The sequence below is a fragment of the Lichenostomus cassidix genome, chromosome 5, assembly GCF_008360975.1.
Source record: "Lichenostomus cassidix isolate B80296 chromosome 5, HeHo_3.0, whole genome shotgun sequence".
Taxonomy (NCBI): Eukaryota; Metazoa; Chordata; class Aves; order Passeriformes; family Meliphagidae; genus Lichenostomus; species Lichenostomus cassidix.
Genome location: NC_139486.1, coordinates 16,772,383 through 17,925,815, shown reverse-complemented (window position 1 = coordinate 17,925,815; position 1,153,433 = coordinate 16,772,383). Strand labels below are relative to the sequence as shown.

General features: G+C 39.1%; 9 protein-coding genes, 3 long non-coding RNA genes and 1 other non-coding gene across 32 annotated transcripts; 5 read left to right on the top strand and 8 right to left on the bottom strand.

Moving 5' to 3' along the window:
- Nucleotides 1-306,990: 306,990 nt before the first annotated feature.
- On the bottom strand, nt 306,991-327,785 carry LOC146436074 (uncharacterized). Its single transcript, XR_014852879.1, has 3 exons — nt 327,657-327,785; nt 312,837-312,947; nt 306,991-307,075 (listed from the first exon to the last, which is right to left on the bottom strand). It is a non-coding gene; the product is annotated as an uncharacterized LOC146436074 (long non-coding RNA).
- Nucleotides 327,786-334,684: 6,899 nt separating this feature from the next.
- On the bottom strand, nt 334,685-366,477 carry GALC (galactosylceramidase). 2 transcript variants are annotated; one of them, XM_085061604.1, is made up of 17 exons: nt 366,217-366,477; nt 365,239-365,307; nt 363,278-363,341; nt 361,872-361,985; nt 360,337-360,476; nt 358,209-358,247; nt 354,866-354,993; nt 349,550-349,705; nt 347,357-347,481; nt 346,052-346,179; nt 345,509-345,598; nt 344,133-344,222; nt 343,645-343,792; nt 343,020-343,200; nt 340,558-340,721; nt 339,043-339,119; nt 334,685-337,304 (listed from the first exon to the last, which is right to left on the bottom strand). In XM_085061604.1, exons 1-17 carry the CDS (start codon nt 366,382-366,384, stop codon nt 337,161-337,163), a joined length of 2,025 nt encoding a protein of 674 aa, XP_084917730.1. In that variant the 5' UTR covers nt 366,385-366,477; the 3' UTR covers nt 334,685-337,160. The 2 variants fall into 2 exon arrangements, with proteins under 2 accessions (XP_084917730.1, XP_084917729.1); XM_085061603.1 differs by lacking the exon at nt 354,866-354,993 and adding an exon at nt 351,949-352,079.
- Nucleotides 366,478-369,649: 3,172 nt separating this feature from the next.
- Nucleotides 369,650-377,445, top strand: GPR65 (G protein-coupled receptor 65). The gene is made up of 3 exons (XM_085061602.1): nt 369,650-370,075; nt 371,768-371,863; nt 374,729-377,445. Exon 3 carries the CDS (start codon nt 374,849-374,851, stop codon nt 375,884-375,886), a length of 1,038 nt encoding a protein of 345 aa, XP_084917728.1. The 5' UTR covers nt 369,650-370,075; nt 371,768-371,863; nt 374,729-374,848; the 3' UTR covers nt 375,887-377,445.
- A 618-nt stretch (nt 377,446-378,063) lies between these two features.
- LOC146436071 (uncharacterized) lies at nt 378,064-387,276 on the top strand. Its single transcript, XR_014852501.1, has 3 exons — nt 378,064-378,189; nt 382,056-382,164; nt 383,628-387,276. It is a non-coding gene; the product is annotated as an uncharacterized LOC146436071 (long non-coding RNA).
- Nucleotides 387,277-432,616: 45,340 nt separating this feature from the next.
- KCNK10 (potassium two pore domain channel subfamily K member 10) lies at nt 432,617-495,559 on the bottom strand. 3 transcript variants are annotated; one of them, XM_085061599.1, is made up of 8 exons: nt 495,341-495,559; nt 494,424-494,481; nt 469,656-469,984; nt 459,680-459,797; nt 456,865-457,025; nt 444,217-444,403; nt 441,410-441,552; nt 432,617-439,517 (listed from the first exon to the last, which is right to left on the bottom strand). In XM_085061599.1, exons 2-8 carry the CDS (start codon nt 494,473-494,475, stop codon nt 438,906-438,908), a joined length of 1,602 nt encoding a protein of 533 aa, XP_084917725.1. In that variant the 5' UTR covers nt 494,476-494,481; nt 495,341-495,559; the 3' UTR covers nt 432,617-438,905. The 3 variants fall into 3 exon arrangements, with proteins under 3 accessions (XP_084917725.1, XP_084917726.1, XP_084917727.1); XM_085061600.1 differs by lacking the exons at nt 494,424-494,481; nt 495,341-495,559 and adding an exon at nt 473,838-474,152; XM_085061601.1 differs by lacking the exons at nt 494,424-494,481; nt 495,341-495,559 and adding an exon at nt 472,160-472,432.
- A 16,381-nt stretch (nt 495,560-511,940) lies between these two features.
- SPATA7 (spermatogenesis associated 7) lies at nt 511,941-551,960 on the top strand. Its single transcript, XM_085061598.1, has 12 exons — nt 511,941-512,090; nt 522,499-522,579; nt 523,228-523,320; nt 524,235-524,282; nt 534,127-534,260; nt 543,093-543,556; nt 544,655-544,721; nt 545,181-545,251; nt 546,156-546,209; nt 547,471-547,548; nt 548,898-548,955; nt 549,325-551,960. Exons 1-12 carry the CDS (start codon nt 512,051-512,053, stop codon nt 550,072-550,074), a joined length of 1,938 nt encoding a protein of 645 aa, XP_084917724.1. The 5' UTR covers nt 511,941-512,050; the 3' UTR covers nt 550,075-551,960.
- Nucleotides 551,961-559,532: 7,572 nt separating this feature from the next.
- PTPN21 (protein tyrosine phosphatase non-receptor type 21) lies at nt 559,533-604,245 on the bottom strand. 4 transcript variants are annotated; one of them, XM_085061593.1, is made up of 20 exons: nt 603,799-604,245; nt 599,936-600,306; nt 589,574-589,743; nt 586,856-586,953; nt 584,493-584,560; nt 583,989-584,059; nt 582,599-582,686; nt 582,296-582,384; nt 579,776-579,863; nt 578,994-579,073; nt 577,740-577,841; nt 577,114-577,174; nt 576,433-576,517; nt 574,055-575,520; nt 572,010-572,147; nt 569,463-569,684; nt 568,165-568,293; nt 567,610-567,844; nt 566,905-567,065; nt 559,533-566,086 (listed from the first exon to the last, which is right to left on the bottom strand). In XM_085061593.1, exons 2-20 carry the CDS (start codon nt 600,113-600,115, stop codon nt 565,958-565,960), a joined length of 3,660 nt encoding a protein of 1,219 aa, XP_084917719.1. In that variant the 5' UTR covers nt 600,116-600,306; nt 603,799-604,245; the 3' UTR covers nt 559,533-565,957. The 4 variants fall into 4 exon arrangements, with proteins under 4 accessions (XP_084917719.1, XP_084917720.1, XP_084917721.1 ...); XM_085061594.1 differs by lacking the exon at nt 603,799-604,245 and adding an exon at nt 601,148-601,344; XM_085061595.1 differs by lacking the exon at nt 603,799-604,245 and adding an exon at nt 601,157-601,344.
- Nucleotides 604,246-609,066: 4,821 nt separating this feature from the next.
- Nucleotides 609,067-1,112,323, top strand: ZC3H14 (zinc finger CCCH-type containing 14). 3 transcript variants are annotated; one of them, XM_085061591.1, is made up of 17 exons: nt 609,067-609,220; nt 609,962-610,004; nt 613,225-613,339; nt 616,214-616,254; nt 616,592-616,799; nt 617,143-617,563; nt 619,012-619,172; nt 620,260-620,360; nt 622,539-622,694; nt 624,169-624,243; nt 624,667-624,823; nt 626,095-626,318; nt 628,365-628,485; nt 629,424-629,560; nt 630,586-630,680; nt 631,497-631,603; nt 1,112,310-1,112,323. In XM_085061591.1, exons 1-17 carry the CDS (start codon nt 609,185-609,187, stop codon nt 1,112,314-1,112,316), a joined length of 2,205 nt encoding a protein of 734 aa, XP_084917717.1. In that variant the 5' UTR covers nt 609,067-609,184; the 3' UTR covers nt 1,112,317-1,112,323. The 3 variants fall into 3 exon arrangements, with proteins under 3 accessions (XP_084917717.1, XP_084917716.1, XP_084917718.1); XM_085061590.1 differs by lacking the exon at nt 1,112,310-1,112,323 and adding an exon at nt 632,207-632,486; XM_085061592.1 differs by lacking the exon at nt 1,112,310-1,112,323 and adding an exon at nt 632,207-632,486 and having other exon boundaries at nt 609,068-609,220; nt 616,604-616,799.
- EML5 (EMAP like 5) lies at nt 638,045-741,744 on the bottom strand. Of its 2 annotated transcripts, XM_085061588.1 has the most exons (42): nt 741,335-741,744; nt 721,150-721,309; nt 717,552-717,650; nt 716,920-716,988; nt 714,574-714,759; nt 707,146-707,281; nt 704,155-704,356; nt 702,922-703,059; nt 701,920-702,176; nt 699,750-699,962; nt 698,672-698,839; nt 697,321-697,427; nt 696,770-696,888; nt 691,020-691,206; nt 689,170-689,275; nt 687,832-687,925; nt 685,862-685,962; nt 683,753-683,955; nt 682,538-682,649; nt 681,340-681,467; nt 679,713-679,854; nt 677,797-677,949; nt 676,844-676,975; nt 675,473-675,561; nt 674,591-674,767; nt 673,543-673,744; nt 671,300-671,426; nt 659,813-659,891; nt 658,743-658,872; nt 657,945-658,043; nt 656,033-656,053; nt 652,750-652,923; nt 651,615-651,823; nt 650,408-650,565; nt 647,999-648,113; nt 647,335-647,523; nt 646,473-646,645; nt 645,039-645,201; nt 644,365-644,468; nt 642,620-642,773; nt 641,661-641,761; nt 638,045-641,338 (listed from the first exon to the last, which is right to left on the bottom strand). In XM_085061588.1, the coding sequence occupies exons 1-42, from the start codon at nt 741,529-741,531 to the stop codon at nt 641,302-641,304; spliced, it is 5,910 nt and encodes a 1,969-aa protein (XP_084917714.1). In that variant the 5' UTR covers nt 741,532-741,744; the 3' UTR covers nt 638,045-641,301. The 2 variants fall into 2 exon arrangements, with proteins under 2 accessions (XP_084917714.1, XP_084917715.1); XM_085061589.1 differs by lacking the exon at nt 656,033-656,053.
- TTC8 (tetratricopeptide repeat domain 8) lies at nt 756,111-792,183 on the top strand. Of its 3 annotated transcripts, XM_085061585.1 has the most exons (14): nt 756,112-756,361; nt 764,701-764,730; nt 767,656-767,776; nt 768,339-768,402; nt 768,556-768,715; nt 769,466-769,555; nt 773,272-773,316; nt 779,705-779,790; nt 781,817-781,904; nt 784,514-784,624; nt 787,189-787,328; nt 788,558-788,732; nt 790,002-790,124; nt 791,854-792,175. In XM_085061585.1, exons 1-14 carry the CDS (start codon nt 756,254-756,256, stop codon nt 791,965-791,967), a joined length of 1,455 nt encoding a protein of 484 aa, XP_084917711.1. In that variant the 5' UTR covers nt 756,112-756,253; the 3' UTR covers nt 791,968-792,175. The 3 variants fall into 3 exon arrangements, with proteins under 3 accessions (XP_084917712.1, XP_084917711.1, XP_084917713.1); XM_085061586.1 differs by lacking the exon at nt 790,002-790,124 and having other exon boundaries at nt 756,111-756,361; nt 791,854-792,183; XM_085061587.1 differs by lacking the exons at nt 779,705-779,790; nt 781,817-781,904 and having other exon boundaries at nt 791,854-792,178.
- LOC146436065 (uncharacterized) lies at nt 807,144-809,804 on the bottom strand. Its single transcript, XR_014852878.1, has 3 exons — nt 809,644-809,804; nt 808,845-809,067; nt 807,144-807,760 (listed from the first exon to the last, which is right to left on the bottom strand). It is a non-coding gene; the product is annotated as an uncharacterized LOC146436065 (long non-coding RNA).
- TRNAT-UGU (transfer RNA threonine (anticodon UGU)) lies at nt 864,152-864,224 on the bottom strand. Its single transcript has one exon. It is a non-coding gene; the product is annotated as a tRNA-Thr (tRNA).
- FOXN3 (forkhead box N3) lies at nt 896,655-1,106,107 on the bottom strand. 9 transcript variants are annotated; one of them, XM_085061576.1, is made up of 10 exons: nt 1,105,978-1,106,107; nt 1,068,338-1,068,462; nt 1,063,294-1,063,339; nt 1,030,397-1,030,953; nt 1,001,686-1,001,822; nt 970,554-970,618; nt 925,156-925,221; nt 914,025-914,133; nt 906,479-906,502; nt 896,655-903,867 (listed from the first exon to the last, which is right to left on the bottom strand). In XM_085061576.1, the coding sequence occupies exons 4-10, from the start codon at nt 1,030,937-1,030,939 to the stop codon at nt 903,318-903,320; spliced, it is 1,494 nt and encodes a 497-aa protein (XP_084917702.1). In that variant the 5' UTR covers nt 1,030,940-1,030,953; nt 1,063,294-1,063,339; nt 1,068,338-1,068,462; nt 1,105,978-1,106,107; the 3' UTR covers nt 896,655-903,317. The 9 variants fall into 9 exon arrangements, with proteins under 9 accessions (XP_084917702.1, XP_084917701.1, XP_084917705.1 ...); XM_085061575.1 differs by lacking the exon at nt 1,063,294-1,063,339; XM_085061579.1 differs by lacking the exon at nt 1,063,294-1,063,339 and having other exon boundaries at nt 925,159-925,221.
- Nucleotides 1,112,324-1,153,433: the final 41,110 nt, after the last annotated feature.

The window sequence follows — 1,153,433 nt, the reverse complement described above, 5'->3', positions numbered from 1 at the left end:
CATCCAGACAGAGCAGAGAGTTTAGGAGAAAAGTCAGAATGAAGAAAAATCCCCTAATGGAAAAATCACCTGTCAGAAAAACTCTGCCAAGGAATGTTCATAGTGTGAGGCTTGATGATGTTGTTGTCGACAAGTTATAAGTATGAACAACATCTATGAGCCAGATAGGAAAACTAGCAACGATACAGACTCAGCACTTGGACAAAGAAATGTAAACACACTTAAATCCATGAAGAAAAAAAGCTGTTTAAAAGTGAAAAGACTACTATCCCTTTGAGACATGGAGACAAGCTTTCCCTTAGCAGCACAAGCAAGCTTTCAGGCAGAGCCAGCTGGCATGACAAAGACTCACTTCATCACCGTGTAAGCTGCTGCATGGAAAAGCCTGCCCTGACAGGAGAAGAATAAGGTTCAGACTTTATGTGCAAAGTCTACCAGATTGCAGCCTTCTTTAGCTAAATCTGGACCCTATCATGAAGCAAATGGGAACCCTACCAGAGACTTAGGGCTAGGATTCTACCCTCATCACTAACAGGGAAATATAGCTATAAGTATTATTGTTACGTTATTTATATCATGCTGTACAAGCAGAGAAAGATTACAAATATTTTACAATTTTCCACTGACTGTGTGTTTGAGGAAGACAGTGAATGAAGGTGCTACTAATACATTTACAATGTATGGTTTCTCATTTGACATAGTCCAGTCCTTTAAACTGTAGTACTGACTACAATCATAAAAGAGATTTCTGTATTTAAAGGAGCAAGGCACTTGTGCTTTGTGAAAGGGCAATGAGCACAAGAAGCATCTGTGTAAAATCTGTATCTACAAAGAGTAACAAGATTTGGAAAAGATGTGGTATGATAGCTGCTCATGTTTGAAAAAAGCATTTCTGCTTGAAAAAAGCATTTCTGAGCAAATGACTTTCTGCGTATTTCATGCAGATTATGATAATTACCTTCTCCCTCCATCACTTTCTTTCACATTCCAAAAGCAGATCTTCACAGGAAAAGTGCCACAGAAAAATATCCTTCATTTCTGCCAGGAATCTGTAGGAGAATCCAATTTCTTCTGGGCTAGAGGTTGGGATTTCCTTGCAATGAGAGCGTTTAGCTCTCTAGGGGATTCACTGAGTTTGAGATTTTTATTTTTTTTAAAAAAATCTCTTTCACTTACACTATCCCAGGACTTTTACAGAGCTTTTTAATGTAGTGGTTACTGCTTTCTTGATTCACAAAAATAATCACCTTAACTAAAGCAAGTGCCTCATTTAAAGAGATTACAGTCTCCATACATCCATCTTATTTCCCACTTAAAATCCTAACAATCTCCAAAAACTTAAGCAAGTGAATCCCTTCTCAGCTTGCCATCCAGCATTCACAGACTCAGAAGCAACCCAATTCTTTTGCACATTGTGTGTTTCCTATTCTTATTACTTAATTTATTAACTAGGCTCACCTAGGAGTTATCGGTGAAAGTCTTTCCCTTGTACCAGTGTGTGAACAAGGTAGGTGACCATAACTATTTTTGTGAAGCAACCTCAAGTACAGCTGTACATGAGAAACCAGTGCATGTAGAAATCGGCTTGTTCTCAGTAGGACAAGGATATCCCTTCCATTATTGAGATTTGAGAGTCCCCTGCACAATTCTGCAGGGCTTGGGCTCGAAACAGGAGAGGGAGCAAGAAGGAACAGCAGTAAAGGGGACAAAAAGGTTCATCCTGGCTGGGGCCAAAACTGCCCCACACTATGATGGAGACTAGGAGTTCAGGATTAATACTAGTTGGGTATTAACACCAGAAGGGGATTTGCATGAGAAGAAAAAACCTCCATGTGCTCCTTCAGTTTGAGTTCATATGCCCTGTGCACAACTAGAGTACCAGAAAGGGATTTACCTTGAGCTGAGGATCTGATCATTAGGATCACAGAAATGAATAGCATATTCAAACACATAAAAAAAAGTTCATTAGCTTCTTGCTGCATTGATTTGTTTCTCTTCTTTCCCAAAAAGAGCTCACATGTTTTCATTTAAATAAGTGGGACCACTGTTGAAAACCAGAAGGGATAATATGCAACATTAAAATAAAAATCCTAGTCTTCTGATGTACGTGAAAGACTAACATAAAAAAGACATGACCAATAGGTCAACAAAGACCAGAAAGAGGGGAATAAAAAGGCTGAATTTAAGCAACAAATTTTGATAACCAACATCAGATGTCTGATACAGATGTGGCTAATTATTTAATGACAAGTTAATGGGCTTAACAATATATATTGTAAATCTATATATTATTGAAGAGGCAAACTGCCACAGATTTAATCTCAGATTAACAGAGGGCAAAGCATTTACATGCTGCTGACTCTGTTTATAATTTCACAGGAAAAAAAGAACAAAAATCAAAACAAAACAAGGAAAAAAAGAAAATATCCCTGATGTGGAGTTTTCAAACAGTGGTAAAGTTAGTAGAAACATACTTTCCCCACAATAAAAAGTACAAATAGAGCTCATATTTTTTGACTCTTTATTTTACCCCTGGCTTCCAATTCGTATACTGCATTTTGCTTTCATCTGATTTTTTAACTTGAAAATCCCACCTGGGCAGCCTGAGAAAGAATTGTTAAACACATTAAATTTTACAACCATTTAAATAGCATGAATATAATTGTCTCAGTTTATTTTGCTAAAATTGTGTTTAAAGAAGATCTTTACTCACTGTACTATGAGGTCTCTCCATTATATCTGCTGTTGTTAATAACACTGTTGAGACTAGATGAAAAACTGAACACTAACCAAAATTGTCAAGAAATAAGAAGGAACAATTGAATCACTACAGCTTTCTATACTTAAGTACTGATATCCTCTAAAGTGTACATATTTAAAATAGTTAGTCAAATTCTTAAATGTTTCAGCTATTCAAAGTGCTGACCAAGCCTTATTTTGTAAATGCACAAAATATTCCTAGATGAAGAAAATTTTTGTCTGTTTAAAGAAGACTATAAATGCCACCTTTTCTTTAGAGTCATTCACTAAATAGACTGGCAAAAGTATATGAACATATATCCAAGTGAATCCCACAACATGTAATTAACTGCAAATGAGTATTCACAGTCAATTCAGGGGGAAGTAGTATCTTTGGAAGCTGCAGGACATGGGGTTATCAGTGACTTGATTGCTACACCTACAAAAAAGTCTGGGTAATTGTGGTTTCAGAGTGTCCACTGAAATAATATACCCATTCCCGAATGCTGTTTAAGAAATTATTTTCAATAGTAACTACAGCTTGAAAAAACCCACACCCAAAAATTTGAGTAGAAGAGATGAAAAGCAAAAGAAACTATGGTCGCAGAATGAGCTGCTGGACAACCAATCAAGTACAGTTTTGGGAATGTTGGACATAATTTAGTTACATCATCATGATGGGAATTGTATTCAACTGTTTGAATGTTACAGCTGCTTGAAAAGTCCCAATCAATTAATAAATTAGGTTTCATAAAATGTCAATGAGCTGGTAACGAAGAATATTTGTATTCCAGTACATGTTTTGGGGTGGGCTTTTTTTAGGCTTTTATATGGTGACCAAAGCTATAATGAGTGCTTGAAGAAAAAAATGAGGACTTTGATTTTTTGGGGGAGAGAATTTAGCAGATGATAAATAAGCCCATACAATTCAAAGCATTTAAAATCTTTTCCTATCATCTTTGAATCAGCTGGAGAATAATGTTCATTTGGCTCAACACATGGACCTTAGATTTAAAAATAACCATATTCCTTCCTGAGTGAGGCAGTGAGCAGGATAAAAGCCAGATGTACTGGTTGTCTGAGATACTTAACATTCTTTTTTTTCTTGACACATTCACACCAAGCAATGGAAGTGTGTGGTTCATGTTGTGAAAGCTGTGGTTAGAGCCTGGTTCTGGCCAGGAGGTTGAGAGAATTTCTGTTTCCAATATCCCCCATGCAGCAGAGCAACATGCTTTCTCACATACCTGGCAAGTACAAGGAATGAGATGATTTTCTCTTTTATGTAGTTCTCTTAGCAACTACTTGTCACAGAACCACTTGTACAAGGAGAATGCCATGGACAAACGAAGTAACTGGGTTTGAGGGTCACTAGACTTTGCTTATTCATCAAATTAGGGGATTTTCATAGAGATAAGTCACTTTTGATTAAATTCTCAAAATTTTTCTGATTACTTGCCAATTCACCTCTGTTGAGACTGCTTTCTGGCAGCTGGTCTACCAGATTTTCACCCTTTCAGAAGCCACAGCTCCTTGAGAGCTCAGCAGTAATTTATTCACTTACAGAGGGAATCCAAAATCTTCAGTTTTGCAGCTAGATGAATCTGAAACAGAAAGTAAAAATAAAACAAAATGTTGCCGATAAAGAAAATAATTTTTAAAGTTCCACTTTAATCGCAATCCCATGCCTACAAATTTATTATCTGCCAAGTTTATTAATTTAGCACATTAGTTTTTTTACTTTTTCTTTTACTGATTTTTTCCACGAAAGAGGGAAGAAAATATGACATTTTATCGCACAGTTTTAATACTTCGCATAAAAGTGAGATTTTTAAGTGCAAGTCTCCCAGTTAGAATTATTATCTAGTTTTTAGAGGGACCTTTAATGCAGGGACACAATTCCTATCACAGTCATCTGGGGTTTAAAGTCTTTTCAAGAGCTCTGGAAGCCAGAGATTCAGATGTTTATATCCAATTAGGAAGGCCATAGGTGTAAAGAGCAACAGTCTTTGTGTGCTTTCATCACTGGCTCAGTGTACATAATCAAGTTATCCCCATTTCAGTCAGAGGGGTGTCACAGTGAAGAAATTCAATCAAAATTTTAGGTCTGAAAACACAAAGCAGTATGATCAGTTGAGATCCTGTTTCTCTGTTCTACTGGATGTACTTGGAAGCAGATATTTGTGCCCTTTTCCCAGCTCAGAGCATTTACATATTTTGCCAAATGTATGTTTTCTTTGAAAATGCATTTGGCAATCCTCAGCACAGAGAACAGATTTCAGATTCTCCCTCTCCTTGGTGTGTGTCCTAAACACAAACCAAGAACATTTTATTCTCTATTCCTGATGTCCAGTTGTCAATGTTGGGGGAAGAGGTGAGGCTGTATGCTGGAGTTCAAAAGAAAAATTCTTGGTGGTCTTATGCCCAAGAACAATAATTAATCCATTTGTTGTTGTTTTACAACGCTATTGTGGAAGCTGAAGAAATGTAACTTTCAGTCTTCTAAATCTTGATGGGAAAACTGAACTCTGCCACTCCAGAGCCTGTGCAAATTTCTGGAATCACTCCTCAGAAAGATGAATCAGTATTAACATCATTTTAAAGCAAAATTTGCTAGCAAGTTTTCCGCTTCTCCTTCCAGACTTTTGTTCATAAATTCAGAAATTTTTTCATATGGTACTTATAATATCACTTTGCTAAATAGGCAAATGCTTGTCTATTCTGTTTTGAAGCACAAGTATACCACCTGTCTCTGCACTGCCACAGTTAATGTGCTTCTGTATATGAAACTAAAGGAAATGAAAATGGGTCTCTCTTTTACTTCCTGATTAAAAACTAGTGGACATATAGAAAACTTAGGATCCTCCAGTAATAGACAGCAAGTATACGTAAGGCTCTGACTCTTAAATGCCATTTCAGCCCTATTATATACAACTGCCCAGTTTTTGGTTGAACTTAGCTTTGGATGCTTGTTGTATTAGTTTGAAAACAAACCAGTGGGAGATCACAAGTCAGGATTAAAATTTAATAGGAAAAATTTTTTTAAAATGCAATAATACAACAAAAAATAACTGACAGAATTAGATACAACCTGACACCTTGTTAGGGTGGTGGTAGCAGTCCAAGTGAAGTAGCTCAATTGAAGCAGTGATCTTGTGGAAGGTCTGGTCTTCTCCTGAAGGTCCAGTGGTAGCTCTTGTCCTCTGGGAACCCAGTAGACAGGGCTGACTTGGGCAGTTCCAAGGCCAGGTTATATCCAGGTGGGAATGCTTGGCTCCTCCCTCCTGGGTGGAGCATCTCACAACAGGATGAGATAATTCCATGAGTCATGGGCTGGTTCTTGATGGCCCATTGTCTGTTATCAGGGGTGAGTCATAGCAGGAGATAACAACCAGTGCCCACCTGCTTTAACAGCTTGTGGAGGTGGTAATAGAATAAATACATTTATATTGAAACCTAGGACACTTGTGAAAATTGAATCTTATCTTATTATGTTCAGATATTGTCCTGTTGTGTTCAAGTACTGTCTAATTCAGTACTTCATGAGTTGTCATTGGAATATACATGTTCTACTGGAAGGCAAGTAAATATTTTTATTATGATGTTTATTTTTATTAACACTAGCATTATTGCTATTGTTACTCTTATTATTTATTTTTACCATGTTCTTTCTTGCTTTGAAATCACAGCAAATGCAAATTTATTTTGCAGCTGCTTAGAGCTGATTTATTTGTAAATCTCTAACAGGTTTATCCTAAAGAAGTGGTTTTCTTTCCAATGTTAGACAGAGATATGCAAATTAATGAAAGATAAGTCAGCAGAATGTTTGGAGGTAGTGACAGTTTCAAAATTATTGAAAATATCAATATTATCAAATATTATCAAGATCAAAATATTATCAAGATCAAATATTTTTCATCCAATACTATATTTGATTTTACAGTCAAAAATTACCACAGATATCTTGTATAAATCACTTTATTGCAAATTTTCATATACACTCTCTCTTTTCAAAGATAGATGTATTATACTTCAAATTGACAAAACACACAGATTCTATGAGAAGGTAATAAAGCACACAGAAATAAATGCAGTGACAAATATACTGCATAACACCAAAACCTTTGCTTTACTGAATAATCTAAACCTATAAATTACACTAGAAATCTGAATTACAATTTTGCAAAATGCTAAAATGCGTTGTAATATATCAGACAAAAATAATTTTCCGTTGGGATTTTATGCCAATTGTCTCCATGAGTGAAATCTTCAATCCTCTCTGAATTCAAGGGAGAAGTTCCTCACAGGGCTTTGATACTTCCTAACAGCAGAGGATCTGAGTCCCAGGGCTGTGAGAGCCTTTTAGACCATCTATCCATCACCTCCATGCCATTCACGTTGTTCTTCGGAAAGGAAATGAAAGAGCCTTTGCACTTCTTTCTTCTTTGAGAAGAAATATTTAAGTCAACAGGGCTGAGAAAAGAAATTTAGGTATACAGCAGCAATCCTACTACTGATGAAAATAAGCTATTGTAGATGATGAGAAATCATACAACAGATGTAATTTTATGAAGTACTATATAGTAGCTACCATTGCAAGCAAACAAATAAGCCTATAAAGGGATTCTGTGGCACCAAGAAGAATATTTTTTCATTAAGTTTTCCAGTTTTGGGTTAGCAGTCTGTGTCTTCCTGTGCAGTTTCAAGAAGAATTCACATATCTGATTCTTTTCCTAGGTCTCCAAACATAAAATTTCTTCTTCCTTCCCAAGAGAAACACTAAATCTAGTTGAAATGCTTTGATCTGCTCTTAAAAACAGAGAGCAGGGGCTAATATCACTATATCCAAAACTGATATTGTTTTATGCAGAGATCATGAGTGAATTAAACCTTCTCTTTAATTTTAAGACTTTCTATTCACTATGCAGAGCCAAAAGGTGTTAAATTGTATAGATTTCAGCAAAGACAGTAAGGAAAGTACTCTGGATGTTGTAAACATATAAGGAGGAGCTTAAAATTTATTTTGCCTCCTCCTTTGCAGGTATTTTGGCTAACCTTCACTCATTCAATTTAACCTCATACTATCCCATCTGCATTGCTCTTGCAGTCACTTTGGAATACTCATCTTACTTTGTTTCAGTTGCCACCTGTGTAGTAGCTCTCGACTTAGCATTGTTTGAAAAGTGCACTGAAACCTACACAGTGGCCAAATCTATTTCTTGCTGGTTTGGTCCCAGTTGGTTCTGTGGTAGCCAAAAGTTTCAATTCTACAGTAAGAAAATAATTCTGAATTGCATCAGATTTTTAACTGTTCCAGGTTTGCCTCCCTCTTCTGAGAATAAAATACATGCAGATACATATTTTGTAAGTCTTAAACATAAACCCTCACAGACATTTGTATCAAATTGCCCAAGCAAAAACTGCTGTGATCCTCTTTTTTGAATAATTTCCATTAAAAAAATTTATCACAAACTTTACCAGATTGGTCTTTTAATGTCCTCATTAAAAATATAATCAAGAAGGAAGACAGATTTAAGAAAAGAAATTCTTATTAAGATCTCCAGCTATAGGAACTTTAAGCACACTTTTATATGGTGCGGTGTTTACTAGACATAGAGAAGGATAATTTTTTTTTTCCTTAAGGCTCTGCATTCTGCATTTATTTTTAAGTGCTGTGTCTGCTGCTTTTAAGATAGGGTAGCTGTCTATGGGTCTGTGATTTCCTCCTGTGGAGCTTTACAAGCTGTTGACATTCTCCTGTAGTGAATTGTGGTTGGTTATTCGACACCGCTTTGGTAAACCTTAAGATAAAAAAAGCCCTCATAGTGCTCGTGTGGTTTTGAATAGAAGTTGTTTTGGACATGCAATTACTTCAAATAACTGTTGTCTGCTACTAGGAAGCATTCCTTATCTCTTTCAGCATGGCTGGATAAATTGCACTAGAGTACTCCAGGGCTGTTTTGGTCCTCATGAAGAGACACACTCTTACTGTTACACCAACTCCTCATCTGCCTCCCAACCCCTTTATTAAATCTGGGTTAGCATTGATAGGCTCTTACTAGAGCTGTCATTTGACATTTCCCAAAGTATTTTCTGGGGAGATCTTCAAATGATTCACCTTAGTAACACAGAAGAATTTCTCACCCTGAATTCCCACAGCAAGTATCCTTGCTCACTCAAGAGCAGACACTTGATCTTGGATCTGCAGCAGCAGCTGCTCTATAATTAATCCTAGGTTCAGCTGATTCCTAATTAATAATTAATGTTGTGTTCAGCAGTTTACTTAAAGCAAGGATTCAATTATTTAGTTTCGTACAAGGAATGCAATATCTCTTATGAGTGTTTAATCCATTAATAAATATAAAATAATGTATTTTCAAGAAACTGTGTTATTTATTTTAGGAGTCAGGAACAATCAAAACCATCATTTTTAAAAGAACATTTTTCTACAATATCAATTCTTTTCAGATCCCTTTTAAAAATGAATGATCAGTTTGTTATCAGTTAAACTTACAAAACAGTTACCATTCATTAAAAGCTCATATAAAAATTGCACTTATTTCTTCAAGGAACTCTGCCTATACTGTTACTGAATTATTTGGTTTTGCTGTCCTTATTTCTCCCCTTAATTCGTACTGGTGACAGTTTACAGTGGGTTTCAATATGCTTTTTGCTGTCAAATGGATTGATAGTCTTCATAATCAAGTCTCTCCACCAAAGCCCAATGCAGCAGTGCGGTTAACCCAGATGAGCTTGGAGGCTGAACCAGCTGATGAAGTCCCATGGGTCTGAAGAAACCTTCAGGTCAGGGTGACAAAAAAGTGCTCCCCCCAAGACATCTTGAGACTAGCTTCATAAATATGGACCAGGGAACGAAAGTATTGGGTTTTGAATCTCTCCTCCTCTTCATCCTTTTAGAGTTAATAGCCAGAATGTTCCTCTACGTGCGGTTTATTATTGGTTTTTGAAGTTCTGTAGCCTCCCCCCCTGCACCCCAATTCCCTGGCTCCTCTGTCCATTCTGTATCCCCTGCGTCCCGGTTGGTTATCCTCTCCAAATCCCTCCCCTCCGTCTATCCCTTTTAACCCCGTGTTCGCTTCTGCTCTGGGCTCTGCGCTTTGGGAACCCTGCCCCGTTCTGCTCCCCTGTGACCCTTCCCCGACTCCACACATCCCGTGCCTCCCTGCTGCACCTAATAAACCTTGGATTCCTAAAGCTCAGCGTCTGCATCTTCTAATTGCCTCGTCTCCTGTTCTCCTCCCTCAGAGAATCAGCCCATGCCCGCCTCCCGCGGCTTCCCAGCTCCGTTCCGCCAGTTCAGCGTGGGAGATCTCAGCAGGGACCCCGTTTCCGTGAGGTTTTCGGGGTCCTGCTGTCTCCCCGGAGCGAGATAACCTCAACCCAGGTGGACAAGAGGAAGAGTCTCTAGTAAAGGTGGCCACTAGAGCATTGGAGTGTTTGATTAATATGTGAGAGGTTTTTCATTCCTAATTCAGAGGTTCCAGATTCATTGATTTTTTTTCTGAGAGAAAGTAAGATAACAGTGTTTTCAACAGTGGATAGAAAACGAAATGAAAGCAATACACCTAATCACTGTTGGAATACCTGTTCCTAAAGAAAGGCAAAATCCCTGTATTTCAAGGTCATATTATTTTGATCTGTTAGAGTACTCCATTATCCATCACCCAAGGACTTCCCTGTATATATTTGTCTAAACATCTGCTTGAATAAATGAATCTGTGAATCTCATCCTGCCTTTAAACAGATGAGAGGGAAGGAGATCTGATCTACTTTATGTAAATTAAATGCGACCTCTGGGCTCTCGGTAAGGTGCCAAAGCAGACTTCAGCTGAGCAAATATTGGAGACTTGATCTACACCTACATTTTTTGAGGCTGTTGCATGTTAATAACGTATTTATTTGTGACATTCAATTCACTCAGCTTTCTGAAATCAATAAAATAATCCTTGTTGGAGAGGTCTGGATAGGGAATATCATTCTTTCTGGCTCATAAAGGGATATGTTGTTATTAGCCACTCCTGCCAAGCAGGGTTTGTGGATTCTGTGGCTTTCTTCATTTGGTCAGTGATACAACCAGTTCCATAGAGAATCTTTTAGTTTTTCATTTACAGAAATAGGAGCATTCCCTAAAGAACTTCTACAGAGAACTTTTATAGGGAAAGGCTGATGTATCCCCCAAAATTGCCATCACTAATGGTCTTAAGAGATGTATACCACATGAACTTGCTTTATTTAAAGTAGAGCACATGGACATAGCAGTGAAAAATAGATACATTTTAAGGAACATGACTAGATATTTATGACTTTATGCTATTTTATGTTTATACATTTAAAAGCTTTTAAAAACATATATCAAAACATTTTTCAAATAAAGATTCCCTAATGTGCCAGAAAAAAAAGATGTCATTTTCAACCTGTACATTTTCTAAATTTTGTTCTAAATCATTCTGAGCTTGTTGTCTGAAAGCATTACTAGCCATGGATGCCATGTGATACCTAATTATAGCATGGACGTGGGCTGAGAAGTGTCCTGGCATGATGCAGACAGAACGGCTTTCTCACTATCCTTTATGAAGTATTTGCTTCATCTCTCACTCTGGTTACATTATACCATCTGCTTTCAGTTCTTTCCAGTCTTGCTTGATAGAGGATAAGGGTATAGCCACTTTTGGAAGAAGGAAAATTTCAACCTTCAAATCTTTCCTGTTTAAAAAAAAACCAAAAACGCACACTAAAACCATGGACCAGTCAGGGCAAATAATCTCCTAATACATAACAGTCAGCTTGTGCATGAGTATGTCTATGCACATTGACAACAGTACTTTCCAATGTTCTTTTTCGTATCCACAAACACTTCCCAAAACATTTGGAAAGTCTCCATTTAGACCATATAATTTTTTCTCATTCCTCTATATCTATAGTGGACATTATATATATAAGTTTTAATCAGATATATATTACACATTTTTTATATTAAGTGTACACTATATAAGCATCCATGCTTTGACTTCACAGTTATTATATCAATATGGTTAAGTGGCTTTAAGTGTAATCATTCAGAGCCCTGAAAAAATCTGGTCTTGATATTGCATCTTGCAGAGAAGACTTGCAAGGACTTACTGTAAATTCAGTACGCTAGGGTTTTTCTCTTAACTTTAGTAAAATTATTGCATTTATCCCACCTAATATGAATCATATAATTCACATTGTGGTAATCTGCTGGTGCTTAGAATAAAAACTGAATACATATATAGGCACTTCCCAACAGTAGATAGATTGGGGAAAAAAACCAAAACAAACCAACCAACCAACAACAAACAAGCAATAACACAAAAAAAAACCAAAAAACCCCTGAAATAATCTAGGCCAATGTGCTGTAGAGTGTAATAGAGTAATATTTTTTTTATTCTGTACTATATTTGGGTTACTTGATCTGTTCTCTCCCTCTAGGTTTCTGAGACTAGTCTCAAGACTTTTTAGGTAAAACTTTGAATTCTGATCATGAAGTATAATATGTCTGCAGTCTTCAAATATCCTTCTGATCCAGGACAGAAAAGGGGATAAGGATCATTCTGTAAATCTGAAATGAAGGAGCATCAATCCATCAGCCTCTGTCAGTTCTGTGATGCCAGTTAAAGCTGGAAGTTCAGAAGCAGTCTAGTTTCGGAGACATACCAATCTGATGTGACAAAATGAGGATGAAAATGTCAAAGTTTGGTGAAATCAAATTTTGCTAATAAAGTAGTATTACCAAATAATAAGATAACCACCATATGCAACCAAGCACTTTGCTTGAACCTGAGAGTGCTTTGTCTCCCACAATTCTTTAGGCATTTGAGTCCAAAGGTCATGTTGTACTCACAAATTGCAATTGAATTATCTCAGACTTACCATAGGGTAGAAGTTGAATGTAGCTATCAGGGAAGCACTTTGCCACACTTTAGCTATTCCATCAGGACTGCCTTAGCTCACTTAGCTAGGGAATGTAATGTAATTCAAGATAGCTTAACCTAGTAATATTATTCCCAATAGAAGCCGAATGTATTTAATTGTCATTAATATGGGAAATTTAGAATATATTTTGGGCTTTACAAATATAGAAGGTATGGGTTGCCTTAAACTCAGGTTTGTCTTTTATCCAGGTAAATATGACTGCATTTGTACATTATAAAACATATTAATATTTGTGCCTCAGACTACTTAAAGAGCATTGTTTCCAAGATAATACCAGTGCTTAATGCTGAATTCTGTGAGATATTTTAGCCTTTTCTAGGGAAGTAAAAGGTCACAGAAATTTACTGCATTATATAAATGCAATGTCCTCTCCATACGCAGCTTCTCAGCAGTGAAATAAAGTATAATGCTAGATGAATTTTCTCTATTGTAATCTTACTTTCCTTACTCTGGAAATCATTGCCAATGGCAAGGGAAGCTATTAAGGTGCTTAGACAATATCAGGGATTTATAAAAAAGCATAGCAGATCCTTATTTTGCTTACAGAATCATAGAATAGTTAGGGCTGGAGGGGGAGTTACTGACATAAACACATAATGTTTAATGTTGATTTTTCCTGTTGACACTTGAATATCAACATCCTTGCAAATTTTTGCCATTTACATAAAATGTATGTGTCTCTCTTTTTAAAACAGCTTCCATCTGTTTTTAAAGCAGTTAAATTGCAGAGACATTATCTATGTGCCATTGAAACACACTATCTGGAAAATGTCTGTAAAATGCATTTCCCTCAGAAATACAGTTAGGACAATTTTTCTGGGAGTTTACTAATAACATTTTTCATTATGAAGTATGAAATTAAATATCTTTTATGTAGAAGATCTACTTTAAGGGGAAAACTAAAATTTATAAATTTAATTTGTTCTGGTTTATTAAGTCTCAACATGCCAGTTCTGTATGTCCTGTTGCAGAACACAGTCCACCTAAAATTCTTATATTGTTTTCATATGGGTTTGGATTTGGTTAAAGCACACAGATAACCATCTCAGTTGGTACAGATGCAACTGCTTTGCTTTGTTAGAAATTTAATTGCTCCCTGCTAATTCTCAAACTCTGGAGAGTTTCCCACTATTCCCGTGCTTGTAATTTAGATAAATTAATTCACATTTAGATACAGCCAACATTTATACTGGGTGCAGAGACCTACATATAAATTTCCAAAATCCCCTTTTCCTGCTGTAAGTTTTGCACATATTCAAAGGAGTTTAAACTGCGGAGGAATACACTGGGGACCCTGCTGACCTGTGTCAGAGCACTCAAGCATGATTAAAATCTCCTTTGAAAGCCCACCCAGGTCCTGAGCTCAGGAATGAGGGTTGTGCAGAGAGGAAATCCTTCTACTTCCTCTAAATTGCTTGTAAAAAAAATATTAAATTCCTTGATTTATAAAAGCAGATTTTTTTTTTTTTATATATATAGTGCATTTCCTTCCTACTTTTCTCTTTCCCATTCTCAGTCTGATTTATTTTTAAGTAAAACAGAAACAACCTTTTCTGAGTGCTTGGTAGTTAATTTCAGTGCAAGCATATGTTCCACTATGCTCAGTTTTAATCCCTTTTACCAAGGGACAACACCACTGGGCTCTGGCATCTGTAGCAGCCTCCCCACCTTCATGTTTATCACTGTGCCACGAGCAGCACATGGCGATGCTCAGTAATTCTGCCCTCTCCCATAAGCTGGGTGTCATCCTGCTGCTGATTTATTTGGAGCCACTGCCTGTACAGGACAACAGCACTCCTGTTGCTCCCTCAGAAGTCTTCAAGGTCGATGTGAGTCGAGGACAGACGGGCCATTTTGAAACGGTGTGGCATAACAAATGGAAGTGTCCCATTTCAGCAAGTCGGCATGAAGTTTATTCCTGTCGTTGGTGTCACCAAATCAAATTTACTCGCAAAAGTCAAAGCTGTCAAAGCCTCCCTCGTTTCCTTGCTCATAATTCAGGAACTACAGAGCCATCTACTGGTGCTTTTTATACATTTAGGTACAATCCTAAGGCATTTGGGAGCATAAATGTGTCCTGAATCTATAAGGATGTTCATTCAAATTAAACCGGTGAATTTTGCCTTTGTGATTGCAACTTTAGGGTGAAAAATTAGAAATTAGGAGAAGTGGGCAATCATGCTTCATCTGCGAAAATTCATAACAATAATAGGTAAACTGATAAAATAAGGCTGAGTTAGAGAAAATCATAACAGGGAAATACTAAAGCTTCAGTCAGGCTTAAAGAGATAACTTCAAAACCCACTCTGTGTGTGTGTGTGTGTGTGTGTTTGACTACTAATGACAGATATTGGTTAAATAGCTGCTATCTTTAAATGTAGTAAATAAAGACTCCTTGACAACCAATTCTGCTATTTCAGGTAATCCTTACTGAAACAAAAATAATAAGACTTGAGGGTCTTCAGTGGAAGATAAGCTCTTTTTTAAGCTCTTTTTTAGGCTTTGACAAGAAAAGGAAGGTGGTCTACACACAGATTAAGTTTCCACCAATAACCAGCTTCACACCCTTAAATAAGCATCAGTGCAATTTCACTGTTGCTTTTCTGTCTCTATTGCAGAGCTGTGCTCTGGTAGGTCTGATTGAAACCTCACAGTCAGATGGCAGGACCTGTTCAGTGAAAGATCTACCTACAGTTGTGTTAACATTAGGGTGACTAGTTTTGACCACTGTGAGGGACTTCTCTTTCAAGGCACCAGTGAGGCAGCTTGCTCCAAGCCACTCTCTGGAGAGCCTCTGGCACATCCCTCCTGTTAAGGGTGCCAGCATAGGGGATGCAGCTGAGGAAACTGGAGGTATTTCCAAAGCCAATCCTTGTATGTCCTTTGAATAAATCTACATGTAAAACACTTTGAGGATGACTTCTCACTTGAGACCGAGTGGCAGAGACAGGTTCACAGCAACAACACACTTTCTAAAGCAGAGTGTTCAAATATACAAACAGCTTTCCCCTGGGACCTCTCTCAGACCCATGTACTGCCAAAATCCTACGGTACTGTAAAATATAAATATATATTTGGTGAGTTCAGAACTCAAATCATGTATGGACTGTATGATAACCAATCAGCATTCCCTGATCTCTGTCATGAGGGTGCATGGGGGTGTTTGAGGGGTCAGAGTCACAATCCTGAATGATTGCAGGACATGAGAATCAAACTGGTCTGACCTTGCTTTTTTCTGCAAGTGGAGAATATCCTTGGCATTTGCTGTGGCTCGAACTATGCCTGCATACTGCCCTCAAAAGAATGAGCAGGGATGAGGAACAATCAAACTGCCTCTGGGGGCTTGGTGGCTGTTAAGCAGTTTTGCGGATCAGGGATCAGTGTTTAGGCACATGATACGTGGGGTTTTTTTGTTTTCTTATTATGGACAGAGAGAATTGCTGGAACAGAAGTAGGCCAGACATTGGTTGGAAATGACAAGGAAAAAAATGAAATATAGAGTGGAGAGTGTAAGTAATTTGGCACAGATTCAGAGAAAAATTGCTGTGAAAGGTCTGGGAAAGAAATTAAAAAGTAGCTACCAATTGTAAGACTGGAAAGGACAAAATAAGAGCACTTACATAGTTAAAAATGAGGAAATAGAAGGAAAAGTACATAGGGTTGTGGAGGTCTATGCCTCCAAGTTGCAAGCCAGAGGGCCGACCATGGGGGCAGAGACAGCCTGTGCTGTCATGGTGACAGGAAGATCAGCCCATGAGCCCCTCTGGCAATGTATGCGCCAGCTGAGAAGATCATTGGCCCAGACACCTCCCCCGCCCCTTTTCCATATATGAGTTACTTCTAGACTGTTCCTCTTTGTTCCCCTCTGAAGTTGTACAGCATTGGTTGGTTTGACTTATGTATCCTCCCCTCCTTTGTAATCATTGGTTGATACCCCTGTCCCTCTTCCCTATGGAAAGCCATAGGCTTTCCCGGTTGGCCTGTGTGCCAAACCACGCCCTCTCTCCCTCCCCTTAAAACCCCATGCCACTGGGTGCTCAGAGCCTTTTGAGACCAACTGCTGCCGACAGCTTGCAGCCTCCGGAGCTCCAGACCCCGCTCCTGTCCTCGCCTCTCCGCCCCGTCTCTCCTTCCCTGGACCTTCCCCGATGCACCTTACAATAAACCTCTGGAGAACTGCAGACTGCCTGCTGTGCATCCTTTTGCTGCCGTGCCTCCTCGCCTCCCCACCTGCGGCTCTTCTACAACATAGGGTAAGACAAGAACTGACAGAGGAAACAGAAGGGGCCTAACTGAACTCAACATACGGAGATCTCTAGTCAAGCATGTGTTCTCTAGTCATTTCCCTCATTCTTATGCTCTTTCATAATGATAAACTCTAGTCCCTACTAGAACAGAGATATTTGTTTCATTTTTCAGTAGACCGAAAAAGGCCTCTCCTACCTTCAGGATCTAGACAAATATTCTCAGAAGCAAATCATGGCACATTAACTCTGTGGGAAATAATTGTTTTGTCTTTTCTTTCTACAAGTGCTTTTTGCAGCAAAGCTTACATGCCAATGCAAGTAATCAATCTATATTTGGCCAAATATTTAAGCAGTTGTTTAATATTAGACACAGACTTAAGAAGTTTCATGGTAAGGAATTTCATCTCAACTGAGTGTTTGATTTAAAGCTGTACCTATGCATTTTATTTGAATGGGACCTTTAAGTGTGTTTGTGACTGTCTGTAACTTAGTGCCTGTATCTCTGAATCCAGAATCCATCCCATTATATAACCAGAGACTGGATCAAGAATCAGTCACATCAGAAACTGGACTAATTCTGGAAGATACAGTTTACATCATGCAGCTTCCACTCAGATCAGAGAGGGCTGGACAAACGCCTTCTCAGAGACCATCTGTGTTCAGCTAATGCCCTTTCAACAGCATTGTGCTGCCAGAACTTGCAAGCAAGGGTTCAGGAGGAGGTGGGATTGCGCTGGGGAGTCACCAGTCCCTTTTTCATGCCTCCTTTCACCCACTCTGCATTCTGTAATGTCAGAAGACACATCTACAGATATGCCAGGCTCTTCCCCACGCAGTCTCCATCAACACCTTACCTGCTGACTGCTCTTTCCCAGGGGAAATATGTAGATGAAGCTGTCTCTTATTTGGACACAATGGATTTAAAGTGTTCAGCACTGATTTCACCTTTTGTACAGATTCCAAAATATATATAACATTACGATTTAAAAATTTGAAAATTGACTTGATCTTTTCAATCTTTTATACGTGACTCTTTAAAATCTAATTTTCAGAATTTCATTGGACAAATTGATCTGAAAACTACAAGGACCATGCTTCCTGAAACTGCTGAAGAACTGCTACTAAGCACCACTAGAGCCAAGAGGCTCTTTCAGGGGGGTTTATCTTCACACTTTTGAACACTTTTAAATGTTCTGAGAATGAGTGGTGAAGTGTTATTGGATTTGCTAAATATACCCATATGCTGATATCTGCAGCGCAGTTAAAACACATTCATGTACTTTATTGCTGTTGACAGAGTATAATATATAATCAAAATGGAAAAAAAAGTCAGAAGAGGAATAAAACTCCGTCTTAAAGACTTCTTATAATGAAGCATTTAGGTCTTTGTAGATGTGTTTAACAGGAGCTATTTATTTGCTCTTATAATGAAATTCAAATCTACAAAATAATTTCATTGGGTGAGATTTCAGTAGTCTCTTAATACAATAATAAATAATTTTTATTTAATTGTGCTACAGAAGCACTGAAAAGCATGAGCAGAGAAAAGCTTTTTGCACACTATGAATGCACATTGAGAAACAATTCTTCCACTACAGAGTAAACTGACAAGATAGAGAGACTGCCTGTGCCACAGACTGAATACATTTGTATATAGCATTTTATAAAAAACTTTCTGATACAAGTGCTTAAAAAACTGATAAATCAGTTTCAATCCAACACTTTACTGGACTGACGTTTATTGGCAGTACACATGGTCAATGTAATCATTAGTAGCACATATGAAAACAGTTAATCCTTGACATTTTTATACTAAGTCAGCTGAAGGTGAACAATCCTACACACCTCCAGTTAAGGTCTAAGGTGCCCAGTCACCAAGATGGAGGTGGCCAGGATTTAGAGCATTTTGATGAGGAAAGCTGTGGCCCAAGTATGGATGTTTTTATTTCTCCATTTTCCTTACTCATTTTGTTCTGCTCAACGCTTTCTGCAAAGTAAAGGCGGTGATCTCATCTGCTTTTGACATAGTTGTTCTGTTTGGGGATGGACAGAATTTGTTCTGTTTTCACCAAATATCTTCCCTGCTTGTTCTGCAGAGTTATTCTATCAGACACCTCTCTCAATACTTCCTTTGTTCTTACCTTGTAGATTTTGCTACTAGCACAAAATATCATGTTGGAGCAAATGTACCTCAAATTTCCATTGGCCTGTCTGCAGTTATATACCACTTCCATATTTAGTTGTGTTTAAAAATGTTTATTGCTGGTTCTGCTATTGGTAAGGTTACCATGTTAAAAAGGTCTACATACTGTCACATATTTTAATGTCCTTAAATCTGCATTTAAGTCAAGCAAATATTAGCCATATCTTTCTTAGCCAGCTAACAGACACTTCATCTGTTCCTAGGAACTTGTTTATTAGTACAGTTGACCAAACTCCCTTAAATAAACTGCATGTTGTCAATGACTTAGACAGAAGATATGTAAACAAAAATGTGACCAACAGCATGGAGAAAATCAGATTTGGGTTCTAGTGATTCCTAGAATGAGCACAGTTCACACCCAGCAAAGCCTGTTTATCAACATGCTTTTGCTAAATGCCTAAGGCCAGAGGTAGGCACAGGCAGGTGCAGAAGGTACCACGTGCAGCAGCTTTTCCTTTCAGCTGCAGAACTGGGAATTAATCTGCAGTTGCCTTCTGTGTGTTTTCTCTCACATGGGAGAACCAGGAGGTTTGAAATTGTAGCTTTGTCTGGTAGCTACCCACCAAATTTGTAAACACTCAGGCAAAGTTTCAATCAATTAGAACAACTCCAACTAACAATTACTCCAACAGTTTCTCTCCTAAATCTTTTCTGCTTCTGCCATCAACATGCTAAAGGGAAATTACTGCCTATTTTACTGTCTTTGTTTGTTTCTTTTTAATAAAAGATAATAATTTTAAGTGTTTTTCATTTTCCTTTTAATCAATCACAAAGCATTTTTATTTATATTCCACTGTTTCTTTTGACTAGTGAAAATGTATTTGTGCAGAGGGAGTCTATGCAATTTTTCTGAAGTTGGGAGAAGATTTAAAAAATCAAAGATATATTTTTCATTCTGCAATTCTGTAAATTTCTATAAAGTTAAGGGATAGGATGCTTTTTTTTCCATATATATTAAGCATTTTTCGTTTTATATGTGTAAACTCTTGAGAAGATACTCATCATGTTCAGGAGACAGATTAAGGCCATGATCAGATTTAAAATCATCATGTATTTCATGATGCTCCAGGGATTCCTAGAGCAGAAGCTGATGGGGCTAGTCTTCACTCCCATCATGATAAAATGAATATTCATGATCATGAAAAATTTTGTACTGACAACAGGGTTAAATTCTCTTAATATTCACAACAGTTGGGCAAGAGGTTCAGCTGTTAAAGTTTTCTCTTATATGCTCATGTCTTTTTAACACCATGACTAGCTAATATGGAAAAGGAATATTTGAAATAGACAAAAAGAAAAATCCTCAGTTGGTATAATTTGGCACAGTTATGCCACTTTCTTGGTATATAAGCCAGCTTTCACACTCCTGGATCAATTTTTAGCACCTAACTTGAACATGAAAAGGAGAAGTTGGTAGGAAAGATCACTAAGCAGCCTAACACAGGAGAGAAAATAGGGTCCTGCAGGAACTTTTGAGTTTGCATATGTGACACTTTCTCTTTTTACTATAATTCTTAGAAGCAAGCCTAAACTTAGTGAAGCACAGATGTAAAGACAGATTGCAAGTACAACTGAATTTAACTCTTCTCAAGATGAGTTGTTCCAATGACTCATGAGATATATATGTGTCTATATATATATAGAGATATGAAAAAATATATATATATTTATAGCAAATAAACAGTAAAAAAGCCTAGTTCACCTCTATTAAAAACAACAGTAAATTGTTTAACGTTATTGGCAACTCCGTTTCAGTCTTTAAAAAAACAAAACTTGTTGCTTGGGATTTGGGATTGGAATTGGTTGGATATGTATTCACCCTGCCTGGATGCCACATCTTGGAAACAGCATAATTTCTGCTGATTGAGTACATCCTACTGAAACAAAAAATTATATCAAGTTTCAAAGATTTGTATTATGAACAAGACTGACAAAGCTGAATGTGTGTTCACTGAATGCAAGGGAACACCAAAGCTATCCATGCAAGGATTATAAAGTTATAACAGAGATTAAATCAAATCCAATCCAACCCTAAAATTTAAAGATGAATAAACAGACATTAAAGAGATTGTTCTCTCAAAAACGAAGGAATTAGAGAACAAAATTATATTTTATAGATTTTAGAAATGCCATTTCTCAAAGACTAATAAACCTGAAATATTTAAGATGAGGAACTATCACAACTGTGAGCTCTAGCAATGATAAAATGGAAGCTGGAACAAAAACTATTAGACAAAGAGGAGTCAAAGGGAAAAGCTAGAGATATTGTTTCAAGGTGCAGGAAAATCACCACAAGCAGGGACAGGCGGTAAAACAGAAGGCTAGGTCTTATCTGCGTTTACTTTTATTCAGGCTCCTGAAGCAAGATAACAGGCTCTTTTGTATTTATTCATTTGTTCAAACAGTTGGATTTGCTGATTTTTGTGTTGTTGTGGTTATTGCATTTAATTGAGAGTTTACTCCCATCAAGCCCCAGCACAATTACTGGAGGTGGCATCTGTGCTAAACAGGAGCGACACGAAACAATTGTCAGCTTCTTTCCTCTGCCCTCTCCCTTGTTTGTTAATTCTGGCATCCTTGACAAACAACACCACAATCTGTAGATAAGTTTTAATAGAAACCAGCAAAAAGCTTAACAGTATGCTTCTCTCTAACCATGCAAGCTCTTTTATGTCTTTAATAATTCTTTGTGATTTATTTGTAGCCTTAATTATTCATACCATAAATACTTAATTATTGATGAGATTATTTAAATGAATTGTAGAGTTCCACATTTCAAAGCAATCACTTAGTTTGGGGCATTCCTTCATATTCCATCATATTTAATCTTATACTTAAGTCTTATCCATTGGGCTCCAAAAACACTACTATATGTGGTTCTTTTCAAACAGGCATGTAAAAAGTGGCAACTAGAGAAAGCCATAGAATATATCACTGGTCTGGGCTTTTGGATGAATTGGCTTGCACTTGTGGGATTTGTACTCATTTCCATGAACAAAGTGTCAGTTGTCAGAATACTGTCAAATAATATATAATAAAATGTACAGAATAACAGAATAGCAACTCTATTCATTAAAATATTCATGAGCAATTTTTTTATTATCTGAAAAGCTCTGATAAGGAATGAAAAGCAACAATTAGGATGAAAATCATAAGGGAATCCAGTTAATGAACAGCTAAAATAACCATTAATATTTTTTAAAAATACATTTCCATGTCTATTTGCTAGGATAAAATATAGCATTCACTGGTTTCATTGTAGAACTTATATTTACACTATTAGTGTATTCTTGTTCGAAATTTATTTGCAGGATTTTTTTTACTTTAAATAGCAAGTTTCATATAACTATGGGAGAAGGCTTTAACTTGTGCTTCTATGAATATTTATACTGAAATTCTGAACCAGTTTCTCCAAGTTTACTTCAAAACAATATAGGACAGAAAAGGATATCTTCAGTCAAGTCCTGTTCTTTTCACTTACTACAGTATGTTCTGCAATTCTTTTTATGTATGTATATAAATATATATGTATGTGTATATATATATACCAGCTCTCGTTTTAAAAGTGGTTAGGTTTTTCATCTCTTCTGATTATGAAATCCCATTTGGACAAGAGTCTTCAGTTAGATCTTTAGTATATTCGCCTTTCTCTATCTTTGCGCTCCAGACAGTGCAAGTTTTTCTGATACAAAGGGATTAATCCCATTTAAGTTATCTATAATGCCATATCTATCCATAGCTCAACTGGCTGCAGAGGGTCCCATTATACCCAAGAAGATCTGGTTAATATAGTCAGAGGAGTTTAAGGAATTAATCCTTTGTCCAATGTAGGTATATACTGCAGGATGAATCAAACATTAAATGTGATTACTCAAATGTGCACTCCCTCATTTCAGCAGATAAACACCACCATCTTTGTCTAACGTCCTTCTAAGCAAAGTACCTTCTCAGTTTAATTGCTTCCCTTTGCAGAGCCAAAGTAAATTAAGCTGAATTCTAAATACTCTTAATTGATCTCTACCTACACTCTATCACCCTCACACTTTTTTTATTCCTAGAAACCTGATCATTTGAAAATTGAACAACAGTGTGCTAGGAAATATTTCTGCTGTGCAGGCAGGCAGCAGCAACACAAGGTTGGCAGCAAAAGCTTTTTTTGCATTTTTCCAGCATTATTTGGATATTCACAAATTCAAGCTCTGTAGTATATTGAAATACTCAATTTGGCTGACACCTGCACAAGTGCTACTTTAAATTGCCATTTCTTCTGGGGTAGGAACATCAAATATATTGTAATGAAAATCTTCCATCCACTCTCAGTTAACAAGCCTGTAGGGATAATTTTCAGGACAGAAAAAGGTAAAAATATCAATTTATAGGAATAACTGAGCCATGAGGGCAATAATACAGTAAGTTAGGTATTCTAGAAGTAGTAAGTTCCTATCCAGAATTTTCCAGCCAGCATAAAGGAGTAAGAGCTGATGGTTTGTAAGTATACAGATTCAGATTATGATATGGCAACATAGAAGTCTGTGAGAGTTTTCTTGAGGATCAGCAGCAGCTCTCTATTTTCCACAATATTCTGATATTAACCTGAAGCTTAGTGTGGAATTTTGATTCACAGAAGACTTGCTTGTGAAAGAACCAACTAAAATTTTGTGTCGCTTTGTGGTTACCCCCATTCCTCAGGGCACAGAAACCCTTACATTTCTCCAAGGCTTCTGCAGCACAAAGGTTTTAGAATTTCTTTGAATCCCATCAGTCTTCTAAAATGTCCATATTCATTTTTGCAAATATCAAGTTTACATCCAAACTGATCTAAATAAAACTAGCTTGGTCTTTACTATTTACTTTAATATTTATTGTATTTGTATTTTTGCCTGTAATACCAAGAGACCCACCTTTACTTTTCAGTAAGCTTATATTCTTTTTTCCTTTTATATAATATCCCAACTAGCAGAGGTTACTCCAAAGCCTAAAGCAAATATTGGTGGCTAATGGGAACACTGTTCTTGGAAGTTATCCTTTAAGTTCATCAAGCTAAATACTGATATTACTTATTTAAGAGACATTTTGAAAACATTGGCTGACACTGAAAAGTGTTCTATTAAGTAAAGAATGCATTCAAATTTTAGAAACTAATGATTGTTTAATGCATGTTTTTAACATCAGTGGGAAATACTCATTCACTTGCAGATTAATAGTGGGGTGCATTTAATATTTTATACTTCATGTTATTAGAGGCTAAGAACACAGGGACTTGCTTTAGGCGGGTTTGTTTAACCAGTGACAAATCTGCTGTAATAAAATATGGATGTCCTCTGGAATTTTTAGAAAGAGATGGTTTTTCCTAGATGTACACTAGATAATTACACGGGAAGATGGAAAGTCAAGTGGCTTCCTAAAAGATGCACTTTTGACTTCATATATTTAAAGCTCTCATTTCCATGTTCCCTGACTTCTGCTATCCTGAGGAAGTCAATTTTATCTGGATTTCTGTTTGTCACTGCCAAATCAGAAATTTTTTGGCCAAGTTTTCATTATGTTCTGGCCAATAACAAATGTTGAAGACTTATCTAACATTGATATGTCCATATTTTTAATGCTGTGTAATAGTCCAACATAAATGCAAATTAGTTAACAATTTTTAGAGACAATTGTCACTTCAGAAAACTCAAATGTAGAAAAGTGCATAAGGGTATAATTCACTGAAAGGTTTGGTCATTTCCCTCTTCCCTTTAAAGGCTTGCTTTAAATTAAATATGCCATGCTTTAAAGATACCTCTGAAACTAATGCTATTAAATTCTTCAAGGATTCAGTCTTGACTAATTGAAAAAGTCTTTTTTAACAATAACTAATTGAAAATATCTCTTTTTTCATTTGTGGGGTTTCAAAATATGACATCAGAGATGAAAAATAATATTTTTATCCTAATCACAGCCCATGTTTTGTCCCACATGAAATTCAAATTCTTCCTGGGTTTCAATAATACAGTATGAAAAGGCTTGATTTTATTGATATTAAAAATTATTTTCTTTCGATAATGGATTCATTTTACAAAGTATTTCTCAATAACACATTTAAATGGTCTAAAAGTACCCTTAGACTCAAAACAGCAATAATCACTTTTTGCTGCTACTGAAATGTGAAGGTTTGGTTTTGATTTGGGTTCGCACCAATTTTTTTTGTAAATGATGGAATTTCCTGAGATAGGAATTGTATTTCTCAGTGACAGCAAGCAAGGATATAGAATTTTCTCTCCACTGTGCTCATCGTTTGGCTTGCAAGTCAGCACTAATATATTACGTAGTCAAGCTGAAATTCACAGCATCCACTACTTTCATTCTTTTTAACTACATTGTAGATAAAGACATTGTAGATAAATATCCCTTACATTGCATATCTACAGTTGCCATTATTAATGCCTGGTATATTAAAACCCATTCTGTAAACAATGTAAATTGAACATCAATATTATATTTAAATGCTGTCCTTACTGAAACTGATAGGTGCATCAAAGGATGGAATGGCACTCAGGTGCTAACTAAAGTATATTTTGGTGGTTATTAGTAGAATCGGTCACTTGAATGTACTTGATGATCTGGGTCTAAATTCATACATGTTCTGGTTTTGAAGAACTCATTCCCCAGCGATGTGGCTACATGAAAAACATGCTGGAAAATGCTGGAACATGCTGGAACATACAGGATAACTGCTGTGCTGCAGATGGCCACAGAACACTCTGGAACAAACCACAACCGCTTCCATGTACACATACAGGGCTTAATACCACCTTCTTTTCTTGGACTGAAATCAAACTTTTTGCACCATTCTTCCCCATCTAATTTCTTAGATTAGCAGAAAGTTATTGTGTGACCTTGTGCCTTGGTGTACAGCCCAGCTGTCAAGTCTGAGATAAGTTTAGCGTCAGAGCAGGCGATACACAACACCAAGAAGCCAAGAGCTTGTTCCATGCACAAGCCTGGGTGCATCCTGGGTGCCAGAGGTGTCCTGCCAGCTGCAGAGAGGCTGTGGTGACACTCTGCACCGGTGTCACCACACTGCTACAGGCTCAGCCCTGCAGAGGGACCTGGAACTGCATCCCAACACTGAAAATCCACAGCACAGATGAATTGTAACAAATGTCCTTTGCATTCAGAAGTAAACTACAGCTAAGGTCTTCTGGCTGATTTTGAAGGAACTGGAAGCCAAACAAGACTAGATTTACTCTGCTAATGTGATTGCCATTTAATGATCTTTTGAAAGCTAAGGAATCATTCTTATCTAGAGTTTACTTTTAATTTTATCTGCATTACAGTGATCTAGTAAAGTCATGTGAGATCAGCTGAAGAAACTTACTGCATAAATGTATTTTAAAGTGTATATATTTCCAGATCATATGCAACTTTTTTTTGGCAACTCACACCAGACAAGGTTTATTTGCAAGAGACCATTCTCAGTAGTTTCCTTTCATTCAAAGTTGTACTATAGTAACTGTTCTTCTACTTCTTTTTCACCATATTCTCTGACAGCATCTCTAATTTGCAACACTATTCCCTTCTGTTTAAAAAAAAAGAAAAAAACCCCCAAACCCTATGCTGACTCCAGTTTTACTAATGCATATAAAATAAAATGACTTTTTGTTAAAGCATGAGAAGTGGTTTTTTCCTTCCTCTTTTCTATTCTCCAAGTAGCTCGTCCAAAAAATATTATTTTTAGACAGACAGATTTTTAGATGAGTGCACTTTGCATTCATTAAACACACAAAATAATGGAGGGATTTGCTACAAGCTGAGAGAATATTAAAAGCTTTTAGCATATCCTTGTAAGAAGCTTCAAACCCATTGGGTATACTGTGATGATCACTGTTCATTCAGCAGTCACTGTCTTTAGCTCATGAATAAAGTAATGCTCTGGAATATTCTCAAGAGCCTCATTGCATTTCTGGCCATGAAGTCTACAGTACTTATCCCGATGCCTCCCATCTCTCATCTTTTAAGTATCTTAATAAATGTCTCAGAAAATCAGGATGAACTGCACCACTTTCCAAAGAAAGAAACAGAAAAAGGGACAAACTATAATAGATTAACATGATAATCATGCATTTCTTGGTATGTTAAATGTGTTTGCATTAACAGACCCAGGTGTTAGAGACTTTAGGTATGAAAATCAAGTGTGCTTGGCTTGAGGTATCAGAGACTAGGAATGAAATAGAGTGGATTGTCATTCATTCGACATTTAATTGATTGCCACAGTGAAATATTTGGCTCAGACCCTATCATAAATGTTTACAAGAAAAGCTTCCAGAGTACCCTGGGCATAATTTTCATATAACTGACTTGAGACCAAATCCAATACCATTTTTAAGTGCTTAAAAGTTAACTTTCATCAGAAGTAAATTTCTTCAATCCTGTGATGACATCCACAGCCTAGAGTTACATTATACAAAACAAGGCTAATTTGCTGTAAAACACATAATGTACTTGCCCTCGCTTTTATCTTTACTACTGAAATCAGACAGGTACCTACAAAGGGCAATTTAGTCCCTTTAGGATCTGAGTCACACTGCAAAAGCAGATATTCCTCTTCACTCACTACAGACAATACTTTGATGAATAGGGAATGTCAGGTAAATTACCTATAAAGCATGTGGAAAGGTATATATATGCTTGAAGGATTTCATGTCTACTGGCTAGTATTCTGACTTGGGACTTATCTATAAACTTCGAAACAAAGCAGAAAACATAACAGTAGAAGTTAAATTAAAACCTGCCATCCTTAAGGATGAAAAATCTACTCTGAGCATGAGGAAAAATATTTTATCATAATATCATAGCATTTAGCAACGGCTGATAGAAACAGTGTAAGTTTTTCTGGATGAGACATCAAGAAGATACTGAGATCTTGTCCCATGGAAGCAGGTGGATTGGCAGAAGAATGGTGACATTTAACAATGAAAACTATTTTTAAACTAGTTTTTGTCTTTTTCTCTAGAGAAATTGTAAAATCATATTGATTTTTTAAAATAGAAGTAGGAAAAAAAATCAGCCTGCATGTCAATGTTTTAATGAAAACCTAAATTTTTCCTCAAAAGGTAAAAAAGAAAATCACATTCTACTAGCTTCACCCACCAGTCTTTCATTTGCGAGCAGACTTGGCAGAGACATTAATCCATCATTAATGGTATGTTCAGAGGTCACAGTATTAAAAAGAGCACCAAGAAAATAGAATGAAAACAGTAAATGCCTAGTTTTACTGTACCAAAATTTGAAGTCTCACAGCATCCTACTTCGAAAAGATTGGTTTCAGACTTCTACCAGTCAATATTTTCTAATGAATTGAGGATCATTTCAAACTGTATTTAAGGTGACAATGATTTAAAATGTGCTGAAAAGTACTACAGCATTTACCAAAGTGAATGCAAATTTTTCATGCAATCCAATGTTGTTTTCAGGACAAGCTGAACTTTATTATTACTAGTTGGCAGGATGATCTATTCCCTTCAATGAAAATATTTCATGTGTGTAAGCATTTTATTAATATATGCACTATTACACCACTATAATATTTAATTTTTAAAAATATCTTCTGTTTTTGTAGTTTTTCCCCAGTCTGGTTAAGAATGGCAGATAGACTAAAATGTATTTAGTAGCCCCCTGTTTTTTCATTCTCATTTTATTGAGCATCTTCAGAATATTAAGAGGTCCTGCACATTTACACAGAATAAGAAGGATCAATGTGATTGTCATCCTATGCAGTAGCAAAAGACTTCCATCAAAATGATGAACTCAAACAAATACTTCACCCTGAGATCAACTTATATTAACAAGGGACTTTTAGATTAAATTCTCTGCCCCAGTTATCTTAATAGCCAGTTCATATTTATAGTCATTGCAGCAAAAATTGTTCAATTTATACTTCTGCAAATTCATGAACATTTACACTTCAGGAAGTTTTTAGAAAATCAGATCACACTAATAAGTAAGGCACGGTTCCTTGGTTTAGCCAGTTATGGCCTAGTTTCTACATAAAATGATCATAATGACCCAATTCTCTTTAAAAGAGAAAATCACAATAATTTCTTCCTTCATGTAGGTTTTTCTCTAAGGATTACTGTGTTTGTCTTTCATATAAAACAAATGTTTCTTGTAACCAAATAATATGATGACAATTACAAAAATATATCTTCTGTTTATAATTTCATATAACAAGAGCTAAACAGACTCTATGCTGTAAAGATTATAAAACATTCATATAGACACCACTATATGTAAATATCTTCACCTTGCTGATGAGTGTTTTATAATTAAAAGCCCCTGTAATATATTTTGTCATTATTTTTGGCACATTATGAAAAGCCCTACAGTCACCATAAAATTATCTATTGTAGTGAGAAGTTTGCTTTCAAAGCTCATTATAAGATTTTGTTTTAAAAATTTATGTTAGTTACTATATTTCAGTTTTATTTTATAGACACTATCTACTTAAAAACATAAATCAGACTTTAATCTGTATTTGTCTAGAACTTAGTAACATTATAAACAGCTCTGAAGAGAACAGAGATTGAATGAGTTTGGAGGAGGATCAGTTTACTTCAGCTAGCATAAATCCATGACATATCATCAGTTGGCTCTTTTTGTCAAGTTGAATGTGTTTACTCTACAGCCTTAATAGCACTTTATGCTATTGTTTACAGCCTGATGTTGCTCCACTTTTAGGCCATAAGACACCATTTTCAGACATTTCTATTCATCAAGCCCACAAGAGGATATATGGCAAAACCAACAGCAGCAAAGATGCCAGCTGTAAGACACTAGGAGAATATTTTCACATATAGAGAAACAGCCGAAGAAACAGGCATACTTATCTTTACTCAGTTCATCTTTCAGGAATATTTTCAGTGAGAAAGAAAATATCCATTGAATCTTCAGATGTGAGGCATACACACCACCAATTGATATTATTGAAAAAGGCACTCTGTTTCTTTTTGACACGGTTTAAAGCCATGCACCTTTTCTTGGCCATTACTACTGAAATCACTGCAGTTTAAAACGCTTTTGCTCTGTTTACATATTATTTGTGTAGCTGAGCACACCTAAGTAACCTCTCAGCAGGCAATCAGAGCCTTTGCAGGTGGAAGCAGCATGAGGAAATGGCCAGTGGGAGGGAGGTACAGCTTGTTACATGTGTGACTACTCCAGAAATCACACCTTCACAGATGGCAGGCAGGCAAAGGAAGCAATTTTGTGACCTCTGAGGTAGAGAAAACAATTTCAGTCCTGTAAATGAATAAAGTAATATTTTAAAAAAATGTTCAAAGGTTTGGCTAAGCTATTTGACTGACAGATAAATTAATCCAAGTGTTTTGGTCCTCAGAACACTGAAGAGGTACACCCACATATGAGAAAGTCATAAAGATACAGTGCTAAGATAATAAAAAGTGTTTCTAATAACTTCTGGCATATCTTTTCCTTGAACAGTGTTTGCTTGTGCCTTTACATTACTAGTGCATCAATTCATAGCATTTTGAATGCTGTGTTACTACTCTCCATCTCATAAAGACGAGAGTAGAATTGAAGAAAGTTTAAGTAGAACAGCATTGAAAGTCAAAAAAATGTTCTTTATAAAAAAGTAAGGACTGCCTTCCTAAAATTAAATAACTGAAAGGGAAATTGGATGGTCTTCAAAATCATGAATGATGGAAGATAATTGATGGTGATCAACTGTTTGTACTCTCTTGCAAATTTGGAGCAATGGAGAATTGGATGAAGCTAATGGAAGGCAATTCCCAATAGAAATAATTCTCCATATAATAGGTCATTGAGCTATCTAGCTCCTCTCCAAAATATGTGTTGAAATCTAAAGGTTTATTTTGGTAACACATGGCAAGCATGTCTTCTTTGTTAAAGGGTTTTGAGCACAATGGTTATGCTAGAGCTCAGAGAGCCCCAGAACTGGAAACAGCTGGAGTCTGGAAAATGTTAAATGGATGGATCATCTGTGAGTGCTGGCTTTTGTACTCTTCTCCAGCCATCCATTTTTGTCCTTTATCAAGGTAAAGAGACTGGATTGTTTTTTATGGTGGTTTGGGGTAAGTTTGTTTTTCTGTTTGTTTGTTTTGTCTGATCCAGGTATGTTGCGGTTTAGAGGATGTTACAGCAGACTTTACCCTAGAGCTTCTCTACCCAGCCCGGTTCAGCGCCTCAGTGCTCCAAACCCTCTGTCCCAGGGCTGGACACTGCGCTCTCACCGGCCGGGGAGCCATAAGGCTAGCTCTGGTTCGTCTGCTTCTACAACCGGCGGTGATAAAGGAGGCGAGGAGGGTCTATGCATTGTGTCCATGGAAGATGTTTATTCGCATGGTGCAGCAGAGGCCAACGACCTCCCCGAGGCAGAGATGCCTCGAGGGCGAAGGCCTCACATGCACAGCCACATGTGGAGCATAGACACACGTGGAGCATAGACAGCAAGATGGCGGAGGGTAAGGGGTTTTATAGGGAAACAGAGAGGGGCAGGGACAGCACACAGGCCCAGTGACCTCTGGGTACAGGGGAGGTACAGGGGCGGAGTTAGGAGTACAGGAACCAATAGGGGAAACCCGAGGGAGTGGCCAGGGCCACGTGGGGTTAGGGTACAGGAACCAATAGGGAAAACTGGGGGCGTGGCTAGGACTATGTGGAGTAGGGCAGGCAGGACAATAGGTGACAAGTACAGTCGTTAAGAAAGGGGTGTGGGGAACTTGCAGCTATTATCACAATACAGATATATGGCTATTCTTACAGTTTTTATGTTTCCTTTTTTTTTTTTTTTAAAAAGGAAGAGGGTGAAAGCTATTATCATTTGGACCTTTCTATGTTCCTGTAACAGGTATGCAATGAAGAACTAGTCTAACTCCCAGTTACCTATGACTCATTTTAGAGAGCTCTCAAAAAAGTTTTCAAAGGAAATATAAAATACTGCATCTTCAAATAAGTCTCTCAAAAAACATTCTGGTCATTTTACAGGACACAGACTTTCTCTGTCTTTATTAAAGAGGAATACAGCTGGCTTGAACAACCTTCTGATTTTTGGTTTGAGAGTATGATTCACAATTTAGAGTATCAGTGAGGTAGAGGATTTCTATCCACTGCTTTAAAATTAATTTTCCAAAATTGATCACTCCAGGGATACCTAAGAATAGAAGTTTATTTTCTTAATGAAATAAACCTAAGGGTTTTTTTTTTACAAGACTGTGGCTCAGGACACAGAAAGATCAGTGTTCCTGTGTAATATAGACAGACTAGAAGAAGCTTTTTGGAGAAAGTACAAACTTGAGAGCTAAGAAAGATTTTATAACGAGATACATCAGATGATAGAAAACAGTAGTTTGCAGATATAGTTCAAATTGTGAGAGATGAAATTTCTGTGTGGGATATCTGTCCTTCACAGTTACTCTGGCAATTATTACAGTCTCTGACATGATGAAATTAAGACAGAAGGGAAAGGCAATGGGCCTGTCTCAAATTCAGTAGTCCATGTGTCTCATTTCAAGTATGAAATTATTTAAAGTATTTCAAACATTTTTAAATTTAAGATTCCAATAACAACTGGAATAAATGTTCAGTAAGATCTCAGTTCCTATTGAATAATTATGGCTAGTTCAGAATGTATTGCAAGTTTGATTCTATGAATTTTTTATCTGGAAGATTTTGTACTTTTAACATGCTTTCTAAAAATTCAGAAAAGCTTTCTAGCATGCACACTATCAAAGCAAATGAATTTTAATAGTGACCATTTAATACCAAGAAACGTGATTTAATAAATAATTCAAGATTTCCTTGTTAGATGAAATCTAGATGGAATCTTACAAATGAGGTTTCGATTTCATAAAAGTTACAGGAATATTTCTGATTTTAATAGGCTCCATGGATTATAAGAGATACATTTCTTAAGTATTATCAGCCTAATCCTGAAAGTCTGAAGTAAGGCTGGCTGCACTGATTTCTCTGGGATTGTTCAAACTTCTTTATAGATTCGACCCCAAATTTCTGCATTGTTTCTGATAAAAAACTCCCATGCTTATGAAATTCAGTGCATGTCACAGAAGCACAGAGTTAGCCATAGGACAGGCCTTGCTAATCAGTGCTCCTTTTCTCACTTTTATGCTTTTTAGATCAGAGTTATTGCAATTACTCTGACATACACTCTTTAAGAAAAGTGAGCACTTATGATTCTGCGGCTCCCTGTCTTTACAATTTTTGTTTCATCAGTGTGCTGCAGCAGACAAAAAGAGCACTCTGTTAAATTGTGGGGATAAACTCAAACCAGTATGCTGACAGCTGGTGGGACAGCCTCACTAGACAAGAGAGGCAGTGATGATTAGAGTGGGGTCTGAAATCTCTGAATCCCCTATAAAAGATGATCTGCATGACCTGCATATGAAATGTAGCTTTTCTGTTTCACTGGAATTTCTTCACCCCCTGTACTTGGAGAAAGAAGGAACTGATTATTTGAGGTAATATTGAAAATTACTGTCTGGTTTTATATGTCTACCTTATTTCACCCTATTTATTCCTGATGTTTCATATCTTTTACTCTTCACCTCGGTAACAGCATTCCAAAGCTTGTTTGAATATTTTTTAAAAAAATATTTTTTGAATAATGAAATCAACTCCTCTAATTCTTCATCTCCCAAGACTCCAGATTATCTTAATATAGATTTTCTTCTCTCCCAAATGGCATGGAAGTTGAAGTAAAAGCCTGACAGAAGAAATGACTTAACCTTTCTTTTTAATCTCCCTGTAAGTAGAAAAAAATGTCCTTATCTCTGACTCTGAAAACACTTTCTTCTGTTTTTCTTTGGAGATGAAGATGTACCAAAAAGCAGTCAACATTACTCATGAAATATGAAAAAAATACTAAACGATTTTTATGAAGGTCAAAAGAATTAACAAAAATACTATGTCTTTTTTTAGATTTTGTCTTAGATGCTACTAGCTATTCTGAAGTAGCAAAGTAAGCCATGCAAGAAACATATCCTCTGGATTTCACACAGAGAGAGATGACTGAGGAACATAATGTCATTTAATGTGCTAAAGCATTTCTGCCTGTAAAGTACTCTTCATTTTATTATTCTGAAACTGATAAAATCCTGAAAGGAAACATGTTTTTTTTATAATATGTGAATATCACTAATTTCAAATAATTATTTGACAAAACACTCACCTGATAAAACTCCATCTACAAATAGCTACACTAGTGTGCATTGTCTTTCATTTTATCTGCTCTATGCCCATGTTAAGTTTTCTTCCCCCGCTGAGCAATTTTTTTTCACTTTTTTCTTTTTAGACACCATCATCTAGTTCTAGTGCGAGAGTTTAGATCAATCAACCAGAACTATCATATTTTGCAAGAAGAAGCTGATTGCCTTGAGGATGGCAGGTGATATTTTTCAGTCTAATTGGAGCACAGCAGTGCAAGAAAGCTGAATCTGTCTGTGGATCTGCTGAAGTCCTCTCTGTGTTAGGACAGGAAGATAAGGCTTAAGCCAGACATTGACCTAGTAAACAGCTGTGCATATTTATGACATTACAGTCAGCCACTAATTTGTTGTATTTCCTGTCTTCCAAAGGTTATCCCCCACAGAGCTTGTTGCAAGCAAATTTACATGAGCACCTTCAATTAAAATAAGCTGTGGTAGATTTCTCATTTGAATTGATGCTTTAAAAGAACTTGCTGAGCTGACATCCAACCGGAAAGAAGCAAGGAAGTTCTGGAGGAATTGTCAGCATTTCAACAGGGATGCAGAAGATGTAATCTCTATCTGCTGGCTTTAACTAGAAGCTTACTCCCAACAGCGCCAGGGCTTTGTGCATGGCTTGTGCAGAAGACAGCTGAAAAACTAGTGTGGTAGTTAAAGCACTCCTTTAGAAGTGACAGTAGTAAGTCAAAATTTTTCAGCCTGAGCAGGGAACTGAACTTGATTTTTCCCTCTCTAATAGTCTTTTGGGACTCGTAGCAGGGAAGCTGGATCTGAGCACTTTTATTCAGTAAAGAAAATGCATACACTAGACTTGTGATTCTACACAGCACCTTGGGCTCAAAACACCCAAAGACGAGGTATCCCAGCAGCTAAATTCTAGGAACTTAATATCTTTATTGTATCTGGTTTTTTAATCCTTAAATTTTTATTCCTCTGAAGTTTCTGGATATTCCCAGAGAGGAATGAAATGGAGAAAGAAAGATAACAGAAGAGAAAGGGCACAATCTTGCAAACATATGTTATGTCTGTAAAACATATGCTATGTGGTAAACTCATAACTTCATCTAAAGAAGCTGCATCCTACTGGCTACAGACAGCATTTCCCAGCGTTAATGACTACTCAGAACCACCCCAAACCACTACAGGCATTTATGCCTATGCCATAAAGGTGGAGGTTTTCTAAATATTAAACTACTAGAATTCCATTACCATCTCAATGATGAAGATTCATTCACTGCTTTTCTGCAAGGACTTCAGGCACCGAACCAAGATACTTCTCAGGGTAAAGTAGAATTTTTCAATGGACTCATGCTCATGGATAAAGCTTAACACATTTTTCCTTACATAACAGACATAAAATGACATAAAGTGCATTACTCTAAGAAGTTTCATCTCTGCATACCATGACATTTCTTAGATTTCTCAAAAGGAAAAATTCTTTTCAGTGGAGGATGTGAAAAGTGTATCTGTCCTATCATTGTAATTTAAATTGGATATGTGTCATACCAAATTATGAAAAAGTGGCATTGGAAGTAAATCACCTTTTGTTTTTTTTTTTTTTTCTTGACAAGTTAAGAACTAGCACAGAGGCCTTCAACTCTTTGTGTTAACCTCCAAGCTACCTTACTTCTGCTCTGGTTATACATTCAAGAGGAACACTTGTTCAAAAGGAATAAAAATACCTTTGTACTTTTACATACATACCTGTAATGGCAGTCATAGCCTACAACATCTCCTATTGCTGTTGTTAAAGCACAATATCTTTGACAGGGTATATAATATTTTATACCTGGTCTACATAAATACCTGAGATGTCCAAACATAAAATTTAAATCTGGTAAAAGAATTCTTCACTTAGAGGAAAAAAAAGAGCTCAGTCATGGCAAATCTAATGTCTGCTATGTAACCTAGGACCACAAACAGAAACAGGTTTAGGCTTCTAAACTGGGGCTTTAGTTAACTACACCTAGAGTCCTGACCCTCAGCTGTCACCTTTTGGTTGTGACCTTCAAGGCTCCCAGCAGCTTCAGATTTCATTTCTGTTTGCCCATATCAATTCACTGTCAATAAATCACCTGAGAAAGAAAAGGTGAACATTTTATTCTTATGCTGTTCCTGTCTCAGATAATTTTATGGTACATTGGTTATTTCCACCCTGCAGACACCTAGTGTCAGTTTTGGTTGAAGTGCAAGAAGCCTAAAAATTTCAAGGTGTACTTTTCTTCCTTCATACAGGTTTTTAAAAACAATGACAAATGCATAGCAAAACTCTCTTTGGCTCGTACAAGTTCACTAATAAACCAGACGTGCTATGAATTAGTCCTTAGGGCCTAATGTGCAAATATTGATGGTACTGATAATCACTGGGCCCTACTCTTTCTAATTGTTTTTACCTTCATTATCTTCTATTATCTCCCATAAGAAATCCATTTTCTGCTATGATATTTGATGCACTCAACGCAGCACATATCAAGGGTTTAATGGTCTGCCTTTTGAACAATTGAATTTAATCTCCTTTATGATTCTTAGGAAGGACTGGAAGATAATAAGAACATGACAATAGAACAGTCAATGATCATTTTCAGACACTGAAACCTAATACAGAGGCTAACTGGTCCCTTGAAATATGTCCACCTACCTATGATATACAAGATATCGCATCATAAATATTCTCCTAGTGCTTTCCTAGCTGTAGGATTAAGAAAAGCTTTGCCTTAATTATGTTACAATGAAAAAACAATTGAGATTACCAACAGCAGAACTCTGTTCAAACTCTGTTGAGTCCTGCTGCAAGGAGATGGTATTCAAATATGTAGGTTAATTCCCAAATGATAGCTTTGTAAAAAGAAGAGAGTAAATTATCATCTGCAAAGTAAACCTTATTATTGCATGAACATACTCCCTCCTTTCAAATATTTTTCTCTTTTATTCTTTTTCTATTTTTTTCTCAGCTGCTCAAATTATGGCCTAATTCACTCATGTATTTGCCTCTACAGGCCTTTTGTCCTGTGCACTGTCTTTACAGAGATAAAGTGATTATGCACAAGTAATTGAAACTAATTGACAGGTCTTGCTCTTGCCTTACAGTGTAAGTCTGCTGCCACCTATAGATAAATCACAATTTTTGCAAGCAGATGTATCATTTGAAAAAGATTGCGAGGGGAGCAGTACTGCTACTGGAGGGACCTTCTGTGGCAGAAAAGATTAGTGGCTGACTGCACTACTGGGAATAATACTGTAAAAAGTGTTATCAGCTCTTGAGTTGATAAATGAATCTGCCTACCATGTCAGTGGTAGCTACCACTAGGTAATAGCAGTGATAATGTGCAATAGGCAAAGAGCAAATAAAAACAGAGGAAAAAAAGAAATAAGGTCATGTTTTAGGGATGTGATTTTTGTTTTCACTCTCAGAAACAGCAAGTTCACATTAAAGGTTATCCAACATACATACATTATTAACTTAGAACAGCAAAAGAGGACAGAATAGGGAATGTGATAGCAAGGACTATGTTCCAAATTCTTGTTCATCTTCCTTTAGCCAGCACTTTTACTTACATCATCCCAAGACTTAAAGTGCATCACAGGACTTTGAAAAATAAGGATTCTTGGGTTTTATTTGTTATATGTTGTAGTTATTTTCTGATTTAAAAGCTTCTGACAGGACAAATTTGACAACTTTTTAGAACATAACCACAATACTCAGAGTTTTCAATACTTATAAGATATTCAAATCTTACTTTCAATCCAGTAAAGAATTCCATTAGTAAGAAAAAAAAAAAAAAAGCAAAAAATTGCTTCAAACTCCTCTGTTTCAAGCAACCAGGAGACAACTTCTGGTAACCTACGTAAAAGCGTTTTTTATGGTTATTTTGTGATTGATAAAACATCACTGAAACTGGCAAGTAAAATACTTGCCTTTAGTCTGGGGTTAGATAAAAAACCAACACTGAGACTTTTGGGGGTTTTTGGTTTATTTCCTTTTAATCAAGAGTTCCTAAAGTTCTTTTTAATAATTATTATTATTTGGAAGAAAAAAATAGCAGAGTAACAACCATAATACAAAATATTAATCCCTTGCCAATCTGAATAGACATGGATTCAGTAAGGGAACCTGTAACAAATTTGGTAACTAGATGTTATGTTAGAACATACTGGGTACTGGAAAAACAGAAAAGCAAAGGAAGGCCAACACCTTCTGGAGAAGAATTCATATAGTACTTTCATGACATAATACCTGACAAATTTCAATATATAATAGCTAGAATTATTTTTAAAATATGTTTTCCAGTCCTGGATTGCTATTTTTTTTAATTGTATGTGTAGATTACTTGGAAACAGATATTATTGCATTAGGGAAAAGCCTTTCTTTTTAAAATGCGAATTCTTTTTAAACGTCCACTGAGCAACGTCCTACAGTCTGTTCAGTCCAGTTAAGTGTCCAGTTAAGTACAATCACAATTACAAACTTGAATAAATTTTGGCTGTTACAAAAAAAATTATCAGATTAATAATAGTATGAGCTCTTCCTATGAATTTTGTCACCTCTTGTGTACTGGAATAAGCTGCAATGGTAGCATGAAAATCTTAAAGAGCATGATGAAGATCTAAGTCAGAACACAGTAGCTGTAGGGTACTGTATTTCATTCCAGATCTGCTGTTCCTAGTTCTTTTTGACATCCTATAATATTGAGAACTGAGAAAAATAGAGCAATAACCCAAATGCAAATCATTTTAGGGCTGAAGAAGATTCATCCCCTTTAATTCATTTTTATTGCATGCAAATGACTCAACTTTAGCACACTGGCTTCTCTTTTTTGTGACAACCAATCTTCTTTTTTCGAGTCAGTTATTTCCCTTGAATAATAAATATGGACTAGGGGTTAATAGCTGTATTGGAACAGAGCACCTGAGACAATTGGTTCCCATGACAACCAAAGTAATTTATTAATACTTTTTACTTATTTTCCCTTCTATTCCAAATGAATGTATTAGAGATTAGAGAACCTTAAAATATCTTACAGAAAATTCTTGCAGCCACGCCTTTCAGATAGGACATCATGGACTTTACATATGATCAATTATTTCTATTACCTGAAAATTAATTTTAAAAATGGCCAAACATGTGCTAGAGACTGTTTAGGGATCTCACTTTGACACCATTCACACTTTGAATTCAAAAGTTACTGATAAAGCAGATAGGCCTTGTCAGTCTTCATATATTTTGGAAAACTATTTTAATTGTAAGTGAGAAGATAGTGTCCTGGATATTTTTGCTGCAGAGATGCACTGAGTAAGCAAACAGAAAGTACATCGGAGGAAAAGCAGCATCTCATAATTGGACCAAAATCCTGGGAGGCACAATACTTGGCTGCTGGTTGAACTTTGGGCTATTCCTGACTGACACTGACTTCCTATGGTCTTTGACAATTGATCTAATTTCTGTACTGTGATAATTATTATACATTGTCATTCTCCTAGTCACAGGCATCTTGAAATTTTACTTCACTGAGTTGCACAACCTGTTCCAGGACATGGGACCCCAGTAAAGTGATTAGTGTTTCTAGAAAAAGTACTTGACAATGTTTTATGTGAAACCATTCCTTTTATTACTGTTTTCTGCTTGTAAATTTTTTGTTCTCTTTCATTCAAAATAAATAAGCCCAGTATCCTGGGAGTTTCAGCAAATATCACCACCTCTCAGCGGTACACCTTCTAACCACAAATGTTACTCCTGTCCTGGTGCATGCACTCTGTATAATCACATAAATGGAATTGTCTTGAGTTTAAGTAAAGGGATTTCAGTGTAAATAAATTCATCAGAAAGGCCTGAATGGCACTTTCTCTTGTCTTGTCTTCTCCTGCAAGGAATCCCTGCCAGAATGTAAGACCCTCCATCCTATTTTATTTTAGAATGAAAATTATCCATCTCTAGTGATATCATCCTGTATCCTATAATAAAAAGGAATGAGCGTCGATGAGGACAACTTGTACTCTACCTACCTATCTTACTTTTCCCTCACTGGAAAGCAGGAAAGGTGAACAGCTCTAGCCTACTCTTATTCTCCTCATTGATCTGTCTCACATGCACACATAGCAGCATTCATGCACACATAGTAGTGTTCATGTTGGAAAACAAAGTGGTTACTGATCTGCTTCAATTTCTCTGAATTTAGTGTTCAACGCTGAAAGCAGCTTGACTGTATTCATCTGTCTCTGGCCCCTTCATCTACTGCTAGAAGAAGAGAGAATGAGAGAGAGCCCATTGATTTCTTTCATTACCTTCCTGCTCTTCCTCCTATTTCCCAGCCAGTGCTAGAAACTCACTGCACAGAGAGCTGAATTGCACTGAAGAAGGAGCATTCGAAACAGACCCTGCTGCAGTGCAGTCAGCATATGCAAACTGCATATGCAAAGCATCTCAAAGGACAGAGTGCCCCAGACGTTTCTCAGAGGTGCATCAAATCCACTCAGGATAGCATTAGAGTCTGTTTGAATTTGGTAAGTTTCTGCATCCTCTGGCTTTGCTCTCTCTCAGCAGCAGGTGAGGGGCAGGCTGTATCTCCTGCCTTAATCTCAGTGTTTGCCTCATTCCCCTGTCACAGGAACTTGAGTTTAGAAGATCTTTCTAGACACTGATAATACACCACTGTGAAAAGAAACTTGTCCCTTCTGAGAGAAGCGTGTGTAGGTGTCAGTGTGGCAATAGCTCAGCAGGGTTCTTCATTGCAGAGGAATTGCCTGTAAGCAGAACAGGAGGAGCATTGGAAAAGCAGGAAAGTACCTCTTTTGGAAACTATACCTGACAGTGGTCACCTTGCTACCTACATTATAGCCTATGTCACAGGAGGATTATAAATGCAATATTAGAGAGGTGTGACTGCAGTGGCTTATTCTGTTTGAAAGAAAAGCAGAAGCAGCACTTGTCCCCAGGTCTGGATAGACGAGTAGCACACAGCATAGTCATCCTGCACTGATGAGTGCTGTGGGCTTGCCAAAGCCACAACTTTCTACTACGACAAAAAAACAAACAGCAATAACAGAGAAAACTCCCAACTGCAGTTTTTGTAATGCACTGTGCATTTGGCAGAATTTAGTGAAAAAAAAAAAACCAAACAAATCTGCATATCTCTAGCCTCGAGAGCATCCTTCCCTGCAGCACATAACATTCTTCCCCACTTCCACATCTGACTCATGCTCATAAATTCTCCAATGCTGTCACTGGTCGTAACTCAAAGATTTTTTTTTCCTTCCATTTAAAAAATGTCTGAATGAAACTGTAAAGATGCCGTTGCTGACACACTGATGGTATTAATTGCAGTGAAAAGATATGCCAGTACTTTCTGTATGATAAATTGGTACAATTGATTCTCCTATTTTCCATCTTCTGCATCCTTGTATTTATACCACCTCTTCTCACTGGCAGCTCATTCTGGCCCTGTCCTGAGATGAAGGCTCCCCTGGCTATCTCACTCACTTTGGTACGTTTCCATAAATGCAGAAGTCTGTTTATGCTGAGCTTCTTATGGGACTGGAACCATTATTTTTGCTACAAACATTGGTATTGGCATGCTCCATTTTCAGCTTCTTTTTTTCTGCTTGAACCCTCTGAATAGCAGAACACACAGCTAATGGACACGAACTGCACATGTTGTTTGACTCTGGCCTGCTTTTGTTCAGACATCAATAGCAAATCAGTCTAACATCGCTTATCTTAAATACCCATCAACACCAGTTGAAAGCTGGCCGTGGACTGTTAGCTCTAATTTTCTAGCTAATGTCTAACTCAAATATAACTCCACAGGAATAGTTCTGATGCAAACTGCCTTGAGCCACCTTTATAATGTAAATTACTTAGTGGAGTAAGTGAAGGATAGCTCACAGCTGAGTGGCAATTATAATCTAACTCTTTGAAAGGAAGGCTTAGGAAAGACTTTCCTACACCCTCCTTTCAAAGAGCCTCCATTCAAAGAGTTTTTAAACCAAAAGAGTGGTATATTTTCAATTCTACAGATTGCTTTACAATGTGTGAACACACATTGCAGGGTGTTCATTCACTCAGGCTCACTATGATATTGTGTCTGCATATAGACAGCGACTTAGAGGGCTGGTTTTCAGACCTTTAAGTTGTCTGAATTTTTGTGTCCCTTTTGTCTGTTACTACTTTTAAACAGTTCAATTAAAATTTAGACTAAAAATAAGAAATCTAAAAATAATCTGCCACATAGAAGAAAAATAAAACGCTATAGAAAACAACAAGAAGTATTTGGAAATTCTTCAGAGCTAAAACTAAGCAAAGTTCAAAATTCTGCAAGAGAAAGTTTTGCCACACCATAGGTTTACCAGTCCTATGAGCTCTTTCTTGCAGAGCTGTCTTCTGCAGAGCAGGATGAGTTTCAGCCTGCACAGTGGTTGGCCAAGATATGAAGTCTGAGGAAAAGGGACAGCAGAGAATGGTGTTGATAACTCAGAAGGCCACAGTCTTTTGCAGCTATTACTGATTTTCTATCACACAATTTGGTCTATTGAATGAGTGTCTTTTCAAAGATACATAAAGACCACATTTAGATGTCTAATTTTATTCCCATTTTTATTCTGTATTGTCCTAGATAAATTCCATATTTCTGCATTTTTTTCCCCTTCATTTCCATGCCTTTAAATATAGCTTCTCTTAACCCTTCCCTGGTATGTTTTCAGCTGGAGACAATATTAGCCATCAATATCTCCAAGACATCTGGTTTAAGTCAAAGTCCTGAGCAAAACAATATTAATGTATTTTTTTCCCTTTGGAAAAACAAAAATTTTTTTAAGGCAAAATAATCAGTTTTAGAATTTTTTTTTTTTTTTTACTGTTCATCTCTTCTGTTAGATGACTGGAAAGATTTTAGCTATTTATTCAGGACTCAGGTAAAATTTACACTGCAGAACTAGACTGGATTCAGTCATTTGGAGAGACTGTCATTGCAAGAAAGCCATTACTGGAGTATCCCTTGGAGTATTTTATGCACCTGTGATGTTCATCAGTGTTACCCACTCAGATTCCAGTCAAGCTATTTTTTTCACTCACTGCTGGAATGATCACAGAACAGTGCAGGTACCAATCAAGCAGAACAATCTTTATATAGTTTGGGAAATAAAATTTGAAAAATTTGTACATCTATATCAATGAATGTGATTGTACTTCCACTTAGTTCAGAGAGAAGCATTTAATCAAAGAGAGTTCTTCATGACAAAAAGTTGTTCAGGGAAACCAGCAAGGAATCTTGTATGGTATCTATCATCTGTTGGGCAATCTCAAAGTCATTATTCTCATACTGTTTTATATGCAGAACAGAAAAAACCCCAAACTTACCTAAAATATTGTCTCTGGTAGAAAATGTGGTCTTAAGAGAGTAACAGTTTGCTATGGATAAGATAAACCAGCATGCTTATTTTCCCATTTTAAACCAAGTCATTTATGTAGAAATAGGAAAAAAAGGAAGTTTTGTTATTTCAGAATAAATTCGTTCTCCTGTCTCCATTGGCTCATAAAATGGGGACTGGGGAGTAGTATTTTTTTCAAATTATTACTATTCTCTGAAACAATAATCCATTAACCATTCAGCTCACCATAAATGGATTGCCAAACTGACGTTTTCATGAATTATAGCAATCTTTCAAGTAGCAAGAAGCAAAGTTGCAGCAATTTTCCATGTCTTTAATTTTACTGTCAAAAGGTATATAAGGGTTATGTCCTGGAACTGATGGATTTCCAGCAGAAAAATTAAATTTCATGTATTAATAGGTAAAAAGAGGGGCTTTGCTGGTATAATTTTAATCTAATTATTAAGTCAGGGAAAGCTTTTGTGAATCTGAATTTAACATTAGAATATACTGCACAATGATATTAATGGTCTACATGCTGTCTAGATTGTAGTATTGATAGAATTGTATTTCTTTCAGAAAGCAGATTTAGGTTCTTACAATAAGAAAGAATGGGGGAGATGAGGAGAAGAGTTATTTTTAAGCATAGCAACACTTTATTTTCTCTGCCAGGGGACAATTTATTTCAGCTTTTTCATCTTTCTTTGCTGCTATTGTTACAATGAATGAGTGAACTTAATTAGCATTGCAAGGAAAGGGCTATGTTCCCAAAGCTCTCTAAATGGGAAAAATATTTAAAGAACATGGAACAGAAAAAGAATACAAAATTTTTGGAAAGAACAAAAGAGTTGCATAAGCTTTAGTCTCCTTACTGAAAACTCAGTTGCATATAATAGCTCCAAAGTACAATCTCAGAAATATCTTTGAGATTTTCCTAAAAAATGACAGTTGACAATCTTCTGCATACATGACACTCATTTAAAATGTCTAGATAAATGAATAATCACGCCATTCTTAATTTTAAAAAAATTAACTTTATACATGATGACACAACTGGATGTATACTGCATCTCTTTATCCTATTCATTAAAGCTCATGTCTCAGAGGGAATACACTATGGATTCCTGATTATGAATTAAAAATAGACTCAAGCTAAAGCAGCTTGCGAAGAAACCAGGAAATGCAAGGTCTTTCCTTAGAGCTACCTGAATATGACTGTGCAACAGGTTCTGAGGAACCTTCGGAGTTCTCTCCACTTATTTTAGAGTTACACCAGGCAATTTAGGTTGTAGATCCCCATCTATAGAAGAGAGGTAACATTTTTTCTCTGAAACATGCCTGTTCTTTTGGTTTATTGTTTTAAACACTGTAGTACAGGAAGAAATGTTGTGTCAGTTGAGGAACCACATAACTCAGCTGGAGCCTCACAGAATCTACTCCTACCAGTGAAAAGGATCCCTCTGTACCACACTGCACTGCATGGAACAGTGGAGCCTCAATCCACCTAACTCCACAAAATGAAGTATGAAGATGGATTTTGGAGCATCAGGATTGAAAATGTTTGTAAGTAAAATAAGAACACAACAAATCTATGAAGCCCTCATCCCCATTCTTGTAAATGTGGAAGATTTAGCTGATATATACGCATATATATGTATAGATAGATATATTTGACAATTTTCTACCTGATACTCTGCGTAGGAATAATGAAATATTTATCTGAAGCAGCAACTATAACAAAAATCCCTCCATGAATTGGCTTGGAAGGCTTCCAGACTCATGCACCAGATATTTTGTTGCAGTTTTGATTTGTATTCTCTTTAACTCATGTCAATGTCATATCTCGGAGAGAAATGTTCACAGTTACCTTTAAATAAGTGACTTTCTTTTCAAATACTTGTGGCACACAGTAGGGAGCTAATTTTAAGCACCTGATCATGGCTCTTCCTTAGACAGATGATTTGATGGTTTCTAAGACTCTTCTGTAATACAAACAGTAAATTATAACTGTAAAATTCTACTTATGATCAGAAAAAGACATATGCTAGAAGCAAAGTAATATGTATAAAAACATAAGTCAATTTTTGGGGTGGAAGAAAAATGCCACAAATGGACACAGGCACAACTTCTGGTCATGTCCATACTAAGAGAAGCTGACCATGACTAAATGATGTGATATCAGTGTAATCATCCTGATGGCTGCAATGAGGAAAGTCATTACCTGCAAAGTGAAGTGGAGGAAACCTAATAAAATCTAACTTCCTTGTACATTCTGTAATCTTCCCTAAATAGTATTATAATGCCATGTCCAATTTGCATCTCTTCTCTCACATATTTAAACAGAACAGGTAGTGACACACTGTTCTCTTTTCAAATGAAACAGCTCAATGACCTGTCTTAATTTGCATTCAAAAGAAAATGTCCAGTTCTTTATGAAAAGTTATTCTTAGCCATCGACATATTTTCCTCTTTGGAAAAGGAACTCGACCAGCCTCTTTCTGTATGGTCTCTGTTTATATCTCTTCTAACATTCCTGTAATTTTCATTCTGTTGTAAGGCAGGTAACATGACAACATTAGGTATTCAGTATTCAACTCAACAATGTTGCCATTGCCTTCAACCCTCATTATTGTTCAGATACCATTTTAAATTCACCCAACCATCCTGTCATGTCTTCTACAAACCCACCCTCATCCCTCAGGCTAATTAGCTGCTGCCCTTCTGCCCTGGCCCCCAGGAAGCTCCACCTTCCAACAGGCCCCAAACAACTTAGCACACCAAAGGCAGTCGCTTTCATCGATGTTTAACTGCTGTTTTGTCTCCTTCACATGAACCTTGCTGCACTGGGCTGTCCCTCCTTAATTTCCAGTGAAGGCATTTCTAATATTTTAACAACCTCTTCTGCTCAGGCAGTGAATATGTTGCTCTGTTAGACATCTAGTAAATCCAATACAGTATCTCCCATCTGAACTTTTAGAGGATTTCTACTTCTAAAAGTCAGCCATCAAATATTTCTAGTGCTGTTCAGCAGGTTTTTTTGTTGTTGTTGTTGTTGTTTTTTTTCCAGGGAAATTCCTCTACTGTGGTAAGTTTCAAATAGAGTTATCAGCAACATCACATGCTGGTCTGAGAGATTAAATAGCTCCAGGTGAAAAACTAATTAAAAAATGTTTAGGTTGTTACCATTTGCTCCTATGATGAAGCTCTGAAGTATTAATTTCCTCACTGTCTTGTAATTTGATTTCTCATAATATCTAATGTCACTCCCATTAGTAGCTGCACAAAGAAATGACAGGTGGTCAGCAGAGCTTGTGCAGGGATGCTTTAATGGTAATGCATTACTCCCTGAAAGCTGTGAGATTAACACATCTGCTTCGGACACAGGAATGTCTGGCCTCTAATGGATAGTCTGTTTACTTTACCACTGCTTTATAAATTCTGTAAAAAGTAGCCTTTTACAACATAAATAAATATTCACTTTTTAAAACCCAATAGAAAGGCTAATTGCCACTCCTCCCCCATCAGCATTTAGGGCTAAATTTGCCTCAGCTGTTGTATGTGGGAAGCACAGAGACAGTTTGTTTCCTTTGCAGTGGTTTTGGGCTGCGGGGAGCATGGCACTGGGAGGGTTCCCATGGATGGTGGTGATTTCCCTGGCACCTGGGCATGTGCAAAGGCTGTCACAGCAGAGGCACAAACCTAGATGTCCCACTGTATGCAGTGGTGATGGCATACCTGTGTCAGGGCTCTCCGAGTGATGGGCTGTGTGGGAAAGGACTGTCTCCTGTACCAGTCTGTATAATATCAGCTGTACTTCAGAGTAAATATGATATTAAATCCAGATGTTACATATCATTATGGAAAGCTGTCAATGGCAAAAGCAACTTCATCAGTGTAAAAGGAAATGCTGGCTCAAGATAATGTCCATTCTACAATTTGTGATTTGCAAGACTTGCTCATTAGCCTTAGGTGAACCAAGAGGAATGCTCATACTTTGGAATATTTAATGTGTTCAACAACTGATAATGATTTTTAAGTCAAGGTGCATTTTAAACTCATCTTCAAAACTGAAAGACATCCCCATCTGTGTCATTTGCACGTCTATCACACCAAAAAAAGTCAGATTCTCAGCATGTCCAACAACAGTTCAGTAAAGACAGTATTAGAGCACTGAGGGTCGTACTCAAGGGAGTGAATGTCACATTTTAAGGACGAAATTTCCTATGTTGAACCCATGATAATTGTATGCTAGTCATTAATGAAATGAGTTTTAAGCTATCACAGCTCAAAAGCATTGAAAATGAGTAGTTAAAAATAATGTATTGGCAAACTAAGTTTAGTATTCCATTTCATACAAAGAATTAACTCAGGCTATCAAAAAGCAGCTTTTTAATACAATACAGTGAACAATGGCTTATTCTACATATTAGGTAGGCAAAAAAAGTCTCTGATTACTGTCACTCAGGACTGTACCTTGTTCATAATAACTTCATTCCCGTTCAAGTATGTCACATTTAATTAAAGTATGTTAAAATTTGAAGAGTATGGGGAAGGTTTCTGAAGCCAGCCTCAAAGACTCTTGCTCCATTTTCAAAGAAAATTTAATAATAACAAATCAGCCTTATGGCTAGGAACAAAATTTTGACCAAATATAAAAAATAGCGCAGCAAAAAGTGCAGAGATGAAGTCTGTTGAAGACTTAGCTCATGTTTATGTAAAAATATGCATGTATGCTTCTGTGTGTCAGGGTATGTGCTTCATTGATAGAGACAGCAATAGAGACACAATCACATTTTCCACAGAGACCTCAGTGTTCTTGTATTTATAAACTATTCAAAATGTGTGAGAAAATGGAATGAGGAGGGGGGAAGGGTCAGCAAGGCAATAACTTAAAAATTAAAAGAGAGACTGCAGCACTTTGTATCAATTTTTAGCAGGCAGGAGCATGTCAGATAGTATTTATAACATCTCCTGGAAACATTCGTATAATTCTTTTCATCACATCATCTCCCAGGTATCATTTCCTCCAATAAATAAAAGAATTTGCTGTTTAAAGATAAAAGTCAGATTATTTACTTGTTCAAAGATCCATTTGTGGACACTTCCATGGTTCTTCTCTGCGTGTTTATTCTTCCCTTTTGTTACATTCAGCTGTAATTTCCTTGCTGAAGTTCTTTGTTTATTTTAGGGTATTTATGGACTCTTACAATTGCTTCTGACCCAGACAATTTCCCCATTCATCCAGGAAACAACAAATGGATTTACATTTCTCTTTATTTTTTCAGTAAAGATGACATAGGGTATCTCATTGTATTCAATCTGCAGTTTTCTAAAATCTATATTTGCCTTGCAGTCTAAAAACAAGGGAATCAGGAGGGAAGTTGAAAGCATCTTTCATCTTTGGCCTCTGTTCAAGAAGGACAGACACTCTTGTCCTGTGCTTATGGCATGAGAGGGATGGAGCACTTAAGCCAGGAGTAGTCCTGGAAAAAATTTAAATGTGCCTTAACTTGACGTGGTCACATTAAGGAACATTTAAGCCATAAAGCACATTTTACTGGCAACATTTTTGAGCCCTCTTCAAGGATAGCATTTAATATATCTGCTAGAGACAGGGGTAGTGAGTAGCCAAGCTGGGTAAATTGGTGTTATATATTTTCAGTGATGATGCAGAAATCAAAAATGGAAACCATAACCAATGTTAGAGATAAATAGTAAAATTCATCATGAATTCACAGAAGATTATAATTGTATAAGAACTGGGTCTTTTTCTTAAGTAGTCTTTTGCATTGCTCTGGAATTTCATAATTATTTTTATTCTTACTCTTATGATGTCTGACCCATTAAAAAAAAATTCTCTCCCACCCCATCAAAGACATGTACAGAGATTATATTTGTGACATAGTAATGTCATCATTGTGATATAGTAGTGCCATGATATCTAGCTATTACAAGATGAAAAATATGCCATAGTACTTGTGAGGTATGTGATGACTACAGAACACACATTATCTTGGGAGGCATTTTGTATTTTATAAAATTGGATCAGGTCACTGAGAGAGCTATGATGAATAAAATCATGTCTCAGAAAATATTGTTCACTAGTGGATACAGTTCATAATTTTTTCTTACAGCATTTTTGAAAAATGAAATTGCCCATAACTGGAAAAGCTAGCTCTTGATCAGCTCTCTGCATCTAGTAATACCATTCTCTCAAGAGATATCCATCATGTATCCATCAATTCTAAACTTCCCTTCTTAATCAGCTCTAATCATTATGAATTTTGTGGTGCTTTCCTTTAAAATTTGGTGTTAACACAGTACCTTTGCCAAAATCCACATTATTTAATTAATGTCTGTGTAGAATTTATTTCTTTCTTTCTGTTTGGGTAAATTAGTCTTAAATTTTTATTCCTGAAGTAATTCATAATAAATGTCCTCAAACTATTTCTGCCTTCTTCCCAAGTCATGACTTCTCAGCACACATTTTGATTTGGTCTGATAAGTTCTCCATCTACTTCAGCAGAAGACATGAAGAGTAAGTCAATTCTAATGAAATTTTTAGACCCTGGAATCCTCTCTACTTATATATTTATCTTGATTACATCACTTTCATAAAAGACAAATTAATTAGTTTATTAAAATGTCTAGGGTTATCCTGGCTACTGTGGTATGGAAATGATTAAATTGTTTTTATATATATATGTATGTTTAGAGGGCAGGGGTTGTGGGTGTGTGTGGGTGTGTGGGGGTGTGTGTGTGTGTGACAATAATTCAATGTTTCAATCTAGATTGGACCTATACACTTAAGAGATAACCTTCATACACAGAGAGTTGACAATTTAGGTATACAACATGACTGCAAAACCTTTCATTGTTGTTATAATTGTGTTCTTGCTATTACTCCCTTTTTACAGGTCTTCAGATAATGCAGTGTCACTCCTGTAAAAATATTTCCAGAGAGCATTTGTTGGGATATGAAAAAGACATTGCCTAAAATAATGATCTAAATACAGTAAAATCCATAGTGTGGAGCAACCTATGTGAGCCACTAATGGTGTCTAACAGAAATAGTGGGATCAATCATTCCAGCCTAACTCTGGATGGCTAAAATGAGATCCCACATTAAGTGACCTGTCAAACATCACAGGGGAAGACTAGAAAAAAAATGAAGACAAATGCTTGAGTCCTATCTGAATGCTTTAGCTGAAATTTCTTCACATGACCCTTAAAATATGTGAAATTATTTATATTTATTTAAATTAATGACACAGAACATATATATTCACTGATGAAGATAAAATGAGTGAAACAAGTCACCACAGATTTTTTTCAATTTGCCTTTTAATTTGAAAAACTTGTCAAAAGAAACCCCATTTTAACCATTTTAATACCTGCAATCCTTGCAGAAAACTAGTAATTACCTGTTTTCTTATAGATGTATAACCCTGAATACAATGTGTTCTCAGGTTCCTTCACAGAGGAGGGAGGATGTCTCCCCTTTTCTATAAATGCTTTATTTCTTTAAAGCACACATACATAAACACATGCTTACATAAACTCACTTCCAGTTTTCCCATTTCTGAGTCACCCTTCTGTTTTATATGCTAACCCATGCAGAGCTGCCCTTGGCAATGTCCATTTTTTTAGTGATGTGTCTGTAGCATGGGAATCCTGTATTATATGTTACTTGTTATACATATCTGCTAACTGCGTTCTGCCAGCCCAGAGGGAACTCATCAGCTACAATCCATCTGCTTATTCACAGCTCCCTCATTGATTATTCATGAAGGAGCTGCCTTAGAAAGCAGATATTGGTCATATTAGTGATGATAACCTGCATGCATCAAAAACCTAAGTGTTAGCATCTCTGCTGTTGCCACGTGTGACCTTGAGAGCCACTGGGCTCCGTGGCAAAGCCTTGGAGCCAATATGCACTAAGGAGTTGCTCTGCTGTGTTGCATCAGTGATTTTGCCCATTAGCACGGGATTCTGCACATATGGATGATGTTCCACCTGCTTTCATCTCACAAGGGAAGAAATTATATTCATATTGTCTGGAAAAAAACCCAACAGAATAAAGCCAAACAAAAAAACTCAACCAACTAAAGAAAAACCCAAACAAATAAAAACACCATCCCAAAACTTCCATAAAACTCAGATCTATGTAAAGATTGAAAAGAGAAAAAACCCCAACCAAAACTGGGAAACCCACACACAACTAACCCACTAAACAAATAAACACCTCTAAACACCAGCTGTGGAGATTTGCTGAAAGGTACAATTCTGGTGAAATAAAGTGATCTTTTGCCTTAGGTATTTGCCTAGACCCTCACCCCTTGTCCTTCAGATATCTCAAACCCATGTGCTGTTTAGTGCAACATACTCCTTCTGCTTGCCTTGAGGCCTTTCTACTGCTTTTCCACACCAAGATCATATCATAGCACCATGCAATTATAGAATCACAGAAAGTTAAGGGGTTGGAAGAGATCACCTAGTTCAAAACCCTCTGTAATGGACAGAAACACTTTCCACTGGACCAGATTGCTCAAACCTCCTCTAGCATGGTCTCTAACACTTCCATGGATTGGGCATCCACAGCTTCTCTGTGAAAAGTTTTCCTGTGTCTCACCATAATGCTAAATCTCTTTCAAATTATCAATATACAAAGAAATTGTTTTTATACTCAGATGTTCTAAGAAAAATGTGCCTCATTATTAAAAAAAAAAAAAAAAGAAAAAGAAATTTTTGCTTATATTTCAGTTGGTAATATTTTTCTTTCTTTTTTTGGGGGTAAGAAGAAGTCCATCAATCTGTTCTTTAATGTACTGCCTAGGAATTCATTTTGTTAAAAGATAAAAAGATGAATGTTAGCCAAGACAGACAAGAAAGCTGGATTTTCTTAGCAGAGATAATTCTTTCATGTGTCATCATTGATTACTGGCATTTTCATAACAGCTTCAGTATAGTGGCATTTCACTGGTTAACTTTGTGTCCCTCTTATAGTCACAGACTAAATTTTTTCCTCCATGTTTTGTCAGTTAAGCTTCTAGGCTGAATGATAATGATGCCTCACCACTTGGGTGTGAATTCCTCTAAGAAGGAGGGGCAAATGTTTCATTTACAATCCAGAAAATGTCTGAAAGGTATTTACCAGTCCTGTCATATTTTGGTTTAGGTCAGCCTAAATTCTGAAATAGCACTCATTGTGCACCAAGAGTGTTCATTAAAATATGGTATTTACAGTGCTTGAAATATAAATAGCAAAGTCTCATCATAAATCCAAAATTAAATGACAGCTATTACACTAAACTTAATATGCATACTAAAAAGCACAAGTAGACTTGGAAAAGTGATCAGCCTGCTTGAATCTACAGGCAATACTGCCTGAGCAATGGTGATTTTAACAAAAAAGGCATCTATGACCGAGATTAGCTCACGGTGAAAGTGGACTCCACTAAGCTTAATTAATCCACACTAGTGTGTTCTCCTTGACTAAGGCTCAGCAGATGTGCAGTGACTCATGTCATATCTTCCACAGGGTGATGTCCATGTCATCACCCAAGGGAGAGAGCAGTGGTGAAGCTAAACTGGTTCACAGGTGAAAGAAAGATTGTGAAATGAAGCAAAAGTAGATAAAAATGTTTATTAAAAGAGGGGTTTAGAACACGGGTGTTCTGGTTAGACTGTGGAGGGTATAACAGATTTCACTTCAGCCAAATCATGTCAGGCCTTAAAAATGGGTACAAAAAGCCTAAACACAGGTTGCAAGAAAAACGTGAGGGCATATGAGATGAAAAATAATTTGACTTGATGGTCTTCTTTACTTTGTTTGTTTGCATCCCTAAGACCTCTACAAGCTGTTGGATAGAATACTGCCAGATCTGGTAGAGTGAGGGAAGAAAGGCAGAAATATGGCTTTTGCCACACCACATGGGAGATCATTGGGAGATGCCTGATGTGTTGCCAGAGATAACAATTTTTACTATATGATTCTGGACAAATGGTAATTATAAATCATGGTAGAGATCCTAAAGACAAGCTGAACAGCTTCTTTCTCTGAAAAATGAAGTTTCTTCTCTTGGTGTCTGGCCACTTCTCCTTATAGTCATTTATGTAGTGTCTGCTATGCATTATAAGAACACAGTAAAGTATTTTCCACTTATTCCCATTTTACAAAACCTTTCATTTTCTTATCATCTGTCTACTTTTTGGTAATATTAAGTTAACAGTAAACAAAAGTCTACAGACAAGAACCAGTATCTATATTTTAAGAAGACAGACAGGAGCTTCTTGTCTCATAAAATTTTCTGTCTTCTTATTGATTTTCTGAGTCTGTCTGAAAAGAGTTTTAAATTCATTAGAAATTTAATCTTTTTAGTAAGTGATCATTCAATTAAGTGCACTAATCACTGTTGATGACACTAATTTAAAGTAGAATCACTTTTTTTAAAGTTTAGGTAGCATGCAAAAATGTTATTAATAAATTGCAAAGATAATTCTCCATATATTTGGCAAATAGATTGGGAAACTATATGAGGATTTTAATGTTAATTGTAATAAACATTTTTATTCTAGCACTGCTGAAAAATGCCAGTGTAGTGCTGTGGTTTTATCTACAAGAAATAGGAATTGGAACTGTACATGTTTTCTGATATTGCCCTCCAAATACAGTTCAGTATTGCTCTGGAGAAACATCATTAGAAAGACATCTTTTTCATGCCTCTCTCCGTCCTGTAATTCTGTCTTTTGAGACTACCCTAGGTTCTGAACCATGAGAAGGCTGGAGAATGTTCTTGTGCTTCTGCTGGAGTCCTCAACCATCAACTAAGAGGTTTCACTTTATCAATAAGCACAAATTTGAGTGCAGAACAGTGAAAGTCTTTATGTCTCATTCTCACATTGTGAAACTTTAGAGTTTCAGCCTTCCTTTATGAGATAATTTATATCTTTATTGTCTTGTTTCCAGACATTTAAACTAGACTTCTTTCTTAAGATAATGTTAGAGAATGTTTATTCCAGTTCCTACGTTAACAGCAATTACAGCTTGTCAGTTCTGTGGGCTGTTTCCTCTGTGGTTCTGGTACCCAGATGTTCCTCTTAGCTGTGTCCCATCCAACTGCTTAAAGAGAAGAAACAGGGATGCTCCCAATCCCCCATTTGCCCTGATTTTCCATGAAAAGAAATTCAAATGTCTGGAAAGGAGGGATCTGATGGTGCAGGAACATGGGATGGTGCAGGGAGTGCAGCTACCCCAGAGCATAGCTGCAGTCTTTGAGGTGGCACTGCAGAGATAACAACTGACAGATGTGGGCTCTTTGAGGAAACACCACCAAGGATTCATTTACAAGTTGGTGACCTTTGTGCTTGAAAGGGAGGTGTTTCTAATTAGGTATGACTGATTTCTGCAGTGAACTAACACATTTTCTCAAAGCCAGATTCATATCCTTGTCGTTACGCATTTTTTAGTAAATGAGATACATGTAAAGACATTGCAGTGTTTTTCTTTTTTCTTCTGAATTAGCTTCCTAATATATTTTCTCTGCCTGCTCATACTGATTTCTGTTATCACAAATAGAAATAGAGCTTCTTCTAACAATGAATATTTAAATGTAATGAATTTTTTATATCTTATAAGATTGGAGCTCAACTTGTCATAAACATGTGTAGATTATGATTAAATTTACTGACTAAATACAATTTCTGTTGAATGACATTAAAAAAGGGTGAATCCAAATCCTCCTACAGAAAAGCAGGGTAATAAATGAATCCAAAGACAAGCTGCAACATCTGGTTTGGTCATTTGGAGGTTTCTATTCACTGTTTCATAGGGGAGGTTTTGGCACAGTTTAAACTACACCATTCGGGGCCCTGACCCTGCTACTTTTACTCAGGTGTGTCATTCCATTTATGGCATTAGCCTGAATGGGTACTGCAGAATTTAGATATTGGACCTGATCCAGAGGGGGATCCCTGTTGCCTGGAAAGGACTTTAGAACAAGCCTTTGGAGAGATGAAATGGTTTATCATGCACAGCTGCTCCAAGAGCCAAGCAGCTGCCCTGAAGGCTGTTCTGAGCTCACCTGCTCGGTACCACAGCACCAGAGTCATGCAAAGGGATGGAGAGAGGGGCTGTAGTCAGCATAGTGAAGAACTTTCACCACAGCATAATTAACACAGTACCACAGTGTCAAGGAGCATTTTCTTTTAATTCACACAATCTTGGGATCAGGTTAATAAACTCAGAAATGGAGGAATCCTGTTAAAACAACATCAGCCCTATTATAAAAATGTTGTAGATATCTGAGATTCACAGTACAATCCTACAGAAAGCACCAATTGTTAGACCTGGCCAGAGCAGAATCTCTATCATCTCTCATGGATATGTACATCTTTTGGACTTTGAGCTCCCTGTAACCTTCCTGTGTGACTCCCAGTGGATATGTGAGTCCAGGCAGCCTATTATGGCAATGGGAGCTTGTTTGCAAGCTTCCATCTGCCACTGTCTGTTCTTGATGAATCATGTGTCGAGTGAATGCTATCACATTCCAGATCTGCTTTATGTTTGCTTCTCTGCTAAGAACACCAAAAAATACCTCACCCAGACATATAGCTGCAAAACCATAAACTAAATAAAGTAAAAGAAAAGGATTTAGGATGGTGTGTTCTGATTTTGTTGGTTTGGGTTTGTTTTTTTTTTTAATATGAAATCCACAGATTTATAAATCTAACCTTTGCATATAGGAGAGATGAAGTTTTAGCTCACTGAAAACAAGAGAACAGATATCTAAGTTACTTATTCTATTTATATACAGCAACAAAAATGTGTGTGCCCATTCAAATCTGAAAGAGGTCCTTTCAGATGGCTTGGCTCAGTTAATAACAGAAGGGCATAGCTCAGACAGGAATCCAGAAGTTCATGTCCATGAACTTTGATGTCCTCATGAAATACAAAAATGCCAACTCTTTGAGACAGTGATTATGTTTGAGGAAATCACAGTCCAGGTGTTGTGGTTTAACCTGGTAGGCAGATAAACACCACACAGCTGTTCATTTGCACCCCACCAGAGTGATACAGGAGAGAGCTGGAAAAAAGGCAGAATTCATGGGTTGAGTTAAAGACAATACTACAGAAAAGGAAGGGAAAATAATAATGATAAAAGAATCTACAAAACAAATGATACACAATGCAACTGCTCACCATCCACTGACCAGTACCCAGCCCCTCAGTTTTATTGCAGCATGATGCTATATTTTATGAAATATGCCTTAAATTAGCTGGGGTCAACTATCCTGGCTGTGCCCTCTCCCAGTCTCTTGTGTCCTGAAAACTTCCTCACTGGCAGGGCAGCATGAGAAGCTGAAAAGCACTTGACTTAGAATAAGCACTGCACAGCAACAACTAAACTAGCAGCATGTTATCAACATTGTTGTCATCCTAAAATTAAAATACAGCCCTGTACTAGCTACTAGGAAGACATTAACTCAATCCCAAATGATGCCAAGGTGCAAAAAGAGGCAAAAATCAAGGTGTTGATGTGAATTACTGCTCATTATAGCAGTAATCCATTATCAAAATTTAACTCCCAAAAGGTCGAAAATTCTCCTTCTGTATCCATGCAGATGCAGAGATTGTGAAAAACTTGTCTGAGCAGAACTTTGTTTTACTGCTTCTGCTTCCTTGGAGTCTTTTTCATTGGACAAAAGAATTAATGTTTTGAATCAAATTAATTTCAGTGTGTTTATGTACATGTTTTTCACAGACAAATGACACTTCATAGCAAGAGAATTAAGAGGCTACTTAAGACATTGTTAAACATAGTCAATTTAAAAAACATTTTCACCTATTCCATTGAATTTTACCCCCTCACTTTTTAGATTCAGAAGATGCAATGCACTCAGAAATTCTGTATCCTTGGGCCACACAAAATAAAGTCTTAAGGTTTATAAAATTGAGTTAGGTAATTTTCAGTCAGGATTTAAATTAATATTATAAATTATCAGATTTTTAATTAATTATCAGATTTTTTTAAAGATATGGATACTGCTTTAAAATTCTAGATGTGCTTGTTTTTCTTTTATTTTGAATGCTTAGTCATCTGGTGTATAATATGCATATGTATTAAGATTCATATCTTGTAAATACAATGTCAAAACAGGAAAAGCTAGGATGCTCACATGATCACAGTACACAGATTACTGTGATTTCAAAAGGCTTAATTTTGTTGAGACTCCTGCCATAACAATGACATTTGACAACTTTTATAAAACTCTAAACCCAATTATGTCTTGATCATTATCACATCAGTTCCAAAATATTTCTATTTCTAAACATTCATTTCAGATGTTCTAATATTTTTATTGTCTTGATTTTTTTTGTTTGTTCTGTGTTTCACTGAAGTTAAATAAGGACAAAGAAAAAGTTAATGAATAGCAGGAATCAGTGTTACCAAATCATTCAATTTCCTTTCTTTACAATCAAAAAAGCCTGAATTACCAAAGAGTAGAAGTAAATTGGCAACTTTGTATTATTTTTTCCCTTTTTATTGCTAATTGAGATACAGCAGGAAGCCTTTCCTCACCCAGGTTTTGCCCTTGTGCCCTACATTTGGGTAAATAAGTGGTCAGTCTTGGGCCTAATTTGCAGACTTAATGAAAGTATATTTTTCCTTTCTGCTTCATAAACAAATAATGCATTTTTTTCTATATATTTCAATATAATCTGTGCTTGAAGTTTATACAGTTGTAACTTTTTCAATTAATTTTCTTCAGAGTTGAAAAATTCTCTTTCAATAATACATTGAACAATCTATTTATTCCAGTACTCTGTTGCCAAACAACCAGAGGCGCAACAAATCTTTATTGAATCTGCTGCTTATGTGAATCAATGTGATGAGCATCTTTATACTTGGGGCTTTTTTAATGTACAGAATAAAAGTGTTTGATTGTGAATGGTCAGTTAATTACACAGAATAGTTTATGAATAAATGATGAAACAAAACCACTCCTAGAAAAATTACTAGTTCATTTGCCAATCTATAATATTACGTAAAGCTCTTTTACCATAATATCTGAAGATGCATGAATTTTGTATGAGTTCTGAACCTGTGGCTGTGGCTGTTTGAATCTGTTACTGCCACGGCCACAGGTTCAGAACTCATAGTACTGAAATCCTTCTATTAGCCTAATGTATTCTTCTTTTTCTTTAAGACTTCCTACAGCCATGAAATAAGTTTGTTCAGAGGTGCAATAGTGCATATTCACCTGCAGATTTGTCATTCCCTCAAAGAAACCAGATAATGAAAGAGATGAAAGGCAGGAAATATTCCTGTAAATTTTTGCCTTTAATTGCACAATGAACAGTTGCTGGATGTTATGCTTCTGGATTATAGCTGTCTCTTCTGACTCAGAGAATATAATTTAGTCCTTTATTTTGCTAGTCATGAGTTCCATTATTTTTAATCTTTCATTAGGTTGTCTCTTAAATCTCATTAGGGTAATTCATTAGTTGTATATTCAGCTGAAGAGCAGGAAGAATCTAGTGACTACCTTGCAAAGGTGAGGAAATATGGAGTTTGGCCCAGGTCATTGTCCAGATAAAGGACCCATATTTAATTTCTGATTTTATGGCCCTTGCTAACTGTACCATATAAATTGATTATTAGTTCTAACCATATGTGAGTATATCATATGAAATAGGTTTAAGTTCTGAAATCATACTGTGTTCTGACTGCATTTACTCAGTCACTGTGTATCAGGATTGCTTCACACATTCTCATCCCAGGTCAGATGCACTTACTACCTGGAATTTAGTACTTACTCAGGTACAGGATAAAGAACCACATCAAGTGTGCATACCAATGGAAACAAAGTCGTCCACAATGAAGCTCAGAAGTAATGAAAGAGCCTATTTTCAACTTGATTTAACACAAACAGTTAAATAGATCAGTCAGGTCTTTGAGGTTTTCCTTCCATAGCAATATCTTCTCTTTCTTTCACTGTTCGGATGAATCATTTGTCTGCACATTTCAGCTGTGGAGTCACAGACTTTTGATCCATGGGTTAAAATAATTTCTCATTCGGTTCTTACTACATATCTTAACCAGATTTTCTTAATTAACTATCACTTCATTTTGTTGTTTCTATGTCCCACCCCCAAACAACACCAGCAAATTCCAGCATTCACCCAGTTTTCAAGGGAAGGTTCATTTATCATCATGATTTATAACCTAAAATAGCAACATTGTGCAGCTGCATTCTGATGGCTCCCTATGAAGAAATGGTTTCCTAATGACAGAACCGACACTAACTGAAGGAAAGGGACTTTTACCCAATACATTGATTCCAGTATCATCTGGGAAAAAGAGGGTGTGATCTAGTGCAAAGTGTGGTGTGCCACCAGAGAGCAGAGCTCAATTCATTTGCTTTGATGGTTCTAACTGATATCGAGTCACAGGAGTAAAATCCCAGTTTACTCTGACTGATGAAGGAGTTATAGTATCTTGATTTCCTCTGTACAACACTGAATTTCCATGAAAAGGAAAGTTACCTTCAAAACATTGGAGGAAGGAGCAGAAAAAGTCTTGATAGCTACATCTGGGAATGTAACCTCAGCATGGCGCTGCTCCTGGTTAACACTGAGTTTGCTCTTCCACTTTCCCTTTGTACAACTCCATACCAGCTCACCTTAGCTGACACATGATTTGCTTTATAAATGTCATTATTAGAGGTGTTCTTTGTGCTCCAGTGGGAAAAGCTCAACACTATTAATATTTCTATCCGGAAGAATGGATGAGCATGGCTATCTTTTTTCCTTTCATTTCAGCATACCTGAGTGTTCTGTGAAAGACTGCTTCAAAATGATCCAAACTGAAAACTGTGGGACAAGAACAAATATGAGAAGATAATAAAGCCTTTTCCCCAAAATCAAACCATCCTGGACACCAATATTTTATGAAACTTACATAAATAAAGGAAGACTCACTCTCAGATTGATGGTACAGCTTTAAAAGTAGTGCATCCTATTTTTTTCAAATGTTTTTAAAACTCCATTTTTCTATTAGTGAAATCTATATTTATTGTATATTTGTAAATCAATGATCCCATCAAAGAAAACAGTTTTTTAAGTGCTGGGCATTTTTCTGAAACTGATAATACTGATGACAACATCATCAGAAGCATTATTTTAACTACAGGACACTATTAAATTTCCTCACCTCTTAGAAGGAAATTTGTCTGCAACACAAGCATTCATGTAGAAACATATCTGTAAAACATGTTCACATGAATGGATTTCAAAAAGCAGCAATACTTTACTTTGGTAGGAGAGTGACAATTTACTGGTGTAGGTCTTACAGTGAAAGGAGAAAGACCTTTGAAGTATCTCTTGGACACATACACTTTCCTGCATTCTGTCCTTCATTCACCAATGTTTTTCTTGTTGTTCAAAGGTCACATAATCAATTGGTCATCATCATAACCTCAGAAATGTTACCCAAAGGCAGAGAGCCTGAAATCCATCATAGTCACAGTAGTTCTGCCTAATCTTCTTCAGGTACTAGAAGCAGTCTGGCTGGGGAAAACTGGAGATTCTGTTGAGTTAATTTGACCTGTTGAGTCTACACAGACCAGCTTAGAACCACACAATGACAGAGTACTTCTCCACAACCATACGAAGTTGTCACTGCAGTCACCAAGGATGTGGTACATGTGTCTTATTTGTATTATTTGTGTATTATTTGACCTCTGGAAGGTCTTGGATTAGTCCCAGGGATGTCAATAGAGAATTTATGGTCTACAACCTCCTAATTTTTTTTTTTTTTTTTTTTTACATCATACATAACTCTGGAAGTACATTTTCTCTGACATCTAATGGATATTGTCATTTAATCCAATATGATTACCACACATTTTCTGAGCGTCAAGATTTTTCTCTCTATAATTTGAATTGCAGCATTCAGAATCTCTTCTAGCCTACAGGGTGAGAAAGCACTCTCAGAAATTATATCTGGAATGCAACTTCTAGCATTTAGACATCTATGCTGTCAAGTATTGTAGTTTTATAGATACTTTAAATTGTTATCAACCACTTACTCATTCGTTTCATTGTATAGTTTATGCTCTACTCATCTCACTTGCATAACTGCCATGGTGTTAGTGCCAATAGAAGTTAGTTAGATACTGAGGCACAGCTGTGAAACTCTAAGGGTTTCAGCTTAAAGCCACTATCTGTGCCCATAAAGGTGCTAAATAAAATCAATGCAGTGTGCTAAGAGCTTCCAGTGTAATAAAAACAGGGGAAAAGCTCTTAATCCTCCTTTTGCAGACATCCTTGCTGATTCTGTGGTTCAGAGAAGAAAAATACTTCGTATGCACAGAAAGGCAAAGATCCAGGAAACACAACTCCCCTCACTTTCTGAAACCCAAGTTCCCCACGGGGAGCAGGGGAACCCTGCAATTCCCAGGCTCCGTGGGAGGATGTCCTACCATTCCAGTAGCCAGTCTTCATGAAGAGTGATAGCACGATTGTGGTTTGCTTTTTGCTTTCTCTATTTTTAATTCTTTCCCTTCCTTTTTCCCAGATGTTTTGAATCAGCTCTTTCCTTCCCAACTTCAAACACTAAAAGAGGAAATGTTGTCAGGTGTCTTTAATTATACTCAGCCTATCTTTAACAGCCTCTATCAATGTCATCTGAAACACGGATGTTTTCCAAAGAAAATTTTAAAAGCTTGCAAAGATGTCAAAGATATTTATTTAAGAGCTCCCTAGAAAACACTAGTTTACATATGGTTTCACTCACATTAATTACCATTACTATTTCAAAGATACAATTCTGCACTTGTGAACTCATAGCCATTGTGTGGAAAATAGTATCATGAAAATTATTACAGTGATAAGAACTCCCATTTTTTATTTTTCATAGAATTTAAAAATGAGACTATATTAAACCATTTCAGATTTAACAATATCTTAATCTACCTACTGACAAGAATCTATTTTTATTTATATAGTATTGAAATTATTTTCGCAAATAATTACAGGTTTTAGCACATATGCAATCCTTGTTATCTTCCAGGCAACTAACATGCATTAATCAATATCAGCTCTCAGATCTCTTGTGAAGTAATGGATATTTTGATTTTTTCTTAAACATATTAATGGGGATTATTAGCATTGCTTTCAACAATTTGTACTTACCAGGGTAAATTTCCTACATTCAAAACCACACGAGTGAGCATCCCTATCACTAATAAGACCAGCAGAAGCAAACATTTCCTTGGTTCAGTGTGGACATGAACTCAGAGTCAGTGTGCCTAATACTCTGCTCCCCTCCCCTGACACAGTCCAGTTTACACAACACTCCCAATCCAGGACTGTATCGACCATCAAACTGCAGCTTTGCTGCTGCCAGAGCATTCCAGGCCATGGGGACCTGGATATACTTCCTCACTCAAAATATCAAGTCAAAGCCACTAACTAACTCAAGAGGTTAAAAAAAATATTAACCCACAATGGATGAAACCTCAGGGACAAATTCCACATTGCTTTCAACAGACACAGATTTAATGAAATTTTAACTTTCTTTCTAGCTCCCCCCAAACTCTAGCTTTTTTACACTGACATTCCATCATGCATTATAATATTATTCCATCCACTGCAGAACCTTGCTGTAGTTTAGAGCCTCTCTAGAGGCTCTAGATTAAAGGTCTGTCTAAATCATTACTGAACAGTGATGGAAAGGTTTTCAGGGTTTTTTTCCTCATCTTCTTTTTTGAATATCCCATTTTAGCATTGCTATAATGAGGCAATTCAAAGCTAATACACAATTCTGAGACTGATGATTTATCTTAACCCACATAACAAGAGGAGAAGGGAAAGGGAATGCGCTGTGATTAGAGTGACAGCTTTCATGGACTAGGAGTAGAATTTGAAAAAGAAGAAGCTGTTTTATCTGTAAACTTAATTCAGCTTTGTGGAGCAGAAGCTGGTCTGAAACTCAGAGAAAAAGTTTCTCAGACCTTGACCTACATAAAGAGTAAGGAATAAGGGCACGCTCAACAAATGACATGCAATAGGCATATTGTATTACCAAAAGAGGTACTATCAGCTAGGAAAAGAGCCTGATTAAAAAAATAGCAATATTATCAGTATGTTTGGAAACTACTCAGGAGTCAGGTCAGCTAGAAAAGACAGCAGGGCACATTTAATGAACTGTGTAAAACTCAGCTCAGGTTGTGCCTTCTGAGCCTACAAGTATTCATCTAACAGTAGCACAGCTCCTGCCTTACCAATAGTTTTCATTAAATGAACGCAACAAAATAGTGTGCTCCTTCCTTAACAATTCAAAAATTAATTTTTATGTACAATATTTATCTGTGGAACTTCTGAAAATTGGAAACAGTCTATATGGGCCTCCCCTTTTTCATAATATTTCAAAGAAACAATTTTTTGCATAGTTAAGAATCATTGTGTCCATGATTAAAGTCAAGTTATTTGAATTGAATCATTTTTCATATCCCAAAATCTAACCTGATTTTTTTTTTTTTTAATTCACAGTCCACCGTGACTAACATTTTTAAGGCAACAAAAGGTCTAGTTCCGCGGCTTTCTATGGGCAAAATCCTGTATCTGTACAGACCCTGATAAGTTCCTAAATGGTCAAAGATTAGGATCATACTAAAATTCAGGTTGGAAGGAATCTCAGGAGGTCCCTAGTCCAATTTCTTGCATCTACCAGGGTCAGCTATAAGATCAGACAAGGCTGTTCAGGACTTTATCCAGTCCAGTCTTAAAAACTTTCAAGAACGGAGGGTACACAAACTCCCTGGACAAGCTGTACTACTAGTTGGCTCTACCCATAGTGAAAATAATTTTAACTTATACACAGTGTGACAGTTTTTTGTTCACCTTATGCCTGTTTTCTTTTGTCCTCTGGATGCTGGGTCATGAGCCCTTCACCTTTTATGAGTTCTGCCCTGTTAACATATTGGTCTCTAATTCTCCAATCACACCCTCAGGCAATGATGATTGGCAATGACCACCCCAGACCTGCTCTCTCCTTCCACTGTTGTTTTCATATTTTCAGGCAATGAATATGTCCTTGAATCCCTATTCAGAGAGCTTTGTTTTGGGTGAAGGTGCTGGGAACAGAGGTTTTTAGTGTTTTGTAAGAAGCATAGAACTACACCAAGTTCTAGATATGTGAAGAGTGAAAAAACAGAATTATTAAGGCGTCAAGGTCAAGTGCTCCAGCTCATGTCCATTTTTGAAGCTCTCTGCTCAACACAATCCAGTTTATCACATTTGCCTTTTTTCAGGAGGGCATAAACTTCACACAATGAGTGTGAATAGAGAGGTCTAATCACTTCTCTTTGTCTACTGCTATGATCCTGTTAACTTTCCAGGATCTTTCTTTGCTGTCTGTGCACACTGGTGGCTACCAGCTACCCCACTGGGAGCCAGGACATCATTCATGAGCCAGGAATCAAGGACATTTTCAGGAAAGCTCTTTCCCAGCCCATATGGCTGCAAGGTTTTCCTCAATTGCACAACTGACTTTGTGCACAAGACTTGTGCATGTCCTTGATGCCTGCTGACCCTTTTATGCAATCCACCTATGTCTGTCTGGATGGTAGCCCCATCCTTGGATATATTGACTGTGCCACATTTGGTGCTGTTTGAAAACTTTCTGAACAAACACTCTATTACTTCCCCCACGTCACTGATTAAGATGTTGAATGGACACATCCCAGGACAACCCTCAGATTCTGGTACCCCACTTTTTCACATGGAACCAGGTTCAATATAAGTATTAAATCTCTAATGCAAATCATTTACTTTTTTACTCAGAGTTTTGTCTACTCAGCCAAACCATAGCATCTCAACGTAAATATGAGAATACTGGGGAAGCCTCACAGCATCAAAAGTCTTGCAGAAGTCAAGGTAAATTGCTTTCTACCCATCCAACAACTGAGTCATTTTATCATAGAAGATGAAGACATTGGTTAGACATTGTTTATCCTTGATAGATACTTTCTGACAGTTCCCAAAGACTTCTTCTTCATGTACCCAAAATTGTGTTCCGAAAGGACTCAGTAAATTTTGCAAGGACTGGAGTGATTTCTGAATTATTAAATCTGGTGGGTAAAAGATTACACTTTTAAATATCAAAACAATGCTTTTTGCCTTATGTCTTTATCACACAATGTCATTCATGTTTAGAAAAAGTGCCTTTTTCTAAGTAGTTCACAAGGTTATTTGATAGACGTTTTATATATACTTGATAATTTTTGCTGGGTTCTTCTTTCCCTTATTATTTTTCTCCTTCTCTATAGCATTTATTAGTAAAGAGGAAAATATTTCATTGAAGTTATAGTAAAAATAATCCAGATCTGCAGATATTCATATTTAATTATGGCTACATGTAATTAAGTGTGGCAATCTGGTGATAAAACCTTTAAGAAATGACTCATAAAGAGATAAAAATGGAGCATGTGTTTAATCAGTTTGGAGCCTTCCACAGAAGCTGGCATAGCTCAGGTGCTAATGAGACATCTGCTGCTCAGGACACCAGAGAAAGCAGCAATTCACTAGTGAAAAAACAAACTAGTATGTTATACAAGACAGAAATACTGGCCCAGAATTCTAGCCTAAATCTTAGACTTTGACTAGATTTCAGACTAGCAATATTGAACAAACAAAGCACTTTCTCTTACAACTGTGATTTGCTCTAGAAACAGCTATCCCAACACTAATTTTGCCAAATACCACAAAACCTAGATGTCTTCACAGCACTCTGACATTGTTCTAAGGTTGACCAGTTCCCCAGAATAAAACAGAAAATCCCGAGTGAGAAATTTGGAATATTTTCTTGTCTGCCTTTGTGATAATGGGCCATATTGTTGGGGAACATTCAAGTAAGTTCAGAGAAGCCTTGTTTTAGCCCTCAACCTGTAACTGCTATATAAAAGGCAAAAGGAGGAAAAACGCCCAAAAAAAGAACAAAACAAAACAAAAACAAACAAAAAAACCCCAAACAAACAAAAAAACCCCACAAACAAACAATAAAAACACCCCCTCACAAAAGATTTTATTTCTGTGTCTGAAGTTGATGCAATACACTTGCCTGAATTACACCTTCAAAAGTCATAGGATTGAATGATCTCAAGTGAAGTTTCCATGTACTTTAAAGGCAAAGTTTAGTTTAAATTCTTCAATAAAAGTACAACACAAAGGTCTATTCAAAATAAAGGTTGTGTCCCTTGCTACAAGATTTCCAGTGGACACTGACTGTGGTTCATATGCTTCTTTCCAAATTTTACAGAACAGTAAAATCTTACTAGGACACTACACCTAAGAGCTGTCCTTATCTTCTGCCTTTCTGTGGTCTGATGGAAAGCCTACAAGAAAAGGCTAAGGAGCACACAAGTTTTTAGGAGTAACTGCAGAAAGGGAAAAAAGGAATCCTCAGGCTTATGTAGAACTATCTGCCCTTCTGGTAGGACCATAACGTGTGGTAAAAGTCTTTTTGGTTCACTCTTCCCACACTGAAGGGGAACTGCAACACTGTTTTTATCTTGGCTCAGAACATGCTCTGCACTTTTAAATGCAAGTAACTTAAGGCTATGGAAGGAAACTAAACCTCCACAAATTGAGCAAGAAGTTCTAAACGTAGGATCACCTAGGGATGATCACTTCAGGGATGGCAGGCTTAGGTAACACTGAACATTTCTGAATCCCCTCTTGTGTATTGTGTATTAGGTATTGCTTTGTTTTCATGTGGAGACTAGTTTTTCTTTGTAGCCTCACGTTGAACATTTATTTTATTTTTTGTTAATGGGTTGCAAAAATACCTGTTGTTTAGCAATGTATTTTAATATGATTAAGTTCTCCTTCCAGAATTCTGGTTCACAACTCGTAAAGTACTTAATCAACAAGTGTTTCGACTACTTTACGTTGGAACTGTAGGATGGAGATTTGATTTATAATTTAAATTGGCCCCTGAATTGGCATCCTTTCTCTGAACTGTGAAAGACAATCATCTTTCTTAATGATCATTGCACAAAGGAATGGTAACATGTCATCCTTTCACATCTCCCTTGTGAATTTGTTAGATTTATTCACGTATTCCTTTAACAATACTAATGTGTCACATATTTATACACAACTTTTGGTTTACATTTTGATAAAGCCTTTTCTTCCATATTTTCCGTAATTATTCCTATAAAAATAATAGTGAATTTCTATCTTTTATTTGTCAGGCAGAGAGCTTGATTGTTTACCACCTCTGCAATCAAGTTTCAGTTTGCTAAAGGAAATCTATTTTGACATTTATGTAAAGAAACTGTTAATATCAAACTTCTCATGGTATTTGTATTGAAGATGATTAGTGTGTTTTTAAAAGCCAATAATGTTTTACAACAATCTAGGACACATTTAGGAAGAAATATTTAGTGTATATAAAGCTGGTTTTTATTCTCAGTTCTAGCTGAATGAATTCACAATACCCACACTGTTGCTCATACTCTGACCATGAGCTTTTCAGAATAGGTAACTTCAGTGCTGATGGAAGATACCAGAATGGAAGAGAATGATAACTGCGACATGTCTAGTACCAAAAAGTTACAAGTTTCTATCATTGGCTTCTCCTTCCATCAATATGCCCTTATAGTATCTGATGTCAATTCAGTCCTGAGAAGTAGCATGGCCTACTACCTAAAGCAGAGTCTGATGATAGTGTTACTGAACAAATTATATTTCTGTACAAAATCTATGCAGAAAGTGGGGGATTTGGGCATGTTTGAAAACTCTTAAGTGCAATACTGTATGATCCCTCTATTTTTGGTTAATGCTTAGTCTTGTACCATACAGTGCTAAGTACAAATACCAGATATTAATGCATATCCTATATATACATATATCTCCCTATATCTGTGACTAATGGATCTTGTGCTTCCTTATTTACTTATATTAGTGATTAATACTGTCCCAATCTCACTGAAAAAAGGGGGAATGATTAACAAATATGCATGTGCTCAGGAAGTGGGATGAATATGTATTAGTTTCAGGAATATAATCTGATCTGTTACGATACTGGGCATGCATGAGGAGAATTCCCCATGCATCTAGCGTTGTTAATAAAGTAATGTCAGCTTTCTAATCTAGTAAATTGGCAGGAGAGTTTATTTCCTGGTTTTTAGTGGCAATGGACACTGAGTAGACTTCCCTATTCCCACTGTTGAGGGGATGAGGATAAATAATCAGTCAAGACTATAATCAAAGCAGCAGCCTTCAGACCAGACTGTCATTTAGAAATCTGGGCACTTAATGCACATGTATCAGAAAACTTTTTAATCTTTCCCACTATTGAGAAACCTACCCTTACGTATTCCTCGTCCTTACCACAGTACTATGTGGGTGCAGACACTCACCTATGTCTCTGCATTTTGTAATGCTGATTTATCCCAAAAACCTGTAAGTTGAGGGTCAATGTAATGCAATTATGGTGAAAAGTAAGGGGAGTAATAAGATAATAACAATAAAAAAATAACATATGTCATACCCCTCTGAGATTCCTTTTATTGCCTTGGATGGAATATTTGAAAAGCAATGTTATTTTCTCAGAATGTTAGACTTCATCACTGTAAAACATATCCTAAATTATGACAATTTTTTTCTCCCTGATTTATCAAATATATCAAAACAAAACATAACAATGTCCTCTATTTTAGAGGACAGCTGAACTCAATGCTTAAAGAATTAAAGTTTCGATATTTTGTAAGTTTATAAGAGGCCAAAGATAAGGGCCACTAAGATGATTAAGGCACTGGACCATCGCTTGTATCAGGAGTGACAGAGAGAGCAGGAACTGTTCAGCCTGGAGATGAGAAGGGCTCAGGGGGATCAAATCTAAATGTGCACAAACCTGAAGGGAAGGTAAAAAAGATGGGAGTCAGATGCTTTCCAGTTTCCAGTGACAGGACAAGGGGACAAACCGAATCACAGAAAGCTCTGTGTGAACACAAGGAGCACTGGCAAAGGTTTTCCAGAGACACTGCAGAGTATCCCTCTCAGCAGATACTCAAAAACAGCCTGGACATGGCCTGTTCCATGACTCTGCAATTCTGTTAAGTGTGGTAGGTTTTGCTCTTCCCCCACTGGGTTTCTGTAAGGTGGGGGAGAGGAGTAATCTATTTATGAATAAACACAAGCAGATGATTTACAATACCCCTTTTGTAGAGAAAGGATAATGTGAAAGTTACAAGGGCACTTCTGAATTAAAGAACTAGTGCTAGGAGGTACTGAGCACCAGCTGGGGCTAGTTCTTGTCTCATTTCTGCTCTCTTTTTACAAGCATAAATCTGGAAAATTCATGGCATTTTGGATTGACCTAACCATTGGAACTAAGATTGGAATCAGTACAACTGGTATCAGCCATTTTTCCCTTCCTATTTTCGTTTATATCCCCGAAAGGGTATATTTTGATTAAATAAGATTTGGGCTTGATAGACTTTCATCAAAACTCTCATGTACTATTTAAATACATTTCTATATTTATTAGATCATAATGCACCTCTAAGCTGTTATCCCAGTTTGAGGAAAATAAAAATTCAGTTCAATATCAGTTGATTTAGAATGAATACAGATGTATTTCAGCCCATATTAACATTTTATAAACATGCAAACCCAATTTGGTATCATCTATCAATCACTTTACAAGACATTTTAAAAGCCAGTGAGCCTGCTTTTGAATTAAATAAACAATATCTTAGGTGAGTAGTAACAACAATTTTACCGCAAAAGAGACACCTAGGATAACTTTAGCCTTAATAATGCAATTGGGGATTTCTTTTGTAATTTTAAAATAGAGAAGATTAGAAGATTTTTTTTCACCAAGTGCTCTTCTGAAGGAGGAGAATGCTTGATAAATGCAGTGATTGGGTAGGCAGAGGTAGCAGATATGTTGCTACCTCTAGGAGCAACATATCCATGGTGACATCCCTGTTGATTGCCTCTGGCTGCCAGACATTAAATAGGAAGGCAACCTTCTCCTTTGAAGGAATGGATTTCCTGAAAGTGATTTCTTGGCATTGCTGTATGAATGTCAGCACAGTGGAAGATTTTGAATTTATTTTGATTCTTAAAGCTCTGCATCCATTTCAGGTAATTTCAGGTGTGAAGAATATCATCAGACTCTCTGTCCAAAATAAGTCTCTTCTGAGAGAAAGAAAGACAAGGGAAGAAAAACATGGGCCTGTCCTGTTACTTCCTTTTACTGCTTGCTAAGCTACTCTGATGGATGAAAGGCTAGGAGAAAAAAAAAAAAAAGCACTAGGAAGAATGCCTTTTTTCTTTTGAAAGTGTCGGAATACCAACTGCTCCCCAGTGTCTCAATTCATCTGTATCTGTGCAGGTATGTGTGTATGAGTTTGTATCATCTTATATTGCAAGTTATGCTCAGTGAATAAATAAATCCAAGAACAAGATGCAAAGAGACCAGTTGTGGTGAAAGAAGAAAAAGTAAAAAAAAAAAAAAAAACAAAACAAAAAGCCAACAAACCAAAAACAACAAAATAACCCACATAAAACTAACCAAACTGCCCCAAATACTTCATGTTTCCTGTTTTCACAGATAATAATATATTCCTCTTCACCACAGGCACTCTTGAAATTGAAGTAGTAAACTGTAATTTTACTGATTAGAGAAGGTAATAGAATAAAGGACGAAATTATATTTAATATTAACAAATGAGAAAATTATTTTATCTTCTGTATTAAATAAGGTATGCACAGCTGTCATCACGCTGTAAAAAGCTTTATCTAGGGAAGGTCAGGAAATAGTCTTTTTATGAGGAAAAGAACAAGTGCTAGAAACCAAAAATCTTTTCACAGGTTTCTATAAGTTTTGACAAATCTTTCATCATGAAGGTGACACAAATCCAGAATAGAATTATTGTCCATCAAAAGAGATAAAAGGCTCCTCTCACCCAGTACTCTGCCTGTCAAGGGACATTGAGGACAGAAGTGTGGGAAAAACAGGTCAGTCTTCCTACTCAAGGGTTACCAAAATATTGACTTTTTCTCCAGCCAAGTGAACACTCTGCCCATGAACATGGTCTTTAAGAGGTCCCAGCTTCAGCTCAATTCAGAATAGGAAACTTGGGGGGAAAAGAAACATTCTAGTGCGATAAGAAAATCCTGAGTGCATTTTATGGATCTTATTAACGTTAGGTACCCTCCCAAACAAAAACTGAAACAGCAGGTAGAGGGAACAGACAAAGTATTGCAGTCCCTGAAAATTCTGCAACTGATCACCCACGTTCTACTTTTGACTACAGTTCCTAGTTTCTACATCTTCTTTTCCTCAAAAGAACATTGAAATACTTTCAGCAAACATTTTCTTGAATTATTTTGATTTTTGGTAGTCCTCTAACCAAGTTATGGTTCCTTTATGATATGAAGCCCTTTTTTTTTTCCTTGATAAAGGAGTTTGAAAAGTGGCAATAGGAAAAAATAATTCCTTTTATAACTGGGAGGATTGCTCTCATTTTTAAAGCTCTTTTGGTTGAATAGAAAGGATATTAAGATTTTTTAAAAACCTAATTGCTCTATTTCAGTCTGTTCTGTTCAAAATTAAAAAATTTAAAGCAACAGGTCATTCAGTGTGACAGACAAAAAGCTGATCCACCTGCTACAATTCAGAAGAGAAAGTCTGAAATTCGTTAGTCTAAAGCTGCAGAGAAAGACATAAGAGAAGGTAATTATTTCTTACTCAGCCTTGGGCATTAAAAGCTAATTTTCATAGACCAAACAACAAGACTTCCCAGAACTTCCTCAAAAGCAAAGTTTTGACAAAATGCTTATTATTATTGCTTGTCTTTCAAGATAAATAAAAACAGCAGGATAAATGAAAGGAGGTTCATGGCTTCTTTAGGATCATGCACTGCAAAAGATTGCTTTTGTGGTGAAGAGATCAGTACAGAACTCAACAGAGAGAGGAGACCATATCCTGAGGAAATGTGGCCCTTCTCCAAGGAAATTTGCTAAAGAGTTGGAAACAGACCTCTGATGTCATTACTTATACCTCCAGTTCCTAAAAAAAACCCCACAAACAAACAAACAACCCCTATTCTCTTTCACAGCTTTACCTCATTGACTGCTAGACTTTACAAGCCAGTTTTCACTTTTACCTGTCAAATTCAATGCACTGCGTTTATTATCACTTTTGCCAGTCTAGACAATTGCTCTCCATTTCTGCTATTTGTGTCTGTTAACCTTCTCCAAATGTAGATCAGCCTCTGCTCTGCTTTCTCATCAGCATTCTTAGTAAAAAGCGTTTTTACATAACAAACTGAAATGCACAAAAACACTTACATCTGTCTTATTTACTATACATTTTTCCAGCACACGTAAAGTCACTGGTAGCCTTACAAAAACCTCTCATTTAAAATAATGCTTTCCACTTGTTTTCTTATGGGCCTGTATCAATTTGATTGAACACTGGAGTTTTGTAGTTATTTGCTTCATTTTATCTTCAATCAGTTCTTTAACCTGTAAAATCTAAAGGAATAAGTGGGAATGATTTTTTACCTTTATTTTTGTCATGAAGTTAAGATGTCAGCCTGCTGACAGCTTGACACTAGACCTGGAGCAGAAATGCCATCATTTGCTACTGACTAATAAGACAACTTCACAAGCTGCTGGAGTTGAACTGCCTGAGGCTGTTAGAGGTCTGATAAGCCTTTTTGAGATGTTTATTCTTCTGCCAGCTTTCTGCTATGCTTTTGCTCCTAAAATGGGAGAGATTTTTTAAGGTTTGGACTACTCCTTGAAAATTCTTTGTTCCATGTTTGACACCACAAATGAGTATCAATACAACCAAACTGTTCACAAATTCCTGTTAGTGAGGCATTTCCAAAAGTAGTTATTTCTAGTGCAAAACAAGAATATGTTTCCATTATCTACTAAGGGCTGAATATTTCCAGCTGACAGATGTAAGCTCTTCAAATAACTTTTACAGTAGCCTGGAAAAATTATTTCAGGTTTGTAAAACTACAGTCTGTGTGAAGATAGCTGACTCTAGCCTCCAAAAAAAGCCCAAATTTATTGACTTCTTGGTGTCTTGAAATCCACTGGAAACGTGAAGTCCCCTCACTGCAATCTTGCCTCCCACAAACTATGACAAAGCAGATACTTGAAATGTCTTTCAGCACATATATCTCTTTGTGAAATGTACAGAGAAGATGAGGATCTTTTAACAAGCATTTTGAGCTACTACTTTTTTCTAGTCACACAGGTGGAAAGGGAACATTTCAGGAATAAAGAATTTTCCTTCTTTTCCTTCAGGAGTACACAGCAGCTAATTCTACATCAGCTACAACAAATTTCTTTTGGTCACTGATGAACATTCTGGTTTGCTTTCTCTCCTCTTCTGTCAAGAACCACCATATTCCAATGAAATGTTTTCGATGTAAAAATGTATACAACACACTTCCAGATAGTACAGAAGGCTCATGAGTCAACTAGGCTCCTGGTTAGGATATGACTGCCTACATCTGCCTCTTCCACAAGTCTAACATTCTTCAAATCACTACTTTCTCTGAGCACCTGACATATGTGGCCATTGCAGTCCTGTCAAATCACAAGATTACAAAATTATGGATGGGAAATTGTAAAACTGGAAGAAGTCATCTGCAGCTGACAGTCAACGGATTATTTTGTAAGATGACATACATTTGCAAATGAATTTCGTGAGTTCTCACTCTGCAACAGATCACAGCTGCACATAGGCAGCATCAGAATCCCTGAACATTTGCTATGTGTAAACAATTGGTTATTTGAAACTTAAGCCCAATTGTTTCTTCCCTTCAAAAGCCACTCTTCAGGGGTTACAGTGAGGTGGAAGAGGTGATGGGAGGAAAAGAAGAGCAGCTTTAGTAGAATCTGTAAAAGAAAAGTGGGAAGCATGGGAGAACATGAAGACAGACAGAGGCAGGCACAGATTCCCAGGGAGAAGGTAAGTTCATGAGCTCCTTGCTGGCACAGGCCAATACATACCCTCATGGTGTGTTTACATCACATGAAGACAAACGTCAAAGAAACCACCTCTGCCTTACCCTTGGCTGCTGCAGGTCTGGCTTCTTTTCCCTGCCATGCTCTCCTATACCTACCAAACAGTGTGAAAGAAATACATGATTACTTTATCTCAATTCTTCTTGAATATAAAATTACAGAATCACAGGATATGTTGAGTTGAGAGAGACATGAGGATCATTTAGTCCAACTCCTTGTCCTGCACATCACCATCCCCAAGAGTCACACCATGTGCCTGAGAGCATTGTCTAAATACTTCTTGAACTCTGTCAGGCTGGTGCTGTGACCACTGCCCTGGGGAGCTGTTCCAGTGCCCAACCATCCTGTGGGTGAAGAACCTTTCCTGATACCAACCTAAACCTCTCCTGACACCACCTCAGGCCATTGCCTTGTGTTCTGTCACTGAGCACCTGAGAGATCAGTGTCAGCTTCTCCTCTTCTGCTCACAAGGAAGTTGTAACTGCAGTGAGGTCTCCCCTCAGTCTCCTCCAGGCCAGACAGACCAAATTGTGTAGGAAATATCTGTTAATAGTGCATTATTGTTTAGATATACTAGGAGCCAAAATATATAAATACAAAACCCACTTATCTTCCTAGGCATCGCACTAATGATTGCCATATCTCAAGGTAAAAGGAAAAAAGCTCACGAAGCTATTCTTAGCTCTGTGGACTGTGAGACACAAGCTAGGACTTTTGTATTTCTCCACCAAACCTGCCTGGTGTTCTCAGAAAATCTCCTGTATGAGTTATTTTCAAATGTCTTAAAAAGTGATGTTGATATCCACTGATCAAAGCAGACTGAAGTATGAAGAGACTGAGTTACACAAAAGCAAAAGCATTCATTAAACTAACAATCATCCTGTCCTAATATGGCCTTAGGCAAATACTTTAACATCTGTATACTTCCCATTAGTACAACTCAGGGTATATGGGTCCTTTTAGCTTCTGTTCTGTTTATCTGGCTGGCAAACCACTGACAGCAGTCATTACATCTTAAACTAAATGCCTAAGATAACAGGTTAGTGGTCTTTGTTTTAAATTAGTCTTACTGCTTCCACACTGATTGTATGAATAAATCATATTTAAAAAATAAAAATCATGTTATAAATAAATTTCATTCTTCTTCTAGAGATTAAGCTAATTTAAAATTGTTCTTCCACACTGATGCTTTGCAGCTATCCTCCTGCTCTGCAGGGTTTGGAGAGAGCTCAGCTAATTAGGGCTGATTTACCTACAGTCTCCATGACAAGCAGAATAAAGCTCCAGATAAAAAACTTTCAGGTTCAAACCAGACCTTAGAACTGCTCATTTTGTCTTTGTTTCTACCCGGGAAATGGGGTGTTAAGAGATGTTGCCCTGCTTGGTAAGGCAGCCAAAGATAATTTTTAGGCTAATGAGGCAATATAACACAGATAGGGTTAACATTTAGTATGCGGATTCATTCATTCTTATTAATATTCCAGACTGGTAAGAGCCCAAAATAAATGGCTACTTATACAGTATTTATGTTTAAATATGTAATGAATTCATAAATATCAGTTCTGTTACTACAGTACATTTGAGATTCCTGTCAGGATCTTTGACTTCAGCTTATTTTCATAGAAATATTTCATGCGCTTTTTTCTCATATTTTTCTGCTGTAAGGCATGAGTTTGTTGTTAATAATACAGTATTCAATAATGTAAACTATTTCAAAACCGCTGATGTCTTTTCTTGAAGTATCTGTGATTAAGAACAGTTTCAAAGCTTTCTACTTAGTTTTTTAAATGTGGTGCAGTAAATTCCAAAGCAAACATTAAAAAGTCTTGAGCAGCTGCTTTACTCCCAAAGAATAACTTTTTTAAAGAAACTGCTGAGACATTACAAAATTTAAAAGAAATTTTAAAAATCTTATGAAGTCCTTGGATGTTGTGACCTGTGCAGAAAAGAGAATATCTTGGTATTTTGGACCATTGAAAAAGCAAGTCAATACATCTAGGTGAGAGTTCTGCCTTTGATGCATCATGTTTATAAACATGAAGACTGTTTATGTGGCAAGCTGCAGATGGAGACAGAGGGATCAAAGCTCTTCAAAAACTGATCATTATTTCTAGGTATTTTTCCCTTTCTTGTTCTGTTTTATTAACTTGTTTGTTATTAGTATTTCCTTTTTTAGTTTGTTGGGTTCTTATTCTGGGGCACAAGTTCTTTGCTACTAATGCAAATTTGTTTGGGTATGTCATTTAAAAGTTTGTTTCTTTTAGAAGTTTTTACTTTCTCAAGGCATGTTTGAGTCTAAGGCTGAGGATGAGTATAGCTGAGTTAAAAAGAGAATGGAAGTACTCAAGAACAGCTGTAGACTTCATACCTGTATTGTAACTACAAAAGCAATGTCTCAGAGACAGAAAAAACTGACAATAATCAGGTGAAAGAACATGATTCTTAAAAAGATGAGAAAAAGAGGCAATAAAAATTGAAGAGCAGAAGAGGAAAGTGAGTCAAAGACAGGAGATTCCAAGAGAAGTGACAAAGGAAAGAAATAGCCATTAACATCTCATTGGAAAGGAGGAAGAGAGCTACAACTTAACATTTGCTCTGGCTTTTTTTTCCAAACAAGTTAGTAAATGTTTTTCATTCTAAAACACGTGGTAGTCTCCTTCTCTTTTTTTTTTTCCCCTCCAGTATAAAGGGACATTTCATGAACAGGCTGAAAAATATGAAAAATTAGTATTGAGGGTTACATGTATTTATCATGTTGTTAATCTGGGGATTGCATTCCAGTAATCCACACTGCCCAGGCACTGCCAATGCTGCTTGATTCTGAGGAGAGGCAGCAGGAGCAGCTGAGAGCTGGCCAGCAGCCTCTTGTGCTTCCCTGACCTTCCCCTTAGGTGGACACCTCCAGAGGCTATACAGGTATCATGGCAATGGGCCATTCAGACACTGGGAAAATTTTAGGCAAAGTTTAGTTATCAGAGCATAAGTAGAGAAGACAGTAACATAGTAAGAACATTCATCTCTGTGGGAACTGGTAAGTTGGATTTATGAGGAGAACAGAAATGTGTTACAGGAAGATCTGATCACATTCTATTGAACAATTATTTAAAGTATTTAATAACACACTAATTCTTTCTGAAAAAAAATGCAATAGAAAATTCAAAGTACCAAAAGACTTGGAAAATTTGGAAAATTTTCTATGATTAATTGAATGTAACTATTACACTTAAATAGACTCTATCTGAAATTATATATGTTTTGAGCTCCCTTGCCTCCAGCCCCTTTTGTGCTGTCACAAAACATAAAATTAAATTCATCCTTGGATAGAGATTTGCCACCTGACTGGCAGGAATGTCACACAGTTTCTAGGTATGGGCATGACCAAACCTCCCTTTCATCAACCACTAGTAGAAAAGATCTCCATTGGTGCCTTTTCCACTGAGGAAAAAAGATGGATGAGGCAGGTAGGAATTGTCAGTGCACTCCAACTTTGGTCAATGTTAGGAAAAGAACAGTAAGGAAAATGGTGACAAACAAGGTTCAGGAAGCAATGAAAAGACTGCATTACTTTCCTATGTGAATAGCAGACTCTTATCTCTTCAATAATCTTTCCTTAGTACAAGTCAATCAAGTGAATGTTGCAAAATATATAGGCAAAAATCCCCCCTGCCTCATTATGTCAGAGCTTCAGATCTTTGTGAAAGTCCAGCTGGTGGCAGTTCTGATTCAGAACAGTAGATATATGAGTGTAAAATTTTACATGCAAACCATTTTTATTATGCTCATTAGCTATACACATGCCTTACAGTGAAAGAGTATGGAAGTGCACTCGGATAAAAACAGGGAGTTTCTATGGAAATTATACTGGAGATCTGTAGATTCACTACTTTAATTCACAGAAATGTTGGTTGTAATCACCTCTGTAGATTCTAACCACCATAACTAAACAGTGAGGTGGGCTGATCTGGTTAGGCAATAAGAATTGCCCATGCAAAACAGCAATGCAACTTTTAATTTATTACTTTCTATACTCTCTCATTTATTTTCTTAAGGAGCAGTGCCAAACTTTTTGACTTCCTCAGGCAGAAGTGTTTCCAGTAACTAATAATTTTCATCACCAGTCCCTCAGTTCTTGAAATTTTGCTTGCCAGGTGGAATAAAACATGGGCACAGCACACAGTCACAGGATAAATCTGTTAATTATATGAGGACATAAACTATAGCCACCTGTTTATCCATACCTACAACATCTAAGTAAACTAGAAAAATATTTCTGCAAATGAACACATTTTGATTGCCATTGTTAACTGCAGATATTGTATCACTTTGAATTTAAGTTAACCTCTGCCAATTGTGTAAACCATCTACATAAAATACCATTAATATGGACTTGAAAAGCGAGGCTGAGATAAAGAGTCAGCATATGTTGTTGTGAACAGGGATAATGGAATTCAATTAATCTTCTAATGGAAGAAAATCATAATTTCTAAAATTGCAGTATCCTGTCATGGTACTGATGGTTGTCTAGACCTATGGGAATCTTGCTATCCTTTTGTAATCCTCTTGAGACAATTCATTCAGCAGCAGGTTTTTAACACTTCTTCTAAGAAAGATGGCATAATATAAGGTAAGAAAGAGCTGGAAAAAGCTGGAATCACCACCTATGCACAATGCCCTTGGCTTGTCACTGCATATATCCATTATTAGAATGAATATTCCATTACCAAAATTTAGTGCTATTCAAGTACTCAAACCAGAAACATTTAAATTGTTGGTTTTTGTTGTTTTTAGGTACTGGTTCTTCTCTTTGTTAATATCACCAAGCAAAAAAGTGTCCTCCCACCAGCCATTTGACAATGTGTTACTATATTGCTTTCTATGAAATTATGTATTTGCATCCAAATTCTGTTAAGTTTCTCTTTAACAAAACACTGTTTTACCCAAAAGTGTTTTTTTGCGAATAAAATTGTGTGTTTTGCATTACACAGAGAAGACTAGAAAATGCATGTCATGATTGGTACTTGTAGGATTGCTAGTGCCCTGATACAGAGTATGTGTTTTGCAAACAGGAGGCATAAAACATTGGCCATGTACATCTTTAGTTTGTGCTTCTACTAACTTTTTTGCATGTCATTATCATGCACAGGATGCTCTGGCAAACTGCATGTCCAATATTATTTGTATTCCCAGAGAAATTGCTTGAGCAGGCTCACAAACAGTGAGAAACACTAAGAACAAATATCTTTATCCAGTATTCTGGTCCCAAATGGAGCTCAGAGATCTTGAAGTGGCAGGTTTTTACTGTTTGAGTCAAGAATCCCGTGGCAGAGGAAGGTTAAGCATCAGGAGTATTAAACTAATTGCTCACACTATGCACTTGTAAACAAAACACAGCAATCAATATTTCTACTTAAAATACTTTTGGCTTCTACTGACAAGTTTTTCAGCTTCTTTCTGCAATTATGTACAGTGACCTCAAATAAATTTAATGTATGTTAAAGGCACATATGAAGCAAGTATATGTGTCCAAATGTGAAATGTTGTTCATGCTGTTAAACCTTACCACTCTAGAGCAAGGATATTTCTTTCACAAAATTTGAGATGGGTTGATCGGAGCTAATGTATCCCTAAATCTTTGTCTTTCACAGCAGATGTACTTTTCCAAAGAATGATTTAAAGAGATGACCTATGGACTTCCTGCTTTACACTAGGAACAAAAGTAATCCTAATAGCTGAGCAGGGACCCTGGATCCAGGAATCTCTAATAAATTTCTTAAAATGTCTTCTGATTAAGTCTAAAGAACCTTTGCTAAGATAATTGCCATAACTTCCTGGCAGCCAACTCACATAGGCCAGAGTGGGGCATTTGGCAACCCTTAATTTGCATGACAAAGGATCTATTATCCATGACTGCATGTTGACAATATTACCTGTTAATGTGCTCACATCTCCAAAACAAGTATCAGCAAAACAAATATCAGCATCTGCATTGGGCCACTCTGGAATTGTCTATAGACAAATAGTCAGCTCTTGCAGGACATAGTTTGCAAGAAGCTTAATCCGATGTCAGGGAAATACAGATCTGGTTTGGAAGTCAAGCAGAGATAAGTAACTGAAATATGTGAAAGTGGCATTCATGGCCTTTGCCTTTTACTGACTCTCCTTAACCCATTTGTACTTAAACATAATCAAGAAGTTCCCAGGATTCAATTAATATGAATGACATCACAGCCTCCCATCAGACTACAGGCTGGATTAGAGCTTGAATATATAACATTTTTTTAAGCACGCTGTCATTTGCTGAGAACTCTAAACTTTTCAATGTCACCTGTTCAAGCACAATGATGCCCAAGTTGTTCACTGAAAGGAGACTATACATTGAAATAAAATCTAAATCACCGTCTGTGTGCAACTGGACCGAAAAATGTAAATACACTCATCTCTCACACACTGAACAAGAAGCAAAACTTCGACTCTCATTGAAACCTTCATTGACCTTTCCTTTCTTAATATTTTAATAGACAGTCTCATGAATAGTATCGCTTATCTTTCTCAAACATGCCACTTCTGCTCTCTACCAGCTTGACCTTCGCTACCTTCAAACCACATCACCCAAAATGTGTCAAGCTAACTTCCAATGAGAATGAACTTTGACTGAATGGAAATCTATTTTAATGTTTTTTGCATCTGATGCCAATAAAAGCATTCAATATCTCAAGAACCTGGGACGCTGACCTCTAGAATCTAAATGCACACAGCATCATTACACAAACAGAAGAAACTCATGTGAGACATACAGTTGAGGACCTATAACCAATAGTATTGCCCTAGGAAACCTGATTTTACAGGCAGGGAGCTTTTCATGTCTTTTCACAGTGATTTCACCATCATCTACTTCAGCAAGAGGAAAGAATTACAAGAATTACAGCTTATGAGAACATTCATTGGACTTATTCTTTAAAATGGATGCCTAAGGTATGGCAAAAATCTTTTATTCCACTTATGAATACTAATAACCAAATCCCTAGCTGAGTGGTATTAACCCAGCTCAGCTAACATTAAGAAACAAATGTTAGACTACAACAGCAAGGGATGAAATCCCTTTAAAGCCCATGAGGATAAAATTTCTTCATTATAAAGATGCCATTTATGCCTCTGTACTTTGTGGATCAATGGCACTAGGATATATAAAAGAATAGTTTCAGTTTTCTGGTTCTGTGCATTATAGATCCAGGAGTGATGGAAAGAAAAGTTAAAGTTTAACCAGCAAAAGGCTGTAGAAAAATTTATACAACATACAATCATGTTCTACAGTCTCCTTAAAACTGCTGTAATGCACATAACCATAACTACAGCCTATCAATTAGAGAAAATCTGCTGTATTACAGAATGGTGTACTGACCTTGGCCCACAGGTCTATGTCTGGTTTTCCCATGAAAGCACAGTTAATTTACCAAAACCTGGATTTTGGTGGAGGATTTGTATTTCACCTAAATCAACCATCAATCTGTGCATTACTGCAGGATAACAAAGCATTTTAAATGAAGGTCGTTTCATACTAGGCTGATTATCATCACAGTCCAGTTCCCAAAATAAAAGTGACTGAAAAGCTCTTGGCATTTATTTTTAAATATAACTCTTAGGATATTAGCAATATATAAGCCATGAAGTACAGACACTTAATTCTATCAGATGTGGTTGATGGGCTTCTCCTCTGGGTTGCATGGAAAACCTGACAGAGCTAGATTCTATACTCGAGGCTCATTGCAGAACCCTCTTCCACCATAAAAAAATACACATAAACCGTTGACACATAAAACAATAAAAAGATAACTTGTTTATCACTGCCTCTACCACGTGCATAGATGTGACGCCAGGGCATTCAACCACAGCAACATTAGACAATCATTTAGTTCAACCTAAGCTACTGGGAATAATGAACTCAGCTGGCAACCCACACCTGACATGGAAGAATACATTTAAAATATGATGTTACATGTTCTGATTATTTTATTGGTTGGAAGGGGAAGACAGATATTTGTATTTCTTTTGATTTTGAAAAAAGGTTTTTCATTTAAACAACGTATTCGTTATAGTGGTAGGGACTTGTTATTACTTAAGTTGTGCATCACTTTCTCTTTATAGGCACCAGTACTTAGCTGTTTGTAATTTTTCCAGCCTGTGAGAACTTGAGCTGCAGTTTTCATGCTGAGTACTTAAGATTGAAATTATAATGTTTTGTTTTCTGGGTTTTGTTTTTTAACAGTGTATATCTCTTTAGAGAGAGTCTTTTGAAGGCAAAACCCCCCAGAAAATAGTTTTTCTATGGCACAAAGACATAGTTAAGGGGTTGAGTCTGAAAAAATTGAATACTCCTGTGTTTTGTTGCTAGATCTTTGAATTTGACTTGTGGCTGCCATATATGTCAGGGATGTGCTGATCCTATAAAAAATAAAGAATAATTTTGGATAGCACGTCTAAAGGTCATGAACTTCAATCCCTCCTAGAAAGGAGGGCCAGCTTAGAGCAGCCAGTCCACTGCAAGCAGCCTTTTCCAGTTGAGTTGGAGTTACCTTTCGATAAGCATCAGAAAATGTGAAGGGGAAAAATAGCAAGAAAGAATTGAAATGTGAAGTTTCAAAATCTGTAATTGTTGCTCCCCTGCTCTGGAGAGCTACATGGGACAGTTACCTTGGACAAAGAAAGGGTAAAAACATAGAGGGGCTCTGGATCATTTATGACGAGGTGAGAAATGACAAGCTTAACTTGCACAAAAAAGGGGAATTTAGTAACATTAAAGATTCAAACACTGGAAAAAAAGCTGTCTGGAGAGTGTTATACAATAACCATTGGAAAGGAGGACAGGCTGTTAAAATCATATAATCATAGAATGATTTAGGAAAAGACCTCTAATACCTCCAAGTCAGATCATTAACCTAACACTGCCACATGCACCACTAAACTATGTCCCCAGTTTCCCCATCTATAGCTCTTTCAAATACCTCCAGGGATCATAACTGAAGAACTTCCCTGGTCATCCTGTTCCAATGCTTTGCAACACTTTCTGCAAAGAAACTTTTTTTGTTAGGAAAAATGTAAACAAACATCTATCAGCAATTGTGGTGAATGGACTGCAGTGTCCTTTCAAGATCTTTGGTAACCCTATTCTCCTTATGAAATCACAATTAAGATTGCTCTGTACTATTTACAATTTGGTAGTTCTGAGGAACTTATTTTAGGTATTCTTTCAAAGTTTCTTCTGTCCTCATGGACATTACGAGGGCCTCTCTGAAACTATATGAATTACAACCTGGTAAAGTTACAGACTGCAAAAATTCAGGAACGCTGAAGACCTAATGGAGCTCAAATCACATTTATAATATTAGTTTCAGGTTTTAAGTGAGGAAAATCACTTAATTGGGAATAGATTGTAAGAGTATAGATGACAGTTGGAGGAGAAAAACTGCAATTATTAGTGTCACTTGAAAGACTCTTTAAAGATGTAGACCTCTGGAATGAGTCTGAAAGAGACAATGAAAATCATAAAATTTATCACCAAGACCAATACCAAGGTGAAAAAGGTGAGTACATCTGGAGAATGTAGAAACATATCTGCTCATTCCAAGAGCCAGGAGTTTTGCTAGACACACACCACACAAATTAAAAAAGCAAGAGATCTTTCCAAGCACTGAAATAAGGGAACCTGTTAGTTGCGTATTACAAGTTTCCTATTGAAAAATGCAGCTCCTGTTTGCTACATAGATGTGGATGACTGCAGTACTTTTAATAGCTTAGGGAAGGCATATTGATTTTTATGCTTTCTACTTTGAGTTCCTCAGCTGCTCTGCACACCATTTACCTGTTCAGGATGAATTGTTGAGTACCTCTGAGGAACTGCCTGCCTATTCTCATGCTTTCTTTCTCCTTCTCTCTCACATTCTTGCTCTCTCCCACGTTTTTTCCCCTTCACTTTCTGAAGAAATTCTGTAAGCAGGGTTGCACATATCCGTATGTGACTAAAATCCTTCTCACATCAGAAATAACTGTAGTAATAAAAAACCTGAAGTTCCAGTTGGTTGCTATCATAAGAGGAAAGCTTTGCCTCGGGGTTGCTCTTTTCAAGGTCTGATTTTTTCTTTTTTTCTTTCTTTTACCAAGAATTTGCACAGCTGGAAAGACTAGAGTCATGCTGTGACAAGTAACTCAGTGCCTTCACAATACATGGGTGGATTGTCCAGAGAATCAGCAATTCAGGGCTGGGCGACTTAGGACACAATAGCTCACAAAAGAGCATGCAGAAGTGAAACGACACCTTAACAGACAGGTACAAAGGGCTAGAGGCCATCTGTGCTCCCCTTCTGTGCAGATAGGTGATCTCAATGGAGTGGTGTTCTATCACCATTTTGGCTCTTGAGACTAATTCCACCAATCCAGAAATCCCAGAGAATGGATACAGCACCAAGACCTAAAAAGAATAACAGATTTGTAGACAGACACAGGGATGGAAGAGAACATATACTATAGCTTTTGAAAGGAACTGTTCTTCTGATCACCTTAATGATCACTTTAGTTCATCACTCCAATTAAATTCCTTCTTTCTTAACCTTAGGAACTAAAGCCGATCAACATCCTAGGCCTTAATCAGAAGTTACCCACCTAACTGTCAGTACTTCTGTGTTCACTTTAAGCATTTCTGGAAGACTGACTTTCAGCTGACATTACTGTTTTCTACTTTAAAGTCTACACCAAATGATATGGAGCAAACCACTGTCTTAAGCTCTTCATTTTTACCATGAATAGAATATATTACTGAGTCAATGGTCATGCCTCTTGAAAATACTTCAATATAGCTTTGGGGGTGGGGATTTGGGGCAGGTTTGCCTGGGTTTGATGAGTGGTTTATTTCTTTTTTGGGTCGTGCACTGTCTCTTTAGATACAGTTTTGCTAGATAGCTGGTGTAGTGATGTACTCTGTCTGGCTGCCATGTGAGGTTATGCTCAGCAATAGAGATATGGAGTTACCTTGTCCAAAATAGTCATTGCTCAGACACTGTCTGGGCATTGGTCTTGCTTGTGGGCATGATAAACGATTGCCTTTTCATCACCTTTTTCCTCTCTTTCTTTCATTAATTAAACTGTCTTTATCTCGACCTGCAAGTTATTTCTCACTTTTGGTCTGATTTTCTTCCCCACCCCACTGGAGAAGGGAGTGAAGAAGCAGCTGGGTGGCTGCCAAGTTTCTGACCAGGGTAAACATACCACAAGTGATATTCAAGGAATGTCACTGGTTATGACAAGACATTGATTACTTCTGTATCAGAGAGGTCAGTAAGCTTTATCTTACCTGTGTCTCTCTTGTCCCTTATACATTGGTTGGCAACAGTAGGCAACTCTTAGCCTATGGACTCCTTGGAGGAAAAACAGTCTTCTTGCTTCTGTAGAACTGTATATAATGATTTTTGAAGTTACAACTGGATAATTCAATAGTAAAAATAACTGGTTTTTAGCAAACTTTGCTCAAGCTCCTTTCCCCAACAGAGTTTTCATGAGTTAGAAATCCGTGGGTGTTCCTGCCCAGCACTGGACATCTTCATGAGGCTCTCACAGGGACCTGTTCCTGCTAAAGTACAAGTTCCAATTTTCAAATATTTCACCTCTAGAAATTAATTGATCCTGATGTGCTTAAAGTTTTCAGATTACTGTGCAGGACAATGTGTTCCATTTTGATGTGTAAATTACTCTTCCCAGTAAAACCATATAAAACTATCTGTGATATAATCAAAAACACTGCTATGAAAGCTTTTCCCTGAATTTAGCATAGAATGTGAGAATGAGAATCTGAAACCCATAGTGAATAGAGTTCAAACAGTGACAAAATGATGGTAAATAAATGGGAACAGCTGCCACTATTTAAAACTCTTAGAGCACATTTATGGCGAACAAGATTGGTTTTTAAAACTGTCAGTTTTAGCAGGGTAGAAAGTAATGTTTGTTCTAGTTCATTTCAGAGTTTTTCATAACTAATAAATGTCTTGGCCATAAAAATTACTATTGAAACTGAACAGCTAACAGCCTGACTATCGAACAATAAGGCTACTTAAAAAGTTATTTATCAACATAAATGATTTTGCATAACCGAGACATTTTTATGCAGAAAATGATGAAGTAATATGCCACTGATTTTTATAGTGTAATACCCTGTAACTAATGGGGTTTTTGAAAAATCATTTCACATTTCTAACAATTTTAGGAGGGAGATAATGATTTTACATGACAAATGGTTATGCAAAATAGAATGATTTTGTGCGGTTAATGGCTTCATACAACTAATGAGTGAATACCACTCCTACAATTTTAGTGCACATTACTTTCATAGTGATCATTCATCCCAAAGATATTTTATGCCTTTTGTAAAATTTATTGTGTGCTAGTCCTTTGAAGGATGTATTTCCATATGCTTCCCTTGGTTTTCTGCATACTAATGAATTTCCAATATGATTATCACATATTAAAGAGTATACCATGAAAGGCATTATAAAACCACTTTCTTTTTGTGTTTATTTGATATTGATAGTCCTCTTAATTCACCTTACTGGGTTTTTGAAAATTAATTTAAGGTTCTGATTTAGCCCTCTGCTTGTAATCCCTTAGGTAAGTAATTTTCTGTTCATTTGAATTTTTCTAAGTTAGTTTTTATTTAGAATAAAAATTTTAAAATATCCTTGTCTAGTTTCAAAGAATACAAATAGAATACTTCATTCATCCAAGTATGTGCCAAGGTGCAAACATTTGTCTGTAGCTTACCTGATTGGCTTCATATTCCTTCAGTATTTGGAAACCAGTTATGCTCCAAAATCTCATAACTACATTGAGAAGTAATTTTGCAAGATATTTTCCAGTTAAACGCATGAGCAGCAAGTGCAAAGAGATGTTACTTTAACATCATTGATAAAACCCCAAAGAAAATGTGTGATTTTACCCACAAGTACTTTGTCAGCTCCTTCGTTTAAGCAGCTAGCAAGAAGGAGATACCATACCCTTATACTGTGGCCAGAAAGGAGCTGAAAGAAACTAGTTCCTCCGTGACAGCAGTCAGCAAACTTACTCTGAGACCTCACAATCCACTGAAATATTGAACTTTTGTCACCCTTTTGTTGCCTGGGCAGACAAGACAAAGGAGTCAGGCTTATACAGCCTCACCACCAGGCCAGGTTTTGATTAAATCTTCTGCTGAGTGAATCTGGAGCCTTTTCTCCATGACACTGAGTTTCTCACTGTCTTGCCATACCTTCTTGTCTTTGTCTTCAGTTTCTCCTGTACTTTCAAAAAGATTTGATTGAACTGACCAGTATTGTATCTCCTGCAGCTTTCCCGTCAAAACATGCCAAATGAAGACAACGGCTTAAATAACTTTGATGAGCATAAGTTTGCCATATTTCAGACTGAATGAAAAAGTCATGTTTTGTACCTGTGACACTTTAGCAGTAAAATTTGGAAAAAGTCACTGTGAAAGAAGCTGTTTTTCATCTTTTTAACTGCCTTCTAAAACTGTTTTTACACTCACCTTCTTTCTTCAGGAAAATGGAGTCCTGTTAAAGTTAGTTGAATTTAAAAACAAGAGCCTCTTCTAGCCCTCTAAAATGAATCTTTTGTTTTTTCCCCTCTGAAAAGGATAGCCATTGCCAACATTAAAACACTTTGAAATGGTAACAGGGAAATGGGAGTATTCCTTGTAAAAATTTTGACAACTGCAGAGGATAGATAAGTGATATATTTAAAATAAAGGCCTTTAAAGATTTTCTTTGTTACCTCAACTCTTTAGCCATTTTTGACTGTTTCAGACCTTTGCTTTAATTGAGGCATTTTACACTGGTTGCCATGATGTCCTCAAAATCTGGCACTAGCTAATATAGATCAACCTTTGTTTCTGATGCATAGTCTCCACCTACCCTCGCAATATCTGCAGTACTTTCATATTCTTTTCTTACAATGTAAAGATATGTTCTGATCAAGGCCTGGGAAATATTTATACAGCCAGATTTGTGCAATTTGAAACCACTTTCACTGAGCTATGAGCTGCTGTGACTAGTCAGCTTCTGACATCACCCTAACCTGAGCTAAGCAAGCATAGGCATTTCCCACCACACTGCAGCACCAGCATGGAAATACCTTTCCTCATAAAGCTCTAGACAACAGCATAGACATAACTCACAAAAGTAGACATTGTTTTCCACCAAGCCCATTGACTAATTTAATTGGACAACTTTTATTTAATATTGAAAACACCAAAAATCAAATTTAAAAAAATTATCAGAAGTTGTTTATTCAGTTTCTACATATCTCCGTGCTCCTCCCAAGCTAATCTGACCTTGAATCATCTCTGCTCAGCTGTAAGTATTCACCCAGGTTTGTCTTAACCCCTGATAGCTATGGAAGGAGAAGGATGAACTAAGGAGGAGGCTAAAAATGTATAACAGGAGAACAACAGCTTCCACATTTGAACTGTGTAGTGCTTCATCTCCCTTTTCAAAAGAAAATCTGAACACTTAATGAGAGCCAAACATCAGAACTTGTATTTTTTGTTGTTAAAGGAAAGCAAACCAAACCAAACAGCATTTGAGTTTTACTCATTACTCATACTTGCAGTACAAAATTAGGATTGTAGGAACTGTATTTTACCAGTAGTTCCAAGTCTATCCTTCAATGTGCACAAGTGAAAATATTTTTTTTCTGATTTGTAATAAGTATTTTGCTATTTTAGTTTTCTCACTAAAAATCACACAAGAAACAAGTAACTCAGTCTACTGCTCTCCATGCCTTTAACATTTGCCTACCCAGAAGTCAGCCACTGCTAGTACACTCATTAGATCTAGTTACCAGCATGATGCAAGCCTGAGTATTCCCTCAAATGAAAATTATGAGATAAGCATAAAAAGAAGTTTCCAGTTTTAGTTAGGTGTTGGTTTACATAGGTATGAATATTTTAATACCCCTAATAAAGTATGCTCCATTCAACAATGCAGGTAGCTGGAAACTATTCATTGCAAAATAACAATTCATTGTGGAATTTTCTTCTCTGCCAAAAGCTTTTCCCTCTGAAGGCCTCATTGGGTATGATTCCACATGAGATGCCTATGTAAGACTGATATGTGCAGCCCGGAGGAGATGCACAATACACTGCAGGATCAAAGGAGGAGGCTTTACCTAAGAGAATCCTTCCTTTCACTTACTCATATTGCATCCCTTTGCACATCTATGCACCTTTATTTATGCACCCTGAACCAAAATAAACTGGCAGATGTGCATATATAAATCTTTAGTGGTCTACTCTCCTGAAAGCTCTCAACAGAATATTTTAATAATTATATGTTATTTATGACTCTATCTAGTACCAGTGGAAACTGAAGGAAAAATACTGATGCATTTGATCAGATTTGTCAGTCTTTTTTTAATGTAAATTAGCTTTAGCAACTCAAGTATGCTTTTTAAACAATTTACATATATTATAACAGTGGAAGCCTCATTTTCCTTGAATTAATGATGAACTTATTATCACAGAATCATAGAATCATAGAATGGTTTGGGGTGGAAGGAACCTTAATGATCATCTACTTTGAACCCCTCTGCCATGGGAGGGCTGCCACCCACTAAATTCAGGTTACTCAGGGCCCCATCCATCCTGGCCTGGAACTTCCAGGGATGGGGCATCCACAACATCTCTGGGAAACCTGTTCCAGTGCCTCATCACCCTCACAGTAAAGAATATCTTCCTAATGTCTAACCTAAATCTCTCCTCTTTTAGTTTAAAACTGTTCCCCTTTGTCCTACCACTATCCAGTCATGATAAAAGTCACTGTCCCTCTTTTTACAAGCCCCCTTTAAGTACTGGAATACTGCAAAGAGCTTTCCCTGGAGTCTTCTCCATGCTGAACAACCCCAGCTCTCTTAGCCTGTCTTCATAGGAGAAGTGCTTAAGCCCTCTGATAATCTTGTTGTTCTCCCTGGACTCACTCCACCAGGTCCACATCCTTCTCATGTCAGGGACTCCATGTCTGGAAGCAGTACTCCACCTGGGGTCTCACCAGAGACAGTGGTGGACAGTGACCTCCCTCACCCTGCTGGCCACACCACTTTTCATACCATCCAGGATTCAATTGCCTTTATGAGCTGCAAGTGCACCTTGTCAGCTTTTCATCCACCAGAACCCCAAAATACTTCTCCACAGGACTGCTCTCAATTATTTCTTCTCCCAGTCTGTATCCTTGATTGGGATTGCCCTGACCCAAGTGAGGCACTTCACACTTGGACTTCTGGAACTTCTGGGTTCTCATAGGCCCACAATTAGATTTGGGAAGGTACAGGCACTAGTCCAGAGCTGAGAAGGAGCTCATGTTATGCCTTACAGAGTGAGCTGACTTTTTTGCAGTTTTTGTCTCGTAGCTTTTGGCAAGCAGGTCATGGTCTCAGAAATTAGTTATTTGCCTGTGCTCATTCATTGGACCTTACAAATTTTATCTTTTATTTTGATTAAGCAAATACCTCAGACTCAAGAAACATTAAACTGTTGTTTAATCCTAATGTGTCTTGTTGGTGGTGTGTTCTGCTGGTTAAAAGCCAACTTCATGTGAGCTGGTCAACAGAACAGACAGAACAAATTTCTTGGACTTATCAAAATAAAAGACAGATGTCGCTTTATTACATGAAATCATGGAATTACCATAATACTTTTCCGTGATGATAAATCATGAAGTTTTAGATCTCCCTATAAATATTAATTGTCATTTAATTTCAGCTGATATGACTATAATGAATCAAGGTTCGACATATGTGGATATCTGGCTGCATAAAAGAAAATAGTAAGTGAGATGAAGTAACATCAGAAATGTGTTTAAATTCTCCCTCCTTTGATTTTACTATAACTGTCAGTATAACACTGTCTTGAATACTAAAAAAGCCTTTTGAGGGGGCCACAAGTGATTACCTCCAAAAGGGAATTCGTGGGAGAAAGGAAATTGTGAAATCAGAAATATTCTTCACCCAAAAGGTACCTCAGGCATGTCTCAAATCAAATAAAGAAGTCATTCAACTATATCTTTCCCTCTGCACCATCTTCATGATCTCAACCTGATCTGCATGCAACAAGCCTAGACTTAATTCCATAAGTGGTAGGGCATCCCCTAGGCCTCCCCAGGTATGTATGGCTGGAGCAGAGAGGCAGAACACAAAGCAGAGACTAAAAATACATATGTCTTGATCCTACACCAAATTTATATCACCTGTAACAGACATTATTGAAAATTTCCTTTTTAAAGAACTATGCCAGAAAACAACTTCTTCCTTCTCTTACAAAGTAAAGTAGAAGGATTTTTTGGTGAAATTATAAATGCTCTACAAAGTCATGCTCTCTTCAGCAGGATCATGCATTGACATATCTGTGTAGACATTGCCCTTCTTATCTATTTGCTCAGTCTGTTAAATACATCAGTTTGGTCTAATACGTAGCTTTCAGCCCAAATTGTCATTCACAACATAACATAAAGTTAGTCCACCATGACTCTTTAATTTGCAGCTTTACTTACACATCTTTATTTTTGTACTATGTACTGTGCTAGAAGTTTTCACTTCTTGATTAGAAATATTTATGCACTATAATTTTCAATCGTAACTTTTCATGCCACGTATTAAATGCTGTTGATGCCTCATCTTGTACAAAGTGTTGTAAAGATCAAATAAATCTGTGGTTTACAACAAGATTAATGTCATAAAGGATGAAACTTTAAATTTCTGTCTTGGAATCTGAAGCACAAAGAACTTGCATATTATACACATATTTATAACACACAGATTTATAGATTGCAGTTTACTCGGCCTACAAAATTTTGGTCGTCTTAACATTACAGCAGAGTGAAATCAATATTCTTATTAGAAAAATATGCCATTGACATCAATTTCCAGTCATTAATTCTTTTGAGATACTCTAAATTTATTATTGACAGAGTGGATCTGTTTAGACCCACAACCCAATTCCTGCAAAGGCAGATCTACAGAACCCATTAAGAAAACATTAAAGGACAAATCAAGCACAGTTAGCCATAGAAGTGAAAAGGCATGGCAGAGCATTCTCTTTGACTGTACTGGGTGAGTTAATTCCTGGAAAGCAACTTAAAAACAAAGAGCTGCAGGGCACAGAAGAAAGTGAACCTCTAAGTGCTGCCATCACAGGACCAGTTGACCTTGAGTGAGCTGCATGTCAAAGACCAATTTTGAAAACGTCTTGAGTGCTTTTAATGGCTTTAATTATTTTGGCATATGCTGTTTCTCAAATAGGACTTTATTGTGACTAACAATACATTTTGTCAAATTTTAAAATCCTACCAAAGCTGCAGCAGGACGAAAAATTGCAAAAGTCTTTCTTTTTTTTTTTTTATTTTTCTCTTAGACTCCAATGTCACAGACAGAAGTTTGACACAGAAGAGCGAATACATCTGGCAAATTCAACGCTGGACTGCTGAAATTGCTACAAGTATCTCATTCCTCAGTGCTAGCCATAGATATGCATGAATGCATGGCTGTTTTCTTGGTCTGTTTCTGAGAAATCACCTTCCACAGTGCCTTGCCCACTCTTCTGTGTTCATTCTGAGCCAGCCAAAGACCCTAAATACCGTCATAAACTGGAAAAGGGAAAAGCCACTGGTCTGCTGAAAGAGGAGCATGAAAGGTAGGCTTTGCTATCACCAAAACCCTTTTCTATTAATCCCATCTTTCTAAAGCAACCAGTGATTAACTATCTTCCAGACTGCCACCAAAGACTCTCTGTATTTTCCAGAAGCACAATTATATGCAAATGTTGTCGCAGCTGCTGGAAATAAAGACATGCAGCAAGCTCCTTTGTAAGTTTTATTTTTGTTCTTCCTGGCAGTTTTCATTAGCCTACAAGTCATTAGGCTACAGTCAGAATATAAGGAAAAACAATAATTAAAATGGAAAATGTTATGCAAAATTAATTGTCAAATATATCTTGGAACAAACCTTGTATAAAGGTTTTTTTTATGAACAACTGTAAACATAATTTTATTCTTGCTGTCACAAATACATCTTACCCTATAAATCAGGCTGAATTAATTGAATTTCAACATAAAGCTCTTTACTTCACTCATTCTTTTATTATCTATAAGCATACTGCCTTCTGCATGTCTCTCATTCTACAGAGTTTTTTGTGTTGCTGACACTTTTTGTACATCCTTGACTTTTAATACCGTGATTTTATTTTCACAGAATCATAGAATACCAGGTTGAAAGGGACCTCAAGGATCATCTAATCCAACATTTTTTGGTCTTGACAGGACAGCCCAGCACCCTGTCTTTCTGGACTTTAAAAGTGTCCAACACTCGGGAATTGGCCAGTGGGAAGATTATTCCAGTGGCTGATTGCTCTCATTGTGAAAATGTTTTCTCTTGTGTCCAAATGGAATCTCCCCAGGAGTAACTTGTACCCCTTACCCCTCACCTTTTCCATGTGACTCCTTGTGAAAAGGGAGTCTCCATCTTGTTTGTAGCCATCCTTTAAATGCAGGACCATGGTGATAATGTCTTATCTAAGACTTCTCAAGGCTGAGCAAACCAACTTCTCTCAGCCTGTCCTCACATGGCCAGTTTCCCAGCCCTCAGATCATCTCGTGGCCTTTCTCTGGACTCTTTCCAGCCTGTGCACAGCTGTTGTGTATGGTGGGGACCAAAACTGAACACACTATTCCAGCAGTGGCCTCACAAGTGTGGAGTAGAGTGTGATAACGACATCTCTGATGACCATCATCTACTGGTGATGCTGCTGTTGATGCTGCCCAGAGTTCTCTTGGTTCTCTTTGCTGCTTCAGCATGGTGCTCACTCATACTGAGCTGCTTGTCCACCAGAATCTCCTGAATAAGTAATCCCTTATTATGCGTTCCCAGACACACGACCTTACACTTGTAATTGTTAAACTCCTTAAGGTTCTTGTTAGCCCACTCTTCCAACTTATCCAGGTGCTCCCACAGGGTGGCTCTCACTTCTGAAGTGTTTGCTTGCCCACCCAATTTGGTACCATTGACAAACTTTGTCAGCAGACACTTGATCACACCAACAAAATTGCATATTAAGAGATTGAGCAGTATTGGGCCTAATATCAATAGCTGAATGACCCAACACCTGACAGGCTGCTAGTTTGAAAGGGAGCTATTTTCCCCTCCACCCTGGGTGCTGCCGCCCTGCTCCACCCTGGTCTCAGCCACTTTCCCCACCCATCACACAGACTTCTTTTTGTTAATCTTCTCCAAACAGATTAATGTTTACTTGCAAATCTTGCCTACTAAAAAAAACATATGTCAAGAGGTTTTTTTAATCTGTATTCTTATTATTTACCCAACAGTCTTATAATTTCATCTCAGCTGTACTACCTGAAAAAATGACAGTCAGTTTTCCCTGATTGTTATAGTCCCTTATGGCTTTTCCTTGTGTGTCTGTAGGCAGAGCCCACTTCATTTGTCCATATAATTTCATTAACTATGATCCCCCCTGCAAGCTTGGGGTTTATTTTTATTGTCCTCAAGATACCCCACCTCACAGGGCTGGAGGTAGTGCTTTTGGTCCCCTGCCAGACGATCAAATGTTCCATCTCCATTATCTTTGTAAATATTGAATACAGACTGCAAAAATGTGATAATATTTCTTAGAAATGTAATAATCCTGCAGCAGTTTCCTCTAGCACGTCAGAATTAGCTGTTCTCCATTTTTATGCATGAATGTGTTACAAATCTCTCGAATCTATCTCTATTCACATATGAGTACAGATGGTTTGAGAAGTGAGCATACATCTCCCCAGTTGGGAAATTGTTTTGTTTAGAGAGATGTAACTCCTGCTCTAAACGCTACAAACATAAAGGGACTCTGAGCATCAGTGCAAGAAGGGAAAGCAAACTAATGAGGCACTACACAGGAGCGCTTTATTCCCTCACAGCTTTTTGTTTCCTGGGTACAAAATCAACTGCATGCAAAGGTAGGTTACTGTTTGCCCCGTTATTCACACTTGGGGACTGCACGGTGTCAATCCCACAGCAAAGAATGCACACCAGTCCCAAATGGCCCTGGAGGCTCCTGCTGTGGGCAGGCAGAGGCCCTGGCCAAACCAAGGGATGGCTGCTTGCAAAAAGCCGGCTTGCTCTGCTACTTGAGAGAGTGGTTTAAGTCCACTTAAAGCACTCGTTGCTAGCTGGAACTTAAAATAGCTCTGCTGGTTTAACATACACCTTCAGAGCACAGTGACACACCTAAGATATAACTGCATTGTAAACTACTGCAGAATACATCATATTAACTCCATGTCTGCTAGAAACAGAACAGAGTTTTTCTATTTTCTATGTAACAGTAGGAGAGGGCACATACTAAGATATATTGCTCTTGATCCTGTTTGAGATGTACCTTTTCTCCCCTATTTTCTTCTCTCCCTTTCCAAACACACTTTCTAAACTATTCGATTCCATGCAGAATTAATTTATCAAGTGCAATCAGACGCTTTATCATGTTCATTACACATGGGTGACCTTCAACTCAGTGATTACCTTCCACTTCTTTCAACCTTGAAAACTATCTCAATCAAGACTGTGTGATCATCAGATAGGCTAAAGGCAAGAGGCACGTTCTTTGCTAAAAGGTCATCCTCCTTCATTTTCAATCCTTTTGGTAAGTTGGTTGTAGAGGTCATAAATAATGTTGGAATAGCAAGGCTAATTTTATGAAGCACATTTGTAATTATGCTCTTTCCTGCTTCTGGGCTGCAACTTTTCTAAGTTTGTTACTTCACCTTGGACATGCTTCGATTTGATAAGGCATCACCTTTGGACATAGATTAAGATTTGACAAGCAATGAAGAGAACTCAGTAATATTTTTCTGACCAGTCTGACAAAAAATCAGTAAATCTTTATTTCTTTTTGGTGTTTAACTGTGATTATTCTGGCATTTACGATTCTAACTCCCAAAAATACCTTGAAAACTGCATAGCAAATGGGGAGAAAATACAGTGAGCAGAGAGCTAGGAAGTGAACCAGTAAGAGTCAAGTAAGAACTTGTCTTTTAAACAGCAGTAAGCAATTCATTGTGCATTTTGGCAAGCGTTCACAGATGGGAGGGAAGAAAGATTTCATTTTTTCAGAAAGCTGTCACCTTTAGGAAATAAGCATGTTCTGATATTACAAATATATTGGAAAAAGTATAGGAAGCTATTTGATTTTATGTCTACAGAGAAGTAAAACAGAAGTAAAAGCATACCTTTACAGAAAAGAGAAGAAAGGTACATTCAGCAGTCAGGTAACATCTTGCTGCATAGAATGGAAAATGGCTGCAGTGTCATTGTCAACTGGAGAATTTAATTTTGCCTGTCCACTATCACACTCTACACAGTACTAAAAACCACTAGAAGATATAATAACATTTATGAATGTAAAAAAGAATTGATAGGTGTGTAATGGTTGTTAGCAAAACAACACATGAAAATAGCTATTCCACAAATAGTATTTTGCCTCCTGCAGTTTTTTAGGTTTCAGTTTTGACACTGAAAATTCTCCATTGCAACTGAAGCCAATGAAGGAGGCTAGTTCAAAGCATCACCCTTTTAGCCAGTGGATGGCATTAAAATCCACATCTGACACCTTTCACTAAAGCAGCTAATGCAGTGGTTTGAAATAGTTCCCTGATTGACTATGTCTGAAAGTTCAAAGCCCATTATCAAAAATGACAGAGCAGCATATGAAATGAGATATATAGAAATTGTTGCAAGTATGACAGATATGAAAAACACTGAGTAGTATTTGAAATTTTCAAATACTACTAATGAAATGTACCTGAGATCTGACAAGCTGTCATTTTTCCAAGTCAAATACTTTCTGGAAAGATTTGGAGTCACATATGGATTACATATTCTGTATTTATATTTAGATTGGTTTATAAATGTGAAAAATTTAAATATATAGTTAGAATATTCCCTTGCAATAATGTAGTTCTTCTAGATCAAAGGCTGCACATATAAGTGAAAAGTAAGTTATAAAGATAATGGTAATATATTTCACCAGAGCTGACAGCTACTTTACATAATGGAGGCCTTACAAATGTATGCTTAATAATGTAGAAGTAAAATATTTTTTCATGGTGATAGCAACTAAAGTGCTACCTGTGAGCTCCTCCCAGGATAAGCATGATTAATATGACTATGCTACTACCACCTCACTTCCTTTTTCACTTTTTCTGCCAAATTTTCTTTCTTACTGTTCTTTAACAGGCATTATTATAAAATTAGACTACCACATCGCTCTATACTGCATAAGGGAACAGAGAGTTGAATACTGTATGGGATATAACTGGTCTGGAAAAGTGTCATGAATAAGTGTTTTTCATTTGAAAACATTGTTTGAGTTTTTGTCAGTTCTTTGAAGTTCAAATTTAATCAATCATCTTTTGGAGTACAGTCTCCAAATAAAGTGCTTGTCAAGACTTTACCTGACACTTTCAAAAAAGAAAGCTCTAATTTTAATTTTTAATAAAACCTGTACACTTCTCCCAAAAAAATATTATTCTGTATAGGAGTGATTTTCTTTTTATTAATTAATGCCAACATTTCATTATAATTCAGCATAAGAATGTTTTTCAAAACTTATTTTGATTAACTGAGAATGTGCACGATTCCTATCTCAACACGTAACTTTTGAAGAAAAATTTTTCTCAGGTTAAGCTCTATGTCTGCTCTGAGTATTTCCTATGGGAGCCAGGCTTCCAGTAGGTCCCTTTCAGTGACTGTCTCTAAGATTTTACATCTTATCTGCCAAAGCAGAAAAGAGCCAGGAAAGATAAAAGAGAGAAAGAAGGAATAATTCACACAGTCAAAATAAGATTCAAATGGTATATCTATTTTGGTTAGGGTATAGTTAACTTTCTTCACAGTGGCTGGTATGGGCTGTGTTTTGGATTTGGCTGAACAGAATGTTGGTAAGACAGAGATGTATTTGTTATTGCTGAGCAGGGCTTGCACAGAGGCAAAGCTTTTTTTGCTTTTCCTATTGACACATTGGCAAGGAAGTTGGGGGTGCATGGGAGGTTGGGAGGAGACACAGCTGGGACAGGTGACCCAAACTGACCAAGAGATATCCCAGACCATGTGACATCATACTCAGAACATAAAATGGGTGGAAGAAGGATGAAGAAGGGACAGGTTTGGAGTGATGAAGTTTGTCTTCCCAAGTCATTGTTACATGTGATGGGGCCCTACTCTCCTGAAGATTGCTGAATATCTGCCTGTGTCCATGGGAAATAGTGAATGAATTCCTTGCTTTTCTTGCATGTGCAGCTTTCACTTTCGCTATTAAAATATCTTTATCTCAACCCATGAGTTTTCCAGCTTCTTCCAGTCCTCTCCCCAGTCCTGCTGGGGGAGTGAGTGACCAGCTGCATGATGCTTGGCTACTGGCTGGGGTTAAGCCACAACAAATGGGTAAAATTTTATTAAATTGTTGCCCATGGAGCTAGTCCATCTAATAATGCCCAACATCACATGTATAAGCAGATTAGGAGTTTTAAAATATATGGAATATAGCATTTGTGTGTCTTTTATTAGAGGACTCTAAATTACAGGTTTACCGAATATTTCCCCTTAGAATAGCATATCACTCATGAAGGCATTGACAGGAATATCTCAAACTTGAATTTAATTAATTCCCTTAAGTAATGAGAACAAACTGCTTTCTTCAATTGTTTGGAATGAAAGTGTATTTTTCATTGCAAAGTATGAACATACCTCCCAAGATAAATGTCAGGATGATATCAGGAAAAAAAGGCAAATTAAATATTTTTGAAGTCAGCAAGTGGACAGTTGGCTTATCATCTTACAGATATCAGATATATTTCTGTTCACCTCTTTTGCCACACTATTAATATGGGGAAGTTACGGAGAGTAAGATATTGTCAGAACGAAGGGCAATGTGAAGCAGCAAAAAGTGCTAAAAGAGTAACAAGATGTCAGCTAGAAAAAATGAATATAGAGAAGGCTTTGTTTTAGCTGGCTACATGTCTAAAATTGCAGTTGCATTGGCAGATACTTTGTTGGCTAGGAAGACAATAATTTAACAGTTTGCTGAAACTGGTGAACAAGCAACCTTCAAGTTCTCTGTGAAAGCACTCAGATTAGATGTGGCTTCTCACAGCCTGTCAGATTGACCTGGGAATTCAGATCTAGAAAGCACTGCAAAATAAAATGAACACAGATGAAAAGCTAATTACCTTCCAAGAAGTAAACTCTATGCATATCATGTCTGCTCTTGATATTTTTTGACGCAATTCTGCTCCAGGAATATTAATTCATGAATTTTAAATCCTAGTCTTGATTTTGCTCATTGTCTGATCCAAGCCTACCTTGAGAAATAGACCCACTGCAAGTTATATTATCATAAAATTGTTTGGTTTGGAAGGGACTTTAAAGATCACCTAATTTGAACCCTTCTGCCATGAGCAGGAACACTTCCCACCAAACGAAGCTGCACAAGGTCCCATCCAACCTGATCTTTAAACACTACCAGAGATGGGGCATCCACAATTTCTCTGTACAAAATATAGCAAAATACAGTTAAATACTTAGTATTTTAGTATAAAAGTTTTAGCACATGTAGAAACTTAGTCCTAAGTGTTAACTTTTGGATTAATAAAAGATTTTAAGCAACTTTCTGTGAAATGCTGCTGAAAATATCTCTGAAGGAAATCAACAAGAGCTGACTAGCACATGTGGGCTATTTGAACATTGTATCTGGGCAACAAATGTGGTAAAACTCAGCCTTTATGGGTTGGTACACTTCTCCATGAAATTCTGACTCTTTTTTCTTCTCAAAGAATCTCAGAAAAACCCAGGTTTGAAGAGACCTCTAAAGATCACTTTCACGGGAGTCTAGATGAGATCATCTTACCCTTTCTAATTGCATTTTAAAAACCTCTGCTGATGGGGCCTCTACCACATATCTGGGGAGGTTGTTCTAGTGAATGGTTTTTCTCACTATAAAAATATCATTTATATCAAGATGAAACCTCTCCCAGTACAACTGGTACCTACTGCCACCCATGTGGCTCCTTGTGAAGAAAGAGCCTTCATCCTCTTTTAAGGACCCTTTAAGCACTGGAACCCTGTCATGAGGCCCTGAGCCTTTTCTTTTACTGGCATGGTGCTTCCCTGCTGTCTCAGATCTGCAATATGAGTAAATAACTCTTAGATTTCTTAACATATATACATTGACTACATGTAATATACAGCTAAAATGTTGTGTACATATAGTTATTAAAACAACAGAAAAAATGTAGAAAGAAAATTCCTTTCAGTAAGGTTCCCTTTAAAAAAGTACTAAGAGCGTATTTATTTGCATACTGACATAAATACGACAGAGAGAGGATTTTAAATAACCTCATAATACCTCTATGCCAAAAAAGTCCATTTTGAACTGCTACTCAGCTTCCAATATTGGGGGCCATGCATAATTTGGGTGAAATGCATAGGCGATGTTACACAGCAATTTGGGTTATCATAGCTATCCCTTACAGCAGGAGGATAAGTGCATCTCAAGTTCTTTCCAGGATAGTTGCTGCTGTTGCCAGAAATGCAGACTATTTTGTATGAAGCTGCTGCACTTTCAGCAGATATATTTATTCAGAGTCAGTTAGTGTCCAAAACCTAGGTGAATTGCTCTGGGCTGGGGGAGGCAACAATTCCCAGGCTCCATTTTCAGCTCTGAGATTGTTTCATCTGGCTTGGTTGAGGCAAATGACTTGAAAATCTCAGTTTGAATTTCCCATCTGTGCAAATGCAGATGATAAAACTAGCCTATCTCACAGAATGACAGGAGACATAATTAGCTAACATTTGCACAGTCATCTGAAGACTCTTTCTGTCTAAGTGTTGTGCTTGCCAGCATGTCCGAAGAGATTTTTAAATAATATTGTTCAATATAAAGGAACAGAAACATAGAAGTTTTAAAAGTCCTGAAAGTTTGTAAGAAATGGGTCAGACATTCTCAAAAGCAAAGATGGGGAAAATGTTTTACAGGTAAGGTTGCATTACATAAATGTGAGAATCAATCAGAGAAATCTCACTGAAGCAGTGCACTAAGAGAGATGGATGGGCTTCTAACACATGGGGAGAAAGAGGTTTATTGGAAAATTGGAAAATGTTTACTGGAAATGCCAATCTAACAAGCAAAAACTTGGTAGAACAACAGTTCTTCACAGTCCTAATTGTAAACAAAATTAACTGAAAGCATTTCAGTAATACAGTAAAAAGGACCCTTAATTCATTACTTATCTAAACAAAGTTTGGCTAAAAAATACTTTTTGTATCAGGCCACAGCTTAACTTCACAGAAAATGCTTTATAACACTTGAATAACAAGGCAAAGCATTGTTTTAAATGGGATCCAGCTCTGAATTCCAGCAGGGAGGACCAAGTGGCAAGTTAGTGAAAGGAATTTTACCTTCAGATGAGATGAGCTGCTGGATATCTCAAGATCTGCAGCTCAAATTACCACCTTGTGTGACAGCAAACAAAAATATATTAGCGTCAATTTTGAGGGATCAGTTTAGTACTGGCAATTACAAAACCCCAGTGCAGAATACCTATTTCCCAGCCAACCATTACATAAATTCATGCATAGAAAGTCTTAAGGCTTAAGTAAAGGTTCAGTGGCATGCTAACCAGATTAGCTTTGTGAAAAATGATGACTTTCATTCCTAATGCAGGAAATTTATCAGTTCTACACACAAAGAACATTTTACTGATATAGAATCTCATATCTGAATAGACATCTGGGAAAATAAATCAAAAATAACCCCAAACTTTTTGGCTTAAGTGAGTTGCCCAGCTTCACATGGGTAGTAAAAAAGCTTGCATCATTACCTTTTTTTCATGGTCCAATTACAAATATTTTAGTGCTTCTGCATCTCAGCACTGCAACAAAGCCAATGTGAAACTCTATCCCTTAGCTCTCCATGAGATAGCTATTCACAAGCTAGGGCATACTTATTTTCATACAGTTTCTTCCTTCCCCAGATCAGTGAAGCAGTAAATAGAGAGGGGAAAAAGAGGTTCTCTCCAAACAGCATCAGATCACTGGTGCAGGAAATAGCAAGCAACTCCCTGCAGGAGCATATGCATTCTTAGCAAATTCTACCAGCAAATGATAACCAGCCAGTTAATTATATTTAATTGCTCTCTGCATCAAAACAATAAATAATGAGAGAGATCAGTGCTGCTTGTTGGAGATTATAACTTGACATAAATGTGAGAAACACAAGCAAATGAATAAATATTAACTGAGTTCTTCAAAACTGAGTTTAAAAATAAATAAATAAAGGCTGGGTGTAAATTAAATCAATATTGGCCAACATGTATCTACAGAGCCAGAAATTTCAGTTTAAAAATATGCCAGTTTTTCTCAGAAAATTGCTATCAATGAATCTGTGTGATGAACACACTGCGTGTAGAACTTTAGGACATGAATATTTAAAGGAAGGAATAAATTTTAGAAGCTGGGTGGAAGCAAGAGAAATGGAGAAGAGAGAATAACTTAAGCAAAGGAAGGAAGTATGTCACTGATGGCAGGTGTTAGGTTCCCAGAAGAAGATACAGAAGTCCCAACAGGGATTTACTTTAAAATATATTAGTCCAAGTGTTAGTAAATAGACTTCAGGGGCAACCCTGAGTAATGAAAGAGTTGGCTCAGGTCATGCACTATAGCTGGTCTATTCCAGTTTAACAATCCATAGCAGGCATGATTGAACCCCACAAAACATGGATTGTTTAATTTATTGCAGCATTCTCCTTGGCTTCTTTAAATAAAATTTAGAAGTTAATTTATTTTTAGTGCTTTTGTTTCAGATTCCATAATGATAATGCATTTCCATTCTGGTTGCTCTTGCAGCTGACAATCAATTCTGCAGCTGCAGAGAATCTTGTGTTTCAAATCAGAGAATTACTCCATTTGCAAACTCTGTATTGTATTACGTATTTCTTATTGTCTTCTATGTAAATGTGTGGATATATATATACACTTTAAAATGCAGGTTATTGTTCATTATTTAGTACAAAATTGCATCTTTGAATGGGTGTCCCTTCAAGTTAAGTCAAAGTCAAGAGAAAAACCAGATAAAATCTCAGAAAACACAACCAGTTATGGTGCTGATATTAATGAGTAGAAACTGATAGAAGTGTCTGTGAAAAGCACTTTTAAAGATTTTATATATTCAAGACTGTTTTGGGGAGAAAGAAGAAGAAAAGGTTTTTACTGGATTACTTAAATTTCCCCAATGCTGAAGGAAAACTTCAGCCAAAATTCTATGACAGAAGATTAGGCAGGAAAATGTGACTTTTGTAAGAGAATATCTGTCAGAAGAATTCATTAGAAAGCTAAAACAATATGCATTTTCAACAAGATTGGAAAAGAACAGTTTGTGGATAAAAATCCCATCCTGGTTGTGTGGTAAAGTGAATAGCACCAAAAAAAAAAAAAAGAGGTAGGGAGGGAAGGCAAAATATGCAACAAAAAATGCACATTGGGAAAAAGAGGTCAATAATCAATCAACTAGATTTTTCAATGCACCTGCAGTTGGCAGAGAAACCTGAAGGAATTAGAGGGCTCATGGATAGCATGATTAAGAATAAAAATCTTCTAAAAAGTAACATGAAAAATGAAGAACAAAAGGTAGCCATGCAACCTCATTAGAGGATGGAGAGTGTAGCTGCTAATGTGATGTCAGGTTTTTTTCACAGCTGTTGTGTATTTGTAAAGATGTTTGAGGTTGTCCTGCCCTCACAGGTTTGGGTGAAAAGTTCACAGTATAAAAGCAACCAACTTTATATATCCAGCAGATCCAAGTAACTTGAACCAATGAGCTTTTAAGAGATGACAGAGGAGATGTCCAAGTCACAGATATGAAATCTGGCACATCTGCTGTTTATTTTTTTTCCACTGTTCCACAAGCAACACAGAGATTTACAGAGGTGTCACAACTCTGTCACATTACATGTAACAGGTTAAAAAGAGTTCTTTGGTTTAAAAGAGTTCTTTGTTCATAATATGGAAGTACTTTTATTTTCTTCACTAATATATAAGGTGATATAGTGATCTTAGTAACATACCAGAGAAATACAGGATAAAATTCAGGAGATAGCAGCTGAAGCCAGACAATTTCTCCTTTTAAACAGAGCTTGTATTTTAACAGCAAAAATTACCACTGTAATAGACTACTAAGTGCAGGTATGGATTCTCCATCTTCTTTGTTGCAATCAAGATCAGACACTCTTTAGAAAAGATGCTTCAGTCAGAGACAAGTCACCGCTGATCTCTGTGAAAAGGTAACAGCACAGAGAATACAAGCTCTCGAATCTAATGAGGATTTTTGGCCCTAAAATACAGGAAACAGGAAAGCTCTGGAAGTGAAATTTTACTTCAAAATTTAAAGCAAATTTGAAACTGATTCAAAATGGTTTCAAATCACAGATTGATAGAGTTACATGTTATTAGTTCAGAAAAGAATAATTTAAAAGCATCAAAACAGTATCAGAGTTAATGTTCTAATTTTAGTGAAGCATTAAAATCTCACAGCGTGCCATCCCCACAGCGAGGGCACTTGCAATCATGCAAATTCATGCAATGTGCACAAAAGAGGAGGAACAATGATCCCTGCTTATGGCTCAGGCCTCTCGGTGAAGCTCTGGGCTTCCAGCTGCTGCATCTCAAACAGGCACACGCTGGGGAGCCAGAAAAATCACAGCCACGCTCTCACTTATGTGAAGGGAGCATGCCTGCCTCTGTGCACCTGCAGCTCCCTACTAACCCTGACTACAGAAATAGTGTGGGACTAGCACTGGCACTGATTTTGCATGGCTTTGCATCAATTGTGCTGTGAGTGTCCATGAAATAGCAGGGTTAGAGGTGTTGCTGCAACACTCCAAGGGACAGCTTATCATCAAGCCCAGAGTCCAACTTCTGTTTTGCAGTGGTTGCAGTTGTTTCTATCCAGATCTTTTCATGGGGAATGATCTTTAAATGATACCCAAGGGCACTAATTGGGGCTGGAAAAATGTAAGATCTTAACCAGACTCAGCAAGAGACAAGATACCACATTTTCCTTTTTGCATTTGAATCACCTTTACAATCCATATGTAGAAGATGTCTTTTTCTCCTTCCCTGCACTCTACTGCATAAGATGAGGATGACTGTGTGAATTGCCTTGTAATCTGATCTACCAGAGGGAGGGTCCAAAAGAAAGAGAAAAAGCAATTTCGAAAGAAGTGGGGCAAGAAAGATACCCTAAAATTGGAAAAATTTTTGAGGAGACCCAATCAGATTTGAAAATATACTGATGCAACAGTTCATTACTTTAAAATTTTTCTTATACTTCCTTTTAAATGGATTTACTTCACAGCATGATATTACTACTAAGGAAAATATTATAGATCTGTACGCAGATCTATAATATGTGTTAAATTTACTATTGCTCCTTAATTCTATTCTATTTTTATTGGTATCTACATAGGAATGGCCTGCTTGCTTTCCAAACTTTAACTAGAATTTAAAATGTTTATTTACCTGAGTTCCTACATTTCTATTAAAGTCCTGTATTTGAAGCCTGTAATAAAATCTTGGTTTATATCTGCAAGTAAACAGCATTGGTACTTTCTACACTGAACACTTTAGCTCTCCCTATTTTAGAGATGCCACTGAGCAAAGCAAAACATTCAGCATGCAACACAACTTCATCTCTAATGACAAGTATATGCAGCGTTATTCACAAGCGAATAATCCATAGCTATATTTTAAATACACTCCTCACTACTCTTTAAAGCGCTAAAAGAACACAGAAATGTATAAAACAAAGCAAGAGGTTTTTGTGAATATTGTTAATATTCCTCCAAACTTTCTTAAGGTTTGCAGAGGTAATACTTTTTTTAGACCTTCACATCTCTAAAAGTGTGTTAAAGCACCATCATTTTGCTGCCTCTGCTGCAGGTCACTTTATTTTCTGTGAAGCTAAGGATTGGAAGGATGCTTCTGTACAGCAAAACTAGCGAGCTTCTGCTGAAGTTTTTTCACAGTACTCTTTTATCCATAGAATCTGCACCAGGGACCAAAATGGAACAGTAATGAGAGGTCCCTTTGGGCACCAGTCCTGGGACACCAGACAGTGAAGAAAGAAGGGGAGGCAAAGGACAAGGTATTTTTACTGGTGCCAGACATATGTCAGACAGAATTTGGCTCTGTCAGCTCTAACACCAGACCAAGGAGTGTGGGCAAGAAAGGAGCAGAGACACCTGAGACAGATGGGCACAAACCCTCCCAGTCCTGTGAGAAATCCAGGCATGCTTACTGGGAGCTGTACTGCAGCTAAGAAGTCTGGCCAAGGACTGGATAATCAGAGCTTGCTGACTTGCAGACAATAGTGGCTAAATTCAGCTACAAACTGCACACAGTGCAGGCTGAGCTGGGCTTCACTCTCCTTTGTGCATCTGGAATAGGATACCTGCACTGTGCATGTCTTTGCATCCCATTTTTTATCTCCAGCACTGAAGAAACTGGCAACTTAACTCTTTGGGTGTACTCAATATCCCCTTAGGTTACAGAAGCCAAGGTACCCATAAGTGACCCATTTTTCACACCTTTTCATTAATGTCAGATGAACTGCATACTGAAAATAATCTGGTTCCTTAGCCCACAACTGCAACAGCCAGGGTATTACAGCACTATGGTCTCTGCATTTTGTCACACTCAGTAACCACATCTCAGTGCTCCCACGTATCTGACTTTTACCATAGCTGTAGAAATGGCCTCCATTAAAGGAATTTTTATACAAAAAGTTTCAGGTTCAGTAAAATTTTTGAGCAAAACAGGAAAACCCTAAAACACTTATGCTGAAAAGTCAAACTATTTCAACATGTTACTTGTTCGTTTCAACACAAAGGCACTGTCACAAGAATCTTGGCAGCTTGCTCTACTCACATTTTGCTCTAGTTCTTCTCCACAGAACCTTCTCCTTCAAAACAGCACAGTAATTTGCCCTTCAGCAAACACTCTTCCCCAAAGATGTAGGTTCACAACAGATCAGAATACACATCTTTAATCAGGAGATCTGGTTTCTAGAGCATACTTGGGATTCAGGAGACAGCCAGAGCTATTCAGTGCAGAATACATATTTATTTCTTGTTGAAACAAAACCAGTTCTTTTCTCCATCGACACATCCTAATTTCTATAGGTTATGTTTGCTGGTTTCATAAAACTTACAGAGTCATTAGCCTCATACTCAACACCACTTTTATACTTGCAGTTGCTCAGTAACAATAGCAGTTAATCAATAAAACTGCGTAACAGTGCTCAGTTTGGTATGCATTATATGCACCTGGTGTTCAAAACTAATTTTCCAAGTCAAGGCAATGAATGGATTTCTTAGCATAGTGATATTTATAAAACCAGGTTAGCAAAAGCTGTGCTGTAAAAGTGTTCAGTGGTGCAAATTTTGATAAATAGAAGACTTAAATCAAGTCCCAGCACAGTGTATAAAAGGACAAGCCCAAATTAATGGGGCAAGTTCTCTCAATAAATGAGGTGTGATTCCATGGCTGATGGGCAGATGCTCAAATATTCCACCTGCTGCTTTGCCAAAAAATTGAAATACTGATGTAGTATGGCCTAATATAAATGTCAGTAATGCACAGCAAAGCCAAGATCCTGATAAGAAAACAGTTGTCCAAATCCCAGGGTTTCTGTAATTAAACATTCAAAAATCAGAGAAAAAACATTCTTCTCTGAATAGTTAGTTTTAAATAAAAGTTTATGTAGGTAGAAAAAGGCTCTTCAAACCACAGGCCCATGTTCTTGGCTTGTCTCCTTTTTACTACAAGCCTTAGAGCTCATTTTGTTCCCTTGTTTGTACATATCTAACCACACATAAAACTGAAAGCAAAGACTGAGAACTGCTACTCAATAAATAAATAGTCTGTGAAATCACAAAGTCAGATTGCTTTAGATGGTTCCAGCCTTTGGTCACTATGCCTGAGAAGCAGATTTCCAGAAATCATGGAAAAGTTCATGGTAATACTTTCAATTAAAAAAATCCAATAAACAACGTGGAACGCTTCAACATTTGAAACAAGGAGAAATTGAGAAAAAAAGCAAAAACAGTCCAGCAGGAATTGTATTTCACCTACTGTCGAAGGTCATAAACATGTGGAAATGTCTATTACAATCTGGAAGGTTGGCAGCTTCGGGTTTATTTTCAAAGTTAAATGGGTATTTTATTCCTGAGATGAAAGGTGCCCAAATCTGAGATATAAGAAAACATTGGAAACCTATATGGAAATGTGGATGATGTGGTGAGTGACAGTTGTGAGACAGCTGCTCATTATCAGAAAGATAAAAGTAATTCAAAGCAGCAGAATAATTGATCAAACCCATCAAATGACATAGGCATCAACTTCTTAATGTCCACTTGCTTTGAAAATTTGAAAATCAGTGAACAAATCTGAACACCTTTCCTTTATTTCTAGGTCTTAGAAAAAAAACACAGACTGGAACTCCTAGTGGTTTCCAAAGCATCTAAATGTCCTAGTGGTTTCCAAAGCATCTAAATGTGCATCTAAAAAGTTCTAAAATATTATATAATTGCATCTCACATGTCTTCAGGATAGATTTGTTCATACAGCTTCTAGCTGAAGGGCAGCTCACATATGCTTGGTTGAGACAGCTGCACAACACTGAAACACATGAAGTTAATTACAATGATGAACTAAGCAACACAATTTGCCTTTTGACAAATCTATTCTTCCCCTCTCTGCTGCACTGCCCTATTTAAGTTCACAGGAAATTTGCAAACTGTGGGACTGCAGTACCTGAATGCCACCAAAGCCAGTGGCAGACTGTAAGCAAATTACCACAACCTGCATCTCTGGAGAGAGAGCCTTTGGAAATAACCCTGCTGAACCTCTCCAGTGAGATGCAATCTCAACTTTCATCCTCAGCTCTCTGCTGTTTTCATCCTTTTTTGCCTGTAGGTCTTTTATTTCTTCTTTATTTTCTCTTATATTGTGGACAATGCTCTGGTTTTCAAAGCACTTTACATGCTTAAATAAAAGCAATGCAAAAGGGAGTAAATCCTTAACATACATGTTGTCTTAAGATTTGCAGGAATCAGACATCAATAATCCTAGTGATTATGGGAACTGGAGCAGAACATTAGAAACATCAAAAGGAATTCAGCTTATTTGAGGTTATCTCTTACCATTTTAGCCATTACTGTCTACAGCCTCTGGTTCTCCCTCAGCTTTTTAGCTTTTGGTGTGTTCAGCCTCTTCATTTTTAGTGTTATTCTAGATCCCAGTCTTTCAAAAAGACATGAATAGTTTTATTTTTTACTTCAATTAGAATAATTTTCACTCTTTGTGGTCAGAATGGTCATCATTAACTCAGCATAGTACTGGTTTTCTATAGGCAATTATTTTTTTTCCCTCCTGTGCTCCCTAGCAACTTATTGCAGGCTAACTTTAAAGGTGTTGCAAGCAAAAAGTAGACTGTAAATTAGGAGTTTGCCAAGTCTCAGGCAACCATCATAGCAGGCAAGTAACTGAACAAAGAGCTCTAGCTGTTGTCTCTGACAGTGTCTCTCATCTCCTCCCTATCTCTGCCTGTTCATTTTAGTCTTGCTTTCAGCAGGAAGCAACCCAGCTCTGTAAAGCTTCAATGTCTAGTGACACATTCAGGCAATGGCAGTTTCTGAATGTAGCAAGGAGGAGTTTCTAAAGGGCTATGGCTGCAATGTGCTCCCATGATCATTTATTTTTCCTGTTGCTTTTACATTAGAAGAGCATATTCATCAAATTCCTAACTCCAGGTGCCTTCAATGCTGCCAGAGACAGAAACTTGACTCCATGGTAATCCAACGTTTCATCTTTACCTGTGTTAACATCTATTCACACATAAGCCAGGTTTAGCACAGCATTTTTTCAGGTTTAATGCACCATCCAAAGTATACATACCAACTTCCTTTCATTCCACACAGGAAGCAGTTTAGGGTTAGCTGTCCTATTAATCTTCCTACAGCTGTATTATTTTTTGATGCTCTAACTTCTGAGAAAATCAGACAGTCATTACAGAGATATGGATACACACACAAGACACATACACACTTACATGTGTGTTCCTGGGAATAAACATTTTGCACTAGTTGTGAAACAGAACATGGATATAAAAAGATGTCAGTTTTGGGATAAAAAGAATGGGACTGAAACTCAGGTATTCACTATGGAATTGTAATTCCACCATAAAGCTGCAGAATCAGAGATTTGATTAGATACTGCTGGGCCCCTATGGTAGAATTTGGCCAATCTAAAGAACAAGGCTCCTGTCTTCTGTCTCAAAACCCTGTAGATTCTTTATACTATTTAAAGGAGGTCATTAGCGTCTACATCTAAATATTAGGAGAGTAGTTTCTTACACATCATAAAGCTAATAGCTATCTCAAGATTCCTTTTCTGTGGAATTTTGAGAGAAAATAGAGATTCCACACTGATTTTCACTAGAATGCAAAGCCATGCTAGGTTATATAACCTCAACTTACCAGCTCAGGAGTAGATGAAAAGCTACAATACTTCAATATTGTAGTTACGAGCCTAAAATATTTTCTATCTGGAAATATAATTGCATTCAAAATGAAGATGCAACTGCTGCAGATCAATAAAACACAATCCTTCCCCAAAATATGGCTCAAATTCACACTAGATCTGTTGCAAGTCTCTGTCCAACAGCACAAACTCTACAGATGTGCTCAAGTGCAGAAAAAGAAAGAAAAACACAGAACATTTTTTTATCTCATCAACATAGAATTTAAATTCTGTTAGAGTGCTTTTCTAAGACAAACTAGATTATATAATGACACCCTTAATTATATTTTAATGTTTAAGATGGATTGAAAAGATCTAAATTCCTTTCTTCCCTTGTAGGTTGAGAATCTCAACTGCTGTAAACTAGCATCAGAGTTAGCAAAGTTGTGCCAGCCTTTACAGCTGAAAATCAAATTTTTAATTTTCAGGATTCCAAGTGACAGTGCTTTTTGGCTTTGCTTCAAAAGCATAATGGAAGCCTCAGCAACTGGTGAAGTCAGTCACCGTGTTATGTGTGGAAGTCACAACTCAAGTGTTATTTGTGCAACAGGGAATATGAAAGATGAGGTCAAAGGCTTACCAGCACACTTGTCAACATAGAAAGCTCAATTGTTTGAAGGAAAGGGCAGCTATTGAACTCCATTGCACCATGCTTTTCACCTAACCAGCAAGCTCTGTGAGGAAAAGGAGCTTAAAACTGCACTTGCCAGCAGGAATAGCAACAGCAGTATGAGGCTTTCCTATATAAACCATATAAAGCTGTGAGAAAAAATCAGAAGTCAAAACATGTTGAAAATATTTTGTGGGTTTTCTCTGTGCTTAAGGATATAGGTTTCTGTTTACACTACATTTGACCTTATGAATGTTTTCAGTTGCCTGAGAGCAAAAATAGCCATGTTTACTTGAACAGACAAGCCATGAACAGGATTACATTGAAATGAGAAATTCACTCACTAGTTGGCCCCTTGGCAGTAGCAACTCTGGTCTAACTTGCTGCTAGCAGCAAAACCTAAACAAGGTAAAGATATTACTGCTGTACTTCGCAGAAGTACATTTTAAAAGTTGCTAAAGTTGTCACACATACCTTGTGCAGATGTGAACTCCAAAGTGTGAATAAATCTTTTCTAGATTTTATAGGTGCTAGTGAGAATAAAAGATTTGCATAAAAACAAAACAAGCAAACAACTATTAAAATAACCCATATCCAATCCTTTCCACTTTCAGAGACTAAGTACTACTGTGGTTGCCTGACTCAGATAAGAGTCAGTAAGCCAAGCTAAGAAGAATGAGGAGTGACTAGCCAAGTTTCTTTATCAAATTGCATGAAGCAGCAGGAAGATAAAACTATACGCTTGTCAACGCTTACAGTTTTATCTTTAATCTTGAGATATATTAGTGGAGCAGAACAAGACAGATTCACTAACTAGGCTGCTTTCAGGAAACCCTGGCACTGGACCACTGGCACTGTGGGACACAGCATGATTGGAAGCCAGGTCTCTCCTTGTCTGTCTGCTCTTCTGGTTCACTGTCCCACAACTGATAGGCTAGAAGAAGGCTTTGCCAAGTTTCTCCATATACTTTTAAAATTAAATGTTAGCAGAAAATAGGCAAATCACTTAAAGAAATCTTGAATTGTATATTCCACTGTGTATTTTATCTTTTTTTTACCAAGCTTCTAGAAAAAAACCTCTGTGTACAAGGAAAACCATTGTTTGTCTCCACAGTCCCCAGCTCACCCAAGTTTCTATGCATTGAACCCTACAGTACTTCTCTTTTTCCCCATTCTTGCTTTTATTCTTCCAGAACTTCTTGTCTTCACTAAGTCCTTCAATTTTCAGTCATCTGCAGATGTATAGACCAGATCTATAGAGCAACCTGATCTGAAGTGTGGACACTGTCTACCAGCGCAACTGCCCAGATTTATTTCATCAAGTATTTAATTCTCATTTTTTCCAAACAAAATACTTTTGATAAACAGGTCTGCCTATTGTGATAATAGCTGCAAGTTCCCCACACCCCTTTCTTAACGACTGTACTTGTCACCTATTGTCCTGCCTTCCCTACTCCACATAGCCCTAGCCACGCCCCCAGTTTTCCCTATTGGTTCCTGTACCCTAACCCCACGTGGCCCTGGCCACTCCCTCGGGTTTCCCCTATTGGTTCCTGTACTCCTAACTCCGCCCCTGTACCTCCCCTGTACCCAGAGGTCACTGGGGCTGTGTGCTGTCCCTGCCCCTCTCTGTTTCCCTATAAAACCCCTTACCCTCTGCCATCTTGCTGTCTATGCTCCACGTGTGTTTATGCTCCACATGTGCTGAGCATGTGAGGCCTTCGCCCTCGAGGCATCTCTGCCTCGGGGAGGTCGTTGGCCTCTGCTGCACCATGCGAATAAACATCTTCCATGGACACAACGCATAGACCCTCCTCGCCTCCTTTATCACCGCCGGTTGTGGAAGCAGACGAACCAGAGCTAGCCTTATGGCTCCCTGGCCGGTGAGAGTGCAGTGTCCAGCCCTGGGACAGAGGGTTTGGAGCTCTGAGGCGCTGAACCGGGCTGGGTAGAGACGCTCTAGGGTAAGATCTGCTATAACATCCTCTAAACTGCAACATCCGCCAATTACTCATTTCTTACCCCATCCTGTAATTTTAGAAAGAACTGGTTAGAAAAGTGCAAAAGAACAGGAAAACTAAATTAAGCAAGCATATTTTCCTGCAAAATACAGAAAATTTCAATATTTTCTGTAGTACCAGTTTAGCTGAATACTTTAGAAATAATTTTAAGGAACAAAAATTTAACATAGAGTATTCAGTAACATGTTAAAAATGTAATTCATATGTATTTTAAGATCTCAGAAAGAGCTCTTGACCTTCTCCCTTAAAAAAAATGTACCAGAACTAACATTTGTACTCTTATTTAAGCTAGTCTAACATTTATCTTCTAATTTATTATTTTTTTAATATTTAAGGTTAACAATAGGGAATAATTTTCCATTTATTACCTATTAATACATTGGTTATTAGCAAAAGGAAGGGGAAGATTTCCCACTTTATACAGGCATACCTCTAACCTTGGATACAGGTATATCTGAATCCAACCCTGTTAAGAGCAAATTATTTAAACTTTGCTTTTGTCAGTGTAGTAAAAGTTGTGTGCAAGTGCTATAAAGCAATCAGAGTCCTAAAGTTGGCAGTCAGCAAGAAGAAAATGGTCTCAGGAATGGCATAAAATGCAGTGAGTACTCAGTACAAACATTGCAATTGTAAAGACAGCTGTTAATAATTTTATACTGAAGATATATTTAACTCTCTATATCAGTGTATATGTAAGTAGATATATAGGCAGGTATGTCCTGCATGGATTTACTAGGATCTGTAGTAAGGAAAAGACTTCCCTTAAATGTCTTTTTACTCCTTTTTCTCAGCCTTTCCATGTCCCTGAAATAGTGCTGGAAGCCATATTCTCCACATCAGTGGCTCTTTTCCAATTCTTTCCTTTGTGGGACAGAGTCAACAGCCAAAGAATGGCTTCCAGGCTGCTGCATGTATGGAAAATGATTGTCCCTGCTTGTGGTCTTGCGTGTGTCATATGACCTTTGACTGGGACACACCCATGATAAATGCATCAGGATAAGGCAAACTTTCCCCATTACATGACCCCACTAGGAGACAAGGAGGTGCCTTGGACTCCTAAACTCCAAGCCTGAGACTTGCAGGAGTTCTGTATCTGTATTGAAAGCATGAGACAGACCCTCAGAGCAATGCCACAAGAACAGGCTCTGGCATTCCACTGCTAAATCCATTTTGGCAAAAATTCATTCTAATTGGTGCTACAGACTTTTGAAATGGATTCTCACCAAAGATAATTATAATGAAATTTTTTCCAAAGACAGCCAGTTTCCCTGCTGGGGATTTTTAACTCATGTCTGTACTTAGGACCCACAAAAACAAGATGCCTTGATAACCAATTTTGAAGTAGTATATGTGGGGGGGGGAAATGGAAATTTGGAAAGAGTAATCCAGCATTTTACAAAGGTTCAATTTTGCTAAACTAATATATAAGCCCATTCTAGACATATAAATTTCTAGGGTATATTTTATATACAATATATATGGATCAGCTCTCCATGTAATTCAAAGGGCTATGAATTTACCTGCTGAGTGTGTAATTCTGGATGCTGAAAGGGTTAAAACTGGGGTATTTCTCAACTCCTAACTTGTTTCAAGTAAGTTTCTGTCTTAAAAAACACACCTTTCTTTATGAAGCAGGAAAAATTATAAATTACCCACATGGAGATTAAGATTTTCACTTTGCATTTGATAAATAGCCTGCCTTTGATAAATGGCTCATAATAAAGGGCCAAAGGATTTTGGCAGCAAACACTGTGGCCAGAAAAGCACAAGCCATGAGGTCAACTAGTCACTGTCTTTACAGCATGATTAACAAACCATTGTCAAAGTAGCTATAGGTCCATTTGGTCAGTACTTTAACTTGCAAGGTTTAATCCTGCTTGTACAGCACAATATTTTGTGACATTATTATTGTAAAAATAATAAGCTATGTCTTTATTGTATTTGTTGAGTGTGTCTTTAAGTATCACCAGAATGGAATTCAAGCTCTGGAACCTTTTGGCTGATCAGTAATTTTAATAATCAGAAGCTAACTTATTTGGTTAAAAAGTCTGTATATCTAATCTCTGCTTTAAAAAACCCAGATATGGAGCTGAATATTTAGGCAGCACTTCAACGTGAGTACCAAGGAGAAAAGTTAATATTCTCTCCTGATTTCAGTGCTAATGAGCATATGCAAAAACTATCTCAGGCTCGTGTTTTATATAATCACCAAAAAAAAATAAATAAAAGGCTCTCAGATTCCCATCCTTCTTTCTAATATCCTAATTCCTAGTTTTTTGTGATTTCCCGTCTACATCCTGACAACATCTAGCTTATTCACACTCACATCTAATTTGTAGACCACAGAATCAAATGTGAGCTAAAGACACTACATGACAATGGCACACAGAGACATTTGAGCCTTTCCCCTTTTCCCTAGCATCTTTTTGTCTAATGGTCAAACTTCCATACAGAAGACAGCTACCTACACAAAAAAAAAAAAAAAACAAAAAAAACCCAAGGCACAATCAGGATCAGAGCCTGGGCTCAGTTTCATCCAACAACTTTTGGAATATCCCATACGATCTGTGTTCAGAAAATATTTAAGAAGTCAAACAGAACAGCAACATTTTGCAGCTCTCATTCAGAAAGATGTTACATTCAACCCTCTGTAGCTCAGTATTCAGAGCATAAGGACACTGCACACCCTTCTGCTTGTTTACCTTTGTCCATAATGGACAGATCTTTTCATCAGCTCATCTTCCAGAAGCCTAACACATACTGCTTTATATATCTGGCTCACATTGTTGGTTTTAATGGCATCAGTGTAAAAAGCAAATGCAGGTCTTAGCTAACAACTCTGGAGCTGCCTACAGGGTAACCATTTTTTATTTTCTGTGAACTGTTGGCACCCTTTGCACTGAATGATTTCTTCAGAAAAAAACTTTCTTATTTGGCATCTGCATTTTGCTATCAGCAATAAGAGGGAGTCACTAAGGTCATGAAAGCACTTAAGAAATTAATCTATCAGGTCTTGTCAACTCTAGCTTTCAAAGGGCTACACAACCGAGCACTGGTTGGAGAACTCTTCACAAAGGTCTGTGATGTATTTCCCAGCACCATTTCTTACAGAAGGTCAACAAGCTGGTTTTATAAGAATTTTCCTGCCTAGCATAATTCTTAGGTGACAAAGAAGGAGATCATTATGTAAGAAATGAAATTCACATATAAATATTGCTTAAATAAGTATGAATACTAAGCTTCTGATGATTGATAGGAACTTGTGATGAGTCTATAACCTCCCAATCACAACTCAGGTTTTTGATCTGCTACTGGAAAAAATAAAGATGTGACAAAATTTAAAGCAGAAAGAAAGAAATAAACTTCTTTGGAAGTTCAAAACTGGAAAAGGCAGATCAAGCATATAATCAGCATAGAAAAAGGACAGAGCAACTCATGCATTCAGTTCCTCATTCTGCTCTTGGCTGCATCTATAATTTCAACTCTCTTGACTAGAGTTTACCCTCCAGCCTTCAGTTTTCTTGTTTATAACAGCTGAGAGATCTACAAAGAAATTATACTCAGCTGGTAATGGACAGAATCTGTCAGCTCTCAGAACTACCATGAGCCTGGCTCCGGCTGGGCTTGAAGGAGCAATATTCCTCACAGCTATGTAAGGAAGGACTCCAGATTCTCTCATCTGCCTGATGCAAGCCACATGGCCTTTCCCCAAAGGTGAGGCAATGCCCAGAAGTGAAGTCATCTTCCCCTGGCATAACACAGCTGAATCATGGTAAACACTACACTTCTGACCTGATACCTGGCTTTAACTCTGCTCTTAATGGGCACTTTACCTGCCTAGATACTAAAGCAACACGTCTACTTTCTGTTAATAATTGGTTTCTTATAATAGTAATATAAAATAATATCAATCAAATGAACCACTCCTCTTTAGAAAAGACTGGAAATCAACAAGAATATGTCTGTATCAAAATCCATTACCTGCTTCATCTAGCAGCAATAAACCAGTAAACTGGTAATTCTCTAGAAAACTGTGATTCAGCTAGCCCTTGCTTTAGGCTTCTATAAAGCTAATGTAAAATTAATAATATAGAGTTGAAAAAACTTTCTACAAGGCCAATTGAAATCACAGTAAAGTTTACAAACAATAAAAATGAAGCAAGAGTTCAGATTTTAAATTAAATACCACAAGATTCACTGAGCTCCAGCAGGTTACAATCTCATCTATTGTGATAGCTCTGAAGATCTCTCACCCTAACAGACTGACTAGCTGTATAATCTGAGATAAATCTTTGGACTTCACATTATAATTCTCACACCATGATTATACTCCTGAGAAGAGCTCATAAAAATATTTTCTCTTATTAACCCCTTGGCTCCCAAATTTAATTACATAAAAACTAACATTTGCAAATCACCACCATACATCAAAGCCAAGAATCTCAACTCTGTCACTATTCTGTCCCTCTGGTGGTGTAACTACACACTGTTTCCGACTCCAGAGCAAGTATGAAACATACACAAGACCAGAAGGAGTGAAAGTATTGATACTGTGGTAAATGGTAAAAGGCATTTTTAAAATTAGTAATTATCTATTTTAGTATTTTAAAAAATATACTCTTGGCATGGATTAACATCCTCAGTAATTTTGTGGTTTATATATTTTCTGCAATGACATGTTATTCCCCTAATAAGCTGATATTCTCTTCATTTCACCATTTCTCCTACCTGATTTAGTTAGAATGTGTCTTTCTTGCATGCTCAGAAAATCTATTTCAGAGGGTGCTAAATGACCACAGGTGGAGCAGAAAAACTCATTTTGGGGTCCATTTTTCTGCATTCTTTTCAGACTTCAGCACTTTTTCTTACACAGGTGCAAGGATTCAATTAATCTTGCCTCCAGTGATAAGGGGCATCCTGATTCCTCAGAAGCCAGTGGGATAGTTTCATATTGGAAAGTTTCCTTTTAGGAGCAGCCCACAGGCTAGACCCTGCCAAAGTGTGTCTAATTCTGTTACAGCTGCAAGTACCAAATGTGCACAGTGGGCAGAATCTCCCCAAGCTTCCCCCAGAAATAACCATATTTCTTGCCATAAAAAATAGTCCTTTTATAACATTTCAAAGAGCTGTGATGAGATACCATTTACCAGGCACAGTGGTAATTTTTGCTAATTTAGAACTTTCCTGTGTCTATATTTTGCCATGCTTGTATCATACCCTAAATGAAGAGGGTAATAGAGCTTCTGGAGGTAAATATTTAGTGTTCTAATAGTTTTTGGGTGGTGAACTTATGGAGGGTGGGAGATGGACTGGATGTCATCCCAACCTCTGAAGCCAGGTCTACATTGCAGGGCTGAAAGGAAGTCCAGGTTGGCTTTTGTCCATATTTTTGGTATCAGCTCAGTTGCTGCTGTCCTGTTGTTATGGTATGTGATGAATGTAGCTCAACAAGTTATATAAACCAGTTAAATCACTCAGTATTTTACTCATTTCCCCCCTTTTTATTCCTAGAAATCATAGGCTATTAATTACTTTTCCAAGCAAGAGTTTAATTCTAAGTGAACACCGTATGTGGAATTGAACAGTATCTACAAATTCAGAAAACAGTTTGTTGAATAACAAATATTTCACTGTAGGTTGAAAAGGAATATAAAGGCAATATCATGCTGTGATGATAAAAAAATTATGTTGCCAGGCATTTTGAGAGAGTCAGATGAGAACAGAAGCTATTGAAAGGGACATGTCTTGCTAGAGGTATTTCAAAGTGAAAGGAAGCAAGCCTCTAAGGGCAAAGAAAGCTCACTGTGTAAGATGACTATTTCACACTTAATCAAAGGTTGACAGTGAGGAGGGTGCATCCAGCAACTTTATCCATTTACAAGTGTTGGAATGAAAGCAAAAATAGAAGAGGAATTCTCTGTCATTGAAGGATATCGCCCTCTGCACCAAGTGCTGCAAAACGTGCACCTGAAGGATAAGTTTTAATTTACTGGAGAAATAAAGAATCTGTGTCAGAGATGAACAAACAAATTTCCTACCTGTTATGATGACACTTGACTTCTACAAATGCCCAGCTGTCCCTGCTCAGGTCATCATCTCTTGAATCACTGACTGCTGCAAACAGTATCTCTTTGCATCTTATTCTGCCTTCAGGAATTTCTAGAGTTTGTGACATCAGGACTGTTTTCTCAAATAACATCATCTTCTGTTAATAAATCCTCAGGTAAAGGTTTATAAGAAGACTTTAGGCTTGGGGTTTTTTCTTGTTGCTAGAAATATGCCCTTACTAATAAATTTTACCCATTCCCCTTCAGGCAGAGATTAGAGCTGGGAAGTGTTAGATTATCTACTTCAAATTTTCAGAAATCTAAAGCTGAAAAATTGAGGCAATCAGAAAAGATAGTCTAATATATATGTTCTAGCACAAAATTCCTGAGAAAACTTTTCTAACCATTTAATTAGATTATTCACCAGTGACAACTCATTTAGGAGCCAACACTAATATTTCAACAAATGTTAACTCATATTTCCAGTGAGTGACTAACCTATTTTGGAGATGGAAGTAAGGACAGGATTCAGCATTATATATAACTGGCTGCTTCATTATGCAAAATATAGTTGAACTGAAATAATTTACCCTGAATGTCTTTTCTCTGGAAGTTAAGCACCCTTTCCTTATTTTGCAGTATGTTCAATGCAATCACTGAAATAGTATAGTTCTAATATTTCCCCTGAAACACTAAATCTAATTTCCAACTGTGTTTTATACAGCTGAGCAGTGACACATAGTTCAAGAGAGGAGCTCATCACAGTGGCTTCTCAGCTTCACCAGTCATCTCAGCTAACTTCACAAATCACAACACAGCACATCTCCCATTAGCACCATGTTTCCTGATGTATAATGTAACTCATGCTGTGCTCTTCTCCTCTTTTCCCTGAAAACATTAAAATATCACATGGGTTATCTGTCATGGATTAGCTTGTCACAGATACTGCCAGTCAGGTGAATTAGCCATGTTTGCTACAATATCTGTGTTATGATCTCATTACAAGAGATGCCTCTGCCCAAATCAAGGCACAAATGAGATCATATCCAGGCTCTAGTGTATTTTAGAAACCTTGGTTTTCTAATCTGAAGCCAGATGAAACAGTTGTGGTAACAGACCTTGCTTTTGTTTAGCTAGAAAATCTCTCCAATGGACTTTCATGTCAATATAGTTCAGTTTTTCCTCTCTCTTTTTTTTTTTTTTAACAAGTGGAAGTCATATTTATGTCAAAAAGAATTTAATCCTTTATTCATCTCTGCTCTATGCTCTTAGTCCAGCTATAATCTGTGCTTTATCTTAAGAAATGATTGTTAAACCAGTCAGGATGCTGACTCATGATCTAACAAGAGAGATCATGAGTCAGCATGTTCTAGAGCACTGAAGTGAAACTCAGCATAATTGGTTTTCATCAATCTTTTGTAATAAACTATGTATCTGTGTGATGTATTTATAACAATAGGAGAAGGTACTAAAACATTTCTGAAGGACAATTTTTTTAATGTATTCGCTACACAAGAAAAAATGTTACTACCAGTACTCATGTAAAGAAATTATATATTCCTGTCTCTTTGGGTTATTTTAAAATAACACTTGTAATCCTCAAATTATGCTGGTGATAAACACCACATGGCTCCATAGAATGACATTCAAGATTGTGATATTTACCCCTGAAATTTCTTCTCCATAGGAGTGTTCCTGGGCCATCTGTGGAGACCAGGCTTTCCTACCTCTGGTGCTTGAAGCACCCTCCCTCGCACCAGGACCTGGGCAGTGAACTGGTCTCAGATTATCATCTATTCCCTCTGCCCTCTCAGTGGAAAAGCTTCCAAATGGAGCCAGAAGGCTGGCAGAGATCCTGATACATTCCTTAGAATGGCAGCCAGCCTCATCCCAAGCTTAAGTGGCCAAGAGGTATGCAGGAATTAGGGTAAGGCTCCCTTAGTGTTTGAGTGTTCTTGGAAAAATATTAAACAATTTCTTTATGATGTTGTGACTTAAGATATACTGAATGTCTTTCTACCCTGTCTCTTCACCCTTTCTCCATGGTAATTAAGGCAGTCCAGTTGAACATTCAAAGAGACAAAGAAAGCAGAACACTTGTCAGCACCAGTGGTAGACCCACAAAGCTGCAAAAATCATTGGCAGTTTGTCACTAAACTTTATTTCCAGAACATAAATCAAGTTATATGGTTATATTTATTGAAAATTTTGAAAGTGCAAAAGTCTGTCGTTGCTCCAGGACTTATCTGCTGACTGGGAAGTTCCTGCCTAGGGCAAAGATATATACACACAGAAAAAAACCCAGGGTTGATAATAAAAACACTGACCCATCCTTAGCTATTGCACTGTGCATCACATTGCTATCATCATCTCAGTGCTTTTCACTGATATTTGACAACATACACTCAGCGACAGCTGTTTTATTATTGTCCTTAATGGCCATAAAGCAGAAAATATTGCATAATGCAGAGGAAACATCCTGACAGTTCTGGCTCTGTGTGAGTATGTCAATTTAATAGCACCGTTTGGCTTCTGAGGGATTTCTTGACTAACAGGTGCATCATTATACACATCAGCAATTCACTAAGTAGAACAATAATACAGTGCACATTATGATGCTATAACTGACACCAAAAATGAACTCTCTAAAGAAGCACAATAGATTGTCACTGTGCTTGTAAAAGTGCTGTTTGAACCGACACAGGCTTTGGGGTTAGAAATTGTTTAGTGTGTTACTGCAAAGATCTGTGGGCTGGTTTGCCCTGATGAATTGGATAAAAGAAAGAGAAGAAAGAACTGATGCTCCTCATTAAGAAGAACCACCAAATGACGCATGCCTGACACTTGTCCAAGTAGGTCTCTGTCAATTTAATTTATACTCTCATATGTTTCATCAGGAAATATCAGGGGGCATCAATTTCAGATAAAACAAAGCTTGTTTAACATGTTCATGCCTTTCCAATTCAATTACTCTTTTTTCCAGGTAACAAGCTAGTCATACTTCCAGTAGGGAAAGGTAATCAGATAGATATGTCTGAATAGGACTATTGCCTCCTCCACAAGGAACTCAGTCTCTCTGCCTAAACAAAAACAAAAAAATTCCCTAAACTCTGTAAAATTAAAGCTATATTTTGGAAAGATTCTAATATTTCACATAAACAGTGTTTGTCTACAGCTCCTCTCAAGAATTAATCTCTTTCATAAAAACAGAAACAATTTGCATTTATTTTTTTTGGATACAAATCTAGATGTATCAGACAGTTGGGAAAAAGCTGTCCATTCAAATTCATCCAACTACTAGACTAAAATTAAAGTGCAAACAACATCATATAAAATGAATCAGCATGTATAAGGTGATTCTCCAATTCAAAATAATGTTATAGGCAGCCTTTGTGGTTTTGGGAAGTTCATCACCTTCCTTTTAGTTTCTTTTTGTGTTTTTAATTTATTAAACCTTCTTCAGAAGGATCTGTCTTGATAAAAAATCCACACAAAGCCTCCAGCTCAATTAAATTAACTCAGGAGTTTGGTTTAGATTTGAATTAACCTTCAATCATCACTGACATTTCTGTTCTGAATATTCAAAGCATTGTCCAGATCTTCCATATCCCTTATTCAAACTTCCTTTCAGATGATTGCTCAGCCTAGAATGTCCTTGAGTAGCACCTCGTTGTTCAATAACCCAGTAATTGTCTATGTGTTCATTTCACAGAAGGTAAAGTCACAAAAAACACTCATATGTTCAGAGTACTCCACATGAACTCTTGTTATGACCACACTCACATTGATTAAAAAAAAAACCAAAAACTATCAAATTCTACTGAAACTTTGATAAAAGTGATAAAGCAAGAGATAGTTTATAGTCTATTATGAAAAAAAAAATCTTAGAATCTGTTGGATGTACTTAGAAATGGGTATGGTAAAGCAGTAGCAATAACAGAATTCTCAGCGGTTACCTGACACCTATTTTCTCATAATTCTTGTTTCTAAGAAAACAGCACTCCTTTGTACTAGACCCCACAGCAACACACAACTGAGGCAGGTTTGTTCCAAAAGTTTTAGAATCTAAATATGAGACAAGAATCAACAGATGAATACAGGCAGGCAACCAGGAATAAATGGACACAAGAAGATGAGCATCTGTGGCTGCTTCTGTACATATGTAGATTATTGAATTCGAGGAACATCCTGAAATTCTCAAGATCCTCATATGAAATTTTCTTTACACAAGCTCCAGCTGTCCTTGCAGACAGTCTGTGTACCCATTAGTTACTTGACATTTTCTTGATGTAAGGAACCAAAAAAGCAGTATTGTGTCAAAACTATCAACATTATCAAACATTATCAAACCTTTCTGGCAGCTGAAATGAAGAAGCTGCTAACTAGGTCTGCCTAAGAATGTAAAGTATGTGCAGCAATGATGAACAGGTCAAAAAGCCTTCCAGTCACCTGAGTGTGCATTCAAGCACCAAGAGTGGTGGTGCAGCCTTGATGGAAAACTGCCAAATAAAAAGTGTAGTTTGATACATAGCCAAGAAAATGCTGATCACTCTTTCAGAAGTTGTCAACCTCTACAAAAGACTTGCCACTTTCTTCAAGGACACAAGGAGCTATCCATCACAATGGAAAAAAGGATTTAAATTGTGGGGGATTTAACAGAAAAGGGGAGCTCTCGTTAAGCTACAATAAAGAATATAGCACTAATGATAAATTTGAAATACCTGTGCCTGTTTCCCTTTTATCTGGTAGCATACTTTGATCCTTCAATGAAAGAGTGAGTAGAAAAATTAAGGTATAAAAAGCCCCTGGTTTTAAGGCTTAAGTAAGTAGGCAAGACTAACACATTTGTTCAATATTCATGCCCCTAGGAGACCATTACCTTGAAATCATTACCTTTATTTATTCTCTGTTTTCATGGATCCTGTAAACTTTTAATGAAATAATACGTAAAAGTGGGTTCCATTCAGCTACAAATGCTCATTAATTGTTTGCTAATGCAACACATTTTTTTTTTCTATTTGCTCTCCTGGCATTATTATAATGAAGAGCAATTGCTTTATAAAGAAATGTGTGCAAATACTGTAAATCATGGCTTCTTTACCATTCTACTAACTTGCCCTCGGGTGGACTTTTTTTTTTGTTAATTAACTTTCTATTGTTTGTCATTCCAATTAAATAGAGTAGAGCAATTACTTAAGGTGTTACATGAAGAGTTGTAAAAGCTAAAAAACAATATACCCACCCCCCCAAAAATCCCAAAGGAAAAAAACTTGATAAAGGAAAAAACCCTTTAAATTTAAAAACAAAGCAAAACAAAACAAAATTTTAAATGCCTTGAAAGTTTAGTGAAAGCTCCACAAAAGTTAGTAGGAATAAAAAAGGAAAAGCAACTGATGCATCAGCAGTGTAGCAGTAAAATAAAAAACTAATCTGTGTTGTGTTTAGATCAGTCAGAAGGAAGCGAATCGAGTTTTGTATTGTTCATAGTGAAAGTACCTAGGATTTGCTCACCTGAACACAAGTCTAATTCCAGTACTAATAGAGACTGGCAAAAAAAACCTGGCATGCTGTGGAAATTTCATGACCTCATTCTGTCAGTGAAATCTAGACTGACCTCTCCACAGTCACCCACAGAACTCCTAATTTTTCTGCTGTTCCACTTGTGCTCATTCCATCTCATGCTGACATTAGAATTTTACATGCAAGTTCTATGGTATGGTAGCTTGCCTTCAATAAATCCTAGAACAGGGAAATACCTAAATACAAATTACTTAAGGAGACATAATGTATATTTAAAGAACCACATGCATCTTTTTGTGGTCACGCCAGGTAACTCCATTATTCTGTAGCTTAAAGTGCTTATCTAATTGCTTATCTAAACAAATCAAGATCTCTTGACATAATATGATGGAAAAATACAGTTCATTAATTCATGATTCAAAGGAGCACAGCTTTATCATTCTAATAAGCAAACACTGCATTTATTTCTAACTTTGCTTGCCACTTTTGACCTCCAGAGATGCACATGGCTGAATGAGCTCTATTTTCTTAGCAGCTAACCCATTCATAAAAGAGACAATATTTTTATAGCACTTTGGATGGTGCATTTGTGAAGAAATCCCATCACAGATTAGTTAGGGATTACAATGCAGACAAGTAAAACAAATATTCATGGCCATCAGATTCATTACACAGTTGCCACGCTGTGTCAGACATGCACACAACAAAGGTACTGAAAAGCTCTCTGGAATCAATTCAAAGGATTTTTATGTTGCTTGCTTGCTTCAAAAAAGCAACTCAGATATTTTGGGGTGGGACAAAATGTACAATATCTTAAATTTACAATCTCTTAAAAACTAATTCTGAGTGCAGAGTGCGAGCAAAATGGAAAAATCAGAGCATGTAGTAAGAAAACTCAATACTATTGATTTAATTTTGAAAAATTGTATATAAGTCTGACCACAAAAAGCCTGCATCCTTGCACACAAATTTACTTTGAAATTCTGACCATAATAACAATAACCATGTTTTATTGAAATTCATGGGGTTTTTAGTCATTAAAGGAAAATGACACAAATCCAAGCCATACAGTTTTGTTAAAAGGGATTTATTAAATAGTCGTTACTTTTGCAGTCACTTTTCTATCAGGAATTATGATAAATTCTTGAAGAATATATGGAGTTCAGTGATGTGATTTTTTGGGAAATCATTTACTTTAAGCCCATTAAGCATTCTCTGAAAAACACAAAAACTTTCAGAGAAACTATCAATAGCAACATTACACAAGAGGATGAGTCACTTGAAGAAATATCAGGTTTTAAGCAATGGCATATTTCTGTACAAAAGTAAAATGTACATCAAATCATTGAATACAATAAGAGTAAAATTCAGGGAAGTGGAAAGAAACAGATTTTGAAACTAATAGAGATGAGTTTCTAATTAATTCCATATCAAGTGACAGGGGAAAAAAAAAAAAGTCAAGGGAGGGTTCAGCATTGCACAAAGCAGGGAAGTCCCCTGGGTGACAACACATCTTTGTGCATAGGCCTGGCTATCTTAATATGAATATTATCATACTGGATTAAATTTGAACTAAAAAAAAAGAGCAATTTTTCAAAATGGATTTTCTTGACAAAGACTTTTGAGTTTTCTTTGGTTTTGTGCATTTTGTACATCATCCATGCACTGTTATGGATTCACAAAAAAAAAAATCTGCTTTCTGTGCTAGATCCCAACCATCTATATTATATCACTCTTTTGTCCTCCAGAAATAGCTGAAATATCTTGTTTGCTAATCCAGATGGAAGGCACATTGAATGTCTATAAAAGCAACCACGCCTCTGGGAACTCCAGGACAACCTCTCACTCACAGAACAAAAGAAGAACCAATCACACTAAAACACTTAATAAAAAAAATCCCAGACAAAAAAAGGTGAACTTAATATCTATACCCTAATCAGAGCAGACAGTGATGTCACAGCTCCCCAGGTTTTGTGAGCATATTCAAAGGAAGGAGCAGCTCATCACCAGCACTTTACCAAAGAGCCAGGATAGCACAGTACAGCAGCTGTGAACACTCTCTCTTCAATCAGGAACTGATTCAAACTTCCAGTGAGATCACATGATTCTCCTAAACTTCCAGCATCTGCTTGATTGAAAAGCTTCCCTTGGTATCCAAGGTAACAGTGACAATGTGCTTGAAGAGGACCTTGCCTATCCACTCATCTCCAGAGCCCTCACCCCACACACCCAAGCTGAGTGAGAGATCCTTCTCCCCTCAGGCCAACACAAACTCTTCTGGCTTGGAACATGGTGGGATTTAATACCACCATTAATAGCATTTCCAGGCTAATAACTGAAGCAGTTCATCTTGGACAGTTCACCTCCTCTTTGTTTTTCACAGCTCCCAGGTGGAGGCAGTAATTCCACTCAGTGAGGAGGTGTTCTTGGTGGCACAGTCAGCTGGTGAAGCTCCCACCTCCAGGGCCAGCATAGCCCAGGACAGTGGCCATGCAGCCCTGCATGGAGTTCTGCTGGAAACAGACACCAGGGAAGCAGCCTCTTGGGATGGCCTCTGCCAAAGACAACAAGCCATGCAACCACATCTTCTGGCACTCCTTCCCCCAGTACTCTTAATGAAGATTTACAATCTCTTCTTTGGAACTACAGGACCAAAGCCAAACACTTCCATAGAGGTGAAGTATTTTCTGACTCAGCACTGTTGAGTTCTGTCAGACAAGAATTTAGGCACCTAAAGCTATTTTTTCACTGATGCTTTTAAGTGTTTTGCCATAAGATTTTAGTTAGAAATTTGGTATAATTTTCTGTAGACAGCACTACAGAAAAAAAAATTCTTTACAGAAGTTTATTAAGCCTTTTGTATTCATTGCAGCACCTGCATTTGAACTGTTAATGTAGCTCATTGTGCACACTACCTGAGAGAAGAGTGTTGCTATTCCTCATATTATATTTACAGTGATATGTATCAGTTTTACTGCTTGTGAAAGTGATTAATCTGACACCTCCTGGGGCCTTGGCACAGCAAGGGTAAGAAAGAGATGGTGGTAGTGCAGCCTTCCAAAAATGTGCCATTAAACCTTTTCAGGTTGACCCACAGGACCAGAATTTCAAGGAAAAAATATTTGTATCTCTTTGGCTATTCACAGCCTGATTTTGCCGAGGAGGTCACCACCAAACATACAACATACATTTGGCTTGACGAGGGCTTTTTGCCTCTGCTTGATTCTGAGGATTTTTATATGTACAAAGCCAAATGCTGATACTTCTAATTCCTGAGCTCCAAAAAATGTTTAGCTGAGGAACAAGGTTATACAGGTTATTAATGTCTCTGAAGTAAAGAGAAAAAAATGGGCTACCTTAATTAAATTAAATGTAGCAAACCCAAGCAAGCCACAATATCTTTAATGACAATAAATGTTTGGATTTACAATGGTTTAATAACCTGCAAAAAAACTATCCTATTTTAATAATAACAAGAATAAGAATATGTGACACCCTTCGTTTCTTAAAAATTTTACTTTGATGGAAGATTTACTTGGTAAAAACCCAGAGGACCTTAGGTCCTGTTGTTCATTGGGAGTTCTACTTTTTAGTAAGTGCTATTTCTTTTACACTAATGCAGTTGAAATGTTACATTCACTCTAAAAATCACTTTTTGAAATGTATTATTAAAAATGAAAGGGAGAGGCAAAGTATAATTTTCCCTTCCATAATATGTCTGAAGATCCCAGAAATAATACCTGCAAGAGAGCTTACACAGGAAGAGGAATTAGTTATTGTTCAGTCAGGCACAGATGATAAGGCTGAAAACATCTATAAAGAGCAGCATCAGATAAAGGTGGGTGTACATTTCAGAACTGACAGCATGAAGGAACAGCTGAGGTCCAATTATAATAAAAGAGGAGTAGAAAAAGGGACACAAAGTTTGGAAAACTCAAAGGAAAGAAAAGGGATAAATGTGGGACACAGGCTGGAACTAAGACTGAAATGCCAGCAGCATTAAAAATCCTCATATTGTGGGCAAGTGTGGGTTATTAACACACAAGAAGTACTTTCAGCAATTCAGCCATGCTAAGTCCTTCCAAAATAAACATCCTTGTAATATTTACTAGTAATGGATACTAGTCATTTGCTGTTAACAAGAGGTAAACCCCAATTTACTCTGTTCCAAGGAGAAGTGAATCTTTCCAACATGGAACTGTGCGAGCAAAGAACTTACACAAGGAATGCAAGTCAAGACTGTGGTAGAAATTTTTGGGGTTGTGATATCATGTGAACAGGGAAAACAGACCATTCAATCAATAACTGCTAGCACTAAAATCTGCACATTGAGTTAATCTCATACCTCCAGCTTCCTCTAATATTTCAGAAAGAACAAAAAGGGACTTATACTTCTTTTAATGCGTATTTTATCTCTGTATTGTTGATGATGTGTGTAGTTTTTCATTTTCTACCAATATGTGAGTGAATGCCAGAGGACATAATGCTTACTGGTATGCCCAGTGACTTTAAAATCTTGGAAACAAAGTTGAGATTTTTTTCACTCAGGTATGACTTTAAAATAACATCACACAGCATCTGGCAGAAATATTTCACTCATGTGACAATATTAAATACTGAAAAATAACATATAGCCTGCTCCCTTGGGTCCTCTGGGGTTTTCTACAAAGAAATAGCTTCCAGGGAACCAAAATACTTTCTGTGATGACTCCCTGGTTTCTTCCTGACGTTTAGAATACCTATGGCTTGGGGCAGGGTGATAATAAAAATCTGAAGTTTATAGGAAGGTCTTGGGCTTTTTGAAATAGATCCATAAATCCATTCTAGCAGGACATTTTTTGTGCTTCCTACTGTAGCAAAGGACTTAAGTCAACAGTGCAGAGCCTTCCAGGCCTTCAGCAATCTTAGACCACCGTTTTTTTTAAAGAGGGGTTGTAATTCAAGAGGAACCAATATGAGTATTTTATTAGGAATTAAAAGAAATTAAGTATCTCAACCAACATATCTGGAAGTTATAGGAGATTAATAGACCACTCCTTAACTAAACTGGTTTTCTTAAAATAGTTTTTTCTTATACTGAAGCCATTTCTTTCATCTGAATTCTGTACTAAAGTATGAAATAAAAGCATGTGAGAGCAAATTAGAAGTGCCAAAAAGAGTGAAAGAAATGCTAAGAATAAATACACAAAGAGTAGAAAAAAATTCTCCATATTTGAAATCTATGCATAAATACTGGGTTACAGAAGAGCCCAGTCTTTTATTTTATTTTCTCCATTTTAAATTGTTACTTGCAAGTTATATTTTTCACAGTGTGAAATGCATCCATAAAGTCTTTACAAGACTCCCATTAAACAAGCACCAAATCTTCAGCTATATGTCTCCAAGAAAACTAAAACATATCTAAGTTCTTAAAATAGTAGTGAAAGGTAAAGAATTTTTACCACTTCTTTTATTCTTCTTACAAGGTAAGAATCTACAAAACTTTGCAAAACTGCCCATAAGGTTCCTCAATAACTGATCACTGCCTATCTTGAGTAAATGCTAGACACTCAACAGACCAGTAATAGTATTATTTATTGCAATACATTTTATCTAACAGAACAAGAAAGTTAATAACAAAAGTGAAAACAAAGGGTATATTAACCAATGTATTATTATCCAGGAACTTATTGGTATTTAAAACAGAATCATAGGATAACTCAGCTTGGAAGAAACTGCTGAAATCTCAAATCCAGCTTCATGTTTATAGCATCTCCAAGGATAGAGAGAATAAAGTGCCTCTGGGCAACTTCTTTCACAACGTGGCACTTTCCTTATATTGAAAAATATTTTCTTTATATCCAGACAGAATCTCCCTTGTTTCAATGTATGCACTGAAATCTTGTCCTCCCAAGGTGTGCTTTCCCTCATCACCTACCAAGCTGTGCAGCTCGCTGTCTACCCAGATTCCCAGCTCCTTTTGAGCTGTTTCTCAGCCAGTCAGTCCCTAGCCTGCATTGCTGCAAGTGATTGTTTCTTCCCAGATACAGGACTTTATCTTCGACCTTGATGAATTTCACAAGGTCCTGACAGCCCATTCTTCCAGCCTGTCTGGCTCTGTATGAATGGCAGGCCTGACCTCTAGAATACAGAATACAATCACTGGTAGCAATTACAGAAGGAGTATACTCAGGATTTATTATGCAAGTGCTATCCAAAACATGTGAAAGTACTTCAATTAGGAAAAAAAAGAATGGCACATGTTGCTGTTGATCCATTTATTTTGTGGAATGCTCCTTCAAGGCTCACAAAAGGACAAAACATTGATTCATTTGTCTCTGACTTCATTAGAAAAGGATTTGAAAAACCTTTGCCCCCTGCATTTCTTTTTTTGTTTTTTGAAGAGTCTACTAATGTTCTGGAAGCATGCACTGTATGTTCAGCAACTCCTCGGGGAATTGTAGCAATCCCTTTCTGACAACAATGTCAAAGACAATCCTTCATATATTGTAAGAGAGACAGCATACTTTCCTCCAAAACAGATGTGTCTTACATGACATGGTTTTCTTGTCCAATAGCAATATTTTCCAACAAAAAAAAATCACAAGTTAAGGAGACAGGCATAAGAGTAAAATTATTCATCCCCTTGAACATTTTTTGCATTGAAACAATGAAATTACTTTTTGCAAACTTACCAGAACTTTCAAAAATTCCTGTAATAAGCTATTCCACATAATCTGCAATGGACAACCCTATAACAGCAACCTGGCATGGCCAGTTTGATGTTGCTAGTTATGTAGCAATAAAAAGACTTTTTTTTTAAGGTAGGGAAAGATTTCATTTTTAAACTAGGTGGGGCTATTTTTTTTTATTCTTAAAAGAAGTGAGATAAAACAGGGATTTTCCAAAAAGTATGAAAAACCCACAGATGGTGTTCATTTCACTCTGTTTGCTGACATCTCAGATGGACGAGACTCATAAGAAAAGAAAAACCCCTCAAAACTCACCATTAATAGAAAAGAGAAATCTAAAGTTGGGGAAGGGGGGGGAGAGGGGGAGTGCACCTGTTCTGGTTGTGTGACAAATGGAGAAGATTGCTTTGAGTAATACTAGAGTCTAGAAAACTGTAGCCCAAACGAAGGACAAACTTGCATCCCAAGGCTCTTTGAAAGATACGCAGTTAGTTCAGTTCTTCATTGATGCATAATTGCAGAACACAAAATTGCATAATTTTTACAATCACAGTAGTACTTGCATCAGCCAGTGGCTGACAAAGGATGATCAATAGTCAAAACACAGGGGTGGGTGCACCCATGTCAATAGATACTAAATCTTTCCAGAGCAGAACAGGGTCAGAAGCTCAAGTAATTAGTCATTCTGCCTACCACAAGCTCTATTAAGCCCATATTTAATGCCTGGAGGCAGTGAAACATAAACAGGGGTTATACAAGAATCATGGATCACAGCACAATTCTCTTGGGGAAAAAGGAAAGTCAATCTCACTTACATTGCTCTGATAAGTGATAACTATATTTCTTAACCTACTTAACAGTAGGTTTAGATAAATATATTATTCCTCTCTTTCCCTTAAAGGATCTTAAATTATCAGAAAGTCGCACAAAAAAGCAATCTCCAATAACACATCTTACTTCTTAAACACATTTCTTTCTGTTAAAAATGTAAAATTATGCTGCCTAGGTTTACACTTTTTTTTTGTACGTCCAAGAGAATAATCTTTGCAAATTAGAAATAGAATCAGGCAAGGATTTTTTTATTAATGCTACAGACCACTGTAGAATGTCAAGGATTTGTAATACAGTTTCTTTTAAAAGGTGCAAGTAGTCACAATATGGTTCAATGAGATTCTATGACTTTCATTATCCTAACTCATTGCTCACTCTTATGTTAAATTGCCTTGGATTTAACAAACCTACTGATTTTTGAGAAATTCCTTTTTTCCTTTCCACTTCAGAGCTGTTTAATTAAATCTTTAAAAGTTATCCTCAAAGAGCAAGAAAACTTGGATGTCATTTGTCCTTTGACTCCAGAAAAGGTAGATGTTTCCTTACGTCTCCAGGGAGTAAGAAAGGTGCAGATTCAGCGACACTGGCTGCCTTGACATACAGCTGTGCAAGGGATACACCCACATTCCTAACTCACAAAAGTTGCTACAAGAAAAAAGTTCCTATATGTTGGGTATAGAAAGACATTTCAGAGATCTGACCATCAGGTCAGGTGCTAGACAATGCACTGCAAACTATAAAATGGAAAAGGATTTCTGATCTTTGTTTAAAGTGATCACAAAATATGGGAGATACAAGAGCATAAATTAGAAATGGTCTGGCAGAATGGTTACCTCTTAAGTTTCCCTGAGACTTGTGCTACATCTAACAGATCTGTATCCATTTTCCTTATAACATCTTACCAAAATAGAGCTGTTTAAAGCAGTGCACACATCCTTTCATCTTCATAGTTCCCAATTACCCACAAAAAATACAGGGAGCAGGGAGGGGGAACCTGAGTCTAACCTTTGCTATGTGGTGAACAGACTTAAGATATTTCTATATACCACAAGTTTTTGGGAACTTTGAAAGGTCTATCACCTGTGAATAGGGTAAATAGGGCTCCAGTCTACACCTGCTGAGGAGCAACTCCATAGCAGGGTACCCAACTCAAAAGGAAAATCCTTTATTTCCTGACATGAAAGCCACTGTTATTGCAAATGATACTACACTGTATGTTCATTTTCATAGCCAGTTGTTGGACCACAGTATCATTTAGATTGGAACAGACCTTCACAACTATCAGTCCAACCTTTGGCTAATCACCACCCCATCAAGTAAACTATAAAACTAAGCACCAAATTCAATTGTTTCTTGAGTTACCACACATTCAAAAAGGTGCCCACATACAGATGGTAGAGCAGAGTTGGGTAACTGCAATGACATTCACAAGTCAGCAGCTGAAATTATTCCATTATTATGAATAATCATAACTCTTCTCTTACACTAAATGTTAATAGGGTATGGATTGTTGTCTTCCTCTTCTTTTTTTATTTTTTAATATTAAACTGACAAAAAGTTTAGTAAGAAAACCAGCTCTAGAGAGCTATAATTTGCTGAGAAGTCATCTTAGGTTTTTCTCCCCACAGAGCAAAAATAGATATAATTTAGTAATTTACTTTTTCATGAGAGTGTTATACTTTTGAGACTTTTTTTTTTTTATTTTACTTTGCTGGAAGAAGAGGCAAGAGAATGTGAAAAAATTTCTTCATAAAATTTCAGAATAATAGTCAGTGATATTGCAAAACTAATTTATTTCCCTAACTTTTTCATCCCATGAATTAAAGAGGCAGAACATAAGAGAAGTGATATGATATACTATTCTATTGAGAAAATAAAGACAATTCAACAAGAATGATTAGTCAAGATTGAATACTAAACCAATCCAGCCAAACTATTCAAATCAGAAATTCTATTTTCATTTTATGTCCTGACTTCTGACAATAAAGATTTGATAGTCCCATTATACAAGTGCATGTTTAAACAAGTTTTCTTCTTTTTCTCACAGTTAGTTCAGCATTTGCTCTCAGTATTTGATCATGAGAAACATAATGCCAGTCCTTTGACAGCATAATCATTCCTCTGCTGCTGGATCGTGGTGTCAGAACACAGCTTTTGTATTCTAACATTGAGTTTTCTATTAGAGTTATCTGGACTACATATATTGAAATCTTAAAGACAGCCTTTATGAATCATCCTTAGGATTTTATAAATAGAAAAAAAAATGTTTTACTTAAAGGGTGGGATGAGATTCAAGAAGTAACATGAAAAAACTGTAGACCATTCTCTAGGAAAAGCTGTAGACCATGAAGACATCCAATTCCTAAAATTAGAGCATGAAGAAAACCCATATAAATTCCTGTACAAAACTAAATCTTCTAATGCCAGCCTGAATAATACAATACGTCTAGAGGCAGCACTGGTTTATTACATAATGTCTTTCTTGACACTGAGCAGCTAAGCCATCTGTAGACCTTGGTCTTTCAGGGTGGTTTATTATTAAACAGAGCAGGTTTCTGCAGAAAGCCAAGCTCTATGGGATATTTTGCCAAATCATGTGATAGACTAAATGCTGGTGTCAGGCAGATGTGAGCAGTAGGCAGACAAAGCAACCCTTCAGCCAGAATCTTCATATCATATGAAACCAGCTTCACAGAAAACTTGGCATGAAAAGTTCACATGAAAACTTTGCCTCAAACAATTCAGGACATGCTTTGGAGACAATCATTTCATACTTCCATGTAAAAGCATGTATTTCCTTACAGGCAGATTTAAGAACAAGAGCTCCAAACGGTGTCAAGACTAAATTATAAAGTCAGGGTTGGATTGGAAGGATCATCTAGCTCCAATCTCCTGCTCATGGGCAGAGACACTAGAAAAGGGTGCTCAAAGCCTCCTCTAACCTGATCTTGAACACTTCCAGAGACAGGGCATCCACAACTTCTCTAATCAACCTGTTCCAGCACCTCGTCACCCTCACGATAAAGAATTTCTTCCATATATATATATATATATAATTAGCACGACTTACTAATTCATTACACAGACTTATTTTTACTGACATACTACTTAAAATAATTTGTGTTAAGTGTTCCATTGGCCCTTTCTACACTATAATATGCAGCATATCTGATCTCAGGCAAAAGCTTTGTGTCAACATTTATGAGTACTTGTATAAGCCATATCTCTCTATAAACCCATTAACATCAAGGCATCACAAGCTGTGAATGACTTCCGGGGGAAAGAAAGAGATCTGACTTACAAGGTGGAGAGCAATTTGCTGAAAGCACACTCAAAAGTGACATTGAGTCATAAGGATTTGTCAAAGGCCAAGGTGAAAGGGTCAAGAGAAATTACCTTTCTGGAATTCAGAAATAAGGCTTGAGCCTGAATGAAACCCACTTACGTTAATGGTATGATTTGTTCCAGTTTACCTCTCACAATAAAAACACTTCTTGTTTAAATTTATCCTGACAACCAAAAACATGCTTATCAGAGATTAACAGAATAGAGAGAGCCCTTCTGAAACAGGGTGTGTATTTCCTGTCTGGCACGTGCCTAACATCACCTACTTCTAAGTTTCATAAAAAAACCTTTAACATTCTTTGTGGCAAGGAACACTTCAGGGTAACCAATACAGAAATATGCAATCCCCGCAGCTGTGGATACCCTTAAGAGCAGGATGCTAGGCATTCTACTTCTAAAAGATTTCAAAAAATTGTAGGATGCACCCTCCCACAGGTGCACAGACCTGCATTTTAACAGCCATATAAAAGAAGCACCTTCGTTTCACCACTGTCAACCAGATGAGCCCTCCTGCGGCAGCCCATTATTGCATGTGATTGAAGTGTGCTCAAAATGTCTAGAGCCATAAGGCTGTTATACTGAGTCTAACCTTAGGTGCCTCTTTCCAGACATCCTGTAGGAAGCAAGACCCAAAGTCAAGGTTTTGATCCCATTAGGCACCCACTGGTCAAAGCTAAATCCTTTGGTTTTTATAGCACGTTTTATTTTCTACTCTTTTTCAGAATTCTCACACTGTCTTAGCACAAGCCCAAAGAATTGAAATTTTTCTCTTTGCCTTAGATTAATTTCATCACTTCTAAAGGTCTCCAAGTTTTGCTTCTTACAATAGAATATAATAGTAATTATATCAATAGTCTTGAGAATGCAGTCTCTACCACTTATCGAACACCTACGTTCTTGGAGAAAGAAACATCTAAATTCATTTTACATGAAGTCATAAATTCAAGTCTCAGAAGAGTTTCCTATGGGTTTCAGAAGTGCATATAAAACATCAAGCTACCACAATACAAGACTGGAAAACTTTACAGCTCTCCAAGTCCATTAAATATATATACATATACTGTGGTCTCCTGATTGAGTAGAGTACTGATGTAAAAGGCTGAAGACCCCACACAATCTTCAGTGCTCACACAAGGAAGAATTCAATAAGAACTAGTAAGCCCAAATTAGTAGTATAAGTATAGGAATTATTTTTCTAATGTAAGAAGCTACAGCACACTTTATACGTTCATGTTATCACTGTTTAAGAATTGTGACTTCCACGATGCGGAAATACACATTCACCATCACAGAGTGCCCTGAAACTCATATGAAAGACTTCCATTCACTAAGTGCTCCACAATGCAATCAGGAGACACCCATCTCTGTCATGATAGAGCTGAAATTTAAAAATATAAGTGTAAATTATGACAAACACAAAGGTACTGCTGACAGTTTATGGAAAGTAATTTTCAAAAGCTCCCAAGGAGTTAAACAACTCCAGACGCTGAAGAAAGAGCCCATGCTTGAGTGACTTAGCATCACACAGAGCACTCAACAGTTTTGAGAGGTAAAACCAAACCTCCAAAAACTCTTTCCTGGTGCTTTAACATCAAGAATGTCCCTCCTCTCCATTAATGTTCCAGGTTGTCATTTCTTACACTTGGGTTGCTCCACATTTTGAGCAAAGTATGCCTCAAAACACTTTTTTGCTAGATTAATTGTCAACACATTGTGTCCTACAAATACTGTAGATGTAAGGCTATGAAAAAAGAGGAAAAAGCTAATAACATAGCAAATACATAATGATGAACATTCCCTTCCCCCTCCCTCCCACAGAAGCATTCTTTCATTTCATGAAATGAAACTGACCTGATGCACTTATCCATGGGTTCATCAGTTCCTATGCAATTTTAAGACACACTTCATTATTCATTTGAGTCACTTGGCTGCCCTCTTGAAAACTGACTGTAGCATTTGAATATTAATTCAATTTCCAAGAGTTCTACTCATGTTTTCTTCTCCCTTGTGTCTGCTTGGCCAGATCATTAATTAATGAATTACTACAGATAACAGGTTTATATCTAAGTACTCAGTGGTGCAGACACCTGAATCTATTCACAAGGAAGGTTTACATTTTGCCTTTTTGCCTAGTGACTTTCAGTAGGAAAGCCACTGAGTAGGCATAAAATAGATCAGGGTTGATTTTATTGCTTTTAATTTATTTCAATTCAGACTGAAGAAGAGTGAGACATCTGTTTAAACAACAGGCATATGGAACAAAGGTGTAGTTACAAGGCTCAATAGACTTTTTACAGTTACATCCATAATTTGACAAGTAGTAAATAAAGCTTTAAGCAAGGCAGAAGATACTTTATCTGAAGGAACACTCTAAATTTCTACCACTGGAATACCATCAAATTTAACTCTCCTGGTGCTCACACAAGGAGCAGAATCAAACCCTTAATCTCACAAGTAGGCCAGTCAACCGAAAGCCTTATTTGTGTCTTATCACATTTCATTTTACAAACTCCCTGAATAGTAGCTTCTCTCAAAATATCGGTTATTCAGAACTTCAAAGGAAGTGAAATACTGGAAGTTTCAGATTATTGATATTATTTCTTTGTCCATGACAGGAGCAGGAAAGCTGAAAAAGAAGCTGGAATATTCAATGCCAATTAAAATAAACCAAAAACAACGAAAACCCAAAATATAAGAACTGGGGCATGTTTGCAGCTCCATTTGAACAATTCCAAGGCAGTAAAGTCTTATATCACTTAGAGGTTACAGAAGAAACTGATTAGATATTCAAATTGCAGACTGGATACTGAAAAATAGAGCAATTAATACTTCATTTTCTCTTTACTAAATGCAGTCATGGCCTGCCAATCTTAATTTCAAGCCCAAATGATTTTAGAACCATAACAAGAGGGCCTGTAATGTGTTTGATTTGTTTATATTTTAACAGTCAAATGGGGTTTTTATTACTATTTTCAACAGATTACTTAAAATTATTTTGCTGATATATTGACATGGGTGAAGAAATATTTAGAATAACAAGATGTCCAAGCAAAGAAAAGTCAATTCCATTCCTTCGTACTTTATGCAAACAAATTGCCATAGGTAAAACTTCTGGGAATTTTCTCTGTGACAGTGGAACCAATGGATTAGTAACACATGATATTTAAAATAGTCAACACATAGTGAGCAGTAACTCAGAAATTGTGGAAAATCTCTTTGGTATTTCACTGTTTAAACCAGATTTCACCCAGATACTGGGTGCAACCAGTGCTGCATAGTGATTTACAGGTCCTAAAGTAGTTCTGAATCCTCTGGGCTCTCTGATCAGAAGGCAGAGAGCAGTAACACACTCTCCTATATTCAGAGGTTCCAGTTCAGTTCAAGGTTTCAAGAAACAAGGATGTACTGGCTATGTTCTCCTGTCTGTGAGCACAGCCTGTGCACTGACAGATAGGATGGGTGAGGAGAGACAGAGAGCAAGAGTACAAGGCCACCCTTCAATGGTTACCAAGGTAATAATGGTAAATCAGGAGACTTGCAGCAAAAATATAGCTTGATCCTAAGAAACATGCAAAAATGGGTGTGCCAAGGCACAATGTCATCCAAATTTTTCAGAGGACAGGAAAGTACTGTAAAATCTATACCAAAATCTGGTTTTTCTGTCCCCTTCCTTTACTATTTTGACTCATTACAACCACAAGTTTCACAAGATGCACCAGTACACAGACTGTTGGGTTTTTTTAATAATCCAAATACTGCCTTATCATTCATGCAGAGTATATTCTAATTAAAAAATAAATTGTACAAAAAGAGTTTTGTTAAGCTTTCATCTCTTGAGCATGACAATATGGTTGCTCTCTATGAAAAATTTATAAGAAATTTTCCATCTTTTTTTTTTTGCAAAACAGTTTTCATAATTTTCTCTGTACAATAGCCTTTTTTTAACAACTGAAATAAAACAGACACACAAAGATAGCTCTACTGCTTGGCAGACTTTTTTTCCTCAAACACAAATATAAGTACATGTGGGACTTACTATAGTAATACAAGGAACACTTAATTTTACCACTGCTTTCATTATATCTTCCTGGGCACAAGGGTATAAGAAGGAAATGGATGTGGGTCCAGAAGATGAATAATTTTATTAATCAAATTTTCATTTCACCTTTACCCATGTAAAACTTTCAATAACATGAGAAGTTCTGCTTAACCATGCTGCCTAAAAGCCAAGAACCAGTTTCGATATTTTGTCTTGGATGAACAACATTACCTATACACTATATAATCCAAGTCACAGAATCACAGAATTGTTAGGGTTGGAAGGAACCTCTGGAGATCATCTATCCCAACCTACCAGCCAAGGTAGGGTCACCTGGAGCAGGCAACATAGGAGCTCATGCAGGTGGGATTTGAATATCTCCAGACAGAAACACTTCCCTGGGTAGCCTGGCCCACTGCTCTGCCACGTACAATTTACAGAAGTTCTTCTTCACGTTGAGGTGAAACTTCCTGTGTTTTAGTTCATGGCCATTGCTCTTTGTCCTGCCACTGGGCACCACTGAGAAGTCTGCCACCATCCTTTTGACACCCATGTTTGAGATACTTATGTGCATTAATGAGATCCCCTCTCAGTCTTCTCTCCAAACTAAGCAGGCCCAGCTCCCACAGTCTCTCCTCATAAGAGAGATGCTCCAGACCCCTCATCATCTTTGTGGCCCCTGCTGGACCCTCTCCAGTAGCTCCTTGTCTTGTACTGGGGAGCTCAGAAGTGGACATGGCACTCCAGATGGGGCCTCACCAGGGCTGAGTAGATGGGCAGGATCACCACCCTTGACCTGCTGACCACACTGCTCCTAGTGCACCCCCAGGATATCATTGGCCCTCCTGGCCGCAAGGGCACTGCCAGCTCACGGTCAGCTCGTCATCCACCAGACTCCCAGGTTCTTCCTGGCAGAGCTGCTTTCTAGTAGGACTGCCCCCAGATAGTGTTGGTGCTTGGGGTTATTCCTCCTCAGGTGCAGAACCCTGCACTTGCCCTCACTGAACCTCACTAGATTTCTTTTCTCCCCAAATCTCCAGCCTGTCAGGGTCCCACTGAATTGGCAGCACAGCCTTCAGGTGGATCAGCCACTCCCTGTTTGTGTATCAGCAGCAAACTTTCTGAGGGTGTACTCTATGCCTTCCTCCAGGTTTTTGATAAACCAGTTGAATAAGACTGGATGCAGTACAGATCCCTGGGAAATGCCATAGACAACAGGCCACCAAATGAATTCTACTCCTCTGATCATGACCCTCTGAGCTCTGACATTCAGTTCTTGATCCACCTCACTGTCCATTCATCTAGACCACATTTCCTGACCTGACCTACGAGGATGCACTGGGAGAGTGTCAAAAGTCAAGGAAGGCAACATCCACTGCTCTCATCAACTTTTACTGCCATGTTATCACTGAAGGTTATGAGAAGTCAATTTATATAATAGCCAAATTCTGTTGCGCAGTTCACAGACATATATGAGACATATCCCCTGATCCACAGTTTGCAATCTAACTAACTAAAGACAATATGAATAAAGATAAATTCCTCAAAAGCATATGAAGGGAGAGACATTTCAACTACAGATGCAGGAGTTTGCTATATGAATGACTTAAAGCTGCTGATTTCTGCCCCTCTGCAAAATGGCTATGTGCAGCATAACATTCTATATGCTGCTATTTTCTGTTACTTTTTCCTTCTTTTTTCTTTTTTAAAAAGATCTCAGTGTAAAGTTGCTTGCTGATAATGAGAAAGATTTGTGCTTCCATGCCAGCAGTCTTCAACAAAATTGTCGGCTAAGTGTGAGCTTTTAACAAATTTCAGTAAGGATTCTTATAATCGATGATATCTTGACTAATGTGACTGCAAAAAGCTCTATTTAATGCAAAAAAAAACAAAAAAAAAAAAAACCAAAAAAACCAGCTGAGTCAATTTGACATTTCATTTCTATTCAGTGTTACCACTCTTTTAAAAACATCCATATCCAGATACTTCCTGATCATCACATTTTCAGAAATCATAATGATTAGCTACAAAACTGAAAAAAAAAAAAGGAAAACAGTGCAACTGCAGGAAGGACTCTGTGTCCTAGATGTCCTAGAAATTGTTTTTAATGAGCAATCATGACACAAAAGTTCTCCTAGAAATATGATAAATATGTCACTAACAGGAAAAAAAAAAACCCTTTTTATTTCTTTTCTTTTATTTTTTTCCACAAAAGATGAAAGTGTTCTGACACTCTTAAGAATGCCTTCCATTAGAGAGACAAGACATGTTAAGGACAATTTGCCAGGGCATGAAGACCCAAAACCCACTTTGGGTGCTAAAACCCATCATTTACAAAACCTCACTTTTGAAAATCTATTGTTTCTTTCCCTCCTAAATTCCCAGTATTATCAGTGCTTCATTGGCTGAGTAGTACCTAAGATTTAGTAGTTCCTCATGCTTATGGGCTGCACCACCTAGACACTTCTAGATTTCTGACACAATTTGACTATGGAGTGTCCAGATTCTCAGCGTGGCGTAGAAAAAAGAGCTTTATTATTTTGATTCCAACCTATATAGACTTTTCAGAGGTCACCCAGATTGGTCAGTCAGAAACCTCTCCTTAGGCTTGATTGGCCAGGCCTGAACTGTCTAAATCTCGAGACACTGTTTTAATAACATCCAAACTTTATCTTTGTTTATAAAACACAGAAGAAAGTTCTCATGGAAAGACCTGTGCTAGCCACAATAGAGTATGGTGAAAACCACACATAATCCCACACAAAGCACCTGAGAAAGGAATGCCTCCTTTCACATCCTGAAATCTAATGATTTGAGCATTCGCCTGGCACATAGGAGGCCAACATATTAATTTCTTTTTCTTCTTGATCTGTGACAGAAGCCTGAACTTAGGTCTGTGTCTGTGCACTGAAGAAAAGCTCTCTCATGGTCTGCCTCTGAAGTTGCTCTGTTTTGTAAGAAATGCATAGCTACTCAGGGAGCAATAGAGAAAGCAAAAGGAGAATTCTGTAGACGGTTTGTTAGGATATTCTAACAAGCCTCTCTCCAGAGAGACTCAAGCCTGAATCCCTGTTCTGATGAATATTTCAGGATCTTCTCTCTCTTATTGAGTCTTGTCTACTTGGTATAAAATCCTTAAATATTATTTTAATTGGGATGAGTATCCAAGTATCTCAACTGCCCTTATCACCAACTGCAGCAGTATTATCTCTTCAGGCCACTAAGTAGCTGACTCTTTACCCAAAGCAGAATATTCCCTACAAGAAGGCTGAATGAGCCTGATCCTAAAGCCCTCATGGCCCCAAAGCTACAATAGTTTAAGAAAATAGATGCTTAATCCCTCTGTCACATCTAGCTAAAAATGTTTAAAATTGTGGTATCCTAATACATAAGTGGATGTTTAAGATAGAGATAAGAAAGGTATTTTCTCCTTTTTTTTTCTCCCAGGAAAGGAGTAGCCACTTCAAGAAAAAAGAAAATGTTAATAGGGGGAAATGGCACTTATTGAGGGACAGCATCCCTGTGGTTGAGAACGCTAACAGTATCCTGGGCTACATTAGGAGGAGTATTGCCATCAGGCTGGGGGGGGATCCTTCCCATTTGCTGGTGAGACCTTGCCTGGAGTACTCTATCCAATTCTGGAGTTCCCAGCACAAGAGAGAGATGGAGCTATGGGGATTTGGACTTGATGATCCCACTTAACTTGAGATTTTCTTTGATCCTAAGACGCCAGAAAGGATCCAGCAAAAGGTGACAAAGATGACAAGGGGACTGGAGCATATCTCCGGCAAGGAAAGACTGAGAGAGCTGGGACAGCACCGTCTGGTAAAAAAAAAAGGGATTAGTGGGCAGATCTCAGCAATGTGTACAAATACCCAAATGGAGAATGCAAAGAGAATGGAGCCAGACTCTTTTCAGTGGTGGCCAGGAGGCCAGAGGACCACAGGCAACGAGCATAACCTGAAAAATAGAAGGTCCCATCTGAACATCAGGTAAGACTTTTTTACTGTGAGAGTGACTAAGCATTGGCACAGGTTGCCAAGGGAGATTGTGAAGTCTTCCTCCTTGGAGATGCTCAAAAAATATCTGGATGTAGGCCTGGGCAATCAGCTCTAGGTGGCCCCACTTGAGCAGGAGGACTGGACCAGATGACCCCCAGAGGTCCTTTCCAGTCTCAATTATTCATATGATTAGATACTATATACTCATCATATATAACAATGTGCCAGGGTGCACTGGACTTCTTATCACTACAATGGCCTAAATCCCACAGCACATGCCATTTCAGGGATTTCTAGTACACTGAAGTGCCTTGGGCAGCATCTCATTCTAAGATGTGGGGATGTGTGAATTGTTCATGTGAATTTTTAAGTGCAGTTTTCTACCTGAACAAGAAATCTGCCGGGGGTTCAAAGCCCTTGTGTGTTTTTTATATTTTATTTATGAGTTTTCACTGTACTTACAGATCTGGGAACCAAATTTACAATTGACATAGAAACATCTATTATTTTAGCCCTGCCACTTTGCTAGCTGAGAAGTAACTACTGTCACGAGGGAGCGCAAGGTCTTGTGAGTATCTAGCTCAGTGTCAATGATCACCTCTGACAACCTGACCAACAGGTTGAAAGAAAAATACCCTCTAAAATGCATCCAAAAGATATGAATTCCTATCCTCTTGGAAGCTTATTTCTCCCAAATTCAGAAAGAGCAACAAATCACTATGTCTGCCATTAACGCTAAAAGAAAAATAAGTTTCCATAAATGTAGGTTCATCTGCTGGGCACCTTTAAATGCAGACATGTCTGTCTGTACTGACTCTAATTAAAACATCTAAGAGAGCACTTCTATTTCCCTCAGCAAATCAAATATTCACCAAGCTGGTCTCACACTGTGAGCTGCAGAAGATGGTTCAAGTCCTTCGCTTTGCAGGTCTCTGCAGAGAGACCAGCTTCAAGCGTACTCTCGGTTCTTAAAAAGCAATAAATAATTAACATGATGGGTGAAGTATATCCACCTGGAAGAATAATTTTTAAAAATGAAAGATTTGGGAGAACAAAAATATACTAGGATTGCTGAAGGGTGCTTGTCAGGGGAGATTCAAAGCCAAATCCAAGCTGACTCCGAAGATTCAAATAATAAGTGTTTACCTACAAGAAGTAACACACTTATTCCATCTATTACTGAGGTAATGGCCAGGTTGAAAGTGAGTGCACTCTGCTTAAAAATACTCAAAGTCATTATTCCACTATCAGCTCTTTTCTGTGTGTATGTACTTCTGTAGAGACCACATGCAGATTGTCTAATCCTTCCTTTGGCTATTAGTGTCCAAGTCACAAAAGGAATTGTAAGGCTATATTTAACCTTTCTCCTGCCTACGAGAGGCCTCAGGTCCAAGAACCAACCCTGGTGCATTCTTTTTGCCTTGTGGGACAATCTTGAGTGTGCAGTTTTCTCAGAGCTGGTCAGCTCTGAGAGCAGAGCTAAAGTACAAGGCCAACAGAGTGGTGGCTCACTTAGCAGAGTGAAAGCATTCCAGTCAGGTCCATACAGGACTCAGTACAGTCATCAGGTCCACAGCATGCAAATTCCTATTCCAGCGGGCCTAAATCACAGCAAGGAAGAGAAGTACTAAAACAGAGGAACTAAAGCAGACTCTCCCAGGGAGAAACAGTGAAACAGAAGCAGAATTATGTGCAATAAAATTTTATAACCTCAGACCTGCATATTTTAAAATCAAATTAAAAAGAAAATTCCTAAAACTTATTTTATGTTAAGCAGAGAATGTTTCTACCAAGACAAGTATTGCAGATACAACTGTAAGGTTGTTTACTAACAGTACTCTGCCTGGAAAGATAATATTCCTCTGGAAAGAGGTGAAGTGAGGAGCACAGGGTAATCCAGCTAACTTAAGTGTAATGCTGGTGAGATTCAATCCTGCCCAATGAGGGTCTGTTTTTGAGAGGCTCTTAAGATCATCTGGATAGCTGCAGCCACACTTGGGCAAAATAATTTTGCTGTCCATTCCATGCTGCAAGGCTGTCAGCACGGAATAACATTTTCCTGTCTTGGTAGAAACTTCAAGTAATGCTTAATTCAAGGATGCAGATATGCTCTATTTGGTCCTCATATTTCAGTGTTGGAGAGAATACTATCCAGGTCATAGGAGTGTAAAGAGGAGCAGTCAAAGACTGGGAATATAAGAACCATGTCAAAGCCACTTTTGTGGGTACATAAAATTGTTACTGCTCAGGCAGCAAGAAGACCCAGGCAGAAGCCACAGCTGTGTTGAAAAGTCCATGTGAAACTAGATGAGGAGTACTGTTTGGGATACTAACAATCTGTAAAAATGGCCTTTCCCCCCACCCTCCTTTTTTTACCTTTGTTTTTCTTTAGCAAAAAAGAAGTCACCTGCCAGGTAGAGGTTTCCTGGTCTTCATATTTCCATTTGTAATTTAGTGCTCATTATTACATATTGACTGCTTAACGATAAGGAGGAAATTTTAACCCTGTTATATAGTTCATTTTGCCCTGTTGTGAATCATAAACACAAAGGCTTTAGAGGTAGTTTTGTCCTGGAGCAAATACCAATAAAGAAATTAATAAAAATTTATCCATCTCTAATTTATTACTTGTCATCAAAAGACCAAATAGGAGAAATTTATTAGGGCAAATACTACAGGTAGAATAAATTAATGCTACAATCATTTGCCTTGTCTAAAGAATTGAGTCATGGAAGCTGTGCCTTAATTTGTAAAAGCAACTGCAATAAATGATTTAAAATTTAATGCACTTGATCCACAGGAAAAAATTAATTTATCCTTAATATAAAAAACATCCAAAGATTTCATTGTAATTCTAGGCAAGGTAATGAATGAATACTCCTGAAAGAGAAGTAATTATGAATCATGAGCTGAAAGGTTTAAATGAGAACTGTAATAGACTTCAAAAAAAGAAAGAAATTGACTAAGACATTGTTTCATTAGAGTAATGCAGCTAAGATATATGCATTAGAAATTGATACATTTATCTGAAAGAGGATATTTTATTGTGGAAAAAAATAATGACCTTTAAAATGTTTTCATAAAAGTGATATCAAGGATTAATTCCTATCTGTTGCTTACTGCCACCATGAAACTACAAGTTTATTGCTCACAGACAGAGGTTAGCACGTTACTGTCCCAGACATTGGACAAGTGTTTCATACTGACAACACTTTATACAGAGTTCAGCACCTTAGACCATGTATCAAGATCAAATTCAGCAAAGCACTGGAACACACATTAATTTTGAATGTGCACACCAATATCTCCCAGTTCAGCAGAGCACAGGACTAATTCCACTATGTCCCATTCTGTTTCTTTGTCTGACTCCAGCCTAAGTCCATTTTGTCCTCTATGTCCTCACAGAGTGGTTAAGTTCCAAAAGAAATTCTTCCTTTCAGTTTCAAAGATATACACTTTAAAAAGGGTATTTAAGGCTTAAGCCATTTGAACTAAAGCATACAAAACCATTTGGAAATTAAGTATACTCACTTTTCTTTCTAGTCCTGCCATAACTACATAACTCGGAATAGCAATATAGTGAATGTATATGATAAGTATCATGATTACAATTAGTGGGACATAGAGACATATAGCTCTAATCTTATGAAATTTTTCATATTTAATGCTTCTTTAAGAAATCTCTGAAATGGCACTGCAGATTTCCATCTAATCCGCAGAAAAATACTTTTTATCCTGTTATGAAATATGTATTTTATACATATTAAGCTACCATCACAAAGTTATTTCACTTTCTTATATTAGAATACATTCACAGAGCTAAGGCACTATTCTACTGAACTCTTCCAGGAAACCTTATGCTGTAGTGCTGCAGCAGTATGCAGTTAAGGTCACCACATTGAGGCTGTTTCAGTTAAAAGAGGAAAGGCTTCCAGACCCATATGTATTTGGTTCTAATTTATTTTTTCATACCCAGGGAGAAATCCAACTCCAACTGCTCCATTGATTTCATCTGTGCCACGCACGACATGCTAGGATTGTGAAAAGAAAATTACTACCACATTTAAAGCCTTAGCCACTCAAAATATTGGTCAAATTTCTCAGCTACTTCAGTACTTCATATATTTTGCTTTTAGAGTCATATGTCACTCTCTACTATATCAGAAATATGTTTTCTTCTAGACAGGACAGCTAATTCTGGAATATGAGGTCCTTTACAGCTGAACTGTGCAAAAACCATCACGTATCCAGCCACTAACCTGTATTGAAGTCAACAACCTGTCTTTCTGAAATTCTCTCCCCAGTTTGCAGTTTCACTGTCTTCAAAGGCTGTTTCTTCAGAGAGAAGCAAACTCACTCAGCAATGGATATTTTCCCTGGAGAATGGAACCATTCTTCCTAATCATTCAACAAACCAAATAAGAACTTGTCTAAAGATTTTCCCAGTGAGAAGGGGGAGATTATGTACCTGCATGCAGATATATACATTCTAGCATGAAAGTAGAGGTAGGTTAGAAAGAATCATGCAATTTGGTGCACACAAAAGTGATACCAAAAAGTTACATGAGCATATTTGTCACTTCTTCAGGAAAAAACATACCAACAATTACAACAAACCTTAAGGGTATACGTAAGAACACTTTTAGGCTGTAATAAGAGATGATTAGAGATTGTTTCTATAATTGGTGTAGTAATTGAAGTTTCATACATAAGCAAAATACATTATTTCTTAATGTGAAGGAATGGCTTATAGTTTGGGGATCCTTTTACCACATGCACTCCCAATTTTTTTTTTACAGCATAGCTGCTATTTACTTCTCTCCTCCTTGATGTCTCACTTGTACTCTTATCCATCCACCAATAGAGCTGACATATCATGACAGTTCGTGCTGCTGTTCCTTATGAACTGTTGGTTAAATGTCACTGGGTCCTCAGTGATTTATAGATACTTTAAATTATTGAAGCATTCTTTTACTTGCTGCTTATTAAGTCTATTTCCTCATATTCCCAGACCTTCATTCCCATTTATCTCACTTAGCTGACTCCCATACTCTTTCTCTTCTCCCTTTGTGTTGAAGACTGAAACAAAGTGGATGCTGAGAATGTTATCTATCTTCATGCAATCTATTATTTAGATTCTTCATTTTAAAGAGAGTGGATGACTCAGGGGAATTTTAATTGGATAAAACTTTCCCTGCTTTGTTGCTGGGTCATGTCCATTACAGGTCACCAATGACTGAAAACTGGCCTCTGCATAACAAGTCAGTGATTTCAGGTGCTCACAAAGATGATGGAGAAATAATTCAGAACAGATCAAAAGTGTTCTGCTCTGTCAGACCTCTCACTGAAAGCCTGAACTGAATTTCTGATCACACCAAGATCAGCTGAATAAAAACTAGCCTCACAGATAGAGATAATTGTATTTTCATGACAGAAGGGCCTTGCTATATGGAAAAGGAAATTAAACTTTGCAAAATTGGATGAGGGACACTCAGGCAGCATGTAAGTGATTAATGCAGTATCATCTGTTTCGGTTTTTTTAAATATTAAAATATTATTTACAACAGCTGGAGGTCTGAAATCTTTGACCTGTTTTGTACTAATTTTTAGTAATAGCGTAAAAAGGTCTCATTGCAACACAATGCAACACTGTGAAAACTATCAGTTAATACCAAAGTCCTTTGTACACGTTGAAGAGGTCTATAGAGAGAACATCAGATAAAGCTGGGCAGGTAATTACAGGTAGACAGATGCTGTGAGGCAGAATCACGGAAGGAGAGCACTCTGCATAAGAACACATATTAACCCTGGGGAGAGGAAGAATCCAGAAAGCCTGTTCTCAAATCTCCTTTTACTTACTTGTCTATTTGCATCATAATCTTTACTAAATTCAGCTTTGCTTCAAATTTTCAGATAGATATTGTCCCTGAAAATCACTGTAACACTGAAAGTCAAATATATTTGTTCTATAACCCCTTTTTTACATTGTCCTTGTTTCCCATACACACAGCAATAGCACATTCTTACTGTACACTGTTGTTTGAAAGCAGAGTAGAAGCAGCCTTAACATCATTTTTTTTTAAAGTGGACAAATCAGTGTCAAATCAGCAAACAAATTGTCTTAATCACACACACAAAAAAAAAACAAAACAAACAAACAAAAAACAAAACTAAAAAAACCAAGACAACAACAACAAAAGCTGAGATGACTACATGAATATTCTGAGATGGAATAAGTTTCATGAGTATCAATCAAGATATCATTCAAGAGGTATTTGGATAGAAAGATCAATGCAGGAGGTTGAAAGTGCATTCTATAACAGATGAATAGAGTAAGAAATAGATATCATGTCCTCAGTATACAATGACTTCTGTAACAGAAAAGTAAAACAGTATTGGTGAGCAGATGCAGCCAAATTGCAAATGCTAAAAATTACTGTACAATCATTGTACTCACCAGTTGATCCTTCTTAACATAGAGAGTGGAGGAAATTTTTTTTTTAAACTGATGTTTAATCCTTACAGGAGAAATACAGTCTTTCACATGGGTTGCTTTTAACAAAATGTTGCATTGCTTCTGCTAATAAAAAATTCAGATTTCAATTAAATAACTTTTTTCCTATAAAGTGCTTCAATATGAATGTTTTCTCAAAGGATGTTACAAAGATAATTACCTTTATGGCCATTCAAAAAGTAGGGGAACAAGGCATGAGAAGATGAAGCTCCATGGCCATTGTCAGCCGTTGGTCATTGAATAAATAAAGCTTCCTAGACCTACGCTCTCTTAAACAGCACTTCTTTAGAAGAATTTAAAGTTTCATTCCCATCAAATTTACAAACAAGATGGTGATTTTTAAACATGTGTCTTGCAAGATAAAACAACCCTCAGAACAGGAATGTAAATGTCAACAAAAGATAGCCTGGAGCAATGAATCCATCACCCATGTGTAATGACTTATTGGGAAGACAGCGCTAGCACTTTTTTAGATGCAGCTAGAAGACATTTATCCTCCAGAAAATCAGTTTTCAGTACTGGTTCTGCTTCACAGGATGTTATGGTAACACCAGAGGATGCCTGCCCAGTTTGAGGAAGCAATTAGCAATGGAAGCTTTCAATTACCTCAATCTTTGTAAAATTAGAACATTTTACAAGGTTTAAAGAAAATAAAAGTAGAAAGGATTTGGGTGAGATCCGAAGCAATGGCAGAGTGAAAATGTGAAACCAAGGCTGTGACTGGTTCTGTTCGTCACACTTCCCTTGACAGTCTTTGTATAGTAATCCTGGCCAGAGCTCTAATTTAGATAATTACATTTTTTTAGCTAAATTTCTCCCTCCAGTTTCAGTTGGCTGGGACTTTTCTTTCTTTCTAATATGAACCACATGCAGAGTTAAACTGAGCAGTGTTAAGCAGCTGCTGCGTTTCATTCCAGGCAGGTTGCCACTGATGGATCTGGTTGTATGACATTGAGGGCCACTGAACTTAGAATAAGATGTGAGCACATGGAGTGAATATCTAACCCCAATGAATTAATAACAGAACTTACTCACAGTTAAGCTAGTATTTCATAGCTTTATGATCACTATATGCTTTGAGCAAGTCCTTGAACTTCTGTTTCCCTTTCGTATGCAATGTATATATTCCCTCTGGTACAAAAGCTTCTGCTTATGTTGTGGTACTATTCTAATACAGATGGAGTCCTGATCTCAAATAAAGATCAAGGCACAAGCAGATTGTGCCTATTGCACAATTGCCAAGCCCAGAGAAATTCCTAAATTCAAATGTGGTTGCACACTATGATCCACTGAACATTTTGCCAGGGAATAATTCTTTAGAGTTCTCAGTCCTGCTCTGGACCATCAAAAAGGCAGAAAAACGCATAGTCAGTTGCTACTAGCAGCTGCCTAAGGTTAGCTGGCAAGACCCCATCAAAATCAAAATGATATAAAGAAAAAATTTATGCAAGAGTTTTGCACAATCAGAAGAAATCAAAGGGAAATCCATCTGTTTGGATGCACCTGCCAAATGGAGAATGCCCACTTTCTGAAGAATCTGTGCTCTTTGACCTGAGAGCTGGATGATATAACCAAATGGACAGCAGGTAGCTGAACACACTGCTGTGCAAAAAAAACTACAAAAACAAAAGACCAGCCTCCATAGCCATAAGACTATGGAAGATGGGAAGTAGCACAAGGAGAAAACAGGCATATTTAGACCCTTATTTAGTGCTTGTGGTAGAAGAGTGCTATTTCAAGGACTTTAATCACCAATGAAAGAAGCTTGTATTCACAGAGGGACTTGGCTAGCTTGAGTGTTTGCCACTTTTTGAAAAGTTCTGCATTTTTTTCCAGGGTGAAAAGGGTTCATGGATGTGAAGCAAAGCCCTCTGGGCTGACACTAAATCCCCTAGGGTTGTAAAACAATTAATTCACAAATTATAAGGAGTTCTAAAATCTCTAAGCCTTGGGCATACGAGGAACAGGTTCACTGCCAGATCAGTTTCACTCTCCAGGTTCAGTTGAAAAAAGAGGAAAAGAAATGTGTTAATCTAGTAGAAAAAGATTGGAGGGGAATGAAGCAGCACTGGTTTATTTGGCTTGAAGTCCAGTACATTGCTAAAGTTGGGAGGTTCTCCCTTCAGACTTTACATTGCCGCTACTCCTGTAGTTGACTGCCTATAAAGCAAACTTTCTAAATTAGTATGTATTACTAATTTTAATGCTTTATTTCTCTTTAATTTTCCCCTTTAATTTTCCCCTTTAATCCTTATCTGTAAACCATGAACCCAGCCTAAATTGTTTCAACTTCTTCTAAAGGACAATGTAAGTTTCTTTCAACCTCACTCTATGAATTTATTTGGAAGTAGTGCATATTGCAAGTTTGTATTTGATCTTAATGCCTGCTTACGTCATTGCATGTCTGTCTGGTATTATTCTCCCTCTGTGTAAACTTAGTATGTTATTTCTAAAGCAATTTTATTTTTAAAAACCCCAATAAACAACACTTCATAAAATATGGAAAGCTATTCTAATGATCAATAAAGTACTTATGTGGTTATCCAAAGGTGAACTGAAGCAAGACTGCATCACCAGAGAGGAAGATGAGCTCCAATGTCATTACCTTCACAAGAATAAGTTTGTCAAATTTTTCAGAACATACTGTTTTATCCATACTAAATACATGTAGTGAACAGTCTCTGGTATAGAAAACCTCATTCAGCATTTTCTCTAAGGGTATTATTTGCAGAAAAACAAGAAACAAAACTTTCTTGCTTCCAAGTGTTTAAATGAGCTCAGAATTACCCTATCTATGCCCAGTCTTCAGTCTTCCTCAAAGTCAACTATATACCTCTGTGAGACACTAATTAAAATGCCAAAAATTATTAATAATGACATTCAGATATAATACAACATGAAAAATCTTAGACAGTGCTTAGGAGTCCACTTCATCTCTCGATCAGAGAGGGCTCTGTTTTTTAAAGAGAAATTGCATGTGGAACTTTCCAAAAACACGGTTACCTGGAGTGGGAGAGACTGTTTATGCACAGCATCCCTTCATACAGAGGCTTTCCCACCCTGGGGGACCATGGGGAGGTGAAGGGTCTCAGGAGTGGTTACTGGAGGGCATGGCCAGATTTGTACAGTCCCTTATGAATCCTTTGAGATAACTCCAAAATATTTTCACTTGTTCGCCTGGAACCTGCTCACATTTTTTTTTAGAGCAGTATGGATTGGTTTTCAGCTGTGCCAAATATGAAGATCACTTTGTTGAATGTAAAGACTCCTTATCAACTCCTAGAGCCAGGACACAATATGTGGGTCTGAATTTACAACATTCAAAATGTCCTGTTGATTTTACCTGTGTTTTCCTTCCATTCATTGGAGGGAAAAGGGACCAGGTTACATCTCCAAATAGTTCTTAGATGAGATTTTAAGCTCTGTGCTTTTAGCTCAGTTCCACCTAAAATTGTCAGCAACTAAGTCTTGAAAATATGCAAGTGCATTGAGAAAACTGCAGCACTATAAATTAATCTTTGATTATGTGGTTTGTGTACCAGGAATTTGTGCTTTTATTTAATTTGAAGGCAGTCTTCCAAATGTCCTAGCTTTCTCTCCCAAAATTTATGGAAGTTTTGAAAATCAGTTTGGCAACATTTTTCTAAGCTTTAAGGAAGAAAAGTAATTATTTTCATACCTCTCTGAATGATTAACAGAAGCCCAGAAGCATGAGGCTACTGTAACACACTGCCAAAAACCATGATTATCAAGTAATGAATAAATATCTCACTTCTCACTGTGCTGTGCACTGGATTTTTTGGCCTATTTCTTGCCATAAAAAATATTGCAAAAAGCAAAGATTGATGTCCCTTTTCCTTGTCCCCCTGGTATCAGAATGAATCATCACCTTTTTAAAATTTTGCACTCATCCAAGATAAGAATCTCATGCAATCACAGAACTTTCTCTCATGAAACTTTTGGTGTGACTAGTGATCTCCCAGGCATATGCAAAGATCATGCCCATAAAGCACTGGCAGCTCCCAAAATCCACATTGCACTGCAGTCTGTTTAAAGAGATGCCCACACATTATACCCCACAGTAAATGTTGCCATCATTTTCACTGAGAACAGATTTCACAACATTTTGCTGGAATAGTGCTTGTGGTAATCAGCTCACAAGGTCTGCTAAAATAGAATGACTCCAGCACAATAAATCTAAAATCTTCAAAGTAGTAAATTTTATTAACCTCAGATTTTGTCAGTCCACAATAACTATGTTAAGCCCTGAGAATAAAATTTTGTTACAAAAAGTAAACTAGAATTAGTACTGTGCTAGCTTGTGCCCTCTAGATGGAAACACAGAAGAGACCTGCCAAGCACAAATTAATGCTGTTCTTTTTCACATCACTAGATATTAGGAGTGTAAGATCCACATGGGTAATGTCCATGGGTAATGAACTGCCTGAAGGCAAAAGAAAAATGCTGAAGTGAAAATGATAAGACTGAGTGAAGGCTTTAGGACAATTATGCTTTGGCTGTACTTTTACAAACTTAACTGGAAAAACATTGTAGACTGAGACTGCATTGGTGTTTTTATTGGTGAACTGTGCATCAAGGAACCTGCATAAACCCCAAAATTTTCAACAGTTCTTGCTACAAGGAGAACTAGAGAAAAAGAAAGCCGGGGAGCAATGCAGCTACCAAAGGTCAGTAGCTTCATGAGACCCATAGCAGATGTAGTTAACTTGGTACAGAGTCAAGGCAATATCCATCTTCACATGGAAACTCAGGCTGAGAGCAAAGCAAATTTTATTGACGGCTTGTTACCTGTTGCTGCTCTTCCTGCTTCCTTTAAAGTCAACCTTTAGAAGTGTGTAAAGAGCAGTCTGTCCTTATTTTTTTATTAAAATGCTTTATGCAAGGCATATGTGTGCATTTAGGAAGAAAAAAACACTTTTGCATTCATTGCCAACATTGAACAACTTCACATTTTAAGAAGAAAAGAAAAATCCAAAACCAACCCAGCCCTCAGGGAGATTTATCCATTATTTAGCAGATAATTATTTTGGAGAGATAGTTGACTGTAAATGTAGTGAATGTGAATATCAAAAAGGGGGAACTAGCATCACCATTTGCAATAATATATAATGACACCTGTAGTGTTACCAGATTTTCCCAAGCAGTTTGTAGAATGCTTTTAACTTCAGAGGTATCATTCACTGCTATTCATACCCTTAAGTTCATTGGGCAGAGATGTCTATTGGTCTTTTTAATATAATACAGTGTTTCAAGAGTTCCCATTGTTATTTTATGATTTTTTTTCTTAGGTTCCATTAATTTCAATTATAATAAACCTTTTCTTTTTTTTTTTCAAAAATGAGCAGTAGTTCAGAAATATTTAAGACTACAGTGTTCATCTTAGCTCCATGAGGAGTCTATACAATGAATCTTCAGAAGACTCTATGTGAAAGGATATTTGGAGTATAAAATTTGCACCTAATGATTCACATAGGCTTATGAAATAGCAGAAAAAAGAAACAGTTTCTGACACCATAGTTTGGACTTGTGCTGAAAAAAACGGATGCAAAACAACAACTCTTTTCAGAAAATCAAACTGGTTGAATTTAGCAAAGTCATTCAGAAGGCCAGGTGCTTAGGACAAAAGAGTAGTTTCTCTGCCTTCATGGAGATATTGAGAATGTCTCAACTGTGTCATCTGATGATTATTTAATATTGTTGGAAAATTACCAACATGTTCTGAGGAGTTCTGGCACGGGGAATGTTGTTGTTACTAACCATATTCCATACCACTGCTGCTAATCATAGTATCTTTTCCTTTTTGGTAGACCATCAAGGCATAATTCATTAATATTCAAGACAGTCAGGTTTCAAGAACATACTACACTTACTCCTAGATCTACTGATTTATCTTTGGTCACTTTAATAGCAGCCTGTATAGATTCTTGCAATCTCAATGTGTTAAATTCTGCTTGAAGACTGTTAATGGACAGGTATTAAAACATTAATAAAGCCTTTGATCCAATTCCATAAAGTCAAAAGGCTTCCTCGAATTGCTTTATAATTTAGAAAAGGAACTTCATTAATCAGAAACATATCAATGTAAGATGAATCAAAGAGAATGTTATGGTGCAAGCAATAATTTTCCATGACAGAAATTTACTCCCTTCTGGATATCTCACCTAAATAAAATGTTACCACTGTACTTGACAGTACAAAAGGAAATAATGCAGGAAAACTTGGTGACAACCAGGCAGACAGAAATTCACAGATCTGTTCCCAAATGTTGAGGAATCTTACACTGCATTCAGAAAGATTCATGTAGTCAATATTCAGTATAAATACAAACTTGAAGCACACAATGAAGTTAAACAAGCTCATGCACCACTGTTTAGTATTCACAAAGGCTAACTTTTTATTCTATCAAAAAGCTTATGTTTTGAAAACCAAAGGCAATTATAAAAAGCTGGTTAAGAATTTTGAATGAGCAATAAATATTCATTCCATTCTTCTCACCTACTGAAATACTGCATCCTATTTATCAGTTTTAGAAACATTATTCTAATGTGCAAAAAGAGATAAAGGAAACTTCAAATCAGAATATTATTTAAACATTTTACTTAGAAGAAAAAACACAGCTTTTAAAATGAGATACATTTCAACAACTGAAATAAAATTTCATCTTTAAATCAGTTAAATAATTAAATTTATGTAAAAATAAATACTACTGGGATTTCATAAACAGCTGTAAAAAAAGATGGCTATCTGGTTGTTATAAACCCTAATGAAGGTGGGATATAAAACTTAATGAAATTCAGGATTTGAGACAGATCAAATATTGTACTTCAAAACAAGACAATGTGTAGTATCTAAACACTCAGAGCTATGCTGGCAACAGCTTACTACAGTTGTGTCTGCACTGCACTCTTGTCAGGGTAAATTCACTGTGCCAATCTTTCCATGAGATTTTGCCCCTAGGCATACACAGACCTTGAAAATCACAATATCAAAACATCTAATTATGTGGGAGGCAACATGGACCTTTGAGAATACAAATACTTTCAATGTCCAAAGTCAACCTAAAAACCTGGTCAAGTCCAATAATTCTCATTTTTCTTACAATATGAATTCTTTCACAAGACATTTATATATGGGATTGACATTTATATATGCAAACAGTGCTTAGTCAAGGGAAGGGATCTCCTTTTACGTCTTCTCAACCAAGAATGTGCTAAAAGTCTCTGTGGAAGAGAAATATGAGTCTCATGATTTTAGAGCTCTGGCTGCTGAATTGACTTACCCAAAATTACTGCAAGGCATGCAATTTCTTAGTCAAATGGCAAATTATTGCTGTGCATATCTTAAATAGCTCTCCTCTGGACCAACTTTTTGTCAGAAGTAACCTGCTGGAAATGAAAGTCTTCAGTATCCTGAGAATTTGCAGAAGCCATGTATAAGAAACCATGAGAACATTGCATAAGAATTTAGAGTATGGCTGAGGTAGCCAAAATTCTGCAAATATCTCTGGAGTTCTCAGTCCAACACAAATTTCATACTTCAATGCTGCCAATGGCATCTACATTCAAACTGCCTCACCTTAAACACCAATTCAGTGCTGCATTCCAGTGGGACACTACATACGTGAGCCAGAAAGCAAGACTCACCCCAGGTATCAAACTGATCATGGATATTTTGATGCAAACCAAGTTGGACAAGGTAATCAATTGTCTTCCAGTAAAGTACTGGAAAGCATTTTCAAAGCAGAAAGATACTTTTCAAAAAAAAAGGATAGCAGAATGACTTGCCCATACTAATTGGATAAACTCAAATATCTTTTTTTTTTTTTTTTTTTGACAAAAAGGAATCTAATCCCTTTTTACCTTGTGTTTACAGGTTGGTAAACTAATTCAAAATTCTTCACACATAAGCAAGTGAACGACCTGATGTTGAACCCTCAGTTGTGAGTTACTGAAGTCTGATGCATACCATCCTTAACTAGAGCCAGTTAAGGAAAAAACCTTAATTACATTAGTATTTAAAATATGCAGTATCTGTAGACATACTTTAAGAACATCTGCATTTTATCTTCTCCTAAAATGTAGAATTTGAGACCATATCTGAACATCTGACATGGCCTTTTTCAGATTAAAAACTAGTAATATATGAAGGAGCTTACAGGAGTTTTGATGGCTGAAGCTGGCAGAAAGAGTAGGCAGCCTAGACATTTCCGACACAGCTATTCTGAATGAGCCAGTCATTCACCATTAATTCAGCAGCAACCTGAACTATACACCTGTACATCTCATGCTGACATGTCAATCAGCAAAACGATTTGTGGAAATCTTGTATTCACAAAGTGAGCTATGAATCATACATCTTATTTTTTTTAAATCTCAAGAGATAAAAGCTGCTTTATAAACTCATGAGACCATTTGAGAAATTTCATTTAAATAAATATAAGGTCCAAATCAACATTATGTGCAATTATCCTTTTACAATATTTCCATTTATCTCTTTCTTTCACTTCCTTCCCAAGATGAGGGGATGAGATGTTGTGCCTTACCTACCTTATTCTATTAACAATTTATTCCGTATGACATGTTCCAAAATTATACAACTCTAATATCATACCAGGAGGATATAATTTCCTCATCAATTAGGTTGAAAGGTAGATCTTTCTGTCTGCCATTCCGGCAAATCAAATTTGTAATAGCTTCAGCTATGAATTTGGGGCCTGAGGTTAGTGTTGCTTTTTTCATTTTATTCTGGTTTTTGGAGAAGTCATATTGCCTATTGTGCAAATGTAAAAAACCTACTCTTTTTCTGACTACAAGACCGTTTCTTATATTTCACATTTATAATTTCTATTTTACTTGTTTTTAAACTCTTGCCCATAACTACTGAGCCATTATGTTAAACTGCTTATGCATCTTGCACATGATATTTGGTGTCTCAAAGACTGATTTTCTTCAAGAATAATTGCTTGTCTTCACACCTGAATCTGGCATATTTTTCAATCCCCTGTATCACCTATTCATAGCCTAGGCAGCACATGGACATTAAAATCTGTTATTTGTTAAAGAGCTTTGGAAAATATTTAGTCTTAATGTATGATTTTGACAGTGTAAAATTTTAAAATTCCCAATTTTCGTATGTGTAGTTCAGTCTGCAGAAAATAATTGATTATAGAAACTCACTGAGTATGACAGAATCGAAGAATCATAGAAGGGGTTGTGTTGGAAGGGACATTAATGATCATCTAGTTCTAATCCCCCTGCTGTGGACAGGGACACTTTCCACTAGACCAGGTTGCTCAAATTGTCATCCAGCCTGGCCTTGAACACTCCCACTTATGGGATGTCCACCACTTTACTGGACAACTTGTTCCAGTGCTTCACCACCATCTGAGAAATTAATTTCATCCTAATAACTAATCCAAACCTGCCCTCTTTCTGATTAAAACCATTCCCCTTGTATATCACTATCTGCCCTTCTAAAAAGTTCTTCTTCTCACATAGTTTGATAAGCCCCCTCAAGGCACTGGAAGGCCTCAGTGAGGTCTCCCCAAAGCTTTATTTTCTCCAGACTGAGAAAAGTGCTCTCTCCTAGTGCTGCCTCATCCTATCTTTGTTGGAGAAGTGTTCTAGGCCTCTGATCTTCTTCATGGCCTCCTCTGGACTCACCCCAGCAGGTCCAAATCTTTCTTGTGCCAAGGACCCCAGAGCTGGAGGCAGCACTGCAGGTGAGGTCCCAGGAGGACAGAGTTGAGGGGCAGAATGACCTCCCTTGACCTGCTGGCCATGCTGCTTTGGATGCAGCCCAGGATGTGCTCTGCACATTGCCAAGTCATGCCCAGATTGTCATCTGTGTGAACCCCCGCGACCTTCTACACCATTTAAGGTATATTTTCCTCAAACATCTCTCAAACATGCAAAGCGAGTTAAAATTAGCAGCTAAGCTCTTTCATGTTTATACAGCACCATGTCAGACTGTAAGCAAGCAGAAAAGACGAAACTGAGATACACAGATGGGGATTAAAAAAGCCCACAGTGCTCTCTGAATCATCTGTTGCTTGACAACATACAGGTGCATATATAGAAAAGTATAACACTGTGGTAAATATCAGCCTACATAACCAGTTTGTTTGAGAGTGATTTTTCAGAAAATGCTCAGAATGTTCTAATGCTGAGAAAATATTACAGGCTTTTTCTTTTCTTAAACGTGCTTAAAATAGTTTGGTTTTTTTTCCTGTTCTAACAATTACTACATCTACGCAGCAACTACTTCAGCTAAGGGACAAAAACCTTAGTGATGGCTAAAACATTAATTTATTTCATAATGCAATTCAACAGTAACCAAACTGAATACAGGAACAAAAGCAGGCCCTTGTCCTGTAATGATAATTCTTAAATATAGGAATATGTGAACAGTCCTAAGTCAGTAGAGTTACTCACTTTAAGGAAATTGAGACTCTATCAGACATTTAAAATTTAGAGGCCTCTATAATTTTTTTCTACGATTTAGTAATACTATTGATGTGTCTTATTCAGACATTAAATTTTGCTGAAAAATAATTCCATTTCTATTTCTTAAAGCAAAACCTCATAAAAGCAGGAAGGATCAGATGATACTACAGACATTGCAGTGGACGTCCTGATCTGGTAAAACTGCTTACTCAGAAATGCCATACAGTGAAAAAATGTCATGCAAAAAAAGCACAAACTGATGAAGTCATCTTCTCCTTTAGCCCATTACAGATATATGTTTTGGTTTCTTTTCTGAATTAAACACCTAACTAGAACAAAATGTTAGTTTCTATGCATGAAGGATAAGAGACATAGATAACAGATACCATGTCCCTATAAATAAACTAGTCCAAGAGGCAATTAGTTAATTTATCTTCACTAGTGTATACTCTAGTGGCTCTGTGATTTAGCTTGCTCTGTATGGCTCACAGAAGCTTGTTTTTCTGCCACCTCATAGGAAAGTAATATTGACATCTGAGTTCTTATCTGATTTTTTCCTGACTAGGTACATTGCAGCTTAATGCCAGTTGTTTCACTTTGAACAAGGAAGATGGGGCTTGAAAAGGAGAAAGACTTTTTACACTATGTTACTCTTTCAGCTTTAAAAATAGACCCAGGCTGTAGCAGATATCTATTCCTATGTACCCTGAGATCATTTGTTTATGGGACATTCTTGCAGTCAGGACTTTCTCAGACCAGAAAAAGGTCATTTTCAGCAAAGAATCAGAAACCCATTCAAGATTCATTACAGAAAATTACCTCTTAGCTGCACAGGTTCATATAATCTAGATTTTGTTCTTCTGTGATGGGAGAATCAGGAAGTGAATAGAATTATTTGGTAGCTGTGCTCTTTTGCCTGGTTGCTCAGCAAAAGCCTCAAAATGTTAAATTTCTGATCTCATGGAGTGAAGAATTACCTCAGCCAGAAGTACAAGTTGAGCACCAGAAGTACTTTCTCTTCTCCAGTTTGTCTCTGGAATAATGATTAATATTCATATTATAAGCAAGAAATCCCGCAGCCATCCTGTCCCCTACAAATTGCACTAGTCTTGATAACATGAGAAATCACATTTCTATTTGACCTAATTCTTGACATCTCTGTCTAGGAGTTCCTGAAACTTTTAAGTCCCATCCCAATTTTTGTTCACCCTGCAGCTTTCTAGCAAGGTGCAGGGCCCAACACAAAGCTGTGAACTAAAGCCACTAAAGGAGCTGTGGTGACTGATTGGTTTTCCTGAGAACTGGTTTAGGATTAGCAGTTGTAACATATCTGGGTACCAAAGCCCAAGGCTGCAAACAATTTTTATGCTAAGTAAGAATAAACAGTGAAGCAGACAGGATGCTCCAGGTGCTTTTCTCACCACTTTCTGGATTTCTCTTCTATCAAGAAGCTTATCATCACAAAGATGATTGAAATGCTGTGCAGCATACTGCTGTGCTGTAGGGCAAGACTGATTTATTATGTAAGAAATCATAAAATTTTTCATATTTTCTGAGTGTTATCTCATTTTGATAATCAATGATGATAAGTTTTTAATTTCTCTGCCCAGCAAAAGTTCAAGTTCATTACTTGGGAAAACACACGCATAAGGTTGCAGTTTAGCAAAGCTGATGAGAATATTTTTGTTTTGTTTACTTTTTCTCTTTTTATGTTAGCATTGAAATGCCACCATATACTGCAAAGCAACCAGAATGGTGAAACGGCTTTGTACTGCACGGCATAAGTCACACAATTGTACCTTCAAACTAAAAACAGCCAGCAGGTGATACAGGATGCACTTGGCTGAGAGACATAACAATTACATGACTACATTGGGTGAAGTGTCAGAATCAGTGTATAGAACTGATTTCAGGCAAATTACCAGCAAAATCTTTGATAGTAATATCAACTATTTAGAAAGTTTAGTAGGGAAACCATGGTTTTTGCACACTCAGTGAAATCTGCAAATGCTGGAATTTTCTTATTGTTCCTGTATAAAACACATTAGCATTTACATAACTTGAAAGCACCTTGAAATTTCGGGATGTGCAACTAAGTAGTAAACAGGAGAGAAGGGAAGGGAAGGGAAGGGAAGGGAAGGGAAGGGAAGGGAAGGGAAGGGAAGGGAAGGGAAGGGAAGGGAAGGGAAGGGAAGGGAAGGGAGGGAAGGGAAGGAGGAAGGGAAGGGAAGGAGAAGGGAAGGGAAGGGAAGGAAGGGAAGGGAAGGGAAGGAGGAAGGAAGGGAAGGGAAGGGAAGGAAGGAAGGAAGGGAAGGAAGGAAGGAAGGAAGGGAAGGGAAGGAAGGAAGGAAGGGAAGGAAGGAGGAAGGGAAGGGAAGGGAAGGGAAGGGAAGGGAAGGGAAGGGAAGGGAAGGGAAGGGAAGGGAAGGGAAGGGAAGGGAAGGCAAGGCAAGGCAAGGCAAGGCAAGGCAAGGCAAGGCAAAGCAAGGGAAGGCAAGGGAAGGGAAAGCAAGGGAAGGCAAGGGAAGGGAAAGCAAGGGAAGGGAAGGCAAGGGAGGGGAAGGCTTGGGCAGGGAAGGGAAGGCTTGGGCAGGGAAGGCTGGGGGAGGCTGGGGAAGGCTGGGGAAGGCTGGGGAAGGCTTGGGAAGGCTTGGGAAGGGAAGGCTTGGGAAGGGAAGGCTTGGGAAGGGAAGGCTTGGCAAGGGAAGGCTTGGGAAGGCAAGGGAAGGCTTGGGAAGGCAAGGGAAACTTGAAAAAAGTAGTTTTCTATGGTGGACTTTTAAGAGAACAAATCAGAGAGCCAAAGATATTAACAGCTAAAGGTGAGTTGCTTTGGTAAAATGATACCAAGAAGTTCTATTCCTTGTGTGGCTACTGATGCTCTTTTGGATCTTCTATATTTTTAGTGCATCTGTTACTGATTCATTTATATTTTATGTACTTGATTATCTGGACACAGATTATTGCATCTAAGACAACATTATCACACTTACTTTTTACTTTTTTTTTTTAAAGCCTTTCTTCGAATTCCTTACTTCAGTCTTATATCTAGGGACCAAGAAACCTGATGTGCCCTCAGTAATTTAGCGTGAAAACTGCTGAACTCTGCTTCTGGATCCATAAAAGTGAAGTGTATTGGTCTACAGTCTAATTTAAAAGGATTTTATGGAATACAGAGATGTTTTTAAGGCAATAATAATTAATAAGACCGAGATGATCAGTTGCTTTTGCCATCATGGTAGCTACCTTACAGTTTCAATAATGAATGGTGAAGGAATGGTATTTCTATTGCTACAACACCTAATAAAATTCCCTGAAGAATTAATCTTATAAAACAGTAATTCCCTGTTATTCAACTCAGAAAATCAGATTATCAGTATAAAGGCATCGCTATATTCCATGATAGGATTTCTAAAACCACAAATTACTTCAAAACACAGACTTCTTGAAGAAAGCCACACACTTAAAAGTTAGCATCATTATAGGAGACTGAACTAGGAATTAACTACAGCAGCTCCACTGCTCCTTATGTCCAGAATTGTGCCTAAGATGATGATGCATCTGTTTTCCAATAAAATCTTGGCTTCACACTAGAGCTTTGTTGAGAAAAATAAATCCATTTTTTGGAGGAAGTTGGTATTTCACAATCTGATTTTGTCCCCATTAGTTCAGACCTACTGTCAGCATAACTGTCAGGGAACCTATAAAGGGAAGTGTTAAAAAAACCTGGGGACTATATGAAGCCATCCCAGGAAAACTGTGAAATCATGCCTTTCAAATAACCAGAAAAATTTTCTGCAGCAAAGCAGTTTTGCTGAGCAAAAACAAACTCAGAAGCAGCAAAGAATTTTAAAAAATTTCTTCAGAGAGAACCAGAAAAACAAGTCAATGGTGAACAAAACAGACGAAAATAAACCCATGAGACTAATAAACAAGAATAAAGAAATCATTGAAATGTCAGTGCTAAACAAATCTGAAATATCAAAAGGCATTTTTAAAATGATTAAGAACAAAAAAGTCTTTTTTGGCTATGTGTCAGTTAGCTCCTTGGAGTAAATAGTAACAGTTTCAATAATTAAGGAGCAACCATAGTGTGTTCATTAGCTAGGGTTTTTTTGGTTCTCGGAACAAAATAGAAGTCTGTATCCAGCTCATGTGCTGTCAGGGACAGGACAAACAGATTAGTCTCTGTAACTACTTGGTAGGAAGCATTTTAAACATATTTCACTGAAAGAATGAAAAACACAAGAGTGTTGGATAATTTCTCATCAATTTATATAATGGTTGTAGCTAGGAGCTTTGCATACCACTAATATTTCTTTTAAGTTATCCTGGGAAATGGGGACAGCTCCAGAGAATTGCAGGAGTGTCATTCTTAAAAGGTGTAAGCGTATTAGGAAGCAATTAATATCAGTTAGTGTTGTCTCTTAGAAATAAATCCAATCAAACATTGATGGCTTGTTTTAAGGACTACTGAATAAAGAATTACTGATTCATGGTTTAGAATCACAGAATCATAGAATAGTTTAGGTTGGATGGGACATTAAAGATCATGTTGTTCCAACCCCCCTGTCATGTGCAGGGACACTTTCACTAAACCGGGTCACACAGAGCTCCATCCAACCTGGCCTTAAACAACTCCAGGAATGGGGAGCTCACAACCTCTGGCAAACCCATTGCACTGCCTCACCACCCTCACAGTAATGAACTTCACCCTAATATCTAATCTAAACCTACTGTCTTTCAGTTTGAAGCCATTCCCCTTATTCTGTCACTACATGTCCTTGTGAAAAGTCTCTCTACATCTTTCTTTTAAGCTTGCTTTAGATACTGGAAGGGATTTGATTGCTCATACCCTCTCTGGTACTAGCAGATTTCTACAAGCCATTTGATTTAATGTCACATGAATCTTGATTTTAAAAACCTACATGGAATTAACAGAATATCTATTAAAATGGTATGAATACCAACTCCCTGACAGATTTGAGAAGCTTTTAATGGGAAGATATTGGTGAAAAAAAATATATTTCAAGCTTAACCTCAGAGGCTATATCTGTACTAGGGGAATGCCTGTGTTTCTACTGAACTGTGCATATCACCAAGTGCACTCAAGTTTGTCCACCCTGATTCCTTAGTACCTTTTTCTTTGCAGAAGCACACTCCAGCACATCACCTATCTCCCCCCAGTGACTTTGTCTTGTGCAAGCATCAGTTAGACATGGTCTCATGGGCTTTTCTGACAGAAAGTAATAATTAAATAAGGAAGGAATATGTGAAAGCAAAAAAAATTACAAGTGGGAACAAGAGTACTTATTAACAGAAATATTAAAAACCTGATAGAAAGATTTAAAACCTGGGTCTAAAATGACCCAGACATATTTAAGATAGATCTACTGATTTTTATGTAAGTCAGTACATTCTCATTGTCCTTTTATTGATTTATTATCAGATACATATTTCTAAATATTAAAATTGTTTTTAAGGGTTTTTGTTGCAATAGCTGAAGATAAAAGCATGGTAAAAGATGAATTTTTCCAACCTGTGTTTTATACATGTTGAAACAAGCACTCAGCTTGTACTTATCAGTATCTACAGCCCAAAGGGTCAAACCTTGTAATGGCTATGATTTATCATAATAAAAACAGTAGGCATCCAAAACAGGTATACAAAAGATTGAGAGAGTTTATACTGATAAGAGAAACTGATCCTGACTTAACTTCCTTTTCTTCTTTTCTTTATTCACAGCCAGCACCCCAAACTTTATAACTCAAGATGACTGAAATGACAAGGTAGATTGTATAGGCAGAAAAATTATTTTTCTTTATTTTCTGAAGTAAATCATAAGGAAAAGAGAAGCACAGATTACTACATTTCCTGCCTAATATCATCCTGCAGGTACAAAAGCCATCATTATTGTGATGCTCATAAATTGTACTTCCTAGCCCAGAAGGTCCTTCCCTTATGAAGGATCACTTGACGAAGGAAGCCAAACCCTAATAGCCAGAAAGGCCACTCCACAATAATAATTTTGCCCATCAAACACAAGGCTCTGGCAGCTGCACTGAGGATCACCTGCAGCCTGATTGATTTCAGCTAGCATTCTCTTCTTTTAATTTTCTGGCATTTTGGCTGCCTTAACCCTATAGATTAGTGGGTTTTTTTGTTCCCCAATTCACTCTGCTGGTGAGATACCAACACAGATCAAAAGATATTTGTGAAACTTATCAGAAGTTTGGCAGCTTGCACTCACTCTGTCCTTACATTAAAATTGTTTATTTTGATTTGATAAAAGTTCACAGAACCTAGGATGGAAAGTGTTGCAAAAAACCACTTTATGTTTTCCTTGTAATAATATTTTTGCACAGTAATAATATATTACTGCATTAATATAATGGTTAGCATTTCCACAGTGACTGACTGATGACAAATTGAATATCCCTCTAAATTTGATATGCCATAAAGGAAATTCCCAATCCATTGTGAAAGTATGTCTTGTTGAGTATCAACATATATTCTGTCTGTGCTCCTACTGATCATCAGCATTTCTGTTTTAACACCTACTGTCAAAGAAAGCCTAATAACCTCTATGTTTACACACAGAAAGTGATTGATACCTGTTAGAAAAGGGTAAGTCACAGATAGCTGTGGTCAGCTTTTGAAACTATTCTGGAATGGATATAGATATGGATATGGATATGGATATGGATATGGATATGGATATGGATATGGATATGGATGTTTACACACAGGCATTTTGCCAGTAATTAAATGAGGCAAAAGTACTTTTAGAACCTTTTTTGTTCCTCCAACATATACAGATGGAATTTGTGTTCCTCGCTTCCATGCTTCAACATGGAAAGAAAGCATAATTTAAAAAACTGAAAAGCTGGACCAATGTCCCGAAAGCAAGAAATTAACCAGTAATAGGCACAGAGGCAACACCCTAGGCACTATGTGATTATTTTTCAGAATAATTGTCAATTCTAAAGATCTGTAGTACAAGAATTTCTCAAAGTAGAGTTGACATTCTTGTCCTAAGCAGACCTTAATAGCTTTTTCTTCCTCAAATCTGCCCAATCACTTTTAGATGTATGTCACATTATAGCACCCACAGCCACTGCTGGCAAATAATTACCTCTCTATGCAGCAGAAATTGCATACTGGCTTATTCTTTTTTTGTCGCTTTTTTGTCTTTTTTTTTTTTTTTAACCTTACCAGCCGCTAGTTTCAATGGATAATAATGGGGGTTTGTATTGAAAGAGACAGAGAACAATCATTCCCAATTGCTCCAGATTTTATAAGCCTTCAAATCCCCTCAATACTTTCTTTCTTAGCCTGAGGCACACTAGTTTATTCAATTAATCCTCAAACAGAAATCATTTAACCTCTCTGATCATTCTTATTTCCTTTCTCCATAACTTTCTTATTTCTTTTTTCCTTCAAATAGGGAAATGAGTATTACAAACGTTTCTGAAAACACCAGAAGACTGAAGAGTGATACATTTTTTTTCTTTATTCTTTTCCCAAAAAGTCCTAAAGTTTGAGCTAACATTTTTAGACTAAAATTATTTACAATGTAAAATCTTCTATTTTATTCCTAACATTTTTCATCAGTTAAACAATCCCCTGAATGTAACCCTCTAAGAAAAAAGAAATATAAACTCCAAAAGTCTTCTCAAGGTAAAGAAAACCTATATTTAGCATCATACCTCTGAAAATAGTCTGCAGTGAAGTCACAGGCCCTGTAAAGCCAAAGGCAAGACTTAAAATGATTTGTTTGATGGCAGTCCTCCACTTACAGCTTCAGTGAACCACCACTTGAATGCAAATGCAATATTCCTCTGTGTGTGTTACTTTCCATTTGCAATTCCAGGTGCAAGGGACTTTTTTAAACCTTTCACAGGCAAGCATCCATTTGTTTTCCTACATGTACACTGACAAGCTGGATTGGGCCTCACAGTAAGTTTGCAATGTTCCAGGCGTTACTCTGACATCAATAACAAATTATTGCTAGAGAGGAGCTTCAACCCTGGTGTTTTAAATCAGGATCCAAACTCTGCTCAGCCCTTGGGACCCACGAGGGCTGATCAAGGATCACAGCCCTAGGAAGTAAGTCACAGACCTTGCACCCAGCTCAACACCTTCATCACTGGGAGGATCACCTCTCCGTCAAACCCCAGCAGCACTTCGTCACAGCCCAAGGATCAGTCAACTGGATCCTTTCACATCTAATGCCTTTCCAATACCATTTTCAAAGTAGGTATTTATATAAAGTAGCACAATCTCGATGTTTGTATTAACACCAGTCTGGACAAGCGTTAGTTGTTTTTACTTCAGTGCAATTTATGATTACTGGCACTATAAAAATGCTATAAATCTCTCTGTAAACTTGCTTATCATTTATCTCAATTCACTGCGAGGTTTTGCAGATAAAATCTTGAGACATTAAGAGTGAACACGGGCATGTGAGAAAAATATGGTCCTATAAAAAAACTGCTTACAATTTCAGGCACACAGTTTGGTTGAAATTTTGTTTTTATAGCAAACGTCCTTAAATTAATGAGAATTTATTTAGCCTTCAAGTACATCTGTAGTTTGGGTTTTGGGGTTTTTTTAATACAATGTATTATTTTTATTTGTCTCAGGGTTAATCTCAGGAATGTTACACACAATTATTTGGCTCCTTCTAGTCAAAATTTTATCACCATACTAGCATTAGTCTCACAGTTAATTAACATTGGTTTTCCAAGAGAAAAAGCTTCTATTAATCCCTCCTATTTACTACTGACAGTGCCAATATTTCAGAGCCATTGTCAGGCCTAAATCAGAGGAAATATCAGGCTTAAAGGAGTATTTACAATCTCTTTATCCTTCTACTTTTCTATGAACATGATTAACAATAGCGCAAAATGCAGCGGTGATTTTGTAAGCACAACATGGTGCCCATTGGACACCAAACTGAAATCAGCCTGTAACTCTGGCCCTGAAATGGGACCAGTGCTCAATATCATATTGGCTCAGACTGACTTAAATTGAAGTGGAATGCAGCAAAAACCAGTGACACATATATTTCCAGTTAACCAAAGGAATCGGTCTTTCCTGCCCTCCATTACACATTTATTTTCTAACATTTCTGATTTTTAATTGCATTTGCTGTAGAAAACTGTGTCCCATGAACAGACTGTAGTTACTCTTTATATAAGGTTTAGGCTTCATTTTAAAAGGGAAATTTATATTTCAAAGCTTTCTTGCCATAATTCCCTTCTTTATTTTTCAAAGGGGAATGTACTTACAAAGCTTCTGTTATAATTTTAATAAATTTATTTCCCATGTGTAAAAAACATTTCATTGGGAATTGGAATAATTTACGAGCTAATTACAGACAGCACAGATAGTGTATTTTTCAGTCCAGTAATTTTCAGATGCTCAACAAAAGTGAAAAATAAGAGTTTCAATAAAACCCAGCAAGGCAAGAAACTGCAAATAACATGGGTGAAAAAGGCTCGAAATGTCAGTATGTTTTGTTATGAGTTATCCAATTCAGCTCTTCTGCAGTAAGTGAATTATAATGGGAATCAAGAAGATGCCAAGTCTTTGAGAAGCTTGTTGAAAACGTGAGTTATCTTTTAAACTTGTTCCACCTTTTCTAAGAAAGAGTAGCCACTGGGGAAAGTGCTCTGCAGAGTCACCTAAGCATCTCTCTAAATCCTGCATATGCCTATACACACTCATATTTATAAATATGGTAGTCAATACTTTCCAAAGCAAAGTTCGTGTATTAATACCTAACCAGTACTCTGTGTTCCTCTGGGATTAATTCATGCAGAGGAGAAGCAGTCTATGCCTGTTCACGCTGTTTGAACAGCTACAGCAGCAGCAGAGAGCTGGCCCATGTCCCACTCCCCAGGACTCATGTGCTCTGTAGTAGAGCAACTGCAAAACACTTGATCCAATTCTCCTCTGGGCCTTTGAAAAAATTACTTTTTTGGTCATTTTCCACTTCAAAGTGCCCAAAATAATGAAACAGTACTTCAAAACTGACAGAGGAATGTTTTAGTAAGGTGGTGTTTTTTTCAACAATAATTTGACATTAAGGGTGCTTGTTTCATGCCCCAGAGCAAGGCACGTAATGCACACATTTATTCAGCTTATTAGCCCTTCTTTGCAAAGTTAATTAGGTTGTACTTGTTTAAAGCTAGCTCAGATATAGCTTTTCAGTCATGAGATACGCTACGTTCACAGAAATTAAAACAAGAGGAGAAGATACTTCCCTTCCTGTCCTGTAGCACATCTTTTGCACTGCAGAGCAGTCTGGTTGCTCCTACAGGCCAGAAGATAAAGCCTGGAGCTATGACCTTCTAGTCCTGTACAACACTCTTTCAGAGAATGGTTGTTGCCAAAAGTGGCCTTGGGGAAAGGTTTCTGTAGCATACATCTGTATCTTGGGCTTCCTTTCACTGGGACTCCTCTTCCGCATTTGTAGAAACAAGGTTATGGTCATCATTTGCACATTCTCCCAAGTGCAGTCTCTGTGGACCATCACAGAAAGAAACAAGCCAAAAACCCCCAAGCCTCTTCTCAGAACACTTCCAGACAAAAAAGGGATATGAAAGAAAAAGTAAATCCAAAATAAAACCAAGGGAATTACTGCATAAAGGATATTGGATGACCAGGAAAGTGGACCAGCCAATCAGCCTGCACAGCATGTGTGGATGTGAAAAGAGCAGCATTGCCAAGAAAAAGAGAAAATAGGAAAGCCTGCAATATGAATGTATGAGTATGGCCTTCCTCCTCTGTCCAGCCATCTTCTGATGTAATAAGGCTGAAAATTCATGGTGATAAGATCTCTAGCCCTTCAAGAAATGTAACTGAACTAGATCAGTGGAACTCAGGAAGGTCAGAGATCCTTCTCAGAGTACTGTAGGAGGTTCTTTAGCGTGTAGAAACTCAACCCAGAAGACTAAAGTGATTATTGTCTTTGCCGCTCCCTGAAGGTACATCTCTGTCATTTTCCCCATTGCCCATAAATATCCTTTTTCTCCCTTTGAAATATTTATTATTTGAGACTTAGTTTATTTACTTACCTGCTGCAACCAATCTTTTAGTTTTCAGCATTGTCATTGTCTACTCAGAGAATTAACTACAAGGAATATTCCCAGAGTTGATATAGATGGAAGTGGAATCCTTTATCTGTGAGAGGAGAGGAGGATCCCAGGTAACCCTCTAGTAGCAAAAGCCCTGGAAAACTAGAATTTTAAACCTATAGTTAGGGAATGTGGAAACTCATCTGTTTTAATGTGCTTAGAGATGTACAAATGAGATGGCATACTTGAAATCCAGATACTATTAGAATATTAAATAAATCTCAATTAAACTGGCATGATTTGGAAGTAAATGCACTAAAATTAATATCACTATACCAGAGAAACTGAAAACTGAAGCATGCTTTCAATAATTACTGCCAAAAATTGCCTTCTCTGCATCTCATTTTGCACAGATTAGCCAAGCAGTGAAATACAGGAATCAAATATATCCATTAACCGGCCTTCAGAAATTAGCATAATTGATCAAGTGAGACATTACCAACCCTAAGCAATTTTTAAGCTCTACTAAGCTTATATGGTTTCCACTTGGTCATGATTCTAATGCAACCCTCTTGAGCCAGACAGGTAAAGGATGGCATCCCCAGATGAAGCCAAAATCAAGTATTATTCCATATGAGAAGAAAAAAATCATCACCTAAGTCAACACAAAGAAAGAAAAAGTGAAGATCTAAACAGTCAGGTGGTGGCAACTATCTCATGAAGTGCTCAAAGCATGGTAAGACAGTAGTCACTTCCATTCATTCATTTAGGAGACTCTTTATGTCACTCACTGTGGAAACTGTATTTAAAATCTCCCTAAAAAGAGCATTGATTACATAACAGCAAAGATTTATGATGCTTGATATGACAAATAAAGAAAAAAAATCAGTTTAACTAAATAATACAAAGCTAAAAAGATTCTAACTCATGATACCCAAGAGGTATCAGGGTGCATAACACTGTAATCATTTAGTTTTTAATATACTCAGTAGAACTATTCTGTGGCATGTCACTGCATATCAGTAGGCAGAGAGAAAAGCAAGCAAGGTAAAGTGGTGACATGCCAAGGTTTTCTGCAAATAGCACTCTGGTTTTTTTGTCAAAATTAAATGGTACTTGTTTGACATTAATTAAAACTCAGGGCCATTAAACTCAAAGGCCTAACAATGTCACCACACTTAATCTTTTTAGAAAATACACTTCTAGTGGCTCTTAAGTTCAACAGTTTAGGAGAAGGATGGAAGAAAAAAGGTCAACAGGGGGATTTTTCAAGATGTCTCTAACTTGTTGCCTTATCAATAAAAGTAGCCATTCAGCTTTCTAAATGGAATGCATGAAAAGCCATGGGCATGAAAATGCAATTACTCTCCTGTAAATCAGTAGCACATTAGTATGCTGGAAGGGAGAATGAAAGCATAGCTTGGGCTTGGAGAGCCATGAGATTGATAGCCACCAGGAAAATGGTTTCTTTAATTAATTTTCTTCTGAAAATTATCCAGACCATTAAAACTTCTTTAATACTTGCATGGAATGAGAGTTGGCTCAAACTTATGAAAAGCTGATGAAACGCACAAGACAACAGAGCAAGAAATTCTGAAGGAAAACTAATTAAAACAGTTTTTTAATAACTTTCTTACTAACAAATAACCATTTTCTTCATTTTTTTTTTGTTCCCTTGAGAATTTAGAAGCATAATTACAAGCAAATACTCATTATTTCCCTTTTTTGATGGAGCATTTTAGTGTCTTCTATCACTGTTCAATAAATGAGCAAGGCATCAGAAATATTTAAGTATTCATGCCCTAACCTAGAAAAGTGAGGATTTTGGGGCTGTCACCAGTATTTATTATAGGGTACATGGAGAACTTAGGCACTCCAGAAAATGTAGGCAGAATATCTGTTCACTGAATCCCAGTCAGGGGTCAGTAGGATCCAGGAGCCAACAACTCAGAGTATGCCCAGCAGCACAGCATTAGGCATCTAGGAAAATTTTGTATGAATGAGGGAAATTTATCTCTCCCCTGTATCAACTGAGTGGGAGGTTCCAAAAGGCAGATTTTAAACTTAGCGTGAACAGGTTCTTAGTCCAGGCTTAGAGTAACTATAATATTTTTTTTCTTAACCACAAAATAGAAATAATTTCAAAAATACCATTTACTAGGTTCAAGTTATATTTTAAGATCACTCACATATACCTTATTTTCACTTCAAAATTGTCAGTATGTCTAGTTTTAATCCTGAAGGGGAAAAGAAAATGACAGACCTCAAGGGAAGCAGCCAAAAAACACTAAAAAAATTGATAACTTGATCTTGTAAATTAATATGAAAATGATGATCCAGCTCCTTCTCTAGTCTGTTCCCTATAAGGTGATTTCTGTTTCTGAAATATATCTTTCATATGACTCATACAGGAAACTGTGCAGACTAGGGTCTGGGCTATACTTTCTGTAACATGATGAGATATTTTCTTAAGGCCTATGGGTACTATTAGATAGCAGAGAAATACAACCATATAAATAGAGACCAGTAGTTCCAGGGATCTCTGGTTTTGGTAACATATATGGCCTGGAAACATCAACTGTAAAATAAATTGACCAAAAAAAAAAAAAAAAAAAGCATATACTTTCCAGGGTTGGAGGCAGCATCCAAGATCTACAGCAAGGCATTAGTGCTGCTGCATTTGGGCAGGGGCAGCCACCATGCTCTTAAAGGAAATTAGAACTACCACCTCCATATGTAAGAGGCAGAGTGATGCCATGCTGTGATGACCTCTTTTCAAAAAATACCACTACAAAGGATTCTCCTGTTTGCTTGTTTCAAACACTGCAGTTTGCCTAGTTCATAGTCAACACAAGAAGGAAATCTCTTTCTCTCACAAAATCAAGTTAGACATTTACCTTGCCTTGTGCACTGTGCCACCAGACATGCCTGGTTTGAACAGGAGAGTGCAGAGAAGAAGGGGGAAAATGCAAAAGGAGAAGAGCTTTGTGGCTGGGTAAAATACAGCAACATCTGTATTTTGTTCTCCACTGCAGTAGGAGACTTCAGGTCTGATAAAAGGTACATAAGTATAGTTTGAGAAAGCATAAAGCAAGCTGCCTGGATTGGCTTGGCACTCCTGAGTGTCCCTGGTATGCTACAGTACAAAGATAAAGATTTGGGGAAGTGGGCCAGATCCCTGTCAGATATAAATCAGAACCTGCCTGTTATGACCTGATGAAAAGTTTCAGGGTAAGTGGCAAATTAGGTGAAGGGACCAGGAAGGTCAGATTTAAAATATAAAATTCCTTAAAAAAATTAAAATTATTAATTCTATTTACATCCACAAAAGGATTTTCAGTTAAAGTCAAATTTTATTTCTCTAACAAATATGTAGCATAACAATGAAGTGATGTGCTGTGTATTTTCTAAGAATAAACATGTAAACACTTGATGTACTAATGGGAGAGGAAACATGCTCTTAGTGCTTCAGATAAAGAACCAGGCATCCAAACAGTAGCTTTCTGAAAAATTTATTTGTGGCAGTAGAAAAAGCACTAAAATCGTAATTTTCAAGAAGTAGTTATTCTTAGTGTGTCAGTCTGTGGGCAGAGCTGAAAGTGTTCAAAACAAAGAGGGGTTCCATGCACAATAGCATAGCAAAAAATTGTCTGCCAGACAGCCTGCTCTTGAGTGGCAGTGAACATTGTGTCAGGTTAGGAGAAACAGGAATTCACTGGCTTAACAATCTAAACCAAGATTTTACAAAATTCCTCACATTTAATAGGAGCTCAAAAGATAAAGCAACCCAGCTCTTGTACTAGACACTCACAAGCATTTTTAACATTAAAGCAGACATCATGATATGTAGGCACTATTAGCAAAACAGAGAGGTATATCTAGTTCTCTCAATTTTAAGCCCTTTTTTTCAGTTGTTTACAGCTTCTCAAAATTGCTTGGCCTCAGTATTTCCCATGATTTCTCTTTACTTTGGGCTATTTTGCTTTAATTTGAGAATTTAAGTTAACATGCTTCAGGTGCTAAAGAATTTTGTTAGGAAAAGAGTCTTGCTTTTGAGAATTCCTTCTGGAATGTAATTAGGCAGTCCTAGGGTGTACAAGCATTAGCTTTTTGGTTCAAATCCATAGTTATCTTTTTGAAATTAACCCCCTATAGTTAGTGCCTTTATTTACATAATGAAGTGGGCTTGACATTAAAATGCCATACACTTGTTTGAGATGAAAGTAAACCCAAAAACCAGTTTCCTGCAGCATACCTAATGCACTCCAACTGCTAAAGGTGTTTCACCACACTGCACCCAAACAGGAATAACCAAACACAAAACCACTGAAACACATCATGGAGACACCAGGTCTGCAGCATTCTCTCTTTGATTCTCCCTATGCTCTTCACCATTCCATGTCCTGACAGAAGCCTACTTCAGCGCAGACTTTCCATGGGGTCACAGGCTATTTTTTCTTTTAAACCAGAAGGTGAAATCTGAATACCTTAAAATGGTCCCCAACTCATTTAAACTCTGTAGGGACAAATTCAATGTATGTTCTTTTCTACTCACATAGGATTTGTACAAGCTTTACTCAAATAAAGCTCAGATTATTCACTTAAGAAAAAGGCCTACCAAGTGTATTGAGTGCAGAGTGTTCTTTCTCCATAAGAGATACATTTTCTTTTCTGTCCTGGAGGATGAAAATGCTGAACTACAAAAATAATATAGTACCTCCTATTCAGGTTATTAAAAAAAAAAAAGAAATATTTTTTAACAAATTTTCCATACATTTTCTTTCTTCTCAGATAACTATTTCTAAAATAAAAAAAAAAAAAAAAGAAGAAGAAGAAATAATAATACCAGATTAATCCAATAGCATTAATCTTTTTGGTTGTCTGTATGCACATGAGCAGACAAAGTTCTAAAAGGGACAAAAAATTGGAAGTGTATATTTGGACAGTACTTTCAAATGCTGTTCCAGTCATATGCCTTCTCCAAAACTGCAACCCTCTAATAACCTGGATCAACTGGAGTCCCAGTCAGATTCATTGCTGAGAAGTCATATTGCAGGCAACACAGCAGCAAGAGTAAAGCAGATATAAATGTGGAAAATGGGAAGCAACATCCTCATTTCTATGCCACGAAGTTGAGATCCAGCTGAAAGAATTTGCCATATTGCACTAGAGTCCTGCATATAAATGTGTATTTGATGACACACCCACAGAGCCTGACAGAAAGTCCATGAGGCACATTTATTCTTTCACAGTTAGTTCCTCTGTCCAAGAGTATGTCTTTGTACCCCAATCACCTCTCTAATGGCTGTCTGAATGGATTTTTTTTGGTTACACTCCCTCTCAAAAAGGATCAAGATCAGTTTTAGCCTTTGCAGCCAAAGTTAAATCTGGTTAATATGCACAGTTTACAGATGAGATCCTGCATTCAAGTACCATCTTGAGATGACATCAGAAGAAAGATTAGTGTGTACCCAGGTGTGCAGTTGTTTATTTGTAGTCTATCTGCCCCACAGCATCATCCCTTATTGCACGAGTCTGTACTACAAATGGTTCAACATAATCCACTGCAAGAGCAAAAAGGATGTGTAGGTGTTCCAAGTTCACTGCGGATGGCAGCAGATAAATTATAGGCAGACTATTAAGAGCAATATGGACATGAAAAGATGGATGAGGGAGCACACTAACCTTGAACCTGCTCTCTGACCAGGCAATTTAAGTTAAACAGAGTGAATCTGTTAGACACTGAAGGTTCAAGTGCAAGTGATGATGCACAGCTCCAGGTACTCACCAACACAGGTTCAACAACCCATGCAGCTACCAGTGCCTGAATTAATAAATGAACAGATGAAATCAAGCAAGACAGAGACAACCTTAGTGAGCAGAAGAAAGCCTTTGGGAGGGCATTTGCAGCTCGATCTCCTTTGGTTAAAACCATGTCTATAATTGGTCACTTTAAATCCCTGCTAACCCTCTCCTGCTTCAAAGTCTGGTAGTAATAGCTTTCATCACTTCAGTCCTGTACTCGTAGAAAAAGACAGGTTGGTCACCTTTTGTTTATGACTTCACCCCCTTCTGGTTGGAAAACCACAATATATCACAAGCTATGTTAAACTATCCATATCTACAAAGCAGGGTATGTGGAAATCCCAAAAATAATAGGGATCTGAAACCCGTCCCTACCACCACAGAACGCGATAAGACCTGTAGGCCATTTCTTCACTCTAAACCAGCAAAAATATGATAACAAACATGCAGTAAGTGACAGCTACACTTAACATACTAAATATTATCAGATAATATTTAGTGCCTGATAAATGAAACCAAATTCTATTCAAGATATCACCAATGCAGAAATGTAAATTATCCTAACCTAGAGCTGTCTAAATCTAAATTATGCTACTGAATCCATCTTTCAAGCAGCTGCGATACCAAGTGGACTATGATGTATTGATCTCTTTAACATCATCCCTAGAATTTAATTACAAAAATGGTTTCTGTATTATCCCTGGAAGACATCAGATATTTAAAATAAAGTTTACAACATGGATAAAACTTCATTTTGGTGCACCTCACTCCAGACTTTCAATTTAAAGTATGGTTGATATTCTAGTGATCATTTCTTTTGCCTTTCCTGCTAATAAGCTTTCTGCAAGAGTGGGTATCGTGAGCACAGAACTAATACAGAGTGCATGACAGATCTCATTTGCACAACAGATCTGCAGTGCAAACAAAAGCCAAAAATCCCTCTCTATTCATTCTGTAAAGGAAGAAGGATTCACTAGGTGAATAAATACTGGAGAGGTTTAGCATTAACAAACACTGGATTTATTTATCCATGTATTTTCTCATTCTACTGGCAAACACTTGCAGAATTCCTGATCTCATTGTAGTGATACTGTTTAAAAAGGGACCAGTACAAATCTCTTCATCTGCATACCACCAAGAATGTAAGCCTAGTTTCCAGGAGACAGTAAGGACTATTTTGAGAAACATTTTCATGTGCCTGAAAGAAAAAAAAAAAACTAATAGGGAGAAGGAAAAATATTCTACACAGAGATGAATCGAACAGATATTTCATTAGACACGAAAAAAGATATTACTTTTATTTGAATATATCTGACTGAAGTTCCATTATCCAAAAGTAGCCAGCATAAAGGAAAATGCATAGATCTTTTGGAGGCAATATTTACATGCTAATATTTAAGTGAAGCAAATAAAAATAATTTTTAAAAAATTGGGGATCATGGAATCATAGAAAGGCTTGGGTGGAAGATCATCAGTTGTAATTCCCCTGCCATGGGCAGAGACACCACCCACCAGATGAGGTTGCTCAAAGCCCCCTCCCACCCGGTCTTGAATGCTTTAATCCATATGGGGCATCCCCAACCCCTCTGGGGAACCTGTACTGGTGCCTCACTACCCTCACACTGAAAAATTTCCTCCTGGTACCTAAATGTCTCCTCTTTTAGTTTAAAACCATATACCCTTATTCTATCACTATATGCCCACATGAAAAGTTGCTGCCCCTCTTTTCTATAAACCCTGTTATGTATTAGAAGGCAGCTCTAAAGTCTGGAGCCTTCAACCTTCTCTTCTCCAGGCTAAACAACCTCAGTTCTCTCAGCCTGAGCTCTTTCAAGGGCACATCTTCATGGCCCTCCTCTGGACCTCTTCCAAGATATACATGTTTTCCTGTTCTCAGGATCTCAGAGCTGGAGGTAGAATTTACATCAGCAGAGTAAGGGGCAGGATCACCCCCCTCAACCCACCAGCCATGCTTCTTTAGAAGCAGCCCAGCACAGAGCTGGCCTTCTGGGCTGTGAACATGAATTGCCAGGTCATCTCCAGCTATTCATTCACCAGAACACCCAAGTCCTTCTCATCAGGGCTGCTCTCAATGAGTTTTTCTCCCAGTCTGTGCTCATGCCTGGGATTGCCTTGACTCAGGTGTGGCACCCTGCATTTGGACTTGTTGAGCCTCATTAGGTTCTTGTGGGATGCAGAAAACAAGAATCTTGTGCCTCTTGCAAGCAGGAAGAAACTGCTCATGAAAACAGTGTAGTAAGTAGCTTTGTTCATACCACAAAGGAAACAAAGATCTTGAAGTATCTTCACAGATAAGGCTAAATGTAAACATTCTCTAGTCTAACCTCCACTCAAACACTGACCGGAGTTAATTTCTCTTTGAATTAAAATATTACTTTTAAAAAAGAATTTTTAAAAATTATAGAAATATATTGCTTTAGTAGGTATCTAAATTACCTACCTTCTATATTATTTCCCAAATGAATTTGTACAAGTTCTAGCTCTGATACTTCTGTTTTACACCTTTATAATTTGATATTGATTTTCTCTTTATTAATTCTGTCACAGTTTCATCTTCTTCTTGGTGACAGCCATAAACCAGAGTAAATGAATGGGTGAGAGAAGAAGCCACTGATTAAACACAATCAAAAAATTGTATACCTTTCAAGACACTGAATGCTACAGAAGCACAGTAAGTAAGGGTTGTCTAAAGTGATGTAAGATAGAGCTTGTGGGTAATTTACCTTCCTTCCCTCCTCTAAACTAAGTACCATGATATCTAAACTCAGCAGCAGTCAGTAATGTGCAGTAGAAATTAATGTCATATATGAGACTATGATTTCACATTTTTCATCCTGGCCCCAAAAAAACCACTATGTCTCTCTGTGACTACAAGTAAGTTTAAGGTTTGAGCTCTAGTAATACAGAAGTCATAGTCTGCTTCTGATTTATCACCCCGGCAGGAGAGAGATCATATACAAGCTACATGGATATTTAAACAGTAGCAAGCAGTCAGAGGTCTGGTAGAAATAAGACTAAAACTCCCTTTTGGAGGAATTAACAAATAAGATGGGACAGCAGGGGATGGGGAGGGGTAGGGCTAGAGAGATGGAGAAAGAAATATGGAAGAAAACCACTTTCCATGTGAAATATTTCTAGGAGCAAAAGCAGAAACTGCTGAATCCAGTTTTCAGTGAATCCAGCATGCAGAAATAAAATTGCACAAGACCTACACAAACCATTTTGCTATGATGTCCTTAAAGCTTCTGAGCTTGGCCATATCTGGTTTGAGGTATGATTACGATTTTTATTTCCACTTTTACTCACCTGTTTCCATAAACTTTGTACAAACTTTCTTGCCACCTAGTTCCAATATCCAGGACAGTCTTGTGTCAAGAATACTTTCGAATATTGGTATACAGCAAATGCCATTTCCTTAAGGTTTTGTAACATTTTCCAGGATCTAGCAACCAAGCATTATTCCTTCTGATTTTGACAGGTCAATATGATATGCTGTGCTTGGTTTAACAGACTATGTTGAAGAAATCTTATCTAAAGAGGAGTCTTCAGTGGTTAATACTTGACAGGAAGAGTTCCTAACAGGCAGCATAGTAATTTCAAATGTTATTCCAGATGTTTTAATATCATCATAATGCACTAGCAGTAACATGCTAGGGAGAAAAAAATAAAAATGCTCAAAATTGTTTGTAGAAAGTATGAAGGATAAAAATCATAGCAGCAATGATACTGATACACAGAACTGTTCTCTTACCAATAGATCTTGCCTTTCAACTTGGAGCATGAATAGGGTCAGCACAATTACTATAAACTCTCAGATTTCTGGGAGCTTATAGTAGATCATAAAGCCAGATGGAGAAGATAAATACTTAATCTCCCTTTGAGATAAAGGCAGATATCATTATTCTTAGTAAAAATCTCAGCAAAAACAGTAGTATAATTAAACATGGTCAATAGAAAAAGAAATCACATCTACACATTTTTCTACACGACATGCAAAAGCTACCGTAATGCAATTTTGTAGTTCAAATAAAATGTGATAGATGAGGAGAAAGGTGAATTTTACAGCTCAGTATGAGATGTGCTAAACAATATATGAAGGAATGATGTTGTAACACTAATGAGAGATTTAAATGGGTTATGTACAATGTCTAGAGAACTGCTGAGAGCTCGCTCAGAATCTGCAATAGTGCATGAAAAGATGAAAAAGTATCAAGTGGCTGGAAAAAAGGGCTTAATTGTCAAACTGCCAGAGAGAGTAGTTCTGCCAGGTTGTAATAAGGAAGTTATTGGGACCTGCTGATTTAAGGATTTCTAGTTTAGTAGCTGTTACTTAATCTCCTTGATTACTGCAGGAAAGCAAAGCATATTACATCATCAAGTTCCTTCCCCCTTTTCACCAAATATTTATTCAATGTATTTCAATGTTCAATATTTATTGAACATCTCTGTCACTCCTGCATTCACATGATCAATTCCACTATTGCCATCCCAAAACATACTGATAAAATTGTCAGGATTTATCTTGTTCTTCATATATTTAATCCTCTTATTTTTCTTATTTCTGCTGACTATTAATGTCACCTTCTGTCCTTCCCTTATCAGTCCTTTGCAATTTCCAGTTTTTGATTTACATTATTAAAGTCCTCTTTCATCTATTTTTTACATACACTTATTATTCACAATAGCATTTGCATCCCCGCAGAGTCACTTTCTAATCAGTGTGACTCACACTCTGCTGTGGATTTTTGGACACCTTATAAACATTTACCAACTGCCATTGCTATTTTCAGTCATAACTCTTTTCTGTTTTGCTCCCACTGTTTCTTCCAGGGCATGAAGACATAGGCCTTTAACATCCAGTCCAAAGCAGATGACATCCATTTGCACCAAAATTAGCAAGTTCTAAGACCATGATCAATTCTATGATACATCAAAAGGAAAGTCTCAAACTTTGCCTAAAACTGCATTAAGAAACAGCTACTTTTATTCTGTTACATCCAGATGCAAAAATGATTTGGGCAAATCATCATCTGCAATTTCATAAATTCAAAGATTTCAGGGTTGGCAGAATGGTCCATCTGCACAAATTCAGATGGAAGTCAATCACCTTAATTCAAGTTAACTCAACACAATTAATTCAACACAACTACATTGTGACACACAGAAGAGAAAAGCACTACAAAGAAAGTAAGCAAGCAACCAAGCTTTTATTTCTGTCCACATTTTTGTTGCCCCTAGACAGTCTCAAGTCCAGTGAAGAAGCAGTACTTTAATTTTAAATCCAATCAGACCTGGCCATTTACAGAAACCAAAATTTTAGGAACCTGACAGGGTGGTAGCTTTACTAAGTTGCTATCTAAAACTACACACAGGTACACTGCAGCACTGTCCTCTGGGCCAGTGTTTAGCACTGCCTTCCTCTTGCAGAATTATTGTTCTAATAGATCCCAGTTATGAGCAAGTTCTGAGACATGACTGCCTCTGACAGCTACTATAGGTATAATTTAGCCACATCTTTTTTTCCTTACTCATACGCTTCCCCCAGTAAATTTGATCCTTGCTACCCTAAATCAGATTTTATTACTGTAATCAGTGTCTTTTGCCTACCTACCTCACATAGCATACCTTCATGTCACATTTAGAAAGCAAAGGAAAATCCTGGCCACCTAAAAGTCTTAAAATGTAACAAACTAAACAAAATAAATATGACAAAGTCAGGAAAATACAAATATGATCTTTTTTCCCATGTTGATTTTCTGAACATTGCAACAGCAGGACATATATCTGTATCATAGAGGGCAGAAGAGAAGCCAGACAACAAAACCTATTCTAGGATGATAAACGCATTTAATCAGAAGGCACTATGAAACTTGGGTTCGCAGGCAAACATAATAAATTTTTCTTCATCTAGGTACATAAAAAAGTTGTCAAGAAAGAGTAACATTTCACTTTCTTGCTATTACCTTTTAGTAAAATTATTTAAATGTGTGGGTTTGACAGTAGAGTTGATAGGTTGATTTGGTTCGATTTTTTATTTTAGCAGAGATGCTGTCTAAAATTAGTTTAACATGTAAAAGATTTCACTGCCCAATTTAAAAGAAGTTTCTACACTGAATCATACCAATCAAGAACTTCAGCTTCTGTTTCTAACAACTAAGTTTCCTACTGATCTACAATACTCTCATCAATCAGAGGACTGAAATATTTGGTTTTACTTTTTGAGTAACCATAGAAAAAAGAACTTAAAAAGCAGTAAAGAATGAAAGAATTCAAAACTTCTACCTAGTTGTTCAGTACAGTGCACTAGAGAAAGATCAGCTTTACTGAATGTCCAGATCTCTGTGCTCTGAGCCACTCTTAGACACACTATCTTGTAGACTTCCATGTTTTGTATAACTTCTTGAGCTAACTCAGTTACTGGTAGCAGTCTAATTATAGAAGCATGGAGTTCACAGTTCACCATCCATTAAATTACCCTTCTTCCTACCACTGAATTAGCTCATTTAAATGTAGCTTGGATAACCTCGGGATCAGGATGAACTGAAACATCTCTTTAGTTGGTGAAGAAGCAGAGTAAATTAACCAGAGAAGCCTGGGATTTCAGTGATTTAGGAGGGTCGCATGGCTTTCTAAGTGAACAGTGCATACTGTTCCTACAATGACCTCTGCTTCTCAAAAGTTTCTAAAAATGTATAGAAAAAACCACACCAAAATGATCAATACCTGTGACTTACTCCACAGTGCCAGATGCAAAAGTATGAAACTGTAGAACTGCACCACAAATTGGTTTTAGAAAAGTATCACACAAAGGGCTGGATTGTGTCTCTCCTCTACCACACTTAAGCTTTAGAAAGTATGGATACTTATATATAATGATACTTCATTTATTACAGGCAGGGTAACAGCTGATGTTAGAAAATCTCACCTTCTTAAAAATCCAGTCAGGAGTGAGATTCCAGAGATGGCTGATGCTGCATGTGTTGCCTGGACAGGCTGGCAGTGGCTCAGGGCAGGAGTACCAGAGCAGGGGCTCATCCATGGCAGCTGCCATGCCCAGGACTGTGCTCAAACACACACCACAGACCCCCCTCACTTAGCCCACAGCCCTTTAGTTGTACATCTGACAAATCTACCCTGCCCATTTCTTCAGATGGCATGGACTACAAATACAGGATATGCTGGCCTCCTACAAGAGAACAATGAGGTTAGCCAGGGTGAATCTGCACATTAGTTTCAAAAAAATGCTCTAAAAGATGGTATCATTCCTTATAAACATTTACTCTTTCTGTTTAGGACATGTTCCAAACCTTGAAGAATTTTAGCACTTGAAGCTATGGGTGCACTGCTTCTCAAGCCAATATCCACTTACAAATTCCAATTTATCTCATTTAAAAACAAAATGTTCCTCTTTCCCATCACATTCAGCCAAAGTTTATGTCTGTCCTTTTTTGTCCAAATATCTAGATTATCTAGAGTTTTTAAGAAATGTTAACATTATTTTCACTGTCACACTAAGTTCTGAAATAACTTCTTCAGAAAGTAAATATTAATAAAATGTTCCTGGGCCTACATCTTCCATCAACATAAATTAAAGAAGTCAATTAAAATAAATATGGAATACTGAAATAAGTCACAGAATTCATAATGAATAGTATGACATTAATGCAATAAAACTCCTAGTATATCCAGCACAGCATTGGGACTGCACTTTCAACTAAACTTCATGCTTTAGGTCACCTGTAGACATAAAGAGCCCATCCATACATGGCTGCCCTTGCACAGATAAAGCAGGTGCAGCCTAGGAGTGTTGGGAGATTGCTCTTCTCATATCTATAGTTTTGGTTGGATGCTGTCCAAACTGGTGATGACACACTAATATACTAGCAAACTGTCACTCCAATGTGTAACTGAGAAGGAAGTCACTGCTTTGTTCCAGAATTCTGTGTTGTTTGCCTTACTCACATGGTCAAGGCTGTAAAGTTTTCACATGTCCTGTTTATGGAATACCTTCTCTCCTCTAGGTAATGTGTACCCCACGACAGCTAGAGAAGGGGGGGAAAACTACCTTCCTCTTCAACAGAGTAACTGCTAGAGTTATCTAGAAATATTTCACTCCATTATTATTCCTACCATTAAAAGGACTTAAAGATTTTAACGTTAAGTTTAATTTCAGAGGTGCTACAGGTCTTAAATTTAAGGTAAGGAGCACAAAGCTTAAAAGCCAAAGTCAGACTACATGATTCACTAGTCTCTTTCACATTTTAAAAGGCATGCATATTCATATCTTCACTCAGTGTTTGGGAACTGCTTTTATCTTTAGAAACTGTAATGCTTCACACAAAGAAGCTACATCTCTGTATTTAATTTTAATCAGCATAGGAAGTACAGCCATATCGGAACACACCACAGAAATGGTAAACATATGCTCTTTAGTAGTACCCAAGGTAGCTACCCCTGTGACCTACTCAGTGTCCTGGAAAAGACTAACATTACAGTTTCCATCTCCCAGTTGGAGTTGTTTGCTGTTATTTGTTTCATTCCCGTTCCAGACCCTCTAGCTGTGTTTGCTCCTTTTTTGATTACATCCCTTCTCAGAAAGGTCTTCTAGTGTGCTCACCTCTTAGAGCAGTGCCAGCTGATTTCCCCAGACCTTCAATCTCCAACAACTGAGAGAGACTACTCATAGGAAGCTCATCCTACCAACCTCTCTAGGCTCCTATGCTAGAATCCTGTTTCAAGGAAAAAAACATTATTTATTGGTATACCAGTAGGCCCATTATCAACCTTCTCTAAGTAGCTTTTCTGCAGGCTGCTCTGGTAGGAAGCATCTATTAAATCCACACCAAGACAACCTCTCCACCACCAATTTATCTACACCTCATATCTACTGCATCTGGCAGGAATAACAAGACACAGTTGGCCTTACAGCTCAAATAAGGGCAGATTAAGTTCCCCCACTATCCAGGGCTCTGGATGTTTCCTTTACATGGCTTTTTTGTTCTGCTTCTCATACTTAACCATTGCACTGCTTTTTGAAAATGTGTAAGATTCCCTGATGCTCTGTTTGGAAGCTTGAGTAAGAGATTTATCACAGGCCCACACATGCTGAAAGCATTCTTCTGCTTTTGAACCCATACTGCCTTAAATGTTGTTGCTTTTGTTTCAGGCTGGAAGAAGAGCTCTTTTTACAGCTGCACCAGTTTGTATAATAGACATTAACTCTTTCCACAGACTTTGCCTTTCCTTGAATAAACACTAAGTTTATCTCAACTTCACAAAAATCTTGGTGAGAGCTTTAAATGGCTGAATCAAATATACATTAGCATATACATTTTAAACACTAAAATAAACTAAGATGAAAGTGTCTAACAAAAGGTGAACAAGGGGAGTTTTTAGAGCAACATGAGAACAGTGTGAGATCAACCCTTGTACCTGTGAAAACGAGAAAATGCAAAAAGGAATCAATCTAGCACTCTTTGTCCAAACAGTATCTTCAGTAATGCACTGAATTGTGCTAAAATCTTGGAAAGACATATATTGTGAGTTAACTGAACTTCAAGCAAGAGTCACAAAGGTATCTTTTAAGATGTAATAGACAAATCAACAATAAATGCTGCATATTTATTAATCATTCCACAATACATTCTGGGTGTTCAAGATACCTTCTAGTAGTTAGCAGGTACAGTCACATCCCAGCACATAACACTTGCACAGTCACACAGCAGGAGCAGGAAAGTATCAGGATTCACTGCAGAGTGCACAGTCTCCAGTGAACAAACTCAAACTCACATCTAACTCATCTGACATCAGGCAACTGCCTTTCTGCCCCTGCTCCCTCTCTCCATGAATAAATGGGAGTAACAGCAAAATAAATGCTGCTAATGGCCCTTTATTTTATTCTAGAAACCACAGAATTGACATTCCCCTTTATCCCCATCTCATCTTTTTGCAGCTGCACTGCAGGAAATCCAAGCCCTGACAGAAGAAATACGTGTATGTATTACTGCTACTTTTATGTTCAATTAAATTTTGATTATATAAAACTTTAGGTTGTAATCAGTTTAGAGGGATATAAATTAAAAATATGAGATGTCACTCTTTTTTCTGAAGTGCTCAGAGTTGTGGATACATAACAAAATGTTGAAGCATAATTGAAAGAGTCTTTAAAGTCAATATAATGAAAAATAATTGCTTATTTCAAGGAAAAGTTGGATATTACAGGAGAGTGAAATAACAGTTAAAATATTCTCCTGCCCAGGAATAAGGTCTGATCTGTGAAAAGCAAAGGAAAAACATATCTCTAAGCAAAATTCTTTCTTTCACCTGTTTATAGAGTTAGGATTAAATGATTTTGAGTGGTTAGCCAAACACAAAGGCATTACCATACACAACTGCAGCAGAAATATGGCAAAAGAAATGTAAAAATTCCTAAAAGGAAATACCAAACCTCCATCAACATTCCCAGGACCTGACTCAAAGCAATAGTTTTAAATGTAATCTGTGCTATATATACATATATCATGTGTGTATGTATATATACAGCTATTAAACCTAGAAATGGATGAACATAACTTTGGACACTGAATGTCTAGTCGGAAGATCAGGTTCTATTTGTACATAGCCCATATTTTGAAAGCTATTACTAGTCCTCTCTGCTATCCTGGATAATGTTTTCTGCCACCAATTGTTGTCACTTTTCAACCCTGAACAGAATAGGATATGATATGGTCTCAGATCTGGCAAATAACCATTGAGGTTAAGCTCTGGCTTCCAAATGGTAACCCTGGCATGGATAGGTGATGTCAGAACCCAAATTATGACAGCTATCCAAGAAATACCATGTTTAAATACAACATTCTACATAAAATGGCAAAAGATAAAAAAATAGAAGCGTAACAATTCAAAGGCCACTCTACTGTAAATGAGATCTAGTTTCACTAAAAGAGATTTCTCACCTCTTAATTTATATATAGCAAATTGGATGCATCAAGTTAGACATTTAGAAAGCAACATCATACTATCATAGGTAACTGATATCTGATTAAATTTATATCTTCTTAGATTACACTAAAACATTTTTATAGATACCAAAAATATCTGCACTTTTAGGGGTCTCTAATTTTGAACTAATTACTTAACATCTAGCTTTGCTCTGTTCCTACTGTGAATATACACTTAGTGGTTCTCATAGCAACAAATTTGTATTTAATAATGTAGCAGAATGACTTATTAGACCAAAATTGAAAAGCTATATTTGATACATGCAGTAGCACATAATAATAATAGTTGCTGATTAAATTAGTCAGCTTGGTACAGAAAAGACTTGAATCACAGAACCTCAGACACCAGAGAAAGAAAAAGACATTTCATCCAGTACATCTACCTACTGATGCATAATTTTATTCAGGATGTATTTTGAAATTTTTGTCTAGCCCCATTTTAAATGTCTCAAATAATCACACTTTGATTGCTTTATTACAAAACTTAGCAAAACTTTTCAAGAGGAAATTTTTTAATTTTTTTCAAGTGATGATTAACTGAACTAACCTAAGAAATTCTTTGAGTTTCATTTACAATCTTAAGGTATCAGCAGATAGTAACAACCTCATCATATCAATCCCAGGTTTTGTCCCATTTTTCATGTATAAAAAATAGTAGTTAAGATAAAACAAATATATCAATGACAAATGATCTTTTTTTCTCCAAATTACTGGCAAGCATGTTGAAATTGTCATCAGGTGAATATCTGTTATAAAAATAAGCTCTAGTCCTTTAGTTAGACTGTCCACAAAAAGAGCACAATGAAAAGACCTTAACTTGTGATGAAAAAAAAGAAAAAGAACTTACAATAAACACCCCTCTTTGAGTAATATTATTTTAAAGGAAATCAAAAATAACATTAAATGAGGGAGCTGTGAGGAAAAGGGGGAGATCAGAACCATTCTCCCAGGCAACAGACAAAAACTGACTAGACAAAAACTGACTAGTCCAAAACTGTCATTGGAACAGACATATATTTTAAACCTGAAAAGTCACTTTGCCAAATGGTGTTCTCTTAGTCAGATTCTCTTGTGTACAGTCCAAGAGATATCTTTTGATAAAGATCTAAACCCCTTGAAATTACCAAGATTCTAACTCATTAAAATATGCAAGCTTCGTAACTCTCACTTAACACCTTAAGTGGCAAAATTCTTAGGAATACAAGCTTTCGATGGAAGGTTTTGGATTCTGCCAGCAGGTTTCCTTCCCCTTTCAGTCTTTATCTCCCATTAAATCCCAAAAATGTCCATGTTCCCTGAACAACCTGGCTTAGGAACTTCATTAAAATACTGTCTTGGCACACAGTCATGAAAGCAAAATGAAAGCACTGCACCTGAGTATCTTCACGCGCAGAGATTCAGGCTCAGCTCTTCCCACTCTTACAAAATACATCTCCATACACAGTGACAGAGGCTCGTGGGACAAAGGGTGCTTCAGCTCTCTCAGTGAAGGCACAGTGCTTTACAAGGAGTGCATGATTTGGTGGACTAGAAAAACAGCTTAGCAGAAGCCATAATTCCCTTCACAGGGGTCCAGACACTCAAGAGACAGAAGTCTTTGGCCTTCATCATTACACCAAAACCTATTCCAGTGATAACACCAATCACTGCTTAACAGAAATTGCATAAAGCTGTCCTGGGAGAAAGGGTTGGAGTCAACCACTCTTCTCTGTGCAGTGACTTTCCATAAAAGTCTGTAATAGATTCACAGCCCTTAGACCTTTTAAATGGCCCTGCTTTAACATGAAAAGCCCATTTGCACCCTGTACAGAAACATCTGATTATGACACTTTTCTGGAGATAAGAAATTATTTTTAACCTTTCAGATGAAGTTTTGAAACTGAATACCTGAATGACTGCTGTAATTGCTATGCTATTGGATAAAAAAAATAATAGAAGCAATATAGGTGCTTGTGACCGTAAGTTACAGATCTTGAGAGTATGTTGAATATACTTCAGATATAAAGAGAGAAAGGCAAAGCAGAATGGAAGTAGAAAACTGCAGCAGTTTTCTGAAAAGTGAACTATTGCAAGATGGGGGTGTATGTGTGTGATTGAGGGTCGTAGGAAAATTAGATTTTATAGTAATTACTGTGATTTTTTTTTAAGGAATGTCAATAAATTTTAATTATATTTCTTGCCAATCAATTTTATTCTTGTGCTTAATTTCTGGAGTAAAAGAATCTATCCCCAAAACAAACAAGAAAAGACTGAAACCTGCCAATATAAAGATTTAGATATAAAGATTACTGCAAGAAATACATGCATTGTCCTCATTCAATGTCAAAGGAAATAGTACAGGCACAGCAGGCCATCCTACTTCCAAAATCCAGAGAGAGGTGACTCTAATTGTGGTCCTACCCAGGAAAGAAATTCTTGGTCTCCTTTTGAGCTTAAATCCCCATCTCGGATGAAGGCCACGTAGTCTCATCAGAGAGCTAAGCTTGTACTTCACATTCCAAAATACACATCATAGGTGGCTCACCCAAAATTGTAAACTTCAATTAATCTCATCTGAAAGGCCTGACTCAGCCCATAAACTGTCAGTTTAGACATTAAGCTCAAGCCTGTGGATGCCACACTGAGAAACAGCTGAAACTAAAGCACCAAACATCACAGATAGGATTTCTCTGTGCCTTCATTCCAAGGTCTTTACTACAGCTAATGCTAAAATCTCACCCTAGGTAATGGCCAAATGACAAGGAGGTACTCTCTAACTGTACCACAGTAATTGGTAATTACATTCTCATTTACAGGAACCCTGCCCTCAGATATACTAATTAAAACATTTGTGGAGAGGAGTTAATAACAATACAGGGACTCAAGACCAGGTTTGGTGCAGATAGATAAAAGGCAGGGCAGAAAGAAAACAAAAATTGCACAACTCAGGTTCAGTTTGCAAAGATGAAAATTATTTTAAAAAATCACTCTCTCTACAGAAAAAACTTTTTGCTTGTAATTGAGAAAATCTAAACTGAAAGGCAACAAATCTGAAACAAAATCAGTATAACCTTATAGTGTGATTTATAATGAGACACTTTTCAAAGGCACTTTAAAAGCCAGGCTGTTCTCTCTGATGGATGGTTTGCACCATGAAAATGTCTGGCTAAGAAATGGCAGATTTACGGCGTAGGCAGCAATTGCTCATTAGGTGAAAGCAAAACTTAATCCAAAATTACTTTCTCAGACATTTATATAGCCCATCTGAAACAAGTTTTTGGGGCTTCCTATTAAGGGTATTCTTCTCCAAAGAACAGAAACAGCAATCTTACATTAAGATGTTTCTCTTACATGAATGCTTCTCTTAGTAGCTTTCTAAAGTTTCTTGAACACAAATGTTATTATTGTAATAAAAATATTAACAACAGTGTACTGCACTTTATTATTTATTTATTATACAAATAAAAGGAGAAAAAAATCCAGGTATTTAAGTTGGCAAATTATTGCAAAAAACTTGACAAAATTTTAGTAAATACTTCAGAGGGTTAAGATTCTGTTATATTTTTCTTTAGATGTTCTTTTTCTTCAAAGGATAAAAATATCCAAAATATCTGTTACAATTAACAGGTGGCTCTTTATAGCAAAAACACTAAAGCAGAAGTAGCAACAGCTGTGAAGGAGGATATCAAAATCAAGAATATTAAGATGAAGCATAATTTGTTTTTATAAAGAGATGTTTATTTTGTGATAATGGATGCAATTAATACCAGCATATGCTAGAGTGTTCATGGAATCAGTAATTAATGTAGCATTAATTTCAATGGGTTTTTAAATACATTTGCAATGCTACACATATTCAGATCTGCCATCAAACACAAACCAATTTGGTTAATAAATCAGCAGCCTCGAATGTATTTTTCTATAACGTGAATGTTACAGGTATGTTAGTTCAGGCTTAATTTTAAGAAGCAAGTACTTTGTGCTCCTAATTGAATAGTTCAGGCACTTAAAATATTGATCACAGGGAGTGAGTGGTAATTACTTCAGTTAAGAACAGCTGTGAACAGACATCATTAATGTTCATCTACCATAATTTATGCTTGTAGCAATATGGCTCTTTTCAGCAAAATTTAAATTAAAGAAAGCTAGCTTTAAATCTGAAAGTGAAGAAAGTGAAGATCGTTGCATGAAAAATTATACCATACTGAGCTATAAATGGCATATCCCCACTGCAATTTTGGAGTCTTTAAAGTTTAACTCTAGAGCTCTCAGGTGGTAGAGTGAGGATAATTAAACCTATAGCCATCTAACAACAATTAAGACTTTTTCCTTCTGTTATGCACCTATGAAATGGTCTCAGTGGTCTTTCCAAACAGTGGATTTAATGAAACATACTGTGAGGTACAGTAGGTTACTAAGGATTTGTTCCCATCATATGGATGAGAAAACTCAGGCATACATGCAGTGCAGGGTGGTCTGAAATATAATAAATTGATAAGTGGCTACAAGTGGCTACAAAGCAGTATAATGTATTTAATGCCTTGACATTTATTAGGTGTGCAAAACATATGTAATCCACACCAGCTTTATATTCTGTGAAAGTCAAAATCAGATCCTGCTACAAAGGTATTTCTCTGGAGAGATATTTGCACTCTATCTGGACTAATGTCAGTGAATTATATGGTGCATTGGCTCTTTTTCACTTTTGAAAAAAAGACTCCTGTCAGACTTCACCACTTCTCTGGCTTGTCATGTATCTTTAACTGCAAATTAAATGATCAAAAGCACTCCTTACTGCAAAACACTCAAGCTGCAGACTATGCTTATGGCCTTAAAATCAGCAGATTTTAAGAATTCACAAGAATCTGTGAATCTGTTTTATAAGGTAAGTCTGTCTGTGTGTGTTGAGGATCTCTTCCCTAGAGCCAGTTTCCCCCCTGCCTCCCCAAAGTCACAAATCTCCCTCTTCCCCCACCTGTTCACACAGGGTTGCCTGCTAAGAGCAGTGATAAGACTCCTGCCTGCAAACTGAAACTAAAAATAGCTGAAACATGCCCTGAAGAATCAGAAGAAATGCCCACTCTTGAATCCACCCCCAAAATTATTGAAGAGGGCAGACTGCTTGGACTGCCAGCAAGACACCTGTGTGTTTGAGAAGTGTTTGTCAGACAGGGAAGGTAAATCCACGAGCCCAGTGGAGTCCATGCTCTCCAGAAGCAGTTAGAGCCAGTGGTTTCATTCTCTTTGATCACTGGATTCACAGTGCTTGTGAAATCAGCATAGGTTTTTCATCAAATCCAGATTAATAGTTAATTGATCCAAAGTGATTTTTCACAGGAATTACTTCCATTTTGCCCAAGCAGGTATTAATTCAAAAGCAGAACCTGCAATGAAACCCATGTCTTCTCATTGTCAGGCTTATAACCAGGTTCACAGATCATACTTTTTTTCTTCTCTGAGCAGGTCTGTGCTCTGCAGATTTTAATTGGATTCAGAAACTCTCTCAAAAAAAAGAAATTGCCCATTCTCACTTGGCACCTTGACAAGGGTCACCCCTAGGACATACAGTGCATAAGAAAAAACAACTGGTGAAATCTTCTCTACCAGCAGACATCCTGAGCTCACATTTCCCCTATAGCAAAACCAGGCTAGTATTTAAGCAGAGAATGTTCAATGCCTTCTACAGCCAGGGACCATGATATGTCCTTAACCTGGCACTACAGGTGTGATCCAACTCTTCAGAGCTGCCTACACACACAGGCATCAACTCATGAAATTTTGACCACTGTGAAAATTAGATGGAGAAGGAAAAAAGAATCTTGAATTGCTCTGTGGCCAGTCTGATAAGGTTGAGGTAGTTCATGAATCCCAAATTATTTCATTTTAAGAAGAAGAATCTCTTGCCTAAGACTGCAGCTGGGGAACCATTTTCTGATGTAGAGTTGTAATAATTCACACTAAAGGCTTTCTTACTCCCAGGGAGGCAACACACACAGAGAATGATGCGTTTTTCCCCAGCAAGACATTTTTATCATGGAAAATATCTTTTCTTAAGTTTCTTAAAGATGATGAGGTATTCTGATTCAACAGCTTCAATGACTCAGGAATTTAAACTGGGGGAAGTTAATAAATTCTTTTCCAGTCTGACACAAACTACATTTTCCCCCTTGTTTGGGGTTTTTTTTTGGTAGTGTTTTTTTGGTTTTTTTTTTCTTTTGCAAGAATTGAACAATAGCTATACAACTACAAAGCCATTACCAGAAGCTTACAGTTCAGAAATATTTCAGGCAGGCAGCAGACATTGTATGAATAGTATCCTGAAAGCTATTTTTTGTCTTCATAGAAATTTGGCATATTTTAACTTTTAGACGCATGGACAGGATTGCATGTGTTTAAGATCCTGAGGCAAGAAATGCAACTTGACCTCTAAATTCAGCAATAAACCAGACTGGGTTTTGTTAGCATACAGGCAAAGTAAGTTGTTCGTTGCAGCCAACTAAGGAAAGAATCACATTAAAAATGTGAAAGAATGATTTGCAGACTGTATTCTATTCTTCAGTTCTTTCTGGTTTTGAGTGTATACTTTTTCAACATCATATAATATGCAATGTTTGAATGAGAGCTACATTAGCTGGGGACTTATCTGTATAAATATTTAACATTTCCATGTTCTCTTGGAAACCAAATGCCAATGAAATCATAAAGTTGCTGGAATGGCTCAAATTATATCATTAGATAAGAGAAAATGTCCATTCTTTTATGTTCATGGAGAAAATACAATTATTACATATTGTCATTACTATGGTTTCATTTTGAGACAAAGTTCACTTGAACAAATATAAATGCTTTAACAAAAACTTCTGAAAGATTTGTCCTCACTTTATTTGCAGGAAGCAACTAGACATTTCAAGGATTCTGCTGGAGGCCTTGTGAGAGTGGTTTGAATTGCCTGAGTTAGGCCAGCCCTGCATAAAGGAACAATCAACAAGATTTAGCCTTTCCTTCAGATCTTTGTTTAGGAACATGAGAGGAAGGGCCTGAGCTCCTGAGAGGGGCACATGTGAAAGCACTGTGTTGCTGCCTCTGTGCCATCAAACTTTGTTGATGATTGTGGCAAGTGGCAGGAGACAAGGACAAGGACACCCACAGCTAGGGGGTACCTAGACAAATGGACATTGTCTTTCCAATGCAAAATGTGTGTCTGAGCACAGGTGGGGAAAAAAGGGAGGGATGAAGAATTCCCCCCAGAATATTATCTGAAAATACCGTTGCTTAAGAAGAGCTCTACTTAGCCACAACCAAAATATCAGTATGTTATCAACATTACTCCCATAGAGGATCCAAAACACAGCTCTGTACCAGCTACTAAGGAGAAAATGAACTGTATCCCAGCTGAAGGTAGGGCAGACATACATTTGGGAGCTGTCAAACCCTGAAGTGCAAACAGACATCTATCCTCGTGCAATAAAAAAGGCCTTGTGGCTGAGAGTCAACTTAGAACTGTAGCCTTGCCATTTCATGAATAACATCCAATAGGAGAAATCACCATTGAAAACTGTAAGACATGGACAAATGGATAGATAAATAGGAGTGGTCAGCCCAGAGAGGTCCCCAGTTACCAGTGCAGGGAGAAAGGCAGCTGTTGGCTTGAGTCAGGGACAGTTTTTTTCAGAAAGAATCCAGTGGAAGTTTTCTCTTCTCTGTTCTAAAGATAATAAACATATACAGAAAGTGTGTGGAGGTAATTATTCACAAGGGGTTTCTTCCACAATTTAAGCATAAAGATAAGCTATGACAGAGGGTTGGCTTTTGGTGCCTGTATCTCAGCATCTGCCACTTTCTTGTCCCAAAAATGAGTACTTAAGAACCCAACCACCACAGGCTATTCAAATTCTACACACTGATATGGTTCCTACATGGCTCTCAATTTTATACATACTGAGAATTTCATTCAATATCTCTTCTAGCATGTGAGGTGAACCATGAATTGTACTTCCCTATGAACAAAGCTTCCTTCATCTATATCTAGCTGTCAGTCATCCTTCTTTAAATGAAAGCCACCTTTTTGGTGGATAAAAGTGACTGCAGATAGAACTGCACACATTAAGAATTTAGTCTAGAAGGCCTAGACCCCAATCCATGCAGATGTAATTGAAAGATTAGGGTCATAAAACATGACCACAGTACCTTCCAGAGACTCTTTGTATGAAGATGATTCAATGGCTTCTTTTGTAATTATAGTTCCCTTGACTCTAAACAGTCTCTTGCTGAAAGCTGTAAGTAGTTGAAGGCCTTTATCAAATATTAAAAAAAAGAGCTATTACCTACTACTGTAACCCATTTATTGCAAATAGACCTTACAAAATTAGAGCTAGCTTTTTGCTAATAATTTTATTTAAAAAGTAATTTCTAATCAAAAATATGAGAACAATAGAGGTTGGTTTTTTTGTTTTATTGTGATGGCATTTCAATTTAACACATTTGAATCCATCAAAATGTTTATCATTTTTGGTCTTAAAATTCTTGATTCTTTTATGTTCTGATAATATTTAAAAACAATTGGGCTATCATTTATCTCCAAATAACCCAAGAAGCAGAGAGATTAGGGCCTACATAAGCCTGAGAATCCTGCACCATTTAGATATTTACACCACACTGTGTCACAGAAAATTTGTAGATTTGTAGTATCTATTATAGTCCTACCAGAAAAGGCAGCATTAAACCTTTCCCTAAGCATGAATCCTTTTTGCCTTCTCTCATTAAATCCTAAATTTTCTGATGAAAAATAATGTTTGTTACGGATTTGTCTTTAGCGTCACCTATTTACCAGTTTTAACAGGATGCAATTTTGCTGACAAATAAGTGTTTTGATTTATATATTTGCTTTCACACAGATGCTAACTTCCAGGTGGAGCACATGCTTTATTCATATTTTCAGTCTTAACAATGCTTTCAAATGTGAGGACATTTACTGGTCAGTCAGCTCACCCACAACATGATAAAAAACACATGATAAAAACTCCAATGTGATAAAAACCTCACAATAAAGGCACCTCAGCAGCTGCAGCACCTGTTCAGTTACTGACAAGAGTCAAACTGGGCTTTTCAGTACTCACTCTTTCAAAAGAAAATGTTCTTTTTCAGCAATACTAATACCTAAGGCTTTTTCTCAGTAAACAGTTGGTATTTTGCCATGGATTCCTCTCCACATTACAATGCCACACACAATCACTTGCAGCAGTTCTTCTCCATGGAAAAGAAGATGTGACACTTTTATTCTAAGCAGGTGACCAAGCACTGGCATAGGTCACTTAGAGATGTTGTTGAGTCTGCCTCCTTGGTGATGTTTAAAAGCCACCTAGGCATTCTTCCTGGCAAGAGAGTCTTGGTGGCCCTGCTTGAGCAGGAGCAGTTTGTACCAGATGACATCCAGAGGTCCCTCCCAACCTCAATCACTCTGTAATTAACCATCATTTCCATTAGTCTTTTGTAGATTGTTTTTAACAGATGGAAGAACAGTTCTCTTTCATGTGGGCTGCACAGCAGTCAGAAAGTTATGCATTATGAATGTGGCTCAAGGAAAGCCTCCAAAATCAGCCAAAGCTGAAGATTTCCACAGCTGAAGCAAGAGCACTGAATTGAGCCACAAAGATGTTTAGGCAAATTAGGCAAAATAATTATTTTACAGCCAAACCTCTTAAAGCCTACATTGGATTTACCTCCCCAGGAGTTTATTTAGAGAGTTAATCTAGAGGCAACAGAAAAACTTTATTTGATTTCAGGAATTTTTGCAGAAGCTTTCTGGTTGACTCCGCCACGGAGCCTTCAGAAAAGGTGGGCAAGACAAAACTGCAAACATGAGTTAGGCAACTCAAAGAGCTTCTGAAAAATCTAGTTAACTATGTAGGTGATGCGTATTGTCAACATCCACCTGTTGGGTGTGGTGGGGGTAAAAGGAGAGAGGAGAGGTAAAGGCAAAGGGTGTTTCTCATACATCTTCCTCTTTAAAAGTGGCTAATCCTCCTCTGTTTCACAGGGAATATTTTCTTTTGCTTTGTTTTGTTTTGTTTGTTATCTCTGAAACATCCACACTAACCCTCTTCTCTTCACAGATCATTATTGTGCACAGTTAATTGCTTGCTTTGACTTTCTGACTTGACAGTTGCTTATTAGACATTTCAAAGTTTGCCATGAGCTGCTGCCACTGCTGCTGTGTTGTTTTTTCTCACTTTAAACCTCCATGTTTCCCAGTTTGGTAGCTATTGCTGTGCATTATTTAAGCTGAACTATTAACAGGCAATAATATTCATAAACACTTGACTTTTCCTTCCTCCCTTGTCTTCCAGGCTTCACAACCAAAGCAAGGAGCAAGGAAGTAAAACAACTCAGGTGAAGCAAGAATTAATTTGATAGACTTTCTGATGTTCAAAAGAGCATCTTTACCTTCGCCTTCCTTCTACATATATTGTCTGAATTCTGCTGCCCGAGGATCCATTTCTTGGCCTGAAAGCAGTGTCAAACAAAAATCATGATGAGCAACAACACTTTTTTTTTGTTAAATAGCACAAAAGGAAAGTAAAGGAAAACGGTGTTTCAAAGGTACAGTCTCTTGACAAATCTAGAGAAGTAACAGAGACCCTGAGTGAAAGTTTCTGGTTCAAACAGGTTATTTTAACAAAAAGCATCAGAACCATCAACATGTTTTGCTCATTTTTCTTGAATTTTGTCAAATAGCTGAAATGGAGAAAACAAAATTTAAGACAACAAAATGTTGGCCTAGAATGTTGAGTATTTTCTATGTCTCAGTTTGATCTATACTTTTAACATTTCTTTCAACTCAATAATCAAGACCACCCACAAGGAAATCTATACAAGAAAAAAAGTGCTGAAATCCAAATGACAGCTCTCACTGGGGGATGAAGATAATACTTCACTCAACATAAAATAATACTTTTTGTGTCTTCTAAATTATTCAATAAAGAATGTTGTTAACTTGCCCTTGGCTGTTAACAAAAGTGCCAGCAAACAAAACTTTATCGTGATTAAACACGAAATAACTTTGGAAAAAAAACACGTTGTGTAATGAGCTGATTATATAAAAGATGAAGAGTAATTAGTTGCTCAGCTTACTTGTCAGGTTTTTTCCTATATCAGCTGTCCAAGAGGAATCTCTGAAATAAGCACAATGTATTTAAGATAGTGCATTTTCCCCGTGAATTTAAACTTAAATTTTGTTAAAATATTTCTTCTCTTTATAGGTTGAACAGTGTAGCAGAGAAAAAACTCTGCGTTTGTTGCATCTATATGTAAATAGAAATGTTTGGTTTTAATTTAATATATAAACTCAAGGATAAATAGTCTTTTTGGAGATTTGAACAAAAGACATTATTTTATACTAGTGCCACCTTTAAAAAAATCACACAAGTGGTCTTCATGCAATATCCATGTTTCTGATTCAGAAGTTTCTTGCTGTCTTGAGTAATGCCTAGTGCTTTTAGAACTTTCTCATTCATCTAACTCCAGCTGTTCACACAATCTATACAGAATTACAGTATCTGTTTAAGCGGTCTGGGCTGACATTTTTCTCCTTTGTCAGTCTGTTTCAACCATGTTTCCTAAACAGTTCAGAGACCCTGAGTAGATTTTATCATTCACTGCTGCTTATTATTCTTAAAGAAGAAAGCAAACAACAGATCCAGATCCAAAATCACCATGAGTTTGTGATTCTGCTGGCAGCAAAACACCTAGCTCTGACAGAAACCAAAGAGATCACTGATGTCAAAAGGAACTGCCACTGGTGTGCTTCCACCATCATATTTAATGATGCAGTTCTGAATCCACAACTGATTTCACTGAGCTAAGCAGCAACATCATCAGTTTTGGAAAAATTCCATGGATTTCCTTTCTGGGTGCATCTTTTGGCATACAAATACTTTTTTAATTCTGTTCTTCGCACGGAGAAAAAAAAAAAAAACCACAACCCTACTTGATAGGTTTTTGCCTGGCTAAAGTGAGATACCATATTAAGACAATCTCCATGGTAATGCTGCACAAGATTTATTTCTCCAAAGATTTTATTTTTGTAAGATGAAAAGCTTAGCTAGTTACTGATTAGTGCACAGCAAAACAGTTCTCTAACAGTTTAGTTTCTGTGGAAGATCATAATTTTTATTTTACTTATTTTTTGTCTTCAAAAAAAAGCAAAGCTGTTTTTGTCAGAGTTCATTATCCTTGAAGTAAGTAAACTCTAGTCTTTTAAGAATTCTTATACCTCACAAAATGTTGTTTATTTACTGGTACAAAGTAGAGAAATTATCCAATGCAAGCAAATGACTGGCTGTTTTATTTAAGAGTTACAAGAGATAAAGTATTGTCAAGGTATCTGACAGCTGTATTAATAATTCATGCTTCTTTTTCCTTTGAAAACACAGAGACAATTTCTGCAACACTATGAAGCATTCTTTTGTTTCTTACCATGATGCTAGATAAGTTAAATTCAAACACTCTGGGGTGCCGTGTAGCAAATTGCAGTTGTTCAAAATCAAAAGCATTTTGACCCTTTTTTTCACAACAAGCCTAATGAGGGAGAGAATTTCTATTACTATGAAGAAATAAAATATATTCTACTTTTACTAACAACAGCAACTCAAAGACACCAGCTGTGAAGGCACATACAAGAGCTGGTGGTGTTTTTTACCTATTTTTCCACTCAACCTAGTGTGACACTGACCTGGAAAGTCTCTTTCAGTCCTGTATTTCTATAAGAAGAAATCTCAGCATCACCAGGATGTGAGTGGCTTGCATAGTTTACTCAGATTCAGCAAATAATCTATTTCTGTAAGCATTTAATATACTCTACCATTGCCTGTGTCAGACAGCACGCTGTAGGGTAAATGAAATACAATTTCCACACAGGTGACAAAAAACTAATTATCAGAGCCATGCTTTACAACTCTTCTAACAGGCTTTTTCAGTATTCAGTCAAACTTCCTCTCCTTGTGAAAATAGTCAACAAGTATGCAGAGTGCCCCATCAATACAGTAATAAAATAGCAATGTTCAACAAAATTCCAACCACATTATCAACAAAATTCAAAAGGTTATACTATCCAACCAAATAATTCTACTGAAATATACCCTGGAAAAACATATTTTGCCACTGAAACAGTAAGCTTCCATTCTGTGAAATAACTCTAAACAGATTTTAGAATTACTTAAGACAAGACACTGTTTGAGAGAAATCGCTGTCTATTTTTAGTAAATGTAGATGATCCACTCTGTCATATAATTTTTCACTCCATCTCACAAAAAAATTATATTCAGATTATATTCTTAGTGTAAGGCTGAAATCCTTGCCTTCAGACTTGGTTTTATTCCTCTGGAGAAAAGTGCCATTTTCACAGATTTTCTTTGCTTCAGGAAAAATCATACCAACTCAAAATGGAGCAAAATCATTAAGTAACTGCACATATTAAAAGGGCTCTGTGCAGTATTTAGGTAACTATCAAAAATTTTTCCTTCAGTGTTGTGTTATGGAAAAAGTTGTTCTTCATAGGAACTGTGAACCTGGAGAAAAATCTGACTGATTCTTGGTTTCTTTACATATTTATTTTACTAATCTTTTGAATCATGTTAAGCTTGTTAATATTTTTCTATTTCTTTTTCCCTCAGGTTATGAGGTATGAAGACAAAAACTTAAGAGATAATTCGGGAATGTTTGGGGCTTTTTTTTGTTTTGTATTGCTCGGGGGGTGTCGGGAGTTGTTTGGGTTTTTTGTATGTCTTTTGGGGGGTTTTGGAATTTTTTGTAGGAACAGAAGGGTTAAGTAGTTTTCTTGGTTAACAATGCTTATACCAATGATCTCTTGCTAAGTTTATTTTAACAGGCAGAACAAGGATTAGGTTTCCACCAGTTTGAATTTAACTTTCCTTTTTAACTCATTATTTCATTTTCGAGAGAAAGGTTTTATATCTCTACATAAAAAGCAATGTTACACTTTGGATTCTTACTCTTTCCAGACCACCGGCATACTATTGCAAAGACTTAATAGGATTCTTATGCAAAAGAAAAAACTTCCTGGGCAGTGTAAAAGTGGTGCACTGCAGATATCCACAAAAGCACACAATTATTTTCAGAAAGTTACTGTTATTTTTCCAGGCAATAATTTTCAGGAATGTTTTTAACTGAAAGAGGGGAAATACTATAATTCAGCAAGATTACTATACTTCACCTGTGTTATGCCCGAAGCTCATTTGGTGAGTTTTTAAAAGAGCTGAGGTACTTTGGTTCACTTTGGCAGTGTACAGGAGAAGTCAAAATTCTCAGGAGGTTAAAAAAAAAAAATTTGCTTCCAAACTTTAGAACATTAAGGTAGAATAAGTTACTTGGCAAATTTGAAAACAACATCCAAAGTCAGGCCTTCACAAAGTATTGACTTAGCAAACTCTAACCCATCCAACTTTAAGTTATCCAGATTTCAAGAAGACAACTTTAAGAGAGGAAAGTAACAGGGAGAGAGAGAGAGAGAAAGGAAAAGGAAAGAGAAAAATAAATAGTCACCATCTTGGATCCAGCAAGACCTGAGGTCCAAGGCAGTGGGGCACACCCATATGCACATCCGTGCCATTGTTTTTATCTCATTTTAGACTTTCTTCATAGTGGTTGCTTCATCACAAAAATAAGTTACTTGTTCTTTTCCTCCAGAGTTCATATGTATTCATTTTTCTATCTCTTGTTGAGTTTATTGCATCACTGAAAGACCAAAATTTTTATTCCAAACTGTTTTTTGCTAAGTTCACTCCTTTTGTGGTGGGCTGACCCCAGTGAGTATCCAAGCACCCACCCAGCCACTCACTTAGTCCCCTCCTTACTGTGGGGTAGGGAACCACATATGAAGAGCAAAAGTGAGAAAAGTCTGTGGACCCAGTTAAAGGCAGTTTAATAAGTGAAGGAAAGAGAAAAAAAACCCACAAGTCCTCCAAAAGCAATCACTCAGCACATCCTACAAACAGCCTGATGCCCAGCTAGTCTCTGAGCAAAGACTACTTGGTTAAAACCACATCATCAGTTTTTATTGCTGAGCATGACATTATATGGTCTGGAATAGCCCTTTGGCCAGCTGGGGTTACCTGGGGTCATCTGGCCCAGCTGTGCTCCCTCACAACACCTTACCCACTGCTATTCTGTTTGTGGGGCACAGAGAGAGAAACAGAGAAGATGTTGATGCTGTGTAAGCTCTGCTCTGCAGCAGGCAAAACATTGTGTTAGTATCAATACAGCTTTAGTCATAAATCTAAAACACAGCCACATATGGTCTCCTACAATGAGAATTAACTCTGTCCAAGGTGGACCCGAATACCCCTTTGTGGTGGGGAAGAACAGACAGGTGGACATTCCCATGTTAATTCAGTTTTAGAACTTTAAACTACTAATGTCAAAAAGTTAAGAGCAAGCACTAATTCTGTCTGGGTTATTTTTACTTACAGGGGCTATCGATATAAAGTTGTGAATCTGGGATAGTTATTGTTTTTACTTGCCCATGACAAAGGAAGGAAAAGATTATTTATAACTCCCGGTTTGAGAATGACAACTTGGACAATAACTAATATAGTTGCACTATGCAATACTTGCCATTTTATTTCACTTACCAAAATAGAAAATAATCATATTTTATTGAATTTCCTTTCTCAAAGCAGAGTTTCTATCTACATGTATCTTTGCCTGCTTTATTTACCCTGTTTTTAAATGACTTCACCATGGAACTTCCATCAATGTCTTTCAGAAAAGGAAATGTTTTAGAGAAACGTGGGTAACAAAAAAATTCTATTAGGGTTAATTTAAGTTTGAAAGGTAATTCCATGATTCTTTGACTAATTTTATAGTTTTGAATTTCTTTTCTCTGATTACTCATAGTCATCCAGCTCCACATGTCACTGACAGCTTTTCTATCTAATTATATTTGTTCTACTTAAATAAAATAGAAGATGGGCTGGTTTCTCACTAAGTCAGAGAAATGATCAAGAGGCTTAGACAAATGCTGTATTACCGCTTTCTAAAGACTAATCGACCTTCCACTTTGACAGGGTTTCCAGCGTTACTCTGTACTATTTACCCATATGTAAAATTTATTTTCATTGCTGATTTCTTCTTTTTTTATCAAGAGGAGGAGATTAAAAGAATGTTATGCATTTTAACTTGGCTGCAGATATACAGTGTTTAAAGCCAGGCTTCTCCAGCATGAAACCTGTGGTACTTTAAGTCATTCTTGCACAGTCTAAGCTCCTTTGCATAAAATGCTCTGGGGAATAACAATCTCCAACCTTATTTGCTCTGTATCACAAACTGCCAGCTGCCACTCGTGGATGCTACACTTGGCTCCTGCTATAAAGGTTTACTTTGTGGAGATGCTTCTTCAAATGAGCCGTGGCGTATTACATTCTTGAGGAGCAAAGGAACTCTGCCTGGTTCTTTCTGTGATACAACACTTGAAGTCACAGAAGAAACAGCCGAGGAGCTGTTAATGGATCCAAAGCTGTATTTATAACTTGGAAAACAACTGTCACTTTATGGTTTTGGATGTCACCCAGGAACTGTAAGCTGAACATTAAAAGCTCTGAAGAGCAAAGTGTTGTCACAGGTCTTGGCAAGATGGGCTCCAACAATGGCAAAAACAAATTGTGATCAATTGATACAACCCAAACTGTGAAAGACAAAGCTGTTCAACTGGAAATTAAATGCTCATATGCTATTCCAATTAAAATAGGAACTTTTTATTCAGTACTTTTAGGAAGAAAATTGTGTCCTACTGAAAAATAAACATAAGCTTTAAACTTTCATTTCCTGAACTGGATATTTTCTTTAGTTCTAAATTTAACTTATAATAGTTGGTACTAAGAAAAATGTTTTACAGTTGCCCTCCTGCTAGGAAACACAAATGTAAATGCAAAACCAATATTTTAGCAATTACCTGGGTGAACAAGTATATATTAGGAAAATTAATTATTTCAGCAACATCATCCATAACCAAGAATAAGGGTGATAAAGCAAAACCAAGGTATTCTTAGGAAATTCAGTTTTAACAAAAACACTCACAAATCATTTCACAAACTTTCTATTATGTTTTCTGTTGAAATTAAGTCCCATATATGTGATATTTTTATCCTTCCAATATTTGAGAAGTTTCATAGTACTGAAACTATAAAGAACTATACTGCTCAATTTTTTTAGTTACTTGCTATTTTATGGATCAAGAATAGTCCTGGAAAGGGAAAGTACAGATCTAAATTGAGTCTTCAAGATAAGCTTTCACTGGAACTGTGGGAATATACACCTACACCTGAAAGTATATATTCAGGCTTTGATCAGTGAATCTGGTTATTAAAAGGTGACATCTTTGATTTTCTACCTCTTAACATTAAAAGTTCCTCAGAGTAAATATTCCAAGTAATTTATCAACACTAACAATGTGGGAGTGTGTACATATTTGGTTCTGATTTGCAAAAGTACCTAGGACTCTTAGGGAGTCTATTCCCATGCAGACACCCATGCGAGGAGGTTGCCTCTTATTCTGCAGTCAATTAAGTGAGACAGGCTCTCTGAGTCATCCTGATATTAAGGATCATTTTCCTGCTGTCATAGACCATTTATGACATGATAAAACTTCATGTTACAGCAATCTTTCAGATTTACTTTGAGTAAGGTTACAGTGGTCTTTTTAAAGAGGCACACACTGTGCTGGTGAAGTAACCGCTTACAGTTTTCTCCTCCCAGAGGAGAAAAAAAGGCAGGGTGTTTTTCTCAACTGAATGAATCATGTGAATTTTTGAATCCTGTCTGGGGCTAGAGAAGAGTTGTTGTCTTGATTACATAAAAGCAGGTGAAAGTTTGCCTTACAGTACTTAGTTTGATTGTACAATCCTATTTGTTAGCAGATTCATTTCAGGAAGTTTTTTACTGTCTAGGACCATGATAAATGCTTTAAGTAGCATTATGCCAGAGGCTTATGCTAAACCATACATTTATATGAAAAATAGCAGCGTTAAAAACAATGACTCGGTGATTAAGTCATTTCCCAGGACTGAAAAACCCTAAAATCTAGTCCCAGCTCACCTGATGATATTTTTTCCCCTATTGTCTTTGATTGCAATTACTAATCTATTAGCTACGATAATTTCTAATAAGCGTATTGCAAAAGATAAATTTTTAAAATGCTACATCTCTAAATATTGCACTGGGTGAAGCCTATTTCTCTGGATGGCCATCACAATAACACAGAAATTGATACAATTCAACAGATGGTGTACTCCTCCAATCTTCCTACAAAGTTGGATAAAACTGAGAGAAAACAATGTCTGTGGCTTTGAAGGCTGAGGAAGGTATTTGCTGGAGGAATTATTTTGGAATGTGCAAGATTAATTTTTCTCTTAGAAATTAGTTTAGTTTTGTCTTCATCGGTGAAGCTTAGAACAGTACAAGCATTAAATAAAAACTCAAGTACCACACCCATATTCCCAACTTGTCAAGGCCTAAACATGGGATAACAAAGTTTTTTATGCAGATCTAAACAGAAGAAGGAAAAATTACACTTCTAGGCAACTGTCATGAACACAAGAGGATTTTACTAAGGATAAAGGAATTCTTCTTTCTGCAAGTGGGTGGTTGTTTGAACCAGATCAAGACTTCTCTTTTTGTTAGATTATAAAGTGCTTGTTGAAAGATTTGTTTTGTTTTGTCTTTTAGGGCTGCTGGAAACATGCATAGTCACTACTAACACGCAGTGCTGCATGGAACAAACATGCTTTTCTACCACAATATTCTGTTATTGATTGACTTTTAGTTTCTATATAATCATTTGTATCTTTCCTGCAATAAGTATTTAAAGAAAAGAGAAAGGTCTGTCCAAATCATTTCCAGAAAACTGGGTACAATATGCAAAATTTGCATTGTAATTACTTATGGAAAAAAATGGAGTTCATTTGGTTACTGTAACTCATTTGGCAGATGTAATTGAAATGACCTCATGTGGCAGGTTAAAATAGCACAGTTGATGCAAGAGAAAACCAACACTTGTCATAAAATTAAATATTCTGTGAATTGTAGTGGACAAGAAAGCACAGAGAAAACATCTTACTTATCTGTTGCAAATAAGCAAGAAACAAGGATACAAATCTTTTCTGACTCAGGAGCTAAGAAAGAGGAATTAAATAATGATAATTCTGAAATTATCTGGTCAAAATAGGTCAATTCTGAATACGCTGAAAATATTTTTAGAATAAATTAATCCATAATGCAACTTTTCTAGAATTACACCAGCAATTATTATGAATCCACTTTTTACAAAATTCTGTCAAGAATGTTGTGTAGGAGTCCTAATACTACAAGAATTCTTGAAACAAAATACAGATTCTCTTTCTTGAAAAATTGGCAATGGTCTAGCACTGTAAGCCATCACTTATGCCATTAATGCATATCTTTTAGCATAGATTTAGCATATCTATTAAAATCACCAACTCCAGTTATGTGAGAGGTATTTCATGGAGTCATAGAATCATAGAATGCTTTGGGTGAAAAGGAACCTCTAAAGGTCACCTAGTGCAACGCCCCCGCAATGATGAGATACATCTTCAACTAGAAATGTTGCTCAGAGCCCTGAATATTTCCAGGGATGGGTTATCTACCACCTCTCTGGGAAACCTGAGTCAGTATTTCATCACCTTTATTGCAAAATATTTTTTATATTCTTTATATCTAGTTTGAATCTAACCCCTTTTAATTTAAAACCATTGCTCCCTTGTCCTATTGCAATGGGCTGTAGTGAAAAGCCTGTCCCCATCTTTCTTAAAAACTCCTCTAAAATACTGAACAGCAGTAAGATCCACCTGGAACCTTCTCTTGTCCAGATTGAACAAACCCAGCTCTCTCAGCCTGTCTTCATAGGAGAAATGCTTCAGCCCTCAAATCATCTTCATGGCCCTTATCTGGTCCCGCTCTGACAGGTCCACACCTTTGTTGCACTGAGAGGACCCCAGAGCTGATGCAGCACTGCAGGTGGAGTCTCACCAGAGCAGAGTGGAGGGGCAGAATCCCCTGCCTCAACAAGGTGGTCACTCTTCTTTTAATGCAGCCCAGGATACTGTTGTGCAAGCACACATTGTCATTTCACGTCCAGTTTTTAATCCACCACTATCTCCAAGTCCTTCTCCACAGGTCTTTTCTGAGTTTACTCATCTCTCAGCATGAATTGACACCTGATCCAGGTACAGAATCTTGCACTTGGCATTGTTGAACCTCATGGGACCAATTCTTGTCCAGGTCCCTTTGGATGACATCTTGTTCCTCAGACATGTCCACCACACCCCTCAGCTTGGTTCTGTCTGCAAGTTTTCTCATGGTGCATTCAATCTCACTGTCTGTGTCACTGAAGTAGATAAGAAACAGCACTAGTCCTAGTACAGGCCCCTGAGGGAGACCACGTGTCACAGATCTCCCTCTGAATATTGAGCTGTTGACCAATAGAGTTTGGATGCAACCATGCAAGTCCTCATCCACCAAACAGTCCGTCCATCAAATACATATCTCCCCAATTTAAAGAGAGGGATGTTATGAAGGACCATGTAAAAGGTCTCACAGAAGTCTAGACATCCAGAGATCCTCCCTTCTCCACTAATCCAGTAGTCACTGGTCATTTTTATGGTCTTTAGGGAATAAATACTGTGTATCTCTCATACAGCTCTAAATGAAGCCACTTGGAAAACAGACAACAGAAATCCAACAAGACCTTTGCTACCACATTAAAGCAGCATTTGTTATTGTTAGCTCTGTGGAACAGTCAAAATAGTCTGGGAATGATTCTCTTCCAGTTCTTTTGAAAATATAATTCTACATACCATTGTTATTAATAAAATATATCCCATGGCACTTAAATGTGCTGGGGAAAATAAATCAAGTAAAAAGTTACCCAATATTCTGCCTAGGTGATGTCCACTGTTGCCCTGTTCATAACTAAAAAGCAATTCAGTCTGGCTGGTGAACTTACTGAATAGAGAGCAGCACTCCTAGGTAAAGTGTTCTGAGATCCTGACAAAGAGTTCAAGTCCTTGGGAAAAGCAATGTGAAGTCACTCCAGTAAACCTCCAGTGGCACTTAGGCCAAGTTCTGTGGGCACAATCTTCAAAACAGCAATAGAGCAGCCAAAATGTTCCTTCTCACTCTTTCTTTTGTGAGCAAAATGCTAGTTATCACTAATGAGAGCCAAAACATGTTTCACATTGTACCAGAAGCCAAATAACTGCTGATAACAAAAGTACCAGAGATTGCATATCTCCTTGATCTTTGCCAATGTTTCTCTGAGCAGACAGCAGTCCAAACCCTCCTTAGTGGAAGTCTGTGCCTGAAATACTCAATATTGAGGTATGTGGTTGTTCTCCATAGGCCCATCTGTTAGGCTGGTATCATCACACCCACTTAGGAAAGGCCATGCCAGTAGCACTTGGGTTTAAAGTTCCAGCCAAGGAAAAGTTTTATGGGGACATGTTTCAGAGGATATCTTTTGCCAAAATGTCTTTGCATTGGGAAAGGAAAGAATCTCATTACTTGTAAAAGGGAGAAATTATAAGCTGAGACACAATGGATTGCAAAAGACAAGCTTTAGAAATGCCATTTTTGGCTTTCTAGGAAAAGATGTTTTGTGATGCTAGTGAGACAGTGCAGCATGACCTTTGGAGTGATCACTTGAAACTGTGGTTAGACTCTTAACACATCCTAGAGATTTATAAAATGGCTTGCTGGAATTTTATATGATGTGTTCAGGAAGAATATGTTAGCTTGAAAATCAATGAGACACCAATAGTAAGAAATCTTAGGTATCAATTTGAAACAAAACCCATTTATGTGCAACCTCTCTATTACAAGCTGTTAATAACGTGCCAAAAAAACATACACATGAAGTCAGTAATCCATAAGAAAGAGACTAAGGAGAGGAAGGAAAGAAGGCTTTGTGGGCAGACAGGGATTTTTTATCTTTCCTCAGAAATTATTTGTTCAGAAGCTGCCTGCTCCCCAGCAGCCTTTCATGACACTCACAGCAGGTGTTTCATCTTAACAATTGTGCTAGCCTTTTTATTTTCTTCCCTTTCTGTACTCACTTTCTGCTTTGTCATCAGTTCAATGTCATTCATTACCAAGAATATTCTCTCAACCGGCACATTAGTGCCTGTGAAAGAAAAGCCAATGCAAATTTGGAGAACACTCACAGAGTGTGAAAACTAAAAAGGGATTTCTTTTATTAGGTGAAAATCTCCCCATCCCTCCTGTAAAAATGTCTTCTACTCTCCTGCAAGTCGTTCTCATAACTTCATTTTTACCCTTTATTAGAGGATTTAAACTTTTACATGTCATTTATAGCGTTTCCCCTAGCAATTAAAAACATTAAGATTTTTCTCACCTTCCCACTGTGGAATGCAAAAAAAAAGTACCATCCTTCAGAAACATCCTTGCACAGACTGTAGTAATAAATAGTTCATAGTCCTGGAGATTCTTGCTCTCTATAGATTTTGGGGTTTATTCCTAACATTGGCATTAACCCTAAAACACAGTAATGCTCTTTAAGTGTCCAGGTACTGAAAAGAGATAATTTCCTGGCTGTAACTCCCTTATTACCCTGACATTTATAACAGAATCCTGGCAGGGTTTTTACTCTTGCTGATGCATTGAAGCAAAGCCATGCTACTACATGGATCTCCAGTTGCTGTAGTACAGCATGAGACAAAGCCTCAGTCTGTGTGTCAGGATCATACTGGCTAAACAGCTGAAGGTGACTCAAGGCAAGGCAAAAAGAATTTGCATTGTTAAAAAATTTGGTATCCATACCCCTCTACTGTCTTCTCTGTTAGGCTAGATAATTCACTGACTGGAACTTGACAGCACTTAACTGTGAACTTTGTATGCCAGCAAATGTGTGAAAAAACTGTCCTTTTGATAGACTACTAAGAAAGGAATAAAGGTATCCTTCCTTTTTTCTTCATGATGATCCAGGTCAAAAGGATTCTATGCTGAACTTGAATTAAGCCATTTGCCTTGAATCTCCTCAAGTATCTCTGCAATGAACAGCGAAATAAGTAGCAAATTCCAGTTGCATGCATAAATAAGGTCACTTACCTGACACAGGTAATTGACTAAATGGGCAGATATTAACTGATATTTGTGAAGAATGCAGCAGAAAAGCAGAAACTCAGGTTTTGTGAGAAAATATTGAAAAAATCAGTTGTTTCCTATCATTTCTTTCTAGAACATTTACTTACTAAAGGAACAGCTAGCCAGCAGGACAACAGTATATTTTGAACATAAAAGGCAGAAATCTAAGTAAAACTGTTCAACAAAGATGCTACTAAAGAAGGCATCATCTTGGCAAGAAAAATACATCCGTTTGATTCCTAATGAAGACAGGAACTTGTTTTCATTTATCTAAAACAAGAGTGGGGAAGAAAGTTTATGGCATGGGTGCTGTCAGGAGTTTTCTGTTCTGCTCAGGCTCATATCTGTATTTTTTTACTTGCAGAATTTACAGTAATTACAGATGAACAATGCAAACATTTATAGCTGTGACTTCTTGTCATTCTTGGGGTATTGCTGTGCAAGGCCAGGAGTTGGATGGTCTTTGTGGTTACCTTCCAGCTCATGATAGTCTATGATAGATGTTCTGACTGGTAGATGAGTTTGTTAGAATTAGTTTGGTTTGGGATGAAGCTGTTAGTGTTCCAAGTCACATAAAGAAACATTATTTTTTAAATATCTATTGCTAACTACAGAAGGAAAACTCTGTTTTCTGATCTTAAGACAGATTATATAGCTAAACCAAGTAATATGAATTTAATGACTTATGTTCTATTTCAAATAGGCTGTTCAGAAGAACAATACTTTCTGATAACTCTTTCCTCATTTGTAAAATAAGGATAACAACAACCAACCTCTTTTATAAACCTGAACACTTGTAGTTAAAAAGTTATATTAATCTTAATTATTTATTGTCTCTTTGGTTATTTTTTTCTGATGGTTAATGGTTATTTCCCCCTTTGGTTAATTCTGTTGACAATGTCTTTTGTGCCTAAATTAAAGCTTGCTGGAACTATATGGATGCTTTAGAGGTCTTACTATGTAATTTGTTTGACAAAGCAAATCTGCTCTACACTCTTTTGAAAGTCTTTCAAATCCACTCTATTTTGGCCAGGAATGGCCATGCTGGAGAACACTTGGTTACAAGGCACACAGCCTTTTCCACTTAGCAGTCTTTCTCTAGCCTGGGATCTTGACAAAACAGTTGACAGATCATTTGTTTTCTTTCCTAACTCTGGCAAGGCTCTGTATGAATATAACATTTTAACAAAATATCACAACACAACTTTCATGTTTTCTCCTCAGTTCATTTCAACTCCCTCTACTAGTCATCCCCAGCATCATATTAAATCTGGAGGACTGCCATTCTTGGACTGTGCATGTTGCCAGCCATCTGAACCACAAACATCAAATAAACACACAAAAGAGCTGCTTTTCTCCAATGTTGGATGAGACAAATTTGTGCCCTGACATAAAAGCACTGAGAAGTCTCACACACAATACAGATCAGTGAGGACCATCTGGTTGGTTTCATTTACAGCCAGACACAAAAATGAGGAAAGTTGTCATATTACAAGAAAAGATTTTCCTGTTTTGGAATATCTGCAACATGCTGGATTGTGTAGTGTGTCAATGGTTTATTTAGTATCTAGCTGTAAGAAAACAAAGAGAACACACTGGGTTATAAAGCTAGTAACAGGATCCGAATCTAAACAGACTAAACTCCTCAGTGGAAAGGGTTCTGCAGCAGCATCTACAGAAATCACAAAGATCATCCAAAGGCTGCAGTACCTTTCCTGTGAAGACATGATGAGAGTGTTGAGCTTGCTCAGTCTGGAGAAAAGAAGGCTCCAGGGAGACCTTAGAGCACCTTCCAGTACCTAAAGGGAGTCTATAAGTAAGATGATGATAATTTTTTAGCAGGGCCTGTTGCAGCAGGACAAGGGTTGTGGTTTTATACTAAAAGAGTGTAGATTCAAACCAGATATAGGGAAGAAAATTTTTACAATGAGGATGGTAATACACTGGCACAGGTTGCCCAGAGAGATGGCAGATGCTTCATCCCTGGGAACACACAAGGACAAGTTGGACTTGTGTCAGAGCACTGAGCAACCTGTTTTAGCTGAACTTGCCCCTGCTTAATTCCAGGGGCAAGTAGTAGATGTCCTTTGGCGGTTCCTTCCAAGCCAAGCCACTCTAAGATTCTAAACACAAACTTATGAAGCCCACAAAATGTGGCACATAGATCTAGAATGGCATCCTCTCTCCTTTAAGTTGCCAATAGCAATTTGTCTTCATTTATTTTTGGCAAGTATTCTGAAGAATATGGACATGAATATTATTATTTATGAGTGCCTTCAGACTCAAGTCTTAGTCTTTTTAGAGCCAGTAGGACCATGTAATTTTTTTTCACTCCTCTGTCATATATACACTGCAATAAAGTTGCTGAATCTGGGGCACAACACAAACCTATTATTTTTCATAAGATCAGGGTCCATGCTGTTGCTCTCACTCACCTGATAGACATTTTTGGGTGCTCTTGTAAGAGCAACTGCAGAATCAAGCCTTGATTTGATTTTTTAAAAATATGATATAATGCACAAGTGAGAATTTATTTCAGTAATCTTATCCATTTAGTGTAATCTTACTGGATTAGATTCATCCCTAGTGTAGCTATACTGACATTAGCATTCTAGCTCTGTTGGAATGACACCAGAAATGAATTGAGCATATTAACTGCAACAAGGCTACACAGAACATAAATCAGCGCAGAATATATCTGTTACTTAATATTGTATTTTGTTTATAGTAACACTATATGAAAATTTAAAGCTTCCAGTCAGCAGTTGGCATTTTAAAATGTCTAAATTGTACTGATATTTTCTCTATATCTCAAAAATATGAAATATTGTGGTTTAGAATCTGATGACACACAGTGCATTTCACTGACTACCTCATATTAGAGGCAACATGGTTATAACTTTTCCCACATGAAAATATTATTAAAGCAGCACAAGTAATTGTGCTTCATTTTGTACATGTATATTCAATGACTAAACACATGCACATGAACATATGTGATAATGTCTCTATTTACAGCATTATTTGTGTGCTCACTGAACATACTGAGATTTTTAAAGTCTAGTGAAATTTTTCCCCACAAAACTTCTCTTCATCAGCAGATCTGCTCTTTTTAATGGATGTGCATCACTTATTACCTTCTCTTGTCCTCTCCACATGCATCTGGTATCAATTTACTTGTATGTCATGAGAAGTTCCCTGAGAAGGGACACCAGTCTTCACATAGCTCTGCACAGAATGATCACCAGAAGACCTCCATATGTGCTGTCAAGTCACAAATAAATTGAACCAATGGTACAGCTTTGCCACTTGAAGTAATATAGGTCATGTATTCAGAGCCACCCGAAGAAGTTTATAATTGTCATCTTGCTCCTAATATGAATATTAGGTAGTTGTTAGTGTTCTAGGGAATTCACTTTCAATTTTTTATTTTCAAATGAAGCAAAAAAAAATACTTTTAAAAAAACTGAGAAAGGCATCCTGCTACAGTAGTAGATATTTTTGTTTGTTTATTCTGTCTTTCCTCCTTTAAATCACAGAACTTACTTCAGCAGGTTGTTTTCTGCATAGGTCCTTTGAATTGGGTGGAATTTGCAGCAGCTTTTCTCTGCAATTTTTTTCTTCAGAAATTAAGTCAAAACAAAGGATATATATGCAGTCTACACATACAGAAACTCTTTTCAGTTTATTTAATTTAATCTTATCCCTAGTCTTCCGTTACATATACATATATATTCAACATATATGGGTACAGGATTAAGAATAGAATTAACTTTGAAAAAGCCAACATTTTTTAAGATTTTTTCCCTAAAATTAAAGGCTTGTTTTTAAAAAATGCTGGTTTAACACCAGTGAGAGTTCTAGTGTGTTTCAAAGTACGGAACTTTGAACTTTTGCTTTGAATTTCCATGACAACTTTAACAACACAGACTTAAGCATCATTTTCAAAAAGTTATCATTGCTCATTTTTATTGGTAATAATAACTTAGCATGAGGTCTCCTAAAGGCTGCAACAATAGGCAGTTATATCCATATTACATAGATTTTATTCAAAACAATTTTATGCCATATATTTACTAACTGCATGAATATAACACCTAGGAAACAGACTCAGTTGTGTGAGATGCTATAAAAACACAAGGGAAAACACTTTCACCATAGTTTCATTAGTGTTATGCATCCTATTAAATGGATTACTTATCTATTAGTCATTGCAATAAAAATCAGTGCAATGGGCTGATTTTGAGAAACAACCTCATATTTTGTCATTGACTATGCATTCAAGTGACTCTATTTACATATTTTAACTCAGAATACAGTACTTGGATGATTCATTTAAATACATACACATGTAGGACATGCTGCAAGGAAGCAGAAAGAGCTTCATATATTATGTTGTTGAGACCTTGGAGGATAATTGATAGGACACTGAAATCTTTATTATCGAACATAATCATTGACCCTAATGGATTGACTCTTAATTCAAGTTTCTTGAATATTACCACTTCTCTAGGTGGTTATTCTTATCTGAAATGACAGATAAGAATAAAAACTTAGAGCAGTTAGATCTTCTGCAGCTGTAATTAAAAAACTAGACAAATGTCCATCCATATATATATATATGCCCACTGTCCCTGCAGATGCTTTCCCCCTGAAATCATGCCCACATTTTAGTAAGGCAACCCACTGGCACAAATGACCACAAACACAAACTTCAACATGACCCTCAAATTTCTTTCTTTCAAACAGGAATAACTAGACTCACCACTTAATCATAAAATACAAGACGTTTGTTGCACATATACAGGTAATGTCCAGATGAAATGAAGTGGAAGGAGTTTCAAAATTCCACTGGCAATTAAAAAACAAACGAACAAAAAAACCCCAAAACAACTATGAATATTTCATTACTGTCTAGAGACAAAATTTAATCAACAGAGCAGGTTACAATCATGTTTGCAAGAAAAGCTATGCTTTCTGTAAAACAAAGTTCATATGAAAAATGTCACTCAAGCACAAAATGCAGTAGCAGGCCAGCTGAGGCGAATTGCAGAGATCAGTGACAAGGACAGGGTGCACTGATCACATCTGGGAGCCAATGTCAGTCCCACTGAAGTGACTGATAAACTTTCCCAATTTGGTGCCACAGAACAGGTCCCTTCACAATCCAATCGTGATTGCGGCTTTGACAGTGGTTTCAGTTTTCTCCTTAAACTTTCCTTTGAAAGTTTCTGCTGAAGTTTTGGTTGTTTTATAGAGATGCTTCCAACTTTCAATTTCAAATTTTTACCCATATCTGAGTTACTGGTGTCTTTTGGGGATGCTGTTTCTTATTTCACAGTATTGCAGTAATGTAGCAATGTGGGGTTTTGGGATTCCATGTGCTTCCATTGTTTCCCTGCTCTGTATGCTATTGGCTCGTTTTGAAATATGCACTCTGCTGTACCTGAAAACCTATTGGGGTGTTCCCCCTGTCAATTTTCCCTTCTTTCTCCTGGGACTGGCTCTAAGGGAGACAGTCCCTCCCCTTCCTTTCCCCTTAAAAGCTAGTGTCTGAATCAGAGAGAGGGCTTCCATCTCTGAGCTGCTAGAACCTGCTACCTGCCCTGTCTCCCTTCCCCCTTCTCCTCCCCTGCAACCCTCTCCCCCTACTCCAAATAAACCTCCCTAGCAGAACAGAGATGGATTCCAGTTCTTTTCTTTGTCCCATTATTATTTCCTGCTGAATTTCTGTGGTTGAGAGACTCACACCAGCCCGCGGGACCCCGGGGGCCGCCTGCTCCAGATCCGGTGGGGACACGCTGACCAGGGACCTCCATTTTGGGCAGCAGCCAGCTCCTGCTGCCCTCCCGGACCCTGCCACATCAGTAACATAACTGTAAAGATTAGAGTTTTGTACTAGTTTACATACATAGCAGGAAGAAAAGAGACACCCTTTATATTCCCCATCATCTTTCTGCACTAAGCACTCTTCACCAACAACAGGAGTATGCCTGGGGTAAATTGTGCTTGACGAACCAGAAATAAAACCACAGTATTTTCCAAACTGTAACTAAAGCTTTCTCAGTCTCTGAAAAACTGGAAAATAATGGATCAAATGTTAGCTTTGCCAACTCCATGTTTTGTCAGGTAGAGGACATGGATCTCTCCAAAACACTCTAGAAGAGGCCTTTTCCACCAGAGGAAGTTTGGGTCAGAGACTTTTGGTTCTTGAAAGCTGTTGATGTTTTCTCACCTACAGTGAGCTGTCTCTGGCACCTCATCTTTCAGAGGATCAAGTCCTGTCATCTCTGTTTAACAATTACAGGAGAGTTCATTGTAACAAAGATCAAATAGGCCTCTGGTTTTGAGAAAAATTATCATCCCCACCACCATCATCCAACAGAGTAACTCTGACAAGCTATGCTGACGGCATGAAGAACATGTCTAAGAAAATGTTTTTCCTGCCTGAACTGGAATTCTCAAATCTTTCCACAGATTCTTTCAGTGTTTTAACACAGACATAGCTTCATGGGCACCTCTCTTCCCAAGCACAATTGCTCAATTCTTGTCCTTTCGCCAGCTGTTCACTGAACTATATCAAAGAAAGAACAGCAGTGCCTTATGAGGAAAAGATTTTTGGGAATGTGTCTGTTATCACACCACACTTGTAGCTTTTTACAATGAGAAAAGAATAAAACATTAGCACTGAACTTCAACACATAGGGGAGAGAGAGTGAACAGCAGGTTAATATAATTTTACATCTGATAGTTGTGTGTTTAGTCAGTCCTGTCAGGAACAAAAATTAATCTAATGAGAGAGTAAGTGCCTGGGTGCAAGAGTGGATTTCTGTGTCTGAAATTGGTCTGAAGCATGTCCCCAGGCACCCCAGTCTTTATCAGAATTCCATATATAAGACTGTATAAGATGACAGTATAAAACACACACTTCATATGCCCAAGTAAGCATATTCTCTCTTTTTAAGTTTTTGACCTGTGCTTTCCTTATGCTAAGTCCCCAGCCTGTATCTAGCTGTGCTTCTACTGAAGTGGACTGGAATTGATGTACCTTTCAGCAAATGTTTTACATCATTGAACTGAGTCTTATTAAGATGTCCAGAAGAGCTCTTAAACCCTTCACTGAGCTAAAAGAATGGCATGGTATGCACTAAAGTTAGTCAAGTATTCTCCTGAAAAGTGACTTCTCTTTGCAGAACTGCAAGGCTAGTTTACACACTGGGAAAAATAGTTCCCTTCTCTGAGTGGCATGTCAAGATTCCCGTGGCTCCCCCTCTTAGAAACTGTGCTTGTTTAGAACTGAAAATTGTCTTGTCTGTTTCTATTACTTCTGCCAAGACTAAAAACAAAGGTCCCTCTTAAACACTCCTGCAAGGTGTGCAGCACTTTCAGAAAAAGTGTTGGAATTGTTACAAAAAAACTTTTGTGCTCTGAACATGTTTGAGGTCCCTCAAACTTCCTATTATTTTTTTTATATCAGTGCAAATAAAAACAAAGATTTCCTCTCTGCCAATGATGCTGACAGAAATTTTGCCATTAGCTTTACTAGAAAGGGTATTAGGCCACAGAAAAGAGATAGCAGAGTATCACATGAGGTTGTGAGTTCTGTTAGGGAGTAATTTATGATTTTGAGAAGTAGTTTGCAACAGTCTTTAGATAGGTCTAAATAAAATATCAGCATGGAATGCCTCTTTCAATTTTGATATCCTTTCATGCTGCTTACTGGTAACAAAACACTAGCACACAGTTACCAGCAAAACATAAGCCAGCAATGTTCTCAGATATGAGAGTGGAGATAAGCCCTCATGAATTACGATCTTAACAATGTCTCAAAGTCAAACAGAACTCTTATTCAGGCAGACATCTCTGCCTGTGAGTACAAAACAGTAGTGATAAAGGATCATTTTTCTATCAGCATGGTATTGCCTCCTTGTTACCTACACCTTCAATGCCAACTGGATGTTGTACTGCAGTGAAACCTGAGGAGTTTTAATAAATTCCCCAACAGAAGGATCAATTTCTAAAGACACTGAAAACTTCCCAGCCAAGAGTCTTGCCATCCAGGGCCTCCTCTGGGCACCTCTTTGCTGCAGTCCACCCTCTTCTTTCTAGACTTTAATATTTACTTGCTAAGGATGAAATGCACTCTTAATTCAGACTACAATTATACTAAAGATCTTGGATTCAAATATGGTAGGCATTACTGGAGTTAGAAAAGATTTGCTGGCATTTTTTCACAGGCTCGGTAAACTTAAAAATACATTAATGCTTTAAAAATTCTTCTTCCTGCAGTTCTGACACTCTGATGGAAAAACTAATATAATCTGGATGTAGTACTCAAATCAACACCTTTTCACAAACAAGCCTGCAGATTATTAACTGCAGGCAGTTTTTAGACATTTCAAACCATATAGAGCAGTAATGACAATACAATAGAGCCTCACACCAACAGCATTTCAAATTTCATGTAGCATCAGTTATGAAACCAAGCAACCACATCACAGACAATGAAAGCTGCTTGATAAAAATGGTTACAGTTATTTTGAACAGCGCTTCATTTGAAAGGAATGTTCAGCATAATTATTCTCACCCAACCCCTGAAATATGTTATGGCCATTCTGCACCTGGGTAAACAGAAGTACATATAGCTAACATGACAAAATCACACACTAAGTACACAGGGAGCTGAACAGAGAAGCAAATGGTCCTTGTCCTCAGATCCATTCTCTTACCCAGCTAAATCACCTTCCAAAGCACTTAATAAAATTTTTCAGTCAAGAGCTACATTAAAGCCAGAGAGTTAATACATATAAAAGTAATAGTTCTAAGAGTTCCAGAGATAGTAAATGAATAGCCTATTCTGAAGAGGATTTCAGTTTCTTTTTCAATATGTAGTGATCATATTCTCTAAACAAGTGGAAGTGGAAGAATTCTACAAGAAAGTATTAACCTCCCAAATGTATACACTGAGAATCTGAATCATTCCACCCTGGAAAGGGAGTTTTGATGGACCCCCAAGCTTCTATTACAAAGGGGTTTATATGGATAGTTTTCTACTACTTGTCTCTTATCTCTCTTTTGCTGTTTTACACAAGGCAACATGCATAAACAGAGCTCAGCCCTCCTTTTTCACCTCATCCCTTAATTTTCCCAAATTGTATTGTGTATATCACTTCCTCGGGAAGGATAGAGAAGCTGATTGGGTCAGAAACTGTATTTATGATCTTCTTGAAGAAGCAGCACTCTGTATAAGAATAACAAATCAAAAGGCAAGTTTTGTCAATTTTTCTGAAAATGGGAAATTTGTGAGCCTTTTCATGTGATCTTAATAGACCATACCTTGCTTTCTGTTCAAAGAATGCACTTTGACTTTTCCCAACAAGCTGGGCATTCAGCTGCATTTTCCCTGTTCATAGAAAGTTATGTTCTCCAAAGCTACACGGCATGAGATGGCAATATTCCTTACATTACTTAATGTTGCTGTATATTTAAAAGAAGTTTTGTGCCATGCACTGAGAGAAACCAGACAACCATGTGCTGCATCCCACAATGACATTTTGCATACCAGTTAATTAATGAATTTGTTGCTGTAAAGGCTTTGCCATACTCAAATGGCAGTGAGCAGTGGGTTGCTGGCACTGTGTCACCAAGACACCTAATTACTGCACCCTAGTCAGACCTAACAAAACCCCTACAGCCCTTACCTATGCAATACCAGCATGATATACTGTGAGTTTGAAATATTTTCATAGCACAGTTCTTCTACCAAAAGCATTTTCTTTTTTTCTATCATTTTGGGGTTTTTGGTCTTGTTGTTGTTGTTGTTTGTTTGGGGGTTTTTTGTTTTGTTTTGTGGTTTGGTTCTTCTGCTGAACATTTTCATTTCTTTGAGCTTTTTTGATTTTGTTTAAAAATGTCAGAACAATAAAGACATCCTGATAGATATTCTGATTCTGATACATGCATCAGAAAGAGATGAAGGGTCCCCTAATGTCCATTGATACATGTTAGATTTTAGCACTGGTTTCTTGGGGAGCTAGATTAAACAAGTCCTTGGAAGTCCTTCTCATCTCTTTGCCTTCTACAGTAATACGAACCAAGGGCTCAGCTGATGAGTAGATTTAATGTAGGACTAAATTAAAAGTATCTGATGTTTATCCAGACTAAATCCAAGGTATTTATTATATAGAAGATATGGGGGGTTGGTGGGGGGAAGGAAAAATAAAGGACAAGTTTTCATGTGAATGATGTGAACTTGCATGTGTACATAGGTTAAGAACAGGCAAACATGTACCTGGTAATTTGCTGCAGAATTATATGGTATTTTCAAAGGATGATTTGTGCCCATTCACTGCTCAGTTGTTATTTGATTATGAATGAACTACAGAAATCAAATCCAAGCTCATATGTGGTCTTCCTTTAGTTCAATCACTTTAACATTTTTCACAGTGTGGAACTGATCTATTTCTATTGCATTTTTCTCAGTAAGAAATCCTCTAAGCCAATGTTTCCCAGTCTCCTTGCACTGTAGTTACCATTCCTGGCTTTATTCTTTTCCAGGTGCTGACCCAGCTACCTCTGGAGTTGGAAACACACATTACTGGTACTACTCCTGTCGTTATTAGCCCTATTAACAAGTGGCAGTTTCAGCACAGTGCCTTTCCAGAAATAACACAGCTACACACTAATTTACACTATGTCAACATAATCGCTCACTGAAAGCTACCTAAGGGATTTCCAGTACAACATTTCACTTTGATTTAGAGGTACATATCTTGGACCCAACCGGCTATCTCCTAGTCATTCCTCAGACAAGACATAGAACAACTTTGAAAATTCTTCCTTTATCAGCCTGTGAGTCTGAATCAGCCAGCCTTCCCTTATAAGGTCTCTCGCAGATGGGCGCTGCAGCATCCTCTGCTGATGCTGCTGTCTGTGGCAGCTTTTTAGAGCTCCCCATCTGAGTACTGCGGCATTTTCCCAGCATGTGCAAGTATTACACAGTTCTGCACAACTAGAAATATGCTTCAAAGCAGAGGGCTGTGTTCAGTGGGATCCAGAGTCCAAGAAAAATGATAGCAACAAAATCATATACCAGTTTCAACACAACTCGGACAGGGCTCCTGTGTATTGCCAAGGGGTTCTGAAAAAACAGTTTTCCAAAAACTAAATAAATGAAAGTATCCCTGCATCTAGAAGCATACTGAAAGGCTAAGAGAACTGTGACAGACAACATTACTCCTTGGTTAGTACATAATTTGAGATTTATGTTTGACAACACATGGAAAACATACTAAGTGCACAGAGACCTTGACTATTGCTCAGTAAGAGTGTTGGGTAGCTACAACATTCACGTTAAAAGAAGGATGGTAGAATGGCCTTCATGAGAAGAGAGATGTGAGTCTCCACTTTTCACTAGCATAGGTATTTGAGCAGGATGTAGAAGACAAGCTCAATCCTTACAACTGAAATTTGAAAAGTCTGTCAAAACCCATTGTATACACTTAGTTTCAAAGAAATTTGGTGGATCCTTTGGCAGCTGCTAATGAGATCTCTACAGTCCAGAGAAGAAGAATATATTAGACACAAATGGTTTTGCTTATTCCACAACAAAACACAAACCCCATGTGTCCCTTAGATTTTTTAATCTTCCAGTAGCTTCCCTTGAGATGAAATCCTAATGCTTCTAATCAGCCTTTTAAAGGCATTTCTGCTTCAGCCCAAGGAAAGTGAATCCACTTTAATCAACACTATTAGTCACTAACTACACTTATTGAAGGCTTGGTAAACACTTTGTCTCATCAAATTTCCGTTACCAAGTTATTTGGGTCTCAGTATGGGGTGTTTTTAAATGATCAAACAAAGCCAACAAGGGCAGTGTGGAAAGACTTCCCATATTTAGGGATTCAAATAGGTTGCAAAGCACTTTAATTATATTTATGATTCATGGAATATTTCTGTTTCCACAGCTCCTATTCTCCTAAATTAAAGGAAGTGCTTTTGTATCCTAATAATGGTCATAAGGTTTTCAAAGCAAATAAGTAATTGGTAGCTGACTGTTCCTTTAGCCAGACTGTCACTTAGCTTGGCTTCCAACATCTGCTACAATCTTTGCTCCTGCTTCTCTCTCTCACTGCACCTCCAGCATGAACTCAATTTTAAAATTAATTCCATTTAAATCAGCCATTAAGAAGTCACTGACACTTTCACTTCTATAGCAGATGCATCATGCATAGATGACTTTGGAAAACTTAGCAATTTAGGAGGTGTATTGTGCTCAAACATATGTAAGCCCAGATTCCTGCCAGTAGATTTATTTCCAGCTGTAAACACATGAAAATTCCCAGAGACTATGAAGTAGATTCTAAATGGATGTTGCTGAAATCCTTGTCTTTGGAAGAGTTGCTTTCCACCTGGATGTCCCTCAGCACAGATGGTTCTTCTTCCATTCTCCTTTTTGGAGCAGTAAAAAAACTATGCAGTATTCCTTGCAGGACATGAAGTTATTTTGCAGCCAGATTTTGCAGGATGCACATACATATTCATTAAAACAAAGATGCAATAACTGTTGCTAAAATATGTGACACTTCTAGAACACTAATGCATTTAAAGGTATTTTCTTTTCCTTAACAGTATTATATAGTTTTTTATGGGATAAGAAATTGGCACAAATTAGTACAATTTTTAATGAAAATATTTTACAACCCAATAGGTTTAAATTTTATTTTCAGTGTATTACAAACAGTGCCACCTTATATTCAAAAAACACTATAAACAAGCAGAGAAACTTCTGTGTTGGCATACAAGGAGAAATCAACCAATATCTTTTGATTTCCTCTTCTGTTAAACCCTGAATTGTTTAAATTGCCGTCTGAGACCACCTGAGAGGTATACAAGAAAGTGCAGTATACAGCAACGCTAATTTATAGACCCATTTATGAATTCATTAGAGTTAATTTTATCTTCCTGACAAATATTGATTACCTGCATCCACCAGGCTCTCTACCTTGTCTTCATATCTATTTGGGATGCAGCTTACAAGCAACAAGTATATTCCTCTGGTTTATTCCCAGCTGAGGCTTCAAAACAATAAAAGTATGAGTGAGTTTACCAACGCTGACTGAAGACTTTTACAACAGGCAGCACCTCTAATATTCTCTTTTTCTTTTACCACAAAATAATTGCCAAACTTTCTGCTGATACAGACACAAGATATTTGCACTCATTTAGATTCCAAGTGATGCATGCCCAGAAATATATGTGTGTATCATACATACAGAGCAAGAATCGGTAAAGATCAGAAACATCTTGTGTGACTACTACAAAGGAAGTGTTGCAGGTGACTGCTGCACCTATGACATTCAGTATGCAGGGACACTGAGCCACCTTGGGCCAGCAGTCAAAAAAGCCCCAAAAGTCATGAACAGAAGACGTTCATATGGCTCACATCCTAACTACCCCATCATTTTTATGGTGTTTGTGAGTATTGTTCATTTAATAAAATGTATAAGCAGGGTTGGGAGGAATTAAACCTATTCCAGTGAATGAGCAAGCCTCAGTACATAGGTTTTTGTGTTTTCTCTGCTCTAGTGATAATCCTGTGCCTGAGTCCCTTGTCAGAGTGAAACAATTTCCAGAGAATGGGTAGTACTTTGACATATTTCTTCTCAGCCTAATTTGCCATCTGCAGTATTCGCTAAAGAGTTAGATTTGTATTCACTGCCCTCTACAGAGAATTTTGACCCTGCACTTCTCACACCCTAGCCTGCTCTGCTTCTAAAAATTTGCTCCTTGTCAGTGTGTGCTGTGCCCACTTCATATGTCAGTCTCATAAAGGGCAAAGAAGAACTTGATCACTCTCTTTTAAAAGATGAAGCTTATCAGCCACATGCTGTTTTTGTAACCGATGCAAACAGAATTCAAAGAGACATCTAAAAAGAGATCCCCTTTAACACTTATTTCATTTAAGCACCTAAGTTTTTCCCAAATCTTACAGCTTTATATTGCTGAATTTCTAGTCCAGTTGATCTCACGCCAAACAACACATTTTTGAGCCCCAAGGCAGTGTCAGCCACGGAATGGATTTCACTGTTGTTCACAGAGGCACACATGAAACTGGTCATCACAAGACTTTGGAACACATCACCACAAATGCTACTTTCATTTGCAAGCACCCACTTACTTAAATAGGCCTGACATTTTAGGCAGTAAAGAGATGCTATATTATAAAATTAGGGATGAGATTTGTCAGAGAAAAATATTGATATTTATTGTTAGCAGAAAAACACCTGTCTTGTGTCTGGGAGAATAGTATATTCAATGCTAAAGCAGAATTTTTGTCAAGTTCAGAACACAGCCGATACTCTCTTCCTTGACAAACCTTATCTCGAGCATATGTTTGCTTCTAGTATGGCCTATAGCATATGGTTTATTTTTCCTTGACATCTCCAGTGCTAAACACTGACATAAGAAATATCAGAGCAATGTTACTGTGAACCTTTCAGTACACGTATGCGAGATACATAGCGGCCTTATGAGAAAATTAATGTTTGGTAGAATGTGGATGTTTATGGATATCATATCTTTTATTCAAATAAAAATAGGAAAATGGGAAATTCTGAATTGTCTTAGGTTACGTGGGAGCTGTAACCAAAAGTATGTATTCTATTGCCATCTTCATAAGCTCTTAGAAACAGGTGGGACAGTGCTCTTTATCTTCAGCACGACTCAGCCCTGATAACACCATCTGGGGGCTATCTCTGCTGATGAGCCATCAAAGTCTCCTGGAGTGACTCATAAGATTACATTATCCCATTGTGAGATGCCCTGCCCAGAGGGGAGGGGCTGAACATTCCCACCTGCATATAAACTGAGACTAGAACGCTGGAGCATGACCTTCCTTTTGCTGGGTTCTCAGAGAAGAGCTCAAGGGACACCACTGGACCTCCAAGAGACCGACCAGACCCTTCTGCAGGATCATCATTTCAACAAGACTGCAACCACCATTTAACTGGGCTGCTATCACCACCCTGACTTACAGAGTGGCAGGTTGTATTCTGACTTTGTCAGTTAAAACCATTGTTTCTGTATTATTGCCTTGTTGTAAACACTAGCAAAGAGCTGTTATTCCTTTTCCCATATCTCTTGCCTGAAAGCCCCTTGATTTCAAAGTTGTAATAATTCACAGGGAAGGGGGGTCATATTTGCTATTCTAAGGGAGGTTACTGCCTTCTTTGGCAGACACCTGTCTTTTAAACCAGGACATGAGTATAACCTAGAAAGAGTGCATTTCTAATTCCTGTTGCTCCTATGACTTAATACTTCAAAGGATGTAGGCAGACAGATAAACAACTCAGACAACTGCCTGGCTGAATTCCACAGCACTTTGGAAACACAGGGGAAGTTGCATGTTTGTCTCTTTACCCCCAATTACCATAAACAATATGCTAATCACTTCCAGGTAGACCACCACAGTCAATTGAATCTGGTGGAGCTCACAGATCCCACTGTTCAGATCATGTTGAGAAGTGTTAGGCTTTATCTCTGATCTTTCCAGTTCAAACATTTTAAAAGGGACATTGTTTTGCAGATACATGAGTCAACAACTTATGAAATGCAGAATAATTTAAAACACCCCAAGACAGCAATGGAATTGGAATGCTACGACGCCTTACTGGATGTGACCTTTTTGCAACTAAAGTGAAACAGATTTTCATGGAAATAAAAAAAATATATAACTATTGAGATGCATTAAAGAACACTGCCATATGAATCCAAAACTGATCATAACTAGAAGTATCATTTTAAAGTGTGGTCTAGCATCTGAGCTCTCACTTGAAACAGGCAGAAAGCCATCTGGCACCAGACATTAGGCACCACCATTCTCTTTCAGCTTCAGCCAGGCATAAAGAATTCAGAATCAGAACTATCTTTTGTCACAGCCACAGTCCAGCTGTGTGTAACCACTAGACTTTCTCATTTTCCATATATCTAATGAGAAATCTCACAGGCTAGGAAGTGAGTTGCAAGCATGTAAAATGTTTCCTCTCTGGGTTTGGTATTTTGGTGGAAAAATAGAAATGCTGTTGGCTAACCAACACCACACCTATTTTGCCATAATCTATCAATACTTACAATGGAAGAATTGCAGGGATCAGAAGGAAGGTGCACGTGTGTTCTTTTCCTTCAGTATGTTATTTACTGTATTTAATAATGATATTAATCTCTCTTTTAATGCCTGATGCCCCGTAGGCAATGTCACAGAAACACAAGAGAAAATCTAAGTTTATTTTATTAGGTTTTTGTTTTTTAAACCAGGCTGCCTCAACTTTAGCTACTGACGGTGTTTTTAGAAACATAGTTCACAGAAGGTACCAGGTGTTCAACATGTTTGACACAATCAACTGGACTCTTAAGTAGCCAACACTTAGGTTTACCAATATATTTCACTTCCCTCCTTCTGAAAGTGGTCATAATGAAGCCTGAATTTCTGGGTGCAGATTAAGGTCACAGCACACCAGAGTTCAGCGCCTTCTTAAAGCAAATTTTTTACTAAGCCCCACAAAGATTTAAGATGTTTAATGGATGGAGACCTAAATTTTCATGTAGTAAAAAGAAAAGGAGAAAGAGAATTACAGTATAGTCACTGCAAAGGCTGTGTACAATGATTATTTGGGTTTGATTTTTGTTTTTCATTCTTTTAGAACAACCTTTTCAGCATTTTTTGTCAAGTCAATTGAAACAGAACTTATAGTTTTTAACGATGCTGAAATAAATAAAAACAACCACAGAAAACACAATTCTTTGTGACATCTGTTTAAATCCACCATTCTATTTAATGTCTGCTAAAATCATAGAGATGTTTTATATGATACTTTTTTACTTTCTTTTTTGATCATATCACATTTTTAAATGAAATGTTGTTTTAACTTCAAAATGAGATGTTAAGGAATTTTGTGGTTGAAAAATGCTCCCCCCCCTCAAAAAATAGCTTGCATCTCCAAAGTATATTACCCCTTCAAGTATAAGAAGATGAATTCAATGTTTTCAGCAATTTCCTTCTTTTCCCACCCAAGTATTAATCAAAGGTAACTGAAATGTGCAAATAAATTTTTGACTAAATTGAAATTTGCCAGTTTTCTCTGAAATGTAGTCCAAATCTGGTTACATAATTATTTAGAAAAGGCACAACCTTTTGTAAGCATGTAAATTGATTATTTTGACATATTAAGTCACTATTTCTTGTGGAATTGTATTAGTCTGGGTAAGAAAAGTGTTTTGCTTATACATAATTTCTCTACTTATCAGATTTGACAACTGCATACACATCTGCTTCAGGTATGGTTTGATACCACAAAGAAAACCTAATGCCAATTGTGAAAGTTTTTCCACAGTGTTTCACATGCATATGAAACAAAAAAGCAGGAATTCTGCTACCAAAACTGCTGATTTATAACTGGGAGCAGCTAAACAGTGAAGTTTGGCAAATTTAGATTAGAAATTAACAATAATTAATTACTGAAAGAATGCAACTTTGATGAAGACTGGTTGTCTTCGGGAAAAAAAAAAACCTGACTAGAAATCAAGTCATGGCAGAGTACTTAAAGTAGAATGTATTTGAATATATCATTTAGCCTGAGTTGTCAGTACTTGAAGTACAGGATTCCTTTTCCTTACCCCAGTAAATTTAACATTCCTGTCTTTTATTACCTCCCTTTCTATCCCCTTGCCCCCTCCACAGTTCTCCAGCTGCTTGGATTAGTGTGTTTGACATGTCCTACACGGCTTATGTCACCCATAGCTTTAATATGAAATTCCATCCCCTCAAAAAGAGGCATTATTAATGAATGCATATCAACTCAAGATGAATTTTTGAATTAGAAGATTTTCAATATAGGAGAAAGGAATGATTGATAAAAAATGAAGCCTACTGCAAGTTAATACAATGTATATCAGGTTCAGACCTGAAGCAGCTATAAAGGTGTCAGCATGACCTTCACTGAAACAAAGCATATGCATTCTCATTGCTCACATTTCTTTGACTTTGGTATTGCTCTATAACCCATTAGCAGGTCCTTTTTAAATTAATTAATTAAAACTATTTTTCCTGGAACTCATATATTACTTCTAAATATACATAAAACAAGAGAAATAGTAATATGTTTCAATGCCATCAAATACAGAGGTTTTTTTGGATGTGTAATTCAGATTGGTCAGTTTAAAGAGGCTTCACACATGTGGAATGTTTAAAAAGTAGTTTGTTAAATTCTTCAGTTATAATTCTTTTTAAAATCCTATTATGTTTGGTTACACAAGACTGCATTTAATATACTTAAAGATGCAGTACTCCTTAGCTGTGACATATTTATGGGCTATGCATTGAGAAGTTTATAAAATAAGCAGTATATCCTCAGTGTCAAACAGCTCTCAATGAGGACAATTACTCATTCTGTCTGTTTGTAATTAGGTATGAGATAATTTATTATTATGAAGATAAGTGACCAATTTTTTTTAGCATACTGTATTTTCTTACAGAAATGTTCCTATAATATAGCCAGAGCTCATAAATTACTCACTTTATATTTCAGGCAGATTTCTTGTGGAATTGATAGGCACATGGATTCAATCTCAATAGTGTGGGTCACAAAAAGTGAACAGGCTGCACACTATCTAGAGATTCTCCATATCTTGATGAAAATGAATCCAGGCTTGACATTGAATGGTCTGGGACTGGCAAGTGATGGAACTGATACCATCTGTACCCCTTAGAAAAATGGTGAGGACAGAACCTCAAAAGGTTCCTCTTAGATAAGGATTCAAAGGTTGGATGCTTATCTGTTTTATAGCCAGTTTTATCTGCAAACTGAGCTGGAAACCTTTCATGATCAGACTCTCTTCTAAGATTTCTATTGAAATTTCACTCAGTACACATGTCCTAAAAAATGGCCTCGGTCATGGCATTATAAGCCTTTGGTGACAACAAAAATATACACAATAAAAGGTTTTATTCTAACCATAAGAAAATGAAAGAAACATGCAGTTTAAGTAGCAGTTTAGTTTATTTCATACAGATTTTTTCACTTAACTTTTTATACACACTTGTGGAGTTTATATCTGTATAACACTTGACTATTGCAATGCTAGGGGCAGAATGTACCCACACATGGACCCTGGAAAATAAAGCTGAGTGAGAGGATGTTTGTCCTCTTTTACCTTTTTCTCAGCCCATAGAAAAATTCCATCAAGGGTGTTCTCAGCTCTGTTCCACATATTTGCAGAAAAAGAAAGAGGCAAGCTGAAATACCATTTCAGATCCTGCCTCCCTGCAAAGATCTGCAGATGGTCCCAGCCTGATATCCTTGTGCAACAGTAGTCAAAACCACACAAATAAGGAGCAAATAAGAACAAAGTGGATCCTAAAAAACTCCAGAGAAAAACTCACCACACAGCTAAAATATTGTATAAATTTCTTAATGTTTTCCAGAGGTGCTTGTTTTACATTTAGATTAAATCCCTGAAAATTTGACCATTATTAAGCTATTTGTCTTCCATGCATATGCAAAATATCTGAAATTATAAAAGTTTAAACAGATATTTCTGCTGCTCAAAAAAAAAAAAAAAAGAGAATGTCAATATTAAAGTCACTGATCTAGGGGAAAAGAGTCACATTTGACATTAAAATAAATCTCAGAAATTCTACCTAACATGTAAGCCATTTTTGCTGTAAAATTACCAGTTTCAAAAAAGAGGGGGTAGAAATGAATGTGCTTCTTCAACCATGACAATAGTATTGCCACTTCATTCTCATAATGTTATGGGACCCCAGGCAGCTCCCAACCTCATCCTGGAATGATGGCATATTTCATGATTATGTCCAACTCTGGCAGATAAGAGCATTTATATGCTAATAACAGCAATATGTGTAGCTCTAGAATTTCACCATAAGCAGTGAAGCTTTTAATCACAATAAGCCTTATGGGCCCAATTTGTCTACTTTTTTAAAAAAAGATTATAATACCTTCATAGGTGTTCCAAAATGTATTTCCTTTACATCAACTTTTAGGGTCCTTTAAAATAAGAAATGAGTGGGAAATGGTACCTCAGAGGACTGGATTATTAATAAGGGGTGGATTATGAGTAACTTCTTCAAATCACAAGAGAAAATGGAAGCTATGGTAATGATGGCTGGGTGGTGTTTGGATAAATGGAGAACCAGAAGCTATGCCAGGAACCCACTGAAACATCTTTTCAGAGGAAACTATAATCTACAGCCACAACTGGAATTCTCACTGGCCATAAAGGAACAGAACTCTCCTCAGCACTCACCATGCTGCCTATAAAAGTTGTTTCGTCTGCTTCTACCAGTAACAATTAGGAGTATGCCTTTTTTATAGCTGACAGCCTTGTGTATCCAGGTGGTTTCACTGTTTCAATTATATGTTCAGTTAGGTCCCATCTGGCACAGAAACTCACTTGCAATTTTGCCATCATGTTGCTCAGAGCTGCCTGCAAGAGCACAACAACGATTTAAGCTTCCTACCATCAGGACTGCTGGACAGTGGCTTGCACTGGGGGAAAAAAATGAGAGAAAGGAAATTGGAACTGAGTTCACATCATCTTTTGTAGATAAACCACTTAATTTCAGTGAACTTATGTGACATCTCACCTCTCTCCACTAACTGCCTAAGGATGCTGTGTCCAGCACCCCAGGATAGCTAACAGTTTGAATTGCTCCTTGTATTCTTTAACTCATGTGCTGCAGGAGTGCTTCAGGTCACTGTTAGTCAGGTGATAACATCTGTGATCTGAGACAGGGGATTTTTCACACAGCCATATGGAGGGCAAAAATATTTCAGAAATGAAAAATGTTGGAGGATGCTTTGAAGCCAGAATGACTCTGAAATTATTTCAAAACTTTCAGCAGACCAGAATTCAATTTTGCAATGTTTTTTTCTAATTTAATAATGTATACATGACATCAAGTTTGTCACTAGAATTTGTATCAGCATCAAATATACCCTTTCTGACATAATCTGCTCCCACTCTGACCACTTCAAAGCAATTATTTTATTTCAGATGTCAAAACTCTGCCAATATTAAGTGTTAAATTCTTTCCAGTACATCAGAGATTAATTACTGAAGTACATGCTTCATTCTCAGAACTGGATAAATGTCAGACACACAAATGCTCATTAGAGAGATAGGTCACAGATGCCCTTGAAATCTTGTTGAATAGTCCCCCTTGTGAAGAAATAAAAAATTTCTAGAAATTTTATAAAATTATAATATTTAAACCTATCCAGGTTATTTCCGTTAAGGTATTTAAACCAAGCCAGTAATCAGATCTGACAATATAGCTGGCTCTGCTTTGAGCAGCAGGTTGGACTACCAAGCCTCCTGAGGTACCTCACCACCTGAATCATTCTGTGATCCTATTATGATCATCACTTGTCTTCTAGACAAATATTGCTTGTAGTCCATCAGACACCATCTTTCATAGAACCCATTAAACAAAATAATCCTACTGAAAGCTTGTTAATATTTAAGTTACTTTCAATATGGAAAAAATGAAGCCATTTTGAAAGGCAAACACTGGAAAGAGAAAATATTGATTTTTGTTCTGAAACATTTATTCACAAATGGGCTTTAAGAATTGTTCACACCATCTTCTGAGTAAGTTTCAACCGTATCTTTTATATGTGGCAGAAATATAAAAAGTAGCAGTTCAGTACTGTTCATGCAAATGTCAGAGCTGCACAAAGAATAAAATAAAGAAACCAGAACCCAATGATTTCTTTCTTTTTAACACACAGATCAAATGAAGCCTAACTTGTAATTATGTTCCCAGAGAGTAGCACAGATAGCAAAAATTGACATCTATCATTTGGATTATATAGTTGCTAATTCAAATCTCTTCTAGAAAGGATAATCATAGGCAGTGGAGAAAGCTAATACCTTGAACATAATATTCTGAGGCAAAACCTGATCTTCTCAGAGACCTAATTTACTTTCATCTCCCTGACTATGCACAAAAACAACTAGGTCCAGGGAGCTAGGCCATCCCTACAATTTTCCTCCTTGAATTTTCCTCCTGTTCTAATTAGACAATAAGGGCTTCCCCAAAACAAGTGATTCCACACCTGGCTCTGAGCAGGACCAGCTGGACAGGTGAGCTGTTGTTGCCCTTTAAACAGTTGTAACAGTGACTGACACAAGTGGAAACTCCACCTGTCAAAGAGCCTTTAGGGTTAGATCTTATGGCTATAAATGACAGCTGTCTTTAAGACCACCTACTTCAACACAGGATTCAATCTACCACCTCACCAATAAAGAAATGTAAAGAAAATTTGTTCCTTCCCATTTCTTAGAGAGAAAATTTAACCTTCTCCATTAAAAGGTCTTCAGATTCTGACATTGCATAACATAAATTGTAATCAAGCTAATATTGTATTAGAACAATTTTTTTAATTACATCCATATATTAAAAAAAAAGCAGCATTAAAAACTGACTCAAACTGCTAAAAGCAACTATCCCCTCAATGTGTGGCTCAGCCTGAAGGTTGGGTGACACATCAAGGCGCAGCTCCCAGTGACACTTCAGTTCCCCACAGGGAAGGCAGTGTCTGAGGTCTGGGCACATCTGGAGCCACGACACAGCTGCCTTGTTAGTAGGGCTTGCACCACAAGAAGAGCACAAAAAAACCCCAGAGATTAGCCTAAAATATCAATCCACAATCCTCTAACTGCAGCTTCTAAAGCTTTCAGCTACCCTAGTGATTGCAGCGCTGAAAGAATCTGGAGAGAACAAAAAGCTAAGATTTATTATTTACTTTCCAGCTGCACAACAGCAGGAATAGCAGTGAGAACTACACACTGCAGATGTTCAACAAGTCATTAATGCAGTTCTGGAAGATGCTCAGGTATTACAGTGATATAAGGACTGCAGACTTTGACATAATCTGTCATAACAAGATACATGACAAGATACCTTCAACAATTTTTCAATCCTTAAATTAGCTTTAAGAGCTTGTATAATATGAGTGAGAACTTGAACTTTTCTGGATGCAATTAAAGCAACACATGTGGTGGGCCACCCCACAGAGTCTTACATATGCAACAACTATGCAGTATACATAGCTGAACTCTGGTTATGCTTATTAAATAACTTGGTAGCAGTCAATGAGAATTTAACTTATAATCTTTTTCCATTTAATTGCATAATTAGGACATTTAATCTGAACCATTATATTACATAAGCCAAGTCACTGAAATAAAATCCATCATTATTTTAAAGACATAAAATTGTTAAAAATACCAAAAAGCTCAAAGAAACACATATTTGGGTTGATTTTATCCTTTTTACCTTTGACAGAAGGCATTTTATTGGCAGTACTAGAAATAAAACTGTGCTTGCCATAGTCCAAAGCAGGCCGTGTTTCATTTGTAATTTTTTATTTATTTTATCCAGTGTGAGCATTCATTGCAAATTCCTGATGTGATTTAAATTATCAAGTGTCTGAATTTCAGTGTAACTAAATGGTTTAAATGGCCCAAACATGGTTGCACTGTAAGAAAATCATAGTCATTTGAATTGTTAAGGCTGGAAGAGACCTCTAAGATCATCGAATCCAACTGTTAACTCAGCACCACTGAGTTCACCACTAAACCATGTTCCCAAGTGCCACACACACATTATTTTTGAACACTTCCAGGGATCTTGGTTCCACCACTTCCCTGGACAGCCTGTTCCAATACTTGAAAACCATTTAACTGAAGGAATTTTTCCTAATATCCAAGCTAAATCTTACCTGGTGCAACTTGAATCTGTTTCCTCTTGTCACCTGTTACCTGGGTGAAGACTGGCTAGAGCTTCCTTTCAGGTAGTTGTATAGAATGATAAGGTCCCCCATGAGCTTTCTTTTGTCCAGACTAAACACCCCCAGCTGTCCCAGCTGCTCTTCACAAGACCTGTGCTCCAGAGCCTGCACAGCTTTGCTGTCCTACTCAGGACACAGCCCAGCACCTCAATGTCTGTCTTGAGATGAGGGGCCCAAAACTGAGCACAGGATTTGAGGTGTGGCCTCACCAGTGCTGAGTACAGGCAGTTTCCCCTGTCCAGCTGAGGAGAGGAATGATCGAGTGGCTTTGGTGGCTACCTGGCATCTAGCCAGCATCAACCCACCACAATGTGGAGTAAATATATATTTCTTCTACTCTTCTTCAAAACCATTGATAGTTCTTTATTCATTTCCAAGTAAAATAAAATCAATTAATAAATATCTGGCTGTGCAAAAGCATAAAAGCTTTAGTCTGGAAGGAGTAAATTTTCCCACTGCTGATCAAGTGAATTTGAAATGTTAGAGTAGAAACAGTCATGCAACATTGTCTGTACTGGTCACTTCTGTTCCCATAATGAGAATTCTAATGATAACACAGCAAATCCCAAATTATTTCTGCTTGTACAGATTTGTAATATTGCAAATGGAACCAGGCAGAGCACACAGCCAGGTCTCAGCTGCAGGAATGTCTCAGATTAGCTCATTGGAATCACAGATATGCAAGACATGACACTGCCTTTGCTCAAAGCAATGTTTAGGGAAAGGTTTGAATCTTTGCTACTTTTCAGTTTTGGTTTTTTTTTTTTTTTAAGATAATTCAGTTCTTTTAGAATCTTACCTGGGTTGATATTCAGAGCCAGAGAGCAGAGTTTTTCAAGATAAAACTTTCTTTGATGATAACATTTCAAGCCCAAACATTGTGCCACTGGCAGAGAGAAAATATCCCAAAGCCACTTATTTATTTTATATTTTAAGAGATTGCAGCCCTTAAGAACTATGGTGCTTATCCTCTCAGAAGCAGACACTTGAATGAAAATAGGATGGAATTAAACAAAATTCAGGGAAGAAGACCCAGACTCTCCTTTGGTGTAAAACTGCTGCCAGGGGCCTAAGCTGATATATAGCAGCTGGCAGTTTGGCTTGTGTATTTTTAGAATTTAAAAAAAAAAAAAATCAATGCTTTGAGACTCTGCTTCCATTCTCTTGTGACACAGTGGTATTTGAGAATCTTTCTTTTCAAATACCTTGTAATTGCCTTTGGTAACTATTAATATGCAAAAGAGAAATGAGAAATAAATCAGCAAACTTACTTGTTCAAGCAAAACTCAACAGCCCAAATACTCTAAATGACTAAGCATGTTCTTGTGGTTTTATGTCCCTGAGGCTGCAGGTGGGAAGACCACTGCAATTACACACAAAAAATAAGGGTCACTGTGACTTAGGATGAATCAACACCTTCCTCTTATAAAACTTGTAGAAGTAGCTGGTGGCCATAATTCCCATAGCAATCTTTCATTTTATGCCAGAATCATTCAAAGCCACTGTTAACACACTACAAATCCTATATTTATGTTCTAAGTTATGTTTGTATTATCCAGCCTTTCTTATTTATTCTCTCCCCACACCTAAAGCTCTTGTCCAAATTCTCCTCGAGTAATACTTTTTCTTGTCTTGTTAAAGACAGTCTCCTCCTTATAGGCACTTGGAACAGTACCGCAAAGAGTGTTACTTCAGCTTTGTAATTTGGTTATTTCTCTTCTGATTCCCCCTTATTTCATCTCTTCACTGACATGGCTTCTCACAGCCCATTTCTTCTTTAATTTCTAGCTCTTGTGAGATATCAGCCCCTGATCCTGGACCCCTTTCCTGGTATGTCATACTTATACATACTTATACATTTGTCCTTTGTTTCCCCTCTTCCACATTGGTCCTTGCAGGTGAAGCAGAAATTACCCACCTTGGCAGAAAACTGTTCTTCAAACCCTCCCTTCACCACCAGGGAGGCAATGCATTTTCCAGCCAACCAGTTTTATTCAGTACAGAATATCACTCACACCAATTCAAATAAATCAATTCAGCATCAGACTGCAGCTTATTTTCCTCCTTCAATTATCATGGACTACACAGAAACAGAGTTTTATTTCACACATTAGGCCAGATGGGCTTCCAGTGTCAGACAAGTCTTACAGTGTAGCACCCTGAGTGAGCCTTTCCCTACTGCTTACATTAGGGCAAGCATGTCTGACCACAGCCCTCCTTCAATTAGCTCCTAGAGTCAAGCCATGGGGTCACTCGTGTCCCTCAGTATTTATGTTCACCTGGCTTCTGCCACAAAGGGTCCTTTTGGAGCATCAGTCTGTGGGCAAAGGAGTCTGTGGAGATACCAATAGCAGCTCCTGACTGAAGACTGTCAAACAGGTCATGATGGCCTCTACTACTGTTCTAGGAACAATTCTTCTCTTTTCCTTTGCATCCTACATGTCTAAGCTAAGCTGTGCAGGCCCTTGCTTCTCATGGGAATAACAGCATGCATTTACTGCATTTCAGTCTGTTAAAATACATAATGACTTCACCTACAAGCTAAAAAGGAAAAAATGCTCCTAATAGAGAATCCCTACTTATTAAAGCAAAAGAATGAAGAGTGACTGTTAGCCAGTCATCCTTGAACTGAGCATTCATGTAAAATTTGCATACATATTTGAACATGTACAAAAGTGGCATCACTCTGCTTCTTCTAACTGATACTGTGCCTTCAATATTACAGGAGGATCAGTATGCTTGTTGAAATGTTGGAGGTAAAACATGCCCCCATCTGAGGGAAAAGGAACATGAGAAATACAGTAATCTAGCACTAAATTCATCCCTGAAATTAACATTTATATTTGCTTTGATTTTGGATCACCAAAGAAAGCAGTTATTTAAAATTTTTCTGTTTATTATCTTAATTTGGTTTTTGGATTTCATTCTTATAAAATGTTAAGGACAAGCTTCTTATCTTCATTTTTTTGTGAATAAATAATTTCTTTTTTCCTATATTCCTGCAAGGTAGTTTCCCTTTAATGGAATATTGAAAAAAAAAGTAATTAAATAAGGACTTTTTTACTCTTCTGGGATGTAAACAATAAATTTAAAATCACATTACCTTAAATATGTTGATGTCTATACGACACAGAGAAATAAGAGAAGGAAAAAAGAGAGAAATTAACTTCAAAACAGACAAGTGATGCCAGTATTCTACTATATTTTGTGCTTTTGCTCTCCAAGGCAGATTAGTACAAATTGAATTTTGCACTAGCTTTGCATAGCTGTGACTCCTCCATTTGATTCTAGGCAATATGATTAATTTGAATTATTCAGGTGCTGCATGAATAGCACCAAACCAGTTGATTGCATTCTTGATTGAGTTACATTTTATTTGTGTGGTTACATGTAGCCAGTGTTATTATTCTCATATTGAGGCTAAATAAATGTGCACTTTCGATAAGAAATGATGTCTGCGATCTTTCATTTGTATCATGTTATTAAAGATTTTGCTTAGGATACAATGAAATCTGGCTAAAGGGGGAAAAATAAAAATAATTTGCTGAGCACCAGTGCTTCAATTAATTAACTTCTGTTTCTGCAAACAGCCGTAAGTGAAAGAATCAAACTACTATGTTTTGTAGATGAATGATCAGCAAATGCTCAAACTCATCTGTCATGGTCTAGTTTTGTAGCCTGACAAGAAAAATGAAGCTAGCATTTTCTGAATTCATAAAATAGTTTGGGTTGTGGTTTACATAATATCCACATTTAATTAGAGTGGAACCAGTGGAGACATTGAATCCATATTCAGTCTGGCAGTAGGGTAAAGGGCTTATCATCTGTCCTTCACAGACATAAAAGGTTAACACAAAGTGTATACATGTTTTCGTGTCATGTAGCCCTTGGATCAATCACATTCTCAGCTTAATGCAGTGGGTGAACATTTCTGTGGCCAGAATTTTTCATTAACGACATGTTATTTTTCTAGGGATTTAAACACTCACTCTGTTCACTCAGTTATTCTGCCAGGATATACTTTGCCAAAAGAGACTCTAAAAATAAAACATTTCACTGCACTGTGTCAGTAGAATGAAAACTCATTCTTTCTCTTGGTCTTGTTTTTCTTTTAGAAGAAGAAAAATTATTCCATGGTGTCAGATAACTATGTCACTGGGGAGAAGGCCTTTTTGTAGCAGGCTGTATTTCTTTCTTGTCTACACTGCTCATAGCACTGTGCCAATATCATAACTACATTTCTGTGAAGCAGCTTTGCTTATCCCAGATGCATAGATACCTTACAGAGACCTGTTTCTCATAAGCAGTGCTATTTACAGATCCAGAGCACCTGAAAATGAAGGGATAAATATTTGATATCTCAGTGCAAGCCTGAAAATCTCTCAAATCATAGTTACAGGCATATAGGAACAATAATTTACATAGGTTTTGTGGCTACAACTGTGTTTCTCTAGTTATACCTCCAATACTTCCTCTTTATTTTAATTATATACTCATTTATATATTATATATATTATCAAAATATGCATGTGTCGCACATACATGTACAAATACATACATGTATATGTAAATAAAAAGCACTATCACCCAAGCCAAAGTGCTTTTAAGTAAAATCCGCAGATTTTCAGGCAATGGGGCTTCAAACCATTGGAAACTTTGCAATATTTTTTTCTAAACAATCAAATATTAGACTGATGCTTTATAGACTTGTGTTTAGGTATGTTTTTTTAACTTACCTCTCAGCAGTGCTAAACATAATCATGCACTTTATGCCAGACAAGGGGATCTTCTACATCTTTCCAGTTTTATCAGACTCTGAAAAGTACCCTTTTCCAGCTCAGACAGAAAAGTCATCCTAGTTACATGTGGCATTAAAATCTTTTAACCCCAATATGAGTTACATATGTCACAACACACATAGTGTTGTAGAAATCCTGCAGCACTGTCACAGAAGGACTCACTGACTTCTGACAGGAATACAGAAAGTCTGCTTGAATCTGTTTTTCTTTCTTCCATTCAAACTTGATATTTGAATTTGATGATCAAATATTTAGTCTAAATATGGGGCAGGCAGCTAAACCAAAACCTCACAAACACCATTAAAAAGGAAGTCATGCAGGGCTCTTCTCCAAGGACTACAGAGCCTCTTCTGTGCTTCCACAGATGAAGATCAGCCAGCTCAGCCACAGCTGGCCCAGCTTCCCCAGACAACAGCAACTCCTTTCTGCTTCCTTTTTTATCAGTGACCATTATCAAAGACATAGAGAAGCTTTAAGTTCAGCAGTAACTATCCACAAGCCAGTTCTTAGCTTTTAGCACTGAAATACGTTGGCCAAAAGATTGGTACCTCTACAGACAGATTTAACTTTTAAATCAATATTGAACCACCTTCTGAGAATGCTGAAAATTTATGATCTAATGGAGAGACTATGCTTTAAATAGTAGGATTCAGAGGTTGTTAGATAATAGAAATCCTAAAAATCGTATTTCAAAAAATCCCCCGAAAAACAGAGAAGTTGGTTTCTTTCTGATCTCTCAATCTGTCACACTCACTTGGCAATATAGCAATGGGGCAATATGGCAATGGGGGTGGGGGGAAGGAATCAAAAGGCTTTAAAATGAAAGGTAACAAAGCAGCAACTGCCTTCAGTAAACTCAAGCAGCCCTTGAGACTATCTCCTACACCATCATAACATCATATGTTAACTGCTTTCTTGTCTACACAAGCTGGAATCTTATTAATTCTGAACGGTGGGTGAAATTCCCAAGCCAATACTGTGATGTAGTACCAAGGGTTACAAAATCCACAATCAAATTAAGGGAGCTGGGAGCCTTGTTGAGGTCCTCACTATTTTGCTCTGTTTAAACTCCCATAATTCCCTTTGTGACTATAGGTTTACTAGTTTTAACAGGAAAGGCCAATTACTTCTGCAATTATTCCATGTTTGTAAGAAAACAGCAATCTGCACTAGTTCTAGTTTGGTAAAGGAGGGAAATAACTGACAATTTATGCCCATCAGTTGCAACAGTTGCAACAGCATGACTCTGCTAGAATTTTTCAATTCTAAACATGGAGTCATTTACAGTTCTCAGAAGGCTTGTTGAGGAGGGATTTAGTGTGGAGATTTTGTCAGATCAGAGATTTAAAAAATCACTTGATTTCCATACCAGATGTGCCTGTCATTAAGCTAACAGATGTTGTTCTTTGGGCTGCAGCCCATTCATCCCCCACTGCCCCACCACAGGGCAAGAGTGTCCAGAGCAGCAGGAGAAATGTTGAAAGTGAGCATTCTCCATTTGTCCTGTGGGTCCTTGCTCCTCTCACCTATGCTCAGATCCAGAAGGTCCTGTCACTGGGGAGGAATAGGGATATGTCTGAGCTGCCTCTTTGGCTCTGGTCCTATCAAACCTCCTGCCACAGATAGCTTTGACTTTCAAATCCTTCGCCAGAGAAAGGGGAACACAGTCAAAATAAGAAAGGTGGTCATAGAAAGAAGTCCTCTAGTACACACCTTACAGCTCTGCCCCAAGGCAGAACCAACCATATCTGATTATTTCAATCATTCAGCCATCTCTTTTATATATCTATATACTGTATTATATGTGTAATCTGTAGATATCTATTTAATCACTTTCCTTCTAACATTCAGACCGCACTAAGAAAACTGGAGTTTGATAGCCTTCTGAAATACTACCTTCTGAGCACTTCTTTTTCAGCTGGGATGATCAAGGCTTTTCAGTAACATTAGAATATTCTATATCAACTGCATGGCATTTATCTCATCACTGTCCAGCATCAAGACAGTAGAGTTTTGAGGTCTTATTTTGTTTCTGTATTTTGCTCTGTTCAGGCAAGCCAGGCTCATAAGCTTAACTTCCATTCTTTTCTCTTTTCAAAGTGTAGTATCATCATCATATTTGGAACAATGACTAGCTGAAATGAATCCAGTACCCTGCGTCTTTAATGGGTATCTGTTGACAACATTTGTTCTCCTGAGGTTGCAGTCACCTCTGCTTCTCACCAGTTTTAAATAAACTGAGCCATTTCTCATGTATTGAGATGATGGTTTCTCTTAAAGTAATTGTATCTTATCATAATACTGAATAAAACAGTAAATCTGACCAACTGTCTGGTTGCCTTACACTTAATCAGCCTCTGGGTAAGATTAAACCTTCATGGCAGCATAAAATTCTTACCCTGTCCCTACGTATTTCTGTTTTGTGTGTGCTCTACAGCTGGAGTCAACAGATAACATCATTTATAAATGTCAGCTCGAGTATAATCTATCTGACCCAGTTCAAATCTTTTTGGTCACAGAACAGTTTATCCAGAGATATCTTTAAGTTTTTAAGCATTATATTCCAGGAGGAGACCTCTTTGTTCTTCACATGCAGGGAGGAAGGCATGAAATACAAGAAAATTATAATATACTTCTCAAGGGAAACAATTTCCTTTCTTCTGAAATCAATCATAGTGGCATTCATGTGAAGAAATAGTGTGAAACTTCTTTTTCTTTTCTGTATATTCAGTTTGTGCATCTTGAAGGAGCATTTAGAAACTAGCAAATTATTTTTCAAATGATGGGAATACCAAAGCACAAGAGATAGATAATTTAGCTACTTAGTACTTAGTTACCCAAATCTGGCAAAATCTATGTAGACTTTCTAGCAGCTTGTAACCCTGAGCCATAAAAAGGAAGAAAAAAACAGTTTCAACAATTTACTTCTAATATTTGACACTTTTTGTTCATTGTTAGAACCAGCTTAAGCAAAACTCACTAAAGTCCTTACAGTCTGATTCACTTTTTCTATATGTTTGATCTGCTTACTTTTACTTCAAGCTTTTCATGTTTTGCCAAACTTGCAAATGAAGAAGTACCCTGAACAAATAAGAATAACAGCCTCTATCCCCAAGAGGTTATCAATATCACAAAATAAACCCTATTTTCTTGAGATGATTGGCCAAGTGTAAGATATTCTAGGTTAGCTTGAATAAAATCTCTGTCATCTGTTATAATAAAGTCTCTTCCTTTTGTTTCTGAATTCCCAGATATTCCTACCCAGGGATGTGCTCCATAGAAACTATTAATTTCTAGATTTATATTTGCATAGAAGTGAACAAAAATTTGACCTTAGAAATAAAAATGAATCACTGATTCTCTATGCATTGTCTTAAACATCTTACATACGTTGTACCACATTGGGCAGCGTATAAATAAATCTCCTTTGCTACCATTATTGGAGAAGAGCAAAAACTTGACTTTTCTAGCCCACAAAATGAGGGATGTCATGTAGTTTGTGGAGGAACCTGATTAGTACAGAGTAGGCTGAGAATCTACAAGAAGTGAATGACAACGTGTCTAATATTTCTGAGCAACTTGAAGCACCTGTGGGTTTTGGATGTGGATTTTTTTTCCTACTTATCCCTTTGTTCTAATAAATGCACACTCGAGGAGGAAATTCATGGAGTTGTCAGTCAAATCCCTTAAGGTTTTGGGAAGATTAACTGAACCATTAGGGAGATTAATCTTTAAACACTAATACTGCCTTTTCAACCTCAAATGTCAACGGCAGACAGATGGGTTGAAATTTTTGTTGCAAAGGATACCTAAGTAGCAGTGTCTCAGTTTCCTTATAGTCCCTCTAATCATGATTCATAGAAAGATGTATTGAGAGACACTACATAAGAAATCCATATGTCCCAGAAAGGAAATCAGCTCTTAACAAATTAATTAAGACAACTGCTTCTGAACAACACTTCAACACAAAGCTGCTGATGGGTTTTAGGAATAATCTAGTGCTTTTCACAGAACTTTTTTCTTTCACATTAGGAGCTTGAAGGGCATTCTCTCCACTACAGTTATGGCACTGAATAATAATAAATTCCTGATTTTTAGAAATAAAAAAAAAAATTGGGGGAAAAAAGTAGACAAATATATACTATGTCCTTGCAGACTATGTGGGAATATAAAGACACTTCTCTGTTCCAAGTTCAATATAACATGTACTCACACTATATAATCTGAAATTATATATATAAAAATTATGAATATAGACCTGGAGAATGTGGATAACATATTTCAGTATTAGTTAAAAAAAGTTTAGTAACAACTTTCAAGGGATTATCTTACTTTGAAAATACACAGAAAAATTAGAACAGATGGGCTGTAAAACAATTCATTTCCATCATATCTATAGCCTTCACTTTGTACTTGCTGTAAACTGAGTTTATTCACCCATGTGATGCAAATAAACAGGATGCCTGGATGCTTCCTGTTCCTTCCTTTCTTCCCTCCCTGCAGGACACAGATAACTCTTATTTCATACACAGAAATTATTAAGTAATCAGAGTAGTTGTCAGTGTTAAATTTTCCAAGTTAGACTTAGTCTGATGCTCAGACTTAATATCACATTATATACCAAGATACACAAAAGGAACATCTCATTGGCAACCTGAAACTAATGCAAATTTAGAAGAAATAGCATATAAAGGTGTCCTGTAGGAGCCATTTGCTTTCTTAGTGTCAGAACACAGCAGGACCACCTATATGTGTTGGCACTGGCACCCAATCCTCCCTTTAGCAAGTGTAAATTCACTGGCACATTACCAGTCCCACAAAGATGTGTTGCCAATCTCACTGGTTAGGGGACATGGCTAACACAGCCACATGGCTGCTGGCCAAGGTCCTCTACCTCAGCATAAACATGCAAGAAACCAACACATAAGGTCTTTTCTTTTCCCACATCCTGAGTGGAATGAGGTCATTTACATGCAGCTTCTCAAAAAAAAAAAAAAAAGGCTTGAAAACATGTAAGAGGAGATCACAACCCAGAGAAAGAAGCCGAATAGTTTTCTCAGAGCTAGAAAACCAGACTCAGAACTAGAATGAGAAAGGGAAGTCAGATGTCAATTGTCAACCCTCTTTCTCCTTGACTATAAACCCCAAACTGGCGATATGTAGAGATTTCCATATAAAAAAGGGAATTAATAGGAGCCCTGTACCTGCCTGCATGACTGTTCAAATACCTTTTTGCAACTCTACACAATGTTACGGAGTTTTCTAATATTTTTCTTTCTGAATAATCATCCATTTACCCTAAGAAATCTTTTTATTTACCTCTTATGGACATCATATCATTTTCATCTTTATTTCTATTTTGAATTTACCATATGTTTAGTGTTTTTCCTACATTGTTATCTCCCAATTTCTGAGATACTACAGGTATCTTAAATTTCAAAAATTCTCTTTGCTCTTTTTCGACTTGCTCTGACAAAGTTATATCAACATTAACTTTCTGAACTGCATCACATTTATAGTGCAATCTAGGGAGTAAATCTGGTACTGGCAACTCCCAGACTGTAATTATTCTAATGTTAGTTCTTTGAGTGATTTCAGACAAATTAAATACCTGCCTCAGTTTCTGCAACAACCAAAGGGAGAGAAAATGCACATATAATTTAGCACAGCAATAGAAAGCATTTCAAAACATGCTTGTGTTACATGCTATATGCAGACGCACAGAAAGGGATATAACACAGTATTTAAATGTTTTTCTTGTCTACTTCCTTATGAAAGTCACTTAATGCTTCTTGTATTTCTCAATTAGTTGAAAACTCAAGTAACCAATTCATAGTACAGAATATTTTACTGTGACTCACTACAGAGAGATGTAAGAAGGCGTCATCTTCCCTCTACCTCAAAAAGTGAAGCATAGACAATCAAGGTCACCAGGGAAACTCCCTTCCCAGATTTCAATTCATTCTAGCCTAGCTTTTAGTGGAATACTTTAAAAATTAAGATGCATTTTTGAAAAACTGTCTTTCAATGTCATAAAAGAACTTACATTCATGAAGAATATAAGATTTTAAAAAGTAATGAAAAAAGAACTCTAAGAACTTGGAATTCTCAGAAAAAATTACACTATATAATAAGTTTTGTACAAAAAAGATGTCAGATTATTGATTCAAATTCTTCTGTAAAATTCTAGATTTTACATTAACAATAATATCTCAAATGACTGAAAACCAGACAGGAATAATTTTTAAAGATGTAACTTAAAAATATTCCATTCAACATTAGTATTTGTTTTCCTTATTTTTGTTTAAAAACTAGCTGAATGGCGAAATTGGAACCAAGCAACTGGAAAATAAAATAAAAACAATGTATATGTTTCAGCTGAATACTAGGCCCTTCTTTCTATCCATTTCAGTGATGCCTATATAACTTCCATCTGTGAAGCCAAATAAAATTTTTAAACCTTTGGAGAAAAAATAGAATGAAAAAAATCACAATATATATTTCCTTTTTTATTCTGTTGTGGGTCTGGTGCTTAAATCCACTACATGATTTTATCAGTTTCCAAGACACTAGGTCATAGCTTCCCATTGGGAATAATTGTTCCCCAGTCTGACCTAACAAATCTGTGGTTTGGGCTCCTTTATTATTTTTCATTCTTTTTTTCATTTTAAACATATCAGTTGCTATTGGTTTAAGTCCAGCTAGTTTAATCCTCATAGAATTAGTTTCAGGCCAAATACTTGAGGTCTGCATCTTCAAAAGAAGCTACTACTGAATTGAATTTTTTACAAATGAAAATCAAGAAGACATCACAGAGCTGGTTGAGACGGCTATATATTAGGATATAAAATGGCCCTCCCTGTGGCTGTTTCCATGCTTTTAAAAGTTAAATATGGCCCACTCATAGTCAAACACTGATCTTGAAAGGCCTTTGCAGCTAGACAAGGACCAGTGATGCCTGCAACCACATGAAACAAAATTTTTATAGAAACGATAGAAGAGCTCATCATCAGAACTTTCAGTCGGAAATTACACAGTTTTATACACTTTATTTCCAAAAGACTGGTACAAAAGAGCCAACTTAAATACAAAGGGAAGCTCCAGGAAATGGAAAAGATATTGCAACTATTCTCAGTTTCAGAGTAGTACCAGTATTCCCACTTCCATCTTCTGAATGTAGCAACTGCCTGCAAAAAGCTTTTGTACAACTTACAAAATACTTTTGCAAGTTCTGAGAAGCCCATCCATCATTTCAAAGCCCCAATACAACCTGAACCTAAAGTACCAATCTCTCAGAAAGAATAACTGGAAATATAACTCACAAATGTATAAAGGAAATGAGAAAGATATAACCAATTATGACTTCCTTGTGTTACAACAATGCATTCTGTGGCAGAAAGAATAATTCCTTACACACAGCCATGCCTGTAAACCAGCAGAGTTTAACAGATTGCATTCTGGAGTACATTTCAATTTTTTTTTTTTCCCCATTTTTCGTGGTTAAAGAGGATAATGCCAGGAATAAATATGTATATTATGAGGAATAAGTGTTCTGACTTCAACCTAAAAAACCATTGAGGTAAAATATGATGTCCACACCTGAATTTTCTCCTTCAAAAGCTTTTTCTGGTTAACATAGTAGTCATGAATGCTTTGACCTGCAATATGATTATAAGAAAAATACCAGAGTAAAACTACTAATTTACATTCACCAGAAAGATAAGTAGGTGCATGTATGAGAGACAGAAAATATAATACTGTGGAACTATTAGCTGAACATTCTTTACTCCAGTTCTCCCATTTGACAAGTGGCAGTAATTTACAGCCGGGAAGGAAGACAGCAAACGTGCTTCAACAGACATCATGGAAAATTTCTGTCAGAATTAAAGGATGCTCTAAAAATGTCACCTCCAGGGAGCATATTATGTACCCACTGATTTTCTTTTTCCTTTGATTTGAGCTGTTCTGAAGACTAATGAGGGTTCGAATATGCAGACCTGAGTCATGCTTCTGTCTTTACTCAAGCAATTAAGTTGTCTGTCAGCGTCAGTTACACAGTTCTACAAACAGTTAATATTCAGCACAGAAGCAGAGATGCTGGATGAAAAAAAAATACCAAAAAAACCCAAAACCCAAGAGCATCTTGACTCTCCTGTAGCTATTAGAAAAGCAGTGGAAGCACAGACAGATTTCAAGGGAGCTTCCTTATGCACAGGCAAAAACACAAAACCATTAATGTGCAGCAGCCACAGTAGGAGCAAAGACAGCTGCTCAAAATACACTTTCAGCATCAAGGCAGCAGCGGCACTGTGGGAAAAAAATAGGATTGGTATGCACCTGTATCTAGTACTTCTCTGTCCTTTATAAATATATCCATCCTGGTATTGCCCTGCCTCTGAGGAATGGATGTTCTGGTTTTCCCTGAAGCAGGATTAGCCAGATAGCACAGATAGAGTCTGTGGGTGTGTGTCTGTCTGTGATATGAGAAGGAAGTTGAGTGTCCAAAAGTTTTTGGTTTACAGCTATATCAGTTGGTCTGCAAAAGTACATTACTCTTTCCACATGCTTAAGCTTAAACCTCAGAGGGTCAGGATAGCCTACGGGCAGACCTTTACAATGGCTTGCTATTAGAGGAACAACAGTTTTGTCCTTATCTGTGCTTTGAGTCACCTGCTGAAATTTAAGCAACTTTGTATGAAATTTTTCAGTGCTTCTATATAATTGTCAATCTATTTTATTTTTACACAGAATGTAGGGCACCTGCCTTTGGTGAGTTATTGCTAAGGCAGGAGAACTCTGTAAAGTAGATATGTCCGTGATCTTTTGCAAGGACTATTTCATCTACTGGCAAGTATTGCCATTAAGACATATGGAAGATACAAGGAATATGTTTTTTCTTTCATAACTCCCACATCATTTCCATAAAAAAAAAAAGAACTGATGAATGTGTTCTTAGAGTCAATGAATTTATCTTCCCAGAACTAAATCAGTATATTTTTAAAGAAAAGTTCACCCTGTGTTTTTTCACCTAGCATCTGTACTCTGCTGCACATATAAAGAAATTAAATGGAGTCAGCAATCTCTGCTGCCATCTTCTGCTGTTACTTTTTATGCAACCAGAGAACAACGGACAGAAATATTAAAATCCCATGCTTTCTGAAAGTCAGTATTACAAATGAAAGGCTATAAATCAATAATCAAAGCTCTGTCCACAATCACAGAAATTTGGGAAGAAAATGTCTATGAATCTCACTCAATCACCTTTATAGCACAGAATTATTCATTATGATATGTGCTCCCATCTAACTGAGGCTCTGATACCTCTCATAACAAGTTTTATATTCTCCACAAAAGCTTCTTTTCCCCAGCATTTCCTTAGAGCCAGAGACTGATACCTTTTGTCACAGAGTAGAAATTCCCTCTGTAAGTAACTCATATTAATTTAATGGGACACTAATCCAATCAATCCAGTTTCTGAAACACTATAGATGTTGGGGCACAGTCATTGTAACAATAGAGTGTTTCCCCTTCCACTAGAAATTTCCTCAGAGATATTTATTATTTGTTCATCCTCTCAGTGTTTGGTGACAGGTCAAACACCATCAGAATGATCTCTTCTGAGATATGTAGCTTGTTTGTCTCCCACCGTCCTAAATTCCAATCTTCTGAGTATGGGCTAACTAAACTTTACTTTTACCCTTTACTTGTATTTGTATTTATGCCCTCCCTCATTGTCACTGTTTTCTGTGGTCTTTTGATATTCATGATCATCAGCTTCTGGGTATACTCATCCAGACCATTTCTGCTGACTTATAACCATGACCGATTTATCTTCATTACATTAAATCCAATTTGTTTCCTGTTTCCCTCAAATCTCAGTCATCTATTGCACTGCATCTTCTGCAGTGAAATCATCATTGCATATACAACTGATTTGTGTCAACTGGTCAAATTTTCTAATAGCCTTACCAAGAAATGGAAGGGAAAAAATGTCTGCCTAAATCCAGTGTCAGAGCTATCCAGACAGATAGCTGTATCTTCCAAATGGTTTTATTAAAGATTCCAAAGCTTTGCGACTTTTGAGTGCAGCTGATTCATCATCACACACCCTCTTAAGCAGGAAAGGAAAAAAACTCAAATATTTTTACAACATTCCCCCTTATTCAATGGAATAAATACATGGAACATAGATGTAGCAAGAATAACTGAATAATCAAGGATGAGTAAGACATTTTACTTTGATTTCTTTTCTCAGTGTTACTCTGTATATATAAGTGCTACCCCTAGAGTTTTAGTCTTCTTCTTGTTCTTCCTCTATATATACTTCTACATGTTTCCCATCAGGGGATTAAAATTTTAATATTTCACTTATCATTTTTATCCTTCATCAATACCCAGAACTGACTGACCTTGATTTCTTTTTTTTCAGATGCAGACAGGAAATAAGTATTAAACTAAGTCCTCAGTCCAGAAAGAAGTTAATATACAAATTGCAGGCTGTGTCCTAGAAGAAAAATCTTGATTGTTGGCACATACAGTGCAGAGATTCCATGACAGATTTTAAGGACTTTCTAAACATACCCACTCTCCTCAACTTTTGCACTTATGACAAGCTTTCTAGGAATAATGTCCATTACAAATCTTTTCCCTCTCTTTATTGTATCCTTTCTTGCTACCATGCTGGGTTTCAAAAGAATAATTTCTCATTATCTTTGTCAGCTGGTTGTTTTATTCCCTCTCTCTTAATTTTTTTATCTTCCATGCATTGTCTGTTTCTCAGAATTCACATTTAAATTATCTCTACCACATGTGCTACAGAACATTTGTGACCACATCTTTAGAGATAAAAATGATAAAATTCTATATCATCAAGCATAAAGTATCCCCAAAGGATTTGCATAAAGTAACACAAGTTAATGAAAAGTCACATATCACTTTTTTATCAGCATTATAAGCCAATATTCTGCCCTTCTTCTCCTTAATGCCTCAGACTCCCTGTTAAGCAATTTCACCCTTTCACTGGACATTTCAGAAATGTGGTCCATGATGGTTCCTGTGACCTGAGTAATCAAAACAGTTTTAAGGTCAGACCTCCTTTATTTTTGTCCCCTCACAATTACTGCAGCAAGAACCTACCCTTTGTACAATTCTTGATACCTGAAAATGCCTTCCGCTTCTTACTATCTTATATGCAACATCATTCCGCTGCATTGTAGTATTCTCATTTAAAATATGTTTGGAAAATATATATTAGTTTTACTTGCTTAATCTCTATTCTTTTTCGCTTTAAATCTGAATCTATTAAAATGTTCCTAACTACAAGCCTTATCTGCGTAAGGAGACATTATTCAGTGGGAACACTCTGCCTCATTTGTTGGGCATAGATTAAGAGACAGGCAGAAGTAATAAGAAATGGAAGAATGCTTTCTTTTGTGGGAAGGAAGAAAAAAAGGTCTTTGTCATGATTACATTTAATTTTGTTGGAATTTCTGTAAAAATTGGTACTTATTCTTTCAAACACATTCCCAGACCACAAGGCAACATACAGTCCTGTGTCCAGTGTAGCATACAGTGTAATGAGAAAGCAGGTAAGTAAAAGAGAAATGAAACAACACATGCACAGCGTCTTAGCATTTGTTTGACACCACAATTTGTTTCTTTTCTATAAGAGAAATAAATGTAGGAGTTGGAGTACAAGTGTGTGTGACCTTCAGTAACGAGGGAGCTCTTGAATGTGGTACACCATGGTCACTTGTGTTAGCACATCTGGTGGTCATGTCACCACATAACTGCACACTCAGTCCTTACTAGCAAGCTAGTCCTTACATTTGCAGGCTTGTGGAAACTAGACTTTTGGTCCTGAAATATCTTTGGTGCTGATTATCTTGTCATCCACCATGGCTTTCCTTTTTACAAAACTTAAATTCTTGAACCTCTGCAGAAATGGGCACATAAGAGCAATGATGACAAAGCATTTTAAAAATCAGAAGAATGGTCACTCTTTTCTCCTTCTGTTTCTTCTAAACTCTCAAAAATTTTAGTAGTGTCACAATAATCTGTTTTTTCACTCTTTCTATTTGACTATGTATAAGTTAAATTTTCAAAAGTGACACCTAGTTTCATTCATCTCAGTTTGAATTCTAAATTTTCAGCTGTCTACTGCTCGGTTATGGAAGAGTTGCACTTTTACAGCCACTATTAACTGTGTATTTCTGGTCATTTAGCCCTAGAAAAACTGATTTCAGGACATCTAAAAATGAGTAATTAAAAATCACCCCCAAACATCACATTAATGAAATAGAAAATATTTCAACAGTCTGTAATAATTCCCATTAATTTAGAGGACTAGCCTATTTCCAATTGTGCAAAGAATGTGCAAAAGCATAATCCAAGCAGAGCAAACATGAATAAGCTGGACAAAATGCATTTCTGAGCCACTAGTTTTACTAGTTCACTTATTTCTTTCTGCCTTATACAACAAAGGACCAATGGCTGTTTGTTAATGGCAGAATTCAAACACATTCCTTTAACTATCTTTAACCTTAGACTTCCTGCAAATACCAGGCTGTCAAACAACACTGTTTGAGTCAGCTGCTTACATTTGACTGAATGCTGCAATATCTCTGCATAGAGGCAGGCCTAAGTGCTGCTTTTCTTTTCTTCCTTATCACTGACACAATGTGTTGCTGAATTGTGCATCAGCAGCCACAGTAGTTGCATCCCCAGAACTGTGAAAAGAGGCACAGGACTTTTCCCTTTAATTACTCTGAAGTAGAAAACATCCCAGTTTCCCCTGGTGATATTATTCCTTTGTGATGAAGTCTAGATTGGATTTATGCTTTTGCTCCAAATGGCAGATTAGGAAAGGCATGAATATTAATTTGCAGTATGTTTTGTAGACTATGTTTACAGTAATTCTGTGATTACTCTCTGGTAATTGTATACTAATAATGCTAGTTGTTTATATACAACTTCAAAAATAAATATGAGGCAATTTCATTAGCAATGGACTCTCAAGAGAGATTTCATAATGAGGACAAATTTTCTGTATTTAATATGGAGAGGGTGCAAATATATTCAGATAAAGACAGGTGTAACATCACTAAGACAGACAGATGTATTAAAAAACTCACAGGCATTTTGGCTGGATTCATGTTGACTACCTTTTAGGCATTTAACAGAGGCACATAAATTAGACATCTGGTCTTGTTCCACAGTCAGCAGAGATCACTATAAGACAATTTAGGCTATGGGAAATAGGCAATAAAATCAGAGAGCAGAGCTGAAATTAAATATTCAGGGTGTAGGTCAAGGCTTTGTTTTATCATAGTGATCAATGCATTTAAACACCAGAAAGAATCCAAAGGATTCTCAGGGTTAGTGTGAATGCCAACCTTCAGCAGGAAATTATGACAGTGGTAATTCTGAACACATCACAGGTTTCTGCACCACTGTGCTAGCAGGGAATATCTGACTCAAGTGGCATGTAAAATCACAGCTTGTAAACTGAGATTCAGGAGTGAACCCAAACAAAAGGTGGGGATGCTATTACATGACCAAGTTCATCTTGGAGTGATATCCACACTCCTTCACCTACTTCCTTTTGACCTTTTCTTGGACATACAGCAAACTGCTTGCTCTCTGCACCAATCTGATCGCTACTGAGTAGTTGCTATGTGGTGAACAATTAAATAGCTGTCAGGGGTGGCAATACATGATGATGGATTAGGCAATCCTTACTGTTTGCAATTTTGGTCAGTGAAATTTGGAAAGAACTTCAGCGTCTTTGGCTGAAAGTCCCTCTATTAATGCCAGTGATTAATTATTAACAAATGTGCTGTTATTATTTTAATAAGCCTCTCAATATGCTTATTGAGCTGTGAAAAATCTCACAACTCTCTTAAAAAGTTTTCTTCAAAATACAGTCACCCATTCTGTCTCCAGAATGAGCCTGTATCCATCCCTGAGGGGACCTGCTGTGGCCTGATGTTGAGCCCCACAGTGTGTCTGTTTTACAAGAGTAGCATGAGAGGTCACAGCACAGCAGATACAGTCCTCGTGCTCCTTTTCAAGTGCAGTCTGGATCCAAACAAATCATCCATACAGACCTCACCTAATGTGTTAAAAAAATCTCTGAGATGCTCATCGCTGCCAGGAAGGAAGGTCCCATTTTCACTGCCAAAGGGATCTGGGAACAGCCCTCGCAGCCAAAGAACTCCACCCATCACACACTAAGCAACAGATTTACCTTCCCTGAATGGCTCCATCCACCTCCTGGTACACAGCAGCTCTCACACACACCAGCAGGAGCCAAAATCACACACTACCTATAGCACCTTGTGAGAACGAGCAAGGCCTGGCACTAAGCTCACCTCTAGCCAAGACATTTTTCCCTGAAAGAGGAACTGACTGTCTGCCAGCCATGGGGCATCCCCAGCTCAGCCTCCTGCCCATTGCAGAGGCCATTCCTGAGTCCCCAGCCATGCTCTGCTGAGGGGTCTGGGGACTCTGTTGCCCACTGTTCCTAGAGCTGCAGCAGGGCTCACAGATGATATTCACTTACCAGGGAGGGACAAGCTCATGGGGAAGTTACAATGATGGACTGAGTGAACTAGTGCCAGAAGAGCTGTTATTGGGCTGCCTAGAGGAAGGTGTTTGACTTTCTGCCTCTGCATTTCACCAGAAGATACATGTTTAAATAAAAATCCACAAGCAAATATTATCCTAGAAATATTTTGGGCCATCCTGACCCCCAAAAGTCTGCTGAAGTCTCCATGAGGCATTTTGGGAAGGCCATCAGGTCCCCTGAGTGCATGGACTCAGCCCTGTTGTGAACAGTGCTGACTTTGACTCAGCACCAAGTGCCTCTTCCTCACTTAATTCTGCAGATCGTGGTGAGTGACAGAGGCTGACAGAGGACCCACATCCATACCTACCACAATCCCAATGTCTTCTCCAAACATTTAGCACATACTGCTGCCTTCCTTAGAGGGGGAATTACAGGCATTTGATTGTGCATTTTGCCCAGTTGATCAATGAGGACACAGAAAAAAAAACAATAATTCCATTCTCAACTTTTCCACCTATTTATGTGGCCTATCTCTGATACATAGCCATAATCTTCATCAAATTTTGCTTTCATAAACCCTTTTACATCTCCAAATGTCTTTACAGACCTTAACTGAGTTCTTTGAGGCTTTTCCATGCAGCTCTTGAAGGAGATACTGCTGAAAATACCTGAATTCTCTACTAAATATATATATATGTGTATGGCTCTTCTACTATTATTCTGGTATATGTCCACCTGAGCTTTCATGCTGGATGCTGTGACTGTATGACACTGTGAGGTTATCCAGACAGTGAAAGGTACATTGGGGGGGGTTATCTGACTTATAACCTCTGCAGCAAGCTGTATTAGAAGTTTGACCTCTTTTTCCTTCCCTATCCCCTGGCTGGAAAACTGACTTCAAACTCAAACAGGTGGTAAAAATGAAGAATCAGATGTAGTTCAACATTCATACATAAATCAGCCACATAGAACTTAACCAGTTTCTTGGCAAAACACTTGTGCAGTCACAGAAACCACATACACAACCACTGTATATTAAAAATGTATTAAAGCTCAAGGGTCAAGATTGAAAGGAGAAAAGAGTATGTACACTTCCATGCAAGGTCTTCTGCTCAGAGAAGCACTAACTTCATACAGAAATCCCTGAGCAGATGTGCCCATGCCACTGTTGTTGTTTTGAATCATATTTACTTTCAGATCACACCTTTCTTAAGATAATTAATCTTATGATATAACAAGACAACAGCTAATGTAATAATTTGTCCTGGGCAATTTTATTTTATAAGCAGCATTAAGGGGAAAATGTTTGAACTTGGAGTTTGGACAGAGAAAAGTGTGAATGAGGTTGCATGCACTGTACTGTGTCAACAGCATGCTATCTAAACAAATACCTTTCCTGTATCAAAAAATGCAAGGAATCATCTCAACCTATGAAACAGCTGTGTTGTAAAAACAAATTAATCCTCTTAAACAGTTCCAAATTTCTCAAATGAGAGAGTAAAGTGTAGATCCTCATCCCTGATAATGGCACAGAAAAAGATAGGATCTCCTCTCTAGCAGATGTCCAGGTGGTCATGATTATTAAAATGGAAAAGAATAATAATAATGAACCAGACTCTTATGGACATCAGAGGATCCACCAAGAGCATACAACCTATGTCTGTTCTTTCTTCCACAAGTGTGCTCTACGTTCTCTGTATTTTAATATACTCTGTGGCAATTCTCAGCACAACTGAAGCAAGTAGGCATGGACAACAAGTCAGAAAATTATCTGTAATTGCATATATTTTCTATTATTTTTGACTACTTTACACTAGCAAGCAAATAGACCAATATTGAAAATGTGTTTCTTACATGGAACTATATCTGCACTTGGGCTCTAAATCTGAATTTAGATCAGATTAAATAGTACCACTGAACACTGAAGTTTCACTATGACATATACTTCACTTAGCTGGCAGTTTTGAGTAATGAACATTTTTTAACAACATCTTAATTTGTTCACTGGCATTATTTCTAGTTCGTAGTGCTGAGGAGCTGTAGACACTGCCCAGTAAAGGAAGTAGAAGTCAAAGCATGTTGCTTATGCAGCTTACCATTGCACCAATTCTAAATTCCAAGATTTGCAGCTGAAATCTTGCTTGTTCTGAGTCACTCCTCTCAGCATCTCTTTTCCTCAAATATTTGCATTCTAACATTCCCAAAAGAAAACACAAGACATTGCAGGATAGAATAATTTAAAAGTGATGCTTTTTTTCCCATTGTTCACCGAGTCCCAGTCAAGCTCCTCACGGGAAAAATAATAAGAAGACACAAACAAGAAGGCATTTTAAAAAACATAATGAGAAGAAACTGGTCAAATGTCTTCACTGAAGAGATACTGAATCCTGATAGGTTGTTTGCCTGAGGTGAGAGAACTCTAAAAAGATATGAGAAAATATCCAAATCAATGGAAAACTATGAGAAGAGGAATCAACACCTGTAATCTTTGTCTCAAGATTAATGAACAGGAGGACAATGAATTGTATTGGCAAATGTCAAAGGAAATATCCATCCTGCACACGTCTTTAAAAACAGATTTGTGTCAGAATTTAAATATGATTTACTAAGGAGATCAGACCTTTGTAAAGATAATAAAAATATCCACAGACATAAAAATAAATATTTATAAATATTCTTGGGGAAAGATTTGCAGATTAGGTCAGTATCACAACATTCAGGAACTTTAAACTCATTAAATTAATTATATTTGGTAAAGAAGCAGATAGTGTTTAGAAATGGAAATAAAATAGAAAAAAGCAAATGCTTTAACAGTAAGGGTCCTAAGCAGTGCCACAATTCTAGTGGGGTATAATGGATTCTCCATTGACAGAACCTTCAAAGAATGATTTGGTTTAGAGGGAGTTGTTGTAATTTGTTATTGTTCTTTTTGTTTTCCTCCTGAAATATTCTAGTCCATGACAGACCCTGGTGAAGCAAGAACTACTCATAGAAATCCTCTGTTTTCCACAAGAGGTCAGACTAAAGGGTCAAAGTATCCACATCTCTCTATTAAAAGATTCTATGAGCATGTAAGGCTTGACCTGAAAAAATGACTTTTCTATTTTGATGAGTGTATCACTCATGGAGAAATATACATGTAAAAAATTGACTGACTGAAGCCTGTATGCAGCAAAACACCTGAGTCTTGACACTTCACTTTCCTTTGACCTCTGATAAAACTATGGATGAATCATGTAACCTCTCAATAGTCTTACTTTGCACAACTATAAAATAGAAACAATATGTTCCCACTGCATAGTTTGTTGAGATGCTTAATTAGTAAATATTTGTAAAGGGAATCGAAATCCTTGAATTAAAGAAGAGATATGCAAATGATTATTGAATACAGGTGTTGACGGCTCTGTAGTAGCAGAGAACATTATCTTCCCTTGTGTGTTATAACACCTTAGAAATAAATGTCAGCTGTCATTTTAAAAGTACTAAGAACAAGCATAATAGGCTGCTCCCAGGCAATTTGTCCTTCTTGGCCCCAGCTGACAGGGATGAATTTTCTATATCTTCATGAATCACCTTAATGTAGTCACTTAGGAGATGTGTAATAAGATTTGTACATTTGTAAGTTTGTGGGGCTACAAGATTTGCAATTCAGTTTTGAAATGTCAGCTGTTTCTTTTCACATTTATTCCAAAGGCTCTGGCAACCATTTTTATAATACATCACATGGATCTCTCTGTGTGATTTCTCTTTCCCTAATAAGGAATTTGTTTGTTCAAGATTCAGGCAAAAGACATCTGAGGCACAGTAATGCACTGTGTTGCATCAGAAAAACACCTGGACATGGATTTTGGAAAACAAAGACCTCTGCTCTACGTGAAGCTGTGGCTTGGCTTGAGACATGGCAAGTGCCATGTCTGTATCCCTTTGAGGGCTTCTCCAGTATCCCTGGAGCTGGAAACCACAGCCAGCTAATATCCTTGGAGAACAAGGGTCTGTGTAACCCTGGCCCCTCTAGTCCAATGAAGAAGTGTCTCACCATCTTCTTTCAAGTCCTCTACAGCCATTAACCACCTGGTAATGGCAACTAGTACTAAGTAAACACTAGTATTAGTTACATTTCCAAAATTGTTTACAGACCTAAAAATCTTGCTTCTATTAATTTTACATTCAGTGACTGTAGCTGAACCATTAGGGCATAATCAGCACCATAGGTGTTTTTATGCTAGAAGTTGAATTAATTAATTTAGCTCTATTTGCTCTTCCCCTTTTTGTCCTTATTTTGACAGTAAAATCCCTTATTTTGTCCTTATTGGAAGGGACGTGTGCACAAAGTGGATAGAAAAAGTCAAGACTGTATACCTCAACTACAAGGTTTTCATCTTCTTCCTAACCAATGAGAGACAGAGGAATTATGTCAGAAGTACAGACCCAGAAAACAGGCAAGAATGATCATAAAATGATCACCTCCTTCAGTAACACAAAATGAATTGCATACGATATACCTATTTTAACTTAATGAGTGAAACTTGCCAAAGGAACCAGCGAAAAGCCAAAATTCTATCATGCTCTATTGCCTTAGTTTCTGTATCCTGAATGCTAATTTTATAAGTGAAGCTTGTCCTTTTAAAAAAGAAATCACTAGATATCCAGCTGTATTGGGTTTGCATGACCTGGGTTTTGGTAGCAGGGGTGGGCTACAAGCTTCTGTGAGAAGGTGCTGGAAGCTTCCTCCATGTCCAGCAGAGCCATACCTGGAAGCTCTAAAGATGGACATGCCATTGGCCAAGGCTGGGCCAGTTAGAAATGGTGGTTAAGCCTCAGATTTAAGAAGAAAGGAAAACAAAAAGGGGTTGTGCAGTTGTGATTTCAGTCAGAGAAGAGCGGGGTGAGAACATGTGAGAGGAACAACTCTGAAGACATCAAGGTCAGTGCAGAAAAAGGGGCAGGAGCTGCTCCAGGCACCAGAGCTGAGGGTCCCCTGCAGCCCATGGTGAAGCAGCTGTGCCTCTGCAGCCCACAGAGATCCATGGGGATGCAGAGATCCTCCTGCAGCCCATGGAGGATCCCCACACCAGAGCAGGTGGATGTCTGAGGAGACCGTGAGCCCATGGAAGACTCATGGAGAGAGGAGTCCTGCTCCCAGGTTGGAGCAGCCTGTCCTTGAAGGACTGCACCCCGTGGCAGAGTGACCCACAGTGCAGCAGTCTGAGGGGTACTGGTGCCCATGGGCTGGATCAATGTTCAGCAGATCGAATGGAGCTGTTGCTCTTGAGATGGAGCCACATCAGAGAAGCTCATGGAGAACTGTCTCCCATGGGAGGACCCCATAGTGCAGCAGGGGAACAACTTGTCTCTCTTTCAGAGCAGCAGGAGAAGCTACAGGTGATGAGCTGAGCGTAATACCATTCCCTGTCTCCCTGCACTGCTGGGGGAGGAGGTAGAGTTGGGAAGCAGGGAGGGGTGGGGGGAAGGTGTTCTTAAGGGCTTATTTTATTTCTCATTATCCTGCTCTGATGTTGTTAGTAATAAATTCACTTCATATCTCTTAGAGCCTGTTTTGCCTGGAATGGTATTTGATGCATGATCTCTCTTGGTCCTTATCTTAACTCATGAACCTTTAATTAAATTTTCTCTCCTCTGTCCAGTTTGCAGAGGGGAGTGAGTGAGCAGCTTTGGTGGGTACCTGGGATTGGGCCAGCATCACCACACTACACCAGCTCAGTAGGTGTTTCTGCTGCATGCTGGTGTTTGCCCTAGGATTCAAAGCTATGCACAAATTCCAAGGTCCCTGCCAATATTTCCTGTGGTTCTAAAACAAACTCTGCTCCTGCTCCCACTGATGTAAGGGGCAGGGAATAGCATTAATGCTAAGCATAAATTCATTCTAGCCTGAGAGATATTGAAAAGATTTTGTTTAAAAAAGGGGCAGGGGATTATAAACATTAGCTCTAGGAATCATTTCACCAAGGGGTTCAAACATTCTGAAATTTTACCAGGAATAGATGAGAAACAACTGTTTTCATTCCCTGTTGAGATCCTCTGGGTAATGGAAAAAGAAACAGCTTCCCTGTGCAGCCTCAGAGCCTGATGGTGGGAACATCTCCACAAATTGATGCTATCAACAAGCTGTGCTATATATTTCTTGGGGACTTCTTCCACCCTGTTCTTTTTGTTTTGCTAGACTGATTTATTATTTGACATAACCTTTTTAAAAATGCCAGCAGCATATACTGTGCCTCAGAGTTTGTCTGTAAGGCACATCTTCCCAGCTTCAAACCAGATTTGGGATGTGAACAACTTTTGTGGTGCCTCTGTGGCTGTTTCTTCAGGATAGAGATAAATAGATAGTGGAAACCCACTTTCCCTGCTTACTTCAGATGCAGGAACTTCTTCCAGGAGAATGTTAAGTACCTCAATGGAATAAATGTGTAACAGAACCTAGGACTGTCTGTTCAGTAAAAACCAGTGAAAAACAATTAAAATCACTCAGACTTTCTCCAATTTTCTTTAGAAATAATTTATATCTTAAAAAAAACCTCCAGCTACTTAAGGGGGTTACTTACTGTTGAGGGAAAGAAATTCTTTTTGTTCACTACTTCAGGTCTAGAAAATCTTTTTCATTGGAACAAAACCCCCAGCTGACTTCTGCTTCACATTTGCTCATCACTAGAATCTCACCTATGTACCAGAGTGCATCACACAGCTTCTCTACTTCATGGCTGTCTTGAATTATGGTACTGCAGAAAGGTCCCAGCACAGCAGTAAAGATCCCCAACAAGGAACATATGAAGAAAAGAGTCTCCCAAGTGGCTCTCCCTCCAAGAAAACCCATTGAAAGCAACCCTTTCCACCTGCAGCCTTGACATGGGGCCATTTTTCCATCAAGTGGTGCCAGAGCCCTGACACACTAGTGAAACATATTCCACTCCGTGGGACAGAAGAGCACAGTGGGCCTAGAATAAATGCAGCAGTGACATGAAGGAATTCCTACCCGTGGCCGAGGATAAGATACATCTGATTTCTCTCTCCTGTAACATAACAGTCAAAAGTGCAGTCAAATAAAACAAAAAAAATGCCAAAATTCTTTCCACTCCCTCATAGACATTGCTACATGCAAAACACATGGCAGGAACACATGCAGCTCACCACTGAATATTTGTGCTGTGTATTCCAGTCTGTCTGAGCTGAAGTTCCAGCTCCTTCTTGATATCTGCCTGGGAGAAGCTGAGCTCTCAATACTCCCAGTGATTTCTGTGGAAGGTGATCAAAATTTCAATGAATTCACTATATCCATTTCCAAGCTTCTTGTAGATTGGTACCATAGGAAAGCAGTTCAATTGAATTCATAGAAGATTTATCTTACTCTTTCCAAGGCTGTGATGATATGGAGCAGACAGAGCAACAATAACACTGTGTGACAGCAAATCAGCCACTATACCCACAGAATCTATCCAATTTTGGTAAGATTAATTTTTCACTTTTTTTAGCTTTCCCAGTTCATCATCTCTGGGAATCTTACCTGAAGTTCCATATTTAAATGGTTAAATTCCTTTTATTATCTGAGCACATTAATTTAAAGCTGAGCTTATATGCATCTCTTCTGTGCTGCAATGTCCAGTAAAGACACATGACAAGAGCTGATTGTAATTAACAGTCAAAATAAAAATGTTCTCCTTCCTTTTCACTCCATGTCTTTGTCAGCTAAATTCTAATTAGCAGAGGACAGATAACACTAGAGAAACTCCCCAAATATGCAGACGCAGCTTCCATAAATTATCTTCAGTACTCATAATATTATTAATAATGAAGATATTCCCCACTGTTACCATGGGACTCCATGTCTGATAAGGCTAAACTGAATTACTGCATGTACCAGATATTCACACTGAGTAAACAGAAGAAGAGATGGCAAAGATTTCAGTCCAAACAATGACAGGAACTCAAACTTGTAAAAACTGGAATAATAAAGTCATACTTGCTCTGGGAATATAGCAATCTGACAACAACAAAGACAGTGAAGTCCTGTAGCATGGATGGGAGGTGAAAATAGAAGAATTTAAAAGTACAGGATGTTTTCCTCCAGACACTTGCAGTCATTATAAGTAACATATTTTTCTTGCTTTTTGTCATACAGAAACATTTTTCTTGAAAAAGAATTCTAGTTTGGAGTTAGAAAAATACATAATGTAGTATGTGGGGCCAGTCCAATGTTTGGATGTCTTTTTAATGTATGGCAATGTTTAATGTGACTTTAAAAGCTCAGACCATCCTTGTAGTACTTCAGAAAGTTATACTTGCAGACTTAAAAATGAGCAAAAGACCTTCATACTGTGTTCAATAATGTGTGGAGAACAGAACCTTTTGCTACCCATTGCATCACACTGACAGAACTAGCTGAAGCTGCTTAATTCAATCAAGGCATCCCAGGAGAACACAACACCTGAAAATTATGTTTGGCACTAGGTAGCACCCTTCCATTTAAATCCCATCTATTCACAACAGTAGAGGAAAGTTCAACTGCTCTCTGAATTAGCATACATCTTGTATCCTGCTGTTCTGGAAAATCCATAGCTAGCACTTGAAGACATTAGATTTTAAGTTATTATATACACACATCATTAACTTTAAAAAGTAGAGTAAATTGAGTATTTTCCTTATATCTGCAAGTCTCTGACATATATTTGAACCAGGCATGAATTTTGTCCTTGTTTTAAAGTATCTATATCTCCATAAACATGGATATAATTCTCTGATCATTAAATTGGGTTCCTAAATATTTGAAAGGCTGACAATAAAAATAGATGTAGCTATCTCAATTAAAAGCCACTGGATAATTGATTATTTTATTATACCCCTTTGCTTAGGAATTTTTGGAACAATTAATTATAGTGTCTCACTAAATCGGGCTCATCAACTCACTAATATTCAATGGAAATCTGTGGTATTTACTAAATGAATAGTTTGAATTACATTCTTTTAAGTAAATTGCCAAGTTTATACAGAGTGACAGTAAGCTATCTTGTGCATGCTGCTGCACAGATTGGCTTTTTTATTAGCACTGCAAGTGCAAGTGATTTGGGTTTTGAATGGTTTTTGCATCCTGTAAATAGCAGGCTAACATTTTGCTTTTAACTTTACCTTTTGTATAACTGTATAATCAGCGGGGTACATGAAAAATTCAACACAAAAACTAAGCTCATACTAAAGATAACATCACTTTAAGATAAGCCAAGATTTGAACCTCAGTCTGATTCCTTTCCAAGTACTTGGTTCTATGAAAGAGCTCCTGTGGTTTTGGTTACAGCCAAGTCAAACCCAACCCAGACAGGAACAGTTTCCAGGCTCTGACCCAGATGTATCTGATTGTGTCTTGCAGAAAAACCTGAAACCTGATCTGGCAGAAACCTGAACTCTGAACTCTGAGTCTGTGGTTAAAACTTAAGCAGTGAAACTGCTTGAACTACCCCAGTTAACTGACACCACCAGCTTCCCAGCCATTTTTATGTTTTGGCCTTCTGCCACGTTCTTCCCCAGTTCAGCCCACCACAGAGCAGCTAAGACAAGCATTTCTGCCAAATCAGCCGAGTGAGCCATTCCAAGGGCAAGAATGAACAGCCAGGGGGAGACACCAACTGCTTCTTCCACTGGCACTGAAAATTTTATTGTGAAGTTTGCCATTTAACTTAGTTCTAGTTCCTATCCAGATCCTCATGAAGACTTCAAGATCTACAGGAATGGCTACAAACAGTATTTTGCCATCACAGAAGACTCACTGATTCTGAAAACAACAACTCACAGTTGGAAGATTATCAGATAGCTGGTAGCCAGAGTCAGTGCAAAAGTGCAAGATGTAAAACATCCTTCTGTCACCAGCAAAGGAACACAAAACATATGAGAAACTTACTGCAATATTTATTTCCCATTCTTTTCCAGATTAATTAAATGAAGGTAGCAATGTTGTTTTGTGTTTGTAGCCTGTAAAAGAACTGACTATATCATATTAGTGTTCACTCAGGTTTGTATCCTCAAACACTGGTAAAACTGAAATGAACTGTAAAGGAAAATGCTGGTAATCCATCCTAATTGATTGACCAATACATCAACCCTTGAAATCTAACAACAACCCAAAAGATTGGTGTAGCTTAGGGCAAATAATTGAAATAATGTTTTATGCCATATTTCCATGATGGAAACCTCCATACAAAGCACAAAGATCAATACTCAGAATGACAGATGAATGGATTTGACAGCTTCAGAAGTCAGCTGGCTGACTTCTAGTTCATGAGATATGAGAAATGTGTCAACCATTGCACAATTGCACCATTAGTTTTGGAAACTCATTTAATATGTGTTTGTGAAAAAGAACAAAAGGATTTGTGACCTGCCTGTTTAATACCTTTCTACACATGGGAAGACTGCTCAGCTGTTTTCTAACTCATCAAACTTTCTTCACAACTGGGAAGGCAAAACTGAAGTCTAAATTTTTGAAAGTTTTTATTCTACACACTGGGTTACTTTGTGAAACAGAAGTTTTATTGAAACAAATATTTGTTTCAATAAACAGAGTAAAGGCAAGGATCAGCTATGGCAGAGGGCCTAGATCTGACTTCCAGGTTACTTTCAAGATGGCAAGCTGAGGAGAGGGTAGTCCAGCATTCTCAGGTTGCCATAGGAAACACATGAAAGTGGAAAGGAAGAGTCATTTAATGTGGCTTTCTCAATGATCATCCTGGAGGAGAATGGAGTCAAAACAAAGAAGCTAGCTTTGCTCAAATTCTTGTAAGGTTGTAAGGGTTTAAGCAAAATGCCAATGAAGACTTCTACTGTTATCCTTTATTTATTGTGGTAAAACATAAAGATGTCTAGATACACACAGCTAAAAAAAAAGAAAATTCTGCACTGAAGTGAGAACAGGACAATGGCATGAGATGACATGAAGTGAGGGGAAATGGACCAAAGCTTGCCAAATTGACCCTCATTGAAATCGCAAGATTTCACTTCCTTTCGTAAACTGAAATTCTTCAGTTCGGAAATGAATTTCAGAAATGAAATTCTGAAATATGACAACAAGTGTAACAAACGCTTGGGAAAGAAGATATGATAAAATAAAATGTGAGTGGAAAAAAAAAGAAGAAGAATATTTGGAAGTGGAGCAAATAAATACAATGGATTGGGATGAAATGAGGTGCAGTGAAAAGGACCAAATGTTGCCAAAATTATGGGGACTGAATTCTTGAAATCAGAAAAGAAAGTGAAAAGGAGAGACAGGAGAAGATATTGAGGAAGGAAAGCCTCAAAGGGTTTTATGGTCACTTTGATAGAAAAGGTGTAAGCAGCTTGATAAATGCCCTTTTTTCCTGGCTAGATATAACTTTCAAGATACTCAGTGTTTTGGTTTAGTCTAAATACTTCAGGTAGAATAGAGAAGCATACCTTCATTCCTTAGTGTGCAAACACATAAGAGGCTTATAGGGCAGCCTCTCAAATTGGATATATATCCTATATGTCCTGTGCTTCAGTTGGAATGTAATGGTGCATTGAGATTCTATAGCCCATATTATGAAATCCTTCTTTGTCCTTCTATACAGCATTTAACTCTTCAGTGAAGCATATGCCAGAATCTCATCTTTCAGAAACTTAGCAGAAAGCATTACACAAGCAATAAACTAAGAGTGAACAAGGAAGTTTTGGTAAGTGAATGTTCATAGTTCTTGGTCATCTTTCAAAATGAAGACCATTTACCTTCTTTCAGACACAAGGAGATGAACTAACTCAGCTGCTGCTGCCCAAGGTTACATGGATGTCACCACCAAAATGTTCCAGCTTTTTGTATTACACACCTCATCTACTCTCACGCTGGAGGTTACCATTTCCGTTTCTCCTCTCCTAGTGTCTGCCCATGTAGCTGTGTGCCTCCTTGAGCTCTTATAGGGTCCCACAATGGAAAAGCAAAGGGAAATCAAAGTACATCACCCAGATGCAAAGATTGCAAATGAAGACTTAAACTATCAGAAAAGAGTAGTTTGTAATCTGAGGGCAAGTCTAAGGGAGCAGGGGAGCAGGCAACCCAGGAATAAGAACTGAAGTTAATTTGGCTTTTTGGGAGGTTTTGGTTTTATGTTTGCTTTCCCTTTTTCTGTGATCTTGATGCAGCAAATACCTACTCTACAGAGAAAACACAATAAACATGATCAGCTGTAGTGCCGAGATATGCTGCACTTTTTCTTGCATCTGGTCATCCAGATTCAACAGAAGATAGCAAACAGGCAGCAGATTAATGATCAAAGCATCCTATAGCAAAACAGAAGAGCAAGTTCAAATTGCCTGCAGCTGAGGTGAATTTGAACTTCCTCCACATTTTCTAATCAAAAAGCACCTCCACCATGAGTATTTCCTCTCACAGATATACTCTAAATTTACTTGACTGGTTTGTTTTATGATACAGTACTTCCATGGTGCATGAAGTGTCATCTAGACAACCCTAACCAGCTGGGATTGTCAGGGACCTGTGAACCTAAAGCAGCTTTAAAAGGAAGTGCCTAGATATACACTCAGTCGCAATGGGGTTACCTGTGATTCTGCACAACGAGACTTTGGATGCCATATAAATTCTTCCAGGGGAAACATCCATATGTAAGATTTCTTAAAATAGATGTATGCTTCATTTTGCTTTTACTAGATGCATCATTCAGAGCCTAAATTCAATGTAATATAAAATCTCCTGTAGTTAATAATAGCAGCGTTTTTGATTGTTTCTTTATGTTAAGAAAATACTCTTTAGTGTACCAAACATTGTCTAAACGAAGGCTTGCAAAGTAGATAAGGTTAGAATAGCACTTGCCAGTGTCAGTCTAAGTCCACAGGATTGTCTGTAACTCAAATCTTTGTGAATGTCTGTACTTGCTTCCAATCTTTGATTGCTTCAGCCCTCAGATAACAGCTGGATGTAACCTATTGTTAACACTGTTAAGAACAAAACCTTCCCACATAAATTCAGAAATACTGCACACAACTACTGCGTCATACTTTGGGATGTCAGTGAACCCACAGTCTTATAAAAATGCCATATCTCTTCCTACAAACTTCTAAGGCATCAGAAAGTTAAAACACAGAACAAGTGGATTATAATGGAGCTCAAACTGACTTGTTACCAACCCCCATCACATTCTTCTAATCACTTTAAACCAAACTGGGTTTTCTATTTTTAAGATAGATATATTTGAATCACGAAGTTATGTAAGGTTAATCTTTAGCAAAGTCTGAGCAGTGAATCAGCCATGACACCTTGATAATTCTTCCTTCACTGTGTTGACCGGGACATGTTCCTTTTTACTTTTTTACCAAATTGTAGTGTCTCTGCATGGATAGAATTTCATGTCCGTGCCTTCAGATGGAAAGAACGTGGTCTTTGGTCCGTGGAGGAAACCTTTTCTGTCATGTAGAACCAAAATCCTTTTCTAGTACTTAAGGTGTGGAGCAAGTCTCGTGGCTTATCTTCAACATGTTATTTCTACAGAACCTACTGTGGTTTTTTAGGATGGAGAGGTACATCCACACTCTTATGCTACACAAGAGGGACAGACAGTCCACGCTGTCCTCCCAATGTGGAGCATCTCTATGTCTAAATATCTTGCTGTAAAACAACATAAATAATTTCTCAGTGTTCAGTACAAAAGCAATAAAAGAAGCACAACCTGTAGCACCATGAAAGAAGAGACAGTATTTCACAAAGTTAATCTCTTGAAATTCCTCCTTCTCCAAAATATTTTCAAGAATTCTTCAGATCAAGAGCATAATGTTAACACTAGGAAAACATGAAGAAAAATATGGATGAGAGCACATAGCATGAGGGTAGAGGCTACTATGCAATACACTGCACTCCCATAGAAACAGTGAGCCTGTCCACTCAAACCTGCAGTGCCTCTGAAACAGAAACAATACATGAACCACACACATGCCAGAAAAAGTGGGAAATGTTGACAGGCAATATTTTCAGAATCAATATTTTACATTTTTGTCACCGCTGTCATCAACTAACAGAGGTCTGAAATGCTGTTAAAACCTCTTTTCTGAGGTCTGTGAACATCTGTGGATAGTAGCTGTAAAGCACATTGTGGTTTACTAATATTATCACTAGCCATAATCCAGGTGTTATTATTTTTATTTACAGAGATACAAATACGTATTTTTCCATCCACCACTCAATCCACCATTGTGAAAGAAAAGAGGTAAATACTAATTCTTTTTAAATGCAGTCCTGACTTGTTTCTAAATAAAAATTCATCTAGAATTTATGGGTTTGTCAAGGCAAACATGTGAACACATTTTTAAGGAGAGTAAGCATTTGGAAAAGAAAAAATATTAAATAATGTGCATTGTAGTCTCTATTACTAGAAAAGTGTAAGTGTGCCACTGTTTAATTTTTGCTAATTGAATGAAAAGGTTATCTACTCTAGAAATTTCTAATATTTAACACCTCTGTCTTGTACTATACCATACCTCAGCTCAGAGGATTCCAAAAGAATTTTCTGCTTTTCTCCTATCTTATCCATTTGCAAATAAAGAGAATGGTGGAGCATGGAAATGGACAAAATTCCCTTTTATGTGAGTTTAAAATTTAACAGCAGTGAATTTTGAACAGTATGTGTACAGAAACACATATAATTCTCCTGTTCATTAGCAGTAGGGATATGTGCAAACCAGACACTGGTTCTTCCTATAAATTTCTGACATTTGATGCTTAGCTATGGAAAAATAGCCATTTCAGTTTCTTTGCTGATGTAAAATGGTTACTCTGTATCTGCCAGCTATTAACTATCCCTCAGTCTTTCCTATCTGGTTAATAGATTCCTTTTCTGACTTTGCTTTTGTAACTTCCTGTGAAAATGTCCCTGTTGCCCTTATAAAAGCAACACATATAAGCCTATTTTTATCTTACAGGCTTTTGAGATCTGGAGCAAGCTATTAGCTGGAATCAGAATTGGATCCAGCTGGTACCTCCACCCCTAGAAACTAAAAGTAGACATGCTTAAATGTCTGGTGTGAAGCTTTGCAGTGGGTCTGATTTAACAGTAGTGGAAAATTTACTTAAGCATTTTCTCTGTGCGGGAACTGATCTGTTGTATCACTTCAGTTTATTTAGATATCATTGTTCTGGCAACCTCCTTGTTTCTTTCACTGCAAATCTGACTTATTTTTCTCTCCACATACATTTCTGACCTTTTTCTTCCTTAACTCATTTTTCCCTCAAGACAGGCTCTTCTTCAGGCTTACTTTCTGTCATAACAAAGGTCCCAGCTGCTTCTTCCAGTTTCTAACAGAGAAGCTGTGAGTTTCATTAAATTGCTTTGATGGTTTTTATGAAAAAAAGATTGGACCACTGTAGATTGGACCACTGCTTCAGACCTAGACAAATGCTATCCTATAAACCAGATTACAAAGGCAAGTAAACTCTCAGCTTTCCTAGCTGCAACATAGTCTCCAGAAATGGTAAGTAAAGCAAGAGGCATTTAATACCTCTAATTAGTTTATCTGCTTCCAAATTAAAGGCTCTGTCTCAAAAATAATGTTAGATCTTAATTAGACCATCAGTACTCATGCATAAGTAGTCTCTACAGAGTAAATTTAAGTAGAGTTACTTGGACTTGTAGCTACCTTTCCAATATAATGTCTCCTGTATGATGGACAAAAGACCCAACAGAGGCCTTGATGAATAATGTCCTCAAATGAAATCTCAATTTCCCAGCTGTTGAAAGATAATGATAATATTGCTCCTTATTATCCTTTGATAATCTTGTCTAGTGAGAGAGCTTGATCTTTGTGAAAGAGCTCTGTGCAGTCTTACCAAACTAGCAGCACAGGAACTTATTGAAGCCCAGAAATTGCTACTGTCTACAAATAAAAGTGCTAGCAATGGACATAGAGACCCTAGGTAGAATAAAGGGACATGAACAGAAGAGAATGAATAGTTTTGATTATTATAATGAGAAAAACACATCTTTTCTTTGATGAGGTCTGAGTTGAATTTCTAGATGATTTTTGGTTTTTGTCGCATTAATTAATTTTCTATTTCTAATTATTATTACCAAGACAGTAAAGAAGTATTCAGTTCCCTGCTGCTAAAAAGTGAAAGGAGAAATAAATGAGAGATTATTTATGCAAAAAATAAAAAAAAAGACAGAGCAAATAAGAATCACAAGTTCAGCCTCTTCTGAGAGAAAATAATCCACAAGTTTTCTGAAAGAAGGAATTGCACACCTTCATATAGAGTGCAATAAATTTCCTTCTAAAAATGAAGTAATTTTTGAGCTCTTGAGTGTAAGAATTTGTACTTACCTTATGATTAAAGTGACAGCACTGATATTAAATTTTGATGTTCTCAATACTGTAATGTTAAAATAAATCAAACTGTTAGAAGCTGTGAGACTCCTTCATTCTCTCTCTGAGAAGGGCTAGACTTCTTTAATTTGAATGGATGTTAGCTTATGATTAAAAAGCAGGTTCTTGATAGGAAATTGTATGAATTTGTGTCTCTGTAGCAATCAGAGGGAGCTGCATACATAGTTCATAAAACATTCTGTACATTGCTCTGTCTGTCAAAGCCAACTAGCATTCTGGGGCTTTATTAATACAATAGGTCATGGGGATGACAAGCTTGCAGCTAGAAATAATGATCTAATGATTGTTTTTAAAATTCATGCTCCCTTGCTTCAAGGTATAGTGTGAGGGTTTTTCTTATTAATGTACAGAGCTTTCAAATACAAAGGGAAAGGAAGAATTTCAAAACAGAAGATAATACATTTAGTTACTGGGAGTAATTACTGTTAGAATAGAACTGCTTCTTTTACATCTGAGATATTAAATTGTGAAAATGGAAAGGTTCAAGATCATATTCTGGTAGGCCTACTGCCCAAGAATGCATAAGTTGAAAAATTATGCTCATGATATGAAATATATTTGATGATACCCAAGGACCAAGACTAATATTGTTACAGAAGAGTTTGGAACATCAAACAAGGATTTGCTTCCAAAGGAGAGAGCAGATGTATTTGCTGTTCCAAACCCATTTTGGTAGATATGCTGAATGCTAGCAGAATTATGAAATTGCTTCCTCAACATAAAACTAGCTATAAATGAATCTCCCCTTCAGCTGCACACTTTGCAAGTACTGACTAATAGGTGTCTTTTGCTTTAAAATTCACCTTTTTAAAACAGGAAAAATCATAGAGAAAGAAATATAATTGCATGAGAGTCTGGCAATCAACAATTTTGACCCTGAGTCACATTTTCTCCTGCTGGCAAATGAAGGTGGAGCATAGCTGAGAGCAAGGATAAGCTATATGGAGAAAAAAAGCAAAAGCAGAGAGGTACTGAAAGAAGATATGTGGGTGGTGGAAGGACTGTGTAGGAGCCAGTTAAGAAGACCAACTTTGTAATGATACCAAGATAAAGAGCCTGTGCCAAACAGATTTGGAAGGTACAAGAGCATGCTTGATACTCTTTGAATTGCTTTTTGTGAGAATGACCTTGACATTTCTCAGACTGAATTGGCTACTACAGTCCTATCCAAGATCTTTGTATGTCTCCTCAAAATCCATCCTTCCTGAGAGCTGTCCCCATGTCCAGAGCCCTAAATTCTGCAGGGGTTCCCAACCCAGAGATTGCCTGCCTGTTTTAACTTGTCTCCAGAACAGTCATAGACTAAATTATTTGAGAAAATGTTTCAGCAGAAGTGAAGGCAAATATTCTCAATTTAGGGAAGCAGAAGCCCTATTTTCCAAATCCCAAATATTGCTCAGTCCCAAGATTCTGCTAAGTCAAAAAGTTGAAACTAAGCCCCTTTTAGGTTCTAAATGTAGGCAAAGAAAGTGGTGGTTTATTTTACAAACATCTGGAGCCACAAACAAGGAAAAAATTATTATTCACAGGTAGTCATTGTTTCTGATTAAAACTGGCAGAGTGGTGAGAGTGATTAATCTAATTCTCTTAGAATTGTACTGGGAAATTAAGATGTTAATGGAGAAGAATCAGAAAAAAATTGCTTGTACATTCCTTAGGAAATAAGGTACCATTGACTCATAGCTCATGTGCCAGGTCAGCCTCCTTCAATCTTTCCTATTCCACTAGATGCTTAATTATTCATTGGAATAGAGGAAAGGGAAATAAAAGTTCTCCAATTCAAAGATTAAGGTGACTAATGGAAAGAACATATCTCATTTTGTCTCTTTTTGGGAAAAAAATTGAGGTAGCATAGATTTTAATAGATATTTTCCATCTTTCAGTAACTTTTCTTTATGAGACAAGGATTCTCTCCTAAGCCTTTCTAAACAGGATCTGCACATACTCCTGTGTGATTTGTCAGTCCTGTTCAAAGGCACTTCGTTTTCCCTGTGCAGTGAATTGTTTTGGAATATTTCTGACGTGGAACTGAATATTCTGCCAGTTGATGGCAACCCAGGCTTATGTGATGAAATTACCCAGACCTAGGACTACATGAATGCAAGGATTTAACCACTATAAAGTGGAGAATCAAACACCCTCTGACATTCAGGAGTTAAACCTGTTTTCTCCCTGTGATCCACAAGCATTTTGTCCTGTGTGGCTGGATTAAAGAGAGTTACCCTGCACAGACACTCATGTCTCTCCAGGATCACTCAGTCCCTGTATTCCTTCCTCCACAAGGGTATAATGGTTCTAGTTATTTGCAGGTGGTTTCAGAGCAGAGGTTCTGCAGACTGTATTGTATTTGGGGAGCTAAATGAACAGCAGCAATGGTGGATCTTGCAGCTACCACTGTGATTAATTTATGAAGTTCAGAAATGGGTTCTTATTGCTTTATTTCTGAAGCACCACACCACTTCTGCCAGGTACCATTATCATCTTCATCCTGCAGAAGCAAATCTCGAGTCAAAAGAGGCTTCGAACTTTGCACCTGCTCACTCTGAGGAACTGGGAGATGTTAGGAACTCAAATCAGCTCTTCAGTCTTTCTGTCTTCTGCTTTAAGACGTTGTTCCTTACCAATAGAAATGGGAGAGTAGGTAGGGAGCATCCCTATGCACATGAACACATTACCTGTTTTTTCATCACCAAACCAACTGCCTGACATTTCATATGAGAGGTTCCATGATTTAGAGTGGGAAGGGGAAACTGTTGAAGAGAATATTCTCCAACAGCCTAGTGTACATATATCTCTCAAAGCAACATTTCATCAGCACTGGAATGTAGTGGTGAAACTGGATTTTTCCAATAATACTATGTAAATTTTTATTTAAAAAACTTTCTTTCTTCCTATGTGCTCATATTCTAGGTATGATTTATAGAGTACCCAAACATTTCATCAAACACTGAATAGGAAAGCAGCAGCTTTTTCTACAAACTGATTTGTTAGCAAAGGATAAATCAATGTGGCAGGCAGAAATACAGTGGAGATTATAACACAAATGGTAAATGTGGAAGTCCTCCCAGATGGGAAGGGCTGGTTATTGTCGGGGGGAAATCAGTGATGAATGGTTTGTAAAGAGAAAGTTTCCTTTGTAGTGATGTTACATAGCCTTTAAATGGAGTAGGAGGCTGTCATGGTTTAAGCCCAGACAGCAACTGAGCCCCACAAAGCCACTCACTCACCCCCTGGTGGGATGGGGAAGACCATGAGAACATTTTGGGATGAGATAAAGACAGTTTAATCAGGAAAGGAAAAGCCATATAAATAAGCAAAGCAAAATGAGGAATTCATTCACTGCTTCTAATGGTCAGGCATCATCCCCAGGAAAGCAGAGCTTCCTCCCACATAATGGTTGTTTGAAAAGACAAACACCCCAACTCCAAGCATCCCCACTGCCTCCTTCTTCCCCCAGCTTTATGCACCAAGCAGAATGCCAAATGGTCTGGAACATCCCTTTGGTCAGTTGGGGCAGCTGGCCTGGCTGTGTCCCCTCCCAACTCCTTGTGCACCCCCAGCCTCCTTGCTGGTGGGGTGAGGTGAGGAGCAGAAAAGACCTTGAGCCTGTGTGAGCACTGCTCAGCAGTAACTAGAAAGTCCCTGTGTTATCAACTCTGCTTCCAGCACAAATCCATAGCCCTATACTGGCTGTCTGAAGAAAATGAACTCTATTCCAGAGGAAACCAGCACAAAGGGTAGGGGAAGAAAGAAGGGAAAAAGTTCTTTTTTTCTAAGACATATGGAATGCAAGGTGGTGCTTTTTGAACCGCTTTGCTGCTAAGATTTTATTCAGGGAAGCATTTTGTCATGAATCTAGAGTCAGGGAAAGGAATAGTCTGGAGAATTTCCTAACATTTTTATGAATTGCTAATATGCATGAAATATGAAGTCCAGGCAAAAAAAAATATTTGTTAGCACAAGCTGGAATATTCACATAGTCAGACAGCTACTACCAGACAATTACATTAAGGAAGTCAAAAGTATAAACTATATCCCCTTAAGAAAATATTGTCTGCTTAAGGCAGGCATAAGCTAGGTATTTCACATTTCCAAATAATTACAAGTCTAACAAAATTACAATTCTAACTGTTCCTTAGTAATGAATTAAAGACCTCAGAATTCAGAATGGGTTTTGCCTTGCCCAGACCTCTGAAATACTGCAGATGGATCAGCTGGTGATGGAGGAGCATGACACCATCAAATCTGAGCCATGCACTAAAGCCACACACTCTGGTGGAACTCTCATATTCTGCCCAGGCTACCTTGTGCTGCTCAATCTGTAGTTGTCACAAGTTAGCTACCCTGCACTAGTTTTATGTACATGGAATACTCTAAGGAAGTAAAGCAATGTCCCCAGTACTGTCAACACAATTAAAACCATATTGCCAACACCTTCACTGCAGGGACAGTCACACAAATTATTTTTATTATCTAATTTAAATGCCCGAAATAGCACCCTAACCTTCCTTCAGGCTGCATATAGCACAGTCAGGGTTCTCCAGAATGATATTCATCTAAAATTCAGCTCATAATGTAGAGAATTCAAATGCCTAATTTGGGCATTTCCTTTAAAAGTGTAATCCACCTGTGAATAATAACTACTCACAGATTCTTGACTGCAAACTCTGTGCAGGCACAATGCACACAGTGAGGAGCATGAATTAGAAGGCAAATCTAATGAATAATTTTGCTTTACCACAGCAAACACAATTAACATGGGTTTATTCTGGGAACATAACAGTGGCTACACTCATCCAGATCAAAATTTCGTTTAAGTCTATATGCCACAAGCATCAGAGAGTGGTGAGACACTTTGAGAGCACCCACATAACAAGATAGTAAGCAGACAGTGATATTCCTCCTACCATCCATGTATTCTCCAGGGCCTACAGTGTATTATATTTTTACTTATTTACAGAACAGACTATTTCCTTTCACCAGCAGCACGGCCTTCTTTAATTTGTTTTAATGGTATCTCAGGAAGTGCTGTAAAGCTGAGTGCAGCTCATTGCTCAGCAAAAGGGGGTCTTAGGCAGGGCTCTATATAATGTACAGGGACTTTACCTAGTCCAAAGAAAAAAAATTTCTGCAAAATGCTTAACAACCCCAGAAAGTCTCCTTTTTTGAGTAAGATTTTGACTTAGGCATATGAGGGGGCACTTGTAGACAGTTCAAATTGGCCTTTTCCTATCAAAATCACATGTTTTGCATGGAGACTACATACCAGACTCTAATGGCAATCCCATTGTTTGAGTGTATGCTCATTCATGAGAACTGCCTAGGATGACCCAGTTCATTATATCATGGTTATCAAACATGCATCCACAGAGAGATTTCAACATCTAAAATGTCAGGCTGCATTTGCCTGAAAACTGAACTTAAAATGCTCTCTGTACTTAAGCTTCAAGTCAACCGGTTCCCAAATTGCACTTCTAAATAAAGATTCTGCAACATGTAAAAGCACTGCTTATTCTCATAAACAGAACTATGTTTATGGGAATGAGGGCCTCAGCAGGTTCAAGTAGGCACAACCTTCACTGAAGTGAAACACTACAAACTGATTTACAACAGTTAAAGAACTTATTTTTTCTTGGACTTAATTGTAAAAATATATTTCCTCTAAATGAAATTTCGGTCAGTACTTTTGAGAAAAGTTGTAAGATTATGGTCTAATAAAAAATCTATTTTAGCACAATCACAGCAAATCATCACTGTAGTCTTTAGTTTTTATCAGTATCTTTTGAAACACACCCTATCCATCTCAAAATGAATCATTCTTTTCATTGTTTTTTATAAAGCAACAAAGTTATTCAAACACATAAAATATTAATCCTAAACAAGGGAATAATAGAAGAAAAATCAAAATCTTAAATTTTTTACCCTAGGCCTTCTTACCATAAAGGCTCAACAATTCACTTCTGTTGCACTTCTGTTGCCTTAAATCAAGTTCTACTCAGCTGTTGGGAGGAATATTTCCAATATTTAGAGAACAAGTGAATAAGGATTCCTCAGTTTTCACCTTCACTGAAATATTGAGATAGAGCCACACAGCTTATTCTGGCCTCAGTTTGATTAGTTAAAATAGGTACTTTACATGATTTCATAAAGCTTCATCAGTCACAGACTATAGCAAATAGAGCTAACATGGACAAGAAGGTGCTGGTTGTCACAAAGGTGTTTCCCTGCTCAGAGAAAATGGTTGTGTTTCACTCTGATTCTTGGAGAAAACATGCACAAAAATGTAGTTTGGTTTTAGACTGTGAAACAAGGATGAAAACACACATGTATTTAATTGTCTTGATTTACTAGGAAAAAAATAATATTTTCTTGCGTTCTCATGATAAAATCATAGAAGAGTAGTCAAGGTGCAAATGTATTATTGTCAGTCTCTGTTCAAACTGATTAACAGAGTATCACTTACTGTCTCTGTAATGCTGTTGCTGCTCTTACAGAGAGTGGAATGCTTTTTCACTAAGTTTTGTTTTTCAATAAGTTTTTTCCAGATTCTTCATCAGTGACCTCAGAAGCAAAAAGGCTCTGGGGGAGCCAGAAAAAATCCATTCCTTTTACAAAAACACCTTAAAAAAATACATTCTCCCTCCCCCCACCAACCACCATTTGCACAGCAATAGATGGGAAAAAATATTAAACATTAGGTTACTGATACCTACTAGGTAAGAATTAACCAATTTGTGGTAGAAAATGGGCACCAAGAACTGGGGAAAAGAGATGTATTTTAAAGTTAGGTTGCAAATGAGAATGTTTGTGAGAAGGAATGATGATCAAATGCAGCAATAAAGACAGAACCAAGGCAGTAAGTAGAGGCTGGCAGTTGAATATATTTAAAGCAAAAATAGAACCCTTGAATCTTTCTCAACATGAGCATAAAAGAAGGAGTGGAAGGTGGGAGAATTCATTGCAGCAAATGTCCAATATAAATTTTATAATAAAAGTAAAGCATCTGGATTTTACAGTGCAAACATCAAACTGCAAAGGTCTGACTGGGTCAGTCCTGGATCTGAGCACCAGCCTGCTCTTTTATGAACCCTTGTCCATTTGATAATTATAAAGTCAGAAAATACTACTTAACAATGCATGATCACAAGTGGGGAATAACTGAAAAAAAATAGCCCTAGATAAGCCATCTCAGGTTTTACACAAATAGCCCAATGAATATTGGGGCATGTTTCCAAAAGTTGCAGTTCATTATTGGTGGACATTGGGGCCAAATGAAAAACTCACTATTTCCCTCAATTTGTAACTCTACCTGCAGGTTACCTTTTGATGTGTCCAAAACATCTTGCTACTTCGGGGCTTTTGTTGGTTTGGTGCATCTTTGCTTTTGGATCACTTTCCATGTGTGTTTGATTATTGAAAAGACAGTGCAAGCCTTCAGATGAGAGACTTAAGTCACACTGTACACTTCTATTTTCTTAGCGAATACATACTATTTTAAAGCTAATTTCCAAGTCCAAGTTTCAAATATGAATTTGAATTTGATGTTCTCCAAGTATTTGTGGGGAAAAAAAGGCCATTTTAAGAAATGCTTCCCACTAAAATTAGAGTATTCATGGATTACAAATTCCTGTGTGGTATGAACAGAGTATCAGCATATTTAATAAATTGGTCTTCTTGGATTTCTCCAAGGCTGGATAGCATTTCCTTCAGCCTGGATTAAGGGTAGCTGCAGAATGGCATCTCCTGAAAGATGGGTCATTTTGAATACAGAACTCTTTTACAGGTGGACCTGGGTAAACAATGCTGAGGCACACAGCAGGATGTGATAGTTAAGGAAAAGGTTAATATGCCTGCTGAAGTGGACAGTTTGTTGTCAGGGAATCCTGATCCTAACATTTCCAAAGTGTTAAATGCACATTATGATTCCCCATGAAGAAAAAACAAGCAGTTTAATATCTTTTGCTCTTCTGAGTTATTGTAACAGATTTCTGAATGTTATATTATTGAATTATTAATAACTATTCAACATTTACTTCAGCAGAAATATGCAGGATAAAAACATGACCATGTCTGCCACTAGAAATTTCCAGTTTGAGAAGTAGTTGATTATTGTAGAGTTAATCATGGGAGGAAAAAAAAGGTGTATCAAGAAAATTTCCTTATATGTTTTTTTTTTTCACCTCCATTGACAGGCAGTGCAGGATCATCAGGTGCTCAGGAAAGCAAAAAACACCTCAGAAAAACACAAGTTTAAAAAAAAGATGTAATTTTCACTGTAGCAGTCAGCCTGCAGCTATTACAAATGAGTAATTTATAAGTGTGTAATTTACAGAATGTGTATGGAAGCGCATTTAATGCTGATACAAAGACAGCTTGGATGTGTAATGAGGTTTTTATAGCATATTGTTCTAGGTTTAATGTAGGCATGTAGGTACAGCTTCCTCAGCAATCACTAAGGCTTGGTTGAGGGTGCTTTCTTTCTTTTAAGCCTGAAAAATGTACTTTTAAATAGGGCTCTAGAGAAAATTTACATAATTATTTCAAATCTGTCAATATCTATTCTTTGGACACCATCACTCTGTAGTGTATGGAGGCTGCATTAGTTATGTTAGGTTTTTTTAAAACTGTCACAATGCTACCAAGATGAGGAAACTAATCCCGTGCTTAATGCATGGCTGGATCCTTCTGGAAAATAATGAGAGGCATCCTAGGGAGAAAGGACTACTTACTATAAAATAAATTCTCTGTATATTTCTTCTCCTATATATTTTTTTAAATTTTTTTTTAAAGCACATTTGCATGAAAACAGGATGTCTGACTAAGGATGCCCTTTGGATTCCTCCCTCCCCCTTGGTATTTTAACATCCTCTTGTGGTGACTAGGGTCCAAATGCTGTCAGCACCTACAAACTTAACCTTTCAAACACACCCACTGATTTCCTTGAAGCAACCTACTGAATGCAGTGCAGCACATGCAGGAGTTTGCAAGAGCAGGGCCCAGATAATTATTTCCAGATGAATGTATGCTGTAAAGAGAGTGGTAGAACTAACACAGCTAGAGGAAAAAAAATTCAAGGAACAGAATTCAGCCCAAAGTTATGCCCCTCAACAATTTCTTTGCCTGGAAGAGCTCAAGCATGGGACAATTTTCACCAGTAAATCTCAGGAGAAACTAATGTTACACAATCTCAAAGGGAGCCTGAGAGAGACAAGAGCAGTGGTCTCAAAGGGCTGCAGACCCTGAAGGGGTTGCTTCCTTAGGATGCTGCTGACTAAGATGCCAAAGCAGAGATGATTTGTGTCTCTGGCATGCGCTGTGACTCCAGTGTTTGTTGAAGAGTTCATTTTCAGCTGAATCCACAGGCTAAATTTTGGTACAGTGTTCTTGGCCTTAAAGACTGCTGTAGTTACTGGATCAAAATCATCAGCTTTTCTAGTACTTTTTTGCCTAAAGAAAATACTGGAGAATAACAAAAATATTGATGAGACACATTAAAGATGTTAAGTATATTTTTATTCAGAAGTGACTTCCTCTGTAGGAAATCATGTCTGTTTTCATTTTGCTCTAAACAACGAGAGTTGTCGGGCTGTTTTCACCTCTGTCTAAGCAAAAATTCTAGAAATCAGCTTCATGGTCCCATGTGCTGGTGCATTTTATCTTTGTAGTTGAAGGTCCCAATATATTGTCAGAAGACATTCCCATCTGGAGTGTTCATGACCAGTAAGGAAACATATCCCAGGTCACCAAGCCCAACAGAAATTTAGGGGAAAAGCAGAAGAAGAATCAAGCCTACGTTGCTGGCAGAAAAAAATGAAAGTTGAGGAGGAGACTGCTGTGTGCCTCTTAGGGATAGTTCTCATTTGGAATTTCATCACCAGAAAAAGTAGCCATTTTTGGCCCTAGAACAAATACATCTGAAAGCCAGATTTTGCTCCAGGTCAGGTACAGACTTGGAGCAAATAACATGAAACTTAGCAGTTTCATTGCATTGCAGTGCAGGCAAAGCTCTGGTGTACCTTGTGATTCCCAGTCTACCATTCTGTGTTAACAGAATTCAAAAGCTTAAACTAAAATTCATCCTAAAGCGCTGAGTTTCATCCATTTCTGGGTTTAATTGGGATTTTTATATACAGTTTCCTGGTAGAGTCATAAGTCAGGCCATCATTTTCCAACTAAACTTTACCCAAAGGTCCCAGAATCTCAGTGAATCTTTAAACAGACCCCAACCTGTTGCTCAGATTTCCCATGCAATCTGGAACAAGGTGAATTTCCATTCTGTGGCTTGGGGTTTTGCTGAGGATCCTTCTCAAAGTGCTTCCTTCATGCACATGCCTTCCTTATTCTGTTATAGCTTGCACCAGTCTAAACAAATGGTAAATACTGAGATTATTGTATGAAAAGTTAGACATCATCATCATCTCCCTCCATGTTGTGTGTTCAGAAGTGACAGGTGATGTGCAGCTGGGTTTCTCTCACAGTTGCTGCCCATTGCACACACCACTTGCCAGAGGAACCCAGAAAATAGAGAGAAGCAAACGTATGAAAGAGAATAAATGTTGATACTAAAACTAAGTAAACATGACATGTAATTTATCAAAAGCATAAGAACAAGCGATGCCAACATGTCTTTTTCCTATAAAATGATACATTTTACTGGAGGGATATTTCAGATTTTTCACTTAGTGCCAAGGTAAGTTTAATACCTTTCTAATCTACAACATATGGGTCATATGATATTACACATTATTTGCATCACCAATAAAACAGCCTATTAATCAAACATGCCACCATAAACTCCAACAGTATAAACTGGAAAATGTGCTTAATATTTTAAGTGGAATTATGTGCTTGACATGCTCTCTTTTGGGATAATAAACATCTGCTAATTTTAACACTGGTCAAGCATACCAACAATTTTCCTAAATCTCTATTTATTTGAAGTCTTCACTGGAAATAAAAAACAGTCTGTGAATACATTTATCATCAAATTATCTGATGTTGTTTCATTTATTTTTTTTCATCAGCATAACTGTGCAAGTTTAGAATAGAGTCATTTTGAAATAACTAATATGTATTATTTGTGTAATTATGATATTGCATCCAAGCTCTGTCAGTCTGTAGCAAAGTCTACTAGAAATGAAAATCAAATTTATATGCAAACAGATAATTTTCTTTATAAAATCTCATATACTGTAATGAAACATTTGTGTGAGGCAGGAAATTATATGCATGGTTCAGAATTCTCAATTCAGCCTTTGGCTTGTAGCAGTTTCAGATTTTGAAAACAGGCATAAAACATTGATACAAAATTTACCAGTATTTTAACATAAAACACATTAAGGTAAGACTGTGGAAATGCTTTTTCTCTCAGAGAAAGACCTGAGATCTGAATTCTGTTATTATTACTGTGCTAAAGAAAATACTTAAATCATTATTTTTCCATACATTTACATTAATCTCTCCGGCAAACACGAGTGCTCAGATAAATATGGGACTTGTTTGTCTACATCCAGAAAATAAACCCTATCCCTTTGTCTAGCAGACTTCATGTCCAGCACTCCAACAGGGACTGAATCAAAAACCTCTGAAGCGTAGGGTTGGCTTTGAGTACAGTTTTTAAGTCTCCCTAAAAGAATGAGAAATTGAGGCTATGAGTAGGGATTCTCTAAGCAGGAATAGTTTGCCAAATTAAAGCTATAGTTGTCTTCATCAGAGGTATTAGTTGTCAGTCATGAAAGTATATCCAAACAAACTTGGTTACAGAGCATTGAAGAAGGGCTGTGTGTATGAGAATAAGTTTGAGAGCAGCCATTAGCACTGAGGACTCTATTCAGTATTTTCATTTGCACAACTCACAGTCTCTCTCTCTCTTTTAGTGTCCTGCAAAACAAATAGAAAAATACCTTTCTGCTTCGGGTTATGTGAGACTAAAACATTCACAAGACACTATCAGGACCTACAATGAAAGGCACTATAAAATCAGAGAGTGTTACTGCTTTTTATTAGAAAGCACATTCCATTAAAATTCCCCAACACTTTCCATTAAAATTGATATTTTGGGGGAAAAAAACCCAAACAACTCTATATGCATTAAGGAAGGTCAATCTACTTTCAGCTAAAGTGAGAACTGACCTTACAATTTATTCAGCACTCACATGGATTTTTAAATTTTAGAAAAAGTTCAGTAACTTGCTTTTTATTTAAAAGGAGTCAGATGTAACCAAAATGAGGGCTTCTTCTACAAATGCTTACATGTGTACTCAGGTTTAGGAGGGTTTCCAGTGAAACAAGTTGCTTGTATAAATCTAAGCAAGTGCATTCCTGTTTGTAGACTTTGAGTCCAAGAAAACATTTTTTACCATTTCTCTGAGCCGTTTCTCCAAACCTGCTCATCGTAACAAACTCCTGCTGGCTTTTTCCTGCTGAAAAATACTTCTAAGCTCCATAGATATTTTAATTTCATGAGAATTCATAAAAAAGTAGTATTTTCAAAATATCAGAACAGGTATGCTAAGCCAGCCAAGAGAGGATGTAAGACTGAAAAGGGGTGAAATTTACACTAGGTGTCTGCCCAATGGAAATTTTCATTAGGTGTCATGCTATCCAGTTGTTGTGAAATAATAAAATACATCCAAAGAGTGCTATATTTTTTACCTCTGGGTCCTGATGACATGCACAAGCTGTTAGAGTAACATTGTCACTAGCAACACCTGATAAAAAATGGTTGTATTTAATACAGTTGGGTGCAGTTCACTCTCTCTATATTGTAAATAGAACCCAGAATATCACATGAGAGCAGCTAAATTATATAACTGCTCATGCAAACCTCTACAATACCCTTAATGGCCCCTCATAAATCTGGACTGTTTTGCTGTTTCTTCCCCTTCTCAAGCATCCAGACTTGGGTGTATTTCTTTTCAAATATTTTGTTTAGTTGTACAGATCTTTTTCTCCACTGCTGTCAGTCAAGGCAGCGATGGGGTGAAGGTTCAGTATCAGTCACTGTGAACATCAGTAAAGCAAAACCTGCAGAAAGTACTTTCCATCAGCAAGAGGGAGTTGAGCTGCCTACTTGACAAATGCTTCTTAGACCTAAACAGGGAAAGAAAGAACAAGCTCATTGTTCCAGAGAAGCTGTCTGTGGTAGACTGGATTTAAAAAGAAAATGTGGGAGGTCAGCACTCTCAAATGAAAATAATTAAAGTTTTGCTATTGTTTCTAAATAACAATAAAACACATAATAAAATCCCCACTCTGTAGGAAAAAGTTAAAATCTCCCCACATGAGTTGATGGCACTTCTGATAAAATTAACTGGGGTTTTTTTCCTTTTAGAAAATGGCAGTCCATCAAAACACTCCAGAAATATATCAATTTCCATGAACTTTGACCAAAACACATAGAAGAGTATAATCAAGGCAAGGTAAGGGCTGCTAACAACTCAATTTTTAAATTGCATAAGTAAATTATGTCATCTCTGTTTATTTCAAAGCAATGCTTTTCTTAGACTTTTTACTCTTCTCACCACTCAGGTACCCCACATCCAGCAGAGGACATTCATTAAGACCTTGCTTCACCTGACACTTGAATGGCTGTGTTGTGGTAAGGACCAGACAGAGACCTCCTGCAAGAGCTGAGAGAAAGGCAAGGTTTAATTCCCCCAAGCTGTACAGTTCATTCTGCCAGATGTTTGCAATAGGACCTGTTCTGTTCTTCCTGAAGGACCTCATGCATTCTGGCTCCCACAGATGCCAGTGACACTGGAGTTTTGCTGGAAGGACCTGGGGTTAACTGTAGTTGCTTCAGTGGTAGATGGGTTGGCTGGTGGTACACACCTGGGCTGGAGAATTGTGTCCTGGTGCTCCCAAAAACTGCCTCCAGGACTCTGAATGTGGCCTTTTGTTCTATGTATCTGAAGGAGGCAATATTCCAAATGTAACATCTGTTTAATCATTCTATCTCTATTCATATGGATCATCTATGGTCTATTCCAGGCAGTGTTGCCTGTGGAAAAAATCATTAGGAATGAAATCTTACCCCTTTTTTCTCAGTTTTCTGGTTCATCCTTTTGTCCATTTATCTGTTGCTTTGATCCTGATATTATCCAACTTTACTTAGGCATGTTTTTTAATAATGTCTCCAGGTGCTGCTCCTCTCTTGACAGAGATACAGTCAGTGAAATATCTTAAATTCAGAAATTATATCAGTAATGGATGAAAAATATCTGTAGACAGCTCTCTAACTACTGCACTATCGCCTACTGCTTTCTTCACCTCTTCCCAGAATTTTCAAGTTCAAGAAAGATACTATATTTCCTCTTCTCTATCTGTCATGTTTTCAGAGGTATTGAGAATTTGTCCTACAGTATCAACAATCACAACAACCCCTCCTGGCAACTGTATTGGCACCTTGTCAGAGTTTCCAAGCACATGAGTATCTGTATTTCACTATAGTTTTGTAGAACTCTAGAAAATAGACCTAGAAGATCATGAGAACCTGTAATCTACCCTCATGTCAAGATCAACCATATTGAAATCTTCCATCTCCTTTTCTTTGACTTCCTTAAATTTCAGTTGCACAGATTTCATGTCACCTGAAATAAAACAATGCCAGTTCACTTTCTGTATATTTCCCTTTTCTCTCCTTTGCTTTTAAAAAAAATCCACAGCTTTTTGCCTTGAGGGCAGGGATACAATACCAGTTTTTCTACTCTCTGTCAGCTGAAGAGTTGCAATGGCTCTCAAGAAACTGCTTTTTTTGAAGACCAAAGAAAAGTAATGCCTTGGAAAGGCTTCTGTTTACCTGAAAAACTTTGCTTATCCATAGAAATTCTCCTTTTTATTACTACCCAGAAAAAAGAAGCCTTAATTTAAGGTATGCTGTTTTGAGAAATGTGTCAGTAATTTGATTGTGATCAAAATCTACTCATAAAATCTCTTGATCTCAAAACCCTGATCAACATACGATCAACACTTCTGCATCCTATCATGACACAATGAGACTGTCTCTCATCTCTCTCTGTACAAAAAATATTTAACTGTACTGCTTCCTTGTTCATTTTGGACTCTATTCAAAAACTGCTCTTTGGTAGTTCTGGTTTTGGGCAAGGAAAGAGGGGAACTTTAGTAATGTTCTCCATGCACTCTTTTCAATCTGTGACATTACTAGTCTTTGCTTCCTGCCTCTTACCCTCTATTCTGTTGAGATAAACTCTCCCAAAAATGTTCTAGCTGCACCTTCCGGTGTCTAGATTCCCTTTTATTCTCAGCATCACTCTGTGAAACATTACTCCTTTGTTTTCAGCCATTATCATTTGTCTTCATCTCTTATATTTAATTTGTTAAATATGTTTATTCTGTAAAGAGGGATGGCTCTCCGCTACATAGAAGATAAATCTGCCATTTCTCCTACAGATGTGTTACATTTCGCCGCCCTCATCATCCCTCTATTCGGTAACAGTAGTTGTCTGGGGCCTTAAAGAGAAGCTCCCCCATAGAGAAGAAAACAGTTACATGAAGTCTAAAGATACTTAAACATTGTCATAAACTCAGTCTGTTTATGTACAGCTTTTAAATGAGGGAGTCAGTGTATAAAGCTGCTTGTGAATCTCAGACTACTGTCTGGCACCAAGGGAGCATTTCTTTCTCAGTGCTTGGCCTCTCAGGGGTTTGTCTGTTTGCATGTTTATCTGCTTGCTAATATGCCTTCTTCCCCTTCCTGAAACTGCTCAGCCCCAAACCTTGCTTCAAGTGTCTTCATAGCTAATGGTGGGAAAGAGGTAACAATGGCAGACTTAGCAGAAACAAAACTGAGACTGCAAGGGAGTTAATTACCAAAAAACAACCCAAGCAAACAAAACTAAGTAACAGCATTTCAATCGCTGGACAATACAAGTTTGGTGAGCTGCTGACTGCAGCTCTGCTCTGTGCCAAAATACTTACAATTCTCTCCTTGTTTGTTAGCTCTGTCTTTGGCTTTCCTGTGCCAGTTCAGATCCATTAAGACCATATATTTTAACAATGATGATTTTACAGTCAAATATACAATGCATGAATTCATGGTGGTCAAACCCAAATGCACTCTCAAAATGCTAACACTTGGGGAAATAGTCCAGAGGGGGGTTTTGTCATAATATTTATTATAGCAATACCACAGATTCTGTTAGCAAAACCACTGCTGTGTCAGCAAGTTCTGGAAAAAATAATAAAAGGAACTATAAATAAAATACATAAATTTAATTAAAGATTAAGTCTTTGAGAGAAACCCCTTCTTAAAAGGGACTAGAAGTTTTGTGATTTTATCTTTGTGATATATCTTGTTTTTCTCTCCAATTTATATTTTTTTTAAATCTTGCTGTTTCTTTAGAAACAGTAGTTATTCAAAAGATGAAGGCTTAAAAAATCACTGGATATGAAGCTATTCATCTAATAAGTAACCTAATGCCTGCTACAGTAATTGTACAAAACCACACCACAGAGGCAATCAGGTCAAAAAATTGAATCTCCTATATTTTTGGTTGTTACTTTAAAACAGATTTTCTTTATATTTTTAAGGCAAGACAACCTGTTATTCTTGACATACACAAAGTATAAAATTTAACAAACCAACCAGAAACATTTGAATACATATTATTGCTTTAATATTACTGCTTATACTTTTGAGATGTTCCCTACATTCCAGGTCTGCCTTGCTTCAGCATTTATGTTTTGAGATAATTCCATTCTTTCCTGCAAGTTACTACAGAGACAAGTTACTGTACATGATCAAAGCTGTTGTTCTTACAGATTTCTTCAAATAACATTGTACACCTTGCAGATCTATGACATAAAACTTTCAGGACACTGTCATCCAATTTGAAATGCTTGTTTTTCAGAAGACAGCCTGCACTGCAGGCAGTGGACATACAGAATATCTGGTGTCTCAGAACAGAATCTTCCAGGAATCCAAGGTGGCTACAGATTGGGTTTCTCATCTAAGGCAGGTGACATGCACTGTCCTTCAGAGATGCCTCTCTGTGCACTGAGGCTGTAGAGAGCACAGATGGATTCAGGGAGAGCCAAGGCAGTCCTAATTTTCAGCTAAAAAATAAAGGAAAAAAGAAGAAGAGAGAGTGGTTTATATTCTGATCCCAGTGTTTGGAGAGCAGTCAGGAGCAGGCTAAGAGAGAGGTGTGTATGCACATTTGTGACACCAACCCACTAAAGAATGATGACATTGCTGTGGGGAATCTGAATCTGAGATTACCAGCTCCCAAATAGTAGGCATTCCATATTCATGTTCTGATGTCCATGGAGAAGTTAATGAACTACTCTGGATCCTAAAAGCATCTAAAAATACCCCAGAGGTTTCAGATGGGTATTAACTCATTAAGACTAGTTGGTAGAGAAGTGCTAGCAGATCATAGAGAAGTGAACCAGATCATTTCATTGCTCACCTTAAGGGACATGAGTAGGGAATGCAAAAAGCCTGTGAAGTTATTGTCTCCTATTTCTCTTCAATTGTGTGAAGAGCTAGGCCCAGAAGGAACACTGTGAATCTGAAATTGCAGCTTTTGATTTCAGGGGTGAAGCCTAGTTCCCTCTTCCATGCCTTTGATTTAAACAGGCCAGCAGGAGCTAGTCATGGAACACAAGAGCTTGATAGGTGACAACAGCTTGAGAAGAATTTGGCGTGAGTCACTTTGCAGTGTAACTGGGGCAAGGCTAAAGCTTAGGCATAGGGGTGTGAGCATGACACGTGTGAAAAATCTCACAGGTGTGAAAGAAGGCCATCAACTTTAGGAGCCTTTGAAAACCTGACACATACAGGCAACAAATGTGTTACAGAAATGCCAGATCTCTGACGGGCATCTGGTTGCCTAGAACAGTCTAAAATGTCTGGGAGATGAATCCCAGCTATGAATCTTGGGAGTGTGAATCCAAATCTTATCATTCTAAATAAAAGACCAATTAGCTCCTGAAAGGCCTATCTTGTTAAGTTTTGTGGGTTTATATAACAGAAATAAATAGAATACTTTAACATGGGAGGGCTTATAGCTTTATTAATAGGATAATAAAACAATAAAATGAGTAATGTGTTAATATGTTAGTTTGAAGTATGCACAGACAAGGTAATAAAATTGTTTAAGTAGCCAATGTCCTTAAAAGATATTAGTGCAATCAGATTTTTGAGATCATAGATTTTGAGGCAGAAGGTCAAGATTTTATGCTAATGCATTATGTTAATTTAAAAGTTAAATTTACCAACTGACAGATAAAATAAGGTGTCTTCAGTATATTATGGACTGCATAATCTTGTATTGCTAAGAAAAAGTATTGGCCTCAAAAAGTTGCCTTTAGGAGCCAACTGCAAGTTTGTAGGACAAGGAAGGAACTGAACACAGTTTTCCCAAAATAAATTTTCTGATACCTGCCATTTCCCTAGATCATGTCAAATCAAAGTGATTTTAAATATTATGAGAAACTGAAAAGTTAATATAATTCCTTAATTTTCTCAACAGAATGGGAAATTGCATCTTCTTTCTCTCCCCTGTTGAAGTACACAGAACTTGCTCTAATGATGTAATAACGTCCCTTGGAAAATTTAAAGAGGTATGCAGGTATTTAATAGATGTGTTGTTCATTGTTTTCCACTTAGCAGTCAACTGATCCTGTTCTCATTTGGCAAGAGAACATATCTTGCAGGATATGTGTTGATGCTAGTCACTGCACTATGGCCAGGAGCAGCTGTGTCCGAGCTTGCCTGAAATTAGTCAGATCGGGAGCTGGCAGCAGTTTGCCAGTAACAGTGTGGAGTTCAGCACTAGCAAACAGTCCAGCCATTTGCCCTGTGGGAATGTTTACTATGTAAGATTTAGGCTGTCACAGTTTTTGGTGTTGAAGCTAGTTAGCTGAAAATGAGGCACTGCAGCTGTACTGTACTGGCATTATTAGACATCTGTCCTGCTAAGAGGAAGTCCCTCTCATCCCTTAACAAGTACAGAAATTGCATTAGTTCTGTGGAGAACTTCCACTTGGGGAAAAAAGATCCTGTAAAGTCTTACTCTGGTAATTGAAGAAGAGATGAGAAAAATATCCCATGTCAAAGGCTGCAGCAGGGGATGTAGGTTGTCTCTCTTCTAATACATCCCCTTTCGTGGTGCTCTCATAGACTAAACTCCCACCTACACAGACCTGGCAATCACTGTCACTGCCCCATGCCTGCTGTGCATGACTTGGTTCCCCACTCCCCCACAGACCTCTCCAGCACCTGCCACTATCTCCAGTCAGCTCCACCTCTCAGCAGAGAGCATTAAGGATCAGGCAAATACAGCCTGATCCTTCAGGCTCTTGCCCAGAGGAAGTAGCATTTGTTTTACAACTATCAAATCACATATCTTTGGTATCACTCTGATGTATAAACACATCATCCTTCCTGAGATATGTAGAGCACTGACCCCTTTCATGCTTTCCCCTCCAATGTCTTGACCTTCCACTGTGTTTGCTGTGCTATTCAATCCATAAATATTGTCTTTGTTTCTCTCCCCAGAGCAACAACACATCTTTGTCTCTGGCTAGGCTTTGCACAGGACCAGCATGTATCACCATGCTTTTTTCTGAGCCTGGGCTGGCAAGCACAGCATGAGAGTACCCCTCACATGTGTTAGGGGGAAGCACCAGCAGGTGCTGGAGCAGACTGACAAAATGCAGAAAAGCAACTGAGCATGCACAGCAGCCAAAGCTGAGGTGCTACAGGGACTGTTAATATCATTAACACTCTGGTAAGGTGCTCTAAAGTCAAGCTGCAGCTGAAGGAGATTTTTGAAAAACATAATTTTGGCTTACAGACCTGAATTGCTAATTATATTAGATGCCTGCACCTGAGCTTTAGAAGAAAAAACTACCTCCAAAATCTTAGATTTCTTAGTGCCCACCACTCTGGGTTTTGATGTTTGTATTCTGCCTAACAGGAATAGAAATATTAACCATAGATTATGAAAAAAAATACTACTATATAGGCCCTAATAAGATCATGTATTCTCCTATGCACAGAGGGATTTTGAGTAGGAGTATTTGCATCATTACTGACAGATGATTTGTCCAACTAAGACCTCTAAAGATGTGAGCACTATGACTTCAGACAATCCCTCTACTGTTTTGGTTTGGGGTTTTTTTAACCTGATGGCTAACCTGGATTAGTCTTATTGAAGTTTGGTACTTCTCCCATGTATAGTGAAGTGTATAGCATTTTGGATCTGATTTGCTTTCATTTTTTTATCAGCAAAACCAAAACACCAGATGAGCTTTTTAAAAGTAGCAAATGCTTTTACATTCCCCATTTATCAGATCTTTGGGAAAAAAAAAGAAAACACCTTTGGCAGCATATAGGAGGTTTTAAATTCTCTCCAAAAAAACCACTGCACCTTTTGTATTAACAAAACAGAAATGCTAGATGCCACAACTGATTTACCTTCTTGTTTCTAGTCAAGTGAGCTGCTGAAAAAGTGCAGATGTGGGTGGTTAGGGTTAGGGGAAGAAGTAAAGAGTTGGTTGAAATAAGCACAGTATTTTTGAACTACAAACTCACACAGTGGACTGAACCCCACAATTTTCTATTGTGTAGAAAGACAAGTTGAGGAAACTCAGCTAACATCTGTTAAAGTTAGGAAATATCTCTCTACTGCCATTAAATGGTATCAGGGATGCATCATGTTATTATACTTGGGATGGATTCCACTCAATACAATTAAATATTTACCTTTCTTTTCACCCTCGTCATGACCAGAGCTCTCTGCCATGCTGAAATGGCAAGGTTATAAACACACAATAATAGAACATCGTGAGACACCTGTATCTATCAAAGAAATAGCACAGAAATCAATAGCACAGAGGAGGAGGATCCTGGGAATTCTCTGAGTGGATGCGGAAGATAGATACTTGCAGGTATGCCAACATCCTTGTGTCTGTTCTGTGACAGATTGTTTCAGCACAGCTAAAGTGTTCACTTTATTGCTTTTTCTCCTATAACTATAATATAAACAACTCTCTGGAGGCCTTGTACTTGTTTCACTTAAATATTTGGCTTTTTGTCTATTGGAAAATACATTTCCCACCTATTTTATTATCCTCCTGAAGTCACTTGGTTTTCATAACTGAGTAATGTGTCTGTTCTGCAGGAGATATAAACTCTTTCCTATCCAAGTCATTAACACTAACCAAATATACTGATTGCCCAGGTAGGGAAAAGTATAGCACAATGCATTTGAGAAAGCAAACCAAACATTTGTGACTTATGTCATTCCTAAAACAAAAATGCAGTTAAGACTGAAGCAATGAGAAACTGCCACTGAACTTTAGTACAGTCAGAGCACAATAGTCCTGTGAGCAATTAGGCAGAATTGAGTTCTCGCTACTACTAAAATGTGTAATAATAAAAATATCCTCTGTTTTATTACTCTAAAATTGAAAAAGCCACACAAATTTTCTACAGAGGTGATGTTGTAAAACTGTTAAATTGGATCAACTCAATTAAAAAATAATAAAAGGTTCTGCTCAATCTGGAATTTTAAGATTTACCTTTTCTTTTTTACATTAACCGAAAAAATCAAAGAAACACCATTTTGTCCCAAAGTATTTAACTTCTTCATTTAAAAGAAATATGAAAAAAAAGAGTCAGGGACTGTTTCAGAATTGCTTTTTGTTTAGGTGAGGACAGTAAATTCATTCCCTCAAGAGCAGCTTCACCAAAGCTAATTGGCAATTTCCAAAAGTGAAATTCATTCTCACTTAGCTATATTCCAGAGGTATAAGAATCACAGACCCAACCCTGAACTCTGCCAGTCACCACAAAAGAACCACTCAAAGGCAGCGTAGGCAAACAAAGCAGGTTAAGCATGACTAACTGAAAATGAGAGAAGAGATGGATGCCAGCCTGGTGAACAAGGACAAGAATTAGGTTAGCTGTTAAATCCAAAAAGCAGCCACCATTTAGGGTTTTCACTTCTACACTTTTCTGTTGCAAATCCTATTTATTTAAAATACTTGTGTAACCCCTCACCCCACTTCATGCAAGCAGTTTTGCAAAAGGATCCTTACTACTGAACTACAGTAACAATAGGAAAAGCTAAGCAAAATACTTTTTTTAAATGTCAGTCACTAGAGAGTAGTAAATATGCTTGTACCAAAAGGATTGCCATTAATTTTAATGATGTCTTCTCATGTGGAACATTTACAGGTTTCAGTCCAATGGCTAAAGTGTCGCATGTAACACTGTCGGTAATAACAATAAATTTCTTCTTTAATGTTGTTGTATTATAAAGTAATTATTGGTGCATTTGATGTGGAAGCAATAGCTCTGGAGTTTACTTGCTTACATTACCCAAAATATGTTCGAGTCTTGCTGGCTCCCTGGACACGTGTAGCTATCCACATCAGCTGCTGGACCTGATGGGATGCATCCAGGGTTTTGGACACATTTGATTCCTCTGCTCGAATGATTCATTGACAATCAGGTGAACTGGGAATAAGGCTGGATGTTTTACCACTGGGTCATTCAGTCATATTCCGTGTAATCTGTAATTCTTCTTTTCTGTGAACCAATATAATTATAGACCCATTGCTCAAGGGAGAGGAATGATGAAAGAAGTTTTGTGTTATTCAGTGAAGAGTTCAAGAACTAAGAGAATATTGTATTGATGCTTTGAAATACTGCAAACCACTAAAACCAAAATATTATCTGTCTGCCCTTGTCTTCTGACTCTTCAAACAAAATAGCACATAACTGGTAACCAAACAGAACGACACAGATCTCCTTTTTTAGGGAGACCAAAATGTCTTTGAGGCTTTACTTCATCAAAAAGATACTGTGTTGTCATCCAAGCTTGATTACAGCCTTCCATGTTAAAACCAGAGCTGAATCCTATTCCCAGACATGGTCTGAGAAGTTATGGATCTTTTGATAGGCAGAGAGGCATGAATTTGAATGCATCTGTTTCTGGTAAATAAAATTTCTTCTACACACTTTGTCTTTGTTTCTGTTTGATAAAAGGAGCATCTTGTGAGAAGTTAGAGGCCCTAGAAGAACATTTAACAGTGCTCAGACAGGTCAGGAAGCAGGTAGCTACTGGGCTTGGGAAGCAAGGGGGACCATGCTTGGAAGTCCAAGGTGACAGAGGCCTATTATCTCTTTTCTTCTTCTTCCTATTAGGAACAGAGCGAACTGATGACATTAGCCACAATAGCATTACAATCAAAAATTTACAGGGAGATGCTGGATACTAGAGATGGAAATAATATATTCCTGTATGTGTACTAACTTTGTTTTTTAATACTATTTGACCTGCAATGTCTGCTCACTAGCATGAAGGATTAAATAGGAAGTTGTTCTATTTCACCACAGTCTGTTTAAATGTTTGAACAAGCTTAATTCACCTCTTTGCTTGGTTGCACTTTCACAGCCTTTTCTGCTTGTCATCTCTATGAAAGGTCCCTCTCAGATTGGCCAATGTGAATGCAATCAAATCATATGGGGCAAAATCAAAAACAAAAAGCTGAAAAAATAAAGGACCTTTCCATCATGCAATTGTGATTTAAATTTGTATGTATCCAAATATTTCCTTTGGTAAAGCTTTTCACAGTCCCCTGTGCAAGGCAGCAATCAGCTGTTAAAAGCAGATAAATGAAAGAATGGAAAATTATAACACATTCCACCTGCATATTGGCTTTAACACAAACATCAATCATTTTCCAAGGTAATTAGTATTGTGCTGGCCTGCAGGGACCAGGCAAATGAAAAGGGTAAGATTTAATGCTCTATGCAACATGCATAATAAACACAGGCACATCCACACATATGCACACATCCCTAGCAAAGGGGTTTTCACAGATAAAGAGCTTGCTGTAAAAGCTCCATGTGAATGTGATAAATCTCTTAAGACAAATTTAAGAGCTAAAGAGCCATATATTGATCACATTTATACAGAGGCAAAACCAGAAAAATACCACCGATGTCCACACCATTTCTCAAAGTTCACAGAAGTAAATGAAATATGAATCTGGCTTAAGGTCCTTGCCAAGTTCTCATGCAACAATACTTTCCTGATTAAGCAAGGCTATGAAGTACAAGAAGCTATTGTCCAAGCAGTTGGCAGCAGATTGATTAATAATAGCACTAGTAAACATCTGAGACATGCTAAAAGTTATTGAATTCATTAAACTAAATTCTGTTGCAACTTGAAATCACTAAGAGTTTAGCCACTGATCACTGTTTAGGCCAGCCTGTCATTATTTTCCATACAAAAAAGGCAATAAAGCAGTAGCTCCAAAAAACACTGAAAACTAAAATTGGACAGAACCCTAGGAAACACACAAGTTGTGAAATCATTTCATTTTAGAAGCTGAGGATGGATAATAACTCTAATAGCAATCAAAGTAAAAAGGCTTATGCTACAATTCATCAGATACCTTTAATCCAAACATGCCATTAGCTAATATAGTAATACACTCATAACTGATGGGTTTTGTCTTTAAAGTATTTTTGTTTGTTTTCAGCACACACATGCACACTAAACCGCAATGAACAAGACATTGATCTCACAGTCACATTAGGAGGTTCTAGTGTCCTTTTTGAGTATATGCACAAAGAGGAAAATAGAACAACTTTCACTATTGTAATTAATATTAAAAATCTGGAAAAGGATGTGCAAGCTATCATGTAAATGATGTAGCATGCAAATGATTAAGAGGATGTTGGATAAATATTTTAAGAGTCCCTACAGTTTTAATCCCTTCTCTCCCTCCTTTTTTTTTCCTTTTGTTGTCATTCTAATTGAAGTCACAAATGGCTCCTAACCCCAAAACCTCAAAGCAACTTGGTGACTCGATGCAGGAAACCTAATGCACTTGTGATTATTTTTGCCACAGCATTTTCAGTCAGCTTGTGCCCTATGCAACTCTGAAGATGTGAGATTAACCTTGCAATTGAGAAATTTGCCTACAACCAGCATTGGCAGCACTTGCAGAGCAAAACACAGGTCATGTTTAATATAATAAGCTCTGGAGAAAACACCAAAAAAGAGGAGGGATTTCTTGCCTTCCTGAAATGCTGATATGAGGAAGATTGTCCCTTCAGCTATTGCTCTGGGATGATACAGACTAAACTGGGGAGTCTCTCCTCTGCTATGCTGTAAATGCCCTTTTCAGGTATAATGGAAGGAAAGCAGATTGCCCAGACCAGAAGGCAGAGCTGGCATTGTGGTCTGAATAAATCCCTTGTGGGGATACCTGACCTAGCTCTCAGCAGCCCAGCTCAGGTGTGGGAAGCACTATGCTCCCATTCTGTGGCCTGACAGACTGTCTAGACTAACAGGCAGGCTAACAAAACTGGGGGGAAAGCTTTTTAAAGTGATCAAACCACATTTGACAATGAAAGGAATTTCTCAGGGTTAGCTCCAAATCTGTGCATCTCTGTAACTGGAAGTAAGAAGTGGAGATAACCCAGATTGGAGGAGGTGGCAGAAGATCACCCTGTTCACTTGCAGCATGTGTGATGGCAATTCTGAACGTGGTTCTTCATGACCAGTGCTATAAGCCCATAATCCACACGTGTTATTATTCAGCATCCAGTACAGGAATCAGCAAGTGGAGCAGAGGAAAAACAGACTGGGACTGGAATGTGCATGAGGGAGAAGACCCTGGGAAAGACTGGGTGAGGACAATAAGAAATAGACACTAGATATTTAACCTGGATCTCAGGATCTTAGGTGATTGATGATTTCAAGACAAGAAGCTCATGAAAAAGGAGGAAACTGCACAAGGAGTTTGAAGCCTGTGACTGAGAAACGCCATTGGGGAAGGTGCAACAGTAGGCCACAGGAGGAGAGATAACAACTAGATGAGGAGGCAGGGAAAAAGATCAGAGGGAATGGCTAAGAAAGAGCCTGGTTATAGAAACAGAGCAGGGAAAATGTGAGTTATGATCCCACATGTTGCTGTTCTTCCAGTATTTCCTCACATGGGAGCCAACAACTTTGTAATTTATGCATCCTCTTAACCCCCTTGGAGGTCTAGTGAAAAATAAATTCTGCAGAAATGAGGTCAGCTTTGCACTCCTTCCAGGGCTTAGGCTGTTTCCAGTTTATTCTTTGTCCCATGCTGTGGATGACACCAAAGAAAGGACACCTATCCAACAGTGGAGAATGGTGTCCATCCTTTGCTGCTGGGCTTGGTTATTTTGCAAAGAAACTGATGATGAATTCAGTGATTCTAAGGGACATCAAACAGATAAATATATCTATTCAGAAGCAGTAGTAGTATTTCTCACTTAAAATTCAGACACTGGTAATAAAGAGACTGTGTGTGGAGGATTTTTGTTTGTATTCTTTTTTTTTTGCTTTTATGTTTCTGTTCTTGAAGAAATCTTTGGAAAATAGCATTTTATTCAGATCTGTCATGCAGCTGACAGCCTGCTGCTGCTATCAGGAGATACATCTTATTTCAGCTGAGCTGATTTGACAGACACTTGTAAAGTTTCTCTGCTTTATGTCTCAGCTCCAGGAGACGTGCTTACAGAAACAGAGCATTCTATCTATTCCACTTGTGACTAACAGGTTATTATTATTTGCTTCTTATCCCAAACAATCAATAGTTGGCAGTCTGTCCTGAGACACTCTGCTTACAGTTCTTTCTCCTATTTGTTAGATAAGCTTTTCCCTGTTATTAACTTCATTTTCCTGAACATAAAGCTGGCTGGTGAGGCTCTTCGGGACATTGTTGTCAAAATGATTTTACAATAGAAAACATTATTTCTGCAAAACCTGTTGCTGGGAAAATGGATTGAGTGCCCAGCACTTGCTTCAAGGGCCAGGGTAAATCATAGAATATGTCACTCCAGAAATGTGTATTTGCATCCTAGCTCCAGGGTCAGACTCACTATGTGGTGCCCTATGGTAGGAGAAGGCAAGGAGGCAACGAGATGAAAACAGGGACAAAGGGATCTGCAGATTATATTTCTGTGAGACTCTGCTGCAACCTTGTAAACATGCTTAAGATGTAATGTAATTGAAGTGAGATTTCAGCACCTTTTAATATATGTTTTTGGGATGAACAAAAGGAATCTGTGGTTTGACTTCAAGTCATATTTAAATAGGGGCAATTAGGGCCAGTAAGCCCTAATACATCCAAGTTGTGATAGCTCAAAATGCAAGCCTGATTTTAAGTGAAATCTGGGCTTTGTTTTGTTTACATATCCTTTGTGAAGCAAAAAACTTCTGGTTAAATTTTTAACCTGTTTTATGGTTAAACTGGATCCTGAACCTTTTTCTGCAGGGCAAATATGGCTTTGCACATGTGACTTGAATCTAAAACCTATTATGATCCTGATGGTCTCATCCTCCAGAACCCTGTAAGAAAAAGTCCTCTCTTATGTGCTGCAGGACTCCAAATGGGGTCAAGGCAGGGAAAACCCTAAAACCCTTCACTGCAGACTCACCTGTGCCGAGTTCCCTCTGACTGCAGTGAAAGTCACAACATGAAAGAGAATTACTGACAATCTCCTGGACTTCAGAGCTATTTGGTAATCAAGTCCCTCATTTCCAGCAGTTAACAGAGCCAAAAGAGCCTCAGGATACATGCACAGAGACAAGCAGACAAAAGCCCATCTACGCAGCCAGCCAAGCCCCATGGGAATGGCATGTTCTTTTGTCCACAGGAGATAATCAAAGGAGATCATCCTGGTTATTTCCAGCCTCCTTATTTCATCTGAGAGCTTTTTGTAGCAGGGAGGCATTTTGTACATGTTGCATAGACACAGAGTGTATTCAAGTCCCTCTTCCTTATGTCACACCAATCCTTTCCTCCTCTAAATTTTGTCCCTAAAGGAGGTTCTGTCAAGGCACAAAACACTATTTCAAGGAAGTTTGAACAACTGCTTCTCTTTTCTTTTCCTGGGCTGTTGCTCTATTTGACTCACAGGCACATTTTAAATAAATGATCAAAAATTTTGCAGTTATGTTTCCAAAGCATTAAAGAAAGCAGTAAGTGGCTTTGGGACTTCTGGTCATCTGCTTTTGGTAAGATATGGAAAGCTTGATGAAGGTGTCCTTGAGGGAATTTTCTAAGGCTACGACACCAGAGTATTCTCTTGACACACACTGAGGAAGGAAAAAGAGAACAGAAACAACACTGGATCTGCAAGGCAGAACTGCAGATCAAAACATCTCCCTCAGCATTACAGTGTCTGCTTCTTGATTGTTCTCTTGGCTTGCCCTGTTGTTTCCAAGCAGAGAATCACATACAGCTTCTAGTTGTAGGAAATGCATGGCACAAGCAACACAGCCATCATTTCACTGGCCAGATTTACTGAGGAGGTCAGCTGGCAGAGCAGCTGTCCCTACACATGTAGACATGCAGACACAGACCCACAGACAGACAGACAGACAGACAGACACACACACACACACACACGTACACACTCCTGTGTTCCCAATGTGTTCCACTACCACAGGAGGTAGTGACCACATGCACTATTGCACCCAGTCTAGGCTGAATGTAGCCGTGAACCTGACTGGCACAAGAAATCAAATTAACACCAAGGAAAAAGGTACCTGAAGCCACAATATACAGATGGCAAATTCTGCTGAACCTACAGTTTCCCAAAACTTAGAGTTTGCAGCAGTAGAAAGAATGAGAAAGGCTTTGTTACAGTGTTGTCATACACCTTTGCTTCACAGCTACTCTGTCTGCCACAAACAGAAACCTTTTATTTGCTTTTTGAACCTGAACTCAGCATTTCTGTTGGTATTACTATTGTCTTTCATGCAGAAGGGCATTTTTCTACAGGACTGTATCTACCCCATTTGTTTCTCAAAAATAAATTCTATGCAGGAATAAGGTCTCTGTGGGGTGAGGTGTGTAAGAGATCTTGTCAAACTTGTGACAGAAGCTGGAGGAGCTGGCAGGGAATGCTGCAAGAGATGTTATCTGGTCTCCTTGCTAAGGCTGTTGAAATCAAGGCTGGTCTGGCAGAGTCCTTCTGTGCCCTGCCATGGATTTGCCACTCCAGCCTATGAGAGGGAATGAGGCACACTGGCCAACAGGCCATCACTCACCATGATCTCACTTGCTGCCCCTGAAAAAACAGGCCTTGAGTTTCTCAAATTCCACCCACATATTAATGTTACTTTGACCAAAAACTCAGTGTATCTCTCCGTCACTGTGATCCACTTCATCTGCGAAAAGGGAATAACAGTAAGACTTCACATTACGGGATTATTTATAAATCATAGAATCATAGAATTATTTGGGTTGGAAGAGCTCTTAAGGACTATCTAGTTCCAATCCTCCTGGCACTGGACCAGGTTGCTGAAACCTCTAGCAAACCTGGCCTTGATCACTGGCAGAGACGGGACAATCACAACTTCTTTGAGCAACCTCTTCCAGTGCCTCACCACCCTCACAGACAGAATTTCTTCCTAATAACTAAACGCACCCTCTTAAAGTTTGAAGCCATTGCCCCATGTGCTGTCACTACATGCACCTGTAAAAAGTCTCTCTCCATCTTTCTTGTAAGCTCCCTACAGGTACTGGAAGGTCATAATTTGGTTTTCCAGAAGCCTTTTCTTCTCCTGGCTGAACAATTCCAATTGTCTCAAACTTTCCTCATGGGAGAGCTGCTCCAGCACTCTAATCAACTTGGTGTCCCTCCACAGGACTCACTCCAACAGGTCCATGTTCTTCTCTGCGGGGACCCCAGAGCTGGACACAGCACTGCAGGTGGGATCTCACCAGAGCAGAGCAGAGGGGCAGAATCCCCTCCCTGGCCCTGCTGCTCACACTGCTTTGATGCAGCCCAGGACATGTTTGGCTCTCTGGGCTGTGAGGGCACACTGCTGGGCCATGTCCAGTCTCTCATCCACCAGCACACTCAAGTCCTTCTCAGCACAGCTGCTCTGATCTGTTCATTCCCCAGCCTGCATCAGGGACTGTCCTTGGTCAGGCAGGACTTTCCCTCAGTGAAACTGTGTTGACTGTCTTGAATCATTTCTCTGTCCTCCATGTGCCGGAGCACAGCTTCTAGGAGGATTTGTTCCATGATCTTTCCAGGCACAGAGGAGAGGCTCACAGGTTGTAGCTTCCCAGGAAATTAATTCAATAATAAATTGTCCTTTAGAAACAAATTAATGATCACCTATGAAAAGTATGGTTAATTTGAAAAGGAGCTGCTGCTAAAAAAAACAACAAAAAAAAGTTATTCCATTGCTAGAGTTGGTAGAGCAGCATTTGAATGAACTTCAGAATTATGCAGAAAATTACACATAATGCTATAAGAAAATTAAGACTGAAATACAATCAAAAAACATATTGTACTGTTTATATACACAAAGCTGCCATCTGGCGTGTCCTTTTTCTGACTGCAAAATTTTAAATCAGTAGTTTTATATGAGAATCCTCTATAGCTTGTCAAAAGCCAAAACAAGGAGATTTTTACACGCAGAAAAGAAAAACATTCATCATGGTACTACAGAGTGCAACAATACTTGGAGTTTGTGAAGAAGATGACCCTAAAGGAAAGCTCACAAACAGCTTCACAAGTAAATCAATCTTACTTCCTCTTGTAATAATAATCCATCAGTACATCCCATACCTGAGACTCAACCCATTATCAACAGAATACTTCAGAAGACCAACCTTGAAAGCAGAGTAATAAGTGAAAAATGAGCAAAAGGTGTTTTAACTGAAGAAAACTTTCTGCCAACACGGTCTACCAAGATGGAGCTCTTTAAAATTGTAGTGTTCCTTCTTGCATGAGTCACAAAAATCTTATTCCACAGAGCCATCATTTTCCTGTAATTTAAAAGCAAGAGAAAATCAGCACTTAATCAGATCAGAATGTGTTAGTCAGACGACATGCACATTAAGACAACAATACATTATAAATCCATTTAGTAGAGCACCCTTCAGGATGATTTGCTCACTTTCAGAGAATACTGTCTTGACAAGAACCTTTAGAATAGCACTTACAGCTCTATTACATGACATGGATTTTCAACTAGAGTCAGCAGAAATATCATTTAAAAGTACTTCAAACCACTTCATTATTGACATGATGCCCTGGCTACAATATTCCCTCAGATAGCCATTGTCATTAGTGGAACTACTCTGACATTCTTTGATATAACTCTCAAGAGCAGTTATCCTCTGATTCCGTAACTTATAGAGCAACACACCTCTTCTATGAGAGACAGCAAGGAAGAAGTATTCCTTCCAGCTTCAATAATTTCGTCGCTATGGTTAGCCATAGAGATGTGCCTTGCTTGGAAAGTTTCTGCAAAGTGAGAAAGTTGATTTATCTCCACAGACTGTGGGTGGGTGGGACACCCACTGAATTTATTAACACAGATTCTTCGCACAGCTACAACACCCTAATTCCTTGTGTCTCACGCACTGAAAGGTTCCACATCAGTGTCTAAAGAGCAAACATTTTTAACTAGATTTAGAAAACCTGTCTTCTTCTCACTTTCATTCGTGTAAAACACACTGCTCCTGAAGGCAAAGGGCTTTTTGTCTATGACAAAATAGGCATTACAATTGAATTAGGTCCTTAATTTGGAAGTCAGCTAATCAAAACATATATCAGGTGTCTAGGAATATCTGAACAGGGGGAAACAACAAAACGACATTATAAAATTATACCCCATATTGTCATGACCATACAAGTCAAATTCACTGGAGAAAAAAAGCAGTGAAGGGGGTAGAAGGCCTTTACACATTTAATGCAGCCATCAAAACTGTACCTGGCATTTGAACACATGCACAGATGCTTCCTGTACTAAATAGGGGAAAATTTAGGAGTTCTTATTTCTCTGAATTCCTAGCAGGCAATCTCTTCTACATTTGACAATCTGTTGCCTTTTTGCAAATGGAAACTCTACACCAAGTATCTCCAGGAGTTTTTAAACATACTTACTGTCACATAATGGTAGCAGTGAACTTCCTCAGTGCCTTCCTAGTTACTGCACTTATTTGTCAGCCTGGTCCTCAAAGCACAAGATTATCCTGCCAGGAAATAAAGAAGAAAGGAATGAAACAGTTGGTAGGAAAACTGCATGTTCACCATACTTCAGAAGAAAAAAGCAGAGGGAAAGAGTTCCTTCTCCTTCCCAACCAACACATATAATAAATAATAGAATAAATAAAAGTGTTTTGATAGAGCTCAGTATGTGTAGCTGTGTTCAATAGAGTGAACCACTGCAGATCACAGCTAAAGTGGCTGGCATGTGAAGATCCTAAATATCAGAGAGAAACCAGCAGTCAGCCATAAAATATTAGTAAGAATTCATAGCCTGAACTACATCTTAACCAGAAAGGCTTTGTATGAACTACAAAGGGATAGGGGATATGTGGGATTTTTTGATAAAAGTTTATCCCTCTTCCCAAAGCAAACTTTCAATCATTACCTAAATCTGATTTGGATAACATGAAGGTATAAACACAGACACCTTCAGATCTGTGCCAACAGTAGGTCAACAGTCCTAGGAAAACTATTATTACATCCAGCGAGACACGAGCATTAGCTCTTAAAGGAAACAGCTTGTGAAGACTGACCTAAGCACAAAATTAACAACAAATTCACTAATTTGCTGATAGAAATCTGTTCTAGAAAGAAGGTTTACCTTTTAGTAAGATCTTCAACATTTTTTGACCCACCATGCTTCGTCCATTTAAATATGCATATTCATCAGCTCTGGAGCTAAGTGTTTGTAGCACCTTTAGCTCTGAGAGTTCAGTAAATTGAGACTGTGCTTGACTGGCAGCAAAGTGGGGTCACAGTGAGTCCACACATATGAGTACAAAGGTAAGCCATGCTAACCCAAGAAGAATTCTCTTATTGGCTATAGCAATCATGACCCATCAAACCATGTTGTTAACAGAACTTCTTCAACTGTGATGCTGAAATGCATTCAGTATCAGCATCTCCATCACTTGTTTGCTTTAAATTAAGATTGCTTGTAGTTTAAATGTAGGTATCAGCCTTAAAATAGAAATTACTGACTAAAATTTGACAGCCTGCTATATACCAGATTAGATGATCCTGGCCTTAAAACATCATTAATTTTAAATAAAAGTGAAGTTTAATCAAACTCTGTCGTCTCTCTTATGGTGCTACATTAAGATTCATTATTGGGTTCTGTTATGCAAAATACTTCAACGCAATCTTACAGAATAACTCCATAAGAGAATATGTCTATGGACAGGAGTAGAAATGCCCTTCATTTCTTAAATTGTATTCACTTTATTAAATATCTCTCTCTCCCCCAACTTAAGCCTCAGTATTCATAAATCAGTACCACTGGTATTGCACTATATACATGAAAGTGTAAATGAAAAATAATCTGCTACATGAAATTTCCCAGATGCTTGCAGCTTACTGGGAAATGTATACTGTTTGTTCCTACCTGATAATATCATAGGCAGAGAAAGGGCACTTCCTCTAAAATCATGCAGATCTCTCACACTGTCCATGAATTTACTAAATGACACAAATTTCCCAAAATCTCTTAACTGTGAAGTCAAACAATGGCATATTTCTTAAATTAACATAAGAATCACATAATCACAGAATATGCTGAGTTAGAAGGGACCCACAAGGTTCATCAAGTCCTACTCCTGGCCCTGCACAGGATACCCCAAGAGTCACACCATGTGCCTGAGAGCACTGTCCAAATGCTTCTTGAATTCTGTCAGGTTTGGTGCTGTGACCACTTCCCTGGGGAGCTGTTCCAGTGCCCAACCACCCTCTGGGTGAAGAACCTTTTCCTAATTGCCAACTTCAACCTCCCCTGACATAATTTCAGGCCATTCCCATGGCTCCTGTCTCTGGTCACCAGAGAGAACAGATCAGTGTCTGTCCATCCTCTTTCCCTCATGAGGGTTGAATTCTGTGTTAGAGCAGAATAATAAGGCCAAAAAACTTTCAAGAACAGTTTGTAGAAGATAGTGGAAATACCTCTTAGCTTATTGCCCTTTTCCCTACCCATCTTTCTCTGTGCATCTCATTCAGTTATTTGCACTTTCTGTCCCATCACCAGTTTTCCATGTCACCTGTAACTCAGCTTTTCCCTCTGCTCTGTCTCATGGTAGATGACCTAGGCTGAAGCAGGAAACCAATAAATTCTGTGGTGCTGTCAGACTTTCAAACCCACAGTACTTAGGTGAATTTTAATTGGTTAACCACAGAATGGACAAAAATCCATTAATGTGTGCATAGGCCTTCTGGATACAATGCTTCATCTAATCAGAGTTTTAGCAACCCCAATGACAGCTATGATGATAGCCACTGTGTAGTGAAAGAACATTAACAGCATTTTACATTTATATTTTTACTGCACCGGAGAATTTTTTAATTTAATTTCAATTCTCATTATATGAGGTCTGATTGAAAGTAACAAACCTAAAAGGAAAGTGATCTCATTTAATTGTAGTGCTTGATTACCTTTCATTTTTAAAGGTTGCTTTCACTTTATTTTATATAACTGGTTGGGGTTTTTTTTTAATGACAAATAGTAAGGTGGTTGCATTTAAAATCCTGCTCGGCAACTTGATATGTCTCACTACCAGAAAGTGCAAACACTGAATGAATTATGGGCTTCATTTATCTTTCTCTTTTTATCAGCCATGTGTTACATTAAGAAACTCACTTATTCGGAGTGCTGTTGGCTCGACTTCTTTAGGAGCTGGCATATGTTACATTGCAGTGACTGATCATTGTGTACTGCTGCAGCACTATGACAGGGGGATGAATAGCAAATGAATAAATGTCTCTGGGAAAGGAAAGCCAGAATAGCAACCAGTTTAAGACTAAATACAACAGTGTTTATCACTGAAGACTCATGAAATACAGTCCAAGAGCATAATGACAAGCAGCTTGGTCATTAGAGATCACACAGTATTGTCACTTAAAAAAAAAATACATAAACCTCAACATCCACAAAAAGCAGCTAAAATTACCTTCATTCATTTTGAAGACAATTTAAGACATAGACGTTAAGTAAATCAAGTAAGGTGATGTAGCAAGTCAATGGCAGAGCCAAGAACACAATACCAAGTTCCTTACTTTACACCTAGTTCTCTTATCACTGCGACACTGGCATAAGAATAAGAGGCTGCAACCTGATAGGAATTAAAACATCGCATAAGTTCTGCTTGCAAGCAGGGTTTGGAGTGTGCATTTCAGTGCAAGAGGTGGTTCACATCAACCCCTGCTCCTGCTCCACAGCTATTGCAAAGTCATGACCACTTCTTTCCTCTCCTTTAATTCTTCAACCTGATAATTATCTCTTTAGGGATTATTAAATATGTTTGTACGATACATTTTAAAAGGTGGAAAACTCATGGCTTTTTCTCTGGGACATTGTAGAGTCAAACAACAAAGATGTTTTCGCCATGTAACTTTGACTACTGTTACAAAATCTATCAATATCACTCCATGATCCTATCTCAAAAGGCAGAAGATTCATATGAAAAGAATTAGTACTAGTAATACATTAGTGGAAAGGGAGAAGAAGCAGCAGCAAATGGATTGAAAACCTACATCACTCACTTTTTGTGAGAAGTGAGATGAAAAAATATGAGCAATTATGGATAACCGAACAGATGGGTTATTATCTTTATTGAAATATGACATTTCCTCAGGTGAATGGCTATACTGGTTGATCAAGATTGGCACTTTGCCCTCAGCAGTAGCCATTCCTGAGTGCTCAATTTATTAACAAAAGAAAAGAAGATATAATACACACAGCCACTGAGAATTATCACTGGCATGTGATGATAGTTCATCTCCCTGAGTCAAGGGAGGAACACACTCTTGAAATTTTTCCAGTGCATTTTGGTTTGAAAATATGATCCTCTAAACTAATTTTAAGTCCAAGATCAGATTAAAGTCATCAACAGAGTTGATATAAACAGGAGATTTTAATGTAAGGAAAGTATCAAAATCTAAGCAGGGCACATGCAGAGAAAATCATGGAAGGTCTTAGTTATCAACTAGTAGTCTTGAAGGAAGAAAAGCACCATTTATCTACAGCATGATTTTCCCAGAAGAATCTTCCAAAATAATTTTATTTCCAATCAGCTTCAGTTCTCCTTCTTGACAGCATAGATGAGAGACAGGCAAAGACAACTTGTTGGACAAGTTAACCACAAGCCAGCAGTGTGCCCTTGTGGCCAAGAAGCCAGTGGTGTCCAGGGATGCATTAGGAAAAGTGTGGCTGGTCAAGGGGGGTGATTCTGCCTCTCTGCTCTGCACTGGTGAGGCCACATCTGGAGAGCTTTGTCCCATTCTAGGCTCCTCAGTTCAAGACAAGGAGCTACAGGAGAGGGTCCAGCAGAGGGGCACAAAGGAGAAAAAGGGACTGGAGTGTCTCCCTTATGAGGAGTGGCTGAGAGAGTTGGGCCTGTTTAGATGGAGAAGACTGGGAGGGGATCCGAGAAATGTTTACAAATACCTTACAGAGAGATGTCAAGCAGATGGGGTCAGAGTATTTCAGTGATGCCCAGTGATGGAACAAGGAGCTATGAGCACAAACAGGGACACAGGAAGTCCTACCTAAACATGAGGAAAAATGTCTGTGCTGTGTGGGTGACTGAGCACTGGGACAGGTAGCCCAGAGAGGCTGTGCAGTTTCCTTGTTTTGAGACATTCAGATCCTGTCTGGGCACAATCCTGTGCAACCTGCTTCAGCATGGGGACTGGGGAGAATGATCTCCAGAGGTCACTTCCAGCTCTGACCGTTCTGAGATTATGTGAAGGTCAGGCTGTAGGAAATGAAGGCCAGAAAAAGAAATTATTTTAATTTTTTAAAAAAGAATGCCAGAATGGGGAAACTCTTCTTAAAGTTTATCTCACACCCAGAAACAGACTGTTCCAGATGGACGTTTTTGCCCTTAGATTTTTCAAGAGTCTGGATGTGGATTGAAATTCTGTGCTGTGGTTTGTTGTTGTAGAAAATAAAAAGAAAGCAGGCGGGTAGGCTGGGGGCGCGCGGCAGAAGGACGCACAGCAGGCAGTCTGCGGTTCTCCAGTGGTTTATTATGCGGTGCAGTAGGGAAGGTCCCGGGAAGGAGAGACGGGGAGGAGAAGCAGGGACGGGCGTGGGGTCTGGAGCTCCGGAGGCTGCAAGCTGTCAGCAGCAGTTGGTGTCGGGCAGCAAGGTGTCCCGGTGAGCAGGACAAAATGGCCGTTGAGCACACAGTGGAATAGGGTCTTAAGGGGAAGGAGAGAGGGAGTGGTTTGGCACGCAGGCCAACCGGGAAAGCCATAGGGAAGAGGGACAGGGGTAACAACCAATCATTACAAGGGAGGGGAGGATACATAATCCAAACCAACCAATGGGGTACAACTTAGGAGGGGAACAAAGAAGAACAGTCTGGAAACTAAGCCATATATGGGAAAGGGGCAGGGGAGGCGTCTGGGCCAATGATCTTCTTAGCTGGTGCATACATTGCCACAGGGGCTCATGAGCTGATCTCACTGTCACCATGACTGAGACAGCACAGGCTGTCCCTGCCCCCACGGCCGGCCCTCTAGCTGGCAACTCGGAGGTAAAACCTCCACAGTTTGTTGACTTTTAACCAAGGAGTAATTTCAATAATTTCTTATTTCTCCACATTGCAAAAACCTTCAGTTTTTTTTTCAGAAATCTTTAAAGCAATTTTATCTCCTTTATGATGTCTACACTGTATCAGCATCCCAGGGACAAACCTATTCCATCCCACTGACTTATTAAGGGTGGAGAGGAGGGTAGGTCATGTTTCATCAAGACATCTTGTGTAGTGTAGCTTTTTTCTTATTTGTGTACACAGTAAGAGTCAGGATTTGGAGCTGTTAAATTGGATTTTAAATGCTGTGACAGATATTACATTTTAAATGGGATTAACCTCTCTCTTCAACCTCCAAAGTCTGAACAAATTATTAAATATATCCTACTACGATACCAACAAACAGAATCCACCAGGTGAAAACTTCAGTGCTGTAGCCTTAGGCAATGCAGAGCTAGACAGGGAGCAGAGAAGAAAAATAGCATGCATAATTGTGAAATGAATTAATAGACTCAACCAGGAACAAAATTGCCTTTCTACCCTAAGACGCAATGACACATGGCAAGCTCTGATTCACCAGGTGTAGAATGGGAAAACCAGAAGACTGATATTTCCTCAAGAGATGAAGCCCCAGGGAAGGAGTCAGCTTCTCCCATAAACTTGTGTCAGAAACACAGACAGTCTGCTGGAAAATTAATCTTTCCTGTGCATCTAATTTTTCTTTCTTGCAGCAGCAGAAGTAAACTCTTTGGAGGCAGCTAATATTTAAGATTGGTCAAAAACCAGTATTTCCTCTATGTCAAACTGTCAGTGTTTTAAAATGAGGTTTCCTTGTACACCAAGAGAATATGTGGGGTTTTAATTTTTTCAGGAAGGGAGGGGGTTTGCATTTTACGTTTTCTTGTTGTTACTTTTTTGATGCAAAACAGTGTACTTCCTCAGAACATCCAACTGTTAGTAGGACAGGTCAGCTCCATGGATTTGTGAGAACTTCAGGGTTTAGGTCAGTGTTCTATAGATCAAACTAAGGGCCACATTGTCAAGAATTGTCATTCACTGTTGTATTGTGATCTGACCCAAACTCCACGTCAGATATTTTCTTGAGAAAAGTTGGTCAAAACACATATGTTTTATGAACCTCAACTTTCAGTAAGTTTATTAAAAAAAAAAAAAAAGATATTTTGATGAAATCTTCTTGCTCAGTCTTTTCATGAACCGAAATTCTTCATTTTTAATAGCTACAAGATAAATCACTGCCCTCACCAGTATCCATGTTTCTGCCAAGCCACTTCCAGGCAAATCAGAACAAAGCAGGGCAAAGGCTATCACTGCCTTTAAAATCTGTATCCATGTCTTTATTCCTTCCTGCTGCTGCTGCTAGAGACAAATGATCTCAAGAGCTGTATTTCTTCAAAGCAGGATGAAATTATCTTCTTAAAAACAACAAAACAGAATAACTTCTAAGGGAAATAAATTCCACACATAACCTCTGTGTCACTTCCTTTAGCATCTTCTGATTTCTTCCTTTGAGCTTCCCAAGCTTTGCCCTCCCTTGCCTACTCCTGCCCAAAAATATTGATGTGCTTTTCACACCCTTATGTACTTAGCCTCACAGGAAGGCTATGTTTATCTCTGTTTTGAAAATGGCTAGCAGGCTTGCATGAAAAAAACCACAAACAAACAAAACAAACAAACAAAAAAACCACCAACATAAAGCCAGAATTTCTGAAATATCCAAGCAACACAACATTTCTCATAGCTAGGTTGGTTAGCAACCTCCCTCCTCAGCAAACCCATATCCACAGGCACAAACACACAAATTCTGCATGGCTTCTCCACTGGTTGTCTCTGAGACCTAAAAGGTTCTGAGCCCACAGACCTGACTGTCACCTTTACATTCCTTCAGGCAGGAAGCAGAAAAGGAGGGAGTACCTTCCATGTCTCTGCAGGGATGCAAAGAGCTGGGAAAAACACAGTGATCCTGGATTTAACAGACTGCAGGAATGGCAGAACCCCTCTAAGCACATCTGTCACACCTGTCTGCCTGCCACTGCCAGGCCACTGAGACCCATCACTTTCAATCTATCCACAATGTATTTCAGATCTGTAAACAAGTTATTCTGCAGCAGCTTTGGCTCTCAGCTTAAGGAACAGGTAGGCTAATCAGGTGAGAGGCATCCACATACTATAACAGAAGAACTAGGAATCTGTGCTTGCAAACCACTCTTCCAGCCAAGAATGTGTTTCATATTTTTTTCTACTGCTCAGAAAATAAAATAACTTGTTACTAGTCAGATGATAGAGTTACTCCATTACCTCAAAGTGGTAGGAATTAAGCCAGGCATGCTTGAGACAAATCTATGAGAAAGTAACATAGCTTTTATAGAAATAAGACAATATCAAACATTGACTGCCCAACAAAGGTAGAGAAAAATGAAAACAATTATTTCACACTGTTTCAGGCACCTTTCATCAGAAATTCATGTGATAAGGTTCACATTCCTGTCAGCAGGCTACCACACGATAGGTGTTACATAGTGTATATTCAAATCAATGTCTGTGAAAAAAATCCTTCACTTCCAAATTAATTTAATTGCAAAACTGAATGTGTTTCATATTCAGGCTTCAGAGAAGTGTCTTCTGTGAGGAGTGTAGCATTAGCTGCTAAAGTGCTAGGCTTTGAAAACATCTGAGGTTGATATAAATAGGGATGAAAGAAAATTTTCTGATGAAAGAAAAAGGCTATCAAATTGAAAGAAAAAAATTGTTATCATAGTGTAATCACCAACTGTCCAATGTTAAGATTCAGTTCCAGTATGGGAATAAAAATTACCAGTGAAGAGTCCTAAGATATTCATATGTTGCCATCTGTTTTTACACAATTTAACAAATCTTTAAAGCAGCAGTCCCCTAGAAAAAAAAATTGCAAGTGGGAAAAGACCTTCACCTTAAGGTGTAAAATAAATTGTTTATTGTGGATTGCTTCTTCAGATGAAATTTCCATTCTGAGTAGCTGATTTCATTCTTTCTCACTTTGCCAGATTCTTTTCTTCTCTTCCTGCAAAAAATAAAAAAATTTTCTTCCTTTCACACAAGAAAATATATACAGTCAAGATTGTTTACTACCTGATGTACCAATTTGAAAATAAAACAAAGGAATGTATTTTTAAAACAATAAATTTCCTGTATGTTTACCTCTTGCATAAACAAACAGAACTGGAGTTTGCAAGAAATATTAAAGTTAATTTAAATTGCAAATCTGACCTTATTAAAATGGCTTTGCAGAGAGCTATAAACAAACTGTATGTGAGCTGGTAATGTAGCCAAAATAACACATTCTCAACTAGCATTATAATTAAAGAAAAAAAAAATATTGTTTTCACAGTTCTGAGAATCTCAGAAGGAGAGGAGTTAGTAAAATGTATAAGGAAATCTTAATTTTGGGGGGAGGAAAGCGTTCCAGTTGGATTTCTCCTTTAAGAATTCTTGCAACATTTACTCTTTCAAACTCAAAACAAATTCTGATGAACAGCTTGAAAATGAAATGTTATTAAGCACTTACTAATTTAATGTGTTTTGGATACTTTTCTCCTATAACTACTACATTGCTCCTTAATGTTTGAAGCACAACCATTAAGATTTACTGCATCTTCTGTGAAAATAAAAATGGAGCAATTAAGACTGTGCTTGTATCTGAAATGGATGTGGAGAGCTAATAAATTTCAGAATTAAAAGCCAACAGATAGGCTGGGCTGCTTTCTTGGTTTATGGAAAATCTATACTGAAAGTCTATTTAAACCAGTGTAATGTTAGCAAGCAAATTGTTTTCTCTTACTTACCAAAATATTACAGGTTGCAGAAGACCACGAAAATTAGAAGAAGCAGAGGTGAAACTCAACAAGATATCTCTACCACCCCAAAAGTCTTACATGATTGTGGCTCTTTGGTACAGCTTGCATGGCTCTAGGTAAGTGTAAAGGAGTACTAGCTCTCTGTGTGCAGGTGTTTTCTGATCACAAAGGTGTCCTTACTCATGTTTGTGTCAGAAGGATTTGTTTGTGCATTTCACTGAAGTTGGTCTGAAGTAAATTCATTAAATGTAATTAAGTTAGTTACTTATCTGTATTGCCAAGAGTACATTCTCATTTGGACTCAGTGCATCCAAACAGAAATTATTTAAGGACCATTTTACTGAGAGAAAAGGAGTAAACTGAATACTAAAACGGACAGTGATCCTCTAAGGCTACTTTAGGCAGGGATGCAAAGCAGAGGTTCTCTTTCTTTCAGTATCTATGTGGGAATTATTAGGATTTTGTAAGCCTGGGTTTGTCTGGAAGTTGCTTTCCAGTTTAAGTGGAGCATAAGGGGAGGGAAGAGGAGTGCTCATAGGCAAGGTGCTGTTTCTCATGGCTTCACAACCACTAAACCTCCTAAAGCTCTACAACAAGCAGAAATACACATTTCTTCAATATCTAGAGCTGTGCCTGAAAAGCACCACTTAGCCTCTGATGAAAACTTTTCAGTCCTTCTTACTGTGGAAAAGCATCACAGTTATTCTTTGCAGGGCTTTCTTTCACATCAGGGTGGTGCCCAGGGTGAGTATGTATGGCTACTCCTGCCTGTCTCTGGGCTGTGAGGCATTTTCTGGATCTTCAGGGAAGAGTTACATGAGACTTCCCCCTTTCACTGCCTCTGCTTAGTATTAAAATATCAGGCTCCCACCCATTTGCAGCAGTTCAGTGCTTTCTGCATCAACACGGACTAATTCCAAATGCAATATAGGAAAAGATGAATCAGAAAAAAATAACCAAATTCTCGTAAATCTTGAAAAGAGCTAGCAAAAGTGGTGCAGATTCTGGACTACACTTGTGGCAGGTCTGGTTGTTTGCAAAGGAATTCCCAAAATTAATTTCTTTATGTGCTGCAGGACTCTGAATGACAGTATCCAAAGTTGTTTGTGTGAATCACTTTTTGTACCAGGTTGTTCTTTTGCTAAACACATCCTGGCTTTAGTCATCAGCTCTATATACTACCAAACCAAAAAATTATCTGTTTCCCTCCAAAAAAAAAGAGGCAGGATAGAGCAGGGAAGAAGTGGTGTTAGAAGCTATAGGGTTGCAAAGATATTACTTGATGTAAGTAAGGTATTATTTTCCCCATGATTCTTCTGGGTTTAAGCTTCAAATCCCCCATAAGCTATAGGCAAATCCTGGAAACCTGGGTTTGTAAGATTCCATGGATATGATGAATGTCCATCTGCTTTCTCTAGTCCCTGTGTGCAGAACTCGGATCTACTCCAGCTGAGCCTGGAGAGGAGAGGCTCCAGTTGAATCATGAGCTACAGAGCACTGGCCTGTAGTCAATCCCAGCCTGCAGTTCCACTGGACTGTTTCTCAGGACCCTTCATCAATGCTCTCTTCTATCTCACTAGTAGCTGTGCTGTGACAAGTTGGCATAAAGTTTATGAACAATTGGGCTGCATCAAGCTTTGGATTACTTCCAGCATAAAACCAACAGGAATCACAATTTGGTGAGATGCATAATCCATATAACAGTACAGCAAGATCAAAGCTTCTGAATGCTAACAGTGAGGTCAAAAATTGGAGTGTGACACCACCGTGTGACAGAGCTGAGACTCCTGCCTGGTTCTTTATACTTCAAAGTCTTCCTGGGTATTCCTCTCCATCTTAAAAAGAGTCTTCAATTCCTGATGAATTCTGAACAAATACAGCCTCCTTTTTAGATCAAGAATAAAGCAAAAAGGATTATAATTTAGAACAGACACCCCTCTTTCCCCAGTCCTTTGAGAAAGGAGAGAGCAGCAGACATACACCAGTGCCAGACATGCAAGAATGTGATCCATATGGGGATAGATCCAGGGACTGGAGTGGAGAGGAAATGTAATGTGAGCCAAATCCTCTGCCAAGTGCTACCTACATCTGTATCATTCTTGTGAGGGAAATGCAGCCTAAGAGAGTATTTTCCATAGAGCAGATGGAACGATTGTTATGGAAGATACTGTTTTAGGGGATGACATTACAAAAAGAAGCCATCACACATCTTTAGTTCCCTTTCCTTCATAGCTTTTGTTGCTAAAGGTTACCAGATGAATGTAAAGTAGCCCATGCAGGACCACTGAATACACAACCAAAATTAATTCCACCTTTTTGAGTGGAAAAATAAACTCTTCAAAACTGGGACTTTGGGTATGGCAGATGTGACTACACAAATCAACAGGTACTCTGTCACACCACGAAGGTTCTCAGAGACTTGAACTGCTATCAGTATTATCCAGACAGCTCTAATTATAAGTCTTGTTAGCAGTACGAAGTAGACCACCGTATCAGTACAAATATCTGAATTCTAGTTCAGTTTCCCAATAAAGTTGATCTCATTCTAAAGTGGGGATTTTCACACGGGAAAAAGGGAAGATAGATGTCCCCGGGCTGGTAACTTCCATTGATTGTTTCCATTTGTCAGTGTGAAAATCAGTCAAACAGCAACAAAAGATTTCCTTTTCATGGTTTTCCTGCAGCTGAAAAATTACTCCTCTTTCCAAGCAGGATGTCCAACAGATTAAAAAACAGTATAAAGTTTCCCTCAGTCACAGATAACATTTATATTGCTAACTATCAGAGCCCAACTGCTCTCTGACCCATTGCAGGCCACTGAATGGGAGTACACACGTCATGATTAGGGTCGTGCCAGTCAGGCCTCATGATGGGTATCAGTGAGGTCATGAGGAGAGAAAGAGAAAGGTGCTGAAGTCAGGCTCTTGGAGGTGAGAGAATCCTGAATGGTGATTTCATTTGCAGGCTCACATTTGGCTCTCTCCTGTATCAGTCTCATGACTGATTCCCAGATCCAAGTCCTTCCTCTGCTCTGCTGTTGGGCTCCCTGCTCAACCTACCCCAGATTTCTGCCCCACCTGCACTTAGATCACAGAGCTGCCCCACATCAGCCTGTCTGAGAGTCACAGAGAGCTCCTAGATGGAACCACACTGCAGAGCTGTGACTGGAGCACTTTTTATGAGAATAGCGAGGAGGTGAGTAATTGGTCACTTGAAAGAAATACAAGCCAATGGAGAATGCTCAGAGAGATTCAGAATTGCAGTTTAAAGCCATAATTACTTGTGCCCTGGGCATGGAAAATGAATTATTGCCTTCCTCTTGCAGCAGTCTTTTATACATATTAGAAGATCAAACAGCCACACATTAATTTTTTTTCCTCACAACCCATGTTTCTCTAGGCTTTTGATTATTCTCATTGCTTTTCTATTACATTCACATATTTCTTTGCAAACATAGAATTTACACTAATAATAGGCAAAAGATGGGATGGCCAAACACTGCAAACTGAAGAAAGAGAACAGCTCTCAAAAAAGACTGTATTTGCTACTTGTAGTACAAATTTTAAGGGTGGAAACTCTTTCTACTGTGAATAGGTATAACAATAGATAACAAAACTCTCTGGACTCTTTTCTTGAACTATTCAATAAAATTATTCATCTGAAGGAGAGAACCACGTGAGAACTCTCTAAATAAGAAAAAGAACTATCAGATATTATACTTAGAGCCATAGAGAAATTAGAATAGAATAGAATAGAATAGAATAGAATAGAATAGAATATTCCGTTTGGAAGCTCCCTACAATAATCATCTAGTCCAACTCTCTAAACAGTTCAGGGCTGATGAAAAGTTAAATTATTAAGGGCATTGTCCAAATGCCTCTTAAATACTGTCAGGCTTAAGGCTCCAAACTCCTGAATTATGGCACCAATGGTACCCACACTTTAGACAGATGATATAAGATCTGTCTGCAAGAAGAAACAACCCCCTAAAGCACTTGATGTCTTCACAGCCCTGTGTGTGGGCTCACCACACTGGAAATGAGTCCATTGCCTGAACCCAAAGTGGCACATGCCTGGCATACAGATGTCCCTGAAGATACATTTAAATCCTGTCTTTAACTTATAAAAGCTGTTACCATCTCCACTATTCTGAACCTTTTCCCACAAGGCACTGACTGGCTCTGAGGCAAGATAAGTGAAACCAGCTGTGTGGTTTGCCCTGCATAGTAACACTGCTTCTGAGACAAAAAACACTGCAAGTGCTATCAAAACAAACATCTCTGAGCACCTCTCATGCCGTGTGTTGTCTGTCCCAGTAGCTTCTTTGTATTTTCAGGGATCTGGAGGAGTCAGGGAAGCACTGTGTTTCCTCCCCAGTGCTTCCCTCCTCTCCTTAGATGTAATAATAATAGTAATTCACTATGAGCATGTACAAGCACATAGGTTAAAAAACCTCTGAACGTTAATCTCTGCAGAGAAGTAAATTATTTGGATTGTATTATAAACTGAACTATATTCTTTACTCTTATTAAGTTACAAATCTTCTACATGCTCCTTTCCTACTCTCCAACCTCCTTCATGCTCCCCCTACACCAGACTGACACCAGAAGTGAAGGGGAAGAACAAAATCAAATTTCTAAAATGAACTCAGAAAGTTCATTGCCTTGCTGCAAAGCACGTTTTGCAGAGAGCACTGAAAGCAATTTGAAGCACAGGCAAGAAAAAAAAAACAAACCACTCCTAAATCATGGCAATGAAATGCAAATATTCATCACTGGGAGATTATATACATGACATGCCAAAAATGAGCTGAAAAATTACACTCAGAAGCAGCCTCACAATAACTCTGACCTTTTCTCTATTACTGCATTAGATAATTATGGGACCAGGAAAACCATCAAGAAACACACAAAGGAGGCAATGCAATGCTCACAGCACTATGCTTCTTACTTCATTGGGTTGTCTGAATTCAGTCAGTTATTATTCAGCAAACAGAAGATACCATTTAAAGGCTAAGGGATAATATTCTGCCAGTCTATAGACCACAACAAGTGAAAATATCAGCAGAAAGAAAATGTATCTTTACCATGAAACTGATCACCAGTTCTTAATAGAACTGGAAATATATTGAAGACACAGAACACATATCCTGTATAGCAGTTAGCATATCATGCAGATTGTTATGGAAGCACATTGTCATTTGCATTGGAACTCTCAGAAAATCGAAGGGATCACTTGCAAAAAGCAACAACATTTCAATCCTTACATCTCAATAGCTGAATTAAGTACGAATCCCCCAAGGGAATCCTTTGACATCAAAGAAAGGATGCACACCTGTAAAAGGGAGAGAGGCACAGACCAGTAAGGAGATTTACTTTTGTCTGAGGCCCCCAGGTAGCAGGACAAGAAGTTCTGACACCTTGCGACTAGCAAAGCAAAACGTGACAGTTTGAGGATGCTTTGGGCTAAGAAGGGGGCTGGGAGGCTGATGGTGATTGACTTAGACAAGTACTAAATATAAGGCAAACAGTTAGTGTTTGATTAATAAAGCAATAGCTCAGGCCCTGAAACAAAACCAAGCTGTCACATGCTCATTTTGTGGAGAAAAACTGACTCAATAATAGCTTCAGAGGCTAGAGAGTTCAGTGAGGAGTGAGATACTTGGACAGACTGACCCAGAGGGCTGTCTGGCAATGAACCCACAGAGCCAGCTCAGATGTGATGGTCAGCAGGAGGGTGAACAGGACATGATATTTCTCTTCACCAGAAGTATGTGAAAAAGGCCTGAGAGCTGTTTTAATAGAAGGAGTGCTAACAGGTGTGGATTTGACATTTCTGAGTATAAAGCCAGGAAGAGAAGCTTTCTTTGGGAGAGCCAGTGGGAATTTCAGGCAGTGAGAGCTAAACGTTTCACAAGCCCATCGGGCAAATATTTGAAAGAAAAATGACACAATAAATGTGGCATTTTATAGCTCCAGCTAATGAGCAGGCTTCAGTACCTACAGCTCTAACATAATTGAAAATCAGAGCATTACTTAACCTATTTCTCATCAATGTAGGTGTTTCATCCTCAAGTTTAATCTCCTTCCCTGACTTTTTCCATTTGTGATCTGCCAAGAGTATTTCTCCCTTTGCAAGGCTGCTGAATTCTGTCTTCTGTAAAGAGCAGGACTCCTAAATGGAATAATTCTCTCTGGGATTTACTTCTGTTCTTTGTTTTGATGGGTAAACACCAAGTCCCACTGACTTTTCCCCCTCTCTTCTGTGGTGATATTAAATACATCTACTGCTTTTACAAGACCTATCAAAGATAAAAAAAAAAATATTTTCACACAGGTCTTGCAATAGTCCTATTTAGAATAAAAATAGATCAATAGGTAGGATAGACAAGCTAAAGAAGACAAAAATGCAGTCTGATGAAATATAGTTGCTACAGCTTGACAAGGACTGAGCTGCTGTTCATCCCAAATCTCTTCCTCAAATCCACATGAGCTCGACCTATGCATTTAATTAATCCTACAAATAGCTCCTGATTCGAATTTGACCAAGTTTTTCAAATCTCTCAAGATTTCCCTATCACTCTGATACTACAGAGCAGAACAGCAAGAAACTGCTGCTCAGTTCCTGTAAAAGGGAGGTCAAAAACACTTTTGAGACAAAGTATCCTGATGTCAAAATCCTGAAAATGAAGACTTCTTCATTAGAGGACCAGACCTTACCTCTTCAATGATGACTGTTAGAGCCCTGCTCATCCCTTCATTAGCCCTTTTCTTGAAGGAAATCTCCAGCCAAACCAGAAAACCTAATCTTAATGTTCCCAGCATTGACAAGGAGGGAAAAGAAATTTAGGAAAAACACTACTTCTTTTTTTTTTCTTGATAAAAACCTTTTGTTTCTGCCCTCAGATAAAAATGTGGAAAAGAGGAGAAAACTGATTCTGCAGGTCACCCTTACAGTCCTGACTAAATAATAGACTCAAAGGTTCTATAGCAAAAAGATAAGTATAGAGAAGGTGGAGATTATTTTCCTCCCTCTGTGCTGAGTCACCTGCCCTGCCATGGAGAGCAAGTGAGATTGTTCCACTCTGAAGTGGGTGGGTTGTTTCTGTTGTTTGGAATGAAGCATCACAAACAATTTAGTGCATATCAAAGTTGTAATCCCAGTACAAAAGAGGCCCTGCTCACCACACCAATTGCTGGCACACAGCCACACCACAGACAGAATGGTGAAGAAGAAGATTGTGTACCCATGATCAAGACTCAGAGCAGGTAAACAAAGCACAGTGAGCATTATTACAGGTTACAGGGCAAAGCCTGACACTGCCTAATCAAGTCCTACAAATAATGAGAATTTATCTAATACCAAATCTGACAGAAAGTGTATGAGGTAGTCCCATGCATCCTAACATCTCTGTGTACCTTTGGCTGGTACATAGGCCAGTGAGAGAAATCTCCCACTCAGTGGCCTACAGCATCCTGGGTTTCCCTCAGAGGCTTCCTGTCCAATTTCTGGCCAGCTTTGAGCACAGGGACCCCAAAGGATAGTGCTCTGGGCATATTCTGAGATAGTCAAATGCACCTGTTTCACCCTCAGATGACTCAAGCAGCTGTCACAGGAGAAATTGTGGTTGTGCTGCACTATACAAGGAAAGCTGTTCTATTACTGTCTAAGGAAAAATGGCACTCCTGTAAATATACATTGTCATTTTGGGAGGGTGTCTTTGGTGATTAGTGTCCAAAGCACCCAGCCATTGCACTGAGCAAAGCACACTCCAGAAAGCATACTACCCCAAAGAACCTGTTCCTACAAAAGCCAAGATTAGGAGCAGGAAATACAGTCACATCTGCAGAAGTGAAGCAAAAGGAATTTACTTAAATGTTGTGCAGAAAGTCTGTGGCCAAGACCAGCTGCTTTGAGAGCTGGCAATCTAACAGCTAAGACACAAGATGCTACTTCCTTTGCAAGCCCAGTCCTGACAAACCTTTAGCTTGATTTTGAGCTTTTCATTTCACTTCACTTTCACTGCTAAAGGTAGTACTGATTCTCCCAGGAGGAGGAAAATATTTCTTCGCCTCTCTGAGGTGACATGGCAATTAAGATGGGTATAACTTTTTAGGAAGCTACAGAAATGGAAGGCACTTAGAAGTTCAAAGCAATATTATTATATAGCTCAGAAAATGACACAATATGCTGACAGAAATTATGCAGCATACTGCTTAATAAACTTACAGCCAGCATAGTAAAAATTCTGTCAGTAATAAACTCCTTTCCCAGTTGACTGCAGACTTGTGTTGCCAAAAATTATCACCTCTTTGCAGGTCCTATAGCACTCCACCTTCATATTCAGTAAAATGGTACCCCAATGACATTGGCAGTCATATTATTTATTATCTACAGTAATGAAAAATACAAATAATTGACCTTGGAATTCTTGGGCTTGCTTCTAAATTGACCCATTAAAAAAGTAATAATATTTTATGCACACTTAGGTGAATGTGATTCCATCTAAGTGAGTATGTCATCAAGATGTGGACCTACCTCTATTTAATGTCTTGGAGGTTACCTGTATTCCCCTTTACATTTCTCTTCCTCACTGTCCAGATGTAACTTACACTATGTCTTATTGCAGAATCACTTGGGCAATTTGTTCCTGTGTCCCTGCCTGGCCTACAAAGTAACCAACACACATCCAAAAGTCTTAAAAACAATACTAAACAACAATAAAGCATTAGCTGATATTTGTTCTGCTTAGCATGATGTCAGCTTTTCCTTTTATTTTAAAACATAGTTATGATTGATGCATTTGTGTTCATGGGTGATTTTGGAGAAAAAGCATGCCACCCCACATGCCAATGGCCACTAATACCCATGGGACCATTTTGAAAGGCCTCTGCTTTACATCCTGTTAGTCATAAATGATCTGGGCATTGATTATCTGATCAAAACCATCATCCTGTCCACTCAACTGTCAGCACTTTCTAAATGAAGAACAACACAATCAAAGAGTAATTTGTAAATAACAGAGCGAAAGCTGTTCACGTAAACAGATCGATGGACAAATGCATAAAGAGAATGGGGCCTCCTGACAGATTACTCATAAAAACAAGTTATTAGAATTCATTAAAGAAGCATTACCAGTTTACCAGCTTTAACTATCACACCGCAGCAGATGATGGATTTCAGAAGACATGGATCAGTAGGCTGAGCACAATGTATTTGAAGTATTTGAATGCCCATGAACTGCTGGTTTGAACCCAGGCATAAGGCATAACATTTTGTCCCTTTGTGGATGATAGGCCACATACTGGGTATTTACTGAATGCAGATAAGACTTAGAATGCAGTCTGCCCTGCTGGGATAATAACAATCACATGCTAGCTTTTCATTAAAGGAAAAGAACTAGTCAGTAGTGTCCTTGACCAGTCTTCTCAAGTCCAGCCTGCTCTGTGTGACTCACATCTTTCTGCTCATTGCAAAGCTTTGGAGAGTGGCTTTTTATTTTACACATACCACACTTTTGTGTTTCTGTGTGGTTCAAGTCCCTTGCCTTGTCACACTGATCTGAAAGCTTAGTGTAGACCATGGAAGCTACAGGTTCTGAGTTTCCATTACGAACATCACTAATGGAGACAGCATTAGTTTGTTATTGCCATCCAAATCAAAAGTCAAATTCAGATGAATTCTAAAATATATTCTACAGTCAAAACAAGGGACACACAAATTATGGGGCAAGGTGGAGTGGGAGGGGGAGAGGGGAGCCTCTAGGACCCTCTGCCATCATGGTTGGATTCTCTAGTCTCTACAAATAACTTTAATTCAAAGGCTGTTGATGCTGTGTGATTTTCAGAGAGACTACAGCCAGGTATGACAACAGGGTGCTCATCGCATTCACTGATGAGACACCCAGATTAAAGAGAAAGCTACTGTCTGCACCATTTCATTCAAACCCAATGGGGCCTGCAGTACTGACCTTACCTGTAATTAGCCAAAGCTGAGTGTCAGAGTATGGCTGGTCAAAATGTGTAAGTGGGGACTGTAATTCATCCCAGGGTACCAACTGTACAGCCAGAAAGATGCCATCACCAATGCTAGAGCCATAAAACTTTACCTGAGTCCTACCAAAAGATTTAAGCGTCATCCTGATGAGATTCTTCTTTTTGCCATAGCTATGAGAGAGCACTCATGACTTGGAACTGATTCAGAGAAAAATTATTGTGTGAAATGCACAAATTCTAAGACCAGCCTGGTTCCTTCTTGCACTAAAATTTGCTTATGAATCCTTAAAAAAAAGCACACAAAAAAAAAATAAAAATAAAAAGGAGAGATGAGAAAGTCACTTGGCAACAGATATAATGAAGAGGGAAGTGTTTTTCCAACACAGTAATGTCTCAAGAACAATACAAATTCATTGTAGTGTGGGAAACATTTAAAGTCTTTTGACATATGTACAGTGCTGTTACCCTGTGATATGTCTTCTAAGAATGTGATGACCAAATGCCACAAGGGCTTCTCAGAAATGTGGCACAGACCTAATAAATACATAAATAATCCAACATTTCTTTGACATTTATTGACTTCCCAGGGGCTCATGGAATATGAAAGACTGGAATTTTAAGCAGTGTTCCCTTGTGTAGTTGAAAGGCAAAAGATGCAAGGACTTTGTTTACCTGTAGTCTGAAATGCAAAGAGAATATGAGAAGCTGAAAGTGGAGGATAAGAAGTAGCTACTGAGCTTGTTCTGAAGCCAGAGATAATATGGGTTTAGATCTCTGACACAGAGAGCAGAGAGCCCATAGGTTAAATCTCATCTGTAAGAGTAAGCTAGGGTGTTCAATATTCATATTCCATAAAAGAAACAAGAATTTAAGGTTGAGCACAGCCCAAGATGCCTTCCCATGTCAGAGTACCTGAGATTTCTCCCTTGTCCAGTCTATTAAGATATGGATACTGCTAGAATCATATTTTGCCATTATTCAGGTATTTAGTCTTTCTACGAGATGCTTCCAAGTGTGGTTTATGAAGACATTCAGTTTGGAAAAGAAGGAATGTACTGAGGAGGATTTTATGAAGCAAAACTAGCTTTATTGGTGATAACTGATCCAATATTGTGCTGTTTGCTTAAAATGTATTGTTGCTGTAAGCAACACACTGAATTGCAAAACTATAACAGCAAATAGTTTATATGTCTGTGTGTACACATCAGCAACAAAGCAGAATGCAAAGACAATGGAATAGCTCAAACCCTAATTCAGCTATCATGCTTGCAGAGCTTGATTTACTGTTTTTAATAGGGTGTCTTCTCTGTGCTGGAGCTGTCTTAAGCGTCATTAAAGTACTAAAATTTGTTGCCAGCTAAGAACATACATATGTTTTTACAAGAGCTCATCTCAAATATCATAACTCATCTGACAACAATTGTAAACCAGCATAAGATGGGGCTGAGTCCTGAGTAAAGCCTCATGTATGCCCCCCAAAACAGCAATCAGCCTCAACATTATGGAAAAACAGGGTGCCAGTTTAATTTCCAGGACCAGAGCTCAGAGAACAAGGGTCCAGATCTAGACCCACCAACTCGACTGCCAGGCTGTGTGCTGCTCTGATGTGAGCTCCTCTTTCCTCTATCTCAAAAATCCTGCTCTGCACTGGAATGGTAATACATCCTTTTCAAATCAGCATTACACTGCCCATGTTATCATGAGATATGCACAGGAAGTCAAGCTTGAAGTCACTAGTTTTGGTGCTTTTTGTTGAACCTAAGACTAGCAGATGAGCCAGATGCACCCAGTGGATTCAAGAAAAAATCACACTGAAAAAGTTTCCTCTTTTTAAGTTCTTATGCTCCTCAAGCATAAGAAAATCCAGGAAAATTATTAGACCTTTTATGTCACTTTTTCAAATTATTCTGTTAATATAATGAATCTAGTGTGGCTTCTCAATCTGAATTGCCCTAGAATTAAAATCCTGATCTGTATGCAAACAACAGAAGCTCAGACAAAGAGGTCACTGAAGCTACAGATTCACTGCAAATGACAACACCATAACCATGATGAAAAATATCACTGCCTTGATATCCTTTCCTGTGCCATTCCAAGCACTGGCACAGGTGACAGGTACCCTGTATCATGCCCAAGAGGATAAATTAGGATGGCTTTGAAAGTTGCCCATTGGTGGGTCTTTCTTTGCTCTAGCAGAAAAAGTTTTGAAAACATCACAAGGAATGCATTTTTATCCCTTTGTTACCCCATCAGGTACTTGTTAAATACCATCATTAATTTGTGAGAAGCTCATTCTGGTTTCCTCAGTCTTCTCATTTTTCCAGAGACCTGACTGCCTTGAAAGAAGCTAGGAAGAAATCAAAACCATGTGTAATTGTTATCACCAAGTGGAATTTTTCCTTAGAATTTTACAAGATTAATTTTTTCCTATATCAAAGACACCTTTTGTCAGAGGATAGAAATTCCATTTTTTCATGACAGTTTTAAAAATGTGAACAAATGAAATATGAAAAAACCTTTATCACTATTTTCATCAAAATTAAGTTACATATTTAGTTATAATTTTTACACAACAGACAATGCCTCTTGGATCACACAAGCAGTTCTCTTCCTGAGGAAGCCCCAGTGTCCAGCACTCAGCTTAAACCTTTTTGGCTTACTTTTCGTGTTCATTACAATTGATCTTTCATGTCTCAATTTTTGCATTGCCATCACCTAACCACAGCCCAGGTTTTAGTATTCCAGTCCTTCAGTGCAAATTCCATTATATAATGCTGACTTTTTATAATGCAAGCTGTTATTTCCAGGGGGAGAAGGGAATTTTAAAAGGCAAGAGCTGTAATTCTTGTATTTGTTCTCTGACTTATAATCATATTTTTCATTTATGACAGCATTTTTATCAATAGATTTCAAGACTGTAAAATTGGAATAATGTCACTGGCACACCATTTTACAGACAGGGAATCTCAGGTACAAGAAACTCACATTAGTGGCTCTACAAAATTTTGTCTTTAGGACTGGTGTCAAGACTGGGGAATTCTTCAGTCATTCACAAACATCCCAATTTAACGAGGTGGTTTTCTATTCCGTTTAGAACTGTACCAACAGGCTGACAATACTTCTGTGTTTGGCGTATCACTCCACAGGAGTACCAGCAGTACCAAAACTACTCACAGCTGAAGATGAAGTCATTCTGTCCCCTTGGTCTTGGTCTACCTCCTCAGTCAGCTGAGTGACCTTGCTGTCTCTTCACCAAGTGAGTTGTAAGGACAGACTGCACAAAGAAAGGCAAACCAGAAATCACAGAACTGATCCGCAGAAGGACTCCTGCTGAAGGTCACCCCTGTCTTCAGTCCCTCTGGGAGTTAGCTCCAGTCCCTCACTTAAACATCCCCAGCTAGCAAAGGGCTGCTCCTCAGCTAGCTGTTCCCAGGATCCCTGCCTCTCTCCCTTGGCCCAGGAGCTGGCAGGAGCACTGCTCCTGCTGTGGTGTTTTTCACTTCACAGCCCTCAGCAGCCTGTGCTCTGCTGAGCACTGCATGCAGCTCTCTGAGACACCACATTAGAGCTCTGCTCTCCTACCAGCACTCCTCCTCCTCCACTTCCCTGCTCTGTATCGCAGCACAGGGCAGCCCAAGCACCCACCAGCACTGCAGCACCACTGCCAAACAGCTGCTTTGTCATTCCTGGGGAAACCAGCAGCTGGCAGGAGCAGATTACACCAGCCTCTCGCCCAGGCTCTTCCCTCTCTCTCAGGAGCTAAAGGCTGTCTAAAAAAAATTCAGTCACTAAATAATGCGGAACTGCAGAATTACTCAAAACACTGCTAATATGCTGCCAAGCTGCATGCCTGCACTGGTTAAACAAAGCACAGTCATCCTGGTGTTATCCTCCTGGCTGACACAGGACCATGTCACTCACCTGCTCCAAAGACACTTGCAAATAACCACTGTCCTCTACAGGCCACATGATATCTTGGGATCACTCTTCCAGTTTCCTGTATATCCTTTGCGTATCCAAGCATGTTTTTGGTAAGCAATTTGCCTTCAAAGCACTGTGGGTGAAAGGGAAAACCTGTCAAAGTTCAGTAACCACATTTCTTACTCACTTTTGCACAAGAGACTCAAATTATAGCAAGGAAAGGCAAAATGAAAACCTGAGATGTTCCTGAAGATCACTTTCTGTCAGAGGAAACAAGGAAAAAAGCCATTACCCAGAAGCACAGAGCACCAAAATGCCTGTAAAAATAACCAGCACTCAGAGGAATTTCATAAAGAAAACAGACCAAAAAATACAGAGACAGTATTAAGGTTATAAACCAATAAGGAAAATTTCTGTAGTTTTTCAAAAAAGACATTACCTCTCATTAGACAGAGGGGCATGACACTCCCACAGAAAACATTATCTTCTTCTCCCACAGGAACTCACATGAAATACTGATCTTAAGAACCACATAAGACAAATAAGCACCAAGTTCCTTGCTTTGTGCATTCTCCCCACTAGACAAATGATATATCCACCCTTTAAAGAAGCAAACCTCAAGGATGCCTTACATAAAAGCAGGACTAAAAAACAGCCCCTACTTCAGTTTCACACATCCTCTAGGTATTGCAATAACCTCTGTCAAAATCAGAAACATTTCTCACTTTGCTTTCCAGAAGACAAGGCATAGTGATACGTTTCATGTCAGGATCTTGTATCTTGGTTTTAATTTAAGCAAAGCCCTTCTGCTTCCCAGTCCCTACATACATATATCCAGGTAGGCCCTTTCTGGGACAATGCAAAGGGTACAGAAACAAAACAAGGGAACCCATTACTAAGGGTTTCCTTGAATAAGGTGTTACCAGAGAGGCTGAGCTGAGATAGCCCATACTGATGTGCAGAGTTGAGCTGCCTGACCATGGCAGTCTGTGAGGGACAGGGAAGGACATCACCTCAGGAAGCCTGGGGCTTAATCCAGAGTGGAAGCAAATAGCTGGCTATTAACCTACAGCACAAAAAGCTTTTGAAAACCTGGCACAAGGGAGTGAATTGCTTTCCCGGTAATCACTGCTCATTTACCTCTCCCATATTTCTGATTATGCTGTTCTGAGACAGTTGATAATAGCCAAACCCATCCTCCCTTTCTGCTTTCACATTGTTGACCTCTTTCTTTTCATAAGTTTCTTGATAACCCCAAAGTCAGCCAGTTCCTGACATGCTCTTTTTGTCTCCCCTTCACATGTTTACAAGGCTGCTGCTTTTCCTTGTCTCCAGACCCCTCTGAGCAAAGAACTGCCTTGCTCAAATGTAAACTGGATGACAATTCCTCTGTCAGTGCAAATATGCTGCTTCTTTATCTCAGTATCTCCATCCCTTGCAGCTGCCCAAGCAATCAATTTCATATTTTAAAACTGAAGCAGAAAACACAATCCCCACACCTCAGAAAACCTCAAAGGGCTGGGAAATAACCCTCTTGCAGCTGTACACTGTAAAAAGCTCCTGCCCAGCATTCTCATTCACTGGAGTGTGGGGTTTCAGCCTGTGATCCCACCTGTGCAAAGCTCTCCCAGACAGTCTCAGGGCACACAGCTGCACAGGGAGACCTCATAGTGGGGCTGTGGCATGTCAAAAGCATTTAGGATATGGGCTGCAGCAGTGAAGAGCAAACTCACTGTACTCTAAAAATAATCACTGCAGATCCTTTCTTAGCTCAAACACATGAGTTAAAAATTACCAAGACTCACACAAAAGCTGTGCCACTGGCAGCAATTGGAAATTGGCTTTTTCTTCATTTAATGGCTTTGATCAAGACAAACCACTGTAGGTAACAAGTGCTTTATAAAGCATTTGGGGTTTTATAGGTTAATCTGCTTTAAGGAGATGCAAAATTATTAAAGGAGGAATTAATATTTCTTGTAAGGGAAGCCTTGAGTTTTGTGCACAGAAGGCCGCCCATAGTCTCAACCTTATCTTTCTTCTCAAGTAAAGCTGCCTTCATTCCTTGTTTTTCGTGGCTCAGAGAAGCTGGTCCCAACGCCAGCAGGACAGCTCTTTTCTTAGCCGTGCTTCCACTGCCATCTAGTGCCCCCAGCACAGACAGCAAGGGCCTCTCTTGCTTTACGAACTTGTCACAAAAGATAAAAAGTCCTAAGGTTCATGTCAAACCTCAATTTTTCATTCGGAAACCAATCTTTGTGATACCACTATAGATTTTTATTTTTTTTCTGAGAACAGATCAGACTTGCTGTAATGAGGTGGGGTTGTTTTGCAGCCTGAAGTATGAGCTACCCCTCCTGACTGTCTGGGCTGAGTGGTGATTTCAAATACCGTGTCAGTCACACTCAGTGAACTGGAATAGCATTGCTGTTTATCTGGTTTCGGTCAGGACTGAGAGACTTTTCACAGGGAATTAGGTCTCCAGAGGAAAAGAAGTAGCTATAGTCACGCAATAACGTGAGCAGTATTCATTAGCTTCAGGAAAACAACACTGAGGAAAGGTGACTGCAGATAGAAAAGTGGACTTGGCCTTGTTTTGCTCTTGTACCATTCTGCTCTTTTGCTAGGTACGAATTACATAATTTTTTTTCAGTGAAAAAAATGAGAGAGCCTGGAGATGAGCACTTCTGAGAGCATATTATGGACTCAGACTTTTACAGATGCATTAACACTCCTCCTACCTTGTTAAGTCATGCTAAATACACAGGGACTAATCCAACTCTAAGAAAACACTATGTAAGCTTTACATTATTCCACTGTGTAAGCTTTACAACATTCCACTATGTGTTTCTATACCAAACAAAGCCATTTCCAACCTATCCTACTTATCTCCATTTTACTGGTTCTACTAGAAAGGCAACTCTATGAAGTACAGCATGTTGCTTTACCTTTTCCAGATTTCCTTGCAGGTAGTGGGCAGCTGTTGATGATGGGCTTATGTTTCAGCTCACTGACTCCACCACTTTTGCATGTTTTTTCTCAGCTGTAATACTGTTGGACTGGGAAGCCACCGGATTCCAATGTACACAGAATCAATGGAGTCTTTTCCAAAACTTTGTGAAGAGACCCCCATTCATAGTGTGACTATCATTGGAGGTAGAGCATTATCACTGTTCTATGCAGACACGAATAAAAAAAGGTGACAGATGTCTCTAAGTATTCACCATTTCACAAGTGCAAACAGGAAAGGAGAATGAAATCAAGGTATGTACAGAATGTATTTCCATAAGAGGAGGTGTCGCTGTTGAGCTGCTAGCAGAGAGAAGAATCCAGTTCTCAGTGGCAAGAAGGAAAGACCTTTATTGTTTTGATTTCATCATATATATAGAGTTTTCAAAGGTCACCCAGACTGGTCAGTCAGAAGCCTCCCCCTAGGCCTGATTGGCCAGGCCTGCACCGTCCAAGTCTTGGGACACTGTTTTTAATAACATCCAAACTTTATCTTTATTTATAAAACACAAAAGGAATTCTCATGTGAAAGACCTGTGCTAGCCACAAGGAGGCTGCAATTTTTGTTGTGAAGATCTACTAGAACCAATATTTAGAAAAAAAAATTGTATCTTCCTCATTTTGGTATTTGAAATTATTCTTCTACATGGCGTAACAGCATAAGAGAAACTCCCATTGGCTTGGGAGGTGGGTGTTACCAGTTGATATATCTGTATGATATATTCATCTATATATTCATCTAATCAAAGTATTTTGTCTCTCAAGGTAGAATCACAGGTGTTTCATGAAGGACTCAATCCATCCCACAAGTAAATACTAGAGCTCAATAAATACAAGATACATTCTGAAGTATCAATCTTGCTTTTATCATGAATTGGGAAGAGAAGTTGAATCATCTTCCTGCACCCTTTACACAGATCATAAACAAAAACAATGATGCTGTTTGTTTCAAAATCCATAGCAGAATAGCCACCTACAAAAAAGAAGAGGAAGGTCTCCACTCTTTTGTCTCAGCACTAAACCAAAGCAGGCACTAAAAATGTTCAATCTATCTAGTGAGGAGGTGGGCTGAATGATCAACAGGGTATTCTCAGCCTCCTCCTCCTGGTACAGGCATGCTCTGCTGCACTGAGCATATTTCCTATAATGCTGGCACAACAATTTATTTAGGATAAAGTGTCAGCTAAGCAGCAAGAAGAAAAGTGGAGTTGAACCATTAAACAGGAATCTTAGACTGAACAGGAAATAGGCAGCTTATGCCAGAGACATTGTGCATCCCAGTGAAGCTTTATAGATCTCTGCACCATTTCTGTGCACCTCTGTTCAGCACAAAACCTGCCTGAACTCTTGCCAGTGAACTCTACCATTTATTGCTCTCACTACAAGAGCAATCACATCAGAAGGGAATATGGACATCCTTAACAGGATTTGCTGTTAGCCATTGCCAGCTGCTCTTTCAAATGACTCTGTTAACACTATGTAATCAAGTTAAGAGGCTACAGAGTCACTCCTGCATGACCTCAGATTGGCCAATGGACATGAAGCTTCCCAAAACCTTGAAAATGGGGTGGCAGTAACAGAGAAATACTTGGGTTTTTTATACAGCTCTGCTGCTATGCTGGCAGGAAAGGAATCTTCTGCAACTGGCAGCAGGACTGATTCACACAGCACAGAAATGCCTTTCAGCTGCATAACCTGTTCGCATGTTTTCTAACCTTTTCTGATTCCAGTGTTCTTGGGAAATAGTATTGTCTATCATTAGCTAAACAATATTCACTTTTTAGCAACAATGAAGCCTGCACTCTCTATAGGCATTTTAACTAAATCATTGCTCATAGAAAGCAGTAAGAAAGATGTATTTTTCAGCAGAAACTGAACAAAGGAAGCCAAGCTAAACCCAGACTTTTCTTTGCATTTTCCTGTACTATCTGGGAACATGCATGCAGTTTTGGGGGTTTTTGTTTGTGATGATGTTCTGGTTTTTTTAACAGTCATTTTGGTGTTACCTCCTCTGTCTTAGACCATGAAGAATCCAGACCATAGCTGCAAAACATTAGACTAACAATACGCAGTTTCCTCTTACATACCCTCAAGTTAATTCTGTATTGAGCTACCCTCTACTACAGTACTGCATTTGAAATGCATCTGTGAGCACAGTAAAACCCAAAATTACTGTTTTCCTGCCCTAAGTGAAGTTTAAACTCAGGTACACTTGATACCAACAAAAAAGGCATTTAAAAAAAATTAAAGTCAACACTCCAACAAATACTTTTAGCATACCTTCATTTCTGCTTTCCAGAGATATGTCTAGGTTTAGCCTAGAGTATACAAAAGTAAGATTCAGATTTAATGCACTTATTGCAAAGTTACTGGGAGCCCCTGACAAAACTGGTGTTGGGTTCTGTGTCTGTTTCTAACCTTATCCAAACATAATTCCTTGAGGGGAAAAACAGAGTTTCACAGTTGTTTGTCTTAGCCACTATGAAAACCGCAGAGAAGTATCTTGGCACACAGCAAAAGCTTGGCAACACTGCCGCAGCACACATTTTCCTCTGCTCAATTACTAGTGGGTATTTTGGGCTTTTTTTAGATTGCAAGTTCTAGAAACACAACCCTTACTGTTACAGTGACACTTGAGGATAAATGGACGGAGCACAGCAAGAGGAACTTGCCCATGCTGACTTTCCCATGCACACTCCTCTCAGAATTCTAAAAAAGCCACCTGATGATCCCACTACCAGCCTAGGACATCTTCAAAATAATATTTTTTTTTTACAACCTGCCTGTCTGCCACTCTCAGCATGTGCTAGACTTGTACAGATGTAGCATTTTAAAGGATTTAAAAACAAACAAAATCAAACAAACAAAACCCCCAAAACACAAACAAAAAAATCCCACACAAAACAAACAAAAAAAACCTCCAAAAGAAACAAACAAATAAAAACCCAACCCAAAAAAGAAACCAAAACATCAAAGTGAGGATAATAAAGTCTCCAAAAAGTTTCCCTCTTTGGCTATACTGCTGAAATCATCAAAGACAGCTATAATTATCATGGTTAATCCCATAATACCCATACCTCTCCAGAAAATGGACTCTGGACAGAAACTTCAGGCAAACCAATGAAAATTTATTGAATGAAAACAATCTGCTGCTACAATGCAACATCACTGATTCTGTAAGGCAAAACCAAATCACTCCCACTCCAAATCAAATCTTAAAGTAGAAATTTATTTTTGCTACAGTGATACAAGGAGGCAGCTGCAAAAGAAACCATCATCAATAGCCTAAATTAAGGGTCTCCTCTACTTTTAAAACAAAGGAGTCCTGGTGTTTTGCAGGCATTTGAAAATCCCAAGAAATGCTTGTGTCTAACCTCAAAGGTGGGGTGGCAGAGAAGGGACAGGATTGATTTTGATGCAGTGTTTGTGTGGATGGTAGCACATACCTGGTTACAGGAAGGCAATAATTCCAGGGTAAGTCTGGAATTATATATCAACTGGCATGATGGCCTGGAAAACATAACTAGCTCTATGGAATTTCTGCCTTCCTTGTAAAGTTGAACACTAAAGCTTAGCTTAAAAAAATAATAAAAATAGTGTGTTTGAAGCTACTTTCAAAAGGATATTCAAAATAAAGAAGCCTTTAAACCTTAGGAGTACATCCTTAAAACACTGTCTATTTCCACACCTAGAAAATCAGTTTCAGCTAAATCTCACAAGACCTTAGTAATCAGAAGTTTCACATCACTCATCCTCAAATACAATTTAACTCCCTTCACTAAATAAAGAATAAAAACAAAAACAAAAACCAGAATGAAGCAAAAATAAAACAATCGTTTTATCAAGAGCACAAGTCCTAATGCATATGGATTTTGAGATATTTTTAATAAGTACTAGTTGGCTATACTCTTCCAATCCAATATAGTTAATGCCAAATATAGTTATCAGAAATCACAATGGAAAAATTGTCAGCTTTCTTACTGGAGAAAACCAAGACACATTTCCAGAAGCATTCTGCACAAACAAAGGGTTTTTAGGTATTTTATTTGTCCATTTGGAATGATTAGCATTTATAATCAACAACATAAATCCACCCCTCAGCGAAAAACCTGACAGCTTGTTATTGCCAAACATATTACAATCCACTGAAGGGTGAAGAATTACAGACATATGAAGATGAATAACATTATGTCACCATTAAATCACTTACTCTATTCATAACACTTTAATCCTCAAACATTGTAAATTAAAATTAGGAAAAAAAAACAAAAATCAACATTTCCAGTGATAAAGCACATTGTGTTTAGTACACAATATAACAGTACAGTTCATTACACTAGTGCATTAGAAGGTAAAAAAATGGACAGCTCCTTTGGAATAACTGCATCATTGCTGATCTCTCTCTTACACAAACACTGCTTGCAGCCACAGAAGCTACCAGGAAGTCTCCAAGAAGTATCCAACTACAAAAATCCATCACAGCTAAAATAAATTCATTCTGAGATTCTTATATTACTTGAATATGAGGACCTAAAATTAGATTCCCCCACATGTGGAGTGACCAGTGACATTCCTTAGGAAATCAAGCAAGTGAGGAATACATCTGCACCCATACTTGAAAATGACATGGAAAAATGCCTTTCATTTTTCACCCACTTAAGTAAACAGTTACTTAACATTTGGAAGCCTTCTACTAGAGCTTTAAAGTTTAGTGGTTGAAACCATTTTTCAAGGTTGCTGGCATGCACAAAATTTGCAAGTATGAATAAGAAATATCAATATAATAACTAAAAGACAAAAATTTTGTACTCACTAGAGATGGAATTTTAAAAACTCTTCTCCAAAAATGAAAATGGAAGATAAACTTTTTATAAATTTTCCAGGAATGATTTGTATTATATTTACTTTATATTAGATGAGAACTTCAAAGACTGAAGTTAACAATTATTGGAATCATCCTTAAAATAAAGGGAATCAGAAGAATAATCTCTATAAATCAAAGTATACCGCAAATCTTTTTCTCAAGATGTTGCCTGCTACAAATGGCCTCATGCAGCTACTAGAGCCCTATCAAGTCTGTGGAATCTTGTCAATTAAATACGATGTGAATGTGAAAAGTAGATGGACACAGGAGGCAAGTTTTATTATGTCAATAAACATCAACTTCATTCAAACTGACCAACAACAAACAAGAAAAATTATGGAGCAAATTGAACTGCAAATATGTGTGAGGAAAAACCCATTCAGTACCTCACTACATTTTCAATTAATTGCTTTTTTATAACACAGTAACTTAGGAAAAAATATAAAATGAAGCAACACCAAAACAGAATCCCTCCTTTCCCAATGATCTGAAGTATCCTCTGAACTTTATGATGGCTAGGAAAAGTTTAAAAACAAACACATTTGTGTCATTACCACTGCTTGGCACGCTAAATAATTCCATCTGTGTCCACCTACTGTCACTTACCTTATGATCAGACTGCAAACTCTTAAAGGCAAAAACATTTTTTTCTAATTTCTTTCATACCAGGAATTGATAGTATCCGTATCTCCTCTGTGCCACAGTAATATAATAAACTAAGTATCATTGTTATGCTTTACTTATTTTCTATCCAAAGCTCTAAGTGGTTGCCCAAGTTTCTAGGAACAAAACGCTAATTTCCACATGTGACCTAACATGAAAATATCCATGATGCAACGATTTTACGCTTTGCACCATGCAAAAAAACCCACAAGATTTTCATCCACAAACTGTGAGTTAGGGTATCTTTTCATCCACTTCAATCCTTCTATTGGACAGAGGAGGTAGATTAGAAGTAAGCCACATCCTGCACTGCCTGATCAGTCATAAGGCACATTTGCATTCCACTGAAAATAGGATATATTTTAGGGCTGCCAAGGAAAGGTGGAGGAAGCAATCAAATGCACTTGGAGTACTGTAATGTCTAGTCACAGACTGTAGCAAAAAAACAGACAAAACATCTTTTTTTTACTATAGGAAATCTAGGTACATTATCCAAATGAAATTTGAGAATGACAGATCTACAAAAGCATGGGGCCCACTGGCTCATAAGGCTTACTGGCACTTAATTCTTTCCTTCACAGTGAAAGCAATGGACATAACAGCAGAAGTGTTAAAAAATGCAGCTTAAGATGCATCTGTCTTCTGTTAACTTCTAAAGTTATCTTAGAAGTGAGCTGGTAAGTTAAGATGTTGTTATTAAAAGACATTTAAATCCAAGAATTTGTTTTCGTCATTATCTTGAACTAAAATTTACCCCCAAAAACTGAAGGGCAAAAATCCCACAGCAACAGGGGGATAAAGCTACAGTCATGTTGATATCTACTCAAGTAAACCTTTAACAAATAAAACGGACCGAATCCAGACTCCTTGCCAACAGATCAATCAGTTTAGCAGTCAGCTCTGCTCCAAGCTTGACTTGGCTCTTATTTAAAGGAACACAAGAACCAGGTTCTCCAGATGCCAAAGCCACCTCAGCAAGCTTCAATGTGAAAGTTGTCAAACTGTGCAAACTCAAACGAGCGAGTTCCGAGAGCAGCCCAGCCGTTGCTTGGTTTAGAAACGGTGACATTCTCCCAGAGAGGATAACCATTTAACAGTCCTGAGGCAGAATTGCCCTGTCAAAAAAAGGAAAATGTTAGCTTTGTAAAATCCAGTGTCTGCAGACACTGAGCCTGCTCACAGGGGAGACAAGACAAAGCAGAAAGATGTCAAGTCAACTTTCAACTACATTTCACACATTTTTCATGCAGAGGTGCATCTAAATATTGCATACAATCCTCTGGTGTCTATCAGCTCTGTGAAACAGATCTAATGCCTTTACAGTGAATACATAAAAGGCTCCTCTTCCCCAACTCACACGTTTGCTAACTCAGTGTAGAACCTGAAAGGTGAACTGGTTTTCCTCTTCCACTTGTATCATGCTCTTTCGAACAGCCCAACTTTCCTAAGGTGACACCTGGCACTGATTCTGCAGAATTAGGCAGAAGTCAAAAGTAAAGAAAGATGTAATTTAGTCAGTAAGCCAAATGAAAGAGGAGACAGCAGAACTTTCAAGTATCACTCAGGCCACTTCAAGATGTTGAAATTAAAAGCAGTTTCAGGAAAAATTACAATTTATCTTGTCTGTGTTCCACTAAACAGTATTTAGGAAAAAACACTTCAGTTTACTTGTATTTCTTAATCCGAAAGACAATTATAGACACAGGTAAAAGAAAGAATGTCTTTCAAGGAGGAGTCAGTGTGAGAATTATTTAAAGACAGCTCTGCACTTCAGTCATTACATCAAAGGCATATTGGATACAAAATACTTTCAACAGGACAGACTGAAGTTTAAAGCATTGTAATTTTAAAATTACCATCCTTGTTTTGAGTTTTAAGTGATTTATGTTCATCTTCAGTAACCCTATGGCAAGAGCTGTCATAAATGTAGGTGCACCAAAGCCTAAACTGAACTAAACTATATCCATTCCAGCGAATGCCTTAGGTACAAGTGTCCCTTTGTCTCCAAATGTGATAGTGCAAGAGACAAAAAACAGCTTATAATAGTCAGTGAAATTTTAGCATGAGGGACTCTGCATAATTTTAAAAGAGTTACCTTCAGCAGCAGATCTCCCCAGCTAGGATTTAAGCTTCCTCGCATTTGAGGCCAGTTGCAGTTGCAAAGGTTAAGTTAGACAAAGGGATTAGGCATTCAGAACAGGAACTTACAGCCTTTTAGGTACTTGCACCAATGTCTCACCCATCAAAGCACACAGGGATAGTTAATGTTTGGGGCTATTTTCCTGACCAAGTCACTGTGGTCAAAAAGGGTGAAGTGGGAGGGAAGGAAAAAAATGCAGACAGGCATCTCATTAACTGCAGCCCATTTATACAGCAACACAATGCCCGTGCTCTTTCCGTACAGTAGAGAAGGAATTCAGATTATCTGAGGTTCCCATCCTTTACTAGCTCCACATACAAGGCCTTATTAGCCTCCAAACGTAACTGGAAGGAGACAGATTTGTAACACAGGCTACTTTAGTAGTTTACTGACTGTCTTAAGAACAGGAAGCCAGGCCATCATCTTTCCATCAGATTAAACAAGAAGCTTGCTGCTATGACCCTCTCACCTTTCAAATCATCTTTCCAGGTATTTTCTGTACCTTCTGCAATTCCTCAAGATCTCTTTAAAAACACAGGCAGCAGAGTTTGTTATGGTATTTTAATACTGATTTAAAATACAGATATTATTTATGTTTTAGATAGGGTAAACTAATGCAAGTATACCATCAATATTATAGCACAGTTTTGTCTAAACCATTTAGGACTGAAAGTTTCATAATTGTTTTTCCAGCTTTTCACCTGTGTCCTTACCTGAATGTTTAGAGTTAGTGTGTGCCATGCATTATCCCGGACGCCAGCAAGTCCTTTCATTAATAGTTCTTGTCCAGCTGCAAAACATGCTTAAATTAGCACAGTGCTACTTCAGCCCTTTGCTGAAACTGATCAATACCAAGCCAGCAAAAGGAAAATAATGTCTATTTTTCAGAAGTGTTCAGGACTGACATTTTGCCAATTATAGTTGCAGCATGGAAGGCTTAATATGCAAACTCAGACTGTGCATTAGGAGTGCCTTTCTGTTTTGCCCAGACTGTTTTCCCACTGAAATCTCCAAGGCTCTTGGCAATTTGGCATGAGGATTCACTCTATGGAGAGTACGGGTTCACAAAGTGTGACAGTGACTATCGCTCTGCTCATTCTATAGATCTTCTTGTTTATGTATTGTTTGAAGCTATTTTAAACCACAGGGTCTGAGCTGCCTACAACACTATCATGTTGCTTAGGTCTACTCAAAATTTAAGCTAAGCAAAAATGAGGTGTGAATGACACCTGGAGGGAAGACCTGAAAAAAGTTAAGTGCTACAAGTCTCCAGTTATTCAGTAGACAGTTTTAGCTGCAAGATAATTTAACATTCAGGCTCCCTTCCAGAAAAATATAAAGATGACTGAAAATAGCTGTACAGAAAAAATTATCATATTGTGCAACACGAGTCTCAGCCTGAAATAATGTGGTGGTTAATTAAAATCCACTCATTTCATCTTGGAAAAATTATTTCTGACAGCCTGATAAACTGATCACATAATTTTGCTAGGTTTTATTGCAAATAAAAAATTGAGTCGATCCTAAACACAAGTATGTATTTCCATACAGCTGAAACGTAAGTTTTTATGAAGTTAGACATTGCAAAGGTTCCCTAGGGAGCACTGGATGTTCAGAGAAGCTATGTAAAATCTTCTTTATGCTCCCTGTCCATGGTAAAAGTGGAAAGGAACACAGACACACACAAAAAAAAATCTATCTTATCAAATATACTGTAGATCTAGAAGCTATATTTGATTCATCAGAAACTATTGAAAAATATACCTATGAAGTGATGGGAAATGCATTTAAACAACTAAACATGCCACTATTTCAAAGCAAATTGAAAACAACTTTTAGCTATTGATGAAGTTTTTCACACACTCTTTCATGTGCCTGTCAAGTGCTCTAGAGATGAACAGCATCACAAGTAGAACATGTGCTCACTCCACTGAGGTAGACTAACAGGAGAAGGAAACAGGAGTCCACTTATCATCATCCCTTAAGCCAAATAAAAGTACAGGGACTTGAACTGCTCTCTAAGAAAAGTCACTTCATTTCAATCAGGATTTTTTTTTATGTGTAGTGTAAGAATACAGATCAGATCTTTTTGTAATTAATATTGTATCACGGGATTTATTTTATGAAAAGCAAAACAGTTTATATTTGCTAGTATAACCCATTTTTATCAAAGTTATGAAAACAACATGTCCATATGCCAGCACCCACTTTTGCAAAGAGCTGCTTACCTAGGTCACCAGTGACTCGGTAGGTACCATCTGCAAAAACCCAGAAGAAAACTCCTTTGGTACGTCGAACATAGATTCCACCATTGTCAACTCTTCCTGCAATAAACACACCCCCATCACGTGGCTTTTCTATGTAGATGTCACAAGTGACTGTCATGTTTACCCTGGAAGAGAAGTTTAATGTTTTAACAAGGAAGCAATCCATTTTTTTGAGCAGGAAGTAGGCAGAAATTATTTGATTTTCCTGAGATGATACTTCAGCTCAACATTAAAGCACTGTGTTATGCTTGCAATGAGAGCTGTAAAGGATAATAAAGCAAAGTAATACTGAAACCAGCAAGCAGCACCTAGAAAATTCACACAAATTCCTCCTCCCCAAAGTTGTACTACAAGGCTACTAACCATAAAAATTAAAAGCATTCTTTACCTCTATTAATGGATATTCAAACTAAAAATCTACATCCTATGTCTGAAATTACTTGTAATATGCATACAGCCAACAAGATCACATACTTAAAAAGTTGCTAATGATCTATAATTATTTACAGAATGTGAAAAGACTCTCTGAAACACCAGCTCAGCTGATAAGTGAATCCAAAAATAGCTATTTTAGCAACTTTTCTTCTCACCTCTAACATAACAACAAGAATGACCTGGGTTTTCATTCTAATGTAATGCTATTAGAAGTACCAAATTCTTGAATATATATTCATTACACAAACAAGATTATTTCTTGCCTCCTCATGTATTAAACAAGAGACATCCCCCTCGTTTTCCTTAAGCCATTATAAAGAGATGCAAAGCATTACAGAATTAACTAGATAGCAATAATTTTAGAATATAGCTAGGTTCAATAAAACCATCAGAGAAAAACACTAACAAATTCAGGATAAGAGAACAAAAAGCTTTCACATGCACAAGTTTAAAATTCAAACTAAAACCAACTAAACAATCCTGAAATTGAATCATGATAAATTGACATTGATGACTGAAGTAAAGTATCACCTCACAGAGAAATTTAATGCAAAATTGGCTCAGAATTTAAATAGCAGGCACTCATTGTTGAAAATATCTGCCAGGAACAAAGTCAGTCTTAAACTGAGGACGAAGCAAATAAACTTGAGGGCCTGAAATTGAGGACTAGCATTATGAAAAGTAACAGATCAGTAAAACTTGAATAAACTGAATATTCAGGAAGCACGCTTGGTTCTGAAAACAAGATGAAGACTCAGAAAGAAATGGAATCAAAATAAAATAATAGGAAGTTGTTAGGAATCTCAGTACAGTAATTTAAGAATATATCCTGTGTAGCTGTTATAGGAATCACCGAATATAATTTACTCAATGAGGGAAAGTGGATTACAGGGGGAATATGAGATTTTTCTTAACAGAGGGCTGCAAAAGAAAATATCAGATAACTGAAGAACAACCTCCAAGCACCAGAAAGTGATATTCTTCCAGGCTTTGGATCAAAGTGATTCAATCACTTCTCCAGGCCTGAAATTAGGTGTGAAGCATGTTCTGAAAAAGTATTTGCAAGATCAATTACCTAATCAAAGTGAAAAAACCTGACTGAATGACTACTTTAAAGAACATATCAAAAGGATTTAGGCTAGACTTCTAAGCAGAAGAGAAAGTTTTAAGCATGAAATTTATTAGTACTATTAAAAGCACAATCAGTTAACAAGCTCTTTCTCAAATCCTTATTATTTAAAAATAAAACATTTTTCTAAAGTATGCAGCTTGATTCTGCATTACCATCATTGCAGCTCCTAGCAATTTTATAGCTCCTAGAAAGCATTGCAACTGTAACCATACTTTTATCAAAGAAGTAACTCTCAGTTACTTTCACCCAGAAATAAAACTGGTTTAAGCAGCAGTAGAATCAAATCAACTCAATTCTAGGAACTGCTCAGAAGATGGCAGTCTGTAACAAATACAACTGAATTATCAATTAAACACTCTGGGAGTTATGAGATTGATCATATTGCTAACAAATAAGCCAGTCAACTCAAAATTATGTAATTTTAAATTAATTGGGGTTTTGTTTCAGTCCAATTTGAGAAATATTGGAACTCAGGGCATGTGTTCATTTTTCTAGTATGCCAACTCAGATCCATCATTCTAAAAAATTAGCTTGAACAAATATGCCCAGCAGGACATAAGGCAAAAAAATAATTCTAGGACAGTGCAGCAGTGGGCTAAGTAAGCAAGAAATGTGGTGGACTCCCCATCCTTTAAGAGTCATTTAGGCAGACACAGCTGGTCTTTGGCTCTAAGCAGGGCTCAATGACTTTTACAAGTCCCTGAATCATCATTCCTACAAATCTAGAGAATCTGAAGGCAAAAGCAAAAGCCCTCTGTCTGAGAGAAATGAGGCTTGAGACAGATTCACTGATCATAACTCACACTGGTGAGGAGGACATTTCCCCAAATGTCACTAGAAAATAGTATTTACATACCACTTAAAATTTCCTATGACACTGATGGTCTGGTCTGCATCAGAAACCCAAGTGATGGGCCGCTGAACCACCACCTGGCGGAGTGTGAATACATGATCTCCTGGGTCAGAAGCATTTACAAAGTATTCAAATACACCTGTCTGATCTGCAAAATTTGGGGCTTCACTGAAAGGTGGATTACCTGTTCAGAAAATAAAATACACATCAACTCTAAAACATTATTTTTCTTCCATGTACTCATTTTCAGAAATTTCCCCTAAAAACTTTCTCCACAATTTTGACAAAGCAGTCCCCAAAATGGAAGTTTTTAAGCAGACACCAGTTCTGCAATACATTCACAAAGTAAACTACATTCCTCCCTGCCTTCCAAAAACTAGTTCACTATAGTTATGAGCTATACCAATTGAATCAAGAATTGGTGCTAGTGAGCACCGTTAAGACATAAAATTAAATACACTTCATTGCAAATGTAAGGTGTAGAGTCATACAGGTATAAATAAACAAAACCAAAACAGATCTTCAGGCTACCTCATGTAGAGGATTCAAATAATGTAACTTACTGTCTTTCTTCATTACAATTATATCTGTGTGAATTAAGTTTTTGACTAAGAGAATTTTGACTTACGTATATTGAAATCATCTTTGTAATTTGAAGGAAAGGGCTGAGAAGGAGGAGGTGGCTCTGAGAAAACACATTTCCGTCCTGTCTTTAGTGTGGTTAAAGTGTAGACTTCATCCACATTTAGATCTAAAGAAAATCTTCCCTTCCATACCTGGAATTGAAGAAAGCTCAAGCTGCAAAAATTAAACAACAAAATGACAAAATACCCAAGTTCATGAAGCAAAGAAGATCCTCTGAAGCCCTGATTTAAGGCAAAAATCCTGTCTTCTTGCCTTAGCACTTAAATAAGGCTATTTTGAAAACTCCTTTTCCCCAAATTCTTCATCACCTCCAGGTAAGCTTGTATATGGCTAAGTGAAATTGTAGTCAAACAGCCTTAATAAAACATGCCCTAAACATGCAACTTAAGCATGAAAGTTAAGGAGTTTCAGCAAAGGGGAAAGGTGCACCTGGAATTGCAGAGAGACTGCAATTAAAACTGACCAACTTACCTTTACAGGACGGAGTTTCTGGAAAAGACTGGAGTTTCCATATTCAAAACCAAGTCTAGAATGCCACACTTGAAGGGTTTCCACCATATACTGCAATGGAACACACCATACAATTTAAAACACAACAGCAAAATAAACAAACTTCAATATCCAACTTGAGGAATATCACCCTCTAAAGGTGTCTAATTTTTGTTATTTTGAAGCTGTTGATCACATTAGAGGCAACAACTCTATTCAGCTAGTCATTGCATATGTCTTACACTTTTACAGATTATACATCAATTATACATCAATTATCCTAACATACACTAATGGTGCTTATAAAGACAGACAGCACTGCAAACACAGACACAAACTTTAATTTCTCTGTCACCAGCAGTGATACCCCTTGGATACAAGCTCTCTTCCTAGAAGTACCTAGACTGAAATAACATCCTACTAATTTCACTTTTATGAGAACTTTAGTTTAGTTGGTAGTGCTTTGATATTAAGTTTTGAGCAAAATATTTCACTTGGAGATCTCCAGACTTCTGCAATATTATCAACTACATTAGTTAGAGATTTTAATCATACCTAACCTCTACAATTTTTTCAGTTACCACACCAACAACAAAGCAAGTGACCTAGAGCTATCAGATGGATAAACCATTCCTCAAAAGGGAACTGTGTATCCAAACTGATACTCCACTACTTTTCCTAAGTGAACCATTTTATTGAAAAAAAATATTGTCCAAATTATCTCCTCCTAAAGGAAATTAATGCTGCCAAAAATCAAAAATCAAATTCCAAATAAGTAAGCACCGTCAACTTCTGAGAAGCAATCATCCAAATTAACTAACGACTCCTTCCAGTTTCTACTGTGAAAGTACTGTTCACAATTCAGAGGGAACTTTACTTTAGCAAGATTAAAAAAGAGAATAAACAAACCAGTAACTGGGAGATTCTCAGAATATCTCTTCACAAGATGCAAGAACAAAACCTACAGTTTAAAATCAGCTACAGCTATTTCCCTGGACATGAACTGACAACTAGAAAGGCCTCAGCCACATTGGCCAGACAAACTATGTCAGCACATCAGAGCACCCAGCCTTGGAATAAATTCCAAAGAAAAGTTCAGTTGCATTTCAATTCTGGGAAATTTCTTCTTCAATATAGAGATGATTAGACTGGGAGGCAGCAATTCCACAATTTCAGTTATGACATTGTATCTCATGGTGAAACAGAACTAGAATGCTTAAAACTTTGCCAGGTGTGTAACAGCTTTCAATATCGGAGACTTAGTTTCTTGCTAACCTGTGATCCTGCCTTGCATGTATTTGATTATGAATGGCAACTCATTTTACAAGACTGACCAAATGTATTCAAAATCTACTTACAAATGACCCTGTGAGGTAGAAAGTTGCTCTCTGAGGTGCGACGTTGAAATTTGGCAATGGAGGCCTGATACATTTAGAGTGATTATGAGTCTGAAGAAAAAAAATAAATGTAACAGAAAAAACACACATTACTGGAATGCAACACATGGCAACATTCATGTAAAACATACAGCACAGAATTGAAATTTAGAAAGCAATAATGCATTTCACTGTTATCTTAAAACTCTCAATTACACCAGTTTAATAATTTCATTTTGAATACATATTTTAAGAAAGCACATGATATAACTTCCTCCTGTGTCATCCAGTTAAAGCTAACGTGTGATAAAAAGATAAACATGGCATATATATTGGCCTCTAGGAAGTCTCAACTAGGTATTCAAAGTTCAGATAGAAAAAATGACCTCTAGTGAACTCACTAACAAAGCCACAAGTATCAAAGAACATTCACAGATACCAAACTACATAAATCAAGGACAAGTTCTTCATAACAACACATTTCCTTTAACTCTTCTAGTCCACTGGAATTGCTGATGCACATACCATAGTTTCAATGATGATGGTAAGGTTCCCTAGGCCATCTGTTAGAGCTACAAAACTGCCACCTCCTTTTAAGTGTCCATCCACTTGCAAGTATGACCAGCCTGGCTGAGTAAATTGTGTGGTGTGTGCTGAGACAAAAATCAGAATACAATAATCAAAACTTAATTTGTAGGCTTAATTAAATTTCTCCCTCATACATGCTTACAAAACAAAAACTTGATTTGGGGAAGAAAGTAATAGAACTTCTAAAACATATTTTACCTATACAGGAGGAAAGATTAAAGAATTATACTACAGCAAAATTAAAAATATCAACTCTCTGGTTGATAAAAACAGTTAAAATGATAGCAATTATTTAGACATGGAGTACAAACTATATGAGGTAATCATGTACATGCAATTTGAATATTCATCACAGTTTATATTTTCCCAAATCTCTTTTTTTTTATTTTAATGAAGTAAACATTTGAGCCAAAGAAAGCACACATGGGAAATTCCATGAGGAGTAACTAAATAAGTAGGGTTTTCAGCAAGTAAATGAAACTATCAAAAAAAACATAACCACCCAGGTCATGAAAAGCCTGAGCAACATGGACACAAGAACAACTGTTCAGCTGTTCTGAACTCTCCATGAGACATTATGGCCATTTTTCATTTAATTCTTTTACATATATAGGTATCTAGCAGAAGAACAAAAATTAAAGCATTTGTCTTGTTCCTCCTTCACGGCACTGCATAGTTCTACTGAACTGCAGCAAAGACAGTAAAACATTGCTGAAGGAGTACAGACTAGCCAGTGAATCCATGTGACCACAGACACTAAGTGAACATGCTTCCCTTTCCCCAGTCTCAAGGAAATGCTGATTTACATAAGCCAAGAATCTCAAGCAGGACAAGAATATAGAGGTTCTTTGTTGCATTTTCTCAAATTGAGAAGTACCAAAAGGAATTGATACTACTCAAGGATTAAATATAGGAAAGGGAAACAGAAAAGCACACTAACCTTTATAGGCACTTCACATCAAAATATTTTTATAGTAACAGCAATGAAGGAAGTAGCTTATTCATTTCTGCCACAGTTAAAGGTCAAGTTTTAAGATTTCCCTTGCTACTAAATCTTCCTGCTTTTTATTAAAATGAGCTTTTTTAATCTTCTTTCTTAAAAGTATTTGCAAAACTTTGCACAAATCTACCTTAATTTGGTAAAAAAAAAAATAATACACATAATACCACTAAATAAAGGCCTCAGAAAATACAGTGATGCCTGGCATCAGATCACCAAACTTTCAACTGCAAAATTTTTACCTGTAATCCAGATAGGAGAGTCAACTTTATAGTGGCCACTCCATGGCTCTTGCGCTGTCATTAATCCACATCGACCAAAGGGCAACTCTTCGTAATAACTAGCCACCAGGTTCCATGCAATTGTTCTGGAAGAAAAATATGTGTTTGCCCCATTCACATGGATAGTATCAGATTAACTTAATACAAGAATATACTCCCCCTTTTTCTCTGTTAGAAAATGAAAATAATTTGGCGGGTGGGGGTGCAGGGAATCTATTTCCAGCTAATGGGGAACAAAAACACATGAAAGGAAAATAAACCAAATTAGTTTCCAGTGGTGAGAAATTCTTCCAAAACTGGTGATAAATTCTCTAGCTATAGGACCATGAAAAGTTATACATTAAAGGAAATATGTATTGAGGGTTAAAGACTCCAATTGTTTCGGTTTTTTTCCTGGTCTGAATGGGAAAAAATGTTGTTAGCAAAGTTTGGGTGTTGTTTGGTTGGGGTTTTTTTGATTGCTTGGTTATTGCTGTGCATGGTGGTAGATGTTTTGGGTGGACTTTCTTGGGGGAGAAGTTAAGTATCATGAAAAAAAGATCTTATCATTAACCATGTAAGTAACAAACACAAAACCATTTTAACCAGCCATCCTCCAGGAGTTCTTGGTCTTTTAAAGACATTGTCAGGATACCAACAAGGATGATCACTTCATGGATTTTGATTTTGTTTTGCATGTGAAAATGTTTTGCAAGAACTTTAAACTTAAGACCTCTGGGCCATAAGTGTGGAAATACAGCTTAACAGAGCAGTTAAGTAGAAGGCAAAAGCTGTCAATCTGTTTTGCTGTTGCATACAGGTGAGTACAAAGGCCTCATTCTAAAGTCACTGATGTAGACTTATCACACTATACATACATACAGAAGAGATCCTGGAATTCTATAAAAACATGCTCATAAAATAAACAGCTCTTGAATTGTAAACTCAGCTTGCTCACATTAAACTTGTGCTGCTGATTTCAAACTAAGAAAGAAAAGTGGCAAACGCAACTTCAAAGGCAGTAAGTTTAGCAGAAAGATAAGCTGCCTTTCATCAGAAAGATTCGCTTTTCAGTATAAAATCCAAGATAACTTCACTGTTGGATATCTGGACTTGGAACTATTCTACAGTATTTTATAAATACAACACATATGCTTGGCTGTTAGGCTACAAAAGAAATAGGGCATATATAATTCGAAAGGGGTTATAAAAATAGAAAAATAATGGGAAAAGAAAGGCCCCAAATTAAGATATTAAAGCATTAGCTAAGAGGCAAGAAGAATGATCAGGAATTCATGCAGGAAATATTTATCTGTTAGAAAATTTCAGCTTGCAGAGAAAACAAAAGATTTGTAGAAACCAGGTGATTCAAGAAACTTCCCTTTACAAGTAGCAAAGTGTTTTTTCCTGCACTCCACTTCCAGCAATAGACAAGAAAATTTCTCTCTAATTTTCAATAATGAAGTTATATAAAATCTAAAAGCTTTAAACAATTTTGCTTACATCTTGATGCCTACATTTTCTTTAATCAAACTTTTTTTTCAGCCTTGCAGTTGCTGCACTAGAAACATCAACCTATATTTTCTATTCTCTTCTAAAATTGAATTATGTAATTTCCCATTAAAGAGAACATCTGTCTTACAGTTTTCAGTTTGGAAAGAAACTATGCAGAAAACAGTTAATGTATCAAAAGACTACAACATGCTTAAAAATGGATTCTGAGGAAGAAGTTGTATGGAAAAACTAGATAATTACATCCATAATTATTTGTTTAACTGAAGACAACCTGATAAATACCTTAAGAAAAATACAGATAAATTAGTTTGTTATTCCTTTTATTGTTATTTCCTTCAATGTTTATCATTGTTAGCTCTTCTTAAGAACATTCTCTTTTTATTAATTATCATGAGTCTTAAAGGCATCTGAAATTAACTGCATAAACCATTGGGTGCTGTGGAACAAGAATATATTGAAACTTGTGGGACTTCTACCCCAAAAGGAGGTAAGAAGAGTAGACTTCATATCTTGCTATATTTGAATTCAGACTACAGAGGGGTGAGTTTCAGTTTACTGTTTTCTCACCCCAGCAGATGGATGCGTTATACAGTACTTTAAATAATTCAGTAATTCTTACACACCGAGTTGTGCAAGCGAGCAACAGTGCGCAACACTTACGAGGTCATGTTTCCATTCACGTAGTTTTGGTTCAGGATCCGAGCCCAGCAGCCTGCACCAACATCATCATTGAAAGTACTGTAATCTTCTGAAGCCCACAGTTTCTTCCCAGTTAACAGGGCATCTTTCACCGTTTTTGTCCCAGGATAGTGAGCCCTACACAATATTTAAAAAGAAAGAACTCTTAGTACAAAGAAAAAAAAAATCAAAGTTTGGAAGTAGATACAGCAGCAATGATTCACCTCCTTCAAACTGAAAATGACAAATAAAATTTCTTTTAAATACTTCAAGTGGAATAGAAGAAAACTAAACAAGAAGAAACTGTTACATTCTGGACCTTATTATATTTACATCAGTAGATTATTTCTTCTGCTACATGACAGCATATAGATAAAGATACCATGCAATTTCCAGTTTGGTAAAGCAAACCTCTGTCCTGAAATTGAGCTTGAAGATGTTCATTACCATAATGTGCTGAATAAAGAAAATACATGCTAACTCATACTATCTTAAACAAAACCATAACTAATGTAAAACCAACAGTTAGATACAGTACTAGGCATAATACTAAGAACTTAACTGTATGAATGTCTTAAAAGTAAACATGAACTTGACTAATTTTGCACATCTTTTTTAATACTCAGGTTTCAAAAAAGAATGCTTGTTGGACTAGAGAAGTTGCAGAGGTATAAAACTGATAATAGCTGAAACATATAATAGCTGATTTTATTTCCAAGATCTTCCTTAATAGGAGGAGAGATCCTTTCTCCCAAAGGAGATTTTGATTATATTCCATCACAACACTGAGCCACTGTGCAAGGCTTGTCTGACTGAAATAAAACCTTTCCAATCCCTTGCAGAAAACAGGGTTGAGATTTTTCTCACTCAGCACATTCATTGAACACACTAGATATGTACAATAAAATGAAACTATCAGCACTGCAAAGGAAAACATAAATGTTTCTTTTACTATTAGCCTGCAACTTGACAAATGGATGCATTTGTGTCAGGGATACAAGGAACACCTGTTTTTCTAGGCTGACGGTTAGGGTTTTTTTCATTATTTTCCCTCTACTGGACAATGAGCCATTTCCCGGTGTTGTAGTCCTTCATACATAGCTTCACTAATGGCAATGTAACAGCTAGCAGAGATTTTAGCTACATTCTTCTCTGCTGTACAGATCACTGCGTATTTCCCCTTTGGCTTGGAAACATTAAGTACTGCGTTAGTACCAAGCAAAAGGCTTTTGTAATGGCATAAAGTGCACAGCTTGCAAAAACATAGTAGAGAAAGAATAATTTGTCTTTCTACACCCCATATCCTGAAAAGGTGTTTCTTAAGTGTCAACATCCCCGCCAAATAAAAGCTGAAATACGCAAGAGAGTATTTAACCTCCCTGTTAAGACTGAATCAGAGTAGGGGCATAAAACTTACATTTGCAGAGTTAAGCAACCACAGCTTACTTAGACAGTGTGAAAATAGTTGAGCTTTATACAGACACGATCCAAGACTTCACCTATGAAAAACTGCCAGGATACTGTTCATGTTTGGAATGGGGGGAGGGCTTGATAGCAGGGGTAGATGACACTGACTGCCTATCTGTATTTGGAGAAAAAGCCTTCATTTCTACACCTCCTACAGGTCAGATATATAAAGATGAATAAAAAAGACTCAAGTTGAAGCAAGGAACTGCCATATTTGAAGCATGTGATTGGGTCAGTCATGTTTATGGCACCTAGTAAGTAAAGTTTAGAGCCACTGCAAAAAGAGAAGTAAATGAACATGTGGTAAACACATTTCCATTCAGCCATCAAGTCAGTAATCAGTCTCAAATTTAGTCTACCAGCAAAATATTATTATGACAAAACTCAAAACCAGTAAAACATGTCAGCTGGTCACATGTTTTCCAAACACAACTTTCTCATCCAAACAAAATGGGAACTAAGAATCAAGACACTGTAATTCAAAGAAGAATCACAGCCCAAATTCATTTCCAGAGTACAAATATTTCAGTAACAAAGCAGTGTAAGTCAGTAACAGAAGACTGCGTAAAAAGTTGTAAAGCAAAAGCAGTTTTTGCATACCAATTAGAGTAACCAAAACAACCCTCAGAATAAATAGTGTTGTCCAAAAAACCTTCAATCCATCAATAGTGCAGCTGCACCCGATAGGAATCTTCAATAAGAAAGAAGACTCCAGATTCAATTAAAGGTTGAGGCTATTACTGGGACAAGAGCCATGTGATTTGATGTGGGTTAGTATGGAACTTCATAGTATCAATCCTTTCCTTGCAGGTAAGAGTGCAGAGAGGTAAAGTTTTGGCTGTGTTAGTCATACATAAGATGAAGACAAAGTACAAACAAACCACCAAGAAAGAAAAACAGAAGGAACCCCCTACCCAATCACATCGACCACTCCGTGGAGCTCAGAGTCAGTCAGCATGACAAAGGAAATGGGCTCCCACAGTCTATCGCTGGCTATGATCCTCACCTGCTCCAGACCATGCTTATCCAATGTGTACCTCAACAGCTTGGAAAAAAAGGAGAGCAAAGAACAGAGAGAAGGGACAAATAAAATAAAATATTTTTCAAATTGTCAAAACTTTACATTGGGAAAGGTAGCATCTTCTTCAGCACTATTTGAACATAGTTGAAAAAAACTACTACGCTTTAATTCATGCTTTTGCAACTTGGACAACTCTTACACCAAACAAAATGTACCACATTGTCAAGCACAAAGTGACTTCAAAGGACACCTTCTTCCTCTACCATACCAAATCTCAAAATACATGATAAAATTAAAAACATTTTGCTATTCTTACAGATGCAAAAGTACAGATAAAGACAACATATATCACATTTCATGCAAGATACCCTATTTGCAGATGAGCTACTTAGATGTTACAGTGCTGATGGTTAAACTACTAGGACCACACACAGGGCAAGGACAATTGAATTACAATTTATAAACCTTGCAAAAGTACAGTAAACATTTCATTAAGAACAGGAGCTCATTCCCCCAACACTCCCTGCTAATCACCTAGTTCAGTTTAACTGTGAAGCAACCACAAATGAGGTGAGTTCTTCCTAAACACAAACAACAAAAGAAACAAGAAAAACACCAGATGTACACACCTTACTGCCCAACTGTTTTATTTCAGTCTTTAAAATTGCAACTACTGTGCAGTTCCCTAGAGATTTTAAGGCCTTGAAAGTCAATGAAACAATTCTAAAATGTCACATAACATCAAGTCTAACAATGCAGTTTCTTGAAGTCCAGAGGTCCCCTAAACAGTGTTTGCTGTACTTTTGATTACAAATGGCATTTTAGGAAGGGATAAAGCTCAATGGGGAGCAATGGTATCAAGGTAAAAATTACTTGATGCCAAAAAGGAAAGAAAACAGAAAATTAAATGAAACACAAAGAAAGGGAAACGGCAGTTATTTTTTGTGTATGGATGCCAAAGCAATCATTGCAACTATCTTGATAATTTCAAAATAAAAAAAAAAAATAAATTTAATCCCAGGTTTCCATTCCACACCTAAAGAACTAAAAAAAAAATCACAGAGAGGGTTATAACTGAAAAGAGATTACAGAAGAACATACAAAAAAGGATTTCTGAGAAAAGAATGTAAGACTATTTAGGAAAACAGACTGACTAGCAGATTTTGCAAACAACTAGACATGCTTATCTAAGAGACATAAAGATACAGTGTACTTTCAGCAGCTTTCTGAACCTGAGCATTTGAAGGACAGATGCCTAAATACTATTATCTTTCACTAGGTCAGCAAGAACTCTGTTTGGTAATTAGTACCCTAAAGTCAGCAATGGCTGAGAAACATTGTGTCCTCCTTTTGCACTAACCTTAATTTCTTGATAGATAACAAAACCACTGCACAGGAAAACTCAACGCTTCATTTTTTGAGATCAGTAGTGGTGGGGGAGTTGGGAAAAAATCTGTATGACACTCAATAAAAACTTCTGACAAAAAGAAATTTTATTTTAAAGAACAACTAAAATATGTGGTTCTAAAGGCACAAACAAAAACCAGTACTCCTATCCTTGATTCTGTCAAGCTTTGAAAGAAACAAGAGCTGTACACAGTCAGAGCATTCATTCTTCAAGTTGTATTGTCACGGAAATCATTATAACAATATTTCCTGATGCACTGTAACTTGCTGAGCTGCAAGTGTTGCCTAACCTAGGAAAGTTTTTTAAAGTTTTTTTTACCAAATGAGTTACTCAATGCTGACACTATAACTGGTATTTCTCAGGCAGCCACTTCCAGGTGTTTGGTATTTACAAGCTCAACCCATATAAAAGCAGTTTCTTTATAAAATCCCTGCTTAACTAACTTGCTATAACCCTTGAACCAGGCATTATTTAAACAATGATGAGCGTATCATACTTCCTCACTTACTGATGATAAATGGAACATGAGTGACCACAAGAATGTTCTTATCGAAGTAAGGTTAACAACAGAGATAAGTTAACAGATGTAACACAAGTAAGCAATTTATATCTATATAGGTAATTTCCACTGGGAACATGTAATTTTCTTTAAAAATCTTTATAATTTTGAGAAACCAGAGATTACAAAGAAAGCAAGAGCTGCAGAGTAAGTACCAAGCCAGTTGCCAGAAGCAAGGTATTAAGAAAGTGTATTACAGAACAAGAGTGAAGGCAAACAATTGAGCTGACATTTACTGAAACTGCAACAGAAGGCATTCCCAGCTGCCAAAACTGAGATAGGCTGTATTAGTTTACAAACTTTGGGTGTTTGTTTTTACTTCTATGTTACTGTCAGTGCATGCATTTCTAATATTATGTTATGAGACATAAGCAAGAAAAAGAAACTTCTAGCTCTAGGATATGACCAGCAAAATCTCAGCTGCAGCCATAGAAAGCCCCAGGGTGATAAGTTCCACTGTGAAAGTTCAAGCTCACCTGAAATTAAAACCAGTTGAAGACCAAGAGTTCAGCCCTAAGGTTTTTGTGACTTGGAAGATGCACATGCAGATTAGTTAAGAGTTTCCTGTCATTTGCTAGTGCTAAGAAGCCTAAAACATAGCTCCTAAATGGACACTTGAAAGAAATGATGGAAGAGTGGTAAAGTCAGCTCGCACATGTACTAAACTGAAAGAAGAGAGGAAGACAAGAAAGAATAATCCATCACCACTGCACACAATGATGAAAAAATGGAACATCTAGGAAGTATGAAGTAAGAATCTATGACTCTTGAAAATAGAGATGACTTACTTACAGAAAAGATGCAACAGCAAAGTTTAAAATGCCTCCCTTCTCCCACACTTACCCGACTACCTCAATAGCATCGTTAAGATAGGGATCAACTATCATCTCTTTTGAGACATTCCAATCTCCATCCGCAGCGATGATGCCAACGTTCCACAGACCCAGTCTGTCCAAATAATGTCGAAGCACCTTAGCAACAGATAACACCACTTAAAGTACAGCCTTCATCAATGAGGCAACATGAAAACTTAGGATTGAAAACAATTTAAGAATTGTAGAAGGAGTCAGCGGAAGCCTTTGTTTTCAGACCAGGATGAATAAGAAAAGTTCTCACTTCTCAAATGAGAGCTACAGTGGCAACTAAGACAAAGTTAATGGTAAGTATTTCTAAAACTGAAGGATTACCCATGACATTCAGAAAGTCATTACACAAAAATGGGCTTCTTATCAGTTGGATAACTTTTGACACCACATGTGCACACATATACTCCACTTGGACACTCTCAACATAGTGACTCCATTGCATGCATGCAAACCACTACACAGAAGTAATGGTTTTTCGTAAGGTCAGTCATGTTAAGCTGATCTAAAAATGACAACTGGCTGAAATGTGGAAGTGGACATACCCTCCCCAAGTGATCAGAAGCAAAAGTTAACCTGATCCCAAAAAAAGTATAGTGAAAAAACAGGGATTGAAGTCTTGAAATAGGAAAGACCTTCTATCCATGCAGCTGTCTACAAGAACAGAAACCTTTCCTAAATACCTGTCCTGTTCAAGCAAAGAGCACCTAAACATTCTTTTAGCTGCACATTTTACTGAACAAAACAAAAAAATCCTTGCCGTTTCAACTGTTTAGTAGTTTACCAACTACTCTGCTCTTGTTTCTGTAACTCTTTCAGGAAAAGTAATGAATAAAACTGTAATTGCATATTTACAACAAAAATGGGGGCAACAAACTTTGAATTCAAATATGCCAGCAGAAAATAATTCCTGTTCTCTCTTCCCAGCTTCTCCTTACTATTTCACTGTTAAAGATGATAAACCTCTCACATTTGTCTGGGGAACTTCTTAGATAAAATATACCAATGCAAAATATACTCAGCCTTGATGGTTAAGAATGAACCACACTTATAGAGGGCCAGTATTATCTGAAGACTCAAATCAGAAATAATAATTTTTAAAAAATTAAAGAACATATTTTCAGCAGCTTGCATGTACAGCTGCATCTGAAAATAGCCACATCAGTCCACAGTCTAAAATGCTTTTTTCAATCTCAGAAGTAAAGGAATGATGCGCTATGTGCTGTGTGTATGCATGCACCCACAAGAAAGACTTTGCAACTTGATTCAAAGATCAGGAGGTATGAATCCTTAATAATTTCTTGTAATGGTCCTCCAGCAATGTGAAGAAGAACAGGGAGCATTTCTGTTTTTCATGTAGTCAAATAAGAACAGAAATCAAAGTCTTAAGTGTTGATGACAATCACAGCCTAGATCTCAAGGACATAAAATTTACTGAGAGGAAGAAAAGTAGCAATGAAGTTCTCTTCAGCTATTTGAAACCTTTGAAATTTGCCAGAAGAAAAATTCATAATGCTAGAAAGTCCTTGCAATTTAAAGCTTTCTAGCTACCCATACATTTGGAAAACTTGCCAAATTACAGAGACAGTTCAGAAGAACAAGATGAATGGTTGCAGAACTTCCATGCTGAGAGATAAGTACCAAGAATACAGAACTGCATGCACCAAAAATGCACTCCATGATAATACACAGAATAGTTCCCCCATATCCAGTCTTCATATAACTGAAGGAACAGGGTCTTCCTGAACAAGAATTTATAAGCATTAAAATCCTCATTTCTATTTTCTTTTTTTTTCCTACCTACTAAGAAACATAACTAGTGTCTTAGTGGATGAAGTAACTAAAACAACATCTTACAAGTAAAAATTAAGCAAGATAACTAAGAGTTGATTTGTGACATATTTCACAGGAATTACAGAAAATGTTTGGTGTGCAGCAGCACATTTCATTGAACTGACTTCTTTGGAAATGGCAGACTGCAAATAGAACTATTATGCTGACTAGAGAATAGGTGCCAAGTGACACTGCAAGAGAATGAATGGTAAAATAGGTGCTTAATAAAAAAACTCTTATCAGTTAACATACAGTAGAAGGAAGGCGGAAACTAGTCAGTAAACATTTAGGGGATTTTAAGGTCACATTTTAAACTGAATATTCAGCTCTAGAAGCCAAATGTTCAGTCCTAACCCAACAGCATTCAAAAAGCTATAAAGTAGAATGTTGCATCTAGACTCGACAGTTTGCTCTCCATATTCTTTCTCCCCACATGAGGAAGCCAAGACAAAGAGATGAGAAAGCCTCCAGGTGAAATGATATAGACTTGGGACTTTTCAGGCTGGAGAAGGTCTTGGGGTGACCTAACTGCTGCTTTCAAGTACCTGAAGGGAGCCTACATAAAAAGATGGAGAGAGACATTTTACAAAAGCATGTAGTGATAGGACAAGGGGGAATGGATGGAATGTCCCATCCCTGGAAGTGTTCAAGGCCAGGCTGGATGAGGTTTTGAGCAACCTGGTCTGGGGGAAGGTGTCCCTGCCCATGGCAGCGGGATTGGAACTGGATGATCTTTAAGGTCCCTTCCAACTCAAGCTATTCCATGATTCTCTAAGTCTTACTTGCTATTAAGAAGAGGTAATACCATTGTGTCTTAGCCTCAAAGCAATAACAAGGAAAAGAAACAAAGCAGGGCCTTGTACTTGTGATTTCACTTCAAGGCAATATAACAAACAGAAGAGAGTTTTCAAAGCAGGGCAGGGGGGGCTGCAGAGGTATTCAGCAGTGAGAAATATTAGAGCTATCTCAAGGTTGGTTATGTGAAATACTGTGTTCCTTCGATTTTTTTAAGCAAAAAGTACTGAATTTTGCAAAGCTAAAAACACAGAGCCTTTACTGTGGTTTTATAGCAATATTTAAGAGCACTATAATCATGCAACTTAACTACAGAATTTTAAGCAATTCTAGATCTTGGACTTCTAGCCATATCCAAACTGGTATCCAATATCTTTATACCAACTGGTATAAAGATGATACATATTTGTGTGATAGTGGCAACTGAAATTTCCATTAAAATTTAGAAGTCCTAACATTTAGCATACTTAAAGCTCATGCTTAAAGTTCAAAATAACAGCTTCACACACAAAATAAACTGTCTAGATATCTGACTATGTTAGCATGCCATGCATGCAACTACAAGGAACAGAGTTCAGTAAGTGAACCAGTTGCAGGATTTAAGGTCCCTTTCCTAGGAAAAGTCAGAAAAGCTAATTGTTTGCATACGGTGAGACAAGCATTTCACTTCATAGGAATAAGAAAAGAATACATACCTTAATGTATTTGCTACTAAATGCCCTTTCATTCCATATCTATAAAGGAAAAGTAAAATCCATTTAGAAAAATCAGGATACGTTAATGCAGAACTAAAGATTTTATTTATATATGTGTAAGATTATAAAACCATTAATCAACTCCATGGTTTCCGTGTGCTAGAGGAAAGTGCTGGTTGGTTTTGATAGCAGCATTTCTGGGGAAAATTCTGTATGGAAGTTCATAATAGCCACTTGTTTATTTTTCTCTAAGGTCCCCTGATTGCCTCCTTGCTGACAAGAATGCTAGAGCTGCCTCAGCTCTACAATGGCAGCAGTGTTACATTACCAATGGGTCTACAGTTTGCTAGGAATCATTGAGAAATACACTGCGGCTTCAAGGTGTGGCCTAATGAAAGGGCCCCTGTTGCAATATATGAACATAGGAGAGCAAGAATAACTCACATATTGAACAAATCAATGAAGCTTACATTTCCAATTTACACAGGACTACATACAAGCTTGAACACAAAAGAGATTCAACATATTTTAATAAACAGACACAAAATGAGCTAATTTCTAAATTTTCCATCTTATCGGAAGAGTGTTTAAGCTAAACACAGCTCAAAATTCAAAAGCCGGAACACCGGTATGCCTTCTTACCAAAGCTCCTGGCCTATAAAACACATAGGCAGAAACTTTGATTCTTTTTTTTCCCCTAACCTCAACATGAACAGTGACTCACATTCATCAGTAAAGGTTTAGATTACCCAACGATGTACAAGCACACACCTTCCTGCAGATGGGGTAGGTTCAATTGATTTTGGTATTTCTACATCTTTCTATAAATGCTAACAGATGACTTTGGAAATGAGCTAATTAAAACATTACTGACTGAAAGGCTCCTCTCACCATAAATCAAACAGTGATACAGAACATATACTTACAGCAAAAAGTGCGGTAAAGGCTAACCATGTACAATTATAATAGCATTAAAATTGTTTTGACAGTTTCTGACACTACACAGACCTCTCACTGACTTCCTGTATTTTAGATTATACCCACAAAGAAATCAGACAATATGCAATATCACCACATTGCCTAGAGAAGCAGAAATTCCCTTTTCTTAGAAGAGAATTCAGAAGTTTAATGACTGTGAAGTAACAACAGAAGTCAACATTACTCAAATACATGAAGTGCAGAACTTACCTTCTACTCTGAGAGCACAGGGCAGAGAAAAATGTAATAGCAATTGTTCTCCCTGTCCCCAAAACTGAATTGCTGAAGTATCACTATGTTACCCACACTGCAGGACTGACCCAACTGAAATAAGTCAGCAACATCAAAGGGGGATGCATTCCAAAGGAGATATTTGTGAGATACACCTTTCCACATTACAGCAGAAAGGTCAGGCTTCTTCTGAGGGATGGGAACCACAGTTTTAGAAGCTTTGTTCTAGACTTCTGAAGTGATTTGCAGCTTTTCTGCAGTTAAGCTGTCTCATATCAAAACACTTAAAAGTCCAAAGTAAGTTTCCAGTCAGTGTAGGACTGATTTTAGAGGAATTCTAGACACACTTCCTTAGTCCCATAATGAAGTGGCGTTTTTTAGACTGTCTGCTTCTGTCTCTCATCTCCAAATTATGACATTTTTTCTCAGACATTAATTCACTACTTCCATATATTGCACTGTAGCACAATACAGTAGTTGTAATGTACTGTAAAAGGTTCACCTTTATCTACTATGAATACTGATAGTAAAAATTGAAAAGTTGTAGAGGATTGCTCCTCTGCAAAATAACAACCATATTTTATGCCAAGTCATGTTAGCTGACTTTCACAAACTGTGTTAACTGATGCTTTTTGTTATCTGGTAACTGCTGAAATGCAAGCAGAACAAGCAAGGCAGGAAAGGAAAATATTTCAGAACTCTCAAATTCTTTGGTAACTTTGTTCTAGAAATAGGAAGGTAGGAACTATTTAACACGGGTTCTGCTTTAACAGCTGTCATTCCAGGAAGACTGTAAACTAACACAACTACTGCCTTTCCCCTGGCAACAGTACAAGCCAGAACTGTAATTACCAAAAAAAAAAAAATTCCCTTTCCATCTCCTCCTCCTGTCATCAACAAGAGATTTTGCTTTACTGACCCCAATATAGTCAATGTCCAAATCATGATACTGTTTTGCTCCTAATATCCAAGAAACAATATAGTAAGCAGTGACATCTGGATAGTCATAGGGCCAGTTTTCACCCCTCCCTATCCATCCTGGAAATGCCCAAGGCAATCCTGAAAACAGAAGAGAGAAACAAATAAATGAGGTAAGTAGTTGGTCTACATTACTCAATAAGCTTCAAGAGCAAGCTGTAATTTGCTCTACTTAAACTGAAGGAGCAGATATGCATTTCAGACTCGCTTGGTTCCAGTGAAGACAATGAAACATAACCTACCTAACTGCAGAATATGCTATAATACAAATTATGATCAAGCATATTAATAGCTGCTTTTTTTTTAATAAGCTAGGAAGGATTCATTACTAGAGAACTGACTACATACAATCTGTCAATCTTATGGCATTAGCTCTAACAGATTTAAAAATCTGAAGATTTTAGAATAAAAATTTACAAAGTTAAAGGCAAAGGATCAATACAGAACATGAAAAATTGTTAATCTCCTGAATATGAATTTCAAAAGAAGTGATGATCTGATGATAAAAGAGGAAGGAAGATTTGGATCATGAGAAAGAATTTCCAAGTCTCAGCTGTTCACTGGATCTTGTAGTAAATAATAAAAACAAATTAATCTAACTAGATGCTGCTAAGTTTCCAGATGACTTGTATAAGATACCAAAGGCTAATTTAACAGTAAGCCCTCCCTCCTTTGTTGAGTGCTTGATCTGATGGAAGAGGGATATTATTAATAATCGCAATTAGTCACAAATAGTAGGTTCTGTCCCAAACAGAACCTGACTGGGAAATCCTGCACCAAGCCTTGCTTTGTGGCTGGCTGTGGTAAAGTTCCTGGAAGACAGGGGAATTATAGATCTTTTAACTGAAAGATTTCTTACCTTTTTCATGTAAAATACATTTTGTATTTCCAACATACAAAAATGCCATCTAGGGTTCCACATTTGTATTGTCTCAGCACACACACAACTCACAATCAAAACAGGAAGACACGAAACTGCTCTTACAACTCAAATACATATGTAGGACAAATCAGAAGACCAGAACCTTGATAGTGAAGAAGGGGTGGGTGATTGGTTTGTAATAAGAACATAAAATCAAATGTAGTGTGTACAAGATTTACATGTTTATACTTCCAGTAACTTTACTTTATGCCTCCCAATTTTTTTCTCAGTTATTCTGAAATTCATCTCTCATGATAAATCACTCATGGTCATTGCTGCAATACACTCTAAGCATTACAGTTACTTAATACAAGCAAATTATTAGAGATTTTTTATCCTGTGCTTCTTGTTACAGTAGCACAACATCAGGATGTTGTGCTACTGTAACAAGATAAAACCTGGTAAATGAAGTATCAAGACAAGCTTAACAAATTCTACTTTGTCTACTGCAATACCAAAACATCTGCCCATTACAATGTTAATTAAGGGTCAGACAGGTAACTTAGACAGGGGAATAAAAGGGCGCTTAAATCTAAAAGCTTAAAGCAATTTACCAATCAGTTTAATTTTGGGGTTCCTCTTTTTAGCTTCTTTCATCAGCCACCATTCATAGCCCCGGAAGTAGTTCTCATCATTTTCATAGTGCATATGGGAGGGTTCAGTGCCATCTAGGAAGGAAAGAGACAGGAAAGTCACAATTATCTTCTGTGTCATAAGCTGTTACACATCATAAACTTTGCTGTATTGCTCATTGCCACAGTATGCAAACACATATCTCCAACATGGTTCACAAGCTCTTTGGTATGTACTTCAAAGCAAAAGGAATAGTGGGAAGTAAATGCAAGACTTGCCACCCATCGTTCTAGCATACTAACACAAATTTAGTATTTTTAAGAGTCTTTGCCTGATTTTTAACATCACATGTGGTGACCTATTAGGTATTTTCTATCCCTATCTATGATAACACCAAATCTGTATTCACTATTGTCTCATATCTTAACAACCACTAGGAAAGTTACAGCATTAAGATTAGGAGGGGAAAAAAAGTAATCACACAAGCAAGATATCTCTAAACCAAAAAACAAACAAAAGAAGGTTATAGTTTGTTTCTTCTGTACAAGGCAAGTCCAGGGAGAGAAAAGAAAGGAACTACTGTGAAGTTTTTCAATTATAGGAAAGAAGTTGGGTTTTTTTTTTATTTTTACAGTAAAATATCTAGTTTGTAACTTTCACAGTATTCTGTGACTGCGGGAAACTTTTTGGAATTGAATGCTATGTACTGAATTTCCTCAGGCAAAGGTAAACAAACCAGAAATGTGCAGAAGAATCAGTGTTGCATGGGAAGTCATTACACAAAAGTCAAGCAATAACTTGTGTACATGACAGCAACCATTATGCAACTTATGTTAAATTATACGCAGAGACCTCTTCTAATGAGACTTTGTCTTAAATGAAGCCTGCTTCTCAGCCTTTGGTCACAACCAGTTACTAGTTTCTCCTGTATGTAAATGTAGTAGGCAGGCTAGGCAAATTACATCGACATTTTCATTTGCAATTCTTCCCAGGCAGAAAAAAAATACTGCCTACTGCCAGCCAATGCCACTCCAGTGAAATGTAGCAGCTAATTAAACCAAAGAAATGTAACTGCTTCTGATCAAATGTCTTTGCATTTCATGCTTTTAAGACACAAACTACCTAGTATTGCAAAACTGGTCTTTGAGAAAGGCTCTGCAACTCAGAAACCTGCTACAAGGGGGGGAAAAAAGAACTCATTTGCTCATATGATAGTGAGAACTGCTTAAAGAATGCTGATGTAAATCTCCCTTCTACAAGTTAGCAGCCATTATGGTTTATTGCAACTCAGTTCAGCTATCTCCATGCCTCAGCTCCATGTGGAGCACATGTTACTTATAGTATCACTGAAACGAGAAGTTAAATGCTGCTCATGCAAAATCCATACCTGTTGACTGTGCATCACCTCCAATCTCTACCTTGAGAATATGTAAAGAAGCACCAAAATTTGGCTAGAGAAAAGAGACAGAAAAACAGACAGAATCCATCTATTAACATGGACAATGAAATAAGTGTACAATTTTGAGCATGCTAAAAATGCAGCAGTTTTACTTTTTCAAATACCCATTATAGATGTAAGATTATATAAATTTCTGCTTTTCAAAAGGAAATCAAGGAGGATCAATGGTACACTGATCTTTAAACAGCTTCATTGACTCTTGCACCATTAACGACACTTCTGCACAACTGTGCAGATTTTAAATAGGTTATGCTAAAGATAATACTAATGCACTATTAAAGCAGAACACAGGATACATGAGGAGCACAGCAGTATTTTGATGTTATAAAAAGTCAAATTTGTTTTCTTTTAAAATCAAATTATTGAAGTCAGTATTTCTGTAAATAATTTATTGTTTGTTGTAAAGGGTTACACTGTTTATGAAAGAGCATACATCCAGGTCAGAAATCATCTGGTAACTATAAGCATATAGGCAAGAGAGTAAAAACTCCACCACATTAGAAAACAATCGGTTAGTCCACTATCCCACCCTCCTGGCATCTGACTGGTGGAGCCAAATATAAAATGCAAGCTCAGAGAGATGATTCTACTCCTGGTATGTTCTTCCAGCCATTAGTGGCTTAATAGTTGCTCAAGCCAGAAGTTACAATTAATCTCTATTTTAATAACCACTAATAAGCTGGCCTCCTCCATGGAATTACCCAAGCATACTTTTGGTATCTAAAAAAAATGTTTTAAGACATAAGAATGCAATTTGATTTTAAAAAAATGCTGCATAGATGACATGTCTTTTGGCTTACAAGTTTTTGTTTGCCTTTAACAGCAAAGCAAACATTTCCAATTTACCATTTCTCATTTTGACTTTTTTTAGTTTAAACTTCTAACACATTTGTTCTCCCATTCCAATCATGAAAGTCAACTGACACTAAAAAACAAGGAATATGAGGCAAACTGTCATATTTCCTAGATATGACAGTCTAAGAGGTTTTGGTAAAAGGGCACATCAAAAATTCTTTGAAAATCATGATCCCTCAGCTAGATTTTCTTTCATCAAATGCCTATTCAGAGCACTTGTATTAGTAACACACAGCTTTAGTCTCAGAAAAAGCATCAGGTTTGGTTCCCCAGCCACACATTATGCCCTACTCTAATGTTGAAAATTAATTCTTTAAACTGCATGGTAAATTATTCCCCTCCAGCCATCTGGATTGCATTACTTGAAAGTAACATGACATCCTCTTCCAGCAGAGTAATTTACAGTGCCAAAAGCAAAACAAGTTATTAATGTCCAGTGCAATAATCTTACCATATATTAGGTTGGGTAACTCCATGGGTTACAGTTGCTAACTAACACAGCTTACACACCAATGACATTCCTCCACCTTCTAGAGTCATTGCAGCTGTACTTGCCACTAATTTGGAATAGATGTGTTGTTAAAATCCTGCAGTCCACACAGTCATTTTTATGTTTTGCTAATCTATCTGTACTCCAAAAAATCAAAACTATCTCTAAGACCCACTAAGTTCAATCAGTATGAACAGCTAACCATTTTAACCACAGAAATTACTTCTTATTTAGCCCACATGGATAATCAAATATATGGTTAAATACAGTTTTGAAAACATATTTTCAAAACTTACTGTGAAAGCATAAAAAGGAATTTTCATAACAATATGAAGAAATGGTCTCCTGAACAAAATCTTGGTTGTCAAAAACAACAGCTAAAATTTAAGATTCTAATAACAATCAACATTAATGTAGACACTTTACAAGCTGGGATTTTGTCTAATTTCAAGTAGCATTGAATATACTATAGGAGTTCCAACGTTACACAATAAGAAACTCTGTATGAAATTAAACATTATTGTAGCAGTGAAGCCAATTTTACCTTGAACAGGTAATCTAAAATCTGGGAGCGATAAGGTTCTGGGTAGTTCACCAAGAGTCTAGATGTGGCCTAAAATGGAAAGAAAACATAAAAATATGAAAACACAACTTTCAAACGCTTAAATACATCCCAGCTTTTCAGTCTGGGGCTTGCACATAGCTAATAAAAATACAGAAATAGTTACAGCACCAGAAACTCAGCTAAGCCCCTAAACTCGTTTCTAAACCTTCAGCTGTGCATTTATGGTTTCACGGGTTGCAACTGCCTTGTACTCCAGCTACCTGCAATTTACTGCAAACAGAGTCCAGAGAACAGAGAAACAAAGAGATCACACGGCTTTATGACAAGCAAAACGCAGCTCCCTCCCAGCAACACTTCTGCTCTACTCAACTCTCCCTGCTTTGGCTCGCATTATGCCAGAGGCAAGGGGAGCTCACGGGGCACACAGGCAGGAGGACAAGGAAAGCATCTCAGCAGGTCAGAGAGCGGGTAAAATCTCCGGCAATCTCACGGCTCTGCTGCCTGGACCACACGATGCGCGGCTGTGGCTTGTCCAGCATAAAACGAGAATGCTCGTCCAGCACCAAACGCAGGGACTATTCAGACCCTCTACATAAAAACCCACCCTGGCTGAGCTCTCCTCCCCCGGCACCCAGGACATGGCTGGCCCTGGGCACCCCGAAAAGCCCCCGTGCAGGTGACCGGAGGGCTGGGCACAGCGGAGCCCGGCTCCATCTCCCCCTGCAGCCGGACCACTGCCCGCAGCGCTCCCCTCAGCGCCCGCAGCCTGCCCCGCCGAGCCCCGCTCACCCAGTGTGTGTGTGTGTCCCCACAGCCCCCCGGGCTCCTCCCGGCGACACCCCCGGCCCAGGCCCCGCCGAAGCCACCACACGCTCCCACTGACGGGGTGCCCAGCCCAGGTGTCCCTCGCCGCGCCGAGGAGGGCATCAGCACCGCAGCCCCGTAGGCGCCGCTCACCCCGCCGCCGCTGACAGCCCCGATCCCGTCGAACTCCCTGCCCAGCCCGTCGGCATCGTCCAGCACGTAGGTGGTCGCGACGAGCGGAGCGGCACCGACCCTGGGGGGCCCCGGGCCGCAGCTGCAGCCCAGCAGGATCGCGCCCCAGAGCAGAGCCGCGCAGCCCATCCCCGTCACGGTCCCGATCCAGCTCCGCTCCCGCCGCGTCCGGCTGCCGCCCCGTCCCTGCAGCGACTCCGCACTGCCCGGCAACGCGCCGCACGTGACCGCGCCGCCGCCGGCCCCGGGGCGGGGCAGCAGCGCCCGGCGCCGCCATCTTACTCAAGGGAAAGGAGGGGGCAGGAAGGTTTCTCAGCCTGTAAGGGCAGCCCCGCCCCGGATGAAGTCAGCGGCTGCCATGTTGAGAAAGGGCAAGGCGAGTTCCGGCTGGTGAGGCGCGTGCCGACATGCTGGAGTCGGGCACTGAGCTACGAGTGAAGCTATTGCGGAGCCATGCTGGGTGTGGGCAAGCCGCATGGCTGTGAGGCGCGGCGGGGTTGGTGCGGGAGCGCGCCGGGACTGGCGTTCGGTGCAGCGTGAGCGGCCGCGCGTAGCGGAGAAGTCAAGCCGACCCTCTTTTTCGGGGCCTGAGACTCTCCTTTTCGGGGCCTCTGGCGAGGCACGGTGCTTTGTCCCGGGCGAGGAATGGCGTTTCCTCGTGAGTCTGTCATTCCCAGGCCCTGGCCAGCGCCTCGCAGCCAGTTTCCTGGTTTTGCCCCGCTCTCTTCCCTTGAGGAGTCGGCACAAAGCGGCCCTGTGAAGGAGCACGTTCCTGCGCGCCGTGAGAAAGAGCTTTGATCGCCGCAGGGCCAGAGGCAGAGGCAGGGAGCGGCCCTGCCCCGCGCCAGCCCTGCCCCGCAGAGCTGCCGGCAGCCCCGCGCCCTGCCCGGGGAATCCCGCTTGGCCCGGCTAGATCCGCAGCTGCGTCAGCAGCCCCCAGAGAGGGATGCTGAAAGCGGGGTTTAAATTGTGATGGGCTGAACGAGCCTGTTTACGCCTTCAGGGGTGCGCTGTAGGGCAGCCGCATCAAAATGTGAGCAGCCGAGGTGGTGCTGTGCTGCTCGCCAGAAATTACCGTGAGGATTGCCGGGGTGTTCCCTCGGACTCCAGCTCATGCAAGCATTTGGTTCGAAGGAAAAGTAACCAGGAGACCGACAAGCAGCTTGATTATCCTATAAAAATTCATAATGGGGAACTGTCCTGTCTGTTGACTTCAGTATTTAATAGAGAAGATGTTTCCTGTGCCTAAAGGAGGAACGAGGCAGCAGGAGATGCAGCAGCTGATGTCCTGCGTTTTGTAAGAGCTCTGAAAAAGCCCAGGTTTTGCACGTTTCTATCCACAAAGAATGCTGTTATTCGAGCCTCTGCTACTCTTGTCATTGAGGGATCTAATGGCTCGGTGATGACATTACCTGACTGACGTTTCCTGTTTATTTCTTTTTAAATAGCAATACCAAGCACTCACAAAACATTTTGCACTTTACAGCAATATCAAGCATTAACTAATGAACCTGCTCACACCCAAATGAGCTAAATGATACCATTATTACATGGAGAAGGACAGAGTGACTTCCTCAGGGCTAAAGTGAGTCAGTGCCAGAGGTAGCACTATGCCTGTGGTGCTATTTCACATTCATTCCAGCAGACTACAGCTTTGCACACCTGGAAAGTTTGAAAAACGATCATGATTTATTAATTGGTTAATTTTGATAGTTTCATTGATTAATACATCAATTTATTCCATGGAAAGGGTTTCAGCTGTGAAATTCCATCTCTTACTCACTCATAAGATCCTAAAACTGTCAGTTTTTAATACTCATATTTGCATCCTTTGATGCAAATATGTGTGAGAAAAACATTCTCACAGTCTGTTTCAGTGGTAGGAAAAGGATATTTTAGTGTGACTCTGTAAACTTTTGTTCTGCAATAAGAGTCTTGACCTGGTGTTGAACTTTTTTTCTTTACGTCTTTGTTCGTGGATCCTTTGTATGCCCAAATTTAGCCAATAAACTTACTGAGGACTTACTCATTGCTTCTTTTCTTGATAAGATCGTTTTCTACTGTAAATGCTTTTCTATTTCAGTTCTTTCTTTTTTTTTTTAATTGATAGTACATTAATTGCAGCAAACACTAAGAACACTTGTTCGGAGATGACTGATCTGGGATACTGTGTATGTCCAGATCTCAAAAAAAAAAAAGGAAAATAGTGTTGCTTATATGAGAAATTAAATTGTTGCATATGGACACAGTTAAGAATTTATTTTTACGTATAGCATTTCTCTGAGAATGCTTAAAAAGCATTGTTTCCTCTCTTGCTTCCATTAATGTTTCGATTCTCCCATCAATTATCACTGCAAAAAACTGTAGAAATATTTCAACTATGTTTCTCTGTTCCAATAATGATAACTGTTTTTTCTTCAGCAAATTATAGGAATACTCAACAAAACAGCAGAACCAGCGCACTGGACACTGTTCTTAGTAGGTATTCTTGTTAGGAAAAGGCATATGGAAAGTGATGAAACAGGTCTTTGTCTAATGAATTTTCTCTCAATAAAAATGAGGGTGTGACTGAAACTTATTTTAGAGATTTATCTAATCAAGCAGTCTTCCTTTCACCAAACTGGAAGGGGCTATTATAGCAGTTTGAGAATGGCCACAGGTATTTGATAATTTAGGCTTCATGTAACAATCAGGTAAGTAAAAAACTGTGGATGAAAAAGTCAGGCTCTGCCTGAAAAAAAAAAAAAGGAACCAAATCTCTGCATCCAGTGGTTAAATATTTTAGAAGTGCTTGGCATTCTCAAGGAAGCCAATAGGCCCCTGTTTTAGAACTATTCAATTTGTTCTCTTTCATTTCTCCTTAGCATCTGAATCATCAGATTCAGTTTTTGTATTACTCAACAGATGGGCATTTCAAGTGAAATTGTACCCACTTTCTTAAAGCAGAATTTCATTGTTCCAAACAATATTTAAGAAAAAAATACACGCAATAGATTATTCTGATCACAGAGGTGAAAGAACTCTGCTCATGTAACAACTTTCCACCTGTCTAATTGAATATAATTATCTGTGAAAAGAATCACTCCTATGAAAACTGCATCCAACCTCAGACTGAGTTCATGTAAAAATATGTAAGTATGTAACCTCTTACAGTGCATAAAATGCTGTTATCCTTTGTTAACTAGAACTATTCACAAACGTCTCATAAATTCTGAAAATACTTAATTCTTTTTCCACAAACTCCTAAAGTCATTGTGATCAATTTTTGAGCTCTTCTTAGGTGGATTCTTATTTGATTCCATGATAAATTTGTACAGAAAAGCAAGTGAGGTTCTTCAGTCAAAACAAAGGGATGCTATATTTTGAACATATTCAAGTAAACACAAATAAAAAACGGTGTTTTATTTCTGTGGATTGGTTTCTCTGCAGAATGTAATGTGTCCTAGATAAGGGGTGTAAAATATACTGCACTCATATAATTGGGCAATTTTTTCAATTAAACTTTTACAAACTCTCTAAAAGTAGTCCTAGATCTACCAAGGTTGGTACCATCCTTTGTTCCTACTTCTTTGTAATTATGTTGTCTTTTTTCTTATTGATTATCTTAGAGTAACAAAAAATTGGGGAGAAAAAAAGAAAAAAAAAAAAAAAAGGAAGCAAAACCAAGAGATGTGTGAACTGCTGCCTGTTTATCTAAGAGCAGCTTCCTGTCTCTGTATCTGCTCAAGCATAAGCTGACACTTTCCTCAGCAGCAGACCCAGTTTATGCTGCCGATGGCATAACAGGGAAATCTCTGCCCAGGGACATGTGGCTGCCAAGGTGAGTGCTCGGGATGCAGGGAGTCAGGTACACAACTACATTCTGGGACAGCTTTCAACCTGGATCTCCCTTAATGGGATGCTGACATCATACAACAGGAAGAAGGGACACAAAAAGGGGCTGGAAAAGGTTGCTTTGGGAGAACGATAACTTCAATCCCAGCACAACCAAAACACGAGGCTAAGGCAAATGACATCAAAAGATTAGATTAGGAAATACGTGTCTAGGATTAGGAAAGGAAGCTTGATTTGTTTTTTGTTGTAAGGGCATTGCCATCCTCACAATACTGTTGATTACGAAAGGGGGGGAAGAATGGAGGACTGTATATGGGGGTGAGTTTTCAACATTCTGAGCTGTCCTATCACTGCAAAAAGTGTCTCAGGTATCACAGGGGGTTCCAGTAACTCTTCTGTTATCATTCTTCAGTATTGTAAGACACTAACAAGATACCCAGTGCTATTTATATGAATATACACAATCCTTAAAACTTTGAAGAAAAATAAGCTTTGGTAAAAGTAGCTTCTTAAAATGGCAAGTATCATATATATGAAAATATTTTGTATGTCTTTCTGTATGCTTAGAGGAAAACATGATGCACATAATGCTATAGTAAAATAATAGTTGCCTGCATGGCCTACATCCTTAAATACATGGTGGGGTTTTTTTCCTATTTGCTTCCATACACAGAATGTTTATGCTCAGTGAAACAGTCCGTAAAGTATATCTCAAAGTTAAAAAGGCTGAGTTCTTTTAGACCTGTTTGACTCCCTATAGAATCTCATGGAGACCTATGGGTGACATTTAATGTTGCATGTGGAAAAATGCTGTTAATTTTAGCCAAAAACATCTGTGTTACTAAAAGGCGTATTTCAGCTCTCCTAAACTGCTAAGTTTATCAGAATTGAGTTTTGAGATCTGCTCATTAGGTGAAAAGAATCAGCTATGGAACATCCTTTGTACTCGAGGAAATCAATTTGGCAATAGAAGTTATTTTGAGAACACAAAGCAATCTACTTCGTTTAAATTGTTGTAAGAGAAAAAAGAAAACCATCTCTTTCCATCTTATGATTGATATACAGTATCACCAGTACAGCAGCTACTACACCAGCTCACACAGCTTTGTTCCTTTCTTCCCTTACAAACTTGTTACAGATAAAAATTTGGAATGTCCTTTTGTATTTGTGCTTATGAAAGTTTATACTTTGTGACTTTCAAAATGTAGTAAGTGGAAAGACCACATGAAGCTGAAGAAGATGCTTTAGAAATGCATTGATACAGTATATAATGACTACTTTTCTCTAGAAACTCTCACAAGATTCCTTTACAGGCTTGTTTGCATACATTACTTGAAGCATAACATTTGCTATTCTGTTGCTTTAAATTTTATGTCTTACTGACTCTTCAGAATTCGTGTACACTGTGTTTTCTGTAGCAAAATCACAAAGGCAGGAGCTATGATAATAAGTGAATAATGTGTCTAAAAGAAAAAATTACCATTAAGAACTTTTTTTTTAAACATCTGATACTGAAGTCTATAAAATAAGTCACAAGTTTATGGAAATAGTCACAGTAAGTTTGGACCATGAAAGTCAGACCATTAGACTATATTATTAAACTAAAATTCCTTGATAGTTAAAAAAAAAAAAACAACCAACCAATCATTGGAGAAAATCATCAAATATTGTTTTTTAGGATACCTGTAAGCCAATACCATCCTCCTAGGAAAAACTAGCAGGTGCACTCAGCAGCTGAGAGAAAACCTGGGAATGCTTCAGATCATGCATTCAGGTAAGAAAAATCATCTTGCATTACAAAGTCCTAATTACCAGAAAAACAGCTAAGCAAGAATATGATATGGACTACTTCCTCTGAAATAAGGCCCCAAGCAATTTGTGTGAAATGGGTTGTAATCAGGGCAAAGCAATTCTTTCTGCTCTTATATTTCTGTGCAAGAAACTGCAGCATGCATTGTGGTAAGTTTCATTTACTGACTCTTTGACACACTTAAGTATAGGTCATCAATACATGCCAGAATGACACACTTCTCGTTATTACCATCACTGAAATCATGTCCTCATATAAGTACCATCAGTGTGTCATCAAATTTTGGACATGGATTACCTGGGGAATGTTACACAGCCTCCAGGGCTGTGTTCATAGGAGCTAACGAACATACTGGTTAAGAAGGGAAAAATGCAATGGGGTACTGTGACCTGTGAACATGAAGGACAGAGAAAACTTTTCTGAGGCAACAAATTTCATGTGGTCTCAACTCACCTCTTTGAATTTCGTCTTTAGTATCCCAGCCTGCCATTAGCCAATTACACCTTCAGATATTAGTTCCTTAAGGCAGATGACAGAAGAGCAAAGTAAAGTCTTGCCCCAAAGAACATGTGGTTTATTCAGACAAATGCAATATGAGAACAAGTGTTTTACCTTATGATCAGTGAAATCAACAGAGCAAGGCTCTTAGAAACAGTGAGCTAAAATGAGAAAGCTGAAGAAAAACAGGTGGTATAAGGAAATTGGCTTCTTGATCTGTGAGTAGATATGAAATAAGCTGTTGTTAGTAACACAAGACAAGTTGGGAGCTTGTAAGGATGGTGAGTCTGTACTACAAGAAGTTAACAAAAGAGAAAGAGTTTATGGGGGAGGGAGAAGGAATTCCAGTTCCTCAGTCATGAGACTCGTAAACATTCTCATAGACTTGCTGCATTACACACATGCTTCTGAAAGGGCATGTTTCCCTCTTAGACATGAAGAGACCTGTCATAGGAAAAGAGATGCTAAAATGTGATTAGGAGAAGAGGTAGGTGTTTTATCTTTGGTTCATCTGGTCTGTCTGCATACATTCGATTTCTTTTTGGTGAGAAGTGGTTCAAAAAACTCTGGGATCCAATTTCTAGAGCTAGATTTTTATTTTGTGATACTTACCTAAAATGCCCTATTTATCGTGTGGTTTTATGAAACCAAGCTGAAATGCAGACATCTTATATTTGTCTTAAATATAGACACTGCAATTTTTTAAACTAGTCATCATGCAGGTAAAGTTCCTCAACGGACCAAACTGGCAAGTCCTTGTCAAGAATATTCCTTGGCTTTCAAGCTGGTGAATGAGTTTAGTTCTAGCTGATAAATTAGGAAACTTGATCAAATAAAGCAGTGGCAAGTAAAATTGAATATATGCTTTCCTGGCTGGTTTTTATGAAAGGGTTTTTTTATGGACAAGAGATCTATATAATAACCTCTCAGCACAGGCAATAAACGTGTTTGGGGTTTTCTGATAAACCCACAAATGCATCATACCCATAAAAGGCTGAATTTTCTTACCACATGGGAAAGTTTCTGCACACAAGTTGTATTCCGTTGGAGTTCTCTCCCATGTGGGGACAGCTGTAGACATCCTGTCTTGTAACCTACTTATTCTTCAGCCTTTTCACCTTCTCTGCTGCAGTCCAGGCTCAAAGCACAGATGAGTTATCACATACATACATATGTGTATATATATATATCATATATATGGCAGTCTCTGTAGCAGTTAGTATATTTGGCAATATAAATGGACTGCAACCAATATTTTCCATTCTCATATTTCCTGAACGTAACAATTGGGTCTTCAAAGAAGGGAACTGCTGGGTGTCAGAGCTGTGATACAGTCAGTGAGTACCAGCTGTCTCACAACTACGGTTGCACACCCTTTCTTATTGAAAGGTCAGCTCTTCTACATGCTTCAAAGGCTCACACACACACCTCCTCCAGTCTCACTGCTTTAGTCAGGGCTGAAGCTGTTGATAACCACAGTCATGGAAGTGACTCAGAAAAGTTTAATTGCTAATGGCTCTATAAGCTCATGAATCACAGCTGCAATTTTTAGAGGGAAGAAGTGTAAATGAAGAATTGTACTCAGAGTCTCCACCTCATACATTCAAAGGGACACCCAACAGATTCTCATGTGCATGCAGGAACTCAATAGCCTGCCAGGTTTCACATGAGGGTTTCGGGTACATGCAGCATGCCTTGCTTGAACAGCACAGTTGATGGCAAGTTCTTTTCTTGTGGGAACTTGTGGGATACAAAAAGGAGGAGAGAGGAAGCAGGGATGTGTGAGAATGCAAACAAGACAAAAGAGTGATTTGCAATGGGGAAACCAGACACACATTATCCTCTTCTGAGTAGATCCCAACATCCTGCCATACCTGAATCCCTGTATTTCTGTCCTTGTCTCTCCATTGCCTTAGAGGGGAGGAGGTTATTTGGGATAAGAAATCTTCCATATTCATATTCCCAAAACCATGCTGATCAGAATAATAGAAAGGGTATATAAAATATAGAAATAATTTATTTGTGGTCCACTTTCTGATCTCCTTTTACTCTCCCACAAGAGAGACCCAGGATTGCAGGACATCATCCCACCCCCAGAAGTGTCTTAACTACTCATCCTGCTTCTGCTGTAGAAGCTTGCATCTAGCTGACCTTGACTATCATAGATTTTGGGTTCCTCTTCCTATGCATTCCTAACTCCAGGAGTGTTTATATCCTCTGATCTCCTACAAACACAGTTTCTTTCTTCTAAAAAAAAAAAAAAGACACACCAAGAATCCCATAAAAACAAACAGAAATGTTATACCTGACATTTTTCCTTTTTGGTAACAGAAGGCTGGAAACTTTTCAACCAAGTCCTGAAGAACTGACAGATGACAACCCATCAGACTACACAGGGGTTTTTATTGCACCCAGGCTGGAATTATCTCAAGGATACTACTGGAGTGGACAATGAACAACAACACTGCTGAGTGCCATGATGATCACACCCTGGATAAATATTTGTTTCCATTTGTATACAGCATTGTGATGATGATCAGTATTCCCATCAACTGCATATCCCTCTATGCATCTTGCATTCAGGTGAGGAAAAGGAATGAGTTAGCAGTCTACATCTTTAGCCTGTCCCTGGCTGACCTTTTGTACTCTTTGATTCTGCCTCTGTGGATTGATTATGCCTGGCATGGAGACGACTGGAGGCTCTCTGCCTCACTTTGTCAGATTTTTGCCTTCCTTACATATATGAATTTCTACACCAGCACTGCCTTCCTTACTTGCATCTCAGTTGACAGGTACCTGGCATTAGTTCACCCCTTGAAGCTCCAGTACTTGCGCACAAGAAGATTTTCATTGATTGTCAGCATATTTGTTTGGCTTCTGGAAAGCATCTTTAATTCAGTCATTTTGATGTACAAAGAAGTATTCAATGATCCTTGCAATTTTACTAATCATACATTATGCTATGATAATTACCCCCTGGAAAGGTGGCAGGCGAACATAAATTTATTCCGGATATGCTCAGGGTACTTGGTCCCTTTGATAATCATCATGTTTTGCTACCATAAAATCTACCAAGTAGTGAGGTATAACCAAGCCACAGTAGATGAAGAAAAGAAAAAAGTGAGGAAGCTTATTCTGAACATCACAGTTAGTTTCATTGTTTGCTTCACTCCTTATCATGTTGTATTGCTTATTCGCAGCATCAAAGAACCTTCCAACTCTGATCCACATATTTTGTCCATGTATAAGGTTTACAGAATCACACAGGCCTTAGCAAGTTTGAATTGCATTGCAGATCCCATTCTGTACTGCTTTGTGAGTGAAACTGCACGAACAGAGATAGTGAATTTGCTCAGGTGTTGCTTGTGCCTGCGAAAGCATCAGGAAGAGCAAGTGAAAGAGCATGTTGTGTACAGTTCTGCTACAAAAAGCAGTGCAATAATCACCTACAGAACTTCCTGTGAAACACAGACTGTCAAAAATTCCTGAATGAGCACATGCAAAGGAAAATCGGATAACATAAAAGGAAAAGAAGGAAAAATTCTTCTCCAGTCTGTACCTAGGAAATGCCCCAAAAGTCACACACTGATCTAAGCAAAACCAGTAGCTGGAGCCAGTAAGAACTTACTATAGGGTCAATGAAATCTATGGAGCATCAATCCATATCTTTAAATCAGGTATGGTATATAAATCAATGGACAGTCAGGAAGGATGGCTGTGACCTGCTGACGGAATTACTGTGGATTCCCCATGGAACTGTCTCCTATTGCAGCTTGCTAGCTAGCCTGCTGCAATGTACTCAGCTGGAGGAAGGCTGAAGTCCTCTTTGTCCTGATTGTCAGAGGATCAGACAGAGGGAGTGTGGTAAATTTCTCTGTCATTTCATGGTGTAATTTATGCTGCTATGATGGTTCCTGTGTTTCATTAAAGACTCAAGTTCTTCAGCATACACCTGAGATCAGCCACTTCTTAAAATGGTTTACCTCCTTTGTACCTGCTCTTAAGCTTTTGTTTTCTTTAAAAAATGTATGTTCTAATGTATAATTGTATGTCATGCTGTTTCATTATGGTACCAGTATAGGGTTTCAGATATTTGAAGATTCATTACTTCAAGTGCCTATAAAGAATCAAATTCTAGCCACCAGTGTTTTAACTTGGATGAAACTTTGCCTGATACATGCAGGGAAGAAGAGAAGGATAGAGATGAGGTTTCATGTCTCCACAACATAAAGGGCCAGCCTTTAGTATTGCTTCTCATGACCGAAATCTTGAGCGTGGTTCCATTTTCACACAAGATTTGCATCCATTTACTTAACTGCACATGGAGCCTCAGCTAGGGGTTCCAGGGCTCTCAGTCTGCCAGTTTCAAAAAAATTAATAGCAATACTGACAAACTGTCAAAGAGCATGAATGTACCAATAAACAGTAAGAATGGAAGCAAAAGGACTCACATTTTGAAAGAGTTGACGTTAGCACAAATCAAAAATGCAGCTGTTAATTTTTTAACAGGGATAAGAAATCATGTGCATAACTTGAAGCAAGAAGGGTCAGAGTTGATATAAGGAGATTCTGAACTATGAAGAACTGACAAGCAGTGGAGCAGGTTGCACCAAGATGTTCTGTGTGCTCTGTCCTCAGCAGTTTTCAATACACAAATCAACAAAGCTTGAGCAATGTTTGCCATTGTAGCCGACCTTCCCCTTAGCAGAAGGTTGGACTTGAGATTTCCTGAGGTGCCTTCAAACCACAATTGTCCTGTGATCCTGTGGGTAGTCACTGTTCTGGCTGTTGCCTTCCTCTCTAGAAAATTACATTCCCTTCTCTTTTTTGTTCCCATTTGCTGCTTTTTTATTTGATGTGGGTTTGTGTTTCTGGTTAGGTTTGGGGGTTTTTTTCTGTAGTTCCTTCTTATATATTATGGAGGAAAAATTATGCAAGTAGCGGTGCAAGTTACTTCACCATGGATTTTTTTCCTGTGCTGACCTATGCATTTTGCAACAGAATGTGAAATTTCTGCAGTATTGGAATAAAAGCAGAACCAAACTTCACTGTAACTTCATGGAAAAAATAACTCAGTGATTCATTTTTAAATCTTTCACACGCCATAAAAGTTGGAAAGTTAATTCTATTCGGGCTTTTAATTTGAAGAATTTAAGAATTAATTTAAATAATAATGAAAACTAAAGCTAACAAACAAAACTGAGTCAAATTTATCCTCTGTGTCAGGGAGTAGTGAGAGCTGGCAGCTCCGCAAGGGGCAGTGAGCCAGGAGCTGAGGGTGACAGCCAGGCAGACTGGGCAGCATCATCACCAACATGGCATAGTCCCACAACACCACAGTGAGGCACAAGAGCAGGGCTGGCCAACTGTTCTGTGATCACCAGACAAATCTGTAGTGGCAAGGCCAGTCAGAGGTCAAGCTGGGAAGCCAAGTGAAGAAGGCAAGGCAGGGATCAGCAAGGTACAAGGCTGGACATGGCAGCACCATGTCAGCATTGGCCTCTGCACAAGCACTCAATTCCCAGGGTAGTAGAAGAGACTACAGACTCTGTTGGTAAAGGTAGGGCCCTGACCCTCTGCAAAAAACTTAATTTCCACGAAATTTGTCCCTGAAATTTTATATTCTTTAATAATCCACCAATGCTCATGAAGGTCATAGCTTGGTATATGTGGATGTTTTTCATAGCATCATTTTCTCTGGTACCTCCCTGCATTGCTGCAGATTCACTTCAAGATAAAGGGAAGCAATGACAATAGCTGACCCATAGGCTGGTACTCATTAAAAAGTTCAGGTAAGTCCACAGTCCTTATCCCTTTATGATAATAAAACATAGGTACCAAATTCCTTAGATTGTTCAGAAATGCTCTGGCTATGTCTTCAAATCACAACCCTCTGGAGAAATGAGGAGGCTTCTAGATGGAAAGACTACAGTGAACTGTACTTCAGTCATTTGTGTATTTCCCTCATTATTCTTATCCAGATAAAATTTACAGTTCTTTTCATTCTTTCTCCAAATTACTTTGTACCAGCTGGACCAAATCTACTATATAAAATTGAACATCTATATTCTTTTTAAAATTGCAGTGTTATAGGGGAGGTACTTTTCGGTATGCACTAAGGCATAGGACATTAAAAGTGTCATCCAGGTTCCAATCCATGCTGTGTATTATTGTTGTTGAATATTCCACTTAGACTTCCTGATGGTTCTGCAGGCAAAAGACAAATGCAAATCCACAGGAACTCTCTACGGAGCAATGACATTCCTTGCACAAAAGAGTTTATGAAATTCACATGTCTATTTAATGGCAAGAAGGCATGCATTCACATTCCATTTTCCTCACAGACAATGCCTACAAACAGTGTATGCTCTCAGTAATCACCATATTTCATATCTCACTTCAAATCAATATAATAAGAATATGGATAATTGAAAGGGCTGTGATGGTAATTTAATTAATATCCACAGGGGATGAAGTGTCAGTGTCAAACAATATTGCTGTCAGCTTCATAGCAGCAGGGGTGAATTTGTCTATCAATAATTCTCTTAAAACAGAATCTGTCTGCTAAAAGTCCAGCAAATATATAGCTCAGCTTCATAAATTGAGGGATTTTCAGTGAACTGTGGTGACCTAGCTGGTGGAATTTCAGACGTCATTTAATCTGGCTTTTTTCAGAATCTTAGAATCATTAAGGCTGGAAAAGAGCCTTAAGATCATCTAGTCAAACTATCAGCCACAACCTGCATCCCCACAGATCATTATTCTATTCTGATGAAGCTACACATCAGCTTCACTTTGTAAATGTCAGTGCAGCCAGTCCTGACTCACAAGGTTGTAGACTAAGAGAGAGACCTGCTTAGCCTATGGCTCTTTTTTCTTTCTTCTTTTTTCTTTTTTCTTTTTTCTTTTTTCTTTTTTCTTTTTTCTTTTTTCTTTTTTCTTTTTTCTTTTTTCTTTTTTTTTAAATGTCTAACACACCTAATTTCAGAACCACCAAAAAAATGAAAGGAAGTATGAATTTGAGTTATAAAGATAATATATTCCACTTCCTGTTTCCATTCCCAGAGAATGACGCTACTGAAATTATTCTGGTAAGTCTAGTGACAAGTCTTCAGAAATGTCACTTTTCATTAAATGCCAGTAGAGAAGGGAGCAGTGGGCCATAGTTTAGTCATGTGCCACTTTCCACACTAGCTACCAGTTTCATCAGTGTCATCATCAAGTCTAGTTCTCTATTTTCCAAGGTGGCAAAGAACCAAACTATTCATTTGGTCCCACCACCACACAGCAGAGAGAGCATGGGTAGGAATGTAGGAGTGCTTGGGACCAGCAGGACCACAGCAGCAGAAAATCAGCTTGCCCAGAACAAGGCTGCAGGGAAGGAAAGCAAAGCACAGCTCTGAGCTCAGCAGGAGCCTGGGGCAGCTGCTGCACCCACAGGCCACTGCTGCCAATTGCCAGGGCTCTCCTTCTGCCTCAGACAGCAGCTCCTGGTGGTCCCTGAGCCCTGTGAGATGGCAGCTTGCCCCTGCCCAAGGCCAACAACTGCTCTGCACCCGCAGGGTCCCCAGTGGGGCTCCTCCAAGGCAGCATCTGATAAGAGATGCTCTAGCACTGATAAGGGGAAAGACAGCCAAACACATTGTGCATGTGTTTTTCATAAAGATTTCTCTTTTATTGCTGCACCACAATGGCTGTGTTACTAAGAAATTGCTAGCCTAAGCTGACACTGGGAAGTTCTGGCTGTTCAGCTATGAATTAAAAGTTACTAAGCTAATACACCTAGATCCTTTAACATCCTATAGAGACATAAATTATGTTCTGGACTGGGACTTCAGAAAAGAGAAATGCAAAACAAAACAATATTTTTTTAAAAAAAAAGAAAAAAACCCCAAAAATCACAGCAAAAAACAAACAGAAAACATTAAGGAAAAGACTGCATCAAATGATACATAAAAAGCCTGATCCAGGTGAATTACAAAGATGCTGCACAAGGGTCAGATTCTCATCTCTGCCAACCCAGAGGCACTGTCAGCAGTGTGTCACCTACAGCCTGTATCCAGCCTCTGTAACGCAGAGTGTGTGCCTATGGCATCTCTCACTGAGTATCAGAGCACACATATCATAGCACTAATTTGGTATGGGAATGCTAAAACAGTGGGAGGTGCAAGAAAAAAGTGGGAAAATAGGTCAATCCCTTTTTTTTTCTGTTTTCAAAATTAACTTTTAATATTTTGGTGATGGGAGCACACACTCACAGCTTCTTTAAATGGAGTGTGAGAGAAATGGAAAAAATAGATGATGTCTCAAGAGCAAGGGTAGCTGTTACTTTAAATTAGTATTTTGAGAAATGTTATTGCTATAGCAACTGCTAAAAGTTCAATACAGGGATAAAATATTCTTTTCTTTATTATATTTTCCTGGTAAAGTCAAGGTCTGGATGAAAAATGGAGCTGATGACAGTTTGGGTACAAGCACACCTAGATACTGCACTAGTGCCCATATCCTTTATGGAGTTGCCAGTGGCTGAGAGGCTGGCCACGACCCAGTAATGTGTGCTTGCAGCCCAGAAAGCCAATCCTATTCTGTATCCAAAGCAGTGTGGGCAGCAGGGCCAGGGAGGGGATTCTGCCCTTGTGAGACCCCACCTGCAGTGCCATATCCAGCTCTGGGGTCCTCAGCACAGGAGGGGCATGGACCTGTTGGAGTGAGTCCAGAGGAGGTCTCCAAGATTATTAGAGACATGGAGCAGCTCTCCTGTGAGGAAAGGCTGAGAGATTTGGGTTTGTTCAGCCTGATGAAGGGGTGGCTTCAGGCTGACCTAATTGTGGCCTTCCAGTACCTGAAAGGAGCCTATGAGAAAGATATAGAGGGACTTTTTACAAGGGCATGTAGACAAAGGACGAGGGGGAAAGGTTTCAAACTGAGAGAAATTAGGTTTAGATTGGATATTGGGAAGAAATTCTTTACTGCAAGGGTGGTGAAGCACTGGAACAGGTTGCCCAAGGAAGTGGTGGATGCCCCATTCTTGGAGGTTAAAGGCCAAGCTGGATGGGGGTTGGAGCAGCCTGGTCTGGTGGAAGGTGTCCCTGCCTATGGCAGGGGTGTTTGGACCAGGTGATCTTTGAAGTCCCTTCCAACCCAAGCCACCCTAAGATTCTGTGATGATTCTTCAGATCATGTAGATGTGGAAAGTAAGCCTTTGAAATGACTTAACTGAAGTTCATTTAACATAGACAATGACTTGCACAAGCTTCTCACAAGAGATGGTCCTTATATCCCTTAATTTGTGCTATATTCCACACCAGCTGCAGCTTTATTTTGATTTCTTGTAGAATCTTGGCCTTACCTCTCATTTCTTCCTGTTTAAAAATCTTCCTTCCTTTTAACAACAGGGATACAAAGTAATGGCTGATTTTATGACCCCACATGAAGAACTACACCCAGGAACAATCTTGTTTCAAATTTCTAGCATTTTAGCACAGAGGTTTTTGCCTCTCAATCCTAGTCATATCTCACGCATATATTGAACTATTAGAATTGTCGCCTCAGTTTTCTTCATCTGATAGCTGGTACCTTCCCAGATGGCCCAACAGGTACTAAATCCAGAAAGCTACAATCTAAAGGAGAGATCCATACACTGTGTTCTCTTTCGCAGACTTAATTATACGTGTGAGGAAACACTATGAGGAAAATGTTGTTGATCCTGCAAATCAGGATATTTCTTAGGCTCACATCCTTCAATGAAATGAACTGGTGAGACTGAGGTGAGTATCCTAATTTGAGGCACCACATCTCCTGTGTCTAAGCAAGTGATCTGGTTTATGACAATTCATTTTCTTAGTTATCATTTCACCACAGGAGACCCAAGGACTCTTAAACAAAAAGGAAGGTAAAAATCATTAATTCTTAGAGTGCAAAAGGAACTCCTAACTCTGCCAAATATCTGTGAAGCAGTTCCTGAGATTCCTTGTCTTCTCAGAATGAGACCATAAACACATGGCTTCATTAACTTCTTTGGTTATCCTCATGAAGTGCAACCCAATAAATAATCCACAGTAAACCAAAGTTTCTGCTCCTCAGAATTTATTGCAGCAGGGAAAAAAATTAAAAAAAAAAAAAAAGAAATCAGCAGAAAAGGTCAAACTATTGAGGACAGCTGATGTATTCATGGTAACTCCATGCAAACAGAGGTGAGCTCTCCTTCCTGCCATGCAGAGAACAAGCACATGTCACTGTCTGGCAGCTCAGAGAATGTGAACCTAATACAGGTTCTGTGGAGCACAGCCAACCTAGGAAAAAGCTTCACACTGAGATATTGTACAGGGAAACAATGCTGCAGTCATTACAGACTTGGTATCAGAAATGTGTGAAACACAGGATGTGATTTCTTGGGCACCTGTTTTGATGTGATCTGTGTGACCCTTCCCCACCTGATAGCTGTTGGTTCACAATGCAGTTTCTCAACCCCATTGTGTATCACTGGGACCTCATAACATAACACAAGGAGTAAGATACTGCAGTGTATTGTGAAGTGTGCTGTGTATTGCCTGTGATGCCACATGTAACTTTGCATTGAATTTTGTAGCTTTGAAAATTCCCCATGCTCTATTTGAGTAGCACATTTCATCATGAAGTCTAGTGTTCACACTTAGAGGATTATTTACTTCTGTGGTAAGTAGGAAATAAATGTAGGCAGTAGCATTTCACCATTTAAAATTAGCCCTGTTTGGAGAAGAAAAAAATAAATCCTGAAGTTTTTTTTTATCCCTAGTACACTGCTGGTAGATTCAAAATTTGATTTTAGATAAACCTGACATATGAGGTTTCAGAAAGGTCTAGACATATTCATCAGCAGTAAAAACCATAATTCCATCTCTACCAAGGAAAGTCAAGAAAAATAACTTTATCTAAGGAAAAAACCCACTCATTCTTCCTGTCTCACAGTTTTTTATACTCATGATTTCTTCATAATGCTTTCATGTGGTTGTCTGAAAGTCACAGCTCCTGTATCTGGAGGTTCATGGGTATTTTCCCTTTCTCTTGTGGTTTATGTTCATAACTGCACAGTCTTTACAATGATAATTTTAAAACACTGAATGTAGGACAGGAAAAAAAGAATCTAAAATACAGTACATTCAACAGTAATTGTTTTTTTTAAAAAAATCTTAGCAGTGATTTGCTATGCATTTTTTAAACCTTAATAGTCAGTTTATTTTTTTCACTGTAGCAGGAAGCAACTTACAAATGGTGTGTCATGATAGAAACAGTAGAAAAGTGGAAACTTCAAGCATTATTTGGTAGCTGCAAAGAGGTGTGCAGATTCCAAATGCCTGTTCAATCACTCAGATCAAGCAAAAGGAACCTGCAAAATGGATTTAGCTGGAAGGCTTTTCAAAAACTTGCTAATATGGTACAAAAAGGTTTATCTTTTCTTTGTTGTGCATTCACTTCAATTCATTGCAGACACACTACAGGTAAAACCACTTCTGGCAGCTTCTTGGGGGTTTAGCCAATTATGCAGTTTGTTTATTTTTAGCAATTCATTAGAAGAAACCAGGATGAAGAACTCAGAAACTTTTTGAAGCACTACCTGTGCAGGAGGCATGACACTCAATGCAGATATTAAATCTGGGTCTCCGCTTAAGATAACTCTAAATACATTCTGAAGTCATTAAAGTAAGTACCTTAATGATTGCAGTGAGAGTTGGTAGGAATACCTGTGCTTGGATACATATTATTTTATGTAAGATCCCTGTGTTCCTGTCACTTCAGCAAATACATTTTCCATTAAATTCGTGAGGTTTTTTCTTGCAAAATATTATTTAGCACTATCACTCAAACTTAAATGCAGTGGAGTATTATTATCTCACCTGTATTTGCAAAAGGCTTGTGTAAAATGAGCGAGCTGAGGGACTATCCTCACTAGGTGGCGATTTTGGTCTGTTTAGCCAGGCTTTATGGAAAAGCATAAAACCCCCTAGTTTATATCTGTTTCTCAAACAGAAGCAAAGAAAGTTTGGGAACAGAGCTGGCCACTGCCCCCTGAGTTCCCGTGAGGCTGGGGTGAGCCACAATGGTCCTTTCAGCCTCTGCCTTGAGCTGCAGCAAACTGTCAGGCTGTCAATCAGCAGACCCAGGAGCAAAAAGCAAAAGGTCCAACAGTGAGCCACAAGAGCTTTCTGCAGTAGTACACCATCAACTCTCATTTTGCTGGTTCATTCATGTGTAGTTTAAACCTTACATTTAACAAAGCAAAAAGTTCAATGTTATGTTGCACAAGTCCATCCAATATGAAGCTTTAGGTTTCTTTTCTTCCTTTTCCTTCTGCCTCTGTTTCATTAGGTCATTGTTTTCATTCCCTTCTTTTTTTCTTTTTCCAGAGTTCATTCCTCTATACTGCTCCACCTTGGTCCATTATATGTCCTGAAGAATATTCATTAAAAAAATCTCTGCTCAATTCCTCACATCTTCATTACTAACATAAGCAATCCTGAGCTATGGCACAGTACCTGGAACTGTCATGTTGTTGGGGAAGGGAGAAAAAAGCTCACTAGGCATCAGTACTTTGGCTGGGTCAGAAAGGACATATTTACCACAATGTCAACCATAAACAGGATTCAGGAGAATTTTCTCAGAGCTTAAAAGAACTCCAGGGCCAACACCATGAGTTTCATATCAATGTCATGGCAAAATAAACTGATGTCATGCAAACCAGGTTCCTTGTTACCGCAATCTTCTGTGTTTTCCCCCCTTTTTAGTTTTTCATTTTATTTGGGCTATTTTTTTCCTTTCTATGTGGGCTATTTTTGTCCCTGTTAGTTACTTCTCTGAAGAGCTCTTTAGTATGCAAGTGAAGTAACTTAGAAAGAACAGTTTTAAAATTAAAAGTTGTTTACTAGAATAAACGTTATGTCTTTACCTTACCTTAGAATACTGTGACCATGATCTAAATTCATGTTGAATTTCAAGAAATTACTACAGCCAAATAAATCAGCTTGTTCATAAAAGAGAAGAAGAAGTAGAATCCTGATGAGCTCTACTATGATATTAATAATCATATGGGAATAAACATAGAATAACTGTAGGGTGCTATGTTGGGCAGGAATAACAACTACTTACTTAAACAAGACACTTTTTCCTCTTTCAGTGAAAGGCAGGGAAAAAAGAAAAGAATTGCCAGAGAATAAGATTGGTTTGTATTTGTTGAAATTTAAAAAAATAAAAAATTTCTTTGTTTTGCATCATCTACTGGGTGCAATTTTTTGGGCTGAGAGTCTTCCACTGGTCTTATAGACTCAGAAAAGACTGAGATGCAGTTCACAAATTCTTTTTAGGAATTCCATCACTCCAGGGAGAGTTAAGATAAAAGATATTCAATAAAATCTAGGGTACCAAATGGAACCATGTCGTAGAAATTTAGCCATGAATTGTGCTGTGGGGATACCAGTGTAAGTTAATTACACATGAGCTAAATTCTCTAGTAAAAAAACCCATTAATTCATTGAACACCTAGATAATGTTTTTCTAACATATAAGTACGAAGTCTACAGCTCCACTCTTAAAAATAAAAGTATATATTCACATGACTCCATCATCTACTGCAGTGTGTTCCCTGCTGTCTTTTCATTAGCCTAATTTCAAAAGTCTCATGTGAAGCAATTTCTATCATTAAGTTGCCTAATCTGTAATCAGCTTTCATTGTTAAGAAATGTTCTCCATATTCTCAGATATGAGTAGCAATGAGAAAAGTATGAAATATCTTTATTTGCTTTGAAATGTTATTATAGATATGTAAGCATTGCAATGAGGTGCTCAAGTAACTGTATGATTATACACATTTAAAAAGTCTCCAAGCTTTTGACCATGGAGCTTGATACAAGATACACAAAAAGCCTTTCCAGCTCCCTCAGGAGGCAGCACTTTTTTGCTTCTTTATCCTCTAAGTACAGCTTGCCAAGGAAGAAGAGGTGCAAGGACAGACAGGCTGTGGTGGCATGGACAAGTGGACAGCACTGCACACATAGCTGAAAACTTTCCCGGGGTGAATAGTGAGGACACTCACAGGAAGCTGTGGAAAGGCTTGGTGACTGCCACTTCTGAGGGTGCTTCATCTGTTGACACATCAGTGACACTGGCCACTAACCTCCTCTGCTTCCATGCTGTGTCTCCAGATATCAGATCAGAGCAGCACTTGTCTGAGCCATGACAATTTGTGCTGTGATGACAGAAGAGAATGTAGGTAGCGAAGATAAAAGATGTGTTGGCTCTACCTCTAGATCTACTGCCCGTACTGAATACTCAGGTTACAGTTTTTGTAAGGGTCTGAGAGCATCACCAGAAACACAGAATTCTCCAGAAATGGTTTGTATTCATATAGTCTGTTATCTAAGTTCTTCTCTAAAGCTTTCTTCAATTGAAGTTATCAAAGTCTTCTGAGGATAAAAAAAAATTGCATAGTGGGTTGACACTGGATGCCAGGTACTCACCAAATCCTCTTAATCACTCCCCTCTGCAGCTGGATAGGGGAGAGAAAATATAACAAAGGGTTCATGAGTTGAGATAAGGACTGGTAGAGATCACTCACCAAATACCTCAGGCATCCACCTGCTCCAGTGAGGGCTTCTCCACAGGCTGCAGCTGAATCTCTTCATCCCCATGGATCTCCATGGGCTGCAGGGCACAGCTGCCTCACCATAGTTTTCACCAGGGGCTGCAGGGGAATCTCAGCTCTGGTGCCTGGAGCACCTCCTCCCCCTCCTTCTTCATTGACCTGTGTGTCTGCAGGGCTGGTCTTCTCACATGTTCTCACCCTGCACTTCTCTGGCCACAATTACAAATGCACAGTAACATTTGGTTTTCTTCTTTTTAAGTCTGTCATCACAGAGGCTTTACCACCATTTCTAACTGGCCCAGCTTTGATCAGTGGCATGTCCATCTTTGTTGCTGCTCTGACAGACATGGAGGAAGCTTCCAGCAGCTTCTCACAGAAGCCAACCCTGTGGCCCCTCTGCTGCCAAAGCTTGGCCATGCAAACCCAATAGCACTTGGAACTCAAGTATTTCCCTTTGGCAGTACAACAAACAAGAGAAGGAGGAGACAATCATCCAGTTATAATTTCTAGTTCAGAACCCCACACATTTGTGTGTCCTCAGGCTGTTTTAATGCATCTCCTCCTTGTAGGGTTTTGTGCCTTCCATGGTGTTCCATTGCTTTAAAAATGCACACATGGTTTCATTTTATTGTCTTGTCATTCCTATTCACAGACTAAACCCATTTTCCCATTATCAGACAAAAGAGGGAAATCAAGAATTAAAACAATGAAATGAAGGCTTTTTGACTTCTTCTATTTATACCTCTCTTTCAAGAACCTTAAAAAATGTCTTTCATTCTTTGCTGTTGCAACCTAGGAGTAGTTATTATGTGCAGAGCTGAATGCAGGGAGGTTGCCTGCTTTCACCTCAATCAGTATTGACTCTGTTGTGGTCTGTAGTTGCCAACAATGCTTATCAGCAACAAAAGCTGAACTAATCAATAATGTGTCAGAAGGACCAGTGGAATGTTCAGATGCTGGGAGTATAAATCCTTGTCAAGAAAACATAATTTCAGCTTCATGCTCTGTAACTTCAGGAATCGTTGAAATGTTGGAAACGGGCTTAGTTTTCAATCTCAGAATATATTTCAGTAATGTTCTCAGTAGCTCCCACAAACACTATTATTATTATTGTTATTATTGTTAATTTTTATAATAATAATTTCCCACTAACACAATCTCATTTCAAGAATAAGTGGTTGAGTAATTTACCAAAAAAAACCACATCCCAATATTTTTCACTCTATGCCATTCAAGACAGAACAAGAAAATATGTGCTCAAAAGTTTTATCAATAGGGAAGGTATCTGAAACATTTGGTTCTGTGGGAGCATGAGCATAGGAAACAGATACTAAAGGCACATAGAGCCCTGATACTGGGCAAAGTGTCTGCTAGGCCAGAGTCACTGTGCCCACACTTATGTCATGTTAAACACATGTCACCAGCACTGTCTCTATTTCCTAAAGAATATAAAAGCAGTGATTTTAATGACCATTATTTTCCAAATACACATTTTTTTCTGAATTCACTGCTAGCAAACTACTACTACCAGTAGCATTTGCCTTACCCATGATTGCACCAGACAGCAAAAAAAAGGCTAAGGCTGAGCTGGTCAGCTACCACACCTGGATATAAACCTCTCATGGCAAAGATAAGAATAAGATCAGAGTCTGAATACAGAGCAGTTCAGAGTCTGAATACAGTGCAGCAGGTAGTCCAATTATATACGTGTTATATATGTCATGCACAGATCAAGTATTATAAAAAACTGATGCCAAGCAGACAATACAGAGCTCTAAAAATAACTTCTTTGTACTGAGATAATTGTATTTCTTCCTTGCTGTCAGCCATTTGTGGTAAAATATTACATTTCTGATGAGGTGCTAAACCACAAAGATTCTTATAAAGAGGATATTAAAGAAGTCATCATCTCAGCACAGACTGGGAGAAGCCCATTGTCTCCAACATGGTTTTCATTTTTCTATCTATGGTACTTGAGAATTCACATAAAAGTTGCAGCTATTAGAAATTATGTGTTCATGCTGACCTTTAACTACAGCCTGCACCAATTCAATAAATTAATTCAGCTAAGTGTAAAAATAAAATTTTGTTTCCCTTGGGTATGACAACAGCACTTGCCTTGCAGGGATTCATCTATCTGTAATAACTTTTCAAAGCTGTGTAGAAATATACTTTCTTTAAAAAAACCCAAAACACAGAAAACTCTTATTCTGAAAATACCTTAATTCCTTTGGTGATAGCTGTATGTTGTGGAAAAAAAACAAAAACCAACCAGGGTGCCCCATCAGGTAATAAATTATTGGATGAGAGGAAATCAATATTTTATTAGAAGCACAAGGCTTACAATGATGACCCTTGCAGACTTGTGTCTTTCTGTTTACAGGTAAATCATTCAATTTCCTAAAATAGACAGCTGATTTCTTCAGATCATGGAAATGGGGGTTGTAATACAGGCATAAAGGAAGAAGGTATAGAATGGGAAATATCTCTATAAAAATCCTCCTAAAGGAGAAGGCAGAAGGTACAAAATGAGACTCTACAACCAATGTGCATCTTCCTTCTGCTTTCAGAGCTTCTCTTGAACATTACACTACTGTTGGCAGTGTGCAAAGTTATTAAATATAACCTGGTTTACAATGCTGTTTTTCATTATGATGCTGAGTGCTTCAGAGCATCCAAGACTCCAGCTGAAGTCCAGTCACCAGGATTCTCAGAGGTCCTCCAAATCCTGTTAAGTCATTAACTGTATCTTATCCAGAAGCTTTGAAGAGCAGGATCTAAGACAGCATGTCTTGGCTCATGGGAATGGAGGCTGCTGAGCTCCAGGCAGACACTTGAGCCCTGGCAGAAGCAGCCTCTTGCTGAGGAAAGCACAACATGTGAGCTGTTTCTGTGGACTTTGGGGAGAGAGCTGTCCAGCATGCCCTGCTCCATGCCAAACACGCTTCTTAGACATCATACTGTACCCAACACAGGCTTCTGTGAACATTCTTTGTGCACAGGTATCTTTGTGACTTATGTCAAATATATTTCTCTCTTTCCTCAAGCTGTCTCTTTACTGATAGATAAGTTGGTGAAGTGTCCTAGGTTACAATACAGATGTATTCAGTATTCTATTACCACCAGCTGTGGGCCATTAGCTGTTATCTCCTGCTGTGACTCACCCCTGATAACAGACAATGGGCCATCAAGAACCCACCACATGACTCATGGAATTATCTCATCCTATTGTGAGATGCTCCACGCAGGAGGGAGGAGCCAAGCATTCCCACCTGGATATAACCTGGCCTTGGAACTGCCTGAGCTAGCCCTGTCTACTGGGTTCCCAGAGGACAAGAGCTACCACTGGACCTTCAGGTGGAGACCAGACCTTCCACAGGATCACTGCTTCAACTGAACTACTTCACTTGGACTGCTACCACCACCCCAACAGGGTGTCAGGTTGTATCTGACTGTGTCAGTGTTTTTCCTTGTATCATTGCACTTATTTTTAATTTTCCTATTAAATTTTAATCCTGACTTGTGATCTCCCACTGGTCTGTTTTCAAATTAATACATGAAGAAATAACCTCACAGGACTCTAGAGGCTATCAAAATTACCATTCTCATATTTGTACTGCCAATGCCCACTATTGATTAAAATATACTTGAATTCTAATAGTTCCCACCTGCAGATCAAAGAAAAGCAAAAACTTATTTCTCAGTGGAAAGACTCAATTAAGTTGGCTTACTGGGTGCTTACACCATTAGCCAGAACTGGATTTAGCCTGAAACCACCTGCAGAGGGTACATTGGAAGTATTCCCTTCTTGAACTCACTGTAACTTGTGAATTGAACAGAAGTTACAGAAATCAATTATGATAGCTGTGGTAAGGTATATTATTTATTTCTCTTTCACATCATCTTGTCTCACCTTGTTACTGTTTCTTTCATGGAGCAACTTTCTTTCCAAAATCAATATCAGTGTACAAAAGGCATAAGATAGCTCTCAGCAAACTGTGAGGAGAGATTCCTGGGGAGTTTGGGGAGCTCTGGAATATGCTCTATTTCATCAACTGAGGAGCATATGTAATGTAAGTAATGACAAGTTCAAACTTTAAATGGAAAGTGGTATTTAATCAATGTGATTCACTTTTCCAAAACAGTGTCATTGCTAAATGTTTCATTTGGTTAGGCTGCTTTTTTTGAGTATCGCAAGTATTAATATATTGTTTGAAAACACTATATTGCAAATGAAACTGCAATCTCTAACATTACCAAGAACTTCCTTCTTCAGTCAAATTCTGGCATTGCTGTACTTACCCCATTTCAGGAGATGATATGGTACAGTGCATTCTGCTGTCAGTGTGCTTGTCCCCTCACTGTCACTGACTAGTAACTCTGGGCATCTGGGAAGCCCTGTGAGTCAATCCAGAATACACTCAGACACCATCAGCAGTCATACCTGAACGCCTTATGTGGTTTCTCACTCTGGCATTCTATTCTGAAAGCAAAGTAGTGCCTTTGGCTATCCCTGTGCAGCTGCTGTGCCAGTGCTGGGGCTGGGGTGAGCAGCACTGTGAGCATGCCTGCCTCCTCAGCAGAATTATTTTGGCATCTGCTGGTGGTTGCTACAAGCACACGTTGCAGGCTGTTCTTGCTGTCAAGAAACTATCCCCAGTGCTCTGTCCCAGTGTAAACCAGTGTGTGAGACATGGACCACACCCAGATCCATCTGCTCAGATGCATCTCTTCCCATCTGCCACCATGCTCTATGCTTTCCATAGGACATTGCCTCAGAAATAGGAATCATCCTCTCTAGGCTCTCAATATCCTACTGTAACAGATGGCCTTAACATATATTCCATAATAACCATTCTGGATATAGCTGCCCTTTGTTATATTAATGAGTTAAAAAGAAAAGAGACAGCTAGCTGGCAAAACTAAATTACTGACCTTGCAGGTAAAAAAGGCTGAAGTCTAGTTCTGCATGAGCAACGCCAGAGAAGGCACACCTGTGAAATGATGCATTTCCTCTTGGTTTGGCTGGAAATCGATACATGAGGTATAATCCAAATCTTTGTTAGTACCACTAACTACGGCAGAGAAATTCCTAGAAAGAGCAAGTCTTATAAGCAACACTAAGGCTAAATAAATGTAGTGTTCAACACACACAACATTTTGGCAATACATAATTTATTAGTAATTAATTTATTGGAAATACATAATATTAATTTATTAGGAAATATAAATTCATTAGTTGTGAAGCACAGATGTGGCCACAATCAGAGAGAAGCATCTCTCTGCTGCTTATTTTGTATAATAAAATCTCATCTGCATGCCAGCTTTTAAAAGATGTGAATTTCTTTCTGCTGCACAGTCTAAATTTCACAAAAGATTATCCAGGGACTAGAAAACTATATTGCATGTCACAAAAATTCAAGATACTTGATTACCCAAGAGGAAAGCTGAGGAGTAATTTCACTTTCTTACATTTAGACACTGAAAAGGTATGTGTGACAGGAGGCAGCTTATCTGCCTGGCTACCCAGAAAGGATCACAGGTCCAAGTGGCTTGGAAGGTGCAGTTTGGCTTATGGAAAAGTCCATTTCCTGATGACAGTGGCATTTAAACATCAGTAAGTTCCCAAGGCAGCAGCACCATCACTTGGAGTCTCTAAAATGAGGCAAGATGGTTTCAAAAAACCTATAATCAATTGTTTCCAGTAAATATTCTGCATATGAGATGCAGGCTAAATCAGCAGGATAGACTGTGATGGCCCATGAGTGAGTGAATCCTTGCCCTTTATCCTCTGCAAGCAGATAATTTCTATAGGGGCTGAAGGAGCTGCAGCTGCCCCTCCTCCTGCACAGCTAGCACAGAGATGCAGCATGAAGGGGAGAACAGGCTGTGCCTTGAAGTTTCATTCCTGCTGCTCCCTCAATATTGCAGCTACAACCACTAGTGCTGAAATCAGTAACTCAATACCAAGGACAGGGACAAAAATAAAACAGAACATGAGACTCAGTGTGTGCAGTGCATGATTTGTAACTATTTATGATGGGGCATAGCAGGAGAAATATTATTTTAAGAGCTGTGGGGTCTTTTTTTGGAACACATTATGGGCTAATGTAAAGGATTGCTGAGGCATTTCAGAGTCAAAGAGCACAGAGGGATCTCCAGGACTCACTGAAAATCTCTGAGGTTTCTGTTTTTCCAGCAACAGTGGCAGGGATTGGTTCCCCTTGGGCTGTCAGGTTTTCTCTTAGAGTCACCGTTTCCACTGGATGTGAGGAGTGGGGGATGCAGGGTGTGGTGGTATCCAGATAGGTAACCAGAATATAATAAATTATTTCCAGTTCCATTGCGGATGAACATTTCTTTAGCTACTTTGTAAATCTCTTCATTGGTGATGGGATTTTTCTCATCAACACCCCAAAACTTCCAAAGGAAACAGTTACTATACATGTGCAATTGGTGGTGTATATGACATTTTAGTGGTGAAAGTGACAAAGCCAGGCTGTATTTTACGTTAGCAGATGATTTTTGAGCACAGTTGCTCATCTAACTTCAGAGAGTGTAGGCCATTACCAAATGAATAGCTTCCTTGACTTATATATGCTGATGGCATCTCCATAAAAGTCTACTTTCCCAGGCCCTTGCTTCCATGCAAATACAAAGTCAACTTGCTCTTAATATTAAAAACCAGGGATAAAAAGTACTTTTGTGCTATGGCTGTGGTAACACCTAAAATCAATTAGTTTATAAGTTAAAGAATTCATTCTCATAATTTAACAGATTTTATCTAAACCTTTTATTTTGGTTTTGGTAATTTTTCATTTGCGTTCAATTCCACAGTGGCTAATTAAGTATCATAAGCAAATCCAGAAATTAGACAAACTCTGCAGAATTAACTGATATAGCAATCATAATGTATATTATTTATAATGCAGCTTTCTAGTTATGAATACCCCTTAGACTGTGTAATTCCAGGCTGTGAAAAAGTGTTTGCCCAGCATTTATTCAAGATTTGTACTAATGGCTCTAAGCATGGTATCATCATTAATAACAATAATAATTAGATTCATGAATCATTAAAGGAGTTATTTCTGTAGCATTTCACGCTGTTCTTTCACCTGTGAAAATCAATTTTTCTCTTACATTGCTGAAGGAAGGGCTCTGAATCCCCCTGTGATTTGCTACTGATGGCCATTAGTGGTGTTTGCAGATAAAGAAAACTCAGTACACAGCCTTGGGCTGAGTCATCAGAGGAAGTCTGCCCTGTGGTAGGAACTAGCTAGTAAGGGACCTCCTTTGCTGTGAGATTGCTCTTGGTGGCACTGGCACAGAGAAACACCTACGTTTTGTAAAGATACTTTGACATCATATAGGAAAAAGAGGTATACTGGCAAGAAAACATCTCTCCTTACATTCATAGCACTTTGTCCTCTTAATTCATCTATAAGGACAAAGAAAGAAGCAGCTGATTACTATGACTGATACACTAAAGGGGATAAAAGCTGTCTTTGCCTCTATTTCCATGCCATGCCGTTGCCATTCTGTAAGGGGATTGCATTTTTGCCAGAGAAAATTGATCTTTGTTTTGTTTCTGGGGAATAGCTTTCAAAGTTTCTGGAAATGGCACTATCATGGTGGATTCATTCATTGAATAACCATGAGACACCTAATATTTCAATAAAAAAAAATCCTCCCTCAACCTGAATTTCTCCATTCTCCTTGAAAAATGCGATGAAATACCTTTTGAGAGAAATTATGTACTTTCATACAGATATGCACACATTCTTCCAACATTTGGTTCAAGATCACCATCAGTTAAACTATGTTGGACATCAAAGAAATATAAGAGCCAAGTTTCAGACTTTCTGTAGTGAGATGTTAATCCAGGTTCTGTTTATTCATGATCTGAATTTGTCTTGAGTAGGTCAAGGTTTAGTACCCCTTTTTTGTAGGATTAATTTGCAGATATCCTACTAAAGGAAAAGTGGGTTAATGATAGGACAGAGTTGGCTTAGAATTTTGATTTGGAGGCCAGAAAATTATTAGCACCGAAGTGTGTATTTTAAGGGAGCTTAGGATAAAAGCACCCTGACAGCACATGTGAAATTCACCTGTGGTTTGAAGACATCTCTCATAGCAAGAAACATTACAAGATGCTGTTACAAGTTTAGAAAGGAATTTCAGTCTAACAAAAAAATCATTGTTATTTCTGTGCATCCACACAGACAGACATGAGCCAAGTTCTGTGGAGGTTTTACCTCCGAGTTGCCAGCTAGAGGGCCGGCCGTGGGGGCAGGGACAGCCTGTGCTGTCTCACTCATGGTGATAGTGAGATCAGCCCATGAGCCCCTGCGGCAATGTATGCGCCAGCTAAGAGGATCATTGGCCCAGACGCCTCCCCCGCCCCTTTCCCATATATAGCTTGGTTTCCAGATTGTTCCTCTCTGTTCTCCCCCTTGAGTTGTATCCCATTGGTTGGTTTGGATTATGTATCCTCCCCTCCCCTGTAATCATTGGTTGATATCCCTGTCCCTCTTCCCTATGGCTTTCCCGGTTGGCCTGCATGCCAAACCACTCCCTCTCTCCTCCCCCTTAAAACCCTATGCCATGAGGTGCTCAACGGCCATCTTATCCTCGGAGCCAGCTTGCTGCCCAGGGCCATCTTGCGGCCCGACACCAACTGCCGCCGACAGCTTGCAGCCTCCAGAGCTCCAGACCCCGCGCCCGTCCCAGCTTCTCCTCCCCGTCTCTCCTTCCCCGGACCTTCCCTGCTGCGCCTAATAATAAACCACTGGAGAACCGCAGACTGCTTGCTGTGCGTCCCTCCGCTGCCGCGCCTCCCAGCTTTACCGTCTGTGTTTCCTACTACAACAAAGTTCAGCCCTTTTTTGCCCTGTAGACTTCAACATGAACAAATCAAAATCCATTATGGAAAACAATCAAACTATCACCACCCAGTAGATCACATGCACTGTAGCCAGACATGTGAGGCTCTTGGGGATGGTGCTGTGCAGGGCCAGGAGTTGGACTTGATGATCCTTGTGGGTCCTTCTAACTCAGTGTATTCTGTGGTTCTGTGGTTCTGTGACACACTGAGATTTCAGAACTGGAAAGACTCAGAACCAGAGTCAATTGGGGTCCCTCGTTCATTATCCACATTCAGAAATTTGATCCATGACTCAGATAGCTGGACTCACCTGCTGCTCTCAGTGGTGGCACAGAACAGAGATCACCCCACTCCCTCCCTGGGCTGAATTCTGCTGTAACCTCTGCAGCTGCACAGCTGTCCCCCTGGATTCTCAAAAAAGCAATGAATGGGTGACATGGATATGGGTCTGTTGCAAAGTTTGTATAACATCTGTAAACAAAATCAAAGCTGTCTATTCTGAAAAGGAAATAATTGCCAGATTGAATTGGGAAACAGATTGTTACAATTAATTCACTTGGATGACACTTCAATCTCTATAAGCATGTCACAAAGACTCTTCATTCAGGAACACAGATGTGATTGTGTCTTTCAATTCTTTATCTGTTCTATCATAATTGAGCATGAATAATGTGCACTAAAAGCCAAATGTCACCCAAACTAATGCCATTAAGAACGAGTAAACATCTATCTGTGTAGCTGAACTGTTGCTGAACCTGCAGACCTACGTGATTCTTGTCACTAAACATACCATCAGCATTGTATAATGACATGCAAATGAGTAAGAATTGATCTGAATGAAAATGAAATTGTCTGAGAAATAGTAGGCAAAAAAAAAATTGCACTACATATCAAAATATAGACCTAGAAAGCTCTTCTATTTCTGGTGGGGGCTCTCTGCCAGATCATTATGCAATTCACTTCAGGTACATGTGCCTCTCTCCTTACTCCTTTCTTGTTCTGCACCTGTACCTTAACAAAATAGATTACTTAACTTATGTTTTGATAATTATTAGATAATAATGCCTTTTAGATGAACAAGACTAGCTTAATACAATAGACTTGATCAAAACAAATCTTTACATTTTTATGTCAACAGAAGAAAATAGTAGAAGCTAGCAAAACTCTCTGTTCTGCTGTCCTCCTTGCCTGGAGTATGTATTTAAAGACATCAAAATGCCCCACAGAATGAATTCATCATTTCCACCTTGAAGAAGGAGAAACTTAATACACACTATTCACTTCATGTAAAGTTCATATAGTCAGTCATACCTTTCAATCATTTTGTTCAAGCATCATATGTTTTTTAATGGCCAACTCTGAGCCCTGTTCACAGCCCCAGGGCTCACACTGCCTCTTAATCCACAGTAAATCTTGCACATGTGCCCTTTTGTATTCACACACAAATGTATATTTATTCTTCATTTTCTTTCTCTGTCATGTGTGCATACAGATAATACTTAGGATTGGTCAGAAAACTACTGTTTCAACATGAGAAATATTTTGAATTTTTGATTAAATATTGAAATGTAAAGTTACAGTAAAGTGACTATATAACCTAGATAACAAAAATAGCTATGAAAAATCCTTCCAAACTCCCTTAAGCCTTTACTACTTATCCTCCTTATCAATAGGTGTTGGTTATTAATTTTAAAGTAGTCAAAGTACACATCCAAGACAACCTCTTTACACTAATAGCTCGGAAGACACTGTTAGTATGCTTATATCCCTTTGCTGAAAATCAAATTATTTCAGCTTCATACAGACAGCATTCAAGTAAATTACTGGAGGTGCCCTTTGCCACTTAGTGCATTGCCAATTACCAAATGCCATTACTTTGGAATACAATAAAATGTTTTGGTACCACAAGGTTAAAGAGAAAACCTATTTGGAATGAATGAAAGGGCATAAAATGTCACACACAGGAACAGAAAGACAGATTGAATAGTTACAGCAGGAGTCAGAGGTCCAAAACATTGATGAGCTGGTTTCCCCAGCCAGATTGCTGGCTGTGGATGAAATGGGATATTCACCTGAGATTCAGGAGGTTCTGCACAGTAAAAAATATTGAAGTAGATGCTAAATGCTTTGTGCAGGCTCCTGTGAAGAACACAAAAGGGTTTTACTTTTATTGCGTTTCAAATATGTAATAGAAAAAACTTTGAGTTGAAAGAACTGTGCTGTGTCAGGTTAACCTTTCTGTATTTCAATAATACCCTTTAAATGTGTGAATATTGTTAGGTTTGTTGATTTTTGTGGAACAACTATGACAGGTTTACAAATTTATGGATTTACATTCTGTAATGTCAATATTGTAGTCTGTGTCTAAGAATTACCTTTAAGGAGAAGTTTGCCTTGTGTCATTTCGTATTTCCCTTTCAAAAAAGGCATTTTGCAATCTAAACTGAAATAATTTCAGATTAAAAATAGTTTAAAAGTCTGCAGTCCAGTTTCCAAGACTGTCAGCTTGAAGAATAAATACAAGTTTGGAGCATACAGCAATTGAATCTACTACAAAACAGCCACCATCTTCAAAAAATGAGATTACATATATAGGAAATACTAGTGGCTACGTAGGTATACACATTGCCCATCAGATCCAAGAAACTACTGACATCAGAAGAGGCTTTCTGGATATGTTCTCCATGATCTGTCCACACTTGTGAGTGACCACTAGCAAAATTAAAGCAGCAAGCATGTAGGCAGAAATTACCATCAAAATTATTAAAAGTACATCTTCCAGGATATTTTGTTTCTCTCCACCCACAAAACGGGCTCTGTAGGACAGCTGTAGATTTTTTCTTTTGTTATTGTTGTCATTTTTCCTGTATTAGTGCTTATTCCCCAGCACTGCCTCCATTTGTCATTCCATTTTCCTCCACCCAGTGATTTATGCCTCTCCTTCTGGCTAACAGTGTATCATTTCAATTATTTCCCTTCCTAAGTCCAGTTCCTACAGTCACTTCAGAAATGGCTGTTTTCTTTATTGCCCTGGGCAGTTTTTTTTAACACAGCATTCCCTGTACCATGGCATCTCAGAAAGGTTTGTGTCTGCTATCTAAAATTGTCTTAGCAGTATACTTCATTATTCTCTTTTCTGTTTGTTTTCTCCCTTTCAAACCCTTGAAACTTCTTTAAAGACTACTTGCAAAATCCATTTTCTGTGATACATAAAGATGTGAAAACCTTTCCAGATTGGTTAAAAAAATACTGGGACAGTAGAAATGTAAAACCAGAAGAGAACATGAGCTTCAAAAACTTGACTGCACAGTGGTAGACACAGCCAAATCCATGGAGCGTCTATTCTCCCTCACTCCCAGACACCATAAAATATTTATCCAAACCTCCTTAATAATCTTAAAGCTTTAATAAAATACACACAAGCACAAATAAAAAAGAAAAAAAATTGAGAGAGCAGGTGAACTCAAAGACTTTGTTAATGCTCCAGGTTCTTTCCCAGCAGGGAATCTGTATGAAAAAAGAGGTCCAAGGCTGCAATCCCATTCTACAGAGCCACGGAGGAAACCATGAAGACATGAGGCATGGGCTGGCCAGTCACTGCCATTATGACCTGGAGAAAACTTCCTACCAAGCTCCAATCACAAGAAGGATTTTTTAAATTGGATTTTTTTCAGGTTCATGTTCTGCTTCTAATTGTGTGTGTTAAATTTACTAATTAGAAAACTTCATCAGCTTATGTGATGCATCATATAAAGTCTCATTACCCTGCAGTATCCCTCTAATTGAAAATGTATGTTATTAATATACAGTTAAAAAAGAGTCTCCTTTCAAAAAAAACTTTAATCCCTTGGTATATATGTGGAAAACATGTGAGCCAGGCTAATTCAGTCGACTGAGGGTGTATGTCCAAGCTATGCTGCAGTGCTCCTTCCCTGCAGGGCAAACAGAGCTACCCTCATCCAGAACTAGTCCAGTTTGCTGGGGTGGTGAAGGCAAGCTGACTTTGAAATCCCTTCACTGCCCATCCCTCAGTTTCTCTCTGAGTGACAGCTTCTCCACCAATTAACACAACTGGTCATGGGAGAACATATCAGCACAGAGAAGTAGATCAGAATACAAAATCATGGCAACTGAGGGATCTGCACAGGAGGTATTCAGAGAAGAACAACATGAGGCCAGTGCAGCCTTTTTCTCCAGTTTAACATGTAATGATCTTTTCAAGTAAATCCTGCTTACTAATACCTCACTTAACCAGCAGATAAGGGCTTATTTTTCAAATCTTGCATTCATAGCAGTGGCCATCATAGCTGAAGAGGAAGGAAGGCAAAGGTATTCAATGACATGAGTGACTAAAGGAGTGGAAAAATAATAATATAGGAAAGACCTGGGATGGGTCTCATTTTCAAGCACACTAAGAAGTCTGCCATATGTGCCTTCTGAGAGCTGACTGACAGCTCTCTCAGTGGCCAGCCTGTCAATCTATGAAGAAACTGAAATAAAATTACTCCCTTGTTTAAAACTGTCAAATTTATAGGTTAAAAGGGTTAAAACAGGAGTCAAAAGTTTCAAAAGCCCAATAATTTGTGCTCCTAATTCCTTTATCTCTTTTTGATAATCTGCCCCAAAAGACATCTAGCATTTCTAGAAGTGTGTACGTCTCTAAGTTTGATCAAGATTTTAGAGGTGTAGGGCAGATAATAATCTGAAAATGCAACTGAAGAAAAACAAAATTAAAAATGAAATTATTAATGACATTCCTGCCTTACTAGAAGGAAGAAGAGAGAAACCCAGTGCAACCTAAACTGTGCTCCTGAGTTGCCAATCATACTGCTATGATTTCCAGACTCTCCTCCTTCCAGAGTGATGCACATTGGGAATACTCTCCTGAAATCAGGCAAAGAGCAGCAAAGTCAATGCTAGAATAATGGCATGGACCATCAGACCTGTCTTTCAAAGGCCTGTCCTGGAAAGACAGCGACCCTGAATGGCAGCATGTAAGGTGAGAAAGAACAAAACCTTCAACAATGGTAGTGGAACAAAGTAAACCACAGAGAAAGCACATTTCTCTCTCTGTAAAATTACCAATTTTCTAAACTTGCTCAAATGTGAAAAGGATCTTTTGAAGCTTGAATTGCAAAAAATAAATAAAAAAAAAATAGAAGATAGCAGAAGGTTTTGCTTTTACCAAAGCCAGTTATTTACTCCAACTTGATTTTAGCTTGTTTTAAAGTGTCCTCTACAAAATTATCATAAAGGACTGGGAAAGCACCTGCAAGTGAAGCAGAGCTTTGAACCAAAAATCAAAACCAGAAGATATAACAGTTTCGTTATACATACAGCAATCATTAAGGGGAAAAGAGATTTTGATCACAGGAAGACAGCTGATTTTGGTTTTACTCAGAATTAACTTTTTCAAAGAATAAGCACCTTTCCTGTTTGGTAGATCAAAAAGACCTATATAATCTATAAGGCACCTTCTCTCTAACTATTCTGAACCTAAAATACACTGGAGCCAGAGCATATTCAAGAAAAAAAGAGCTCCATATAAATCACTGAATCTTTTCTTTCCATACTCCCTTGATCTTGCTGGTCATTGTATACAACAATTTTCTTTAGCTTTTGCATAGTTTTTAAACAATTTCAGAATAATATCATTGCCTCTGTTTTTAATGAGGTAAGAGAGATCACTGTGCATGGGAATCATCACTTTAAGTAACCAGGAAAACAAATGCACCTAGCTAGTCCTCAATTAATCCATAGGAATATAGTCTGTAATTGTTGCACAGAAATTCTAATAATTTCCCTTGTTTCTTTCTATCCTTTATGAAGAGGGCAGCTGAACAGTCTGACAAGCCCTGAGCATCTTAACTGATGCCCTTGGAAACTGAAGGATCTCATGGCTGTGGTGTGGACAGCTGGAACCATGAGGCCAAATTTTTATACTATATCACATAAACCTACAGTGGTTTTAGTGCCACATCACCTCATCTCCCTGTGCATTTATTTATACATCAATTATGAGAACAAAATGGGAATCAAATATCTTACAAGGATGTATTGAAACTTAATTCATCAGTATCTATAAAACCACTTGACACATGCAGATGACAGTTTATACATTAAATGTGTAAATAGTTACTATTTTTGTAAGCACTGTCAAGGACTGATTTCTCACTGCCTCTTCTATTATATTTGTATTTCAGTGGTTTTGCTGATGGTCCTCAGCAGTTGCAGACTCAGCCTGGTTGACAGATTCCCACAAGTCCAGGAGAGACACTCAAACCCTGGACATTTTTCATTTTTCTGTGGTCCTTGATGCATCATATTGCTGCCATGGAGTTAGATCTTTAATATTATTGTAGTATAGACTCAGCCTGTCCTGAGGTCATTATCTCTTTCCTCATTCTTTCACACCTTCTCATGAAACGCCACAACTGTCAAAATAATACAACTGACAGTAATCCATAAGGTATCCCAAAAATTAGTTGGACCTGATTTCTAGTTATGGCCAAGCTGCATTTGAACCAGTGAACTGGATGACAAAGACTTGTTTTCTGGGCATTACTAGTCTTTTGAGTCATCTGCCTCCTGGTTTATCATGGAAAATAATTATTCATTGTCACTATAATTTTTCTGATCCACAATCAAGGAAAAACAATTCTGGCAGATGGTCTGGGACTGTCTAGGTACAGATAAACACCACACACAAGATTGTGAAACTCCCTGTGCTGTAACCTTTATTATTATGAAAGGATTATTCAAAACCGTGTAATACTTCAATAAATAAGACAATGGGACTTGCCTACATGTTACCTGCTGCCAAAAGAATATATTAAAGATTCTGAGGAGCTCAAACATTCTGAAATAACTGAGAAATACTATGCCTTTCTAGACCAGTATTCTTCAGAATAAAAAGGCTAAGGAATCATTTCTTAACACAGTGAAAGCTCATCATGGGGGAAAAAAAGTGTTTGAACAGAGAGTATCTAGCATTTTTAGTGTTTAAAATTTTGTTTTGTACATGGGCTACCACTTTTTAGGCATCTTATTTGCCTTTCTAGAGGGTAACCAGAAGAAATCTAATTAAGTTTAACTACAGTCTTCTTTACTTTACATCTGAGGCAGAAAGCCATCAAGAAAAATTGCTGAAGACCAGGAATCCATCAAAAGAAAAAATTTATTCATGGGTTGTTGAAATTCCAGTCTATTTTTTCATTTCTCTGCAAAGTGACTTTGTCAGAATTTTTTCTTATAATTCCTTGGTTTGGTTTGTGATTTATTTTTTTGCATAAAAATCTTGATTTTATAAGTGTCCAGGACTCCAGCTGGGCTCCAACAGAGGTGCAGCACTCATCCTTCTTAGAAAACAAGTCCGTATTTGAGAAAATTGTGTGTCATTGCTTTTGTCATTTCTGAATAACCTAACCTTTGTGGTTAGCCCTTTTAGCCCTTAGGGCTTTGTGGTTAAGCCCTGACACCCTGAAGGCTGTGCCCATGTTTTATTGGAAAGGTAATTTACTCTGGATTAGGGAGAAAAGGTCTCCTGTTTCTCTTGTGCCTCTTCCATCCCCACATTAGTGTTGGCTGTGCAGAGTGAGCAGCTGTGGGGTTTGGGGACTGAGCTGGTGACTCACAGCTGCTCCAGACTCAGCCCATGCCCACAGACAGGAACATGCCTGATTTCCCATAAGCAAAGAAGCCTTGGCACATTCAGTGTTTTACCTTTCTCCCTGCGCTGAAAATCTGTACCATTATCTGTTATCCTTATAATTTTTCTGTGGAAAAATTATAAAGCAGGCAGGGGAAACAGAAGGGAAATCAGATAGCCTTTTAACACACTCCAGTGGAAACTCTCAGGCTAGTGTTTCAGCTCTGAACTGAACAATGAAATTAAATGGTAATAACAAAATAGGAGCCTTAAATGCAGCAAAACACAAAGCAAATTATGTTTATGTGACCATTTCTTTCCTCCACAATGCTACCACTGGCGCCTGACTGGGATGTGGATAATATGATCAGATATTACAGTGATAAACATGAGGGGAAATCTGTAAGAGATGGGAAAAAAATTGACTGCAGTGGTCAAACATACTGTGCAGACAGCTCCTGCTTAGTCAATAGAAGGTTTTATGGATGATGAGAGAAGAGTAAGATCTCTGTCCACCTTCTAGGAGACATCCTCATGACAGCACTCATGGCATCATTCAGTGCTGTTAGGACCAAGATGAAAGGACACACTTTTTATTACAGCACAGGTAAGGTCAGTGGAAGAAAGCAGACATCTGTGTTGTTTGCCATGTTTACCTGTCTGTGTCCTGCCTGGACTGCAGGTAGCCAGCAAAACTAGTGTTAGTTCTCAGCTCTGTTGACATCTGTATCACCTCCCAAGAAAGCCATCTTAAAATTTTCCAGATAAAAATGGTCACACAGTTGTCCTTGCTCACTTCCTCAGGGCTGCATACTTGCAGCTGTTACTGAAACCAAGCCTTCACCAGTCAAGGATTTCTATTCGGATGAATTTTAGCCTGAATCTAATTATGTATTACTTTCTAATTTTTCATCTGAAAGATATTGCAATTTGTAAAATCGAGATCTTGAGGGACTTACAACTCTTTTTAAAGCCACACACTTTGACTTGCAAGAAATATAAAACTATTGAAATAATTTGAGCTACACTGATTTAATATATCTGCTTAGGCCTAATAATAAATTTTACCTTCACTTTCATCCATGCCTAAGGACTGGTTTTCAATAAATGTGAAATTGATATTGCCTTGATGAAGCATTATGAGATGGAAATTTCATCCAAAAGCTATTTTCAAGATGATAATAGTAATGCTGTGGTTACTAATAACACCATGAAAACAATCCCTATAATCTATAGAGGAATCTGCAAATCTAATTAGCTAACAAATTAAATTATTTAGCAAAGGCATCTGATAGGTTTTTCAACTTAAAACCATCTTTTCCTCTTTGATAGGATGACAACTTTAAACATTATTCCTCTTTTACTCTGAAGTGACATCTTCAAAAGGTACCTAGCTTGTATCATGTACCATTAAAGTCTTGATCTCTAGCCTGTTAAAATTAATATGCCTTACTACTGAATTCAATGAGATTTATCTCTATTAGTCAGTAATGATTGTTACTAGCTTATTTTTACCAGTTCATTTAGAATTCTAAAGCATAAAGTGTCATGTTGCTAAAAATATCATTAAATGCAAAAGAAATTTGATCTCCCTACTGCTACCACCAAAGCCTTCCCTGTGAGCCAGCAGTCCTCACACACAATTCATAGAGATACTCATCTCTGTTTATCACATTCATTGCCTTTAATCAGACAGAGGTGGAGAGAAGGAGAGATGAGCTGATGCCTGTGATGTTCTTTAGGCCTTCTGAAAAGTCCCTGCTTCCAGCACTTCAATAGCTGAGCTCTGTGTCCCAGACCTCATCAAAATCTCCTATTACAGCCCATTAGATATTCTGCCATGGACATGAAATACCATCTGGAATTGCACAGCTGTAGGTGAGGATGCTGTTTTTCAGTTGCCTTCAGCTGAGCCCAGAGGTGCTGAATTCACTGGGAAATTTACCATCGAGTGGGCAGCTTTGCCCCAATGTTTTCATAAAATTCCTTGCAGAGGTAGGGCCTATTGCAGCTTAACAAGAGAAATTTACATGCAACCAATTTGTAATCATATGGCAAACTATCTTCTAGTCTGGCAGATACTTCCTCCCTTAACAAGGTTTTCCCCTGAGTTTAAATAGAAGCAAATTGGATATTTCATTACTTTTTTTTTTTTTTTTTTTTTTTTGATGACTGCTATTTTTAGGCAAAGAAAACTGAATTTTAGTCTCTGGTGCTCAGACAATTGAATCATCTGACAATTTCAGGAATAAAATCTATGAACTAATGCAATGCTGCAGATTATTCAGCTGAGTTTTTATGTATTTGCAGGTGCCAGGACTACCAAATGAAAGGTGCAGGTTTCATTATTTTTAAGAGAAGAATTTTTGATCTTTTTCATTCTTTTTTAAGAGAAAAATAATTCTTTTAAAAATTGTTCTTCTCTTTGAAACATTACTATAAGAGGTCCTATTGTCTGTTTGCTACCAGGAGTGTGCCTGTGAGAAACACCCATTTCCATCCTCCTTGAATTCTGTCTTGCTGGCTCATTGCACTGTTGGAAGACAAACATATTCAGAACTTGAATGAAGATAAGAAGGGAGCAGAAAAAACACTGAGAAGTGACAGGAATTTTCATAGAAAAATAATTAATTGCATGTATCTACCAAAATATATTTCTGCTCTTGCTTACATTACTCAGTTTCCTGTCATCTGAGCTTTAAATTAAAAACATTTCAGCATTGCCTGATGTATTTTACCATAAACAAGCACTTGGTCACCATGACAACCATGTTACTTACTGCAATAATTTTAACTTTTAGAGATGGGCAGGAAAAGCTTCATTTGCATTCTACAATTTATTTAATCCTTTTGCTATTCAGTTTTGTAACAAGTAAATCACATTTTTGGGGCCAGTTCCATTTTGATCCATGTCTGCTGCAACAACCCTGGTTCTACCAGAAATTATATTTCATCCTTTGTTTTCAAAGTGCTAAACCAAATATATCACAAAGCAGGAGACATACAGGAGATACATTGAGCTACTATAAACTGCTTTTGTTAGTCTACATGAGTAGCCTGGATGCCCCAGGTTTAAGCTGTGGCTGTGATTCAGACTTGGCTCTCACAGTGAGCAGCATCAGGCTGGGCTCCTGTTTGATGGAACTCCAAGAAACACCTACAGGCTACAGGAAATGGTGAGTCAGGTGTCAGCAGCTTCCCCCTAAAACACCCCAAAACAAATGCCTTACTGTGGTGCGAGAGCAATGGATTAAAAACTGAGTTAAACCTTGAGCTAGGTCATTTCAGATGTCACAGCTGTTACAGCCTGTGCAGCCTGAGGTGATAAACTGTGGTGCTGTAAGCTCTTGTACAGCACCTGGGTCAGTAAAAAGTCACTTCCAGTGATGTCTCCAAAGCCTTTTGGCTGATCTGGGGTGTTGTGGGCACATGGTACACTTGGATGTCTTGGCATGACATGATTAGGTATTAGCCTGTGTGTCATCACCACATGGCTCAGGATATCAAACCTGAGGTTTATGAAGCCCTGGTGGTGGTGGGTATGAGGTGATACTGAGGTGTGAGCACCTTGGTTTTGACCAAAGCTTTTTCCACCTTATACCTCTCGCATTTTTCACACAAATGTGGGTGCACCCATGGACATGCCTGTCCATTGCATCAGCAGGAAAAACAACCTCAGTGCCTGGAGCAAGTTCCCACTCTGATGAGTGTGTTATTCCTCAGATTCCCCCTTGCAGTCACAAACAGCTGTCTCTTTGCTCACAGCCTGCCTGCTGTTAGGCCATGTGGTTCTTCATCATAAAAGATGAAAATGGGTCCAGAATGAAACTCAGTTGCAGGTTTTGAGAGAGCACATTTCACAGCATCACCTGCCAGTACAGACATGAAAGAACCATCAAGCTTGATTTCTGTCATGACCTTCATAGACTCCCAATGTGAGGGTGGCAAGAAATAATATTCATATATCTGAGAGATAAAGAGGTGCTGATTTCAACAGTCTTTGACACTGAGAGTCTAGGAGGATCTGGGCCCCATCCTTTACACATTTCTGCTCATATAGCCTGCACATTGCAGCTGTGTGTACTGTAATGATTTTCTTGTGATCACTGAGCAGAACATTTCCCCATTCTACTGTAGTTAGGATGAGAGAAAGGAAGAGAAAATATCATGTTTAAGTGCTTGCAACAAATAATCCAACTGTTTTAATTTGCTGGTTTACATATACCTACTATTCCCAAAGACTTTTTGATGGCAAGCCCTCCTTTGGGCAGGCTGTGGTCTTGATCTTTAGTAGCATTTGTTTTGTGTTAAAAGATCAGTGTTAGCTCAAGTATTCTCTAAGGAAATATTTCATAAATTGCTGTTTTTCTTGCAGTTGGTGGCAAGATACACTATACATCTCATGTTTTGTATGTAAGACATAACATAACTCCCATAATGAATCTCACCTATTCAGCTGCTTATTTATTGCATTACACAGAAGTTGCATCCTGAGAATTATTTAGTAAGGAAATTCACAAATCTAATAACTAACAGATCCAAGGCTTTGCAATCTGTCAGTCAACAATTCAGGAAAAGTGGAAATCTTCAAATTATTGTCCACTGAAAGTCCATCGCATATAGGAAATTTTTAGTGTCACAGAGCTTGTTTAGAGCAGTAGCCATTTTTATTCCTTATACAGATCCTTCTGTACCCATTTACTAAGCACCCCTGCAAGCCATTCTCCAAATGTCTTCAAGGAAAGTGTTTCTTCAGTATCAATTTTTTGCTCTAAGACTGTGCAAAAATAGTCTGGAGGTAACAGTGGGAGGGGTAGATGAGAGTCAAAACTGAGAAAAATAGCACATAAAAATATGTAAGTGCCTAATTTTGTAAATAGGAATTATTCTAAGTCATTCTTGTTCCATTGGTCTCTTCCATTGAGAAAAGGTTTTTTTTACAGGATCACCTAACCACGTTATGCTTTTTTTTTTGCTTTCTCTGGTGAGAACATGTATGAAAAATTTAATATGTCTGTCACAGAATATTTGTGTTTAATGTAGTGTTGAAACATATTGCATGATTGATTCATAAAGTCAACACATTCCTGTGGACTGTCTTTTGTGTTTTTGTTACCTGAATTTGGTACATCTTGTCTAACCACAAATGTTGTGTGACAATTCCATTGAGAACAGCAGGGGAACTCCTGCTTGCTGCACCAAACTCAACTTGAAATAAAAATAACTTCAAAATAAATGTAAATAAACATAGTCTTAAAATAAATATAGCTTTCATTTCACTACTCTCTGACTTCAGGCATGTTTGCTTCATGATTTCAAGATATTGGAGTTTTGGTTTTGGTCTTTTTCTCCACAGAATACCTGTCTATATCCACTTGTGCAGTAGAAGGCAGTAAAGGGATTTTCTGCATGCTTACTGTTCTTTAATTAGCTTTAATTTTCTTTAAATTAATTTTTATCAGAATAGTGCTCTGCCTCATGGACCATGCCATTAGGATTGTTCATCTGAACCATTCTGTCCACAGTTCAGTCTCTGAACATCAAGAGAGCACCAAATCTGCTAAGCATTATACAAAATGAGAGAAAAACAAATGCATCTTAAACTCCCATTGAGGAAAAAATTATATCATGGAAGCCAGAACTAAGGTTTGGTGAAGTGAGCAGGAGAAAAGGTGTTTTTTCAATATATCCATTTGTAGAACAAAAAGACTCTAGGTTTCCCTTGAATCAGTTCTCCAGTTCTCCTTTTGCCCAGCACCCAGGAGGTTCTCAAGTGACTGCCTTCAATTTGGAAGAAGAAGGCATAATGGGCTGTTTCCACGGCCATCTTCCATAAAAATAAATCCTCACAGTAATCATCCTATTAATCAAGATTTTGTTATCTCAGGAGTCATGCAGAGCTGTCATCATTCTAGACACCAGACGGGTTACTGATTGCAGAGGATGTGAGTGGGCAGGATGGGGACAAAACAGCTAGAATAAAACAGAATGAACTTTGCAAGCCAGCCATATTTGGTAACTGCACATTTGTGGGTTTAGTATTTTTTAGGAACACAGTTCTATACTTCTACTGAATGTTGGCAGTTTGGTATGTTGAGTCTCATAACAGCCTTAGTCATGACCCAACTGCTTTAGTCATGCACCAAGTTCAGATTCATGACTTCTGTTGCTCATTTTGTTTCCCTTTGGCAGCAATGTAAAGAAGATATACAGCTGCAAAGATATCCTTCTCTTCTCCATGGTTTCCTTTGTCAGGAACGCCCAAAACCTGCTGGGATTAGTCAGGTGTTGTGTGCATATTGTGTGTGTTCTTCAAATCATTGTGAACTTTACATTTGACAGGGAATTGGGTGGTACAAGGTTGGCTATGAATTAGAGGTCCTGTTTTGTTATGTCACAGAATCCTCATTTGCTAAAATCCCTTTTAACCAGCATCAAAATCCCTTTTGACTCATAACCACAAGTAGTCTCCTCTGAACAAGTCAAATAATTGTCCATTTTCTGCCACACATTTTTGCACCTTAGGACGCCATCAACATGATTCCAATTCTCTCTGAGAGTACGAGCAAAAAACAGTCTGGATGGCCAATGGAATTTGGACAAGCATTCCACTAAATCAAAGGTGCCACCACTTTATGATGTTGGAAAGCAGAAACAGATTAACTATGATCACATTTTCCCTGATGTAAAAAAGTTCTACAATAATTCATGTGGACAATTTCAGGACAAAGTTTACTTTTATGTCAGTGTTTTAGAGAAGGGAAAGGAAGAAAAAAAAAACCTAAGATAAAAGCTTTGATCTTATATTATTTGTTCAAAATAAGTGAATAAGTGTCTCAGTATAAGGCTGGATAGTAAAAAAACAGTTTATTCAAACAAAAAAACAAGTGATTCATGGGAACAATTCATGAAGGGTGTTTGATTTTCTTAAATAGGCATTAATCATAAGTACTACACAGCCTGCAGAGCAGAATAAAATAGTAAAATGGTCACATAGTAAATTAAGAAGTAGCCTGATTTAATAGCAAAGTATCAAAGCAATATATAATTGACAGTGAAGTCTGTGGACAATATATACAGTCAGTTGGTTCTGAGGAAAGATAGTCTTCCAAACTCAGGACAATCAGCAAATGTCAACAAACTCTGGACTTCATGTCTGGCAGGGCTTCCACCATTTTCAGACTGAACCCAGCTGTGGAAAGTGTGCTCTAAACAGTCAAGTGTATTTTTTGGAATTTGGTTGTCACTCCTATCAACTGTTTTGGATTAATGCTTTCACAAGTGGGGCAATAGTGCCAGACATGCAAAATGCTGCAAAGGGCTCGCTATTAGAAGTGCAAGGTCCAGTGCAATAGGCAGCACTGAATGAGTAGCTGGTACAACACTTGTGCACAGCTTGCAAACCCAAGTCCAGGCACAAGGCAGCACTTCCCAAGGCAGTGTAGATACACCTGCCAGCATCATCTAGACTTCAAAGAGTACCCAACCCAAATTATTTTCATTCTATGTAGATTTTATTCTAAAGTGCCATTACAGTTTTTTAAAGCTGCAATTTTATGATTCAGCTAGATTGACTGTTATAATAGCAAATGTTTTAAATTAGTACAGTGTGTGCACTAAAGAAGTGGGAACGGTCATGTGAAGTAACTTACCAGCACATTATGGGATTTTTCCTACATTCATGCCAATTCAAACAGATGTATCAGTCCTGTGTTACCCATTAACATTTTAACTGACAGAAGATATCACTTGCTGACATACAGAAAATATACAATTAAACAGCTGGCTAGTAAAAAAACCAGCTCACTGAAGAACATATTGAAAGTAAATTGCTAATAAATACTTCCAATAAATTTGGAAGCATATGGTAATATATTAACTCATTTACATGAGGGATCCAGAGGGACCTATGATTTGCCATAATGAGGTACCTTTGGGGGCTTTTTGTTTGTTTTAATCTACCTGGTACACTACTGCAATCAAATGGCATTAGGGAGAATTTCAGAATACAAATTCCTGACCAAATGAATGTCATTTAAATAATGAAATTAACCACACATTTATTAAAGTTCTGTCCCAGCACTGCAAGCTGGCAAGACAAAACCATATTCCTTTGCACATGGTTTCTGCTGGGAGACTTTGAATATGATTATTATGGATTGAAGGGAGGCTTGGGAGTTGATGCCATAATGAAATCCCCCAGTTCATTATGAGCAGAGAAGTGAAGATCATTCATCAAATTTTTTATGCTGAGGAGTAACTTTATGAAATAGCTATTCCATTTGCAGTGTTTTCCATTAGAAAGTCAGTATTTCCCCTTAAATATTTCCCTACACTCATAGGAGCTGCTGTCACATACTGTAGGGCAGAGTAGCATATGATATAGGTAAGCACACTTTTGTATTCTGGATAGCTGGAATAAGTTTATATACAAGTGTATGTATAAGTGTATATACATACATATGTATATAAATACACTTATGTATAAGTGTATTTAACTCTGCAAAATATATGTGTATACTTACATTTAAAGTTTGTAAAGATGTGAAAATCCCCTCTGTTCAGCAATGTACTGATTCTTAAGTACTGTTGAAAGATGCTTTCTACTACACAAGTTCTCAAACATAAGCCAGACCCTTCTTATTGAAAAAGCAAATACACCCTCTCAATATAAACTAGTTTTGGTACTGAAGAAGAAAGTCCTCAATAGACAACCAAAATTAAATGTTATTCCCTGCTATAAATGCAAAATACCCATTAAAATAATGTCTGAGTACTGCTGTAATGCACAGCCAGCCAGAGCAGAACAGCATTATGTACCTGAGGTAGTCACTGACAGCTGAAACACTGATCATTTCTCAGTGATCTTTCACCCCAAAACTGTAAGAGTGGCTTTGGAGCACTTCTCATTGCCCTGCTTTATGTGTCATGGAAACACCTGCAATTTATATTCAAACTTTACTGATATATTTTTCCTGTGTACAGTCTATGGTTAAGAATCTGTCCATGTCAGCTGGTATTTCTAAATCTTAGTGACACTTTCTAACAAGCAATGTATTGGATTTCATAAGCTATTTAAATATGAAACTTCACTGAAATCTTCTTGATCTTTTATCTTTTTCTGCTAGCTATAGATACTTAAGAATATTCTCCTGTCTTTCCTTCTTTTCTTTCTGCTTTTCACAGAATTAAATCCTTCAAACAAGAACAGCATGACTTGTGCAACAATGATTATTATTCACAAGAAATATCACACACTCTGTATTCGTTTTTGATGTGTAAATGGGGAGCTTTTGAGGTTTGAACATCACTGTAGAAAACCAGAAACCTAAGCATCTCTAAACTTGCTGTCACTGCACCTAAATCCTCTGCAGCTTGGCCCTTGTAGAAGTATTTGTGTGCATTCAAACCAGTAGCAAACATATGAAACCTGGCTTGCCTGGTGCTCTCCAGGCAGAGCTCTGAAGGGTGAGGTAGAGAATAGCCATGCTTTGCACGTCTGCCACATCAATACTGTGGCCTGCTGAAATAGCCATCTTTGGACAGGGTTGGAACAAGTGAGAAAAGCTGAAATGTAAGAGAAAATGTCAAAAGCCTTCACTGAAAAACTAAACACAGAGAAGATTGTATGAAAAATGGCAATGATCAAAAATTAAATTCAAATATGCCTAACCTCAGAGGACATTTTCAATCACTGCTGTGCTACAAAATACACTTTGAAAGTCAGCTTCTCTGCTTCCAATACAGATAAAAAAGGCTGTTCAAGAAGCCTCTTTTAAAATATGACCAACTGAATTCTATGCCAGAAAACCCATACTTTGGAGAAATTCACCTGGAATTTACTTTTTAATTTCATGGGATTTAAAAATATTTACCATAAGACAGTAGCATTCCTTATAGATCTTTAGGGGGATTTTTTAGGCTCTTTCAATGTTGACTTAGAATGCATCTGAAATAGTTTCTAAAGGATAAAACTTATCAGGGTTTGTTAAAGAGCCTCTGATTACTCAGATGTGTTCAGACAAGTTTGCCTGCTACACATTTGGAACTTGATGAGAGGAAGCCAGCAATGGATGGAGGGGAAGAAAGAAGATAAGCAACCTGCTCCTTTACCCGGTGGAGGGGCTGTGCTGGACAGCCCATTCTTCCCTGCAGGTACGTGCAAAATTCCTTAGAGAATGAAGCAACAGAGCCTGTTCTCAGAAATAAAGCCATTTGTGTCCCAGGCAAGTCAATACTAGCAGGGATTTCATTACACTGTGTAGTTTTTCAAGTCGGCTCCTTTTCTCTTCCTGTGTAGACAGAAATACTAAGTTCTTGCAGTGCCCTTCTGAATCAGCCTTGTGTCAGCACACTGGTGGTCCAGAACTGAAATGGAATGAATCTTTTCTCCATTCTGAAACCATATCCTCTGTTCTGCTGGAGGGGAGGTACAACCTATTTTTTGTCTGGGTTTTGGACAATTTAAGATCACATCATGAGAAGAGGAGAATATATAAAGAAAAATGGGGTAAGAACTATACTTCTATTTTGGGAGGAGAAAAAAAGCTACTGTACAAGCAACAAAGAACAAACTTTTTGAAGAAGGGAGAAAGAATAAGCATCTGTCTTCTAGAAACTTTCCTTTCAAAGATAAGAAAAACAGGCTTCCTGGAGAAAAGAAAAAAAGATAGCCATAAAACCTGCACACACTTCAGAGGCAGTTTTCAAGAACTTCTATGTAACATCTACCACTTAAGACAAAGTCTCCTTTACCATATCACCTCAAAATATAAATCTGATATGGTGCTTTTGATACAGCTAAAAAGCCATGCATGACACAGAGCATCAGCAAGGTCATCCCAGAAGTGTCTGCACAGCACAGTTCCTGTTGCTTCAGTCAAACAAGCACAACCTGTATTTGAGCTCTGTCATCATTCCAAAACTGGCTGGGCCTGTTTTCCCTAAGCTCATAAATTTATGAAAATGTCAGCCACAATAACAAATCTGTGGCTTTGCAGGTATGCCAGCAGCATGTGCTCATAACAGGACTTCCCCAATGAATCCTTGGAATGCAGTTCAGCCGGATTGAGCTAAGGGTAGCATATTCCCACAGTCACTCATGTTGAAGTAGGTTTCCCAAAGTAATTGTAATTTAAAATTTATATAACTACTGCTTAAATACAATGGATCCACTTCCTGGGAATTAATTACCAGCTTAGACAAATGGACAAATTGTTATTTCCACAAAATAATTCATTCCCCCCCAAAATCTCCCTTTCCTGGTCATTATTAAAAGCAGAATACATCAGCAGAATTCATCAAATATTGCCATTAATCACCACTCAGGAAAGCCTGGGGGAGCCAGAGTTTTTATTTAGGTTTTGACTGTGGTATTTCAAATACTTGTTTCATAAGAATTTAGTCAAAACTTCTGTTAGTTTTGCAGTAACAGTCTTTTAATTCAACCAGTTGATGAAATTAAGGGGGAAATGATACCAAGGCCTGATTTTGGATGTTCCTATATACACATTAATAAAAAAACCCATAAATACGTTTTAATGTAATTTATTATAGACATATGAAATATTAGCTCTGCATATATATCTAATGCTGTAGTATTACAAGACAGCTGAACATGACTCAATTCTTCCTCTCCCTACACTTGGACTAAAATATGTTAGTCACATATTTTACTGTGAATTTAGAGCTTTTTCTTGTGCTTTGGTTTCAGTAGGCTGGCAGTGTGCATGCATTATGAAATAGTATTTGATGGTCCATAATTGCTGTGACTGAAGCTGGATGAATTCCACCTGCACTGCTACCCTGTTAATTCTCAAAAAAAAAAAAAAAAAAAAAAGGTAGATCTTAGTTAAATTTTTAGTTTAATTGCTAAATCTCTATTTGGTAATTTTTAGGTGACAGGCAAAAAGAAGATATCCGTACACTGAAAGGACTCAATTTCAAAACATAAAGAATAGCAGCCAAATTGTCCTGAGTTCAAGTAATTACAGAAGACTTCAAGTCTATTATTTAAAAAAACAGTTATGGAAGGCTTCTGTTGGTCTGTTTGATTTTCCTGCATCATGACATAGATTTACGATTCCCACAACCTATGAAATGTATGCTTCCCAGCATAGACCCAGCTCATTATAGATCACATATCTTCTTGCCTAAAAGGACTATGCCTGTACTATGAAGAGATGCAGAAAAACAATATTATCAGAAAAAAAGCTCTAGGATCTGCCCTTATTGTCCATTTGCTCTGTGCTTTTGGCAGAAACGAGGAGCCCAGGTCACAGGCTGGTGCTTTGTGCAGCACTAACCTAGCAGAGTCCTGCTGCTAATAGAAATAATAAGTTGGAAAAGTCACAGAGTGTGTAGCACTGGCAGACTGCTTAAAGTCTCTTTTTTTGGGCTGCTTTATAAACTAAGACTTAATAAGATGCTTAAGCTCTATCACCTTCTTTTGACCCAAGGCAAAGGGGAATGTTCTCAAGCCAGAGGAAGCACCAGAAGTAAATGTTTGACCTACACGTTAGAGAGGATCCTAGAATGAGCTCTGACTCACTTAGGTAAGCACAGACACAGAAGTAAGCCTGAAGGTTAAAACTAGCTTGCTTATCAGCACTTGGCCAGTTTAGTTACACCCTCTCATACCTGAAATGATTAAATTCTCCATTAGTGGTTGGGTAACAATGATGGGCTCAGCTCAGGCACAGCATCCCTGGCCCTGGACTCACAGTCAGTCTTGCTGAGCCTCCTGCCCCTGCTGCTTCTCAGCTCTGCAAGCCCAACAGCCTGGGTGAGGTTCAGCACTAGAGCCCCAGACAAATAGTAGTACTGCCCAATATTGCAAAAGTTATAAGGGTTCCAGCAGGAAGATGCTTTTTCATGTGTTAAGTGTGTGCAGGATTCTACCTCCAGCATTTCTTTAGTACAATATTGGTGCTACAGTATTTCAATTCACTGGTTTAAATATTAACATTTTTCTTAAATTTGACATAAAATCAGTTCTGTGGGATTCTTGAGAGGAAAAAAGACATTGATTATTTTCCTTTTGTGTCCCCAGCTCATGTCTGGGATCAGCAGAGTATTTCAACTTTGACAAAGAAAAGATGCTTGTAATTGGGTTAATAACTGCCTTGGGATTAGGGGGGAAAAAAGAAGTCAAGGTCTTTAAATAAGCTGTTTAGCGGCCATGAGACAAAGAAATCTTTGAACGTCACAGCTATGAACATGAATCTGAAACTGTAGGCCCATAAATTCCTTTGGGCAGGTTATCTGAAGAAAATCAGTGACGTTTCAATTTCAAGCATGAAAGTTTTTTTCTTAAGTGGTTTAAACTAAAAAAAATAGAAATAATACTTTCTTCCTTGTAATGATCGTATTCAAGCAGAATTCATCGGCCTTTGATGGAATTTTTAAGAATGATTGTTTCAGTACACATATTTCCTTCTTAATGGTTCCATCTTCCAATAAAGCAACTGTTTATTACATTTCCATAATTCTCTTGGGAGGAGTATGGAAGGTTCTTTTTTCTTTTGAAATACAGCTGTACCTTCTTCTAGTAACTAGTAGCTACACTGGAGTCATGTGAGTTTCCTCAAATTGTGGCATTACTTTCCTGGGGGAAGTCTCAGATAGGTCTATCCAAAATAATTATTGTTTACAATGAGTTTCTATACTTAAAAAAAAAATTAACTTATTATTGTCTTATTTTTTATTTTCTTATTGTTATCTTATTTACTGTTCATGCAAAAACTCACTTGCATTTAAAAGGTGGACATAAATAGTGTTTAGAAATGACAGGATTAACTGATTTACTCAAAGGCATTAACATTCTTAATTGTGTTTTGAAACAAAAGAAAAGATGATAGGACTTTTCTCTCCCAAATCAAAACATTCTTCATGTTTTGAAAAGTCCCTTTATTATATATTGGCAGCTTTTGCATTTCAGCCATCAGTGCTGTCTGGGCTCCAGTTGTAATATTATCTCCCTTTTCAAAAGAGGTACTCATGCCTTTCCTCCATCACCTCCACAGAAGATGAAAGCACTATTTACCATTTCAAATAAAGCCTGTTGTCTCTATTCACAGCACTGCACCTTGACTCCTTCAGAGCTTCTAACCTCCTGTGCACAGGCCATGGCAGAACACAATTATGAACTCACCATCCACTCTGGAAAAACACTCACCCAGAAACACCCCCACCCTACAGCACAACTCCTTTGTACAGTAATATCTTCTCAGATGTCACCTTTTCCACGTGGCCATCAGGTACTTAGACAGCACAGGCAAGAAAGCAATTTATATCACCAGGACCTGAGCAGACACCTATCCAAGTATCCCCTGCAGCATGGAACACGAGCTGGATGTCTAAACTCTTATTTGGCAAATGTTTCTAATCACTGATATCTCAAACTGAAAATTAATTTCCCATCTCACTTCCCCACATTTCAGCCATCTTATGCTCCTATACTGTCCTTTTCCTTGTAGTATCTTGCTATTCATAACACCCCAATGGAAGTCAGAAACTGTCAGCCCATAAATTCCTTTGGGCAGGTTATCTGAAGAAAATCAGTGATATGTATGCAACTTCAAGCATGATTTTTTTTTCTTAAGTGACTTAAACTAAAAACAAATACAAATAATATTTCCTTCCTTGTAATGATCATATTAAAGCAGAATTCACCTGCCCATGATTGATTTTTTGAGAATTATGAATTTTTAAGACTTATGAATTTTTTAGCCATTAAAAAGTAAAGTTGTGTCAAGGCAAGGAATCGGATACAGGTTTACCCTGTGCCATGGTTAATGCACAGCTCTGAGGATTGTCATTGGGCCACTGCAGGCTTTTTAGGCTGGAGTCTGTAGAGCAGACATGTCCTTTAGAGTCGGGTCAAGACATAACATAAAGAATGAAACCATAACTTTCAGATACTTATGACAGTCTATTGTGATGGAGGCTGAGATTTCAAGCATATTTTATGTTTTTTGCATTATCTGGCTTCAGATGGGATCATTCCAAAGAGAGACAACTTCCCAGAGGGAAGGCAATTTCCACAGAGCAGCATATTTATCTCCTCTCATCATTTATTTCACTTCCCAAGGAACCAGATGCATCTATCCCTGATAAAATTCTGGCTGAGGAAAGCAAAACATTAAAATTGAACCCATACATGATTTAAATAAAGTATGAGAGAATTTACCTTCATAACAACCTTGTGCAAGACACGTGGGTTTGGACCTGCCTGAGCATGTCCACACGCCTGACTAGAGGTGCGTGGCAGCAGGGATGTGTGTCCTGCTGCTCTCTCCTGGCATCCCAGGTAAGAGCAGGGACAGGGACACTGCAGACACATGCACTCCCACACAGCTTTGCAAGCCAAGCACACTGCAGATTTCCAGGGCTGGAGTTGTTCTCCTTGGCACTAGCTGGTGTATATACTGGAGTCTTCTGTATCTGTAACAGAGCCCTCACCCTTATTTTTTAAGTCTGCTCCTATTTGTCTGTGCTAGGTATTATGAAGCTGCAACAGCTCTCCTGGAATTCCTTTCTGCCATGTATTTTTAACACTAAAAGGTTCGCTATCACTGTGTTATCTTCCAAAGTTCCAGCTCCTGCTGCTTGCAGCATCAGAGTAAAAATGTTTCTTTGTTAAAGGAATTAATTTATTTTAAATTTCTTTCCATTGTTTTTTTACACTACCACCTTGGGCCATCTGGATGATAAGTAGAAATACAAATGATTGCTTCAATTATTAACACTTGTGACCTTTGCTAAAACGCAGCAAGGAGGAGAAAAGCATAGTGAGGCTGCCTTGCTAATAGTAATAATCAGCCAGGATGTCTCAGTGGGGAAGGAAACACATGGAGCTATATTATCTGGGAGTTCAAACAGGGAGGCAGAGGAGAAGCAGAAAGCAGGAGAGGGATTTGATTCATGTTCTATTTCTACCTCTGTATCCCATGGTACTGTCATATAAAATGCTACAGAGAATTTAGTGAGACATGAAGCCAAGAGAGACACTTGATCTGGCCCAGCATGACCATATTCTTAGTTGGTTTGGAGAGCGAAAGCACATTTCTAAAATGCTCTAAATGCCATGATTCCCAAATAGACAACTAGCTTCGCAGGTAGTGTTCTGTAGTGTTTCTTCTCCCTGGATTAAACCTCTGAGGACTACACACCATTACAAACCACTTGGGTCTTGCCAAGCTTATTTCAAGTGTTTGGATATATGACAATGCTCAGGCAAGGGACTGAATAGGTGAGCAGTCTTCTGCCCCTGGGCCTGATGGCCTTGGTTTGTGCAATGTGCAGAGTCCCCTGTTTTCTTCTGTTTGCAATCCCTATGCTGAGTGGCAGGAGGGGGAAAAAGTGCAGAGGAGAGAACAGCAGTTCTCCCCCCCATATCCCACTATATTCACTGCACTTTGGGGTGAATGCAGTAGCTCTGTCTTAATCTCAGTCAGGGAACAGCCTGAAAAACACCAGAGAGTGAAGATTATCAAAATAGGAACCCGATATGGCAGGATGCTCAGGCGGAGAAGCTGCTCCCCTCTCCAGAGAACCTAGTAATTTACCATCTGGTTGTTCTCCAGTTCTCAGTCAGTTTCAGCCACATGGTTTCCCCAGGGAATACGACAGCAATTAATGGTGATTTTCTCAAGTAGAGACATTTCTGTAGTGTTGTCACTCATGGATGAAGTTCTGGGTGGAGCAGCAGTGGCTTGGGTGATTTCCATGCACTTATCCTGAATGGTAGGGTAAAGACACAGCTTTGCTTCCCACTGCACAGAGCCATGGTAGCTCAAAAACAGAACAACGTGAGACCACTGGGATTTTCAACCTATCTCCCAAAATTTCTGGTACAGAATTTTGGTGCAAGACTAGCAGTGTACTAGGTAAAATACAGTGAAGAGTTTAAATAGCGTTTATTTACTAAATTGTGAATAAAAGTCTCTGTTTTCTTGTTGGGATGGATTGGTTTTGTTGCTACCAGTAACATCACTGTTATAAATAGCTGTGCTGAAAACTGTCCAGGGGACTTTTACCACCCACAGTCAGAGCCATCTCACATCCTCAGTTCCTTCCACTGGCTTGTTTAATTCCCTAGCACACAGCTCTTCCTAACACAGAGGATGGGGAGATTCTCCTCAAGACCATTCTCCTCTTCCTCTCTAAACTGAAGGAGGAGCACCTTGACTAGGCTGGAGTAAATCAGATGGACCATCCAGGCTGATCCAGGCACAGCAGCTTTGGGAAGAGCAAATGCAACAGCACACCCACAGCTAGCATGGATGCTCTGTGCTGCTGCAGTGGGTCTGAGATGCTTGGTAGTAGTTAAATCTCCTCAGCTGAACATTGAGGGTTGGATTTCCCAGTTGAGAATTTTTAATAATTCAATCTTCATCATTCTTAGCAGACAAAGCATGTGACTTTAAGCGCTAATCCTGCTCCCCCAGTATGTTATCTTCTTTGACGGGACAGCTTAAAGTGCACTAGGCCCTTTGAGTCTGGGGCAAGCAATTCATAGATGCTCATCATTCACAAGTCAGTCTGCTCTCTGAAGGACTCCACTAAATGCCTGAGAAAGGCTCTCACTTCTTTCCTACACTGGAATAGAAACCCTTGGCAATACTGCCTTGTGACACTAAGGCTCTCCCTCTCCCTGAATTAAACAGGTCAGCAGCACAATGGGTTTTTACCCACGAGGATGCCCACAAGCATGTCCTGGCAGTGCTCCCTCACCCCAGCAGGATCTCTGTCCAGACACCCTTGTGTGATCAGTGACCTTCCCCAGGATCAGCTGGCAGCTCTCCCCAGCTGCACTTTATGCAGCACCAAGCACTGCAATTAGCTGTGATGTAATTAGGAGCAAGGAGCAGAACATACTATGCAGAGGTGGCTTGGGAGCCTGAGGCAAAAGCCTTTTGTTCATCAGCTGGTGAGCTGAGAAGAAATTCTTAAACAAATGGTGCTGGGATCTAGAAAAAATTCAGAGTATAAGAAAAGGAATATTATCTTTTATCTTGTTTCATCTGAGAAAAAAAAACCAACAAAACAATAAAGGGAGGTAATGAGAAATTCCCAAGAGCTTCTTTAGAAGAAAGTTGATCATAAACAACATGAAATAATGTCAAAAACTTGTGTATAAAAAGCCACATAATCTGACCTGTGTTGGCTAGAGATTTTCCTCTGATAACTGAATAGTTGAAAAGCTATGTTAAAATGATAGCTCTATATAAAATATACTAAATCCCCTAAAATAGAAGATCCAAGGAACAATTACTTTGCTGTGCTTCTGGTGTGTTTGGGCAATGGCTAATGTTCTCCCCACACTGTTAGAAGAGACATTTTTCAAGTGACTGGAAGAGCATCTGTTATCCTCTCCCTCCTCATTGTGGGAGTCATGAGGACACAGCATGGAAAGGGCAGGTGGGGACAGCCTGTCGTGGGGAGCAGCTGCCACCCCAAGGTGGGCCAGAGGAGGAACACCCAGTAGCCACCCAGGACTGCTCTCACCAAGGGTTGGCAATAAAGCCCAGAACCATCCAAGCACATGGAAGGGCATATTCATGTAAAAATTTTCATCTCACCTCGGGGAGAAGATTCTGCTATCCTACCATCTGCTTGTTCTATATTTACTGTACAGTGAAGACTGAAATGCATTAGAATATGTAAGTAAAAGACCAAGCCATATGGGTTCCAGAGTCCTCTGCATTATCTGCAGGCTCATCAGGAATCATTCAGCTGTCTAGGTGGACACAGGGTCAGTGACACTTCCACAGAGATAATTCCTTCTCTTTCTCCTGTGGATCCCCTGAGCTTAGAAGGAAGCCCAGCATTTATTTCATCAGTATTGGGCAGTTTCACACTTCAGAATCACAGCTCATCACCACTGATGAGTGAAGGGGGTACCAGACAGCCTAAGCAATTGAGGGCAGAACAGGTTTGTCGCGTCCTTGTTTGCCTAAAAGCAACTGTTTACCACAAAGCATCTGGAATGCACAATAGCATTGCCACAAAGGACAGCAGGTCCCAGGTGCTGTGCCAGGTCCATATTCAATTGGAGACCTCATCCCCTCTCCTGGCTTCTTACTGACTTCAGACCTGACTTTCTGGATGTTTTGGTCTCTGTGGCTGAAAGTCAGCACCTGCTGGGTGATGTGCACAGTGACAGAACAACCCTCTGGATGAAACAACACAAGCCCTTTTTGAAGTTAATCTTCAGTAAAAATGTATGAAGTCCTGGGAGGGGGAGGGAGACAGGAGCCTCCTGGGTCTGGTTGAAAGAGGCAGATGTGAATACCTCTAAATGACATATTTGAATTTGATTCCTTTCATTAAGCAAAGGTCTTTGTTGCCTTTACCCCTGCTTAGGAGATAACAGAAAGGAGGCATTGTTGTCAAGCCATTATGCACAGGCAGGAATCCACATTAATCACTCCATCCTGGCTGCTGACCATCTCAGACATAAAGGGCACACCCCACTTTGAACTAGCATGATGGTTAGAAGCCACTTGTAAATTAGTGCAGATAACCTCAGAAGACTATGGCTGGCTAACACAAATGTGGTGACTCAAAAAATGAAAAAATGAAAGGAAAATGTAATCAATAATTCAGAAGTTTTCCTGAATGAGATATGATTCAATGTGCTCCAAACCCTCAGATCTCATCTATTCTCTTTCTGCTTACAGCTCACTGAAGCAAGTTAAACATTTTTTTTCTCCCTTTGATGCATATATAAACAGATAAACCCATTGAAGTGGCATGGCATGATAACATGCATTTATGATACTGGACATGCACAGCCCTATTTATCTAGCACCATTAGCAAGGGTCCTCTGAGAGATGTTGCCATATTGTAATGAAGTCCCCATTGTATCCAAGACCAGTCCCTGTCCCTGACAAGTGTCACACTGCCTCTGCTGTGCTCAGTCGTCAGCTAAACATGAAAAAGCAGCGCATAAAGAGGTCTTTGAAAATGCTGCTTCAATGTCTCTGCAATTTATGGCTGCAAATCAGAATATTTCCTCATGGGATTCAAGGGTGAATGGTGTCTGCATTCCTCTTTGCTCACAGAGGTCCACAAATGTTTACATTAAATTTAAATGACTTATATAAGTAGTAAAATTCCAGATTTACTCCCCTGCTTCCTCCACATTATTTCATAAAGGATTGAAATGTCCTTTGATAATACTATGTCCAAGCCACTTCCTCAATTTGAAACTGAACTAAACATTTACTATATAGAAATCTATGGAACATAAATCAGAACTCTTTGAAAAGCTTTCTGTTGCATGATTAATAGACTACTGAATTCAGAAATAAAAGTTTTCAAAACGAGATCTTTTTGCACTGGGCAAAAAGGCAATTATTTTTTCATTCCAAATCCTTGCAGTTACAATATTTATAATAAACCTTTAAAAGCTACAAGATGAGCATTAAATGTTCTGCCCTCTTCATTTTAGGGAATGATTTTTTTGCCCTAGAGAGGGCTAAATTGATGCAAAAGATACTCAGTCTCTAAAGGAGCTGGTAAACATTAGGCTGATAGTGTGGTTGTACTCTGACAAGTTGCTATATAAAACTGGTAATTGAATTTATCCATTTTGTGGTGTGTATTCCAAGCCATACCAAAGCAGTGCCAAAACTAAATATCTTCTGCTTCTTATCCCTGTTAGTCCAGCACAATTAATACAACCAAGGGAAAAGGAGCTGCACTAAGGCTTTTCTGTATTTTACTTGGACCTCAGTAAGATAATGGAGTGGCTCAGCCATCACAGGAAGTTCAGCTGGAAGAGATAACAGCCTATTAAGGCTGATAGACCTCTAATAAGCAGATCTCCACCAAGATATTGAAATAAAGAAATAACTATGATGTTCCAGATCAAAGACTTCAAGACTGCAGTCTGCCAGAACCATTATAAAAACTAACATCTTATACAAAGGTGCCAGAGGATGAACTGGGGCATTATTAGGGCCATTTAAAACCAACAGACCAACCAACAAACAGTCATATAGCAAAAGAATAGCTAATCACAGGCTATAGAAGAATAGATGCACTGAAGAAAAAGCACAGATTGCCACTCTATTTAGAAATAACTATTAACAATTTGAAGGAAATACAATGAAGTATAAACAAGTGAGGTCCAGCAACAGATTCTCCATTTCAAAGCAAAATGTACTGCATATTTTTAAGTTGTTAATGCAGATTACAGAAGTGCAAACCTAATCCAGTTCCTACCAAAATCTCTGATGGGATTTGATTTGGAAAAGAAAGATACTTTCCCTGGAACTTCAATGCAATTTTTTTCTTCCTTTGTAGAATGAAAAATAAGAAATGTTATTGGGTTAAGTCCACCTGAGCTTATAACTAACTACAACAAAAGGAGAAAAAGGAAAGGAGATTGCTGCTCAGAGTAAAGCTGTTTCCATGAGGGTATATGCTCATAAGGACTTCTCTGGGAAGGCTGAAGATGGATGTGGATAAGTCTAGTACATAGGAGTGGCTTCCAGGAGAGCTTTAAGTGTCAAGCTTAGAGCAAAATGTACTCTAACACAGAACACTCTAAACTGTGTATAGAGGGACAGCACAGGAGACAAACATGAGGGGTTCCACTAGCTGCATGATTGTTCCATAAGCAGCAGAAGAGGCACTGGGTGCACTGAACAGCTCATTCCCTACCTCCTGACAGGCCAGACTGGGTCAGGAGGGCACTCCTCATACCCTCCTATTATTCTTTCTTCTGCCAGAAGTTCATATTCTTTTCCCTTTGCCACAACAAGTGACCATATGAAAACCAAGAGACCCCTCATCTTTTAAGTGTCAGCTTCACCAGATGGCACAGTTGAAAGGACTGGTAACATCTGCATTGGTAACATCTGATGCTCACAAGACTTTGGGAAAGAAAGAAGAGGTAGTGAAAAAATATTGCACTTGGCAGGACAAAAGAGAAAAGGGAAAAAAAAAGAGACTTTTGGAAAAAAAGACACTGGATGCTGGTGCAGTAGGACTCTCTGGAGGAGTGTCCTATTTCAGGATCTCCCTCACTAACTAGTCTCTTGCTTCTCATTAACTGGTGGAAGTGGGGACAGAATGTTAAGAAATGTGAGGGCTCAGTGCACTGACCATGCCGAAGGCAGTTCAACAGGCAGTTCCAAAACTGAGCCATTATTTCCACCATTGATCAAAGAATAACTCAAAATCCACGAGCAACTTGTGAAATATTTAAGGTGAAAAAACCCCAAAATATGGTGTCTTGTAGATGCAAAGCCAAAATGAAAATTCTGCCTGAAGAAAGAGGAGTGCAAACAGTGCTGTTTCTAAGTCTGCTTTTCACAGACACATGTAGGTGCTCCCTTTAATGTCCTTTTAGAAACCTGGAACCCCTGACTTTCTGGAATACTTCAACTGGAAAATTGCCCTTTTCTTTTTTTTTTGAGATTTTGATTAACTACAAAACATGATAGGTTTGTGAAGTTTTTCTCATTCCATGCACTATCTACTGCAAATTTAATATATTGTACAAGGATTTAAATTTAACTGCACACATGAAATATTTTCTGAGACATCCATGGTCTTATCTATGTATCCTTGACTTTTCCCCATAGCCTGAAAACAAAGCAGCAGTATGCAATACAGCCAGGGCACAGAAATGCCAGATATTCATAATACATTTCCAAAATTTCACTTTCTTACCAGGGAAATATTTCCATTATGCTACTGTTTTTCTTAAACTCTCTATGCTGTATTTCCTTTCTACAGATGGATTAGTATCTTCACGCACTGATACTCCTCTTTTCCCATTGCTCCAACACAAGTCAAGCTATGCAGGGCTTTTTATCTGATGATCTTTTCAGAAATTGGAAAAGGACTTCAGGATAAATCCAGCATCCTTTGGATAAATCCAGTATTCCTTTGGCATCTAATAGGCTGGTGCAATAATATGAAAAGTTTTTAATGCCTTACCTAAAACTAGCTTGTGTGTAGAATGAAGGAAAGAGTAAGTCTCAAGTGCCATTCCTCAAACATTTTGCTTGGAATATAATGAACACACTGGTATCTTTCCACAATGTGGTATTTCTTAAAATCTCTGACACAGAAAATACAAGAGGTCTTTTGGTTTAGGAAATTAAATGCCATTATAGAAAACTGCATTCTTCCTTCTGTCTCTCCTTGGAAATGCTGAACAATATAACCAATATTTTCTAAAGTGATCAGAATCCCTTTCACCCTAATTTCCTGGGCACTTACCCCTTGGGCTGTTATATCCCAAGGTGCTACATGGTACTAGAGTAAAATCTCAGGTTCCAAACTCCTCAGACTGAGCCCGTTGGGTTAATGCAAAGATGCATTTTGTCCTTCATTCTGGTCTCTGTTCAAGTGGAGGAATACCACTGCCTTGCCTCCCTGCAGCATCCCAAAAGGGTAGTCAGTGCTTGTGAATCATTCCAGATGCACTAGTGATTAACACTACCAAGAAGCACATGAGAAAAGATCAATCTACAGAGTGTGGGTGGAACAGCTTTCAGTAAATAAGGCCAGGGTTTATACAGTGAACATGAAGGAACAGATGAAATACTTGATAACTGATCAGAACACAAGACATGAGACAGAAAATTCATAAGCATGGGATGATGTAAATCAGAGATTGCCCCATAAAGCAGACATAAAATGAATTAAGGTGCACGGACAATCTTAATTCTGGTACCTACCAGTTTTGTGAGACCCTGACTACAATTTAGCGAGTCATGTAAAAAAAAAAATAGTACATGGAATACTCTCAAAGCTTAATCCAGCGGTTTATTTCTAGGAAAAGCTGTACCTGAACCATGGTATAGCCAAGAAAGCATGGCTGGTCAGCTACTAGAGCAAATAATAACACGTCAGAGTTAAAACCCTTGCTCAGACACAGGTTTTTGTGTAACCTGAGTTGTCTAATTAATTTCCTATGCTAAAAAGTAGGAATAATGATATTTCCTAAGTATTTGTGACTATTATTAATTTTTTTTTCCTAGCACATGAGATCTGGCAAGGAAGTGTTCCACTGGAAAAAAGTAAGCAAATATTAATCATCACATCACTAACAACACTACAATTTTTTCTGCACTTCACATTCTCCTGTCTTCTTAGTGCTTCATGGAAATTCTGTGACTTTAAAAATACAACAGAATACATTAAATATGAAGCTGAAACAAATACCTCAAGAAAGAAGAAAACATCCTCTGTTTAGAATTTAAATTAATAATCAGGTAGAATTTACTATGCTACCAGAATAATTTAAATGATCAAGAGTTCATACATGCCCTAAGCTAAGCATTGGCTGCTCAACCGAACATTGGTTCATTACATTAAACTCCTAATGGGAAAAGTTTATGTTTCCAAACCATGAGCTTGTTTTTTGTAGTGATTGCATTCAATGCACACTGGTGAGAGCAGGCTTCAGAGCTGCTCAGACATTTAGTGTACAACAGGAGAGAAGCAGCCTGCTCCTACTTGAACTATATATGCCTCCTGCTGGCTAAACCATCTGACTTTTCTCATTTGGGTTGACAAACCAGATTCAGTTGAATAATATGTTAATTATTCATCTGAAAGAAAAAAAGAGACAAAAAAGAGTGAAAAGTGGTTTTTTCCTTTGAAGGTCAATTTTTTTTTTCATTTGAAGTAATAGATGGCTCCTTTAACTTTCTGGGAAAAGTTTGTTTTAAATGGAAATGTGACGTTTTCATTCAGATTGAAAAGACAGTTAATTCCAGTTGAATTTAACTGGGGGTTTTTACTGCTTTTGTATTTCACTGGGAAGATATTACTTCATTTTGGTTTGACCCTCAAATGGCCTTTTTTTTTTTTTTTTTTTTGTCTTCTAGAATTTATCTCTGAGCTGAAAATCAGTAATTCTGAGCTCCAGTTTGACCAAGATTTTCTCTCTTTTCCAGTCTGTCCTTAGCCCAGGTTTGCTATATTGCTATTTTGCTAGCCTGGTGCAATTTTGCACCTAGTGTTTAATCAAATGCTATTTCAAGTCTGATCCAAACAGAGTATCCCCCAATCCAATCCATTCCTATTTTACTTTCTTAAATTTTAAAAAACCTAAATTTTATCATTAGCAGAATTTGCCTCTCTGGAAAACTACTCCTAGTACCAGTCAACATATAACAGTATTTTTGTTACAATGAAAAAAAGTACCTCAGTTTTCTTGGCTTTTACATCTTGACCTTACACATGAAAAAACATACATCAGCAACTATTTTACAGAGACCTCAGATTAAATTTACTGTAGGTGGGCCTCTTGCTGTGGGTGTGAGTGAGGAACAGACAAGCAGGACTCAGAAACCCAGGCAGGGATGTGTGAATAATGATGGGCAAAAGAAATTGCCAAGCACAGCCTGAATCTCTTCTCCTGTTGCATTGAATTGGCTTGTTAGGGAACTGCCAAATAAGAGCTAACGAGCTCGGATTGCTTCACACAGGATTGCGAGTGGGCAGGGCTAATTTATTAGTACTCAGCCTGAGGGAGGGAGGTCCATCCCACAGAGAGGAAGCCACCTGTTTTCATAGATCAGTGCAGGCTTAGCACTAGGCAGGAAACTTAAGCAATCCAAAGCAGAAATGCAATTATTCATTTAAGGCTCTTGTTAAGCTGTGAAATATAAAGTAACTTCCTGCTAAAAAGGAAATCATAGCTACAGGATGAGATAATAAAAATTTTATTTTCCTGCTTAAGAAAAGCCCAGATTTCAGGGAGATTCCTCCTCTTTTCCTTCTCATGAGAAATGAAGTCATACACCTTTCTTCAAACAGCAAGACTAGCTGTTTCTAAACAACATTATAAATGCTGTTATAAATCATTCTCAGCAGGCAGCTGTGCTGAAGGAATCCAAGAGGAAAAACGTGACAATTGCAGCCTACAAAGGGGTATTTGTTGCTATTTTGTATTTAGTTGGTTTATTTTTTTCCTAGCTTGACACAATATGTTTAGTTTGTCAAACTGAGCAACATCAGAATGAGAAATGGAAATAAAAGAATATAATTGGCTTCACAGCACAGCATGGATTCCCTGCAAGATGGACCTGCTCTAGGAGAGAGTCTGGGCTAAACACTCGCGTAGGCTTCTGTCTTTCAGATGCCCCTGGTTGAAGGATTAAACACTTTGGTGTAAATCTGACGGCACAACTTGTATCTTTCGGCACCTAAGGCACACCTGAAATCTTGTTGTTACTCAGATGGTGCCTATTTCCCTTGTTACAAAACATGCATCATCCTTTGTTTGTACTTAATCCCTCAAACGCCTGCTGCTCTCTTCACTGTGGAGGAGTTATCGATTAGCCTGGCTCCAGCCTCTCCACACACTTCAACTGATGTGACAGTGATTGCCAAAGCTCTTGTTTTTCCTGCTGCAACACCTTACCAGGTCTGTAATATGACATCATAAAAATGATCTCATGAGGTTCCTGTCTGTATTTAACAACTCTGCAAAACAGCCTCAGTTTATGTGCTGTTTTGTTTCTTTTTCAATCATTGCATTCACAGCTTGTGCTCTGGAACACACTGGGTATTTCTTTCCCACAAATCCTTGTGGGAAGAAGAGATTTGTAGGCACAAACTGTGTCCTTTCTGGAATTTTCTGTGTTTCTTTTTCTGCCCACATATTCATGCAAGGGGGAAGTAATGAACCTGCAACTGTTAGATCTGTGCATAGTGCAGGCAAGGGATTAACAGGAAAATTACTTTCTCCTCACTGGATTAGCTCTGAAAGGTTAACAAGAGCAAAATGCAGTGTGCACATCTTAATTTTCATTGATGCCACCTGCAAAAGCTTGAAATGCATAGAAATCCAGATATGTTCAATGAGATAGTGGCGTAGGGAAAAGCTTTTGGTCTATGGTGGCTGGTTTTTGGGATTGGGGGAAGGGGGATTTTGTTGTTATGTTTTGGTGTGGTGGGTTTTTGACTTTTTTTCCCCCCAGAAATTTGCAATAGTCGTATTTTTCCCCACTTTGGGCTGCACATGAAAGTCAATTGTTCACCTCAAGAAACATTAAGATTTCTGCTGACAGGTAGAACTGTGTTGCTCAGTTTACACTCTTCTCTTTTTAAAGTGATTCTCATGGTTGTAAGTGAGAGAGAAGGACCACCGTTTTGGACCCCCACCAATCAATGTGTTTGGCACATTGCGGTTCAACGTAATGGAGTGGATATTTTAAACAACATCTTCACATGCACAACCAAGATTCACAGTGACCACAAGCTCTGGAATGTAATACAATCTTAATTTACTGCTTCATTCTTCCCAGTCAGATAATTGTACTTAGAAGGAAATAGTGGCACAGGTCCTTTTAGCTAATTGCTTCCAGAAACCTATGGTGTCCATCCATCCTGTTTAAATTGGGTTCAGTAATGACATTTACATTGTTCTGCCTCAGAAATGGCACTGTCAAAAGAGTTCCATCAAGAAAAACATCAGCACCTTGTGCCAGAATGAAAGGAAGGGATGACCCAGAGGAAGTCTCCTAGAGTGGGTGAAGTCTCCAGGGTCCCCCATGGAAATGATCTAAAGCTTTGCTGGAAAACAGTGACAACTGCCAGGCCAAAAAATGGACTGTGAAGTCTCTATGGGATACTCCTTCCTGAGCTATTCACTTTTAGTATGTTGATTATTATACACTGATTTATTGTTTTTTAAAGCAACTTCAGTTGGTTTTCTACAGTGTAACATTTTGTTTCAAAAATGGTTGGTGTTATGCAGAACAGCAGATTGTACCAAGAAAATAATTTTTCAGCAAGAATCTTAGTGCAACCCTCAGCATCCAGATTTTGCATCCAGATTTTGGAGAAAAAAAGTATTTCACAATTTGTCACACATCCACTCTTTGCTTTTTGCTGGTTTGTTGGGTTTTTTCTTTGTCTTGCTCAATCACCTCTAGGAACAATGACTTGGGTCAGTTTACTAAATAGGTCAACTTGTTGGCAGACTCCAGAAATATAAGTACCATCTGTATATCGCAGGCAATAGGTCACAAAGAGCAATCAGCTGTAGCTTGATAAAGTCTGGCCCTGGAAATCAAGTGAACAAGCAGAATGTGCATAAACTACAAAATGCAAATAACTGTTTCTCTATTAAAAATAGAAGTGTTGCAGAGTAGCTAAAGTAGGTCCAATTAAGAGACTCATGCTCATAAAGAAAGATAATTCTGGAGATGGAGGTGGGCTTTGGAAAAATAGGTCTTCACTTGCACAGTTAATACACATCAAGTATCAAGAATCAGTATGGGCTGTGTAGCATAAACAGCATATAAAAAGTAGCACAAAAACACAGTAGATTATTTTGCTCCATTCAGAGAAAGCTTTTTTCTTTTTTTTTCCTCAAAGCCAAGCAATGGCTCAGCCATGAGGGATCTCTATACACACTCTGCAGAACAATGAACCATGCTTACTGGAATTTTTTATCACCCCCATTTGCTGACAAAAGGAACCATAGGTCAAGAGTTTGCACCCTCAGTGAGTGCACTGGTCTGTGGTGCAGTTTCCCAAGCTAAAGGAAAAAGAAGACAGTGAGGGAATCTGAGGCTTCATGTAGAAAGTACTCAACATGAAAACACCAAAAAAGCTGCAAAAAGACAAAAGAATTCACAATAAAAGACAACCCCAACCTTGTCTGTTCTTCCCAAGGTCAAAGAGCTTCGCCTCCTCTCTCCATTAGTAACTTCATCCAGTCATCCTGTCAAATAATTTCTATGGAAAGAAACTAGGAAAGAGAGACAGAGCCGCCTCAAAGCTCTGTTTCTTGCTTCCCTATTGACTGGTCACTAAATGTAGAAATGGCTCAGTGTGAGTAGAGGTATGGCTGGAAATTTTTGTCTCTCTTTTGAAACCAGCCCAGCATAATAGTTTCCCAAATTAAACACCCAGGAAATGTGGAAATCTGGATCATCAACCACAGAGAAAAGGTAGAAGGAGCAAAAACAAGCACAAAGGTCCAGCAAAAGTCAGATTACTAGCAATGCAGAGTCTTCTAAGGGATATGAAAAAGGGAAGATTAATTAAAGCTCATCTGCCCTTGCTGGATGATAGGAGAACAGAAAGAGAAAAAAGAAACAACAGGAAAAGCGTTTTCATCCGGATGGTCTTTGTTGCAATTTTTTTCAATCTTTTAAAACATTACATCATATAATAAAGACAATAGCAGCAAAACTTATCAAGATGGTACAAGCACATTCTGCTCTGCACCCTGGTAATGACATTTTTGAAATGGTCATTTTTCTGAGAATGCCTTTCTAAAGCACCATTAAATCTTAGAGAGAGAGTGAAAGAGGGAGAGAGTCAAGAAAGTAGGCAGAACATCCTTGCAAGTGGTTTTACTGATTGTTTATAAAATAATTTGAAGTTGATCAGGCAAAAACAGCAGAAAAGAATCCCAAAAAAAGTTTCCCCAAATTTTAATATAGTTCTTTTTCAAACACAAAGCTAAAAATTATTAACAGTGGTTTCTCAGTAACTAATAGTGGTTTCTCAGTACTGTCCAAGGTCCAGATCAAATTCTATTAGAACTTGGAAAAAAAATCACTTTAAAAGTACATTGATGCACTTCTCTGAATAAATTTAAATTGTTGGGAAGATATGATCTAGACACAAACTCTGCCTTTTTCTAATTAAACTATAATATGACTCCAGGATCTGAGAAACTGCTAAATGGTAGGCTGAAAGCTGGCATGTTTTGCTTACATCTCACAATAGGCACCACAAGTTTTCCTCTTCATGCATCCAGCTCTCACAATAAAAAGGACTTTGGGGATAGAGTATATTTGGGAGACAAAAGTATTCTCTCTCACATGCTAAATATCACCTCCCTTTGCTTTGCTCTCAAGATCCGTGAGGGAAAGCAGTTCCTCTTTGCCTCGAAAGGCCAAATGCTATAGAAATGTCCACTTTCCCCCAAAAGCAGCAGCACTGGTATTTCCTGGTGACAAGATTTAGCTCAGATGTGACTTGTAATCAGAGATGAGGGAGCAGGGAGGCACCACCAGTAAGAACCAGTTACATGTGCCATGTGAGGGGTGCTTGCATGGGGCTGTTCTTCAGCTGGTTCCTGAGAACTCACCAGGGTGGTGGATGAGACCTGCCCTTTGAGTGACCTTCCCATCCCAGCACGATCCAGCTCAGCTCACAGACTATGCACTGCCTACATCAGGACAAGCCCAAATTAAGTTTTGCAACTGGTTCCTCAGTGATTTCATCAGCACAACAGAGACTAACAATGTTATCTAATGCAGTCGCAGTGGCAGGAGGAAAAAATACAGTCCAGTTCAGCAATGGTATTAAGGAGATGGGGACCTTGAGAAAATTTCAGCAACCCAAAGGAATTTTCAGATCTACATTTTTTTTGTTGACACATTTCAGCCAACCAGTTTCATACATTAATCTACAGGCCTTTATGTGAGTTCCACAGATTTGTGTTGATTTGCCTTGTGTTTTCATTGATATTTAAATGCCTAGGGAATTGCTTCTGAAGCTGAGCTTATTTTTATTTAGTATTGATATAATGCCATTCTAGTAAGTATAAATTGCACAGTAGAGATAAGTTAAAACAGCAGGCCTTTGCTATAAAAAGCTTAAAAATAACAAGCTAGCTTCACTTTACTGCACAGACTTACAGGGGCTGATTTTGGCATTAGATTAGACAAAACATAGCTCAGAACAAGTAAATGTACAGGGAGGGCTGAAGCAGTACCCAGTCACCTTTCAAATCTGTTTAGTAGGAGACTTCTTGCTCTTGGTAAGTACACAACATAACATGATGCTTTGTCTTTGCCTGTAATTTATTTCTCCTGGACAAAGGGAAAAGTGAGAGTAGCAGACATCATGCAACCTGACAACACAAATAAACCCCTGAGAAAACCAAAGCTGGCAAACAAATGGCCCACGAACAGCATAAATACAAATACTTCAGAAAAATGCAGGGTTTTTAAGGGCATGGTTTTTAACAACCTGAACTTGGATATAATTTCATTTATTATGGGTTAGAGATTTTTGCAGGAAGTCTCTGGCATAGTCCATTAATGGCTTGGAGGAAGCAAGCTGATACTAGAGACATCATAAAGCCAGGCAGCAGAAGCTTGGATGACTTATAATTTCATGGCAACAATCAAAATCAGGTTTCATGAATATAAATCACTGGAGGGGTTTTATTATATTTACTATTATTTCTAAGATTTATTAGAAATAATGTTCCCTATTAAGTGGTAATGAAATTTGCTGACTGCCACATGGATGAAGTTACAAATCTTTTGAAAACCAGTATCTGCACAAGTTCAGAGATGGTTATAATGGTTAATGGTTCAGGAGGACCCCCAAACTGGCATAACAGAATTCTCCTGCACAAGACAGGGGAAAGTGGGACTGTAGGGCTGAAAGCTGTAGGAATACAGCAGCTGAGTCGTCCTCTATGTGTGAGGGCTGCAGCTACAGAAAATCCGTGTTTCCTTTGTCCTTTCAGGTCTCAATTCCCATGTCAAGTCGCAGGGCAGGATCCGAGAGTTAAAGTCAGTAACCCACCCTTTTGTTTGACTTCTTATTTTCAGGCTGCTGAGAAAGGGCTTAATTTAGAGAAAGAAGTTTTGGATATGGTTCAGACTACTTTTGCTAAAATATTCTATAATGGTGGAACAGCCTCACTAGAAATAACATGACAAGTTTTTTATAGGTATAACCAAATGCCAGAGGATGAGAAATTTAGCCATAAAAACACTTGATGTTTGAGCTGAGATTCTCTCTCAAGCTGTTGCAGACAATTAAAACCAAGGGATGCCCTTTAAAAGGGGAAAAGCAATTTCATTCATTAGAATGTCATTTTAGGTGTCAAGATGTTTCTGTCTGGCCCCTATGAAATACACCAGTTGCACTTCCCATATTATAGTAAAAATTATGTCTATTGAGGTATTTAACAGGCAATCATCTAGAAGAAAATATTTACTCCTGTATCAGCCTGGCATCTTTCTCAGAAAGTTTCAAAGACATAGAAATGTTGAGCATCACCTTTTATCCCTGACCTACTATATCCCAAACCAGGGGATGCTGGAAAAACAGCTGATAAAATGTCAGCCAGGGGCATGGCATGGCCACCCAGAAACTAGAATGAGACACATGCACCATCACCTAGAATCTGGACAGTTCTGAGACTGAGAACTCAGAAAATTAAGATTAAAACTCTGCCAAGATGTCATGGTCCTTCTCTTGAATCAGAGCAAACAGTTCTGAATTTGCCCAACAAATATTGCCTCCTCAATCACTTGTCCATGTTGACCTGTTTTCCATGATTTGCCAATTCACTGCTCACATAGACAAGTCCTACAAGACAGACTTCACTCTTCCTGAACCTAATCAGCAGAAGTGCCCTGGCCATGACTAAGCCTTATATTTTACATACAGAAAATGCATCTCCCATATCCTTACAGATGTCTGTGTGACTATGCAGAACTGTTCTATTGCAAGCAAGCATTTCTTGTGAGAAGAACTCATTTGAGGAACAGAAAACACTGCATGCATGATGCTGATCTTGGCATTTGGTAACCAAGGAGAATTATTTGCACAAACTGAATGTATTGCATGCTTTCAGACTCAGATGAGATGCTTTTGGGTGCCAGATCCTTCATAGATGCTAAGTGCAGGATGATGTAACAAGGCATTACTTTAATTATCAGACACAAATCATGTCTGAGCACTTCTGAATCCTTTCTGGAATTCAAATCCAAATCAAAATTGTAGCTGTGACTTCTAACCTCCTACCAGTAAAACATATCTGAACAGCCTTAGTACATCCAAATATGCTTCATCCTCCTGGCACTACAGAATTAGTGATGCTCGTGGATGAGACTTCAGAAGATTTGTTCATATGTGGCACTCAAAGCCTGCCCAAAACCAGCAGTAACAGGCAGGCTAAAGAACTCCAATGCTTGAGGAGACTTGCACCTTGCTGGTGTCTGCCTGTGGCTTGAGGAGGATGGGATCTGAGGATGGTCACAAGCTGCCATCTGCATGGTTGTGAAGTCAAGCACAGGGCTGCCTGGCACAAAAGTCCCCAGAAGCCACAGTAGTTCTTGAGTCAAAGGCAACCTTCCCCAGGGACTGGGCTTACTGCCCTGCCTCTGGTAAGGTACAGCCAGAGTGCAGCCCTGCACCTTAAGAGATGAAGTAAGCAGAATTCAATTTCTGTGGGACATCTTATGGAGTTAGAGCAATCCCAAATGACCGGAAATTTTTCAAACATTGCTTTTTCACCCTTGATTTTTAGACAGAAAATGAAATTAGAAAGATGATAAGACATTTCAAGAGAAGTAAACCAGCTGACAGAACAAACTAAAAACTTCTTTCCTCCTCTGCACTAGTGAAATTTGGCTCACTCCTGCAAATCCAGCAGAGATATGCAAATATGTATACTCACAATTTGCATTCCCATTGCCATGCGTGCATTCACAGCCATGGCAGTCATGTATTCTGGTGGCCAGTTGGATTTTGAGTTGGCTCGTTGTGCATAAAATCTCAGAAACTATCACAGAATGACACATGCACTTTAGTGTATGTAGACATCAGCATGCATTCCAACAGTCTGTGTCTGCATGACCTGTGAGTGTCTGTATGTCTGACTAGCTTGCAAGAGTCTCTGCAATCAACATCCATGCTTACCTTACCTATAAGCCTGCAGTTTGAATTGCAGGAATATTTAGGATTTTGTGAAAGCACAGGCAAAGCACTGCTGGTACAATCATGTGAATCTCATTTCCAGCATGCAAAATCTTCTGTCTGCAATGGCCCACCCAGTAGCCCACAGGCTGATGCTACAAAAAATTTAGTATGTTTTGCAATTCCCATTAATTATTTTGCATCCTTTTCTTTGAATATTTACTGTGAAGTCTAGACACAATTCTGTTTTTTACATCTGTATGCCCAGACAGCACAATTTTTTTTTTTTTAAAATGCCCCGCAGTTTAGTTACACTTCACTTTAGTCTAGAAATGCAGAGAGCTCGTTTCGTTTTTATCAATAAAAGGGATAGCTAATGTCAAACAAAGACAGTATCTGAAAGGAAACAAACCAAATAATTCAAAATACTTGTTTAAAAAGTTACAAAATATGACAGCATTAATGGCACTTTAACCTATAAGCACTTAAAAGATTACCACCATATTTTTCTTAATTTTTTTCCTAAATTTATTTTTTCTTCTTTTTTTTTCTTCTGAGATTATGACAGCAGCTTATGTCTAAAACAAACCCAGCAAAAGGGGGCAGAGAGCCCTGAGATTCTATGGTAGCCCTGGCCCTCATCTGAATCACATATATGCTCTTATGTCTATTTTTAAAAATTCAGATTCAGCTAGAGAACAGCAGTTTGCTGACATGCAAAAGCTATAGCTTCCCTTCTGTCCTTACAGTCTTACAGCCTTAAAAGAAAAGGGCTTTTATCAGTGGTGGAAAGTGTGACTGAGAAATTCTTTAGAAAAAAGAGTTGGCCCACTGTTTTATACATCTAGCCAAATTATCATTAAATTGATGTTTCTCTGCTTTTAAACAACATAGCATGAGATGTTGTGTTTTATTCATATGCACTTTCTTGCTGTGACTTTACATTGAATTTTCCTACATGAGAAAAAAATTACATTTCTTTTCTTTTTTCTTTTTTTTTCACTGCTTAAGATAAATACCCACAGTTTTTTTCTTTTTTTTTTTTCTTTTTTTTTTTTTAATGAAAGGAGCAATCCAACCCTTACTTATGTCTGTGTTGATTTTTCAAACCAGCACCCAGCTGCTGGCTGTGTCCATGGACATTCTTTTGGAATTTAGAAAGGTAATGCATCTGACTCAAAAATAGGGGAAAAGAAATCTAGCTTGGATCACGTGCCAAAATGTAAACTAAGCATAACTGAAAGTTTCTAGTTCACTCCAATAATTTCTCCTCTTTTTAATCACCAGGGGAAGGCTTTATGGATGCATACTCCATTACAAAGATACACTCTTTTTCATCCTTTTCATAGGCTCTTCTTGCATAGCTGCCCTTTGTCTAACATCACACCATGGTAGGAGCACTCTGGTGATACTGCCATGGCTCAATCCCTTCCTTTGTGTCTTGCCCTGGTAATCTTATACAGGCTGAAATTTCCATGTGCGTAGCTTTCTGTTGCCGTCCTGCAGTGCTGTGTTCCTGATTTGTTTTGGCAGAGCAAGCTTGAGTCTTTATGGCACAGTGAAATATTCTTCGATGCTATGTAATTCAGACTGAATAAGGAGTCTGTATAAGGCACGTGTCTCAATATATACGTATATAAAACACCAACATTGTTAATTCAAGTCAAGCATCTTTTACATTTAACTTCTGTCTTAAAGTTGCATTTTGTTTTTATCCTCCCTTTCTTTGGCTTCATTGGGAATCACTCCGTTTTCCAGGTCTGAGTGCTGCTGAATGCAGTTGGTCAGGACGGCAGTGCTAGAAGAGTTCTTGGAATTACACATCTTCTCTGTCTCCTCTTCCTTTTTTTCTTCATCCAAGGAATAGTTTCTGAAGGTCTCATAAATTTTATGCATATCCTCAGGCATGGTCTTTTTGAGGTCTTTGTTTTTCCTTTTGGTCATCTTGGCAGATGATCCAAACTTGTTAATGATGTTATCCTCTGATGCCCCCTGCCCATGCTTGTTGAGCTTATCTGGTCCTTTAAGGCGCAGGTTGTTGGGCCTGTTGTTGATGCTGTCCTGAGAGGAGGCCTTGAAGCGTCCTGTTTCCAAGGTGGCAAAGACAGAGCGCTTCTCTGGAGAGAGCATGTCTAAGGAGTGCGCTCGCTGCTCCAGGCCCAGGCGCCTGCGCTCCATGCTCCGGATGGTGGCTGCCCGTTGAAGTTTGTCGTGGATCTCCACGCTGAGCCGTCTCCGTGTCTCTCTGAACTCAGCTGTCACATTTGCTTTCCACTCTGCTGCATGGGCTTTTATTTCTCCAACCTTTACAACATGAAGAAAGAGAAATTCATTAAAAAAAAAAAAGCCAAATATTTCCTGTAGAACAGCAGCACAAGCATTTTTTTCTCTGGCATGAAACTGGGAAGTGATCCCATCTCCACTACATCCATTTGGACCCAAACTTCAGTAGCAAAATGGTTACACTGGGCAAACTCTAAACATACCAACTGATGGTTAATGTGACATAGAACTCATCTGCCTGTGCCACTTTGCCACCCCACACATTTTATAGCCGTATTACATCATGGGACATATTCATGCTAATCCACCCTTGGTTAAGAACAAAATTCCTGACTTAGAATTTCAGCAGTAGATGGTCAAGAGTGGGCAAAGTTAATCACATACAGTTAAACCAATATGCTTCAAAGCAGCACAACAACCAGTGCGTTTTCCTGTACTGCTCATGGATGCAGCTGTTTAGACCCACTGAAGGTTGTGTTCAGGGCCACAGAGTCACAGAGCAGCTAATGTTGAAAACACTCATCAGATAATTTCAAGTGGCCCTCTGACTTCTCCAGTCTAGGATTCACTCTCAGGGACAATTGTAGCTGTTTTCATGGAGGTTCCCATTGCACAGCTGTCCAAATACCACACTCTCAAGCCTTCTGCAGGAGTTTTCCACACACATTCTGTGTGGGCACTATGAGCATATCCTTGAATGTCCTACTGTCTCTCTCTGTTTTACTCCTTTGCACTGGAGACTGCAATAATGGCTCAGAATAAAGCACCAAATGACAGTGTATTGAATAAATATTCCTTCCAAAATGAGAAAAAATTGTGATAAATTACCAAGCAATATTTCAGTTAAAACAAGCCTTTTTCAAAGTTCAGCTAAAGTAGAACAGATTCAGGAGTACAGTGTCTGCAGGAGCCCACCATGGTCAATGGTTTGCTTGTGCTGCTGCAGCCAGAAGTTTTTGCATCCAATAACCCACAAGGAGTCATCTTTGCTTCCACAGGCCAGATGTGCAGGACACATCTGTGTCCATTTAGCACTGTGGCAGAAGGCATCTACCATCCATGTGGGTGATCAGATTCCCAGCCGTAGGTGCCTGATGATGATCAACATAACAGCCAAACTCTCTGCAGTCCCCTTGATTAATGGAGCTACATGGGGGATGCACCAGGCCCTGGGTGGTGCAGATGCCTTCAAAAATTAGAAACAGCACTACTCCCCTGCCAAACTTTGCCTTTTTGGTTAACCCTGCCAGGTAAGCTTTGCTAGTAATGCAGGAGGAGACTGCCTTAAAATTTGAAATTATATTGCTAACATCCTCTACCACAGGCTTCAGCTCTAGAGTCATGACAATTGCCCTCCTATTTTCTCCACTTATTTCAGTGAAGCATAAGCAGTACCCTCTTTGAATCATGGAGGACCTGTTTTGAGTGAATTCAATCATGCTCTCCTTGATGCTGACTGCTCAGTTTCTTCAATTTTTAAAAACACAGTACATAGTTAGGAGCCTGAATTTAAACTTTTATTCAGAACCATATTCCCTGGCATAGGAAAAGACAGGAAAATCTCTTACTTTTAAAGGAAAGAACACTGAAATTTTTAGCACAATTTCATAGCTAGTTTCAGAGTAACGACTGGCCTCTCATTCCATAATTGCAACCCTACTGATGTGTTCTGTGTATTTTTGAGTACTGATAAGGGTGTAACAACCTTGGTTGCTTGAGTTGTTTTCTTCCCTTCCTTTGTGAAGGAGCTAAAGTTCAGAGCTAACTGTATACCAAAGGCAGACAGTGAAGTAAACCCCAGGGAATACTGAGCATTGGTCATGCAGAGGAGCATCCTTATTTAGACAAGCAGAAATCAGGCACGTAAAGCTCTCTTGTAAAACGACAAACCACTGAGAAATTACTAATCATACCTCTTCTTGTGTCTTCTTGGATATGACTCTTAACCAGTCTCCAATCATACTCAGAACAGCAGCAAAGTACGCAAGGCCAACAAGGATCCAGAACCACACTAAGGGTTTATACCACTCCATGTATTTGATGTCAACATTTCCTCCTGAAATAAGCATATACTGATGCTTACAAATCATGAGATTTTATTACAAAATTCTTGCAAAATATCTGCAATTCTGAGAAATGCCTAGAAGTATTTTTTAACTCTGGTCAACACCACTGTAGTTCTAATAACAAGACAAGAAGCCTGTCAGATGGGAGAAACACAGTCTATTTTAATTTAAAAGTCTTCAAAGTTACCTATTGTTTAGCTTCTATGTGTCCTGCCAGAGTTCCTAGTAAACACTTTCCTTTGTATTGCTTGTATGCTGAAGCAAGTCTGAAATTCTGTTTTGATAATACTTGTGACAGCACAAACACATATCCAAGAGAAAGGTTTAGTACAGCTAGTCTTCCTTATTCTGAACTGCCTGCAGCTTCATAGTTGAGAAAATTTACAGATGGATTGCCTTTGGTTGAAGAGTTTCCAGAACTTTTTGGTTTAGCTGCAGGATTGAGAGACCTTTGTGCAGAAGAAAGAAACATGGCTTTGTCTTCCAAATCAGTGTATCTGACAGGAAGCCAACCATGCATTAGCCCTGAAAATATGGCCACACGGTCTGCTTGGGTATCATTCAGAGGGATGTGTTAGACAAGAGCTAGACACCTATACCTTTGTATGACTGCAGAGAGATTTTAGGGTTTCCGCCTGTTAAAATCACCAGACAACACAGTTCATCATTTTCCCCTTTGCTTTTTGCAATCTGAGACATTTCTATGACTTTAATTTTATCAAGACTCAATGTGAGTGTAGTTACCGTGTTTGAACACCCCCATGGGAAGGTCAGACATTTGAGAGTTGGCAGCGACCCAAATATTGGTTTTGATGTTAATCTCTCCCCACAGAATGCATGAATCACACTCTTTTTTCCCAGTCTTTAAGAGCCTGAAACAATGGGAGGTAGGGACTGCTGTTGCTATGGTACAAGAAGCCTCTTCTGATCATATGTGTCCCTGAGGAAGCTCACTAGGAAACAGATTGTCTAGATCTATCTTGCAGAGTAATCAGGTGACTGAGAAAGTATGAGACCACTTTTTTCAGCCTATCAGATACTCTGTTTTTTCAGGCTCCATCCAATTTTATTTCCAACAGTAGTATAAAAACCTTCCAGTTTCCCAAGAGCCAGGATTTTTTCTAGGTGGAATATGCCAGCATAGCTCCATTGGTGCTGTTTTAACCATTAAGACATAGTATTTTTGATTTGATGTTGAAGAAAGAGATACTGAGAGATTAAAGTGACAGAAAATAAAAGGGGCAGAAAATCTCTCTCAAAACCAGCAATAAACCCCAAATCTCCTGGTGATCACCTGCCTTAAACTCTTATCATGAAATTGCCTCTGAAGTTTTCTCATTCAGGATCTTCCATTTGATTTTTGAAAAATTCTGCTCATTAGTAGCCACCCAGCTGTGGATTATATTCTCCTAATCATGTGCATATAGAACAACTTAATATTCAGAGCTTTTTTACTATTGTATTATTAAACAATACAGTATTTAAGAAAAATATTGTAAATTATTCTTATTTCACGCTGTGATACCACAAAGAATATCAGTGAGTTTCTCTACACATATAAGTGGTTAAAATGGACAGGGCTCACATAAGCACTACAAGTAACTGAATGCTCGTAAAACATTTTTTCTTCATATCTGGCCCTTTCTTTGTTCAGTGGCTTTTTTTTCCTCAGCAATTCATGCCTTCTATGCCACTATGTCATAAAAAAGGGAGGATTAGAGTCTTCTCTACAAAAAGACTTGTCTTCAAGTCTTCAGCAAAGAAAATTTTACATATCCCTGTAGTTATATTTGATGTTTTTAACTTGTTCAGTTTCTAGAGTCTAAGAAGCATGAGTGTTTTTAACACAGGCAACTTAATGCCTTTAATTAGGACCACTAACAGGAATGGGGAGTAGAGGTCATGCACTGATGGGAAAAAATCCACTTATTTTAACCACCTTTTTGTCAGCAAAGCAGTTGTATGAAAAAAATGTATCTCTCATCTCTCCAGCCAACTATCTCAATTCCCTCTTTGGAAATTGTATATGGGTCAATATTTTTAGCTCCTTCTAATACTGTTTTAATCTTGGAGAGCATCCTCCAAGCACTGAGATACATACCCCGCTATTCCTTCTCTCCTACATGAGTATTCCTTAACAGGGCAACTTCAATGGCAAAATTTCTGTCAAGGTTAGGAAACAAAATGCAGGTTTTGAAATGCTGCAGCTCCTGTAGTAGCTGCCCACTACTGCATCCGACGAGAGAATTTTGCAGGCCTACAGCTCAGTCCTCCTTCGTAAAAGCTTCCTTCATTCATCGTTTGGGCTACTTGCTTCTGCAGTCAGCCTCAGACTGAGCTCTAATGGACCAATACAAATATTTAATTCAATGGGAAAGTAATTTGACTTTTGCATAATTCATTGCACAATAAAGGATTATCAGGACTTTCCAGGCTCCTGTTATCTACACTGGTGAAGGCCAGCAATCTACAAATGGCAAGGTACCTGGATCTTAAATCAACCTAGTGTCTTACTGCACAGCAATCCCAACAGAAACACCTGGCATCATTTCACTGGAATATAATACATTGTGAAGAGCCTCCTATTTATAGCAGAAAACAAATTCTAAGAGCCAGGGCCCTTATGCACAGCACCTTGGCTCAAAGCTGCTCACCTGCCACAAAGTCACCGAAGCCAATAGTGGTCAGAGTAATAACTACAAAGTAGATGGACTCCAAGGCTGTCCATCCCTCAATGTATTTGAAGATAAATGCAGGAATGGTCACGAAGACAATGCAGCCTGCCAAGATGAAGACGATGGTGGAGATCACCCGGATCTTTGTTTGACTCACTTGCTTGTTCTAGAAAAAGGAAATAACAAAAAAAAAAAAAAAAAGTTTGAGTGCATTTATGGAGCTGCATACTTAGTGAATGGCACACTGGTCATGCTGGTGTCACCTGGTACGTCCCTCTGCTTTTTGTGAGCTTGATAGGTGGAATACAACCCTCCCTCCGTGTTGTGGAGGGACCTGCCCAGGTCTACTACCTGCCCAGGTAATAGTAAACATCCATGTCTGGCCCCAGATTATCATGATTCCTATTTTCCATGCACTAGGCAGTGACTAATCTACCAAAAACACCACCTGGAAAAACATTCCTGAGCTTCAGAAAGGCATCAACATGCTCCAGTTCAGGTATATGTGTAAGAAAAAGTGCACATTCACACCTCCACACATGTATGTGTACACCCACATTGCCTCATCAGCATCAAGCATTCAATAAACAGGACCAAGATTAAATGAAAATAAACCCCTTTTCCCCCCACTGAAAAGCTGAGATTTTACGTAGAAATAATTCATGCTTTTGATTTTCTACACTCAGGATTTCCAGCTTTCATTCACAAATATGAAGGTTAAATCTCCTTTTCAAAAATAGAAAGCTATATTATTGGTTTGCTCCAGAAATAAAGGATTTATGTCAAATACCAAACAGCCTAAGATAAAATTACCTATGTAAATCCACACTGAAAAGCTCTTGAACAAAGAGTATGTGTTACTGGCTGCTATAAACTGAATACAAATATAGACAGTCTAACTGTAATATTTTACACTCCTAAATCATATAAACTCTCAATATATTTAATATATACTTAGGTTTTGTTTCTATTAATATTGATGCAAGCCTGGATTAACACAATTGACTCTGGCAGACTTATTTCAGATTTTCTCTGCTGTAAATAAACTCAGCATCCAATGAAGTTTCATGAGAAACCTGTAAATTACTAGAAATCTTACTGGGGATTAATCACAGTGGGAGTGTAAATTCTCTATTCATCCTGGAAAAGCAATGTGGAGGTCACTGTAAGTCACGTTTCCAAATTAGTTTTCCAAATCAAGCATCTCCATTTACCCAAATGAGATCTCATTTCAGATTAAGGCATTGCCTAGACAGGAAATAAGATCTCAGAAGTTATCTCTGTAATATACAGAAGGGATATTGCCTGAACTGGTTAGTATCTAACCAGCTTGTGAGCAATGCCGTGCTTCTCCCAAAACATTAGCATTTCTTTTAGAGGTGCAGTGTCAGACCCTCGTTCAGTACTCCTCTGATCTGGGATGCATTCAGAACCAGGTAGTCGCAAAACCGTCATGTTTCATAGGTACCTTTAGTTCTGAAACAGTTTAAGATGATCCCTACACTTAATTTTCTTTTTTTTAACAGAATAATCAAATATTAGACATGGAAAAAACTTCCAAGTACCAAGGGGAAAAACAACACAAAAATATATAACCCGAATTAACTTCTTATTTCCTCCTTTCCAAAGAGCCATTTTGAGTATTTTGCTTAAATACTAAAGGATGATCCACCTTCTTTAGACTTATGAACACACATTCACAACGGCAGAATTTCAGACTTATTGTAGGAGTGGTGAAGGGAAAAGAACTGATCACATGGATGTTACATAGTGTTCTAGGCTGGCACCCTTGCCTTTTGTCACTGGGAATGAGGATTTAACCAAATTGATGTTTGTTTTCTAGTTTGACCAAGGCAACTTGCTTGCTTCTACTAAATGCTTCAGTTTCCTGATTTGTAAAAATCAAATGTCAGAAACCTCGCTACAGTGAAAGTTAGGAGACAAATGTCTCTTGGGAACCCTTGGACAAAAAGTAATTTGAAGCTGCCAAGCATCAAAGTTATGCATAGCAATCCTTCCTCCAGTCCCCACATAGTGACGTTAAAATGCATTTCAGTGTGTGTTAGGATTGTCCTGTCTCATGAGAGAAACAGGAACAAAAAGAATGGCCTGCAAATCAGTACCAAATGTTCAGGACACCCCCTTGCTCATGAGCGATAAACTCAGCCAAAGGTAGTTGGTTTTTTTAAGCAAAAATGGTACCAACGTTAATGAGAGGATCTGTAAAAGGCCTGACTCATGGTTATTGTGCACCTTTGTCACTCACACAAAAGCAGAGCAGCTGAGGGTACAAATGAAGGCAGAAAGCAATGGTGAATCAGGCACAGCATTTTTAGAGCTGCTGAAAAAAGCACAAAAGCAGGACTCAGAAAAAGATTTACTTAATGAACAGTAACACATGAAATGCAGGATAGAAGTGAAAAGGGGAGGGTCTTTCTACAATTAGACATGCATTCAGAGGAAATTCACAGTACACTCTAACTGCAACAGATGAAAAAATGCTAAGGCATAAATGTAGTTACTAATGGAATACGCACATTGTAATAATGACACGCTACAAAAATGTAATCCACTGCGGTGTTACACCAAGTCAAAAAGAAAGCAAGAAAGCAAGAAAGCAAGAAAGCAAGATCACTCTGTTACTATATTACACTAAAGGTTGAGAAGTCTGAATGAGTTCAAATTTCTCTTTTAAACAGTATTTTCAGTCTGGAGCCAAACATTTGACAAATAGCTGAGCAACTTCTGCCAGGCTAAGACATCCTCTGAACCCATTCTCCACAGTGATGTTTTCCTTTTATTTTTTTTCTTTTTAAGTTTGTTTACCAACAAGTTCTCTCCACATTGATGAAGCAGATAATTTGTAAGACAGTCTTCAAATATAAATAAATCAGTGCCTGCTAATGAGAGCAATTTAAATCCACCCAGAACTAATCTGGAAAACACGAAGAAGAAGAAATTTAGGAATCTAGTAACTGAGTGTTTTGTGTGATAGAAACACCCACCGGGGTCATTTCCATTTTCCAATGATCGTGCTGATCTTATTCTTAAGGTGGCTAAGTGCTAAACCGGCAACATCACTGATTTCATCTTGCTTACATTAATTTGAACAACCTACTGTCAAGAGGGGTAAGGACAGATGTACTGTACAAGAGGGGTAAGGACAGACAGACTCATGAAAACACTCTTGTCAGTGGAATTTAGTTCTTACCCACCTTTTCAATCGATAACTGCAGCTTCATTTTTACCTCATTTTCTATTATATATATAGGCGTTTTAGCAGTTTTGATCTTAACACAATATTTTCAGGAGTTAAAATAAACCTTAGTTTCTTTACTTTCTTTTTCTCTCTCTGGCCCAATAGATCAAAGCCAATGCAGTGGATTATTTTATGTCTCCTGCTTTCTTCAGGTGAATTAACTGAGGTACAATTTTTCTGACCTAATGGTTGACAATAAAAGCACCAAACAGTGTTTTTAAGTTTGCAAATTGGGACCACAGGGATGATATACATTCCTGTGAAAAGGGGGCAGGAGACATTTAAGGATGGGATCAAAAGATGCTACAGTTATTTATCAGACTAGATGAAATGCTAAATACATGGAACATATATTTCCATGAACAGCATATTTCATATAAGCTCATTCTAAGATTCTGTAGTGTCACCTCTCATTTCATAGAAACTCCCCCAGCATACACTACTACTACACCAAAAATAGCACTGGAACACTTGCTGCTTCACAGTGAGCTCAGATGGTTTCTCCATCTTCCAAGTTCTTCCTTTTCTGAATTCCTGACAAATATCCCCAAGGCTCCGGGCAAGCTAGTTACCTTTTTGGCTAGATAACCAATGGTGTATTTTTCAGAGACAGTATAATGTGCCTGCATGGAAAATGCTGTCCTCATCTCTCCGAAAGCCTCTGTATTTTGGAGCAGAAACAACATATTTCAAAGAAAACACATTTCTTTAATATTTCTTTTGTTCCCTTCACCTACTCTTAACTTTATGCCCTTCCCCATGCTGCAAACTATTCTCACAACAGATTGTCTCTGCCCATACACTAATTAAACAGCTTGTCTTCTAAATCACTTTCTCCAGATCAAAATATTTTAACACTAGGAAAGACAGTCTTTGTACTCAAGCCATAAACCAGAATATCACACGTATCAGCTCACAAACATTAGATCTGTCCTTATTCAAAATACGTTTGCAAAGCTAGTGTAGATGGTGCAGATAGTCACAGGTTCACACTGTTTGTCTTTCAGCTCAGCCAAATGCAAGCCAGTCCTGGTCCAGAGCCTGGCACCTACACCAGTAAGGTGTGATGCCCTTCCCAACAGGCTGCTTGGAAAGATTAGCACAGCACTGGCTCACAGAGCTCCTTGGTCATCAGCAATTTGCTCACGCAAACCTCTTTGCTGCCTGTAACAGTCACTGTGGATTTTGTCATAACATGTCCTAGTTCCTTCACATTCAAACTGAGACGGAAACGAAATGTATTTTAAATATCACTGACTTGGAGATAACACCGAAGAGCAATATAACAATCTTTTGTTCTGCTCTGTTCTCTGGCACTGCTTGCTCCTGTCACCTCCAAGGGACCTACCTCAGGGCACTGCCAAGCCACTGAGATGACACGATGGCACCCCTGGGAAAGTGTGTTTAAGAAAGGACAGAAATGCTGGACAGGCAGAAGATAAAAGAACAGAGGAGAGAGCAAGGGAATAACAAGGTCAGGAGAGTGGGAGCTGCTCCCACTGGATACTGGAGGGTCTGCAGCCCATGGAGGACCAGCGAAAGGCCAGAGGAAAAGGGTTAAGAACAGCAGAGAGAAAACACTGTGTTCTGTCCCCAGCCCCTGTGGCACCCGCTGCTGGACTGGAGGGACTGAGTGTGACCCACAGGAACAACATGGGTAGAGGAGAGGTGTCTGGAGTGAAATGAGCCTGGGAGTGAAGCTGAGCTTGAAAAATGGGGAAGAAAAGCATTTTTAATGTGTGGGGGGGTTTTGTTTCCAAACATTCAACTCAGTAATTAAACTTTTATGCTAATTGTCAATAAATTAATTTCAATTCCACAAGTCAAGCCTGGTTTGCCTGTGAGAGTACATGGTAAGTGATTTTGCTGTCTTTATTTTGACCCATGATGTTTCTCACAATTGTTTTTCCCAAGTTCTCCCCATCACTGTAGGCGAGTGAGCAAAAGGCTGTGTAGGTGCTTGGTGCCAGCCAGGGCCTACTCACCACATCAGTGAAGAAGATAACACCCCTTGAAAACACAGAAGAAGAATTATGATGTATCTTAAAATATAGATGATATTTCAGATACCTCCATGGGTTATGAAAAGGGGTTTGAGCCATCCTACTACATATGGGCTTCCAATACACTCTAACCTCTTAGTGCCACAGTGTTATTTTATTTCTCATGTTTTATAAAGAATGCTGCTATGGCTGCACAAGAAGGTGTGGAATCCATCCTCTGTTTCTTAGCTGTAGTTAGTACCAGAGGGGAGATATATTAAAAGCTAAATACATGGAACATATTTATTACTCTCATTTATTACTGAGCTTGGGAGAGACAATCCTGAACTCATACAAGACACAAGTCAGAGTAAAGAAGGATTTCTCTTGTTTGTTTGTTTTACATCATTGTTTTTCCTCATAAAGCCACATTTCTGTGGTGTTTGTCTAGACCCAGATGGAATATGCAACAAGCTTCTCACAGAGCAGAAGCTTTCTCTAATGTCATTTTTGTAAATCTCTAGGCATGGATCTTGCTGCAGTCATAATGTGAGTACTGTGTCATGAAAATACAGAAACACTGCCTCAGACATTATCTAAGCTTGCTATACCCCTTTCCAATCTTTCTTTCTCTAGAAAGCACACATAGGGCTTTCTGACATGCACCAGCTAATTTCTGCATGTTGCTTATTATGGTACTGAAGAAACAAAAATTACAATTATAATCCCAAACCTCTGTTATGGCCAAGCTGTATTCAGCCCAAGGGAAAAAAAAAACAAAACAAATTGAATAAGAGGAATCCATGTATACGTATGCTTTTCTCAAACATTGGAGCAGATAAAGGATTGCAGAGGTTGATGGCATAGACTTAAGCAATTTTACAGAGACTGAATTTGTAATGTGTTGCTCCTCCCTTCCCTCTTTCAACTCCCTTCTGAGTTACACCTATATTCCCCCACCCAGGGACTGCAAGAATGGGTTAATAATGATTGTTCCACATAGCTTCCCTGTACCTGCATGGATTTTTCTTGCCATTCCTGGTATAACATACTCACCATCAAAGACCAGAGGATAAGAACAAAATTAGCAAAATGTCTGCTACACTGAAGTTGCTTTCCTTGAAGTGGAATAGCTGTAAGCATCCCTAACTAAATTAAATACCCAGTTAGAGGGCCTAAAATGTCAAAAGCTGGGATCCATAGATGTTTTAATTAATTTTTTAGTACTAGCTTACTATCTTAGGTCTGTGCAGAAAAAGATACTTTTCTGCAGCTCAAATATAATGGAGGGATAAGTGATCCAAAGAATAAACCAAACATATTCATGACAGTGGTTTAACTTAAAAGAGAATTCAGAGAAAAATTTGGCTCTGATTGATGAGTTACTGCATGTAATGAAGTCACAAGCCTCAGCATCAGTTGTTTTTTTCACTCACAGTACTATGATTCACCCGTATCTTCTATTGGCACTGGAGCATGAGAACTACCAAAGCAGGTGATCAAAAGCTAAAATAAAACTTCCTGCTATATTTCCACCACCATGATTCAAACACCAATTAGAAACCTGAAAAAACCTTGTGGCTTGTAGTATGTCAAGGAGAAAAGCATTTCAGAGACTGGCATTGTAAAATTACCAGTCCTGCCTTTCATATTCCAGCTTCATAAGAGTCTACAGTCACACTTCTGCCATTGCTAGACATACTCCAGTGAAGTGTCCAGATGGCCCTGTGTCTGGATTGCTTTGCATCCAGGAAAAGCAATTAGAACTACGCTTGTAAAGGAGGGCATTGAGGGAGTCCAGGCAGGAAGGAGCAAAGGAAAACATTTATGGACTACAGAGATTAACAGTTGTCTTTGTAACAGATATGTTGCTGATGAACTAAAGGAGAATGCAAACAGAGTTTTCCAAGGTGGAGCATACATTTTGATAATAAAGTCCAGGATTTCAGAAGTGCACATGCATTTTGAGTTAAAGAGTTGTCAGACAATATTTTTTGAAAGGATCAAAACATCTTTCCTCACCATGCCCTGTTGTTTCTGCATAATGAAACAGAACTTGTTCACAAGCCTCTCCAGTGTGGTGGGAGATGCACTGTTTGAATCTCTGTATGCTTTATAAGTCATTGTGCCAAGGTCTGTTTTCCTGAGGAGAGCACATCAACCTTAAACTGCTGGAGAGAAATGATCCCAAAGAGTGTAACATCTCGGCACTGAGTGTGTTTTTAAAGACAGTTACTCTTGGTCTACATAAAGTTTGATGGGGAAGACAAGCTGAAGAGAGGCACAGCATTTGCTGACTCTGGTGCATCCATGCCCAGCATGCCAGCTGCTGTATACTGTGCTCACAAGCTGCTCTTTTTGCCATGCTCTTCGTATAGAGACTACAAAGTTGCTGCAATTTGAGGATTCTTACAGTACCTACATTCTTTAATTTCTCTTTTATAATAATTTACAAAATCCACATCTTCAGATTTAAAATAGAGTAACCGAAAGTGAAATTAAAATGCTCACCATATAAGTGAGGCTCTATGGATGTATTGATAGCAAGCACTAGAGTGTATCCAGATTTTTTATTATTCTTACACTGTAAAGATAATTTTTAACCAAATATTATTTATTAGGATTATGAAGAAAAATACTCTGGATGCAAATCTCTTCTGTTAGCATTTGGTTATGTGTGTATCCATAAACATAGTATTAGCTAACCGCAAAATTCAGAACTGGGAGTGGGTTTTGTTTTAAATGACCCCTAAACTTCAGGACACTCGGATTTGAAATGTACATTCAGGTGCATATCTACTTAAAATAAACACCACACAAGTATCTACATACATAATCCTTTGTTGACCTACAAACACCCCTTTTTTAACCTTGTGCATTGAAGAGTGACTCTCAGAAGCACCTTTAAGGTATGACATGCAAAAGAACATATAATGAGCTGAGATTGTTTACATACATTTGTTCTGGGTTTGTCAATCGTTTTCTAATCACTGATTTTTTATATTTCTTAGCCATTTTGTTTTGGTGGAAATGACTCAGCAAATTGTTAGGCTAAGGTCCGAACACTGAACTTTCAGCTCATAAATCTTGTGTAATTTTGGAATAATACCATGAATGTGCAACAGTAGGTTGAATTTCACACCCTGCCCTGACAGATCAGTCCAGAGACAGGATGCCAGCAGATGGCAGATGGATCACTGCATTGGACAGTTACTCTGTGGAAGTTGCTAACAGAACATAAAAGTACTTTTAAAAATTGTACCTTTGTTATACCAAACTCATCTACTTCTGGTGAGAATTTAAACACTTGTTCAAGGCTTGAATAAAGACTATCCTAATTAGCCTATATTTAACTCATGATGATGACAGCTGCTGTGCTCTGTAACAGTGTACTCTGCCTATGGAGTGCTTTCTATCTTTAGATTCTTGCAGACTCTGTGTGTACAGAGCAAGCCAAAAGAATGGGGCTTTGTTATACTGTTTATTATGGAAACATTCACAGGTTGTTCATAAGATCCCTCGTGTATGTAAGATAAAAATACTTCTATGGTTTTATGTCACCTTGAAATGTGTATTTCATTTCTGTTGTGTCTGGAAAGTCTCACTGGGTGAAAAGCTATTTATAAGAATTATCAACTTTTAAATTAAATTTTTAGTGTGTATATGTTTTTCCCAGGTGGTCTGGGAGGACTGATTGATCACCAGACCCAGAAAGTGGATGCTTATGACCAATATATATAGTGAATCTGGTGGCCCTGTACATATCCATTTTCTGAGGAATCACACTTGCATGCATGTAAAAACAGACTAGGAGCCAGGTTTTGCCCTAAATTACTGAAAATGGAACATACAGGAATAACCAGGATCTGAGAAGATAGGGCTTTTGTGGGGGAAGCTTTCATTTACGTCTCTGACCTGATTGATGCCTATTTACTTGTACTAAGCATAATTATTCCAGTAGGACAGATGGCATAAACTGTCAATGCATGGTGTTTGGCATAGTATCATCCTGCCAGTGCCTCCATTTCCTAAAATGGTACATGAAAATTCTCGTTTTTACAAAGCATTATTTTGCAATGAAATACCTCCAGCCCTCCCTAATCACAAATGAGTAGTTGTTTTCCTGGTTAGTTACACAATGAAATAATGGCAACATTTTGGCAACTTTTTGGATTACAAAATGAGAGGTGGCATGTGTCCATCTCCTGAAATATTCTGTCAATACTGTTGGGACAGTGTGTACTTGATAAGAGCAGATCTCTTTCTCACTTTATGTAGTTCGAAGTGTTCTTAAAATTCCCACAGAATGCGTGGGCTGATTACTGCAATAGCTAAATGTGGGATTCCTGGGCTCTAATTTGTGGTGTTAATTAAGGCAGGTTTGGTGGAGCTCTGCATAGGTCATGTCAGAGGCAGCAGAAGTGCACTAGCACAGCTGCTCTGGGAGGAATCCTCCTTTCATCTTTCCAGCTATGCCAAGGGATGCCAGAGGCAAGCTGCCCCCAGTGTGGCATGGGCTTCATGCTCACAGATACAGTGCTGGATGGAGCAAGAGACCTGTTAAGGAAATGCTTTGGGTGAAAGGACTGCGGTGCCAACAGAAAATCCTTCCTCTCCTTCGCACCTGCCAGCATGTGCATGCTGCCTCTTACCTAGCTTCAAAAATGATCCCAACCACAATGCAAGATCAAGTTGCCTTCAAGTCCTTTCCACCTGTTCAGACAATGCCAAAGTTGCAAGGATTTTGGATTTTGGCTGCCTTGATACCAGCCATGCAACACTGCTAAGAGTGAAGGGGATAAACAGAGGCAACTGGATACATGCAGAAGCAGAGTGCTGAGGTATATGAACATGGAAATTTGTGTCTCACGCACAGCTAAGTTTCTTCCTGTCCTTTCCACAAGAAACTGGACTGTCCCAAATTGCCCTTGAAGACAAGTAATACAAGTAGCTAGCTTGTACTATCACTAGAGCATTGATGCACACTCAGTGACTTCTCAGCTACCTCCAGATTTGTCAGGCACACCACCCAACATCTTACTATGTTTTTCAGTGTCTTTTTAGCCTGTGTTTGTTCCTTTTAGATTCTTACTAACTATTCTCCTAATTTTTATGTCCTCTCTTTAAAGGTGGTAACAGGTTGTTTTACACCCACAAACATGCTGAATTTCAGTTCATTAAGGAGACAGTTACAAAATAAGAAACAAGAGTACACATTGAATTGAATTTTGTTCAGTGCTCAGGATTACATCAAGAACAGTTACGTTACTCATGGCTTCATCTGATTAGGTCCAAACATTCATGAAGCCTAACAGTGTAAACATTAGGTGATAATAAATTACAAAATTACTAAAATTATAATGATTATTATATTCAACAAATGTCAAATGTTATGTAAATAATCACTTAAAGTGAAACCACTGGTATTAAGGCTAGTTACAAAGATGCATGTAAATTGTAAATTATACCAGAAATATTTCAAATAACTGAAACTCATTACTAAAAATAATGAAGGAAAACATGTATAGCCCTGTCCACCAAATCACAATAGAATAGATGAAATTGAATGTAATAGATTTATGGCAATTAAAAAAAAAATCAAAGGAATTAACATACATCTTGGCTAAACAAGAAGATGAAAATCTCTAAATTCCTTTGGAAGCTGACAAAATACCAAGGAGGAAAACAACTCAGCAACAGCTTCAGATGGCTATATGCAACAAGCAGCTGCAACAACTCAAGAAAATGAAGGAATACTTTGAGCACCAAAAGAACTCACATTATATGCAAAAGGGCTATATGCTATATTAAACATTAGTATCAACATTTATTTGAGATACTTCTGAGATACTTAAAATACTTCAAGGAGAGTATGTATTATGCTTTAACAGGGAGGCTGGACTAGATGATCTCAAGAAGTCCCTTCCAGCCGCAGCTATTCTGTGATTCTCTGATTATTTTAGTCATAAACTATCATATCGACAGTTTAATGGCCTTGTCTGTGTCACTCAGAAATTGAATACTCACATGACAATTAAATCAAAGATTTTTTGATTCTCAATTCATATCATGACTTCAAGATTGTAATTTTTCTTGGGTAGAAGCAGGCTGGAAAGCTGAGAGACTTCACTGAAGTGAAGCAGATATAATAAAAAGGAAGGCAAAAAAGAAACTAGGGATCTTAGTTGTGTTTTTGCAGGTGTCTCTAACCTGAGACACTTTTCAATAACACTATTTTCATTAAATGAAAATATAAGCCCTTTTGAAGTGCTCTCCAGACAGGCATGTACATGCTTACTCACCCATAATCACTAGTCACCTTTTTCCATATTTATTCTGAGATACTACTTATGTCTGGTCTGGGACACTTCAAAGTCATTTAATCAAAATGGAAAGTGCTCATACTTCAGTCTAATAATTAATTACTTCCTTTCAAAAACAGTTACAACTAATTTGCTCTCTTCTGTGGGAATGTTTGAAATAGACATTTATTAAACTAACCAGCTTGGGCAGCTTCTCATCCACTCTATCCCTGGAAAGACTTACCTTCAGTTATGCCACCTCCAAGGGAAGCATCACACAGGTCACCTCTAGAAGCTCTGCCTCAAAGAGAGAATCCCTGAAGTGAACCATTAGCAAGTTAGCAAAACAATGTTTGCCAGGTCTGTGGCACTGCTTGTGAAAGAACTGCTTAAAGCAATTCAAACTCAGAAACAGGGGGTACTGGCAACATACAGGGAAATCACATATGAGAAAGTCTACACAAAAATTTAGGGTAGGATGTGTGCATGGTAGGCAGGGCAGGTAATGATCATGATTTCAGTTGGTGGCATTACAGCAGCTTTTGTAGTAGAGCTGCAGATCTACTCCAACACATCTGTCCCCTTGCAGTGAACGCATATCACTCAATCATCTCTCTTCTCAGGTTCACATTCACAACAGCAACCCTGCTTTCCAAGTCTTACAGGCTTTATCAGTAACACAGTCAGGACCTACTCTGCATCCTTGTTCCTACAGGGAGCCATTACATTCTCTCTGTTTTCAGTGAGTTGATGTACATGTCTGAAACAACATGAGGTGTTTTGAAGACTGTTTTAGAACCATTCCTTGTAGGGAAAATATCTTAGGAGATACATTTCCCACCAATATCCTCAGCAAGGAAATTCAGAGTCAGATCTATAGCCCCTGCATCATCATCTAGAGAAGTCAGTTTCTCTCCACTGACTACAGAGACCCTTACAGACGTTAACTACCATCTCAACTAAACATCTCAACTAAACATGTAAATCTTTCATGGTGTCCAACATCTGAAAACTACTGCAGGTAACAGCAACAAAACTAAGAGCAGGCTATACAACACAAACAAAAAACTGTCAGTGAACTTACTCTGAAAACTGTTTCCACCTTTGCAATACCCTTCCCAAAGATGGTTCCAAGTTGGTCTCCAATCCCAGCCAGCAAGAAGCCAAACAGTGGAATCCCAAATAGGGCATACCAGATGCAGAAAACCTTGCCACCAACAGTGCTTGGGGCCATCTTCCCATACCCTGAGGAGAAAAACAATAGTCAGACTCTCAGAATTTATACATGGCTTTTTAGAAAACAAACTAATAGGTTTTTAAAAAGCTGCTTTTCCTACAAACATACTTGCATTCCACCTATAATTTCTATTTATAGACTTTCCATGTCATGATATCATTTCCCAGGCAAGCGACCTTCTGTTATTCCATTTTTCTTTCAGCCTCAGTTACCCAAATTTTCTATAGATTCAGCCTATCTAAAATTGCTGTTTGCTTAATTAATCTAGCTGATATTATGGCACAAAAATCTCTCCATTCTGGCCTGGTACTTACACGCTGCTGCTCCTCTTGGCCTTTGCCAATGGTTTCCTGACAGGAGTGTGATTCACCTGACAAGGCTCATTTTCAGTGGGTAGTTCAGACTTTCCTCAGCCCCTGATCATACTGACTAGTTACACTGCAGCCTCCAAACTGTACCCACACTATGCAAATCTGCCCTTGAACTCTTTACTCAGTAAAGCATTATGACTCCAGTAGCCATGGTATTTCTGTTAAAATGTTAAAGAGAAAAGACCCAAGAATTGTGACAGCAATATTTGCACCCTGTTATTTAAGATCAGGTATCTTAATTGAAATGTCATAGAGATTTTGATTTTAACTATACATAATTACTCAAATATTAAAAATTATCACACAATCACAAATCACTGATGCAATGAAGTATCCACAGAGGAGGAAATCTAGGAAAGTGTCAGGTCCTATTCCTCTTAGATTGGCAACACTGCCACTGGATATATCTCTCTGTCATGGGATGGTGAAAGATCAATGCTGACACACAATAATGCGTGTCTATAACCTACTGTCCTTTTCACAGCTGCATCTACGATCCCAGATTTCTCCTGAAAGTCCAAAAAAGTTCAGGCTCCCCATGGGACACTGGACTGAGCTTGACCAGGTAATCTGCTGAGTTTCTGCCTAAAAGGAGCCCTAAAACATCTCTGGTGGACAAACTAAAAGCATCTTTGTGCCCTGACACAATACATAGATTTTATGCAGCCTATAAAAATCTCATTCATGGAGAATTTAAAACAAATATGGGCAAAAATCCAAGGTCTTTTCAATAAGTTATTCAAATAGCAGATGCCAATGAATATGCCTACATAAACTATGCCTACATAGTGGCATTTATTTTAATGAGAAATTTAAAAGCTTGTCACTTGGGTCTATCAAGTAAACAAATATTAAGGGAAGGTTTTCTTACATATGAATCAGAAATGTTTTCTTTCTTGCCACTCGCTGGTTTTATGCTACCATTAAAAAACCATAGTAATGCAGCTTAATATAGAGGAACACATTGTACACTATATACAATCACTCTTTCTCCCTCACTCAGACAACAAAGAAAAGGCAGGGCCAAAGGCACAGACTCCACTGTTAGAGACGATCACGGCAGCAAGTCCTTTAACTGCCACAGGATTCTTTTGTTGTTGTTGTATTACCTACATAAAAAGCCTGCAGAATTCAGTCAGATTCTCACACTTTATTGAAGGGTTATGTGATTGTCAAGTTATTTGTCGGTACAGTAACCAGTGTGTGCATCACAGCTGTAATGTGGAGAAGCTCTCTATACAACATTTAAAGCAGCACAATACTCAAAGACAATGCAAATAAAAATCAACAATTTACCAGTGATTTCCAAATAATTAGATCTCCTGATTTGACTACTATGACAGCACTGAAATCAAGCTTATAAAACTATCGCATAATTGTCAGAAAATTAATTTTATCAACAATGTTATTGGCTTCTTTATTTCTTTCCTTCAGACCATCTTCTGAAATCCCAGCTTGTTGAACATTCTTCAAGAGAAGAACTGGCTCAGAGAGGAGATCAAAAACCTTAGCATATCTAAGGCCAGCATTCAGGGATCAAGAGACTAAATACATTGGACATAATGCATGGGGAGAGAGATGATAAAGGCCTGCCTGAATGATATTATTAAAATTAGTGGTTCAAGAAAAGTGAATGGAGCAGTTCAGTATATCCTTCATTTAATACAGAGAAATGTGTCAATAATTCAAGGCCATGAATTCAAGAACAGAAACACAAAGTGGGTTTTTTTACACAGTGTATCATTAGTGGAATTCCTTCCAATTGTTAGTATGAACGTAAGAATTTTAAAAAGGGTGTACTAGTTACAACAACACATTTCCAGTTACAAGGAGTAGGGTATGAGAAGAATTGCTTCTATCAAACTTCAGAACATAAGCCAAAATTAATTGATGTACTTAGGAATAAAGTTACACTTCTGGGCAAATTCATCTATAATATTAAAAGCCACATTCCTGACAACCATAAAATAGTTATTTCATTGGGTATGGCTTCTTGATCTTTTTAGTGAAAATTGAAACCATCTGCATCTACATCAAGAACAGGGCTATGAAGACTGCATCAGTATAACCTGTTTCAGCTCAGCATTGCTATTCTACCCTAATTGTGTAAACAGCTTCTGACACTTACCCAGAGACTCAGTGCCCTTGACACATGCTGAAGCCATGTCTTCTGCTAACAGAGAAATACACTGCAGCTACTTTATTTCCTCGTGGTCTACCTTCCTCAAATTTATTTCATTATCCATATCTCAGTGTGACTATGTATTTTAAAAAATAAACAGTAAACATACCTATAGTTGTGATGACTGTTCCAGCAAAGAAAAAGGCACCTCCAAGGTCCCAGTGACTGCTCCTGTTAAAGGAATTTCCAATGGGACTGACTCCTGCATTATCAGAATCAATGGCATGCTGCAAAGACAGAGACAATCAATCAGTCTTATGCATGCCTTACTGTATCCAATGCAAGCTGGTATAGGCTTCAAAGCAAAATTTCTGGGACCATGGAAACAACTCAGATTTAAGCATTTTATTATGTGCTCATAGTATAGTAACATCTTCTGTACACATAAGTTGAATAAACAACTGAACTGAGCTGAACTGAATATCCATTAAGGTGGAAGAAAGATACAACACATAAACAAATGACAAAAGATACAAAGAAATTGAGAAGTAGAGGACCAACACAACAAATTAATCCATAAATACCGTTCTTGTAGCAAATACTGCCAAAGGAAAAATTCATCAATGGGAACAGTTCATGTTAGAAGCAGCTAGAAAGGTAGTAAATACAAATAATGTTTGTGAAGTTAACTGAAGCTGGTCAGCAAAGGATTTCAGTTCCCGGACAATTAGTAATTGATTAAGTAATTTATATTTCATGCTAACTAAAGAAAAAAATATGGTATATACATACCTCAATTTAGATGAAAAAATAAGATAGCTATGGAAACATCATGAGAAAACTTTGTGATCAGCTTGAACTTCCCAATTGCCACACCGCACATGATCTCATGTCCAGTGAGATCAAATACAAATACAGCATGATACAGAGTCCCTGACAGTGCTTGAATGAACTATATCCTGGATAGAAGCTGAGGTGGCTATACTGCTTCCTTGTCACTGTCCTTTTTCTCACATAGTACTGAATCAAACCAGGCAGACCTACCAGCCTCCTGAATGTTCATTGGGAATTTCTAAAAATGCACCACACTGTATCATGGGGACATACACATTTACTTTGCATTGCAGCCTCACAGTCCAAAGGAACATAGGGCTAAATATATCAGCCTACAAAGCACAGAAATAAATCTCTCATCAGCATCTGGCATATTCACCTGAATTGCTCTAAGTTCACTTTTGAGATGCCCTTCAGCACATATTTTCAAGTTGCTTTTAGATGTCACACAAACTATTCTTCATCATAGAGAATTCAGACCTCACCGCAGAACAGCAGATGAAATTACTGCCTTCCTCCTTCCCAAATGTTCCCAGATGAGTTTAATTTCCATAAAACCACTACAAAGGTACCAAGCTTCTCTCTTTCTACCTCTTAACATTTCCAGCTCTTTGCTTTTCTCCCATTCTGCTCCAACCTCACTTCATGTTGCTGTTATCAGCTACTCAAATTACTGCCAGATCTTTTCCTCTCTCACTCTAGTATTTGCTCCTCCTCCTAAATATTGCTACCAATCTTTAGCCTTGGTAGTTTCAGTGAACTTATTGCTGAGCTCAACAAATGAAGCAAAGTGCTGCCTCTTTTCATCCTTTTTTTCTTTGACTTTGTTCAGCACGGAATTCCCACCTATCAATACAGGTTTGTTTTGACTTTTCTTACTCCATTTCTTTAACTGATTCTCTTTTCCCTCTGACTTATGACCTATGAATTGTCACTGTAGTTTTCTATTTCACCTTTTCCTATACAGTCCATGTGCAAAGCAAGGTTAGCCTTTCTATTTTACCATTGCCCCATTTCTTAACTGTTCATGTTCATGAGTTCTCTCTTGATCTTCTATGTAACCTCACATTCTCTTGTGGATTTAGCACTGACTTTTAAATACATCCATTTAACACCGCTTCTCTTCCTAGCCTTCATGATACACTTTTTTCCACACCAATTTCTTTCCACCAATGGCTCATTTACCACATTTTTTCTTTTCTTCCACTTCCATTTTGCACTTTTTCTCACCCATTTTTTGCCTATATTTCCAACTGACTTCATGGTCATAAATGTTCCTCTATTGCTTTTTTAGCTTGGGCTAGTTTCAGTTAATCTGCTTCCCAGCTTTTAATTATTCATCACATTGCCTCACAAAAAGGGAAAGGAGTGGGAGGAGAGGCCCATGGGCAAGAACAGAGACAGCTCTATCTAAAGAGATCAGTATGGGACAGCCTTTTTTTAAAAGTAAAGCTGCTACATGCCAGGCTAAGCTGATTGTGGAACTATAACATGAGCAAGCTCCAGGCTGGACTGGTTGCATTCCATGTGGGCACAAAGCCAGGGCTCCTCAGCACATCTCCTTACCTCAAGAAATAGGGATATAGGGAAAGGAAGCCCTTTGAAAGGGTTTCTGTACCAGTGGCTGGCATATTGCAGGTGGTGTGAAAGCAGAGATCATTTGCTGGTTTATGCAGAACAGCATAAATCAGCATAGCAGACATGTTGCCCGTTTAAATAGGCCATGACACATTGTCAGCTACCCTGGCACATTACTTCTGCCAAGGAATGCTGTCTGCCCTCCCCTTGAGTGTGTGAATGTCAGCAAGCTAATTACACTTAAATCACACTTGTGTTTACACAGTTTAGCAAGTCTTTTAGGGCCAAGCACTAACCCCTGATGTGGAGCGTCCTGTTGCCTTAGAGCATTTTGAGATTCTCAGGCTCCCTTCTCTTCCACAGCAAATTTAACTTTTTCTTTAAAGCGTCACTGACATCATTCATTTATAAATATCCAACTATTCCAATGCTGTCTTTTAATACTTAGTATTGTGCATACAGTGATGGAGGACAAAAAGAGAGCAGCAGGACAAAAGCTGCCAGCAGCCTGCAGCTAACAGCACTTAAATAACCAATTTCAGCTCATGCATGAGAAAAGGATGCCTTACTACTACTAGCACAAGTCCACCTACGCAAAAATATCCTGCTAGATGAAAACTTACACAAAACTCAAACAAGGACACTATCACTGGCAAGACTCTCCCAGTTCACACAGACCACAAAATTTTACAAGTTTCCCATCTGAAACTTCAGATAGGCTTTGAAGCAATGACCTGAAGAGCCACAATCCTCAGATTATCTCTGTAGGGAAAAATCTAATTGCCAGAGTGCTAAACACGCTGTTAAAAAACCTTACATATTTGACATTTAAAACTAGTAGTTTCAGTTACAGGTATAGTTGAAGTATCATTGAAAATAACAGGTCATTAAAGTATCCAAAGCTGTTCCACAGTTACTCCTTTCCTGATCCCTTTTTCCTTCTTAAGAGGAGCTATAAGCACAGTATACAAGTACACAATATTTTTCCAGTATACTTTATTAACAGAAAGAGCAATCTTCTTTAACGAACAACTACCAACCTTGGGAAATTTTTGTTTTGAAATACCATCCATTCAGGGAAGACAACAACTTGAAATACCTCAAAGGGCTGAAATTGTCTTTCTTGATGTCCAAGTAATGTATGTATGCTAAAGCCAACAGGCAGGTGGGAGTGAAGGGAATGACAAAACTACTAAAGTAAAGACAAGTACTCAATATTATTTGTTTTTCCTCTGTTCCTCTATTTCACTTGATGATATTCAGGCAGCAAAACTTAAATACTATGAGGGATGACCCCACTCTGGGCTGCCAAGTTGTTAATACACGGGACTCAAAGTCCTGAGAAAGATAAACCAACTTGTCTCACCAGGTGCCAAGGGTTCTCCCCCATGTCCTATGTTACAATACAGATGTATTCAGTATTCTATTACCACCAGCTTTTGGCCATTAGCTGTTATCTCCTGCTATGACTCACCCCTGATAAGAGACAATGGGCCATCAAGGACCCACCACATGACTCATGGAGTTACCTCATCCTGTTGTGAGATGCTCCACCCAGCAGGGAGGAGCCAAGCATTCCCACCTGGATATAACCTGGCCTTGGAACTACCTGAGCTAGCCCTGTCTACTGGGTTTCTAGAGGACAAGAGCTACCACTGGACCTTCAAGTGGAGACCAGACCTTCCACAGGATCACTGCTTCAGCTGAACTACTTCAGCTGGACTGCTAACAGGGTGTCAGGTTGTATCTGATTTTGTCAGTGCTTTTCCTTGTATTATTGCGCTTATTTTTATTTTTTTCTATTAAATTTTAATCCTGACTTGTGATCTCCCACTGGTTTGTTTTCAAACTAATGCACCCCACGAGAACTCAACAGTATCTCTTCTCTGTGGATAAATAGAATGATACTCTGTCCTTATGCCAAACAGAAACTACTTGCATTTCACCATCCCTACGCCAGGAACACAGTGCAAGTGTTGGGCTCCAGCTTGCTCCAGCTCTGTCCTGCCTAGCCACAGGCTCTCTCAAGCCGGGGCCTGAGCTATGAGCTGAAGTCGCAGCCGAACCTCAACTTGTCAGCTGGACAACCCTGATAGTCTGGGCTAGGTGATGCCCCTGGCTGCCCACAGCCAGCCATCCTCCCTAGCTGGCAGCGGTGAAGGCCACAGCCACCAATCCCTGTCCCCTGGGGTGCAGGTGCTCCTCCCTGTGCCTGGATATTCACACACCTGATCCTCCTTGGGCTGTGAGGGAGTATATGCGAGTGTTCACTAGTGTATGAGGTACAGTCTTACATACTTATTTAGATCACTAAATAAGATGATTATATCAAGAAAAAAATCTAGAGTTATGCCCATAAGCAACAAGATAGCTGGGAGCCAGTGCAGCTGATGTGGAGAGGAATAAAACAGACTGGTTTTGGTTTCTCTGTGAAGAAAGGTTTTTATCTGGTTCATTTGTTCATGTTTCTGTAATTTCTCTAGTAAGACCCCAAGCATGAAGAAGACAAATATTTTTCAAGGGTAAGTGTAATATCCCTCTGGAGTGCTGAGACAGTCAAAGATGTACCTACCCTAAGTGTAATCAAGGATAGGAATTTGGTAAGAAAAGAAAGTTCTTGTCATTTTTTATTTCTATTAATTCCCCTCCACAGATCATGCTAATCCAATAATTATCTCCCTCTACAATTCTTTTTCCAAGCAGATTCCTGTCTAGCATACAAAAGTTGTTTCAATTGCCTTTTATGCTCTGATGTTTCGATATTAGGATTGTTAGGGTGCTTCCCATTAGCAAGCAGTTTTTAATAAATAATTCTTTAACAACTTTTTTTCTATACTCCCTATCTCTCTACTTATTTTCACCACCCTTTATACAGTCTTTAGGGATCCTCATTATAAATTCCCATTTATTCACTTTTCCACAACAGCATTTTATAAGGACCAAGGCCAGCAATTGTTTTTTCAGATTAAATCAAAGGTTACAAGCTTTCAAAGTCCATTCCTTAAATATTTCTGCCTGTCCTATAAAGGACTTTAGATGACAATCAGCCAGAGAGTGATCTACCTACACTTAGAGTGATTTGATTGTCATGCATGCACCGTGTCTGAGGGCAGATCTACAGCATTCAACAAGGGATATGCACAGAGATCTAAGTCCAAAAGGCTTAGCTTCCTGCAAGTATGCCAGCTAAGTTCTGGAAGCAGCATAGCTACAGGACAGCTGGAGACTTGTGCAACATCGGAGGCTCAGTCTGTCTCCTACACAACTAGAGTAGCTCTGGACTGAAGTTACAACTAGGGTGCATGCACCAACTAGGACAGGACCATCTGAATCCTTTTTTCATACCCTTAATGAAGGAATAGGATAAAATAAAAATGAGGAAGAAGGGAAGTTGGGACAAGACAACCTCCCGAGGCACAGGCAGAACGTCCAATAATCAGATACTTACTACTGTTTTTTCTTCACAGTCTCTTCTTGTTTTCAGCAACATGTAAGTCTTCTCCATGGTCAAATCAAAGTACTGGTTTTTTTCCTACTCTATCTAGAGTTTTCTTCTACCACATGAAAATTATTTTCATTTTATATGGAAACAGCCTGGAAAGAGAAGCTGGCTTATGACAGTGGTGAACCAAGCAAGCAGCAGAAAAAAGGAAACATCTCTACAGGGTGTTCCCTTTCTGGCTTACCTTCAGGGCAAAACTGGTTCAGAACACTAATCCAAAGTGCCTATCCAAAATATGAATTCTTACTAACATAATTAGACCATAAAGCCTGACTACCTTATTTCCAGCTCTGCTTCCTTTTCAGCTTGCAGTCTCACTCTCATGAGTTGCTGTAGTCATTAGTGGACATTGATAATATGACTTAGTTCCCAGGTGGGTGGTTTTTTTTTTATATATATATACTATAATTACTTACGCCCCTAAATTAAACCCTGATGGACAAGGAAAAAGAAAGAAGCCCGACAATAATGTAAGTAACTTCTTAAGGAGCAAGCTACTCTATCTTACATCATTTTGCAGGGTTCATTATGAAAGCAGGACTCATTATGGAAGTTTTTACTCATACACAGTGCGCAGGACATATAGAAAGAGAGTATGAATGCCCTTATCAGGTTCATAGGAATTACTCTGCCAAAACACAAGGATGGTCTTCCTTGCATCTCCTAATGATAGATAAAATCTGATCTTTCTCAGAGGTGTAACCTCCCCATTATATACTCTCTGTGGGCATTATTACAAAGGCAGGATGACTTGGTTTGGATCCGAGCTACTAATAAGCTTATTATATTACATATAAAAACAAAATAAAAAATATTTGTAGTATGTTAGCAGATGTAGCTAGCAATGTTATTTTTCTTTTCAGCTATACGTCCAGTCACCTGCATCCTGCTATCTTCTGCTATCTGATCTAACAGGTACAATGCAGCTAAATGTACTTGAAGCACCTGAAGTTTCATTGTCTTTTAACATGTTCAAGGTTTCATTTTTATCTAACTCTGAAAACTCAAAAACATTGAGATAGAACACACATGTTTTTCATTTTCTTAATCAGTATTCACTATTTTGCCAAGCTGTAGCTCACCTATGGCCTTAAATAGTGTACTGGCTTCACTGCAACAAGCATCTTCAGATGCAGAAATGGGCTTTAAAAATCTGCATTTAAGAACTTCCCCTGCAGGTGGCTTTAGAAAATCTGGACTGCACTGTGAAACGTTTGGCATTTTTATGAAAAAATTACCGGTCATTGTGTTAGTATTAGACAGACCTGAACTAAAATCTAAGAGACAAATACAAATTTAAAATACTTAGAATCTTCCAAAGAATTTGCTCTGTTTTCATCGCTGTATTACTTCTGCAAGTATGAAGGAACTTCCAAGGCTGAATTCGGCAATTCGTATTTGTGCTACCTGTCTTAATATTTGCAATTGGTTTTTGGAGACAAATATGGAAAGGATATGTCATCCCCACTAAATTTTAACATCTTCCTCATGCAGTGCTGTACATCTTCCTTACAGGTTTTCCAAAGCAGAATTCTTTGAATATTGTTCCAGACCCAACCCCACAAGTAAAATAATACAGGTTAGTTCTTAGGTCTTCCTTTTTGTATTTTTCCATATTCTCCAAAGCACAAAGGTGAATCAACACTGTCATTCTGGAGAGTATGATCTGTGTTCATCTAAGGGCTTTCAGGTAGTCAAATAACATTAATTATGAATAGTTCCCTTAATGGTAGACTGCACACAGCTCAGCAGCCAGGACCCATGGAGAGGCCACATCAGTCTGAACTTACAGCTGTAAAGACAGACACAGCATTTGGTGCAATGCAGAAATGCATTATGCCGGTCAAGGGGATGTCACTTCTGAGATTGTAGACCTGAAGTCCTGGAAACACAATGTTAACTCTCTGATATTACCTTCAAGCAAGCCCACTGTTCTTCTGTGCAAGTCAGTTACAATCAGCATGCCCAACTACATTCCTGGAGCCAGTTTCACCCCTCAGACATACACAAGAATCCAAAGAAACTTGTTCTCTGTTGACAAATCTGTTTCAATATTTCACATCACTTGGCCTTGACATTTGCGTCCTAAACTGCTAAACCCATTTTAATTTACTTTTGCACAATGACTTCCAGTTACCTATGCAATGGCTGAGGACATACTCAAATCTCAGAAGATAAGGTTTGTCCAAAATACCTGTTTTCTAATGACACCGTATGTCTGGTTTTTATTTTAGTGCCACCACTTCTGCGGTGAAAGAATGAAAAATATTCTGTAAAATAAAGAATCAGTGTTGGTACACAGCTTAGGCTAGAAAATAAAGTCTGTTTAGAAATCTTACTACTGCAGTTGGCATGCACGACTTCACAATCTGCTGAGGTGCTTTGCTTGTTGTACCTTGTATGAGTTCTGCTTTCTGCTTGGAAAGAATGCATTTTGCATACCTTTTACTAGTGACAATCCCACCAAAGGAATAAAAACTTCTTGCTTTTAGTGTTTTCAGAACATCCTTCAATCATTTTTTCTAAGGAGTAGAGGAAAATAGAGATCTCTGCAACACTGCCTAGAGAAACACATCTGAACCAATATCCCTGATCCCTGCCAACTTAACATGTTCACCTGTCTTCTGCAGACAGATCAGGGATGTGATCCAAGCCATCCCTGATCCAAAATCTGTGTAGTCACACCAGTGCAATACTACTTCGTGCTAAAGTAGACTTGGCTTCTTAGCTATAGCACCAGGCTGCCCAAAAGTACAGGTACAGCTACAAAGTTTTGGACTCAGAACTGACCTGTCTTCTGTGAACACAGAGCACAAGCACGGAGAGACCACATTTATTTGCAAAATTCAGGTTGAAGAGTAGGAGAAGGCCTTTTCTATCACATCAGTGAGATATTGGAACAACTTGTTAAAAGAAATAAGCCAATAAATTTGATTCACTTTTGGAAAGGCTTTTTGACATAGCTGAGTAGTTGGACACAAGAATCCAGGGGATAGCTCAGTGTTCTTTCAAATAACCTGAAATCATAGCACAGCTCTGGTGCAACACCCCAGAGGGAAACACTGTGCTTTTGGGAGGCTGATACAAATTCAGATCCAAAATATGAGGCTGAAGTTTGACTTTTGAATACATTACTTAGATATGTCACATTTCCTATATAAACTTTGTTTTCTCCAGGCTAGCTGATAGGCTTCCACATGGGATCCCAGAAGATACTCTACTGAAGACTTGTAAGATCTATAATACTTTCCTTGTCTAGAGTTTTAATCAATGAGAGACAAATCTATTCTTGACAGAGCTTTCTTGCATGTTATTACATTTTCCATTTATCCTTGCACAGTTGATAATCATTTCCTTTAAAATTGATTCTAAAACTGCATACTAGATCAGACTAAAAATTCCAAAGTTTCAAAATGACAATTATTTTCTATTTTTAATTGTGTACTTCATCCTCCTTCATTTATTTAATAATTACAACAACCTGTAAGTTAATATACCAGTAAGTCCAGAATTCTCAGCTGAATATTTTAAAAATCCCACCTACCATGTCCTGTGTGCCCTCCTGGTTGCTGGTTTTAATTTTGAGGAAAGAATTAAGTATTTAAAACCTCTTGAAAATTTGTAGAGATGAGGGCGAATGTCTTGCAAAGCTGTCACCCCTCACAAAATTTTTTTTCCAGATATTAAGTTCTGCTTTTCTTTGCACACGTCTCTCATTATTCTAGCGAATACAAGCACTAATCGCTTCATTCTCATGACCAGTGACAGGATGCAAGGAAATGGCCTGAAGCTGAGTCAGGAGACGTCTAGGTTAAATATCAAGAGAAAGTTTTTCACCCAGAGGGTGGTTGGACACTGGAACACTTCTCTGGCTCTCCAGAGAAGTGGTCACAGCATCAAGCCTAACCGAGTCCAAGAAGCATATGGATAATGCTCTCAGGCACATGGTGTGACTCTTAGGGTGTCCTGCATAGGGTCAGGAGTTGAACTTGATGATCCTTATGGGTCCCTTCCAACTCAAGCTTATTCTATGATTCTATATTTACAGTATTTTGGAGACATAGTTTCTGCTACTTAGACCTTAAAATGACTGGGAAAGAGCCTGCTCTTCACACTGCCCATTCCAAAGCCTTTGTGAACAATTTTGTTCCCCACCAACTCAGATGATCAATGAACCATAAAGCTGTTTCTCCAAACTTCCAAGAAGTACTGCCTTCTTCACATGGCTTACCCGAATCAGTGTCTCCAGCTCCAGCTCAGTTACACAAATGTGGTCCCGAAGAAAGTCAGCTTTCTCTGATGCAATTGTGTCCTTCTGCCTGCTTTCGAAGGGCTGCTCCAGGGAACGGAAGATGAGTCCCCCTGTTACCAGGTAAACTACCACCACGAAAAAGATGGCCACCACTGCTCTCCAATTCATTACTTTCTGCAGGCCTTGAGAAGGGGCTTCCATGGCAGCAATAACAGTGGCTTGGGAGGAAACAGAGAGTCGTGGAGATGGGTAATGCCCGTTAGTTTTGGGCTCAGGCTCACAAGCTGGCACTGGTGAGGGAGCAGCCACTGAAACAAAGTAAAAAACCTTATTCAAAATCAAATCCCTTAGTGTATGACCTTGATTTTCATATAAAATTTTCCTAAATAACATTTTCAAGACCTTCACATAAACCATGTTCTTCACATAGATGCAATTCTTCTCTTGTGGAAGGTTCCATGTCTGCTTTGTCCATCCATGTACAATGGACACCTCAAGGGTTTGCTTTGCCCATTACCTATAAAAATTCACCCACTCTAGAACTGGACAGGTCAGTTACATGTGCAAAAATTTCAGAAATATGCAGAAAACCATTTATGCAAAATGAACATGGAAATTTTGACAAGTCAGGATATAAATTACACATGGTGGCATTTGGTGAAGGACCCTGGCAATGACTTATGTCCTTAAACCATAATACTTATAGTATTAATAGTGCTAAGAAATTGAACTGCTAATGATCCCTGATCACTATCTGACCTGGTAACAGAAAATGCTTTGCAAACCAGAGTGCTGTTTGGCACGCTTACATAAATTGGCCCATACTATTTACTTGGATTCACAAAACCATTGCTCGTGAAAACATTCTTAAGGCCTGGAAGCTTCACAAATTTTAGCATAAATCATGTGTCAGCCAGAGTACACTCGATGTCTGAGGTTAAAGTTACATGCCAAGTGCAACTATGGACCTCTCACCTTGGGACTGAGACACTGTGTAGCCCAGATGACCTTAGCAATAAATCAGAGCTAAAAAGTCCTGACCTCCTGTTGGACTTAACAGCCCAACCACTGTGTCGAGCTACCAACACATCTACATCAAAGTCAGGTGACCTTCAAATAATTCAGGTATCTCATCATCACACTTCCCCACTTCCTGTTTCTAGTGTTACCAATAGCAGGATGAGGCTAGGTTCCACAGCATCCACTGGTATAATAGTACCACATGTAGGTTTTGAAGATGCTGGATTCATTTTAAACCAAACTCCTGTGTAATCTTACCCTGGTGCAGCTGTCACTGGCCTGTAATTTCTTTGAAACCAGATTAATTTATTGCATATCAAACCTAAATTAGATTACAGTTAAAATACAGCAACTTTAGGTGCATTCTCTGAACTTATTTACAATGTGTCTTTGCTGTTTCACTTAGAAATGAAAGCAAAAAGATTTACAACATCCCATCAGAGGGGCATCTCAACGCAATTCTCTACAATTTAAACATACAACATGATTATACCTTGAGTCTGAAGTAGGCTACAACTCTTTCCCAATATAAATGATTTTATGATACTGAATAATTTTAGAACTCAGGTCTTTACTACAGTCACGTTTTCCTACAAGTGATAAATCGCTGGAGCATTGCATGGAGGGTAGAGCTTCCAGCTGACTTGATAATCAATCAACTACCGAAAACCATAGTTACTTTACACTTACAGTTAATATTTCATTTCAGATATGATTTAGAGGTTCAAGATACGAAATAGATTAGAAAGGATCCAGGATCAGAAGACAAGCCTTTGTGCTTGATTCCTTTTTTGCGTATCTCAGTTTTGAAACACCCTGTGGCACAGCTGCTCAATTTGACCATCAAAAGATCATTATGTTTCCCAATACTTTTTAGCCAGGATGGAGTGACATGAAATTTAAAAGAATATTTTCTCTTACCTCCAGATATATTTCATGTGAATATTAAGAACTTTAAGTGGCAATAAGAAGAGTGACAGTATTAGAAAGAAATCACATTTTTTGTCAGATATGAGTATATTTATTCTTTAAGTCTCCTGAAAGTATGATCATTATAAATACAGTGAATTTTGACAGGAAACACCAGAAAAGTATTCAGAAGAAACATAAAATATGCAGGTTGTATGAAGCAGTTAGAACCTCCCTTTCTCTATCGGCAAGCATCGTAAACCTGAGTCACAATATCACCTTACTGAACTAAATTCGAGTACTCACAGAAGTGGCTCTGCTGATGTAACTCAGTGTAACATAACTTCCACGGATTCCATGGAATTCAATCAATTTGCATTAGTTAGAGCCCATAAATACTGTGTATATTGTGAGCCAACACAAAATCTGCAAGCCTGAGAGCTGATTTTGCACACTTGTGATTACTCAGTATCACGATGCAAGGCTCACATGGTAAGGGAGCAGAATTCATGTCAAAGAATGCTACAGTTTTTTGAAAGAGGTATCCACCTTACCATAACTGGCATAGTCCAGTGTAGACTGGGTGAGCCTCTCAGTGTAAAGCAATGCCTGCCATGGCTATCCCACAAATGGTAAGTCAAGAAGATGGAACCTAAGAGCTGGTATCATTAAAACAGCGTTTGTTAGTTTTCTTTTCCGCTGTGCTACTATAAATGTTGTTTCTTGGTTTTTTTAAATTCAAATAATGTTTCTGATGAAGTGTTAGTAACAGCCTTACAGTAAAATCATGGTCTGTTTGATTCTGTCAGCTAAGGAAAATGTGTTGTACTGATTTAAGAACAAGATGGGAAGTTCACGGTAGAGAATGCAAAACATTCTTATAAATATTTTGTCACTTAAACAGCTTAGTGGATTACTGAGCTTAGCTTGCTTATGTCTAAAAAGAAAAGAAGAACTGTCTTAGTCTTTAATTTTCTGCTATTAGTAAAAGCTACCCTGAGTGAATGAAGAGTGAATCTACCCTGTTGATCCTAAAGTATTTTGTATTATATAAATAAATTTACAGGAAGACTGTACTAAAGCAGCTAGGTAAGCAACTTGTGTATAACAGAAATGGTCTTCTTACAAAGCTGATGCACAAGGCACAACTGCAGTCCATTACCACAGAGATTTTAAGCAGGGGCTAGGTATTGGAAGAACAGTGTAGATACTCCACATAGGAGCTATGCCACTCTTTACAACAAGACAGTGGGATTAGTGACTTAAGGACGTGGTAAGAAGTCAGAAATCCTGATTTCTAATCAGAACACTGTCTCTCTGAACCTGCAGTCTAACATAAGTGCTGCCATTTGCCTTTAAACCATGGTTCCATCAACTGCAAAAATAAAAAATAGTGCTTGCTTTTCTAGCACTAGTGCCCTGGAAGAGTCCATGTCTGAACATAAGAGCTACATAAACTTTCAGAAATTTAACAAGTAGTTTTACTAAAATCAAACTATGGACTACATTGGCAATTCAAGAGTGTGCAGGGGTATACAATTTAAAAAAATAAAGGACTACATAAATTCTTGCATTTGTAGAGATGGTTTAGACCATAGTTTAGGACAAACACAGAGGAAAAGAGAAGACGACATATTTTCAATAACTGCAGAACAATCCCTACTTCCTTTGTTCATGTTTTTTCAAAACAAGCTGCTGTCAGAAAAGGCTTTTCCCCAAGCAGAGTATATATGTTTGTTAAATCATATCGAAGAAGACTTAACCTGCCTCAGTGAAAGCAATGACAGATATCCATTCACATGCACGCACTATTAGCTGACAGCTAATCTCAGAGGTACAGGAACCCTCAAAGGAACACCCCAGTGTTTCAAAACAGGCCTTATCCCAGTACAAGGAGTCCAGAGAGCAAAGAAAGCTAAGTTTCTAATTGTTTGGATAACCTTCAAAATTAAGAAACTGAAGATATTAATGTTACAAGTGAAACTGCAATGTCAGGATCTGTACAGTGTTCACATCTGAGATCACCACACTACCTGCGCTTGTACTGCTGAACAGCACAGCCAGGGCCCCTACTGATGTGTGAGGACCTTAAATACCCCAGATTTATGCTAATTTTGATGAGATTTAGGAAGCAAAACTCTCTCTCAGTGTAAAGATGACTGGGCAAAGCTTAACTTCTTATAGTTCTAGGCCATTCCCTCCTCCAGGGAGCAGAGGGCCCAGTGTGCTTACCAGGCCCAGGGTGTGCTGCCTCCTGGGTCACAGGTGTCACCAGGACACTTCCCAACCCAGCACGGCCCTCGCACCACTGCCCATTCCTGATCTGACTCCTGAGGGGCTGAGGAAATGGCAGCACATAGTCTGAGGGCAGTCAAAAAGGACTTCAGGGCCTTCAGATGTTTGGTAAGGGAATCTGGGCTGTGGGTTACATTCACCTCTATAGTTACAGTTGAAGGCGGCAACATGGGAAGAAGTGGACAGACCGAGTCTATGGCTCCACAGCTGGTGTCACCATCAAAATTTTGGGGATTTGACGATTGAATGGTTCTACACAGCACCAGAGTCTTTGCTCAGGAACTAGTGAGGCTTACTGGCAGAACTCTGAACTAGATGTGAGGGGGTAGAGGGACAATATCAGGCTTGTCCCTGGCAAGATGTGAGAAGATATGACAACAGACAGATAGAGGGACAGGGTGCTAGCGCGGGTTCTTTGCAGTGATTCTGAACTGTGCTAGCCACCCTGGACCTCACCTGCAGTCTTAGGGAGAAGAGCCAGGGAGTCCTAACAGAAGCCACAGAAAAACACCAGGGAAATATCTGAAAGGAATAATGGGATGTCCTCCTAAGAAGCCAGCTTGGCAATCCCCAGGAGCAAGATATTGGACAAGGAAGGCAAGAGACCGGTATAGCTGAGACTGAGCAGGGGACTGCTGGTCAAACTAAAGGTAAAAAGACAATGAACAGATGGTGGAGACAAAGACAGGTAACCTGGGAAGAGTATAGAGATGAAGGGATGGGGTAAGGAAGGCCAAGGCAAAGCTGGAACTGAACCTCAGAAGGGACACAAATAATAACAAGAAGGGCTTCTACTGGACTGTTAAATGGATGAAAATTGGTTGGGTCACACCCAGAGGGTAGTGGTCAACAGCTCAGAGTCCCGACTGATATCAGTGACAAGTATTGTCCCTCAGGGGTTCACACTGGGACTTGTGTTATTTAATATCTTCATTAATGACACAGACAAAAGATTGAGTGCAACCTCAGCAGATTTGCAGATGACATCAAAGAGAGTGGTGTGGCTGACACACATGAAGGATGTGATGCCATCCAGAGGGACTTGGACAAGCTCAAGGAGTGAGTGCATGGGAATCTCATAAAGTTTAAGAAGACCAAGAGCAAGGTGCTGCACCCAGGTCAGGGCAACCCTTGGTATCAACACAGGCTGGAGGATGAACAGATCAGAGCAGCCCTGATGAGAAAGACTTGGGGTGCTCATGGATGAGAGACTGGACACTCACAGCCCAGAAAACCAAACGTCCTGGGCTGCATCCAAAGCAGTGTGGGCACCAGGGCCAGGGAGGGGATTCTGCCCATCTGCTCTGCTCTGGTGAGATCCCACCCGCAGTGCTGCATCCAGCTCTGGAGTCCTCAGCACAGGAAGGACATGCACTTGTTGGAGCAAGTGCAGAGAAGGGCCACCAAGATGATTAGAGTGATGGAGCACTGCTCCTATTAGGAAAGACTGAGACAATTGGGTTTGCTCAGTCTGGAAGAGAGAAGGCTTTGGGGTGACCTAATTTGGGCCTCTCAGTACCTGAAGGGGAGCTTACAAGAAGGATGGAGAGGGATATTTACAAGGACATGCAGTGACAGGACAAGGGGAATGGCTTTAAACTGAAAGAGGGTAGGTTTAGATTAGATCTTAGGAAGAAAATTTTCCTGTGAGGATGGTGAGGCACTGAAACAGATTACCCAAAGAAGAGGTGGATGTCCCATCCCTGGAAATTTTCAAGGCCAGTTTGGATGGGGCTTTGAGCAATCTTGTCTAGTGGAAGGTGTCCCTGTCCAGAACAGAAGGGTTGGAACTAGATGATCTTTAAGGTCCCTTCCAGCCCAAACTGGTCTATGATTCTGTGATGATTAACCCAACTGAAGCAGTTGGCAGCTGGACTAGTTATGGGTTCCTTACAACTGAAATATTCTACTCTAAAGCAAAACTAAGAAGTAAAACACTGAACCTGTTGAAATAATGCACCAGAAGATATTGCTTCAGGCTAAACATTGCCCTTTACTACTGCAGGTACAGTCTTCTTTTGGAGACCAATATGTACAAGAACAGGTTAGCTCATTTTTGCCAAAAATATTTCATTATGGTTGGCCCTGCCTTACAGCAGCCAGGTGAGTTACAAAACCTGTTATGAATTTGGAAAATAGTTCCAATTTAAAATGAAAATCTCCAGAGAGGTTCAAAGAACTGACGCTTCAAGACAGTTTCAAGTAAGAACCAAAATGCAATGCTCAACTGACTTTTGACCATGAAAATATCAAAATGTGGCTTTGCCACAGTGACCTGTATCTTCACAACTATCTTACCCAGTATGCCATGAATATAGGAGATACAAAGAAACCTGGTTTTGGAGGAGGGTTTCTTAAGTGGTTTAAAACAAATGCAATTCTGTAAAATAAACATACCCTTCGCTGTGTTACTGCTGTCACAATTTCTATCTGTGAAAAAAATATGTCAGGTTTAATAGTGTATTATTCAGTACTTCATTTTCTTCCACATTTCTGTGTTACACCGGCACACAACAATGTATGTACATTTTAATGAGAGAATAATAGACACATCTAATAAAAATGCTGCTTTCACAGGATTCAGCATACGATTACATAGAGGCCATATGCATTTACACATTCATAAACTCAGCAATGGGCTTTGAGACATTACTTGATCAAAAGTGAAACTGGGCATTTCATCTCCCATTTTAGTGGCTCCATCCAAGGAAGCAAACAAAATACTTTCAGCTCAAGTAAAAAGGTTTGTTGATGTGCGTCTAAAGGTAAGTACCACTATTTTTTCCCAAATCCTCATAATGTAACAGGAGGTTTCTTTAAAATTAGGAAATTATTCATTCTTCAAAAATGTTCATAGTCAAGCATCCAAAATTTCCCACAAGTCTTTCTTACGTTTATATTACACTAGAAGTTTAGTTAGAATTATAAAGTAATTTCATCATGTAGTCCAATTTCACTGAGAAAATTCAAGAGCAAATAGTCCTCCCTACAGCTTTTACAAGGTTCTACATTGGGGTTACTGACACTTCTACATCACTCCTGCAGCACTACCTAATAAGCCAACATTCCTTCCTGAACTAATTTAGAAATATGATATTTTGTCAAGTGTATGAAGTTGCAGGACAGAGCCCTCAAGCACCAAGGCTCGGAAATGTCCGTGAGGTGTTAAGAAGTTCACTAGAGCTTCCCTGAAATGACAACCAAGAGTAGGCAGATCCACCTTCTTTAGAATAGATCATAAAGGACTGGGGCATGAAGGGACTTTACTAGCTGTAATTGTTTTAATTTATTTCAGTTTAACTGGACAGGCTTTTTTCCTCCCCCCAGTCCCTCTTCTGAAATAGCCACACACTGAAGTTAACATTAAAAGGCTTACTGACTGAACAGTATGGAAAGAAGGAAAATGAGCCCACCAGCAGATAACATACAATCTTTCACTCCAAGGCTCTGGCTCATCTCAAAACAGAAGTTTCTGGGGCATGTGAGTATCTAGCATTTGCTTCCAATCTCAAATCCTTCCCACAGTCTCCCCAAGTTCTTTCAGATAATGGCTGCTTGAGTTAGGATAGCAGGACTATGCCTGGAAGTCATAGCAAGTATAAGAGATATGTTAGAGGAACAGTGGAGGTAATCAGTGTATTAAGGTATCATCTATATGAACTTCTCATGAATATGTCACAAACAGAAAATGCATGCAGATCTATGAATGAAGGGAATTGGATGGTCTAGCAGGAAGCAGGTAGAAGCAATGAAATGTTGAAATTTCTGTCCACGTGTAACCAAATAATCATTAAACCATCAAAATTTTGCTTTTTGAGGGTATGGCAAATAATCTCCACTACCTGATTTGCTTGCTATTCAACGCCCCCTCACCCTCCATTTTTCATCTCTTTTTGTTGTGGTTTTTAACAGGTTTTGTAGAGAGCATCCCTTTAACCAGCACAATGAATGTTGAATTTTTATAACTGGACATTCAAAAATCTGATGCTGGTTTAGAAAGTCTGGCTTTTAGAACAAAATCCCAGTAGACAATGACCGTATTTGCCTTTGTGTTTGTGCAGCATCTTTGCATGATGTGGGCTAATTAACAGGTGACATTACAGCTGTGATCAAGAAATAGGAGAAAAATCCTGCCTGCAGGCTATGATTACAGTGTGGGGCAGAACATTAGTATCCCTGTGGCGATTGTTCTGGATTGAGGAATAATAAGAATTGCTGTCTAGGGACCACAGAATTCATACAGTCATAGATCAAGAAAACTGCTATCAGTGCTGACATGTTTTACACCAGTTTGGCCCTGGTCCCTTTGCCCATCCCCAAGGCACACAAATTGTGCAGTGAAAGTCATCACAAGCCTGCCATCACAAGGGGAATTTCACACTACTCATTGTACAGCATTTTGCTGTGAACTGCCACTGAAGTGAGAAGCACTACTATCACATTATCTGTTCATGAAAGCAAAGCCTGACGTATTGTTTGTGAGGAAAACACAGAGTGCCTCTAAGCACAGAGCTTTTCACTACAGCAGCACCCCATGGGTTAAATCTAACAGTTTTCCCTGAAGTGGATTCTCTAATGCAGCATTAGTGCTGCTGACTTCAGCAACATCTCAGCTGTCTGCTGGAAATGCAGTCATCAGCTGCAAGGCATTCCATGGAGTATGAGAGACAGGTAAAGGCAGAAAGGGCAATATACATTAAACAAAAGAGATTGGATGCACTGTTAGAACAAAAGTAGCACTGATTTCTCCCAATTGCCCTTTTTGCTGAGTGGGATGGCAAGGAAAGAGGAGTATGTTAGGTTAAAAACTGCATAAGGAAAAAAGGCACTATTTGCTTCCTATTATAGGGTAATGTTAGTGAAACAGAGTAAAAGTTCATAATACTGAGTTGTCTCTGTTGCTGGGGAGAGAAATGTCAGCAACATGCACCAGAGGGAATTATATCTGACCATTGTTTTCCATCTCTGGCAGCAGCTTTGGAAGTATGTCATACCAAAAGGGTTCTGCAATTTCTATACCATTTGCCATATACTCCCATCCAGTGCTCAAAATAATGATTCTCATTAGGCTTCCACAAAAATCTACATAATTCTGCTGCATTAGTTATAATTGAAACATACTAATTAATAGCTCTTGGAATACCCCAACTACTTAATAGATCTGGAACACAGTTATGAGAAAACAAAAAGGCACTGTTTTATTATGTGTCTTTCATTCTTTTTTATTAGAAAACTATAGTTTAGGCAAAAATTAAAAAAAATCTTGAACAGCCTAAATTGAAACATGGTAGAAATTAAGAAATTAGTATGATCTGAGTTCAGGTGTCTCTTTAGAAAGAGCTTCCCAAAGATGAGAGTCATCACACAGTGTTGAATGCTGGTAGCACTGTAGATCAGCAGAACTAAGGAGAACCTACACCTCTTCTCTCTTCCCAAAGAGCTTCTTTAGTGGCAGACAATAACTTAGCTGTGCAGTAAGTAATTAGAATGAATTTTACCTTCCACTGAAGGACAGCATCACTCCTATCTAAAAGCAGTTTTCTCCAAAGAATAAATCTTGTGAGAATCTTCTCCAGTTTCTACTGTCCATACTTCCAGAGTATTGCTGCTCCCATTTACCTGTGCAGCAACTTCCTGAAAGAAACAAGTACCTGGCTATCTGATCTACATGACAGTGTATTTTGTTTGGGGGCCAAGGTGATAGTAGCAGGGTGGCTACAGTGGTGGTCTCTGTGGAAGGCCTGGAGCTGCCCCATTCTGGACACAGCCAGCTCTTGCTGATGTGACAGGGCACAGCTGAGCCCAACAGCACTTCTGTGAACACGTATTTTAGAAAGGGAAAATACCACAAAGACTTTCAAGAATGAGGAAAAAAATGTGAGAAACAGTCCTAAAAACACCAAGGTCAGTGAAGGAGAAAGAGATGCTTCAGGAGCCGTAGAAGTTATTCTCCTGCAGCCTGTGAGTTTTGGCAGAGATCATGATGGAGTTGGTATTTCCCTGGAGCTCAGGGAGAGGATCACACCAGAGCAGATATTCTCACTGCAGCATGTGGAGGACCCCAGTCCAGGGCAGGTTGATATTTCCCAAAGTATTGCTAGCTGTGGAGACACCATGCTGGAGGAGGTTTATCCTAAAGGACTGCAGCCTATGGTATGGACTCATGCAGGAGCAAGGAAAAAGTATAAAGAGAAAGGTGCAGTCTAGAGGAGCTAGTCCCACCAAAAACCCCCATTCCCCATCCTCCCTGCACCATGCGAGGTGGGGAGTAAGAAGAAGAGTCAGGAATCAAGCAACAAAGCTGGGCTAGGAAAAAGTAAAACAGGAGAAGATATTTTAACCTTCATCTTTATTGCTTAACATCCAAATCTATTTTAACTCCCTATATATCAAATAAATTTCCCCCAAATCAAGCCTTGTTCGCCTGTGATGTCAATCTCCCACTGATCTTCCTGGCTTTATCTCAACCTACAAACTTTTCCAGTCTTATTTTCTCCCCCTCTCCTGTTGAAAGGGAGGAGTGAGAGTGGTTGGGTAGCTTATCTGGTAGCCAGCTAAGGCCAACAGGGACAATACATAGGAGGATACAACTCAGACTCCATTGTTCAGCACTGCTCTTCCTCCAAGTCTCACCAGCTACTTGTATATGGATTTGGTGAAAAAGTCATCAATCCATGCCCTAAGAATATCAATGTATAGATCAGGACTTAAACTACAATGATGAACAGGAGCTAGCTACAGAGGCAGCAAACATCATTTCAACAATAATGCATTTTTGTCACTCTCTACTGGAGCTGGGTCAATTAGGAACAAAAACATTCATTTGTCTTGTTCAGTGGATTTGATTTTTTTCACTTTTTATCACCTTTCATTCTAATTTTCCCTCCTCAAACATAAGCATTTTATTTCACTCACTTTCTACACACATTTAAGAAAAATGGATGCAAGCAGCATACGTTTTCACATAAAGCTAAATGTCAATTTGATTAAATATTTCATGCAGGCAGGAAGTGCATGCATATGTAACCAATGAAGTAGCAATACAGTGGATGTCTCTGACTATTCTAAAAAAGTATAAGTAAATCTCAACCTTCTTGTAGATGCTAAATGGCTTGAAATTGGGTGCTGGGTAAACCTGACAGGTTGGATTACTTATTAATCCAGTTGTAATCAGTTTAACAAGTGTGTAAAAGATTAAAAAGTCTATGCAATTATCGTTCCCCTGAGCTATGCCATGCCCCTTTGCTTTGTGAGGCTGTTGAAAAATTCTGCTAATCTATAATTTAAAAATTCAGAACCTAGTGTCTCTAAAGAGATGTAAAAATGTATGTATCAGCAAATTTAATTTTACTCAAGAAAGTATAGTGAGAGGGTCTGAATACCATTTTCATACCTATTTTATTTCTAAAAGACAGTGCCATTTTTAATTGTAAATGTTTTAAAGTACAGAAGAATGGCATTTTAAGCATCTCACAAGAGTTTTCAAAGCAGAGAAAAACTGACAATGGCGGCCTGTGAAAATAAAAAATCTGAAGGGCTAAAGTCTAAGTGCCCCTTAACCATATAAACCCCAGAAAATCTCACTAGGCCAATAAATTCATTCCTAAATCAGTTTTTGTATATGTCCTTTTTAATAGTCAATGCAGTCATCTTTTCAACATCCCACATCAATTTCCATTGCAGCTTTCCAAAGTGTTCGCTTAATTTAAATGAAAATTCTGTGTAGATTATATGTGAAAAGGTGAAGTGTTATCTCACAAATGAAAATAAGATACTGAGTAACTAAAGAGAGTGATGAATTCTTTCCCAGATCTCTTAAGAACAGCACATGAAATAACTGATTAATCTGTGCCAAGGAAGTCAGGGACTATACATTAGGAAAAAGTCTAGCTAAAAGGAGAGCTAACCATGGGAAAAGCCATCAATATATTGAAATGTCCTTTATTGAAAGTACCTAAGAACAGGGCATAAAATCATCTGCCAGAAATTATTTGTCAGTGTTATCCATGTCATGCATACCCCTGTGAATCCAAGAAGAAAAGCTATTAGTGAAGGGCAACAGAGAAAAACAGCCTAATGTTGATATATTCAACATCCAGAATCCGTAGAAAAAACTGATGAAATGTTAAGGGTATATTAAAAAAAAACCAAAAACCCCAAACTTCCATCTTGACATTCTAGTCTCAACTCCCAACATGAAAATGCTCTTGAAATCCTTTTCCTCCTCTTCAGTGTAAGACAGTCGATCACACCCCAACACTCCTTTTTGCATCAGTGGTGCCAAGTCTCAAAGCATTTCACAAATAATAGATAAACCCCTGTAACACTGAGGAAAAACAACTGTATGTGTTCACAGTTTGTCTCACGTAAACACTGCCATACAGATCCTGGCAAATTAATTAAATTCAAAAGTAATTTCAAAAGCTGATTTAACAAGCTCTTTGTCATACATGCATCAAGCAGGTATAATGATTTGTCATCAATGTATTAGAAAATTTTCAAGTTCTTTTAGGGGACATGCTTTTTTCCACTAAACATTACAAACTGCCAGTCCATCTGTTAGAGGATTAATAGACAGCCATAAATCAGACTCCTTTCTTTTGTTGGTTTTAAAGGAAAAATATGATAACCACGTGTAAGCTGCTCCTGATGGTTACTGACAAGAACTTCCAGATTCGGATGCAGCCCCTCCACTGTCAGAACTGCAGTCTGAGCGTGCCCATAAACTTAAAATGGACTGCCCAAGAGTTACTCTCTTGCAAACACAGCCTTAGAGCTCCTGCTACTGAGGCTATGCAAATGTCAGGGAAACAACAGGAAGCCCAAGGCTGGCTTGAGCAGGTATCTGCCAGAACTTACACACTGACATTTAAAAAAAAAAATCTCTGCAAAAGTCACAGTCATGGGATGCTGGGATACTTCCCCCTCCCTCCTCCCTCTCCCAGGCACTGCGCTGTTCTAATGCATACGTGACAGCTCACTGGTCAAAAGAATGGATGTGCTAAGGCAGGACATGAACTCCAGGAATAGCTGAAAGCATCAGGGGTTTTTTTCTAGTTTGGCTTCAGGACAGCAGTCCTAAGGGGGATTCCTAGCTAACACTTACTAGCATTAGCAGGAAGATGCAATGCTACTGACACCATTTGTAGCACTACTTACAGAGCTGCCAAGTCCAGACGAATACTTGATAGAGGTTTGTCTTGTGCTGGAGTGAGATTATACACTCACTGCTGGAGGGCGGTTTGAATTTTGTTTCCCTTGCTTTGCCTTCTCTCTCTCCTGACCTCTCTTCCACCCTGCCCTCCTCCAAATCCATCCATCTGCTCTTGTCCCTCACTTCTCTCCAACCGTGCTGGCAGCGTGGGAGGTAGCACAACCGTGACTCCCTGTTCAGTTCCTCTTCTCGGCACTACCCTTCCCATTGCCTCCGACACCTGAGCCCACGTTCATGTGTGACAGGGCTCATCAATGAACTCCAGGTATTGGGAAAATGAAAAATAGAGTAGAAGAGCATTACAGTGAGGAGCAGGAAGTATTGAGAGGAGATAAAAAGTGATTGACAGGGGCAAGTCCCAAACAGGGAACCCTCCTGCTTCAAGACTGGTGACTGTGTTTGTTCCAACATGCTCATTGGCAGCAGTGCTATCATCAGCTTTATGAGCTATTTATAGCGAAACTGAATACAGAGAAACCCATGAAAAATTCTCACCTTTCTCCTCCTGAAATAAGACTACAACCAATAGATCATGCTAAAACCTGTTTCCCTAGAAAAATATTGGTAATTCTTTTCCTACTAAAATTGAGAGTTCTAGTTCAGGCAGGTCTCTGCTCTGTCAAGAGCCAAATAGGAAGCAAGTGCTTTTGGCTCAAGTGCTAGAGGTGTAGAGATGACTTATGAAAAAGACTTCCTGTCAGCAGAAATGAACATACCATTGGTTTTCCTCATTAGGTAACATATAGAAAAGCTGGTTTTTTGTCAGTATGGTACAAGCACCAAGCAATACACAGCTGCCTCTGGTTCTCTGCATATTTCACCCTTCAAGGAACAACAGACAGGTTGAACACTGATACTGCTACTTACCCATAATCTTCTTTTTACACACTAAACCAAATTTTTTCATTGCATCATCATATGCTTTGGATGAAACAAGTTGTTTAGTTTTCCTCAACAGGAAGTGTCCCATGATTCCAGCAACATTTAGGAAGAGTCTGAATCTCCCACCACAGCTTTTCTGTATGTTCCCCGTCAAAGTACACACAGGATGATGTAGGGTGAGGGTTTTTGCTGGGATCTTCCAAATGTCCTATTTCATGCATTCAGAAAAGAAATTCAGCCAATGGTATCATGGCCACACCAACTAGTCAAGGAAGCCTAACTCTTGCAATTTAGCATAAGAAGGCCTGTGTACAAAGGGAAGAACATTCTTACTGAAAGAAACCTAGTGGTAAAACAATCAAGTGGAAGAGACAACAAAACAAAGATTCATGCTGGCCTTCCTAGAAGGGAGCTATCTAATCTACACTTGAAATGTGATTTGTGCTGGCTGTCTGCCAGGAATACAGCCTGGAGTGAAGGAATTTCTAGATCACCTCAGTCATGAGAAGGGGACTTTACAGCACCACTGACTATAGTATAAACTGAACATCAAGCCAGTGATGCCTTCCCCAATATGACTACTGATTAGGAGCTATAGAAAAATACTTGGAATTCAAGCAAATCTCATTTATGACCTACCATATCAATTAAGTGATAATTTCTCAAATTTTTGGCACAACAGCAAAAAAAGCGTATTTTTCATCATGTGGCAATGGTCAGGAATCTTGTAACAAGCACATTGCTTGGGCAGTTTTTTTAGTTCACAGAAGGTATACTATTTGCATAACCTGAGGATCCAATCTATTTTGTGGTCTTGAGTCCTTATACATATTAATACTCTTAGTTAAAGTGAATGAAAGCTTTCCAGTACTTTACAAACCTATTCTGGACCAGGATGAAGAATACATATAAGATAGGCAGGACGAAATTAATCTGTGAAGAAAAGATCTTTCACAAGGAAGAGAAAGTTACTGTTTGAAATGCACTTTGTTCAGCACAGCCATGTTTATATTCTCTTATTCTAAATTCTTTATAATATGCACATTTTTCTTTTACACTTTCAGTATGTAAGTAAGCAGGAACAACCCTTGCCTCATTTCTTTCCTTCACTGTAACTTGGAATACATCCCGTTAATCTGTCAATACAGATGTAGTCAAATTGGTCTGTGCAGCCTAGAGAGTAATTCTGCTGACCCTAAACCAGACGTTTAGTTACAATTCTCCAGGCTCCACAAACTATATTTGACTGGATCTCCCCTAGCCAGAGCAGGTCCTCAGAAACTTAGAATACTTTAGAATTTCAGACACTTACTTATATTTAGCTGTTTTATTCTCCAACTAAGTCACACCCAAATGGTACAATTCAGCTGCCCATCCATATTATAAACTACCAAGTGAGAGGTTAGAGAATATCCTAATTGGCCTTAAACTGTTGCTCCAGAAGGGCAGAGGTCTCCCTTAAACCCATTATCATATATCCTAGGCCTATACAAATATCTCAGCTACCTTAAAGCCCTTAAATGTCAGCAGATGCCTATTTTTAGAAAACTGAATCAGCAAAAAAAAGTCTGGTAGCAATGAGAAATTCAGGTGACAAAGTTCCATGTCAGTATATCATTGTAACCCAAAAAACAGACTGTTTCTTATGAAGACAAATCAGGCTGCAGCATCATGAAGAGGTGACTCAGGTGCTGTTTCTGCAGTTGTCATGACTGCTACTACTCAAGACCTCTCTGCCCAACGGTTTCTTGTGCAATCCAAACTTAGCAGTCTTAACATTCAACTAATTAGTGATAGATCTGAGTAAACCTAGAAGAACGTCTTTGAGATGTGCGAGCTGCTTCCAGCATTTCAGCTGGGAGCTTCTGCAGTACCATTTCTTTCATAATTCTTTCCTCAATGAGGTTTCTCACTCCCAGTAGCTAGTGACAGTCTTTTGTTTCTCCCAGATGAAAAGCTGAAATTTGAGAGGTTAAAAGCCCTGGGCAAGCTGTCAGTATGTATTTTCTATTTTCAAATCATGCTGATATTATTATATTACAGTATCAAGTAAGAAATAATCCAAACAGCCTTCAACAACACATCCCTGAATCTTCAAAAACTCAGTGGCACAAGTTTAAGGTGCCAAAATCCAAAATGCTTATCCAGTAAAGTCAGTGGCATGTTGTTTTTTCTTCCCAGGGAAGAAAAGATGAGTCAGTCCTGCTGAGATATGAACATATGGCTCAAGCAAAGCTAGGTACTCAAAGCCTGTGATGCTTAAAGCACAATGATGATCCTGTAGGACAGTGATACCAAAATACCTTGTATTGCTTTCTAAGAAGATTTTTAGGGTATTGTCTTTTGTTATCCCTACTAGTTAAACAGCCTATTCTCTTCAGCAAAAAAGGGCCACGCAGTCATGCATAATATATGGATTACCAGAAAAAGAATTGAAGCAATTTAAAGATCTATTAAATGCATCCATTTGGGGACAGAATAGAAGAACAAATTGAACAAACATTAAGCATGTTTCTCCAGTGAAAGACTAGCCAAATAAACAGATCATTGTCTATGAAAGATCCTTAATTAGTGAGATAAAAATATTTTGTAATATGTCCATGAGATTATTTATACTGTGTTTTAGTTTTGCTCACAGAGGAAGACCTTGATACATGCCTGAGGAACCAATAGAGAACACAAAGATATTTCAAAGCTTTTTAAAATATGAGCTACAATACATGGATACTTCTAAAAGGCAGAAAGAACATCTTGAGCTTGAAAACAGTGAATACTAGTTGAAGGCAGCCAAGCTCATCTTTATGTCCACATATTTCTTTTCTTTTCAGGGCATTTTAAGTCGTACCACAGGTACATTCTATTCATTCTGTGTTTTCTGCACTTCCAGCAGCAGATCTGACTCTGTCACACTTAGGACCTGCTCTTTTGTAATCCATATTTCCTGAAGCAATTTCTTTTTTCTCTCCTTGCTAGGTATTTCTTTCTTTTCAAATGTCTTCTAATACAAACTCACACAAAATGCTAAGCAGAAGTATGTCTGGTTTTAAAAAAAGAAAATGAACCACACCCAGACTTTGCAACTGATCACAACTCCTATTCAGGACTCCAGATCCTAAGTGCAACGTGTTTCAAGCCCTTTTATATATTATATCTCACACCTCTCGTCACAATTCCAGTTTGCAGCAGGATGTTTCCTGCCCATTTTAAAAACAGAAAAAAAAAAATTAAGCCAGGCTTGTATATTCTCTTCCACCTTTTTACTCCTTCATACAGGTTTTGATAACAGACTCTATCACGCTACTAGCTTTCATTTCAATTTCCAACACCGTGATATGCTCACGCTGAAATTTCTACCCTAACCTCGAAATTGCATGAATGTTCTCCTATGCTCATATTTTAGGACAACTGGATAACACATAACACATGCACTTGAGACACTTAGCCAATAGTAAGGTTTTTAATAGCATAAGAATTGTATTAGCAATTAAAGAAAAAGATGAAATCTGAATTCTTGGTTTCAGCATTCCCAAACCAAGGAAACAGTCCCTAAATTCTGTGACTCATTAGCATGGTAAGAGGTCCACAGTTCAATTTTTAAAGTATAATTTTATTTAAATAATCTGAGTTTGTATTTGATTGTGAGAAAAGCAACGTAGAAAATATGTTTTGGAGAATAACAGTGGTCCATGGACTAAAACGGATTGGTATTACCACCCTGAAGTACAAGGGTGTAGGGTATGTGCTGTTCTCACCTGTTGTTTTATCTAACTGGGGTAACCAGTGAGAACTGCAGGTCACATCATTTATGAAAGTCAGCAGGCTCATCGTAGAGCACGTTTCCCATTATATTATAGACAAACAACAGAAGTATAACCAATGTCTCAGAAACTGTGATATAAGAAGGTTATGTCAGGTTAACAGGTTTGTCAACCTGTTTGACAAAGGCCAGGTCTCAGGATGTTTTTAATTCTTTACAGAAAAGAAAGACCACAGATACTCCCATGAAAAAATTGTTTTAAATGGTATTATTTAGCCTTTTGCTGAATGTCAATTCTTTTACATAAAACTTCTATATAAAAAACAGACAACTGTTCAGCATTCATATTCTCTGTTTCAGCCTTTGCTATTACACTGAGATTAATGTAAAACAAAGGTTAGGCACCTGCATCACATTGTGTTCTGTGATACTCTGTCTGTTGAATAGTAGTGTGTTGCTTACCCCGTTTTTATACCGACCTCCTCATTTTTCCCTCCTCATTTCACTCCAAGTGCTTACCCTATTTAGAGCACGAAATCTTGGCCCTCTGTTTTCCCAGTGATTCCAGGCACTCCCTTGATTTTACCTCAGCCTGCGGCAGCAACACAATTGTTTTAAAATGAAGAATTGCATGTTGCTCACACTGAAGTGAGTGGTAAAAGTCCTAGCTCTGGATTAAATCAAGAAGGTAAGCATTAAACTGTATTGCCATCTATATGCACTCTTCTGTCTGAAGCTGATGCAGTCCACACAAATCCACATAAATGCATGTAAATAGCTACATAAACCCACATAAATGCCAAAAGCTGAACCAAAACCTGCCTAATTACAACCGGTATCATGTATCTTTATCCCAAAAGCAAACTCCATCACTTCAGGTAGCATCAGTTTTTTCATAAGTTGCCCAAGGGACTTTTCTGTACAAAAGCCATTAACAGATTACTCATGTACATACATGGCAAAAAAGAGCATTGGTATTCCTCACCGAAATAATAATCCTGTCCTAACCTCTCCCACTGCTGACAATTCTATTTCTCTTCCTATCTTAGACTTACAGCTTCCTATTGCCTTTGATTTTTTCATTCCCTTTTTCTCACTGTACAGATGACATCTTAATGATACCCTACCATTCATCTTTCTTACCTTGACTAGAGTTCAGTTTTTCTTCACTATGATAAGAAAGCTCCTGTTGAGTCTTTTGCTCTGCCCCGTTCTTACTACTAATTTTACTTTTCTGGAGCCTTAGTTTTTACCATTTCCAGGACATCCTAAAGACAAGAATGACAAATCTCTCTGCTGTCTTTCTTCCTCTCCTCCTAATTCAATTTTATCTTCCTATCTCTTACCACACTGGTGTCCATAGTACTCACCTGTCTTACCTGAAGGCTCCACATAGCCTTTAGTAAAGTTCGGATTTTTTCATTCTCTTCTATTTGTTTTCTAAACTCTTCAAATTTTCCACCTTACTGTACTTGTCACTATTGTGTCTACACCATGCACGTCCAGGCGTGTCCTCCTGTTTGTCCAGTTTATATCCTCCTTCAAAAATCTCTTTTAAATAAGCTCCCTGCAGTCTTCTACAACCCACACTTACTTGGCAGAGCAGAGTCCCAGTCCATCAGGTGGGTGGGTAAGTAGCCAATATGACTTTGTGACACAATTAGGACAGGGCAGGTAGCCTCTGACCATGGGTCATTTGTGGGAATCAGAGCTACTTTTTCACACATTACCGCTTCCAAGAACAGTCTTCATCTACTGAGCTACTAACAACTGACTTACCAGTGCAGAAAGATATTGTCTAGCTCACAGATGCATTCTACTTCTTTTCATGTATCTTCTTGAAACAGAGGACAGAAATGAACACCTTTTTTTCCACTCATCTATGCCTTTCTAATCAAGTCCATCTTCTGCACTGGTCTCTTTGAACAAAAGAACAGAAAAAGCACGTACTGCAGCAATTTGCAACACTTCACCAGTAGTTAATTTGTACTGAGTAGCTGATGTTGAACATTTTTCAGTCATCAAGGGATGATCCAATCCTGATACCTGCATGAAGGCATTTGAGACTCAGCTCGTTGTCCCACACATAGGTGTCCAGTGCTGCTTGAGGAGTCTTAGATGAAGTGAGAAATCCCATGGCAGGTGACAAAGGACCTATGGAAGACTTGAGCCTCTCTGAAGCAGCAGCTGGAGAATACCAAAGGTGTTTAGATAATTCTAATGGGAAACTCAATGGAATGTTCACTGGCTGTAAAGAAGCATAAGTGATACTAGTTTCCTCTAGTTGTAAAGCGCAGAGACAACCTTATTTCTTAATTGATGTGATCTGTGTATGACGACAGGCTGTTTTGCTCCCTCCTAATTGTTTTAGCATTTAATTGCAATGCATATGCTCTTCTTCCAATAGCAGATCTTAGATTGCTCTAAACAAGTTAATTATATTTCACAACACCCTTGTGCATTAGGGAAGTATTAATATTCCTGTTTTGCCGTCTAGGAAGAAGGGAGGAAAATAAAGGGTAAATGACTTCCTGAAGGTTAAACAGTAAGTCAGTAGCAAAATTTGAAGAGGAACTCCAGACTCTCAGATACAGTTTGAATTCCCCACAGACCATTAACTCTCGCACTAAATGTAAGGACAGTAAGAAATACATGATTTTAGTGTTTCACACTGCAAACAATGCATTTGTGAAAGGATGCAAGAACCTGAATGAAAACTTCAGAGTTCCAAAACATCAGTGTAGAGGTAAACATTGACCTGGGTATCCAAAAGGCTTTGACAATCCATATCACTGCAATGACAGGAGAAACAGCAGGCACAAAGGAACAAACAAGACTGAATTCCATTTGCTTCCTACTAAGAGCATCACTTAGTGAGATGAGACATAGAATGAGACAGACATTTTTCCCTTGAAAAAGACATCTCACCCTCACCCTGAAAGACAGTCACACTTGGGGATAATTTCTAAGCATATTTGCAACTGTCTCATCTATCTTTTTTTTCCATGAAGAAACATCAATTTTAAGAAGATGATTTTTAGGAGAAAGAGTTGACATTGGTTTAACATCCAGATGTCTCAAACAGGATGAGGGACACACTCTGTTTTAGGTACTATATAAAAATATATGTGCAAAGATACTATAGGCAAATTCAAGCACAGACAACAGGTGGGTGTAAGAAACAGCAGGAGGACTGTAAGAAAGGAGAAATATGAACAACAATTATGAGAATTGTCTTCATATGCTGCTATAATAATCATATATTATTGAAAGTATAGATGAGAGGTTGTATGAGGTATGAAACTAAAAATCTGGTCTTTCACTGATTTCAGTTATTACTGCTTCACCTGAATTGCATTAAATGTGAGAAGCAAAAATCAGAGATAGGCAGATCAAATGTTTTTTTTAGTACATACCATACTTATTCCACCAGTAAGACAAATAGCAAACTTGTTTTTTAAAATGTAAGGCCACATACTGTGATATCCTGTATCCTTACTCAACATGTCCAGTGCTCCCTAAAACATTCTGGAAGTATCTGCTTGGGGCTTTTTTACTCATTTCTTACCATATTCACTCACTGTACATAAACTGGATGGTTTTTAATCAATATATAGGAAATTCTAGGGCATATTTCACATTGTATTGTTAGGGCCAAATCCCAATTACTTTTGTGATGGAGTTTGATCTGTTTGGTAATGGGTTTATATTATTTGATTGCCTGGGATAGTATGGGAACTTCATCATAAGAATATGGACTCTATACACTTCCAGATTTATGAAATATTTGGTTTATCTAGAAAACACACTCAGCATTTACATGTAACACAAAGTTACACTTTATGCCCAAGACACATGAAGATAATACACAACATGATAAAATCACAGTTCAGTCTCCAAGCCCTGCTTGTACCAGTTTAATGGCTAAGAAATCAGTCTCCCATTAACTGTCTGTCAGACCATCCTTTATGTCAATTCTATTTGTTTAAACCTCTTCTCTCCATAAGGTCTTTCTATGGTGTATTGATCTTTGCTAATGTGAACAGAGAATACCCGCTTTATGCCAGATGAAAGGTAGCAGCAGCCTCTGTTTATCTATGTAAATATTTATAGTTTAGTCATCATTATGGAATTCATCATTCATTTCCATGACTATCATTCTGACCTGGGTTCAAACCAGCAACATCATCAATTCCAAGCCAGCCATATCTCCACACAAAGGGTCCTGGCCTTTTGAAATGTGGATAGTTTCTAGAAAATATTGCCTGGAATAATCAGATCTAAACGGTCTTGGAGATACCACAGTTCTCGCTTATGTCCTTGGGCTTGCCAGGAGCATCAGTTGATCTATTCCAAGTACCATTAGCACAAGTTATCACAATTCCTACTACACAAAACTATGGAAATTGCATGTTCTCTGGCTGACAACCAGAACAACACACAATTATAAAATGCACCCTGAAATGAGGCTGGTATTAGAGTGTGAATACTAACTGGACATGAGCTGTGCTGCTAATATTTGAGTCTTTGCATCCCTCCACCAACAACTTTCTACATGTTGATCTTCATATCTAAGAAAAACTACTTCAGCTCTTAACCCCAGAGGTAACACATAGGATGCAAAACATAACATCATTCTTCATATCTACATTCAGAAAACAGACTGCATATGGGACTGTAAATCAAATTCATTTTACAGATTTTAGTTATTTCATATAGATCATTGCTAACATTTATATCTACAATATTTTTTTTTTGTTTCAAAAATAATAGAACTCTGATCTACCTTGTCTTCAATACACACAGTTCTTCAGTGGGACTATGTGAGTACAATGTCACTTCACTGTTCCTCTGTTAGTTAAAGGATTGGGCCTTAGACAGCTTTTCCTTGCCAAATTGCCCTTTTTTCCATTCCACTGAATTTTATCTATTTTCTGAGTCTCTTGGAGAATCAGAAAATAACATTTTTTGCTTTCTTCCTGGCTATACATCAGCATCCTTTCTGCCTGCCTAACAAAGTCAGCACACTAAGGGGAAATAACTGGTAGGATTCTGCAGTTTTTAGCAGGCATTTAGCTTGGCAGAGAGGAAACCTGCTGGGTTGGAGGTCTTTTAACTGCTACAGTACTCTACGGTTTTGTCACATCAGTAAATTGTGGCCAACCACCTGTTGGATCCATATGCTTTAAAGCGATTGCCAAGCAAAGGAGATGCACACAGAATGTCATCCATACATCCTCCTGTGTGCCTTGTCAGAGGAAAGAAGGAAAGAGCTTTTTGCAATAAAAGACGTTTTGCAATACATAAAATGGATTAAAATTAAGCTGCAGCAAAGACACATTCAGAAAAGCACCTGGGCAGAGCAAGTTTTCACCACAAAGATTTTTGACCCTAGGATGAGGAATATACTGTTATTTAAATAATCAAATCTCTGTTAGCGCTACTATCCATGTGTTCATCAGGAAGATGAGGGTGGAGGAGGCTGATATGTCGATTTCAGCCATCGCCTAATTAAAGATGTAAAGCTTAAACTAAAGGCTTAAACTAAAGCTGAATTGTGTATACAGCAGATTGTTCTGCTGTATTCCTTCTATACCATGAGAAACTATTTCTAGTGTTTCATTTTGTAAATGTGAGGGCATGGACGATGACAGGTAAATTGACCACTAAAACCAAACCCGCAGAATAAAAAGGAATAATCAAAGCCCATGCTATCACTTCATACTTCCTGCAAGCACTGCTGTACAGCAAGTGGCTGCCAGCAGTTCTGCTGCAAACCTGAGCAACAGCTTCGAGTTGTTCTGCTCCTGTAGCAATGCACAGAACTATGACACACTAGTATACAAATTACCAATAGGGTTTTTTCAGTCACTTCTGTAGGATGCAGATGAACCTCCTCCCCATGTCAGGCAAGGAGAGTATTTGATTATGCCTCATTTTTAAATACCACTTGGATCACTTTATTGAAAACCACTGCACTGGCGTAAATCTCCTTCCACCATCACACAAACACATTCCCCAAGACTGACTCCAAACATACCTATATAGTTAATCAAACTATCCACTTGGGCTGATCAGTTGTTAACAGGACAGAGTAAAGAGTGTAAAGGTCCCTTTGGGCTCCATTATTTAATGTGTCTTTTTATGCCATCCACACTAATGGTCTGTCCACACTAAAGGTTATATTGCAGCAGCATTTTGCTCCTGCCAACAAACGTGCCATCGAGGAGCCCTGAACAAGCAGTCACATCTGTGTCCACTCCTGTACCACCCATTTAGCAGAGACAATGATCACTAGAAACAACAAAGGAGCCACTGATAAAACAAACAATGCTGCGAGCCAGAGACCACTGCCATCCCAGCTAAGTTTGACATGAAAATACTCAAGAAAAAGGGAAGGAGGGGAGGGAAGAGAGATATCAAATATAGAACTGTAAAACTTACACCTAGAAGAGGTTTTACCCACGCAGCCACCCAACCCCATATCTGGGTAGCATTTTCTAATGCACTGCTAGGATTGAGGAAGAAAGACTGAGCAGTGCACATGGGAAGCAGACAAACATCCAATGCCTCCTCCCATCTGGAGTCACATAGTCTCCTACAAGTCAATAGACACAAGGAATAATAATTGTTATTACCATAGTAATGATAGTAATAGAGAATCACCAACCTTGAGGATCCCAGTTCACCTGTTTTCTTGGAGTCTCAATTGGAAATTTCATCGCTTCCTTTTTGCAAAGGGAGTAAAAAGAATTAAATAAATTCCCAACCTTCCTGTCTCGATGCTGCAAACAAATTAATTTCAAATTATAGGGAGCCTGCGCTGTTTGACAGAGGGAAACTGGTGGTTGCCAAGGAAAGAAATACACAAATAAATCGAAGAAGGTGGGGAGGGGCGGGCAGGGGAGTGGAGTGGAGGGGTTTGCAGGCACCCCAGCACAGAGAGGGGTATAAGAGATGGACGGAGAACCAGAGAGAATCTGGGGGAGCAGGCACGGAGCAGACTGAGATAGGCAGTGGGTCCAGGGTGCTGCTGGCTCCTGGGGAGGCTCCCGCAGCTGTTTCGCCCCGTCCACCTGCAGATGTCAGGGTGGCGAGGTCCCCGCTGCAGCGCGGCCCCTCTGCTGCACCCACCCGAGGGGCACCGGGCTGGCGACAACGCGGGCTCGCAAGCTTCGGGGAGTCGGCCAGCCCCCCGCGGCCCCAGAGACACCTCCCACACGTGCACACGCTCCCTAGCCTCAGCCACCCCCCAAAAATGAGCCCACCTCAGTTCAGCCCCGGGCACTAGAGGGGTAGCAAAAGTCTGCCATGAGGCATGAGCCGCAGCAGCATGGCTGGGGCGAGGCAGGGGCGAGGCTGGGGACCACCCCGGCTCAATGCAGCAGCAGCCTGGCTCGCCCAGGAGAGCCGGAGCAGGAAGAAGAGAAGGAGGAGGAGGAGGGAACCACCCTATAGCTTTGGAGGGAATTTACGGAGCCCCTCTCTGCACTGGCTTAAAAAGGGGGTGGGGAGAGCCTGCGAGTCCCTTTGTAAGAGGCAGCGGCGGGGTGCCTAGGGAGGGGGCAGGCTCCGGCTGGTACTCACTGGGTATCCTTCCCGAGAGGGGGATGCAGGCTTGTTTGGCGGAGTTTGCAGCCGGAGACACGCTCGACTAAGCTACGAGCAGCGGTAGAGGCGGCGGCAGCACATGGCAGGAGTACGGCAGCATCCAGAGGCTCTGCAGCGCAGGGGGAGGGGAAGGGCAGGGGATTGCCCGAGCCCCCGCAGGCTCTGGGGACCAGGACCCCGAAAGCCAGGGGACCCCTGCTCCCCCTTCTGTCCCCGATCCGCACTGTGGCAGGGACAGACACTTCGCGTCAAGGCAATGCCTGGCACGGCAGGGCTGTGAGATGTGGCTAAACTGCGGGGAGGGGGCAGGAGGCTGGAGAGCCCTCGAAGCCCCCCTAAGCTCTCAGGGGCCTTCGGGGAAAAGGAGTACACTTTTGCAATTACCAGGCACTTGCTGCTTTCCAAGTCTGTGTTCTTCCTCCTCTTCCTCGTTCTCCAGGCTTTATCTCAAACCCACAACAGGCTAGTAACACCAGAAACGTCTCCAGTTCCAGTTACAATACATGCCCCAGCTCCCCTCCCTCAGCCAGGAAAACAAAACCCCAGCCCCTCTGGGGGCCTGAAGGAAAACTGTGTGAGGTTAACCCTGTCCTGCCTGCTCTCTTCCACAGTGGAAATCAACTCTTTGTGTGAAGGGGATCATCCACGCGGAATGGTTTACTAGAAACATCCACAAATTCTCATATGTCATGGTCAGAGACCCATACCAGAATCAGTCAAGAGGTCCATAGACGTGAATTTTCAGGAAACATGCTTGTGATCTACACCTGGTGCCTGTAATAATTTGTGCCCTGCTTTTTGCCCCATACTTCTTTTTTCTCAACTGCCCTTTTTCTGTCTTGCTTTCCTATCTGTTGCTCAAATGTTAACTAACCTTGTAAGACCAAAAGCAGAAATCTGCTGTGGTGAAGAAAAAAAAAACAAAGACAAAGCAATCAAAAATGTGTGGCTCTTCTCAGGAAACTCTCACGGTGGAGGTTGGCAGAGTCTTTCCACATCCACATTCTGAAACTAAATCCATGATTTTTCCCAGTCTTTGTTCAACCCTAAACAGGAAGAGGAAATCAGTACTGGGGAATTCACACTTTCATTTAGTGGTGGTGTGCAAGGTCCTGTAAAGCAGCATGTAGTTTGAAGAAACTAGATGGAAGTAATGCAGCAGGTTTTCTTGGGGGAGGTGCTGGGAGTCTCTCCTTTGCCTAATCCAAGTACCCCTGTGGCTCTTGTTTTGTGCTGTACAGGAGGAGGCGGGAGAGGCTGCTCTAAGGAAGGACATGGTGAGAATGATAATGAGCCTGCTCAGTCAGTCTTGAATTTGAGATGATTGCAATGATGACATCAGGAGCACAAAGTATTTCCTTTGCAAGCAAACCATGATGCATTCTGAACACGCTTCGGGATTTCTATTGCCATTACTTCAGCAAACTGAGTGGGAACAAAAGTGAGGGTAGGCTTTGCTAATTGTGCTGTGTAATTGCTTGAATCATGGTTACAGTAATCTAAAAGGCTTCAAAGAAGCCTCTTCAACCCCCAACAAGATCAGCCATCAAATATGTATCAATAAAAAACTATTGATGTATTTAAACACACACACATAAAATATGAGTGTGTGTAAACAACTTTTCTTTAGTATTCAAGTTTCCAGCTTACTGGCACCTTCCTTGCACGTTACTAGAGAAAACCTAACATATAGACAAATATTACTCAATTGTGTCACCCTAACCCAAGCACTATCTTGGTCTCTCTGCCATAACTATCAGCAGTTAACTGATGAAGGGTGTATTCTGCCACAAACTCCCATCCACTGAGAACTCACCTAAGATAATCAAAATTATTCAGTCCATTGGAAATCCAAGAGCATTAAATTCTTGCAAAGATATGCAGGAAGTCTATAGTCTAGAGATGTATTCTTCAGGTAGTTCATTACCAGAAACACTTCCTGACTGTTACTGTCTAAAGAAGAGGAATTTTCATGAGAATGACTTTTTGGAGACATCTCATATATGTTTGACTAACTGTAACACTAAATAGATAATAATAACACAATGTCATATTCATGTTTCTTGTGCCCCCTTAATGTTCCCATATTCCCAAAAAGTGTCTGTAATCTCTACATACTTGCTCTAGCTACATGACTGAAAAACCTTGTGGCAAATCAATTGTAATCTGTCAGGTACACAAATTCATGACATCATGTAATTGTTTTGCAATTTTTTTTACCATGTTATGATCATGGAAAACTTGCTCAATTATTTCAATGCCTCAAACCTGCAGTTTTATTGAGTGGGCCAATTTATTCCCAAAGTAACTCATTTAAAATCAATGGGGTTACTCCAGAGATAGATTTGGCACAATGAGTGCATCTTTCACTGACAGCACAGCTGCTGCATAAAAATGTAACTATTATCCTATGCAAATAAAAGGCCTTTCACCCCTCAGTGATGTCATATTCTTATGACAGGGAGAACTGGTGCCTTAAGCTATAGCTTTTCAAGCTGTTACTCTGTCAACTTTTATAAGCTAAGTAGATTCAGTAATGTTTAATTAAATGAAAGATCACCAAGAAAAAAATCCTAAATGTAGCATGTTCAATCTATTTTAGTAACTGGATAAGAATTTTCAGGATTTGACTGGTCTTCCTAAATTCTTCCTTCTCATTTATGGCTTACTGTTCAGACTCAAAGTCCTCAGAGCTGGAGTTAGCTGAGAATCAGTGCCTTACAGGACAGGGCATATGACAGTCACAACACAATAGAAAAGAGGCTTTCTATTGCAAGCCATCTAATAAAAAACCAAATAAAATGCTAAGTGCCCTTGTACTGTTCACTAGTAATATGGCATGAGTGATTTAAAAGTGAATTTGGTGTAATTCAAAGGAAGCCATAGAAAAACAGATTAATAAATACCTCTTACACCTACTTAAATCCAGTGAGCAGGAGTGGAAAAATTACTTGAGTCTTGATAGTAGATAGAAGAAATCATCTGTAACTTGTATGTTCCATTTCTTAGATGCTCTGAAGAAATGAGACATGATTAGATGGAAGTCTATACAGTCTCTGTGCATTTACTCAACAATATACTCATTTGTGTATATAACTATTCAGATTATGGTTAACTCTATAGTTGTTTGAAATCTTCTATTTCTAATTGTGAAGATTATTCTTCATCCATTTTATTGCCACAGGAGTGCTGTTATTTATACTGAGACTAAGACAGCAACCCAAGTGAATTGCATCCTGTTCTTTATATTCTATTGACCCATTCTCCTGTAGTAGTAATTTGGACATGATCCAGTGAAGAATCCATTTATAATTTCTTTGTTGTCTAGGAAGCTTTCTGTTGAGGAGAATATTTAAAGCCTTTTCTTTACTATAACCTGAAGACTTTTTTTCCAAACCTTTTCAGAAGGCTTAGTGTTGTTCGGAATCAGAGAGTTAACTAAGAATCTGTGCAAGGAAAAGCAACCTGTTATTTTTATTCTCTTCCATTGCACGGAGTTTGTTATCACTTTTTAAGTTATAGCATGCAGTGCCATGTTTTCATTATTTCATGGATTAATCCACAGAACAGAAAATTTACTGATTGGCAGAAATGGTTTCAGTGAAAACAGTGAATCTACCTGAGGCAACTACACACCAGTAATAACTTTTGCTGGGATAGTACCACAGCCTTTCTGCAGTTCCTTTGGCCAATGACACTAAACATAATACACTATGATCCTGCCTCTCACATCCTAACACATCAATTATCTAAGTGCCAGAAGAGGAACAAGGGTGCCTGATTCACTGTTTGTAATCATATTTATCATCCTTGCTTCTTTGCTGATACCCATTCCTCATTAGCCAGACTCCAACTTTCAGATATCTGTTATATCAGTCCCTTTGTATGACTAGCAGGAACAAGTGTAGTAGTTACCCCACTTTTTTGTTCTATCTGCAAAAATACATGCACACCATTAGTGTATCAGTATATTGTAGATTTTTTTTTTGCCATGTAAGAAAATATTAACTAAAGTTGCAGAGCACTGAGTCTGTCTGAACCCACTTACATCTGTTTCACATTAGTTTAATTTGACTTCAGTTCAATTACTCCTGAATCATACTCGTGAGAGAATTACAATCTGGCTCTCAGTTTTTCCATGATGTCCCTGAAGAATCCTCATAAGATCAAAGGCTGATATCCGCCAAAATAGCAAGCCTGATTAATAAAAACGAGCCACCAAATTCATTTTATAGCAGTACTATTCTCTTCCCTCCTGTCATTTTTCTAAGATTTCTTACTTGATAGATACATGAAACTCTACCTTAGCCAGTTGATAACTTTCCTCCATATTAAACAGGAAATTTGGGAGTTAGCTTTCAGAGATACCTACGTTTCTTTGCCATTCACACCAGCAGCAGAGCCACGCAAGGAAGGGCGGAGGCAGGAGCCAGCCCAGCCTGCTGACAGCTTTCAGGACCCTGGACAGGGACACCCTCTGCCACCCCAGGCGTCTGTTGTCCAGCGGGGCTGGAAATCAGGGCTGTGAGCCCCGCTGGGGCATGAGCGTCCTGATCCCGTGTGAGAGTCCGGCCTGCCAAGGCAATGCAGTGCCAGTGCAGTGGCAATGCAGGCTTTGTAAAAGAACGCAGCTGCAGGCATGGAGGAAAAGTAGCACACAAAATATCCAGAAAGGGAAAATGAGAGGCAGTAGATGAAGAGTGATTAATATCAGGAGCATAGTGACAGAAGCATGGGCAACCATGTTAGTGACGAGGTCAAAGAGAATAGCAAAACTCCAACGCTTGAAATACAAATGAAAGATTGAAGAATAGATGGCTTTGACATGAGAAGGGTAAGGATAAATGGGTGGGACAGACTCCTTAGCCTGAAGACAAAAGAGGGACAAATGAGTGGAAGGGTTTAATGCACTACAGAATTACATTAAACCACACCTGCATGAGTCATTTAAGGAATAGCATAAAATTGCACTGCTTGAGTAGAAAGGAAAGGAAAATAGAGCCAAAACCCCCATAGTTTTATGTATGTGCGTGTTGTTCTAATGTTCCTTTGTTTAAAGCCTCCAGATATAAGAAATAAACTTACAAAGCTTTGCACTTAGGAGACACAGGGATCTTGGGCAAGAGTTCGGATTATTTCCTGTAGTGCTGCCTAGCCTACATATTTTCTTGTTACTCAGCAGGACCAGTAGAACTAATACAGCTACATGGAAGAATGCTTATCCTGTGCTCTGACCTTACCTCCCACAGACATGACAGCAGCCTCATCAGCCAGTGAGGCAGGGTCAGGGGCCATACACAACAAAGACGTTAATACTGGTCTCAGAAGCATTGTCTTACCACCCATTTTGACTGAAAACTTCCACATTTCTTAGAATCGGGTATTCTACTAACAGCAGCTGTTCCTTTCAGTGTTTTGCAATGCAGTTTATCATATCAGCAGCCTATTAAATGTGGGGATTAATGCAGCTATAGAACAGTTAAAGTAGGGAGGAACAGTCTGCACAAACACCATTCACTGTGACCAGTCCTCCTATAGCTTTCAGTCATGCCTGTTTCTTTTCTACTCTTCTACTTTTCTACTGAACAGCAAGGGAAAAAAGAAGCTGTACTGAGCATTTGAAGCACTGACTACAACTCTTGCATTAATCATCATCACTTTTCCAGTACTCAGAAGAGCTTTACTACTTTCTAAATTTGGTAACATATTTCTCACATGGCTCGAGTAGTAAGAAGCCGTTCCCAAAATGTGAAAGCAATGGAATTGAGATTGAAGCTGTGGAATAAAGAACAATATGAGACTTTCTATTGAATTTCACTCCCTGTACTGCCCCACATTTTCCCTCAACCTTGCAGCACAGGACAGACATTTTATCAGCCAGATGTAGAACTTGTGCAATCACTAGTTTAGCCACTGTTTGGAAGGTTAACACTTCCTTAATTGCCTGTGACTCCGTATCCTCACACCATTGGCACCTTCAGTGCAGGAACTCTCAGGGGAAAATTACTTTGAAACAGGATGATATTTGAAGCAAAATCAAATCAATAAATTATTATTCTGTTGTAAGAAGAGTGAGGGCTGTGTTCTGAGTGTAAGTTAGAAATCATTAATGTTAATTGCAGGAACAGTGTGTCAGGCAGTGTAACAATCATGAAAACAGCTCATGACTGAATGTCTTAATGTACTTGCAAGGAAAAAGCTATTGCTGCATTTCTGATGATGTGTAGTAGCTGCATCCCAATTTGAGTTTTTACACAAACTGTACATACACATGCATCTTGAGTAAAAAAAAAAACCAAAACCAAAACCAAAAAAAAAAAAAAAAACCCACACAAAAAAACCCAAAACCCAAAACCAACCAACCAAAAAAACCCCAACACAAAGCCATGAGGGGTATCTAGTGGATTTGGTAAAAAGAGAGCACTGAAAAGATTAGACTCATCCTAATGTAAAACATCACCTTCTAGGACAATTACCATTCTTCATTTCATTAACTGTTTCATAGTATTTTGTGGGGCAAGATGTGGTGGAATTACAACAGTTTAGATGCAACATGGCAAGAGAATGGAGTGTTATTCACACATGGCATATTCTCAGCAAAGTGAGAACCTTACTGTGAATCAACCCATAGGCAGTGACTTCTCACAGTCAGCAGATCTGCTACAGCCTACAGACGAACAGGTGACATGCATTTCATTCACCTACCCTTTAAAAGAAATATGTCACTGTATATAATTATAATAAGGTTCTGGAGCATTGGTACTCTGGTAATATAAAGGCAAAAAACAGTTTATGTGAGTTGGGAATTACACTAAGATAACATATCTTCATGTTGAAGAATGGAAAAATGTAAGGTACATTAACTTCCTAACCTAACAGTTGCAGGTTTTCTGTAGCCAGCCTCCTTTATAAATTTACATATTCAATGAACACTTCCTTGAAGTCTCTTATGGAGTAATTCAGGAATGCATCCCTATCACTCTAAAACATCTGAAGTTACATCTGTATGTAACGCATAGAAAAGCCTTGAGATCTCCTGTTAAAAGAAACAAATAAACCACTATGCATTTTTACATATTTACATTGTATTTATCTCTAAATATCCCATTTAGCAATTCTAATCTGCCTTCTTACTGTACAAAATAATGTGATACAGGTAATAACTAGATCCCAGAAACTTAACGTTATTGAACAGTCAGATCAAAATTGCTTGTATTATAAAAGGCATGTGCAACTTAGATAAGCAGGCTGAAAGCACTACAGATATTTTTTTCTTCTTCTTTTTTCATTGTCTCAGATAAATAGTTTCACAAGTTTCCAAAGGTATTTAGGCAAGCAACTCTGAGTCAATGACAGTTAGGTGACTACATATCTGGCAGATGTCTCAAGTACACACCACCAAATCTATCAGTGCTGTAAATATGCTAATGGAATTAAAGGAAAGAATTTAGCACAGAACTCCATTGGCCAGCATTTTGAGTAATGAAAGATGATGGAATGAATTAATGGTAGATTATTACACCACCATCATAATTGTCTGCCTGCACAAAGTTGCAATAGTGGACTCCATTATCAATGAGTTCAAAAGTAGTGCACATGTGTACAGTTATGGCACAAGTTTTCTGAATACCGAGTTGGAAGTCAGAGCAGATGTGGTTATAAAACTGCATAAATTGGACTCAACGAACATTAGATGCTGCTAAATATATAAAGAGGCATGGAAATTTGCTATTACAGGTCCTTGCTAGATAGATCAATAATTTGCCTTTGCCAATGCCTGTACATATTTCAAGGACAAAAATAAAATAGCTAATTCTATTTTCTTTAGCGTCTTCCAGCTGAGTATCTGAAAACATTACACTAGCTAAACTGCATCATGAAAACCCTCCAGAATAAACATTATTATAGCCATTTACAGATGAGGTAATTGCTATATAGAATGATCTAGCCCCTCATCTAATTTCATGAAAATTCTGAATACAGTGAAAAGGGAAAATGAGATTTTTCAAAACCCAACCACTTAATCAGAAAAAAAGGGTAATTTTATGACCTAAGAACCCAGACTTGTATACTGAAAAATATTGTCATTAAAGAAATAATGTAATAATCAAGACATACACATAACTGTAATTATCATTTTGCTTGATAATAGTATACCTATTATTCCAGAAGTTTTATTCAATACCAAATCTTTGCATAAAACCACCCTCTCCCTCAATTACCACAAACCTCTATAAATTATACATGCCGGCAATTTCATATTACTTTCTAGCATTATAGCATAATCTTTTAATTATAATAAATACCTCATTCTTTATTTTGCAACAGTCCAAAAAGAATAAATCACAAAGGCTGTTTAATTTTTCATTTTCATTCTGTGCAATCACAGAAATCTATACTTGTCAATTTATACTCATACATTAACATCCTTTTTCTGACTCCCGTGGCAATGCTCTTTTTCTTTTTGATCTTCATTCCACTGTCTGGAGAAGCAGTGGTCAAAACTGAGTTAAACACAGGTATGTTTGTTAAAGGCCCATTTGAACTGTATCTAATTAGAAAGCAAAGTATTTTTGCATTATGCTCAGTACTTTTAAACATCATAATGCTTTTCATTTCTCTCATAACTGGGTGAAGACATTCACTCAAGGCAAACTACTGAAATGCTGGGAACCTAGTGGTTCCCCACTCCTTGTAGGAAATTCTTGGAAACTGAAAGCAGTAATCACTTCAACTGTGACAAGCTCTAAAACAAATGAGGTGATATTTAGTATTTGTCTTTTCAACATATTTTTTTCTTCTTCAGAGTTATGGCATGCTCATGGCACATAGAACCTGGTTCTGCTTCACTCTGATTCAAGATGGATATTTAAACAAGTGGGTTTTTTCTTTATTTATGCAATGAATAAAAAAAACAACAGGTCTTGAGATACAATGACTAGGTTCTTTGGGCATGAATATTCTCTAAGATTGGAGCTGTTTGTCATGAAGTTTTCCAAAATTAGTATTATTTCAATTTTGGCTTTAGGGATGATGTCATTAAAAGAAACACACATAGTGGTAGGAGGAAATCCAGCTGTTGAAACCATTGGATACATAAGAGTCTGACAGCTGATACCATCTTTAGAGCTGGAGAGGCTGCCATGGGAACTGACAAGAGTAAACCAATATAGCCATGCATTTTATTATATGAGAAATCAGTTTTCAAATCAGTAACAGTGCAGCAGTCACAACACAGCAAACATGAGCTAGTTACCAGTAATATATTCCTCAAAATCTTCTGGGATTCAAAAGAAATAGCCACTAAAATCTTCAAATGAATATTACCACTAGCATCCCACCCCCACCCCAAGAAAGGCAGTCTTACTCTACTTTCAGTAAATTAAACATTTTTTAATAGACTCTAAAATCTTTCAAGGAGCCTGGGATTCACTTCCATTTTATTTTGATCATGAGTGCTTTTTTTCACATGTCATCTTCCTTCTCAGACATTTTATTCCACCTCAAAAATTGCTAATGTCACTAAGACCAAGAACAACTAGGGCTACTTAAAACTTAATCTGTTAAGCAACTTGTGTCTTAAATTGTTATCTCCTAAACCCCTATACTTATGAGATGTGATTAGAACACGCTGTTAAGTATCAAATTACTACACCTCCAGTAAAGCAAATGGAAATTCTTTGCCCATAACTTCCAGTGAGGTGGAAAGAACCTCCTAATATTTTCTAATTCGTGGTATTAAAGTATAGTCCACTGGGTACTTATTGAAGAGTGTGTTGCCTTATGGTTGTCAGGTGTCTTAGCCCTTCACAGATGAAGGTTCTTATCTGTCAGACATGGCAAGATTATGAAGCTTTATAACACAATGAAGGTTCTCCAGAAATCCTTCCATAGTTCTGAGCAAACTGAAAACAGAAAACTTGGGAGAGGAATGTGGCTTCCCCTAACCAAGCAACCAAGCCCAAGGTGATACTAAATAGCTGGACAACTGTGAATGTGGTATAGTTTAGAAAGGAGGAAAATTACCCAGGTAGGGACTGGCCTGTTGGTTTGACCGTAGCACTCTCCAAGCATCTGTTTTAAAGAAAGCAAAAACAAAGGACTTGCAGAAGTAAGTGAAATAAAACCTAATAAAACCTGAGGTGTTTTGAGATGCACTTGGCTAAAAGGGAGACAAAGGAGGTTTTCCTCATAGGTAAATGACAAGGACTGAAGAGTAGTTATTGGTGATGATTCTGGAAGACCAATATTGAAAAACTTTCGACACTTTCACAGCACATTCTGTAAAATAGCTAAACGTGCAAACATATGGGGTGCAGAAATGACAGAAATTGAAAGGTATTGCCAATACATATTATAATTTGAAGAGTATTTATTACTATTGCAGATTTGTGTGGTACAGTAGAACACAATTGGTACTAGCAGCACCATGTGCAAAAGCATGCCTTGGAAGAAAAAGAAGAATTGTTGTTTAATATTAAAAATCACAGGCCCTACTGTCTTCTGTGAAATTACCTTAGGGATAAGTATTAGTCTACATTTAGGTCTCATCCATATAATGTAATCTGCAGTTCTGATATTTATTACTCAAAGGATAGATGTCATTTCTGCTCCTATTGATGATAAGCACAGTGCGAAAGACTCATCTCAAAAATGCAGACAAATGCACTAACTAAACGCCTTCATTTTTACTACCAAATATGAATTAAAGTGATTCAGACTGCAACCTACCAAGGCACCCAAATTGTTGTGCACAAGGTCACAAGTGTTACTGACAAAGCCATAAATAGACCCTGAGCAGCCTGGCCCTTGGGCCTATGAAACATCCATCAAACTGAAGCTCCTTTCTTTTCTGATACATGTAGCATGTTAATGGTGGAGAGTGTTTAAGGGCTTATATCAAATTTTAAACCAGTAGATTTCAGGTTCTGTCTAAATCAGAATATTGGATATTTCTGAAGTCTTATGATGTCAGTAAAAACATGCAAGTTTAGTGTGTAGTAGGTATTTTCCTTGGAACATAACTTTTAGATGAAAGGAAGTCCTAAAGAATATAACTGAAAGTACTTATAGCAACTCTTCCTAAGATTTTTTTTTCCTAACTATTAATGAAACGATTCCACAGAAAAATTACTCTTGAAGGATTTTATTGCAATAGTTAAACTCCACACACTCTATTTTGATTCTGGCCATTTTCTTGCCTATTGCTTTCTTTCAGACATTCCTAGAAGTGGTTAATGTAACAAAAATTGCTATTACTTATGAAACTTGGCATGCCAGCTATTTTCTCAATCTGTTTTCTTCATCTTCCATTTTGTATAAAAACACAGGCTTTTATAAAGTTAATGTATAGACATTATGGTACCCTTTTAAAGATAAATAATAGCCCCAAACTCTTCCCATTGGAAATTTAAGCCCATTTCTAGTAAAACTGTATTTTACATTCATGCAGATATTGAAAATGTATCAAAGTGCTTTGAAAAATCATAGGATATCTATGTCTTCTTTTGTAGGCAATTCTAAAGATACCCTTGAGAATTTTTCTTCTTGATCCTGAAAAAGCTGAAAGAACTCTCTTTAGTGCATAGGATCCCATTTGTTTAAGCATGTGCATGGACTAATACACTGCCAGGCAAGCCTGAGCATGCTGTAGTAGCTATGGAGGAAGTGGATGTGCCACACAAAATGCCACACTGACATTCATCTTCTGCCTGCCTGACATGGGCTGGGTAGACATAGATGATCCATCCAGCCTAAGCAGCAATGACTTCACTGAATTTACTGGAGTTGTATCATTTATTTATGTCTAATCTCAGTCATAAGTTTCTGATCTTCACCAAAATATTTTTTTAAAATCATCCTGTTTCTCATTAATTACTGTAAGTAAGCATTTCCATATAACACAGTGGGTAAATCAGTTAGAAAATGAGGAATTTCTTATGGTCTAGACAACAGAGTTATGACATTTACATGCATTTCTTTCCCTTTAAAATTCCAACATATTTCATTAGTTATTCCAGTCTACATTCTTTAATATCTAATAGTTCAATTAAAGTAATGAGAAAAGAGCAGCCTTCAGCAATCAACCCTACTACAGTTTTTCACCTACAAGCCTTACGTCTACCAACATTCATGGGAACAGTGGATAAACAGAGGATGACATGATGTAAGGAGAAATATAAGCAGACCTTGAGTCACCCCAGCTACAAGATCTTACATTACAGCTGATAATAACGTCTCATACAATTTGTACAGGTTTCTTCCTTGACACAGCTAAAAATAGTCTTGTATCACAGGATAAAAGCATTATAAAACTCAGTATAGATCTAAAGAGAAAGAATAGTTTTATAGTGTACATCTGCACAGCAGCTTCCTGAAGGGGTTTTTGTAGTAGTTATTCTATATACACTGCAGGGGAGACTTTTTCTTCTAGGCAGATAAACAGTATGGAAGTTTAACACTGTGTTCATAGAAACTTTATATCATTATGTATTCCTATAGCTGCCCTCATCTTCCTTATAATTTTCCCTCTTATTTTAGGTTAGCTCCTTTATTGCATTCTAAATCAAAGGGTATAAAAACTACATGTAGTTTTTAAGATATGGATCCTCTCCTCTGATTTTTTCTGCATCATCTTTCCCACTGGAGCCCTAGCTTCACAAAATCTATGACTACTGCTGCCATACAGACAATAACAAAACAACTAAATGCATTGCCATGAAGAAAGCGAAGGAGTCTGCAGCCCTGCCAGAACACATAACTCTCCATCATTTTGAAAGTTGCAACGATATTTCAAGACTGTACATGATTTAATTTACTTGAAGAACCATATGACCAAAGAACATGCAGCAAACACAAGGCAGAAAAAAACCTACCATCCCTCCTGGAAGAGTAATGCTTAAAAAAAAAAAATACAACAAGCGAACAACGTCTTTCAGTAGCTATTAAGTCTTTTATTTTTTCCCCCTCACACCAGCTCTGTGAGAACTACTTCAGTTGTTCAACACAAGAATTTCCTCAGTAGGTAGCAAAAGAAAACCTGCTGAGCCAGCCTGTTTAAATGCATTTAGGACGTACTGTGTCCTCTAATCTTTCAGGTAAATGTTTTTATTTCCAGATAGTTTTACGGGAACAGACTGCAAGGTTGCTGGTTTGAACATGCGAGGTGAGAATTGCTGCAACTCAGTGACAACCCTCTGCAAGCTGCAACGAGGGATTTGGAACACTGACACACAGAACCACAGGCAGGTAATGACCTGCAATGAGATAGGGCACTTGTGCCAAATAAATACTCAGGTAAATCCAGGACACTTATTTCCATGATCAAGTACACATTGTGATGAATTTAGGACTTTTCTAGAATACTGTGTGAATAGGGTGTGCAGATCTGGTTGTTGGGCTGTTTTCTGCCTGCATACATCAGCTCACTTGACTGCTGTAAGGGAAAGCAAACATGAAAGAAAATCAATGGCTTGAAAGAAGCAAAGACTCTCCAAAGAACGGTAGATTTGAATTTTCCAAGGTATATGCAAACTATTTTTCCAAGAAAGCCAAATCCTACAAAAGCAAAGTTCTGATGTTATGAACAGATCTCCGTCCCAAGTGAGCAGGTAACTGTTTGAGGTCTTGAAAAAGACCTCAGAGTCTTTTTCAGAGGAATGGAAACTTGTCCTGTCTGGGCTAAGCATGCAAAAGAAAGTGGACATCTTATTGAGTATTTCCTTTTTTTTGGAAATTTTTTTCTCTGTGTTGGCTTGTTGCTGAATACTATGAACTGTACATTTTCACAGCAGTTAGGTGTCCGCCCTGTATGACTCACAGGGCAGAGATAGTAGACAAAAAAGGCAATTGTTCCCTAAGTCCATGCCAGGGTGGGGACAGATGTCCACCTACACTTGCAAATGTGATTATCATATCCCTACTGCTTTCCTTCCCTCCCAGTGAAGGTGTGTTTTAAGAACATGTTCTGTTGTAATGCATTCCAAGGAAAAGAGGAAAATGCCTGCTGAAAAGGACAGAAGGCAACACTGCTGTATTTCCTCTTTTCAAACTGGGAAAGGACAAATCTTACAGGTTTTGACAGGGTATTGCTTCTTCAACCATAGTAGGATCCCTGTAGTGATCTATGTAACTTATTTCTGTACTTGTTTGAGTGGGTAAAGTTCAGGACTGATTCAATTTTTGTTTGGGCTTTTTAAAAAAATATAGTTATGGGCCTTAATGTGCACACCATTATATGTCTGGTATATTACATAATTACACTCAAAATATATATACTCTCACAGAACAAAGGAAACCAAAGCCCTAAGGTCCATAAGTGAGATAAATTAGAAATACATAAAGCTTTGGTATATGTTTCCATTGGAGGTCAAAAATTTCAGAGATGGATATCTCTATGATGCTGCAAGTGATGACTGAGAGGAAACTACTGGAAATCTCTACATTCCTTCAGTGTTGCCTAGAAACCAGGAAAATAGTTGTGATATATTTCTAAAAATGCTTACTTATATTTGTGTGTTTTAATTATCTACATGGTGGAAAGAAGTATAGGAGCAATTAGGAAGAGACTATGAGAAATCTGTCATATGGGTTGGACAGAACAGACTAACACTGCATGTTGAGTACTACGAACTGAGAATTTGGGAAGCTGATATTCAGAATTCAGATAAGGAAACAAAAAAAAGTCTTTAAGAAGTATAGAGAGGTTATTATGAGCAGCTTTTTTTTTTTAAGGAAAAACCAAGCAGAGATGAGTGTTGTCTGTGACATGATATCTGCAGCAGAGAGTATTACGGCCAACCATGTAGAGGTGAGAATCTTGTTCACTTGTTTTCATTCTCTCCAGTATCTTCAAGTATCTGAAATTGAAACTGTTTAAAGACTATCTCTAATTCTAAAATCCACAGATTTAATTATCTGAATTATATCAAAGTATAAACCAGAGACCCTGAAACACAAGAACTATGGTAACTAGTTTCCTGAAGCCCTTTCCTGAATTCTGTAATTTCACACACAATCAAATACCTGCTTCAGAGAAAAAACAACAAAACCAACAAAAACAAAACACACACACCAAAAAAACCAAATAAACAAACAAACAAAGCAAAACAAAACAAAAACCAAAAAACAATCCCAAAACCAACCAACCAAACAAACAAAAGAAAAAAAAAAACCACACCCAAACTGTTGGATTGTGGTTTCCTGGCTTTGTAGGTTTTTCCTGGCAGATACTTTCCAAGACATTGACCTCAGAGCTAAGAGATACAAGAGAAAATGACAAAATGCTATAAAATTACTTTACTTTGACAAAAAGGTAAGGTGTTTGTGATTTTATGGTTGACAGCAGTTGAAATGCCATGGCAACTGATGCTTTTATATAAAAAGCAGTCAGAAAGACAGAGGACCACCAGAGGATAAAGGACTGATGAGTTTCCATGGCATATATTCCCTCCCCTGACCTCTCCCAGACAACTTTGACACGAGCTACATTTAAGGATGATTTTACAGAAAACAGAATTAAACTGCCAAAATGATCACTATAACATGAAGCACAAAAACTAAGGCCACATCCAAGGGGTACTTTATATAGCTAATGGATATATCTAAAATTAAAAGGAACATCACAACATTCAGTAGTCAGAACACTACTGAAAAGCTTTTGGAAATGTTTGGTAGAATCTACACAAAGTACTGGGGCAGATAAACTACAGGTTCCATCCAGCTTGTATATTTGTGTGACCAAGTGGGAGCTTTGCCTGAGGCAGAAATAAGGAAGAAAAGTTGTTTTCAAATAACATCCCCTTGATTTTGCTATGATTTTGAGCTACATTCAAATTATTTTTCCTCGTGGTTAAGGAAGTGTAGCAAATCACAGAAAACACTGTATTTAGCCTGTAATTAATACTCATTTCTAGATAGTGAAGGGCAATGTCCCTCCATCTGGGACAACATCTACCCTTCAGTGACCTGTCTGGCTATGGAAGGAACTGCAGTACCCCTGGCCAGTCAGTGATAAAAAAGCTTCACCCAAAAAGTACAGAAGCCCTCAGAGATTTCATGTTAAGGAAGACAGCAACCTGCCAGACAAAATGTAAATACAACCCCACTGCTTCTTCAGGAAGTTCAAATCCAGCACATCGGCATGCATACATTAATCAGTGATGGGATCAAAGGCTACTTTTCAAAAGCTTATTTTGTGGTTCATTTCTAAGGTGCTGTACATTTTCAAAGATATTGAGAATTAATTTATTCAGTGTAACGCACTGGGAACGCTCTAGGTTCTCGCTTTGTCACTCGTTCCCTGAAATATGAGCAGTTTGCCGCAAATTTCTCCGGGCATTAATTATTCTTCAACTTCCTGTCAAGTTTCAAGGAAAACGCTTAGATAATGAGGGACCAAGCCTTCCCGGGGCTGCACTGCACCGCTGCAAGCGGCGTTGCGGGGCCGAGGCCCTGCAGTGCCTCCCCTCCGCCAGCGCGGGCAGGGCTGAGGGGGCTGAGGGGGCTGCTGGGAGGGGGTACGACCCGCGGCGAGGCCTCCGCGCTCCCGCCGCCATGGCAACGCCGCGGCGAGCGAGGCTGCCCCGGCCCGCGCCCCGCCCCGCCCCGCCCGCAGCGCGGGACGAACCGCCGCAGCCGCCCAGCCGAGCCCCGGCCGGCACCGCCCCTTCGGGCCCGGCCGGGGGCATGCGGCTGAGGATGCAGAGCGGCGGCAGGCGGAGTCGAGGTGCGGGGCGCTCGGTGGCGGCTCCGGGAGAGCGGGGAGCGCTGGCCGCGGCGGGGCGGGGGCTGCGTGCCGGGGGGACGCGCTGCCGCCCGGCCTCTCCCGTCCGTGGGGGTACGGGGCGCGGCCCGTCTCGCCCGGGACTGGGGGCAGGCGGAGCCGCCGCCGTTCCCGCTGGCGTGCGGGGGCGGGCACAGAGCCGGCACGGAGCCTGCGGGGCAGGGGCTGCTGCGGCTGCTGCGGCGGGCGCTCGGGAGTCGCCCCTCGCTGCTGTGGCACGCGGCCGCCCCGAGCCGTGCCGGCCCGTCCGGTGGGACCGCCGTGCGACGAGCCGAGCGCCGCGGCTGGGGCAGGGGACACGCACGGCCGTGACGGGCCGGAATCCTCCCAGGGTCGGGGCCTGCAATTGTCCGCCCTAGTGCCGGCATCGCACGGTGCTTCCTTGTTGTACCGACATGGAGTGCTGCTGTGGGCAGCGGTTCGGGGCGCCGGCATCGGCCCTGCCTTTGCGAGGCCCAAGTTTCTGTGACAACTTTTGTTCTTAGTCAGCTTTCGTCTTCTCCAAAGCTGTTATTCGTGGGTTTTTAAGAGTACAACATCCCATGGCGTTTGCCTGTAGATCCAAGTGTTTTGGTTTGGTGGGATTTTAAAGCAAGTATAGTTGAAAAAAGACTCAAAAGTGTTAAAGGTCTTACAAAGGGATTCCTTACCCATATTTAACCATCCGTGGGCTGCCCTGGTGCCCTGTTCCTATGAATAGTCCTAGGGACATTTGTCATTTCTGGTAACAGGCACAAACGGGCAAAAATGCTTGTGCGAGCCAACTCTGGCTCTTGGAAAGTATTTCTTTCAACTCTGAAATTTCTTTCAACTCTGCATATTCTTCAACTCTGAAATATTTCTAGATATGAAGTGGATTACATGCCTAATGTAAAACCATAGTAGGAATTATTAAGTGCTGCACTGTAATTTCAGATCATACAGAGCTGAATAAGGTTTGAGGTATCTGAAATAATGTTTCACTGTTCTGTTGCATCTAAGTGTCAGTTCCAGTCTTTGGAGACAGTGACAGATGCCACTTCAGAAGATGTGTGACATCAAACTACAGTTTGAATATAAACTCTAATACAACATGGGAATATGAAATTCAGAGCAAAAATTAGTATATAGTGCACCCAATTTTTATGCTCTCTTATGTACTGTGAAGACAGTTCTATGCCAAATACATCCTTTTCTGACTGTTCTTATGTTTGTCAAAGTATCTTTATGGACAATCAGAAAGTATCCTGATTGTCTGTTGACTATAAAATGGGAATATATAGGATGCAGGATCTAAATTTCATTCAGGTTTCAGCAAGCTTTACTTGAATGGCTTCTGTTTAACAAAAAAAAAAACCAGTTCAGAAGTAGGGAAAAATTACTTTGTGTCTGTTAAATTGGGGAGCCATTGCTTGTCGGCATAGGAGGTTACAATGGAATCAGAAGTGTGTGACTGAAAAGCCCAGTGTGTGGGTTTTCAGGCATGCAGGAAGGATCCTTACAGACAGCAAGGATTGGCACAGGCAGAGAGACTAATACACTGAGCTGAGCTAGATGTCTGTGTGCCTGGGTAAACTTGGCAGAACAGTCACTGGATTGCTTGCAGTTCATGAAGGAGGGAGAACACATAATATTTACAGTTTCTCAAAATACAGTTGTATCCACACGTTGGGTATCTAAAAAATACAGGAGAGCTAGGATACCCTACTCCATGTCCTGATGTATGCTGTGCAAAGTTTCTTGTTCAGTCTTAGTCTAATCATTGTAAAGAAAGAACCAAATTTTTATACTTGTTTTGTCTAGTGAGAATACTGGGCAAACAGAATTTTTTTAATATGTTGGAGTATATAGGATTTGCATGTAGGTCTTTTCAAAGTTCAAATAAGGCTAACATTTTTTTACCCCCCTAGAAATACTGAAGAATTAATCTGTTGTGTTTTTCCCTAATTCCAGGTATAAACCTCAAAGTTATTTACTGTAGTAATTTCAGGAGTCAGTTAATATACTCATAGATTTACAGTATGACCTCAAATAATCTGGATACTGTAATTTTAAACCAGCTTTGTTGTTCAAATCCAGTCTTCTGCATTGGGCTGTTTAATTCCCACAGCCAATGGGAACATGTACCTGAACAGCAATATCTAAGAGCATCATTCACTTACTGTTAATCAATGACACACATTTGTGCCACTTTTATCTTACAGCAATGGGGAAGTCATCATTACTGCTGCATGGAGGCTGCTGTTAGGTTTAGGCAGTTTGTACAGGCTTCCAAAATTTTAAAACAAAATTAAAATGTTTCATATGTTTACAGACAACACCATCTTATTTAGATTTTTCCTGCATTGGAGGAAATCTGACTAGAGCTGGAAGGGTGTTAACACAGAGACTGGTGAATTACTTTTTTTTTTTTTATTCCTTCATTTGCCACTTGAACAAGCAACTTATTAAACTTATTAGTTTGGTAGCACCAGTTCAGTTTTCAGAAGCTGAAGTTTTCTTTGACCTACAAGAAAGATGAAAAATAGTCTAGTTATATCTTCAAAGAAGGAAGGGTATGTGTTTAGAAGTTTTATTTCAAACATAATCATTTTAACTGAAACTGAGAAATGTTAATCACTGTTCTTAACCTTTTATCAAATTAAAACCCTCACTCAGTAAATCTCTTAAAACCTATCCTTAATTTAACCATTAGTCAAATAGTCTATTTAGTGAGTTTTAGTCACTTCACGTACTTAAAATCCTGTCTCCATTCAGCAAATAACTTAAATTTGAATAATTACTTAAATGCCTAATTGGTCCCATTTTATTGAAGATTTCTTGCGTGCTTCAAGTGAAATACCTGTTAAAGTAAACAGTCTTCAAACTATTAACCCTAGTAGCTTCTTTGCTCCAGATTACATCCTGCAGCTTTCTCTGAAGCACAGTGGATCACAGTTTTTCTGCTCTCCATTCTAGGTGAGGCTGGCTGTGCATTAGAGGTTTGATAATGTATTTCCAGGTAGAAATAGGAGAGGGGGAAAGTTAATAACACACATTTTTTGAGCACTTCCAGGGCTGGTGACTCCACAGCTTCCTCAGGCAGTCAGTTCCAGTGCTCTGCAACTCTTCCCATGAAAAAAAAATTCCAAATATGTAATCTAAACCTCCCCTGGCATAACTTGAGGCTATTTCCTCCCATCCTGTCACTTGTTACCTGGAAGAGACTGACACCCACCTCACCATAGCCTCCTTTTAGGTACTTGTAGCAAAGGGGTATGAATAGAGTAATAGCTTGCATCCAAAACTTACATTACTGGTCATGTGAAGCCTATAGCTAGAAAAATTTTAACAAATATTTTTCAAGAATTATTTCATCAAATATGACTCAGTTAGCATGTATGAAGGCTACTGTAATATTTCATTAGATTTCTTAATTTTTTCAGAGGCAGGTTTGACTGTTGATACTGAAATACAATTTTGGTTGCATGGTTTTAATTTATACAGAATACTATAAGATTATTAATTCTAACAGACTGAGAGAGCAAACTCTTAGGCATTGAGAGTATGTGTAAAGAAGAGCTTTTGTGTAATCCAGCATAGGAAGTGTATAAATAGCAGCCATCTAATTAATGGCTTAGAAGGTTATGTATAGTGCATGGGGGGGGGTGTATAATTTTCCTCATATTTTGCCTCTGATGCAAATGATCCCATGCAAAATTCATATGGAACATTTGGGGCTTTATTTCAAAATTGGGGTAGTGGGATTTCTTGGGGCTCTATTAATTGAGTTTTGTTCAGAAAATTTAGATAATAGTGACTGTTCTTTCTGCTCATGGATTCTGCTATTTATTAACAAATCTGAAATGTGATTCTGTTAAAACTGGCTTCACATGTAAGACTTTATACTCACAGCATTCATAGAAGTTTTGTTATCAGTGAAACCAGAAATGGGTCCAAGAGGCTTCTGTTTCACTTGTATGAACAGGAAAGAAAATACAGGTGTGATTATGACATGCTTGTTTTGCCTCACTGTAACTTTCAAATAAAATTGAATACTATCTGCATTCTGCATTCAGTAAGTAGCTAAATCTAAAGCCAGTGAAGGTCTCTTGTGATTGCATAGGTGCTGCAGAAAAGTAGTGGTGACTTGCCGTGTTTTCACCTGCGTTCTTCACCTAAAGAAGGAGTCTGTGGGTGGATCACGGGGCACTGCTCTCTGCTGGCCTTTTCCTCTAGCCAGTTCTGCATCTTCACCCACCTGCAAGTAAGAACTAGCAGCATTAGTAGTACCCACTGGCTGGGTAGGAGAATACTCAACAAATTAATACACATTTTTTAGAGAGACTCATTCTGTTCTTGTTCATTCCCAGATATGTAAGTAGAGGGTAAGAACTAGGCAGCGAAGGATAAGCAACCAGAGAAGCTTAAACTAGATGAGCAATTGTAGTTCCTATAGCACATGGTCAGCCACAGCTGAGCAAGTAGGGGGTGTTTGAGGGGAGGAATGACCACAGGTAAGGAAAAGGCAGCAAACTGGCAACATTGAAAGGAGTTTAGGGGAGATGGTACAAAGATGTAAGCAACATGAGTAGGAGAGCAAGCCTCAGTAGTAGTACAACTAATAGAATATGCTTTTTTTCAAGTATATCATGCTAATATGAAGCAAAATAGTTAAAAATAGAAAAATTAGTTTCCTATTTAAATAAATTAAGTTTAAATCCAGTGTGGGTTTTCGTAACCAGGTTAATCTTTTAATGTACTCTGAGATACCAGTCTTTACTTTGTATATTTCTGTGCTGTATTCATATAGACAACGATTTCTGTAGCATAAAGAATTAATGGATACTCTGATTTTAAAATTCCCTTAGTACCAAAAGGAAAGGAACAGGTATTTCAGGTAATTCCTTTAAGTATGACTTTATCAGACAGATATGATGCTTAAAGGAGTTTCTATCACTGCTTAAAGTTATTTGGCATTTCACAGATATCATTTAAACCACTTTTGTTCTTTCCTCAGCATGTGTACAGCATTAGTGCTATATTGTACTGTTAGTCTACTGTATAGAGTTAGAAGAGTGAATTCATAGCAGGAAGCCCACTGAAAAGCTCATAAAAACTGGTTGGTAGAATAAGGATGGTAGTGATAGACATCCTTGACTTGTCGGAAATTCACAGCACAAACCTTCTGCATGTTGTTGCCTGAATTATCCATTTGGACAAAGGTGTCTCTTCAACTATTTCTGGTTTAGAGCATTGAGATATTAGGGAAGAAAAAAAGGAAGAAAAAGAGTTGGCAGTGAAAGAAGCAAGAATACCAAACCTTTATAAATCACTGTAGTGGCTAGAGCGTTTGTAAAGCATTTGTCAGCTTGGGTCCTTACCAGGCTCAGAGGGATCAAATGCCCAATTACATGCAAATTATGCAATTCTAGTCTGTTAGTGACAGAGGTGCTTTCTGCATTGCCAGTTGAGAGGAGATCACTGTAAAGCTAGGAATGCAAGAGTCCTGCAGCCACAAAAAAACCAAACCAGTACACAAAAGGGTGAATATCGTGACAGAGGGATAAGCATATTCCTCTGGAACAGCTGGGGAGACCCAAGGTTTAAATCCACTGAGGGTTGTTTGAACCCAGGCTAAGGTCTGGGAGCTGCACTTTGGAAATTACAATGTTCAGATGTTTCTACACAGTTAAATGAAGATTTTATGGCTTGTAGTGCTAGTTTTAGATGCTTATATCCAATATTCCACCCAAGGTCTCTCTATTTTTTATGGATTATCTTTTAAGTAGGAAGTCTTGGTGGGTAAGAGTAGTGTGATAGATTTTTTTTTTTAATTTTTTTTTTCTGCTCAGTATTTTTTATTTGTTATGACTGAATACATGCTTGCAATAAAAATAGTAAGTCTAATACTTGTGTTTAAAATCTTATCTGGGAGAACATGGTAGTGAAAGACTGGGCTTCTTTCCAGTACATATTCACATTCCAAATCTGAAATGGCTTAGTAGAAAAATCATTTCCATAAATTCTGCATATCCATTAGCAACCAGGAAACAAAGTAAATCACCAATTTCTGTAACTTTTAATACTGTAAAATCAGAAATTAAGATAGGGTGCATTTTAAATTAAAATAAAAATGTAATTTAAATGAAATATCTTTAAATTCTCTTTGGAATAATGTAGTTACTACTTACATTAGATACCAGCTGGAAAAAACTTTACAGAAAGCTTTTTTTTTTTGTCTTCATTAGTTCTTTGCATCACAGAAGGAACTACAAGATCAAATAAATTTTTAGAAGTATTTCATTTGTTTGCTCTCTGTACTTTAAGAGAACACTCAGCATGAGAATCCTGATTTTATATTCAGTGTGGACAGTCCACTTACATCTAACAGGAAATTTATGTTTAGATCAGATAGTTATATGTATCATATATCAAAGATACTTTTGTAGTTATCCTCCCTTTGATTTATATTTGATTAACTGTAAATTACTGAAAATCCCTCCCTCTCCTTTAAAATTCTTTTCACATATCTAAGCCTTCAATTTGTTACTACTGTTGTGCAAATAACTTTGAAAACACAGCCTGAATCCAAAGAAATACCCATTCAAGTCAAAAGACAACTTGAAATTGTAGTTGTAAAACATTTGACCATTAACACTTTCTACCTTCAGTAAGGTGGAAATAGCCTGCAAATATCAAATCCTCCAGTTTCTTCTCTGACCTTAGCAACATGTTTCTTCATTATAAATGCTTGACATTTTAAAAAGCAGCTTGAGACTGAATATATTGGGAGGGTAAGTTGACCTCAGTGTAGAAGAGGTACATTTGAAGAAACATGTATGTGAAACAACCTGTAATTCCTTAGTATTTTTTGCCTCCTCTGTTTCAGTAGTGCTAAGCATTATTTTAGCCAAATTAGTTATTTTGACAAATGTTCTGCATGTTGTATGGAAACTGGTGGTTCACAGAGAAAGCCTCAATTGCCCTCATTGATAAACAGGTTACAGAAAGATCTGAGTTACATTTTTTAGCCAGAGATTGAGAGTGTAGGAGCAAGCACCATAGGATACAGCAAGAGGAGCAGAGAAGCCTGCATCACAAGATCTGCTTTTATCTCTTCAACATAAGACTTCTGTTTAATTGAAGCAGTAAGAAAATAGAGTTTGCCAGGATAGAGTGCACTTAGAATCCTTCCAGATATTTAAAAGAAAAAAAATCTGTTCAGTATAAACTTTTATCCAGCAAGGAAATATTCTAAACAGGAAGAAAATATTATTTGTTAATGACGTGAAAGTTCTCAACACATTTAGGTGCTAGTGGGGCTGCAGCCCTGGCATTTGAAGGGTATCCTAAAATCTGAGTGACACGTAAGTTTGTGTTAATCCTGCATTTAGCAGGAGCAAGGGTTGCAAATCCATCTGGTTGGATTGGGGACTTGAAAATTTTTCTTGGTGGCACAGAAGTTAGAACATGCAGGAGGAACTGGGATTTGGAAATATAGTGCAGGGAACATAAGTGCCTGAACAAAGGCCATGACATCTTGACGAATGGTGTTATGTTTGCAGTGCCTTTGGGACTTCTGCAAAATGGGGATTTCTGTGCGGATTGGGAGAGATTTCTGTGCTGTCTACATGCACATAGTCGAAATAGAGGGCACAGAAATATTTTTAAGTTCTCCCTCCTGACACTTTCTGACAGGTGTTCTTGCCTATGAAATATTGATGCCCACGTTTTTTCCCTCCCCTCTCTTTCCCCGCAAGCCTGATGCAAATTAATTGTGAAGGACAAAACCGGCAGACAGTTTTTCCGGTAGAATTTCCACTGTGCCATCTGCTGGTGATGCAAAGCAAATGAACATTTCAAAGTCCGGTCTTCCTGCAGTGCTGAACAGTTGTGTCAACCTGTAAAAGCAACAGGTTCAGGGTTTCCCTGATCGTGTTTAACTCGGGACAGTCATTTAGCTTACTTGAAGACACTCAGTTGTAGTTAGAACAATGTCTCTGTTTTTTTTAAGGTGATCATGCCTACCTTTTAGGATTCTGTCACATAAAGATGAGTTAGAGGTAGTACTGTAAGCATTTACTGAACAATACTACAGGTGCCTCCATCTGGAATTATAACCTAGCTCTGAAGCACAGCAAAAAGTGGAATATTTAGGTTATTTGAGCAACTGTGAATGAAACTCTTCTGATTCTCAGGTGTCTGCTATAAGCTAGATTGCAGGTATATGCATGGGAGGGTTTACCATTAGGAGAAAATTCTGTTAACTGAAGTTTATAATCTAACTTTGAAGTCTTCCCAAAGACTTGAATTCTTCCGACGTGAATATTGTAACTTCAGGAAGTCATGGGTTTCAGGGGGGATGCAGCTAGACTGTGAATACTGTTCATATGTAATAGCATATGGTAGAGGACTATAATACTTTAACAGGAAAGAAGGCCTTTATTGGCAAAGGTTTGCAGTCATTGTGGAAACATTCTGAATCTAATAAATTCTTGCTGTATGTTTGGAATTTTAGTATTGTAAAAATAATTTATAGTTGTTTGTCCCTGTGTATGTTTAAATCACTAATAGCGATAAGGAAAAATTGTACCATTAGGGGAATGAGCCATTTGAAGTTGATACAGTTGAACAGGAAAGTTGTCCTTTGGCTTTAAAGTTAACAGTAGAAAGTTAAAACAATTGGAGGATTGTGTTGAAAAAAATCTGCAATGGCATTTTCTTTTTTTTTTTCCTAATCCCTTTTCAACTGCTACTCTGGTAACTGTACAGCAAAAAGAGTGGGAGCACTGTTACTGCAAACACCACATCTAATACTGGAAATCTACAGAAGCCTGTACTGTATAAAGGCTGGCTTTTCAAAGTATGAAAGTAATTCAAGATTGTCCTGGTATTTTTTGTGCTTTGTCAGAAAGGAGATTGAATCTATCGATCGAGATTCAGTGCTATTTCATCACAGGGCAACGATTTTCATTTTCTTTTTTTCTTAAGATCCTTTTTATGGCTTCCAATACTAGTCCTAGTCATTCAAAAATTAGTAAAGTGTGGCTTTAAATAGTGTTAAAACATTGTTAAATTAATGATTTGTTTTGCTGCAATCTCTACTAATTAATATTTAAGACACTGTGTTAACCATCTTGTGCAATATGCTGTTGAACTTAAAAACAGAGCTATATACTATAGTAGTTATATGTGTAATTGCAATAGTACTTTGACAGTCATTATATAACAGTGGGAACTGAAAAAGAAGCCCTGGACAGCCAGGTGCTGGGCATGCAGGAGGTAAGGTATGAGAGGTGGGATTAAGAGCTTTTACCATGTGTGGTGTGGCTGTCATTATGGCTTCTGGCACCCCCCAGTCAGTTTGTAATGGTGTCTGCCTTTGTCACCCCAGCTAGGGTCACTGGGAAGAGATTCCCACTCCTACTGGGTAGGTCCAGTGTGCTTCTTCATGTGATGAAAGGTGGAAAGCTGGAGGTCAACAGGAACAGTAGAGTAGTGGAGTTACCCACTTCACTTGTATGGTGGTTGCAGACTTTTGAACTGAGAGCTGAGAATTACGCTGGGAATGAGAAGACCATGTGGACCTTGATAGTTAGTAGGAATAAATTTGTAGAACTTGTCTGTACAGTTTTAGAATTAACATTAAGTATGTGTGGTTGGTATATTTACTCTGTTTAAAAAATCTTTTTTGTTTTGGTTAACATTTTACATATCTTGGATGCCTTAAAGCAATGCTCTGTATAGACTAGTATTTGTATTCCTAGTATATCTCCTGTTCAGATAGAACGGGAATTCTAGAAGTGCTGCAGATTCTTAATTAGCTCATGTGCCAATTTTTAAATCTTAGGTTACATGACAGCCAGCGATTGAGAGCCTGACAGTACATCATTATTTTCAATAATGATCATCATCAAGGAGACACAGAATTTTTAATTCACATTCTTTCATTTTTCAGAACAACTGGTTGTTTAACTTTTGTCAGCATCTCCAGTTGTCTGTGGAGTTCCCAGTCTATCAAAGTGCCATCAACAGAACTTTAAAATAAATTGGAGGTTAGCATAGAAACAAAATCTGGGCCATATCTGTGTGCAGTGTAATGACCAGTATAAAGTTCAGAAGTGTTCTGATGGTCTGTTTTGCTTTTTAACTCCCTGAACCGGAGTGGACTCCCTGAACAGAGAGGACTATCATGGTATCGTGGTGTTTAGATTAAGTTATTTAACCACACTTGTAGTTCAGTGATTATAAAATGATCGAATAAGATTTTGAAAAAGATCCGCTAGAACCATTCATTAATTCTTTGGAGAAAGACTTTTATCTTGTCTGTAAAAATACATGTGGGGATATTTTTTCTAACTTTTGGTTTTTGTTTGATGTTCTATTAAAGCAAAGGCACACTCAGCTCTTGCCATTCCCAGATGTGGTCCAGCAAGTCCATTTCGAGGGCAGTTAAGTACTAAGAGTAACGGTAAGTAATGTGTACTTTCATCAGAAGGTCCACCTGGTTCCTTTTATGTGAATTCATTGATTTTATGATTAAAGTGTTTTTATTAAAACCTTTGCATTGAGCTTATTTGGAGATGTTTAATAGTACTTACACTTAGTATGCATCACTAAAAATACTTTCAAGGAGTAAGTTTTGCCTTCACTGTACTGCTGGCTACAAATCGGAAGCAAGATAAACAAACACATAAAGATGTCCCATCTGTATTAACTGTAAGATACATATATATGTTTACCCCCTCAAAAAACTCTTGAGGTTAGACATATTCCTTTACAGGGCTAGTGTATGTTTCTGTGGCATACTGACGCCTCAGATACTTTTTTTTTTCAAAATAATATAGAGTGAAGAAACAGCAAGTTTCCGTGTTAACATTTTCATAGTCCAATTTCAGCCACTTTTGTAGGTATTTATTAATAGCTCACTGGGGAAAACAAAACGAGATGGGATGATTTCCTGTGATAGTAACTGGAAAAAGCATGGTACCTGTGAGCAAAGAAGTTAAGCAAACACTGTTTTAAAGTTTGTGACTTTGAATTGCAATTAGTAACTGTTTAAAATTTTAGTATTCTTTTACTTGCCTTTCTAATGTTCATATGTATTTTAATCTTACAGCTTTCTGTGTTGACTCCTCTCGAAATCTAACTAGCCAATACCTGATCAGAGATCACATGGTGTTTCATTATGACAGAATCCTTTCAGCCAAAGGTAAAAATGTGCATATATGAATGAACTGTCTCCCCCTAGAATTACCTCAATCTCTCAGAATAGGCTCATACCAAGAGAGAATTAACTGGATTGTAGGAAGTTTACTATTCTTCCTGTGTCTTACCCAAACTGGTGTCAGCAAGGTGATGTGGCAGCTACTTAATAACACTTTTATATAATTGAGATGGGAAGTTTTGTATGAAAACATTTTCCTTAAATCTTACCAAAGATCCTACCTTAATTTTAGAGCACTTTGTGCTGTGTTGGGTTCATTCTGCTTTTGATGAAATAATGAATTTTGAAATAATATTATCAACTGAAAGTCATAGTGATAGTCATAACAGCAAACATACAGAAGTTATTTTAGGAATGAAGGCAGAACATTTCTAGTTAAACTCAGACCATTATGTCTCTTTTATTTTTTATTTTTATTGCAAAAATGTCTTAACTTTTTGTTCATCTAGCAATGAACAGTGAAAGTAGTAGACAGTTCTATGGACTTTGAAAATTGCCCTGTATGTTTGCAAATGGGAAAATCATGTTACTGCTGGAGTCCATACTCACAAACACAATACTCAAAATGTTATCTTTCATGTGACATACTCGGTATCCTTAGGTATGCAGGTAAATGCCATCAGCACAAAATGTACAGAAACCTTTTGAAAGAGGTTTTCATTTAAGTGATGATTCTTCATTCAAGTATGTATTTTACCCAAACAGCTTTATCTCACAAATCCTGTGACTGTATTAATAACAATCTAGTTCTTTAACTACACGGTAACTAGCATGTTTTAAAATAGAAAAGAATTAAATTAGTCTTGGTTCTGTGTTGGTTTATTGCTACATTTTTCTAGCTATCACATATACTAAGTAAATACTGAATCATTCACATTTGTTGTTTTTCTTATTTTCAGCAGCTGTAGACTGTTCAATGCCCAAAAGTAGGATGAACAGCATCAAATGTAAGTATTTGTTATTATTTGATTCTGCAACAGCTTCTGTAAAACTAACTTAGCAAAACAAAAGAGCCGGCATAGAAGAGTGTCAATAGAATATAACCCTTAATAGAGCTTTCATGTATCTGTTTGTTTATTCAGCTTTCACATCCTTCTTCAGCTACCTGTAAGAATCTGCAGCAAATGGAATGCTGGAGAGATGAATCTGGGCTGTCAGTGATGAGTTACGCTTAGCAGGACAATTCATTTGCTTAGGATCCTTTTCACCCATGCTGATGGGTGAATTTTCTCCTATTGTATGATAGGATGTAAGCTTGAACTCTCAAGAAGAGAGCTTAGTAGTGCCATGTGAAGAGGAATTTCGGGAGTGTGGGCACCTGGGGACTGGGGCTGAAGCTCCTTGTTCCATTTTACAGAAAACAGAGCCAAATACAAGCACACAGCTCCACAGCCTGGGTTAAAGTGCAGTTACTTTTACTGCGGATTGTCTCATTTCTTAACGGTGCTAAAAGATATGAGTACTGTAGCCCCGCTTCCAAATAATTGATTTATGAAATACTAAATGAATGTGTAAGTCAAAGGGGATAAATAGCAGCTGTTTGTTAAAATAACAAAGTTGTATTTCTGTTATCTGTCTGTCTTCAGTGCAGTTAGAAAAAGTTTTGTTGTCCAGTTCTGTGTTCAGTTACAACTACTGAGGTACTGAAGAAAATTGTTATTCTTTTAGGATGGAAAGTTAAATCTTCTAAGGACAGAATACTTTGTGGTTAGTACCAAATTCAGTCAAAACACAGTCATACTACCTGGTAAAATTACCAGAATAACCAGGAAATCAGTCATCCTTTTGTCAGAAAGACTTAATTTCCCTAGCATTTATTTCACTTTTGCCTAAAGACTTGAGACTGAATTAAGCAATAAGTTGCCTCAGGATCAAAGATACTTTATATAGGCTTGCCTTCTCCTGCCTTCAAAAGGTGCAGCACAAACAGTGACTCTATTTCAGGGATATCTAAAGCTTTCAATTGCAGTAGGAGTTTCAGATCACCTGTCTTGCAGAGTGATCTGAGAAAAGTCTTTCTTTAATTCTCCACCCTTACCAAGCTTTGCTTTGAAATAAACAGGAAAATACAGGGTTGGTGTTTGAAGAATATTTACTCCTGTGTGTTTCAGTAATGAAAACCTCATGTAGGTTTTCTTTCTGCATCTGCTAGAATCTTTCTAATTAGCAATTATTCTTCCATAGCTTTTAATGTCTTGGGTGTTTCTCAACACCAACAAGTGCCTTGTTTATTTTAGAGTGCAGTTTGTACAGATGAAATGCTTCTGAGCTGACAGCTTATGTGCTTCACACCAGAATGAGTCTCCCTGAATATTGAGTTCATTTTGGGAGACAGTGACAGTGCCTTAACCTTGATAGATAATTGTCATGACACTGCCAGGTGTGCTCTGAGTGAGGAAATTTTCATTTCAGATAGTAAGGCTTTGTACAATACGTTTTTCTTTCAGTTCATCTTACTCAGATCAGTGTCTGACTATGTAACTCTCCTGCTCACAGATAAAACATCAATCTCCTGTGCAGGGTGTGATGGAAACATTTCACCTTTGTTGCTCCTTTTTACTCATCTATTTGGTAAAATTGGTATCCTAAATTATCACTAAATTGATCTTTCACCTATTTTCAAACTGAGCTGGAAAACGCTGATGCTACTGTGTTTTGTCTTACTAGAACACACATACAATCAGCATATCCCTGGAAGGTGTTTCCTTTTCACAAAGGAAAAAGACCTGAAGGGTAAGGGGGGAAAAATAAAGCGTTTTATTAAAAAAAAAATCCTTGATTTACCTGCTGTTATTCTAGCTTAAGACTTGGGAGTGCTAATTTTTATTTAGTTGGAATTCATTATATTCCCAAAATAAAGCTGCTTTGTAAGGTGAAGGGGAACTTCATAGCTTAGGGATTGGGATCCTACTCAGTAGCACAGGATTCATTTGGAAGAAATGTTAGACTTACTTCTTGGCCTTGCAGAACTAAGTGTTCATCATGGTTAAATCTTTTTATCCTTAGATTTAGCTCAGTTCTAACATACAGTTTGTTTCCTTGATGTTCTGCACTGAGCCAAATTGTACGATTATCAAGTCAAAATGAATTTGCTCTTTCTAAAAATATGTTTAATGAAGCAATAAATAATATTGTATTTTTTCCCTAAAAGAGGCTTCTCAATTATGACAATATTATGTCCCTGCCCTAGTTTTCAGGTTTATTTTGTGAGATGCTTCATGTTGTCTAATAAGAGTGCTGAGTAAAAGATAAAAAGCAAACTTCTGTAAACAATACCTGTTTATCAGAATATTCTTCAATGTAGTGTTTTTACTTTGCGATGGGGAGACCTTTTGAGGTAATTTAGTCTTCCTTGAGCTTCCTGTTCAAGATAGGACTTCTGCCAACACAAGATCAGTCAGACAAGTCTTGGAAATGTCCAGAGTTGGAGATTCTGCACCCTCAATAACCTGTTCCATTGTCACAGTGTGAGTGGGTCTAAAACATTTTTTTCCAGAAGTTCAATTCAAACAGTGTCAGGAATAGAACTCAACTTACTTGAAAGCATTTATCTTGGTAATTCCAGTTTTAAAATGTAAAATTTAAGTGGTAGATTACAAGGGCTATAGATGCCATAACTTAAATTGTTGTTTAATGCTGCTCAATGGCAAAAGCACCTCAACTCCAAGAGATGGGATAATCATAAGTATCTGGTATAAATGCACAGACAAAAATCCTGGACCTTTCTTAATAAAAGCCTTCGAGGATTTCTCTCACTGCTCAGTGTGTGCATGTAATTGATATTTGTTTTCTGGCCTGCTTCCCTTTATATGCATTTCCATCTGACTGAGATCCCTTTACACACAGATAAGAAACTGCCACACAGTCTGAAATTTTTGCAGTTTTCAAAGAGGTAATTCCATGGCAAACAGCTGCTTTCAAATTCATCATTATTGGTCTCACTGTCTTCAAGGTATTTAGAGTGAAGGCTACCCAGGCATACCTTGTTCAGTTTCTGCACTATCCTTATAAATTCTAAATATTTTAGAATTAAATAAAAAATTATTTCAATTTTATTTCATACTTGAAATTAGAGTGGTTGCATTTTTCCTGCAGTTCTATGCATTGTGCATCAAGAGATACAGATTTCTATACTGTAATAATCATGCAACCAAGTGTTACATGGTCAGGTGTTAAGCTCAGTGCAAGGTACCATTTGTAGAGTCTCTGATAATCCACTGAAGAATCATTTTTCTTCCTCTGTCTTTTGTGAAACAGGTTATGTGGAGATGACAGCCAATAGCTCAGGCAGTAAGAATGCTGAAAATGTGCTGAGGAAGAGAAGGAATGGCCAAGGGGTTTTAGAATATTTTCAAAACAATTTCTTTTTTTTTTTTCTCAAGATGAGACATATGATTTATCCAGGCACAGTTTAAACTTCAATGTAGTTGAATATCAGCAGTATCTCTATGGTGTCACTGAAGGATGAGGGGTTTGCACTTTTATTCTCCCAGTAGTTCTGTGCCTCCTTCAACAGAAGCATATTATTACTTTTTGTATTCTTTGTCTTACTAGTTATTGCATTACAAATAAGGTTTCTGTTCCCCTCTGTTTCGAAACAGATTTGGACAGAGGTGTAAATTTAGTTTAAAATTATAAGATTTATTAACAGCATAGTGTTAAAGAACAGAATTCCTACAGATAATGTTAACAAAAAATCCCCAGAAACTGTGCTTCATGTACTGCTAAAATAGCAGGTGAGTATTTCCCTTTGGGGTTGTTGCCATGAATCAGTCATTAGTGTTTAAGAATTAAACATGATACTGTAGTTGGTATTCTCCCTGGCCAGCTGAATGTGTTCTGTCCTTAAAGTAGATTTAGTTTCCACTGTTCTTTTCCTGGTATCTTAGCTGGCAGCAAAGCAGGCAAGGTGCCATGCCCCTGGGCTAGCAGTGAGCATGTTCCTGTGTATTAGATCAGACTTACTGACTTAAAATAGTTGTTAAAATGTGAAACTTCTTGAAATGTGAAACTTGTATGTTCAGAATTAGTCCAAGCATGTTGATTGATACCAGTGGCCATTAGAAGTCTGTGGTTGTGAAACTTGTGCCAGAAAACTTGACAAAAGCTATGCCAAGTAAGACAGCTGCTGCTACACATGCCTTGTTTCTAACAGTACTAACTTTTCAACCCGTATGTTTAGAGGTTTTTCCACAAGGCATATTGATATTACAGCTTGAACCCAGTGATTAGTGTGCTTGGGAATGCAGGTGTCTTTGATACTGGGGTGGGGAGGAAGAAGGAGAACAAGTATGCTGAGAAGTTACCAACCACAGATCTATTTTAGCCTGATGGAGCTTGAATATTTGGAGGGAGGGCAGTGAGAGATGGGGAGAGGCAACAGTTCAGGCTGATAGTAATGTCGGTCTTGTACTCTTTAAATGGGTTACGTTCAAGCAAAAATACCAAGAAATTCATATTGTTATGTAATTCTGTATTTAAATCCTAATTTTTCATGTTAACACATATATCTGTCTATGCTTTATGCTATGAAAAGGCAGATCTGTGGAAAGCTGTCTTACATGTTTTGTTGTTGCTGCTGTTTTACAGAAAGCTTTCACAATTTTTTTATGTTAAATTTTTTTAAATTTTTTTTAATGTTAAATCTTGTCCTTATGGATGCATTTCTGAAAATGAAGGTTATAACCGACTAATATGAGCTCTTTAAATTCAAATACCCAGATAATTCTAATGCCTGTGTTTTCAGAGCTCAAGTATGTCTTTGGAAGGATGTTCTAATATATTTATGAAGTCTGAATTTTTGGTGAGCTGGAAAACCCATAGGAAAAAACATTTTTATGAATCTGTACTTTTAACTGTAGTGATTTTACTTTATTCCAGAAATTATTTATTGTAAAGGTTCTTCTGTGGAAAAGTTGTTGGGTTTTTTTATAAGAGGTAATTAATTTTAGATACACACATCAAAAATACATTTTTTACTTGTAGTTGTGAAAAGACTTTAGATCATCTAGTCTAACATCATGAGCTGAGAAGACCAAAAGTTCCATCCAGGTGGGCTGATATGGAACTTAACAGCTATATTGAATGTGGTAAATAAAGCACATGAACAAGAAAAGCTTTCAGTCTTGACTTGTAAAGATCAAGAAATAGAGAAAACATAATTTCCTTTTCTAGATGTTTCAGCAGTTATTCATCAATATTATTGAAAATATGTCCCTGATTTTTAATCTAATTTACCCAGCTTGACCATCTGTCTGCTGGTGGGGAGGACTGTTGTTTTTATGCAATTGTCCACCATTACTGAGGATTACAGAGCAGCCATAGCACACCAGAGCAGAAGAATAAAATTATGCATCCCACTTATTTTCAGTATGAAGTCAGTACAGTATGTCTAAATTGTCCTTGGGGGCTGCCCCAGTGGTACCTTGAAACAAAAATCACTGTCCAAGGTCAACTATAAGCCCAATGGACCTCTCTCTAGTGCAATTGAATGGAAGTTTACCTGGGCAGGTTTAGACATTTCCTTCAGGGTTGGTGCAGCATTCCACAGGTTCTGGGCAGTAACTGTTGGCAGGCTGCTGTGTTCTTCATGTGGCTCACAGAAGTATATAGGAGATGTCTGCTGGATGAGGACCCCGTATGAGCATCAGAGATGGAGGGATTTGGGATAATCCAGTGCTTCTAGCCTCTTCTGAAATGCCTTTAAAAGATTCATGTGTCACTGTTAGGCTTTATTTCCAAGCCTTAGCAGTGACCAAATTTTGCCATTAGTGGCTTTGCCAAGTAATATCACATTTCTGAAGTACATACCCTCATACAGACATTACTTTCTATTTGATGCAAGCAAGGGTTTAGTATCAAGCTCATAATAAATACTTTTGCACCCTTTTTTATGGTGATTCCTCCCTTATTTGATGAAAAAGTGCTACTGATAACATGTGAAGAAGGACTGCAAAATCATCTCTTAGAGCTAGGAAAATTAAAATTACTGTGTTAAGGAATTTAAATTTAGACTTAAAAGAAAGCTGAACTTCAAAGCCAATGGCTGTGTTTGCAATCAGTTTGCATCTGATGAGATCCCACCCCAGGTGCTTAAACCATGGTGTACTGGGGATTTGTGCAGAGCTAGGAAACTGCTAGTAAAAATTCTTAGAGAAGGAAGAGCTTTCTTGCAGTAGTAGTATCACTGACTGATACGCTGGACAGTAGTTATGGTCACTGCAGGCACTTCAAGCTCAGCTGAGATGATGTTTATATGATTTATCTGAAAAGAATTCAAAAGGGAAATAATTGGAAATGTGTTATTGCAAAAAAAGCTTATATGAAAACACAGTAGTGCTGACTGTTGGATAATTCCTTTGAGATACATTGTTCTGCAACCTGAACTCAATTTAAATCTAACTTAATATTTCATTAAGAGAAATTAAATATCTTATTGTTTACATCAAAAATGAAATAACTTGAAGATTAACTGCCAATTGTTCCATGATGTGACATCTGATAAATTTAGCAATCGGAAATTCAGAGCAAAGGACAATCACTGGCATTCCAGATCATACTGTCCTTCTAAGTGCAGAGCTTTCAAGCTGACTAGGAGTGTGATATGTATGATTAGTTTGTTTCTTCCAGATTTTTGACATTTTTTTTGTAACTCTAAGCATGTCTTGAAATGCTGCTGCAATCTAGACTTCAGGAAAAAAACAATTAAGCCTATAGAGGGAGTATTTTAAAAGGGAAATAAAGCTATGTGATACTGCTTCGAAGTGTGGTATATTTTGCAGAGTATTTGCCTAGGTAGAAGTGTTCCTTCTATGACAGATTGATCAGTGTTTTATAGGTATCACTTTATGAGGAGTGCTACAGTTTAACATCTGAAATTCATGGTCTTTCTTGTGCTTCCTTTCACTGACAACAAAATTAAAAGAATGGGATTCAGGGGGAGAATGCAATAAATTACGGAATCTAGTTGCACAGGCTGAACTTACATGATCTACAGAATCACTAATTTGTTTATATTCTAGTACTTTTACTATACTGTAAATTTGTGTGGTTTTGAGCACAGTAGTTAATAAAATATAATTAATCTCAAAGTCTCTAATAAGGCTTTTAAAGGGACTTATTATTTGGATTTACAGACTGTATTATTTTATTCCTAAACATTTCGTTTTCTCCATTTAAACAGATGAAAAGCAACCCAGTGTTTTTCTTTTTTTTTTCCCATTTATTTGTCACAAGAAACTTACTATGATGTACTTTCCCCATATTTAACTCTACATATGTGACATATTCCTGGACCAATGTTTAAATAAAAGCTACTTGCAGTGAAACTATTAAATGTCTGTTAACAAATGCAGTTTATGTTTAGTTCCCATTAGCCTATGACAGTGTGCCAAGGGCACTCTTGTCAATTTATTTTGTGAACCTCTCTGAAAAGTAAAGAAGCTATGTCTGTAATGGATTTAAAGCAGAAGATACTTCTAACAATGAGCAATGTTTTCAATTAACAGCTAAACCTCCCCTTTATAATTGAATGTCTCTTGAATGCTGGTCTCACTCTTTCTGTGTTTAATATATTCACACTGCAACACAAGTGGTTATGCATGACAGCCTTAAGTATCTTCAGCTCCTCTCAGTTGTAATACTGTAATTAGTACCTCAAAGATCCAGGCAAGTTTTCTTTCTGGCTGAAGTCAAACAGGAAGACTGGATTCTCCAGTCCTTGCTTGGGTAAAAGACACGTGAAGTAAGGAGAGTTAGGGCAGCATGCCTGTTTTTGCATTTGTCTGTGTTACTTGCTGAGTGCCTCAAGGCTATCCTAACTTACCTCCAGCTGTCTGTTTACATCTACATTAACTCTTTTCAAGAAGGATTTCTCCATCTCTTGCTTTGCTGGTTTCACAATTCCTAGCTTTTACCACAGATCTAGCCTGGAAATTCCTAATTTGGCAATAAAATGTGTATACTACTGGGGTTTCCTTTGCGTGTTTGTGCTGCATTTCAGTACACATGAGTGACTTTATGGCTTTTGGAACATACTTAATGGATTAGCTGAACTAAGCTCACTGTATGACAGGTGCGAGGCAAAGACTTTACACTTCCTATGCAGGTGATGGTAGTCCCAGTGGGTCATTCTGACATCCCAGGATAGCTGGAATACTTACTGTTCTTCCACTCTTTATTCTTGGGCGTAAGCCATGCTTTGGGTGAAAAGAGTCACAGTGCACAGTCCTGGAGGAGGTGTTTTTAATGGCTTTGAATGCCGGTAGTAAAGGCGTTTGTGTATGTCAAATTTCAGAGTTTATCCTGTAAAAACAGAATAAGGATCACATGGGAATTCTGTTTTGTGATAATATTCACACCTCTTTGCCCTTTACCCAGACACTGCTGTTAAGCTGTGGTGTGCAGGTGGAATATGCAGTAAAGTAATAATGCTTGTTTTAGGCAAATCCACTTTTCACCTAAGCACTTGAGTGTAAGGAATTTGCCATTTCAGACACCTAGTCACCCATACCATACTCCTGCGTGATTTGCATTTTTGCTTTGCAGGGCTCTCATTCACCCATTGTTTCTCTAGATATTTGTTGAATACACATCAGCCATCACCATTTTACCTGAGCAGTAGGCAGGCTGTGGCTTTTTACAGCCTCCATGCATGTGCACACACAGACACACTGTATTGGCGCATGATAAGTAATTATCAATCACATAAAACTTCTAACCTTAGCTAATTTTTGAGTGCTTGTCTGTAACTTTTAAGACAAACACAATTAGAAATAATTTATAAGAGATACAATAATTCAGTATAGAAAGAAAAACATTCAGTTAATGTTGCAGTATATTTTATCATTCTGGTATAAGGTATATTTTTAATTCAGGGTTGTTTAAGTAGCATTTGCTATCTTCAGCTAATATTTTCCCAGTAATATAAGCATTTTCATGTTGGAAGTACTCTAATAGCATATGGTGGATAAATCAGCAGCCATAAAAGAAATTACTTTATGTTTTACGTATCAATTATAAGAACTGAAAAAAAAGAGAAAAAGGGATCTTCCTGAGCAATAAGAGCAAAGATTTTGCATCTGAAAGATTAATATCTATCTTTAAAGGGGACTAAAATGGTTAATATAATGAATACACATACATAAGTATTTCCTGGAGATTAACAGGTATGTACACAGATAAATGCATTTTAAAGGTTGATTAAATGTCCTCTGATTGCTGTAGGTCTCAGCTGTGTAGAAGAATGTACCACACCAATCCCTGAAGTTTTTTACATTTCCATGCATTAAATATAGTAGTGCATGTGCAGATTGGGGTCTACCAGAGTATGATATAAATATATTATGAAACCGGAGAAGAAACCAGAAATCCTCAAAGGCCTTTCTGTGTGTCTCTATCAAACAAATGGTTCATACACTTGGATCTGTGTTAAGTTAATGAGCAAACAGGTTTCATTTGGTATACAGACTTCAAAAGTGTGCTTGCTTATTTTTTCCCTATTTGGAAATTAAATTAATAATGCTTTCATCAGGATTTGGATTCCATTTGGATTTTTCAACTTTGTGGACTTCCAGTACTGAGTCCAGTCCTGTGCCCCTCACTTCAAGGATGACATTGAGGTGTTGGAGTGTATAAATCTTGCAACTGCTGTGTGTTGGAAGTGGAATGTATTTCAATAGTCTGACTTGATTGAGCAATTGCAAACCTCTACAATGTTATTAAATCACTTAAAGAAAAAAGAGTATTTCTTGGATTTGGTATGGATCTGTCCAACTTTGTCTCTTCCATAAGTTGCTGACCAGCAAAGAAGAGAGAAGCTGAAAAAGAAGATAGCTGGGTGTGAAGAGAAAACGAGTACTTGTGAAACTGTCTCCCGATCCTGTCCAAGAGACGGCAGAATACTGCTGCCATCCTCTTTTAGAAAGGTATGTATTTTAGTTTTGTTTAGCAGATACTATCGTGTACTTGCCTGCCATAGTAACAGCTGATCACTGCTGTGCAGCAGTAAGGATTGGCATCATTCAAGCAGTGGAAAGTAGACAAGGGTCTTCCTGGCATGTGCCCAACACCGAATGCGTGTCTTGACCTACTGAGAAAGATGTCAGGTATCTGGATTGAAGAGTGCTTGCAGTGAATACAAGCTCTAATTACCCTTTAATTCTCTTGCTTTCACCTCAGCTGAAATCCCTGTCCTCTTTGTCACCCCAGAGCTTTGTACCATTTCCTAAGGTAGAGCTCTGTTACCTCTACCCTTCCAAGCAGAAGAATCAGGAATTTTCCATTTTTTTCTTAATGCAAAGTCCTATTTGATAATACATTTCATATCTAACAGTATACTACATCCTTCAGTTGCACCTCTTGAAAGCAAAAGTAGTGCTTAAACCGAAACATACCATTCTGTATGTATATGTTCTGTTTATATGCATAGGCTCACTCAGTTTGTTCAGCATTTCATCAAGAGAGGTGGTGTGTCTTTCCTACTAATAAATAAATACGTAAATAGCCTAATAAATTACATTCTTTTTCATCACTGTAAGTGAGCAATTGCAGCTTAAAACAAAAATTATTTAACTCTGTTGATTTTAACAGCATATGCTTCATACATTGTTTAAGTATCTGTAAAGCTAGAGGACATTTTCAAGTAGTACAGAAAACACCTTCAGTTTCTTTCTGTGTGACTGATTTTTGCAGCAGGCAGCCTGAGTGTGACCTTACTGCAGTACAGGGAAATAATGCTTTGAAATTCAATACATGGCTCTTAGTTATGGATGAAAGCACAGGCGTGAATAAGAAAAGGGAGGAAATGTGATATTTAAAATCTAAAATTTATTTTTTACTAATACTATTTTTGTCCTTCCATGTTATTTTTTGCAAACTTACGGCAGTCAAAGTTACTTAAATTGTTTCATTGCAAAACTAAGTAATGTGTCTCTAATTACTGGATAAACTCCCAGCTTTGAAATAAAAGGATGCACTGTAACAGACTATGTCTTTTTTCCTTTATTTTTCAAAATAAGATTTTTTAAAATACCTGTCCCAATTCTTCTAATTACTTTCAGGTGCCTTCCCACCAACATTTGTATTGAAAGTGTAGTTTGTGTCATGCCAACAGCAGCTGCAGCTTTTCTTATGTTTGCCAGCCTCAGGGTATAATTCAACAAGCTAACTGAATCTGAATTTCAAGTTAGCAACTGAAAAGCACCTTTTAGAAAGTGACATTGAGAGATTCACCAAATTAACGTTTGACCACATAGAAAAAGTAATTTTTGGATGTAATACTTCTTTTGCCTCTACATTGAGGGTTTTGGGGGGCTTTAACTTTACAAATGCAAAGAGTAATCGTCACTAAAATACTGTTTTGCACTTTGCTAATCAAATTGTTGCTTCCTGGACTTAGAAATTATATTTCACTTTTGTATAGAGAAGAGCACCAGTGAGTCAGTAAGAAGTGAAAAATCTGTAAGTGAGCCTTCTGTTAGAAGGGTAGGCAGTGGAAGTAATCGGGCTGTCATATTTTCGTGCTAAATATGAAGCCCTATTTAAACTTTATTTCATTTGCTGAAGTGTGCGTGAATTTCCTATGCTTGTTCATACACCAAGTCCAGATTCCTCTGTTTCAATGACTAGATGTCATTTAATGCATTGTGAGGATGAATTAGTCACGCTGATTATATTTTTGTAGCCATCAGGATATATTGATAAGAGACAGCTGAAAAGCAAATTCCCAATGCCTGTTAAAGCTCATGATGTAGAGGATTTTTCCATCCAGTAATCATATTATTGCTTTTGTCAATAGGAAAAAGATGAATATATATCCTCTGCTTGTGGAACTGTGCAAAGGTTGTTTTGTTTAATTCGGATACTCCTAGGTTGGGATGAGATTCAACACAAATTTGAAGCAGTCAGCCTTGGAATATTTTTGGTTTCCAAGAAGTTAATAGCAAGAGTAGAAAGTGGTCCTGTGCTTAATAAACACTTTACAGAATAACAGAAGGATGTAAGAAAAAGAAACAAGCAGAATTCTCCTGGGTTTGCCACTATTACGTTTAAATATAAGAGCACAAAAGGCACCTGGTGTGACTCTCAGGGTGTCCTGTGCAGGCCAGAAGTTGAACTCGATGATCCTGATGGGTCCCTTCCAACTCAGCATATTCTGTGATTCTACGTAAATTAGAAATTACTTTCATGAGGCATAGTTTCTTGCCTAACAAAATGTGGCTCTTGTAAAACGTATATCAGTTTAAGAATAAAATGCATACATATATAGGTATGTAAAGTTATAATAACCCTTACAATTATGACAAAGTGGCTGACTAGTTAGTAGGTTAAATATGAGCTAATTAGCTTTGGTGTATGCACCTGACTTCCTATTTGCAAATGGTCTTTTTCATTAGTATTTGCTTTTTATGCATTCTTGTAAGTCTGGCACCTTTATTTCATAATTTTCATTTTTCACATACCTTCATTTATTATTATCTAGTGCTGCAGTAGAGCACAGGAAACTTTTCACTTGAGACTCTGCTTTGTGCATGGTAAAACCAAAAAGAAGTAAGAGTAATTTTTCTGTATTATATAGTATAGTACACATTTCTTAAAATCTGTGTGATTGTTAGTGTGTTTTGTTATACATTCAGCTAATTATGAAACTGAATATTTATAATGTGTATTGAACCTGACTGGCCTGCTCTTTTTTTTGTGCAGAAATTTAAATAGACAGTCAATCCAGAACACTGAATCTTGTATTTTATAGGTAGTTAAAAATATGAAGTTAGTATAGTGTGAAGATTTGCTGTGATATGTAACAAACAGAGGAAGTTATTTCTGTAGTGGTTCCTTAGACTTCATTGCTGACTTTTTGAAATAGTCAGAGGTTTTCATAAAAAAAGTGTTTTGATCAGAGATAAAAACATTGCATCCAGGGCAGTGAGTTAAGACGTGATAGATGTTTACAGTCCATCATGAATTTTTGGACTTCTACCAGGTCACCTAAGTGAGAAACTATGGAGAAGGCTCATTCTCAAATGGCACAGTAGAGCAGCCTTTGGATCTGTGGGACTGCTAGAAACCAAATTACTTCAAGGACAGTTGTTATCTCTCACAGTGGAGCAGAGGGACAGGAAAGCATGGGGACAGCTGTACTTCACTTCTGCTCCTCTCTTTCCATGTGGTGTAATAATGATGGTTGGCACCACATGTGAAAGTTACTCAAAGTAGGATAATAAATTACAGACACAGATGCTGAGAGGGCTGCTATCCTTGTGTTGGTGTGTCTTGAATATGTAATTTTTAAGTGAGTATTTAGAGACCTAATTAGATAAGTGGAAACTACTGTACATGCATTCTAAAATCCTTAGATTTTTTAATTTTTATTTTTGTGCACAAAGTTGATTTGAGTTTTGAAACATTCATCTGAGTTATTCAGCAGTTCAAATTGGATGAAACTCAGTATGACTTATCTCTGAAGCAAGAAAACCTGAATTGAGCTGACTATGAGTAAGAGCTCTGATTTGAACAACACTTGGTATTTCATATCTCGTGTTCAACTAATCCTATTAATAGGCATTTCTGGCTGCTAATGAATTTTTAAAATAAATTAATCCATGCCAAAAGTCAGTTGAAGGAAGGCTACTTCAGAGGTTAAATTTTCTCTTTTAACTGTTTGAAGTATGCCATTGCCTTGACATTTCAAGATCCCTTTCAGCTTGTTTTTTGAGATTAATTTTTTTTTCTGAAGAATGAAAGTTATGGCCATCTGCTTGTGCATATGAAATATAGATTGGGAAACACCATTAACTGTTTCTAGTCTCTCTTGTTAATTTTGTATGCAACACACATGTGGCTGTGTGAAATGCCTGCTCAAATGCTTTCTATTTAAAGATTTATTATACTCTTACAGTCTGAACATGTATTGTGCTGGAATTAGTTCTGTCATAATGGGAGATGTCAGTGACTAAACAAAGCAAAAGAACCTTCTGAGCATCAGAGAAAGTTGTTTTCATTAGAAATGTTCAGATTTCTTTTCAGGCTTCATAATGACAATCACCTCTTCTGCTGGTTGTTTGAATTAATGCACATTTAGTAATACCCCTTATTAATAACATCACAGTATTTCATGCAAGTAGGAACCTACCACGTTATAGAATTGATACCCACACACAAATATGTACAAAATGAAAGAGTGCAACAGAACATAGTTTTGAAAAATATGCAGTGATGCCAGTATGCAAACTGAATACATTCATAGAAGGTCTAATTTGTTCATACATTTGTATGAATTTTCTCTAAAGGCAGCTTCTCACTTCCTGAGGAGACCTTTGCTCTGTCCAGGCAGCAGAGAGCAGGCACTCACCTGACTTAGAGCAATATTTAAGTGGCTTATAAATGGAGCCATCTCAAGTTAGAAGAATCATACACTCATTTATTGCAAAATTGCAGCTTCTGTATCCTGACAGTGCAGTTCATAAAGCGTCTCTTGGATTTCATTTTATGATGGTAGATGAGCTATTCTATTGGAAGACCTTTTCATACAAGAACAAGTTAATTTCAAGATTAAATGAATTTTACTGTAACTTCAGTGACCCCAGTGAGAGCTGCCTTGGACCTTTTATATGACAAAGGATTTAGCAACCTTTCTTTTCAAAGTTTGGTTTTTATAAAGCAACTGATGCTACAGTAGCTTTTGAGCTGGGAAACTAAACTTCTTGCATAAAAGTAACATACAGAGAAGCCTGGATTCTTTCTCTCTGTTACTACTTTTGCCTGTCAGATGATAGCAGTATGCTTTGATATGTTTTTTCTGAATTTTCTCTTCCACAGAGTCCATGAAAATTCAGAGTTGCTCTTTGTACAAGCTTGCTGCAAAGCACTATTCTGTTTACCTCAGTTTTGTGACTAATGAAATTGAAGCATAAATACATACTTAATGAAACTTTTTGAAGGGGTTGCTGGAATGTATCATTGAGTAAATTTGTATCTTTCAAATCAGATTATATGTGATCGAATCAACAGAATAGGAACATACATTGGTAAGCAAGATACGAGTCAAGATTTTTTTACTCCAAATTACATTAGTTATAGTTCTTGATAGATCTAATATCTGAAGCTCAAATACTACCATGGAATTTTTAAAAAAATTATCTGAACAATAAAACTAAGTATATTTTAATGTGTGCTATCATATATTTGTAGGTATGTTTTTGTCCTTTTTTTTGTCTCCTACTTAAACATCTGATGTTTTTATAGATAACAAATTAGAGAAGTAAATGAACATACTTGCTTGCAGTTTACTTGCAAAACAGGTGTACAGATAATTTTCTGAAAATTCAGAGACAAATTGCAGACAAACAGCATTCTCTAACACTCCTTAAAATCTTTTTGAAGTGACCAACATACTTCTTTGTTCCTGATAATGTTTTTTAGTGTATTTGGAGGCTGAACTTCCTCCCTGATTGAGTAGTGAAGTTTTACACCAGGGTAAGGCCTTTGAAAGACATTCTTTTCTCATTACTTGAATGAGTATATCTCATGGCTGACACAGATAACTGCTTAGGGTTGCAGTTTTTTCTAGGCACTAGAGAGCTACTTGGTCTGTTCTACTTAGGAAATACTTGAGAAGGAGAAGAAAAGAACTGCACTAAAAGCTTCCTCATAAATAAGGAGTGCTTAAGTTTAGGATATTGCCACATCAACCTTGTGCCTTTGTCTTTTTTTAGGCTCAACGCAGCAGCTTCTGAGGAATAGAAGTCCTGTCATGTCACTTTCATGAGCTGTAGATAAATAATTGGCTAATATAACTTCATATCTTTTCCTAATAATTATTTTGCATAAAGTAGGGAACCAGTTATCATATGCTCACAAATGCTTCTACAATCTGATTCATATTGCAGCTCAATGGACTGATTTAGTCACTGACAGTAAAGCATTTAGAAGAATTAAGCTGCTTATTATATACACTGAAAGGTATGGAATTAGCTTTTCAAAACATCTATATAGGTGGATTCTGAAACTTTCCAGTCTTATCTGTTTTCTATAGTAGTGAGCTACCACTGCAACTACTTTATATGCAAACAATCACACTGGTAAGCCTCATTATACTGCTTGCTAACACAGGCATTTGTTTGGCATTGTGTCTGCATGTTATCAGTTCAGCATTTAATTATGCTGCAGTAGTAAAATTAAGTTGACTCACATGAGACACCATCAAGAAGAGCTTATTTTGCCTCAGCTAACTAAAAAAATACCTCTTTGCATTAGGCACCAGTAACTCTGGATATTTTGGGGTGCTGGAATAGTGTAGATAAGTCTTACTGATATGAGAGAAAATTGTTGTGAAGGAAATATATGGTATGACAGCAGTGTGATCTGTGACTTAATTTTCATTATAAAATACCTGCATTTTTAATGTTCCTCTAAATAGCATTTACTACGTGCTGCAAGATGTATATTCATCATAATTGAGCTTTCATTTAAAATACTGTATTTGAAAGGAAATGAAATAGTGTATATTCTAAGCAACGACAGTAGCAGTGAGGAAATGCAGCATTTACATAGTAAGAGTCTATTGCTTAGAATTTTTTAAAACACCTTTTCTTAGGGTTGATTGGTAGAATAGAAAATCTGTATATTTACAAACTACTACCAATTACATAGGTTAATATACCATGCTATATATTACTGGTTTACTAGTAATACATAACTGTCTTATACTATCTATTAGTAGGTTACAATGTCATGAATTTTCAATAAATGTATGGAGATTTGCAATTTTGGTCATTTCAGTTGGTTTTTTTCTCCATACTTTGCCCGGTAGGAGATTACAGAAGTGTCAGGACAAATACTGATTATCTTTGAGAATCCCCAGACATATTTCTTTTATAGTTGTTCTTGTGACTTTTGTTGGCATACAGTCATTGCCACTTCCTGGTGGGGAAAATCACACATCCAGCGTTCAATCGACATCTTAATCAGCTGATTATTTTCAAAAAGTGAGGTGTCCTTGAGGATTTTCTCCAGATTGTTGTGCTCAGGCAGTGAAGCACCATTGGAAATCTGCTGGATCTGTGTTTCAGTATTAGTCTCTCAAAGCAGTTTCCACAGAGATTCATTGTGAGGTCAGGAAGGGCTGCTTGGTGAATCTGTGAATCTTCTCAACTGGCAGTTTTGGTTGTATGTCATAAATAAATGCATTTCACAGCATATGTATTAAGTCATACCATACTAGATCCACTCTTTCTCAGGCTTCCCATAGGGCAGATGTTCCTTTAGTAATGTAATGCTTCTACTTAATAGTTTATACTTGTTTGATAGAAGCATAATAGAGATGAATGAAACACATAAGGAAAATCACCTTCCTTTTCTTCCTTTTGTCACTGCAGAGCTTATGGCCTGTACTGGTGTCTCCTTATCTTCATGTTCTTTGTTCAGGTGGTGGAGATACATGAACAAGTTAATTTCTGTGTTAGCCTACCTGAACTAAACTTCCAGGTTTTTTAAAAACCTCAGATGGCCTTAGAAATTGAATTTTCTTCTTAGGAAACACCTCTACTTGTGCACCTTCTCTTAAATCTTACAGCACTTTGTTGCTGATGATGTGGACCTATATGTTAGGAAAGTATGATAATAATTTTTGAAAGTTAGCTGTTGGTTTTGAATTGGTTTTTCTCAGTTGTTTGTTATATTTTAGCTGTTATTTTGCCTTGCTGATTGCATGGTACAGCAGTGAGGTTTCCTGGAATACCACTGTCCTCTGCTTGTCTCCCTCACTGTTGCACTATAAGCACTGTCTCTGGGAGTTGTGGTGCTAGGTGGTTTGAGTACACAGTGAGTGTCATCTCTTCTCCATCATACAGTTGTGTGCTACAGAACTTGAATTTCTTAAGTAGTTACATGTGTGGATGAAATAAGTTTGTTTATACAAAATCTTGTTTGCTGATAGGCTTCTGGTTTAATCTTCCAGTTCTGCAGTATGCCTGCCCCCTTGGAGATTGTAAAATGTCATACATAATTTTCACAGACTGACAGTATTTGATGGGTGGCTGTATCCGAGGCAAGAAAAGAACATACAACAGCTGTTTTTGTAAGGTGCTTTTTAACTTTTCAGATACATTGTAAAGCACATTTACTAGTGTGCATACCCTGTCCAGCTATTTATGCTTTTAAATTGCAGATTTTTCAAAACTGTCTCAATTACAGAAATAAAACTTCTACTTAATTTGTTCTAATTTGACAAAATAAACAAAAAATCAAACCAACCAAAAACCCCACCTTAAGATTGTCACTTAGATTTAGTTGTGTTTCTGTCTTACTTGTCTTTGCCTCAGTGTGGTAACACAATTCAGGAATAGTGTTGGATTTTTAAGCATGCAATAATTATGGATAACGTCTACCTTAGCTTGCCCAGGTGGTATAAACAGAGCATATCCAAATAAAATAATTTGCCTCAGCGCAATGATTCCTTGACTTCTAAAAGTTTATTGATTATACTCTTGGTTTGATGTAGCCATCAATATTACGTAACAGAGCACAAATGTTTTGCTACTGAAGCAAACCATTTCCTTATTACTCTCCTGTTTCCTGTGACTACGTTTTAAAATCTCTTAGCACCGTGGCTGTTGTGAAACCAGTTTGATTTTACAAAAATGGAAAGTTTTTGCATAGAAACTATCTGCAATTAGGTAACAATAGTAGCTGGGGGTACCATCATGAGCAAAGCTGCTAATTTGCAAAGCAATCAAATGTTTGTTGGGGTTTTTTTTTAGACTTTCGTGGAAGCAGAAGCCAATCTCTGCCCCTGTGCTGGGCAGGCACAGTACCTATCAGCAGCACCGGCACCTTGTGGCGAGCGTGGCTTGGGTCGCTCCAGTCAAATCAAACATGCCAGAAAGTGTTCTCCGACTTCATTCAGGGCATCTTACCCAAAAGCAAATCTCTGTGCATCAGGGCCACCAAATAAACGCAGTCACTCCGTCGATAGTTTTATGAGCGCTACTTGTTCCCTGAGGTGTCAAGGAATGAGCCCCAGAGCGAGCAGTGGGGATCTTCTGGAGAGGCACTCTGAATACTTTACTAAGAGCCGAAAACCTTTTACTCCACGCACCTTAAAATCAGATGCTAAATCATTCCTGTCAGAGTACAGGTATTACACTCCTGCTGCTCGAAGGAAGAGGAAAAATCGCCGCAAGCAGCAGCGTATGGAAGCTCAAACACAGACTGATATGATGAGGTACAGAGATTGAAACTTTATTTTGAAACTCTGTAATTTAGATGTTATCATAACAGTATCTTCATAAAAGCAACATGTTTTGCTCTCATTACGTTTGTATAAAGCCAGAATAATTATTGTGCAGTTATTCTAGGTATGCCTTAGCAAAAGCTAGAACAGAATGTGATTTTCCTTTTTCCACTGGTTTATTTTACTGGTTTATTAAACCAATTGTTTCTGGAACAATTGTTTAATCTATACAGGTTGGATATGAAGTACCACTAAATTCAAACTGTGGGATCTCACATCTGCTGGTGATAATCATTCCCTCTCTCTTCCCTATGCTCTCTCTGGTATATAGTTATGCTTTCTGTCTTGTAAAGAATTAACCAGTATAAGCATGTAAGTAGTCCCCCACTGTTGCCCCTGCAGTCGCATACTTTCCAGTTTGTTAATGAATACGTCATGCAAACATCCTTTTTTAACTCTTGAATACTTTTCATTAGTTTTTTTATCACTGGAATTTAAATACCTTCAGGTATACCCCATATAAAATATTTCAAACAAAATTGGTGTCCTTCTCTTCCATTGAACTTCTTAGCAAATTGAACAGTTCTGATTTAGTTTTGTTTTTACTGATACTACCTCATGAGAGAAATCTTTTTGGTTTTGTGTCCTCTATGCCTGCAAGTCTAATTCCAGTTTTGCTATAGAACAAATTAGAAATTTCCTAAGACTGGAATTATGATAGTTTTGGCTCCATATTGCAACTGTTGATTTTCTGGCTGTGGGTCATCAATTTTCCTGGTGCATTTTTAATTTTAGGATCACCTCCATTCTTAATTCTGAACAATTATTTTGCATAACTTAGCTATCCCCTGTTAATATGCGGCTAAGTAATGAATTAGGACCACCTTTGGATGACTACTGTCATTCTTCAAAACGAACTATAACATGGTTTTTTTAAGTGAACCTAAGTCTGGCAGAAATTTTCTGAACTGTTCGGTACTATGTTCTGTTCAGACCGATGGGAAATTTCCACAGTGGCACAGGTGTTTTCATCCTGCATATTTTGAAAGTAGTCTACTTGGAAATCTAATCCCTCTCTAAATTTTACAGCTTTCCATCAGCAGACAACATGTGCGTGAGAAGAGTTGTAGCTGAACGGCAGAAGATCAAATCAAAGGTAATAATGCATATGTCAGTCCACCTGGGTGCTCTTCCCACACCCATCACCATCATTCTGGAGTATACACTTCATCACTGCCTCAGCAGTGAGCAGCTGGTTTAGGCTTTCTTTTCTCTATTGCCATGACACGAATTAGTTCCATAGAGGAGAGAGAGTTTCAGAACATTGAGTGGAAACAATAAGAAAAAATACTGAGGCACATGAAGATATCTCTTTAAATTTTTCTTTGTTTGATTCTATAAATGCACTATAAAATATCATCCAAGGTCATTGATAATTGGCACATGACTTTTCAGCAGAAAAAGGTGTCCCTTTTGTCTGTTTACCCAGAGTTTCTCAGAAAAGACATAAAATCTCTAGGGCTGCTTAATCACAGAGAGTTATTAGATTCATTTTATTGGTAAAATTTGCTGTGTATTTGCACTGATAATAACTATTTTTATCTCTGTGTTGTAGGGTGACAGTAAAAGATGTACTCCAGATGAGCCTGAGAGAGAAACAGATGCTTGTCAATACTCCATGCTAAGGTGCCTGATTTACAGCAGGAGGGAATACTTGAAATATTCCTTCTTTCTATACAACTGGTCTTTAGGCCTTAAGTCTTCACTACCATTTCTCTTTTATAAGTCTCTTCTCACATGACTTTTGCTAGGTTGGTTTTTTTACATCAGTGGACTTTTGCCAACTTCAAAATTTGTTATTTTCTTTGATAAGTTCCACTGAGAAGCTAATTAAGAAAGAGAGCTCTGAAATACATGAGTACATTTGTCAGAAATGAGAGCATTGAGACATTAATACAGTTGTTAGTTCTGTACATCTGAGTTCCCAGACTACATAGTACTCTAACTGAACACTGCATTGGTATTCCAATTGGTACTTCCCCTTAATGTCTCTAGGCATCCAGCCTCTTGAATCTATCATATGTGAGAATTGTAGACTAGGAGCATTTCCCACATCTTTTTCTGAAAACGTAATATGGAGATTGGTACAATACAAGAGCAGTGTTGGAAATCAGGCCAGAACCCAAGAGCTCCGAGCTGATTCTCTTCATTGCTGACCTAAGTGTCATGCATGACTCACTGATTTGCTCTCTGGCCTGTTCATACAAAGGCATTTTTATCTGAGGAAAAACATGTTCTCTGAGTTTAAAAAGCATTCTTATTGATAGCAAAGATTGAATAGAATCTGAAGTAGCACTGAGCACTGCATCTAGTGAGGCCTTGTAATACTCTTGAGCCATAGTTTTTCAGGTTTCAGTGCAAGCAGGGTATTTTGCTACTGGAGCAGGGTTTAGGGGTGTTCTGGTGGGTTTTTTTGCAAAAGTCAATGGAATTATGGCGCATTATGGCTTCAGAAGAAAATTACATGCAAGGTAGTGTAAAAGGGATTTAGAACGTTGTTTGTTTTCTTACCCTCTGATTTTCTGATTAGAGAGACATCACCGTATCCTCAGAAGTCTTCACCAAGGAGGTGTGTCAAGGATGAGTAAGTATGCTTAAACCATTTTTCTGTTCATTTACAACATCAAACTAGAAAGCTTTCTACAAAACTGATGAATTTGGAATATACAATGCTTAAAAAATGTTATGTGGGTCTAAAAATAAGAATTCATTATAGCTTCAGAAGACTGTACAGTGCCTGTAAGTTTCCATTTCTTGTTAGGTCTGTAATCTCTGAAGCAAATATTGGCAGAAGAAACACCAAATTGAAGGGCATTCTTACCACATTTCCACACTAAAATTTGATGAGAATTAGAAGAATTTTGAGTGATGTTCAGAAACACTACTAATGCTTCATCAAGTGGCCTTGGGAAAGTAATTTAATTCTTTGTGCTTTAGGACAGGCTTGTCTTTGCCTAACTTTAAGCATATAATAGAGGTCTAAAATAGCAGCTATAGACAGTTTTTTTGACTATAGAGGGAGCCAAAATTATAATCTTTAGGCACGATGACAAATTTTATGTAATGAAAGTCATGCAAGATGTATTCCATGTTTTATTTTCTGTTTATGAAGACTGGAGAATGACTCAATAGAGTTTGATTGGATGATCTGAGAGATTTAGAAAGATGCTATGAAAGAGAAACAGCACTGAAATATTTTCTTTCGGGGTTTTCTTCTTCTGGGGAGTGTCCAATTTAGAGTAATTGGCATCAACAAGTCTTTTAGAGGTATTAAAATAGAGATAAGAGGTGAAAGTCACATCTCACACTAACAAGATTTTGTACATCAAGATGTGTTGAAACGGGTAGATGCTGCCAAATAAGCAGTTAAATTCTTCTCAGCTTCCACTTAGGACTAGCAATTTTCAGCTGCAGTCAGATTCTCTAGAAGCTCCTTTGGAAGCTTTTACCCACAGCATCAAACTGCAATTGCACACTTTCTTCTCAATTAGCTCCCCTTTTTTCTTGAGTGCAAAACAGGTTCTGAATGCTTTCCAAAATTCACTGATTCCCTCACTTGGGATCTCTGTGCTGATTCAGAGCACAACAGAAAGTTAGCATAAAGACATAGCACTGTGGCCACCTTTCCAACAGTCTTGCATTTTGCAGTTCTTTATTATTATCCACATTGAATGAAAGGCTTAGTTTGTCCTGATGGAGTTATCCTTTATGAAAAACAGCTGCTGATACAAGAACTATAAAATGTTCTTAATGGCCTTTCCCATGAAGGTGATGAGACCTACTTCAATGTGTCATATGTGTTTCTCTGGTAAATCATTTAACATTGGTTTCTATTCTCCCTGCAGAGAAGAGGAGCTTTTATATTTAACTTTCATTGAAGATGTAACAAATGAAATTCTTAACCTTGGCTTATTTTCTAACAGGTAGGTTACAGTTGTTTTCAGTTTTGTAATGCTATGTCAGAAACGCATGGATTCCACAAGAAAGGGAAGTAGGGATTAGTAATAATTTCTTTATACACACATGTACACAGCTAGCCCTTGCTTTTGTTTTGATTCCTCTTCTTTTTTGTTTTATGTAAGAAAGGGAACTAGGAAATACCTGTGGTCATTGACTTTGATCTGCTTCTATGTACCATGAGATAAAAGCTTCTGTTAGAAACTGACCTGGACGCCCAGGTGGAATAATGCTAAGCAGAAATCATTTTACTCTGCAACATCTGTTTTGCTAAATAAACCAAGTTACTAATCTTTCACACAACAGGTCCCTTGCCTTCCTTCTGTCTTTCTTCCTGCTCCAGTATGAATTCAGTCTTCAACATGGGTTGCCAGGGTTACATTTTCTTTCAGATAAAGGTTCACCAGCTGCTAAATCAGATTCTTTTTTCAATACCATATTGATTCTTTTTAATAAAGACCTCTCAATTTGTGCAAAAAAACCCGTGCAATATTTCTGTATATATACAGAATATATATACAGAATCTTAACCAATTTTTTTAATTCCACATTCAAGGCAGTCTAGTTTCATGATATTCTGATCTTGCTCTGGGTTGATAATGTTCCCAGCTGTTTTTCCTATTCTATGCACTCTTATTTTTTTATTCTTATGTCAGGGCTTCCAATGAGAATACTAAGTACACCAAGTAAAAAAATTAATCTTTAAGAAATTTTGAGAGCAGTCTGCTTCTGGCTCATTTTAACAGTAATGTTGTCTTCCAATAGAACCCTTCTTGTACTTTTTTAAAAATAATTTTTCATGCAAACTAGGTAAATTCACTCAACTTTCTGGAATTTTGTTCCAGTGACTGTGTACTTCAGTTATCATAGAATACTTTCTCTGCAGAATTTTTTTTCTCTTTCTGCCTAAGCAATGGAAGAGAGCTCTCAGGAGTGAGGACTTTTCCCTGGATTTTTTTTACCGAAGCTGGATTTTATTCCTTCTCTTTATTTATTCTTGTGTATAGCAGTCACTGCAGTACATCCAAGAGATTTCAGATACTTGAGCATGCCAGTAGAATCACCACTGGACTGTTGATTTCTCCCAGCACATAGGCCCAACAGACCAAACACACACATAAGTTGTGCCTGCTGAGCACGTGGTCAGTGGGTTCCTGACTACAGGTAGCCCTCTTTGTCACAGAGTGTAATTGAAACAGTCTTAGAGGTGCCATTTAGCTAAGAAATTAAAATAAAAAGCTGCGGTCATTAAGTTATGTACATCTGGTAGAAGTTAGTTTTCCTCCTGTGAAATAATTTGGTTTTTTATTTGTAGTGTTCTGGATCAACTGTTTGAGTGCCATATAGAAGAAAATAAGAACCGCTTGGATGAGGTATGTGCTGTGCTTACAATAGTCTCTCTCTCTCTCTGTGCACATTATTTAGGTGAAGTTTCCAAAGAGCAGGGCAAATAACACTGTTGTATTTGAGGGTAAAGGTAACCAGAATGCTCAGTGGGGAGCCTCTCTCTCCATAAATGAGATTTGCTGACTCATGGATCGTGGCAGATCAGGAGTCACAGGTACAGTGACAAAAAAGGGACAACAGTCAGTTCTGTTTGGTGACACTTAGTGTTTAATTCAGTCACTTGATTGCAAGCAGCTGCCCTTTCCTTTTGTCAGAGTGAAGCCCTGAGTCTGAGCACCTGAGCTCAGGTGCCATGGGCTGGAGAAGTGTCACCCCTTTCTTCTGTCACCCCTTAGGTCAAAATGCGCCAGATGTTGGATGTGCTGAAATTAGAGCTCGGCTGCGGCGTGGACAGCGAGACAGAGCTAACCCACGCAGACCAGGAAGCCTTGGACTTGTCGGATGTGCAGGAGTTTGATACAGAAGAGCTTGAGTTTACCAGTAAAGGTCACAGGCTGAGGAAGGCTACAAAAAGTGAAGAAGAATTTGAGACCATGGACTCATCATTAAAGGAACCAAACAAACATGAATTACCGTCATGCAGGGAAAGGTTAATGGAGACACAGAGCAGGGAGGACTTTGCAGAAGATAGCACAGAAATGGTGGATGCTGCGACAGAGTCTGATTTCTGTGGCGTGGAATTTGAAGAACACTCAGACACTTCACCCACATGTCAGGCAGCTTTAAACTTGGTTGCTTCTGACAGTGATTTGGAGGTCATTAAAGAACTTGATGAACCTGAGGAAAGCCTTTCCACATGTGGGGCAGCTTTGCGCTTGGTTGCTTCTGACAGTGAGTTGGAAGTCAATAGGGAACTTGATGAACCTGAGGAAAGCTTTTCCACACATGAGAGAGCTTTAAACTTGGTTGACTGTGAGAGTGATTTGGAAGTCAGTCAGGAACTTGAACCTGAAGAAAGCCTTTCCACATGTGAGGGAGCTTTAAACTTGGCTGCTTGTGAGAGTGATTTGGAAGACAATAAGGAGATGGATAAAGTTGGGAAAAGCTTTGCAAAGACCCTTCACATTTCACATAACTATGCATAATGGTAACCAAAACTTAGCTGTTAAACAGGGATAGAGCTCCTTCTGTGAACTGCCATTTGTCATCTAGTAGTAAATTGTTTGGTTTATTTTCAGTTATTTCTGTTTAAATACTGCTAAGATCTCTCTAGCAGGATGCCATTAATTGGCCATTAATCCCTATGTAAGTTAGACCTTAAAGGACAAAGGGTCAGTTATCAGAAGAAATTTTATATTTTGCCTGTGATTGTATAACTCAAAAGAAGCTTGAGAATATTAAAATCAGATTTATATTTTTAAAGGCTGTAATAATAAGTTGTGAAATATTTATTGCTTTAAATAAATTAATTGATAGTGCATTTGTGGTCCTGCTATAAAGATCTGAGATTTTGAAGTCTTCAAGAGTTCAACAACTTAACATCAATTTAGCATCAAACACCGATGCTAAATTGATGTCCAGTTGATGTCCATCCCCTTCCAGAATGGACAAACAGTTCCACCATATAGTATACTATGTTGCCACTCACAGAAGCCCACAAATGAAAAATCAAATTGTTTCACAAGAAGAAAACCCAACTTTTAACAGATCTATGTAGATTAACGACTGTAGTTTTCTATTTTCAGTTCTTAACTGAATGAGACGACCAAGTTCAGTGTCTTGCACTGATGACAACCATGGCATAGCATTCTGCATCAAGCTTTGGTTTTGGAAAAGGATTGAGTTGCTTACTGTTTGATGACTAGATCTATCTAGTAGAAGACACATCAGGCACCTTGTACAGATGGAGAAGAAATGGTGTATTTTCTGGTTAAAGTTTAAATTGAAGTTAGCAGATGCATTGAACAAAATCAACTGAAATTTCATTGTTTAATCAGAGTCCAGCTATTGCCTGACATTCCCATTACTGCAGAATGAGCTCAACAGATTCTGAGGAAATGGCTGGCAAGTTTCATTGTCTTGCTGTAAGTGAGGAACTGGGAGAAGTCCAGAACTGGATGAAGTCTGTCCCCTAATATCTCCTAGGGTCAGTTTTAACCTTCTTCCTCCAAGGACAAGCCCAAGTTGTACCAGTTCATACATAACTATCACCACCTGCCTCCCCTGCACCTCATGAGTATCAACCAAAGACAGTGACTCTGTGGGTCAGAGAGTCACTTCAAGTCAGCTTCAAGTAGCTTCTATAGACACAGACCACTGCTTCACCTGTGAAGCATAAACTTCTGGACAAAAAAATGAAATGTCAAAAAACAATTAGAGGAAGCCTGTCAGAAAAACAACGTGTTTTTCTGGCTCAGTGAAAAGGAGGTGAGATAATGTGAGAACTTCTGCATCCCCCCATCAGAGCCTGTCTTGTTGAAAAGATGTAGCCACAAGGCTGAGTCAGTGCAGTGCAGGGAAGGTTTGTCATCAGTCACAAGTGATCACAGCCCTTCTTCATCTACAAGGAAACTCCCTCTCTGTTAGTCCAGAGAGCTGAAGGGAAGGGGATGCCTTAGGAAACTTGTTTCTATTTTATGAACAATTCTGACACAGAGGGACGGGTTAGAAAACCAAAGAGTGTGGTTAGATGTATCCAGGTATAAAACCTATGAAGTATAAGGACTTCACCCAGTCTTGCGGCCCTCCATTCCAAGTTCTCCGTTCTTCATCAATAATGAGAACTTAGGGGATTTTTTCCTACCTATCTCTACTGGTGAATTATACATCATAAAAGAAAAGGTCACTCAGCAAACTTTGGCTTCTTGTCATGAACATGAGTCTGATTAAAGATTAATAAGAATTTCACATTCAAATTCTGTAAATGAAGAAATGCTGTAAGAAAACACTCACAGAAAGGCACAAGTAATGACATACTCATTTCCTATGCTATGAATAACAGAAAATAAATAAAAACAGTTCCTTGACTCTATTTGCTGTTCATGAGCTGTCTCAGCATCAATGACATTTCTTTCTGGGTAGATGCAGCCTAAAAGAAGAAATAAATTCATTAAAACAGACCTTGCACAAAGAAAGTACCTGTCTGCCTAAACCATAAGAGTTAACTTTTTGGATCCACAGTGAAATGTCTGGTAAAGAACCAGAGAATCACACACCCCAGTATCCAGCAGCTGGAGCAGTCAGTCCAGTCCACATAACTGGTTTCTCTCATTGAATAATCACTCCTATCAAATAGTGGGGAGAAAACAGTCTAGATAAATGTTATTTATATAAAATCAGTTTATCTGCAGATCCAAAAGCAAATTTAGGCTGGGCTTAAGACTTTCTATCTTCTATTCACATTCACATTTACATTAAAATGTAAATTGTTTAAAGACCTTGATATGCATGCCTGACCCTCATCACCGATAAGATTAATCAACACTGCAAGCCTTGGGGTTTTTTTCTGGGGCTTTTAGTTTAGGCTTTGGATTTTTTGTCACCTTTTACTTTGTGTTATACTCCAGTCTTGGCACAAGCAGTAGCAGAACAAGGCAGTCATACACCATTACAAATCTGAATCTTTCTGATACAACAAACTTAGGAGCAGAAGACAGTTGTGATCTGCAATGCAAAGACTTTTTTCTGCCTAGATTCATGTGGGCAGTGAGTACATGCATCATAGCATCAGTGTTGTATTTAAATGGACAAAAGCTTGCTAGAGTTGCTTTACTCTGTAACAAAACAGCCTCTTACCTTTAAAGCTGCAGTTTTCTCATCACCGCTCTTTTTTTTCAAAGGTAGTATTCTGTTTATTTACGAAGCAGTGGGGCTTTAGGTAATTTGAAGTAAAGATTCATGGGATGAAAGAAAAAGGTGATTACACATCTTAGAGCTGACCAGAAAACCACAACCTTCAAGCAACCCCCAACCTGTCACTTTATCCTTGATCCACCCAGTGTCTGAAGCTCCTACACAGTTTTCATATAGATTTTGCTGCAGAATGACTTCAGATCCTGTTTCTCTCAATTTCTGTACACTTGTATATCATTTATTGCTATGCAACAGTAGTTGTAAGAATGATGCAGCTAACCTGACAGCATTTCATAATTCACGTACAAATGGCTCTGTCAGACAGTGGGGAAAAAAGGGCTACTTTCTTCCTCAACAATGATTTGTGCTTTAGTTATGAGTAAGAGAACTAGAACATCAGCATAATGATAAAATAAAAATGAAACCTGTGAGTTTCATTTGTAGCCCCTAATGCAGGCTGTTCCACTGTGGTGACAGCACAGTTTCTAACCAACAAGACATACCAATAATGCCCTTTAGTGCATAGCTACTGTCCCTGTGTGTGAGCACCTGGGAGAGGCAGCAGCCCCAGGCCACAGCCTGGGGTAAGGAGAAATAGTAATGGAAAATGAAAGTTAAAGAGAATATAGGAAGTAAGGACTGGGAAAAGGGAAATTGCTACTTACTCCATCTTTTAAGAAGTGAGGCCTATTACTGGGTAGAACACAGGTGCAGAGATTTAAGTGGCACTTGTTAACATTGGCCTTCAAACATACTTTAGGGTTCCCTCAATTTTTTAACCTCTGTATCATAGCGTTTATATTTGAGTATTTGAGACCTAAAAAACTGTGCAAAAGTCCAGCATCACACTTTAGTTTTTGACCACCCAAGACAGGAGCATACATTGATAAGCAAGTGCAGGGCACTGCAGCTGTGTCGTGTCTCCAAAGCCATCAGCCTTTTATGTCTGGCACTTCCAGGCACTTAACCTGCTGTTCACAGGAGCTGACACCTGGTATGTACACAGATTACAAGGAACAGAATAGCAACCCATGATTTTAACAAAAATAATTTCTCACTCTCCAAAACAAGCAAACCACATACGAGCAGTCCAACCATCCTGTTTCCTTTAGTGAGATCTGCTTCATTCAGAAACAACCACCTTCAGTTTCTATTCCAAGTAGTAAAGCAAGTGGTACACAAACAGGTGAGCAGTAAATTAATCTGCCCCAGCCATTGCCCCAGCATGGGTCACAGCCAGTCAAGGGATCCAGTTTCAAAACCTGTAGCAGGTTGTGGGCCAGCGGAAGCTGAGCATGTCACAGGGATAAAGCATCACTGGGAAGGGAAAAAAAGAATCAGCAGTTACCACTGGCATGACAAATCATCAGCTGAGCTGTAGAGCACCTGTAGCTCATCTGCATTTCAGTCACATTAAAGAAAGCCTAGGAGGACTCCAGGGTGTCAGGCAGTTATGAGTAGCAACAAGACTTTTTCATTCAACTGAAGGGTACCAAAATTAAGGATGAAGTATCTGTGTGACTCTGTTCTCTATAGAAAGTCTCCAGAGCATCTGGGCTCCTAATGGTACCTTTTAGTTCACCCACAAAGCTAATTCTAGCAGACAGCAAAGGGCAGGAGGTGTGCCTGACAGTGACAACACACAAAACTTCAATCACATTCATCTTTGAAACCATGACACTGGCCTGCAAAAAGTGTGGGCTCCTAACCCAACACCACATTTTGGGCTGGAGGAATGCCAGAGATCCCCACAGGGCACCAACCCACGCTGCTGCTGCTGTGCCCTTGCTGCTCTTGTAGATCACAGGCTTCAGCACACACAGGTTCCCCTGCAATCCTTCCTGTCCTACCACATTGGGGAATGAAATCTGAGCTTGAGAAGGGCAAGGAAAGGCTACATAAATGGAGTAGGAAGGCCTCTGAAACTTGAGAGAGAGAAACTCGAACACAGCCTCAGCCTGGCAGGCCACAGAGCTGTGCTGTCCCATTCTCGTAGAGGAAAGGCAGCGTGATCTGTAGCACGAGGTGCAGAGTGTTCTGCAGTTATCCCAAGAATTCAGCAAGCCCGTAGGACTCCCCTTACAGTATCTGTGTGAGGGCTGCAGCATACCTTACATCTCACAGCAGCCAGAGCCTGGTTCCAGATGAGTAACACAAGTATGAGATGACTCCAGCTCCTCCCAGTATCCATTTCTCTCACTCATAAGCATGCTCACATGCCAAAGAAGTGAAACATGTCAAAGGCCATCAGGTCTCCCATCAGCCTGAGAATTCCTTGCAGAACCTCAGAGGTGTAGCCTCTCCAATCAGAAATGCAGCTCAGAGGCATTTGGCACCCTGCCTTTTCCCAATGTTTGACACAAGTGAGACCAGAGATGACACAGATAGCACAGGTTTGAGAGCTGGCTATGAGGCTTCCCAAAAGCTGGGCACTTGTCTCAGATAACAGCAGATTGTAAGAGAAAGACAGAAGAGCTCCTGAAGCTCTCATCTTGGTTTTCCTCTCCCCTGACACAAGCTTGCATGATGGCTCCTCCCCTCCCACCCTGAATGTTTCTAGCCTTACATAGGGAGTTCCAGCCTAAATAGCCCTCTGTAAAGGCCCTTGCTATTGCTTTCCATAGGATGTGTTTTCTCTATGGCTCTTCCTCAGCACTTGAACATCTTTGAGTCTTTGTTCTGTTCCCTTTATGGTGCTACCAGATCTCCCCCAAGGATTCTTGGGCACATCTCCCCAGCCAGCTCTTTGTTCATCCCTTTCCCCGAGGCAGCAGCTGGCAGGTGAGAGCTCAGCCCTGCCATCAAACACCCATGGTGCAGTCTAAACCATGCTGCAGTCTAACCATAGCCAAAGTTACCTTCCCAGGTATCAGGAAATTCAACCTGCAGTATTTGTGCAGCATTTCCAGAATGTACAGGACCCTCAGTTCTGCTTATTTGTCATTACTTAAACACCAGCACTGTGCAGAGGAGTAAGGCTGACCTTTTGTCCTGAAAACAGGCTCAGTGGAGCAGTTTACTTCCAGCTTGGTGGCACAAATGCACTGAAAGTGCTAAACTCACCATGGCAGCCCTCCTAACATCATGGCACTAAGGACAAATTTCCTCTGACTACAGGGGGTGCATACACTCAGCAATGCTCCTTCTTTTGCGTAGATTAGGGTTTTTTACAGTGCCACAAAGTTACTGCATCTAATACCTGTCATTTGGATTTCTATGGCTGTTCTGGTTGAGATGGCTACAGAACAACTCCTTCTGCCCTTTAAACCCTAAGAGGAACTTGGGAAGAAGGCAAATCCTTCATCAATCATCTATATTTCTTTCTTGTTTTGGTGAAAAATTGCACTTTACTCCTATTTCCTAATTACATTTTGATCCTGACTACTAAGGTAATGCAATATTTCCCCTCTCCTTATGAAGCAGAAAACAGGTGTCCTCATTCGACAGAAACCCATGATTTCCATCAAGAGTCACAGACCATCTACAGAAGGTAGTAGGGATCATTTTCAGGTAAGGCTGAAAGACCAACCTGTAGGACAGAGAAAGCAAAAATCATCTATGGGCACTCTGGAAAGAACAAGTCCTTGGGCCCAGTGTCCCAGGGGGATATCAAGCGGGATCAGCAGGCCAGCTGAGCCAGACTGTGTTGCATGTGATTTTCTCCTTAATCCTTCTGGAGCTGCTGTCAGGAACTGAATTGAATCCAAACTCTTCATAGGCGTGATTCTTCTCTATAGAAAAATTCTTTCTCCAAGCCAGAAACCATCCCTGAAGAAAATATAATCAGTTCTGCTGATTATCAGAGCTGGCCTACCTCTGCAAGAGACCTTGCAAGAGAGCTTGCAGGACCACAAGACTAGGAAAATAAAAACAATCACATATTTTTATTGCATCAGTGAAAGCATTATTTAAACAGGAAAACTGAGGCAGAATGATTTCTAAGATTATAGTTTCAACTTAAATTGTTTCTCCTAATTTAGGGAAAAAGTAAACATTTGGCAGCCAATGGAATTGAAAGTGTTGGAGGTCTACAGTTCCTGGTCTTCAGGAGATGACTCAAATTTTTCAAATACAGGGTGAGCACTTGCTGTTTCTGGAGGTTAAGAGACAGTCACTTCAAAATGAATGAAACTATTTCTTTACTGCTATGATGCAGGAAATTCCATAAACCCTGATAAATCTGCTAAAATAGTTATCTTCCACATTATCAAACTAAAAACAATCTTCTAATTTCCTCAAGTCTTTTGCTTGACACTCATATATATAGAAAGACATTCTCAGCATCAATCACTTATGAATAGCACAACATGCAGACAGAAGAAATCAGATCCACACGTGCACACACGAAGTATGCAGTTCCTTCAAATCAGTGATTATCTGTATTAGCCAAGCTTGACAAAGTCTTTCTTCATAGGGATGTAACACCTTTGAAAATTCTTCATTTGCCTCTGGGGATGATAATTTTGGGACTATTCGTGGAAGGATTTCATGTCCTTCTAAATTTACGTAAGGCACATGATTGTCATTTTAGAAATGGCTAATAATAACAACCTAAAACTCATCTGCAAGCTCTCCAAGTCTTTTCTGGTTATTTTGTTTATTATAGTCAATATTTTAAATCCATAGAATAAGCAAGGCAGCAAAAAATTCGCTGTATTGGAAATGGCAGATGTTTGGTTTAAGCTTAGGTGTCCATCTGAAAGACTGCCATGCAAATCAGTTTGGGAAGTGTGATTGATCAGAAAAAGGACAGCGTTCCTGCAAACGCTACACCTTACAGCTCTCCCATCTATATGTGTCATTATGCAAGTGGAGAAGCCAAAAACATGTATGTGCCCTGAAATCTGTGCTTTAGAAAAGCTCCCAAAGAATGCCAGGAAGTCAAATATTACAACACGTCTTCAACCCTGCGCACCTCTGAAAGACAAAGAAGTTTTGTGACAAAATTGTCCCAGGCTCATCTGTATCCTCCTTACGCTTGGCTTTAATTAATTATGCTAATTTAAATTGCAATAACATCAGAACTAGCCTTTCAGTATCAGAACCACCATTTTCTAAGCCTTATGTCCCACTGGAGCCACAGAACTGCCCTCCCTCAAACGCAAGGAGCAGAAATTTCAACTTGCAAAAGCCAGACTGAGACAAGGAGGTGCACAGTGGCAGAGAATAACCTCCTTACTTAGAGTTCATGAGCATTCAGCTATCCCCCAGCCCTCACTCAATTCCAGCTCTCCTGCAATACCATTCTCCTGTCAGCTCCTGTGTAAGTGACATTCCCATCACACAAATTGTCTGATCCTTCACAAGCAGTCCTCAGTCTGCAGGAGGCAAACTGGCAATGCTTCTGTGGCACTGGGCAGCTTGTCCTCATACAGAGTCCAGCACCCAGGGGGTGCTCTTAAAAATATTGGAGAGGAAGAACACACATTTATATGCTGTCATTTATCCCACAGGGAAAAGGAGTGGGTATAAGAAAATCACTCATCAGATCCTAAACAGAGCAACTGTGTACACGTAAAACTTCCAGCTAGGTACCAAGCATTGCTGAGTTTCATATAACCTTCATCTATCCATAACCATTCCAGATTTTAACAGCCCTAACAGCTGAGGAAGGCCTATTTTAGGGGCTAGTCAAGCTAGAAATTTCTCTCATCAGCTCCCATAAGTTTCTCATGTACCAAGTCCTGGAGCTCTTGCCCCAGAAAGCTTCTGGCCAGATGTGCCAAATCCAAACATCAAGTTGCTTCCCTGTCAGCCAGCTCTGGCCACCAGAAGCTTCTAACAGGGATTTTACAGTGGCTGGAAAATAGCTACAGTTCAAAACCACTTGGATTTAGAGGAAACTTAGGTTTTTTGAAAACACCTTTGCCTGAGGTCTAAAACCAGTATAAATTATAAGTCTGATCAAAATTGCTGAATGCTTTACCATGTGCCTTGGGTCCCTAGAAGTCCCATTTTTTTCTTCTGATTTTGAATCCATGTCTAATGACAGAGATTTGCTTACGCTGAACATCACACAGGACATTCCCCAGGACTTGGGAACTGATCAGACAAGTACAGATGTATCTATGGTATGTAACTGTCTTTCCTTAAGCTGATTAATGCCTTCAAACTGAGTGCACCTTGAAGGCAAAACTTTAGTTAAAAGCCTGATTGTTTCAGATGAAGTCAGGTGAGGTGGACAATGCTCTAGACATTTAGCAAAGACAAGGGAAATGCAATTGTCCAGTGTGAAACTCTAATGTCCAGTGTGCAATTCTTGTATTCACCTTACAAAGCCTCATGCTGTCCAGGTGTGTAGAGCAAGCTATCTCCCTTTTTAACTCAATGCCAATTCTAAAATGAAAATAACTTCAGTGATAGTTGTTGGCAGCAGCTCCAATGATAGTACATATACAATCAACTGTTTCCTCTCTCACAGGCTTTTGGGAAGTGTACTCCTACTTTCAAAAGTTTTTAATCCCTCCCACACTTAAATGTTAGAGGGAAGCTGGAAGTTGAGTACCAAAACCAGCTTCAGAAAATGCAAAACATTGCAAAAAACTATGACAGGGCAGCAGGCATAAGATTTTCCTGCCACAAAGATGACACCTAGTAGTATTTGACAGACAAGTTTTAAATCTAGTTCTGGCAGCACATTAGAAGAAGGACTGCACTTTTGTGTACTGAAGGCAAAGTCCCAGCCTAGGACAACACATGAACAGTAAGTTCTCAGATTTTTCCTTTAATAATGGAACAATAAAAACTCATAATTGCTTCAAATATTTATTTCCATGGCAAAAATAGACTATAATATATTCATTTCACATATATTACATTCAGTAATACAAGCTTTTCTGTCTATGAAACACAATTTATACATTGTTTTACAAACCAATTTCAGTTTTACAAGAATTAAAGCTGGTTTGATTATACATTTTTACAGTATTGGTGGCAAGACAGCAAAAATAGACATGTTATCATCCACTAGCTTAGCACTAGAAAATAATACTTCATGTTTGCTACTGTTTACACAAAGTCCCATTTAAATCCTTGCATACTGGCTCAGGTGAAAATTGAAGAAAATGGAGCCAGATCCTGTGTTCCTCTGACACTAAGGACTCAATCCTACAAAACTGCTGATAGGATTTCAAACGCCCATTTGCTTTAAGTGAATGATGAAATTTCAGCAGTGTGCAGGAGTGTACATACTTACTGATTTGCCAGGGAAAGCCTCTTAAATTTCCATCCAAGTCCCCCAGAAAAGCCACAAAGAGGACAGATAAATTGGGTACTTCAAAGCAATTTAAGCCAAGTATCTTTGTAAAGAGCATACACACCTTGTGTGGTAGAATTATCCAGGATTAGCAAGGTGACAGACTGGAGGGTTTTACAGGGGTTTTCCCCATCAAATTTCCTACCATTCTAGAAATTTATGGCATTTGCAAGTCTTTAAAGTATATTAAAAGACCCCTAATTTTACCTAAATATTTCCAAATGGAAAAACAGCATTTAAATTCCCTTTATAAAAGTTAGGCACCTTTTGAAACTGTGCTCATAAAGTCAATAATTTGGTAGTTCGATTGCTGCATACCTGAACCAAAAGAATATTAAGATATCTACAGATTTGCTCTTTGACTTGCCCCAGGCTGGATCTGTTGTAAACTCTGTTCATTAGATTCTTTGCATTTGAATTCTCTCTTCGTTCCCTAAGTAGAGCTGAAGGATAAACTTCAATGAAACAAACACACTAGAGGTTATTCTTCACCACTGAATGCAGCATCATGTGGAAAATAGCAGAGTAGAACTAAAGGCTATTTAGCAACAGTTTTTTGAAATGCTCATTGAAGTTAACAAATCTCTTTTTTCAGCCCAGTTAGACCTTAAAATAACATGTGATGCCAACAGAGTGCACCAAGTTAGCTGGTCCCCAGCAAGATCTTACTAAAAATTTCTTTTCTCTAACTTTTATTTTTACAGACAGGTTTGCAACAGCAGTTAAAAGTTTATTTTCCCTTACCTTAGCACAGTATTACACTGTTTTAATGTCACTGTATTGCAAATGCTGCACTGCAACAGAACTTCTAAGGACATGGTAAATTCCACATTTCAAGAGTCTCGTTGTTAGCCCAGCTTTCACTTGGTGCAACTCACACCAACCGTAAACATCTGGCTTCATTCAAAACATAGTTAGACTTTTGAATCATCTCACCTGCATCCACTAGAAATTATCACCTCAAAATTGCAAGTATGTCTACTCCTCCTGCATTTTGTATCTGTAAAACCAGAGACCGTGGTTTGAAAAATCTGACCTTTAGTAAGTAAACAGAAATTGAGCTGACAGATTGCATTCAATGCATTTGGAAAGGAAGATATGTAAAAATAACAGAGCCTCTGAAAAAATATTTGGAGTTTAAAAAATCACATTTTAAAAAGCCAGTAAAAATAACACCTCTAACTACATATTCACTTACCCTACCATGCCATGAAAAACATACCTTCTGATTCAAACCCTTCTAGCAGCTCTACTGTGGATACTGAACATGCCAAATTCTCCTCCAAATGCCTTCTGCCACTCCTCAAATCCTCACTCTCTATGTCCAAAATTTTGTACTTGCACAAGAGAATTTCTTTTGAACTCTCAGCTGCTTTTCCTTTGAATGCTGTACCTTCCTGTATGCACATTCCTGCTGCATTCTTTTGGTTAATTCTTGTAATCTGTATTTAAATTTAAAGCAGATGTGAGTATTCGTGCTTCAAGGGCTCAAGCTTTCATCAGCAGTAAGCCCATTTTAATTCCTACAGTATCATGAAGAACTGCAGGAATTTTGCATCTTGCAGGACTGGACTCTGGTTTTGCATGACTTTGCAGTATTGAAAAAAAAACTCCAACCCTAAACTCTAAAGCACTGAGTTCTTAGCAACTGAAGCATTGATTCTTTTAAATTGATAATGTGAACTATTGAAATATAGTAAAGGGTTCATTATTTTTAAGACCAGGGATTTAGTAATGCTATTGATACTAAAACTGAGGTCTCATTACACAGCTATGATAAACAACCCTGCAGTTCCCAAGTTTGGTCCAGAAGCCATTGAAATCTGTGAGCCACTCAACTCCAACGGCTGCTGCAACACAAAATATGCAGCAGCAGTAGCCTTGGGTACTCTTACTTATCAAATTTAAAGGAGCCATTTTGGAGAAAATGGCTCACAGTGTTGCCCACTTCAAACAGAGATACACAGGATTACAAGAGGAGCCAAAAGTAAATTTCTCGAAATGTCAAGAATCTTCCATTTTAGTAAAAATTTATTTTACTTTTATTTGTTATTACTGTATTTTACTTTTATTTCTAAATGTTGATGGTAACTTAGAGCAGCTTTTCATCCATAGAAATACGGGAACACTGCCTTGGTCACCTGCTTTGAATTAAATGTATTTCTACGTATAAACCATAGCACCCTGCACTTGTAGTGTTCATTGTTCACTTGTGTGAAAGGTATTGCAATGAGAGAAATACTAAGGCATAAAACTTTTCCTGCTCCTCCCAGGGGACAGCAGAAAAGGAGAGCACTGCTGTGCAGGCTGCAGAGCAAAACTCCCCCATGCACCTCAGAGCTTCTCCCTCACCCAACAGGGCCAGGAGGGATCTGCAGCCTAAAGCTAACCCAGCTAAGTCAGTGGCTTAGTCATCTTTTAATAGACTGGGCTCTGACTCAGCTTCTTGGAGAAGAGGTTTTAGCCCCAGACTACAAAGATTCACTGGCCAAAAAAAAATCTCTCATCAGAGCAACCAAGAAAGAAATCAAATATGCAGAAGTCCTTACTACAGTTTGCAGGTTCTTCTCCTGACTCTTCACAGAATTTGATCCTATAAAGCATCTCCTACCTAGTCAACAAAAGACCACCAAATCTGTCTCTTGACAGTATATAGCACCTTTATTTGTCCCTGAGAGCTCTGACATCCCTAGAGATCAGCATCATCTTTGCCGTTTGCTGCAAGAATTCTTCACACAATTTTTCTTACTAAACAAACTCTGTTCAAATCTTGCATAATTATCTGATTTCATCCCCATAAAACTAAAGCACATTTGGCAAAATGGACAGGCTTTTAGTGAAATTTTAAGTTTTTGACAAATAAATCCACCTCTGACTCACACTGTGACTGGATTTGGACAGTGGATATTCTTATAACATCCCACACTTCATGAAGCACCCAGCACAACTACATGTAAAAATGCATCCCTTTTCAAGGCTCAGAACAAAAGTGCTAAAAACTGAATTGTCTTTTATAAGTTAACTGAAAATCTAAACAATGGTTTAAAAAGTATTTTTTTACAGAAGGTTGTGAAGTTTAATTTCATTTGGTATCTTTAGAAGAGAAACTGCTCATTTTCAATGCTCACTCAGAGCCATACGCTCACATATAAAAGCAATCCTACAATCTTCAGTAGAAAAACTCACATAAAGTCAAGTCTATTAAGGTCAAGTCTATTAATGCAAAAACAGACTGCTGATGGACAGAACTGGAAGCTGAAGGGGAGGAGGTAGCAGTGTTACACTAAAACAAAATCAAGACTGACTACCAGATTTGAGCACAACCACCTCTAAAAGTGAATACAACTTCTTTTACCAAAACAGAAAAGCCAAAAGACACACGTTTTCTCACACACCTCAGATAATCCCATGAGTACTGGATTAAATTGCTTTTAATGCCTCGCAGCTGATGTTCTGTCCCAGAAACTGTTGAACAGCTAAAAACTGTTGCTTGAAGTTCTGGTTGTCCATCATGTCATTAAAACTGCATCTATCAGGTTATGAAGATCACAGTGCAAAGTTTAGAAATAGAAAAGGTACAAGCTACATTTCAGAGCTTGCCCTCCCATTCAAAAAGATTTCTGCAGATAGAAGTGAACTGTGGCAAAAATTAACAAGGTTTTTAAAACAAAGCATGATACAAATAGTTAAGTATGTTTGTTTCTTTCAGTACTTCTGTCAACACAGGTATGTCAGATTTTTTTTTTTTTTTGCAAGATTCATATATAAAGAATCAGTCTTCAGTAACTGGTTTCCTCTGGACTTCCAGTTTTATACTTGGCAATTAATAATTCCTAGGCATTTTATATAAGAACATTTCTTTTCCCCTAGTCTGAAATATTCAATCTAGCTTGTACTGAGAGTACAACAAATCAGACTGCTTCCAAGTAGACCTGAAAGCACCAGATCAATACCATGTACCTTAAAGTAATATATTTTGTATAAAATGACATATTAGCACAATGTCATTTGGACCATGTGTTTAACTTTGTGGAAGCAGCTTATTACAGAGGAAATTGAGGTAACCTATTTCTAATTCTTAATTAATGTTTTGGGACGCAATTATTGTTTTGAAGGGGTTTCCATAATTTCCAAATCCTTGCTAGAGCTCAGAAAAATAACAATTTCAGCACTAATAAATCTGACTTTTAGTTTCTTTTCATTTCACTAAGCAGGTATCAAGGGAAATGGACATTTAACCATGCCTGTAGGCTGGTCTATTAAATGGGGTTTTTGAAATTAAACCAGGTATCTAAAAACTATAGCTCAAATTGGAATAAGGATTTTCAACCCAGCACCTCAGAGCACTTGGAAAGGCAGCTAAAACCACACTGTCCACATCTGAAAACCACAGGGGATTATTTAGGGATATCATCATTTGACCAGCCCAATGGGACAAAATGGAAACTATCAGGGCTGCACCTGCCTACTTCAGGTCCATGCCACAGCCATTGACTCAGCCACCTACACAGCTACGAAATTACTCACACCTCCAGTGTTTCCTCTAAGAGCTCTTCTTCTGCAAGTGTTCCCAAATATTCTTCATTGCAGTGCTGCAGAGCATTAGCAAAATCTGCTCTAGCACTAACAAAATAATCTGGAGAATTTTACAGAAACTTTCAGTGCTTTAACGGCTTTCTTGGCTGGGAACATTAACCTATTTTTATGGTCATCTTTGCACTGCGTAAACCAGCAATCATAGCTGCCACACCTCCTCCATTACACTTCATACAATCATTTCCACTTCACCCCTCTGCACCTTCCTACTCCCATTTTGGTTCTCTCACTTCATCAACTTGAAAAGCTCTTCCTAAAATAACAGGTTAGTAATGGTATATTACCAAATGAAACAATGCATGATTATAGTCTCTATATTTAACTACATAAATAACAGAGCAAAAAAAAAGTGCTTAAAACATTTGCATCCACTTTGATTTCAGCCAGTAAAATCAAACTGTCCTCTAAATATATGAATAATACTGAATATGTACTTTCTCTCATCCATTTGTTTCCAATAACCTTGTAGATACTTAAAATATTTTTCCCCTGCCTATTGCAGGTAAACTCCTCTCAAATGAAAGGGTGCCTCCTCTCAAATGAAAGTTATTAACAGTTATCATTATCTTTCACTTGTCTGTTCTATTACATGGCATTACAACTAACTACCAGCAGCTTCCCCAGGACCTTCTGCATGATTTTTGAAAAGTTGGTTCAAACGTTGTCTGTCTTCTCCTCTGAAAATACTGTTTTGTTTAAAAAGTTTTCTGTTGTGGTGGTTCAGTTTTTACGTAATTTAAAAATCCTGAATATAAAAAGAACTGTCTTTAAAGCAACAGCTTAAAATATCTGAGAGCTGCTAATTTTGCTAAGTAAACCAGAGGAAACCAAAAGTTCATTTTAAAAAATATAGATGTATTGTTGTAAATATAAAATTGAAAGCAGAATGAAACTGCGTAAGACCTTGACATTCCCAAGGGGTAGGTTTCTCACCCCATGTGCACCTACAGATTTTAGCTTTTGCACAGCCAACAATTATGTTTCAAAACATAATCTTAGTAATATTGTGCTATACACCTCCATTCCATAAGATAATTATTTTGCTCAGAGTAACACCACTCTAAAGAACATGTGCAAGTACTACAGACCAGTACAAGCAAAATCATTCCTTAATGTAACTGTGGCTGAACATGGGAAGAATTTAGTCCAGTGAAGATCCTGCTTTGCAGGGACTGTTACACTGACTCGCATTTAACAGTCACATGGCAGCCCTAAAAGGTAACTGTGATTCATCATATGAAGAAAACAGTGAGAGCAGGTCTGTCTGGACAACTCTGATTTTCTTTCTGTAAACTCTTGCAGTGTCCCTTAGGAAGTGGCAGGGGTTAGATAAGTCTAGAACTTTTGAGAAACTGAATGAGAACTCCATAGACAAAAGTGTACTGAGAAAGGGTCTGCACCATCATCATTCTCTGCTGCCTCAACATATCCAGCACTCGTGGGATGTCCAGCATCTGGAAGAAGAGAACAAACCATTACAAGTGACTGGTGAGCAAGGAAACTGGCTTGCACTTTCCCAGCAGGAGGTTCAGAGCAACACCTTAGTGATCTAAGGGCAGAATCAGCTGCTCTGATTTCAGACAATTCATTGTCCATGCCTGCAGTATGGACTGCACTACACCACTGCTCATCTGGGAAATATGCATAATGGTAAAGTTATCTATCTCATGGGGTATTGGTCTTCACAAATCTAATGGCTGAAAAAGTCTGTCAGTGGTAGAAGAGGGATGCACAATAAAACTGTAAGTTTGTTGAGTTTCAGCTGACATACTATATTGTTAATGAACATTTTACATGTGTTCACTTCTGAATATAAGTTGATAGGACTGTTTTTATTCTATTAAGCCACCACTTTGTCCTCTACTGAGACCAATACTGCAAATACACTGCACTCAGGAACAAAATAATAAGTACAGAGACTGGCTACAAAGAACATTCTTGAACATTATCCATTCTAATTAAGGCAAGGAGTGGTAAAGTCAGGATGAAATCCTGAAATATGCTCAGTGGCCTAGGGCATACCTTTCTCTACTCCATGATTCAACATTGTACAGAGTCAAGAATCCAAATGAGCATTCCAGTGCCTGGTGTGCATGTGGGCAGCTCTAGAAGATGATTAACTTCTGTTGAATTCCCAAGAGCTATTTCAAGCATAGTTGTAAGGCCTCTTCCAAAGGCTGCTCACATGAACAGCCATAACATATTTTAGGCAGGTTATTTGCTCTTCTACTACCTAATACATTTTAAAGCACAAAAGAGAAAAAGAGCTCACCTCATTGTGCTCCAAGCAGGCAATCATGATCTCTGACAGTATGACCACTCCTGTCCGTCCCACACCTGCACTGCAGTGCACCAGCACAGGAGGATTAGAGTTTTTAGGGTCTGCTGTGCTGTTCGTGTGGCGCCGCACTGACTGGATCTCTTCCAAGTATGCTATTAATTTCAAAAATATAAGAATATTTAATTTAGGAGATGAAGCCACATAAGCTATGCTATTATGCTGTACGACCACCAGAAAAATGGTAATTTAACAATCAACACCCCACAGAAAAATGATACATTTTATAAATCACAAGTCATACGCCAATGATAGCAATACAGATCTATAAAGACCATCTAACTTGTGTAAGGATTTCCTTCCCTTGTTCCCCTATTTCTACTTAAGGCAGCTTGTGGCCATCTTGCAACTGCTGCAACATACTCAAATGTGTAGTATGTGAAGCAATTATGTTTTGTTCTATATGGACTTCTGATAAATTATTTGCTTTAGACAGAAGGAGTCACTTTAATAAACTGTCAGGTATATTCCTGCTAAAAATATAATTCAGTATCTCTTGCTGGAGTGAAGAAACCTTTTACAATAGCATGCTCGGCATACTTATCAAAAGCCACTTGATATATAGACATTTCAGAAGGTATTAAATAGCTACCACAAACCACACCACACGCCAAAACAAAACTATTGAATTCAACTTACATAAAAATCCCTTTAAATCTTCTGGACAGCCATGCTCTGGCCAGTCAGTGTACTGCAAATGCCAAACCGTTCTCTCCTGTCCTGTGAGAAGATGTTTAATCTTCAAACCTGTAGTTGCATAGCAGCCTGAGTCGGTACGGAATCGTGTGGTAATCTTAAATCTTCCATATGTCACAGTGTTGTGTCTTGAACCAAGACGTGGCCAGTATCTGAAGCTTTTTTCTCTCCCACTTTCCTTAAAAGTAAAGATTTCTTGTTAAGCACGTGTTAAAGAACATTCATACAACTAATGCTCCTGTATTAACACCTGTATGTCTCCTCTGTTAAGCGTTACCTAGAGTGTTATGGCCTCTTAATGAGAAAACCAACTTTCCAGCAGAAGGAGTTTGAAAATGCATTTTTCTACGGAAGAAATCAAGACAGAACAGCAAGGAGTCACAAGAAATTTATCTTTGATCAGACTGTTTCTTGGAGCGAAGATCCCCCTCCTCTAACATATTATGAAAAAAGTAATTGTGGGATTTCTGGGAGAAACCTGTCTCAGTTTATACTCACCTCCTCTGCCGTCACCATAGCTATGATCGCAATCCCTTGTTCCCAGATCATCTGCCAGAAATCCTGGCATGTATTCTGCAAAGGACCCTGCGTGGCAATGTAATCCCACTCTATACCACCAACAGAGATCTGTAAAGAGAGAGACATTAGATTAGTAATTACTGAAAACCCTTTCCCCAATTCTAAAGTCAGCCATTTGCAGATGGACAAAATAAAAAAAAAGATAGCAACATTGCAGAAGTAGGAGCCCTTTGTGAGTTATATCTGAGTTATATCCCCATTTTTTAGCTGCATCTTGTCATATTAGATGCAGAAGAGACACAATTGTATAGCCTCATAGCTAAATAAATGCATTTTATATGATAAGCATAATGTAAACTGGGAAAACAAAATTGTATTTCTCTTTTGTGAATTTAAGGTATTATAGCAAATTCAGGTTTGAAGAAGCTTTCATACTTTGGTGCTGTAAATATGATTGCAGTACTAGTTGTTATTTCCTGAAAAAGTATTATCTTGTTTGAGAAGGGTCAGATGATTCACTCAACATTTATCAGTGAAGCAGAGAAACTATGGCACCATGTTGGTGTACAAACAGATTTATTAAAAAAACACAACTACAAGTGCTGCTTTGACAATCTCAACTATTTTCAGAGAAAGCATGAAGCCAACTGTAGTTGCTTACGTTGCACTTAAGGCAGGTAAATGCATCGATAAATGAATGAACTGCCTTGAAGCTTCTTGAGATAACCCTGCAAGTTCATCACTTTTAAACAGAGCTTAAAGAGTTAAGTATGGGGAAAGGGGGCAATGGAAAGTTTTGAAAAAGCCGATTTCCCCCTGGCTCCGGTAGTTCCTCTAACCATCAAAAAAAGCTTAAGCTGAGAGCTAGCTTACTGTGCATTGTGGATACAGTCTGAGAGTACAGAAAAAGAAGAAACAATGATTGTCACTGCAGCTCAAAAATATCATAGTCATTGCAGAGGATCCCAGTTTGTTTTAAACCTATTTGCCTTCTTAGCTCTGGGAAGAATGGGCAGCAATCCCCAGAGAGACAACACAGAAAGGAGACAGTGGATCAAATCAACACAGAAGTGAAATGCAGTAATTAATCCCTCATTATTCTAAGTAAGTAGGAAAACAGGTTCCCGCTTTCCCCAAAGAAGCCTCTGGAGAAGAAGGGAAAGAGAGAGAGACATGGAGGGATTGCCACTCATCTTACCGTACCAAGACTGATAGCCAAATGCATTTCTAGTTACCACGCAAACTGGGAAATATTTCTCCAAGAGTATTTCTCTCACCTTGATATGAGATGCATTGATGTAACCCGTGTTATTTTCTTTGGTTGGGACCAGCTCTACTCTGGTATCATCATAAGGAAGGACGTCCTGGAAGCGGTTTCTCTCAGCATTTTCAGGCAGCCGAGCTATGGAGCACTCGCCATCCATCAGCCTTTTCTTCTGAACGCGCTCGTATTCAGTGAACACCATCCCCTGCTCCAACCGCTGCTCCAGGACTTTGCACTGAAAGACACAACACACATAACCATACAGAGCCACATTCCAAGGTGAGTCTATTTTAACAGAGAGTTCATGAAGTATAAAATGTATGTATTTTCTTCTCCTACATACTTCTTCAATGCTTTTCCAGGTATTAATGTTTTTGCAAACATACCAGAATAAATTAGAAGCAACCCTAACCAGCAGGAATTTTGTTCAAGTGAAAACTAAGCGGCCTGTTATACTTCATTAGGTCATAAAAACCTATGTGAATACTGCTGGTAAAGGAAAAATTACTTCATAGTTTCTGTAAAGAACGCCCAGCTGCAGAAAAAAAATTGGCCAACCAGATTTCTATGCCATACTGCATACTGCCTCAAATACCTTTGATCCACCTGCTCAATACAGCATGCTGGATGACATAATTTGAAAGGTCTCCTTTAACCTTATAATAACTTTTTAAAAACCCAACAAAATAATAATAAAAAACCTGCAAAATTAATTCTTTGGATGGAGAAAAACTAAACTTCACTTACAGCAGGAAAGCTGCCTTAGAATCTCTTGCTGCAGTTGAGGTATAAACTCAGAATTTTTTAGTAGTATAATTCAGTGTTTTTTATTTAATAAACTACTCCCTTCTCCCCTTTATTCTTTTGAAACCAAGTTGTTTCTAAATCATAAGACACTTCTGGAATTTCTGCATCTCTTTGCCAACAATAATTAGAGGAATAATATGTAAGATTTCAGCCAGATAATTTCATCTATGTCACATGCCCCCCAATTCTCACAGCAACTGCTCTGTGGTATCAAGTCATAGAAGTGTCTTATATCAAGTAAGTATGCCAAATGTTGCAGAGGAAGGTGTAAATTTCCATCATATGCAATTTGCACACCCATACATCAACTGTACAAACTCCTTTATTATCTTCAGGCTGAATTCACATATTTAAACCGATAATAACATGAAGCTGAACAATGAAAGGCACTGAATCAACACTAAATTAATCTTCTAAAATATCTGCTCTCTGAGCTTCCTTTTATGTCACATGCCTAGTTTGCATTGCCTCTTCTCAACTGTTTCAGGAACTACTCCCATTTCATGGTATTTATTCTACCTTTAGGTCACTGCCTGAAGAGAAAGTGTAGCGACATGACTTTTTCATAACTTGATTTTATGGCTTCTTCTTTACCACAATACTTTGGGCACAGCTAGCTGAATAATAACAGATCTGAATCCAGTAAAGGGCAAACCAGAAAGAGATGATGGCTCTAAGAGGAAATAACCAACACAGCTACTAAACCTGTATCTCAGTAACACAATGTTAATTTTTGTCCCTTAGCATCTTAAGCAATGTATATGAAGTTCAACCCAATTTTTACTGAGGGACTTGCAATTAATTTTCTTGGCTTGCTCCTTTAAACTGCAGCTGCTGAGAGCAGGACTATTCCTTCAGGTTCTAATCCCTGCCCAGTGACCAGCAACAAACTTGATTTCAATAGGCTCTGCAGCTGAGGATGCCCAACCGGGCTCAGAACTGGATTCCACAGGGACAACTGGGGGCAGAATGGGCAATAATCACTGTAGAATTTGGCATATCTAGTTGCTCCCTGGTCAGATGTGTGATCGCAGCACTGTTATTCCTAGCCTGTCACAGCCTGAATACTGACTGTATTTCACTTTCCTGCACTTCTTTAATGATATGTAAGACGGGCTGAAGCAGATTTACTGATGTTTTTCATCCCGACACAAGCAGATGGAGTCTTATATTTCTCAGAGAATGATCCTGAAATTCTAGAACCTGCCGTCCTGTCATCTTTTCGTGACTTTAGAATTTCAGCAGATCAAACAAGATCCATCTATATTTTATGGGCTCCACCTAAAGAAAACAGATAAACACAATCTGCCCAAGTTCTACTCTAGGGATGCAAATTAACTGCAAAACTTAGTCTAAACACCATATGAATTACTTACAATTAAAACTAAAATGAGTCTCACACAAAGAATTGTAAGTGTCACACCTTTTCACTCTGGAAAACCCAAAATTAAGAAAGAAAACAGGAAGAGTGGCATAAAAATATATCAGTAGATACTAGTTAATTTGCTTTCTGTATGTTCAAATGGTAAACTGTAGTTGAATCGTTGTCATCTTAAAGAGAAATCTGAGTTACACCAAATACTTCTAGCAATGACTTGTCAATCAGAAATCTGTTTCTTCATTTTGTTTCTATTCTCAGCATTTGAGTTGCCTTAATATGAAGCACTTTAAAATCAATAAAATGTACTATTCATAATCATGCAATTTGGAAAAATTTCTAGTGTAAATCAAGCATTAAAAAACTTCAACATACTCGTTCATCATTTGTTGCTCTTGTTGATTCTTCCTTCCCCTCATCTGGCAGAGGCATTCTAGTCAATGCCAGTCCGTTTAGGGCAGCTAGCTTCAGAGGTCCCATTTTTTTTGCATCATTTTTATTCTTTTTCATACCCTGCAAAAGAAAAGCTAAAACTTGTAAATATTCTTAAATATCTGATGAAGTTATAAAGCAGAAACTGGATGAGTTCAGCTAAGCAAAGGATACTTCTCTGACCCCTGCTGTGAACAGCTCTGACCTTTTTTTCTTTGATAAGCACTGCAGTGAAACATTAGGGTGGTGGGACTACATTCCTCCAAAGACACAACACAAGTCTGTCTTCATTCCAGACAGGTTAATGAAACTGCATGAGAATGACAAATATTGTTCTCTACAAAGCTCATGACTGAGGGTGTGAAGTGGTAACTCTGGATAATTAACATTCTTGAACAGAACTGGGATCGATTCCCAACCCCAAAAATACATTAAAATTATTCTTTACTGGACAATTCAGTTTGCAGGCACTTTTCTTCCCTACAATCAGGCAATGACCATATACCTTTAAGATATTTGGATACAGTTAAATGTTTTACTAAGTTTGCAACAAACTGCACACATAAAACATAAACACAGAACTGCAGACAGATTTGAGTCCTGGACCAGGCCATGGATCTAAATTATGGAATTACAATTCATTATTTGAGAAAAATATCAAAGGGGGATTTCTATCAAAGAATCAATTCAAATTATTCTTTTTAAAAGGGTAAGAGAAAACCTCATCATTCCTGCAGTTGTTTAGTTGTTAACAAAAATACACAGAAAATATGAGCACATATGCTGCTTAAATGATACTCAACGCTTTCAAAAGTTAAATGGTGGTAAGAAATAGGAAGACAAAGCTAAGAGGATGTGACCCCATTTATTTTCTATATCCACATTAAAAAAACAGGAGGAAGAAGATGTAGAAAAACACACAACTATAAAATGAATTTAAGCTGATGGAGGTTCATTTCACTGTGCTCAGCCCCAGGTACAGCACATCTGACAGACAAAAACTTGTGAGAGCAATAACTATTTCAATGCATAGCTTTTGCGTGGTTAGTTTTTGCAGCATCAGCTGTAAGTTACCACAGCAGTACAAGTTATAAAATAGTTCCCCTTCAGTTCAATTTCTGCAGAAAACTATGTGATACTAACTCAGGTATCAATCAATTTTAAAAGGCAAAATAATAGTAAAAAATGGTCTTCCTCTATTAGTACCTGAAATCTGCCACAAACTATGTAAAAATGAACAAAAGTTTAAAGCAAAGTGGGCAGTAAGGAGTGCCAGTGAAATTGTACACATAGACCTCAATGTTTCTATTAGGTGGGAATTACAGGAAAGGTGAAACTTGCGGCTTTTCACTGTTCATGGTGTCCTAAGATTGGAGTAGGAGAAAGAGACACAGCAAGCAAGAAATACCTTTAGTGGGATAAAAAACAGCTTGAAGAGAAGGCAAAGGGGAAAGGATACGAAAAAGGGAAGGAGGCATGGAGTAAAGAAGAGAATGCAAGGAAAGAATTTATTCCTTAAGATGTCAGGTCCCCTCTTAGGTCGGAAGAAGCAGGCAAACAATATTTTTAAAAAGTAAACATTCCACTACATATGATTTCTCAGTGAGAGGAAGATTAGAAACTTGAATGGAAAGAATTGCTTCTGCTCCAGGTAAGGAGAAGTAGGGCAGAATAGGGATCTAGACCTGACTTTAAATTAGCTCATTCTCAGGTTCCTAGCCAGGTTAGGTTATCAGATGGATGGAGACTAACAGCTGGATTTGTGTGGGAGGACTATACAAACAGAACCCAGACATGGCAGAGGAGGGGATACAAGATAGCTAAGCAAAGTTAACCAGTAAAACATAGAAAAACAAAGGTCAAGCTTAAGGTAGATTTTAATTATATGTTTTAAAAGCATCTCAGGTTGATTAAAAGAACCTCAAACAGAAACCCCAACCAACTCCTGCTACGGACAACCCAAAACAAGACAAATAGTATCCACTTACACCTAGAGGGGGAAGGCCTTCCACAATATTCTTCTTCCCAGACAAAAGATCGGACACAGGTCTCTTCTTTACTGAATCTTTCCTTACTCTGTATCTCCCTGATGTTGTAAGATCAGATTCCGACATAGATGGAGTAAGCAGTCCTTCCCCTCTTCTCTGTACCTGGCTTTCAACTAGTAAATGAACAGGACTCATATCTTTCATTCTCTTTTCTGCCTCTGTAATATGTAATTTAGGCTCAAGAATATGCAAAGGGCCAGCAGATGAAGTAACAGAGCTATAAGGGTAGTTTAGTACTGAATCATGAGAATAACCTCCCATAACAGATGAAAGTTGGGTTTGATCTTCAGGGAGAGGAGAAAGACTTGTACTGGCCTTGTTTTCTTCTTCAAATTCTTCTTCTTCCTCACTACTGTGAATCAGCATAGTGGCATCTGAAAGGGTTTTCTTGTGATCACAGTTCACACATTCTTCTTGCTCACCTTCTTTTTGCTTTGTTCTCTCCATCAGAATGTTGGGCTGTGACCCTTCTGAGATAATTCTTGGAAGAGCCACATCTGCTGCAGAAGCTGACATGGTCCTCTCTTTAATTCTTATTCCTTCAAAGCTGGGAGTCAAGCCTGCTATTTCAATACTGTTCCTTTTCTGCAGCTGAGCGTGGCGTGCTGATGTCAGAGGTTCACTGACCTCCTGAAGAGAATGTGCCACAGGCAGGCTGTCTTCCTGAAATGTCTGGACAGAATGGTGCACTCGCCTTGTGATAAGATCTGGATTGCTGCTGCTGATGTAGATGTGTCGTGACAGGTCTGGAGTACTGTTAGCAGGTCTTGGGTATGGGTATGGGGGAGGTGGTCGATAGACTTGAGTCTTCATTATATTTGGTGCTGGATAATCCTGAGCCTGCAGCTGCACATTTGTCAACTCAGGCACACTGACTGCCCCAACAACCGGGCGCTTTTCAGCAGGATAGGGATAGGGGGATTGGCTATGAAAGCTGTAGTTCAGGTTAAATGGATAATGGTTAGACTGTGGGGCAGCAAAGTGAGCATGTTCTCGGATTTCAGGCTGACTGTAAACTAAGGCATCAGGCCTGCTGTAAGCATAGGAGTTGCTGATGTTAAGATTTCTCATTGAATGACTCTGCCTATCTGTGTGCACCATTCCCCTGTTGAGCTGTCTCATCACAGTCTCATAGTCTGGCGTGGGACGATAAGAAGGTGGTATTAGTGCACTGTGTCTGTGTGATGGGACATAATCAGTTCTGAGGACATCACTTCCAGTAATGCTTGGGTTAGAGGACATGGGGGATGGCTGCAAGTAATGCTGTGGATTGTTCAAGGAGTTTGTGCTGTGTGCACTATAGACACTCCCATTGCGGATCCGACCACTGTAGTCATGAGGGGTTCTATCCAAGCTAGTCTGAGAGTGACAGTAGTATCCATTCTGATTGCTCACAAAGAGGTTATCTGAAAGTAAAGTTTAAGAACAATCTTTATGTCCAGGACATCAAACAAAGCTATCCTTTATTAAGATGTACCTAAGGCAATGTTTGAGATTTTCAAAACCTCAATTATTCTTAGCCATGTATTGAAATGGGAAGGAAAAAAACCCAAACCAAAATCCCAGCTTTTCTGTTGTTCTTTATACCCAAGGTATATATACCAGAATAACCTATTATATTTTTTGCAATGATGCAAATCCCTATGACAAAACATTTTTTAAGAATTACTTTCTTCTGTTTAGGATAGGTTTGCTAAGTTTCAGTCCAAGATAAACAAAGTCCATACCAACCACTTAAACCACACCACTTCAAAAAATGAATGTGACACTAGGATTTGCACTAATGTAAGAAGATCAGTTTGAGCAGCAAAGAAAGAAAAAAAAAAAACATAACAAAAAAACCAAACCAAAAGAAAAATCAGGTAACAAGCAGCAGGACAAGAGGGAATGGCCTCAAGTTGCACCAGGGGAGGTTTAGATTGGATATTAGGAAATTTCTTCCTGGAAAGGGTGGTCAAGCACTGGAACAGGCTTGTCCAGGGAAGTGGTGGGGTCACCATCCCTGGAGGTATTTAACACACATTTACATGTGGCACTTGGGGACATGGTTTAGTGACGGATCTGACAGTGCTGTGATGATGGTTGGACTTGGTGATCTTAAAGGTCTTTTCCAACAGAAGCAATTGTGATATTCCATGTATTTCACACTAGCCTATGTGTCTATAGTAGCAGCAAGCACTTCAATGACTGTTCTGCTACAAACCTACCCCATGTTCACCTATTAATGTATTCAGCTCTAGCTAAAGTAGCTACAAATACAAATTATAGCTTCTACCTTCTGAAGTTGTATAGTGTGGCCATGGATTTAATAAAATTACCTTGAGAAGATGCATATGGTTCAGTATAATGACCATTGTAATGCAGCTGAGGTGGTGGAGGCATCATATAAGGCTGAGGCTTGGGCTAAGAAAGCAAACATCTTACTGTTACTTAAAAACTGATTATTCATTTTAAAAATAATTCTTGAAGATTATTTTATACATAATGTATACCATTATATATTATATTATACATACTGTATATAATATTATATACAATATCATAATATGCATTATATATTATATTAATTATATTATATTAGATATACTATTAAAAATAAACACATAAAAAGCGTTAGTCTAAAACCATTTCTCCATATCTGCAATTTAAGTTTCTCCTTTAAAGTCATACAAAAATAAATTAAAAAGCAGGAAAAAAAACTTGAAATCACACACCACCAACCCAAGACTGTATCTTGCCATCTGACATCTAGGAGAGTCCCCTAGAGCCAGAGTGTTCAAACTGAAAATAGAAGTGTTTAAAATATTTTTCATTGCAATTATTTTAATTCCACTATATAGATATTACATAGCAGCTCTTCCTACAAGTCAGAAACAGTTCCTCACATCCTAAACTCATTTTTTTCACTGCTCATTTTATTTCACTGAAGGGAACTAGTGTTTGATTCAAAGACAACTAAAATCCATAAAAATGCAAACAAAGCTATCTGCTCTCCTTACCATGGACATCCTGGATGAAGACCGTCTTCTAACAGGATTCACTGTAACAGGCTGGGTTTGTCTACAGAAGAAATTTTATGGTAAGAAATGATTCCCACAAATAGCAAGCTATTTCAAACATCAGAAAGCAATGCCAAGTTCAATTAAAAATCATGTACATTTTTTGGAGCCAGGCCTGTGTTAGTCTTCCACAACAGTATCAAAAACGAAGAGCTCTGTGCATTAGCCACCATCACAAAGCAAAAATCAAAAATCCAAGATCAAAATACCTCAGTTATTTCTTTGAACACCATATTAAAATCTCCTGTTCTATAAGCTGCCTGTTCTAAAAGTTAGACATAAAATTGTTTAGGACTGTAACATTACAGATGTTACAGGAACTGGAAAGCATGACTATACTGCATTACTGTTTTTATGTTCTAACATTCACGCCAATGATAATGAATTTTCATGATTTGGTGGATTTGCTCAAGGACATAAGGTTCAAAGGTCTCAAGCTCCTTTTCCCCCCACCCTACACTTCACCTGTGCTCTGCATCTTGCAGCAAGACAGAGGTCAAAAGACAGCAGCACGATACAAATGCAGGAACTGCTATTCTTCAGCAAGAAATTGTTTTTAAGCTCACCCTTTGGGAAGTGAAGGACGAGAAAGGATTGGAAAGCGTGGAAGGGAAAGAATGAGGGAAGATTTCTGAGAGCCCTCCTCAGGTGGAGAGTCCAAGGAGTCTCTAAAGACAAGGTATGTACAGATTTAGAAAAAACTCCTGAAGTTAATACAGGCATGCATAAGATGGTTTTCAGCGGCAGGATCAGAGGACAGGAAATCTTAAGAGCAGAGATAATCAGAAAAGGTTTTTTGAGGACTTAATCTCATGTAAAACCATGTTGCGGTGAAACAATTACAGCAAGTAATCCTAGAGAATGACATTCAATATAGAACTATAGAACTGACATTATTCAGACAGAAATGCTCAAGTCCCAAAAATGCACTACTTCTACCTATGGTAGTCACTCTCAAAAGACAGACAGGTTTACAAGCTTTGAGGTATGAGGTTTGCTCTATTTCAAATTAATCTTACTTCTCAAATAAATCAGAATTAAACACACTAACGAGTCACCTGTGGCACAAAATACTTAATTACCTTTCCACTGGCTTCAGCAGATTTCAAAACAACCCCCCACACCTATCTTCCCATGTACAAAGAGGAATGAAACATATGGGAATCATGCTTTTTCAATGGCAGTCTTTTCATTGTGTCTAATTCTCTATGGCTGAAAAAACTTAACTGAAGGAAAGCTGTATTAGTGAAGTAACTCAAATTCCAGCCATTGATTTACAAGTTGGAGGTCAGCCCATTTAAATCTAATTTGATGAATTGTATTAAATTTACTTTGCCCTGGTGCTACTTGAGCTACACAGATTCCATGGATATCTAAAGAACCACATACCTCTCAGCTGTCAATCCAGCACATTTCAGGAGTGCTTCACATACACTGCCCGCCCTTTTAAAGCCTCTAGTGTCCTTTCAGAGCAGTTCACCCAAACACAGGCCAAACCCTGGTGATTCCAGTAGCTCACAAGCACTAGCAATATCAGACCCCAAAGCAACTGAAGTCTCTCACAGCACTGTGATCCAGAAACAAAGGCCAAACAGTATTCCTTATGGTAAGATTTCAGTGTATAATATTGCCCTCCATAATAAATCAGGATGTCTTTCAAAAACTGGTGGTATTTTCTCAAAAAAGATTAAAAAATTGAACCCAAGCCATTAATTACTACCATCTAAAAAGGGCAGTAAAGACATTACAGAGGAAGTAGATTTTACTTCCCAATGGAAGCTGCAAGGGCACCATGAGTTCTACCAATGTATTCTACTTACAGGCTGCATTTATTTAGTCTGTAAAATTTGTGTCTAGCCACACACATCCTCCACACATATTTTGCTGTTTCCATATCTTCCTGCCAAAAAAAACAAAACCCAACATTTGCATTAAGTCAAATATTCATACCTTTCACTTGCTTTTAGACAAGCCACTGAAACTTTTAAGACTAAATTACCATTGATCAATCTCATTTTAATGCAACTTCATTATTATCACCAGGTTTTCCCTAAAACTCTTACTTTGCAGGACAAAACATGCTCTCTAGCCTAACAATTTGCTTAGATGTATGAAATTTGAAAGTAGAAGTCTTTTACTCAAGACACTCTTTGTCAGCTGTAATACTAACACAGTTTATAGTTAAGATTGCTGTAAGATTGTAAACAGCTGCCTTTTGTCAAAAGCAACTGGTAGATGCTGCATAAAATTAATTCTGCAAGGAATGTTGTGGCCCATTCCAGGAAAGCTCTAAGGCTATATTTATCTTTAACTGCCACTGATTTAAAAGTCAAAAAAGTATGCTAGAAATTTTACTGGAATGGATGAAAAATTTTATGACCACATAACCAAACATTTCAATGTACTCCACACAGAAGTTCCAATTTTTAATGCCTTCCCATAGAAAGCTGGCAAAAGACAGTGTTATTAAAATTGACTCACTCATACAGTTCGAAGCTGCTAAATATACAGAAAGTAGGTTTTAACCTTTGAGTTAAATTATCAGTTTTAATTTGTGTTTTGAATTGCTGATGACTTAGTGAAAAAATAAAAATGTACTCACAGTTTGGAACTGAATTGTCTCTTCTTTGTTTGCCAACTCTAATGCGAAGAAGGATTTATTGTGGGACATGTTGGCAATATCATGCCACCTGCAGACAAAAGGGACAAGATATGACTTGACAAGCTCTGATTTTCAAACCATAGAAAATATGCCTGAAAACCAGAATCACCACCAATAACATGGATAAAGAACTGAAGAAATCCTCATGAGAGGAAGAGGAGGGGCAGACACTGATCTCTTCCCTCCCATGACCAGTGACAGAACTTGAGGAAATGGCCTGAAGCTGAGTCAGGAGAGGTTTAGGTTGGATATTAGGAAAAGGTTCTTCACCCAGAGGGTGGTTGGGCACTGGAACAGACTCCCCAGGGAAGTGGTTACAGCACCAGCCTGACATTGTTCAAGAAGTGTTTGGACAATGCTCTCAGGCACATGGAGTGACTCTTGGGGTGTCCTGTGCAGGGCCAGGAATTGGACTTGTTGATCCTGATGGGTTCCCTCTCAAGTCAGTATATACTATGAGTCTATGATTCTGTGAAAAATCATTTTATGAATCTGTGCAAAAGTTCATTAATCTATTTGAACAAGTTGCAGACCATCACTTCCCTACCACTAACAGCTGCTGAAAGGAAAACATGTATGTGACTAACTCTTGTGAAGATGCACAACATCTAGAGTAGTTAAGATTATTACTTGTCTTCCCTTTGAAATTCTTTCAAGTGTTCTTAAAAAAAAATAAAAATCAAATTTAGACAAATTTAGTCATCAGTAAATTACATCACAACTGCTTGAAAGCAAACCATATATTCCAGGAAAAAAAATTAAATCTACACTAAACAAAGCCTTTAAGGCATTATTACACATATTTTCTAGAACTCTTGCACACTGACAGATGAAAAAATTTAGATTGCAGAAAATATAATATGATATATTTATTCATCTTCTTTTCAAAAACAAATTTGCCTTGAACTAATCGATTAGTATTATGTTAGTGTAAATAAAGCCTGTATCATATTTATTAAAAGAGTATCCTGCAGTGCACAAACACATGGAAAAAGCATGACCTGCATACAGGGCTCTCTCTAAAGATATTTCTATGACTCCCATTTTCATTACATAGAGGTGTCTCTTTAGCATTTTCCATAGCTATTCCCCCATGTATATGATGTACAGAAACATTAATGTCTCATTCTGATGTAGAAGAAAAATCCCTCAAATTTAAGGCCTTGGTTCATAAGCCTTTGTGAATCCAACTATGAAATTACCAGAAACAATCTCAAGCATAACCCAGTCTTAGTAAATTACACTAATGGGTCATTTGCCACCTTAATACCATGATAAAACTATCCATGATGGAATTGCCCACAGCCACACAACAAACAAGCAAAAGAACAGAAAACTGGATCCTGAAATTGGAATATGAATACTTTCTGATGCTTCCCAATGTGCAACATTTTTCCTATCTTTACAGACATTGCATCCATAACTGTGAGAATTTATGTGAAATGCATGGACAAAGCTTTTTCCTCTCCCTGTGTGTTCGTTAAGTACAGCTGTTGTTTAATGCTGTAGGAAAGCAGCGCAGGGCACTTTGATGATTCCAGATAATTAGAAAGAGCTCAATATCAGCTCTCCTATCACAGCAGAGACAGAAATATTTTTGAAGGACATTTAACAGTAGTGAATTTATAAATTCTGTTTAAAAAACCTACTAACAGAAAGAAGCACAGTTGCTACTTTCTCTAATCCCAGAAATTCAGGAGTAGTGAAGTTCCAGTAACTGCTGCACCATAGGATTTCAAGATTTCTGTTCATATTCAGTCAAAAATTCAATTCTAGAAGATTAAAGTGCACTAAGAATAAACATTTTCTTGCTTTAGCAATAACAACAAATTGCCGAGACTCATTTTATAAAAAATCTCGGAATGTTTTTTAAAGATTTATTCCGAATTCAGCCCAAAGAAGCCCAAGCAACCCCTCATAAGTCAGTGGGAATCAAGTAATTTCATATTAAGACTGAATTTTAAGTTTTAGGTAAGTCAGAGCTCTGTCTACAATTTATCAGAACACGCAATAATAAAATAAAACAACATATGAAGCCAAAATAATAAAACAAATGTTATCATGAGACTCACCACATATATTTATAACATCTGAAAGGAACTCCTGGACAATTTTACAAGTGAATATTTCTATATTAATTGATGCGACCATCTCAGGATTTAAGATGCCTTATGTGCAGAAAATTGCTCCTTTTTGATTCAGTAAATGTTTTTCAATGCAACCATATATTAAATATCCATGTCTTAGAATTGATCTGTCTTAAAGAGATTCATTTTGCAGTTAATGCATTGAGAAATTCCCACTGACTTCAGTATTCACTGTAGCACGGCGACGGCAAGACTGGGTTCAGGTTTACCAAATGCATAAATGCACATCATATTAAAGAGTCATTCATGCTTGTCAGCAACACACATAAAATGTAAAGTCCACAAAGATATTTTATGAAAGAGCAATACTAACCTGAATACAACAGGAGGACGACCGTTTTTGTGTTTCACAAAGATACCATCAAGACATGCTCCAATGAATATGTCACTTCCTTGGCTGTCCTGTAAGAAGTTGCAAAAAATTATGCAAGTACAGAAAAAAGTCTTAGAAAGCAAGTTACATAAGTAACAACTGCTTTTATAATTCTGAAGGAGAAAATTCTGGGTGGTATGGGTTTTGGGTTTTATTTATTTTTGGCAGGAAGTAACCACTCCAGGGAGAGTTTCACACAGGGAGAAAAGGGCAATTGAGACAAAGATCAAAACCCCATTTTACCTTTGCAGGATAGGTCTCTTCACCATAGCCCTCCATTCTTTCTACTTCTTGCATATATAACATTTCCGCATCAGGAGGAGTAAGGCCTCTGCAAATAAAAACAACAGCTAGTACTGCCAATAAGAAAAAAACCATCTTTGTTTTACTCTGAACAATGGTGTCAAAGCTTGAAAAGCATTGACACCCAAGACATTCAGGCAACCATCAAATCATGCTGTCTCTATCTGTACCAATAACTGATATATTTGGCTCAGCCTTTACACTTTGATTCCAATAACTTCCTTCTCTCTGGCATCTTTGAGGGTAAATGGCAACAAAGACCAGTTAAAATTATCATCTCTGCTAATGGCAGACAATTATCACATTCTTGCTCAAATCCATCATTGTCTCCATACCTCCAGGCTTTATCAGAGGTGCACAAGTTCAAGACATGAATCTCCCCTATATTTCTATGGGGGAAATATGAAGTCTGGCATTTTTTACATTTCAGAAAAGACAGTTTCATTTTCTAAATGCTCACAGTTTTAACTGTAATACCTTGAAAACATGAGGACAAAATCTGTAGGTAAAGGTAGCATTCTTTACAATTAGACAAACTGACAAAGAGTTTTCCTACAGACTTGCAATAATATCACATGGCTTAAAAGCTTGTGTTTATCTACCCACCAACATACCTCAGTTATATCATAAAAGACATCATTTCTATCTGAAAAATCCTGTCATGCTCATTTTTACTCAATACTTTTTCACTAATAAATCTCTCAATTTCTTCACTTTTTCCTAACATTATGAAGATTAAGCTTTCTTTGCTGAACTTTAACCATGCAATCTTGTTACAAGTGCATTTCAACAATAAGTGGAACTGAAATTTTCAAACTGTTGTTTTAAAACAATACAGAGGAATATATTCAGTATTACTCATATAGTCACAAACATTTTTCACCGATGAACTGATAAAGAGAACTTAACTCTCCTTTGTCCTGGACAACTGCACCTCAGCTCCCTTCTACCTAAGATAATAAGCAGTCTGGCACAGTTACTGTCCCTGAATTTGTACTGCTGTCAATACTTCACAATGTTATTTTTCAAGAAACATCCTTATTGGAGTCAGAACTTTACATGAACAATAGTCAGAACCATTATACAGGTGAAGTCACACTATTTAATTGTGTCCTGTATTCTTTTCAAGCATAATCCTCTCATTTATTTTACTAAATATTCTGTTCTCTTTTCATTTAGCAAACACTCTCGTAACTTTAATACAGATGTACTAGAGAAAAACTCATTTAAATGGAGGTGAAATAAACTGTATTTCAAGATTCACAACTTTCTAAGCTACAGAAGCTACTGAAGACTGAAATTAAGCATTTAATAGTTTTAGATGTGTTACCTGTACTTCTGATGTAGCAAGGCAACTTTCTGTGTTGCTTCTTCCAATATTTTTTCTTCTTGTAGCCAACCCTTAAGGTAAAATAGCATTGTGGAATAAAATACAGAAAAATCTACAAAATTAAATGGTTGTAGTTTCTTTACACATGCGAATCAACCCTTAACTCTAGTCTTGGAAGATGCTGTAATATGCACAAATAAACCCAAAAAGCACAAACACTCTTTTGAAGTGGTTTTACTCACTTTCCCATCTGTACCTCAACCTTCTTTTCAGTGTAATATACAATAAAATTGAAAAGATCTTGCAACATCTTTGTTTCTGTCTAATATAAGGTATCATATCTCACTCCAATCTCAAAGAAAAACCTTTACTAAATTTGACAGCCTAGGAGCAGTAAGCTAGATGGATCATGGAGTCTTTCTAAAAATTATTTACCAGTTTTAAGAAGGATTTAAATTTGTCAATTTAATAATTTAAATGTACCAATTTAAAGTAAGTACTTACCACTGGAAACAAAGCAAATCTTTGTAGAAACTCCTGAGATTCATACTGATCGTAGTCTCCAAAATCCGCTAAAAAATAAAAAAAATCTCGGATTCAAACAATTTTAAAAAAATTATTCAATACCCAATTAATTGCAGCAGGATCTCCACGTAGCAAACCTCCATCCTATTGAACTACAGTCTGAAAGCAAAACAGCAGAACAAACTAATCAATAATGTTCATAAAGAGGAAAAGTTAAAAAAAAAAAAACATCTTTTTACCTTGTTCAGAAAAATGTATAACACTCCTTTTGGACAGAGAAGAAGAAATGATCAAGCAATCAGAATTCAAGTTCCTTAGTTCTTTGGTGTTTTAATAGCTTGATTTTTTAATCACAGACCAGTTGAGGCTGAAAGAGGTTGGAAGAGACCCCCAGAGATCTCGCTCTAAGCAGGGTCAGCTACGGCAGACTGTCCCAGAGCTTTCTCCAGGCAAGTTTTGAATATTCTGGCTCTATCTCCTTAACTCCCTCCTGTCAGATACTTCAGTATGGCTCCAACAGACCACTCTAACTTGGACCTTTACTCAAACACTGCACAGAGCAGCTTGAGCATCCTTGGGCTCACAAGACTTCTATAGCTCCCTGCACTCAGAGATGCAGAAATTGAGAGCTAGAAGCCTTTCCACACTCAGGGGCATGCTGAGAAGGTATGTAACAGGTCAGATTTTACATTGTGCCAAAGGGCATCTCAAGGAATCTGACTCTTCTTCTCTTTCCAGGAAAAGACTAGCCAACATTTCAAAGAAAACAGTCTAAATTGGTAAAGTTATGTACCAGCCTCAGCAGAGAAACTGTGCAACAGCAGTCTGCAGGGAATGGCTGCTCCCAAAAATTTACATTACCACAGACTCTCATACATATCAGTATCATTTTAGGGGCACTTAGGAACCAATTTTGTGTTAAACATTAACAGTTAATATGGAAGTTATTGATATGAAAGGGACATACAACACACAACACTAACACAGCTCTTGAGATAAAGCAATGCTTAGAATTAGCCTATTGTACTTATTTTAAATACAGATCATTCTTGAAACCAGTTGACTTGAAACAGCAAACACTGCTTCTGTTCATTCACCAACTAAAGTTAACTAACCTACCTGGTATAAGATGCTTCAGCCATTGGAGCACATTAATTTAGAACCTGTGGTTTTCCTGAGTTGTTTTTTCACCATGTTATCAACACATACAGTTCATCTCTTATACAGGAATAAAAAAGGAAAGTGAAAGCTAAAAGGATAAATATTTTCCATCTGGAAAGAAGATTATATTGAAAGATTTCTATAAACAACTCGTTGAGCAGAGAGACATCTACACTAGCCAAAGACATGGAAATAACAGAGCAAGATTTTGTCAGCTGAAGACCATTAAAACCTGGCTTGGAACAAACAGATTCACAGTTATATAAACAAGGCACTAAGACAATTTATCCTAGTCCACTGGTAACCACATTTTCAAAAAACATAATTATCATTTTTATTGTGATACAACCAATGCATATAACAAACAAAATACAAAAAAATATTTGGTTGTATATACTGCCGATGAATTTAAGTAAGTCCTGATCAATTTTGGCTGTTTTACAACTGCTGTTAGATGTACTGAAGTGGCATTCACTGTGAATGATACACAAACAGCAATATACAAACACACTAAACACAGCTGTTGTCATTATAAACTTTTGGGAGATTTAATATCAGACAAGCATGTTAGCAAGGAACACCAGACATGATCAGTGCAGACAGACTCAGCACTGCTATACACTCTATCTCATCTGGCCCTAGTTAGGAAAAGTAAAGCTGCCTTTTTCATATAGGTATCACAGAAATGTGTTTTCAGAAGTGATTTCAACACAAAAATTTTTAACAGTCATGCATACTAACTTGAAATAATCTTATATGATAGGAAATTTGGGATAAAAAGTGGAAATACAAGTGCAACTGTACATTAAAAGTTCCTTATTTATGAAGATATGTCAGAATAAAGAGTCTTCTTTAACAGAAACAGAGGAAAGTTCTGTTGATGTAGGCAGACAAATAAAGCCTTTGCCCCCAAAGGAACTCCAATGTCTAATTCAAACGCAACTCCTGAAACCACATGTTAGATATCCAGGTACAGAACTTGCACAGAAGCAAATTCGGGGCCACTGATCCCAGTGTTCCTCTCCTCAGCCCATATGACAGAGTTCACAGGAGCAAGCCCCTTTCCTAACTTACTGAATGGGGTCTTTTGCGTGACAAATAGAAAACAGGCAATAGAAAATATATCATCAAAGTTTTTAATGCAACCATTAGCTAGCTAGCTGGCACAATTTCTTACTTACCCTGAACTGCCAAACCGGCCAGATGTATTGCTTGTTCCAGTGTGCAAGGAATGTTGCCCTCTAAGATATCTTTCTTTAATTGCAAGTAATACTGATACCTACATGGGGGAAAAAAAGAAAAAGCTACCATGGGCTTCTTAATTTAAAGAGAGAGCAGAAGAATATGTCTGCATTTCCTATTCCCCTCTGCATTCCCCAGTTTGTGTAGAGGGTAGTCTTCCTCGTCATTCAGACCCACTATTTCAAGGTCTTTTTAAACTCCTGCCTCCCTTAACTTTAACAGATCATTCTAGAATCAGAGATCTCAAAACAGAGATTCTCCATATTTTCTGTCTACTACCAAACCCTCTATTTTTTTTCCTCTTTTTTCCTTAAAATTTTTATTACTGTCTTTTTACAATGTTCAGTAAACAGCTGCTGTATGGCTACATTCTCTTCCAACAGACCTAAGAATGTACATTCTACCAATCCCAATAGTAACTTTCCTTTCTGCTTACTACTTCTGGATTTTGTTCTCACTTTTAAGGCTTTTTTTTTTCTTTTAATCTATGTTTTTCCTGCATCATCTCTTGTACATGCAACCACTATTAGTCGTACTGCTTGTCCACAGTCTGAGCCACTATTTGCCTGGATTCTTCTGCCCTTTGCAGCCACCCACAGAACTTTCTATCTGGAGCCCAAAACACCTCAAAATTGCTATTATAGCTACAGACTTGGCCAAGGAGGACATTTGTCTTCTATAAGTCTAGTTTTAAAAAGTTCTTGACTTCCTCATATTGTATGTTAACTCTTGTGAAGTAAGGCTTTAGTACTGAGAATGTGGAAGTATGTGCTTTAATTCATTTGGTGATTACAAAGGTCAGGTAAACTCCACATGAATGTTATTCATGTTAATGGACAGCTCTCTTCCATCACTACTTACTGCCCTCTTAAATACAGTGATAATTTATAAATACTGTCTAGACTCTTTGGGATCCTACCACAAAAACCCAGCATATCATGTGACAGTACATAACATCGCTACACAACACACACAAGAACAGCTGGGACTAAACCCAGGCCTTGAAAAAACAGGAAAGAAAAAGCCACCACGTATCAAGGCATTTGGGGAAACAAGTCTTCCCAGTCAAGGTGTAGAATGTAAGCTCTTTCCATAGAGCTGTTATTAAAAGTAAACATATAAGTGAATAATTTTAACACTACCTCGAGAGAGCACATCTCTTTTTATCTATGACATTTCCATTTCCTGGTGTACAGTAAACACGTAATTTGCTGAAACATGTTCAATCTCATTTATATCAAAAAGGCATGAAAAAATCCACAGATTTCTGAAACTAACCCAGACCCTTACTATCATTTATCAAAGCAAGTACCATCCTCTACGACACAAGTATAAGGCTGGCACACAAATTCCTGCTTTCTACCTGGCAGCACACTGCAAAATTGTTGTTAAAGCTCCAGCATAAACATCACATTCTTTACATAAATGCCAGAGAAGACTATTCAAGTTTTTTTAGGCAATTTAGCTATTCAATGCAACACCGTGATATTTATCTTACTCTAATATATCCTAGTACAGAATCTACACAGAATCTGAACCAGATTTTTAAGCCAGTAAAATTGCTAAGAAATAGCACAAAACTTTAGAGTTTTCAGGAAAAAAAAATCTTTCAGGAATTACACATAAAACAAAAGCTAAAGCTTCCAGGCACTGAGCAATACATAACAGCACAAGCATCTGCACCAAGAGGTCTGTACCTGGTGACACTGAAAAGCTTTCACAATTAGCAGGAAAGGTGTCTGGCAGGGTATTTTAGGAACAGAGTATGTAAAGACAGTTTCATGTAACCACAGAATAAATTAAACTGAAAAGGACCTCTGAGTGATCCTCTGCTTCAACTCCCCATTTAAAGCAGGGCCAACTGAAAGCTATCAGCTTAAATGGCTTTATTAATCCAAGTGCATATTTTTGAAATAGCAAGTACGTCTGTATCCAGCTACAGGTTTTTTACTTATTTGCCTACTAAAAATAATCACTAAATCAGAACAACTATACACTTTAAGCTGTTAGAAGCCAATTCATTGAGCCATAAGAATAACTGGCCAGTATATATGCTCAATTTTATTTTTCCCCCTGCAGGCAGCACCAATTACATGATGTTCCCCAGTTTCACAGTAGAAATGTACATACAATACCAGAACTAACATCCATATTTACAGCTCAGTGATACACAAAAAAATCACAAGCTGAAGTCTAGCCCATGGCTTGCCTATGTATTGTACTGAAAGTACAGAAAGTACTGAAAGCAAAACAAAGGAAAGCACAGCTCTTTAAAACCTGCATGTGTTTTCTGCAGGATGGATGTCCATGAAAGCAACATGTTTTTCTTCAAAACAGAAAAAAATTAATTAAAAAGTCAAACATGAAGGGACTAAAACAATAAAAAGTCCGACCACGCAGGTATGCCTGTTACTTAAAACAGGTTTGAGCAGATTCCTAAGATCACAAAAAAGGTAGTTGCTTGCTTAGTTTATCACATATTTTAAATATTCCAAAGATAAATTAGCATACACTTTGAACATAAATTCTGCCTAAAATAATTTTCATTTCTATAAAGGTAGGGGAGTGGAAATCAGACAACTTTTAAATAAACCATACATTTCAGAATGCTGACAGCAAATTTATAAACACACAGAGGTTTATAGTAAGAAGTTTACCTGGTAATCTCCTGCTGAAGCTGAGAAACAGTAGGCACATAGAACACTACTCCAAAATACACAGTTGGCTCCAAGGCATATTTGTCCAGCTGCTTTTTCAGAGGCTTGTCCAAATCTACCCATCTGCGTTGATTCTGCTTATTATAATACCAGAGACTGAAATATGTAATCTGAAAAAGAGATATTTCAATGGTGAAAAAAAGTTAATGTTGTGATATTAGATAAAAGGTATTGCATGAAAGTCTTGCTACTTAGAAACAAATGTTTTAAAACACTGACTAAGGCTATGGGTTATTGAAAACTTCAGAGAACTGCAGAGACATTAACCATAAAAAGCAGACATTACATCCAGATAACCAACTCATGTTTGTAAGCTCGCCTACCTAAAACTGTACCAAACCTACTTTTTACTTGCAAACAGTTCATAAGTCATAACTCTGTTGCGGCAATCACAGATGCTAGTAGCAGGCATTCATGTGTGACAGGAAATCTAAGGGAAGTGAGGAAGGCAAATGGAAAATGACATGGGACAGCAGAAGAGTAAAGCATGGCTTCTCTGGAGACCTGGTAGGCAGGCTCACATGGGATGCTGAAGGACAAAAGTGCACAGCCAAAGCCAAACTCATGAAAGCATATGCATGGCTCAGCCCACAAGCAGGAAAATGACCAGATAGAGCAGAGCAGGAGGATACCTCCCCTGAGTGGGCAACTCCCGACCAAAGCATGCACTGGACAGCATCTTGAGCAACACAATCTAGCTTTCGTTAGATCCTCTCCCAGAAGGAGTCTGGATCAGACTATTTTTCTCTTGCTCCACAGTACAGTTCTAAATCCATACTGCAGAGTCACCCACTTAAATTTAAATAATTTCTCCACTATGTTTAAACTGGCTGAAATCTGCTCCCACAGGACTTATTTCACTCAGTTCTGGACTAGCAAACAGATGTGGACTGAAAATATTCATGTCATTATCATAGCAAAACTAGGTATCATAATTCAGTGTTTTAACTGAGGGAGGGAGATAAGTGAATGTTAAAAATTACCAATTAGGTCTGTAGGTATTTACATGAAAATTCTCCAAGTCCTTGCTACACTTTATTGTATGTAGAAATTGTAGAAATACCAACACCTTTAATTCAATATTTTTCCCTACATATTTTTGGGTGTTTTTAACTTACACTAAATAAAGCTTTTAAAGATGAAGTTTTATAAAACAGAGAAATATTTATCATAATGATTTCTCTACATCAATAATTTCTGTGAATTAGACATGGAAAAACTGTCTCCCTAGCAAAAAACCCAATTTACTGTTCTAATCTCAAAAGCTCTAGCATTTTGATACTTTGGAGCACAGATTTGAAATTCACTGGGGAGCAACAGCTCATAGCAGAAAAAGCCCACTTCAGTATATTCCTGCAAAAACTTGCCTATATACGCATCTGAAAATTCATATTCATACATCTTCTTAGTTTACAGTCTGAAAAGGATGAAGAGTCCACCCTCATGGGATTCCAGATTTTCCTCCCAGCTGACAGGCTGGCTATGTGTGCAACAACCACAGCAGGGGCACATATGCCCCATCCCAAACTGTATGGACAGCAACTGAATCAGCACTCTGTATCAGCACAGATCATTGAGTAATTTAAGGCAAAAAAAGTCAAGGTGTAGCATTAAATTAATAAAACCATCTATTCCATAAAAACATTTTCTCTGGGATATTAGCAAAACTAGGAAATTAGAGCCAATTCTAAGGCATAATGTTCCTTTGACATTGCATACTGGCAAAATGTACTTTGCTGCTCTCTAAATTAGCATAAACACAGTTCTAAGTCATTGCTGGCAGGTTTTGATGTTTGGGGGCTTTTTTTCCCCAAGATTTTTTAAAAACCATCTAAGTTAAAATTACTGTTACCATGTAATTGTAAAATAAGTATTCACAAGATAAAAAATAACTATCTTCAGACACAGTTTGCCTATTTAACTTTAAGATGCTTCTGTAAACTCTGAAAAAAACTCTGGCCCACTCTGATAAAAAGACAGCCTATAATACAGAAAATCAATTTAATTAGAACTGTTCATCAAAGAAAAAAGCAGTTTTTTTCTGTATAGAGGAAGATATCTAGAGAAAGTGCAGAATGAGAAAGTTTAAAAATCACGATCGAAAACCAGGCTATTCCCAAATCAGAAACAGTTTCCTGTAAAGCAAATTCTACAGACTAAATTTTCCACAGGTGGACACTGTGGGCTCATCACTTCTAAATTCTGAAAGCCAAGAGTCAAATTTAGGAAGTTACAAATACTTTGAGTTTCAAGAGGACAAAAGAAATATGGCTCTGAATATAAGTAATACACACAACACTGATTTCTAAATTTCTCAGCCCAGGCACATAAAGTTTGCTGATACCTTAAACGACATTTTATTTCTATTCTTCAATGCTCCAACCATTTACATGACCTCCACCACCCCAAAAGGATATTGTGAAGACAGTATCTTGAGATACCATAAGATGTTACAGAAAAAAACCCAAACAGTAGCACCACAGAAAATCCATTAGGAAAGAAATGTGTTTACTGCAACATCACACGCTGAAAAGGATAAAATGTACTGAATGACTGACTACTCCTTAATCCTTCCTGCAGACCAAGTAAGGAAAGGAATGCATGTAAAAAGGTGTATTTCTTTTTCATCACAAGACTGTTAACACCATGCAGTCACAAGAGCCAAAGTCAGACTACGATGCTGACGTTCTGTAACTTCGGCATGTTATCAACGCATGTTTAATGCAGGACAGTAAGTAAAGTAGATGACCAAAAACATAAAAACAACAGTTAAAGCTGAACTATATGCCATGAGCTATTTGATCCCACTTGCTAAGGAAAGCTCAAAAAAGAAAGCCTTCTGCTCTGGCCCAACCCACTTGTCTGACAGGACAACAACATCAGCCTGGGGCTGAGCACCATCTAAAATGTGGAACCACAACATTCTGGGCAAGAGCAGCAGCCATGGCAGAGACTGAAAGCAAAGGGAACAGCTACAGCTGAAAGACGTCTATAAAGGGTACCACACAAACATGTTTGCAAAACAACTAAAAATACACCCCAAAAAAGTATAGCAATTGTTTGAATAACTCACTTGCAGCTTTGGTATACTTAAATCTCATAGAAGTGCAGATGTATAAAACAAAGGTGAGGAAAAAAACAGCACAAACTTCTCTAAACGTCGCCACTGTTTCAAACTCTCTGATGTAAGACACTCCTGGTTCTACACCCTGAATCTAAACTGAATGTATAGACTATTTTTAAGGCATGGTGATCACTTAAGCAGATCTATTTCTTTGAAACACTGACTGCCTTTTCTTGCCTACACACAGAATCCAGCAGTTACTGGCACAACAGGCTAAGAAAAATGTTTCCATGCTTTAAAAATATCCTCTGGAATCCAGCATATCTTTAAACAAACCATGCAAAATACTATAGACCAAAGCTGGTCTTCTGACTTCTATGCAAACCTTTCACTTCACTTCAAGGGCAGAATTTGATCCTGTGAGTTTTCAGAGGAGCTTATGCACCCTGGAATATTCACACTGATTAAAATAGAACCCACTTTTATTCATTGCTAAAACATTTTATTATTAGCAGCTCAGGACAACATCCAGTGCTAAAAAGAATGGCATGACATAATTCTTAAAATATGTTAAGCTGTTAAGATTAACACTACTTCGAGGTTCGTTTATTTTAGTGACTTATTCGTGACCCAACCCCTCTGTAGAAAATCAAATAGAACTAAAAAGAAGATATAATTTCTGAACAGTTACTTTCTATCTATTTGCTTTCTGACATTAGAGACAGTAAATATTTTTGCATAAAATTTCAAGAGCTATCAAGAACACAAAAGTACTAAAAGCCCCACACAGTATTTACAGCTCACAAGTTGGCAGGAGTGGAGTGACTTCATCATTGAAGTCAACTAAGCTAAGCAGAGGAGTTCCATCAGAAAACTAAAACTACACAAAACTACATTACTGCAAGTGACTATATCAGATCTTTTGGCATGATGTACAGTAAAAGTCAGAGAAGTGGGGCTGATCAGCCTTAAGAAGAGAATAAGTAAAATCTTACTGTGGACTGCAATTGCCTAAGAATCAGGGTATGGAGAAGACAAAGCCAGAGTCTTCTTGTAAGTAATTCACTGCAAGTATGAGAAGCACTGGGGACAAGCTGCAACGTGGGAAATTCCAATTAGATCAGGAAAAAAATTTCACAACAAGACTAGCCAAACACTGGAACAAATAGCCCAAAGAGGTGTCAAATCTCTATCCTTGGAGGCACCTGGGTTGTAAACTCACCCAGGCAACCTCTGAGCCACCTGATCCTCCTGAGCACAGGGTAGGACCATGCAACTCTTGGAGGTCCCCTGAGGCACAGCAGTGCTCAAAATTCACTTCAACCTTACGTATTTAATAATATATTCTCCCATTAATTTCCATATCCTATCTTATAAATCTTACTAAATATGTCATAGGTTACAAATAGACTGGAAAAGAGAATTGTTTTCTAATGGTTAATACAGTGCAGCTAATACAGTACAGGGCTAATTAATGTGTCTGGCTACCTGCCTCAAGGGTACCCGAGGAATCACCATCCTAAGATGTGAGGCAAGAAATTAAAAAAGAGAAAACAATAGCAGGGTTTACAGAAGAATGCAATCAAGATATATTTTGAGGCTTTTCCTCTTTTGGAAACACTGGTACATATAAATAAAACAAACCATAAGACTTTCCTGATCAGAATGCGGAAAACACCTCCTCATTATGGAAGGATAAGCACTGCAGTCGAACTCATAAAATCCCAGTTAGCCCAAGGGCTCCACCATGTCTAGCTTTATTATATGCTTGGATACAGAACAGCTCCTGCTATCAGGATACCACAGTTTAAATAAACCGCAAGCAGGAGAACTGGGTCAATAATCTTGTACTAAGCACAACTGCCAGATACCAAATGAAAGCTTTACCCTACATCCAAATGTTAAGAGCTACAGGAGAAAACAGGCCTTGAAAATTCTCCAGAAACTCCATTCTTACCACAGCAGACAACCAACTCCACAAAACTTCCCAGTCTCTAGCAGAGAAAGGATGCAGAGCAGCCTGGACTGGCCAGTGTACAATATCCAAGACTTCCTTGAAGTGGTGGAGTAAACAACTTCTGTGAGTCTCATCATGTACCACCATGTAAGCCACCAAGTGGAAAGTTGCACTTCTCCACATACTACCATAACCAATTCTTGGAGAAATAGGAGGACAACCCTCCCTTTCCTCCCATATTGAAGGGACTTTATTCCCCCCATAGTGAAAAGTACTTTAGGGTACTTTTGCCTATACTGTTTTTGTTGTTCTAGCACTGACAAGCTCCTCAACTGCAGCTGCAGAAGGGATATTTAGCAGAGTACCTATATAAATAAAGAGACAAGTCATTCTTAAATCTTAGTTCTTTCATGATGGAAACCTTTTTTCCAGCACTCACACATACAGTTATTTTCTTCTAATTACTCTACTATGGATTTCACAAATGCTATTTAAACAAAGTAAGTGCCAACTATAGCTTAAAGCAAAACAGAAGGGATAAGAAATAAATAAACAAATCAATACCTTGCAAAGTAATCTGATGTATTCTAATTTATTCAAATGAAACACTGTACAAATCACAATACACCGTGTTTTACACCCTTCAAATATCTTGAATAAACAATCTTCTAGCAGGCAAGGAAGACTCATCAGGACATTTGGCAAAGGTAAGCCAACTAATTTAGAAGCCAAAGAGCCATACCTTCATAGTGCACAGAAAACATGATATCCAAGACACATTTTAACCTCTTGCAGAAATAGGTCAGTTATCAACATGACCCAGAAATGTAGAAATATACTTCTTTTGAAAAAAAAACATGTTACGCTTTCCCACCACTGTTCAAGGCTCTGAGAAGGATGAACTCACGTAACTGCTTTTGCCTCCCACTTTACATATCACTCACATTAGAAGTAGTATCATGTTTCCATTCATCAGAGGTTTAAATTCTGATTGCTTAACTAAAAGACAAATTTCAAAGCATTCTAAAAATACTAAACAATAAACTAATGCCTTTGCTTCAGAAGAAGAGAAAACTGCTTCTGCAAAAATTGGTATAAAACTGTACAGCAATTCACAGACATGATGGTAAAAAATGCAATTAAGTGGTATATTAAAATTATGACTTAACTTTATAAAAATGCTAAAGAAATCAGGGGCAAGGCTTCCTAATTGCCACTATTGTTTTCAGGGAAAAACCTTAATTTTGTGCTCCTCAGTCTAATAAGACTGAGTGCAAATAAATCTTTTACCTGAATATGTATCTTTTTTCCTTCAGAGAAAGGAAGAAAGACAATAATTGCACTGAGGCAGTCACTGATTTTTGCCTGACTGCTCTATCCTTTAATTTATCATGGTTCCTGAATCACAGTTATCACACGCTCATAATTAATATATGTTTTAGATGGATTCAAGTTTGCTCTTCAATAACATAGCATCTTTAAAACTAATCAGATTACACACTGAGGGTCTGCATTTTTATACATTCCTCTATGTCAATTCCTTCTTTCCTAATTTTAAGGAAAATTTGGTTCAGAGAGGCAACCACAGCAGTTCAACTACGAGCACTGCTTCTCCTCTTATTTCTGCAAGCATCAGCTAAAATGTTGTCAGACTCTGATACAAGGCATATGCAAAACACATTTAAGAAACTACTACAATGAATTAAAGGTATTTTTAGATGTTTTGTCCAAGAAAGATCTGATGTTTTAGAATTCAGAGCAAAGTTTCACAGCATGGTTCAAGCATTTCCGAAGCACTGTTTCAGAACTTTGAAGTTATTCAGGATCCAGATAACCTTGGTTCCTTTTCCTATTCATGTCCAAAACAAACACAGGAACTTGCATATGCACAACACATACTCTCCACAGAAGTTCCCTACCATTGGTTCTCATACTTTTATGAGAAATATGCTCATACTCTACTCTACTCTACCACGTATCTGCAGTTAAGTCAGACTCTGCTTGTACACAGCAGCAGAATTTGCTCCTTCTCTCTGGTTCAGAAGTGTTATTAGAAAACAAAAAAATATAAATCAACAAGAGAAAGACACCAGTTATAACATCTCCTTCCAATCCTGTTACAATTTTTTTAATCTCTATATTTTCAAAGATTTAATTTGCATACTCATGCCCCAGATGCAAGATTAGCAGTGTTGCACATACCTTTTTAAGGTAGTTAACAAGCAAAGTTCTCAGCAGTTTTTCAAAACTTGTGATTCCAGAATGGTTTTCTACAACAGCTTTTTGCATAAAACAAGTTTGGTTATAGTTCTTTTACAGGATAAAAGACAGGCTGTGCTACAAATGGTAAGTAACTTATGTTCATTGCTCCCTTTGGCTTCTTTCCCCAGTTCCTCAGTTTAAGGGAGCTGGATTACATACTCATTCCTGATGAGTCACATTCTAGGAATACCAGAAGGTACTCGGTTTAATGAATTCATTTCATTTTTCTGTAAAGTTTACCATTCAGTAAAAAAAAAAACACCTGTCAACATATGAACTCTTCCTAAACCTTAACTACGTCTCCATACTAGTATACAACTCGGAAACTGAGAAGTACTAATTGGAAAATCCAAAGAAAATCAGTGTTTAGTAACGCAATGCATAATTTGAAGATTATTCATTTACATAAAGATCTGTTAAAACAAATATCTTAAAAGATGGCACACCACTAAAAACAGTTCAGTTCACTGTCCAAATTCAGTAATTTCAGACTACACCAGAGAGAAAGAGGTATTTACAAATGTTACCACCGAATGTGCAAAAAATTGTAGAGATCCCCCTAATGCCTCATGCAATAAACTGTTTTGAAAATGCTAGAGAACTGCTTGTCCTAACTGCCTAGGCCATATACAGTAATCTGAACCTGACACCTAGGATTTGAGAATGTTCCTGAGTCTCAGTATTCAAATAAACAGTCATACTTTCATGTTTAACACTTGGGGTTCACATGCATGCTTTAAGGCTGCTCAGTGCACTAAACATATGCAACATCTTTCAAAAATACTTTGTAGTTTACAGTATCAAAGAACTAAATCTGGTTTTGCAGATTTAAGAAAAGTGCTGAACACATTTTTCTTTCTGTAAACTTTCTACCAAGCAAGAAGTCAGGAATGATCCAGTATCTGCTTGGCAAATCTGACTATTTAAAGGCAGAACAACATTTTTTGAATGCAAGCTTTGGAAAGTAATTTATATCCCTATTTTCCATTCCCTTTTATTGCAACACATTTTCCTGCCAAAATAATCCATGCAAGAATGCATGACTGAAGGAATCTGCTCAGAGTTCAATAGTGTACTGTCAACTCCCTTAGTCTGATATATGGCTCTTAATTGAGGGGATTGCATCTCTAAGTCTCTCTTTTTTTTTTTGTTTTTAAAAAGATTTTTAGGAGTGGCTCCAAAGAAAGAGATAATGAAGAAAAGCTGAAAAAACCTTCATCTCCAGCTCTCTGTGACTAGTTCAATAAAAGCTAGCAGTCATCATTCAGGAAGACAAAGCCTCTACATTTTGCAAACAGTAACAATTCTATACTTTTTGTGACTTAAAAGTTACATCTGAAAGTGAATATATAAAATTGACAAACTCCATCCACACAACAATCATTGAATTCTAAATATACAATATCTGATGTGTTCTACGTAAACATTAAGGCTACAAGAATAGCTAGATTCTCCCTTTCCTAGAAGGAGAAAGATAAAAAAAAAAATAAGGCATACCCTTGCAAAGTACTACATTTTCCAAAATAACTGTACACTGCAAAAAAATTTGGAGACTCTACAGGAATGCATATTGCAATTGAAAACAACCACAATAAACAAACCTTTATAGATTAATGGCTCCACATAATTTCATTTATTTATTATTCTCCAAACAGAACAAATAAAAAGTATTTCTGAAACCAACTGCTATATATAGCATTTCCCACTGTGGAATCCTACAGTAATGCGTGCAGGGTAAAGTAATAAATGTTTGCAGGATTGAGTTCTAAATACATTTGCTCAGTGTTTCAGCAAAGTTACAAACAGTTGCCATTGCTTGACAATAAAAAGATAACATTTTAAAAGACCATTGTTATAAATGCAAATATTTATTATTAGTCAATTATTTTCACAATTACTCATATTTTGGTTACCCAAGTCCGGGGTTTTCTTCCTGTATTTGAGTCCCATAATCAAAAGGTCATTCTATGGCAGACCAGAGAACAGAACAAAATCAAATTTTTCAGAACAATGCTAGCAACAATAAACATGTATCACTAGTTTTCTCTCTCCTGCCTCCCAAAAGTGCACATGCTGTCACAGGTCAATGGCCACAAAATGAACTAAACTAAACCTTTTGAGACTCTGCTATGAAATGCCAGTTCACCCAGGACTGAGAGCTCTCAAATACCACATCCAAACCACCTGTGCTCAACAACTTTATAAAATAATTATATTGGTTCATATGTTGGTAATCTGTGTAGATTTCTACTAACATTTCACATGTTAGCATTCCAGAAGGAATTCACTCAACACAGAAGATGTAGGAATAATCACTAGATGTGTGGAAGAGTAAATATCAGTTCCAAAAGAATCCTTCAAAATATCAAATAAGGAATTTTTGGGGAAAAATCAGGTTGGACAGATATTTACATACTCAACTAGCACAAACCAAGTTTCGTTATGAGACCAGCACTCAATCTATATGAGCTCCAAGACAGTGTCTGCAAATATATTTGTGGTATTTAAACAAGCAAGACAAACAGTTGATCACTAGTACACTTGCCACATTTTGTGCTTTAGATTCTTTTCACAGCCTTAATCCATTAAAAAAAAAAAATACATGCACACAAATAACACTCTGTCTTATCCCTAGCTAAAAGCTGACTCAAGTCTTGCAGTAATTTTCAACCGTGTTGCTTAGACAGAAATTATTTTCTTGCTTTGTGGGTTTTTTTAAGCAGAATTTTCAGCATTGTCACTTTTAAAAAACAGTTGCTTTGTTTATCATTCTAAGCTTTTATTCACCAACACTTCTCACATTTCCTCCCTTTGGACATTTCCTAAGCTCTGTAACATAAGTTTGCAACTGTTTTGGAGCAATCCAAGTCCCCATAAAGACCAGAAGGTGAAGAAACAATGGGAACACAGGATAGCTGCTCCAGTAAATCAGCTGATTTCCCTACATGGCAAGGGTTTACCACATAGGGCATCTAGCACCAGAAACTAAAGTTATGCCTTCACTTGACAACTCACTTACCTCCCGCAATTCAAGCCTCTGAGCCACTGCTTCCAGACTTTCCTGGCCCGTGCTTTCCACCGACAGAGTGAACTCCACAAATTCATTGTTGAGCAGTTGGATCCGAGCCACCAAGCAGCTCTTGCTAGATACTGTGTAACGTCGAGTTCGTTTCAATTTTAACCCAAAAGGTAGAGGCATCTTTTTCCCCCAGAGATGGTCAGTGATAAAGAGCTACTACCACTGAGCTCTTGAGAGGGGAAGAGAACTTATCTCCTCTCAAAAGGTAAGGAGCTGTAAAGTCTTCAGAGATCAACCAGCAGCAGCAGTATCCATTAAAGCCAAGCAAGTTTTCCACCAAGAGACAAGGAGAAGAGACATCCACTGGAGTCCTAGTAAGGAACAAAAGAGAAAGAGAAGAAATACAAGAATTAGAAATACAAGAATTAGAAACACTTAGACTGAAAGGGGAATGGTAACATGGGAAAAACAACATGTATATTTTTTCTAAATCTAAATAATCAGTCTACCTTTCCAAAATGCAGAGTTGTTATGTATTCAAATAATAAGTACCAGAGTTTCTGGTTTTTCCACAGATGACATTGGTTTTTGGCAAGTTCATCTCTTTTTTTCAAACTTGCAAGTGAATAACGAGTCCTAATCAGGTGTGACTGCAATGTCTTAAAATAAGTATTTATAAACTGAATCAGTATTTAAACAAAATATGTCTATGAAATCTGAGTTGCCCAAGGTATTTGTAATACTGAACAATGACATTTTCTTTAAGAGCAAAATCCAGCAATCGGGCTTGTTTTTCAGAGCATCGTGCAGCCTCAGCCACTATCTGCTGTTGGATTAAACACAAAACAAAGCCCTATAAATGATTAAGGAGAAAAAGAGAAAGGCAAGGGAGGCATTAAAACTCACACCTTAGCCATTTCCTACCAGACAATTAAAGTGCAATTCCTCTAATCTTCCACGGATTACAGCAAGCTGAACCATTATTCCTGATGCTAAACTGCTGGATGATGCTTCAGGTTACGCTTTGGGTCGTCAAGAGAGTATGTGAATTCTAAGAACCATTTATTTTCTAATTTTCCCTTGAAAAACATACTCTTACCCAGACGACAGGTAGCCACCCATTTCCCCACCTTTTGCAAACACCTTCACGCCTCCCCTTCTGTCAATTCCATCCCAAGTCTTGCCCTTCTCCTTTTCCAAGTGTTTTCTTACCGCACGCACCCTAGTCTGTGAAATTTGCCATAACGCCACGGAAAGGTTTGGGCTGGAAGGCGCCTTAAAGATCACGGAGTTCCTCGCCGCTGGGCTGGGCAGGGATGCCATTCCCTAGGTCAGGCTGCTCTGCCCTGGGCTAGCTGGCTGTGCGGGGCGGCGGCGGGAGCGACCCCAGTGCCGCGGCCGGGCTGGGCTGGGCTGGGCTGGGCTGGGCTGGGCAGCGCCGCCCGGGAGAACTCAACTCCGCGCTGCTTCCTGCCCGGGGAGGGAGCGCTGCCCTGCTTCTCCAGTGGCACTGCGGCTCCGACCGAACGGGGAAAGAAAACAGACGCCTACTTTTCTGGTTTTAATTTTTTTTTTCCATGCTGGCATGTATTAGTAGCACATATTAAAAGGCATAATTTGATTTCTGAGGACTCTCAAGATGACCAGGCAGGAGTAACAGTGAGGATACACGTTTCTTTGGAATGGAGGGACCGGAAGAAGTAGTTTTCCTAGCACACCTGTTTTTAAACTCAAAGGTATAGCTGTAAACAGATACCACATTGTCCTTGGAGATTTATATACCCACCTAGAAACTTATCCAACATAACCACAACTCTTTAGGTTGAAAACCCCATATCAGGCTCCCTACTCCCTAACAGCAGCACCACAAAGAAGAAAGGAAGGTGGAAAGACATTAAAGCCTAAAAATGGGGGGAAAGAGGAGACAGCATGGCATTTTACCCCAATGATATCTTTGCAACCCTACTCCAAAGAATGACCGGAAGCAAGTTTCATAATGCTTCATATGAAAGCTTTATATTCAATAATAATTTCATTTTCGTAACCTTCACCTCCCACTCCCCCCTCAATTATTATTTCTGATACTCTTGAAGCAGTTCTACCATTCTACATAATCCCCATCCTCAACAGATACCATCTAAAATTCTAGCTGAATGAGAAAACAATCCTCACCCAAACACCAATTAATTTAATTTTGGGTGCAGCTGTAGAATAAATAACAACAGATAACAACAGGTTGCCTTGAAAAATTTAGGGATACACAGGGAATCCTCACTTTATTACTTGCTCTGCACTTTGATCCTCCAAATCCAGCCCTGCTTGAACAGCATGCAGGGAATGCTCTACAGACAGAAGCTTTTAGTCCCCTGTCCACTGCCAGCAGAATCTTGCACTGGGTTTATTCCTGGCAGAGTAACTTTTGGCTGGCTGACCTCAGCTCACGTCCTCAAGGCCCATTTTCCAATACATTCTTCACACAGTTAGGTGTTTTCTTTGGTGCTAGAGCAATGAGAGAAACAAATTTACTCCTTTCTGAAAGCTAGTCGGAAATGCAGAAGTTTTAATCTCAGGTTTGATGGAGTAACACTAAATATGAATGACTTTCAATCTTTTATGCCCCTATCAAAGCCCTTAGAAAAACATTCTAAGAGCATGAAAAAAAAAATCACTAACCAGAGGTTACCCTGACAGGTGAAATTTCCAAACCATCTAATGAGGCAGCCTCAGACTTCCAGTTTTTTCACTATGCAAACAGGTAACAATACAAATGTAGGAAGGAAGTTTAGAGCGGAATTTTCAGAATGTGCCAGCCAGGAGCATTCTCCAGGTTATGATCCATTGTTTGCATTTAACGCTCCACTGAGCATTTACCCTAAATTATTTTAGTACATCTGGCATAATCTTCATTACTCCTGAAACCCATTTTTAATAAGAAAAACTTAAGTAATTAACTTCCAGACCACATCACAACAGACCAACTAAAAAAAAATTCCTAACATATAATAAATATTGTAGAATTAAGGCAAGTTTGCTGAATAACACTGAGGTATCATTCAATATCTTCTGCTGCTAGCCATGTGTAGTTCTTGCAAACACAGCTGTGCTGGTTTTATTCAGCAGCTGAGCATTCTGCAGTCCTAGGTGCTCTCAAATTTGCCTGCTCATTACTTTAAATTTGGACCTACCTGCATTGTTTTAATCTACTTTAGCAAAAACTCACAGCTATGTACTGCCAAGAGTTACAAATCCAACTGATGACCTTTACAATAACAAGCCTTTATTTACCAAGCCTGGAATTTTCATGCAACAGCTAAAAATGTCTTTAGTGGCCAAACTTGGTACATTTATATTTCAACAGAAACCTGTAGTTTCAAAAATGCTATACTGGAATTTCAGCAGCATGGCTGTGACTAATAGGTGATTACTGAGCACTGTGGTATCTTTCCCCTTTACCTTTACCTCCCACTCCCCCCTCAATTATTAGCATTTTACTTTAAAAATATTTTTAAATAGCCTGCATGAATGACAGTAATCAAAATAAAACTGCAATATGTGAGGTGGAAAAGGGTTCCTATTACTTCACATTATTGAAATACATGTATTTATTCCAGAAATATTTGGTCAGCCAAAAAAAGAATCAAAATACTCCACCCTCTCCTTGTTTTACCAGTTAATCTTTGACACGACTCTTGGACTGAGAAAGCAGCACTAAGTGCATATCTCAAACTTCCCCTCCCTCCAGAAGCACAGTCCCTCAGCCTTTACTTTCCAAAAAGTAAATGGTTGAAACTCTCCAGCCTTACGGTACACAGCAGAGATCACCTGCTATGTTGTACTGTGCCCGCTGTTTTCTTTCCCCTTACCTTGCACCGCGATCCAAAGACACCGGGGCTCCTTTCACATACGTGTAGCCGAAAAAACCCCCCAGCGCTCCAAGCCTTGTTCTCCCGGAGCCATCTCATCTGTATTCCTCGGGAACTGACTTACTGTGTTCCTCTTGTCCCAAACAGCTGCTATCTCGGCTAACCCACCTTCTTCTCAGATCACTCATAGTGAAAACATTCCTCACTTCCTGTCTCAAAAAACTTGCTCTGGATATCATTCCACTCGGTAAAGAGCTGGGGGGGTGGAAGAAAATACTACAACAAAATAAACCTGTGCCGGCCAGCTCTTCAGGCGGCCTCTTTCATGTGACGCTGTGCCGCATGGGCGCAAAGTGCGTTCTCAGGAATATTTTCAAATCGGCCGTCCCTGGGTGCCTCTGTGTGTGTGCATTTAATTTCTTTTCGTGGAGGCGTTCCCCTCGCTCTATCCATGCGGAAGGATACGCTGAAAGAATTAAAGCGAAGGCCCGTATGCTTGTAGCCCATTACCTCAGAGAGTTGGAATGCCTGGCAGGGAGAATGTCAGCAATGAACAGCTGCTTCTCTGGCTACAGGGGCACTACAGAAATAGGGGTTACAACAAATAGCAGGCAATCCTTGCTTTTTTTAATCATATGATCGTTTATTTTAAGCCTTTCCAATTAAGGAAAATATCTTACCAAAATTGTGTTGGTCTTATTTTCATGCAGCTTGGAAATATTTTCAAGGTTAAATCCCTATGTGCCTTACCAAATGACCTATGGACATACATTTATGTCCTTGCAAAGTTTCAGCTGTTGGTGAGATACATAGCAAAAAAATGCAGACTAAAGGCTGATCTTTCAGCCCTTGTCTGGACTTAAAAACTCCCAGAAGTGTTAGAAGAAATTATACCCCTAATAACAACTGTCTTAGCAAGCTTTAAATGCATATAAATTCAGGAATATTTAGTGTTTTACTAATGCAAAGGCCACACGAGGGGCTGTGCTCCAGTCTCACAAGTATATGAAGACCTCTGTGTGTTTGTGTGAAATCAACAGCTGTTGCATGTGACTTGGAATATTATGGCTCTCCGCATTGAGTGAACCAGGCAAAAGTACATACAAACTTGGAACCAGTCAGGGATGAGGAAAAAGGTAAAGTGAGTATGTGAACGCTGACTAATAACTGTAAAACCTCGAAAGTGTTTTGGTAATGTACAGTGCACAAACATGCTACTGTCTGAGCAGGTCTAACCTGCAGGTCAGCTATGCAAATAGCAAGTTGCTCACAAGGACACTAATCTCAGCTGAAATATGTAAGTAATTTTATACTATAATCAATTCTTTTGAGTTATTTCTCATAGAGACAATCGTCTTTCCCGAGATCAGAGGAGTGTCTCTTTTTTTTCTGCTCCATATATCAGCCATCATTATGATGAGCAGTCCATAAGCAATATATAAAACATTACTGTGAGGGAATCTTACGTTGAATGAAATCAACTAATCTTGAACTAATTTAAATGGATACCCTTTTCTAAAGGTCTCTGCTAGAGGACAGAACTGCAGTTACTTGCTTGAGAAAACTGACTGATACAATGTATGAAAAATCCAATCCATCAAAATTCAGGGTTACAGAGGCACCCCCTCCTATTTCTAAACAATTCATACTGGAAACAAAGTCTGAATTCTCGTATCTGTCACATTTCCTGTTCTAATTCTTCATCACACCCTTTTCCTGCCTGATTCCCTGCCTAGAACTTACATTTATTAGACTTCCCTTGCTTTCCATAGTTGGTTCTTTCTGCATTTTCCTTCTTTTCATTTACATTAGAGACAACACCTCATCTTAAATGAGACAGCTTAGGACATTGTCAATATGCTCTTTTACAGCCTACATCTTCTTTTGAAGCTCATCACATTTTTATCCACAAATATTTTTTTTCTTCTTCTTTTTTCCTCTTATAACCCCAGTTTGTATCCTAACTTTGTGTTTTTCTGCACTTTCTCCATGTTGCCCCACCTTATTTTTTTAATCTCACCAGCTCTAGAGTCTAGAATCTAGACTTTAGAGCAAAGAATCTCACCTACTTTGCTCCAACTATCAACTCTAATAAAAGGGACAAAGAGGCAAAGGCGTCCATGAACATGGGATGGACTCCAATAAAGACACATCAGTAAGATGTAGAGAGATTACCTCAGGGCACAATATTGAGCTTTTGCTTCCCCCTTCAAGCCCTGGTCAATACTCATGATATTCATGGTTCTTGATCTCATCTTTGCCATGCTCTTTACTCTGTTGTTGAAATTTATGTGAGGAAATTAATAATATCCCACAGCTGAATTTTGCACCCCTTAGTCTATAGGTACAAAGGAAAGTTTCTGCCCCTTGGGTTGAATATGGTCTGCCCATAGTGGATCAGGGATAAAGCTATTTCTTTTCTTATTGAATCCTCCCTTCTGAGACAGGTTTTTGTAGGGTTGTTTTTTTCTTTTCATCTTGGTCCAAATGTGTGACTGCAGTTGAGTGTATTAGCCAATAGATTAAAGGTTGATGCAAATATTTATCTTCTTTCAATTCTGGAGAAACTGTTCAGCATCAGGTCTTTGTATTAACTAAAAGAGAAAATTGGAAGCAAGCCAAACAGGAGTCAGAATCAGCCACCCTCCAGGCAGAAAAGTGGTATGTAAGTACATACTCCTTAGCCTAGTAGAGAGTTACCCATTTGTGATAAAAAACACAAGCAGGATAATCTGGAAACTGCTAGTTAAAGGGGCTTTCCTGCAGTGCTGAAACAATGAAGAAGTCATGTGGAAAAATATCTTAATTTGCACCATGAAAAATAGTGACTTCATGAACTGAAAAGTCAAAATACCTCTAATTCTAAATCTGAAAGCTGTTCTCTAAAGAAATTCACTTTATTCATCACATTTTGGCCCTGAAGCCTTCCTGTTTTTTCATCATTCTATTTCTAACTTGTGACAAAGCAAGAAATGGTTGGGTCTTTATGCATCATTATATACTTTTGATGGTAGTAGAGAAGAATGCTAGAAAAATGACCATACCGTATGTCTATTACATGCTTGAAGTCTGCAATTTCATGTGTGCAAGATTCATTTTTACTTACAAGGCACTGTGAAGTGTTGAACATGTTCTACTAAGTAACTAATTATAGAATTTTCCCATTAGAAGAAAACAGGCAGTTTTCCTACACAGAATGTAGTGCTGAACTTGAAGCAATGAGCTCTTGTTGTTATTCGCAAAGGAAACCTTTTTCAAACACAGGATCTCTTTCTAAAGTAAATCCCTTACTTATTAAATAAACTGAATTCCTGTTTCTGTACTGCAATAATTATTTCTGTTGTTCCAATAATAAAGTAGTGCAATGTATTTGAAATCGCAAGAAAGCAAAATGTGTCTCTTAAAGGTTCAAATGGAATGGCGTAATTAAACTAATTTGTTATTGGTTCCCTCTCACTGTAATACCAATATATTATAAGTGGAGTCAGGCAAACAGCTCAGATCATTAGCAATAATTAGTCTAAGCTATCTCTGTATGATGTTTGATTTATATTAGGAACAGTGATGCAGAAAGGGATTAATACAGCTGTTAACTACAATGCCTGGAGTTTATTTTAACCAGTGGTATTACTTGTAAAAGACCTTTTATCTGCAGGCTGGGCTTTCTAGAATGTTACTACTCCCTAAATCAGCTGATGTGAATCTGGGGCATTGGTGCAAAAGATAAATGGTTTGCCTCAAACATTACTTCTATTCTTTTCTTATTCTATTCTTTTGCTTATTACCATTACTTCTATTCTTTTGCTTATTATTATGCTTACCTTGTAAGTTTTTCTCCACATAGTTATTCCTCCCTCTGCAACTGATCCCTTGTAGCAGTAAGAGCAGTAAGTGCTTGTACTGGGTGTGTGTGGCCGGTTTTGGTAGTGGAGGTGCTACAGGGGTGACTTCTGTGAGAAGCTGCTGGAAGCTTCCTCCACATCTGGTAAAGGAAATACCACGCCGTTCCAGGATGGACCCTCGGCTGGCCAAGACCAAGCCCATCAGCGACACTGCTAGCGCCTCTGGGATGACAATAAGGCTAGAAAAGTTGTTGCACAGAAGCAAATTTCGGCCAGAGAGAGGAAGGAAAATATGTGAGAGGAGCAGCTCTGCTGACACCAAGGTCAGTGCAGGAGGGGCAGGAGGTGCCCCAGGCATGTGAGCTGAGATTCCCCTGCAGCCCCTGGTGAAAACCACGGTGAGACAGCTGTGCCCTGCAGCCCATGGAGGTCAGTGAGGGAGCAGAGATCCACCTGCAGCCCATGAAGACCCACACGAGCACATGGATCCCTGGAGGCTGTGAACCTGTGGGAAGTCTGCTGGAACGGGCTCCTGGCAGAATGTGTGACCCTGTGAAGAAACAAACCCACGCTGGAGCAGATTTGCTGTGGGGACTTGTGACCATGTGGGGAACCCACACCGGAGCAGCCTGCTCCTCAAGGGCTGACTGCACCCCATGGAAGGGACCCATGGCAGGGCCTTTGTGAGGAATTGCATGCAGCCTCTGGAAAGGACTCACATCGGAGAGGTGAGTGTACAGGCTTTGTGGCAGAGTGTTTCTGCTGGGAGCAGGAGAGAAGGAAGCAGTGTCAGAGACGGGAGATGATGAACTGAGTGTAACCTCCCATTCCTGAACCCCTGTGTTGGGGGAGACAGGTAGGGAATCAGGAGTAAAGTTAAACCCAGGAAGACATGGAAGGTGTGCAGGGAAGGTGTTTTAAGATTTGGGTTTATTTCTCATTGTCCTACTCTGATTTGATTGTTAATTAATTAAACTAGTTTTCACCCAAGTCTTTTGTCCATGACAGTAGTCAGTGAGTGATCTCTCCTGTCCTCGTCCTCAACACATGAGCCTTTTGTTATATTTGCTTTCTCCTGCCTCGCTGAGAAAGGGAGGTGATAAAGTGATTGCGGTGGGCACCAGGAAACTTCCATAGCTATAGTGTGGCATTAGAAGTTACTTGAATACTCTGTGTACAGCCATAGCATAATTTATTTGATTTTTAAGAGATAACTAAATCTTCAAATCGTGTCGTTTTTGCGAAAGCGCATTGCTATTAACATCACCGTGTGGTTGTGACGGCATTCCCGGTTCCCCCGGTTCCCCAGCGGGGCAATCCGAGCAGGCCGCACCGGTAACCCCACAGACGCTCGGTTTCCCTCGCCCCGGGCTCCCGCCGCGCTGCGGGCGGGCTGGGCCGTGCGGCCGCCGCCCGGCAGGGGGCGGTGCCGGCGGAGGCCGCGCGCGGTGCCCGTGAGGCGCTCGGTACCCGCGCGGGCGGCGGTGGGAGCCGGGCCCGGGGCCGCGGGGAGCGGGGCGGGCCGGGGGCGGCTCGGCGCGGTCATGGAGATCGGCACCGAGATCAGCCGCAAGATCCGGGTGAGACACACGCAGCCGGCTCGCTCCCTCCTTTCGCGGCAGGAGGCCGAGCTCTCTTGTGGGGGCAGGCCCGGCCGGTGGCTGAGGCACCGGGCTCCGGCCGGCCCATCCGTCAGAGCTGCCGGCGGCGGGGTCCTTCGACCTGGGAACTCCCCGGGGAGGGGCGGGAGCAGGGGAGTCGTGTTTGTGGGAAGCGGAGTCGGGGCACCCGTGTCCCCCGGCGGAGAGCTGCCAGGTGTCGTGTCTGCCCCGGGGCTGTGGCTGTCGCCCTGCAAAGCCCGCCCGGCCCCGGGGGTCGTGCAGCTCGGCCGGGTGTGAGCCCCCGGTACTGGCAGGGCCTGCCAGCTCCCTCGGCCGTTTGGAAGTCCTGGCAGGTTTCTGTTTCCTTGCTGAGACGGGAATGACCTTTTATCAAGCCATCCTAGATTCGGGTTTCTTTGCACCTTATGAGTCCGGGTGGTCTCTGCTTAAGAAAGAACAGCTAGGAGTTGGAGGTTGTCTGGTAGCGCTGGGAACCGTCCATGGGAAATACGGTAGAGAGGGCGAGATGCCGTTACCCTGCTGTCAGTCCCTCGCTCTTAGAACGTTCCGATCCTGAGCAGTAGGGACTAGGAAAAGTTAACATGTTAAAGCAATATGTTCAAACAGTTAAAGAGAAAAACTTCGCTAAGCCTCCTGCGTCTTTGCAGTTAGAAATACTTTGTTAATCCGTCCCTTAAATAATATTTCGTTATTTTTTAGGGTGCTATAAAAGGAAAGTTACAGGAGCTGGGGGCTTATGTTGGTAAGTTTTGCCATGTGCTTAGCAATCTTCTCTAGGTCATTTTTGTTACAAAGGAAAAAAACCAGCTTAGCGAATGGAACTTACTTGTGTTACTGCATACAGAAGCCTTAAGTATGAGAATTACCTTACTAGTAAGAAAGAAAGAGATATACTTAACAAAATATTATAGTCTAAGCATAAGAGGAAGCAGTATATGAACATCAGTATAATAAGAACTAAAAGAAAATGACTAAGAAGTCAGTCTAATAGTCTTCGCTTTTAGAAATGGTGGCAAGGGATTTGTAAGAAAAACAAACCATGCTGTGAATGTCTAAGGGAATTTCTTTGAACCATTAGGAGACACTATATAAAGCAAGAGCCTTGCAAATAACAGTAGCAGTTAGCTGTGACCAGTTTGAAATGGAATCAGTCTTTCTTAGGCATATTTTAACAGCCTCTTGAATTCCGGGTGAGGCATTTATTGAAATTAGGAGAGAGGACAAAGATGAGTGACTGTCTTAGGAAATTAAAAGGCCATGTCAGGAACATTATGTGGGACAAACCTTTAAAATATAAGAGTGTGACTGTTAAGGGGAAGACTAAGCTACGCTGAGCCAATGTTGACGGAAGACGTATCTGAATCTCAGAGGCAGGGGGAGATTTTTATTTGGTTTGTGACAGGAGAGGTGAGCAGTGTGAACGTCTGTGGTCTTGTGGGAGTGTTCGTTTTTTCTGAATCCCGGATTAAATGAGTATTGCATTTCAGAGGAGCTGTTTTCTGCAGCAGTAAAAGTTGGCAATTTAACGCAGCATTCTGTTGGAAACAAAGTACCTCGGTCCTGCAACTGCGTTGTTGTTGTCTGTGATGCTTCTTGGATTTCAGATGAAGAAAAGGAATTTAGAGCATAATTTAGAAATCCTGTGAGTTGCAGGGCCAAGTTCAAAGTTTGTAGTTTGAGCCTGAATTCATCTTAACTATTTCAAGGGAGGCATTGAATTTATGGAAAAATGTATTGACTCCATAGAAGGGAGCTGACCTATGAGCTGACATTCTGAGCTCAGCTGGTGCCAAGAAACTGTAGTCAGAATTTTTTTATTGTGAACTCCCCTTTTTCACCATCTCAAAGCTTGACTTTTTAAGTAACTCATTTTTTGGTATTTGATTGGTTGGGGTTTTTTACCATCATTCCAGGTCTCAGTTTCTCAGTCCTTGATTCTTTGATTTTATCTGTATTTTGAAAAAAAAACCAAAACTTTCTTGTATCTAACACTAAAATGCTGGTAGAATACTAGCCATCTTTGATTGCAGCTATGATGATACTTTCTTTGTATTCCTTCTGTTTCTTGTATTCAGAGAGCAGGTTTCCTGTATTCCTGGGATCAGCATACAATGTCTGCAGTTTCTTCTCTGTCAGCTTCTGAACTTCTCTATCTTTCTATTCTTTATTGCCAAATCTGTCTTGCCTTGGCCTTTTTTGTCTTTTTAAACTGCTGTTTCCAAATTTCTGTTGTCTTTCATGGTTTTTTTCTTTAGACTAGCGTATTTTGAACAACTTTTTAAGTAATGTTTTTCAAAAAAATCTCCCTTTCTTCTTTCAGGTAACTAGTAAAAGTTGGTTCTTCCTTGTTCTAGCCTCTGCACAAGAACCATGCTTTTGTTTCTTTCTGTAACTGCTACTTGTCTTTTGAAAAGTCTTCTACAACAAGATATGTTGTAAATTACTTGTTCTGTGGAGCTTACAAAGGAAATATTCATATATTTGAAGCAAAATAAAGGCAGTTAATTATTTATCAGCTGGGAAATTTTTCAAAAGACTGTAGTTCACATGCAATTTAAGTTGGCATAAGCCAACAGTTACTGAGAAGGTTTCTTTCCTTCTGTCGTACTGTTGCTGGTAATTGTGCTAACTTATGTTTTTATCTATACTTAAAATAGTTTCTTCACTTTATCATATGTTGAATCACCTGAACAGCTTATCAGGTTTAAAAGTAGCTTGGCCAATAAATAAAATTGATTCTAAGTCCCTAGGTCTGAGCATCAATCCATCTTTTGCAACTTGTAGTTTACATTGATTAAAAAACCAAAACACAAAACAGCAACAACAAAAACCCAAACAAACAAAAAGTCACCAAAAAGAAGGTAGGGTTTAAGCTAGGAATGGGTAATGTAGGGACAATTGAGTAGCAGTAGTGCAGGTGCAATGTGTGAATGTTATTTCTGTAGTCTAGGGTAGAGATAAATTATTTACGGTGTACATAGACATAGAAGAAAGGCAATTCCTTTCATTTGTATTTTGATTTTTTTTTTTCATTTTGTAGGTCTTTTTAGTGTTGTGTACTGTCTTAGCTTGATTAAGTAAGCACATCTGTCTTAGTGCCTTGGTTCAAAGTCATAATTTGAAGTGTATTTTTCAACTGTTTTCACTCACTATTGTTATGTTCAGGTCATGCCATGGAGTGGCATTGGAGAGCATGAGATGTTTGATTAAATTGAAGTCTGTGCTCAAGAATTGTTGCCTTTGAGCAGCAGTTGTGCCAGTCAGTCCTTTAGCAGAGGCCAGAGCTAGGCCAAAGTGAAAAGCCAAACACCAAATACCCCAAGCCTTTAATGTATTAATGTTGGGTTCTAAGCACCTTCCTATGCATCCTGGTGAGTGGGTGTACCTTGTATGCAAGGGAATGGATTTCTCACTGTGTGGGAAATTGCATATATTAGGGAATAGAAATTTGCTCTCGAGGTTGCTGGGGTTTGTTTTATTTTTGCAGGTAGAAAATCTGGAAGTTAGTACAGTTTTGATTTGTTTAATGCACGTACCAGAAATGGATATTTATTTGTTTTTGTAACAAAAGGAAATTTGACAAGGATAAGGTGCTGTATTTGGCAATATTTGAAGGGATGAATATTGTAGATGTTTGTTAGTATTGAATAAAAAGGATATAGGCAGCAGAGTAGGTTTCTTTTACCTTGTCCCTATTTCTGTTCTGTTTACTCACTTTTTAAATACGTTGATCTTCAGCTTATGCTCTTGTGAAGTTGATTATCTTTTATTCCTCACTTGTAGATCAGACTTGTATTAAACCTCAGAAGAAATTGAAGTCTTGTTAATTTGCTACCTGATCCTCTGCCTGCAGGGTCTTTATAGTAAAACAGAAAAAAAAATGTGATTACTTGTTTAAAGATGTTTGCTATGTCTTCCATGATTTATTATACTTTAAAACAACATACTTCTCTTTCTATTAGATGAAGAGCTCCCTGATTATATTATGGTTATGGTGGCCAATAAGAAGAGTCAAGAACAGATGACAGAAGACCTTTCTCTTTTCCTTGGAAACAATACTGTCAGGTTTACTGTCTGGTATGTTTGCAAGCTACTTGTCACACTTCTATCATATCACTTATATCTATGCTTTCTATAAGTGAAACCTGACAATTCAAAAAATTATTTGTCTATCCGTTATGTAACTTGCATTAATGAAAACTGTAACTTTGCAGGTCTTACAAGTAAATTAGTTTTAGTCTGTCACCAGTTAGGCTTTTGAAATGGTGGTTAAATGGCAAAGGACTGGACGACTTACATTGTTTGTTTATAAGCCAGTCAGATTTGTGAATGAAGTGCTCAGGTAAGCATGGGCTGTATGTTGACTTAAAATAATTCCTGTGAAACCCACTTGGAGCATGAGAGCATATTTCACTATAGTTGGATGTAAAAAACCAATTTGTTTGCTTTTATGCTAATCGTTCTTCAGATTGCTGTTGTGCTTGGGAATTACTATATCAGGGCAGATGAGCAGTGGATCTAATTCTGTGTACTGTCTTTGACAAGGCTTAGCACCAAATGCTTAGGTATTCCCACCTCTCAGGCTATTTATTTATTACCACCACCCAACTCTAAAAACCAAAAGTAGAACTTCAGAATTACTGTGAGCAGGACAAGGTAACAACAGTTCAACTCTACTCTCAACACCTGACAATTTATTCAGGTGTGACAAACTTAGCCATTATATGTCTCATTCATTTTCTAATACTGAATTTGTTTTATGGTAGCAACCTACAGTTAAATCTGTGTTTCAAATATTTGACTCTAGAGGTTTTTGTTGCTTTCAGAGTTGTGCATTTTTTCAAGTTAATCTTAGTTCTGAATCTCCTACCTAATAGAGCTTTAAGGAATATTATTTTGTTTTGTATAGATGAGAGAAATACTACAATTTTTCTTCTTTTTCAGTTTGTCTTCTTTGACATTTTTTTACTGACAGGTTACATTCACTTCCCAATATTTCTTGTATGTAATTAGTTCTTAGGAGCTTTTCAATTATTTAATACCAGAGAGAAACATTTTAGAAGTTGGCTATGTTATGAAATCATAAACATTGACAAGAAAAGAAAAATAGTTCCAGCTATTAAAATTCACTGTATTAACTATTTAAACTGATGGATATCCAGGTGATAGTTCTACTTGTGTGGATATAGTTTGAGTTTACTTGCACAGGTTTCATTTTTCTTCCTGGCATTTGTTGAAAATATAATAAAGGACAATTAAGCATGGACATGTTTCTTGAAAACTACTCAGACATTTCTTCCTTTTGTGGCCTGCTTAGGGGTAACTTCGTGGTTTCACCATATCAGGAAATTCTGCAGTTGTCATTCTTATGGTAGTTTTAAGAATCAGACAAATCAGTGAGGTTTACAAGTGGATGAGGGTGTAGCTCCTAGGGTTTTGACTGAATCCTGATATACAATGAGAAATAACAAAATAATGTGTAGAAGAAAACACTTTTATGGCTCTGTAAATGAAACTCAAACTTCATTGCAAAAATAATGAATATGTAGAGAAAGCAAATTTCAGCAGAGAAATCAAGATTATTTTATATCTGTGTATTTAAAATGGTGTATTGACTATATGCAGATACTGCACTGCCAGCGGGTTTTGACACCTGCTTAAATTTTAAACATAGTTAATGTTTTAATCCTAAGTCAGTATCAATATTATGTATATATATATAAATACAAACTCAGTGTCAGAGTACTTTATCAGGTACCAAAGTAGGTATTGGATAAAAGAAGACAAGATGAAACGTATGCAGTAAGCTGTAAGGGGACTGGTGGAAAAGTGTTAACATAGCATGGTAGTTGGGAGTTTTATATACTTTTATTTCTTCTAGAGACAACCCAGAATATTCATGTTCTTAAACATTGGTTAAATACAGTACTCAGTAAGATCTGCCTTCCTTGGTTTGTCTCTGTAGCTGGTAATTTTGGGCCTTCTGGCAAAAGTTTCACAGCAATTGGGGCAGAGCTGGCAATCCTGCTGGTTGGCCCACACTTCTTACTCTGGACCAGGAGTCAGATCAGTTATCCTGAGGTCAGTGTGAAAGCTGATCTGCGTCACCAGAGCTCAGCTGACAAGTGTTCTAGTGAAAGCTCACAAGGAGGACGAATGTAAGCCTTCATTATACTCACATGCAATCTTTTCAATATGTTCTTGTTCCTTAGTTCCTTTCCATACGCAGCCTAAATTACAGACTTGCCCATGATCAGGTTTGAATTCCAAGTAAGATATACTTTGAAGTGTTGAGGATTTTTTCTTTCTTCTCATTGTAATGTGTGTTTATTTTTAAGCAGCCTCATTATATTAAAGCCCTGTAATTTTCTGCGTTACTTCAACTAAGTGCCTTTTTCACAGGCAAAGGGCAAATTTGGTACTTCACTGAAATGTTTTTGCTCACCAGCATGTCTTAGAGAATATTGTTGGTATATACAAAGCATGCTGGAAGAATCCTGAGAATCCTAAGTGCTATGAGTTACATACTCTTTGAGTTTGTGCTTAAAATTATGTTTAACTATGCTGTAATTAAAGGTTCATATACAAAGTAAAACATTAGGCTGTGCTTTAAGCTTCTAACTTAGGTTTTTTGAATCTCTCCTTTTGATTGACTCCATTGATTGTAGTGAAAGGTGGGAAGTACTGGCTTTGAATATGTAAACCATCTGAATCCCAAAGGTAGATGATGTGATGAAGACTCTACCCTGTGTAAGACATACTGGAGGCAAGATACTCTAAGCTTCCCTTTTGAGATTAAACATACTTCGGTTGATAGAAGGTGAAGTCTTAGATAAATGAGGTGCTTGTCATGGGAAAAAGGCAGTTGGTTTCTGAAAGATGATTACTCTGAATGTAAGTTAAAATTATTTTTTCTCATTTGTTTTCTTCCCTGTCTGCTGTCTATTTGAGGCTCCATGGTGTTTTGGATAAACTGCGATCTGTGACTACTGGTAAGTAAGAAAATTAATTCTAAATGAAGGGAGGCTTCTTTTTTTTGTGTATAGTGTTAAATGTCTAATGAGTTTTAAAAAATCATAGCTGTTTTGGTAATTTTTTATTTATATGGTCTTTTGGATCCAGACTGTTAAGAAAATTCCTGTATATTTTGAGATAAAGAATTTATTTTTGAGTCCAGAGTTTATTTCTCTGCATTTCTTGATGATGTTTTCAGCTGAAACAGCTTTCAGCTTGTATTTTCAGGTCTGTGCAACATCTTGTTTGCAGTTTCATAGCTACGTTAATTGCAAAATTGGTCTTGCTGTGCTTTAATGTAAAAGTGAGAGGTACCTGTCTCCACAGAACCAACCAGTGTAAAATCTTCAGAACCTAGTATCTTTGAGAGCAGCCTGCCTTCCAGCAAAAGCTCTTCATGTGTGAGTGATGAGAGGAGGCGTGAGGATGTCTTGCCACCTCTTGCAGTGTCAAGCACTCGGACTGAGAGAAATGACTCCAGAGTTTCAACCAGCTCACAGGAGCAGAGGAACACTGCCTCAAGGTAAGGCTGCTGGCTACTTCCTAACACACCTTCAGACATCAGAAGTTGTGTGAGTGTAGTAGCCATTCTAAAGAGTACAGACACTTGGAAAGATACAAGTAGTTTTGAAGAGTAAAGCGTTGTTGCAATTCGTTGTATAAAAAAACATTAAATCATAACTCAGTTTTTTAAGCAACACATGGGCTTAGATTAATTAACCAAACTGAAAATACCAATCAGTGTGTTAAATTTGTATAACTAATAATACCTTAATGATTCTTCCCGCCTGGCTTTGATTGTAGACAGTTCTCATTTTCCAGGACTTGACTTGCAGATAATAGTTGGCAATTTCTTCTTTTATCAGGCAGTCTTGTGAAGATGGTTCTGCATCTCACTTAACATCTACTGTCAAGCCTTTGAGGGAGTTGTCACCTTCTGAAGCTGTAATTGACATTAAACCTGAACCAGATGATCTAATTGATGAAGACCTAAACTTCGTGCAGGAGAATCCTTTGTCACGGAAGAAACCTGTTGTGACTGTAACTTATGGTTCTTCTCGTCCCTCGGCTGAGATCTACCGGCCGCCAGCTGTCAGGAGTGCAGATGGCCATGCACATGTGCCCAGATTGTCACAGCAGGGCAGCTTGCAGGGGAGCCGGCAGTTAGACACACAAGGCAGCAGGTCTCTGGAAACAGGCCAGCTGTGCAATCCAGAAGCATTTGGCAGCTTAGCAGAAGGTCACAGACCCACCTCCAAACTCGGTGCTGATAAAGTGGGCAGTGAGGTTGGTACAACCTAAGCTACTGCAAAAGTTTATTATTCTTAGCAACCTTAATTACTATGTACGCTGGCAGTAAAATCATGACCTCAGAGAAATCAAAAGACTTCTGTCACTGGTACTAGTAGGTTTGAGATTTCTTTGGGTCCACTGATTAAAACAGATTTAATAACTTGACATCATCATCTGGTAGCTTGCTGCATCTCAGAGTTAATCACCATGTACATCTTCCTGTCATATTGAGTTGGACCAATAGTTAGCACATTATTAAGGTGCTTGTGATGAATCAGAAATTATAATTCTGATTTAAGATCACTGAAACTGCATGATCTTTGCTAAGTGCTACGTATACCCCCAGTTTTACACAATTCTGTAAATCAGGATTTTTGGCATGCTGTTTATTAGCCCAGATACATTGATTTTTAGGATTATTATATTATTTTTATATTTAGAATCATGTCAGTTAAGCATTTGTTGGGACAGAGACAAACTAAAGGATGATTGCTGCTCTCTGTACTTTGGAGGCTAGGCTAAGCCAGGCAGAGTGGTAGTCCTAGCTGATCCATATGAATGAAGAACCTTTTTTGAGAGGAATGAAGATAATTACGGCTGCTAATTTTGTAAGGAAGCAGGTATTTTACATACCTTGTATTACAAGTGCATCTGTGTTCATTGCTGCTCATGAAGTTCTATGTCTTTGCCACTACTTACTTCATTCTATATAAAGGATAATTAATTTTATTTGGAAATCTAGAATGCTCTACAAAGATACGTGCTGGTGTCTTTGCTCTTGAGAATGGAGAAGTGCAGATGGGAATGTAGTGATTTATTTAGGGTTGTACATAAGTCATTGATGAATGACATGAACATCTCACTTTGAAATGTTTGACAAAGGTCTTATGTTACTTCTATTACTTTATCATGAATGACGTCCAGAAGAGATACCAGGACCTTGCACTGACTAAACTACACTGTCCTGACTCTGTTGAACGATTAGCTTCCTTTGGAATATGTCAGCTTGATAGAAATGAATCCTTACACGTCTCTGAAATGAGAATTGATACAAAGGAGAAAGTCATTGATACTGATTCCACTTTTCTCTCTGATTTTCAACAGATTCTTTTTGAAGTATGCTATAAATTTCTTTGAAAACCCTGGTTTTCTATAGGTGTTGGATAAAATTTGTCTGTACTGGGGAGTTTTTTTCTTTTTTTTTTTCTAAATGTCATTTACAGTTAGGTTTTCAATGAGATGTTTCAGAGCAAATGTGCCTGATTTTCATATTACCCAGTGCAGTCACTTTTATGTACACACTGTGCAGTCCTACACTGGTGCGACTGGAATGAGAGTTCTCCATCTCCTGGCTCTAGGTGGAATTGCAGTGCTTTCTTTGCTGCCTTACTGATACATGGTTTATGCTAAATGAGCTGTTTTGCCTGCTCTGTTTGTTGTAGGAGGAAAGCTCCAGGAAGAGACGGCTGCCTGTTGTAAGCTCGGTAGTCAAAGTGAAAAAGTTCTGTAATGATGGAGAAGATGAAGAGGAAGAGGAAGACTATGGATTGCGAACAGGAAGCATCTCCAGCAGTGTGTCTGTACCTGCAAAGCCAGAGAGAAGGTACTGAAGATCTCAGATTCTGGGTTTTCAAGAATTAATTTATTGATCAAAAACTCTGGAAGTGGGGGAAATCAGTTTGCACTTTTGAAAATTGACAGACAAAATTTAGTAAGCCATTCTAAAATTTTTTGTACTATCTCACAACTCTGTGGATGAGATGCGTATTTATGCCACCCTTTGGCCTTTGATTTTGTAACCTGTTTTCATTATTGTATATAAGATGCAATAGAATGTGAATTTTTACATTATTTGAGTAAAGTTTACTGGCAAAAAACTTTAATGTTGGCATGTTTCAGGCCAGGTATGTATTGTGGTAAAATAATTTTTTGGGAATTGGAACTGCTTTGATTTATTTTCAGGAGTAGTTTTCAAACCAGTTATCACTTGTTCTTTAGGGTGATTTTAACTTTCCAAACAGTCTTCAGAAGTTTTTATCTTTTTTCTGCTCCCTAATTCTGTCTAAATGTCGGGTTTTAGTCAAAATACATCAGTTTTTTGTATCTAATTTTCAGCAGTAGAGAAAGAACATTTAAACTAGAGAAGAGATGATTCTACTGACGTACAGTGCTAGCTTGTATAGGATTTATTTTAAGCTAATACACTATTGACTTTATCCACAGCATATTTATCTGATTTATTTATTGCCAATGCTAAAGACAAAAGCAGAAAGCCTTTTTTACAAATAACATGTTTTTGATACAGTCAGTCTAATTATGCAGCTGGATTGTATTTCTCAGGACAGCTGCATAATTATTGGTGCCAGCACAGACATAGCAACAGATGAGTGGTGGGCAGAGGTGGGAAGGAATTAATGGCAGAGAGGGCCTTTTAGAGGTAGCATGGTTTTACAGCAACTTGAGCTGAGAGGTGAAATCACACCACAGGACTTCCATTTTTAGACCATTTTGTGGATCCCCATCCACTCAGAGAATTGATTAACTGAAAACTGATTAGGATAAAATAATTGTAGATGAAGATTTCTATTAGTATTATGCCTGAATTAACCTTTTGAAATACCTGTATTTAACATGGCTACAGTTGCTGTGCAATTTTTGTACAATTAATTTACTTTTTTTATTTCCTTTAGACCTTCATTGCCACCTTCAAAACAGGCCAATAAGAATTTAATACTGAAAGCAATCTCTGAAGCACAGGAATCAGTTACAAAAACAACCAATTATTCCACTGGTAATTAGTGTTGGTTTTGCTTTTTGTTGTATTATTTTTATATTTCCAAGCTCTGTTGTATAAATCCAAGGCAAAAATAGCACTTAGAGGTAAGACAGAATGCTAAATAGCAAGTCAGTGATACACATGAGGAATTTACCATGTCCTGTTTCATCACATTGATTTTCAGTGATGAATTATGAAAGCACAAACAAGAGAGGAAAGAGGAATTTAAAATATATTAATCAAGACAGTAAGTCTGTGAAGTGTGTAGATACAACATGGAAGTGTCAGGTTATTCAGAAGTCAGCAGTTGCCAAGGGGAAATGATTCAGAATAAGACAGGTGGCTTGAACTATTTATTTGATCTCTTTTCCCTTTCTTCATTCTCCTCCTTCCTTCTGAGAAGAGAGGAGAAAAAAGCCCAACAGTAAAAAATGAACATGCCCTGGATATAGGTAATAGAAGTGCAGAATAATGAGGAACATAGTGATTGATGTATATCAGTGTATGTTGATAAGTATCAGGGTATGTATGATGATGTATGTTGTCCTTTAACAGTGACGCTGCAGTGTCAGTTCAGTGATTTTAGTTGCAGCTGACCAGCAGTTGTGCATTTGTCTGTGTGTAGGCATTCAGTTCCCCTGGCTAAGAGAGACTTCTGCTGAAGAAGGGCAAATCCAGCTGTTGTCTCGTGTGCTTTTGTTTCATTGCCTGTTGATAAATCTACATGTTGTCAGCAGGAAACATTACACCTTGCTAGGAAAGGAGCATTCTCTAAACTACCTAAACCATGACTCTTAGACCATCTTAAGTAGGACTGAAAACTATCCACAATCTCATCTGCTCTCGTTAAATTCTGCAAACTAACTGTAAGAAACAGCACTTTGGGGTGATGCAGGAAGCTCTTTCCTGTGCACAAAGCAGTATGGCAGGAAATGAGATGTAGCTAGGACGTTTTAAATTAATTAAAACTATTGATCTTTTTAATAGTGATGATCTTGTAGTCTGAGTTACCAACATGAGAATATTTCAGTGGAGAGAGCAGAAAGCACCACTTTGTTTTTTAATACAGAGGTGAATTGTGAATTCTATCTGAAGTATCATGCAGGTTCTTCCACTTAAGAAGTAATATTTAACATATTTTTATAAGTATTTTGAATGGAATATGGAAGTAAGCTAATTTAAAACACATAGGGGGGAAAAACCCACTGAGTTCATAAATAATGAATACATTGCTGAGTGGTGCCTTTTAGTTGTTTGTATCAGAAGTTGAATGCTGTTCTGATACTCAGCCAAGGGAAGAATTTACTTTTTCACAACCAGATCTGATAGTCCTAGCAGAAGCTGAATAATGAAATCAACCTGTTGTCCTGAAACCCCCAGGTTCCATGCTACAACTATCTGAACACAGGCGTAGAACTACATGAAAGGAGGTTGTAATTAGGTCAGGGTCGATCTCTTCCCAAATAACAAGTGATAGGACAAGGGTAAATGGCCTCAAGTTGTGCTGATGGAGGTTCAGAATGGATGTTAGAGGAAAGTTCTTCATAGAGAGGGTGGTCAGGCATTGGAGCAGGCTGTCCAGGGAAGTGATGGAGTCACCATCCCTGAAAGTATTTGAAAGAGGTGTAGATGTGGCAGTTAGGGACATGGCTTAGTGGTGGACTTGGCAGTGGTGGTCTAGGTATGCAGTTGGACTTGGTGATCTTAAGGGTCTTTCCCAACCTAAGTGATTCTGTGATTCTGCTGCCATTACATTTTGTATTCTATTTGCAAGCTCTTTAGCAAAGGGTAGCTGGCATCATATGAAGAGAAACAGTGATTATCCATGATTATTTTATGAAAGATGGAATTGAAAGTGATTTCAAAACAATTTGGAAGTACCACATTAATTATATGTAGAAGTGGATGAACGGATACTTTGCTATTGTCACTATTCTTTTTCACGCTGTTTTGTCTTACAAGTAGATGTTCTGAGGTACCACTCAGGGTGCTCTGTGCACGTGGACAAATGTGCTTGCACACTAAGAATTTCACAGGTAGCTAAAGATGCTTTTTGTGGAGACAGATGCTTGGGATTTTGTTTTGTGGGTGCAGGAATTTATTGGAGTTATTTTAGCACAATATATGTAAAAATGGTATTATTGTGTGATTGGGTAATATGTCAATGATTTGCCATTGTTTCTCTATTTAAAGTTCCACAGAAACAGACTGTTCCAGTGGCACCAAGAGCTCGAATTAGCCCAGAAGAATCACAGTTAGAAGTAATTCATGTGCAAAACAGACTGCCTGTTCTGAGTTCTCACCTTCAAGTAGAAGAGCCAAAGGAGCAGACAGTTGAAGAAATGCAAGGTCACCTGATAATATTCTTTAAGAATTTATACTAGGGGATGTCATTTTACAGGCTGAGCAGAAAAAAGGAACGCTTTTAATTTTTAGATCTGCATCAAAAGTTGCATGCAGAACTGCCCTGAAGACCAAGCAGCTTTCTAAAGCATGGCTGTCAGATACATGTATACATGCACACACACAGACAACCTCAGAGGAATTGATCAGTAAGCAAAGAATGTAACAGCACTGTGATATGGCACTGAAGAATAGTTTTGCATAAGCACTTACGTTTGGATAACTTCTCCTTTCCCCATCTTTTGCATATTTTCCATAGTATCTTGTAGGAGTAATTCTGTCACAAAGCTTAAGTGAGAGTGGAGATACTCTACAGTATTAAGAATAATTTTCCAGCATGTGAAGTATTAAAATGCTCTTTCCAACACATGGTTTCCACACAAATGGTGCCAGTGGTTCGTTTTTCAGTTTAAATATAGGAATACTGTATTTGCTCTTACAGGACAGCTGATACCAGGCTAACTGTATCAGCTTTGGTTTTTACTTCTGTTTTGAAACTCCTAAAGGGCATAACATTTAAAGGCAGTCAGTGTGTCTTTTCACCATGGTTTTGTTATAAAGGATCGGAGGTTGTCTTTGTTAGTCACAAGGAATTATAGAACTAAGACGGGGTAAAACTATCTCTGTAACAAGTACTTAGTTTATACTTGATATGTGTTTAGATATTTAGATAATGAGTAAAATTTGGGTTGAGTAAGATTTTTGTTACATCATCCCATGGTCATTTTTAAGGAATGGTAAACATTGTTTTAAAGAGATTTTTGCAGTTGCTTATTTCTCATATAGATGTATTTGGAATCTTTCTGCCGCCATAAAGTAGTTGAAATTGTATTTGTAAAATATGTAAGGAAAAGCTTTATCAGCCTTTGAAGTAATGCCCAGAAAAATAATTATGCTAAATATTTTCACTCTTCTGCCATTTGAAATGGAAATGACAGCTTGCTTAGAAAATCTACAGAAAGCAAAAATAAATTTGTCAAACCATAACTCAAATGTAGAACAGTGCTGCTCTGATTTGTTTCAGCTATTTTAAGAAGACCAAAAAATAGTCCCTTGTTAGTTGCTTTCCTCTGAGTTCGTTCTCTGAATGGCCAACTCCTCTATGAGTGAGGAGGAAGAACTTGGTCTTCATCAGTTGCTGTGCCCAGAGACCTCTTTTGTACTGAGCAGTGATTACAGGAATGAGTAGTGTCTTACAGTACTTAGATTTTGCCATGTTGCTGTTCCTGAAACATGAGAAATAATGTAATAATGAGAAATGGCTTCATAATAATGAGAATGGCTTTTTTTTGTTAAAAGTGTGAATGTTTTTGTTGGTTTTTTTTAATTGAGAGAATCAGAGAGTGTGCCTCAGTTTTCTAATTTAAAGTTTCATGTTGACATGCAGTAAAATATGCTTCGTATTTTTGGGTTTTTCTAGGAATTGAACAAAAGGAGCTCTCTTCTCGGCTTCAGATTGATCCTTTGGTTGAAGATACCTTGCAAGTGACTCAGGGTTAAGTCTTGTGATCTTTTATTTTCAAATCAAATATTACTGGCCAGTGAATGTTAAGATACTCCTTTTCAATTAATTACACTGATTTCTACATCTCTAAAGAATGAATGCATTACCTTAGTAACTGTTCAAAGGATGAGAGATTTGGGGGGCAGTTGACCCCCTTCAGTGCTGTTGCAGCATAGGCATTCCACTAATAAAATTTCCTTAACTGGTCTAATATGGCTTATGGCTTCTGTTGATCCACCTCTGTGGAATTAACAGAGAAGTAAAAATGTTTTCTGGAAGCTACTAGGAAGAAATTAAAACAATGTGAAATTAGCTTATCAACCCTGTAAATTGATATTAAAAATATTCTATGAGTTAAGAGTTCAACAACCACCTTATTTTACTCTTTTCTATGTAATTTTTCTGCCAATGCAGATTTCTGTGACCCAGAATCTATGGTCCACACAGATACTCGGTCATTTATCCTGAAGAAGCCCAAGTTACCAGAGGAAATGACGCCACAGAATCAGCAACTGGGAAAGAAGGGCACAGAGACAGTGCGAGTTCACCCAGGACGTCTAATACAAGCACGGTAAAAAGCTACTTCATTTAGGACTGTTATTAGCCAAATTGCTTTTTTTTTGTGGTTTAGATGGAGTCATTTGCTCATACTTGAGCTTTGTGAGTCCAGTCAGGAAGTGTGAAATCATGGAAAATGGACTGGTGTTGAATAGCAGAGGGAAAAAAAGCAGGGGCAAAATGCCCTACCAGAAATTCTTCTAAATGGGAAATAATTCCAGGGTCAACTGTAGCTTGAGCATGTCCTTGATTTGCAAGAAAAAAGAAGGTACTGAAAAGTACTGCTCTTTTGTTCTGATTTCTGAAATCTTAGGCAAGTTATCATTTTACTTAAATTGCATTTAGTTTTATACCTGTTTCACCCTGAGATTACATTTCTTAAGAAATGTCTTTTAACACACTATTAAGTGTGGTGAATCCTGGACAATGACTTAAGGCTCCTTACTGTAGAGTTTGACCAAGAGAAGCTTAGAGTTCATGTCAGCTTCAAACAAAGTTCCAGGTAACAACTAGTCTTACAAGTTCTAGCTCGTGATGTTTTGATATTTTTAATGTGCTGATTTTCTCTCTTCTTAAAAGCATTCTACAGTGTAGTTGCTTTTAGCCTCATTTCACAGAGAAGCTAAGTTTATCCCATTCCTGTTTGTCAAAGATAAGAACTCCACAGTTCTCCAAATACTTAGAATCACCTGTCATTCAGGAAATCCCTGAGGTGAAATGAATGAAATGGTGAAAAGCTGGAGAAAATGTATGTGTCCCCTGTTTTAGTACTCCCTTTTACCCACACTGACTACTGTCAGACACAGGACACCAGGCTAGACTGACCTTTTAGTCAGGCTGAGTGTCAAAGTTCTTAGTATCAGTATTTCACTCATGGTGGTTCTAAAAACTTTTACACCATTGTTTCATAATATGCTTTTCAGTAATTTTGAGGAGACACGTTTTGTATGTTAAAAGGTTTGTAATTCCAAGAATGGTATTTGCCCTCTTTTTTTGTCTCAAAACTGTAAATTCCACAGGATTGACTGTTTTTAAATGACCTTTTGGATCTGTCTTTTGAGCAAAACGTAACAAACTGGATTGTACCTGGGAGCTGTAGTTCTTACTAGTCCTTCAGGGAGACTAGAAAGCAAACTGTTAACTGGAGTGCATCATCAGTAGTTACTAAAAGAAGGTTTGACTCCCTATTGATAAGCTTGTGTACTTTCACTTACTAGCGCAGCTTACATTCACTCAAACCTCGAGTCAGAAAATCTAAATTAACTACATTTCTTTCTTTGATAGAGACCAGCTTGCACAGCCAGAGAAACCTGCTAGTCCCAAGTTCATTGTGACTCTGGATGGCGTGCCCAGTCCACCAGGATACCTTTCTGATCAGGAAGAGGAAGATATGTGTATAATGGAAGGATTAAAGCCAGTTACCCAGCACATGTGTGCTGGCAGAGGATTAAAAGGTCTTCGAGCACAGCAGATGCACATTGTAACCAGGCAGCTGGAGGACTGTGACGGTAATTATACTTACCAACAGGATCTAACCTTGGTGTGCTGCTTTGATCATGGCTACAACTCGTGGATATATTGCTCTTAAGAAACCAAAGCAATGGTGTTTATTCTTCAAATTAGAACATTCTTTAAGCAAACGAAATGTGGGAGTTCAGTGGGACCATCTCTTAAGCCTTTATCTTGGCATACTAGAGCAAGATGGCACGTGGTACTTCTCCACACATCTCAGTATTGGTAAAATTTGGCTTTTTTTTTTTTTTTTTTGCAAATGTAGTTGGTCTTCACTGCCAGAAATCTGCGCTTCTAGTTGACCTATTATGATTTGTCCCTCTGCCAATGGACAGGAGATGTTACAGTTAAACATATTGACATGCTTTGAACTTTTAAAAATATGTCAGATGGTATTAATGTTTCTGTCTAGGTTTGTGACATCAAAAGGAGCCTTTTAAGTGTAATGTGTTTGTACAGTCCAGTGGCTAGAACCTAAATGTAAAACTTAACAGTGCATGATTTTACATGGAGGTTTCTATATTGTCTTTCTATATTTCTTTTGAATAACGTGGGAAATTGCTTGCTGAGCCACATGTTTGAATTGTTTAGAATGCTGACATGGTGATGAAAAACACAGAGGCTACTGTTCTGTTATAGGGCTGTTGAATACTTGCCTGAGGGCTGTGCTTGGATTCATGTTTTTTACTTAGCTTTCTTAGAAAAATGAAGATCGTAATTTTCCATAATAGCAATGTATCCAAATTTCTGAACCAAATAAATACTATTTGATGCAGTACTGAGAACCCTTAAATTTCATGGATCCAGCTTTAAATGTGTAATGCAATTATGAGAAAACCACAGCAAAAGATCTTTCAGGTCCATGTCCTTTCAGTCCCCCTGGCTGCAGAAGTACTGCACATATTGGGCAGGCTTAAAGAAGAAAGGAATGTTGTGTATCCATGTGCCTCTTTTTACTAGCACAGAGAAATGGTGATTAGAGTACTTCCTTGCAAATCCATGCTTTTACAGGTGTAGTTTCATACTCCTGTCAAAAGAAAGCTCTTTGGTACAGGAGAGTGTTGCCAATATAGTACTAGATCTGTTAAGGATTCCTGTGAAGCAGCAGGAATGTGACTGAAGTTCACACACAGTCAAATCCGTGTGGAAGTGATCTGTACGAGCCAGTGTGGTCCTATAACAGGAGAGCATTATTTGGCTTTGGTGTGCTGTGAGAAGAAAGCATAAATGAGGCTGAGGATGAAATGAAGCTGGAGCAATTTGTGTCATTAGTAAGAGCAGAGAGGGAAGTCTAGCAGTCCTGGAAAACTTGGAAAAACCAAAGGTTTAGGTGGATCTGGGAATGTAAGACAAATGGTCTGAATTTGGGGAATGAGGTTTTACAAGTAATGTTAAAATAGGAGAAAGTCAAAGTCCCATGTTCCTGTAAGAGTAATGAAGGTGTGGAATGTCTCAGCTTAGGATTTCTTACAGTGCTTTTTGGCCTGGAATCTGGGTTCAGGTAACTGAAGTGTCTGAACAAATTAAATGAAAGTGGTTTTTTTTTCAGTATATGCCCCCATACTAATAAATCTGATTAGCGTAAAAACTGATTCTTAAGTTTCATCTCTTGAAATAATTTTCTAGAGCAAAACATATCTTGGAGAAAGGAAGCATGACTGTAATTAACTCATGGCTCAGCAGAACAGTCATACCTCAGGCTCAGTTGGAGTCGTTGTCTTGTCTGTTCAAGTCTTTGAATCAATTTGGATTTGCAAAGAAAATTGGTGTATTTTGCTTGTAAACAGGGCAAATTTGATCTTTTATCACCAAAAGGCAGCTGTCAGTCTATAATATTATGACTTTTCAGTTTATGGTTTTGGAAATTTTCTTCAGAAAATATGATTGTACGTAAACTTTTACTGTCATGACTTTTTTGATCAAGAGAGAATATAAGTGTAGTGAATTCTGATTATGTTAGATTGCTTACACCAAATTGCATATAGTATCATAAAGGTCCCAGCTTGGGGTTGTTTTTTTTTATTTCTTTCTTATCATCCTAGTGGAAATGGAAGACCTAAGTATGCTACAAAAACAGGAGAAGGTGCTTGAGCGCTGCAAGTACTGGCCTGCCTGTAAAAATGGAGATGAATGTGTGTACCATCACCCCACACTACCTTGCAAGTGAGTAGTACAGAGCTCATTCACTTGACATGCTATTTTGATTTTTTTTCCAGTGGTACAAATTTCTGCTCTGTGTCAGTAAATATTCCAAGACAGTGCAAGCCTGTCAGGGTGGGATCAGAGCTAGATTACTGCTCTGTAATTCCTTCTGTTTTCCACCCTTCTCCCAAATATCAGAATACAGGGATGGCAGCTGCGCCCTTGTAGAAGAAAGCTTTAGTTTAGTATACAGGTTGGTGTTTCTGAGTTGCTTAAAGATGCAGCAATTAGTGTCTTAAAAGAACAGGCCCTCTTCTGCCAGCTGTCACAGTGCTTTTGAACCTTTGGGTATCATTACACAGTAATGTCATGGTTGTGGGTTTTACATTTGAAAGAGAAGGCAAACTCTTGAACGTGCCCGTGCCTTTGACTTCTCTTCCGTAAGCAGCAACAGTCTAGAAAATCAATGTCTGTTTTGAGGTAACTGTTGCCAGATCAAGCAGCTTCATTCACTCAGACATTTTAATTATCTTTTAAAATCTGGTGTAATTAAATTCAAAATAAAACTTTCTCTTCCAAGAATGAGCTATGTAACTTAGGGAGTTCTGTGCCCCTCTCTGGGAAGGTGTGATTTCATAGTGCCTTTGCCACACTGTGCCACACACTAAGAGTGATATCTCCTGGCTTGCACCAAGGAGCTTGGGACCAAACTGCCCTAAGAGTGAGGTGGTTCAGTTGTTCACTGCATGGAAGGAGTGTCTGCAGGAAGGGAAGCAGTGCAGGTGTTTGGGTGCACAGTTCACACTCTACACCGTGTGCCCTGCTTGGGAAGGAACCAACACATGCGCAAACCCTGCTGCACCTCTGGCTTTTCTGTGATATTCTGCCTTTCATGTGCAACAGTTGTTTAGGGATTTTGCTCCAAGTATGAGCTTTTGATTCAATTTCTTTTCCCTCAGAGCTTTTCCTAACTGCAAATTTGCTGATAAATGCCTGTTCATCCATCCAAACTGTAAATATGATGCGAAGTGCACTAAGCCAGACTGTCCTTACACTCACGCCAGTCGACGAACCCCACATCCGTGTCCTAAACCAGGTGAGCACATCTTGTTTTAGATGAAAGTGCTGAAGGGACAGCAGTATTTTTGGAAACAGAAACTGACAGTGGTGAAAAAAATTTTTTTTTTGCCTGAATTGACCAAATTTTATTTCAGCTCTTAATGCTAGATGAAGACTTACTATCCAGTGTTGCTGCAAAACTTGTTATCAGAAAAATCCCCCAACACTCCTATGCAAGAGTCCATATGAAGTCTGTGCAAGGCCAAAGTGGTGACTTGCACAACTTGTCCATTTCTCTGAAGGGATTAGCCAGCACTGCAGTTTTACTCAGATTTGTTGCTTAAATTGGACACATGTTATACCAAGGGCTCATTACACAAGCTGAAAACAGAGGCTTCTCCCTTTGGACATTTTTTCTTTAATGCGTAAAGTGTAGGAGTTAAGTTGGTGTAATGATGACTTTCAGGATGAGGTTAGTTGCTGAAGGCAATAGCTGTGTTTGGATATGGGTTGGTGTTGCTGAGCCTCTTGAACCATGCCAAGGTGCAGGGCCTTTACTGCATGATCTTTTAGAATTAATGTAGCCCCTAGTCACAGTTCAATGCAGTGTTACTACTTTGCCAGAAACCAAGTACAATGTGCTTGTCTCCTGTATCATTTCCAGCAGCTCCTCTGTATTCCTGGAAAGTGCAGTGCCTGAACTTTTCAGTCCAGTCAATTGAAACTTTAACAGGCTTGCTGCTGTCTAAATTTAACATGTGAGATTCTCTGCCTACCAGAATCTCTGTGTAATTTGTTGGAAGTTTTGCCTTGACCATGGTACTTCCTGTCCTGAAATGGTGAAGAGCCAAGTTAAACAATTACCTCATAGCCTTGTTCACTAGGATGAGATCCACTAACTGCATTAGGATATGCTGTCTATATTTCTTGCTGAACTTTGGTGTATTATGAAATGGAATTTCTTGCAGAGGATTGATGTATTTAAGGTTGTGTGGAGCTGTCTTAAAAGGCAATTTATTGTGATCCAGACTCACTTCCTCTTCTTTTCATTTCTGCTATTAGCACCCCTGCCCACACTGTCCATATCGTCCAGTAGTCCGCTGTGCAAGTTTTTTCCAGCTTGTAAGAAAATGGAGTGTCCATTTTACCACCCAAAAGTAAGATATATCTCCTATCTTCTTTCCTTTCTAGAAAGAGACTTGAAATATGCTACTTTGGGACAGGAAACGTTACTAGGATTTCACACTTTTTGCTTTTACTTTTCACACTTTAGCTTAGAAGCAAAATTTCCAAAAGCAGTGACTTTTTAAGTAATCTTTCTATCTGATGCTGCTGGGGAGCTTCAAACAGGCCATAGCTCTTTTCAAAATATGCCCAGCCAGGATGCTGGGGACAAAGGAGGAGCCTGTTTGGAAGGAATACATCTTAAGACTCCTTGCTCTTCAGATGTGCTGCACTATACAAAAACTTCAAAGATTGCCCTGTTACCCCGAAGTGTATTAATGTAATTTATATACTACAGGAGTCTATTACTTATGTACTTCTATAGAATTGGGTCCCTGCATCTTATGCCGGGAAGTTTTGTGCTTTTTTAAGCCCTAGCTGTGCCAAAACACCCATGCTGAGATATTATTAGCTGGATACTCTGGCTTTTCTCCCTCCTCACATAATGCTGTGTCATGCTCCTAACTTGTGTGCCCAAGTCAATTCAAACTGAACTCTGTAAACCCTTGAAAGCAAAGGCATTTCTACCTGTCAGTGCAGTGGCAGTTTTGGAGCATCAAATTCATAGCTGATACTTTTTAAAAAGGATTTTCTTGTCACTGGGCTGAGCTGGTTGCACTGGTGGAGGGGGGTGTTGGTTCAGTTGCAGGTTGGGTATCACAAAGCAATACAAGCTTGCAGTGCAGCTCAGCGTGTTTGATCAGGCAGCCAGCACTGAGCAGCCCCTTCTGAAATACTTTTGGTTTTAGCATTGTAGGTTTAATACACAGTGTACAAGACCAGACTGCACTTTCTACCATCCCACTGTTGCTGTACCTCCACGCCACGCCTTGAAATGGACTCGAGCTCAAACCAGGTGAGAAGCTCTACTCTAAACCTAATGAAGAAAAATAGAAAGTATGTTGTGACATTACTAATGTAGTTTTACTTACAGAAGTAATATGTGTGTGAGGAGCAACGAAGACTGTGTGAAGAAACCCCTTAAGGGCAGCTTTCTTCCATAAAGAGCTCAGCGCTGTTTGATTGTAGTTGTACAAACATTAACTAATGTGATGCAACCCTGATAAACAAGTGTCTTGCAGGTCAGTGGAATCCTGACCTGTACAGGTTGTGTTTTCTGAGTTGTATTTGAGTAAAGCTGAAAATCATTTAACCATTGTTTTATCTTGTGTCTAAGCTCTCTTTTCCTCAATAGGTTCAGCTGTTTCTTTGAGTGTTTCTGGCAGAGCAGCTCCTTCCTGTCATCTACCCATGATTTCATAAACCAGTAGCAAACTTCCCAAAGCTGCAGCTATGGGCCTGTCTTAAGGCTCACACAATTGAATGATCTTTTCACTCCAACTAATCCCATCTGCAAAGATTTTAACTATTGCAGGGGTAGGGCACAGAGCAGTTCTCAAATCATCTTTACAGAGGGTAGAATTGTTCCTTAGGGAATTGTTTTTTTCTTCCTCCTCAGTGAATGAATAGGATACAACCTGGAACTGAGCTTTGCCTCCTCTGGACAGTAGAGGACAGGAAGATTGACCACCAGGGCACAGGATGCTAGGAAAGACTCATGCATTTTGGACTTTGAATATACATTGTTTTCATAAAACGAGGTTGATTGCATACTTGAAATGTCTCTAATTTTCCAAGTTTGTAAGTTTGGGCAATTTTGCATTTTTTTTACACTGTAAGAAAAAAACATCTGTGTAAGAAAAATTTTACTTTAAATTCCATTAAAAACCTTCAAAGCACGTTTTGTGTTCTGTTTGGGTAATGTTCCTTGTTTAAGATTTGGTGTGTTAAAGAAGAAGCAGAAGCACCTAGAAGCTTATTCCTGTGTTTGGATCGTACTGGAAGTACTTTTTGTCCAGCAAGTGTTAGGAACTGTGCACAGCCAGGGACTGAACTCTCCACCCCAGCACAGACACAAAGCACATGCATTGTGTTTTGGCTGTTTTTCCAGTGCAGTGGTTGTCACAGTCCTTCTGCTCTCTAAAATGGGGGAAAAAACCACTTCAGAAGCCAGAACAATTAAAGAATTACTGATTCTCTGCTCCACCTAAAAAGCCCACGAACTGCCACTTCACTTGAAAATACACTCAGATGTCTCCATTTATTCCAAGAGGAAACAAAGTACCCCTGAACTTCATTCTAAGGAGTTCTTTTTTCTACTGGACAGACTGTGGTTTTCTCCTTGAAGAAGGTTCCTGTGACTTATATGGCAAAAAAAAACAATCCGCACACATGCCCATAAATATGTTTAAGTGATATTAAAATGATGAAAAGTGTTGAACAGTAACATAAATGCACTTTTTTATTAAATCTTTTTATATTTTGGGGAACTACATTTTCACAAAAATATACAAAAAAATTTCTTTTTACAAATATTTACATTCAATATCAGAAAACAATGATAGCTACATATTTTAAACTTAAATTTGACAAATATAGTCTTGAATTCTGAAACTTAACACTCCAGGAAAAGTATTTTTAAATTTTTTTTTAAATAAAGTACTCAAAGTTCATATTCAAATTTAAAAAAATCTTAATTAATGCAAAAATCTGACATTTAATTTATATATATATATATACTTTAAATAAACATACAACATTGTTACAGGAATTAGATGTTCATGGTGGAAACCAAAATGGAGTACACTTAAACCCATGATCCTTATTACAGAAATACATGACCATACCTTTGGACTAGTTTAAAATACTTTTTTTTTCTTTTTTTCTTTTTTTTTATTTCTTTTTAAAGCAAGAGGGATTATCTGACACACTCCATAATGAAACAACATATCTGAACAGACAACTGGATTTTAAGCTTAAAGAACTACAGTAAAGTATTTTTGTAAGGTGACCTGACAGGGGAGTGGAGAGGAGAGGATGTGCCCTAGTGTTGCACAGAGCACTGCTGGAATGGGTTTCCAGATGAAGGACTGCAAAGAACATTATTTTTCTACAGAATTTCCCAATGCCTTCATTAGCTGCCCCTTGCAGAAATAGCTGCCACCATTGAAGCTGTTTCTGTGTGGGGTGAGGAGACAATAATTTGTAAGGGCAGCAGAAGACCAGGACCATGTCCATTGCTGCATTTCCACTGCTGTGCTGGGCTGTCACCAACTGCACAGTGTTGACAGTGACAAAAGGAACTGCTGCTTGCTTTCTGCTAAAAAATAGTGAACAAACCAAGCCACAAAGCTAAAGTGCAGTTTTTTCAAAGGGAATGTTTGTTTTAAAGGGCGTTTACTTAGTCTGTTACATTTTAAAGTTATTGTTTTGGGCCTGAATATGAAATTTTACATTAAAAATGCCTTAACGTGCTTCACAAATCAGTAATGCAGCTTTTCCATCACCCATAACTGAAATAAAAAGGAGAAATTGAGCTAATTACCAGATACTGCTTAAAAAAAAAAAACCAAAACCAAGTTATTTTGCACCTGAAACCACAATACCAGGGTACATAGTAGCAAGAAAAGGAAAAAAACAGACCAGAAATGTGTAAAGTACTACCCAACAGCACCAACGTTTCACAAAAGTACAGGAAACCATTTTTATTTCATGCAATGTGTGTCTGTGTTCATGCCTGGAGTCTCTTTAGAAAGGACATTTACTGGATTCCAAAAGAATACAGTGTAGGACATGTCCTGGGTGCAACTGGTGGATTGAAAAATCATGGTGTATGGCAATACGACTTCCAGCTCCATTGCATGGAAAGATCCCCTCCCTTCTCCCCAGTTGCAAGAATTTGCAACTAAGTTAATAGAAAATTAATTTTCAGCAACAGAATGCTTGGGATTGGCTTTGCATTACAAGTGACCACAGTAACATCAAAGTTGTGGTTAAAGCTGGCCAACTTCTCAGCTACTACAGTGGAAAAATAAACTTACTTGGTGGCTGGGAGAGAAGAGCTGGGGTAAGGGCTTCTGTGGGAAGGAGGATTAGTGGTAGTAGCCAAACCTACTGAAGCAATAATGGAGGATATTACGTGAACATTTGTTTTCCTCAAAGGTTTGCAACCCTGCAGAGGACTGAAACTAAAATACCCTTCTACTAAAGCCCTTTTTCAGAGCCCACCAATGCAATGCTTGTTGCAATAATTTACCTTTTTGTCCTTACGGCTTTGTCCCCTGCCTCAGCCCCCCTGAGAGCACCTGGAGGGAGCACCAGTTTTATGAGCTCTGTGCAGCAGCACACACAATGGGACAGTGGCATTTGTCCCTCCTAAGTATTAATCTTACAAGACTGGTAAAGCACAACTGGCCTTAATCCTCTGGTTTAAAACACCTGCTATGTGGGGGCCACTTAGTAGTTAAGTGGATAAAACCTGCTTTCCTTTACAAACAGTGTGAATCACACATATCTTCACATCACTGGAACAAACATGACAATACTTTGGGGGATATTAAAAAACAAAAAACATTTGAGGTTGGTGGGTTTTGGTTTGGGGTTGCTTTCTGTTTTTCAATAAGCTCTCACATGACATCTGTGCCCAAACTAAGTAAGATATGTGCTGCTAAGAGAAAAATCACTTTGTAGGGTCTTGAAGTTGTCACCCAAACAACAACAGAAACTAAGGAAACACCTATTTTGGCTTATGGAAGAGAAATCCAAACACACCAAGCAATACGAACATCCTGCCTCTCGTGTCCCAAACTCAACTGCCCTCTAGCAGGTGGAGAAGGATCAGTCCAGCTATTCATGCACAAATTTTGTGTTTCTTACAGTTGCTACAAGTAGAAGTCCAGTTGTCTAACTAGCACCTCTAATGAGTTTGGATTGTTTTTTACATGAAGTTTACCTTAATGATTTCCTTGTTTTGTAATGGTTACTATGGGACAAAATCAAGAACTTTACGCTGACTTATTTCTACTCAGATGTATTCGTAGAGTCTACATAACATTAACCTGACTTCCTATATATTTGAAGGCCCATGGCATGGAATCACTGAAGGAAAATTCAGCTCAAGTAGGATCTGAACTGCCCTCTGCAGATTCCTCTTTCTGTGACATCTCGAGTTAAACATAATAGAGACCACAGCTTTCATGTCTGTCATCTTAAATGTTGTGAATGCCCAGGAACAGAACCAAGAACTGCTGAATAGGAAAGAAATAAGAAAGGCAGTAATTGCTACAGCTTGGTTCTGAAGAGTTTTCTGAAGTATATTTGTTTGGTTTAATACTTTTTTGTTTAAAGAACATTATCAGAAGAGGCCTATTAAAACAATCCATGTTTGGCTTAGGTGGAAAGATGAGTAGCATTTTAAAATGCATCCTTAAACTCTTTTGCCTGAGCCTTCAGTACTAGAGAGCACTTTTGTCTTTGTAGCACTTCCTTTGTTGCAGGATGCTGTTTGCTGCTGTACCTCAGCTCTGAACAGGTGTCCCACAAGTATGGGAGTGAATAGAGCAGTGAATGGAAGTGGCTACATCTTCCCAAAAACAGAACAACCAAAGTTGTGAGCAGCAGAGTGCTCAAGGAAAGGCTGCAGGCAAGTCCTTACACTTCCCAAGCAGCCATGGAATACTTCCCACCTGAAAGATGTTTGCCACTTACCACTACTCATGTCAGTCCTTTTGTCTTGCCTTTGCCTATTTTTGAGTGCTCCCTACTCTGCTTTCCTTTCTTCTGCCTTTTCTCCATATTGTTTACTGATTTCCTGTTACTGTTTCCTCCACCCTATGTTCCATAATTCCAAAAGGCAGAGGAACTTGTAAGAATTACGGAAATTAGAGGAATTGCCTATTGTCATCATACTCAGACCTTATACCTTTTATTGTTTGGTTTTAAACAGAGGGATGGGGAAGACAACACATGTTCCATGCTTTTCTTCCTCTTCCTTTCCAAAGAAGTAAGTGAATGGGTTGGATTGTTGGTCTCACAATGAACAAACAGCTCAAGGTATCAAGGTTATGACTGGTTTGCTGTTAGTAAACTGAGAAAACGATGGTGAGTGTTTACATGTTCTAGCATCAAATAGACTAAGAAAACCACCCGGTACTTCTTAGATGCAAATAATTTTGGCAAAGAAACCTATTGTGGCTTTTATGCATATTATACACCTAAAACTCTTCTATTTTTATTTCTAAAATGAGCTATGCAGAGTTCAAGTCTGAAGACAAAGTTAAGTGAAGAGCAGAAGCCAAGGCCAACAAAATAATTGGGCTTGGTAACCACCCAACAGTGAGTGCTATAAAGAATGACAGTAGGCTTTGGCAAGCACATGGATCTATCCACATGAGCAGAAATCAAATGCTGCTAAAAATTTTAGAAAAACAGAGCAGATCACAAGGAACCATTAAAAAAAATTAAGAACAAAAAAGCACACAAATGCAATGCAACTAGGGATGTTTACAGCACTGATGTGGCAATCTATTTTGTGACTTGCAGTCTTACTTCCCTTTCTGTAGTCTACAGGATGCTCCACATTGTCCAAAACACTGACAAGAAAACAAAATGTTCTGGACAATGTTCTTCCACCTTGCCCGGCACATCCAGCCTGGGCTCTGGGTGTGATCCCGAGGCAGGAGAGCTGCTGCAGGGCTGGTGCTCAAGGGCTCTGGGTCTCTTGGCAAACTGGCAATTTTAGCAGTGGGGCTGAGGTGGTTTAGGTAGCAGCTGAGAGAAGTGGATAATGATTTTAAACTAAGTCACTCCTGAATGCTATCCAAGTTCTGCTCTTGGTACTGAAGTCCTTTATTTGGGTAGTTTCTAGACTGAGGAATGTCTCGCCTGCAGTGTCCCTGCTTTCTGATGGCACAATTCCAGGTCAGCATTAACCTGACTGGTGGGAAGTTCAGTTATGCAGAAATTAATCTTGCTAACACTGAAACCCTGATACAGAGCAAAGTCAGAAGTTGCTCTGAATGTATGCTTTCCATAGGCTGTCAAGTGATAAAATAGCCTTTTTCTGAAATACTATCCTTTAGTTTCACAGCATTTCTTGCTTTCCCTAGCAAAATCAGAAAGTCATACATGCTACCTTCTTGAGAATAAAAAAAAAAAATTTTTAAAAAAAACATTTCAAGCCTAAATGATTCAAGGTATTTGGCTAATTTGCTCTCTCTGACCTAATTCTCAACTGTGTTCCTCAGTTCTGCACTATGGCAACTTTCAGTTCTAAATGTGTTTATTTTTACTACTTCCTTGCTCCTAGGAGCTGGATTTTCCTTATTCTCTTTTTTCTAAGCACGCTTAATAGCTTTCAAGGGCACATTTATTTTTTTAAGTGACATGTCATTTTAATTTAACTGAATCAGTTCTCTACTCAGCAATATTTCTAGTTTTAAGAGAAATTAACTAAAGATCCCAAAGATGTGTTTTCTGCTAACCAAAAAGACAAGCTACAGTACAAAACCATCCACTATGAGTGACTGAGTTATAAAAAAACTTTTGCCTTCCCTTCCCTGGTGCTGTATAACCACAGAAGAAGCTTTCTCCAGCTTCAGGCAGAACCCTCCTGCACACAGTTCTCTGATGCTTCCAGATGAAAGGCTGCCACCAGTCCCTCCACATTCCAGCTTCTCCCCTGACCTATCCTGTGGGGTTCTGTCATCCTCTGACTTCTCTGTGGAGCATCCAGCCTCGAGCTCTCGCTGCCGATCAGACCAGGCAGCCTGTTCCCATGTACACATGCTTCAAGCACGGCTGGCAACAATTAGCAAGTTACTACAGTAGCATTCAATGTAAACAGCGAATGAGGCACAGTAGCAAGCACCATCACAGACAAAAGGACCAAAACCACCACAAAGCTGCCAACTTGGACCGTGCTGACAGCCAGCTCTTCAGTTCAGCAGAGAATCACAGCTAAATCCACATTAATTTGGAGCATTAATGCTCCAAACTGCAGCTGAGGCGCTGCTCCCTCCTCTCCTCAACATTTGTGATCATTCCCAACTGGCTGCCCCCATTTTACCTGGCAAACCACACAGCAGTTTCACCAGGGAAAACACTAGCTACCAATACAGGCTACAAGAGGAGGAAAAATGCTGGCAGTTCAGTTTTTCAAGAGCTCCTCAGCTTCCAGCTCCCATCCCAGCCCTTTACAGCAGCAGTGAGGTTTGGAAGAGAGTGAAGAAGCAGGAAGACCTGGAGGCTCAGTCTCTCCCACTGCAGCTTTCAGCCTTGCCCCTCCCAGGGCAGTCCTTCTGCAATCCACACAGCCTTTTTTGCTCATCCTTCAGCTCTGGTGTGGCCTTTGGGATTCCTCAGGGGAAAAGCACCAATGGACAAATTATCAGTGGAGAGGCACAGTATTAATGAAGGGGGTAGGGGGAGGGAGGAGGACTAGTGACAGGGATTTGAGGAACAAACCCTCTTGATTCACATACCTCCTTCACTGGGTGAAGACCTACAGAAGAGCTCACTGAGCCTAGGATTTTGAGGGGAAAACTCAGAGACAGAAATATATGGACTTTGATCTGGCAGTCTGAGTAGGACAGACTATGAGGGAGCTCTTAACAGTCATCTATCTGGATCCAATGAAAGGCAACTTTAAAATAGAGGCAGGACAAATCTTACTTCAAGTCCAAAAGTCCTGCAGAGATGTGTTTAATAAGAGATAGAATCACAGCTATAGAAGAGCACACTGCAAACCATTTCTCTGGTAAAGAGAAGAGTTAAACGCCAAAGACTAATTTTCATGTACAACAGACAGGCAGGAAACAATGTTATGAGATACATCAGGTCTAATCACATCTCTCATATGCAATTCCCCTAAAGTCATAAATATTACTGGCAAGATTACTGTACACTCAGGACCAAGTCCTGAGTTTTTGCTCCTGTAGAATAGCAGCTGCATGACTGGCAAGACTTTGCTAAGAACCATCATGCTGAGAAACCTGATAACTGTTTAATTCTTCAACTTCTTTAAAATAAATATTTGTTACAACTTGATATATAAAATATATTACCTAAGACAGTTGGGTAACTAGTTTTGTGTAGCACATAACAAGGAGAGCACAGAACTCTGGCTCTGTAACTTTTCTCCTCCTCTTCTACCTGCAAGCCCTCCCATTGCCTCTGTAACCACCAAGCACACAAGATGATTACAAGAAGAGAGGAGGTTTATTTCTCTTTCATCTGGCATTAGCAAATGCAAGAGATGAATAATACCAAAGCCTTTTGACTGACCTAAACAAGTGCCACTGTCAGCAGTGCTCTCTTTACACAGAAAGAGAGCTTTCTGTTCACAGCACAATGCCACAATGAGAACAGGGCTGATAATTAGTGACTTTTGATCCCTGCTATGTTGCATGAAAATTAACTGTCGGTAATGCTTCTCTGTGACATGATTTAGACAAACAGCTGATGAAATCTTCCTCATTTGTACCCAAAACACAGCTTTGTTCAGGTTTTTATTATCACTGAAATGTTTTTCCAACTTAGAATCTCAGTTATGTTGCAGGATAGAATAAATGCTCGAGGTGACAGCAGGTCCATTCAAAGAAGCAGATGATTGGACATTTTTTACAATCAGAAGAGAAATCTGAATAGAGACATCTCCCAGCTAGTCCTAACTGTTAAAAAGTTCAAATGTATAAAATATAATACTTGGAAAGTTTATATTCTCTCTCAATCTCCCCTATGATGCTGAGAAAATAAAATCAATTAATATTGCTCTGAAATTCTATTTTTGCCACTGGTGACATCCCAAGCTTTATCAACAACAAGACTACAAAATCTTCACCCTGGCCCTCATTTCCAGCACAGAGGCTCACAGCCCAGTCAAGTAACACAGCAATAATCTCTCTTCCACTGAGAATACTTTTATTCACAAGGCAAAAATTGGAGTTAGACTTTTAGGTAGTGGGCAAGGCACTCGCAAAGTGAGCAAATCTATTTTTGCTCATAGAACTAATTTAATGTTTAAGTGCAACAAAAACACTAAATTAGCCATGAAGATCATGCATATCCAACGGCTTTCACCAGACATGACTGTGACCCAGGCCTCTAAATACAGAAATATTTCAGTCATAAGGAATCAGCTCTATTATTTTCTGCTTCACCAGATGATGTTTCCTTTTGAACAGCCATAGAAATATAATTTCCATTATAATAATTCAACATTTATTAAAATACTATATATTTAAGAGTTAATATATGGTCTCTCTCAGTAATAAAATATGAAATACTCTTTTTATCTATGCTATTTAGACCTCAAAACTTAAAGGAAAAACATTCATGCTGAAAATAAATCAATGTACAGCACTAGGTCAGAAATAGCATCTCTTGATTAAAACCCCAAGAACTTGCTGCGAAACTGTACATTGATTAACAATTCACTTTTTCCTTTCATCCACATACTTCGTTTTCAACATCTGGCAGTGAGTGGAATACAAACCCAGATTATCTGACACCAAAGCAAACCTAGCAGCCTTGGTGTCCTTGTGACAGTCCATCCTTCTGGCAGACTCCAGGTGCTTGTCTTGCAGAGACAGATTGCTCTGTGTCTTGGGTCATTTCTTACGCATGCAGGGCACAGTAGAATGTCACATTGCAATCCTGGGTATTTCATGCCTGGTACTTCATGCAGTGGCCTCTTTGCAGGTCTCCATGTCTCTCTCAATGAGGCATATGCACACACTTCCAAACAAATAAGCTGCATTTTCAGAAAGATATTAAATATGAGATATAGAAGACTACAATGTTGTTAAAAGAAATGGCTAACACAGCTGAAACAGGTTTCCATTAAAAGTATGATGTTCTAAACATAGATGTGAATGTTTTGACTTATGAAATCTTAGCTGTTCACATTAACATCTGGGATATTTATTTTGTCACAAATATCTTTTTCTCTATGTACAAACATGAAAGCAAGCACATGCATAAAAGGTCAAAGGCTGGACTTGAACTTTATGTTGTCATGGACTATCCAGGCCCAGTGGTGTGCAGGTTTTGACAGCAATGGCAAGGACACCTACCTGCAGTCGTCCCCTCCAGCACTGACCACGTATCTGTCTCCACTTGTGAATCGAATATTAGTTAAGTGGGCAGAGTGACCTAAAAATCGTTTGTGTTTTGCCTGGAAAAAACCCAAACAGCAACAGAATGAGAGAGTCTAAATATTCTGTACCCTCCTAAATCAAACAAGGCATGCATGTTTTTGTCTACCTTTTTAGTGCATCACATATTTATAACATTTGAAAGTTACACAGGTTATCAAATGCGAAAGATCTCCTGAAGGAGAACTACTATTGAGCTGCAATGCAGATTAAATTGTCAGCCAATAAGAGAGCCCTTGCAAACTGGGAACAATGCTCAAGCTAACACAGTAATATGAAATACACCTTGTCACATGATTAACTTCTAATTTTTGTGTAAAATTTCTCACTGAAAAAAGAAGTATTTTCTGAAAAAAGAAGTATTTTCATTGCAAGTGTGTGAGCAATTTACCCTGTGCAGTCTCAGATCTTGAAAATTAACAGTGAAAAAAAATCTAAAAAACATTATAAATTAAAATTATAAAAAACAGTGAAACAATTTATCAGTGTTAGTGAAAAATCCATAAACTCTTAATCCATGAAGTTACACAGATGGGACTAAAACCACCAGCTATCTTCCTCATCTGCCAAATGGGTCAGAGATGTGGAATTCACTAAGGCCTTTGAGAATTTCACTAGGCAGACACCATGCTAATGCAGACTGGCAGACAATACCAGCACCTTCAAGAGGTTATAGCAAGAGCTCTTGCACAAAATGGTAGGAAAGCTCTGAGGTGGAGCATGTTTATAAGACTGTAGAACTAAAGTTACACAGAGGTATTAAAAAGCTACAAATTTAGAGAAGAAAATATTTCCATTATACGTCTTCTAGCGAAACAAGACAAGACCCTAATATTAACAGTACTTGTTGTTGTAACCATGCAAAAACAAGTTCTTACAAATTTTTCAGGACATGGAAAGTCAAACAGTTTGACCATGCCAAAATCATCGCCTGTTACGAGATTGATTCCCGAGTGAGAGACACAAGCACAGTTCACATCAGCTTTTTCAGCATGCCTGGACCAGATTCCAATTACTTCATCCCCTAAAACACTGAAACAGAAGAGCAAGAGATTCTTTTGAAAACCACTGCAAAAACAAGAATAAGGAAATAGAAAGCAGATCTCATATTGTAACTCGTTCCATAAAAACACAATGATTATATTTTATTCTCACACATGAACATCTCATACAGCTTTTATTCTGTAATCAATTTTTAAATTGTTCCTTAATTGCTTCTGAAACTGATTGAGTGATATAATTCCCAAAATAATGTGGCCCATCACAATGTGAAAGAATATGAGGTGAAATCAATAGTACTAATATTGTCCAGTGAAGCATTTGCCAAAGACAATTAGAAATAGAACATCACAGCATAAGCCTTAGATGAATAAGCTTCAGCTTTTGGAAAAGAAAAAAATTTATATTCTCTATTGCATACAACTATGTTTTGTTGATTCTGTAATATTTTTGTATTAATCTAAAGAGAAGTTTCTCTGAGTTCAGTGAAAATTCATTACAATCAGAGAGAGAAAAACTGTCCGAAACAGCAAACATCATTATTTTAACACTCCAGAAAATTTCCTTAGCAAAGCCTTGTAAAAAGGCTTTTATTCAGCTCTGCTTACAATGCCTGTGCATACTTCCAGGAATGCACAGACACAAGAAATTAATGATTTGTTAATAGGCGAATGATTTGGGAACTTTTCTGTGATTCTTTCCCCCCATTCAAGGCACAGTATACTTCATGAAAAAAGGCATGATTTACAATGGACATATTGCACTGGGTCAGAAAATACTGGTTTCTTGTTTTTGCCTCAAAGAGGTGACAAAACTTGGATTACACAAACAAAAACCAGAAACCTATCAAATTGAGCCTTGCAGACATCTCTAAAAGCTTAGTTTTAGTTGTGCATTGAAACAAATAGTCAGGTTTTTTATTGTTTAAAGTGTTTCATATGTGGAAAAATTTCAAGTATTTATTCTCAATTTTTGTCTGAAGGTGATAATTAGAGGACAATAATTGAAAGTAGGTAACAGAGACTGAAATAAGGCACAGAAATTCAGATTTGCATAGAATAGAAAACAAAATTATTTTACTGTAAAATAAAAATTAAATGTGGTATTATACTTCATGTACTATCTTGAAAGAAATACAATAAGGCATTTAAAAGTACTTTTGTATGCCTTCTAATATGCAAATATTTATTGCAACTTACACAGATACCATTAGTGTTGTATTGTAAATAAACTTGAATTACCCCAGTCATGTATTGTCTTTTCACGTTTTGATACGTTTTGTCCTTGTACTCTCTTCACTATTCTGAAAAAAAACCAGTGCACCATTCCAGATGATTGCAGAGCGCAATTAAACAAACACTGAGGCTGCCAGAGTGGTATCAAAGGAGCCAGAGATACCCAGTGAGTACAAGGGCACTCGTGAGAGATCAGTTTTTATCAGATTCCTCACAGGTCACACAGCCCCTGTCGACTGAGGCAACCTGCCCTGTACTGCCTTGCCAGAGCAGATGGGTGTGTTAAAAGAAAATATCTCACTGAAGGCATCAAATATGCTTGTAAACAGTAGGTGTTTCTCCTGGAAGTTCCAGGTGTTTTAACAGCTGTAAATGGGTGAATCATTTACCTTGTCCAAGTAGCCCAGGTTATTCTGTCGATCACAGCCTGGTCCACAAGCTGCTTTCCTGAAGGCACTTCATACACTTGCCTTTTGTAAGAACCCGTAGAGACCTTCGAGGTGACCACAGAGAATTTACAATATATTAACTTGTTTCAAAAGATGAAAACATAATTCCAGAGGGCTTTGAAAAGCATTTTTGTGGCAGTTACTTTTTACTCACTAAAATAACTTAGCTATTAAGAAAATTCAGTCAATGACTTGAAAATTCTCAAAAATCTTTAAATCATAAAGCAATAGTAAGAAGCCATAAGAAATCTTAACATTTAAATGCCTAATTAATAAAGAATAATTGATGAAGAATTCATAGGTCCCCGGGCCCAGCAGAATGACAAACTGGACTCCTTCTCTTTTTAAGACAGCCCATCAGCATCAGAGGTAAAAATGCAGGAAGACACATCACAGGGGTTTTGAAACCTGTCTCTCATTTCTATGCTTATTTCCTGTAGTTCATCTCCAGTAAAACTATTCAGACTTACCAATAGAACAAAATAAATCTAGTGACAGCAACACACTCCAACACTTAGTTACAAAACTTAGAAGTTGTCATAGGAGAATACTTGCACAGTATCTGCCACGAGTATGTTTTCCATTCAGCACCTTGAACAATTAATGACTGATACCTGGAGATAAGAGCTATCGGCAGAGAAGTCCATCTGGATCACAAAACTTGGGATATCTTTGCAATAGCTGATTCGATTTAGTGTAGGACCCAAAGTCAGATCATAAAAGTCCACTGCATTCTCACTGGAACCAACTGCTAAGTAACGAGAATCTGGGCTAAACCTGAACAGATAAAAGGGATTCATGAACACAGGTTGGCACTTAAAACAGATTCTAATATTTGAGAAGTGCAGGTAAATTTGCATTTCAAGTATCTGCTATCCAGAACTAGAGGGAGGCAGAGTATTTAGTCTGCTAAGCAAAACAACTTTTGAAATTAAATTTTCAGGGAATACATATCCAGTAGAAGGTAGCAGTAATTTTAGTACAGATTACACATGTAAGTGAACTGGGAGCACCTTTTGAATAACTCTGTTCATTATCTGATCCCATGACCATCTCATGGTCTAACAACTTGTGACATTCCCCTGATGACTTTGACTCCCTGATGCTATACTTACAAGGTTAAAAACTAGAAAACTGAAGTGCTGTAACTGAAGAAAAGCCAGAACTTGATGAAATGTACTGAACAAAAAAATGTAAATCAAACCTTTTGTCTGCCCAATGTATCTTTGCACACTGGTTTCTTTCCTCCAGTTTTCCTTCCTAGTCTTGAAACTCAGTAGCTTCCTGAGCTGAACAAATTCTTCACAGCCGCTTCTGTGTTACTGGGGAAGTTTCTTTATTTCTGTTCTCTCTGAAACATACCTTGGGACAGCTTTCCAATTCCAGAGCCCTCTAACTCCTAGCAGAGCTCTCTTGCAAGGTCTCTGTCTGCTTGTATTTCTCTCTCATCACAGTTTGCTCTCCAAAACTTTCCTTAGCTGATCATGACAATTTATCTCACAGAAGAAACAGTCTGTTCCTCCATTCAGGAAACAGAAGCAAAATTTTACTTTTAACTTCTTTCTAACAAACACAACAAAGAGCAAACTGACAGACTGGCATTTCCATTCTCTCTCACAATCCAGTCTTCATCTCTAAGCTTCTGATCTCATTTTACCTCCTACAAATCCCTTCCCTCGAGTGTGTTGACCACACCACACCCTCAGTGTCCCTGGCAAACCTGCTGAGGGGACACTCAATGCCACTGTCCCTGCTGCCACAAAGATGTCAAACAGTGCCATTCCCAACAGCAGCCCCAGGGAGCACCATTTGTCAGTGGTGTCCCCACCACCAGCTGCTTTCACTGATGCTATCTCTTATCTTCATGCCCCTCATCCTTTTTATTCCTGGTATCACAGTAATCACACAAATGCCACAATTCACTCATTGATTCCAGCTCTCTGAAATATCATTGCAATGCTCCTCAAAACACAAAATCTTATTTTTAAAAATCAAAATATTAGAGATTTCTAGCACACTACAATAGACAAGGCATTATATTTTCTGACCTGATATCTTGAATTGCTGATCTTCTGTCCCTTTTTTTCCCCCAAATTTTTAGAGAGGTCACAAGCAGGATAATAAATTCTCCATTTTTCATGCCAATAGCTACCATATCACCTTCTGGGCTGTAGCAAACAGTACGAGCTGCATGTCCTAAGCTGACTTTGTTCAGCATCTTCTGTGAAGAAATAAAAACCCGGAACAGTAACTGTTACTATTTGCCCATATTTTAAAAGCATCTTATGCTAATAGTTTGTTAATGTGTGTCCTAGGTTACAATATAGATGTATTCAGTATTCTATTACCACCAGCTGTGGGCCATTAGCTGTTATCTCCTGCTATGACTCACCCCTGATAACAGACAATGAGCCATCAAGAAACCACCACATGACTCATGGAATTATCTCATCCTATTGTGAGATGCTCCACCCAGGAGGGAGGAGCCAAGCATTCCCACCTGGATATAACCTGGCCTTGGAACTGCCCAAGTCAGCCCTGTCTGCTGGGTTCCCAGAGGACAAGAGCTACCACTGGACCTTCAGGTGGAGACCAGACCTTCTACAGGATCACTGCTTGAACTGAACTACTTCAGTTGGACTGCTACCACCACCCCAACAGGGTGTCAGGTTGTATCTGACTTTGTCAGTGTTTTTCCTTGTATTATTGCATTTATTTTTAATTTTCCTATTAAATTATAATTCTGACTTGCAATACCCCACTGGTTTGTTTTCAAACTAATACAACATCCTAACAGCATCAGATGGATTATTTTTGGAATAGAAAAAAAGTTTCAAGTCTGCAACTCCATCACAAATTGATTTGATTTTTTTTTTTTTTTTCCCTAACCAAATATTTTCCAACACTTACCTTTTCAACAATATCCCAGAGTCTTACTGTGCCATCTTCTGCAGCAGAAAGGAAAAAATCTCTGGATGGATGTGTTGCTAGGCCCCAGATTGGTCCATCCATATGACCATTAATTAGAATGTTGCATGCAGCATTTTTCTCTCCAACTTCAATTATTTCGGCATTTCTTGTCCCAACGAGAATTTTCCCCTTGAAAAATAGTGAGAGAATTATCTCTGATAAGATGTATTAGCCACTCATGATGAACAGTAATTAAGATAAAATCTAGAGCTATAGTTCTGTCAAGAAAGTTTGCTTAAGTTATTAAATAATCAAAGAAAACTTATTTTTAAACTCCTGATTTAATAAAGTACAAAGCTCTAGAAATCATGATGCTAGTTGAGTTACTGCTTGTCATTTGATGTTTGATATCTGAAGTGTGAAAAGAAAATGGAAAAGAAATCCTTAGTCTTTAATAAAAATATATATGGAATTTTATCCTAAGAAAGACTGAGATCTCACAAAATAAATGGTTTTCGGCCACAATATCAGTTGTAGACATTTTCTAGCTTAGCCTTTGATTTCAAATACTAACTATAAGAGAAATCAGAAGTAATTGATCCGATATTTAGAGATCAATCCACAAACTATAAGCTTTATTTTGCAGACAGGCAGCTTTCTTTACCTTGCCTCTACAAACAGAGCGAACACAGTCTGTCATCTGTCCTGTCTCTAGTCTGAAGGCACGACATCGTTTCAGCTCCTGATCCCACAGCTTGACTGCTCCTCCTTCCTTTGAGCTATGAAGACATCAGGAAGAACCATGAGCGTAACAGGTGGCACAAAGAAGACAATTAATGTATGAAAGAACTACATAATGTAATGTACTGCAAATGAGGCACTTTAGTATGTTTTAAATTGTTAAAGATTTAATTTGACTGAACAGTTGATGTAAATATGCTGAGCTTCGCAGCCAAGACACACTAATTCCAAGTCCTCACTGTTCTACTTTACAGAACAAGCTGGAAGTTGGGTGCTGGTAAGCTTAGTCTGAATGAGTAGCTCTGAGGGAATTCATCTAGTCAAGAGAACAGTTAAGTGTGCAAACTGCCATCCTAACAATCAGACAGGCAGAAATTTTCAAATTACAGTTTGGAGAAACAGAAAAGGTATGTATTTTACTCCTGTGAAACAAATGACAGGAGATTTTCACTTTTGTGAAAATTTCACTATTTTCACTGCTGTAAAATAAATTACAGATATAGCAGAAGAAAACCACACAATTAATAAGTATTGATTACGAAAACACTAAGTGTTTCTCTCCCACTTGCAAAAAAACCTGGTATTTCAGTACAGAACCCATTAAAATAAAAAAGTTTCTAAAAAGGGAGATAATGTTTATTGAAACAGTGATAAATCTGGCATTTCTGGTTGAGCTGGGACATCTCCCCTAAAAGAAACAAAAATATAATGTTCCACAATACTGAGCTGTTTGTGTTACAGCTTTGATTACTGAATGATCCCTGACAAGTAACTTCAGAAGGTTTAATCAAAATTACTGAGTTTGTATTATTAAAAGAATTATAATGAATTATAAATGGATACTCCTTGCAATAGTATATTCTTTGCTTCCCACTAGCACAGTTTTGACATTTGATTGATCATTATACTCAGCAAGATTTTACCAGAACAGGCTGGTGAGCTGCAACTATGAATACGAAAGCAGAAAAAAACATGCAATCTTCCTAAACAAAAGTTTGTTTTGCATACTGTCAACACTTCATTTTCCCACAGCAGATGAATTCTGAGTTCTTATTGTTATTCATTACTGTTTGTTTCAGGTCAAATAATAATTATTAAGAGGCTCCAAAGCTAAGTAGTAGAGAGAAGATCCTCCAAATAAAATCACAACAATTTTTATAAATAATAGAAGGAAATATTTCAAGCACAAAAATAAGTAATTTCCCAGTTGGGTCTGAAAAGATAAGTGGCCTTGTGCCCTGCAAAATGGGGAACTATCATGTCATCAGATGGACTGTATTACAGCTGAAGCATTTTTTTCTCATTGGGAAGGCACCAAAGAAATTAAAATGCTTGAGGAGGTATTTTGCTTGCAACCCTAGAAACAAAGAACCTTTCTGTACCTTTGATTTGAGAGAAGACAGCTTGCCTCTGCCATCATAACTTAGCAGATCTTTCCTTTGAACGAAGTTATGCATCATACTACTGTAAAAGTTATCATTCACATATTTAATCATAACTGTGCAAATTACTTGGGCTAACAACCTCAGCACATCTTCAGTGAAAGAGGTAACCCACAAGGACTAGATATCCTTTTAGTGCTTAAATCCAAATGGGTGTTGGAGCTAGATAATCTGTAAGACCCCTTCCAACCTTAACCATTCTATGATTCTAAATTTCAGACTAAATTTTTTTGACTTCTCCCATAAATAATCCACTGGTAAATACTGGTGAACCATTTAGAAACATAAGGTGATTCCAAGGATAGTTTTGATTTGTTCAGCCCTTTTCAGCTTAAGAAGACAGAACTGTATTTTCTCTTTCTTAATTGTGTATTTGAAGTAGGAGAAACATGACCTGATGTAATGCAGTATAATTGATTATGCAATGTAATTACATTCACAATATAATCCATTCATGTAATTTATTTCAAACTTGCCTATTATTGCTAACCAAAATAGTGTAAAGTCATCATGAAGTGCCTGAAGAAGCTTACACATGCTTCAGAAAAATGACTGTTACCTAGAAGTTAAAATTTTGAAGAACTACTTGTACAGCATTTAGATTCTGATCCACACCCTTTGACTTTAGATAATTAAGCAAGGTACCCTTGCCAGGACCCCAGCAACTCTAGGCTTACTCTTATAATTGATGGGAAACAGCTAGTTGAAGCTCATGTGGGGTTACCTGCACTTTGGAGATGGTGGCTACTGGCTTTTTTAAATACTTCTCAGGGATCTGAAAGGGACTACTCTTCTTCCTTTAACGTCTCAACTAGTGTTGATGGGATGAATCCCAACCATTTTTAAGAGTACATGTGCATGCAGGAAAAAAAAGGAAAAAGAAGACTCACGGCCTTTCTTTGCCTCCTGTAACAATCAAGCCATCCCTTAGTGTGGTATACATTGTGAAAACAGGTCCGTTGTGAGCTTTGGCCACAATTCGTATCAACACATGATCTTTCCAAACACAAACATCTCCACTGATTGTACCTGTAAATGTCAAGTTATTCTGAAAAGGGGAAAAATATACTCATCATCTGATTCTGAGTAAGGTAGGAAGAAAAACATTCAGAAATAAAGATCATGACTGTTTGCATTTAGGCTAAATTGCTTTTTTTTGCTGCTGCAGAAGAGGAAGCTGTAGAAGGGGCACTAGGGACCTCTGGGGACAAAACAATGAGTTACTATATTCCTTCTTGAAGTCTGAAAGATGTTTTAATGTAGCTTGAAGAAAATCCTTGCATTTCTTTTTGCAAGAAGAAATGCAATGACTTAAGCTTCAGCCATATGGTTATCTATGCTTTCAGCCTATCAGGTGTGCAATGTGTGGCAAAAAAAGTCAAATACCACACACAGCAAGTACTGACATTCTACACAAGAAGGCAATCTGCACCATCTTGCTATGTATATTATGCTTGCAGTAATTTTTGTGGTTAGGTGAAGATACAGAATTACAGTAACCTTTAGTTCAGGAAGAAAACAATTTGACTTAACTTGGAATTAAAAACAGTCTGTTCTTTACTTCTCCTTTCTGCTCTTGGAAAGTAATACAAATAAATGTAATTACCTCTGAAATTTAAGGGCGATTTATTAGGATATTCTTAAAACCAACATGAGCTGGTTATTGAGCAAAACTGGTTCAGTAACTTACATGAACAACTCTCAGTATCGTGTAGTATTTAAAGAGTATCAGTACACATGTATACATGTGGCACAGACTCCAGGTGGGCATAAAATTAGCCTCATTTCTACTGTTTGGTTCCTGCAGTCTAAACTTAGTTTTGTTTTACCTGGATTAAATAACAAGTAGTGTGTTATCAGTTCAAAGCATCTATGTTTGTTTCTCCAAAAAACATACAAATCTAGTTTTTTCTGTTTTACAGAAAGCTGGTATTAGTTTAACTACCAGGTAAGTATTATGAATGCTAAACTGAGTTTAATAAAACAAGTGATATACTCAATAGCAGGTTATAAAAGTCTCACTGAACTGAATGAAGGCAGAAGGGTAAAGAAATGTTTGTCTGTACACATTTTCAAGTGGTTTGTTGAAGTACATACCGCTCCAAAAGCTACAGAAAGCATTGTCTGCATGCGGGCATCTTCTATGGAGCTCAGCAGCCCTTTTTTACTGAGGAGAGCTCTTCCAGCCAGAGTCCAGAACCTCACATGCTTTACACCCACAGAAACAAACTGTGTATCCGAATCTGGTCTGAATTCTGCTACAAATATACGCTGGTTATGACCAGCTCGGCTGGCAATTTTGGCACCTGACAGAAAAAAATGGACATTTTGAATTTGCTGAGAAAAAATACACATTTCTGGTTAAAAAATGTTAACATAATTTTGACCCATATGAAGCTTCCTCAGTTGGGATCCTTAGCTACCATTCTGACTGTGTATCAGCTCTTAAAATGAGCACAGGCATGTTCTGACCACGCATCTTCCATCCTACCTAAGATTGTATAAATACACATCTGACATTGCGTTTGTCCCCACAGGATCTATCAGACAAGTTGTGAAAGATCACTTTTGATTATCTTAATAGCTGATCTTTAAAAGTCTTAGAGTTACTAGTTGATCAACAGCAGATTGCAAAGAGAGAGGAAGTAAACCTCTAAGACTAGAGAACCAGATCCATAATCTGGGCATGGCTTTGCCAGTCAGAAAGATGAGGAAAGGAGCTCACCAAATCTCTTTAGCCTAAATCCTGAATACAGACCAAAGCTGATCTGAAAACATGTAGCATAGCTTAAGACACCAACTATGTAAGATGCATAGAGGAGCTGTCCTGGCACCACATTTCTGCAATTTGCAAGTTTTAGACATAATTTTCAGAGTATGACAACCTAGTAATTATTCAGAGAAGAATGAAGTAATAATAATATAACAACAATAACAGTAATAATAATAATAACAATAATGATGATGATGACAAATTTAAAAAAAAGAAAACCCTACATTATTCTAACTGGAAATTGGTGACCTATCTTGATCTTTAAACAACAGTTTCAAAGCAGATATTTTTAGCAGATACTAGAATGTGTGAACACATCCATTTTAGATCTCAGTATACAGAGCATTTCTTGTAATAATTTTTGATCTGCTAATATTTTAATGTTGCAATTGCTCTTGACTCAAGCCACCATACCTCTAACAATGTAAGCAGCTTCTACAAAAACAGTCATTTTCCTACCTTCCTGCCACTTCCAAATGGTAATGGTATGTTCAGGATCCAGCCCTACAGACAGCAGCAGTTTGCCAGTGGCACTGAAACTGACTGAGCAAACGCCCTTGGAATGGTAGCACCGCAGTACTGACAGTGTCTGTTTGTTCATTGCATCCCACACATGAATAGAAGGAGCTGTAGCTACACAAATATAAAAAAATGCCATTAGGATACATTTTGAAAACGTGTAATAACTTGCTTATTGAAGCAGTTAATACATTTTAGTAAGACAAATAAAACTGCTGTGATCAGATAGGGAAAAAGGAAAGAGAAGAAAGGAGATTTTGGCCTCCCTTTGGAAACCAATTTACGGCAAATGGGATCATTAGGTAGGATAAACAGGTTGGTCTCGTTACACTACCAGAGATGAAAACTTTGCTTAACTTGTTATGGGACTTGTGATGCCCAACAGAAATTCTAACAGCAAGCTGTCTTCTCCTGCTTTTCTCCTAGTAAAACTCAGATCAGCATGCTAACTCAAAAACCTTCAAAAATGTCAAGCAGCTCATCAATAATGTCAGTTCTACATGGGGCTTTCTGACAACTGATAGCTACAGAGAAATCAGGTTACAGTGCAAGGCCAAAACCTCCTTTCAACTAAATGGCCATCTGTCTGAAATGCTTGCCCTCGTAGGAGAACACCAGCAGAATCATCAGCTTGCTTACTGGTTTAGAGGAGCTAGGGTGTTAAGTTTGCATTGTTTAGACTGCAAGCTCTTTGCAGTAAAAACTGTCTTTCCATGCTACTAATGTATGTGATTATCTCTACCATATGACAGCTAGTTTTTTCCCAAATGCAATTCCTTCTCAAAAGATCTTGCAATCCACATGTAGTTTACAATTTCCGAACAGCATCTAAGATATTTCCAGGACAGTAAGATTCTCAAACTTCTTTACACTTCTGATCTCTAATAAGTTTGACTGCAGAGTCTGGAGGTTACTGGTTTTTTTCACAGACCCAGATTCACATAAACTAAGTTCTCTTTCAGCTTCATGCTTTGTGTTTCTAATCAGCTAAATCTAGGCCCTCAAAGGCATGCATGTGATGGGAAACAGTGTGGCTAGCACAGGTCTTTCACATGAGAATTCCTTTTGTGTTTTATAAATAAAGATAAAGTTTGGATGTTATTGAAAACTGTGTCCCAGGATTTGGACGGTGCAGGCCTGGCCAATCAGGCCTAGGGGGAGGTTTCTGACTGACCAATCTGGGTGACCTTTGAAAACTTTATATATATGATGAAATCAAAACAATAAAGGTCTTTCCTTCTTGCCACTGAGAACTGGGTTCTTTTCTCTGCTAGCGGCTCAACAGCGACAGGAAACAGTAGGCACAGGGACTTAGGGAAAATTTCAGCCCCATGAAACTCAGTTTTTGAGCACAATTCCACAACTGCTCTAAAACAGTCTTTAGAATAATCTTCCTAATTTATTTCGCGTTGGAATTTCCTCTCATGGCAGCAGCATGGTGTTATCATTACCTTTTGAGAGGTACTACAGCATAGTATGGACATGCCGCTAAAGAAAGGGCAGGGGTTGACAACAACTGGCATGTCCCAGAAATTGCTAACAAACTCCTTGCTGTTCTTAGGAAAGCTGGGGACAGCTTTATCATGGCTCTGAACTGTTTTTCACTCTTCAACACTCCCTTTGATAAAACTGTATTGACCTTGACTTGTGTACCTGCCCTATAACCTTGGCCAAAATTTTTCTTTTGGGTGGCAGACAGAAATTCTCATCTAGATTTCCTGAATAAGAACTGACAATACCTTTCAGAGCAAGATCTGCAAGACAGACAACATGGACTCTTAGGTCCTTCATGGAGTTCCTTCTGAAAATCTTTGTCCTGACACTGTGTCCTGCCTGTGTAATCAACACTCTCACAAGAGAAATGCTCTAAGGTGTCATCTCCTTCTGGGAGCAGTTAGATAAAGCTACTGTGGGCTGGCAGGACTAAAAATATCTTCAGTAAGGTGGACCAAATCTACACCAAGTCATTAGGAAACTCTATTTGCCATTCCAGACTATTAGAAACATTACTGCTTCAAGAACCCCTGCATCACTGTAGACAACTGAAAAATGGAACTAGAAAAGCAAAATTGTTGATAAGAAGGATGCCAAATAGCCATCAATAAATTTTAAGTGAAACAATTCAGCTTTCTAATGAAAGCAGGCAACAGCTTGGATTCCAGGCTAATGGTTCCATAAAGAAGAAAAAAGTTAAGAGTGATCATTTCAGCCAGTGACAACAGAATTTAGTAATATATACAAGCTCAAACTAAAGTTGCAGTATGAAGAAGGCAAGTGAGAAAGGGAAAGTGTCCAGGCACCATATGCAGGAATAAAGATGTTCTTTCATATAAATATCCCTATCATCATGTTTTTTTTTAATACAGGTTAAAAGTGTGGGAAAAGGAACCTACATTCTTCCTCCCATCCTTAGAGCAAGCACCATTTGCCATATTTAAGAGAAGTCAACCCACATTAAAGATGTCATTGCACATTTGTTCTTACAGAACAAGTTTTAGATCCACATGAGGATTATTACACTGTCTAGCACACATGACCACACATTTATGCATCTCTGAAGATTCTTCACAAGACAATTATGGCTGCTCAACAATGAACTCATTCGCACATGATGGTGATGGATTTTTACGACTACAGTCGAAAAAACAACATATTAATAAAAAAATAGCTCAGTCAAGACTGTCAAAATGTCAAAGACCCAAAATGACACAGGAAAAATCAACTGACATCATAACAAGCATTTTGGATCAGTGGTAATAACTGCATGACAATTGTACATAAATGTGAAAGGTGATTAGTTTTTTCACTCAGTCACCTAGGCCTCCTCAATGGAATTTACTTTAGAAATGCATATTTAAAATTACACTCAATTGAAGGTCTAAACCAAATGTTGTCAGCCCCAACATGTCTACAGAACTGGCAAGCACACACAAGAATGCTACAGTTAGCAGTATGTATTAGAACTCACTAATCACTAAGCAGCAATGAGGGAATGTGCTTCAACAAGAGCAGTTTTTAAATGTGTTCTAAAAATTTTATTTTTTCTATATTTACAGTATTCTGAGCTGTTTTGACTTCTATTCAGTGCTGACAGTAATATGACTAATACAGGGGTTTTAATAAACTAAAAACGAATTCACATCACTTATGGCTCTATAAAGCTGCAGATGGCTACTAGAGAGACTAACTACACCTGAAGATGTTAAAATTTTATTTCCCTTACCTGACATATCTGCTGAGTCTCCTGTAATGGAAAAGCAGCAGAAAAATAATTAGATCAGAAATAAGATAAGTGCTAAAGAAAATATATGCCACATTCAGTGCAATTTCTTAACACACACCTTGATGTCACCTTTTTGCATTGCAGCAGCACCAACACTGCTGTTCAAGATGAGTACTGATAAAAGGAGGTCACATCAGAAATTAATCATAGAATAAATATATTGAATGAATTAATATATTTTGCTTTCCATTTTGAGTTACAACACAAAAATCTAGTTTTGATATATATTAGGTCTCTCTCTGCCAAAGTAAATGAAGAACGTATTTTTTCATGTCATTGATATTTTAACAAATTATGTGGGGGAAAAAATGATAAGAAGAAGTAATTGAGTACCTGAAGATTCAGTAAATCTTTTGAAGATTTAAATCATGACAATGACACTATTTGTGCCAACCATATCAGCAAGAAAAGTAGCAGCAGTTAAGTATGTTCTTTATGGAGCATGTACTCCTTAACATCACTTCAAAATAAAAAAATAAGTGTTGTTACAAGATATTTCACTTCCAGCTCATTTTTAATTATCTGCTTAGAAGTATATGTTTTGTAGTCTAATTTTCAAGTGTCATCTGCCCCTGATTTGTATGCCTTAATCCACATTACAAAACAGTTAAAATTGCTCTATTGAGAGATGATGTAGAAATTATTATAAAATTAAAAAAAAAAAAAAGTATTAAGTCCTGTGTTTTGTCCTGGGTAAGATGAACACTGTAGAAGAAAAATTTTCACATTTCTCCCCTTCAGAAAGGCAAACAGGGTCAGATTAAGAAATGTGATGAAAAAGCAAATTCTCAAAGACTATAAATGGTTTGTAATTCCTGCAAATATTCTTTGCGGTCAAACCATAGACAAAAATCTGCTGATGATTTTTTCCATTTAAATAATTTCCATTAAATTTTTAAAAAAATGATGCGAGGCAAGAAACTCACCAAGAAATGGAGCTATTTTAGCTAAGCAGTTATTATTTATTATCAATGAGTTGATTTTAATGAGACATGCACCTAAAAATCCAAAAGACACAGGAAAGCAGGTGATAAACTGCAGAACTGATTGTGTTTAGATGAAACATCTAAAACAAACCTAAAGGAAAAGAAAAGCTATTTTGGCTAAAATCATATAAGAGGGGTTTTTTGTGTTCTATGCACTTAAGTAAACAATGTGTGTTTGAATCAGCTGACAACCAACAGAAGGTATGAAAACTACAACTGGATTACAAAAATCACTGTTCTGTAAAATTTAGAAACAGCAATAGCTACCAGCTATGCAGATACAAAATGGGCTGCTTTTTTTTTTTTTTTTTTTTTTTAACCTGGTTAGTTCATAGATCTTATTGTCACTATGAAATATATATACATTTTTCCTCTGTATCTAAATGTATCTGTAGGAAGCACCATTAGGGTTTTGGTTCTGCCTGGAATATTACAACTGTCATATCCAACCAACAAGTAGGTATTATAAATCTACCTGATGAGATAAAGCTACATAGATTGACATGTATTTTAAGAAATGAAGGTTAGCTCTATTCAGCTTCTTTGGGAGGGCTGTGACTTTTTGGAAGGTCTAACACAAGCCGATAGTTCAATACAACCACACTAATTTAATGGGGCTTAAGATTTCTGAAAATATATTTTTGATAATACTCCAAACCAAAGATAAGTTTAATCTTTCATGCCTCAATATTTTTGTCAACTTTATTCAATTACACTCAAAGAAACATATAAAGAGGACAGGTAACTGAGTAACACTCATACAAACGGAGATAGCATAATCAAGTATTTTTGTGATTTATTATGAATTTACAAGGCCCTGATTGCATGCTCTTACTTTAATTCTTTTTACAAAAATACAAACATACCTACTTGGCCAGTTGCCACTATGTTGGTAAACTTGGGGTGCTGATTCACAGTGAGGCACAAAATATCATCATTGTGTTCCTGGTAAAATGACTGAGAACCTAAAAATAAGAAAAGAAAGGAAAAAACAAATCACACCCTAGTTCAACTTTAATTAAAACATTTATACACACATAGGCATGGCTAATGTTTGAAAATTTTAAAGTACTTGTCAGAAAACAGCATGATGGTCATGTTGCATTTTGAAGCCTGAAACCAGAAAACAGAAACTCCTAATTTTTTCTTGACTTAACACACAGCACTCAGTAACTCCGAACTATTCCCTCAAATTTTCTACATTAAGTTGCTTAACTATCACAGAAACAAATGGCATTGTGTACTTTTTAAAAGGTCTAAGTTACCTAAATTAAATGCGTTATTGGGAATGAATGTATGTGATATAGATGACTGAAAAGTAAACCAAATAAAAATATGAACTTATTTTTAGAAAAAGAACTAAATTACAACTACCCCATTGTTCAGCTCTTGTAGTTTCTGTGATCATTTTAACACACAAATTTCAGAATGCTATTACCAAAAAAATCAAATCTACTTCCTTCAAAGTTCAGTCACCAGGAACATTTCAGTATATTTGTTTGCTTATGCAGCTATTACGAATCTTCCCTACAGACTGAAATTTCAGCAACAAATAATATTTTTTTCCACATACTTTTATAATATTTAAAGCATACTAGTTACTTCATAAACTGTAACTCCACGTGTGCAAAGAAACATTTTCCCTCCAGTGGGCTTTCTCCTACCTGTTGCCACATTATACAAGATCCCAATAGACGCCGTGTGATAAATTACATCAGCACCATCATTCAAATAGTGAACATTGTTTCTGCAGTCCTTGCCTCGATACCCAAACACCAGCTCCAAAATTAGGTCCTAAAAAAGATATTCACATCAACAGACACTCAAAACCTTAAAGCAGTTATGAACTTTACAGCCTTCTGCAAGATTTTATTTTTAATTATGTCCTTATGTAGGAAAGGAGTTTAATGACATCTCAAACCAACAGAAATGTTTATGTGCATATATACACACAGACATGTATAAACACTGAAAGAGATACTCATACCCATGCACAAAAATAAATGTACTGCAGTGAAGATTAAAGCTCTTTTAATGCAGAAGACACTAGGAAACAAAGAATGACAAACACTGGTCCACAACTTAATTCCAGCTGGCAACTAGAAAGCTGAATTTCAGCCTAAAAGTTCTAGAGCACTAATGTCAAAAAGCTATTTATTATGCTATATCAAACATTTTGCAGCATCAACAATATTTGGGTTGGTATGAAGAACTGCATTTTCCAAGGTTAGATGAAATTTCGACTTCAGATTAATCAAAAGTTGGTCTATTTATATGCAATTGCCATGTAATGAAAAAACAGGCGCCAAAGCTAAACCCACAAATAATAGAATTTTAAAAATTATTTTAAAAACTCTTATCAATGATGAATTTGAAGTTTTAAAATAAATCCTAAAAATATTGGGGACAAAAAGGTTTGTTTTATTAGCAATGATATACCCTTTAACAATTCAGTTATCTAAACAAGACATCCTGCTTTCTACAGCCAGTTCTAAGGTTTTATGATTACTAAGAATTGTTATCCTCCATTTCATTTGCAAGAATAAGAAATATAGGATTTTTTTTTCTATTTACAAGAAAATATTCTCTCCCACTTTTTCTGCTATTTACCCACTAGTCACTATTTCCATCTTTGATACATTTAGAATAAAACAATCATTTCATGTGTTCACAGGTGTGTCAGTTTCTGGCAAAACAAAATCCTAAAAGAAGATGAGATCAATGTTTTTCTTACCTCTATAGGTCTCTTTTTCTTCCCCACATTATTTGTCTGAAGTTTCTCCGGCTGTGGCAATGCCCTACTAACTGGTGGTCTGAAATAAAGAACTGTGAATAAGAGAAGGCTGTCCGTCACCCATTCCATACTAACAGTACCTTCCAACCTCCTAATGCACAGGAAAGTCTTACAGCCCTGTCCTACTCAACTAATATTTGTATTATTCGTATTCATCTTTAAAAGAAATACCTCTGTCAAAGGAAAGAGACAAAACCTAAAAACCCTTTGTTTAACATGCTAGGTTCTCTAATTCTTCAACAATCCATGGGCTTAATGCAAAAGCTTGTTTTAAAATGACTGATCACTTTTAAAATATTCCTAACTCTTTCAAGCCATGTTGTTAAGGTACTTTCATCTTCTCTGTAGCAATTTTCTGAATGGAGGCTTACCTGACTAATCTAGTAATTCTTGTTCCCACATGCCTCCAGCAGACCCCTAACTTGTCCTATTTTTGTAACAGTTTGTAAAGAACTCCAGATGCATCTGTCAATTCACTCTTACATCAGGTGAAATGAGTCATTGATCAAAGTTTACGTGGAAGTAAGCCAAGACTATGCAAATGAAGGAGTAACAGCCATATCTTATGTTCCACTGTTCTGAACAGCCCAGATTCAATTAAGAAATCTCAATTAGATAGGTTTAGCAAATATCTGTAACATCTTTCACATTACATTCAACTATACCTATACAAAGAAACAAACGAACAAATAAGCTTTATTTATTAAATATATGCAACTATTCCTAGTGATTTGCAGGAGCATGGATTATTGATTCTACAGACACAACATTTGTGGCTGTGATAACAATCCTTTAAGCTTGACCCTAAGAAAGGAACTATTATTTAAAAATAAATTGTATTTATAGATTCAGTGACATCCAGATGATTAATCCAGTAGGCAGTGTAATAAACTAATATCAAACATAAAGCAACAGGTCTCTTTCATACTTCTTTTTAGTATGAAGTACTTCTAATTTCATCTCTACTCTTGAGTGATGACTTTGATTCAAAATAGACTGTCTTTTCTAGGAACAAAAGAATATGATTTATTTGTACACTGTGTGTTTTGAATGACTGTTGAAAAGCTTTTTTTTTTCAGTTATTCAAATAAAATACCACTTTCTTAGATTTATTTCATAATTTTTCCTGCCTAATTTTAGTACAATTTATAGATTGATGTCACATCACCAAACTAAAGATTTATACATATTATGCAAATCACACTGCAAATAAAATATGTGTTCTGAGATATTCCAGTTAGTTCCTCTACTCTCAGAAGCCTGTAAAGTACATGTGGAAAAAAATTACCAAAAAAACCCCAGATGATGAAAAATTTCTGTCTGCTAGAGAAGTCCGTCAAGTTCTTGTATCACCCAAATGTGATCAAGTTTACTAAAGCTTCCTATTGTGTTAGACAAGACTAGAGGGAGGTACTTGAAATATTTAATTCAGCATCATACATCTAGATTTTATGAAATGTGAAATCTATACAACAGAAAATCCAACTGCCCATTTAACAAGAAATATTGCTACTTTACATTGCACATTTAGTTAACACTACGAATCTTTTCACGGGGGAAATATGGGCTGCATTAAATTATTACTGGAGCAAAATATGAAATACTAAGTTAAAGTTAAAAAGAAAATTCAAGGCATGATGGAAGATAACTAAGGCTTGTATTTCATGTTCATTCACAGATAAGTGCAAATTAAAACTGCGAACACTAACTTGAAATATGGAGAAAGACTTCTGTAACTTCACAACAAATGGTAATCTAACACTTGCTTTTTGCTACTTCAAAATTCTTTTTGTTAGAAAACACACTTCCAATAAAAGGCAAAATCTGGGGACATTGATCATACATAGCAAGGCAGGTCAGAAAAGAAGTCCAATGTGGACATGCACTAAAGGTCTGCTTTTTCAGAGACAAATACTAAAAGGCAGCAGAATTTAAGTATACTCTTTCAGTCCTGCTTGAAATCTGGGTGGTGGGAATGTACCCCCAGACTTCACTCTCCCAGGCCCTCAGTTACACCTTGTTTTTCTTCTCTGAGATGTGCAAATAGAAGGCACTCACATACACCTTGAAACGTAAAATCAAGACATTTTAACATTTTTTTAGTCATAGTCTGGACCTAGCTCACAGTCATAGCATGCTGTCCTGTATGTGAAGATGAAAAAGTAACCTCCTAATTTTTGGAAAAGAGGAGGAACAGAACACCAAGCATGGGTTGTCTTCATCATCTATACAACCACACTGGCCAGTACAGGAAGCACAGAACTGGTCTCATTTCTGTCAGCAATCCCAATGTCCAATTTCATGATCACGCTTGAATCACTACTCTCTCTCAACTGGTTCTTTCCAGATTTCATATTTGATGTGAGATTCCCACCTTGCAAAGCTACTTGTCCAGGTCCTCTATTTTCTCCTGTCACCACTGACTCCAAGCATTGCCTTATCTAGTCTGTCATACTACAATAATAGCACTGCTCGGCAGAATTCTCACTTCTTCATTTTGAAAAGTAAAGAAACTACACTTTTATTTAGAATGTTCTAAACTATCACCAGAGAAAATCTCCCAGCAGGTCACAATGTTTACCATATTAAGCATATACAGAGAGACGTCATCTAAAAGAGGAAAAAATGTTTGATCGTATTTGTTCCCCACTTTCATAGCAGATGAGCAACTTCAGTTACAAATACACCAGCCAGGAGGCAACAGGTATCACCCAGTGCCACAGAAGTCTTCTAATCATTGTGTGCTATCCAAACTGAATCAAATCCAATCAAGAAAAACTACTGCGACATTTGAACAAAAATTTAAAGGCACAGATTCAATATGGGGAATGGGCTTTCTAAAAGCATTTCAATGATACAAAGAATAAAAACCTGCCCTTATTTATTTAAGCAATAGAAGAGACAGAGAAAACCAGAAACTAATATAGCCCAGTTCCTGTTAATATTTCCTGAGGTGAGGGAGAAGAGAGAGGAGTAAATCAGACAGCCACATTAAACATCTGAGGTAAATTTACATTAAGATTCCCTCTTGTCCCCTAAAAAAAATTTTTTTCCCCAATCTTTTTTTTAAAATGGTCACACCGATCTCCCAAAATATTACAAATAAAGTTTTGTTTGGGTTTTGAAGTGGTTTGGATTTTTTGCATATGAATATAAGTACTGGTTAAAACAGAACAAATTCTAGTGCTTACAACCTCTGAAGTTAAATGACAAAATAACAACCAGTTCTCTGCCTGTGCAATCAAAAGTCTCTAAAGAATGAATAGGGTTAACAAGTTAAATGAAGTGCACATAACCATCATTATGTGCAACAATAAACTGTTATTCTATGGTTAAGAATTATAGCTATTGAAACATTACTAACAACTGATTTGTGTAACAAGTTAATGATATTAAGACCTGCTAATCAAAATTTTTTCCCTATCTACAATTTTACTTTCAATTGTAATTAACATTTCTGAATTTCTTTGATACTTCCATAATTGCTGCTCATTTATTAAGCAACTAGATCACACTTAAAAATTGCAAGCTCCTTAAAAAGCATTCATACAAAAATGGTTTCTTCAAAACCGCTTACATAATGTCAACTTAGACATTTTTTTTGTTGTTTTTTAAATTAAGTAAACACAACATGTACCTTTCCCTTTTTAAACATGGAGATTGGGAACAATGCTGAAGTGCCGAGAACTGGAAAGTCATAAACCAGTGATTCTGTTGGTCCTAACCATTAGTTTCCCCAAGAATCAGCCTTCCACTGCCATGTTACCTCTTCTCTCATCCCATGCAGGAGCAATAAAATCAAATAGCAAGTAGAATAGGGAGTACTGCAGAAATGTGAGAGTGGCATGCTGTTTGTTGTGTGTGCTGCTTCTACTGGCATGTTGTAGAACTCAAAAAGGCTTCTGGAGGAGAAGAAATACAGTTGTCAAAGACATATTAAGGACTAAAAAGAAAATCACAATGCCACCTTACTCTGCTGTGGAGCATCGACACCCAAGACAGGATTGCCAGTCTACACACAGAGCAGCAGGAAAAATTCCAAACGTTCATGAAGGAAGGAAAGTAGAAAAAGATACACTCCTCTCTCTGTTCTAGACAGCTTTTCTAGCTGAGAAAGAAGCATGCTGGTGCTTTTCATAGGGCAAGGAAATATTTAAATATGGCTTCCATTAGATTACATTGTAGCCAGCACGTGGAACAAAAATGTCAGATTCCCGATTTAGCAATCTGCAAAAATTTCTCTATTACTTTGAATAGCAGACTAAAAATCATATCAATAACTAATGTCCTGCCTTACAGATGAGGGTAGGAGAAGATTAAGCAAGACTGCCCAATTCACCTCCTGCTCACTCTAGAATGCTTCAAAAGACTTCATATTTTTAATTTCTGATTTGTCATGGACAATTCTGCAACAGTCTCATTACTGTTCTTCTAGAAATTAACAGAACACAGCATAAAAAAGCTTTTTCTTTTACTTGTCAGCCTCATATTTGATACAGAGCACTCAAACCTCATCTCTTTCCTCCTCTCCTACTCTGGCCCTAATTGATTTATGTCCCTGAAACACAGAGGGAAAGATGAGCTGGAGAAAAAAAAAAAGGTAGAAAAACTAAATATAGCAGAAGAACATAGCTGAAGTTTGATGAAAGCAGAAAAAACTGAAAGGACATGGTTCTGACAGAGGTTTACATTACCGGAACTGAGTATTTCTCTGCTGCTGGGTTCTAGAATGTAGCATTTTTATAACACTTGCTGTGTGTTAATCCCTTGTGATAGAATGGGAGAAGAGGTAAAACAATCCCACATATTAAAACTGCTGGAGAAGACCATCTATAATCAAAGGCTGTACAGATACATATACAGGTTGACATCATCCTTAGAGTACATTAACATTTGTACATTACCACACAACAGAATAAAGTGAATGTACATTGGTCAGGAAAACTTGACAACTTTTACTCAGCTTTATTATCTCACAGGTCACCTAAACAATTTATCTAAGTATCTGTCCAGGAAAGACTAATTCTATAGTGATCCAGAGCAGTGGAACTGGAAGGCAAATTACAATCACATATGTATTCTTTTCCCAATTAAGTTTCAAGGTAACAACTTCTGCAACTTCTGCATTTAAAAGCAGGGATGTTGAAGGACATGAGAATACATTTTCCAAGTGCTTTTTTTTAAAGGTGTGAAAGCTGAAGATATTTTTAATTTGCTATTTAATGTGCAGCAAGGTGACTAATGGCGTATACAACACACAGTGGTCATAAACCTGTATGCATAACTCTCTGCATGCTCAGAAACTGTGTGGAAAAGATGGGAAGGAGAGCATGAATAACATGTTGGGGTGAATTCACATATGGATAGGGTCAGTTTGAGCATGTGGAAGGAGAGGTCCAGCCATCTATCATAAGGGAAATAAATACCTCAATATTGGCACTTTATTTTCAAAATGAAAATAGAATTGGTATATATATTTTAATATTTCTTGTTATGAAAGCATAAAAATTGAGTACAAGCATTTTAAAGTGGTTTCTGAAACAAAGAAATAAATTTTTCAGAGTTTCAGACATAGCTTCAATATTACCACACGTTGTATGATGTTGCATTTCTTTCCCTATTTTCCTCATTGTTACTGAGTTTCTAAAGTTACTAACAGAACAAGATATGATGTTCTGGTATATTGCATATGTAAATCACCACCAGTTCTTCGAGTTCTGTGGTAACTTATAACAGTGTAAATTACAATATTTATTTCTGTTTTAAAAACACAAGTACTATTTTGGGCATAATTTCATAGAGCAAATTGCAGCTGTTGATACAAAAGAAAAGGTCCCCTCCCGTGTGGAGTACCAAAGCTGCACTTCATCCTTAGGGGGACTTGCAGAGAACTGAGCAATTGATTTTGCACTACTCTTCAGCATGAAGTTTCTTGCACTGTCCTCCCCAAAAGGTGTTGGCAAACATGGAGTATAAAATTAATTTTAAAATTAAGGAGGACTTATTTCCATTTACTCTTGGCAATTTCTTCAAAGTCATTGGTGAAACTTTACAGAGGTCTGATTTCCATTAGAAGATAATGAAGGCTGATAGTTTTGAAATGCTGCTTCTTGGCAAAACTTACTTCTAATTATTTTCATGTGTTCTATGAGCAGTAAGTGCCAGTTTACACTCAGTAATGCAGATACAGGGAATCTTAATACTTAAATAATTTAGTAACATATACACCTTGACATGTCAGGTGAGACTGTCACATCAAATGTAAAACAGCTGGGGGGGGGGAAAGAGTGCTAATCTTTATATTTTAATAAATATTACTGAAAAATACTACTTGTGAAACATAGTTTCATAAGTATAATAGTTCATATAGTTGGAGTTCATACTGGTAGGTAAAAAAATATATAGCTTATTGTATGAAACAGAACTACAATGAACATATATAAATTTCGGATTTGTAATACACCAGTATTCTGAAGAGTGACAGATGCATGGTATGGCACCCAACATGACAGATGGCTTTTTAAGGAGAATGGGAAGTGGCAGTAAAAGATGGACTAGATAGCAAAATAAAAGCATTACCTGGAACCTCTTTTCAGCAGCAGATGGGAAAGAGAAAAGGATTACTTATACAAGTTTGGCTAAAAGTTAGGTGCCAGTGAATTATTCATAGAGATAATTATTACCAACTTCCTGGTTTGTATACTTTTTTTTTACAACAGGGGAATTATTCACTTCATAGACTATGTAAATCTATTATTTTTATAGAAAATTCCCATTCACTTAAATGGGAATTATGAACATGTGTTAACATGAGAATATAATTCTTTGGAATAACTCTACTGTAAACAGAGAAATAAAGCAGAAGCAGAATGAAAAACCTCTGAACTACACCAAGTGTTTAGAGTCAGCAAACACAACACCTGAATTACTCAAAGAAAGGTTGTGCAGGTTTAACTTCCTGAAATAAGCTGATGGATAAAACAAACAAACCACTATTGAAGACAGAGGTTCAAGTTCACACACAAAAATACATTTATTTATACTAAAATACAATTATCTCAGCTAGTCAGAATGTGTGGAGCACTGAGAACTACTGATATGTACTATTTTTTCATGACTACTTAATTCAGTTTATGTTGGGTGAAGATACTTTGTACTGCTCGGGTTTCCTCAGTCAGGTGTGAGGGAATACTCCTATACTTTGACTAGCCAAAAATCATTATTAACCATTAGAGCATATGGACATGTACTGATTATTTCCCAACATTTCTAGTGTGCATGGGCACTTTCCATTAGTTTGATTAGCTGGTACACTTCCACTGGTTTGATTAGCTTTTTTTTTAAGAACTACCAAAGAACTTCATTGTGGCAAGAACACTAGTTAGTCTTTTTCACTTATAAGTTAAGCAAAAATAATTTAGGAATAATTTAGGGAAAATTTGCCTGAAAATTAGGAACAGAATGTTAACAACTCACAAACTCAGAAGTAAGTTTTTTCCCTACTGAAAAGCTTGTGTTTTAACGAATGTCTTCTAATTAGTTTTACCTTTCTTCTGCAGTTCAGCACTGATGCACTATTTATTCATATAGGAAACAGCAAAACCTTTCTCACAATAAAATCCTAATGTAGCTTGAACAGGTTTTGCAGTCAATAGCAAGCAATTCCTCAAGGACTACAGAATTCAAATACCTCCAGATATTTTTCACAGTAATGCAGGTGAAATGAGAGATTCTCCAAGCTCAGAGCAGTTTTTTCTTACAATTTTCCTGAGTCCACTAAAATGCATATTGCTCAGAGGACTTCTTAGATTCTGTTCATAAAACCAATCTATACAGATCATAAACCAAATGCAAATCTTCCTGCTCTCATGACTGGGCCACACAATCGTTTCTCTAGACATTTCCTCTTTAGTTGCAAAATGAATAGATTTTTTTCTTTGCATTCAACAACTGAAATTATTTGGTAAGCCTTGACACTTCAGTAATTGGCTTTTTTACTTCCTCAAAGGCATGAGCCGTAGCTCAGCTCTGGGAAGAATAAATAATTACCTCAAACTGGTAAAGGGAGACCATTCTTTTCCATCATGTTGTTCTTGTCTACAGCTTGTAACATAAGTAATTAATAATAATTAAACTTGTGCTTGGAAAGAATGAAATCTGAAATTTCAAGGTTTTCAGTCTCAAGGTTAATGCCCTGCACTAATGTACATTCCCATGGGCAAAAAGGTTGGCTTCAAAAAGCCCTGCTTTCTGAAACTGTTTTTTAAAAAAAGTTAACTTTAAATTTAAGCTTTCCTGTAATCTTTTTTATTCTGAAAATAGGCTAAAAAGAATGAGAAAAAGCTGCTGATGCAAAGTCCCAAAGTCCCTTGCTATAGTTTTTCATTTTGACTCCTGGCTTCTCCCCTCTCCCAAATCACACAAATTGCCAGAATGAAAGGAGAAGATAAAGATGATTTTTTACAAAAAGAGCTCTGGAATTCATATTTTTTACATTCATATCACAAAGTCACTAGACTAGCAAACAGAAAAATCTAATTGCATTCTGTTAATTTATCTAAAATATATATGGAAGACACTTGTATGAAATCTCAGAATTTCTTCTTCAGTGGCAATTACAAGGTGATAATTGTGAGGTTTGGATTAAAAATGGGTTATTTCAGTAGCTATCTCTCTCTCTCACTCCTTTGGAAGTACAATTTAGATTTATTTACTGTCTGTATTGAACACCAAAAAAATTCTTCACTTCTTAATCAGTAAGGGACTAGTTTGTAAATATTTTTTTAGTTACCTTCCCATTTTGAATACACAAGGATCAAAAATAGGTTATCTATTTTTGCACCTGTCTACATGCCCCTATACATATGCAAAAAAAGCCTCGAGAAAAAAAAAAAAGAAATAAAATCAGAGGCAGTTTTGCTATGGCACCTGGTTTTGAATTCTATATGGAAGTGTATGCAGATCACCACAGTATATAAGCCACTGGGATGGCATGCAAGAGACCTCAGCACATGGACTAAGTAATGGGTTTATCTGCTTGCAAATCTTTAAAACTTATGGTGAAAAATTTTGACTGAAATTCCTGGATGTTTAGTTTTGAGATTTCTTGGTACAGCCATTCTTCTGTAAGGTAAATTAATCACAGCACTGCCCCTTTGACAGCAGCAAAAAGAGAACAACAGGCAGTATAAGAACAGAATAAGAACAGTGTTATTCTCCAGAGGCATCTCCCAGCCCTCAGTGCTGTGCAGATCAGGGAGCAGCTGAGTCAGAAGTCTTTTCAAAATCAACATTGATGGACTTTTTTTCTGAGTAATTTACCTAGCACAAACACACACTAGGAAAGGACTCTTAGCAAAGGATAGAAAGAATTTTCAAATGTGTTTTGTGCTGCTGAGTATCCCTGGTGCTCACAACCACATTAGACACACAGTACACATCTTTTCACATAAAAATATTATCTATAAACATTATTATTCAGAAATGATAAATAATTCAAATTACAGACCTAACTGCTGCCTCACAGCAGTGCCATTTTGTGTTTTCAATAGAAGTTAAAGTAAGTATTCCAATTTCAATGATATAGCATGGTAATTTCACTGCTAGAAAATACTATATTATTAGTAGAGCTGGCATTAAACAACACTGCAATCAAACCTTACACCAACTGAATTTGAATGAAATCTTGAGTTCTTGTCATGAAGGTAGCTAAGTCTACAAGTGTGAAGGGTGGCCTAACAGCCTAAGGATTTGTTGTGCTGCAAATTTAACAGCATGTTTTTGCATATGCACATATTCTAAATAGAGCATTTGCAAAAGTTCATAACCTAATGCAGGCACCTAAGCTGGAGAATCCCATCTGTGCAACACACTCACTGCACTCTGTTCCATGCTGGATCTCTATAACAGCACTGTGATATCATCTTAGACATCCACAAGCATTTAGGCAATGTCCTCCAACTCGGACAGTGAAGTCAAGCTGTTCCTTAGCCACTCCAAAGCACTAAGGAAAGCAGGATGAGGTTTGATCACCTCCTCCCAAATAGTCTATCTAGCATTCACTCATGTCAACCCAGAGCAATAACTGCACTTATTATTTGTCCCTTATGCCTTTTCTACCCATTAATGAGCAACTATTTAATAGTAAAGAGGTAAATCCTTCACTTCTATTTCAAATTGTAACTACTTTCCCAAGCAGTTTAAGTTGTTGAAATGCATTTAATCCTGGACTTCATGTAAATGAACTTACCTTACTACCCCCTGCCTTCATAGGAAGCAAAAGAAAAGAGTAATAATAATAAAATAAAAATTAGTATCCACGACAGTAGACTAAAACATGTATCAATCTTACACAATATTAACATCAGCAGGACAGAAGTTAAAATACATACAGTAACCACAGTCTGGTTTTATTCTTCAAATAAACCTTTTCTTTGAAGTTTCAGGGCCCCAAACTTTTCAACAATGCAGGCAATGGATTTTTTTCATGAACTTTTATGCATTCTGAATCACAACTTAGCTACCTTACTACAGAATTAATTCTCTTAGTAATTTATTTGAAACTGAAAAACACAATTTGCTCAACTCCAGAAACATTTATTCAAAGAAACACAGGAGGTTTACAACTCCATTAAAAAGGAAAAAAAATCTTTAATCATAGCTTTCATACCATGTACATTATTTCTTTTTGATTTCCACATCAAATACATCTAATCAAAAAAGAGAAAGACCATTTCTCATTATAATTGCAAGACAGGGAACCACAGCTTTATACACAGGCATCCCATTCTTTCCTACAGCAACACAACTTAAAAACAAAAGACGTCATGAAACTCCCACAAAAGTCACACTGCATTTCTCAACCAGGGTATCACAGATCTGTCCAGCTTCACTGCAGAAAGAGAAGTGAGCATTGCAACAGAACTTCACTTTCCAAGATTCATTAACAGAAACTACAGAACCACCGTGGACAGAATTTTTCCAAAAAAGGTAGAAGTTACGAGGAGACAAATAATGCAAGGAGCAATTAGAGCTGAATTCATCAGAGCAGTTTGTTGGCAGAACCAAAAAATGGAAAGCTGTCCTTCACTAAAAAAATTGTACAGGTTCATGCCAATAATGCCATCACTAACTACCACTCAGTATTTGAGTAACAAAACCAACATATTAACACCAGCAAATAACTCAATTATCTCAAGGAACTCCCCAGACAAAAATATGCATACATTGTTTGTAGTCTTTTGTGCTTTCCAAAAAATAGATACAGCCTAGTCCTTTGGGTCACCTTTCTTTTTGTCTCCAAAGAAGCATTTAGATTCTTTTTATACATACCCTTTTAAGTTAAGAATTATATATTCCAATATAATTTTGTTTTAGTATTATCTTTTCAGGTTGATTTCTTGACTGGAGTTGTAATTTAGTAATTACCTTTCATCTAAGGTTGGCTCCTTTTGTTGTAGATGAGGCTTAATTCCAAACATTGGTCTAATGTTTGTTGATAAGGCTTTGATGGTGTAATTAATTTCATTTTCCCTTGTCACATCACTGTCATAACCTAACAAAACCAGAGGGAATAGTATCAAACCAAAATAAAGTACAAGAAAAACAATTTAATCGCAATTTATGCAGATTTTAACAATGTAGTAGATTAGAAAAACAATTACAGCATTTATTATTAGTAACATAAATACACAACAGAAAGAAAGTAGCTGGGAATCATAAACATTGTTAATAAAAGACATTCAAACAAAAAATTCCCAATGACATCTTTGTGGGAGAAAATTGTTAAAGAGTCAAGGGACTTTAAAAGCTACCCCATTTCTGCCTGGTTGGCCTTAACTGTGGTCACTAACAAAAGATCTCACTGCTTGCCACCTGCTCGTAAGACCTGTAAGATTCAGTGCCTGGCTGTTCTCAGTGCCAGGACCCATCCATTACAATGGAATCTACAGGTCTGCACAAGATTCCTACCCAGTGCTTAGGGACAGTAAAGCACATCAAGATGATGTTTGCTATAGTAAAATAAATTTTGAAAGCTCTAAGTAGTGACAGGGTTGTTACTTACTCTCCATTATTTTGCTTTTTCAAAGATAGAGATTACTAAGGCAAACAACGTGTTTGTGACTAGTTCTTAACTCTAAATGAAATTAATGGGACCTGACCAAGACAAAGTTTTGTGGACAAAGATGTCAATATCTTTTGTAAAGCTTCAGAGACTTCACTCTCTTTTACAGTACTTTTAACACACACCTTAAGAGGGCTCTGTGTAAAGCACCAGAGCCTAGGGGAGGTTATAGGGCTAAGATGTTCTAACAGGTCACAAGCAGAGGCTGAACAGAAACTCTGAAGATTGCAATTTTTGACTAATGAAGTTAAAGCTGACAAGTCCTCCTATAGGCAATTAAATTACTTTGTGGATGTATTCTTCAATACTTTTAAGAAGAAAGACAGTGGTTAAAAATTCTTCTCCAATGAATGTTTAATATGTCTCTAATATTTAATGTATTTCTTTGTCAATTAGCACATTTTAGTGACAGCTGAAGTTAATTTAATACACAGAACTATTTAAAGAGTAAAGCAGTGATATTTTAAAAATGCTTGAACACTGAGGAATTGACAAGAAGTAAAAACTGCACTTGTGAGAAGAGAAAACAAGTTTGGAGGCTCATGAACCCTTGGAATTATAATATAATATTGTCCTAGGTTACACTATAGATGTATTTAGTATTCTATTACCACCAGCTGTGGGCCATTAGCTGTTATCTCCTGCTATGGCTCACCCCTGATAACAGACAATGAGCCATCAAGAAACCACTTCATGACTGATGGAATTATCTCATCCTGTTGTGAGATGCTCCACCCAGGAGGGAGGAGCCAAGCATTCCCACCTGGATATAACCTGGCCTTGGAACTGCCTGAGCTAGCCCTGTCTACTGGGTTCCCAGAGGACAAGAGCTACCCCTGGACCTTCAGGTGGAGACCAGACCTTCCACAGGATCACTGCTTCAACTGAGCTACTCCATTTGGACTGCTACCACCACCCTAACAGGGTGTCAGGTTGTATCCAATTCTGCCAGTGATTTTTTTTTTTTTTTTTTGTTTGTTTTGGGTTTTTTTTTTGGGTTTTTTTTCCCCTTGTATTATTGCACTTATTTTTAACTTTCCTATTAAAATCCTGACCTGTGATCTCCCACTAGTTTGTTTTCAAACTAACACAAATATAGAATCAGTCTATTTCAGTCTCCTATGCTTCCATGTTATGGAAACAGATGCTACAGCATCAAGGTAACTATGATCTCATATTATACAGATTTCCATATAATTTCTTTAGAATTAGTGACCAAAATTAAACTGTGATTCTATTTTATATATACAGATGTTGGGTAGCTATGTATAATTGACAGTTAGGGTTTTTTTTTTTTCATTTAAAAGATGCTGTCTGCTTGTATACTCTGACTCAAAGCAGTAATTCAAACACTTCATTATGATTTTCCTCAAACCAGGTTATTAGTCTTTTCCCCCAAACCAAATTTTATTTAACATTTTTGAAGAATCTTTCCTACTTAAGATCAAAATAATTTATAAATCATTATTTCTAAATTTGCAGTTTTCCATTAATAAAGCTTTCTTGGAATAGCATAATCCAACTAGTTCTATAAATTATTACTGACCTCCATCTTCTTCAGAATCTAGATCAGACTCCTCACTGTCACACTGCCTGCTACCCCGATGTCCTTCCATCTCGTAAGTCCACAGCATTAAAGAGGTGTCTGCTCCTCCAACAGTGACCAACAAACTGTCATCGTAGGTCCACCGGACATTTGTCACGTGGGTACTGTGAGCAACATACCTCTTAAATTTTCCAAACTTTCCCTAAGAATTGGGAAAAAAGGCAAAGATCAAATTGTCTGTGAGACAGAAACTGAAATGAGTTGCCAGTGCACAATAACATGATCTTAACCTCTTTACAGTTCATGCTTCAGCTGTTTTGTATTTCATATGACTGTAACACATGATTTGCCAAGTGCGTCTCCTACAACAGCTTGATCAAATGTCAACCTGATCTCCATATCAAGCATGCAAGAATTAGTTTATAAACAGATTCTAGCAATAAACACTGGATCACTTTTACTAAGAGAGACAATAATGTCAATTGGAATAAAATTCACACAGAATATTTTGAGTCAATATTGTGCACTGTTACCAACCTTAGTATGGCAACATTTCAAAAGTGATGACACATTTACCAACAAATACACAGGATAACTAGAGGTACTTGAATAGCAGTAAAAATACAATATGTTTCTGTAACGGCTTTTCTAGAATGTGTGATTAAATAATATTAAAGCTCTTCGTCTTAGAAAAAAAATTACTGACATTGGACAGAATGAAGATCTTAAAATCATGAATGCAGTATAGGTAAGAAAGAGATGTTCATTGTCTTCCAAAGCATTCCCATTCTTAAAGTTTTTCCTATGCTTTTGTCACTGTCAGCGGCAGACACTGCATGAGATGGCTCTATAGTCTGACCTGGACTGATCGTTCTTACTAAGTGCAAGTTTAATGCACTGTAAACTGCAATGTGATACTGAATGCTTTCTTTGATCAAAAGGAGAAAAATATAAAAGCACTATTTTCTTCTGTGTGATGAATTTTCACAGTTTTGAAAAGGCAGATTTATTAATAAATACTCTCTATAAACAGCTGAAAATTACTTACTTTAGCAGGGTATCGAAAGAGTTTCACAAATCCAAAATCATCTCCTGTGGCTAATACTTTACTATCACTAGTGAGGCATGAAGCAGTTACATCTGTGACTTCACCAATTATTGGCCAGATCCCTTCACAGCAAGAGCCCAAAACACTTGTCCATGATGCCCAGCCAATCTTTTCTACCTACAAAAACAACCCATTTGAGACAGAACATTTTCCCAGGCATTTTTCTTCCGTATTTGATTTCAAGAAAAAGTCCTTGAACTGAAAGATAGTATTTTAATATATTAATCACTTATTTTCTTACCATTCAGGATTTCATTTGAGACTTGTAATTTTACATCTATTAACTTTCAATTCCAAAACCTGAAGAAGTATTTTGAAAATTTTTACCTTACTCGCACTTCCAGGCTAAAGAAAACAAATTATATTTTCCAACACCACCTTTCAATATAATGGAAAACCTTATTTGAAAATTATCCATTTTTACTCTCTGCCTTATGATAATGCTCCATCTCTGAGAAAACAAAACAATATCATAGATAGAATATACTGCTCTTGCCTATATGTATTATGTATACTTTATTGCATTGTTATGTAAAGACAAACAGGAGGTTTTCCACAACAAGTTTGGGGTTAAGTAATCTGCAATAGATTTTCAAAGGTGTTTAGGTACCAAAAAAGGTAGAGGGAAATGTAGTGAGATTTTCATGACTAAGTCAGACAAATGTCTGTTACTTAACAGAGGAGAAAAATGTGAAATCCCCTACATATTTTATTATTTAAAAAGCTAAAAATTATAGTTTTATACATCATTCCCTCTTATGTAGTATAGATGGCTGTATTGTAACTCCAAATTGCAAACAAGAAGGCAGTGCAGTTCCTCACCTCCAAACTAGGAATTGTCTGTTTTTTCCCACGAGGGGCTTCAAAGAACAACTGCTCTTTAGCACCAGTGTTGACTTGCAAAAGTTTCCCTACAAAACATATGACACACGTACTGTATGTTAACATAGAAGATTTCATTTTACATAAGAAAAAAAAGAAAGGTTATTTTGAATTTTTTATTGCTAACAGTATTACATCAATTATTTGTTTCTATCAGAAAAGGCTGCATACATAAATAATGGATTTGGAAGTATGGTGTTCTTAAGAGATTTGAGTCCTCTGACCCCGTAAATTCACAACCCTTTCTCCTTTCTTTGAAAACTGTATTAATGCATCACTTTTCTCTCCTTTTTATGGCTGTCCCATCAGATGGCAGACTAAATGTACTGGGTCTACTTCAAGCTTGTTTCTGACAACTGGCTATTGATGCATATGCTCTTGGGTTGGAGAAGCACGTGCTTCCTGGCCAAAAGCTGAATTTTTTATACCTTTATACTATTTCATTTCTGAGGGAAATTCTCACCAATGTTTCTGTCCTCTTCCTTTTCAAAACTCTCAAAGGAAGCTAACTTATAACACTCTTTCAAATTAAATCAGACTGTTTCAAAAGTGATAAGGTAGAAGAATAAGAACATGAACAAACAGACTGCACAGTTGCACAGCCCTTCTTTTGAATGAAACAGGACTAAATTTAGTATTTTAATTAATCACATATTAATACCCTGGAACACAGGAAATCCAGTCTTTCTGCTATGTATTGCAACAAGGATACATATTCCTGAGCTACAGATACAACCACATTGTACAGTATATTATTCAAGAAGTAGAAACATAGAACCAGAGAATGTTTGGGGTTGGAAGGGACCTTAGAGACTATCTAGTTCCACTCCCCCTGCCACTAGACCAGGTTGCTCAGAGCCCCATCCAGCCTGGCCTTGACCACCTTCAGGGAAGGGGCATCCACAACCTCTCTGGGCAGCTGTTTCCAGTGCCTCACCACACTTACAGTAAAGAATTTCTTCCTAATATCTAATCTAAACATAACCTCCTTCAGCTTAAAGCCCTTCCCCCTTGTTCTATCACTAAATGCCCTTGTGAAGTCAAATAATAAACAGGAAAGATTTTTAAAAACATCTGAACAAACCTTAGTCTATAGAGACAAACTATTTTACTTTAAATTGCACAACTTCTAAATATGCATGTGGCAGTAAAAACCATGGGCTTAATATTTATTCAGAAGCTGTGAGGGCATATTTGCAAACTGAAGAAACAAATCTGCCAGTGATACCACAAATTCATACTGTATGTGTACTGTATTAGTCTATAATGTAATCAATCTTCCAGTATATTTTTACAGTGAATGCTACTTACCTCTTATGTCCCAGTCCATGTGCGTAATATAGCTGGAGGCTCCTTTGCAGATTCCTACTCTTTTACTGCTCATTACATTGTAAATATCTACGAAGTTGTCACAGGATGCCACAGCTAAGTACTTCCCAGCCCCTAAAACAGATCAATACAAACACAAAACATTTTCAAAAATCTTAGTGCTCTGCATATTAAACACAACTAAAATCTGTAATTTATTAGCTATATGCAACTCAGAATTCTTTGACGTCAGCTTGCTAATTCATACATATTCCCCAACCAACTGATTTTCATATCACATAATCAGCATGAACTATACAACTATTTATATCATTACACTTTCAAAAAATAAAAACCATTTGATGAAATTTTAAGCACTTATAGTATTCAGAGAGTGATGAGGCTTAGGGAACCAGAAAGTAATGTTGTATGAGAATTAGTATCCATAATTTGCATCAAATATCTCCAGCAGGTGAGTATTTTAACTGAAGTAGGTCACGCATTTTAGGTCCTAAAATATGAGCTATAGTGTTGGGAAAAAACCTAGGCTCACTGGGAGTGCCAAGGGGGGAAAAATAAGAAAACAGAAGTTGCCAGAACTTTCTGACACATCAGTTTCAAATATTCTTATTACCTAACAGTAACCTCAGTGAAGTGTCAAACTTACGCAGCTCCTAAAGTAGAACTCTAGGGAGCTGCTGGATGTTCATGATTTTAAACTGACTGTTGTATTCAGGAGGTTACTATAAGCAAACCTCTTCCAATAAACTCATCCTTAAATGAGCCACACATGACTTCACACCATGGTCTTTTAAAATATTAGTATTAATCTTGCTAACCTATTTTTTTACATGTAAAAGTATTACAAATCTTTACTACTTTTATCTTATAAATGTGATAAAGCTAATTTGAACTATCTTGATATTAAAATCTTCATTTAAAAAAAAATTACTTACCAGGAGAAAATCTGATCTCTGAAATAACATCTTTCCTGTGCTGGAAAGAGACTAAATCCTCTAGGGTATCTGCATTAACTATCAAAAAACTTCCATCATTGAGACCAACAGCTAATGCTTTTCCATCAGGAGAAAAGCAGCAACATCTGCCTCCTATGAGGAATAGAGAAATTGCATTCAGGTACATTTACAGTGCTTTATTCTTCTTTTAGATTTATTTTTCCATTAGTAAAGGAAAGCCATTCTTATACTATAAAACTACCAAGGAAGTTTCCTAGATGCTGCCAAAATAATTTCCAAGCTGCAATAGCACACAAACAAGTACACAGGCCAAGAATCTTAGAATTTGCATATTAATTGACATATGTTCTACATTAGTAATACAGATTAATCCCTATTGTCTGTGTATTTTTAACTTGCTCTCCTTCTTTGTAGCCACTGCTGCCTGTTTGTTATCATTTGCTCTCCTTATTTGCTGATAAGGAGAACACAGCTGGGAAAGACCCTCTGGATTCACAGAATTCAGTCATTTGCTATCACAAAGAATAAGTCACCAGGCCACAGAGTCCTTCTAATAAACATGCCAAGTGTCGTTTGAAAAAGAGTTTAATTTTCTATCTAAATTTATATATGGTCAACTTATACAGATTTATTTTCATGCCAGAAATTTCCATTAACATAAGTATTTTCCCTGACTATTGGTTCCTCCGATTAACTTGTAGACAGCAAACCTTTATTTAGATGGCTTCACCACAAGGCTTCTCATTCATTATTCTATAGTTGCTTTCTCCATACTCAACTTTTAGTTTAATTTCATTCAGCTGAACACAGATGAGAAATGCACACCAAAAATATCCTGATTTGTGGCTTGGAAATTACATGAGTACTCCATTATGTCTTGGGAAAAATACATCACTATCACATGTAATTGCCACCCTGCAATCAGCGACAACATCCTGAGCCTTCTGCTCTTTAAGTTACTCCTGAGCTACACAAACATTTTTCGTACAGTCATTGGATCTTGCCTTTTATAATTAACAAACATTATTTCAATTTCATTACTCAGTCTGCAGAAGTATCAATCTTTTTCTGTACAGTACACAGGTGCTTTTTTATGATTGGCAAAGCATCTCAAAATATGTCTCATCAGCAAATAGTCATCAGAGACTTTTTTCTTCGAAAAATACTCTTAAAAATATTAAGTATCAGCTTTAAGACTTGAGCAGAGTTTGCCAACTAGAAACATTCTTGTTTAATCCCTGCTTGTGTGAGCTTGCAACTCTTCCTTCGTTAATTTTATCAATCTAAATCATCTTCAGTTAAGCTTCCCATTAGTTTGAATCAAACTGCATTGCTGAGTTTCTATTCCTTTGTCTAGCAAAGCATATATAGCATTAGAAGCTTGTTAGGGCCAGTCTAGTCTAATCCTAAAAAAGTCACTTTATGTGATGTCACTTAAAACAGATTTTCCATCTGTCAAAATAGAATTTAGTTATACCCTTAACAATGAGTAAAAATTTTATGACTTCTCTTTTCTTGATATTCCAGATCCTTCAAACATTCACAAAGAAGAGAATTTCAACATTACTTCTAAGACTTCTTCCAAAAATTTCTAGACTCAAAGTCTCAAAAAAAGCTCTGCAATATAATAATGGCATCTATGTAATTGGCTCAACTTTTATTTTTAATTCACTGACTTAAGTAAGTTACAATTGTAACTAATCTTCAGAACAGTATTACACAGAATTTTTTTTTACAGATTCATTAGCTTAAGGGCTACGTAACTCATGAACATAGCATTAATAAAATAATTTGAGCAAAGAAAAGAATTCATACAGTCCTGCTTTCAAACAATTCATAATGCTTGTAAATGTCAATTGCATCAGTTAAATATTTTTTCATACTAAGCATCTTACCCTTTTTCAATTTGCGAACAGCTAACATACAATGGCTAGGAGATAAATCCCATATTCTTAAGGTTTTGTCATCACTTACAGTGGCACAAATAGGTAAATGAGGATGAGTGGCTAGACCCCAAACTTCCCCCTCCATGTGACCCTGAAAAAACACAATGAATCAGATTTCTTTTTTAAATTGAAATATGAAATAAAAACACAGAACACCTGAAAAAAAATCACTCTGCTACTTGTGCAAAATTATAGTAATTAGTCCAGAGGCACCTGGACAGGCCTGACAGGTGGACCTATGCAATGAAGCTCAATAAGGCTAAGTGCAAGGTCCTAGATGTGGGTCAGGGCAATCCCAAGCACAAACACAGAGAATGGGCAGAGAATGGACTTAGAGCAGCCCTGAAGAGAACTTGGAGGTTTTGGTGGACAACAAGCTGGACGTGAGCTGGCAACGTGCGCTTGCACCCCAGAAAGGCAAATGTAGCCTGGGCTGCACTAAAAGAAAAGTGACCAGCAGGTCAAGGGAGGTAATTCTGCCCCTCTACTCCACTCTGGTCAGACTACAGTACTTTGTCTGTCTCTGAAGTCCTCAGCAAAGGAAAACATGGACCTGTTGGAATGGGTCCAGAAGAGGGCCACAAAAATGGTCAAAGGGCTGGAGCACCTCTCCTGTGAAGTCAGGCTGAGAGAGTAGGGGTGTTCAGTCTAGAGAAGAGAAGGTTTCAGGGAGGTCTTTTTGCAGCTTCTCAGTACTTAAGGGGGGCTTATGAGTAAGATGGGGAGAGTTTTTAGTAAGGCTTGTAGTGACAGGACAACGGGTAATGGGTTTAAGGTAAAAGAGGGTAGACTCAGACTAGATAGAAGACATTTTTTGTGATGAGGGTGGTAAAAAACTGGGAGAGGTTGTCCAGAGATGTTGCAGTTGCCCCATCCCCATAAACAAGGTCAGACTGGATGGGGCTCTGAACAATCTGATCTATTTGAAGATGTCCTTGGTTACTTCAGGGGGTTTGGACAACACGACCTTTAAAGGTCCCTTCCAACCCAAACTACTCTGTGAATTAGATTTTTTTTTTTACCTTAGGTTCTAATATTTTCTTTCAACAAATACAGTTCTTTATGTATTGCACTGGCCACTCAGAAAGGAGAGAATCCAGAGATTTTTACTTAACTATGAAAGAAAATAATATGCTGATGTAATGTAAAAATCTGTTTAGTAGTCAGGCTTAAAAAGTGCAGTTGTTTGATATGGCAAAGAAAACTGAAACCTTTTACATAATTTCAAGTAAAATCTCAAACATCAAGGAGACAATTTTTAAAAATAAGAATAATCAATACTCAACAAATTTTAGTAAGGAATTTGGTGGAGGATCCACTATTTCACACACCTTTTTTTCAAAACAGATATATGATCTTGGTCTGTTTGAAAGGATGTACTCATTGGACAAACTAGTAATAAAATTCTATGTTCTATTTTGCTCATTAAGGAGTCATAATGGTCTAGTCTAGCTGAAAGTGTTAGTAACTCACTAACTTCATTAGTAGTTAAAGTGCTTCTTATTCCACAAGTCTTTACTTGAACAATAAAATCATGTTTGCAGTATGACATATTTGACTGATATTTAACATGTACCTGAACCAGCAGAGTTATTGGTCCACTTTTATCCACCTCCAATATTTCACCATTCTTTGTGCCCACTAGAATATGACCGTGTCCTAACGATATGGCACGTATAGAAGGATTATCTTCTAAAAGAAGACCTAGAACATGAAAAGGTTAGAAAACAGAAGATTCTCAAGTATGCCTTTAAGAGGGTTTTTCACACTTAGGCACATTACATTCTCACTGTAGAAAAAGCTACTGAGTAATAAACAGTGAAAACATTCCTGCATGAAACAAGTTAACATGTTTGGATTCACTTGGAAGGATTTAGCAATGCATCAAGAAGTTTTATCAACCTGACTCTGTGCATGTGAAGTATCAACTGTACTACTATATTGGAACCAATTATGGTTCCTTCAAATTTAGATTTTTGTAAACAAGCTATGAGAAGGACACACTCTGGAGTAAAATATTTTCATGAATGAGTATTTACATTCGCAATTGAAAATCAAATAATATATTTTAGAATACAGAAAACATAATTTTAAGGGAAGGGGAGGGAAGATCAAAAGCTATCCAGAATGAAAACACAGGAAACTGTAAATTAGCATTAGGATCAAGAATAAGTGGAAGAAACAGTAAAAATAAGAATGAAAATGTTCTTTAATTACTTCAAAAGACATATGCATTTACAGAAAATTAACTACTAATACCTTACAAAACTAGCCACAATTCTGAATTCCTTCATTTCTCCAAAACAAAAAAGATCAGGTAAGAGTCTTCATGACCAGAAATATAATAAGCTTTTTGCTTGGCACTTTAATAAAAACAAAACAAACCAACAAAACCAAACCAAACCAAACCCAAACAAACTACAAAAACCAAACAAACACACAACAACACCAAACAAACCCAACAAACAAACAACAAAAAATACCAACACAAACCTGGTTGGTAAGAAACTTACAGCTAAATCAGTTAATTTAGGCCAATAATAAACAAAATATTATGACCTGCACCCACTAATTGTGCAAAAAGACACTACAACACACCATATGTGTCCCAACAGAAAAATTACTTATTGAGAATCAATAAAGCTTAAAAAAATTTTATTTTAGTATTCAATATGTCAAATGTGGATTTCCTCTTACTGGAAAAAGCAATTTCACAAAGATTTCCAAAGAAAGTACTTTAAATAGAACAAAACATAGGATAAAGTCTGTGTTACCTTTAGATCCAGGAGCCAGAGCAGCCCTTTTGATGGCATAGGTTTTGAGACAACGTTCAAAGGTATCATCCCAGAGAGCTACTACCCCATCTTTTCCTCCAGTGACAAACCCCTGGGGGAAAAGAAATAAAAATCACTAATTACAAATGATTTTCATCTTTCCTTAATTTTTCAGTGATTTCTGCCAATACTGAAAATGGATTATAAACAACACCATAATACACAGAGCTACAGATGTTAGAGATGAAAAGAACAGGAGCAACAAAATGAGTGATTTCTCCTCCTGATGGAGGCAGCACAGTTCTGCACATTGCATGTGCAGATTGGATTGGACACAGGCTGGATTTAGAAGTTCTAACTTGTATGCTTCCACCATTCTAGAAAAATAAGATAACCAACATACTATAGTGTTTTTCTTGATATTGAGCCTCCATATCCCTTTGGCATTTGACCTCATTACTTGAAATCAAACTCAGTATGACTCACAAAAATTTTTTTACTTCTTATATTTTTCAAATATATGCACATTTGTGCCATTCTGTCTTTAAAAATTATATACAGGTATTTAATGAAGCAATAGGTATGGGTCATAGTGAAATCACTAGTACTTTCCTTCAGAGCACTTAGTTCTTGCAGTGTGAATAGCACATGTGTTGTCTAATGCTACCATTCTGAAATGCAAATATTGGGAAGTCTAACTTAGCAAAACACCAACATATACATAACTTTAAAAACAAAAATAATCCAACTGGACCACTCATTCACATTGAACACATGCTTAAAGGCTTTCCAGAGCTAAAAAGAAGCTGAGAATCTGCAGAATGTTCCTCATCATCTACAGATTGAATGCATCTATGAATAGACAGTAATTACAGCACAAAATAGTACAAGTATGGTCTTCCCCTCTCACAAGCTCATATATTCCATTGAACTTACTGATGCTTAAATCAGTTACTGTTACTTCTTTAGAAAGGGGGTGTGTAAATTACTGAGTAAGATGTCACTGGACCACAAGGTTTTCAGAAACAGCATGATACATAACAAGAATAAGAGACATGCATAAAACGCTATTTTGAATCTGGACCACACAAGGCTTTTCTGTAATGAGAATAAGGACATGAATTCCTGAGTCTGGGAAAGGTTTGGCTTTATCATAAAGTTTCTTGTCCAGACATTAAAAAAAAAACCAAACAAACCAATGAGCAGTTTATTTACTTTTTCCAATGCGTGCATGCTGAACACAGGACCATCATGTGCTTTGACAGTTTTTATGAGAAACACATCTCTCCAAATACACACATCCCCCGTGGAGGTTCCAGAGAATGCCATCTCTTCAGTCCAGCCATATACTGCACACATCATTGTGTCGGTTCTTCCCAATGCACCTATGCAGCCCTTTCTCCCAATTAGTCCTCCTCCTAGTTCAGACCAAAAACAAGTAATTAGACATCTGCTTAGAACTATTTCCCAGGAATTATATACCCTTCCCAAGCAGTAAGTCCTTTCCTTTTATTCTACCCAAGCTCCCCAAAAAATTGAGTCTGAGATCTCACAAAATAAAATTTCTTATTATTTGTCAACTTTTACAACAAAAAGCAAAAACAACTAACCAACCAAAAAACCCCAAAACCAAACAAAAAACCAAAAACCAAAAGACCTGACATTACTTTTAACTTACTGCTTGGATCTGGACTTGAATACCTACACATACCCACATAGACATATATAGACAAAGTGCATTCGTAAACTTGCATTTAAACAAAAAATGCAACACCACACATACCATAACATCTACCACACACAGTTCACAGAAATTACTAATGAACTGTCTTGAAAGAAAAAAAAGAGTTTAAATCTTCACATCCCACCCTTTTCATGACCTACGTTTCAGTGACAGGTGTTTTAGAAGTTTACTTACATTAGCCTATGGAAAATAGAAATGTTATAGATACATAAATTTTATAATTCTTTTATATCTAAAATCCTTTGGCAGCTATAGCACATAGTAACTTCTGTCTAGAAAGACAGATTTATATCATAACAATGATATAAAATAAAACAGGGAAACTTCATGCTGTGTAACACAGAAGTCCCTCAGGATCTGACACTTTGTATTGTTCTTGTACTGAGAGGTCAGGTCTTGCAAGACCATTGCCTTCACTTGGCAGTGATGACGATTTAGTCCAGAGCATGTACTTCATGTCTCTTCTCCATCAAGTGCACCTGCTCTGCTGCAAATTTCAGAAAGCTGGCATTTGCTAAGGTGCCCTGATACTCCACTTCTCACTCTAACACTGCCCAGTGTGTTTCCTGAGGGGTGACTGCCTTGCCAATGTGCCATTGAAGTTTCACACAGATAGGCTGCAGCAATAGAGAAATTCGATTCCTCTGACTGAGCAATGCCAGAGAGAAAAGCAGCATTTTAAACAATTTCCTTTCTTTCTTCAAAATCACCATCTCCAGGCTTTTATCATAGTTAAGATTTCTTTCTAAAGAATTTATAGTAGCTCCTTTAGTAAATATTCTGAGACACTTTGTTCTTTCTGTAGAAAGCATGCTCAACTGTGAAAATTAATAATTTATATAGACTTCAACAGCTTGTTCTCAGGCAATCTTGATTAAGTTCTGTTGGAGCCAGAACTGAGAAAAACTGTAGTTTTTTTTAAACTGAATTGATGTACATAAATTCTGCACAAATAATTAGAATATTCTCAGCAGATGAACTAGTCTTCTATTGCACATATGTCTTTATGTATGAATTGAGGTCTGAAACAATGAGGCTCACACAAGTACTAGGGAATGGGTTTTTCATCACTGTTCAAAATTTCTCAAGCAGAAACAGCAAGCTGTTTTACCTTTGTTTTTAATTGTATCTAGACAAACAGCTCTCAAGTGGAAGATGTGCCCTGTTCAAGTACTTTGTCTAAATTTTTCATGTGTATTTTTTATAACCTTAAAATTATTTATATTTGTGCCTTTTTATAGTGTTTGTGCTGTAAAGGTCCTTTTTCCAAAGACTGTTCTATGATTAGAGCAACTCTGTAAAATTTTCCAATATGCTGTATTATTACTAGATATAAAAGGAGACAGTAGAAAATCCAGGGTCTTTTCTACTTATGTAGCTCTAGCTGCATGGCAAATTGATCTTAAAAAGAATTTCCACTACTCCCATAACATCAACTAAAATTATTACTGCTAGGGCAAAGCTAACTAAAAGATGTACAGAGAAAGCACTTGCCTTTCATGCACAAAACATACAGTAAGAGATGCAATAGTTATACTTCCAGTAACAGAAAATGCTCTAATTCTGAAAAGTGTCCTTACCTGCTCTCCGCCAGAATTTCATGTGTTTAATTCCAACTGTAATCAATTTATCAGGCATGTAAGGATTAATCTTAACAACAAAAATCTTATCTTTGCTTCCCCTGAAATGCAAAGCAAATTAATTTAAATAAAAGTATAACTCTTTAATATTTTTAAATATGTTTTGGTGGGTTTCTTTGGTTTTTCTTTTTTTTTAATGTATACCTGCTGTATCTTGCTAACATTTACTTTCAAATCATTACTAATAGGTTTAATGAGGAAGTAGAAAGCCAAAGAAGGAACATACTGAGTCCTGTTCTATTTTTGCTACCCTTCAGTATCCAAAGCAGGTGAGTAATTATATTACTTCAAAGATGCCCTAGGAAGCATTTTCTTTGCAAAAGAAAACATATTTGCATTAAGTTTATGGCATTTAAGTCTTTGACAGCTCATAATGACACTTAAAGGAGTGAAGTTGTAAATCTTATTTCAAATTCACTCATTTTGAAAACAAACTGCCATTGTCATTCACTGTTTAGCTGATTTTTCTGGTTTTGTTAGAATAAAACTTATGCTGCTATTACATTTTTAATGGAAATTACAGTTGTTTCTAAAAACATTAAAACCTCTTGTGTGCTTTAAATTTCTTACTATGCTTCTATAAAACTAATGCCTTGCTTCAGTCCTGCAGTTTAAAAAACAGCTTTCAAGTATGTTTGCTATCTGTGCAAAGAAATGCTTACACGTTGTTTTTATTTAAAATGCAGAGGAGCCCCCAGTCCCTAACTTTTGCTCCTTGTTTAAAAAAGGCGATAATCTTTTATTTTCTGTCATTTCAGATTACTAAATAAACTAGAGGCAGAGCATGAAACAGTGTCTTTCAAACTCCAGTCATCTTCAAAGTACAGATGCTGCTCTCAAAAATTCTAATCAATTCCTTTGTGTGGAGAGGAGAAATGAAAAAAAAAATTTTAAATCAGGTGAAAGGCAGACAAACGTCTTCAGAGAAGCCAAGCTAACTGGGCTTTTGATAAGTAATTGGGAAGGGACTACTCTTCTTTATCTACATCATCTATTCAGAATTTTCATTCTTCAGTGGATAAGAAATTCAATGTGTGTTTAAATATAAAATGAAAGTAAATGAAATTAAAGGGCAATACTGTACTTAATGGATAAAAGGGAAGCTGACACTTTTTAAATTGTACTGCAGAGAGTAATAAATCTCTTTTAAATCTATGTACAACGTTTAGAGTATAAGTACTGAATCCAGACAGATGTGGGCCAAACCCACTAACACTACTGCTCCATTTAAAGCAATAGATTCTCAGGACAAAAAGAAGTCAAAGGTTTCAATAACATTACTCAAAATTAGAAACAGGATTCTAACTTGTAGATTAAAAACATTCAGTAAACATATATGAAATAACCTCTGCAGACAACAAAAATCTTTGGAAACATTTAACCTTTGGAAGTTATTCAGTTCAATTTCCTGTTCAAAGCAGAGGTGACTTCAAAATTAGATCAGGCTGGTCAGGACATGGAAAGGAAAAGGAACGAACCCTTTTCACGGAAAAGGAAAAGGAAAAAGCACTCTGCAAAAGAACTGCAAATGACTATCCCAAGAAAGGTGTGACCTCTGATGAAAAATATCTGAACAGACCATATATCACCATCTTTAAGAGGTAAAGAGAAGTGCATAGAGTTTTAAAGAAAATATTTCAGAACACAGAAATGTCTTCTATGTCTTCTTTCTTTGCCAGTTGAGCTGTCACTGTAATATTTCTTGTTGACTATCAGAGCTTCATTTACTTCTTCCACAGAAAATTCTAAGGCTGTGATAAATGTTATAGCCTGTATTATTTAAGTAATTGAAACTGCTGATTTTAATTCTTTAATGAATATATTTTGCTTACTGTCATTTGATAGTAAATTTAGGAAGTAATTTTAAAACATAATTTTAAAACATAATTTTAAAACAGTTAAATTCCTACCTTACTGCTGAGAGCTTTTCTCCTTTCTTCCAATCCCAGAGTACAATAGTGTGATTGTCATCTATTCCAACAGAAGCCAATCGTTTCCCATCCGCTAGAATAATAAATTTGTTATTAAGAGAGTAGATAGATAACTATGTTGCAATAATAAGAAACCATATTAAAAATATAACTCCATAAATACTATAAGCAGAATATACAAACAGTTAATAAGCATGTGATGTGTTTAGAGGCATGTCTTTTCATCCATTTGCTTTTAAACTTGGATGAATTATAGGACTTTAAATTATCTTGTCTAAAATTTGCACTTAGATGCTCTCTGTTTGTATTAAATCCCTTGTTCAGTTGGCTGCTGACATAGTTGCACAAGAACATTCACCGCGGGTTGTTCTTGTGAAAATTTTATGTTCACTCTGAAAACCTCTGGTAATTTCTAAACAGGAAAGCACTGAAGAAATACCATGAAATTTGTGAAATCCCCATAAACTTTGTAGTACTATGAAGTCTTGGAGAAGTTTTGACACATATTCCACATTGAACTCCAATAAACAAGCTATTTGTGCTCACTCAATATAAGTGACTTTCTGACATGTATCCACGTTTGAAATTGCTATGTATCCATGCCAGAATTTGAGAAATGAAATTCATATCTTGAAAAGGAGAAACAACAGTAAGAAGCATCAAAGACCACAAACCACTCATCTTTGTGATCACACATCTTCACTGTGAATTTAGAGATCTTCTCCAGTAAATCCAAACACTTACAGAATGAATAGAAGCCAGTGGAGCAGAGGAAATTTAGTATTGGTTCGGGAATTCAATGTATGGGGTGTAAAAATCTCAAGGGATTTAACTGACAGTCTCTTATGTTAATATAAGGTGGAGAGAGAGCCTGTGATTCTGACCAGAACAACTCCATGACTGGACTTTCTGAATGTATCATTGTGCTACCCAAATGCCTTTCAGAATTTCATTTAATAATGAAAAAATTGCACACATGACCAATTTCCTCAAAAATCTTATTACACGGTTGTAAAGGAGACACAACACTCCAGATCTGTGCACCTGCCTCGTACAACCAAAAGAAATTCTGAAGTGCTCAGCTCAGCTGTTAAACAGCACAGTACCTGTTGCATTTCCTATGTGGAAGACTCCAAAAGAGGTCTAAATATTCATTTTAAGACAGTCTCTCTCATTTGACATTGAACATTGGAGAATCTTTATAATACAAAATTTTCAGTGTAAAGAAATCCCCAGTTTCTCAGCAGAACTGATTAGCTTGCATTTTCTCACAGAAAAGGAAAAGTGCAAATAAATAAATAAATAAATACTTATTACCTGAAAAATCAACAGCACAAACACCATACTGGTGATAGCCCTTTAATACTGAAAGTGGCTTTATTGTTTCTGTATCCCAAATGTGTATTGAGGAATCTCGACCAACCTGAAAGTATACATATTCATAACCATTTTTTTTCATTTCTCAGTTATTTTACACAGTTGTTTAAAAAATGTAATAGTGAAAAATACTTCCAAAAGTATTTGAAAAAGAATTACAGTGACAGAATTTTCCTAGTATTACTGCTGTCTGGCTAGCAGTACATTATTCCTTTTGCTACTTCACAAATACCACTTCCCACCTTAGGCACATTAATCACAATTGACTAAAGTCCTCCTGGGGGGTGGGGGAGGGGGGAAAGCACTTTATTGATTGCACTGTAGCATATTTACTCCATCAATTTTTCATCAATCATTCCCTGTCTAAAAATAAAAGGTTATTTTTATTGCTAGTATGTCAGCTTCTCTACGTTTGAGAAATCAAGGTGACTTCTGTTGCTTTCTGGTGTCATTACAATTTAAATTCTAATATGTTGACACCTGTGGAGTAATTTCCACTAGAATGGCACTAATGTAGGTAACGAACTTGGTAAGTAATTGAACGTATCTTATTCTTTTCAACTATGTACAAAAGCATTATTAGCCAGCACTTAAAAGATTATTTGCTATTCCAATGGTTTTGCACCTTAGTGCACAAATAAAAAGGTTGCAAAACCAGAACAACATTCTCCTGCATTTAAGGCTCAGAAGAACTAGGATCTATCTCTGGTTTTGTCACAAACTTAATGACATATTTGCTAAGCTTTTCAGAACATCCACTATCAGGATAATCTGAACCAGTGTGGCATGAGGAATTTGATTACTGCATTACATAGTTTCGTCATATTAAAAATGTAATGTGTATGTATAAAACAAAATATAATGGAGTGTATCTTTCTGCTGATAGCATATGGTATTTTAAGATACTGTAAATTCAGGGACACTTTTATTCGTAGCCTTTGCTACTCCAAAATCAAATAAACTCAGTATTTAGGGCTAATTTCTTAACTGATCTACAGAGTTATGTTAATCTCAACGCTTTTATAGAAATCAAGGGCATTATAATCAGAAGTTCATTTCTATTAAAAATTCAGTTCATGTGTTTTCCAATTTAGTATACCATAACAACAACAGCAACAATGATAAAAATGATAAGCATAAATAAACCCTGAAACATCAGAGCAAACCTTCAAGTCCTGGCATATAAAAATTTACTGGAAGATTTGTTTGTCTAAAAACATGAGTGAAAATAATTTACCTAAATAACGGTCTGGCAAAAGATAAAATTAACTATTTTTAGTATGATAAAATGAACTCTAGCAACATACATCCTTTTTTTGTATGCACAAACAGTGAATACTTTGGGTATGGGTGATAATGAAAAATTTAATGCTTTAAAAAGGAATGCCAGACTGTAATAACAACTGCTGACTTCATTCTATGAAATAGTAAATGGATGCAATACTAACATAGCTAACTTGTCAAATAAGATATTAAAAAAAAAATTATCTGGACATTTCCTCCACCTGTTATCAAGAAGCAGCAACATAATGCTGAATAAAAAGTATTGATCTATTCTTAATTTAAAAAGAGGTTCAGAAAAACTATGAATTAAAGACTCTCACTATAATACAAAGAACTGTAAAAACACTTCTGCGTCAGTTTTTTACCATAATTCCACCTGCAACAGAAATGCAGTCCTTCACCAGAATAAATGTAGATTGAATGTTCTATCTCCAAGACCACCAAGGCCTTTCTAAATTCAGTAGTAACAACTTCAGATTGTGATTGCAGATAAACATGAATCCTACCTGGCCTGTTGCCACATAGTCCTTTAAGGGATGAATAGCAAGGCAAAGGATGTCATCATCATGACCTAGATAAAAGCGCTGTGTGTTCTGCTGCCGGTTGTACACCACTCCCACTGCTGCCACATGGTATACAATTTCACCCGTCTGAGTGTAAAAGAGATTGCTTCGGCAGTCATAACCTCTGTAACTAATTAAAGAAAAGAAATTTGTTCACCAAAGTCATAAACATATATACTGAAACGAAGATAAAATTATGCTGGACGAATTTTGCACATGTAAAACTCACATTACTTACCAATTACTGTTTCGGTGTTTTAAGATTATGAATATACTTTCCCAAAGGAACACCAATTTATCAATCTAATTTACTATCGAGACATCAGTACTACAAGCACTAGTTTAAAAGTGGCACTTAATAGTTACTTTCCACAGCTAGTTTAGAAGAGGAAGTAAAAGCTAGTAATTTTTTCAGACCACATGGAGAAGCTGGGCATGCAACATGAGTTAAGTGAAATAGAAAATGTCCCAAGTATTAGTTTTGGCTACCTGCTACTGCTCAAAAATCAGGCAGCAAAACTTGATAGGTTCTGGAAACTTGATAACAGAAAATAAATGTGTAATTTTTTTTCTAGAACAGCTTCTTATTTTGAAGGAAAACCTGTCTGCTTTCTCTACTGATACAGGAACTGGCATGAGTGAGCCAATTCCCAACTGAGGTCTGTATGCACTATCTCAGTATACTCAATTCTTCCTAAGTGTGATTAAGATCGTGAAGTTATATACATCTTTCCTCATGGACACAGTACTGCCACGTGCACTGGTGAAGTAATGAATCTGTAAGGCAGCTGACAAACTTTAGTTTAATGAATATTCCAAAAACCATGGATCCATGTTCATAAAAACTAGATCTATGCATTGCTGGAAAACAGCACAGCACATACTTGGAATAGATTTGAAAATAATGTATTTCTGTTGGCTTACCTACATTACACACAATGGTACTTATGTCATTGTATTTGATTAGAGAAAAATTGCTAAAATCACCACACAAACCTTTTAAGCAGACCAGCAGATGATTCCAGCCCACTGCTCCCCAAAAGCAGAACGTTGCATTTCATGAGTTTACATCTCATAAACTTTCAGAAGATCATGAAATTCCTCCCTGCCCAGTTCTCTAACCTGTCCAGGTCCCTCCAGATAGCAGCACAGCCATCAGGTCTGCCAGCCTCTCCTCCCAGCTTTGTATTGTCCGCCACACTGTGCAGTCCAAAGCTGGGTCTCATTAGATCACAAGAAAAGTGAACTTCTTAAACCAGCAAAAAATGTGATAGCACAGTAAAAGCTTTTAAATAAGGCTCCCTCCAAATCACTGTTCAGATTGGTATTCATAGACAGGTTCTTAACCTCAGATTTGGTCCTAGTCCAGCAACTTTTCAGTGTCTCCTGAGTTACTGTCCCTTCAAGATCTCTAGCAGAATCTCTTTACATTTGATCTGAGGCTCAGCTGTATCTCTGCTCCCTGCTCTTCTCAAAACAACCAACAATTTCGACTCACAATACAAGTGCAGACTCTTCAGCCTTGCTTTGCTCCTGCCTCCCCCTGCAGCAGCATGTGCAGATGTTTTGAAGCTGATTTCTGCCTGACCCAAAGTGCTGTCTGCCTGCAGCATTCTTTGATGTACAACCACTAGGTTTTTAAGGAACAGAATATACAATGACCTGCAGTAACTATAAAGAAAGAAAACAGAAATAATGTATCCCACTGTGTAACATCACCATTTTAAGGACATGACAACACTTGAGGGGCAGGGATTATAAAGGCAGGCATAGTGCCAAAGAAACTACCTGAACCTATTGTGGCTCAGACATCATTTTCCTGTGCTTCACTCTGCACTGTGCTCTGCTAACCACACTGGACTTCCTTTGTAAGCACAGCATAATTTAAAAAAAAAAAAAAGCCAAATATGCACCCGAAAGGAAAATATATTAAAAAAAACAAACTCCCAGCTAGAAAAATATGCATGCTGAAAGAAACACTGAACACTGAGCAATTTCTTGCAAGCTTAGCCATCACCTATAAAAGTAAAAAGCATGAAGACAGCAAAAGGGTTTCAGGTCCTCCTACATGCAACCCAGAAATTCAGAATTTTCCCAGCTCATCGTTACAATTGCCTAAATACCCTAAATCAAACCTAATGAAACTGAGTACATTAAAACCATGTATCACAGGACTACTTAAAATATCCAATATGTATCTAGGATGCAGGAAAATAGTTCTTATTACTCATATCTAGAAATTCTTGTGATATAATTAATTTTGTTTAATTTCCTCCAGTTATTGCAAAAATGAGTACAATCAGTTGTTTACAATTAAAATGCAACATATTTTGCCAAAATATCAAGCAGTGCTAACAAAGACCCTTTGTAACCCAGTTAAACACATTTGGTCACTCCCATGTGCCAGTTTATTAACTCCTTGACTATTACAGGTACTTTTCACCAGAGGGAAAGTGATGGGCCTAGGTTACACAGTGATGAAAAGAAGCATATTTCAATGTAGAAGATTATTTCCTAAGAATATTCTACACAGTTCCAAAATACTTACATTACTGTACTATTAAACCAGTTTAGAACTGAGATTACTAGCTAATCTGAGAAAAAGCATTGAGAACTAATTGATTCACATGCAGAAAACAAACCATAGAAATTTACAAGGCACCTTGATTAGCGACTAAAAATTGAATAATAATGAAAACAAGTTCTGTATTGTAGGTACTGGATAATATATAACAAGTCGCAATAACTATAAGACTGCCATAGTTAATGATCCAGGATTGATTCCAGTTAATATGACAGTAACTATCAGAAGATGTAGATTCCTCAGTGCCATATAGGAAAAAAAAATGCCATTACCAAAGTCCTGAATAGCAGAGGCTGCATTCAATTTGAGATTAAGACATGTAAACATAGGTGTTCAAATGTTTGTTAGATATGTTATCTCCAACATTTTAATCAACAGTGTTGTAGTCAATACAGCCAATTGAATCTGTTGGGCTGCTCAGCTGGCCAACCACCAGCATTTCATTTTACCTGAGCCAAATCACTCCTTATGCTCCACTGACTACTAACTGGATCTCCACTGACTGTGACGGACATCTAGGTATACACATAAACCCATCTCCTTTGGGCACATAACTGTGAATTCTGTAACCTGAAGCTGAATCCTACCCACATTTGCCAGTTGCACATCTATATCCAACTAACAGGCAACTTCACAAGTAGTGTCCTCTCTGGGAAAAGGGTCAATATCCATGGCTTGTCTAATGCTGTAAGATGTAGTCCAACCCTCCCCCAAAAAACCTCTAGAAGAATCAAATCTCAAAACTAACATGATTGAGAACAGAATCTTTAGTACAAGGGTGGAGATTTTTATTAAAAAAAAATATTCTGCGTGGCAGAAGTGTTTTCTCAAGAGGACCCACTCACAGGCTATTCCCTTCAGATAATATTTGTAGGAATCCATGCAAGGTGTTACAAAACTCTCATTAAAGAGCATTTCCATGTCATCTTGAAACTGCTACCAAATTTCATCTTACAGTAAGGTTAGTTCAATGAATATCTTGAAACTCAAACTAAATTGTGCTTAAATCCTTCAAATATTGAAAAAATCATTCTATGATTCTATGAATATTTAAAAATATAAAAAGTCATTCTTGTGAAATCAACAGCACAGCTTTGAGAGAATACATGAGGGGCATCAGTATAACATGTCCATCTTTATTTCCTGCCAGCAAAAAGAAAGTATAATAAACACCGAGTCCAAGAAAAAGGTTCTTCTGAATATTTTGAAAAATGTATCCTTTTCATATTTCTGAACCACCACCATGCCAAAGACATGGCAGAATTAGAATACAGGAATAGTCAAAAGGAGACCAAATCTGTACACCAATTTACTAACACGTTTCTAATAATGAGAGCCTCAGATTTCTTAGAGAAAGATGAACCTCTTAACAGAAGTTCTTTTCTCATCCACGTTAGCCAGAAGCTGGCTCACATACTCCGACTTTTATCCCCTTCCAAAACTGGAAGTAACCAGAGGTTTAAAAGATTTCTTACAGGATATCAAGAGATTTTTAAAAGTTTGTCTTTCAAGACAGTTGACAAGTTCAAAACACAAGACCAACAAGCTCAAAAACAAAGAAAAGAAAAGGAGCTTCTGATTTCCCTAATTAAAAAAGCACCACTTCTTACATTTTCAAGGAACAGCCAAGACATTTCCATTGCAGCTAAAGAAAGGTGAAGCAAAGCAGACTTCCTGAATCAGAGAATATGCCTATTACTCACTTGGATGTGGGTCACTTTAAAGTTAACAGCCTGGACATTGAGAAAAATCTGTTGTTCAGCATGGATTCTTCATTAGTTTTCTTGTTGCCCATTGGGTAACCAGACAGAACTCAACAGGACATTCTACTTCTGGTCATTCCTGGATATTCTGGTCAAGCTTCACTTCTGTTGTGAAGGAAATAACAATAATACCAAAGATCCAGGGCCCTTGCTTGTGCTACATCTTCTTCAGGATCATTTGGTTTTATTCCTAGACCAAATTTTAAAGACTACATGCAGTGGCTACCCACCTTAATGCATTTTATACACAGATATAAAAATCTTCAACTGAGAATTCTGGAGCACCAAAAAGAGAAATTAAAAAACAACTCTGTACCAAGCTTCCCAGTTGTCATTATTTTCAAAGCTATTACTCAGACTACATACAGACAAAATTGCTGAGTTGAATATTGACTAGTCTTAGCCAATTAATTTATTAACCTTTCCATGTGGAGCCCTACTAAAATTGTTTAAGTGCCATTACAAAGACAGACAGGATCAGTAACTCATCGGTGCATTTAGTTATATCTGAAAAGAAGCTGTATTCCTGCAAAGAGATTTCTTTTGAAAGGAAAACTTTATTTGCAATCTTAATTGAATTGCAGTCTTAAATGAATAAAGGCTTTTGTTTTTGTATCAAGAGAATTTGTATTTCTGATCATTATTTTAGTGCAGTAACATCTATTACCAGTTTGCTTTAAAATACCACATCTTTGTCTGATAAAAATTCTTCACTTTTGAAGAATTATGGGAGACTACTAATCCTAAAGATGAAATCATAAGATTTCAAGGATGCATCTGAAAGTCATTCTGCTAATCAAATTAGCACCAAAAAGAGAATAAACTCATTTTTTACAAACTTACAAGCCCTATTAAGAATTAAATTTAATTCCTAAACTAACAGAGGAACATGTAAGTTGTTTCAGACTAGGTACAAAGAGTTTATAATTTTATTTAATAAATCACTGCTAGAAACACCACTTTGTACAGAACCCAGTCACCTTCAATGACACAATGTTTCTATTCTAGCTATCAAAATAATACATCAAAGAGACCTATTGCTTTCCAGATACTGAAAAGTATAGGTGAAACTACTGAATACTTTATTCAGTCACATGTATTCAAGCAATAAATACCAGCTAAAGTTTCGGTGCAAATTCACTTCAGAATTCATGTGTAAAATTAGTATGTGGGCATCAAAGCTTTCTATGTACTTAATGTAGATTTATTTCTACAGATATAAATAAAAATAGTAAATCATAAAGCAACAGACCTAAAAGTCTTTGATCAGATTATTAAATTATAAACACCAATCTACAAAACCAAACAGTCTGCTTGTATATTTTAAAGAATCCTAGTTTGCATACCCATGAACAAAATGTAGTCTTATACTGTTCCCTGGAGCTCGCTCACGTCTCTTAGAAGCTGCACTTTTTCTTTTTTCTCTGCATTGCTCTTTAAGTTGAGGTAGATCTTCTTTGTAAACCTGTAAGAAAAAGGATACTTGAAAATTAAAAAATTAATCAGAAAAACATGTTTCTGAGAATTCAGCCACAGGTATCACTCAGAAAAGTGTTATTCTGACATAATTGAAAAAATACCCCTCCAATACCTGTACTAAGTGATTATATAGTGCAACTTGAGTTTAGTCTGCCTTCTAGGAATACATGTAATAATTTTCCTCCCTGTTAGTATTATCGTTAACATTAACATTAATATATTAATTTTATATTAATATACATTATTAATTACCATATTTTAATAATATTGATCTTTTGAATGCATCAGATTAAAAAAATTCTAAAGGTTTAGGTCAGTTCCTGTGCAGTTCCCCAGTTTTCAGATTTCAACAGTCTTCATAAACGACCATCTGAAAGCCTGGGAAGCTTCCAGCTGCCATGGAAATGAAAATCTTTACCTGTCGACGATAGGTGATTTGTGTCTCTTGTTCAATTTCAGAGTCCAGCTCTGGAACATCAGACTGATCTGAATCTGATTCATCACTATTAGAATCAACCAGACTCTCTGTTACCAAGAAAACAAAAAAATTAAGCAATCTAAATTACAAACCAGAAAGTGTTTAAAGAAACTGATTAAAGTTTCTAATTTGCTAGTTAATACATACATTAACTACAACATAAACTGCTAATAATTGACAAGAACAATTCTGTTGCTATGTAAGAAATAAGCCATAATTATGATAATTTTGGGTGTTGAAGTGAGTAAGTTTTCATTTTTTTTATTATGTTTCATTATTTTATCAACTTTAATGTTAGGAGGAAAGGAAAAAAGAACACAATGAAATACTGAGTATAAAGCAGAAACTAAGAATTGCACTAAATTAACAAAGGGTCCAAAGAGAAACTTATGTTAAAGTGAGCCACTGATGTGAGTGTAAGTTCTTCAAGTATGTTAGGGTGAGGGAAAAAAATTATAGACGGGAAGAAAGGGGTAAAATTTTTTGTGACCACAGAGAAAAAGTGTAGTCATTTAAAGTTTGACATGTAGGAAGAGCTTATTATTGTTTCCTTCTGCATTTGTCACTGACAAGTTCAGCATTGCATCTGTATTCATTTACCTATTTGCTGGATCCACACTGATACATATTCATCTGATCTGAGCAATTAAATGGTGAAACAGCCTATTTTATTGTAACTCTATATACTTATTTCCCCAAAGGATTCTATAAATTCCTTTAGGAATTTCCAAGGGAGGCTCAGTTAACTGTTTTGATTTTAGAAAATGCTGTCATGAGAACAATTGTTGTATTAATCACTAGTGGAAACATGATCTTGATTTTTTCCCAAACATTAAACAACTATATCCTGCTATTAAAAAAAAATCAGTTATAATACTTAAATTATCATCTAAATACTTCAAATTTTTAATCAAATTAATATAAAAACCTATTTTTCCAGTGACACCTCAGCATCCAGTTGTTGTCAATTTAGTGCAGGATGATATGTACAGAATTCAGAAATTCCTATCTACGATATGAACTTTTTAAATTTTCCTTGGCAAAGGAAACGCAGCAGTGAAAGGTTTTTCACACTCTTGCTAGCCTGAACTCACAGGGTACTGGCAAGTATTAGGCAACTCTATCAGGTGCTTCAGGCACCTGCGAAGCTTAAAGAACAGCAACTGTTATAATTGTGCAGACTGACAATTTTGAATATTTCTTTCAATACTTGCACCAAAGAATTTTCCTTCTCTTTTAGCCGCCCTGCCTTCCACCATTTTTTGGGTGATTTTTTTAGTCAGTTACTTACCCTGGGGTGCTATATGGAGAGTGTCCTTCAACTTCCTGTCAGGGACAAACTTCCACTGAAAGACAGAATGATCAGCTCCCCCGATGGAAACAACCCACTGGTGATCGTGAGACCATCTGACGTTTGTTACGTGAGCAGAATGACCAAGATATTTTTTAAACTTTGCTCCTAGAACAAGAATAACAATCTCTGTCAAGATTTGTGAAATAAATGTTTCAGAAGCCCCTCAGAAAATCATATTAAGGAGCACTCAGAAAAAGCAGTGTTTAATAAAGATATTCTAATTACTAGTGATACTTTAATTAATTTTCCATTTTTCAGCAATTTTAATCTGTATATAAGATACATTCTTAAGTTTAGGTTCCAAAACACAATATCTTAACCAATTTAAACACAAGAATATTAGACAAATGATAATGCTCTATGAGGTGTACTAGAGATTTGAAAAATTTCATTGTATTGATTTTGTTTTACTTTTCACAAACCAAGATTTTGACAATTATTACTTCCACATTGAAAAAATACAGTTCTTTAAATCATGTATATTTAGGTCTGTGAAAACACCCCCATGTATGTGCTTGTAGCATTGGCTCCCACTGCACAATCTGAGTGCTAAGCACTTCTAGCAATTCATCTCCTCCCACGTTCAGCAGCAGTAGAATTGGTAGTAGTAGTGCAGCTACATCAAGTTAACATTTTCACTGCTACAGAACTACAACACAATGATTGGAGGAGTTACTGAAGAAGTGCCTAACAGCACTCCATTGTAAAGATATTTTTTAGACCAGAAAGTCTTCATTGTTTAAGAGCTGTTGGAAGAACTTCATTCTAGACACCATTCACATTTAATGCTGGCTACAACTGCATGGATGGGTTTTAGGGTTTGTCTTCAAGCTTCACATACTTAAAGAAACGCTCTGTGTGTTGTGTTTTTTAAGACTGATATTCCCCCATTTTTTTAAAATTCTTTTTGCAAAAAGTGGTATTAAAAACCATTTCATTTCCCAGTCTTCTATTACATTTTTCTTGAATAGCCACAATTAAAAATATGCTTATAATTGAATTTAAAAGGCACTACCTTTTCTTAGACATGGATATCGAAAGAGCTTTACTATTCCATAATCATCAGCTGTAACCATAACTTGCCCAATAAAATTCGCATCCACAGAATTTATATCATTTATATCTGAATATTTGGGCCAGATTCCATTAACTTCAAGGCCAGAAACACAGGTCCATGATGCCCACTGAATGCCTTTCAATTCCTCCTTATTTGTTACTTCTTTTCCACCTAAGAACAAAAATAAAGAGCCATTTTTCAATATTCACCTATGCAATTTTAAAGAATGTAACATTTTTAAAAAGTCTCCAGAAATCAAGTGGGACAGAATTAAAAACCAACTTCTGAAACTGTCCTGATCAAGTATTCCCTATTATGACCAACATAGTAATAAGTATCAGTAATAAGGCTTCTCAAGACTATTTAACAAGAGATCATAGGTTTGGTAGTTTATATTTTTTATAATTTCCTGGTATCTCCTTGAGGCTGTGTTGTTTTTAAAATATTTATCAAAAATACATGTAGTCACTCTAAGATAAAGTTCATAAAAATTCTGTTGCTGAATGATTCTAGAAACTTGGATTATTTATAGAAAGAACTGAAAGATTCATATCTGGACACTGTAAATTATTAAAAATACCGATTTTATCCTTAGGTCCTTGTTACATTATTTCACACCAGCTGTATCTCTAATGAGATTGATCCAATCCCACAGAGTATCAGCTGAGGAACTGAGTCAGACCAAAGGCCCATTTAATAAATATTGTGTCTTCTGGAAAGGCCAGAAGCCAAGGGCTGGAGCAATGCAAGAAAAGTGCAAGCAAATGTAAAAGCTGTGAGTCAGAGTGAACACAGACCTGCAGAAGGTGAGCAGGATGACAATTCACTTCTCAGCCTTTCAACCACTAATCCATGTAAACAATGACTACCAATACTGGTTATATCCATAACTAAGTCCTACAGATCTTGTACCAGACAACTGTAATTTCCTTAATTCACAGTGGAATTCCAAGAGTTACACAATTTGACCATTATTTTGAAATATTTAGGAGATTCCTCTAACTCCACTGATTTTGTTTAACTTTTTTCATAAACAAGGTTTCACAATCCCACATTCTAACATATGAAGAAATTCCAGATCAAAAGCTGCCTATATAAGCCCAAAATTTTCCTCCTCTGTGTATTTGTTACTGTCTTAATTAAATTCTCGCTATCTTTTCTTACACATCTCCTGTCGCATTCAGTGCACAGAATCAAACTTTTGCATAGAATGAATTAGATGCTTCAGGAGAGGGTCATAAAAATCTCCAAGGATCTGTGAATAATGTGCCGTGCAAAGCACAAATCTTGTATAACAATGAAGGGGCAATATGGAAAGTGGTGATGATAATACACAGTTACTACAAAAACAGGTACTACAAAGATGATTAGGAAGAATATAGAATGATATTACGTAAAGTGTATGCAACAGACAGAAGTCAAGCCTTGTGATAAATACTGCCACTGGCATATTCTAATAAGGGCTATTTAAATTTCAAGCTTTAGGATATTATGATATGTGCACACGTCCTCAACAGACAGAACTACCTTGACAGAAATTATTTCAAGAGTATGGGACAGTTAAGTCAAGTTTTCAAGAGAATTGTCTTGAAAGCACTTTCAATAATGGGGTTGTCACAAAATTCCTCACTTAAACGCTCTTTTAAGTTGAATTCCTTAGTCTGCTGCAAACCAAATGCTTCTTCTGAGCTGCAACATGCTGATTTTCCCCCACATTTTAAAAAACTATACAGTGCAATCAAATGACAACTCATTTACTATCCAAGCTCCATAAGTACAAAGCTATTAAGCTATTGTAAAATTTACTTTAAATGCTGTGTTTTAATTCTTCTAAAAGAAGTGGTAGCAAAAATTAATTTTGAGAAATAAATTGTAACTCAGCATCTCTAGTGTGAAAAGATATATTGGAAAGAAGAGTAAACATATAAGGATGAAAATACTTCAGTAACTTTGCCAGAAAAATGCTGTACTTATTCAAACATGGCAAATACTTTTATGAACTTACAAAAAACTTTCTCTATTACCCCATTCTTTGAGCCACGATTTACACTTGGCTTCTTTTACAAAACCACTACATGTTATTTCTGTAATAAGTAACAAATATCATAAAGGCAACTCAGAATCTTACTTGGCATTCTGTAAAAAAGTCTCTTTCCATTGCCATCATTGGTCTGTAAGTATTTACTGTCTGAAGACCAATCCATATGCGTGATGAAACTTAAGGATCCAATACATTCCCCAACTTTCTTGTATCGCTGAACAACACCATATATATCCACAGAGCTGTCATTGGAACCAACAGCTAGGAAATTCCCATCTGGAGAATATTTGAGTTCATGAATAGCTTCTTTCCTGTCTTTGATATGAACAACCTCAGTCATATCTCTGTAGTATGAAAGAAAGCATGTCATAAGTAGAGAAGAGCCTCATCACACTGTCAAGTTCCCAGAAAAAGAACAAAACAGATTGTGAAATCATATATTGAACTTAACTATCCTGTGTGCAAACACAACATTGCTGTTTCTAGAGTTGGTTAGGGCCTCATGGAAAAAAGGTAATGAAACATTGACAAAAGAAGGTGCTTCACTGGGCTGAGGGACAGCAAACAAAAGCAACTGTTCAAACCGGGTCCGCAAGAAAACTTCATCAGGTAGATTAGGAGATCTTTATTCACCCAGGGAAGGAAACTTCATGACATGAGACACAGATCTCATTTTCCCTTTAAAACTGTGGGATCACAGCAGCACAAGAGAGCCCTGGTTTTGTACACAGGATGTGCTGACAGCAGAATTCCAACACATGGAAACAATTTAGGAAGTAATGAAAATTTATTTCTTAGTAATTCAAGGATAATTAATAAATATAAAACCTAAAGTAAAACATTTCCCAGAACACTGCCACTCTCTGCAAATAGGCCAATATACTTTTTCAAATGGGTTGTTATAGAATGATATGAATTTATGTAGCACACATTTAAAAAATCTGAGCACCCCCTGTAATCTAAAACAAAACGTTAAGTGTCCACATGCATGGCCACAACAGTATAAATACACATACAATGCATAAAAGCAACTAGATAACCTGCTTGAAAGAGTTAATAATGGATCTGTTTTTAAAGTTTGTAACATACCTGACTCGAAGCACAGTGAAAGAGCCATCCTTCATTCCAAGGGCGAGATGGATTCCATCAGTACTAACCGCGGCACAGCGAATGGGTTCCTCCATGTTGCACCGGGCAATCAGAGCATGGTCTATTAAACTCCAAATTCTAAAATAAAGCAATGATTTCAAATTAAAAAAAGGGGTGTGCAGCTTTGTTATAGGTAAGATGAAGCCCACAGTTTCTGCAGAATGCTGGACCTGGAAGTGTCCTATTTTAAAATAATTTTACACAGGGAAAATTAAGATATAAGTGCAAATTTTGCATAGAACACAAAATAATCTTATTTTTTAAAAGGTGGGAATATTTCTAATGAGAAAATGTGGGTACAGATTAATTTTGACTTTCTGAATATAAAAAGTTATAAGATATGACAATCTATACTTTTAGATCCCTCCTGCAAAAAATCCACTATTTTGCTTATCATTTTAGCCAAGGATATTATATAACAATTAAAGACTTTGATAAGTATAAACAACTTTTTCTATTAAAAAGTCATTATTGATAACTCATTATAACCGATAATATTACAATATGAAAGTTTTTACAACAACATACATCTATTATTTACAAGATATATCTGGACATTGAGAGTATTATTTCAATATTAAAAATTAAATTACTGATTTGGTTAACCATGCTACGCTTAAGATATTTGACAAGAATGCCAACACATTTAACTTACAAGAAAGAAAAGGTGGTTTTGACCCCCAAAAAACCAGAGATGAACTTGTAAAAGAGAGTAATTTACTGGGCTTCCTGAGCACTCATATTCTGTTTAAAAAGCATACATTAGGTTTGATGAAATTCACCAATTAAAAGTTAATTCGCAGCATTTGGAAAAGTGAATATGGTAAGAATAAAATGTGTATGTTTTTATTGCAATTCCTTTTCATTGCAAGCTGTGAATGCTTAACATACCTCCTGAAAAGGAAAGACTTAAAGGATACTTGTCTCTGAGTGCTCTAAATGAAATGTTAAACTAAATGAAATGTTTTCAAATTTCACACATGGGGGGTTTTGGGAAATATATACTTCCACTGTATTTTATTACTGGAGAGCACTAATTTCCTGCATAAATTAACTGTAGAAGTACATCAATGCCACATTTTAATACCTTTAAAATGTTTACATTTCAGTTAGGTTACCTACAAGATGAGCTGTTTGTGTAAAACTGTACAAAACAAACAAACAAGATTTAACCTGACTGATCGATCATCGCTTCCAGTCATGGCCAGGGGTTTTGTAGGATGGACAGCCAAAGCCCACAGCTCTCCTTCGCAGTGCCCCTGCATTATCAGGAAAGGCTTATTACGCTCATGCACCACAATTTCAAAAATTTCACTATCTTGTGTCCCAACGAGTATATGGTCTCCTCTCCAGCAAACACTTCTGACAGAGAGACCTGCAGAAGAGATTGTTACTGAGACACATCCTCAGAACTTGTAAAACTAAAGTAGCAAATGACAGAACATAAAAGCAAGAAAATGTCAAGAAGTATCTATATACCTTCTCTTATCCCTGGATTTACTTCCTTTACTCTTTTTATCTGTTTCATAGATAGTGGCATATTGCCCTTGAACATAAACTTTTTAAATTTAGTATTAAAAAATTTCTAAAATAAAATGTGAGTCTTATTTTAATGAAAGACAAATATAGTACTGCCATTTGCAGCTGAAATTATGCCTTTAATATATGTACAGTTCAACGAAGGTAGCAGGTAATAAAAATTTCTGATCAAACCATGGACTTCAGTACTAGGTAGGTGAACCTAAATTATGTAAGTGACAGAAGCATCAGTGGAACTAGCATTAAATTATGTAAGTGACAGAAGCATCAGTGGGACTAGCATTATATATAAGACAGCCATAGAGCCCAATTCTTTTTAACATCTTAATAGTAAAATTATTTTTCCTACTAAATAAAAAATAACAATAAATCAAACTGAAACAACATATAGAAAGTTGAAAAGGATTTATGATGGAATTTAACGTGCATTCCTAACAACTGAATTAGTTTCTAGGCTTATAGTGAAGGTAAGCACTTACAGGCCTTGTTTGTAGGTAAGGCTGGGAATCATAACATGTAAGTTAGGTGATTTTACACTGTAAACTCAGTCTTAGGAATATGCACCTTTTAAAGCAGGCTGTCTTTATTACATTCTGATAATGCAATTCAATTTTGCCAATTTGAAATGTACATGACCAGATGGTAGCAATGCTTAATTTAACTAGCCCACTTTGCCTAAACACTGATTTTTGTGGACAACAGCTCAAAAATACCTTTGAAAAACTACTATGAATTAATATGTGAGACAAAATTATATCTAATAGATAAGAGAAAGAAGTATTTTAATGGTCTAGGTTGATGTGCTTTTGAAAAATATTTTTATCTATGTAGAGGGTAAAGAAAAGCCTAATGTTACTAATTTTACATTGGAAAAAAACTGTATGACTCACAAACGGTGAATGGTGGGCTAATGGGCCAGTGTGGTGCATCTGCATGGCTGTTTTGAGTCTGACAATGCAAGCTCCCAAAGCAAAGCTCCTGATCATGCCTATTTAACAAGCTTTACATTACAAGGTAGGCTTGAAATGCAAAAATAAAGAACTGCCTCCACATGAAGCAAAACAACGTACTCCAGGAGTGCACTCAGTACATTCCAAGTGCAATGCAGTGCTCAGTCTACTGAAGCAGACTGGAGTTGATGCCCCTCAAACACCACTCAAAATGAACATCTATCGTGCTACTCGAACTGCCCCCAGCATCTCTCTCACTTTACAGATTTGATCTGTTGATTGTACTGATGAATATAAACACCTTACCATTCAGTCCTATAATTTAGATATTATATGGCTATACTCTCTACAATGATTTAAAAACAAAGAAACAACCAACCAGAAATTTAATGAAGGATGATTAAGACACCTATTCCAGTAATTTGGAACTTCTTGGGGTGGAGTGAGACATTTTGAAGTACAATGTGACTATTTGGAGAATATATAGAGATTCATCTAATTGCTGCGAGGTATTCACAAGGATACAGAACTTGAGTTCATGTTCACAGATAAAATTACCAAGAGATAAGATACAGGACTAGCAGAAAATGCAATTAAGAAAATGAGCAAAAGGACAGGTCATAAAGGCATTCCTCAAAAGTATATAGGAAAAAAGAGAGAAGGGAAAAATGTCAGGAAACTCATTTTATTCAAGGTGAGATTTAAAAAAATCTACTTGCTCTGTCATGGGCTTTGACAAGGCAAAAGTTTATGGTATGAGTCTGTTACTCAAAAGTAAAGCAGACAAACTGGAGTGGAGAACAAGCTTGAAAGAATGAGACAGGGCATCAAACACAGTTTTCAGCTACATGCATCAGAACTGAGAAGCAGCACCTGAGTAAATTTAAATTTAAAACAGAGCAACTCTACTGTAGGGCATATTTAAAACAAAATGTGTTCTATCTTGTTGCAATACTTCACAATCTTTGTGGGAATGCCATGCCAATTACAGCACACAAACACTTCACTTGTAATTAGTTATGTATTGACCCTGAGTATGTGATTGCTATCAGACATTCTAGCACATTTTTAAATTCTTGGCAAGATATTAAAAAATAACAAAAGTGACTGGGGGCGAAGAAAACCAAATGCCAACAAGTGCAATATTGTAAGTAACATTAGTGCTTCAGTATATGTTTGTATTCTTCTAAATCATTACAGCAACAATATCTGGAACACTCTGTGTAAAACTTTAGCATGACGTGAACTGTAACTGAAGTCATAAGTACAAATAAGAAGTGTTTTAAGGTCTTTGAAACTGTAGATAACTTCCAAATAGTTTTAATGAAAATTTGCGTAACTAGGAAATGAAATTTTTGTACTCTATTGTTTTTCATTATAGATCTCACTGTCTCCTTCAAGTTCTCTTACAACCCTGCTGTTCCTTGTTAAAAACTGCTGTGCTCTAGAAACAATGTGTACAAAAAAATTAAATCTGTGTCTACATCTTAGTCATATGGGGTTTTTTGTAACAGTAACTGTAACCTTCCTACTAGGGGGCATGTCTATTTCTAGCAAATAGCTCATAGGAACATATATAAAACAACCTTTTTTGGTTTTAAAGTCTTTCTTTGTTCAAAACACTGATAAATTTCCTTTCTTATTGACATATTGAAAGCGATGAACTTCTCTTTACCTTTATATCCCTGGTCTGTTTCCCTGAGATCAATCACAGTAATTGGTTTAAAACTTAAGTCCCACAAGCGAACACAGCCATCCCTGCCACCAGTGGCAAACCCCTCTTCACATGCATTCATGCTGAAAATTCCTGCCTAAAGAAAGAAGGAAGTTATTTTTAACAACATACACAGATTACAGAAAACCAGTATGCAACAAATACAAGCTTCAAATATGAGAGTCAGAAATGGAAACAAACTCAAAACAAGCAGAATTAACAATTGATAAACAGTAAGAGAACTGGTGCAAGAATTCTTTCATCCTGATGATTATCATCATAGTGATGCTTCTTCTTATCCCTAGAAAGAGCTTAGTTTCATATCCTCTTGCCATAGGACCATATCCAACTCTAACTCTGTTAGGCTTGGTTAAGGGCTTTTGCTGCTATTACTCAACTGCTATGCAACAATGCAAAAAACAGCTGGGATTTTTTTTATTTTAAGCCAAGAAAGATTGGTTTAAAATTTAAGTTTAGAAATAAAACATAAGAAAAAACAGTGATCATGCTACACCATTGAAAAATTAATATAAGTTTTATTTTAAAAGTGAACATCAGGAAACAAAACCTAATCCATTTTCTTCAACTCACTTTACATGTTTTCTTTCGGATAACAAAGAGGCAAGGATGACATATGTAGTATTAAAATAAAGATACTATAGCCACATAGCCACTATATTTGATTTAACATGATGCATATCTAAATAGCACCCACACTATTGCTTTTATTTTAATTACCTACACAACTCACCAGTCTTATGTTCAGAAATAACTCTCACATTTCAGTAAGCAAAGCTACTGAAAGGCCAACTTTAGCTGATAAGCCTATGAGAAGTTTAAAAAATTGCTCTTTATTTATTTAAAGTATGTAATATTCAGCTATGACAAAAATAAACAAGAGAGCATTAGAAACAATGGAAGAGAAAATCTGTCTCTAACTCCTGTCCAAAAGAAGGTAGAACAGCCAAAAATATACATATATCTTCTACAATACTGGTCTGAAATTTCAGTTTTGTAAATAAGTAAATGTAAAGTTCCAACATTTAGGTTAGGGGTTCAGATTTTAAAGTAACGAAGCATATTAATCCCAAAGCTGAAAGCAATTTGCAAATGAGAGATTGGCTTTAGTGGGAAAACAAAGCCATATGCTCACAGAACAAATTAGGATAGAGTGTTGTGACTTATGAGAATTCTGGGGTACTCATGACTATTCTCTCCTATCAATATGTTTTTTCTTCTTAAATTACAACTAGGAAAAATATAATAATGGACTGGTCATAATGAAATATGGATTGTGCTTGCTTTTCTAGCATCAGGTAACAAGGATATAATTTTTCACATTAAGAAGAAAGAAATCTCTCGGCTTTCACAAAAAAAAAAGAAGCCGACTATAATGCCAAATGGCAATCAAAACTAAAAGACTAGGGTGACAGAACTCAAATTCTTTGGCACATCATGTCCATTCTCAAGAAAAAGACTTTTATGACAAGTCACATTTTCAGGAGCAGTAGATATCTAAACAGAAATGTACTGGAATTTTTAAGTCATAAGCAGATTAGAAGGCTAACTCCCATTATCTCTAACATCCTGAAAATCCTCTTCCTGTTTCTTTAGGAGCCTAGAGGTTTTTGAAAATACAACACAAACTGCACTTCTTTCACTCCATGTGGGTCTGTCTGTTTTACTGCATTAACCCTTAACATTGCAAGAAGTCTTACGAGAAGCAGCTGAGGGAGCTTATTTGTTCAGCCTGGAGAAAAGGAGGCTCAGGGGTGACCTTAGCACTCCCTGCAACTGCCTGATAGGAGGCTGTAGCCAGGTGGAGGTTGGTCTCTTCTTCCAGCTGACGAAACAGGATGAGAGGAAATGGCCTCAAGTTGCACCAGGGAAGGTTTAGATTGGATACTAGTAAAAATGTCTTCACTGAAAAGGTTGACAGGTATTGGAACAGGCTGCCCAGGGAAATCCTAGAGGCATAATCCCTGGAAATGTTCAAAGAACAGGTGGATGTGGCACTTGTGGATAGGGTTTAGTGGTGAACACAGCAGTGCTAGGTTGACAGTTGGACTCGATGATCTTGGTGGCCTTTTCCAACCTTAATGATTCAATGATTCTATTGCCATGGAATAAATAAAAGTCTAGAGGAATTTCAGCTCATTTTGTAGCATATGTTGAATTCTGCCCAAGTTTAAGTCTCTTAAAGCTCTTTTTGGAATGCAATCTTGATAATAGAATTATTTTCTTTTCTCTAATTAACTCCTTCCAAAATCCATTATTTAATTAGTCAGCATTAAAAAAATAATCAGACATTTGTTAATGTGGGAGCTGGCAGAATGCTCTGAAGATAAGATCAAGTGGATCTAGCATTAATCTGTTTTCCATTCCACAGAATACCCTTATCTTGAAAAGGACATACTGGTTGTCAAGGAGATTTGGCAGATGTGCTTGCTCAATCTCTTGAAATGCAATAGGACACTCTCATTTCAGTCTTTGTGCCACTGGAATAAGAGAATGAGATGAAAACTATTTAAAAAGTCCCTCATTAATGGGGACTGTAAGTATCTAATGGAAAAAGCTGAGCTTTGCTACATTTCATATAATTGTCAGGCTCACACTTTAATGGAGAAAAGACAGATTCTTTGCTGGGATACCTTGGCCAGTAAATCCTCCACTAAATCCTTCCTTCTAAAAACTGTCAAGATTGTTAATGCAAATCAACTTTGGAGTCTTTGTGCTTCTTCTAATCCTTCAGCCTGAAATTGTCATTAATGTAATTTGATTCTTGATGGTCAGAAACCCTCCAGCAGTAATAAGAGGCAAACAACCACACTGACTTTGTTAGATCCAATTGAATATGAGCCACAAAGACTGACTATGCTTCTGAATGAAAATAAAAGATGTGGATCAAAAACTCCCATCTTAAAAGTTATGAAGCTTGACATACAGACTGCATTCTTCTTTTACAAATTTTTCATTGCACTTCCTAATGAACATGAAAATTCCGGAAATAATATCTCAAACGGATCAGCAGTTTTCTCAGAATGCTGAATATTTCCTGTTTTTCCAACATAACCAGCTGGTATCACATCTGTGTTCCCTCAAATTAAAAAAAAAATTAGTTTAATGAGAGCAAACAAAAAAATAAATGACCAGATCCACCAGAAATTATAGTTGAAAGTTGGAGAAGTACAAAAAGAACTTGACCAAGATGATCCCCACTGCATACTGCATGAATACTTAGCCACTGCTTGAATCCAAGAAGTCTCCAATACTGAGGCAGTTTCTGGTTTTCTATTGCTGCTGGATCTATCTTCTCCCCAATGGACAAAAATCAAGTGTCAGTTTATCTAAATGCAGTTGTTTATATAAAATCCACCACTCTAACTGTGACTATGCAATTCCTAAACCACGTGATGACTGCAGTTAGCTGTAATTAGGACCAAGCTTGGAAGATCATATGGAAACTTCAGAAGCAACTGACAACTACTGAGCAACATGGAGAATAAAGACACTATACCAATACAAAAAGAATTCCAGTGCCTCATTTTTATTCCCAGATATAATACAGGACACAGATGTAATGCATGTAAAGCAACACATATGTTGGGCACTTACTCTGAGACATTGTCTCTCCCAAAATATACTGCAGAGTAAGGAAATAGATTGCAAGTATTTAAGATAGGTGCCAGTGAGTGTACAGTGGCGAGACACTACTGTGAAATGTAGTCTTCCTGTCTAATAAATCATCCATAAAACAGCCTAAAAATGTGCATATTACTATAAAAAAATCGAAGTAATTGTGCATGCACCTCTCACTGGCTAAAAGAAGTGGATACTTACCTTTGAAATCAATGACTAGTCTAAGAGGCAGGAGAAAATACTGCATGACTTAATGTGTCGGTACATGATACCAGCTTAAAACCATTCATTTAAGTTCATTATATTGTTTCCATCTATATTTAATTAGTATCCAACCAACTGACATAGGTGTGCAATAGTTTTAACAGAGTGCCTGTTATTTAACCTCGAGCTTGTTATTTAACCTCAGTTTCTGACATCAATCCACACAACTTTAATGTGTACCTCTGAAAGATTATCTCAAAATTAATTATTCATCCGCTGAAAAAGCATCTTATGTACATTTACTATGCAAGGCAAAGACATAGCACACAAGAATCTTTAAAACATAGCATGTTTTTAAATAACTGTACCATTTTGTTTATACCATATCCGAGTAACATCTCGCATATATATCTTAATAGTCATGGACTACCTTGAATTTAGAACATATAAGGTGTTAAGTGGAAGATTCTATAATCTGTTCTTTGCACTGCTACACAAATGAGACATCTATCAAAAGATTATTTTTTCTATTAGTCAAGGTATTTATTAACTTTCCAGAGCCAGATGCATCATCTCTAAATAACATCATGGAGTATTACCATTGCCAATGAATTTACACATGCTTTCATGTTGTTATTCTTTTAATATTTTCATTATTAGTATTATTATTTAGAGTTTTCCATTGCTATCCATTGTTGCCTGCACATGAACTATTTGCCTTTACTCCTAAACTCTGCTCATTTCCATCTCTTCCCACTTCTCATTCCTACTTTTACATTAAGTGAACTCACTAATCCTCTTCCAGCTAATTCTCCAGTCATCTCAACCTATTTGCTTTCAACTTTTTGTTTCCACTCAAACTCAGATAGGAATCTGCAGGAAACTCTTCTTTCCTCTCTCTACATTTCTTAGTATTGCTATGACTGAAAACAGATAATCCGTCTGAATTAAGAATTCTTATTTTGCTTGTTAGTGCTAAAGTTGCAATCTGTTTCCTTGGTTGCTCATACTGGGAGAGCACGGTTTATTTTTCAAAATGAATTATTCTTAAAATGAAAAATGTCTTTTTCCCTGGGGCAACCATAACAAAGAGAACCAACCTTTGAAAAGAACATGTTTTCTGTATTAATGCAGACAATTCCTTAATAATAACTTAATAAATCTGGGGATGGACAATTTCTCCACATCACTAATGTGCTTTAGAAAATGCTTTCCAGTATCTCAGATATCTACTGTTTATGCTTCAAGAAAAGAATGGTATTTATGCAAATAATGAGACATGTCTTCCTTCAGTAAGTTTACAGTTTTCTTCAAGCCTGTTGAGGCATATTGATGCAGGATGATAAACAGGTATGCAGGGATGACAATTCCAACACTAGCATACTAAAGAGAAATTTATATCAATTCCCTACTAGGAAGACACTGTCCCTTCAACAACATATGTACATCATAAATCTTGTTATTTACACTTGCATTTTCTTTTGAATGGACAAGAAGGACATAACATAAAATCAAGTACAAAGCCATCAAATAGCATGATAATACTTTAGTCAGGCTGAAAAGACTGGCATTCCAAGTTTTCATATGTTGTGCTTAGAGGAGTCTGACAGTATTACCCTTGAAGGTAACTTGTTATTGAAAAACAAGGTTTTATTTTGTTGGAAAGAAGCTTCCACATTTTATTGGGGTTTTTTTCCTCCCTGAAATTGGTGAGATTTGTAGTGACTCTAATCTCTTGTAAAAATGAATTCCAAAGACATGAACTACTGTCCCTACTTGATTTTCAGTACTGCAAAGTACACTTCCATTGAACCTACATGACAGAGCCAAAAATAGAAAGGCTAGATGAGACCTACTCCAAGGTCACCTGAGCTCCATCCATTGATGTTACTGAAGATAAGGAGAACAGCACTTCAAATTTGATCTTGTGGTCATCTAAGAACTGACACAGCACATAAGGGAATCGAGCAACAAGCTCTCATCATCTTGTGTTTATCAGTTGTGTAATTTCACACTTAAACAGCTGAAAAGTACTGCATTATTCTTAGAAATAAACTGTTGTAAATATTCCAAGTAACAAGTATGTTTATATGCAGGAAACCTATCTCCTAGAGCACCAAACAGGATGGGAAAATATTTTGACACCAGTTTTGGACAGGAGACAGTGCATTCTTTCCTCTGAGAATCCAGGTCTGCATATGCATTGTCCAATCATCTTAGGAAAACACAGAATAGAACAGAAGACTATTGAGCCCTTATTATGAAGACTAAAATCAGATCTGAAGTTATAGAGCAAGAATCAGGGATTACTAAAAACTGTAAACATCCCCACATACTTCCTGATTTAGAATTTGGGTCTCCTTGAATACATTTAATATTTCTACAGATGCATAGAGGACAACATGCTTGAGCGTGTATCAGGGTTATATATATATATATGTGTGTACAAATATACATACATACACACACACTTCTATGTATATAAAGAAATTCAAATGCAAAATAAATCTGGGATACTTTCCGCACACACGTTCTTCATAACTATCTGTGTTCATAACCAGACACAGTGTCATTATACAACTGTCTGAATAAGCAGCCCAGTCACTTTTAAATTATTAGCTCATTCAACAAACTGCAATCATCCTGAACGTACATTTCTAAATCTTTTGTAAACCAAGAGTCTCCTTACTCCAACTGACTGCCACACACCCTCCCACACACATATCATTCCTAGCTTTGTCCCCTCCATTCTACCTGATTAAATCAAAGAGTGACTCTTGTACTTCAGTAATGAACGTCAGGCAACCCAGTCCAACAAGCCAGTTAAAATAAACACATTCTTTCAAGCAAGAATCATTAACTGTTATTGATTTTTATCCTAAATTTTGAAGCTGCAATATCAGAACTCATATGAATGTTTTTTCACCCCATGTTAAATTGCTAATAAGGGAAATTCAAATATTATCCAGAAAGTGCAATGCTTTTCAAAACAATAATTAATATTCAACCAGCAAATCATATCGCTTCAAAAAGTGACCTTAGCAGTTTCATACTTCATTGGTTAAACCAACCACAAACGGATTGACTTTGTTTTTAAGGTGATACTTGGACAATTAGAAGTCAAATCCTGCATATTACTGGATGAGTGGTAATGAGGATTTTCACAATTCAATATGCACAAATCAGACTGCAAACCACAAAGTGGGTTTTTTTTGCTGCCTACTTTAATCGCAAACCCATATGTTTGAAATAACATGGAAAATATAAATAAAATTTACATAGTAAAATTATAATCACTTTATAGTCATAGAAAACATTTCAATTTAAAGAAGATATTACCAGGCACTTTGGAAAATTTTTATTAAACTTTCACTGAGATGTCCTCACTTTTCAAAGCTGTATACTGTTCTAAAAAATATTCAGAGAAGACATACTGAGTATCATTGAAACCATTTAGGAATATAGACAAGGTGACCTTGCATTGCCCTTTCCAGCTTCCCAAAAATCTATTAAACATTTAATATTAATTTAGAGAGATATACTTACAGCATGTGCTCCCTGTATTGTCCGTACAAGGTTGATTCCTTTCCATACATATATATCTCCATTCAATGCACCAGAATATGTCACTTCATCCCTTGCACAGGCGAGGCACAGTATAGTCTGGAGATCACCAGTCTTGCCAAAAACACCTCGTTTTGGTGTCAATGAATTGCCACACAAGCTCCAGAACTGTAACATAAAGTGATTTAGAACGATAGCTATTTTGCTAATACCTTATAATTTAATACGTACATCTGAAAGAGAAGCACCTTGCCTGCTAAAGACATCACCATTCATCCCCCTTTTCCCTATGCCATGCCTCAGTTCTCCAGTTTAACAACATTTTATGTTATTAACCAACTTTATCTTTCCACAAAATCAGCATAACAGACAGCTGGGAAGGAACTTCAAGATTTCAGTATGAAATCAAACTAAAATTCTGTCAATAATTTGTGAGTCAGCAGTATTTTCAGTTATTTTTGAAGAGCATAATAGATGATGTAAGACTTCCACGTTGCAAATGCTGCACTTGTACTTAATGTTAGACATTTAAAGACACCACCTCAGCATGTAGATTTCTGATAAGGCTACTACTTGCTCTGTCTGAAAGCAGCTGGTTTTATTACCAGCTAGACTTATTTCTCCTCAGAAGCATGGATCACACAAAGCAGCCATCTAGGGCAGAGGTTTTTAAGAACTTTCTAATAAACCATTGGTACTTGATTGCAGCAATCACACAAGTGTGAATTTCCTCCTACGTCACCCAACACATACCAATGACTCCTAAATTAAAGACATGCAAAGTCTCTTGTCAGAGCACAGTACTTGCCAACTAAGTCTCCAGACACACACTGCAGTTTCTGACTTCTCTGCAAACAAGAAGCACTTGCATACTCCTTTCAAACCGTCCTGTCCAAACATGTAAATGTGCACTGGAAAGTCATGAAGCTGCTAAAGTAATCCAATGCAAAACATGAAAGGATCACTGTCGACAGGTTACTCTTATATTGTCTCAGCATGTTTCCTGTATACATGTTTATGAAACTGTATTTCACAGCAAGTCACTCTGTTATAATCAATTCAGAATTCTGAACAGAGAATTCATATGGGATAATGTAAGCAGTTACCAAGAACAGACTTTTATATCTGCAACACTGTAATTCAGAAATAACCAGAAATAACTAGTACTGATTAGACAAATCCCAGTATCTTAACTAGTTGTACTGATTTTTGCTGGGATAGTTAATTTTCTTCACAATGGCTGGTATGGGGCTGTGTTTTGGATTTGGCTGAACAGTGTTGATAATACAGGGACAGTTTTGTTATGGCTGAGTATAAGGTCCCCTTAGAAAAGTAGGAAAAAAAGATCATTATTAACCAAGTTCTTGGAAAGCTGTAACTGACATGCCAAACACTACGCCAAATCAGATTTATGCAATCTAGCCAACAGATTGAAGACTTTTTCCAGTAAGCTGTTAATACATATTAATCAAAAAGTTTGTAAAAGTTTCACTGTATAAAAAGCAACACATTTTCCCCACCATGGGAACCTACACGTAACAGCAACACAGAACTTCCAAGCTGCCATCTACTGCTGTTACATGGTAACACAGAAAACAGTGCATGGGAGAAAACAGTGACTTTGACTGACATGAAACATGGTTCCTAATCATTGATAATCCTGCTGACAAAGTTAAACCTGAAAAAGAACTTGTTTCTGCATAGCATTTGCTACATGGATCAAGCAGAACATACTTGAAAAAGACATGAACTGTCCAAATTATGAATCCTGTAACAGGTACAGATTGTTCCAAATGACAAAGGTACGAACAACAGCATGGAAAAGAATTAAAAGTAAGGAAAATGCTTGTTCTCTCTCTTCCACTGTCTCCCCATACTCTCTCTAGATGGTAAGAAATGGCTTTTCAACTCATTTCACCTCTGTAGTGCAGCAAATCATCCACTGTTCAAGATTCAGAAAGTTGAGTACCTGGACTCACCTTAAACATGTGCATTCTGTCTTACACTACTTGGGATTTCAAACAGCATGTTTTAGACAACCTAGATTTTAAATTATATTACAATCATTATATATAATGCTACTGACAACTGTTTTGTTCATACTGCATTGCTTCTATCAGGGCACAAAGTCTTTTGAGCAGAGGGTCTGTTTTCCTCTAGAGTAGTCAGATCTGATCCACAACTGCAGTTCCAAGAACTAACATTATTCTTACACAGGATCTTCCATATTATCCTTATATATTCATTTTAGATTCTATTTTTATATATTTTATAGAGTATATGCTACCGCCGCTTATATATTTTATAAATGAACAGTTATTTCATTACCTTGATGTGTTTTACGCCACAGCTGACAAGCTTGTTTGGCTGGTATAAATCCCAAGAAATATCAAATATCTGCATAAAAAAACCCAAGGATGTCAGCAGAGATGGCCTTTCTAGCATGGCACTGTTAAAACAGTAAAAACTTTTAGCAAATTAACAGGGAGACTGAAATGTTTTAAATGGATCTATTGGAACAACTTTTTTATCTTATTCAATACTGAAATTCCAATGTATAACAAATATAGTTCTGGCTTTTTTTTTTTCCCTAGAGTAATTAAAACACATGATAAAACAACATTTAGGTTCATTTACAGACTAGAAAAATTTATGCAATTATTTGCATTTTGATTTCCCATATGGGGCTTAGGGTCTAAGAAGTATATTAATTCTGCACATCCCCTACATGCTTACAGTCTCAACAAACCATACACAAATAAATATTGTTACACATTTTATTCTAGAAATACATGCACACATCTTAAATATCTTCATGTCTTAATTCATATCAATGTTTATGCAAATCCAATTTCTAAAACAAAACGGTTTTTGTTCAGACATAGGTCTAATATGTATATACAGACAGGATTTAACAAACTAAAATTACACTGACACTCAGACTATTCAGTTATACTTACTCTGTCGGTATGACCAGGAGCCATGGATAACAATTTTCCTTTTCTCCAGTCCCATACACAAACTGTGTTTTTTGAATCCAAACCAACTGAGACCAAGCGCTAAAAGTGTCCAAATTAAACAAATAAATAAAAATAACTCAATACATTAATGAAAGCTAAAGTCATTGTTTTGAATGAGTGGTAAAAAATGTGCAACATATTTGAGAGAGAAGCAATAGCTCTATTTTGATATAGAAGAAAACATATAGAAGTCAAAGCTTACATAGATGCATCTTTTCAGGTACAACACCATGACTGCAAAGATCTTCTTACATAACAACGTATTTCTGATTTATAATGTTTAATATATATAATTATATATAGTACACATGGCAGACAGCAGTCAGAAAACATTTGAATAAAAGGAATAATCACTGAAGTTAATGAAACTATATGTTTACCTTTAATTACATGTAACATGAAGAATTTAGGATTTATTTTACAAGCTCAAGAGATACCAAGAAAAAATATTTTCTTCAATCTTCTTGGAGACAAATGAAAGATTAAAAACAGTTAAAAGCTGTGAAAGTCTTTTGCTTGATTCTTCAAGACCTATATGAGTAAATATTTCTTCCTGAATCCTTTCTCAAACCAGAATCCAAAGAGTCCCCAAACATACAATTTCATGAAGTCTTTTTGCTTCACAAAGAGTTTGAAGCCAGCTGAACTGTAAAACCAGGAAGGGCAAAAAGATTTTCCCAAGAAAATAGAGAAAAATAAAATTCTGAGATCTTCCTATGCTCTGCAGCATGCCTTGAAGACACCTTGCACAGATTTCTTGACCCAAATCATTGACTATCTTAGCAACTTGTACAGTATCTGTTAAACAGTCAAAATGTTATTTTTCCTACAACAACTCTCAACTAGTTAGAAAGACTAACAAAGTTGAAAAAAAAAAAGGCTGAGTGACTTTGGTTTAATTTTTAAAGAAAAATTAGTAGATTTGTTCAGTTTACGCATTAATTGTGCCATGTTGATGTTGGTAAGTGAAAGTTTTTTAAATCTTTAGGAAAATTTTTTTTTCACTGTTCAGTAGTTAATACTTACACACAATAAAGACAAATCTAGTTTCAATATCTACATAGACTATCCAAGTGAGTTTGTAAAAGCAAAAACAAACCCCAAACTTCATTTTTTTTTTCCCAAAGACAGAAACCTATTCCAAATAACACAATTCCTTTAGTGTCTGAGAAGCTCCAAGCTTATAGGAAAAATAAACAAGTTAAATACAATTTCTACCCATGCTTTCTATTTATTTATACTACAAAACCTAACCTTTCTACTCCATCTTTGAAAACACTGTCAGATGGAACATCAGTTTCAATTCCAGCTACACTCCCAAATAGTTCAATTCTAGTCCTACTACAGAATGAGATGTAGAGGCATTATAAATGTTTTACATTTACTGCACACCCATCAAAAAATGTGGGTGATGCCTTTCCAGACATATGTCTTTACACTGACTTCTCAAAAAGGGAAATTAAACTATGTTCTTGGTTCTGCTAAGAACTAGAAAGCCTTGTTACTAAAGAGCATACCCTCACACTTGAGTAGATCTCAGAGAAGAGCAAAAAACCACCAAGCCTGAGGAAGAATGTACCGTAAAGTGAGTTGAACTCTCAACACCAGGGAGACTGGAGGGTAACCTGGGGTTCAACACAGCTGCACCAGTGAGTCATGGGGTTCCCCAAGTAAATTAACAAAGGACAGTAAAGAATAAATAATGTCCTCTTGAGCTAGCCAGACCAGTGAGGAGATAGAGTGTGTGTGTTTGGCACAGCCCAATATAAAGTATAAAAACTGAACAACTAATAGAATAAACTGCAAAGAGGTCAGTAGGATTGACCTTACTTCAATCCACATATTCCATCCTGGTGAATGGAGATGTTCAGCATTGAGACAATGATCATACACAGATCAGTATTAGGAACATTTTTCTTGTGATCCATATTGCAATCGCTTGTGTTGTGATTTTAGTATATTGCTGAATTCCTCCGCTAAATCAAAATCCCAAATAATGCCAAATAAATATTTTAATACCAAACATTGAACTCTGAAACAACGTGGTCAAGGACTCTGAAAAATATGGATTTAAAAGGATGGACAAGATATAAACCAACATTTGCAGATCTTGCTGAAATGGATTTGTGTTTTACTGTATTTTCATAGGGAGACAATTCTGGAGATGCAGGTCTTGAGAAACCTGTATCCATCTTTCCTTTGAGAACACAAAATTCTAACAAATGCAACAAAAAAGGCAATCATATGGAAATTCTGAGAAAATTATACAGCCTTATTCTGATCATTTGTGGCTTTAAACACAAGAATCAGTACCGGATACTCCTAGAACAAATCACAGATCTACACTCAAAACTCTCCAATACTCACAGGGGATGCCTAACTGCATTCTCAAAAAACTTTAGGGGACTTCAATCCTAATCTGATATATCTTGACCTTAAATTATGAAGGCCATTCAAGTGAGAGGTTTACATGACAAGAACAATATAGAGGAAAGATATCACTGTGAAGTAGAAACAATGCTCTAGAAAGAAGCTGACTCTAGAAGCTGACTTCTTGAACAATGAGAGGTCATTTCAACAAACTCAGAACATTCCTACAACAATTACAAGGTTTTAACAGAAACAAGTTACAGCTAGGTTTTCCCCTTGTGTTTAGTAGAGCTCCATTTGATATTCCCTTAATAAGGACAGCAGCTGGTCTCTACAATACATCCTCACTTGAGAGCAAGCAGTAACTAACAGATATTATTGACCTTTTTAGCAAGCAAAAGGAACTGAGAATATGGCTAAATCTGAGTATCACACTGCAGGGCTGCGTGGGAGGGAAAGAAGCGCTTCATAGATCAGGAAAGCACATCTCCAGAAAGGATTTTCACAGTTAGTACCTCTTCAGCTGCCACCTAACATGTATTTTCCATTTCTAATACATCATACAAGAAGGTCTCTTTACTCACAGGAGCAAGTGTCTGGTAAAAACAATCTCCATTACAGGCAGCAGCTCTGAGAACCAATTCACTACTCAGAGAATGTTCTAAGCAACAAAATTATAATCAAATAAAACCTTTTCCTTGACTCTTAGATCCAGGATACATGAGTCTGAACAAGCAATCAAAATGTGGAGAGCCACCAGTGTGTGCAAAATGATGACAGAGAAGGGGATACTGCCTGAAGGAGTCCACAATGAGTAACACAATGGGACTGCCACCACTCTGGGCACAAGATGTATCCCTGACAGGGGAGGACCACTATCTCCAGCCATTTGGTCTGACCCTGAACTGTGGCCCAAAAACCACAAGAACCTCCTTACTACCTCATCTCCATGCAAAAAGCTTTTGAAGTTATACTTTTCTTGCCAAATGTGAGTATTTGGCATTCATTAGTAATGTAATTTTATTTTCCTCAACTTGAGAATACTTGAAAATCAGATAAAACCTGAGACAATTCACTTTCTTTTTTTTTTAAGAAATACTATGTGACAATATTTCTAACAGCTAAACAACTTACTCAAGTATTTGAAAAAAGAATATTAATTACATACCTGACCATCTAAATCAAAGGCCAAGCAAGCTATACCATGTGTGTGAACATCTTTCAGAACAGATACAGTTTGCACAGTGTATGAATCCCACACGCAGATGTATGGCTCCTTCCCAACTTGACCTGTTGCCACCAACACACGTTCAGGATGCAAAGCAAGGCTGCCAAAAAAAGATATAAAATATTCTTGTGTGAAACTTTTGTATTTGCCTAGTTAGTTGCATTAATTATTTCCCCTAAAAATTAGTTTACAATATTCTCCCATTGATACTAGCTATCAAAAACTCATTTTGTATCACAGATTCCACAGTAGCAGAAAAATTATCTTAATATAGTACATAACAACAACTTGCTTAAATTAAAACCTTCAAAAGCCTTCTACATTTAAATTAATTACAAAATAGTAATTAATCCTCTGTTTCAAAAGTGTTTACCAAATTAAGTCAGATTTTCATGCCCAAAATGAAATGCCTTTTTTTCCCGTCTATTTCTTAAAATTTAAAAACACAAATGATGGACAACAGAAGTTAATGTTTAACTATCTAGACATCAATCACCAATGGAGATGCACATAACCAGAAATTCTTTATTCCACATAATATTTGATGTCCTCTTTATGAGAGGACAGCCTTCTGGAGCTGTCTCTCCACTGACTGTACAGCACCCAAAGCATGACTAGGTTAGACTAAAGGCAATGACCACACTTGACATGAGTAAACTGAACAGTGATGAAGATTATCTTAAAGGTCTTCATTTTAATATAGAACAATTGGGCATAGCTGGTTTTGAATCATTATTAACTTTCTGCATTTCTAACATTGCAGAGAAGTTTCTTATAGCTTGTATTTCAGCCTTTCAGAATTCACTTGAGGATCATCAGAAGTGTTTTGCCAAATCTGGGACCAAGCTAGAAAACATGTTAGTCAGCAAGATATTCATTTTATTTATGCCAGCAAATTGCAAGGGAGGACACAAGGTCTGAGGATTCAGATTTCGTAATACAGAAAAATAAGAATATATATTAACAGAAACCCAAACAAGCCACTTGATTACATTCCACACATACTAGATACAGCAGTTCAAAATGATGTAGAAACATGATATATAAGTCAGGAAGATGTAATTTCCAAAGCTGGCTGTTTAATTTGGCTAAAAAATTTCCTAGCCTAATAAATCCCATGGTAATGAATGTTCATGAGAGACTGGTGGGCAGAACCACTAACAATACACAGTAAGTATATTTATCTTCTCAGAATCACTTGGAAAGGAGAAAGGTGAGCACTTTGCAAAGGCAAGATGACCTTACACCTGAACACAGGCTTTGATAAATGAAGTTCAAAGGGTGGAGATAAGGCAAGTGTATAAACATACACAAAACAGCAAAGTTAAAGCTAATCAGGAAATTACCAGGAAAAAAATCTATTTCAAAAGATGTATACATCTTCTATATACAGAAAGCACAGGAAAAAACCACATTAGAAGATGCTTAATATTTCATGAAATTATACTACAGTATAAAATACACTTGTATATTTTTTCTGTTTTAATACAGTAATTTATAAGGTTGATACTGCTTGACAAATTCCAAAAGGCACACAACTCTGAGCAGAACTTCCAGCTTCAAAGTTAAAAAGGTAAAAAGCCTCTAAACCTTTAAATTTTTCTACTAAAATTTCTGTTCTTTGCGGCTTCCCATTGTCCTCAGCACCAGGATGAAGTAACCAGCATTTCCCCAATTTCCTTCACTTCACTTCCAGAGTTGCTTCTCTAGTTCTTGCCTTCTTTTTTATTTGACAGAGCAACTTCACAATTAAAAAACATTGCAGAGAGGAGCTGGCAAGCAAAACTTATCACATTTCACTTCAGTTCTGCCACCTAATCCTGACTAACACCTGCACATCTCCCAGAGCACACAAAGGCAGATGGTGTACTCACAGGAAAAAGGAAAAGCATCTGGAGGGAGAGAAAACACTGCATCCAAAATGATCTATTTTTTAGAATGGCACCACAGAAAGGGAGTGGTCAGACCAAATGGACAATAAAGAAATTTCGAAAAGGAAGTGAAAAGAACAAGCAAGAAAAAAGAGAAAGAAACTTAGAGGAAAATAGAAAAAACACAGCAGTCTCACATCTGATTCAAAGCCTCTTCAATCCTGTCCTTATCCGTGCTGCTAGAGCATTGTGCATTTTTAGACAAGCAAAAACCACCCCACAACTACAACAAAACATTCAGGCGCCACTCTGGACAGACATACATGCAAAAGCACCCCCACACCACCCCTTAGAAAAAAATTTCCAACAACTAAAAATTAGCTCCGTACGTTTTTAACAAAAGACCAGAGTCTTTAAAGAAATGCAATACAACTTTAGAGATGGAAGGGACAAAAGTAAATGCATTATTAAGGAGAGGAGAACATTGCCCTTAGCCCAAGTGTACCAACTAATTTAATTTGAAGAATCTTAGGTGAATATAGAGAAGGTTTCCTCTATTTCTAATTAATAAATGGCAAATAATAACTAATAGCAATATCACAGTATTAGTTCTTTCTATATCACAATACAAAATACTGGCTTAAACAACTGAGCTTAAATTCTGCCTTGATATGGGATAATAATGCAGCACAAATTAAGATCCAAAGACTGTATTTTAATCACAACAGACAACACTGTAGAATTGCCAATGTCCTTCTCCTATCACTTCAGTCTCTATAGTAAACTGCTAACAACTTTTCTAGACAGTCGTTGAAAGAAGAAAATAAATGCATAATAAATACTTCAAGACAGCAAGCTTTTTTTAAAAATGGCAATATGGCGAGATTTCAAGGAAACTGATGAGCAGAGCTGTTAGCAGTTAGTTCAGCTGTTAGGCTGAAGAAACACCTACCTGAAAATACTTTTCCTCATCTTTTCTTAGAAATCAAGGAGTGAAGGACAGCTTAAAGTACTACTTGTAAGTATTCTCTCTCATGGGCTATCAGAAGAGATGACAAAGAGAAGCATGGGAAAAGTCAAGGGACTACTATTTCTATTGCCAACACCAAACAAAGGAACTGCCACACTTATTGACATGATTTTCAAATAAGCCACAAAAAAGACAGTGTTCTTCCCTAATGCTCAAGTCTTGGCTATTATTAAACCCATGGGGCACCATGCAGAATTATGGATCTGAAATTTTGGGTCTTCATCAAAACTCAAGGATTAGACTCCAATTTTATGCACTATATTTTCAGATCTTCCATTGGACTATGTATGATCAAGCAACCCTATAAGCATAGCAATAAATACAAAAATACAGTATCTTGATCTAACCTCTAGAGTAAAAGCACCGATACAACTCACGTATTTGGGAATGTTCACTGTTAGAACAGCCCTGAGCAAAGCACTGTAAATAGCTTCCTCAGGCAGAAAGAAAAAGCTTAACTAGAATGGATGCCCAGAAATGAGTAACAATAAACGCTTGCCATACACAGACTACATGAACTCATGGGTGTGATGCCATTAAGAGGATCAAACAATGAATTTGAGCTCTCTCTGGATAGCTCAGGTAAGATCTTCAACACACCTCTAGGAAGGTGTTAATATCATGCAAGTACTGGGATGGTATCTGCAATAGCTGCTTGCCATTCATCCATTCAGTTCCTGAGATCAGGCAAAAAAGTCTGAGTACGGCTCAGCTCTTAAGGCAGCTTTCAAATCTATTTGTGTGGGACCTGTGGGCTTAGGTACACTGAGTCCCTCACAAGTATTTTCTTGACTTTTTTTTTTTTTCCTATGGGGAAGGAAGAGATTACTTAGTGGCATAAGAAGCTCTGCACTCGGAGAGGACTCGTGTTCCCTTTACTATGCTGGTAATGAGAGCTGGCATGACCTATGCAGGTTACACTGCCGAAACTGTGCTTGCATCTAGCCCACACAGCTAGACTGTAAACCGGTGCTTGATTTCTTTCCTCTTCCTTGAAGGATGACTAAGCTGATGAATGAGATCTGCTGCTTGTCTAAAAAAGGAAACAGATACTTTTAATGAGACAAGTTCTTCAGGCCTTCTTGGTTGCCTCTGGCTTTTCTGACCTGGACTTTTCCATAAGATGTTAGATATAATGTTGTGTCTCTGAAGAAGTAGACATGTAAGAACATGTCCAAATGGCACATGTGATCATGAAAAAAAGCAGGTATTAAGCTAACAAACTGCTAAGTCAAATTAATTTTGAAATTGGCTCTAGAACTTGGTACTTCTCAGAAGAGTCCAGAAATAGAAAATTAAAAACAATTTGCCTGTCACTGTTGCAACAAACCAAATAGCTGGACTTGTAGTGAACTGAGATTTCCACTGATATATCTGAATGACAGCTCTTTTCCTAGACAATTTTCAAATTGGGATGAAATTCAGTACTAGAGTTTTAATAGTATACTGGAAAGGGATATGTTTCTCACTTTGGTACGTTCAAGCTCCTCTTTTTAATGGCATACAAAAAAGGTTCTCTCTCCCTTTTAGAACAATATGTGAGTATTTCCCAACATTTTGACCAGATCCATACACTGTACAATACCAACGTTAGATTATTATATTAAACCCTAATGGCATTCAATGAAAAAAAACCAAAAACCTGACCATGCTGTCTTTGTGTGGAATTAGACTAAAGACATGGACAAGACCCTCCAATTCATGTGAGCTTTATAGTGGTAGGGGATCCTGAAGGAAAACAGTCATTAATAACTCACTTGATAATAAAAGAAATTAAGATTTTTTTTTCATCTTTACTTGGTTTGTGCTGAGCATTAGCAGGCATTGATTAATACAGACAAGCTGCAGACAAGGATACAGTATTAAAGATGATGTTTCCTTAGCAACAATATTGGATGAAAAGCCAAGAATATATTCATGTGACTACTCCTGAGCTTCATAAAACTAGGGCACCAGTAAAAATGCACAAAAGAATACTGCAGTAAAATAAAGCTTCTCAGACATCTATTAATTAAGAGTTAATTTCAAGCATGAAATTATTTGTATGCCTAAATAAAGCAAAATATTTTCATGGTGTGTTTACAGACATTTTACACAGAGTTCAGAATATTTTCTTATTTGCTGTCATTTATCCATATTTCCCAGGAAGAATAACAGGAGAAGCTACAAACCATTTCTGCCATACTATTTAAGATCTTTGAGCAGAAAGAGCTATAATCACCAAACATCTCTCATCAAAGTTTAAACACATCAAGTCAGAGCACACTTACTCTCCACAGACAAAACAAGTACTCATCACGGAGCATCACTACTGGCCTTCCATATAGTTACTGCCCCTGTGCCAATAATGTCAAATACATCTTTCTGAAGATTCCTTAAATTGCACAAGCATCCAACTTCAAAATAAGAGAGTCTGAACTGGAGACAGGGAAGGTGAAGTCAAACTGTACATGAGTTATTCCCAGCTGCACTTTATGTCATTACCATTCCATATTTTCTCCTCTTGGATCTGAATGTTTTTAGGTTAACAAGAAACATTTATAAACAACCCAGAGAATACTAAAGATTGCTTTGGGCTTCTATTTGTTCCTAAACTCCACAGAGGGGGCAAAAAAAACCAAACAGACAAACTTCAACGAGAAGGAAAGAGTCAGAGAGTGAGTAAAGCAACACTGATGCAAAGTTCCCAACTCATTGAATACGAGAATTGAGTAAAAAGACTCTGGGAGCTCCATGCCCCTTTAAGAAGATGTCCATTTTTGTCTTGCATTGTCATGCTCTCCACTGCTGAGAAAGGCATTGGCTTCAGTTTTCTATTAAGTTATCATCTCTGGAAAACTGATTAAAAATAAAGATATTCCCCTTCTTTTCAAATATGAATGTTTTAGCCAGTGTCAGTCAGAGAACTCATAGTTTGAGTGGGGTTGCTGGATTTTTACAAATTCCTCATGATCTTGACAATTTAATCACAGGGTTTTCACAATCGGAGGGACTTTTTTTCTCTAATATGCCCCTTGTAAAAGGAGACAGCAAAATTACTTACATGCTCCTAGCTAAAAAATCTTCTCACATGAAAGTTAGAAATATCATATACTCCAGAATCATTTGGAGATAAATTTGCTAAGATAATGTTCTGTTATTCTTTATTAGCTATTCATATTAAAGAACTGCTGGTACAATGATATGACATACTAAAACCTGAAGTGAGAATCCCACCTAAAAAAATACTCACCTTCTTTCCTCATGAGACAATGCATGGACTTAAGACCAATTATTTAAACCATTATTACACATAAACTGTTAAACATGATTCCCCTATAACTAGCAACAAGCAAAAAAAAAAAAAATAGAAGAAGAAAAGGAAACCAGAAGTGCCAGATCTGTGGAGAGAAGAAGTGCAATTAGCTGTCAGTAACTTAGCAGGGGGGCAGTGCAGCTGTTCAGCTCCTCTGGGTCACAAGGTTTGATGACACAAAAGAGATCCCTTAACAAATCAGGAAGTACTAGTAAATGATTTCGTTAGTCAGTCACAAAGCTCAAAAGCAGTCCTTCACTCCTGAACACATGTGGTGAAAAGCATGCAAACCTACAAAATTATCACAGAATAAAAAACCAACAGTCTAAACCAACAGCAGTCTGAAATTAAAGTGGAAACACTGATTTCCCATCCTAGCCAGTTTATAAGCTAGGAAACTACTTAAGTAAAGATTATCATGCTGTTATTATTATGGGAAACTGAGACAAGTATGTCTATAAAATCAGATCAGAATTAATATCAGCTAAATTTTGTAATGAAATACAGCCTAGAAAGTGAAACGAAATGGCAAAAGTTCTTATCACAGTTAAAATTACTCATTTTTCAGTACACAGAGACTCATTCCATTGCTGAATTAGAAATCTACAGAATAAATTATTTAAGGTCAGAGAAGCACTTACTCCAAATTCCTTAGCCAAGACCATTTCAAAAGCTTCTTTTCAAAGAAAGGTTATTTTGGATGCTTCTGACTGTACTAGTTAACTAATAAACTTGCTTGACATACAAAATTTTCTTATTTCTAAATCTTTCACTACCACTAAATCCCTTTGAACAACCCTGTATCCAGTCATTACCATTTGCTTCCCTTTGAGATTGACAACAGTTTTTAACCACTACATTAACCTTCCATCTATTATTTTTGAACTTTATACTAGATCTTCTAGTATCACATAGCAAAAAAATATCAGAGAATGTACGATTTTCTTTCATATTTCTGAACAAGTATATTAAACAGCTATTCAGTCTTCTCTCCTATGGGACATACTAATGAAAATCTCTGAATGTGCAAGAACTTATCATCTGAATATCTGAGTGGAGTCACAGCATAATTAGTGACAGTTTTTGAAAGGTTGTTCTTTTATACAGAAGGGTTATCCTGACAAAATTAGCAGTTGGCTTCAAGTAAGGAATGGTGGGAAGAAGGCAGTGGCAGAGTTGCTATTGAAAAAAAGCTGAGATAAGGACTACATTCTGTGCTTCAATTGACTGTATTTCATTAACCAACTAAAGAAGGTTTAGAGCAGAAGAGAACACTCTCTTTCCAGCCCTGGAGACTGCAGATACACTAGATTTCTTCAGGAGTTCTTGAGAATATCAGGCCTACAGGTGTGCTGCAGGTGTTCGACAGAGGTGTTTTCTTACAGAAAAAAAAAGTCAAGGATATCTGTAACACTTGTCTCAAATTTACCCTCCTGGCATCTAACTTTGTACCCAGAAAAGTGAAGATAACCAGGATGCCACTTAAAGTTGGGACAACATCTGAACCCCTGCTTAGAAAAAAACTACAAAAATGCGATAGAGGTCATGAAAGTATTTACACAAAAGATCATCTCCTAAAACAAACAAAATCCCCACATGTACCAGAACCATAAACAAAACAGGAAAGAAGCATAGGAAAACTCAAGAGCCTCAGAAGTCAATGTGTAGTTGGTAGGCAATGAAAGATGTCACCCACGTGGGTTCACAAACTTAATTACTAAAAACCACTAACAAGAAGACGGATAAAGAGCATTCATGTGTAACACTTTCAAGATAATATAAATCTTCTGCTTAAAAATTATGTTTATCTCAAGAATACTGATCCAGTTGACCAATCCCAATGAAGAACGTAATGTAATGTTATACCCATTCTCATAAGCACATGCTGTAACCTGCAAAATAGAAAATCATGACTATTCATAAATTACTGCTGAATTGTGTCTCAAAGGCTATTCATTTTTGTGGTATTGATTTCTATGGCAGAAGAAACAGCAATTGAAAAAACAGTAAGCAAAAGAGGAATCTGTAACTAAAACCACAAATATCATCTCATGTGCCACCTTGATCTAAAACAAAAACCCTAACCAAATATTTACCAGTTCTTCAAATATCCCTGTTATTTCCCCAAGTACTCCAGTAGGCTATTTAACTTAAAATGTCACATTTGCCACAATAAATCTTCAGGCAATTTCCAAATGCTGTCAGATGCCTTGTCTTGATCTAAGATAAAGCATCATTCACCTTGCTTGCTCTTGTAGAGAGATTATAAGCAGGGAACAGGGATTAGCATAGTTCTAAAAGTCAGGAGAAGGTTTTACTGTTGTCAGCTAACCAAAACATAGAATTAATCCACACATTCTGCATGCAAACTGTCTTGATAAAATGGAGACATCTAACCACCATGACTAAAAGGCACCACTTTTTAAAGTGATTTTTACCTTTAAATACATTTTGGGTTTTCTTCCCCAGTAGTAGGTATATAAAATGCTTACATTCACCTATATCACAGTCTGACATTCTCAGAAGCTTTGTTCTTGAAATAAGATAACTGTATGGTTTAGAAAAGTGAAGGGTAACTGCTATTTTTAAAATATCAAACTAGATTTAGTCACAATAAATGTACCTCATAGCTAGAAAAAATCAAAGCAGTAAAACAGTACTTTTTCACCCACTCTTTTAGAATATTGTTATAAAACTATGTCATATCTACAAATTTCATTCTCAATTGTGATAAAGTAAAAAATACAGTAAGCAATCAGGAGTGAAATGTGTGAGTTAGAGGTGAGAACACAATTTCAATGTAACTATGAGCAATTTATAAAGATGATTTTCAGCTTGGACACGTTTTCTTTATTATTAGGTCTGGTCCTTTGCCTCAGTTTTGTTTCTCTTCTTTCAGTTGAATTCTTCACTTTAATCAAGCATTTTATTTACATGTAATTTTATGCTAAATATTATCTTATCAATACACTTCATAAGAAGCCAAAGGAAGTTTAAGGTGTAATACATCCTATAGTCAACACAGTCCAAAAGGGAAATGAAAAATTTCCCTAAACATAATCTGTCATAGATCTGGCTTAACCATTGGTAGAAGTACTACTCCAGGTACCTCTAAAGCTGATAATTTTGTTCAAACTGATATTATTTGCTCCAAAGTTATGGCATTCACTCTCTGGACACATTTCCCTCTATTCTTTAATTCAAACCCCCAAAAAAGGAGCCTCTACGAATATTTATCAAAGATGACCCCACAAATATTTGAAAAATTAGAGGTTGAATGTCGCTATTAGACTAGACGGTTTGGTTTTGGGATGGGTTTTTGGGAGTGTTATTTGAATTTCTGAGGGGTTTTTTTTGCTAATATGACGTGTGCCTTTAAAGCAAAAGAATCAGACTGACCTTTGCATACAGATACAAGTCTTGATCCATCCTGTCTGCAGCCCAAAGCAATAGGCACTATAAAGGAACTTCTCTGAAAAGGCTTGGAAGATCAAGCAGTGAAATGAAATTAGAAACCTATGAAAAATGGGTGGAAGGATTGTTCACTGTATTTTCTGAAGTAATGTCTGAATACCCAGGGCCTTCACAGAAGAATAAGCATCAGGCACCATCTTACAGAACTTATGGAAAAGAAAAGGAGCTCACCAGGAAGCCTCTCAACAGTAATGAGGATTTCCAGTTAAAGGAAAGTCTTTTGCAGCTAGGCTGAGGACAGCTATTCTGAAGAAAAGATATAGTATTTCTTTGGAGATTTAATAATGCAGGTATCCTCTGGCAGCTAGGTAAAATAACAAGAAAAACTGCTTTTCTAACAGAAGTGCTCTCACAAAGACACCTTGCTTTAAATGCAGAGTAGTAGTGGTGCTATCAGATGGTGCACAGACTGGAATTCTTTGTGGTTTCTATCTTTTGCAATATAAAACTGATAGGTATCATAAGCCTGGCTGACAAATTCAATCATACCTCTTGCTACCAAGTGTTCAGGCAATCTTAGCTGATTCTGACCTTTTTTGTGCAAATCAACCACTGCATTTTCAAAGTCTATTACTATGGCAATAGCTACAACAGCAATGCAAATAATGATATTGGGTATTTCTTGTAGAAATGGAAGCATTTTGTAGCCAGTGAAGTAATCAGAGCAATCTGTGCCCTAATGGAAGTGATTTCTATGCATCCATGACATTCTGTAAGGTGCTTCACTGGTGCACCAGGGGAAATCCACACTACACCAGATGACACACCAGAACCTCGGTGGGCAGAAAATCTTGACTACATGTATTTTGATGAGAACATTCAATACCATCTAGGTTAAACATTCAACCAAATTATTAACATTGTTATAGCAGCTTTCAAACTCTGCTACCGTAGTTCAAGGAAAATTATAGCTTTCTTTTCAGGTTATTTCAAGTGCTCAATAGCTTTGCTTACCATGTGAATATAGCAAAACCAATAGATTATTCCAAGTCAAATAAATATATTGTGAATAAACCAATTTCCTTGATTATACTATAATAGTACTATAATTTAAATATATATTAACAAACCTAAATTTTAATGTGAGCACAGGACTAATCTTTATCAGTACAGACTAGACACCTTTGGTGCTTTTATGAATAATAAATTATTTTTCCTATGAAGTCCTTGATGCTAAACGAAAGTCCTAAATCACAAACACAACTCTGTAAGTTGTATAATAATATTCTGAAAAACCAGGTAAACTACATCTTGAAGTAAAAAAACCCACTTGAGATACTATAAAAAGTAAAAGTAAATTCTACGGATTTTTTAGCTTAATGTCACTGACAGCTTAAACTTCAAAAACCCCAAAATTGTAGATGACATAAATCTAGAAACATCTTTTTGTAATTATATCAGGTTTTGTTTCAAGCACACGTATCTTTTAATAAGCCTACAATGCTTGTGTTATTAATTACAGTAAAATCTAAACTGATTTTTTGATATGTCATACATAGCATGTACACTATGGTTCTCAATCTGAAACAATTAGAGAGGGATAAAACACATCAACAACTCAATTGTATTGAAACATGCTAAGTTATTGCCTATCACTATCATCGTAACACTGCAAACACAGTAATTTAACCCTATAATGCTGTTAAAAAAATCAACCAGGAACATAATCTACTTTTCTCCCTATATCAAGAGAATGACTAACAAATTGAAACATTGAAAACATAGGTAAGTAGAAACATAACTTCTTTGAATGCAAGTTGGAAAAACTAAAAGATTAGGGCAGATCTCAAAAAATCTGCAGAAATACTTGAAAATTTAAAGAATCAAGTATTATTAAGCCTTTGGTTACATCTCCTGTTCTTCTCAGACACTGCCCTAGAGTCTCAAGTTGTTGCAATAGTTCTGAGAAAAAGACCCAAGTACCAAATCAAGAAAAGCATTTTCTACAGCATCAAGACGTTTTCCCATTTAAGTACTGACCTGACCTGACCCTGCCTGTGAGCACTGACAGAATCAGATCAGAAGGTGATGTGACTGCTGGCTATGAAAAGCACAATGTATAAAGGCAAGCTCCTAAGCCTGTAGCTCCTTGCTGTGTTGATCTACTTTAATCAACTTCTAGTATATTTTAAATGTTCAGTTCTGGCCAGATATTTTTAATACTTCTATCCGTGCAGTTTTAATTAGGAAAAATAAACTGTACTGTCAACTGTCTGCAGGTGTATATTAAACAACAGGCTTATTCTAGTCTCACTTCAAACAATCCAGGAAATATTTTATTCTGCATTTCTAAAATATTTCATTTTATAAAACTAAATCCAAGAAAAAGATATTTTTTTAAAGATGATGTACAAAACTCTCGGTAAAAAAAATTTGTAATGAAGATTCAACAGTAAATCTCTCAAAAAACATCTTACAGATGGTATAATATGTTCCAGAACAGGTCTAGAACTACCAAAAAAACTCTGCTTTCCCCAAGGAAAAGGCACATCATCTTTCCTCTCTCCCTCTGCTCTGTTTAAGATATGAACCAAATTTTCCCTTCAGACTTTTACACACTTGTCAATTTGAGGTCACTTAGCATGAAAAGCTGGACAGAGTTTAACTGGGACTTTGCTCTTGGGAACCATGACATAAAATGGTCAGCAGGGTAATTATCTCACCCCTTGTCCGAGCAATTCTTCTGCTGTAAGAAATGCCATTTTGACTGACAGACAGAAGATACTTAAGATAGAGGCTTACAGGAGGACTGCTGAGTTTAATTATGACATAACTGAGGTTCTATTAAGTCATGACTTCTTTCATGAAGGGAAATAAACTGAGTATGCACAAAAAGATCATCTAGAGATGATAAAATGAGTCAATTGATTTATCTTTAGTATAAACAAAAGAAACATGACACCATACAGGCCCAAAGAATAAGCATAGAAGACTTGATTTTTCAGTTGGAAATTTAAACTTTCTGGGGAAAAAGAGAAACCAATTCCTCAAAATGTCATATTCAGAAAAGAAAAATGCGTTACTAGATTATTATCAAAATACAACAGCTTGGTGAATTAAGCTGTTCAAGTGATTTGAGTTGCTGTAATCAACCTCTCAGGATGCTACACTTTACATGATTTTAGCATTATGTTGCTTTCATCCTTTGAAGCAATAACGTGGTTTCCTCATCAAGTGTGAATGGGGAATGAACCCCAGGTGCTATGTTTGAGCAGAAACCCAGCAGCACATACCCCAAAGCCCCTTCTTTGTTACAGAAAATGAACTATTAAAGGTATTTCGTTTCACAGTGAACATTCTATTGCAGATCAAAACCCCATGATCTACTATTCGTGCCTAATTTTCTTTAAGTAAAAAATAATTTCCTTAACTAGATTTACATTAGATTATTTTTATTTGAATTTGCATATGGGAAGACGATAATAAATTAATGTTTGTAGTCGAAACAATGAAGCTTTCGAACAGAACCCCCGATTCTGGAAACTCCCACTGTTCAGCTTGGGTCTCCAGCTTTTATTTTTGGTTGGAAATTCACTCAACTTGTCACTGGGCACCACTGAAAAGAGCCTATATCCATCTTCTTTACACTTTCCCTTCAGCTATTTATATACATTGATCAGATGCACTCTGAGCCTTCTCTTCTCTGGGCTAAATGGTCCCAGCTCTCTCAGCCTTTCCTCAGGAGAGATGGTGCAGATTCTTTATCATCTTCATGGCCCTTCAACAGACTCTCTTCAGTGGCTCCACATGTCTCTTGTGCTGAGGAGGCCAGAACTGCACACAGTACACCAGGTGCAGCCTCGCCAGTACTGAGTCAAGGGGGAATACTCCTACCAAGGACTTTCTTTGGGACTTAAGCACAAAGACTGGTTTCCTAACACCATACCTAATAATCCAGACTGTATGCACCTTGTATGTTTCCTAAGTATTAGACAAGCAACATTTTGAGGTTTTTCTATGCATAATCCATTTCACATTTGAAGCATAACTGTAAAATGGATTTTACTCCTGCTTTCCTCCAGTACAGTTATTAGAGATTACAAAGGGGAATGACTGGCCTTCTTCACTGGCTATAATTATTGATATAGTTTGGGGGATTACCTTTCTGCAAATGAATAAACAACAGAGTTCTCTTCTAGAAGAAAAGATCTGGACTGCATAGAATTCAAGTGCATCCAAAGAATTCCTCACCAAAACATGCTGAAGCTTTTTTCCTCTGTCACTTCATAATTCAAAAGACAGAAGAGTGTGCACATGATAATTAAGAAATTTTTCCTGATGTGGCCACCATGGTATTCATTCAGTTACATTCCCTGAAATCCAAAATACATAACTAATCATGAAATTCCTACTGAAAATACACAGATCTGCTAGCAAACCAATTACGAGAATTCCACCTGACAAAATTTTGTAGCTGTACCTAGTATCTACTGCTTAACATTTGTGCTTGACTGTCATCTGGAGTCAGGTCAGAAACATATGCCATTTATTCCAGACAAGAACAGGACAATAAACCTGACAGCAGATACCCCAATTTTCAATTCTTTCAACTGTTGAGGTTTTTTGAGAACTAGGATGAATCTTAGGGTGTCAGACTAATTGGGGAATAGAAAATAAAGAAACAAAGTAATTTCCCTTTATGTTTTGTGAAACCTGTGTGGCTCTTTTTCTGAGGAGATCTCTTTTTTCATAATTTTTTTTTTATTACTAGAATCTAATGAAAAGGGATCAAAGAGAGGCAGAATGATACAAGTGGGTAGAAATACACAGCATCTTTACTAAAAAAGTCCAACAGCAGGTCATCCAAAGTCATTACAATGCATAGTTAATGAAAAGGGAGGGTGAGGAAAAGATCTGTTGCCATTCAAAAGTAGGATGTGACTAATCACTGCACTGCTAGAATTTCTGTTTGCAAACCACAGATGACAGCCACACAGAGGAAGGCTGGACCTGCCTCCCAGAAAGCATTATCTAGGAGCAGTCTTAGAAAGCAGCTGACAGAGTCCAACAATTTCTTAGATGTTGATGGTTAGACTAACAATCAGGGTGCAACAATAAGTGGATAAATTGGAGTTGGCAGACAGCACTAACACCAGAGAGCAGAGATGATTTTAGTGATTTTGATTTTCACTAGAACCTAAGAAATGTTGACACTAAAAAGAAATGGTTTCTTTTGCCTTGGAATATAGGAACAAAATCACAGTATCTCAGGCAGGACAATCTCCTGTAGCATGAGCTGAAATTTTAAATATAAAAAGGTGACAGTCTTAAATAAACTGCCTAGAAAGACCACAGTTTAGTGGTCAGAGGTTTGGCTGCTTATTTTTGTTCCTTGGGAAACAAAGTTCGATTAATTCCTCCAGAGTTCACAGCAAGGAGAAAAATCGTCTTAAGAAAAGCCATGATTTAGACAAGCCAACTGTTTTGTTGGAAACAGCCACACCCTATCTCTGTGAGAATACAGACAGTGCTCTGCCATGCTTTCTACCTGTCTCTTGCATATACCTCTGCTCCTTGTCAACATGCAATACACTGCTCTGCAGTGTAGGATACAGAGGGGCACAAAGTGGGAAAAGAACCACATTTTAACCAAACTGAAAGTAGAACCATTTCTTTCTCCTCTGTCTTTGTAGCAAGGTATTGATTAGTTTCTGGTACTAGAACTCCTAATAGTAAAGAATTCCAATGTTTTCTGAATAATTTTTTAAGTTATGTTTGTCCTAAAAGCAGAATTCTGCATGAGTCCTAGGGCAAACCATGCATGCTTTCTTTTCCCCAGCTTAGTCCAAGACAAGGAAAAATACACAGACTTTAGACAAGAAGGGAAATGAACTTATTAGACACAGCCTATGGTTGCTCAACAGCACAGCTATAAATGACATTATCAGCAGAGATTCAAGTTTTTACTAGCATAAAATGTGCCAGCTACTATCTTAAGCAACAAAACCTGAATGTACCACAAAGATCTTAATCAAGCAGTCACAGTGATAAAGTTCTAAGAAGAATATACAAAAGCACTATTATTTGCCAGCTAGCTCACATGACAGATATTAAAAAAGTAGGACAGGGATAACAAGTCTTTCTCATTTGTCTCCTTCTGACAGAGAAGCTAATTCCTCGTTTTTCTGGGACCAGCACAGTTGTGCAATTGTTTTGTGTCAGCATAAAGATAATGGTGCAAAAGGAGAACTGCAACTAAGTGCTAAAGTTTGAAATCCAGAACAGACATCACAGAAGGCAGAACATGCACTTCTGCCGAGTCTACCAGAGATCTCAAAAAGATGCACTGGTTTAACCTTACATTTCAATTTTATTTTTCAATTGTATCATCAATGTCAGATGAAAAGTTAATTCCTAGTACTCTGAATCTCACAAAAAAGATGGTCACAGGGCTAACATTAGGGGGGGAAAAAAGGAAAGAAGCAAAAAAAATGCATCAAAAGGAAAAATTATTCTACAAGTCACCTTGGAGCATGTCAGAGGTCTCCTTGGAGCATGTCAGTATAGAGAATTGTCCTAGTGACATCAAAGGCTTTTGCCAGTAGACAGTCATTTAAAAAGGGGGATAAGTTCAGGGTTTCAAATTTTGTCACTTTACATTAAAAAAAAAAAAAGCATAAATATGTTTTAGCTAGCCCTGACAAATAAGGAGCCTCAACAGGAGGATGAATTTTACAGTATGACAAGTTAATACTCTGTCTGAGGTAGCATCTTCTGAAACCTTGATACAGATCAGGTTTAAATACAATCCCCATAAGGTCTCTCTGACATGGGAAGAACAGCCTACATTAAATAACTTATGATCCTCCAAATCAATAAAATTATGGAGAGAACGAAGTTAAGATCTAACCTAAACACACAAAGATACTATTTCTTCTTCATCTACTAGAAAGCACAGCATTGTAGACATCACAAGTTAGTTTGGTGATTCATGAAATGCTAGAGAACACACACTTAAAATCAGCAGCTTTGTAGGAATAGCTTGCATTTTCACTCAATATTACTATCGCTTACACATACACAGCCAAGGCTGGACAGCGGAACTTATCTTCTGCAAACACAGCAGACATCCAAGTTACATTGCTGGCAACAGATCAAAGCAAGTCACCTGATATTTCATGTATAAGATTTTTCTCCTTATTTACTCCTAAAAATGCAAGAAGCTCAGTTATCACCACTCCCAAAACATGTAAATTTCCAAAGCACTTCTGCATCTAAGTGACACTTTCCACAAGTGTTCACATACATCCTGGACCTCAACAATAAAAATATGCAAATACATAAGAAATGGAAGACAAGTAAGATTGAAAACATGTTACTGTATCCTCCAGAATAGTGAGTTGATTTCTGGAAACTAATTCTCAGAAAGCAATATATTATATTAGCAAAATATAAAAAGCAAAAGCTCACCAGAAAGCAAGAAAAGTACTTTTAAAAATGGATTATAACTGAGATTGTTCAGTTTAAAAACTCCACCAAAACAGACTAATAAAAGAGGTTCTAACTGATTCTAATTACTCTCTTCTAGTGCAAAAGAGTGTTCAATAGATCTGAGGGACAAAACACTGAAAGAGAGCTCTCTTACTTTCACCATACAGTTAACTGAGGCTGAGGGCTTTGGGGCGTAGACACTGTGATGAAAATTAAGATTAGGAATTTATACTGCAAATAAATTATGTTAAAACTTTTAATCTTATAAAAAATCTTACAGCAGGTTTTCAGGGTTTTGTTCAACAAAAGGAGGTAAAACTTCAAAGCAGAACAAAAGCTAACTGTGAGTGTTAGAAATTTCCAATGGAAAATGTCCTATGACTGTCGATTACTCCAATAGTGTTTCCTACTACTAAAGACATGGTCTCTGACTTAAGAACTGCAGTTCCTCTCTCCTGATTGATGTTTACAATTACAATGTCGTCCAAATACAAAAGTTCTCATAATGAAGAGTACTCATAATATTACCATGTAGTGAGCAATATTTATGCTTGGCCCTTGTAGCTATGGAGCTAAGCTCATGAAAGTTTGAGTCTTTAAATACATAAGATTTTCAGACACCAGAACTGCTTTTACAAATGAGATCCCATGCTTTTAAAAAGACACTCAATCCTCCCATTGCTTTCACTAAAAAATCCCCAATATCTCAGCATTCACAGTACTTGCTGAGACTATCAGAGCACAAAACATATTAATTCTTCTGCAATACAACAGTTGAGTTTATCTTCAGAGAGAAAATTTAGCAATACTGACTACTGTATTATATAATCCCATTTTTGCACCTGCTTTTTGGTGTTTTGTTTGTTTGGTGGTTTTTTTTTTATATTTGACCTTCCTATGACTCCTTTAAATATTGGTAACTAACATGTTTAGGTACTCAAGTTTAGTCACAAAAAGTGTGAGATAGCATTTAAAAGGTACCATGTTGCACTTCAGAAAAAGTAGCAAATGGAAGACTGATCACTGCAAGTCTAATCTTACTATTAGAAATAGCCATGCTGCTTTGAAATCAAGCATTCTTCTTTAAGCATACTAATATTTCTGTATAGCTTTTGCATTTAAGAAGCATGCAAAATTCTAACTGCATAAACCTGTAACGCTTTAACATACTTAGAATTATATTCTCACATCAATACAAATCAGAGCAGAAACTCCACTATGCTGGGCCATGGTACCATTCAAATCAAAGTACAAACTCACACAAACCAGACATAGTCTTTCTCTTCTGTTAGCTTAGAGAAGATGTTTTTTTCTTTTTTTTTTTTTTTTTTTGTTCAGTACTATTCTAAATAATTCTGTCACATTTTGGCCAAATGTAACACACTGCTCCAAAACTGAGAGAGACTGAGCAAGAAACTGTTACCACATGCAAACAAAAAACTTGCAGAGTTGTAGCTCAAAACCATGTAATTCTTATGCTACAAGACGTGCTGCTGAAACAAACAGTGTTATTCGAAAGCACTCATGAATACACAGCATTAAATGTGTAATATTACACTACCACGATCTTAGAACGAGCAACGAGCCACTGCTTCCTTAGCACAATAGCAAGTTGCAGATCTGGATTTCCCACAGCACTTGACATCATAGATGGCTAGCAGTTCTTAAGAAAACAGTTTTTCCTGGATTGAAGTGAGTGTTAAAACATTAAGTGATCGAAAGAACGGTGATTCAAACTCCTGATCCAACATCCCTAGTACAATGGTCTACAATGGTACATTGTCTACGTTTTCTCCACATATTTAGCACTAAAGAGAAATATACTATGGAAGTGACATCCTTCTAAGGAACATTCACAGCCATACTTTAAAACTATTTAAATTTCTTCAAGAAGAAGATTAAACAAAGGGGGAAAGTGGCCATTATGACCAAGTTTTCTAGTGTGGCTAAAAGCTTAAATGAAAGACATAGCATCTATTCTGCTCTCCGCAGGCAATACCTGTTACTCATGAGTAACACATACAGAAGGTATGCCTTGGCGCACTAAGCATCATAAAAACAAATTTTGTGCTGTAAAACCTACAAAAAGTATCTACTGCTAGCTCTTACCCCAACAGGAAGACCGAAGGAAATCAGAATTTTAAATCCATCTGCAATGACACCTACTGGAAGGGAAAAGATTGATGACTCAGGCTCACATCTGCCCTTCATACTCCTCAAATTCTCTCATTGATCTCACAACACTGCTAGGCTTACGAAAGCATCCTTGGAGTGGAAATAAATAAAAGAAATTACTTCTGCAACATCAGCTTGTAATTAATTTTTTTAACGGACTCAGCACCCGATAACATTCCCTGCCAAGTGAACTACTGAGCTGCAGAAGAAGCCTCAACTTCTCAAGAAAGGCTGCTCTTTTAAGATTACCCTAAAAGTTGCGTGAGTTACAGGCAGGCCACTAATTCCCCATGTAATCGTCGCCTTTTAAACACCAGACGAAGGTCTACCTGCTACAGATTAACCTCCTCCGCAGCCCAAGTGCCCCGGGGCACACACGCGATTACTGCTTCTCCTGCCGCCGGCCCTTTGACATTCAGGGCTGGCCGGGGACCGAGCGGCGACCCTCGGGCTGCCGCGCCGGGCACAGGCGCCCGCACAAGTTTCGGCACCGCACACCGGCGGCAGTGGGGGACACACAACACGGCTGATTAAATCCGACAGCTAAAAGCCTTTTCCAGGCTGTTTCTACCCACGGCGAAGCCCGGGCGGGGGGGGCGGTGAGGAAGCGCTGACTGTCCTTGATGTATTTCGGTCCGCTGCCCAGATCCCCACAGCACCGGCGGGACGCGGATCACCGGCGCTGCCCGGCTCGGCACCCGGGGCAGGCGGCGGCGGGGGACACTCGCGCCCCGCTGCAGGGGGAAGGGAGGAGCGCGGGGGGACGAGGCGGGCTGCGGGGCCGGGACGGCCGGAGGAGCTCGGAGCCCGCGGCGGGATGCGGCCCGGGGCGCGCGGCGCCGGCGGTACCTGATGATGTCGTCCTGGTGCCCCAGGTAGAATTTCTGCCGGTGCTCCCGGGGGCTGTAGACCACGCCGACCCCCGCCACGAAGTAGACGATCTCCTTGGCCGCCGTGTAGTAGAGGTTGTTGCGGCACTGATGACCCCGGTAGCCGTAGACCCACTCCAGCCGCAGGTGGCAGCTCGGCGCGCTCCGGTCAGCCATGTCCACCCGCCCCCGCCAGCCGGGTACGGCTCGCTCCCGCCGGAGACCCCGCGGGAAGGGGCGACGGGCCGGCCGCCCCCTCCGCTCGGCTGGGTGCCCGCCGCGCTAATCCCTGCCCGCCGACATGGATGCCCGCTGCCGCCGCTCGTCCGCCGCCGCCGCCGCCTCACAGAGGGCGCCGCCGCCCGAGCGCGCCTCGCCGCCCCGCGCCGCCAGACATGGCTGCGCTGAGACACCGCCCGGGACGCGGAGCGAGGGCGCGGCGCCGCTCCGGCCCCCCCGCGCCCCGGATGCGCCTGCGCCAAGAGCGGCGCCGTCAGCGGCCGGGCGGGCCCGGCGGGCGGCGGGGGGCGAGCGGGGGGCGAGCGGATGGATGGCCGTCCGCCCGGTGCTGGCGGCGATCGGACAGGCGGGATCGCGCTTCACCACCGCGCGTTCCGGCGTATCGCGGGGCTGGCTTCTCATACACTTTTTTTTCCTTTTTTCTCCTTAAGCGAGGCTGTGTCTTCTCCCCCATTCCGCAAGTTTAGGGTATTTTGGTTTTACCGTCCTTTCGGGGAACATCCCCGTCCCTTGCCTTTCTGCCGGCGCACCGCAGCCGGCTCTGGGCAGCCGCTGGGGCTGGATGAGTCCCATCCCTCCTTGGATGTCACCCCCGCTCTCACCGGTGACCGGCGGCACGCCAGCTCCGTTCCATCCGAGAAGAAAATGTCAGCTGTAATTTTTAATGATGAATACTTAACCCTTTCAGCCCACCGCCTGATTCATGCACCACACCAAAGTTACTTCCCCATACACAACTTTTCACCTTTAGTTCCCAAAGCGTTTTTAGTGGCAAAGTCACCACTTTCCGACCTCACGGATGTGGAAACGACTTCTGTGTGCTGCATGAGGCAGCAGTGCCAGGGAACCCCCTCGCCACGTCCAGAGTTTTGGTCAGAAAAACGTTCTTCCCTCCAACTTTGTCACTCTATAGAGTACCTGGCTGGCTAAATAAATGTACAGTACATGATCATGGGAACAGCTTTGTGCTATAAAGTTGAATACCTCTTCTAAAAGCTCCTGGGTAACTGTCTGGTCTTACAATTTAAACTAACACAATCTTTTTCCTGTTACTTTCAGCACAGGTTTGGCTTTCCAAGTGTCTTTATTTTATCAGGATTTATTTTTAAATCTCCATTTCTTTATCATCTTTTGCTCTTTTACTATTTTATTACTCATATTGACTGTTCTCCCACAAAACATTTACTTCCAACTAGTTAGTTCATGTTGGAGAAGTAAATAAAGTAGAATGTTTCCATTCTACTTCATTTCCATTTTAATTGCAGGCAGTTTTTCCTCTTAAATCTATCTTGCATAAAGTTAATATTGTGTTAGTCCTTTCATTGTTTTAGAAAAATATTTCTTTTGTAAAAATGTATGCATTTAAGCATTCCAGTCAATTACCTTTATATTAACATATTTTCACAGTGTAGCACACTGAGAGACAATATTTTTCTCAAGCTCTTACAATGAGGATTGCAACACCAGGCTCAGATGCAGCTTTTAGTCCCACACATTTAAAGGAAACAATAGAGCATGGAACAGAAATCTGCAGAGACATTCATGCAGCCTGAAACTTACAGCCAAGGAAACTTATCCTTCCATGAAAATTTTAACTTTTTGAATTATGGAAAAGGACTTTAATCCCTAATCAGGACAAAAATATATTAGAAGTGCAAAATGCATTATTCTTTCTAATCAGATGTCAACTCTGCATGGCTGTTCTGTGTTGCTGTCCCATGGGAAAGGTGGTTAGAGAAAAAGTCTCTAATGATGCCTAATCTCATTCGGGAAATTGGATTAATTATCAGCAGACATAGGCATCTGATATATTTGACTTCTGATGCTGCAAAAGCTCATTTGAAAGTGGGAGTATTTTTATGGTATAAATTAAGAATATATACATTTTCCATTTACTGCCCAAATGATGTATATTTAAACATGAATGTACAAAACCCATGATTATCATATTTTTGCTTTCTTCTGCTCTCTATAAATACATAGTTTTCTTAGATTATTACTCAAAATTCTGGATCTCTTGAGTTCAATACTAATGTGTGGTATTAGCTTCAGTGGAACTAAAATGTTAATCTTGTCGCATTGCTTGCAACTCAGAAATTGGAACAACAGAGTATTTGGTAAATGAAAGTGAACATGCTGTTTTCAGTCATTTGTTCCAAAACTAAAACTGAAGAGGAAAAAAAAAAACAAACCAGCAATCAGGAAAAAAAATTAATATGCAACATAGTCTGTAACTGGAAGCTGCAGATCATATTTTTTTAATGAAGAGAAGAACCCACAATTGTAGTCAGAAAAACTACATATATGCAATGTGAGGGTGGGAACAGCTGCCCACCACATGCACCACACAATCAGCCAGTATTTTCATTTTTCGGGAATTTACTATGTCTAAAATGGGGCAATGCCTGAGAGAAAGTGACAAGAGGGAAACTATTCATTGTCATAGTTTACTAACCCTACTAACTATGCTGATGCACAAGGGGTGCAAGCGAGATTTTACATACTCGGCATCTGTTTTAGTCAGGAATAGGAAGCAGTGTAGTGTAACAACCCCTCCCTCTCTCTCTGCTCTGTCTAGCATTCCCACTCGGGCACACATCATTCCTCTGGCCTCTACCAGCCTGGATGTCTCCACCCATATCACTCACAGCGAGCAGTAAACACTTTGGGAGCCGCGAGGCCACACAATATCCCTGCATCAGTATGGCACTCTTGTATATGTTGCTCATTTATCCCAGAGCTCAGGCACCAGTCCCTCTCCATTCTTTTTCTCGGTAGATACAGAAAGTATCTGGCCAGTCCTTTCCAAGCTGTTGGGCAGGGAGCATCCTCCGGTGGCTCGCGGCAGCCCGGGATGCGCGGCCGAGCCTGGCGGGACGGGCACGGCGCTGTCCAAGGTGCTGATCGCGGCTGCAGAGCACACGGGGCCAGGCAGTGTTCGCAGAAACTGGAAATTTCACAGAGTATTCCGCGTCGGAACGGATCCCCAAGGATCACCGAGTCCAGCTCTTATATGGATGGCCCATACCGGGATCAAACCCACGACCTTGGTGTTATCAACACCATGCTGTAACGACTGAGCCAATCTCAGGGTCAGGTATGCTTTATTGCCGCCATGGTTACAGTGGGAAACAAATGATCTTTTAGATAAATCAGACATTTTATGTTCTTCCAGTTAGGTATTTTGCAAGTGTTTGGCTGTTTTGCCTTATCTGCCTGTGATGGGTTTTATATCTTTCCTATTATGTTAGACACATCACTGCAAATTATGTTTCATTAATATACAGTGACACAGGTACATCACCCCTCTAAATGAAATCACATAAGTGGCGTTTTAATGTATTGATATGAAAACGTACTTCTTAGCATATTGCAAACATATTTACAATGTATCTTATGTTCTGCTAAATGGAACAAGGCTTAGAGAAGCGATTTCTTAAACAAATGCTCTTGGAACAGCTAATTCCAAAGGACACAAGATGAGGGATTATTCTCTGTTAAGTCCTAAGTAATACAGAGTAGCTGGTTCAAGTAGTAATTATATAATATGAAAGAGATGAACAACAGTGACAACATTAATTTCAACATTCTTGGGGATTAAAAGGTCCCAGTCTATTATGGGAAAACAATGTCTGAAAATAATATTTTGCAAAACTATGAAACCTACTTAAGAGAGAGAAATAAGAATTACCTGCTACCATTTGGCAGCACTGAGGCAAACACATAGGACCACAAAGGCCTGTTGATTACTGGATAAAAATAATAAGTTGAGGAAAAAAGACAGCATTGCAAACTCAAACACTACGTGAGTTAATTCTTCAGAAAATGGAAGTTTAATGAGATATTTTATACCATGTCAGCAACATATTAAATACAAATTATTAAAAATTTTTAAAGGATTAAGGTATTTTATTAACAGTACTGATTTTTTTTAGGAGTAACAATAGAAATAAGAAGGCTTGACGTAATCAGTAGTCTACTGCATCATCAAAAAGTAAACGAATCAATTAAGGCTGAGAAAATGGCACAGAAAAAGTTAGTAATTTCATCACATTTCTTTCCAACACAGAAAAAATACAGGGAAATACAGGATAGGAGCATGTACAGGGTACGGTCACATTAGGAGGTATCTTTATAATAAGGTGTTGGAAAATGATGATCTAAAGAGCAATAAGCCACAAGCACATTATATTGTACTTCCAAAACTTCTGACAACTTCAAAATGGTGTAGCTGACATGCTTTGAAGAGAAAAATGCAGTTGCTTTTTAAAATCATGTCCTATGTCGATGCATCATCCAATCCCATAACCATTTAAAAAGCAAGTTCTATTATAAACTTGGTAACCATGAATCCATGGGTTTTTTTGGTACTGGTTGATGAACTCTATATAATGGTTGACATTAAAATAAAATAATTATATGTGTATAAAATTAAATATTACAGTCATTTTTTCTGTTTCTTCAAGTTTAATTACACCTTGATAATTATAGGAATTGTATTAATTTGGTAAAATTCATGCTAGACACTAGAAGAAACAGGCACCCTATTGAAAAGACAATGAGCATGTCACAAGACAGAAGCAACTAAGACTGCAATATGTTTATTCACAGAAATTTGATTTAGAAATGTCCTCAGGCAATGGATTCCCAACTTAGGTCTGGCAAAAGGGATGAATAAGATATAAACATTATTGAAAATAAATGCATCCCTAATTAGTATAGAAAGCAATAATTTCTGGACATTTGGAAGTGATGCAAGTGCATCAGTAAACAATATCAGCTGAAACTGCAGAGGGAACACAATTACTGAGAGCTGCATGGTGCTTTCCTTAGCTATGATGTTCTTACAGTAAAATCTTGTTTTAGGGTAATCCAGAGTTCAAATCCTCTCTTTCAAAGTGAAAGAAGGGTTTCTGATTTCAATGGCAAAAATTTGTCTAAGAACTTCCATCACAGCATATATTTTTCCCCAAATAAATGTAAATAAACCTCTACATTTAGTTCCATTTGAAGTTACTGTAGTAAAATAATGTTTAATATTAGTCTCAGAAGTTAGATGCTAACATTTTTATTTTTTCTTAAAATATCTATCATGAGCTTTGGCCCTAAAATCTGTGTTAGCACATGGGAACAGTCCACTAAAACAATTCTTTTTAGTCTATAGACAATGAAAATACTACTGTATTTCTGACTGCCAAAAAAATAACACCAGAATGCACTCTGATGCACCTCAGTGGAGCACTCAGTTTCTTTAGAAATGACACTGTATTTACACAACATGGATCTAATCAACATACACAGAACTCAGATCTAAACAGCTTTCTTCAGTGTGCCTTTCAGGTACAATGATATGTTTACTGAAGTTATTAATCTAGGTGATTTGAAGAACTTGTATCAAGACCAGCACTTGACATAACATATGACAGCCTCAACAGGTTTAAATGCAGCACATAAAGAGATGGGAGTTAAATCCCAATGCATCTTTTATCAACAGACTTATGATAAAAATCTGATTCTGAAGTCTCAAAATCAATTTCAACTGTGGAATAATGACTAAATATAAACCACAATTTATTGTAAATTCTTCTTATGTGACAGCTGTCTAAGGCTCCATTTTATAATATGCTCAAAACCAGTGTGAAGCAATACTTTGCACACAGTGATAACTTTTATACCTGTTTTCAATTCTTTCTTTACAGCTATGATAGTGTAGGATGATCAACCCCAAAACATGTTGTTAATATTGTTTGGGGAATGAATCAAATTTTCAGCTGGCTGATGACAAGTATTAGATTAAAAATTGCCTGGTCAAGATGACCTCTTTTTACACAGTAGTTGACAAGGTTTTCAAAATACAATGCACAGTACTGACTTTGCAAAAGCTCCCATAAAGCTTAACTGTCAAAAGGAATCATGAAACATCTTAACCATAAATCACTACATAGCATCAACATACAATACTGCAGGTTTATCAAATATGACATAATTTACTAGCAATAATACAAATTTTCAGAAGAACTGAAGGAAATAAAATATTTATAAGTTAAATAAAGTAACAGTATTAACTGTCATAATGCCAAGAAACTTAACATAATACTATTAATCCAGCAGTGGACTACAAACATTGGATTAATTTGTTACATTATATGATTTCATACTACCAGATTTGACTGAGCACTAGAAGAGATCAGTTAAGGACTGGAATAGAGTCACACTGCACTTCAGTCAGTCTGCCAACTGAAGTAAAGTAAGTCAGCTTTTAGGACAGCAAATAGTTCTTTTCAAGTGCTTCCAATTGTAAAAGAAAATAGGGGCCATAAACTGCTACATGATATAACTTTCTAGTGTAACCCACTGTGCACAAGCTTTTATAAAGGCTTTATAAAACAGCTACTCCTCATAAAACTCCACTCATCCTCAAAATAGATCGTTTCCCCACATTTCTGCTCTAAAAATGATAAACTACTAATAATAAAGACTAAGACTCCTGAAAGGAAGAAAGTAGATTTGTAGGGCACCTACATAATTTTTTTTGGTGGGAGCTAACAGGTATATAACAAATGATGATGGTGGAATGGCTTTATAATTAATACAGTAGACTGTGTACCAAGAGATCTGTATTCTGTCTCCACTGCATTCATATATATGTATATATATGATCAAACCTGTTTATGTCAAGATTTTCAGATATGACTGCTAACTTAGTATTATTACCAGGGTTCTTACTTTGATATTTAGGATCCACTGCAAATAAGTGTGTTAGTCTAGCTGCTCTAAACTTGAAAGAAAAGTAGTCAAGCCCAAGTGTTTTTAAGCTCAACATCCAGTCACCAGTGGATCCTTTGCAATTCTTTGCAACCTATTTTTAAATGGAAATAACATGTCAGCCTTTTTCACAGACCACTGTTTGGTTATTTTATAGCTGCGTTGATTTCTTCTAGTGTTATGAACACCAATCTATATTCAGCACAGCATACAGAGATCTGCATCAAACAAGAAATAGTGCCTCATATGAAACACTACAGATAAAAAGAAAGGTAATAATTTCACTTGAAAAGCATCCCATTCATCCTGTACACTGAAGAAGATGTGGGTGTGATTACAAAGATTGAGTTCAGTCCATGCGTAAATAACACAGGACAGACATAAAATCCTATGAAGGAAGGTAGATGTCTTAGGACCTGAATATTATTGCCATCTAATTTCTATTATTGACTGCCAGATAGCCCCTTTTCAGGTAGACCATGGTAACCATGATTAGGATGTACATGATAAGAAACTGCAGAATTCTTATTTATGATTGCAGTAGTTGCTATTGATGCATATTGTTGACTTGGCTGGTCACAGAATGAAACTGAAGGTGTTACTACAAATTACTTTCCTGGATTCTGAATCCATGCCTCAGAACAAAACCCTACTCCTAATGCAATTTCATTTGCATGATATCTCTTCATTTTCTACAGTCAGCAACAAATGGGTTCTACAAGCAAATATGTGAACTCAGCTTCACATGTCAGAGTCCTTGCTGAAAATACCACTTCTTTGTGCCCTTCTGCCACAACTGTGTGCCTTCCCCTGGCATGGCTTGACCTGTAGTCCCATTTGGGTTCATTCAAAGAACACAAAAAACTCCCTGCTCTATTCTCTGCTGTTCTCAATTCTCCTGATATCAAAGGTGTCTGACTGATTAGAATGAACCTCTTCTGCATGTCAACTTTCATGACGCCAACTCTAGTTCAAAGGTGAGCAAGACATTTCCAGCTGAGGCAATCTGCAGGTAGAGGTGTAGCAACATCAATATTCATTTTCAAGTCCTTGTTAATGGTACTGAGCTGCAAATTACATCTTTCTTCTGTAATCTGACATCTCAAGAGAGATGTGTAACTGACAGATGTAGTAGCCTGCATCTAAATGACTCAGCTACTAAGGGAAACAGGACATTTCTTGTCAGAGTTGCCTAAGAAATTTCAAGATACCACCAGAATTTTAGGATCTATTTTTAGATTCTGTTTCTGGTTTTATCATAATAAAGTGAGTTCGTGATGAGAGATAAGGCCTGAGTATTAGAATTCCTAATTCAAGAAATAAGTATGATTGGTTGGTGCACAGAAGACTCCCACGGGAGACTTACAGAGAAAGGCAAAGTTAACGTATAGTGTCTATGTTTTTCAAATGAAAGGGATATAAAGTGTTGATGGGTCCTGTCCTTCTCTCTTCTGTACATATTTTGTAAGAAGCTAATTCATGTATCTCCTATTCAGAGTTTAAATATTAAGAGACTGACACATAAAACTTATAAAAACATTTGGAAAATGCAAACCATTTTAGGCATACCAATCACTTATTCTTATAAAGAAGAAAAACATGAAATACATCTATCCATTCAGAGCCAATATTCACTATCAGTTTAAAGTGCCCTGGTCAGCAGAAAGAAAAAAAACTGTGTTAAAATAAAAGGTGAACATACGAAGAAGATTTAAATCTCTAAGCAACATTTAATCTTGACAAGGTATTGAATACTTAATTGAAACATAACTATAATCCAGTACACAGTTAGAGCTGTCACAAAACCTATGTTTTTTAAAAAGTAATTATACAAACTCATGTGTTTTATGAATAAAGATAAATAATAATGTATTCATTCTATTCAGTAGAGCTCCCTGATATTTTCAACTATAAATAATTATAATGAGAATTTTTATTGCAGCCTATCTCAGGGACAACTAGTTTTGAAATGACGAATAACAGTAGACAGAAGAGGAACTGACCCTTACTTCTGATTCCTGAATTTTTTGTTCTTGGTTCAAATAAATGAAGGCAAAGTTCAAATCACCTGTGAGACAGAGATATCATCACAATACTCCAGCTGTAAATAAAGCAGCACCACTTAATTTCCTGTCCATTTGCAGAGGATGAGAATAGTCTTTCAAAACATCCTAGCTAAGATCAGGTCACCTCTAATACAATGAATGTGCATAGTTATACAATCCAAGCACATGACACTTCTTTAATAAACCCTGGTGATTTCTGTTATTATGTCACATACCTATCATTGTCCCAATATAGCACTGACTCAATAAACATGGAGGGATTCATTACAGTTGGAGAACATTTGAGTATTATGATCAAATTAAGCATTTTTACCTAAGGTAATGGAAAAGACTAAGCACTAGACTAGAAAACTTTTGATAAAAGATTGCAGACAAGCCCATGTTGCACAAAAGCCAGGCAACTTCCCCCGGTCATAATATCACAAAATCAAACACTACTTGTAACATTTCACATGGTGAAATGTATTTCCTACCACACAATCTCTCCCAGGACACTGCTATTACTAAATTCTATTTTTTTTTCTGTCAGTGTTAAGCAGAAGAATTATAATTTGTTCTTCTGCTACAAATCAGGTACATCTCAGGTGTAATTCCCCAAATTTATTTTTTCCAACTTTCCACAAAACTAATTTTCCTCATTTTGAGAGAGTGGGTGAAAGAAGTGGATAGCTCTAGCAAACTACAGTGTCTTAGCCCTGAGCTCTGGGAAGAAAACATATTTAAAATTATTCTTTTTCCAAACTCTACACAAAAGTATGCCAAAAGCAATTTTTGAACACTGAGACTTAAACACTATTAATGGTACTAAAAACAACCACTGATTTCCCATAACCCTCTGAAAAGCTATCTTGTGATAGATAACACTTCCAGCCACCAAATGGGGTATCAGATATATGTTTGAATAAACAACATACTGAAAGAAATTTTCCGGAGCTGAAAACCACTGCTTAACACCTTGCAGATATCAGTGCCAGAGTATGAAAGACATCTTGTTCTTATGTTTGTTTGTTTGTTCAGTCTTCCAAGCTGTGACTGTGCACCCCCAGCAACAGCCAACACCAACCATTTGAGTGCAACTGAGTTATTTCATGCACCACAGCCTGTGTGAGAAAACTCTTGAGAAACCAAACAGGCTCTCCAGGCTCCTGTCCCCCCAATAAAAAATACAATTCCAAGTCAGAGTAATTTTATTTGCAGGCCAGTTTTGCAGTGTGGCTACATACAGGGGACACTCATTTGTTGCCCAGTTTGTTGAATTCTTTCCAGATCTAACATATACAGCTTAAGCGACTATGACTCACAGCTCACTAGAGGATCACTTCGTGCATAGAAAGGCATATGTACAAAGGACCAGCAAACAGAACTGCACCCACTCTGAGAACAAAAAGCTTTGATGTACAAAACTTTTCCAGAGTCAAAATTTTCACTGACCTTTGGCTCAGACAACCCAATCCAACTTCCAGACAGAGAATGGCTTTAGAAAAATGGGGTATGTAGTACACTGCACACATATGCACTAGACAGAAATTTGTCTTTGTGGGAAATGGAAGTAGCAAGTTCCTTTTTCACATTCTCACAAATTGGTAGTGGCAACTGTGCAGGATTGGCAGCAGCAGGAGGTGGTTGCATTCTAGGCCAGCATCTAATCAGCTTTGTTACTTCTGTACTTGCTCTTTTATATGCTCTTCAACCCCACAGAGAGGCATTTGCTGGACTTTTACTGTTGGCATCAGTCAAATGCATACAACACACTTTTTTTGGGATAAACACCAGTCTTTGCAGTTGAGGCTCATATCATATACCTCAGCAGACAGGTTGGACTCATTAGCATCCAGGAAGGTCATGTCACCACAGCAAACACAGCAGATCTGAACCAGACATACACATACAAAAGAAATACTGCTCATGTGAATTCAAGGAAACTAGAAAGAGCAGGGGTCTTTAAAGGCCAGGAGACCAGCAGCAGATCCTCAAGGATTTTAGTAAGTTGGAGAAGTGTAATGTGGCCACCCATAGAGTTTAAAACTTGGAGAAAGTACTAAACTGATTAAAAGGTTCAAATTTGGGGATTTTGATAATCATGTACATGAAAGTCCCCATATCAGAAAGCTCAGAATATGTCTCCACACAGGAAGTAAAAAGCAGTATTATCAGTGCAAAAGACTTCAAAGATGATATGCGTGGGATGATCTGTGTGCCAATATCAGAGAAAATTTTTCTGGCTTCATATATCATGTAAAAACTGAAAAAAACCTCTTCTCTTCTCTGCAACTAAACACAGAGCAAAAACCCCTTGCAAAGGGTGGCTGGAAAGAAGGAAAATTTATTTTCCTGAAATTTGCAACACTGCAAAATCTCATTGTAAAAAAGCTGAAGATGCATGTTGATCTAATTGCTACCATAGGACAACATTAGTTCAGCTTGATCACTAAGAGCAATGAATACCTTTTGCAGCAGCCTACCAAACAAAAATTGCTGCAGAATTACCTTCTCCTTCCTTTTGCTGAGAAGCTATACAGCAGTATCTACCCATCTGAGTTTGGAAGAATGTGACCTTTTCTATTATAGATAGAATCTTTGTGATAAAAAAGTATGGCTGAAGTCCAGTAATACATGCATTACTGATGAAACATACAGCAATTCTTTAATTTTAAAAGCATTCATTTTAGACCTCTCCTCTCAAAAGAGCTCTTTGAAATGTTTACAGTTTTTCTTGCTTTTGAGGGAACCCTTCCATGACCAGTGACCAAATACTGGCATCTCACATGACTCACAGTTTATTCTCATTGGTTTCCAGTCACACAGCCTCATTTCAGTTTCTTCTTCTGAAATGTCTTTAGCTTTCCTCAAAGGAATGTCAAGTTTATCCCCCATATAAAGCAAGCCAAACACACTCAGGTGAGCCAGGCCATGGATAGAGCCAGACCATGATAGCTGTGACTATTTCACTCACTTGAATGCTCCCAGATTGATAGAGTACTTTGAAACCTTAATCTGCAATCATGGCTTCATGGTGTTTCATTTTGATTCGCTATCTCAAAATGGAAATAATTAAAAACCCTGTTATAATCAAACATTCTCAGCATGCTTAGACATTTAATTTCCTTCGCAGTCTGGAAGTAGTCACTATGATAGTAAAGCTTAAAATACATGTCCACAAAATAAAAAGTACATGCAGCACTTTAATTATGAGTTTTTTAAGATGGCAGTGTTGGAATCAATAAAATTTAGATGCTATTGGTCTCCTCTTTTCTCCTGTGCATTTAAATGGTATGTTTAGCTGATGTGGTGACCTGTTCAAAAAGAAAACTGCCTTTTAAAAACATTTTGGCACTATTTGTCTCCAGTAAACAAATAAACACCGGTTTGGCAGTTTAATCTAACAACTTTGGGACTAATGCACTGACCTCAAAACTCACCTGTACAAACTGAAAGTGCCATTCACATTAGGTTCCATAAAAATGTAGCAGCCCAGACAAGCTGGATAATTGCCTAACACGGTAACAGCAAGCATTTAAAACCAGACAATTTCGTAAACATACCCCAAAGTGGAGGAACTGCAATTTAATATTTTTAATAAATACAGGGGTTTTAATGAGTGCTCACAATTTCTCTAAAGAGCACATCCTGCTCATTGTGCTTAGTCTGACCATAAAACATATAAAGCGGAGAAGGCACAGAAACAATTGTCTTATTCCCTCTCCACCCTTCTTAACTGGGGATGGCCTGCGTTCCAAAAAAGACTTCACTCAGATCACTGTTTTCCTGTTGTGGTGGATTGACGCTGGCTGAATGCCAGGTGCCCACCAAAGCCACAATCACTCCCATCTTAGCTGGGCAGGGGAGAGAAAATATAATGAATGGCTCATGGGTTGAGATAGGGACAGGGAGAGATCACTCACCATTTACCTTCACAGGCAAAACAGACTCAACTTGGAAAAATAGGTGTATTTTATTAACAATCAAATCAAAGTAGGGTTATGAGGAATAAAAACTAAATCTTAAAACACCTTCCTCCCACCCTTCCCTTCTTCCTAAGCTCAACTTCACTCCCAATTTTCTCTACCTCTTCCCCTCCAGCAGTGCAAGGGAATGGGGAAAGAGGGCTGTGGTCAGTTCATAATATATTCTCACTGGTCCTTGTTCTTCCCAAGGACAGGAGCCCTTACCTTGCTGGAGCATGGATGCTTGAGCATGAATGCTTACCATCCTCCATGAACTTCTCTGAGTCCTTCCCACGGGCTGCTGTTCTTTACAAACTACCCCAGCATGAGTCACTCTTCCATGGGATGCAGTCCTTCAGGAACAGGCTGCTCCAACATGGGTCCACCACAGGGTCACAAGTCCTGTCAGTGAACCTGATCCAGGACCCGATCCTGTAGGGCTCCCTTCATGGATTCACAGCTCCTGCCAGAGGCTTGCTCCAGCACAGGCTTTCCACAGGGTCACAACTTCCTTCAGGCATCCACCTGCTTTCTTTGAGCATCCTCTACTCCGCTGTGGTCCTCCATGGGCTGCAGAGGGACAGCTGCCTCCCCACAGTCTTCACCACAGACTGCAAGATCCCTGCTCTGGTGCCTGGAGCACCTGTCCCCTGCTTCTTCTTCACTGACCTTGGTGCCTTCATAGCTGTTTCACATATTCTCAGTCCTGTCATGAGCAGCTGCAGTTGTGCAGGCTTTTTCTCCCCTTTTATAAATTTTTATCCCAGAGGTGCTACTACCATTGGCCTTGGCCAGTGGCTCTATTGGACACAGAGGAAGCTTCTACCAGTTTCTCACAGAAGCCACTCATATGGGCTCTCACCCAAGGCCTTGCCATGCAAACCCAACAAATCTGTGCACTGTTCACAGGACAACCCGAACAAAGCTCTCTGTAACTGCTACTTCAGTTCAAGCCACTTACCCCCACATTTGAATAAGCTATAGTCCTGGGACTGCCACTTCTGCTTCTCCCTCTTTACACCTGACATTGGTCTTGCTAATTAATTTCATGCATCTTGGACAAACTGGTAGTTTAGGTGAGACAAACATAATAAAACCAGAATGATCTCCTAAAATGCCGCCAATGTAATTTTAGCTGTCTTGCTAGTGTTCATCCCTCAGGTTTTCACATCACAAACGCAGTTACTGCTCCAACCATCCCTGGGGATATTTTTCTTCCTTTTACTTTCATTGATGGGTGCAATAACCATTTTGTAGTACATATAAACCAGGAGCAATTGTATTCCAACATTTTTAATCTCTAAGTATCTCAGTCTGATAATTTTCCTGCAAAAACTAATGAACTAAATGAACTGATGGGGCCTGCAAGACTGAAAAGCATTGTTCACAGCAATCTCTACTTTTCTCAATGAGCGGTCCTTGGCTTTAAAGGACATTTTACCCAAATATGGATTAACAGACTGTATTATTCTCGTTTATGCATTTATTCTACTCCAAATGGCCCTTGCGAATAGGACAGAAAATGACAACAGTTGAAAACGGTGGGGTTATTGGCAGTCTACTGATCCCAGTACTACCTATCAAACTCTGCTTGCAGTCACCAATGTAATAAACCCACGAGTCGCGCTGGCAGGGCGGGCCTCGGCCAAGAGCGGGGCCGCAGCTCCGGGCCCGGGGCCGCAGGGCAGCCGGCCGGAGAGCAGCTGGCCGGAGAGCCACCTCCCCGCGGCCCTGCGCTCCGCCCCAGCCGGCCGAGGCGGGGCCCGGCGGCTCCGCGGCAGCACCAGCGCGGCCGCCCGCGCTCCGCCCCAGGTCCCGCTCGGCGGCAACGCGGCGGGAGGCGCGGGGGCTCGGCCGGAGCTTCCCGGTGCTCCCGCCGGCGAGATGGGGCTGGAGCCGCTGTTCCAGGCCTGGAGCTACTTCAGGCGGAGGAAGTTCCGGGAGTGCGCGGATGTCTGCTCGCAGCTGCTGGAGAGGCCGCCCGGCGAGCAGGTAGCGGGGCCGGGCCGTGGCGGGAGGCGGCGGTGAGGGGCGGCAGCGGCCGCGTCCCGGCTGCCTCAGCACCGCGGGACCCCTTTGCGCCCGCTGCAGCCGCCGGAGGGGCCGGGTACGAGCCCCGGCAGCGGGGCAGGGAGCGCTAGGCCGCGCCGAGCTGCCGGAGCAGGAGGCCGGGCAGCGCTGCCTCAGTGCGCTCCCCCCTGCTCTCCCGAGGCTGGAGCTGCGAGCGGCACTGCGGCTCCTCCTCAGACACGCCCCGGGGCAGCTCCTCCCGCCCCGGCCCGGCGGCGGACAGGGGAGCGGTGCCGCGGCTGCCTGGTGCTGCCGGAGTGCTGCCGTGACGGCCGCGGGGCCAGGATCCCTGCATCGAGAACTTCACTCACTCAGGGTTTTCCGGAGTTAAAGGAGGGAAACCTAAGACTAAAAATCAGGTCTGCTAGGGGTGTTCCTGTTGATTTTATGCTGATGTTCAGATACCATAGCTGCTGTATGGACTAAATCACACGAGGTTAAGAGCTGTGCATTTTAGCTCACCTCGCGTCCGAGCCCTGCCTTGGGACAGGAGGCGTTTGCATGCCTCCCTCTTTGCCCTTTTTCTAGCTGCAAACTCTCTGGAAACGTAGAATGTCTTTTTCAATACCCACATGTTTTCTCACCCTTCTTTAAAAACAAAGGATTTGAGAAAGTTGCTTCTGGATTGATGTTTACATGCGTGTAAACACTTTTTATGCCATATTTTAAGAAAAGTAATTTAATAGACTTCATCTTAAACATTTTACAGTAAATTTGTAAGTCTTTCAAAGCATCCTGTAGGCATACTTTTCATCACGAAGGAGAAATCTTTAAAGAAAGCTGCATGGTCACAAAATAACATAAACATAAAGTAGAGTACTTATTTAAATTGGTTTAGGATAGATATTTAAAAAAATCCTGGTTTTGTGGTTGGTACTAGAAGGCACCAACAGGTAGCCATCAGCAGAAACATTTTTAGTGGAGAAGGTATTCCGAGAATATTGTTTCTGAAACCTATTTCCATTATTGGGTCTTTACATATATAATCTTTGCATATGAAGGGACAACACTTGATTTGTGAAATAACAAGTGAAATAACAAAGAGTTTCTTTGATTTGTGAAATAAACTCTTGAAATAGCACAGATAGTAAATAAAAGTTGTAAAGATCATAAATCTTATGTTGCTCTTAATTTATAAACTTTTTATTAGTAAAACATTTTTTAATCTATGATCTCAACATGGAACTTTGAAGACAGCTGCATTTCTACTGTGTGCTGAAGCAATGGTATTGTTACACCTGTCAGCTCCAAACTTTTGCTGGGCTGTTTCCAGTAGCACTAGTACGGAACTGAAGATGTATGAGGCTGAGAAAAAATGTTTAGGAGGAAATTAACAAACAGGAATGAGAGGACATAGTTGGATAAGGCCTTGAGCAACCTGGTCTGGTGGGAGGTGTCCCTGCCAATGGCAAGGTTGGGGTGGAACTAAGTGATCTTTAAGGTTCATTCCAATTCCTTCTCATTCTATGATTCTCTGATGTTGATCCTAATTGCTTTTCCTTCTTCCAAATATAGATCACACATGGCGAAACACAAAAGTATATAAATTAAATTGTTTTCTTAGGTAAGGTACACATTCTCCTTAGAAAATAAGGACCTTATATACTAGCAATGAGGGAGTTTTTCCAAATTTTGTATAAGGTTGAGACAAACAATTGATCACTTAATTTAATCTTTGAAATGCTCACATCAGCCTATGAGCTTGATCTTTTATAAGAATGAAAGAGGGGAAAAAATTTAAGATAATTTCCTCTGAGAAATGGTGGAGGGTGGGGTTGTAAACGTTGTCTGTACCAGATCAAATCATTAGGTCTTAGAAGTTTCATGTGAAGTCTCTGAATTTTAAGATCAAGTTTCATCAGTGTTTTGAGAAAACTTTCAGACCACAGTTGCATGCAAATGACTAGACTTTATAAGTTCAGTATGTTCATTTCAGAACTGTGTTCCTATTCACAGTTTTATGTGGAAAAGGTACTCTTCAGCAGCAGTGTATTTCAAACCTACTGGAAAGTTCAGATGGAAAAGAGGCAAACTTGAAATACGGTTGGTTTGGTTTTTGCCTCCTATAATCTTCCTGAGGAATCCTTATTAAGAGCTCACTTTAAGCAGAAATCAATGACTTCTGAAAGTATTTGAAAATATATCTACTTGAGGTTGAGAAGTATCAGTCTATCTCTATAACATTTAAAAGTGCATGGCAGGATGTTTCAGTCTTTGTCTGAAAAGATTTCATACAGCAATGCTCAAGTAAAGCCTGTCCTAAGTTTGCAGACGCTAAGTGGATTTTACTCTACATAAGTATTTTATGTAAGGAGTAACAATTTAGAAAATTTAAAAAAATATATAATAAGTGGAGAGTGGTAAATAAATGGCTGTTAAGCATGTTGTTTCAGACAGATCATGGAGTATACTGCTTTCATGGTGTTTAATGTAATGGCTGCACAGCTCTTTTCCATCATTCCTCTCTGTTAGTCCAGAAAAAGAGCACAGCTCCTGGCAGGAGGTGTAGTGTTATTAATGCTGCCCATTGTGGTACAGCAGGTTGGAGAAAGCAGAATACTGGTTAAATGACTTTCAAGAATGCAAACTCATGCCAATTCAAAATAAAAAAATGTTACACCTAGAATCTCTTCAACAGAACATTTTCTGATTATCTAATTAGAACGTAACTTTAACATTCATGGCAGACTTTAGATGGAATGGCATTTCTCTTTGTTAGTCAGCTGTGTTCATGATATTTCGATTATACCTTTTTTATTGTAATCAACTTAAAATCTTCATGTTTACTGGTTATCTGTCCAAGTAAGCCTGTATTTATTTTATTACTCTGCTTCTCATTTGAAAAACCTTGCAGGTGTTTTCCTTACCCATGTTTTTGCACTTTCAGCTCATTACTTTCTAACACCTGCTGCTTTCAGGTACCAATCTGTCCTGTTTATCCTGCTAAACTTGAGGCATGTAGTAAAGGAAGTAGTAACATGCCTCAAGAATATGTTTTGTATGTCACTGAAACCTTACAAACTACTTTTGACTTACATAATAAAACAAAATGGAAAATCAAATCATGTTTATGGATTATAGCATATATAATTTACATTTAATAAAATCATTATTTTTCCAGAAGCTTTGAAATATACTAAGCTCCAAGGCTGAACACAGAGATAATTAGAACTCAAATAAGTGGCATACATTACTTAATTCTCCTGGTTTGCCTACTCTAATCTTTCCCTTATTCTGAAGTTATTCCAACAGTAGTATACCAGCTAATTTTCTGTAGTTGTGCATATTAGAAAAGTGATCTATGGTTATTTTATTTCCACATTAATTAAGAATCCAGGACCACTCTCAGGCAGATTGATTTCTTGATGTCTCTGTTACTTTTGGAATGGCATGTTAATGGAATCAGTAGTTCCTAAATATTTTGATTGAACTTTAATTGTGTTGTCTTCAGCCACCTACCTAAAAAAGGTTGTGTCTTCCATCTGTGTGAATTATATTAGTAGTATTTTAGTATAAGCTGGCAAATTATCTAAAATGAATCCTTTTTAGTACCTAACCCAATAAGTGTGGTTTATAATGCTTAAAAAACACATAGCAAGTCCAGCAGTTTTAATGGTCAAACTCTTAGTAGTAGCACTTCTACAAATCAAACCCAAGATATGTAATGTTGGGCACCAGGAAAGCAGACAGACAAATGACAACACTTATGGAAAGTTTGGATTAAGTGAGCTGCTGTGCAGCACGGGTGAATACTCAACGACTGTAATCACTGTGCCATCTGTTCTTATCCTCTTGTCCCATATTCTGCTGAGCATGTGTTTCCCAACCTCTGCAACCAGGGAAAGAGGGATCTGACAGGAACAGTAGCCTCTGTCACTGTTCAGGGACTCAATTCTTTGAACAGCATGCATTAGGATATCATTTAAGCCACAGGAGATGGTGTCCTTCAAAGACATGCCCAGGCTGAGTTAAACAGTGGCTCTTACAGTTCAGAACCTTTTCATGCTCAGGCAACTGGCTTTCTCCCTTCTAAGACATGTAATGTAACAGCAGATAAGTAAAGGAAGAGAATAAGAATGCCTAACTGGATAGTGTTTTCATGCCTGAAAGAGATGGCCTTTCCTGTCTGAAAACCTGCCCTTTTTTCCCCACCTGTCAGCTAGTCTGCTAAATGATAGCACCACTCATGCTCCATTGGATCTGCAGTGCTGGCCTAGAGCTTTGGGCTGCCAGAGCCAGCTTTTCACAATAGCCTTAGCAGTAGGCGCATTTTTGTAAACACACCTAAAAATGTAGTAAGAAATTTTCTTGACCAGAATATCTTGATCTGTGTCTTGATTCACCATTCCCTGTACAAATAGCTTAGTATTCAGGATATGTTCCTATCACAAGTGTGATGATAAGAAGTTCTTAAGAACATGGCAAAAGATGATATAAAGATAAAAATAAGTTTACTGATCATCCAGTCAATAGTCACATGTACATACATTTAAAGGCTTTCTTAATTGGTGCAGAACTCTCTTTGAACCCTGCCACCAGATGCAGTAAGCCCTAGGAGGTTTTTAAGGTATTTTGTTGACCTTTTAGCTAACTGGGCACGAATCAGAAATTTTCCTATGTACCAGTATTAAATACTATGGAATTATAAATCTTGAATTCTTAAAGAGCACAACAGCAAAATTGAAACATTTTAAAATCAATCAAATTTTCCTGAAGAGTTCTTAATGAATAACATTGTGATAGAAGAATAATTAGCTGCAACTGAGTTACATCTTGTGATTGAAGTGGTTTTTTTTTCTATAAAATATCCTGTGCATTTCTTCATTTAAGAATTAGGAATAAAATTATATTGGTGGAATTCACTTCTATGCTGACATTCTTATCTCAGGATAAATAAAAACTGTGTTTTGTGTGACTAACATTTGGGGCACACAAACACATAAAATACTAATGTTCAGTTTAATTATTTTCTATTGCAAGCAAGCAGGCCTTGTCTTCTATGTTTATAGTAATAGCATGACCTAGAGGAAATACAATCCAGGACTGTCTCTGTTGATCATCCTGATTAGTCACCTAATCTGATTATTCTTTGTGTTCCATATGTCAGATTCAAGGCAATAAACAGAGCCCATGTATGAGACCTGCTCTAGTTTAACAATAGAAAAAATTTTGCCTAATATAATTAATAGACATATAGTGAATGTCCTTCCTTTAACTTGATTAATAGTATTTTATTAGGATTTGCTTTTGTTCATTCTTCCTTTCTTCTCCCATGTTGAACTTTCAGCTGCTATTATTTGCATACTTGTTTTTGTAAGGTCGTAATAAAGTTATCACAGTTACGTTTATGGGCATTGAACTTGATTTGAAAAATAATTTTCAACTGCAATCAGTTATTGCTGCAAGAGACAGTAAGTTTATGCATGAAAATGATGAGACAGTGAAGTCATTGTTCCTGGGTAAAAGTTTGGGTTTTTTTCCTGTGTTTGTGCTCTTAATCATTTGAAGAGCATTTTCAGAATATAATAATTTTAATGTTCTGCATGTATTAAATTATGGTCACCAGAAATTGATTGTAGAATGAAGCCTTATTATAATTATTATAATATAAGGTATGTAATATATTCCCTCTTCCAGGCTATAAGTGTCAAAAAACTTAATTATTCTAAGTGTTTTTGGTATTCAAATAAACTGACTTTACATTTTAATATTAAAGTGCCCACATTGGATTTAGGGATCTGGATTAAATAGTTCCTTCATTGCTTTTACAATCTTTTTAATTTCAAGGGAGCTTTATATGTGTAAATGAAGAATGAATTTGAGCTTTTGTTTTGAGACACAAGCTTACAGGGCAACACTATTTGTTAATCCTCTCAAAGAACTCTTTATTTGAAATCTAGTTCCAGTGGATTACTTGCATGTGTAGCAACTGCTGGATCCACCCATGTTAAAGTATATTATATTTTAATGTAATGTTTGTTATTCCATGCTTTCAATTAATGTGGGGGTCCTATTACCTGATTGAGGGTTATTTAAAATCCACAGTTATTTCTTGTCAAATCCACCGTTATTTCTTGTCAAAAACTGAAAAAGTGTATTACCATGTGTGAACATTGCATACTCTCACCTACTATTGTGAGAGAACAATGGTTTTAGTTAGTATTATTGATCAACTCTACTTTTTTTCCAAAATCATGAAGGATGTAATTTCTGAATTTTATAGTAATTTAAGTCTCCTACATAAGCAAATTTGTTTAATTTTTAAATTATTTTTTAAACTAATGAACAGTGCCTAAAGTAAGATACACATCTGTAACATCAAGGTATTTTTGTGTTAGTGTTGACATAATACTCTTAACTTGTCCTCATTAGTTGCTGTAGCACATATGGTAGGGAAGACCACCTACTGCTCTTAAAACTATCTTTGTATGTGTTGTAATGCTCAGACAATGGGCTGAATAAAATGCAGGCTGAAATATTTCAATGTCCTTTATTACTTAGAAAGCTTGTGAGTTTTTTAGAAAACAAATGCTATGCATAAAAGAATTTCTAGTTCGTTTAATCATACAACTAAAATGCAAAGCCCGTTTCAGTGCCTTAGTTAGGCCCAGGTATGTCACAGTCAACTGAGATTAATCCCTGAATTAATGTTTAGTTCCATAGAAAATTCAATGTGTAAGATGTGTCATGCATTCTAACACCAATGAACAACTTTTTGTCTCCAAACACAATCTTTTAAAGGCCACACATTCCATTACACTACCGAAGAAAGATGTCTTTCACCAGTATTCCAGTCCCTCCTGTCATAGAATTTACTGAGTAAAAATGTTCAAATTGAAAGAAGTAGACCATGTCTCATACTACAAAGGGAAGGAATGAGCTTGACATTGCCATTCTCCTGGTGGAACAAAAGCCAGTTCTGTGTCTTGGCTGCAAAGCAAGCCAGCAGCACACAGGACAGTACTTGAGCTGGAAGACATTGGTGTGATCTAATAGCAGCCTTCTGATACATACAAGGAGATTATCAGGAAAATGGAGCCAGGGGCTGCTTGCAGTGATGCAGGGAAGTGAACGAGGCTTTGGTTTGATCCATGGAAAAACATTTCTCGATAAGGATAGTCAGCAGTGGAACAGGTTGCCCAGCGGCATTGAGCAGCCTCCATCCTTGCAAGATTTCAGGATCCAATTGGACAAGGCTTTGAGCAACCTCAGCTGACCTCTCAGCTGACCTTGCTTTGAGCAGAGCTTTGGACTGAAGACCTTCAGAAGTCCCTTTATCATCTGAATTATTCTAAGATTGTATATTCAGTTTGATATAGTTGGTTTAACTGTGGTAGATTTACACAATGTCAGATGTGCAAGAACTCTTTCACTGCCTCTAGTAGTAGAAATGATCTGACACTGCAAAAGACTAATAGTGATTTAGAGAAAGTAACATCTATCTCCCACCTTGCTTGTCTAAAGCTAAAGTAATACATTAGGAAAAGCTCATCTCCAGTCCCTGGAAGTGAGCAGCAAAAGCTCTGAATGGTAGTTTAAATGTTATATAAACATGATAATTACACATTAATTGGTGATAAACCTACATTTTTTCCTGTCAGTATTTACTCAGGCAGATGCAAGTTCCAGCTTTTTCACTTACAGTAAACTTAATCTGGTAACTTTCTTTTGTTTTTTGTGTAGTGCAATAGGCTGATAACTTGATTTTATTCCACTTGCAGTATTACTGTCCTAATACAATGAATACATCATTTTAATCGTAAAAGTACCATGGAAAAGTGCTGAAATTTTCTTTTGTGCTCTTGAGTGGTATCATTGTGATCACCAGCAGCAGCTAAAAAAAGTGTGCAAAGATGGATTTTATTATGTAGGCGTTCTAAAGCCCATGGGGTAGTAATCTGGTTAATTTTTAAAAGATTTGCATGCATCTTCCAAATTGATTTTCTTTTAATCTGCCATTTTTCAGCTTAATAATGCTTGAATGTTAATCTAAGATATGGCTAGCTTGATCCAGCAGAAGCAAGAAAGCAAAGGTATCAGAAAGATGCACTTTACTGCAGGTTTACTTTCATTGTGCAAAACACTCATTTGCTCCATAATGTGTGTAAGTTGGCATAATGTAATAAAATGGAAATTTAGATGTATGTGTCAGAGAGAAAATGTTTGTGCAGAAATGAGGTGGTCACTGAGTATAAATGCATTTTTGTTGCTTTTATCATTTGGCATTTCTATTGCTCAATTTCTGTTTTCTCTCTTTTCAGGAGTTTGATTCTGAATACACTGTGTTTCAGGTAAAGTTCTTTCCATAAATAGAATTATTAGGTGCAGTCATTGGGAAGAATTTCTGATACACTGCATAATACTTGTTTTGTTGTTAAGTCCTCAATAACATAAATTTGGTTTTTGTTATTGGTAAGGCATTACATTTGATAAGGGGAAGATTTTTGATATTTTGAAAAGGCTGCTTTTATATTTGATAGAATTTTATTTCTCTCATATATTTCCTGTATCTTTATTCAGCAGTTCAGTGCTTTCTAAAAGCTAAATTGAATCTACCTTGAATTATATGACCTTCATCTGCAGATGAGATTAGGAAGAAAACAATGTATATTCACATACAGAATGATGTCTGTGCTCTTAGGGCTCACTTTTGTGTTTTATTTAATGCATGTAATTGTGGGCTCTTACCTATGCCCTTCCTGCTCTTGCAGCTCAGGCTCACTGCCTACTTTATGTAGAGTCTGGTAGCCTTGTAGTTGCATGATGATGATTTGCGTAAGTGATGGAAGACCAAGAGTAATTAATCCGTTTTCACTCTGTCCACATTAGCTCTAGATTATTGCAATGACAGGAATTGTATTGTGCAGGTGATGGCATCCTTTGGGTCCAGCCCACAGTCAGAAGAGATTAAATGCAATGTGAAATGGCATCTTTAAATAAAGCTCCATAACATATTTTACAGGTCTTTAATTACACCCCATGAGTTCATGGAAGTTGTTTATCTATAGAATGGTTTCAGTGAAATACTGCCAGATAGCTTCTTGACTTTAATGATTACCCTTCACTATGTAGTCGTGTTCTAGGGTTTTTGTTGTGTATGGAATGAAATTTATTATAGTAGAAAGGATTATTGGAGAATAAATGCTCTTAGAACAGTGTGTTATCATATTCAGAGAAAGCATTTAAATTTAGATACTAAGTTTATATTTTTTATTTGGCTTTTGGGCTTTTCAGGACCAAGAAGATACTCCATTCAGTTATAAACTTCTCACAAACTGAGTGAAAACTTTGTCACTTGTCTTTCTAGAGATTAAATTTATATACTGTATACTTATATACTGTATCACAGTTCCGTACCTCTTTAATTGCAATTAGGTATTGTAAATTTTGTTCTGATTATGACTTAAGCAAGCTAAATTTGTTATGTTGTGAATATGTGGATTGTCTGAAATGAGCTATCCCTTTCTTTTTCCTGCTGTATAAATGCTGTTTCATAAAAATGCAGTTTGTCTTTGTAAGCTCCGGACATGTTGCTTATCACAAAACAAAATTATTAGTCCCACAAAGAGAGAGCATATAAAACACTAATTTACAGACAGATATTTTATTAAGAAATACTGTGTGATATTTGATTGTTTTGTTAGCTGTGAAGCCTTCGACTGGGAGCTTTAGACTGGAAGAGATTCTAAGGAAATTTTTTTAATGACAGATATTTACCCAGTAATGACAAAGAGATATTGATTTTAAAAACACATTTTCACATATTAGTAGAAAAATGACAATAATACACTTCCACCTATGTAAAGAACTGACCTCAGTTTTAGCAACTAGTGTAGAGATGTTACTACTTTCAATTTTCAGGAAAAGATCATTACTATGGGCAGGTTTTCTTGCTTCTAGTAAGAAATTAGCCTATGCTTGGCTGTACAAGAGCTCTAATTGGAGCATATTCTCAGTGTAGGCATGGTTATGTTGACTGCAGATATACATGTCTTCGAAAAGAGCAGAGTACCATCAAGGTGTTAAAAGTTCAACCAACTGAATACTTCATAGAATAATGAAAAGCCATTAAAGGTGTTGAACATCTAACAGCAAATCTGAATGCTAATTAAAGGCTGTCACCCTACTGCACAAGAAGAAACTAAAAGAAAATAAAGCAGATCTGGATTATGACTGTCTGGCCTAGATTCAGATCATCCTGCTGAATTCTTTTCATTCTTGAACAAAGGTTTCTAATTGTGGTTGAACTGGCTGGCTGAAGCCCTCCTTCGGCTTGGAACAAAGCACTTTTCCACTAAAAGAATAGTTAAATATTTCAGCATTTTTAGACATACTTTTTGATTGACACTTACAAATTTGCATAGAAATACGAGGTAAGTCTAGAGGAAAAGACATGATGAATGAGAAGTGTCTCATTAAATGATTATTTAAATTATTAAATAAGCCTGAGTTTCAGCTCTTCTCATACCTCACTTAAGGAACAAACGTTTCCATGTGTTTGACCTTTATTTTTCTTAAGATAGCATCAGTCTACTTCTATTTTGAAAGGTCTCCTTAGCCGATATTAAACATGGTTTTCCACCAGATTGCTGTAGTCTGTGTTAGAAAGGAAACAAATCTAATTATTTTGGCAGTAATTTTTAGTCTGGAAAATTTATTATGATCTGTTCAATATGTTATGGAAGATCAGGGATTGGTCTTGTGACTCCCTTTATCATGCCAGCTCTATGAGTAGATTACAAGCATATCAAATTATCGAAGTAGTTGGATCTGCACTTTTTTTGTTGGTATTTCTACATGGCTGCCACTGTTTTCTTTTTTCTCCCCTTGGATTTGGTGTCTTCATAGTCTACACAAAGCTTGTCACATAGGCTGGAGTTATGCTTGCTTTTCCACACTGCTCATGTTATCCTCCAAGACATATAATGTAGTAATTAGTCAGTTCAGGTCACTAAAAGGTTTTCCAGTACTCTCATAACCTGAGATGCCTAAGCTATACATTACAGTTTTTTACAGTTGGTGCTTTGAACAAAGGACTTAGTGCTCTTTTACACCTCCATCAGACAGATGGATATACTCAGCTGTTTTAAGTCAATACCTTATTCAAGCCTAATAAAACTGTGAAGTGAATAATAATTAAAAAATGGTGAAATTGCTGATTAGATTATTGCTTAGTGTCTTGAAGATAATTTACTTTTTACTTCATTCTTATTCAGGCTGCCTGGAACCTGAAAACACGAGCTTTGACAGAAATGGTGTATGTGGATGAAATTGATATGGATCAAGAAGGAATTGCAGACATGATCCTAGATGAAAATGCCATTGCTCAAGTTGCACGTAAGATTGACTTTCACTTAAATACATTGACTCAACAAGAGCTCTTTTGGCCATCTCTTGTGTCATCTACCATAAAATAGTACAAACTGACGTGACCTGATACAGCATTTAGGAGTGGTAAAAAAAGAGTTTTAGGTTGTTTTATGGTTGCATGGCAATGTTGAGATCCACCATGTGTTCTTGATGTGATACTTTCTTACTTTAGTGCTATCTGGTGTTTCTGAGATGTTCTTGAGAATTTTTTGGGTTAACCCCAGTAGGCAGCTAAGCTCCACAGAAGCACTCGTTTGCTCACCTCAGGTGCAATGGAGAACAGAACAGAGAGGATGAAAGAGAGAAAACAATGTTCATTGTTTGGCAGGTTTCTTGCAATAGTCTATCAATTTATCAGTAGTAGAATACAATATTTGGGGTTTCTCTTCTTTGTTTAGTTCTGTGTCCCCTCAGTTTGAACAAAGAAATGTCTGGCTTGTTGTTTATCATAAAACACAATCTTGTTTGCAGTCCTCTGGACAAGGGAGAAATATCTCAGTGTGAAGTGAGAAATGCTCTTGTTTTGTAGGACCAGGAACGTCTTTGAAACTTCCTGGAACTAGCCAAGGTGGAGGCCCCAGCCCAGCTGTTAGGTATGTGATTGTTTATTTTTAAAAAATGTGATGAGTTAAAAATGAGCAAATCTTAACTTTAGCTTCTGAAAATGCAATACTTCAGGTATAACAGTTTAATTCTCTGTCAATAAATACCACTTAACATAAGGATAACGTACTTAACATCTTTAGGCCAGTAACTCAATCAGGAAGACCTATTACAGGATTTGTGAGACCCAGCACACAAAGTGGACGGCCAAGTACGATGGAACAGGCGATAAGAACACCTCGAACAGCTCTCACAGCTCGTCCAATCACTAGTGCTTCTGGGGGATACATCAGGCTGGGCACGGTGAGTTGCTTGCCTCTGTTCTCAGAATGGAAGTTTTCTTGGTCACAGTATCTGACACAGTGACACTGTAGTTTTACTTAAACACTGCATCTAAACTCAATTTTGAAGGAGACGAGTATTTTTTTAATCCTTTTCAAAATAGAGTTTGAAAATATTATTTCTTGTGCATATGCTAGTCTGTTTATATAAAAAAGTGTACCTAAATTCACAAGGTCGCCATATACATTCATATAAATTCCAAATTCACAGGCTTCTTGAGACACATTTTTATTCATGGAAGGCCATGAAGAGGCTATGACATGACTTCACCATAAGCGTTTACTACAAAACAATTGTTGATCACTCAGTGTCTGTCACTTCAAAAGATAAGAATAAACTATACTAGTTTTATCCTGTTCTATTGGCAAAATTATTAAACTGCAACCAGCATGAATATGTAATACATATTAACATCACATTAATGGCAAAATGTGACCTCTTCTCACTATTGCGGGTAGGAACTAATCTTCCTAAGTATTTTTTGAAGATTTTTTTTGGTTATGTATCTCAACTACCAAGCTACATGCTTAGGCACTGCATGGAAATAGTGGGGAGAGAGAAGAAAGAGTCTGTACTGCACAGCAAAACAGTGAATCTGCAAAAATTTTGCTTGAAATTTTGGGGTATTTTTGTATACTAAGAATATTTTGAAAATCTTCAAGGCAAGTATGTGGGATCTTCTCACTTAAAAAGCTTCTTTTTCCCCCTCAGGCTTCAATGCTAACAAATCCAGATGGCCCTTTCATAAATCTCTCTCGACTGAATTTAACAAAATATGCTCAGAAACCCAAACTGGCAAAGGTATGTAACTATTTTGGTTAGTGTTGTGATATTTTTTTCTTGTTTTGTGGTGTCATTCTACTGTAACTGTGCATAGGATTGGGGAAAAAACAATGATGAACAGTGGTTTAGATACGAACTTCAGAAAAATAGTGTTGCTTACCTTTTGACAGTGTTAACAGACTTGAAATTGAAGGTATGTCTAAAGAGGTTATGGTAAAAGTATAATCTAGGAAAAACATTTGTATAGGATAAAATATTCCACTGGTAAGTAAATTTGAACTGCACATCTAGGAGTAATAAAGGGCAATTAAAAAAAGAAAAAAGAAGCCAAGAGCAAAAAAAAAAAAAAGCAGAACCTTCTTTAGTGTCTGGAAATGTGGTTCTGTGCACAAATAGATGGCAATCCCAGCCTAAAAATGTTCAAAACATTTGGATTTTTTCCTTAACTTTTATGGCATGAGTTAACACTTTTTATGTAAAAAGATACCATTCTTTTGTTCAGAATACATCATTTTCAGTCACAATCATCTGATTGATAGTCATTGGAGCTATTTGACAATAGAACAGGTTTATCCAGGTTATCTCTCCAACTTACAGGTTTCAGCTCTGAGTGGCAGGGAGCTGAAAGTTGTGTGAATATTTATCGTTGTGTTGCCTTTTCCCCAACACAACCAGTTAGCTGTGTGGTTGAACATGTTTTCTGTGCATAGTGCATTCATAAAAAACAACTGTTGGGCTGAGGCCAGCAGCTCATTTTGCAGAAGGTATCAAACAACTATCTCCAGGTGGCACAAGATATCAAACACACTCTAGGGAGCTATATTTGGCTCTCAGCCTAAAGGTGAACAAACCAGTATGAATTCAGTCTAATTTGAAAAACATAGTGGTGAACACTGATAAGAAAACTAGCAGTATCTAGTAATGTGCTGGTGGAAATTAACTCTGCCAGTCCAAAACTTTGGTTAACAATTTTTCATAAGTGGCCAGGAAATTTCTTTGCTTTTTAAAGCCTGATCTAGACTGATGTAGGGCACTGCATTTCAGTATGGTGTTCAAAGGAAATAAATCTTTTGTGTAATTGTACTGTGTTCTTCACCCACTACTTGCATCATTGTCCCTTGGCCTCGTAACCAAAGTAGGCAGAAGAATAGGTAACAAATATAGTAAGTTCTAGTCTGGTGAAGTAATGAAAGACTTCCAGACTGTGATTTGAGGGCAGTTACAAATTAGTTCTTTATCAGTGCTGAAAAAATACTGCATGCTTTTTGTCCAGTTACATCCTTGCTGGCAATTAGCTTGCACATACATTATTATAAATCCATTATAGTCTGGGAAACAGGGGATGTAAGAAACCTGGGAAGGATTAAGGAACACAAGACACATCCATAGGAAACTAGGCTTACTTCTGCTTGAAAGCAGCTAGCTTTTGATTGTGATTGGTAACTACATGTTATTTAAGTAGGTAGGTTAACTTTCAGAGGTAATACTCTGAACAGCAGCTCTCAGGAATGAGAAACATACATATTTTTAACAATTTTGAGTTTTAATTAGCATTTTCTGTGGCAGATTTGTCTTCCTTCAGTTTTGTATGAAAAGAGGCTTAAGCCAAAAAATGTAAATCAGCAGTCATAGAAACATCCATAGGCAGCAAGTGTACTTGTCAGTATTATGAAGCTAATACATTATGACATTAGCATTTCACACAGAATGCAAGATCTAAGTTTAAATTTGGAGCTACGTGGATTTATAACCTTTTTGAAAACAAAACAGCATTAAGGCTAAAGCCATAGCAGGAGGTGAGAATGCATACTGCACTGTGTGTTAAGAATCATTGATTTATGTTTTAAAACTTTTTGAGCTGTCACCGCTCCCGGTGCAAAAAGGTGGCAAATCTTGCAGCTATTGAATTCACATAATTAGCCAGTCTAATCATGTTTGAGGTATATGAATACCTCCTACATACTTTTTCCTTACATGTTTGCAAAGTAACTTTTTTAAAATTAGACTACCTGTCTGAGGTTTTCCAGTGTTTTGAAGTATACAGGAATGTGCCTTCTCTTTGACTAACATTAGCCATGTTAAAGACTATCCCAGGAAACACCATAGCAGTCATATGAAGTATCACCTGTTGCCAGAGAAAGCCTCTGGTAAATCCCAGTTTGCAACTGTTCTGTGGTGTGAAATGGAAAGTTTTATCTTTTTTAGCTTGTGGATTTTTAATAGGCTCATTAAGAGAACCCTAGATATTTTTATCCAAGTGAATATTTAGTCTCTTAAATCCTTTTGAAGGTCAGTCTATGCATAACAGCAGTAAATTCCTCGTGCCAGTCATGCAAGAAAACATCTTTTTTGTCGCTTTAGATTTATACATGTGTACTGAATGCTTCCCTGTTATTGGACTAGAAGGGAAAATGTTCCACTACTTCTTTATTGTCTGTTCTTTTCTTATCCACCTATTATAAGCTCCCTTTAAATGTGTTACTATTTATAATTCTTTTGTGTCTTTTAATCATCTGTTCAGAGTTTTTTCTGACTGAAACTAGAAGTAAAGTAGGTTGTGGTTTACTGTCCTCACCAGATATGACAATTCATTAGTAATTCTCTAGTTTCCTGAAGGTAAATATTTTATTAATTTTGTCTGAGAAAATCTGGCGGAAGGGTCATGGAAGCCCTTAGGAGACTGAGGCCTTGTTCTGTATTTCTTTCCTCATGGGGCAATATTTTCTCCTAGTTTTTTAGAATGAATTAAACGAATTTAGAAAAATGTTCTGTTCTTTTGAAGCAGTTAAGACCTGGGATTTGGATGCAGAAGAAGGTCAAGGTTCAACTCAATTGGACCTTGTGTTACTAGCACTCCTAATACATTTTTTGGAACAGAGGCTTCCAGTCTCGGTTTAGTTATCTGCTAGATTTCAATGTCATTTTATTCACTGAAAATGCCACCCCCATTACCTGATATATACTCCTCTGATATTCTAGTGCAGAACAGCTACAGGATAGTATGACTTAATTAGCTTTATACAGGAGGAAACAAAGCTTCAGTTATTTTGCTGTGCAATTGTTGTGGCTTATAAGCACTTAACCACAGCACAGCTGATGCACATGACTTCATTAAGCTTTGGTATTATGTTGGTATGTTTGAGTTTCAGAAGCACAATATTATTAGCATTTATTTATCATTTACAGATAGTTTTTAGAAAGGATTTTTTTCCTTTACAGATCCCAAAATATTGCAGAGCTTAAAAAAATTTTTCCCCGAGGCAAAGTTTGCACAGCTTGCATTCTTAATAAACCTAGGTTTAATTTAAGTAGGTTTAGTACTACCTAAGCACCTGAGTGTCCATAGCAAAAAGGTTTTTTTAGATCACTGGTTGATTTTACAGTTAAAAAGTCATGAAAATGGTACCAGATTCTCAAATATATATACACTTTCAAGTTATAGCTGCCTTTTTTGTTTTAAAGTTATGTTAAGCATGAAAGATAAGAGGCAATTCCACTACTCTTTTGCAACAAATTAGGAATTAAGATGCTTTCCTATGATGACAATGTAGTATATCTATAGTTTTTTTCTATTGGAGTCTTAAATAAATGTCAGCATTTTTTTTGTGTGAATGTTATTGTTTTCACAAAGAATTAATTTCTGCCTAGCATAATCAATATTCTGTATTCCTCTAAAATAATATTATCAACTTTTCTCTTAAAATATGACAATGTTTTAAATATTCTTCTAACAGGCATTGTTTGAATATATCTTTCACCATGAAAATGACATAAAAAATGTAAGTATCTCATATGTTCCTTTTTCAGATTTTATTACCTATGATTCAGTTATTTCTGTCAGTATTCTGCTAAACTAAGGATCCATGTAGACCATCACAAGTACAGAAGTGAAGCATTAATAGTTGTTTAAGTGAGAGAAATCCTTTCTTACAGGGGTGATAATCGAGAATGATAATTTGCAAATACCAAGATATGGATTGCTATATTTTTTGAGAAGCAAAACATTCTAATTCTTAAAACTGGGTCCCTCATCTATCAATATGATAAGGTTTCTGAATCTAATGAATTCATGTTAACATAATTCATTGGAGCCTGAGTGGTAGCTGAAACTACCTAATCAGTCAGGTAACTAAACTTCTAGAAAGTTCAGAGTCCTGAGGCTTGAGTATAAGTTGCAAAAGGCTGTCCATTTACAGAAGAAGGTGAAAATACCTGACAAAACAGGTATTGTTGAACATCAGTTGACATTTTAAACGCCTGAGATGATTGCTTATGCATTTGGGTGAAGAGAAAGAAAATGTATTTAGTGAAACTACATAAAATATCAAGGGGACTTTGGATACTTTTTCTGGAAATGTAAATCTGTTAGTGCTGAGGAGTTTTGTGATATCCAGAGAAAGATTAAATTGTCCATACGATTGTCTGTAACATCTGTTCTTCAAATATGTTCCTAATTACAATTTTCCTCTTACCCTATCAAAAGTTTTTCTTCTGTGGTTCTTATGTTGCTGCACTGAATGGGAAGGATTGAGTTTGGGTACATATTGTTTAAGCTTTCAGAAAGACATAAAGGTTGCACAAGTTTTTTGGCAGTTCACCAAGGGAAAGAATGTATTCAATTAATAAAGTGTCAGTATATTTCATTGCTATGTTAGATATATGCACCCAGTTGAAATAGAATCAAAATGTCTACTTCAAGTTTTTTTGAAAGAAGTTTATGTCAATAATGCATAGTTGAGTAAACACTTACTGAATTTTCTGCAACACCATTAGCTGGTGTGGGCTCGTATCTGGAGTTAAACTCTCCAGTTAATCAATAACATACACCAAAAATATTTTGCTGTTGTTGACATAATTCATAATAATTTCCAAATGTACTGCTATTAAGCTTTTTAATCTAGTATCAAATGATTAGAGTTGTACACTGTCAATTTATTGCATAGCATTCTTTTAAGAGGATTGAATTGTAATGCACTATTAATCCAAAATATCATTGAAAGAGTAAGTACAAGTGTCAAAAATGTCAGAGAAAAGTAGAAATTAACATTTACATATCTGACAATGAATAGGAAGAAAGTGCCTGAGTTTTAGCCCTCTAGTAATTAAAAAACTATGTTTGTTACTGAAAATCCAGTTCACTAGGAGTAAGAGGGTCACTTGATATGATGCTGCATGTGCCTACACTTTAAGGACATGCAGGATCTGTAGGCTGGACATAGATTCATATAATGCAAATAATTTTCCAAGCACTCCAGAAAAAATTGAAAGATGTTTTTGCGCTGTACTGCATGTATTTTTAAATCCTTGTTGAGAATCCCAAATCACTGTCTTGCAGGAAAAGTTGTGTCTGTATTTTTTTACCCACCTGAGCCATTTGAATAAACACTTGTAAACAAAGAAGTATCAGCTTACTCACCACCATTTACTGTGTAATGAGAGGGAGATCAATGTTCGGTTAATGATTGCATCTTGTTGGAAAGAAATATTGTTGTGAGTTGAATTCACACTTCACAGAATGAGATGTCTTTATTATGTGATGTATATCTCTGAAGAGATTTTTTTTTTAGCTGTTCAGTTTGCTTTCTCTCATTTGTTTTCACTTACTCTTTTCTTACATGTTTTCTGCACCATTTACAGTATAACCTCATTTTCCAAACTGTCCTTCCTTCCTTTTGAATCTCATCTGCAATAATTTTTCTTAAACAAAGAAGAAACACTTTAATGTCTGCTAAAATGTGGCTGCATCACTGTTTATTCACCTCTCCTAGCAATAGCATTTCACAAATTCAATTTCTTGCATCTCCCTGAAAATAATTTGGTCATTTAGGGTTCAGCAGAGAATCGGCACATATGTCAACTGCTTAAAAGTTGATCTGGCTCTTGCTTGATCACTTGTTAGAACATTCACTGAAATCTCTTGCATCTTTGTATTACCTGCTGCTGTGTGATGTTGGACATTCTTAAAACCCAACACTTACCTGCATGAGATGACATGAAAGAGCTTGAAAGGCTTGGAAGCATGGGAAATTTACTTAAGTTTGAAAAGTCTTTACTTTGGACTTTCTGCATAGAGAGAATAGCAGTTCATGCAGTTTTGCAAATAAAACACAAAGCAGTAGTGACAATATCCTTTCTTTGTCACTGTGCTGAGCTGGAACAGTCTGTACTTTTCTCATCTGCATTATTATTTAAGATACAAAGGCAGTTTTATTATTTATCTTCTGTTTCATATTCAACCAGTATATAGAAATAAAAAAAAAGACTCAGCAATTTCAGTTGAGAAATGCCATTAATCAGTGTGCATTCAGCTGGATAAATAGTGCTAGGAAATTGGTTCAAATTAAAAGTAAATACATTTGTAATCTATCAATTATCAGAAACATGGGAATGCAAGAAGAACAGAGAAGCACTGAGCTTTTCAGCACTTGAAAATGTATTCAAAAGTCTTTCATCTCTTGTAATGAAAAATTAAACACTTGTCTGAAGAAAATACTATTTCCGTATCCATTATTTTTCTTGACTTGTTTCCTTTTGAACACATATACTTAATAACTGACTTTCTGTACTCCTTGAGCTATTACTAAAAGCCGTTTTATGGGATAAATGCTGTATGAGCAGGCCAGTTTCAAGGACTTGTCCAGAAATAGTTCTGCTGCTACTTTTTTCAGTAGACCATGACATTCTGCCTTTATTCACAGGTGGGTAATGATGACAAAGCACTTTGTCCTGAGGAAGAAAAATGATTGTACAGTATATACTTGTGGCCAGAAGTCACAACCTCTCATTTTTCCTTAGTTTGTATTAATACTTTGTAGTTTATACTCTCTGATAGAAATCTATTTAAAATGGAATTATGTTAGATTTACAAAATGCAGAAATCCAGAAGACACTCACCAAAATTAATTGTGCTAAACTGACTATGGCTAATGTAATTTCCTCAGCTATCTTACGGAATATCTGGTGTTGATTTGTCTACAAATAAGACTTTAGTCAATAATTGTTTCTGGGAAAATTACTGCCATTCAACAGCACATGAAAGAAGCAGCAGATGCTCACTGTTGTTTCCATCTATCTAATTCTTTGCACATACAATACTCGGTATGAAATTACTGTTTCAAGCAACTGTACGTTTACCAGTTTAATTTTGCAATACAATAGTAAATTGCTACAACCGTACAAGCTGTTTTATACTATGTTACAGCTGGTAGATAGTTTGGAAGTCTTAGTTATAATGCAGTATAGCTAAGGAAAGTAGTGGTAAAAAAAAATGAAACTCTGAATCATGCTAAATAGAATTAAAGAATCTACATTAATTTTCATTCTTTAGGGAAAACCTATTTTTGAAAAAAAAACAGAAACCCCACCAAGTATATGGGGTTTTAAACATTTTTATTTGCACAAACATAAGAACTGGGAGTAAAATAAATTTGTTCTGAAAGGCTTCTCAGAGTTAAGACTGTTATTGAAGTGGACTCTGCATACCTGAGTATGCTAAGTGCTCTAGACAGTAACAAGTTCAGCTCATCAGTACGTCCAGATGATAACATAAAGTTTATTAAAACTTTCAGGACCAGCAGTGTGGATTTTGAGCTGATACCTGTATTAGAATCAAAAATCCATAAAAGGACATACCAGTATCTGCCAATTCCAAATCCATCCTGTTTTTCCCTTCCAGTTACTAATATGACTACACCAACATTCAGCAGTGCACAGGAGTGCAGAACAGGCATATCACTACTGCTGTCATAGATCGGTTTTAAATTAACATATTGTGCAGATTGAATGTTGATTTGCATTCAAACTGTGCAGTTAAAAACCCAAAGTGTGCAGCAAACTGAAATTTAAATATGCTAGCAGTTGGTATTGACATAGCAAGTTGAAAGCTTTTGCTTTTAAAAGATTATTTTAATCCATTTACTTACATTTCAAGGGCCGCATTGTCAAAAGATTTTTGTTTTTAAACAGTCAGAAATTTTGAACTATTAGTATGTGCAAAGCCTTCTCAGGCAAACACTTTTTAGAAGTATTTGTAACTTTGGTCACATTGTTTGATTGAAGTTACTGTAATTGCTTGTAAAGTATCAGGATTTTCCTGTTCCTTTCCTTTTTCATTAATTGGAAAATATAAAAACGGAATTGAATTTCATAAACTAATTTCAAAATGAAGTCATTCTGTGTTTCTTGATGTTGGTAAAAGATCCCAGGAAGAGTTCAGGATCTGCACCGACAGATAAACTGCTGATGTTACTGTCTGCTGAGCCTGAAGCAGTCTTAGTTGCCATTTTCCAATCGCAGCCAAAATTGTTAGCCTTGCATAAAATAGTTATCAGAAGTAATTAGGGTACCAGAAATAAACCTGAATGTGTAGCTGTAGAAGGGATAATGTTCTGAAATTAAGTCCTCCTGCTTGAGCCCTTGTCATCAGAGCACTCTGAGGAAAGCTCTTTGAAGCACAGTATTTGCAGTATGATCCTCACTCCTCTGAAGTGGCTGCTCCTGCTTCATTAGAAGCAGGTGTGGTATTTGACACGCATCACAGGCGTTGTTTATGTATTTGTAAAAGCAACAAAAGCAACCAATGTTTTAACATCAGCTACTTTCGCAGATTATCCAGTGCTAGAACAAAATTGCTTATGTATCTTCATATGAAAGGAAGAATCTGTCGGGAAAGCAATGTAACAATTTCCATCTTGAAGCAAGCTTATTCCCCTTATAGTTGTAGCATCCAAAGACCCTGTTGTGCAATTTGCAAAGACATTAAGAAACAAAGGACAACCAAAATAAGAGCTGCCATCTAAGCCCTCAAAGGATTCCACCTAACTTGAAGAAACAGTGAATTCAGAGTTGTAGGGTTGCTTGAATTTTCTCTCTCCTGTCAAGGAGGCAGGGAATGACAGCTGTATCTTTCTCTTAGGGACAGCATTGATGCAATTCCTTGTCCTGAATTGCTACAGAAAACACATTATTCTTTCTCACAAGGCCAAAAGAGAGCAACTTGTCTAAATAGTCATAGCTCCAATGACTTTTCTGCATTATGCCAGATCTAAAACCCATTGACTACTTGCAGCCTCATTTTGCCAGCAGAAAGAACAGGAATCCAGCCTAGGGGTAGAAGTTGGGCTCTTACAGCATTTCAAATATCCAGATTAATTTTTCCTGGGAATTATTTGTTTCTCTGTTACTGAGTGACTGGTTCACCAGACTTTAACCTATTCTTCCTAATAGATAACTTGTTTCTGATTTCTGTGGTCTGCAAAATGTTTACAAAAACAAACAAAGGGTTCTTTGTCATAAAAATAGTGTGTTAAAGCTTTTTAGATCTTTTCTGATGGTATCCTGAAAATATAATAAATATAGCGTGGCTTTGATATGTTCTCAGACAAAATGAAATTTAAAAAAAAAAAAAAAGAAACACAAGTGCTTCTGTGGTAGGCTGTGGTACAGAACAGGTATCTATTTGTTTTAACAGAGGTGTTGAAATTAGAGCTGAAACATGAAAAGCCTTAGATTCTGGCTGTGGTGGCTGATCAGAGCACATTGATTAGCTTTCCTGCTTTTCCAGTATACCAGATAAAAGAGATTTTAGAGCTCCACCATCTTCAGTAGCTATCTACTTCTTAGAGTATTTCCCTATTTTTTATGTAATAAAATAGTTATTTACATGATAGATTTTTTCAAGAAAGAAATGTTTCTTATTGTACACATTTGAGAGTTCCCAGAAGTGGTGGCAACCTGATATTAGCAATGAGATTACAATTTTTACAGTATTTCAAACTTGCTGAACTTGTTTCTTTACTTTAGTTTATTTTTACTTGGATTTAACAACTTTTAGTGAGCAAAGATGGGAAGCTTGAAAAAACATGTTTTGGCTTAAACAAATAGTCAGTATATTCTGAAGTGGCACTGCAGGAGTCTGATCAAATTAATTTTCTGTTTTCTGTTTTGAATTACAAGAAGCTGTTTGGATTGCATATTTTTATAGGTACAAATAATCCTTTCAGCTATTTTGTGCACTAAAATATAAAAGTGATAAACAAAAAGCAGTGCCTCCACCTCAAGTTAACTGGACTTTTGTTCAAAATTTTCTCTTTACAAAAATCTTTACATAGTTTTCTTTGTGTAAACATTGATGGTATTAATTTTAAGATGATGGGTTTGTTTTGGAAGGCTCTCGATTTGGCAGCCCTTGCCACTGAGCACGCACAATTCAAGGACTGGTGGTGGAAAGTCCAAATTGGGAAGTGCTACTATAGGTAAGCCATTGTTCATTTCTCCTGTGGTGAATATGAGTGCAGGACCTGTACTGCTGGCTGTGTTGTGCAGTGCTGAACACTGAGAAGTAGTTCAGTAAGTGTTTTGTTGGAGACCTCTGTGCTTACAATTAAATCTCTAAAGTACAAGGAAACCTGCTTGAGATAAAGGCATCCACATTGAGTAACTGAATTAGTTGCAATTTTGCCTTTGTTAATGGATTTTAAAGTCATGATTTGAAAAGCCAGTCAATAAATGCAAAGAACTGTTGTTAAAACAGACCGTATAAAATAAATATGACAGTATTAGTTTGAGAAATAGCCTGTCAACGAGGGCTTCAGATTGATGAAATAATACAGAATAAAATATTCATGTTAGACACTTTCTGCCAAAAGTACATTGCCCAAGAAGTACCAGTTAAAAATATGCTGAGGCTTCAGGCTGGCACCCCATACTCAAACATCAAGTCAGAGTAGGATAATGAGAAAAAATAGCAATTTTTAAAACAACTCCCCACCCTCTCCTTCCTGGGCTCAACTTCACTCCCAGTTTTCTCTACCTCCTCCCTCTCCAGCAACACAGGGGGACAGGGAGAGGAGGTTGCAGTCAGTTCATCACACATTGTCTCTGCTGCTCCTTAGGGGGAGGAATCCTCACACTCTTCCCTTGCTCCAGTGTGGGTCCCCCACAGGGTCACAAGTTCTGCCAGTAGATCTTCTCCAGTGTGGGCTCATCTCTGCACGGGGCCACAGGTTGTGCCAGGGGTCTGCTCCAGCATGGGCATCCCATGGGGTCACAGCCCCCTTCAGTTATCCATCTGCTGTAGCGTGGGTTCCTCCACAGGCTGCAGGTGGATCTTTGCATCCTCACAGTCCTCCATGGGCTGCAGGGGCACAGCTCCATCACCATGGTCTGCACCATGGGCTGTAGAAGAATTTCTGGATCACCTCCTCCTGCTCCTTCTGCCCTGACCTTGGTGTCTGCAGAGCTCTTCTTCTCACATATTCTTATTCCACTTTCTGCCTGCCATTGCACTGTTTTCTCCTCCCTCTTAAATGTAGTATTTCTGCATGTGCATTATGCCCATGCTAATTATGGAGGCACTACCACCATCATGGGTGGGCTCAGCCTTGGCCAGCGGTGGGTCCATCTTGGAGCCTTCTGGCATTGGCTCTGTCACACATCGGAGACATGTCAGCTTCTCATAGAAGCCATCCCTGTAGCCCCCCAGCAACCCAAACCTTTTCCTGCAAACCCAATATATGAGCTTAGAGGTCATCCATTACTTTCAGGATTTTTATGAATTGTATTATAGAGACTAATGCATCCAAGCAGGTACGTGGACTTCCAGGATCCCAAAATACCTAATGTCCCCATTGGCAGTGTTTCTTTGTTTTAGCTGGCTTGTTCTGTTTGTGTTTTGTGTTTCTTCAGTGAGCGTATGTGCTCTTAGGCTGAAAGAAGGAGAGACAATTTATATATGAGAAAGTGTACCATTTTCTGTTATTGAAATTGCACAGTCCTCTTAGTTTTTAGTTGTGTAGATTTTATGGATTACTGCAAAACATTTTCAAGTAATTCTGCAAAATAGCAGCCTTTGAGGTGAAATAGACTTCTGTGGCATTCATTCACAGTGGAGAGTATCTGATCTTTGCTGTGGGTGAAGAAATTCTGCTCTGAAACAGTTTGGGTAGAGTTGAGACGTTAGCTCCTCATTTTCTACTGTCTGTTCTAAGAGCAGGAGAAAGTCCTGTGAATACAAGTACATCATTATTCACGTAGCACCAGAAGGCTGCATGTATAAGAGGGGGCCAAATTTCATGGATTTGTCTTTTTCATAGTTCTGAATGGTTGTTTTGTTACCTTTATGTAACATAGATTTTTGTTAAAATGCACACAAATATGCGGTCCTAAAGTGGGCTTTCAGGCAGTTTATGTTTGATTTAGTGTGCAGTATCATTATTTAATAAGCTTTTGGAAAAAAAAACCAAAACAAGTACTTTCTATATGTATCTGTTGTCTCTTTAGGTTGGGATTATATCGAGAAGCCGAAAAACAATTTAAGTCAGCCCTTAAGCAGCAGGACATGGTTGATACGATCTTGTATTTGGCAAAAGTAAGTCATAGATACACCATTGTGCTTAAAAGTGTATGATCTCTGTGCCTGAGGCAGTACATGCTAACAGCTGCAATGGAAGTCGATGGTTTATGAAATTATTTTAGAGCTCCCAGATTTCACAAATGAGATTTTTAAAAATCTCCTATGTTACTGGATTCTTTGTTCTAAACTCCACTGAGAATTATGTAACAAAAAAAAATTACTGGAGTTCCAGTATGAAGAACAATGTGGCTATATATGGTCTCCTAGGAAACTAATGCAATAAATCTGTAAATAAAGAGTGTAGCTCAAAATCCTAGTTTCACAAGCAAAATCAAAACAAAGTGAGCTTAAAGGAAGCAATCAGAGACCTCGAAACAGGGAATGTTCTGCCAAAATAAAGGCATTAAAAGCTTTAAAAGAACAAGTGGCACAGCTGAGTCTCAGAACTACTTGTACCAGGATGGATACACATTAGATTCTAAACATTTTCTAAGACATTATAGAAAAGGTGGCCTGTGAGAAACTAAAATTTTTCCTCATCATGTCCTAGAAGGAGATGAAATCAGTTGCTCTTTATCAGATCCCCTTAAGCCAGCTGTCACAGGCCTGTCCAAAAGTCATCATTGCTAGTGGATAATTCAGATATTCATATGTGTTTAACGTTTCTTGAGCAATTTATGTTTTTTATTTAAGTTATCATTATTGCCATCTGGAGACTTGTCTTCAGTGTAGTGTTTGGAGGTCATTGACTCAATTAAGATTAGTAATTTTAGATTCCTATCTCTACCATGAGTCATTCTGCAAAATATGTAAAATCACAAAATGGTTTGGGTTGGGATGCCAAAGATCATCCAGTTCTGACCCCCTCCACCATGGACAGGGATATCTTCCACTAGACCAGGTTGTGCAGAGCCCCATCCAATCTGGCCTTGAACACATCTCTTTCAGGGATGGGCCATGCACAACTTCTCTGGGCAGCCTGTTCCAGGGCCTCACCACCGTCATAGTGAAGAATGTCTTCCTACTAATCTAATCTAAACCTAGCATCTTTCAGTTTGAATCCATTCCCCCTTGTCCTGTCACTGCATGTCTCTGTAAAAAGTCCTTCTCCAACTTTCTTGTAGGCACCTGACATGTCCTGGAAGGCTGCAGTTAGGTGACCCTGAAGCCTTCTGTTCTCCAGGCTCAATTTTCTCAGCCTTTCCCCACAGGAGAGGTGCTCCATTCCTCTAATCACCTTGCTGGCCCTTCTCTGGACTCACTCCACGAACTACACAGAATTACTAAGTTGGCAGAGTAATTGGATTAAGAGACAGTGATTCATTACAGGAGATTGCATCCCCGACATCAGTAGTAGCTCAGGCAGGAGCTGCATTTGAACTTCCAGCTCCCACTCCATAGACCAGCTTGCTCAAGTATAAAACATTGCACAGCATGATTTAGTGACTGTCAGTGGACAGGCAATAGAGTAAGGCACTGAGATATGGCTCAGTCTAACAGAACTGAAAAATTAAGTTTTGAGTTAAGCAGCCAGTGAAAAACAATAAGATTACATCAAATTCCGTGGAAATATACTGATACTATAGTACTAGTTAGTTTTGCTTGTATTCAGTATTGCAACAGCTATCTGGGTTTTAAAAAATACTTTCTTGAAAGTGATCTCTCCCTTGAAATGTAATTTATGAGAAGATAAAAGACCAAAAAGAAAAGTAAAAAAGCAGGAGTCTTTAAAGAAGTCAGGATCTACTGAGAAGTTACAAAGTGTTTCATGACCTACAATAGCTAGAAAGGGGATATTTTTACAAGAGATAAAAGAGAAACCAAAAAGAGAACGGAGCCATTCTGCTTTTAGTGTATAAACCATAATTACTGTAGGTATAGTACTCTTAAAGAGTAGGTCTCCTCAAAGCAGCTGCAAGTAGATGGAAATTGCCCCACCTGTTTTTTAATTTCTTTTGCCACTTATCTGGAGAGCAGCTCTACAGTTTGCAGAGATGTTGGACAGTGTAGTATCACACTGGATATGGGAATTACACAGTAGAGTACTGTGGCTGTGTGGTTTTAGCATCTGTAGTGAGTGCATCTTTGGGGTGAACCTCCAGATAAAGCAATAGAGCAGATTTAAGTCATTAATGCTCAGAAAACATACTTCACAAACCAAGATAAAAATATAAAAAAGGAGCAGATCTAGGGGAGTTTCCCTCTGTCCAGTTTTTAAATTGGGTGTGTCATTCATGGTTGATGATGTAAATAGTGCAGTTCGAGTCTACTAAGTACCATGCCCTCCAGAACCCTTGCTCTTTTATAGATTATATATGATATCAAATAACAAGATATTTTTAAATAGTAATATTCAAATTAATTAAAAATGCATAGATGGTATGAGGTAAATTTTAAATTTTAATTTAAATTTTAAATTTTATCTTAAATAGCCTATTTTATCTTCATTACACAGATTTATTCAATTTTCACTCCATTATTTTCCCAGTATTATTCATCATCTCAGCTAATGGTTTACTGTGTAAATGAAGGTGTCATACCTTTTATTTGTCTCCCTTGTTAAACAGCAGTACATGTATAAAAGTCAGATGTTTGACAACTATATACACTTTTTATTTGCTTAGGTATATTTGCGCTTGGATCAGCCTGTAACAGCTTTGAACCTTTTCAAGCAAGGGTTAGATCGATTTCCTGGAGAAGTGACTCTTATTTGTGGAATTGCCAGAATCTACGAGGTATGCACCCACTATGCAATCCTTACAGCGGACAAATTTAGCTGCTTGAACAAGAAAAAAGAGCCAGTAGTTGAATGTAACTGTAAGGTCATCAAAAACTAACCATGCTGATTTTCAGTGTCACTAATGCGAAACAGGTAACTTTCCACAAAGGTACCAAGGTAGTGTCAGTGGAGCCATACAGGGGTATTTGTTTCAATGGTTAATCACACCAGTGAGATCTCATTTGCCCTTGGCATGCAGAAGCAAGTCCACATTAAGGCAAGTGGTCCAGATGTTGTCCTTGCAGCTGGGGCTAGCTTATATATATATATATTTTATTTTACGAAAACTGCTCGACTCACCAACTAACAAAATTAAACAGCAAAATAGTTTATTTGCCTATGTTGTCTTTATTAGCACTATGTGTTACCATTAGTTTCTTAACCCACTGAGAACAGTTGGAAATGTGAATCTTTCTTAGTTAGGAAATAGATGTTATATTAAGTAGGATTAGTTTTAGCTTGGTAACCACGTATTTTGTATTTTAAAACTGCAAATTTTCATGTCAAACAGTGGACTTAATACTGTTTTTCAGTGAAAGATGGTAATGTGCTATTTCAGAACAAATGTTAAAAACAAAGTAATGATTTTTTTTTCTATATTCATGCTTGGCATTCTATCCTGTTCTCATCATTCTCATCTAACCCCTAAGCTTTAATCCATTTTCATAGTAAATCCTTTTTGTCCTTCAGCAAGGAAGAAAGCATCTGCATAATTTTTGGAGGATTTTCTTTCTGAATTGTTGAATAGTTTTTAATATGGATATTATTTTGCAGAATCATACATAACATTGCATAACCCTTTAAGGAATTATTAAAGAGCAGCGTATATTTGATAGGATCTAGTTTTGCACTGACACCTGAGTGCAGGATTATAGCTTCTAGCTTCATTAGCAAAGATTTGTACTGCAACACAGGGCTGCTCTCATTACATAGACTCACAAGTGGAATATATGCATCAGGCATCTTAATCAGAGCTTTTCTTCTCTGTCACTAACTGTTGACAGTACAAATAGTTGTAGAGCATTTTTGGTTTAAAAAAACCTCATAATTTTTAAATAGACTGCTTTATTGCTATTTCCTTTAATCACAAGAAATCCATTATTTTTATAGCTAAGTACACTGCTGAGGTTATATAAAAGCTTATTCTTTAGTTATGTTGGGAGCACATTGTATCTACAGCACACAGGTAGAAATTATTCCTTTATTTATTCCTGAGTTTGATAGATTAATTTTTTTTTTTTTTCTGGTATGGGATAGGATTCTCAAGGCCTTGCACCCCACAGAAACAGTGTGCTGTCATTTACCCTAAGTTTACTCAAATACCCATGAGTTTACCTTAATGCATCTTCCAAGGAGCACACGTCCAAGCATATATTTATATACAATATATTCTCTTAACTGGCATATCCTAGGTAGTACAAGTTTTGGTAAATTCATGATTCCTGTTTTCAAAGGCACATAATAGATCTTCATATGCAATAAAATTCTCATTTGTGTTCAGAGCAATTGATGAGTTGATTTAAAAAGCACTGAAAATAACTGAGACATTGCCTGGGGAAGTAAGTTTATTCTGTGTTAACGTACTGGGAAACTGACTGCATGGTTCTGGGTATTGCAAGGCATTGTGTAAGTGGCAAATGTCTGGTCCCCCACAGAGTCACAAGTCCTGCCAGTGAACCTCATCCTGTGTGGGCTCCTCTCCTCCAGGAGCCAGCTCCAGCACGGACTTCCCAAAGGCTCACAGCCTTCTTTCGAGCTTCCACCTGCTCCAGCATGGGGCTCTTCCACAGGCTGCAGGTGGATCTCTGCTCCCCTGATGACCTCCACAGGCTGCAGAGACACAGCTGCTTTACCATGGTCTGCACCATGGGCTACAGGGGAATCTCAGCTCCACTGCTTGGGGGAACTTCTCCCCTTCCTTCTGCACTAACCATGGTGTCTGTAGAGTTGTTCCTCTCACATGTTTTCACTCCTCTCTTCTCTGGCCACAATTACATCTGTGCAATAGCTTATTTTCCTTCTTAAATATGTTATCACAGAGATGCTACTGCCATCTCTCATGAGCTCAGCCTTGGCCAGCAGTAGGTCCATCCTGGAGCCAGCTGGCATTGGCTCTGTTGGACATGGAGGAAGCTTTGGCAGCTTCTCACAGAAGCCACCCCGGTAGTACCCCATCAACTACCAAACCCAATACAACAGGCTGTCTCTTTTTCTAAAAAATAAAAACAAAAAAAATATTTTTGTAGCTGTGGCATAGAGTTAATTTCAGGTACAGATATTAATAATAAATTATTATGCATCCATTAATATCTCATGGATGTGTGTGTTGCTTGTAAAGATGCCAAGCAGTGATGTTGAATGTTATGATCAGAGAACTTTAAGAGAATATGTAGTTAATCTCAATTAAGTACTGTACAGGGCATAGATAAAGCGCTCTGTAGATTCACATTTTAATAAGTTCCATATTAAAAATAGGTGATAAACAGTATAAATAATCAGAATTTTTGTCCAATTGTATAGGAAATGAACAATATCTCCTCAGCTGCCGAGTACTATAAAGATGTCTTAAAGCAAGACAATACTCATGTGGAAGCCATTGCGTGCATTGGCAGTAACCATTTTTATTCAGACCAGCCCGAGATAGCTCTGCGGTTTTACAGGTATCTGTGCTTACGGAGAGGGAGGGAGGGGGAAGCAAATATGTGGGAAGGTAATATAAAGGGTTGGTTTTTGTAATGCAGAAAAAAAACCCCAACAATTAGGAGATTGGCATGGGAGGATGAATGAGCATTTGGACAAATATCACCATAAAATCAGTTTACCAACTCTTGTGTCTTCTTATCCAGTAATGATTACATCACTACAAACTTGTCATCATTACATGCGGACTTTGTAGAAGTATCAGCAAAGATTATCAAAACAGTTACTATTCAACTAATAAACATGGAAAGTTCTTTCACAGCATGAGGCAATTTGAGAACAGTGGATTTTACTCTCAGCTTCAATTGCATATAGAAGGCACAAGCCGTTCCTCTTTAGCCCTTGCTCCACCTGAAGTGACCAAAAGTTGAGACCACAAAATCCCTGGCTTGGAACATGGGCTGGGCTTCTTGTGTGTTTTACTGAGAGCAGTGACAAGATAGTGTTAAACACTGCTGCTTGATTTTTATTTCAATACAGTCAGAGTGCAAAGGAGCCTGACACATTCTCTCTCTAAGAGCAAATTAAGTCAATGAGAACACTACCATCACATTTCTGTTGGACTTGAGCTCTTTTATGCTTTAGGTTCAGAAACTCACAGCCATGCTGCAAATAGCAGCTCTCTTTTTCCCTGGCCCTCATAGCGTTTCTGTTTTTCCTATAAATATTAATAAAGAGAATTTTTATAAGCTCCATTTTAAATTACACATTAAACAATATCAATGTGAATCAAAATCTGATATATGCTTGATGTGTAAGAATAATGTAGATTCACATCTAAATGTGCTATTACTAATTAGAGCAGTACTGAAGGAGAGGAATCAAGCAAATAATTGAAGTCTAAAGAGTTATAAAAAGTGAATGCAACAAATTACAGCTTGATTGATGTTGAGGGATTGGAAAGTGGAGAAAGTCTGCTACATCTCTTACAGTAAAATCAGATCATGTGACCTGATCAAAAAGACAGAAGTTACTAATTTACACAGACTGTTTTGCACAGTTTTGACTCTAATAAAAAATACCCTGCACTGCCCTTCATGAATCTACCAAGTGAAAGACTATAACACTTGGTTTTTATACCCTCTCAGAATACGGAGGAAGGAGGAGAGAACTTTGTTTTTTAGCGTGGAACTCCTGTTTGAAATTAATTTAAAAAAATAAATTAAGCAAATGTTTTCTTTCAATCTAGACGGCTCCTGCAGATGGGTGTTTATAACTGCCAGCTCTTTAACAATCTGGGCCTCTGTTGCTTTTATGCTCAGCAATATGATATGACACTATCTTCATTTGAACGGGCACTGTTTTTGGCTGAAAATGAGGAGGAGACAGCAGATGTGTGGTACAACTTGGGACATGTGGCTGTGGTATGAAAAATATTAACAATCTTTCTGAATAAATACAATTTATTAAAAAATGTGAAAAAAATAACTAGGAAGATGTAATTTCCCTACTTGGAAATGCAAAACGTGATAGTGTACAGGATAAAGTTCAGTACAGAGGGAATGTTTGTTTGCCCTTCAGTAGGGAAGAAGCAGCAAGAAAAAAAACTGTACTTTACAGAATGTGGCTTTCTCTTGCTAAAAGTTGCTCACTCCCCACTGTCTTCAACCTTCCCATCTTTGTAAAAAATTTGCAACACATACCAGCCCTTGAGGGCCTTGGCTGCAAAACAAGCTAATCTGACAAAAAAATTGAATGCAAGATATTTTTCTAGGAACTGATACTTGTTCTACATGGAGCATTAGGCCGATTCTCTTGTCATAAAAATACACATTCAACAGCAAGTAGCCAATACTAAAGCGTCTGAAGTTGAGAAGGCATGTTCTCCTGTCTTAGAGGCAGCTATAGAAATACTTTGTGTGATAAACTTCGTTAAATTCCTACACAAATTTTCTTCCATTCTTGCGCATTTTTGCAGATGTTCTTCAAGAAGTTGTGTTAGTTCTCTTTAGCTGCATGCCCAGAATAAGCTTACTGGATAAAGTTTTTGACAGCTTTCTAACATGAGTTGTCTTCAATTTCTGATAATGATTTAACTTGAGTCACAAACGCAACTGTTTGTCTTGCTGGTACTGCAACTAGGATAAACACAGTAATTTATACTGCCTAAAACATTGAAATTTGAACTGATGTGCCTGTATTTTTCAGCATTTGAAAAATTTTGATGTTTAACCTGATGCTGTGTCAGTGTAAGTCATAATACTGCAGTAGCAGAAGTAGTCACCTGCTCCATCTGAGAAATTGATCTCCCTTAACTTAAATATGGGTAGAGACAGAGAGACAAGATGACTTCATCTCTGGAGACATCTCAGTTTTTCTTACCCTGCTATAGACAGTAGCAGATAGCATAATCTTCAGATGACACTTAAATAATCTAAAAGTTGAATTAGGTGAAGTGAATATCACTTGGAACATGGAAGTTTGTGCTGGAGAGAAATTATTCTGTCTAGAGAAAGAATAAGGAAAAAAAAGAGAGGATATGGGGAGAAAGCACATATGTTTCTGATCAGCATGTTTTTATTGTCATTTGCATTCTATTTTAGTACTTATGGGTGAAAAGATACTCCAGAAAACAAAACAGATGCATGTTGTTTCCAATCTTTTCACAAATGAAAAAGCAGTCTTACTTTTAGGGCATAGGAGACCTGAATCTGGCTTACCAGTGTTTCAAGCTGACGTTAGTCAACAAGAACGACTATGCAGAAGCTTACAACAACTTGGCTGTGCTGGAAATGCAAAAAGGGCACACTGAACAGGTCAGTGCTGAATCTCAGCCTAAGCAGAATGCTTCTTTTGGCCCTTTTGTATTTAACAAACATGCCATTTCTCTGAGATGGAGGCCTCATATGAATGTCTAACTTACTGTTACAGGCAGAAAACATGGATAACTATGCATGTTTCAGTGTAACCTCTGTATTGCCATGCTATCTCCCATTAAACTGCTCATTCTTTGGCATATCCAAATGAATCATCAAAGACAAGCAAGGTTTACAATGGCTTTGCAGTTGTTGAGATTTTTTTTAAAAATTGATACCCAAAGCAAACCCCATGACTTTGTAATCATCTCTTAAATGACAACTTTCACTGTATATTTAGTTTAAAAATGTAGATAACATACTTTTGTGGGGTGGCAGAAAAGGGCAATCAGATTAGCTCTTAACAGTTGGGGTTTTTGTAGCGAGGAGATTGCTTTAGAATTTTGTCACAAAGCAGCAGGTTCTTGGTAAATACTTTTGCATCAATAAGCTTGGTGGTTCATCTTACCTGATATGAGTATACTAAGCTGTATTGTGCTTCGATGTATAATTGACATGCATGGTGGATTAAATGTAACCATTTTTTATACACATGCAGGGAAAATGAATATGTGGTTTTTGGACAGTTTGAGCTACTGTGGGCTTCTTTTAAACCTCATGAGAGCAAGCTGATTTGATGGATTCATATATACATCACAGAGCTACAATAAATTAGAAAGACTTTTAAATACCTTTTTTAAGAGCAAATTCTCTTAGAGAGGAGTTAACTTTATTCAGATAACCTAGCAATTACTGTGGAAACACTGAAATGAACCCAGCACTGGATCTTTCCAGTGACAAATAAACTTTGGGTTTAGTTTTCGTTTCATAATCAGCACATTTAAAGACATTTAATTTCCTAGCTGAGCACACCCTCACTTGTGGAAATAGTGATTGTTCATAACTACCATTGCAGAGCCTTTCCATTAGAATAGCTTCCTGTCAGCCTTAGTTTTTAGCTTTAAATTTTCATTTTTCTGCTTGTATCACTTGTGTAATTAAAAATTGGGGTTATCGTGGCAATAAAATTATGCACAGAAGAATAAAAAACAGGGATTATATTTTGGTTATCTTGGATATGCCACAGTTTACAGTTATTTGTTAAAGTTTTGGAGTTTTCCCCATTAAGTTCCCCATTTTTTAGTAAAATCTTTCACAAGTGGACCTTAATTTTGTATTGGACTTACAGCATGAAACTATATACTCTGATACTTAATTTGTTTTACTTTTTTATGCCTCTATTTTGCTAGTGAGAAAAAAACCCTAATTTTATTAAAATGTTTGAATGTGAAAGCTGTCATTTATATGATAAAATTTGTGGTTTCAGGGATGCTTAAGACAGAACTGTCAGAGACAGCAGATAAATACAGCAGGGTGTTCTTTAAATACTTTGGGTTTTATTTAATACACTTGATATATTCTCTTTAGTGTTTAAAATTGAATTGCTTAATTGAATGTGTCCCAACAATTTCTTTTTCTGACTCAACCAAAAGTCTTTATTCATTTCAATGCTGTTTGACTGTGTTATGTCTATATTACTGGTGTAACCTTGTTGAAAATGACTTTCTTAGCAAAGACTTAGTAAAGAAAACATAAAATTATTTATTTTAAGAATATAGAATATTGCATTAGATTCTTGTTACTCTTCCTCCCAGATTTCACTGTATTATTTTCTTATTTCTCTGCAAAGGCAAGAGCTTTGCTGCAGACTGCTGCATCTTTAGCACCTCACATGTATGAGCCCCATTTCAATGTCGCCATACTCTCAGAGAAGGTAATGCATTATCCTATTCTTGTTACCTAAAAATTGAGCCTTGGTGAGACAGGTGGTTTTTTATTGTTATTACTGAGAATTCCAGATAGATAAGACAAAACAATAGAGAGTGTATAAACCCAAAGAAAACACTGAATTACATTTTCATTTTAATACCCAGAAGTGTGTCAAAGTGTTTGCTTTTGAGAATAAATGAGGCCAACTGGCTATGAAGTAACTTTGTAATTGACCAGATGCCTGGAAGATGAGCAATTTGTTAACAATTCCATCTACAATCTTTACAGTCATAAGCTATTTCAGAATGTGAAGCTAAATAGTATGTGATTTCTCAGTAATGATAGAAAGAATATCCTTTATTCATCCCATGATCTTACTGATGTCAAAAGGGAAGCCTGTTCTTCAGCTTTACAGTCTTCAAATTTTTTATGTTAATAATTTATTTCATCCAGAGTGTCAAAGACAATGTATTAACAGTGTCCAGCATTCGTGTTGATAAAGAGAAACTCATATAAGTCCTTACATTTTTCACAAGAAAAAATTGCTCCTTTGCTTGTGCCTACATGATTCTGTTATGATTCTGTGTTGTGTGGGCAGCTCCACTCCTACAGATACTGAAGTACATGCACCAAAAAGAGAACAACCAATTAATTTGTAAGCATATCCTCTCTGTTGTGAAACACAACAGGGTGTTGAATAATTGTATTTTTTACTTACTGATTAGGGAGTAAATCCAAATTTGCAAATGTCTTGTTATGTAGATTTTGCACAAAGACCCCCCATAGGTTGTGGGAGAAGACAGACAGCCACCTCAGCCAGGTGTTGGTGCAGTAGGGTAATGCAATCCTTACATTTAGTGTCAGGCCATGGTTTACAAAACAGGACTTCTCTGGCCAGAACCTTGGTTTACTCTCCTTTGGAGAGTTTTTGCTGCACTGAAGCTCTGTGTTGAGTGATGCGCAGGCAAAAAAGGCCTGACTCTGTCCATAGCTCTTTCCATTCAGGAGTTATCACTTTCACTAGATGTGTTCCCAAATATTTGGGTTCTTTTTTGCTCAGCCCACTTTCTGAGATGCTTTCCTTTTAATCCTTCCGAAAAATGATGGCTATTTAGGAAAAATATGAAATTCCCTAAGTAGGGAACAATTCCTTCTAAAAGCAACAGAGGAGCATTGTCAGTTCTCCAGCACTGTTGAGCATCTCTGTGAGGAAGCAGGAAATCAGACAGTTGTTTTTTACAGAGGCCTGATGGGTTTTGTTTTTCTTGTATATACAGTAGCACTTAGGGAGTTTAAAAACAAAACTTCTGTTTTTTATTCCTTCTTACTTCAGGCACTGGGCATGGTGTGTACCTTGTCCATTCTCCAAGAAGTCAGGTGAAATGGGATATGTTAAGTTGCTATCTCAAAGCATCCCTCCCATTAAAATCACATTTTTGATGCTTGCAAATGTTTAATCATAGCTGGTCTAAGAATGAACAGAGTCAGTATAAAGGCATTTGGACTCGGGATTAGGTCCCACTTACATCAAGGGATAAAAAGAAAAAGCCAGAAATGAAAAAGAAATTAAAAATGTCCCATACAGCATTTTGAGAAAACCAGCTCAAAGTAGATGAACTATACTTAATGCATTCCTGTGGCAAAGCTTGTGTTACTTTGAATAGCAGGAAAAGATGGAGTTTCAATTTCTTGTTGTCCTGAAAGGTAACACTTACTCAAATGCAGTTAGAACACTTTGCAGCTATGTACACAAGAGATTACAGAAAAGGGGCTCTTTTCGGACTTTTATGCAGAAAAGTCGGTTTTAAACATTCCCGTGTGACAATCTGTGAAGTAACAGAGTAAAAATACTTCCTAACTGGTCTTCAAACTTGGCTTTTGATAGTATACTTTCTTACTGAATGGTATGTTTTAAAATTAAAATACTTTAAATTAATTTTAAATACGTATGTAAAGCAAAAGTTCTTACATTCCTTGTTGTACTGTATGGAGTTAAATAAATTAAGTTTGTATGGTTTGTCTCATTTGTTGACGTAAGTTAAATGACATCCTTATTGCCATGAAAATCAGGGTTGGTAATCTTAGCGTGTTTTGAATGACTCCACAGAACTGATACAAAATCACATAGAAGTAAGTGTTCCTCTCTGCCCAGGAGGGAGTTTATTGTGGATGGCAGTGAGGGAGAAGGGTATTTAAAAGCTTGCAGAGTTAAGAACTAATAGGTGAGTATAAGGCATTGCTGGGGTGATTACATGTGCTACCACATAAACACTGTTGATAAATAAATATTTGGATCAATCTAACTACAAGAATACTACTACTAACAACAAATGAAGACTTTGTGTCATACTTTGTGTTTTATCTAAAAGGAATAAATTTGCATGAATTCCCAGCTTGACCTTTTTAAAAGACCTTTAAGAAATGTGGGATGTTAAGGCAGTCTGAAATGCCACATCCTGAAACAGGCCTTCAAAATCTTTTCATGTTTCTCTGATGTATTAAGGGAATGTCTTGGCTTAAGTGGCAACCCTAAACATGCTTATGAATCTTATGTCTTTTCTTTTACTATTTGTTACTTCTCCACCCTTATCATTGACTGTTGAAGCTGGTGAAGGTGGATATGGGGGCGCTTAGAGAAGTGAGCCCACAAATTCCTCCACAGAGCATTCTGTAGGTGACAGAAACACTGTCATTAACTGCTGTCACATGGTGTGAAGTGCAAAAGCATTATTGGCTGAATAGATACAGCATCTTTTATGGAATTTTGTCCATTTTCATTTTATGTTATTGGAAATTCATCACAAACTATTTAAAAGAGAATCTTAGTTACCAGTAATTCTCATTAGTTAAGATTTTACTTGCTGTCAAAAAGGAACAATTTATAGGGAAGTTCCATCCTTTGATCTGCTGTATTTATGTCTTCCCAGCTGTCATTACTAAACTTAGAAAGGTACCAGAAAAGAAAATCTGTCTTAGCAGTTTAAACATAACTGTTGAGAATTTTTTAATGTCATATTATTAACTCAAAGTAATTTTAAAATTGCATAGTAAATAAGATTATTTCAATATGAATTGGAACAGAACTGAGTAATACAATTTCAGTTTTTAATCCAGTGTGGCAGCTTGATAGTTCCTCATAGGTGTTTATAAGATGCCACTTACTATTTTCACTGCTTGGGTTAATGATCTGTGTAACTCTCTTTTAGCAAACAGTGCCCCTTAGAAAACTCATCTGACTTTATTATTATTTTATTATTGGGGAGTGTATGGAGATTGAAAGGGAAAAGGATCATATATGTTAAGGAATGCTTCACATAGTATGCTTTTGCAAATTAGATGTTAAAAAACCCTCAACCCTGCCCCTGCCCCTAAAAAATGCGACATTCCAAACCATGGATTAAAACCTTTTTAGCTCCCTACTCTGCAGCATTTGCAAGTCATTCCAAATTTCTCTTACGTGGTGTATTTTGTTTGCCCCAAAAGGCAGGAGCAGTTTGCTTTGTTGATCTTTCACGCCCCAAAGCAAGGGTCTGACACTGTATAATTCACAATTAGCACTGTACAAATGAAATCAAATGTAATGAGTACAGCAGCACAGTGCAACAACAGATGAATCAGCAGGCTGTTCATCCTGGAAGAATCTTCCTATTTTGTTGTATGTTAATTCGGTGTGAGCTGCAGCAAACAGATGAATCGGCAGCCCCTGGGGCAAAGTGCCTTCAGTTAATTGAGGGCGACACTGCACAGCACAACGCATCGGGGCTGTGCTCATCTGCAGCAGGATCCTGTTGGAACGCTGTGACCTTAATATTGCAAGCAGCATTTCTGTAATGCAGAAATCATTTCTCCTCTAATCTGTAGCACAGCTCCATGTATGTCTGGCCAGCATTTACAAAGCCTCTTCACAGTAGAGAATAAAATACAATTTAAAAACCCCACAATTTTTTAATCTACTGTGGTGATCCACAACAAAGCTGCCTGGAAGGAAGCTCAGAGCAGATATCTGGGGAGTCTTGAAGTTTCTGTGTCCCTGCAGGAAAGGTCTGTACAGTTTATGGCTGTTGCCATCAGTTTCATCCTTCTTCTTGACCATCCGTCTTGCTGGGGTCTTTCTAATGGATGAATCCAGTTAAAAGGTGATAATGTAAGTTTAGGTTGTTAAAGATTGTTATAGCCACAGCACCAGCTAGATGTTATAGCCACAGCACCAGCTAGATGTTATAACCACAGCACCAGCTGCGAAACTGTGGCTGAAATTAATCAGAATTCACACTTAAGGGTTGTGGGTCATTTTGGCTGTAAAAAGCAGCTTCAGAAGTTGGGCAGGACAGAGACAGTTTGCCATGAGGTGCTGATTTAGTCAGTGCATGACTTTGGATGATGATCTGATTTTGATATTGCTGCTGGTGGTGGGTTTTTTTGTTTGATTGCTTCCTGTCTTTGTAGGCTGGAGAGAGAGATTTTTGGGTCATTGATTCTGATCTCTGGTATGACATAGGCCAAGTGTTTTAAGGAGCTCCTTCTAATGAACTCATTTTGTACTTGATTAGCAGTTACCTGCTGGAGCAGCAGCAAGTTTTGGTACAGAAAAGTTAAAGCATTTTGTGAAATATTTTATATTTAGTCACTCTCACTACCTACCATATGTTTGTTTTCTTTCTGATGGATACTTTCAAGCTTATTCATGTCCTTCCAGGCTTAACCCACCCTCAACCAGTGAGTCCTCATAGTGGGCAGAGATTAGTACTTTACTGCTATCTCACCATCACAGGGAACAAGAGAGCAGACAGCAAATGTAGAATGCAAAATGCCCCTTTCTCTGCAAATAAAAACTAAGTTTCTCTTTGTGCCTTAGAAGATTAATAAAGCAAAAGCTAAGAAAATGTGATATTCAAGTCATTTACAGACTTGTATCTCCAGTCACTTTCTAGTAGCATTTGCATTCCTGTGCTGGTAAGATGGCCTTACTATTTTCCCTGAATAGCAGAATGTTTAGAGTTAATGAGGGCTCAGAAGCTGCAAATACTCAGAAGCATCTTCGAGCAGGTTAAATCTGGAAGATATGTCATGAAACAATTTTTGTTGTGAAACAATTGAGTACATACACCCTGAATTATGCTGAGTAACTGAAGGATCTGTACAAGTACTATATGTACTTTCTGTTGATTAGTTACAGCAATTGCTTAGTGCACAGCCTTCTCCTTTCTTGTGTTTAGTTTACTAAAAGGTCATAAAGATTTAGTTGAAAAATATTTCCTATTTAGATACTAATCTGTATAAAATGTGTTAAAAATATCAAGTCAATGAGTTCATTGTAAAAAAACTCTTTTCCCAACACATTATTCATTATGTTGACTATAAGTATATATCAGCCCATACAAATGTGGGGGTTTTCCCCCATTTCTTGCTTGCTTTTTGACAGGCATTTCCAGTGAAACCAATTATATTGTGACAAAGATAAGTCTTGAAGCCATTAGAAATGACACACAGGAAGAAACAGCAGGATGCAAACCTTGCTCAGCACTCTGGAAAGGGCAAAGTCATTAAGAGCCAGGAAGCTTGGTTCCAGCAAGTAGACTACCCCAAAAATTTCATCTCATTTTCAGCTTATTCAGTTTACTTAACCATAAAGTAATTGCCAAGATTCTACATTATCACTTTGGTATCATTTTATACTATCAGTTCCATATTTTTCTAAGTCTATATACTTTAAAAATGCCAAACACCTTTAAAGCTATTACACATGCTAACTAATTTTCCTTTCCAGCACTAAATTTAGATCATGCTAACCAGGGGTCATAAAACCTTCCATCAAGAGACTGGTCTAATTGTACATGAGATACCACCTAAAAGCCAATTTAGAAACATAGCACTGTGAATTGCCATAAACCAGCACTTCAGGGATCAGATAAAAACATGCTCTTCTAAATAATACAGTCTCTGACTCTTTTTGAATCGGTAGAACAAAACCAGATGCACATATCTGCCCTAGCTTTCAAGGCTGTAACTGTTACTCTTCCAGAGACACTGATGGGGAAGGCCCAGTAGAAAAACTTTGAAAGCTTCTGACTTCTGCCTGCAATCCTGCAATGTCTGATGGATAGGTTTAAAAATGCTGTAATTACCAAGCATTTATTTATTAAGGTATTAAATGGTAGCTACTTGAATAAGTGTAAGATTTGAAATTCAATATTAGTCCTGGGAAGATAGGATAATAAGCAGATGACACGTATACCTAAAATCTCTGCTGTATATGCATGGATAAAATATCATTTTTGCATATGTGGAAGACATCTACAAATAACCTGTGTCTTTATATCAGGGAGTAGCTGTAGACAGTGAGGCAAATAACTCTCCAAGAGCACCTGAGACCCCAGTCTTAACAGGACACTGGGAGAAGTGGGTGGAATGGGAGATCCTGTTTTGCAGGGGTATATATACATTAGCAAAAAATAATTAATATAGTAGTATGTAATGTGACTACTTATAAATGACTGACATACTTTACACTTTTCAGCCACACCCATGACAGTCTTTATAACCATTATTAGCTGATGAGTATGCATTTATCAAGCATTAATTTTTAAGCAATTACAAGCAATGTTCACAAATTTTCAAACCACTGGCATTATGTCTCTGTGGTCTACCAGAATACAACATCATCTTTAAAGAAATAGTTAGACATACTCAGCCATCTCCAAACGTGACTCTAATTAAGTTGAAGCTTTACATGCTCCAATGCCTTTAAAATGAAAAAACACCACTACCAGAACAGATACCAGACACTTTTCCAGTTAGATCAAAACTTAAAAATACTCAAAAAAACCCCCAAAAACCAACCAACCAACCAACCAAAGAAAAAAACCCTAAAGTAATGACAGATATTTGATTCTGAAGGGAAAAGAGAATTGTTTATTGGGGTAACCTGTGGCTGGTATCACATCATCACCTGTAACTTCATATCATGTTATCTTGATGAACAGTACTGTGCTGCAACATAAGTCAATGACATTTTAAAGTAACAGAAGTTGTAAGCAAAATCCCTTCAGGCTAAATATCTGTCATTTCTGGGAAAACAAGGTAATTCAGGCACAAATCTCTTGAATGAGAAAAAGCTGGAAAAGTGTTAGTTGGATTGGAAACAATATTTTCATGTAATACTAAAAGGCACCTTTGTGTCTCTTGGAGTTTTCCCCATAGCAACATAGCTAACTTTGTCAAGATTAGGTTCTGTTCCAGCTCAATATCATTTCTAACAATGTGCAAACAGACAAACCTTACCCATACAAGTCTGTTCAAGCACCCTGAGGAAAAACAAACACTTGTTATGTGGGACTCTAAGAAGTACATACTATAAATAAATTTTCCTTTCTCCTCTGGAAGTCCCACTTTAGCTCAGATTTAGAGCAGCACAGCAGATACTTTGACAGGCTTCAATCAGTTTGTGGTTTACCACAAGCCTATTAGTCTTTAATGGATGCACTGAGTGCCATGCTCCTGGGAACAGTGCCATCCTTGTCTTTGTGACCATGGACGTTTGAAAGTCAGTGCTAGACATGGTCATAACGTTCTTCTGTCCCTTCATGAGTTCATATCACCAGACATGCTGAGTATAACAAATCTGTTTTAACAATAGCAAAGGAGCTAAATACAAGCAAGTTGAGGGCTTCTTTCATGCTTTTTTTCCCACACATATCCATAGCAGGTAGTCAGTGGTGTGCTTCCCATCAGTTGCTAATACCTGTATGGTAGAACAATTTTTTCATCCATCCTGATTTCAGGGGTTTGTACCAATGCTTTAATCTCTACTTAGGTGATGAAACTGCCTGCAGCAGAGAAACCATAGATATAATAGCCCCTCATAGCTGCTGAGAAATGAGAGCACTGTCAGGCTGAGTGCATCTCACCAGGCAAGGAGAAGTCAACCACCCTGTGGTGCTCCCAGCTGCAGTCAGAGCTGCTCTCTTACATGGATGAGCTTCAAGGCACTTTTTGATTGAGCTTGAAGTAGCTAAAGGTACACTTGATAAAAACCTTAACAGACAGCCCAGGACCTTGTTTTAAGGCTTGCTTTTCCTTTGAAAGAAAGTTGTTAGGAAGATGTGGGTGCCCCAGGGCTTTGCATATCTCCCAAAGGCTTGGAGGCTGCCACTTCCCTTGGCTGGCACACTGCTGCCACTGAGGAAAGGAAAGAGAGCTGTCCCCCTCTCCCAGGAGTTACAGCCCAGCTGTGTGGCTGGACCAGGCTGGCACATGACAGACACTCTAATGTAAGAAATTCCTTCAGTTTCTGCAATAATACTTGCAAAATCTGAGTTTTCTTTAAAAGTGAGCTGAAAATGGGAATCATTCTGGTCCCTGTGAAATCCAGCCCTGGACCAGACACTTGATCTGAGATGCCAAGCAACCTGGGAAATCCTAATGAATGAGAAGTGTGGTATCTCCTATTTTCTCAGATTTTATGACCTAGTTTCATCTTTTCTCTCAGGATGTGTTCATCCTGCCTTGCTGCATTTGCACTCTCTGTGACTTGATGTTCTGTTTTCAGGCAGTTTGGTCTATATGACCCCAAAAATATTCCTTTCCTCTTCCAGGTGCTAACTGTATTAGCCTGAGTTTTCCCAAAAAAATGCACTCCTTAGACAGGCTTCAGCTCTATCCACTCGAGCTGTCACCATGCCAGGGCCAGCTTTGCAACACAGCTACCAATAACTCTGGAAGTGGTTCAGATTTGCCATTTACTTGAAGATAAATGAGAACAGTCCATTTTGTCTGGGCTTGTCACCTGGAGGCTTTGAGTTTGTCCTGTACACGCATTTGGAAAGTAAATTAAATTTCATTTCATTGACCATGCTGACTAACAGGAATTTCAGCATTTTTTGTCCTGATAACCTGTATTTAATCTGATGTCCTTTTCTTGTGTTCTGGAGGTTGAGAAGACCACAGCTGTAGACGTGAACAGTATTTACTTTTATCTGTCTCAACTGCCTCCTGCTCTGACATGCTGGAAACTGCGCAACACTGAAAATGTCTGCAGTTTCTAAAATGCATGGTGATGATAGAGGTTGCTTAGAATAATGTTCCCTGAGTTCACACCAGACCTGTCTAATCAGCCCTGCTAAGCATGAGACATGCAATCTGGGCACCTTCCAGCCCCATCTCCTCCACAGTGCATGTTCACTGCAGCAGAGCAGCTACCCAGCCAGGGAGCTCCCACAACCCACACAAGCCCTGAAGACTGGGGCTTCAATGTGCTCTTCAAATTTACAGCCATGGGGTAATATTTCCATAGAGCATATTGGTAAATATTACTTACATAGCATTTCCCAGGCTTCTTCTGTATCTGGTGAAGCCACAGCATCCATTCCACTTTCTGTTTTACAGCTCATGTCTCCTTACATTGTGGCATATTGTCTCTGTGATTTTATCCTTTTCATCACCTTCCTCCCCATTGCTGGGCTGCCCAAAATGAGCAGGAGCTAAAACACTGGTACAGGATGGAGATATGTGCAGCAGCCTTCAATCATGTTAATGGGGCGTGAAACAGGGCTTGTGTGAGCTAGTGATACAATCACAGCCACTGAGCTGCCAGGGCAGGAACGTTCTTCCAAATGGCCTGATGCTTCTCAAGAGGCAGAACAAATATTAATGAGGGTCAGTGACAATACCTGAACCTCAAAGAGCTGTGTGAGGCTCCCCTGACAAGTTTTAGTCACATTTAATAAAGAATATCAGGTAACAACTGCATGTTGGGATCACTAAATTTGGTCTAGTCATTAGAAGAGAGACCTGGAAGGGGGAGGATCTGCATCCCAGGCCCAGCTGGTGCTCCCCCAGTTTCAGCAAATTGTGCTTTTCCATGTATCCATTTCCATATGTGTAAAATAAGGCTAATGGAATTGTTACTGCTACTATAATTATTATAAATGAATGCATTCTCTATCAGCTGACCCCATTTTTCAATGCTTGCACCCAGTGACCACTGAGGTTTACACATGGATAGTTCTCCCTAAGCAATGGCGAGAGGCAGTGTGCAGGGGGGTGACAGGACAGAGTTCTTAAAGGATTTTGTCTTTGACTTCCCTCAGTAACACTCACAAGCACAGAGAATAAAATCTGTGCATGAAGCTGGAGCGCTGCAGGCACACTGGGCTCACAGAGCTTCTCCTCCTCTTGGACAAAGGCAACATCTTCCCTCGCCTGCCGTCACCTCCCATTAATGTCAGCAAAGTTCACTTGCTGCAGCTTTTGGAAGTGCAAAGCTAATATGCTTGTGAGGAGGGAAATGAGGCCATTTATTTGTTTAATAAGATAATGCTAACACCACAAATTGCAAGCCGGGGTTCAGAAAATAGCATTTCTTTTTCAAACATACAAGAAGTCCTCTTCATTTTATTTATTCACAGGGCCTGAATCAACAGCTGCCCAGACAAAGATATTTAGAGAGAGCAAACACAAAGGAGCTTGTTCACCCTGGGCTCCAGATACAAATAGAGAAGAAAGAAGAAAATGTCAAATCTGCATAAACCCTGTATGGCTCCCTGGTGGGTATAAAAATACCTCTTTTGAATACCATCTTGCAATTCCAAAAAGTTGAGGTAACCTTTTCTTATTTTCAGCAAATATTTCCCTTCTAATCTTAAAGTCATGTTTCATTTGCTAAAATTACAATCAAATCCCAAACCCATACCTCATTCCGTTGTTCAGATATTACATCCATTCCATTCATTCAAAAAGACATAAATGTTTTCTTGCCATATCTTTATTACAAGATACAGAATATGTAGTCTATTGTTCATTCTGGAAATGTGTTGTGCAGGATGGAAAAATAATTGCTGGTGTAGTTAGAAAACTTCTAACAAGTGATTATAACTGATGAATCCTGATATAGTAAACAAGACTGTTGCTAGAAAAATAATAAACAAATATAGGAAAAGAGCACACTGCCCCAGAGGCAAAAATGGGCTGCCTGGGTAACTTCTGTTTTCATAGGGATACAAGACTTTGTAAAGATACAAAATAGTTTTGTGTCAAAGAAATTATTCATATGGCCATTACTTGGCATAGATTTCTTCTCTTCATGCTCTTCCAAATCCACACAGAGGGAATGCCACAATATTCATTGAATCTTCAGAGAACTTAGGCTGGAGCTCAGGGAGAAAGAGCATGTACCACATCTGGGAGGAGAGGCAGGGAACCTCAGGGGAACGACAAGGTTGTTGTGAAGTTATTAGGGAGAAAATTAGAAGGGCCAAAGCCAAACTGGAACTTCATTTGGCTACTTGTCTTAAAGAAAAAAAAAGTTTCTCTGAATACATTGGACAGGCTGGATTGATGGGCTGAGGACAGCAGGTGAGGTTCAATAAGGCAAAGTGCCAGGCCCTGCACTTGTGTCCCAACAACCCCATGCAGCTCTATAGGCTGGGAGAAGAGTGGCTTGAGAGCTGCTCAACAGAAAGAGACTTGGGATTTCTTGGGAGCAGGTGAACATGAGCCAATGTGTGCCCAGGTGGCCAAGAAAGCCAATGGCATCCTTGCCTGGATCAGCCATAGTGTGGCCAGCAGGACCAGGGCAGGGATTGTCCCCCTGTGCTCAGCACTGGTGGGGTTGCACATGGACTGCTGTGTTCAGTTCTGGACCCCTCGTGACAAGACAATGAGGTGCTGGAGTGTGTCCAGCTGGTGAGAGAAGCTGGTGAAGGGTCTAGAAAACATGTTTTAGGAGGACCAGCTCAGTTCCTCATGGGGATGTTTAATCTGGAGAAAAGCAGGCTTAGGGGAGACCTTATTGCTTTCTATAATTATCTGACAGAAGGCTGTGGTGAGCTGGGGGATGGTCTCTTCTGTTGTATTCCAAGTGAAAGAACAAGAGGAAATGGCTTTAAGTTGCACCAGGGAAGGTTCAGATTGGATATTTAAAAAAAAAAAAAGGTCACTAGAAGTGGTTAAGCATTGGAATAAGTTACCCAGTGATGTGGTGGGGTCTCTATCTCTGGAAGTGTTCAAGAGGCCTCTGGGTGTGGCATTTAGGTATGTGGTTTAGGAATGATTATGGTGGTGCTCAATTGAGGGTTGGACTCAATGATCTTGGAGGTATCTTCCAACCTTGATGATTCTATGATTCATATGATCCATTTTATGGGCAGGTTTTGCAGCATATGTAACCCCTAAGTCAACAGAAGGCAGAAGAGCTAACAAAAATTTTCCTGTGGAAAGGATGGTGCTTTGAGGAACAAAATTGTTTTTTTAGTGCAGCTAAAACTTATGGTCAGAAAACAGAAAACCCCTTGAGAGAAATGGAGTTCATCCATCAGCAGCTGCAGTCCTGACAGCTTTTCTACTGCTATACGAATAGAAAATCACCTATTCTCACCATCTGGATCTCAATTCTTGGAGGAAGCCTGCTGGCCCCAGGAGAAGGTGGCATTCATCATGATCATCCTCTTCCTGACACTCCCTGGGCCCCTCACAGACCAACGCTGGACACAACTTCTGTGCACCTCTTGCCGAATATAGTCAGACCAAGCTGCTGGAACAGCTTAAATAGCAGCAATATGAGAAGGAAGCAACATAATTTGACATGATTTTATTTTCAGAGATTTGAAATGGAACAGGTTCTTCCTACCTGCCTCTTTATCAAGAAAGCCCACCACTTTCTGGAGAAGTGTTTTAAATGCAGAAATTCATTGCCTCTTTAAAACATGATCTGATAATAAACACTATTTTAGGAGGAAGGGAAAAAGGCTCACATTTAGAGTGCAGGACCAAAAATAGCATTCTCTGCCTTCAGGATCTCTCTGCTGCTCCCTGTGTGATGCTGTGAGCAGATGCAGAAGGTACCAACCACAGAATACCTTCATTTGGGCTAGGGCAGTGAGGTAAGGAAAGGTTTAGATGTGCTGTTTCACAGAAGGGTTGCCATTGCCCAATAAGGGACACAGTCATACGATACCACAGGTACAGTGCAACTTGATTCAATTGCCCATGAGAAATAAAATAAGGCTGAAAGCTAGGAAAATAAAATATCTGCCATTTGCAAACCCAAGCAGTGCAGGGGAAAGGGCAAGTCACGTTCTCCCGCATTCACGGGGCTCAGATTATCTACTCATTATGCTTCCCAAAATACTGCTTCCCACAGCACTCTGCAATGCAGTCTACAAAAGTGGAAGTAATTTGGGCTGCACAGTTGACTTCAGCTCTGATAGAACACTTGGTTGTGTTATGTGTAATGTTCATGTTATTGTCAGTGCGCCAGTAAATGTCATTGCTTTTTCTGGGAATATACCATGTCAGAAAATCATTTGGGGTAGGATTTTAATTTTCCATTGGGTTCAGCAGCAGCTGAATGCTTTCCTTGCCGCATGTCAGCAGATCAGACAAGTCAGCCCTTCTGCTTCCTGTCAGCACGTGGCACAACAGTGTCCAGCCTCAGCAGTTGCAGCTCTCCCATCCATGAGTAAATCAGCCATTTGTTATGGCCTTTTTTTGCCTGTGCTGTGCAGAACTAGGATTTTTCAGGTTTCAACAACAGTGACAGGAGCCCTCAGCATCCTGTCACAGCATTGCACTATGAAATGTCTTTTTGGCAACTCCAAGTTTCAGGATGATGAATTCAATGGCCCAATTCCCATGGAGTGACAGGTGCTGGGTCAGTACCTCACTGAGCAAATCCAAAGTCCCCATTGGATCAGAATCCAACCAAATCCAGGACGGACAGACAGACAGTCCCAGCTCCAGAAACTAAAACCTAGAAAAACAACCCAGATGCCTGCTCACCTAAAGTACCTGTTGGAATGTCCAGTGGGGAAAATTCCCTGGTATTACATCACTTTAAACACTTCACATGTCAAAGTCTCAGCTCTTTACTCATAAAACCAATGAGGCATAGTTCCTTCACCTACATGGGGTTGTGAAATTAATTATAAATGGGTTTGAGTTCATTATCTGAGAGGAGCTATAGAAGTGTGACTTATTTTTAATAATGCATAAGTAATAATTTATTTAACATTTCTCTGTATTCCTCATCAGGTTCCTGAACCTGACTGCACTTTCCTGCTCTGTCTGCAAGCTCTCTCATGAAAGCTGGCAATAAGCTTCAAACTTTTTTGTTGATTTTTTTTAGGGTAATGAGATACTGTGTCACAGTCATTAAAGTTGTGGCACTTGTTCTGTTAAAAAATAGGATATCAAGTTTAAATGGAACAGGATATGACAAGAAATTAAAAGAATCAAACAACTACTTTGTAAACACCATTTGTTAAATCCAGTAACTAGAATTAGTCTCATTTCTCCGCAGTGAGTTTATGCTGTGATGTGGCACATTTGTTTCAAGGCTACAGAGTCTGGATGGAGTTAAATAGACAGTTCAAACACTGAATGCTGTGTGCTGCTCTCTCTGCAGAATCAACCTGCATTTCAAAACCACACAAAAATACAGTCATTGAACTACACAAAAGGAAAACATTTTTCCAGGAGAAAAGAAAGAAATAAAGAAATGTGTTCTCCCTATAATCTGCATTGCAGGGACACACATCTGAAGTGAAGCAGGCAAGTATTTGGAGGCTGAGGCTGGTGAAAGCTGGTGGGCTTTGCCAAGTCAAGCACAGAAAGTCCTGAGTCAGCCTCGCCTCCAAAATCAAGCAACTGCAAATAGAAAGCTGTTTGGATCTGTGATATTCTAGGTATTCTGGAGCTTTCTATCTTCTGTAGCAGCAAGAAACATTCTGTATATTTGGTTTCAAATGAAATCTGAGCTTGTTTTCTCATGGAGGGCAAAAGGAAACCCCTGGGGAACACCAAGATACCACCAGGTCTGTGGGAACTATGGCTTGCTATGCCTGGTAGGAGAGGCTGGGAGCCATCTAGGCTTTAAATCCAGGTAAGGAGAAGCATGTGTGCCATTCCTTGGGCTTAGCCTTCCTTTGGTTTAGCCTTCCTCATGAAGATGCACTCAGTAGGGCTGTTTGTATCTCCATGACTTTTGCTTGGCAGCACCCACAATAGCTAAGGAGCTGAAGGTTTTAATGGAAGCAGAACAAGAGTCCAAGAAAAAAGCAACTAAAAGAGGTTTCTATTACTGGGAAACATGTCTTGAAACTGCTACTTGCAGGAAGGGTATCTCACTACCCTCTGTCAAAGACTTTGAAGCAGAAGGACCTTACCTGAGTTTCAGCCTCCCAATTAATGCTCTGGTTAAACACGGAAAAAGAACAAGGAGAGGAGGATAAAGGAGCATAGCCAAACCTCATGAGATTACTCAAGTTGCTGTGAGAGGCTGTTCAAACAAATCACTTATTGAGGCTGACATAATTATGTGACAGAGCTGTTAAGAAAATTATTGTGTTACAAATATATTGTATGAAAGGACAATGCTTTTGAAAATGTTTTCTAAGCAAGGCTTTGAAGCTTATAAACTGTTAGAGCACAACTGCAGTGCTGAAAATAGGAAAAGCAAACTACTGACTGACTGGAGCACTGAAGGTTGCACTGGAACTCATTGGAAAGTTTTATTTTTTAAATTTATTTACTAGTAGGAACAAAGCAATGGACAGTGTTCTGTGCAGCTTTCAACTGGGGGGAGGGGGGATTTTTTCATTGTGCTGGACTCAGGGAAGGCATAATTTCTGTCATTAAATCTCCATTTAGACATATGGACTTGCTGCTTCTGCCTTTTCTCCATTCTCTCAAAAGGACTGCAACCACCTTTCTCTATTTCTGTGCTCTTCCTTGCCTTCACTCATAACAGGGACTTCTTACACAACTCAGGAAGCACAGTGCTGAATTACTCAAGGGATATAGCCTTTCACAGCTGGCTCCTGAGTAGCAACCTAAAGACAAATAATAACAACTAAAAAAAAAAAAAAAAACACAGAAGACGAGAAACAGCCTAGAAAAAAAATGCAGCAAAAAATAAAATAGCAGCTGTTGCCTTAAGAGTATTTTTCTTCCACCTGAGTGTAATCCGAGCTGCAATGCTGTGTTCCCTGGCAGTCTCCAGACACCGGTAACTAAAGCTGGGCGTATAACCCTGCCATTGGTTCTGCCGGGGATGGCAGAGGACTAAGCAAGGGTCAAAAGTTTATGAGAGGCTGTGGCTGTGCTGACACGTGGAGGGGAGCATGTTTCCACAGCACACACGGCACTGCATGCGCTTGAAAGGTCACTGCAGCCGTCAGGCTGAGCGCCAGCCCGGTGCAAAAGAGGCTGGGTGGGAGCTCTGGGAAAGGGAGAGCAGGAAAGTGGCATGCAGAGAGGCCAGATGGGGCTTCTGTGGGAAAGGAGCTGGTGGGAGAGGGAAAGACGTGGAGGTGGGAAATGGAGAGACAGACAATAATGGCAGAGGAGCATCGCAGGCTGGGTTGACAATAGACTGGTCTCACACAGGCAGATGTTACTCTTGGCAGGGCTTAGCAGGAGACTTGTTTGCTCCCCCAAGACTGGGAAAAGGCCAGTAGCACAGAGATTATCCTAATAACAATATTTCTTAACATTTCTAGTTGTTTCCTGTCTGCAATAGTTTTCGAAAGGAATAAAGAGAGCATGATGCAGGGAAGCAAGGTGCACAGTAGCTGCTGTACCATGAGGAGGGAATCACTGCTCTCTGCAGCTTTTGTGTCCAGAGAGAAACACCCCACAACAAATAGAGTATGTGTCTAAATGCTGAGACAAAACTGGGCAGCTGGGCCTTGACTGTCTGCAGCAACCCACAGCCTGTGACCTCCAGGAGGCATCTCTAACTGTGCCAGACATTCTCTTCACTCATGAAAACCTGGCAATGAAAGTTTTTAACACCAATGATTGCAATGGTGAGATGAAGACAAGATGCATTTGGGAGGGCATCCCCCTCTCCTGTAAAGAGACAATACAGAAATGCCCAGTTTTATCCCACCCTTGGTTTTTATACTTCCTTACCTCCAAGCAAATGCAGCGCAAGCTAGAAATGCCAGCTCATGACACTGACATCACCCTTTCTTTGTTCATTATGTCTTAAGTATAAGAGACTTGCAGAAGAATCAAAGTCTTCACTATGTTGAAATGAATTTCAGTCTCATATTTGGCTTCATTTCCTGTGATATTAAATAATTCTTATTAATACCAGAGGAGTAACGGAAGGCAGAATCTCCATTATCTGTATCTGAGAGAAGAAAAGGAAGATTAGTTATCGACCTGATTGATCTGCATGTTATTGTTTCATAGCCAGTAGGCTCCATCAGTGCAGAACTGCCTTCGATGTGGAAGAGCCCTTGACTCAGCTGAGCCTGGCACTCTCTGTGCTAGGTAGGGACAGTCTGTGAGACAGTCCTTGTCCTCATGAGTCATCTAAGTGGATAAAACAGTTCAGAAAGGCAGGGAACAAGCAGATCCCTGAGCACCAGTACTAGACAGACCTTATTTCCCAAAGATAATTTTTCTAATGTGACTGTTTTTTTGTCACCTTCTACAAGGTGACCTTGTAGACAAAAGTACATCTACGTTGTAAAAAGCCATTACAAAAAAAAACTTCTAAAGAGGCCGACAGCTTACTGCATGGACACCAGAAGTAGTATTTGCAGAACAGGATTCCAGTAACAGAAGGGAAAGTGCTAAACTCTTTCAGTTACAAATCACTAAATTTGAAGGAAAAAGGGAAAAAAAACCAAAAACCAAAACCAAAACCAAACCACAAATCTTCTTCAGCTCCAAAGAAAACTATCACCTGCTGAAAACTAACCTTTTAATCTTTACTTTGTCCAAGTGCAGGAGAATAATTTTGGAGTTGCTGAATGTGCAGAAAATACAATATCAGACTAAGACAAAAGCACTGGAAGTTGGTGATAACTAATTTCACACTTAGTCATTTCTATGGGCTTCCTTTGCAGAAATTATGTAGGCCACACCAGGAAAAAGAACCATTTCCATGATAATTTGTAATTATAATCGGTTATAAGTATATAATTCTATTTACAAATATAAAAACATAAGATTTGTTATAAATACTCCATACTAGGCTTTCCAGCATTTAGTAGCAAACACCCATCTGTTACATATCACAGTCTAACACCTGTAGATGTGTTATCACTAGTTATCACTTTTAGGTGCTAGATAGTTCAGTTTTGGGATCAAGCATGGTATCTAAATGATTCTCATACCACGATGAGGACCACTCTACAAATGCTTGTGATAAGATCAGGGATCTCAGTGAAAGGAGGGAGAGAGAAAGAAAGGTCTTTGGCTTGATTAGAGTGGCACTAAGCTGACCTGCAGTGTTGGGCTGGAGTGCAAGGACAGGGTTTAGCACCCACCAGCAATGCTGCACAGTGTCCAGGGGCAAATGCAGCTGGGTGGGATTAATGATCAAACCCTCTGAGACAGAAATCTGTGTCACACCCACAGAGCTGAAAAAGGCCCTGGGGTCTTCCAAGCTTGCAGCATTCATGGTGATGCTTAGGGTAAAACATAAGATAAATCACAATTGAGCACATGGTAAATTTTCTTGGCCATTATTAAATATCTAAACCCAAAGAACATCTGCTTCCTGACATTTTTGCGCCAGGTAGATCCCTTTCTTTTTGTGAGACCATTTTGAGGTTTTTGCATGATGAGCACAATTAAATACCACTTTCTGTACCTTTGTAATGACCAGGGGTGCAGCCTGTAGTTCACAGATCCCATGACATTGAAGTCTCAGTGACCTTCTGCATACCTCAATTTCTCTACCTGTCAAACAGAGCTGAATATATTTGTGTCCATTTGGAAATTTAATGTCTTTAAACTGAAAGTACTTGGAGATTTTTCAAGTAAGCTTTACAAGAATGAAATGTTTTAAAAATAAATTTTAGAAAAGTGTATAATAAAATAAAGTAAAATAAACCAAATCCTCAGCTTCCTTTTGTCAGCATGTCAAGTTTAATCATGAAGCATCAGCAGCATTTTACCATACTTACATAACAATGTGTTTATTAATTTATCCACTAGGCTAACTCATGTTCCCACTGAGGAATACATAATCCTTAGCTATTATTTAGAACCTTTCATCCACAGATGTCAAAATATGTTACAAATGCTGCACCACCTTTTGTCAATGCATAACTTCTATTAACATCAGTAGAAAAAGGATTAAGTCAAATATGTTTCCCTGAAATAAATATTTATTAAGAAATTACCTTGTTTGTTCCACCTCACTGTCTTTCAAACGTGAGTGTCATGATAGAATTCACTGTTTACCCAGGGGCAGTGACTCATGCCCGCTCTGCAGGAGACATCTCAGGGGCCAGCAGTCATCTTTGTCAGAGGCCAGGGAGCACTGGAGGAGGGACTGCATCCCTCTGCCCATCGCCACTGACCGCAGCCTGCACAGCACACAAAAGCACAGACGTAAATTAATCACACAATTGCATTAGTGCCCTCTGAACCAGCACACTCAGCTAGTCCTCCACTGAACTCTGCTGTACTGAAAAGACCTTCAGCTGGATTATGCTTAAGCAAAAGCATTAGCACTGAGTGCAAAGCGCTGCCCTGCTCCCTCCCACTCGGGCTCCCATTAACCTAACATTGCTGCAGAGCCTTTGCTGTGATGGCAGCGCCTGTGAATGCTGGGAGAAGAAATATTTTGGGGTTCATATGTCTTCTTTTAGATCAGTATCTGACAGCCAGCAGACAGCCCAGAGGCTGAGAGGACAGGTCAGCAGAGAGCAGCGAACCCAACAGAATGAATCCCCACCCAGAGCATCAGCCCTCTGCAATCTCTTGGTGCTGCTATTTCTGCCCAGCAGGTGCAAATACACCTCAAAGCCTTATGCATCCCAGAAGATTATCCTCTTGCCCTGCCTTGGTGTCAGCATGAGGGCAGCTGGCCCTCAGGTTTCCCACATGGGAAATTCCCACATGGTATTTTTGCTGCTCTCCTCCCCATCCTCTGGATGCAAGACCTGACTGACTTTACACAGATGGGCTCTGCTGAGGTGCAGTGGGACTCTGAAACACCTCCCAGCAGGATTCCTGCTAGAGACTAGGCTGAGGAGGGGAATCCTCCAAGGCAGAAATGTTGAGAAGGGATGACAGAAATCTGATTTTCACCCTTGAAAGGCATTTCTCTGTCACCTAAGATTAGTGTCTACGCAAACCTGGCATTCAAAGCTCAGCATCCACTTTGGACTTAAACATCTGAGCCATCTTTTTCAGAACAGGCAGTGCATTTCTTTTAAAGTACAGACAGTATTAAAATTGTCATTACAATCTCTAGAAAATGTGGATGATTTCTCCTCATTCTTCACTCAGCAACACTGCCACTGGTTTGAAATTAAATCAATCTAAATTTTATCCTGCCCTCAGAACAGGAGTTATCTGTACTAGCTATGCCAGGCAGTGGATGCATGGTTCATGGGGATTAAACTGAAGAGATTCTGATTTCTAATCCAACTGCAGAAGTGAGATAAGCATGCAGATGTCCAGCCATGTACCAAGGAAGCTATTTTAGGCAGGGGCAGTAGCAGAACACCAAAAACTTCAGTAGCAAGAGCTTAGGGGCTTGTGACTTTTGAGTGTGCAGGACACAGGCAATGGTTATAGGGCTCTTGAACTTGAATGCTGCTGTCATCATGAGAAAATGGACTGGATCACTGGGCTGCAGCTCAGTAATGCAGGCTCGAGGAGTTCAGCTCAGGTGTGAAGCACAGGGCTGTCTCTTTGAGCCATACCGAATCATAGAAGTTTCTGCACAGAGTTATTTTATGGAGCAAGAATTCTGTTTAATGATAGATTTTTTTGCAAGATCTCTATTGTGAAGGGAAGACTGATCTCTTCAGTCCTCATGTCACACATGTGTCTGGTGTCAGCCACAGCAGAATAAGATGTAATTCAATTCTAAAACTTACTTTGCACTGCAGATGTTGAAGGTGCAATATAAAAAGTGCAACACAAGTCAACAGTTATTCAAATGCTTTCAATCCCCATTTCAATGCAGTTTCAGCTCAAATCAATATTGACCTAAGAAAGGCAGTTTATTTCAGCAACAGGTTTATCTGTTTATTGATAGATAAACTGACAACTGAGGCAAGCAAATGTAACTCCAGTGAGACCAACGCAGTTGATTTTACTGGTGATATTCAGTGTTGCCTTTGAAAGATTTTAAAGCAGTGTAACTGGGCCTCTGGAGCTTGCCAGCTCTTATTAACCTTGATCAGCAGGCAGGCAGGCAGGCAGAACTAAGAGGCCCTCATGATTCAACGTGGCAGAATCTGACCTCTGTGTTTGCCTCCTGTGCAAATTCATGCAGAACAAATTAATGCTTAAATGCTGCATCTCCACCAGAGACATGGAATTCCAAACGCAGCCAATTCTCCCTGAGCTGTTGCCAGAGCCCAAAGCCCAGAGCGGGACCACGCACGCCAAAAATGCAAACCCCACCTGGGCCAGGTGCCCTGGGTCTGCAGGGAACTTGGGCTCAGTGGGCCCTGATTGATTTCACCGGGAAAGCCTCCATGGATCGGGAAGCAGGAGGAATTTCTTATGCTGCCCACAGCGCTGTGGGCAAGAAGCTGCTGCCCCTGGCCAGGCCAGGAAGGGTGCTCATCTGTAGCTGCAAGGCAGCAGAGATGGCACACAGGGTGTCAGAGGCTTCTGCGAAGGGCAGAGGGTGGTCACAGCAGGGAGGGTGCAGGAGGCATGGACAGGGCAGCAGCAGTGTCTCCTCTCCTCCTGGCTTTGCAGGGAGGGCAGAGGGACACACAGGGAAGTGGACAACACCATCCCCACCATCCTGCAAGGGGCCCAGAGGAGCTGCTGGAATGGCTGGTGCCTGGAAAGGAGGACATTGAAGCACCACGAATTAATTAGGAGGCCCAATGGCACAGGCTGCTGTCCTTCCCCGCTGCAGCAGTGGTACCTGGAGCTGTGGGGCTGGGAGCTGCTCAGGCACCGAGAGGCAGCCAGCAGCACCAGCCTCAGAACGGAGTCCTGCCAGTCCTGGCATCTCTCCAGAGAGAAGCCAAGTAAAACAAAATAAAAAGTGCCTCCCTGTGATTCAGTCCTTGACTTGTCCTAAAATAAACAATTCTCTAAGGCTTACAAATCACACATGAGAAAAGCCCCCACTGACCAAAAAAGCATATATTCATCTCCCTTGAATTCTCCACTATGCTTTCAACAGCTAAAACCTGGAATAAATTTTCACAGCTTTTCTTTTGTGAACAATAAATACCATCCTAAATATGTACAAACATAGAATGGGCAGCATTTTTTAGAAAAGGATTTTTTGAAAATCGATTTTTTCTGCATTGTATTTCATATGATATTATCATATTAAATTCAGTCCCATATGAAACTGTGGCATTTTGTACTTACCTCTAGGGTGTGCCTGCTTATTTTAAATCAACGTACTGTTTTTTAAGGTTTTAATGTTAAAGTGGGAGCTAAGGTTTCCTTTGATCAACTGATTTTTCTGACTGAGCATATTAGTGCTCCAGATTGACCTGAAGATTAAGAAATAATATGGAATTGTATTTCTAGAACTGTGAAATATCTTTGCTCTTTGCACAATTTTTAATGTTTTATATAGAATGACATAAACCTGTAATCTTTTCTAATTAATCATTGTTTCTGCTATATATATTTTAATTATAAAACATGTCAGAGAGATGACCTTAAGATATAAACAGAGAGAGAAAAAAACCCACTTGTTTGTCTTTAATTAGGAATATTTTTGAAGCATTTATACAATGGTAATGCCAAGAGTTCCACACTTGTACTTGATGATACCAGATGCTGTACAAATAACAGGGTAGAATCAACCCCTGTAAAGAAAGAAGATTTCAAAAATAGGGCACATTAAGAACCAGGAGGGACATGGAATTGTTTTTGAAATTGTGACCTTCCCACTTTCCAATATGCCTCACTTTTTCCATCCCTAAGGGTGTGACTGTAGCTCCCAATCAGCTCAGGGTTTGGGGAGAATTAGCACCTGCACTGTGAGCCTCTGCAAAGGCAGGAATTTGTGTAGAAAACTTACACAGTCACAGCTGAAAAATGGGACAAGCTGGGTAATATATTCACCATCTGTGGTACAAATAGAAAAGACTGAAGACCACATCTAAATTTTCTGCCTGAATATGACCGTGGGTGAGCATTTGGCTCACGTTTAAATGCAGTACCATGAGCTTTCTTCCCCCTCCCCCTTCTCCTCAGGTAAAAGCTATCAGCTGGTGCTGCTGGTCATCTGTGCTGCCCCCACACCCCAGTCAGTGACCTCCACGTTATCAGGCTGTGCTTCACTTTTCACCCCTCCTGCCTCCTTGCCTGGGGCTTGGGACATGGTGCTGCTGGTCTGGAGCACCTGCACAGGGCTAGCAGAAAAACATGGGACCTCTGGGAGACCAAGGGACATCCTGTAAAGCATCATAGCCCACACTGGTCCCTGAATTTGTGCAATGATTGCCACACTGCCTTGAAACAGCTGCACAATTTCCTGCTCTTTCTTATCCAGATGCCATGTTTTATCCAGAGACTGCAGCTTGATACTGGATGGACTGAATCCCAGCATCTCACACAGACAAGCATCTGCCAAACCCTTCTTTCTCATTTAATTGCCAGCCCTCCACAAATGGGCCTAATCCTGCAAAAGCTGACTGCACTGGAAAGCAGCGGTGAGTACTCAGTGGATCCTTGGCTGAGGCACAGCACCTGCGTCACTGAGTTGGTGTCTCCATTTGAAAATGAGTCTCCACTTTCCACAGAGACTTAGAAATACTTGTGTATTGATTATTCTATTTACTTAACATTCTAAGCATCTTGCAATTATCTCATGGTATATTTATTTCATTTTGCTTTAGTTGTAAGCCTAATTAGCAGCAAAGCTGCTAGCAACACCTCAGTGTTTCTGTGGATATTGGAAAGAATAAAATGCTCTCAATTTCTGAAGAAATCCTGGCACCACTGATGTATCTGCTACTACAGATGGTAATACATGTAACTTGCCAAGAGCATGAGTAACTTGATTTTTTTAAATTAGTAATTCTAGCATGGGTCAGAGCTGTCATGCCTGACTGACAGACTGTAGCCAATTGCTTTCCATCAGAGGATAAGACTGGGTTTCTGGTGTTTATAGGGGACACTACTTTATGTCTGTCCAAGCATTTTCATATCTGTGTTTCAAAGCACCCAATCTGCAAGAGCAGTCCAGGGTTAAGATATGCAAGTGGTCTGCACGGAAGGTAAAAAATGCAAGTGGGGTTAGAAAATCTAGTCTGGGATGATCAAGCAAATATTTCAGACACAGTAGTATCTGTATATAGAGATGTACCACAAATGCAAATAACTTCAAAATTAGTTATAGCTCTTTGCATAATAATTATATTTGCACAGTGATGAATAAGGGCACCACACGATAACTTTTGTTGTGGTTTCACCCCAGCTGGTAGCCAAGCCCCACACAGACACTCATTCACTCCCCCACCAGCAAGATCAGAGAGAGAACTGGAAGGATAAAAGCTGGAAAACTCATGGGTTGAGATAAAGACAGTTTAACAGGGAAGGCAAAAGCCACACACACCAAGCAAAGCACACCAAGCAAAGCACACCAAGGAATTAATTCACTGTTTCCCATGGGCAGTGAATGGATGTTCAGCCATCTCCACAAGAGCAGAGCCCCATTACAGGTAATGGTGACTTGGGAAGAGAAACACCATCACTCCAAACATCCCTCTCACCACCTTCTTCCTCTCACTTTATATACTTAACATAATGCATTATGGTCTGGAATATCCCTTTGGTCAGTTTGGGTCACCTGTCCCAGCTGTGTCTCTTCCCAATCTCCTATACATCCCCATTCTCCTTACCAGAGTGGCAGTAGGAAAGCAGAAAAGGCCTTGAACAAAAACATCTCTTCATTACCAACACCGTGTTCAGCCAAATCCGCAACATAGCTCCTTATTAGCCCCTTGAAGAAAATTAACTCTACCCCAGCCAAAACCAGCACATTCCACCCCTTATTCCGTACCATTTACATCATGGTCGGGTCCCACACTATTCAATACAACTTCATTAACCACCCCCACGCTTGCCATTCTTTAATAATTGACAATTTTGACAATTTCTCAGCAGCTCCCATAGGATTATTGTGAATTTCCTCAACAGAGAATAAAGTCAGGTGGAGACACAGATCACAACTGATATTCCATTAGAGCATCTTTTCTCAATCAAGCTGTTATACTGAATGGAATCCAGCTGTTATTATGGAGACCAGACAACCATCACTGAGGACATTGAGTTGCTCCCTTGAGTGCTCATGCATGCTCCCAGTTACCTGCTTGGAGCAACATCTGCTTCCTCAGACACAAAGGCACATACTGACACACTAGTGGGTTCAGCAAAGCCCTTGGGGTCCCTTGTTTCACTAGGTGTGTGTTTAACCCTGTTGTTTGTTTCCTACAAACAGCAGCTACTGCCCCTTCAGATGTGCTCTGAGTTACATACCATGGTGAACACTGGTGGCTTCAGACAGATTCAGCAACCCTTTTGTGCCCTGAGCTGGTTGGTGGTGTGGCCATAACAAACATTCCTATGTACATGCCCACAGAGTTTCAGTGTTCTCAGATGTTGGCAAGTGAAGGTTACCATAATCCAGATGTATGAGGAAGTAAAGATCACGTTCCTCCTGTAATCTCTGTATTTCCTCGATTTTGCTTGCCTAAAATAAAAATCCTTCTGTTCTCCTAATTGAAGGAGTGTATTTTGGCAGGGAATATAAATTGCATTTTTGTCTTTGGTTGGACAGTCTTAAAATAACTGTCAGCCTTAGTTCTTTCAGAGACTGGATAGTGTGGGTATTTATAGTAAAACTGATTTGATGGGTTAAGACTGAAAAATTAGAACCTATATTACATTTTAAAATATTACTGTACAGTTCTGAGATGCTGCCATGGAGACTGCATCATTATTCTGCTTTACATGCGCATTCAGTCACTAGGTCTCCTCAGGCTCTCAGAGCAATTCCTCCACAAGCCTCTTCCAGCTTCCAACTATGAAGCTTCAATTTGTTCTTCAATGTAAAATAGTCATCAGAGCCATTGCAGTAGCTAAACATTAGCTCTCCAATGACTCCCCATCTTTGTTCTTCCTCTGCTCTGAACTTGATGGTCATTATTAGAAAACTGCCAACTTCCTTTCATCACCTCCAGAGCCCAAAACAAGGGCTGGCAGCAGGGTGCTGCACAGAGAGGCACGCACGCTGCCTGGAGAGGTAAATGCAGGAGCACCCTTTTCTTGTATTTTACAATTTCACCAGAGTTTCCAGACTCTGAAATTGTATAGAGTCAGGAAATAACTTCATGTGATAGGGGCAGATACAATCTTCTCTGTTACCTATCTGAATAATATTTACCCTTGATTTCTGGTGAGGTCTTACACACCATCAAACAAGAGTAAGACATAACATTAAAAGCATACAACCTAGAAGGTACTGAACTACAAAACTATACAATAATCTAAATCAATGGGATTATGGCTCTAATACTGCTGGTGACCTCAACAGTGATTGGGTTAATCACCAAGAGCTCATTATCTCAATGAGTTTCCTAAGCTTTTTACTTTTGAAAGGTGCCCTCTTCACCCAGTTTTCACAAAATTTATTTTCTGCAATGGTTTAGCATTATGGTTTAAGAAGTTAGTGCAAAGCTCTCAATATGTGTGGATAGCCACAAAGCTTTTGGTTTCATACCTGCCATTTGAATATTTTTATAGAGGACTATAACTGCCTAAATCAGTGGGAATGACCTGCCACACCCTGCAGCAAGCTCAGGCTTCCCACACTCACTGCTGGACCATCTCTGAAGCACTCAGCTGTGCATCAGCTCTCAACAGCCCAACATGAGTTTCTGATGCAATGGCAGTGGAGGTGCCCTGTAAGAAAACCCTTTCTTCAAGGTGGCACAAACATAGCAATCTGCTATTAAATTAAGATGCTTCAGAGCATGGGTCACTTGCCTAACTGCAGGTAACAGAGAGGATTTAATAGCTGCACCAGTTGTTGCCTGAGCATCCAATATATGTCTCTGTGGTGGGGAGAGGCAATGCTGTGTCAGTTGCTTTCAAGCTGTGTCACATCATGTCACACAGCACACGCTGATGTGACCTGATGCAGTAGGTAATGAGATCTGTGCCAAGTTCCTGAATAGAAGGAGATTATTTTAACACATTGAACACTGCTGTCATGTCGGGCATGTTTCTAAATGTTTTTGTGGCCAAACAAAGCATACATGCCTTGTCTATATGTATGTTTTATTTCCACAAAAAACAGAGAAGCGGCTGGCAATTACTGCCATTGTGCTGGAGATTATCACCTGCCCTTATGGGGTCAGTTGTCCAAATGCCAGTATTTATGGTTTTGTCTGGAACTCCTAGATTAGAACTGTACCACCAGGAGAGACCTCATGAATCATCACAAGTGAAGCACAAGGCAGTCAGAGCTGCAATAAAAAAAATCACATAAGAATATCTTCTCTCTTTATTCCTAGCCTGTGGATCTGCAGGGGACATGAGATAGGAATCCCAGTGTATTCAGCTGCATTTTGTGCATGAAGATTCCAAAGGAATCATCTGCTACAGCACAGTCAGGAGATAGAAACTCCTGCTCTTTGGGTGTGTCTTGCACATAGGTTGCTTTTGAACTAGGACTGCAGAACAGGCACCTATAATATCCTTGAAAAGGGAAATTATGAAAATGTGGAATGATGTCCTGCTTGTACAATATAATTTTCCTCAGTACAGCAATCTGGAGTACAGTTTAATTCTGGAGAGGACAGAATACCTGGGCTTCCAGCTGTTGGGGATGTTCCTCTGCTGCACCGCAGCTGCTTTGTGTATGCAGTCTCTCACTGGCATGGAACAACTTAATTGTCCCACTGCAATGGGATTTAATAAACATTTTCAGTAACCATCCACATACTTTCAGTATCACAAACAAAACCAACACATGAGAAAAAAATTACTTTTAGCTGCTTCTTGGCAGAAGGAGGAGCACGCTGGGTAATATTCAGAGCATGAATGCAGTGTGGTCACATTCCAAATGCAACCACATGCACCCCAACACGTTCAACATGCAGTGCAGTTTTCATTTTTTTTGGCTTTGAGACACTTTTTACACAAACAGAAAAAGCCTGAGCTGCTCCCGTGCTCAAACACGCACAAGAAAAAGAACTAGTTCTGCTTAGATGAAGTGCATTGACATGATGAACTCATTGCTGTCAGCCCCATAACTCAGGACTGGGGGGCATCCCCCACTTGCACCTTTTGTCTAGCATTTACTAGACAGTCTTTGCACTTTAAACAGTTCAGAGACTCAGCAAATTTCACAAGATATCAGCTCCAGAGCAGCTGGGAGGAAATCCTCCCAGAAGACTCTGGCCCAACATCTCTCCTAGCTGATTAGATGCATTAATTTGTTCTGAAACCCCAGAGGCCAGAGTATGAGGGCATCAAAGTGGACAGTGCTGCTTCAGTACTGACCCAACAGCACAAGCCCTGATGCACATCCCGTCAAATCAACTCAAGCAAAATACATGTCTCTTCACAGAAGGTACAAGATCTATCCCACATTCTGAAGATCAGACACTGTCAGCAAACACTTCCAGAAATTATGGCTATTGACTTAGGCAGAAGACTGATTTTAGAATTAGTGGGACACAGCATTGCTACTGATAAGTATCAAAATAATTTGCATCCTAGATGTCATTTCTAAAAAAAATTTATCCCTGTTATTTCCTTTAATGTTATCTTGCAGATGGACACAGCTGGTATTTCTTCTCTTGGACTGTGTTGTATTTGGGAAAATCATCAAATATCAAGGAAGTCAGGACATGACACCTTTCTTGATTTCCTGCTCAAAAGAAAGCTCTAGGGCACCTAAGAGCTCCTGCTAAGCTTTTGCTACTGTTGTCAGATTGTCTTAAAAAAACTCTTTGTAGCTTTGAATTATGATCATCAAGAAAAAAGTACTGCCTAAAGCTGCAGCTTTATGATGATGGGTACTGGTGATGTACAGAAGTGCTTTCCACATGCTTCAAGAAATACACTTAAACTCACCTTCTCTTCTGTGCAAGGTATAAAGAACATTCAACATTTATTGCTGGAACTTCTGTCTACATCAGTGCCTTTTTCCACCACAGCATCATACTTAACTGTGTTGCAAAGGCAAGAGGAAGCTTTTGTGTAGCAGCCATGAGCTACCCAACATATGCACATTACTGTGCATGTTTCATAGATTCAGAATGAGCAAGATGTTTTCCCCACGACTTCAAACATCAGGAAGACTGGTCAAAATTTTCTGCTGATAAAGAAAACCTCTGAAGTATACATGCAAGCTGGCATGCCTTCTCCAGGTTAGCACTTCATGCTCAGTGTCCCTTTAGAGCACAGCAAAACAATAGTCCCCACTGCCAACCTCTCCACCTCCTACAGAACAACAGGGCTGAAAGATGAGTGCAGCCAGTTACTAGTGCAGCTAACTCCTTTCTTCTTCCTTCTTTCATGGATAGTTTCCCTTAAAACAGCACAGGGAGGATTTTACAATTGTTCATCCTCATGAGACAGTCTTTGAAATAGGAACAATACTTTTCTTAATGTGATTGTATAACATTGTCATTACTTGAATATTTTTGACAGTGAAATAAGCTTACCTAAAAAAGTGGGCGCTGTGTTGACTCTTCTTTCCTCCTTTTCTCAAAGGCAGGAGTGTACACAGTGCAGAGAGAAGGTATTTGCTGTTCTTCTTGCTTTTCAGAAATTCAGTGGTTAAAAAGACCTATCCGCTCATGTAGTCATGTTTGTCTCCTCCTAGAGATAATTACAACATGCCAGCTTATTCAGTGTTGCAAGGATGGCAGGCAAAGCAAGACCAAAGAAATTAATTCAATCTCTTCACTTTTCAGGGTGAAGTCTGATACCTGGTAGAATTCATCCCTTGCCAGCAGGACTCACATGTAGAAATGTGCATGTGAAACAGAGGCTCATTGGGGCATTAGATTCCTGGGCAATGCCCATGGCCATCGAAATACTGCCAAAAACCACTAACCACCAAGTTTCTATGCTGTTTATCTCTCTATCCTGGAACAAAGGTGCAGTCATGAAGACCTCAATTACGACAGTTTTTCCCTACCTATTTGACAACTCATTTTGATGTCATCTAGCTAAGTAGCAGTCAGTAATACCTGACTTTGAAGAACTTGCCTAGCTTTCATAATCCTACGATAGTTTCTGATTTGCTAAAGGAAGCTTATGCAGGGGTGGTTTCAGGCATACTTTAAAATATTCTAAACATTTTTATCGATGATTCATCCAATTTGCCTTGGAAAATCGGGGGTTTTTTTTGCCAGAGGGCATGGTTTTAGGTTTGTTGCATTATTCATCCATAACCTCAGTTGACAGTGCTTCCAGCCAGGTAAGTAAAGAACTAACTGGCATATGAACCATAATGCTTAAGCAGGATCATTTCAGTAAGGTAGAAGATTCAGACAAGACCTATGCAGTAAATAGTATGTCTGAGTGTTCCTTACTTACAAGGACTTGAATGACAGTCTCAGCATGTCCTGTCTCTTAAAAGAAAAAGGACATATTTTTATGTTTGTCTAGAAGTAATTTCCTGACTTGTCATTCAGTAACTATTCCTGGTTCCATGACGCTTCAGCATAACAAACACACCAGTGTATTGGTTTGAAAACAAACCAGTGGGAGATCACAAGTCAAGACTGAAAGTATAAATAAGTGAAATAATACACGGAAAAGCACTAACAAAGTCAGATACAACCTGACACCCTGTTAGGGTGGTGGTAGCAGTCCAACTGAAGTAGCTCAGTTCAAGCAGTGATCCTGTGAAGGTCTAGTCTCCAGCTGAAGGTCCAGTGGTAGCTCTTATCCTCTAGGAACCCAGTAGACAGGGCTAGCTCAGGCAGGTCCAAAGCCAGGTTATATCCAGGTGGGAACACCTGGCTCCCCCTTCCTGGGTGGAGCATCTCACAATGGGATGAGATAATTCTATGAGTCACACGGTGGGTCCCTGATGGCCCATTGTCTGTCATCCAGGGGTGGGTCATTAGCAGGTGATAGCAGCTAATGGCCCACAGCTGGTGGTAATAGAATATTTAAATACGTCTATATTGCAACCTAGGACAACCAGAAAATGTGATTTTTGAGGTGTACAGGTCTGGTTGGATGATAAGCACTGAATAAGAACTTTCTGAGAGACAAAGCTTTGGTCCAGGCACAAGAGAGCCTGGACATCTTCATGAAATACAAAATTAGTATTTGGATTTCCCAGCCAATCTGTTACAATCAGAGTTTGTATTTCTCCTAGAAATCCAGATGGACATCCAGATGAGGAATTAAGTCAATTCAGACCATGCTTACTGCCTATAATTCCAAAGAATAAAAATTACACAGGATGATAGAAAATTTTCTTTCTCTTCCCTGGTACCTTAAAAAGTGGTGCTCCCTGACGAAAACAAGGGAAAAGAATCAGTCCTGTTTGACTGAGAGATCAACAGCTGTTGCTGGATAATAACATGATGGGAGAGTAAGTCCTTCAGAATCAAGGTCAGGAACAGCACACAGGGTCAGGAACAACACCACAGACCTGTAATCCTCCTAATTTCTTAACTTCACTCACCCCTACGATTTCAGGCGTGGTTCAAGTAGGACTGCTTTCCTTGTCCTTGACAGCTCAGAATATTTTCCCAAGATGCCTCTACAAAGCTCCTTTGATTTTCCTTTCACCATACCTTCATCAGAGGCCATCCTCGTGGTTTGTAGCATGAATAGCACTGCTCCATGTACTGTATCTGAAGCACTGGATTCACTTGCTTAAACATCTACAGACCTTGGGAAACCAGGACAATATCTATGGAGTCAAATGGAGGCCAGGCAGCAAGCCCTAGGAAATGTAAAATTGTATTAGAGGGTTGACTCCTACCCACAGACATGTAGATACCACCAAGGTACTTGCTGTAAAACCTCCTCTACTTTCTCTGTTTATCCATGACAGTTAAGCTGCACCATCTCTTTGGAAACAGTTAAAGCTTGAAAAGCCAAGACCCCAAGGGGAAAAAGTCTTTGAATAGATAAAAGATTTATAGGTTAAATAAATGCCCTGACAGTGCCACCTAACTTATTTCAATTTATGCATATATCATATCCATAATATGGCAATTATAGGAACACATAATTAAATAATAAGGCAGAAATCACAACAAGAATACTCTTCATTAAAATGCCAAGATTTCCTTTAAACCTGTTTTTAGACAAAGGTTTGTGAGGGGTTTATTTGTGTTGTGTTGGTTTTTAAAAAAAGAGGGAAAGACATGTTTTGTTAAACACAGCAGCATCATCAGAGAGGATAAAGCTGAAGGTGAGATCAAGTGGTTATGGCATGAGTCGGTGTGTGAGAGAAGCCTGTCTCAGGTGTGGTGCTAGCCAAAGATGAGCAATGATACGTAAGTACAGTGAAATGGTTTTTTTTAATAACAGGACAACGATATACTTTGGTTTAAGTGATAATAGAGATAACAGTCTTTAAGAGGACTATTTAATTATTTAACTATAATCTCAAAGTTAACCTTGCATAAATTAACTGGGAATTTGGCCATTGTTCTGGATCTATTTGAATGAAATATTGTCAAGTTCTAATTTTATCTTCAGTCCTGTGACTGTAACTGACATTAATTTCCAGTCATCTGTAGAGGAAGAAATCTTGGACCAGACATACTCTGCAGTGCAACAACACATAGCAACAACTCACCTATTGCCAGACATATAATCAGAGGGAAAATCACCTCCCTAAATGTCGATTTTTTTCATGGAAGGTTTCTGTTTTCATACACACTGGATCAGTAAGGGACCTTCTAATGACAGTATGGTCACACCAGGTGTCCACAGGTGAAAAACCCACCTCAGAGGAACCATTTCTCCAGGAATCCTTCTGGAGCAGTGATGACCTTATCAGCATAATTTGAACTGCAGATTCTATTTGTTTGGAGTGAAACCCTAATGCCAAGTACCTGATTCTGAATATGGGCTCCAGCTCTAGGGCTTGAAGCACACATGGCTTGATCCTATACACCTTCCACTTGCTTTAGTAGAAAACATGGATAATTAAGAAGAAAATATTAAAAAGAGCAGTAGTGAAAACAGGGGAAATCTGTACTTGGCCTCTAGCCCAGGGTGGTGAGGCTGGAGTGCAGGCAATGCTGTCTGGAAATCCTGAGGAAATCTGCTGGCAAACAACTAGGAATGGTCACCCTGAGATGACACATTCAGCCCACACCTAGACATGGTGGCTTGGAAATATTCCTAACTCCATCTCTATGGTTCTAATTTATTTCATTTTCTTATCATCATAATTGCAAGTGGAAAGGGGCATGGCCACTTCAGAGAGAAAGACTGCTCTAGCAGCACAAGGCAGAGAATCAGAGAATCATAGAATCATAGAATGGTTTGCTTTGGAAGACACTTCAAAGACCTTCTAGTTCCAACCCCCCCCACCCCCCTGCCATGGCAAGGGACATCTTCTGCTAGTCCAGGTTGCTCCAAGTCTCATCCAATCTGGCTTTGAACACTTCCAGTGTTGGGGCACCCACAGCTTCTCTGGGCAACCTGTTCCAGTGCCTCTCCACCCTCACAGTAAAGAATTTCTTGCTAATATCTAATCTTAACCTGCCATTTTTCAGTTTAAAGCCCTTACTCCTTGTCCTTATTCCTACCTGCCCTTGTAAAATGTCCCTCTCCATCTCTCTTTCAGGCTTCTTTAGGTACTGGAAGATGCTATAAGGTGCCCCCACAACCTTCTCTTCTTTAGGCTGAACAACCCCAACTCTCTCAGCCTGTCTCCAGAGGAGAGGTGTTTGAGACCTCTGATCACCTCTGTGGTCCTCCTCTGGACTTGCTCCAAAAGGCCCAAATCCTTCCTGTGCTGGGATCCCCAAAGCTGGGTATAGTACTCGACTTGGGGTGTCCCCAGATGGAGTAGAGGGGGACAATCACCTTCACTGAGCTGCTGGCCATGCTGCTTTTGAGGCAGCCAGGATGTGGTTGGCATTCTGCTCTAGAGCAAGGATCAGAAGTGTTCTGACCCACAACTGTTCCAGAAGCTGACAGCCACAACTAAACCTGGGAGGTGAATTTCCATGCCTTAACTTATACCTCCTGGATCTCTAAGACAGGACAACATTTCAATGCTAGTGGGGTACATTTGGCCACACTTTAAAATTGCTGGAAATGCACGTGGTCAAAATAAAAGACTGGAAAGCACAAGTGCTGTCTTTCTCTTCAGTCTTAAGCAAATGAGCAAGTTTCATAGCCCTCTTGCTCCTCAGCCTCTCTCCTTTCAGTGTAACTGACAAAAGCAGCCTACCTTGAAGATATTTTATGAAGATTCAACACTTCCCTTTCATAGACCAGTTGGAAATCCTGTGCTCACAGATACTAACAAGCCCTCATAGATGATAATATACTTGATTTTGAACCAGAAGACAATTTATGCCTTTTTCAGAACTCTCATAGCAACATGATTCATTAGAATAGCTAATAAATTACATGCATTTTTTATTAGTCAAAATTTCTGAAGTACATTTTTTTCTTGTTTACATGAAGATATGTAGTGAAATAGTCATTAAGTGTTACTGCATCCTCATTCTCAATTTATGATAGGGTTGTAGAGGAATGCAGGGAATAGAAATGCATCCTCATTAAAAATTTTGAGATAAGTAAGTCTCAGATACTTTTCTCAGATTCCCCCAACTGCTACAATGGGCATTCTCTAGTGCCTTCCCAAGATGTGTCTTGCCTATTAGAGAGCACAGATCTTCCAACATCAGGAACTTTACAGTTCACTGGGCGGGAAACAACTGGTGAACCTGAACTGGCATCACAGTATACATTGCAAAGGGTGTTGAAAATGATTAATCATGGTCAAATTGCCCTAAACCTGGAGAATGAGTCATAAGGTATTGCTTCACCTCTCCTTCAAATTCATTTGTATATGGTGGGGGTGTCCAACATCAGAAGGAATCACACCTATGGCTTTTCAAAATCTAGAGACTCTTAAAGTACAGATGGACAAATATCACAGTACACCTCACAACTAAACCTTTGTCGTTGCAGAATTAGCTTTCCAATGACAAATTTTGACCTCTAGCAATTTTTCACCACTGAAGTATAAAGCCTAGGAAGAGCTGGCAGAACCTTCCCTGTGCAGCAGCAGCGCAAACACTGCCTACCACAATTCATTTATAAAGGCTCCCCTTCCTCTGCCCTTCTCTTACCTCCCCAATGGAATCTGAGCTGATGAGCTCATTTGCCTTTTTTGCACCTTTTTCCCCCCGAGTTTGGGGCACAGAACAGCAGGGAAGAGGGTTCACAAGAGATGTGTGGGCCTGAGCTGCTATGCCTGAGGACTGGCAAACTGGGGAGAGCTGCAAGAGGAGCATGATTGTCTCCTTACTTGAAGCTGTTCTTAGAGTGAAGTATATCACTTAGTGAAATGTATAATTTTTGAGAATTCCTCTGAGATACAGATTCTGGTTATGGCTATAGGCAATGCATTTTCACTGTTCCTTGCGCTGTCCTAAGGATGTTGAAACATCAGTATATCACAGAATTATCACAGAAAAGTTCTATTAGCAAAAGTTTCCATCCCTGAGAAGCACAGCAGAGAAACAAAAGAAGCTCGTGGTTTGTGTCTGTTATTAGTGTGACCTTGGGATATGAGGCTCTCAAGATGGGATATCCCATGTTAGGCAAACTGCAGTAGAGCTGCTTCTGCAGTATGGAGAGGGCAATGTCAGCAAGGCAAGGTGGATGATATATTATATGAAGAATCTACCCTGCCTCTGCAAATGTCCTCACATTTCTCACCCCCTTCCCAGGGTGCTAGCTGTCATTCACAGGATTGGTCAAGGTAGTAATTTATCTGATGAAGGGGATTTTTGTTGATGAGAAAAGTTAGACTGCAATCAGTTAGACTGCAATCTTTTTATAGCTGTTTTACAGAGACATGAAGGAGCCCGAGGCTTAAAGTGACTGTCATGTAACTAAGATAAAAAGAACAAATTAGAAGTATGAAAAAAAGAGGAAAAATAAAAAGATAAGACTTTTGTGTCTTTGTGAACCCCTGAAATCAGAAGTTCTTAGCTTCTGTTTAACAGAACAGACAAATGACTCATTATTTCTGTCTACTGTCTCAGAACAGAGAAGACATTTTGGTTTCCTTATATATATGCCAGCAACCTCCCATACCTAGACAGCACCTGAAATTGAATTGTACAAAAGGACTCATTCCTGAAATGGCAGGACAATTAATGTGTGCAGGTAAGATAGCAAAGACAGAGAACTTGCCTAAGAAACCAGTGCTTTATTGTCAGCCTCCTTCTTGTTGAGGAGCCCTGGGGCTCACTGAGGCTTGAAAAACAGTCTGCTGAGATGAGCATGTGATAATATCTCCACTGAGGAAAGCTCCCCCTGTCCAGGAGTACAGCAGGGTTATCCAGAAACATCAGTTTCCTCTTGCCTCCAGCCTACACCCTCTGTATTGTGAATATGGCCAAGAGCAATACATGCACCACTTGACAAGATGGACAGATCACTTAATTATTTATGCACACTTACATCCTATAGACATCAGTACTGCATTTAGATACAGCCTTCTCATGTATTAGCACCTTGAAGATATACTTATTGCCTTTGATTCATGACACAGATACTTAATTTGCAAAAATCCAGACCCTCTGGAATATTCAGTCTGTCTCATTGACTATTATTCCCTGCATTGCTCTGTCCTACGTGTCTGGATCAGTCTGGAAGTTTGCTCTCAGAGTTATATTTAAAAAACAAACAAACAAAAAAAAAAGCTGTATTTCTCTGAAATCCTCATTTGCTCCTGTGCAGTTCAACAACACAGAGACACTCGCTGGCCCATTGTTTTTAGTGATTTTCCCACCTCTCATTCTTCCAAAAACTTTATCACAAATGATGTTCCATAGTGAGTATGAATGTTTCCCCCGTTCTTGGTGTGTCTCAGAGTGTGATAATTCTCACAGAAAATAAAGAATTTCCAGTGAAACCAGATTATTTTTCATCTAAAGCAGACACAGCAACAGAAGCTGCTAAGAAACTCCATCATTGCAATGAAAATAAACACTCTATCAAATCAGACAAATAAAGCAGAAGGTGCAAAGCCATTGGCAATACTGGATTTTGTGTAGATTTCTAGCCAACCCCAAGACATTTTGCTTACTGCTGTTGTAGCTCCACTTACGAGGAAAGGGTGATATTTCGTACGCTATGAATATTCTTGGTTCAATGGTCTTGCTTATTTGTCACTATGAGAATTGATGAGTTTTGAACATAAATACTAGCAATTAGTCAATAACCAGGTACTTCTAACTAGGCTACCAAGTCAAAGGTCTTTTGGGGAAACTGTATAAACACTGAACATACATGGGCATGATTGATAATTCTGTAGCATATACCTTCTATACAAATATCACACTTTTCTGCTACACCATATTAAGGCTCCATGTGGGGAAATCCATGGCTCAAATACTGCATAGTAATCTGAGGTCTCATTCCTCAGAACGTTTCCCTATGTTGTTCTTTTTTATCTCTAACTGTTGATGAGAGGCAGAAATATTTCCAGTTAAGATTTTTATTATTATTTTGGTAAGCCATAATTAGGCTATCGCTCATTCAGATCCATCTGGCAATCTGAATATCTGCGTTCATTACGGGAAGGAGTGATTACGATTTGTTCCAAATAACTGCTGTTTGAATTAACTGAGATGGCAGATAAATGCAGATTTCCTCTGCTTCAGAGGCCTTAGGGGAGAGGCCTAAAAGTGCAGAGGCTGTTTTTGAAGATACTTCCTCTACACTTAGCGCAGAAGGCACAGTCCTCTAATGGGTATGTTCCACAAATACTCACTGCTAATTCAGTATCAGCTGAAGGGTGCATCACACTAGTCTTTAAGTTCAGATCAGAAGGGCTCTTTGGAAGTGATCTCCTAGTAATGCTCACTTTACTGTGGTTTTGGTAACACCAGAAATTTGTCTTGGCACACACAACCTGGATTCAGGAAGATCAATGGATGAACCACTAACAGGAACTCAGATCTCAAGACTGATCTAGAAACAGACTGGAGTGAAATCCCCTGAAAGGTGTAAAATGTGGACAGCTGATCCGTAGCATCAGCGGCTTTGTTCTAGACATCCATTCTCATCATGCTGCACTCTTTGGCAAGGCACTCATTCTCTAAAATGCTGGGTTACTGTCATTTGAAAAAATGTTCACAGAAAAAGCTCCAGATAAATCTGGCAGCTGATGTTACCTACACCTGATTCCTCCTGTCATGGGCACAAAGATAATTTCTAGCTGTGAAAGTTATAGCTATCACCAAATATACTAGAGGGAGTTAATTAGTTTTAAAACACTTTTCCCTTCTATTTTCCCTTAAGGAAAAGCCAAAACATTAAACAGAAGATAATATGAAGGCTATTTTAAAGCAAAAAGTTCATATAGATTTTATTACTTCATTCATTACTTTGTCAGGCATGTTGTTTGAGTAAAAGAATCAGTTCTCATTTTAAGTAAAGCCTGGTCCTAATGATTTCCAAGAAGCTATACTGTATTATGCTGTGATTCACAGGATGATAATTATTGTGAAAAACTTGAAGAATTCAATGGATGATGTTGCTCACCATTACACACAAAGCCAATGGCTGAGCCAGTAGCAAAGCAGAGAAAATTTGACCACGAGTCCTTGATTGCTTTAACCATAAATTTTATTTTATAAAATCACTAGCTAATAAAAAGAAACCAAAGAAGAACAAAACCAAACCCCTCATGCTTTAAAACCTTTGCCCAAATTATTCAGCAATTAGTGGGGGCAAGCAGAGAACTGATAACATTCAGGCCCAAATCACTCTCTGCCCTGTTAGTTTTCTTACAATACCCCTAAACAATCTTATGAGCATTTAGCAGGATTCACGTTCCTCTCTGCCAGCACTACACCTTCATTCCAGATGGCTGCTCTGGCTCCAGTCTCCCAGCATTTGTTGTTTGACAGAGTTCCTGGCCTCCGCAGCACAGCCACTGTCGCATTGGGAGTGAAGCAAGGTGGGTGAGCTCCTCCATCCTCCCAGGGGAAAAGAAATTTTAATTTTAGTATATTTTATCAAAGGACTCCTTCCCTTGAAAGCACTTTTTAATATGAACAAGTAACTCCCTGTTCAAAGACACTGCTGTGTCACTATCAATTACCTGTGAAGCACCACTAGGACAGGAGAAGCGCTTGAGGTGCCAAAAGTGGCTAGGTTTGTTATGATCTTCCATTATCTCATTAGAATGAATTAATAAAACAGTAACTGGCAAGCAGGGTGCAAAACCAAGCAGGTGCTACATCAGTAATTGGTCTTGATACACTCTTCTTTTAAACAAGAATGTTTAAGAACAGGGATTGCATCATGATGGGAAATGTTGCTCTCAATTTAGTATGTCATGTACACTGAGTTTTACATTCGGATACCTGGGCACAATTCTCCTGCTACCCAGAATCCAGACTTGGCTCCATTAAATTCAAGAGGCAATTTACCAGAATATAAGAGAAGTGTTACAGGATTACTGATTGCTTTCTCGCTTTACTTTGTTGTCTCTCTCCCTTGCCTTCTTGCCCTGCAAAGAGCTTTGATTTAGCTGCAGAAAAACAAGTGGTTAGCTTGTAAAGTGTGTGCATGTGGGAGGCTTTGTCCACGCAATGTCGAGTACTGCTGCAGGAGCTGCTGCTGACACAAAGCTACTGCAACCTCTGATCACTGGCCTTGAAAAACTCAGCCTCACACTCCAATGGAGAGATAATTTGTGTCACTTAAACAACCTCATCCTTCACTGCTTCCACTGCAGGGACTGAGATAAGAGTTTCCATGGTGCAGAGCAGCTCTGCGCATGCCTCAGTGAAATCAGAAACACCCCCTCTTCTCCCTGTACCTGCTGATCCTTAGAATATTGCCTCAGATCTTCAGAGATTACTTTTAAGGTGCACATGTTTTTCTTATTTGTTCTTTTTTTTTTTTCTGCGGAACAGATGGAAATATACATGGTTTAATATGGAACTTAGGATAACTAATTATATTGTAATTAGTACAATGAATTATGCTGATGGAGAAAGTGACAATGGTGAGGGAAAAAATTGATTGAAAAATGTTAATACCAATGTAGAACTTTCCTGTTAGCCAGCATAACATGTTCCTAAAACTGGAAGGGAACCAAAGGAAAATATGAGCTTCCTGGTCCAGCATGACTTCTCTTTCTATAAGCTCTGAGCACCAGAGTTGAAATACTCTTCGTTTCAACACTATCTCCACAGGGACCAAACAGAAGAAAAAAACTGACCCAAAATGCCACTGAATCAATGCATTCTTGATATTAAAAAAAAAATGAAATTAAAACCCAAAACCCTATAGTTTGATCAAATGAGCATGAGCAAATATTTTTGTTCACCATAGCAAATAAATGAAATTATACTTCACAAAATAAACTACAATTTGATTGTGGAAACACATCTGTTGCTTTAACTCTGCCCAAGACTATTTTGACAGCTCTATGTAAAGACCTGAATATTGCAGAATGTGGCATTTCCATAGCTTTACAGAGACAGACCATGGAGATAAAAAGGAAATCCTGTAGTGAGAAACCTTAGAGGACAAGGTTGCTGTGTCCCTTAAGTATCAGTCTGCTTCCAAAAGGATCTCAAGGAACAGAATGGTGCATTAGGCTGACTGTGCCTCAGAGAGCCAGGCTGTAGATGGACATGCTTTTTTCTAGACCTGTTCTGTGTAATATTAGTATACCAAGTGGTAAAACAGTCTTGCCTATGTAACATCCATGACATCATCACTGCTTGTGAATCTGCTCCTCTGGGAGATTACCTTTTTTCAGAATTGCTAGCAAAGATGCACCTTCAAGATATTAAAGTCCATCAGTGTGGAGGGGAGAAATCATTGCACGTGAGGACATTTTGCTGTGAATCATGCTCTTTGTGTGGGAGAGATAAGTAAAGATTAGAGAAAGGTTTGAGGCATTTTTCTCCACAGTATTGCTCCTGGCAAATTTCCAGGGCAAAATAAACCCTGAGATCTAGGAGACAGACTGAAAGCTTCTCAAAGACAAAAATGAAAAGTTACCTTCCGCTCCGTTAAAAAAAAAGACACCTTATTAGAAGAAATGCAGAATATAAATCTAGTGAGAATGAAGTTAGGGCCTGGCTAAAGGCTAAATTTCTCTTGTAGATTTTGTGGCTTTGTATTGCTATTTCATTTCATCTACAGCATAAACGTAGAAAATACAACCTTTGATGTCATGCCTAAAAAAGATTTAAAAATTTTCAGCAATGTTTTTCCAGTACTCTATATGTACAGTATCTGTAGATTTTAAACTGTCCATTACACATACAGTTCCACAAAATGTTCTTTTTTTCAGAGAGACTAATACTTCAGCTGCCTTGCAAAATCTTCTCTTTTCAGATTTCTAGTGGAAAGATTTCTTTTTTTATCACAATGATGTCACAGATTAGTGAGGGTGGCTACTTCCTCCCACCCCCGTTATCCAAGATTTTGTTGTATGTGTTTAGTTTCATTTTTCATCCTCTGCTCTCAAAATTAACTCAGCTGTGGATGAAGACATATATCCTATTAGCTCTATCCCTTTGGGGAATGCCTACAACAGCTGCAGCTGCCATTTCATTTCTCCTTAATACCCTTGTGTCCTAGAATACAAATAAAACAAACGTTGGTATCTTGCCCACTGCACACCCCACATCATATTTTTTTAAACATGCTGTACAGTTACACAAAATGTCCCTGGTAAGACATTGTTAGCCACTTGCAATGAAGCCATTAAAATAACAGTTTGTGCCTCCATAATCCATCCTGGAATAATGAAATTCCACACCGAATACTGATAAATGATCCAAGATCTCATAAGCCTTCTTAACTGTGAACAGCGAAATATGAAAATACTGCAGAAACCATGGCAGCTGACAGGTAGAGTCATTAGAAAAATGTATGCAAATCCAGCAGCAAATGACACTGCATAAAGTAAAGGAGTTTACTGCTAATGATTTCTACTAATGCACAGCCCATATTCTGAAAAAAAAATGTCTAACATTTACATCAATGACGAGTAAAACACTAATATATTTAGATTTGGATATCTTTTGTCCTGCACTGAACTCAAAATTGGGATATAGACTTAAAAACCTAATAATAGCAGTCTCAGATCTTGCTTTTACTTACATTTTGACATGCCAGTTTATGTATTTAAAATTAAGCTAAGGACAAGAACCCAGCATATCACCAGCACTGAATTTCCATCTGCAAGATACCTTTACTGACTAAAACGAGACTGTCTTGTTCCTGTGCAGTAAAGTAGCAAAATAAAATTTGGAGTCTTTGGCTGACATTGCTCAGATTTGTTACTTCCCTCCCCTAGCAGTGGTACACTACACCAGAAAAGGAGCTGATGGTAACCAGTAAATTAGCAGGGAATGTAAGAGCACACTCAGTGAAGTAGTTTAGACACATGACTGCAGGAATTGAGTTTAGGGTTCATTTTTACTGCTGCAAATGGGGATACAGACTGCAATTGAAGATGGGGATTCACAACCAAGCACCCCTGAAGGGAAAGGATGATGAGGAAGAACAGCCAAGTCCAGCTGAGAGGACAGGTCTTGGACCACATCCTGTCTAAGAATGCACAAACCCCATCATGTGCAGTGCTAAATACCATCAGTCCCTTAGCATGAGTGTGGCAAGGGTTGCATTTCCATGGTATCTTTAACCCAAGTGCAATGAATGTTAAGAAATTTATTTTTGTAATACTGAAATAAAGGAATGCCATCATCCTCAAACTACAACTAAGGACACTCTGGTGAGGAAAAGTGCTGTTCTAAAGTGTGTACTAAAGTGAACATATTTAGTCTCTGGCAAAACCAGAAGTGGGGGCAGTTTTAATGTTTCAGCAAATATATAGTTCCCATTGCAAAGCATAGAACAGTGACTTAGAAAGGAGCGAAGCAGAGGTCTATCAATTTTCTTTCTACTAAAAGTGAGTTGTATTTGAATTACATGGAACTTCCAGATCAAAGTAAAACTGATCCAGAAATCTAGCCTCTTTTAAATGCTTTGAAACAATGATCTTAATTATAATACTCTTTCTCCAATTGTACTTGTACTTTCCTTGAACTTGATTTTAAAAGTGTACAAGATAGATTTTGTAGAAAAGTATTAGAAAGTCAATATTATGATTAATATAAAGTCCATTCAAAACTGCAAAGTAAGACTCCATTAACATTTCTTTCCTCCATTCAAGTAACTTGCACCTTGCAAACTGTTATCATTGGCAGCATCAACAGCAATCTCAAACACAGGTACCTCCCTGCACTCACCAAATCTGTACAAATTACCTAATGGCTTGGGAATTTTTACTAGTCATCTCCAAGTAATCTGCAAACAGTGGTACCAGAAGTGCTGCTGGTTCTTACCAGGGCTACCTCTGCTCATTGGGTAATAAATATTCTGCTTCCATGGGTCACTGTCAGTCCTTGGCAATGGCAGGGCCCAACAGAACTGGGGGGAAAAGCCAAACTGGATTATTTTTTTGCCTTTGCTGTTCAAAGCATGAAGCAGCTACGCAGTCTCACAATAACTGGCATCTCTAACTTCTCATTCTTCAGAGCTCCTCCTCACTCTACGTGTTAACAGCTATGCACAAAATTCAGACAACCAACTCCTTCACACAGAAAAATAAAGAGAAAATTACACACAGGAGGTATGCAACCATATTAATAGTCTGGAGTCTTCCAGTTGCCTTAGCTTTATTAGTGTCTTTTAGAGTACAATCTGTTCATGACTAAGATAATTATAAGTGAGCAACGCTGTTTCATCCATTCCCTAGACTATCACTACATCCCCAGTGAACCTGCTAGATAATTTTGGTCAGATTTCCAGGGCTACATCCACAGCACAACTGGGAGGGTGATGCTGGTGATGATACAAGATTTTCTAGCCATGGAGCCAGACTGTAAGAATCACATTCTACCTTCAAGAAAGCACTGCAAATCCCAGATTCAGGAACAGGTTAATTATTTATGGAAAGTGCAACAGGTCAATCAGAGGCTTACCTGTACAAGAAGAGGAAAACCAGAAAGCATGGGATTGATCTTGCTGAAAAGGGTAGAACTAAATCTGAGTTTCCAATATCTTGCAAGAAAATAACCACCACACAGTGGCTTAAAGGCTTCTGTCCCCAAGACTGCAATGGTAACTCATCACACTTTTCAGTCACACATACCCACAAAGTGTATCTTATTGAAGATACAGTGGAACAACCCATGCAGAAATCCAACTCTGATTTCAGTGTGAAACAATTCCATTTCAAAATGTCACAGTCCTATTTGTTTGGTCCATTTTAATGGATTCATTTTGTGAGTGAGAAGTAAATAATCACTTGGTCATTCATAATGTCATAAACCTTCAAATGAACTGAAAAGCTTTCTTAAAGAGGCACTTTGCAAGAGGAATAAATAGGCAGAAAAAGCAGAACTGTTATCTCTTTAGCATATAGAATATAACAGACACCTGAAAATGTAGAGCAGAGGGAAAAAATTATCCTTTTCAGTAACTGCTTTGAGGGTTATTCTTTCTAATATGCTAATGAAGATACTGTATTGTTCCTTGGGTTTGCAGAATTCTTCTGGGCAGCATAATAACAGATCAATCTCAGAAATGTAACCTTCAATTTTACATGAAATGAGGATATGGCATCATTTCCACTCTTGGTTGTGCTGATACTATCCATAATCAGCACAGTTATTCCCAAAGAGAACAGAAGGCAGAGGCTTGCAATGCAGAAACCACAGATAAAAACAAGAAACGGATGGGCAATGTGTGCAGTGAAACATGCTTGGGTCTCAAGCAATGATGTATCATGTATTTGAGAAATGACATATGGCACTTGCCTACAACCCTGGCTGGCTGAACGCCCAGTGCAATGTGGATTATACATAATTGCTTCACACCAGTGAAAAGCCCCTTCTGCACATTATAAACATATTCATATTAACTTCTTACTAATGAGACAGGAGATAGTGACACGAAAAATAATTTCAAAGAGGAGTACCATGGGTTGCAGTACAACTGGTGCAACATTTTATGCAACATATTACATTGTCTGTCTACACAGCGTATCCTGAGACATGTCCAAATAACAGTTTCTAGTTTCATGCTCTCCATACAAATATATATAATCAAATAAACAAAGTTCCCTTCTATATATTGTGCAGGAGCAAGTGATTGTTAAAACATTTCTTACTGTATGCAAGACAAGACCCTGCAGCACTTGTGCATGCCCACAGCAGAGCCTTCCTCAAATTTTCTTCAGTGTGAAAAGAAGAAAACAGCTCAGTGTAGCTATCTTATCAATTTAAACCAGAGCTGCCACAGCAAAAAAAGAAAAGCCTTGTTGCTCCCTACTTCTTACAGATTTTTATTTCATTTTCCAAAGTAATCTATTCAGACCTACTTACATGGCTACAGCCATCTGCCAGCCTTGAGCTCCAGTCAGAGGACTCCAGTCCCTATCTCCTGAGCCAATTATGGACCAGGCACACTTGAACTCCATTTTATGCTACATGCTTGTGTCTAGGACATGTTCATCGTGTGTTATGTTTCAAAGACTTCCTTCAATGGCTTCTGGGGATGTTGTGGAGCTCCAGCAGGAGGAGGCTGCAAGCCCTCAGCTCTGCTTGTTTACTGACAAACAATTCCATCATCTCCTCCCAACACCACCACTTCCTTACCTATAATTATGTGATTCGGTTCTTACTATAAATTGCTAGAATTATAGAAACAGCTCATTTGAAATGTGTAGACTGTTTGCTATAAAACATTTGGCTCTGCCCTTGCAGGAATAAAGCTGTTTTGTGCTCTAAATAAGGAGTAGGTTGCAATGCCACATGGCTGCTCGTTATCACTACGTGAAACTAGCTGTAATAAAATGCACATGCCCCATGAGTTAACTCCTAAATGGATTGGGCTGGAATTCCCTGACACTTCCATTTCTATAGCTTGATGTGTGTTTGCAGGACTGCAGCAAGGTGGCAGGAAGGGTAGGACAGATGTCTGCCACTTGTCAAAAGGAACCAATGGCGGGAAGGTCACTGGATTTTCATCCAAATTTCTTCAATTGCTTTGATGAACTGTATCCTCTGACTTTCATTATATATTCACTTGCAGCCCTTGCTGCTTGTCTGCTGTTCCTGGTATACATCTGGGTGTTGTCAGGGTCCATAAATCTGTCTGAGTACTGCCAACTGTTACCCATATGAATTCCAAAAACCAACATCATTAGATTTAGACATATCAGAAAAATAATCAGATCCTATTTCCAGAAAAGTCTGCATAATTTCTGTCATGGATATCAAAGGGAACAAATCACTTGGAGAAGCCAATAATTGTTTTGTAAATATGCATGCATTTGAAGACACCTTTTTTTTTAAGGAAGACTCAGTTCCTTACTGCCATCTTACTGCGACTTTTAAAAAACCCAAAGAGATTATTATCAATTTGGTTGCATCTTTGACATACAGGGTAGATATGATTGAATTCTTGATGCTTTATTGGGAAGCCATTAATTTCCCTAATCCCATTCTGAAGACAAAGAAACTGAGGTGCAAAGCGGTCAACTTTATCATGTGTATTTAACTTGTTAAATTCCTCAAAATTTGCTCATTACACTCTTGAGACTTTAGTCCTTTGTTAAATTTTACATTATTTTTTCTTTCAACATCTTCAGAAATATGTTGAGGTTTTTTAATTACTTCTTGAACAGAAATAATCTCACAAATGCACCCGTGCACCTGCATCTGATTAATCCATTTCCCAAATGTCCATGAGCAGCAGGCACTGAACAAGAGATGATAAATAAAACTTTCCACTGATGGACCAAATTTAGTAGATGTATTGAAATACCTTACAAATATGGACAAGTGAAATGGTCCTCCTTTTAGAGAAGGAGAAACTCAGGCACAAACAGATTAAAAAAATTTAGACAGACAAAAAAACAACAAAATGGATATAAGCCCAGATTTCCTGATTTTCATCCCATTAGTCATTCAATGCACTAAGTCAGAACAGCCAGACAGAATTCTCATCTGGCTCTTAAATGTTAATACATATGCAAAAGCATTTGAAATTTTCAGGCCTTTTCAATAAATTTGAATAAAAATGTAGCATAAGAAATCTACCTTTGATAGTGATACACCTAATACTGCTCTCTGTTACAGATCACATTGGAGAATTTCTATCAGTATTATGTCAAATGAACAAAGAGTAAGAGGGCCATTTTAAGCAGTGCACACCATGCAGTGCAGCTTTTAAGCCATGATTTACCTCTTTATTCTTCATGGTCCCAAAATAATAATCTCAGTATTGAGAAATGTTGGCAAATGTCAAATCAACTGTGTATATAACACTGCAGATGCAATGTGCATGCATGTGCACACACAGACACAAAGCTGAGACCCACACCAGTTTCCAGATGAAGAACTATCAGTTTGATGAACTCACACTGATACAGAAGCTGCACATGCCTCGGATGCTTTCAGGTATCTGAGATCAATAAATACATTAACCAGGTCGTTACAATGCCCTTTTTTTTTTACCACTGAATGGTGAACAAAACAGATGGGTCAGGCAAGTGAGTGACTGCTGCTGGGTCTAGCTCCTCTTGTTATTCAAAGACCCTATGATGTGATCTTTGTGCAGAACTGTGAGAAATGTGGATATCTGCTTCTGTATGTGAAGGACTTATCAGTCCCGGCTTGTATCAGACCAACAGATGTCTGATTGCTTTCTTTATGCTGATTCTGTGAACCTCTGCCATTTTGAGAAACAGAATGTAACAGACAAGACAACACTGAGAGTTTTTAATCACCGACACTACAAATGTCCAGATTTCAAACAGATTAATGATAAACACAAAGCCCCCTAGTGTATCTTGCACATAGGCACTGCATATTCTAAAAATCTTGGCTAAAGGGTAATAAACAGGAAATCTAAGCAGCCTTTTTTAATGCAATTTGTTTTTGCAAGTGCATATAACATTTTATTTCTTTATGGCAAATTAATACACAAACAGCAGCTGAATGTGGGCCCTATTCATCCTTTCTAACACCACATTTGGTTTTATAGCTGCATGCAAAGCAGTTAGCTGCTGTATTTTTAAAATTCTGTTAACCTAACACAACACTGGGACATTGAGAAAAATTCGATGAAATAGATAGGTCTCAATAACTGATAAAATGGGATAAAATGTCAGTTTTGGGAGAAAGCGTCTTCCAAGGTCAAATAATGAAATTTGAAGCCATAATAGAAATATTTGGAAATTCATTACTTTCAGTCCAGTGCAAATTAGTTGGGTTTTTTAACTTGAATTTTACTGATCTCTTTCATACCAAAAATACTTAATACTAAAAAATATATCTCTTTTATATCAAAAAATACTTTTTATACCAAAAATGTTACCGATCTCTTTTTACCATTCAGTGTGTTACAGGAAGCTCCCATGCAGAGAGATCCTGGACCATTACATTCGTATCAACCAAGTTTAGCATGAGCTGGGATAGAGCAGGGCATGATGCACTGTGTGCAAAACAAAGCAGTCATGCGGAGCACCAGGTTAGCTACATGAATAGTCCAGGCCATCTTGGGAAGAGGGAAAGGAAGTCAGAAATCTACATAACAGTTTCATCTCCACTTCTGCATTTACATTTTGTATTTTGTATGCATTTTGTATGATATACAGCTTTAAGTACGTCAGTCAAATCCAATCTTTTTTTTTCATTTGCCCTTACAAAAAAAATATTTTGCTGCTGAGTAATTCTTGACCTTGCAGAAGCTCCTGGTTGAACCTGTTGTTCCTTGCAGAAAGAAGATAACCTGTATTTGGTCCACAAAGAGCCTCAACAGTATGATACTTTTTTAAAGCTGTTTGCTCTTCACCTTAAGTTTAGTGTCATTTCGGGCTATGTATGTATATGGAACTACATTTACACCATTTAAAGTGTCACTTGAGTATTTTAACAGAGGTGGTAGGATGTTAACATATGTGTGTATGTATATCAAAATACCCACCATTGTGTGTGCCCAAGATGCATTGAAAATTAATAGAAAACTCATCCAAATCAAGTGACTTTTTTTTCCTCTGTGTCCTTGTGATTACATGAATATGACTATTTGAGTAGGAGGTGTCTTATGACTACTGATGTTTTTACACTTAGAGCTGAATACCATGAAAACACAGAATCCAAACTGAAATACTATTTCTGTACTTTAGCCCACAAGACTTCGGGTGTTCAAGACCAAGGCTCAGATATTGTGAATTACAGATTTACCTCTGTAAGAGACTGGAACCTGCCTAGTAGGACAGCTGTGTTCAGAGGTCTCTGCTTTCTGACTTCAGAGAAGCAGCAAAATCTCAGAAGTATTCTATGCAGGAGAGTCTGCTCTCTTCTGTTAATTTGGCGGCTCTCTAACAGGCCTGGGTGGCCACCCAAAATGTCCAGATCAAGACAATCAGTTACTCCAGGTGTTTCTTCACCATCAGCAGGAGCCTGACACGTGTCACTCAAAGATGCCCCTTGGGGATTAAAATTTCAAACTTTTGTGGGTATCATACACTAAAGAAAAACTTAAATTAAAAATCAATGAAGTGAAAAATATGTGGAGGAAACAGCTGGGTTGGGGGTTCTGAAATAAGACATTGACATGTTTTATACAGATATGCAAGTTAAGACTGGCACCAACCCCGCAGGACACTTTTTTCATCCTACAGGGAGACCTGTCTGCCTGTAAGTCATGAAAGAGTATTCCCTAATGTGCTTTATGTTGACCCTTCTGATAAAAATAAATACCCAGCTGCATTTCACATTTTTTTAAGAAAACCCAGTGTGAGCTGGAAGTGGGACTGACAGGACACAGTGGGGTGCAGCCACAGCTGACAGCTCCCTGTGGTGTGGGGTGTCCCAGGGCAGCCTGGGCTGATCCCACTGCCCCAGACAGAGGCAGGACACTGGGGACACCAGGAGCAGCCCTGGCTCAGCAGGACCCATGGCTGAGCAGAGCAGGGCTGTGGCATCACTGGCACAGGGGCTGATGGCCCCAGGAGGCTGACATGGGCTGTTGGTGGGATGAGTGAGACCCCAAATTGGGTAGGCTGGGGCCTGTAAGGCCTATTAATGCCCTGACAAAGAGCTCCTCATCCATGTTTGCCTGCTGCTAAGCCCAGCAGTCCATGTTTGGGAGAAGGAAATGCAGGGCAGTGTGTGCTTTGCTGAGAGTTCAGGCACTGGGACCCTGAACTGGGCTGATCAGAGCTCCATCCAACCCTTTCCTGTATCAGACAAACATGCAGTTCAAGTTCAAATCATGGTAACCACAAAAGCAACTGAGTTGGGAATGCAACAAGGTCATTGAAATAGCCAAAACAATGTCTGTGGTGGATACTGATGATGCAGTTATTATGTAATGTCTATCATATACATTGGTGCCTTCCTCAGGGCAAGGAGATTTCCACCTCACCATTACCCTTGTCCAAGGCCAGGGCAAACCTACCATGCCATAGCTAATGGATAGTTTCAAATTCTTCGACTTTAAAATTTAATGAACCACCTACTCTTTCACGACAGTAATTGTTTTCCACATATTGCTTATTCATAAAATATGTATCTAATCCTGACTCTTCACTTTCTATTTACTCGAGTGAGCAGATCCTCTGTTCTGCACAGGCAGTCCTGTCACCATGCTTTAAGTCTGGGGACATGTGCAAAAACCTTTGTACAATAATTATGTAAAGTTAGTGGGGTAGAAGGAAATGTTATCATTATCTTTTGCTCTGGAGGATGTGAGGAGAATATAAATAAATCCAGACACTGCAAAAGCTTTGCTGCAAGCTAGGCGATTAAAGTATTTCAGATTCCCACAAGTCTATTTAAAGCAACCTAAATCTTTTTGATGGCCAGTAGTTCACTCCAGCCTGGCTGCTTGCACTGGCTAAGCTTCCTTAACACACCACACGGAGGGCACAGGAAAATGGCTTCAGCTCCTGATGCACATTAATACAGGTGCGACATTGGGTTATGGACAGGTCTTCAGAAAATGTGCTAGGCATTTTTGTTTACTTTAGAAATATACAAGTTCCTTTATAAAGCTTTGTACAGGCTCATCTACTTCACCCTCACTCATATTGGTAAGGCTTCCACACTCAGAGCCGAAGCAGCCAGAAGTTGGTTTTGCAACAGCTTGTGAAGCTTCAGAGCAATTTAACTCTCTCAGTCAGTAAGTGCTTCCCAGCATTTGCTGACAATATTGAAAATAATGGCTCTACCACAGCTGGATTGGGTGGGATATATGTAGGCTATCTGGGAGGTTACACAGTGCTTTCACTGTCCAAGTGCCTGAAGCTGCTCACAGCCAGTGAGAAGAAAGCTCAGCTTACAGGCTGCCAAGGAAGAAGCCTGGTGCTAGTAAGGAAGGAGATGGAGGATGGAAGTGGTTGGAAGGGAAAAATATTGTTTGCTTGCATCAGTTTAGCCATATCTAAGAAACCACCAGAAAAAAATTAGTATCTTGCACTTTACAGCACATTTCTCCCATCACCACTCCATCCCAACAGGATACAATCCAGACTATCATCAGCCTCAAGAAAAAAAGAGTAATATAAGAGTCATTCATCTTTTGGGATAAACCTAAGGAAAAAAATTATTTTAAACTTAAAAAACCCGGACACGTTGCCTCAAGAAGTCTGGTCAGTAATTTGTTTGAACATCTCCTGCATGCAGCTCTAGCAGAGGCTGGAGAAGCAGGGAAATTCAGGAGTAGGAATAACAACAGTGTCAGAGACTGCAGAGGTACAAACTGATATTACCCTAAGAGAAGCATAGGAATTCTAGAAACAAAATTTTGTGACAAAGTACTATTTTAATAAGTTGTAACTAAGAGCAAAGACTAATTCAGAGAAATACTGTTTTGTAGATATCTTTTGAAAATAATCAGAATAGCATCGGAGATGTCAGACTCCAGTAATTTACAAAAATATTTATCCTGCTTGAGAGCTTTACACTCCCAAATGATTCCAGTGCACTTTATAAATTCTCAAGTAACTTCATCTAACAAGCATGTTGCTTCCACAGAGATGAAAAGCAACAGCCCATTTAATAGCTCACATTGCCACTCCACAAGGTGTTACATGGTAGGGAAAACAATGCTGTGATCCACTGAAATAGTGGGAAGTGCACACAAGCAGGACAGAATTACAGAAGTTAGAAATGCACACATTTATCAAGCTGATGGCTCTGTTCCTAGGGAAGAAGAGGTAGTCTTTGTGCTCATCTGGAGCCATTACTGACCTGAGTATTCTTGTGTCTTGTGGAGCACAACCAGCAGTATTCTGGAGAATTGGTACTACATCGATTAGAGAAAAAAGCTACAACATTGGTAAAGTTTTAGCAGCATCCTACATTTACTTTAAGTACATCTTAATCAAATACTAAGCATACCTGGTATCTAGTGATATCTAACAAGAATCCAGACCCAGCAAGCATGTTTCAGTCCACTGAATTCATGCTGAAAGGGGTAGGAAAAGCCAAGTAAATACTTGTAAGTTTAATGTGGATAGAGTAGGCCTTTTATACTGATTTACAAAAGAGAAAAAATATCTTCATCCACTTTCAATTAGTAAAGTGTGAAAGACAAACTACAAGGGAACAACTTTTTTGCACAACAAATAAAACTAAGGTATTACATATTATTACCACCTTGAACATATCAAAATGCCAGGTATGAGCTGTTCCTACTTGGGGGAGATTTTTCAGCATTTCCTTTATGGAGTGGAGTGTTGGGCTTTTAACAGTGAAAACAATGATTAGACCTTTTCCCCCAACTAAATGTTTTTGTTCAAGAAGAGAAGAGTCAAGCTCTTCTTGTGGTGCCAAGTAATAGGACAAAAGGCAGCACCAGAAACTGATGCACAAGATGTTCCACTTGAACATGAGGGAAAACTTTGCTGTGCAGCTGACCCAGCATGCAGGTAACTCTGGTTGCCCAGAGAGGCTGTGGAGTCTCCCTCACTGGAGACATTTCAGAACCAAGTGGATGCAATCCTGTGCCGTGTGCTCTGGGATGACCCTGCTTGTGCAGGGAGGTTGAACTGGACATTGCAACCTGACCCATTCTGTGTTATGTTGAAAACAGGCAACACAAAACACCAAAGTGTTTAAAACAGAACAAAAGCAAGTCCTTTCACTAGCTCACCATGATTTCCTCACCATAATTTCCTCATTATGCTTGATTTAAAAACAGGAAATGCATAGTAGAGGGGAAAAAAGAATTTCTAACCTATAAACAAGTTTTCTTCCTTGACTTTGCATTTATATAAAAAATAACTCAAGGACAAAAAATTTTCAATATTTTGTCCACTTTCTCATTTCCTGTCTCTTTAAATGCTCAGTCAAAATTGTTTCGAACTTGTGTTACAAAGAAAATCTAAAGAATAAATTTTCATTTTATTTATACTCTCATCATTTTTCTTCCTTCCTTTCAACTGCAGTTCTTACCAGCTTGTATTATACATAAAAAAGAGCCAAAAACTTGGAGACTGGCTTTGTGGTGAAAAATCCCACACTGCTTTCTAAAGTGATCAAGACTAATCATCTAACAACTACAAACTGAAAAAAATCAGCTCTAGAGATTCTAAAGTGAGGGAAAGCCAACCAAGTCAGATAATCCTAAGAGTTTTGGTTCTTTCAAGTAATAAAATCCATTTGAAGTATTCTTATTTCTTTCCCTGTGAAATTCAGTGATAACTACGGGGGTACAGGTTTTATATACAAACCATGAAGGATATTTTTGAGGTCAGTCACTATTCCTTGTTCCTTTCCCTTTGCACATGAGAACAATGAATCCAGCATCAAGTTGAATAGCAGCAATGGGCACCAGATTTAAAACTCATTATATAAGGACCTTTTCATATACAAGTAGACTGTGAAATTTGTAAAAGGTAGTAGTACATCTCAGCCATACAATTAAGTACCTGTAGGCTCAACAGAACTGTTATGGTTTCATTATGTACCACTTGCACAGCCTGGGGGACTTTATTTGGAGGAGCTCTATCCATGATGAATAATATAGATCTATGGAGAAGTGATGGCTCCAGTCAGGAAGGGCCAGAACACACAGTGTTCATGTTTCCTGAAGCTGATTTTCAATAGCCAGTGGAGAGACCCATACTCCAACCTTTTTATTAGAAATATAATTATGTGGCATATTCTGCCCATTGTATCTAATCCAACCATGCCTAAAACCCTTGCCTTCCCTTTGCTAATCTCCAGTTACAGTCCAGGGATATCAGAGTACCATCACAATTAATTCAAAGTGCCCACTCAGAGAGTGGAAACTGTTTGGGGCCAGGGAAGAGCATTTTAGTATCAGCACAATGCAGTTTTTGGCAGAGGAACACAAAAAATTAACAGCATTGCACTAAACTGTATTAGCAGCCATAGCTAAACTCTCCCAGAAAAGAATCAAGCATAACTAAGAGCAAAGTCAATAATCTACAAAATCAGAAATTTATCAAGATCAGTGGAACCTTGTATTACTTAAATCAAGACTGAGCAATACTCACAGAACCAGATGACTCTGACCAGCTTCAGCATAAACTCTAGATACTCACCTAAAACAAAACTCAGCAATAAGGAATGTTTTCAGTAATGTCGTATTTTCCAACTTTATGTAATCATTCTTTTAATTTCCTTCAATACCTTACTCTCTATGCTTCCATTTCTCTCATGTTAATCCCCAGTTTAGCTTTGCTTCCACAATGTGTAACCCTGGCAATCAGACAGAATCTTTCTGTCTGCAGCCTTGGTATTTGTCTTAAGCATTTACAGTATAATAACTTTTATATCTAAATACATTTTTTATAGCTAAGTATTTTAACACATAGTAGGGTTGGGGTGCAGTATAATAAAAAAAGACCAGTCAATCCAAGGTATCTCAGAAAAGTAAATACACTACAGTCAGAGAAATGCAAAAGGGTTCAAATTTCTTCCTGTGCTTATTTTTTAATTTGATCTTTCAATCTTTTTCTGATTATCTGCAAGATTTTTTTTCATTTGAGATGCCAACTGTTCTAAGAAACTCATCTGAGTCCCATCTGGACTAAACTATAAGACAGTCTGATATTTTCAGCTGCTTTGAGCAGTGAGTTGACACAGCTGGTTTAAAGTTCAGAGTTAAGACACACCAGATCATGAGCATGTCAGTCTGCCTCAAGTGCATCCAAAAAGCTGAGTCCCTGAATAAAAACCAAATGCCCTCAGAAGTGACTGTATCTATCATACCATGAGTCACAGAATCACAGAATCATCTGGGTTGGAAGAGATCTTCATGATCATGAAGCCAAACATCAACCCAACACCACCATCATCACACCCAAACCATGTCCCCAAGTCCAACTGTTAAGACCTCACCCAAGGGCAGGCAGCAAATTCCTGCCACTGGGAGCCAAATCCTGTGTCTTAACAGGAAGGACCACCCTGAAGAGCACCAATTTCTTTGTGTTTTACTTGAAACCAAACAGTTCTGAAGCCCTTGGCAGCTGACAGTCACTGTTACACAACTGGAAAGACCATGACTTTGAGCTATGACCCCAAGGTCACCAAGCTCCAGAAGGACCCACAGGCCATCCCAAACCCACCGCCCCAGATGCAGTACCTGCTGCTGGAGCTCCAGGAAGTGCTGCACTCATTCCTCCTCAGAGCTGTCCCATGAGCCATCGTTATTGGAGGAGCTGTCACTGCTGCTGTTGCTGGATGAAGGACAGCCACCTTGGTGGGAGGCGGGACCACCACGGGAGAAGAGGCGGGAATTGCAGATTCCTCCAGCTCATCCAGCATCTTAGCAAAGCATGTGTCAAACACATCCTGTCCTGGAATGCCTGTTAGAATTGCAGGAAGCTATGTACCATCACCTCATCAGGCTGACTGAGAACATCTCTTCTACTTTTGTATTTTTATATATACAAGTCACAGCATATAACTAATCTGAGAATTAGCAGAACTGTACATCATTAACACTTACTCCTCACATCTCAGTCATATGAGTATTTTCAGTTGTTAAGTTAGGTTCATTCTAATTTTAGACACATAATATATTCCCTGTCAGGAGTATTGTGTGTTTTGGAAGTATTTATTTTTTATCAAACAACTGATTGTCTGTGAGAAAAATATCCTTTGCTTTCTGTCAGTCATACAGTGTTCTCCTGACAGCCTGACCTATCTGTATAAACCAATATACTTGGTCTGACTTTATCAACTCTCCATATGGCTATAAGCTTACTCAAGTTTGTTACTCTATACTTCTGATTACATCAGAAGAGCTCAGCATTTGGCTCATGTACTGTGCACAGCCTGAAAGGAGAACTAACCCACTGGAGCCCGCTCAGAGTGCACAGCTTTCCAGAGTGTGCTGCCCTGGGCCCTTAACACCATCCTGCCCTGCCAAGCTGCACAGCACAAGTGCCCATATATATTTCATTTTCTTCTGTCACTGCCAGGACTGAGGTAGCACCAGCAGAGTCAGTGGCATTCACCTCCCCCCAATCACCAAAATGAGCCATAGGATCTGCTTTTTCAAGACTAGATCCAGCTGGATCACACAGTTCATTTAGAAGAGATGGGCGCTGTGCCTCGGTGTCTGCTGTGAAATCTGAGAGTACTGAGGGACTATTGGTGACAGCATAATGCTGCCCTAGCAGGAAAATGAAGACAGCCTGCCAAACTCTACTGATTTGCTAATGATGCTTATCTGCTGTAACCATCCAGAGAATTGGAAGTGGCAGAGTGGCGAGAAGAAAATCCTCGGGGAAATCAGTCTTAGACAAACTTCTGGAATTAGCCAAAGGAGTAGGAAGGCTCTAATTTGTTGAAGACTCTATTATTAGAGTCAAAAGTTTTCTTAAATGAGACAGCAAAACTTAGGGGTAATTTTGCAGGTTTTGGCCATGGGCCGTCTTTAGAGCTGCACATCTCATGTACTGTATCTACTGGCAAAATGGTTCAAATTTAAAAGAGCTTTTATAGAGATGTGCAAAACCTAATGAAAATTCCAGTTTTTGAAAGATGCAATCATTAACCTGAGTATCTTTGAAGGTAAGAGTAGAGATGTTCTGTGGGAGAATGACCTTAACCTAGCTGGGGAGTCAGCACAGATCTCAGGGCTGAGGACAGCTGGACTGTGGGGCTCCACAGACCCAAAGGATAGCAAATGAGGAAACACTCTGCCATGCCAAATTGAGGCACAGGGTCCATGGTGGGTCAGAGCCTATGACTGCTCCATCACTGTGGTTAAGTTCAGCAGTAAAGTGAACCTCCAGAATAGGGATCTAACACAGATGTTAACATGCTAGAGTTACAGTCTATCTAAATTAAGAAACACAGAATATCAGGAAAGAATTCCAAAGGCAATTAATGTGTAAAAATCAGATATACATCTATTGGGCCTAAGCTCTACTCTTTCCAAAAAAGGCATCTTCCACTATTTTGACAGTTCTCATTGACTGATTTGGTCTTAGTTGGACTTTATACACATGAGAAAATTCACCACCTTAGCTAGAAACAAAAAACCCAAGTTTTCCAGAAAAAGGGTACACAGCTCACATATAAACCAGACCTGGCAGATTATCAGGGATAACTAGGGCATATAGAGAAGGTTTTACAGCTATGCCATCTGGTACCACAGTCCTAATGATCTGCATTCCCCATGGAAATGCCTTAGGGCACAATGATTGTTCCTTGATATGGATCTCCCACATGCAATTTTATACTGCAGAAGGCAAGAAAGGCTTTCTCTGCCGGATATCAATTGTCAGTAAGTCTTCAATAGCATTGCTGTAATGGAGCATTATCTAAAGTTCTGCTCATATTAGATATATTCAGACTGTTTTTATTTCCTCTTTCCCCTGTTCCTGTGGATGCTACACATTTTTGAAGCACTGGTATTAAAATAGAAGTTGGCTCCAAAAAGTCTGATGAAATCTTATTTTAGTCTTGTATGCAGTTGGTCAAAATCCACATTCTTCTGAAATGGGATTGATTTGCTGCGACTTCTGTTTTATAAAATAAAATTGGAAAAAGGGTTCAGACAATCTTGAAATAGTCTTCTGCCATTTTTGGAATAGAATATAGCAGTGCTCCGTATTGAAACAATCACAGGTTATTCCTCTGCAGAGGAGAGATAAGATATATCGTAAATGCTTTATATCAAGAACATCAATAGCTTACTAATGACCTGAAAATCAAAAATTTACTGTTTAAAAATGGAAACACAGACACTCACTGAACATAAAGTGATTACAGATAACATCAGAAAATCTGAGGCATAAAATGAGACGTGACCAGCAAAGGACATTAAAGAAAGTGAGAAAAGTTTTTATAAATATAGTAAGGACAAAAGACCAAGAACATTTCACTGGTCTTAAGCAGGAATGGTGAAAAATTTATGAAGGAATGTAAAAGGACAAAGTGTTCAGTGCCTGAGCCTTCATTAAAAGAGTATCTGTGATCAGATTCTTAACACATTTCAGTGGTGTGGAACACCAGCTAGAATTAGGAGAGAACAGATAGCAGATATTTAGTTGTGATGTGTGCATGATAATGGAGCTTGCTGAAATCCACCTTGGAAGATTAAGAAATAATTGAAACAATCTGAACTACTTTGAGGACACAAAGAGGACTGATGAGAATGACTATAGTGCAGAAAGGGAAAAGGAAAACATGGAAAATTGTAGGCTAGTCAGTCCAAGTTTAATACCTGGAGTGATACCACAACAAAATATAAAACATTCTGTGTATACGCATCTAGAGACATAAACACAGTAAGAAACAGTCAGCTTGTATTTATCAAAATAAAGTGTGTCAAACCAAGCTAAGTTATTTCCAAGTGAATAACTTGTTTTTTTCAGAATAATTTGCCTTTTTGGATGGAAGAAGGTAAGTAGAGAAAATGGATGTTCAGTTTAGTGAGGTTGTGGCAATCTCAGACAACCTTTTCCACAAACTTGGGGAATATGGCTTTTATTTTATCACCATAAAATAAGCCTGCCAGCTGTGGGAAAGACCTGCTTCAAGAATAGTCAATATTATACTCAATTCCAGTTTGAAATTGCATCAGCTTTTGAAATACTGAAATCTCATTCTCAGTACACCTGTAATGGGAAGGGGTGATTTCCTGCCAGCAGCAAAAGCAGCCCTGTGCAGAGGAAGGGTGCCAGACCTTATCCACACTTATCACTGGAAAAACCAGGGAAGTTGGAGACAGAGGGTTCACCTGGAAGCAATAAGACAATTCTGCATAGGCAGCCACTAAGCTAGTTCTCTGCCTGTGAGGGTGACTGGTGCTGTCAGGGCAGACCAAGGTAGCCACAACTGTGTTCTAGTGACCCTGATTGTCAGTGACTTTTGATGCAATTAGCAATTTTATCCCCATCTGTAAACCAAACTATTTCTAGGAAACAGCGGTCGGTATTGTGCTACATCCCTGTGGCATCTGGCTGTGCTTGAGTTTCTCTTCCCTGGTGCCCTTTGGCTTGAAGATCCTATGACTCTGGCAGGTGGAAAAAAAATCTTTCTCAGAAGGTACCTCAAAAAGCATCTTCTTCAACATGTCAGTAGAAAGGAAGGACAAATACCTGTCCTTGAGGTACAGCAAACAAATTCAATCTGGTTGTACAAGCCCTGTGATGAATGTCTGGTAACAATTAGTCCCAGATGGCAGAGGCACATGCCCGTGTGAGTTCACCCAGTCGGTCTTTACAGTTTAGAATTTGAAGTAGCTGCAATTTTATAAAAATATTCACCGATTCACTGATTGCACAATAATGCATTTATACAAATCCACAGTGACTGAATTGATACTTTCAGGTCATTAACTACAAGATCAAAATTTTGATATATATGAAATTAACATAAAATAGATAATTTGGGAAGAAAAAAAGATGTTTTTTGAACACACAACATGCATTATTTTGCACAAGTACATTTGTTTAAAAAGAGATGTACATTTGTTTACACAGAATTTCAGTAAGTTACTTATTATATTCCTAGGTTAGGGATCTTTATCAACTGACATATACAAACTGAGCAATTATCTGAGCAATTGAGGCATACATGCAGTCCCATATAGTAACTTCAGCTGACAGGCTGCCATAGTTAATTGGATCACATTGGACTGGTTCACATGTGCCTAAGCCTTGTATTACATCTGGATATAGTTCACTATATTTTTATGTATCTTCCTTAGACTTTTCTAAGCTTCTTAGAATTCTTAATATACAATAATAGTCCTTTAATAATAAAAGCAGCTATGACTATTTCTTTTCTTGTCTTTAAAAACAGGAGATCAAATTGTAAATTCCATTCTTACCATGAAGTAAAACTACATCTTTAATAATAAATATTTTGTGACTGAAATGCTTGTTTTTCTATGAGTTTTCTTATGGGTCATTCTCTTTCAGTAAGCAAGGTCAGGGACAGCTGCTACACTATGCAAGACTCATCCCTCCCTTAGGAGGGTTTTAAATTATAACTTCTCTTATTGGATCAAACTTCAAGTAGAAACTGATCTACAGGTCCTGCTTGGGGCCTTTGTGGAGTCACAGAAATTAGGTTATTACCAAGAGTCACCTAAAGGCTTGTCTACAGGGGACACTCCAAAAAAGGGGCAAGATTTCCTCTGAAAGAAACAACACTAAGGCAGAATGCCTGTAATTAACACTGAGTTATGACAAAAGTGTAATGGCAGGTACTTTCCTCGAGTCCTGTGCGCAGCTTTGGATACCACAATATAAGAAAGACATTAAGTTATTAGAGTCGAAAGGAGGGCCATGAGGACAGTGAAGGACATTGAGGGGAAGCTGTGTGAGGAGGAGCTGAGGTCACTCGGTCTGTTCAGCCTGGAGGAGACAGAAGAGAGACCTCATTGCAGTTACAACTTCCTCATGAGGGGAAGAGGAGGGGCAGACACTGATCTGTTCTCTGTGGTGGTGACCAGCAAAGGACTCAAGAAAACAGTGTGAAACTGAGCTGGGGGAAACTTAGGCTGGATATCAGGAAAAAGTGTTTCACCCAGAGGGTGGTTGGGCACTGGAACAGGCTCCCCAGGGAAGTGGTCACAGCACCAGCCTGACAGAGTTCAAGAAGCATTTGGACAATGCTCTCATGGTGTGATTCTTGGGGTGTCCTGTGCAGAGCTGGGAGCTGGACTCAACGGTCCTGATGCGTCTCTTCCAACTCAGCATATTCTGTGATTCTATGATTGCAAGTTCCCATGTCAAAGAGCAATGTTTTTGACATCTTTGGCTTCTTAGATTCCTGCTTGCAGCTTGATGAGGGTGAAAAGCAGGGAAGGGAGGAATCTTCACCACAGGTCCAAACTACAGCCCGTATTCACTATTTGAGTAACAGCAAGATGTTGTACCAAACTTGCTTCTGCGTCCCCCAGCAAAGCAGTGGCATCTACATTAGCAAAACAACTTTTCATAAAATATAATTTGTTCTGTGGGGCTCAGAGTGGAAGAATAATGATGACAGGAGTTTAAAATTGCCATGCCAGGTTATTGTCCAGCCAAAGCAATTGGTAGGTAGAAAGGAACTACATCAGAAGAGACAGTAGCTCAGCAAAAAGATATTAGTAAGGAGTCAAGAGGTCAAGGGGAAAGAGAAAAGTGTCTGGTTTTGTCCACTTCTTGCATTCTGAAGAAATCTTCTCTGGTGTCTTCTCCCTCATTTGTTGATAGCAATGACAGAAATGCTAATGTGAAAACAGTTTGTGAGTGCTTGTACCACAGGCTAAGTTGATAAAGGTGACAGGTAGCTTTTTTCCACTATGCTGTGTACTGACTGAATGTCAAGGCAATAGAGAGATGCAGCCCCTGAGGCACTACAGAGTTCACTACTGATGACACCACTGCTGAGACCTCATTAGGGAAGACATGCAGCTCAGAAATGTATCAGTGTGAATGTGTGTCTGACGTCTGGATTTAATAGACTCATCAGTCATTCCTCTGTAGCACTTTCTCTTTGTCCACCCAACCTCAGCTGCCTCTTGTGACTGGCTAAAATTACAATGAACTCCTTCATCAACTTCAGGACAAGAGGGCTTCTGGTCTACTCTTTACAATACTGCAAGGTCCTGGCATTTGCCAATTTGTGCAGAGCAAGCTACCCTGGAATTTAAGTCTGAAATGCAGGCTATGTATGTTAAAAAACTATGTATGTTAAAAAATTAATTCTAACAACCTCAAGGACAGTGTTTTGAATAGTTCTCCTGAACTAATTAGTTGACTGGCTTTTTAAAGCTTAACTGATAATTTTATTGTCACAGCTAATAACCTGGAATGCAGCTAACAATCACTGTAATTAGATACTACAGTAATTTTTCAATAGGTAAGCCTTATCAAGATAACTGGTCTGATCTTTGCATTAGGTGGCACCTTGCATTGTTATTGGGCTTTGGAAGCCCCAGGAGAAAAAAAACCAGGTTTGGGCAAACACACTCCAAAGTTTTGTTCTCCCTTTTTTCTTACTATCATTCTTTCCTATCACAAAATTCTTTTGTGCTAACTCTGATATATCAGAAACTTCATGCTTCTTTTCAGGACAAAACCTACTGGCTAGCATTAGCAAACACATTTCACATTGTGGGATCAAAAAACAGAGGCAAATAAATTCTTTCAGGGATGTTGGGGTGGGGTTTTTTTGACACATCTAAACATTAGAGGAAGTTGAGAGGCAATATTAAGTGAAGAAGGAATGACTTTGCATGAAAAGGTAATGAATTAATTAGGAATCATAAAATAACCTTGCTTTAAAAACACCCCCAACCAACAGTTTCACTAACTAAATTGTTTTTATTTGAGATCTTTAGGAAAATCCAAACAATTTTAGAAATCATCTGCAGCCTTGACAAAAACCACATCTCAGAAATTCAGGGCATGTCATAACCAAAAATGAGCACTCTGCCTAGAGCTCTGCCACTTTCCACTCTGATGTCACAAGCTAAAAAGCAGCAACTTTTAACTTACCCCTAAAGATCAAGCTTGTGTAGGACTACAGTAGAACTACAGTGTAATTCCTGCTCTTAGTCTTGTTCCTGCTCCTAGCCTTGCACTTCGCTGACATTTGGTGTCAGTACAGTTCTATCCATACAATACCTACATATGCACTAATGGACTTGTCATCACTGACAGCTAAATGCTGAGGTCCTTAGTTAGCATCCAGCCAACCTTTTCTCGGGATGATGTCAGTGGAAGTTCCGAGGTAGGTATGAGTAAAGTGCTGACTCAGCATGCTGCCACAGAGCACAAAGTGTGGGTGAATTGTCATTGTCTTCACGCAAATTAAATAAACCAAGAGGCATGGCTGAACAAAATAGGCCTCAAAGTTTAGTTACTAAGTTCCACTGGACTTTAATTTTACTACACTCTAATTCAGCTACCACTACATAGCTGATGCTGATGCTGTTTTGACTTAAGAAAACATGACATCATTTTTGTGAGACAAAACAATAGAGATGTCACAACAATCTTATTTTAGGATTTTATTTCTAATTTTAATTCTGTAGGCCATGGTGGGCAACTGAAATTTTGGGGATTATGGATAGCAGGATAATATAGCTGGTTAAGGAATGCTGAATAAAACGCAGACTTAGTAAATTGTTCAGCAGGGTGCTGAGAATGAAGCACACTACTCAGCCTGAATTCACATCATCTGCAAATCTGACATTTATAGTGGTCTCTGTATTGCCCAAACCTTTAGCAAACTATTTTTAGTGACTAATTGTCCAGCTGCATTACATCTTCGCCTAGTTTCTCTTCCTTAGCCAAACGGAAATTGAAACCCTGAGGAAGCACAAAAGGCAAGCTGAATATTAAATGGCACTGGAAATGCTGGAGTAGTGGAATATAAATGTCTTGAAGAAAAAAGGAAGCTGAAAAATCATCACAGGAAAATCCATCAACTTTTGGGGGGCATTTAAAAAAAAATCGAACTTGTCTGTGAGACTGTGTTGAACACTACATACATACACAAAGGGCTTTTATGGTGGGATAAAGCAACAAGGAGATATAAATTAAAGACTGGCTTTTAAAAAGCAGATTAGAACAGTAAGAGATAAATGCAAATGAAGGGTCAAAGCAGCATGAAGCCAAGAGAGCAAGAATGTGTGGAAAGCCCAGGGCAGGATGGAAGAATGGATAAAAGACATGCTGGATCAGAGGCTTTCAGCTGCTACAGCAGCATCACTGAGGGCTGGATGAGATACAGGCTTCTGTCAGTAGTGGTTTAGGAGTATTAGGTTTGCCTGAACCAGTCTGACATTTCCTCAGATGTGTTTATCAACTCTCTCCGAGGGCAGCTGGCCCCTGGCACTTTGCAGCTCTGAGGGGAGGAGCAAGAATTGATTCTTCATGATTGATGCTGCTGTGCTTGAATGCAGTTACTAATTCCTCTGCACAGCAGCACAGCAAGTTGCCCTCATCCCTGAAGCACAGCTGGAATGCAGCCTGCCCATGCTTCATGAGGCTCTGTACTGTAACAGCCCCAGTGTAGAGGGACACCTGTAATGTTCAGCAATCTGAACATTTTTCACCAACTGCCTGGAGGGGAATTGAGCAGACCGGCTCTTACACTAAGCAAGCTGCGCAGAATGGGGCAGAGAGATGAAAATCACATTGAAAACTAGGCATTAAAAATCCCTGATTCTAATGTTTATCTCCACAGTTTCTATCAGGTCCAGATTTGGCCCTGTGTTGAGATTTCTTCTCTGTTGCTCAGAACTTGGAATATGTGCTATTTGTGTTAGCACTGTAATGACAATAATCTCACAGGCAACATTTTGAAAAGCTTTACAGGCTGAGAGAGTTGGGGTTGTTCAGCCTGGAGAAAAGAAGGCTGTGGAGGCACCTTATTGTACCTTCCAGTACATAAATGGTCCTACAAGAAGCCTGGAGAAAGAGTTTTCACAAGAGCATAGGACAAGGGGTAATGGCTTTAAGCTAAAAGAGGGTTTTGTTTAGATTAGGTATTAGGAAGAAATTATTTACTGTGAGGATGGTAAGACACTGACAAAGATTACCCAGAGGAGCTGGAAGTATTCAAGGCTAGGTTTGATGAGGCTCTGAGCAACCTGGTCTACTAAAAGGTGTCCCTGCCCATGGCAAGGGGATTTGAACTAGATGATCTTTAAGGCCCCATCCAACCCAAACCATCCTATGATTCTGTGGTTCACTGAAATAATTAGCTGAGTGACATTTTTAAGCTAAACAAGCAACAGTGGTGTTGCAGCATGTCCCACCAAGCAAACTGTCTCCACTTACGACTCTGTTGCTGTGATTGCTCAGGACTCAAGCTATCAAACATTAACTCCTTTATCATCCATGAGGTCCATGTTTTGGGTCTCTCCCAGACTCAAATTTGCAACAAGTAAACCACTTCAGCAAGTAAGAGGCATGAGTCCAGAAGGACCACCTCAGGGTCCAAGGCTGCACATTGGATTCAGTGAGCTCAAACTTCCATAAAACAGCCAGAAGTCACAGTTGGAGAAAAGTATAAAAGGATCAGCTTTGCTGAAAAAAAGCAGTCCATGGTGCTGGACACTGACTCAGATGTCAAGCTCCTGAACTCCAGATTGCTGAACTTCCCAGATATTGGTACCCGACATGAACAAGTTAATGCTCGCTCAGGTATTTTGTGATTTCTGAGAATCACATGGATAGCAACACAAAAGCCTGATTTTTTTAGAAAAAGCAGACGTTTACCCTCTAAGTACACAGAGAAGGCAGCAAAGACACACTGCTCAGGCCACCATTCAGCAGAAATGTCTTCAAGGGGCAAGCAGATGATTTTAGAACAGTCATGACAGCACTTTCCAGTTCTGTTCCTGCTGTTCTGCTGGTAAGAAGCCTGCAGTTATTAAGCAGCTAATTATAACATCTGAAGGAGCTTTTTTCCCTCCCAATAAATCCAGACGAGGTGGTTGAAAAAAAAATCTAGTAGACTCAAACAGCTCTTCTTTGCAAGGTGAACAGTCTGCTGGCACACACACATCTGACTGCCCTGGAGATCTGCTGCCCATACACTGTCCGCTGCCCATAGGAAAACTCCCATTTGTTCAAAACATAAAAGAAGCAGGGAAAGCTGTCTCAAACTTCTTAGTAGCCTGCTGGCTGGAGGGTTTGTTACTAAAGGTTCTCTGCACCAGAAAGCATAACTCTTTCTAATTCACTAAAAACATTTACAGTTTAACTGAGTAATAATCAAAAAGCAGTGAAGAAGCTATAATATAAATAACACCTAGAATGATAGCTGGATGCAAATACTATTGTTTCTTCACAAATCAAATACTTAAAAAAAAAAAACCCAGACAAACCAAATTAGACTTAAATATTGATGATCATCTGGTTTTACTCTTCCAACTATCAGCAGTCTTCCTGGAAGGCCATTTTTGTGAGTACAGTAGCTTCTCTTAGCACAGTTAGTTCTTGGGGACTTTTTTCATCTCGCTTCTAGAATAAAACAGGTTACAAGTAGTAACTGCAAATACCTTGCTGAAAATTAAACATGCCCATCCCAAGTTCTTACACAGATAATTCTAAAATGACAAGACCACAGAAAATGTGATACTTGCATTACTTGATAGTCAAAAAGTAATAAATTGCTGATGAATTTCTAATCTACAAGGGAGGTTTCCCATGGATTGCACTTCAGTGTCTTAAATTTAAGGACCTTCATTTTATTTACTTTAAGAAACACAGTGTGCTTTCAATGTAAATTAAGCATAGAAACTTTACCTTCTCGCCTTGAGGACTCTTCAGAAGAATGGGGTTGCATTTATAGTCATATTATTGTACAGTTCAACTGCATGAGTTTTCACTGTTGTTTTGTTCAATCAAACACAGCATTAGCATGTTGGAGGAGACATGTCTCTATACAGCTGTATTAATTTCTATTAGAAATGGCTTTTGGTATGGATTAAGGTTCTTTCTGTGGCAGGAATGAGCAGATGTGTTGATAGCCTCCTGTCAGGAGGGAACAAACATACTGTGATTTGTGCCTGTTTACAAGTGAAAGCTCCACGGTCGTTAGCAAGTCTCACAAATACAGCAGGGGATTGCAAGCAACAGCATTCTTGTCCAAAAATAGTCTGTAACTTGGTGACCAGAAGGAACAACTCCTTTGTTTATCTTCAGAAGGAACAAATATGCTTTACCTATGAGAAGCCTATGTACCGGTCTGTCCAAAAGGTAATCAAATACATGCAGGTTGGCAGTCAGATCCATGGAGCATTAGGTAGTGTTCTGACAGCTCTGTTGTCAGCAGAGCAGCCTCTCTGCTTCGAACAGAGGTTGATGCAGTTGACACCAGCCTTGTTTTACAGTAAAAGTTCTCCATTTACAATCTCTAAATTAATTTATGCTCATATTAAGCTAATCTGGAACTGGGTAAATTTAGAGAAGCAGTCCAACAGAAGCAGTCAAGAAAGCTGACTTATCTGTTGTTCTTCCTAATACTTTAGAGTTGCAGTTCTAAATTTTATTAAAACTTCAGCTGGTCCCTAAGAATAATTCTGCTTGCATGCTAATTTTTGATCATCTGCAAGCCAGAAATATTGTAATAATCTGAAGAGTCCATTGAGTTTAGTGAGGTCAGGAGGGACTTTTTTTGCCTATACATAACATACATAGATTCTAAATGACCAGTCCTTCACCCTTTCTAAACTCAAGCTTTCTTGCTCTTTTTCAGACATTCTCAAGTCAAAATAAATTACATCCACACAAGATTTTTAAAGGACCATCCCCTCTACTGCCGTATTCATTTATTTATATTCAGACCTATTGCATTGTGCCTACATTCTGTACTGCCAGAACCTGGTGTTTCCATCATTAGATTATAAACTGCATGGAAAAAAGGCCATGTTTGATCTTAGGCAACATCTTTCTACTGAAGTGCACCATCAATATTAAAATATTAGCAAGGTTACTATCACATATTGTGCAGTTAGTAAAATATCTTGGGGAGTTGCAACAAAACATTTCTGTTTGCTTTTCTTCTACTCTTCAAATGTTACGAAAGATTTCCTGAAAATATAGAAAACACTATTTTTCTTTAAAACACAACAGTCACTGCCCTGGCAAACACTTAATGGTTTAATTAATCTGCATTTTTTCCTTACCAGAGAGCCCCCCATTTTTTTTAAGCATCCTTCTTCATAGGCTAACATTGCAATAAATAACATCTACACTAGAAGGGTTCATTAGTTGTCTCTCCATCCATAGCTAACTGGCTCAGAAATATGGTCTCTTGCCAAGAATACCAGTAAGTACAGAGTTATTTAATGTTACTCCCCTGTGAAGATGGCCTTGCATCATCATTCAAAGTCCTATTGCATTGAGCTCCCACTTCATCTGGTTATGCATTTGGCCAGAGCCTTGTTTTGAACAGCACTATTTTAGTTACTTCCTTTTAAAAGGGAGAATTCCTTGGCAGAGAAGGAGGAAAAGGCTCAAGAAAACAGCTCAGATGGACGTCAGGATACACCATACTGGATCAATATTATACTTGGTGATTGTGATGTGCAGACTTCTTTCTACTGCCCTTCAAACAACTCTTGCAAATTTGTTAATGACACCCTATGAAAGGAACTCACACAAAGTAACAGGGCATTTGTGAAAATGAGAGGTCAGGCATCAAAGTGTGGAATATCCTGGAAGAGCCTGACTAGGAGCAGGATAGATTGTCACACAAGGAATTCTGTATTGTTTTAGCAACTAGAAGAACAGAAAAGAGCAATGTCTAACATAGTGCCTTTGGAAGACAAACACATTTGTCCTTTTGGTGTTGCTGTTAACCCGTTAGGTTATTACAAGGAAACATTTTTACTGTTCATTAAAGACTTTCTTCACAGTTGTATTTGCATTAGCTCAGGGGAAAAAAAGCCTGCATTTTCATTTTTGGCTTTACCTCACTGGCACAAATCCAAAGTCTGATATCCAACTGAAGTACTTGCAGAAAAACCAGAAACATTAGTGGGAATTTCTTTAGCTCTTTTCTGACTAAACAAATGGAAACTCTTTATTAATCTCAGGTTTAGAAGGTGTTTGAAGTTTGGTATGAGAGAGGTTTCTGGGGTTTTTAGAAATTAATGTTGTTTTGGCAGCATCTGTACAATATTAAAGCATGTGGAATATTGAAAGTGTTTATATTTCATTACACATCATTTTGACAAAATCAGTTTCACAGCCATTGACTTTGATTCCCTATTCTCATTGTCAAAAATGATATCACACTGCAGTAAGATATGCTTAGATATATCCATCTTTTTTCACATATCCTGAAAGAAAAGTAGTAGACTCGTGAAGAAAACAGCCTCTTCTTGTCTAAGGCCTCCTGCTGTTGAACTGAGCAGATGGGTATAAATTTTCTGGAAAAAACGTAACAAGGAGAAATACCTCTGTTGAGTTCAGAACGGCTTGCAGCGATGGCAAGGTATCTGTCTTTCCAGACACTGTGGTAATTCTCAGGGGCTCAGCTAGCAGTGCAAAATGAAAACACAGTTAGTACTATCCAGGCTCTCCACCGCAGCTTGGAGAAACAAATAATATGGAGTTTTTTAATGGCATCACCAATGACTGCACCACTGGACCTAGTGAAGGTCACCTCAGTGTTTCTGAGCAAAGCATTTCTCACCTTCAGTAACAACAGCTACTAATAAAGCTTCCGTTATATCTAGAAATGGAGTGCAGATGACACCACACATAGAAGATGAAGGAAATATTGGGGTCACTCCTTGGCTGGGGTCAAGGAATGATATATAGGTGTCCCTCGGAGGAGGGCCTGGGTGCATCTCCTGCTTTCCACTCATGCCCGTGCGTGGATGCACTGGAGGCAGGGGAGGTGGCACTGGAGGCAGGGGAGGTGGCACTGGAGGCAGAGGAGGTAGCACTGGAGGCAGGGGAGGTAGCACTGGAGGCGGGGGAGGTAGCACTGGAGGCAGGGGAGGTGGCACTGGGGGGGGGGGGTGGGGGGGGGGTGGTGGGGGGGAGGTAGCACTGGAGGCAGGGGAGGCGGCACCGCTGGCTCTTGCCACAGCAGCACTGCCAGGTCCCAGGGGAAGGCTGGAGCCCCCAGCCCGTGCCCTGCCGGGCCCCGTCCTGCCCCGCCGCAGGAGGCACCCGCCCTGCCCAGTGCATGGGGCAGCAGAACTACTGCCACGACTACTTCAGTCAGGGCCTCTTTCACTGTGAAGAAACATCTTGGGAAACGAGAATTCCATCGCATCCGCAAAAACCTCGGGATTGACGGCAGCCGCAGCAGGCTGCATCCGAGCCCCAGGACCCTCCCCGCTGCCGCCGCTGCCGCTCGCCCAGCCCCGCGGCCCGCAGCCAGGCCCGGCACCACGAGGCGGGGGCGGAGAGCTCCGCCCGCTCGGAGGAGCCAGTTCTCCCTCCCTTCTCCCGCCCTCCCGTTCCTAGGAGCTGGCTCTCCCCCTGGAGGCGTGCGGCGGCATCGGCCGCGCTCCGCCGCTTATGTAACGCGGGGCCGGCAGCGCCCGGGGCTCGGCGGGGCGGCCCTGCGCGGGGAGCGCCGCTCGGGTAATGACATGGGCTCAGCCCCACCTCGCAGGGCACACCGAGCATTGCGGCAGCGCTCTGGGAAAGCACCCGCGCCAGCTCACGTGCAGCTCCGACAAACGGGAGTAGCTGAGCCCTGTCCCTGTGATGCTTCGCGGACGTGGGGAACACCGCAGCCGAGCACTGGTGCATGGTCTTCCCTCCCGGGGCTGAAGCGCCGCAGCCCGGTCCCTGCAGCCGGACACTGACACCCTGGGCTGTGCCGGGCCTAGCGCTTGAGGAGCTCCTGCATGTTTGTTCTGGAGGATCCTGCGAGAGACGAAGAGGTCCATGTAGCTTCCAGAAGTACACGTGTGACTTCTGAAGGCATCTGTGCCACCCAGGGATCTGCTAGTGCTCTGGTTGGTCATGGTGAGACTCAGCTCCCTGCCAACAGAGAAGCACTGTACTCAGCCTGGACCTGACCCCCCCGAAGAGAACAGATCCTCCCAAGGAATGGGTTTTAGTACCACCTCCATGGATTGTCACAAGGGCTCTGGGAGGTCTGCTGAACCCAGGAATTGTGTAGGATGGGAGTCAGGTGGTAACGCTAAGATTAGGATCAAGCACTGTTTTCTCAGATGGGGTGGGGAGGTAATATAGCAAACCAGGAGTCATTCCATGCAAACTCTTACGTGCAATTACCCCAAAGCCCTGCAAATTCAAATACTGTTCGGGGCTCTTGGCATAGCACAACTTCAGTCACAAGGGAAAATAGCCTGTGAGCGCGTTGCTCCTCTCACCACGACAGCAACTCATCCAGCCCCGTGCATCCTCACAGCTTTGATCTACTCTCAGCTGACGAGGATTCTGAAAAACCCCGAATGCCTGTTTTTCAAGTGTTGTGCTCAAGGCGATTTGCGTGTGGAGCTTTCTAGCTCTTTCTATAATCGAAAAGAGGAAAAAAAAAAAAAGAAAAAGAAAAAAAAAAAAAAACGGGAGAAAAAAGAGGCAAAGAGTCATTGCACCTCCGCTGTCCAGCCTCCAGCACAGAAATAAACCCAACAGCCTGCCTTGCCTGACAAACTGTGAAGACTGAGATAATCCTGTCCAGCTTATTCTCCACTCAGGGGCAATTTGTTCCTTTTAAACCCCTAACAGCATTTTGCCAAAGCTGCCATCAGGGAAATTGTGACATGAGCTGTGCAAATATTTACTCAGCCATTCCCACGCTGCTTCCCAAAGAGGTTATTGTTTCCCCCCCTCCCCTGCTGGCACGAAGCACAGCCATGAGTTAATTTGGCGACCGCTATTAGCGCTAACACTCAGGTTTTACAAAACGCATTTGTTTCCAAAGCGTTTCCCTTAACAGGAAGCCCCCCGAGCCTGCACGCATGCTCTAGTCCGCCACCACCAAAACAGCCAAAATCAGACTCGTTACTCGTGGGTGCAGTCAGGAGCTGGTGCCACGCTAAAAAAGTAAAACAAACCCCTCAGGCCCCAGCGAGGATCGAACTCGCGACCCCTGGTTTACAAGACCAGTGCTCTAACCACTGAGCTATGGAGCCGCCGCTCAGAGGCCATCCCGGCTGTGTCTAACGACCGGTCCCGGCCCTCCCCGCCGCCCCCTGCCGGGCGCCCCGGGCTCCGCGCCGCCGGCCCCGCCCGCCGCCAGCCCTGAGGGGCCCGCCCCGCACAGGGCCTCGCCGCCGCCGCCGCCGGGGGGAGCCCGCGCCGCGCCGGGAGCCGCTCCGGGCCCGCCGGGAGCCCGCCCGGAACCGGCCGGGAACGCGCCCGCCGCCCGGCCTGTCCCCTCGCCCCGCAGCCCTGCGCCGCTCCGAGCCCGCCAGCACCGGCGTGTCACTCCCAGGCCGCCGCCGCAGCTGCGTGGGAGAGCCCGGGCCGCAGGAGGGTGCCTGGGCCCTCCGCAAGCGCAGGAAATCAAGCTGCTGGAATGCGCACTTCGGCCGAGCCAGCAGAGGCACCGGAGGGGAGATACGGGGTGGGCGAATGTCTGACATAGACATACATACAGATCGTGTCTGATTTGTACCGGCTAGGAGTAAAAAAACCCTGTCGTGACAGAGGTGGGTTTTTTTCTGCAGAGGTTGGGTGTTCCTGGGAAGTTTGAGCAAGGGTGCTATGGGGCAGTGGTGCTGCCCGGGGTCTCTAGCATCACTTGTTGCATGACCCCCTGCAGCGCTGAGCTTGGACCTTAGAGAGGATTTCTAGATAGTTCTCTCACCTGGTGTCTACAGACCAGTTGTAAAAGAGGTTATGGAGCTCAGAAGCTTCAGTGAACAGCTGAAAGGTGCAAGGCAGAGATGCTGTCAGACCCATCATGGCTCAAGAACTAACGGGCACTTCCATTCATTTAGTTAATCTGGGAAAAGCAGACTGAAATAAAGCAATACAGAATGCAGCTCCTTTAGGAGCTGAGACTCACAAAAACAGGATTGTTCAAAACCTGTGTGAGAGCTGTCAGTGCAGCTGAGGCAGTTGGCACTTACCCTTCTCACTTCAACAGGGACTGACTCCTGGAGTCAAAGATGTTCACCTTCCCTCGAACACCAGAAGAAATGCACCAGTTGTGATGCTTGAGGAGAACAAAACTGAAAGTGGCAGCATGAACCAATGGGAAGAGTAGAGTGGTTTTTGTATTCTTCAGAGGGAGCATTACCAGAAAACACCACAATGATAATTAAAAATAAATTCTTACCTCTTTTATCATCATCTTGAATGTCTGAGTGTAAAGGTTTGAAACGTTGGCTTTTTCTCTCTGTTACCATTTTATTTGAGTCTCATTTACAGCAATGAAACAAGATTGACTGGTTTTTATTTGGTCCTGAAAGACAGGCACCAAACCCTGTAGTAGTAATACTGAACCTTGATCAAATAGTTATTTAGTCCAAAATGAGTGGCAGGGTCAGAGGCAAGTCAGTGGTAAGGTCAGAATCTTATCTGAATTCAAGATAAGAGAGTGGACCCGGTTCTTGAAGTGGAGGCAATAGTGCTTTAAATTTTTCATGCACTGTCACTTTGTTGCTATGTTCATATTACTTTGGGGAATGTACAGATCATCTCTAAAAACCCTTCTGATTACTATGGAAATAAGAATCAACAAATAAACCAATAAATCATTTACATCCCTCCCAGTACTCTTCTATTCCTCTACACTGCTATGTTTTATCTCTTCCCCCCATCTTTCAAACACATTTTCAGAGCCAAACCAATATCTACTTGGCAGAATTTCTTTAAACACATATTCTTATTTCATCTCAATATTACTAAGTAGCTCATCTTTTTATAACTGAAGGCGATTCTTTGCATATGAAGTCTAAAAGTGCTGTCTAACTTAAAGCTACCAGAATCTATTATTGCAGTAATCACTCCCTCACTAAGTCTGTACATCAGTGCCTGAACTGGGAAGCCCTCCCTTTCTTCAGTGCATTAGTATTGACAAAGCTAGTCCTTCAAATACATTTTTAATAACCTTTTTATATGGTGCAATATCACTGAAAGTTCACTGCATTTATTTTTGTCAGTTCAGAATGATGGGATTTTATATGAAAGGATTGAAAAGATTTTTCTGTTAGTGCTCTTCATTTTAAATGCTCCAAAGCCTTTAAAATGCTGTGAACATTAATATTTTGGCCTGATACGTAATCTGCCTCTGCACATATTGCAGCTGGGCTAATGGAAGAAACCAGAAAAGTAGCTTTGTGGATCAGGAGCGCCGCCAAATTGCAGGGAACACCTCTGTGGTTGATGATTTCCATTTCTTTTTAGATTTTTTTTAATGTCACTGTACCACAACAGTGACATAGTCTGCCTTTCATGTTATCAGAGACATCAAAGGGAAGTACCAAGGACCTGTCTCTTTGCTGTTTCGCACCTTTTTCAGGCACTGACACTTCTGCCTAATGAGTCCAGTGTGCTGCAAAAATAGCATCCCTGTGCATGAGCAGTGTGCTCCTCTCCCCCAACCAGTTGCCTGCATTCCCCACCAAAGCAAGGGAAGAACCAGCTCTTAAGTGGTAAGTTGAGTGGTTGCATCTCTGTGTGCACTTTCTGTGGCTGGCACTGACTGGGAATCTTCTTGGCAGTCAGAACAGATGAGCCAAGGAATAAATTTATCTGCCCTGCATATTGCTTACTGATTTCATCCCTTGGTCGGGGGTGAGGTCCTTGAAAGAGGACGTGCCTCTTCTAAAAGTGAATCAAAAGAGGATTTTGACATCATCCAGTGTCTTTCAAGAATATGAAATTCATTTTCCAGCTGTCACTCACAATTAATCTATTTATTCATGCAAAGTGAGGTAAAATTTACTTCTTTTACTAAAAAGCTAGCAGGTTGACTCTGCAAATCTTTTTTCTGAGGAAAGAAGGAATTTCCTGAGGGCAAACCAAGACTGCTTCCTGCAAAGGGATTGCAACAGTCTCTTTGCCTCCCATCACAATAAAATAGTTCCCTTTGTGTTTCCCTATCTTTAAGTTTTTCTATATTCACTTCTGTTATTGGTTTATCTTTCCATTAGGGGGATAGGCCAGGAGGAAGGTTCACCAGAGAGCTCTGTTGAGCTCTCTTCATTGTTATTATGAAATAATACTGTAGCAAATGAAAACATCAAAGCAAGTTTCTTTTTTTTTTTTTTTTTTTGAATTGACAAGCTGATAGGAAAGGAGTTTCCTGTGGGACAGAGCTGGGGGGGAGTGGAGTTCATACAAGATTTTCCACACCATTTCATAGCTATACAGTTAAGAACAGTCATCAAGCTACAGCAAGGGTCACCAGGTAATTTTCCCTGACACGAAGTGCATGCTTCTCATTCCATTAAACCACGTCAAGGTAATTCAGTGAATATTACACTGACTTGCCAAACTGCATTAACTGCAATGCTTTCTCTCAAAGACTTTAAGGTGATGCCTCTTGGAATAATAGGTGCATCAGGCTTTTGGAAAATCTGACCAAGTATTTGCATCTTTGCAAAGGCTTGAATCCTTCAGCCTTCTTGAAGGAGGAAATATGAACAATATTCATACACACCCTAATATTAATGTAAAATATCATATTAGATATTCAAAAGGGACAAGAACAGGTTATTAAATTCAGCATCTCAACAACAGCAGAGTAGGACTGGTTTTTCCTAAAATAGAAAAAAACATCAAAATCTTGAGTATGATCTCAGACAATCCTGGGTGTATAGTCAATGCAGGGCTCTGTCTCATCTATAACTTTAGTTTTGCACAGTGCAATGTTGTAAGGAGTAGAAACAACTCACTCTGCCATTCCTATGTAAACAACATTGGTCATTATTGGAAGACCAGGAAAGTAAGACAATCTCTTTGAGAATGCCGCAACAAAGGCCCATTCCAGTTCATATGGAATTTCAATGTAGCCAGTATATTTCATAGCAAGCTATGTCACAGCTACAAAATCCTCAGTTATGTTCACTATTTGGAGCAGGGGAATTATCACATCTTCCATTCCTTCATTTGGTTTCACCTGAATCCCTGGAAAGCTGTTTATCACACTTCACTACCTACATTTTATGTTGTCAGGTGAAAAATGTGAAAACTGACAGGTGTGATGGGCAGATTTTGCTGGCTTGCGCAAGACTTCTTCTGATGTGTAATAAAAGTAACAGAGTCTGTACTGATACCACAATATTCTCCTACTAAAACACCTCAATTTTAGGTGGGAAAAGAACTTAAGTGTTTGCTTGGACCAATTGTTGAAACTTCAAGCAGTATCGTGCTCCTGCTTGCATCTACTGCACCACCAGCAGTATTAAAACTGCAGTATCTCCTGCACCAACTCACTTCAGACTGTGAGAGTGATGACTTCATCATCTCCAAGTCAAGCTGCATATGAACCTCAACCTGGCACTCAACATTTCTGCATCCTGTGACCAGGAACCCCAGTCCTATATTCATGAGCCACTGAAAGAATTGGGAGCCAGGACCAAGAAATAAAATCACGGCTCAGTGAAATCTGCAGAAGGAAATATTTTTTCTTTCTGTTCTTAGAAATGAGATATATGGTACCAGCATTTTTTTAATTACTGAGATAGAAGAGTTTTGAACTTCAGTAGTTTTCCAGAAGGAATTTTGTCCAACAGAAATCACAGTAGTGGGAATCTAGTAATGATAGTTAAAAAGAAAGGCTCCAACAAGAAAGTAATTTATATAGAAAGATCTGGACTTTTAATTAAAAAAAAAAGAAGATGAAGAAAAAGAAAGGGCATTTGCAAATAACTAGTCCAGCTTCCAAAGTAGATTAATATCATTTTCAGAATATGGGTGGGGAGTTGCTTTTAAAATTAATACCTGCACATGCCAGTATAATTTTCTTTCTGTTAATGTACTTTTTAAAACATATTCTCACTATACCATTTGCCTGGTTTATATCACACTGGTACTGCTAAGCCTTGAAATGTAATTCTTTGGGGACACTTAGCAGTGATCTGTTGGCTCCTTTTATATATTACATTATTATTATTTATTTATGCAAATGACACAAAGAATTCTTCATTAATATCCCAATGACTCCATTCTCTGGAGAAAAGAATACCTGACAAAAGTCATCATCACAGCTCCTGGCAGTATATTGGTTGTGACTTATTAAGGAGTATTCTGTCAAAAAGCCAAGTTTCCTTTCTTTGAAAGAAAGCCCAAAGAATTCATTTAAAATTACAGAATGAAGTGGCTTCGAGGAGCTAACAAGCATAGTACAGTAAATAAAATCAGTCTATTTTTAATATAGTAAATACCACTGGCTGAAAGTCATATTTTAGAATACATTTATTACAAGAAACTACTTAGATAATGAAAGCAAATCTAAAAATCTAATTTAATTTTCATTATTTATGCAGTTTGTTTGGTTTTTACATTTAATTCTGCTTGGCTAATGAAAACAGACTGCTTTTTTTCCTTGGCAGTATCATTTTTCTGGTTGTCAGACACTTGCTGAGGCTGCAGCGATTGAGTTTCAGACACCTCAGGGGAAATGGTTAAATCCTGTTTTCAGCAAAGGGCTGAGCAGGGGAGTTCTTGAAAACACGTGTGTGTAGTTTGGTCAGATCAGAGTGTGCCCATGACTGCATGAGTGGCAGCAGACAGCACATTCCAGGCCGTGCTGCAGAGGTTTGGGTCACACAGTGAATCTTTGAAAGTCAGTGCAAGGCCCATCAGAAAGTGCTCCCATAAACCATTTCCTTTCCACGCTCAGAGCCAGGAGTCAGCACTTGGGTTTGGTTTGGTTCCAGGAGCAGCTGGGCTTTGCTTGGGTTCCAGACTCACACTGGACACAGGGAGCTGGACTGCCTCTGCAGGTCCCAGCAAGGGAAGTTCAATTGGTTCATCTCAGGGACTGGTTCTACCTTGTTTAACACCCTGAGCATAAGTGAAGTCACACCTGAAGAATGAGAAAGGAATCCAGAGCTGTAAGAAGTTTTTTCAAAAGTCTTTTAAGACCTAACTCCAAAAAGTGGGATGCAGACCACTGTCAGAATTTAGACATCTACATATGTGTGACAATTTGGGCAGTAGTTCTTGGAGAATAGTTAAGTGCCTGCCTCTTATTTTCACAGTTTCTGTTAACTGGAGTAAAGTCCAGATCCAAAGATACCTGTCCTTCAGTGAAACACAGCTACAGACATTATCTCACTAAGGAGCTGATGCTGGGTGCAACATCCCTGAGTCTCAGGAAGGTCTGTATTTCAATTCTCTGATTTCAGTACTGTCTCATTTTTGAACTGTAAATCCCTGATATCTTCCAGTGAGACAAAAATCCAACTCAGCAGAACTCATTTTCAGGTCCTGCAGTTGTTGAATTCAGGGACATGAGGGATTGCACCTAAGATGATCTTTGAGTTTATGATTCTTTCCCTTGAAGTTGCTTAAGATTGTAACAGGGAGATTATATTATGGTTTAATATTAAACATCCTCATTTAGCTAAGGCTATTAGAAGAACCTGATTTCTTGCAAATGCCTATACACTAGGGGGTGCAAACATCCTTTTAATGAGTCCAGAAATAAATCGTCTCATCAATAGTAGCAAGGAAAGTGCCTGGTCCTGTACTGAAGCTTGTGTGGAAAATATCTAATGTTTTAAGTCACATTTGGCTCATACAAATGAATAAATAAAAGCACTGCTTTCAGCAACAGCTTTTTAATGTTTTCTGGGTTTATATATGGAACAGAGAAGATGCTAACGTAGGAGTTACATAACAGGAGAATTCAGCTCCAGCCTACTTTGCATGCCATTGCCTGCAGCTTTCTCATGTCCTGTGGTGACTCAGACTCTGCTGTAAGCTTCGCGGAGGGACGGTTTCAACTTTTTACCCCACATTTTCATATCGTTATGTGACAAGTTCGTTTTCTGACTCAGGCACTGGCTGAAGTCTGTCTTTCAAAGCACTTATTCTGTTGTTACACCAAGATCTATCTCTTGCAAGTCATGGTGTGAGGCACAGTAGGCTGAGCAAGGCAGAGTTGTTTCACCTGCGTGGAACAAAGTGCTGATTTTCTCAGCTTGTGCCAACAGAGCATTAAAGCTTTTACTTAACAGGGAACAGTGGTGGTTCTGTTGAATGTGATGGGATTGCTGACATGCATAAGCGTTAATCATATGTTTCTGCACCAGTAAAAGCAACGGAGCACTTTTGAGTACCAGTACAGATTTCCAGCTCCAGCATCAGTCAATTTTCAGTCCCTCTGCTTATGCATTGTTACTTACTCATGGATCTTTACTTTCACACAGGGAACTGAGCATCTGAAGAGGTATCATCCTCTCATAATAATGCATTCTCCTTTTAGGTCACAGAAATAATTCTGCAGCTACAAAGCAATGCTTATGAATGCAGGATCCTCTTGTGCAACATTTCTTCCTTTGTATTTATTCATTTGCCCATTCCTTATCTCAGTAAAGCATGATCCAAACCTTCAAAGTCCCTTCTCCTAAATGATGTACAGAAATGACTAAAATCTGAACTCATAAATTAAGCTTGGAAAAAATCCCATGGTTTTATGCACATCTGCTTTGCCTAGATTCTGTTTTTCCAAATGTATAGGGTGTTTGCAGATGTCTTTGCATCTCAGGTACAAATGCTGTCTTGTGATTGATGGAACCCTTACCTAAAATACCTCAAACTCTGCCTTGCCACTTGATACCATCCATAGTATCAGCTTTTATTTCTGCAGAGTGTTTCATATTACCTTATTTTTCCTGTGTTACTTTCATCACTGCATCAAAACAAAACAAGAGGATTAAAGCAGGTCAATGCATTATTGTTAAATTTTTTTTTCTAAGGGAGAGCAGGCCATTCTAAACACCATTAAGACAGAATCCTGATTGAATCAGGTGCAGCCAGATTAAATGCATGTTAATAGAGAAGGACAATTATTGTTGACTTCCTAATGCAAACAAGAACTTCAGACACTGATTTCTATCAGCCCATTAGAGCTGGCTGAATTTTACACACTGTTTTAACAGTTGCTTAGCAATGGCAAATAGGCTCTTCTGTCTCTTATCACTAGAGGTATAGTTAGAACAATACCTATTATTGAACTGAATAGGTATGAAATTAGTTTATACTGTTCCTCTTTTTGAGGTGGCACTTGGCAGCAAAGTGAATTGTTTAGGCTGCAGGCAGAAGAAGCAATTTTTTTTCCTTGAGCTAAAATGGAGATAAAGTGAAACTGAGGCTTTGCTGTAGCTGCTTATCTGAAAGCATCATCAAAAAAACTTCGCTTGTGTATGTTTGAGCATGCTGGAAGGAAGAGGTTTTCCTGCAAATATCTTCTTTGAGTGAGTTTCCAGGGCTGTGACAACACTATTGAAAAACAAATACAGCAATACCACACTACAATACCATTTCCTCCGTCCTTCCTCCATGGGCATCTCTGATGAAGCTCCTCAGCTCTGGTTTGGGGAAACATACTGGAGGTAAAGCTACCAAAGCCAAGATCCAGAAGGACACTTTAGGCACTTTACTGTTGCAACTCCTGTCTTTTAAGTGTGCACCTTCCACAGTGGAGTCCCTGGAGCTGCGGAATTCAACATCTGCAGCAGCAGTCACACCTTGCATGCAGGCTTAGTGGTCACCAGAATAGGGAATGGTTCAGTTCTGGTGCTGCAAGATCTCAATTATGTCTTTCTAGTTAGGATTTATACTCACAGCTCCTGCCTCCCACAGGAATACCCCAATAACATGGCTGCACTCTACTTTGATGTAGATGCTTTACAAGATAAACCGAGCTTAGATAAGGGCCACACAGCCAAGCAAAAATTTCCAATTTTAGGCCAGCTTGTCATCCTCTGTGTCTGATGCAATGAATTTTAAGTGCCTTGAGTGATTTCAACAGAAAAACTGAAGAATGCTCCTACTTCGCAATAGACTCGTTTTGTAGTTGGTGCTTTGGGGCAGCAAAAGGTTTGGGTTTGAATATCTGTGTCTGAGGAAATAATTTAACTTTTGGATTCCCTGACAGAGAGAACCACTAAGTGACTGCAGAGATAATATGCCACTGCTTACTCTTTCGCCAGCTGCATTTCATAGAAAACAGCAGCAGCTACCATTGGACCCATGTAGCTGGTCACTACAGTGGTTCACAGGTCACTTACCAGGTTTAACCAGGACAGGCTAACAAAGGAATCCCTGTTTCTGAACTGTAAGTGTAATACAGTGTAAACCCTGAGTTTGCGATCCTATGAACTCAGCTTGAAGATTCTGAGTACTGAAGCACTACTGTGCACCAGCAGAGGTAGGAATTACCTACCTCTGAGACGCTGTGCATGGGGTGGAACAATGTGCTTTGGGCTCCTGGCACTCCACTGGCAGCACTGCAAGGAGACCAAGAGGCAAAAGGACTCTCAGATTGTTGGATGAAAATGTACACAGGATGACAGGGCATGTACTAGCTGAATTTAAAGAGCAGCTGGATATGAGTTTTGAATCATAGAATGGTTGAAGTTTGAAGGGGCCTCTTGAGATCATCTAGTCCAACCCCTCTAGCTCAAGCAATGTCTCCTGGAGCCAGTTGCCCAGGACTGCATCCACCTGGGTTTCAAAGATCTCCATAAATGGAGATCTCTGGGCAACTTTTACCACTGTTTGACTGCCCTCATAATAAACAAAACCCCCCAAAAAATGTCCTGTGTTCAGTTTGAAGGTGGCTTAACTTGTGCCCATTGTCTCTTGTTCTATCACTGAGCACTGCTGAGAAGAGTCTGGCTCCCTTGTCTCCCTTCCTTTCCATCAGGTGTTTATATGCAGTGGTAGGATCGCAGAATCCCAGAATGGGTCAGGTTGGAAGGTACCACAGTGGGTCATCTGCTCCAACCTCCCTGCTCAAGCAGGGTCATCCTAGAGCACATTGCTCAGGATTGTTTCTAAATGGATTCCCCCTGAGCCTTCTCTTCTCTTGGCTTAACAGTTCTAGCTGTCCCAGCCTCCCTTCATATGGAAGGTGCTCCAATCCCTTAATCATCTTCATGGCCCTTGGCTAGACTCACACTAAGTCCATGTCTGCCATGCACAGGGGAGCCCACAACTGGACACAGGTCTGAATGCATCATGCAGGCAACTCTAGTTCCTCTCCAGATCTGAGCCTTCACACACATTTGCTTTTTCAGTCCTCAGTCCCTTGGTACAGCTTCCAGCAAGTGTGCAAAATGCAGCTTTTGCACACCTCTCCATCAGAAGTAGGTGTGAAGCTGTAAGGTTTATTTTGCCAACAAGCATTCACAATCTGAGAATGATTTAGGGATTCCTGCAATGCAAATCAATCTCATGTTCTGTGAAAGAAGCTATGTTACCAACCTCACTGCCTTCTGAAAGGTGCCAAATGCTCCCTATTTTATTAATAATCCATGTAAATTTCCAGTGTACTTCATGGGAAAAAACCCATATTAATTTCTTGCCTGAGCTACTGGGTTCTTATTATGCCTACACTATTAATCAGTCATTTACACTAATTCAAATTATCCCAGTTAATATTTTTACTAATAATTTGATTGCTATAACCAGACACAGCAAGAGCAGTTTAACCTGAGCTTAAAGCTGGAGTCACAGATGAAAGGTTTGATCACTCATTCTTACCTGAATTCCTGTCCTGCAGCTAAATAACTACTTTTGGATAACTAAATGAAAAAATTAAAGTCTCAAGTAGAAATATAAAGTGGAGTGGAACTGCAAAATTTCCTATTAAAAGTACAAAGGACTCCTCATAGGAGAACCTCAACCAGGAAGATAGGCAGGCTGGAAAATGGCTTGATCTGCCAAGTCCCTGAGCAGCCAGGTACCAGAGAGAGCAGTCCAAGGGCAGAGTCATCTTCCCACTTCTCCCAAGGGGGACCTGAAAGCAGGACTGCCTGTTGGGGCATGTGGGGGAGGTCCTAGGGACGTGGAATACCAGCAAGATTGCGAGGCGATGTGAAAGCTGAGCTGGCCAGAAATGAGCTGTGGACTTGGCTGAGGGCAGAAAAGAGGAGAGAGTACCTGCCAGTCAGAGCTTCTTGAAACAAGGGCATCATAAACATTTCCACCCCAGCTTGTTGCACAAAACCTCGGCTAACTCCTGCACTGTTTCAGTGGTATTAACATGCTTTTCAAACTTTTGTTGTGTAGGCTTGCACAACCTGCAGTTGGAAAAATGCTGACAACTGAAATGATCAGGAGGAGTCAACAAAGTATTTTAAAAAAATGCTATAGCATTGTAGGTAAACAAGATTGTGCCAATCACATTTAAATCAGTAACAAATCTTTTTAATGGTGTGTTTGTTTTGGAGGGTTTTTTCCCCAAGTTTTGTTTTTGTTTTTGTTTTTGTTTTTGTTTTTAATAATGCCACTGCAGGAATCCAAATGTACCACACAACTTGTCATGGTGCATTGAAGAAGCCAGGTGGGGCTAGCTCAGGTTTGATCTTGGTTATAAATATAATTAGGAAAAAAAAGCCAGTGCCAGTGGACTGATATTCATGAGAAACTCTATAAGAACAAATCTCTGGAACAAGAGAAGAAGACATAATATATTTGGTTTCAGGGGTGCACAAGGCCCTAAGTTGCTGTTCTCTGGTTCTAACACCATGACTGCAGCATACAGAGTCCTTGGGCAGACATAGTCCTTGCCACACACTAGTTACAGGCTACACTTTGGAAATACTGAAATTATTGAAATGGTATGTGAACCCTATAGCAAGCCATCATTTGTGATTGCCTCAAAACAGCTCTCAGAAAGGCCAGGCAGTGTTGGCATTTGTGACTGATGTGAAAGGGCTGCAGAGACATCCCAGTTTTCTCATGGGGAAGCCAATGTGTGCCATAAAACGAGGTGTGGGCTTCCCAGCACTGAAGAGTGATGGGGCAGATGGTATTTGTGATGGATTCAATAGAGAAACAATATTTCAGGATGTTTGAGTGTGATCATAACAGAACACTGGGGCTTTGACCCATCACATAATCTTGCATGTGAATAGTGCCAGGTTTCCCACCTAAGGCTACAAATGAATCTGTCCCTAAATGCCAACAGATGCTTCAACTCCACTTCTCACCTTCTGTTGTGAAAAATCTTCACCAAAGTTGTAATCTCACTAATACTCACTCTTGAGGCTTGCAAACTAGATTATGGCTTTAAAACACCAGGCTTCCTGCTATCTCTTTCAAATCCTACACCATCTCTGTTGTTGTCTCACATCCCTGAAGAGATTAACAGCATTTCCAAGGTTTCAAATATAGATATTTCTTTCCAGAACTGTCTGCTTTGTCTAGCATTAGCAATGCTGTTTTCATTTAAATGGTTCTACCCACATCACTCCATTTTTAAAGCCATGACAATTGTTGTCATACTACAACTGTTTAATGGCAGGAGCTGGAGTTCTGGGCCTAATAGCTGTCATCTGCTGCCACCCAACTGAAAATTTCAATGAGGTCCCCTCACTTACAGCAGCCAAGTTTCTGGCACATAGAAATTGTGTTTCTCAGATCCAGTGCAGAGTACTATTCATGTATACTCAATATAGGAAATAGAATTTAAAACCAAAACAAAACAAAAAAACCCATCATGAAATCCTGCCCAAGCTGATGTCAATTTTGCACTCCATTTTCTTGGACTGGGGTTTCACCCTGAGGATTTTGCTGCCTACTCTCACCTCTAAATTTGTCTGCTAATGTTTCACATTTTTAATAGCTTTGTATTAATTTTTTTTTAAGACTACCTTCTGTTTTGTGAGCCTCAAACAAAAATTTCTGAAGGAGGAGGAGGGTTTGCATCACTCACCAGCACAGAGTGAATAGAAATCTCATATAACTTTCAACAGAGAATGAACTGCAAGGGTTTGCAATATTTTTGCCATGGCATAGCTCTAGCCTGCAGTTTGGTCCTCTGCTTTCCCCTCTCCTGCATTATGCTACCGTTGGCTGCTGGAATTTGAAGTTAAAAAATAAAACAGGAGAAAAAGCTGTCTATATGCAAACTGCTGTCATTCCACTAACAGGTCTTTTTCTTCTTTAAGAAGAAAATGTATAGTGTTATGTATAGTTTTCTCAGGTGTTAATTAAAATGGCAGCACAAGAGAGATTCCAGTAAGTTTTATGGGGATTTTTAAAAAAGATGAGGTTGTCTCTTTGCATCTATTCTGCTGTTACTGTGCACTGTTAGCAGGAGGGATTTTTTTCTTACCTCATTGCAAGAGAAATATTACGCACAACATACTTTGGAGTTTAAGTTCTTATCAGAAGGCAAAACTAAATATAAAAATTTCTTAACAACTAAGCACCATACATACCATGATTACATGCTATAATACTGTTTCCCATGCTGTGATATCTAAGCTTGGCCTTATCCAACTTCTCCATCAATCACTGCACACTACTCTTTGGTATCATGTCATCATATTTCCATAATCATTAATCATGTTACCCAATAAATCCTTGGGCAATTATTTAAGCTGCTCTCTTAACAGCTGTCCACTTCGCATATTGCCACCTTGGCTGCTCATTTACCAGCATGCCTTTGATCTGGGAACTGTTCAATCAGATCAATAACATGCAAGGAAAATGCAAATGGTTTGAAACAAGAGAAATTCTTTCATGTGGAATATTCACATTTGAAACAAGCCTTTCAACTCTGCAGCTGAAGCTTTCCTTTATAGTGATAAAGTTCTTTATAATGATTTAACAAATTACAGCTAGGTAATGGCAAAGCATGTTGCATTTAGCAGCAGAGCAAGTGGTAGGTGTGAGGAGGAGCTGGGAGCTTCCAGTCACACATGCACTGGCAAGCCCTCCTCCTTCCCAGTAACCCAGGAGATGAGATGCCAGACTTTTCCCTGTGGGAGACAGATGAAGTGAGAGACAAAGGCCATTTGCACATTCAGATCTGTGGGAAACTGCTTTGTTTATCCCTGTGCCTTTCCAGTGGTCTCAGACCTGCCTTCTCCATCCCTTTGTGGGTTCTGGTCCACTCTGCATACTCCTTCCCATCAAGCTCTCCCTTTCCCACCCTTTCCAGCTCTCCTGTGCATTGTTATGACAGGGCTACTGACTTAGGGGGATCATTTTCCTTGGTCTGGTTTTGATGATAGGTTTTCTCATGTGCGAGAAGATCCCTTTGGCTTCAGGCAGATGTGCAGCTGCCATCTGTCTGTCAAGAAGATTCATGAGGAACAGGCAAGATTACTAAGTACAGTTTACTATCTGCAATGACTAAATGCCAAATGCAGATATAAATTGTAGTGCACTTGGAAAGCTGATTAATTAAAAAACCCTAACACCACTGACAAATGCTCAAGTTTCAAATGTTTCTTTATCAGCATCATCTGATTCTTCCTAGACTGAGAGCAGATTATCATCAAGTAATTTTCAGCCTTCTCTAGCAAAGCTTTCTTAAGCATTTTATTATTTTGGAACAAATCTTTTTCTGCAGCCCTGTTTTCAAATGATACCAACTCTCTTAGTCACAACTTAGCATAGTGGTGTATAAATTTCCCCTCTAAAGAAGCCAAAAAGGGAGGAAGAAAAAGTGATATACATCTTTAGAAATTATTATATTCCATGCTTTCTTTGTTGTAGTAAGGGCTGTGTGATAAATGATGCCACATGGCTCTGTAGTTCATCATTTTACCACAAACCTGCACTGCTCCCATTTGTACTGCAATCCCACCTCCAGGACCCCGGTGGGGCAGCCCCCTGTGCTAAATGCTGTACACATCTATTGAGTGACAGGCCATCCTTCAAAGACCTTATGAGCTAGAGACAAGAGATTCCTACTCATCAGAGAGGTCCCCTTTCTTCAAACAGATCAACAGCACATTTTGTTTCCATGACACTTGTAGCCACAGATACACTGGGGGAGCAGGAGGACAATTTTGATGATGCCATAGGTAGGGATGAGTAAGAAGTCTGCCTTAATGAGACACAGAAATGATGCACTGGAGACCACTGGAAGAATTGGAAATATCCAAAAGCAGTTTTCGTATGGTATATGTGGAATACAGACTTCTGTGGCACAGCAGTATGGCTTTGCAGTCCTTCATTCAGGTTAATTTATTTGCCTCTTGCCTCTCTTTACCACTTTATCAATAATTTAATCCCCAAGTTCCTAATGATAAATACGTGATATGTGTAGAGAGATACAGGATTGAATACACAATGTATGAACAGGTCTTTGAGTAGAACTCGTTGTTTTAAAATAAATCGTTACTAGGTTATGACAACAACAGTTATGAAAATATATATCTGCATAACATGTGCATTGACCAGTTAACATAAGGATGTAATATTTAATCTTAATTGCAACACTTTATTTGGAAATGTTGGTTGAATCTGATGCAATTTGGTACTTTTCTCCTGACAAGGTACATCATAACCTACTCTAGGAAGAATGGAAGAATTTGGAAGACTGTCTAAATTGTTTTGTTTAATTTATACTTCCAGTGAAAATCCAGGCCACCTGCCATTCACAGCAATGTGAACACTGTCATTCAGTTAAAAATGGTTAATATGCCCTGCAAACAGAATGTTTTAGAATGGTTAAGCAAGTGACAGAGACAAATAGGTGAGCTGAAAATTGAGCAGTGTAACTGGACAGTCCTTCGGGGGTAATGTTTCAGATTTTCTGTTACTCACAACTTGAAGTACAGCTCTGTGCTGAGAAAACCATCCTTAGTCCAATCTTTTGCACTTAAGACATGCACAAGAAATCTATATGCAGAAGAAGAGCACAGACTACAACAGGAGGTCATGTTATGAGCCAGCATAATAAATGGCATAGTTCTTTTGGCTTTGGCAGCTTCCATGAAGCTTCTACAACTTTGTTCAGCAATGAGATTTTCTACTACTAAGACACCCTCCATTGCCTGTTTGTGAACAGTGCTGGGTACAGCCAAGTTATGAGTTCCAGTAACAAATTATAATGCAGAATTTTGGAAAAAGAAGCTGGCTGACCACAACTGGGAAAGCATTTAGGTATGTTAATATTTCTAGAGCCACTTTAAAATCCTTTAGGTTTTCACAAGGTAATGATCAACATGACTCAGGTGATCTTTATCCTTTGAAAGGAAGGAAGGAAGGCTCTCAGCTTATTTAGCTACAACAGCACTCAAAAGCTTCTACTGGGAACCCAAACCCAATGCTACCCTCTCAGGCAAAAGAAAGGAAAATGTTCCTGAGTGCTCAGAAGCAGCAGCTCAGCAAAAGCATGCAAACAGGAGTGGTAGAAATTATATGTAAAAGGAGTATTTAAGTTGAAAATATGAATATTGGTAGTAGGAGGAAATACCTTGGAGGAGTGGCTTGGGGGAGGAAGGAATAGCATGAGGCAGATGCTCCCTTTGTGGTGTGTACAATACCAGCACTACAAAATCTGCTTCAGAGAGGAACACAGCCTGGCATGGACAGGGAGCTGCTTGTGTTGTTGCTGCTGATAGCAGAGGGTAGCAAATCAAGGGTGGTGAGGGGGCACAGTATAAAGAAATGAAGCAGCAGCAGAGAATGAGGTATGGCTGGAGAATGAGAAATAAGAGGTTTAAGTCCATCCCATTTTATACAGATTGCAGTGGGAACATGTTGTTTTCTGATTATATGAGCCAGTACTCAACAATCTAGCCTGATGGACACCAGCTCTTGCACCTGAGGAAAAAACCACAGGATGATCTTCCCCCTGTGTTTGTTCCTACAATTCCTATTCTTTGTATCTATTGTCCTCATTACTTTCCAGGCAGGTGACAGCAAAATGAAGGTGGCTGACACTTTTTGAAATAGTTTTTAAACAGATCTCCTCCTTTAGTTTTGTTGGTTTTAAGGATTGGGATTTCTGTATGGATTTAGACAGAGATGCTCTGATACTACAAGACCTCAGTGATTCATACAAATGGCTTAAAAGCTCACTAAGAATGAAGGCAACAAAACGTGCTACTGACAGCAAGCATCAAGCACCACAAAACATTACTTGAGACTTGTACATGAATTCCAGCTGTATCATCACTAATGTCTTTAAAAGCTACTGCAGTATCCAAAATGCCTTAAAAATCTTCTGACTTTGTTTCTCTTAAAATTAGTGAATCTCTTTGTACCGCTGTCTATGAATGAAAAACTGCAAGCCAGTTTGATCAGGGTGATCAGATACAATAATTAGCAATTTTATTACGTTATGTCAGAGATTAAGAAATAAGAGTGAAACTATGATCCTAGTGAAACCAGTATTCTTGGGGGCTTAAGGAGTCAGCTCTTCACTCCCTAAATTTTTTATCATCTGGATAAATAATTTTAAATATGACTGCATAAATCATAAAACTGGATTGGTCTCATAGCAAAAAGTATTTATATTAGTAGCTGTTTCAAGAGGCTGTCATGAGCAAGTATTCTGAAGGACACACACAATTGTTCTGCAATAGAAAAGCTGTTAGAATTACCCATTTTCTATAAAGCAATTCTAAAATATTTTAACCTCTTTCTGCTTGTTTGTTTTGCACATAATTTTTTCCCACACTTATTCAAAACCAATCCCAAGGCTTCAGCAATGTATAGTTAATTGCTGCGACTGAATTTTTAACCTAGTGAGAAGCTTTCAAAGAGTTGGTCTCTACCAGGAATCCCAGTAGGATTGGCATCCCTGTTGATACTCTGCCCTCTGGAATGATACAGGATAGCACTTGTACTCCAGATTTTTCCCAATGGATCTTCCTCTTAAGTTTTTCTGAGGTGTAGCTCACCCAGATGCTCAGTTCCCCCTTGTCGTTCTCAGATGCTTGTCATAAAATAGTTTATTTCTTAAAAATTGTCTTTTACTGTGGGATATTAATGTCTCTTCTTCTGGCACTGCTTGTTCTAAGCAATAAACAAAGGCTGCCACCCAAAACAAGAGTAAAGAGTAGCAGGGAAGTGAAAGGGCACAGCTATGAGAAGCTAGCCAGAATAAATCCTTGTGGGAATGTCCTAGTAACAGTTATAGCCCACTTGCACCAGGAAAAGAACTAAGGTGGGCTGCAAAGCACTCTTAGGGCTTGAATGCAAGCAGACAGATAAGCTGCAGTGTAAATGCAGACCAACTGACAAGATATAAAACTGCTCTAGAAATAACTTCCAGCAGCAAAAGTCTACCAGCAGGAAAAGATCATTTGTAAGGTTTAGTTAGAACAAGGCAAGACTAAACACTGTGTGCCTTCCCCTGTCTTTCTGAGACAGAAGAGATTTTCCTCAGACCACCAACTCCTCCTTTGGGAAGCACTGGCAAAATATTTCAGAAGTCCTGTCTAAGCACATGTAGTGAAGGATGTAGAAAATAATACTATAATATATTGAATCAAAGGTGGGTCATAACAGGGAAGTTTAATCATCTTCCTCAATAACAGGGAAGTTTAATCATCCTCTCAGCAAGGATGTACATAAGTAAATAAAAGGGACCTTGAAGAGATCACACATGCTAAGAACTGCAAAAGCAAACTGATTTCTTTAGCTTAAGTAGCCAGGCAAGTGGATGGGGGTCTACTTCTATGGTTTTGCTTCATATTCTGCTACCAGTTCTTATAGAATTAGAAACCCTCCTCTTCAAAGGACATCTCTTTTGGAAAACCGTTTCCCTTCCTCCCTACTGCAGTTTCTGCATTCCCAGGGACAAGGCCTCCCTACATTTACCTGGTGTGAATAGGTTTTGTTACATAGGAGTCTGCCAGCTTTCTCCTTGAGCAGTACCATCCCACCTTCCTGCACTTCTACATGAAAAGGGATGGAGTTGGGTTGCATCAGAATACCTTGTATCCCCTAGTAACTCAGACTCTCCTGCTCATAGACACTTTCTTCTATGGAATAAAAGTAGTTTGATTGAGAGTTATTTCAAGAGGATTAGGGAAACTGGGAAATTTAAAAATCAAGAAATAGTCTGGGGAAAGCATCTGAGCTGGAGCAGTGCAGAGAGGTGGTGGTTGGCCTAGGGACAGTTAGGAGACATGCCATAGAGGATACCCATCTTCAGCCAGAATCCAGTGCACAGTCTGCCTATGGAGCACCCAGCACTAGAGAAAGAGGCCAAGGCTGCCTTTTCCACACATGGTCACTGCAGTCAGAGGAGGAAATTAACAATTCTGTGCCGTGTGGCAACTTCTTTCACTCTGCAGACCTGCACTTCTGGTGTTCTTCCAACACCAAAAGTGTTGGAAGTGTTTTGGTGTTCTTCTGAGGTTGTTCTTGTACAGCCTCCTGGCTCTGTGGTGTTGAACAGGGGAGGAATCTTTTCACTCCTGATTGATGTCTCAGATCCCACTGAGGACCATATTCCAGCATCAAGGCCAGCAGAAAAATCTGAAATCTCTCATGATGGAAAGAGCAGAAGGACTTTCCCAACACATGGGCTAGTCATGCCATTTACCCACTTACTCCAAATAACTTTAAAAAATCCTATGTGCAGCGTTAAGAAGAGGGAACCAGACAAGCAGAAGGACTTTTGGATTTTTCTTTTCCCACTGTATAGTCAGAGAAATAAAAGAGGATATCTGTGAAAAGCCACCATGGATTGAGCCTGCAGTCTGATAAACAACAATAACCTTTTTCTTGACACTAATTCCTTTATTATATTTTTAGAAGAATTTAAAAGCCACTTATTTTTGAAAACTGTGATTTCAGGAAAAAGTATAATTTTCACATTTCCTCTGATGTGTTATATGCCCTGCTGTGTTATGACATTTCAAGTTTCATCAAGTCACATTAATTTACATTCTCACATGTTTTCTCAGTGGAACCTGCTCTTTGGGTCTATTTTCATTTATTGCTTGATCACTTTAATGTATTTGTTTTACTGAATACTTGGGCCATATTAACTGATCTTTCCATACCCCATGCTTGCAATTCATTAGTAATCATTTCTCTTCTCTGCACGAAGAAAGGAAAAAAGGAATGAGAGAGAGAGAAAATGAGAGAAAGACAAAGACTTGGAAAGAAAGCAAACAGCAGTTTAGTACACAGCCTTGGATGCAGCCTGCTCTGTTTCTTGGCCTTTTTTTAATGAGGAAATTTTATCTGGTATGACCAACATAAATTAGCAATCCAGTAAAATAGATCACATAAAATAAATGCAGCTAATTGGTTGTAAGCTGTCCTTTATTTCAACCTCCTCAACTTTGATAAATGTGTTCACAGGAGTAAATCTGTGTTGGAGATTTGTTTTGGTAGGAACTAAAGCAGACTGTTGGATCCCATCATGCAGAAAGCCAACCAGTTTTTCAGTCACTTCTCACTAAGTTTTTCAGTCTTGTGCAATGATGATGTGAGGGAGAGCTGGGCATCAAGTCCCATTTCTGGGCTTGTTCCTTACAGCACTATTTTTGTTGCCCATGCCTCAGCTTGAGCTTGAGAAGATGCCTAAATTCCCAAATTAGAGCCCTCTAAATTGGGTTTGTTCAGAGTGGCCAGCACAGCTAAAGTACAGCATTACCACTCTTTGCCCCCTGGCACAGATAAAGGTTAAATGATGAGACATTAAGTGAGGGAATTAGCCAATTTTGTCCACCCTATCCCTGCATTTATTAATTTAATGACTGAATGAACCATGGTGTTTCTCCCCGCTCCTGCTACCCTCTGCTTGCAGGTGGCACGAGAATACAAAATGAGTGATCTCACTTGGAAAACTTTGCAACTTCTCAGTAAATTCCCATTCCCTCCTCATTATTAGGATACTTGATGACACCATGAACAGGTAAAAAGGCCCTGTTCAGGCAGCTGCTTATCCTCCAGTCCAGAAACCTGCAGCAAGGGTTTTCATTGGCTATGCAAGGTGTGAGCCTTTCTCAGCCATGGTGTCTTCAACATGGAGAGAGTTGGAAGCCCCAGGCACTGGGTGGAAGGGAGCATCCTGAAGTTAAAAAAATCATGTTGCCTGCAGCTCTCCATCACTGAGGAGTCACATGCAGATCTGATATGATCACCATGATAATCCATGCCCTCTTCTGTTAACACACTTCCTTGACCTACCTCACACTGAGATCTTGCTGTAACTCCAACTTTGAGTTTGTAGCCACAGCGTGACAGATACAGGCAAGTGGAACATTCTGCAACTTAGCAGGTTGTAGCTTGTATTTCCTCACCTATATCCATGTGGATACATACCTACCCCTCCCACACCTAACCCCAGTAGTGAAGACATTGCACAGAGTCCAGCTATGCATAGAGTACAGTTGACTAATCTCAAGCTACATAGTTCCATCTCCTGTCTTAAAAACAGGAGATGGAACTAGCTCTGCTAGTGGAAGAACAAGGGTGGGAGGAGGAATTGCCCAAGACACTCATTTCTGGCATTTTGGTTTCTTTGTCATCAGGCTGTTTGGAGCAATCAGGTCAGACAGTACTTTAGTGACAGCTGGGTTTCATTTTAAACTTCTTCTCCAGTCTTTGGTAACTCTTGGGGAGCTACTGTGAAGGTCAAACACTGGAAAACTCTTAAGGGCAGAGGAGAGACTCCCAAATGTGACCAAAGCCACAGAGAGCCCAGCTTGTCCATTGGGATGTCCTCATGTCCTGGAATGAGTAGGAGGATGATACCAAAACTTCCCGTAGAGGGTTGAAAGGAGCAGCCTGATGTGCCAAAGCATTGGGAAGAGAGGGTCAAGGAAGACTTATCCCAGCCTATATATCACCGATGGCAGTGATCTGGTGCCAGTAGGAGAGTGATCAGCACAGCCCAGGGAAAGCAGCACAGACATGACAGCCTGCCTGTTATCCACTGCACACTGGTGACAGAATGGAATGTAATCTGTGTGTTTATGTTCAGAGATTAAAGACAACAACTGGCTCCAGCAGGACATGCTGTCCTGTGATGGAGAACAGAGAAGGATGCTTACGTAAAATGGCCTGGCAGCAGTGCACAGGAGGGACAGGCACGCTCATTTTCTACTGCGTGCAGCAAGGAAAGGGATTACTGCTGAGGGGGGAGGGAGGCAGGAACAGGGGGAGAGAAATTAGGAGTCCAGATGTCTACTCTGTATATAGAGTTTCCAAGGGTTTTGGAAATAAAATAGAAATAAGCTGTACCATAAATTCAGATACATGTGCAAGGAATCCACATTTACTCAAGACTGAGGCTGTGTTACACGACCTTAAGCAAAACTGATCAGCTGGACTGAGTCTCCCTGGTCTTCTCCAGCACCTGTGAACCTGAGAGGCAGATTTGGCAGAGCTAAAAGTCAGTCCCTCCCTTCCACTGGGATGCAGCTGTCTAAATGTCTTGGTCCCTCTTAAGAGATCTGAGAATACAGGTTGGGAGAATCGTAAGGGAAGCACAGGCTGGTGTGATCCACTCATTCACAGCTTTGGCAGCTACATTCCATATTAACCCTGCTCAGAAAGCAGTGGCCATGAAGTAATTCAACCCATTCTGGAACCTAGGTGCAAAACCTAGCAAGCTTAGGTTGGTCACAATATAGTCAATCAGAATTTAAATAGTACTGTAAATCGTACTGTAAATAGTATTCAGGCTTAATTAGGGCTGAGAGAAGGAATGCCAAAATGCCAGAGGCTGCCTTACCTTTCCCCTTGGAGGAATATGATTCCTGACACTAGCAGACTAAAGGAAAGAAATAGTTTAGAAGCTCTGATGCCTTCCAAGCACCAGGTGCAGCACTATCAGTGCAGCACCATCTTACCTAGACTACAATTGACCTTTTAGCTTTTTTTTTTTGGTGTCTTTTCTCATAGGAGGCACCAGTCATTGCTGTCATGATGAAAATAGAAAAGTGCCATCTGTGTGTGCCTAAAGGTTTATGAAATGAGAGAATAAGAAACTAAACCAAGTGGCTCTCCTTGCTGTCACTTCCTAGCTCTCCTTTTTAATGACTTTCTGTATCCTTGAAGATGCTGTCCCACTGGTGCTGAGCAGCGAGATGGGAGCCTATCACAGGGTAATATGCACAGGAAAATGTGCCAAATTTTCCTGTTTTACTTACTGCCAGTTGACAGCAGGAGAGAAAGTCATCCCTAGCCAGTCAGAAAAGTTACTTTTTAAGTAATGTGCACTGCATGGTATATGGAGCCTGAGATCAATGGAGGACAGTAGAAATTTAAATTGACAATACACTAATAATTGTTGACATTAACTAATCAGATATGATTTTAAAGTTCACACTGTGAACACTGATATTTTCTGTGTGATGGGAAGACAGTTTGAACTGATATTTTTTCTATTAATAAGTGTTTGAAAGGGTGGTAGAAGAAATTATTACTGTAGTAATCAGAGCTCTCTGTGTGAAATCGCTTCATAGTCTTTGAGATTCATAAAGCAGGAGATAGTCTTTATTCAAAATAGTATGAGCCTTTACCTGACTACCTAATGAAAACATAAAAGTTATCATTGCTTTACATAATCTTTTAATTCATTCACCAGTGTGCTGTTTTCATTATAATCTCTGGAAAACAGGCAGGACCCAGGGCCTGGCCTCTGAAGAAATTTTGGGAGTTACCAAGAGAGGGCTTTCTGCCACCCTTCACCAATGGACAGTAACTGCCCTGTGGCTGAGCCTCTCTGCAGACCTCACCAGGCACTGCTCAGCCAGGATGGAGCTGCCCATGGACTATGCCAGGCCTCTGCCATGGGGAACAGCAACACAGGATGTTACTGTGTGTTCCCAGTAAAAGTGCTGGATGCCACTGGCTTATATGCCTGCCACCCAGAGGGACCCTGCATCAACACTGGAGTGGGTGCAGTTACATTTGTTTAAGCACATTTCACTTCTCACTAAAGACAATCAAACCCAATCTGATTTAATGGCATCTTTAGACTGCAGCACACACCAGATTAGACACTTCCCTGGGGTGCTCAGTGCATCACTAGGATGCATGGAAGAGCCCTGCTGGCTCTTACAAATATGAACATGCTGGTTCATAAAGATGAGAAGGTGCTTCACATCACAGGATCATTTAGATTAGGAAAGATCCATAAGATCATTGAGACAGCTGTTAACCTAACCCTCTCAGGCCTTCAGCACACATCTATTGTGTCATTAGTGCACCTCGTTCAGCATCAGGTAGCTACACATCATGGTTTCTAGCTCTTGCTTGGATTGGGAAGAACATTATTCCCTTTTCCCATGGTACAGCTGAGACTAATACTGTAACTTGTACTAACGTTCAACATGTGAAATGCAAAGTGACCTTCCCTTTGACTAAGAATTATATTTATGACAAAATACACCTACAATGTTATGCAAGAAAGAGTCTGGAAATGAGCAATTGACACTCAGTCCTTATCAGACGTGATGGACCTTATCAGAAGGTCTCGTCAGTCAAAAAACCCCGAAATGTTAACACCTTATGAAGTTGTTAACACCTCCTTCCCAGCAGCCTGCTTAGAGGGGAGAGCACATTCACCCCTGCTGCAGATCAAATCCTTTGGTTTTCTCCTTGTGTGCCCCACTCCTGCTGCTGACTTTACCTTATAATCAATACAGTTCAATCTTAGGGAATATTATCAGAGCCATGATTGCAACCTCTAACATTATAATCTATATGGTTGCTGAGAGCATTAGAACATCCAGGATAAATTAATTCAGTGTAAGTAAAAGCTTTGAAGCTAGGGAGCATCACCAGGGTTTTGAAGCTTAAGCCCTGTTTAGATTACTTGATTAAAGTAGGTCCAAAGCTTCACCAATCAATGATTTTGCTTAGGAGCAGTGTTGATACAGAAGCATATTTAATGGGATCTGCAGTGCCCCACCCAGAAGATGCTCCATTAGAGCAAAATGAGAAAACGTGCATGGGGGGAGAGACAAAATCATTGCCATGTGTTTTTGGGTGCCTGTGAAGATTATTTGCAGCTGTGGTACAGAATAGCCTGTGGAAAGAAAGAGGGAGCAAGGAATTGACAAGAAAATTACAGGCATGGAAAAGAAGTAACTGAATCTTCTATTAGTTTAAAATTGTAAAAAATGAAAACAGACATACCTGCAACCATGCATTATTAAAGGGACAACCCTACTCTTTAGCCACTTTAATTTGTGCTGCAATTCCTCCCCAGTGGGACCAGGACAGATAGTCTGGTTACCTGGATGGCTCATCTCTGGCAAGATTACTGGCATTGTACCTGTTGGCCAATATTGACAAAATGACAATGATTGGTAGATTGTAGTTGAGAAATGCCCAAAATACAATCAGCTCATGACTTCTTTTTCTCACCTGCAAATATGAATATGCAACAGGTACAACAGGTAATGGGGGAGAGCCCAGGTTCAGTTCTGCTCCTCTTGCTTTACCTCCCAAGTTAGTCATACACCTCCAGGGCTACGGGGTGCCAAACCACAGCTTCCACACCAGCACCAGGGAGCAGGAACAGGCTGTTGCTTGTATCCTGATGGAAAACATAATCCATTTAGATTTCTAATTGGACTTGATTAGACATTTAGGCAACTTTTTTTGCAGTAGCAATTTAAATGAATTTGTTGTATTTTCCAGCCTACTGAACAGATTGGAGAAGCCACTCGTGTGCTACCCTCACAGCACAGCGTGCCCCATCGGCAGTGTCTGAGTCCTGCAGCTCCCTAAGGAAGCCTGGCCCTAGCTCAGTGCCATGAAGGCAAACTGCTCCCCAAAGTCAGGGACCTCTCCAGCCATGGCTCAGCCCCAGAGTACCTGAGCAAGCCAAACCTGCAGACAGTAGCCAGATTCTACCAAGAATTCAGAACTTATCAGGCAATGTTGGGCTTATAAGGCAGCTCCAAAATCTTGCAGGAAAGTCAATCAGTAGATCAGAATCAATTTCAGTGAGGTAACCAGGGCTGGATGCAGCACAGTGATTGCTGGGCAGGTTCCCAGTGGCAAGGCAGGTCTGTGGCCAAGCTGGGAAGTCAGTCTGCTGGTCAGGGTCTGGATCAACAGGGTCCTTGGGCAGGCACAGGCACAGCTCTGCCTGAGCTAGGGACTGATATCTCCATAGCATGGCTCAGACACAGGCTGACAGCCCAGGGCTCAGCTGAATGGGGCTCCTGGGTCTACAGGCAGGAGTGTAGGTGGAGACCCCAGATGAGGCTGGTCAGGCCCATTAAGGTCTGTTAGTGCCCTGACATTAAATCTGATTGTGCAAGACAAACATTTGCATTTTTATTCCAGCAAGAACCCCAGTTTGGAGCTTGTGGTTTGTCATGTCATGGCAATAGACACTTCACATGCCAGAAAAGAGAATGAAATGAGTATGCCAGGAGAATTTTATGTCTAAAAAGGATTTTGCCCTGAAATATCCACCCCTGCCCAGCTGGGATGTGCTGACATGTCCCCTGGGTAGTTCATTTGGCACCAGCTGCCTTGTGTACCACACTCAGGGGTCCCACCAAGCAGTCTCCTTGAGTGGCATTAGCTCTGACAGGCTGAAGGTTTTCCTCACCAGTTGCACCATCTCCCCACACTCCTCTGACATGTTACTAACTTCCACATCCACACTCTGGGTTACAGAGCTCCAGTATGAGAGCAAACACAAGCCTCTATTGCCAGAGGTGACTAAAACCCAGCCAGATGAGCTGTGTATTTTTAAAATAAATGATTCTTTTACAATAAATCCAGACAGTATTTGCTTTTGTGACAGCCAGAGAGTGAGATGAAAATTTGCAGTTTGAAAGTTCACATTGAAAGATGGGCAGTGAAATGTCTTGCATAATTTAGGGACTGGGAATGGCATCTCCCTCCTAATCCTGACCTCAACATTAGGAGTGGGCTAAGTCTCCTCTGGCAAACCCTAGCCATGCCCCAGGGAGCAAAACTTCTGAGGAAAAAATCCTTCTGGCAACCCACCCTTTCCTTTGGCAGCCACTTTCAAGCTTCTCATTTTGTCTCAAAATCTATATGTTAAAGTAACATCTTCTGTCTAAAATGAAATATGTTTGTCTTTTTATTTTTATACACATCAGACAGTTGTCCTCATAGTGAGCCCTCATGTATTTCATTGCATATACAGTCTGCATGAATAAACAACTGGAGGCACTTGAAGGGATGCAACTTCTGTCTGCCTTTGTCTGCCAAATAATCTTTTCTTTCTTCTGTCTCTGGACGCTGAACAAGAAATTATTATAATTTTACCTTGCAAACACAGCCAGGCACAAGTTATTACTTGGCTGTTTCAAGATGAACAGTTTAAAAAAGATTTAAAAATATCTCCCAGATTTTGAAATTAATCCTTTTTTTGGTGGCCACTGGTACTTAGCCCTCACACAAGTTACCCAAAGCTGACTGCTCGTGGCTCCCTGGCCATGCCCAGCTGTGTGTCCTCAGCAGTGACTCGTCCTACAAACTGGGGTCCCCACGCGGTCCCTCCGGCCACTGTGAACACCACTGTCGCTAGAGATGATATTGCCCATGCAATGGAGGTGACTGATTTGCTTCCAGTAAGATACATTGTCACACACTATTAATTTTACTGCAGCCTCATTGGAAGGGAGTGGTAAAGCAGCAGGGCGAGCAAACAGCTCCTGTCAGCGTGGGAGTACTAAATGCCCAAACAATTAGGCTTCTAGTTCACCGAATTTTGGCAGCCCCCTGATTTCACATTGGTTTCACTCTCCAGTTTACTAAAGTAAACACAATGCCTGTGTGAGAGCTGTTTCAGAGGTCAGATGCCACCAGGTTAAGTCAGCAAAATCTGTTTGCAAATAGCACTTTTAAAAACAGAGATAATAAAAATGAGGAAAGGTCCTTAGTAGCTGGATTTTGTGTTTAGGGCAGCCAGTCTGCCAACACCTAGGATATGGCTTAGTTGCCCAAAATGAAGCAAAGCAGGATAGCAAGGAAGAAAAAAGGAGGATAGAGACATGACTTTTCAACAGCAGAGATAGATCCTCATATGGTACCTGGGAACTGGTTGATAATTCTCTCCTAAGCCACTCAAATCCTCCATCCAGCCCACAGAGGTAATGGCCTTTAGAATGAGGTTCAGCAAAGCCCTCCAGGCAGTTTTTTAGTGTCATTTAAGCTTGGCCTCTGGGTGTGGAAGTCACACAGGGCAGCTGGGCACATGGCGAGGAGCAGACACAGGACTGGAACAGTGGGAGCTGTGGCATGGAACAGGCAGCCACAATGCTCTGGAGTGGGCAAAACGCTTTAAAAGGTGCTGAGGGAGAAGTCCCTTGTAAAGGAAAAAGTGCTAACAGAGACAAAGCCACACTGACTTCCTATATGAGATGCTGAGCGCTGCTTTTCACAGGGATTCTCCCCAGTCCTTTCCCTACATACAATTCCTTAATGCCTCAGGTAGCACCAGGAACTTCCCATGCTGTCATATCTTCCTTCTCAACAGACAGCAGGAGCTTTCCTTTCCTTGCAGGAGCTTTCCTCTCCTTTACCCTTCTATCCCTTTCTCCCTACCTTGCTTGCAAAGCCCAAAATGGCTGACTGAATGCTGTTTGCAGCCTTGTAGGCAATATTCCTCAAATCCATTTGTTTTGGCGTGGTGGATCACCCACTAGAACTCACTGCAGCGTGGCTCCTCCTCCCTGCTCTGCCAGGAGCAGAGAGCCGGCACTGGCCACAAGGAGCAGGAGTTGTGGCTTTCCTCCTGATTGATGATCTGCTGCTTACAGCAGTGTAATAGGCAAAGCCAGTTGTATTTGATTACACCCCAGGTAGCGTGGCTTCTGTAACTGAGAGGGTGAATGAACTAGGTTGGAATAAGCAAGGGTATTAATTAGTATGCTGATAGCTGAATAAAGCTATTTTTAAAATCACTGAACAGCACTGCTCTTTACTATGATTGCAGAGATTATGTAAGACGATGATTAAAACCAGGTCCCTGCATCACAGACTGATCTGTGTTTTAGAGATGAAAAAACAAAGCTGCAAAGGAATGAGAGAGGAGTCTGTACTATTTTAAAAGGTTCTCTGCCTGCCCTAATTAAGAGCAAAGGAGCTATGTCATCAACCTTTTCATTGTCATTCTAACTCATCCTACTTTTTCCTACCATATTTTGCAAATAAGTAATTTATTTTTTAAGACTGGGTTTGTACATATGGAAATGTCTGCTCAGGAGGGATCTGCTGCATCATCCCACAATATGTAGCCATGTTACAGGGTGTCCGTAATGCAGTTTTTGTCTCCTATGGTGCATCTACCAGGAGTGTTTTCCTCCTATTTTTTTATGTACTAGCACTCATTTAAAAAAGCAGGAAAAGTAAAATGTGGGCGCTACCTTTATGTATTGTCAAACGGATTGAAAACAGACAGATAAGGAGAAGTTGTATCTCAGCAGCAGGGAGATGCTGCATTTCAGGACCAAGCTACCAACAGATATGCTGTTGTTTTCAATGACAGTTATTTGGAAAAAGCCTGTAGAAATTGATTGTCATTAAAGACCCGGAGAGAACATTGCTTGTGATGATAAGCAGAGATTTTAAAATTTTGTTTACAGTCTCCTGCACTGTAATGCTCAGATTGCTATATATACACAATCATTATTTGATTTCTTACACCACAGTGAATAGCAGCTCTGCTGATCAAATATAAAGTGGCAACCAATCCTAATGCAAATAGAAATATAAACAAACCCTGCAGATTTATAGCCAATAAAAATTATGTCAAACACTATAAGATGAAAAGCAGAGTGTATGCTTGTTATTAAGTCTGACAGATGTTTGCTGTAGAGTGTTTTCTATGAAGTTTCTCACCATTGTTAATCATCTATATTTTATGACGAAGTTTAAAAACCCTTTAATTATCTTACACGGATTGACTGTGTCCACTCAAAGCATTGCACTGTGCTAAAGTTGAAGATTTATTCCTTTATAATATTTCTTTAAGAAGCAGACATCACAGAATCAATTGCTACTTCATTTGCTGGCATAACACAGGATCTGGAGCACACAGAAGCCTTTTGTCATTATTTATATTTTCTTCTTTTTTTCCAGGCAATGTCCCCAGCCAGCATGCATTATGCCAACAAAAGGGTCTAATGCCACCTCTTCAGAGGGGAGTCTGTAGGACCAGACACTGTTGTGTGAAGACAGGAATTTAACATGGAGGCCATACGAACTTGGGCATTTTGTGTGTAACCATTTTGTGCAAGACACCCATTAAGTATCTGCCCTTGCAAGCAAGGCAGGTGAGCCTGGGGGCCTCCCTGGTGTTTTCCCTGGAGTGCTCTGAGCTCAGTGTTCCTTGTTTATTGGGGTCTCTGGGGCTCACACTGTTGGCCATGCAGTCGCTGAACTTCAGCGAGAACACAGGGATGTCTGGATGGGGCCATGCAGCAGATCCACAGCCTCAGTGGAAAGCAGTCTGTCTGTGCTGTTTGGAGTTCTGTAGCCAAAATTCAGTGTAAAAAAAGCTCGTAGGCCTGTTATGGCCCATGTTACACTCCTACACAGCCCCCTCTATTTCTCCGTGGTGAGGAGGGGCAGGAGCCCTGCCATCCCACTCTGCCCAGGGATTACAGAAGGGCAGGTATGTGGGGGCTGGGAGGACAGGGGCAGCTGGGTGCCCATAGCAAGGGTGGGTGCCTCGGCCACGGAGCTGGGCTGGTGCTCTTCCTCTGCCCGTGCAGCCCCAAGGGCTCTCCCAGAGAGCAGCCATGGCATCTGCTCCTGTGGGCTGCTCAGGGCTGGGGCAGGCCCGGGGCAGGCCGAACACCACCAGGCTGAGGAGCTGCACTGAGCAGGGGAGATGAGCTTTCACAGGGGTGGCAGCATCGCCCGTGTGCAGCTGGCCTGGAGCAGGTCACAGCCGCTTTCAGCCCACTGAGGGACCAAGGCACCAGGTGCCACTGCTGTAGGCAGTCAGAGGGGCAGGGAGAGCTCCTCAGATTTAGAGGAGCTTTTAGAAAGTATTTAGTATTTTAGAAAGGAACTGGCACATGGAGGGCTGCTGGAGACCCACCTGAGGTCAGACAGGATCTGTGTGCCCCTGAGTAACCCACACCAGGGCAGTAATTCCTGGAGTGGCTGCAGGGCAGCACATGCTGAAGCAGGGACACCCCTGAGGAAGAGCAGCAGGAAGACCAGGTACATAAATCACCTTGCCTGCCCATGCTGCCCAAGGGCTTGCCAGAGGCATTTTGACAAGTTGAGCACAACCCATGTTGCAAATAAGGGTTTTGAGTTTGGAGAGGAGGTAGGACAGGTGTTTATATACTGTTTCATTTTTTATGACCTTTCTAAATACCTAAATAAATGATCAGAATTATGTATTAATTAGCAATGAAGTAAAACTCACCACTTGAAACCGTTCTGCCCATACCAGGTAAATTGCAGTTTCACAAGAAGTCAGTAGCACAGCTTGCATTCAGCGTATCTCAGACAGCATGCCTGAGATAAATGGCTTAAGCCCCTTCTGCAGTGCCCTATGCTGAAACAAGCCCACAACCAGCCCCTTGGCATGCTTGCTGGCTTGTACAAAGGCTAAAACATGTTCTGTGGAGACTGCAGGTCTCCCTGCTCCTCTGTGCACATCCCTATGGATCCATCCACTGACCGTGCTGCGTGATCCTTGCCCACCTGGCGGCAGGTGGGAGGGGGATCCATTAGGGGAAGATGGTTCAGAGCACAATAAAGTGGCTTTGCCTTCTCATCAGTCTACTCTCATCTCGTCTCCTTGGCCAAGTTTTTTCTATCCTTGTTCAATTGCAGCAGCAGCAGGCACTGAGGTAGGTTACAAACAAACTTTTCCATGCAACACATGAAAGTAGCAATTTCCTGGATATTAAGCCTGGGCACTTTTTTGCTCTTTTGTGTGTATCTCAGACATTTGCTTCTTCTGCTCCACTTTCTCCTGGGACCTGTTCACATCAATCTTGTGCCTCAGATGCCTAATGCAGTAGTCTTCCATACCACCCACCCTGGATGGCATTGAGACAAGAGAGGGGGGACTCTGAGGTCAGGTGAGTTCCAGCTTCAGCAGCTATACAGTTTCATTACATGGCTGAGGAACCACACTCCTGTTTCAGCAGCATTTCAAACCAGCTGGGAGAAAGTTTGCCGAAGAACTGCGGGGCTTGCTTTCTTCTCAGTCCTTTTCAAAGTTAACCAATAGTTATTTAGGCCTGTTAACACTTTCAAAACACAGGGTTTGAGGAATGATGTGATTTACAAGATTTTACTATTCAGTTTAATTTTAATTGGAGAAAGCTATGAGACCATTACAATTTTTTATACCCCCTATTATTCATTCTCTGAAGAGAATCCTTTTGCACCATTTTCTTCAACTTTAGACTTAGGTGGGAGGATTGATGCATGATTTAAAAAAAAAAAAAAGAAAGAAAGATACAATTCCCCATGAAATCAGCTTTGTTTCTGGGCTGGAAAAACTGACGAGAAAGGAAGATCAGACCCTAACTTAACATCAGTTTAGTATGTCTAGCCATTTGCACATGACAGCAAACTAATATGAGCTGATATCTACAGCAGTGAAGATACAGCTAACATCCCACAAGGGCCAGAACTACTTAATAATGAAGGATTTAATTTTTAAAAAAAACCACCAAAACAACCGCTGCTGCTCCTTCTTAATACGTGGGCATATTCTGAAAGCAATATTCACACAAATACTATTGTTCAATTGATGCAACTCAGTAATTTTTATTGCAACTGGAAGACAATACATCACAGAAACTTTATGGTAGGTTTTGGGAAAGTGTTATTTACAATAATAATTGATGAAATAGTTTGTCTTTGGCAATATGATTACACATCAAGAAAATGTAAAATGCAAGTATGCCTCTAAATCAACAATTTCTTATTTCCTAAAGATCAGCTGATTGCACTTGCCTTCGGACTGCTCATTTAGGTAAACACAAATACAACTTAACATCACTGTTCATTCCCCGTCACAGTTCATATTTTAATATTGATGAAATTGGCAGTTTCAGACGCCAAGTACAGGAAAAAAAAATTGGCTTATCACTGTACTAAATTAACTTATTGGCCAGTTAAGGTCCTGTGACCCTTAAGCATTGATACTAAATCTCTTGGTCTTTTGATTGCTTTATCACTTTTTCTGTAAAACAAAATATTTCAGAAATTACAGATCAGAGTATAAAAAAATGTACAAGTTCATAATGCTTTTCATACACACACAAATCATTCCCCCCAACATGTTACATCATGGCAGTTTTAAGTAGTGAGTGTGAATGATACAGGCATGGAACTGGTTATCAGATACAGGTATGACTTTCAATTGCTGTCCCACACACATACTCAGGAAATGTACAATGCTCTAGTAACTTAAAAATGTACTCAAGTTCAATGTCATCCAAACAAAAAAAGAAGGTCTTGGGATTTCAGGCCAGAGTAAACAAATGAAAAATATTCCCATTTCTAGATTGTCAGCCATTCCAGAATCCAGCATGTAGTTTTAGTATTCAGTACAATCCCTTCTAGCACTAAAGGCCAGCACAAGTTGTCATTTATCCCTTAAACCCCTGGATGATGAGCTCCTGTAACTGCTGGCCTGATCCAAAGCCTAATGAAATCCACTGAAAATAAAAAAGTGAAACAAAACCCCCTTCCACTGACTGGGAAAGGATGTTACATCAGGTCAATATTCCCCTCTTTGCAAAAGGAAATGTGATACAGTAGAAAAACCATTACATAGCTTCAGATAAATATATATTGTTTTCAATGCTAAAACAAAACCCAAACTCCCCAAACCAGGAAAGGCTACTTATTAGAACAAATCAAAAGTGACCTTTAAATTATTTCTGGTTTTAAATGTATACCAGCAAAATACAGCACCATAGACACATTAGGTTGAGACTTTTTTTTTGGTCAGTGAAGCTAGTACTTGTTTGCTGAACTGTGGAAGAATTACAAGGTCATGTACATGATCAAAGATAAAGCAACCCAGCTGATAAGTCTCTGCTTAATTCAAGAATAACCAGTACTAAAAATAAAAATGCAAAAATAAAACCCCTTAATAAACCACCATCAATTAATACTTTCTAAATAAAAGGGGAATAACAGATGAATTTACAAATGTATGCAGATTTATACAGAACACCGAATGTTGTGTGTAAATCCTTATAAACTTCATCTCAAAACAGAAACACACAAAATGTATAGTTTGACTTACACATCCCATTTCAAAGGAAAAGAGACATCATTACAACTTGGTAACTGTGCTAATTTCAATATAAACCAAACAGAAATTCAGAGTTTGGCAGGTAACTAAGAAGAGGGTTATCACTTAGGTTATATAGCAAAGTGTTGATGTATATTACATAGAGTAGTATAAATAATAAAAAAGTATTATTTAAATTAGATCACAGTGCTGCATTATGTGCATAACAGTGTTTGATATATTACTGGAGGGCTGTGAAGAACACTACTAAAACTTAACTGGTCAGACGGTCAACACTGATACTCTGTTACAATCAGGAGGATGTATGGTTCAAATGCTCTTTAGGTGGCAAAGTCAAGAAAATGTTTTAAAGTATTTCCTATAAAATATGCCAATGAGCTATTCAGGCAGTAGTGATGTGCCCAAAGGAGCTGGATTTGCATTCTCCATGAAGTGAAGTAAATTGCACTAGAAATGCATTCTCTCAGTAGTTTTATTCTGATCCTGGAGCACAGGAGAGTAATGTTTACTATGATTTACATCTTTAGATGGATTGGGATGGAAGCCAAAACCTCGGTGAAAATAAATTACCACTACCAAGAAACCAGGACAAAGTGTTTTGGTAATTTTATCCATGGTGCCATTTGGTGTACAATTTAGGATTTCATTCGCTGCTAAAGTAGGTCCATGTATCTCTACCTCACTCCAGTGAAGAATGCAGCCTCCAGCTTTATTCTGTCTTTTCCAAAGGTAGACAGTAATTCAGCTGAACACTGGGAGCTGATGCATCTCCTTTAGGATTCCCTTCTCCCGTTAAGGTATGAGAGGAACCAGAGTATGAAACTCAACTCAATTGCTGGAGAGGAGTCTCAGGACAGTTCTCTAGTCCTACAGGGCACACCTCCTCGCCCTCACATTCGGCTTTTCAGCTGTAAAGCCCTGTGAGCTCAGTAGAACTACTGCCAGTTTTGCCCGGAGAAGATCAGAAGCAGACTGCTTTCAGAAACAGCTATGGGGTGATACATTTAAGCTGTTCAAGACCTGTGCTTGCATTTTTAAATGCAAGCAGAATCTGCACCAAAATGCAATAGGACATCCAACTGCTTGCAGAATGCAAGCACAATCAGCAGATTTCACCTCCCTGGAGACGCTGGTGAAATCTGCTTATGGCATTAGCTCTGGCCTGCAAGAGCTTCTTGCTGCAAAAGGCATATTCCAAAGGAACCCGCCATGAAGTCCAGCAACCCTTACAACTCATGCCTATGTGAAACTGGCCACTGAATACTTGCTGACCTAGCCCCCACCTGTCTTGGAGAAACGCTAATTTGGCAATACTGATAGAGTGAGAAGAATGGAAAGTTAGAGATTTGACAACTTCTCACCCCAAAATGGCTTAGAAGGAACACAAACAAGCAAAACCACACCACCTCATATCTGGCAAGTTGAGAGAGTTTGTAATACAGTGCAATTATCACTCAGTTTTGACATAATTCAGTGAAAGTAAAGACAACTCGATTAAAAGCCGACGTATTTCTTGGAAAACAAATCAATTTCAGTTCTTACAAAAAAAGAGAGAACTTCTCTGATGGAGTAGAACCAGTTCTGACAAAGTTGCCATTGTCAGCCAGGCACAAATATGGTTTAAAAGGTGACTCCTAAATATTTTATACAATCCAAATTGTGTACTTCTCATCAACAGTCAGAGTTAAGTGCCAATAAGGACAAGTTGTTTTCAAACACCAAAAATAATCCATTGATGGCAGCCCAAACTGCTGGTTCCTGAACGTAACTTTGTAAAATCCTACCAAAGAATACGTCCCTAGCAGATCAGACTAGGAGAAACAAATTTTACATGAAAATAGATGCTTGCCAACATTTTAGATTTACCATCAAGTATATAGAGGAGTTGTTGAAGTCTTAGATAGGAGTTATATATCTCTATATATATCTCTATATATATCTGTGTAAAGATAACTTGCCTAATTAGATATTTATGCAAAATGACTGTTTTCTAAGATGAGTAATACTAGTGGTAATTATATATTTAGCCACCAAGAGTCCACATTAATGAATGGTACTTGTTCAGCAGATACTGATCTCATTTGCACTGACACACTGCAATCAGAGAAGTTGCTCTGGAATTAGCGTCGTGGACAGAATCTGGCCACTGGCACACAAACACGTTGCTTTCCCTGGAGGACAGAGATGGCTGAGCCATGGTTTGAGTTGTTTTCTGCCACTAGATTTTTCAGTGCTGTTTTTTGATAAATATTAAGCCACTCCTGAGCTGATACAACTATGCATTAAAGAGCAAAGGTGGTGGCAAAGTTACACTGTAGTATTTTTTATTTCAAATTACTCTTCCAAAAGTCTGAAAAATATGAAGACCAAGTTCTCTTTTATAGGGTTGTGTGGTTCACTGCCTGTGGACTTTGGCTGTAGAGAATATGGATCTGGGAAGAAGCTGATTATCCCAGTCTGATCAGACAAGGGAAATGTTATGGCTCATTCATCTCTGTGCTACCTGGCCAAGGGACTGGTCCTTCCTGTTTTCTCCAACTCAAGGGCTGCAAGCAGCCAACAAAAGCTAGTATTTATGTACTCCTGACTTAACTAATGCTGGCAATCAACCCTGCATGTGTCGGCCCCTGCAAACTGAGAGAACAGTTAGGCTGTTTCTCGCACTATCCGCGACTCTCTCCTTCCTTATCTCCAAAGCTGGCAGTTGTGTTGAGCTCTGGCAGCTGTCAGGCAGCTCCTGGATCCCAGGACACGATGGCTGAGATGGGAGGAGAGGCACTCTTTCGCTGTGCTGCCCTGTTCTTTACAAAATGCTTGCAGAGCACAGCACCAGGTCAACACCAGCCTGCCCTCCAGTCCTTCCACCTCCTAACTGAACACACACCACAAGCATCTCCAAATACAACTTTTAGCTCACTGCACTGAGTAGGAAGTCAAACCCTTCTCTAACTCACTCTTCGTAAACTAGATCCACCTTGGTGAAACTGCTGCCTGAAAACAGCTGTTAGTGATAAATCTAAACCTTTACTCTTTAAGAAACCGACCATTTTGTTCTCTTAAGTGGTTGGTTCCTGGGATTTTCTTTTTGCCTCTAGGATATTCTAAGTGTAGAATTTTTCACACCAAATGTAAAAATCCAGGTGAGAGAGACTGTTTCATTTATTTCACAGCTTCTCTCTGCTGCAGTGATTTTCAGTCTCATAGTCATCCTTACCAGGAGAGTAGCACTGTACCTGAATCACACTCTCTGTAACACTGTTTTTTTTTCCGGACACCTCCGTAAGGCTCTTAACTAACTTCATTTTTTCATGGCAAATTAGCAAAGCTATTTTCTTGTCTACTTATTCCTGAATCAAATCAGAGAGTTTTCCTCAATTAACCTCCCATTATTCTCTTGATTCTGTCATACACACTCACTACTAAATTTGCCCTCAGATTATTGCGTCATGTTACACATGTACAGACGAAGAAAGGACACACTTTTACTTTTTTCTTTTTTTTTTCTTTTTTTAAACAGAAGTAGGGAGAGGGGGGCTGAATGTGCAGACAAGGCAGTATAATTCAACCATCCAAGCCCTACCAGAGCATGAAGATTTTATTTTTTAATATTGCAGAGTAAGTTCCCCAACAGTCAGTGTTTGTCCCTGAAGAAGGTTAAACCTTAAACACCTGCTTCAAAAAAACCCCAACAACAACAAAAAAGAACCAAAACAGAAACAAAACCAAAATAAAACAAAACAAAACAAAAAAATAAACCCCCAAAAAAACAAACTCTAAGCCTAAGGGCTTAAAAATTAGAGGCATGGCCTTTTTCTCTATTTTCTATATTTATATGAAAATAATTCATGCTTCATGCTAAATACATTATTTACCTTACAAGAACTTTGTCATCTTTGAATAAAAAAAATTGTTTGCTTTTTGTTTTCCCCCCCTCCCTAAAGAATCCATGCAATGTGGATCAAATTTCTTCTGCTGGTTGAATCTGGAAATTTGTTGTCATTTTTGCACAGATGAATCCTGACTGATGGTCACTGCACACTCATTTCTGAGGGCAGTGTAGGAGCTCTTTTGTTGAACTTCTGAATTTTACTGTTTACCAATATGCTTTCCTTTTATTTTTAAATACAGAATATTACTAATGGCAGGTTTTGTAGCTTTGTTTCCCCAGTTAGATCAAGGATGTGATCCACAGAAAAAGATTCTGATGTACATTGTATCTACTGTAATTTCTTAGACTTGATTGCTTTTCACTCAGGCAGTTTAGAAGACATAGTTTGTTTTTCCCTATTACTATTATTTTTTGCACGCAGTGCCAATCTTCAGGCTTATGGCTTTTTGAACATCTTTCAATTTAATATAGAAGACAGAATTCAGTGGTTAATGATGCTACCAAAAGTGACCCCCCTCCCATTTCATTATTTCACTGAAACCCATTGCATACATAGTTTGAATTTCTTCAAACTTAGAGTTATCAGTCTTCACATTATGAGCCACATTCTCTACGTCTAGAATATGTGACATCCTAGAAGTGCATTACTGCTTGCACAGTTGCCACCAGTGGCTGTCCAAAGACTTGTATGGCACATCATATCCAAGTGCCACTACATGGTTCTTGGTTGAGAAGAACGTGCCTCCTCTTTCCCACAAATCTCTTTTTTCACATTCACTTCTAACCCAATTGTAAGGCCATTAAAAAAATTCTTAAGGGCCAGGCCTGAATGAATACTAAATTATGCACAGCTCTTCTACTCTAAGAGGGATTTCCAAGTGCCCAATTTTACTCCCATCACAATAATGTTGATGTCACTGCGTGTTCAACCATGCATTTTTGACAAGCTGGAGAAAGCAATGGCGATTTTGGCTTTCTTTTTTTTGTTAACTTTTTGTCTTCAGGTAATGAAAAGCTTTTGTAAATTAGCTGAGTGTCAGTATGAGTTCTATGGCTTCAATCTCCTTTAAAAATAAAAATCTCAAGGGTCAAAAAAAAAAAAAAAACAAAACCCAAAGAAACAAACCAAAAAGAAATAGAAGAAAAACAAAAAAGGAAAAATTGCTGATATTGCCACAAATCATTAGAATTCACCTGACGTGCTGAAACAAAACTTTGTAAGTTCAAACAAATCATTGATTTGTTCTAATTTTTTGTGGTTTCCTTTTGCTCTTTCTGCCCCTTTGCCGTCCGATTGGTGATGTTGTTCAAACAGGATCGAATTCCTGCTAAATGCAGGAGTGATCCTGCTGCTTCTTTCATCTCCTCATCGTCACTCTCAGGGGGCTTTTCTGTACGTCTCTTTTTAAGAGGCAGTGTGTCACTTGGTACTTTTTTTGCCTTCATTAAATGTTGCCTTTTCTTGTGCTGGGATGCATATCCACTGTCAGCTAAAGAATCCTTGGTCTCCTTCCGACTTTGCTTTTTGTCCTCCTCTTCTGTTTCACTATGGCTCTCGTGGCTCTGGAAGCTGACTTCACTTCCTTCACTGCTGTCTTGGCTACCTTTAGTTGCAAATTCGTACTGGTCGTCAGCAGAGGAAGAGGAAACGGAGTCACTAGCAGGTGATGTGCTCCTGTGGTTGGAAGATTTGGCACTGCTGTAGTTGTGATCCTCCTTCGGGTCACCGCTAACAACTGGAGAGCCGCAGGACTGTTCGCTTTCCGTCCGCATTCGGCAGTTTGTTATTCCATTCCTGTAAAAACAAGTTGAAGCAGTCTTAAAAGCCACAGAGATGTGATCCTGCTTCAAAGCAAAAGATGATAAAGCCAGCTGACAGATAAATTGAAATTACAATCTGAAACTATGACTATCAAAGTAATGTCCATGCAAGCTGGTTTCAAAGCCTAATTGCTCGTGGATTGGACTTGACATACAAAACAAGCCAAAAGATGCAAAATAGAGCACAAGAGGCAGGAACAAGCAGGGGATGGTTACAAATAAATGATGCGTAAAACAGTTCTGATTTAAATTTCAACTAACAGTTTACACTTCCAAAAATTAAAAAGAAAAAACCCCAACATTATTTTATCTACTGGATAAATCCATAAGTTGCATAAATATCCCTCCTCTTTTTCATATGAAGTCATAATATACTACCACTATAAATGGGAAAGAGACACTAGCTTTCTGGGGTAATTCCTTGCCTACTCTGAAAGACACCTTCCAACTCTAGCATTCCAAGTGCAGGAGGTGTTTCACCCGGGAGTAGCACAACTTCTATTTAGGACTTTTTCCAAGAGAAGGAGCAACCAGGTCCAGTCACAGTTCAGATTCTGATCAGTTAATAAATAATCTTAAAAGCAACACAATCTTAAGTCACTAGCTGCCAACAAAATATTAGAATGTATTCAAAACCAAGCAGTAAAAAAAATGAATCTGGATTTGCTCTAGAAGCTGTCATTATGTCCTTTGGTTTTATGGCACCCTGTGCTGTTGGAACTACTGCAGCATGATACATTTAAAAACTAACAGGTTTTTCTTCTGGACTGAAATGCGTTAGAGCATTGCCACTGACTTTAAAAAACAGAATACGATGCTTACAATATTATTAAAGAAGGCACTGATACTGTGCAATGCTTAACTCCTCCTGAAAAGAAGGAGAGTACGATGCTCATCAATGAGTAAAGCCATCATCACTGCCACCAGCCAGTTTACCATCCTTGAACCTCTCTGTCAGTTAAAAAAAATCCAACGAAGAAGCAAGGCTGTTTAAACAATCACATGATAAACTGATTTAAAGTCTACTCTTGCCATCTTTGTGCTACCACTGGAGTGCTTTTGTACACTTGTGGCAGTGTTGGATTAAACCCCTTTCTTCAATGCAAACACTGAACATAGATATTTCTTAAGAGGAATGGCACAGTGGCAAGTCCAGAGTATTACAGCTCTTCGACTTTAAAATATGGGAAGTATTTTAGGTTTCAGGCAATGGACCTCACGTATGGTTTCCTTACACAAAAAACAGCAGAGTATTATCCATTTCTGAAAGGTAAGGTTGAAAGGTGGGAAAAATAAGAGTGGTATGTAATTCCGCAGTTCCTATTCATCTAAATGCCCTTGCCTGCAAGAGCTTGCTGAGATAAGAAACCCCCTTGTGTTTATGAACCAGTGACAGGACAGTGCTAGAAGGCAGCAAATTCATCGGTCATTCCAAATGTTATTTACAATGTTTTCAAAGAGATGTATAGAATAGAAGGTACAGTTATTAGCAAAGAAAGCCTCTTGCCAACCTCTTTTGCTCAATAAAATTACTTTTGCCTAGATTTCTGAGTAGATGTATGATCCATAAATTCTATACAGAATCCAGAAGGAATACAGAAAGCTCCTTCAATTATTAATAACTAAGTGCAATGTCATTCATGATTGTGCAACAAGCCAGCTGCATTTACTCTGTGATGGCTTGCAACGGCAGGGGCTGTCATTAGAGGATGCCAAATGCTTAGAAGAAGAAATCATCCATAGTAAGCTGGTTATAAGGTGAATTTATAACCAACTCCTTAAGATCAGCCATTACAAGGAAGCATGTGATGCATTTTAAGTGACAGATTCTTCATTTTTAGGGTAAATTTACATTTAAAGATGTTAAAAATTATCATAAATTAGCATAAAATTAAAGTTACTTGATTTTACTAGGCAGCTAAAAGTCAGAGCAATATGGCTTACTAAAAATCACATGCTACTAGTTTTCCGTTAAAAAATAACAATCAATTCTTGCTCCAAGGAAATGAATACAGGACAGAATAAGTGGGAACTCAAATGGGATTCCTACTGACTGTCACTGAATGGGATTTAAACCAAGATGCCAATTTTTATGCTTTTTAGATCTACTCGTTAGTTTGTAATGAGAGACTGTCAATAAAAGGAAAGTCAGAGTTCCCTGGAGCAGTGCAGCCATGTGCCAAAGAAACATCCCTGATTTGCCCTACTCCTCACTCTCTAGTGTTGCCTTTACATAAAGGGGCTATAATTTGGATTCAAAAGCTCTGCCCATGGGACTTACTCCAGATCCCAATTCCTCCAAATCAGCATAAAACCGAAATTAAATGCCTGGGGAGTACAGAGGGATGTCCCAGGGGAAGGTGGACTATGGGGTTAGCATCCCATAGGGAGTGTCTGCAAACAGAGATGCTGGTAAAGAAAAACAGAAGTTCACGGAGAGGTGCAAAAAAGGAATTGCTTTAAAAAAAAAAAAGGAGAGAAAAGGAAATACCAATACACTTCAGAAGAAAGGCTTCTTCTATGGTGGAACTGGTTAGGAAATGGATAGCATTTGCCTGTCAGAAAAATCTTTGCGTTTCACTTACATTTTGAAAGATTTCCAACCAGTTCTGCTTGAGGAAATACAAAAGGAAGAGAAAGCAGGTCAAGCAGAGAATTAGCAAAGGATATTTGGAGAAAAGTAAAAAAGTTATACAGGCAGAGTACTTTAGGATATTCACAACATCAAAAGTCATGTACCCTGAAAGTAAATTAATCTTGTCTGTATCTTAATACGCAATAGTTTAAACATTAGATGAATTACTTATAACTCATACCAGTAGCTTAGTAAGAGTTGAATAAACAAATATTTAAACAATTAATATACCACACATGCTTACGAGACATTCTCAAGCTTTACATTGCTCTTACACAATCATATATTCATTACAAAATTAATCTGTGATCTACTTAGTTCAATCAAGACCATCAATGGACAGAACTCCCCTGGGTTTCAGGAGACAGATTTTGGCTAGCTTGGTCTATTTTTGCTCATAGTTCTGGCTGCAACTCCCTCTTTGTCACTGAAACAATAATAGATTAGCCACTGCTTGCTCTGATGTTTGGAGTATTTTTAAATTACAGAGGGGAATTCTGTGCTTACTATAACAACAAGAGAGAAATTATTTTGAGTAATGCCTCATTTCCCCCCCTTTTTTGTTCAGAACTTTATTTCAAAACTTCCAGAAACTGACATATTTTCATGTTTTAAAGCAGTGGCTTGCTCTTTCAGGAAAGTCCATGGGACAGTCTCTAGAGCTTTTCATCCTACTCACATGGACTATCTTATTTGCTTGAGGGATCTGATCCTAAAGCAATGTGCACAGATTCTTTTTAGAATATTTCCATTTAGTTATAGCACAGTGACACAGTCCTCAAGCAGTGCAGATGTAAGTTTGGACTTCTGAAAGTCTGACTTCATTCCCATTGTTAATGGGTTTGAATTCAGCTGCTAGTGTCATCAGAAGCCAGATGGGACTCACAGCAGCTGAGTCCCAAGTTAGTAAGGAAATAATGTCCTTTGCACAGTGTTAGCGCCTCTGCCTTTCAAAGAGGTCTTCCTCAGGATGACACAATAGTAAGCCTGACATTTTACCAAGGACAGACACATCTTCCCTAAAGTTCTCTGCTAGCTTGAAAGAAAGATAGGTAATCACATTCTGTTTGCAAAATGGCAAAGGTTTTGCTGAAAAATACTCACTGTATTCCACACTTGAGACAGGTATATTCCTTTGATGAACAAAGATTGAACAAAGAATGAACAACATTCCTTTGATGATAAACTCCACCTATGTGGAGTTTAAATATCACCTTAATCTACCTCTGATCCTTCTGGATGACAGATAGTGTGTACCCATAGATGACAGTTTTTGTATGTAACTGGAAATACACAGTTAGAAGATACAAAGAAAGCAGTACAGGTAAGTTGGGTTTGTAATTTTTGAAACGTTCCATGCTTGCTAAAAAAAAAAAAAAATCACTTTTTTTATTTCACAGGGAAATTCAAGACAGTCAGAGCTTTTGGCTACAGCTAGCTGAACTGTTTCTTAGAACCACTACAGACCAGCAGACAGCAGGATGAGCAAGCATATGAAAAGTAAGTGGTGCTCACTTGCTGTATGATGAGATTCTGTCAGGGTTTACTGAGTTAAAAGTCAACAACAATGAGTTGCTCACACTTGTGACAGAAGCTCTTACAAAGGTACTTCAGGGAAAAATTGTATGCAAAGGACTACAGTAAATATGATTCATGAACTGCCAGCAGTATCAACACCAGATCTGAAGTTAAGACAAATGGAGCCCTGTGCATTTTGCAAAGAAAGAATTATCAAGTCAGTCAGTGTTATTGTCCTTTGGTTACTAAAGGATGCCTTTGGCTCCCAAGGATAACTCATCCTGCCTGTTACAGATGGGGAGGGGAATGCAATGCAACAAGGATGATTGGGGGTTTGTTAAGCTGATCATGCCAGTAATAAGCACTATGAAAATACAATTAAGAATTTATGAAAGGAAATACCTACCAATTCCTTTATCTAAGCAAAAATAATAATCCACAGATAATGTAAGTGAATGATAATAATTGTACTTATGCTTTGGCATCTACTCTGCACATGCTTCTTATGTTTGGTTTATTTAATCACTGCTTGAATGGCTGCTTTAATGGAGGAAAATAGAAGCAAAAATAAAGCCAGCATAAGAAATAAAGTCACAATAATAAAAACTATGCCCAGGGAATAATCTAGTAACTGCCCTATAAATTTAAAGTGAAAATAATCCTAAATAACCATTTTCCATCTTCAAATAAAGTTAAGCACAAAACTCATTCTTGTCATGCCCCAGTGATCAGGAGCTGCATAAGGAACTGTGGTATTAATAGCAGAAGAACAGGTATTTTAAAATCTACATGTGATGAAGTAGGTAAGGTTTGTTAGTGTTGCATTTTGGTGTGTTTTGTTTTTCTGGGGTTTTTTTTTGTTGATTTTTCTTTTATTCCTCCAAATCAAGGAAGAACTTGATCAAGAGTAGCTCTGACAGTGCAGGTGCACTTGGTTTCCTGATGAAAAAGAAAACTTGGAAACTTGAATAAAAATACTTTTTTACTGAAGGAAATTCTCTGGGAAGCTTGTTTGCAATTTACAGGTAATTGAGAAATTCCTTGAGAAAGTCTGTATTTAACCCCATCCAGTAACTATGTACCATGTAGCTGCTTGCTATTCCCTGTTCCAGGAGGGATTGGGAGGAGAATCAGAAAAAGGCAACCATGGGTTGAGATAAGAACAATTTGAAATATAGCAAGTAATAACAAAAACAGTAACAACAGCAATGATGACAAAGACGTTGAAAAGAGAGGTAACAAAAAGAGAGGAATAAAACACAAGAAAGTGAAGGAATGCACAATACAATTGCTCACAACTCAACCCATCCCTCAGGAGTGATCAGCTCCTCCCAGCCAAGTCTCCCAGTTTATGAATGAGGCTCTATGGTATGGAATATCCCTCTGGCCAGTTCAGGTCACCTGTCCTGACCCTGCTCCCTCTCAGCTTCTTGTGCACCTGCTCACTGGCAGAACATGGGAAACTGAAAAGCCTTTGACTTGGGACAAGTGCTGCTCAGCAACTAAACCGTCAGCATGTTGTCAACATCATTCTCGTACTAAATCCAACACACAGCTCTGTATCAGCTGCTAGGACGAAAATAAACTCCCTCCCAGCCAAAACCAGGACAGAGAAACTACGAATGTTTGGTGAAGACGAAGAATTGGGTAAAATGGGAAAAAAACCATGTAATTTCCCATTAATTTTTATTTTTGACTTGCAGTAACTTAAAATCCAAGGTATTTCTAACACTACCAAAAGTAATCTAACCTATTACCTAGGCATATGACGCATATAAAGAAGTTTTTCTAAAAATTACCAAGGATATTTTGTAAAACATCTTCTGCAAAATTACCTGAACCAAATTACAAGGCCTATGCTAAACAGCTGGTGAATTTCCATCAGCTCACCTCAGTAGATCACATCAGGCAGATAAGGCTTAGGCTGAGCAGTTCTACTGCATCGCAGCAGGACTTGGACATAGTCACAAACTACCCACACACTACGAATAATTGGAGAAAATCACAAACACCAGGGTGCAAGCTGTCTGCTGGATGTACTGAAATTGTAGTCATGTAGTCTGAAAAGTCAGATCAACTTCCAAGCTTGTGCTCTTCCTGAAGGTTGATATAACAGGTAATACCTGACTCCGGTGGAAGGTGATTATATATGGTAAGAGCTTCATGCACCTTGCCAAGACATGCGATGTCATATGCACCTGGTCACTTTGACAGAGACTGTCCTTACTAAAGCAAACACACAAGTCCTCCAAGGAAAACATTTAAAAGACATTTTCCAATGTATGACAATAGGAAGAGCAAGTGCTCACTTCCACAACCAATTCCTTGCTGCACATAAGGAACTACTGGCTTTGCCTGCTTTCACTGAGTATCTCTGTCAGTCAGTATTTTCTTTTCTACATACCCAGACTATCACTGCATTTGCTTTTAGATTCTCTCAGGGAACTATATGGGGATATGATCTGCCAAAAATATCCCCAAAATATGATGGATCTCATGTTAGAGACATGCTACACGCTGTGCAGCTTTGAAGCGTTATTTTTCCCTGCTGTCTTTGGGTGGGTCTTAGACTTGTCAGCCACAACATGGAAAATATGGATGGTAAACAAGCTAAAAGTGGTGTGAATAAAGTAAATAAAAAGCTACTGTCAAAACACATCCAATTATGCTCTGCTGTGGAGATTTAACACCAGAGGATGATTTTCAAAGTAAAAATAGTGTGGGATGTCTTTCCATTTGTAGATTAGTTTGGAATGAAAGGCCTATTTGTGCAATTTAAGCCAAATGCACTACAAAATAATGATGATCTCAACTGCAATTCTTTATTCATGGTAAGTCATGTTTGTTAAATATTTTTCATGGGTTTTTTTTAACCCAAAGTGCTTAATTCAATTGCAATTTATTTTATATACATAAAATATAAACTAATTACATGTAATTACAAGGAAAGAGTAATACATTGATACCTTGTGCAGGAACAAAATATGCTAATGCATTTAGTCACGTGGTTGAAGATGAACAGTAAGATTTCCTATTGATGAGAACTAACACATCAGAAATTACAGGTTTCAGCTTCTTAGTCCAATGTTATAGTTTTGGCCTCCTTTCTGAATAACAGATTAGTCAAAACACTCCACTTAATTACAACTGCAAATTTAACCTAAGACCAAACTTTTTGTTCCTGTATTTTGACACTAATGGCACTGCACAACAGGATAGCAAGTCCTGTTATATTGCAAGTTAGGTGTACCAGCTTGGGGGACAACAAAACCAAAGACCATTAAGCTATTGAGGAAGTAAGACACAAAATGAAATAAACAGCTCAGACAGCAATGAAATGCCAACAGAAGACGAGCACCTGACAGAAGAACCTGTGATTCCTACAAATGGTAACTAAAGAAAAACAGTTAAGAGGTTTCTTTACTATGCAACGAACTGCTACCAAGAAAATGCTAGTGATCTCCTATGTGAATGATGAAAAACTACCTTCTTTAGGCAGCTTTAGGCCTTTCATTTACAGCACCAAAGGAGCACTTCTCAAGAAAATACACATTTGATTAAAAACATCTTAGAAAGAAGCTGTCTGGCTTCTCAACATATAGGCAGAGGCACACGGTTTCTGCAGAAAGCTTAGCAGGAGACCACACCACCTCCCATGGCTGCCCAGACCTCCCGCCTGGCAAAAAACCAGAAGGGAAAATCAACCTTCTTCCACCTAAACAGGTCTGAAAATATCCCCTGCCAGCCTGACTGGAGCATCATCCTCTATGAAGGAATGATACTCAGTATGAGCAGTCTTCCCACTCTTTAATTGCAAAAGAAGGCTGCATGGATGCTGTGGTGAATTTCCCCTGCTGCACATTATAAGCAGAAGTTATTCTCATGAGATGCCATAAAAGCTCAACATGACAGGTCCTATTTAGCCCTGTGTAGCTGAGGAGAGGGACTGCCACCAAGAAATGGTGTAATTTTCACAGGAACTGATAACAGAAGTATCCAGTTTTGAGAGGACCAGATGATGTTGTAAGAGACATTGTGAATCCAGACTGATCTTCTTCCTAAAGAAATTCTGAATCATATTATCCCTGAGGGAAACAAGACAAAACTGCCTGCTGAACTCACTCTGTTGAGAGTTCCCTAACTTCTCGAAAGCTTTCAAAGCCTCTTGTCTGTGCCTCCCTCTGCCTTTCAAGAATTAAAAGAGGGGATATTGCAGGAGATTTTAAATATGAGCAGATATTATGCACACCAGGAATATATTCATAGCAAGCTATCTCTAATACTGCCTAAGGCTGGAAGAGAGAACAAAAAGAATTAGAAATGTCTGCGTTAACTAATTATAAATGCTTTTCTGCGAGACAGAGCAAAAAGAATGTAAGCAAGGGAGGGGTAAAATCCCTAATTTCCCAACTCTACATTAACAGGTAGTTGGTAAAGATCCTGTTCTCTACCTGCTGGCAAAAAACATGAGAAGCAGTCCTTTGAAAATGTGTAAAATTTAACTATACATAGCTTTACAGCACAGCAATTTGAGAATGCTTACACAAAAGTAAGTTTTCAAGAGGCCTGGAAGTAAAACAGTTCTATCTCCTCAAAGAGTCAACTCTGATTATGAAACAGAGACTAAGCAGGAAATCCAGATAAACTCGAGAGAGAATATTCAGACCACCATGTAGCTTGAACACCTTGTAAAAATTATATATAATTAATGATCCAGTAGCCCATGGCTCTGCAATCCCCACTGGAGCAGAACAGAAGTCTTGGGTAAAGCCAGTGGCAAAGCTGATGAAGAGAGCTGACCCCTGCCACTAGCAAGGCCAGGCTGTGGTAAAGAAAGATGGAGAGGAAAACTGCAGATTTCTGGAGGATGACCCTTGGGGTTGCATCCCTTCAGTGCAGCAAATGGGAAAAAAGAGCTTAAAAAACTTGTTCATCAAAAAATATGGATTTTATTCCAATTACTGTCTTCCCCTCTACACATTTTAAGCACCAAGAGTACATGAATGTCATAGCCTCTCTCTGTCTCTCTCTATTTACTGGATAGAAATACTGCACCCAAAGGGTGCTTAGGAAAAGGGGTAAAAAAACCCCCAAACTTAAGTAAATAGTAATGGTATAGACCTACCAAGATACTTTATTTCACTGCCTTGCAGCCCTTTCCTGAGAAAAGAGAGTGTAATTGGAACAGCCCAGTAAAGCAGGGTCAGCACTAATTATGAAACCCCATCCAGAATACTCAACTGCCTGAGCTGAAATTGCTTTTGCAGATACTGAGAGTTCTGAAAGAAAGGGCACTGGCAGTACACGTGACCAAATTAATCTCTGTTTTAACTAACTGAAAATGGAGCTATACCCGAGGCAAGTTGTTCTTCCACCAATAAACCAGCACTGCTTTAAGCAAAACAAACCACTGAACCACAGTTCTTACTGCCATCACTAGATGTCTCTTACTGCCCTGCTTCCTGATAGTTGAGTATCTTAAGCATTTCACCCTTGAATGTTTCAGTATAACCTTGAAATAAAGCTAGTGAAAGAATCTGCCTCACAAAGATCTAAGTTAATAACAAAATGACAGCTATATGTTCAAATAGCTTTCAGGATTTGCTTTAATATTATTGATACTCTTCTCTCTGGTATTTAATGCAAGAAAAGGTCTTTAAGAAAAGGGAATGAGGGGAGGAGCAGAAAAAAGCATTTGCACTTAAAAAATAGGAGGTTCTCCCCACAAAAGGTGTGCAATTTGCTAGTGAAAATAAAACTGCTTTTTACAAACCACTGTGCAACAGACAGATATACCACGACTATCTTGCAAAGGATGATAACCTAAGCATTTTAGGCGACAGAGTTTTATTTCATTTAGAACCTCAAAAGCACAGGTAAGCAGCAAAACATCTATTTACCAGAGTCTACATATACATTTGCATTTTCTGCCAAATACTAATTTATTTCATACAGATCCCACAATGAACCACTCTTACCTTACTGCAACAGCCATGCTTCCTATAGGGTTGATTGGCAACGGCCTGGCTCCAGGAAATATTCCTCTACTCAGTACTCGAGCTCCATTTTGTATCACTCCTGAAGGAACTAAAACAAAACACAGAACATTTTTATTTTTAAAGGAAAAATTAGAAAAATATAGGCAGAAAATGTGGAACTTAAGCTCTTCAATGTACTGAAAAACCATTAGAGAGGCTCGTGTAGTACACTGCTTACCTTGGACATCTCAGCCTCGAGTCTTCTGAGTGCCATGCTATTTCCAATGCTATTTGCATGGCAACCAATGATAACATGGCTTGCAGAAGCCACTGCCTGACCTAGTTGCTGCAGACTGTTCCTTGTACAACTGAATCACTTTTGTTTTGTAATTACTCTGCTGCAAATGCATGTGCTTAGAGTCAAAACCAGCTATGAGCACAGATGTAACTATTTTGTCCACAAAAAGAAACAGTGACCCCTTGCAGATAAACCGAACCCAAGTACTTCACCGCAAGAACACAGTTCACAGCTTTTTATCATCCCAATTTACTTTCTGAGCAGTAATTTCATGGCCCTGTCTTCTGCAAAATAAAATACTAACTACAAATATGTATTTGCCAGGAAGAGAAAGAGAAGAGGCGAAAGAGGCTTTATGGCCATACCACCAGTTAGGCCCTGTCTCTGGCCATTGATGACCCTGTCACGCAGCCTGGCAGCAGTCACATGCCTGCTCCACACAGCCCTGGGTGGCCGAGTCTCACCCAACACGTGCTGATGCCATTGACACCAAACTGATAGGTACTGACCACTACAGACAAGGCGTTTCACTGGGCCATTCAGCTTGGCTCTGGATCAAAAACTACAACTCTGGCCAACAAGATTTTAACCTACAACCAAGTGCTTGTTTTCTACTCAGGCATGTTTCTATACACTGCTCAGCCCAGGGCAGACAGGTGAATGAATAGCAGAGAAGCACTGCCCAGGCACCACCAAAGAAGAGTGCTCTTAGCAGGTCTCAGCATTTTCCTCCTCCCCTGTGAGATGCAGGACTACCAAATACAGTTCTTAGTCTAGGCCCTTACCACAGACCCACTTACGTGTAATGGTATTTGTTTGCACAGCTATTACGTCCCTTCAGGCTGGAACAGTAACCTCCCTACAGCCTCCACCCAAACTCACCTCTTTAACATCCTCAGCCGGCCAGTTCACTCACGTTCTATTTACTATAAGTCATCATTCATACCATAACTTTCCCCTACAGGGAATGTCCAAAAAGAGTGATGATCTTTATTCTTTATATATTATTTTTAAACATACAGATACTATATAAACACGTGTAAGATAAATGTAAACCATACCATTTTATATACACCCACATGAGTTATTTTTAAACAAATTTCAGGGAGACTAGAAAAATTATTCAGAATCAACAGATATACTTTATATGCCAAACTTCAAATACTCACATCCCAAAATACTAGTGTATTCTGAGGCAGAGTAGTATAGGCTCAGAAGTATATTAGTTCTAAGCTGTTGTGGTACACTTCAGCTTCCTATCAACATCAAGCCAGATCAACACCTCCCCTCCTGCTGTCCTGATGCTCACCTTATTTCACTCCAGACCACACAGATTAGTTCTGGGAAAATAATCTTCTTTCTCCTGCTTGTGAGAGCACATCACTCCCCTGATCAAATCCTGTCACTGTGTTACACCCACCCTGGATTTTGAGCACCTCTGAAGAACAGGTCATTTATATTTAGGTGCTTAAGTACAGCCTCAAATGGCTAAAATTACAGAACCTACTTTATAATAACTTGGGTCAGCTTTCAATGCCCAGAATAATTCTAAAATTGCATTTTGCTATTTATACTTCACCACTCTGTACACTTTTTCCTTCATTGCTAGCTTATGAGAAGATCGATCAAACCTGTTTCACTCAGGGGACATTATAAGGCTTTCACTGCTCCAATGTTCTGGTTTGCAGATACTGTAGAGGAACATTATCATGTTAAAACTAAAAAATCTGAATTTCTTATTATATTTGTTTCAACAACATGACCTTGAGATGGCCAAAACACCATTATCATGAAAGAAAAGCAGTCTGCTCAATGATATGGCTAACCTAAAATGCACAGATAACAGATAAATTCAAAACAACAGAAAAATGTGCTGAATACCAAAAGATCGATTAAAAGATATAATTTCCAATGGGCATGGTTATTCCAACAAGCTTTTAAGAGAGACAGATTTTATACTGCACTACATGGTATGGTTTCTCTATGTTTACAAAGTCCCATCAAAAGACATGAACCAGGAGTTTTGACTGAGAAAGATCTGGGAATTTTCTCTTCACTACGATACAAACCTCAGTTTTATATTGAAATAAAGCATTTATGCATATGCACAGCATCACACGTCAGTTAGCTATGGATAGTGCCTAAATATACACCATAAAACTTCAAAGCAAACATACTGAAAGTGCTTCTGCAAGAAGAGAGCAACAGGCTCCTTGATGCCCAAACTCTTCTTTCCACAGTTACCTAATTATCCTGGTCTGCTGGCAGAGTTAACTGATGCTTATTTTATTCTTTTTCTACTCCTACTCTCTGCCTTATTGACAACTCCCATTGCTTCTTTAAAAAATCGTGTTTGCTTCCTCACCAATTCTCAAAAATTAGCCTCCTGTCTTTCCTTCTTTATCTGCTCTAAATATCCTTTTTTCCCTGCACTCCTATGTATGTATCTATATCTATCTCATATACACTGCCAAGTCACGCAGCTTAGGATTTCTATACTTTGACACCTTTACTGGAAGCCATCCTTCATGTTCATTGACCCTTTGCAGGTTTGTAAGTCACAGTGTGTTATCTAGGAAACACTCTCTTCAAAAGCTTCACATTTAAAACACTCCCACGTCAACACACACACACACACACACACACACACACACACACTCTCTCTCCACACATTCCCTTCAAGAATTAACGACTGTTTGTAAAAAAGGGAAACGCAGAAGTTTGCTGTCTTCTGAAAATAGCCCCTAAGAAACAACTTGGTCTTTTGTCCTGCCTATGAAATTCACTTGAAGCATGACCAGTGTGTGCTGTATGCCACCACCCTCTGAAAGGCTTCAGTAGGACTATTCAGGCCAGAAGAGGCCTTAACCATGATTCTGTGATTCAAACTTTTCTCTGAAGAACATCACAGAAGTTTAATGAAATCATCACTCAGAATTCAACAACCATTTCAGCTTGCAACAGCCATATTATTGGTACTGATTTTTGGTTTTGTTTCCCCAAACTCTGAATTATGATGCAGCAATACTACTACATCACTCAGACAGACAAACAGAAGGGTTGTATGCAAGGGATCACTTGAAGAAGGACGCTGGACCATGTAGTGTATCCTTTTAGGAAATATATGGAACCATAAAGAAAAAAAACCCCAACATCCAAACTTGCTGGTAAATCAGTTTCCATAGCACTCTGAACCTAAAATGAAAAGCAGGATTAAAATAATTCAGTGGTAAAAGGCATTAGTTTCTAGCTATCCACATAACCAATGTGCCATGGTAAGACTGATCATTCTTGCTCATTCATACCTACTTACAGCATTTAAAGCATCAAAATTGATCCTTCCCAAAACTAACATTAATTACTTAATTTAAAATATAACTTAATATTTAACTTATATAAACTGCTATTACACTGTCCCTGGTACCCACACACTCTTACAGCCTTTGTGAAGGCTGCATGACAGCTACTTATATTAAAGGAATTATTTCTACATCTTGGTGCTTTTGAAGGGTTGTGGATTATTTACCGGCAATTATGCAGTGCTTTTATTCCAAAGATACATTTACGCCTTACAAGCTTTAATTACGTTTCAAACTCATACTTTGAGGTGAGATATTTATATTTTAGATTGAAGATTCAAGGTGTGGAGGTAAGGTAATTTACTCCAAGCCATATCATCAATCAGTGCCAGCCTGGACTAACACTTTACAGTCCTGACCCCTCTCTTCTAATGCTTCTCTAACCAACAGCAGAAGCAGGTTACAGGTTCCCAATTCGTAGGCAGAAGTGTGAAATGTAATTTACACCTTCTCTGCGCGAGTGCCGAAAGCTGTTTATGTCTGAAAAACTCAGCTCAAGAAAACAATGCAAGAAGACCTGTGCATCTCTTTGATGAAGGTTTCCTCTTTCACAAAATGTTCCCAATGAAACACAAAGAGTCTGAAACAACAAAATCATTATTCACTTTTCAACTTTCATCACTGCTATGTTTTCAAGGGTCTCACTGTGCTCTCAGGAAACTTAAACCCAGGAAACACTTCCACTGGAGTAGAGTTAAAACTGTGCACAGAGAATCTACCCCTAATCTGCTGCACAAATGGGGAAATGAATTTTGGATCTTACGCTGCTCTGGTCAAATTTCACAACCTGAGTAGACTCTGCCAACTAAGTCTCCACTGGCTAACTGTGGAGTGAAGCAATGCAAAAATTAAAGACTACACTCTGAAATTCTCCAAGGGGAGAAAAATTTGCCTTTTGTAGTGAACCTTCATGGTATAATTTAACAGACAATAAAGTGAATGACACATAGGAGAACATACCATAATCTGGATCCATCAAGGCACTATGCTCACATAGCGATAAAAGGATCCAACAGAAGCCCTTCAAAAATCCAGTGTTGTTTTGTAGCCTCTACTCAGGGTCTGTAGGTGGAAAATAAGTAGATGGCCACATGATCACTCCACAGCCAGTGCAGGACTATTTTAATCCAGAGCATGCTCTTGTGTGCACATTAGCTGAGTAGAATATTCCAGGTATGGACTTCTTTCATCAGATCTCTCAACAGACTCATGCATCCCTAATCTCTTACTTGCAGGTGTGTGCAGGTGAAGCAAGCTTCCCATTCTGGCTGAGATAACCACCTCATCCAAGATCTTCACAATAGTGCTAGAAAAACCATGTCAGACTGGGTCCTTCCCTGAAGATTTGATTGTCAAACATATGAGGTAGCAGTTTGGTAAAATTGAAATGCAAAAGAAGGAGGAAGTAAAGGATAGTCACCAGATACATTGGCACCTCAACAGTTCACAAAAAGAGAAACAAACTTCTTGGTTAAAGGTTGGCACGGGAAAGTCAAATGAAGTATCAGCAAGGAGTGAGATTTGTTGTCAATCAAGAAAATGAAAGGGGTAAAAAATATGTTCTTTGATCTGGGAAACAAGCATACACTTCATTAAACTGTCTAGCTCAAGGTAGCCTATATTTAGTAAGGAAGAATGAATAGTATTTACTGAAAAATGAATTTTGAAAGTAGAATGTACAAGTGTGATAGATTGGTTCTTTGCTTCTTCTGTTACCATGTAGCACATGCATTGATCTCAGGGCTCTCTTCCCCAAACCCACCTCTTGCAGCACAGAAGAAATCATTATAGACAAGAGGTACTGAGTTTCTGCTAATATCTGTCAGCTTTAGGTCTTTTCTACCAAGCTTTCTTTCAGTGCAGAGTTTAGCAGAATACTTTATTTCAGGCTACAAGAACTGAAAATAGGAAATTGCTGATGATATATAATGGATGGGACATTAGAAGTTGCCAAAAGCAAATGTCTTCTGCCAAATGTGTAACTTTATTCACTTCAACTATCTTATCCCTGGCATAAATTTGATGACATCTGCCCAACTTCCATTTTATTGCTCAAGGACAATTTTACAGCTCTTAAATTCCATACTCTGTAGTCCTTACAAACTGCAAATCTAGGATGCATACAACAAGCAATTTATTCTAAACAAAAATCTGAGGTGGGGGAAAGAAATGTACCCTGATAGTCCTATCACACTCATACTTTGTCTAAAAATATTATGAGGAGTACAGAGAAAGAAGTAGAAAGTATTTAATCTAAGTAAGTTTTCTTTCAAATTCTATTTCATCACTTTAACATCATAATATTAAACACCAAAGTAAAACAAAACAAAATCCTAAGCAAAACCCAGCAATAGAAAGCTTGAACATTACGAAAATGTATTTTCCTAGTTTTTGCTTTAATACAAAATTGTCAGAAAAACCAGCTTTATGAAACATTTTACTCTCAATGATTTATCATTTTCTGATACTCAAAGTTAGGCTGGAAACTGTCTAAGTCATAAGAAGTGACTTGTCCATAAGCAGTACAAAGAGAACATTACAGCTACCAAGCTTCACATACAGTAAAAATGTCTCAAGAAAACAGCATGTTTTATTTTATCCTATTTGGAGAATTTCTGACTGTCATTAAGGCAATTTTTTTGGTCTTGATTCCTATATATATATCTTACATATACAACCCACTTGCATTAGCTTAAAAAGCAAATTTCATTGGGGTACAATTTTAGAAGTATAGAGGTAAAGTAGATCTCTTTAGGGAATTACTTCTCCTCCCACCAAACTTAAAATATATGTACTTAGTCTGGGTTTTATATATTTTGAGACAAAGATTAATAGACTTCCAAATCAGAGTGACACTGGTTTCAACCTCAGAAAACCTATTTTGTGAGAAGCACCCAGCAAAACTCCATGCTCGTATCCTCCCAAACATCTCTCCCACAGCACTTCAGTCTCCTGTAAGGAACCACCCACAAAACCAGTGTTGCAAAATCTTCTGAAGGCCACCCCTTTCTAGCCAACACAACCAAGTGAGCAGTGATGAGCAGTACTGACTCCAGAAGATGCATGTCAAAGCTGAGAGAACTCTCAGTCTACAGGTTTCTACCCAAACCTTTTCTGGGAGCACCATTTAATAGATGTTTGCAGTATTAAACTTCAGCTTGAGCAAAATACTTACATTTGTGAGCAATCCAAAAATTATACAGCAATGAGCAAAGGACTATGCACGAATTTGAAGCTATGTGTAACAGCACTGAGTGAGAAGCTTCTTGAATTAAAACAGTATTTCCAGGATAATCCTTTTGACCACAGCATTGTTCACTAGCAGTAGCCACAACACACACGGTCCCTTCTTCACTTGCCCTTTCAGAAAAGCAAGTGACTCAAAGTTCAGAATGACCTCCCCAATCAAGAAGGTGTTGCTATTTACATGCTTCCAGTGACCTAAATTCCAGGAATTCAAGCACACTGCAAACGCACCCAAAATCCATCTCCATTTTAATCACGGCAAAACATCATGGCTTGGCAAGACTCGATTACATACCCAGGATGCCACACTCTGAGAAGCATTGAATGCTATGCTGGAGTGACAGCTACTAATATTACCTTTCAAGACATTGGTAAGAACTGAAGCGCTGAAAATCTTTTCTACAAAAAAGCAACTGCACAAAACTAACTCACGGACTTCACTGATTTAGTACCCATCAGTTCTAAATTGAGCTCTGCCATTTGTTCACCATCCTGTTTTCTGTCCTCTCACCAAATTAGATTCACAGGAGGGAAACAGGCCCAGAAATTCGATGCAACTTTGCCCAAGACAGTCCAGAGAGTGCTCAGTGTCCCGCAGGTCAAGATACAGTTTTTAATGCAAGTCAGGTCTTTTGGAATTAATATTCATGCACTGACTACTAATAAAAATCCCAAGTATGTGTAACTTGTGATAGATGCTACTAAAGGAAGCAGGTGTTCCAATTGCTGTTTCTTTTCAAAGATAATAAAATCTTATAAAACTTGATGAAACACAAGGACTTCAATAAACTGAAGCAAAAAAGTATTAAATCTATGTTCCTACATGCCCTCTCTTAGCATATCACAGTATCTTTCACACTTTAACTTCTGGTGCCAGCTGGATTGCAGGTTTCAGTAGAAACTTGTACACAGCTGGCTACTTTGAACTTCTGCCTTTAGTTACAATCTATTTGGTCTGTGAATATACTGCAAAGTATTAATAATTGAGAAACTGATTTCTGATTTTAACACTCTAACTATAATTGCATTATTCTTAACGTTTAGCAGCAGTGTGAAGTGTCAGTTTTATGAGTCTGTACACTAAAACCCACACAAACACAAAATAATACTATTACTTTACTCTTGTGCTATGCCCTTTTGTTATTTTGAATGAAAACTAAAGGATAGTGGAATTGGGGTAAATGGTAAGCAATGTTTGTCAGACATCATTTTAACATTTCATATGAAAGCAAAAGCTGATTTTAGAATTCATTTGTAATTGTTAGCAGTGTTTCACACATGGGTGTGGAATTCTAAGTTGTCATTTAAAACCATAAAACTAATTCATCAATCTGTTACAAAGCAGGAATAGTTTACTCTGGATTTTCTAATACCACTGAGATGGGATTCCTTGCTGACAGACCATATTAACAGTATAAATTTTAGTAAGACTGAATAATTGCTGGAGCTAACTTCAATCTAAAGATAGTTTTAGCACCCACACTGCCTAGATGAGCATGGGTTTTCATACCACTCAAAAAGCAGCTTTTAATCCAAGATGTCTTCAAATTCAAAAGCCAATGCATGTAACCGTCCATAGAAAATGAATCCATACCCTGTCACAATCTGCCTTGGAGGTATCCACTTGTCACTACAATGGTTAAGTGTTTGTAAAACAGCCAAAGGTCTTAGTGGACCAGAGTTTTAAACTTTCTGAGTTGTAAAGTTGTTATAAGATGAAATGACCTCAGGTTCTGCCTCCTGCTGACTCTTTGTTGTGCCAGTACATGGCATTTTTGGAGTTAGACTCTCAGACAAAAAGAGGTTTTCATTCACGCATTAACACCTGTGGCCAAACTACAAATTATGTCCTTCACTCTCCAAATCTTGTCTTCAGAAGATCATGCATTTTGCAGCCCTTATGCACATAGTTGATACCACAGTCGGATACCAGGAACAGAACTCTCAGTCTTCAAGGGATCAAACAGTATTAGTACACTTACTGCCCTGGTACTTCCCAGCTTGCTTCACAGACCACTGCAGCCACTGACAGAACAGAGAATGAACTGTGAAATTCCAGATGATGCTCAAAATTGCAGTGAAACTTTTATAGCCAACCTGCCTTTTATTTGAAAACTGATTTGAAGTGTGATTGGTTTTCATGCAGTTGTTTCTTAAAGTACAGTAGCCATTAATTTGCTTTAAATTGCCTATGATATTCCTAACATGGTACATAAGTGAGACCCACCTGCAATTAATACAACAGGCTGATTTACTTTCTCAAGGTATCCATTTACACCCCTCCCAAAATATTTCTCTTTTGTAATTTAGAGGACCTCTAAGTTACAATAAAAACTTCTGGCCTTTCCTCCTAGCAATTCTACCAGAGTCTACAAAGATTAATGAACTTCAGAGCAGACCCTGAATTTGAGTTTAAGGGCACAGAGGAAGGCCTTGTTACTTGTGGATATTAAGAAGGGAGTAGTAGGAATGAGGAGCCATCTTTCTGCTTTCATCACCCTGTGACTTTTGATGTCCTCACACAAGAGCCCACTGGGAAGGTGACACGGAGTGGGGAGATATGCCAAACTCACAGCAGGATAGAATTTCCTTCCTCAGAGTGACCTCTACAACATGAAATAGTAAGTCAAAACTAGCAAACTATGATGTCTATGAAATGACAGTGCACAAGTCTTCCAATCACTTGCACTGAAATGTTGGCAAACACATGCACATGGCAAAAATCTGCAGTGTGTTTAGTACGTTTAGTACTATGCATCTCCTCCTGTCCTTGTCTGCAATCCTCTCTTGTTCACCAGTTACTCTAGGAATTCATGTTATTCTGTGCCTTCTCCATCCTCTTCCATGCACATACTATTTATGTCCCCCTCCCTCTTCCAGATACCCTTTTACCCCTCCACTTTCATTCTATACCAACTCCTTTCCCCCTTTTCTCTACCCCACAGATCTGGCTTCTTTAAATCAGTGATCCTTCAGAAACTGTCTGATTTTTTTCTTCCCACTATTACCAAGGGCAACCTCCTCTTCCCAATAAAATCTTTCCTTTTTCCTACCTACACATAGAGGGGATTGCTTGCCCTTTTACCACACACAGTCCCTGAAGGCTGCTTAGGAGAAGAGGACAAGGACCACTCTTCTCCTTCCAGAACAGACAGTTTCTTGGTACATCACGCTGTCCTGAGAGAAGCTTCTCAAGAGGCATTCCTCTGGCAGGGTCACAAAGCAGGCTGACAATAGCTTTCCTCAGCTGCATGGGAAATGCTTTGATGGTAATTGACTCTCTTCCCCAGGCAGAGTATCAAAGTGCAAATCAAGGCTTCCCCTGGAATTTGGAGTTGGTTGCCCAGGCCAGAACAATAGCAGCGATGCTAGACAGTCTTGGTAATGGTTTCTATTTTAACTTCTGCCTTTATTTTTTAGAGCTGCCTGTCACTTGGCATTACTGCCATGCTTGCTGACTAGCAGTATGTTTGTTTTCTTATATTCCCTGTTTTTGTTCATCTGTATTCCACTCTGGATTCCTGCAATCCCTTCACTGCAAGCTCTGTGGGGCAGGATGATTCTTGCAGTATTTGCACAGCCCAGTACAGTGGAGGTCCAGGCCTCTTCAGTGCTCTGTTAATACACAGCACTAAAACCTTAGGTCTGGTCACAAAATAAGGAGGACAGTACTGGCAGGAAATGAGACCACTCTTTGCTCCCTGTTGCCTGCCCACTGCCTGGCATCAGTAAAAAAAAAAAAAAAAGCAAAACGGGCAGGATGTGTGCACGGAAGGAGCTGAAACAGTGCCCAAGTGTATGGAAAGTATCCAGATGGCTGTGGTAACTCACACTATGGGAGTCAAATCAAAACAAAATGAAAACAAAACCATATGCCATGTACCCTTCACTCTCTTGTTCTCTTTCTCTCCTTGCCTCTCTCCTGGCTCTTGCCCGAGGCCTTTCTATCATTATGGATAATAGTATGTTACTCATTTAAGTGTATATCATGAATAGCAATAACCTCTATTTTACATTAGAGATCACGGATTAAAATTATTCATGTAACAAAGAATGTAATATGAACCACAAAATTATACTCATGTAAGGGTCAAGGAAGTGCAAGGGTCTAAAAGGAAAGTTATATTTCTTTATTAAATCCTTTTTATCTGGTATGCTGTATACTTATAAAAGAGAGTATTAATTTTATATGTCTATGTTGCTATATGCTATAGAAATATCTACTCACAACCTGCTTGTATCTCAGGGGGAGTATTCAAAAGCATCATGGCAGTGGCAGCATCAATGTCAGGATCTGGAAAAATCAACCAATAAATACATTATTTACAACTGGGCTAATCTTCTTACCCCCACTGCTAAACTATAGGTTCGACCACGTCTCAGAGTAAAAAGGTATGAGAGTTCATTATTCAGAGGGCTCATTGACTACATATGAATTTACTCCCAAACTTGTATGTGAGCCCATTGTTACTATTAAACAGTGCACAGTGATCTGTCACTGAGCTGTACTTGTGCTTGTGTGTGCACGATACCTTTGCTGTTAGCCTCACCAATTCACTGTTTAATTCTGTAAGAGAGTATTTAGATTTCGTTACAAAGGATCTGTGAAAGCAGGTACAACATCATAATTTGGAAGCAACAGAGAAGGATGAGCTGATAGCTGAGGAGTGGGAGAGCATAAGGAACACCTACACCTGAGCAAGTACAGAAGATGACACTTCTTCATTTCTATTTGTCAAGAAAGATTTCAGTGAAGTTTGAGAAAGTGTTGGAAGACAAACTGCTGCAATTAAGAAAAAAAAAGCAACTAGCACTTCATTGAAGCACCAACTTATTTGCATCCTTGTCCACTGTCACCTCAATATAAGCAAAAATGATCAGCTGGTTGCTGTTATTCTTAAATTGGTTTCTGAATCCATCACGAACAGTCAGCTGACAGATGGTAAGTTATAGAGACAGAACAAAATATGATCCTTTTATAACTATATTCACTTGCTTCACACACAACAGCTCGGGTGCTATGGAAATGCAGGTAGCTATGACAACAGTAAACAACCCCACAACGGCCACTGAATAAGCTGAAAAGAACATCTGCCCCAGCAAAGCGTCCCAGCTGCCCTGGGGCGCAACTTGCTAATCGTGCAGTGATGCCATGTGACAGAGAAAGCCGCCTATGCCATGTCCAAATAAATGAAGTGTGCAATTGAAGCAGACATAAAAACGCACACCCTGGCCGACTGCTGCCTCTGTGCTGCTAAACTGAATGACTAATGAGTATGCATTTGTTGATTGGGGTTGGGGGTTTTTTCAGCTTGTCATTATTTATACCAAATTACATATAAAAAGAATCAATTTACTACTAATAGCTTCATTGCACTTTATTTTGGCTATTATGACAGAAAATTACTTATCACTGTTAAAAATATGAGTATTTTTTATCTTTATATAGTTCAGATCTATTCCCAGTAATGTGATGTGGTATAAAGCTCTGTAATTTATTAACAATACAAATGACGTAGAGAGGATTTCAAAATCTGCTTAAGCCAAACAGAAATTCACTTGACAGGTGAATTTAAAAAAGGGACTTTTTATTAGTCTAAGTATGTACTACTTTTCTGTGAATAGCTGCAAACACTCTTCTAAAGGCTACTACTCTATTATTTAATTGCTGAAACAATAAACAGAGAAACAATGTAGCGGATGTCAAACTGAAGCTGAAGCAGCAGACTTACTGTAAAAAGTGCCTGTGCCTCCTGGACAGGTCAACATTTTCCAAAGAAAAAGCAGCGTTACCAGCTTATGTTCATCTTTAAGTCTGAAGATACCTCAAAAGCAGTGTTCCTGCTGCAATTATCTATGCTGAAAGTGCCACTTCCAAACAGCTTCATTCCCAAATACGTGCCATGTTGCAAGACTGGATCCACACACCACACAGCAAGTGTGTGGTGTCAAACTAAAGAGGAATAATCTATCTAATGTTAAAAAGCACGACAAAAGATCAAAGAAACCTGAGAAATAAAGACAAACCAAACCAGAATTCTTCAATATTTTTCATTCCATAAAATCAGAAAATTGTTAGAAAATGAGTTTAGTGTATCATAGTTTGTACAGCCAACTTCAGCAATTGTTATTGGCTGTTCCTAAATTTTATTTTGTTTTAGTTCAAATATGGTCCCCTTCCCTGGGTGACATTGTAGTATAATGCTGATTTTGCTGCCGAAAGAATAAAAGAGCACTACTAGAAAAAAACACATTTCCTGATGACTTTGGGTTTTGTTTGTGTAACAAACTCTGATTTGAGATAACATTGATGCAACCAGTTTCTGTTGAAAGGTGCATTCTTAGCTTTTGTACCACTAATGGTACCACTGTGTTTCTACAATGATACAGGACATGAACACGAGCTGCTCACAAAACAAGGCTGCATCTGCAGCAGCTGTCTCCTGAAGCATAGCCATGTTTCAAGCCCATCCACACCTGCTACAGTGCCTAGCTCTGGTTCTATTGGTATATTCTTGAAGAAACCAGACAGCTATTCCATAATGCCTTGGCAAGGGTAAGAGAGCTTAGAGGCATGCATGAAAGGTGGTGTCACAGTAGCATCCAGGACAATATGCTTTGGTTTGTCCTACTGCAAGGAAAAAAGAAAAAGAAGGGACTGGTGCATGAGTGAGACAAGGGCCAAGGGCCAGCTGTCCACACAAAGAGGTACAGAAGCAATGTTCGAGGGCAAATTGAAAAGCTGGCACATTCTTTTGCAGCATTGACATTCACAATTCGGAGGTGTTCTCCTGAGCAGCGTGTCAAGAAGAAGAGTTAAGAAGTGGCCACGAGGAGCAGAACCAAAGGCATGTGAGTGAAGGGCACCTTTGCTGGGGCTGGCACTTCAGGCTTTGGCTGCCAGGTCCCCACCAGTGCCCCCACGCTGATGACCTTTTCCCCACAGCTGCCATCCTGAAGTCTCTTCCATGTGGATTCTCTCATTTGTGGCAGTAAGTGCTGACCTTGCTTACTGTTGCATCCCCACCAGCTGGTAACTGGATCCTCTCCCTTCTACCTGGTCTGGGTTCATGAAGCTGTGGACTTCAGAACTGAGATCTCTGCCCTACCTGAAGTCTGTGATCAACACAAAGGCTCCTGAAGTTATGAACAGTGGGTGGTTAGAGAAACATGATTGCAGGAACATCTTTCCCCAGGAAACCAGGTTAAAAATAACTACATATAAAGTTTTGGAATATAGAAAATTAAGTATTTAAATGAATGCATTCTGGTTTCTTTTTCTGCTAATTCAAATAAACGGTGAACAACTGACTGCATACGTGAACTGTTAATTTTTTGCCAGTGGAAAGTACAAGATGTCCAGCCTTCCCTGTGAAAGAGGGAAGGAACAATGAAGAAAAGGAAGGATAGTGGACATTGTACAAAGAAGTAAGAGTATGTCAAAGTCTCCAACAGGCAACACTGGAGAGTGACAAGAAAGTAATGGCAGAAGTTGCCAGCAGCCACAGTTCTTCCTAACAAACAACTGCTGTTTATCTTATATACTTGGTGCTTCGTGCAACAATCTGAAGTTTCAGTGCTTGGCCCCTCATGCACCAAGGGTCCACCACAAAGTACCAGGAAGGACCTGAAAGAGACCTTAAGCACTTACACAAACTTGTAAGGCATGAAAGCCATCAAGGGGCTGGAATCCTACTATGGCTGCAGTACCTCCCCTTGCAGTGTGAGCCTGCTGGTGGTTTTTGCCAACATTGTTTTCAAAGACAAAACTTCTTGCCATGAAGACAATACCAACAATGGTCCAAACCTCATGGCAGTTCTGTTTGCTGCATTTTAGATTCACTCTCCTTGTCAGCAGCGTTCAACAGTGAACACCAAATCTGTAAACAGCAGATTTCAGTTCTTTCACTGAAAAATTAACCTACAATTTATCGCTCTGTGGAATTATATTTATGCATATTGTCAAGATGTGCTTTGAGCCGAACTTCACTTTCCATGTTACCTGAATAGATCAGAATCTGTCTTGCACAGACACATAAAGTGGCGGAATGGTAGGCATGAAATATTTAACATGAGATTACATACAAGCAATGCAGAGGATAATGCTCAGATAGCAGACTTTTTATTCTAGAATTCACAAAAAATAATTAAAATCAAACATGTACCTGAGAAAGCCAGATGTGACAGCTGTTGTTTTATATGTTGTCATCTCTGGTCCAAGTTCATTTCGTAAAGAGAGAAAGTAATTTATAATAATTCATAGTATTTGGTAATATTTCCACCTTTGATCTGGTTTCATCAAACCCTTCAAATCCTTCCCCTTCCAATTAAATAAAAATTAGGGTAACATAGTGCCCTCTTGGTTTTGCTAGAGGGTATTTATCTTTACAGCCATACCATAAGGTTTTAAAGAAAACAGCAGCTAAAGCAGTTCAAAGCAATCATGGCCTGAATTTTCCAGCACAGATGCCTTGAGAGAGGCACTTAAGATGCATATTTAGGTATTAATAAAATGTTACTGCCAACTGACGTAAAAAACGTAGTTAGTAAATAAACTACACCATCTGTATACTACACCCATAGCTATGTTATCAGGAAAGAATTTACAAGATCTTCTTTTAATTTAAAGTTACTACATCTAAAACAGAACTATTTGTATAAAGTATTTCACTTTACCATTCAGTACTGCTAGTTTTTGGTCCATTCTACTTCTGCTTCAGCACCCACTGCTTTTTCCCATTCGTATGTTCCAGCTGTAGATGGAATGCCTGAAACCTACTGCCTCTGCATTCAAAAGGCAGAAGTTCAGTATATTCCTTGTCTACAAGATCAGTCTTTTAACTCCCTCCCTGCCTCTTTCTAACACAGCCCATTCCTGCACTTTCTCTTGTGATTTGATTCTTTGATATTTTCAATTTTAATCAGCAGAAAAGTGATAGAAAAACAACACCATCTTCCACCTTTTACCTTCAGGCTTATTAAACTGCAAGAGAGCAAATAGCAGCTTGCCCCCGTTTAACGTGTCTGTTAACAGATGTGCCTTTTCCCTTCCCACATCATGATGGTTAACCTTGGTATGAGTCAGGTTAGGTCAAAAACATAAAGAATAACGAACAGAGTGGGGGCTTTTTTTCCCATTAGCTTTTTTTTTCTTTTCTATTTTTAATTTATTTTGCCTAATGATGGAGTAAGAATATAGCTGTTAAAATGAAATTGCAGTGTGCAAGACAGAAAGAAATACCTGAAAAGAACTGTAAGTACTGTAACTCTGTCCAACTCCTTGGTGTGGGATGCCACTGAGTCCACTTCTGAAATATTCAAATAAGGTTGAGAAGCTCTCTTAAAATAAACAGAATACTTGTGGAAGCGTACAGTAAACCAGTAGGATTCAGAACCAAGATCTTGGGAAGAAACAAGAAATTATACCCATATCTCAACAACAGTGCACAAAAGACCAAGCATGAGAACTCTGGAAGCTATACAATAGAGGCCAGAAGGAAGCAATTTCATCAGCAATGCAAAGTCACAGTGGAGCATCTCCCACTGCTTTAGACAGATGCAGTACGAGACACAGAAGAAGAAAGGCACAGGTCTAAATGAACTAATAATTTTTCCTACTTAAGTTCATTTCTGGCCCTGCAAAGTAAGCTATAGTACAAGTACCCTGAGAGGTCTAATTTTAAAAAATACAGAACATTTGTAGCAGAAACCTTCTTCCTGCTCCTCTATTTTGTTACATTTGTATTGTCATGAAGCAACACATACGATTTCCATTCTCTAACAATACCATTTTATCAGCTGAAAAACTGCAAACCAAACAGTTACAATGTATTCTTGTTAAAACTACTGGCTTTAATAAAAAGAATGGTAGTAGAAAAGAGTTACAGAAGGTCTTATACATGCACAAACTCAAAGAGGTTCATCTATGATTCAGAAAGCTGTAGGAAACCAAAGCATCCTAACTTTTCATCTCAGGAATAAAGACTAAGATAATTTAACTGTTAAAAGACAGAATCACAGCACTGATAGTCATTTTACCACTGCAAAATAAAAATATTTTAACAGACACCTGACTAAAGAGAGATGAGATACACATCTCACACATAAAGATGATGTATTATAACACATTCTCTCCTTAAAAGGGTTGAGATTTTTGCTTTGGTTTTCTTCCTTTAAAATTATTTTTTTATTTTGATACATGCTACTGGCAAGCTTAACTTTCAGTGCAGAAGGACATTAAAATAAACTTTACCAATCACGAAGGCAACAGTAAAGCTTTTTGACTACATTCAGCCAGTGTGGCTTGGAGTACTGAACAGAAAACATCAGCTAGAGAAAACACTAGCCAGTGAGCTAGCACAGAAGAGAGAAACAATGTGCTGTTCCATCATGTACTTACCTAATTTATGATCAGGAATTTCAACCATCTTCTTAACTGATTGCTGCAGCCTCAGCTTCTACAGTGGAAGACGTGATTATGAGGGCTGTAACTTGTTGCAGCCTTACAGGTTGCAAACATTTTTTTTTGACTGAAGAATACACATACACATAAACACACATGCTCTTTGTACCCAGTTATGCAGATGTGTGTTATCTCTGGGACATTGAGGCCATCATTGCTCAAGCTTTCATAATGTCCCTGCTGCTAACAATAGGTTTCTCTTCCAGCAAGGTGGGAGGATGGCTGGCAGGAGGAAGTCCTCTATAAAACTCTGACCAGGAGGAAGTCATCTACAAAACTCAGACAATTTAAGACCAAATAAACCATACCCTATTGTCCCATACCAGCATTTTTCTAAGCACTCATTTCCTTCTCACTGCTATTTCAAAATACATTTGTGTCTATCAGGCCTTGAGAACCAAGTACATCTTTCAGTCCAGCAAGTGCAGACCATGCCAGCTGGAAAAGGCATGATGCATTTCCCTTAGCCTGAGTGACCCTTGAGGAAATGTCTCCAGTCCCCCTGCCTCCCTCAGCCACTAGCTCTGCAAGAAAAAGTGGCTTCTGAGTACTTTCACTACAAGATGAGTCTTCAGGAGACCCAAATATCCCAACTGTTGCAATGACCACAATCCACACCAAGAACACAGCAGGGGAAGGCCTAGGGAGGTGAACACAAATTCCTCACCGGTTTCAGGATCCAGAAAGCAAATGGGGAAATCTCAGATAAACATGAAAACAACAGTGAGAAGGGTATTTCATGGATTTGAAGAAAAAAAAATGCTGCTAATGATGAGAAAAGGGTCAGGCATGTGACACTGACAGTGAAAGCACTGCACATAGTATAAGAGCCAAATGCAGTCTAAAACCAAAATAAGAGCAGAAAAGGTGAACAAAAATCCAGCAGCTAAAATAGGTGTGTGCTAATAACACGTGCAGACTATCATAATAGAAGAGGAACTCAAGGCACCAGTGTTATTACAGGAAAATTCACAATTATTAGTGAAACAGGTGTCAAAAGGTCTGCACTTTTCAAAGTAGAGAAATACAGGTTTTATATGGTAGGACACTGTTATGCAATAAAGAAAGAGCAGACTTCGGAAACAGAATAAAAAAGAAAATATTTGGAAATGCTGTGGACAGATGGTCAAAGAAGATTTCTAAGAGAGAGGCTCTGGGTCTGCTCTTGACTCCTTCCACCAGATATAGATCTGGATAGAGCTCTGCATCATTAAAGAAATGGGAATTATGTCAACAAGGAAGACTAACTTCACAATACAGATTGGACAACAAATGCTACTAACCATGGTAAGACCAGTTATTCCTGGATGTGACAGCTGACAAGTTTCTTTATCCATTTTGCTGAATGAACAAGAATAGATTCTATTCTGCTCTTTATCTTAAATAATGAGGATGACTTTGGAACAGGGGGCCATGAAGTGATTCAGTTTAGATTAAGTGGGAAGGATAACAGCAAGTCTAATTTTGTTTAAGATCCATTATTTTGAAAGAAAAAGTTCTGATGAATTAAATGCTTCCTGTGGAACCTATGGAAAACAGACTGGACTGAGGAACTCTAGACCTCAGTCTGGAATAAGCTGCAGTTTCTGCAATTCACTGTGTCAAGACCTAGGTCAAACCTGTATCCAGAGAAAAGCAGGAAAGATGCACTCTTTGAAAATAAGAATACAAAAACTTTAAAAAACAAGCTGGACAACCAAACCAATATGGAAACTGACTTTAGGACAGAAAGCAGAGGGCTTGGCTTGCTCAGTTAAGCAAAACAAAGGCAGAGAGGATGTAAGAGCATCAATATAAGACAACCACGGGATACAAGGCTAAAAGCCTTCTACAAAGTTAAAAGAATTATTAAGTTTAAAGATAATTTCAATAAAGTAACACTGGCTGAACACAAGGCTGGCAACTGGAACACTTCTGGAAATCTCTTCTAACAGGAGCTGAAACAAAGCAAAAAGTCTGAATGCAAATTTTCAGAAGTATTTACAGAGTGTTGCTGCTCACAATGTCACTCAGGGGAAGGGACTCTTCAGAAGCTGCCTTCCAAACTGCTTCTCTAGGGCAGGTAAGTTCTCTGCAAAACTCTATGACAGAGAGGGAAAGAACACAAAACACAGTCATGAAGAACCTATGCCAGTGAAAGCCTGTTTGCTCAAAGGCTTATCAACATAAACCTGCACAAGCACCAGGATGATGTCTGACATTCCAGGACCAGACTTCACACCACTGTGTCAAAGGTGACTTGCAATAAGCTTAGGGACTCTGCTATGGACACACAGAATCCATGTCTACCAGCTTCCAGCATGCTCTGTGCCCTGAGCTGCTCAACTCAGGCAGGATGCCTGAAGATCAGTGGCTGTCTGCACTTGGAGGAGCCAATTGCTGAGCTGGAGCCTCACACCAACACAAAGTGGTGATGTGAGCCCACTGCTGCCACACATTAACAGCCTGAGCCCTGTGGCAGCAGCCCTAGGCATGTAAGAAAGACTCCTGGTGCAATGAAGAGGCGTTGTTGGCCAGGAGCCACTCCAGTACCACTGGAACCATGAGTAGCACTCATGGAGAAAAGTCAGTGGGAAAGTTCTGTGAGATCTGGCTTGCAACTGGTGTCACCTCTCCTATGGCACTTCATGCCTACTCCATTCCTGTTCAAACTCTTGCCTTCCCTCTTCTGCTTGTCTCTGCAAGACAGTGGAGCAGATCCAGGCAGGAAGGTGCAGAGAGGTGCCAGCATGCAGAGCTTTGTACATGTGGGACTGGGAGAACCAGAGAGAAAGGATGCTGGACCACAGCTTAGGGAGGTCAGTGCACAGGGACTTCTCTGTGAACTAAGGAAAGGCTGGGAAAATTGGCTGCAAGCCCAACAGTTCTCACTTTGGTGTACACTGGGCAATCCCAGGTTTCAAGGTGTGAATGAAGGCAGGACAGCTAGAATTGTCACCAGAAGCATGTTAAAGAGCCAGGATAAGCATAAGCAATTTCCACAGACAGAAAGGCATACTGCTTTTCTGCAGTCTGCTGGGGCTCCACTCTGTGTTATACAGCCATGACAGCCAGCCCAGGCACGTCCTCCAATTCTAGATTAGGTGGTTTTTCCCCAGGAGGGACAGTGGGTAAATGAAGGTGTGTTAGTGCTAACTCTCAAGTAAAGTCACACCTGAGACGCTACTTTTTGTTTGTAGTTATGTACAAGTCAAGCTGGCGGATTATAAATGAAGAAAAATCCAAGTCTGTACCATTTACTTCCCTTCTTCCTGAGAGACTGAGACCAGTGGTCATTAGTATAATCAATCAGTCAATCAATCAACAAATCAAATTACTAGTTTTGAAAACCTATTATTAAATCCACTGGAAAATCCTGGTGGGGCAACTGTGTCTCCCTTGCCAATCTTTTGCAACTGTATCCCTATCAAACACCAATGGGACTAGACCCAAACTTATCCACATGGAAGCAGACTAAAGTCTATTTTCCATCAGAGCACTTGACAATCATGTTTTGGCATTACTGTGAGCCAGCCCCATAATGCACATGGAGATGCTAAGGACTTGTCCATGTCTGTGGATGAAGACTGAGCACTCTCCACAGGGAATGATGCTCAACATGGCTGGAACAAAATGCTCTTCTGCTTCTCTGAAGGAAATCAGTGAAGGAAGACAGCAACACTGCCATCATCTAAAAAACTGGTTCCACTCTTCCTGAAATACTCCTTTTAAATACCTTTAATTAAAATGGAGACACACAGGATTCCACTTCAGCCAGCCTCTGATTTGCTATGAATGATCCTGTTCAAACTCCATGAATTCTGAACGGCCACTAGCTGACAGGCGAGTTTACCAAAAGAGAACACAACCAGAACTCTTTTGCAGACTCTTTCAGCTCATCAGCTGAAAGGTGTAAAGTGTACTTACTCCACAAAACAGACTGGGTAAGCCAGGAGGCTCTCATCCCCTTCTTATGCTGAACAAGGACCCAATTGATCATGTGTACAGGCCACGCCTAAAATAAGTTGTGGGACATTAAGAAAAAATTTTAAAAATAAATGAAATTAAGCTTTATCCAGAAAGTAGTGAGAGCTGTCTGTAATCCAGGAAAACAGTTATATGGCTATACAAGCCAGAGAATGAGTAGCATCCATAGAAGAGGGTCAGAGTACCAGCATCCTGCAGGGCTCAGCCCCAGACTAGAACAGCTGGACAGCTTAGCTACAGCTCAGAACAGTTTTGTAAAGGACTAGTGCTTTCATTAACAAGAATCATAACCATGTTCTGCACAACTCTTATGGCATGTAACAAGGCCAGAGAGGAAAACACCTTTTAAATGGTGCTAGATCTCATTTCCTTGCAGCCCACCAAACACAGCTCCTGATACCAGGGAGCTATGCCTCTGCTGGGAAGGAATAATCCTTGCTCCCGCCAAGTGGGTGGCAAGGCAAAAGCTGCCATGGAGAAACAGGGAGCTTGCTTTTATTAAGTATTTAGTAATCTTGTCAACTTTGTGTTTAAAACTAAATTGAGAAAAAGCCCCCCGTTTCCTTTTGTACTCCAAAATTTCAACGAACTCCAGTGAGAGCTGGTTTCTGATTTCAAGCAGCAGTTTCTGCAATCCTTGTCAATGCAGCAAAAAGGCATCTCTCTAGCCTTCCCGAGAGTTCTGCTTCACATGTGTACAGCACAGTTCATACTACCTCTGCCAGAGCAAGATCAATGTATTACCATGATCTGTGCATCAGATCTGAGTGTCTGTGGAGAGCAAAACATGCACTGTCTGGGCAAACAGATCTTAATAATGTTTGGTAATCAGATGGATAACAACAAAACAAACCAGAGGGAACACATTTGCCTTGCGCCCTTCCCATCTTTGTGCACTCATCTTTACTGAACGCCTATCATCTCCTGGGAGTGCCACATGGAGCCACTACCCCACCATCCTCTCTGTACAGACGTCCTCCCAATGCACCTCTCCTCCCTGGCACGCCCAGAAGGTGAAGAGTTGCTAAGCTTCCCAGTGTGCCTGTTGAAGATTTCCCACTCCACATTTCCCTGCTTCTCTCCTTCCTGTCTCCAGCTGGGTGTAGGGAAACCTCAAAGGATAAGGGTGGCAAACCTCCAGAAAAGCAAATGCAAAAAGAAAAAATCTTAGACTTATTTTTCTTTTTAGTGCCATAATTTACAGCAAACAGCTGTCTTGCACATAGTCAGGAACACAACTGAAACATTATAGGAATCCTTTTCCTCTAACAAATACCTGATGCCCTGATTTAGAAACAATTACTCATAAATCTGGTGCAACATTTCATCCAGTACAACAAACAAATGAATGGCATATGCTATAGAATTGTAAGGCTTTTGTTATAAAGCCACAAATATTATTCCTCTGGGAATATATCAGTGAAGATGTTTCTATTTTATGCAAAATTGTCAGTGAAATTCCAGCGAAGTTACAGATCTGATAGTTACAGCACTCCTTAGGGTAGAAAAACAAGTGCTACATTGTACAACGACAATACAGTTATGGAAAACAGTGTAAAGCCTTAAAGTGGCTGGGGAAAAGTCATCAGTCACTTGTTTCAAAGAAGGTTAAGAGTGGTAATTATGCCTGATTAAAAATCAATGTTGCTAGACCTGATATTGGCTGGAAAGGGCCTGGAATTCATAAACCCGCAAACTCTTAGTGCTAGGTATGCACTGAGCTACATCTTTACCAGAGATGAATGTAAGCAGCTCCCTCCCTTTTAGTTTCAAGGCAAAGTATCTGGGAACCTGTTTGAAGTTGGTTTTTATGTCACTACTGGGTATTTTAACAGAAGTGTGAGGATGTATTTGCAATGTAACAAAGAGTTTACTTACAAAGTTAGTTTTAGAAGTGGGAAAACTTTATTTTCTATTCATGTCAGCCAGCAAGATTGAATCTGATCTGGCCCTCAATCATGATAATGCAGCACAGCCTGCTTAGGCTTTTTACTGATGGGACTGCTTTGAGATTGCTAGAAAGGACGCTGATGAGTATTAACTATGATGTCTGTCATTTTGTATCTCTGGGTAATAATCCTACAACTCTATCATTATGGTAGCAGACTGCCTCTCAAGAATTTAAACACAGAAATTCTCTCTTTTCTTTCAAAATTTCTAGATTAAGTAGTTTGACACAGGTATATGTGCAAATCAAAGAAAAAGAGACATGTATGTAAGTACAAGGTACTGGAGAAAAAGCACAAAAGGCAGAAAAGTGAATTTTGCAAAATCTGTGATAACACCCTAGCTGAGCATGTCTACATGAAGTACTTCCATGGTTCTTAAAGCCAGGAGTACATGGCAAATTACTGAAGGACATCACAGCTTTTCAGGAGCAAAACTGGAGGAAATCTCTTGGAAAGCTTTGACTATTTGGGCAACTATTTCAGTTTTCCAGGATGGAAACTTAACAGATATATTTGTAAGAGCCTCTATAAAAAACAGCAGAAAATTTTCTTTTAAATCAGCTGGGGAGGTCCTGTCAGAGCAAGAAATCAGTTTTTTTATTTTAAAATCATATATGTGTATACATTCCAGTCAGAGCAGCAGAGAGAGTCTAGGTTCACTGTTACAGATGGATGGAGAAGATACTTCTTATGGTGTAGCAACAAGACACCAAGCAGCTCTGAAAAAATGGAAAACCCGCAGAGCACAGGCAGCAGCAATGGTCTGATGCAGAAAGGACATTTCTTAGTGCTGTCCCAAATTATCCACCACCACACTTGTCTCCTGCTCACAGAAATCTATTTGCTATAATAGTCCAAAGCCCTGGTAGGAAAGAGCTGCAGGACTGCCTCCCATGTTGGCTGATGGAGATGCACATCATGGAGATGCACAAACCTGACATCAACACAAAGCCACCAGCTGACCACATGCAGAGGAAGCTCCTCCCTTACCCCACAGAGATGTTTGGTGGTCTCCCAGCTTGCTCATTTGCATGTGTTCTTCTCAAACCAACCCTTCCCTGTGCTTTACAAATGTGGCTAGGAAAGGGCAGCTGACTACAATCACCTCTGAATTTCACAATCTGGCAAAATAGTGTTCCTGGTAAGATACCCCAAGCACACCCACAGCAATTACCACAGGTGGCTTTCCATTCCACCCCACAGAATTCAATAAAAACCACGTTTCTAGTCAAAACCTTTCATAATATTTCAATACCATCCTCTCCGATCTTCTTTCTTTTTTCCTGCTCCTCTTGGGCATATATCAGTTATTTCAGGAGGCTTTTCCCTTTTTCCACAGGGATAGGATGTCGTGCCCATTGCTGTGGTACCAGAGCTCCTCATACTGGACAGACACATCAACATGCCCTGTCCAAGGCTTCCCAGAAGGCTGGGACATGGCTGGGGCCTGAGTTTCGGCAGGGTTGGAAACACAACCCTTCTGGGGCAGACAGCCATAGCTGAACACTGAAATACAATGCCTTAATAAGTAGGTCAGCCTGTTCCTATAAAAGCAATGGGTTTAACGCCAACCGTGCCTGCCAGTGGGAGTAGGAAGCGACTGCAGCTTCCCCCTGTTTCTCACATTCAGCCCCTTTGAAGCTATGACACTCCTCTGCTGTTACCCTCCGGGCAGCAGGGCTGGGCTTTGGGGTGCCTGCAGCCCCACGGTACCTTGGCTCACAGCAACTCCACCTCTGCAGGGCTGCAGTCAGGACTGCTGGAACATTGCACCAGAAAGCAAATTCCAAGAAAACAAACACCATCACTAGGCAATTGAAATGCAGTTGGTAGCAACAAACAAACCCTCTGCAATAAGGATCTGGGGCTCTGTTCTTGCCAACAGGTTCAACAGGTTTTGAATACTAAGTCATCCTGAGGTTTATTAGTGCCTAAAAGGGAAACACCACAAAGATCTTGTCACCTGAGGTTTCACATTGTCCCCCCATTACTGCAGCCCACCACCCTCCTCTTCCTCTTTGGCAAGAAAGTATTTTCAGCCCCTTTAAATTAGCGAAGAAAACACTCCCCTACTGTCCAGCTGAAACTTTCAAGCACCCCAACGCACTGTGTGGGAAGGGGGGAGGGTGCGGGGGCAGCACCCTGCCTGCAGGGCAGTGGGAACACTTCTCTGTTTGCAGGAGTTTTAGTTGCACAACAAGCACATCCCGGAGTGACACGTGGTGCCAAGGCAGCACGCTGTCCCTCAGGAGCACACCTGGGCTGCCAGCACTCCACAGGCGACCCACAGTCTTCCGTGATGCCACCTCAGACACGCGGGGCTGAACTTCACCTGCAGAGCTTCCTCATCACAGCTACCATGGAAAAGCTCTCCTGAGCAGAAGGATCATTGCTTGCAAAGTACACCAGTTTATTTCAATAAAGGCTGATACACTCTTGTCACTTTCTTTAAATATAGCAGCAGTCAAGGGCATTTACTGAAGACAGCACAAAACCCAAGAAGGTTTATTCAAACGTTTCTTCTCTCAGTGAAGCAGCTCACTAGGATGCCTCTGCAAATGGAACTCCGTAAATCAGCCCAACATGGCACTGAGTGGATTGCAAGATCACAACACAATGCCCAAATACCATCTGCTCGTCCCATGAGCTTGGTCTTGAAAGTCTTTAGCTTTTGTAAAAAACTGCTGGTCCATTTTATTTCCATGTGATGCTGCACAATGTAGCAGAACACACTTACAAGGTGACTATAATCAAAAGCTTTATAGCCTGCTAAACTTGTTTTAAATAATACATAGATACCAAAGAAGATACACTGTACTTTTCATCTATTTTCATGCAAACTCAGTTCTTTCTGTTGGTAGCAGTGAGGCTTTAGACCACAGAATAAATAGTATTATTTTCTGTTCCCATTTAGCTCTAGTCCAGAAACATACATTATATTTAATTATTGTTTTGGTAGAATCCACCTATGCAGACAGGCTGTGCTTACATGAATTAACTGGTATCTCTGGATTCAAGAGCACTGAAGAGGTTAAAAAAACATAAGGGCACTTATGTCAGCCCCTCCTTCCTCTCCCCTGCATGTCATCACACTTGAAAGGGTTTAAAAGTAAAAAATTCCTTCCACATCATATAATCCTGGCATCTGCTGTGTAGCAAATCAAGCTCACTCATTTTGCTGTGTTATTCCCAAAAGTAACTGTACAGATTTGGGTCTAGAACTCCATTTTCCACTTCCTGAAGTTTCCTTAGGCACATTAGAAAATGCAGTAAACACAGCTAGTAAATACAAAGCAATCTTCTCTGTCTAAGTGCAATTCTGATTGCATTACTTAAGAAATATAATTTCCTGAGGCTTTTTACTACCTTACTTTATGATACACATGATATGGTATCAATCTACCAACTTCCTTCTGCTGCCTCTGTCTTCAGAAGCCCCCAGCTCACCCATGACATTTTGTAGTTCAAATATGAAGCCATTACCAAGATTAAACCACAGAAGGAATCCAGTTTAGGGAGTGAGTAGGTCACCGTGGTCATGTTTATTATTTAATAACAGTGGGAATAATTCATATCACAGCAACAATTCTCTACCACTCCATTTATCAATTTCAAAGTAAAGTACATCAGACCTCCAGGCAGTGATGGGAAGGCTCAATCCATCTGCACGCTCTCTGTTAAACCCTGGATCCCTATTCAAGGATGAATGCCATAGTAAGATATATGGGAACAGTTATTCTTCACCAGTATCCAGGTCTATCAAAGACCAACAGGATTAGACATGAACCTGCACCAGCAAAACCTTGGGAGTAGCACAGCCTCAAATTCACATCTTATTTCCAAGCAGACACTGTGGTTTCAGGTAATGTGTTTCATCCTCCCTTCCAAATGGATGAAGCTTAATTCTTCTCCTTGGCATGGGCTGCCTGGCTGGTGCACTCACTCTGCAAGCTTTCAGAGGTAAAGACTGCCTCTTACTACCTATGTCTTGGCTGACAATAACTGCTGTAGTTAGCCTGAAGTATACAATTTCTCAGATTTTTAAAATGTGATCAAATAAGAAACCTTACGTCTCTACTAACACCTGTCTTGGATATACCTTCTTTGCAACACAGGACAGTTTCTCAGTCATTAAGCTAACAAAATCATTAATTTTCTTCTTTAACATGCTTTCCTTCACACCCTTGCTATTTGTTAATGTGATTTTCAATACTTATTGAAGGTGCAATGAAACAGAAAGGAAGAGATAATACTAAAATTGAAAATTTTATCACAAGTATTCATTTTTATCACAAGTATTCTTACACATCTCACTGCTGAGGCATTTTACTTTCAGTTTGCTTCTTCCTGCATGCCTTTATTCTGCAGCCCAAATAATTGATGAACTCCTAACTGGGTTTCCAAAACCTTATAAGAGGGCCAAAGGTTTTGCCTTTTTGTTTGGCTAATATTTTCTCATCTATTTGCCTTGCTGCCACTACAACTAAACAGCACGTTAGTGATTTGGGTTAATTCAGTAAATGCCAAATTGGGAGCTTGCCTATTTAGTTTGCTTTAGGGAAAAGAGGAGGAAGCAAACAGCAGCTTTGTAAATGAAGTTGCCCAATATTCTTCTCACAATTAAGGCTGTGAAAAGATACAGAAATGCAAAGTACTCTTTATAAACAGCATCACTTCATGCTGATCCAACTTGTTTCAATTCATTTTAATTTGATTCTTCTTCTAGAAGTGGTATAACTTTGATACCTACTATGGATTTTCACATTCAGGCAGATTGTTTTCAACTCAGCAGGGCAAACTAATGTTAGTAAGTTCAATTTAGTTTTGAGTATTTACTTAAAAGGGAGGTGGGAGCTCACAAGAACAAACCCTGAGGCTGTAACCAGCTCTCTGGGTACCAAATGCCATCTTCTCATTTGTACCATCTGATCAATTTCCAGTGCTGACATTGTTTAATATTTTTAGGACTTTTCTACTAAGGTGAAAAAGAAATATTGTGCCCCCACAACATCATTTTTTAGTAACTGCTTGCCAATGATGTACTAATGCATAATAATTTTGCAGAGTAGCTGCAACAGGCAATCAGGTCTGGCTTATGGTAGTTCAGCTGCAGTCTGAAATAGGTAGTGCTTTGAAGGACAATTTTGCTGCTCCATGCCTTTATGGCAGCAATTTGAAAACTTCTTACCCAATGTAAAACAAACAAACAAAACTAACACAAAAAATTCCCAACAAAACAACCCCAACCCCAAACCAACCAACACATCAAAACAACCCAAAAGAACCCACTGGAATCAACATATTCTTTAATATGTTTGCTGGCTCTGGCAACTAAACAAGTGTTACACAAACACACATCATGGCAAGAGGCCAAAGTAAGATCACAGCTAGGAATCCCTTTTCTTTAGAAGTCCACCCAATCACATGACTAAGATTCATAATTTCTTAAATGGGTTTTAAAACCCAAAAAATTCCTGCATCTTCACTCAAAGGGAACTCTCTCTTAAAAAATCCTGCATGGAGAAGAATCCAAGGGCAAGGAACAGAGAGAAGCTAAACTCACTTGGCTCCTTCAGCAGAGGAGCATCTCCCCTTTCAGCTGTTCCCTAAGCACTGCTGGCATTGGCAGAAAACTGAATTTAGCAACAACATGCTATGGGATGGGATGTAAAACCCCATAGCCACTAATGCATAACTATGAGAAAGTTCCTAATGGTGCCTTATTAATCCAGTCTTTATTAAATATATCTTCAAAAACAGTTGCTGCACATATATGATTAAAAATTAATTAAAAATTTTAAAAAATTGTTGGGATTATTGTTGTGGGAGTGAAGACAGAGGAACGAAAGAAAGGGAGAGGAGATGTGAAGACTTATGAGGAAAGAGCCAAAAAGATGCAATCTCAGAGGCCCAAGAAATTCCAGGCAATTGGTCAGGCAAATACAAAAATGTACTACTGAAGTAAGATTCACAGATGTCAAGGGGGGATGGAAATTTGCTCCTTTGTAAGCTGAAGGTAGAAAGCCAACCAAAAAGACATGAACAGACCTTCAAAGAGTTGACCCAACTCTAGTTTCTGGTGTTGAATACAGGCCTGTAGAAACACCTCCCCCCTGCACTTCCCACACGAAGGTTGTCGCGTTACACGAACACTGCAGATGATTAAAAATTACATTAAATTTTACAAAATTACATGGTATGCTTCTGCTTCTATTGCCAGTCCCAAAGTGTTTAGCACACTGTTAAGCTATCAAGTTTTGTACTCTGTGCCAGTCACTCCCCAAGGTGTTTATGTGAAGTACTCAGGCAAACTGAACAGAACATCTGTATTCTATTTGCTAATGAGCAATCATCATTTCTACAATTCTCCAGCCAGGGATTTTGCTGTTTTGAATACTAATGCCATTTGAAAAAAACAAAAAGAAAAAAAAAATGTTTTGCTCATTAGTACTAGAGTTACTAAAATACTTCTGTATTACTTACAATGCAACCAGGCTTCTATTTCTATTGCTTTCCAATACTTTTACAAAATTAGAACTTTCAGAAATAAAAAATTTGATGATATATGCCTAATGTATTTTCTGAATTAGTGTCATTTACTATGCATCTCTTGCTTTAATTACATTTTATCCACACAGAGGCAAGGATTTAAAATAATTTTTCAAACAAACCCTACTGAAGATTCCCTTCATCGTTTGCTTTATATATTGTGGCAGAACCCACAGCAGGTGAAATGAGGTATAAAAGTTATAAAAATATGGGCCATGGTTTACAAATTTGATTGTGTAAGAGTCCTACATGTGCAGAAAGAGTGAGAGAATATAACAGCTTTGAAACTCAGGACATGTTTTGTCTGCAGACAGAAAGAGCTATCAGTTTTCCTTCTAACCAATGGATATGTGGATCATGCGAGGACCAGGATTATCCTCTGATGGAAAGGCCACATCACAAAAACAGCAACGTGCAAGGGAGTGCTCCCAGCTGCTGCCCCTCACTACAGCATTGGGCGTTTCAGATGTGAACCTCCCTTACCATCCTGTGCATCAGAAATGCTGCTGAAGTCACTGAAGCTGAAGGGCAGCAAATGAGTTCAGAATGGAATGCTGAAGTCACCAAGCTCAATTGAAGTGGCTTATGTAAGAATTGTCTTTATATTTGCTCATAGAGTACTGAAATGTAACTTATAAAGCAAGAAAACAACGATAAATACAGGATTTGACTGATCTAGCAAGGAAAGTCCAGTGCAGTACCCGTGCTCTGATGTGGGAACAGGTGATGGGAAAGCATCCCTGCTAAGCAGAAGAAACACACTACTCCAGAAATGTATGTTATTTCAGAGGAGAGCAGAGATGTATTTCAATATGCCATGATACCCTTTCAGGCTAAAAATAAACACCCTCATCCTATAATCCCCAATCGCATCAGGTAGGGTCAGTACATTTCAATCACCCATGAGATACTCAAAGGCAGCTCAGCTCCCCAGCAGGGAAAGATGTCTCTGCCGCTGTAGCCAATTCCCAGGGAAGACACAGCGATGGAGCAATGGAGCGTTGCCTCGGCTGGGGAGGTCTTTTATTGCCATGGCAACCGGCAGCAGGCCACCACCAGAGAGGACCGCAGCCGTCACCCCGGCAGGACAGGAAGCACAGTGCCATACATAAAAGTCACCTTCCTTAAACACAAGACAAAATAACACAGAAGAGAGTGAGCGACCCCAACTCTTGCAGATGCTGGATGAAATAATCTGCTCACCACAAATCTCTTCCCCACGCCACACATTCGGCTTCAGACTGTGCTTTAAATCACTCTGAGGAACGTGTTCTGTTTGACTGAAATACCCATCTGGCCTCATTTCACTCAGCCAGACAGGAGGCAGCCCTGTTTTTTCCAGCATTTACCTCTCCCTTTATGCAGTTGCCAACCAACTTGGAATTGCACATCGCCCTTCCTCACAGAGCTTCCAGCTGGTGGCAAAGCCAGACCCAGCTGTGTGGAGGAGCTAGCCACCTAAGCAGGAAGGCAGCACCCAAGCCTCCAACATCAAGCCAAGTATGAGGCAAAACAAAAACAAAGCCATGGGTAATATGCAGGAGCAATCAATGGTTTTTTGTGCCATGCTAAGGTAACTTGTACTTGTCCCCTTCTGCTCTCACAAGTGCAGGCTGCTCTCCCCAAGGACAGGAAAAATGCACTTCCAGAGCTACTTCAATTTGGTTAAAGCATTCTGCATCTGTTTAATAAAGTAACACAAACCTCTTTTAATACACTGATGACCACCTCACTAACTCACTCTCACTTCCCCAGAACTAATTATATACATGTCACCAGAGTATCATACATATCTCTCTTTCCATCCAGAGAACACACTGCAGTCTAACACATTATATACTGAACAGCACTATCCATGCAACAGTTTAGGGAATAAAAAGCCCACCTGGTCCTTCAAGTGATGTGTGCTCTTTTATAAATTTACCTAGAAGTAACACTGAGCTACAGCGATTATTATTTAACAACACATCCAGTGCAGAAAAATAAACCACACACCTTATATAAATACTGATAAAAACCTTTCTTCTTATTGTGTTGGTTGTAGCCTACACCCACACCAACAGCAAATATAAAGGAATACCGTGTACTTGCAGAGAAACAGCCATGAAGACTTTACTATGAAAGTAAAGCACGAAACCATGTTTAAAAGCAAACAAAGTTAAAACCAGACCCAGGTTAAACACAGAGTTACAGTTCACTTGAATGTACAGGATTTGTGACCTTGCAGATGGAGCAAAGCTGCAAAACTATCCATAGAGAGACAGAAGCTTCTTTTAAAGGGAAATACAAGAGCAAGCAACAAAAAAGAACATGCAACACCTCGGACACTATTGAAGGAAACTGTTAAACTGACCATACAGAAATGCCCAAGAAACAAAATAGCACAGAAACACCACACTGAAAGACTAAAAAAGGAAACAGTTCACACAAATAGAGTGCCCTTCATTCACACATCACAATTCCCCTTCTCGCTGTAAATAAAATGGGATACCCAGAGGCAAAATCAGTTGTTTTCATCATGCAATGCCTATGCAATTTTCCTAGAATATACTAGCAAACAAATATGCCAATTCTGTTTCAAAATGTGTTAAAATCAGAAATACTGATGTGTTTCCTCAACTTCAAGAATGAAAAAACCAAAACTGGCATTGAAAATTGAAAGGCTGATATGAACAAAAGCCCAAATAAACATGAAAACGTACAGACAGGCTTGTGCCTCCTCTTGAATCTCCAAACATCCTCTCCCCTCTCAGCATGACATCATGATGTATTGGGCCAGGTACCACAGGCATACTTCAAATAGCAAATGCTGCAATACTGAACCAACATCGAGAAACCGTATCTTAAATTTTAAATGAAGCACTTTCACGAAGACTGAAAAATGAAAGAATGCCAATAAAATCTGATGGAATTCAATATAACACAAATAAATTGGATAAAATTTTCCGTTTCTCTTTTATGTCAAAGAGACAAATCTAGAAGTTGTTCTCACAGTAAGTCAACTAAGGAAGAAGTTTAATGTTTCATACAAAAAGAAGAGAGTATATTCAAATATTACATGTGGGAATAAAGGCACCTGCCCTCAAAATACTTGTGACCAGCAGAAGTCAAGTGAGTTTAATCTTTCCTTCTTTTCACACCTTAATGAGGTAATAGCCACTCTTACCATGACTAAACTAGCTTAAGCAATGCAAGTTTGTAATTATGAGAGAAAATTCATATGCTCATCCCAAAAGGAGAGACGTACAAAGAGCATCAAGCAGCAGGACTGCAGGAAACAGCTGATAACCAAATGTGTGCACATAACATAAAATGGAGACATTTTTTTATTGACAGTTGCAAAGTAGGCTGAGCATTTTATTTACTATTATCTCATTTTCAGTATTACACAGATCATTTGAAAGAGGGCAACAGGGATATAAGTTACCAAGCATGAAGCATGTCTGTGTGCATATGTTTATGCTAACAGCCATGGGGAACTTCAGCTCTTTACCTTCTGCCTTTTCCCTGTGCGGGACTACCACAGCAGAACAACTTTAGTGCATGCCAAGCACACTGCACAGTCTCTCCTCCCGACCTCTTTAGGCAGCTGCTGAACCAGGATAATTGCTTGTGGTCACGGCTGCTCTCTCTTTGGCAGCAGCACTGCACTGCCTGCTCTAGGCAGAGCTTGTGGCTCTCTGTCTTCCTCCCTCCCCACCCTTCTGAAGTGAGGGTTCAGCTCTTCTACACAGTAAAACCTTGGCCACTGCTAAGAGAACTGGTAGGAAACACTTCTGTGGCACCACACAGAGCCATGCTCTTCATGTTCTACAGTCAAACTGAACACACTGAGATGATGCACTGGTAGGACAGACAGACATCTAGTGCTATGGACATAAAGGCTTGAAATAACAAGCTCCCAAAACATCCAGCTCTCCTACACTGTTTAGATCCTTTTTAAGATGGAGCATTCAGCCAAGTTGCTGTGTTTAAATTTAAACTAGGGAAAGACCAACCAACTCAATTTTAAACGATCAGGACTGTGATAAGACACTGACCAAATCAGAAGGCCAAGCCAATGTGAGTGCTGTGCAAGTAGTAGAGACTGTCTCTTACCCTTTCCTGTATGACAGTATGCCAAAGACCCAAAGACAGACAGACAGACAGACACCCTCAGTCCTTCCAAGTCAGTCTATCTCAAGCAGCTCTGCACTAGGTGAGAGTGTCCTTTAAATGCACTGTGTTAGACAACATTGCTTCCAAAGACCTGCTCACCAAAACAATTCTCACTCCACAATTAGCAACCATGTGAGTATGAAAAATCAGACCTATGTCTCTTGCCCAGTTCCAGACCTCCTGTACTTAGTCCAGGCCAACAATTTTATAACATACTGCTGTATTCTGTACAGCTGTGTCAAAATGGCGTAACGCTGATCGCCTGTGACAGCAGGCATTTGCACCATGAGATTTCTGAAAGCACTACAGTATTTCTTTGTGTGAAGTAGCTGAGAAATAATACTCTCAACCCCCCTGCCCCAACCTTCTTTTCCTTTGTGCACTGCCAAGCAAAATGGGCCCAAAACCATGCTCTCTTTATTCTTTTACTGATGGAAATTACATTAGAAAGAAGCTCAGCACAAAGGAAGTTTTGGCAAGGAATGTGCCTTTTATGTTATGTTCTGTAAAACACTGACCGATATTTACAAAATTATGTTCTTCAGACACCTTTACACGGTGGTTGCTACAATGCTGACTTGATCTACACTCAGATTGGCAATAAAGAGCAAAACATTTAAAAACATATTAATAAACAAAAACATGGAAAAAACCATCCAAGCCCTATTCCTTCACACCTGTATTTTAAACTAATTAGGGCAAAGAAATGCCAACTTACAATGTACTTCTCAACAATATAAGCAATGGGTTACAAAAGGATATGGTGTCTTCATTCGTAAATAAACTTCACCCTAACTAATGGCACAGGCAATGCTTGTAACCTCCTTTTTTGAGATTTGAGTCCGATTTATTACTGCTGTTTCTTGGTACTCTGCCCTTCTTGTTGACTGCTGGAACTTCAAGTTCAGAAAGGCTTTTGGATTCCAACTTGTGCTCCATTTTCAGCAACAGCAACAATGGTCCGGAGTAACTTTTGTTGCAAGACAGCAAAGAGCCAACAAACCACACAAACACAGGCAAAGTCTGCAGCACTGTGCCAGAAGACATAGTCCTTACCAGTAATAAGTTCCCATCACAGGTATGATCTAATCCATAGCTATGGAGTTTTGCTTATTGCTTACACTTATCACTGTGCTCTCAAATGCTTTAAACAGAGGTAATCCTTCACCAAAAGCCAAGAAGCTGTTCAGCAGTAACAACACTAAAATATTTTCCAGTTTTAATTAAGGATAAATAATACATTAACATACTCGCCAATTCCAACTTCCCCAGTTACAGCTGACATATTGCTGATGGGCTCCCAAGTGCAGCAAGATCCTGCCCCACTGCCAGCCAGGGACACATCCATGTCACCTTTGGATGAAGCCAGGGACAGGGCACAGTCCTGGCAGGCACAGTCTCACACTCCCAAGGAACCAGATCACATCTAGTTCTCAGCAAGTACCCAGGCTCAGTGAGGAACAGTGCAACACAAATAGAGTCACCACGTGCCAATTTGTATTTGATGATGCTTCTGAAGTAAGTTACTCTAGTTAGTAAACACAGCTGTGCCAGGAAAATGCTTTTAGGTAGTACACACTGTATGTGCAAGGAGAACTGACCTGTAAAACCACATTAATAAACACCAACACAAAATATGCCCAAGCCTTGTGCTCAGGAGGTACAGCTACAGTTCTGCATTTCTTGGTAGAACAAAATATAGCACAACCCATAAAGCAAAATAAAAAAACCTCTGAATTATTTCCAAATAAGTACTTTTAAATATAGTAATTGCAGCAATGCTTTTAAAAGTGACTCATATTTCAAAACATTGATGTTTCACATATTAAATAATTTCTACTGCACTTGCAAGAAATAGAAGCTTAAAAATCTGGATGGTTTTTAAAGAATTTAGTTTTCAATACAGTACAGAAATTTAGGTTTTTTTCTTTCTTTTCGCAAATTGAATCAAAATCGTAATTTACTTTCCTTAACTTCAGTAAATCATTGTTTCCTGAACACCATAAACGATTAAAACCAGCCCAACATTTGGGAAGAGTTTTTAGGTTACAGACAGAATAAACATTTTAAAATACAGAAAGTATTTACGGAATTAAATGAAGTAGTGACTCATCACCCATTGCATCTCTCTAAATTTACTTCACAGATTCTATTACGTCAGGCTCTGTCTGTCAGTTCTGGAGGGAAGGGAAATGCTTGACTTAAAGATCCAACTAAATAAAAGCCATAGGGGGGCAGTTCTGCTCCTGTACACGTGTTGCCCCTGTAATATGACTGACAGTCAGACACAGCTGCACCAGTGACAGAACTGCATATGAAGAAAATATTTGTTGATTAGTAGTCAAAAGGCCCCTTAGATAACCTGACAGTACTGCAGCAACCTCTTCCAAGTTTTACCCTGTTTATTTTCAGCTGTAAATCTAACAACTGTCAGAGTGCTGCAAACAGGTCCACGAGTCACTGGGGAGAAAAAGTTAGATCCATAAGAACCTCACTTCATTAATGTCTTCCAAACCCACAATAAAACCTAAACGTTTTATAATTGGTTATGTTATATTCAGTAAATTATGTTTATGTAATTAAACACTTGTCCTTACTGTGGGCAAGGAAAGCCACTGGGAAAAATCAAAGCTGCCAGCTGAAGCCTTGCATACATTATGGTGTCCCAGGATTTGTCTTGTGCAAAAGCCCAACAGAAATTCAGGCAATGCATGAGTCGCTTCCCTATTCCATCTCTTGAACATTAAATTGTTACAGCAAGATCATATTTTCAGTTGCTTGCCTCCTCCCCCATTTATCACTCAGTACACCTCTCTCCGTTAATTGCTTTTTAAACATTGCTCACACTTAAAATTCAGATTCAGCCTATACCATTTACTTCCCAATATAACTTGATGTTCAGAGTAAAACACATAATTACTGTATGAGAAGTTGTACAAATATGATTAAATAGTGAAAACTTTTCCCCTCCTGCAATTCATATTACAACATACATGCCCTAATAAAGCTTAAAGCCCCCAGTTTATGCCAGAATTATGAAATAAGCTCTTTTTTGCCTGTTCAAACTACAGCTACATGAAAGGCATCTGTCAGCACTACCACAACAAACTCTCGGTCTGTATGGGAAAGTTTTCTTAAAATTTCCTTTCCTGTGAACACATGTAGTCTTCAATCCTTTGGTGAAAGCTCCTGTAACTCCACAGACTTCCAGGGGCTGAACAGTTAGTTCTTCATGTGACACAGTGAAACATCACTGCTGGTGTTTCCAGCACCTATGGATTATCCCATCAGTGGTGACTGCACTGTGTGCACCAGACACGCAGGCTGGTAGCAGGACTCAGCCCATGGCTAACAAAGAAGTTGCTTCAGTACTGGTATTCACACACTGTGTATGTGAAGCTTTCATTCATTCTGCTCTATCAGTTGATATATTGTTCCCTGAAGGTCCTTCATAAAAGAAAGAAACAATTAAGTCCTGTATTTAGACAAGGCAGCACCTGAACACTGTTCTCTGCATCAATCAGACACAGTGCAAAACTCGTGCACACGTTTTTCCTCAATTAATGTGTTTGTGTGAAATCAGGACTTCCCAAAAAACTAAGCAAACCAGCACTGACAAAAGGTTGGGGGGGGGGGGGAGGAGGAAATATAATGTTTTCCATCTAAAAAGAGCCAGTCAAAATTTTCCCCAAACTGCTCTTACCAACATCCAGCAATGTTTGCTGTGTCCATTGCCTCATACCACTGGCTCAGGTAGGAGCAACACATTTGCTTTTGTTCTGCTAATGGCCACAGGAGAAAACAACTGCGGGAATTATCATCAAACCTGGAGTATCATTATCTTGAAACTCTTTACCCTCTCAGAAAATGGAAATTTTATACTTACCTCTGCATAACAAGAAACTCAGGTCTTCATTGCAAAGTTTGGGGTTAATTATTCTCGGAAAAAACAGATTTTTCAGGAAGAAATGAAGCTGTGAGATGTTCTGGGTTTAGTTCAATGAGATAATACTGACTTTCTTTCCTTTTTAATCGAACTTCCAGGTAGTGCTTTAGGTCATTGCTCACCTGATAGCAAGTCAGGTATTACCTCTTTCTTCTCTACCAATACTTGCACCTATTTCCACATTCTCCCTTCTAGGTCAGGACATCCATGCCTTGGAAAGTGTAACTATAAAATGCCCATTCTTCTTCTGATTCAGACAGTGGTTACTGCAGAAATTGAGGCAATTCTCAAGTTCAAATATTTTGAGTGTGAGTCACTTCTCACTTCAGAGCAATAAGTTCAAAGTTGAAGTGGCTGTCACAGAAAATGGCAGATTCAAATACACAACTGATAGCTGGTCTCAAACTTTAAGTAGCTGCCACCTTATCTGAAGCTGTCGGAGAACTTGCTAGGTACTGATGGATTCCTTCACGAGCCACAGCAGACATTCTGAGCAAATTTTATCATAATTTACCTAGAAACGCATCTTTTTTTAAGGCTGGTGCAATGACTGGTGCCTTCCTCTACAATTACACGATTTAATTAGAAGTGGTAGAAGACATATGGGAAAAAAGGGAAAGCATGGCTAGGAAACCAAGACCAAAACAGCTAGAGTGGCTCAAGAATTTGCTCCTGGTCTTTCTCCTGAGCAAACCAGTCAGTGCCTCATGGTGTGGGCATATATAACCCTTTCAAAATACAACCAAGACATGCCAAAGCACTGCCAAAAATATGCACACAGCAACAACACAGCAGGGAAGAGAAACTTAGGCTCGCAACAGATGCTGCAATTAAAATGAAAAGAGCTGCAAAGCTACTCTTCATTTCACCCCAGAAGTAAATTGTTTAAGTGTAATTAATGATCAGTTTATTAAATAGGCATCAGGCTTTTACGTCATAATTCTCCTAAAATCCTCGGCTGTTACATAATAGTTAAGAATGAATTTACATGGGACACTTTGATTCTGAAACATCAATGTTTATTTATCCATCAGGGGGCCAGTAGGATATCTTTACTTACTTTTCAAGATTAGCTCAGTATATTTGCACTTTTGTGTGTCAGGCCAGTTATAGACACTTTCATAAGTCCCCGGAATGCACTGCATTTATCACAGCAACAAAGCCACAGGAAAGGTCTTTTTTTGTTTTTTTATGCTTGTCTGTTTTCCTCCTCTTTGTAAAAGTGCAGTACTTTCTGGCATTCTTTTCACAGCCACTTTTCACAAACTAACACTCCAACAAAGGCAATCCATTTCACCACATTTACCGAGTCCTTATTGTGAGGAGAGACTACAGATTTGCCAGTGAAATGCTGAAGTTACTATTCTCTGTTAATAAAATGTGCTGTAATACAGTGCAATGCAAATAGCTAATCCTAGGTACTTTGCAGAACACAGTTAAAACAAGCACATTCCCAGTGATGACACTGTCGTGCTTTCTAGTGTACTATCGGACATCTCAGCTTCAGCACTACCAGAGAACACCACCCCATTACCCCCTGACGTTAGACTTGAAAATCCCAAATGCACACTGGAGCAAAGAATCACAGGCTTTATGGCCCCTTCCACTAACTCCGGAGAACTTGCGCAAAGAACAAAATACCACCCTGTCAGCTTTGAGAGATCCACTATGCTCTGCTACCCATCAATGCAGAGAATGATTAAGTCTTGACTCCTGGTGCCAAAACTTCAGATAAAAACACAAACCATTCACTTCCAGCCACGACTGCACTTAGCAAAGCAAGTGAGGGAACCAACAGTATACTTGGCTACTGAAGTTTACTGTGAACTGGTTGGAAATTAGATTTCTTTCTACTATGACGCCAAAAAAAAATCCATTATGTAGAGACACCAACAGATATTTATTTATCTGAGGTTAGCATGGCTTCAGGAAGAAGCAAGAAATACTTAGTTTGTATGACAAATCATTCCACAAACATTACAAATCCTTTGAGCAGTAAATATTTCAGGTTTCAAGAGCCAATTAGAAAGGTCAGCATCTATCTTTTTGTCTGTTCCTAGCCTTAATAACTCTTGCTCTCTGCCAGTAGATTAATCATTGAAATGAAAGCTAGAGAGATTTATAAATAGGAAAAAAAACCTAGGCATAATAAGAGAGGGTTCAGACTGGACAAAAATTATCTCTACCTGTTCTGGTTTTGATGACTATAGCCTACCTTAATCCAAAATCTAATTATTTGGATTAGATTAGGACAGTGGATTTTCCTGAAATGCCCAGGCAAGCCACACGCAATTTCATATTTGGGGCACAGGGATACATTTCATTTCCAAATCCCTTTTAATTCCACACAGGCATTTGTAACTTCTTCCCATGACAGGAAATATTTGTTCCTCTGCAAAAGTTTAAAAAACAAAATCCCTGCCTCTAAACCTAGTGGAAGACTGTTCTTTCGCTCTCATTGTTATTCACTTCTTGCATCTGAGGTCACTGCAATTACTGTGAAGCTGAGAAATTCTACTGCTTTTCAAGTAAGAAACATTTTGCAGGGGGTGTTGTTGGGTTTTTTTGTGTGTTTTTTGAGAGTTTTTTTTGAGGTAGTATGTGCCTATGTTCCATAATAAGGCATGGTAGCCAATAAAATATCAGCAGTAGCTATCTCTTCCAGTGCAGGAGATCATTCCACCCAAGATGCAGAAAAACGGATGTTACTCAGAAACAAGGATGAATACAAATCAGTCATGAATGCAGAGTAAGACAGCAAAGAAAGCACAACTGATAAGATAATGAAAAACATGCCTGTCATGTAAATATTTTCTGATTACTAAGGGAACCTTGTTTCTACACCTACAATAAACAGACAATATGATCCAACTATAAGAGGTTTAACTCATCCAAACTCGTTCATGAATAAGTTTTTTACGCAGTCTTCATGAGAAAGAATCATTAAGAAATAAGTAAAATGTCTTAATTCCTACAGAAAACTTTCTTTTGAAACTAATGACTCCTTTCTGTATTCTTGTACGAGATTCTTCCACGTCACAGTTAATCTCTACTGATTCACAAAAGTGGCTTTGTTCTTTCTCCTGCACAATGATATCCAAAATACATTATCATGAACAAAATAAAAACAGTTCTCCCAAAACGATCAACATACATAAAATCCCATTGCTTAAAGAGGGCTTATAATTTGGACTGTTTGCTTCAGTACAGTTGTTACCGGCTGCACTGAGCAGGCATGTACAACTCACAATTTACTTCCAAAACATCCCCTTAGGAAAAGATCCTCCAAAAGACTTCTTAAATGCTAGTTTGTACACTATGTGTTTTAATTAACGTACAGAATAGAAATTACCATTTAGATAAGATAATGCTCCCCAGCCACCCCACCTTTGCATTCTGAAACTCTGCCAGGTTTCTCAGCCCCTCATCCACTCATTATTTATTTCTAGCAATCCTCAGGCCTGGTTAGCATCAATTCAGCTGTAGTTGTAGAGTTTCTCCAAGGCAGTCTCTTCAATTCCAAAGTGCATGAACTACTTAATTTGAGTGCTCTGTGATTCAAGTACTTTAAATAGAGAAAATACTACAGGAAATTACAGACCTCATACCTGCTTATGTGACTACTCCAACAGCTGCATGGACAGAGTGAGCTGCACACACATGTGCAGCCCCAGCTGCCAGTACAGACACCCAAGGGACAACACCTGAGATACCCTTAGTCTCCAGACAGAAATTTCAGAGTTCACATGCCAAAGCTGGGGAACTCACCACAGAAAGTGTCACTGGGGTTTGAAGCATGAAAGCTAGCCCAGCTCTTACACAGCAGCCATGCCTGCAGTAAAGACTCATACAGATTATTGGAGATAAAAAGATATACTATCTAGTCATGGAAGTACTGTTGGGATTTATAACACTTCTCACAGATAATCCATTACTCCCCAGCTCCTTTCTCCACTCCTCAATCACGATGTGCATCTTCTCATTTGGTAAACTGCAGAAGGTCCCTCACCCCCTCTAACACCTGCCTATTTCTGGCCTTCTGTAAAGCAATCCCACCATAAATGTCCATTACCAGTGAAGAAAACCTATGGTAAATTTCCTACCAAACTGAGAGCCCATGAAATTTTTTATTCATTGGAGACTCCGTGTCCAAAACGCACAAGCAGATAATTAACAATTAACAATTTTGGGGCATGTTTCTAGACTATGATGGGAATCCTCCTCCAGGTGAATTTTTAAAAGGTATGCAGGAATCAAGGAGGGATCTGCCATCCTGTGGCTCCTACCATACCTGACAGGCATAGGCTCGCTCTGAAGAAGTTGCTCAAACTCTCCATTTAAGCCAGAGATAACGGTGCTCATCCAAATCCTCTAAAAAGTGTGCTTTGTGATTTAATTAGACAATGCTTGAAAGTATTTTGAGAGTGAAAAGTGTGGTATGTGGCTCAAAGTTGTTATCACAATCCAAGTAATTTATCACTCTTGGAAACATTTCATAGTTTTTGGGAATAAAAAAAAAAATCCAAGGGGTCCTGTTTAGACATGTTAAATTTACACACTGGATATTACAGGGCCAAGGTCTCTCATTTTGATTTTGTGTCATGTGCCACACCAACTACAGAAAAGCACTGCTGGAGTAAACCTAGGTATCATATACTTCTGTTACAGTAACAAGTTTATGAAGTCCTAAAAAATGAAAATCGCTTTTCTTGATAAGAGAAACTGTCCCAGAGCTTCAGTTTCAATGAATGAAATACTGAGTAATGATATTTGCATGGGCAAAGGCAAACGGAACAACCCCCCAACTAAACAACTAAGATTTACAAATTCTTGTAAAATCTCAGTACTATCTGAGCAGATTTGAAGTTTTAGAATGGGTGCTCAAGAGTTCAATTTTTATTATTTTTAAATCACTAATATGCATTATATGAATAACTGCATTAAAAGGCAATATACAAACTCATTCCATCTCATACACAACTGACAAGCAGGATGTAAAAGTGCAATAGAATTGAGTCTAGAATTTCTTACATACACAAATAACAAACCTAAATGGAAGTCCTGAAGGTGGCAGAACCAAAAAAACCCCAAACCTAACTCTATCCACGAAAAGGTGATGCACTTAAAAGCTAGAAAACTCTGCATTTCAGTAGATTTAAGCAGTCCTCCAAATCTCAGTTTCCACAGTTAATGCACTGAATAAAGCAAGAGACTAACGGACAAAAACCCCCACAGGTTAAGCAATTATATAATAAGAGGATCTATATCCCAAAGTACACACAACAGGAGAGCTGAATTAAAATTGCATGGAAAGATATCAGCTTATTTTTTTCCAGCCTATATTTGACTTGCAGGAGACAAATCACTACCAATAGCCAATTAACGTAACTGACAGTCAGCTTTGTCAGTAGAACACATTATGGCAGAACAGCAGCCTAGCGGGGTTCAGCAAGTGTAGAAGAAATACGACTTGCGAAACCACCATCACAAAGCAGTGCAGTGAAAGCTGGGACGAAGCTTTGTGTTGGTGTAACAAGAACAGCATGTCAAAATCTTCACAAACTTCGGCATTTGCTCTGGATTCATGAGAATTAGCTAAATCTTGAGTCATTTAAGAAACTTAACACTTGATGTAAAACTGCTCCCTGCCAGTTCAGGGAATCCAAGAAGAGAAAAAAAGTACATCCAAATTCTCAGAAAGGTTGTCTCAAATGCATTTCTAAAGACATCTTTAATACTAACCATGGTTTATGCCAATTAGTCCTCATCAGCTGGTTTCTCCTTTCACAGGTCTCCAATGTTTTAAATTGCCTCTTTTCAAAATAGTAGCTGCTCACAGGAACTGTGGGATCAACCTGACAGTTTCCTTTTAGAGAGGCCACCTTGCTCTGCCCCTCAAAGGGGCCTCCTGGCACCCGTCAGCTGAGGATCACCACCTTCCCCAAGGACTGACTTCCCTAAGCAGACAGTGTCCTGGCCAAAGGCAACTGTCACTTTCCAGCAAGCAAGGACAGCAGGAAACTCTTGTTTATCATTTGCATGCAGTCTGCATACCTGAAGGTACTTATGGTACAGGCTTTTTTTTCCTTCTGAATGACCAAAAGTCATGCCTGCAGGGAAGAACTACAGGCTGCAGCTCACAGGCTTCCCATGTAAAGTCAACAGCATTTCCCTTCCTTATTATCTGTTAATGAATACCGGAGAAACAACGTAAATGAAGAATCCAGGTGAGCTGAGGTTGAAAGAGATACCTGTAATATGACAATGCCTCAAGTCTGTAGGGAACTGTTCTTGAGCATGTCAAGCAGCAGTGTAGATGGCTGTTTTAACCAGCACAATCATACAGTGGAGGCTCACAACACCAACTACAGCTGCCACAGTGATTCATACACTTCATGTCCTTTGATAAGAATAGTCCAACCTTCATCAAATTATTTGTGAAGTAATGTATGTATGATAAAAAAATGTGTGGAAATCATTGTGGAGGGGTTACACATTTATAGACAGGGGTGCTCACGAGTACAGGGTTCAAAATGAAACCAGAGCCAAACCTTCGTTTTCCAAGGTGACAGACAGGCAGCACTGCTGAAGCTCCACTCCCCTCTCGGGACCCTTGCTAGGGGCTACAATGTGTGGGTGTGCCCTGAACTGCAACTTATGGGCTGTTCCAAAAAGCAGTTTTAAGATTCTTTGTGTATTGTCTTGTGTTTACAAAGCTGTCCCTCCTCCTGTCAGGCTTACAGAGTACACTCCCCATGGATATTATGTGGAAAAGAATTTCAGCTTATAAAACAGGCTTGCCATCTGAAAAGAACATCTAGAGGAACTGTAAACTGTTTTTATGTAACTGTGAAGATCTGTTCCTAAGTTACACTTTTTTCCTTATTAATAAACTAATTTTCAGTGGAAAAGATTATTATTCCACTCAAAGTACTGCCTACATCTCTATTTGTTCAGATAAACTACAAAAAAACCCACCAAAAAACCAACCCTCCAAAATTCCCCAAAAACAAAACCCTGAGAAAAAAAAGAGAGATGCCTTTAGTTAGACTAGTAGTTCACTAGCATCATCTTAAGCTATTTTACTCAATCTGTAGATTGCTGAACAGCTGTTCAGTGTCTTGTGTACCAGCAAATTGCATTCTGGACCTCTATACTTCATCTTCCTCCTCTCGTAAAATAAATGTTTGAGATTTTTTGTTCCAGTTAATCACAGAGAAAGTAAAATACCAGTGAAAAACTCAGCAAGGATTGTTTTATAATCTGTGCTGGCCATCCTCCTAAGAGTGAAAACTAAGAGTTACCTGGAAGAGTTTAACATGTCACTCTTCAAGAAAAACATCTCCACGTAGACAGAGGGGCATCTCTAAAGATAGCAGTCAAATAATGGAATTTTTACAAAATAAATCATGATGCCATGGACCAATATGCACTTGCAAGTCTGGCAAAAGAGTAACTGCTGATCCTAGGAACAAAATTTCAGAAGGATTCATTTCAGAAATCTTCCAGTAAATTTGGATCCTGTCCTTCAGAAGTAATTTGAGCCCCGCTAGCCTCATCGTGACTGAACCGAAAAGCCAGGGAGTCGTGACCTTGCAGTACTGTGTGCTCACTAGGTTCTGTCCCCATCCAGTTCTGCCCTGTCTCATCTCTGCCTCCGAGCATTAAGCTGTTCAACAGATGGTATGGGAAAATTAAAGGGTTTGCCGGGTATTCGGAGAATCATTTTGAGTAGAAGTGCCTGTCTGTATGAAACTGCCTGCTGAGCACCCTTGTTGTACACAGATTGCCTTGTCAGTGATTAATACTGTCCAAAGTACTAAGAGCAAGTGTCAGCGCTGTATTCTGCAACAGTCGTGTCAAACCTTTTACTCAGACACCAATTCACATGTTTAAAGCTTCATCTTTTTACAAATAATATGGCAGCTTCACTTGCACAGGAAAAGTAGAAAGAGCTGTATTTGTACAGACACTGTAAACCATTTAAAGCAGCAGCTAATTTACAGTAAAAGGAATATCCAGAAAAGCCGAAAAGCAAAACCAAATAAGCAGAACACCTCATAGACTGACTACAACCCAATAAAATAAATAAATGTATGAAATTCTTCATTTTTTAATCAATCATGCATCTTGGCCAGCAATTGCTAATTTATGCTTTTAAGCCTTAACCCATTTCTGTAAGAAAAACAACATATGTATTCACACAAAATAAATAAACTGTGTTTAAAAGATGTAAAGCATGGATGTCGAAATACAAAAATGGAAGTATGCAGGAAGTGTTACTATCTAGACTCAAAATATGAGTGTACGTAAAAACCAGGACTGGAATTTCCCATCACACGAACAATTTTAATTTCAATTTCACCTCATCCATCTTGTGCACTAGAGAGCAGAATGACAGACTAGACACAAAAATAATTATTGTCAGAGAGAAACAGAATTTATTACCTTTACTGTATACAAGTCCAAGCATTGTGACACTGACCTATTAAGAGAAACTAAGAGATATAACCTGTAGATGAAGCCAAAGATTTTATAATCATATTTCCAAATTGACAGAGGTTGTCCTGAAACAATGTAAAGAAAAATTGTGTTTTCTATGCTAACCTGTGATCAGTATTAAATGCATTCAAGAAAGGATAAACTCTTTTATAGTCTAAAAGTCTTACAGACTCTTACACTTGTAAGAAAATGAATTTATCCCACTCTGCTGATTAGAGAGGACTGTTTTGTAAAAATTTGTCTTTCAGTATCCAGGTGCAGCTTCGCTTTCCTTTACAAAGGATGAGAGGAAGAATTGCTGTATACAGTAGGCTGTATTCACGGCCTACTGTCTTGGCAGGTGTACTTCTAGTAGTTTGAAACCCACAGTGTAAAGCATTACTTACTCCAAAAGATGCTCTAGCTTTGGTTCTGGGGGTTCTGAACACAGTGTACTTCTGAAAAGGAAAAAACAAAATCCTGCCTCCTTTCCTCTTGCAGTCCCAATTAATTTTCTAGTCTGTTATCAATTTCAGGAAAATCAAATTATGAATTCATAGTTTTAAGAACAAACTGGGCCATCCCAGAGCTCTGCATACTCTCAAGTGTACAGCTGAAGAATTTCTAGTGGTAAGATTTATTCCAATATCTGAAACCAATGGATTTTTTCACATTTAGCTTAAATAATGCATACCAGTGAAATGTGCAAGCTGCTGACCACCCAATCAATTTAAGATAGCCTCTACTTTTCTCAACACTTCAAATAAAATTAAGCTCTCCTAGTAATATTCCATTTCTGTTAATTTGCCATTTTCTGGATGTTTAGGAAATGCCTTGTGTATAATCAAGAACTTACCAGCAGAACAGAGGTCTACTCTGACTGGCAGGAAGAAATTCCTAGCATGTTAGAGGGGAAAATTATTGTCATGTTAACCATGATCAACATTAACACAGACAGCATACAAGAAAACTCTGAAGACACAAATATTGCTTGGACTTGATCACAATCACAGTTTGTCCCATAATTTTCATCTTTTTACTAGTTAGGAAGCTTTGGCTTCCCCAGGGATCCAAAAACATGTGAATGCCCATCACAAAAGCAGGTCATAGCAAGAGAGTATCTTAAAAATTCCTAGAGCTTCTGTTTTAATTTTCTCAATATAGGTCTGGCACAAGAAATCTGACATGTAGTCAAGGAACAGCCCAACTTGACAACAGCTTTCCCTTGCTCATAGCAACACAACTGCAATATTATTCTTATTTTAGTAATCTCCATGTAAAGCACAGGCTTATGCTTCTCTTGTAGCTGTGCTCTCAAACAGACTCTAGAATTATGAAAGCCAAGATTGCTTCTAATATCAGCCACCTTCACATTTTAGGAATGCCAAACATTCACAGGCTCTCAGCACAGAGCATATGCTCCAGCTCATCAGCCCAGGGATTTTGATGGCAATAGTCACAATAATCTCACAGTTACAAAAAATAAATCTTTCCATACTCTACCATTTTCCAAGAGACTATACAAATTTTACCACTAATTTCTAACTGCAACTTGTTGAGAATGTCCCCTGTAAAATGGGGTCTAACTGGTGGTATGCTGCATTCCTGTCACAGGCCACTGAAATATCCTGCTCTAAGCCACAGCCTAGACAGAAGTGGCTTAGCCCCAAATTTCACTTAGAGGAGAGGTTTGACAGCAGCTGCTGCCAGACTTGTCTCCATATCTGCAGTGATCACATCCAGTCCTTCCCAGTTCCATGACAGCCCCTTAGGAGGTGCTCTCACTGTGCCAGCAGGTACCCAGTAATTCTGGATGCAAACACAACAGGCAAACAGGCCTCACTCTGAGCAGACTACAACTCCTGGCATGGAGAGGAAAACAGGAGGATGTTTGGTAGTCCCAGTAAAGGAAAAAGTCACTGAATAGGAACTTGTCATTTCTCTTGCTCTATCTAGTCTCAATCTTCCTTCACCCAGCTGACACCCAAGAGCCCCACAGTCAATTTTCCATTTGTAAGTCAGTGCTGTACAGTGCTGTGTGTTTGTGGGAGGAATATGTGGAACGTGTCTCTAGACAAAAGCACCTGTGCTGATGCCTACAGAAAGGTCAGTCACAGAAAATACTTTTCCTAAAAAAGCCGAGATCAGCTACTGGCAATTTAATGGAACTAGATTCTAGTGTTCAAACTGCAAAGTCATAGCCACATCACCTGCAGAACCAACCTGAAAATAAACGAAGAACAGATCTGAAGCTATTTAGCAGCATCCTTGGAGAATCACTATGTGTACGTTACCTCAGCACTGAACGGTTGGGGCAAGGAGCATTCAACTCCTCGCCTCTCTTTATGCTTTGGGGTAACCTCCCTGATCTTTTCTTTCCAACACAACAGCAGTTTTTGAGGCAGCCAGGCCAGCGCTGCAGGGATTTGGAGCAGCAGCAGTTACTTCTCTCTCTGGTGTGTATTGTAAAGTGCTGTTTTAGTGCCACCACTCACACAGCAGTTGATACTGAAGGTAGAGCAGGTGAGTAAACCTGTGCCCAGAACCTCTGCCCAAGGTTAATACTGTGGTAGGACTTGCCTTGCAGCACTCATCCACACTCTCCAGTTGTCAAGGGAAGTAAACAATGTCAGTAAACTTCATCTTGAGTCACTTAGATGTAATAATTTCAAAAGCCACTATGCAGGACTGTCACAAAATAAGCATAGTTATCTGTAAAGATAGCAAAGACACCCATGCAGATATAAAACATAAATTGCTGAGTTTAAACATACCAGGAATTTAACTTTGTGCATTCTGCAACGTAATCTACCATTACTGAGACCTGTCTGCTGGAGTTCTGTTTTCTTCCTTCTCAACTTCAGAGGCCAAAGGTAGCTCAGACTTTTTGGTCACAGGGAATATAAATAGCCAAGGGTCACATTTCTTTACTAATGGCTCTAAAATCAATGTAACCAGAATCACACTTCAGGCACTTAATAAATAACAGCTTTTGGTATGTTTTACACACTTAACTAGAAAAACATGAATAAAAAGACTACACACTAACTGCACAACTATATACACACCCAACACAGAATGCAGAGCTAAAAATCACTCCAAAGTCACCATTTCTGTATGAATCATTGCAAAATTCAGTTGCTCATTGGGAGTTTTTTATTGACTGTACAGTGCTAGGGCCATTACAAAATCCTCTCACAAACAGGAGTCCATACCAGCACCCTCAGGACCCCAGCAGCCCCACTAGAATTTTACCCACTTTCCCAAACAAAGGAGAGCTCTGCTGTTCAAATTACTCCCTTAGGGAAACACTGCACAACCCCTCTGACTTAATTTTACTGCTTCAATAATACCACTGCAAACACACTGAATGCTAATAATAAATAAATTATTCAAATATTCAGTCTCTACGGAAGCACCATGTGAATCATCTTCCTGAAAAGAAACTCCTGAAGAGATTGTCAGGTATCCTTCACGTGTGGGGAAATAAAAAAAAAAAAAGTAAAAAAAAAAAAGCAAATACTTAAATAATTACGCTGTATGAATGCAAAGTGATTTATTTTAACAAGGATAATAGCTTTGCTGTTAATTCAGTAAGTTGACCCAAACCAAGTCACCAGCAAACAGAGCATGACTGCCACCATTACTTCAAAGACAGTGGAATGGCAGCTCAGAAAAGCAAAAGTTGAAGAGAAAACATGATGAAGTCAAAAGGTTTAGCGCTCTGCTGATGAAAGTAACTACACTGGAACTAGACACTCAACCCCACAGATCTCCACACAAACCAGTAATTTTCCAAGTATATCTCTCAGAGTAAAGAGTTCAACTGGGGGTAAAGAAAAACAAACCAACACCCAAAATGCACTTCCCTGCAAAAGCTAACAGACAGCTCTGTTGCTTTTTACAGTTATGTTCCCCCTGTTTAAGGTTCTTGCATTAGTGGAGCATCAGAATATGATGCAGAGCAAATATTCTGCAGACTGACAGCTCTGGGCAATGAAAAGCACCATTATTATCCCCATCTCACAGAGTGCAAAATCAAGAAATTATAACCCCAAAGCAAGAAAATGTATTTAGATTCTTGGGAAGGTGAGACGCCCAAATATGCATTAAGAAATTAATGTTTAGTTGGATTCGGGCCTTAGAGTCTTGCCGAAGACTGTGTTATAGATCACAGCACCTAAATCTACCAGTCCTAAGGCTGGATTACCTTGCATTGCTTTTGGCCTTTTTCTTATGGTCACCATGACATTTAAGTATTATATAATATTAAAATTATCTGTAATACATACACTACCTTACTAACATTCTTTTTGTTTGCACCTCCAGGCAGTAAAGAAATGAGCATTTCTCTCCAAGGTTGGTTTTCTTTTGAGGTGTGACATGCAATTCTGAAGTTTAAATGCACATGAAACTTGCTGAAGTTTCTTGTCTTTCAGCTCTCCCCTGTTCCTACTTCTCCTCAGCACCAGAAGGTGCTGTTAGCACCAGAAGGTATGGATATCTCGTGTTCCAGCATGGGCCATACCTCTACCCTACATGCCTGGGACTTGCACCTGTTCTGCTTGCAGAGTGGGAAGAGTAGATGAACTGAATGTCCACCAGGAGAAAGAAGACTACTGTGCTTGCAGGGGCTCCTGGGTATTTGTTGGCAGTGTTGACAAAAACATTCCAAATTGTCACATTATTAGAGAGAAAATGCATGTGACTGCATGCCCACAGGCATCTTCTCCTAGTGAATTTGCTGTCAAGTTCCCTCTTGAAAGTAAAAAAACAACTTCTCCCAAACTTCTCCAGAGTAAAGGCTGAGTAGTTGGTGTGGGCAATACCTGTCCAAAGAAACCAGGCCCTGCTGTTGTTAAATTTTTATCCTAATGCCACTATTAACATAAAAACATAGGCTTACATAACATAAAAACATAGGTGTCTTAATTTCTGAGTGAACACTTCTAATTTAGCCTTTTCAAGGGAAATAAGCAACAAATGTCCCTTTCTGCCTCCTTCCCGCTGGTTTATTTCCACCTCAGCAACTGCTTCTGTTAATAGCTAGCACTTGGAAAGGTGAAGTCCCCAATCTGCTCTCTCATTTCTTACAAATACTTAATGGGAAAGAAATTAAATTGCTTGTTTGGATATTTCAAGGATTCTCAAGCTTATTAGAGACGAAAGAGATCTCTGTACAATTGTATACGCATGTTCAAAATAAGCTGGCTCCTCATCTTTTTATGTGGGACATCTCACTTCCAGTCTGTCCATAGTTTATACAAACTAAACTTTCTTATTAGGAATGTAATTTTCTAGCTCAAATAACTCACCATTCACAACTAAGAATAAAGTGATCCATGTTCTTTGGCATCTTCCCTGAAGTCTCACATTATGGCCAGGTACCAGACGTCAGCACCCTAAAATGTGAAAGCCACCAACCTGGACAGAGGGCATTAAGGTCAATGAAACAACAGTGCCCAGGGTTTCCATTTCTACTCTGCAACAAACTGTGGAGTCTCCATCTCACACTGGTTTGGGTGACACCTGACCCTGGAAGACAGTGTCTTCCACCTCTTTCCTGTCAGAGGTTCTCACAGGTGCTGCCAGCTACAGCCATGGCAGCTGGACCGAGAGAGATTGCATATGGTCTGCTGCAAGTATCAGAGAAGAAACTGTCTCTCTCATACAGTGTTTCCCAGAGGAGAAGAGGACAAGCCATTCCCACATAAGCACCCTATCCCTTGCTCTGTTTTGGAGCATGAGGATGCCTATTCTCTGCAGCTGCTGGCAGAGAAAGAACTAAGCAGCCTGTGAGATCTGGGGAAGGCAATTCCTCTTTCCTCAGGCTCCTTCAGCCAAGAGGGACCAGAGGACACATGCAACTTGTCACTCCTCCCATTCTGCATTCTTGGGGGGAAGGATTCTTTCAATCTTTCTTTCCATCCTCAATAAAAGAGAATCATGGCTTTCAAGGAAAGCCATGCTGTCTGAATTCAGTTCACTGACTTCTGCAATCCAGTCTGCAGTTGCGAATCCACGTCTGCAGGATCTCTGGCGAAAGAGTTCATATTTTTGATGTAACATCCACAGGTAGCAGATTTAAATTGTTCTGATTGTCAGAAGATGAAGTGGAGGACCTTGCTCACAGAAGAAAGCAGACAGCATGGCAAGGACTGCAGCTCTACTTCCAGTAGGTCAGGAACAACAGGAAGGTGGACCATCAAGTCACAGTGAGGACGCCTGTCTTCATTTTTTTTTCAACAGCAATAGGGACTGAATGACCCAGGTTCACTTTCCTTCCCCAGATGACAAAGACAACTCAAGGCAGAACAAATTTGATAGAAAAAGACATCATAATATGCTACATTTAATTTAATAAAGTGCGAGGGCAAATAAGATAAAAAAAGAGTAGTGACTTTGTTGTTTTGGGTTTTCTTCCCCTCAAAAGGGAAGTTACATCTTTAAGAAACCACACCAAACCCCTCCACAGTCCAGTTACATATTTACAGGTGGCAATCAGCCACTGGAATTCATATTACTACTGCTAAAAGGCAATTTGAAGATGTATTTTTAGTTTATTCAAGAAGAATGTCAGATATATTGAGAGCAAAATAGTTTTATTATTACCACTGATCTGTGAGCAACTGCATGCTCAAGTCTGTAACATGAGCTTATCACCCAGTATCAGAGCAGAGGCACTGAAATTGCCCTTTTCAGAACACGATACATTCGTTTTAAGGTCTTGAAGTTAATGTGACTATGGCCCTACCTATCTCACTCAGTATAAGTTCCTGAAGAGTTTAGAATACATCTAAGTATCCTCCACAATAAGGACTTTCTCCTGTCTTACATTTTATTATATAAAAATGAATGTGTTACAACAGATCAGAACAGAAAAAAACAGTGGAAACAAAGGCTTTACATACAGCAGATTTTAAAAAAATTAAACCATGATTTGAAACAAACACACAATATATACAATAACAAGCGACAAAAAACTACAGAAAAAGGAAAGTAGCAAGAGCAAAACTCTGGTTTATATGGAAATGCTGAAGGCTAGAACATAGCAATTCCCATGGACACATAGGTAAGTTTTGAGAGAAGACATCAGAGTCTGGTAAGACTGAATGTCCTGCCTAAAATTAAACTCTGCACGGGACTTCTGAAGAAGACCAAACAGCACCGGGATACAGGGAGCAACTGTCACCTAGCAGAATGAGTCCAAGATTTCAAAAAGCACCTAAGCAGGTGACTTAGTCAATACAGAGTAACTGGTTAAAGAGTTAATGCTAAGAACAGCAGCATCACAATACTCACCAAAAAAAAAAAAAAAAAAAAAAAATTAAGGTAGCCATCTCATATCTAATAAAATCATAGGCAAAGAGAATGGCATACATATATTTCAATATTCTTCAGAAAGTACAAAGACAGCCAGAAAGTAACAGAGCATTAATCCTGCTCATGTCAAAAACATTAAGGAGAAAGAATAGCTAAAATGAATTTTAGCCTCCCTTTCTCTTTCTTTGCTATTTTGAGGTACACAGATAACTCTTTTCTCAGTCACTTTCTCAGAAGAGATATGTTAAACTCTTTACAATAGTTAAGATTATTTTGCCAAATAGTTTTGATATAAAATGAATGGAAACCAGGAGCATCTACAAGTCCTCTTGGCTAAAAGAAAAGCACTATTTACACTGTGGAATTTTTTCTCTTCATTCCTCAGACGAAAAAAAGAACATTTTTCTTTAACAACTCAGAAGAAATGAGGTGTGACAAGTGCATGTGAATATCACATTTGCTAAAATTACAGAATTATTCTGCATTATTGTCTATAACACAGTGAACATTCTTTTCAAACGTAGTAAAACAATTATCAAGTAAAAATAGTTTAAAATCCCATTGTTACCTGAACTTTTGCCAATCAAAAGGCAGTACTATAACTTGAAACCAATAACTGAGTCAATATTTCATTTTTCTGTTTGCATTTAGCTGAATAAAAGCACTGGAAAAAGACTTCAGATGGTCACGTAACAGGTACTGACAAACATCTTCACCTCATCTCCTACCTCTCAGTACCGCTACCATTCCTCTACATGGGTCTTCTGGAAAAAGATGCTCAGAAGCAGCAAAGTAGTGGATGCACTACTTCCATGCAATCTGCTAAAGCCTATATATTAAAGAGCCTATTGCAGGGAAAAACTGAAAGACAGAAAGGAAAACAAAAAGACAGAAAGGAAGGCTTGGTTGATTTATCTTCTTGCTTTAAAATAAACCTGGAAGTGTTAAAAGACTACTCTAATGAGGTTTTGCTTCATACTCTGTCATCCTTCCAACCTCAGTTGTATCATGCATATTATAGTCCAAATTGGCTGAGTTTTCCACTTGAAATGGCAACGCAGAATGCCAACTCTGTTAAAGGTCTGTTAGGCTTTGTTAGTTGCTTGAAAAGGCACTCATCTCTTTTCTCTATTTCTTTAATATATTGAAAAGTTTGGGGCTTTTAGATTTTTCACCCCAATTTGGAATACAGAAGAGGGCAGAAGAGAAGAGGGTAGAGAACAGTGTATTCTTCTTTATTTTGAGAAGGCTTTAAGCAACAACTGAGACAGGGAGGACTACAAAAATAGCTGGTTTTAATTTCTGGTATCTTGCATCTTAAGAAAAGGTAAAACATTTATAGGCTTGACAGAGCAAGTTTACATCTTGAAGCAAGCATATATACAGGCTTGATAGGGCAAGTTTACATCTTATGAACTTAAATTACAAAGACTATATATGTGCAGATACCCATTTAAAATCAGAATTGTTGAAAAAGTGAAACTAATCAAGCTATTTCACAATAGTTCTTTTTTTCTTACCAAAAAACCCCAGAAAACTAGCTCTTCTCATTAGGAAGGACTGTAAAGGTAGCAGATCTATCTGATCACGAATAAAGCCAAAAGCAGCTAAACTCTACAATTTAAACTAAAACATCTAAACATTTTAAAAAAGCTAAACATCTCCCAGTGTTAAGAAATAATCTGAATGCTTTAATGTATTTAAAATGTATTTGAACAAATCTCAGCATAGATATTGAATAGAATTATGCAAATTCTTAGATATGTGCACTGAATTAACTTGAAAAATATTTTCAGGTAAACTTCAGATGCTGGATTACTTCAGTGTGTGGAAGGTAATACTGCCTGACAATGAATTATTTGCTTGTGTGCCTTGCTGTGAGTAAAGCTCCATCCTAGGTGACTTGGATAAATGTTCCTGAGAACATTATATAGCATTTTCTGTCAGAAGAAAGACCAGAAAAATCTTGGTACCATGAAAATGAACACAAAACTGAGATAATTCATGGATAAATCCTTGCAAAGACCATAAAACTAGCCTCACTGGTGTAAGTTACTTTGCACCACAGAGAAACACTCGCAGTCTGGGGACACAGCATTCCCTGCTCCTGAGACACCTCCATTAAGAGTGATGTACTCAATGGCAGAAATATAAACACTCATAGCAGTGAAAAATTATTTTAAGAAGTCTGGTAAGATAGACTGAAAATTTCCACCTATCAAAACTGCTTCTGCATATAGCTTCTGTTTACATTGTCCATAAAATAGAAATTAGATCTTTTACACTGTTCTATGAATATAAGCACTACTAAACATGGTAGTTTTCTTGAGATAAATACTCTGTCACTGTTTTCCCCAATACAGCACTGCTACCTTCCTTCCGGTACCTTTTGCTACCAGCACAATTAAGGAGTAAAGAAAAGGATCTCACTGAAGAACAACCTTGTTTCATCCACAGAGCTAAAAGCGGTGTTCCTGGAACATTTCCTTCTGGGCACTCTTTATCCACACAAAGGGAAAAAAACCAAAAAGCCACCCTTCACCACATATTACAGCAAGCAATTTAATGATCTGAGGAAAGAAAAAAAGCAGCAACTTTCACAGACTACACTCACTGTACGTGGTAAATTGTCATTTTCAAAGCAGCAGATGCACGATAAAGGAGACACGGTAAAGGAAACAAAAAAACATTTGGTTATTTCTTGCCAGGTGAGTATCAAAAAAGCTGTGCAATTTTCAGAAGTTATTTCTCAAGTAGAACAGTTACTCCAAGATGTAGTATCTATCACCTACCTTGTAGAAGGGCTCCATTTCTCTTGAAAAAGGTGCTTCCTGGCCAAATGGGTGGACCTGATGTGCTAAAGGGAATAAGAAACAAGTGTGAAGAAAATCACATTTCTATTATAAGTTGCAATTATAAGTTACTAGTTGCATGAATTCTGTTTTGTTCTTAAAGCTAATGTAACATCATGACATTTTTGCCTTCAAGCAAGGGTCTAAAATTTCATGTTAAAAATAGGTTAATTTGATTCAAGATTGACATTCTCTTCACAAGGAAAAACCTTCTCAGCAGAGCATACACCCACATTCTCTTGGAGGAAGAGAGAAAAAAGCAATTTGGAATAAATAATAAAAAACCTCTAATCAATGTCAAAATTATTTACTGAATTCTCAGTACAGCAAAATATATGCCCTTTCCCAAAGATACTTGGTAAAAACTCAAATGTTTTGTAGCTTTCACTCAGCCATGCCAACACGCTGCCCCAGCTAATGTGTCTGCCCAGGACAGCCCAGGCCAGACACCTGGCAGTGCCTGTGCTCACCCACCGAGCCTCCTCACTGCTCCAGAAAACACAGCCCAACACCATCCACCAGCAGCAGCACTGACAATCTCAGCCTTTGCCATGCACTTGGAGGCCACGGTGGCTCCTGCGAGACCCTGCCAGGGTGGTGGCCCCAGGGCTGCCAGGTGCCACTGCCCAGCTGAACCAAGGCCCTGCCCTGAACTCGGACAGGGCCAGGCTCCTTCTGCTTCACCTCCTGCTCATGCAGAGGCTGCCCAAAGGTGATGGCCTTGGAGAGGCCTCGCCTGGCAAGTGCAGCTGAAGGCAACAGTATTTCCAGCACAGGAGAGGGAAGAGGAATGAACACCGGGAGGATCATCTAAACCTTGTTTCCTTCTATGCCTTGGAGCAGCCTCACTGTGCTGTGGGCAACAGACTGTGGAGCATCTGCTCCAACAACCTGTGGTGCTGGTGAGCTGAAGAAGAGGCAAGGCTGTGAGGAAGCTTCCCTGCAGCAGCCACTCACCACCACATCTCAAGGTGAGAGGACCGAGGGGAGGTGACCCTGCTCCTGCCCTGGCTGCAGAAGGCTGTGAGGCCAAGCTGTTATTCCACACCCCCCTACCATCGCTGTGGACACGGTCTGGGAGGAAAAGCCAGATGCCCCACCAGAAGTGCACCATTTTGCTCCACAATGGGAATGTGCTGGGATCAGCCTCTGAGGACCTGGTCCCTACCACCACCATTGACCCCCTCCTGTTTTCCCTGGAACATGGTTATGAGACATGGCAATGAAAAAAAGTGGCTAAAATTCAAATGCCCAGCAGTGCTGAACCAACAGTGCTGATGTGGAAGCTGCCAGGGAGGAAGGAGTGGTGGGGCCATGACCCCAACCCAGCTGAGCCTGTTGAGATGAGCTGAAAGGAGCCCAGCGAAACCAAGCCAAACGAGTGCAGCGGAACGGCTGGAAAGCCACAGCAACTCCGGGGCTGAGCTCCAGCACATCAGAGCAGTAGAAATGGTGGCACAGCCACCTGCGAGGAACTGAACCCAGTGGAGCAGCAGTGCAATTCAACTCAAATGACCTAGCTTTTGGGAGGTTTGCTTGTCATTGTTTTTTTGGTTTACGCTGTATGGCAGAAAACGCTATCCATAGGAGCTCACTCACCATCTTGCCTTTGTTCTCAACTACCATAGGAACTCACAGGAATGATCACCATATTGCCTTTGTCTGGGGAAGCCACATGGACACAACCTACAGGGAGCGTTCACCATCTTGTTTTTGTTCCTGGTAGCGAATACCTTTATTGTGGATAAAATACCTTCTCTCTTTGTATACTTTTGGTATTAATATTGTTGTTATTGTGCATTTCTTATTCCATTCTTTTTTGCTTTCAGTAAATTGTTATCTCAACCCATAATCTTTGCTCTTGTCCTTCTCTTAGTGAAAGGGGTAAGGGAAAGAGAGTGGCTCCTTTGTAGTCTAATTTCTTGTTGGTGTTACAAACCACCACACTCTTTTCCTAATAGTGCCGTTAACTGCAGTCCAGGTGCATCCCTCCTTCCCCTGTGGCACAGCTCATCCTCTCCATGGCCATCCCCAGGTCATGCTGCCCAGAGCAGGAATGTCACCATCACTCCCACTCCTGCTGTGTGGGCAATCCTTGGCAGGAGACCAACTCCTACCTGTAGGAGTTGGGTGATGGGATCCGAGGGCTCAGGCAGAGCGAGTACTTTAAAACCACAGTACCTGGGGCAAATAACTATTTAATGCAGCATTGTCAAGGCATGTGGAAGAAAGAGGCTGCCACAGTCTTTCCTGTAGTCAGGAAACAGGTTTTAAAATCCTCTACAGCTTGAAAACAATCATAGGTGCTCTAATATGCTAAGCTTTTACTGAAATTAGCATAATGAAACTATGCTACCAATATAGAAATAATTGTCCTATGTCCAAATTCAGGCACAATTTCTAAGTAAGGGACTAAATATTCTGTGATAAGATTGCTATAAGGCACTCTGCCTTTTTAAGGAGGCAATCCATCCTCTGTGGGTGCAAAGGGTGAACCAAGCCCCACAAACCATTTCTAATCAAAGTTACTTTTGTCTCCTCTTGCGTTGATTATTGCTACACAAAATGCAACAAAATGAAAACAGGTGCTGCGACACTGACAGCATTAGCAAAGTTCTGATAAAATGCCAAATTGAAAAAAACCACTGCTTCCACAATTATTCTGCAAATAGTCTTGTGCTAGTAGTCTTGTGCTAATATATAAAAAATTCACTATGTTAAAATAAGGACTGTATATAGATCCAAAGCAATTACATGAGTAATAAAAACCTTCAATACTCCTGAACAAAAAGGGGGATTGAGAGAGAGACAGAGAGAGAGGAAGCAAAATGACCAAAAAGAAGTTAAGTAGGTCTACATTCTAAGTGCTGGAGTGCGTGGGGCACACACTTGTCTGAATACACATGCTCACTTCATAGTGCTTAATGCAACCAATTGTTTGCATTCCTTATAGTAAGTGCTCGCTCTTCAGTGTAGCTCCTCAACTCATAGAAGGTCAAGAGCTGTTGAGGGCATTCCCACTCCTGGAGGTTTTCACTCCTGTAACATATGTTACAGTGCATCAGAGTCCCCCTTATCTCTGGAACAGGACCCATCATGCTACAAATGGAAAGCCATAACATAGTCTTGATACTGTACAGATTTGCCAACCAGAAATCACAGTATGGCAACTGTATGCCTTTCAAAAGCCCATGAAAAAAAAAAAAAAAAGTGGAATTCTGAAATGACACTGCAAAAGAAATTCACTCCCAGGCTGTCATAAGTGAAGGAAGAGGGTTAAAGAAAGGAGTGGGAAAAGCATATATATTTGAATAGACAAAATGTCTCCACTAGAGAAACAAAGCCATAGTGATTTATCTTATTTTCCAACTTGAAAAAAGGCCCAGGGCTCTCATAAAAATCTCCATCTGATTCAGCACAAACCCACATGAACTGAGAAAATTAACTGTGTCTTCCCAGGGAAGGAAGCTAAAGAATTAAAGCATGTAAAAAATGTACTGCAGCAACTGTCAAGCCTTTCAAAACAACAAACTTCTGTGTTTGCAGGGCTTTGCTGAAGTTTAGCTATGTCTGATCCACATTGGATAAATTTTCATTCTTTTCCCAAACTTTTGTATGTGAAGTCTCAGAAGGTATTAATTATTAAAATATATTTCAAATTGACAAATGACAGAGTTGAACTATCTCTCATTTTAAAGTGTTCAAAAGCTGCCTCCTCTCTCTTCCAGATTAAGAAACCATTTGAAGAAGTTCATTCTTCCAAAGACCCCCAATTAAAAAAAAAAAACAAACATTTGGACCGTCCCAGGCATTTTTCAAACAAATTGTTTCTTCAGTTGTAGCCTGTAAGCTACAAGGGAAGAGTGGCTGGTTCTCCAACAGAAGTAGCAGCATAATCTGCATTTAGGCAAAACAAAAATGCAAAATCTGTGTTTACTATTTTCTTTTGTAATCAATACCTGATATAAAATTAATATTTATGCCACTAGCTTTATTGACGGAAGAATTTTTCCCCAAATTTGCCAACTAAACACACTGACGAAAGTAGTATCTATCAGACGAAAAGCAGTTACTAGTTTAAACTCTTATCTCACTGTGAAGAAACCTGGGGCCTGATACATTTTTGTTATGTATACGTTTGGACTGGCCTGACTCTGAGAAGCAGATGAGCACAGGGCACTTGCAAGGGTGGGAGGAAGATGGACCTTGATCAACCATAAAAAGCTGAGATTTCAAACAAACGTCTTGAAAAAATCATTTGTATAGTTTATGAATTAGACAACACACGAAACATCAACAGTTGTCCGGCAAGGACCGTTGGTTTGATTTTCAGAAAATACTAGCATTCGAAGTGTACACTCAGCCAAGAGGATATCCAAGCTGCAACAGTATCTCTAGCAAATGCATAAAACAGGATCTGATGGTACAAGTTCAGATGCATCCAGTGCATGATCAACCCCTCTCCAAAGCATAGTCATTGGCACTGTGTCATCTGTGCACCACCACAGGGAGCAAATGAAGTATTCACAGTCTGCTGAACCTGTATCTGATAGAACTGATGGAGGACTGTGTTCAATCCCCGAGGAACTGGGAGCCACCTCTGATCAAACCCCACCTTTCCCATGGATGTGTTAGCAATTTTTAATGGCAAGTGGGACTTGATTTCCACTCAAGGCAAGCGATGAACTGTTCTTTCTCTGAAGACACAACCAGCAGGAAACTTCATTGTGCCACTGGGCCCCAGGCATGGGAAGCTTCTTGACTGCAGGGATTTTCCTGAGGAAAGGCTCTTCCATAGGAAAATGCTGCTCTGCTGAAATCTAAAACATTCTACAGGAATGCGTTGATTTGAACATTGTTTCTGCTGGAAAGGAGGCCAGTATGAAGGCTGTCCAGCCAGTGAGGGTTCATGGCAGCTGGCCAGCCCAACCAGGAGCTCCCAGGGCATACAGAAGCAATAATGTGTTTGAGCCCCCTTGATTAATTATTCCTATCAAAACTTATGGTGGACATTTATAAAAATCTTCAAAAGGTGCACAGGCTTCAAGAAAGTTAAAAAAGGAAACATAAATCCTTTGTCTTCTGGAATTCACATCAGAACAAGGAGACTGCAGTCTTAAAGCCAAGCACTAAAAAAAGCTGGAGTATGAATTCTCTTGCACAGTTGCAGTATTTCACAACTATGCCAAAAGCTCTCACAGGCTTCTTTGTCAGAGAGGCTTGATTAATAGATTTAAAAAACCCAAACAACTAAAAATTCAAACTAAATTCAATTGTGTGGGACTATACACCACAATTACGGGATTATGAAAACACAGAAGGCAGGCAATAAATACAGACCAATGACTATGTTACCAAATATGTCCACAGAGTGATGGTAAAGCAGGAAGTCACGGAAAGAGGGGAAAGCAAACATACAAGCCAACACCACCCCCTGAACACACATTTCAAAGGCCTTTGAAGCTGAGACTTATTAACCCAATGAAGGACAGCTCAGTGGAGAGGAAGGGGAACTGCTTTACACACACAGATCTTAGCCCACCATGACCAAGAGGAGGTGGAATCAGCTGCTGGGCCATAGTGGCTGGGGCCAAAGCACATCCTGGCTCTCAGGAAAGCCTGGACTACAGAGCAGGACAGCTCACTAAAGGATAGAAATATGAACAGTGTCAGCTGTAAGCTAACAAGCTGTTGCATGCAAAATACCCAACACAGTCTGCAGTAAGCAAACAGCTACTAGACCACAAACAGGCAACAAGGAAACAGCCCTTGCAGCCCTCCAGCCCTTACCAGTGGCAAAAATGACAGCAACAAGAAAAGATGATTGACTGAAGTGCCTCTACATCCAGCTCAACCCAATACACTGCAACCACCCCTCTTTGCCCTGGGGGCAATACCAGCTATCAGGACAGCTATACAGTTGAAAATTCCTGGGAACAGAAGCTGCCACTGCCAGGTGAAGGGAAAGAAGGCATCACTATACCCATGCTGTAAGCATTCCATTACCAACCACCCACAGTGCAAAACGCTTCTCTGCCAAGTCTCACTGACATTTCTGACAAAGCGTGAACTGAAGGAAATGTCAAGGACACCAAACCTAGAAGCAACAAACCACTTTTTTGGTCAAAGACTAACCAATGAAGCATCTTGCAGGCTTAGAAACCCACTTCCAAAAGTTTCTGAGAAGCAACTAAACCACAATTAGTCTTACATTCAAGTTGCTGATAACAGTAGTTGTAGATGCCTTATCTGGATGGAGCCCACTAAACCCTCTATCTAGCGGTATCAGGGAATGATGGTCTTCACAAGCACATTCAGCTCCTGATGCCAAAAGGATGCAGACTGTTACTACAAGGTATATAAATGGTTGTCCAACTAAGTTCTAAGATTTCAGTTTTTACCATTACTTGAGAAGTAAATTTAGGACGGTGCTGTAACTGAGAAAAAAAGCTTACGTTTTTGTGGGAATACAGCATTCCTTGATGCTGGAAGATGAATAGTACTTGCTTACAGCAATCACCCTGTGCAAGGCATGAGAAATATTCCCAACAACAGCGGTGAGCAGCCTTCTTGGCTCCTGTGCTGAACAAACGTGGTCTGCAGAGTGTCTGTTTGATGGCACAGGAGGAGGTCACTTGGTCCAAACCACACTGCCATGAGCTTGTATAGTGCACCCAAGACAGACAGCAGCTCCTTCTGCTTGAGGACTCTTCTAACACTTGTCAGCTCTTCAGTGCTTGCAGTGGAGAGCTCACATCCTTCCACTGTTTTATCAGCTTCCTTTTCTACACTCAATTTTAATGCCATTACTGCATGGGGACTAAAAACACTACTGCACTGCAAAGAGGGTCTAATTCTCTCCATCTGGGTATATAACTATAGTTGTTTTAATGAATTGATCACTGTCATTATACATTTTGAGCAATTTATATTGTATTTATATACTGCTGGACCTGTAATACTTGTGTTTTGCTAATGAGGAAAGAAAAAGTCTAATCCTTGCCATCAGCTTGCTGGCAGTTAATATCACAATTAGCAATCACCTAGCAACAAAACAAGTAAGCTTCCTCTCCAAGCAAAGTGAAAAAACCTCTACTAACCTGAGCTAATGACAATACATGTAAAAAAATCTCTAAGGCTGGTGCTAATGTACTTCCTGAATTCAATGAAAACTGATTACTTTAGAGATTTTAAATATATATACTCATTACTCCATCTTCTTGAATTTTCCATAAATGACAAAACATTATTGTTAAAGAGATTTATGAATTCACAATACAGATTTTTAATTTATGACTGCTAATATAATATTCTGGCAATGCTTCTCTTTTCTCTGCAATTCCCTCTTTTACTGTCTCTCAGTATCTCACTTACTGCAACATGTGAGACTGAGACTGTAAGCTCCTAGATGGAGTCTTTCCTGGTTTCTCTAGGGTGGCTAACACACTTTCAAGTGAACAATAAAATTTTGATCCCTTGCACACATTAAACGAGTTTTCTGTATGACACAACTGCCAGAGGGATTACATCTAAATTTCATTAAAGACTAAAGAAAAGTTGCTCATGAAAGCCACTCATGAACAAAATGCCTGAAAATTAAATTCAATGCTTTTTGAAGGATGAAGTGAAAAGCTGGTCAAATCTTTACATTTTCCAAATAGCCAAAGCCATTCTCCTACCACTGTCTTCACTTAAAATAAGTAATTATGCAAGAACATTGTAGAGGAGCGGGGAATAAAAAAAAGGTTAAAAAAAACCTCAGATTTCCAGAATCAGGGATAAAAATAGTAATTCATAATTTCATGAAAAGCATAGTCATGTGTCCTTTGAAGCCTGTAAGCAACTCAACTGTGGTGCTCAAAAGGCCCCTCTCACTGCTGGTGTGATATATGAAGGCTTCTCATTCCCTCTGTGAGACACTGTAGCCCTTGGCCGGAATGTTGGTCTTAACTGAGAGCCAAGTATTATATATTTATGGACAACACCATAGGATTTATTTAAATAAATGAAAACATCAAAATTTCTAGAGAGTTGTTTCAAGAGAGGTGGGTATTTGAGGTACATCAGCCTCATAGTGCAAAGTGAAAACCTCTCATTAATCTGTGTTTAAATATTTTAAGATGTATTTTGCAAACACAAGATAATTCCAGGCTGAATACTGAAACAGGAGAAAGTCCAGATATACTTGAAAATTCATGGTGAGGCAACCGTCCCATGTTACTTTTAATAAAGGAGATTTGTCTGCATTGGGAATTGGGAGAGGCTGTCTATCAGCCTCCAGTTCTAATTCTGCCTCTACCATTGAAATCACACGGTGACTCCAGGGAAGTAATTTCATCCTTTCTGTCTGAATTTTATTTTTCTTCTTTTGTACGAAAAACAGGCTTACTGACAGAGACTACGTATCACTGGAAGGAATAAAGAATCTTTAAGTAACAACACAATAGGTGAGGGAATAGTCTTTTGAAGTGCATGTAGTTAAGGAGGGACCAACACAGCTCACTTCTAGAGCATACTTGTTATTTGTTCCCGTTTCCCTCACTTTGAAGTAAGGAAAAATACAAGGTTACTTCATGTGCTGAAGTGCTGTGTTTCTCCTTATTTCACAACTGCTATTAAATGGTTCCTAGACTATCTATCTCTAGATAAATAACTGGTAGTTGTCAGGCAAGGGAAACTTCAGAGTTACCCAAACTTGCTCCTATGCTACAGAGTGTGCCTGTGCCAGCTCATGCAGGAACCACAAGTCAGTGTCCTGATGACCAGACGAATAAAACATTCCGTTTACAGACAGCCACTGGCCTCTGAGACTGCAGAGGACTGCAGACTTTTTTGGGCTACAGCAGCATCAAATGCTGACCTGGCCAACAGGGAGAAGTTTGATTCTCTTCTATTCTACAGAATCAAAAATGGAGCACTTCAGTGCTCTGCTTCCATTTGCTGCAAAACAAGTGATGGGAAAAAAGAGGTTCATTTCTGGTTTGGTTTTACTTGCTCAAAATTGCACTGGAAGAAAAAAAAATTCTTTAATCTCAGGTTCTGGAAAACAAGTGAGTCCTATAAACTGCCTATATCTAAAGCCCACCTTCACTTTCCACTTAATGTAAAGAGTTTGCTCTGATAGTTAATGCTACCATGCAGACGAGGCTCTAGAGAACATCCACACTGACCATCTGAGCAACTGAACTGCAGTGAAACTGCAGAGCTGTTAACCAGGCACAACACTGTAATGTTCTTCTAAAAGAAAGATTCTCCCAAATCAGAACTGAGTAATTTTTTTTAAAAGCCCAAGGTCACACAATTGACTTCTGTTATTCTAGTCCTGAATTCTCCACTTATTATTTTGCAGAATTTCCAACAGCTTTGCTGGTAGACCTGCCTGGATTCCAGAAATATTTCCTACATGAAGCTCCCACTCACATCTCTAACCACGGCTTAACCATGGCCTGTCAGTCAGTTGGACTTGAGAGTGACGATACACACACCTCCGCTGGAACAGCTCATCAGCCATTCCTGAGAACACATCACTTGCTCATTTTAAATACACCAATGTACCTTGAACATGCACAAAGTTATAAATCTGTACATATGCAAAAGGGCAAATCTGATCTCAAGTGAAACAGAAATAGAGAAATAGATGGGGAAAAGGGAAGCGAGGCCTTGAAGTGTTGTGTGTGTGTGTGTGTGTGTGTCTCCTCTGTCAACTACTTTACATTGCTTGCTGAAATTCTTGTTCATCCAGAATGGTGCGATTCCTCATTTCACCAGTTTAAGTACTAAGGGAACTTAAAACTAAGTGTGAGCCACAGGCTGCTGCCAGTATGAACTCCCCCTTCACCACTTGCTCTAAGCCAAGGCGCTTACCAGCTGAAATTTTCCATACTTGGTCTTTCTCATTAATCTTGAATGAATGTGGTTCAGACAATTCAAAACTAATCTGGCTTCTGGAATTACAGCAGCAGAGGACAAACGAATGTTTAACCTCTCCCCTGGAACATGTAACCTCTCCCAGATGCTAAGGGTATTTTTCCCTGGGAAGCTTAATATGCTTATAGGATCTGCAACACTGCTGCAGAGGAGGGTGCAGAGATTTGTGCTCACTGGGCCATACACCAAAATGTTTGATGCACATGCCAGAAAGTTAGGTAAAAGCAGAAAAGATGATGATGATGATGATTACAACAGCATCAGAACTGACGTCAAGTATTCCCATATTTGAAAAGCCCCAATTAACATACTTATCATCTCAATTCTACCTCTTAATGCATATCTACTACATGAGTCCTGCATTCAGTGGTCATACCCACATCCCCTGGAAGATCTGAGCCTAAGACACTGCACAGCATGCAAGGTGCTCAAAAGATAAATGACAGATAGTTTGGGGATGCTATCACCAATACAAAAGTTTAATGCATAAATAAGGTATTATCCTTAGAGACACATTTTTAGAAATAAACTGCTAAGGTATAAAAAATTTAGTATCAAAATGTGTCAGTTTTCACTCCTTACGAGCCCAAGATTATTCCTTCTGAAGAACTGAGAGCTGTATTTTATGGATGCGGGACAGACATACCAGTATACACAAAAACCCCTACAGCATCTAACAACGGGCCGTTTCACCTAGTGGTCTGGGTCCACAACAAAAAAGACAATGGAGAATTTAGCATTTTTTGCATTCAGAAGCATTGTAGAGACACCGCCTGTATCAATTCTAGCACCCACAGAGCTATAGAGAAATAATTTCCATTCAGAGAAAGGAAAACATACACACCGAGGTAACCAGGTAACTCCAAAGACACCCAGTAAACAGCAGCAGAGCAGAATCAGCCCCCAGACACTTCCCTCAGCTCCAGGCCCCTGCTGACAGCCCACACTGCTGTTGTTAGGGCTCCTCATCACTGACTGACATTAGCTGCAACTGCAATTGCTCAGCTTTTCTCCTAGATGTATCCCAAATGTTTCAGGTTGGCTGCAGAGGAAATTAAAAGACGAATTATAACATGCCCTCTATTTTATAATAAATTTAAAGCAAACAGCTCAAGTTTGATGAAATTCTACCCTATCAGCTCAATCCAGTCAGGAGAAGATGAAAATTTTCCACTTATTCTTGAGAACTCTTCAACTCAACAAGGCCTCAAACTCAAGGGGCAGAGCAGATGAAAATATCTCACAGATATTTACACTGCAGAAGTCCCTTCCCTCTCTGCAGCCTCTGTCAAAGGAAGAACCCCACTGCACTGTGGCTGGGAAGTGTGCATGATTTGGACTTCCCTGGTCTCCAGAACAGGAGTGCTCCTAGTTAATTTTACAGGAGCAATAACTACAGCACCCAACTTCCACTACCTTCTACTTAAATTTTTCGAAGCAGAGCTATGAAATATAGAATTTCATATATTCTGCAAACCTAACTGTAGACAAATACTCAGAGGACTTAATTTTGACTCATTTTAGACACTTTCATTTAACAGAAAAATAAACCTCCTACCTGTAATGGAAAATAAAATTCAGCGTGCATCTTTAATCCTTACCTCTATGAACAGCTGTTCAGCCTGTTGAGAATACTAACACTGTACTTAATAATAGTCTAATAATTCTCTCAAGTTACAATATTATCTACATGAATGAAGGAACTCAGTGAGGAAAAGAAAAGCTGACCTTCACAGAATTTATAGTGAGAAGTCTCTCTTCTTCCTTTAGGCCAGTGATTTCTCATATGACTAATGAAGCTGTATCGCTAAAAAGGAGACTACTTTTCCCAAAATTGTCTTAAAACATTGTCATTTCAACAAATCTCAGCTTCCCCAGTGGAATTCATGATGTAGTCTGTTTCCCTCTGTTTGTTGCTTCTCCTCAGCTGCTTGTTCAGAAGTTGAATGGATTCAGTAAGACAAGGCTTTAACACTGCTCTTCACTTGGGGATTTCCAGGAGAAAGAAGAGGTGTAGGAATAAATGATATATGAAGAAAGTGAAGCTTTACAACTGCTTTTGCAATGAGGCACTGGTTTCTGCATCTCTGCTTTATCCACTGTGACTCCATGTGGTAAAGTTTGAAAAAAATCATCATGAACATGAAAAAAAGTCACAAGAAATCACAAATATCAGAGTTTATCTTTTCCATATGGTATTTTTACAGCAGTTTGATAGCAACCTTGTGCCAAAACACAAAACCATACAGTGAGAGTCTAGGCAATCTACTCTTTCTTGACAAAGCCCAAGAAAGTTACCGAATAAACCCAAATATGGCAATTCAGCAATCCTCAGTGCCCCTCCCTGAACAGCTCTGGTTTAGCAGCCTGTGGAGGAGACCACAAGTTCTCTCCCCGACAAACCAAGAGGTTCTGGGAGGTCCATCTGCTGGTGGGCAACCCAAAAACCAGATGTATTTAACTAATGAAGAGCAGAATCTCTGCAGCACCAAAAGAAGCTGCTAAGGATGAGTATGGTTATCTATCACATACTGTGTAATTCTCCTTTCAGTTGAATTGGTATCTGCCATGCAGCTGCAAAATATCCTTATTAACTAGCAAAAATATGTTCAAGAGTGTATATGCACTCTCTCTCTGTGTAATTAATCTCCAGAGTAAAGCTGTTCCTTGGATCACCTCAAATGTAGAAGATCAGTGAGCTAGATTACAGGAAACAATTACTTTATGGTACACTGGTGTTTAGAAAGAGACAGTGACACCCTGACATCCCCAGACAGCATTTGAACCCTCTAAAGCAGCAAATCACAGAAAATATCAAACTGTGCTTTTCAAACATCAGATGATGCAAGCTTGTTCATTCTAGTGAAATTATACGAATCAATCATAAAATGAATGGGACACAATCTTTCAAACATTCAAGAGGCAATTAATTTATAAAGTATCCGTTTACTACAACCAATTAAGCAGAAATATTTTCTTCACGTGTCAGTGTAAATTCGGACAAATCAGGGAAGAGAAATATGGAACAAATTACTTTGCCAAACCACTCCAGTTAATTCTTGTGTTGGTGGTTTCATTGATATTAAAGTCTTTTTTTTAATGCCATGTACAAAACATCACTGAATTTTCCAGCCTACACACAAAGGGCTAATAGTAAATACACATGAACTGGAAAGCAGAAAGCTCAGCCATTTGCAGGACTGAACCATCCAGACAGCTGCCTCTCCTAGATGTGGCCAAAACACCTGCGGCTCTCACTTCAACTGGAACATGCTCAACCAACAACTCCTTTTTAGAAATCCCTGCACCTAAATTTCAGATCACAGAGAAACATGACTCAAAGCAAAGCAGCCTTGGATGCCTTCAGCAGAAATTGCAGTCATCTCATTCCACTCTTAACCCTTTTAAAACCATTTTTCTGTCCTGCTCCTAAGAGGACCTGCCACATTGTTGTCATTCCAATCCCTGTTTATAAACAATCTCCTCCTCATTAGCTCCTCTGCTGAATCTATTTTTGGGTTTTATTATTGTCTGTATTCTATTTCAGAAATTTTATGGCTCATTTGTACAGCCCTTAGCATCTCAGCATGGGATAACTTCACAACTAAAGTGTTATTAAAGCTATTTACACGAATCCCATAGACAGGACAAGGGCCTGTGTTTCTTCATCAGCTTGTGTGGAAACTCATCTGATGGGTTTGTCTCTCAGTCTCTCTTTCCCTGAGAGACTGAGAGACAAACTTGAGCAGCAAGTCAGGTCCACTAGATTATGCAAGAGAAGTATAATGGAATAAAAACAAAATGGACAAAAATGTAGCATGTAACAAGGGCTTTGGATGGGAATTAAGACACTTGGTTATAAACAAGTCCAAAGATTACAATTCAGCTCAAAGAAAGGCATGCAGAATGCACTATTTTAATGGCTTTGTCTAGAGATAAAGGGTCCCTTCTATTAAAGGAAAGGTTATTCTCTGTGTGCTCCCCATGCAACCCAATCTTGCCCATTATTCAGGCTACAGTACCCTGAGCGGCAAGATGATGTTTGCTAACCTCTCAGTGCCACACTGGAAAACATTTTTAAGCATTGAACTTGAAGTTTTTTTCAAACCTTAATGATTCCATTATTTACCTATGAAAGCAGTTTTAACAAAGGCTTATGTGAAATGCAGAAGGGAAATCAAGAGCATGGCAGATGCTCCTAAACTTCCCTAACTTGTGGGCACAGCAAACTGAAAAGCAAAGGTTTCAAGTCTGCCCACATAGGTGTTTCACACTGAGAAGTTCCACTGAAAAAGTAAAGAAAGAAAAAAGCTGGTAATACATAACAGCTGTATAATCCCTACACAACTGTTGACTCTTAGCCACCCACAAAGAAACAGCTTCCCTCTGGGGAATGGCAGAAAAAGTGTCACTATTTCATGCAGTCTTGCATGAATAGACTGCATCAAAACATTTCCTGTTGAGTTCACAATGTCTGCAATTCTTTTTGGTAATTCCCCCTTTTGCAATTCTCCTTCTGAGGGAAAGGAAGAGGGAAGACCTCTCTTTCTACTGTCTCCAAGCAAGCTCTAGTGTTCAATCCCAGACCATTACAGTGTTACATGAGTGCATATTGTGGTCTCTTCAACAGGGCAGCAAGGCTTAGTGCCCGCTTCCCTCCCCAAGGAAAACAACGATGCTCACCACTATGGCACTGACCGGAGACAGTGCTTTTAATTGAAGTAGGAACTGCCTGATCTGCATCTCTGAACAGGCCAACAAACAAAAGCTGGCACTGACATTCATCTGTAGGATGGGTTGTGAAAGGGTGACTCCAGTGCCAGTTTCATAGTAACCACTAGGAAAAAAAGTTTCCCCAAAGGAAAACAGGGAGTTCAATCTGCCTCCTTTCCTTGGCTTCCCTTTTAAAGAATACAAATAAGCTTCCTGAAAAACAACAGGCCTTTTGATGAGGCAATAGCGTTCCTCCATGTTTTTGTTTGTTTGTTGAAAACACTTGGATTTCACAGGAAGCACTAACAAATGCAAGTGGGGATCAACTTAGTTAAAGAACCTTAAAAAGCAACAGGACACACATCTCTTGCTTCAGCCACTAAACTGGATTGTCTCACTGGCTCAAGCAAAACTTCTGAATTATTTCCCTAACAAAAGAAAGGCGCTTTTAGGTCCTATAATCTCATTTCAAATCCTTTTACCCACTCCCTTCTCTTTTTGGCCTTGAAATTGCAATCCTCTTTCAGGACTAATCTTGGGACTAATTGGTGCCAGCACTCCGGTTTCTCTCGCCATTTCTCCCCTCCCTACCGCATTGTTCAGGTGCCGAAACGGACGGCAGGCCAGGGTTCAGTGCCCCTATAATGAGTCTGTTCCTACAGAGTAACTGTTAACAATTATCAGGAAGCATTTTGTCTTTAAATTGCACAGCAGGAGCAGCACGATTTCACAGAGCCAGAGAATTGCTTCACTGTCGCTCATGAAGCTCCCCAAGTTCGTAGGTGATGAGCAGGCTGGAGGGCAGTGTGCAGGGTGCCAAGCCCAGGCTGAGCCTCCCAGCCGGGCATGCAGAGTGGCAGGCAGTGCCAGCCTCTCCAGAGCTCCCCATGGCAGGAAGGAGGGAAATGATGAGCACCCTGCACATCTCACCTACAGCAGCTGCCAAGGAATGTGTCAACAGGATGAGACTGAATTGGTGTGGTGAAAGGACAGTCTGCATTTAAAAAATACTGCAGAATACAATTCCCTGAAGAACAACAAGCAAAGAGGAGATTTGGGAAAGCCTGCTACTTTTCAGCTCATGACTGTATTTGCAGGTAGTGCCAAAAAGGAACAATTACTTCTCTTACCAAGGGAATAGCAGTGTCGACCGTTTTCCATTTTCTGACATTTTCTCAGACTTGGAAGCAAAATTAGTTTTTCTGTATTTGGAAACTTCCATCTAGGAAGTGCATTAAAACAAAACTATAAAAATGCTGTTTCCAATGGATGTTCATTTCCAGCAAACCTAAGGCTAACCTTGAGTTTTGATTCAGGCAAAATAAGCCAAAAGCTTCAGAAGTTTTCAAAGCTTCAGAAGTTTTTGTTGGTTTTTACATCATCAAGTGTACACATTAAGTTTTGGCACTTTGGTATCATACAGCGCCTTCTACTTTCCTGAAGCTGAAGGGCAACACAAGAATCTCCATCCGAGATATACACTGCTTCCATCGCGCCCCCCAGCAGTGCCCTGGAGTTTAACCACAACTGGGGCTAAATCCACACTCCTATTCACCACTGCCTTTAGACATCTGCAAGGAGGTATGTTATGAAGAACAGATTAGGATCAAAAAAGGAAAATTATACAACTTGCTTCACTCTCCTGAAAGATCAGCATTTCTTGTGGAGCATCAGTGAGAGACAAGCTGTCAGGCATCAAGACTCCTGCAGAAGGCAGCACACCAGACACTCAAGTCTCACTAGATTTAGGGAATCTACCATTACGGCCAAGAGGCAACACCGAAGATACCCATGTAGAAAGGAATGCTCAGCCAGCATCTCATTACCATGGGAGATAAAAGCAGTCTGTTACTGCAAGAACATTCTAGAAATGGTATGGGTACATAACAGTTACACAGTAAGGACACATCATTTATCTCCAGTCACAGAAATTAATAGCAAGTATGAACACAGAGCTAAAATTACTGATGATTTTTCTTCATTTGCCCCATAGCTTTAGATCAGGTGGTTTCTCAGTGGCTTAGTTAATATGGGTAATAAATTAAGGGCAGTAAGTTAATTCTGCACATATTACCATCCTTGGAATACTAGGTTCCCCCACCACACTAAAGCCATCCACAAGCAACACCTTGCTGAGGAATTCATGTTATAGATCAGCTGGAAAAAAGGCATTTAAATTTTCCATTTCTTAAAAATGCAGTTTGCAAATGTGCTCAGGATCCATTGCTTATTTCTGTTTGCCTTTGTGTCACAAATTTCAGGCTAAGGGCTCTCCTCAGGTCATCCAATTCAGCTTTCTGCCAGCAGAAAACTCCTTCCCCTACAGTCAATTTTCTAAAATTTTATTGAATCACTTTTCAGCACTCTACCAGGTGGATTTCCTTTAAGAGCCTAATTCAGTCTAGTAAGTTCATTATTTGCACCTGGTCAGTAACAAAGAAAAGATAAGCCACGGTCTGTGTACTTGTCTCCTTTCCACATGCTATCAAAATGGGAAGTTTTCCATCCTAGTGTCAAAATCTGTTCGCAACAGCAATACAACAGCAGCAGAGAGACATCTGCATGAAAGACAAGCAATTGTGTCTACAGAGAGGTATTATTAACTTGTTTATGGCATCAAAGCAACCTCCCTTTTCTACGCTGCAGTTTGAAACCTGGTAATCAGAAAATAACAAGTGAAGACCAGTTCCTGCTGCCAGTTCCCTCTCCTCAGGTCAGAGTCCCCGGGTAGTGTTTGTCTGCTTCAGAGCATCCCAAGTGCCTGTGCCAGCCCAGGCTGCTGCGCTGCTACTGCATTAGAACATCAGGCTGGAAGATGCAGCGGAATGCTGAGCAATCTGCCATGCAAATGACCGTTTCTCACCAAGCCTGTGAAGACCAAGGAATCATGAAGTTGAGGTAAAGCATTTTTTTCCCAACTGTTGCTTTACCTGGCACTGGAAAGCTTTTCTATAGCGTTTAAATGACTTGAAAGAAACAGGTCTGCGAGTCAAGAAATCTTTCAGGCACCCACCAGATTATAACTGAGCCAATAGTAAGCATGATGATTCCTCCATGCTCTTCTGGAGAGAAACTCTTCTTTGGGAGCCAGGCGTACAATAAATTTACTAGGACAGCACTGTGCCATCTCAATAAGATTATGGCTCAATGACGTATTTTCACTGGTAGAAATGCTTTAAGAAAGTCTTCATCCTTGAAAAGCCCCAATACCTTAGAAAACCCCACAACAAATCACCAGGATCACACTTACAGCACAACTACACAAGTGTCTTCATCAGCACAACTAAGAGGACAGTTTGCTATTGTGCAAGGGCAGCAAGAACATCTTAAAATGACTTTGCAAAAAAAAAAAACCCAAAAACAAAACCAAAAAACAAACAAAAACAACAACAACAAAAAAAAACCAACCAAAAAAAAAAACCCACACCACAAACCCCCTAACAAACCTCCAAATCAAAGCCCAAAAGCAACCCTCTACTGAACAGCCAGATGATACTGCTTTGAGGATCCTCAAGGCTCAGTGGCAAGTCCAAAGAGCTGGTGAAAAGTTTCCTCTACCAGTTTGGGGGATTAACTGATGAGACAGCAACTGTTAGTGGGGTTTTCAGCTGTAGTGCCTGAGAGTGTCACCCACAGAGTACCAGCTACTCTTCTAAGGGACACTTCATACCTTTTATATCCACTGTAGTAAGCCAAGGATGGCAAACAGGCACAGAAATAGACAAAAATTACCCTTTTGTTTTTGGGGGGCTTTTTTGGGCAATGCCACTCAACATAAACCAAACCCCTACAGCTCTTGTTCCATATAATTACAAAATGTAGAGCTCATCAATACAAATTGCCCTGTTTTCAAAGCAGAGTTTTGACAGTAATATCCCCAGGGTGACAGAAAAAGACCAGCTGTAACACTTCCAGGGGAAATTTCCATTTTCTTTTTCCCCCAGATCTGACCAAGTCTACTTCTACATCTGAAGGCAAAGGCAGCAAAATATACTTAATAACCAACAGATCTACATTGCTTTGGCAATAGAGTTGACTGTAGCTCTTAAACTATCATGGAATAAATGTATTTGTATAAAGCCTTCCTTTTACATTATATTATACTTGCAAGTTGCAAAATAAAAGCTGGCTACTCCAGAAGCTTTGTTTGTTATTAATTCCCTTAAGTTTAGAAAATTATTTCGTTCTAATTAATTTATTTATTTTTTTAATCTCATGAGAAAAATTGTCTTCTTCATCTTTCATATGCAAAACAGCTAAAGAGAGAACAATTTTTTATATAGAGAAGGAACTCCAATTAATAGCAATCTTAAATACTTGGGGAGCTGTTAAGAATTTTGCCATTGATCAGGCAGCTGCCTGGGAAAAAAAAAGCGCCTTTTTAGGAAAGTTACATAATTAAAAGTAACTCAATTCCTTTTTGTTTATATTTTTTCTCCATCTGCTTATCTAGATGAAACATAAAAATTGATGAAACCCAAATGATGTCAAATTTGCTAAATTTACATTTCTCTTTCATATACTTTTACTGGAACCTGCATCCTGCACTGCCATCAATTATGAATTCCCAGTGCTCCTTGGACATTTGAAAGCGCTGGTACATTTTTAATAACCCAACCTTCAGTATCTGCATTACTATGCAATTCATTTTGCCAAATTCCATATATTCTGTCTTAAAAAAACACCACCCTCACCCCCATCACACTAGACTAAACCACAGCATTATACATGCTTCTAAACACTGAAGTGGACGTGTCAAAAAGAGTCTGTTCTGAGCATCTTAGCTTTTCAAACTAACCTTAGGAAGTTCTCAACCAAGCCTGTAACCACTGTTTGAACAGAATTTCTTCTGGAAGGATATATAATGGAATTGTGATAAAAATAGTTACAGAAAAAAAGCAGTGAGAGGCGTAGCGCTCTGCAATATTTATATCACCCAGGCAGACAACACAGAGAACCCATCAGTGAGGTTAAAAACTGCAGCACAGAGAACTGACAACAGCAGTCAGGTGTAAGGGGCCATAAGAAACAAATGCAAAAAATCTCCAGCTGTGTAAAACTGGACACTGACTACTACCTTTAAAAGTGGGCAGAATAATAAATTACAGTTATTTCACTTTTACAAATGCTGATCTAATACCAAAAATATGTCTTATAAGCTAATGAAAGGAAAATGGAACAACTGCACGCATGCTGCAGCAAGCCAAGAAAGAAATACATTTACAATTGTATTAGCAAGACCCACTGGCTATGCTATTGTGGATGCTTTAAGAGCAGAGCAATAAAAAATTACCATACATAACTGCACCATACATATGAGCCAACAGAATGAGTACCAGCAATTAACGGGATGAGATTGCCAACAAAGCAGAAATTAGTCAGGATAAAAAGAAAGGTTTTTAAAAAACTCTGATCTACACTCATATCTGAGCTGGCCAATCTCTTCAGTCATTTCCCTTTCACAAAGGAATAAAGGATCTTAAAGCAAGGAGGTGGAAACCATGCCCCCTTGTAACCAGATACACAGTTCTATGTGACAACTCAAACTTCACCCCACAGAGAGAGCTGGGCTGCAGCCATATCCATGCTCCTCTTCTGGTATCCCCAAGTTATTCATCAACAAATGAACTTCCCTAATGTGTTTGCTAGTCAAACTGCTTGCACAAACCCCCTTCAGACTAGTTGTCTCAAGCAATTCTCCTATCACTGTTCTCTGCGTATTTGCTCTTTGGTAATGAAAATAGGTCACCTGCCCTAAAACAGTACATTTTGTTTCTAAGTGCAAGAAAGAACAAGCTTCCCTGGCAGTCAGGCTGCCTTTTGACACAGAAAGTACACTGCAGTATATACACATACCTGTGCACTGAAACCGCTGGAGATTTGCACATTTATTACTAAAACCATAAGCAGTCATAGGGAAAAAAAGCCTCAGATACAAAATGGGGAATCTTATAAAAAATATAAAAACATGAAACTGGATGAAACCCACAGCCTGTTTAGTCTATGGTTTCTGTGACCTAATGCTAGAGATTAATTTTTCACAGAAAGTGGAAGAGCGACATAACATAGCACAGTAAATCTGTCCTTGTTTCTATAGCCCATGTGGACTTGAACTACTGGAGAAATTGATTTAAACCTAAAAATCCCACAAGGACAAGTATCCTCTTCCAGATGCATTTGTATTAGTTGTGGACATAGTAATTAAACAAAATTCCACCTTTTGTGGGATTACCACTTAATCATTAGCCTCAACATTCTCCTGTGGTAGCCACTAAATTCCACTATGTTATTTACAGCCTGCCTAAGCCTCCCATACCCATTTTTTAAACAAAAAGGAAAAAAAAATAAAAAAGAGGGAAAACAAACCCCAACTCCCCAAAAAACCCACCCAAAATCAAACCACCAAAAAAAACCCCCCAAAAAGCAAAGCGGTAAATGCTGCATTTAACAAACAGGTTCACAACTCAGAAACAGGACAAATGCCACCAATGAGTACCACACACATGCAGACTGCTCTCAGGGACACCTGGAATGGAAAGAAAGCCAACAAGAATTTCTCAAAATCTATCTAAGACACAGTCCCTGAATTCTTGCTTGTTTTTAGCTGTAACAAAACTGCCTGTCAGAACTACGGGATTTCTATAATAAAGTAAAAAAAAATCTGTGGAAAAAATATGGTACAGATAATCAAATAAAACCTCCAGAGTTTCATCAGAGCTTTACTGAAAAAAGAACAAGTGCAAGTGCTGAGCACTTCTGTTTTGCAATGGGAAAGGGGAATGACCATTATATCAAGCCACTGTAGCACTGGACACACTGGATAGGCAAAGACAGGTACCTCTCATCTTCCATTCTTTTACTCCAGGACAAACAGGTGAACATGTGAGGAAAACAATCTGTGTTCCCAGCCACAAAGAACTTTGAGAAAAGTAGAAATTTCTCTACTAAGGACTGTCCAACACCTCCAAAAAAGTTTTTCTATAAGTACTTTATTCAGATTAAACAAGCAGCCTGATTTTTCCAATTCAAAATTCAAGCCCCAAGTGTAAAGGAGTTTTCTATTAAGAAAGACTCCATGCTTTTTGTTCCAAAATTTCAGAAAGCAAGGTTTTAATACCATTTAAGCCCTTTCTGGTTTTATTCATCTTAACCATGGAGTTCCTGTGAAAGGAAACAACTCTAGCAAAACCTGCAAGTTTTATTCCTACAAAAGCCAGTTCCATCAAAATAGGAGGAATATCACTTTTACTTAAGATCATAGAGAGGGCAGATTCACACGCACTGAAGACTGGATACCACAGGAATCCAGGTGTCATAGTGATAAGAGTTATAAAAACCAGAAAAAACATGGTCAGTAATCACAACATGCATGTGACAACTTCAGCCCTGAGTTCAGGCTTTCTGACATCAGAAGTTGTCATAACTGCTGATGACAAAAATCATGATTCAAGCATTCAAATACTAACAAAAAAAATTATGCCAAAATGTAATTTCTTCAAACAAACAAATAAATAAACTATATAGAGATACTACACTATCACCATACAGCATCCTGCATATACACATACACATAGGGATACAACACACATCCCACAAAAAGTGAATTGGTCTATAAAGATTCAGAAAGACTAACCCACTAAAACTTGTTCTAAGCTTTTTATCAGAAAAGACATAGATACTGAAGAAATAGGACATCTGTGCTTTAAAAAAAAATCACAGAAAGACTGATTGATACTTTGAGAAATACTAGGCAAGGATTATGGATACACAGGTATGAAATGAAACTGCGCTTTAACTATATGTGTAAGATAATTGGAAACATGATTGGGGCAAGCCTGGTTTAGCACATGGGTGACCCTTAAAACCAGGAGAATAAGGAAATCAGAGGATGCCCTTATTTTCAGGACAAAGACCAGCTGGTCTGCGAGGTCTGAAGTAAGTCTACTTTCCTCTGAAGTTCAAGGTCTTCCCAGCTGGCCCAGGGCCCAGGCTGAGGGTCCACCATCTAGCTCAGTTTTTTACCTCTGCTGGCTAACATAAGGCCAGATGGGTCACCTCAATCACCTGGATGTCACCCCGTTAGTATTTTCCACAGTCATACTGTGACCAGCAACAAAATGTGTCCCTCTTATGCTCTGCTTCCCACTAACAACATGCAGAGAAAAGAGGAACTGGTTCTCACTGGCCATGCTCATCTCCCAGGACATTTCTCTATGGACAACCAGGATTTTTATAGCACATTTGTCACCTTCTGTTATGACCTAGGGAGACAATGGGTCATTTGCAATCAGCTCCTAGAGCTCTTGGACTCAAGTGGACTATCTCAAGCCTGCTTGGCCTCTTCCCTTAGCCCAGACCTTTGAACCTGTGTGCAACACGGACATTCTCAAAGAGAGACTGCATATGGAACAAATCGGTTACACAAATATTGGGAGTTTTGCATAAACTAGAACAGCTGCCTCACATTTTAAACATGTTCTCTATTCCCTAAAATACAATACAACGCTAGTTGAAATGATAAAAGGTCCACACAGCCTTTTGTTTAAGACAGAGCTGCAATTTTTGGAAATAGTCAGTGCCCTTTACTTTGAGTTTAAACAAATATTAAATAAATAATAAAGAGTTAAATCGTAGAATGCCTTAAAATCATTATAATTACAAATAAAGCATAGAATGCCTTAAAATCATAACCATTATAAGCAAAGCTATCCCTCACCTACTCTTTGAAAGACTGTTAAGTTATCTTAACATTTTTTACTCAGAGTTTATCATTAGTAGCATAACATTAGAAACTGTTCTATGAATGTCAGTCTTACAACAGAACTACAAATAATGTGACTTTCCCTGTCAATTTTTCTTCATACAAGAACCAAAGTAAAGTCCAACAACAAATAGAGAACTGAAGAAAATCTGAAAGAAAAAACAAGAGCATGATTAAAACTAAATTAAGAAATTAGAGTTATGTAAATAAAGAAAACCTTTTCTTAATCCAGCAGCAGTAAGATGTGACACACTATGATACTATTTGTGGCTTCCCAAGCTTCACAAGTCTGTTTTCAAATGCAGAAGTCAGATGATTTCCATGGCTGTAATATTATATGATTAACAAACATGATGCTCGTGTCAACCACTGCACATCACACAGACACTCCTTCCTGAGTCTTAATTTTCAACTACTAAAACTTGGGTGAACTGTTACTGAACACTGCACAGGCTTCCCCATCCACACAACTGCTGCAGTTGTCGCAGTGATGCAATGGCTATTAATGGGATGAAAGGTCAGAGACTGACTCACACTGCCAAGGGACCAAAGGCGAGGTGTCCCCCATGCCCTCCGCTTTTTGCTGCACCACAGAGCTCATGCACTGTGCAACCCATGCCCAACCTGCACCAGCACAGGCTCTGGGGACAGCAAGGAAGAGGGAGGAGGAGCTGTAGAACACAGTCTCAGAAGCACAGCACCCACATGCTTCAAGTTTCTGCAGTCAGCAACTCAGAGCTCTGTCAGTGAGGCCACTCTAAAAATTTTCATAGGGAAACACCCAGGGCTACAGAGGGGTTTACAAACAAAGTAACAAAAATTTCAAAACATATCCCTAGACTTTCTTTTTTCCCATGAACTGAGTGGAAATATCTACGGTATCATTCCAAGTTATCTTTGGAATAAGGCTATATTTATCAACAGAAGCACAGCAGAGAGGAAAAAGAGCCTAAGCAGCCAAGTAACTGGAAAGACCGTTCAACAAATGGAACTATGAAAAATAACAAAGCAACGAGCTGGTATTTGTCTTGCATCTAGAGAAACGTAACAGGCTAAGGACACTGCTTTACAAAACTACCAAAAGTTCACACACATGCAAACAAAACACAGATTCATCCAAATCTTCATGTATTTGGCAAATGGAAAACATGACACTTCTTCTATTTTGGGGGTATAAATGAGAAAGAATTGAAAACATTTCAGCTGAGAAGGCTCAGAAGCATTTCACTAATTTTGAAAGGAATGAAGATATGATTAGGTTATTTGTATTTCTACCCAGCCATTTCTGCATTCAACTATTGTGTTAAAGAGATCAGATTCAGACTTTCTGCTCTTTTTTTCCTGTCCAGGATCTGTTGCCACCTCTCCCAGTTTATCTTCCCTATATCTCCTTCATACTGTGAGGAAAAAAAAAAAAGAAAAAAAAAGAAAAAAAGGTAAGAAGAGTTGATCTGTTGTGTTTCCTGATACTGTGTTCGGTGGGATCACAGAAGTCTAATGGTGTGAGAGAGCCAACAAGAATATGTTAGAAACCAAGTCCTGGACTATCAAATCCTCAAATATTTATGCATTGTATTTACGCATTTACCAGTGTATTCATTCAAGCAGAAGTTCTCTTTGCTATTCATACCTGACACCAAACTAAACCAATATTATCTAAATTGCCAGAAAACAGAAATAAAGCAGCATATCCTGAAATATAGATGCTCTTCAAATTAAAGCATGTGATAGTGGCAGACAGCACAGTTTAGAAGAACTTTATTGTCTGTGATCTCACAAGCTACAGAAACTAGCAAAACAAAAATTCTTCAAAGACCCCACCGTAACACCACACCAAGAGAAGAAAACTCATTCTGACTCTGCATAGGAAGTAAAATATTTAGATTATTTTTGATAAAGTGGTTGTAACATGCACAGAAATTAGTATCAGGCTGTCCTATGGTCAGCTTGATTTCCTATCAAAAGCAAAAACAATAACACAGAATTAAATCCATGTTTCCAGACTGCAAAAGACAACCAAATCATGTATTTTCTACGTTCCTTCTTGCAATGAGATACCCTCCAGAGTCTTCCAGTGAATGGGAAAACATTGTTTTACCAACTTCCCCAAATGGCCACAGATAATTTCTGATCTCAATTTAAAAAGTGCACAGATAGGAAGGGTGCTTAAAATTTGTCCAATATGATAGCCTACAACTTGTACGCAGGTTTTAGCTTCAATAAACTGAAGGGTGGAAGCTGTGATAGTAAATCAAAACCTGCAAATATTTGCAGGAGTTGCTCCAGCAGTTTCCTCAGCAGCTGATCTACAGCAGCCACTCTCTCGGGAACCATGTCCATTTCACATCCCTGGAACAGCTTCCAAGTTCCCCATCCCGAGGGGGCTCTATGCAAACTGTGGCAGCCCCACCACGAGCTGGAGGTGCTGCTGCAGCAGTGCCCAGGGAGCTGGCAGTGTGGGTACAGCGAGGGCCCTGCACAGGCACTGCCTGGGAGCTCCCAACACAGGGCTGCACTGCACGTGGGAGGGCTTGGACTGCAGAGATGAAAGCAGAAAGCCTGGACTGAGATAAGACTGTGTGTTTTCAGTCTCAAAATACACAAATGCAAACGTAAGCACGCTCAGGCCACCTCTCCTGCCATTTACCACAGGCTCACAGTGATGGACATCACTTTCTCACAGTGATTTGTGAAACTTGGGTTTTCAGGAACAAAGCTTTAGCCACCACGTTTCACAAATCACTGTGTCTCTACAAATAAGTTTCAAAAGTTAAACAAGGGCTCAGGATCACAAAGCCCCTTTTTTAATCTTAACTTTGGGATAAAAAAATATTTTTATCAGAAAGAGGTATCAAAGGACAAGGCAATTGATAAATGATAATGTTTAAGGAGCTCACAGCCTTTCTTGGAAACCCAACAGCAGCAAAAGGAAATGTCATAAGGAGACACTAAATTCAATAAAACAGAAGCTGATCCAAATTTTTCAAATCCCAGGCTAACAATGTTTCATAAAACATGTGCTCACTCATGGACCTGCAGTCTCTCTGTGATCCACTGGGCTACCTCTGTAACCCACACTTCAACAAGAGAAGGGGAACGGAGAACCAGATGACAAAGCCATGCACACTCAAATGAAATACTGTTCTGGGAAGTAACTCTATGCAAGCAGCAGAGGTGATTCCCTGCAGGGCCTGTTTCTCCTCCATCACCAAGGCTGCAGCACTGTTTGGGAGCCCGGCAGCACAGCAGGGTGGCTCTGCAGCATCCACTCCACAACCACTAGCAGATGTCACATACACAGAATGCCCTCTGACCACCAAAACTGTGCTGCAGGTTAGTTTTTGCTACATGGTTTCCTGATGGTTCCAGCCCTGCATGGCTCAAACGCTCCCTACAGAGAGCTGCCTGGCTGAAATGCAGTGATGGACACCAGATGATGTATTTTTCTGACAGAAGTGCTATGATGTGCACAGGTGGACTCCATCTCCAAATCCAAGCACAAATCTAGCTCAGGTCTGTCTGAGGTCTCAGTCCTTCCTGAAGCAGAACCAAGCTCACCCAAGGAGCTATTCCAATGGGAAGGAGCAAACCAACAAGGAATCCAACAAAGCCTTTATGAACAGGCAGTCTGGGGCAGCTCAAGAAAAAAACATCTCCTCAGTTTCTATCTTGGGCATGTTAGCAATTTCATCAGCTACAGGACAGATCTGTCAACATTTGACACTGCTCTAACAAACTACAATTAGCAAAACATACCGAAAAAATGAAAAGCCATGATAATTATTCTCAAGTCTATAAAGCCAATATTCCTGGGCAGTCACCCAAATCTTCAAATATTTTTATTACTTGTGAGACTAATAAATTCTGTTATTTTAGATTACATTTCCTCATGGTTTTCAGCAGTAGAAAGGGAAATAAAATTGAGAAATAGCCCCATGTAATACACAGAGAAAAATCCATTTCAAGATCTCCTCCAAGCACTGCTAGAAGAGAAAAATGCCACCTACACTTCAGTTAGAGTCAGAAAACTGGAAATAGAACATACAGACAAAGTATTAGAGCACTGACTTGCACAGTTACTTAACCAAGTTTGTGTCTACAAATATAGTTCAAAGTTGCTATTAACAACACAACTGTAAAATTTTCAAAAAAAACTACATTAGTCTAACATGCCTGTTTTTCCACACCAAGGAGATGTTGTCCCTTGTATTGATGTGTATCAGTGTTAGCTCACTCTTGAAATTCACCATTAATTAAATGCTTCATGATATATGCTTCAATTAGAAGAATCAGATAAAAACCCAAGGGGTTTTGTTTATTTGTTACCAGTACTGTTTTTAAGAATACACATCCAAATCAATTAAAATGAAGTAATTCACTTTGTGATATTCTTCTTCTCTTCTTACATCTTACAGATAATCTTTGCCCTGAATTGAAGAAGAAATTCAGACAATTGCAGTCTGAAGTTCCTTCTTATGTACAAACACAGCAAGGTTGCCTATTTCCCCAAAACTACAGTCTTCTATACATGGAACCCAATGCAGTCCAAATATCATGGCTTGAGTCATGTTTTATGTTAAATGATACCGGTGCAACACTGACCCAGCCATCCAAATGTGTGCGTTCACATCATGAAACTGCTTCATAGAAGGTCCATCCCTGTTATGTTTATGCAGGATGCTCTACTGAAGTCATGAAACTAAATTATCTGATGTAATTAACTCTGCTCAGAAAAGGACAATTTGTGTGTTCAGTGATCATCTTGCTTGGGATATTTTTACAAGGCATTCCTCTACTCTCTGCTCAATTCAACCCTAAGCTGCTTATGCAGATACTAAACAGAACATGTGATTAATTTGTGCATCTTCATTCTTTTAAAATACCTGATAAAGACAAGGAATAGGTCAATTTGCCTCTGTGGAATCTCACCAACTGACCCTTACAAACCTTGTAATTCCTCCGATGAATCCCAGTCCTAGAGACAGGAATAATATTGGCAAATTATCTCATTCCAGACACACTTCATTAATATCAAGTGACATATTTCTCTTAGTTGAGGACTTCCATTATGTAAGATGGACAGACAGCAAAACCTCTGCCACCCACGGATTTTTTCTAGATGTATTGTCTTCACCATAAGAAAAATTCCCCTTGGAATTTGTTACTATGACAATGTATTGCTCTGGAGATCCGACTACGGTGGAGTGGATTTACATTTTCTACCCTTACTCAAGTCTTCGTACACATGAGAAAGCAATCACTTACACATGGGATTACTGGTTTTTTCCAAATGCATAGCGAATGTTCAACTTGAGAATACATTGGAAATATATTCAGAAAATTACCATGTAACTGCCAATCCAGAATTAATTCAAAATTCACTGATAGCTTAGACCAGTTTCACACTGATGTTTCACCAGTCATTAGTAACCAAATTAATAAATATTTTAGAGTACTATGGGGAGATTAAGTTTTATTTAACAGTGGAAATGCTGAAAGATAGCCAACTAAAAGTAACAGTGAGACCTCCGTTTTGTCTGCATTTGCAAGGCATTTGCTCCTGCTACCACACAAGCTCTTTTTTTATGATGCAGTCATTACAAGAAGACTCCAAAGCACTTGGTAGCACAAGCAGTGCGGCAGCAGCTCAGACATGCTACAAGTCCCAAGTAGAGGAAGTTTCCCTTTCAGTTTTAGGATGCACTTGGTGTTTCACTAGAACCCTGCTTCTACCTCGCTCAGCTATATTGGGCAGTGGTGAAAGCAGGTAGCAATTCAAACCCCTTTCTTAAATCCCATGCTGTCTGGCACGTGCCAGAACATCTCCCTTCTCCCACCCATGAAAACAGGCTGTGAGGTTCTAGACACCCACCCCACTGGAAGAGGGCAGCATAACTTCTGCCCAAGGTCCGGCCCGAGGTCCGTGACTCTGCCAGGCATCTGCTGTACACAGCAAGGGCAGAGCAGCAGCAGGCTGTGCAGCAGGCTGTGCAGGATGAAGACATGAAGGGGAGCAGTGGGCATATGGCTGTGCAGGACACAGGGTAGCTACCCCTGACACCCAGACAGGATGTCTCCAAGTGCTCATCCCTGCAAGGACTGCCCACAGCAATGCTGCTTCCTTCAGCCTAGCCTAGACAAGCTGTCCATGTTGCTCCAGTGGCAACATCTGCCACCAAACTGCACAGTGGTTCTGGCAAACCCAGCCCACTGAGTCCTTACTTCAGCCATAAAAAATGGGAGATCTTCTGGCTTTCAACTGCATGCGTATGCTGGATTTTTTTGTTTGTGGGGATTAGAAGGGATAAAAATCCCTCCATTTCTGTGTCAGATGTGCATTACACTTCTATTCGATATGAGAATTTATCAATAAATCTGTATAAGTAAAACATTCTTAAAAAGGCAGCAGTAACAATAAAGCAAGGGCCAGGAAACATGCTTTGTTCAAAAGCACAAATTAGTTTTAATCCATTCTGTAGATTATTTATCTGTCCTTGTGCAGAGCACAGCAGTGGGGGTATTTCCACAGGTAGTACTAGAGACAGCGTTTCCCCAGCAGCCCACGGGACACCAGGACAGCCGGGCCGCACAGCCTCGGTCCCGCAGCCCAGCCACCCCGGGTTCAGACCAGGGAATCCCGGCCGCGGGAGATCCCCGCGACACAACAGGGCCCGGGTCCCGCCGCCAGCCCCTGCCGGATCACCGTCACCGCGGTGACAGCGCGGCCGAGCCCCGCGGCCCGGCAGAGCCAGCCCGGCCCGCGCGTTGCCGCAGAGACGCCCCGTCGCCACGGCGACCATCGCGCTGCCCTCCCGGGCCGCCAGCCTCAACGCTAACGCGGAAAAATAACAAAAAACGCCTCAGCCGCCACTACAGCCGTCAGCGTCACCGCTTGTCCCGGCGCTGCTGCGGGCCCTGCTGCTGCTGGCTCCCCACACCTTCCCCATGCTGAGGCGGCTGGGCCAGCACGGGCCATGAGCCACATTCCCAGCTCTTATCAGCGTCGAGAAGAAAGTAGCTCTGCCGAAGCTCAGCGCCTGCTTTGTGGATGGCAGACACAGATTATGTCTCTTTGCTAACACTGGTCGTAAGTGAAGGCCAGATCAGAAAATGCAAAACAAACGGAAAAACTCCATCCCACGTCTGTTTCACTGAAGCAAAGGAGAACAGGCTAACTCTTAAGGATGACCACTGGCGCCCATCACCACCCACAAGGGCTGGTCCAGCCACCTGGGCACTGGCTCACCTGGACATCTCCTAGGTGCACCGGCAACACCAGCCCCAGAGCTCTCCCGGGAAAAGAATGACCCCATCTCCTCTGAGCGAGTGAAGGTACTGTGCCTTCATCAAATGGGATAAGTGGGCACTTCAGAGCTCTCCTTTCACATATCTGCATTTTCATTTCAGGCGTTCCTTTGCCAAGCGGCTCTGTGGCTGGGGTGGGAAGACTGCAGGCTCTGCTGGGGGAACTCGCTGATGCCAGCAGGGTCAGGGGCAGGTAAAAGTGTCCTGGGTGTGCCCAACAAGGCCAGGCCACCGCAGGCACTCCCGCGCTTTCTGCATGAGCACATTCCAAACTGCATCGCTTAATTACTTTTAGTGTCTCATCCAAGAAGCATATGCAACACTGCATGAAAACATTTAGAGTTGTAAAATGCATCTAGTTCTTACCTTTGATATGCCTGAGGAGATGTGGGAGGTGTATTGAACACATGCGAATATGGGTGATAGGGTGTCTTTTTCAAAGCCTGAATAAGATTTTGTCTATATTCTGGGTCTATACACCACAAGGACCCCTTTCCAATACTCTGCAAAGAGAAAAGAATTAAAAAAAAAAATCAAATATTTGATCTAATGGCACAGCCTTATTTATTTAGCAGTTTTTGTCAGGAAAAGCAGTGGGTTTGGGTTTTTTGTCTGACAGAAGTGAACATAATTTGCTTGCCAGAGATTATTGCTCCATTAATAATGTATTACAACTGCATGATTTAAATCACAATTCTGAGGGGAAAAAAGAAAGAATGAATGTTTGGTTGCTCTTTCCCCCCCCCTCTTGTTACTAGCTAACATGATTTAATAATATCTGGCAATTTTCCCATCATCCCATATTGGAGAAATAAGAAGCTACAGTTAACTGCTAAACGGAAACTTTGAAGGCAAGTGTCTTCCTTTTTAGAAGTGGTTTTATTTTTCTTTGCTGTTATACAAACAGAAACAAGGCTAAAAAGGAGGGGGTTAAACACCCTAGCAACTGTTTTAAAAATAAAAGGACTTAATCCTTCAACCCACATGACATCAATGCCATTATACTACAAGAGGAAATTAATCATCTTTTCTCCCCAGAGGGGAAAAAAAATACCCAAAAAACCCAAAACAAACCAACGAACAAAAACCAAAAAAAAAGCCCACAGTATAATCAGAGTATACCCATTTAAGGGTGTTGTGACATTCTGATCGGCTAAAACAACAGTTACTGTAATTACCCTTTCTGGACACAAGGAGCAACACAAGCAGTCAATCTGTAAGGCAAAGATTACACTAAAATTCAGTATTTATTCTGCAGTTACAAGCAATGCAATTTCATTTCTTGTCTCGATCCCATCAGAGGTCAGGCTGAGGATATTTTAAATTGTGTGAGTTCTCAAACAAACATAAAAACTTTGCCTCAGCTTCACTATGAAAGCATATGGCATGATAGCTCAGGAGCAGTCTTGCTCTGCCTGAACGTACACAGAAACAATCACCAATCCTAAATGTTGACTGAACTCCACTGGCAGGCTTTCAAGGCATTATGATAAGATTTTTGGTAGATGTTGATGTTTTCTGAAACAGGTGGGGGAGGCTGCATTAGTGCCTCTAGCTGCTTTTCAACCCAGGACCGTCCCTTTTCCCATCAGTGAAATAAGGCTCTCAGTCAACAGGTTAAAGAACAAGCACACACAGAATCACATCAGAAGTGGGCTATTATTTTTTTAAACCATACTGAAGACCAAAACCAGACACTTGATGCCTTTCAAAAGTTTGTTATCTTTGCCCTACCACCTCTTAAGTGCTCCTCTGCTCATGGACAGTGCACAGTCCAGGATACACAGTGCAACATGCAAAGTGCTTACAGAGAGCAAATCTGCACAAAATTCTCCCCAAAAACAAATGAAAAAGTCTTCCCCGATGTCACTGGATGGCTGTGCGTGCACCTAGAAAGTTCCCAGCAACACGTAAGACTTGGCTTGAAAGAAAAGAACAGTCAGGGCAGCCCAGAGGAGCTGTGACAGTTTTCTGTCAGAAAGAAATACAGCTGCTGAGAGGGATGAAGAAGAAACCATCTCTTCTGCATGCTGCTCTTCTGGTGGAACAGGCGCACAGGGTCAAGTCTCTTCAGGATGGCAGGGTTCAAGCCCATCTGTCCTTTTACTTCCCACAGGTGCCCTACCAGGAGGCCACAGAAGAATCTAAGGGGAGGTATCTCCAGGTTCTTGAAGTGAATGGCCAAAAAGCCCAAGGCACAAGGGGCTAAAGAGAAAGCAAGCAAGACTCTTGGGCTCTCATCTCAGTAAAGCACTACAGCCACCAAGGGAAGGATCAGTGCTGGTGTCAGTCATAGAAGCTGTGCACCACACACCTCAAACCAGTCTGCAAAAAGGGTGTTAGGCTTAGCCCTGTTAAATATGGGACCATATTAAATGAGCCAGAGACATGACATGATAAGCCCAGTAAGTGAGTTTTAGGCAAAGGACAGAGTCAAAAATAGAATCCAAACCTCCCAAATTCCAGTTCCCTGCTCTATCCAAGACCCAGATTAAGAACATAAAATTTCCTTTTAAGCAAGCAATGAGCAAAACTAGGAACATTTTTCAGGAGAAAACCGTTGCTGGATTCCTTACTTCTTACAGCATGGGATAAGCTTATAAAAAAAGCTACACTTAAATATCATCTACCTTATTTGTACTTACTGGAACACGACATATTGTTTTCAAAATTCTCTGGTTTTTCATTTACTTCCAAGACAGACCTTTCATCTACCTGGAAGAGATTACTCCCCAAAATCCATCAGTTAAGTTTAAGCTGAGGGCCTTACAATATGAAGTTGCTACAGAAGAGTAACTTCAAAACCTTTCATTACTGTTAAGATAAATTTGTTTGGCTTGCCCATATTCTTGCAAAAGCCAAAAATAATCTCACTGAAAAACAGGAACTCTCTCTCAACAAAAAATATTGAGAAGTACACTCCTTGTTAAAAAAAAACACTGGGAAGGCAGATTTGCTATATTTTCCCTGCAACTGAGCTGGCTTATAATTTACCAGCAAAAACAAATGTAATTTAAGGCAAAGCTTGCCAATTTTGCAAAGTTCTCTTTTAAGACAGTTATTTTTGTTTTTCCACAATCATGTAACAGAGCAGAATAAAAAGGAAAACTGAAGTGTCATCTGGTTAAGAATCCTTCTTGACTGTTGGGAGGTGTGAAGAGCTTCGTTAACTGTCTGTTCAGATGTGTTGTTAGTCTTCCCATATACAGAGCAATCACAGGAAAGGAAATCATTGGAGCTCAGACCCATCGGTTAGTGATTAATTTCCATCTTATGACACTTAGCATGCTGCTTCACTACCTCCTCCAAACCAAAAGTCAATAGTGACTCCAATCAAAAACCAGCAAGGAAGGGTCAAAAAAAAAAAACCAAAAAAACCCTGGATTACATTTGTCTCCCAGGCAACAAGTGACTGAGGAGTGGATAACAGCGCCTGATCATCTCAGCACTTGTAGTGCTTTCAGACCTCCCTACTCCCTACATGCCACCTCCTCCCAGGGCCAGGCACAGCCACCTCCCTCCTGCCAAATACACGTTACAGCTTCTGCATTGATTCCTGGCTAAGGTGATTAATAAATGGGGAAGCTCACTACCAGTCCTCTCCACGAGGACTAAGAGTAAACTTAGTTCAGGGTAAACTATTTCAGAGGTGCTAATGGGGAAAGAGAGAAACATATAGAATTAGCCCATAAAAGTTTATGACTGAATACTGTATTTGAAAAAAAAAAAATCCTGATTATCTCTTATATTGAGAAATTGCTACTCCTTTTTATGTCACTTAATATATACGTAGGATGTACAAGAATACTGTGTATTAATTCCGAATTTATTAATAAATTTGCTCTTTCTCATATCTCAAATATACAATTCTTATTCCCTCCCAGACACTAAAACCAGTGCATTGCCATGAGCAGGTACATGATACACTCCATGTTCAGTTGTTTTTTCTTCCAATGGACTGCATATAAAAGTTTTTAAATACTACTTTACACAATCTATTAGTATTTAAATAAAAATATTTGGTCATTTTTAGTAGAACTGAAAAAAGACTGAAATTTTAAAATAATTAAAATGCTGCTTGTCAGCTTTTTCAGTTGTTATAGTTGGAAATTAAAAGATTACCCACCAGTAAAACTCCTCATTATAAAGATCTTGCCTGCATACACCTTTCAGCTAACTGCCTGGCCTTACATATCAGCTATTGTCTGCCCAGAGCTCAAAGAATTGTGTGTTGAGCTCTTTCCAAGACCAGTGGCTGGGAAAAAATACGCAACCCATTGCACTGGGTTCTCACAGCCAGGTTTTGGTACTGAGGGGGCTACACGGGGATCTAATACATCCATCTATATAAAAATTCCAAATGATGTTTACTAGAAGAATTTTGTTACCTGGTTATTTTAGCACAGACCTGAAAGGTGTTAGGAATGCACCCTTTTTCACAGAGTTGTTCTTTTCATTGCTGTAAAAACAAGCCTGGCCAAAACAAAGCTTTGGGAAGAGAGCAGATACAGAAACTGCAAAACGTTGGCTCAGGGAGATGTTGGCATATCCTGATTTTCCATTCTAAAGCTCTGGCAACATGTTCACTTTGAATCTGCACCAGCGAGGAGCAGCTCCAGGCACCCACACCTCTCGCAGCAGCATCACCACCAAAATGATCCCCTAGGGTTCTGTTGAACCCTAAGGGAAATCTGCCAAAAGGTAGATTTTTTTCCTCCCTGATGTCCTGCATGTGCCTTGCCCTTCTTCCACAAGCCTGTTTCAGTTATTTTCCTCAAAGAAAACTGTTTTTCTGAGACAATTTGGTGTGATTTACAGTCATTACTCCGGCTTACATGAAGGGTCTGATGAGCATCCAGAGAACTGTGACAAAGCAGGGGATAGATGTAGGAAGCCAGGGAAGGGAATGGGAGCTCTCCCCTTCTGCAGCAGGAGGGAGCCTGTTGGAGCCCTGGTGACATTCTGATGCGCCTCTTGAAACAGCACACTGAAAAAGGAAAACCAGGACTCTGGCTGGACACAAAGCAGCTCCTAAGACAAATGGCAAAACCAGCATGACACAGAGCAGGGGTACAGGGGAGAGCTGGTGTGAGCTGGGCAGCAAGGCTGGCAGACAGCCCTGAGGGAATGGCCAGGCTGTGCCTGTGAGACTACAGACACCAAGATGCTGGGCACCAGCACAGCACAGGGGTAAGGCTTGGGGGCTGGGAGAAACCAAAACAAGACATCAATGAGTGACTCCAGCGCTCCTCTCAGGCACCTAAGCTATGCCAGCAGGCTGAGAATTATTAAAGAGCTCTGAGTAAAAGACTTTGCTACTCCCAAACAACAGCTACCTAGTGAGTAGATCTGTATTTTACTTCTCCTCTATGAAATCAAGAGGGGATGAGTGGCCCTGACTAGGCTCTCCTGAACCAAAATCATCAACAATATGAATCAGGCAGCTAGAGAGACTGAAGGAGTGCAGATGTGCACATCTGAGAAATGTGTCACATTGACTTCAGTAACCATAAAAGCAAATAGAAAAAGCAGAAATCTTGTATTATTCAGAAAAGGGCATTTCCAACTAACATCTGCAGCCCCAAGCTATCAAATATTGAAATCACATCAGTGTGACATCTGTCCCTGCCTAACTCAGTGTAGGTTGCTGTAGTCATTAACACAGGACCTGTGAATATCATTAAGGACACCTTCAGTGATGAGGAACCTTTTGTTGCCAGTAATTCACCATCTGAAAGTTTTCTCTCGTGGATGAAACCTACTATTGTACAACAGGTGACGTCTTTGGAAATAATAGTGGAGCGATTACTGAGTATTAAAGGGTCTTACTTTAAAGAAATATTTATCCTGAGCTCATTGTGTCCAGTTACACTGCAAAAGCAGACTTGAAGCAAACCTTTCACACAGATTTGCCACAAGGTTATCCATGGGAATGCCCAACAGCTTCTACAGGTGTCCAAGTGTTCTGTATGAGCACAGAAGTGTTTGCATAGGATCAAAAAGAATTGTATGATAGAACTATCCACGTCACCACAGAATTTAAAACAACCATTTGAATAACTACATTCAGGACCAGAATATGAAAAAGATAACTGTTTTAGATCAGAAGCACATTTCTCAACTTCTATGCCTGCACCACATCTAATGTAGCATCACGAAGTCATCAGCCACCTTGCCACAGACACTGTCATTGCTGACTGCTCACACCTGTGCAGGAAGCCTCTGGGAGTGGTTAGAGCACGTCCAAGGCTGTCAGGCATCAAGGATCTGCACAAGCACCTAAGAGAGCAAGGCATGATGGAAGAGTCTACCCACAGAAAGAGTAGGGTATTTCACCTGACACTGCAGTCACCCAGAAGACAGTCATTCTGGAAACCTTCACTAGAACAAGTTTCTGGTTGGTTCCCAGGAACAGCAAACTAACATCAGGAATTCCTCCTGAATCCTCCTGAACATGAATTCCCCTTTTCTCACCCTATGAAAATATATATTTAACAAGAAAAGTGAGGTATTTTCATGAGAAAATGGAGAAGAAGGAAGAAGGCAAGTAAAATATTTTCTGAGTTGCAACTTAGGACACCCTGTCTTCAGCTCTGAAATGCACTCAGAGGAACACAATAATCACTCCAAAATCCACCTCAGGAGAGAATGACTTGCTTAAATAACTTTTTTGTACTACGCAAAGAAACCTACTAACTGACTTCAAAGCCAACCTACAATACAACATAGATTACATATCCTTCACCAAATATGCCTCTACTACTGAAGGTTTGCAAGCATTGTGCTGGCACTATGGGAAAGAAGTGGTTCAGGATTGCAAAATCTACCAAGACTAGAAAATGCAAGCCTGTTGTGACCACTAATGCTAGGTTGAATCAGCACTACGACAGCAAGAGCAGAGAGGTTTTTCAATATCCAAGGAGAGAGAACCTGTGCAACCAGGAACACTGCTCGAAGGCCAGCTCTATGCCATTCACTTGCAGGCAGCGATGACAAGAAAAATATACCTTGCTTTTTTAGCCCATCCTTCATGTTAGTATCACGCTCCTCCAAATGAAGGGTATCACTGCTAAAATAGAACCAACTCAGAACTGTAGTTCCTTCATTTACATAAGGCAGAATTAGCATACTAGTATAAAAACTTGGAAGATATATTACATAACAAATTTTAAACTATTTGTCTGGCAAGCGCTCAGGAAGATTTAAGTTTAGATGCCAAAGTTGGTCTGCTGGTCTGTTTAAAACTCCATTGCTTATCTTTATTCACTGGTATTTCAAGTTATCAAGAAAGGCATAATGTTGCTTGCTCTTCTCTCTTAAATAGATTCTTCAGTTTTAAGTAGTTTTATATGGGTGGTCACAGATAATACTAAAACTTTATCCTCTATAACAGTTTGCATATACCTCGGACATGAGTCTGGTGGAGTCTCTAGCTACTCCTTTCTTTAAACAATTGAACTTATTTGCAGAAACCCAAACAAAGCACTAAATTGTCTGAGGTCAGCTAAGTTTTTCTGGGTTTTTTTTGTTTGGTTTGGGGTTTTTTTGGTTGTTTTTTTTTTTTTTTAATTAAGAAGTACAACAGCTAAGGAATTCTTAAAGAAAGAAAAACAAAGCCACTGCCAATGATTCCTATTATTACAAAACACATTCCTCAGATTCACTGCAATCTTACATAAAAATTACAAATAACTATTCATGCAGTTAAAGGGCAGATTTTCTTCATTGTCTTTTAACATTTCTAGCACAGACCAGTGAAATTCTCTATGTCCATACTGCACTATAGACCTTGACTGCATTTTAATGACAGTGACAACTGCTTACTAAGCTTTTAATTTTCATAAAAATCCCCCTGACCTACGAACTCAAGACAGCTAGAAATTTCCCCTGCTCTTCCACGGAAAGTTTGGCAATGTTAGGTGACAGCTTGACACCAAGCTGAAGTAAATCTGAAGTAATATCTGCATGCAGCATAATAAAACCCTCACAAACACGTCTGCATGTTTTCAACTTTTTTCAGTAAAGCAGCAGTTACAGCTCAGCTCAAGCACAAAGGTGAAGAAGCGTGAAGAGACTAGCTAAAACACAATTATATGACCATAAACATATGCTCATCTAGTGCATGAAATTAAAGTTTTGATGGGAAAGCTTGCTGAAGTACAGTGTTCAACCCAAGTAAGCCAGCTGTATCAAAAAATCATCAGTACTTCTCAGGAAAACAAAAGGTTGGGGCTTTGTAAATCATATTTTGCTCCAAGTAAAAACATCCATTACTTCAAATCACCCAAGTCCAAGTCTTTGTTTTCATACTCATCTCTTGGTATTTTAGCTTACTTGCTCCGTGTGCTACCCCAGACACCAACCCAGCCATCAATCTTTTAATCCCCTGATTTGACTTTGTGAAAGTAGCCTGGTTCTTCCCCAAGCGATGCAGCTGCATGAACCACCTCCATGTCTGTGCTGTTCTACTAGTCACAAAATGGGCACTGTCCTTCTGACTGGAGAGGCTGGCTGGGTAAATTACTTCCCTGAGAATGGAAGTATGATTAGAGTGGAAAAAACTACTTTGTCTCAAAATGAAATAAAACAAAAAGGAAGCCACGCATACAAATAAACAATGATACAGGAATAAAGAGGCCAGACCAGCACTGAGAAGTAATAGCTGAGAAAAGCGAAGGCTGTGGTATTCCACAGCCAAAAAACCTCAACCTGTTTCAGAGGCCAGATGCAATACAACATCCTGCAACACAAGAAAGTGCTACCAAAATGCACACTGTCCACAGGTCTTCCAATATTAAAGGAGTTCAAGTCTCATCAGCACAAGAGGTATCAGAAGTTTTCTTTGTGCCTCTGGGTTTGTATGTGCTACCAGAGTGAAAGGCCCTGCCCTCTGCAGCAGTGCGTTCTAAGGCTGCCCAGCCCCACCCAAACCTGCAGAGAGAGCCCCATTAATAGTCTCAGGCACAGATCCTATGGCCATGTCTATCTGCCACAGGAAGAGCAAAGAAACTGTGGGCACGGGACTGACTGTGTCTGGGTTTTACACAAATGAAGGCATTCATGGCTTTCAAGCAATTTTTTGTCTCAGCACTTCCCTCCATGTGTACAGAGAGGTTAAGAATGTCTTCTAGTGCATAACCTAGACACCCAGCAAGTGTGAGCTGCAGCCAGACTGCCAACCCAAAGCATGTCTCTAGAGTCCAGGCTCCTTCCTGCAAGAAGCACTTCAACACCAGGTCTGGAATGATTCTCCACCATTATGCAATCATGGTGACCCACTGCCCATGGGCACAGCTGGGGCACTGCTCCTCCAGCACATCAGCACATGTCCACTAGTACAGGTAAGCTCCCACAAAATGACTGCCTACAGCCAGCAGTGGATCTCCTACACCACATTAGCTTCCCACTGCTCTCATCATAAAACAAACCCTCTCCAGCAGGCTCACGAGGTGTTGTATTATGTCACCCAACTCCAGGAGTCATACTTAGTTTGCTAGGTATCTCCTTGCTGAGTTTATACGTGAACCACTCTATAAAGCTATTCGACTGCCACACGGAAATCCTGCAAGCAGCTGAAGAAAGCAGTGTCATTAACTGCCCTTAAACAATGCCTGGCTCCTATATAAAGCAGATGTTGTTTCATGCCAGTGCCTAGCAACCTCAAATGCTGCCCGAAGTCTCCCCAGGCTAGGCAAAGTCCAGGCGCTGAAGAAGACCGGCTGTGACACTGCGAGGGAGGAACAAAGTGCAAGATCAGACACAGGGCTGGGAAGGCAGGAGAGTTCAGAAGACAAGCCTGTCAGTATGACAGGCCATCACAGTCATACTTGAGGGAGATTAGGCAGCAAGTAGCATTAATAATGCTGTTTCAGCCTATAGAATTTCTGTGTATACATGGAAAGTGTAATTATCCCTACTCTATTGAAAAGAAAATTGAGAAGACGCAGAAACAAAAGAATAAAAAAAGAAGTCCTCAAGGTCACCTATAAAATCCAAGGCACAAAGGAAAAAATCCCCCAAGACTTCAAACCAATAGCCCATTTAGTGGGGTGCGCTAATTTCGTATCAGAGGTGCACTCATTTAAATACCCACTGGTTATCCAATGCCCTTCATATTATCTACATTATCTACAATCAGAAAATACATAAATTGTCTTTTCTTACAAATATATAGTTATGTTGTATATGGAAACCTAGGGATGATTTTAAAACACAACCCTTCACACAACAGTTATTAAAAAAATTATTCAACACTTATATCTGTGTTAAAGGTTTGCAGGTCACTTTTTGCCTACTACTGTATTAATGATGAAATAAGCCAGTGAGTGAATTTCCAGGGGAAGGGGTTAACAGCTAGTAGAAATGTGTGGGAGGGAGCAGCTTGTACTAAATCCATTATCAGTGACAAATAAAAATAGAAATAAGGAAGACCTGACAAAAGCTAATGGATTTGCACCATTTCCTCCATAACTGTTTATTTAATGTATGGTTTTTCCTTGCTTAGTATTTAATATTGGTTTGCACAATGTATTGAGGAGGAAAACCAGGCATTTTGATAAATGGTTTGAGAGGCTCCATGGGTGTGGGGTTTCCCAGTGTTCCTGGGCTCTTTACAGAAAAAAAGCTGTGCTCCATCCCAAGCCCCACTCAGCAGCCTCAACAGATCCCTGTCATCCCCGGCAGGCAGACACTGAAGAATTACCATCCTCCTGCAACAGGGACCTCAGTGCTACCCACATCCATCAACACACACATTACTTCAGCTACTTACATACATATTCTACTCTGCTTGCACCCCATTTCTATGCTAGGTTCGGAGATAACTTTTTTTACTGTTATTTCTCTTTCTTCTCCTCTTTTTCACAGCTGGAAGAGGAAAGCAAAACAAAACACTTCCCCCCATGCTGCAAGTATCCTCCAAAATGAAGCAACTCATGAGTGCAGTGAAGTCTTCGTCTCGCTCATACAGCCCAAAAACCAGCACAAACTCGTCAGGGCATGGCCTGGCTTCAGGCCTGCCTTCAACAGACCAAATGTCATAACCTGAAACCTCATGGACTCAAAGAAATCTGCGACTTCACCACAACTTGGCATTTTTGCAAGCAGCCTACACAAACCTTCCTTCCATCCAAACACCAGGTACTACCACAAGCCTCTGGAGAAATGCCTCCTAAATTAAACAGTAAGATCAATGGCTCTGCAATGAAGACAAACCAAGGAAAGACCAGTTTAGCTCCAGGAGCAAACCAGCCTCCTGTGGTTTGCAGGAGGCAGCTACAGTAAGCACACTCCCTCTTGGACACGGAGCATACTGGTGAGACTAGAACTGCTGTGCCTGTGGGAAACAGCTTTCCTCAGCTAGTGGGATTTGGCCTCTCATTTTCACTGCAACCCAAAGTGAGTAAGAAATGTCATCTGAAAGCCACACCACTGAGACAGACACAAGGCCAGACAGCGTAGCAAGCCCTCACTGGGACCATTGGCAGAGTAAGAGCACTATCACCTACAGCAATAACTTCTTCCTGTGTCTTCTGAAGTGCCGGCATTTGGAGAGCCAAAACCACAGCTCAGTTGCACCAGAGCGTTCCAACATACGGACGCTCCAATCTCAGATGGCAAGGAAATTATATACACAAGCAGAGACAGGGAATGGGCTGCTAAGCCACCTACGTGTCTCCACTGACTGCCATGCCACAGGTCACTCCAAGTGCCCTCTCCCAGACCTAGCTGTGTCTTTGGTCTCCTCTGGCAGCTATGCATGAGGGCACAAAGCTTCTTCCCACATCAGCTCCAGCCCATGGATGGCTGGAGATAGCCAGGGCCATGGCATTACAACAAGCACAAACAGGAGGCACAGTGGCACATGCATTAAATACAGCATTTCCACCCTGGCAGCAAGCACAGTCCCCTCACCCTCCCTGAATGTGCAGGGCACCAGCCCACACTGTGCCACAGCTGGGGAAGCTGCACCCAGCCCCAGGAGATGAGAATCCTACCATGAGGTCAGGGAGGGAGAACAGGTGAGAAATTGTCCTTCTCAGCAGAAGCATGCAGCGGCAGGTGGTGAAAGAAAGCTACATTGTCAGGCTTCATCCAAGTCATCCTCAAGGTGGAGTAAGTGAAAAAGAACAATGTAGGAACTTCTCATTGTAGGAGCCATTAATTCAGATGTACTTACATTTCCTCCCACTTTAAGTTTGCTGCAGGAGCACAGGCTTGTAAAAAGAGCAAGAAGATGAACTCGCTTAGTCTTCAAAGTTTAATTCACAGTAAGCTTCATTAAAACTATAAGACGACTCCCTTTAATATTTATCTCCACACAGCCATCTCAAAACTAGACTTGACAACTACAGAATTTTTTTGTCTCGGGTTTTTTAGGTGACTGTGTTGCCATGCTTGTATTTTTCCAAGTTGCAACACAGGTTGCAACTGGTAAAATGCTAAAAGTGGCAGACACAACAAAGCTTGGCATGGAAAACTTCTGCAGCATGAACCACACAATAAAATATTTTAGACTGGATAACCAGTTTCCTTGAGCACCTCCATCACTAAATCAGATATGAAATTGTGTAGATAGTGTATTATTAAACACAGCAAAGTGATTACATTAGAGAAATAATATCTGAACTCACTGGTGTGCAAAATGGAATATTTAAATCTACAATTTTCCAAGGAAGCTAGCAAGTACCTGATCAAAACCTACATCTTGGCAAGAATGAGATTCACATGTTTATTCATGTTATTTCTTGGACAGACTAGTTCTACATTAGCGGAGCATTAATCAAAGTCTAAATACTTAAAGAATCTGGACTCAATATAAATTATTCCTCTGTTTAAAAGTCTACCTCATTTTTCCTGATGCCATTCTAAATCCCACAGTGATTTTGCTATTCCATATAAACAGTACAGGAAAAGTGAGTTTCTTAAAATTCACAGAAGAGAATTAAAAGGCATATGGCAGAGGCAGCAGCAGAGAGCCAGCCTGCAAACTCACTGAAACAGACCCAGAAAAAATAGAAATATCCCTCTTCAGGGTACTATAAGCTGGTAGCAAACAGGATGTGAGCATCAGTCACTGTGTGCAGATAAGAGGTTATTCAGAATAGCAAGTTCAGGCACAGACTGGGTCTTTTACCCGGTAAGGAAAGAGTGGGAGGAAGGAGGGAGTAAAAAACTGCTTTCAACCTACACACCACAGCCCTGCCTATTTGGGTTTTCCCTGGCTTCTTTTTAACTGAATTATCTCACAAGCAGTCATTTTTCATTTTCAGGTGTGATATTCACAGGACGCCCCCATGAAATAGGAAGCTTGTGTATGGTTGTAGTGTACTGAGAGGAGAAATGACAGGCTCCTCGGGAAAACGAGACACTGGACAACCTCAGCAGCACCAGCAGCCCTGAGGATTGGGACACTTGCTGAAAGACACACTATCCACAGAAAGAAGGATTTGCACTTGGCCTGAACAGAGCAAGAAAATAAACAGTTAGGAGTAGGGGAGGGGAAAAGTAGTTGGATGGAGTTTAGAAACTTCTGGAAAAAAGCTGTGTCAGCTTCTACATGGGGCTAAATCACCATCTTCACCCTCCCACTCCTCAGTGTTTACTAGGATGCTATTATTCATTCTGCTCATTGCATACAAAAAGGCTGCTGATCAATATTGCACAGGGGTAATTAGTGATCAGTGATTAAACATCAGTGTATGAATTTATCTGCCTTAACATGTCTGGAGTGGAAAGAAACAGGGAGAAACAACTTCTGAGCAGACTCCAGTAATGAAAATTGACAACTTGCCCAACATCAGATGATGATGTTGTGAGTATTTCAGAGGTAACAAGAAGACGTATGATTTTCTCAGGTTAAAAAGTTGGTTTTTTATTATTCATGATCAAATTATTCATGATCAAATATGCCTTTGAACAGATCTACCATCTAAAGGAAAAGAAAACCTCACTTAGGGATGCCAAAGCATCCCTATTTTGATGACACAGGTGTCATGCAACAAGGCCTGCTGTGACCTGAGTCACTGCTCCAGGTCTCCTGTGATCTTTTTCTCTATCAGTTTCACACAGGAAGCCTTCATATCTGACACACCAAAAATAGCATACGGATTACGAATGAAAATTCTGCTTCAAAAAACGGCTGCAACCTTTTCTTTTTCAAAATGCAAATGCACTTTCAGCACAGTGCAACAATGACGGAAAGAACTTGCCCCTGCATTCCTCAGACAGACGTGTATGATCAGTTACATTTAGAGATGATGTGGGTAGGAAAAAAAAGAGAACTAAGGGATGTGTGTGTAGAGAAACCACAAAAATAGCAATTGGAATTGAATAGCTGAAGGTAAAAAGCAACCAAAAATAACACACAAACACCCCCTACGGTGAAAAATGCATAGCTGAAAAATGAAGCTCAAACTGCTGAAGGCCCCATCCAAAGGCTGAGCAAAAAGGAACGGACACCTAATTTTGACTCCATTCATCCTACCAATGCTGAAACACTTCAGGAGCAGTCATTTTACTTTTCAGGTTGCATAATGTACCAAACCCTGCTGAAAACCAGTAACCAGCCCTTGAACATACTGGTGGTGTAAAAACTCACCAAAGACTGGCCCTGCCAAAGGAAGCCAGTTACACCAGCTCCAAAGCACCAGCCCATAGAAAAGGCCTGGCTGCTCCAAAGGGTCCTTCTCTCTTCATTGTTGCACCCAGTGACCACAAATGCTGACATCTGCACTGTACGGAGAAGGACTTCTGTAATTACTGTGTTTTCCTTGCACAAGACTCTCTCAGGCAATACTAAACACACCACCAACAGAAGAGTTTGAAAGAAACTTGACAGATTACAGCTTTATTGCAACCTCCAGAAGCTGGCTTTAATGTTGCTGATTCATAGCATTTTTACCATGTTGGTACTCTAGATGTTACTAATAGAAAGTCATGAGATGGTGCAAAATCATGGCAGGGCATGAGGGGGGCCCCAAACCAAAACCTTTGCAGCTGTCTTCGCTTCTATAAAAGAGCTTGTAAAATTTCTCAAAGGCTCTAAAATAAGGCACACAGCCCCTCCCTTCATTGTTTGAAAATACAACCTGATTTTTAAGCTGATTTCATAACTTGTAAGATACAAATCTCTATATAAAGAGCCTCCCACACCACTCTTATCACATCCATTCATATTATTACACAAACACACCCTTAGATGCTAACGTTACTTGGTCTAACTTAAAAGCCATGCAACACAAACAGAAAATTCGGGCAATTGCAAAATTCTCCTCCTTTCCAAACAAAAGCATGTCTCCGTACACAGTGCAAGTCCAAAGCTACACGTGGCATGGACTGGAAAAACTGTTTAAACCACTCTAGAACTGTTTCATTGTTTCACCTGATGCCAAACAACAGGAACAAAGAGATGGTCAAAACATGAAAAAAACCAAGAGTTTACTGATGAAGCAAATTCCTCCCCTTTTAAATGCATGTATAAATTAAAGATTCAGAGTGCCAATCCAACAAGTTTGCAAACTTGTTTTATAAATACCAAGGGGAATAAATATAAGATGATGTGGCACACAAGTGGCTAACTCTACCATAATTAAGACACAGATTCTTGTCCCATCAGCCCAAGCCAGCCAAATGCATTTTTGGCATATTAGACACTACTGGAGGGTGAGTGCAACTGGAGTGGTGGTGAAGGAGCAGAAGGTAATTAGCAAAAGTGGTTAGATCATAAGCATATTTACTTTGAAACTAAAATAATGCAAGTATTTTAGCTGGCAGGGGGAAGACATTTTCCTAGTCAGCAGAAGAAAAGGATGAAAAAGCAGGACCATTCCTACAATTTCACTGCTACAAATTAAAATCAAAGCTTCCTACATGAAAATCTTATTTTTCAAACAAGAATGACTGAAAACCTTGTCTCTTAATGGGAAGGGTCATAATTACATTTCTGCTTTCCCAAATTCAAAATTACTCAGCTCTAAAAACTAACAGCAAATGACACATCAAAGCAAACTTGCCATGCCAAGAATAAGGAACTTTATTCCTTCGAACAAATGCAGCACTGCCCAAAAGGCAGTGAAATCTTACAGGTGTTTAAACAAAACCTGAAACAACAAAATATTAGTCAAAGTGGAGGTGTTTTACTAAATTTTAAATGCTGGTTTGTTTTGGAAAAAACAAGAGAGATGGTGCAGGTTAGTTAAGACTTAATTTAGAGTGATCTGTTCAGACTAACTGATAGCTAGCTGTGGCAACAGAACACATCTTTCCCAAGGAAACTTCGCAGAGATTAGCTCAGGTGGTTACAAGATGGTACTAATAATGCCAGGGTTGTAGGTTTGATCCCTGTCTGGGCCATTCACTGAAGAGATGGTCTTGAAGATACTCGTGGGTCCCTTCCAACTCAGAATTTTCTGTGATTCAAGAGGTACCACTATGACAGTATCTTGTTTTCCTGGCACAGAGACATAAGCAGATAGAGGCTCTATCTGACAACCCAATTTTTGCTTCCATTTTACCTTAAAAGTGTTTGGATGATCTAAAAAAAAAAATGTGACTCTGTCATGCTTTTTTATATATGAAATATATTTCTATAAACACACATATATACAGATAGATTTTAAAAAATAATTTAAGCAGAAAAGAGAGGTACAGCATGAACAATAAAACTATATTTGCTTCAACAGCTGGGAGCTAGCACCAGACTGAGTCTTCTGTGCAATTTGTCTCTGTGACAGCTTCTTTCCTCTTTCTCTACCATGCAGCCAGAAGTCTAGAAATTATTAGATACCAATATAAAATTGTAAACCAAACCTACACTCTTTTACAAAAGCAAGGTCTATATATTTAACCCTAAGCATTGACAGGGAAACCTTTGTCTGTACAGAAAAAGAGCAAGAGACAGAAAATGCAAATAAATTAGTGTAATGAGTAATTATGTAACAATAAATGCATTACATTAATTGCCAAAACAGGAAAAAACATTTTGGACAAATTCATCCAACTGCTTCAAAGCAAACCACACAACACTACAAATGCCAGCATTTGTCTAATTCTCAGCCATCTCAGCCACATCCTGACTCTACAGCTTCCCATCTCTCCTAACTGAAGACTGAAAACATGCACTTTCCATACACACCATGCATTCCTTCTATTTCAGCTATGCAGGAAAGCCAGCAAAGTACTTACACAATTATATCAGAAACAGGTTTTTCACCCAAAGCGTGGCTGGGCACTGAAAAGGGTCCCCAGGGCAGTGGTCACAGCACCAAGCTGGACAGAGTTCAGTAAGTGTTTGGACAACACTCTCAGGCACATGGTGTGATTCTCTGGGAAGTCTCGTGCAGGGCCAGGAGTTGAACTCCATGATCCCTTCTAACCCAGGATGTTCTGTGATTCTATGATTCTATTAATGTACAGCCCCTTAGTCCTCAAGTACTTCAGGAAGGGTGGAATTATGTAAGAATCATATCATTATTTCCAGTCAAATTTATCCCTAAACATTATGTCTGAAGGGAATTCCTACAGAACTAAATACCTTTTGACCCAAGGTAGTCTCCCAAAGCCTAAGTATAACTGTAGTTCCATAAACACCAGCAGCAGGTAGTTCTTAAATCTGTCAAACATTCTCTCTGAAAGGTTTCTAAGTGCTCCCAGGAGCAGTGACGATCTCTGGAAGCATAGTGATTCAGTGTTTTTCTGGGGCTAGAGAAGGCTGCATGCAACCAGCCACCACAAAGCAGTGGTATTGAAGAGAATCCTTCAAATACAGCTTTTCCTGCATGGCAAGGACTTTAGTCCTAAAGATGAAGATTTTGTCCTTGCAAGGTCTATTTAGTTCTTCTCAACTGTTTAAAGAAAAGCGATGTAATTGCAGAAGTGTTACATTTATTACATTCTGTACCACTAAACTTTAACAGTGTTTAACACCCCTCCTGCTAATGTAAAACCAGGACATTTCATGAATGATTTCCCCATTTTTACCAAAGCAGGCACAACCTACAAGAGGTGTGTTCCCACTCTCCATACTAAAGGGTGAAGAGATAAAAATATGTAAATGAAAGCTTGAGATAAGGTATGCCAGCAACTAACTCTAATCTTGCATTAACCCCCACAGCCCCTGCAAGTTGCACTGTAGACACTTTTTTTCAACTGTAAACTCAGAAATACGTTTATAATAGTTGCTTCATATCAGTGAGTACCTTCCCACAAGTAGGCAGCTGTGGGATTTCATAAACATAGCTCTGGAGCACAGGCTAATTTTCTGCTCAAAGCTTGAATGAGTATGAATTCAGCACTCAACTGGATTCTCTTATGCAAAATCCCATCAATAAGTTTCTGCTCCATGTACTGCGACAGACAATTCTCCATGCCATTGAGACCTCCCTGTACAGAAAGAAGCCTGTTCATTCCTCTGCTTACCAACAGTCATCTTTCAGCAAGTTACACTGGTGCTTCAAAATCCTGAGAGCTCTCAGCTAGTGGTAAATTGCTACTCTTCACTGCTGCAATGAAATACAGCAATTCAGCATGCTGTAGGATAGTGTTTTGGTATCTTAAGTCACTGGCTAAGGGCAGCAATTTGGTTTCTTTTCCATTGCAACAAGGAAAAACTCACTCATATTTAAGATCTTTAGAATGAGTCCTCCCACAAATTCCTACACCAGTTTCCAGGACAATTTTTTCGTAACACCCTGAATGGAATGTGAAGAACTAAACAGAAATAAATTAATTTAACAAAATTAATTAACACATACTGTCTCCAAAATTATTATTATGGATAACTAAGTAGGATCCAGAGGCACCATTTATGGCCACAACAGCTACTTTCCACAGCCTTCAGTTCCAATTCTGTTGTTGATACTCAAGAGTAAATCAAAAGCAGCTTTTCTGAAGTCAGGAGTCCCAATTGGTGGGAGAACAGAAAAAAAAACAAGTAATGTGTCAGGCTAAGAAAGGCCATCAATGACCCACAAAAAACTCAGGAGGAAAAAAACAAGTTGTATGCCGAGCAGGAAGGTCACTCCCTTTCTTTCTCTCCCCTGTTGCTTATCTTACGTGACCTCTATCACTGATGAGTTTGACACCACTTACAGCTACAAGAAATTCAGGAGTCTTTAAAAGCCAGTTTTGTTGCCAGCATGTAGATAAACCTTGTCAGCATCCAGACTGTTATAAATATGCTGTTTCTCCAGAAAAGATAACCACTGTTTTATTGCCATTGCAATAAATGGCCACACATGGCAGTGATGATGAGCACGTGGGGGTGCACTAATCCCAACCACCAGGCATCTCAGCAGCTCCAGCCACTTGATCATTAAGATCTGAAGGCTGCAGGCTAAGAGGAATCATGGAAAGATGGCATGGCAGAGCCAAAGCATTCTACACTCTCTTGTGTAATTAAAGATACGAACTGCTGTACCCTTCAGTCTGGGATGCTAATTTAGCTCAAAGGGAAAATACCTCAGGAAGCTCCGACTAGGTGTTCCTAGTAAGGAAGGTGTTCCTTGCCCCACTACAGGGCCAGTTAGTCCCAGGGCAGCCAGACTGCTGAAACCATCCACAGGGCCACTCTCCACCAGCAACATGCCTGCTCCTCCAGAACAGCCACCTTTGCCGTTAAACAAAGCTTATGGTATTACTTCTGCGCCTGAATTCTTCCAAGACAGAGAAAAGACACACAGGAATTAAGTCCAAAGAACTAAACTACAAGACTGAGAAAAGCATCCAAGCACATATCCGAGATGCACTTTACCTTTAAGGATTTCAAAGCTCAGGTGTCAAGGACAGGGGACTCATAAGTGCACCTGAACCAACCACCTGTGTTTCTGTGCTGCTTGTCAGTGACGTACCACCAAGACAATCAATTTTGGCAGTTCTTCTCTTCCCCAGCCTACCCATAGTAATTTCTCATCTCTGGAACTGAGAGGATATCCTGCTTTTGGCCAGCTCTGAGACACTGGAGCACGGGACACAGGGGAACGGTTGGGAAAGGGACTCAGACTAACTGGGAATTAGATTGAATGACAGATGTTAGGAAACTTTTTCCTTGAGACCAGAATTTAACTAGTCAATCATAACAAGCCAGTTGCTACTACAGGAGAAAGCAACATCTCATTGTTTCTAAACTACTTAAAAATTGACTTAAACTGAAAGTACCAAAAAGCCTACAAGATTCTTATATACCTCATAAAAATAAACCTTCCTTAGTATCTTCCTTTACCTAGAAGACCTTTAGCAGACTTGTACTGCTAAAAAATACCAGAATGTGTATCAAAAAATAAAAGCAGTTTAATCAGAGATATAAAACTTTATTAGCTTAAAAATACATATAAGCATGGACCACATCTTTCCCTAGATGCTTGCTTGTCACTGTTGAGCCGCTAGCAGAGAAAGGACCCGGGTTCTCAGTGTGGCAAGAAAAGAGAGCTTTATTATTTTGATTCCAACTTATATAGACTTTTCAGAGGTCACCCAGATTGGTCAGCCAGAAACCTCCCCCTAGGCCTGACTGGCCAGGCCTGAACTGTCCCAATCTCGAGACACTGTTTTCATAACATCCAAATTTTATCTTTGTTTATAAAACACAGAGGAAAGTTCTCATGGGAAAGACCTGTGCTAGCCACACTTGCTAAGCAAAACTTAACCAGAGGCAGCCACATGGGGCTTTTTCTTTAACAAATGTGTTCACGAGAGTAGATGAATAGAATCATAGAAGGATTTGGGTTGAAGAGACCTCAAAGATCACCCAGTTCCAACTCAGCCACCATGTGCAGGGATGCCACCACTAGACCAGGTTGCTTCAAACCCCATCCAGCCCAGCCTTGAACATTTCCAGGGATGTGGCACCCACAGCTTTTCTGGGCAACCTGTTCCTGTGCCTCACCACCCCAGTAACAAATTTCTTCCAAACATCTAATCTAAAATCTCTCCTCTTAGTTTAAAATTGCTTCCCCTTGACCTGTCACTCTCTGCCTGTATAAAAAGTCCCTCTCCCTCTTATTTCTAAGTCCCCTTAAGTTCTGGAAGGCTGCAGTGAGGTCTTCCTGTAGCCTTCTCCAACTCTCAGCCTGTCTTCATCAGACATGCTTCTGCCCTCTGATCACCTTCGTGGCCCTCCTCTGGACTCTCTTCAACAGGTTCATGTCCTTCCTGTGCTGAGGACCCCAGAGCTGATGCAGCACTGCAGGTGGGGTCTCACAAGAGCAGAGCAGAGGGGCAGAATCCCCTCCCTGGCCCTGCTGCCCACACTGCTTTGGATGCAGCCCAGCACAGAGTTTGCTTTCTGGACTGCAAGTGTACACTGCCGGCGCATGTCCAGCTTTTCAGCCATGAGAACCTCTGAGTCCTTCTCTGCAGGGCTGCTCTCAATGACCTCATCTCCTAGTCTGTGCTCATGCCTGGGATTGCCCCGACCCAGATGGAGCACCTTGCACTTGGACTTGTTGAGCTTCATGACATACTGCTTTGTTATAGCCACATTCAGTGCTTGCACCATGACCTCATCTAGCAAGTCTGCCCAGTCTTGCAACGACAGAAGTCAATTACATTTATATGCTAACTCACCACTGACCAAGATACAAATGACAACCAGCTAAATTAAAAACAGTCACACAGGATCCCTTCTTCATAAGGATTTTGGCTTATTTTATTTGTATTAACTAGATTCATTATGAAAATACAGCAATTAGCTGAAAATAACACAGAAGGAACAGGTATGAACAACCTGCAGACTGCTGCCCAGACCCCACCAGACCAGTCGTGTGAATGACTTTACCAGACATGCTGACAAGGTTCAGTGGGGACACAGTAACTGCCTGTACACAGAGCAAAGAAAGGAAGCTTCTCCAGCAATTCAAAGGCTACTTCAGGCTGCCTGAAGAGTATTCTCAACGACTCAATTATTTTCAACTGCTCAATTATGATCAAAATTTTTAAAAGTTTTTTTTCTCAAGGTCTTCACCCAGGAAAAGAAGCCACACAGCACAGTTTGCTGGGCTCTTTTACACAGTGTAAAACACTTCCCTTTTAGGAAAGGAAGGAGGAAGTCTAAGTGATGCATATTTAGTAATTAAAATGGATTCTTTGATGTTTTGCTGAAGAACTGAAGTGCAAGATAGAAGTGCATACACTCAGCCACACTAGCAAGCCCAGCTCATCTCTGATGTTCAGCTACAACTGGAGTTAGCACAGCCACCATCGTGGGCCTGGTGCTCAGGGGCATGTCTTGCCACATTCACTAATGGACATGTAAAAGTGTTCCTGTGTACCCACATCCTTCAGCCCATCAGCAAGGCCTCCTGTGCTTAAACCAGAGTGCAGCTCCAAGATCTGTACTTCCTTTGCTGGCAGTGACAACAGCCCTTCATTATCTCTCTGACAATTGGAAAGAAACATAGGAGGTGATGAGGACATAATGACAGCAGCATGGAAAAAGCCAGACAATTGATTTTATAGACATCCTTTCCTCTTCCACAACAGCTTTTCAGAGGATGCACAGCACAGGTCCACACTCTACTGCCAAAATTAAGAACCTTGGGCAACAGAAAGAAACAAATCTTGAAAAAACACACGTGCTGACACATCCTGGTGCAGGTTTTGTGGGACTGTTTCCCCCATGCCTTATGGACCCAATCCTGCACCAAGCATGTACCTGACTGAACATACAAGCAGCCCCAGTGGTTTAAGTGCAGCCTGCGCTCTAAAGGGAAAGAGCATCCTTCACCCCTTCCCTTCCCCATCTCCTGCTGCCACCAGATCAGCTCTGCACTGGCTGGAAGCCGCAGGCACAGCTTCATGCCAGATTAAACAGAGCTGAGCCCATGGCCTGTGCTGACACTCGTGTTCCTCTGACCACAGTAACCATGAACTAAACAGGGAGCTGAAAATGAATCCAGCTAAATTAGCCCAATGAAAAATAACCCAAACGAAAATTATAGAAAGAGTTTTCAGCCCGCTCATTACATAGTGACACATGTGCCATTATGAGCTGAAGAGGGGCTTGCAATACAGCCCCAGATCAATTCCATCTCCCAGAAAAGGGAACAGGCAGCCAGGTTCAGCAGGGATCGTGCATGAGAGTGGCAGCCCAGACTTGGATCACTTTAAATCACCTGTAAAACACCAAGAAAAGCCACTAACACAGGCCACTTGAACAACAAACAGCACAGTCCTGCTCCTAAAGGGAAACCAAAAGAAACACCTCCAGCAGAAGAAAGCGTCCCATTGCATCTAAACTTCTGTTCTCATTTCACCTTAACCTTTACCTTGTGGCAAGGACTACATCCATTACCCCACCAAGCAGTCATGCATCATGCAGCTGCCAGCCCTCTTTCTTGTAAGGAATGGCTTTTCTCAGCAATCCCACCTGGCAATCCCCAGCCTCCCCATCATCTCTATTCCCCTTGGCATGTCGGCACAGCCGTTAGCTGGACTGAATGGGGAATTGGACCGTTAGCTGGACCTGAATTGGGGAATTACACTGAAAAAGCAACACAAAAATTAAAAATAGAGGGAAAGATATAAATCCAGCCAGATCAGTTGTTTGCCACAGAAACATGAAAGTTCATGTGCCAGGAAGGTGATGGAGCAAACAGACAGAGGCAAGGGAGTGCAAACACAGCTGAGAAATGAACTCATCAACCATACCACAGCCTGAGCCCAATGGGTAAAGACCAGCTTGCTCCTGATTTCCTATGCTCTTTCAGTGCCGCTTAACATGCTTTGAAACATCTTTGCTGTGGCTGAAGAGCACAGATAGGGCCTGTAACTTCAGTTTATTTAACTTAAGTGGCCAATCTCCTCTGGTAGGTCAATGGCCTGTCACTGTGCAACCAACACCTCAGGCAGCAGGGCATCTTAACTGAGAGCAAGATAACAAAAATACCTTAGATACAAAGTTCAGAAGATTCCCTGGATATTGCCAGCTCTTCATCATTACTTGAAAAGAACTGCTTGTGCTTTGTACAGCTCTAAAACAGTTAATACAGGCAGATTCCAGTGCAAAGAGTTAGCTCTGATGTAAAGTCAAGCAGCTGGAAGCCAGTGAAATGAAGAGTGTTATTTCCATGCACAGCTTTAGGAAATCTATTATTTAAATATTCTGTATAATTCTGGCATTTGTGATTCAAAAACAAAACTGAAAGGGTTCAAGAAGAGTTCTCCACAAATTGTCTAATATCTTGAAACTCCATTTACAGTATGTTTCTAGAGACTTTTATGATTTCTCTAGAAAGAGATGACTCTCATTTCTCTGCGAACCAATTTGAGGAGAAAATTTCTGATATTAGAAGGCTTTTTTCTATGACAGACAGAAGTATAAAAAAATGTTTTTCGAGTTAAACTAGACAAATTTCAGCTTAAAACGACAATATATCCTTTTAATGATTAAAGAAATCAACAGTTGTGCCAGCTTATTTAGGACATTAATTAATTAATGGAGCCAATATCACCTGAAGCCTTTAATGCGAATCTGAGAGGTTGTTTTGTTGTGTTTGGTTTTTGGTATTTTTTCACTTTAGCTCCACCAGATGTTATAAATGCACTGAAATTCTGACACTTCTGTTATTTGGATCAGTCTAGGTGATAACATTAAAAACAGAGGAGATTATTTCTATCCCCAGTGTGACACTGAACTTTCACAGGAAACCTTCTCAACAACATTAAAAGAGGGAGGACAAGGCTCCATCTCCCTCACCTTTGAGCATATGCAGATTGAATTACGAGATTCTAACAAAGAACAATCAGGGTCCTTTTTCTCTCACTCCAGCTAGCACTGATCTTTCCACAGGATTTTACCTGTCAAAAGCCCAGACATCATCACCTCAGAGGAAAGACATTTGCAGGAGGCACTCCTGAAGTCTCCTGTGCCCAAAGGGTTCCCTCTGGCTCCTGTAAGATGCGCTGGCAGAGTGCTTATGAGAGAGTGCATTAGACGAGGACAAGCTGGACATCAACTCTCAAAGCTCGAGGACCACTCAGGACTCCTCAGATCTCAGAGCCTGCTCCAGACGGAGGAGGAGCCTGGCTGGATCTCCATGACCCAGTTATGGACCACATACTTCTAAGAATAACTTCCACATCAAGCCAGGAGAATTTTCCTCTCCCATCCCCATAAACATGTCCTTTATGCTCATTACATGTTTATTAAGACATCCCTCAGCATAAGTGACAAATAAACCTTTAAGATGCTTGAATTTCTTCAGCGTGCACACAACCAGAAGCACGTGTGTGTTTCTCTACCTCAGACAACGCAGAGCAGACACAAAGAGGAACCCTCTTGATAGGATGAATGCCCAAAGAAGCACAGATCAGGGAAAACACAGAATAGCAGAGAGGAGCAAGGGGACAAAAGCTCCAGCCTTTATAACCATGGGCTGTTCACTGAGACAAAAATACTGCAGCAAAGCCAGCGAGGTCAAACATCATTTCCCCTCATCCGATAATGATGACTGAGGAAGTTTGAATTCATAAAAGGCACAAACACATCACACACCCTGGAAAGACAATCCTACCAGCCTTTGTTCAAAGCAGGAATCCCTATACAAATAAAACAAATTTTCAAGGGAGGGAAAAATAGGGCTTGTAACAAAATTTTTCAGCTGCCACTTAGCTCGAGCAGCACTAGTGGGCATAGCTATAATCACAGCAAACCTACATAATGGGTCTGAACTAGCTTAGCCCTTTCCCTGCAAGCAGAGAAGCTGCCACATCAGTAACTCCGTTGCTAGGGCAACTGCTTACTTTCCATATCAACTGCAAACTCGTTGCTATGGAGACACATATACAAGAAAAATTCCTCTCTATAGCCAAGGACCAGATGGTAGGGAAGTCATGGACTAACGGGCTGTACTAAGTGGGACACAGACTACAGGACATTTAGATCTGTACATTCACAATAGGATTAATCTGAACAAGTGAATTCACAGGTCTGGCAGTATAAACAAATCCAGGGAACTCCACATCTACTCCCCATCATGTGATAACTTCATACTCTGGCCAACTATTATTAAACTGCTGAGCTCAATGCAAAGAGGTTTGTACAATCAAGGGCTCAGCATTTTTCCTTCTTCAGCCCAGCTCTCTGTCTCAATCCAGATCAGTCTCATCGCAGTTACATGAACAGCCACACTTTTGGTTTGCCAGGTAAGCCTGATGGCACTGCAGCTGAAATAGAATAGCAGCAGTGTAAAAACAAATCCTCTTTTCCCGGCATTCCACTCGAGACCTAAAAGCACCACGACAGGGCAAGTCAAAAACCAGTGATGAAGCCTGTCTTTTTTTTTTCCTCTCTCTTACAATGATCTCACATCAGGAAATTCAAGCATTCATATGCAGGCAGAAAAAGCTGCAGACTATTAAATGCATATTTAGCCCCATGAATATAAACTCGTGGAACCCAAGACTGAGAAAACTACTATGCAGAGGGAATTCAAAAAAGAATTAAGTGTTCAGCAGAACTTTTTTTAGAAAAACGATTACTGAAAGGCTACATAAACAAACACTGGAAAGCACAAGTATGAGAGGAAAAGCTTCTAGCTTTTCACAATGTGTCAATGCACATCAACCAGCAAATGCCTGCAATTCCTAACACTGATTAACTCCTTCCCCCCATACTGTACATGTTTCAGAGCCCATCTTGTTAGCATTTCATAGCATACCATTTACTAAATGCTGTTTCTTCCACGCAAAACCAGTAAAACAGGCAGACTCCAAACCTGCAATTTGTAAAAACTGTCTGCAAAGGAGAAGTAGCATAAAATCATTCCTTATAGATGAAAGTTCCCCTCTTTCCCCTGCCCCAAGCCCCATTCCAAAAACCAGAGAACCCTTTAGATGGACACCTTTCTTCTGAATAGCAGAGATATTTGCTGCAAGGTACTCGAATCAACCCCAAGTGTGCATGCACACACAAGAAGGTATTTTCAAAGCCATCAGTTGACATTTACTGCTCTCCAAGTCCACAATTAGCTATCAAGCACCTGATTCAGCAACCCTGACTGAGGGCCAATTCTGCAGTCAGGACTCTGTCTGCCACAACGCTTGGCTAGGGCACGAGAAAAACACAGCAAGGGACTTGAATGGCCTGCTGTGGTGCATTTTACATTTGAGATTCCCACCTCATTCACCTTAAAGCTGGCTACCTGCAGCTATTAGCATCTTCAGGAAGTGGAAGAAATTCTTTCTCATGATCTGGGATTTTCCAGGAATTAATTAAACTCCACCTTGTTAATCACACAGGCAAGGCCTCCCACCACACCTTGTTGTCTAGCTATGTAACCATGGCTGTAATCACAAATTTGAGACGTAGGTGACCAGTCATGCATTGTGCTGTGCCACCTCCCCACAGAGCAGCAGTGCACTGTGGCATTGTTCAGGCATGCTCAGTGGACGGCCAGGTATTTGACAGACAGACATGAAGACAAGCTCCTCAAAGGAAGGAAGCTGAAATCTAAATAGTCAACTTGTAAACAGAGGAAGAGGGACAGAGCAACACACAAATGGCTGTGTTAAACACATGCCTTGCCAGTTACAGTATTTTGGTGGTTTTTTAAACGCATTGTGTGAAGATTTCTTACAGTCTGGGACAGGGTCATAAAAGTCTGGTATGGCGCTTGTCATTTTATTCTCACTTCCAAACCAGAATTTAAGACTCTGGCTTACACGAAACAAGATCCAGTTCAGGAACAGGTTTTTTTAATCTCACACACAATCTTACACAGCAATTAATTGATAAAAATACCAACATACAGTGTGTGATCAGCAACATGGGAACACTGGACTCTAGGTAATATTTTTTTAAAAGAAAGAGAAGAAAGATAGACATGTCAATTCTTTAAAAAATGAAAGCTCCATAGAAAAGGAAGTTAACTAATCTAAAATGAAAAGCAGCTAGTTAGGATAGTGTGTAACTCTTCCTCTAGAGTTACTTGAGCTTCTATTCCACAGCTTTTAAAGTTAAATCACACACAAAATAGGGAGAACAGCACCACCAAGAGAAGTCTAGTTTCAGGGTAACAAGTTACAAGACAATCACAGCATTTATCTCACTGAAATACAAAAGCTGACCGCATCTATTGTTTCTGTCAGGGGAAAGTGCTCACTTTCTGATCTTCCGCCAACTTTAGAGACAGACTACGAATGATGTGATTCTACCTGCTATTTATTTCCCTAACCTGTGAGAAGGCCTCTGAAATTAATCTGCAAGCTGGTCTTTTTATCAGTATACTTGTAGTTTGCCAAAGATTCATCCAGACCACTGCTTCTTGAGAAGGTCCCCTTGAGAAACTGATTCCTGCTCCCAGGCAGACTGACAGAGTAGAAAGCTATGCAAGGGATTGCCTCCACTGCTCTGCTCGCTTCCCCATTCCCTTGCACACAGCCTCTTCCTGCAGACACCGCTGGGGAATCAGCAGTGAAACCAGGAGACAACAACTGAGATCCTAAAGCAAAGATGTGCTCCCAGGGCTTCTGCTCTGCACAGCTAGAGAAGTTACATCAGTTCAGAGAACACGAGAAATTTTGGTGAATGGTAACCTTCACCTCTGACACCAGACCCATCTCCTCTCTTTGAAGAGTTTCTCTAAAACCTGCCTGAAGTGGAACAAAGCTTCATCACCATTACCCTATTTGTGTAAAAGAAAAAACAGTTTTTTTGGATTACAACACAGAGCAGGGCAACAGCGACGGACTCTTACATAAGGCATACCCTTTCACTATACATTTGTATAAGCCAAGAACAGCAAGCAGCCTATTTATAACATGATTACATTCATCTAGTATAGCTGGAAACCATTACCACAGCATGATAACTAAAAACAATATTTAACCACTATGCATGAAGACACCAGCTGGGGGGAAAAACACACACACACACACCGAATACTTTCTTACAGATGTCTAGACAATGAATTTAATAAAATCAGAATGAGCAATGCTAAAGAAATGCTGCCTCTCTGAACTTAATCAACTATGTTACCAGGCACAGCGTTGCACATTCTGTACTTCACTGTTAAGGACATGTTCCGGGATTAGCAGGTGAATATTTTCAGAGCCAGACAGCTTTCCATAATTCCAAACTCACCTGACTTCGGTCTTTGTCCACTTTCTTAAAACACTTATTCAAGGATAGATTATGTCTCACAGAATTTTTCCATCCAGTGGGTGCATTTGCAAAATATGGAAAGTGTTCCAAGATCCAGTTGTATATATCCTTTACAGGCAGTCTTTTGGTTGGCGAATCCTCGATGGCCATAAATATGAGGCAGCTAAAGGAATAAGGAGGTTTGCAGTTGGGGTTCTGCTTGGCATCATAGGGCATGTCAGAGTGGGCAGGAGAGGGTGGCGTGTCATCACCGATGTCCTGAACAGGGCTAACGCTCCTTAACACCGAGTCCCCAAAGCTTTTCAGCAAGTTCTTGCTCTCATGTAACCAGTTCAAATTAGTTAGTTCTTCATCTTCCATGGCCCCTTTATCTAATCTGATGGCAGGCAAAGAGAAATCTAGGTCCTCGTCATCGTGAAGTGCCTTCGATAAGTCACTATCTTGAAAACGTTGGCTCAATCCACTGGGAACACTAATTCCTGAGCCCTCTGGCTTCTTACTGGGAGGCATGACTGGACCCATTTAGACAGCAGCTCCTGGGAGAGTGAATCCAAAGAGAAGGGAGAAAGAAACAGAGAGAAAAGTTAGCTCATAAAAGGGTCCTGCATAAGGTTTTGACAGCTTTTCCCTAACTGGTCACTTGGCCTTTTGCCATCTGTATTAAACATGACAGCTTCACCTAACACGCATCCACAACCGTTGAGTAAAATAATCTAAAATCAGCACAAGGGAAGACATTTCAGTTGATGAAATAAGATGATAATCCAGATACACCTCAGTTCTCCATGTACATGAAGCCCCATAAAGGAAATCCCAAATATATGTCTCTTTACTGATGAGTAGGTATTTTCAAACCATTGAATACTCCAATTCTATCACTTTAATTAGCATGTGAATTAAAAAAAAAAAGAAAAAGAGAAAAAAAAAAGAAAAAAAGGTGACTTAAGGCCAGTTGCTTCCAATTAATTTCAGCTGTTTCACATTTGAGGACAATACAACACCACCATCATTAAAATCACTCTAGCTAAAGGTTGAGGCAGACAAATATCCAATCTGACTTGGTTGCACTAAAACTCAGAAATGAGAGAACTTTAAAACCAGCAAGGTCAGGAGAAAGTAGGAGGGAAAGCAATACCCAGTAGTTTTGGGCCCAGGGCCAAAAACATGGGGAAACAAGTGCCAGAGCCACAGAGCACTTTAAAAATATATGTAAACAGAGAAGACTTTAACATAAGCTGAACTGAATTTCAAACGTGGTAGAAAACAAGAGTCAGAAAGATTGCTGTGATGCTCAACAATGGCCTGTGAGAGGTGGGATGAGCTGCTGAGGGTACTGCAACAGCAGGCCCTGGGGGGACACCTGTGAGCAGTAATATTTGGGATAACCTGAGTGCTTCAGAAGCAAAGTGAAGTTGGGCCCCTGCCCAATTTGAGAGAAGCAGATGAGCCCGACAATTCTACTTCAGAAGCCAGAGACAGGCTCCCTTAGCTTCTACACACAGTCAGACTGCCAGGATTTAGGTCTGGAGATGTGAACAGCAGTGGAACAAAAACTGGAGAGAGTTAATAACAGATTTTTAAACTGATGAAACTTTCTGCCCAAACACTGAAAAAGAACAAAATGATTCTCTGTACCTAAAACATAACCTCAGCAGCTACCTGAAGTCATGCAGTCACACAGTCGATACTGTAAATGAAAGGCAAAAAAACCTACAGGTAACAACAGAATGAACTATCTATCTCCAGGGAAAGAAAGAGCAACACAGCCATTACGGGAAAGAGAAATAATGGACTTTATTTTAGCTGTCATAAACGGACAGAAGTGAAAACTTCTATGTTCTTTGGGTCTTCCTATAAACAAGTTACACCAAAGCAGACATTACTAAAAATGAAACACACAGAACTTTTCTGCACAGAAGCCCATCAATACTCTCAACATGCTCAGTGAAAATGTGCAGTTTTACATGAGTAAGTACTTGAGAAAGGAAAAAATACCGAAGCAGTTACAAACACCAGGAGGCCAAACTTCCATCGGCCCTGCTTGCTAGCTTTCAAAACTGCATCCAGCGCAAGCAGAATGTAAACAAGGGAATCGCCAGCGTCAAGGGGCACTGCCATTGCCTACCTACGCCGCACACTCAACTTTGACTCCAAATGGAAGTTCCGTCCCATGAGCTTCTAAACAGGAAAATTATATGATGGCTGACAGTAATTTAATTGCACTGTTGCTATGACAACATGCTGCTCTCTTTCTGTTTAATTTCCTTATTGGCCAGTATCCTCCCAAAGGGCCGTATCACTCCATGATTTTTCCCCCAGTCTCTCTTTCCCCCCTCCAGGCAGCAGGGGTGACCGGGCGGCCGCGGAGGCCCCGCGGAGCCCCCTCGGGCCGGCACGGGGAGACGGCAGGGAAGTCCAGCGGAGCGCGGCCAGAGAGAGGCTCCCAGCGGGGCTGCCGCGGGCGGGCGGGGCGGCCGGGGCTGTCCCCACGGCGGCGGGGCCCGGCTGGGGCCGCACCTGGGGGGTACGGGGGGACTGCCAGCGAGGCCCGTGGCGGCTGCGGCGGCGCCCGACCGGCAGACAAAGCAGCGCCGATGAGGGGAAAGCCCGCGGCCGGCCGAACGCGTTTAACCCGCGGGCAGCCGCGGCAGCTCCGGCGGACACGGACGCGCCCCGCACACGCGCCCGCCGCGGCCGGGGGGGCGCACAGGGGCGGGCGCGCGCCGCGCTCCCACCGCACCCGCCGCGCGGGGGGCGGGCGCCCATTGGCCGCGGCCGCAGCCAATCAATGGCGTTGCCAGGCGACCGGGGCTGCTCGAGCCGGGCGGCGCGCGCCGCGCACCCCGCCAATGCCGGCCAGGTGTCGCCGGCCCGCGCGGCCCCGCGCGCCCCGCCGCACGTGCGCGCGCGTGCCCCGAGGTGCTCTCCCGGACGGCGCCGGGACCCCCGGCGGGAGCGGCTCGGGACGGGCGCGGCCCCGCGGCGCGGGCACGGCCAGGCTCGGCGGGGTCACGGCGGCGCGCACGCCGGGCCGCGCACCAACTCCCGGCCAAGTTGTGGCGCGGGGCCGGGCCGAGCCGAGCCGGGCGGGACTGCACCGCGCCGCTCCCCGCGGCGGGTCCGCACCGCCCCGCGCAACCCCCGCCAACAACAGCAACAGCAACAACAACAACAACTTGCCTGGCGGGGGGCGGCGGTTTCACCGCGGTCCCTTCATGGCAGTGGCACAAAGTTTCATCTGACGGCGCCGGGCATGGCGCGCTCCCGCCTCAGCCCGAGCCCCAGGGGTGCCGCGGGGGTCCCGGCGCACGGGGCTCCGCCGCCTGCATGGGGCCCGCCCGCCCCGCTCCCGCCCCGCGCTCCCGACGGGCAGCGGTCCGCCTCGGTGCGAGCCCGAGAGCGAGAAATTGTTTCCACTGCAAACAAAAAAGGCGACACATGACCACGGAGGGAGGGGAGAGAGGGAAAACGTGGGCTGGGCCAGCCGCGACGGGAGAAGCCGCGGAAGAGAGGGAGGGAGGGAAGGAGGAAGGGCCGCCGGCGGAGGGGGAGGGCGGTGGTTCGTGCCGGCCGGCGGCGGGGACCCGGCCGTGCCCTCCCGCCCACCCGGCGTCGGGGTCGTGCCGGGCCGGCGGCGCTGGCCGGGGGCGGGCGGATGCCCGAGGTCGGGCGCTCGGGAAGTCCCGATGCGCAGAGAAGCCGCGGCGCTGCCGGCCCGAACCCGCAGCCGCGGCGCTCCCACTTGTGCGAGTCTCCTTTCCCCCCGCCCGGCCAGGCTGACCCCGGCCGAACCGCGGTGGGCACCGAAGGCGCCGGGGAGCCCGGGGAGCCCACGGCTTAGCACAGCAGAGCCTTGCTTCTACCTCTCCCGCAAGAGGAGCGGGGGAGGTATCTTTCAGCAGCCTCCCAGCGGGCAGGTAATCGCTGCCGCGGCTGGACGAAGCTGGCGGCCCGGCGGCGCACACGAGTCGGCCGGCCGGAGCTGTGTGAGGGGAGCCGAGCCCTGCGGGGCTGCGCGGGCAGCGACAGGCGCGGATCGCTCCCGCACGGCGGCTCTGCTGCTGGCTCCGGGCACCGTGCGACTACGGCCACGGCCGAGGGTCTGGCTTCGCGGTGGGCAGTGAAGAACCGTGCTGCAGAAATCTGCAGTAAGTGCCGACGGGGCTTGTGGGGGGCTGCGGAATACTTTAAGGATTAAAGAATTTCTTTAAGGAAACCTGCTTTAAAAGAAGGCTTGACTCAATTAGGAAAAATGGTGCATTTTCTCCTCTGCTATCATACCCTCACATAACTAGTATTAACTTGAGTAAAAAACCCTTGCCATCAGTTGAATTAATTGAAGGGAACTAACTTGATTAAAAATAAAGAAGTTTCCCAGTCTAGACAGCACTAGCTGTATGTAGTCTCCTATATGTTACATGCCAGATCTCAAGTAGCTTCAGTGATTTGCAGCAGAGAATTAAAGAATGGCTGTCTACCTGCAAAACAACTACATGGAATTGTTTTGTAGCTCGTCCACAAAAATAAAACATTTGCTGCTCTGGGTAAACAAGGCTTGCAGATTTGGCATACTTTAAAATAAATTCTCCTTCTGCGATAGGAAACATCTGCTGCAGAAATGTAACAGTACCATTTAAGTTAGAAACAGTACCATTTAATTAACAGTACCATTTAAGTCAGAAATACAGGTATCCTTCCCAGTGCAGTCCTCCCTGGACACAGAAATTGTCACTAAGCCAGGAAGAAAAACATTTTAGCTGTTTTATTTAGAAAAGTTAGGACAGCTGCCTCAAGACCTTTTGGGAATTCTGCATTATTTCTGAATGGATGGGTTACCCCCTTTAATCTCTTTGACACTCACGAAATTCACAGTTTCAGATAAGAGTGACAACCACCTCATTCTCCAAGTGCAGGGATAAGACGCATTTCATTGATTCTCTAGAACTAGAAATTCCTGTCATAACTAGCTAAGACTTTCTTTTGCCGATAGCTTTCCCTCCCCTACCCAGTGAACTGCTATTTCACATTCTTGCATATTTTCAAGAAGACACACCAGCAGCTGAATTGCAGAATGGGAAGAATACCTATCAGGCAGCAGAGTATCATCGTTACCCATTGGCAGTCCTGCCTTGTGACTCCCCCAGCCCTAACACTCCAACAGTCAGCAGACCATTAGTTTACACAGTTCTTATCTCATGGCCGTTTGGTTTCAAACCCAAACTAAATTATCAAGTCATAACTCCACCCACCTGAATTTACTCCAAATGCTTCAGACGTTTTTCTGAGTGAATCAACATGCCTCTTTATTGGCAAGCAAGGAGATTTATTGCATTTATTATCACTTGTAAAAGTCAAGTGTCTTGAAAGACTACCAAGAAGAACTCAGCTAATGAGAAGTATTTCTGAAGTGAGAAGGGGGAAGCCTCATGAGATGCAGGGTAGTATGCAAAGAAAATTATACCCTGAATACATTATGTATGCATCCTATTCAGCTCAGTTCTGCTCCAAATTAGTGGCCAGATTCCCCATCAATATTGGTGGAATATGATCAGAGTTTTCTGGTTTTTCCATGGCAGGTAGGAATTTCCCCAGAGTGCACACTAAAGATTGCATTCAAGGGCCGCTGTGGGACATTTGCTGTGTAGACAGAAAAGCCAGCATGATCAAGCACAGGGGCCAGCAGCAGGTGATGGAGAAGGTTAGGAGAGCAGGGGGCAGACTGACCACTGGGTCGGAGGGCTGGCTGAGGCGCCCCAGGAGAGGCAGCAGTGCAGGGCAGCCCTCGCTGAGCTCAACAGCAACTGCAGCTGCTGACTTGCAGAGCACTAAAATACCAGCAGCAAGGTAAACACTGCTATCTTGCCTCTTGGGAAAACTGTCCCCCAACTTCTGACTCTTTGCTGGAATACCTAATATAACTAATTTATGAAAGGAGCATAGAGTCTCACGCAGCACCACTGAAAGTACATTAACTGCTGGCTTGGAGGCTAGAGCAGCAGCAGAACAACTAATGCATGGCCATCAAGTAACTAAATCCTCATTGTAATCTCAGGCAAGCCACCAAATTTATTAGGGTGTTGATTTCCCCATTTCTGAGACAGCAATAATACTAATTCATTTAGCAAAAGATTTGCAACACTGACAGATGAAACTGTTTGTACATCAAGACCAAAGTACTTGCCGTACTGAAGGCTGATTAGAAGTTCCAACAGTGCAGAGCTGCACTTTAGCCTTGTGGGCTAATATACAACAGTCTAATCTTTCCACTCAGATTTCAGAATACCAACTGCAGATGTTGCAGTATCTTATTTAATGAGGATTTCCAGCCATCTCTCCATACTCCTTTATCTCTTATCCTCCTCTAGATTGGAATCCCTGAAAATTTCCCACAAGCCATCAAGCACACAAGCACAGCAAGGGTCACGGGCTCACAGGCTCATCTTCCCTCCTCAATCTCCGTCTCTGCTGGCAACATCTTTCTTTGCTAGTATTATGACCATGTGTCATGGTTTAACCCCAGACAGCAACTAAATACCACACAGTCACTTGTTCCCCCTGCCACACACACAGTGATGAGAGGAATCAGAATTAAAAAAAACCAAAAAAACCTTATCTCAACATAGGGGTTGAGATAAGAATAGTTTCATAATTCAAACAAAATAAAAGATGATGATGATGATGATGATGATAGTAATAATACAAGAGAGAAATGGGAATAACACCCAAGAGGAACAAATAATGCACAGTACATTTGCTCACCACCTGCTGACTGATGCCCTGTTCGTCACTAAGAAGTAATGGGCCCCTCCTGGCCAATTCCCCCACAGTTTATATACTGGGCATGATGCTCTATGGTATGGAAAATTCCTCTGGACAGTTCAGGTCACCTGCCCTGGCCATACTCCCTCATGGCTTCTTGTGCACCTGCTCACTGTCAGAGCATGGGAAACTGAAAAGTCCTTGACTTAGGGCAAGCATTGCACAGCAACAACTAAAACATCGGTGTGTTACCAAAATAATTCTCATATTAAATCCAAAAATCCAGCACCATTGTCCCAGTCAAAAACAGGACACCATGTCATGTGATCTTGCTAAATACTTCTACTTTCTGCCTTCTGGCCTCACCTGCCTCACTTCAACAGTCCTACACTATTTATTCTCACCTTTAAGCCCCTCTTCCTAACTTGGTCTCCAATTACCATGTCTTTATTGACTGGTATCCTTGTTTATGCTCTCTACAGCAGAGTCAGATTTCTTCCCTGAAGTCTGCTGCAACTTTGCCAGCAAAACTTGCCCATTAGGATTTAGAATTTGACACACAGCTGTACAAAAAAACCCTCCTAATTTTTAAGGTCCTGATGTACTTTTCAAAGAGTGATGTGGACAGGGCTGCTGACTCTTGTGATCAGACCCTCAGTTTTAGGACACAGCTCAGGCCCTGACACCTGTGCACTGGTGTATCTCCTTTATACACCTGTAAACTGGCTATCTTGTTTTGTGTCAGTTCTTCCCCCATGCAGAATGACTGGTGTGTCCCCATCAGTCTTGATATTTCTAATCCTCTGTCTTCTCTGAAGCAACAGATTTAATCTTGTACAGAGCAGAGGCACATTGGACACCTTCAAGAACTTCTAAAAACTAAATCATGAATACAGTATGTGTTCATTCATTTCCTCTTTCACAACTCCTATTCCCAGCATTCTTCTCCTGCAATATCAACACTTCTTTATTTTTAACCACAGCAGACCAGCCTGGTTTTGTTTCTTGCACTACGCCTGCTTTTGGGGCAGAGAAACAGTCGTGTCTGAATTCCTTGAACAGTACCAGAACTGCCAGAGTCTCTGCCCTGTACAGAGGTAACACACCTAACAGGCTGACAAACAGTGCCCTGCTGCCCTGAAAGAGAGCAGCTCTGGCCTCGCAGCTGCTGCAAGTGCAGCTGTACCCTGTCTGCCTGTCCCATGGCTGTTGCAAGCCTGCACTCCCCTTTCTTCACCCATAGCAAGCACTAAGCTATAAGCTCCACATGCAATGAAGGCCCAGCTTACTCCATCTTAGCAACTGATCTATCTTTTGCCCATTCACTCGAGAACATGGAATCAGATTTACAAAGCATTTTTCCAGCCTTGCATTTAATTACTCTTCAAGTTCTCATTTTCCCCAGCAGGCGAAACCCAACAGAAACAGAACTGAATCTGTGAGAAAAGGAGCACCAATACAAAGCTTTGTCAGAAGTGCAAGCAAACAAAACTATCTATGGCATTTCTGTTTCCCAGGCTAAAATAAAATTAATTTCTTCCAATAAAATACACAGTTTTTATTAAACGGCTCCTTTATAAACTAATGTATGCATATTTACGATCTCATTGTAGCAACGCTTGCAGCTTCTAGGAAAATGAGTATTCTTAGTGCTAAAATTATATACAGCTGACAAGCTACCAGCAATTGTGTTTCTGTATATGAGCATGGTGGGAGGAGAGCATCATACATGCTCATTTGTCCTACATATATTTGTTAAAAAGGGGTCCATATGAGAGATGGTTTCACAGTGTAATTGCTCAACATACAAGGACCTCAAGCACAAACCCAGTTTATACTGGAAAGGCAAGCTTCTGCCAGTGCAGCTTATTTTACTAGCCTAGTCAGTGGAAAGCAAAATGTTGCTGGGATAAACATATCTTTACTGGATGGCTATAATACAGCTATAATGGCTGTATTGGTCTGAACTCACCTAACTAACTCGGTACATTAACTGTAATACAAGCCAGTATTTCTGCTACAGTTGCACTGTTTAAGGGGCTGAAAAATGAAAGAACTGTTTTCTGGAGTTTGGCGCTCAGACTTTGCTATCTGTTGTAAAGGTGTAATGCCACAAAATGTGGCCTGGCGTTATCTCAGCATCAATATTCACCACTTGGTAACTGTAGTCAAACTTCCAAGTAATCAGCAGAACCAGAAATCAACTGTATTTTTGTTCTCAAAAGCAGTATGGAGGAAAAGCAGCAGCCAACACTGCAGACAAGTAAAAATCACAAGTTTTGGGGAAAACTATAATGGAGAACCATGTTCTTTTCACAAAGCTCCCAAACTGCATTGCCAAGTGTAATTTCTAAAACTAATACAAAATTATTTCAAGTCAACATCTCAAGTTCTGCCTTAGCTTTCCTGAATACAAACTGTTCATTTCATCAATAACTTTATGAATTTGTCCTTTATTTGTGTATCTATGCACACAAAATTAAGTTGCAACAGGACCTCACAGGTAGAGAAGTGTGTGTTCATGTCTCGTCAACCAAAGTTCTCAGGAATTGACACGAAAAATAGCTTGCCATCACTACTGCTGTGAGCCAGAAGGCAATTATTCTTCTCTGACCATTTGCTTGAGCCAGGTGCACTTTCTAGCCACAACTATACTGAGTCCCAGCTTGATTTCCATCTCTTTGTAGCACAGGATATTCCAGGGTCCTTTCCTCTACTCACTACTTGGCTCTACTCTTCCTGTACGTTTCTTAAACACTGATCCTGGAGGAAATCCTGTGAAATGCAGATTCCCAGATTGCGACAACACAGAGACAACTATAAGAGCCTGCATGAGGTGGTGCAGGGATGAAGCACAAGCATGGCTGTGCTGATCAACAGTTGTGTCTGTAAAGAGATGCTGGGAGGGTGCAGGTTGTGGGAAATACACAAAGTGCCATAAAATGAATAGGCAGACTTCTATCCTTGGTGTGTTTTTAATGCTACAGACCAGCCTACCAAAACCACCAAGGAGCAAGGAATGAAAAGCAATGAAAAACTACCGTGGAAGGACTAAAAAGAGTCAGTACCATCTGCAGAAAGGTTCTGTGTTGTCCTATGCTCCCCTCCACAGCCACAGGTGAGGTGGCCTCCAAGGCTGAACCAGAGAGCAGCCATCAGGCAGAGCAGGTAAGCAAGGTTTCGGGAGGCAAGAGGAAAGCTGGCACAGAAAAAACCCACTGCTAAAGTGCCCACATCCCAGCAGCAACTTCTATGGCCAGAGAATCCCCCCCTGCTCCCCGGCTGCTACATTCATGTCCTGTAATGTGGGTTTCCCTGCAAGCAGCTTTTGGCTTCTCTTTGGTGACAAGAGTGCATCATTATTATGGACTGACTTACTCACTGGGACATTAATTTCTGCCAGGCCTTTTGGCACTGCCCCAGTCTTTCTAGCAACAGGTAAATTCAGTGAGCAGCTGCAGTGATCTGGGAGGTATGGCGTATCTAACCTCACAGATGTTTTGCAGGCAAATTTCACATTCCACAGGTTTCTCACAGGGATGCCACAAGCATGGGGTGAGCCTCAATAGCCAAAGCACTATGAAATAATCTTGGGAATGTTTTTCTATTTAAATCTGCAGTCTTGTAAACATTGATAGTTAAGTCCTTTTCTTAGGTTCAGCTAGTTCCAGCACAGTTTAGCACTTCCATAAGCATTCCAAGGACAAAAAAAATGCTATGGCTAAGTTGTAGTTTAACCCCAGCCAGCAACTAAATACCATGCATGTGCTCACTCAGTCCTCCAACCCTGCTGGGATGGGAAGAAGATTTATAAAAGGATAAAACCTGTGAGCTAAGAACAGCTTAATAAATTAAATAAAGTACAGTATTACATTAATAATAGAAGTGAAAAGGGAGATATGAGAGAGGAAGAGAGAGAAATAAATCCCAAGATGGACACACAAATGATGGACAATATAGTTGCTCACCACCTGCTGAGTGATGCCCAGCCTGTCCCCCTGCAGTGATCAGCCCTTCCAAGCCAACTCCCCCAGTTTATATCCTGGGCATGATGCTGTTTGATATGGAATATCCCTTTGGCCAGTTGCAGTCAGCTGTCCTGGCTGTGCTCTCTCCTGGCTTCTTGTGCACCTGCTCACTGGCAGAGCATGGGAAACTCAAAAGCCCTTGACTTAGGGTAAGCACTGCACAGCAACAACTAAACCAGCAGCATGTTATCAATGTCATTCTCATAATAAATCCAAAACACAGCATTGTATCAGCTACTAGGAAGAAAATTAACTCCATCACAGCTGAAATAAAGACAGCTATAACAAAACTTTTAAGACCATTTGAGGAGAAAAGTCACTTTTATTGCTTGTATGCAAGTAGAGTGTTTTAATTATTCCACATCACCTGTCACATAATCTTCAATATTCTTTCCCATTAAAAAAAAAAAAGGCAACACGAAAACAACACAGTATCAAAGCAAACACCACATGCAAGGAAAAAGAAACAAGCTATCACTGGAGAAAGCCCTGCAGGTTATTGGAGCAGTGCTGGGCAGCAGAGCTGGGGTTTCAGCAGCAGACATGCCAGTCGGGGCTGTGCCAGCACAAACCAGGCAGCCGCCAAGCTGTCCTTTTGCCATGCCCGTGAAAAGAAGACCCATGTAATGACAACCACAAAACTCACTTAAGCTCTGAAAAGGTGACTAATGAGCTCATTCATGCTGCCTATAAATTATTCACTACAACACTGAATCCACTCAAGACAAACGGCAAAGTAAACTTTAAATACAGGGAGCAGGAGCCTCCTGTGTTGTCGACCTCAGCCTGTAAAACTTTTTGCAATGCAACAGACACTTCACTTGCTTCTGCCCCCTTGTTAAAATCACTCAAATGTTTAGACCTTCTTTTTTACTACCTCTAGCAGACTTAAAGCAGCTGCAGCTCCTACCTATTTATTTTGCCGGTGCCAAGTCTTTTTCATTAGTAGCTCCAGGTAATCACAAAGCACTATACATAGCTTTAAATTAAATTCTTCAGAAATTAAAGTCTGACCTCAAAATGAAGGCCAGGTCTAAAGAAGTAAGAAGACAACTGCACATGCATGTTTAATAAGAAGCAGCCCATCTCCAGAGCCTGCACTTACTGATACTTCTGTGAACATCTATAATTTGTGCCAAAATGAAAACTGAGGCCTTAAAAAAGCACAGTTTCATTTCTTAGGTGCTGGACCAAAAAAGCTTCTGACATGTTTAGAAACAGCCCAGAATGCTGTAAGAATGCTTTTGTTATCCTGTTTACTGTGAAGTAAGGGGCAGCTAATGGTTGCATGTTAGCAGCACGAGTGGTGGTGTTTGCTGCTGTGGTGGCTGGAACGGGCATTGACTCTCTTCAAACAGTATTCCTCTTCGTAAGATAAATTACAGCGTTTTTAAGTTAACTTTAGTAACTCGCTGCAGGTTGAACTAGCAACTACAGTGACATTAAAGACACTGTCTTATATGACATGTCTGATCTTCAGTGGGAAAACATTACTTGCACCTCTGGTTACACAATCAACTCCAAAGGTCGGGAACAACTAGATAAAAGGGAAAGTCAGGAATTACACAGCTAAAGTCCAGTAGGGTATAAAGTAAGGTAAAGTGTGGGAGACATAAGGCAATGTCAAGGTGATATTTAAACACAAGAAAAACAGCTAGCAAAGGAAGTTTGCAAATGAAATAATTATTGCAGATTTCACTAAACACTCTCTTCCAAGCTGTCAATGTTGTAAATAAGCAGACTAAGAAATTCTGCACTACTTGAAGACAACAACTTTACCAGCTACCAACAACTATGTGACTAGTCTTCATTTATTAAATCCACGATTCTGAAATTAACAGAGATGCATAGAAACCATGTTGCCCTGTCAGTACTGATCTTTAAAATGGTGATTAGAAAAAAAGGAAACACAAGACAGCAATGGAGCAGCCTACACCACATAGCATGCACGTCAACTTATCAAAAGCTGCTGTGTTTTAACCCCAGCCAGCAGCTAGGTACCATGCAGCCACTTGCTCACTGCCCCCCAGCTCCAGGTGGAATGGGAAGGAAAACTGAAAAAAGGTAAAACTCAAGAGTTTAGAACAATTTAATGACTGAAATAAAGTTAATAATAACAACAACAATAATAATTAGAGGAACAAGTGAAGCACAATACAACTGCTCAGAACCTGTTGACTGATGCCCAGCCTGTACCCCTGCAGTAATCAGCCCCTGCCAGCCATCTCCCCCATACTGAGCATGATGTTCTATGGCATGGAATGTCCCTTTGGCCAGTTTGGGTCACCTGTCCTGGCTGTGCTCCCTTCCTGTTTATTCCTGGACCTGCTCACTGGTAGAGCACAAGAAACTGGAAAGTCCTTGACTTAGGGTAAGCACTGCACAGCAACAACAAAACATCAGTGTGTAATCAGTATTACTCTCAATATAAAATCCAAAACACAGACTGGATTCCTACCAGCTACTAGGAGGAAATTAACTCTATCCCAGCTGAAATCAGGACAAAAACTCTCCACCTAGTCAGATTCCTATGCCTCCTGTAACTGAAGAGTGTTGACAAAGGGCTACATTGAAACCACAGACCCCACTAACCTGCCTAGCAAGGGGCATTCGCCTCCCAGTTCAGTGGTGGGAAACTGTGGCACTTCCTGCAGCAGCTCCCCACACCCTGCTCCTCATTTCCCTAATGAGGCCCAGCAGTGATGTCAGTTTTGCCCAAGGCATGATTTGGTCTAAATAATAACAAACTACAATTGGCTACATAATCAGAGGGATGCCAGATCTGGGGGAGGATGAGCAAACAAACTGAGGGTGCAGCTTTTAACTGCATGCAACGAAGCCAACACTTGGCTAAAAGTGTCAGTGAATCTCTTGACTGGTCAATGCCACTACTCTCGTTGCAAGCACCCTTGATGGCTTTGACCACAGAGGTCACCTGGGAGAGTTCCTGAGATGTCAGCGTCAGCAAACTCCTGTGAGACTCCCATGCCATGAGCAGGGCACACAGCCAGTCCTGGGTAATGCTGAGCACCACTTTGGGGCCAGCTGGTGCTGCTGAGGTGAGGGCAGCTGGATCACGCTGGGTATCAGGGCAAACACAGCCCAATCCAAAGCCACTCTGTGGCTCTTACCTCTACTGAAAAACTGGTCCTGCTACTCCTCCTTCCTCATGGCTCTTCAAACAACATAATCTCACAGCTCTAAAGGCCCCAGTGTATGCCACACAGTGGGAAACATTGGGCTACTCTGTGCTTTGTCATATCATTACAACAAACTGTAGGTATTTGTTACCAGCAACCAGAAAATTCAGATGTTCACAAAGCAAAAAACTCATAGATTCAACAAATAGGAAAAATTATGGACCCTTTAAATTGCATAATGCTCACCTCCTTATAAAAGAAATTGCCTCTCTGCTCGTCCATTACCACAAACAGGTCCCAATCCAAAAAAAGCTGGCATTTATATGATCCAGTGATTACAGGATTGTCACTTTGCCGAGAGAGAGAATCTGTAAGTGCTGACCGGATGAGGCCAGGGAATACACGTCACCCTTACTTTTATGTATTTCTGTCCATTGTCACAACATTTACAATAATGGAGAAGGCAAAACAAACGGTCTGAAACAAGCACTGCCATCAGTAACTTACTACTTGTTCCTCTGCTACAGCTCTGGTCTTGCACATTTCTTGTACATAGCCAGGGTTGACTCCGAATTCCCATCACACACACACATGAGATTTAGGGTGCCAGAGACATGCTGCACTCACGTGTGAAGTGTGGGTTGGCAACTGGGCCTTTGTTCAAATACAGATACACATGCAATCATGCACACATGATACACATGCACACCATGGCAAGTGTGTGCTCAAGCCTGTTCAAGACTAGGTATTTTAGTTGTCAAGTGCCCAAAGGGGGTCCTTACTGAAGTTAACGGGTTCCACTTGAGCAGTTTCTCCTCTCATAGGTCAGGCAGATGGAATAAGATCTTGAAATTGGCCAGGTGGAAATTTATGCCTGTGCTTGCCTTACTGAGGGAGAAGCACGATGCTGGCGCCTGCAGAGTCCTTAGGGAGGACTCTAAAGCTGGGCTAAAGCTGTCCTCAGGTACCCTGGTGCTCTGTGGCTCTGTGCACTATTTGATTGCATCCTTGGATTTTTGCCAGCGCTAATCAGCATCCAACCCTCTACCTTTATTTCTTTCTTACCTCCCTGTCACATAACTCCATTTAATGTTTACTGTAAGAGCTGAAGAAGCCAGTCAGAGCAAAGCTCCCCTTGCCAACATCCTGGTTCCAGCCATGTCCTAAGGAAGAACATGGCAAATGCACAGTGATACTCTGCAGCATTCTCCTGTACTTCCAGAGACCTGCTGCTTAAAAGCTGAAGCGAAAGACACAGTCAGATGCTGTGGTAAGCCGTAAACCTAAAGGTTTTTTTTTTCTATCAACTTTCAAAAAATTTCATGTAAGCTTCAGCATCAAAAACAACCTGTAGCAAGAAGTTCCACACTTCAACTATCGACTGTGTGTGTGTGAAAAAAAATTCTTCCTTTGCTTTAAATGTGTCATCTCATAGCTTTGCTTGAAACCCCTATTTCTTGTGTATTATGGTAATTATCATATATCTAGGACATATGACTCAGGTCTATGCAGACTTCTCTTGATTTTATAGTGCCTTCCTACTGCTCCAACAGTGCTACTAATAACCTGCATTTCACTCCCTGAAATAACTATAGGTATACATAAACATCAGAAAATAATACATAAACATACCTGAAAATGACCATCTAATCATAGAATCATAATTATCAGGACTGTGTCTACCCAAACAAATGGGAGTTATTTTTCAATACAATGGTCCTAACAACATGCTCTCCATTGCAGTCTCATTCTGTTGCTTTCCTCCTTATAGACTCACTTGAAGTACCTGGAGCTTTTCCAAGCACTTAGTATGTCCATACAAAACGTGGAAGCAGATCACTCCAGCTGACGATATCTTTTCCATGAAGAGAACAGCAGCTGGAAGATGCTGCCTCACACAAACACTAACTGAAACAGATCAGGTCCTATGCAGGTTCAGTCCTTTAAACAAGCTGCAGCTTCAGAGTTACCAAACTTCTCAGGGCTGCTCCACTGTAAGTCCCAGCCTCCAGCTTCTGCCTGGCATCTGCTCAGCATAGCAGGAGCATGGCCAAGGTGGAAATGGTCTGGGAGATGAGGAAGGACCATGGAGCATAGTGCGAAGGGCTACAGGGAAGTGACAAAGAGAGAGAGCTTTCAAAGGGTGAGGTAGGGCTAGGTCAAGTCCGAGGTGGTCATGTGGGAAGCAATGGCCTTCAGTCATCTGCTCAAGTTTCAGCTCTGGCCCCACATGAAAAGGGCAACAACCCCGCCTCCAACAACCCACAGTCGTCATTATACATGATCCTTGTGCTTGGATCAGTGGAATAATAAGTGATAAATAAGTGTGAACACACATGCATGAACTTAATTTCCACTGAAAGCATCCTCAATTCTTCACCTGTGTTTCCAGCTCCTGGGGGCAGTTCCAAGACGCAGCACACAGTGCAAAGCAGGGGACTTGCCCATTTGAGGCAAAGACCAGCAGTGTGTCAAGGCTCAGCTGCCAGGATGTTTGTGAAAGCAGCTCAGTTCAGTCAACAATCTCCCCCTAGAGTCCAAGTACATCACCTCAAAAATATGTCTCAGCTCTTCTGGCATAGAGCCTGGGAACCCAAATTTGTTTCTGATCCAGGTCCTCTAGCTGGCAGAGTAACAAATTGCTGTCCTGCCACCAGGATGAATAGTCATTTTTCACTCATTATGTTCTTCAAAAATAGAGCAGCAGCTTTATTTAAAACAAGAAAGTAATATACTGCAAAATAACAGAGGAAAAAAAGCTCTTTTGCTTTATAAACTACAAGGATAAAAGACTAAGTTAGAACAACGTGAGTTAATATCCCAAGGAGCTCGAGCAGAAAAGATGATACTCAGGTTACAAATTCTACTGCTTCTGGTTTTGCAGCTAAGCCTAACGTTACATCCATGTCAGGCAGTCTGGCTCTTCCTACAGATCTAATACTACTAATATCTTTCCCTCAGTCCACAGAATGGCTTCAGGCAAAATGGTACAGCTCCACACCAGCTGTTGAATGGGATAACCCATGGCTGTTTTCCCCCATGTGCACGGGATATGGTGAAGCATGCTGTAGTGAGTGACACCTCTGCTGTTCCAACTGCACCTCCCTGGGGTGTGAGGCATCACTCTCTTTCCCAGGGCACAATCCTACAGCTGCTCCTACCAGGAGAGGCAGCCCTGAGATGAGAAGCAGCACCCTGAGAATGAACCCTGTTTTTATCTAACAAACTGTGAGGACTCTGCTGGACTTCTGTCAGTGGCTTGTGACAGGGTAATGACAGTGCCTTTAAACCCGAGGTGCTGCTGAACAGCAAGTTAAAGAAGAGAAGACAGGTGTATCTTGTGTCACCTGATGGTAACATGACTACAGCTAACTCATCTATCGAGACACTGCTCTTCCCTCAGCAGGTCTCCCTTGGACTCTCCCTTGTTGCGGTAAGGAACAGACAGACTGGCCACACAAACCATTCATGCTGACTTGCTGGCCTTTGCCTGCAGAATCTCTCCATCCTTGCCTGTTACCTGCCTGAACTATGCTGATTTACCATCAGCTTTTATTACTGACTGGGTTATTTTTCCTATTAAACCAAATCAATACGTTCATACAGTAAACATCCCAAAATTCAAGTCAATATAGAGAATTCATAAGGTATTACAGATTTATAGATATTTACAGCTTTGATTAGAGATCTTCAGACGGATGGTGCAACGGAGGCACAGCCAATAATAGATTAGATTTTCAAATACAGATGGTAACTGGTAAGAAAAGCACTGGAAAGATTCAAGAACCCAAGTCTCACTGACTTTTAAATGACTTTCAGTGAAGTTAGTATTGCTTCAGCCTTCAGGTACTTTCAAAAGTGACATCTTACAGCCCTGCCTGAAGGTTTGCTTCTCTCCCCACTAACACAACACTTGTGAGAAGGGAGGGCAGTTACAGTAGAATGTTCATCTCACAAGGTGCTTGTCTCATCCAGGGGCACCATCCTGCACAGAAATTAACACGGCCCTGGGTGTATCTGGCCCTCAGCTATTACACAAACCAGTAAGGCCAAACCAGCTGAGGCTGCTCTTAGTCCTGTACCCATCCTGCTCCACTGCCAGCAGGAGACAGCAACACAGACAACCAAATTGGTGTCTCCCTATCCTCTGATAGCTCTGCTTTTCATTTTTAATCAGATGAACAAGATGGTAACACACCCTGTTATACAGTTTTTTCCTGTAAATTATTTCAGGAGTGTGCATTTCAAGTATTGGATTAGGTTCTACTTCTATGAGGTACTGATTCCCAAAGAGAGCGTGCCAGCTCTGTGAAGACAGAGAGCACACTCAGTGCAACAGAGCCCAAGCCAGCCCAGAGGGCTGAAACCACTGCCAAATCATGTCTCTGCAGATTCCACTGCCCATATGCTTAGACTGGCTCTTGCCTCTACCCTTGGGTACACATTTGAGCAAATGTCTAGACTTAGAAGCTAGCTGAAACAAAAGGGAACCACAACATCCTCTCACGTGGTAATCTCTGAGGATATATCTGCTACCCCCTGCACAGAACAATGCAGGGACAGCCAAACCACAGCATGTCCTGTAAACAATGTCCCAAAGATAAACTCATTGTCCAGGGGGCTGAACTTCTTCAAGAGAGCTCCTCTGGAATTCACTGGGATACCTTTTGCAGTGCACTACGCAGACATTCCTCTAGAGACATCAGATTGTTTTGGTCTGGTTCCTTACAGAACCTTTTTTAACAAGCAAAAGTCACATTCAAAATATTTACACTTCTTTTATTCAATTTTTTTATTTAAATGAATGAAAATGTACCAATAATTGAAAACTTGTCTTTTTGTCCTGGACTTCTACTCTGCAGAACAGGGACTTTCTGCCCAGAAACATCTGTAAGATTGTTATACAGTATTTCTTCTATTTAAGTAGGTCACCTGACAGGGGAAAATATCTATGCAAAATTTCAGTGAAGCCAACAGATTTCTGATTAAGACTGGCACCTGGCAATAGCTATAGATTTCCACACATTTATCCCTTCCAGCACGGAAGTCATACATCTCATGCTAACTCACATGCCCATGGAAAAAATCTTGCATACATTAATATAAAATGTAGCAACTTCCTTCAATGCTTTTAGATCATCCTCTAGAAAAACAAAATAGCACATATCTCTAACAGAGTTCCGAAAGTGGATCAAAAATCCTATATAAGGAGAGACTTCTGTATTTAGCTCAAATTAATTTGACTTCAGTACAGATATGATGGAGCCAAAAATAAACCCTAGACTGTTTGACTCCCATTTTCCCTTCTAGCCACTACACCACACTTTGACAATGATAGGTACTTTACATAAATGCTGGTTTCTCTCAGTACTACATATTTTCAGTTGCTTTTTCAAATCCACTCCACTTCAAGTGGCTGCCACATAAACGTATTCTTTGAATCACAGAGTCCAATTTGACACTTTGCGGAACTGCCACCTTATACAATAAACCCCTGTGATGTATCAGCTAACTTTAGGATCTAAATACATGGGTTTTATCAGAATACATGTATCAGAGTTTATTACCCTAGTGACTGCTGCCAGCGCAGTATCAGGCACAGGCACAGCATCCAGAAACACCTGCTTCAAAGCACAGAGATAGCAATGGGACTTCAGCAAGAGGTAAGGTCAGGGAAAACACCAGTAAGAGAAACATGCCAGTATTGCTGCTGCCAGTTCCATGGAGGCCAGGTCTCACCATTAAGTGTGTCAAGTTAAGGACTCTGAAAAAAAAACCCCAAAACTTTACTTGGACATCAGTCTGAGGGCCCAGAATGGGCAGGTCTTTCCAAATTGGCACCAAATCCTGCACTTTTTATTCTTGGAAAGGTTTTATTTACATTATTGGAATTCTGGGTAAGGATTGCAAGATGTAACTCTGAGATCAGACCTCTAATCCTGCCTCTCTGTTTACTGCATTGATTGTGCTCTTTCAGACTCTGATCTCGCCATTCCTGCTTAGTGCAGGCTCCCCTCTGTTGGGGATAGGGAATTAAAATGGGATTCAACTGAAAAGCTGAGGCAGAGCAGGGAATGATGAAAACAAATCATCTGCCATGAGCAGCCATCAACATGGCTAAATTTAGAATATAGGCTCCTCAGGCAGAGAGATGATCCGCCATCCCTGTGGGGCACCAGTCACACAGTGCTACATAAATATTAAAATAATAATTGATGATTAATTAATAATGGCTTCCTTTTCCTCATGACCATCTCTCAGCTGCCATAAGAAATAATCATTTCCTTTCTTCTAGATACAAACAATAATTCAAAAACTTATCTCCGCAGAGAAAATTCACTTTCTCATTCCTTTTCAGTAACATACTATTTTCTGCAACCTTGGACATGAGATTCTGAACTGTTCACAGGCACTCTGTTTAAGAAAGAAATACTAATTAAAAATGCCTCAGAAGCCACAATAACCAAAATAAACATCAAGAAGGTAAAGCTGAGTACAGAAAAAAAAGGCAAATCAATTCATTCTCTCTTGCTCTATTAGCAAATCCTCTCTAAAGACAAAAGTCTTTTATTAAAACCCAGTTTAGATGCTGTGGGAAAGTATCTTAAGGATACCTGCATTCCTTCGGTGACCATAGATACAGGCATCTGACTCTGATCTTACAGCTGCCTTTTATCAGTGTATTGTTCTTGCTTTTGATATGCACCAAATGCTTTTGATATTCACTTTACTTTCTGTAGTTAGAAAACCTCCAGAAATTCAGCAAGCAAGCTACTCCTTTTGCACATCACCTTGTCCATCTCTTCCCAATCCAGGGCAGCCTTACTGCACCTTCACCTCCTATCAGCAAGCCCTCTTGCTGATTACTGATCCATCACACTGCCCAGCAGATCTCGCAGCTACTAGCCCCTCTCATAACCTCCTAGTTAAATCAATAAATGAATAAATAGCTAAACCAAAAATCCTTTGTTCTCCATCTGCCATATTGTATCAGCATTCAGCCCTCAAGCTCCAAGTTGGTGTCTGCAGCCTGAGTTCACTCCTCTCCAACTCAGCCTGCTTCCCAAATGTCAGATTCTACCAAAGCCCTTCCTTACCAATAACACTACCATTACTCTTCCTCCACACCCTTTTTTCTGTTGGTTTGTGTCTGGGCTTTTCCCCCAAATGACCAGTCTTACCCTTCCCAGCTGCTCAGCACTGAAGGTGTCAACCACCTGGAAAACTCTGACCAAGCCGCAAAATCCCATTTAGTTTTCAAGATAATTATTAAGATAATTATGCTTTTTAGATAAAATTGTTTCCTTGCGGAAGAAAATTTACATCATCCAGAACATCAACATTTGTCTATGAAATTTCTTCATGGTATTTTTACTGATAATGAATGCCATCTCTTAATAATCCCCCAGGCCCTCTTTAGAGACAATTATTATAAAAACAGATCTTCCTAATGAAGATAGAGTTACTGAGTCCAGAAGTTTCAAATCACTAATCAGGACAGCTGTGAGACTCTGTGCAGCAATTAGGTTTAAAACCAGCTCTAAGTTGAAGCTGGATGGCTTTCTGCAAGGGAGGGATGCTCCAGCCCACAGATCAGTGAACGCTGCAGGGCCCAGTGTGCGCAGCGGCAGCTGCCTGGGACCTGCTGGGTCACACACAGCACAGGCACTGGCGTGTGCATGTCACACAGGCACAGCAGGGCCATCAGCACAGGAGAAGATGGCAGGAGAAAGTAGAACAACCAGAGCCCCTGGTGCAGGAAGCAGCACAAGAACACCTCAGGGAGCCCTGGGGGCAGCCAAGCTCTAGGTACCCCCTCTGTAAAGATTTCACCCCAGGAAGTAATTTCTTCACACTTTTAAAGCCTGTAGCAGAAGGATGGCATCTTCTCCATCCACAGTCTCCAGGAATATCATCTCATGCACTGGATGATGTTCACCACTATGCTAATCTTAAAAATTACTGGGCAAACAAATGAGGGTCCAGTCCTTCAGCCCAGATCCTAGAGCTCCCAAGCCCTTCATTCAGGCAGGAGGCTCCTGCCTCCCTACCCAAGGACAGCCTCAACAAATGAGTGCAATTAAAACATAGATAATGCATCTGAACATGTGCGTTCCTCATTTATTTAACAAGCACAGTTTAGCTTTAATTATTCATGATAACACTTTAGAAGAAACTAGTAAACATAGTGCAGTAGACTCTACAAAAGGAAGAAAGCCGTTGCTGCAGGAGACCACTTCATGGTCTCCTGCTTGGAAACCTCTGCTGGGACAGGGACTCAGACCTCACCTGGTAGAGGAATTACAAGGTGCAAAAAATAGGGCAAATGAGGATACTGAGGTTGTATTTGACTAAAAAAACTTTCCGTCAACATGAATGGTCTTGTTCAGAGTTGTCTGTGTTGAAATCCTCTTACCTCACATGCACGTGCAGGATGGGTAGGTCCAAGTGGCTCAAGGAATTTTTAGACCTACTTACTTTTCCTCCCTATTCCACCAGGAAAATCAGGACTTGCTGCAAATCAGTGCATTTACTGTACAAGTAGCTAAGGGGAAGGGAACACCTTGGTCCATTTGAGTCAGGCAATGTGGGATCACACACTGCCCCCAAAGAGCCCACAGCCCATGTTAGGGCTGCAGACACCAGCAGACTGACATGCTGCACATCAGTTTAGTGCCAGCAGTGTCTCAAGCTCAGCTGGGAAGGAGCTTTGTTGGGAAGGACAGGAGGAGGGAAGGGGACATGAAAGGAAAGGGCAGGGGAGGCCTGGATATGAGAAAAGAGAAAGAGAAGGAGCTATGAGGAGTAGGAGAACACAGCCAGCCACCCCAGGAGAGCCTGTTGAGGATCACCTCTGGGCCAAGGCATGTGACAGTGCGGCACATCTCTGGGCACCTCCTCCCACAGCTCTCCCTCCCACAGCAGCTGAGCCAGTGTTTGCTCCAGCTGCCCCAATCCCACTGGAGGCAAAGGGACCTCCTGCAACACACCTCTGAGGGGTCTCTGTGGACTCTGTGGATTTTTGCCATGCTTGCAAATTCAGCTATCTAGGAGGAACCAGAGCTTTTCCATCTCCCTCCTTGTTAGCAAAGCCTCTATCCCTGTGGACAGTGGTCACTGTTACTGCTCTGAGACCGCTGGAAATTTCACTGGAGGGCAACGCAGTAGGAGGTCCCATTCTCAGTTGCACTGCTTCCTGTCAGCTGCCACAGAACATGCTGCTCTCTCTTAGCCTGGGTTAGTGCAGCTAAAGATGTAAAACATAATGGTTTGAAACTGAAAGTACTCCAAAGTCACAGTGCTAAGCCCTGCCTTCGTGAGACAACTGCAGTTGTGTGAAGAACGTGTGGTGTCTACTGAAATCCAAGCATACCTGCTAATAAAGATCATCACACTGAGCACTGACAGGCAATTCCAGGACACTGGAATGAAGTATGTTCAGCTGGTTTACATGGATCATTGATGAGCAGACAAACAGTGTCTCTGCAGGCTCTGATAGCCAACTCAAACCCATTCTGATGCACAGGTGTACAGAAAGACAATGCAGCCCCTTCCAGACAGCCAAGCACAAATGTGGAGATGTTCAAGTCTTGGGCCAACTTGGGATTGTTATTCACCAGGGAAACCTGAAACTAAGTTTAGCACTTATCTGGAATCAATTCTTTTGCCCTTACTCTATAAAAGTCAAGCCTTTTCCTTAATGAAAAAGGTGCTATGCACACTAGCTTTGCCTTTTCTATATTTCGACTTAAGGTATCACTGCCTGTATTTAATAGTTTCACTCCTGCAGAGCAACCTTCTGAAAAGGTCAAAACAAAACACTGGGAGCCAAATTCATCGCTGGTACAACTCCATTGACTTCAGCAGCATTACACCTGGGATAGATCCAGCCCTAACTGCTTCCATTACGGTAAGTGGAAAAGAAGTGTGCTTGCTGTCTTAACTTTACTTTTCAATTGATCTGTTCTGTTCTACTCTGTGTGTTCCATTGCAATCAATAGGAATATATCTACCAGAGAAAGTTACGGCACAAAACATCTAAATAGCTTTTAAAAAACTTGTCTACTCGGTTTATAATGAGCGTCAGGGAGATGAGAAGGTAGCAGGCATTCAGCCTGCACTCAAGTGCTTTATCTTTTAGAAGAGGATAGATGTAAGCAGCTACCGTAAGTATTTTTATGTATAAGCTACATCATAACCAACAGAGATCTTCCTAGAGATCTCCTCTTGACAGTAGGCATGAGCTGCCAGTCCTGAACAACAATGTCAAACAGAGCACAGTTATTACAGGGATGGGCACTATAAATGTTTATAAGCAGTTAGATTAGGGGGAATAAATTTAACTTCTCTAGGACTGTGTTCACATTCATCATGTTCTGCTGTGCACCACACCAGCCATGCTGATAGACTCCTTCTAAGGAGAGGTAAGATTATGGGAATTGTATTTGTATTTCCAGTGTTTGCTTTCCTTTCCAGCCCTTAAAACCTTCTTCGGTCAATTCTTTACATACCATGATGAACTTTAACACTGTACCAGTACCCATTGCTCTGGCTGAAACACCACCCAAAGCACCACTAGCTGAGCCATTTTCTAAAAGGTGATCCTGGAAACATATCACAAATCAATCTTCTGGATTCAGCTTTGATCATTGAAGATGTTACGGAATGAGATGACATTACCAGACTAGACAGCTCTCAGCATTGAATTGTAGTCATGGTGCTCTTTCAATTTGCCATTTAGCATTTCATTTAAATCTTTGGTGCAGAAATATCAGAAGTATCTATTAATGCCTGCCATTATTCCAGGTTTTAATTTTTATTGCATTTCAGTGTCATGCATCCTTGCACTGCAAGCTTCTGAAAGACACTATGGACTGTGCCTGGCAGTGTGCAACACCTCCCAAACTGGGATGTGGGATGGTGATGGGTTTGACCAAGAGATGGAACAAGCAAAACTAAACTGCAGATGCTCCAGCACATACATGCTAACATTTTTGGATGTGGGACTTGGATTTCGAGACCATTTACTGAGGGAGAGCCTCATCTGTGCTGGAATGTTAATGTGCTCAACTACAGCCACAGCACCTCCTCTTCTTAAGGAGGCTGTCCAAGGTGGTCCCTGAAGGCACTAGAGAATATCCATTCGCTATCTCTCCCACAAGATAAAGACCCTCTATCCCAAACTGGCAACTTACGCACTCTCTCACTGACTCCCAGGTTGAAGGCTGTGGTGTGAAATTCAGTACCAACTCTGCCACATAGACACTTCATCATTTATCTTGTGTCAGCTCAGTCAGCACCAGTGACCCAGGTCTCAGGTGCTAATGGCTGTCACTTAAAGGTTGCTTTTAATGTAGAATCAGTCAAGGAAAAAGCAATTCTTTTAAGAAATACTACTGTATTGATTTAGTTTGCATCACTGGAATGTCTTAGCATAATGGATAAGGCATTCATGAGCAGGGTGCCACAGTATTCCCTGTGAAAACAATCTTCAGATATAAATAATGAGGCAAGAAGGATTTGTGAAAGGGGATTTTTCTGCTCTTCGTATTTGCTTGCTCTTCTTTTAAGCTGGGTATCATTCACTTTAATGTACATATTCTGAATAGCTATGCAACTGAGAGTAATTCAATTTTCCCACCACAATCAACAAGACGTTCTTCCCTTGATCACTCCACTTCGTACATTACTTTGTGGCCACTTCAGTGTCAAATTCAGTCTTCCCTGCAATACCCAAATGCTTCTAACACAATTTACAGCCTACTTAGAGACTACCTTCTTGGAAATAATGTTAATCAGGATAATTTCTCCTCTTACTTTAAGGAGCTCTTGATTGGGTGCTTTCAATCAGCTGTTAGCCAGAGTTACCTCAGAATTTCTCAGGTTCTTATGGGGAAATGGGACAATGCCATTTAGCAGTCAGAGAGCATGTTTAATGGATCACGCTCATCTCAGGGAGGGCCTATGAAACTCTAATTTGTCAGGTTTCATTACATTCAATAATGACTCTAATTTTCCTGAAGTGTTCTGCTCACTAGTAAATTATGTACCATAGTTTTGCACCCCATTTTCTCTGTGTATTTGGAAAAATTGAAGGCATCTCGTTCTCCACGGCCACTGCCCAGAAGGGCCTGAAAAAGAGGGGTTAAGAGTTCACCGTCAGATGTATTTATCTCAGAAGCAGGTATAATTCTTAGCAAACAGCTAAGTGTCAGTGCAAAACCAAGCTGATTCAGGGTAATAAAAGCACTTCTGCAAAGCTTTTAGGCGACACTATATCCCTCACAAGCCTTCTCCACCCCTGTGTCCATTTTATCATCCGATACCATCATTACCTTGGCCAATCTGCACATTATTTCCTTTCCAAATGGATCGATTTTAAACCAGCTCATCTGCTAATGCTCGGTGCAGGTTTGGGTGATTCTCCTATTGTTTCAATTATTTCTTTGAGGAAAATTCAATCCGGTTAAGCAAACAGCACTTTCATCTCGGCTGAAGATGTGAGAGCTGTGGTCGCCACTGACAGATCAAGAGCTTCTTACGAAACCCTCCTTTCAGCTGTAGCACCCTCAAGTGACAGAGATGTCCCAGTTTAGCTCATTACAAGTAATAGACAGTGTTAGCTATAACCCAGCACATTAAAGAGTTGAGCTATTAAAATTAACCACATATTTCTGGAGGAAGATGCCCCATCTCAGCACATGATCTGGTGATCTCCCTGGTACTGACCTGCTGTGGCAAAGGAATGGCTTCCCAAAGAGCAAAACAAAAGGCACAAATGGCTTCACCCCAAGTTCCAGCTAGTTCTGCTTTGGAGGGAAACACAGCATTGATCGAGATTCAAAACTGAACCTGTCAGGTTTTCTCAGATGTCTTTGGAGATTTGGCTTGGCAGTCCATAAGTAATGCAGAGCGTGCAGATGAGAAAGCCCCAGGGAGAAGAGAGTGATCACAAAGGAATAAATAGAGCAAAATAGATGATCTTCCATTTGCTGCTTGTGGGGCAAGTTCACTGTACTTTCATACCTCTTCACTCCAGGATAACAGTGCCTACATGCTTTCTAAACAGAGACTGAAGTGGCTCTGTTCACAGCCATTCAAAATCCTCTTTATAAGGTACTATACACTGAATGGGGGCAAAGTAATTTGATTATATATGTCTGCAGTCACATTTTAAACCCTACAATCATCTCCCAGGATAATTTTATGTAAAATTTTGTCAGCTATCCTAAGAAACAGTGTTTATCAAGATTTGCCTTTCACAGAGTCCAACGCAGCATTCCTGGAAATAAACACCAGCTCAGTCAGATTCTAATTTGCAGGTTTGTTATGCCAGCACTTACATGATTTTCCCAGTCTTGCTCAGATATGCATGAAGGGCCCAAAAGAACAGCCTTACTGTAAGCATGAGACCAAAGAGAGTCACTTTCTGTTCATTATTGCCTTTAATACAACAGCCTGGTGCTGGAAAGACCATTCTGTTGCCACCACTGAAATCCTGAGCAGAAGACATAGGTTTCCTACACCCGGCACTTAGAACTTGTCCAGAATAAACAAGGAGGACCTTAACTGCAAAAATGTCACCAGAATCCCAGTCAGATGACAGAGCACTGTTTAGCACTGCTTAACTTGAATCCTTCTAGTCCCCAAGAGAGTAGCTACTGGGGACTAGGAAAATAGCCCTGTTCAAAGCAAGGGATTCAAATGTCTCTTAAACTTGTAAATGGCTGAAGCTGAATGCAGACTTTGTGGCTCTGCCCATCACCAGATATCTAGAGATGCCCTGGTATGCCAAAGCAGATACAGTAAATAATCCTACTATTTCTACATGGCATTATCATTCTTGATTTGAAAAAAGCTTTTCAAGTGAAACATGCTTTGCGCTACCTGAATGCACAAACAGCTTTCTGTCCTGCAGTGTTTTGCTTAAAATGCTTCAAATGGGCCTTGGTTTCTGTGCCTGGGGCTGATATACACTCACTCATACCAGCAACTCCTAGGCTGGAGCCCTCTTTGAGGAAAAAGCCAATTTGTTGTTCACTGCTTTAACATCAACATAGCAAAAATCAGAGCACTTTTGAAATATCCCCCATGATTGTGTTTGTGGCTTGGGCACTTGGGAAATTCACACCACTTTGAATGATGATGTTTTATTGGGAGAACATCAGAAGTAGCAAGATGTCTTATATTGACATATTGGTTCCACTTTGCTAGACATACAGGATCAAAGTCAGCCCTGGCAGAACTCCATAACCTTCAACAGATGGGATAAATTTGGCCCCATATGCCCATAGCAGCTGGGGACTACAATTGTTTTCCTATTTTCAGCCATATTTTGAGGATACAGAGCCCGATTTTCTGCTTGCAAAGCAACTTGAGGTTTTGGCATATGTGCAACGTGAGGCAAACAATTTGTATTATCATACATGGCCCTGGTATGATTGTTAGGGTCATCTGCAGCACATACCTAAATTTTAAATTAAACACGTGCTATAAATAGCCTAGGAAAATCAAGCTAGAGATTATTTTATCAGACACTCAGCAATCTGTTTGACTGGCTTTCCTGCTCACTAGACATGGCATCAGAGTCCATTTTGAGTAAAAAATTATGCTTTCTTTATGTAGCTTCTCGTATCATCTATTGTCTTCATATAGAGAGAAGCAATTCGTAAATACCATTTCACATTCCACACAACTTGCTATAGGCAAGTACATTACTGCTTTGTTCAAATAAATTTACATAAATCATTATTAGAATGTTTTATTTTAGCAACTTTATTTTGCTCCCAGAGCACAAATAAAATGTGTGCATAAACCAGAATACTTTAGAGGGAGTTATTCCTGGATTGCTTATGAGACAGTAGACATTTCTACCTAATTTTTTCATTCATAATGTAATTTCTTTAGCTTTCTCTGTATAGTTAAAAGCTGTGCATCTAATTTGCTGGGGTTTCCCTGGAAGTGCGCAATAGAATAGATGACTGTGCTGCAATCTGTTCATCCATCAGCCAGTGCTTCCTTTGACTCACTCTGCATTCTGCTCAAAACACTTTGTGGGAAAGGCCAGGAACGACACGAAGTCCCACTTGCTGCTTGACACGATTATATTAGGAGTAAACTGTTGTTGTTAACCAAAATTTGCAAATAAAGTCACTGGAAAGGAAATCTATTTCTAGCAAATATTTCTGTGTTTGGATTAATTGAACAGAGCTCTCAGAGTCCTCGCTAGCTCAGATTTACAGCTCAGCACCCATCCATGCATCTTGTAACGAAAGGCACTGCTCTCATTAGCATTACTCAATTACAAACACACACATCCTAATTGTGCTTGACTCACGGAGCACAAGGAGCGACTGGAGAAGAAAACCAGCAGCCACAGTCACCCAGTAACTGTCCCTCAAGCCCAGCCCTTCACCTTGCCCAGCCTGGAGGCACAGTGGAGCAATCCTATGGCTGGCTGTGCCCTGGGCCAGGCTCACATCCACTCGCTAGTACCACAGCTGGGAGCTGAACAACAACCAGCACCCAGCAGCTCTACAAGCATCCTGTCCTGCTCATCTCCACCCTCTGCCCAGAGTCAGCCTGCAGGAGCAGTCCCCAGCAGAGCTCCCTACATGGGCACTGGTTTTGAGTGACCTGGCAGGCACAGCCAGGTCGACCTGCGGACACCAGGTCTACAAATCTGGCTGCAAACTCCCTGATAAAAGCCCAGCTGTGGCTTTTCCAGCAACGCTGCCACAACTCCCGCGGCTCCCTGGTGTGCCACGGGATCTGGCACCTCTGCACTACAGCTGTTACATGCCATAGACTTGATGAGAACTTCTGCATGACCCTTTCTTCCTCCAGCAAGGCAGCACACCACGTGTCTGCTGTCACACTTACTCCACTTGCATGTCCTGTTGTAGGCATTGCTGGTATGTCTCAGCTGCCAGCCCATCAGTGATACATCAGTTTGAACAGACATGAAAAATGCAGCAGAAGCAGAGACACAGCTGAGAAGTCTGTATCAGCATTCAATGCAAACACCACCTGCCCTTGTGGTGTTTCATCTCACTCTTGATCTTGGAGATAAACTGGAGTTGTGCAATCTGGAACTACATCTGGGTCAAGCCAGGGGTGTGGGAGAGGTTTAGGCCAGAGAATGCTCTCTTCCAGTGCCTCACAACTTTGTGTTAGCCTAGATAACTCTGCTATTTGGGATAAAGGGTGGAGGGTGACTGCAGATAGTGGAAAAACCTCTTGCAGGTCCTTGCCTTTCTCCTTCCTGAGCATTCCTGTCCTGAGAAATGAGCAGAATTTCATGCAGAGCAGAAGAACCAAATCAAATCTCTGCGTTTAGTTAATCTATGTATACAGCATATTCTTATGGGTCTGGCCAGATCTGTTCTCAAACTAGCACATCACAGAAAATTGCATCAAATACAGAGGCTTTCCATCCCACAGCCACGGTAATACCATGTGAATAGCAAGTAACTGAGTACCGGGAACCCAGTGAAGCTTCAGTAATACAGCCATGGAAGATGGCAATAATTTATCATCTCTGCTGTAGTCTAATCCCAGATGCACCATTTGCTAATTTATTTCCATATGTACCTGGCAGACAGATTAATCAGCCATCTCTCTCTGAAACTTAGATTGCACTTTATCCCTTTAGTAAGCAAGCGAAAACAAATGTACACAGCAGAGTCAGAGTCCCTTACAGAGGAGCTTTGTCAACCTTTACAGCTTGTGGTTTCCTTTTTCAGCTTAACAATGGCTTTTCAAAAATCTAACACCCAAATCTACTTCCACATCAGTGCATTTCTCCATCTACTGAAGTCTCTTTGCTAACGCTGGTGAAAATGAAGGCAGATAGAGAAGGCACATCCCTTAGATTTCTAGAGTCAGCTGGAGAGAGCAGCACAGTCCAAGGAGAGGGCAGCAGCCCTGCACCAGAGCCAGGGCCATCCCACAGCCAGCAGGGACTCCTCTGAGCCAAGGAGGCTGTTTCTCTGCCACGGTTTGCAGAGTAGCAAAATCAGGATAATAATATTTTACAAAACATTTTGAGCTCTGCTGAACTAATTACTATTATCAGCAGTAATGTGCTTCTGATACACTTAGCCCTTCTTCTGGAAAACTCTGCAAAGGGGCCGCACTTGCTGGAGCTGAGCAGCTGTTAGCACTTCAGTGATGTTATCGGTAATAAATACAGCGTCAATTCTACGCCTGGTGCCCTTTAAGGATCTGTTTGCAATCCACTCTTTATTTTGATTATAAGACATTATCTGCATTAAACATAATTAGTCACATTATATCATTTGCCAATCTAAGCGCAGTCACTTGACAAGGCAGGATGGAGTTGAATGAAAGCGCAGAGCAGTCTGAAGCCCAAGGAGATGAAGGGAGAGGGAACTGGCACAGACCCAGGGAGGACACGGGCTCAGGCATCCCCCAGCCACAGGCTCTTTTTGAGAAGGCTGTCACTGGCATAGCCATGCTGTGACTCTTCCTTGTGTCAGAGGCTGAACAGGCACATGCAAAATGTCATTATCAAACCACGGAAGAGCAATAAAATGATTGCTGAAAATGAAATTATTTATGAGCTTCAGTACCCTCGTAACAGTTATAATAATCAAAATACATAAATATTTGGATATGCTACTGACAGATGGTGTATACTGGAATAATCATACAGAATATGTCAGCTTTCAGAATCAGCTTATTCCAGAGTTGGCATGTTCCAGGGCTTTCTGCTACTAAAATAAGCACCTGGTATTTGATTCTCCAAAAATGTATTTTCACAAACACATGGGTGTCTTTTGATAGAAAAGCTACTGAGCCTGTCAGCATCCACATACAGTGCCCAAGTAACAGTGTGCTGCCACCAGCTTCCTCTGCTCTGCCTGCCTGTCGGTTGCAAAGGCAGTGGAGGCTTGTCTCGTTAGAGCTGGGGTTGTCAGGACAGAGTGACAGTGCCTTGCCAAAGTGCATCTGTGCTCTGGGTTTGATCCACACACTGCCTGTGAGACAAACTCTCATTTGCAATCCCAGGAAGAACAACCCAACTTCTTTTGCCTGTGCTCCTGTGTTGGCAAGTTTGAAAAAATCAGGGCTTTTGGAGAGCTCTGGTTGGAAATTAATATTCATTAATAAAGATTAAAACAATTACAGTGGACAAATATGCTTATTTGTGGTGGGCATCAATGAAGAGGTGGCCTGTGCCCTGGTAAGAAACCCACATGAGGGTAACAGCCCCAGGGGAAGGGAAAGAGAAGAGCAAAGGCCATGTCCAAGAGCTGCCCCTCCTGCCCCACACCCAGGAAAGTGCAGGACAGGCACACACATGGCAATGGGGATGCTGTGCCTGCAACCCCACAGGGTTATCAACCAACAGCAGCCTCCTTACTCCCTGGAGGAGACCCTTCCTCAGGTGGGTGTCTAAGCCATCACTGGTCCTCAGACTTCTCCAGGCCACATCCTCCCCTCAGCAACTCTGAAACATTTTGGCCATGATCCTCCCAGGTAGTAACTCCTCTCCACCAATAACAATACTTCTGGAAAGCTGTTTACAGCACCACATAATAGGCCATTTTAGCAGACAGTAAACAGACAAATTTTAAAGATTAATAGGCATTCATTTATTATGTTACACTCTCCTCAATTTTCCCAGACAATCAAATTGGTAAATTAGAGCCATAATTTTCCACCAATTAATACCAGATGTGACACATTTTGACACTGAAAGAGTAAATATAAGAGAACTGTCAAATACTTCATATTCCTAACGTAATACTGTCTGAATAGAAAACCTAAAATCTTCATGCCTCAGACTTATTCTGAAAGTCAGACATAAAGGATGCTGATATTTCTAACTACTGAATGTTCACATGCTGCACACTAACAGTTGCTAACACCTTTCCCAAATGCATGTTGACTAAAGAGCCCAACCCCAAAGCAATATTTATACCTGTAATCCAGTATAGGACATACTGTCACAACATCAAAGGAGATGCCTATAAAAAGAAAGAGAAAATGCCAAAGACAAATGGGGATTATTGCATGTTTTCAGTGCAATAGAGGACAATGGTAGTTACCAAAGCTTTTAGAAAAGAAAACAAAATACAAAAATCTTGGTTTAGTGCTTCTCTTTTCCAACAGTTTCTAGACTAGGACATTCCAGCATCAGTTCCAGGCCAGTTTGCAGAATGCCACAGTCCCAGAGTTAGGCTCTGTGTTAATACAGCTGATCAGAGCAACCAGGTCAGAGACCTGCTTGGCACACCTGAACTGGGAGACAGACCTGCTTTCCATGGCCCTCTCAGTTCCCCCAGCCAGGCTGGACCCTACTCCTCAGAACCCAGAAGTGCTGCCATCACTGTGCTAGTATCCAGAGAGAAGAGACATGAAGCTCTGGGAGCAATTAAGGCTCGTCTTTAAACTCTGATCAGCTACAGTTTTGGGGAGGTGGGAACAAACCACAGAACAGCTCTCCTTTACTTCAATTATCTCCATACTCCCTTTTTCCATATAGTCCCAGGCAGCAGAGATTTTTGATAGGCTGAAAGTGACTTTGGAAAGAAGGAAATATCCCCTTCACATACCACATGCCCCTGCCAGGCCCTCAAGCAAATCTACCTATGAATTTTCCCCATTCACACTGTGGAGATGCACTGGGACCACACAGTCTATCACCAGTGTCACAGAGCCCTCACTCCATCAGTTGTCTGCCACAACCTCCAGTTATCTCTTCCCAAATGCACCAGGCAACAATTTCTGCAGATTTCAGGTTTCACCACACCTTACAATAAAAGGGATTGAAAACTGGAGGATGCCTAGAAACAAGAGGTCTTTTCCATTGGTGGTTGCTTTGCAACCCGAGGCAGCAGGCAAAGATCCTCCATAATTACATCCCATTGGCAAAGTCAGTGAAGGAAAATGCTGTTGGGTGAAAATCACTTTCCCTCTTGTACCTCACCATGCTCATGAGGAACAGCCTTCCCACGCACAACCATATGTCATGTTTTGCCAGCACAGCCAGGTAGCTGACAGGTTTCCTAGTGCCAGACTTAACTGGCCAATCCTGGTACTCAATTCAGAAATTTTCTTTCTTGATTAGAAGACATGGACTTTGATGCATTTTGACCCAAATTAACTGGCTTCATCAGGCTCCAGAAAAAAGCTGGACTGGAAAGAGGCTCAGTTACAATTGCAGCAACATTACCAGGAATCTGCAGAAGGATCCCAGCAGGGTTTTGGACACAAAGCAGACAGTGAAAAGCTACAGTCAGCTGGCACAGGGGAAGACCATCCCGACTGGCCCTACAACATTTGTGATGGGATGAAATACAACTCAAGGCTCCAGAGTGATTACACAGCCTGCCCTAGCCTCTGTAGATGCTTTCCTGGAAAGATATGAGAATAGGGCTTGAAGGAGAATTGGAGCCCAGGCAGGAATATCCCCCTTCCAATCTTTCCCCATAAATAGGCAGTGGGGGGCAGAGGGGAATGGACTTTAAATGGTTTTGCAAGAGGAACCCAGATGAAAGCAAATCAGCTACAACTGAGAAAATCCAATCTACTTAACTGTCCTGCACAGAACTAATTTTGCCTGGTGCAGCTGTGACCTTCACGAACATCAGGTCAGTAGCAGCCTTACTATCTCCAAATGAAGGTAGAAGATAGCTGTCCCTGAGCAGGCCTCCACAATGTCAGAGAGAAAAGAGCTCTTCTATAAAGCACAGTGTCTGGATCAAGAGGCATGTTACAGAAAGATTACACTGCAAATCTAATCCCCTATCCCTAATGCTCAGCAATCTGATACGTGAACCCGCCTTTCATCAAAGAGCTGGCAACTGCAGTATTGGGCAATCTGAGCAATGGGCAGGGAATGGGGTTGCCAGCTATACCAGCCAGCTCAGGCACAGGTGGATGGCCACACCAGCTCCTCCAGGTAAGGAGTCCTTACACATATGCTCATCCAGGTACACATTGCAGCACATCTGGTCAACGAGTTTTAAAAAGGGGCCTTAATATTTCCCATAATACTAGTACAAACCATCTCCTGATCATCTTGTCTCCAGTTATTTGCAGAATGCCCATCAAATCTGACTGATTTCAGTCTTTAATGTTCAAACTGAGTTTTAATAACCTCATTTACTCCTCCCAGATAGGGGGACACAGCACAGGCCAGCTACAGAAAGAGTCTTATCCATGAAACTTTTCTACCCAAAAGGCAGGTGCACACAAAAGGTAGCTGTGCAGGTCCCACCTGCACACAGCAGAGGTCCTGGTCAAGGGAACCAAATGACTTGTACCAGAATATGCTGGCCAGTCAGTGCTGCTCAACTGAGGATATGTTATTAACACATGCTACTGGTGTCACCCCTCACCTTCCAATAGGCACCATGCAGGACTAGGTGGTGAGGCTACAAGGTTTGCACTTCTAAGCTCAACAGCCAGAAGAAAAAGCATCTACCTGTCATAGTCTTAAATCAGGAATAAGCTCAAAGCAAGACAATATAGAAACATTGTTTTGAAATCAGAATCAGGCACATAAGCTACATGAAGTTGCTTTAAAGTAATGCTTTAAAGTTGCTTATAGCACATGGCCTAAAAAAACATTTGGTGTCTGTGTCTTCCCTGTAGCAGTGATCTCAGAGTGCACAGAAACTACCTGTGTCACAGGCCAATGGTTTCAACCAGTGAAAATATTGTTACATACTGTGAACCCCATTTAAGTATCTGCAAATAGTAATGGGAGATGTAAACCTCTTGTCAGGAAGTATAAGTCTGCTATATGAGGAACTCACATCACCAGTAAAAATTTTTAAGTGGTCCACAGTGGAAAGAAGTGTAAAACCACTGCTGGAGATGCCTCTGTAATTGGCTATGGGACAGAGATTGACACATATCTCTGCAGCTGAAAAATTCATTGGGATGTTGATAAAATAATTTGGCCAAAGGGAGAAACGTGCCAAAAGAGTTTCATCTTATTTTATTCATTCAGTTCCTGTCACTTCAAGAGAAATAAAAAGCAGAGTCGATCACACGCTCCATGCCTGCATGGCACATGTAAGCACAGTGCTCACCACCAGCACTGCTAGGATAGCTGTGACCTTTTTTGTTATCACAGCTCATTCTTATCGCACCATTTGGTACCATACGCTCTTTTTGCAGGAGCCTGCACTCCTGCTCTCTGAACACAAATCCCAGACTGTCATCCCCAGAGACAGGGGCACCACCAAATCATGGATCTCTTGGCTTTGCAGAGAGATGTGTGCTAGTGGCTGTCTGGAGGTGAAAGCTGAACTGATTAAAACTGGCACTAATTCACCAATGGAACAAACTACTAAGGGAAGCAGTGATCTACATCTTGTCACCTCCGACATGCCAGGATCCAAATGCAGACAGCATTTAATAAAAGACCAGTTACTGGATGTACTTCTCATCTGTATTATATAGGGTGTGATGCTCCCTAGCATAATGAGAGCTTCTCCACTTCAGATCTGGGACTCTGTGACTCCTTGTCCACATACACACCAGACAGACTGCTGTGCTCGTTTCAGGATATAGAAGAGATGTGAACCATTTTGGACTTTTTCCAAATCAGTAAACCTTTTTTTTTTCCTCTAGCAATCTCCAGTCTGGAATTCCTCTGCTTCTGTCAGAGGAGTTCTTGGTGACTCACATGTGGATTGGGAGCTTTCTCAGCCCACAGCTGAAGGCAAGGGTGTTAAATATTTAATAAAGAGACAGCTTTTCTCCCAAATGTTTTGGATAAATAGCTGCTGAGAGAAACCAAAATACAAAAGGGTTTTAGCTGCTGGAACAAAAATATCTTCTTCCCTTTCCAGCAACCCAGCTGCCCTCACCTGGGCTCTCTCCCTGGTGCTCACAGCTGTCCCCAGCTCCCACTGCTGGCCCATGACTGCACTCAGGAGGGAAGGACACTGCAGCCAGCCTCCTGCAGCCTTACCCATCCTGCAGCCAGCCTCAGCCTCAGTCACTCGAACTAGAAGGAGGAGAAGGAGTAATTGTAGCAGAAGTTTTAGCTGTAGTCTAAAAGCTGCTCTGGCCATAGAAGTGTGGTGCTCCTGGCTGGGCCTAGCTGTGCTAACAGCTGTTAGGCAGCAGAGCTGGTAACAGTGGAGGGTGTCTGGGGAGTTTTACCCTGGAACTGCTGCCACATAGCAAGGCACGGGAGACATGCACCCTCACATCATCTGACTGGTTTTTAGTAACAGGAAACCAGTGAACATTCAAGAATTTCTACTTTTTAACATCCAATTAACAGCAGTATTAAGGAAATAACTGGAACTTCTTAGATCCATGGTTTCCGACACATAATTACCTGCTAACTTTATTCTGTATGACTATTATGTGACTGTGCTCTTCATTTCCTTTCCATAATTTCTACCTAGTTAAAACACTGCAAGTTGGAATGCAAAACAAGTGAAAGAAAGGATCGAATTCTTGGACAGTGAATTATAAACTCTGTTTGGTATCTGCCTACAGCCACAGCAGGATGAAATCCTTATTTAAGCATCAAACAGGATTTATTTAGGCATTCAGTTATCTCCGCTGAAGTATCAAAACAGCACGTACCATTGTGCTGCTAAACCCTATCAGAGTTCCTGCCACATAGGAATGATAAGAGGTATAGACACTGGGTCAGGATTTGGCCACTGCTCAGCTAAAATAGAGAAATGTGCTTTCTCTGTGGCTGTCCTCTAGTTTCATCCTCTGCTTTCAACTCGAGGAAACACACAACCATCCTCAGTGTTAATATGTAGCAGCTGATGATCTCCAAAACCCTGGACTTTTCAATAAAAATCCTGAAGGTGTTTTGCATCAAGCCATCCATAGCACCACTTCTACCTCACCGGTTCAGTTGCTGGGAATGTGAAAACTGATGAAAGTCAACTTGTGCAGCCATGAGCAAAGACCTGTCAGCAGGGAACCCTGGGCTTCGGGCTGGATTGTCACCCGAAACGTGCTGTTATAAAGGTTACCTCTGGCATTTATCATCCGCAGGGTAAGCAGCAGGACTCCTCTGCTTTGGTGAACCTTCTTCCAAGCCAGTGGCACTGCACGGAGGCAATCAGCATGTCCTGCATCGTTCCAAAGCTGCCAACATCTGTCAGGAATAGTAAATTTTACTTTACCTTGTTTAAGTGGAATGGGTTTCCATACAAAAATATGTAAATAATGCTAAGAATAATAAAGAAAATTATTTTAAACAGCACGGCAGCAATTAGCCACAGTTCTTACAGGGATTGGGCAAACACCACAGTGCCACACTGCTACCAGCTGCAGCCCCAGCCCTGCCATCCACGGAAGGAGGGTGAATTGGACATGAAGGCTGCATGGCTGTACTGGGTAAATTGCAGGACAGGACCCATAAATAACACTTCCTGCTGGAACTCACATTTTAAGACTGAAACTTCATGCCAAATTGAGCCAAAAAACCCCCAAAATATGAAGAAACAAACTTGAAAGGTTGTTACTGATACAAACCAAACACAGGAATGATGACTAACTCAGAAACATCAAATAGAGGTCAATGTCTGCCTTTCACTGAGCCTCACATAAACATGCAGTCCTTTCTACCCATCTCAGTGGCTGCTTCAAACAAATGAAGCTCTTTGAGATATTTCACTAGACTGAAATCACAAATTCAGATTTTGCTTATGCCTTGCTTCTGCTGCCTGTAGTCTCCCCATCCTGTTTCAGTACAGCATGTAACTGCAAGCACAATGGGACCAGCCTTTCTTGCCCCATGGTGAGCACTAGCACTGAGTGGGTCAGCAAAGATGGTCAGCAGCTCCTAAAAAGTGAGGTGTGCTCTTGCCCATCAGTAACCAGCAGACAGTAGCTAAATATCTGCAGTTATAGGGAACAATTAACATGCCACATAGATATGCAATTCCTTATATTTGAGGATCTCTATGTAGGAATGGTTCACCTTTCTATAACCTCTCTGAAGACTAAAAAAACAGAATTTTCCCTCCCTGATCCCCTCCCTCCCCAAATCTCTAATTTTTGCCCACTTGACTCAGAGAAGGAAACTTTGCTTGCACTATCTTCAAATATTAATAGTGAGCTGCCAAGGCACATTTCTTACTGTGATGCACTTGTATAGCTCTGAGTAATTCCCACTGGCATTAATGAGAATGGCTTATATAAATCTCTTTGCCTCATCCCATAATCACGATCATGGCTTTAAAGAGAGCGATACACAATTTCTGTGTCTCCCCATTGCAGGACAGGACATTTCCCATATTCAAATTCTCTGTACATCCCAGGGTAGTCAAGCTACACCAGTCAAACACCAGGTTAGGGCACCAACCCACACCTCTACCTCTCACAGAGGTAAACTGCAATAACTTTCCTGAGGATACTGTTTTCCTTGCCTGGATGTAGCACATTGTCTGAGCTATTCTGAGCAGGTGGTTCTGCTTTGGGAATTTAAATTCCTGCTGGAAGGAAGAGCACAAAAATGCTTATTTTTGTTTACTGTAACGTCTCATTATAGCAGTTACCATTATTATAATTTCACGGCCCCTTTTCCCTGCCAGGAGAGCTTAGAGGGCTTTTTTGGTGAAGGAAAACCTTCCATCTCACGGTGACTACCTTAACTCAAAGTGCTCATCTGAGGGCAATTCAAAGAGGGGAGACAGCATTTGGTACCAGCAGGTGAATTCCCAGCTCTTAGGGGCTTGTGGGAGCTGTTGGCTCCTTCCCCACCCAGATGACCTCCTCAAGTAATCCTGGGAAGCCCCTCTGAGGGCAAGTTTTCCCCACTGGAAAAGCCATTGGGATGCTGCAGCTCAGCACTGCCAAGCAGATATGCCTGTCTAATTCTGAAACAACTCTATTCTTGTACTGCAACAATGCCAGCTCATCCAAGTCCAATTAAACCCCCCAAGAATGATTCACAGCAAACTGAACCATATTTACTTTCAGTTCATTATCGCACTCACAACTGGTAATTTTGGAAATTCTGAGTGCAGCAGCAGGCTACAGGCTGCACACCTCTTGCTACTATACGTGCCTGAGAGAGATGTCTCTCTTTTCTTTGTCCTCCTCCCCATTCTGCCTCTTTAGAGGGGAATTCAGGCAGCAGAGAACTTTAAAAGCTCGGATGGTATCTACACCACAAAATCCTAAGTAACACACGAACCAGAGGAAAAGCCATCTTTAACCTGCTGGACCAGTCCCAGGATAAATGTTTGCTCTAGGCAAGGACAAGACAAGTAGGTCCTTTCGTATTTTTTGTTTAATATCCTTTTAACGCGAGCCTGGACTGGTGCACAAATGAGCACAACTGCTCAAATGAGTCATACTTCTTTTTTAGGGCCTTGTTCTGGCAAAACTCCCACTGAGCTCAGCAGGGGTTTGGCAAAGTGGGAAATGAGGAACAGCCCAGGACCCAGATCTGTGGGATGGGTACATGAGTGCTAGGCAGCGTTTGATTAAATAAATCCAAGTTTATTTTAGAACCAAGTTCTAAAATCTGTGAATATTTGTAATCTTCAAAAATGGCAAAACAATACAATTTAAACCAAAATGCTCAGCTCAGAGACAAGACAAAACTGGTGCTGAGAGGCCAGATTGCATCGTTATCAGTTCTTAAAGCTCATGGTACCTTAAGTGCATTTAAAGGATCATAACTATTACAGCCCAATTACCACTGGAACCCCAGAGCAGGTGCACTCATCTAAACCAAAGCCTCAGAGAAAGCAATTCAAACTGAAATTGCTACAGGATTTTCCAAGTGTGAAAGGGACTTGTTGAGAGTAATTAAAGGCTCCAGGATGCAAAATAAAAAGGACATATCTTATCGGGACAGCCAGGAAAGAAAGTACCATCTCCAGGTACTGATGGCAGGAGGTGAGTTCCCAGCAGCCAAGTGGCCACCCACAGAGGGCCAGGGCAGCCAAGCTAGTGGGGTAAGCAGGGGAATTTGTTTGTGTGAACCCTGTTTGACACCATGCCTTTTTAACAAGGCAATTAATGTGGCAATTACTGGCTAATGAGCATGCTGTCTTCAGGTAAACAGTCTCCACCACGGGCTGGCATGGCCAAGGAAGACCACAGCAGGCAAAGGAGGGTGGTGGCTGGTAGGGAGATCACAGCCGTGAATTTAGGGTGAGATGCTTTGGTGTTACCATCTGAAAGCACCAGGAGGTTTTGGGGAAGGCAGAAACCAGCAGCAGAACAAAACAGACAGCAGTGCTGAGTCACACGATAAACTGGAGTCAAATAGAACCCAAACAACAACCCCCCAAGCAATACAGAAAATGGAATGTAACAAAGAAAGGCAATAGATTGGAACAGGCTTCCCAGGATGTGGTGCAGGTTCAGGTGGGATCCAAACAACCCTGGGCCCACCCCGGGGAGATGCTCCCTGTGGCAGATAAAGATGAGAAATGCAGGATTACTAACTGGGTTATGATGCTTCTAATCTTTCTCCTGTTAAAGAAGTACTGCTGTGGGGTGGTCTCAGGCTCTGGCTACCTCTGAAGGGAAAAAAAGCCATACAAGTCCAAAGACTAGCAGCTCCAAGGTTATTCCAAGGAGACTGTGATTGAATTCCAGAGTACAGCCAGCAGGGAAGGGCTCCAAGTAGCAGAGCAGCAGCAAGGTGGTACCCACCAGGACTCTGGGGCGTTGCACACCAAATGTTCTCTGCTCTGGGTCAGACGACAGGAACTAGGGCCTTGGTCCCTTCCCCTACCCCAGGAGCCACAGCTAGGAAAGCAAGCCAAGGTAAACACAGGCAAAACTAGCATTTCACATTTTCCCCCTTTTCAAGAGCCTGTGACATGCTATCTTGGGATTTTCACAGTCCACGATGATGCCTGGGCACTCCAGCTTAATCCCAAAAGTCGAAAAGAAACTTAAACATTGGAATAAATAAACAGCAATGCTACCCTGCAGAGGGTATTAAAGCATTAATTTCAACAGACAGATGGTGTGGAGGGAGAAGGGCTATGTACAGAAGAGTGGAACCAGGAGCTGCATGTGAATTCTTGACCCTGACATTTCTATATACTGAAGTATCTCCCCCTCCCATGGAGAAGAAAACAAAACAAAAGAAAAACAAACAAACAAAACAAACAAAAAAACCCAAAAAAGAAAAAAAACCCCAAAATAACAAACAAAAAAACAATAAACAAAAAAAAACCAAATCCAAAACAAAACAACCCCCGCAACCCACAAAAACAAAACAACACAAACAAACAAAAAACCCACAAAAAGCCCCAAACCCAAATCCCTCCTTGCACCTTCCATTTGTAGCAGTAACAGGGCTAGAAAAGTGGTACCACTGACGAGGAGCCCAAGGTTTGCCACAAGCTGATAAATGAGATCTTTCAGAGGAAGTGCTGCAGTGGTAAGTTGTTTCCTGCTGTCCAAACCCACCCAAAAGCCCCCGTTGTGTTTTGGCAGCCCCAGACCCCTGGTGGTGCCACCCTCCGGGGTGGAATGCCAGGGCCCAAGGTGCTAGGCAGAAAAGGGCAGCACAGCCAGCATCATCTTTTTCTCCTATGGATCAGTTAAGTTCATGTGCCATCTGACTGGACAAAACACAGAAGCAAGGAAAAATTATGGGCACATGCCTAGATCTCTGACTGCCATAAATTTGTAATTTTATTGCAGTAATATGTCATAACAGTGATTTGCCTGCAGCTATTCCATATTTTGGCACAATCCCATCAGATCTCAAAACCCAAAGGAGCCAGCACAGAGCACGAGCAGGAGGCACCCAGGTGTGTGTCCTGCCTCCAGCACGCAACCCCCTGCACAGGCTTCAATCCTGCACCCAAAAACCAGGTCAGGGGATGGCATGCATGAGGATGCACTGCCTAAATGATGCCCTCTGCCCAAGGAAGCTGCCTTTTCCACCGCCTTGCCTGCCCCATACCCTCGCTGCCACACTGGAGGTCCTGCTAGTCCCACGGTGTTGCTTTTCCCTGGTCTCCTCCTCACCCTGCAGGCCCTGGCCCTAAGAAGACAGGGCAGTGCTCCTGCCAGCCTGGGAGCAATGGGGAGTCACAAACTAGTTTTGCCAACACTGCTGAAATAACTGGATTCATCTCTGGGCATATGGCGGTATCTTCAGGGAGAGAGGAAGCCACCGCTGCCTCCTTGCCAAATTCCTAGTATTTATGGAGTATTTACATGTTGTGCATCTCAGGTTTCTCCTCTCCCTCTGGCTGCTTGCTGCGGCAGGATGACGCAGCCTGGCCGGCGGGGGCCAAAGATATCCTGCCCACAGCCCTCACCACACTAACTACACACAGGCAGTTCTAGCTACCTCAGCCTTCAACAGGCCCACAGATTTAAGCAGAACAGCCAACAAAAAACTAGCCACTTTTAATGCATCCATGTAACACCACAGCCTTCTCCTTGAGATCCTAACAGAGTCCAAGGAGAGTTCAGGGGAGAAACAGCCCACCACAGAGATGGGTTTCTCAGCCTTGTTCAGAGATTGCTCTGAAGAACTGTGAAGGACACAGTTCTTCACAAAAGAATGCACAAAAGCATAGCTAAGTATTTTTAACGTAGGAAAAGTGTTTTGCAAGAGGTGCCAGCTTGACTTTCTAAGTGAGCAGGGAAAATCTACCAGCCAAATGACCTGTGGTGCTGGATAGCCCCCACTCCCACTAAAAAATCACACCACCCTGGCTCTCAAAAAGGAAGCAGAAAAGATAAAAACAAAACTGAGCAGACAAACTCACTGACTGCATGGGCCCAGAGGCTGGGGAACCAGAAGAGATTTCTTACAGATCCTAACTTTGATTTGGGCTTCACCAGAAGAAGGACTTGCCCAGGCACCCCATGTGGTGGCTGATGCCCCAGCAGGAAGGGGCTGCACAGGCAGGGAAGCAGCCTGCAACAGCTGCACCTCACACCAACCAGGAGGAAGGCTCAGCTTCACCAACACGACCCTTGACTTCCTTTGAGGTGGTGTTCACACAGAGACTGGATATCCTGTAAAATTACTCTTCCCTCCCAACCTGCAGCCCTGTGTTGAAACACAAACATTGAAAACAACACTCTGAAATGCTCAAAACCTCAAGTGAGGCACACACATCCTTCAGCATTATCAGATGAGCACAGGTTGTTCCATGGAGAAGCCAGCAAGCACACAGTCCCTGGAGACACCTTCTTGACCCAAAGCTCCCTGTCTGAGCTGCCAGCAGCCACAGACTCCATCTGCCCAGCCATCCATCCCCAGGACCCAAACCTGAGCCAGAGCCACAGTTTCAGACATGAAGGCATCACAGCTTAGTACCTTCCAGACAAAATGAACACTGCCATGTTGATGTAACCATTGGCAAGCACAACTACGTTTACTTTGAACTGAAAAAAATCACTTGCATTCCCAAACTGAAGCCAAGAGCAATTTTACCAATATATCCAGAAAAAGGATAGTCTTATGTCTCCCAAATATTTCCAGAAGATATTATGGAGGGGTTGGATCTCTTATAAAGTGTGACAACAGCATAGAAAGATATCACAATTATTAAAATACATATATATATATATATAGATCCTCTCAATAGTACATTTTTGAAAAGAACCCAGCTGGCATACACATAGGTGATGTATTGAACAGGTTACAAACAAATACATGTTCTAACAAAAATGTTTGTAACTTTTTCCACTGAGCATTTAAAATATATTGACAGCAATAATTACAATGTTCTTTGAATACTCAACAAAGAGACGGCAGCATTTCAAAAAATCCAGTTTCCAAAGACTGCATATAATTCTGTGTGCCAGTAAGCTATGTTGAACAACAACTACATATTTTTTCATATATATATTTACAATAAGTATGTATTAATTTCTATTCATAACTACATATGCTTTATACATATATGTTATATACATATAAAAAAAATATATATATAGAAACAAGTCTTATTTAAAGTTAAGAAGTAGATTTCTATGTCAGAAATAAAACAAATTGCAGATTAAATTGAAAAGTCACGAATCTGCCTGACATAAGAATGGGAAAAACTTCTGCTCCAGGCCTTTCTTTTGCATTAAAATCTGCACATGGTCTGTGGTACCAGTTTGGTTCAAATTTTCACTAACTGTTTTCACAAATGGCATTTCACTCTTGCTATCACAATCTGAAAACCAATCTGGCTGACAACAGCGATGAGAAGTTAGTGAAGAACCAACTCTCCCAAGCTCCTTCAGCAGGGTGGCAGTGGAGACTTCAAAGCTCCATGAAGCCTCACATTCACAGGGCAGCTGATATAGTTCAGTAAATAGATTAACCTTCTTCATGTATTTCCTTTTGTTTCAGCTACAGCTCAGAGGAAAGTGTCTTTTCCAACACAAAATATTCTAAATCACCAGAGGGAATTCCAGCAAAACAACTTTTTTTCCTTCCAGACGTGTTTTTTCTCATCTACACTTCACAGTAATCCTCAGCTTCCCAAAGAGAATCAAATGTTATTCTTAGGAGTCTTCATTAACTACTTGTAGACGCCTTCACATACTGATCCCTTTTTCCATCACAGACCCACTCCTGCCCAGTTCTCCCTGTCCCCTCCCTCATCTGTAGGCTGAGGAAAGAGAAGGACATATGGCAGCTTCAGCCTTCAGCCAATCTCAGCATCAAGTAACCCTCATCCAGGCAGATCTAACACACTCCCATCTACATCAGGGCACAGCTGCCTTGCATCCACCCCAGTTGGGATGGTGGAGATTTCAGACGTGCACTGACTAGCAAAGAGGGACAGCTACCAGGAAACACTCAGATGAAATGCAAAACTTCCCCCCACTGGGGTTTAATTCCAACCTCTGCAACATCCTACAACCAACAGAAATAGCCTAGAAACTGCTGAATTCTAGCATGGGTATGACAGACTTCTCTGGAGCAGGGGAAATGAATTAAGCAGTCCCTCTTTCTCTTCCTTGCAGCAGCTCTCCACGGATGCTCATGAGAATCTGCAAATGATTCAGACAGCAGCACTCACCAGCAAGATCAGCTCTGCCAATTATTCCTATACTTATCTATTAAATTTAAGAAACCCCTGAGAGGCTGAGCCTGTCGCAGACTGGGAGCTGAAATTAATTCACCAAGTAAGAAAAGTTTTTAGGAAACTCTTGCCACAGAATGCTGGCTTGAACCTCACTGGAGACAAGACTGTGGGCTCCACCAGCATGAACAGAATCCTAGCAAACCTGTGCATTTTCCACAGTGGAGCATGGCACAATTGGCAGCATTAATGGACAGACTGTTCATTTAATTCAGTTTTTTGTTCCACAAATAAAGTCCTCTGTCTGTTTTTTATTTGGTTTTATAAATTAACCTCTTTCTTTTCTCATTAAGTAAACAATGAATGAAGGATTACTCTGTGGCAAAGATGCAAGTGCAAAGGGCAGCGGTTTTATACTGCTGCAGCTATTTCCTTTCATGCTTCCAAATAACTCTGCTCTAGAAGGCAGAAAATCATTGACATCTAATCATTTATTTAGTAAGATACACTGTTTTCTTTTAGCTTAGGGAAACTTGTGGCTGGAAAGCTCTGCTGAAAGTTAGTCTGTTTATGAATGGGCCCTGGTCCTCCAAACGGCGATGGAGAAGCTGTTTGTGTGCACTGGACATAAAGCAGCAGTGCAGCACAGTGGAGGACACCACAGCCTGGTGCACTTTGCTATTTGCACCTGAAGGTGCTGTCAGTCTCATCACAGGGTTTTCCATCTTCACTGTAGCTCTGGTGCTAGGCAGTCATGCAGCTGAGGGCCCCAGAGGGCTGGCTGAGCCATAGCTTACTCTGAGGTGGGCCTTTCCAGGGGACACTTCACTGCTGGTTTGTTTGCCTCAAGGGCACCTTCTTCTGGTCTGACTGCCCCCAACCTTCCCTCTGTGGGTGGTAAAACAGTCATGTGCTGGGATCTTGCTGAGAAAAGCTAAGCTTTACAGCAATAACACAAATTTCTTTTCTTCATTTCTCCCCTTTTAAAGCATAACAGTGGGTTGAGAGAAATGGCCATTCACCTCTGCTCAGTGCCTGTGGGACAACCTCAGAGCACTGGGTGCAGAGACAGTGAAGTACTGGAGCAAGACCTGTGGAAAGGTGCTAAGGTCAGGGGGCTGCAGGACAGGACATGCACGGAGAGGCTGAGGGAGCAGGGAGGGCTTCTTCAGCCAAAATAAGAAAAGGTTCCAGGGAGAGCTGTCTACAACCACCTGGGGATGGGAGGGGGTAAGAGGCTGAGTGGATTTCCCTTGGAGGACTACAGGAACAGGGCAAGAGAAAACAGACAAAATTGGGCATAGAAAATTCCAGTTGGATTAGGAACAAAAAAACCCCAACAAAACTACAATGAGGGTAGTGAAGTGTTTGAGCAGATGAGCCAGAGAGGCTGTGAAATCTCCATCTGGGAGCAGCTGGCTCTTGTTGGCCCTTAGCAGGCTGTTGGACCAGATGACCACCAGCAGTCCTTTCCAATGCAAATTATTACTCTGTAATGGTGTGATGCTGTGGTCAGGTTTTGAAAACAAGGAAGCATGCACAAGCAGATCTGGCTCAGTCAAAGCTAAAAGGAGTAGCCAAAGAGTAATTATCTCCTCTGTCTTTTCAAAATCTCTCTCTTCAAAATGCAGCAAACCTGAAGATGTTTACAGAATCTTATTCCTGTGAACTTACCCTTGGCCACTGCTCAAGGCTCTTGGCACTGGTATGGCCTTCAAAATGGGGTACCTACCTTATGCCCCTGCTGCCAATGGGGTGCACTGCATGACACCTGGGGACACAACTTCTCTTTTTGTCTCACCAGCAGGAAAAGCCTTGGCATGACACAGATTGCACCCACGTGCACCTATGGTGAGCAAGTAATGTGAGTGCAAGGAGCTTGTACAGTCAAGAGCTTCTAAAGTAATACAGCCATGCCATGGGTATGCAGCAGCTCTGTGCTCTCCTTTCAGTGCTGTATGCCCTTTGCTGCTGCAGCCTACTTTAAGTCTGGAGGTGCTAACAGAGAATTGCAAGCCAGTCCCACCAGTAGGGACCCCGCTCCATATTCAGGCTAAACTCTACTGCCAAGTCTGGTTCCTGTGATACACGTGCAGGGGCATCTTTAAAAACCTCCAGTGGAAAAAGGTTAATGAGAAAACATACTGGAGACCTCACAGATACAGAACCAAACACAGAAACTTAACCAGTGTCCAGTTCACATTTCTCTTAGGCTTCCACAGCACTGAGGATGAAGAGTTGTTTCCTATCACCAGCCTCCTCAGTGAGGTTCCTCTAACAGCAGCTCTGCTGACACATGGACCACTCCTGCTGTCAGATGAAGGCCATGGACCCTGCAGTCAAACTGCCTCCTCCCTAGGACAGCCCTGTTTCTCCAGAAGCCAGCACACTGAAACATTTCTCATAAACCTTCTGCTTTCCAGACTGGACAACAGCTCTGTGCTGCATTCCTCTCCAGATGCACAAAAACTTTCTTATTTAATTAGATTCAAAGGAATTTTGGAATTTTGTTGCAATACGGACAATTAACATAGAGCACTGTATCCTACTGCCCTCATTCTCACTTCATCAATCTTTGTGTCACCCAGAAATTTTATCAGAAATAATTTTATATTTACTTCCATATCACTGCCAAAAATGATGAATAGCATGAGGGTTCTGACTGATCCCTGTGGAGTTACATTAAAAAATGTTCACATTCAGTAAAGAATCCCTATTGACAACTACTTTTTGAGCTCTGTCAGTTATCTGGTTCTTAATACATTTAAGATATGCTTCAGTAAAAGTATACAGTACTAATATTTTAATAATAATGTCATGTGGAATAAAATCAAACGCCTTACAGAAGTTAAAGTATATTATATCTACACAGTTATCTTATCCCCCAAACTTGCAATCTTATCAGATAAATCAGGTTTGTTTGACAAGACATACTCTCCAAAAAAGAATGTTGAATGGCATTAATTATATTCCCTACCTTTAATTCTCTAAATCCTCTCTCAGTTCTATTCTTTTGCCTGGGATTGATGTCAGGCTAAGCTGCTGGCAGTTACCCGGGATCTTCGTCTTGCGCAAGTTCGCTCATTGTGAATTTCCAAGAGGCTTAAGAAGTTAACAGAAGCAGACCAAAGATCTTCTGTATCAGCTTCTTTTCGGATTTTTGACCATAAGTTACCCATACTCACTCACCAAGAAATGTTTAAGCACTACCTCACTTCACTATATTGCACAGATGGAACTACCAGTGCTGTGATACAATAGGTATCTTCCCTGGACTTCACCACACACAGCAGGGTCAGTACACAGACAGAGACTGTATCAAATCCACACCTCTGTCTTTAAGTCACCAAGTCCACACACAACAGGTCCAAGCTGTCTACAATATCTCCAGCAGTGCTCAACTGAGGACTGTGATCAGCAGTTTGAGTCTTCAAGCACAGCAGAGCTTTCTATGGAGTTGGGAAAGCAGTGCAGGAAACACTGAGTGTGGGGCTAACTTCACAGGAATCAAGGGAATCTTATCTATTAATACACAAAATTCACCTACCACAACAGGTCCTAGTATTGCATCCTCAAAAGGGACCTGACAGATCAATGCATGTTGCTGAAAAGTCCTCCTCTGCTAAAGGATAATTTGTCTGACACAAGGAGGTGGTGCTCCAGATAGCTAGGACACACACCAGACAGGGAGCTTTATAAATACCATCCAAGGCAATACAGAGCCAGCATGTTTGCTCCAGCCAGTGCTGTTAAAATGGGAGAAAATTATGCATTTAAATGAAAGTCTTCTAGCAGGAGGTACAGCAGCAGATCAGTGAGAAGCATTAAACATGCTTATTCCCCTTCACCCATTAACTATTTTTAATTTTTAAGCAAGTTATTAGAGCTACTATAATATTATAAATATTGTATTACTCATTCAAAAAGATTAAATGGTCTCAAAAAAGAGAATATATTCTTGTTGCTGCTTTAGTGGCTCTTTGTGATCGGCTATCTTGCTTCTCTACCCTTCCACACGTCTCTAGAACACTGTAATGGATTATACTGGGCGCCCTCAATTCCTTTTCATCCTAAGGGACAGTAGAAACACCCAGCATCGAGCAGAATCAATCTCTGAACATATCCTAGCTACGTAAAATGACACTGTGAGCCTATTTTGGTGTTACACCTGTGATCTGTATCACATAATCCAAGATGCTGCGAAGTGCTGACCTCTGCCTATGGCTGCACTGGTCACCTGGGCTCCAGGGGAGAGGCAGAGCAACAATCCTAGAGGCAATCATCCGGTCAGAAGCACTTTGGCTGAGCCAGTTTCTACCCTAAGTGCTCTTCCAACACCTGTAATAAAGCTAACAGTCTACCTGCAGCTACTACAGGGTAGTTTCTTATAAATGCATTTGAGATGGCAAACAGTCCTTTTTGTTTTGTGTTTATAGAACATGGAGTAAAGGTGGGATCACCAATCATAACCAGGCCCACCAGGAGTCCTCACAGTGATGACTAATGATGGACTCGTTAGGACCAGCACTGGTAAGGGTGAGTGTGCTACTCTGCCCAGACCCTGACTGCCATTCTTTTCAGTACACAGTTTACAGCAAATTCCCATTTGACTCCTCAGTGAAGGAAAAAAAGTTGATCTAACCATGGGAAGGAAAGCCTTTCTTTGACCTTTCCTGAAATAAGAACCCATAAGCAGCAAAGCATTATCTCTGTAAAAGAAGTGGGATCCATACCTGCTATATTTGGCTAAAGACACAAATCTCATAATTAGGCATGAATATGACAAGAGTTGTGCTCAGATTGGGACAGGAACCACTTGTTCCCCAATCACACTTTCAACTGCAAGAAATGTTTCTCCCCAGCAATCCATGAATCACTCAGTTAAAATCTTAATATGTAGCATTTTGCTGTTATCCAGGCTCCTGTCTGGTAAACATGATGTTAGTTTTTCATAGTCCCTATTCCTTTCCCAACAAATAGCATTCCCAACGCCAGCATTCTGAAAACCTTTGTTCTTTTGAACTTCAGGCATTCAATGCCCCACTTCCAGGTACTTTCCTCTGCCACCCTGTGCACAGCCATTTTAGAAACAGAACAGACAAAACCAATAGCTGTCATTGAACAAACTCCACCATCCAGGTGATGGAAGTTATCAATGTAGAGCTGAAGGACTTTAACAAAATGAGTAAGAAAGAATCCTTGCAAGGTGGATGAACAAAGAGACAGAACAGCAGCTTTTCAATCAAGAGCCACACACTATATCCTTTAGGAAACAAGTTCAACAGCCAGTTGATAAACAGCTTGCCACCAGATAGTGCATTTGAAATAACACGCAATTGTCACATATATAAGCACAGAGTAGGCAAGAGCCATGTTGCCATTCCACATGCAGCTCAGCATTGCTGCAAGTTTTCCCAGCCTGCCCATACAAACACCTCTCTCAGAGGCAGTCCCTGCTCCCCCCTAAGGTCACAGGCACATGGACTGAGTCACCCCAGGACAGAGATGCAAGAAACAGCTGCAGCTTCACAGCAGCTGCATGCCCACAAACAGCTGCTCCCGGATGAAGCAGAGCAATGTTTCTTGGGTTGGGGCAGATTTTTCTCAGCTTAAGGGGCTGCAAAATTCTTTCTCTTTAGGAGAATTGGTGCTTTCCCTGATACCCCTTTTATATTTCTATACCCTAATTTGCAGTGGTTGAACCTGATACAACAGCAGCTGTGCCAGCACAGCCCTTCATGCCTTCCTCAGGCTCTCAGGTCTTGCTCTCTCTACATCACTCACACAGGTCCAGATCCAGCAGAGCACACGTTCCAGTTTCAACCTGTCAAGAAGTTCATTAGTTTCAATAGGCCTATAAAAAGATTTAAAGTCAAGTACATTCGTAACTGCTTTCCTGAATCAAACCCTAACTAAAAAGCTTGTCAACATAAATAAAGGCACCAGAGGCAGACCGTGAAAGATATCTGCAATTACACAGGTAGGATTTTGTGTGAGCTTTTCAGCAGGATTTAGTCCAGCCATTGTAAATGTGCAAAAATTTTAGATTCATCCTTGAGAACAAGATTGACACATCTTCTAAAGGAATCCAAATAGTGAAAAAATGCATCCTATAATAATTAAATATTCCATAAAATTAAGGAGACACCATCCAGTCCTATTTGGCATCAAAATGTTGGCTTTGCACAACATTCTTCAACAGAAAGAGCCTTCTGATTCCCCCAAAGGTTTCTTAGACTGCAACCCTGGCCCACTGTGTGTGTGGCCAGGTGTCCTAATGCTGGTCAACCACAGGACAGGGAAGCACAGCCAATGTGGAGGTCAGACCTGGCCATGCCACCTGAGCCCAATTCAGGAACAAAAGAAACTACCAAAGAGAGAGAGGTCAGTGACACATACAGCACTTGCTGAGCTCCTACAGCTCACGGTTTAATTTGTTACTACAGATTAGGACCTTTCTGAAAAGGAGGGAGAGATTCTGCTGGCAGTATGGCTTTAAGAGCCTGACGGAGGGGAAGGGCAATACCATCAATGCGAACGAGCTCACAGCACCTGCTCCCAAACCAACGTGATGTAGTCAACCGAATTAACAGTTTTAACGAGGATGGCACAAAATGCATTTTCTCCAGCCCCAGCACGAGCCAACCATTGAGAGAGTCCACATGCCCCCAGCAGCTGAGCCTGTGCCCATGCCCTGCGAGCACAGCGGATGCGGTGCCGTGAATATATTGTAGCTCAGCTAGAAGCGGAGCGGGTGGCAGGACATCCATCTTCCTCCGGGAAGGTTGCTGGGCAACTGGCAAGCTTTCGGCTGGGCGCTGACGTCTGCGCGCACACACGCACCTCCTCCATCTCTTGCAACTAACTTGATTTTGATGGATTAACATAAGATGAAAATCTACTGAGCTTCTCTCTCTCCCCGACACACAGGGTTCATTAAGGTACAAAGGAAAATACGATAAAGCATCGACTTATAATGCATGCAGAAGACCATGCAAAGGACAGTGAAGGCACTAATGATAGCAATGTTCTGAAGTGATCCCTTATTCTGTGGCAGAGAAAAATATATTTTGTTTGTAAAAATCTCATAATAATAATAAAGCAAAACACACACCCAAACTGCGATCCTTTTGCATCCTTTGCTCTTTTACATCCTTCAGAAATGCTGTCTATTTTTTCACTGCTCCTTGTCAAACGATGTTTTAAGATTATTTCCTCTCACCTGCTGGAGACACACCACTGGGACACAGAAGTTCATTCTAATCCCATCCAGCCAGGCATTTATACCACTCTTATTAGCTTGGTATCCCAGTACCCTACTGAGCTGCATTATCATTAATTGTTTCTCAAGTGTTAGCCACAGGCTCAGCTTTACACAGTACAAAGCAAAGATGCGATCCCTGCCCCGAGGAGTTTTACATGCTAAACAGATGGTTAATGACAGCACTGTAATGACAGCCTTTGGACTGGTAGGGGATAACATTTATGGAACAGGGAATAAATTAGCTGGGATTCATGACAAACTGCACTTGCTTTTCCTGGAGAAAATCTGGGGAAGACTGTTTTCCATAATAACCTGGAAATGTGTACTGGGATTGAGACCCAAAACATCATAACCTCAGTATTTTTTGCAAATAAGAAGCTTTATTCTAACAGAATTTTTTTACTGAAAAACCGATCAACCTTCCTTCACCAAATACACACAGGGTGTTTTGTCAGAAAGGAGGAAAATCTCAATTGAACAAAAAATATTAATGTTAAAAAATAAAATATAAAATGCTTCAGTAACCCCTGCATTTTAAAAAGTTCCTTTTAAAAAAAATATGAAAAGGCAAAATGGAAAACAACTAAAGTGCTGAATGGGAACCAGAGATTAAGGTGTCAGACCACGCCATTGGGTGAACGCCATGCAGAGGATCCAGTGACACACAAAGGCTTTGGGTAAGTACAAATAAAGAGCTGGGCACAACATAGTAGCTTTAAGGACAAGAAATCCAGCCCAGTAAGGCTGGTGAAGGAAGCTGATGAAGATACCCCTTCACATATGCATTATTTATTTCTCCAAGATCAGCATCACGTGCAGTGCAGGCTCCCCCAGGAAGCAGCAGGGACAGTACTACTGGGACTGTGCTGGGGGGACATGAACAGCCACCACCCAAGCTGGGAGCACCAGAGGGACAGGGCTGGAGGCTGCTGGGTGGCATCTCCCACTGCCTGCCTGACACCAGGGCATTGAGCTCAACTAATTCCAATTAACTGGGGCATTTCTTGTGCTCCTAACATCTGGTTGGACAGGGGTCCAAACAGCATTTCTGTACTCCTCGCCAGCCCATGTCATTTTGGTTTCAATATAGATATGAGAGGATGGATAGCTAAGAGACCACAAACCCACAGAGCCTAACTTCTGGAGTGCCCTGTGCTCAGCAACGCATGAGGGTGGGACATGTAAGGTAGGGACAGCTTGAAATCTTCTGATGTGACAGAATGCACCCTGTTGTGTTTTACTGCTACTGACATTGGGGTTAGTATCTTCAGTGCTAGAAAGCTGTTCATAATTTGGGTAACACTAAGTGAAGTACAGGGTATTTCTGTATAATTTCTACAAGTCTATTCTCGATTTTACAGTATATGCTCATAAAAACATATTTTCTACTCTGTTTTGCAGTGTAATGCATGGTTGATTTTCTTTTCTCTCAGCCTTATTATGACCTTCTGGTATTGGGCAGGCTGCTCCAAAGAGACTTCCCCACACACAAGTCCTTTCCAGAATTCTAGAAATACATTTCCAATTTTTTACTTGACAATAACTCACTCTGAATTCCCCTGTGAACTTCACAGCTCTTTAGATAAGACACTGAAGTAGAAGCTGTGACTACAGAAAAGCCTTCTCTTGGATGGTGGAAGATGTAGGTTCAGCTACCTTTCAGTTTCATTTCCCAGTTCTGGGCCTCCAAGTAATGTTTGAGAAGGCTATTAAAAGACAAGGTCCCTTTTTTCTTTCGAACTCAAGTATTTAAGAACTTGCAGCTCATTGAAAGCCAGAGAAACTCAAACATTTGTTCCATTTCTAAACAGGCCTGTATTATTTCTATGTTAGCAGCTAAAAGTTTGCACATGTACATCCAAGGCAGGTAAAGTATCTCCAAAAGCAATGTCACAGAAAATAATTCCTCAACAATTACATGAAGATCAAGAAAGGTATAATCACTGAGCATTTAAATCAGGCAACAACAGAACCTTCAGACCAGTTGGGTAAGTCCCTTTAAAAGTCCCAGTAACTTCAATGCAAATTTAACTTAGAACAGCTCTGAGACGATCTAAAAATGAATTTGTGAACAGAATAATTGATAAGGCTCTTGGTTCCTTATTTCTGTGTGCTCACATAATGGCAATTAAAGCTAAGCACCTTTGAACAGCCTCTAAACAAGCACATGGAAATCCAGGAGAACCTTTGAGTGGGGATTATGCATTAACCTAATGTTCATAATCATGCTCAGAAAGTTTCTCTTTCAAAGCTTGAAACAGAAATGTTAATAATCTCAGGCAAATAAAAAACCTTAAGCTATTGCAAAAGGCAACTTTTGAATCAAGTATATAATAGGTAATAAAACTTCAAAGGATTCATCACTCGCTGCAATTAAAATGCCCAACAGATTTTTAAATAGCCTTCTTATGTCTGAGGAAAGTTTTTTCCTCCAAGTAAATAACTGAACTCAGGTGAGCACCAGATTTTATTTTAGGAATAAACACAGGCTTTCATCTGTGGTGCAGTGAAAAGAGCACAGCATCATAGACCAATGCAGCAACCAAAGCCAGTTCCACCTCGCCTAATTTTGTCCTTTAAGGGTTCAAAGTACCAATCCTCCTCTTAGAAATCTTCCAGTATGAACAGTGAACACAAAACAATGAACAGCTTACATGAGAGAGTAACAAGAAGACTCTAGGAAAAAATATTGCCCCCTCCCCAGTTTCCACACAATTAACTGGAAATCTTCCACATTTTGGAAGAAGACATGTCTGTCTACAGCAGGATGACAGATATTAGCCACAGACAGGAGCACACTTTAACAATTTCTCCCTAGGTTGCCTAGAAGAGACAAGAAAATAAAAAGAAAATAAAGAACATCCTTTTGTAGCTGTGGTTTTACAGTGAATTGCCAAACAAAAAGCAAGTAGGCAACTCCGTGTCAGATTTGACAAAACACCCTGAAGTCTTAGTTTCATCACCACAACTGCCAACTACATAGTGCTCAGCACTGCAACCAAAATGCATTGACTCCCATGGACACACGCAGACAAAATCACCTGGTTTGACTGCAGTCCCCAAGTTGGAGTAGCAGAGGATGCATCCTTGGGATGGGAATATTTTGTGATTGCCTTACCCTATGACTGGAAACAACTGCAGCATGAGGACAGGTCTTGAGGACCAGGTTGGTAACATGTAGGCCCACAAAAAATCTGTGATGGATGTTCCTTTCACCATACACAGCGAAATCACAGCAGAGCAGATGAATGAGCAGAAATTTTATAATGAAATCAAAGTACATAAAATAGAAACTGCATGGTATCTGTGGCAGGAAGTCAACTACATCAGCCTGAAGGACTTATTTAAGAGTGGTCCCACCAACAGCTGAACTAGCTTGGAGTCTTACACTCAAACAACACAGTTTGAGCACTCCTTATTTCCACTCAGCAGTTTCAAAAACTTGCTCTTCTGTAGCACAAATCTGAAGAACTGAAAGAAATAAAGTGTCCCAAACAACACATCCAAAATCACTTCAGCTTATTAGATGCCTTTAAATTTTATAGGAAAAAACCCAAGCTTATTTCCAAATGACTTTGCACTTAGTGAACTTTCAGTATAATAGTATCCTTTATCTTCAGACAAGTTCAACTTTATCCCTTGTAACCTGACCAAAAATAAAACAGAATCAAACTGATGCTCGTTTTTTAAAGACTGAAATCTGAGCATCATCATTTCCTTTCTTTCATTAGCAAAATAATGCATACATAACAATGCTTAGATCTAGGGAGAAAACAAGAAACAAAACCAGGGCAACAGGAGCAATCAAGAGAAAAAACATTAGAGAACTATATTCCTGTGGCCTGACAGCCCCTCACAGAGTATCTAACAGAGCTGATGAGGCCAACCTACCACAGATGATCTAGGGATCCTCAAAAGTCATTGAGATCCTTCATTTGGACCAGAATTTTATCCCAGTCTCTAATAATTAACATGTTCTTTACCGATGGCCTAAACAGAGGTTAAAGTTGCTACCCACCCTATCTCCTCAGATGCTACTTTAGCTGGAAAAAAATCCATGGACAAATAAAACCTGAAAGCAAAACCTCCCATGGCCAGGCACAGCCTTCCCAACAGTTCCCAAATGTGCTCCTCTCTCTGTCTGCTGAGTAGAGCAATGGCTTGTGAGTGACCGCAGCCACTTACCTGGACACAGGGATTTTCAATAGATTTATGCTCCAGCTTTACTCACGGACTTCTGGAAATCCCTGCTTTGCCCTGGACCTGCAGCAGCACTAGCAGCAAAACCAGAGCATGTGTGGCCCACCAGCATGGACCTGCCTCCAGCTGCAGGCAGCTTCCCAAGAGAATGACAAGTCTCACAGTGCCAACTCTTCACAAACACACAGCACATCTGGATTTTGCTCCAGGTGTGCCACAGCCTGCTTCACCTGGAGCATTACAATCCCCATCTGCTACATAAGGGCAATTGCTTGTGAAGTGCAAAAAAATCCTATACATGTCAGGATAAAAAGCAACTTCCTAATCTTTTTCCTTTACTATTGATAATGATGTCAATGCTCTCACAAAAGCAAAAACCCCCAAAGCCCTCATGCTACAGCTTTGTTAAAAGGACCATGTTTAAAACCTGAGGACTCTGCTAACCTTGAAGATGCACGACAAACACATCAGGTGTAAATGCAGACCATGCGTTACGTCAGTAGATACACTATGCCAACAGATACACACCAGCTGAAGAACTGATATAAGCATATGTTTAAATCTCTGAAGAGAGAGACCTAGACCAAAACAGAACTGTAGGAGAAGCTGTTCCCTCTCCGAAATGGCACTGTGTAGGAAGAAAATGCTTTTTGCTATGTTAAAACATCTCCACATTCCTCCTTCTTGTGTTTCTTTTACTTTCAAAACAAGACTTCTATGCAGAAGGGTGCAGGCAGAACCTAGTACATTAAAACATAAACAGTTTTCACCTCAGGAGCAGCTGCAGATCAGTATGTGTATGGTGGCACTGAGCTTGCAAAACTCGCTCAGACGAACCCCTGACTACGCGCACCAGCAGTTTGCCAGAGAAAGGCTATTGAAGCCTTTTATAGCCACTCAAGCAACAAAAGGACGCCCCTCTATACACAATCATCACAGCCTGGCTTATCAAAGCACTCCAGAGTCTTAATGCTCAGCATCCTTATTTTTTAGCAATTATTGTTCTGATGAGTAACCCTTGGGCAGTGTCCAAGAATAAGGGGAATTTCTGCTGTGGGCTGCCTGGAGTGCTCCTTCCCTGCTAAGTGAAGCAGTAAAAATCAGTGTGTGAACGTGTACAGAAACAACACAACCCACCTCCCTTCCAGTCGTGCCCAAAGAGGTCACAGGGTGAAAAAGCAGCCTGTCTGAGAGCTGCCTCTTGGGTGTCTCAGGCTAAGTGATGCACCATGTAGAACTACAAGCAGGCAGCCCCTGTCTAGAGGTACCTGTGCATCGGCAGCTTTCCCTGAACCAGCCATCCCAGCACAGGAAAAGGAGCTGGTTCTGGAGGCACATTTGCTAGAAGAACCATTGCTGAGCTTTAGCATTGCTGCAGCGACTGGTGAAATTCAAGGGCATCTGTCTACAGGGCTGCAAAAGCTGCTAACTAGATACTAACTCAGCACTAACCAGGAGATAAAAAATTCTTATCATGGTCCATGCTGACAACTAAACCATTATTTGGCCCTGGATTAATGAATATAATATTTGACCAATTGGAGATTAATGGCCTGTAACTGCTTGGCTACCTTGCACTCCATAGGGTCAAGTACATTAATGTCAGTAGAGAAATCATTTTTCTCAACCCAGTGCTAGCACTACAAGGACCCATGAACTTGGAGATATGAGGGCCAAGCTCTCAGAGTCACTTTCTGTCACTAAGGTCTAGTGGTGGCTGATTCTCGTGAGGAAGGGTCCTCCTGCTGGGGGACATTAATTCCCCCACAGCACACTGCAGAGGGATATCCTGGCATGTGCCACTCGGCAGGATTGTGACTGAGGCAGGAGCTCCAGGGCAGCAAAGGCAACAGACATGAGAGCAGGTCACTCTGCTCCCACCAGGGCTGAGATGGAGGCAGCCCAAGATGCAGACAACCACACGCAGCTCCCTGATCCTATCTGTTTTTGCTTGGCACATCTTCATACAGGAGAGATACACAGCCAGAATTTTCCCTTGTTCTTGGTCACTCCATTTAACTGCAAAAAGTCACTGCTCTAACATTTGAAGAAACATGCCTTTTGCTCTGCTTTCCAAATCCAGGGTATTTCCAGGGGACTCAGGACCTGACTCCTGAGCAGAGGCCACGCTCTCTGGAGCACCTGCACTCATCTCCAAATAACTGATGTGCTCAGGCCACAGTGCAACCTAAAGCAGCAGTTCTCGAATCAGGACACACATAGGCCCAGAGACTCCAGCTCTGCCTGAATTATGGTTAGCAGATTATTCAGCCTGTTTATCTAAGGGGAGAAATAAACCACAGATAATCTGGAGATTAAACTAGTACCACTCTCCCTAAGATATTGCTCTCTGGAATGCACAGTGAACGGGGGAAAAAAAAGTGTGTAACTTACACAGCTCCCAAGGGAAAAATGAATATGCCAGTTGAACTTAAAGGAGACCAGTGGAAATGCTGAGTAAAATTTTAAGCACAAGATGCTAAGCCTTCTTCAAACCCCTTCATATGAACCTTTTCCCTACCTCTTGGAGGTAGCAGAAATTATGTTTGTGAAATCATTGCTCATATGCATATTCTGCGTGCAGGCAGAAGTATAATAATAACAGGAAAAAGCTACATTATCCTATGCCACATCTTTGAACAACAGAACAGTTTGAAATAATCTGTGAACCCTCTCTCTTATGCCCTGTTCCTCAGTTTCTCAAAAGAATGGCCAGAAGGCAGGGAGAGGGAAGGATGACCCTGTGGTGTCTCAGTGCTGGCACTTTAATACATACACCAGACAACAAGTTGCTCTGATACAATGGGAGCAGGAGCCACAGCAGCCAGAACATCGTTCCACACTTAGCATGTGCTTGGGAAGTGTGTTTTGGCTACAGAAGTCATCCAGCTTTCAGAGATGCTCCTGGCATGTGGAGAGGGGATGTTCAGCATCCCACCAACTCCTCTTAAGCTCCAGGGCTTCCCACAGGGCCAGCAGCCACAATGCTGCCCCAGTGACCAAAGCTCCCCAACAGCTCTGGTTACCCCCCTCCTTGCTATCTCCAGCAACGTTCCTTAAAGAGAACCTGAAAGGAGCTCCAGGCATGCTGTAGGTATCAGCTCCTAAAACATTGCTACAGAGGATGCTGGAGCAAATATATGATAGAGCATATCAAAGGAAGAAACAGGTGGTAAAACATGGCAGCCTATAAATGCACCTTTTGACAAGTTTTACTTTGCAGTCTCCTGAGCCAACAGTGCTTTAATAAAATATAGTCAAAAAACCCTTCAACCCACCTCTAAGAGCAGTGAACCACTGGCCATGAGTGGCCACAGAGTAGAGTGGGTTTTCTGCACCCCACACCACTATTTCTTCCCTTTGAAGCCTCACTTGACTTCACACCCCTTCCCATGGCAGCAAGCTCCTTGGGGCAGAAACCTTTCTCTCTCTGTCTGCAGGATGTACACTGCAGGCAGCCCTGAGCCTCACAGCCTCAGTACTACCAATGCTACAGCAAGGTCCACCATGGCTGTTGGACTCTCAAGTGCGAAATCAGCTCTGTCTAGCCACAGGAGAGGAAAAAGAGACCAAAACAAAACCCCAAGCACATTAGTCACTGTTAACTGTTCTTTCCAGAAACATAACATTGAAGGGATTTCACGTATTTCCTGGCAGGGAGATTTTGTGGTGGCTCATAGCTAAGATCAGCAACAACTCCTTTGAAATACACATATATACACATTAAAACTCGAGTATTTTACCTTTCTCCTCAAAAGCAATTGCTGCTGTCAAGTACACCCTTCTATTACAGCCACATGTTCTGTTTAAGAATACCTAATCAGAAAAACATTCAGAGGTATTTAATCAGGTTTTTCTTTTCTCTTTAATGACCTAATGTTTTGGTTTGCAACTGCTGCCAACACATGCTGGGTAGAAATTTAGTACTGTCAGCATTTAATTATTATTTTAACACAGATTTCTCTACCTTCCTACAGTGAAGAAACAGCTAGAAAAAAATGCAGCTATGAGTAGCTTTTCAAGCCATTAGACACCATCCTGGTTATTTAGCTGCACTGGAAATTGCCATTTAAGGACACCCAGAGGCTCACTCTGCCATCCCTTGCTAGGGCAGATACTCCTCAGTTTGCAGCTCCGCAGCCAACCAGAGGGACAGTGTCCAAGGGACAGCCTGGAGGGACTGCAAACACCTTGCCCTGGAAGCTCACCAATCTGGGATATGGATCACCAAAATATGTGCCAAAGAGATGGAACAACAGAGCACCTGGTTGGTATTGTATCTTGGGCCATAAATAACAAAACAGACCAATTCTTTTTGTCAGCTTAAAACCCATTTTCCTAATTTTTCCTCTCACGGTCTGAAACTAATAAACTCAATCCAGCAACCTGCAACAGGCTACAGGGGAAATACACACGTTGGTCTGCCAAACTGAAAGACAGGTTTGTTTTATTCACACAGTGTGGGGGGGAAGATGTAAAAACCTGATTCCATGAATCTCAAAAGAAATCAAGAGCTGAGCTCATGGTAAGCTCCCAGCATCACGTAAGTGTTGCATTGATGGTGCTCTGCAGCCAGGATAGGTGCATGGAGAGCTCTCTTCCCACACTCCCAGCCAGTCTGGTGAATGCCTGCTCCCTGCTCTCCTCCTCAAAAGCAGGATTTAAACTTTGGCCCTCACAAAAACCATTGGAGAAATGAGTCTGCAGTAAAGCAGGGCTTGTGACAGCAAGTGTTAAATGGTGCAAAGAAGGAAGGGCTGTGAGGACACACGTGGATAACTCTATCTTCCACAGTGGATGGAATAGCCAGCCACACACTTATTAAAACAAGCATTAGTCTGTGATAGCAATCTAAGATAACACTAAGAGGTTTGTCACCCAAGGGAAAAAAAAATAGAGGCCAAAACCAGATGCTACTGCTGGACTGTGTCTATAGAAACCACATTTAACCTTAGCAGAGGATCCAACTACACAGGTGACTCTTTATTTCAGAAACACAAGCAACCTCTTTGGTGTATGCTGACCTTTGCACACAGTCACACTCCTATTTAAAAGAGAAACATGTATATGGAAAACGACAAGAATGGAGGTTAGCAACAGGGAGGTAACAAATTTCTGCAACAGGGAGGTGAAAAATTTCATTTCTCTGATGGCAAAGCAGGGCTCTCACACAGCTGGCAGGAATGAAGCATTGCTCTTCTCTACCTGTAAAAAAAGAAGTTGTGGATGTGGGATTTAAAATCCAGATGGTCACCATCAATGAAACCTACCTGTGATGAATAAAGAGGCAGCTATTTCATCTGCTTAATATTAACTCTTCCCACAGTGCATTTCAGAGTCTCATTTCTGGAGCAAAGGGCATATGCTTAAGAAGCCACATACAAATCCAGTTTTGCAGGGTAAAAGAAAGGGAAATAGCCTTGGTCACTGAGAGTATTTGAATGTCACTTTGTTAGGCTGTGCATTGCATTTGACAGAGCTAGCAAAGGAAATGAGAAATGATAACTGATAGTGCCCTGATTAGATCAGCCACCTTGGGAAAGGTGCTGAAGCAGAGATATTTCACTAAAATAAGGAGAATCCTGGGAATAGATTTCTGGCAAGTGATCGCAAAGGAGATATGGCCAGAATTAGAAATGGATTTTGCAGGCAGATAAAATGTAATAGATAGAAGGTAGCTCAGAATGATATATCATGAGGGCCTATAGAGCAACTGTAAAGTTTGTTCGCAGATATTTAACATATAGAGATCCTAGAAAGACTTAACTTCAAAATACACTTGCTGTGTTATTAACTTAAATGTGCAGAAATAAAACAATGTTGCATTAAGGCTCTCTAGCAAAAAAGGAAGCTGCCTTCTCCCTAGCTATCCACCTCTGACTTCAGTGGAGTTGCATTACTTTATACCACAAGGTAGAAGTAGAACAGGAATATCTTCTTGGGCTTCTGACAAAGATTGAAAATGTACATTTCATTGTTTTACCCTGAAGGAAATAGCTTTATTAGTAATGGATTATTATGGGCTGTGGTAATTAACATATTGTAATAAACTCTATATGCATTTCTATAGCTTAACCATGTTTCCTTCTGAAGCTCACAGGCAAAGCACTTTACAGTCATACTGACACGTAGGCATTTGAGGGAGGTTAGAGCTATTAGCTATTAAAAAAAGTCTTCAGTGATCCTGCTGTCCACATCTGTCTGTCAGACTGTTTCCTCCTTAAAAAGTTTAGCCAACTAAATATAAAGACAACTGTGTTCTTGCAGCTCTGTACAGCATGGTGGCCAAGACAGAGACCTGGTGACAGTAACTTGGGGACAGGCTGCTACCAGGGCTCAGTCATTAGACATCAGAGTTCACCAGCACAAGACAAGTGTGTTGACAGTCCATCTTCACTTGCTCCTCTAGTGTCACAAGACTCAGAGACCAGTCCACGGGCTTAAGTCTGCAAATCAGTCAAGACCAATACAATGCTCCCAGAGGCCTGAGTCTGGCCTTCTGCTCCTTGCTTCATTGGCTGGTAAAATGCTGACTTTCATGCAAACAAGTAATGGGATTGCGTGTTGCTCAGGACAAAATACAGACATCACGGTTACAACAACAAAAATATGTGTTGCAGCACACCTGTGTATAAAGAGATCTTCTCATCCATTGACTCCAAAGAGCCATATGTGCATCAGTCACACTGCCAGAATGGGAATAGTCACATAAATCACCTTTGGTATCAATGGAAGATGCACTAGACAGAGCAAAAATGTCTGAGGAACACCCAAATACTAACACCATTTACCCACCACTGGGATACAAGTCAGTGATAAACATTATCACCATCACTGTATCAGTGATGGCAGTGGAGCATCAAATTCTGCATCCATAAAACCACAAGCAACTGCAACTGCCTAGGGAGCTCCCCCTGAATACACAAAGGTGGAGTTGAAATATAAACCATCTACATGATCAAATGCCAAGCTATTTGCTGAGGCAAAATCGTCACTGAAATCACCTAGGACTATCACAATCAACAGATTTTGGCATGAAAAGGGACAAGCTTCAGTTTTTGCCAGTGCTCGTGCTCAGACTGGCACCAGAATGAATGATTTTCCAAAGTGCCATGCTGCTTACTTCAACACTTGCAGAAGACAAGGCACTTCTTCACCTACAGATGTTGCACCCGGGCTGAATCTCTTGTCCCTTGCATTTGGAAACAATCAATCCATGCCAGATTCTGCGCCTGGGATGAGGCAACCCTGGATGTACATACAGACTGGGGAATGAGAGGCTGGAGAGCAGCACTGTAGGAAAGGACCTGGGGGCTGGTCAGTGACAAGTTGAGCACGAGCCAGCAGTGCCCTGGCAGCCAGGAGGGCTAAAACAGGGGTGCTTCAGGCCCAGCATCGCCAGCCAGGCAAGGGAAGGGATTGTCCTGCTCTGCTCTGGGCTGGGGCAGCCTCACCTCCAGTGCTGGGGGCAGCTTTGGGTGCCATAATCTAAAACAGATACAAAGCTGTTAGAGAGCATCCAAAGGAAGGCAGTGAAGATGGTGAAGGGCCTTGCGGGGAAGCTGTGTGAGGAGCAGCTGAGGTCACTTGGTTTGTTCAGCCTGGAGGAGACTGAGGAGAGGCCCCATTGCAGCCTAAAACTTCCTCACGAGGGGAAGAGATAGGGCAGGCACCGATCTCTGTGGTACCCAGCGGCAGGACTGAGGGAATAGCCTGAAGTTGCGTCAAGGGAGATTTAGGCTGGATATTAGGAAAAGGTTCTTCACCCAGAGGGGGGATGAGCACCAGGGAAGTGGTCATAACCCCAAGCCTGACAGAGTTCAATAAGTGTTTGGACAAAACATTCAAGCACATGGTGACTCGGGCTATCCTGTGCAGAATCAGGAGTTGGACTCGATGATCCTGGTGGGTCACTTCTAACTCAGGATGTCCTATGATTCCCAGCACTAGCACTCCAGAGCCCCCATCAAAGCAAAGCTCTACTTCTGAAATAAACCCAGTTCTTTCCAATAGCCCAAGAGCTGAATTCTGCTGCCTTCATCTTTGTTGTTTTGAATGAGTGAGAGGTGGGAGGGAAGTTTCTGTCAACATTAATCAATATTTAGGTGGTTTCCTGCCCACTCATTCATGTGCTAAAAGTGTTTTTGACAGTAAGAAATCCACTGAATGTAAGCAGGCCAGTAGCAGCTGCTTGAGAAATGCCAATAATACTGTGCATACCTTCTGAATTTCCCCAATGTCCCAACGTTATTAGCGGGTGACAGGAGCTTAAATAAAGCATGTGAAACATGAAAGCAGGACAAATAATTATATTGGTGTAGAGACTTCTACACTGGAGCAATTTTTGCTCCAAATACCTTATATAGACTGCAGGGTTTTGGGGTCAGAAAGAAAATCATTTTTCCATGCCATGTCTTTGAGAGAGCAGGGTGCTTGGAATCCCTGCTGCTCTGTGGTCCCAGCTCGTATCCCCACAGAACTAGCAGTAGCTAACAGCAGCAAGCAAGACTGAACACAAATTCAGAATAAAAATTACTATAAAAAAATTCTGCTCCAGATTTCAAAGCATTTCCTGAACTGTCCACATCACAACATGATCAGGCATCCTCATTTGAGCAGAAAGCAAAAAAAGCAAGACAGGAGGAAGCCTGGATCAAATAAACCAAGCACAGACCATACAGGGAGTGGGCAGAGTGCATCAGCTTGGGACATAACCCTCAAAGGCAGAAAGGGCAAGTGGGCAAGACTAATAGTATTTCCATCATCAGCATAGCAAAGGCTGTTTCATGCGGCTCTTTGAGGAAAGGTAACACTGCTTTTCTGGTAAAAAAAAAGCCTTTGCCACTAGCACTGTAAAATTATACCCTTAAAAAGGGGCTCATGGGCTATATACTTGTGCCTGGCCCTCTCATCTGCCCCATTCCTTCAATGGAACAGGCACAAACCACCAGAAAACCTGATCCTACAGCCACAGTCTGTAATCAGCCTGGGTGACAGCTGAGGGCACACAGGCTCCTGGTCAGCCCTCTAGGAACCTGAGCAAGGCTGCTGCAGGAGCACACACCAGTCTTCCACCTCCTGGCAACCATGCCAGAACAGGAGCAGGCCCTTGGATCCACAGCTGCAGAGTGGCACTGCTGCTTTCTGGAGAGAACCCACATGAGTGACCCACAGTGAAAGGCCGTACATCTATTTTTGTGCCTCCAAGCCCACCTTGGAGGCACATTTTTCCTTGCTTTCCCCAGGAGTCATCTCCCAGCCATTTTGGCTTCAAGGTGCTCAGCCTTTCTTCTCAAACTGCTGCAATGGCAGCTTTCCATACAACTAGGAAACAAAGCAATTGTTCAACTTGGAAAGCCAAAATGCTTTCTGTTTTAAAGACACTGACTTTTCCACCCAGGCTGGCTGCTTCTGAGATGCTGGACTGGGAGATCACCAGAGTCACCAACAGGGAATGGGGATGTCCCCACCTGCCAGAAATGGTGCCCCCACCTTACAAAAAAACAAAGGATTTTAAAAACACACTTAAATTTTCACTATTTGTGCTGGGTTGTTTGGGGGATTTTTTTCTTGTCTTGGTACAATTAGGTCAGTCCCATTTCCAGTCAGGCTGTCTCCGGTTGTTGCACTGGGCCCCAGGACTGTGAATGGCTTGCAGTTGCTCCAGTAATGAGATGGGCTTGTGAACAAGGGTGACCATCTTGACATACCTGCCTAATTTCAACATTTTTCCTCTTTTTTCCTGTATTTTATCTCATTTTCCCCACATTTTGCCTCATTTTTTCCAGTCTGTGTTTTCCTCCTCCTTGCACAAAGCTCCTACATCCGAAGTGAGCTCTCCTGCTCAGCCACAACACAAACTGAAGCTGCAATACTTCTCTCAGACCTTCTTCATCACAACCCAGCCCTGCTCTTCCCAGACATGTCAGACCAGCAGGAACCCATCTGCTGCCTCCCCTGTTCCCACAGGTGGTTCAGCACTGCCCCCCTCCCTGCCCTGGGGTCTGATATCTGGGGTACAGCAACCGCAGCTACAATGCCAGCGTGTTTAATCAGAGCACTGTGACTTCTCTGAATTTCCTGAGCAGCAACGTGACTGCAGCCAGCCCCAGCATCCCAGTTGCAGCAGGCACAGCGCCCAGCTGGGGGTCCCCAGGGTAAGCTGGGGCTGACAGGGCCACGTCACCCCAGAAGAGCTCGGCGCAGAGCTCGGCACAGCGCAGCTGCGGCAGCACCACAGCGCAGCGCCCATTAGTGACGCTGCTGTGACCACCCCCAGGACATTAAGGTCTGCTGCACCAGTGCATGAGACTACTTTGCAGTAACAGAAGTGAGGAGGGGAAAAATTAGACATACCAGTGAAGATGTAGCTTATTTATGGTTCAGCTTGTCGAAGTTTGCTAACTAGTGGGGATTATTCATGGCTCATGGCTTTAAAGAAGTCAATGTCATTCCCTTTCTACTCTTAACCGTAAGTAATATTTTATGGTTCTGCTATTCCTCCTTTCAAACTAAGAGAGATTTGTCCAGTCTTCACTTTGTGAGATGTTGTCTTCTGTCCCTCTTCATCCTTGTCTAGCAATTGTTCTGTACCTCCACGTCCTCTCCCCCAGCTCCTGCTGTGGCCTTAGCCTTGGTCTATTTGACACACCCTCCACACCCTGGGCATGATCTTATTCACTCTGACAACAGTCCTAACTGTGCCAATGTGAAATGTACTTTCTGTCACTGATTGTCCTCTCCAGCCAAGCCCATCTCTCAGCCTGGCCTTGCTGACATCTGTTGCTGGGCATCTCATCACCAAATAAAACCCAAATATAGCTGTAATGGACCTCGTGATCTTCCTTTGCTTGTCCAGCCTCTCCATCCCTTCTGAACAAACTTCCACCCTCCCTGTTGCCCAGGCCTATAACCTCTTCCAGTTCTACCGTTCGTCACATTCCCATTCTTCTTGTAATACCGCTGGACAGACCATCAGGTAGTGTAAGTCAGTGTAATTCCACTAACTCAAATGGCATTATACCAATTTGCAAGAGATGAGTTTCTGTCCTGGTGCCTCTAAAAGCAAATACATTCTATTTGACAAGTAAAAACCTTCAGCCAGTTCCCTCAACATCTCCCGTATTTACTACTACGATCTCTTGCCCTCTGGACTCCCAACAGCCACACTCTTTTCAAAACATGACTCCTCCTGAAATTCTTACATGTCCCTCAGCCTCCACTGCTCCCAACCCAGAACGTTCCCTTCCATTCTCCAGCCTTGTGTATCGACCCACTGCCCACTCCTCAGCCATGCTTGGCTTCTTAAGCCTTCTGGATACACCTCAAATAATCTGGTATGCTAACAGAATTTAATTAACAGTAACAAATAGTTCACTAATTTGGAGATTGATTTTATGATAAAATAAAGAAAAAAAATTTTAAAAGAAGGAAGGAGAGCCACCACAAAAGCTGAACACCAATTCCAAATTCAGACACAATTAAAAAGCCGATGTTTAACACAAGGTGGGCATGCCTGCAAAGGTATGTACTGAATCACCAACATTACAGAATTGTCACATGTTATTTGTGCCCTCCTAATAACAGGTACTGGGTGCTATCCCAGGTAAGACACCTGAAAGTTTCATAACTGTTTTAACACTAGTAAAAATCTCTGCTTAAGCCAAACATGCTGCAGTACAAAATGATGCAATGGATACCACAGTAACACCCTGTGTCTTCAGACTCTACAGACCACATGGTGAAGTTTTGTAATGGCTGGAGACTCGGCACTTAGGGGATCTGATGTAACCATTGCAGCTATCTTTGTATAAATGTTTCCATTTTATAAAAAAATGCAAACCACCAAACAAAAAAACACCCCAATGGAAACACCAAAAAACCCACCGAAAACAACCTTACCTGTTTTGCTCAGATTCGTATCTATTCAAAATAGAGAAAAGCTCTTTCCAAAAAAGCAGAATAGTATCTGCAGTTAGGGTTTTCCACACCTGGAGGGCTGCAAGAATGTGGGGGCAAAATTAGGTCTTTAATGAGAGTACTAAGGACTTCACCATATGCACCATGCCAAAATGATAAAATGTTAATGAAGTGAAAGTATATTAGTGAATTATTAAAATTTCACTCCTCTCTGCAAAGCACAGAGTAAGAAAAACACAGTGAAGATAATGATAAAAATAGGATCAAAACATTTGGATCCCTTCACCACCTCCAACATAAAAGCTTTACAAAATCTAGTGGTAAAATTAACATATTAATTGAGTAGCTTCTACAAATGATCTACTGTAAAACCCAGTTCAAAACAAGTTGGAGTTGGGGGTAAAATGAGATAAAATTCAGTTAAATCTAGATGGGTCAGACTTACAGCTTCCTCCCATTTCTAATAACCTTTTGTAACCCCTCTAATGCCTCTGCTCCTCTCCACAGCAAGCTCAGCCAGCAATTGAAGTGTTCACAGATGATCTCACTGAGGGAAGCAACAGCGAGCAGGGCTCTCCACGGATGGGTCAGGCTGGGGAGTTCATGTCCGTGTGCTGTGCCAGAAGCCAGTTTTATCCAGGGAAAAGGCTGTTCTCTTTAAAAGCCCAAGAGATAAACCAGAAAGCAACTCTGTAGCGGGATGCTGCAGAGGTGTCAGGAGTTGGAGAGTTTGGTGAGCCTAGGATGGAGGTAGGGCCACAGGAGAGAAGAGGCCAGTGCTCATTTCAGTGGGGCAGGCAAAGACCTGGCAGAGAGCTACACTAAAAAGAACAAGAGCTTTGCCAAATAGCATTAAGAAGCAATTTCCAATAAAGCTGCCATTCTGTGAAATGCTTTCCAGAGTCTAGTTTGGATTGCCTTGTACATAAAGTCTCGTCTGTTAGGAAGTCTGGAGCGCTCTCCTTGCAACAAAAGTAAGTATGGCCAGACACAGTGAGCAGGCTCCATCAGCAAGCTGGTGGCAGGTAAGCAGTTTGCCATTAGGCTCCCACCAGGGAATCTCACACTTGGCCTGAGCAAACAGTTCAATGCAGGGTCCCACCACAAGTCAGCACGTGGGAGGTGGGCAAAGGAAGAAACTGGTGTAGTCCAAAGGCATCCCACTCCTGGAATAATACCTGTCTTTACTTGGCTTTAATCTATTTTCAGTAAAAGGTAAAAACAGTCAGTGTTGGAATTTCATTGTATCAGCAAGCATTGATGTAAATTCCTGTTAATGTTGCCAAAAAAACCTAATGTGTCAAACATCTAGGCAGATCTTTCCATTCAGTGGCACCTACCAAGCCTGATCAGGGGTCACAGTCCTGCTATCTGTCTGTCCTGCAGTCAGTGCAGACAGAGGAAACCATCTCCAGCAGAGACTCTTAGACTACAGACAAGAGAAATAAAAGAGCAACAGAATAATGTCCAACATAATAAGTAGAAGCTTTACCTCCAGCAGGCTAAGACTGTCCAATTTTTGCAGACATTATGGAATAGATGCACTTTATGGAGCATTTTGTAAGAACATAACATGTCACTTATGTACCTCCATAAGAGTGGTGGCCAAAACTAATCACCAGCAAGCAAGTGGCCACCAGTGCCTGGGCTAACGTGAGGGTGTTCCTCCACAACTCATCTGAAGGTTGTGTGTCCAGCCATGGCGAGTTTCAGCCATTCCCCAGGACCCCTTCCTCAGCCACTTCCAGAGCAGGGCTATCCCACTGCTCTGTGTCCATCCTCAAGGGGAACAAACAGGACACATGGAGCCTCACTGCTCCGTGGGCTATGGTGGCACATAAGGTACAAATTTGTGACTAGACAACTAGTTTCAGTTCAGAGCAATTATAAGTCCCAAGGATGCTAAAGGCACCTAAAGTCTTACAGTGCGGCTAGGGAGGGTTTGAGTTGCTCTGATGTGTGGCAGCTCAACTTGAGGCACCTTAAATGGAGCAGTATTTCCAAAACTCTAGGAGAGAATCACTTCCCAAAAACTGCCCTGCCCTGCAGAGCTTCTAGCTGGTTTCCCAGAATCAGCTGATCACTTCTGAAAATACACAGCTGTAAGTTTTACACTTAAATGAAACATGGCTTTGTTGGAGTCCTTTTTTTTTTTCCATTATTTTGTTACAATTTTACTTTGGCTCGGTCATGAGAGAAGGTAACAAGCCAAATGCAGTTTCATTACAAATATGTCAAAATCATGGCCAAAGTCATGCTTCACTGTGTTACATCTGAAGTCACAAACTGGCAAATTCTAGCATCAGCCAGGATAGTCCAGTTCCAGTCCAGCTCAGGCTTCTGGACAGCCCTGGTAGCTTCTCCTGCCAGGAACAGCTCTTAACACTAAGACATCTACACCAAAAACCACTACTTGAAGCTATTCAGCATGCCAGGCAGCTTCTTACAACTTTATATAACTTTTCCATGTTTCCCCCTCAAACCCTCTGCAAAGCTTAACACCATAAAAACCCTGTTGTGAGCTGACATCAGAGAAATGTTTATTTCCCTGAGCCTCCCTGCTTACTAGAACACACAGACCTAAACCACAGCCCTCACCTTTGGTCTGGACCTTTGTCCAAAGCCATGTCTAACCTTACAAGCCTCCAACCTGGCATCCCAGCCATGCTGAGCAGGGACCAGAAAACGACTGGCATTTTCTGGAATCACTGCTTATATTCTCACTCCAGCCTCACATCCCAAATGCACACGCACTACACTGGTGCATTAGCATGAGTACGCTTGGGAAACGCAAACACATTTTCAAAGTTTTAATCCATTAGCAATTGCTAATTAAGGGGCAATTAATTTGACTCCCAGCTCTGCTCATCATTTCCCTTGCAACTGTGCAGTCCATGTGAAATGCTAAGTTTCAGCTTCCTATGCTCACACAACTTCTGCGGACATTAGAACATTAATTTCTGCAAAGTGATTTATGATCCATGATGAAAGGCAGTTCAGAACTGTAAGAACTGCTCCTATTAGTAAAATAACTGGTGCATTTTTTGATCTTTCATTTTAATGGGGGAAGAAAAAGAAAATCCTAGCTGAGTATCAGCAATGAGGCTCAAAAGGTAGAAATTGCAAATTGGACACTTCTGAAAACCTAGCCCAGAGAGGCTGGTGGGGTGGTTTTTATATAACAGCAAAAAAAACAACAGGACAACCCAATCATTTAACTTCTTGCATTTCCCTTGGGAATGCCTGACATCATAAAACTTCCACAAACTAAAATCATTAGAGATAAATAAAGTGGCACAGACACGGAGGCTGATGAAGGGTAAACCTAGAAGATAGCTAATCCAGCTCATTTCCTTCCATGTGTAAAAACAAGTAACCGACACGTTTCCTGCCAGCAAACCTTCCTGCCGATAAGGGTGCTCCCGACAACAGGAAATTCGCCTCTAGAAGCAAGCACACTTTCGCTACCAAGCCAAACTTTCTCCATTTGAACTCCACAGCAATTAAAAGCAGCATCTGGCTGATCAGAAGGGAGCTGGATTAAACAACTGCCTGACTCCCCGAGCCTCTCCCCAACAAAGGGAGAGTGGTCCCAGCTCCCGCACCCTGGTGCCAGCCCAGCTGCCAAGAGGGACTCCTCAATCACAAGCAGACACTGCTCCCTCTGGCTTTACCATCCCTTCAGCCTGCTCTGCCTGCAACCAAGTTTTAAAGTCAGGCCTTGGGTTTTTTTGGACAGCAAAATCCAAGGGTGTGCATAAAGAGGTCACTGATGACCTTCACCTCAGTGCCCTGCAAGATTTACCTCCTGATCTGCAAGACCTGACCACCAGTCTCTGGTTTTCTTAAGAAATAATAATGCAATAAGGGTAATACATAAACAAACTGGTCATTTAAGGTTTCAAAGTGATGATTTATACAGTGGGTCAACTACGCAAGTGCTACTTCTCCGCTTGGTCACTGCAAAATTAAGATTAAAGACAGCGACAAAAGGAAATGTTTTGGAGAAAATGCCGTGAATACTCAAAGGCATCTCTCTATCACAAACATCTGAAATCCAAGGGTGCTGCCTAAGAAAATAAGCAAAAACATTAACACCTTTCTTGTGAGTTTGCTGTGAAATAGTTCTCTCCTGCTTCAAAAGCAAAATAGCTCTCTCACACACAATAAACTTTCAATAGTCTAGCAAAGTAAAACTTCAATTTACAACAATAATAGTCTGATTTTCTCATGCTGCATTCAGCAGCAATGAAGTATATTTTATTCTCATATCTCTGCTTTTCTGCTCATAGCATGCTATAACTGAACTGTGTTTTCTTTTTTTGTTAAAAGCATTGCACAGGGCTTCCCAGTTATTTGCACCTTTTTTGTTTTTAATAGTTGAGGCAGATTTGTGATTTGGCCTTAATATGCAAGTCCAAATCACTACTTTTTAATATAACTTTCTAGTACAAAGGAACAGGGAAGTCAATCCCAACTCTGTCTCACAGGTCCACAAAAACCCATGGAAAGAAACATGGCCTGATCATTCAGTCGTCATTCCTTGTTGCTTTTGAGCCCTATGGTTCTCCTGCGTTGAGCCTTTTCTCAGGTTCCCCAGCAGCAGGCTGGGGCAGGACACCAGCACATGGCAGCCCAGCGGGCATGGAGCAGGTGGTTGCATCTCCTCAACTCCTCCTTGGATGGAAAGTGTGGGACAACGTCCGGGGAGGAGAGAGGGAGGCGGCAGTGCAGGGTTTTATTGTAAAATGACCTTGATTTGACAGGCATGTTCTCAGGTTTCAACAGATGCTGTGGGAAAGGCAACAGCAGCCAAGGCGGTCTGCAGGCATTTCTGATGATATGCAGACTTTTTTCTTCTGCCTGTTTTTTTTTTTTAAATACATCGGGGCGGGGGGGGGGAGTCTTCTCAGTTTCCATGACAACAGTGTCTCCACTTGTCTGTTATTAGATACCATCCGCTTCCTGTGTCTAAATTTTTAAACCAATCAGAAAAGTGTTTATAGATTTTGCAGCTCCTGGGACAGTCCCTCTCCTCCAAGAGAGCTACTTTAATGACACGTAACGCTCCGGCAGCCAGGGCTGTGAGGCCTTAGATTTTCGGCTGCAAAGTGGTCACAGTTTATGCTGTTTACCGGCTGATACACGGGCAGCGCCAGAGAAAACTGGGGGTCTGCTGTCCGATTTACTGTGCCCTTAGACGTTACCGTGTCAGATTTTGTTAAAAACCTCACAAACTCATTTTCATTGTTTGCTGGTTTTTGTTTCTGATTCGCCCCATGAAACAGCAGGACGTGTCCCTGCGTGACACGCGATGGCCTCGGCGAGGCCGTTATCCCGGCGGAGTACCGGTCCGCCCTGCCGTGCATGGATTCACGGCACAGCATCTCCTGCTGCAATTAAACTTTCGGCAAACTGGGCTCTGAGAGCAGCCGCACTGTAGCCGGGCGAGCAGATTTACACAGGCATATCTTTGATGATGTAAATAATACCTGTCCGCGGCACAGTCGGCAAGTCAGTAAGGAAATGCTTCTCCAGGGCAGGGACACCCGCATACATTGTGAAGGAATTAACACACGGTGAGTCCTGTTAAGTGAGGAGCCGGCACTGGAGACCGGCAAGCAACGGGGAGCTGTTTTAAGAAGGGGAAAATCCCTTTCCCGGCGGCTCTGACAGACCAACGTTACCGGAGGAGGATGCCCTTCAGGCGGGTGTGCAGGCACAGACGGAGCCCGGGAAGTACCGAGCGGCTTCTTCCCGGGCGGGGATCCAAGCGCCGGCGGCACGCAGGAACAAAAGGGAGCGGTGGGGGTGCTCCCCGCCGCCGGCTGCGCCGCTGCCCCGCCAGCGCCCGCCGAGCCGGGGCCGGAGCCCGCGGGCCGCGCTGTCGGGGACACAGCCCGCCCGGGATGCGACTCGGCAGCCGCCCCGCACGCGGCTCCCTCTCGCCCCTGGGCGCCCTTCCCTTCCCTTCCCTTCCCTTCCCTTCCCTTCCCTTCCCTTCCCTTCCCTTCCCCACCGCTCGTCGCCGGCAGGGCTGCTCGGCGGTGGGACGGCGGCAGCGGCGCGGGGCAGCCCCCGCTGACGCCCCAGGGCGGCGCCGCTGCCCGCCCGCGGCACCCGCCTGCCCAGAAGCCCCAAAAGTTTGGCCGCGGCTCGCCGGCCCGGGAGGGACGGGGCGCGGCGACAGCAGCTCGCCCGGGCGAGCGGGCGAGCACCCGCGCACGCTGCCGATGACACCGCGAAACGCCCCCGCCGTTACCTCTGTCCGCTTCTCGGGCTCCCGCGCCGCCGCGGGGTGGTGGGCGCTCCCCGCGGCCGCCCCGCTCCGCGCCCCGCGGCGGGAGGCAGCCGGAGGCAGCCGCAGCCCGCGCCGCCGCTGCCGCCCCCACCCCGCCCCCGGCGGCGGCGCCGCGCCCCGCCGGGCCCTAGCGCCGCCCGCCCGCCCCGCCCAGCCCGCCGAGCCGCCCCCCGGAGCTGGCGGCGGGTGCCCGCGCAGGGCTTCCCCGAAGGAAACTTCGCGAGCGGGAAGCGGGCGGGGGCGGGCTGGGAGGTGTTGCTCCCTCCAGGGTGTTTTCGTGCGGGTGTGCGGGGATGCAGCAGACTCGGGCGGAGGATGCCGGTGCCAGGCGTTCTGTCCCTTTTCCTGCAGGGGAGCCCTCTCGGGCCCGCTGTCCCAAGGGGGCCACTGCACGATTCCCGGTGAGTGCCCACACGCCTCAGCCGCTCTCCTTGGGCCATCGCGTTGCGACTGCCAGCGGCCTTCGTGCCACCGGAGCCCGGCTTCTACACGTAGAAAAACGAGACATGGAGAACTAAAACTGTTGTTTTTGTTACTGTCTCACCCGCCGAGAGTCTCAGCGAGGCCTGGCACCTGCTCGCTTTGTATTTACGGCTGAAAACGGGAAACTCCCCATGCCAGAAGAGCTTGCAATGCCCAGGTTGCATCTGCCTCCTCCTCCCCACTGCTCTGCCCCTTTGCAGCCCTCACCGCAGCCTCTTCTGCCGCCTCTCCTGCCTTGCTCCCGTACAAGGGGGAGCTTTGGGCTGAACGGGGTCCTGACTGCGACTGCAAAGACTAGCAGGGTCTCAGAGGGAGCTGGTGCCATCAGTACTGCCACATGCCTGGAGACTCTCAAGCCGGTAAAGGGCATTTAATTATTAATTGTAAGTTAGCTTTCTCTAACCAGCCTTGTGGAGTGACAACTCGAGGTACACGCGATTGCTGTAGTGATTATAGGAAAAGCCTAGCTTATCCTTTTAGATTTATTTTGTCATAATGTGGGAATGGGAGACCCAGATTTTGCACCAGGATATTGCAGAACAATGTACAAAAAGCATCAACTCTGAATTTTGATGACAAGGTTTGGAAAAAAGAAAAGGAATGGGGTTTTCTATCTGTATCAAATATAGCTTTACGAGGGAATGGAAAATTGTTCCTCTGCCCTTTTTTCTTACTGTCTCCGAGTTGATTTTGAAAAGCCAGGATAGGTTGGAGTAGCAAGCATAGTCTTTCCATTTGTAAAAATTGCTGGCATGAAACTTCTCCCTGCCTCCACCGTGGTCCTGGTTATATCCCGAGCACTCTTCGTTTGTGCAGATGGCAAAACCTCCTGTTGATACCCTGATGCTTGCCTCTTCAATGGATGGGCTCAGTTTATTCCAAAGTGAATATAAAACCTTGGGTTTTCCTGAGCAAAGTTACAGTTTTCATTTTGTGGGTGGTTTTGGTGACATGGAGACAGAGACAATCCCATCCCACAGGATTCCAGTGTAAGACACACGCATCCCTCGTTCAGTTCTGTTGAAAGTTTTCTACTGACTGCTCTGCAAAATTTTCAAAGATTGTGTCAGGATAGATCAGCCTGGCTTGCTGAATGCCCTTACAGCAAAGCACTGACAAAAATCAGAAGGTATGGAATTAACCCAACCTCAGGCTCCTCTCCCAGGCTTGTTTCCTGGTTCAGAGGGGAAACCATTGGAGTGATGGCCACTGAAGAAGCTCTCAAAGTAGAAACACCTGATTTAATTTTAGTAACAACACTCCAAGAGTAGCTGAGCATTTAGGCTCAGCTATTGATGCAGCTAGAGCTGGGGCCCCTGGGCACCATGTTAATAACAAGATTTCTATTAATTGTTTTTTAAAACATAGATATCTGTTTGCAACATCATTGTGTAAGGAAATGTCACAGGTGCCAAGAGAGACTCCATGAAGGGCAAAATCCTGGCCCCATTGAAGCCATGCCCAAATCTCATAATGAAACTAAATACTACAGGTGCTGATAATCCTTTGCAGGGCAGGGCTACTTCATATCAACAAGACAGACAAGGCATTTTTTTTCTCTGCTTACTCATTAACTCTAAGCCAGGTATTTTTCCTAATGAAATCAGTTGTAACATTTCTTTGTTCTTTGATCAGACTGCCTGAAGTACTCTGTGACTGCATCTATGCTAACCACAGCCATTTTAAACATCAGCCTAAGTTCCTTCAAAATTTAGCCACAAGTACATGCATTTCCCTTCTTCTGTTGTTTGCTTCCAGTGATGCAAGCTTCATTATTCTTTCATTTCTTCCTCCTTCCTCCCACTCATGTATTTCAGGCTTTCTTACATGCTTTGTAGCTCTACTTCCCACCTCCTCCTCATTTAGATCCTTCCAAAAGAAAAGAGTGTTTTAGAAGACCCACATTTGCAAGGGAAAAATATTAATAGTGGAAATTTTCTCAGAGATGCATTTTTCCTATGCCTGCAAGTGTATCTTGTCTCTCTGTATCAATCCAAGCAATGTTAACTCTCCCATGTAGAGGGCTGCTTTGTTATCTCTATCTGCCGGATTAAATTAATGGAGATGAAATTCTTACCTCTCTCCAAACTGGGGAGAATTTATGATTTATGCTGTAGAAGTTTTCTGATGTCCACATCAGTCCTTTTTACCTAATTTTCCTTGGTGTTTTTCATTAAGCCTTGTTCTCTTGGAGAGTCTATGAATCCAAGCTCCCCAGCTAACAGCTCCTGGGTTATTTCTGTCTCTTGGCCTGAGTTTGCAGCCCCCAGAGCAGCCCCAGGGCACAGGTGACTCTTCTCCTACCTCTGGAGAAAATGTCTCTGCTGCCGGCACAGTGTGGTGCTTTGCTCCAGGGTCAAACAGATGAGAGGCCCTTTGCCACAGGGATCCCTCTTGGGAAAGGCTCCAGTCTCACAGGGGAGGCAGCTCAAAGGCGCTTGACTGCATCTACTGAGTAGCTCTAGGTCCGTCTATAAAACCCCTTGCGTCTCTTCAAGGTCTTGCTGTAGCAAGATGTGATTATTTGTCAAGGAGTGGAGCTAGGTGTTGCATGAGATGTGAATAGTGGTCCTGTGTGTGCCCTGCCCCACAACTCCATTGTGTTATGTTGATACCTATTCCCTTTTTTACTTCCAAAATTGTTTTTCAAGACTGGGATGTGTGGGGAGCTCCCAGGACAGGTGGTGTGATTAATGGGGGCCACATGAAATTGAGCAGAACTGTGGTAGGAGATTGGTCACCATACAACTGCTCACTTGTCCCTTTCAAAATGTCATTTTATAGCTGTGCTGTTTACGCTGCTTATTTCTTGAACTTGTTTGGTCTCTTCATTTGAACACAAAGATTGAAATGCCAGTGCTTTAAGCTAGATCACATTTTCAAGGGCAGGACTCAGTGACTTTTTTTCCACTTACCCATTCTGCCATTCATATCTGACATTGCAAAACCAGAAGGCAAATAAATTAAAAATTCACCTAACTTTTCAGATATATCTAATATACCTAATGCCTCAGGTTTTTTGCATGTCTGATTTGAGGGATAATTTCCTTGGGTTAAATACCTGTGCAGTTCCAGGTCAATTTGCTGTTGTGTCTCAGATGCACAGAGGACACAGCCCAGGCTCTGCACTGAAACATTCCCATTGCCAGTGCTGTACAGCTGATCACTCTACCACATAAGGCTGAGCCCCATCAAAGTAAAGAAATACAGGGAGATTACAGTAATGATACTCCCTCTTTCGTGCTGGTGAATCAAGTCCCACTCGCCTTCCCCTTACACAGCCAGACAGACCTTTTATGGTCACATAGGGGTACTTAATTATGCACATATATGTGTTCTTGCACTCCTTTAGTAACAGTGTAAGAGTCACTTCAGCAATAGATTTAATTTTACGATCCAAAAGGAAAAAAACTCAGGTTCTCTAGTGGACAATGAAACTGGATTTTTCCACTCTTCCTTATTTTACTTCTGTTAATACCACCTTTAAACTTTGAATTATCCTGCAAGTATTAAGGCTCATTAGCTTTGTTTCAGCTTGTACTTTGTGTTAATGGGACAGCTTTTTTGTAACAAATATGAATCACTTGAATGCTAAGGCTTAAATGTTTAATAAAAGTCATTAGTAAAACTATATGTAAGGACTTATAAGAAAGATGATGGCGTTCTTATGGTTACTGCTATATCTCTGGTTGCCAGTGGTCTTTCTGATTTGCCTTCTGCTTATAGCAGCCCTGGAGCTTTTACCTTTCCATGCATGGGGTAATCTGATTCTCACATACTATGCTAAACACAAGCTCCACCCTACGTACCCCATGCATTTTCACACACATACATGATAAGAGACACATTCAGTCTTCTTGCATGACCCAAACATTTTTAGAACAGAAGAGCCACTCAACCAATGAAATAAAACATGTTGGTTAAAACATATTTCACATGCACTTTTTCTTGTAGTCTTGCCAATGTCTACTAAATTAAACATCTGCAGATCTGAGCACTTTTAACCCCTTTTGGAATCTTGCTCACAAAAACTTCTGTCTAAATGGTCCTCTGTAAATTCTCTGGGGTCTTTCATGTCTTGCTTTGCAGGCGCCCACATTTCTCCCAGGGAAATCTCTCCAGTGAGCCTAACAGGGGCCCAGCCACAACATCACAGTGAGAAGCTTTTGCCTTGTTTCCCAAGTGTTTCCTCAAAAATGTATGCCTGGATCCATCTTCTCTCTCCTGGGTACACATCCTGATAATCCATCTATTGAAGTAGCTCAATGTATGCACACAATAAACATGTCAACACATCACATTCATAAATTATTACAGGCAATGCCAAACCTGCCACAAAGATTTTTCAACTTGGAGCTGTAGAAGAGGATCTTCAGTGGCAGAAATGCTGAAGGACTGACTGCAAAAAAGAAGGTTAACTGTTAATCTCATGTAACCAGGATCCAAAACAGCATATGCTTTATGGTTAGTGGGAAAAAAATTGATGAGTATTGAGAAGCAGAATTTAGAATAATGTAAAACCACCAGAAAACATTTATGAAGCTGTTCCTGTCACTTCCAAAGTTAGTCCTAGTTGTCTCTCTGAAGGAATCAATATGAAGCATGGTAGTCTGCAATGTTTTGTAAAATTAGTTTTCCTTTTCAGTTCTTTGATCATTCATCTTGGAATTACACAGTAGTTACAGGTGTTACTTTGGTTGCAACCACAAAAATTCAGTCAGTTTTTCTGGCTATTCTAGGTGTAGCCTGAGACAAAGGGATGCTCACTATGTCTCCTCATTCACATCAGCATTTGCTTCCCAAATGGGCCTTCTCCCTTCTCTGTGGCTCTCCCATTTCTCATTCTTCTCAGTGTGCCACCCTCCATGCTGCCCTGCCACCATGCTGCTGAGCACAAGCAGTTGCCCTTTCCTACATCTGACTGGGGCAGGGTTAAGGATTTTGCTCCCTGGTGTAGCTCTGCTCTGCCTCTGAAGTGATGCTGCTGAACCACCATCATGCCCTCTGTGATAGCACCAGTCTCCTTCAGCAAAAGGTAACCCTGCTCAGCACAGACCACTTCCTCAGGTGGTTCAAGCAAATATTTAGCATACAGATGGATTAAAAAGACACAGCATCCCAGTTTGCTGTGGCTGAGGAACAGTCAGACAGTGCTACGATGCTGCTCCAAGTGGCTTCTGCAACTGTCCTGACAGGTCTCCCAGAGCTCTTTGCCATTTTAGCAAATTCAGCCACTCCCAAAATCTGCTTCAGAGCCTTTGTGCTGCCACAGTGCCTCAGACCTGGGTAGAGCAGCACATGCATCAAAGTCAAAAGGGTGAAAATCAGACCACCACCCCTATTACTCTGGGATTTGTCAAAACTTGGGGCTTTACCTGCCATGATGGCAGTTCCTGATGCCTTCCCAAGATGTGCCTTGGGCAAATGATGTCAATTTTAGCGCTGCTGGTGCCCAGGGCTCTAGACAAGCAGCTTCAGGTCTACCCTGGTGTTGTGCTAATTTGCTGTGTGCCACTGAAGATAAGCATTCATCCTGCAAAGCTGTGATTTGAAATTCCCATGTAACTTCATCTGGCTTTGAGTTTCCCAGGTATGTAGATCTTGCTCCTTCCAGCAACATTTTTAGCAAGGCCCCATACCCTGGCCTTCACTGCAGTTCTCACCAATCAGCCATTTAAATTATGGCAGATCTTTTTTTCACAGCATCTTATTTCACTGGCTTTCAGCTGCTGAGATGAGTGGCATCTAATTCTCCATGTCTTTTTTTCCTCTGCTTCTGATACTGTCTTATCTTTCATGGATGTAAAGAGTAAATGAACAGGAATGAGATTTTTACCGCTGTTCTATTAGCTCAATATGCCAACAGCACATTTGATATTTTTCAGGTATTGATACCTGTATAAAAAGGAAGGAACTACAAGTAAACAACATGATGGCAACAAATAATAAAATACAGTGTGAACTTGTGGGTTCATAATTTTTGTCTTGAGGTTTGATTCAGGTTAAATCCTCCCTCTGATTGCCTGCAACAATTCCTGTCCTACTCACATCCCAATGGCTCTGGCTATCCAATAGCTGCTGCATTTTGTGTCTTCGCCTTGTTATTCTCAAGAGGGAAAGTTCACAGGTATTAGCCCTTCTACCTATTGCAAGCAGTAGGGCTGGAGTATTGTACAGCAAGAGGACAAGAGCCTTTTTATTATCCTGCCTTGACAGGGATGGAGATAGCTGGCCACAGCTTTTCTCATAATCTCTCTCAGTTGCCAAAGTTTGTGCTCAGATCTATTAATCTCACCTGAGCTGATGGCAGTAGCATGTCTTCACTGGATCACATTTAATTATTCATATGTTTGGATTAATTTAATGTGAACTTTACTGAGTCTTTCCTTCTGCAGGTCTAGAGCTTTCTGTTTCTGATAAAGTCAACCACTGTATTATTCTATGATTGCCTCCTTGTTCCCTGAGAAAACAAAACCTCTGTATTTTATTGGGATGAATCAAAGACAGTGATCAAGTTATCTTGTAAACTAGCTTTCCATTAAAACTAGCATCTCGTTAAAAAATGTAAGCCATAATAACGCAGTTAATCAGGAAACAGAACTTCTGCCAATTTTTTGCTTTTCTTGCTTAAATGTTTATGCTGCAAGGGTAGCCCATCTGGTTTAAATTGTAGGATGGAAATCACAAGATCTACCCACCATTCCCTGACTTGTAATCCTGGAAAAGACTGGAAGTAGTTTGGCAACATAATGTTTCCCTGCCTCCTGTAGAAATAAATCTCCAGCTTTAGAGTAGACTGTAGCAGACAACAGAGTAATTTCAAGACATAGACCCAAGGTGCAAAATGGGCAGCTGATTCAGATTCCTAGTAAGTCAGTGGTTGAAGGTCATGTTGAGGTTCGGGCGATTATATATTAAGTAGGAATTGGCTGTGTAATCTACATTCATGCCCAAACTTGGACACCACACCCCATGAAGTTCAGCAGATACCTGGATGTCTGGATGTGGTCTCCAAGCATTTTGCCCTAGAGTAGAGGTGTTAATAGTCTGGTTCCTTCCGTAGTCTGCTGAATACAAATGCAAATGAATGCTGTGTGTGCAGCTATTGCTGAATTATTTGTTGCATGGTGTTGTGTGGTGATGGTCTCAGTACCATTAATGTACTACCTCTCAACATTCATGTAATCAGTGAAACGTTATTGTCTCCATTTTACAGGTGAGGCAGGAAGATACATAAAGACTCAGTCACATAGAGAGTCTTAATATGTTTGGGAGGTCTGGGAGTTGAGTCCTCCATAAGTTCTGCAACAAGGGAGCCAGCTGTTCCCTAGCTGAATTCAATGTGACAGGCTGCTGCTAATAGCTGGTACCTAAACAGCACTCTCCTTGCAGTGTTCCCAAATCCCTTCACAAAGGTGGCTGAATAACCTTCTTCCCAATTTGCAGGTGGAAAATGGAAAACAGAAACAAATCTCTATGAAGGTGTCTTACCCACTGCAATGAATACCTGAGTCAAGAGAAGGATCAGGCTTGTGAAATGCCTTGAGATAGCTGGGAAGGACATTTACCAAATTTTAAGGCATGACTAAATACAGTTGCTGTTTGTTCATAAGCTGTTACAGGATGCTATGTCTAATCAGAGTGGAAACTTAAGAAATACCCATGTGTCCTTGGCTGGTCAGCAGCAGGATGGCTTGGACGTGCCAGGATGACGAAGCGCTGTATGCAGGACTGTTTCAACCACTGTGGATACGTCCAGTCACGTGGAACCGATAAGGACTTCGAAGCTATCTGTCTGACTCATATAGGGTGTGGAGCAAGTTGTCATTTAGCCTCTTTCAGATAACTGATTTGGCCACTGGTTTTCATTACTAAGTGACCATCAAGATAAACAGAGATTTATTGCTTTTAAGGCAATGAGGCAAGTGATGCACACTTCACATGCCAAAGCAGACAGTTGATCGTTCTTCCAGTAACACCTGGGGCTTTTATTAGTGGATAGAACTGAAACAGAGCTGGAGATTTGAACTCCTGCCTTCTTTACGAGACAGCATATCCAGAGGCAGGAACATCACAGCTCAGATCTTTCTCTATGGTGGGTCAGCTCAGCATGTGGGACCCAGATTTTTCTCTCCTCTGTGGTTAATATGTATCTGGACTGATGCCACTGACACCACATGTGTCCTTATCACTCCAGAGATATCAGTGTCCCTGTGCTTGGGGAAGAAGCACAGCCGTGGAATGGGTGGGAAGGGACTATGGGGCTGGTGGTGGCTCTTGCCCTTTGTGACTGCAGGCAGAGGGCAGAGGCTGGGGTGGCAAAGGGATGGTAGGGCCCTGACTGTGGAACATCCATCCCTCTGTGTCTGGGCCCAAACACTGGGGCATAATAACATTTTTCAACATTTTCCCTCACAGAGTACAACTCTCAAGAGCAAGTGGGACCATTGTTTAGACTAGACAAGATAACACTACAATAAAATATTTGAAATAAAAGAGGAAAATACGAATGCTGCTGGAGACAGGAGGTCACAGCCTGTGGACTTCAGCTAGCAGGTCCTGGCACTTATTTACCCATGAAATTTTGGTTCTATATCTGTTCTGTCACTACTGGAAAATGAGGTTATGACCCTCAGACTTGAGAGGTACAGACTGCTGCAGACTCCCTGAGACCTTGGGGTGGATGTATGGCCTCTTGCTGGTTCACTCTTCTCCTGTGAAATGGGGATAACTGTTCTTCCTTACTTCACAGAGCCTCTACAGAGATAAATGTTAACAAGTGTGAAGCCCTCAGCTACCAAAGTGATGAATTCCACTTAAGGGCAGTAAATAGAGCAGAAGACACAGTGTTGTGTGAGGATGCTGGTTAGCCTGCATTGCTGTTAAGTTCAGCAGACACCTGCTGCTCACTGTCTCTGACATACAGCGTGGTTGCCACCAGGATTATAGCCTCAAGTCACCAGAAACTCCACAGCTACCCCAGAACATCTGGTACCTGGCATCAGCTGTCAAAAGGTTTTACCCCCAGGCCCCTTTTTCAGCCATGCTCAGGTTTTGCAGGGGCAGGTATGGACACTGCAGGCAGCACCTCCAAGCCTCCTGTACCACTGAGTCCCTCATGCATCTACTGAGAAACACTTGTGCAAATAACTTCAGGGTTTTGACAGTATTTGTTCAGAATACTTGGGTTTATGGTTGTTCTGGGAACTATAACTATGAATTTCCTGACTTTGGTGCAGACAAAAATCTCTGCAGAGAGTAACATGTTCCAGGTGAGAGGGGGGCAGGGCTGTGGAGTTGGTGCTAGCATTGGGCATGGTCAGGAGGTTTGTGCTGTGTCCCTGCTGAAGCTAGAATTGGACTTAGATGATTTGTCAAAAAAAGATGCACATGATATTTTGCCCAGCAAGCATTCCTTCCAGCCATGCAGTCCTCCATTCTCAGGTGTTGCTTCCTGCCTGACTTCTCCTGCAGGAACACCCTTGTCTTAGAGACCCATCCTTGCTGGGAAGGGGGATTACAGCAAGATCTTTTGCTTTTGACCGTAACCAAAGATTGCAGTACCACCACTGGGCAAAAACATCCAGCTACATTTTTCCTGGAAATGTCTATTCCTGGAAAATGCCATGTGTTGAATAACAGTGCAGCTCTATACTGAAATATGAAGGACTTGGCCTAAAGATCCTTCTAAAAAATGCCTGTTAGCTAGTGCAGGCTGGGTTGCTTCAGGTAAAAATCAGAAATGCAGCAAAATTCTTATTCTTCAGAAAGATGTTTTATAAGCCCCAGGGCTAGAACATTTCTGACTAGAGTAGTTCTGGAGTGAGGGGCTCAGGGGAAGTAAGGCTCAGGGAAAGCACTTCACCTGCACAGCTCTGGAGGTGCTGCTCGTGCTGTCGTTAGTGACAGCTCTCCACCATCTGCGTGCTGCACTTCACTGTGCTAATGAACACAGGATATCACTGGGGCCAATACTGCTCCTGCAATGTTATACACATGTGTAAGGTACATATGGTGCTGCTGTGGTTTTAATTCACTCACTGTGCATTACAATGTCTCAGGATGGCTATACTGGAGGATATACCAGAGAAACAGAACAGTTCACTCAAGGATGCACAGAGATTGGAAATAGCAAAGAGTTCAGGGCTCTGCACTTCTCATTGAACTTCCTTCTCTGGACAGTGTCAAAGCTCACCAAACACACCTCCTCAGGCTTCCTTGTCGAAGAAGTGTCCTCTGTGCAACTTGCTTGCATCAGAATTAGCAGTTTAAAATATTCAGATATGCCTCCCACCTCTTTTTTTTCCCTTTTCCACTGATCCTAGAAATACAGATAACGTCCCTCTGCAGGCAGGCTTATCAGGCAGGAGTGTTTGGGTGAGCTGTGAAAAGCAGCACATTCACTAGTTGTTAGCAAAATCCCCTAATGCTTGCGTAGCATTGTTCCGAGGTGTGTAAAGACACACACATATGTTATGGCTCATTACGGGAAACGCATCAAAAAAGAGCAGTTACACACAGACACTGCATTTAAAGCCATTTGCTGCAGGATTTTCAAGGAAAAATTGAAAAGGAAATTTACTCATGGAGAGCAGTCTTTGAAAACGGGCTTGCTGAGCTCAGCCTAAGCAATTTGGGATCAAGGTCTCAATTCTCTGCAGGAGGGACCTCAGGCTCTTGTCCTGTAAGAGATTCAGGGATTACAGAGTGGCAGCGCAGCAGAGGAAGGCGATACTCTGACATGATCTGCTGCCAGTGACCCGGCAGCCATTCCAGCCAGGGGCTCTGCCCAGCCCATCACTACCCTGCCGTGTGGGTCTGAGCAGGTGCTTTGGGGCTCATTCCCCGGTCAGTGCCTGCCCAAGGCTCTGCCGGGAGGAAAGCTCAGGCTTCACCCCAGCTCAGGCTGTCAAAGCCACTTGACCCTGGCAGCAAAGCCACCTGCCTGCTCTACCATGTCTCCAAGACCTGGAAAGGGGAGGTGACATCAGGGAAAACGATGCCACAGGCAAAGGAGCAGGAAAGCAGCTGTGACCTGAGGACATGATCGTCCATTCCATTTCTTCCCTGCTCCATGTCCTGCCCAAGTAGTGAAATGAAGGGGACACAGGGACATCAAAGAAATCTGAATGATGTCACCACCACCTCCCAAAGATACTAAAAGCAATCTGGAAGAAACCTCCCGGGAGGTCAAATCAGCAAGCCATTACTAAAATTATAAAGGGAGAAAACTTTCCTCAGGAAGCAGAAAACACAGGGTCCTCAGATGGATCAGAGAGTCAAACCCATTCTTTTGCCTTTTTTTCTTCAAATCAAGAATGAACCAGTGCATATGAAATATTTTTTAAAAATGAAACTCTCACATTACTTCATGTGCTGTACTAGTGCAAGGTGGGGGAAAAAAGGGATTTTAACCAACTAGATACTTTAATGAGAAATTGGGCTGTCTCTCCTCATGCTTTTTCCCAACAGAAGAGATCAGTGAGGTCAGATCTGGATTTATCCCCTTAATTTTACACTGACATTTGAACTCAGCACTGCAGCAGTGGTTTTCATGTCTCCTCCTCCCTTGTGCAGTCTGAAACAAACTCCTGGAAGCTGAAGGTTGGTCCAGGTTGCAGCTACATGAAGATGTGGCGTCATTGCTTCAAATGAAACTCATAACAAAGATTAATTTATCCCTTCTTTGATGAATCTTAAAATGATAAGTGGTGAATCTGGCATTGTTTCTGCCCATGTTTTGTCCTGAGACTTAAAAATGTAGTTTGAAGGTTATCAGGCTGGATAGTGTCCTCCCCAGAAACCACATTTCAGAGCCTTTTGCTCAGCCAGTGAGTCAAGGTTGTCTCAATTTTCTCAGACTTACTAAACAAATGGGAGTTTTTCCCACTGAAGCTGTTCTGCCTTCTGTTCTGGAAGAATGGGACACATGGGTAGGAGAAGCAAGAGGCTGCTGGAGTCAGACTGGGACCTTCATGTACTGCAGATATACACAAATATCCAAGAAGCAACAACCTCGTACCTCAAAATTTCAACCTGGAGGGTGCATACTTTTAAAGGATAATAAAATATTTTGAATTTCCAACATTGCCCTCTGTGATAACAGCCTATATTGAAGGGTCTGTGATATTTCTGTAATGCAGGATGGCTGCATATTTGCAAATCAATGGGCAAAAGACTCTACATTTGCAATGATATGAGAGAACACAGGAGCTGTGATGGAATCACTCTGACCACTATCTGTTCTGTCACTCATTTTCTAGCAATAATAAATGATGGGTCTAATTCAGCAACATTCACATCTAGGTTTTATCTATATAGAAGTCCCAAAAAGTAATCTTCCATTGCCCTGTGATGAAACTGGCTGTATTTTTTGATGAACTGTGCTCTAAAAATGTGTCTGTACTTGTTATCACCATGCCTTGGTTATGAAAGCCTAATGCCAAAAAAATGAACTTGCTTACTACATTATCAGGACATGCTGGGGTTTTTTTCTGCTTTCACCATCTGCTTGCTTTCATATGCTTTCCATTACTGAGACAGCATATTACACTGCTAGCAGAATTAGGAAGAATAATTTAGCTCCCAAAACAAACATGATAGTAAATTCAATGGGTAACATTCTGCTCTCTCTTCAGTCTGCACTGGGTAACATTCTGCTCTCTCTTCAGTCTGCACAATCCACTGAAGTCTGTTCTGTGACAGCTAACTAGGTCAAATTATTTTCTTAATCCTAAAGATGAAGCTCCAGTTGACTTCAGTGATGAAATCTGGGAGTAGATGAAGGAGAAATCTGTATACATTATGCCCAACATCTAATTTAATGGAAAAAAAGGGTTTTCTTTTCTTTGGTATGCTTCACTTTCGAGCTACTTACTGAAGTAGGTGCAGTCTATTTAAGGCTTATCTAACATATACCATTGCATGGAAATTGCAAAGAAAGGTGTCACTAGGCTGCTGTGCCTGCTGGGTGAGGGCAGCCAGCAAAACCAGCTTCACAGAGCAGCAGCAAGCAAGAGGCCCTTTGAAAAACCAGTTGTAAAGGGGAGGCTGAGGAGGGGCTGTGCTCTGCACGTGCACTGGTGGGAAGAGAGACATCCCAGCACAACAGTCCTCACCTAGTGGAGATGGCAACTGCTTCACCTTCTTGTGCAAAAGGCCTGAGCCCAACAGGCTCTGCTGACTGGCCTGCCTTGGGAACTACCTGGTGCTGAAGAGACACTGTACTTGGGGCTGGCTTGTGAAGGAGAACAGGGGTTAGACTGAAAGGCTATTTGCATTGTGTGAGTGCAGAATTTTTGTGCTGGTCCAGCAAGAAGGTGAATCCGTGGAGCAGCCTGAGGAAAGGGAGAGCCAGCCGAACCCGGTGGTACATGAGAGGGGGAGGCTTTACAGCAGCATTGCCACACCTCCCCATAGTGGATGTATGCAGAGCATCGGCTGCCTGGGGAGTGCAACCCAGCTGCAAAGGCAGCATAGGCAGCTGGTGCAGGGGGCTAGCAGCATCACCCACTCACACTCAGCCCTCTTCAAGGAGGAGTACTGGCCTTCAAGGTTATACTTTCAGGGAGGGAAGAGCTGGTGCCAGAAAAGAGACTTGTTGAGGCTACCACTCCACCAGTGGTGTTGCTACTCATATAATGAATTTATGTGAGTGCTTCTGAGAGCACAAATCAAATGTTTTTCAAGGATTACAGACAAGAGTAGTTCAGACTTTGTATTAAAAAATAGAACAAAAGAATACCTTTATATGCTATGACATGAAAAATACAAGCATGCTAGCAATCTGTAATGACTTGGCCATTCCTGTTTTTCTTACACTCAAAGAAAAATATGACTCTGCTGTGTATTCTCTCATTCTGCTGGGGAGTCATGCACTCAGCTTCCATGAATGCTCTTCAGAGACAAGATGCTGCTACACCCCTTAGTCTCAATCACTTCTACTAGTATCTCCCCATTAGTCTGAATAAAAAGAAAGTAGCAATATGAAGAGGTTCACTCCACTGCATAGGATGAACAATGCAGGAAGAGGACTTCAAGGTGAAGCTGAACATCGTCTCTTTATTGCATCATTAGAGAGAACAGAGAAGCACCACTTGTCTCTGGCTTATGCACTCTCCATTCTGCCATGTTCACTCGTTTTCACCGTAAAGAACCAAGTTTATCTCTCAAGTGAATTGAGCACATGACTGCTGTTTGTTTTCACCCAGATAACACCATTTTCAATGTTCTGAATGAAATCGTAGAATCGCAGAATCCTTAAGGTTGGAAAAGGCCTCTGAGATTATCAAGTACAATCAATAAACTAACACTACCATGTTCACCGCAAAAGCCGCACATTTATATGTTTTTTTAAATACTTCCAGGGATGGTGACTCCACACTTCCACACTTCCACACTTCCACACTTGGACAGTGTGTTCCAATGCATGACCACACTTTCTGTGAAGAAATGTTTCCTAATGTTCAATCTAAACCTCCCCTGACACAAGTTGAGGCCATTTCCTCTTGTCCTATCACTTTTTATGTGGGAGAAGAAACCAAACCCTACCTGGCTACAACCTCCTTTCAAGCAGTTGTAGAGAGTGATAAGGTCTGCCCTGAGCCTCCTTTTCTTTAGGCTAAACAATGCCAGTTCCCTCAGCCACCCCTCATGTGCTCCAGAGCCTTCACCAGCTCCTTTGCCCTTCTCTGGATACAATCCAGCCCCTCAATATCTTTCTTGTCCTTTTGCCCCTTTAAGACAGGTGTATTCCATCTGTTGCCAGCAGGTTTGGTGTCATGTAAACTGACCTGTTATCAAAATCAAAAAATTCTGCTTAACAAATTAACCCATAGTAGATAAACATTAATTAATATTCATAGTAAGTAAACTTCCTCCCAGATTTACTTGTGGTGAATAGATCTTGGCTCTAGTCCTTGAAAACCAACCCTAAAAGATCACAGCTGAAGCTGTCGTAAATTACCATTTGTGGTAGCAGTGTCAGACTAGAAGTCTATCAATGTGAATTATTGTAAATCAGGAAGGAACTTACACAAAATGTGCTACTGCAATAAGCAACAGGCTTCCACAACTGAAAAGCACAACTGACATAAAGTTCTTGATTCAATAAAACATTATTTTCTTCATAACACACTAGCTTTGCTTTCACAGTATGGCCCTGCACTGTTTTGTATTAGGATGCTAGAAATGTTATTTTCTTGAGACATTCAAACCAGTCTCCCCCCCAGCTGGAGGAGCTACAGGCAAAGAAAACTTAATAGGAAATTCAGAATATTGACATATACTGCTGTTGGTTTAGCAGGTTTATTTAGACTTCAAAACACAAGAAAAACAATTTATCTAGAATATATATGGCTAATAGCTCCAGGAAACTTAGTTATCTGATGTAGCATCTCACTTACTTGCAGAAACTGTCATGGATTCTTCTCTATGACACACAGTAAATCATAAACATTACATAAATAAGTAGATCTGAAAATGAGAAACACTGTTGAAGATCTACCTGACAACAGACACCCATTGCAAAATGAATAACTGTTTCAACTGCCAACATGGTATAAATATTTTCCTCTTAAGTTGCTTGATTGTGGTTACTTGCAAATGAATTTGTTTATTAGGAAAGAGAAGATAATAACCAGGAAATATTTGAGCTCAATAAGTTGTATATACTTCCCTGTTGACTTCAAAATGTGTCTAAACACATACAAATCAAAACAAGTTAGTGGCATCAATGCCTTCATTATTTAATCCACTTCTGTTCATCTTATGAACTGAAAATTAGTTCTTCACATATTTGTCATGATTAGGTTAGGTTTATGAGTGACTCACAGTAGATGGATAGTGGAGTACATAATAAAGGACAAGGACAATCCAAGGAGGCCAGTGTCTCTGGCATGCCTCAGGCAGGGATGATATGTGGAAAAGGTGCTAAAAGCACTCTTTTCCTCCAAAGGGGTGGTGATCATTAGCATAGTATTTGTACAGCTCAGATATTCCCAATAAAGACCCGGAAATACCTGTTCCTCACACAAGGCAAACAGGTTTCCAAGAGAGGACTCTACTGCTTTTTTTTTTTTTAATCTCTAAAACAAGCTTTAAAGAGAGGCGGGGGTGGGGGGAATGATTAATGTTGTTTTTGTTGAGCTCTCCCAGTAAACTTCAGTGCAAGAAGAAAAAGAAAGGGTGTAACTGAAACACTGCATGATTCACAGATGAAAGTATGTGCCTCTATTCTCTGTCAGCCTAAGGCAGAAGATTAGGCTAAGAAAAGCTAGTGAAAGGGCTACTTAGTCTTTACTAGTGCAGATTAAAGGACTTGAAAGGCCTAAGGAAAATGCTATCCTAAAAATTACTTGATTTAATCACTTAAATTTCACAAGCATGGAAGGTATGTGCTGTTCAGGAAACAGGGAAATAGAGATTATCATGGCAGATTAACATGATGTGCTAGTTCATAAAGGAAAGAGAATAGGCAGCATGAATGAGAGGCAATCTACTTGGACTAAAGTAAATCTGAGGTAAGGCAGTAAAGATTGGTTCTACTGAATCTCTGACAGCCCCCAGGAACAGCATCAGGAAAGGTTCTAATACCCAATAGGGCTCTCACAGAAATGTCACATCCCATGCCTCAATTGCAGAATAAACACCATCATTATTACAGCCTAAATACTTGTGGATCAGGAGACTCAGGCTTCCTCAAAGAGACACTGAGTCAAGATACAGTGGTGAGCAGGGGAATGCATCACACAAGAGCTAATCACAGACAAAATTTTGCAGTGAGTGGGCATGGGCTGGCTCAGTTAAAGTTGTATCAAATAATGAACAAAAATAGACCTGTTACTATTTATTGAACTAACTACCACGAAACAACTAGTGAAAATAAACTGACCAAATAACTCAGGGACATGACCTAAGAGAGGGCTTGAAATTTAGTGAATTGTGGAAAAAACAGCTTACAATGAAATGCTTCAGATCTACCAGGATTAATAATAACTTCAACATGGCTGGTGCACAGAGGGAGATCAGACATCCCAGATTACCACAGCCATCCTGAAATATAGAGATCATCCTATATACATCCTACTTAAAAATCCCTGAGACACCATGGAGCTCTGGATTTTCCCTCTCCTCACTCCAGGAAGCAAGAGACCCTGTTCCCAGTACCACTGAAACAGAAAGACTGAGACAGCTTTGCCCTCTTGCCAGGTCACAGATCCGAGTGCAAGGGACAAGTCTCTTGCCATAAGACCCCATGTCCCTTTTAAAACAAAGCAAAGTTAATCATCTGGTGTCTAAGTAATCAAAGCACTTAGATGAAATGGAAAAAGAGACAGATCAGCACAGAAAACAGGAAGGTCAGAGTTTAGAAATACAGTAGCAAAGAAAATTAAAATAACAACTCCTCAGGTATATAAATAAAAAGAAAACAATGAAAAAATTGAACTGGTCTCAAAATGGAATGAAGCGAAGATTAAACGTAATTCAAGGATGGTTCCAAACCTAAATGCGTGTTCAGTGCAGAAGGAGGGAACAAGAGGAGGTGATATCCCTCCCCAGTTCTGAGTGATGCAGCACTCAGAACCAAATGACACTGCCAAGGCCCACTATCTCCCTGGATAACAGCACTGGTAGCACCTCTAGAAAGGAAATGAAAAGTAATCTGGACAATTTGATGCAATTTTTTTCTGAGATCAGTACTTTGCAATTTGTTAGGACAATTTCTAAATAAAACAAAAGTTGAGGACATGAAAAGTAAATGAGATAAAATATAACCTGAGCTTACTGAATAATATATTCTTCTGAAGGAGGAGGGAATGCACTGAAAGGTTTCTGCCGAGGCAAGTGCTGAGAGTAATGCCCATGGACTGCTCTTGTACAATAATTTAATCAGAGGAATTTACAAAAAAGAAAGTTATATCAATATAGAATTTTAAAATTTATATTTATATCAATAAATATTCTGATGTCACAAATTTAGGAAGTAGTGCTAGCACAGCAAGGGATTGGAATGTCATGCAGGAAGACCTAAATTTCTTTGAAAAACAGAAAGAGGCTGAATTTATCTGGAAAAGCAAAGGCTGGTAACAAAACTGTTGCATTTAGATGGAGAGCTGAAAATTAATTAAAGAAGATAAAATCACAGGGTACTCAACTGCAGGGTACTTCTAAAAGATGATCACACACACTCCTAGAGTGTGGTAAATGAATTCAGAAATGCTTTTTCTCATCCTTGAAGAAACATCCATACCACTGCAGCCACTGAGAAAGGCCCCCTGTGGAGCTCTGCAGCGTTCAGGTAGCGGGTGTCACACGAGAGGATTCAGACCTGAACAGATGGGAAAGGATTTCTGCCAGGCCCGAAGGACTGCCTGTCCTGCATGGGGAGTCTGGAGGAGAAGGAGCTGCTTTGCTTTGAGAAAGGCAAGGCTAGGAGGAGTGAACACGGCAAGGAAGTGAAATATGAAGGCACTAAAAGAACTCATTATATTAAAGTAAATCAGTTGTGTATGGGTCAATGTTGGAGGTAAAGACACCCAGACCCAGCAGGGCTGCATGACTAGGAGACAGGAAAAGCCCTTCAGGATGGGACTCACTGTCACCAGTGTTGCTGAGCCTAAGCAGACTTCACGTCCCACAGGGAGGGTGCACAGGATCATTGCAGGCAGCAGCCCCCCAGAGAGGGTGTCTGTGCTGGCTGGGAGGTGGCACATGGCACAGAGGCAGTAGTGCCCAAGCCAGAGCTGCAAGCCCTGCAGTGCCCACGTTGGACTCCTGCAAAGAGACAGCAATGCTTCTGCAATGCCTATCCCGCTGCAGACCCTGGTCAGACTAGACAGAGGCCAAAATCTCTCCTTTCCCTCTCTGCCACCCCAGATAATGAAGTTTGGTGCATTTATAATTTATTTTGCTTCTTTTCCATACTTACAGGTATACACTGTCCTGCAGCTTGAATAATGTACTGGCAGCTGAACAAGGCACTTCATTTCTGTTGACTAAGGGTTACTTCCCTAAGTACCCCAAACCAGCAAAGTTATATTAGCTTTGCCCGGCTAGAGATCTAGCAAAAATATCTAACAGAGGAAAGAAAATACATGAAAAATACACAGATATTAAGCAGAGCTTTGTGTGGTAGCTAGGAGGTGGCCTGAAGGCTCTGGTTCACCAAGGGGTCCTGGCATGGGAAGGGGTAGCACTTGCCAAAGGAAATGCTTTTAGCAGTGCTAGCTTCCTTCCTGCTTCATGGTGCTTCAAGGCTCAAATCCCCAAATTCTCACAAGTGTCCCGAGAAATGGCTGTGTGAAGCATGCATGAGTCCCTCTAGTACTGCCAAATGCATCCAAATACATGAGAGCTGAAGCCAGCTATGCGGGTGAAACAATCCTGGCTTCTGTTTCTGTGCTCTGTCAGCAGGACCTGAAATACTTACATTTTAAGGAGAGTCTATAAATCTAGCCAGTACACACACACACATTCATTTAATTTAACTCTTATGAGTAGCTATATAAAACTCTGGGAAAATAATTTGATGGATTCTTACCCCCTCTTTAGCTCAGTTATAACAATTGGCAAATGGATTTATATTTTGGACCTAATACAGTAATTGTAACTTTATTAGTGTATCATCCTTTCCCTCCTCACAAACCTGGCTAAGGGTGTCACCCTAAAACCAACTGTATAGGTATACAGAGACAGATGCATAATCCAACAGCTACATCATTTTTGATCTTTAAGAAAAGCTCAGTGTAGGATGGATAGTGTAACTCTAATAAAGTGATTATAAAATGTCCTTTTTCCAAAGGGTTGCAATTTATAAAGTTTTGCCAGTGTATCCTTAACACAAGAAGCCTGGAAGTCTAGAGAAGACACAAAATAGCCTGGAGTACAGGAAGGGAAGAGAGGGACAGCTCTTCACCTGCCTGCTTGGGGTAAGGTACCCTCAGCAGGGGAGGGGAAAGCTGAGGCCCTGAGAAAACCCCAGGACACACCTGTCCTTGGGCAGTGTGAGATGCTGTGGATGCAAATCTTCTGCACCAGGAAATGGTGAAAGAATTTTAGAAGGTCTTCAACGATAACACAGCATTGCATTTTTCTCTTATAGCTCTTTTCTTTATTAAGAGCTTGCACTGTTGCCAGCCTGTATTTTTGGCCTTTGCTTTATCTAAAAAAAATAAACATATGCTCTTCTTATCCAATCTTATGCAGGGGCAAACAGCAAGTACTATGCAGCAATAATCCCCTTCCTCACTGGGACGAGAGGTGTGTTTTGGCTGCATCAGGCTGCTCTCTTCATCTGGCAGTCTCTGCTGAGTTAGGATCTTCTGGGAGTCTGGAGAAATACTTCTCAAGTTACAAGGTCCTGGCTGCAGACTGTCATCTGTGTGGACATTTGTGGCATATTTATTAAGATTAATATAGCTGACTTATGAATAGAAATGCCTGTGTGTCAAAGCACTATAAGAAATGAGAGCAAGGTTCAAAAGAATAACCCATGCTGATTACCAAGGATGTGACTGGCAGAAATTGAGCTGTAGGTGCTGGGGAGTGCATTCCCATGAAGACCAGTTGGCTACTCTGCAATAAAGCTCATCAGAGATAGTTAATCAGCAGAAATCTTGCACTTTGCTAACAGCAAGATGGGAGCAAGGATGTACCTCAACTGTTTGACCATTGTCCTCCTTTTGTCTTAACAGGAAATAGGATTATAATCTTAGAATGGGGAAACAAATACAAAGGAGAGTAACCTTGCTATATATCCTTGGAGCAAGGACTGAGCAAAATTTGAGGTCAATCTATTACACTACAGTAATTTCTCAACTTCTAGAGAGTATGAAAAGATAAGCAAAGAGGAGTTTGTCACTGCCAGAAAAGAAAAGGCTGAGATGTGGTAAGTGGTCAAGGCTCAGCATCTCTTGTCCCTGCCTACCTGGGCAGACAGCACAAGTTCTTGAGTGAGTGTGAATACGTGAGAAATGCATGTGTGTGTGTGCATACATGAGCAATCTGCAAGAATGAACATGAAGGAGTGGAAATCGATTTGTGTAAAATAAAACCACCTTTCCTATTCACAAGGTCTTGCACCAAATTTTGTTATGTTAATTTCCTGTAACACATAGTGACCAATGTAGGGAGGAGTGTTTGTCAGCCTCTTTGTCAAGATTGGGGAAGTGGAAAAAGTACCTGAAACATGAAGGTCATTTACCTATTGTTAAGATCTCCTTTATTTTTTCCAAAGTAGAAAATTTTCTGGTCACCAAAACACCACTCCACTTTTGATGAAACACAGTCCCCTCTCTTTTACAGTGATGTTTATTTTCCTTTTTACATTTCCCAGTCAAAATGTGGAAATCAACATTGGTCAAGTTGCAGCCACTCACTGGTTCAACACCCCTTGACCACATTCAGGATTTTAGTAAAAACTTATGTACTTCTGTGTCCTTGTGTCTTACTATTTGGTTTGTTTTGTCTTTCTCCACAAGATTAGTTGTATTTCACTTTCAATTAGAATTACATTATTTAGTTTCTGAAGGAGCAAAACTTTACATGTTAATAACATAATAATTCTCATACTGACCATTTTGTCTTTCTCATGTGACCTTTGGTATTTTTGCTAGATATTTTGAACTTCTTTTTTTCTACAGTTTATCATGACTCATCCATTACAATTAGTTTGCTTCACTTGGTCAAGTCTTGGGTATGTTCATTTTGGAGTAAATTTTCAAGTGCGGCTATGATATCACTACTGCTGCAACATTTTAGCAATCCTAAATTAGGAAGTTACAAGAGAAAAAAATTCTTAACAGAGGTAAGTTTCCTTTACTACTTATTGGTACAATGAAAAAGGGAAGAAGTGAAAATAGGATGGTAAATATATAATTTAAATATTTTCTGGACCACTGGGAAATGCTGTATCTCCTTGACACCTGGGTCTGTACCTATTCTGGGCCCCCAGTAAACACTAACACACCCAAAAAAGCAAAGTTTTCTCACTGGGTAACCTTAAAAACACATGAAGTAATTCTTGCTTGTTGGTTCAGCACTGGTGAGGTCACATCCCCAGTATGTCCCATGGAGGACCTGGAACAACCAGGGACATACCAGATGGAAGGATCAAAAATAGATCAGCTCTCTAGAAATCACAGTCTGCAAGTACAGGCTGACTGAACCAGGCTTGTTTAAATCAAAGAAAAGTCCTGGCTGGGACAAAACAGCATCCTTTAAGTACAACCAAGCTGTCACACAGAGAAAGGAAATTATTTCCATGTCCATGATGGACTGGACAGGAGGTAATTGTGGAGAAGTAACGGATGAGAATGTAATTGCAACAGTGACAATTTGAAAGATTTAGGTTAGATATTAGGAAAACCATAAAGAGGATAGAAACTCACTCGAAGAGATTCACTGAGGTGGCAGTGGAATTGCCATTAAAGTAGGTCTTTAACAACAGGCCAAAAGCAAACATCCTTCAGGGTGCATAGTCTGACTTTCAGTCAAGCAGAAAACTGCTGCCTTGCAGCCACATCTATCTCTGTTCCGTAAGGCATATCTACCACAGCAGTTTCCACACAGGTCCCCACAATCCCAGTGCTCTCTTTCAGTCCTGGTAACTACAGAGAAAACAGTTTTTCACGTGCATCTTGCCCTCTAAAGGTGGGCAGCGTGGGCTTTATTGACTGATGGATGTAACAACAGAGATGTCAAACCTACTGGTACATAGTGCAGAGATCTGTGATGTTCAAGCATCAGCTGGCTCCTACTAGCATGGATTATGTCACAGGTGCCCTCCCTGGGCCATATTATTTACACAAATTATTGCATCCTACTTCAATTTATGCAAATGGGGAGAACTACATAACACAGCAAGTTCAAGGGAGCACTGCCATGAGCTTGAACAGCACAAGCTGTCAAAGAAAGTGCAGTCTTTAGTATCCTGGGAGGTTCTTAAATATTACCTCACTTCAGCTGTGCCCAGATGGCCCTTATCTATGCTAATGAGGAACAGGTCTTTTTCCATCCAAGCAGCCAAGATGCTTCAAGGTGGTTGCTTCACCCCTGGTATCATGGCTCTAGAAGCAGCAGCAAGAGAAGCAGGACTATATATATATAGTATATAGTCATAGTGTATATATATACACATAAAAATATAGCTACAGACAGTTTGTGCAGAGTTTCCACAATGCTGCTCACTTTCTCTGTGCATGTCTACTATGGATCTACTTCTTTATTTCCCTGAGGTGTGAAGATGAATGTTCAAGGCTATAGCATGACTCCAGCAGTGCAAGATCTTGCACTGGCTTGCTGGGATTTTGACTGTGTATGCTCCTGGATGCCCTATGCCTCAGTTCCCTGGGGTTAAAGTTCCCTGCTTGGTTAAAGGCACTAGCTGTAATTGGCTATATTATGCTGTGGTAAATAGAAGGAGTCCAGCTTCATTTTGAATCATGACTTCTAAATCACTCTTGAGAGTCTCATTGAACTGCCACTTCTTAGGGGAGGGAAGTGGAATGTTTTTTAGAAAGATCATCTTAATTCCTGGCCTGGATGATGCCAGCAGTAGCCACAGCTTGAGGCATAGTGACAACTGTGAAGTCCTTTGTTGGTCCATGGCTTGTAACAATACATATGCAACTCCCTCAGGCTTTATGAGAATTAATTAGCTAATGTTCATGAAGCTTTGAAGATAAAATACTCTGTGTTAAAAAATTATTGTCCTGATGTGTCATCAGGATTATCAAGGATATCCTGCTCTGCAAGGCACAGTCATTCAGGTGATCCCACACAAGAAGCTATTTTTTTCCTCATTTGTTCTAAACTTAAAATTTGATTGGGGAATTATTGCAGTGAAAAATGCACCCCAGGCTGCCCTCACTTACAAGGGCCATGTGCCCATTGCCCCAAGCCTGTATTATGAGCTGTGCTCCTAAAAGATTTTTTTAAGCTTTCCAACACAATTTACTGCAGGAGAAATCATACTGCTGGGGACACCTAGCCCTGCCCTCCTTTACCACAGCAACAACATGCTGTATTAGTCCAAACAGACACCTCTGTGAAGCAGCTTCTGGGGAATGAGGATGCAATTGGAACAGCTTTGAGGCTTGGTTTGTGGTTTACTGCTCATGCCCAGCCATATGCCACACAACAGTAATTTGCTCTCAGTTGTCTCCAGTATCTTTTCTCCAACAGCAACAGAAAACAAGAGAGACTGTCAGGTTTGGAAAACAATTCACTTATAAAAACATGTAAAAACTTCAGAAAATTATAAGGGTACCTATCTGTAGTATCCCTTCCTAGACATGCATAATCACAAACTATTTGTAACATGTAAGCTGCAGCTCAGATGCCAGTGGTCCACTACACCAGGGCTAGATCCAATTCACTGCTTTTGGAAGATGACCTGACTCACCTCTGAGTTGAACTCCTCCTCTTAAAATTTAAATTAATCCACATTTACCTCATATGCTTAACATTGGTTGTAACTCCAGAACAACTGTCAGCTTCACAGCTTATTAGAAACTGGAAACAACATTTGATGAAAGAAAATGAGGGGAAAAAAATCAAATCAAAACAAAACCCAACACTTTTCTAAGCTTTCTGGGAGAAGCAAGCAAATTGCTTGACTCACAGTGCGGTGGAGGATTTTCAAGTATTCCAATTAGACTTAACATTCAGGGGGCCAGATTCTACAAAGCTAAACAGGATCTGGAAGCAGGCATCAGGTGGTATATTTGGTGGTATCTCTTGGTAGCCAATTTCTACCAATATAATTGTAAATCAGAAAACTATGGTCCTGTCTTGACTTAAGCACTTAAACCCCTTTAGCTGTCCTCTGAACCACAACTGATTGTTAGATAATAAAATGGCAGAAAATTAAATATATGGATTTTTTTTTTCTAAAATACCCTCTGCTTAGTTGGATGAACCAGTATTTTCTGAAGGAGAAGCTGGTTCATTAGGGTGTAACAATCCTTCCAGTTAAACATGGTTGGAGAACGTTAGAAAAGCTCTGGAAAGAAGGATGTGGCTTTGTAAAATTCAGGGTAATTATTCTTTCTCAGCCTCCCTGGGTATAAGATTTAATATGTGAATTAGGCAAATACATTTCATCCTTCAAAGAGGAGTCCACAGAAATCTAGACAAAGATAAGAGATGATGTTACCGGTATTATAATTCACAAAACGTTGTGTAACTTGGACACAGAACAAAAGCTGGGGTTGTGGAGGTTTGTGTCTTTATCACACCCCTGATTCATGTTTCATGAAAAGTCACTGATGACAGTCTCAACATAATGGGGATCCGAAGGCAGAGGTGGCAGCTCTGCCTCCAAGGGCTGCTGGAAAGAGTGGGACCTACACCACCTACACCACATGCACACAGTCATGCTGGAGGACTCCCGAGGCTTGTAAAGCACAGCTGCTTAAGAATTAGATGAAACGACTTTCTGATTTTTCAGCCTTTTTTTTTTTCCCCCTTCGCCTAGAGAAGGAATAGCTGTGCTTTTTAAAAGGATCTCTTCAGAGCAGTTGCTGAATTGAGACTTCAGGCAAAAAATCCTCCAGTCTTCTCTGGAGAGGAGGCTAATACATAAGCATAAGGTTTCATAATTTTATCTAGATAAAAGTCTTTTGACCTTCTGGTTCTGGACAAGCAAGCTATGTTGCAGTGATACAAATTGAAAACTAGAGGCTCCAGCTTTTTTTTTTTTTTTCATAAAACTTGCAAAAATTAAAAGCTTCTTGCTATTAATAATCAGATATACAAATAAATTCACGTAAGAGAATAGCAGTAGCTACAGAAAGAGAGTTAGACAGATGACCACTTGCTCTGGTTAATTGTTTATTTCACAAAGGGACTACCATGTGTTCTCTCAGCCAAAATGACCCAGATAAGGCAAATCTGCATTTTGTAACAGTAACTGACTGAGACACAAAGCTGGAAATCCCAGCAGGGCTGTTTCAGCTACAGCAGCATTCCTCTTGCAGTTTCTGGTTTGTATTCCTATGCCATTCACATCTTTTCAGCTCCAAAATGCTTCCTATTTTTAGTACACAATTTGAATTAAAAATTAAACAAAATGGGAATAGCAGTCTGGAAATCACTGTCCCAAAGCACTGTATGATAATTGCAGACACACTACATGCCTTGGCCCCTTCTCTTTCCATCAAGTTGAATGCAAGTTTAATAGATCTTCCCTCCTTGCTCCTGTACTTGTCTGTTGTCCTGGTTTTTTTCAGTATACTTGGTTCTCTCCTTTGTTTTCATCTGCTCTTAGGAAATAATAGGAAACTTTCTCATAACACACTTTCTCTTGGGCTAATTGCTAATGTGCTTGCACCAATTGAAGCTCCTACTGACTAAAGTGCTTAGGAGCAGCCAGAGGCAGGAGAGCACTGGAAAGGACCAGAGAGGGAAAATAACTTTATATAGATGGAAAATTTAAGTGGCACAAATAAAAAGTGAATCTGAAGCATAAAGCTTTTACCCATCCAAATCTACTTAGAACTTAAGAGAAAGAGGGCATGAGGATAAAATCACTGTCTGTTACTCACTGTTATTTATAAAGCACAGAAGCATTGTCTGGTGGTGCACAGGTGAATAAAAGGGGAAAAGTTTAAATTATGGAAATGCACAGTAACTTCCTGGAGCAAGCAGTTATTCCATCAGTATAAATGCCTTCAAAATTGGGTTCATATTCTAAGAGATTACTAACATTAGACTCTGCTAAAGAGATGCCTGAAATCAGTAGAGATCTTTCAGCCTATTTTATCTGGCTTCTGATTAGCCTCCTAGCTTAGACTAAAAACATGACAAGGGACAATAGAACTGATAAACAAGGAACAGAGAAGGAAAGGCTTGCCAGAATATTACAGATAACTCTCATTAAATCACAAGAATTGTGATGTCAAGTCCAAAATAGCTGCAAAGTGTTTTAGCTAATATGTTCTTTCTAATCCTACTTTATTTTTAAAGTGAAATCTTTACACAAGTGTCACCTGAAAGGTCTTCACCGCTTAAATTTGCTACATTAGCCTTAAAATTACTGCATTATTACAATCCGGGATCATCAAGGTTAATCGGCAAATAGCTCTGCCCAGAAACACCACAGGTTACATCTCTTCTGGCTACAAAAATCATCCAAGTTCAGACTCAGGGTCACTGGATCACAGGGCCCAAGCCCATGGCAGCCACACACTCTGGCATGCAGTATTCTGACAGGCTGGCTCCCATCTCCCATACCTCTTGTCTCTGCAGGCAGGAGCTTTTGAAGACATGCAGTCAGCATGTGTAATTCCCCACATCTCCAGCATAGCCTCTGACAAGCATCCTGTTCCTTTTGGGCTCTCATTGCACAGATGGCCCTTTCCATACAAACAGGTACCTTGTTACTCAAAGGCACCCAACTGAGAAGTCAGCTCAGAGCAATTTTCTGAACAAGGTTCAGCATACAAGCCATTCCTATATGTCTCTACTGCCCTAGACAACAAAACTACCCTCAACTTGGCAAAACCCAGCATGGAGAGAAGAGCCCCATCACAATTGCAAAACATGCTTTTGAAGGTCTGGGACACACCATTTCACCCAGTGTAGGCAATTGCCAGACACAAAGTGTTTACACTGATTACAGCTTTGCAAATGCCATTAGCAGCAGCATGCACTTATCACTGGCCTGTTATATTCTGCCCAGAGGAGTCCAGTGCTATGTTGTTGTGGTTTAGGAATGGTATTCTCCCATTTAATGTTTCCACCAAAACATTCCAAACCGTGTGCCACCTGTTCACTCCGTCCTTCCCCACTCCCTCCCCTCTTGGGGCTGGAGAAGAGAATTGGAGTCACAAAACACAAAAATCACAGGTTGAGATAAAAACAATTTACTGGAAATAGCAGTGAAATAAGACAACCAACAGTAACAGCAACAATATTAATAACAAAAGCATACAGGGTGCTCACAGTCACCTTAACTGGAGCTCAATCCTGAGTGACCTGCTAAACACGCAGCACATTAGCAGCAACATTCAACACCTCACAAACAGGGCAGGTGTTTCTAGTTGCCTCTGAAGGCACATTTGGAAGGTGTAGATGAGTTGGATGAAGCCAGCTTGGTGCTTCTGCTGCGTGTGTAAAATCTTACAACTGGAGCTTGGGCACTGTCCATCTTCTCTACACCACTACAGGTTTAGCTGCTTGCAAACATATTGCAATGAACATCCAAACATGCAGAAATAACAAATGCAAGTGGGCTGCTGGGAAAGGATGGGATCAACTTCAAGCTGATAAGAAAACGTAAAGGTAGTCAGAGAGACCCTTCACCTGCTTAACCTTTTCAAGGCAAAGCATATGGTTCATAAATTCCTGCTAAGTTTGGTAGTAGTATGTGAAGATCTCTTTTATTGCAGTTAGTGTGTGCACATCACTGCATATATGAAGTGCACGGAATGACACAATCTGCATATTCAGAGGTAATTTTCCAAACCTGAGTATCTTGGTCACATGAAAAAGTCAAGTTATAACAATGTGCACAAGGTGTTTGGGCCATGTGCTGAAGCCACAGCTGCACTCTGTCAAGCCTGTCATTAGTGAACTTCCCTGTGAACCCAGGGCTAAGGCCTTCACTTGAAGAAATAGCATATTGCACACAAATAGGTCTTCTAATTTTGACAAAGAAATTATATTAGAAGTTAAAGAAATTAACAAATTAAATTTGACAAAAAATTAGATTCATTATTTGTTGTCAAGGACATCAAGTGCCAAGGCAATCTCTGCACTGTGGGCATGAGCACTTTGCAGTGAGCCCTTTCATCTGGTCCCTGGCTTACTGGGGTGGCTCTCCACAACCACCTCTGGCCTTTTACACAGCCAGTTTTCATTGCATTGAAAGTAGTATGTGAGGGAGGAGGAAGTGTTGGATCTGTGCCCTGTAGCTGTGCGTGGGGCTCCCATGGTCCTCAAAGCAGACACAGCTGTAGCTCAGTAGACCAGCCCTAGGGGTGTGGAATACACAAGATCAGGTGTCTTGACTCAGGCTATTTCTAGAGCTACAGAAACACCATAAAGACAGAAACAGTTTAGTTCATGATTGTATAGACTCATATTTGATATGCAAAACTTGGATCATAGAATCATTAAGGTGGGAAAAGAACCTCTAAGACCATCAAGTTCTTTGATCTATATTTCTTAATGGATGTGTTCCTTGGTCACTCTAAAACTGCCCGTTACAAAATCACCTGTGCATGAAGCACTTGAGAAACACTAGCACAGCCTCCAGGGTGGGGAGATGTTTCACAGAGCAGCATGTGGATGTACATAAAGGTGAGTGCAATATTACTAAATGCAGAAATGTAAAAACTAAAAAAAAAACCAAAAAAAAAGAGGTAAGTAAAATACCTGATCTCAGTTTTTTAAGATGCAGTGTCACAAGAAAAAGATAATAGGAACTCTAAAATATGTTGTCTGATATGATTATTTCTTATAGCACAGAAATACAGAGAAATATCTATTTTAGAATTCATTACGTTAAAATTCAGTACTCCAGCCCTCTGCTTCACAATAGCAACTTATTTTTTATCTTTTTTTTTCCATACATACTCTTCTTTTTTGTTTAGTATCCCTTTTTTAAAATTACTGTTTTTATTGCATAGACCTTTAGGAATTGTTCCTTTTAATGTGTTTTATGCCAACATGGCGTGGGATTTTTTATTGCAAAACCTAGGTTTTGAGTACCTCTGAAGAATATATACATACATGAGCAATGGCCACATGGCAGAAATGTGCACTCTCATTAGTCTGACTGAGGCCATGGTCACAAATCACTCACATGAGTTCATTGTCCATTCTCAGCTTATTCACAGAGTTATTGTTTGAGGTGCTTCAGCCAAGAAATGTAAAGGCCTTCCTGACAATGCCAGAAAAATAACCAAGAGAAATTATGTAGCAGATGTAAGTAGTTTGCCTGCACTAAGGAAATATTCATCGGCATGTCTGCAGGTGAAATTACCCACATGGCTTTTCAGGAAGGCAGAGGGAGGGAATCACATCTGTTCACTAGCTTGCAGTCAATTCAGAAATAAGAAGTATGCCTGCTGGGTTCTCCTAACGCACCTTAACAGAGGTATAATAAAGTGTTATGTGAGCAGACGTTGATACTGACTGACCTGGAGCACAAGTGCTAGCAGTTTTAAGGAAGCTGAGCTTGTATGTGCTGGAAGGAACTTTTGGAATTCCCACCTATATTTTCTCAGTTGTGCCTAAATCTTATAATTTGCCTCTGGAACGGAATCAAACCACGGAGAGCAATTTGGGCTCATTGTGGTAATGGACAAATTGATGTTGCCTGAGGACAGCAAATGCTTCAACTGCCCAGAAATTTAAGAAACATCTCACACTTGCTGTGAGAAGCTGAAGTGTGGATTTTAAAGCTGTAGAGCTTGGCAAACTTTGAGGAGGCTTGAAAATTGGATTGATTGAGCATCACACACAAGACCATTATTCTTATATAATTCATTCATTGTTTCCAATAAATAGATTGTTGTGAGAACCGAAAACTAAAGTGCTTTGACAAGAAGAAGGAGCAGCAAGAAGTAGACATTAGCTGACTTCTGTAAATCTGAAAAGAATGAATCTTTTGAAAATCAGAGTCAGATTCTTAGTTGTGGGATAAAAAAGGCCCAATTCCACTGGCTTCAACATAATTGTGCTGTCAGAGCCATCTACCACTGTGTCATAGTCACAGGACACTCTTGTACTATTATCATAGATTCCTCATTTTTCTAGTATGGGCAAGGAGACTGAAGGGCTGGATATGGCACATTGATAAGTACAAAACAGAGGGAGGGAGAAAAATAACTATTGGGGAATAAAGAAATGCAGTGAAAGAGCCCAAGCATCTGCAAAGTTAGCCACTGTCTGAATATGATTGCTTTGACTCCACATGGCTATCATGGGTTTTAAATGCCACACTGCATACTTGAAAGATGTACCCTCAGCTTTCTTCAGGGTATTGGGAATGGGAAGTCTGTCTTCCCAGAAACTCTTCTAACACCTTGGTGTCAGAATACACAGAAGGAAGCCAATTAAGCAGAAGCCATGTTGCTAATCTGGAGGGGGCCACAAATTTTAAGGAAGAGAGAGATGGATGCAGCATTGCTGGTTTTATGGGGTCTAGCAGGGAAACTAGTCTCATACTAGTTCATACAACAAGTGGGATTTCAGGAGGGTATAAGAGTAAGAGCTTGGCCCAGCAGGGTTCAAGGACTGTCTAGAAGAAGGGCCAAAGCAGGGATGAAGCACCAGGAACAAGGGTAAAAAAGGGGCCCAGGTGGAGCCTACAGGACACCAGCAGGCTTGTGTGGCTGTTGGGACTGCAGCAGAGAGCACCAGGAGCAGATACAGCCACTGTAGTGGAGGCCTTCCCTGTGCTCAGATGTCCCATGCTCTAAATGGCCTTGCTCCCCTTCTCTCCAGCTGTTCCTCTTCCTCAAGGCTTCACCACAGTGCCAATATTCCCCTCATCCTACTAATTCTACAGGAGCCCTGCATTTCTCCATGTTGCCCTTATCCTATGGCTTTTCCTTTCTAGCCACCCTCACCTAGCCATGTGTTAACAGGGAGATCAGAGAACAGAAGAACAGGGAGAACAGTAGGCCAGAAGCATCAGCAGTGCCTGGGGCACCCACACCGACCATGTCATGTGCCTGTGCTGCCAATTTTGCCTTCTTAGGACCAGGTTCTTTCATCAGCTGGAGGTCCAGGAATGAGCCTAATGACCCACGTTTGGTATAGAGCACCAGTGCCTGGAAGCTGAGTGGTGAGTGCACAGGGTTCTCATGGCTCTATGTGTGGGAGAAAGAGAGGAGAATTAGGCCATAAGGCTTGTCACAAACCTAAAATGGGCAGCAGAGAGAATTTTTTTTGAGAGGTACTACAGTGTGCCAGTTGCCACCCCAAGGAAACTGGGGGAGCTGCAGTTGGGAGCATATGAGTGCTCTCATGGCTCTGAGCATCCATTAGATGACCCGGTGTGGCTGTTCAGCCAAGTAGGACCAGGGACTGCAGCTTGTTGGCCATCTGTGCCTGCCAGGCTCCAGCCAAAACAACTCCCCACAGGAACCTGCACTCATGTTCACTCTCATTTTGCCAGACAAGGAGGGAGAGATGACGGAGAAGCGGTACAAAGCTCTGTCTTAGGGCAGATAATTAGTGTCAATGAATTTCTGTTTTCCTCTAAGAGCTGTGACTGATTGCATCAAACTCCTCTTGCAGACAAAATCTGAAGAGTACAATATAAAAAATGCATGTTATGCAGAGCCATATCTGTCTTATTGCTCTCCTACCTGCGGCACATCCTGTGTGCCACTGACTTAATTTAACCTTTATTTGATTGAGAACTTATTTTAAAGAAACACCCACTATCTAACTGAGAAGTATCAATTCAGATGGATACCTACACTCAAGCGTCAAATATTGAACCCCTTGTCTACTGAATTCAATGCCTGAGTAAAGGCAAATTTGGATCTGAATAAAAGCCTCTTGCATATTTATCTGAGTCTAACAATTCTCCATGAAATATTAATGTGCCTGTCTAACTATCTAACTTGCACATTAAAACTTCACACTAGTTTTTCTAACACATATGGCTGGACTTAAGGAGCAGCAACTTGTGAGTTCTCAGTGCAGCAAGGCTTCAAGTGCCTTTGAGCATTTTAACTCTTGGAGTCTAATACCCTACACTTCTCCCAGCCCACATATTGTTAATTACTTCTCTCTGCCTTAAACATGTGAGAAAAGGAGAAAGGGGACTGGGTGAAGGGTATCCACCATCCATCTGGCTCTCAGCTGTGAAATGCTGCAAGTGCTGGGGGTTGTATTTTTGACAAGCCTTCATATGCAGGGACTTTTTCCCAGCACATCCCCATCCCGTGAGGAACATAGTCTGATCACAGACACTTCACTTCCTTTATGTAAGAAAACCTTCTAGCAACTTCAATGGGAATTTGAGGAAATGCCTCAGGCTTCCCCAGCTGCAGGCTCCAGTGCCTTAGCCCCGTGGAGTTGCTCATAGTGTATTTGCCTTGTCTGAGTCAGACCAGATTATGTAGTTACAAGATTGTTTTGAATTTAAGGTAATTTAAGAATAAAATTGCATTGAATGAAGCATTAGCTTCATCAAAAAGCCAAATTGTGGTGAAGTTATCAAACATCATTCAGCTGTGAACAAAACTCTGTTATTCCCTCTCTGTGCTTATTTTCTCTTTTTATGTCCCCTACATTAATTTTCCTTGAGTTTCCTACCCCCTAAGTGCTGTCTGATGAGAAGAGTCTTGCATTTGGCCCTTGTTACATGATCCTCCAACAGCCTGTTGACAACAGACATAATCAGCCCAAATGGGAGGCAAAAGATAATCTTGGGAAATGACAGCTGCAAACATCCCATTTGATAGTCTTCAGCATGTGCTAATAATTGTTTTCAACACATGCCAAAGAAACACAGTGTAAACATGGCTGTAGAGTGGGCACGCATGAGAGCTGAAGAAATTATTTTAAAATCTTCTACCAGATGATAAATGGGTAAAGCATCATTACAGATAATTCCTTGCTGACATATACAAGCAGACAGATCTTGGTCCATTTCTGCCCTCGATTACATGGTGCAGTGGCCAGGCAATTTAAGGGGGAATGTGTCAGCAACAGCACCCTGGATCCTCCATATATTATAATTATAGGGTAAATTTTGAAATATGCCTAAGCACAGCTTACATTTAGTTCTGTGAATGAAACATATTAAACGTGGTTATTTCTTTTTAATTATGCTAGTTGTATATCTAATAAAATCAATCTCGTAATTATGCTATTATTATTAATTTAGCAAATACAAAGTGTGTAGCATTTTGTTATGGAAATGTGTAAGATTTTTGAGTTTTGCATTCCTTGGAGCACTTACCTTTGTCCAGTGAATGGTCTTTCATCTCCTCAGCCTTTTAGAGGATGTATCAGATTAGATGCAGTTGTAACTTACCTTTACTGTAAAACCATTGAAGTGACTTGGCTTATTTGAGATCAGTTTTTTCATCTTCATGTATTAGCCTTAAGAAAGGGAACAGAATTCTGGAACTACAAATGTGCTGCTTCTCAGAATACACATGCATAAATATTTAAAATTTTATGTCTTCATTATCATGTAGGACGATGTAAGTAACTGTTAAGGGAAACTCAATTGACAATATTTTCTGCTTACTAACACTAATAATAAAATGTCAGCCTGAATCTAAAAGTTAAAATATTATGTACTGGATTTAATATGGACAACAAGCAAAGATAAAGACAGACTTCTGGGGGACACCTCAAGTCAGAGGCCTTGCTATGTGATGAGGAAAAGGGAATTTGTTACTTGGCATGACAATGCTTTTATGTTTGCTATGTATACTGAAAGACAAGATTTACTGTGAGGCTTGTCCAGTCATTCAGTATTAATTTACTTGGTTTAAGTCTTGTTTGTAAATGTTGTGATAGATAACTTTCCGGTTTTGTTTCACAAATACAGGTTTATAAAGATGTCTATGTTGTACATTTTCTGGTTCTTTGGACATATCTTTTAGATTTTACTTCTCTGATAGATAGCTTGAAAAAAAGTATAAAATAAATGGAGTTACCATAGTCATCAGATAATAAAACCAGAGCAAAGGCAGCTGTAGCTGGAACTGGATATTGATATCCCATTGAAATTATATGTGGAAAGCATCAGAGAGCAAAAGTGCCCAGTCTGCACAGGATGTGAGCAGTTGGTACACCCACAGAGGCATGGGGCACTGCAGCTGCTGGGTAGCACCTGGGTGCCAGCAGCACTTCAGCCAGGCTTTCTGCTTTGTTCAGGGACAGCACAGGCAGGAAGGACGCACGGATTGTGCAGCACATGCTCTGCTTTGCCCTCAGCTCTGCTATGGACATGTGCTCCCAGCTCTCAAATAAAGATATTTCCTTGCCATTGGACTATTTCTTACCTTGAATGTTGTTTGACAATACTATGTGATTTAGTATCAAAAGTCTATCTATTGGCATCTCTATAGCACTTATCTCCATGGTGTGACACTTTAGCATTAGACATGGAGTAAAATCATTACATTAAGACTGCCCATAGGCAGCTTGTAATGATGGCGACTATTTTTATTTATACTACTATTTCTATAAGTAATTTTGAAATAAACAATGTGCACTTACTCAGCTCCCCATAAAAAGGTTTGTTAGATTTTTTCCATTTTCACTTTTCTGAAAAGAAAACCCACCTTCTTCTGAGTTTCATCTTTTTCTTTTGCTTCCTGCACTTGAATTTCTTTCTTTACCTCTTTCACATTGCCCCTAAAAGATAGGAGAATAAAAAAGGTTAGAATCTTGTAAAAGAGCATTTCCAAAAGGTTTTCTAAAGAAAATGATTGTGCATGCCAAAAGAATGGAAACTGCATCTTCTGTTGCTTAACTCAAAGAGAAAACTTATTTGTTGTTGGAGTTATATTGTCAAAGGTTTAGCTAATAATCAAATCTGGTTTTACTATGTTTCTATTTCTGGTGACAAGATGTAATAAATACCTAAATAAAATCAGGTCTATTTAAAACTATGATTAGAAGATAGTCATCATTATAAATAAGCTCTGATATAAACCTGAGAAAACGATGAGTTTTCATCTTAATACAAATGAGACACAAGACCCACTGTTTGAGAGACAGCACTCAGATCAGCAAGGGGACTCAGACACAGTTATGAAAAAGACACAACTCACTGCAATTATAAAAGTCTAATTAGAAAAAAAAGCTTAAATTATTTAAATGGTTTGCAATGAGTTCCTGTTCTCATGCAGCTTTTTTTTTCCTAAAAAGTAAGAAGTGTCTTTCATTTTCTTTGCATACGTTCTCTAGACCTTACCTGGCATCAATTTGCCATTTAGATTTAGGCATGGATCCATCCTTTTACCATCTGATTTAATAACCCCCCAAAACCTGCTGGGGTTCTTAAAAGGCCTTTGCTAATCTTCAGCAAATAAAATACTATCATGTAATTAACAGTTTACATCGTTATTTACAACTGAGTAACAACAAAAACTGCTGGCCAACTTGATTCTCCAAGAAAAAGAAATCCCCAATGAGATCAATGGGTAAAAGAGAAAGCTTGTAGTTTACCCTCTATTCAACAGGATCAAAACAGGATTCTTAACAATTCATTGCTTATCCTTATACAAGTTGGTAGAAGAGCTTGCTGAGAGCCACCTCAGCTTGGGAGCACCAGATGAGGCCATGGGGAAGGCCTTGGGGTACACCAGGAGGCTGGCAGAAGGGAGCAGACCTGGAGCTGTGGGGATCCAGGGAGCAGCAGGTTTCCCCAGGAAAGCAGGAAGGAGGCAGGTTTCCAAACCTTGTCCTTCATTTTGTGTCAGAAGGCTATGTTCATCTATGGAAAAAGGTTATCCTGGCTTATTTAATATAACATATAAATAAGACAGAGATCTAAGGACTGGACAGTGCTGATGTCTTTTCACACACTCACTTTGAAGAAAGACAGGGACATGCCTGGCTCAGGGTTGCATTCATGGGTAAGTGCTCATTCCCAAAGTGCTGCTCTGCACAGAGAGAAAAGACTCAGGCTTCTGGTGGAGTAAGAACAGAAATACAAAGCACAGACAGCTGGATGAAAATTACTTTTCTTATTTTTTCTTTATCCTTCATGTTGTTATATTCTTATTGCATGCAGCATTCAGAAACAATTCCATTTTCAATAGAGGGAAATTTCAGATTCTCAGCTGTTGAGATACACTGAGGACAGGTCTCTGGCTTTGAGCAAATGTTGTTCTTTATGTAATCATGACAGATGCTAAAGGATTTCCAGGGATCCAGAGATCAGCTCAGTCAAAATTCTGCCCTACGAATGAGAAAATGCACCACATGCCACTTGCAAGAGCTGAGCAGCTTGACATACTTGTGACTGCCAGCATGTTGGTAAATTCTGCTTAATGTCTTAAGCAAAAAGGGGTAGAAGAAAGTTTCTGAATGGCAGGTGCCTGAAAGTTTCTGAACAGCAAGCTCTGCTTTCAGAAAGCCAGGGGCACAGAGGAGAGCAGTCCGTAGGTTTCCATCAGCTCAGCAGTGCAACAAACAAGAGCAGCATCACACCCCACTCATTTCCAGCTGGTTCCAAGGAGCATTTGAGTTGGATCAAGGCAGACAGACACCTCTCTCCTTCACAAAGCACCTCATTTAAAACTGCCAAATTTTCAAAATGTTGAGCAGCCACAGCTCCCACTGAGATTGCTGAGGGTTGCAGCAAAACTTAGCATGTGTGAAAGATTGGGGGATTTTAGTTTCCACATTTAAATACCAACTTTGGCGTCTGACTTCAGGTGTCCAACACTTTCAATGGGAGCTAAAGCAAATGAGCATGTCTGCTCCTGACTAATTCTGTTTGAAAAGGTGGGCACACCAGGAAATAATCCTGAGAATGAAGGCTTCTTTCAGTAAAATTGTTTTCACATAAAGTTTATAAGAACAACACAATATTTTTTTTTCAGTTTAAATATTTCTTCACATATTTACTCATACAAAATAACAGTAATTTCTAATATGAGACCATATGTGCAGAGCAAATAATAGCATGTACTGGAGTTTTCTCCAGCATGTCTTTTCATATCCGCACTTCCTCTGATTAAGTTGGAAGCACAGCGCTGGAATGGAGTAATGAACATCTACTTGGTAATTTATGTGACAGGAAATTGAACAACCATCTCCTCAGCCATTATTTCTGTGAATTTCCCAAGCTGTAAATGCATCAAACAGTTACAGAAAAACATAAATTCTCTTAAGCAGACAGTCTCATTCTTCTAGAGAAAAATGTCTCAAATGTTTCTGTCTAGAGGCTTGACCTGTTGACCAAAAACCTGTAAACCAAATAATATGGGAGACTAAAATCCAAAAATTATGTTGCTTTCAAAAAAATCCAAACCACACATCTGCTACCTAAATCCTCAAACCTGCCACAGAATGTTTTAAATTGGGAGTTAAAACTGCTGGACACCCAAAACATTCTTACCCAGATATGAGCTGGTGCACTTAGAAATGGAGAAAGGAGAGGTTGTTGGTGAGGAACATTGCTTTGACAAGTCCACAGCTAGATGCTAAAGTACCATTACTTACCAGCATTAGGATTAATGCCACTAGGAATTTATAAAATTAGTTTTGAAAACCTGGAGAGAATAACGAATTTTATGAACCTGCCAGCCATAAATTTATAATCTGATAAAAACCATTTGAACAAGGAATACTCTGTGGTTTCTTAGTGACCCAAACTTCAGGGAAGGTGTGCTTAAATTGTCTGAAATATACTGCGTCAAAACTCTCAGCAGCAGCAGCAGCAAAGAGCAAGGTGCCTGTGTCCACTGAGTAGTACAAGTATAGAATTCAATTCTACTTTTTCACTTTGACTGCCAATTTTATAGCATTTCATTTAAGCTTGAATCTCCAAAGAATCAATTTAAATTAGCTTTCTAATTTTCCCCAAAGAATCTGCTTTAAAATAAATTGAATAGTAACATAAGGCTTAGTAAATGAGTGTAAAATTCAAGTGAACTTTTCTGAAGGAAAACCTCTTTTAATCTGAAGACCAATAAAGCTCAGGTGCAATAATATATGACAATTCTAAAAATAGTTTGTCCTTGCAGGTGGTTTAACATCGGACAAGCTATACTTTGTGTAGTTGCAATGTCTAGGGTTTCATGCCATGATCCTGGGAATATGAGTTGTTATTCAAGATTGTGTTTGAAGGCAGACATAAAAATCCTTTTTGTTTTTTTTTTAAGAACTGTCATTTCATCAAATCTTAGTGATGTTGTGGCAGAGCACTGGTGTCTTTTAACTTGTTTTTCTACATTTGTGTTTCAGCATGAGATTTATGCAGTTTTCCATCACTGACAGGGGCAATATTTCTTACAATTTTACATGTTTTCCAGCACAGGTGTTAAAGCTTCCTCCCCAAGCAGATGATAGGAAGCTGGGAGACTACATACCTGTGATCAGGTACCTTGACCACTGGCAGGGAGCACTGGCTGCAAGGGACAGAGCAAAGAGGTGATACAGTTGCAGCAGTCATCTGCCAATTCCACTGGGTCTTCTTCACAAGGAGTAAGAAAAGAGCACGTCTGGCCCTGGGCTGGAAATGAAGGCACAAAAGCATAGCTAGCAGCCAGTGGAGTTGTCAGGGAAAAGCTTAGGACACTCACCTAAGGTGATATTAACAGATTTTAACCAATTACTGGTGTTCAGCAGAGCACTAAGCCCAGATGTCCAGAGCCCTTCTGAGTTCTATCCCCATCATTAATTTCCACTATGTCTCCTTGACAATTCATTTAGTTTTCCTTTACAGTTCAAAATAGCAAGTGCTGAGAAAATGCTAACTTTAATTATCATATATACAAAAAAATCACTTTGCATTCTATGTATACACAGCTACATTCAAGGTGGAAAGCTGAAGCTGAGATAATGTTAATTCCAGACACAGAGTCCAGCTGCCTCAGTGTTAGGCTTCCCCAGTAGTTTGTCTAAAGGATGGTCAAGAGATGGTGGTGTTCTCCTGTGGCTCTTGCCCCATTGTTGTCTTCAGAAAGTTCACTCAAAATTTGGCTGAGGGAGGTGTCTCCTGTTGCCTCAGCACAGCAGCAGAAATTCAGGTTTCAGTGTTAATCACAGGAATGTTAATAAAGTATTCAAAGGGAAAAATGCCAGACATACCTTCATTTTGCCTGATACCACACATGTACAGAGGTATCAAGTAATTTCCTACTGTCCTGTATTTTGTCACCTGGGAGAAGAGACCAACACTCACCTGGGTAGAACTCCTTTCAGATAGTTGTAGAGAGTAGTGAGGTCTCCCCTGAGCCTCCTTTCCTCCAGGCCAAACAACGCCAGCTCCCTCAGCTGCTCCTCACAAGACTGCGGTCTCTCAGTTGCATCTAGTAGTTACATTCAAGTTCAACAAGCTGCCAAGTCTTGGTGTTTTGGGAGGAGCTGATGAGGGAATGGCAACATTCCCTCAGTAGTCCTGAAAACATGAAGATGGTGATTTGCCTCTTTCCGCCCCAGAGGAGGCCTGGTGTCATCTCAGATGGCTGAGCAGGACAGGGGGACCCAATGGGGGAGGCCATCTGCATCCACAAGGCAAACAAAACCCCAGCTCTGTTCCTGCAGCAAACACAGCAAAATATCCCAACAATTCATAGAATTGTTTTGTATTAGGACAGACTATACAACACCTCTAATTTAACTTGTCTGCATTTTGTTGAGCTTAAACCACCTCAGAAGCTGTGGGGCAGCAGGCTCTGGTGGCTCCCAGAGCCATGGGAACTCCCTGGGGCAGCAGGGCAGGCTGGGGACACTGGGGACAGCCCCAGCATGGCAGGGCAGGCTGAGGGCACCATGGGGCAGCTCTAGCCCTCAGCATCGGGCACGTCCCTGGGGACAAGGCCGGGCTCAGGCTGGGCACCACCTGGGAACATGTGTCCGGAGGCATGCCAGGCTTGTGGGGGCCCATGGCTGGGCAGGGCTGTGGGCAGCTGGAGACCAGCCCTGCTGTGGCATCGCTGGGGCAGGGGCTGGTGGCCCTGGGGGGCTGAGATGGAGTCCTGAGCCATAAGCAGGGTGGGAGTGGCCCTAGGGGAAGCCAGACAGGGGCAGTCAGGCCTGTCAGTGTCCTTGAGGCCATTACACAAATTCTACTATTCTTACGTTTTTCCCTTCCATACAGATGGATAGAGCTCTGAACAGATAGAGCCTCTCTGCATATCTGACAAGCTTCGTTAATATTATTTCTGGGTTCTGCTTGAACAAAATACATTGCAAATATCCATATGGACAATGTGCTGCCCAAGATGCCCAACAGAGAACAAACAACAGGAGTACTAACACTCCATAGACACCGTCAGAGAAGTCTTCATTCAGGACACCTCATTATTCACTTAATTATTCATTTTGTTTATTTACAGTAGAGATATTAGACATAATATGGTGTAAGTCCCTAGCATCCTCAAACACCAGATGCTGGCTTTTCTCTCCAGTCCCAAAAGGAAAAACCAAAGCATCACTGTGAGAATTAACAAAAGTGCAATTAAATTCCTTGCCAGAATGTTAATTTCCCAAAAATAAAAGCAGCAAATTAATAATAAGCTGCTAGTCACCTCCCTTATCACTTTTGCACACATTTGAAATGGCAGTAATCTGTGTTTAAAATGAACATTATCAGATAGACAAGGAAATTTTAAAACTGATTTAAAAAAACAAATATATAACGCTTCACCTTTTTCTTATCTCAAAGACAAGTCAAAGGGAAGAACTGCTAAGGGCATTGCTCCTTGAAATGACAAGTTATGCACAAATGTTGCTACCAAAGGCATGGGAGATGAGTCTCCATGCAGAATACAGAGGACCATAGCAGGGGCTGGAAGGATCTCAGTGGTCATTCTTTCATCTCCTGCCCCATGGCAGAATGGGCTAAGCTTATCTTGGCAGGTGTATGTTCAACCTCTTCTAAAGCCTCCCTGTTAATGGGCATTTGACAACAGCTTCAGGCAAGAGATTCCTGCCGGTCACTCCCTGTTCATGAAAGAGTTTTCCCTGCTTTAAAGTAAGTCTCACTTGCCACAGTTTAATCACATTACTTTTTGTACTATCAATGGACATGAAGAAAATTATTATTATGGGTTTTTTTCATATCTGCAAGTCTTTTGTGCATTTGAATAATATTACCATGTTTTGCTCACTTGTCACTTCTTCCTGGTTCTTTTTTTTGCTCTGACACCACCCCATGTTTTGAGCAGACAAGGGCAGTGCCATACATGCAGATGTCAAAGAATTTTGCCATTTACTGCAGACAACTCTGGCCTGAGCTCCAAGCACCTTTAACTTCACTCTTCCCTCTCCTTTCCTCTGTGCTAAGGAAGCCCTATGGGGGCCCTAAAGTGTGATTAAATGGGCTGAGACCTTTATACTGCCACTCCATACTCATAGCAACATTTAAATTTTTCAATTCCAAAACAATCAGGTCTCTTTCAGCCATATTATCATTCTATTTAGAAAAAATATTATTAAATACACATTTCTTAAAAGGTTTTGACAAGGCATTGCTCCTTTTTTTATATCAGGGCCTTACAAAATCAGGCATACTGATATTAAACAGACTTCCATTTCATGCATGGAACCGAATCAGTGCTTTCATTATCAATGAGCAACACATCTTAAGTTGCAACCAGATGGCACTTGAGCAATTATGCACATATATTATCTGCTGCAGGGAGGAGAAACATCAAACATAGCTTGCCAACTTACTGTTGCCCATGTGATTTTTATGATAATAACAGACAATTTCACAGAGGTGAAATATTCAGGTTTGCTGTTGATTGATTCAGGAAGGGGCGTTAACAGGTTTTGCAAAACATGCAAAAATGCAGTATTTGCAGAACTAGAGATAAGTAAAATCAGTCATAAAACAGTGGAGTAAGTATTTTATCTCAACAGCACGAAAGATGAACTATGTACCCTGTTCCAAGAGGCAGAGACCCTCTTAGACATGTTTGCAGAGTACGTTGCCTACTGGGATCCTGTGTGAGGATAGATGCTGATGTAGTAAATATTCCTGAAATAGTGATCAACTGTATTTAAAGGAAAGAAAAGCGTTTTTTACTGGATTGCATGCAGTTTACAGCATGACGGTTGTAAAAGGCGTAAAAATGCCAAGTTTAAGATAACCCTAGCCCCATACTGCAGGTAAGTGAACATCACATATATTTTCTAATATACAGTAACAGTGTAACTGTAGAGTTAGATTAACTCCTATGCTCTGAAAAGTGACTACAAAATGGCATCATGGTATTTCTTGTTTATTGGGCAGCAGTGGGTTTTGAATGAAATGTAAGCTGTAAGCAAAAAGATGTTTTGTGTAGTTGCAAATCTTCCAACAAAACTTCCAACAGTTGACATGTAACTAGATTACTGTTTTCATACATATCATCAGCATTCAAGATTATGCTGACAAAATAAAATCTCTGACACCTCTGATTCCACTGGCTATGGATGTGAAAAATGTGCAGGGGTATTTCTCTGCTGAGGAGCAGAACACAGTTAGCAAGAGAATAATTAGCTCAGATATTTGAAAGCACCTTAATTTCAGCTTCTTTTCACTGACATAAATTATCTCATGTATATCTTTCAGTCCCAAGTCAAGCCCTAAGGTCTTCAGAAATGTGTTGTATGCAACTTCAGTGAGCCCTGGCTCTAAGTTTCATACTTTTGAAAATTCCACAATTACCTTCACTGGTGCCTATGTAGTCCTGCCAGTGTTGGGTTTGCATTGGTTGAAATGGAATGCAAATCAGCGGACACCAATAATGTTACTATTACAATCATGTCTAAACCCAATATAGTTTTATGCTACTATAACTTCTTTCATATGAAACCCACAAATTAATTTGTTTGTGTATCAAATACTTGAAATGCATTTCTAGAGTCATCTTCCAAGGTTTCTCACTTGTCCTGAAATGCTCTGATCAGCCTGATGTGACACTGATAGACTTGGTCTACTTTGTTTCTGAGTTCTTTTCAGTTCTACTCTTCAAAGCAGTGCCTTTAGTAAGGCTATATCAGCATTCCTGCTACACAATCGGCAGGACTCTTTAAAGATAGTAATATGTTTAAACCTCCTCTTTGTATATGACAATTTTATTAACAGAAGACTAAATCTTGTTTAAAATAATGGAAACTAAATTCATGCTGTCAAAAAGTAAATAGAAAAGAAAGTAGAAATGAATTTGAAGTCATTCATACAAGAGTATGAAGATTCAGGCTACCTCTGAAAACACTGAAATGCAATCTGTTTAAAATTTGTCTTGGCTTCAGATTCTCCTTCAGAAGAATTTTTAGCTAGACTTCCCAGCAATGTACCTCAAAGGGTCCTTGTATTAATTGAGATTTTATCTCCTGGAAATCTCCACTTTTTCATGTAATAACAGGATGTCAAATCCATAATGATTGTGTAACACAGGGAGTGAAGAAAACCTCTAAAGTGAGAGATGGAAGATAGGTACTTCAATTATTGCCATTCACTTGAGAAGATGTAATATTTCCTGGAATCTGAGATACTCTGTACAATCTCACGGAGAAGCCCACAACTTTAAACACATACAAAGTTACATAAAATAACCTTGCTTATGGTCTTAATTAGTTTATTTTATACCATTTTAGGAATAGAAATGGAGTATAAAGCTCATTCTAACATCCCTTTACAGTGTAAGAATGACATTAAAAGGACCAAATACTAATAAGAAATGTAGATAATGCATGAGAGAATACCATACCCAGTCAATGAGAAATCATGGGATGGTACTACACTTATGTCAATCAACGTGTTTTTAAAAATCAGACCTTGTTAAATAAACTTGGGATTATGAGTCTGCTGTATTAATATAGAATCATGGGAACATTTACTTTGGAAAAGACCTTTAAGATCACCAAGTCCAACTATTAATGTTTCTCGGATATGACAGCCTCTGTCAGGGATTTGATCTCATACTAAGTGGCATTCAGATTTTGAAATTACTGTATAAAAGCAATACAGCATACCTTCATTTATAAATTTATGAGGAATCTTTCCTGAATGGTTTTATAAAAGACTTATATCTTTGTTCTTTTTTTATTATTATGTTATTTTTAAATAATTGTGTTAGTTTGCAGATTATTGAAGACCTGCAAATAATTAAGTGGACAGTTCATTATTTTTACAACTTTTGAACACTTAATGCAATACACAAACCCCATTGGAAACATCTTTGTGAAATACAAGGGTATGTCATTGAGAGAAATAATTTTCTCGTTTTTAGCCCAAATAGATAGAAGTTTTGGAGTAAAATATAACTGAAGGATTTTCTGTGCAAGTCCATCTTTGAATCTTTCCATCTTTGATGCCAAGGCCCTTGTAAAGAGCTACAGTTTTGCTGAAAGCATGATAAAAGTAATTTCAAAGAAAGTAGGTGCAAGGGAGAGCAAAGCTGACACTGAAAAATTTCCTCTGTTGTCAGAAGGCTGTGGAACACTATTAATTAGCAGCTAAAATATAATCTTATTTCTATGCTTCCTAGGAGAAATGAGCATGCTGTAAAAGAATACTGAATGATACATCTACATAAAAGATCATAAATATACTTTGAAAGTCTTAGACTGTTTACATTTTCTTATGACAGAGTCTAGGTTTTATTTTTTCAATTATGATTGGAAGGGTCCCAGCCATTTTAAGTTTACCTTAGCCCATGTTTAGCAGTTCTGGCAAAAGTAGATGTCTGGGGGCTTTGCCTCATAACTCTTTAAGACTAGCATGGTGCCCTCCAGCTTTCTTAATCTGGTGACTGTGGATGCTGAAGCAGTATGAGGAGACTGAACTGCAGGTGACAGTGTGGCTTCTGTGCCCTTTCCAAACAGTGCTTCCCTCAAGCACAGCTGGAGGCAGGCTATTGAACTAAATGGACCACAGACCTGACCCACAGGGCATTTCTGAAGTTCATATTATTTCAGGAGGACAAAGGTGCCTGAATTTCTTTATGTTCCTTGGCCTATGTACACTATTTCTAATTTTTTTTTTGTTCCATATTATAGGTAGACAACTGCCATGGAGTACAAAGAAATGCAATGATGAATCACTGCAATGGAGAACTGGTACAAATCAGAGACTTACACATTTTTTTCTTTTTTGGTTATTCTACTGTTCTTTTTGCCATGACAAGCTCTCAAGTAGAGATCCAACATGATTTCTCATCCTTGACCTACAGCCCTCAGTTTTGTATGTCTAAAAATTGGTCTTTTCCTGGTCTAAATGTTAACACATCATCCCAGCTTGTAGATCATGACAGTTTTCACAATTAGGAGCAAAACATTACAATTATAGCAACAATGCTAACATAGTTTCTGCCCAGTCTTTGTCAAAGCACATAATAAGTTTCAGGATTAAATGATTTTTAAATAAATCTATATGACTCACTTAAGGTCCAGTAAATTTAGGTGATTTGCTAAGTTTAGAAATCTGCAGCTGTTCTCATGGATCATTGTGAAGAGACCAAATCTCTCTATGAAGCAGACTCTCTCTGATCATAACACACCCAGGCTGTGGCACTGCATTGAGATTTGAACACTCCTTGCCTAACAAGGCAGATGGAGCATGGGAGAGCAGTGCAGAGGGTTCTCAGCAGATGCTGGGATTCCACCACTTGCAGCAGCACAGCTGTACCACCACAGCAGAGCATAGAACTCAAACCTTGTTTCTAGGCAACATTTTGCATTATATTGCTCTCTGGTCTATAAATCCACCAGTGGTCAAGTACCAGTCTGAGGATCTACCTCATGTTCTCAGTGAACTGTGTGACTGAGGCTTTCTATGACAGGTTTCTGATTTTTAAAATTGGTCTTTTTCCTATTTATTCTTATGAAGTATCTAATTTTAAAAAAAGCTCTCAAACTGCAGACTAATTCCTGCAGGGTTTTCAAAGTGATTTACTGAGATTCCAGTACAAGCTAGCACTTAGCTGCCTCAATCATTTTGTAAATTACAAGAGCCACATTCCTATTTGTTTAGGTGCTTAAATATTATATATAGTCTGACCTCTAATTTTTATTTATTTATGATATATATTATATATATATGTATTTTTATTTATGATAGTGAAATTATGTATCATATATGAATGAAGATCATGGCAAAAATAAAGAGAAATCTAACTGCTTCCTAACATTATTTCTGAATTAACTCTACATCCATTTCACTACTGAATCTTAAATTCTTAATGTGAAAGCTATAGAACATAAAATGGGAAACATTATTATGCTGCTGTATAAACCCATAGTTATTTCCACAACCTCAGTAGTGAGCATAGTTCTAA

What these genes read in the sequence shown, in the direction of transcription:
- GALC (XM_085061603.1), bottom strand. Translation starts at nt 366,384, where the DNA reads ATGGGCTGCGCGGCTCTGCTCTGGGGCGCGATCCTGCTGGGCTGCAGC. An exon ending in TCTACCTCACAGGGTCATTT is followed by an intron (nt 344,223 to 345,508) that starts GTAAGTAGATTT and finishes GTTCCATTGCAG; the next exon opens with TATATGGTGGAAACCCTTCA. An exon ending in AGAAACTCCGTCCTGTAAAG is followed by an intron (nt 343,793 to 344,132) that starts GTAAGTTGGTCA and finishes CTTCAATTCCAG; the next exon opens with GTATGGAAGGGAAGATTTTC.
- GPR65 (XM_085061602.1), top strand. Translation starts at nt 374,849, where the DNA reads ATGAACAACAACACTGCTGAGTGCCATGATGATCACACCCTGGATAAA.
- KCNK10 (XM_085061599.1), bottom strand. Translation starts at nt 494,475, where the DNA reads ATGAAATTTCCAATTGAGACTCCAAGAAAACAGGTGAACTGGGATCCT. An exon ending in AACAGTCATCACAACTATAG is followed by an intron (nt 457,026 to 459,679) that starts GTATGTTTACTG and finishes TTTTCTCCTCAG; the next exon opens with GGTATGGGAAGATGGCCCCA. An exon ending in AGGTGGAAACAGTTTTCAGA is followed by an intron (nt 444,404 to 456,864) that starts GTAAGTTCACTG and finishes TCCTTTTTCTAG; the next exon opens with AACAAGCAAGTGAGTCAAAC.
- SPATA7 (XM_085061598.1), top strand. Translation starts at nt 512,051, where the DNA reads ATGCGGCTGAGGATGCAGAGCGGCGGCAGGCGGAGTCGAG. An exon ending in CAGAATCCTTTCAGCCAAAG is followed by an intron (nt 523,321 to 524,234) that starts GTAAAAATGTGC and finishes TCTTATTTTCAG; the next exon opens with CAGCTGTAGACTGTTCAATG. An exon ending in TAGGATGAACAGCATCAAAT is followed by an intron (nt 524,283 to 534,126) that starts GTAAGTATTTGT and finishes CTCTTCCATAAG; the next exon opens with TTGCTGACCAGCAAAGAAGA.
- PTPN21 (XM_085061593.1), bottom strand. Translation starts at nt 600,115, where the DNA reads ATGCCTCTACCTTTTGGGTTAAAATTGAAACGAACTCGACGTTACACA. An exon ending in AAGAGACCTATCCTGCAAAG is followed by an intron (nt 582,385 to 582,598) that starts GTAAAATGGGGT and finishes AACTTCTTACAG; the next exon opens with GACAGCCAAGGAAGTGACAT. An exon ending in AGACAATTCAGTTCCAAACT is followed by an intron (nt 579,074 to 579,775) that starts GTGAGTACATTT and finishes TTTTTTTGGCAG; the next exon opens with GAAGATATGGAAACAGCAAA.
- ZC3H14 (XM_085061591.1), top strand. Translation starts at nt 609,185, where the DNA reads ATGGAGATCGGCACCGAGATCAGCCGCAAGATCCGG. An exon ending in GGAGCTGGGGGCTTATGTTG is followed by an intron (nt 610,005 to 613,224) that starts GTAAGTTTTGCC and finishes TCTTTCTATTAG; the next exon opens with ATGAAGAGCTCCCTGATTAT. An exon ending in CTGATAAAGTGGGCAGTGAG is followed by an intron (nt 617,564 to 619,011) that starts GTTGGTACAACC and finishes TGTTTGTTGTAG; the next exon opens with GAGGAAAGCTCCAGGAAGAG.
- EML5 (XM_085061588.1), bottom strand. Translation starts at nt 741,531, where the DNA reads ATGGCTGACCGGAGCGCGCCGAGCTGCCACCTGCGGCTGGAGTGGGTC. An exon ending in TCTCCATATAGCACCCCAGG is followed by an intron (nt 697,428 to 698,671) that starts GTAAGTAACTGA and finishes TCTTGGTAACAG; the next exon opens with AGAGTCTGGTTGATTCTAAT. An exon ending in TTCCATGTCCTGAAAAATTT is followed by an intron (nt 641,762 to 642,619) that starts GTAAGAACTTGT and finishes GGTTTTTTCCAG; the next exon opens with GCAAAACACAAACGATTTTT.
- TTC8 (XM_085061585.1), top strand. Translation starts at nt 756,254, where the DNA reads ATGGGGCTGGAGCCGCTGTTCCAGGCCTGGAGCTACTTCAGGCGGAGG. An exon ending in ATTGGGAAGTGCTACTATAG is followed by an intron (nt 779,791 to 781,816) that starts GTAAGCCATTGT and finishes TTGTCTCTTTAG; the next exon opens with GTTGGGATTATATCGAGAAG. An exon ending in AAAAAGGGCACACTGAACAG is followed by an intron (nt 790,125 to 791,853) that starts GTCAGTGCTGAA and finishes TTCTCTGCAAAG; the next exon opens with GCAAGAGCTTTGCTGCAGAC.
- FOXN3 (XM_085061576.1), bottom strand. Translation starts at nt 1,030,939, where the DNA reads ATGGGTCCAGTCATGCCTCCCAGTAAGAAGCCAGAGGGCTCAGGAATT. An exon ending in AGCATGGCTGTTGCAGTAAG is followed by an intron (nt 906,503 to 914,024) that starts GTAAGAGTGGTT and finishes TTCCTCAAGCAG; the next exon opens with AACTGGTTGGAAATCTTTCA. An exon ending in GGTTGGAAATCTTTCAAAAT is followed by an intron (nt 903,868 to 906,478) that starts GTAAGTGAAACG and finishes TTGTTTTTACAG; the next exon opens with GAATGGAATAACAAACTGCC.